Source organism: Microcebus murinus, chromosome 12, assembly GCF_040939455.1.
Source record: "Microcebus murinus isolate Inina chromosome 12, M.murinus_Inina_mat1.0, whole genome shotgun sequence".
Taxonomy (NCBI): domain Eukaryota; kingdom Metazoa; phylum Chordata; class Mammalia; order Primates; family Cheirogaleidae; genus Microcebus; species Microcebus murinus.
In genome coordinates this window covers 76,634,660-77,774,769 of record NC_134115.1, presented here as the reverse complement: position 1 = coordinate 77,774,769, position 1,140,110 = coordinate 76,634,660, and the positions used below count along the sequence as shown (strand labels likewise).

Here is a 1,140,110-nt window from a genome sequence, read left to right as displayed (position 1 = left end):
AATAGACAACAGATATTCAATGTACCTGGTGTGGATCTCATGGAAATTAGATAATTACTTACCAATTAAAAGTCAGCTGAAGGGAAGCCCACAGTGTTGACATCATGAAAGAGATGACAAATCAAATTTAAGGAAATGAATCCTTAAGTGGTCCATTTATGTGTGAAGAAAATAAAATAAATTTGACCATAAAGTTCTAATTTTTGATGTGTGTTCATCCTCAGTGATAGAAGTAAAGCTACCTACCCCATCACTCCTAAGCCCACTCAAAATAGACCTCCCAACTCCTCTAAAATGGATTAAGTATAAGCTTTTGGTCTGAGATTTTGAGATATTTTATATTGGTGCTTAACATCTCAATTCTGAAACTGGTTGACAAATGATGTCATATTTTGTGAAGTGCTATAATCAGTTAGCTATACAAAAGTAGTTCTTCAATCTTGGTTCTGGTTCAGGCTCTGCCACTATTTACTGTGTGGGTGACAAAGCTGGGCTTGCATATTTTCATCCTGAGTTGATGTTTTAATCTCCTTCATCTGTATTCTTCTAAGAATCTCTTCTGTGATGTTTGTTATCTTACAGTAGTGCTAAATACTTTAGTCTTAACTTTTCATTTGTGAGATTTACATTACTGCTTTTCCACTTACTAGCCAGTGCCTTTGGTCAAGTTAGTAAACCTGTGACAGTCCTCTGTGAAGTGGGAAGAATAATCATAGTTACCTCATGTAGTTGGGGATTAAATGAGACAGGAAGTGTCCTTAGAATAGTTCTGGACACATAGTAAGATCAATAGATGTGAGCTACAGTTGTTATATCTCAAAGTAAATTATAAGATCTTTGATAAATGAGACCGTGTATAGTATCTCCGAAAGTACATCTCTGTGAATCCTATAGTAGACAGGAGAGTGCTGAGTATGGGAAGATGCACTCAATAGATTGATACTGACTAAATGGATAAATAAGTAGTACAGGTACCTTGGAAAGTAAACATCTTTCAAATATTCAATAGTAGAGTTCCTCAGGAGTGAGGAAAAGAGAAATATCCTCCTAGAATAACAAGTAGGTCAAATAATTGTGTGTACTTCCTCCAGGCAATGTTTAGCTAATAAGAAGACAGCACATCTTCACAGAGGCCTATGTCTCTTTGTTCCTAAGCATTCCATACTAAAATGGACCATAAACTTTATGAAGTCCCATGGAGAACTGAAATCTAGAGAAATTCATAATGCTCCAATAAGGAGTGTATACACAAGAACACACACTAGAGTTACTTAGATCTTTTCATTCTACATGTCCTTCAGTTCCAAAGTCATATCTATAAAGCTTTTTCTAAATAACCCATCTAGAAGTACCTAAACTCCTCTTTTTAGTTCTAAAGGAACATTGTCTATAATCCTTTCAATTCTTATAAGGATGAATTATGCGATGTTACCTATGCACATGGCTCATCTTTACACAGCAGAGTATGAACTTTGGAGTTAGATAGCTCTAGATTTAGATTCTAATTCTGTTGCTTAATATCTGAGCATCCTTGGGAGAATTCTCTGAATTAATGGAAACTGAACATAAAGCTATTGGTGGGAAGATGAAATAAAATATGTAATAGTACATCTAGACACTCAATGAATGTAAGTTTCTTTCTTCTCCTCCCCTTCTTTTTCTGCTAACCATGTGTCCAAAAGTTTTTTGATGATAGGCATTCTTCCACCATAGTGAAATGTCCTCCTCAGAGAAGAATGAGCATTTATTTCATCTGTTCTTCTGTTCTAGGTACCCTTTGGGCATAATTTGCATAGTAAAACACTCTTCAGACACAAAAATTATTGATATATTTCTATTCCAATCCACCCAAAAGTGAGGGTACAGAATCTTCTGCTGTGTAGTTACTCTTAGAAGAGTGGAAGAGTGAACAAGTACTGATTACATATTTTGGTCTCATTCGTTTCAGATTTCCCCAAGCATCTAATAAATTAAAATAAAATAAAACAAAACAAAATAAAACCCCCAGGTACACACTGTGCTTATTCCTGGAGAACAAAATTAATTAGTTTATAGAGGGCTTCAAAGAATTGTTACAGTAGAAATAACATTAAATGAAGGAGGACCATAGATTATACCTGACTTTTTGCCTTCAAATGCAACAGGAAGTATGGGCTTTCATAAGTAATAATGGGTTATGAATTTTTAGTTGAAATATAGTTTTACTTCATGCAATGGTAATGGGGTCTAGAAGAAAAATTAAAAATTTTAAGTACAATCTAAACACACATACAAACACATACACAAACACAAACAACAGAGTCAGGGACTTGAAACAGTCTACTCCTGGGGGAAAACAAGTAATTAAACCGACAGGTAATGCACATTCAGAGATAATTGCTGGTAATACCCAGGCACACATCTAATGATTAATAGCAATATATTTCATACAGGTGATTAATAAAAAGGCAGGCAGTGTAGAGAAAATATATAAATGATTAATAATGAAACTATCTTCAGTCCTTGAAGGAAGGAGGAGGGAGGGCTAAGGAGTTTGTCTTTCCTAACAGCTGCCACTAAGAGGGCTTTGTGCACGGGAGAAGTTGAAGATAGAAACTTGCAAACAGAGAAATTATTCATATGAAGCCTTAAGCAAGATATTTAACCACTCTATTTTAATGTCCTCATCTGAAAGTGGAACAAGATGATATCTCAGGCCTTTCCCAGTCTTTTATAAAAAGACTGATTATCGCTAATTTCTTTAAGTATCTGATTTTAGATAATGAAAACAGTGGCTGAGAGGAAAAAAAGATTGGGTCAAAAAATTTAACAGTGAAGATCAAGATAGCCAAATGTTGAATATTTGTCCACAATTAAAACTAAGAATCTGTGAGATTCAAACCTGAGAATACTGATTCATGAATCAGAAAGCATGTGTTAAAAAATTGTCTACTAGCAACATATATCTAAATTCAACAGGTTGAACATGATTCTATCTTCCTAAATAGGAGATGGAATGTCAAAGCCCACCTCTCTGGGAACTTTCAGAAAAAAAAAAAATCTTTTCTTCAAAAAATAATCATTCTCAAATAAAAGAGAGAACACTAAGAAATCTGTTTGATTGTTGTTCAACATGTTATACATGGAACCCTCAAAAGTTTTCCTACCCAAAAAATTTCTTGATTCATTTGAGTGGAAAGTCTTTGAACCTGATGCACAGAATAATTTAAAAAAAGAGATGAAATTTTTTATGAGAAATAACCCAAAAGAAATCAATCTAAGTGACTGAATGAAAGGAACAACCTTGGCAAAGTCATTGATCTAATCTGATCTTTTTGTTTAGCTGACAAGGAAAAACATTAAACTGATTTTTCTTGAAGATAAGCAGTTGAGCAAAACTATATGAAATCTAGTTCAGTACTGAATCCTGGACTTTGAATAAAAAAATCTGAATCATTTGCTCCTGCTTTGTCAACTCATTTATATGGTTTGGGCATTTGACCTTTTCAGACCTCGTGTTGAAACTTGCTCCCCAATGTCAGAGATTACTGGGAGATGTTTGGATCATGGGGGTGTATCATATCACTCATGAATAGATTGATGCTCTCCCTGGGGGTGGGAGTGACTGAGTTCTCACTCTTATTAGTTCCTCCAAGAGCTGGTTGTTAAAAAGAGGCTGTCTCCTCCTCCCTATTGTCATATGATTTCTCTGCATGTGGGCTCTCTTTCACCTTAACACCATGAGGGTAAGGAACCTGAAGCCCTCACTGGAAGCAGATGCTGGTGCTGTGGTGCTTCTTGTACAGTCTCTAGAACGATGAGACCACTTTTCTTTATAGTTTTCCCAGCGTCAGCTATTCCTTTATAGCAATACAAATGGACTAAGAGACTCATAACTGTAAACTTGAGAAAATGACATAAAATCTCTCACCTCATTGACTCAGGTGCATCTTTAAGGGCTGCCAGAATTTCTAAGATTCTGAGATTCTTTTTTAATTATACACATTCATGAAGAACAGATCATTTCAGCTTTAATCCCAAAACTATGATGGTAGGGAGTTGGCAAGATTTTTTTTTCGTGAACAAATTCTCCTTTGATATTCCAAATAGGAAGGGAACATCATGACAAATAGACCCATTACTAACTCAAGATTAGTTTTCCTGCTGCTATTAGGTCCTTGGCACTTAATTCATGGTTTTAAAAAAGTATTCTCTTTTCTTGCTATGTGAGAGCAATAATATTCAGCTAAATATTTTGCAATAATGACTAACTCATTTGATTATTTAAAAGACTTGCACATATTTTTAAGTTATTACCCTGCTTGAATAAATTAATTAAAAGAGTACCTGTTATGTAGCTGCACGTAGTAAATCTCTCTCCAGATTGGGTCATTCCAGGTCATATCTTTTGCCAATATTATAAGCATCAATTTCTCTCCCAAACTTTGTCCCTTTAAATAGAAGCTATTCCCAACCACAATTTATAGTTGGCAGTTAAAACTGGATGTGGGTGGAAGAAAAACAAATCTTTCTTCTCATTAAATCCCTAAAACCTCTTTGTAGCTTAGTATTAATCCTTTAAAAGAAATTATGTTACTAACAATGTCCAGTACAACCAGCATTTCTTACTTTTAGTGTCTTGGTCTTGGGACTTGTACCCTAAAAAAGGTCTTGTGTCTTCAATGGACACAAGGATTCTGGGCTATACTGCACAACCTGTTGCTGAATCAAATCAGGAGAAATTAAACTTACAAAGATCAGGATGCCCCAAATTTAGACACCATCATCATCATAATAATAATCCATCATTATAGCAAATACAGCATTATTTAGTTTCAGGCACTGCTTTAATTACTTTACACGTATTAATATAATAAAATAGAGATGAAAATGTATTCACATCTTGCATTACAAAAACTCAAATTGTAAATGTTCTCTTGAAAATTTCTTCTTTAGACCATCCTAATATAGCTCTATACTTCACAAAGATGTCCTGGAATAAGAGTACCACCCAGTGGTGATGTCTTAATCCATTAAGTTTAATATTTTAATATTTTTTCCTATCAAGATTTTTCTTATACCTCCCCATAGGGATAGTTACAACTAAATAGAGTTTAGTTATTTCAACTTCAGATGAACTTCCTGATTGTATTATTGGATCATGATTTTCCTTCCTACTTAACCTTTGGCTTTACTGACTGAGGACAAATTATACTACTTCACTCTGAGGACTTGGGGTTTGGCCATATGACTTACTTGGTCAGTAAAATGTATGTGACTGTAAATAAATCACAGTGACCAGAAGCTTTACATTAGCTTGTGTTGTTTTGCTTTGTCTCTTGAATCCCTGCCTATACCATAAGAAGAACACAATCTTAAAGGCACTATTCATTAAACCCAAATCTTGGACTCAGGGACAAATGGAGCCAACCTAACCAAATCCATAGCTTGAATCAAAGCCTCCCAGTTGACCTGGAGAACTATGTGGAAGAAAGAAATATTTGTTGTAACCCATTGAAATTTGGTGGTGATTTGTTATGCAGCATTATTGTAGCAATAGCTAGCTAATACATTCTTATATATCCATAAGCATGTTACTTATCTCCATTGCCCACCCTCCTTCCTCTCCTAAACCTCATTCAATTGTCTTCAATACATATATGTTTACCCTTCAATTTTTGTTTCTAGGCTCTATTTACAAGTCTCCAGTGTTTCTAACAATGATCAATAAACATAAATTAGTTCAGCTGATAAAGCTTTATCAAAGAAAGAGGATTCAAGTATATGTAATTGAAAATTTAAAAGATAGATTTAAAATGACCTTATATATGATGTTATCATTTCCATATTTTCTTACAAGGTTAGTCTTGTAACACTAGATCCAGATTGCCTTGGTTGAATCCTTTCTTCATCTCTACATGCTATGAGGTCTTGAACAAATTTCTTAACTTCTTAGTGCCTTAGCTTTCTCACATATAAGGGTAATAACAGTAATATCCCCACTGCAAACTTCTTTGCAGGATGAAATTTGTTCATACATGTAAAGTGGTTGGGAACAGTCGTGGAAAATGGTAAGAGCTCCAAAAATTTAGCTATCAACACTTCATCATCTTCAACAACATCATCATTATCCATCACATTTCAAAGCCAGTGAGGGGTATTTCACCTCAATTATGGTTTAATTAATTGTTTGTGAGTGTGCTTGAAGTGAACAAACATCTCTAATTTCTTCTAATGGCAAGATATAACTAATACCTATAATTCTAGACAATATATTACTATTTTTGAATGTGCTTTAATAGTCTTAAAATAATATGGTCTTCAGAATAATTCTCTATGGGAAAAAAAGGACCAAGTAATAATACTCAAATTTTGATGATTAAAAAAAACCCAAGACTGAAACAGATTAAAGGATTTACCCTAAAATGTCAGGAGTAGTTGCATAAAAGCCTGGTAGAAAGAACTGGATTACAACTAGACTCCTTTTCTTTTTTTGAAGAACAGCTTATTTGTCAGCTGATTTCAAGCTTTTTTGGAATTGAGGTATCACTAGAATAAATATTTGTTAAAAAATAAATATAAAAGTCCTTAAGAGACTGGTAGTGCCTGTATTTCTCTGGAAAAGACTAGATCTTTTTCCTCTTCTTCTCCCATCTGAAATATTTGACCATCTCTCATCGTCTGTATGTTGACTTGGCTTTAAACAAATCAAATAGGGAGTGAAATTAAACATTGGGTATTTGGTCCACAGGAATTCAACTGTCCCTACTGCATTGATCATTAAGCTGATCTTTAAGCTCTCCCTCTGGCGATCTTCTATATCCTATGATATTCCAATCTTATATCTTAAATTTTGTAACCCATCCCCTGTGATTAATCCTGTTCAAAACCTATCTGTACATATTTTGCTTATTTCTATCTCTGTTATTGTATTCCTATCATATTGCTTTCTAGGAATGCCTCTGTTTCTGTCTTTAGGAGGACAGCATTCTCTGCTAAACATGCAGGTGTTATTGAACTCATTCTGAAAAGCAATGAGATTCCAAAAAGTTCCCTCTAATTTGCCCCAACACATGCTGACCTACCCTCTCAATTTATGAGCTTGCAATACTTCCATACAGTAAATGTCAAAGAAAAGCAGTCTGAGAAAGCGCTTACTGCAATTATGATGAAAAATTTCCGTATGTATATTTGTAGCCGTATGCGTGATTATGAATTTTCAAAGAAATTAAAATATAATATTAAGTACTTTAAACAAAAATTACGTTTTGGATAAGTCAGGGTGTATTTTAGCATTTTTCATAACTAAAGTTGATTAGCATGAGAAGAGTAGCACTAGTATCAATACCTTATATTTATTTAGTATCCATCACATGTTTTCAAATATCCTTGAGGTAATTATATCAATAAAGTTGAACAGGCATTGACATTTTCCTATGCCTTCCAAACCTTAGATTCTCTCTATAACATGGAGGCAATATAATTAATCTAACAGGTGGTTGTGAGAATTAAATGACACAATGCATATATGGTCTATGACTAGTAACTGATGGAGCCAGGGTTTAAACCAGGTCTGCATGATTCTACTACACCATGCTGCCTACAAATCATGCCTACTTCAGAGGAATGTCATGGAAATTTAATGATAGGTATATGTATCTGGCATACAGTGAGAACTTCAATTAATGATAGATTCTATGATTTTATTATAATAACAACAATGATAAAATAGTAAGGACGATTAAACCTAGGACTTTGTTTTTGTTATTCATGACTTTCTTCAGCTAAACAAACTTCAGTGCTAGGTTGGAAAATACCTGCACCTATTATCTTTCCTCTTGAAGGATGTGAGCAAAGCTTCCTCAAAGAAAGAAAAAAAATTGAAATGAAGACACCTTTGTGAAGGGTCAGGTTGTGGCATGAGAGCTTTCCCCATGGCTGGCTGCACACCATCTGTCTTCCTGCTGTTGTACCCCATGTTTGCACCACACTTCCATGCCTAGAGCCATCTTTGCAGAAGGGTCAAAGGGGAGCAGTGCTGTTCCTTCTGGACAGCACAAGGGACAGGAAAGATGGAACAAGGAATGAGGACATGAATGGGGAAGAGTAAAATAGCCCATGCAAGGAGTGGAAGGGAAATATGGGGAAAAGGGAAGAAGAGAGAGAAAAAGGAGAGAAACAAATGGGGAGGACAAAGAAAGAAGGAGAAAATGAAGGAAAGAAAGACAGTAATTAAGTGAAAAAGAGAGACAAGAAGAATGAAGAAAGAATTAGATCACAGAAAACAGAAACATGAGGAGAAAGAGGGGAAAACGGGAATGATAAAAATAAATGTGGGAAAATGGGAAAGGAAAGTGAATATGATGAAAAGAAGTCATAAGGAAAAAAGTAAAAAGAATGAAAGGTAAATGAACGAGTGAAGAAAAATGAAAGCAATGAGGAATAAAGTGGCAGTTGAAGTGAAATAAAAGGAGAAAAGCAAGAAAAGAAAAGAATAGAGAAAATCAGAAGGGAAATAATAAAAATAATGAAAGAGAAAAAGTGATGAAGTAGGTGATGAAAATTAAAATACTACCACTGCTATTTTCTTAACTCAGGCCAACAACAAAACATCATAGATTGTACAGTTTAAACAACAGAAATTTATTTTCTCCTAGTTTGGGAGAAAGAAAGTCCAAGGTCAAAGTGCTAGCATGGTTGGTTTCTGGGGAGGGCTCTGTTGGGTTGCAGACAGCAGCTTTCTCACTGTATCCTCACGTGGAGGAGAGAGAGGGAGAGTGAGAGAAAGCTGTCTGGTGTCTCTTCTTATAAGGGCACCAATCCTATCATGAGGGCTCCACGCTCATGACCTTATCTAAATCTAAGCATCTCCCAAAGGCCCTACCTACAAAAACCATCACCTGTGGATTAAGGCTTCAATGTATCAATTTTAAGGGACTACATTTTGATCCACAGCAACTATTAATAAATGAGCACATTGACAATGGAAAGTGGAAAGAATGGAGTTAATGTAGCTTACATCCTGTACTTTGTGCTCCAAATGAATAATTCCATTATAGTTACTTTAATAATGTCCTAAAATATTCATGATGATTTTACAAATAATTAAAGAAAGATGGACATATTTTCTATCCTGCCTTTAACAGCAAATCAGAAGTTATTTTCAGAATGCCTCTCTATTGACTCCAAAGTGTTCCAGCCCTCTTTTTTAAATATAAGAGCTTAAGTGATTTTATTCCCCAGTGATTATGTAATTTAAGGCCATTTCAGGATATTCCATGAATACTTTATCTTTCAGGGTTACAATAGGCAGAAATGTGGTTGGGCCTTGGCTCAAGGATGTGAAATATCCTTGTTTTACCTAAATAGTTTTGACCAATGTTTTGATCTAAATCATTTAACAAACATAAAAGGGATATTATACAAGAGGAGGTTTTTAGATCATGTCTGAATTAATTGTGGATAATTAAAAAAATAGACCACAAGAAGGATGGAGGCTAAAACTATGGATTGTATGAGTTTATAACCTCACTTTCCATATTTAATCACAACCATCCTATGTAAACAAGACTACCTATTTGCCCAGTCTCAAGTCATTGCTAAATTTCTCTGAAAAGTGGAAGAAGTTGATATCTGCCAATTTTAAGAAAAATGTAAGAAAATCAGCTTCATAAAAACTTAAAATTTTCTTACATTAATTTAATTTTAATTAATGGCACTATAAACACTTTGTTAAATTTTATGTAAAGGAAAGCAACCGCAAAATTTAATTTCTGAAAACTACTCAGTAATCAGTGATAAAGTTGACTATGTCCCCATAAGTCCAATTCTATGTTATTACCAAGTGCTATACTTTTGTTAGGGAAAACATATAAAATAGAAAGAGTTTTATTTCAAAAAAAAACAAAAACCAATTTCTTCTAGAAATTAATCCTATGGTGACTCATGGCCAAGTTCCAAAGATATCTATGCAAGGATATTCATCATAATGTTCTTTAGAAAATTAAAACGCATACACATGCACACACAAACATCTGAAAACAATCTAAATATCCATCAGTATGACACTGATTAATTAAAGAACAATCTATGTTCACACAGGGAAAAAGTGAGTGTTAATTAAAAGGATGCTGTGATTCTATATTTATTGACATGGAAAGATAACATCTCGTTAAGTATTAATATAAAAAGCGGATCACAGGAGGTGTGGAGAGTATGATCTCATATAAAATGTGTGTGTGTGTGTGTGTGTGTGTGTGTGTGTGTGTGTGTGTGTGTGTGTGTGTGTTTAGCTGCAATGACAGAAATAGAATGAGTGTAACAGTACCCATGAGAAAGAATGGACTTCCAGAAGGATTTTCAACGAAGTATTAGTTTAGGTGAGTTATAGAATTTCTTCTCTGTACTTTTCTATATTATTTGGATTCTTTTTCTAATACTTTTAAAAATCAAGTACATCATAATACAGAAGTGTGTGTGCATATATATATATATATATATATGGTATAAGTATGACTTAAAAAGAATAAAAACGAATAAAGAAAAATCATGGTGACACGTGAACACACCACCTAGCTTAAGATACATCATTTCAATTCTTTAGAGTGGGTTAATATGCTTTTATAATCAGAAAAAAATGAAAACACTTTTGAAACAAATAAAAGCAAAAAGTCTCATTAAGCACACATTCTCCACAGAGCTGGTGTGTCCTCTCTCACACTTGATTCTGTCTTGCTCATCTATGTCAGGCTATTGCTGTGTATTTCACCCAGACCAAATCTTAATTGCTGTCTTAAGTCCCCTTCCCAGATTCCATAACTCTATCCCTAGTAGCTTGTACAGTGCCTAGGACACAGTAAATGTTTAGTACATATTAGTTGGTAAAACAAATAACAGATTATAGACAGATGGGTAGAAAGTTTGTTATAATTCAGTTCAATCCACAGAGCCTTCCTTGTTTCCACACCTAAATTGGGTCTCCAGTAGGGTGACCATGGACATTCCATTTCTTGCTTTTTGAGCTCCTGCAAACTTATCAAAACACTCTCTATATAATCTAGTAATAATTTTCTATCAACACTTACTAAGCATCTACCATGGGCCAAGCACTGCATTGGGTATTAGGCATATTTTTCGGTAGTTTGTGAAAAGAGATTCATGGCTGCCCCTAAGAGAATAATTAAAAGACTAAACACTGGTAGAAGAAGTGGAAAAATGAAGCTTCAAATAGAAATCTCATTCTATATATAAAAGCCTCATTTTATTGTACACATTTTAAATCTAAACCACCATATTCTTTCCTAAACTTTATTCAAGTGCTGCCATTAACTTCCAAAATATTTTTCTCTTGATAAAAACAAATAATGTTTCTCTTGGGATCACTCTTACCATTTCCAAGTATTTCTTGAAGTCAAGATCTTTCCTTCATGGGGCTTTTTTATATCATTAGGGTCTGTATGTAGTACATTCTGTTTGATGTTTTTTTTTCACATTTTAATAGACAAGAAGGAAAATGTCATTCATTGATTCATTGTTAAATATCTACGCTCAAATGCCGGTGCTATTGCTTCACATACATCATGATCTCCTTTAATTCTCAGAAGGACCCTAGGAGCTCCACATAATTTTGATGAGACAACCAACAACCCTCCACCCCTGCCCCACTCCTCCACTCCAACCTCCTCCGGTCCCCAAAATCAAAGTTGCTCAAGAAATCAAAGTTGATAAATAGTGACATCAGGTTTGAAAGCCTGGTAAGTCTGTCAGTAAACCACCTCCAGCTCCCTACTCCTCTAAAATACAACGGGTCTTTTTAAAAAGGCCATTAGAAGCAATTTTTAAAATATTACTTTAGGACCCTTTTTAAGGTATAGAAACAGGCCCTTATTTAGCACATTTGAAGTGGGTAAATGAAGGTGTAAATTGGCTGAAAACAGTCCTGGAAGGTGATTCCATTTTAATTTGTTTCAGGTGTTTTTTATTTTACTGTGCTGTTTTAAAGGTCAACGTTTCCATATTCCTGCATAAATGATTTTGAGTTCTTATTTTTGTGGTATTTAAATGGATATACCCTCTAGAGACAGCATGGTAAGGGGTACTACACACCTTACACTTAAGGAAGGGGTCAGTCCTGCTCATGCCAGCGATGAGGGCCACAGCCTGCTATGGCCTGCTATTCTCAGTTCTTCTCCTAAAGCCTGACAATCTGTATCCTTCTATTGTCTTCACCTGCAGTGCTTTTCAAACATATTTGCACACAGCTAGTGAGTGCGCCTTCACTTAAACTGTCCTTTTCCACTATATTTTTTGGAGCGATTTATTTTTTCTCTTCTCCCTTATATGATAAACTGTTTCTATCCTTAAATTCCCAATGCTTTGAACATTCAGAAACTCTCCTTTCTGCATGCTGAAGCATTTAGGCGTAAAGAGGGGCATGATGTATGTAACTTTCCTGTGGTTCAAAAGCATAATACATAATATAGATAATGATAAAGCATGTAAAAGAAAGTAATATTTCAGGACCCTCTAAATTTATTTTGCCAAGGGGGAAGTTAAGGCCTCAGAACTGAGTCTCGTAGCATGTTTGCAAGTCTGTTTCTTAGATTCCAGCAGAACTTTCTTCCTCATTGTTCTTGTTCTATAAATGACTAGGCAAGACCTAAGACCAGACCTCCTCCCCTTCCAATCACTGATCTTTGTTATAGATTAGCTACCTCTTTTAATGTCCTGTACCTAACTCAGACCAGATAGCATCCAAGACCCTGTGACTGTTACATCTTCAGTGTGAAATGTTAATATACATTTCCCAAAGAAAATGACTGCCTCAATTCATCAGATCATTGTAACCATACATTAAGCCTTACATAGAAAGATGTTAACAACCTCTGTTAAACTTTCCTAAATTTTGCCTATATAAGCAATCACAAACTTCTACACTTTGGAACCCTGACTTCTGTTCTTTGGAATCTGTGCTTTCTGGATGGCCCATCCTCACACTCTTTGCTTGAATAAACTCTCCTTTAACTACATTCTGACACTTTTAATTATTTTAGGTTGACAAGCAAATGTGACACACTGTTAATAATTGATTAATTTAGTTCACACTATAAAGAAGTTCTTTATCTCTAAAATAAAAAAGTTTTTTATATTTTTCTTGCAAGTTTTCTGTAGGTTTAAAATTATTTCAAAACAAAGTCTTTTAAAACATCAACAACAAAAGGAAACCGTCCTTTATAAACCCTCCTTTATTTTTTCTTCACGAAACCTGGCTTTTGCATAATCCCAGCCAGAATAAAATAGCAACCTGCAGATTTTACACTCACCAGCCTCACAGTGAGCCAATTCCTTAAAATCAATGTCTCTCTTTCTTTCTCTCTTGCTATAGATACAGATATAGATGTATAGATATAGATACATAGATACACACACACATAACCTATTGGTTCTGTTTCCCTGGAGAACCCTGACCTAACTAATGCAGTTCATAGCAAGTTTTCCAGGAACAAGTGTTCCTATATGGCTAAAAGGTAATTGTGTGATGATTATATAAAACACAAGACAGAAAAGATTGTCCCAGGCCAGGTCCTAGAAGATCCTAAATACATGGTGAAGAAATTTGTGTTTCATTTTGTATGTCATGAAGAGTCACTGAAGGATTCTCAGGAGAAGAGTGACATGGAGATCTTTAGAAAATTTGATTTAACAAAATTTGTGTAGGATGAATTTGAGGTGGGCAAGATAGGAGGCAGGTTAGCTGACTATTGAAACCAGTCAGGTGAGAGAGTCAGAAGTTCCATAGGATGCAAAAACTAATTGTATGACAGTAGAGATGGAAAAAGATGAGTAAGGGATGAATGTTTCAAAAGGTTGTTTTTTTGTTTTGTTTTGTTTTTTTGCTGAGTCCTTCTGGGAGGTTGTTTTCCCCCAAGATACTTTTAAAAAAGATGAACCCTATTCATGTGACTAGATAAAAGGGGAGATGAATGATTATGTCTTGGGGATGTCTCTTTAAAAGCTCTCAAGAGAACTAAATATCCCTTATTTGGAATCCCAGACCTTAAGAGCTGGAAAAGGCTATTGCTGCTGAAGCTTCTGGAAGTCATAAATTCTTTGAAAATCTGATGAAAGCTAAGTACAGGCATACCTCATTTTATTGGACTTTGCTTTATTTTGCTTCACAGAATGTGGGTTGTTTTTTCTGCCGATGTGCAGGTTTACACACAATGTAAGAGAATCATGGGGCATAAATAGCTCCTCCATCCATATACACTTTAGGGATACACAGCGCATGGCATGGTGCTTGCCAATGTCATACTCAATGCTGAATGAATAGATTGAGTTGAAAGAGGGTACCTTTCCCCAAAGACTTTTTCACCCACATCCAACAAACTGTTCTGGAGTAGCTGGCCCATAGACACTAATAAGAAAAATAAACCAAAGATCCCTTCTCCAAAGACTCATATTAAGAAGATGAAGGAGACATGACTCAAGAGAGACTAGTTCTAAGGATCTAAAAGAAAAGAAAAAATGCGCTCTTTGGGGTCAACTGACCTGGGATTAAAGCTCAGCTCACCTGTGAGATCTTCTGAAGATCACTTAACCTCTTGAAGATGTGGCTTCCTTGTTTGTAAAACATGAATAACACTTTCCTGGAAAAGTGTTCCAAAACTTACAGGAGAAAATATAAGAAGCCCAATGTCGGTAGCACTGACATCAAATACAGGTCATGGAAACCAGGGATGAAAGCGATTTATACTTTGTTCAGTCACTGCCAAGAGCACCAGAAATGCACAACTCTCTGTGTGCTTGCTATTGTTGAATGTAGCCCTGCTCACCCTGAAAAAGGACAGCCACCCCCATGGTCATTTTGGGGAAGACTGCCAGAGGGGGTGTCTCATGAGTTTATGGGGTATCTCGTGGGGCACCACGGTTTGTAAAAATCAAAGCCCAGATGTTTCACAATCCTAACTATATATTAGAATCACCTGGGATCTTTAAGAAGAAGCAGATGTACAGGCTCTGCTCAGATTCAGAATGTGAATCTCTGAGGGCAAGGTCAACATATTTCTAGTTTCATTTAATCTCCAGGTGATTTTAATGCACTGAGAGGATTGGGATCCACAGCTCTTGTCCAACACTCTCCTTTGAAAAATGGGGAAACTGAGGCAGAAGGGGTGGGTTGGGGGGAGATGGGCACAGAGCTGAGTATCCTTTCCAGGCGTCCTGACTCTCATTCACGGGCCTGTTAGGACGTACGAGTGTTTCACAAAGTGTTGTCCTGTGACCCTCTATATCAGAATCACTTGAGTCATTGTTGAAAATGAGTATTTCTAGTTTCTACAACATGGTTGCTGAATCTGAATTAGAATTAACAAACCCTCCAGATGATTCTCAAGCCTAAATTGGAAAAACACTTTATGACATCATGCCGCTGCCACACTGTTTGGAAGATTCATTACCCTTTGTAGATGGAAGCTAATGTGTTTTGTAAATATAAATGGTAACAAACACGTAGGAGGGGGGAGATCCCTGGACCAAGATATTCCGAGTCTATCCCTGGCTTTGCTGCTTACTAGCTGCATAACCCCGTTCCATAATCTGGAAGGCTCACAGGACTGGATGAGAAGATGCATACTAAAAATATTAGAAACTGGATAGCAATCATTAAGAAGACTTAGAGACAACTGCTATGGTCTGAATGGGTCCCTCAAAATTTGTGTGTTGGAAATTTAATCCCTAAGGTATCAGTGTTGGCAGGTGGGGCCTTTCTGGAGATGTTTTGGTTATGAGAGTTCCATGCTCACGAATGGATTAATGCTGCTATAGAAAGGGCTTATGGAGGTGGGTTTGCTCTCTTACTCTTCCACCTTCCACAGTGAGGAAGCATTTGGAAGGTACTCATCAGATACTAGCAGCACCTTGATCTTGAACTTTCCAGCCTCCTGAACTGTGAGGAATACATTTCTGTTCTTTATAGATTACCTAGTCTGTGGTGTTCTGTTGTAGCAGCATAAAATGGACCAAGACCTTGACTGTCATTGCTTTTTGCAGCATAAGCTCTATCACTTCAATTTCCTTAAATGTGAAATGGTTCTTAAACATGGATGTCACAAAATGTTGAAATTTAAATGTGATATCGTATGTTAAGTGCCTACTACAGTGTTTTTCATACAGCAGATGCTCAGTAAGATTCTCACCTTCAAGTCCAGTTAGGAAACAGAAAATCCAAGTGCTTGTCATGATGGTATTCCCCTCACAACCAGGAGCTTCTGGCTTGGTTGGGAGTGAAAGTAGGGAAAGATTCACACCAGGCTACACAGTATGATGGAGTAGTAACAAATCCTGGTTTTATCTAGGAAAGCTGCAATTAGATTAGCAATGGGATAACAGGGGATTTGTCTTGAGGCTGTGTTCCAAATGCATTATCTTAACACAGTCCTTCTCCACTGAAAGTGTAGGCCACATACGAGCAGCAGCAGCATCACTAGGGAGCTTGTTAGAAATTCAGTTCGCACACCAACCTGCTAAATCAGAATCTGCATTGTAATAAAGTAACAGGTGTGTACATATTAAAATTTAAGAAGCCCTGGATACGGTTGTATCTAACAGGGGTGGCTTAGAAGGGCACTGATGGAGATTCTGAGATAGGGAACACTGGCTCCACACCTCCAACAAGCCAACCCTTGACATCAACCCTATGTTAGGAGCAATAAAGCAAATGACTGTGGGGAGGTCTTTAGGGGCACCATATTTAAGAATTCAAGGGAAGGATTGAGAGGGGAAAGGACACTGAACAATTACCCTAGTTGTTTCTAAAATTAAACAAATGTGCCCAGGAACACTTTTCAAAAATAAAGTGTTTTCACTGAAGCCAAATATAAGCCAAACTGTTCTGTCTAAAATAGAGGAAGGTCACCTGGGGCCCAAAGAACTGCCTTCCCCTACCTCCACCCGGGATGACTCAAAGCTACCTCCAGAGAGCTCTAGTTTGAAAATCACTGGCCTAGAAGCACTTGCTTTTATGAGTCAATTGGGGTATGATGTGTGAGGGCCAGGGGAAGTGGGCTGAACTTACGGCCTTGTCCTTAGCTGAACCAAGCAAGTGAATGAGTCACCTACCGGGGATGTTCTGTGTGATTAAATACTAGATTAGGGGTCAGAAAACTAACGTTTGCAGCATGTGGCTTCCAGGTCAGCTTCACAACGGATATAGCAGATCTGTCAGTGGCTTCAGCGCTTGGCTAAGGAACTAAGGCATTCCTAAGAAACTGAGACAGACCTCTCCTGTTTAAGCAGTTTATCACTGCAAGGCTTAATAAGGTACTTCTCAAGACCTATTTCACAGACCAAATACACAGGGAGGAAGACAGACCTAGGAAAGAAATGAAACTCACCATTGCTGGTGCCCTGTTTAAATCAAGGGAATAGGACTTAGAATCAAATTATCATTGTTGATTCCCCAAACACACTGTAAGTAGAAGGTAGTGAGAGGAGCAAGTCTGTTGCAAGGCATCATCATTTTTGTAAACACAGATGGAAGCGAATGGATTTCCAGGGGTGAAGGTCTCATTTTCCACTCAACTTCTTATTAAATAGAAATTCAGAGGCCGGAGTTGAGGTCAAATGCAAGGTCCCAGGGAAGATGAAATACATGCAAATGTCTGCAAATTCTAATGTCTAATCCCAGTGGTCTCAGTAACCTGCAATACGCTGTTCAGACTGCCAGTGTATTAAAATCACATATGCACCAGGAGATAAATATGTCTGGTGGGGGAAATAGTAGTTTTGAATAGGTAATATTAATACTAATTATTATTATAACCCAACTTGATCGAATGGTAATGGAAGACATGCTATAATTATTAGTACCATGAGGTTAGCTGACATTTATTAAGTTCCTACTGTCTGCCAGACACTTTACATGTGTAATGTCAACCTATTCACCACTGATTTTCCAGTAGCTAAAATATTTTCTGGTGCATAAGAGTAGCTTGACATAGATGCATGAAATAAATGTCTAAAGAAATGAAAATCCCCTCACTGACCCCTAAGAAGAGTTGTTATTATTTTTATTATATACAGAAAGAAACAGAAACTTGAAGAAATAAAGTGTCTTTCCCAAGATCCAAGAGATACCATGCATCAGAGCCAACATGAGCCAGGTCTCTTCTCAGGTTGGATCAGGTACAAATCACCTGATAACCAGGATGTGTGAACAACTATTTTGTGCCAAACACTGCACTAGCAATTTTATGCATTTTATTTCCTTTCATCCTCCTCCCAACCCCTGATAAGGTAAGTGTTAGTACTCCCATTTACAGTCAAGGAAAATAAAGCTCTGTAAGATTATATGATTGCCCAAGTCTTCATAACAGGTATATGATAGAAGGAGAAGTAGCTGACTTCAAACCTCAGCTCTTCATCACTGTGCCCCCCAACATGCACACATAAGTCACACACATAAGCTATGACTTATTACATTGCCAAGACGTGACTGTCCATCTTGCTCTGAAATGTCAAAGAATGAATCTAAGCCTCAGAAGAGTATATTCAGATGCTTGATAGATGTTAGTGAGGAGGAAGGCTACCTGAAACCTTTTCTGGATTAGAATATTCCAGATTGGCTTTCTCTGATCTGGCCACTAACTAGTAACTATGTAGCCTTTAGTAAACAACTTAGGAAATTTATAAAATGTGCAATATTTCTCCAGACTTGAGTCCTTGGACAGCAGGAACTCTTGTATTTCATTTTTGTCTCCCTAATCCCTAGCACAATGCCTGGCACATGGAGGTTCTTCATAAAAGTTGGAATTAAATAAATAAGCAAATCAATAATTAGTTGATCCATTAAATTCTTCCTTTCAGTTCTAACACCATTACTATGTATGATTCTAATAAACCTGAAGACTAAAATACTCTCCATGCTAAACCATTCCATATTTTATTCTATCTATGCTTAGCCCTAATGGAGTATAATAGGTACTCCAGAGTGTCCAGCCTAGATGAATAAGTTAATAAATTGCAAGGCTGAGCCCAGGAAGCACCTATTCCTAAGACTAGATACCAAAAGTGGGAGATGTGCTGCCATTAAAACTAGATTATACCATAGATTTGATGCAAGTCTGATTAATGATTGGCCACTTTAACTGAAACTTTACTGGTACCAGTCATTGCCAAGAACACAAGTAGCCGGTTCTTCTACACCAACCCACTGGGTGAGGAAAAAATGTTGCTTTCTGGAAGTAGTAGCTGAGTGATATTCTCACTTGCACCCTCTTAAATATCAGACAAAATTTGGTAAGGTCTTCTTGGATAATATCAATATCTCACTTTCATCTAGCACTTGACAGCCTACCAAGCACTTTGGCTTCCCTTCTTCCACTTGATCTTCAACAAGCTGGGCAGATATGCAAGGAGGGGAAAACAGAAGTTTTAAAAAAAGAATATGGTTTTCTCAAGTGTACAATATGGCAGAAAATACTACAATACATGTCTTTACATAATTCCTTTGGTGGAATCCTCTGCCCTTTCTTCAGCATGAGGCAAATTCCACCTAGTTCCAGAGAGGCTGTATGGTCTGATGAAGACGCTACGGACTTAGATGTGAGAAAGAAAAATGTAAGTCCATCACTGACCATTCCCATCAATATGGATTTAAGTAAATAACTTGGGAACATCAATCCCCTCATCCATGCTATAGAAAGTATTTACCCTCTTCTTCCCAAGATCAGTTTGAGGACTAATTATGATGGAGCATAAAATGTATACGGACATATTAAATGTGCCATTTATCGGTTCTTCTCCACCTTCCTCCTGAAGAATGTGCTCCCTGTGCACAGTGATTTCTCCAGGGAGAGGGAGGGAGAGATCCTGAGATACTGTGAAAATAGCGATATAGGCCAGCGATGGACAGGACCAAAACGAAGAATCCCTGTTAGCTTGCCTGGAAGGTTGTCTCTTTATAAAAAGAAGCAAAAACAAAGTCTTTCCCTTTATGGCTAATGAGGATCAATATAGTTGTAGACAAACTACTTCAAGGCAACACAGAAACACAAAAGGACAGGTGGATGGTTCGCTTCAAAACAGCCCCATTAAAGGTAACTAAATTCTATGGGGCTTTGAATTGGTAGCCATTACTTACTTCAGGGACTCAGCATCCACAAGCTGATGTGAAAGGCAACCAAGTCCTGTGAATATTGCCCAAATGATACTAAGAAAAAGTATATATGGAAGATTAAAGTTTCCAAAATGTATTTCACAGGCACATATTATTGCATGTAGCTTTCCCAACGACCCTCTAGGTAGGCATTGCTGCCCTCTTCAACTGAGAGATCAAATTGCAAGTCACTTACAAGAGACCAAGAAGTTAGATGACAGAGCTAGGTCCTAGACCTGGATCCTTAAACCTCCTCCCCAGTCTTGTGTTATTTCTGTTTAATAGAACATGCTGAGTCTGCTGTCCCCCAGAGTTTTCAGACGAACCACAACTTTGGATATGGAACCACCTCTCTAAGACCACATTATTTTTGTCTGGATCGTAGGTTCATGAGGGAAGCTCATCTTCAGGATAATATCAAAATCAGAAGAGATGTTTCAGGCTCCAACATGAAGCCATATAGAGTTACATGACATTATCCATAAGCATTCCACATGGTACTATACCGTGCATATTTATAAATCATTCCAACATTCATGGCCTCTATAGAAATGTCTAATCACAGCTCTGTCTCTTAGGTCCACCGCGATGTCCATCAACCTAGGAAGAAATAAGTGTGGAAAGCCTCTGAAACAAGCCTCCTAGCCTTCTAGCCGTATCCTCATAGCATGTGTCATTCTGGCAGATCCTAATGGATATTCGGAAACATTAACATTTTATTTCTTCATTCATACATTTTATTATAAATGCAATAAATCTTATTCTCAGATATAATCCCTAATGAATACAATGAACAATTCATATCAGGCCATGACTAAATACAGTTCTCATAAGGTTTAAACAAATGCTATCAAAAGTCTCTCACTAAGACATACCCAGAGGTACAAACAATTCTTAGAAATCCTTTTTAGCCACTGTGCTAAGTTCAAACAAATGATATGTGCCTACAGATGCATGATGTTGAAAGTCTAAGATTAATTTCTAAAAGATTAATTATATGATCAGACACATTCAATTCTCATAAGCAGTTATTACCTACCTGTCACCTGTCAATATCAACATTTATAAAGGGAAAACATGTTTTTCTCCATGATAACTGGAAGCTTGTGCAAGGAATATCATTTAAAAGCCAAGCCCAGTTCAACTCTGCACATAGAGAGTGCTGGCTAGGGGTTCTGGGCTTTCTCTAAGTGGTCACTATAGGTAGAACTCTGGGGTCTCCTGAGTAACTACTGTAGGGCCTAAAGCGATGCATCCATTTTAATTTGACAAAACCACAAGACTCTCATTTCAACACCAATTTTTTTGATACATAATCCTATGAATTATCTGGTTTCCAGGTTTCCCAACAAGTAGAAGATTAAAAGCAGAAAATTAGAAGCTAAGAAGTGATTTCCAGACAATAAGCAGGGATATAGAAAAGTCATGAAATGCAAGCATACACATTTTCGATGCAGCATAAAGAGAGCTATTTGGCAAAAGGGCCAAAGCTCTTTGTGCCTCACCAGGACATGTCTTGTGAGAATCTAGTGTGGATGGGATGGGACAGTTAAGTATTCTGCAAAGCACAGTGTAAGCAATACATAGAAGCTGTAGGAACAAGTTCTAACATTTGATAATAAAGTAGGGTGACTATTGTAAACAATAACATATTGCATTTTTCAAAATATTAATAGCTATAGGAGAAAATCTGCAGTGTATACTAAACACATAGAAATGATAAATACTCAGGTGATGGATACCCTAAATACCCTGACTTGATCATTACACATGCTATGCATGTAATAAAAGTTGACATGTACCCCAAAATGTATACAAATATGATACATAATGTTTTTAAATAGTAAAAAGACACTGGGCAGTTCTGTGGTAGGGTATGATATCAGATTAGATGCTCATAATGCCAATTTCAGACAATCAAGCAAAGGTAAGATGAAATCTGTCGGTCTCTACTGAAGATTCTAGAAAGTTTATAATCTTCTATTTGGAAAGTTTCCCATTAAAATATTTAAAAATCGAAGTGTGTTCTTTTGAAAGGAATAACCTCCAGTTTTCAAAAACTGTTTAGCAGAATGCCCCATTTTTCTTTGAATGCCACATAAACAGGGGCAGTCTTGTCAGCATTCACCATTGTAATGTGTTTTACACGTTTACACTTGATTAGAGTTTATATGTCTCCTACCCCAAATTACCTCTCTCCCTCCCAGCAGGTCAGCCAGGTTTTCACTCAGGGCACTGTCTGCCCTGGCTTCTTTTCTGCCCTGCACATTCTCTTCATATACTCATCTAGTGTGTGGATTCGCCCATGCTTTTTACTGTCTACTCCATTCCACAAAGGGTTTGACATGGCTCACAGGAAAACACACAACCTGATAGTGAGAAAGAAATACATAAAGATTAGGATAGAGGGATGTATTTCAGTGGAAATATTTCCTTGGAGGTATGTTGCATCCACAAATAGAGACCAGACGTGGTGGATATGTCAGGGAAGAAGATGGCCCAACTGAAACCTAAGTCACGAGAGGCATCACTGGGTGTGATTGCAGGAGGCAGTGTGTAGACCAGGCATCTTCAAACTACAGCCCGCGGGCCACATGCGGCCCACTGAGGACATTTATCTGGCCCGCCGGGTGTTTTTGCTGCCGCTGCCTGTCCAGCTTAGCAGCCAACTCGTCCCGGGCCCACAGTGCGCATGTGTGGAATGTGCGCCACTCTCTCCAATGGCCCTCCAACGGTCTGAGGGACAGTGAACTGGCCCCGTGTTTAAAAAGTTTGAGGACCCCTGGCATAGACAGATATATACAGATAGGTATAGATATAGACAGGTATAGCCAGAGATAGATGGATATCAATATTTCTATAGATATCTCATCTAGATGTAGATCTATACTTATTCAATATAACTATATCAATATAGATATCTATATAGGTATGGATATAGATAGAGCTACATCTACATTGATATTTATATCTCTAGATATCCATATCCATATTTATAGATATCTATCTCTCTAAAGAGATAGAGAGATAGATACCTATATTTACACCCATCTATAGATATAGATCTATATTTATATCTATATAAATGTCTACTAAGGGAAGATAAGGACAACTGAGTCAGCTGACCTAAGAACAAAGTCTAATCATCAGAGGGAATAATCATTTCAGTTTCAGTACTATGGTTGGTCCTCCAGTCTGTTGCTGAGCTAGTGAACTGGAAGGGTGTGTGTGCTATAAGTCAACAGGGAAGGCTCTAGTTCAGCAAATGCTGTTACACACGAAGAAGCAGTCTACACTACCATAGGATCTATCTAACAGGATGCAAGATAAATGCGGGAGGAGTAAGGAATTAAATGTCCCCTTCAACTTCAACTTAGGATTCTGAGAATCTTTTGCTCTGTGATGGCTCAAGGGATTGGTGGTGGCACCTGGCAGGTCAGCAGCAACCACTGGTAGGAAACTGTAGAGCAACAGGAGAAACTACAGTGCTCAGTGGACAGAGGAACAGAAATATGCTCCAAGGAAAGCCATACTGCATGGAAAAGAGGAAACATGGCATGGGTTGGTGAAGCAATGGTGGCCGCCAGTGTAGCATTGTTAAGTCGAGTGACAGTGCCCACGTGGACTGCTGCATCGTTTGGACCAGAACAAAATGCTCAGCCTAAGTTTATATATTAATAATACAGAACATGTAAAATAAAGAAGAAAAAAAAAAAAAGCATGAGGACCAAAGGAGAAGAAGAAGAAAGTACAGGAGATACATGATCTGTAGCTGGAGAAGTTTTCTCTTGAAACATAAAGAAAAGTTTCACAGAGATGGGGTGGAGAAAGTTTTTAGTTTCTTTGTGGTTTGTTTTAAGAAATTGTGCCAGAAAACTGATGGGATGTATGGGAAGTGGCTGGAAGGAAAAAGGAGAGATTTTAATGAATGTGGATGTGGTCCATGTATGGCATTACTGGGGATGGGGGGGGGGATGCTACAGGCACTACTAGCTGGTGAGTAGAAGCCAGGGATGCTGCTCAATATTCTACAATATACGGTACAGCTCCCACAACTAAGAGGGATCTGGCCCCAAATGTCAATAGTGCCAAAGGGGAAACAGTACTCTAGAAATATTGATTTTTCTCTGTAATTACCCAAGCTTGCCTTGACTCCTCGTGTGGTAGTCACTCTCTGATATGACTGCTCCGTCTTCCTGGAAAGCATCCCCAACTATGGGCAACAATCAAACTCTCACTCCTCCACATTTTTACGCAACTCTTTGAGAGCTTCCTTGGTTTTCAGAGAAAGACTTGGATGCTGTTTCCTAGATTCTGCCATTGCATTTTGGGTGCTGAAAACTTCCATTATGGCCATATGACAACTACTGGTAATTTCTCAATATCTACCCCCACGCACACTGCACGGGAAGTTCATTGTGGCAGGGAGGGGCCAAGTCCTTCCATCTTTGAGTCTCCAACACTTGGCATTGTGTGATCATTAATTATTTGTTGAATGGATAAACAAATACGTAATTTAGTCTCTGCAGTGGTTTCTTTCATTTTTAAAACTTTGCACAATAATATCTGTCTTCACATATTTCTTATCATGGCTGAATGAGATAAAAGATAGTAAGTTTTGAAATATGTTTTGTATTACTAATTTCCCTTGACCAAGTGCCTGTTATGAGCTTGCCACTGGGTAAGACAGTTTACATGTAACACTACTTGCTGTCCTAAATTACTAAGATGAGTACTATCATTCCCTCTCTGAAATGAGAGGGACAGCTAGGCATCAGGAATTCCAGCAGCTTATCAAAGATCACAGAGTAAGTTGATAGCATATCTGAGGCACAAACCCAAATGTTGGGAGTGGGGAGACGGGCGTAGTAGATCTTGACATCACTGCAAAAAGCTAGGTGTTCCAAGATAGGGAGATGCCCAAAGAGAAAATTGACCCAACATCACCAAGGAAAAGAATTTTTATTTCTTTTACCTGACCAACACTGAGACCTTTCTCGCGGAGCCTGGGGTTTTACTAGCACAATTGCTCCCACCTGATTAATCAGAATTGCTGTTTGTTTGTGCATGGAAGATAACTCATTATGGCAAATATGCATTATAAGGCCATAAGATATGTATTTATTCAATTAAGTTTAATGTATTATTTAAGGCTTGGTGTGTGATATTTATCACTAGCAAATGCTAATTTATACAAATTATCAGAGTCTAATCAGATGCAGAGCTTATGAGGACAGCCTGTTGCTTGGAAGGTGAAGCCACGACTTATTCTATTCTGGGCCAATGTATTTATTAAAGGGTCTGGCAACCTATGTCACAAATATACTTTGGTCCATCCATACATAGTTTTAAAAGTAAATAGTTGGACCTCATTGTCATGACTTCCTCTAATTGTAAATGCATTGCCAGCACCTTGGAGAGGTACCACTCACTCAGGAGTGTTTACTTAGAATTATTCACTCTCTTGCACATCAATGCCCAACATCATTCTACCAACAAGAGTTGATGCTGGTTAGGTAGGTAACTTCCCTATAAAATCAACACACCTATATGCTGTATCCAGGAGACAAGAGAGCACTTAAAACAGTCACTCAACAAACAAGCACTGAAAATCCACTCCATTCCAGGACTAGTACTAGACATAGAAGACACAAAGATAAATTAGGCTGGGACCCTGTACCAACCAGAGGGATTACACAGACTCCTAGGGCACACTTAGCATCCTAAAGTCCAGGAATAGAGCCACGGGTCTGACATTTACCAATTGCATGACCACAAGCAATTCACTTTGACTCTTTAGTCCTGTTTCCTCGTCTATAATGGGTCGGAGGACTTACCCCTGCTCATTGTGTTGTTATGTGGATAAAATAAACTACTGTTTTTGACACCAGATGTGAACCTTCCCCCTCACTCATACAAGATCAGCCCTTGGGCCTTATGTGTCTTTCTTTCAGAAATTCAACCACATCCAAGATTGCTTGATTTTTTTCAGACTTTACTATAGGTTTTCCTATGAAGACAAGAGTTAAGAAATTATATTTCTTGTTCTACAGCCACCTACCCTAAAAATCTTTATCAGAAATGTTCATTTCCCTAGTTATATGTGCTGTTTGTGTGTTTGTTTGTTTGTTTTTTGCTTTCCTTTCCCTAGACAAAACACACCCCATTCTCTATGGTCCTCACCAGGTAAGCTTGCTTTTTAAACTTCCATGCCTTGCACATCAGAAAGAAATCCATGAAGTCTGTAGGGTCCAATTGGGCCAAGGGCTCCCTGAAAAAGCCTGCCTATGTCAGCTGCAATTCTTGCCCACTTGCATGGCATGCACTGCACTTGATTTGAGGAAAAGGTGGACTTCAGAAACTATCACTTACATGAACTGTTCCATGATAAAGAGATCATTTCTTTGTAGATTAAAAAGAGAGAGAGAGAGAGAGAGAGTTAGATGGCCTTCAAACAAGACAAATACCTTATCAATGGTACGTTTTGTAAAATCTTATAAAAGGCTGTCTCCCAGGTGCCAGGGTAAAAGTATCAATGCCTTGTAGCCTTGGACTGTGATTGTTGTCTGGCATTTTACCAGAGACAGTTGCTGAGACAAAATATTCAGCAAAGTGAAAGAGAGTAGTGAAAATCCCCGTTATCTTAGTGTAACTATTTCTTCCCGAAGGAAGTGTTGAAATAATTGTACTTACCATTATATTCCTCCCATCTGGATGCTATCATTAACATTTTGCTCTATTAGTGTCATCAGTGAAGTAAGCAATCCATGGAAACAAGGGAGACAGGATCATCTCGATATCTTCTCTCCTGATCTTCCTCTCCTCCTTACTCACACTTGTCTTCAGCTACCGGGGACTTCTTCTGACCCCATAGGTGCCTGGCAATCACCTCCTCTCTCTTCCCTCTCTCACTTACACATTCACACACACACACACACACACACACACACACACACTTTTGGGTTTTCTCTTATTGTTATCTTAGCCTAGAATGATCTCCCCGTCCACCTCCGTCTATACAGGCCCAAATCTCACCCATCCTTCAAAGCTCAGCTCAAGATCAATTAACATTTTTTGAGCCCATGCCACATACCAGACACTCTTTAGGTACTTTATTTACATCAACTCACTGAATTCTCATAACAACCCTAAGGTGAGTACTATTATTATCCCCATTTCACAGACAAAACAACTGAGGCCCAGGGAGGTTAACGAACTTGCCTCCCATAGAAGAACTAATAGGTGGCAGAGTTGGAATTTGAACCTGTGATCTCACTCCCAAGTCCCGTGCCCTAAACATCTATGATCAATACCTTCTGTGATTATCTTCTGGAATGTTCTCCTCACCTTTGAGCCTCCTTTATATTCACTTTATGTTCTTTTATGTTCATTTCTCCTAAGACACTTTTCACATTCCTCCTTGCATTTAAATTATGTCTCTCCTACTAGACGACTAGTTGAGGGCTGAATCCATATCAGTTTTATTTGTTTACCTTCTTAAAAAGGACATGGAGTAGAGACTGAAATAATATAAGAGCACAGAAATGGTGGACTAGCACCCAACCTCCTGATTTTTCTGCAGAAGCAATGACACTTGAACACTGAAGATGTCACTCTCAAACAACGGAGATTTAGGGGAATATTCTGTGGGTAAACACAGGATTTCCCCCCTTACTTATTCCCTCTCTATGCAATACTTTGGGCTAAAAATATTGGTTTATGAACAGACTGATTATGAGTGTGCTGGGGATATTTTTTTTTTAAGTAGATTTGTCTCCACAGCAGGAAACAAGGAGGAAAAGAGGAGGTAACTATAAAGAAGCCAATTTGTTTTCGTTTTTTTTTCAAACATGAAAGGAAAAAATATAATTTGACCAAGAAATTATCTCCAAATGCCCAGGGAACCCCCTGCCTGTCCAAATGGAACAAACACACAAGCATTCTACGTGAGGTTTTGTGGGTTGTTAATCTGGTGTCGGTTGTGGAGGGGAGTGGGTTCTGCCTCCATAAATGTACAATTGCAAGGCGAGAAGCAGAAGAGCCTGGGAGAGGATTCATGCGACCAGCAAAGGCTGTGTGCAATTTCAGTGCACATGTGGTGCGCCTGAGAGAGGGACTCAGATCTCTTATCCTTCCATCAGCTCTGGAATAAGGTGCCTTAGGCCTTGTCAAACTTGCTTGATGTTAAGAATCACCTGGGATGATAATTAAAAACGCAGACTCCCTGCCTTCCTTCTAAACCTCCTGAGTCAAAATCTCTCCAAGGAGGCACCCTGGAAGCTTTAAACTGCCCCTAATCATTCTGAGGACCCAAATGGGGCAGGGAAATATTGCCGTGGACAATGGGAGGTGAATTCCTGTTTTTTGATAGGCTGGGATCTAGGGAATAGAAGGTCCAAGTCCCCAGGATAAGGGAGCAGAAGGAGGGCTGGGTTCGAAATTGGGAGACATGTGGGTGACTTAGACTCTCTGATCCTCGATGCTTTGATCTGTGGGATTGCTTGCCTGTCTCATGCTTTTTCCGATAGGTCCATGCTGTGCTTTCTGAAGCTGACCCCTTGGTTTCTGCTGTTGCCAATAGCTGCCTCATCATGACCACCTAACGAAAAGGGCCAAGGCTTTCACAAAAATTCCTAATATAAAACTAAGTCCCTGAATCTATAGGAATGGGCTTCAAGGCAGCCAGATTCCAAGTCAGCTCCAGCAATTCTAGTCTCCCGACATCCACGCCCCTGTGTCGCCTGCTTCCCTATTGGATAGAGCTGCCCAAAGTAACCCATAAGATACTGTGAAAATGGCAGTGTGACTTCCAAGGCTAGACATGAACAACCTCGCAGCTTCTACCTTGTTCTCTTGGGTCCCTCTCTCGAAGAATTGAGCCACCATACTGTGAGGGAACTCAAGGAGCATTATGGAGAAATCCAGACGACTAGGAACCGAGGCCTCCAATGACAGGCACCATAGACCTGCCATTGAACCATCTTGGAGGCAGATTCTGCAGCCACAGTCAAGCCTTCAGATGATACAGCCCCGGCCAGCATGTGGCTGCAACCTCCAGAGAGATGCTGGCCAGAAGCACCCCATGCCTTTGCTGAAAGTTTGATCCCTAGAAACCATGTGCAGAGGGGAAAAGTTTATTTATTGTTGTTTTATGCTGCTACATTTCGAGGCAATGTGTTATGCAGCGTTAGATAAATAATAGTTTCTCTCTCACTATATGTGGCCGTGGGTTAAAGAGGGCCTAGAAACTGGTGGTTCATGTGGATGTTATCTGGCATAATAACCACTGGCATATATTGAGTCCACACTAAGCATTTTACACGCACCATCTCATTTAATCTTCTCAAGAGTCAGACACCACGATCCCCGTTTTATAGATGAAGAAACTAAGGTTTAGAGAAGTCAATAAATATGTCCACAGATTTTGATCTAGTAAGAGTGAAGTCAGAACTTGAGAAGCAATCTGTTTCAACTCTGGTTCTCTACTCTGAGCCACTGTAGAGTCCCCTTGCATGGTTGAATGTGTCCGTCTCACTTAGGTGCGGTCTGTGCACCTGTAGAAAGGAGATGCATTAGGCCACCCCTTGATTTGCATGGATGTAGCAGGAGGGATACTGGCTCAGGTGCAGATTCTCTGAGCTGCAATGATAAAATGGGGAAAATAATAACTAACTACCTCACAGAGCAGTTAAGAGAATTCAATTTCATAATGCATGTGCCGCTGTTTTATAAACTCTAACAGCTAATCCTAAGATAAATTATTGTTTTTATCATTATTTTTGTTATTTTCATCTACACCAAACTCATTAAAAATTATTGGATTAAAAGAACCAATTTGGACAGCCCACCCAGTATCTATGGGAAGGCCCCAACTTTAAAGGCAGTCAATATATCCATTTTTCCCAGAACACGAAACAAACAGTGAATAGCTATTTATTGTCTTCCAGCCATAATTGATTATGGGATGAGAGTTGTTTTGTCGATCTTCAATCACAGTCCTTGAATAAAAGGTTAGTAAATAATAATGATAACAGAAGAAATAAAAACAACACATTCTTTCTCAAATCCCACCCACACAGCCTCTCCCGCTTATATCTCTTTGAAAATTGTCTTTACGAATATCAACTTCTGGAAAAAACAAATGTTTCTTATGTTGCATCATAAAAAGTAAAGAGAAAATCAAATAAAAATGATTATCTTGTAAAACAGCAACTCAAAGTACTGTTTAAAAAAAAAAAAAAAAAAAAGACTATCTCGGCTGCCCATCCTTGGGACCCTCCCTGGCATAGATGAGAACCAGGGACCCGGAGTGGGAAAGGGGCAGGGGTGGAGAGGGAAAGCCCATGCCCAGAATTTCCAAGCCAGAGGAACACTCGAACAGCGTTTTTTCCCTCTGTTTAAAATTAAAAACACAAATCGATTTCACTCAAATTCTAAAAGCAGAAAGGAATGGGGGATTTGGCTGGTAATGTCGAGAAGTAAACGATTTCTGGAAATTGACTGTAGCTTAAAGATGGAGTTCTGTCTTTGTGCAATGAAAATAGAGGGGAGCTACAATTTCCATACACACACACCCCCACTCATCTACTCCACCCATTCCCGTCTCCTGCACATCGTCTTTATTTTCTCTTCCGTGGATGTAAAACAGGACTTCTCCCCGCGGCAACCTTCTTGTCTTGGGGTTTGTCTAGTCCTCTTCCCTCTCCTCCAACAGCCTGCACACAGGGGCTCACACACACACACACACACACACACACACACCACACACACATGCACTCACATGCGCGTGCACACACACATCCTTCCTCTTCCTTGGGAGCACTGTTGATTCCAACCCTGGTCCCTCTTTCTCCCCCACAAAGTTTCTTTTTGAAAGCAACAGAAAAGAGGATGTGGAAATGAGGATGTGGAAACAAGGGTAAAGTGGGTTCAGTGAAAGGAAGGGGGAGCAGCTGCTAAGACAGAGACAGACAGACAGAGGGAATGTGGCGTGGGCTGGAGAGAGAAGAATCAGAGAAGAATGGGGTTTAAAGAATCAGATTAAAGTTCACTCCTTGCCAGACAGTCTAACCAAGCCAGCTCCCTAACCCTGGGAGTCTTCTGGGAATCATTCTCTGCATCTCCTTTGTTCTCCTCCTCTTCCTCTGTCCAGACCCCGCACAGAGCCAGGAGTGACTACAGTCTGTGCCGACACCACCACCTTTATCACAATCACCTTCACCACACACACACACAATCACACAATCATCACAATTACGCACACGTGAGCAATCACATACCCACCTGATACGGTTCACAGATGAGCAAAACACTGAGGAGCTGCCCGAGCAAGACAAGCCCCAGTGGAAGGGTTCGGACCAGTACCGTTTCCCGCTCTGTGCACCCCCTTAGGGCCTGGTGACAATTTATTCCTTTCCCCACCAACACATGGGCTAACTACCTCTCATTTTCCTCAACCAAGGCGGCAGTCAGCGACTGCCCCTTAACCACGCAGGCAGAGCCCCAACAGAGAAGGAGAACATTTGGGGAAGCCAGAGGATGGGTTATTTTTAAAATTGGGTATAATTTAAAAGGGCTTCTTTCTTCGTGGGCTGCACCTTGTGGGACATCTAAATTATCTCCAGAGACGCTGATCAGACCAGAGATTCAGAATGATGGTGCTACCTGCTTTTCCAGCTTTGAAGTCTACTGTCTTCTCCCAGAAGCCCTTCCAAACTTCTCAGCCCTCCAGCCTGGGGCACCCTGCTTTCCTGGCATTTTTTGCAAACACATCCTCCCAAACGTCTTCGGTGGTTGCGCAATCCTTTTGTGGCCCTGCACCGCCATCATGTGGCCAAAGCTAGCACTGCACCCATAAAAGCATCCAGGAAAACCAATGCAAGCTTAAAGCGGGTGTAGAGTGAGATCAGAGACGACCTCTACCAGATCAGAAGTGGGGTACTTTCTCGTTCTCAGTGCTGGAATATTCTGCAAAAGATATTTGGAAGCCTTTTACACATAAACGTTCATCCGCTCGTCCCTTTTCATGGGTTGCCTTTTCCTCCGTCTACTCTTAAATTCTAAATTGAGAGAAACTTGCTCATCTGACTAAGCACAATTAACCTCTGTGACCTCTAAACACGTTTCATTTTATTTATTGTGATCGTAGCACTTACCAAAATTCTAAACTGTATGAAAATTAAATGCGTGTGTATCTCTCTCCCGTACCAGGAAGTGAACTGGCAGATGGCAGTGACTGTTTTTTTCACACTTCACAAATAGTAGGGAGCCTTTAAAATATCTATTGAAAGAAGGAGAAAATATGGCAAATAAATGACTCACTAATTCCTCAGCTACCCTCATTTACTTACCCTGGTCCCCTCTTCCTTAGTCTTTCCAGTAAAGTGCTGAGTATTGTGGGGCTGGCTCTAAAGAGCCCTGGGCCAGGAATCAGAACTAGGTTATACCCGCAGGAGTTGTGTGCCCTTAGGTAAGTCACTTTCCCTCTTGGAGCTTAGTTTTCCTTCTATAGAGATAAAGAGATGATTGAATCAAACTCATCACCACGGTCCCCTGCAGATAGATGGCAGAGTAGTTTTAAACAAAGTTATACTCTTCTCACACTTACCGCAAGGCACACAGTGTTAGGTACTCAATAAATATCTAGAAAACAAGATGTCAGATGGAAACGAAACAAATTTCAATTTAAAAAAATAAACTGGCCACAGCCAGGCGTGGTGCCACATGCCTGTAGTCCCAGCTACTAGGGAGGCTGAGGCAGGAGGATCGCTTCAGCCCAGGAGATTGAGGTTGCTGTGAGCTAGGCTGATGCCATGGCACTCACTGTAGCCTGGGCAACAAAGTGAGACTTTGTCTCAAAAAATAAAAATAAAAAATAAAAAAAACTGGCCCCACAATAGGTGTGCACAACTAGCATCACACAACTCCATTCCCAACTCACGTTTGGATTTTCCGTCCGCTGACACAAGCATGCTGCAAAGAAACGGGTGAGGAGCGAATGAAGTTAAGTGTGGTTGACTTTTCAGAGAAAGCTTCCTAGAGGGCAGACCACATTGACAGCCAAAGGAATTTGGCTCTAGATGAACAAGGCGATGGTATTTGAGATGAGACAAGGACGGCACAGTGAGCATAGGACAAAGCAGACGTGAGCAGTGAACAACAGAAAGTGGCAACGTTAGCCACGGACTCTTAGTCTGGCTTCAGAAGCTTTTGTCCAGCTATAATCGAAATGGGTATCACCTGTAAATCACCCTGCTCCTATGACCAGAAACCCAAGCAGAATTCTCCTGTGGTTCATCATGTTCTATTTCATAGGTCGTTAGACATGGTCCAGCCCAATCTCTTGTTTTCACAGGTGCACAGAAAGCAGGGAGAGGTTCATGCTGTGTTCCAGGAATTCTTCCTACGCCTGGCAGTGGGTCAGGCACATTATATGTGCTCAATAAGTTGTTCAGTTCAATGGCCTATTGATATACTCCTGTTTGCAAAAATATTAAGAGACCTTCTAGTATATACCAGGCAAGAGGACACACAAACAGCTACTCCTAAGGCAACTGCTTGGAGAATCATTACACAAGAAGCACAGAGTCAGACAGTAGCAGCAGGGACTGCACAATAGCATATATGCAAGTGACATAGTCACTGTGAAGTTCCCGGAGTTAGTCAATGAAAGGCTTGAAGCCTTAATACTAATTGTTGGCTTATGCATCCCCTCTGTGTATATTTTCCTGATGAATAGAGTTATAATTATTTAATTTGTAATGGACCAGAAGGAACTGATTTTATCATGGCTGATGGCCAGGAACTGAGGATGCTGAGCCCAAGAATTTTTCAAAATGTATCTCAAAATAAAAGAGAGTAGCCAGGAATTTTCCTTTCTTGTTGCCAATATTGTGTGTCTCTTTTCCTACTGACACAAAATAAATTATCTCATTTATTCATCCTACTGTCTTTTGGGGTTAAAATATAGATAGCACATGGTTATCACAAGAATCATGGGAGTGTAGAGTTCACAGGGACCTTGTAAATGGATCTGTCTGGAGATGGAAAATATACGGCACTGGTACTGCCACCCTCCCGGCGCTTTCCACGGTAAACTCTGCTAATCCATCAAACCATTTGTGTCCTGAGACATCTTTTCAACATACTGTTCCAGATTCATCAGGGTTGGCACTTAAGACAAAATTTATTTCCTAACCTTTGAACCTGATGTCTTGGGAGGGTGACTTCTCAAAGTCGCAGTTAGGGTCAGAACTAGAACCCGGATTTTTCTGATATCCAGAACACTTCTCCACTCTCCCCTTCTATTACAAGCTTCCTAAAAATAAGCTTTATTTCCCCCTTTTTCTTTAGGATTTTTAAGAAACAAATTTTATTGTATGTATTTGAGGTTTACAACATAGCGGTTATGGGATACATATAGATAGTAAAATGGTTACAATAGGGAAGCAAAGTAACATCATCTCACATGCTTTTATTGTGACCTTTTTTATTATTCAGTCAATACGTGGGTCGAATTCCTATTCAGCACTGCCTATCCCCTGTGTCATCCAGAACAGAAACCTACTTTCCTCCTTCAAAAAGTTTACATTGTTCCACATCTGACTTTCTCTCTATGCCTTGATGCTTTTTTTTCAAGTGGTTTTCAATGACAAAAATGTCCTTTTTATTCGTTCCACTTGAAACTGTACTCAGAACGTGTTCTATCCACAAGGACTCTGGATTTGTCTTTATCTAGCACCATCTTTGTCCCCAGCCAACATTAACTTCTGCCTGCTCCGTCCTTCCGTGACATTTTGTGATACATCAAAACTAGCCTTCTGTTCAGTTACTTGTGTATCCACCTATCACCTCCACCAGGTTGTGAACACAAAACTCTAGCTCACATGACGCATAGAGGGTGCCTCAGATACCACAGGCTTCTAGTGAAAAGAGTCACCGCAATTGAGTGCAAGAGAGTGCTGTGTTTGGTGTGTGTAATGTCTGCCAGGGGTGAGAAAGAAGGAAGTAGCATAAAATGTATGCCCTTTCCGCCATCGGGGATCAAGTCCGCCCCCTGCTGCTTAATTCTAGAGCCCGCATGATGCAGTGGATGAACTGGGGTTTGGGCTAGAACCCTGAATTTGAATTCTCTACAAACCTCCCACCCTCCTGGGCCCTTAGTGTCATTGTCTGTGAGGTGGGCATGGTGGTTCCCGTCTCCTTTCCTCCCTCAGAGTCTTGTGATGGTTGAGGATGTGGTCATGAAAGTGTTCCACAAACCATAAGGCAAGGTATCCATGTGTGACGGTCCCAGGCCATCCCACAGAGCACCGGCCCCAGCGAGCTCTCAGTAAGGGAAAAAAGAGAATCCAATCCTAAGAAAGATGCACTATCCCAGAAGCTGCTCCTTCCCGGTCTCCAGACTCATCCTCTTTCAGTATGACCCTCCCGCATGCTAAGCTTCGTTTTAGTCCTCAAAGTAAAGCTCTTTCTATCTTATGGCCTTTGCACTTGCTGCGTAGGTGCTCCCGATGTCTGGAAAGCTGTGCCCCAAACCTTCACAAAATCCAGAAGATGCTGATCCAGCTCTTGCATATGATATAAAAAGTTAATAAAAATTGAACTCACCCAGGCTTTGGAGAGACCAACAGGCCAGGAGATAATTTTTTTTTTTTTAATGATGGAGATAAACTAGAAAGTGAGGTTACTCCTAAGTTTTTGGTTCCACCTACCAGCTCTCTGAGCCGCTCAATATCCCTTATTTTTCCACTTTCATTTCAAATGCCACATGCTTGGGAAGGAACAGACTGACCACCACGCCTTAACTAGTTCCAACTGCACCGTACACCTGTTGCATTTTCTCCATAGCACTTAACAGCCATTTGACATTACCCTACTTATTTATCTGTTAAATGTTTACTGTTTGTGTCTAGTAGAATGCAAGCAGGAGGAGGGAAGACACCTTCCCTGTTTTGTTAGGTGATTGTAGGGTTCCCCAGGGCTAGAGGAATGCATATAGAAGGCACTCAATACATATATGTTAAATGAATAAATGACTTCATCTGGTTACTCAGTGAATGGCTGTTGAATGGATTAATTAATAATTGCTTTTCAGTTGGCCGCAACTGAGTTTTCTTTATGTTAAACCTATATTGTTTTCGGCTATCTAGGGATAAATTATTCCAGTTGTAAAATATGCAGAAAGGTTCTTGCAACTCCCTTTTGAAAAACTTATCTACTGATTCAGCTCTTTAAGCAGAGAATGGTCAGTGCAGGTAACTCGATCCACTCACAGTAACATTTTAGCACTTCTGGACAATAAATAAATAAACTAACTCTGTCATTGGTGCCAAGCATTTCAGGTTGACCTGCAGCCTAAAAGGAAGCTTTGATATTTTCCAAAGACTTAATGCCATTTCTCTTTTTTCCTATTTTTGCCTACTTTCTCCTTCTCCCTTACCCCCACCCACACGTAAGCTCAGAGAGGATTTATCTCACTGAATTTCTCATAAGCCAGAAATGGCAGCTCATTACCCGAGGACAGCAGGAACAGGGAGAATCCGGGCACTAGGTGAGCGCAGGTGAAAAAAACAGTCATTTAAGAGTACGCAAATCATCTCTCTGGCATGTAACCAGACTGCCTGCCATCGAAGATGTCTCTAGTCCCGACTTGACACACAGGGGGAAAGCAGAAATGGATTAGTTCTTCTCTAAAAGCAGAGAGCAGAGAAATCCAGAGAGGTTAAGTGACTGGCCCAAGGTCACCCCAACACACCAGGTGGCCAAGTCCAACTGTGAGGCTTGAAATATGTCCCTTCAATCAGCAGGTCTCCCTAAAGCTGTTCTGGCACTTGGCCACTTGCTCGTAATTCTCCTGGCTTCAAATAGGAGAAGAATTATGGAAGAGAAACAAAGTTAATAAAAATCAAACTCACCCAGACCCTGAAGGGAAGGACAGGTCAGAAAAGACTGTTTATTAGTGCGTGAGATGGCGAAAAAGCAAGAGCATTTATTCATTATTGGTTTACACTTACCTGGGTCTTACTAAGAGCTGCCCAAGGCTCTTTCTGACTTAATTTTAAAGTTCTAAATTCTCTCATGAACCTTTGTGAGCCTGGAAGCATCCAAAAGGCACAGGAAAGTAGTGGTACAAAGACTATGGATAAGAACTGTTGGGTGATATTGGATGTGTTGCTTGGATACGGGGGTTGAACATCTTCCCCCATCAAAGCCTAAAAGGGGACCATGGTCCAAACCTGACCATTCAAAACACCCTCACTCCTGTCATTTCAGCCAGTGTGATTGGTTCAAAGAAAAACACACAACCTAAGCAAAACTAACAAGAGTACTCCCAGAGTTTTTTCAGAATTACCTATAAATATGCTCTCTTCTGTCTTGAATTTCAAGCTATAAGAAACATGCAAGCTTGGAGATCTGGGATCAATATTCTGAGGTCCACAAAGGTTCACTGCTGGATAGGCTAAAGGAAGAGATAAGGGTTTGGTTTTCTGAAGGAGCCCAATGACAAAGGAGCTTTCTTGCAGACTCTCCACTACTCCCTGGCACACAAATCCACAAACACACTCACTCCCAGAAGTGCCCACCTTCCTGGTCACTGGCAGACATGCCCTGCTGTGCTCTCTTTGGGGTGTGGCTTTGATGACATCACTTCACCAGTTTTACCACGTGTCCTCTCTGGTTCTCCACCTGCTGCTGCCTCTGTCCTCCTCTCAAAGGATTTTCCATCCTACCCTGCTCCTTCTCAACCCTCCCTCCCTACCCTTGGTCCTGCCTTCCCCTACCTGCTTCCCCCAGGGCAGCAACCACTTTTCAGGTTCTCTTGGCTCCTGGCACCATTTCTTAGAACCTTTACCTGCCAGCTTGCACTGCATCTGCCCAGTGTGGTGATGGAGCATGACCACAAAGGAGGGCGCCAAGTCCAGATGAGAGGCGTCAGACAACGCTTCCAGAAGAAATCGCCATATAAACCGAACCCTGAGAGATGAGGCACAATCAGCTGGTGAAAGAAGAGTGTTCCTGATGACGGGGACGGAGCATGCTGAGGCCTTGAGCTGAAGAGCCTCTGAGTGCTCCCCACACAGAGTTTGGCAGAACGTAAGTGAGAAGAGGCTACAGTTGTAAATAAAAGGCAGATTCCGAGGTCATGGTGAAGTGATTGCATTTTTTCTTAGGCAAAATGGGAGACACTGAGGTAGGTTTAAACGGAGTCTTGATCTGGGGCCGTCTTTGGTCTCCTCTCCCACCATTACCTGTCACCTCACCTTGGGCTGCTTCAGCATCTCTTGTGCGTGTTACTCTCTCTCAGGTCCCCCCAGGCAAGCTCTGTGATGTTAATTCTTGTAAGTTCTGGTCATGAATTGTGATTAATCATGACACCTTTAGGGGTCTTCTGGAGCCTGACCAGGGGCTTACCAAGACCTCTTAACACTAGTCACAGAGAGTTGTGACTTCCCCTGACCTCTCAGTGTCTCTGCAGGATCCTCAGGGTCTGTCGGGGTCTATCACACTTCTAGGTGTCTTTTGGGGGCTACACTTACCTCTGAAGTGTCACTGTCCTCTACTTTGGACTCTGCCATTTTTGTCGGTGTATCTCTGTTACTACTCTCAGCACCTGGCTCGGCGACCCTTCATGCATAAGAGAATCAGAACTGACTCTCTCCCTCCATCCTTAAAAGTTGAAGTTCTAAGGAATTAGAAGAGTTTTCGCATTTCTCAGGCCAAGGGTCGCTTGAAACCTACGATAGAATAGATTCAACCACTCTTTGGGTTAGTGCACATCAATCATAATGTCTTGGTCAATGAGCCTTAAAGGAAGGTGAAGGCTGGATTCCAAGGGCAGAACCTGAAAGCTCACTGGGCAGGCTATAGTTAGCAGGGGTACTTTTCTCCAGGACTTTGGCAAGAGATGGTATGAGATTACTTTGCCGTGGTTTAGGAAGCCATGTTTCACCTGGGGAAATGGAGACTCAGAGGAGATTTGATGGTGGTAGCATTTCGTGATACCTCCTGGACACAGGTGAGTGTTGGGAGCTGGGAGCAGAGACACAATTATGAAGTCCTGCCCTGGGGTCAGGGTAGAGAAAAGGAGCTACAGACAGGATGGCAGGAAAGACCATTCACTCAGCCAGTCATTGTTTTAAGCTTACTCTAGAGAGACAGCAGAGACTAAGACAGACACAGTCACAGTTTCATGGCACACACAGCTGGAGGGGAGGTCAGCATTCTGAATGAGGAGATGGGAGACTGAAAGGAAGTTCTAGGAAGGACCAAATCTGCCTGGTACGAAGAGAGCCACTGACACACAATTAAACACGCTTTGGTATGGCTTTGGAGAGATTGCTCTGGCCACACTGTAGAAAGTGGGTAGCAGAGGCCAACAGGGAGTCAGGGAGACAAGTTAGAAGGCTGTTGCAGGACTGGAGCCTCGATACGATACCCCAGAGTGAGACGGACGGATCCCACTTCAACTGGTTTTGAGAAAAACATAGGTAATAGCACCTTCACCATTCAAATAAGTGGGCACGTGGATAATTGTTACAGAGGACTGTAACAATGCAGTGTGATAAGCATTATTACTTAGGGATGGACTCAAGTGTTCCAATCAGTCAACTAAGGCCAGAGTAGCCACGAACAAGCATTTCCACTACTGGGTAAAATCTTTTTCCCTGGGATGTTGGGGCTAAGTGTTCAGAGGAATTACAGGCAGAAAAAGGACAGTCTAAGAAAAACAATGAGAGTCCTGTTGGAATATTGAATCCGTGTAGTGGCATGCCGAGGTCAAAGCGGTAAGTTGGGTCAGGTCAGGACACATGCTGTGAACTGAGATGGATTTCGTTGAGGGATGTAGAAGAGAGAAATGATCTACTGAGATGTGTGCTATATACAACTCACTCCAGCTATCCTTCAGAGCATGGGTTGGAAAAGAAGAGTAATTAAGGATATTATAATATTAAAGCAATCATGTGAGAGGTAATAAAGGGCTAAACTTGGGTAATGATAGAGATAGGGACAGAGAGGAAGGAATGGATACATTAAATGTTAAGAAGAAAGAAATGCCAAAATGTAACGAAGAGAGATTTCATTTAGTTGAAGAACAATTCCTTCGTCTGTGGTCTGGATAACAGCCTGGATGGTGATGCCACGGATGAGATAGAAAATTTAAGAGGAAGGAGTTTGAAGGATAATTCATTCCATGTTAAGCTTATTGATTTTAAAGTGTCTGTGGGGCATTCAACTGTAAACATCCAGTAGGTATTTGAAATCATGGGCTTAGAACTAGAGATTGAGATTTGTCGGTGGCAACAGAAGCCATGGGAGTGGGAGTACCCTGAACAAAAATAAATTTTAATAAGCAGAAAGCAAAGGAAAGAGTCTAGGTCACCACCAAAATCTAAGGAGTATGCAGAGGAAGAGGAATGGGGAACAAGGAACAGGTATGGCAAAGGAAATCCAGAAAAACATGGAAAGTAAAAGGGGGGAGATAAGGAAGTGTCACGTAAATCAAAAGAATAGAATTTCAAGAAAATGTTATAGGTCCCAAAGGCCAGATGCCTTAAAAAGGCAAGGAGAGAAGAAGTAAGAAATGAACTTTGTATATGACAGTGACATTTTCATCTGTGGGCATGGGACTATCACTTTACTAATAAATAAAAAAAATAAAATTTTTGAAGACTTCAAAGGTATTTTTCATATTTTTGTGTTCTTTTGTATTATCTTTATTTGTGTCCAACATAATACACCCATGTTAAATGTACAGTTTTAAGGGATTTGACAAAGCATAGAGTCATGTAATCACCACAATTGAGATATAGAACATTTCCGTCATCTCAAAAAGTCCCCTCATGCACCTATATACAGTCAATTATTCTTCTTCTCATTCCCAACACTTGGCAACTACTAAGCTGCTTTCTGTTACTTATACATTTGCCTTTTCTAAAATGTCATGGACATGAATAAATGCAATATGGTTTTTTTTTTGTTTTTTGATTTTTTTTTTTTTTTTTTGCGCCTGGCTTTTTTCACTTAGTAAAGTGCTTTCGAGATTTATCTACGTTGAAGTGTGTATCAGTAGTTCATTGCTTTTGTATTGCTGGGGAGCGTTTTATTGCACAGATATTCCACAGTTCATTTATGCACTCATTAGCAGATGAGCATTTGGGTTCTCTCCAGTTTTTAACTTAGGAATAAGCTATTAGGGATATTGAGTCCAAGTATTTCTATAGACATATGCTTTCAGCTGCCTTAGTCGAAAACTAAGAATGGAATCGCTGGGTTATATATCAAGTGTTTGATTAGTGTTATAAGAAATTGCCAAGCTGTTTTCCAAAGTGGCTGTATGATTTGTCATTCATGCCAGCAATGTATGAGAATTCCAGTTGCTCCACAGCATTGTCAGATTTTTAAATTTCAGTCTTTTAAGTGAGTGTGTAGTGATATCTTAACGTGATTTTATTGTACATTTCTCTAAAGACTAATGATATTGAACATTTTTCCATAAACTTAGTTGCCAATCTTATATCTTCTTTGGCGAAGTGTCAATTCATTTTTTCCTCATTTAAGAAAAATTGGACTATCTTCTACTTACTAATGAGTATGAGTTCTTTATATATTCTAGATACGAATGCTTTAGCACATAGACATTTTGCAAATATTTTCCCCAGTGTATAGTTTGACTTATTATTTTCTTAATGATGTTGTTTGAAAAGCAAAACTTTAATTTCAATGAAGCCCGTTTTATTTATTTTTTTATTTTAAACTTTATACTTTCTGTGTCTCCTTAAAAAATATTTGTTTATGCCAAGGTCACAAAGATTTCTACCTGTTTTCTTCCAGAGGTTGTATAGCTTTAGCTCTTACATTTAAGTCTATGATTTATTTTAAGCTCATTTTATATATTCTATGCAGTCAGGGTCAAGGTTTATTTTTTTTTTCCCTATGGATATTCAATTGTGCCAGTACCATTTGTGGAAAAGATGATCCTTTACATATTGAATTACCATGACATTTTTGTTGACAATCAATTGACCGTGAATATGTCCATAGCACTATATATGTCTTACGACAATACAATTGGCAATTCCATTGTCTTGATTACTGTAGTGTCAAAGTGGACTTGAAGTCAGCTAATGCGAATTCTCCATCTGAGTTCATTTTTAAAAAATGATGTTAGGGTAACTTACGTTTTTATATACATTTTATAATCAATTTATTAATTTCTTCTAAAAGACTGTTAGGATTTTGACTTTGATTGCATTAAACCTAAAAGTAATTTTGAGAAGAATTGACATCTCTACAATACTGAGTCTCATTATCTATGAAAATGATCTCTCTCTTTACTTAGGTCTTCTTTAATATTCCCTCAGCAATGTTTTGCAGTTTTCAGTGTATACATTTCCCTTTTTCATTTCAGAATATTAAGGCAGTATAGATGTTTTTGATACACGACTTGAGTCGGGACTATAAATGTGCCCATCACCCAAATAGTGTTTGTTGTACCTATTAAGCGAGTTTTTGCCCCTCCCCTCTTGCTGCCTCCCCTTCTTGATTTCCAGTGACTTTTACTTCCCTCTTGTACATTTGTATATATGCCCATCCATTGGTTAGTTTGAATTTTATTAGAGAATATATATGGTGTTTGGTTTTTCATTCTTGAGCCAATGTATACATTTTCACTTGTTTTGTTATATTAATCCCTAACTATTTTATACTTTGGAAGCCATTGCAAGTGTTTTAATTTTGCTTTTCAATTGTTCATGGGGTGTGTATAGAAATATGAATAATTCTTTGTATAATTGACCTTTTATTGTACATCTTTAGTATATTCAGTTATTTGTTCTAGTCGTTTTTATAGATTCCTTAGTATTTTCTTGATAGACAATCAAATTGTCTGCAGAAAAAGACTTATTTCTTCCTTTTCGATCCATATACACTTTATTGCTTATTTTTGCCTTAATGCACCATTTAAGATGTATAAATGGTGAACAAGATGAGAGTGAATATCCTTGCCTTATTTTCAATCTTATAAGGAAGCTTTCAGCTTTTTCCCTATTGAGTATGATGTTAGCAAAAGTTTTTCCATAGATGTCCTTTATCAGCTTGAATAAGTTTCCTTCTAAACCTAGTCTTCTGTGAGGTTTATTTATTTAATTATGATTTTGTTTTCTTATGGATGGCTGCTAACTTTTATCAATTTTTTTCCTGTATCTATTCAAATGTTCACATGGTAAATTAAGCTGATTTTTTTTTTTTTTTTTTTTTTTTTTTTTACCATTAAGCCAACCTTGCATTTCTGGTCTAAATTTCAGTTGATTGCAATGTATTATCTTTTTGATGTATTATGGATTCAATTTATTGGATTACATTTCCACATAGTTTTTTGCATCTATATTAATGAGAGATAGTTTTCTCTATATTTCTTTTCTTATGATATATTTGTCTAGGTTTTATATCAGGATAATGCTGGGTTCATAAAAAATAGGGTAAGTTATACCTACTCTGTCATTTCCTGGAAGATTTTGTATAGAATTGTTATTATTTTCTTTTTAAACTTCACACCATCTGAGCTCGGAGTTTTCTTTGTGAAAATGTTACTAACTTCAAATTTTATTTATTTTATAAATATAAAACTAGTCTTAATAAATATAAGACTAATCTTATTATCTAGGTTTTCTTAAGTGAGCTTTGATAGCATGTGTCTTTTTAAGGACTTTGTCTATTTCATCCAAGTTATCAAATAAACTGTCATAAACCTGTTCATATTATTTCCTTATCATCCTTTTAATAGCTGTAGCAGCTTTAGTGATGATACCTCTCTTACACCTGATATTGGTAATCTGTGTTTTCTCTCTTTTTTCAGTCTGGCAAGAGTTAATCATTTTTATTAATTTTCTCAAAAGGCCAATATATTTTTCTATTTTTAAAAAATTGTTATTACAATTGATTTTCACTCTGATGTTTAGTATTTTATTTCTACTTTTCACTTAGATATAATGTGCTCTTCTTTTTTTTTTCATTCTTCCATCTTTCTCATGGAAGAAAGATGAGATCTTTCTTTTCTCATATAAACAGTCAGTACCATCAATTCCCTCCAAAGAACTGCTGTAGCTCCAGATCACAAGTTTTGTTTTGTTGTTTTCTTTTCACTTCAAAATATTTTAAATTCTCTTTATATTCTTTTGTGACTTATAATTTATTTAGTAGCATGTTGTTTAATTTATTCAAAGGTGGGGATTTTCCACATATTATTTCTGATTTAATTCAGTTTTGGCCACTGCACATAATTTGATTGAACTGAATACTTTTCAATTCATTGAGTCCTGTCTTATGGTACAAAATATGGCCTATTTGGTGAACATGAGTATGTATGTTTAATACACACTTCAAAAATTGAGTTCTTCATTTATTCTGCATTTTTTCCATCAGTTACTGAAAGAGGAGTGTTAATACCATCAGCTATAATTGTGGACTTATCTATTTTCCGTTTCAGTTATATGCAATTTTGTTCTGTTCTTTTTAAATTTTTTTTATTGAGAGAATTTTAGATTCACAGGAATATACAAAAATAAAAACATACAGGGAAGTCTCACATACCCTTCATCCTGTTTCCCCCATTGGTAACATCTTGCACCACAATAGTTCACTATTAGAACCAGGAAATTGATGTTGGAATAATCCACAGCACTTATTCAGATTTTATTAGTTGAACATGCAGTCTTGTGTGTGTATATATGAATTTTATCACATACGCTTATTTGAGTAGTCACCACCACAATCAAGATACAGAACTCTTCCCCCACCGTAAAACTCCCTTGTATTATTTATTCTACCTATTCCTCTACTAACATTCCCATTTCTAACCCTTTTTAATCACTAATCTGTTCTCCATCTCTGTATATTTACTGTTTTAAGAATGCTACACAAATGGAATCATAAAGTATGTACCTTTTAAAGACTGACTTTTGTCACTCTTCATAATTCCCTTGAGAAGTATCTAAGTTGCTGTATGTTTCAACAGCTATTTCCTTTCGATTGCTCAGTATTCCACGGTATGGATGCACCAAAGTTTGTTTAACCATTCACCCATTACAGAACATCTGTTTTTGTTTTCCTGTTCCAATTTGGAAATATTATGAATAAATCTGTTATGAACATTTGTTTACAGGTTTTGAGAAGTTTTTTTAAAAAATTATGCTATACACTAGTCCTTTGTTGGATGTGTGGTTGCAAATAGTTTCTCAAAATATGTATCTTGTCTTTTCAACCTTGTAACAGAGTCTTTCACAGAGCAAACACCTTACACCTTGACCTAAGTCCTCCATGCATTTTGTTTTTTAATTCTTTTTATTTTAATTGATGTAGTGGGTACAAGTCGAATTTTGTTAGATGTATATATGGTATAGTGGTGAAGTCTGGGCTTTTGGTGTACCCATCACCTGAGTAGTGTACATTGTACCCCATAGGTGTTTTTTTTAGCCCTAACCCACCCACGCTTCTACCTTATGAGTCTCCAATGTCCATGATACCACTCTGTGTGCCCTTGTGTGGCCATAGCTTAGCTCCCACTTACAAGTGAGGGCATGTAGCATTTATTTTTCTGTTCTTGGGTTAGGATAAGAGCCTCCAGTTCCATCCAAGTAGCTGTGAAAGACATTATTTCATTCTTTCTTATTGTTGAGTTAGTACTCCATGGTTTTTGTTTTTAATTCTGTTTATCTGGTAAATCATATCTATTGATTTGCATATATGAAAACATTCTTGTATGTCTGGAATGAAAACCACTTGATCATGGTGAATTATGCTTTTGATGTGCTGTTGGATTCGTTGTGCCAATATTTTGTTGAGGATATTTGCATGTATATTCATCAGAGATACTGGGATGTAGTTTTCTTTCTTTCTATTTTTTTATTTTTATTTTTGTTGCATCCTTTTCTGGCTTTGGCATCAGAGTGATACTGGATTTGTAAAATGACTAAAGGAGGATTGCCTCCTTTTCAATGTTTTGGAACAGTTTCAGTGGGATTAGCACTAGTTCTTCATTGTACATCTGGTAGAATTCGGCCAGCAGAACATCTGGTCCTGAGCTTTTTGGAAATTCTTTATTATTGATTCGATCTCATTGCTGATCATTGGTCTATTCAGTAGTTATATTACTTCCTGGTTCCATCTTGGCAGGTTGTATGTTTTCAGGAAGTCATCCATTTCCTTTAGGTTTTATAGTTTGTAAGGGTATAGTTGTTCCTAATAGTCTCTGATGATCTTTTGTATTTTTATGGTTTCAGATGTAACGTCTTTTTCATTTCTGATTGTGTTTATTTGGATCTTCTCTCTTATTTTCTTGGTTAGGCTAGTTAGTGGTTTATCAACTTTGTTTATCTTTTGATTCTTTGTGTCGTGTTTTTTGGTCTCTAGTTCATTTAGTTCTGCTCAGATCTTTGTTATTTCTTTGTTTCTGCTAACTTTGGGTTTGGTTTGTTCTTGTTTGTTTAGTTCCTTCAAATGTGATATTAGGATGTTAGGTTGTTAATTTGTGATCTTTCTACTGTTTCGATGTAAGTATTTAATGCTATAAACTTACCTCTTAGCCCTACTTTTCTGTATCCCACTGGTTTTTGTATGATGTATTCTTATTTTTATTCATTTCAAACATTTTTTAATTTCTGTCTTTATGTCTTTGTTGACCCAGTGATCATTCAGGAACATGTTGTCTAATGTCCGTGTATCTGCACTGAAATTCCCTTTCACATTGATTTCTAGTTTTATTCCACTGTGGTTTGAGAAGATACTTGATATGATTTTAATTTGTTTAAATTTGTTAAAACTTTGTTTTGTGACCTGCAATTCAGTCTATCTCAGAGAATGTTCCATGTGCTGATGAATAGAATGTATATTTTATAGTCGTAAAGTGAAATATTCTGTAAATGTCTGTTAAGTCCATTAGAAATAAAGTCCAATTTATGCCCAATGTTTCTTTATTTATTTATTTTCTATCTTGATAATTTGTAGAGTGCTGTGAGCAAGGTGTCTCCCACTATTATTGTGTTGCTGTCTATCTCATTCTTTAGGTTCAGTAATATTTGTTTCATGGATACTACAGTGTTGGGTGCATATGTATTTTAAGACTGTTACATTCTCTTGCTGAATTGATCCTTTTATTACTGTATAATGACTTTTTGGGGTTTTTTTACTATTATTGATTTAAAGTTTATCTTATATCAGTATAGCTATTCCTGCTTGCTTTTGGTTTTTGTTTGTGTAGAATATCTTTCTCCACCCCTTTATATCAGTCTATATGTGTCTTTTTTAGTAAAGTAAGTTACTTGTAAGCAGCATATACTTGTAAGCAGCAGGTCATTTCTTTTTATTCTTGTGTCAAACTATATCTCTGAAGTGGAGCATTTAATCCATTTATGTTCAAGCTTACTATTGATATGTAAGGCTTTGTTCTTGTCATATTGTTAATTGATTTTTACTTGTTTTATAAATTCTTTGTTTCTTTCTTTGAATCTGTCTTTTTGTCTTTATGGTTTTGTGGATACCTACCATGTTGCCATTCCTTTCTTTTCCTCTTTTGTGTGATTGTCTTATTAGACTTTTCAGTTTATATTTGCATGTGTTTTTGTGCTGATGAATATTGACTTTTGTTTCCATGTTTATAAAGCCTTTGCGCATTTCCTGTAGAGCCAGTTTAATGGTAACAAATTCAGCATTTGCTTAATGGTAATAAATTTATTTCTTTGTTTATGAATCTTATTTTGGCAGGATATAAAATTCTTGGCTGGCTTTTGTTTTGTTTTGTTGTTTGTTTGTTTGTTTGTTTTCTTTCAGCACTATGAGAATGCCATACTATTCTCTTCTGACCTATAAGGTTTCTGTTAAGAAGTTCACTGTTTAGTCTGATGGGGCTTCCTTCATAGGTAACTAAATGGATTCCCTTGATAATTTTAAAATTCTTTCTTTCACTTTGACTCTAGTCATTCTGATTACAATATGCTGTGATGATGTCCTTTTTGCAATGTATTTGTCTGAGAATCACTGGGTGTCCTGTATGTGAATGTCTAATTCTTTTTGGCTGGTCCTGCCAAATTTTCATCAATTATTTCCTTAAATAGGTTTTCTAAACTTTTGACCTCCCTTTCACTTTGGGAATACTGATAATTTATAAGTACAGTTACTGCTTTATGTAGCCCCAGAAGTCTTGAACACTTTGCTCATTCTTTTTCCCTTATTTTTATCTGACTGGATTATTTCAAAAGACCTGCCTTTAAATTTGAGATTTTTTCTTCTGCTTCATCTAATATATTCTTGAAGCTTTCAGATGTAGTTTATATCTCTTTCAATGAATTTTATAGCTTCAGAATTTCTGGATTTTTTTAATGCTCTCTATCTCCTTGGTAAATTTCTTATTTATAGGCTAATTGATTTTACTATTACCTTGTCTTGGTTTTCAGAATTCTCTTCCACCTCATTGAGCTTCTTTAGAATCAACATTTAGAATTCTTTACCTTGCATCATAAGGAATTCTTTTTGACTGGGATTCACTACTAGACAATTGTGGTCCTCTGGGGATGTCATATTTCCTTCTTTTTCATGTTTCCTGTATCCTTCCATTGATATCTGTTTATCTGGAGTAGCAGTCACATGTTCCCATTTTTTGAAATTACTTTCAAAGGGGAGAATTTTTTTCTGAAGATGTGTATATATTGTTGGTTGAATAGGACAGTTTGGCTTTTATTTCAAGTGGCTGCAGTAGTGATCTTTGTATGATTTCTTAGGCAGTACACAGGGTCAATGGTATCAATGGCATCTGTGTTTTCCTTGGTGACTTAGGGTGCGGTTATTAGTTGAGGCTGTGGTGAAGCTTGCTGGGGTCTTGACCACCAGCCAAGCCAGTCTTTGTGCTCCAATAGTAGCAGCAGTGGGCCGAGTATGCCTGATTTTAGGCTCTAGAGCAGCTTATGCTGGCAGTGGTGTTAGTGTGTCCTGGAGGTGGAGAAAATTCTTCAGGTGGCTTGCTCAGAAGCTAGTAGTCAGAATAGAGGCCAGTGAAGGAGGAGGGCACTCTAAGACACCTGAACAGCTGGTGTGATATGGGAGGTGGCATAGCAGTAATGGAGTCACCCACTAGGGACCAAGTGGTCCATGTTGGTGTTATTGGCAGCTGCAATGGATTGGGCAGGCTAGTATCCAGTCCCACAACTGCCTGCAACAGGGCAGTGGGTATTGTCCCAATTATGCTTAGGATTGTCTGATCTCCCCTGTACTTTCCCAGCTGGGTGGCAACTGCAGCTATGTCACCTTTAATTCAGCTCAAGGGCAGTGCATGGCCTAGCATTAAACTCTGAGAATGGTGCCAGCTATGGGCTTGCAATCAAAGAGGGAGGGCCCTTTTCAGGCAAGTGGCATGGGCAAAAAAAAAAAAAAAATCTCTAAGCAACTCCCTATCTTAGGTCCATGACCTGTGTGGGACAGGGTGTTCTTTTGTAGCCAAGACCATAAAAGCTCATCTTAGAGAGTGGGACCCTGGTGGTGGTGAGCAGGGTTCTCTCTTACCATTTCTCCACATCCAGGAGCTTCTCCTGGCTCTTAGCCAGGCCCCAGGCTGGGCAAGTTTCCCTGAACCCTCTCCTTACCCAATTTTGGTGCTTCCCATTGCTTCCCTAGTGAATGCTGGTGTTCTTTCCTAAATGATCTGTTCTAAATGTGAGAATCTTCTTACTATTCTAGTTTCTCTCCATGAAGGAGGCACACACTACCTGTATGTAGTTGGTCATCTTCTAAATTTAGACTTTCCCTGCACTTTAAAGTTCTCATATTAGATGCATATACATTTAAGATTATTTTGTCTTCTTGATGAATTCATCCTTTATGATTTTAAAGTATCACTTACATATGAAAATATTTATTGTCGTGAAATTCACTTTAACTAAAAAATTAATGTAACCACTCTAGCTTTTTAATGAGCATTTTCTATATTTTTATATCATTTTTCAATTAACATAATTTTATTTAGAGCTCTGATAGCATATATTTGTGGCATACTTTTTTAATCCAATCCAATACCCTGTGCCTTTTAATTTAAATGTCTAAATCATAGTTTAGTAAACTTCTTATTTAAAGTATCAGATAGTAACTATGTAAGATCTGCAGTTCATATATTCTCTGTTGCAGGTACTCAGCTCTGCCAGTGTAGTAAAAAGCAACCATAGACAAGCTATAAACAAACTTGTTTGGCTGTGTTCCAAGAAACTTTACTACAAAAACAGATATCAGACTGAATTTGGCCTGTGGTCTGTAGTTTGCTGACTTCTGGTTTAAAACATTTAGATTTAACATAATGATCAATATATTCATGTCATATTGATATTTGTTTTCTGTTTGTCCTATCTGACTTTTGTTCTTTATATAATCATGTCCTGCTTTCTTATAGATTAATGTTGTAATTTTTATTATTCCATTTTATCTCCACTATGGACTATCTTGCTTCATATACCCCACCCCCTTTCCTTAGGGTTTATAATATGCATCTTTAACTTAATAGTGCTTATCTTTAAATAATATTATGCCACATCATTTATAATGTGGGAATTTCACAAAATTCTTCACAAAATACTTCTATTTCCTCTTTGCATCCTTTGTGTTATAGTTGTCATAGATTTTTTTTTTTACATTTTTATCAACCTGAAAATTCATTGTTCACATCATTTTTTTCATTTTTTACTTAAAAAGTCAGTTACCTTTATGGTGAATAAAATTAAGAAAAAGCATTTTATATTCACCCATATACTTAATTCCATCTTACATTCCTAAATCTTTGTATTAATTTAAATTTTCATGTGTTATCATTTTTCTTCTACCTGTAAATTATTTTAAAGCATTTTTTTAGTTCAGTTTGCTGCTAAAGAACTTTAGTTTCTATTTGTCTGCAAATGTTTTTATTTCACCTTTCTTTTTGAACTAGTTTTTTATGGTATATAGAATTATATGTTGACTGGTTTTATTTTTCCCAGATTTCTAAAGATGTCACTCCATTATCTTCTTGCTTGCATAATTTCTAAGAAGTTTGAAGCACAATCCAAAAGCAAATATTCGTCAAAAAAAAAGCTAATGGTGTCTGTTTGGTGGTCCAGTGCTGGCATTATCCACTATAGCTTCATGAAACCTTGTCAATTGATTATAGCGGATGTCTACTGCATCCAATTGGATGAAGTGATGAGGATGCTTGGAATGAAGCAGCCGAGATTGGTCAATAGAAACAGGCCAATCCTCTTTGAAGGCAACGCTTGACCATGTCACACAAACAATGCTGTTCAAACTGCAGAGGCTGGACTTGGAAACTCTCTGTCATCCACCACATTAGCCAGACCTTAAAACAACTGACTACCACTTCTTCCAGGCTTTGGACCACTTCTTGCAAGGAAAAATATTCAATTTTCAACAAGCTGTGGAAAATGTCTTTTGCAATTTCATTGCCACTTGTTCTCTAGGCTTCTTCACTGTTGGCATAAACAAGCTACCATTGAGATGGCAAAACTGTGTCGAGAGTTTAGGCACATAATTGAGTAATTGTACTACTGCTCTTGTCTGAGGTATAATAAACTAAACACTTGATTCGAAATCGGACGTTTCATATTTAATGATCTATTTAATGACCTATACTCACACAATGACACATAAGTTATGTACTTTTATTTCCCCATTTAAAAGATGAAGACATTACGGCACAGTGGGTTCCAGTACTTGCCTACTGTTATGTAGCTAGTAAATAATAGTTCTGAGGTTCAAACCAGGTCCGCTGACACTGTAAACCATGCTCATAACTAGTGCAAGAGTAATTTCAATACTCAAAAAGAGCTGCTATTGCTTTTTAACTATCATTCTTTATTGCAAAAAATGTGTAAAGTGATGACACATACTATTTACCATTTTTTTCTTTTAACATTAAAAATATACTTTTTATAACAGAATTTCATAGATTTTACTGATCACAAAAATTAGTTATCACACTTAATTAAAATACATATTTCCAATCTCCACTCATGGGGATTTGGTTTCAGTAAGTATGGGGTGGGGCCTATACTTTTATAAGTCACACCAGAGACTCCGATGATCACACAAGTTTGTCAAATTCTATATAAGATGCTATTTATTGGGTGTATAAGATTTAATTATGTAGATATTTCATAATTTAATATACCATTCTCTGCTAGTGGATTGTGGGATTTAATGACATTTTAATACTGAAAATAACATGGTGATGATCAGACAAGTGCACATTTCTGATTATATCCTTAGGGAATCATGGTATTTAAACTTATCTCTCCAGTTCTATAAGTTTCACATGCATGGGAACCTAGTATCATTGCTTCTCTACTGCAAATAATTCTAAGAATATGGCCACTCAGGGATGGAACATGGGCAAAGGATTGAGGAAAAGGAGGCACATAAAGCATAAATGTATATATTTAATTGTTTAACTTTTTCCTAACATTTACTAATTTATATGCATTAAACATCCATTAGCATCCTGCTAGATGTTTTCCTTTAAATCTCATTTGATCATCTCTGCAATCCCACAAAGGTATATTACCCTTATTTAATAGATGAGCAAAATTGAGTTGAAAATTGTTAATCATCCCTAGCTAGTATGATGTTAATTGATATATATACTGAAGGCATATTATGGGTCAGTAGTAATATGCAACTATTTTATATCATTTAATCTTTAAGAAAACTATGCCATTAGGAGTGTATTATTATCATTGTTATTATATCAATTACAAAGTAGCTACTGTTATACTTTTTTTAGATGAAGACAGAGAGAAAAACTCAGAGTGGTAGAAAATTTTGCTTACAATAATATAACTAGTAAGTGGCTCATTTATTTGGACCCAGATGTATTTCATTTATTTGGACCCAGATGTATTTCATTCCTAGGCCATTTCTGGTTTCCAACACATTGTAAATGCCTTCAATTTAGCCATCATCAAACTCTTATTTCATTTTAAGATTTAAAAAAAATTATCCATCACACCTTTTCTAAAACTCTTACAAAATGTGAGATTTTAAAAAGCCAAGGAGCCATCAGTAAGCTTATATTTCTGGGAGATGAAAGGGGGCAAAGCCCTGTTATCTGAGTCTGGGTTAGAGATAAAGAATCATTTTCATTCCCTTTGGCAGGAACAAACTTAAGAGCCCAGAGAAGAAAGATGAGCGTAGTGCCATGAACTGGGCTGCAGTTTGATTTCAACATCATATGGAATATTGAAGAAGCTGAGGCTAGGGAACTGCATAAATTTAGTCTTAATATTAGTAAGCGAATAAATCAGTTTATCTTTGTTTCTCCTCCGCTACTCTGAATGCAATAGTCCAGGGGCACACTCAGCATCACATATAGATTTGAATCTTTACTTAATAACTGGGTGAGCTTGAGCTGATCATGTCATATCTCTAAATGTCAGTTTTTTCCTTTGTAAAGCAAAACAAAATATAATCAAAGGATGATTGTGATAATTAAATGAGATAATGTGGCTAAAAGGCTGAGCCCACTAGTGAATTCACAGTATTCCCTTATTATTCAGTTGTTCTTTACCTTACCAAAGGCTCCTTCTTCAGCATCCTCTCCCAGGAGATTGCTTTCAAGTCAGCCCACAGTGGCACAAAAGATGGTTTCTGAGGCAGAGACAATGGTTAGCAGTAATGGAACAGGAAATCCTTAGTCTTCAGCTCAGTATTTTATAGACAGTGTTAAAAAAAACAATCTGAGCTTGTAATTGGAAGACTAGTTCCAGGGTTAAAATTCCAATCTTGGGATTTTCTTAAGGACCTTGGTTAAGTTTCTTGGAATACGTATGGCATTATTCTAAAATGGATGTAATAATAATGCCTATAGAACAGAAACATTACAAACATCAAAGGAGATACTGGTATGCAAGTGCAGTGGTAACAGACCTTGGTTCCAGTCCTGATGTTACCAATCTACAGTATTGACTCAGCCACCTTCTCTCTCTGGACCAAGATCCATACCATCAAAAATAAGAGGCTTGCAATTGATGGTTAAAATCCCTTCTAGCTCTGATTTTTTTGGAATTCTGTGATTGGACCAAGGTCCTGCCAAGGTAGACAAAGTCCAGCTTGTCACACCTGTCATCTAGGTGCTTTCTGGTCCATAGTATTGTCTCATTGCAGAGATTTGTACCCTGTGGCTTTGGGGGAAGTCTTGTTTCAAGTAAGAGCTGCCTGCTATGCTATCTCTAGATTGCATCCCTGAAAAAGTCTCACCTGAACTGTGTCCCAGGAAATTGCCCTACTTTGCCCACCTGTGGTATTCTCTTGGTGTGAAGTGTATCAAGTTCTGACATATCCTATACTGTACTGATAAAAAAAAAAATACATCATCTATACATCAAGGGACCTAGTTTCAAATCCCAGCTATTCTACTGTGTGGACTATGGCTAGACTTCCCCTCAAAGAAAAGCTAAAAGGACATACATTCAATATTCTTAGGCAGGCAAAGATAAGGGGAGAGTGACTCACCAATGGCATAGCAAATTGTTCCAGGCACAGGACCAGACATTAAGTTTGGGTGACATGGATCAATAAATAGCGGATTTATTGCCTAAACTAAGTTATTCCTGGGAACTGATATAGCTAGGAATATAAAATCCCACACTTTTAGGTTTCTCTGACCTAGAAAACATCTCACTTACTCAGGTTGTGAAAGTCAGTGAACCATGGGTACATTTCTGTGACATGTAAGATAGACAATGGGAATCTTCACCTATCACCTGAGTCCTTGTCTCAAAAAAATCATTTTCTATACTTACATAGGCATTAGGAGAACCACAGTTAAAACAAACTTAAATAAAATCCATATTCTCACTTGCTCTTATGCTGAACCACTGGCCTAACTCTATGGTTTGGGCTCATTCACTGAAATTTCTTCATCTTCTATACTAGATTTTTCTGTACTTCTAATATGTAGTAGCTATGTACTGTTTTTCTTATCCAGGATCTATGCATCTGGATCCAGCTACGCCTGAAATCCAAATCTGGATTTTTCCAAGTACATGAGCCATAATGTGTCTTGATTTTTCCAGGCTGGTTTGAGTTATATTCCTATCACTTGCAATTAGAAATGCATCTGCCTAATGGAAAAATTATCTGCCTAATGAAAAACTAATAAATATTTGTTCTTTCTAATTCATAGGAATCATATACATATCTGATAAATGAACAGATTTTGATCACCAATCATAATTTCACTTCCAGATACTATAGTCAGGGCTGAGAATATTGTGATAAATAAGATGAAGTTCTTATGAGCTCAGCCTAAAGCATCTACTGAAATGACCAAAGTATAGTATTCCTGACTGTAAATTATAATAAAGTCACAGAAGGAAATGAGTTGGTTTCCCTAGACAAGTTAGAAAATACAGAAGAAGTGACATTTGAATTGAATGTTGAAGATCGATTAGAAGTTTTCCAAGTAGGGCAGTGGTTCTCAATCAGGGGCATTTTTATCCCCTAGGGGATATTTTTCTTTGTCACAACATGGGGTGTGCTATGGGTAGCCAGTGAGTAGAGACCAAGAATGCTGCCAACGTACGAGCAGCCCCCACAACAGAGAATTGTCTGACCAAATATATAATTAGTTCTGAGGCTGAGAAACTCTAAAGTAGAAATATTAAGAAAAGAGATTCCAGAACAAGGTGAACATAAAGCCAGGAGTCACGATTAGTTCAGAGTGACGAAAATGTCTTGATGCACAGAAAATAGGTTGAAGGCAGGTGACAATTGCACTCTGAGAGTAAGGTCTTTGAAAATCCTCCTATAGGTGTGGGAAGCTATCAAAGTTCTTTTAAGGTTGTGAATATAAAGAGGGATGTCTGAATTTGAAATCTGGAAAGTGTAATAGTTCTGCAAGATGACCAGTTCCTGAACTGTGACTTTGAAAGTGTGGGGTTACCAAGGATTACCCTATGGAAGACAATCTTAGAGAACCGTGAGGCTTGGGCAATCAATGGGTTATTATCATGACTGCCGAATTTGTCCAAAATGATGCTACTGATATTGATGATGAAGGAAACCACCGGGTTTGGCTTCCATTTGAGAATGGTTATTGGATTCTGAGCCAAGCAGAAGCCCTCCCTACAGATCAGCATTTTCCATTTCCCCTGCGTCATTTCTTCCCTCTATTTGGACATTCTGCCAATTCATCTTGGAAGAATTAAATATTTTTATAATGAATCACATGCTGGTGACAGTTGCCAGATTGACGACTCTGGAGGAGGAATCTTGAAGTGCTCACGTAGAGATGACAAGGAGAAGAGTTATGTGTGCTGAAAGATTTATTGTCAAGCTGTCCACAGGCACTTCTTTGGCCTCCTGAAAGTGATTTAAAATTAGACGCAATCTGCAAGGCATTTAGAGCCAAGAAGGAGTGTGTCCTCATGTTGATGTTCTTTCTTCTTGTTAGCTTTGGTGGAAGCAAATTGGAGCTTGTATTCAAACAAGTTCTACTTGTAACTATACTCAAAAGGTTGCACTTGACATTTCTCCCACCTCCCTCTGCGTCATCTTCTACTTTGCAGAGTCACTGAATTTGAAAGGTAAAAGAGATTCCAGGGATCATTTAAATTACCTATTCCATTTAACAAATGAGGGAAGTGAAAGCCGCAATCAGATTTATGACCTATCCAGATTTGCACAAATTGTCCTGAGAATAAACTGGAGACACCTCTAAGTTATTTCTTTTGCTTTGAGTGCTACCCCATTTGATTTCTGCTTAAGTTGCTGTCCCCTTGGCCAACCAGATTACCCCTCTCATTCTACCACTCTGTCCCCACAACTATTGATAATGATAAAACTACCATTACGGAGTTCCTAACCTGAACCTGACCCGCGCTAGACTCTTCATACATACTAACCCTTACTCCATAGCGACCTTGGGAAATGAGTAATACTGTATTCACTTTACAGATAGGAAAACTGAATCTCACAGAGCTTTAGGTGCCTCAAAATCACACAGATAATAAATGGTAAGCCCAGAATTCGAACCTAGATCTGTATCATTCTGTTATAGCGTGCAATCTACACAGATCTGCTCCAAATTTTCCCCCCTCTAGTCCGCTCTGTCATAACAATTGCCATGTCTACCAAGTAGGTATGAGAAAATCAAGCTGATTGACTAAATTCACGATTTTGGGTGTTTTTAGGGAAGAGACTTCTTACCCACTCCTTCCATGTGATGGAAGCTCCACTTGCATTTTGTGGATGGCTTTTCCCCCTCTCCTAATTTGTTGAGTGTATTCATCATGAAAAAGTGCTACATAATATTTGCCAAATACTATTTCTGCCTCTATTGAAATGGTCATATGGGTGTTTCCTTTATTTTATTAATATGTATATTGCATTGATTGCTTCTCATATGCTAAACCAACCTTGCATTCCTGGAATTAATCCCACTTGGTATATAATCGTTTTTTTAGGCTCCTGGATTTGATGTGCTAGTATTTTGTTTAGGATTTTTGTACCTATATTCATAAAGGATTTTAGTCTCTCATTTTTTATGTGATGTCTTTGTCAGGCTTTGGCATCAGGGTAACATTGTCTCATAGAATAAACTTTCATTTCTTTTTTGAGAAGGATTGGAGTTAATTTACATATAAAGGGAAGTGGAGTGAGCTATCTCTGATTACTGAGTTTAGAAAGAAAATCTGGACATACACAACCTTCCTTTTTCTCCTTTCCACCTGTGGGTAAATTGCTCTCAGGACAATGTGTTCTTCTTTGTTCTTCAATGTCACAAATGTCAACAAGGAAAAGTTTGTCTTAGCCTAACATGACCTGTCACTGGATATGTAAATCTGTCTAAACCTGATATTTGACATTAGAAAAGCTCCTTCCTTATAGCTGGTAATTTTCTTCAATAGCAGCCTTATATGTAACAAAGTTTATATTTTAACTCTGTTTGTTTCCTGTTCCTTGCTATATGTAGTGGCTGGAAAATTTTGTAGTTCTTTCAGGTCCTTTTGGACTTTTGCAATATTGAAAACAGAAACACTCTGATTACGCCTCTCAGGAGAGGAAGTGGAAATAATCAGAGGTAACTAACTAGAAGTTACCACGGACATTGACGGGAAGAATAGGGACTTGGAATCTCAACCCTTGAATCAGTATTCACCATAAAATATGCCACATAGTGTTTGCTATGTGTAACTATTGTTTTTAATCTGCTACCTGCTCCATGGGATAGGTGTATATAATTAAGGCAATATTTCCATCCTGCTAAATGTCTGTTTCCATCTCTGAAAATGAAAATCAAAATATTCACTTTCTAAACCACAAGTTTTCTTTACACACAACCAATGGTATACTGGAGTCAGTGCATAATGGCTCACAAGACCTGGATGTGCACAGTTATTCCCATTTCCACTTTGGTAGTAATTTTCCCAGGACATCAAGAAATGTTACATAAGAGATTTTTCCACATGGAGAGTCAGTTGTTAAACGTTTACCAGTATACTCAATCCAGCCTTGCTTTTCTTTAGTATATACATGAAATCTGATATTGCCTCTGCTATACTCAGCTGGAATTTTCCTGGGTTGGATTTACCTCTTGACAAAAAGTAGACAAAGATGAGAAGAATGCAACCCATGGTCATTGCCACTTAGTTTCTCATGAAACATAGTTTCTATGAGTTAAGATCCCCTCACTTCTCATTTACCTCTTGCCAACTGCAGCTTAGGGAATTTAAATCACCTAACTGAATAGACATCTAGTTTCTTTGTGGTTGCTTTGCAATAAATCCATCACCCTTTTAAGATAGCATCTCATTGTGTGTGTTTGTGTGTGTGTGTGTGTGTGTATATATATAATAGAAATACAGTGAGATCTATATATAGTGAGAGGTATGTATACCTGTGTGTGTCTGCACACATGTGTGCACATAGTTGTCATATGTGTATTCATCTCACATGATAAAGAGAATGTATGGGAAAAATACTTTGGAAAAAGAAAATAAATGCAACTCTAAATCATGTAGTTTTAAAGCTGAAGAGAACTTAGTGATCAGTCCAATTCCTTAATTTCAAGATTTAAAAAAATTTGAAACTTATGAAGAGAACTGACTTACCTATTATTGCTTGATGAAAAGAAACAGAATTGAGAGAAGAAAGCTGGTCAGCTGACCAAGGCTTGTACGCTAATCCCATTTTCCACTCCACGACACTGAAGCCCAAGCTTTTCATCTGACAGTCTCTGAAAATGTTTCTCACTTTATTGCTTAAGACTCCAAATAATTCATTCTTTTTCTAGCATTTTCTGGTCAACCCCTGATCTCCATCACCATTGCCAGTTTCCAAATAAAATTTTTAAATCCCATTCTCTAAGGCATAAAAATGGTCCACTAACCAAGTGGCCAAGTCAGATGAGTCTCTTTAATAAGTCTGATACTAATAAGGTTTACAGTGTGACCAGGGTTTACAATGGGGGCTTATGACTACAGAATTGCCCAATAAATATTTTGAGAGTAATAAGATATTTTGCTTTTGCCCACAGTTTTCTCTAAGAAGAAGCAAAGAAAGACATTAGAGAGCAATATGATTTTGCCATAACTTTTCCTGAGGGAGATTATGGTCATCCAACACTCTGAATCAGTTTCTCCGCAGGCGTGAAGATGCGTCAGACTGGGCTTAGTCACTGTTCTCCACATCAACAATGTCAGAGCCCTTGGGAAAATATCTTGTGACACCATTTATGAAGTTTTGGGTAAGGAACAATTCTCTAAACTATCTCATCACAACTTAAATAAGGATTCTTTTCTGTGACACAGCAACTCCTGATGGTTGGTTCATTTGCCTTTCCCAGTGTTTGGGGATTCCATACTTAATCTCAAGATCCAAGAACATGACAGAATCTTAAAGCACATGCCAGTTTAACTTCAGTCAGACGATTGGATACAATTTAATGTCCCTACTGAGAAGTTGCCTGCCACATTTCATCTGGATATAGCCATCGATTAGAACCTCACTGACTCATGAAGTAGACCAATCTAATTCATTATAAATATGACTACAAAAGCTACCTTCCTTTCCTGAGCTGTACTTTCTCATAACTTTCATTTGATGATCCTATTTCTGCCCTTTCAAGCCACATGAGTTTAAATAAAATCAGTTTTCTCTGCGATAAATCTCAGGCAATTGAAGACAACATTAACTTCTAACCATGCGCAGAAAGACTTCCAAAGCTCCCATCATGTGTCCTGAAAAAAGGCCAACATTAGACGCTGGCTGACACGAAGGCTCTACGTGCCCATTTTATTGGTTTGGGTTCCCCTAGAAACAGGACCTGAGACAAAGATTCAAGTTCCGATAGTTCATTAGGGAAGCGATCCTATAAGAGGAGTGAGGAAGTGAAACAGAGATAGAAAAGTGACCAAGTAAAGAATGAGTTATCGCCGGGCGCTGTGGCTCACGCCTGTAATCCTAGCTCTTGGGAGGCCGAGGAGGGCGGATTGCTCAAGGTCAGGAGTTCAAAACCAGCCTGAGCAAGAGCGAGACCCCGTCTCTACTAAAAATAGAAAGAAATTAATTGGCCAACTGATATATATATATAAAAATTAGCTGGGCATGGTGGCGCATGCCTGTAGTCCCAGCTACCCGGGAGGCTGAGGCAGAAGGATCACTCGAGCCCAGGAGTTTGAGGTTGCTGTGAGCTAGGCTGACGCCATGGCACTCACTCTAGCCTGGGCAACAAAGCGAGACTCTGTCTCAAAAAAAAAAAAAAAAAAAAAGAATGAGTTATCGAGCAAGTCACCACTGAGAACAACTTGAGCTAAACACTTCTGGGAAGCTTTAGAGCCAGTGTGAAACACACACCTCAGGATTTCCCATGAGGAGAGGGAGCTAAGGTTTCTGTCCACTCACCCTTAACAATTATTACTTGAGGGCTGCACCTGGGGAATATTAATTCCTCAGAATTTTCAACCTACGACTGCATACAAAGAGTAGGATCTGGCAGCCAGAGAAAGATCTCAAGTAAAGGGATATAGGTGAGGGCACACTGAAGGGACATTAACAGTTTCTGCTTAGCTGTTAACATGAAGACTTACATCTCCTCTACCTCTGCTCACCAGATGAAAGACATGAACATGGGGGAGGGGCAAACTGTAAAACAATTTATATACCTCATACACCTCTAATTCCACACCACCAGAGCAAAAATCTAGAGATTATGATGTGTAGGCTAAATCCTGCCTGTGTCTGTTTGACCTAACTTGAGCCAAGTTAGGGAAAAAAAATTAAGAATAAAGTTTCTTGATATGTGAAAATTTTAGGAAATTCGAATTTCAATGTGTATAAATAAAGTATTACTGGAATACGGCCACACTCATTCATTTATGTATTGTCTAGGGCTGCTTTCACACTGCGACGGCAGAGCTGAGTAGTTGTGACAGAGAACATTTGGCCTGCAAAGCCTAAAAATGTTTGCTGTCTGTCTCTTGACAGAAACATTTTGTGGACCCCTGCACTAGAATCTTAGACAAGTATGGTCTTTATGGAGGAGGTGAAAAGAAAAAAAAAAATCCCTGAAGATAGACTGAGATTAATGTTAAAGTGACTAAGACTAAAAATTAAATATACTATCTAGAACATTCTAATATCTGAAAAGGCCTCAGAAGTAAAGGAACAAACCCACGATGTTGTTCAGGAGACTTCCGCATCGTGTAGTTAAGGTAGTTGCTGAAAGAATTAAAACCATTTTATATTTATAGTCCAGAGAGTGTATATTCACATATGGACGTCCTGTCTGTAAGTTTTGATGTCTTCTTACACTTAAAATGGAGCTCATTGACCCCGCAGTGCCTTCAAATCTCCTGTCTACCCCTCTGACCTCATCACTTGCCACTATCTTCCTTGCTCCCTAAGATGTATTCTCCGTTTATCTCCACTCTACTTGCTGTTCTTCAAACACGCCAACCTCCCTCTCCTTGTAACTCTACCCTTGTTGTTCCCTGCCTGACACACTCCTCCCCCAGCTCTTCAGAAGGCTTATTCATTCTTATGTTTCAGTTTTCAGCCTAAATGTCACCAGCACCGGGAATCCATCTCAAGTGGCTTTATTATTCCATCCTGTTTTCTTCACAGCATCGCTCTCTATCTAAAGTGACATGCATATTTATTGGGTTACTTGCATACTGTCTGTCTTACCCCCAAACATAAAATAGACTGTGAGCTGCAGGAAGGCAGGGGCTTTGTCTCTTTCCTTCATCAAGCTATCCCCAGTTCCTTAACAAGTTGTACGTGTTAGGCCCCCAATAAATACCCTTTGAATAAATGAATGTGTGGCTTTTAAGAAGTCAGAGAGCATAGCAAAGAAATCATAGAATGTTCAAACACATTGTCATTTGATGAAGTGGTATTGATCTTACAGGCCTGGGTATGAATCCTAGCTTTGCTGTTTAAATTAGAACATTAATGACCCTAGCCAAGTTTCTTATCTTCTTTGAATCCATTTCCTTATTTCTTATATGGAATAGCAATACCTACCTACATGAGAGGTTGTAGGCATTAATGGGATAATGATGTCTGCAAAAACCTTGGGTATGTAGTAAAGGTCAATAAAGAGGTGGCAATTCTTGCTTCTGCAATTATTATTGCTATTAGACTAAAGTTGGAAAAGGCCTTTCAGCTTGTTCTACAATCTGATGTCCAAAGATGTGGTGCTCCAGGTGGGGAAGGGGTTTGATCTGAGACTCATGGACAGCTCAGCTCCAGAATCAGAACTGAACTCCAGATTCATCATCTCCAAGTCTTGTGTACTTTTTATGTATCAGCCTGCCTCTATCTTAATACCAGGTATCAATTGTGAGCATTTTCCAGAGATCTCAGAAGTCAAATGCAATGCCATGTGCAAAAGTCCCTTTGCTAACCAAATGATGCTTGTGTGAAACACTTTTGCAGCAAACCCAGAGCTGATGTCTCCGATTCCCCCAGCAGCCTGCAGCCCAAGCAGCATTTAGCAGTGCAGAGCGATCATATTCTGATTTTCCTAGCACTTTTTAATAGACCCATTTAGAGTCATTTCATGTCCTGGGACTTTAATACTCATTCTAAATAAAGTGGAAAGATGACTAAGCCATTTTCTCTCTGCTCCCCTCCCTCCCGAGTATCTCATGAGGATGAATCCTCTGATGTCTCTGGGGCAAACCAAGTTCTACAGACAGAAATACTCGGTGAAAGCAAGGATTAGTCTGCACTAAATAATCATTGGCCTAGAGAGCTGAAATTTAACTGTACTTCAGTGTAGCAGGGAATTAGCCCAAGAAGTGAAGGGAGAATATGATAGAGCAGCACTCTGTACTAAAAGAAGAACTAGGGTGGGAATTTGGAGACCTGGGTTTCAGTACTGACTCTGCCAAGAGCTCTCCACAGGAGAGTTTTAGGGAGTTCCGGAAACCACTCTGGATGTCAATTTTCATGCCTATAACAGGCGGAGGTTGTAATGCAGTATGTAGTTTTTTCCCCTATTCCAACTTGTTAGGATCTTTAATTAGATACGAAAAGGGAGACGGGAGAAGGAAGGCAGGCATAAAAGGCTAAGAGGTATGTACGAGGAGAAGTGAAGAGAGGGTTTGAAAACCAAATTGGGAGAAAGATAGGGATGAAATTGCGATGAAGTCAGGTAGGGATTTTGCAGATCACTCTTGAAGCTTTCATACACTGGAAGCTTAGGAATGAGGCAGCTGAGAAGATTGGCTTGCATGCTTGAAGAGTCTCCATGAGAAATTGTGTTAATGAAATTTGCATGCAATTTGCCCCTTCCTCATACCTTCTGCTGCCCGGTAGATTATCTTCCAGACTGGAATGTTTCTGATCTCATCTGATTTTGTTTCCAGAGAGAAACAAGGGCACTGAGGCCATATGTTCTGGTGTTCCCCTGTGGATTACAACTCACCTAGGGGTTTGGTACAGGATACCAGGTGCCATGTCCTCCCAATTTCTCTCCTCTTGCAAAAAAAAAAAAAAAAAAGAAAGAAAAAGAAAAGAAACTCCTGCAAATCCAGTCCCACATGTACTAGCCTCTTGTCCCCAGCCATCAGCACCGCCTCCACCCCACTACCAAGCACACAGCTGGCAACAGTGCTGTTTCCATGGCGATAATGAATGGCAACAGGCAGTAATCAAGAAGGGTCGCTAGAGTCATAAGTCATTACAGACTGCTTTTAAAGGCACACAGCCACCTTTAAAAAGATAAATTACTTTTTTATAACATTCCTCTGCCACGGTCTCTCAAAAAAGAGTTAACTGGCCCTTTGTTTTGCATGTTTACTTTTTTGTATTTCTTTCCATATAGATAGTGAAATCAGAGTGGTCAGTTTTTTCATCAGGATATTCTAAGTGCAGTGGGTAGCTGCCTACACACTAAGGTTTAGGATCCTTGGAAAGGCAGCTTAGCCAAAAAAAAAACAAAATTCTTTCCTATCCCTGGCAGTGCCTGCAATTTCAGTATGACACATTCATTTATCTGATTCTTCACATTGGAGTTCCAAGTGTCTTACTGAAAGTCAAATAGTCTTAGGAATTTGGCATCCACTGACACTGTAGCTACATTTCAGAGTAAGAATAATAGAGCCCTACATTGAATTTTTGCTCAGAACACACGGGCTTAAGTTCCAGCCATGTCCCCAAAATGGTGACCTCAGGGAATTCCCTTAATGTTATCGGGCATCTATATCTTCATCTTTAAAGTAGAGAAGCAGAGACGATAATAACACTTAGCTTAGAGGGTTGTTGTCAGGACCAAATAAAAGAATAGATTCAGAAAACAGCATATAAAATATATGGTACTTCCATAATGTAACATCCTTTTTAAAAACTTATTTTAGTATATAACCTGTTTTGCAGTGACAATAATGGTCATTTAGTGCCAAAGGAAAAAAATCCTACTTTAGATAAGGTGAGATGGGGTAGGGTATTTTGCTGTGTAGCTTTGAAGAAATCACTTGTCTTTTCTGAATGATTTTTTTTTTTCGTGCTTTGTAAAATGGGGAATATACCTGCTGGTCTGCCTAGTGGTTAGGTTGCAGTAAACACCAAATGAAACACCCCATATATATAAGTACTCACATATAAACTGCTCAGAATTACCCAGATGTAAGCTATGGTCATTTAGAAAGCATCCTGTAAAAACAAGATTGGGTTAGTAATCACAATTTGACTTTTTTTTTCTTGCTGCAAACCTTCCATTTCAGACCTAGAGTAGTGTCTCATTAAAGTCCAATCCTCCATGAGGTTAAAAATAAATTCCTCATTTCGCCCTGTAATTTACACTTTTATCTTTTCTGTTCCTTCTTCCATCTCCAAAGCCGAATGTTCTCTAATGGTCTTATTGACAACCGGAGATAAAATAAACATGTAAATATGGAACAGACATTTATTTAATTTGAGGAGCAAGAGAATTGGTACCAAAATGGTTTTGCATATTCCTCATGGCAAAACATACAATTATTTTTGAGATCTCTTTGTGAACTAAGATTTAAACTAAATTGCATGCCATTAATATTTCTCTGTGACTGCTGGTCTCAGTTTTTTAATTAGGTAACAGCCGAGGCAGGGTGCAATTTAGACACACAATGATCCATCTTCTATATTAAGAGATATTAATAATAATATTAGTGATTAATTATACATGTCACCCCACAGAGGACCTAATGCAAGTACAAATCAGCCCCAGCAACCTAAGAAATTCAGTTCTGCTTGTTCTCATATTGGGAAGGTGTGTGTCTGTATCTTCATTGCATAAATATTATCATTAAATCCCCCTTTCGAATTATCTTGCATTCAGTGGCTTATTGCAAAAAATAAATAAATAATTAAAAACTTTCCACTGCTTTGCATTTGGAACTTTAGAGATTTATATTTCATCTGAAAATAGCACCACTAAAGGTTTTTATCACACAATGTCTTATATCACTATAGAAACTTAATTTGAATTTTTTCATTTCATCAACTCCTCAGGTTAGAGGTGATATATTAATCTAAACCACTATCCTAATTGTTAGCGTTATCATCATTGTTATTGTGAAATTTCTGTTACTTGAATTAATTTGATCTTATATTTTGATGTTATAAAGTTGTTATTCCAGAAATGGTCTTATATATTTTTTTTTTGCATTTACTTATTGAAAATCTCAGTTCCTATCTCTGGAAGAGATGATTAACCTGTTTACAAGATGTACTTTCTTAACAAAAAATTAAAATGGAGATATCCTAGAAGAAATACAGTATTCCTCTCCTTTCCTGTCCCCCCAGTTTGAGACCCAAACCTGATCACCTGTCTCTGCCTTGGCCCAGGGCTCTCCTGAAGGCTGACGCCCAGCTGTCCAGCAAAACTCCATTTCTTTGTCATTCATGCTAACGTCAGACCTGTGTAGTAAATGATGTAAAGGAAGGGCACGTGCATTCTTGACCCTCTCGCTTGGCCTCCAGTCCATCTTGCTTTCTCCCAGCCTCCCACGGATTGACTAGCAATAGCGACTCAGCACTTAGTTGTTCTGTTTCCAGCCCTCTTTCAGCACCAGCCCTCTTTCAGCACCATGACTATAACCTCAGGTAGAAAGCAAGTTTTCCTAGTCTTGGCACAATGGATAGTTTGGCCCACATAACCCCATGTTGTAGGTGGTTGCCCTGTACATTGTAGAATGTCAAGGAGCACCCTTGACCTCTACCCACTAAATGGCAGGACCATCCCTCCTCTCAAGTTGTGACAACTAAAAATGTCCTCTGGGGCACAAAACCACCCCCCACTTGAGAACCACTGGTATGAAGGGAGTTTGGAACCAAATTACAGATGGTCCCAACTACCAAGACAAACAAGACCTTGCTTAGGAGATGACACAGAATAATCGAATGTGGGTTAGAATTAGAGCTATTGCAAGAAGATAACTTATTTGGAAACTGAATTAACAATGAGAAAGAGTAGGAAATACCAGTTAGGAAGAACTTCAAAAACCCGAGATAGAGATTATGAGATTCAGAACTAGGACAAAAGTAGTAAGAACAGAGGTAGAAATATGAGATTTTGAAGTAAGAAACATCATAGCAATAAAGTGGTGGGACTTAGTGAATGATTAGATGTGTGGGGAGAGAGAGGTGGACATGACTTGAGATGACTACTTTCAACGTGGAAAACAGGAATGCTTGCGAGGCTGTAATCAAAGTTGGATTTATAATTATCCTACTGTACTATAGTAACCAGATAACACAGAATCTCATTTACTGCATAGTGAACACCTGAGAACCAAAGTTGTGTTCTAGTTCCCTTTGTGTTCTTGCATCTATTCAATATCTAGAATTAAAGAATACTAGTTGTTGCCTTGTATTGGAAGTCAAGCAATGTGTTAGTACCCATGGTAGGTATGCTTCCTATAATCCATATAAAAACCTTGGAAAGATGGGTATTTTATCCCCATTTTATACCTGAAGAAACTGAGAAGCTGAGGAGGTATGAAACATATCCAAAGTGATACAGCAGATTAGCGGCAGAGCCAGGTCTCAACTCTTAATCTGTCGGGTTCCAATGCCAATGCTCCTTCCTTTGTGTTACTCTGTTTCGTTAATTAAAAGCTTTCCCTGGTTCTATGTGTCCCCTTACCCCCAAATCAGATGAGTGCCCCACTTTTGAATGGAAAAGATGAGCAAAAAAGAGTTTCTCTCCTCTTCCTCCTCCCCTTCCTCTTCCTCCTCCTCCTCCTTCTGTCTCTCCCCCTCTTCCTCCTCTTCCTTACTCACAATCCTCTTGATTTAGGAATTTCTGTCTCTTGCACAAAGGGATACTTTACCCCTCTCTGAAGCACAGGGTAACAGCTTAGCAACTGCCTGCAGGCATCTGTGAAATTGGTCTGTTCTTACAAGGCCAGAATGTTTGGGCTGAATGTCAATGAATCTAAAACATGATCGATTAATGTACCTTTTGCCACCACATGTGAGTTAAATGATTAGGAGCAAAATTGCTTGGAGCAAAACTGTAGTATTTGATCAAAGCCAGGATGTTAGAAAAATGGCTGCAGTTGGTTTTTCCAGCACCAAGTCTGGTTTGTTTTCTGTATCCCCAGCTGAACGCTGAGCACCTCTGTCTGTTTAGTAATCTCCTAGGGAAGGAGGGATTGCATAAGCACTGAAAGTTGTTTGTCATCTTTGTGTCTCATCTGGAACTGTATGTAAACATGATCGGGTGTGTATTATGAATGATCCCCCAGAGGGAAAGGGGTGGGGTCTGAACCACGTCAATCATCTCTGAAAAATGAAAAGGTCTGAGCCTCTGGGTATCACTCAGTATACCAAGCAAGCATCCTGCTGCCTCAATGGTGGGATATCAGTTTACGGTAATCAAGGTCCTTAGTTAGTAGTGGCCAAGGCTTTCTAAAGTTCAGAATAAATATAATTATGGTTTTAGTGATAAACATGAGGTAACTGTGATCATGGTGGAATATGGGAATATAACAGAGGGTCTGCTGCTGGCCTGGGAATTATATGCACATGAGCACTAAGCAAGCTAGTAACAGATTATGATTTTCTTAATAAAAGATAGCCTGGAGACTTTACCTTAGCCAGAAGTCTTGAATGAGGATTTCTACCTCTTTCTCACTGGAGCTTCATTCAAGGTCAGGAGTTTGCCTTTGAAATGTCAGGAAAAGTTAAGTCAAATTCATATCCACAGTGTCAAAGGAAAAAGGGAATGAGACAGATGAGAAAAAAAATATTTTCCTGTGGTCTCTCATGCTAAAGTAGCCTAAACTGTTCATCCTGTGTTCAAAGTTTTGAAACAAGCCAAAAAGAACAGTGTGGAGATTTCTGGACCTCCCACTCAAAAGAGAAGATCCTGATCCTTTGGAATAGATGAACACTGATTAGTAGAAATAGATGATACTTAAGTACAGAAAGTGGAAAAAATGTTGCTTATTATCTAGTTCTCTTCTTTAAAGCATGAAGACCCTGCCCACTAATATTAATAAAACGTGGCCATGGTTTTTAACTTACCACAATGAACTAGTAAAAGTGGTAGGCAATGAGTTGGATATTTACTCTACTATATGAGAAGAGGGGTCAGAAATTCATCTCTTCACTCTAACCTTAGACAAAAGCATTCTTGCTCCTTGACGATAATGATGAAATATTGCATAATAGACACCTCAACTCCCAGAAATGTTATTTAGCCAAGAGAAAGATGGACAGGAGAAAGCTCTGGTTGCAATAGGGACTTCCCAAGAGTTAACTTCCAAAAATAGAAAAGAATTTTCATAAAGGTGTGGTGGCAAACTTTCAGCTTCAAATCTCCCACAATTATTTGATGACAGCAGCTCAAATGAAGTCTGCTATTTGTGAGGATAGATGGCACAGGTGACAACTATCCCAGGCATAGGTCATATCAACCAAGCATCCCATCAGTCTTCCATTCTTCTTACATGATCTGCTTAAAGATAAGGCAAGGAAAGTATGTATCCTGCCCTCGTTGCTTAGAAGGGGAGATGGCGAGTAGCAAGGTGAACATGTTAACAGCCGGGTACCCAGTGTATAAAAAAGCAAAGTCTGTTTTCAGTGCTTGTGGATTCCTCTTTCTCCTATTCTATAGAAGAACTTTAAGGTGCAAATCCATCAGGGCCAGAGTGAAACTGAACTGACTCCACCATTCTTTGGCTATGTGTCTTTGGGCGAGTTACTTAAGTCCCTGAGCTACAATGTGCTCCTGAGTAAGATGAGGCCATTGGATATACTCCCCAGGGTGGTTAATAGCACAAAGGGAGATAACTCATAAAAGCATTTGCCTCTGGCTCTGTGACCTGAAACCTAAGTCCTTTTCTGCACCTCAGTCCTTCATCTATAAAATGAAGACAACTGTACCTAAAAATATAAAGAGCTACCATTTATCAAGTTCACGTTGTGTGTTAGAGATGACATTAAGTCTTACTCCTCAATACACATACCTGTCAATGTGCATAAAAGTTTGCCAATTATAAAATTGCCTATTTAAAAGGCTGATGTTCTTCAGCACATTTTAATGCATTAGATTTGGATTGGCAGTACCTAGCATGCCTGTTGCTCCATGTCTTTGCCAATATTTAATATCATTCGTCTTTTTCATTTTGGCCATTCTGGTGGTTGTATAGTGATATCGCCTTTTGGGTTTAATTTGCATTTCCTTGATGAGCAGTGACGTTGTACATCTTTTCATATATTCACTGGCCACTTTTATCTTCTCTTGTGAATTACCTGTCCTCCTTTTCTTATTGATACCCAAGTATTTCAAAACTTACAGTCAATGCTCACTATTCATTATTCCTATATTTGCAAATTTCTCTACTTGCTGAAATTTATTTGAAACTCCAGAATCAATGCTAGTGCATTTTTGTGGGACATGTGTAGAGAGGTGGACAGTTGAATAGTCTGACATGCAGGTTCCCAGCTGAGGTTGAACAAGGTAACACTCTACCTTCTTGTTGCACTCTTATTCCATAAATGTGTCCTTTCTGTGGTGTATTTAGTGCCATGTTTTTCGTTATTTTTCTGCTTTTTGTTAGTGATTTCTCTGTTTAAGATGGCCCCAAACACAGTGCTCACATGCTGCCCTGTGTTCCTAAGAAGGCTGTAAGGTGCTCTACAGAGAAAATATGAATACCAGACAAGCTTTGTTTACACCTGAGTTAAAGTGCTACTGGCCATGAGTTCAATGTCAATGAATCGACCATGTATATTAAATAAGGTGTCTTTAAACAAAAATACACATAAAACAAGGTTATGTATTGATCAGTTATTGAAAATGTTATGACTAGAGGCATGCAGGAACCTAACCCTGTATTTCCCTTAGGAGCACTGGTTCAATATCTGCCAATTCAATTTTCGCAAGAACTTTAGAAAGCATAACTATCGTGAATAAAAAGGATTGAGTGTACTTGACATATATTTTTTTCACGACAATTTTGTGGGCTAGTTTAGATGGTCATTATGTCCCCATTTGACAGATAAGGAAAGTGAGGAGCAAAGAGGAACCAATGCTGTGTAATTACCTAATGCAAATTCAGGCTTCCTCTTTGAGTGTCTGCATTCCTTGCTATAAGTTTTTTGTAGCAGGGTAACCTTCATGGTAATCTCTCTCCCAGTTTTTTATTTTATTTTTTGTGGACCCCATAATAGGTATCTCTGGACCAATACCCATTGTAATCAATTTCTGTATCAGTTTTTCTTCTTGAATCCAAAGGTTCTCTTAGAAACTTCTAAAATAATGGGTTACAGTCGGGTGGTTTGCGATTGCTTACACAAATAGCAGCTAAACAAGCTAGTGCTGGACTCTGAGGTAAGATCTAGTACAAACTCCATCACTTATAAATCACAGGGCCTTAAGTAACTTGAGCACTCCAAGTCTGTTTCCTCAGCTATAAAACAGACCTTAACAGTCCCTGCCCACTTTTCCTTGCAAAATTGTTCAGTTTCTCAAATTCAGTAAAAACAGCCCAGGCAATGTGTGAGCAAATGGGGAGATACAAAAGGAAATAAACACAACTGCTTCCATATGGGAAAGTGGAAGTTTATTAAAGACAAAGGATGCATATAAATAACTATAATAAACAATGAGTCTCAAATGCAAAAGGAAATAAAGGGTTATTGGAAAATATGAGGGAAATACTACCTCCATCTAGCAGATATCAGGGATAACCTCAAAAGAGGAGAAGGCAAATGTGAAGTGGGTTCAGAAGTGGCAGCAATCTAATGGTAGCTGGCACTTACTGAGAGCCTACTATGCTCTTGACCCTTTGCATGCACCACATCATACCCATCTACAAGAATGAATTGTGTAAATTCATAAAAATGGAATACCACACAGCACTTTTCTTGGCACTACTCATATTTGGGGCCAGATCATCCTTTGGGGGCACTGCCCTGTGTATTACAGGAAGCTTCGCTGTGTCTTTGGCTTCTACCGACTAGATGCCAATCATGCCCCTGCCAAACTGTGGCATCTACAATTGTCTCCAGACATTGCCAAATGTCCTCTAGAGGTGCAAAATCACCCTGGTTGGGAACCAATGCTAGATGGTAATCTAGGTGGCGCTCTAGAAAAGGACATGGTTCTATTAATGCAAGTTAGAAAGACTTGGGTGCTGAAATGCTCTGCCGCCTGGTCCATTTGGGGATTTCATTAGCTATAACATGGAGGTAATAATAAGAGTGATTAGAAGCAAACAAAATAAGATATGTAAAATGCTTGCATCGGCAGAGAGTAGGCAAAGAAACAGTAGATACTATCTTTGTTTAACCTTACAGTAGCCTGAAAGTCAGGAATTATCTTTATCTACATTTTTCAGAAGATCAAACTAAGAAGGGAGTGGTTAAAAAGTTTTCCCAGGGCCACTTTTGTTCCCAAAGCTCAAAGGCAGATGGGCCTGCCTGGACTGCTTTAACCAATAACCGTATTTCAATAGATCAAGGTGGGTTGGCAAGCAGAGAGTGAGGTGGTATAAATCAATCCAGGAGACACTGTGTGGGGTGGTGACCAATAACCAGTGTGAGGATCAAATGAGACATGTTAGGCCCAAACAGAGAGGGAGGTTTTAATATTTTCACTGGGGAGATAACTCTGACCAGGTGAGGAGCAAGCAAAAGAGTAGTAAATGGAGGAGAGAGGGTTTAAATTAAAAATGTGAACCAAAGATATGATTTTGTCAAATCTCATTATAAATGCTTAATCATTTATACGTGAACTCTAGCAACATACCTGGAGGTTTAATGAGTCACACCATCAATTTTTTTTAAGTGTCATATTTCATGCTGTCAAGAAAGGATAGCTGTTTTTACCACATTCTGTTTATTCTGAGATGCTAAGCAAGTAGCAAATGGGAGAAAAATACTGGTGTTATTAAAAGAAGCCGTAACAGAACAAGAGGGAAAAGTTGCTTTTTATTTAAGCCACAATGAAGAGTCCCTTCAGTGTTCAGGAGTCTAGTCTAGTCCTGGTGTCTAGCTGCGGCTCTGTGACCGTGGTCATCTCTCCCAGCACCACCCTCCGGACTTCAGTGTCCCTACCCGCAACTTAGAAGAGGGAAATTGGACCAGAGGTAATCACATCCTTTCTGGTGCAGCATACTGGGAATCTGAGTTTGTGTCATGCTTGTGGGCTCGGTGGCAGCTTCTCTCCCCGTCTGCTTTTTGAAAGGACATTACGTTGCAGCCCTGGCTTGGCAGGGAACTGACCTATTCAAGAGGAAACATGGACAGACGTTCTACACTCACTGCTCCAGCCCACTGATCTGTCCTGCCCCGCTGATGAGAAATCAAGCTTTTCTTTCCTGCTTCTTGCCCTTCCTGCCTGCTACACTCCCACTCATCTATCTAAGGAGAGTTTGGCTTCCAGAGCCAGAACGGATCATTGCCCATTGTAGGGCCAAGTTTTCTCTCACCATCTATGTCTTACCACCACGCAATTGTAAAGGTTTTCTCCCAGGCAGGCTCAGAGCTCTCAGGCATTCACAGAAGGACCAGAGAAAGGTACAGACTTGCTCAATAGGGGAGGAAACTGAGGTCCCAGGAGGATACAAGAACACTCCAAAAGACAGAGCTGGTACTAGGATGCTGGCCCTCCCAACTCTCGGTGTAGCTTTTATTAGTTCAGTTCTGAACAACCATGAGTTAGGTGTTTTATTTGGGCCTTTTTTTCTATTGGGAAGAGGCAAAAACAAAGAGTCTTCAAGGTGAAGATTTTTTTTTTTTTTTTTTTTTTTTTTGAGACAGAGTCTCGCTTTGTTGTCCAGGCTAGAGTGAGTGCCGTGGCATCAGCCTAGCTCACAGCAACCTCAAACTCCTGGGCTCAAGTGATCCTCCTGCCTCAGCCTCCCGAGTAGCTGGGACTACAGGCATGCGCCACCATGCCCGGCTAATTTTTTATATATATATCAGTTGGCCAATTAATTTCTTTCTATTTATAGTAGAGACGGGGTCTTGCTCTTGCTCAGGCTGGTTTTGAACTCCTGACCTTGAGCAATCCGCCCGCCTCGGCCTCCCAAGAGCTAGGATTACAGGCGTGAGCCACAGCGCCCGGCCTCAAGGTGAAGATTTTATTTTTAAGTTTGCACATGCGGCATTGACAAGCTTAAGATTTTAAAGTAGAAGGAGAATACTAAAGAAAGAAATGGAAATTAATGAAGTCCATGATTAGCTAACGGTGAAGGGTGAGGAATGTTTAATGCTAGTTGACAAAAACATCTGCCTTTGATAACTAGTACCTAGGACGATGCCCACTGGATCATGGTTTTTCACTAAACATCAAATACCTGAATAAACACTTAACTATCGGAACATTTTCCAATTCAAGTTATCAGACTGGGAAGAAACTGACCTCAATTTGGGTCTGGAGCTCCACATAGGCAGGGATATTGATCTTTTTTTGTCCACTGGTATATCCCAAGTGCCTGACACAGTGCCTGACACATAACAGGTACTCAGTCAATATTTGTAAAAGGGCTCTCTGGTTCATGCAGAAATGTTAACACAGTTTGTTTGGGAAGATGGATGGTAGAAGAAAATAACACCCAACTTCAAACCAAAACACATGGCTTCTACCTCTAAATATATTGCTACCTATATTCTCACCTGGGCAAACCATAACTTCTCACTGAGGCTCAGCTTCCTCAAAATAGAAATCATCGAATTCAATGTATTAATGGATGACAAAAACATAGATGCACATCTGAGATATCCAGACCACATAAAACAGGTTTTCTCAGCCTGGGGGTTGGGTTGGTTTCAGGGAAATCTCTCAATCCCTTTAATCATGTGCAAAATCATATGGATTTTTTTTTTTTTATCTTTTGACAAATGGGTCTTCAGCTTTATCCAAGTCTCAAGGGCATGATATGCAAAATTTTAAGCACCACCCATATAAAGAAGTTTATTGATAATGGCTATTTAAAATAACCCAGAGTATCCTGATTGATGTGACAACTCTCTGAGTCTGTGGCTCCTCCCCTACCTGGCTCACTTGTCCTGGTCTTTGTAGCTGGCTCCAGAGCTTCCATTCATCAGTTTCTTCTTTAGGAACCTGCCTTCCCAAACGGTGCCCACGGGTGGTCTCTCAGCCTTCTTAGTCTCTCTCTGGCCTTCTTCCGTTCCCAACACCTGGCCAAATCATTGTGTCCTTCAGCCTCTCCTTTATCCCCATCTTTAATTCCTCCTGCAAGTTTCTACTGCCTTGTTCTGATTCTAGAGGCCTGTGAGTACAGCTGGCCTCCAGCTACAATGTGTGCCTGCTTTAATACAGCATCTGTCTTTTCAGCCTATCTCCCTTCATTCCTTCCTTCAGGAAAGATTTATTAGGCACCTATCATTTATTTACTATGCCGAATACCATTAATGAGTTCATCAATGTATTTATTCAACAAATATATTTTTGAGTGCTGCTTTTTTTGCTTTTATTATTAATTTTTACTTGATAAAAGTAAATAATTGTACCAATTTATGGTGTATAGTAGGATATTTTGGTAAATGTATACAATGTGTGATGATCAAATAAGGGTAATTAGCATATCTACCACTTCGAGCATTTATCATTTCTTTGTGCTGAGAACATTCAAAATCCACTCTTGTAGCTATTTGAAAATATATAATACAATAAATTGCTAGTTATGGTCACCCTAAATTGCTATAGAACACTAGAACTTATTCCTCCTAACTAGCTGTACTTTTGTGTCTGCTAACCTACCTCTGGCAGTCCTCTCCTGCCCCTTTCCCTTCCCCACCTTTAGTAACCACTATTCTACTCTCTACTTCTATGAGATCAACTTTTGCATGTATGGCGTGAGATAGGGATCTAGTTTTATTTTTCTACATATGAATATCCAGTTTTCTCAACACGATTTATTAAAGAGACTGTCCTTTTCCCCAGTAAATGTTCTCGGCATCTTTGTTGAAAATCAGTCAGCTGTAAATACATGCCTTTATTTCTATATTCTGTATTCTGTTTCATAGGTCTATGTAGCTATTTTTATGGGCAGTACAATGTGATTTTGGTTACTATACCTTTGTAATATGTTTTGAAGTCTGATAATGTGATGCATGCAGCTTTGTTCTTTTTGCTCAAAATTACTTCTGCTATTTGGAATTTTTGTGGCTTCATAAAAATTTTAGGACTATTTTTCCTATTTCTGTGAAATATGTATTTGGTATTTTGATAAGGATTGCAATAGATATGGAGGTAGCTTTTGCTAATATGGTTATTTTCATAATATTAAGTCTTCTAATTCATGAACATGAGATATCTTTCCATTTTTTTTGTGACCTCTGCAGTGTCTTTCATTTGAGTTTTTAGTTTCCTTTGTAGAAATATTTTACCACTTTAGTTAAATTTGTTCCTAAGTATTTCATTTCTTTACTTTTTGTAGCTATTCTAAATGGGATTGTTTTCTTGATTTATTTTTTGGCTAGCTCCTTGTTGGTATGTAGAAATGCTAGTGATTTTTGTATGTTTATTTTCTATCCTGCAACCTTACTGAATTTATCAGTTCTAAGAGCTTTTTGGTGAAACTTTTAGGATTTTCTGTATATAAAATCATTTCATCTGCAAACAGGGACAGTTTCACTTCCTCCTTTCCAACTTGGATGCTCTTTATTTTTTTTCTCTTGCCTAATTTCTCTGGCTAGCACTTCCAGTACTAGTTGAATAAAAGTTGTGAAAGTAGGCATTCTTGTTTTGTTCCAGATATTAGAGGAAAATCTTTCAACTTTTCCCCATTCAGTGTGATGTTGTCTTTTGGTTTGTCAGATACGGCCTTTATGGTGTTGAGGTACATTTCTTGTGTAGCTACTTGTTGAGAGTTTTTGTCATGAAAGGATATTGAATATTATCAAATTCTTTCTCTGTGTCTGTCGAGATGATCATATGGATTTTGTCCTTCATCTGTTGATATGATGTATCACATTTATTGATTTGCATATGTTGAACCATCCTTGCATCCACGGGATAAATCCCATTTGGTCATAGGGAATAGTGTTTTTGATATGCGGCTGGATTTGGTTTGCTAGTATTTTATTGAGGATTTTTACATCTATGTTCATCAGGGATATTACCTTACAGCACTTTTTATGTTGTTTTCTTATCTGGTTTTGGTATCAAGATAATGTGGGCCTCATAGAATGAGTTTGGAAGAATTCTATCCTTCTCAGTTTTTTTTGGAAAAATTTGAGAAGAATTGGTATTAATTCTTTTTAAAATGTTTGGTAGAATTCAGTGGGTAAAGCTATTGAGCTCTGGGCTTTTCTTTGATGGGAGACTTTTTATTACAGATGTATTCTTATTATTCGCAATTGGTATGTTCAAGTTTCCCATTTATTTTTGTTGTTGTTGTGTCATTGTCTGGTTTTGTTAGGCATCATAGAATGAGTTTGGGACTATTCCCTCATCCTCAGTTTTTTGGAATAGTTTAAGTTAGGACTGGTATTATTTCTTCTTGGAATTTTTGATAGAATTCAGCAGTGAAGCTACTGGGTCCTGGGCTTTTCTTTGATGGGAGACTTTTTATTACTGTTTCTATCTCATTACTCATTATTAGTTTATTCAGCTTTTGAATTTCTTCCTGGTTCAATCTTAGTAGGTTGTATGTGTTTAGGAATTTATTCACTTCTTCTAGGTTTTCCAGTTTATTGGCATATAGTTGCTTGGTGTAGTCTCTAATGATCCTTTGAATTTCTATAATGTCAGCTGTAATGTCTCCTTTTCCATTTCTTATTTTATTTACCTGAGTCTTCTCTATCTATTTCTTAGTCTAGGTAAAGGTTTGTCAATTTTGTTTATCTTTTTTAAAAAACTAACTTTTATTTCATTGATCTTTTGTATTTTTGTTTCAATTTCATTTATTTCTGCTCTGATCTTTATTATTTCTTTTCCGCTACTAATTTTGGGTTTGATTTGTTCTTGCTTTTCTATTTCCTTGAGATGGATTATTGTTTATTTGAAGTCTTTATTTTTTTGATGTAGATGTTTATTGCTATAAAATTTCATCTTAATACTGCTTTTATTGTATCTCATAGGTTTTGGTATGTTGTATTTTTACTTTCATTTGTTTAAAGAAATTTTTTACTTTTCTTCTTAATTTCTTCAGTGACCCATTAGTCATTCAGGAACATGTTATTCAATTTCCATGTATTTGAATAATTCCAAACATTTCTTTTGTTAATGATTTCTAGTTTTAATCTATCATGGCCAGTCAGAAAAGATACTTGATGTAATTTCAATTATTTTATATTTCTTGAGACTTGTTTTGAGGCCTAACATGTGGTCTATCCTGGAAAATTCCATGTGCTGATGAAAAGAATGTCTAATCTTTAGCTGTTGGATGAAATCTTGTGTAAATATCTGTTAGGCCTGTTGGCTCTAAAGTGCAGTTAAATCCAATGTTTCTTTGTCAATTTTCTCTCTAAATTATCTTTCCAAAGATAAAAGTGGGGTGTTGAATTCCCCAACAATTATTATATTGGAGTCTATCTCTCCCTTTAGTTCTAATAATACTTTCTTTATATGTCTGGTTGCTCCATTATTGGGCTCACATATATTTACAATTATTATGTTTTCCTGCTGAATTGATCACTTTCTCATTATATAATTATCTTCTTTGTTTTGTGTTTTTGTTTTTGTTTTTCTTTAAGTTTTTTGCTTAAAACCTTTTTGTCTGATATCAATATAGCTACTACTCCTTGTTTTTGGTATCTTTTTGCTTAGGTATTTTTTTCCATCCCTTCACTCTCAGTCTATATGTATCTTTACAGATGAAGTGAGTTTCTTGTAGGCAGAATATATATAGTTGAGTCATGTTTTTTAATCCATTCAGCCAGCCTATATCTTTTAAGTGGGATATAATTCATTTATATTCATGGATCTTATTCATAGGTGAGGGAGGACTTATTCCTGCCATTTTGTTAACTATTTTCTGGTTGTTTGTATATCCTCTTTTTGCTTCTTCTTCTCTTTTTTTTTAATCATTGCAGTTTGGTGGTTTTCTGTAGTGATAAGTTTTGATACTTTTTTCCTTTTCCTTTGTGAATCTGCTCTACCAGTGAGTTTTATACTTTTGAGTATATTCATGACAGTAATTATTGCCTTTTCACTTTCACATACAGTTATTTACCTTGAGCATTTCTTGCAAGATTGTTCTAGTGGTGATGAATTCTCTTAAGTTTTTGCTTGTCTAAGAAGGATTTTATTTATCTTTCATTTCTGAAGGATAGTTTTGCTGAGAATACTATTCTTGTCTGACAATTTTTTTTCTTTCAGCACTTTGAGTATCATCCCATTCTTTCTTGGCCTATAAAGGCTCTGCTGAGAAATTGGCTATTAGTCTAATGGGGGCTCCCTTATATGTAACCTGATATTCTTCTTTTATTCTTTTTATGATTCTTTCTTTGTCTATGACTTTGACAATTTGACTATACTGTGCCTCAGAGAGAACCTTCCTGGTTAAATTTATTTGGAAACCTTTAAGTTTTCTGTATCTCACTTTCCATATCTTTCCTCAGACTTGGGACATTTTCAGCTGTGATTTTATTAAATAGATTTTCTATACATTTTCTCTTCTCTTCTCTTCTGAAAAATCCCATAATATGAATATTTGTTTGCTTAATAGTGTCCAATAAGTCTTGCAGGCTTTCTTCACTCTTTTTTATTCTTATTTCATTTTATTTCCTGCTGGGTAATTTCAAATGCAGTGGTATCATCTCTGCGTAGCTTCTCTGGCTGCTGTCAACATCAGCAATAATTGTGACTGCCTCAATGCCCCAGGCTGTAGAAATTTGTGGCAGAAGTAGTGGTGGCACAGGTTGTTAATATCTTTGGTGTCAAGGGCTATTAAGATTTTTCTATTCTCATTTTTCACACAATGGAGAAAATTAGACAAGGGGATCCCTCTTGGCATCAGGACTGACATGGCCTGTAAGCAGCTGCCATGGCACTGGCTTCCAGGTACAGGTGCCCAGATCAGCTATGGGGGCAGGGTCATAGACTCAGAATCTCATGAACCTATTGTGGCACCTGGGTCTTGGGGTGAAGGTTCACTATCTGTGGCAAGATTGGATGTAAGTTGCCCACAAAGCCAATATCTATGGCTCTGAAGCAACCCCTAAATAGTCTGGGTTCAGGGGGCTGAATTGTAGCTATGATTTTACCCATGGGGGAAGGCACAGCACTGGCCTATCTCCAGGGAAGAAAGGGGTGCTCTGGAGGTTTGGACCTGGGGATCAGGGTATGGCTGCAATTTGGAAACCTGAACTAATAGAGCTCAGTGGCAACTCAGGTGCCAGGGAATGAGGCATCGTGTAGCAGTGACTCTCTAGACTCTAGGATGGTTGAGCTTGGCAGTATCCCAGACTCTGTGAGGTCATGATCAGGGGCAGCAAGTACCCCCAAATGGCAAAGCACAGCTGTCATTTGGGCCCTGTGGGGCCAAGAATAGCACAGTGATGACTACTCCCCAGGGAGAGGAATGTCTCAGCAGTTCATCCTCTAGGGGGCTAGTTCAGCTCTAGGAAAGCAGAATACTAGAGTTTTTTAGCCTATAATGTGGGGTATCTCAGCACAATCACTGCTCAGTTTCCCTGTGGCATGGGGTAATACATCAGCACAGCCCCAAGATGCACATTTGCTCAGTTTAGCCAAAGCACCAATTCTCCAGGGTGTGATGTGCTATTTTAGCTCAGACTTAGGAGGCTTGACTATTCTGGGTGGCCAAGGCACCATTTCCTGAGAGGCAGGGTGTTGCTTTGACGTGGACACCAGGGAGAGAGGACTGCTCTGAGTAACCAAGGTACTGCTTTCTCAGAAGTCAGAGTACCCCTTCAGCTCAAGCACAGAGAGCATGACTGTTCTGGAAAGCCAAGGCATGGTTTCCCCTCGGTGCCTGGCATTGGTTTTGTTCTGGCACAGAGAGGCAGGTCACAGTAGCAACTTGGAAGGTATATGGAGCAGCTCCACCCAAGTACCAATCCACAGAAGGCCACGTGAAGCTTCAGTTAGAGTCTTGTGGGGCAGGGCACAGTGGCAACTGGGAGAGGTTTTAGAGCAACTCTACCAAGGCACTATTTTTCCCCAAGAGGGAGTTGTAGATTTATATTCAAGAGTGACTCCACCTCCATTGGGCCCCTTGAGAAAGCATGCAGCAGTTTGGGGATGTCAGACCATGGGGCCTGAGTGCTTATTATGGGTCAGTGCTCAAGAATAATCCTTTTCCTCAAGAAATTATAGTAGTTTGTAGCCAGAAAGATAAATAAGGTCTAGCCCCAGCCTTCAGCAAAGACACAGATTGTCTAAGATTTTGGCAGGACTAATTTTCAAAATGAGATTTTTAGCCTTTACTTTACAGATAATGGGGAGTCATTGAAGTTTTTAAGCAAGAAAATGACATGTGCAAAGTGATATTTTAGGAAGTTCCATCTGATAGCATCGGAAGGGTAGACTGGAATGGGCAGAGCCTGGGGGCAGGGAGTCTATTATTGCAATTGTCAAGAAGCAAGGTAATTAGGGTCTAGGCATGGATGGTGACTTTGGGAGCAGAGAAGTGGTGAGATACTGAAGGCATTATGAAGAATCAGTAGAATGATGTGCAGAACAATAGAATATTGAACAAAAGATGATTCCAGCATCTTAACAGACATCTGGCAGAACTTCTACCCTTCTCCTCTGCTCTCCTGCCTGTCTTCCTCACTTCTAGGTAGTTACATGGCTTTTAATATCTCCTTAGCATATATTTTAAGCTTCAACTGCCCTGTCTCTATCCATCGCCCACACTGTCATTAAGGGACTTATGTGAAGAGAATGAACATTCATGGAGGAAATTGCAGGCTTGAATTACTCAGGTGTCACCCAGAAAAGATTATTTCAAAGGTCATCCCCTCCCCCAGTATCTAATGACCCCTTCATTTCCTTTCACTCCACTTCCCTAGTTGTCTTTCAAGTATTCCATGGGAAAAAGAGAAAAGAATCAACAGGACACCCCTGTTGTGTCTGCTGCTTCAGCAGGGCCAGCAAGAACCTGCAGGAAAAAAAAATGGCAAGGGCACCCAAGGAGAGTCAGCTAGCGGGAGGAGTGGGGAGGGGCGAGGGAGGCACCGTCACCTGCCATCTCAGCCTGCTGAGTGCAGCTGGTAATTACCAGTGAGCAATGGGATGCCCAACCCTCTAAGAAAACCAGGCTCTGGGAAGGCTCACAGTAATGCTTGGGGCCACTTCGCTGATCCCTTCTCACTTGTCCACATGTGAACCCCCCAAAGGACCATCCTCTCACCCCCCCACACACTACCTGAGCCATTCTTGTCCGGGACAGAAAATATATCATCAGCTTCAGACTCAGCATTTAGGGTGTTCAGGGCAAGCCACGGATGCCCAGGCAGTCTCAAAGTTGCACAGTTTCCCCCCTCCCCAACACCCCACTGCTCACCAAAAAAAACCACTGTGTGTAAGACAGGTTGTTGTTACCCACCAGTGAAGGATATTCCTGGCAGAGTGGCCTCTCTTCTCTCCACGTTCAGTACTTCAGACAGCATTGACTCAAGGACTGGGCACCCATCATTATCTCAGTCACTCTTTCCAGCGACCGGGGACTCTGTCCGACCCTTGCTGCTTCAGTCCCAGGGGTCTCCTGCTCACCATATCCCTAACAGCAGGACTGGTATTTTTATGAGCAGGTGGATCACAGAAGCCACACTGTAGTTCCGCCTGAGTCTCTATTTTCACTGTCTGTCTGGAAGCTTCCACTACCTGGTCCCTGTTATTGGAATATGTTAGAAGGTGAGAATTAGCCAGGCAGCGGTATCAATGTAGGGGGTTGATTATATCAAGATCAAACGCCAGAACCCCTCAATAATGTTCTCACTGTTAAAACCACTCTACCTCTAAAGTGCTTTCATATGCATCATCTGACTTAGGTGGCACAATAATCCTACCCGGGAACAATCACTTACTCCTATTATGCAGATGAGTGACAAAAGCCTGAGGGAAGTCATAAGAGTGTTCAAAGTAATTGGCACAACTGGGACCCTCAACCAAAGCTCCTAAGTCTGATGTTATTCCCACTCAACAAATTCTCTAAAATGGTGGGTTAGGGAAAGGCAACTTCAGAGACTCTATCATTTTCCCTAGGGCTCAGTCTGTCCATAGTTCAGGGCTGGAATAGGACACCCACAAACAGACAAACGCACATACACATATTCATGAATAAAGCAGAATTAAGTTAAATACTCTGTTGTGCATTTTAGTCAATGACTGCAATGGAATTTCAGAGAAAATAAGGAGGAATCTCATATTCCATACCTTCTGCCTGTCAGATATTACTCTCAATGTTGTGATCTCAAGTTACCACCACACTATTCCTTATACCCATGGTCATTCACCCCACAAGTATCAGTAATTAATTGCCAGCATTGCACAAGGTACCAAGTGCTATGTACCCAGGGAGCAGGTATGGACCCAGAGTAGACACTCCAGAGTTAGGATTGAATTATCTTATTATGCCCCTTCACATGTGATTATAATTGAGGTTCAGAGAGGTCGATTAATTTGTCCAAGGTTCTAAAGCCTATAGTGAACTTTATGTGCACTCATTCGAAACAATCTCTAAGACGCATTGTTCAGCCAGGCATGGAACAGAGTGCATAAAATATTACCATTTGTGTGCTAGGGAACTTTTTTTGCTTATTTATTTATTCATTCATTTATATATTTGTATAGGCAGCTTTGTAATGAGAGATAAGACACTGGTAACTGAGATTGCATCTAAGGAGGAGCCTGAACATTAGGAAGGGAGAGAGATTTAGGTTTCACGGCACAACCCTTTGTACTATTTGAGTGGTTGGCTGTGTATATGTATTACTTGAAAATAAAAGGATATGACAAGCCCAGGTTAATGATTGATTAAAGTGAAGTTCAAACCCAAGTGTCAACACACCTTGAATATTATTTCTTGAAACATAATAAATATTACTGAGAAAGTAACATGCAGGATTTTGACTGGGCTACAGAACAATTGAGCAAGTGCATGGGCTGTGGGTTCAATGGACAAGAGCACAGAGGTGTGGATGACAGCAACATGCTCTAGAAGACGGGTCCCACTAAGACAGCTGGCATGCACCATCCAGGGCGACAACACTGGAGGGAGAGAAGGGGTCAAATTGTGGAGGTGCTTGAAGCCTGTGTTCCTCCTTTAGACAGGTCCCCAGCTGTCACCAGGAGAATGTCATGTTTGGGAGCCACTTTCCTAAATATGAGCATGATTAGCAATTGTGTCAAGTTGCCTTTTCCTAAAGGTCTCTTCAAGGCTGCCAGAGCTTTAATGTTAATTGGACAGATTGTCTTTAGATTTGAAACACAAACTGTGATTAATGAAACAACTGTTAACGAGTTTGGCCGGAGGTGGTTTCTCCACCTTTCTCTTCCTGCTGGTACAGAATCGACAAGGTCCTGCTGAGTGATTTTGGCCATGGTGCCTGACTGTGGGAACTGGCAGCCTGGTCTTTAGAAGGATGGCGTTTTTGACCTGGCCACTGTCGTCCCTCGTCTCATGGATGGGAAAGTTGAATATCAAATAGGGAGAAAGTCACATCTCAGGCAACCCAGAAAGTGGGTGTCAGAGAAAGGCTACAACCTAGGACCGGGGTTTCATTCTGAGAATTTTGTCCCCACTTTTCTTCTTCCTTTGTTTTTTCTATCTTCTTTTTTTCTCCTTCCTCAGTCACTATAGCTATAAGATTTTTGTTCCTATCTCACCAATCCCCAAATACATCACAGATGCCTTCTCATTCCTATTCCTCCACCTTCCTTAGCGTAGGTCTTTGTTTTTTTGCTTGTCACTGGTGGGAGATGGTTTGGTGTCATAGAAATCAACTTTAGAGTCACAGAAAACAGAATTTGCAGTTCGACTCTACTGCCTATTAGTTTTGTAATCTTGGGCAGGTTCCTCATCTTCTACTTACAGGGCATTGCAAAAAATGTAAAATATGTAAAATATTCAGCACACAGCCTAAGGGAAGATATATTCCCACTATATGGTAGTCGTTTTTTTCTTACCTATTTCACCTGCTTGCTGAGTCTAATTTTGCCATCCACCACAAATCTCTCCTTATATATTAATACCTACCATAGTGCACCATTTGAGGTTTGCCTTGGTCTACAATCTTTTAGTTCTGGCATATTATCAATCTAAATCTGAACCAATACCTATCCTTTAAAAAAAAAGACAAAATTAAAAATAGATCCTTAAATTCTGGAAACAAAGAGCCATGATAAATTCTCTAGGGAACATAAAAAAAAAAAAAAAAAACTGTAGTAATAGTTGACCCAAATTTTTGTCCTTTGGGATTAAGGATATGGTTTTTATTCCTTTGCAGGGTTGAAAAATATAGCTTTGGTTTTTACATGAGACAAAAAAGAAAAAGGAGTTGCAATTCAGATCTTTGCATGAAACTGTGACTCTGAAAAGGCATTCCTCTCCACGAAAGAAGACTAAAAAATTCCAACCAGTAGTCTAAAAATTCCCCCCAAATTGTCTGTGGTCAGAGATTCAGATAGCAAAAAGAAAAAAAAAAAAGTAAAAGTTCCCTAGCAGCAGAAGAGGTGGTGGCGGGGAGGTAGGGGAGGGAGTGGAGGGAATCAATCCTGTCCTATATACATCAATTTGCAAGAATAGTGTCTGAGTTTGGACGACTCTCATAGTGTAGGAATCCCAAGCTAAGATATTAAAAGCAGGCAAGGAAAGAACCTTCTCCTACAAGAAAGCCCCATATCACACCCAGCTGCACCCTAGCTAAGTAGTCCCTTTCTGCAGGCTACTGTCTATGAGTTTCATTATATATCACATGCTGGATTTTTTTTTCAGGCCCTTTGCACAACAGATAAGATAAGCCACAGATTAGACACAGCTGAAGAGAGCATCTCTGAACTAAAGATAGATCTAAGGATATTGTTCAGAATACAGCCGAGTAGAAATATGGGGGGGGGGGGGGAGATTATGAGATACATAATGAAATAAGCTGTCTCAACATAATTTCTAGAAGAAAACAGCAGATGATGGAGAACCAATGCTTGAAAAGAGAATTGCTGACATTTTCTAGAACTGAAAAAAATAAATAAATGCTCTTATTAAAGAAACATGACATTTCTAGCATTATAAGTAAAAACAAAATATATTTCTATAGGTTTTATTCCCTTTCTTAAAATATTCAGTGGACCATTATTATTTTGGCTCTCTGACTTGGAGTTAAAAGGAGTATATAGTTTGGGTTGTTTATAAATTTAATATTCCCCATTTTCCAAACCCTATACCAGTACCTATGGTGAACTCTTACTATCGTGCATAGTTTATAACCCTGAACACAAGTTCCCCCATTGTCATTCAGCCAATTCTGGGTCATATTCTCTGCAGCTTCTCAGGTGTTCTGGGGGGGGACAGCAAACACCAGTTATCTATAGTGATAGTCAACTTAATAATCTATCTTTGTATTGTCTCTCTCTCCATTCTTATGTTATTTTCCTCAGTCTCTCACTCCTACTTACTGGCATCTCTAACTAAATAAATTCTCCATATGCAAGCCTTGGTCCCTAGCTCTGCTTTTAGGGAAGATACAGGGGTAGACCATTGGTACTGGAAGTTATCCTAGAAATCCAACTTTCAGGATAGAATTTTGGAGCTGAGGCAGTCACCAACCAGGTGGCAATAAGAACCCTATTGCTAGTGGTAATTGAAATAGGGTGGTATGCAGTAGCATCACAATGACCAAGAAGTTCACATAGAGTGCAACTGAGTGAGGTGTATGTGTTAGGCCAGCACTAAATCATACAGAACCTACAGCACTAGAGTGAGATAGAGAGATGAGAACTACAAGGATTGTGGAATGGCTGGCTGTTATTAACTGCACTCAAAGCCTTGGAAAAAGAAAATACTGAGCTAAGATCAGCCAACTATCAACTCAACATACACCATGAATACAAAAGGCCTTCACAATGGCAGCACAGGATATTTTTAATCTCCTTCAGCCACAGGGAAGACAATATTGAAAATCAGATAGGAGTTTAATAAAGGCGATAGAACAATAAAGAAGACTAAATGTCCACTCTTGACAATTTTCCAGAGTAAGGGCCCTGAGAAGGGAGATGGAGGCATTTGAGCCAAAGAATCTTGTGCTATCTTGTGCTACAAGATTTCTTTGAGACCTTTAGTTCAGCTGAAAGAGCCTCACCCCTTGCTAGGGAAGACCAGCTGCCTCCCCTTGCCTGGAAAGCCTCCAAAGAATTCACTTGAGTTGCATGTCATGCAAGACTATGCCTGGCATCCTCAAATCCTTCCTTCACTCCCTCCATTGCCTCCAGAGGAATAATTAAATTTGGCTCTCACCATGCCAGAGCTGGAGAAACAGTCTCTTCTCTTGGAGGTATGAGCTCAACACACCAAAAGAATGTCACGACCTACTAATGTAATTGCCAAGGATTGGGAAAACATATAGGGTAGGATCATGAGAGTATTCTAGTATGTGGAACAGAGGCTGGATAGGGAGAATTTCTTGACCTGAAAGGCTCTCTTGTAAATTGGATTATCATAATAGAGTATAAGCTTTATCTTGGTAGAAATATCATATGAGCTTAAACAAAATGTGTATTTTCTTGTCAATTGGATCAACCTAGTTGAAAATGTTGTTCAAATATTCTATAGCTTACTTGTATAATTGTTCTGTCAAATACAGAAAAGAGTATTTAAATCTACAACTACAATTGTTATCTATAGATTTATTAATGTATTTCAAGCTCCTTTATCAGGGAGATACACATTTAGGTTTATCATGTCTTCTTGACAAATTGACTCTTTTATGATTTGAAATATCTCTCTTTACCTTTTGCAGTACTTCTTGTCTTGAAGCTTATTTTGTTTGATATTAATATAACAATACTAATTATCTTTGGTTTACAGTTTGCATAGCAGGTCTATTTTCCATCCTTTTACTTTGAACTTGTCTGCATCTTAATGAATTGTGTCTGTTGTAAATAGCATACACTTGAGACAATTTTTTTAATTCAGTCTGAAAAATCTCTCTTTTTAATCAAAATGTTTATCCTTTATTTACATTTAGTATAATTATTAATATGAATGAGTTTAAAACTACCGTCTTGCTATTTTCTTCCTATTTATTTATACCTGCTCTTCTTTGTTTCAATGTTACTTATTTCCATTATTCTTTGGGGTTAATCAAGTATGATTAGTACCTCATTTCATTCTCTGTCATGTTTTTTAATCTTTGTCTCTATGATTTATTTATTTATGTCTTACTAATCAGTTCAAGGATTAAAATATCTATTCTTAATTTCTCATACTATATTTTGAATTCGTATTATACCATCTCCTCTATATTGTAAGAACTTTTCTGCAGTATAATTTCAGTTATATTCCTTCTCATTTTACTTCTGTTATATATTTTATTTGTACATATGAAGTCAACCCCAAATACATTGTTATAACTTTTGCTTTAAATTGTCAAATAGATTTCTAAATAATTTTTGAAAAAGAAAAAGATACTTTATATGTATTTACTAACATATTTATTAACACCATTTTTGGTGTTCTCCGTTGCTCTCTGTACATCTGACTTTTCATTTGTTAGAATTTTCCTTCTGCTTAAATAATTTTGTCTAGTATCTTTTGGAGTGGGAAAAATACTCTTGACTTTTGTTCATCTGAAAATATCTTTATTATGCCTTCAATTTTAAGATAATTTTTTATTGCATAAGTAATTCTAGTTAACAGTTACTTTGGTTATTGTTTTTATCAGCATGTTAAATGTGTCATTACTTTGACTTCTATCTTTCATTATTTCTTGCAAGAATTCAGCTAACATTCCCCATATGTGACAGAAAAAATTTCTTTGCCTGCTATTAAGATGTTTTTCTTTATCTCTGTTTTTCAGTAGTTAATGATGTGCTGAGGTATGGTTTTTTTTCTTGTTTTTCTACAAGAAGTTTTTCAAACTTTTTGGATGTATGAACTGCTATTTCTCATTAAAATGCTCATTAAATGTGAAATGTTTTTGACCTATATTTCTTCATATATTTTCCTGCCTTATTCATTCTTTTTTTTATTTTTGGGACTCCAATTAACATATAATAGTCACTTGATATTATATATCAGGTTATTGAAGGTGTTTCTTTTTAGATCTACTACTAATCCATCCAATGATTTTATTTTTAATTTCAGATAACATATATCTGTTTATATTTGGCAGTTCTTGGATATTACTTTGATTTATTGTAGAAGTTTTCATATCTTTCCTAAAATTCCACAACTTTTCATTAATTATATTAAAGTTTTTTTAAAGTGTTTTTTTAACATATTTATCATGTTTATTTTTAAATTCCTTTTCTCTTAATTTCAACATATTGGGTATCAATAGATCTGTTTCTGACTGACTTTTTTTACTGCAGATCACATTGTAATGTTTAGTATAATATCTAATAATCATTTTATTATAATCTGGATATTCTGGATGATAAACTAGGAAGACTCTGGATTTTGTTATCTTCCTCTGTGGAGTATTGAGTTTTGTTCTGGCAAACAGTTGAATTACTGGCAGATCACCTGATCTTAGCAGCTTATATTTGGATCTTAAAAGCTTATAATCGAATGGTCGATTCCATTTTTTTCCTGAGTCCAAAAACAAATATCTTAATCCTGAGACCTGTATTTTTTTCTATGGCATCATTTTAATGATTGCCCAGTATGGCTCAACCTCTTCCAGCACTTTCCCTTTTTAATTTCAAGTAGCTCTGGCATTCCTAAACTCTGTTCTTTGACTTTTTAAGGCAAATAAGACTGTACATCCTATTTAATCTCCAAAGTGTGAATGGAAATGATGTGTTTCACTTTCACATAGCATTCCATGAATTCTTTTTTTTTTTTTTTTTTTTTTTTTGAGACAGAATGTCACTCTGTTGCTTGGGCTAGAGTGCCGTGGTGTCAACATTGCTCACAGCAACCTCAAACTCCTGGGCTCAAGTGATCCTTCTGCCTCAGCTTCCTGAGTAGCTGAGATTACAGGCATGCACCATCATGCATGGCTAATTTTTTCTATATATTCTTAGTTGTCCAGCTAATTTCTTTCTATTTTTAGTAGAGATGGGATCTCATTCTTGCTCAGGCTTGTCTCAAACTCCTGAACTCAAACGACCCTCCCGCCTTGGCCTCCCAGAGTGTTAGGATTACAGGCGTGAGCCACTGCACCTGGCCTCCATGAATTCTTTCATGGTTTTTCTTCTTTTTTGCTGGACACAAATGATAATATTGATGAGGCCCAGAGAACTGCAGTGTTAAGATAGAAGACTGACTGAATTATGACATGAAGGTGAGCTACCCATCAATCAAAACACTCACTTTGGATTGTAAAGTTAAACAAAAATAAATAATTATTGGATTAAAAAACTAAAATTTTGGAATCTGTTGGTTACTATTGCAGAACCAACCTCACTAGTAACACCTTACAAGACACTAAACATGTTTATATATTTATATATATTTATTTACATATACGCACATAAATTCTTCATATTTTACTCACAAATTTATTGCTAAACTCAGATAATATGTACAAAGAAGAGATTTATGCTGTAGTTTTGCTCAAAACTTAAATATGGCAGTAAATGCAAAGCCACATTTTATGTTCTGTTTTGCTTTGCTTTGTTTTAGGAATACTACTGTGTAGCTTCTGAGGACTCAATTCCCCAATCACTTTTCTTTGTTCAAACTGCCAAGGACTATTTGTCCCTATAGTTTGTCATGAGGTCATTTGGCCTTCATTTGGCTCTCAGATGGACCATTTATTATGAAGTCTTTGGCAGTACAGCTTTCTCATTAGCCTGCAACATTTAAAATAGTGTGATTCTCTCTTTCACTGAATCATTTTCATGATGTCAAATAAACTCTTAATTTATCAACTAAGTCAATAAATTAATTTCTTAGCCCATGAAAATATCTTTGGTTACTACCCAGTGCTGAAAAAGAATAGTTTTGACATTATAAACTGTAAAGTAATGATGAATACAATGGCAGATGAAGAATAAATATTGTCATTTTGACATTAGGACTCTCAAGTTACATACTGTCAAACTTGCTTACCAAGGCATTAAAAGTTAAATTCTGTCACTTGGCATCATCATCTGGCATTGGCATTGGCATAATTATAAAAAATGAATTAAACATGGGCTCTGAAATTAGATGGTAGTCTCAGTTATAAGGTAGTAATTTAGAAAATTTAAGAAATGATAACATTATTTTTAGCTCATCACCAAAATGATAATTAGCATGTGGACCCAAAAACATGCATATTATCTGTGTCTTTGTTTATAATTGTGACAAATTGAAAACAAGGTTATCGTCCATCAGATTAAGAATATGGCCTTTGAAGTCAAGCTTCCTAAATTCAAACACTAACCATTACATCCTAGATGTGTGATCTTGGGCAACCACCCTAAACTTCTGCGTTTCTGTTTCCTCAAATTTAAAGTGACAATAGTTAGAGTGATGAATATTGTCTGTACAAATTCACAGCATCCAGGCCCTTCTCACTTCTTCCCTGGACTATAAGGTCAAGACGATTATTAATTACATTTCTGTACCCTTTGCCATTAATATTCCAGTACCAATGGGAAGTAGTTCTGCAAGATTACAGGGCAGAAGAAAGGAAGAGCCATTCTCTTTTTGATTCCAGCCTCAAGGGTGGCAGCACACTACAGTGGACTCTTCTAGTAGCAATGATGCTGGCAGCAGCAGGCAAAGAGATTTCTTCCAAGTGAAGATGGTAGCAGTAACTGACTCCTATGGTAGGTGTGCAATAGCCAATCCTGCAACAGCAGCAGCAGATGACCTAGTGATGCAATGTTAACACAGCACTGACTTCACCAAGTTCCTTATTTCTGAGTAAGACTTCCTTTCCTTCTTTAAAAAAAAAATGTCAGCTCTTTCAGTCTATCTAACTATTAAATAGCTCAATCCCATATATTTAATCCCTCTTTGCCTGAAATACCTTAAATCTATTTCTGTTTTCTTGACTACATAGGGATCAATAAAATAATCATATTGACATAATAGAGTTGCCATAAGGATTTACATAATGCATGTGAAAGTACATAGAAAATGGCCTGGAACATAGAAGGCATTCATTAAATGTTAACTTCTGATGTTGGTATAGTCATTAGTCTCCCAAGGATGTCTCTCACAGTCATGTTCTTTCAGCTATCAAGTAATCTATGGTTGTCTCCTGAATATTGTCAGTGTTATACTATGAAGATAGTAGATTGTTGCATTCTTCCAAATAATGTGGGTTTTTATTTGTTTGTTTTAATGAAAGTTATCTTGGTTGGGAGCAAAATGCAAACACTTTCTCTTGAGCAGAAGCTGAAATCTCAGTTCCCTATTTTGTCCATAGTCATGCTCTACTCCATGCATGAGTAATTGGGTGGCCAAACAGAGATTTGGGAAGAATTTAGAAACAAAATTTGGGTCTTCCATATCTGACTCTGTTCTTTCTAAGATTGCCCTCCACTTTCCAGTCATTGCTCAAAATTTTGACCTTTATTTTTGATACCAGAAATGCTGTGAACATTCTTTCAAAGTATTAACTTCTTTGCATGGTGTGGACTAGGGGTTGTTATGCTAAGATAAGCAATGAAAAAGAGAGCCTCATTTTTCTTCCATGTGTGGACCCCTCCTCTAGAACACGCCTACTTTGAGTCACTCTTCATTGCCTTCAGACAGTCATATGTTGGGGTTTTTAAAAAATATTTTGTTCATTGTTCATTGCTGTTATTCACAGGCAAGCCAATCTGATAAAGGTTTATTTGACCATTAGTGGAAGCAGCTGTTGGTTTGAACACTAATCATGTTTTTATTGGTATAAATATTTTGCATATTTCATTCAATTGGATGGGGGTCTCTCACTCAGCTGAATTCAGCTGGCAGATGGTCTGGCCTAGAAGTTTCCAGAAGACTTTGTTTATATATCTGGAGCCTCAAGAGTTCTTCCAAATGGGCTTCTCATGTGCCTAGCTTGCAACTCTTCTCCAAGTAGTAATCTTAAGATATCTGACCTTTTTACAAGGCAGCCAGTTTTGCAGAGAGAAATCAGAAGCTTGCACGCTTCTTAAGGCCTGGGGTTAGAAGACTTAATAGGTCACTCCTGCTGCATTCTATTGTCAATGCAAGTCATAAATCCATATTTAGAGGGAAGAGAAATAGTCTCCTTTCCTTGAAAAGAGTGATGTCTTGAGCACGCAAGAAAAAGAAGATGTGATGGCAGCTGTTTGGGGAGACTGAAGAGCTAGCCAATTGACCAACTATGTAGAAGCACACCACACCCATGCATGCATTTCAGTGGACTGCAAGAACAGGGAGCTGTGAAAAGTACAAAGTCTTTAAGTTTATCTATGATGCTTTATTTCTTACATATAAAGCAAAGTAACAAAATTTAAAAATTTGTTAATCCTAATCAGTCAAGTAGATGGTTGTTTGCCATGTTATTCTGCTGTGTTTTTGTTTGTTTTGTTTTATAAGTTTAAAACTCTTCCAAATAAAAGGCTCCTAGACTTCTCGATTCTCCCTAGACTCTTCTTGTAGACTCTCCCACCTGAGGCTATACCTGTGGGTCACACAGACTCCTATAGATGGACACAGACCCATAGGTCTCGACTCCCTTTCACTCTAACAGTCTATAATTCTGCCTACATTGAAAGAAAGGACTGGGTGACCTCTGAAAGCCCATATGAGTTCTGTGCTCCCATGTTCTTTCTACAGTGTCTGGGATCATCCCATTCCCAAAATTGCTCCTTCATCACTCTTCCAGACATTCTGCTCTAAAGCAGTTCTCTTTATCATGACGTTTTCATACCCTGCACTCTGCTCATTGCTCTGCTCCCCACCTTATTACCAGAATATGCTGCTCAAGTTTTACTCACTTACAAATGATCTACTGTTACAGCTCTGTAGAAATTAACCCCCAGCAGGCATCTACCTCCCTTCACCATCCATCAAGCTGAAGAGAATGATTAAAGAAATTACAGAAACCAAGACCCTCACCATTGGGCTCGCACCGGTGGTTTTGGTTCTGTAGTCCTACAGAGGAATACCTCCAAGTACATCCATCTTAAAGCGAAAGGCAATGAGTTCTGGGAAGCTTTGCTGACACCAGAGAGGAAGTCCATTCATGAACCAAACTTCCAGACCACTTCTATGGAAATAATAACCTAATATATGAAAATATCCTGTAGGCTAAGTGCAAAGAAATATATAAGTCAAAGATATTCACTCAACCTTATTTATAAGAAAAGACAATTAGAAACACCTGAAAGGTCCCTTCTGGAAGAATAATGACATAAATCACAGTACTTGCACTCCAAGGATCAATACTCAGCCATTTAAAAAACTGAGATAATATTGTATGTCCTAACATGAAATGATTCTCATAATATTTTAAATTAAGACTAACATTTGTAAAACAGTTTTATAAGTGTATAGTATGATCCTACTCTTTATAAAGTAAGATTTTATTTAAATACATGTATTATTATAAATACTGGAAAGAAAAAAAAATAATAATACCCATACTTTAATGAATGCTTCTGATTTGCCACACACTGTGTATATACATGACCTTAGTCATTCCTCACAGCATGATGGTAGTTTTATAATTACCAATCAATATGTGTGGAAACTAAAGCTCAGAGAAGTTAAGAAACAAGTCCGTAAGTCCTCTAGCTAGGAATGAACCAAGATTGTATAATATATTCTTTTTGTTTGCCTAAAACAAGAGTCTGCATATTTGACCAACTCACCATATTGCCAGACTTCTCACTTTCCACTTGCTGTCACTGTCAAAGTTATCCTACTTCTTGGCTGTGCCCACATTATTCTCTCTTCTTCTAATATTCTTGCCAGACTGCCTTTCCTCCTGGTGAAAAGTTTTTAGTGAGGCTTACTAGCATATGCTAACATTTGCATGAAGATTCTTAAATGTGTTTTTTAAACAATTAAAACATGGTTCAAAATATAAAAGGATATATTACCTTACTCCCCAGAGATCGAATTCTCCACACCAAAGGTGACCAATGTGCTTGGTTTCCGGTGTATGCTTTGCAGCAGAATTTTATTCACATATAAGTAAACATATGTAGATATTCCTTTTTGTCTTTTTACACAAATAGTAGAACACTATTTATACTATATCTCACTTTTTGCTAACAATATGACTTACAGATAATTTTGTACTTGTATGTGAAAAGATTGCTCCTTAGTATTCCATTATAAACAAGTCACCTATGCATTTAGCAAGTCACTTACTGATAGACACAAAGGTTGTCTGTAATCCTTTGCCTTCACAAACAGTGCTGCAATGATTTCTTTATTCAACATTTAAATACTTCTATACAACAAATTACTAGGATGGAATTGTTGTTAATGTATATGTGCATTTAAAATTTAAATATATACTTTCAAATTGTTCTCCATAGAATTCTTACCAAATTAGAATCCTACCAGCAATGTGCAAAGTTGTCCATTTCCTCTCATTGTCAGCAATAAAGCCTATAGTTAGACCTTTGAATCTTGGATAATCTAAAAAGTGAAAGCTACTGAACTATTGTCTCAGTATAGCTTTAATTAGACTTTCAACAGATCCACAAAGCTGAGCAAACCCTAAACAGGATTTAAAAAAATACATACGAATAAACATTATTGTCAAGTTTCTTTAATAGGTGTTCTAGAGAAAGGTCTTGTAACAGGGAGATACAGGGAGTACCTATATACTTTATAGGTAAGGTATTATTCCTCATCACAGACTATGGAAGCCAGAAGAAGTATCACAATAGTTCTCAAGTGCTAAAGAAAAGAACTGTGAACCATATTTCTACATCCAGGAACATATCCATCAGGAATGAAGGTAAAATCAAGACATTTTCAGATAAAGGAAAACAGAGAAAATTTGTTACCAAAAGACCTACCTGAAAAGGCTAAATAAATTGTCTATATTTGCATATGCCATGTTTGTACACATAGAAAATCCAAGGAATCTAAAACAACAACAGATTTCTAGAACTAATAAATGAATCTTCAGTACATCCACAGAATAAAAAATAAACATACAAAATTCAATTGTATGTTCTTATATTATCATTGAATGCATGGACATCATAATTTAAAAGACAGTACCATTCACAATCACTCAAAAATAATATACTTGGGTATAAATTTAACAAAAATAGTACAGGACTTGTATACTGAAAACCATAAAGCGTTAATGAAGAATATCAAAAGAGATCTAAATAAGTTGCCATGTTCATAAATTGGGAGACTCAACATATTAAAAATATCAGTTCTCCCCAGGTTGATATACAGTTTTAACACAATTTCTGTCAAAATTTCAGCAATATTTTTTTCACATATGGACAAGATTATTCTGAAATTTACATGAAGGAGCAAAGGAACTAGAATAACAAAAAAATTGAAAAATGAAGAATAAAGTAAAAGAAATCAACCTGCTTGATTTCAAGATTCATTATATGGCTACAATAATTGCAAATGTATAGTACTGGTGGAGAGTGGAACAGAATAAAGAACTAAGAAATAAATCTACCAAAATTTGGTCAATTAATTTTTTTTAACTTTATTTTTAAGTATTAATATTATGGGTACATTGGCCAATTGATTTTTGATCAGATACAAAAGCAATTCATTGAAGAAAGGGTAGACTTTCTATAAATGGCACTGAATCAATTGGACATCCATAGACAAAGAAGAAGGAGGAGGAAGAAGAAGAAAAAAACACATACACCTTTTTTAAAAATCCCAAAATAGATCACACAGATTTAAATGTAAAATGTAAAAATGTACATCTTTAAAAAGAATAGAATATCTTTGGGATCTCAGCTAGGCAAAAAGTGTTTGTACAAATGCATAGGCAGCTAATAAAAGAGCTTTAAAATGCATGAAACACCTAGGGCTAGGTGATGAGTTTTTTTATCTTGATATCAAAAGTATGATCATAAAAAGAAAAATTGATAAGTTGGACTTCATTAAAATTTAAAACTTTTTTCTGCAAAAGACCCTATTAAAGGGTGAAAAGACAAGCTATAAACTCAGTGAAAATATTTGCAAACCACATATTCAACAAAGGACTACTTTCTAGAATATATAAATAACTCCCATAACTCAACAAAAAAAAAACATTTAATTAGAAAATAGGCAAAAGACAGATATTTTACCAAAGAGAATACACAGATGACCAATAAACACTTGAAAAAATGTGCACCATTAGCCATCAGGGAACTACAAATTAAATCCACAATATAATATCTCCACACACATACCAGAATAGCTGAAATAAAAATAACATCAAATGTTGATGAGGATGTGAAGAAACTGGATCATTTCACACATTGCTAGTGGGAATGTAAATGGGACAATCACTCTGGAAAGCATTTTGGCATCTTCTTAAAAACCTAAACATGAAGCAACAAACAGACTCAGCAATTGCACTCCTGGATGTTTATCCTAAATAAATGAGAATTACGATCACACCAAAACCTATATGTGAAAGTTTATAGCAGCTTTATTCATAATAGCCTAAACTTGAAACAACCCAGATGTCCACCAATGAGTGAATGCTTAAGCAAACTATCATACATCTGTACCATGGTGTCTTAGTCCATTTGGGTTGCTATAACAAAATACAGTTATGCATCACTTAACCGGGGATATGTTCTGAGAAATGCATGGTTTTAGGCCATTTCATTGTTGTGTGAATAGCATAGAGAGTACTTATACAAACCTAGATGGCATAGCTCACTACACACCTCAGGTATATGGTACAGCCTATTGTTCCTCGGCTACAAACCTATACAGCATGTTACTGTGCTGAATACTGTAGGCACCTGTAACACAATGGTATTTGTGTGCCTAAATATAAATAAACATGAAAAAGGAACAATAAAAATGAAGTATTATAATAATCTTAATCAGACCACCTTTAAATATGTAGTCCATCATTGATCAAAATGTCATTATGCATCAGATGATTGTACCTTATACAATAGAAATTAATCACTCACAGTTCCAGAGTCTGAGCAATCCAAGATCAAGGTGCCCAGATATCTGGTGTCTGATGGGGCTCATGCCTCGTAGATGGCACCTTCTTTGTGTCCTCATCTGGTGGAATAGGAAAGGGAGCTCCCTCTTCTGTAAAGCCTCTTTTGTAAAGGCCCCACCATCATGACTTAATCATGTCCCCAAAGCTCCATCTCTTAATGCTACCACATTGGACATTAGGTTCCAACATATAAATTTGTGGGGGTGGAGGGAGGGAATCAACATTCAGACCAAGGTATCCCACCCCTGCCTCCCCCAAATTTATGACCTTATGGAATAAATAAATGCATTTATTCCATCCCAATAGCCCTGACAGTATTAACTTTTTCCAGCATCAACTTAAAAGTCTAAAATCCAGAGTCTCATCTAAATCAGATATGTATAAGACTCAAGGTATAATTCATCCTGAGGCAAATGCTCTCTAACTGTGAATTTGTGAAGTACTTCTATGAACATCTATGTACTTCTAAAATACAATGATGGGACAAGCATAGCATAGATATCCCCATTCCAAAAGGGAGAAAAAGGAAAGAAGAAAGGGATAATAGGCTTCAAACAAATCCAAAATCCAACAGGGCAAACATTAAATCTTAAGGCTTCAGAATAACTTTCTTTAACTCAAAGTCCTGCCTTCTGGGCACACTGGAGTGGAGCGTGGACCCCATGGCTCCAGGGAGCCCTATCCCATGGGTTTTCTGGGCAGAGCCCACAGTGCAGCTCTCACAGGTTAGTAGTGTGCCTGCAGCTCTCCATAGCTGGAGTTGCATGACAGAGGCTATACCAATCTGGGGTCTCTGGGGTGGCTCCATCCCCAAAGCTTCACAGGCATTGCCCTAGTGGGGACTCTTCACAGTGGCCCATCCCTGTGGCAGTTATCTGCCTGGGGCCCAAGGCTTTCTGGGTAACCTTTGAAGTTCAGTCAAAAGTAGCTATGCCCTTATAGCTTGTGCAACTCTGCACCCTGGTGGAGATGTCACCATGGTGACACTGCCAATGGTGATATCCTGTGCCTTCTGAAGGGGTGGCCTGAGCCATACTTGGGTCTGCTTGAGCCACAGCTAGGGTGGCCAAGGAATGCTGCACTGGAATGCAGGGAGCAGAGCGGAACTTTGGGTTCTGTTTTCAAGGCTTTGATATTTGGAGCCTGTGATGGACAAAGTAGTCCCAAAGATCTCTAAAATGTCTTCAGGGTTATCTACTCTATTGTTTTGATGAATAGCACCTGGCTTCCATCCATCCAAATTAATCTCTTTATCAAATGGTCTGCTGGTCTCACCCTTGGTGTTCTCCCCTGAACATGCATTTTTATTCTTTAATGGCTACCCCAAGAATTTTTCAAATCTTTAAGTTCTTCTTCCTTTTTATTATAAATTTCATCTAAAATTTATTTCTGTCTTCTTGCATTTTACTATAAGCAGTCAAGAGAAGCCATGCTGTGCCTTCAATGCTTTTATTGAAGATTTCTTCCACCAAATAATATGATGTCATCACTAACAAGTTATACCTTCTACAGATACCAGACATGGACACAACGCAGCCAACTTCCTTGCCACTTTATGACAAAGATCACCTTTCCTCCAGTTCCAATTACATGTGTTTCATTTTTGTCTGATACTCATCAGAATGGCCTTTATCATCCATATTTCTACGAACATTCTAATCACAACCACTTAGGCATTCTCTACAGAGAATGAGGCTTTCTCTACAGCTCTCCTATTCTTCTGAGCCCTCACCAGAATCACCTATAAGGCAATGTACCTCAAATCTCTTCTAGCCTTTTCCCCATTACCCACTTCCAAAGATACTTTCATGTTTTTAGGTAATTTTTATAGCAGCACCCCCACTTCTTAGTACCAATTTCTGTCTTAGTTTATTAGGTCTGCTGTAAAAAAAATACATTAGACTAGGTAATTCATAAAGAATAAAAACTTACTTCTCACAATTCTGGAGGCTGAGAAGTCTGAGATACAGGTGCCAGCAAATTCAGTGTCTGGTGAGGACTCATTCTGCGTAGACATCAACTTCTGTGTGTCCTCACATGGTACAAGGGGCAAGGGAGCACTATTGAGCCTCTTTTAAAAGGGAACTAATCCCATTTTGTAAGGGTGAATCCTTCATGACTTAATCATGTCCCAAAGACCCCACCTCATAGTACCATAACATTGAGTATTAGGTTACAACAAAAGAATTTGGAGAGGAACACCAACATTCAGACCATAGAATACTGAATACATTTTAGCAATTAAGAAAAAGACTAAACTATTGATACACACATCCCTGAATGAATCTCCATGTAATTATGCCTAGTGAAAAAATCCCAGCACAAAAGGTTATTATATACTGTATAATTTATTTTACATAACTTTCTTGAAGTGATAGCATTATAAAAATGGAGAACATATTCAGTGGTTGCCAAGGGGTTAAGGAGAGAGGAAGAAGGAATGGAATTAGGTATGGATATAAAAGAGAAACTCAAGAGACCCTTGGGGCGAAGGAAATGTGCTGGGTCCGGATGATGTCAATGTCAATTTTGTGATTATATGTTATTATTGGGGGAGACGGGGTAAAGTAGACCTGGAATCCCCACGTATTACTTCTTACAACTGTATGTAAATCTACAATTATCTCAAAATAAAAAGTTTAATTAAAAATATTGAGTTTTCCTACCCAAGAACATGTCCTATCTTCCAACCTGGTCACGTCTTCCAGTGTGTTTTACAGTTTTCCTTCATATAGATCTGTGGCATTTCTTATTAGTTGCCATCATAAATGAAGTCTTTTCTTTCCATTTCATTTTCTAAATATTTGTTATTCGTGTTTATGAAAGTTATTAATAACAGTATGTTAATATTGTTCTTATCCACCTTCTTTAATTCTGATTATTTGTAATAGTTTTCCAAGTATGAAATCATATTTTCTGTAATAATGAGAATTGTATATATTCATTTCCAATGTTTATATCTTTGATTTTTTTCTGTTATCCCACAGCACTGCCAAGCACCTTCTGTTAAAAATATTAAATAATAATTGAGGGTTTTTTGTTGTTGTCATTTTTTGTGGATGGTGAAATTTTTGTTTGTTTCTCACTTTAATGGAAATACTTTTCATGTTTAATGTTTCTATCCATTAAGCAGTATATTTATTATATTAAGAAAATATCTATCTCTGAATAGCATTGTTAAAACTGATCACATATTATCTCTTCCAAAAAGCCTCCAATGAAGTCAACAGAAGTAAAATGCAAACCACAAATGCAAGCCACATAAAAAATTTTAATTTTCTAGTAGCTACGTTTTAAAAAGTAAAGAGAAACAGACAGAATTAATTTTAACAATAAGTTTTTAACACAATATATAAAAATATCATTTACATATAATCAGCATAATAATTATTAATGAGATATTTTATATTCTTTTCTTAGTACTAAGTTTTTGAAATCTAGTGTACATTTCACAGTGTCAGCACATCTCAATTAAGACTAGCCAAAGTTGAGATACTCAGTGGCCACCCTACTCTAGTGGCTGCCTTGCCGGACAGCCTAGCTCCAATGGGACTTTTTTGTTTTTTAAGAATATGACCAAATACCTTACCTTTGTTTCAAATGAACTTCACAGAAGGGCCCCTGTTGAAAATCTGCTTTATTACCTTCTTCTTTGGGCCTCTGAAAACTTACTTCTTCTGTTTGGAACACTCTCTCTTCCTCTTCTTGACTTGGTTAACTCTTACCTATCCTTCAGCTCAAAGCCAACTCCACTTACTATCAGAAAACCTTCCCTACCTGGAGTCTGGGTTGGGTTTCTGTTCTCTGCATTTCCTTTAGTGCACCTGTTTGCAACATTCTTCCACTATTCTTCCACTCTAAATTCTGCCTTCTTGGCAGTAGAGACTCTATCTTGCCTCTCATATCCCTAACATATAGCGAGATGTACACAATAGGTACTCAACACATACTTGCTACATAATGAATAGATGTTATGTGTGAGAGATAAACCTTCATCCAGGACAGAGGAAAACAATATGTTCTGTGTATTTATGATTGAGGAAAGAGAAAACTTTGAACACAATTAGGAAAGAAGACTTAGATGGAGTCTTAGAAATGAATGGATTGTCAGAAAAGAGAGTAACATGTTAGATCCACATTAAAACCTACAAATCATGACATCTCAGCATGGAGGTTGTAATGTTAGAGGAATGTCTAGGTATCTGTCCACATCTTGTTGGGGGAGGGGATGTAAATTCCAAGGTGCCGATGACAAGATGTACAGCTTTCTGCTTCAATGCCTTGGGCCACAATAAGTTTAAGTGCTTTTCTGTTCCCTTGGTTTGAGGTGAGAGTATGAATAAAATATTTACCAATCGCCACCCTGAAGCTTTGAAGGAAGATCACTTCTCATAGAAACCTGGAAATAGGTGGTGCTAAGGTATTTCAATGTTAAAATTTCTCTCCCTTTCTGGATTTATATCTTTATATTTCTCACTTTCTAAAACATGTCTCATCCTGGCCCATCTATAGCCCATCTAATAGAAGAAAGACACTTTAACTTTCAAAAACTAGCTGGGCATGGTGGCTTGCTCCTATAATCCTAGCACTCTGGGAGGCAGAGGTGGGAGGATTGCTTGAGCCCAGGAGTTTGAAACCAGCCTGAGCAAGAGCAAGACCCCTATCGCTACTAAAAATAGAAAATTACCTGGAGTGGTGTGGCCTGCGCCTGTAGTCCCAACTACTGGGAAGGCTGAGGCAGGAGGCTCACTCATGCCCAGGAGTTTGAGGCTGCAGTGAGCTATGATGACGCCACTGCACTCTACCCCAAGCGACAGAGTAAGACTCTGTCTCAGAAAAAAAAAAAAAAAACTGACAGCCAGCAAGACCCAAGTGGTATGTATCTTTGGAAAATTACTAAGTAACAACATAACAATAGTAATGGATACCATCTACCACACAATGACTATGTTTCAGGTACTGAGCTAAACACTTTATCTACATCATCTCATTTAAATGTCACAAATTTTACAAATAAGTGATGGGTTTAAGGTCTCATAGCTAATAATTAACTGAGCTAGGACTTGTTCCCAATCTGTCTAATTTCAAAGCCCACATAGTCATACGTTATATTTTATTACTTGTGATTTATCAAACCATATAGAATTCTATTACAGAAAATCTTGATCATTAATCTTTACTTTTGGCCAACTCCAAAACATGCGGCTATCACTCCAATTCACTCATCTTCAGGGAGAACTTCATGCCTGGTCACATCTGGCCCTGTGATTAGACTGAAGAGAGATGCTTTCTGTGTGTCTGTTACTTTCATTTCCCACGAGAGGATGAGCAAGATGATTGACTCAGACCCCTTCACAAATAGAGACCACAGCAGCTCACAGTCAGATGCCTTTTGTGTGAGGGTCAATTAAGATGTGTGCTTGATTGTAAACCAAGGAAATAAGGGACAGATGGAGGAATTTGGTCACAGTAACTGAAGACACTTTGACAGCCGCTGTGGTGATTACATCGCCAGCCACTTGGCTTTCAGTAGAGATTGTATCTTGTTGATAACTCTTGAACAGAAGCAAAAGCATTTGTCTTCATGATCCCATCTTTAAAAGCTGTAACACTTACAAGGTAAAAATACTGCCAGAGTCTCAATCAACCATACTCAGCTTTGACTACACATTAGACTCACATGGAGAGCTTTTAAAAATCTAAATCCCTGGGTTAAATATCCCAGAGACCAATTTTCTCAGAATCCCTGGAGGTGAGATCCAGGAATCAATATTTATTATAGACCCCCTTTCCATATAATTCTAATACTCAATGAGAGAACCACTGTCCCAAAAATATTTCTCTTACTTTATCATAGCTGCCAAATGAAAAATAACAACACACTTATACTCTTTTATTGTCAATGTCTAAATTAATTGCATTGCAGATGATAGTCTATTTAATAACAATTCTTTGAAATATTTTATATTCTTGATAACCACATATATCATAAATATATATGTATACATATATGTTACATATATATGTTACATGTATACTTTGTGTATTTTAGAAAAATTATATTATCAGTTTTTTAGTATAGTGGATTTATATATAATTGAATATGTATACTCACATATATGATGAAGCTTGCTAATTTTGTTTACTATTTTTGTCTATTTAATCTGTCAGTATCTGATAAAGATATTTTAAAATCTTCTATTAATTATAAAGTATCAATTTTGCAAACAATGATATAAATTTAGCTTTTCTCTTTTAAGGATATATTGTTAAGTGCCTCCATATCCTTTATTATTTAGTTTGCCAGGTATTATTTAAACTTTTGTTTTATTTAATAATGTATGTCTTTATCTCTAGTAATGTTTTTGCTTGGATCCCATATTACTGGGATGAATTATTGCTCCATTGGGTTATTACCTCATTGAGTCATTTTCATTGAGTTAATATTTGCATAGTATATCATTTTAATTCCTTTACTTTTTAAACTTACTGTGTCATTTTGTTTTAAGTGGTACCCTTTAAGAAACATAGCTGGATTTTCAAAATCCAGTCTGATAATATATTTAATAATGGCAAATTTTACTCACTTTAATTAATATTTCTATCATCTTTTTTCTTTCCTTTCTTTATTCCTCTTGGATTGATATATTTTCTGTATTTATTATTCCCCTCTGATGTTTTAGGAATTATGAGTTATATGAATAACTTTAAGTGGTAGTGGTTGTCCATAATTTTTTCCACATATGTAAGTAATTATAAATTTTTAACTATGTTTATAAGTATTCTATATTTTTAATATTTTCTTGAACATAAATAATACCTTAAAACATGATTTTCCACTAAACACCGGTCTTCATTATAATACTTATTGTTTAGAGCTTGTGTTACATTTTTTGCATAAACATAATTATTAATATTACTTTTGCATTCAAAAACTAATGAAATTTATTGATATTTTATCAATTCCTGGGCTCACAGAAATTATTCTGTTACTTAACTTTTACGATTTTTTCTTATATCTCACATCTTTCTGAGTTCACATTTCTTCTTTCATAAAACACATCTTACATTACTTGTTCTAGAAAGAGCCTGATTTTTTTTTTATTTCAGGATATTATGGGGGCACAAGCATTTTAGTTACAAGTTATTGGTAAGTTCTCTTAGTCTTTTCATTCTTAAAAAATGCTTTTAAACTTGACTAATAGTTTAGCTATATATAAAATATCTTCCTTCAATACAGTGTGATATTTACCCTTTGGTCTTTGAGCACTATCATCACCAAAAGAAAAAAAATAATCTCTTGTTGTTTGTTCCTCTGTGTCAACTCTGTATTTTATCTCTGGTAATTTTTAAGATGGTGTTTTTGCCTTTGTTCTCCTCTGTTTCACTCAACGATTCGGTGTTAATTTGTTAAAATTAATTCTTCTGCATAAAATTTTGCTCCATTGAATTGTTTCTTTAGGTCTTGGAAAAGCCAGAAACTATGTCTTCAAATATTTCTCCTTCCTGTTTCTTCACTAAGTCTCCTGGAACTCCTAAGGGCCCAAGTTGGAACTTCTCAATCTATCCTTAATACTACTTTCATTTGTTGTTGTTTGTGTGTTTGTTGTTGTTTGTTTGTTTTCCTTAGTTGCTTCTCTGTGTAGAATTTTGAATGAGATTCTTATTTTTCTATTCCAAATTGTTATTTTTTACTGTTTCTTAAATGGGTTTATTCCATTATTTATGTTTTTTATTTAAGTAATTAAATATTCATTTTTTAAATTTCTAATTGGTTCCTCTTTTTTTATGTCCACATTCTTCTTTTACTTTTATGCTTGTTTTCTAATTTCTACCATGATTAATGTATTTTTCTCTGTTGTCAGCTTATATATTCTTATAAGTCTTGGCCAAACACTTTACAGAATTAATTTAATCCATGGTGAGTTTATATTGTGATTATTGGTTTTGTTGGCTAATTATCTTAATATTAACTTTCTAATAAACATAAGGATTAAAAAAAAACTTTCCTCCTATGGGAAAGACTGCGTGTGTATGTGTGTGTGTGTGTGTGTGTGTGTGTGTGTGTGTGTGTGTATGTATTTTGCTATTTTTCTCTATTTGTCTCTCTTCTCATCCCTCCTTGTCTAATCCAGACATTTATGTGCAAATGTTATCTGAGTAGCCACTATTGACCAGTCCTTATTCTAAGCTGTTGGACTATCTCATGTACAAAACACACAAAAACCCCTCCCTGCATGGAGCTTATATTCCAGAGAAAGGAAACAGATAATAAACATAACACGTATGTAAATCATATAGCATGTTGATGGTCTTGTAATTGCCTGCACCTGCTCCTGCAGGGCTCCCAGTCCAAATGCTGGTTAGGGGATCCTACTTTGCATAGAAATAAGGCATTACTATTCACAGTGTAGTCCATAGACTGCTGTTGATCCACAAACTGCAACCTGCCCATGGCAAGATAAGCAGAGAAATTTAGAGAAAGGCACTGGAAACTTTTATATCAGTTTGACAAGGTAATTTTATTTCTGTCAAATCTAACACAACAATATTTGTCCTTGCATTTTGTATGTCTACTTTTATTTCATTTTACAATTCACTTTAATTGTATTTTACTAAAAAAAAAATTATCCATGGTGAAAAAATATTCTGTGTTCTTTCAACACAAAAAAATCTGAGCAGCATTCATTTAGAAGTTCTTGATACAGGAACCAATCCTGCAGGGAGTTTGTTCACTTCTTGATGGTAACGCTATGTCTGTGTCCTCCCTCTTCCCTTCATGTGCAGCATTGTTGAAATCATGAGCCCAGCAGCAGTTGGATGCTTGTGTTGCATTAGCTTTCCTTTGTGTGGTGGGTATGCTGGCCTCAAATTTAAGCCGTCAATTTGGCATAAAAACTTTCAGTTCCAATTATCTGGTGGGCATGGAAGGGATTCATCAAAATATATCTAACTCTACCATTTTGAAAGAAAGCACAGGATCTTCTGCATGCTGAGACTTCCACTTGGTTCATACTGGCCCCTAAAGGCAAGAGTGCTGACTGCCAAAATTCCTGATTTCAAATATTGGCTTGGACACTGACTTACTGATCAAGTTTAGCAAGTCATTCATCTCTTTTACAAAAGATTATAATTTTACAGTTTATAAAAACTCTATAAGTAAGGGAGAATTATTTTTTTCAAGAAGGAAAGTACATTCAGAAAAGTTCAATGACATGCCCAAGGCCATCTGCTCAGACAAATCGAGCTCTATCCCAAAGTCCATATGTGCTATCTTAAAAACACCAAAGTGGGATGGAGCTCTCTCATGGGGAAGGAATATCAAAGGTGGTGAAATTGAAAGACTGTTGCAAAATACCAGCAGTTTTGTTCCTGGCAGAGATTTGGAATCTCGTCCCAGTTGGAGAGTGCTCACTGAGCCTTGCCTCTGGCTGCCATAGCATTGTTCGCAATGGTGTGGGAATAATAGCTGACACCCTGCTAAACTCTGCCCCATTGTCAGAGCTTAGAAGCTGTGACTAGCAGGCACTAGACAAGGTAATGGAGAGCACATGGCCTTGACGACTGACAATGTGTGTTTACCCAGATACATGGCATGGAAGCTGCTGGGGAAAGGATTTGATTCACTTGGAGGCTGATCTATACAATCCTCATTTGTCTCATGTCCCTTCTCTCTTTCACATCACTCTCCTTTGCTGTCTGTTGTCTTCTGCACACCGTGACTCCAACATCTAATTATATTCTCTCTTGAACACAGGTCAAGTTCCATTTCAAAAATTACAATAACAAAGGAAAATTCTATAGAACAAATCAGTGTCTGTACTTTGTCATTTGACTCCTAGGAACAATGCTTTCTTTACCTGGTTACAACAAAATTTGAGCTCTTGTACAAACACTTTTCTTGTTCGTTTAATTATCATTCTGAAAGTAATATTACCTCGTGTATACATCACTTATGGAAGATTAAAATGTACATTCGAGTGCTATTTTGTTGATTTTTACCATAGCAATTGATTGTCAAAATATCAAAGCTACTCTTATTTCACAGATTAGAAAATTGAGGTTCAAATTAGTAAATCAGCCAAGACTTCATTATCCTTGAATTATAGAAACCAGAGATTTTTGGTGTCTGACTATGATTTCTCCTGTGTAATATTCATCTGACAGATATCTATATGAAAACTATTTTTCCAGAAATCTAAGGGTAGAAGGATAAACGTAGCAGCTATAGTGTTTGTGTATTTTATGTCCTTCCATCAAAGAACAAATGCCAAGTGAGTTGTGAAGTGTTTACCAGGATGAGCTATGCTTTTAATATACTTCATTCCCTTTCTATCTCAACTACTAAAACAAAATTGGGAGTGAAAGTATTCAGATTATGAGGGTAAGAGGCAGTGGAGGATACCTCCACTGGTATCTCCAGTGGATATCTCCAATGGATACCTCTTCTCTCATTCTGGTTTGAAACACTGAAACTTAAGTATAGAGAGGGGATCATCCCTGTTCCATCTTCAGGTCTGGCAATGCAGTTTTTCTAGTAGTCCACTGAAGACAGAATAATGGAAATTGCAGCTATGCAGGGGGACAGAAGCCATCCTGCCACTTAGTAGCCTTGGACAAGTTGTTTAAGTAGTCTCTCTGAACTAAACCTTTCTAGCTATATAAAGATATGACTCACAAAAATACACATATAAGACTGGGAAGATTGGATGAAATATATCCAAACAAGGTTCTTTGTGAAATGTAAAGGGTTATGCAAATATTAGGCCTTATTCTGTCCATTTTGCATTTTTCCAAACAGCATAAAATTCTATTCTGAAGCATGGGTTAACTTTTAAAGGTCCCAAATTCCTGTGGACACATGGCAATAATAACAACAATTAAATATAATGGGATCTCGAGGAAGACGTTTAACATCTCTGTGTCACTGTGCTCCTCATAGAACAATCACACATTATTTTTATTCTTACCTTGAGATAAGCAAGGTTGTATATAATTAAGACCATATAAATCGCACATTTATGATGCCGGGTCATGTGTGTGTGTGTGCATGCATTCCCATGCAAGCAGCCTCCCTTTGCAAATAAATCATAAATTCCTTTAAGTCATGACTCAGAGTTCTTCTTTTCTGTAACTTTCACAGCATTGGGGAATGGAAATATTAATATAATTACTGATTATCAGAGCAGAAAGACACTTTAGCTTTATTTACCCTAACACCCCTCATTTTATAGACAAATAGGAAGCCAGTGTACTGATAATGGGTGATTTGCCTAAGATTATGCAGCAGAGGTTGAATTTAAACCAGACTTCTTATTTCCACTCCTTGTCCCTTCCATTGCACTTTAAAGTAATTGTTTGACACATAACTTTCAAATGAATAAGGAATAACTAAGAGGAAGTTAGATTAGCATTTCACATAGTAGAAAGCAAGTTCAGCGGTCAAAGACATTTTAATAAATGCTGTACTTCAAGAATTTGGTCTACTATAAGAGTTGTCCAAAGATAAGAGTTTTGTTTTTCCCAAGTGCTTTGAACATAGACTTCTTTGGAGGACAACAGCTGTTAGAACATAGTAAAGATTCCATAAACATAAATGGATAATTGAACAAAAATTAGAGAAGGAAAGTGTCTTAAGATTGAGATCTGAAACCCGATTCCCTATCTTGAGGAGCCTCTTCTCTTGAGGAGACTTTTCAGCCTCTGTATCCTGGCTCTTCCACCCTGGGGTGGAGATAGGATGACCTGCCCAGCCTACTCCAAGAGGCAGACATGAAGGTCAAATTTTCTTGTATCCACAGATCCTGGTGCAGTGAGTAACTCTCATTGTAAGCATAAGATAGTCTCCCTTCACTTGGGGAAACAGAACTCTCCTTTCCTCTGGGAACTACATTTTCCCCTCACTTCATCCATATGATTGTCAATGGGACCACCATGTTCTAACATATTCCTGACCCTCTGGCCAGAATTAGTAGGTCTGGAGGTGAACATCACACCCAAGCTGGAGCAATAATTCTCTTCCCTGAGACTTTAGCTTTGTGGCAGAGAGAGAGAGCCAAGCCATTGCTCTCTGTAGCTAGTGCTGTAAGATCTCTCATCTCTCTCCAGCATTTCCTTTTCTCATTACCTTCTAGCCACAGCCCTCAAATATTCCAAATTGTCTTTCCATCTTCCGGCTTTCCGCTTATTCATCCTCCCAAGAACGTCCTTCTCTCTGATATCTGCAGAGCCCACACCTTCTCGCCATTCATGCCTCCAATCCTGCATCACCTCCTCAAAGGCCTTCTCTAACCACTTACCCAAAGGAGCAGCCCTCAGCATTCTGTACCACAGGACTCTGCTCTCTCTTCTTCAGAGCTTATCATAGTAGCTTACAGTATTTTATCTGTTCACATGTTTATTGTCTGACTTCCCTACAAGAACGTAGGCTCCTTGAGGACAGCAATTTTGTCTTATGCACCTCTGCTTCCCCAGCCCCCAGAACGATGCCTAACACATACTTACTGATTCATAGGTTGTTGGAAGTCTCTGTGCTCATAATGACCTTTCCAGGTAGACAGCACTGACCTCATTTTATAGTGGAAGAAACAGAGACTTCAAAGACTAGCCATGTTTCCAAGACTACACAGTTGTGGAAGAAAGAATGGAGAGATCATCTCCTATCTTGTCGGGATGATTTCTCTAGAACCCATCTGTTGGCAGTCATCAATTTTTTATTAGCAAGACCATGTTTTGTTTGATTTTATTTGGCAGGGAGGGAGGGAGTGGTGATGGTTGGGCAGGTATCGAATGCCAATCGATGCATTTAGAACCATTAGGCAGCACAAAGAAACTCCACCCTACAACCATAACGTTCTTTTCTCCTGCCTGTGTCCGTATTTCTTTTTGGAGCAGTTTCTGCTTACAAGACTGGATCCGGAATATTCTGGAAGGCCCTGGGTATCACGACAGTTGCAGCTGCCAACTTCCTACCACTGATACTGCTTTGTCATCAGCAGGCTTGGATGAGCATTAATAACAAGGCAGAGACAAGCGAAGAACTCTTTCTCCTCCCTGCTTTTCTGTTGGACACCTAGCGGGCTTTGTTTCACCACTGAAATAATATTTTTTAAATGTTCGGGAAAGAAAGCCAATAGTTAACAGAGCAAGAGTGACCCTTATGCATGCTTCTTCCTGTGGAGATTTGGAAAACGATCTTGTTTGTTTGATTTTCCACAAGGTCAGACCTAACTGGAGTTGGCAGAGAGAACTATTCCCACTTTGATTGGGCTGCCAAGTCAGGAAAAAAAGTTGAGTTCTGGCCCATTTTTTAATGTTGGATACACCTCAATCAAGACAGGTGGAAGAATAAATCCAAAGTCACACAGAGTCAGATAGTATTAATCATCTGAAATGTTTTACTTAATACGTGACACATTGTATCATTAACTCATTTAATATTTACAGCAATCCTATGAAGTGGACATTGTTACTTAAAAGGAAGTTGAAATCTAAAGAACATAAATGACTTGTCCAAGATCACACAGCTAGGAGATAACAACAAACTTGGACCTAGAAATCCTGAGATATTTCTATGTGCCCACCTGGGTCAACTCAACCAATCACTGCTTTTGAAGTAAGGGTCTCACTTGTGACCTTCCCACTTTCACATAGTATCACAGGAGAATGTTCCCATTTCACATACCTTTATGAGTATCACCCAGAATTGGGCTGTACAAAGTCTCCTGCATTTCCATGGCAACTGCCACCTCTTTTCTCATTCCCCACTCCATTTTATTCATCTCAAAGCAATTCTGCAGACAGGTGTGATTCCAGGCTTCATGGGGAAGCACAGACGGCAAAACAAGTCAGCGGCAGGTCTCAGGATGCTCAGCTGGCCCCACCAGGGCCAGAAGCTGCAGCCAGCCCCATTTCTGGCTCGGGGAAAATGACTAGCAAATGGATCTTTCCCCAACAATCCTTCCCTCCTGGGCAAACAGTGAGGCTGGAAGCCTCTCCGTCTGTGTACCTTGTGTTCCCGGCTAGGCAGTTTAATCCCCCCTCAAGCCTCGGTTTCTTTCCTACAACATGGTGATAATGATAATAGCAGTACCTAATTCATAAGGCTACTGAGCAGATTAAATACTGCCGTGCATGTGAAGTATCTAGGGCAATACAAATTATGCTTCTTTGCTTTAAAAAAAAATTATTGTTTTCATGATCCTGGGACAAGCTAATTCCTGTGCACACTGATGGACTGACATTTTGTGATTTCTTTTTACTTGCAAAGCTGATTTTAGCACCATTTTAATTGTCCCGGATAAACATCTGGGGCTTGTTTCCCTGATTGCCTGCCTTCCCCTGGAGTTTACTGTGCCTGCTTCTTACCCCTGTAGAAATAGCATGGCCGCGTGTGGCTCACCTGTTTCCATTATCCAAAGACCTGACCTCTCCCAAGTGGAGTCTCTAGGATTCATCCAGTTGTGCCACTTCCTGAGACCCAGGCCAAGAGGTCTCCTGGGACTAATAAGTCCTAAGGACATCCCTGTACCCAGCACATGTACCCTGGAAATTCCTTTTGGGAAAGAGCCCAGTGTATCCATTTCTGTATTTCAGTGTCTGGCTCAAGTCTAAGACAAAGAGAGTGCTCAGTATGTGTTTGCTAAGAGAATTTCTACACAAACTCTACCTGTCATGAGCTCCTTGACAACAACATCATCAATTGAATGATTATTCTGGTGAGACACTTTACATACATTATCTTAGGGAATTCACAAAGTGACCCTATGAAATTAAACTATCATTATCCCCATTTTACAGATTAAGGAACAAAAAGCTCAGAGTGGGGAGCCAAGATTGTGCCCAGCCTATGGTTCAAAGATTGTCTCCTCCCAGTTCTCACCCAATGCCCTTGCTTCCACTTCTCAGACCACAGCAAATGGAAATCCTGCACTTTCATTGGTGGGGAGCTTCCTGCTTCACAAGGCAATGTTGCTTTAGTCTCGAAGGCAGGGGTCCTCAATCTAGGGCCCGCAGGACACATGCGGCCTGCTGAGGACATTTATTCAGCTCGCTGGGTGTTTTTGCCACCGCTGCCTGTCCTGCTTAGCAGCCAACTAGTCCAGGGCCCACAGTGCGCATGTGTGGAATGTGTGCCGCACCCTCCAACGGCCCTCCAACGGTCTGAGGGACAATGAACTGGCCCCATGTTTAAAAAGTTTGAGGACCCTTGCTCTAAGGGCTAGACAGTTCTTCCTTATATTGAGTTTGATCACATCTTGGAGTTTCTCCCTCCCACCCCACTTAGTCTGGATCTGCCCTCTGGAGGAACATAGAAGCAAGGCATCATGTCTTTCCCATATGTTAGCCCTTTTGCTATAAATAAATCAGTCCCCTGCTGACTCCAGCTCTGGAAGATGGATCTAAATCAGAGAAGGGAGGCATACATATGTTAAAAAAAAAAAGTAGTATTTTTTTTAAAACAATGATACTACTACTTTATAAAACAAATAATTTTCTTTCTAAATACTCTTTTCCCCATTCCTGGGTGTTCCAAACAAAAACATTCCCCATTGCTATTAAAATAGCCATCATTCAACTAGTGAATCACAGTATCTACAAACGTTGGCTACCTAGTAAATCTTGCATCTGTATTCCAGGAAGGTAAACAACAGGCTGGGAGTGATTTAGTGGATTGTAACTACTTAGCTTTGATTTCTTCCCCACTAAAATTTACCATGCCAGAGTAGAGAGAAACTAGTGTCTTAGACTGAGGGTGGGCTCTGAAATGCCAGGAAAAGAGAGCTCTTGGAAAAATTAGAAGACTTAGTAAAGTTCCCTCCTGAAGACTAACTCCAGTTTTCCCTTCAGTTTGCAAACTAAATGATACTGGTATTGAGTGAGGAAAAGAGGAATAAAGGATGGATGTGAGTCAGGAAAAATAGCCTCAGGCTTTGGAGACTTGAGCTTCCATGTCTGTGGCATGCACTGCTGGTGCCTCATTCATATTCTCTTGGCCCGTGCCAGAGGTCATCTGAACGTTCAGTGTGTAATTTCTGTACACACCATCAATTCCCTACCTCCAGCATCTGCCTTTCTCTCCTTAAAGACTTCTTCTGGCTACAGGAATGGTATCAGCCCATGTGAATCGATTAATGACCCAGGAGCAAACTCAACCAATAAGGGAGGGGAGTTGATGGTCAGATACCCCAGCTTCCTTGATCCTCAACTGGACAGTTACAATGTGTGCTCTACACAGTCCCTAAAAATGTTCCCAGTGGGATTGCGTGGTAGTTGCCTCCTCAATAGCACATCCATTATTGACTTTCCTCCCTTTCCTGGACTACTTGCTCCCTCCTTCACCTTGTTTCCTGGGGTTGCCTCTCAGATCAACTGTTTGCTTTCAAATCTTTGTTCCACTGTCTGCTTGTAAAGAAACGAAACCTAAAAGTCTTCTTGTCGACACTTCAGTGGTGATAGGAACTTCATAAGTTTGGTAAAGGAATTAAATAATATTTGCAAAGTTTTCGCAGAGAGCCTAGACCATGAATTTTAACCAAAAAAAAAAAAAAAAAAGAATAAATGGAGTGCCTCCTTCTGTATCCTCATCACATCTTCCTCCTTCTCACTTTCCTCTTCTTCCCTCTGCTGCTTCCTTTCCTCACTCTCCCAGGGAAGAGCAATTGATTAGTTCTCATACAGGAAGTTTAAAAAGAGACACTCAAGACAAATCAAAACTGGGGGAAACAAAACTAAGCTTTATTTTGGAACAAGTTTTCATAATTTTGATTAAGCCAAAAGGCTGCCATACCTGGGGCTCACTTTTATTGGGCACTGACTCTACTGCACATGAATTGATTAAACTGAGTTTTCTTTTATAAATGATAAATAAGTATAACAATGCTCTGTAAACTGCATATGGTACAAAGAAACAGAGATAGAATTTTTCAAAAGTAGCTAAAACAAAAATATCCTTATGATATTATCAGATTTGGGGGTCTCAGGTAATGGTCAACAAACTATGGTTCATTTCCTGTTTTTGTAAATAAAGTTTTATTGGTACACAGTCATAATTACATGTTTATATATTGTCCATGGCTGCTTTGGGACTACAAGGCAGAGTTGTGTGGCTGTGCAGAGACTATACAGCCCAGAAAACCTAAAATAATTGTTATCTTGCTCTGTACAGAAAAAAATTTACTGACTCCTGGTCAAAGACACTGCTTTGATTAAAAAATATGAATAAAGTACAAATAAAGCATAAATATAGGAAACCTATTTATATATGTATTTTTATAATTCCACACCATGAATAGCATGTGTTATCCCATAATTTCTTTTTTTTTTTTTTTTTTTTTAGAAGAGGAAATGAAGTCAGAAGCATAATTTCTTTATTTTGCATTTTTATTTATTTTTTTTTTCTGGTCCAAAGAACATTTTAAGAGGCAATAGAGCAAACCATCCACAAACAAAAGCAAAATCAGCCTTGTGCTTTTTAACTATAAAAGAGATATGAAAATTCAGGTTGGAAATGACAGGATTTGACAAGGCAATATGTTGACCCATGGGTGGCCACCACTCCCCCATCTCCATCTTAATGGGCAATAAAATTTATTCCAAGAGTTGCCCAGGACTTCACAGCTCTATATATAACAAACATGATCTTTTTAAAAACAACCCAAATTATACATAATGCATGCTCATATTCTTAAACTGATCTGTTAGAGATGCTAAAAAAAGATTGCATATATTTCAATTTTCCCAAAATGTCTCTTTTTCCAACACTAACTATTTTATCTCCCTTACAAAGCTCCAGAAATTCTGAAGATCTTCCTAAAAAAATAAAAACAAAACAAAACAAAACAACCCCAAAAATCCATAGGTCTGAACATGCTATTACACTTCCTAAAAACCTCCAATGCTTATCTTCTTATACAGGATGAATTTCAAATACTTTCATTACTCATGTCTACTTAACTTTTCCATCTTGTATCCTGAAAACAATATCCCCACACTGTGCTACTTTGCATATACAGTGCTATACTCTTTTACTGCCATTCTCTGAGCCATGCACTCTTGCATCCCTTGACTTTGGTTTTCATTCTTCTCTCTGCCTAGAACAACCTCCTTTTCCCATATTAATCTTTCTGAATGTCCTCCTTTCTAACTCCTGTCCAGGTATTGTCTACCCCTACAGGCCTTCCTGAGTTTTCTTAGGCAGAATTAATCTCTAGTCCATACTTCTCTATTTCAGTTAGTTATTTCACCTACCCAGTTACTTAAGCCCCAAATCTGAAATCGTTCTTACATCTTCCTCTCCTTTACCCCTCATCTTTGATCCCTCTCCCACATTGTCCACCCAACTCAACATATGTATCTATCATTCCTACTTTAAGCCACTCTCATGTGACTTCTGGACAACAGTTTATCTTTTCTGCTCACCCCAGTCTTGTGTTCCTACAACTCATTCTCCACCTTAGTAGAGGTGGAGGTTTTAAAAACACAAATCAGATCATATCACTCCTCTGGAGGCCTCCTTTTTTATTTGGAATGAAATTCAAACACCTTATCGAGTTCTGAAAAGTAACACACCATCTGGCCCTGAGGACCTCATCCCAGCCACTTTCCAACTCACTATACTCGTGTGCTCAATGTCAGCCAATGTCAGAAAAATTGTGATTCTTTTCCCCTCATCTGGAATACTCTCTTCCTCACTCTTTCCTTGCTTGTCCTAATGTTTCATTCATAACAAATAAAAAAGTCAATTCATTTGAGATGCTTTCCATAACTCCTGAAACCAAATCAGGGTCTCCCCCACTACCTCACTTCATGGCACTTGGTTTTCTTCATTCATAGGATTACTACAACTTGTCGTTATATATTTACTTATGAGTAACTCTAGAATCATTGTCTTTCCTACTAGTCTGTAAATTGTAAATTTTTGAACCATGTTCTTCTACACCCAGTACTTCTCAGTGTTTAGTGTACAATAGGCCCTTATTAAATGGAGGAAACAAATGAATAATTGAATGAATGAATGAATGATATAGTATACTGAACATATATCACATCAGAGAACTCAATTTATTGCACTTAGCTTATTGAGTATTAGATTTTATTTTAAAATGTGCATGCCAGTTTTCCTTCCTAAATTATAAGGACTCATCACTTCCTACCCCTCTGGCTAAGATCAAGTATCTAAATTATAAGGGCTCATAGGCAGGCAGCTTCAATTACTCACCATTGTATCACCTAGAGGTCCTAGAAGCTGGGCCCTCAATAAATATAGGTTGATAGAAATCAGATGCCTTACTCATTTAACTATAATGTAATCTCCTTAAAGACATGAGCATAATATATTCAGTTTTTAATTTCCAGTGCCTGGTACATAGCAGGTGTTAAATAAATGCTTGGTGAATATAGATGCATGTATCTTTCTCAGGATGTCAACAAATCAGTGTTCCATGGTATATACACATCACTTTTTTTTTAATCCATTCATCCTTTAATGCAGTGGTCCCCAACCTTTTTGTCACCAGGGATCTGTTTCATGGAAGACAATTTTTGCACGAACTGGGGGTGGAGGGATAGTTTGGGGATGATTCAAGTGCATTACATTTATCATGCACTTTATTTCTATTATTATTATGTTGTAATATGTAACGAAATAATTATACAACTCACCATAATGCAGAATCTAATGCTGCTGCTGATCTGACAGGAGGAGGATTTCAGGTGGTTATGCAAGCCATGGGGAGCAGCTATAAATACAGCTGAAGCGTCACTGGCTCACCTATCGCTCACCTCCTGCTGTGCGGCCTGGTTCCCAACAGGCCACGGACCAGACTGGTACTGGTCCGTGGCCCCGGGGGGTTGGAGCTTTAATGGACACTTAGGTTGATTCCTATCTTGGCTATTGTGCATGATGCTGCAGTACGTGTGGAAGTACAGATATCTCTTCAAAACACTGATTTCATTTCCTTTGGATAAATACCTACTAGTAGGATTGCTGGATCATATGGCAGTTCTATTTTTAATTTTTTTGAGGAACTTCCATAGTGTTTTCCATAAAGGCTGGCCTAATTTACATTCTCACCAACGGTGTGCAAGGGTTCCCTTTCCTCTACATCCTCACTAACGCTTGCTGTCTTCTGTCATTTGACAATAGACATTATAACGGGATTGAGGTGATATCTCACTGTGGTTTGGACTTGCATTTTCCTGGTGATATAAACTTCAAAAGATCATGTTGCACACATACATGTAATTTATATGCCAATTTAAAAATAAATAAATAAATTCTTTTTAAAAGCCTTTAATCAACAAGTTCAGGAATGCAGAAGTAATGGAATTGAGGCCTTTTTGTCCTACTGACACTCCTTTTTCAGCATTACTGGATCATTTCCTTTCTTCCAGGTTATTTCAGGTCATTCAACGTGTGTTAGATTCTTCTATACGAGCACTGTGCTAGTGCTGGCGGTAAGAAAGCTGAGTAGGACCTAGACAACCCTGATTTGTCCAGCCTGGCCCCTGATTCAAGGAACTCAGAGTCTGGAAAAACAAAGAGGGACTGTAGAGTACAGGAATATCTAAGGACAATACATGCGTAGTAGAAACGGATTGATTATTGCCCTGCACATTGGCCTTTGCAGGGTTGGTGCACCCATACTGCGGGCGGTTTTTTTTTTTTTTTTTTTTTTTTTTTTGGCATATTATGGGGGTACAGATTTTAAGGTTTCAATAAATGCCCATTTCCCCCCCTCCCCCCAAAAGTCTGAGTCTCCATCATGACCATCCCCCAGATGGTGCACATCTCACTCATTATGTATGTATATACCCGCCCCCCTCCCCCCTCCCACCTGCCCAATACCCTATTACTGTAGTACCTATGTGTCCACTTAGGTGCTACTCAGTTAATACCAGTTTGCTGGAGAATATATCTGGTGCTTGTTTTTCCATTCTTGGGATACTTCACTTAGTAGTATGGGTTCCAGCTCTAACCAGGAAAATATAAGATGTGCTATATCACCATTGTTTCTTAGAGCTGAATAGTACTCCATGGTATACATATATCACATTTTATTAATCCATTCTTGGATTGATGGGCACTTGGGCTGTTTCTACAGCCTTGCAATTATGAATTGTGCTGCTATAAACATTCGAGTGCAGGTGTCTTTTTTGTAGAGTGTCATTGCGTTTTGAGTGTTGACTGCTGTTTTGTAGTTCACAGCTGCCCCCACTCCCTTCTACAGAGAGACCCGCCCGCCTCCACTAGGGGGCAGCCTACAGCCAAACGAACACTGAGGTACACAAGGTGGCCATCTTACCTCGGGGGAGACAACCTGTGGCATGGCTTTCGCTCCAGACTCCGTCCCTGTGGATCTTGCCGAGGCCAGGCTGTCCCTCAGATGACGTCTGTGCTGGGCTCCTTCCCCCTCCTTAACCTGTTCACTCCCTCCCTTACTGAAGAATTCTCCCTCTATGAGTCACATGGGCCCAAACACCCGTCCCAGGCTCTGCTTTGAGAGAACACCTACCTGAGCCTTCCTGTGGCAGGTGCTGTCACAGCGTGAGTGCATGGTGCTGTGACACAGGAGAGAGCTATCAGATGCCACCTGGAGATCGAGGGCTTGAGAAGTCTCCCTGGGAAAGAGGTGTTCTAAGTAGAATCTTCTTTCTCGGTATGGAATATTTCAAATGTGTTGAAAAGTACGAAAAGTATGTTGAAAAGCCATGCCACAGGTTGTCCCCCCTGAGGTAAGACGGCCGCCTTTTGTACCTCAGTGTTCGTTTGACTGTAGGCTGCCCCCTAGTGGAGGCGGGCGGGTCTCTCTGTAGAAGGGAGTGGGGGCAGCTGTGAACTAAAAAAACCAATTATATTATACAATATAATAAAGCACTCATATACTCCCTAACTGGATTTAACTAATGTCAACATTTTTTTATAGATGGCTTCAAAACTTACACAGAATTAAAGATTACCAATATGGTAGAAAATGTCTTTGCCAGTCTTTTCACTCCCATACTGTTTTTTCAAACCTCCAGAGCCAACTCCTATCCCAGCACTTTGCAATCATATTTCTGTATTTGTACATATCTATGAACATAACATATTCCATGTGTTAGAAGAGGTAAGTTAATACCACACATAAACCCTGTCAACTTTCGTTTTTACTCTGAATATTATGCTTTTGCCATCTGCCCATGTTAATACATACAGACCTATGCATTCATGTCCATTGCTAGGTAGCATTCTGTTACTTTGCCTTATCTTGGCTTTTTGCTCCTCCTTTCCTGCCTTCTACTAGATCAATAAAGTTATCTTTATTTCCTCTTTTTATTGGAAGTTATACATTCCATTTGAATTAATTTAGAGAATACTCTTCAATTTTAACATGCATGCTATATTTGATAACGTTTAAAATTTATCTACATTTCTCTTTGCTATGTGAGTACCATGAGGCACAGAGGATCCTCTAACCATGACATCATTTCTTCTATCTTCCATGTAATGGGCAAGTATTTCATTTCACCTCTTTTTAACCCTTCCACTAATGTATGTGCATATGGGTATACATGCATATATTTGAAGTTTATTTAGTAATAACTGTATTTAGTTTAATACTATTTGTTCAGTATCTCCTCTTATATCCCAGACTTTCCACATACACAGTGTCTTTCCTTTTTACTTCAGTTCATCTTTTCATAGTCTTTTAGAGACGCCAGTGAGTAGACAATTAAATCTGTTTTCTGTTTGAAAATGTTTTTATTTTAATCTTACTTCCAAATGATAGATTAAACTGCATATAGAATGTTAGCTTGACAGCTGTCAGGCTAAGTCACCCCTTTGTTGGTGATCTCTATTTCCTTTTTTGTAGCTTTTAAGAATTTGTCTCTGATATTCTACCATATCTATACAAGATATCTTGAGTATGGACTTGTTCATATTTGTCTTGCCCAGGATTCTATATGTTGTTTGATCCATTTTGAAGACCAGGAAAAAAAAGTTAGCCTATTTCTCTATGAATATTACTCTCTCCCTGGATTGACACTCTCTCTAATAGGTGCATGCCGTATATATTTATTTTATCCATTAGGTTTAATTTTATCTTTCATCTTCTAATATCAGTGAGCTCCATTCTGGATGATTTCATTAAATCTATATTCCAGCTCCCTAATTATCTTTTCTTTCAGTCAACTGTATTATCCATCCATGGTTTTTAATGTCTACAGCTACATTAATTTCTAAAATTTTTACTTAATTATTTTTTAAAAACCTTTCTAACCTTCCTATGCTATTGTTCCTGACTTATATATTCTACCTTCATTTTTCTCTTTCTACTATTTTAAATGTACTTAACTTTAGATATTATGATTATCTAATTCACACAGCATCAATTCTTCTATCTGCTCAAATGCTGATTCTTCTTCATTGTGGTTTGTTTTCTTGCTTGGCGCAAAATTTCTATTAGTAAATCATTTCAGTAAGGGTTTATTGTTGCATTTTATGATGTGTACTATAGAAGCAGTTCTATAGATTTCACGAACTTGGGGCCTATTCTCTGTAATGCTCATTTCACATCTTAGAAACTTAACATCCCAAAGGTTATGGGAACTTGAATTCCACAGAAGTATTTGGCTTGGGCCAAGGATTTTGGTTTCTCAAAGGGTTCCACTTATGGTCCTAAGTGTGTAGAGAAGGTGTTGGAGTCCCCACTGCATAGCTGGGGTGTTCCTTGAGGCTCCCTCTTCGTGGAGGGTTCCAGTTCCCCCAGATGAGCTTGACTCTGATCCATGGATGACCCCTTCCCACCTCTGCGAGTGGTTTTGGATCAGTCTCTATTCTCAGCTCCAGCTCAAGTTCCCCCTTCAATGCTGGCATTGTAGATTTCCTTTTCTGTGCTTTAAGATCTGTGTATTGTTTACTTTTATTTATTTTTCTCTAGCATTATAATCTATGTGGAGTGAGAGGTAAGGCAAGTCTTCTCATATACGCTCAGGCAAAGGCATCTGTTTTCTGGACCTGAGCTGAGCCTGAAAACAGGAAGGAGTTAGAGAAAAAGAGAAGGGAAGGGTATATCAAGTAGGGAAAATAGCGTAAGAAGAGAGTGGGAAAGAGCACTGTGGGCTCCTTCTTGGTGATTTAGCTTGGGCGGCGCCTGATGCTCGTGGCTGCCTCTCCAGGCTGCTCCCCACGGCCACCCCTGAGTGGGTTTGCAGAGGGAGAGGTCACACAAAAGGCCAACATGAGACACAGAATAACCGGGGTTAGAGCCAGAGGCACCATGTCAGCCATAAAACCGGGAATGTGGAGGTGGGGGCCAGATAAATCCGTGGGGAGCAAAACAGAGTCAGAACATGGAGAGAAGAAATGAGTCTGTTACCATCAACTCCCAAAACATGCTGGGCTTGGGGCAGGCCAGAATGGACATTACTGACCAGAGCAGCATCTGTGGCCGAGCAAACCACACACCCTGCACGTGCATGCGCAACTTGCGTGCTCGTGTGCCATGTTCCAGAGGGCATTCGAGGTAGGGAGAAAATCTTTCTAGCAGAACATGATGCTTCTCTGTAGTCCTCGAGGCTGGCCTTTCATGGTGGTTGTGGGTGGTATAAAAACTTGGCTCCGGAAAGTGTGAGGAACGCGGTGCCAATGCAGGAGCAGTTTGAATCTGGAGTACCTAGAAGAGCTGGAGAAGGAAGGGGAGGACATGTGTTAGAGCAGGCACTGTCCTCGCTGCTCAGGGACACGGTTCCTGGAAGAAGGGAGCTCAGGTCTGGCAATACAGCAAGGAAGAGGCGGGGGAGGCAGAGCCCACTTTGCGGGGAGGGGTTAAGGCGGTGGGTTTTGAAGTGGCTCTTTGGAGCCCGGGGCTCTGCAGAAGGACCGCAGGGGCCACTATTTGGAGCAAGAGCAAGGGAGAGCTAAGTTGGCCAAGCTAAATATCTGCCCAAGCCTATTTCCAACAGAGTCGTTTCTGCTTTTAACTGGAAAAACAAACAGGAAAGTTTTTTATAGGCTTTTTTACTTTTCTTTTTTTTTTTTTTTGGAGACAGGATCTCGCTCTGTCACCTGGACTAGAGTGCTGTGGCATCATCAAAGCTCACTGCAACCTCAAACTCCTGGGCTCAAGGCATCCTTCTGCCTCAGCCTCCCAAATAGTAGCTGATTGCCCATTTTTTAATTGAGATCAAATTTGCATGACAAAATTCACCTTTCTACCCATTTTAATGTGCATAATTCAGTGCCTTTTAGTATATTCACCATGTTGAAGGATTATCACCATTATCTAATTCAAGAACATTTTCATCACCCAAAGTCAAACCCTATAGCTATTAAATAGTCACACTCTCCACTCCTTCCTTCCCCCAACCCCTGACAACCACTAATCTTTCTCTCTCTATGGATTTACCTATTCTGGACATTTTATATAAATGAAGTCATATAATATATGGTTTTTATGACTGGCTTCCTTCTCTTATTATAATGGTTTTCAAAGTTCATTCATGTTGTATGTATCAATACTTTGCTTATTTTTCATGGCTGAATATTATTTCATTGTATCAATAGACCACATTTTGTTATCTATTCATCAGTTGATGGACATTTGGGTTGTTTCCACTCTTGCTGTTACAAATAATGCTGCTATGTAAGTTTGTGTACAAGATTTTGTTGGAACAAATGTTTTTAGTTCTCTTGGGTTTATAGATTTTAACTGAAAATGGTTCCACAATCCTCTTCATTCACCCACCCCCAAAGATGCTTCCGACCGCTGACACCAGGAAATGGCATAACTACTCTTTTTTAAATGGGAGTATAAATTCTTCAGGGGGCTTGTGATGATGTACTACAAAAGCCAAAGGAGAACTATGGCACCAGTTTTTGAAGCAAACTGATTCAAAATCAGAAGGAGAAGCAGCAAATAACGAAATAACGTTTTCGTATTAACTCCAGACAATGTCCAATATTTCATCGATTCTCAGACATTCCTGTTTTAACACCTTTGAACTTAGGATGCATTTTACAGTCAGTGCTATGCCACAGTTTAATCTGTAGCAGTTTTTTCTTTCTTAGTAATAAATAAAATAAAGATGTGTCTCACAATAAATGTATCTTGGATTTTATGGCTTATGGTATTATGGAGTATAATCTACAATTCACATCAAATTTTAAGATAAAAATGGAAGACTTTGGAGCTATCGAGGGCTGGCTACAGATTCTGCAGGGTTTTCTGACCACTCCCTGTCCCCTGGGGCTGTGGGGTGTAGTGGCACAGGCTGCACTCGGCACATCAGGGTGCCCCAAAGCCCCATGTAGGTGGCTGGTCCATGCCCACTCCAAGGTGCGTGTCCACTCCAAGGTGCATGTCCACTCCAACGTGCTTCTTGACGCTCCCTCTCTACTTTGATCTGTGTTTCTGCCGTCACCTTCTGCTGTCATGCTCCCATGACACTCACCTTCCTTTGCAATACTGTACTCCAGTGTCACGATTCTTATCTTTCCTCGGCGTAGGTGAGACAGACTGACATTTTCAAGAAGAATTTTATTTTCAAAAGCCAAGGGAAAAGTAAAAAAAAAAAAAAAAAAGGAAATATAAACAGTACAGGAATTGTCAAGTTTTCAATGATTGTGTTTCTGATATTGCCATGCTACAAAAGTGAAAAAGAATTTTAGCGAGACCTCAATTTCTGCAGAAGTTAAGTAAGGACCATTGGGAAGCCTCAGCTCATGTTCCGCCCCAGCCCGGGATCAGCAGTGCCCACCATTCGCCTTCTCCTCACCCACTCAGGGAGAGTCTCAGCTTCATGAGGTTTTGGATTCCTCCAATGCTGACTTCCTACAGCTTGGCTCTTTCGAAAGAGTTCTGGCCCAAGCAAAATGCCATGTCTTCTGTCCATAAAATGGCTGGGAATCACTTGAGTAGGTATGAGAGTAAAATCTCTTGCCAAAATCATAAAGGAAACACACACACACACACACACACACACACACACACACAGCTCAATGGTTTAGCTGAAGAAAATTAGCTATTCATTTTCAAAGTATTATATTCACTGAGAAGGGGTTGGATTGGAGGTGAATAGTGTAAGTTAGCAGAACCCTTGCTAAAGAATTATAATCTTCACCACAACCATTCATGTTTCTTTTTAATTTTTTTTTTCCAGAACGGTCTCTTAAAAAATAATTTCAAAACTAATGAACACATTTGCACAGATCTAAGAAAGACAAAAACAACAACAAAAATCTTAACATTAAACCAGAGCACTCAATGTTTCATTGCCTGGGTGACTGCTTCTGAAATAGGGTGCGGGCATCCACAGCAGCTCAGACACCCCACTAAATGCTTGTGTGTCTTTGGACTTAAAACTAACAACAGGACTGCGAGGGTTTCTCTTTGAGAACTGATTCTCTTTGATAACTGAGAATTGTCTCTTCTCAATGCATTTTGCCTTGTGGGAGAAGCACATTTAGCAGGAGGAAGGAGCATTGAATCACTGCATTCATTCTGGATAGCAACTCACAGAAGGCTAAAGACAGGTTGAGGCATGTTTCAAAAAAAATTCTATTAAAATTGTGAGCAGAATCAAAACCATGTCTATGGGAAAGGTTGAAGTAAATGGGATTATATAACCTAGAGAAAAGAATACTCATGAGGTGGGTGGTAGGGTAGAAAAGAAACCACCTGCAAATACATAAGACATATTATATGAAAGCAAAATTAGACTCATTCTGTGACATGATGGAGACAGCTATTGGTTCAATACGAAGTGGATTATCTACAACTTTCTAATAGTTAAATTGGCCCAAGATATTATGGTACACTTTGGGAAGATCTTCTTCAAGAAAGGAGGTGTCCCAGTGAGGCAGCTGCTTGCTGTCAGCCATTAGAGCCTTCTAATTGAATTTTAACAGGCAGTTAAGTGATAGTACTTCATGACCTTTAACATCCCTTTAAACCTGATGTTCTAATGATCCCAAATCTATGACAGGGAAACTGACATTCCCAGCAGTGTCACAATTAAGGAAAAACACAGCCTCGGACAACATTCACGGCCCTCTGATTCAAGGTGAAAAGCAACCCAACACAGCAAGATTTTCAAGAACACAAAGCTCAGCCTGCGTCTCTCTGGCAGTCTCTTAGTCATACAAATTAGGGATCACAGGTCTCCCCTTTTCAGCTGGTTTATACCTCCCTCCTGACTCCAGGGCCTCTCTGCAGGCTGCGGCCAGTCCATTGAAAACTCTGCAATGTTCCCCACACTCCACCTGGGAGGAAATTGCCAGGCAGAGGCACCAGTAGCGTTCGTTCGTATCCACCGACTTCTTTCATGGTGCCGCAGTTCAGGCAAAAGTGTTCTTTTTCAAGACGGATGACCCTCTTGCCAGTAATTTCTTGGATGGAGTGTTCATTCAAGCACCCTGGGCTCATTACCAGCTCAGAGCACAGAAACTGTGCAGGTAATTTCTACCCACCGTCCAATCTGTTGCTTGCCCACCCTCACGCCAGCTCCCGTTCCGTCCTTCCCAAGATAGATGTGACATTACACATGCCACTTTACAATCCCTAACACAGCAGGTGCAGTTGGAGACTTCCAGCACCATATTAATAAGAGTCCTAATGAAGAACCAAAATAACCTACCTGTCACGGAAGTTATGTCACCCCCTAGGAAAATTAAAGTGGCAATTCATCCCACATGTGGTCTATTTTTCCTTTGTCTCCACTTACATCCTTTCTGCCTGCCCCCAAGCCTCTCTCCCTTATGTGTGTTAGTTCCTGTAGAGTGGTTTCAACAGACCTGTGCTTGATTGCTTAATCACCCATCATTTGCTGTGCCGTTGGTGGCATGTGCACTGAACTGGGAAACAGAAGAGCTGGATGGGAGTTCCAGTACCCCCTTCACTTCCCTGTCTAGCAGGAACCCATCGTTCTAACAATCTACCCCAGGCCAAGCTTAGGTAACGCTTGCAAGGATGGCAGATATTAGCTTTACCCAGAGCGACTCTACTCCTGTAGTCGTGGCTCCTGCAGATTCAGAAACGAAGAGCAAACTCCCTGCCCTCAAAATAGCCTAGTGTCAGAATCAGCAAACTTTTTCTCAAAAGGGACAGATCATAAAGAATTTAGGCTTTACAGGCCAGAGAGTTTCTGACGCAACTGTTTCATTCAGCTGCTGTAGCTCAAGAGCATTCATAAACAATATGCAAACAAATGACTGTGGCTGTGTTCCAGTAAAACTTCACGTATGAAAACAGGTGGTGGGCCAGATTTGAGCCTCAGGGTGTCATTTGCAAGCTCCTGGTCTAGTGGAAGAGACAAACATGAGATGCTACTGTTGCAATGTTCAACAGTGAGTGACAGAAGGTTCAGCAGCAGAAGGTGGTTAGGGAAGGCTTCCTGGAGGAGGTGAGGTTTGAGCCATGACCTGAGGGATAAAGCGCTGCTTAATCATGTGCCTGCCTCATCTTGCTCCTCTACCATCATCTTCCCCAGTAGACTGATGATCTGTGATTAGACTCTATTCAACTTTGAGGTTCCTATAACCTGTAACTGCATCTTAGCCATTTCTGCAGCAACAAGGTCAAGTTTAGTGCTTGTACATAAACAGATCTTGATGCATATTTATTGGATTAAAGGTGTACAACCTTTTACCTCTCTTTTGACCACTGCTGACTCTCACTGTTCTTCTGGGAGATAGTCTGACTGCTGAACTCTATGCTATCTCCAGGTGGAGATTTTGTTGCTATACAAGAGAGTGCTTAGAGCTTGAATTACTAGCTGTGTGATCTTGGACAAGTCATTTAACCTTTCTATTCCTCAGTTTCCTCTTCTGTTAAAATTGAATAATGAATGTATTTACATCATAGGATTGTTGTGAGAATTAAATGAATATGAATACAGTATTTAGAATCGTCCCTGGCACAGAGCAACTGTTCATTAAATGCTGGCTTTTTCTTTAACATTACAAAGCTAGACCTAGTCTCTTCATAATAATCTTGCACCGTTGCAGTAGGAGTGGGGAACAGGAGTCCCTGGTAGCTGCCGACATTCATTTGGAAATTCTAACCGACTTCCTAGCTCCAGCCTTATTTGTTTGTTGTTTTAATCTCTCTGCCCTCGGCTGCTGCACAAGGAGAAAAGTTGATTGGCAGCTTAACTGTTTAAAATCAATATAAGAAGCACTTGGAGATTAAAGCAATTTAAGCAAGCTACTGGCTGGGGTTGGGAGCTAAAACTGCTCTTGAAGGAAGCAAGCTAAGGAGATGAAGAAAGTGGGTCAGAAATGAAACAGCGCGAAACTGTGTGAGTGGAGGTGAGATTACAACAATAGAGCAGCACGACTTTTTCATCAGAGAGAGATCATTTCTTTTTATAAAAAATAAAATAAAATAAAGTAGAACCCAAAGCCCTAATCTCAAAAATTGCTCCAGCCTAGTACTGATTGTACCGAGGATGACTTCAACACACTTGTCTCTGCCCTCTCCTGCCTGCCACCGTCCCCTCCACCCACACAGGCACCCACCGCCTTCCCTCCAGTCTCCGCGGGAACTTCCTTGCCAGGTACAGATGGAGAGATTGCATCCCAGCGTTGTTGCTGATGCCACAGAAGTCCACATCTCATTGGAACTGAGCCACAGAGACTGGGCAGGGAGTGCGAGAGTCACTTAGTGGGCACTTCCACACCCGTGGGTGTCCCGACCAGACCTTGGATTCAGTCAACCCTGTCCAGTCTATCATAGCCGGGGACTTGCTATGAGCTGAGTCTGTGTTAAATCTGCAATAAATTCAGAGAGTTCTGAAGTAAATGAGGGAGCCCTGGTATCTCTCTTTCTTACCTCGCTCTGACATACATTGAAACTTCCATTTCTTGCTCATTTCCCTCTATTTTTTTTTTTTTTTTTGAGACAGAGTCTCACTTTGTTGCCCGGGCTAGAGTGAGTGCCATGGTGTCAGCCTAGCTCACAGCAACCTCAAACTCCTGGGCTCAAGCAATCCTTCTGCCTCAGCCTCCCGAGTAGCTGGGATTACAGGCATGCACCACCATGCCTGGCTAGATTTTTCTATATATATTAGTCAGCCAATTAATTTCTTTCTATTGATAGTAGAGACAGGGTCTCACTCTTGCTCAGGCTAGTTTCGAACTCCTGACCTCGAGCAATCCTCCCGCCTCGGCCTCCCAGAGTGCTAGGATTACAGCCGTGAGCCACCGCACCCAGCCTATTTTTCTTATTCTACTTAGTCTGTGGTATAAGAGTTAAACTTTACCAAATTTGACATTGATTACAGCACCCTCCTAACTACAATGATTCCAAGCTGGCCCTCAATATTCCCTGTCCTGTTTTCACTGCAAACTGGCCCCCTGCTAGCTTAACCTCATCCCTTAACAAGGAATTTTATGTGTTTAGTTTACAGGAGTGTTTCCTCCTGTGTAGATTTCCTAAATTCCTTACCCAATATTGGTGATTTTCTCATGCTCAGAGAGCCAGGAAGAAGCAAGCACCTGGTCTTGGTTTATCCAAAGATCCTGGAGGGCTTGAGGTCCACATCAAAGACCATTCGTAAAGGAAAGCTTCTAACCACAGGTAGAGCAGTTTTTGCATGATGTGGTCAGTACAGTATGTGGTTATTCCTGTGTACTCTTGGGAGGTCACATACACACACACAACCCTTGAAAAAAAGAAAAGAAAAAGAGTCCTTTACAGAAGAATATCAGCTAATATATGTCATAGGACTAAAGACAGAATAATAGAAATAGGAAAATTATCATTTTGAAACCATCAAAGAAATAAGCAGTTCAACAAAGGGTCAACAACAGAGTTCAAATCATTGAATGATGTTTCTTGAAAAGCAGGGTATTTGTGGGATTTCAAACTGTCATCCCACAGGTCACTTCTTAATTATAGAGGAAAAGAGATCCTTTACAATGGAGACACCTGGTGGCCACCACCTTTACCGAGTGATCAAAGTTAGCAAAACCAGTAATGGGATAAACTGATACTATGTACCTCCTGATGTGATTCAATGTCAGCTACATAGTATCTTGCCAGAAATGTTTGACTTGTATCTTGTCATGAGGAAACAGAAAAATCCAAAATCTTGGGACTGTAAGGCAACTAGCCCAGACTCTCAAAAATTGCCAAATGAAAGACAGATGTATAGATAACATATATGCATGTATACATACAGGCAAGAATAAAGTAGGGGGCTGTTGTATATTAAAGGAGAACAAAGAAACATATAAACCAAATGCAATAATAGACCTTCAACTGTATCCTGGATTTTTTAAAAGAGCTGTGAAGGACATTTGGAGAATGCTTGGGAAAATCTTAATGTGGGCTACCTGTTACAGAGCAACCACATCTATGTTAAATTTGGGGGGGGGCGTAATATTGATAGAATAGTTACATAGGGCAAGGTTTTTGTCCTCTAGAGATAGAGTCAAAAGTATTTAGGGTTGAAATGTCATAATCTCTGCAAGTTACTTTCAAATAATACAGGGGGAAAAAAAGACAGTGTGTTCACACACATATGCAGATAAACAAAATGTGGCAAAAATGCTAGCAATTGTGAATCTAGATGAAGGCTATAAATGCATTCACTATAGTATTCTTTCAGATTCTCTTAGGGTTAGAAAATTTTTGATAAATTTTGGAGAGATGGAAGAAACCTCTACGTCTTTTAAAATGCAGCTATTTCTTAGAGGGTATCCTGAGCTATGGGACAAAAAATTCTTAGTTTCCCTGTCCTTTCCTCTACCCTAACCATCACCAAAGGTTTTGGCTTTGTCACTAGGTTTTCTCCCCTCTCCACACATTCATTCTCATGAAATACTGAGCAGGATTTGTTTGAGGTGCAGTGATGCTGAACCAGAAAGCAGAGAGAAGAGGAGGAAGTGTGTGGGCTAAGGCTGGAGGAGAGTGTGCAGAGGGACTGCCAGCGTGGGAACTGTGGCTTGTGGCAGGAAGCGGCTGACAGATGTCATGCAGGGAGGATGAACATCTGCCCCAAAGCAGCCCTTTGTCACAACAGAGCATCCCCTGCCTTCTCCCCATGATGGGACCCTCACTCTCATTCACCACCGCCGTCACCTCTACTGCTCTTATAACCCACCCCCACCTGCCCTAGGTGACAAGATGCTGCTCACCCAGTGCCAAGAACCTGAGTAGGGGCTATGGGTGCAACCATCTTCCAATTGAACATCTTCAGCTGCCATCTCAGATCAGAGGTGACTGTTTTGAGCCCTCTTTCTGATTCTGTCTTCCAGAAACTCTGGCTTTTTGTCCTCCCAGCCCCAGTGGACAGATCTGCCCTGCTTCCTGCGCTGCCTGCCTACACTGAGCAGAGGGTCCACCAACCTGTGGAACCGCCTCCCCCACCACTGACAAGTGGAGTGATTGCTCCGGGGATCTTTGCTCTGCTCATTTGCCTTTTGAAAATCCCCTCTTAATGTTCTGTTCTATGGAACAAGCAAGGTCTCTCAACTCTGCTGCTTCTGTTGTTGTTGCTATTGTCTTGCCCTTTAATTAAATCTGACAGCCAGGCAGGCATGTTTGAGCTGGAGGCAAACCAAGGCCAAGTAGAATCCGGGCAGGGTGTTGTTCTACCTCTTGAGAGCAGGAGTCTCAGCACAAAGCCCTAAGCGGAGCAAAGAGAAAAATCAATAGTTCTCAGCCAAACTCGTTTTCAAATGTGAAGGGTGCTTGTCATTAGCGAGGGAGGCGCATAGTGAAAAGTTTTGCTGTTGAGTTATTTTGGTTGTGTTCACACCTATTGTTGCATGGCCTTTGCCTACCAGTCCGATCCACAAGTTTAACACCAGCATTCCAGCTAGACAATGATTCACGCAGAATAATGACAGGTACCACATTTAGGGTGTCTCCTATTGCCTTGTTTGCTGGGTGATTTTTGAGAGCCTACAAAATACATAGCAGTACGGCCAGGTTATACTCGAGGGGGAAAGGAATATTTATGAAATAACATCACAAATACGTAGTTACCTGCACCGGTAAGTGTACACTGCTGAGGACGATCTAACAGGAGGACCGACATAGGCAGGATTAGGACGAAGAAAGTATTGGTGAGGAAGTGGTACTGAGATGAGACCGTGAAACGATTAGGAGTTAGGCAAAGTGTGGGTGTACACGTGTGTTGTGTGTGTGCTCAGATGTGTGCAGGGTGTGCAGAGGAGTGTGGTTGAGAAGTGAAAAAGAGTGTTCAAGGCCAAGGGAAGAGCGTAGGCACAGACCCTGAAGAGGGAGCAAGGAAGGAGTTTGCTGCCTCTGCTCTGGCAAAGGAGTTAAAAGTTAGAAGTGGTGGTTCCCTCTGGTGAAGGAGAGAGTCATGGAAGCCAGAAGATTGCAGTAGCATATACTAAGTAGTGGCAGTGCCCTAGCAGTGCCCTTTGAGAAGATCTAAGAAGGTCCAATTTACCCAGAAATATCTCCATTACCCAATGTCAGCAAAACCTTAAATTCCACCACTGGCCAATATAATCTTTGCCCTTTATTTTAAAGTGCAAAGAATAAGCCATTTATTCACTGTGTTTTTGGTTTTTTTTCAGCAAATATTTATTGAGTACCTATGCTGAGCCAAGTAAGAGTCTAGCCAAGTAAGAGTCTAACTTGACAGAGACATCCTCTTCCTTCATGGAGATTACAGTCAGTCATTCCCACTCTGTAAAGGCCTGACTGCCTGGAACTGCTTCTAGGACAGCCTCGTCATTTCTCCCTGGAACAATGGCTTTGCCTTTCGACTCCAGTCGTTGCTTTGATTGGGAGTACAAAGTGGATTGACTGGGGTGAGATGAAGAAAGAGCTTACCTACTCTGCATTAAAAAGATGAGAAGTATTCTGAGATTCCTGGGTAAACAGAAGAAAAGAATTAAAAGGGACCAGATATCAAGTGAGAAGAAAGGAGTCTGTGTGTGTGTGTGTGTGTGTGTGTGTGTGTGTGTGTGTGTGTGCGCGTGCACGCACATGTATATGCAAAGACATGTTTTGTTAGGGTTTTGAGAGAGAAGGGGGCCCAGAGACTTTTGAGCCTGAGGATGAAATAACCAATGATAAAATGCAGGTGATGCAATGGTTGAGGGGCTTTGACTATCTAAAGTGTTAAATTATACACAATTTTGTTGTAGTTTGAGGGAAATGGATAAATTTCACCTCTCTCTTCCCCACTGAAAAGAAAGCATAAAGACAGAGAGAAATAAGAAGTGAGGAAGAGGCCGGGCGCGGTGGCTCACGCCTGTAATCCTAGCTCTTGGGAGGCCGAGGCGGGCGGATTGCTCAAGGTCAGGAGTTCAAAACCAGCCTGAGCAAGAGCGAGACCCCGTCTCTACTATAAATAGAAAGAAATTAATTGGCCAACTGATATATATATAAAAAAAAAATTAGCCGGGCATGGTGGCTCATGCCTGTAGTCCCAGCTACTGGGGAGGCTGAGGCAGCAGGATTGCTTGAGCCCAGGAGTTTGAGGTTGCTGTGAGCTAGGCTGACGCCACGGCACTCACTCTAGCCTGGGCAACAAAGTGAGACTCTGTCTCAAAAAAAAAAAAAAAAAAAAAAAAGAAGTGAGGAAGAAGTGATGAATCTCCCAAATTAAAGCATGTTATTGACATATTCCATTTTAGATTGCCATGCTGTGATTTAAGCTCCTTCAGGCCCCCAAATCTCTATGTAAATGGTATGATATTTCTAGAAAAAAATATCTGGGCCCAATGTTCTAATGATAGGAAGACAGGAAAATTCACAAGAGGTACAGTAAGGATGAGGTGAATAATTTACATGAAAGCAATAGGAAAAAGATGTGACAAGAAGAAATGGAAGAACCCCATGAACACTGGGGACTACTGATGTTCTAGGGACCAGCAAAGATGCACTTGACTCTTCTTATAGGGGCAATGAGAGAACGAGATAGAACTCCAAAAGACACACATAAAGAAAAATAGTTTAACAATACCTTTCTATTTTCTACTCAAGAAAACACAGTCAATAACAAAAAACATACATCCATTCTGGCTTCTCAGTCTGCTTCTGAGGTGGGTTCTTTAATTTCATCAACATGTCTGACAGCAGTAATATCCAGTTATAACTTTCCCTTTCTTCTGTGGGGCTCTGTGAGTTAGGCTTCCTCTTCTTACTAGTAGAAATACCACAAAGTAGGTCAGGTTTTTCTTACTAACTAATAGGAAAATGACAAAGAAATAAGCCTGAAATAAATCATGTCATGATGTAAGAGAAAAAGGTGGCAAAATGTCTCAATATTTATCCTCTCCCTTTGTTACAACTTATATAAGTCGTCCCTTGAGACTTGAATGGCTCACACCTTGTGGTCTGTGTTCCCCCAGGTGAAAGTGTATCGAGTCCATTCTTGTTCCCAGATAATGGATTTATTGAAACCATAAAAGTTACTTGCAGGAAAGGGTTTTCCAAGAGCTTCTGGCACATTTTATCACTTAATTTTTCTTACTAATTAAAGAAAAGGTACTCTTCAATTGAAGTACTCTTCAATTCTTCAAGGCATAGAAATTCTTGTATTTGGCCAGAATCCATGGTAAATTAAAGAAGGAAGCCTGTGTTTTCTGGCAGTATAAAGCCACTGAAATATCAACAGTCAACCCAGAAATGTCCAGTTTTCTAGACCTGGGGAGTTTGTACCCCAGAAGCTTAGAGATTCTCATTCACAGTTTTTAATTCATTGCTTCCATATATAGAGATATAAATGTATATGCATGTGCACACACACATACCTATAAGGTATATATATGTAATATATAATGTGTTGGGTTCATGTATTTTCTACTTTATGCAAGATGACCTACAAATAAGGCAAGTTCTAATTCACCTCAGAATGTTATATTCAAGAATGACATTCCTAGACACTCTTAGCTCTTAAAACATTTGACCCAAACTTTGCAAACTCATTCTGGGGTGTACCATTTATCCTCAGGCAATAAACTGGTGCTGACAATTAGGGCTTCCACACAGTTCACAATTGCAAAGATGTGGAAACAACCCAAGTGCCCCTCAATACATGAGTGGATTAATAAAATGTAGTATATGTATACCATGGAGTACTACTAAGCCACAAGAAACAATGGTGATCTAGCACCTCTTGTGCTATCCTGGATAGAGCTGGAACCCATTCTACTAAGTGACATATCCCAAAAATGGAAAAGCAAGCACCACATGTACTCACCATCAAACTGGTTTTAACTGATCAACACCCAAGTGCACATATAGTAGTAACATTCGTCAGGTGTCAGGCAGATGGGAGGGGCGAAGAGGGGATGGGTACATACATACATAATGAGTGTGATGCACACCATCTGGGGGATGGACATGCTTGAAGCTCTGACTTGGGGCAGGGGGGAGGCAAGGGTAATATATGTAACCTAAACATTTGTACCCTTAAAACATGCTGAATAAAAAAGAAAAAAAAAAAAAAACAATTAGGGCTTCCATCAACTTGAAGGCAGTTGCTTCCCAAGAGCACTGACAGAAGCATGTATTACTTTATTTGCATGAATACAGATGGTTTCTCAATCTATATTAGAATCACCTAATCTTTTCTCACCATTGCAGCCATGTCATCGATGACACCCACTGTTCTGCAGAGCAAAACCAGTCAGTTTTATAGAAGCCTCAGTGAACAGGTCTCTAGAACTCTGAGCTGAGCTGGAAAACGGAACCTTGTGGTCCAGCACAAGAGGTGTGGACACTGGAGGTGGTTACAAATGTAACACAATTGCTTGGAAGAACAAAAGTAAAATGACACTTCTGGGGGTCATGTCTAGACAATGTCACTTCCTGGACAGATTTTACTTTTTACACCCAATAGAAATGTTGTAAATAAAATCATACCCAAGACATGAAGGCACAGTTTTCATCTAGCTTTCTCTTATTAACTCCCTAACTATTATCAATTCTTCTTCCTGTACGGACCTACAAACTGTAAAACAAACATGACTCATTTTGAAACACTGCTTTCTATTGTTCTAAGCCTATAAAATCGTTTTATTATCCCTGTGGTTATTTTGCCCGATTCACAATTTCAGTACTTTGGGCATTGATGTCTTATTGAAGAGACTAGCCCATTATGTAGCAGCTAAATGTTGCCTGGATCATGCGTTGTGAGCCATGGCTACAAATTCCCATGATCAACCCCCTCCTGCCAACCATGACCTCTAGAGCAGAGTTGTTTTCTTTCCCTCAGGAATTCTGCATGTCTGCATGGTATCTTATTTCAGTTTAACACTGTTCTCTGTTGCAAAGAATTTTAAATGGTTGAATGGCTTCGGAGCAATCTGGGTGTGTTTTATCTACCCCACAGCCACTTGGGTCTATGGAGAAACTTAAATGCTCTGTCCTTCTAGTTCATATCCTTCACAGTTCTGCTCCCAAAAGGGCTCAAAAGGTCGTGCCCTTCTCTATGTGAGATTCCAATTATTTTAGATAGGTTCATTACCCCAGACAGAGGTATAGAAAGTGATTTCTTGAAGGCTTCCACTACTCCAGGTACAGTGAGCACTTGCTGAATATTCTTTCATGTGAATAGAGATATTGACTTTAAATGTAGGTATCACTAGTCATACTCTGGGATACTTTTTGAAACTTGTGTTCACACATCAATCAGCTAAAGATTGTCATGTGGTCTCCACACAGTAATTATCATCTGTGCATTGACAACCAACCCACTGATTACCTTCTCCATGTAATAAAATAGACACTAAGAGTTTGTGGTTGAGATTTCCAGTGTTTACCTCTATCTAGTTCTGCTCTCTTTTCAGGTACAAGCTAATATTGTACTTCCTTTCGGCCTGTAGTTAGTTAGATAGGACTGTGTGTCTAGTTCTGACTGATGAGCTGTGAGAGGAAGTGATGCGGGCTCTGAAATGAAATACTTAACTGCCTACATGAGGCCCTTGAGCACTTCCTTTACCTGTGGCATTGACCGTGGAGGCTGTGCTTCTGGATGGCACAGCTATAGGGCAGTGCAGCCTCCATAGCCTGTATCACTGAGTCACCACATGGAGGACCGTTGCTTTGGAGGGTCACCTGCACCTCTGCATGAGTGAAAAATAAACCTGAGATTTGCTAAACCATTGAAATTGTGAGTTTGCTTATCACTGAAGCATAATCTATCTTTTTCTCACCAATAAAGATTTCTTCCATAATCAGGCTTAATGCCATATGGCCCAACTTCCATTTACAGTTAGTGTGAAAGGTAAGATCAAGTGTCTTTAAGATGTGGCGTTTACAACTGGTCTCTGTATATCTGTATACATACTACCCTGTTCATCACAAACAGCTACATGAGGTTCTACCAAAGATGCTGTGAATTGAACTGTTTCCTACAGTCCAAGTTCCATGTATGCAAGGTGCTGAGGCAATTCATAGGATGTGAACTTCATTTTGAACAATACTAGTCATCAGAAGTCACAAGTTTATAAGGGCTATAGTACTCAAGTATTACTATGATTAGGTTGCATAAAATCTTGGTAGTTTACAGCAAACACACTGATGATCCTGAATCTCTCACTCACTAGTTTATTCATTGCCTGCGAAGTTGGGGTGTGTGGGGGAGTTCTCTGCCTCATGTGGTGTGTCCAATGCACATATCAGGTTCATTCTGGGCCCAGAGGCTACCCACGGCATGTTCTTGCAATGGGAGTGAAGAGAAGTACAGAGGCAGAGACATGTCAGACAAGCACCCTTAAGTCTCTTTTCATGGCATGTCTGCTGACATATCATGGGCCAAAGTAAACCACGTGGCCGTCTGCTCTATCTGGAGGCACATCAAAGCCACATGACAAAGGACATCAGTGTATAATTCTATTAAATGGAAGGGGTAACAAACAGAAAAAAGAATACAAATTGTTCTACCAAAGGAACCATACTCAAACTGGAAACCATAAGTAAAGATTCTTTTATTTCAAATGATCGTGAAATCTTAAATTATCTTGATCCATGACCCCATTCAGCTACATATTCAGTATTTCCTGATCCTGAAGCAATTGCTCTTATTTATTTATATATTAACCAATTTATTAACATTTCATTGCCATGTATTTATTTATTTTGGTTTCTTGGCCACCTGGTAGCTAAGACTTACCATGCCTCTTAATTTGACAAAGGGCATTGTCCCTTCACTTTATACTTAAAAATTTTGGAGAAATTGCCAAACTACAGATAACTCCTGATTTAATCAATATGTTATAATATTTCTTCCCTGGATTATGTTTATTATATATATTATATATGCTTATATAATATATATTATATGTGCAATATACATTCAATGCTATATGTTTAATTTCCCAATTTACAGTTGTTGTTATTCTTTAAACCAGTATACCAATCAAATAAATAATTCATCTCTACTTCTACTTCTTTCCATTGTGGTTTCACAAAGAAAAACTCAGGATTCCTTACCTGTTTTCCATCAGAAATATTCCTGGGGGCCTGCCACAGTGACTGGCCATACAAATGGTTGTATTCCATCTTTCTTACCCAACACTTGGATATACATCACGAAGGCATGTGCTTGGACATTCCATGAAGTGACCAATTAGAAGATAAACAGACAGTGATAGAACCATAAACTTCCCTGCTAAAGTTCAGATATTGAATGGTTAGGCTGAGTCCTGAGGTGCCCTTTGCATGGTTCTACCAACAGTTGCTGTTTAGTAATATGAGTTGAGGTGAAAAAAAACATTTGATATTCAAAATGCAAGTCTATTCTTGGAGCATATGTGCTGCAAAATGAGTTTTCTGATCATAATTCAAAGAACGTTTCCTGAACACCTATGTGTTAGGCACTGTTCTAAGTTCTGGGGATACAGCAACAAACAAAAGAGACAAAATCCTAACCCTTAAGGAGCTAACATTTTAATGGGATCCTAATGAATAAGGAAATACAATGTTTTATAATTTCCAAAGTAAGACTCCTATTGACAATCTTCAATGGCTATTTTTAATGGTAAAACAGACTCATAACCAGACTAAGAGAAAAAATAAGGCCTTGCTCCACTTTTAAAAAATATCAGCAGTAAGGATGACCTCAGCAGGTTGAAATAGCTTGAGACATCAGAAGACTGCTACTGAAGATATAGAAATAGTAACAGTAAGTGTGCTTTATTTTCTAAGCTCTCCTGATTATAAGAATGCACATCCCTAGGCTATTCCTCTAGAGATGTTGGTTCAATACGCCTCAGGTGGGCCCTGGAATCAGGAAGATTGACAACAGATGGCTCAGTGACTTTTATGATCAGCCTTGTTTGAGAAACACTTTAATAGGAGAAACAAAAGCAAAAGTCCAGGCTCTGAACCTTACTTTTTTGAAGCATCACAGCTACCTTGCATGGTAGAGATCTTTACATTGCTTTTACAGACAACAAAAATAGTACTTCTAAAACCATACAGTTCATAAGTGACAAATCTAAAATTTGAACCCAAAGACCAAAGTTTGTCTCCAAGGCTCATGCTCTTTCTATCACACCACACTCTGTCTTTATTTTCTCAATAGTTCATTCGTTCATTCATTTCATCTTTTCTTTCAAGAGACATGTATGGAGGACTAGTTCTGGAGATATATGATATGGGGAGAAGGGAATTAAATTTTGAGTAAAATCCAAGGAACTTAAAGTCTAAAACATAATGCATTTAAGTGCATAAACATGTCATGGGGACTCAGAGGAGAGAAAGATCAGTGACAGCCATGGAGAGCCTTCCTGGAGGAGGTGGCATCTTAGAGTGTGGATTGATGGAGCCACAGGGCCAAGCATTCTAGGTAGCAGGAACAGCATGAAGAGAAGAGTAAAGATCAGAAAACACAAATTGCAGAGAATTACAGGGCTAAAGAGGAGAGGTTGCCATAGCCACATACTAACTTTAGAACATTTGAAACAGTATTTAAGATTGGCAGAATTCACATATACATATCTAGATTCCAGATACTTTTGAAAAATTGGAAAATATAAAAACACAGGGTCAGTTTTCCCCTTGAGAACAATCTGCTGAAGCTAATACTTGTCTCCTTCACTAATTCTCTTGAGCTGATGTACACATTTATATTACCTGCTCAGCCACTGTGTGCATTTGAGCTCAGTACACATTGAGTGAAAGATGTAGAGCAAATGGCAACAAATGAAACTAGAAAGACAGGTTCGGGCATTTGTAGCCTCTTTTCCCCAGGAAACCAGTTGATAGCCAAGCCAGAGGAAAGTTCTGAGCCTGTCTCCCATTAGCTGCTTAAATAAGCTTTTAGCACCTCCCTGTTTGGGTAGATGGAGCCAGGATGCAGTGACAGCCCTGGACAAGTTTGCTCCTGCCTAAGAATGTACTGTCTGCTAAACCTGCTGAGCAGATAGTTCTCTAGATAGAAAGTGGGCGTATAGGAAGATGTGGGGCTGTGCAGCTGTGGACTTGGCCAAACAGCCTTTTCTTAAAAGGTGAAACTAGCTGATGATTAGTGAAGTCCTACTTCTCCATTATTACCTTGGGGCCTGTTCTGTGACTTAAATGTTAGCTTTATTTAGCCAGCCCGGGAGACAGTAATGGCTCAGTGAAGGGGAAAACCCATGAATTTCTAAGATTGGTTTGGAATTTTCTTAACCTAGAGATAAATACTGGAACACATAGCAAGGGGAGAGAGAGAGAGAGAGAAAGAAAGAGGGAGAGAAAGCAGTAGCAAGCAAGAGAGAGAGACAGAGACAGAGAGACAGAGAGAAAGAGAGAGTGGAAGAGAGAGATAACTATAAAAAGAAGATGTCAACAAATAAGTATTGAGCACCAACTATGTGCCAGGTACCTTTCCTGGTGGTCAGACTGGTGGCCATATGGTAGAGAACATACTAGACATGACTTACTATTTGGTTATTTATATATAGATATAGATATATGTTCATTTATTTATTTATCTATGATTTTCAGAAGACAAATATTATGGAAGTTTTTTACCAGAATACCAAAATACACAAATACGAAGTCTCTGGATCAGTTAAGACAAGAGCAGATGGAAATTATAGAGCAGGAACCGGCCAGTTGTATTTTTCTTAAGCACATTTGAGCACTGGCTTTCATTCTAAGAAATAGGGAAAGAAATATTGACTCAGACCTGGGCAGTTCATGTAATGGTAAGAACATGAGTTTTGGAGTCAGCAAGTCCACAGTTTAAATTCTGCTCTGCCATTTACAAGCTTTGCAGTAACTAGAAAACTTCTTAGAGACTCAGTTTCTTTTTCTATAAAATGGGAATCATAACTTCCTTACTATGTCTCAGAATGTGGGTAAAGATTAAATGAGGTTACATTTTCAGACAAACTTATAAAGTAGGCACTTTCTAAATAAGAGATCAGCTTCCCTCTTCAGCTTTCTCAGTGGCATGTTCCAAGCCATTAGCAGTTCTGTTCAATCTGGAGGGTAAGAGACAAAAAAAAAATAAATTCAGGTCTCCAAACCTCTAAACGAAGCTAACGAGAAATGGGGATGTCTCTTCCTTCCTTATTTGGCTGTCTGCAAATCACGTCTCCTGATGCATGCTGAATCCTCTGCTGTTCCACGACTTCAGACACTGAACTTTGAGTCTTCGTCACATCAGCAGTGCCGAGTAATTCCATACAGAAGTCTGACATTTCCAGTTGAAAAAAATAAATCGATTAAAATTCAACAGGCATGTAGCGTTTGGCATTTAAAGGTCGTGGAATCTAGGGAACTATCAACTGTAAGATAATTCAACATTTAACGCAGGTGGGGGCAACCAGGATGTGTTTCTTTCCTTTGACACCCAGCATTTGACTGCTGGGAGCATAATTGTGGCAAATTTAATTACAGCCTAAAGACGGGCCATCCATCTTCGCAGGACTTTAGTGGTTGGGCTTCCCAAGAGTGAGGAAAGATCGATTTGACTTTCCATGGATTATGTCTTCACCTTTGTTAGGCAAGAAAGGATCTTTTTTCTTGCCTGAGCTCTCTGAAGCTGCCATTCTGCTCCTTTTGAGATTCCCAGGATGAAGAGTCTCAAAAGCTGGTTGGTCATTTGCTTAAAGAGGAAGAGGGAACAGAGACCCTGTAGACCATGAGCTCTGGGACTTGACTTACTATGCTCCATACTTGACTTATTATGCTGGTGTGGTAGACGTCCTCTTGTTCATGGTTACAGAGCAAATGGCTAGCATAGGACTGGCACATGGTATATAAGTAAGCCTGCAATAAATATTTGTTGATTGAATGAATTAAAAGACCACATCTCAAATTTAGGCTTTTTGAGATACTATCAGGTCTTGGACAGGTTACCCACTCTGGGCCTCCATTTCCACCTTAGTAAAATAGGGACAGTAATGCTTACTTCACAAATTGTTAGGTTGTTTGCCAACTGCCTGTTAACTTTAAGTTTCCTCGAGCACACAGTGAGCTGCTTCAGTGCAGGGACTGGTCTTTTAAGTCAGTACACCTCTCCACTCCCTGCAGTGCCCAGCACGGTACCTAAAAAAGGGTAGATGTTCAACAGATAGAACATGAATTATAATCTATGCCATGTAGCAGCAAGAGTACTAAAATGGAATTCAAGAAATTAGAGGTCTACATCTTTCTCTTGACACCAATGAATGAAATGACTTGTAGATCTAAATTTGCCCATCTTTCAAATGAGGGATTAATGTTAAAACACACACACACACATACACACACAAAAAACTCGTTGGTCCCACTGACTTCTGATATGCTTTGAACTTTATTCTTGTATTATCAGGATTTTATTCATTAGAGGGTATTTATTGAGTCTCAGTAGTGACTTGAAATTATAGCAAATAAAAGAGTTGTCTTGTGAAAAGATGAGATGACAAAGGGGTGACATGGTTGCTGTCTAAAAATACATTAAGAGTTTTTAGGATGGGGCCATGGATCACATTTTTTTCATTTTTTACTAAGAAGTATAGGCTTTGGTTATTGCAAGCAAGGATGTAATTAGACATAAGGAGAGAGATTTCTTGATTGCTTGAGGGATAAAAATGATGCCTACTTTCAGGCTCCTCTACAGGTGAGAGCTAGAGTCCCCAATGAGTCAATCAATGAATCAGCAAATATTTGTTAAGCCTGCTTGCCGCTCATTTTCCTCGTCATGACATTTTACTCAAAGTATGGATCATGAACCACCTGCATCAAAATCACCTGGAACTCGTGCTAAAAATGTAAATTATTAGATTCGCCCCTACTGAATCTGACTCTCAGGGGCTAATGTCTAGAATCTGTGTTTTAATAAGCTCCCCAAGTGACATTTCTGTGCATCCTAAAGTAAGACAAACACCGTTCTTTAGTTCAATAGTCTTAAGCAATATTTTCTCTAAACCTGATGGCTGTGAAACTAATAATAATGGCAGATGCCATTTGTGGAGCACCAAAACATCTGACCTATAACATTTATAACAGTCACACCCACCCTGTGAAGCAAGTATCATCCCCACCTAAGAAATGCATAAATACATGCTGAGTGGCAAAATGACACACCCAGAAAGAGGTCTGATCAGGGCTTGAACCCAGGTCTTCTGACTCACACAGCTGCTTTCCTGATGTGTTGGCTTCTGGAAACAGTATTCTGGGAGGATCGTGTTCTATAGCCGTGACCTTGCTTGCCTCTGAAAGGAGAGAAGAGGGCAAGAAGGTCATGAATCTGAAAGCTTGTCCACACTCAGCTTAGCTGAGTCTATTAGCTTCCCCTTCAGAGAGGAGACTGAGCAAGAGATGGATCTCTAGCTCCCTAATATATTATTTCTCAGACTGCAGATTTTTTTTTTCCTTTCATTCAATGAGGATCTGGGATTTGGTGTGTGGTCTTACTGTGAACTCGACAGACAGGTTATTCAAAACAGAATAAGCTGATGACCTTCATGACACATCTCAGTCTCCAGGAAGGACCCTAGGGAGCCACTTTCAGATGGCCCCCATTTGCATTGCTCCTTGTAACTGCAAAATAAAGTCTCCCTTTGGACTCTCAGCTTCTGGAGGTCAGCTAAGGCCATGGAGTACCTGCCCCTCCTCACTTTGGACAAGAAAGGCTAATAGATTATTAGCTAGCAGAACTGACAATTTCACAGTGAATCTATCAAATAACCATTAACATCCATTATCAATGATTACTGGCAAGTATGTCAGAAGTAGAAGATGACAGGTGAAGTAGCCCAAGAGCATGCAAATACAGGTAGTTTTAGGGAGCCCTTCCTTCATGTTTCCTCAGCATCTTGTAGATAATTGGGATACAGGCTCAGATCTTTAATGTGTTTCCAGCCTGATCTTTTTAAGGGTGAAAATGTCAGCTGGAATTGTTTAGTGAAAAATTACAGAGGCAGGAGGATGGTCAGAATGACTTCACTTCTTACTGTGGTTCATTCATTCTACTTGCATTTATTGTCAGGCTGTTGGGAGGCTGCAGAAATGACTACTTAGCAGTCCCATTTTTGAAGAGCTCATGGTCTTGTGAAGAAGGTAAAATAACCTACCACTAATACTGAATTAATATTAGAAAAGATGACAGGGCAGGATTATCCCAAGGAAAACAGATTACAGTTAAGGTCATAAGGATTGGGCAAAGGGAATATCCATGAAATTGCCTGGGTACCCTTGGATAAGTCACTTAACCCTTCTAGACCCTGGTTTCCTTATCTCAAATGTAAGAGAATCCGCTTAGGTGATCTCAACAGTCCCTTCTGGTTCTAACAGTCTATGATTCTACTTCTATTTTTATAAATGTATAAGCTACTGAACTTAGATATATGACTTGCCCAAAAATGCCAAACCTATTAAAATATATTTCCCCACTCCTCAGAAATTCTGGAATTTGCCTTAGAATCTAAGACACCTAGGTAATTACCTGGACTAACTATATCAATTTAGAGATAAAGTTGGTAAAGTCCAGGAAGTGAAAAGAACATGTTCAAGGTCACATATGAGCTAATGGTTGGCACTCTTAGAAGGTAGGCTTCGGAATTCTTAGTCAAGAAAGAAGCTGATCCAATGCATTTCCCACCTAAACTTTCTGCCTTTACGTTCAGTATTGGGTGCTTTTTAGAACTATTTTTCAGATATAAAATCACTTTACTAGTTTTGGAATATAAAATACGTTATGCATGCCCAGGATTGCTTTTAGAACCAACATATTCAATGATATGAAAAGATGCAGGAGAAATAGGAAGGCTTTTTTTTTTTTTTCAAAATGCCAAAAATATGAACAGAAAACAAGTATCTTGTCACCAGGTTGCTATACTTCTTTCCTTCACATATGCAATTTGACCTCTAATTAAGGACTTCCAGAGATGAGGCTTCAGGTGCTGTGGAGGTAGTCATGGAAATGGTAGCAACTGAGAAATAGTGATGTTGATGTTGGTGAAGTTAGTAAAAGGCATTAGTTTTATTATATGATTTTTGATACTATTGTAGTTAAGAAAACCTCAGGCTTAGACAATAAAAGACACTGCATCAAATACATAAAATGTTGATAGTAGGTAGTACAAGCTTCAGGTAAGGATTGATCCAATAAAGCAACAATGTCAGCAAGAAAAATGCCAGATGTTTTTCTGTCTCCTCTTTCTACTTCAGCATGGGCTTCATCCTAAGTTTGATTTTTTTTTTTTTTATAGTCTTGAAATGGTTTACAGCAACAACCTGTGCCACGTTCCTCCTTACGTGTGTCCAGTGAGAGACAAGCCATCTCTTTCTTCTGACTTACAGAGTTCTGAACCTGACAGCCACTGGTCTAACTTGGATCACTTACCCATCCCTGAACCAATAACTGCAATAAGAGTGGTGACATTATATTTGTTGCATTACTAAAATCCTTAAAAACTCCTTGAGCTAGGGGGGGATTTAATTTCTTCTTAAACTGTACGGGTACTGCACAGTGGGTAAGAGGAAGAATGGCTATGATGAACACTATGATGAATACTACAGTGCTTGGGGTAGAGGTGATGGTAATAGTGGTGCAGATGATGTAGAAGATAAAGTGGTGAAGAAGAATAAGGATAATGGAGGTGGTTATGCTGATGAAGGTTGGAAAGCCACTAAGATAATACAGGTGATAATAATAATGATGGTGACAATGGTAGAGAGCTATTAGTAATAAAAATGAAGCTGATGAATGTAATGAAGTTAATAATAAGGAAAAAAGCAATAAGCCAACATTCAATTAACAGAAGCTCAGTGAATTTGCCTTTCCCATGCATGAACCCTTCTTAAATATATTGCCCCTGGACACAACTCTCATTTATTCCTGTATCTAATACTATTTTATCCCCTTGTCCTGGACCCGGATGATTTGCTCATGGACATGGACATGGGGCATTTGCTCATGCTCATGGACACCTGATGTAGGAAAACCAAGCCATGGTTTGGGCTATCCTAAACAAATCAGACAGTTCTATCAAGATTTTTGAGTATGAACACAAGTTGTAGCCAGATGATGATGGGCTCTTGAGATGGCCAATCCAGTGTCCCTTATTGTTATAGATTATATTATTTGTTCCCAACTATTTATTTCCTCCCCATTCTTGAAATGTTTCTCTGCCCCATTGTCTTGAGGCTTTGACATATGACATAACATAATGCTCTCACATAAACAGGAGCTTTCAGTTTGTGTATCTTGTCTGGGTGCTCTTGCACAAGGCCATCTCTGTGAGAACAGCATGTTCCAGAGACTGGCTGCTCTTTCAGCCTGGGTTCCAGAATGAGAAAACATGAAATCCAGCTAAATCTAACAGAACTATACTAACCCATAAACTTCAAGAAATGTGAGTGAGAATTAAGTATGTGTGGGTAAAATGTTGAGGTTGGTTGTTACACAGCATAAACTAGAAAAAAAGCTGACTGATACATTTATAGTCAGGTCTGGAACTAGAAACACAGTGTGCAAAGCCACATGCAAACTGTAGTTATGAGGGAAGAGAAAACCTGCAAGAAATCAGAGAAGGTTAGTCTGTGGAAGAATTATCACAAAAAATGTCTCATTGTTTCTCTCCTGAGAAGAGCTGGAGGAGTAGGTTTGGGTCTCAGGCCATCATGGCAGAAGATAAATGCAATGCCAGATGTAATAGCCCCAGTGTACAACCAGAGCTCTGACCTTTAATGTGGTAGTAACTTCACCCCTGAATCTGTCATTAGAGCAGAAGCAGCTCCACATTGGACCAAGGTGTTTACATTATAAATGAGAGGCTGGTTGGTTAGTCATTGGCTTATTTCCTCCTAAGTCCAGAAAAAAGGCATCTCACCACAATCAACTCAGATCTCATCTCTTACTGATGATGATATATTTAATAAATCACTAATTTAAATAGTCTTCAGCCCAGGCCCTCTTTCCTAACACACAGTTATCTTTTGACTCAGTTACAGTTTTTGTTAAGACACATTCAGCGAACAATGGCATTTTCTCCATTTCCCACAAAGGAGGATTTCTGAAGCTAAAAATTTCTTTAAGCAATTTGAAGCCTGCCTTACCTTTTAAAAATGTGACATAAATATTACATAATCACAAGCAGAAATTTAAGACATTATTTCTATAGCAGAAATTTAAGACATTATTTCTATAGCAGAAATTTAAGACATTATTTCTACAGAAACTCAATTCCTTTACTGTATAAAAGAAGTAAGAATACTTTTGTCTTAGGGAACATGTGTTATATAAGAAAAGGCACGCAGGTGCCTGACGAACACAAATTACTCTAAGAATGACAATTGTTATTAATGTTGAGGAGAAAGACGGGGTGTGATGGCTTCAAGAAAAGAAAGTGGGAAGAAATTGTGAATTAAATAACAAATACAGAGACCCAAACAGGGCTGTTTGGAAGAAGGAAGAGAACAAGTTATATACACAGCAAACTTGTCCAAAGCTAACACAAAAGGAAGCCCAGAGTGCATTCCATCTGTTTTCTGTCTGCACCTGCTACTTATTTACTTTTCAGCTTTATCAATTGAGGCCAAGTTGTTATTTTTTTAAGAACCTCAAGACATAAGGAAGAAGAGAGCGGTGATAGAGTAAGCAGGGAAGGGAAAAGAATAAGAGAATTGTAGTTCACAGTTATTGAATTCTTCCTATGTTCCAGGCACTTTTTAGGTGCTTTGCATGAATTAATACATTTACTATTCACTATTCACAAGGGCTGTATGGGTAGGTTACTCTAGTCCCTATTTTATAGGTAAGGACTGAAGTGTGGAGATACCAAGTTATTTGCCCAAGATCTAACAGCTGGGAAGAGGGAGATCCAGCATTTATCCTAGTCAGTCTCATTCTGAAGAATGATGTTTTAAATCAATGTAATATATACCATTACCAAGTAAGCTAGTTTGGAGTGGAGAAGTGCCCTAGGACAGGGAAGAACAAGAAAAGAAGTCTCATCCTTTCCCTGTTGTAGGCGGATTTTTACGTGTGGACTAGAAAAAGTTCTGATTTGAAAGCAATACAGTTTGGAAACCATTCCTGACTCTTACACTTAACAGGTGCCATTTGGTTTATGACGTTTGGAGGTTCAATAAACCTCTTTGAACCTGTTTCCTCATTTATGAGATCCTGTATCTTTCTAATTTCTGAGTGAATCAAATAATAATAGGACATTTATGTGACTTGTAAAAATGAAATCATACGATGTAGGTAAAGTAATTAGTGCATGGTAATTGCTTAATAAATGATAGCTATTATTATGATAATTATATGTAATTATTAAATTAGTTGGGGAGAAAGAATCAAGAAACTGATTCTTTCTCCATGAAAGAAGCAGTATTTCAGCAGCTTCTTGTATTTGGGGAAGATACTCCCAAGTGGCCATAATATGGATTGCACTTTCTTAGAGAAGAAAAGACATGAGCAAGGGTTGGAGTTGGCATGACCCAAAACGGAACTTCCAAATCTGCTATTTAAAGAATCAGGGAAGCATGTGACACATATTAGAAAAGCAATGCTCTAAAAATTGTTGAAAGGAAACCCTTAGGAGCTTAACATGACAGATCCTTAGTCATCTAGGAACTTCTACGAAATGGAAAGACAGTCCCAGACAGATCTCAACACTGGAAGTTTTACCGTGGAAGTACACAAATAGACCCAAAGTACTTGTGCACTGCCAAGTAGAGGCCATGGGAGATCTTCTCCTCCCAGAAATATTTTGACTTCATTTACTTTCTGCTAAAGCTTTTGGAGAAGCCACTGACCAAAGCCATTATGGTCTCAGACTCAAATTCTAGGATTTTATTATTTAAATCAGATCCAGATGTGACTGAGCCTCCTCAGGTACATCTCATTGTTTATCACCCTTCTTTACCCAAAATCCTGTGACTTATAAAGATAATATCTTCTCCCATTGACCCAACATACAGTGGTGAGATAAAGACCAGATAACCACAAAGGACAATCCCACTTGAAAGGGTAAGAATTGGGAGTCCCATTGCTATCACATTTCTGGATAAATATTGTCAGGTTCCCGCTAATTTAGGGACAGGTAATGTTCTTCCGGTAGGGCTCGGATCCACTCCCTGGGGATGGCACCACAGCTCATACTTCTCTTTAGTTCTTGACTATGCCCTCTGACCTCTTGACTTCACTCTCTAAGATGTTTTTACCATTTCATAAGAAACAACCTTATTTATAACTAAGTAAATGTTTTAGCCTGTTTCCCGCCTATAGGAAGTTGAAGGCTTAGAGAGCCTTTTGAAACATGAAAAATCTCAGTTCCTTTTCATTCAAGCTGGTAGACGATTATTGACACAACTCTCTTAAAAGTTATATGGGCTTTCTATATATCAGATTATAGTCCAATTCATTTGACAGAGGCCACAGCTACAATTCTTTCAGTGTGCCTCTTTACTGTAGCCATGTTTTATATGTTATGCTGTTGTGGAAAAAATGCCCTAAAGATACTGAGAAGCTCTTTGACTAAGCAGGTCTATCTTCATATCTTCCTGATGTCTTATAGCTATGCTTCTTACACTATCAGACCATTTTATAATTTATGAATTATTTACAATTTTTGCTAAGGCCAGATTTTGGCCAAAAATTAATTTTCTTATTCATGATTTTCACATATCATTTTGGTGCAAAATGAGAATGGTTCAGCAAATTTTTGTGCATCTTTAAGCATTTTGGTCTATACATCATAGATATTTTTTCTGTACATTTTGGCTTTTCTAAAAATAAAATCTCAATCCAGTATCACCCCAAAATAATACCCAATTAGAATTAAAATATCCATATTTTATTCTCTCATTTAACCCCATAATTACATTCATGAACTAGGATTATAATTTCCATTTCACAGTTAAGAAAAAGAGGGCTCAGAGAGATTAATTTACATTCCAAAATTACACCACTATTAGCATAACTGGCATTTAAACTTCAATTTGTCTGTCTTCAAAGCTGGAAAATTGACCATTTTACTCCACTGTGTTTCATCATAATAATCTCCCCCTCTGGCATTACACTTTACAGTTTACCAAGTATGATCTCATTTGATCTCATTTAATCCAAGCCTGAAAGACTAGAAAAAGGGAATTCTACATCATAGCCAAATAGAAGGCTACACTAAAACATCTCTTACCATTACCAATAAAAAAATAAATAACCTCAAAACAACTTCCCTTCAACTCTACAGCTGTTAATAGAATGCTTTTGCCTAACCCTTTTCAGCCAACTAACCTGGACTTCCTGATAAACAGCAAGTACACGTATGCAGCAATTGTTAATGTCTTTTCTGATTTCTCGTTCCTTTCACCAAGTTTGGTGCAACAAGAGACGTGTGTCTGCAGTTGCAGAAAGATGTCAGCCTGGACCTTATTTGAGCAAACTATGCATGCTAGCCTTGTGGACACAGCTGCAAAATAACTCACCTGTAGAGTGTGGTGGTCCTGCTGATGCCCAGGGCTCAGGTGGAACCAGACTCAAAAGCCAACAAAAGTGACCTTCTACTACCAGTTCTTAACTCTTACTCAGCACTACAAAAAACTGAATGTGGACGTCTGTGCATTCACTGAAAATTCAACATTTTGAGCTACCACCTAGTGGCACTGCATGCCAGCCAACAGTTCAGAGTGGGCAGCTTTGCCATGATTTCTACATAGCAGGGTTTATGTGTGCAAGTGATTCCCTTTTTACCTTCCTGTCTTATAATTGTGAATGGAAAGTGCAAAAATGCAAGTGCTGCTACTTGTAGCAAAAGCAGAGATATAATAAGCTTAACACAATCAAGGAAAAGATGGAAATCCCTCCAGCATAATCTTTCAGTATGTGTGTGGGCTCTGAATGTACGCTGCTCCCAATTTGAGTTCCATCATCTACTAGCTGGCTGATCTTAGACAAACTATTTTTCCCTCTTCTATTAAATGAGGATTATAATAATTCATTCCTCATATATTGTGTGAGGATTAGATTATATAATCAGGAATGGTATTAGTTAGAGACTTTGTAAGGCAGGGGTTCTCAAAGTTCTGATGCTACTCGCTAGTAGCATCAGAATCATCGGGCAACTCCTCCGAAATGCAAATTCTCTAGCCCCGCTCCAGATCTACTGACTCAGAAACTCTGAGGGCAGGCCCAGCAACCTGTGTGTGACCACGCCAAAAGTGACTGGTGACTCTTATGCACCCTAAAATTTGAGAACTACTGCTGTAAGTTATGGTGGAGAAGAGCAGGCTTGGCATTAGATGATTTAAGCTTCAATCTCTATTCTTTCTCTTACTAATTGCATAATTTTGGGTCTATTATGTGTACCAGCCACTGGTGTAAGAACCACTAGTGAGCAACCTGTTCTATAACCTGTTAGTGCCTTGGTTTTTTTATTTGCAAAATTAGGATACTATGTTGATCTGGATCTGTAATGAGAATTTTAAAAAACCTATCTGTCTTATAGCAAGCCCTCAATAAAGTAGCTGGTTGGTTTTTGGTTATGATTATTGTTTCATTATTTCTGGCTTTAACTGCACCTAATCCAATTGGCTTTATAATTAATTGTGAAGGAAAATCAAAATGAAAGAGTACATATGAAATATAGATGTTGCTCAACTTACAATGGGGCTATGTTTATTGTATAAACCCATTGTAAGTTGAAAATATTGTAAGTCAAAAATGCATGTAATACACCTGACCTACCAAACATCATAGCTTAGCCTAGCCTGCTTTAAATGTGCTCAGAACACCTGCATTAGTTCACAGTTGGGTAAATGCATCCAGCAATGCAGTACACAGTAGAGTACTGGTTGTTTACCCTGGTGATCCCATGGCTGGGAGCTGGGTCTTGCTACCAATGCACAGCATTGCAAGAGAGTATCATGCCACACATCACTAGCCCAGGAAAAGACCAAAATTCAACTCACAGTATGACTTTCCACTGAATGCATATCAGTTTCACACCATTGTAAAGTCGAAAAATCATAAGTCCAGGCCATCTGCGTTGAAAATGTACTATGGAAGATTGTTTTCTAAAAGTAGAAGCAAACATGAATTTTATTCATTTTTGTAGTGTCTAGCAAAGGACCCTGCCCTACAACATGGTAGCCTGTAGGTTGATGTCCGTATTTTCTAAGGCATATATTATTCCCAAATGTATTGTTCTAGCAAAACATTACTGGCCCAGAGCTGGATTCTCTCACCAGGAACTGCCTGTCTGGCCAAGAAAGTAGGAGAGGACGGACAGAGAAAGAGGGACAATGTCCAGGGGCTGCCACTCACAGCCCTGTGGGCCAGTCCCCCTGCAGTGCATGGCTGGCATTTGCTTTGGCCAGAGGCCCACTCCAGGAAGTACTGTGGGACAGGGAGCTCAAGGCCCCACCTCTCGGGTACAGCCTGAACAGGTGTGACCAGCAGGCTCTCTGGTGGCCTCTGTTCCTGGGGCCTGCAGCAGGCATCGCAAAGGAGCTCAAACCAAAAGAAACTGGGGAGATAAACAGCTCTGGGCCAAGACACAGGGAGCCGTGGAGACTCTTGGCTGAGCCGGGCAAGGAAACAGAGCAGAGCAGAGCAAATCCTACCCCACAGAGGAAAAGGGAAAGGAAGGCACAATGGATGTAACCCAGGCTCCTAGTCCTTTTTCTGCCACTAACTCATCAGACTCTAGACAAGTCTCTGGTCCCCAGAAGTTCCTTCATCTGAAATATAAAGAGAGAGCTGCGGTGAAAACTCAGGATTTTGATAATTTTTATGTAAGTAAAAATAAAATCTCCCCAGGGTGGGTGTGTTTTTTAAGAAATGCCCTTGACTGTGATATTAACTCTTCTGCCAGTCTCAGCAACCACCCCCATCCCCAACATCAGTGTGTATCTCCCTATGAACCATTGCTGTTGGCATGGCAACGCTGGCATGGCCACATGCCTGACCCCAGGCCTTGTCTCTCTATGGCTGGGTTCTTGGATAGCAGTATTACAGCACCCCCAAACACACATACACACACACCCATGCTTAGCCTGGCAACAGCCATTGGCGTGATGCCCAGATACACCTCTACCTATGGGATACAGGGCAGATCTAATTTCCTAATATTTCCTAACTTGCTAACCTTCCAGAAGAAAGATGCCCTCATTTTTTTCCCCCTAATCCTCTTCTTCTGCATTCTCTCTTCTTTCCCTTCACTTGCATTTCCTCTAAGCCTGGGTTTCAGAGAGAATAAACACACACCTCGTGCCATCATCAGGAAAGGTCAATAAGGAAATATACATGAGCTGCGTCGCACAGGGCCTGCCCCTAGCAAGTGCTTGACAAACGAGCATGGTTTTGTCATCACCATTACCTCATCATAACCATAGCAGTTACCTCTAGATTTATGTACTTATTTTAAGTTTGTATCCCTACAAGATGGCAAGCTCCCTGAGGACAGGTATTCTTAAACTCACTAGTGGTTCTTTTTTTTCTTTCTTTTTTTTTTTAGCGTATTATGGGGATACAAGTGTTAAGGTTATGTATATTGCCCATGCGCCCCTCCCCCCTCGAGTTAGAGCCTCAAGCGTGACCATCCCCCAAATGTTGTACATCGCACTCATTGTGTTTGTATATACCCATCCCCTCCTCCCCCCTCCAACCTGCCCAACACCCGATAAATGTTATTTCTATATGTCCACCAAGGTGTAGTATCTCAAGAATGGAAAAACAAGCACCACATGTACTCACCAGCAAATTGGTATTAACGGATCACTAGTGGTTCTTACACCAGTGGCTGGTATACAGAATAAACCCCAAAAATATTTGTGAAATGGATGTTGGAGAGTAAAAGCTGGACAAAGACTTTGCAAGTGTGGTGTGTGTGCATATATGTAAAAGTGTGCATGTTTGTGTGTGCCTGTATGAGCGAGCGCGCGTGTGTGTGTGTGTGTGTTGCAGTCCTGAAGGGCCGAGTTCTCTCCTCTGCTGCACATGTAGCCCTGCCTCCATGTCAGAGCCTAATCAACTTGACTGGGTCCCCGGGGGCTTTTTAGCACCACTCTATTGTAGTTCCTTTTCAAGCTACCTGGCCTGCCTGCCCCCATCACTAGGAAGCCACTGGACCAGAGCTGGGGCATTTACAACATGTGCTTTCTAACTAGTGCAAAAGATAGCAGTTAAAAATTGAGGATAATAAATAACCAGGTTATCCATTAAAAAAAATAACAGTGAAAATTATTTGTTTTCCAAAAAAAAAAAAAATAACAGTGAAAGTCATTTATATGAAATTTAAAATCCTGAAATATAACACTTCAAAAAATAGGCACCCAGGGCTTCTCATTTTGCCTCAGCAGTAGCATCGATCTATTAACAAGCGTGTGCTGAGAACGAACCGTGCACCGAGCACAGTGGAAGAGAAAAAATACACGTCCTTGTCAGTAGGAGGAGTGGAAATAAAAAAAAATAAAATAAAAAATCAGAATTACAATAGGAAAGGGCAAATGTGACAATGAAGGAAGCACAGAGGACTACAAGAGGCACCTCTTTCGGCTGGATGAAGTCGAGGACACTATTCCAGAGGCAACACCTGAGCGAGGTTTCTCGGGAGAGTTAGAGTTCACCTGCCAAGGAGCGGCGGGTGTAACCCCGAGCATGATGAGAACACGATGCTCGCTGCGAAACCCAAGTAGTTCGATGCAAGTGCTGACAACCACAGTGAAAGTAATAGCAGCGGTCGTAAAAGGTGCTAGCTAGCACCTCCCGTGTGCCAGCCCCGTCCTGCATGTTTTTACTCATAGTCACTCATGGAAGAACTGGCACTCAGGGATCCAGGCGTCGAAAGGGGTTGGGAGAGGCGAGGCTTCCAAAACAGAAGAGGCCAGAGATTAGTGGTTTTGTGAGAAGGTGTGTGTGGTTAGAGTGTGACTATGGAATGAGGGAGAGCCACAGAGGCTGTGAGGTGATCTTGACCAAGTCCCTGTTTTGGAATGGTCATTCTCACTGCGTGGCAGTGGACAGGTAGGGGTGCGGTTCAGGCTGGAGGCTGGGAGGGCAGTGAACAGGCTACTGGAGCCATCCAGGGGGCAGACTTGAGCACCTGAATCAGGAAGCAGAGGTGAGGAAAGAGAGGAATAAAAGGATTTAAAATTTCACGTACATATGTATACACAGAGAGAGAGAGAGAGAGAGGAAGAGAGAGATTGACTTGTTGAGGACCACAGAGCCGGGATGTTATTGGAATCTCAGTCTCCCCACATCTACTGTCTCCTCTGGGCTTCATCCCTTACCAACTGGGTTAACCCTTGTGTCACTTTATCGCTCTAAACTTCACATGTAAACGGCGATAATAAGACCTGCCCTGCAGAGTGCCTCAACAACCTTTTGTGCTTTATAAATATTTGACTGAGACATAAATGCAACGGCTCCTTTATGAAGACACCAACGAGGAGGGTGCGGATGAGAACAGGCTGATGACCACACCTTTCTAGTAGCCATTTCCCATTGATTTCACAGACCAAGCTCTACGCATTTATTTAATTCTTCTCTGTGTTTTGCTCTGACTTCCCTGTCCTCTTGAAGATAAAACTGATTTCTCTCTCTTCCCTTGTCACATTAAAACTTGTGCTCATGACCCAGTGCCTACATCGGTTTGCAGTCCTTAAAGAAAAATTAATCCTTGGTGGATGACTGATGATGTTTAGTTCAAGACCTGGACTCCCTCAGTGTTCAGAGACTATGGGGACAATTGTACGTGTACACACCCTTATGTTCAGACTTGAAGACCAGAGCATTTCTGTAGCTGCATTATTTAATTATTCGAAATAGAAGTTGCTGGCTACAGGGAATGACTGTTCACAATATGTAATTTGCCTTCCAAACAAGCTCATTTGGGCTTTGACATTTGACAGAGAAAGGTCTGAGAAAATGAGCTGTGTAGAAAGGGTGTCTCTGCATCTGACACTGCCTGAACTTTGGTGGGTTGATTTTTACAATCACCAGATCATCAAAGGTTACACTCATTTAAATTCTTCTCTTACTAACAAAGAAAGAAAACAAAATGCCACAAGCTGCCTTAACCTACTGTCCTCAACCACAGGCACTAGCCAGAGACTCTCAAGAAATGCTTAATGTCTGCAAAAGGTGCTTTGAAATTAACGAAGTTAATCTACCATACCTCTGTGCACCCCTTCCCTATCCTTTCTTCTCTTAGAAAATCCAGAGATCTCCTGCTCTATCAAAATCTGCTCGACATGAGGTTTTCCTCCCTTGCATCAATACGTATCTGCCCTCCATTCTTTCCCTGTCTAAATATCTATTGGATTGTTAGGTGCCAGCCACAGAGCTGGGCGCTGGGTCTATACAGCTCAATGTGTGTTTGTTGTCTTGGCTTCTGTCCCCATCTCTCTTTCCCCTGTGATGCTGCAATAATCTTTCAACGACTAACTAGTCAAAAGATTTCCATTCCCCACTGCACTCCAGCCTTGGTACATGCGGGCACCATGATAAAGCACTTACGTGACTGTTCCCTCCAGTGACTACAAAATTGCCACTATACAACTTAGCCTCAGCCATAGGGCCTTTGTTTTATTAATTCACTCTACAAGTAATTATTTAGAACCTGCTATATGGCAGGCATGTTGTACAAGGTTTTGGAAGATATAACAGTGATCAAAGCAAAAAACAGCCTTTGCTCTCACAATAGATCAATAAATAAGTAAAATAAATGCAGAACACAAAAAGTAAATATCTTCAACTATCTTCAACTATCTTCAATATATCTTCAACTATCTAGTTAGGAAGTGAACAGTACTGTAAGAGGGAATAGGGTTGGACACCCAACTTGGATTGGTAGGGAATGGCCGGGGGAGGCCTCTGGAGTCTGAGGGTGTGAGCATCTAAATAGCAAAAGCCTGGAACATGAGCAGAACGTGAAAAACCTCAGGATGAACTCAAGATGGGCAGTGTGGCTGGAGCCTACTGCTTAAGGGGAGGGAGGAGTAAAAAGTGAAGGTGGGGCCAGGAGCAGGGGCTCACGCCTGTAATCCTAGCACTCTGGGAGGCCAAGACAGGAGGATTGCTTGAGGCCGGGAGTTCAAGACCACGCTGAGCAAGAGTGAGAATCCCACCACCTTCTCTATTAATAATAATAAAAAAAATTAGTAGGGCGTGGTGGCATGTGCCTGTAATCCTAGCTTTTTGGGAGGCTGAGGCAGGAGGATCAATTGAGCCCAGGAGTTGGAGATTGCTGTGAGCTATGATGATGCCACTGTACACTAGCCTGGGCAACAGAGCGAGACCCTATCTCAAAAAAAAAAAAAAAAAAGTGAAAGTGGACAGGTGGGCAGGGGCCTGCCCCTATAATACTTTACAAGGTGATATTCCTCAGCCATTATTGAACATCTGAATTACCTGGGGAGCTCTTGAAAACTACTGATGGTCCATCCTCACAAAGTGAAATCAATTAATTTAAAATCTTAGGGGGAGGGACGAAAGCATGCACAGGTTTTTAAAGCTCCCCAGGTAATTCAGATGTGAAGCCAGCATTGCAAACACCTACCGGAGGATCTCTACAAATCAGCCCAAACTCCCTCTTTCATTTTATCTATGCCTTTGCCAATCAGTTCCCTGATACTGTTCCCCAACATCCTCTCTTCCCTTTACATATCAGCCAGTTTCATGCCTCTTCATTTTTACCTATTTGGTTTCCTCAGCTTAAAATTCAATCTCTCTTCCCTTATATTGGCTAAAAATGATTTTGGCTGTAAGTAATTAAAATCCTGACTAGGAATACCTTAAATAAACGGAGGCTTATTTTTCTCATATTCTGAGTGTGCCGGGAGGTGACATTGGTGTTGGTTCAGAAGCTTGGCACCTGCAAGTCAGCCTCGGTCCAGGAGGAAGGGAAGAAAGGTGGGTCTGAAGTCCCTTTTACTCGGAGAACAAGAATTTCCCTAGAAGTCCCCCTCTGGCAGACACTCCGCGTCTCCCTGGCCACATCAGTGTTACAGACCATCCTTAGCTGCAAGGGAAGCTGGGCAAGGCAAGGGTGGGTTTAAAATGATTGACCTCGATCAACCACGCTCTCCCCCCTCGGGCTTGGTGCTGGAAATAGGAGGAGGTAGCTAGCATGTAGAAAACAAACACTGAACGCCACATATGCTCTGAATCTGCTCAGTGAACTCCTATCGCCTCCCAAAAAATAAAAATCTGTGGGTCAAAGAGGAAATGTTACAGGCCCAAGGTAACTGGCACTGAGGTTATGAGACATAAAATAAAGTAGAAGTGGCTTTTGCCACATGTGTTCGTAAGTTTTAAGAAGGAGAGTTTTTTTTGTCCGTAGTGAGTAAGTGAGGGGTGGGATCTCAGTGACAAGCTTGCATCTCTGTGACAGACCAAACTGAGTTTGGATTCTTGAGGGTGGCCTTTTGACTGAATCCAAATTTTACAAGTTTGGATTTTTACAAGTTTGGATTCAGTTGAGGGGCTGCACTTGGGGATCTGGAGGGCCACAGGTAGCCTTGAGGCTGTCCTTGCAAACCCCCACTGTATAATTTGACTAGATTCTTGAGTTTTGGGTGTTTTCCAAAATTAGAGTGTTTCAGAAAAGTAAGAGGACAGCAAGGGGGAGGGGAATTCTTTCAGATGACCCTAGAGCAGTGGTCCCCAATCTTTTTGGCACCAGGGACCAGTTTCATGGAGGACAGTTTTTCTGCCAACTGGGGTGGGGAGGGGTGGGGTGAGGTGTTGCGGGTGGGGAAGGGTGGTGTGAAAGCTCAGGGGGTGATGGGTGGCCCATTTCCTAACAGGCCACAGACTGGTACCAGGCCTCCCTCCTGGGGCTTGGGGACTGCAGCCCTAGAGGATATGGGATCTACAAAGTGTTTACTCTGTAGAGAGAGAGCAAAGGATTCCAGGGTGCAAAGAACATGACTCCTGTCTCACGGTTAGCATCTCCATGGATTTGAGAAGGAGACGGAAGTCCAGAAAGAGATGACTGAAAGCTCTGCCAGTGTCGGAGGTTAAAATTGCCCTCAATAGTTTGGGCTACTTCTGTGATCAGTACACATATACTTCCCCAGAAGGGACCTCCTCCTTCAAACGATTCTATTTAGATCACATAGTTGCACTTGAACCATATCCCCAGATGTTTGTGGATTAAAAAACAAATAAACAAACAAAAAACCCCTAGATTAATCAGTTTTCTTTCTGCTATGAGTGGTAGAATAGACAACAGCCTCTCTCCTCAGGGCCATGGGCCTACCTTGCTGCTAAAACTATGGGTGAAATTTATCAGAGTCCATTTGCTTCCAGCTCCTGCCCCTGCACTCATGTGTAGATGGAAGCCCATGCCATCTTTGGATAATTCTGGCTATAACAATAGCTACCATTACATGTATTATTTCCTTAAGTCCCTATAGGCAGGTTTCATTATTATCCCCAATTTTCAGATGAAGTGGAAGCAAAGAAAGAACAAGGCAGGTCTAACTGGAGTGGTCAGGATTAGAACCCAGCCAGTCTGGCTGCAGATCCTGTGCTCTGAACTATTCTAGAATGCTACCGACTTCCATAGATCCATGGTAGTAGATTTCCTCCCAATGAGGAATTTCTTCCTCGCATTTACTTGCAATCTGTTTTTCAGTCCCCACTCAACCCAAGAAATTATAAAAACCTTTCCACCCACTGTGTAATCAGAAGCTGCCAAAGTGAGCCATAGACAACCTATGAATAGTCTTAAGAACTAGATGTCTCCTCTCATTCCTATCCCTATCCCTATCATTCCATCCCTTTCTTTATCCAGTTTCCCTCCTGTTGGCTTGGTCTCTGGCACTGTGCCTGCCTCTTAAATTCCAGTGAAGTTGGCTCCTGGGCTTTTAACCCTTTATGCTTTCAAAGGGTAAGGATTGTCTCACTTTCCTACTCTGCCCTCAAACTGGATCTCCTGGATGCTTTGTATAGAGTCAGTTCAAACCCCTGAGACCCCATTTTTGAAGTCAACTAAGTCTGCTGCAGGCCGTCAAAAAGAAGCGCTATCTGCCTTCCAGTTGTGCTGCTGGTGGTGGTGGTGTTCATTTTTCAAGCTGGTGTTTATTGAATTCCTGCTTTCTACCCAGCACTGTGCTAAGCACTCGACCTGTTTTGTCTCACTTAATCCACCGCCATCCTCCAAACCCTATGGGATAGCTATTATTATCATCTGCATTTCACAGGAAGAGGAATTGAGCCCTAGAGAAGTTTAGTGACTTGCATGAGGTCACACAGCTGTAAGCGAGCAGATAGAACCCAAGCCCATGTCTGGCTGACATCAAATTTCTCCCCTCTAGGGCTTTACAGAAACAAGCTGAAATCGTCTTTCAGCCTTTCAAATATTAGCCAATAATTCTCACATTTCCCTGAATCTCCTCATGTTTCAACAACCACAGGTCCAGCCACCACTCCTCTTTTGCCATGATGTCACCTTCGTCTGCTCGTTCCACGTGTCCCACGCTAGTCTGCTTTTAGAGGTTGGTCTAGACCTGGTCTCACTACTCTGGGCGTGTCCTGATTAGCACAGCATATACAGTTGGCCTAACACCTTTTTCATCCTTTATGGTCTATTTCTGGCAATGAGGCCATGCATTATTTTGTTAGCCTTTAAAACCCCAATCAACAGAAATGATTCCAGAGGGAAATTGCTTCTGCACTTGTCTACTGTTAACTGTGAAAATGGACAGAGTGAATGGAAGTCAAGGAGATACCAGGAAAGCAATGCCTAGTGAGGTAGCCCGTTAGAGGACTCATTTTGGATGGGAGTGGGGATGTTTTTGAGTGTCTATACATTGGCTCATATGTAAGACATCCAGATGCCAATGGCCCGGCTGTTTCCTGAAAATTCCCAAGGTAAGAAAGCCATCTTGAGGCCTTCTGATACCCCTACCTTTGTGTTAAGCCTAGCAGGTAGTGTTTTTGATGCTCAGCCCCCTTGGTCCTTGTGATCTGTGACATAATAGAATCAAATTAAGGTCCCATTTACCAGCTTTATTGCCGATTATTTATAATACTCTGGTTCCAAAGTGCTTCTTTATAGAGTGCTTAAGCTGCCATCACTGGATAGAGCATGCCATAAATGCATTCACATGCACTGAGCATTATGTCCCATAGCCGCAGCAAAAAGGGAAAAGATTATTCTCAATTATTTCATATAGTCTATTTTATTGTTTTATTGTAATAAACTGCCATACCTTACACCACTTTAAAATCAATAGTTTGCATTAAAAATAATGAAACATGGCTATTAATCTTGCTTAGCATTTCTGCTATTACTTTCTGATGGTGAATCCGTAATATAGAGAAGATAATAATTACTCATTTCCAATCAATAGGAACATTTCCAAATGCTCCTAGGTGTCCCAGTGCTACTGCATCAATGGGAGGTGATGACAAGGGGGGGTGTAGATTTAGAGACTCCTAGTTGGCACGAAGTTCTCCGCGTGCTCCCTGCACCTGTCTGCACAGGCCCTAACTCTCAGAGCACCCTATGTGATTCCTTGACATAAAACAACAGAATGGCGAAATGTTTGATCTTTAGATAGCCTGGGCTTTATTTCCATTTTCATCACTCGCCAGTACCATTGGAATGCCTTTGGGCATGTTATTTAACCACTTGCTGCCTCAGTCTTCTTGTCTATGAAAATGGGATAATAACGCCTACCTTGCAGGATTACTGTAAATGTTATATGCAAAACTTTATAGGATATGCTTAACACAGTGCCTGAAATGTAATAAGTGTAATAGAAATGACAGCTACTATTACCATGCCGTTTGCACCTGGGGCTGATGGATGGCTTGATAGATTGTTGTTTCCCAAAGAGCTAGTGGCAAAAACAAGCGAAATGGCTCATAACATTTTCACTCTTTTGTTCCTTCATTTCAACCTGGTATAAGAAGATCCAGCTGTGCTTTCTGGTGGTACTCAGCATCTGGACTTGAAACTTTGACAGGAGAAATTGACCTATCAATTTGGTTGTGATACAAAAAGGCCTTTTGACTCACAGCCCTTTGCTCTTTAGCAAAATCTCTGCAGAGACAGTACAGGAGTGAATACATGGTTTTGCAGTAAATACCCTTTGATCAACATTCAAGTGAAATATGAGAAGAGTGGAGATGGTAAATGCCTAAGCTATAATTGATGTCGTGGCTTTTCCAATCCCATTTAATTCAATCCAACAACTGTTTATTGAACAGCTAACATGTACGAGGAGAAAGGCTGGGTGGTGAAGGGTAAAGAAATTCAAAGATTAGTAAGGCATAATATTTGCTGTTTAAATATCTTAAAATCTAGGCAAAGATGCACATGTCACCTATGTAACTAGAGCCCAAAGTGCAGAAAGAAAGATTGATTCTCTCTAGTAGGGAAAGGTTATTTCAACTGAAGCGTGCAAGAATGAGTAGACCTTGATGAGGGAAAATGGAGGAAAAGGAATATTATAGGAAGGGGGAACAACAAAGGAAAATGCCAAAAGATGGGCAAGCATGTGTCTCAATATAACTACTATCGTAAAATCCTTCTAGATTTCCCACTGCCTAAAACATATCTCAGGGGTTCCACAATCCCTCAGCCTGAGTCTCTAGTCCACTCCCTGTTCTTTACTATCCACCCTAGGCTCCTAAAATTACATCAAAAAGTATTTGAACTTTAAAAAATATATATATATGTATATATATATATATACTGTTTTATATATACTGTTATATATATACTGTTTATATATTCTGTTTTATGCCTCTCTGAGTTTGCATTTGCTGTCCTTCAGACTCAAAATTGATTTATCCACCTGAAATTCTATTAATATCTTCCTGGAAGACTCAGCTCAAATATCACCTCCTCTACGAAGCCTTCCCTGATCCTCTCAGATGATTTCACACTGTGACACCACTCTTTGTCTACAGGTCTGATGTTATGCTTCTTAAATAAATAAATGTACATGTGGATGAATGAATAAATAGATGAATGGAATCATATGTAATATATTCAGTAAATGGCAAGTCTGAAAGAATTGGGACGTACCCTGTTTGAGAACCCAGTGAGCTGGACTTATCTGACAGGCTAAAGACTTCGATTTTATTTCACATACAAGAACTATTGGAGAACTTTGAACACAGATGCAGATAATCAGAATTGTTCCGTAAGAAGATGAATCTAACAGTGGTGTGTAGAAAACTGCGGCATGGGGGAAAGCAGAGGCAGAATGATCATTTTACACAATGAGATACTGAAGTGAGGTAGTTATAGCTGAAATCAAGAGAAGAAGAAAATGGAGAACATTTTAGAAGAACAGATGTCGTCAATGGATTGATTAGAAGAAAAAGGAAATGTAAAGAGGCAGAGATGAATCTCCTCTTACAGTCCCTCTTACCACTACAAACATTACTGGGAAGGGATATCGCTATACTACTCTCCTCCTTACCCCAGTTTGTTTTAGAATAAGAGTTATTGATCTGTTCAGGTTAGATTCCTAGGACTTATATTTGGTGAATGTACCCCTGGGTAGGGTCACTCGAGTATGAAAAGTTTATGGACAAAATTGCAATGGTCTCTTCTATTCTTTCCTTCTATTGCAGCCAGATCAGTAAGTTAGCTGATAAAACTTGCAGCTTTTTTTCTCTCTTGTCAAGTACTCTAGGTCCTTGGTACTCAAAGTGTGGTGTGTGAAACAGCAGTAGCAGCAGTGCCAGGGATGCCATGAAAATGCAGAATCTCAGGTCCCACTCCAAAGTTAAGATGTCAACATCTGCATTTTAACAAGATCCCTCTGCACATTAAAGTTTGAAAAAATACCACTCCAGGAAATTATTACTTCAGTGTCAGAGAACTAGCTAGAAAGCATGACTGGCAACCAAGGCTGCAAACTGGAATCACCCAGAGAACTATTATAAAAATCCCAGTTTCCCACTCTGCATGCCAGACCAATTAAATCAAAATATTTGGGGGTAGACCCCAGACAACAGTGTTCTTGAAGCTCCCCGAGCTCTAATATGCAACCAAGGTTGGAAAAAACCACTAATCTAAAGGTCAGGTTTAGATTGGAACATTATGGAAGAAACAGTCTTCCTTTTTCCTCGCCTATCTTCCATTTAGCCCTTGGTTCTAAGCTAAGTGCTCCAGTCCAGTTTAGCAAAGAAATCACATTTGGGTTTCTGGTATAGGCCCTGCTGAAAACAAAGTGGAAGTTTGATTTCTCATTTGCTGTCTTTGCTTATGTGCTTATTTCCCTCAGGATTCCTGCAGGGAGGAGAAATAGATGGTGTAAAGCAGCATTCAGGTATTTTCATGTGTCTCCTAGCCGATCTCTATTTAATAATGCTCCAACACTTAATCATTGTTAAGATGAAATGTGGACCTCCATGCTACTGAGAATAGAAAAACCACAGACTGCACCAGAGGGCAGAGAACAGCTTGGTTTAAGAAGACAGCTTCAGATAGAGCACCCTGCTGCCTCTCTGCCACCTCTTTGTGGACACCCTTGCCTGGCACAGACTGAACATTCTCCACTGATTACTCCACACTGTCACTGTCACCTGTTGAAATCATTGGGTTGAATTCCAGCCCTCCCCCGCTCCCGCAACTTCTCAATATTGTAGATGAAACTATCTGACCAGAGATTTGATTTAATCCATATTTCATACAATGAAGCAGTAATGAAAAAAAAAAAAAAAGCCAGAACATTAATTCTCTGTGATGATAGCATCAAGAAAGAGGAAAAAATTCATTCTATGGAGTTGGTTTTATTGTAATATACAGGGCAAGCATTTATCTGAGTCGGGGGGCTGCAGCTGCTGGTTATAAACCACTCTAATAATGAAGACCAGATTGAATTATCTGCAGCCGTGATTAAAGATCAAAGAAGATTTTTTTTTTTTTTTTAATAAACTCGGTCTTGTTTTTCTTTGTCAGAAATGGTTAAGGTTAGGCAAGCTGGCTAAACCGTGATGGAAAACTGAAGCCTTTTCAGCAAAGTAGTTAAGAAGCAGAGAAACACAGAAATGGTCAAATGTGTTTGTGTGTGGATGAACAGCTGTATAGTTGCATGGATAAGTAAATATCAGAGTCTGGGATAGACACAACCTTTTGAAGGGCAATCGGGACATGGTCTGGCCCCTTGCTGTTGAAAATAGTGTTTTCAAGAATCATCATAACTATAATGACAGCTTATCATTTTCTGAATACCTACCATGTGTCAGCTACCGAATTAGACGCTCTAAAACATTTACCTCACGTATTTGAGTATCTGATTTCCATAATAACTTTGCAGGGCAGATATTATCTCATTTTTTTTAAAGAAGAGATCTAAAAAGATTTAGTAATTTGATTAGGAAATTTGTGGAGTGAGAATATATCTAAATGTTTTGCATTTTAATAGACTTTTTTATTTTAGAATAGTTTTAGATTTATAGAAAAATTGTAAAGATAGTACAGAAAGTTTTCATATACCCCACACTTAGTTTCCCATATTTTAACATCTATCTCATAGGAATATGGGCTATTTGTCAAATCTAGTGAACCAGTATTGATACATTATTATTATTAACTAAAGTCTATAATTTATGCATATTTCTTTCCTTTTTACCTAATGCCCTATTTCTGTTCCAGGATCTCATCCAAAATACCACATTTTATTTCATTTCCAGGTCTCCTTAGGCTTCTCTTGGGCATGACAGTGTCTTCGACTGTCCACATTTTTGAGGAGTACTGGTCAAATATTTTGTAAAATGTCCTTCAATTGGGATTCATCTGATATTTTTCTTATGATTAGACTGGGAAGAAGACCACAGAGGTAAAGTGTTGTTTTCAGTACAGCATATCAAGAATGCATGTTATTAATATGACTTAGCATGATGATGTTGACCTTGATCACCTGGTTGAGAGGACTGCACAGTTTTAACGTCCCTCCCTCCATGCCCCGCTGCCACTCCAGGATACTTCTTTGCAGGTGATCTCTGGAGTACATTTGGGGAAAGACTCGATCTTGTGTCCACTCAAGGATTCAGGCATGTCTGAAGATGTCTGAGAAATTAATGGGTGAAGTAAGGACTGGATTCAACTGTGAGTAATAGAAAATCCTACACACACTGGAGTTAGAATTTAAATCGGTCTTACTCTTAAAATCTATGACTCTTTTCACAGTACTTCGTTCCATCCAATTAACATAATGACTTTTAACATTTGGGTGGAGGAAGAGTGGATGATCTTACACATCCCTTTGTGAATATTAGACACTTTCTTCCCTCCCCACAAAATGCATTTCCTTACATGTACACATTTTATAGAATTTAAAGGAGTTTCCTGGATCCCCTAAATCCACATGGAGATCCATATTAAAAAGCATTGCCCCGATAATTTAAAGACATGAGCATAGTTGAGAAGGAGAGAAGACAAACAAGAAAAAGCAGTAGATAGTTTACAAGAAATGTCTTAGACTTGCTCTGTTTGGAGCAACTATATTTTTAGAATTTTGTTCACTTAAAATTGTTTTCAAAATTAATGCGTAATATACATATATTTGCATAATTGCAGGTTAACGCTCAAACAACTCTATCAGCCAAAATATATAGGGGAGGTGGAGACAAAACCATGCACACTGCCAGTTAGACCTCTGTGATGTCATAGTCATTGCCCCTTAAAATCCATACCATGCTGTGCCTGTGAAGGGTTAGAATTTAACCAAGCCACGCTGACATCAACATCAGGCCATTTCCTTCCCATAGGATCATACTGTCACCACACACTTTCCACTGTAATAGAGCATGTTTTATTACAGTGGAGTGATTTTGTTTTTAATGGGTGCTCACTGAAAATGATACATTTTTAAATGTGCTGGTGTCTAGGGTGCTATATTTCTCTTGGCTGGTTTGAAACAATGCAGTGTTTCATACACATAAAATCAACCTATATCATGCACTCCTGTTCTTGGCACCAGGACATTGGCTTTCCCTGATTTCACATGCATTTCTTAACGTGCATGTGGTCCTTAATAACTTCCCTTCAACCATTCTGTTCTCTTCTTCCCCCACCCCCCATTTAAGAATATCTTTCATCCAGGCACACACCAGTAGTTCCAGTTACTCAGGAGGCTGAAGCAGGAGGATCACTTGATCCCAGGAGCTCAAGGCTGCAGTGAGCTATGGAGCCATGATTGTCCCACTGCACTCGAGCTTGAGTGCCAGAGCAAGACTCCATCTCTAAAAATGTAAAGGGAAGAAAAAAAAAAAAAAACGAACATAAAAGAAAGAAAAAAGAATATCTTTTATTTTTCTCTTAATCTAATATTACCTGAATTAGTTCAATCAATTTATATTTGAGGAAATATTTGACTTGATGTGGTCCTCACAGCCCTATGGACAACATGTGGGAGAGGCAATTACCATTGGAGTTTTAAGCCACGATAGATAAAAACATAGGAAAGAGAGGAAGGTTGGCTGGGAATTTTGGAATTGCACTTTGTACTATTTGAGGATGTTTTGATTAGTGACATTTGTCTGACTTGATCTTTATATCATCAAAAGGCATTCATGTGATTCTGAGAAGATGACAGCGTAGGAAGTACCAGAAATCTCTCTCCCCACCCAGTGCACTGGCAGAATCTGTCCTGTGTAAGTATTTTAGGACTCTGCGTGCACTGAAGGCTTTCAAATTCCAGGAGAAGGATTGGATGGCAAATTGCTGTTAATTTCGGTCCATTTCAGCTCCTAGCACAGTAGCTGCTACCCATCTCCCACCTCCAACCCAGTGACAGATAGCTGTGCGCATGTTCCTAGGGCAGCAAGCACACAGCCTGCGAAAGCCATGGTAGTACAAAAGCACCCTTTCATCCAGACATCGGATCTCTGTGGTCTGATCTCTGGTTGCTGTTTCAGATCACAGAGGTGCAAAGAGGTCGGCAGGCATTGTGGTTGTACCTGCCCCCATTGTTGCAAGCCCCTCCCCGCTGGCTGAAGTGACTGTCAAAGGATTGAAAGAGTCAGTGTCATTTTTACACCCCCTGCCCTTCATTTTTCACTTTTTCCACTTTTGGGAGCCAGATATTAAAGACTAGAACACTCAAAAGAAGTTGTATATACAAGGAAAATTAGCAGGTGACCATTGCCTGTCCAGGGAAAGCTGTAGGGCTCAGAGAAGTCCTGAGCAGACCTTAAGTTTGTACCTCAGGCTGATCTTTGGCACAGAGACACCATACCTCAAAAATCCAAAAACAATAACAAAAACAGCAAACGCTGGGAAGGAGTAGAATCTGAAATCCAGAATAAAATACATTATTTTATTCAAATGTCTGGTTTTTAATAAGAAATCACAGGTCATATGAAGAAATGGAAACATGTGGCACACTCAAAGGAAAAGAGTCAGCAGAAACTGTCCCTGAAAAAGTCTTTATAGCAGATCTACTAGGCCAAGATTTTAAACAAATCTCTTAATGATGCTCAAAGAACTAAAGAAAGATATGAAGAAAGACAAGAAAACAATGCATGAACAAACTGGAAATATCAATCAATAGAGAGAAAACCTAAAAAGAAACCAAAAAGAAATTCTGGGACTGAAAATTACAATAACTAAAATGAAAAAAGGAATTTAATGGAAGATTTGAGAGCAGAAGAAAAAAATCCATGAACTTAAAGATAAAACAATGGGAATTATCAAGTCTGGGGAACAGAAAGAAAAGAGAATGAAGAAAAATGAACAATGCCAAAGAGAAACCACCCAGTGGACCCACATGTGCACTGTGGGTGTTCCAGAAGGAGGAGAGAGAGAGAAAAGGGAAGAGAGAATATTTAAAGACATAATGGCTGAAAACCTTTCAAGTTGGATAAAAAATATGAATATAAACATTGAAGAAGTTCAATGGACTCAGAGGTGCACAATGAGATATATTATAATCAAACTGTCAAAAGACAAAGATAGAATATTGAAGGCAGCAAGAGCAAAGTGACTCATCACATACAAGGGACCCTCATTAAGGCTGTCAAAAGATTTCTCATCAGAAACTAGAGGCCAGAAGGCAGTGCACCAAAATATTCAAAGCGTTCAAAGAAAAAAGGAAGAGGAACTAAAGAACTAAGTCCTTTATTCTAACAGTGCATGGAAAACTGAAATCTATCAAAAAACACCTGAGTGATTCTGGAAGAGAATCCTTTCTCAATCAGGCCTGATTGAGACTGAGACTACAGAAATGAGACATGAGACTACGGAACCAGCCCAGAGCTTAATAACAGCCTGTGTGAGATCTTAAAGAAGAGAACCCATCCAACCATGTCCTGTGGTTGCCACGGAGATTAAATTTAACATCCTAAAATCAAGACACTTTGACTTGCTAACTTTGATAACTTCAACATCATAGAAAAACTCTCCTACTTTACAGATCCATCCCCACCCCTCTTAGTTGTTGATGTCACAAACTTATGTCCCTCAAATATAAATAATTCTCTTAAATGCATTATTCTCTTAAATTATATAGAAAATAAAATGTTACATTATAAACCAAAGTTGCCATAATAGTAGTTTATAGACTAATAACCAGTTTTGTTGAAGGTATTAGTCTTAAATCACGTAGAAAAATAAAAAGTGGAGTTACAAACCATTTTTACAAAAATACTAGCTTTTATAATGGTCCATGTATTTAGCTTTATTGAGATCTTTATTTCTTTATACAGCTTCTAGTTTCTGTCTAGTGTCCTTTTATTTCAACCTGTGGGGCTCCCTTGAACATTTCTTCTGGGACGTGGCTATTGGTCACAAACTCCCTCAGCTTTTCTTTATGTGGGAATGTTTTAATTTCTCCCTGTCTTTTAAGGGACAGCTTTGCTGGATATAGTTTTCATGTTCTGATTCCTAATCAACAAAAACTATGAAATAATAAATGTGCATTGCTTTAAGCCACTAAGTTTGGGGGTGATTTGTTATGCAGCAATAGATAACTAACACAATAGCTTTCAGAGCAGTTACTATTGTTGCTTCTGCTATATTTGCTGCTGCTGCAATAATAACAGAAAGAAAATGAAAGCATATCCTCAGGGTTTCGGGACATAATTGCAGTTAACCATCCACCATCTCAATTTTTTTTATTGTGTCTTCTGTTTGTCTTGAATTCATTCAAAATTTCAACATTGACTTTCTAACCTTAATATGTCCATGTTTGTTTGTATTTTAAAACTACCTACCAGTTAAATTAATTTCCCCCACCTCAAATCTTCAAGTCAAAGGCTCAGTTCAGAATCCTGTGTATTGCTTATTTCTAGGCATCCTTCACCCTAACATGCAATTCAAACAGATGTAAGTTGGAAATGGCGTCAATATACACTTGAAAATAAGCTTTGTTTGTGCGACTGGAAACTGAGCCTATTGTCTTCATCTATATAATGGGGATAATTCCTCTATCCTCATAAAGTTGTTTTGAGGATATAGTGAGAGCAATTTATCAAATGCCTGAGCAGTAAATGTCAATAATAAAATTTCATTTCCAATCTCTCCTATGCATGAATCACAGTATCTTGGAACATTATGAATCTTAATCTGCCTTAGAAAATTACATAGAGAAATAACAAAACTATATCAAAACTGAAAAAGGAAAATAAATGGCCCTAAATAATGTCTCCTTTTGGTTATACTGTAAATTCATTTCCACAGGATTCCACATATATATCTGTGTCTTCTTCTTCCTCTATGGAAAAATATGACAGATTCTTTCTTTCTCTGAGGGCTTGGAGTGGCTACACATTGGCATACTTGAACAAAAAATTGCCCCACATCAGCTGGGATGCCATGGCCCCAGACTGAATGGCAGTAAAGGAAGTTAGGATAAGTCCTGGGCACATTGGTCCAGTAAGGGCAACTGACCAGTCAATACAAAGTGCTTGGTGGCCTCAGGAAACTCAGGCATGGTCTGGTAGGTTTTAGGGTTCCAACCCAGCAGTCAGGATAAATCTAGTCACTTGGGGGTTCCCACATCCAGCCTAGCCTTTTGTTGATAGTGAGGCCACAGTGAGTGGTCTTGCTGTCTGGAATGGTAAGAGCTAGGTGATGGTGTGTAGCATTGATAGCTTCTCCATGCAAATAATTCACCTGGGGATATTTTTTAACCCTTTGCACTTGCTTGCTTTTTTCCTCAATTCCTTTATTCTACTCAGGATTTAATTTTTTAAATACCCCAGATTTTACAAAGCATGGTGGTAGCATAAAAAACTGGAGTTTCTTTTCATACAAACTTATTTGGATTTTTTTTATATTTTAAAGTATTGATACATTCAAAGAGTAATTTTAATCTCTATAATTTTTGCTAACTGTGTCGAGTCACACTCGACATCCGAGTGCAAAGGGTTAAATACAGATGCCGATTCAGTAGGTCTAGGGTGGGCCTGATACACCTGCACTTCTAAAATCCTTCCAGCCTTCCAGGTGACATTGAGTAGCTGATCCATGGATTACATTTTGAGTAGCAAGGGTATAGCAGAAAGAGCATGTGGCTTAAAGATAGGTAGAAATAGGATTGAAATGTAGCTCAGCCGTTTATTGTGTGACCTCAGGCAAGTCACTTAATTACTCTGAGCCTATTTTCCTGCCTGGAAAATGATTTTATTTATCTCCTACGACTGTTGTGAGGATTAAAGGGAAAAGTATGATTGTAAATGCTTAGCAAAGTGTTCTAGCATGGTAAGTCACAGAGAGAGAAAAATGTCTACCACATGTCCTCATGCTTCTATCTCTGCCAGCCCCTTTAACAACCAATCTGATCAGTCATTCTGCTGGGACATTGAATTAGACAAGTCCACCAGCAGGCAAGATTACTTCCTGCTCCTATGGGATAAGCATATCTGGGTATATTTTGCATCCTTGGAGAAAGATGAGCCAAGTCCATATGTCTATCTCATTTTACTTGTGCCTACAATGGAGTAACTCATTCTGTAACCTATTTTGCAGACACACCCACCTCTAATTTAGCAAAAAGGATTAAGTAGACCAGCTTAGATGTCTAAGGGTCATGCTCCAAGTAGGCTTTTTACCAAAGCCCATCACTGGAGATTATTGGGTGTTGGTTCAGCTATTAATAAAGAAGAGCTTTGCTTCTCATATTGACATTTTTCCTTATGTACATACAAGGTCACCTCACCTGAGAGCCATCAAGGTATGTGAGCAGCAAGTTACACTTTGAGCATTTATTCAGTTCCTGGATTAATGCACCCCAATTTTTCCAAAACTTCACTATGATCTCTTAATTGTATCTGTCATCATTCCACCACCACTTCTGCTATCTTCATCATCATCATCATCATCATCATCCGCAGCAACACTAAACCCAGTTTTGTTCAATTTGAATTGAATTTACTGAGCGTCTGCAATCTGCCAGATGCTGTGGTTCTGTTCTCTGCACTGTGCATATGGATGGGACTAGGTCCCCTTGAACGGTCTGAGCAGGTTGGACCTACTAGACACTGTACTAGACACTGGAGACACAGCGCTGAACAAGCTTCGGTCCCTGCCATCAGTTGATCCTAGAAGTAGTGAAGAGAGATCGGGAACACCAGCTTAACTCAGAGATTGAAGAAAACTCGGGTCTCAAGTGGTGATTTTCATGGGTGAATCTGGCTTCAGGAATAAAAAGGGAAAGCAAAGTTCAATTCACTTACATCCCAATAGGGTCTCCCCTGGCATAGAGCTGGGGTGGGGGCAGGAGGAGGGTGCTGGCCAAGCAAGGACGCAGGCAGCACCAGGATATCTGCTCACACGACCAACAGAATTCTTATCTGGTTTGGACGTTATCTGAAATTAAAATCACACCTGACATATGAGGCCCTGGAGGAAATGCCTTTCCCACCTGAGATTATCTCCGTCTAGTTCCTGTGCAATAAGAAGGCTGCGGAGAAAGCATGATCGCTCCCCTTTTCTTTCTGGCAGGAATACTATCTTCCCCTAAGCCATGGTTTTTAGAGAAAATTGTTCTGGGGGTAACTCTCCTGGTGAGAAAGTGAAACACTGGCTTTTGTTTGGGAGAGATCATGTCTGTGTCTGGACACAGAGTAAAAGTCCTCTTGTCCTGGGCCCCAAGCCCCACGTGAAACCAGCACGGTGCCTGATACATGGAGCGCTTTATGGCACCGTGCTAGTCATTTACACACATATTTTCATACTCAATCTTGCAAAATCCCATCATATAGACAGAATGACTAATCCAATTTTATAGCTGAGGGTACTGAGTCTCAGAGGGTGCAGGGACTATTAAACACATACAAATTTTCGATTCTAACTCAAGTCCTTTAACTCTGGCTTGATACTCTTTATTCTAGAGAAGGGGATGATGAACTTTTCCTCAAACAACCAAATTGCAAATAGTTGAGGCTTTGCAGGCCGTAAGGTCACACTTTGCAGCAACTACTTAGCTCTGTTGTGACAGTGTGGAAACAGATAATTCATAAATGAAGAAAGGTAGCTGTATTGCAGTAACACCGAGCTGTGTTTATCGATAACGTAGTCAACCAGCTCATGGGCCACAGTTTGCTGACTGCTCTTCTACAATGCCCTTTAGACTCCCACCCTGGTGGTTAGTGATAAGTCAGGGAAACAGGCAAATAAACGTTAGTGATCTCTGAATTCCCATTTCGTCCAACAAATACCTCTTAACCCAGGCCTGGTCCTAGGTCCTAAATTCCACCGTAATATTTCTTGTGTCAGACATGGCCCATAGCAATCTTTGATACTGCCATATCCTTTTATTTGGGCATGGATGGCATGGTAGAACATGGACCACATGCTCTTTGCTTAGCTTCATGGTATGACCCATTATGTAATTGTAGGATTCCTTCTATCACATAAATAGAGAATTTGAGGCTCATTAAGTATTGAATCCAGTCTTTATTCACAATTGCAGAAAAATACAGACATACTTTGTTCTACTGGGCAGTTTTTTTTTATCAGCCCTCCATAAAAGCAAAGAGCAAAATATGAAGTCATAACTCAGGGAAAGCATTTCTGCCATGGGCTTGAGATAATGTAACTCGGGTATTCCCTTTCCAGTGGAGACTGGAGATGAATGGATACTTAGCATGTCGATTAGACTTTCTCTATCAAACATCAGATATCGTAAACGAGCCTCCGAGAAGTGCCCGCTCTCATTCCATTCACAATCAAATCCTCTAACGAGGACTTAGAGTGCAGATAATCTCTACGGTGGATTAAAGTAAAACCCATAGACTTTGGCCACTATGTGATACAGATAGGTAAAATGCCATTCTTTGGGAACACTTAAGAACTGATTATTTATCGCCTTCCCAGGGAAACGGCCAAATCACTTTTGTACAAATGAGATCAGAATATCATCCCTCCTGGGGCACCTTGGCTTGGGGTTGTCAGAGACCGTTCTCAATAGAGACTAGTAGACACTGGAGTCAAGAAAGAGTGCAGGATGTGTGAGAGTTCAGTAGGAATTCCAACTACGATGCAGAGGGAGATGACTTGAGAAGCTGCCTGGAATTAATTTTGTACTTTATGCCCAGCTTCAATGGTATAGTGCAAAGATGGGCCAGCCTCATCAAAAGAAAGAAAATTTTTCTGTTTGTTATAGATACAATCATATTCAAGGCACTTAATTAGTGAAACTAACTTGTTTCTTCTCAAGAAATTTTGGAGAAAGTACCACCCACCAGTAGCACATAGTACCTTAGCAAACTCTCTGTGAAAGACAATCCCAAGAATCAAGAATCCAGCCATCCAGCCAGTCATTCACAGATTCATGCATGCAGGTTTTTATTCATTTATGCATACACGCGTTCATCTATTTCTGGATTAATTTGCATAGTAGCCTCCCAAGATATATCTGAATGCATAAGTATGGGAATTCATTTATTCATCCATACACAAAGTCATTTATTCATGCATCCAGGAAACCTTGGTTCACTCCTTCATTCATGGATTCTTAAAAGTATTCATTAACCTGTTCAGCAAATCGCCATTTAAAACTTACTTTACAAAAAGCACTGGCTTAAGCTGTGTATGGAATGAAGATGATTCCACATCCTCATGGAAATGCACACTTAGGAGGAGAAGAAAAAACCTTAGCATAAAAATACTAAATATTAGGTCAATGCAAAATATGCATTGCAAGTAAAGTGGTGTAGAAGTGCACAAGCAAGGAAGGTGTACTTCCACTGGGGGCGAAGATGCGGAGGGTGGGAAGCATATGGCTCAGAAGAAGGCGGTCTTTAACCTGAAGCATGACAAGGGGATGGGATCTGGACAGAATCATCCAGGAGAACCATATGAGTATATGCAATAAGTTGAGAAAACACAAGAGTATGGCGGAGAAGGTGCAGAGGGGTAGCTGGCGGCTCTGTGTGTCTGGAGTACACGGACTGGAGAGGCACTGGATGCTAACAGAAGCTTGAAAGGCAAGAAGAGTTGGATCGTGGAGGACCTTGAATGCCAAGCTAAGGAGCTAGGACTTGATCCTGCACTAGGAGTGAGCTGCCGAAGGGTTTTGGAGAGAACTGATACTATCAGAAAGAGGCTCAAGGAGGTTTACTTATGTAGGTAGGGAGGGAAGCTTTTCCAGGGGAAGATACTCAGAGCGTGACCTGGAGCTATGAAAGGAGAGGAGGCAATATGAGAGAGAGAAAGAGAGATTTGGAAGATGGTTTGATAGGACTTGAAAACTGATCACAGAAAGAGAGAGAGGGGGGTGGGAATAGGTTTCCCTGGGGTTTCTAATCAGGTGTCCAGGAGAAAGTGGTCCTTTTTGAGCATAATGAAGGAGCAGAGGAGGAGCTGGGTAGGAAGACACGAAGCCTGGATTTGCTGTGATTCTCATGACGCCGCAGGCAGACGTCCTTGAAAACAGAGGAAAATAATTTGGGCTCTGCCTGAGCCAGCACACCAGAGAGCCCCTTCCTCCTTCCTGCCCAGCAGCTGCACCATCAGCTTCAATTCCTCTCACCACCGACTCCAGAGGGAGAGGAATGGGGTGAGGTGCAGCCAGCAGGGGACAGGTGGTGGCACTACCCACAAAGTGACTTCTCAAGCTTCCCTATTTCTGGCACCTCTTCTCCTGATGCTTCTCAACCTTGGCCTGAGCTAATGAACCTCAGAGAGCAAAGCTGTCTTTTGTTTGTTTGTCATTTTGATGTTTTCTGGTTGATTAAGATCTATGCCAGCAGGAGGGCATAAAACCACCAGCAATTCTTAGTTTGAGGATCACAGGGCATTTTTATCCCTTCCTGACAAAATGCTGAACTTAACATAAAAATGCTGTCCCCACCACTTTAGATGAGAGCAAACGTTAAAAGGTTTTTTCTTTCTTTTTTCTCCCCTCTGAATTGTTATTTTTTCCCCCTCCTCTCATCATTTTCTGCTTTGTTTCACACCCCCTGTAAATCAGGTGTCTTTGAAAAGAGGAGAACTTGAACGGCAAAAGCTACAAATGAATCTCACACTGGATCTTCACCGAGGGAAGAAAAAATAAAACCCTGTTACTGGGTGACACTTTGAGGTTTGCTTTTCCTCATCAAACCCTGGGTCTCCTTCTCCCATGGACCATTCTAACAGCCCCCCCACACCCACAACCAGTCCCCACGCCAAGCCTGCATCCTTGAAATTCCTCTTACTGGAAAAAAGCATGCAGCCTTCACAGCTTCAGCCTTCTGGGGGAATGTAATTATCTAAACTGGCATGGATCCAGAACTCAGCTCCCCCATGAAAAGGATTTCTTATGAAAGATTAAGTGGTAACACATATGTCAATAGCGCTCCCAGCTCCGGAGTAATTCTGAGCAAACAAGAAAATGGCAACAGTTCCTGCTTCCAATCTGGAAACTCTCTCTGGGCGTCTTTCCACCCCAGGTGGCTCAGAGCTCTTGAATTTGTTCAGGTGTTGTGTCATGGGAGACAACAGACAGGTGAAGGGGACAACGGGTTTATCCACGGTGAGCATTTAGGGAATGGGAGCCAGGGAGGCAGCTGGTTTGGAGGCAGCCCTCTGAAGCTGGCTGTTTTAGGGACACTGTACAGACCCCCAGGCCTGCTTAGCCCAGGCCTCCCGCCTGTTTCTTGTAGCCCTCCGCCTTGGCAGGCATGGCAACACTGCCCTCTGCTGGGACAGCACGGTCATCACACCCCGCCCGAGTTCCCATGGCCAAGGACAATGGCCGGGAACGCGATGGCGAGAAGAAAGGCTTGACAACTCGGCCACCTCTAGGGTCAGCTCTTGCATGGCTGGAGTGTCAAGAGTCCTCATCGCTGACGTCTGCCTTAACCCAGGGTTTTGGAATCAGACAGACAGCTCTGCTGTGTATTTGCTGTGTGACCCTGGGCAGGGATTCAGAACAAAAAAGTCACCCACGTTCGAGGGCGACGGTAAATGTGAAATGAATGTTATCTTTTCAGCTAGGGTGGGCACACATCCCGATTTCCTCAGGACGGTCTCAGTTGATGCCTGGGATCCCGATGGAATTATGAAATAGCACCCCTTTCATTCTCAGAAGGCTCCCATGTAGAAGATAAATTGCCTATCAAAGCACAGAATGTAGAAGGTACTCAGCAAATCCTAGTTTCTCTCTCCTTCATTAGAATGCTGCTGTTCTGCTGTGAATGCACATGTCCTGTTTAAAGGGACAGGTGATGCAGTTTCCTTTCCCTTTCTTTCCGTGGGGCAAACTGTGCACTCGCTTCTCTGCAGCCAGCAAAGCACCATGGCAGCGTTAGGAAAAATCAGCAGCGAAGGAGCTAGGAGGCTTAGGAAGACAAATCAGGCCAAGAAACCCCAGCAAGATCCTAAGCACGCCCCTCACCCTCTGTCCTGCTGCCACCCATGTACGAGGAGTGATGCCCTTTGCTTTACCTTCTTTGCAGGCTGCAGCAAGGCCCCAAATGCAGCAATGGGTATGAAAATGCAGTACCAGACAGAAGCAAGGTATCATTATTCCATTTTCGATGGAGACCAGCTATCCACAGATGGAAAACATCTCTGAAAAAGAAGATGCAAAATTTCAGCGTGTATGGACACATAGCTATATAATATACATTTATTGCTTCCGAGCCTGAGAATCGTGGGGGAATTATTGAAATGTCTACCACTGTGATAGCTCAAATCGGTGACAATGGCCAAATTTTGTTGCATTAACGTCCCTGAGGGGAAGCTGGCACCAATGCTATGGTAGCAGCTGATCTACATGTCTATTTACATAAATTTGCATGGGTGTGATGTTGAAAAATAAATGCTGATATTAAGGAAAGTGATTTTCTCCCAGTCTAAGTCATCTCAATAGAACACAGTAGCAAAGGGCACAGACTCTGGAACCTGGCCTGTTACCTTCCATTTGCATGACTTTGGATCACTTATAACCTCATCTTATTATGTTTCTTTAGCTAGAAACTAGAATAACATACCTACCGCAGAAGATCAGCGCAAGGATCAAACAAGCTAATGTGTATGAAGGATTTAGAGCATCGCTTGACCTTCTAAGAGCTCAGGTATTTGCTGCTATTATTATCCCAAACTCTGTCCCTTTTCTCCCACCATCAACTTTTGTAATATGGCCTCTGCTTCCTTCCTTCTGTAAGTCATAAACGTTGGAAATTTAAAGCTGGGAGGAATCTCAGAACATCTAATCAGTCACTTTCAAACTTTTATTTCTTTTAAAATAACCATGGAACGCTTTTTGAAAATGAAAGCTTACATGGAAACTCAGCATGGGGAGCCGTGTAGCGTTGTGGTTAAGAAAATGGGCTTTGCAGACCGACAGGTCTAATTTCCAGTGCCAGCAAAGCTGCTCATTAGGCTTGTGACTTAGGGCAAGTGATTTACCTTGGCATTAAGCCTCCATTCCATAAAGTGTAAAACGGCAACAGTCATTGTAAATATCTCACAAGGTTGTTATAAAAGTTGAATGACTTCACACCTATTGAGTGTTTAGTGCAATGCCTGGCACATAAGAAGGAACCAATAATCATGTTAACTCTTGAGATTTTAGTAAGTGAAATAGGTACAAGCAGAACCACTCCAGATGAAGCTGGGGCTACCAGGGAACCCCCATGACTCTACAGAGCACAACTTAAAAGCTGGTCTAAGCAACATCTGGAAACCAAAGTCCAGAAAGCTTCCAGCCCCTAATCACATCTACACTACTTACCGCCTTCCTCTGCCCCTAGCCAGGGTCCTTATTCTGCCACTGTCATTTACTGGCTATGTGATTGCCCTTCTTTTCCTTTTCCCTTAAAGCCATAGTTCTGTGAGACGGTCTCTTTGGTTTAAACACCTTTCTCCAGGCTTGACTGAGCTGAGCAACGTGGTGTGGCCTCCCTATGGTTGGTTCCCAGTGGGGCTTAAGTGTCTTGAACTTGCACTTCTAACATTGCCTGTTCCTTCCTGTGTCTTCCACAGCTCACAGCTGGAGGAAAAATGAGTCATTTGGTTAAAAATAAAAATACTACCATCTTCCCTCTAATGGCTTTGTTCGTGATCACTGCAGGCTGGCACTGATATGCATTCCAAACAGCCGGTACAGCCAGTGGGCAGCCTGGAAGCTGGCCTACCTGAGACCACAGCTTGGTCATCGCCTTTGCTTTGCTGTAACGCAGGGATCTGGCTGTGCCGCCTTGGTTGGGCTACGTCAGTGTGGGATGGAAGGGATGGCCAAGCTCCAGAAAAGGACAGCGATGGACCCAGGAGTCAGCCCCCAGGGAGCTAGCCCAATCTCCTCATTTTACTGACACCCAGAAATGAAGAATAACTTATCTAAGGTCACTTAGCTGCAAATGGGAGAAGCAAGACATGCAGTCAGGGCTCCTATTTATAACAAGTATAAATATTATACTATTGCACTTATTTCTACTTGCCATTCCCAGCACTTTGTTAAATGCTTTAAGTTGATTGCCTCATTCGGTCATTAAAATGATTCTATGAGGCAGATATTATTATTTTCCCCATTTCACAGATGAGAAAACAGAAGTTTAGCAAGGTCAGGTTACCTGCCTAAGCTCCACCAGCTAGTACATGGTAAAGAAATATATGAAATTAGTTCATCTGAGTCCAGAACCTGGATTCTCAAGCACTGAATCCTTAAAGTTTGGGGAGTGGGGTGTGTGGTTACTTTCCTGTGTTATGTCCTAAGAGAGCAGAAATCATGTCTGAATCCTCAGTTCTTAGCAGAATTCCTAAATAGAAACAGGCACCCCATAAATATCTGTTGAGTTCCTAATGTGATGACCATAACTGTTTCTTCCATTAGGCTCTGTTCTGTTCTGTTTTGTTTTCTAATTGCAGGTGTTAATGACTGCTATATAACTGTGTTCAGGACAACTTCCTCTGGCCAGTTGGAATAGCATCTCTCTTATTTCCCCATCAGACACTCAGGCTAGTGAGAAGCCATACGTGTTAAGGCTGAACAGGAAGGTAATGAAGCCATGACATGGGTCTTGATTTCACTGTGTGACTTAGGAGAAGTCACTCATCTTTGCTAGACCTCAATTTCCACAGCTATAAAGAAACCAGATGATTTGCAAGGATCCCCTCCAATAAGAGCTGAATCCAAGCATGATGTAAAGCATAGTTTCTCGTGCTCAGCATGGTGGACATTTTGAGCCAGATAATTCTTTGTTCTGGGGACCTGTCCTGGGCATTGGAGGAAGCTTAGTAGAATCCTAACCTCTACTCATCAGATAGTAGAGGTTGCCAGTAGTTCTTCCTCAGTGTGACAAATGGAAACATCATCTCACATTGCCAAATGTGCCCTGGGAGGAGGCAGAGGGAAAAACTGCTGGTGTGAAGTGATCCAGATCCAGGTTCTGCCTTGGTTTTCACATCATCCAACTCAATGTCCTTACAGGTCCCTTGGCCTCTCTGGGCCTGACCCTGCAAAAGAAGGAAGTTGTTTTCTTTGGCCGAGAGGGTTGACTCATGAAAGTGTTCCATCTGGGCTCCTTTCCTACCAAAACTGAGCGAGGAGGTAATGATCACTTGAGAAAATTGGTGCTATACCGATCATGTTTACAACCCAAGAGAAATCATGTAAGCCCTGTTTCCAACCTTCCACTAGTCCTAGATGCCCACATGCAAGTTCTTTAGCATCATATGCATCATATTTTCGTCATCCAAACCTTGCCTAACTCCTGTTCTCCTTCTTCTATCTCTTGATGGATAGGTAGGTAGGTAGGTAGATAGATAGATAGATAGATAGATAGATAGATAGATAGATAGATAGATAGATAGATATCCTATTGGTTCTGATTCTCTGAAGAACTCTGACTGATACAACATGTTAATCATCATCATCACTGTTGTTCACACACCATTCAGTCAGTGACACATATATGCCAGAAACTGTGCTAGACTCTAGAATCAGATATCATTTCTCAGATGAGACCAGAGGCCTTTGTTCTACTTGCTTATGCTCTGTGACCATAAGCTCCTTTTTTAGAGATAGACATAGCATGTGTCCTCCCTCTGCCTCAGATATTCCACTGAGTCTCTCCAAGAGGTAAGACATGTAGGAGCCCTTCATAAGCTCCAAAGTTATTCCTCCCTTGGAAAGGATGGTTATTGGTGGCAGAATCAGGGAGAATATCACCAGTTCTGTAGATTTTAAGCATCCCAGGGCCAGACTTTTTGTCTATTTTGTCCACTGCCCTATACATTGTGCCCCAAGCAGGGCCATGCTAGGTGAGTCAATGGAAGGTCCCACGTTTCCAGTGGCCAGCTTGGGGTGCCAGGATAACTGCTACCCACGCTCACATTGAATACGCAAACATCACGTTATGAAAGGAAAGCAAATGTATCCAAACTTGGAGAATGATTTTTCTGTGGATTCCTCGGGAGCAATTGTTTTCAGATTTCCACTGAGGAGCAGAACACTTCTAGGCAAACAAAATGTTATTCAAAAATGTACTATAGAAAACAGGAGCTGCTTTGGTTGAAATGTGTGCATGGTGGTAAAGAGGTTATAGGTCCCAACAATTCTTATCCTAAACACTCTGTATCTCCTTCTACTTCCTTTTTCTTAAAATCTTTTGAGGTTTTCTTTAAAAGCTTAAGTCTTCGAAAAAATACAGTTTGAAAAGAATTATTCATAGATATTTTGAACAGAACTTTGGCATAGTTGAAAGAGCTCTGTGCAAGGACTCTGAAGGCTTCAGCTTAGCCTTCTTGCTGCCTCTGACTTGCTGGGATACCTCTGCCCACGCACTCTGTGCCTCAGTTTTCCCATCTCTAAAATAGGAGAGATGGAGCGAGTGATATTGAAGGGCCCAACCAGGAGTAACATTCTAGAACAAATGAAAGAGGTGCTCCTGGAATCAACCTATTTCTTCCTTTTTTTTGCAATATTCCTTTTTATCTTACTGTGTTGTACCATCTCTTCTTTCCTGAAAAAAAAAAAAAAAAGTCAAGGGCCCAAGGGGGACGCTATGGCACGTGTCCAGATGATGGAGCGTCTGCTGCAGCGACTGAGCCATGCGATGCGCTTCTGTGGCTTCCCCAGCTCTTGAATGACACAATCAGGAGCCTGCGCGATGCGATCAGAAGTGACAAGGGCGACAACAAGAGATCTAATGTAACGGCACCAGCTGAGACACCATTTGGCTCCAGCAGGTTGGAGGCACAATGCCGGGCCATGTTCCAGGCAGTTAAAGAAATATCAGCGTCTATTTGCCAACTAATTGCAGAATATGGTTGAGACATCATCCGGCCAGAACCTGCTCCCCAGCCCTCACGGAGCCCGGACCGAGAGCCATTTTCTTTTCCCTCTTCTCATTACCCTGCTAATATCAGACGAACATCTTATAACTTCGCTTGGCATCAGCTTGGCTATGATGGGACTTGCTTTCACAAGATGCTCTTTTCCATCACATGAATATATACATCTCCCCTTTGCTGTTTTGACCCAAATTTTTCAACTTCTTGCTTTTTTATGCATCCTGGTGTCGGGGGGGGGGGGGGGCTCAGAAAAACTAACTTCCAAATCTTGCTTCTGCCATTTCTTCTTAGGATGATCTTGGACAACTTCTCTAAGCCTTTGATTTTATCCTTATTATTCCTTCTTGGTCAAGTTTCCAGTTTTGTGAGATAATCAAATTATCCTATGCATTTTAAAGTGCATGATAAATTACAGAAATATCACTTAAATGTTAGTGTTGTAGTCCAAGTGGCTATTTGCATTTTACAGAACCCTTTCACCACCACAGTCATTTCTCAAATTGGTTGCCAGGAAAGTCTAGTTTCATGAAATGATAATAAGACTGCTCTAGAGAAAAAAAGTGTAAAAGGATTCACAGAACAAATAAAATTGAAATGTCAACTTTGTAAATTTCTTTATGCAGACCTTCTCAGTGCCTTTAACCCAGCATTATTATTTATTTATTTATTTATTTATTTTTTTAGATAGAGTCTCACTCTGTTGCCCGGTCTAGAGTGCTGTAGCATCAGCCTAGCTCACAGCAACTTCAAACTCCTGGGCTCAAGCGATCCTGCCTCAGACTCCAGAGTAGCTGGGACTAAAGGCATGCGCCACCATGCCCAGCTAATATTTTCTATATATTTTTAGTTGGCCAACTAATTTATTTCAATTTTTAGTAGAGACAGGGTCTCACTCTTGCTCAGGCTGGTCTTGAACTCCTGACCTTGAGTGATCCTCCCGCTTCAGCCTCCCAGAGTGCTGGGATTACAGGTGTGAGCCACCACTCCCGGCCTTAAACCAGCATTGTTATCTAACCACAAAAGCTTTTGTTTTTAATCCAGGAAATCACTTTTATTTTCATTTCCTGGAATTAATTGAGCACAAAATAAAACTTGAGAATTACTGAATTATATTACCTTCTATTAGGGAGGTATAAGATAACCACTGCTGTAAAACTGGACAAATTAAGGCCAAAAAAATTTTAAGAAGGTAAGTAAGGCACAAGGAAATTAGGCCACTTCATTTTTTTTTTTTTTGTATATTTCTTTTCTTTTCTTTTTAAAGACTTACTGAATCAGAAACTCTGGAGAGCAAACTGGTATTAACTGAGCAGCACCTAAGTGGACACATAGGTATTGCAGTGATAGGGTATTGGGCAGGTGGGGGGGGCGGGTGTATACATACATAATGAGTGAGATGTGCACCATCTGGGGGATGGTCATGATGGAGACTCAGACTTGTGGGGGAGGGGGGATGGGCATTTATTGAAACCTTAAAATCTGTAACCCCATAATATGCCGAAATAAAAAAAAGAAAGCTTTTTCTGCATCTATTGAAAAAAGAAACTCTGGAGAGATCTCAACGATTTGTGTTGAGCCCTCCAAATTGATTCTGATGCATATTAAAGTTTCAGAATCACTGATTTAGTTACTTATTAATTGTGCCCTCTTTCAATTCCATATGTCCCAGTTTGGACAATAAATTGGATAGTCACACTAAATATAGCCATGCTGGCTAAAATATTTTGTTAAGTAATTCCGCTCCCTTTGGTAAATAGCAGATGCACACACCCACACACACACACGCTCACATACACACATACCTGGACTCCTCAGCCTCCTCTCCCGGGACGCGCTGGACCTGGGGACCAGCCAGCTACGGAGGAATTGATGCCTGGCAGCCCTGAGCATGCAGATCCCCACTGGGAGGGTCTTTTGTGAAGGATCAGTGCCATTATTGTGACAAGTCCCAAGTATAGAGAAAGAATCAAATAAACCGCAGTTGTAGTTATTCTCTACTTTTATTGACACCTTCTCTATGCCAGAAACCATGGTTAGGTTTGGCGTGTTAAGAAGTGAACAAGACGGCATGACCCTCATAGAGCGTATGCTCTGGTTAGAGATGCCAAACACGGTTTGGTTAATATCCAGAGCGATCAGTGGTTTGGCTGGACAAGTGGGGGCGGTGTAGCAGCACGGGGGGAGACAGACAGTCATGGGAGGAGGGGAAATAGTTTGTGGGCAAAAACAACGGCACGTGGAAACATCTGGAACATGGGAAGGAAGACGGCACATTAGGGGAACCGCAAGTGGCTCGGATCAGCTGGAGCTTACAACGGTGGTTGGGCAAAAATGGGGAAGAGTAATGATGAGAAGAGATGAATCTGAAGATGTTGGCAGGGACCTAACCAGAAGCTTTGCGAGCCATGTTGGGAGTTTGAAAAATATTTCGAAGGCAATGGAAGGGTTCTCAGCGGGGGAGCAGCCTGTTTAGGCTCGTATGTGATGAAGTTTGCTCTGGCTGTTGTGCAGCTGTGCATGACTGAAGGAGAGAAGACTAGAGCTGTGAATCAACCCCGATGATAACTGGCACTTCCCAGGAAGAGAAAAGTGGAGTGGGCATGGAACAGTGCCTCCATGACCACATGTATTGAGTTTTGCCTCAAAGTTGCAAAATAAAATATGTATGTTTTCTTTCTCACCATACATGATTGGATTTTGTTTTAGAAGACAAAATGGTAGCCCTATTGTCTGGGCGCTTGGATCCCCAAATGGAATCTTGTTTTCATTGTTCTTGCTGTCTTTACTGATCAGACCTTAAGCCTCAGTGTAGAACTCCAACAAATGGAATATATATTAGCCTATTTACTGTTATCTAAATATCTGTATACCGCATTATTGCTAATACAGTTATTTTGCTTCTAATATGATCTGCACCATAAATTTGTGAGTTGGGTCTATTTAATTTTTGGAATTTGAGGCTTAGAGAGGGCTGGCCACCTTCGTACAGGTGGCAAGGTGCCTGTTCTTTTGACTCCAGGTTCCCTGCACTTGCCATGTGGCCACGCTGCCTTCCACCCACACACTGGCGTGTTAGGAGGACACTGGATGAGCCGAGCTTTGGGAGGGAGGCCGCGTGAAGGCTCGAAGTGGGTTGCAGTGCTCTGCCCTCACCTCGGGGTCTTACCTAGGCTTCAGACAAGAGATGCTACAAAGGAAAAGGGAGAGGGAAACAGGATAGGGGAAGGAGAAATACTTCTGATATTGCAGGCAGTGCAAAGGCAGTGCTAGGAGACAGTCCACCAGACTCTCAGCTTCTGAGCAGGCTTAGGACACCCCAAACTGCCTCAAACTCAGCTATTAACACAAACATTTTTCTCAATACAGGTATAGGGAAAAAGAGCCACTAACATATTAATGAGAGCACTTGGCCGAGTCCCAATTCTGCCACTTACTAGCCTGGCAACCTCACCCTCTCTGAGCCTCAGTTTCCCCATCTGCATAAAAGGACATTGATAACACCTACCTCCTAGGGTTATAGCAAGGATTATTGAGAGGATTCAATGAAATAATGCCAGGAATATTCTTCCCCTAAATGCCTGCATAGCTCCCTCCCCGAGTTCAGGCCTTCACTCAGATGCCTTCTCTGAGCGAGATCTATCCTAGCTATCTCATTAAAAATTGCAACACTCCTTCCTCTTGTCCTTCTTGTCCTATCCCCAGCTGGCTATATTTTTCCCCACAGAACATACCTCCATCTAACATAGTAAATATTCCACCTGTTTATTCCTGTGTCTCCACTTTTCACAGGAAAGCAAGGATAGCTTTTCTGTTTTGCTCATCACTGTTCATCTCTAGTGCCTACAACAGTGCCTGGAATGAAGTAGGCAGGCCATAGGTACGAGTTAGTTGACTGACAGGTGAATGGCTAAACAAGTGGAAATAGATCATTTGTTTCCTTTGCATTTTCAGAACTATGTGTTATGTTATCAGAGTCTTAGCCCAATTTGGTTTTTTTTTACTATGTGATACACAGATACTGTGTCACTAAAAAGAAATAAAAAATAAACACTACAAGAATACAAAATAAAATACACAAATGACTATAGCCAAAAAAAAAGGCCTCCGTAAACCTCCTCGTTCCTCTTCTTCCCCACAGGTGGCCATGTCTCTCTTAGCTGTGTAACTTCCAATATCTACCCTATGCAGTCACAGGTGTATAAATGTGTAGATATAGTAATAAATATCGCAACAAGCACTTTCATGATACTTACTACATGTGAGGCACAGCTCTAAAAATTTATATACATGAACTCATTTAACCTCCACATCAATGCTATAAGGTAGGTGCTATTTCTACCCCAATTTACAGAGAAGGAAACTGACGCAGAGTGGCTAGTTCTTTAATATATAAATGGGATCATACTAGATCCATTAGCCCACTATGTGCTTTCTCCATTTCAAACACATTGTAGTAAGTACACCTTGATATTTAAGCTCAGAATCCATTTGTTCCTTCCATAACCACTTCGTATTAGTATAGGGCTTTAATTTCACCCAGCCAGTTACTGGGTTGCAATCTTGTCCTACTACGGAGCTGAATGGAGGGCCCCCAAAACGTCTTCCATGGTTTTGCTCTGCCAGCATCTCCCTGACCCCTCACTGGCCCTGGGCCGGTGCAGGCGATTCCCCTGTTAGCCAGCCCTGAGGTCAATTCCGCTCATCAATTCCCTCCACACCCCCTGGAGTTTCTCATCAGCCCAGCACTTGGTTCCTTACTTTCCTTGCACCAAGGAATGAATCACTTCCCACTAAACGGGAGGGTTGGAAGGTGGGGAGAGCACGACTTCAGCCATTCTTTAAGATCAGCAGATGCCCAAAGAAGTCTAGCAGGGGGAGCAATGGCTGCCGTTTTTGCTGATTTGATCATGTTTTCAAACCAATCGTTCAACCTCTTTGAACCTTCAGTTTTTCACATGTTCAATGATAGCAGCTCCCATCTTACTACCCCGTGGGTCCGAGGTCTATTATTTTGGGAGAAGCTACATCATCATGGTGAGTTACAACAATCCCTCACTTTAATAGAGTTCTTAACAACTTGCCCACGGTACTTATTGAAGAGGGCTATTTCCTAGACTTACAGAATTGCAGAGGTGAATCTGATGGATAAATATATTCAGCGGTTCCCAAACTCTCTCTGCTGCACACTCCCTGGCAGGAAGAGCCCAGAAGGTATAATGGCAGTCCATGAACTCTTTTCCATATTTCAAAAATGCTAACGGGAATCATATATCTCCCCAATAAAATCAGACTTTAATTGCTTTTGGTGGGAATTATATCAACTAAAATTGGTACTTATTGGAAAACTAATTATCCCTTAATAAATGTAGGTTGGTAGACATAACCTCTTGAAACACTGAGGGGTCTATGGACAGAAAAGTCTTAGATCTGGACCACAGGGATCCCCATATTTTATAGATAAGGAAGGTGGAGCCCAAAGAAGCAAGTTGAACCCTGAAATTCTCACCTCCTCCTTTTCATCACTCCTTCCTTAGATTAGGCCTCACCTGTCCTTCACTGCGCTTATACACTAGTGTCCTGGCTGGTCTTAGTCTGCCCCACCCTGTCCAGTCTACTCTTCAACCTGCACCCAGGATGGCCTTTTTAGTATGCACTCCTCCTGTATCCTGATTGATTGACATTCTTTGGTGACTTGTCATCGCCGTTAGACAAAGGTGCACTCCTGTCCTTAGAACACAAGGCTCTTTATGACCTGGCCATGCCAACTTTTGAGATTGACCCTATGCTCCAGCCATGCACAATGATGTTTGGTCCCTGAATGCACCAGGCCTTCTCACTGCAGCTTGGTGTCTTTCAACACACTGTTCTCTCTCAGAATGCCTTTCTTCCACCTGTTTACCTGCTAACATTAACTCATCTTTCCTGTTTCAGCTTCATCACACCTCCTCCGGGAAGCCTTCTCTGCCTGCAATCCTTCACTCCAGGATGGACTGCCGGCTAGGGGTTCTACAGCACCGCATGCTTTTCTGTGGAATGCCTTTTCTGGGGAATGTCTATTCTGTGGAATAGACAGGGCATTGCTAAATGAACACGACTTCCCCTGCCAGAGACAGGCGTCAAATGCTAGGTCTTCTGGCTCCCAGCTGGAAGGCTTTTTGTGCTATAGAACATTGCAAGTGCTCTGAAAACCCCAACTTTTACCTTTCTTTCCATAGAGTTTACATTTTGACAATAATGTATCTAACGTTGAACTTACTATGGAATAATTTTAAAACTACCAGAGAGGAAAGAAGGCATACCTTTAGGAACCTGAGCAGACAGCTTCTGTCCTCCAAACTAGAAGTACATAGGAGAGGTTTAAGGGCAGACGCCCAAAGTATTTAACAGAAGCACCTTCGAGGCGGAGGTACCTGAGACAGCTTAGCCACAAATATGGTTCGGGTGTAAACTGGCCATAGAGACCCCATCACTTGTAATGAGTTGGGGCCTCGTCCCCATTATGTCAAGCTCACTCAAAGCACATTTTCTTCCGGCTTCTCTGCTTTCTGAGATCCGGCAGTTACAAGGCGGGGGAGAGAGGCCAGCGTCTGAGCTCACCTGCTTACAGGTGCAGGGCACTACTCGCCACAGTCCTGGTGCGTGAAGAAATCTGTGCTGTCCCACCTGCAGAACCCCCAGGCTCTGGCCTCCAGCTACTGCTTTCAGAGACAAGAAAATAACAAGTAAAAGGATCCCCCAGGCTTACGATCAGGAGACCCAGGGGCTTGAAATACTTACAGACTCTACACTTCATTCACCAAATACTTTTGTCTGCATTACTGAGATCTCTATCCACACTGGACGATTGGCAAGCTAGGGACACTTATAATGCCATCTCTATGTTCAAATGAGGAAAACCAGGGCTAAAAATGGGAAGAAACTGTCATGAGAACTGACTAAAGTATAGACGGTATCTGCGTACTTATAGGACAATCAACCTAAACATGTTGAGTTTTATCTCTGCCTTGCTGTGCAATACTGGGCGAGTTACCTAACCTCTCTGACCTTCAGTTTCTTCATCTATAAAAGGGAAATAAAAAGAATATCACTCGTCCAGAGTTGTTGTGGGATGCAGTGAGAGAATATACCTAGTACAATAATGGACGCATACTGACACTCAATGCATAGGACTCAAGGACCCCAGTCTTCTAACTCTGTCTCCCTTCTCCTTCCCTGATCATCCTACCTCAAACATGCTCAGGTAAATCATTTAGCCTTCTGGGCTACAGTTTTCCCATCTGTAAAGTAGATCCTAGTGACCTTATATAACTTCGCAGAATTTCAGTTCCCTCAACTCTAAATTGGGAGGAATAATTACGTGTCTTCTTTATAGGGTTATTCTGAGAAGTGAAGATAATGCTTGGTGCTTGACACACAGCCAACACTAAATATAAATTATCTATTAGCGGTTGTTGCTAATATTGTTATTAGTCCTTCTCATTATGGGACGGGATATATATCCTCTCACTCGGCACTCAGAACTCAGTTCCATGTGGATGACAAGAAAATAACAAAATTCCTGTAATTTCACTAACAAAGTCCCCTCACCCTTTTTCTTCTTTGAATTGACCTCATAGAATCATAGACTCTCAGACCTAGAAAGAAAATGATCTTTTTTTCAGAGGCTGTCCCTACACTTCTTCTGTCCAATGTTTGAATTCTCTCTATGACACACCAAGTGGCCATTAGACTTGTACTTGAATGCCTCTGATGATGGGGACCTCACTACCTTATAAGCTAGCTCACTCTTTACATAGCTTTTGCACGCTAAACTCTCTTCTTTTAAGCCAAAATGCAAGTCACAGCAGCTTCCTCCTTGTGTCTCACTTCTACCTTTCATCTCTGACTGTATCCACAGAAGACATGTAGAATTTGCAGAAGCCAAGCTTCAACAACATTTTTCTCCAGATTGTAACAGACTTGAATCATATTTCTTGGTCATTTTTTCTCCCCTTTCCTTCTTCTGAAAAAAAATCTTAAGCACATTTCACCATTCAAAGGGTTTTGTTGTTCTCCAATCTGCTGGTTCCCACTGGGATGAAAAGCAATAGAAAGGCAGAAAGAAGTATAGGTTTGCCTTCTGGCTCTGTCACTTAGACAAATAGCACCGTAAAAAACAGGGAATGCTATCGGTTAAAGCAAACTCCTTCCTCTGCCCCGTACATTTCACTGAGTTCTGATGCAGGACGTTTGAATGAGGAAACCGTTTTCTGGAGATGGATAAGTTGGGGAGTTAAAAATTCTGCATTAAACACAGATTCTGGTTATAATATCCTCCTGACAGTTGCATTTTGATCACCGCCCCCCCCCCGTTTTGTGAGTCGTGTAAATAAATCTCAACCGGCATATCAGTTGGGGTAGGATATCTGGGGACATCTTGAAGCATCTGCCAATCAGAGCATAAAAGGAAGAACAGCTCCAAGCCAGGCCGAGCGGTTATTGAAGGCTCTGCTGGCATTCTGCGTCTTTCTTCTGCCCCACACCCCTGGCATCAGCTTTCCCTTCTCTTTTGAATGCCCTTTGTATTTCTAATCAGCTTCCCGATCTGCTGCTGGCTTCAGGAAGTCACATGAATAGACAACGGGAGAGCAACTTGTAATATTTCACACTTTCCAGTGAAAAATATGCTGGTTGGGAATGTTAATATTTAATCACAGATAAAGTGTCTGAAAAGTTGAAGGAGAATTTTCCATTAAGATATGGAGATACTGGGAAAGTATTCTCACCTTGTTAGAAAGCCTTATCAGGCAAGTAAACAGCATCTGGTGTTAGGAAAAGACGCAGGGACAGCACCTATGGGACTCAATCCCTTGCCCCGCTGGGGGTTACAGGTGGATTGCAAGTCCAGAGTAAATGCAAAACAAAGAAAGGGCTTTTTAACATTATTTCAGCATATTATGGGGGGTACAAATGTTAAGGTTACCTATATTGCCCATGCCCCCCCTCAAGTCAGAGCTTCAAGCGTGACCATACCCCAGACGGTGCACATCTCACTCGTTATGTATTGATCCAGTGCATTCTGACCAGTGTGAACAAGGTCAGGAAGAGAAAGGTGGACACTGTGCCTTTGATGTGGCTGAGAGGGGTGGCGACTAATGTCAAAGATGACTTTGAACTTTTCTGCTGTGAGAATGGTAGCCCCATGGACCAAATAATAAGTGTAAGCTAGAACTCACATTTGTGTTGCAATATATAATTTATAAAGTGTCTTCTCGCCTAGTGTATCATTAGAGACACCGTTACGGGTGACTGATAAGATTCTGCTTTTGTTGAGGGAGGAACAGAGGTTCAGAGGCATGAAGTTATTTGCCCAAAGTCATAGAGGAAATATTTGGCTGGGCTTTGAACGCAGGTCTTTCTGCTCCAAACCCAGTACTTTTAACACCAAAGCACATTTTTCTTTCAACAGGAAAAGGAGAAGCAGATCTATTTGGAGGGTAAGATAATAGTGAGGATGATGATGATGACAATGATGACAGTGATGGTACTGATAATTTACACTATCTTCAGGTTTGGATTCCTAGTAGGTGCCAAACCCTATGTTAGATATTTTACATGAAATGTCTTATTGAATCTTTAGAACAACCATAAAACACATTTTTTATTATTACTGTTTCATTTTACAGGTGAACAAAGGGAGGCTCAGAGAAGTTAAGTGACTTTCCCAAGGCCACATAAGAAATTATTCAAACTTAGTTCTAGATAGATTTAAATTTTTTGCATTTATACTAAACCACACACACAAAAAAGGAAAAACAGTAGGAGGTGAGTGTGATGGTTAATTTTATGTGTCAACGTGACTGGGCTAAGGGATACCCAGATAGCTGGTAAAACATGATTTCCAGGTATGTCTGTGAGGGTGTTTCTGGAAGAGACTAGCATTCAAATCAGTGGGAGACTACCACTCTCACCCATGTGGGCAATGAGGGGGCATCTTCTAATCCCCTGAGGGCCTAAATAGAACAAAAAGGAGGAGGGAGGGTGAATTTGCTCTCTGCTTGAGCTCTGACAACCATCTCCTCTGCCCTGGGACATCAGCACGCCTGGTTCTTGGGCCTTTGGGTTAGGGTTAGGAACTTACCTGGTTTGGACTGGAACTAAGCACTGGCTCTCCTGGCCTTCTAGCTTGCAGACAGCAGAGTGTGGGACTTCTCAGTCTCTGTGATTACACTGGCCAATCCCTGGTAATAAATCTGTCTATCTATATATGTATATCTACCTAACTATCTTTTTGGTTTTGTTGCTCTAAAGAACTCTGCCTAATGCAGGGGGCTGGGGAGGAGGAAGGTAGATTTAGGGCTGGGGCATGTAGAGTTCAGAGGCAATGGGGAAAATTGATTTGCACAGCTCATCTTTCGAGAACTTCTTTCAGTTAGGGGCACTCACGAGGCAGCTGGAAACTAACGTGGACCATCTGGAATTGAGGAAAGGTGCCAGAGCAGACCAGCAGAGCCAATGATTTCCTAAGCATGCATTAAGTGCCTAGGGTATGCAGTTCTAGTGATAAGGAAAACTTCCATCTATTACTTGGCACATCAGCCACCTGAGGCCCCCACCCCTCACAGAAGACAGGCATCTGTATAGTACTAACCTATTACCTGGCCCATCAACTAACCTATCACCTGGTGCATCAGCATAACACTGAACCCATTACCTGGTGCATCAACATAATACTAACCTATTATCTGGCAGGCATTAGTCACCTTATATCCTCAGACCACCCCAACTTAAAAAAGTGGGAAAAATCAGGTAGACGGGGCTCAGAATTTGGTGGCAAGACCCCTCTGAGCACAGGGAATAAACTCTTCGACTCTCCTTGTACTGCTGGGTTTCTCCTCTGGACCACCCGCTGTGACACTTGCTGTAACACTAATGTACACAAAGGCAAGCTGTATCGGGACCTTGAAAGAAACTTGGGAATCTGTCCTTAGGACATCATTGAGTAGCCTTGGTGAATACCCTGTCAGTAGAGCAAGGGAGGGCAGATTCCGCAGAGAGCTGGTGTCGTAGTGGGAGGTGAGGCAGGGTAGACAGCAGCAAACTATGGAGAAGCTTGTGGTCCAAAGGAGAGTAGTAGCAAATGGCTTAAAGGATTCTCAAAGTCAAGGAATTTTCCCCTCACTTCTTTGAAGATAAGAAACAGGCATATTCAGGGGTAGAGAAGGACTGAGAGGAGAGGGAGAGATGAAAGATACAGGAGAGAAGAATGATCAATGGGGGAGATCGAAGGCAACATTGAAGGACTGCCGTTGAGAAAGCAGGGTGACCTTTCTCTGAGACTCTGGGCCCATGAAATGCTCAGGTCTGTGAAGGAGTCCTATCAGGTTTCTGGAGTGGGACAATCTCAGGGTACAAGCAGGGGGACCTGGGTTCCCATCCTGATTCTGTCACTTCACTTCCTGACTCTCTGCTCTAGAACAAACCGATTAACCTCTCTAAGCCTCAGGTTCTGCCTTTGTGAAAAGGAGGCAAAACAGAAATGTCATCACCAGATTCGGCTTGTCCCAAGCTAGAGATTCCCAAACTTGCTTGATTCAAGCACCTTTAGTATCACAGTCATTTTTTTTACAGTGCCCCTAGACAAAAATAAAACAAACAAAACACCTAGCAGCTCTCTTTATTGAGTAGTTGCGTACAAGCAATCTAATAACTATGTATGTCCTGTTATTTAATACACATAATTTGAAAGAAAGATAGGTTGTCATTTCGTTCTTAAATCAATGCGGTCACATACCCATGGGATGTGTGCAACCTGTGGATACGGCACAACTTCTCAAAACTTGGAATCACATTGGACACGGCAATCCGCATTTCCTGTTCCACACTGATCTTTCACAGTATTTAATCCTGTGGCACAACAATCCCCTGCGACCCAGCAGTGCATATATACAACATCACTGGAAGGATTGGAGCATGATCCGATGTTGAGATGGTGCTCCCTATGAACCGTGACTGCCCCAGTAGCAGTGGGGTGTCTGGCCAATGTGAAATGTCACAGAGTTTTCCATAAAGTGTTAAATATCTCTAGTGCCCCTCTAAGATTTCTGTGGCCCCTGGGCACCGTTGGCACATTTTGTGAACCATCATTTTAAAGATTAAATGAAATAATATGTGTATCATGTATAAAATACAATGAAGCCTTACAAATTGGTAAGAAAATGTGGAACACTCCAGTTGGTGGGGGGAAAGGGTGGGGAGAGGGGAAAGGATATGAACAGGAAAATACCAGAAAAGAAAATCCTAATGGCCAATACAATCTTAAAATCGGATTTAGACTTCCCTAGTTGTTTGGGAAGTAGGAAAGTGCAAATCAAAATGACGATGAAATAAAAATTTTTCACCCACCCAACGCATGAAAACTGAAGATTGATTTCACCTAGTTGCTGATGAGGGTGTAGGAAAAGAAAAACTCTCTCATATTGCCAATGAGAATATAAATTGCTGCAGCCTTTTTTTGGAAATTAAGCGGGAAGTATCTAATACAATTTAAAAATCGCATTCCATTTAGCACAGAAATCCCACTTGAAGGAATCCAGCATATAGAAATGCAAACACCAGTATACATGAATATATGGTCAAGGATCTTGATTAGATAATTGTTTATCATAGCGTAAAACAGAAAGTCTGGAAACAACCTGGGTGCCTGTCAATAACAGAATAATTCTGATGCATGTCTTCCATGGAGAGCTGTTTAGTTATTAAAAGAATGAGTTAGATCCATATGTATTGACCAAAAGGGATGTCTGTGATATATGGTTAGTGAAAAAAGCAAAATGCAGAGTAAATGGGTGTAGTAGGATATTGGTTTTTGTAAAGAAATAGAAGAAAACGAAACGTACGTTTGTGGAAACGTTTGGAAAAACCAGGTAGGACAAAAGCTAACACACTTAATTGCTGATATTTATTACAATGTGTGTGTTCTGGGAAAGGGAAAATTACAGGTTTTATCTCTGTTCATATTTGAGCTGTTTTGCAGGTGGCAACCAGCATTTATCGCCCTTAGTAGTTTGAACAGAAAATCCAATGGGTTTGTTTGTGTCCTCATTTGTTTGTTTGTTCTTGTTTTTCCCTCCTAAATGCAAACATCATACTTACAACATTGTGCCTAGAACTATCAGGGATTTTTTTTTTTTATGCCTTAGTGCTCTTTCTATGGTTTTCTTCCTGTGTGTCTCTCTTATTAATTTGTTGCATTTCTCTCTATGTATATAATTCCCTCTCCCTTTTCCCCTCTCTCCCTTCCTCCTCCTCTCCACCCCCTCCCCCTCGCATTCATGCCAGATGATGGGCACACACAAGGAATAAGAGAGGGCACCTGCCCTTGAGGAGTTTACAATCTGCTGGGCTGAAGATCTGCACATTTTCAGAGAGAGAGGAAGGAAGTTGGAAGAGACTGTGCCAGATGGACTTAATTCCAATAAAGAATAGGGTAAGTGGTCGCCTTCAGAAGGGAGGGCGCTGAGGGTTTATGGGTAATGAGAATGGCTTAGATTGCCATACAGAGTGGACAGGAGATGAATGGAAGGATTGCCGTTCGGTGATCCTCCCTGGGTGGCTTTGAAATTCATCCTTCTGAAGGCGGGAGTATAGGCTCAAGCACTGCTGAAAGCCTATTCGGAATCTGATCCCTTCATTTTTTTCAAGTCTGTATCCTAAGATGTATGGGCAGGTGGATCCCTTCTCCTACTTTGATAGTAAACCTTTTCTATGTTAGCTGTGCTCAGAAGTCACTCTCCCTACCTATACTCTAAGTCCTGCCTCACCAATAGAGAGAAATGCCAGACTGGAGCCACCTGCAGCCTGACCCCCTCCCCTCACCCCTCACCCCGGCCTCTCTTTTCAGCACCCGGCAGCCCAGCGTTCCTGGGCCAGTTCTGCCTGTCTTCCTGGACAATAGTCCTGGCACAGACAGAAGAAGGGTCAGATGGCAGGGCCGCTGGGCTGCGCTCCCACAAGCTGTGTCCTAGATTTCCAGGGTAAGCTGTCAGGAGTTGCCTCGTTGCAGTCTCCACTTCCCTCTCCGCAAACCCCTTCTCTGAGTTTGAAGAAATGGCTTTGCCAGCCTCAGGAGAAGCCTCCTGCCCAGGGAGAGCCAGGCCTGAGAAGCTGCCATCAGACGCCATTGTCTGTGTCCTGGGACAACAGCCAAGGCCCAGGCATCTTGGCCCGGGATGTAGAAGGGCCCTGTTCTGATCCCATCTGTTCAGAATTGGGGAGAGAAGCCAGATCTCCTCCCCCTTCCCTCTCCCTCCAAACCCCAAGCTCTGTGGATGAGTGGCTTTTCAGAGATGAAAAACCAGAGCCCTGTCAAGCAAGTCTTCTTGCTTGACAAAGATAGAATCTAAATATAGAAAGGTACAGCTAAACTCCGCCGCAAAGCAAGCAACCCCAATCTGGCACACAGCTTTGGGGGTTTCCTCCCCTGTCATGGCCCCTAGCCCAGTGCCCAGGACACAGTAGAGGGTCAGCCAATGCTTTGTTGAACCGACCTGCTGAATCCTGCCTAACACCCCGCCCTCAGGAGCAAACGTCTGCTGTACAGACAACCCCGTAGGAGCCACCGAAGCTCCCCTGAACCCTGACTTTTTATTCCCAGACAGCCTTGGCACCTCTTCTATTAGGAACATCTTTCCAAAAATACCATCACTTTCAAAGGAGCATCCCTGAGATTGTGGGGGGGTGGGGAGTCTAACTCATATATTTTGGATTTCTCAGCATCAGGCACTGTACATCCACTCCCTCATTCAGTCTTCACTATTATGGGGGTATAATCACTCCCATTTTATAGGTATGAACACTGAGGCTTAGAGGTTAACTGATTCATCCAAGGCTAGCTACCTTGTGGGAAAAGTCCAGCCCTTTCCCCTGCTCCAGAGGAACCCAAGGTAATGACGGGGAATTCATGCTGCTAGACCCCATTAGTTGGGGGGCATCCCTTGATCATTCCCCTCAGGGTCCCCAGGACCCTCTTTTGGTCTAATTAAGAATCATGGAACATATTCCTTGGAGCCACTCCAAGGGAGCATCTGACTGTGCTTCCTGTGCTGTAAGAATTAACATGGTACTCTGTATATGAGTTTCCTAGAGCTGCCATAACAAATTAACACACACTTGCAATTTATTCTCTCGCAGGTATGGAGACTAGATTAAGTTGTTGGCAGGGACATGCTCCCTCCAAAGGCTCTAGCAAAGAATCCTTCCTGGCCTCTTCCTACGTCCGATAGGTACCAGCAAGCCTTGCCATTCCCTGGCTCAGAGCTGTGTCACTCAAATTTATGCCTCTGTGTTCACATGGCCGTCCTCCCATTGTGTGTGTTTGTGTCTCAGTCTCTGAGTCTACCTCCTCTCCTTTCACTTACAAAGACCCCAGTCCTTAGATTTAGTGTCCACCCAGTATGACCTCATCTTAACTTGATTACATCTGCAAAGATCCTACTGCCAAATAAGATCACATCCTAAATTTCTGGGTGTACATACATTTGGGAGGAACACTATTCAACCCAGTGCACCCTCTCTGGTGCCTTGGAGGGTACAATCAGGAGTCAGGCTGTCTGGGACTTTAATCTCAAATCGTCCACTTGCTCACTGTGTGACCTAGAAAATTTCTTAACTTCTCTGAAGCTCAGTTTTCCCATCTCTAAGACAAGGATAATACATAGTTCCTACTTCAAGGGCTGGTTAGAAGGAGTCACTAAGATAATCCACGCATAGTGGTCAGCCCAATGCCTGGCACACAGTAAACACGCAAACACTAGTTTCTCTCCCTACGTGCCAGGAGTTAGGGTTACAGGCTCTGAAGTCAGGCTGCTGGGGTGAAATCCTGTCTCTATCACTTTCAATTGTAGGGAGATGGACAAACTGCTTACCCTCCATGAACAGTAACTTCCTCATTGTAAAATGGAGATGATAATTGTATCTATGTCATGGGTTATGGTGCAGGAAGTAATGCAAATAGGGCATATAAGAGTGTCTTGCATGCAGCAAGTTCCCAATAAATGGGGGCTACTATGATAGTGATGTCCCCCATGGGATTTCACATTATGGTGTTACTATGCAATCATGCAATCCATGCAATAGGAACAGGTTCAGCAGAGGCGCCTGGAATTCTGGCAGAGAAAGACCAGAGCTTGGTGGACCATCCAGGAAATTGGCTTTTCCCCAAAAGGGAGGGAACCACAAGGCTTAAGGTACTGAAACCAGGCTTGTCTATTTTGGGCAGAGGTCCAAGAGGCGGAAGCCCCGTCCCTTGTGACTGGCTCACAACCCAGTGAATTCATGGGAAAGGTAGGGGCACACTGCCACTTCTGGCTGGACACCCCCCACACTCACTCCCACCAGTCTCCAGCTGCCAGATGAAGGTGACCTGGGAGATTGAGGGTGGAGGATGCCTGGGGAGCCAGGGGTGGGGAGGCAGCATGAGCTCATTAGTAACAGACTAGTCTGGTGGAACAGGCCTCTCCCGGGGACCATAACTCTGTCCCTGGAAGAAAGTGTGGTGAGTGGGAGGTGTCTGGGGCTCCTGCAGTCCACATCTGGAGCTGGGCAGTGGGAGCAAAGCTGAGGCTCTGTCTTCTCTCAATCCCCAGCACTTCCATCGAAAGAGAAGAGCTGCAGCATGAAAAAGGAAGGAGTGGGGGAAGCTGAAAAGAAAGCTGAAAAGCAGGGGACAGAGCTTCCTTTAAGTAGACAGCCGTCCTGGACATGGTGCCTGAACTTAACGCATCAAGGATAGGCTCTCAGTCTTGGAGAGGCAGCATAAGGCAGGGGGAAGACCATGAGCTGCAGAGCCGGGTTCCCTTGGATCTTGTGGGGTCCCCACACTTCTGCAGGGGGTTGGGAAGAGGCCAGGAAGGATTCTCTGCTAGAGCCTTTGGTGGGAGCACGTCCCTTCTTGTATAACTCAGTCTCTTTCAGCTTCAGGCTCCACATCTGTGAAATGGAAATACCCATTTTTCAGAGTTATCATAAAGACTCAATGATTTGACTTATATCAATTGAATTCCTACTGGCTCATCTAACTCAGCTCAGCTGTGCCCTCTGCTAGCACATCTTCCCCAGGGAGGCCTGGTTGGGTGTCCCTGCTCGATGCCCTGCCAACCCTTCTGCATTCCCTCTGCCGTAAGGCCAATCCTTTGTTATGGAATCATAATTTCGTGTTCACTTGTCTGTCTCCCATACCAGGCTGTGAGCTCCCTGAGGACAGAGAATGCCTTGTTTGTTTTGAAATTCCTAGTGTCCATCATAATTCCTGGTACAGCTGAGTGAATGGATGAAATAACCGGTCCAGTTGGGTAAACGTAAGTCTAGTTAGATAGGTTCTAAAGCAGCTATTATGATCAAAGCACACTGAAGCCGCAAGAGAGGGTTATATTAATGAATAACTTTGTATCTTTCCTAGGATAAATTTCATAGGGGTGTAGTAAGGAATGGTTGGGATGGGTAAAAAAAAAAGAGGAAATGCTACTACATGCCAGGCACTAGGCTCTGCATTTCACATTAGTCATTAAATCATTAGCAACTAGCTGTCACTATCCTCATTGTGCACGGGAGGACACCAATGTTCAGAGAAATGAGTCGACTTGCTCAGGAACACAAAGCCAGTGACAGAGTCACTGATGGAAACCCTGTTATGCCTGGCTGCCCACCTGTGTCTCTTTCTCCAGGCCCCTTCTGATGTAAAATTGAGGCTGTCTAAAAATGGGTGACTCCAAAAGGAAAGAAAAAAACAAAAAAACAAACAAACAAAAAAAAACAAGAGTGAAATTTTTTCTAGGGTTTATTAGATTTATACCCCATGTGGGATCTTGCTTTTTCTTTCTTACCCATGTATTGGCTAAGAAAATACCACATAGAGTATTTTGGACACCTAGGCATCAGGGGACCCCGGATGAATTAAAACCTTGTTTGTCAGGGGCAGTTACTCTTGCTCGTCCTGATTATAATGGAAGTGACTCTGTGGCTGTCGGAGTCTCAGAAGGGCCTGGAGCTATGAGAAGGCAGAAAGGGGAAGAGAGAGAAAAGCATCTTTTTGCTTTCCTCAGAAAGAAAATATTTTCTAGATATTATAAATTGACCAAAGTGCAGGGAGGAAAAATGTCTAGCTGTGAGCTACGGAAAAATTCAAACTTCAATCCGTTGTTTATTAAGCCTTTGTTAGGTGCCAGGCTGTTGCATGTATTATCTTCTTAATGCTCACAAGACTTCCCCCATGTTACAGGTGAATACGAGGAGACTTGGAGCCATGAATCTTGCTGTCAGCGTGTGGCATGCCTGAGATTGACACCCAAGTATGTCTAGCCACCAAGGGCGTCTGCATTCGTAAGGACAGGTCATGGGGTGGAATCTTTGCCAGTAGAATAAGGCTGCAGTCTAGAGACTAAGGGAGACTCAAGGTCCAATCTAGCATAAATACAAATATTGTTTTATTTTATACTGAATCAGCTAAATATTAATTTTGAACTCCCTCCTTCCTAGCCCTCCCTCTCACACTTCCTCTGGGCTAAACACTTCCTCTGGTTTCAGAGCCATAGAAATCTGCTTCTTCATGGTGCCATCCAGCTCCTGCAACATGGCAAATAACATAGCACCCCAAGGATGTAATTAGAAACATAGGTAAAGATTTAACAGCAGGGATGTTCACCACCAAACTACTTATAATATCGAAAATCAATTAATAAAAGGGAGCTCCCTAAACACCCAAGAGTAGGCAGTTGAACCAATAAGCCATGGCACAGTTGTTATTAAATATATGTGGAATTCTATGCAGAAATGTAAAATTATTCATGTGATAATATTTAGGAACACTAAGATGATCACATGTTTACAACATATATGGTGGTTTTTCAAAGCAGGTGATAAAACCATATGACCATTGGTATTGTAGGTGGTTTTTATTTCTTTTTTTTTGTTGTTTAGTAGCACTATGTCAATGTTCTATAACGCATATCTATAGTTTTTGTAAACTTGAAAAACAATTATTTATAACATGCATAATAAACACTCCAGCCACATGTCTCCTTCAACTGTAACAATAAAAAGACCAGTTTTCACATATGCAGAAGGTACAAAAGAAGTGCTAAGTCCACAGAGAAATCTTACTACATAATTGGCATCTGTTCAGGGAAGGGGGAGATTTGCTTTCTGTCTCCCCAAGAACGGAGATGTTTGAATGACAGCAGGATGGATTTGGGTTGAATAAAAGGAAGGACCATTTGAGTGCAATTGTCACCCAAACACGACAGACTACTCTGGATGCTGCTAACACCACAGACAGCCAAACCAAGAAGAGTCATATGGCAGTACCAGCTACAAAGCACATACTATGTGCCACGTGCCTTATGTAATTCAGCTGTGATCATTACATAATACCCATGTAACATCTGAGGAAACAGGTTAAATTGGCAGCTTAGCAGCACACATCCAGGAAGTAGCAGGGTTGATCTTGGAACTCAGGTCTGTTAAGCTCCAAAGCCCAGTGTGCATACACGATGCTGATTTCCTTGGCTTCCTCTCCTGCCTAAAAATATTCCTCTCACCAAGCTTGCTGCAGTGCCCAGTATATTTTTTAATAAATGTGGTAAATGTTAGAGTACTTTCAGATTTACAAAAAAAAATTGCGAAGATAGGACAGAGAGTTCCCGTATAACTCATACCCAAATTGCTCTATTATTAACATCTTACATTAATATTTCACAATTAATGAAATAATATTAATACATGATTATTCATTTAACATCCACGTATTATTCAGATTTGATTAGCTTTTACCCAAGATGGTCTTTCTGTTTCAGATTCCCACATTGCATTTATTTGGCAGGTCTCCTTACTTAGACTCCTCACTGAGACACTTTCTCAGACTTTCCTTGGTTTTGATTATCTTAACAGTTTTGAGTAGTACTAATTGGGTATTTGATGGAATGTCTCTCAACTGGGATTTGACTGATGTTTTTTTCTCGCAATTAGACTGGAGTTGTGGGTTTGGGGGAGAAGGATTACAGAGGTAAACTGTCATTTTCTTCATCTCTCATCAAGGGGACCTACTGCCAACATGACATCCCTGATAATGTCAAGCTGGATCACAGGGCTGAGACAGTGGTTTTTTTCAGGTTTCTCCACTATAAAGTTTTTCTGTCTTTTTTCCCCCTCTCCATACTGGAATCTTTGGAAGGAAGTGATTATGCACAGCCAACATTTAAGGCTCAGAGGGAGTTAGGCTCTACTTTTTTGAGGATGAGTGTGTACATAAATTATTTGGAATTCTTCTACATGGGATATTTGTCTATGTGCCCCCATTTATTGGTCCACCCCATCATTGATTTAAATCAATATGTATTGATGGATATTTATTTTATACTTTGGAGTATAGTCCAATGCTACATAAACTTTCTTGCATTGCTCACATTGTTCTGGCATTGGCCTCCGAGAACTCCTGCAGTTGCTTCCTGTGCACCTTTGATGGATTCTAGTGACTGTGTGTGTGTTTTCTTAGAGCAGTTTCCTATTTTCTGGCACTATGAGATCTTCTAAGTTTACCTTGTGTATTTCCTGTTCCAGTCTTAGAATCAGACATTTCTCTAAGTAGCCCTGGTTTTTTTTTGTTTTTTTTTTTTTGTTTTTTTGGAGATGGTATTAGAAACTAAGATATAGACACTAGAAATACTTGTTAATACTGGCTATTGGGGTGTCATTACTTATAAAGCCCCTCAGCTGACAATGTCTGTATCCTAACTCCTGCACGTACACATACCTATAAATAGTTCTATATGTAACCTTCTGTATCTACATTAAGCAAAATATGAGTTCATGTTGATGTCTGCAACTCTAATCCATTACTACATGGGTTATTTGAACTTCCTGTCCCTGTTCACCTGTCACCTGCCCCTCCAGCAGTGAGAAGCCTGGCCCCCACAATCTGCCATCGGTTTACTTAATTGTTCAGTTTCAGCATATATTTATATTGTTTTCAGAATTGTTCATCTGTACTTCCATGAGAAACAATTTTTTTCAACTGGAATACAGTGCTCGGGTACAATTCTTTTTGCCCTTAATCTTACTGACTCCAGCCATTTCCAAAGTTGCTTACATTAGCACCTTCCCCCCACCCCAGCCTCCTCACTGAGGTCATTTCATGTATTTGTAATACAGTTAGAGTCTGTGGTCACATAATGCATTCTATCTTGAGATTCTCTGAACTGCTAAATTATTTTTTTTAATTTACAAAAATCAAAGTCCACTCTTTGTATTGTAAAAGTGTCGCTAAATCTCAGTGTTTTACTGAGACTGTGTCTTAGTGCTGTAACTGGGTGTAATTTTTTCCCACTTGCTCCCTGCTCCCTTCCCTGGCTGAAGCGTGAACCTCATGCACCTATTGACTATGTCCCCACCCCTCTTAGGTGAGACAGAGATGGTATAGAGGGGGCTGGAGTCATGGGAATGTTCTTACCTGGACTGAGATAAGACTCTGGCAAAGATTTTTGCCTGGAGTGTTATGGAAAGGCTCTGGGAGGATTTCATGTTTTCCCTTCCCTTCCCATCCACCTGCCAGAGACACATGGGTCCTTCTCCAGATCTCGGCATGAGAACTTCATGGGGTTCACAGAAGCAAAGCCCACAAAAGTGTAAGGGGCTCCATAAGACTGAGGTCCCCAGGCATTTCTCACTCCCACACTACTCCATACTCAGCCACCAGCAATTCTTAAAAACGATCTTTTCAGTGTTCCTACCAAGGGGTGACTCCGGTACTTTTTGCTCTAGGGAAGCAGTCTGGTTGTGTCTCTCTGGATGAGGCTGTGTCTCCATATTTCAGGGTGGCAGTTGGCCCTGCAACATTAGTCCTCTAATGGGTCCAAGAAAAGTCATTGATTTTTAGTTCTTCTAAGCTTATTCTTATTGTAGGATGGATGCAATTACTTCCAAACTCTCTAAATGTCAGAGATGAAATCCAGTGTTTAAGATTTTCACCATTGGAATAGCATTGCTTTGAGTTAAGTCATTGTTATCGCTTATTGTATCAGTCATATTCTATCTCAGAAGAAAGATGAAGAAATCTACTCATGTTAGTCAGTAGAGACATGGACAAGACCATGGCCCCAAACTTCTGCTTTTCAAACTGGTCATCAGTGAGGGGATGAAAGTTAGGTGAAAACACAGTGAATTCCATTTGTATTGGTTGTTGAGGCCAGCTTAGAGTGATCTAACTTCTGGAGATACTTGAAAGCATATCTCCAGAAAACGATTCGCTAAGGATGAAATGTCAGGTATTCCTTAATGATCTTACATCCCAGCATCTAGCAACACATAGGACACAGAGCAGGTGCTAAAAAGGGGTGTTTTGTTTCTGTTGCATAACGAATTGATAAAATAAACACAAAGGTCATTTCATGGCCTCTTGCATTCAACTTCATAGATAGTCAATATGAACCATAAAGCTATAATTCTATATTTTACCACAATTAAGCATGTTTTAAAAACCACTAAAGAGACTGGACAAAACTGGTTATTGGGTCACATTAGGTGAGCTTTTTTTTTTTTTAACTTTTCTTTCTTTCTTTCATAAAGTCTCAAGAAGAAATGTTATACTTGAGGATCTTCATTGCATATTTATATAAGTTAGCAAGTGCTGCCTAACAAACTAGTTCAAATGTCATGGCCTAAAACAACACACATTATGGCTCTTGAGTTTATGTGTCAGCAGAATGGTTCTTCTTGTCCTAGTTGGCCTTGCTTGTGCATATGTAGTCTGCTGAGCCTTAGTTAGTCAACCCTGTTGACTAGCAATTGTTCTTGCATAACCTTGACCGTGCTTTCCTGTATATGGCGTCTTATGCCCCGGAAGCCTGGAGAGGGCTGTAGACATGACAATGACTGAGTTCCCAAACAAGTGAGCAGAAGCACCTATGGGGCCTAGATTCAGAACCGGTGGCATTGCCACTTCCACCCTATGCCCTTAGCCAGTATAAGTCTTAATGCCACATTCAAAGGATGGAGAACAGACTCCATCACTTGAGGGAAGGGACTGCCAAGTTCTTTTGTAAAGGGTACGGATATAGGGAAAAGTAAAGAAACGTGGCCATTCTGGCATTCACGCTACAAGTTTCTAATATGGAAACTATTTATCCTAAATGTCCAAAATGCTGTTTGGCATATACTGTATAGGTTCTGAGTTTAGACTGAATTAAAATGTAAAACTGGAGCCACTTCTCTGGTCAGATTATATTTAACACATTGACTGCCATCCTAGAAAAAAATTTTTTTCCTTGAGGCCACAGTGCTTTATTACAAAAATAGAATAAAAACTTCAAAAACAAAATGATTCTTTCTAATTTAATGAAAAATTTATTATTTTTATTGTTTTCTGTGCATGAGTTATATGCAACTTGAAAAATAGTTTCTGCAGCTCCTAAGGTGAAGAGATGCATAAATTACATATGGTTCACTAGGCCCCAGGCTCAAAATTAGCATGACTTAAATACAACTCACATGGCAGTTAATGTATTAAAAGATGAATTCAATAAGCAAGTTCTCGAGGTATCCAAATCTCTGCTGCACTGGTGCAAGTAGTAGTCTCTGCTGAGCGGCTCACACATGCCCAGATAGATAACACGAGCCCAGCCCTGGATGATGTCTTGCTGAGTAGCATGACTTCTCAGGAAAGATAGGTATCACTCTGGAATAGCAAGTTTGCAATATCAGACCCAGATCATTTTTCTGACTTTACAACTCACTAATTATGAATCTTTTAATGAAGCATGAAATTTGTATGTGTGTCCAGGATTCAAATTCTTTGCTTTGCTTTCTTTTTTTTTTTTTTATTTTAGCGTATTATGGGGTACAAGTGTTAAGGTTACGTATATTGCCCATACTCCCCCTCCCCCCTTGGGTCAGAGCTTCAAGCGTGACCATCCCCCAAACGTTGCACATCTCACTCATTGTGTTTGTATATACCCATCCCCTCCTCCCCCCTCCCACCTGCCTGACACCTGATAAATGTTATTCCTATAAGTCCACTGAGGTGTTGATCCATTAATACCAATTTGCTGACAAGTACATGTGGTGCTTGTTTTTCCATTCTTGAAATACTTCACTTAGTAGAATGGGTTCCAGCTCTATCCAGGAAAATACAAGAGGTGCTATATCACCAATGTTTCTTAAAGCTGAATAGTACTCCATGGTATACATATGCCACATTTTATTAATCTATTCATGAACTGATGAACACTTGGATTGTTTCCACAACTTTGCAGTTGTGAATTGTGCTGCTATGCTATAAACATTCAAGTGCAGGTGTCTTTTCCATAAAGTGACTTCTGATCTTTTGGGTAGATGCCCAGTAGTGGAATTGCTGGATCACATGGTAGATCTACTTGTTGGCACACTGAACTACAGCACAACTACAACATTTGGTCTTCAAAACAACCTTGCAAGCTGAGCAAAGGTTGTCACCCCCATTTTACACATCAGATCATGGAAGTGCAATGACTTAGCTGTCCTCACACACTGGCCATACATGGACCCAGAGATTTCTCTGAGGTTTTTACCTACTAGGCTCACACTTATAGAGGGCTGTCTTCCTCTGAAGCATCTTCCTCTGAATTTCAGAAAGTAGGCAATTTTTGGTTTGAACCATCAACCTTCCTTGATGAGCCGCTGTCTCAGATACCATGTGTTGCAGCCACTATGGACTTTAAAATGCATTTTTACAGAAGGACTCATTTACTCCATTATCCCAAGTGGGCCTCAGGGAATTTTAAGGGAGAGATAAAGAAACACAAAAATAGACAACAAAATCAAATCCAGTTACACTGGTATAAAAAAAAAAAAGAATTAATTTTCCCCTCTTCCTACCCAGGGAGGATTTGAAGCCACAAAGAACTGTCATTAACCTCATGTCATATCCTTATTAATTATCAATAATAATAATCAGAGCTGTTGGGTCAAAGTCTCATGGATTAAATTTTGAACTCAGTGTTGATGATGTTATTATTGTTCATAATAAGATGATAATGATGGCATGATTAGATGCTGCTGTTACATTTTTACCTCCCGTTCCAAAGCTCCATTGATTAATTCTCACAAAACACCTAGTATCTCTGACCTTATTTTGTGGATGGTAAATTAAGGCACACAGAGGATTGATGCCTTTTTCAGTACCACTGAGAGAGGTTGTTTCTGGACCCCAGGTCTGAGCCCTGTACCCTGGGAGCATGGAGGAGTAAAAACAGCATGGATCTTAAAATCAAACCGACCAGGGTGTGAAACCAGGTTCTGCTTCTTGATTTTGAGCCTCTGAGTCTCAGTTTCCTCTTGTATAAATGATCTGGCATCATTATTGTGAAGAAGTCCCTGACACATAGTAGGAGGCACTGAATCAACAGCATTCTATTTCCATTTCAACTCTTTTATAAGAATCTATTGAAATAAAACAACCACAACAAAAAATACAACTCTCCAAAAGGAGTAATACTTGAAGTTGCTAACCCCTTAATCTTCTCTTGCATTAATTCAGCACTCATTTACTGAATACATTTTATGCCCAAGACATGATTTTCAATGCAACCAAGAAGTACTTCTGTAAATATGGTATTTACACCTGCATTCAAATAAACTAGAATAATTGCTTATGAAAAAGATTCCTGGAGGCCATCAGAGATCTTCTTTATCAGAATCTCTGTAGGTAGAGACCAGGAATCTATACTTTAATTAATTAGCACCCAAGTGATCCATCTGCACCATGAAATTTTCAATATGATGTTATAACAATTATAAGCTGCAGTTCTTGCTTTCCAGGATCCTAAAGATTAAGGAGAGTGGTAAGTCATGTGCACAAATTAATATAACAAAATGTATGAAGTGATTAATACCCTAAGGAATGTTTGAAAAAATTATTAGAAAATTTAGGGCAGGAGAGATCACTTATTCCCAGAAGTAATCAGTGAATTCTCCCAGAAAAAGATGATACAAGTTTCTCATGAAGGTATAATTATGGTCAAGATTTCAACTTTCCCTTGTAGCTTTGGCCAAAACTACTCTTTCCAGAATCGTAGGTGACTGCTTTTACCCTATTTGTTTCCTTTGGCATCATGGTAGCAAGAAATTCATCGTTCATCCATCAGACAAATTTTTGGATTTCTATTTTTAATGTCCAGAATCTTGGAATTCAAAATCCTTTTCTTTTTTGAAGTACTATCAAAGTTATGGGTTCCCAAATCTGACTCTGAAACTGAAAGACTAAGAACCGTTTTTTTGTTTTGTTTTGTTTTGTTTGTTTTTTATTGCCTATACTCTGATAGAACAATGCTTCCTTGAGACTGTGAAGGTAAAATTCACCTGTTCCTGGTCCAGGGGCAATGCAAAGTAAGAACATGTTAATAACCCAAGATATCATTCCATTATTTTGATTATTAAAGAACAATGTCCCTGTTGCAACACTGGTAACCCCCCCACCAAGTTTCAGTAGCTCCAACACTGTAACGACCCACATCCCATGGGGAACTCCATGACCACTTTCATCTCTTAAACTATAATAGGTATTGATCTAAATACTCCAAATATATTAACTCATTTCTAATATTAATTGATGATCAGAAGAGGGAGAACTGCCTCCAGTTTAGAGATGTGTGTACTCAAAAGTTCTCATCCAGATAGCTTTCTCTTCTTGAGAATCTTGGCATCTCATAATGTAAAGCATCTGTGAGAAGCTACAGGCTGCTCCTACCATCTTGCAACAAATGGTATCCATTTGGCCTCTGCTCATATCTTGCCACAATAGATTAAAAATAGAGGGAAAAATAAAAAAAAATTAAAAATAGATGAAAAATACCTAAATCCTACTTATAACCTAAGAGATGAAATAAAATGTTTTAAGAAAAAAAATGGAGGGGGGGGTGATTTGTTAACAACTGGTCCTGTTTTTTTATTGTTGTTGTTGTTGTTTTGTTTTTTTAAAAAAAAAAGGATGTGGAGGAATAAATAGTAGCTAAGGCTGATGTTTCCTCAAATCTTTGCCAGCCAAGCATGGATTTCAGAATTACTCCTCTACCTTTAAATGTGCATTTCCTTCCTCCTGTGTGAACAGCAGAAGGATGTACATAATTTGAACAGCTGGAGATGTGGGAAAATATTCCCAAAGTAAGGATCAACCTGATTGAGCAAAGGCATCATCACCTCCAACAGCATCAGTGCAATCATCTACCCTTCACTATACATTTTACTATGTTTTAGATAATACAATCTTATTTATTCTTTGCATAAAAAACTACAAGACCAGCGCTACTCTAATCATTTTGTAAATGGGGATCCATCCAAATGTTCAAAGAGGTTGAGTTATTTCATTAGAGGAATGCAAATCAAAACTACAATGAGACGTCACTTCATACCTACTAGGATGGCTATAATGAAAAAAATAAAGAAGAAGAAAGAAAAATAACAAGTGTTGGCAAGAAGGTGGAGACATTATAAACCTGGTGCTTTGCTGGAGGGTATATAAAATGGTGCAGCTGTTGTGGTGAACAGTTTGGCGGTTCCTCAGAATGCTAAGAATAGTATTATCTTATGTTCCAGAAGCTCCACTCCTAGGTAGATACCCCAAAGAATTAAAAACAGGTTGAAACGATACTTGTAACCAAAGTTCATTGTAGCACTATTCACAATATCCAAAAGGTAAAAACAACCCATGTCCATCAACTGATGAATGGATACACGAAATGTGGTACGTGCATATTTAACACAATGGATATTATTCAGTCTTAAAAAATAATGAAATTCGGACACGTGCTACGACATGGATGAACCTTAAAAACGTTATGCTAAGTGAAATAAGCCAGACACAAAAGAACAAATATTGTACAATTCCACTTTTGCAGAATAAGGAAAATTGATAGACACAGAAAGCAGATTAGAGTTTACCAGGACTCAGGGGAGGGAAAAGAGAGGGGTTCTTGCTTAATAGATACAGAGTTGCTGTTTGGGGTGATAAAAACCTTTTAGAAATAGAATGTTGCACAACATTGTGAATGTAATTGATGCCAATATATTGTGTACTAAAAATAGTTAAAATGGCAAATTTTATGTTACACATGGGGCTACAACTTAAAAATAAAAATAAAAAAGAGGTTGAGTTACTTGCCAAAGTCACACACTGAGAAAGTAGCAGAGATGAAAGGCAAAGCTGCATCTGTCTAAAGGAGCTCTCTCACATATCAGGTCATTCTTCCTTGCCACACTCTCTAGTAAGGGAAAATCACAGATTGCAACGGAGGCACACACTCACATTAATTCCTTTACTTTGTGTAGAAAATGTCCCTTTAATCTAACTCTTACTTTCTTTCTTTTTTTTTTTTTTTTTTAACTCTTACTTTCTTGTCTCCAACATCTAGCACCTTGGAACAAACCATTCTTCATGACCTCATATCCTGTAGTTTAAAAGCCATAAAGATACTCCTCCATCACCCCAATGGTTAAAAATACTAAGATTTGGAGATTTTTTTTTATTCATGCCATAGCCTTATATGAACAAAGACATTGCACCATATTATGAACTTTCCATTTGCAACATTTATCATTTTTAAAAAATGATATATCGGTCTCGGTTCCGTGGGAGGGGATTTCCATGCTACATGGTCTGTGCCAGAGTTGAGTGCTGTGATCCACGCCAGAGCTAAGCACAGAATGTCATTGGAACCTTTGCAATTCTTTGAATTCAAGGGTGATAAAATACAAAACCAACAGGCTTTTCTATGTGGTCCTCGCTTAATTCAGAATTTTGTATAAAAATAACAGCGGTTGGAAAACTCAGTTTCTAGCCTATGTTGCCCCACTTGAAAATATGACTGGCACATAATCAATGCTGAATAAATAATGGTTATTATTAAACTATCAGAAATGCTTCAGTCATTGTATCAATAAACTAAAACAATTTGATATGATAATCTCTAAGGTCCCTTTCTACACATATTTTCTAGACTTCTAATTTTTTTTATGAGTAAAATTAGGAGAAAATCAATCTACAGGTCAATATCTTTCAATCCCCGTCTATTCCCTCACCGGGGAAACTTTCTTCCTTAACTTTTAAAGGTTGCTATTGTTGTTAACCATAACTTATCATTTTCCCACACTCAGGCCAGCTTTTCTTTTCTGGTAAAATTGACAGGTGAAATTGACACTCTTGTGGCCTGGTGAGTGGAGTGTGAAATAATTAAATATGACATGCCTATTGCCTTCAGATTGAGTCCAACTCCTAAACAGTGGCATTGATTTTCCTCCAATTTATGACAAGACACAAGTCTGACAAGTTACCACCCAAAAAGGAGGCTTTTCAGAGAATTTCAAGCAGGCAAAAGTTGGGCTTATAATAAAAACTGTGCTAGAATGTAGCTTGCAGAAGTCAACTCTATAACTCATTTGCATTGCACCAGAGTCGTCATTTGTACTAATTAAGAGAAGGCCGGTCTAAACTATAGAAGCCCATGTTTTAGATAGAGTTCAATGTCGTTCCCCATGGGGACATGCTGACGGAAATAGAAAAATATTCATTGGTAACTAGCATATCACAAGCTAGTTATAATGCAGTGCTTGAACATCACTCTCAAGGAATCGCTGTCTTAATGGGTCTGTGTACTCCCAATTACAGCTTTAACTTGCTTGCCAAACTTTGCAGATAATGCAAAGAGGAACTTTATCTACTCCGAGTTAGTGGGCCCCTGAAATAAGAGCATTAAGTGAAATCACGTAAACTCAGCTTCTCATGTTTCTATTATTATTTGGAAGAACTTCAATAGACATAACATTCTTGTCCCTCTGTCCCCAGGGGAGGAAAAGGAACTTACCTGATTGGTGGGTTCTGCAGAAAGCAATGGACATGCACAGCTCACCCTGGATTATTTGTTTGTTTCAGGTCTGTCTGCCTGTAGGGAGGGTTCGTTCTCTGCTTTTGTCATGTGCTAAGCTTCGTTGGACAGTTTGTCTCTTTGAGGGTGGAGGCCTGTGATTGCCCATTGTCCCAGCAACTGGGCAGGTGTACAGGGATGAAGTACAGCAGATCCAAAGCCACAAAATCCAAGCAATTTCACAGTAACAAAGGAGATAGCCTGCTCTTCTCTCTTCACTCCTGTTTCTATCTGTCAACTGGTTCTAAAAACAGGGGAAAGGAGGGTGTTTTTCATTGGAACAAGCATTGTGTTCCCCAATGGTATCCAGGAACCTAAAATTAGCTCATTGTGTGTCTCTGTGTGGACTGGGAAAGAACAAACATCTGTATTTTGTACATATTAGTGTAGAAGTCACAAGGTTGAAGGTTACGAGATCCAGGCTCAAGGTGAAGCTCTATCTCTAAATAAGTTAGGTGGCAGCATGAATTCTGGGGCCAAACTCACATGGGTTAGCATTCTAGACCTGTCAAGACATAGTTTTACTAACCTTGGGCACGTGACATGACTTCCCTGCACTTCTTTTTCCTCCTCTGTAAGTGGAAGAGAGTAATGCCTCCCATATGCAGCTGCAGTAAGGATTAGCTGTGATGATGTGGTAAAGACCTTGGCACATTGCCAGAATATAGTACTTGCTCAATGTACTGTGCCATCAGAATGGCTAGCTTTTTTTTTTTTTTTTTGCCTTGAGAAAATTGTTTTCTCTCTGATATCCTCTGTTTCTTCATTTGTGAAAAAAGAAGGAATAAGACTCAGATGTTTATAAGATCCTTCCAACTCTGACTGCTTATGATTCTATTTTGCAAGCTCTGAGAGTAAAAACTTGGCAGAAGCGAATTTGTGTGTACGTGTAATTATGGGGTTCATTGGGGTTTAGGGGTTTATGTCTGTGTTTCACAAATTGTTGTTTCCTGTCTAAATCTCCAAAATGTTACCATTCCTGGAAAACACCAACAGAGGGCATCAGGATTTAGTTCTGGGTGAGTTGCTCCTGGAGGCTGAGGTTTTGGTTGTCTCTGGCAGGTCTCTAAGCAAAGCTATTTCCCAACAGGAGCACTAAAGATTTCACCCTCTTTCTGACACATCAGTAACCTCAGCCCCTTCCTTCTTGTCTAGTGCTAGAGTGCATGCTTTGGTTTCTGTTTCTAGAATTTCTCCCCCAGGCATAACTGCCTTTGCCTGGGACAGGAGGTGACGGCACTTTATGGAAGCAGAGCAGTGATTAATGACATCTGAGCTCTCTCTGCTGAGTGCTGAACTGAGGCATGTGGGTTTCAGAGCCTGATCTACCCGACAGTTGCTCTCTTGTCTGATGCAGGCATGCAAAACAGGGCAGCTGAAGCAGAGAGGTCGGGGAGCAGAGAGACCAGTCTCTGCCCCCAGGGCACTCACAACTCCCTGCAGGAAACGTGGTGGTGAACAGATGGACTGCTTTGTGCCTCAGTTTACCCTCTTGCAATTGCACTTCTCTTGAGGATACTTCAACATCGCATTAAGAAAAAGGGCTATATTTATAATCAAGTGCCCTAGTATTATCTCTGTCATTTACTGTCTTAGTCCCTTTGCATTGCTGTAAAGGAAGTATCTGAGGCTGGGTAATTTATATAGAAAAGAGGGTTATTTGGTTCATGGTTCTGCAGGCTGTACAAGAAGCATGGTGCCAACATCTGCTTCTGGTGAGCGCCTAGGGAAGCTTCCACTCATGGCAGAAGGCGAGGGGGAGCAGGCATCACATGGTAAGAGAGAAAGGAAGAGAGAGGTGCCAGGCTTTTTGGGAGGGGGGGAAATGGGCATTTATTGAAACCTTAAAATCTGTACCCCCATAATATGCCGAAATAAAAAAAAAAAACAACAATCAATTCTTGAGGACAAGATTGAGCAAGGAGGGCACCAAGCCATTCATGAGGGACTGCCCAAATGACCCAAACTCCTCCCTTTAGGCCCCACCCCCAACTTTGGGAATCAAATTTCAAGATGAAATTCGGAAAGAACAAATATCCAAACCATATATCACTTATAAGTCTGTTTTTACACAAGGAAACATTCCTAGAGCCTCATTTTCTTAATCTGCAAAATGGGAAGAATCCGATCACAGCTTCCCTCCTTCTCGTTTTTGGGATGATGTTGAGAACCAATGGGGAAGATTATAAAAAAGTGCAAAGCGTCAACATACAGGATGGCCCATTTGTCCTTGCAGTGGTTCTGGTGGTGACAGCAGTGCTGTCAGAAGTGTGTGCTGGGCACAGCACCTGTTCAGAGCACAGGCTGTAGAGTCAGCCTTGCAAGCCACTTACGATCTCTAAACCAGGAACTGCAGTAGTAGTAGCAGCGACCCTGTGTTTTGCAAGAAACATGCCAGATATTGTACATAAAGCATTGAGTGCAGGTCCAGGAACTGAGTAATGCTTGATAAATGGTGGTTATTATTGTCATCATAACGACTATTTCTTCCTAATAAGAGGAAGCATTCTTGAAGGATGTTCTAACATCTCGCATCCAGTGACTGACAGCAACTCCCAAGGGCCCCTCTTTCTCCTGAACTACCCGAACACTTGAAGTCTGTGCCAGTAGCCTCTAGTTGTCAACCCCAATGTCACCTTTTATGGCCAGGCACATTTGAATGGGACCTTGGTGATTCTGTCCCCATTTGGCATCCTGAGCCTTGCACACTGAACTCTGGTAACCTCTCCCTTCCAGCACACAAAATATGTATGTTCTCATCTAGCATTGAAGTGTTGTAAGGATTCTTGTCTAATTCAATCCCCTCATCTGGCAGATGGGAAAACTGAAGACCAGAAAGGGAAAGAGACTGACACAAGGTCACCAGTCCACTGTCATGGCTGGTCCTAGATGAAATGCCAAATTAGTCTATTTTATTTTTTTCTTTCTACTGCAGTACACCAACTCGCAGAAGAAATTGAATAGCGTTACAAACTCCTAATGGTGTTTGAAGTTTGGAGAGCATTCTCAGACCCATTTAGAACATTCTCCCGTCCCCAAGCTGACCTTCCCAGGCACCATCTCAGCCCCAGGCAATCCTGCCAACATTTCTAGTAAAGTGTTTTGAGAGATAATTAATTGCTGTATCCCTGAAGTAAGAAATACAGAGAAAAGAAAAGAAGGAAGGAAAGACGGAGGGGTGGAAGAAGGGAAGGAAAGATGGAAGGGAGGGAAGGAGGAAGAAAGAGAAGAAGGAAGAGACAGAGAAAAAAAGGTAGGGAGAAAGGGAGGATTTATTAAATTTCTCTGTGGCAGGCACTGTATTTGGCACATAACATACTTATGTTAATTTATTTAATCTTTATCACAAACCCAAGTAGGAATTGACATCTCTGATTTACAGACAAAAAATTTGCTGCTTAGAGAGCCTAAGGAGCTAATGCTGAGATTCTCATCCAAGCCTGTCTAACTACAAAATCTTTAGGGCTTTGAAAATTATGCCACCCCAAATGAAGGAACAAATATTTTCAGAGACATGGATTTGTCAGCCTATGACTTTGCACTTTGGATTTAGAGACATTTCCCTTGGTTTCCATTTGAGATACTTGTGCATTTATTTATTCATCATTTACTCATCCTATCATCTATTTGTTCATCCACTCAGTAGCTAAGGGTTACATACCTATCACCAAAAAAGATGTGTAAGACCCAGTGGCTTTTCTTCCCTCCCAATCTCAGTGTGGTGGATTTGCCTATTCTGTGCCTGCACATATATACACATACATGCACATAAAAACACAAAATACCTGCATCCAAACTTAGATATGCAAATACATCCAGGGCCATACATCCGCACTGGCCAGCTCTCTGCCTCTGGTCTCTTTCCAGTGAGTATGAGCTGGAGATGCTCTGGAGTCAGGCCCTGGACCAGTATCCCTGAGAATCACCCATGTCCTTGGCTTTGGGTCTGTGGACTATGGGATGGGCCTATTCTTTCAGATGTTCCAGTCCAAAAGGACTTTGATGGGAGGTCAGGAAATGGAGTCTGTTTAGGTCTTTGCAGGCTGACCTGGCAGGAGAGGAGAAAGGAAGTCTATATCACAGTGAGGGTGTTCATCTACATAGACACGTAAAGGGTGCTCAGCTTCTAGTCTGGGGAGTGATTTCTTCTAGCAGGGCCCAGAGGAAAGAATGGTGAACAGCAACAACAATGACAATAATGATCAAAAGTAGTTATCCCATCAATCCAAGAATGGATTAATAAAATGTGGTTGGTATATGTATACCATGGAGTACTATTCAGCTCTAAGAAACAATGGTGATATAGCACATCTTATAATTTCCTGGTCAGAGCTGGAACCCATACTAATAAGTGAAGTATCCCAAGAATGGAAAAACAAGCACCACATATACTTACCAGCAAATTGGTATTAACTGAGCAGCACCTAAGTTGACATATAGGTACTACAGTAATAGGGTATTGGGCAGGAGGGGAGGGGGCGGGCATATACATACATAATGAGTGAGATGTGCACCATCTGGGGGATGGTCATGATGGAGACTCAGACTTGTGGGGGGAGAGGGGGAAAGGGCATTTATTGAAACCTTAAAATCTGTACCCCCATAATATGCCAAAATAAAAAAAAGTAGTTATCCCACTAGATTATAATTTTTTATTTTATTTTTCTGCTCCCTCACTCTTAGTTAATAAGAACAAGCATTTACTTTGTCACGAACTGTGTAACTTTACATCTTACAAGAGTGCATTGAAATAAGCTCTGTTTTTCTGTCCATTTTTTTTTTCAATCTGAGAAAACTAGAGCTTGGGAAGCTTCCATTACTTTCTCTAAGCTGCATGGCAGAGCCCAAGGTTTTAACCATTTCCCTTCTACTGTGTGCTTCTGTGCTATCCCTTCCTCTGCTCTGTTTTGCCATCTGTAAAACATGATCATCACTCTATTGGGTTAGATCAGAGATGCCTGGCTGATCAGCACCCTCCAGATGCTATTGAAAACCTCCAACACTCAGGCCTCTGGAGGCTTACATGGGGCTCATGATGTGTGTTTTGGGGCAGTTGCAGGAGCTCACACCTGTAATCCCAGCAGTTTGGGTGGTTGAAGTAGAAGGATCACTTGAGCCTAAGAGTTCGAGGCTGCAGTGAGCTACAATAGTACCACTGCCTTCTGGTCTGGGCGACAGAGCAAGACTATCTCTTAAAAAAAAAAAAAAAGTGTTTTTCACAATGCCCCAGAAAATTGTGAGGACCAGCTAGGTTTGGAAACTCCATTAAAGGGGATCTCAGAGAACACAACCAGGTCAAAAATTTCCATATTCCAGTATCTTTTTACCTGTCAACTGGAAAGAAAGAAAAAGGGGGCTGGGCCCCATGTGGAACAGCTGAAATCGAGCCTGAAGCCATTCTCAGCTCTCCCCCCATGGGCCTGCCCATAAATCTCAGCTTTTTAGGAATGGAGCCAATGCAGATCAGAGGCATTTTCCCCTCGAAGCATCTAATGTCTGGATATGTCTGCTAAGCGGAGCAGCAAGACTGTACAGGCTTTGCTGGCTTTGGATGGTAGCAGCTCATCCGGAGCCACAAGATACATTAATTATCAGCCATGCAAACTCTCTGCAAAAAATTATTTTCCCTGCATGCTGGTATTTGGCCCACCTAGAGAGCCAGTTGCTAGTATGCCCTTCCTCCTCCCAAGCCCACTGCAATCTTCTTGGGTGAGTCTCATCTTCCCAGATTGTCCTCCCAAAGCCAAATGATCTCTCAAAGTTGAACGGAGAGATCTGGATTCCAGTTCCAGCCTTGCCAGTTGCTATCTGTGTCACCCAGACAAGTTACTTTTATTTTCTCACTCCCATATCCTCATTTGGTTTCTCAAGCTTCAGAGCGGGGAAGAAACCCAGAGCTTGTTTATTCAGCTGAGATATGGCTTTAAGTCACTATAACCCAGCGTTTAAGGGCAGAGGCTCTGGAATCGGGCAGACTTGAGTTCACGCCTCCCCTCTGCCATTTACCGACTGTGCGACTTTAGGCTAATCACTTTACCTCTCTGAGCCTTACTTTACTATCTGAAAAGTAAAGCTAATAATGGTGTCTATGGTACAGAATTACTGGGAGAATTGAATGGTGTAAATACAGTGTCTGGCATGTGGCAAATAGTAACTATTACTGTTATCAGTGGTTATTAGTGCTATAAGACAGGCGCGTAAACAGGTAACCACACTCTAATGCTGTAAATGCTAGGGTAGAAGCAGCAGAGGTCTCTGAGCTCCCAGTGAATCTTATAAACTAAGCCTTGGGTCAGAACTTTCTCTGGTGGGGATTGTAGGCCCAAGCTGATGTGAAGGATGAGTAGGAGCTTTCCAGGTGGAAGCCAAGGAGACTTTCTCAGGCATGGATTCTCTGTGCCACTGACTTTGAACCCATCATTGCCCCCAGGCTTACTAGCTTTCTTTCCACTCCTGGCATGCACCCAGACCTTCCACCTTAAGGCCTCTATACACCTGCTTTCTCTCCACCCACCGCCCACTCATCACCAGGTGGGCACTTGTTCATTCCTCCTCCCACCTGGCACTGCACTCCCGAGACCTGCTTCTATCCTAAGCTCCTGTCCAGGGACTTGCACTCTCCTCTTGAACAGACCAACGTTTCTGATTACCAGGCAATGAGCTTGTCTACTTTCTTTAGGTACGAGTCTCTCTGTTTTATATCTGGCCTGACTGTCCACATCTATTCTGATTCTAACCTGCTCTCCTAGGATACCCTGGTGCCCACAGACATAGGCTCTGGGATTAAGTCATTCTATGTGAAAGGGTAGCTGAAAAGGGTCCTCTTAAATCAGACAATAGTGAAAGGCACTTGGAAAAAAAATCTTCATTTGTGTATTTATTTAATCAATAAATATTTATTTTACCAGGTGTTGCGATGGGAACTCGGGTATAATTACAAAGAATGTATACTTGGTTCCAGGCCTCTGGAAATTGATGGCACCAATAGAAAGACAATTGGAGAGAAGAACTCACAGTGTGGAATGAGAGGAGAATTCAGGCTGGGGCACAGAGGAGAAGATACTGCCACAGTCAGAGTTCTTAGCTGAAAACGACCCTTTAAAGTAATTTAAGCAGAAGATGAACTGATGAAAGGAATGGATTAAAAGTGGTTCACAGAGGCCAGGCACAGTGATTCACACCTGTAATCCTAATACTTTGGGAGGCTGAGGCAGGAGAATGGCTTGAGGCTAGGAATTCTAGACCGGCCTGGGTAAGATAGCAAGACCCCATCTCTAAAAATAATAATAATAATTAGCCGAGCATGGTGGCACACTCTTGTAATCCCAGCTACTCAGGAGGCTGAGGCAGGAGGATTGCTGGGGTCCAGGAGTTCAAGGATGCAGAGTTATGATTGGACCTCCAGCCTGGGTAACAGAGAGAGAGAGAGAGACCCTGTCTCTTAAAAAAAAAAGTGGTTCACAGAGAACCAGTCGTGTGCACCACACAACCCCTAAACCTTAGTGTGGGATGGTCCCAGCAAAGCCCACACTGCTACCCCCTGAGCAAAGACAACATCTCATAGCCCCTGCCCTGAGTGCTGGACACCAAAACCTCTACCTCCTCTGACTTGAAAAGTAGATGCTTTTGCGACTAGCCTGGCCAGGAAAGAGATTTTGTGTATACCCCTTCCTCATGCTGCTGACTTTCTAATATGGTCTAACTCAGGTGTGACTGATTAATCAGGCTGAGACTATACCAATCAAACTGAGACTGAGATAGGACATTGTCCAACTAGAGAAAGTGTGTGTGTGTGTGTGTGTGTGTGTGTGTGTGTGTGTGTGTGTTTTCAAAAGCTGCTGCACAGCTGAAAAGCCATGGTGAGTGTTCACTATGGATCCCCAATGGAAAGTCTGGGGGGACAGAAAATGGAAGGAAACACAAAAAGCTTCTCAGAGGTGTTGATGTCTCATCTGAGATCCAAAACAAGAAAAGAAATTAGCCAGGTAAAGACAGGTCTGGGGGACTGCTCAAGGCAGATGGAATGGCAGGTGCACAGGCTTGCAGACGAGAGTGAGAGTGTTGCCTCTGGGAGCAGCAATAGTTCAGTATGCCTGGAACATGGATTTGAAAGGGGGGATGATGAGAGTTGTGGCTGGAATGGTGAGCAGGGCCAAGCCCCCAAACCTTAAATCCCCTGAGATGAGCAACAGGAACACAAACACAGCAGTCAATGTTCTCCAGCGATGCCAAAGAAAGAAGATAGTTAAACATTTCCAGACTGTTCCTGTTAAGTGTCTCTGATGTTTCATTTCTTCTTTTATTGAAGAGACATCATTGCAGCTCGCTTAAAAGCTCCCTGTAAGTAGAAATCCCTCACCATTATGGAGAATTTCTCCCATAAAATCATACAGGCATGGGCTGTTTATGGAAGCATGAAACATTCCTTGCGGAGGACGTCATTTTGTATTCATGGTCGAAACATCTTCAGGCTTCTTTTGGAAATGAGCACAAGAGCTGTGTGCCTTCACCTCTCTGGTCTGCAGGGCTCACCTCCCACCTCTGCACCTGTGCAAGGCACGACTCATACTCCCCTTCCTTCCTCCAGACTTCCTCAGCTGCACCCATCCTCACCTGCCTTTTCCTAATCTGACTTCCTCTGGCCTTGAATGCTTCATGCACCTCACTTCCTCAGGTGCATGTATGCTGTCTATTATTATACCCTCTTGCAATGAAAAGCTCTCACCACTTTTCCCATGTAAAGATTCCTTTTAGTAAGATCTCTCCAGAGCAGAAGGCTGGAACATAATCTGTGTACTTAGCATTACTCTTTTATGGAAACTAAAAGCTCCTAGCCAGGGCTCCTCTGCACATAGAGGATTTAGTCTCAGTATCAAATTAATATGTAAGCCAATTCAGGGCCCCTCAAGGGAGGGTTCTCTGCCTGAGACAGGGTTATAGCACTCAGCAGCACAAGGAGGTGCCTGTATCTCTTAGAACCTGCTGCTCCAGCTATCCAGCATGGGATAGGTCATAGGATTCAGAGGGAAAAGAACCTTGTTCCCAAACTGTGCGAATCTCTTCTGTTCTTGAGCTTGTTATTAGTATGAATGCATGTCCAGGGAGACAGTTTTTGCAGTTATGCCCCTGTTTGGTGCCAGGGAGAGAGCATTACCTCTTTAAATCATAATGGGACCATGCACAAGTCACTTTCTCGGAGTCATTCCTTAGCTTTAAAATGAAGAGATGGCAAGGTAGGAAAGTTATTTCCTCCATAAAACACTGCCTCTTCTGAACTCAAGTCTAGAACCCTTCATTCTTCTGGATAAATATCTAAACCACTGGAAAGGCGGTCATCTAATGACCCTTGAAGGTGCTTATAAATCAGGACCCTTTGGGATGCAACTTAGATTGCTATGAATCAAGTGGCCTGGAATGTCTTAGAGAGAGAAACAGAGCAGTTCAGAGTTGGCTTCAAGTCCCCTGAGAAGAGACACTGACAAGCCACCAGGATCCCAAGCTACTTTCATGTCTTTTTTTCCTCTCTCTCTGTCCTCCTCCCTTCTCTCTCTGCCTCTGTCCCTTCTGCCCCAGTCCTAGGCCTCCACTGCTTCCTGCTTGAGCCTGGATCATGGTGGCTGATCCACAACTTCCAACTCTCTAATGATTTTCAGAAGCAGTGCCCGGCAGCAACTGACTCCATCTTTCAGTTGCCCAAACCCAACCTCCTGAAAGAGAAGTCTGATGGGCCCAGTCCATCCTGTCTGGGCCTGGCTGCCTGGTCCAGTCTGCTATGGCCAGGCTGAAGGGCTCACATTCATTTGGAGTTATACAAAGCTAGCTTCTCTAAGATGGGATATGGGCAGAGCAGAATTTTAAAGCTGTATTAGTCATCTCTTGCTGCATAACAAATTGCCCCAGAGCTTAGTGTCTTAAAACAACAATAAACCCTTATTATCTCACAGTTTTTGTGGGTCAGGAATTTGGTAGCTGCTTAGCCGAGTGGTTATAGCTCAAAAGCTCTCATGCAATGTCAGTCAAGATGCCAGCTGGGACTACAATCATTTGAAGGCTTGACTGGCGCTGGAGGATCCATATCCAAGGTAGCTCACTCGCATGCCTAAAAGTTGATGCTGGCTGTTGCCAAGTGTCCTCAGCTTCTCCCCACATGGGCCACGTCCTGGGATGCCGGAGTGTCTTCATGACATGGCAGCTGGCCTTTTCCCAAGCAAGCGATCCAAGGCAGACTAGAGTGGAAGCCACAGTGTCTTTTTTGACCCAGCCTCAGAAGTCACACGCTGTCACTTCTGTAATGTCCTATTGGTTTACACAGGTTATCCCTATTCATGGTGGGAGGGGACTGTACAATGGCATGAATACCAGGAGATGAATGTCCCTGGGGCACCCCTGGGGCCTGGCTACCACAAGACTCAACACTAGTTCAGATTTCTAAAGACAAAGACACAACATTTTCACTGAGCGGCTCATGCCAGTGTTTTTCCTCTGAATGATCGAGAAGTTCTCTTTTAGATTCAACTTGAATTCATCTTGCTTTAAAGACAGAGTTAAAACTAACTTTCTGTGTCTTAGAGTGCAAGATGCTGTACAGCTGGTTGACTACATATTCATGATTTGTAGGACACCATTCACCCAGGAGATCTGTTCTAATTTCCCTGGAAATGTGTTGTAGGAGCCCCTGTGGAGAGCAGTGCCTAGCTCAGTGTGAACCTCCGAGGAGGGGGAGCTTATGTGCATTGATTGATGACAACGATTGATGGGTTGCCAACTGGAGGAGATATTCTTTAAAGAAGGTGGAGGAGCAGAAGAACTCATGGCTTCTATGTGGGCAATTTTTCTGAACATCTTCAACCTTGGCCACTAATCCAGAATCCAGACTTGGCAGGGAAAACAAGGAGCTAAGTAGAAAATAATAAAAGAAAATTGTATGTGTTCAGTGCCAACAAATAATGATTCTAGGAAAAAGGTTAAATTCTGAAGCCTGGCCTGACACAATGATGTGCGCTGTAGACCCCTTAGGAATGTAGAAAAATATTTTGTGGCAAGACCAGAAGTCTGGAAATCTGGCTCCTAATCCCCAAATCGGGTGCACTGTCTTTGGATTCTCTAATGTGGGGTGGACTGGGAATAAAAACCTGAATTGTGAATTAGCTGTACAAGGAGTCATTATCTAAAAGCTCTGCCACCTCCTGGCAGTGCAAACTTGGGTAAGAAAGGTAGCCTCTCTGAGCCTCTTTTCCTCATCTGTTCAAAATGGATAGTAGTATTCGCATTGCCTATTTATCAATGCTATTGCAAGCATCAAGTTCTGGAAAGCACTTGTAGATCTTTAAAAAGCCCAGGGAAGCTCTTTTCGAGCTCAGTTAGGTTTGGGGACCCTTGCAATGCTTGTACTTTGAAATACAGCAGTCTAGGGCAAAGAGACCATGCCAAGCACCAGACACACAAATCAACAGGGCTGTCTTCCTCAATGGCCTCAGTGGTAACAATCATCCTTATCATCACCACTATTTTTTGTTTCGAGTTCTATGGAAATATTAGGAGCAAATATTGGGCCAGTCTCTCTTTGGATCCAAGAGTATAAGAAATAAAGCTCAGGATGTGTGGGTGTGCACTTCTCCCCTGTTGACAGGGGACTTGGGGCATGCAGCTCTGCAGACAGACAGAAAGAAGAAAGCAGGCACCAATGACAGCAGAAAGAACTAAGGATGAAGGACAGGGCGAAAGTCTTGATGGTGCTCCAGTTCTTAGCTTCAATTGTCTCTGAGGTCTAGCTGCACTCCTAGCTTTGGGTTCCTCAAGAACAACCCCCCCCCCCAAACTTATAATAAATTTCCCCTTTTCTATAAGTTAAGTATTGGCCGGATTTCACTTGTTCAGAATCAAAATAGCTTTAAACATTCCCAGGGGTCTGGCGGTTAGGAAAAAAAAAATAGCTTTAAATAATATCGTTCCTATAAGAAGAATTAACTTTTTCAATTTATGATTCCAATAGTATTGATATTGGCTTTGGCACAGGAAGAGACTATTTATTACATTATTGCGAGACACAGGAGCACAATGATTAACCCTTTGCACTCACTTGTTTTTTTCTCATTATCCACTCGACATTATCCACACTTGACATCCGAGTGCAAAGGGTTAATAAGAGTGTGGACTCAGGATCCAGAACATCTGGGCTCAAGTCCTCGTGCAAATCCCATAACCTCTGTGCGATTCACTTTCTTTATCTAACAAATGCTGATAATAATAATGATAATACCTATCTTAGAGGATTATTGTGAGGATTAAATGAATTATTACATGATCAAGGTCACTTATCATGGTTTCATTTTATGAGAAAAAAAAAATATCACCCAGTTCCCAGCCTCAGCTCCATTCTGGACTTTCTAAAAGCTAATCTATTATTATACACATTCAAAGAGGATGCGGTGGGGAATACCTTTTGAGTGCTGAAAAGACTCATTGTTCCCCGTGATAACAGGATGACTTCAAAGTAATCAAGATTTTATGTTGAAATTGGCTACTGCTGCCACATGGAAGGCAGCTGAGACCCCAAGCTTTAGATGGGAAGCTCCAAGTGAAAATTTACATCCAAGCTCAAAAATCTTGGAAACAGGGATTGATAATTGAGATTCTGGCTGAAGCAGAGTGAACAAAGATGCTCTAATTAAATTCTGCATAGGAGCTAATTAACCCATTTATGTGTTTTCTTCTTTTGTGCAACAGTGGAAGCCCATTATCAGCATTCATATATTTGCAACTTATCAGTATGTTGTGCATGAATTTTTTTCCCTCCTTGAGTGATGTGGAAGGAGGGAGGTGTCCTCCGTGGGATCTCCCGGTCGTAATTCATCTGTCTGAGGCTTCTGCTTAGTTCCAACATTAGCGCCGGGATGCTCATGCATGCTTTGCTCTTCAGGCAGAGCATAGAAGTCATCCCAGATGGCGACTACCACCAATCAGCTCTGTGTCCTGACACAAGGTCCTTCAGTCCGTCCCAGAGCTGGTAAATGGAGTCACCTTGAGGAAAGGACCTTGGTGCTGATGTGCGGTGTGGGCAGTTCTCCTGACTCCTCAACATTCAGAGGAGCTCTCTTTGTTTCAGTGCTAAATGATTGACAGTCAGGGTAGGTATTTCAGGAGGAAAAGTCCTCCCGCCCACTCCAGTCATGTGGCAAAGGTATTTGCTTCCTCAGGAAGGAAGTGATTTATCTGTGGGAGAACACTGTTTCACCAAAGTTTGCGTAGGAACAGCCTCTGTCTTTGCATGCATGTGTGTGTGTGTGAGTGTGAGCCCAGAGCAGCAAAAGTAGAAGATAAAGACAACGTGATCATAAAAAAAAAGGCACTTCTTTTTACAAATGCTGGAAAACACACGATGCTGGAAAATTTCAGACCACATAAATGAATTTGCGCCTAATTCAACATAGCGATACTTCTTTTCTTCTTCAGGATTAGTGATCCTGCATCGTTGTTGGTTTTATTGTGTAAACCATCACAGAAAGAAAACAGTCTTAGAAATAAACGGGTGGGAGACAAGATGAAAAAGGAAAAAAACCAAAGAGGACTGGAGGGAGAGGAACAAAGAGAATGCAAGCGTGTTTGCATTTGAGCCAAGTTTGAGTTAGAAAGGGTTTATAAAGATTTTGTACAGTAGTATAACTAATTAGAGCTAGATATGTGTACACATATTGCTGTTAGCCAGATTACTTCAACATTAGCCTTATGACTTTTTGGCCTATTGTTCAAATTCAGGGAAGAGACAATTTCCCTGGAGGATTTTGTTCCTTAGTGATTTACTTCAGTTGATTTCAAGGTTAGCTGGATCTGTAAATAACTCCTTTTAAGTTTGGCTGAATGTAAGCTCCTGCTATTACCAATTATTCATTTATTTATAAAATTTACCTTAACATGTCACTAAAATGCAAGAATCTCAAGTTTATAGTTGAAGAAATTAATGCATAGGTCAATCAGAAAGATACAACTTCTGAAGTAAAGATGATTTCTACATCAAGTGGTCATTTCTACGTCAAGACTCTGCTAAACATTCCACAGTAGATTGAGTTAATGACAATTGCTTTTCTGAATATATTCCGACATATTTTCTCGCAGTCTAGAGAGTTTACCTATACTGGGCAGAAAGGGACAGATTAATTGGCAACTAAGAGGCCTAGGTTCCATCTCTGGTTGCCATAACAATGGCTGTGTGATCTTGGATAAGTTGCTTAAACTCTCTGGGCCCATGCTTTCTCATCTGTTTTGTGCACATAGCAATGTCTCCCTCATCTGCTTCATATTATTACCATGCAGAACAAATGGAGTCTTAGTTGTGGAAGTTCTTTGAAGGAAGTTAAGCCCCTGAACAAAATGGATCCACACGTACATACACTATTCATGATCATGAATACACAATGTACACTGTGTTGAATATGCTGTAGGTGTTTTGTGTTTTGGATGCATGTGCCTGGAGATCCCAGCCCATAACAACACATAATAGGTGTCCTCTGTGAGATGTAACCTAGGTGACACTGTGCACATTAAGCTGCACCTGTGCTCTAACAGAGACAGTGGTGTGGAGAGAGAAAATTTGGCAGATCAACAAACACCAAGGTAGAGAGAACAGAGCCACGCGACAGGCAACACCAAAGCCTGTCTGTCCATCAAAGTCAACCTGAAATGCCACTTTGTTCACATAGTTTTTCAGGGCTCCTCTCTCCTCCTGAAAGAATGAATTTCTTCTAAATCCCTGTACTTGTTTCACTTTATTAATGTATCCCTTAACTTTAAGTACCCATGCCAACCCCAACAGCATTCAACTGGCACCAAATAAATAGGATTCTAGCTCTCTCAGAGTCTGCGGCCTCGGTTCTGAAGTTCTGACTCTGATCCTGAGCATTCCTCAGATTGGATTCCACCCTGTTTGTATTCTCCTGCCTTCCACCCCCAAGTCAAGCCAATACATGGTTAGCAAGCACCTGCTATTTGCTAGGATTGTGCTAAACAGTGGGGTACATCAGTGGACAAGGATTCAGGTTCTTTGCTGATTAATGCAGATTAGAATCTAATGAAGCAATAGGCCATGACACAATTCCAATCTTCAGACTCAGGGATTTATGGAGAAATTTCCAGAAAAAGTGATGTCCAATATGAGATATAGGAGATCTACAGATGGAGAAAGTGGTAAGCAGGTGAAAATAGGGCTGGGGAAGCAGAATGATCCAAATAGCACATCAGGAGGCTAGAGAGAACCTGCTACATTTAGGAAATGGAAAGATAATTGGTCTGCACAAAGGTAAGCGGTAAGCAAAAGCAACTTCTTCCCTTCGTCCCCACTGCCAGCTTCACCTTCACACTTGAGGGCTCCGCGTGGCTGGGACTTCAGCTCTAGCTTCCTCCCCCACAGTTTGGTCCAACACCCAGATTTCTTCTTCCTTTTGATCCCAAAAGGGACTGATTTCCTCTTGCCTTGCAAATGGAAACCAATCTGTCTCAAGGCTTCTTTTACATGTAATTTGCATCACAATGACCTGATTTCAGGGCCCATTTTATTTTTCCTATCAGATTGCCAAGGTACAGATGATCTTTGCATTTCCTCCCAAGTACCTAGGATAGTGACTGGCAGTGTGTTTTTGAATTTCTGGAACAAATTTGTATCGTTTCACTCTCTGGTTTAAACTCCTTCAGTGACTCTGCATTCATTTTAGGACAAAACCCCATTCCTAAGCACAACCCACGGGCCCCATTCACACCCCAGCCCCTGCTGGCCTGCCAGCCTCCCTCTGCCCTTTCTCATACTCTAGTGACAGGGACCATTCGGCTCCCCAAGAACTCCCTGCCCACTCCTGCCTTTGAGCTCCAAGCACGCTCCCCACAGCTCCCACCTGCTTGCCCACCCAGCCCTGCACAGCATCATCCAGCCCTTCACCCCAGCTCATCTTTGAGGTCTCAGTTTACGTAACACTCCTGCAGGGAAGCTTTCCCTGGCACTCTCTTACTTGGTTCTGCTATAATATGGCACTTATTCTGCTTTATTGAGATTGCTTGTTGAGATGTTTATGCTCCCTAATGAGAGTATCTCAGCCTCGGCGTGATTGACACTTTGGACCAGATAGTTCTTTGTTGCAGGGGCTGTCGTTTGCATAGTAGGTTGTTTAGCAGCATCCCTGGCCTCTACCTGCAAAGATGCCAGTAGCACCTTCCCCGGTTATAATGACCAAGAATGTCTGCAGACACTGCCACATGGCTCCTGAGAGGCAAAACCACCTCCATTTGAGGACCACTGTGCCAGACCCTTCAGAAGGTGGGGAGTGTGTCTTATCTACTACTGTATCCCCAACCTGGCAAGGAGTAGAAGGCTACCAGTCATGTGTTGCATGAATGAATAGAAGTTCCTCCTACCAACTTCTATTGAACAAATGAAAGTTAGGAAGAAAGCTATGTCAGAAGCATTGCTAGTTCAGAGCCCTGGATTTCTCTTTAATCAATGGGTGGAACCTGCATGAACATAGTGGTCTCTCACTTTGGAACCTGTCCCCTCCCTGCCTGTTCCACTGTCCTGGTTGGTAACAGACCAACTCCTTGTCTACTCCCCCAGCCCCCACACATACCTCTCTGGGCTGGACTGTCTACTATCTCCCATCTATAGAACAGAGAAAAGGTTCCAGCTCCCTGGGCTTCCTGCTTCAAAGACATTTAAGCTTTTAATACAAATCCTGATTAATTAACAAGGGCGCAGGACTTACATGCATTTCAAGTTGCTTTTATCTCGGGGAGAAAAGAAGCCTTTTGGCAGATACTTTCTGTTCACTGTCTAGTTCAGCATTTCAAAGGGCAGGCTTTGATGGGCTGAGTGGGTTACCATTTTTTGGTGTGTGAAGGGCAATGACTAGTAATTAAGGGACAGACCCCTTTATGTCAATGCAAAAAAAAAATCAAATTCAATCTCAGCTTCATCTCAAACTGACTTTTGGAGGCTGGAGGGCTCTGGGCAGAAGCAAGAAGGGAAGGGGGTGTATAGTGTGGGAATGACTGCATTTCATTGACTTCCAGTGAAAAAGCTAACATTGGTTCATTTGTTGAGCACCTACTATATGTTATATCAGCTCCCCCACAAACCCTATGAAAGAGTCAATATAATTTAATTTTACAGAAACTAAGTTTGGGAGATGTTAATTTGTCCAAAACACAATGAATGGGCCAGTGACATTTGGAATATGGTGGCTCTGACTATATTCTTTCATCCAAAACTTTTGTCTTAGTCTATTTTTCTGGTGCTCTAACAGAATACCACAGACTGGTAATTTATAAAGAAAAATAAAAGTATTTGTCTCATGGTTCTGGAGGCTGGGAAGTCCAAGGGCTGGGTGCCGGCATCTGCTCTGCCATCTGGCGAGGGCGTTGCTATCGCATCCTCCCCTGGGGGAAGCGGAAAAGCAAGGGAACGTGTAAGGCAGAGTGAGGATGAGAGCAGAGCTTATTCTTTTATCAGGAGCCCACTTCTGCAGCAACTGACCCACTCCCACAATAGCAGCATTAATCCATTCATGAGGGCAGAGCTCTCATGACCTTCTCACCTCTTAAAGGCCCCACCTCTTCAAATCATCACAATCGCAATTACATTTCAACATGAGTTTTGGAGGGGACATTCAAAGCAGAGCAACCACATTCTCTCAGCTCCTATGTCTTTCCTTGCTCATCCATGCCTACTGGAATGGAACATAAGAAGGGCTTATTTAATCTTTGTATTCAAATCATTCATTTATCCCATTGGGAAGTTTGTTAACATCCATTCAGGGATCCTATAACAGCACCTACACTTACCTATTGTATCCCTTATCACAAATTTTTTGTTTCATTCATCTTCCCAACTAAAGTATAAACTTTTAGCAAACAGGGACATTACCTTTCTTGTGGAATTCTGTATCTTTCATGTTTCACATAAGGACTGACAGAGAGTAGGTTTTAAGTAATAGTGGTTCAATTGAATGTTTACTGTGGACCTACTATGGTGAGATAACTAGTTGCTTTGTACCATAGTAGGTCAAATTTATCCTTTCCTCTTAATAAAATAATTCTAGTTTTTACTGGGGAAGCCATCTCCTTAACTAAATGACTTAAAAAATACCTCCAGCTCCTTTCCCATTAAGAATAACTGTAATTAAGTCTGATCCATGAGATATAATCAGAAAAGTTGTGTTGCACTTCCGTGAAGTCTTCTCTTACTCTGTCCTGTGACTCAGATTGTGCATGTGATGGCTGGAATGCAAACAGTAATTTTGGACCCTGAAGACCAGAACCACACCCTGGGGCTTAAGAAACAGAAATGTAGATGCAATCTGGGTACCCAAACACTATGGGATGCCTAGAACAGTTCTGCGCTATGTAGCTCTAGATTTGTTTTATGTGAGAGACAAATAAGTTTCTATCTTATTTAAGTCATTGCTTTTGCTTCTTTGTTACTTGCAATCAAACCTAATCCCAGTTGATACAACTGCTAAGTGCAGAGCTCTGTTGTAGGGATTGCGAGGCATGGGGACATACATGTCCCATGCCTGTATGGCACACACAGCCTGTAGGAGAGTTTTGATGCTGCTTATCTGATGGTGATCTGGCACACTGCACTCTAGTCATATTACTTTTCTTTTCAGTCTCCAAATAGCAATCACCACAGGTAAGAAAATATAAAGTGTTTAGTGGGATCTGAGTCAGGAGATATCCTTTACTGTGGGAGGAAACATGAACATTTTCAGGGAGGAGATGCCCTTAAATTTGGCCTTGAATCTTGATGAGACTTAGGATCTATGGAGAATGGGTATGTTTGGAATGAGGTTGAACACTCCAGGAACAGAAAATATGGGACATGTTTGAGAGCAGGCCAGAGACACATAGAAAGCATATTGTGTTGTATTTACAAGCATTGTTCTGGAATGACACCACTTGGGTTTGAACTCCAGCTCTTCTCTTCACGAGCTATGTGACTTGGCTGAGTCAGTTAACTTCTATGAGCCTCATCTTTCCCAACTATAAGTCGAGGGTAGAGGGCTCCACCTTCTTGGTTGGCTGTCAGAATTAAATAAGTCTATACATGTAGAGGGCTCATAACAGTGGCTGTCCCAAATAAGCACTCCCCTAATGTTAGGTATGACTGCATCCCCCCAAAACTGGAAGCATTAGTTGAAACCACAGCAATCAGAGCCATGAGTGCCAGATTAAGAACTTTAGACCACTGTTATAAAGGCACCAAAAAGCTGGTGACAGTTTGTGAGCAAAGTTGTGGATGACATCACCAGAGCTATGTTTTAGGAAGTCTTAATATGTCAACATTTTCCATATTATTCTGCTTTCTCTCTCACCCCTGCCCCATCAGCCTGCTGACCTAGGCGCCTTCTCCTCCCAGGGCACACCAGCCCTCAGCAATTCTCCTCTGACTCCAAATCTCTCTTCCTGATCAACGACTTGGGCAAAGCTGGCTGCCTTTCAGAGACCCGGGGAAGGCCGCCCTCTGGCACGCAGCCCCTAGCCCTAGCTGTCTCCGTGGGATTAGCTAAAGCATGTGATTCCTCTCTCACTCACCCAAGTATTCCCCCCAGTTGCTCCCACCTTCTTGGGAGTGGTGTGATCAATGCCAGCATTCTGAATCTCAGCCCTGAAATAAAGGCCAGTGATAGCATCATAGCTGGATGATAGGACCCTTTTATTCCCTCCTTGGTGACAATGGAAATCATGCCACCTTCACAAGAGCCTGCAGAGACAGTTGACTATACTGCATGCCATGGACTGAACTGTGCCTTCCAAAAATGTATAAGTTGAAGCCCTAACCCCCAATGTGACTGTATTTGCAGATAGAGCCTTTAGAAGGTAATTAAGGTTAAATGAGGTCACCAGAGTGGGGCCCTAATCTGATAGGATTGGTGACCTTATAAGAAAAGGAATATTCTTTCTCTCTCTCTCTCTCTCTCTCTCTCTCTCTCTCTCTCTCTCTCTCTCTCTCTCTCTCTCTCTCTCCTGCCTACCTCCCTGAGCACATTCACCAAAGAAAGGTCATGTGAGTACACAGAGAAAGTGGCCACCTGCAGCCCTCATCAGACACTAACCGGGATGGCATACCGATCTTGGACTTGCCGCCTCCAGAGCTGTGAGAAAATACAATTCCGTTATTTAAAGCGCCCAGCCTGTGGCATTTCGTTATGGCAGGCTGAGCAGACTAATACACTGCTATTGACAGTGTGCTGTAATGACTACTGCTGCTCACATGTAACTTCTGCCCTTGGGAGCCAATTGAAGACCACTTCTATCAGCAAATTGTACCCCTCTATTGACAACTTAGCAATAGCCTCCTAATCTTCCATGCCAGTTGATAAAAGATGCATTGGATTCCCTTGTCCAGATTCTTGGCTGCCAAGCTCTAAGTCAAAGTAATATTCCACCTGTGACCATTTAGCAGCTACAAAAAGAGTTGTTGCAGCTCCCCCTCCCACACAACACTTCTTTTTAACTTTCATTTTATTGATGTTTTAAGCATCTCCCACTTAAGTTGTCTGCACATGGACACTCAGTGAGCCACAAATCATAGCTACAAAAAACACTGGGATACAGACAGTCTCAACCAGGGGCCTGCCTTGGTCCAGGTAAAAATAGAACAGGAGAAGGGAAAACACACACACAACAACAACGACACCGCACATGCTCATCGCTATTTCACCCAATTCTTATTCCTTAGAAAGATAACATGAAAATGAATATTTACGGTGAGAAATGTGAGAATTTGGCCTTGGAAACATAATTATTGCTGTTACTTCGAATTTCATCAGCACTTTATATTTGTAAAGCCTATTGGTAAGTGATTTTGTTCTTATCCTCCCTTGCCTTTCCCCTCTGTGTCTCTACCCCTTCCCAAACTCCCCATCCTCTCCCAAGAGCTGAATCAGACACTGTCGTCTTTACAGAAGTGAAAAATCAGGAGTGAAAAGGACTTTGATGGAGAAATAACCAATGGTAGCAATGGAAATAATTACTCTAAGAAAATGTGCTCTGCAGCGGCCGGGCTGTCTGCATGTAGACGGTGTAGCTGCATGCTCCTAGCACGGGAGGTCCGTTCTGTCCATGGCGTTGCTTTCCCCACCTCAGCAAGGGGCTAGCGTGGAAGTGTTGATAAATGGCATCCCTCAGCTCGCTTCCCCTGTCTTTGTGACTAATCACCTTAACATAATTTTGCACCTTTCACTGGGATGAGCTGGGACTTTTATGATTGGTTAAAGAGGTATGAAAGGGAACTATCCTTTTTTTCAACAGCTGCAATATGCCAGACACTGGACATAAGTGTGCACAATTATCCTCTGTACCTGTTGCCTGCTACTGCATCAAAAATTACCCCAAAATGCAAAGGCTTAACACAACAGTTATTTATGATCATAGCCTCTGTGTCAGTGGGTTGGTTGGGGGTTGACTGATCTGGGCTGGGCTCCTCCGTGGTCTGCCAGTCAGCTGGGATTCAGCTGCAGGCTGGGCTGGGCCGAGGCGCCTTAGCAGAGAAATCTCTGCTCCACATGTTTCTCACCCTCCTCCTGGGACTGCTAGGCTGACCCAGGCATGTGCTTCTCCTGGTGACTACAGAAGCATAAGACAGCAAGCAGAAACACACATGCCTCTAAACTCATCCACAGTCACTTCTAGCTCATTCTACTGGTCAAAATAAGTCATGTAACAAAGCGTGGCTTTGAAGTGTGGGGAAATAGACTCTGCCTCTTTAGTAAGAGGAACAGCAAAGTCACCTGGCAAAGGTGACAGACACAGGGAGAGGTGTGAAGAATTGGGGCCATAACCTAATCTACTGCATTCCATTTTCAATTGACTTGGGGAGCACCTTGCCTAGGCTACTGGGTGGTGAAGTCGGAACCCAGTCTTTTGGACCGTGAAGACCTTTGCCTTCCCTTTTTCCCCATCTCCTACAATTTGACCCCAAAAGCCATACTTAAACGTGCACCTCTACATTTCAATTGACAGTTTCTTTTCATGATAATATTCCAAAAAAAATGGCCCTACTTTGGTGACTTTCCTTGTTATGGCACCCAATAATAATGATGTTAATTGTTAAAAATGATGACAACAATGACGGTGATGATGATACAAGCTTTCAATATTGTATGTTGAATCTTAACTATGACAGAGAATATGAAGTAGTGGTCACAATCAGGAGCTCTGAAGTAGTACTTCATGGGATTAAATCATGGTCCCATGACTAGCCAGGTGACTCTGGACAGGGAATTTCATCTTTCTGAGCTTTATCTTCTTCACATGTAAAATGAAAATACTCGTAGTTCCTAGTTCTTAGCTCTTGTTGAAAGAGCTAATTGAGATGGGACGTTCACAGCATTTAGCAGACTGCTTGGCATATTGTAGGCACTCAATAAGTGGTATTATTATTATTTTTGTTGTTGCTGCCATATACCAAATAGTGTTCTAAATGTTGTGCATGCCTTATCACATTTAAGTTGCATAGTGATCGGAAAATAGATCCCTGCCAATATTTGTCTACCTGACCGAAAGGTTTATTTCCTTATGGTTACTCCCCTTATTAGGGTGTGTTGGTGTGTTGAAGCAGGACTTATCGAAGGGGGTAAAATGTTTCAACTTATTTTTTCAGGCCGAAAGGTGATAGTTTAGGAAATAGCCATGCATTTTGTTTCAAGTGTCATCCTTTGAGCCCTGCGAATAGTTTCTGTCCAAGCCACCAGCTCTTTGAAAACATAGACACAAACAAACAAACAAAATCCTAGGTAATAGTTAAGCACATGTTGGATGAGTTTTGCTCCCGAGTGGCTGGCATCCAGGACAAGGGAAGCTGGACTTCATTCTTGGCTCTGTTGATGCTTTCCATAATTTAGGAATGTCAGCATTATGCTCCTGATTCCTGGAGCTCCTTCTATTGGGAAATGGAAGACATCAGCCAACAGCTACTTTAGCCACACCTTTGGAGTGGAGTAGGTAGGGTAGGCAAGAGAATGTGACACAAATCTTTAATAATCAGGAAAAGCTCCCAGAAAGGGGACACGTAGTGATTTTTATCCATGTCTAGGTAGAGATCTTGTTGGACATTGAGGCCACACTGTTGGATCTGGTCGTCATGGATCCAGGCTTTGGAGTCACAGATGATAACAACATTTAGACTCAGCATGCTAACAGCCTCTCCATAACAGTGGAAAGGGACAGAGGTGTCATTGAGCAATCAGAAAATGACCAACCAATACCTATTCCCATAGATTTTTATTTTACCCCTTGGGCCAGCTTCCACTAACTCATTTTCTTCAAACAGATGCAAATGCCTCCCATCTGTCTGAGATTTGCTCTTAACCTGAGATAATGGGAATCAGCCGTGAGACAGGGATCTTTCTGCTCTTTTCTAGCCATTACCACTTCTCTGATTATTTTGGTGCCCTCGCATACGATTCAAGGATAATCAGAGTTGCACGTTGACTGCATTATGAATCCCCAGTTCCAAAGCTTTCCCAGACCACCAAGTAGCATCTAGAAGCTAAGCCCAGTGTGTTTACTACTGAATATTTTTCCTTGAGCACAATATCTGACACAAAATAAAGATTCAATACATTCTTGTTGAACTAATGAGTACATTAGTCTCCCTGGATCTTGGATCTCTCTCTAGCTCTTTATTCATTCATTTATTCATCTGTTCATTAGTTCAATAAATATGCATTAGGGTTGTACCTTGGAACTTTGCATGGGTAAAAAAAAGATGAATCAGATGATCTCTAGTTTCAAGAAACTCAGAGGATAGGATAGGAGTTAGGACTGTGTCTCAGTCAGTTGTTGTCACAATAATGCTGTGTAATAAAATCCCCCTGGAACTCAGTGGCTTCAAATGGCAATCATTTATTCTCATTCAAATGTCAGAAGGTGGGCTGGGAAATCTGTTGACTTAGGCGGGATTGGCTACTCTTGTCTCCAAACGACAACTTAGATCCAGCTCTGCTCTCATGCCTGTCACCCTACTTGGACCAGCGGGTGAGGCAGAGCATATTCCTCTCGTGGAAGTGGTCGTAGGTATCTCACCAGCCAGAGCAGGTCACATGACCAAGCTAAACACCAGTGGGCTCTGAGGAAGGGAAAGGAGGAAGGGAATGACTATTTGCTGGACAAAACCCTAAAGCATCACAGCCTTGACTACAATAACACATGAGATAGAAATTATTAAATGTACAAATAAGTTACATGAGAAATAACATGTAAAGGAAAAAAAAATCACCCTATTACATATAAAGGATATAATGAAAATAAAAACAGTCCTGGGCTGGGCATGGCAGCTGATGTCTGTGATCCTAGCACTTTGGGAAGCCAAGGTGGGAGAATCATTTGAGGCTAGTCTGAGGCCAGTCTGAGCAACATAGTGAGACCTCATCTCTACAAACGAAAAAGAAAGAAAGAAAGAAAAAAGAAAAGATAAAATTAGCCAGGCATGGTGATGCGTGCCTGTCATCCCAGCTACTCTGGAGGCTGAAGCAGAAGGATCGCTTGAGCCCAGGAGTTTGGGGTTGCAGTGAGCTATAATGATGACACTCTGCACTCTGACCCAGGCAATAGAGCGAGGCCCTGTTTCAAAATAAATTTTAAAAATGGTCCTGAAAGATGGCTGCTGTACACGCATGCAGAGCATTAGTTAGGGGAGAATAATCGAGGCAGAGGTAGTATGGAATTTGGAGTGTGTACAGGAATAGTCAGGGTATTTATTTTTAGGAAGAAAAACAGTGAGAGAGTAGATCAGAAAGGTTGTGTGGAACTTGAATATCATGCTAATGGGTTATACAAAACCTAAAGCAACAAAAATTAGAGAATAACAGGTGAGCATGAAAGCTAACAAAAAAAAAGTGCATCGTGCATTGGTGGCAGGGTAGGTGTTAGACAATATATTAGTTCCTAAGAATCTCCATAGATGTCAGGGAGAATGAACTACCAGTAGACCGAGGTGATAAATACTAGACATTACACTTTTTTCAAGTATTATTTTTTCCCAGTGAATCTTAGTGGGCATCTCAAACCTCAGGCTTAATGCCATGACTGCAGTATATCTCTTCCCCATGCAGCTTCCTCCTGCTTTCCCATCCTGTCTCCTTGAGCGGAAACCCCTCCTGCCTTCCAAGGAGGGTGTCTTCCCACCTGCTGGCCAGCTGCTCAGAAAGAAGCATTGCTGTTGAGAGTGCAGAAGGCTCAGTGCAGGGTAGAAGGGCATGCTCTCTCCCCACCCTTACAGCGTTCCTTGTCCCTGACCCACCTTCAATTTAAAAACTAACTTTCACAAGAATGTAAAAATGTATAGTTTGACATAGGCTATTTCTTTTAAGTTACAAAATAAATTCAGTAGTTCATAAATGCATGCAATGTGTTTATTTATTCAACAAATACTTATTAAGCATGGTTTATGTGTTGCGGACTAACCTAAGAGCTGATACACGACATGGAACAAAGCAGGTAAAGTCCCTTTCCTCTTAAAGCTTGCATTTGGGTGACAGAAGCCTATCCATCCATCAATCAGTGATTCACCTGTGATGGAAAAAATGTCGATATGGAAATTATGATGAATGGGCGAGTTCTTTGGAGTACGGAGTCATGGGAGTCCTCTCTCAGGGGATGGCATCTGCAATGATCCAACAAGAAGGAACAGGTGAGTAACCTCTCTATGCCAGCCATGCAAGCAAGGACACGTGATTCAACTCTCCCTTGCCTTATTTCTTAATTGATATGAAGGGGGATGATCATATACCTCCCTCACAGAGTTCATATAAAGATCAAATATTTTATTATTTGCAAAGTGCTCAGAATAGTACCTGGCACATCAAGCAACTCCAGTCTAAAAGTGGAGACAGACAAGCAGATACTCTAAATGTAGCTCCAGGTAAGTGCAAGGTGTAAAGAACAAAGAAAGGAGGAGTTCCTAACCCAGCCTAGGGCATCAGAGAAGTATTTCTAGGGGGAATGATGTTAAATCAAAGCAGAGAAGCAGGAAATTAACATTTATCGAGCACATAGTTCTTGGTGCCAGGCAATTTCTCTTATTATTTATAAGATTTACTTTTTGCAACAACTTTGTGAGCTAGCTATGATTGTACCCATTTTACAGATGAAGAACTAGGTCACTGATTAAACACATTATTCATGACATCGTGGCAGAGTTAATATTCTAAGTCAAGCCACCTTATACCATACCTGCAGCAACTATTTTTTCACTATTGTTGCATTTGACCAAGATGGTTGAGGATGTTGATAAGGGAAAGTATTTATTGATTATATATTCATTATAAATTTAGGCTAGACACTGTGCTCCATGCTTTTAATCTATTATCTCACTTAATACTTATCCAACTCCATGAAGTAGGGACTCTTGTTGTTTTCAGATCAAGAAACCAAAGTTCAGAGAGATTAAGTAGTTTCCCAAGGTCACACAGCAAATATAAGAGACAGTATTTGAACTTAGACAATCAATCTGATACTAGAACCCATGAGATTATCCTCCCTATATACTTTATTTTCACTCTAAGGTGAAAAGAAGATTAAAATAGGACTTGTGAGACTTGATTGAGGACCCAATTCTGCCACTTGGGCAAATTACATCTGTGAATGTTATCATTGCCACTTGTTAATTGAGGCTAAAATTTCCTGTCCTGCTGGCTCACAAGGTTGTATGAAAACCAAATGTCATGATGATGAACATAGAAGTATTCAATGAAAATGGAAGTTGTCAGTAATTATTATTTTTTGTTTGTTTGTTTAATACCTAGGCAGACAATAGTGGAGGCAGCCGATGGGGACAGTCATTCCTTAAAAGGGAGAAAAAGACACACGCCTTTGGATATATGGGAAATTTTCATAAATCTTGCTCCATGTGGCTTGCCCAGAATATGGAATTTGAATCGGTATGTGGCGCATTCAACAAAGAAAATATAAATCAGTATATGCTATTGGTCAGAACTAACCAAAAGCAGGGCCAGTCTTCAGTGGAGATAATGAGGTCCCCACTATTAGGGTGAGCAGGCTGCAGGACCCCGTGTGGTGCGGGTGGGGTGGGTTGCAATGGGCAAGTCTGCATCCTGGAGAGGTTTACACCTGCACAGCTGGGACAGCCCCCATGTGAGAGTCCCCTGTTCTCTCTTGCGTTCTCTATGTAAAGCCACAGTAGCATTTCAAAATTGTACTTCTGACTATACCATCCCCTGACTTAAAAGTGCCTGTGGCTTTCCGCTTAAATTAGAATTAAATCCAAACTATTTACCATAGGCCTGAATAATTGAAGCCATACTAACTTTCCGAGATTCATTTCATTCTTTTCTAGTCTTCCCTCTCTTCTTTTCTAGTCTTCCCTAGAACTTGCCACATTCTCTCTACGGGCCTTTTGTGCTTGTGGTTTCCTCTGTCTGAAAGTCCCGCAGGACCCTGCTTTGCCATAACAACTCTCATTTGTCCTTCCTTGTTTCCAATTAATTGTGGCCTTTTTCAGAGATGCATTACCTGGTCTGCAGATAGAAATGAGTATCTCCTTATTCTGTTTCATAGGACAATATTCTTTTTCAGCATAGCACATTTTAAACATTTCAACCAGATATTTATTTTCAATGATTTGTGTTTGTCTATCTCTTGATTGGACTGTAAGATCATAAGTGCAGGGATCACTTTAAGTCTTGTTCCTCATTGTTATCCGCATGCCTAGAAGAGAGTATTCCTCGGTATTCCATGAAAAAGAGGAGAAGAGAAAGGAGGAGGGAGAGGAAAAATGGAACAAGAGAAAGAGAAGGAAGGCTCTTTGGAATTTAGATATATATATATATATTTTTCCCCCCTTGGTAGACTAGAGCTTTACTTTAAAAAAAAAAAAAAAAAAAAAAGTGTCCCAGATGGAGGAAGAGCACCTTCCCCACAACTTCCCGCAGATTTCACTGAAAGCCTCCTAGAATGAGATGGAGTGAGGCTGAATCTTCCGGAGTCACAGGGAACCTGCAGAGTCCCAGCTTTGCTGAGTGTGCAGATTCTCATATGACAGTCATCAAATACAGCTCGTAAGTGGGTCAGGCAAGGGGGGTGGCCTCTACCTCCCTGAGAAACATCTGGGCATGGTCCTGGGAGTTAGGTTTTCACAAAGCTCTTAAAGATAGAGGGAGAAAAAAAAATGAAAGGAGCCTTTGGAGTTGGAAGTCAGGACAATGAGATCCCTGGTAGTAAAAAGTGCAGAGGGCTTGAAATAAGGCGGTATTGGGGTTTCAGCCCAGATTATCAACCACGTAGCACTTGCCCTTGAGCACAGTAAAGAGATAGCATCATTTCCATTTTATAGATGAAGAGATAGATAACTTGCCTAAAGCATCAAAGCTAGGGGGTGGGAAAGCTGGGATCTGAACACTGGTTTTCCTGGCTCTGAGGGTTGCTAAATAATATTAGGAAACAATTAAAAACAACATGCATACAATGGCATACATGAACAAGGTTGAAAGGTACAGACTGTCAGAAGATATCTACTTTCTCCCTACTACGTTCAAGGTCACACATATATTGCATGGCAGGGCTGAAATTCAAAACCAGTGTTGTTTTATGCAAGAAACTGTGGTTTTAAAATGCATTTATTTATTTATTTAGCAATGATCATTGATGGCCTAATACATACCAGGCAGCAGAGAACAGGAATAATAGGATTTCTGCCCTCGTGGAAACTGTAATTTAGGAAGGACGATATATATTAAATGACATTCCTGCAAAGTGGTGGCCATCATCCCTGTTATAAGGTGTGCATCTCTTAACTGTTACATTACACTGTCTGTACCCAAAAAAGTTGGAAGGACTTTATTTGATGTAAATTGCCAACATATTTCTATGTGTTCCCAATGCTTCACATGTAAAGCAGGTATTAAAAATTCTAAATTCCCAGACTCATGAGAATTCAATAAGAACAAAAAAGTAGGCTGTATTTAACACATAGTAGGCGGTTAGTAAATGTTGTGGAAATAGTGACTCAGTGCTGACATTGCCTTTACCGATTCAAAATATAATCATAAAAACAATGTGGTGCAGAAAGGAAAATGACCTAGTATTCTATAACAGAAAATAAAGCTCGCACTTTTCATCAGTAATAGACATTTGAATGCACCAGGTTAGCAGTTCAGCTTGAATAAGTACAGAGCAGATACTGCAGACCTTTTTTTCCCCCTAACTAAAGCAGGGTCCCAGAGAGAAAAGGTTCCAGAAAGGAATCAGAGTCAATGGGGCCTAGAGAGAGGACCCTGAAAATACACCAGTGTTGAGATTTGTAAGAAGAAGTCCAAAGAAACATCACCCATTAATATGTGTTAATGATGAAAGATGGTGAGTGTAACAAAGGAAGAAGGAAACACGAATAGGTTAAGTGATTAAGTCAGCAAAGAGGTGCAGAGACGTGGGTTCAAGCAAACGAATGATGGAGATGAATTAAAGATGAGTGAATGTGAGAAAGAAAATGCAAAAGGATGAATGAGGAAAGAGAGACTTTCAAGGAGTATTGTGAGGATTTTGACTGTAAGAGGGATAGGAAATGACTGCAGTAAATTACAGAACAAGAAGGGGTTGATTTAGAGGACCAGGGACAGGGAAAATGGGAGGTAGTGAAAGGTATGAGCCAGAGGAAAAAAGATAATAAATTTGAGAATTGTTAAGGGAAAGAGCGAGAGAAGTACTGGGTTGAAGCAGGAATCAGTCAAACAGATGCAAGCAGAAATGAAGAACGACAATGGTGATTAAAATACTCTTTCATTTTTCACGAAAGAGAAGTTAGAGACAATGGTAAAAGTTCGCTTTAAATGAGACATAGTGGAAATGTTCTGAAAATGGAAATGAGAAATGGAGAGAGGAAAGTGAAGAGACAGAGGGCGCAGGAGGACCAAGGAAATAGACATGTGGAGGTAGAAATAAGCTACTGTTCCTGATGACCTACTGTGTGCCAGAGGGCACCAGGTACTTCTGTTTATACCTGCTGGCTCATTCACCCTCCCCGTTGCCCCCACTTACAGGCAAGTAAATAAAGGCTGAAAGAGGTTATAAGTCTCGCTAAAAATCAGCCAACTAGTTAAGTGGTAGAGAAAAGAATTTAAACTTACATCACCAGAAGAGGTTTCTGAGTCAACGAAATAGACAGCAGGGATAGATACATTTGCAGTGATCTACTTAGGATCCAGCAGCAATAAAAGGAAAAACTTCAAGACTGGCCTGAACGCTGTCATTGATCCTAAACCAGCAGATGGATGGAGCTGGCCTGGACAGAGGTCAGGATGCTGAGGGGTGGGTGGGGCAAGACAGCATCTGAGGGGAGGTGGCTGAAAGGAAGGAAAGGAAACAGGATGTGCTGAGTGATGAGTGTAGCCAACGTGCTGCAGAGAGCAAAGCTGGATTAAAAGGACAGCGTGAGTTGCAGAGAAGGTGATGATTGAAACCAGAGAAAACAAATGGTGGGGATTCGTGGGTACGAGAATGATTGATGGAAGATTGAGCTTAGATACAGCAGAGATGGAGCAGAAGATAGCACTCTCCCTTCCTGAATCGGAGTTTATTTGTGTCCTAGAGATTATCTGGAGGCTTAAAGAAGAAAGACTCTTTAAAAAATTACTCGAATCATGGAAAGCTGGGAAGGGAGCATGGGAAGAAAGAAAGAAGGAAGGAAGGGAGGGAGGGATGGATAGATAGACAGAGGGAGGGTGGGGGAGGTTTTAACTGTATAATGTTTTTTATTCTCTGCAGATGTATGGCTAGTGCCTGTCGCAGAGTAAACATTTAATGAATATATGATCATTAGCAAATACTTATTTGGTGTCTCTACCCTATGTAGGTTACTGTGCTAGCTCTTGTGCACACAGTGGTAACCAAGACACACTTGGTCTTTGTTATCTGGGAGTTCCAAGTCTAGTGGGGAAAATACATCAAGGAAATACACTAATAAATGGACAACTTATAAAATATGAAATGGATGTGATTTAGAAAAACTGTAAGGAGATCTGAAAGGACATAAAAGGGAAGACAGAGAGGGGCTAACTTAGACTAGGTGGGTGGTCATCTTAGGAAAGGTGCTTTATTATCGAGATTTACAGATGAGGGAAAGACAGCTAGTGAAGACCAGAGAGTGATCCCTCCAAGCAGAAAGGGGAAGCCTGTGGGAAGATATTGGGGTGACAAGAGCTCAAAATATTCCAGCAACAGGGAAGAAACCAATATAGCTGGAACCCAGGGGTACTGTTGGGGATCATGTGACCTGAGGCTGGAGGGGAAAACAGTGGGTGAGATATCGTAAGATGATTGGATCTACTTATAACATTAACAAGAACCTCATATGTGCTAGACAGTTTCATATACATAGTCTCATTTTATTCCCATAATGATTCCGAGAAGTGGGTATTATTTTCCTCATTTAACAAATGAGAAAACAAGAGGTTTAGTAGGAGCTATTATGTGACTTGATCCAGTCGATAAATAGCAAAGATGACATCTGAACCCAAGTCTACTGGCCTCCCAGGCCCCTGCTTTTCCAACTACACTAAACTGCCTAAGTCAGGTGGCATGAATAGGAAGGCTTTTGCAAAATGGAATACATTATGGAGAATGGGGGAAAAAAGAAAAAAATGTCACAAAACTACCGAGAAAGGCAAATATGAAAGATGAAAGATGAAATAAGAAGGAGCGTTTGCCAGGAGGACTAGGAAGGAGTCAGAATGAAAAGGAATTTCAGATCAGTGGAGTCAGAAATGGGGGTACAGGGAACCCTAGAGGAGAGTAAATTAAATCAACAACGAAATGTAACTAGTTAAATCAATAATGAAATGTAACTGGATGAAGAGGGGAAAGGAGAAGGGAGGAGAGAGGCTCAGGGGCAGAAGGGTAGCCAGAGACCACAAGGACAGGGGATTAGAGTGTGAGTAGGGAAGTCATAGCATTTTGGGGAAAAGGCAGTGGTGCAAGGAGGGTGCACGCCATGGCAGAAAGAGCAAGGATTTAGGAGTCAGGCGTTCTTGCATCCCAACACTTGATAACTGCATGATCAAAGTCAACTTTCGTAGCTTTCCTGAGCCTCTGGCTTCACATCTATCAAATGGGAATAAAAAGCCTTACTCCAGATGTTGCTGGGATTATACATCAAAGTAGTAGTTACATTAATAATTTGTGGAGTACCTACTATGTGTTAAGCACTTTGTATAATTATTTCTGAAGCCTCACAACAACCATCAGACAGGAGTGGTCTCCATTCATTGATATACTACTTAAAGTTCTGAAGTCACAGTGCATGTGCTGAGAAATACAAGTTCTTTCCCTGTGGTCATTCCGGTTTTAACACCGCCTGCTAAATAAAACCGGTACTCCTTGCCTGCCTTTTCTTTCTTATCTTCAATCACTGCCTCTCCCCCGACTGAACTTCCTCCATTTCCCTTCATAAGTTTTGCCCTCTCTGCCCTCTGTTTATTCCCACATTCTGTGTTCTCAGGCAGATGTCTTAGTTGTAAGCAACAGAAACCAATTCTGAATAATTTAAGCGGAAACAGAATCCAGAATTCAGTTAAGTTATATTAGATTACACAGCATCCCCAGAAGGGCACGGGATCTGGGCTTACAGTCCATGAAGTCAAGAGCACCACTCCAAATCACGGCTCAGAGCTGGCCTCGCGGAGATATTGCTGCGACTGCAGCCGAGCATGAATGGGGCACTTCACACTGTTGACACCAACGGCACTGGGCTCCAAGCAGTGCTGTTAGAATTATTTCCACTCACAATGAAACCTCAATGTAACTGCCTCAGCTGTTGCCCTTTTGGTCCCCAATGGATTCTGCCAGATTCCAGCTTCCTTCCCCAGCATGTAGGGTGGATGAATCTGACCGATGAAATCTGTGTCATGTGCCCAAGCTCTAGCTGCGGTGGAGGCTGAGAAAGTTCTAGAAATTTTACCTTTTTCTCAGGAGGTGGGCTGTGCCTCAGAAGATGAAGCACCCTCTGATGTAGGATAAGGGACTCATTCGGATGCTAAGCGGTTGCAAAGAATGCTGAATTCCAGCTTTAACCTGTATGTCCACCCTGTGCTACTAATTCTTCATGGCTCAGCTCCAGTGTTACTGCCTCTGGGAGGCTTTCTTTTGATTTCTCCATGCACCTCCTGTAGGAAACACATACCTGTCTGCCAGCCTGGTACCCAAGATATTTCTGTGCCCATCTCATCCCTGCACACACACTCCCACCAGTCATTATCAGCCCCCCAAGGGCAGGAGCTGTGTTTATCCACCTCTGCATCCCAATATAGTACCTGGTAGGCACCCTGGATATTTGGTGGTGAGTGAATGAATGAAAGTGTTGGTCTCATTTGACAGGCCTTTGTACCAGAGGTCCATGAAGGACTTGCACAGACTCTGCCTTACATAAGGGAGCCCTTTTTTCCTGGTGTGCACTTCTATAAATGGACTATGTCAGCATATTTGAAGAAAGGGGCATAGAGAATCAGAAAGCCCCATTGCAGAGGATAGTGGTGGATTGTAAGGGTACAAAGAAGAGACTGAGGGAGGCAGGGCGACATATTTTGGAGGAGTAAATGAACTGGAGCAGGCATCAGAGAGGCAGGAGATGGTTTAGAAATCAGAAGACTTGAAAGGCCAGATTCTGTTGGGTTCACAGATTAGTAAACGGAGACAGGAGGAGCATACTTCACAAACCCCACCACGGAGGCAGATCCAACTGTGTTCAAGCAGATTTGCCTTTTAAAGCATCTTTGATGGGTGGGCTTTTCCAAGGTCACTGAGGACAGTGTGATTTCAGGGCAACAGCCAAGGCCTTGAAGCCGAGAGTTCCGATCTCAGCTATCCAGCTCATTAGCTGTGTGACCTTGGAAAGTCCCTTCATGTTCCTGACCTCCTGATCTCAGTTTCCTCATATGGAAAATGGGAATCGTAACACCCATGTCATTGGATTGTGGTTAACGTATAAACAGCTAACAGAGGCACATGTCTGGCACTGGAAGAATGCTTAATACACAGTATTATTAAGTCCAAGGTCACGAAACAGTTTTTGCTGTTTTCCTTATTTTCAGTCCCCTACCTTTATCGAAAAGTCATAAAAAAATAAATAAAACGTGGTGAGAGAGGGGAAAAAGCAATTCGTGTGAAGGGTTAAGGACAGAATGGGGGAAAGAGAACTTCTGAAGAGAGAAGTTAATGCACAGAAACTGCATAAAAGGTGCAGACGGGCAAGCTAGACAGAGGGATGGGAAATGGCTCACACATCATAGGAGGAAGCATTTATAAGATTAAAGTCAGGATGAGCAAGAAGGAAGTGAGTGGAGAGATGAAAGAGTTACAGAGAGAGGCATAAGGAAGAAAAGCAGGGGAATGAGAAGGGGGTGCATGTGTAGGACCCTAGCGGAGATGACCGCTCCAGGAGGGAATGGGGTGTGTGGGTCAGAGACAGAATCAGCGAAGGCCAAGAGTGCCGCATCTGAGAACCTAGGTTTACAGTTCAGCGTGAATCTAGAAGAACTGCGGGTGAAGAATTGGGGAGCAGACCTATCCTCCGGGAATTGGGCAGAGGATCTAGAAGCCGGAGGAGCCAGAAGCAGACAGAGTAGCAGGTCTGTACCTCACACCCTTTTCAGGAATTTCACACAGAGAGCAGAAGCAGCCAAGTAGAGCCGCTCCAAGCTGGGAGCAGGGATCCAAAATAAAAGCGCTTGAGTGGGCTGGCTCGCAGGGCGGCAGCTAGGGGGCCCGAGCAGCCGGCTGGAGTGTGTGTGTGTGTGGGGGGGGTCGGTGTCAGAGGGTGGAGTTCGACACCCCTCTGTCCTGTAGCCAGGAGTGAAACCACTGAGGCCTGGGTGGAGGGGAGAGCTGGGGTCCTGGCGGTGGGAGAACGAATGCGTGAGTTGTGGGGAAGTGGGTGGGAAGGGGGCTCTGAGGCCACGGGAAGTTATTTCAGGGACTGGAAATGGGTAGGGGACTGAAGACAGGACTTGCTCTTGGGTCTGAGGGGAGACAAAGTTAAGTCGTGGCCATCCAGGGGTGCTCCCTACCCCCAGGAAGGCGGGCCTTGAGCAAGGCTGGGTTAAGGCGCGCCCCCCCAGGAGCAGCCTCGGGTTTGAGCCGAGGTGGGACGAAGCTAGGAGAACCGGGGGACTACAGGAGCCGCGAGGGGGGGGCCCCAAGTGTTAGAAATTTGAAGAGGGGTGTTGTGGCTGGAGAACCTTGAGAGGGCGGCGTTGGGGGATCCTGGGAAAGGGGAGGGAGCGACTGGGACTTGCACGCGGCCGGGCGGAGCCTCTGAAACGCTCGGGGTCTGGGGGGAGCCGGCGACGCGGGGCGGGCGGCTGGGCCCGGGGAGGCGGCGCGGGGGGGCGGTCCGGGCCGGCCGGGAGGCGGAGCCCGGAGCCGGGGGCTGCCGGAGAGCGGCTCTCTCGGCTCCTTAGCTCGGGCGTCCTGGTTCGCTTCGGCGTCCGCCGTCTCCGCCGCTGCCTCTCCTTCCTCCTTCGCCACCGCCGCCACCGCCCGCAGCACCGCAGCCCCTCCCGCCATGGCCGCCGCCGGCGCCCGGCGCAGCCCCGGCCCCGGCTCGGGGCTCCGGGGGCGGCCGAGACTCCGCTTCCACCCGGGGCCGCCGCCGCCGCTGCTGCTGCTGTTCCTGCTCCTGCTGCCGCCGCCGCCGCTGCTGGCCGGCGCCACCGCCGCCGCCTCTCGGGAGCCCGACAGCCCATGCCGGCTCAAGACCGTCACGGTGTCCACGCTGCCCGCCCTGCGGGAGAGCGACATCGGCTGGAGCGGCGCCCGCGCCGGGGCGGGGGCTGGGACCGGGGCCGGAGCGGCCGCCGCCGCCGCCGCGTCCCCGGGCTCTCCCGGCTCCGCCGGCACCGCCGCCGAGTCGCGCCTCCTGCTCTTTGTGCGTAACGAGCTGCCGGGGCGCATCGCGGTGCAGGACGACCTGGACAACACGGAGCTGCCCTTCTTCACCCTGGGTAAGGCTGGGCGCCGGCGCCCGCGGAATCCCGAGGAACCCTGAGCCCCCTAAGTGAGGCCGGACGGGTGGGGGCGCCCTGGGGATCCCCTCCCCGGGCTGCCCCGAGTGGGGTTGGCGGAGGGCAGTTGAGGGGCCGGGAGGTCGCACAGGTGGTTGGAAAGGAGTGTGGGGCCGGAGGTCCTGGAGAGCGCGTAGCGGGAGCCCGGGGGCGTGCCAGCCCTCCCGCAGTGGGGACCTGTCCCTCAGCCTCAGCCCAGACGTTGCGCTCTGCCCGGTCCATCTCGGACGCCGGAGACCCCCAGTCGCTGAGTGTGCTCTGGCTAGAGGCCGGGGCAGCCCCCCGCTCCGAAGCTCCTAAGCCGGTTCCCGGTCCAGCCGCCCACTGCTCCTCCGGGCACAGTCACTGGCTGCCCGCGGTTGCCGCCCCCTCGCTCTCGCTTCCGAGTTGTTGGCCCTCCCTTCCAGATAGGTTTTCTTGAAAATTGGAGCGGAGTGACTCCATGTAGACTCACCCAGCCCGCAAAAGCTCGGCTTCCACACGGGCTGGGTGACCTTGGCCAAGTCACTTTCCTCCTCTGGGCCTCAGTTTTGGCCATCTGTGAAATGGGGATGGAGAGGCTTGAGCGATTTCTGACGACTGGGGTCTCCGCGTTTGGGTTTTCCCTCTACCTCCGTCATCACCTTCCTTTTTCTATCCCCCTCCCAGCAAAGAGCAGATTTGTCCTCGCAGCTCACTCACTGGGCTGATAACAATAAGTTAAAGGCAGGTGAAAGGAGAGGAGAGGAAACAGGTGAGGGTGGGGGGCTCAAACCGAAAAGTTAATCAGAAAGTTCGCCAGCAGCCTGCTGCCTGCTGGTTCCCGGCTCGAATCCCGGAGGAGTCGGCCCTTCGGTGGAGCTGTGGGAAGCGCAGCTGATTTCCCACCCGGGTAATTGATAGCTTAATTATCTCGGAGAGCGTTTACAAAAATGTTGTTCCCCCTTAGCTCTCCCGCGCTCGCGGCTCGCTCGCTCCCCTCCCTCCTGGGGGCGCGGGGCCTTATTGGTTGTCGGAGTCTGGCCAACAACAGCGCCTAGAAGGCGTCAGGGGCTCGCCCAGAGACTCCCAGCTCTTCTTCCCCGGGGTCCTAGGCTTGGCGGGATCCGGCTCTGGCATCGCCATCGCAGGGTGCCTGGCCTTGGTTTTCAGCGCCGTGAGGATCCCAGCCCGAACCTCCAAGGTTAACTGCTTGCTCACCCGAGACGCCCCACGTAGTAATCAATGGACTAGACAACACTCTCCTGGGAGCTCTGGTATTTTAAAATGTATTTTTGTGACCCCCCCTCATTCCCTCTTTCCTACCGGCTGCCTCCGGGGATTTGAGCGCGTGCCAGTCCCTCTCTCCCGGTCTGAGCTGGAGCCTCAGGGTGCCTGTGCTGTCAGGCTGGCTGTAACCTGAGCGTGGGGAGCGTTCTGGTAGGCGAGGCGGAGAGCGCTTTGCAGGTTCCCCGGGGACTTTCCGCGGCGTCGCGTCTGGCGTGCAACGCACATAGAACACACACACACACACTCATACACACACACCCCAGTAGCCCTTCCCACGTGCACCTGTGGGGCTGCCCGTGTCCAAGGAAGGGGATGAGGGGGAGGTGGGGCTACCTAACCCTGGGCTCACTGAGGGCTCCTCCCGCCTCCCCGTGGGGAAGGGTCCTTCTGCAGAAACAGAAGGTGTCCCTTCACTGCCACTTGCACTCCCACCCTTCTCCCTTTATCCCTGAGGTCTCTCTAGACTCCTGGGCACCCTGAGCGATGAGGGTTGGAAATCCCCCCTAAACGGGCTTTTCAAGGGAAGCGGGTTCTTGGATATGGCCTGACTTGGCAGTGAGGACCCCAGGAGCATTCCAATTCCCCAAGAATGTGGAGGACCCGGTCCAGCCAGCTATAAATGTGCCCCACAATTCTTGGAGCTGGCAATCGTTGCCATTTTTAACTTTGGCTTTCAAACGGGATGGGTACTTGGGGGCCTGGGACAAGATGAGTGAGGAACTGTAAGTCTTCGATCCCCCGGGACTTATGTGTCAGCTTGAGATGCTCCTGGCATCTCATACGTGGAGCTTTCTGCCTTCTGCGATGCACAGCCTCTGAGCCTGGTGGCTGGGTACTGCCTGCCCCTTGGAGTGGCCCGTGCTGTCCTCCTTGGCAGCACTGAGCCTTTGGATGCACGCAGGAAATTGGGTTCCTGCCTCCTCTTTCTCTCCCCAGCGCCCTGGACTGGCAGCTCAAGGCATTCCCAATGGGGATTTGGCTAGCGAGGTAGTCACCAGATGGCCGGGTATAGCAGGAGCTGTGTAGGGAGACGTGGGCTTTTTATTTGTGTTGGTCTTCGACTGTTTGTGTGTAAACACAGAGTGCACAATGAGCTCTGGGAGGGCCAGGCTGGCTGGAAATGAGGGTTGATGGTGGCGGTGGGGGGAGGGGATGATACTATGAGTCCTTTATGGCCATCTCTTTCCCAGGGTCCCAAGGCAGCCTCGTCCCTTCTCCAAACCTTTTAAACATCCTGCCTTGCGTGTGTCTCTGGCGAGTTGGGAGAGTCTTTCACTATTAGCTTGTTAGTTCAGGGGATTTGGAGGTGACCAGTGCCACAGCTGGGCATGCAAAGTTGGGAAATGCCAAGCTCTGCCTATAGTGGGGAGTGTGGAGCCACCACTAGGGGGTGATGGTGTCTACCAAAGCCCTCGGCTCACACTTTGGGTCCTGGGCTGGGAGTTGGTGATGGTAAAGCATCCCTGGCATTAAAAGGGGGGGGGGGGGCAAACAAACAAATAAAAGGTGGATTTCTCATTTTACTGTAAGCCCAGTTGGGGGACCTCAAGGTCATTTTGCACAAACTGCCTACCGTCCTCATGCACCAAAGTCACCTTCATAGCTGGCCATGCCTTCCTCCATTCTGCCTCTCTTGTTAATGCCCAGACTGAAAGGAAGATTTTATTCAGGTCTTTTCCTCTTTGTGTTTCTCTTCTCCCCATCAAGTTTCAGCTGCTTTATGTAGAATGGAAGTTTCCCTCAGATGTGAAAGATTCCCCCAAGTTTCTGTGCCAGGGCCACTTCTTTAGAATCTGATTATAAGTCAATAACATTGACAAAGTGAATCTCCCTGAAAATGATTAAGGAATAGCAAATAGTTATCGAATCCTTAATGTGATTCCAAGAGCTTTACTCTTGCCTTGTATTATGAATCCACATAAAATATATGGAGAGGGCACTACTGTTATTCCCATTTGACAGATGAGGGAGCATTCTTAGAGAGGTCAAGCACCTGGTTCAAAGTCACACTATAAATAAATGGCACACCTGGACCTGGAATCCCAGTCTGCAAGACACCTACATCTTTGGTAATTGCTAAACTGGTATTCTGAACCAAATTTGTAGTTTGTGCAGGGTGTGGTGCTGAGTAGAGGGATATAATAATAGTCATCAACAAGACAAGAATCTTTTCCAAAGGAACTTGGGCTACATTGGTGAGCTGAAGTATGCGAGTTAGAAAATGAGGTGTGAGTTAAATGACCTCCAATGACCCTGCCAGCTCAAAGTTCCATGACTCATGGGAGGTCAAAGGGCATTCTATTTATCGATACCAATGAGTGATGGAGATGATACATTCTGTGGCATCCAGGAAGGAAGGTATCTCTATAGATTTGGAGAAGTCTGGGGAGACGTCCTGGACCAGAAAGAACCTGAGTTAGGCCTTGGAAGTTTTAGTAGACAAATTGAGGAGAAGTTGAATGCTAAAATGCAGCTTGGGAACTTAATGTTGGTTAGGATCTGGAACTCTCAGCTCTGGCTCACTGTGACCTTGAACGAGTCATTCATCCCCCAGAGCTTCAATTCTTTGTGCTGTAATATGAGTGGGTAGATGAGCCTTAAAATAATCCTTTGGTGTAAAGATTCTATGAACTTGAAGTGCCCTGACCTACTCCGTGACTCTGACGAGCTCCTCTTGCTTTGTACTGACTGTTTTCCTACACCAGTACCATGGGGGTGTTAAGAAGGACTGATAGAAAGAACAGAATTTAAACAGGAGCAGTTGCCAGCACAGGGCTTCTGAGGTGAACTCAGTCCTCACCTACCTCCAGGCAGCCCCGGAGTCTGCTCTTGGATTTAGCTTCCATGCCCGCAGGTAGGGAAATGTCATCCTTTTTCCTGTGCTTAGTAATGGTCAATCCAGACTGTTTACCATCTACCTGCCTTGATTCCACAAAAGCAGAAAAAAGTGATCAAATTGAGAAAGCACTCATTGCAACATTTTTTAGTAGTTTGCTTTGCCATGTCGCCTGATAGGAGAAGGATGTGCTTTGTACGTGGGGGAGGGAGTGTGAAGAAGGACAAGTCATTCAGTAATATGTCTTTAAGTGCGCTGGCATGAATAGGACCGGCAGTGTCCTGAAGGTCTCTCCCAACAGGATGCTGTTTGCAAGAAGCTGATGGCCTGGGAGAAGGAAGAAGATACAGTCCTGAAATGCCAACTTTGTCAGGTCAGCAGAGGTTCCTTAAAAGAAAGATAAAAATGGATACCCAAAGAAAAAAGCCTCTGAGAAGAGTAAGAGGTCAGGCACCCAGCCATGAGACTTGCTGGGAGCATGGAGTTTAGCCCAAGAAGAACAGTCAACAAAGGGCTGGAGAAGCTTCCTTCAAATATCAACACAGAGTACGGAATATGCTTTTTTATTCCCCCCAAGTGTGTGCAGGGGTCTGATTCTAAGGAATGTTCTGAAAGTGCAAGTACTAAGGGAACAGAGCTGAGCCCCCCAGGAGTGTCCCATGGAGCTAAGAGCCCCGTTTGCTGACCCCTAATGGCTGAATGAATCACGGTGGAAGAAGTGTTCAAGCTGACACCAGATAGCCGTTAGGCAGGCCTTTGGAGAAAGGACCCAAGCCCTGCAGATGTTTGGGCTATATGCCCTTTTTGGTTTCTGGTTTGATTCTGAAGGTTGACGTCCTTTATTGGGACAGTGGTTACAAATAGTAGTAAGCCATGTCTCCTGTAGGGGTTTCTGACCATACTAACATTCTAGTGTTCTTTTCTGTATGTGTATGAGAAAGATTCTGAGATGGAGAGGAGAGAGAATTTGATGTCCTGAAACAAAGCTAGGTTTAAAACAATATGTATTATTTCCTTATTTGGACACCAGGTCCCTTATCACTAAATGAGGTATTTAGGTTGCATTCAAACTTCCTGTCCCATCCTGGTGTGTTGGTCCAGGCTTCTGGGACATTGTAAATAAGTTGGGGGTGTTTAGTGGTCTTTAATCTGAGTTTTCTTCCCTTTTCTCTATACCCTAGCCCACCTCTTGCCAGCTCAAAGGTGATGAAATCTGTTTAATACTTGGGGCAAAGAGAAATATGTTGTCTGCCCTCAAAAAGTACTATGTTACTGAGATGGTGACAGGGCTGGAGAGAGGAGGATTCATTTCAGCTGTTAGAGAGGCTCGGGTTTCGTCAAGACCAACCAGATTTGCTGTTTCTGGGGAGTTGGTGACACCAGCTGAGACAGCCAAGCTCTTCAGGCTTTGGTGTGACCCAGGGCTTGATCATTTTCCTGAACTGGACCCTGGCTGCAAGAGCAGTCTGTGATTTTAATTTACAGCAAGTGCAGCAGGAGGTTTAACTAGGCTTCTGGCAGGCAAAGCCTCCTGCTTCTCACCTTGCTTCGTTGATCACTGGGCCTTGTCTGCCTTAGGACAGTGGGAACTGTGTGCTGGGGGGGAGGAGAGGATGGAGACTGACGGTGACCTCTTGAAAACTGTGATCACAGTCACCCACTTTGATGGGATCCCAGCATCACAGACTCTCAGGTAGCATTGAATTTTTGCCCTCTATTTCATATAGTAACATTGAGGTCCGGAGGAGGAAGGAAACCCACCCAAGCACATGCAGTTTGAACTTAAATCCAGTGGTCTTGAATCCTAGTCCATGCCTCTTTCCGTCATGTTGCAGGACCTCTTGCAAGAGGCACTGGGTTTAAATGTGTCTCAGTGTCTGCAAGTCCATCCAATACCATAAAAAGGAAAGAGGTGTACCACTCTTTCCTTCTCCCCCTGCCAAGAAATTTAAAAATCTAAGGAGAAAAATCTTCTTAGGAAAATTGAATTCGTTTTCTTGCCCGAGTCTCCAGCTGGTTGGCTCCAATCTCTCCTAAGCACCTGAGCTGATGGTTTTGTTCTGGGGGAGAAGGAAGCCTCACTGCCTTTCCCTCTAGCTGCCTTTGGGGGTGGGAGGAAGAAATCTGCTCTTTCCCAGGAAAGGAAGAAAAGAGTCAGGTTTAACCTTGGGTGGAGCAGCATTAGGAGGGCGTTTCTTTTCCAGAGTGGATGTTTTCCCAAGTTCTCATACTGACCAGCTAGTGGCAACAGAAGATTAACTATAGCGAAAGAGAGCTGCCTGTTCCTTCCTTGCAGCAGAGCGAGTGTACAGCCTTTCTGCCCCAGAAAGAGGCAGGCAGCAAGACTTGCTCTGCTCTCTTGCACTTGCTCTCTCCTTTCACTGCCTTTTCTCCATAGTCTGTGGCTCCTTCGGACAATAGCCCTCATGAAGACCTCCCATTTGAATGGAAAAGAAGTGGGTGCTGATTGCACAATCCAAGATTCAAAACTGAAATATCTGTAGCTTCCTTACAAGCATACTGAAACATAAAAGCAGCCCAGTGTGTGAGTGAAAATGTGACAAGGATGTCATATGTTGTAAACCGTCAGGGTTTATACCACGAGGGGGACCACTTCTTCACCCCATTGCTGCAGCCCCTTGGCGGTCTCAGGCCTCGGCACTTCTCTCTGTTGCAATTCCAACATTCAGCTCACCGGTCTGTCTACCTCTAGTCTTACCCTCTCTAATCCATCCTCTGTACTTGCAGACAAAGTGATTTTATTAAAAGCCCAAATCTGATAATGGCCCTCCTCTTATAAAGCACTTCCTTGGCTCCCCATTGTTCTGAGGATGATGAATTTCACCCTCCTATTGTAGTACTAGGTCCATGATCACACTCTGCAGGAGTGTCCTGTACTGAAAACCTTTCCTTCTCTTTCTACGCCTCTGCCTTACCACCCCCTGGGAAAATTCCTTCTCACCTCTCAAGACCGAATTGAAGTGCCAGCTTATCTCTGAAGCCTTTCCTGACCTCTTCACATTGGAGTTGAACACTCGGGACCCTCGTGCCCACTATACGGCAGTATAAAGACTGCCGTAGTAACAGCCAGTCCCTTAAGAATGACTGAGCACCAGTGTGTGCCAGGCAACGTTCTACGTGCCTAGGATACATCAGAGAACAAAAGACAAGGGCCCTTGCCTTTGGAGAGCTTATATCCTTGTGCGTGTATGTGTTAGAGACAATAACAATAAACATAAAATGTAAATTATATGGTATGTGAGAAGATGATAAATTCTATGGGAAAAGGGAAAAAAATGAAACAGAAAAGAGAATCAGAAGTTCTGAGATAAGAAGATCAGTTTTAATATTAAATAGGATAGAGTGAGAGGAGATTGTGGAGAATGAGAGATTGGAACAGAGACTTAAAGGAGATTGAAGGGGTTAGCCAAGCAGGTATCTAGGAAAAGAACATCCCAGACAGGGAACAGCTCTAGCCAGGACCTAGCTCAGGAGCACACCTGGGCAGCGTGAGGGTCAGTGTGGCCAGAGTAGAGTGAACAAGGAGGCGGGCAGGACAGGAAGTGGGAGAGGAAGAGGGGAGCCACGTCACGTCACGTAGGGCCGTGCAGATTACTGCTGGGATTTGGGCTTTGCCTGGAGTGAAATGGAGAGCTCTGCAGGATTTTAAGCAAAAGAGCGCTGAGGTCTGACTTATGTTTCAAAAGGACTGCTCAGACTGCTCTGTAGAAGAGCAGCCATGGATGCAGGAAGGCCTTCGGAGTCTGCTTTGGAGGGAGGTGCTGGGGGTTTGGAGCTGAGTGAGAGCAGAACCTACCCTGTGTCCCCTCATGTGTCTCGTGCTGCTTGTCATGAGCAGCCAATGCACCTTTCCTTGGGGGGCTGCGGTGACTCACCCTGTGCTTGACACAGCATAGGTGTTCAGGAGATCTTGCAGAACTAGAACCCTGGATTTGCCAAGTCTCGTCCCAGAATCCACAGTGGACAAAACCGAAGAGGGGCTGAGATTCCATTCAGCCGTTAAGGATGAGCGCAAATGTCATCTATTCCACAGAGCCTTTCCTCCTCTGAGCTCCCATAGCCCTTTCCTCTGCCTTTTCCTGTCTCTTAACTATTTTGGGGTGTTTCTAGGATGGATCATGAGAGAGTTTGCTTAGAGGAAAGAGTGTTGAGTTTGGGGAAGACCTTATCTTGAGAAGCTTTGGAAGCCTGATAAAGGATTAGAAGCTTTGCATCGTAGCAAACAAAGAGGCATTGAACCTTCTGGGGTGATGATGCACCATGGTTCTGGGATTGCTCAGTGTTAGAACTGGAAAGAATTTAGGACATTTAAACAAAATGCTTCTATATAAAGATGGAGAAATTGAGGTCACCAAGCCAGATCCCAGATCTAATGACGCCGGTGTGTCTTCCTCCCATCTTAGGGAAGGGAAACTGGGTAACCGGGAGTAGGAGGAGCTGGACTTCCAGAGCTGTCAGGTCACTGACTTTATCATCCTGCCACGGGGTAGGCTGTGAAAACAGCGACCACTTACTGAGCACTTTACTATTACCCAGGTGCCGTGCAGGTCCATCTATTAACTTATTTCAGCTTTTCCACTATTGAGGGCCAAATGTGATCCGTCTCATGTCATGGGTGAGCTCTGAGGCTCAGAGGGGTTAAGGACAATACCTGAGATCACACAGCTGTTACTCGGCTAAGCTCCATCCAAACCCATTTTGCAGCCTCTGATTCTCTCTGCCTTGCGTGCTGCACAGAACAAGGTGTGCTCTTGAATGTTCGTCTCCTTACTACCTATTTTACTTCTTATCTCTTCCTCTTCTCATTACCAAGAAGTTGCAGATGTTTCTTATGTGGGGACTTCAGGTGTGACAGGCTCACAGGCCCGAGGGACTCAGTACCTTTTCTCAGTGCTGCCGGGAGCTGACTCAGCATCTCTCCAGCTCCTTCCCTTGCTTCTAGCTGCCGTGCCAGGAAAGAGCACCAGGCCTCCTCTTGTACTCTCTAGAGGCCCCTGGTTATCCCCGGACCTACTAGATAAGCAGATTCCTGTTTCTGTGCCTTTTTGGTTTTCTTCCCTCTTCTTTTCCTCCCTCCCCTATCTCTCCTTTTTTTCTTCCCCCTTCTCTTCTTTCCTCCCCAACTCTTAGGGATTCCCCACCTTATGCTATGGCTATGTTAGACTGGGGGACCTGTGATCTGGTCCTCTGAGGAATTTATATAAGCTCTATGTTCTTTTTCTAGAGGTGGTCAGGGCGTCTGTTGTCTGAGATGTGGCTACTATTTGGCCAGGCCAACTTTCTTGTCACCCCTCTGCTCAGCCCCAAGTTGAATTTTGACCAGCTAGTGCTACTTGGCAGCATCGTGCTGTGTTTGTGCTCCTACCTGGAAGATGGGATCTATATTGTGTGTAAAATAGGAATGCTGTAAAAATCAAAATAAATAAGTATACTTCTAGAGTATCACAGCTAGGTAAAATACTGCCTTTGAGATCCAACCCAACTCCCTCATCTACCTAGCAAGAGAAATACATGGTCCAAGGTCCTGCAGCTAATCCAAAGCACAGGCCAGGCTCTAGCCCCAGTCCTTTGATGCAGGCAGCATGCTGGCGTGGGACCTGTGCCAGGTCTGAGGACCAAGCCTCAGATTGAATCCCAGATGTACTAACTGCTAACTTTAGACTTCTGTATGCCCCCCTCTCTGAGCCTGTGCTTGCCCATCAGTAAAGGGAAGAAAACATAGTAGTCACTTCTCTGGGGTGCCGTGATAATTATTTTTGGAGTGCCCTCCATCAACCAAATTTTAGTCAATACTGGGCACTGTGCTTAATTTTTTTCCCTGCACACTAAGCCCTGTGATCCGATGGAGATAGTGTGTACAAAGCACCCAGCACGGCGTCTGGCACACAGTTTGGGGTCTGTGCCTCTTTGCCACCTGGAATCCTTTCTTTGGAAGGAGGTGGAGAGATGAATAAATAATGAAGGTGAATTCCCTTTCCCCTCCCCTTCTTCCCACTCCAGCCTGTTCTGCTTTTTCCTTTCCTCCCTCTCCCTCCCTCCTCCCTAGCAAGGGAAAAAGGATGAAATTGACCATTGATCTCTGCTCATTCTCCTGGAGCTGTGGGAAGCAGGAGATTCCGGGGTTGTCTGAGGACAGTTTGGACAGAAAAGCTCTTAGAGACTGAGTCTAAGGCAGGTGGGTGTTGGGGGGGTGGTGGGAGCAGGCAGGGCAGAATCCTCTCCTTTCTGGTGGCGGCTGGCTGACAAAGCCTTGCTCTCATGCACCCAGGGAAGTCACGAGTGTCTTTGCAAGCAGCCGAAAAGGGAAGGAACATTTCCATTAGCAGAATCAGCAGTAAAGAGATTTCCAGTCACAGTCATAGTTGCATTTGGGGGAATCATTTCGGTGGTGGCTGTGGGCGGAGGAGGGAAGGGGGTGGGGTGGCGAGGAAAGGCACAGGGAGACGTTTGGTCTACTTGCTGGGAGCTGAGAGACAGCCCCAGTGAGAGCCAGGTGCCAGACGCAGCCTAGCAGGGCTGGTCTTTTGACAAACATTCGGGACCTCTTCCTTCCCTTCAAATGGACAGAGCTCCATTCTAAGGACTCCCCACGGGAGGCTGCACGCTGACTCTGTGCTGCCTTTGCTCTGATTACCTCCATTACTCTTTTCAAGACTTTCGAAGACAGTAGTAACTTCCTTGGTTCCTGGGATTCGTAGGGGGGAAATCTTCCAGATTATTTACCCCAGTCTTTCCTAAAGTTAGGTACTCATCAGAATCGTTTTAGAGCCCAGGTTCCCAAAGCCAGACCTGCAGAAGCATCTGGGGAGACGTCCTGGAACCTGTACTTTAACAAGTGTGCTGACTCCTTGGCATGTCCTTGGAAGATCTCTGCGAAGTGGCCTGTGTGTAGCTCTTCAGCCCTCACCTCTTGGTGTTCCTTGTCTATCTTGAGGCTCAATGATGCCCTGCACGTTTCTGAGCCCCATCCACATTCCCGGAATGGGAATGCTGTTCTGTCTGAATAGAATGCATTTCCCCTGCCTGATACACCTGCCTACCTCCTAGATTTAGCTCAGTTATTATCTTCTTTCAGCTTAGATATATTCCTTTTGTTTTTCTGTATGCCTATACTCCCTTGAGAGGATTATCATATTTAGCAAATAAAGATATGGGATGCCCAGTTAAACTTGGATTTCAGATAAATAATGAAAACTTGTTTAGTATAAAGTATGTCCCATGCAATATTTGGGACATATTTATACTAAAATATGCCTTGCTGATTATCTGAAATTCAAATTGACCTGAACATCCTGTATTTTATTTGGAAGGCAGCTATGCTCACTGCTGTACCACCACCACCACCTAATTTGCAAACCCACATGGACCCTGCCTGTCTCCCTCTTCTGTCCTGATTCTCACTACTGATGTGTGATTTGCCCCCAAACATGCTCTACACATGTCTCCCCATCTTGGGAAATCAAACTGTTATTCACTCGGTCCCTCAAGCTAAGGAGCCCCCTTCATCCTTGTTTTTGCCTCTCATCCCTCCAGTTAGCCAGTCCTTTTGAGTTTGCCTCCAAAATGACATTCAGTATTTACCTCTCATAATTTCCACTGCCATCGCCTTCATTAGAGCCACACTCCTTTCTCACATCAGGCTTCTATCTGGTCTCCTGCAGCCTCTCTGTCTTCTGCCCTTTCTTTATACCATATGGTATACAGCCCATGGGCCAAATCCAGCCCACAGCCTGTTTTTGTACAGCCCATAAGCCTATTTACTTTTCTTTTAAATAATTGAAAAGAATCAGAAGAATAACAACTTCTCGACATGTCACAATTACGTGAAATGCAGATGTCAGTGTCCATAAATAAAGATTTACTGGAACTCAGCCACACTGTTTGTTTATATGTTGTCTGTGGCTGCTGACGCTCTTCAATTCGAGTCAAATATTAGCAAGAGAGAGTATCTGGCCTGCAGAGCTTAACGTATTTTTTAATTGGCCCTTTACAGAAAAAGTTTGCCAACCCCTCCCTGCTCTGTATAGTAGCCAGAGTGATCTTTAAAAAAAAAAAATCAAATTTGATTTTGCCACTCCCCTCTTTAAAACCTTCAATTATTTCTCATTGTTCTTAGAATAAAATCCTCATTCTTTTTCAGGGTCTATAAAATCCTGAATAATTTGCCTTGCTCTCCAGGAGTTTATCTTCCACTGTTTTCTCCCTTGCTCACAAAACTCAAATGTTATCTCCTCCAAGAAGTCTTTCCTGACCAAGTAGCACCCTTGTACATACCCTCCTCCACCATCATTTTCTGTCCCATTTATTTCCAAAAGCCTTTGTCTGACAGGTCTTTGAAGGTAGGGAGTGTGTCTTACTCATCATTTTGCTCCCTCAGCTACATAGTTCAGGACACACCACACAATAGGTGCTGAGTAGATATTTCCTAGCAAAATGGGCAGGAATGGGGGCGATAGTTTGTAAACACTACTTTAGAGAGAACCTGCCTTGTAGTGTTCGTTGTTCTGTTGCTTATTAGGAGATCGGGAGGAATCCAGGAGCTAACGTTTATAAAGAATGTAGAGCAGTGCCTGGCACTCAGTAAATCCCATCTACTTGTTCGTTTAGTAAACAAAAGGAAATAGACCAATACCTTAAGACCTAGTGCCAGCCCCTGCCCCATCTCCTTGCAGTTGGAGAGACCTTAGGACAGTTAGAAGGAAGTCCTGTGGGTCAAGACCTCGTGGAAACCAGGGGCAGGAGAGTATGGCAGAGGGGACTAGAGCCAGGAGTTTGGCTTTTGGTCCCAGTTCTGCTGGGTGTCCATGGTCAAGTCTCTTCCCTTCCTGGGCTTTCTCCTATCTCTAATGTGATGAGATTAAACCAAGTGATCCTTGAGTTTCTCCTTGGCTCCCTAGCTCAGCAGGAGCCAGAGAAGTGTTCCCTCTTGGAGCTTCTGAGGCTGGTTCAACAGCTGGATAGGGCTGCATTTCCTCCTTTCCTTCCCTCTGCTTCCTTCCTGCCACCTCTAAAGAGCAGAGTCTTGGCTCTGAACCTAGGTGTAACTGGAGGTTTCAAGCCCAGTCCCACACTAATTCTTTAGGGAATCTTCTTCAATTACTTTCTCTCCAGCCTCCCCCAGGGAGGCAGACTGAAGAAGCTGACTGCCCAAAGTAACCAATTACCTGCCTGCCCCTGGGGACCCTCGTGTACCTCCAGCCTTATTTTCTCTCTCCTGGTCTCTTTAAACCATCTCTGCAAACCACAGAGCCCTCTTGGGAGTTGCTCTCATTCACCTGTCTCTCTGCATCTGGCCTGTGAACAGAAGGTATCTCTCCCCCAAAAGGACAGCAGGTGGGAAGCCTGGTGGCTCAGAAAGGGCACTTACAAACTGAGGAAAAACCAAACAGGTTTTGCAAGTCTGGTTAAGTACATACAGCACAACTGTACTTTGCTTGGAGGCAGTGCCTTGGATTCCAGTCCTGTTTTTGCCATTGACTTGCTGAGTGACCTCAAATAACTGGCATTCCCTCTTTGGGTCTCAGTCAAGATTAAGTGAATATTGTCAGGGACAGCTGTCTTTCAGGAAAGTGGGTAAGCCTGAGCTGCATAGGATATTCGATAAGAGAGGAAGAATGTTCCAATCTGGTTTGCTGTTGGGATCCCAGGTGCCGAGGGCTGTGCTCACTATAGTAGGCACTCACTAAATGTTTGTTGAATGAATGGAAAGTATGTGTAGTCACATTGTCACTTTCTACTTCTGTATCATGATAGGCATGGTTAATCAATCACTTAATGACAGCCTCAGATTCCTTCTCAATGCAATGCCTCATCAGTCTCTACCAATCAATTGGGGTTAGCATGAGAGATGGATTTTATTTACATTCTATAGACTAAACCAGTTCATCTGAAAAACCATGGCCTCCTTAGCTGGAGCTGAGCCCCTTCAGTCATTATTCAGTGGTTCTTCCATCCTAGACCTTGTGCTGGGTCCCTGACGGCACAGAAATGCAAGGAGCTCACAGTCTATTGGGATAATAGCATTTGCACTTTTTGATTTATCAAACTACTTTCTATGAGTATTTTTAGAACCCTATATTACAGATGAAGAAATGGCCATTCAGAGAGATCAAGTCTGCTACACAAGGTCACCTAGTAAATGGGATTAGCTGCACTTATTTGTAAGAGGAAACTTTGTATCCCTGTCATGAATGGAACACCAGAATAACTTGCTGTAAATGGAAAAGGGCCTGTAAAAGTAAGTGTATAACTAAGGAAGGAATAAAAAATTACTCACGTGCCATCTAAATTCATCTCTCATGCAATACTTTGGGAAACATTGATCAGCCCAAGCATGGAGATGAAGATAGTCCTCTAAAATTCAAATTTTGCTCACTTAAATGTCAGATTCCTTCTAATTCACTATATATTTTTAAAATATCTTTCCTGCCTCATAACTACCATCTTTTAAGATCTAGGTTGAATGTCCCTTCACTGCTTATAAGATGACTTTCCTGTCTCCCTCAAGAAAAGTTCTTTCCCAAGAATTTTGTATATTTAATGCAGTCAGTACTTTCACGGAAATGTTGTGATTAATTGTCAGTCTCTGTTACTAGTCTGTAAGCTTTCTAAGTTAAACATCATTTCTCTTTAATATCCATAACTCTGGCAGTGAGTGCATGTTTATTGAATTTTCTACCTTAAGTTTTAATATTAACAAAAAGAATACAAGCTTGTTGTAACACAATCATGCAATTCAGGAATATTATAAAGAATGAAGTGAAAGTCTCTCCTCCTCCCAAACTCATTCCCCAAAGGTAGTCATGATGAACAGTTTGCTAGGATGCTTGTGAAATGTGGAATAGATATGTGCTTTAACAGCCACCTTTAGGATAGCAACAAAGGGGAAGTGACTTGTCCAAGGTCCCTCTGCAAGTTTGGGGCAGCTCAAGGATATTGATGAAATTGTCTTTTCATTAGGGCACTGTATTTTTTTTTTAACGGGGCTCAATAATAGATCAGAGGTGGGGGTATAAGTTGCTCTGGACTTTAGCTAAAGAGATGCTGTTATCTGTCTCAACACTGGAGCTCCAATTTCATTTGAATGAAAGATTTCATAGCTTTAAAAAAAGATATTTTAGAAGCATGGCACTCTGCCTAAACCACAGCATCAGCTTCCATTCACCATGTCCAATATATTGGAAAGAAGATGGTGAATGTCCCTGCCATATTTTATGGAGGCAGCATGATTGGAGGAAATCCACTGGCCATCTTATAATTATTATGAAGGCAGCTTTACAAAGCCACCCTGAGCATGGTCAGGCACCAGCATCCACCTACAGATGTCCTCCAGGCCTCAAGAAGTTTTCTTCTTTACTATCCTTTGCTTGATTTATATACATATACACACATACATGTGCATGCATGTATTTATATACATATATAACGTATACATTCATGCACACATATACACACACATATGCATATGTGAGAGAGGGAGCGAGGGGAGAATATGGAATATGATGATTCTTCTGTTTGAAGAACTAGAAGACACTGAACTCAGCAAGGGAGGAGCCAGAAAGGGAACAGTTATCACAACCAGCGGGGGCGGGTATCTCTTTCTTTCTGGCACAGCATTTGACATGATTGCTAATGCAATTCTCCTCTTCTTCTTCCTTAAACTTCTCCCTTGAGTGGGGAGACAGCTATTCGGGGGAGAGCTGCCTGGGTTAGGTTGAGTTCTTTACCCTAGAAACCCTTCTTTCTAAAGCCATTTAGATGGGTAGTTGGTCAATTAGTAGAAAAAGTCTATTAAGGCAGAGAATCATAAAAAAAAATAATAGATGCACTTTAAACATCTCACTTTAACTTAAAACACATAAATGTGCCTACATTTGCCAATTGTTGGATGTCGGCCCAAGGCCTCTTCTTTGAGTCTGGGTCAGCCGATTGGAGTTCCATGCCATCTGTCTTGCGTAAACCATGCCCACAATCCACCAGATATGATCTCCAGTGTTGCTTTCATTAAAGGGGACTAAGAACTTAAAGATACTTGCCAAGTAATTTTTCTAGAATTTTATGATTCCTGTCTAAATTTTTATAGTTGTTGCACCTGACCTAACTCAATAGCTTTATTTAAGTGACTCTCTTTGTTTTTTTTTTTTTTTTCCACAGTAAAATCAAGTTAGTCCTCATAGATACCACTTTCTTTGGATGCTCATAAATTTTTAATTTGCCCAAGATTTCATTAAGTTGTATAATGATAAGAAACACAATGAGCATAAATAGGTTTGGAAAACGAACCAGCTTCCTGTAAAAATGCAGCTCAACTGGTGGCAGAGTCCTTAGCGTGCTGGAGAGTCACCACCTCACCAGGGAACACATTCATGGTGGGCGAGCTCCGGGCGAGCTCTGTTCTACAGAGATGACATAAAGCTCGGGCTAATCTGGCAGTCGGTTGAAAGCTTCTGAAATATATACATTTCAGGTTGACAGAGGCATTAAGTCATAGCCATTTTAGTGGTTGAGGCTTTAGATGTAATTTTGTCCCAAACTGATTTAAAGAGGAGGAAACAGAATCCCAGGGATGAGTCAGGAACTCAAGTCATCAGACTCCTGGAGTTCATAACCCTTCCTAGGATGCCATGGCAGTGGCTGCTGGTGTCCTTGTGCCTTGGGGTGGCCTTCTTGGGGAGGTGCCCTAGCACTGTCCCTGTTTTGTAGATGATAAAACCGTGGTTCACATAGCAGGTGGCCCGGCATGTTAGAGCGGCCGTGAAATTCCCAGATCATACGGACTTCCTGAGCACCAGGAATAATATGCCACATATTTCTTTGTTCAGGGGTAGTTTTTCAGTATTTTTAGAAAATAATTCAGCATTGTCAATTTTTTTTTTCCAGTCCATGAGCACACTTGAGCAGGGATTCCCCTTCAAGCCCTCTTCACTCTCACCACGTACACGTACAGGTTTTTAGAGGCTCCCTGGAACTCTGCCTGTCCACATGCCAATTCTTCAGATTATCCAAATTTAGAACTCTCAGGGCCCCCAGACCTCATCCAGACCAGCTCTCTAGTTGCACACAGAGAGACCCAGGCCCAGGGAAGGCTGCTACATCGCCTACAGTTGAGGGACTGAGGCTGCCGGAGCACAGACCTCAGGACACCAGCCTGGTGTCATCTCGCCTTCCCTGGGTTTCCCGGCATGCCTACCTGCTGGGGAGGGAGGCGCAGGTGATGAGAGGGCAGAACAGGCAAACAGGCTGCCAAGAGTCTCCGTGCTTTATGAGGTGCAGGGTATAATTCAAAACCCATTTTGGGGACGTCTCGCCCCATAAAATCTCCTCCAGCAAGAATGGCTGGGAATTTGTTTTGACGTCCCCAGCACATGTTTTTTAAATACCTCTTCTCTCTATCTCACTTTCTCCTTTTTTCCTGCTCCCTCTGCCTTTACCCAATTATCAGGGACTCTGCCCTGGTGGCTTTATGAGGGCACACACTGGGGCTGGCACTGGGGGGAAGGGTCCTGCTGTGTAGGTTAAGGGGCTGACAGATGGTTGTGGAAAAGCTCTCCTTTGCAAAGACATTGGCTCAGAAAATGACTTCAGGGAGCTGCCTTCCACAGTGATAGTTAGACTTTTAGATGCTGTTCTTAGTATGGGCAGAATAAGGTTCCCATTGCAGCCCTCGGCCTTGCAACCCAATAGCAGCTACTCCTTCCTCATCTCCCCACCCTCTCCATGTTATGTTGTCTCTCTCCTAGTCCCTTGCAGCATCGCTCCAGTGTCTTCCTTCAAGTAGGTAGTTCATATGCTGCCTGAAGAATCATTCCCAAAGGCTGTTCCTCCCTCACTTGGGACCCTCAGTGGCTCCCCGCTGCTCCCAGGATTAACAGCAGATTCCCTAGCATGGGAGTCCTCTGCAAAAGGAGCAAACCCACCTCTCAATCCCTCCACCTACACTTCAGCCAGAATGGACTTTTTACTGCTCCCAGGAAATAAGCTTTACTTCCCCGTTTCTGTGACTCCACTCAAGCCAGGGAGGCCCTGGCTCTCTGGCGTTTCTGCTGGTGGAACACTGTCTTGTCCTTTATAAGCTGTTTCCTGCAGGAAAATTTCCATTCCTTATTCCCTCTTCCTCTTGCCTTCCTTTTCCAATTCAGCTTTGAATAACTTTATTCAGGAAACTTTACTTAATCTCTCTCTTATGCCCCCTCCTTTATGCTGAAATGTTGATCTCTCTCTCTCTCTCTCTCTCTCTCTCTCTCTCTCTCTCTTTCTCATCCTCCACCTGCATAGTCCGGAATGGTGGCCACTAGCGACATGTAGCTATTGAGCACTCGAAGTGTGTTTAGGTCGACTTTGAAACTAAATTTTGAATTTTACTTAATATCCACATGTGTCAATAGTAGCCACACGTGGGTAGTGGCTACTCTACTGGACAGTGTAGATACGGAACATGTCCACTATTGGGGATAGTGCTGCTGGATGGCACTGCCTAGGAAATCCTCGAGGGGGTGGAGGAGTCTTGCTTTGTTCTGTCTCCTGCTGCCTGGTACAGGATCTGTTATTGAATAGGTGCCAATACATGTCGGAAGAACTGACTTTCGTGGCAAGACTGTGTAACCAGTAACCCCAAAGAGACCCAGTTTGAAGAAGGAAGTTCAAAGCAATTTATTTTTAAATCACATCAAGGTTTGCTAATCAAACTATTGCATCCCAAGCTTTCATTTGCAAAGTCTGGTACCTCTTAGAGTCCAGGGCGTCTTAGATGAATCCATTAATCACACTTACCGGTAAGAATTCCAGGCTCTGATGGGTCATTTCTTGGCCAGGGCTTTCCTTCCTGGCTCCTCCTCCTCCCCCACCCCCTTGGGCCTGCCCATTCCAGAAACCGGGCCTTAGGGAGGCAGGAGCTCTCTGTGCCCGCGAGACAGGTGCAGATGGAGCTGTCTGACATGAATGGACAGGTTTGAGCTCTCATCATTGTTTTATGGAAGATTTATGAGTGTTTTTTTTTTTTTTTTTGAGAGAGAACTCCTGAAAAGTCTTCCCTGTGAGTGATGGCCTGAGGCCAGAATGCAAGAGGCTCTCATTTCTCTCTTTTCTCCTCCCACCTCCTTGCCTCATTCTTCTCTTTTCTTCCTCATTTTACCTCCATTCCTACTTTCTGTTTGATCTCTTCTCTTTCCTCTCTGTCTTCTTTAGTGTTTTCTTCTCCCTTTCTCTTTGCTCATACTGTCTCTTTTCCTCTCTCTCTCTCCCTCTGTGTGTGTGTGTCTGTCTATGTTTCTGCCTGCCTCTCTGTGTCATTCTCTCAGTCTCTGTCTATCTCCCACAGTCTTGAGTTCTCTTTAGAATGCTGGAGCACAAGTCACTCCTGTCTGCCTGTGCTGGCCAGAGAAACCAGCCCAGGCCTCTTGCTGGCCAGCGTGGCCCCATCTGCTGCTCAGAGCTGGCTCCCTCTGGTCATGCCCCAGAGTGGTATTTGCAGCAAGAAAGTGTAATGAGACTGGTAACTCAGGTGGGCGAGGCCTTGCAGGGCGCAGCTCTGGCTTCCTTCTCCTGCCGGGACCTCCACACTCCTGACAGGTAGCCTTCTTGGCTCCCACCTGTGGTCAGACGTGGTTCCAAATGTCCTGAGTGACCTTAGAGGCCTCAGTGACCACTTGGTCCATCTTACACAAATTTGGCCGTGACCTTGAGTTATAGTGTGAAGCGGGTTTTGAGAGCAGCTGATAGAGGGGACCTGGTGTCGTACTCCTGAATATTTGCTAAATTTTCAATGCTCTTTTTCTGTGACTCTGGTGGGCTCTTAACTTCCTCTGCTGCTCTTGCACTATTCATCACCAGCTCTTTTTTTTTTAAGCGTTTTACCTCGGGGCATTAGAAACATCTGCTGGAGGGTTTCGGAAGAAAAGTTACAAGACTGATAAACTCTCTTAAGAGAGCATCCTTTCTAAAATTTCAACTCTCGGTTGTACCTGACAGTGAAAGGCATTTGAGCCAAGCGAACATATCTCTAAAATACCACGCAGCCTTCTGAGATGGGCAGAAGAGATCGAGTTTGACCTTAAGGGCATATTCCCAGTTAGGTTTCAAGGATTTAGTAGTCCTTTCAAATAGCAAGAGGTATTGAGTCAAGAGCAGCTCTTATTTCAAAAACAAAACAAACTAAGCAAAAAGTACAAAACAAAGAAGAAAGAGAAGGAGAAGAGCATGACAGAAAACAGGCTCGTAACCTTGTGTGCCTTTCTGAAGAGTAGATTTAATTTGCTTCTGGAACAGGATTAGAAATATCTCTTGTAATCCTTGGATTTGTCCCTTTGTTTCCCCTCATTTCAACATTTAACCCATAGCCAAAGCTTATTGATTTTCCTCCCAACATACCTTTGGAATTCGTCTGTTTCTTTCCATCTCTACCCTGGTCCAGGTTACTATCAACTTTGACCTGTAATTCAATAGTCTCCTAATTGGTCTCTCAGATTCTCCCTTGCTCATAATCCCCATGTAGCCCTTCCCAGTCTGTTCCGACGTGCTGCCAGAATGGCTTTATACACACGTGTATCAAATCATGCGTCTTCGTCTTCACTGCTTAAATTTGTGAAGACTTCTCATTGTGCTTGTAACGAAATGCATGGTCCATAATCAAGGCCTATGAGACATTCAACCTTAGCTTTCTGTGTTCATGAAGGATTGGTTCCATGGCCTACCCCACCCTGCAGATACCAAACTTCAAGGGTTTCCGAGTCCCTTGTATAAAATGGCATAATACAGTTGTCCCTGCAGTATCCCCGGGTTCCACGTGGATAATTTGTGCAGTTGACCCTCTTTATCTGCAAGTTTCCATCTGTAGCTGGTTGAACCTGAGGATACAAAACCTGTGGATGTGGAGGGGCCAACTGTACTTGGAAAGGTTCTAAAAATGCCAGGACTTGAGATCTACCTTAGGCCGATTAACTCGGTATAACTGGGGGTGAGACAGTTCAGCAGTTTCTTCTAAATCTAGCCACACTCTTACCGTACGATCCAGCAGCCTCACTCCTTGGTATTTACCCAAATGAGTTAAAAACTTGCGTCCACGCAAAGCCCTGCACGTGGATGTTGATCGCAGCTTTATTCATAATTGTCAAAACTTAGAAGCAACCAAAGTATCCGGCAATAGGTGAATGGATAAACAAATTGTGGTACATCCACACAGTGGTACATTTTTCAGCAATAAAAATACATGAGCTACCCAGAGTCAAAAAGACATCGAGGAACCTTAAAAGCATATTGCTTAGTGAAAGAAACCAATCTGAAAAGGCCACAAAACGTATGATTCCAACTATGACATTCTGGAAAAGGCAAAACTATGGAGACAAGAAAAAGCTCAGTTGCCAGGGGTTGGGGGGCAGGGAGGGAAGGGAGGATGAGCAGGCAGACACAGAAAGATTCTTTCTTTTCTAATATTTTTTTTCCTCACCGTTATGCTAACGAGGACAGAGGATTCTTAGGGCAGTGAAACTCTTCTGAATGATGCAGTCATGATGAACACATGTATTATATTTGCCAAACACATGGAAGGTACACTACAAAAGTGAGCCCTAATGTAAAATATGGACTTAGTTAATAATGATGCACGAATATTGGCTCACCGATTGTAACAAATGTCCCACAGTAATGCAAGGTGTTAATAATAGAAGAAATGGTGGGGGTGGGGTTGGTGGCTGCCGGGAATTCTCTATACTTTCTGCTCCTTTTCCTGTAAACCCAAAACTGCTCTAAAAAAAACTTATTAATTAAAAAAATATATATCAAGACCTAGGCCCTCCCTAGGCCAATTAAATCAGAATGACTGAGGCTCAGGCCTAACTGTTGTTCTGTTTTGTTTTAGTTTCTAACCTACCCAGGTAGTCTAGGGGATTCTAAATTATACCTGGAGTTGAGAGCTGCTGCTGTCAGGGTCTTGCCTTCCTCCATCTCCACGCATGTTGCCTTCGTCTTGTTTTCCAGGGGCCCCTGGGGGGACCTTCCCCGGCCATTCGATCTTGGTGAGAGGCCATGTTCACCGCCTGCCTGCTCCACAGTTTTTCTTACAATAGCCTATTCTTTTTTTTTTTTTTTTTGGTCACTCAGTTATCCACATTGTATTTGGATATCTGTTTATCAGGTTTATTGTCTGTGGCCCCTTTAAACTAAACTCTTTAAGGACAGAGACCTTGTCTGTTTTGTTCAATGCTGTATGCTTCTCAGAGTGTTTGGTTTGTGACTAGTACTCAGTACATATGCACTGAATGAATGAATAAATGAACGAACAAACGAACGAACGAACAAATGAATGGATAGATCCTGAAGTTTAATGTGCTCTTCCCTCCTGCCCCATGTAGGAAGGCAGAGTAGACTGCCGGGGAAGAGTGGCGGATGGCTGGGGCTAGGTAAGACGAAGTGTGCCCGGATCCCCCTTCCTCTCCCTCAAGGCTGCAGAGCACAGAAATAATCTCCTTAATGACCCATGAGCATTGGCCTCTATTCCCTTTGCCCTCCAGCTGGCAGCCTGAATCCTGGGTTTGAGTAAGAGGATGTATGAGTGGAATTTGTCTCTGTCATTTTCATTTTCTTTCTCTGCAGTAAAGTTAGTGATCGCTTGGTCAAACTGCAGTATAATGCAATTAGGCTTGTATGTTCCCATCTCCTTCAAGTGCCTTGGGAGCGACTTCTGCTACTGTTGGAAACAGCCCTGTAGTCGACGAGCTTAAAGAAGAAAAAACAAAAGCCCTCTTCCTCCTATTGCCAGCCCCTTTGCTGCCCTTTGCCATATAGGAAGATTAACTTGCCTTTGGCTCGTGAGCAAATGGAAGAGTGATGTAGAAACAGAATATTCACAGGTATCTTCTGAAGCAGGGGAAATTGCAAAAGAGTCTTTTAATCCTTGCTTGGGTGGGAGAGAGAAGCACACACATAACCATTGGAGTAGCACGGTTAGAATGCAGTTACAAATTTATCTTGTTTTTGTTTGGCTTGAGTTCCAGCTTCTGGCATAATATCTGTACTTAGTTTTTTTTTGTACATTCAATAAATTATTTTATAGTTAATGAGTAGTGACTGATGCCAGATTTATGAGCAAGTATTCCAAGGGCAGGAGAGTCTGTGATTTCTGTTGTAGGTTATAAAGAGGATATATTTCTAGTCTCATGAAACTTTGGAAAACAGGCTGGGAAGACAAGGCAGAATACCTGGGATTAAGGACCTGGCTAACATGCATCTATAAATAGTTACCAGCCCAGACAGCTACAACCTGTGGTTAAAGAGCTCTAATTTCTAATCTTAGCTACACTTCCAACTCTCTGAGTACCTTGACAAGCCATCCATGCATTCTAGGGTATATCGGTTGAGTTGCAAGCAACAGAAACCAACTCTGTTTATTTAAGCAAAGGAACTTTATAGGAAAGATTTAGGATGGACCATTGAAGGTTGGAATTGATGAAGAAGCAGCTTCAGAAGGGGCAGTTCTGGGGGTCTTGGGAACAGAAACCAGTATCCAGTATCATCAGAGCTGCCCCCCCCCCAGGATAAAGGGGCACCACAGGTCTGTCTGTCCTTTTCTCCCCTCCTCCCACCAGCATTCAGAGTTCCTGGGAGAGTCTGATTGGCCTCTGTGGCCTGACACATACGTCTCCCCTAGGGGAGAAGAGGACATCTGGATTGGCATTCTGTCTAGGCTACACATGCTAGGAGGAGAGGGAGGTTTTGCGAGGTGAGTCTGGGGGTTGGCACTAAATGATTGCTGGGTAGCAAAAGCAAGACATGGGTTCCTCAGGGGCCTCAGTCTTCTCGTCTCTAAAATGATAGTGGTTTGCAAAATCCTCTTGGTGGCTTCAAAGTCTTCCCCCAAATGCAATCTTGGACAGCTCACTGTGAACACCAGAGGAACGTAGAACCTCCCTGGCTGAGGCCGGGGCAAGGGGCCGAAAGCCCTTCCCTGCAAGCCTTCGCTTTCTTCCCCCACTGAAGTGGTTCTTGAGCTCTGTGAAGTACAGTTCAGTACCACTGGGCTCTGTGGTCTCCAGGGCCCTTTTCTGCTCTGGCCTTTGCAGCAGAATAGAGCATCGAAGTCAAGGGCACTATGAGGACCTGGTATAGAGGAGAAGAGGGTGATCACAGAAGTGGGTACAGGACCTCACCTCGCAACCTTTATGTGCCTGGCAAAGGTGTGGACCTTCTTGTGGCCTGCCGCACCTGCCCCAGGCCACGCCTAGAAGTCAGGACGCAGCATCTGCCTCCAGAGAGAAAGAGGCTCTGCACTCGGGAGTGATGCTAGGCGTGTGTGTGGACCTCCCGGCTCAAGCTCTCTTTACATCTCCAGCCTCACGCCCTGCCATTCTCCCGGTGGTCCTCTCCTTTTCAATATCTGCTGGTTTTTCCTGTAACAAAACAAACCCACTTCTGCCTCTGAGCCTCTCTGCACACGCGGTTTCTTTTGCCTGGAATGTTCTCCCCCCCCCCTTTTTTTTTGCCTGCCTTACTCTGCTCATTTTTCAGATGTTAAGGTAATGCCACTCCCTCGCAGAAGCCTTCTCTGACTCCTCGGGTTAGAGCTGGTCTTCCTGTGCTAAGTAAAGTCCCTGTTATTGGTAGCATTAACCACAGGTGTTACTATATATTTGTTTCTATCGGATGTTTATCTTTTCTATTTTCACTCACTGGAAATTCAGTGGAGACAGAAATCACATCTTTATGATGTACTAAAAAAGATGTTTGTTGAAGGAAGAAATAAACATAGAATATAGTATAATACTTAAAGTATTGATTCAGTACAGTGAGCCTTTATTGTGTACCTTTTGTATACCAGACCCTCTACTAGGGGCTGGGGACAGATCTCTGAATATTACCGAGATACAAGCCCTTGTGTTGCTCATATATTCAGGCAGGAAAATTTTTCTGTTCTCCCATATAATCCACACCCTAACTCAGGAGCTCAATAGAGCATAGACTATAAGGCCCAGAGATGTCAAGGGACCTTCCCAGGGTCACACAGTGAGTGGGTGGCAGGGTTAGGATTGAAGCCCAGGCTGCCCGATGCCTGGCCTGTGCTCTTCCACATCTCCCATTCTTACAGAGAGCAGTGGAATCAGTAGAAAGGGGCTTTCTTGCACAACAAAAAGTGCAGCCCTTCCTTCTCCCAGGGAGAAAGTAATTTTGGGTAGGCCAAGATGAGGTGTGTGAGTGCAGGAGCAGGAAAACAGGGGTTGCTGAGCAGGGGAGGGAGTGAGGACATGTGGGTTTTCCTAGCAAGGTCCAGTGGTCCCCAAGGGGCTGAGCAATTGAGCTGGCATCCCAGAGTGGCACACACTCTGCTGTCAGCAAAGAAGGCATTCGACTGGGATCTTGCAGTTCTGTGACCTCACAAAGCCCACCTCCCTCTTCCTGTCCCTGCCCCTTTCCATTTCCACCCCAGTTGCCTCTTCTTTCTCAGCTCTGTTCCCTATCAGTGAAGTCTACAGGCAGCTCTTGCTCCATCCGGGTCCCAGTGAGGCTGGCCCCACAGTGGTGGGTCCTGGTGCAGTGCAAAGGCTGATCAGCTTAGCTTATTTAGCCACTGGTGGCTGAGATGAGCACCGTGAGCACCATGCTGCTGGCTCTCAGAGACTCGCCAGACCATGGCAGCAGAATGGGTGCACATCCATTTCCTCCCGATCCCCCTGTCTTCCACCCCATTGAACCTCCTGGAGGCTGCGGGCAGCTTCGTGTTAACTGAGCATAGCTGCTCATTTCTAGCTCTCCCCAAGCTCGTAACAGAGGGTGGTCCTGAGAAAGATACAGTCGTCTTTGACTGCAGGCAGAGTTTCTATGATTGTGGGACTGGCTTTATTATTTTCTCCTTGTCTGAGTATGAAATGTCTGCTTTCTTTATTTTTTTCTCCTTCCCTCCTGATCTTTGTCAAAGAGTGACAGCTTCTCTAATTAGGCAGTTGAGAGAAGGTAACCTTAGCAACTTAGAGCTGGCAGTGGAGAAAGAGACAGGGTTCCAGGGGCCCTGCTGCCTGAGCACTGGGCGTTCTGGGCAAGGGACCACGTCCCCTTCATCCATTATCAGCCTCCACCGTCACCCTGGTGGGGCTGGCTCCAAAGCTCCCTGGGCATTCCCTGCTGCCACAGGGGATTCAGCCACAGCCTCGTCCTCTTTTGATCAGGGATCAGAACTCCTGAGTGCACAGAATTTTCTATACCTGTCTTTCTCTGTTCTTTTGCCTCTGTTTCACTCTTCTTTCTCCTTTCTCTCCCTCTTCACCACTTCTTCCAATCTCTCTCCCCCTCCCTCCCTCCCTCCCTTTTCCCTTCTTTTCTCCTGCTTCCCTCTGTCTTTTCCAGGGCAGGCAGATGGCTAGAGGTTTGTGCATGCATGGTCCAGCTGAACAGCCCTCAACCAACCACAGTACTTCTTGGTCTCCGTGGAGCAGTTGTCAGTATTCCCTGTCTTGTCCCCACACGCCAGCTCTCCTCTTTGCTCATCCCCTGCCTGCCTGACCCCTGACTCCTTCCCATTTTTCAAAGCTCTTCTCTGCAAAACCTTTTTCATTTAGTCTCCCCCCTGCCCCCACACCCTCCTGTTCACACGGATTTCTCTCTGCCTAAAACTTCTTATTCAATGCTTATTATCTGGACTACATTCTCTAGACATACTTTTTATTAAAAATTATTTTATTTTATACACTACATGGTTTCCTGAATCTGAGTTACACTTCCCAGTAGGTGAAGGAACCACATATTCTCTTATGTTCTTTTCACAGTTAGCATATTAATAGGCATGATGTGTGCTTACAATTCATGTGCTTACTCTGAAATAAAAGGAATGCTGTGGTCTTTTGCCTGAAGTGAAGGCTCCAGAAAGTGTCAAAAGTTATGAGGATATATACATAATGAAGTTGATCATAATGGGTACTCAGTCTAGTGGGACTGAACTATGGGCAGGAAAGGGGGTACTGAGGTAGTGCTTCTTCCCATCTTCCCATTTCTCTTTTCTCCAGTATTTCCAGATTTCCTTTCATCCATTTATCCATCTACTCATCCTACCACTGATTAATCTATCTTTCATCCCTCCATCCTGCCTGCCATCCCTCCATCTATCATCCATCCATCCATCCATCCATCCATCCATCCATCCATCCATCCATATCTCTGCTAGGAAGTGAAGTGGGAATGGGAAGAATGACATGTCCTCAGCTATAACCCCAAAGTGCCTTCTGACAAAACCAACAAAATAAATGCTCTGGCTCTTCTGAGCAGGCAAGAGCATGAACTCTAAATCTGGAAGCACCTTCAGAAATGGTCACCTTCAACCCTCTTGGTGTATGATGTAGAGACCATGGCCCAGAGGAAATGACTTGCTCATGGTTACTCAAGTCAGTGGGAGAACCAAAGTTGGATTAAAAGAGGATAAGAGCTGAAATAGATTACTTAGTTTGATGACTCCTCCCTTTTCACATATGGGAGAACAAGGTGTAGAGGTGGGAAGGGGCAGGTATCATATCTCTAGTCATTTATCTGGCAGCAAAACTAACATTTTAGCAGAGACCTCCTGACTTGGTTAGGCTTAAACATGTGTTATGCTGAAAGAGGACCAGTGATTCTCCCAGGTGAAGGTTATCTTGGGTTTCACTGTTGTCTTTGAATCACCAGCCCATTCCAGTATTTTCTCTGACCAGCCACCCTTCCTATCCCAAACTTCCCAAGGCACCTTGAGTTCAGGTAAAACCTGACTGTGCATCCATCCCTTTCTCCTGCAACCCAGTGTAATCCCACATGGCCACACTAGTGCTCACCTTCCTAGGCCACTAACACTCAGCCCAGCAGCCCAAACCCACTGCCCCGGTTTGGGCTACTCCACCAATATCCTCAGGCAGTGCTGCAGCTGGCTGCTGGAGCCAGATCCCAGGCGCCGAGGAGACGAGGTTCTTGGCTGCCGACAGAAGATAAGTGGAGATGTAAACGGTGATTTTCTGGCCCTCAAGCCCCTGTTCGTGGAATTCATCTTTTAATGGAAGTGCAGTAAATAAAAGCCGTTTTCACAATATGCCAAGCAACAGGTCAGGAACATCTGAGCCGCTGGAATTGATAGAAGGGAGCTGAGCGTAACAAATCTCCCCAAATTGCGCACGGCTCCCAGACTGCATCTCCAAATTATTGTGTAAGGCAATTATTTCTGAGCTGGAGCTTTTGGGCAATAAGACGTGCAGGTGGGGGTATACTTACATTGCTTCTTGTCAAATAGAATTCTTTCTCTATTGTCTGTTAGAGTTTGAGCCCTGATTGAATTTTATCCTTATCCCCTTCCACATTTTCCTCTTTACTTTTGAGGCTGAATTTATTTATCAAGCCTCATCAAATGAGACACCTCCTCCAGGCAGCCATCCCCTCCCCACCCCAGTGTTACAAAGCAATGCTTTTAAATTGAAGTTAAATTTACATGCAATGAAATGCACAACTCTTAAGTGCACAATTCAGTGAATTTAGGCAAATGTATACATCCATGTAACTAAGAACATTTCCGTCACCCCAGAAAATTCCTCGGTAATTCCTTCCTGTTAGTCCTCACTCACCCAAAGGCAACCACTTGTTTGATATCTGTAACTATTAATTAGTTTTGTCCCTTTCTGACTTCTTGATAAATGCATACTTACAGCAATAGGGGTCACCAAACTGTGGCCTTTGGGTTAAATATTGCCCATTGCCTCTTTTTGTAGGACCTGTGAGCAAAGCATGGTGTTTACATTTTGAAGTGTCTGGAAAGAAAATCAAAAGAAAAATGATATTTTGTGACATAAAAATAACACGAAATTCCAATTTCAGTGTTTATAAATAGTTTTATTGGAACACAGCCATGCTCGTTTGTCTACGTATTGTCTGTGGCTGCTCTCACTCTGTAATTGGCAGAGCTGAGAAGTTGTGACAAGGGTAGTCTGGCCCTCAGAGCCTAACATATTCACTGTCTGGCCCTTTGCAAGAAACGTTTGGCTGTCCTTGATATAGTATTGACTCTTTTGTCTCTGACATCTTTGCTCAGGATAATGTTTTGGGGATTCTTTTCTGTGTATGGGTGGCTCACAGGTAGATATTTTTAATCCCCTTGGCTAGGTCTGCTGTCTCCCTCCTTTGAATTCATAGAGCAGGCGTGGCACGTAGGGTGCACTTTCCTCACCACTGTATCTCCCTGTGCCCGGGACATGCAGTCGTAAAAATCATGCTCTATTTTCCTGGACCTGGGCTTGGGCTCAGATTTCTCCTGACCCAGTGCTCCAAGCAGTCACTCCTAATAGACCTGAGTTGGGTGTGTGCTGAAAGTCACTTGCCATCCCTACATCCTAGTGGAGAGCAAAGATGCATAGAACTTTGGCATCAGACAAACCTGGATTTAAATTTCTGCGCTACCACCTACCACTCCTGGGCATTTGGGCAAGTTACTCAGTACCTCCGAGCCTCAGTTTCCCTCCCTAAACAGTCAGGATAATAAAACCTATTTATTTCATTGGTTTGTTGTAGGCATAAAAAATATGGATATAAAATACCTTGTTCAATCCCTGGCACATAGCAGGTACTAAATAAATGTCTCTGCAGGTCAGACGTGTTGTGTTTTCCCAAACCTGCTGTACCTCCTGGTTGGTGAACTCAGAGCCCTCCTTGTCAGCCCCTCCCAGATGTCAGAGGCATCATCTGTTCCCTTGACATACATACTCCCTGCCCCCATTTCCCACCCTTGACCTGCCGTCGTCTTTGGCTTGGACCCGTGCAGCTGGTCACCTCCACACCCTCCTTGACTCCCTGTGATTCACACTGTCTAGTACAAACAAAGAATATAATGCAATTTAACTTTGCTTGTACTAGACCAGGGGTCCTCAAACTTTTTAAACAGGGGGCCAGTCTACTGTCTCTCAGACCATTGAAGAGTGAGCACTGTGGACCCAGGACGAGTCAGCTGCTAAGCAGGACAAAGCACTGTGGACCTGGGACGAGTGGGCTGCTAAGCAGCGGCAAAAACACCTGGAGGGCTGGATAAATGTGCCAGGCAACCTGCATGTGGCCCACGGGCCATAGTTTGAGGATGCCTGTACTAGACAGTGTGAATATATAATGCAATATAATTGCATTTTGTATGCAATTTGTATATATATTCTTTGTATATATTCTTTGTATATATATTCATATATACATATATTGTGTATATATATATTCATTATATTCTTTGTATAATTGCATTATACTCCCCAGCATAAAACTCCCCACCACACCCCATTACTCTGAGGATAAAACCGAGCCTAAACGGTATGATGATCTGCCCCTGACTACATATCTAGCCTAGCGAGCTGTCATTCTCCCTTGGTCCCAATACTCCAGCCACATTGACCTTGACCTCAGCTCTCCCTGTGAACTACTCCTCCCCTCCCCTGGTCACTTACACATTCTCTTCCCTCTGACCAGAGCACTATTCTTATTTTTACCCTCTTTACCTAATTTATTCTTTTTAAAAAACTTATATTTTCATTGAGATGTAACTGACATACCATAAAACTTGCCTGTTTAAAGAAGGTGTACAATTTTGTGGTTTTTAGAATAATTATAAACTTGTGCACCTGTCATTACTTTCTGCTTCCACAGTATTTCATCACCCCAAAAGAAACTCCGTAACTGTTAGCAGTCACTTGCTTTTTCCCCCTCCTACAAACACTAATCATTCTGTCTCTTTAAATTGGCCTGTTCTGGACATTTCATATCAATAGATTATACAATATGTGGTCTTTTGTGACCTTCTTTCACCTAGAAAAGTTTTCAGAGGTCATCCGTGTTGTAGCATTTGTCGGTACTTTATTCCTTTTTATTGCCAATTAGTCTTTCGCTGTATGGCTGTACCACATTTTGTTTATCCCTGCATCAGTGGATGGACATTAGGATTGCTTCCATCTACTTTTTGATTGTTATGAATAATGCCTCTCTGAACATTTGTTGAGTTTTGCATGAGTGTATGTTTTTATTTTCCTTGGCTGTATACCTAGGAGTGGAGTTGCTGGGTAGTATATTAATTCTGTGTTTAACTTTTTGAGGAACCGCCAAATGGTTTTTCTTTTTTCTGCTTTTTTTTTTTGTAAGAGACAGAGTCTCACATCTCATTCTGTTGCCCAGTCTAGAGTACAGTGGCCTCATCATAGCTCACTACAATCTCGAACTTCTGGGCTTAAGTGATCCTCCTGCCTCAACCTCCTGAGTAGCTGGGATCACAGGTGCATACTTTCGAGCCTGGCTTTTTTTGTTGTTTTGTTTTGTTTTGTTTTTAATTTTCTGTAGAGACAGTGTCTCACTGTGTTGCCTGGGCTGGTCTTGAACTCCTGGCCTCAAGAAATCCTCCTCCTTCAACCTCCCAACTTGCTGGGGTTACTGGTGTGAGCCACTGTGCAAGGCCCCCAATGGTTTTTCAAAGCGACTGCACCATTTTACCATCCCACCTACAATGTACGAGCTTTCCAATTGCTCCACATCCTTATCAACACTTGTGATTGTCTGTCTTTTTGATTAGAGCCATCGTAGTGGGAGGAAGTGGTACCATGTTTGCCTAGTTCATTCTTCTCCCTTAGATCAGATCAAATATCACTCCCTCAGGGAAGATGTCCCCAGTGTTCCTCACCAGAGCAGGTCACATTGTTCTTTTATAGCATCCTGTGATCATTTTTCCAGAGAACTTACCATGCTTTTTGACTTACACATTTATTGTTATGATGCGACATTACTATGGGAGCCCTACACTCAGCTCTCAGCTCAAGGAGGGTAGAGCCCTTCTATTGGATTTAGAGGTTCCAGCTTGTGCCTTGCCCATAGTAAGTACCACTGAATACAGACACGGATGGATCCGCTCATCTTTTCCAGGGCCTGCCTTGTCCTGCCACAGTCTCTCACATCCTCTTGTTTCTTGCCTGCTAAAACCTTCCACATTAACTTCTCTTTTTTTCCTCTGGCCTCTAGCCTGGTTCCTTCTTATCCATCTTCCAGAGAATCATCAGATTCATCTTTGTAAAACACTTTTTAATGAAAGCATGCTTCTCCCTCTCCTGCACTCAGAAAACATCCGTGTCTGTCTATTATATTCCAAATGAGATGCAACATTTTTAGCCATTTCAGTGGAAGCCCCCAAGGTGGTAAGTACTGTAGCCTCGCTCTGATAAAATATACAGAGGAGAGAACAATTATGGCGCTTTCTTTTTATTTTATCTTATTTTTGAACGCCCCCCCCCCCTTGTTTTAAGTTACTTGGCACGCATCTTACTGTTCCTAATGAGCTGCAAGCTCCTGGCGGGCAGGAAAATATCTTATTCATCTCTAGACACCCTACGAGGTCTCACAAGTGTCTGGTTTGAAGCAACTGTCAGTAAATGTTTGTTTACTGGAATTACATTTTGTTATTCCTCCCAAGAGAAACATTTGCATGCTAACCAAAGCCTTCAAAGGCTTAACTGGAAGGATTAATGGTGGGATTCCCATCATCTTAAGGCAGGCAGGTTGAGGAGCTATTTTTGGAGCCAGATAATCACCCTCTCTTCACCTTGTCAGGGCTGCCTCCTCAGCGTGAACTTGGGACTAGCTCTCCCCGGGTCATGAGAGGCAGTTGAGTGAATCTCCTCGCTATCCGAGATGAACACCGGGTCCCTCTTTCTCCTCCAAAGGGCACTGACTCTCACATCCCTCACACTCTGCTGATCCCCTGGTTCTAGACTCCAGTGCCGGGAACGCATCGAACTCTTTAATCCTGATGTCAGCAGTTTGACTCAAAGATGTATTTACTTTTCCTCCTGAGAAGTAGGAAGGGCACAAAGACATTCAGAGGATTTGGGGAGGTTAAAATGTGGAGAATGTTTTCAGAGTTTCGTAAATGCCACCAGGTGGGTTGGGAACAGAGCAGAAATTTGAACCCCTAGGTTTGAGAAATACTCAAGTCTGGTTGTTTCTCAGCTTTTTTTCCCCAAGAGTTATATCCCTGGGGGCAGGGGATGAGTATTTCTTAAAAAGGGGGAAAGGGAATTCATATTTGGAGTCCATCTCCATGAGAAAGGTGGCATCTTCACATTGCAAATAAGAAATCAAAGGCTCGGTGGGGAAAAGTGACTTGGCTGAGGCCATGGACCAGCCAAGGGCAGAGAGAGCTTCCTGACCCAGACCCCTACACCACGTCTCCCCCAGGTGGTGTGTAACAAGATACAAAACTCCCCTGATAGCCCATGGACATTTTCCTTAATGGTATGGATACCTAAAGATACTGACTTTGAAGGTGGTGGAGACAGCTCTCAGCCAGGTGTCAGGAACCCTCAGTCAACTCTCTGAACCCACTCTTGACCTGGGACAGGTCTCTCCTGTCTTCGCCTGCACTCCTATTTGGGAAATGAGGACCCGAACCCACCTGCCAAACTTCTTCTTGCTCTAATTATCTGTGGAAATGAACTTCACTGTTTAATGTATACTTTCCAAAATCGTATAAATGGTATACAAGCCACTCTTTGTATAGGAAATATAAACACAACAAAATCACATGGGGCATAAAGTGGCAGTCCTGTGCAGCATCCACCATCTCACTTCCCTACTCAGAGATTACTCCTGTCAACTCCTGTCACAAGAAGGTGTGTGTCCTTCCCAGTTTTGTTTCATTTATTTATAGCCACATGTATGGGTAAACCCAAACATGCATCTGTCTTTCTGTCCCATATACGGGATCATTGCTCTATTATCCTGAAACTTGTAAGTGTATGTTTTTTATTTTAAAATGATTGCAAATCTTTCAATAGAAGAACATTTGGATTCACCTCATTGTTTTTAATGACCTTATTCTGCAGTATTGATTACTATAATTTATATTCTATTGATATACTCCTATTGATGAACATTTATGTTGTTTCTAATCTTTCATGATTAAAAGCATTTTTTGTATACACATAGCTTTTTTGCCTTATTTCTGTAGGTTAGAAACCTAGGAATAGTACTACTAGGTCAAAAAAAATGCGGGCATTTTCAATTTGTATAGATACTATTGAATTGCCCTTCAAAAACACTATGCCAATTTGCTCTCATAGACAGCATCAAGGTGGAATTTTAGATGTGGCAACAAAGATGTGGGTCTTCTGTGGGGCAGGATGCTGTCCATCAGCCTTCCAACCACCCAATGCAAGCCATTAGCAATTCTATTTACAGGTGATGTGGGGCCTGCCCCAAGGGCCTTCTCTGCCTGGTTGCCTGCAATTCAGTGTTTCCCTGGCTTCTAAAACAGGGTTTTAGGAAAAGGTTTCCAGAATGGAGGTGCCTGGTGGCTTGATTAACCTCCTGCCCTGTTCAGAGCCCTGGGTTTCCTGAAAAGGTCCCAGTGGGTCACCCAAGGCTGGCAAATGGCTGACTAATAGGGGCTGTGACATCTGTCCTTGCTCGGATATCAGCCAAGTCCCGAGGAGTTCAAAAGACCTCTCCCACTTCTTCACCCCTTCTTAGCAGGGCCCAGCCCCAACTCCCTGAATAATCACTTTCCTTGTCCTCCCTTGGTCTGACTGGCCTCTGCATTTTCCCTTCATCCGTCTGCTTTCTTTCCTTTGTCTGCCTCCTGTCTCCACACCTTCAGCTGAGCCTTGAGCAAAGGCAAGAGGAGGGAGTGGTTGGTTTCTTTCTTTTTTTGTTATTTAAAGATTAGCTGCACAGCTAGTGGTCTGTCTTCAAAAGGAGTCAGTCCCAGGACTTTGTTTCTTAGTCTTGAATCTGAATCAAAACAGAGAAGAGAAAATAAAAATGGCCACCTTTTATTGAGCTCCTGCTATGTACCAGATGCAATGCTGGGTGCCACAGAGACGTTATGTCACTTTTTCCAAGAAGACACCACAGCCCTGGTTTTCAAGTGCAGAAACTGACCCCAGAGACACAACATAGCCTGGTTATGACTAGAGTCAGAGGGTCTGAGACTCAGTCCAGGTGGGTTTGTTTGCCCATTACTATGCCTGGTTGCTGAGAAGGAGAAATTTTACCTTTAAGCCTACTCATCTGCATTTAGTTAAGCCCCAAACATGTATTTCTTGGTATTTCAAAAGATGCAAAGCAGAAGGTCATCTGCAACCATTTCCCATCAACTCAGAGAATCACCAAGTCAGGCCTGAAACTGTCCCTGAAGATTATTGGTTTTGATCTGGCTGCTTGTCTGTTTGTGCTAGATGATTTATTTGTCTGCGACAGTTTCCTGAGGGTTATGTGCTATGGTAAGGGGGTAAATGGATTCTGATGGTGTACAGATTTGGGTTTAGATTCCCACCTTGCCACTTATACACATGTCCCAAGACACTCACTTTACCTCTAGGAACCTCAGTGTCTTCTTTAGGAAAATGGACTTAGTAGTTAGGGTCTTTACTATAGCTAAGTATGCTTCTGCCATCCTGTGGTAGGCTGAACAATGGCCCCTGGGAGATGTCCACGTCCTAATCCACTAATGTGTGAATATTCTGTGGCATATGGCAAAAGAGACTTTGCAGATGTGATTAAGTTAAGAATTTTGATATGAAGAGATTATCCTGGCTTATCCAGCTGGGCCCAATGTAATTACAAGGATCCTTATAAGAGTCAGGCAGTGGCATTAGACTCAGAGAAGGAGGTGTGAAGATAAAGACACGGAGATGCTTGAAGATGCTGTTCTGTGGGCTTTAAAGTGAGAGGGAGGTGCCAGGAACCAAGGAATTAAACTCTAGGATCTGGAAAAGACAAGAAATGGATTCTCCCACAGAGGCTACAGAAAGGATGCAGCCCTGCTGACACCTTGATTTGGCCTAGTAAAACCTATTTTGATCTTCTGACCTCCAGAAATATAAGGTAATACAGTTGCATTGTTTTATGCCACTGAATGTGTGGTAACTTGTTACAGCAGCAGTAGGAAGCCAATACACATCCTCACTACATGGTGGGCTTCTTAAAGACTATAGACCAGACAGACTTGAGCTGGAATCTCTTGCTTCTCTGCTTACAAGCTGTGTGTGACCTTTTGCCTCCTTGAGCCTCCATTTTTGCATGCGCAATACAGAATTAATGATGACTCTTTAATAGGATTTATGAAGGTTTGTTGCATGAGGTTTTCTGTTAAACAAAATGCCTGGGACAAAATAGAAGCTCACTCATGAAAGTTATCATTGTCCTTGACCTATGGCTGTGAACTGGTGGTATAGACATCAGTCGTGGAAGGTTTTGGTGATCTTGTGTAGTTGAGTGGAGAAAACATGGGTTTTTATAGTAGAGAGACACAGTTTTGAATGCCAGCTGTGGTTACTTGCTAACTTTGTGACTTTTGGACTATATACCTAAACCTTTATGAAGGAAGATGATCTTCCAAACATAAATTCAAGCAAGGCCAAATGAATATACTGTGCAAACTCTGGCCTAGACATCCTCCTCCAGAGTGAGCACGAGTGGGCAAGCCAAGGACTCCTGCCTTAGCCACCTTTCTGTCCTTAGGACCTGACACAATGCATGGCATATAATTGTGCATGGGGATGTTTGTTGCATCAATTCAGCTGGGGTGGGAGAGAACTTGGACTAGTGTTATCAGAGTGAACCTGAGATCCGGAAGTGTGATTTAGATAAAGACATGGGCTTAAGGAGATCCAGAGGAGGAAGGATTGGTTCTAAAGATGGGTTTGCTGGCTGAGTAAGTAAACTGGAAGGGGAAGGGTGGGGACCACAGAGGCCTGGCAGGACCTGACATTATGGATCTTCAGTTCTGGGTTGATGGCATTTGGTTTGTCTAGATGGTCGGGCTTTTGACTAGTCTGACTCCTTCCTCCTTTTTGCAATGCCTACAGGTTCCCTTTACCTTGAATTCATAGTGAGAAATCAGCCCTCAACTGAACCTTACTACTGTTAACCCCAGGCCTTAAAATGGGACTTCATTCAACAAGATTCTACTTTGCCCCATAACTTCTTCCAATCCTGCTGCATTGCAAGTTTTCCAGGAGGATTAATAAAATGACATCGTGAGGGGGTTTGAACTCTACCAGAATTGGTGCCTTCTTTTGTGTTTGAATTATTTCCACCATTATTCTTTGTTTACTGCCTTTTGAGTTCATTTTCAAGCCTTGCAGCTATGCAGCCTCTCCCAGTCCATTTGAATTAATTTTGCCAGAAACGTTTTTGAGTTATTGTGGTCCAGATTAAGTCATCTTGTGATCTTTTCATCCACTGTCTTTGTAATTCTGTTGAAAAGCTATCATGTTTGCAGGCTGTGATCTGTGCTTTTTTGTTTTGTTTTTTATAACCCTGGCCTTATACAGCCTCATAATTCTTTTGTTTTCCTGGGTTGTGTCCAATTTGTTAATCCTTGTTGTGGAAGAGCAGTAAAAATGGTAAGACATGGGCTGTGTTAGCATGAGGCAGAGACTGGGTTTGAATCCCAGCTTGGGCAATGATTAGTGGCTGTCTTGGACGACTTGCCTCACTATCCTGAGACCAGCTTCCTAGTCTGGAAAATGGGGAAAACTCAGGCCTGGCTTACAAGTGAATGATTGAATGGGATGCTGTATCTGAACATGCCTGTCACATACCAGTTGGAAGTATTTCCCCTTCTTTTAGTTTTTTTGTTTGAGACAGAGTCTCACTCTGTCACTTGGGCTAGAGTGTGCTGGTGTCAGCCTAGCTCACAGCAACCTCAAACTCCTGGGCTCAAGCAATCCTCCTGCCTCAGCCCCCCAAGTAGCTGGGACTACAGAGGGCATGCCACCACGCCTGGGTCATTTTTATATTTTTAGTAGAGATGGGGTCTCACTCTTGGTCTGGCTTGTCTTGAATTCCTGAGCTCAGGTGATCTTCCCAGCTTGGCCTCCCAGAGTGCTAGGATTACAGGCCTGAGCCACCGCACCCAACTCTTTTAGTTCTTAAAGCTCCTATTTGATGTATTTTTCCTTTCTGTCTAGAAGATCAATATGACATTTGATGTTTTAAAAAATTTAAGTGTGTGTTCTGCTGCTGTTCCTCTGTGACTTTTCAGAAGTAATTGTTAAGTGCTTCAGTAACTATATTAGCTCTTCCCTGGAACACTTTAGGATACATGCTGTCCAACCTGCTGATTTGTGTTTTTCCCCAAATTGCTACCTATTCCCTTAACTGCTTTCTGTCATAGATGCTTCTGTGAGATCTTAATTACTTCCTAATTGTCCACATTTCTTCTCTCTTTTTTTTTTTTTCTTCCTTTTCTGGCAAAAGACAGATTATCAAAGATGAGTTCAGGATCTTTGCCACCTTCAAGTCATCATTAATTTGCTTTCTCCCTCATTATGAAGGCAGGAATGTGCTCTGGTTTGCTGTCTGATTTCCCACCTGGATTCCTTCTACAGTCTCTTGATAATCTCAGCTTCTCTGTAATCACATTTCTCCTTCAAAAGAAGCCTTTCTGCACAGATGCTCCTGGCATCATGAGAGCGCCTTTCACAGGGCTGCATCCCTTAGCTTGTCCTGAAAGTTCTTCTCTGCAACGGATAATCGCTTACTGGTGTCTTTTAAATGCAAGGCACCACGTGAGGTACCAGGGGTGCCGAAACAAAGATAACCCTTTCCTTGGTTTGAGCAGCACACATAAACAGGTGCTCAAACTGAAAGTAATAAAATGTTAAAAATCATATTAGCAGCTAAGGGAGCACAAGCAAGACTCACGGAGTTTGAGCAGGTGGGCACCACAAAAAGCTATAGAAATGATGTTGTAACCCATTTCTTTATAAGCCATCCGATGGAATAACCAACTCTTAACTTTTCAGTATGTGTATACAATTAGATACATTTTAAATGCATGACTCTTACATCACACCCAATGATTATGAATATGTTCTTCACTAACAATAATGATAATGATCCCAATGACAGCAATGACAATATATATATCACCTTGCCCCACACTCATTTCAGGGTGGCAGATCAGGGAGTACCATCACTCCCAGAATAGAAATGGGGAAACTGAGTCTCGGAGAAGTTCAGTTTTCGAATCATGAGAATCAATTGGAAATATTCTGGTTCTAAATACAAATTTTTGCTTTATCCCTCTTTGTTCCAATGTGCTTACAAACAAGAACCTGCTTGATGACTTTGCAGAGGATTCCTCCACATAGCCAACACCAGTCAGGGGTTAGCAGGGAAGAAGTGGTGAATTGCAAAACCTGAGGATTTGGAGCACATATTAGCCAGAACATATTTTAAAAAATTATTTATGCATTAATGATAGATATGATTAATTCACTACCATATATTTAGCACTTACGATGGGCTGAGCATTGTGCTGTAGTTTTGTGTGTATCATCTCATTTGATTCATGCAGCCTTTTGAAGTAGGTTCTATTATTCTTTCCAGTTTATAGATAAACAAACTGAGGCTCAGTGAGATGAAGTGAGTTGCCTAAATACACATAACTAATAAGTAGCATCACTAGGATTTGAACCCTTCAAATTCAGGATCTTAGCTTGTGACTATGGAAACACCCCCCCAACTCCCAAGTGGCCCATTGGGATGGGATCCAGGTTTGCAGATCTAGCTGTCACCCTGGAAGCTTTGCTAAGACTTGCTATCTAGTACTAGTGTTTGACTGATCAGCAACTCAGGCTCTCCCCTTCCCTCCTGGCCCTCTGGGGGAAGAGTCAACGAGCCATTAAATGACCAAGGGGCATCTGAAAGAGAGTGAAAGAGCCAGGCACATGGCTAATCCACCAAGGACATAATCAGCTGTAGTCATTGCATTGACTGGATGTTAATGTGCCCACACTGGCCCTGGGGACTGCAGTCTGGCCTCTTGCAGCTTCTGGATTTAGGATGCTCAACAAAACACTGGAGATATCAGTAGCTACTTTGCCAAGTAGCATTAGGGATTCCCTGATAACCTTACTCAGCCAAGACCAGCCTGCCACCTTTTGCAAGTGAGAGAAGGGAAGCTCTTTTTAGATGAATGGCCCTATGGGAATGCAAGGCTTTGAGAAAGATGTGCAAAGGCAGCCAAAGACCCCTGTCTGGGCACAAGAGACCTATTGCTGGCTCTCTGAGTGAGCTTGGGTGAAAGGGGGGGGGGAGGTTCTTCTCTCTCAGCCTCAGTGTGCTCGTCTATAGAATAAGAAAATTATGCTGGGTGACTCTGTAGGGGCCTCCTAAATTTTGCATGCTAAATCCACTGGTGATCCATCAGTGCTTTTGGCATCTTGCAATAATAACATTTTATGAGATGCCCATCTTCCAGACACTAAGTGCTTCAGGTATTATCTCATTAATCCTCACAACAACCCTAGAAGATGGGGCACACCTGCTATCCTGACTTTACAGATCAAGAAACTGAGGCACAAGGAGGTTCTGAGATTTGCTCAAGGTCATACTGCTATGACGGCTGAAGCTGGGATTCACGTTCACAATATCCAGCTCCTGAGGTTCACATTTTTAACTGCCTTGGAAACATTCCTTGGAAACATTGCTCCCCAACTGGCTGTCGGCAGGTGAGAGGACACTTTTACAGGAATAGCACTAAGGGAATTTAAGGCATTGCTATTTTTGTTCAAGTTTTGCTTGGATGAGGGAGGCAAGGCAGCGAGTGATGTTATCATATTAAAATATATATAGGCCTTTTTAGTTTGTATGTGGGGATAAGCTTGACTTGGAGTGGAAAATTCCATTGTGTGTGCAGGACATCCCCCCTGGGGTTAGTCTGGGCTCCCCTCAGGTTCACTGGGGGAATTTGATCATGTAAAATGTAGGAGTTTGGTCTACAGGAGTTAAAGAGACCTGGGTTCAAATCCTGCACACTTATTAGCCGTCTGATGTTAACCAAATGACTTGATGACCCCAATCCAGTTTCTCACGTATAAAATAGGAACTGTAATAGTACCTACTTTAAAAGGTTTTTGTGAGTATGAAATAACTTAATATTAGTAGAGTGCTCTCTAACCTGTAAGCTGTTCTTGTTTTGATTAAAGATGGCTGGAATGTAAATAACCTTTTAGGGTCAGCTATTTCTTTTCCTGAGTCTTCTCTCTCCCAGTCCCCCCCAACCTGGGGACTCCACCACAGCTCAGGGACCCCCTGCCTTTGGTGTTCACCGAGGCATTGCTGGGCCAGGGAGAAAGAATGTGATTGATTTGCTTTGCATTGACTGCGCACGATGAAAAGTTGTTTTATTTTTTTTCCCCTTTCCTTCTTTAGTCTTGGGAATTATATTTTTCTTAGAGTGTTGTTAATGGAAAGCACTGAACCAAATTCCCTCAAATTGAATTTGGCTGCCTGAGTTGTCAGTTCTCCATCTACCACCCTCTTCACCCTCAGCTACCCGCAAGTAGGAGCCTCCATATGTATACTCACAGTCGTCGGAAGCTTGGGCTTCCACGCTGGGCTGGTAGAAGGGTGGGATGTCGAGGCAGGTGGACGATATACCTGGACTTAGCTCCTGCTCATCACTTGTCAACTTACATGCCATGACATTGCAGATGTGCTTGTTTTTGTTGCTTTAGGGGGCACGATCAGATGTGGATGGCCAATAAGAGCAGAAGCCAGGAGGATAAGGATGGGGCCCTGGTTATAGTGTTTAACAGCTGCATGCCCTTGGGGAAGTCACTTCTCTTGTTAGCACCTCTGCAGCCCTGTTTGTTAACAGGGAAAATGCCAAGTAATCTTCTTGCCTCAGAAGAGATAAGCGAATTCATTTGCTTATTTGTTGGTTCATTTATTCTTTTAGCAAATGGTACTATGCTCAGTAGTGAGATTAAAACTCTGAACAGGATGTATTTCCTGCCTTCAAAGAACGATTAGGCTAAAGGGATAACAGATAATAGATGGTAAACACATAATTTTAAGTTCCACATGAATGTCATAGTTACAGCAAAAATGGCCTGGGCCTTGGGGTCAGGCAGGCAGGAGCTACGTGATCTTAGGTAGGTTATTTGATCTCTAGGAGCCTCAGTTTTCTGCCATATATAATAGAACGGGTGTTATAACCTCCTAGCAGGGTTATTGTAAAGATTAGAAATGCTGTGTTTACTGTTTGCCGAAACAGTGCCTGGCCTCTAAAAAGCACACGATAAATAGTAGCTATTATTATTAATAATGATAATATTAATAATGGATGAGAAAGTGCTTTCTAAGCTACAAAACCCTACACAAATACAATGAATCATTATAATCCCGTTACACAGAGACTTATTTCCCAAGAGGTTCCAAGAACAATCAGGATCACTAGTGCCTGGAAAAATAAAATAATATTATTAACAACAAGTAGAAGGACTTTCCTGTTTGAATGGTACTCTTTCCAGTATTAACAAATAGCCATGGCAGGGAAAAACACTTAGAGAATTTATTAATCCAGGCTGGCAAGTATTATCTTGGGTTTGTTGTAAGATTTTCTATCTTCATTAACAACACTTTAGTTTCCTTTGAGTAAATGATAATTTATATAAATTTGCCCCATTTTCCTTGACCTAAGTTCAAGTAGAAGTGTTCCATGCTGACACCTGCAATCAAGGTTCAGGGCATTTCTTAAACCTACAGATGATTATTCTTCCTACTGTGTTAAATGCACGGTAATCCTTTGTCAGTGGGGACTTGGCCAACTGTGGCTTTGTGATAATGGGATTTTATATTTATAAACCAACATGTTAAAAATGTGTGTTATTTTTATATATGAGTTTTTCAGATTAGTTCTCCTAAACAGCACATGACAATTGTTATTCTGGTCCCCTGGAAACCAGAGTGGTTCTATGGAATAGTGTAGAAAAAAAAGAGAGCTGTTTACCTTACCCTTCAATATAGAATTAGGATACTACCTTCCACCTCTTGTGCCCTTAAGGCAGTGATAATTGAAAAACTTACCTGTTACACACATTGGGAAAATTGCAAAGGGAGAGGGAAGGTACAATCCTATGCTTACCCTACCCAACCATGGGAGATTAGTTTCTTCTCCAAACTTTATAACGAGGTACAGGTTCTGTAATGGAAAACATGTGTGGTAATTTCCTTCCTAGTGCTCAATGCCACAGCAGTATTTCCTGAACGTTCTTTTTTGGTTTTGTTTCAGTAGATGCCTTCTTTTGTTTGTATTGAATATGAGATTCAGCTGAGAATGTGTGTGTGTGCAGGCAGGGACCCCTATTTGATAAGACTTTTGGATCTGTCAAAGACATTCTTGTTAGCTATTGTACTTTTTCAAGGTTGATGGAGAATGGCTACACAAACATTACGTTAGCTTTGTGAATCCATTATCCTTAAGGGAAGTGTAAGCCATGCCCACTTCCAGTTTGTCAGCTAAGACAAAGTCATTTTCTATTCGCCCTCTCTTTTCTTGTTAGCCAGGCTGGGATGCAGGATTGGTGTTCTATTCACAAGCGAGAAACTGAGGAACTACAAATGGAATTTGTTAAAAGAGCACATACTGTGTACTGTGGGGGAGAATCTTGTACAGAACTCGTATGGAAACAAGACAGGGCATTGCAGAGGTAACTCTTGCCACAGGGCGGGCGAGGGGGCTGACCCAAAGGCTCCTCCTTCCTCAAGTTTCTGGGATTCAGATTGAAGCTTAAAATGACACTGGGTGAGATTTAGCCAAGTTCTGCATGTCGGAGAAGCAAGAGCCTCGACGATTTTATAGATGGATTAAATATCTCTCTGAACTCGAACAAGTCACATAACAATTACTAATAGTTTATAAAGCAACAGCCATAGCCCAGGCACTGTGTTAGACTCTGGGGAGACAACTGTGAACACACAGAGAGGACCGCAGCCGTTAGGAGCTTAGCGTCTGCAGGGAAAGCAGACATGAAGGAAGTCATTCTGTGTTCACTGCTTATCTCGAGCAGGGCCTTCTACAAGAGCTTCACTCCTGTTTATCTTCACCATGGCCTTAAGAGGATCAAACTTGGGAGGTAGAGGTATTAGTGATTAGCCAGCAGTCAGAGAGCTGGTAAGTGGCAGAACCAGCTTAAGAACCCAGGTCTGGCTGTCTCTTGTAGCTCACACCCTCCTCTCATCACTGTGCTCTTTTTTTTTTCTGTTGTTTAATCACTGTAGACTTTGTCATCTGTGACATGGGTGGCCTTGCTGCTACAGGGAATCTCTGAGAGATGCCCACACAGGAGTACGCCTTGTTTTTGTCACAATTCGCTCGTGTTTACTATTGTTGCGACAAACAGCACAACATGGAGAAGTAGTGAGTCCACGTAAGACAGCAGCCTCCGTTCTGCTCTGAGAACGTCCTCGCTAATTAGGGGACTCACCGAAGAAGAGGATGGAGTGGGTGCTATTTGCGGTTGAGAGCAGGTGTTTCCAGAGAGCTGCAGTTGCTGGAGTGAGGGGGCAAAGTGGGTGGCTGTAGGGGTCCAGGGGCGATGGCTCAGGAGTCTAATTGTGAAGGCGCAGGGCAGAATTGGGTCCTCATATTGCAATAAGGGCTTTGCTCCTTTGTTATGGGAGGAGTTAGGGAGAGGGAGAGAATTCTTATGAAAAGATCATGATCAAGGAACGAAAAGACATAAATTTTTATCTCAGCTCTACTTTGACGAGCTGTGTGACCTTGGAGAAAGTCCCATTAACCTCCTGGGACCTCACTTCCCTCCTGTGTAAAATTAGGATGCCAATCTCTGGTCTGCTTCCCACGCAGGGTTGAGGAGAGCATCAAAAGAGAGAGAACAGAGGTAAAAACAATCTGTAAATGGGAAAGGGCTCCGTGCATTTTGTTTTTCATTCTTACTATTTAGCATTAGCGTTGTCAGTGGATCATTGACATCGTTGGTGTCATCATTGTGTGTATTAATCGAGACAGCTACTGAGCTGGCTAGCCTGACTCCTGGAAGTCATCGGTTTTGGAAAACTTCATCTGCGTATTTATTAAATAAACATGCAGCGAGTGCCTCCGGTATGCAAAGAACTGTGCTCCGTTTTGCAAGATGAGTAAGACAGGGCCTCTGCCCTCAAGGAGTTTACAAGGGGAAATGAGCAGAGGCCTTGGATAACGGCGTTATGTAATGTGTCAGGAGCACAGAGCAAACAGAATGCTATGTTCACTTGTCATATTCTGCCATGGTGAATCTGCTACTTGGAAAGAGCTGGGAAAGTGCTCTCAGAGCATCATCTGCACCCAGCAGGAAGAGGAGTGGCCTGCCTGAGATACCTCCAGATGCCTAGCCCAGTGCTTCCTGCTGTCCAGTACAAGCTGCCTCCACCCTCCGCTGAGCTCAGGTACTCCTCACCTCACCAGAGCATGGCAGGCTCTTCTGGGAGGCTCTGTTGGCCAAGCTGTCAGTAATGTTTTGTTGAATGTTTCTGATCCCTCTCCCTTATGGGTGCATGCTCAAGTTGCAGCTCTTGGCCTGTTTCTAGTTGGTGACTGATATGACCAAGTATGAGTGGAAGTGGCAAGTGCCACCCATGGGCCAGAGCATTTACCTGTCCGGGGAGACTCTCTGGAGCCCATAATTTCCCCCTCTTGCATGGAGTCTGGCAATGTTTCAGATGGTGGCTGCCCCTCTGCCTGGGCCACTGAGAGACTCTGCCAACCTGGGACGGGCATAGGGCACGAGTGAAACAAAATCCATGATGGTTTAAGATCCTGGGATTTGGGAGTTGTTATAGAACTTTGACTCATGCTAACGGACATAGGCACGGTGCTGAAACAGAAGTGAGAGTACAGTGACGCCTGGTTTCTTTTGTGCCTGTTTGTAGAGTCCTTGAAGCTACAGAGTGGAGGCTCAGGGTTCCTGGCACACTTTGTAACCCAAGTTCAAGCCCAACTACTTCTGTAATCATAGGATGCTCGCTTGGCGTTTTCACCTTGCATCTTTCCCCTTTTGAAGTTGCCAGACCTTTGTTTCCTAAGCCTCACCTGCCTCCTGTTCTGCAGCCACATTTTAAACCCAATTCCTGAATTGTTTATCTTCCTCTGTAGACTTGCACGAGTACCTTATCACCAGCGTTTGGGAAAACTAAGTAAATCATGCCTGCCTTTTATTTCGTACTTGATTAAACTTGTCAGAGAATTCAGGCAAGTTCCAAAGGCTCGTATTTTTCTTTGCTCACAGAAATAAAGACTCACCTGGCCCATTTCTTGTTTTAAACTTATGTGTGTGGTGACAAAAGGGGATTAGCAAACCTTGGTCCAATTCCTGAAGAACAAGCACTGGGAGATGAGTTCAAGGAGTGGCACTTTGTTGGGTTGATGATCAGAGGGAGCTAGTAGTCTGCTTGGGCAAGCCACTCTCTCCCTGGTCTTTGATTTTCTAAGTTATCATAGAGGGAAGCTGGACCACATTAGTTTACTCTTCTGAAAATATGTATTTGAATCATACCCTGTCGTAGGTATTATGCAGACTTAACGAGGGAATATATATAGGTCATGTCTTCAGTCATGTGGCTTAAAGGCTGGGTAGATCAGTTACTGTGTATGAGTCAGAAAGTGTTAACTCTTAGGTCCAGTACCAAATGTCATGCTACTCAGGGATTTAATCCATGTTTAAGCAGGTGGGTACAGAACAAAACAGCCCATCCTTTATAGATGAGGAAACTGAGATTCCATAAAGAAGCAATATGCACTACACAATCCTAGCAGGTTTGAGGAAAGGGTATATATATATATATATATATATATATATATATATATGGCTGTGGGTGTGGCCTGGCTGTGTTAAGTAAGGACCAATGGCCGATGATGCGAGATATTAATGCCAAGATTCAAACTACCATTCCCACGTCTCTACCTTATGTCCTGAGTATTGTTAACAGTCTCTTTCTATGCAGCTCTGTCTCCCTTCGACTCCACCCCATCTCCGTATCTTCAAATCCTGCCCATACTCTCAGGCTTATTGCGTATGCAGTCTTCTCTTAGGTCCTCCACCGTAACCAAAAATGGCCTCTTATCTGCTGACCTTTCCCAGCATGCTCTGCTCGCATCTCATGCATGTTCTCCCCAGTATTGCAATCACTGCTGCTTGTGTTTCTGCAAAAACAGAGGTGAGGGGTTGGAGTGGAGTCAGTCCTAAATTCTTGTCTCCATTCTGCCATGAACAAGCGGTGTTACCTTGAACAATTTTCACATTTCTTCTGCTCCCTGGTTTACTTATAGAATGGGACTAATGATATCAATTTGCAGGACTGCTAAGAGAACGAAATGAGATAATGTGAGTAAAGTGTTTGTTTTATTTCCCTTACTGTAAAGCTATCCTCCGTGACACGTTCCCCTTGACACAGAGCAACTTGCACAAGTAGGTGATTAACAGATGCCTGATGAGTGAACATGTGCATGGACCTTTTGTGTTCCATCAGCCAGGGCCCTGGCAGGAAACAGATGTCTCCCTTCCGAGCATTCTCAGAAGAGGTAATAGCAGAGAGTTTCATGATAGGCATGGGCAGTCTTAAGGGAACCAACGAGGGGTGCTGATGCATTGCGGGCCAGCGTCAGGGTGTTTCGGTCACCCTGCAAAAGCTAGAGGGATCCCTACCCCAAATTTGCTTTAGGCATTGGAACTGATAATGTTACACACACCAATGGGGTATGCAGGGCTTTGCTCCTCACGTTGTTGAAGTCTCTGGGGAACAGAGCGGGCCTCCCATGCATGTCCAGAATGGCTGAGAACCAGCAGCAGAGACTGTGCTGGGTTTTCATCATGGTCCAAGGATGGGGCAAGGGTGAGAGTTTCCTCACATGGGCAGGGACTTGCATGGTTTGAATCTGCAGCCAAGGCCAAAAGGAGGGAGCAGAGACGAGCAAGAGATAATGCCGGGGTGTTCTTATCAGCCTGCCTAGATATGCGGCACTGCAGTGGGGGGGAGGGAGGGGTGAGACTTAAAAGCTGCCAGTAGTCAAACATCAAGAAATGGAATCAGATTTCTCATTCTAAGGGGAAGCTCCTGCCATCCTAAAGGAGCCAGCAGAGGGAACAGTGATGCCAGGAGGAGAGAGGATCCTTTACAGGGACTGGTCATAGGGGACCCCTGCCCACTGTTGGGACCACAGTCACCCAGGATGGAGGGAGAATAATAAATACTCTGGCCCCTGTCTCTCTCTGCTGCCCACTGATCTCTCACCAGGGCCTCTCCCTAGAGAACCCATCTGGAATCAGAAGGCAAGGATACCTAGGTGACACCTGGGGTTTGCTCTTTCCTGGGGCAAACAGTACCATAGAAAATGGTTTTAGATGGGACAGAACAAATGGAGGATAACAAGCATGGGATGGCAAACAAAACTCAGCAAGATGGTGAATATTAGCCAGCCATCATGCACTGTGCACATGTCATGAGCCAGGTACTTTTGATAAGCGATATTTTTAAGTCCTCATAACAACCTAGGTGGGTACTATTTTTTTTTAATAGATGAGGAACCTGAGGTTCAGAGAGGTTAGGAGAGCCTTAGAGATGGATGTAGTTAAGATTTCACCGAACAGTTAGACTCCAGTGCCCGTATACTTTGCTTTAGACTATGTACTGTTCCTTTTCTATTTAGAGTCAGGGAACTGCCCATGTGAGGTATTTGACACCAGTAAGTTGAGAGCCACCCACCAGCTTTCTATAGCACCCCCATCCTGGTTTCACTTTGGCTACTCTTTATTAAATGCTCTCTGTGCCCCATACCTGTACTGGGTATTTCCACATATATTGTTTTGTCTTATCCTGACAGCAACTCCTTGAGGAGGTGATGCTGTCTTCACTTTGCAGCTGAGGAAACCACGTAAGTCTCTAAGACAATGCAATGACTGGCTCAGGTGACACAGAATTTAATGGGGGCAGAGCTGGACTTCAGCTCAGTTCCACAGGACCCCACGCCTGGGGACCACCTGCCGTACCTGGCTGCCTCCCACTTAGGTTTCCTTTTGAGAATGAGGAGCAAAGACTCCAAATTAAGTCTCTTGCTGAGGGTCTTTGAGGTGCATCCAGGGATAAGGCGCTTCTTTTGTCTTCCCACAAATGCTCAGCTTTGTGCGTCTGTCTGCTTTCCTTTTAAATGCTCTCCTTCCCCCTCCAGCCTGAGTGGGCACACCGTTTTTCCTTGGGTAGAGAGTTGGAGCCAAGTCCCCGATGGAGGTCACAGGAGTGGCAGTCCCCATTTATCTCCATCCCCCTGGGATTGAGAATTTATTTGTGGTGTCAGGTCTGGGCAAGATTTAGAATAATTCAGGGATTTAAGTCCTGAGGATATGAGAAATAAATAATGTCACCCATTCCACATAAAGGGGAATAATGTGGAAGGGGAAAAAAAAGTGTGTTTCTATTAGAAGCAAAAAAGGAATCCTGAAAGATGCTAAGTCATTCTAAAGCACACAGAATTTTCAAAGTAGCAAGGTATGTGCACAATCATCTAATAATATAACCTCCTCCTTGTACAGATGGGGAGACTGAGGGCAGAGAAGAGAAGGGACTTGTTCATGATCTCACAGAGGGTTATCTATAAAGCCAGGCCTTAATCTGGTTGGCTGCTCAGTTCCAGTGACCCCTGGACCATGCCCTGCTCACCATGGAGTCATGAAAGTGGAGCAAGACCTCATTCGATTCAGGTTGTCTATGCAGCTCGCACAGCACTAGATTGGAATGCCTGTTTGCTCCCCACTCTCTCCAGTAGATTGGAGCCCCACGAGGGCATGCATTGTCTCATGCTCCTCTCTGTAGCCACAGCACACTTACTCTTTCCTCTGCCTGGTACTGTTTCCCCTCTTGTTTTGCTTGGCTACCTGCTGTTCATCCCTAAATCTTCATATTATATAACATTTCAAATGAGAGACCCTATCTGATTCCTAGTTGGGCTAGACACCCGCTCTGGTATACTCCCGTATTTCCTGGACTCTTTCTGGATATCCACGTTGCACTTCATTCTCATCACCTGTGTAATTGTCTCTCTTCCCCATTAGACGGTAAGCTCCGTGAGAGTAGGGATTGTGACTTTCTTGTTTACTTGTTTCCCTAAGAAGTGTGCCTAGCACAGAGCCAAACAAGCTCAGTAAATGTCTGGCAGATACACAAAGCAGTGAATCCAAGATGGTCCTAACCCCTGAATATATACCCCAAAGATCTCTATGTGCTGGACAGCTACACACACACCCTGGTGGTGAGGGGTCAAAGAGTTAATAAGGACTTTATTTATGTTTAGCAACCAGTCAAAACTCATGGGTTTGCATCCACTTTCTCTTATTTCTTGGTTTATTCCTTCTGAGAAAAGCTGATGTCCACCTTTGTCTGACTTCTTAACTCCTGCCTATTTTTTCTTAATCGAGTTATTCTTGCTTGATATAGTCATCACACCTCTCCTCTCCTACTTTGAGGGAAACTGAGACTCAAGAAAGGAAGGCTACTGATACAGGCTCACAACAGGACCGAGTGTGCAAGTCACAATTGGATCTGCAAGTCTTGGCTCCACCCTGACCCCTGTTCCTGTATTCTCTCTTCAAGGAATAACGTGATCACTCGTGACATTGTAGTGTCATCTATATCATGCTGGCTGCTAATCAGTAGATTTCCCGTACTCCAGACAGGCAGCCACAGATTTTAAGAACCGTATGATTCCACAAAGTTAAGGCATAGGGGCTAATTCTTTGTATCTTGTTTTGATGGCACTTCCCCTATGGCTGGAACCTAAGTGGGTATGTAGAAGGTGCTTAACAGTGTCTTTTCATCCATAGCCGAATGACTAAAGCATTATCCTAGCATACAACAGATAAATCTTGAAGACAGTGTTTGCCTTTCTTGAGTGAAGAAAGGAGAAAATATCAGATTTATTTGTTCCTTTCCTTGACACATTGGTTGTCCTTTGGAATGATAATAATAATTCATTGCATTGCATATCACACCTACAGTTATTTTTTTTTTCTTACTTTAATGCTCAGAACAGCCCATTAAGGTTTGAACATTTTCTTCCCATTTTACGGATGGGGAATCTGAGGCTTGTAGGTTTGAAGGGACTTGCTTGAGAGCACAGCATTAGGAAGGGGCAGAACTGGAGTGAGAACTGGAATGGAGTTATCAGAACACAAGTTTGATGCTCTTTGCATTAGCCAATATTTTTTGCCTAAGGTATACATTATTTTGCACAGAGAAAAGGGCTCTGAGAGACATGAGCGTCCAACCAACCAAGGTTGACTTATAGAGTAATTATATTTGGGTCAAACTCAACCCATTCAAGCCATGCCTAACTTCCCCCCATTCACAAATAATGGAGATCAACTTTCCAAAAGTGGGGTAACGAGAGGTGAGTTCAGTTGGGCAGATTTTTACAGAAAGGAGGGATTTATGAAGGGAAGTTTGCAGGATATATAGCACTTCAACAGCAGGGATGGGGAGAGGCATGGCAGGATGAGAGAAGCAGAGGAAAGAGATTTGTTTGAGGAGTTCGGAGGGAGGCGATTGAACAGTTGGATGCAACTGGAGGAGATTGCATTTCTCCAGCAACCCGTGAGTTTCCTTCATTTCTTTGCCCTTGGGACCACTAGAGAGCAGATGTTGAGAAAGTCACTTTCAGGCACTGCCTGTCGTAAATTACATGATAATTTCCACACTCCATCTAGGTGCCACAGGAGGCTGGTGGTCTGCACGTTGGTGATTAGGAGTGGAGGCCAGGGATGTAAAGGCAATTGCCCCCAGTTTAATGTTGGCCCCTTTCTCATTCAAATGATTGGAAAAGAAATGGGATTTCTCATTCTGCTGTCATGCCCCAAAGCAGAGTTTGCAACCCTAGGGCTGAGGTATTCCTGATGTGACAACTCTTGTAGGGGACATAGTCATGCCCTCATCTCATACTGTCCACAGGGATTGAACCTGGCATGGCCCCTGATTTGATTGGTGGCCTTGGGCATGTGTGTGGGTGTAAATGTGCATGTGTGTGCTGTGTGCATGTGTGTGCATATTACCTGACCTCTCTGACCTTTACTTTCTCTGAGTAATGATCTCTGTCTGAGTAATGATACTGCCTGTACAGAAACGAATAGGCATATCCTCACTTTTTGAGAAATAAGAAGAAGGCTTCTTAAACACCAAATGTGATAGATCTTTGTTATAACAGTGACTTATTATAAGGGAGTCTGTGATAGGACCATCTGTAATATTCCATGTGTTCAGTATTAAAAGAGTCTTCGATTTTATATTTGTCGATAACTCTACTTTTTCAGATAGTGGAAACTAAGACCTAAAAGGAAAAATGACTTGCTCGGGTCACAAACATTTATGATCGAATTGTTCCTACAGTCTTTGTCTTCTTATCATCATTCAAGTTCTCTACCCATCCCTCCAAAAAGTTAGGTACCCAAACTTCCAAAAAAAACTTATTACAAGGAAATCCTCACAACAATTCCAGGAAAAACAACATTGGTAAAGTTTCATTCTTAAAAATCAAAATTCAAGACTGTAACCCAAATAACCAGGATTTGGGTTAGACATAAGACATTCCTAACTAGAGACTAGATATTAATTTCAATCCCCTGTGATCCCAAGGATCCATAATAAGTGTAATTTTTGAGATGGAGAAAAAGATAACTGTAAAGGTAACTTTAGTCCTTCTTTGCTAAGCGTAGCTCCAGGAGAAATGCTCACCTGCACCCAGGAGCATACTTCCAACTCTCTCTGTTAACCCTCAGAACCTGCTGTGTTCTTGACAACTGCATGCAAGACTTCATCAAAACATAGCTGAAAACATTCTTCCTTAACTTCATGGCTCCTCATTATTAGCCCGCTTTAGCTTCACACTCAATGGCCAAGGTGACAGTGTCAAGGCCATCCCCTGGGTTCACTGCATGACTTTTGCAAGCCTACACACATTTGCCTTTCTGGGCCCTTCCTCCATAAAAATGTTATAAAATATTTTTATTGTTTATTTTAAGATATTTTACAATTTTATAGGTATAAAGATGCCTATATTAGTATTTATATTAAAACATTTTTTTACCTAAAAGTACATTTTTATTTGCATCTAGTTTTAAGAAAAAACCTTTCCATTGGCCCGCTAAAAGTACTGTGCCCCTGGACACTGTGCCTGGGGGGTCAGTCAGCCCTGCCAGCACATCCAGTGCTTATCTTTCCCTAGGTGGTGTGGAGAGAGAGTGTCTTCTCCTATTTTTTTTTTTTTTACCTTCCCTCATTTGTTCTCTAAATGCCCCTTTCCTAACCACTTTTGACATACTGTGATATTCTTTTCATATTCTAAGCAACCATATTATACATGGAAGCCCAATAAAATTGGAAATCAGATTGAACAGAAGTGGTGCCACTCTTTTATTAGAGAAGGTAAAGGAGCTCTACCTTTCTGCATTGCTTTTGCCTCTCAGCTTCTCGGGGTGAAATCTAAAGAATTCAGCTCTAGTTTTAACTGCTGGCCCTGCCGGGTGCAGCATATGATTTCACCTCTCAGACTGTCACTCAGTTTCATCACAGCAAACGTGGGATAATCATATCAAGCACGCAGGTTATACGCAGTGGCCACAGGAGGACCTTCCGGCACATAGTAGGCATCCGAGAAGGGTCCAGGTCCATATGTATCTCCCTGGGAAAATCGAAGCTCTCTTAGTATTTTGACTTTACAATGGAGACTCTTGCTTTAGATCACAATTACAAGCTACTTAGAAAGAGAGAGGATCAGACAGACTTGGAATTCTGATCTTGGCCCTACCGCTTATGCCCTGTAGCTTTGATCAAGACGTTTTCCTCTCTACCAACCTTGATGTGTGCATCTACAAAATGGGGGTATAACAATGATTTCAGTAGGGTTTGGGGAAGGATCTCACGGTAGTGTAAGTTATGGTGCTTTGAAATCAGTTGCATACCCTGCAACTGTGAGGGGTATTCCCATTTTCCTCTGCCCCCTGTGTGCAGTATAGGCCACTCCCCTTCTCTGGGTTCTTTGGGGCAACCATTTCTCATTAGCAGTGCTGGGAATGGACAAGTAGCCATCTACCATTTTAGCTGCAGCCTGAAGCTGAGTGGTTTCCTCGCCCCAGCACGGCCCCCAGCTGCAGGCCAGCCTCTGCCTCCGGCTTTCCAATTCCAGCTGCTCAGAGGTAGCCAGAGGATGTTTGATTGCCGACAGCCCCTGGCATCACCGCACAATCCAATCAACTCTCTTTCAGCGGAAGAATCCTCCTTAGATTGTAATCAGAGTCCATTCTATGTCTTCCCATCTGGCTCTGGTTCTCGGGAGTCTGGAGGGCTTGTTTTACCTCTCTGTCCTGGCTGTGTCTCAGCCTCTGTCCCCACCTTGTGCCTATGCCTGGGAGCCAGGCAGCCCCGTGTATGCTCGGTCACTAGCTCGGTGCGTTACATGTGGTGGGCAACGTCCTCTCCTCTCAACCCCATTGCCTGCTTCCAGAAGTGGGTTGGTGTTGTCCAACACACATCATTACTGAGAGAGGTTAGATAGCATTCTTGAAAATATTTGCAAATTCAAAGAACTATTATTATCATACTCATAAGTATTATTTTTGTCTTCACGTGCAGCAACCTCTTCAGTCTGAAACTCTGAATGTGGGTTGAATAGTTTTGACTGTGAACGAACAGAGCGGTTCATTTGTGCAAGGACTTCTGAACTTTTCATTCATTCCATCATTCAACAAATACTGTATTTGCTGACCACTCATTGTGTGTCAGGGACTGTCCTAGACCCTGGAGATAAAAGAAATACAGTCATTTCACAAATAATTATTAAATACCCATGTTAGTCCTGAAGTATCAAGAAATTAATTCATTTATTCAGGAAATATACACTGGGTCAGGAGCCATGAATAAAACTATGAAAAAAGAAACAAACAAACCAGGACAAGGAGCTTAAAGCCTAAAGGAGAAGATAAAAATTAACCAAATACTTTCATAAATAATTATTTGGACATATTTTTAGTAAATACCTTGAGGGGGAAAAAGTGTGGAGGATTTTGAGAACTTATAACCAGGGCGTTTATTTTAGGCTGACAATTTGTGTTTTTCTAAGAGGTGAGGTTTCGGCTGGAGGGTGAGTTTGAATTCTCTGGGGAGTGGATCCCAGCAGGGGCCGGAGGTTGGGGGAAGCCTGTGGCAGTGAGGAGAGCTGTGTGTGTTCCAGGATAGTGGGAAGGCCAGTCTGGCTGAAGGGAGGCATGGAGGGAGAGGGAAAGAGAGAGAGAGAGAGGGAGAGAAATGATGGGGCCTTAAGAGATTGCCTGGAGCAGGATCATGCAAGGTCTGGTGGTGAGAAATAAGACCTACCCTGAAGCAACCCAGACACTGTTAAAATAGATCTGTAACAAAACAATGATAAGAGCTGTGATATTTATTCAGTGCATGGGTGCACACAAGAGGGAGTTGTTAACTCAGTTTTCATGGCTCAAAAAAGCATTCAAAGAGGGGATTTGGGTTTCGAAAGCTCCAGAGGCAGCTCTAATAGGAAGGTGAGGAGCACTGGGTTCAGAGGGACAAGCATATGCAAAGCCTCCTCAGTGACTCAGCCTGGTGGGTTTGGGGAGCTGGCATATGGCACGTCTGGGGAGGGGGCAATGAGATAAGAGAAAGGAGGAGAGGCAGGGGCCAGATGATGAGGAGCCTCCTGTGCCATGGGATGGTGACTTTGAAGGGTGTTTTTTTAAATAAGCAATTTTATTTTATTTTTTTTACCATATTTAGGTCCATAACAAAGTTAAGCAGAAAGCACAGAGATTTCCATATACTCCCTTGCTTCCTGCCACACCCGCCCACCACACACCCCACTAGCAACATCTCCCCGCCAGAGTGGTACTTTTGTTACACATAATGCAACTGCATTGACACATCATTGTCACCAGAAGTCTGCGGTTCACATTAGGGTGCTCTGTTGGTGCTGTCCATCTGTGGGTTTAGTCAAATCTGTAATGGCATATATCCACTGCTATTATTCATACAGAATAGTTTCACTGTGCTAGAAATCCTCTGTGCTCTGCCTGTTCATCCTTTCCTCCCTGCTAACCCATGGCAATCACTGATCTTTTTGCTGTCTTCATAGTTTTGCCTTTTCCAGAACATGATATAGTTGGATTCGTAGAGTATGTAGCTTTTTTAGGTTGCCTTATTTCATTTAATAATATGCATTTAAGGCTCCTATTTAGGGGGATTTTCAGAAAGTAGATGACGTGATTAGGTCTGCTACTATCAAGGCTACTCTGCGTAATGGATTGTAGGTAGAGGTGAACTGAAATCAAGGAGCCATGTTGGAGGTTGTGCTGATATCTTTGGAGCTTTGGACCCACATTTTTAATACTGAAGTCTTACTGTGAAAGACTCTGAAAAGTTGCCGGGGTGTTGTCACCTTGCTATAAGATCTTGGACATCTATGCTTCTACTCTTCAGCTTGACTGGTGCTATCCAACATGTGGCTGTTATTTAAATTTAAAATAATTAAAATGAAATAAAATGAAAATTTCAGCTGCTCAAGCATGGTATCCACATTTCAAGTGCTCAATAGTCCTGTGTGCCTAGTCGGTAGTATTTAATCTATTGGATAGTGCAGATGTCAAATGTTTCCATAATTGCAGAAAGTTCTGTTGGACAGCAGTGAACTAAATTTTTGAGGAATTTGCTAGAAAGATTACAGACTTTGGAGCCAGACCTAGATCTCAAATTGCACTCAAAACATGTGCTAGGGATGTGGTATTTTTTATTGTGGTAAAATACATATAAATTTTGCCATTTTAACTGCATCAATTCCATTCATAATGTTGTGCAACCATCACCACCATGTTTCCAAAACCTTTTCTTCACCCCAAACAGAAGCACTCTGCAACCACTAAGCAATAACTCCCAATCATTCCAAGCACCCCTCAACCCTGACAACTTCCATTCTACTTTCTAATCCTGTGAATTTCCCTATTCAAGATATTTCATATTAGTGGAATCATCAATCTCTCCTTTTGTATCTAGCTTCTTTTACTTGGCATAATGCCTTTAAACGTCATGCATGTTGAGGCATGTTTCAAAACTTCATTCCTTTTTATGGCTAAATGATATTCCATTGTGTATATATACTGCCTTTTATGTGTCCATTCATCTATTGATGGACACTTGGGTTGTTTCCACCTTTTGGCCAAGTGATGAGATTTTGAACAATCTACTTAATATCTCTGAGTGTCCTTTCAATACAGTAGACATCTTAACCCTTAAATTCTAGAATTATTGTGAAAATTAGAAAAAACACCAAAGATGAAGCACTTGGGATGACATTTCTAGTTCCATAGTTGGTAATCCTCCCCTGTTTCACCCACCTCTATCTGCTATCCCGTGGTGCCTGGATCTATGCACATTGGAAGCTCAACAACTGTTTGCCAATTGTTGATTCTCTCTGGGCCCATTAGCTCAGCTCTGATTCTTGGGCTGTAAAATGTGAGGAGAATATTTTGTTTGACCTCTGCATGTTTAACGTGTAGGAGGTTCCAGGTTGGTGGAGATAATATCTCTCAAGTGTCACAAGTCCTGTGATGCAGATGGTGGCCCATGTTCCTCATTAAACTAATAACTGCTCTCCGGGGAAGTGCAGCGGAAATCAGTACTTGACATTTAAAGGTAGATGAAGTCATAAGAAGATTATGACTTGGCCTTGCATAGCATTTCTTGGGCCAGATTAGAAATTCGCATGAGAGAGTAATTGTTTTCTGGGATCTGACCTGTGTTCTCTCCAGCCCAGGGCTGGAGGTATAGACTCTGAGTTTCAAGGGACTCTTTCTTTCTGATGGAGACATTGAGAAGGCTAGGTTTTCCTGACCAAAAGGGAGTGAAACACTAGGCATCCCTCACATTCAATTCAATTAAAAAATATGTTAAGCGATGTTATACTCAGGATACTTTTATCTGTCTCCTAGGGTTTTAAACAATGAGGGCATTTAATTATCTCATGTGAGAAGAAGTTTGGAGACAGGGGATTGTGTAGCTCAGGATGTCAGTGTGCAGGATTGGAATCTCTCTGATTGTCTTGGCCTTCTCTTTTGGGGTTCCAAAATGGCTATAGCATTCCCAAGATTCATGAACTCATTCAGCATCTAAAGCAGGCATGAAGGGAGGGCAGGCAGAAAACAGAGCTTTCCCTGGGAGCTGTTTCCTTTATTAGACAAAATGTCTTTTTCCAGGAGTGCCTCCAAAGATTCCACCTTATGACTCATTAGCACATGGCCACCTCTATATGCAAGGGAGGCTGGGAGAGTGAGGCTTTTCATTCTTTATAGAGAGAAATTTTAAAATTGTAGAAGCTCAAGGGGAGAAGCAGCTTGTATTGCCTGTGTAGGCACAGAAGCCTTCATGGGGGCAGTGGAAATATGCATGAACTATTGAATGATGATGTGGGATTTTGGCTCAAGTAAAGGCCAGAATCCTATAGCTCAGACTGAGAGAACAGCTTATGCACAGGCACAAAAATTGGGAATTTAGTTTAGTTTTGTTTTTATGGGGTCTGGATTAAGGTGGGTCTTTCAATGTGCCAGGGGTTGATCGGGATTGGGCAAAATGCGTTATATAGCAATTCAGGATTGGGGGCATAGTGAGAGTTGTGAAGCTAGTCGTGAAACATAAAACATTATTTGATGAGCCTAGTTGAGTGATCTGTTGTTCTGAAAAGGGAGTATTTACTCCAATGAGGACTAATGAGTAGGCTTATATTTGGGTAAATAAATCTGTGGGATTCCTGAAACACTGAAAGGATTTGCAGCTACATCTTTCTGATCAAGAGTTTCCTGGACTGGTGAAGTGATGCTAATGTAGACAGTGAGCTGTGTGGTTGCATATGGTTTCAGTGTTCAGAATTCAAGGAGAAACAATATCCTTCCATGCTCTCCTGTTGCCAACCGAGACCCCCATAGGAGCATCTTCTGCTCTGTTCTTTTAGGGTTGGTATTTCTGACTTTTGGTTGCACTCAGAGCAATGATACCATTGAATGGAATTTCAGGCCAGATGGCAGGGGCAGATTGTCCCATAGCAGACAAATGAAGGATAGATTTGGGGACAGGGAAGGCTCTCTGGGAATCCTCACCTGGTCTCTGGTGGTTCTAAGCAGGAAGACAGGTTGAGGGGTCCTCCTAGGGAGACAGAGATTGGCTAATTGACTTAAATATTTATTTATTTATTGTTTTTTAATTATTCCTGTTTATTAAAAGTTTGGGGGCCTTGGTTAAGCTGTACAGATAATGAAAGAAAGGCACTGATATTTATCCAGGACATAAATGTGCAAAGTGCTTTCCTACCAACAAATTTGTGAAAAAGATCTTATTAGTTCCATTTTCATTGTAATTGTAGAAATTTAGGCTCAAGGAGCTTTGAGGAAGCCGCCTTAGCTTCCAGAGTGTGTAAGCTGTAGCACCTTCATCTGATCTCAGGTCTGTCTTTCTTTTTTTTAATGTTGATTTATTTATCTTATTTTTTATTTTTTAAATTTTCAATTATATGGGTGCATAATAGGTGTATATCTTTATAGGGCACCTGTGATGCTTTGATACAATGTGAGTTAATCAAACAAAGGTAATTGGGGTATCCATTGGGTCAGGCATTTATCATTTCTTTGTGTTAGGAACATTCCAAGTCCACTCTTTTAGTTATTTTAAAGTATATCCTAACTTACTGTTGATTATAGTCACTTAGTTGTGCTATCAAATATTGTTCATTCTATTTGTCTATATTTTTGCATCCCCATCAGTTTTGCTTCATTTTTTTTAGAAAAAGATTTGGTGTTGGGATACCTGTGGTAAAATGCAATAAGAAGCAAAGCGAGATATAAAGATAGTTTATAGAAAGTTGCAATAGACCTTGAGTGTCAAGCTTAGGTGTTTGGACTTTACTCTGAAGACATTGGGTAGATATTAAGGTTTTGAGCTGGGATGATCGTTATCTGTTGCCCCTAATCCTAGTACTTCTGTATATTTTAGATTTGCCATCATGGATTTCTCTTAATTTTTGTTACTTCATTTCTCAGTTATACCCAGTTGCCCATATTTTTTTCTCAAATGCTCTGTCCCTTGTTTCTGTTAAAGGGAGTATCAGTATAGATGTCAGGTGTGCAAAGAAAACAAGTAGGCTTCTGCCTTCAGGCTCTCGAGTCAAAATGTAAAAGGCAACTGCACTTTCTCCTATCTGCTGCTCAACACAGAAGTCGTGTTAGAGCAGGGTTCCATAGGATGGATGACTTAATTGTGATTTAACTTACTCTTTTCCCTACTTTGTTACTTCGGCACCGAACATGACATGCTGCTTGTCTTTGCCAACTCACTTAACTTTTAGGCATTTTGTTCATATCTGACAAGCTTACTCTGCTCTGAATCCTTGGCTGACTCACTAACGTTCCTAGCCTAACCTAGAAGATTCTTTATCCCATTCTCTCTATTCCCCGGCCCCATTCCCCACTGCCCAGCATGCTCTGCTGCAATATCAAATGCACAAAATGCTCTGAAAACATTCTCTATCATTCTGGACATGTTTCCCTCTGACGACAGTGTCTTTTGTTTAATTTTCGTTTTTCTCTCCTTCAAACTGCCTTGCAGGAGTAATTAATCTCTCACAACCCTCCTAAAACACCACGTCTATTTTTTTTAAGACTTTCTATTTTGGAATAGTTTTAGCCTTATAGAAAATTGGCTATAGAATTTTAGCCTTATAGAAAATATAGAGACTTACCATATACCCTTTACCTGGCTTCCCCTGATGTCTCCTTCTTATGTCATCATGGTACGTGCCTTGAAACTAAGAAATCAGTATTTGTATATTTCTATGAACTAAACTGTAGACTTTATTCCGGTTTCACTCATTTTCCATCAGTGTCCTTTTTCTGTCCCAGGATCCAATCCATGTTGCTTTTAGTCTTTATGTCTCCTTGGTTTCCTCCCAATATGTGACAGTTTCTCAGTTTTTCTTTCTTTCCTTTTTTTTTTTTTTAAATCATTTTAACAGTTGTGAAAAACACTGGCCAAGTATTATGTAGTATGTCCCTCAATTTGGGTTTGTCTATAGTTTTCTCATTCTTAGACTGAAATTACGTGTTTTTTTGGGAAATATATCACAGAGGTGAAAAGCCTTTGTCATCATGTGATATCATCCTGACTTATTGCTAATGTCAATCTGGATCACTTGGTTGAGGTGGTGTCTGTTAGGTTTGTCCACTGCAAGATAATTGTTTTCCCCTTAATTTATTCTAGAAGTGAGTCACTAAGTCCTGTCTACACTGAAGGAGAGGGTAATTAAGCTCCACTTCTTGGAGGAAGGAATAACCGTCTTCTTTGTAGATCCCTCCCGGGATCTAGTGAGCCATTAAGGACCAGTGAGCCATTCTCTTTCAGTATTTCTTAGAAACTTGGGTGTTCCTCTCCCCACGGCATGAGTAAGTTCACTTGTCTGTCTTCCCTTTATTAAATGGAAGATTCTTGAAGGCATGGGGCCGTGTCTTATTCATCTGTCTCTGCAGAATTTAGTCCATGATAGATTCTCGAAAACAAGTTGGACCCAAACTTAACCTTTCCTAAATAGGGAGGTAAGCCATGCACACTGTCGGGCCCTCATTACCCCCTTCCACCCCCATTTTGTAAGCGAAGAAACTGGACTCAGTGACCTCTAAGCCCAGAAAGAGAGGACCATGTTCTTTACCCTACTCTGACCTTGGGGGTCTCTCTGTGGGAGGACTGAGTCTTTGCCTCAGCCTCCTGTCCACTGCACATTGGCACAAGGTTAGCATTTGGATTTGGGGACAGGAGATAAAATCCTTTATGACCCAGGTCCCCCATGATCAATGGGCTTCCCAGCATGCTTCACTGCCCTCGACGAGCGCTCTCTATGGCACTAGTTGCCACTCAATAAATCTATAAAAAGACAACTCAATTGTTTTGACTTTCGTCTACCTTTTCCAGCGATTCTTCTTTTCCAAGTTAATGGGGCAGTGGGAGGGGAGGTGTGCAATTAGAAGCTACATACACTTTCTTTTTGGACAGAGACAAATGCCTCTATGTGCTGACAGGATCATAAAACATGAATTAGGAGATCAGTTATTAATGAAACACTCCAACCTAATGTTATAGCAATGAAGCCCTTGGCCCTTCATTTGGCTTTACACAAAGTGTATGGCACTTGGGAAATAAAAGCTTAGATGTCTTTCTCTGCCTCTCTTTCTCCCACAGCAAAGTGGAGCTGAAACAATCTAAATCAGAATTTTCCAAGCTCTGAGTATGGACAAATGGCTACCCGCACCCAAACAAACACATATACTCACATATTAGAGATTCAGAGTGCAAATCAGCATACCAAGTAAATAGGCTCTGAGTAGCTTTACAGTAAATAGATCCATTTCTCTTTGCTTATCTCAACATTTCCTAAATTTGCTTAACCATTGAACACCCTATTGCCTATTAATGTCTCATGGATATAGAGTTTCATGGAACATATTTAGAGAGACAAGCTTGTGACTGACACTGGTTGGCACCTCCTGTATCACGTCCACGCAGACTAAAAATGGCAAATTGAAATGACTGTCTGTAGAGTTAAAAGGGAAAAACAGGCAATCTCCAGTATTTTGTTTTTGTCTTCAGTCATCTTGCTTCTTCTGTCAGAGTGGTACGTTTTAGACTGAGCTACCTGGAAAATTGCCGTGAGCTCCTGCTTCATTTCGCTTTTGGCCAAATTGTTTAATCTTCACCACCTGGGAGCGGGGTTGACCTGCACTCCCAGGCTGAGGCTGAGCAGGCCTCCCCAATTACCTACCTACTTACTTATAAATAGGTTATACTCCTCTCTGATTTTAAGCTTGGTGCAGTGTTGGTTGAAAACATTAAAAATAATGAGAATGTAAGTTAAGTGTAATCTTCTGATCTGGTGTAATAGACTCTGATTAGAGTATTTTTCATTTCCTCTAGATTTCAGCTAAGCAGCATGCGCAGGGCTTTGGAATCTAAATTAATATGCCGTTTTATTTTTCAGGAAGCTGGACATGTAACACCTAGGTCCCTAGGCCTTCACTGCCCTTTAGCACATGTACCCTTGTCATCCAGTGCTGGGGACTCTGCACAATATGAGGTGTGAGGTCAGATGCATCTTTGTTTTTTTTCCTTTTTGTTTCCTTTTAGCACTTCACACCTTCTCTGCCCTTGAGAATGTGCTTCTGTCTTTGTGTGGTTATAACCACCACCTTCTCATTTTTTGTTTATTACCTATTTCTGATTTTAAGAAAAAATATTTGCTTTATATTCATATATAAAGAACAGAAAGTTGGGTGTAGTTGGAAAAGAGAATTGGGCTAGATAAGGCAGACCTTACAAGCTATTTAATAGCTGTGTGATTCAGGGCAGATTTTTAACCTCTCTGAACCATGGTTTTCTCACTTATGAAATGGGGCAAATGGTGGGACCTACACATAGGGTCCTGGAGGGAATGTAAGGAGACTGAGCAGAGTGTCTGGCATATACATTATGCTCTGTGATTAGCCGACTCTTAAATAATGGGACGACTTCCCAGGTGGTAGTAAAAGCAAGTGAGATGCTGAACTAGAAAGTTCTTCCTTCACTGTTGAAAACCATCTGTGTGAGAGCTCTCAGTATAACGTATTTATGAAGCAATTTTTCTAAAGCATCTCACTCCAAAACCCTACCTCGCCACAAAGCCTGCTGGTGGTTACAGAGAGTGCATCTCATCCATCAGCTCCTTAATGATTTGGGGGAAATGTTCCATGTCCCTTTTTCCTGGATCTCACCTCAATTACATTTTCCAGTTTCCACTGCAAAACACCCACCTTGGATGTCCACCAGTGCCATATACCAGGTCACCCTACCTCAGATAACATGCACTGCTGAAGCAGCAACAATGCCCTTTAGGTTGTAGACAGACCAGTAAGTCCTGACCAATTTAATGATAATTACCCGAAGGGAATGTGTGTGTATTGAGCACAGATTGTCACGCTAAGTTAAGTTCAGTTTTTCATGTCTATTCCCTTTAATCCTCAGAACAACCCTGAACATGTAGGTGTTAACGCCCCCATTTTACAATGAAAATTAAGTTCAGAGAAATTGAGTAATATGTCGAGGTTAGCAGTGATAGGATTTGAACCCAAGTCTGTATGATTTTAACACCCACATACCATGTCCATCTCCTTGAAAGAGTAGAAGTGGCCCATGGAAGATTCATTAACACCCCTGGTAGGAGAAGGAGATGGAGGGGAAAAACCTCAGGCATCTGTATCACTACTTCACATATGAGGCCAGAGTGGTGTTTTTTAATATTTGCTTATTTTTGCCTAACAATATATCAGGAAACCTAAGTCCTGTCCTTGGTTTGGTATCAGTTTTTATGTCTGCGAACTGGAAGAATTGGGCAACCCTTACTGTACTCAGGTAACAAGATTACAACAGATGAGCACAGGTAAGCATGTTAGGAGTTTGGTTGGTTGGCTGGACAAGTGCCATCTAAAGGGGTGGTCAAGTTCAGGGTTCAGTAGGATAGACAAATCTGAGTTCTACTTGGGAGGCTAGTAAATGCTCTATTGGTTATATACATAGTTTTCTCTGTATTACCTTGATTTTAGATCTGCAAATCCTTTTAAAAGTAACTGAAACTCTGGTGGAATAGCGTGGTGCACTGGACTAGTGGGGGCCATGCAGGACATTTCAGAATACCCCTGAACTCTCTCTCACAGGGGGTTAGGCAAGGAAACATCCAGAAAACCTGGTGCAACCAGCCCTTTTCCTCCTTCCCTTTCTCCTGCCCCTTGGTTTGCAAAACTGCAAAATGAGGATTATAATGTAGGCCAGAATGTGAGTCACGAGAAAACCTGAATGGTGGATGGAGAGAACTAACAAGAATAAGGAGGAGAGAGAAAAAACTGCAGAATTGGGGCTATTGTTGAAGGGATGGGGTGGAAGAGAGAAAGAAGTTAAAGGGTAGAAGAAAACGGACTAGGGAAGTGAACGTGTTTTCTTGCAACAGCCTGTCACCTCCTTTAGTTTAGATGCCACCTCATCTAAGAAGTCCTCCCACACTTCTTATCCAAATTGTGAACTAAAATAAAATTTTAACCCCTGCCCCCACCCCGACCACTGGCTGACTGAATGTACTCCCTCTTGACCAAGGGGATATCCTAAAACTAAATTGCCTGCCAAGAGGAGGGAGGTCAGACATGCCTCACCAAGCCGCCCTCCCTTCTTGGAGATATACTTAGTAACCCATTAACAGGCCTAAGGCTATGCAAGACAGACCTGCAGGTCCTCAGTTTATAAAACAAATGTATGTCCAGTGGCTTGTCTCTGATTAACAATTCCTTATCTTAAAAACATTCCAAGCCTTTAGACTAAACTTCATGTCTTTAGCCAATTACAAGTTTAAAGAACCTTTAAACCACCTATAATCTGTAAGCCAGCCCCCTCCCCCCAGCTTTCAGATGGCCCACCTTTTGGGGCCAAATCAATGTATACCTTCCACATATTGATTTATGACTTTACCTGTAATCCCTGTCTCCCTGAAATGTATAAAACCGATCTGTAACCCAGCCACAGAGAGTCCACTTGCTCAAGCTTTCTTGGGCGTGGCCCTGGGTCATGGTCCTCAAATTTGGCTCAGAATAAATCTCTTTAAAATTATTTTACAGAGTTTGACTTCTTTTCCGTTGACAAAAGGAACCCCCTGCCTCAGCTGTCCTTTATCACTGCACTATTCACTTCCTCCACAGCGCTTAACACCATTGGTAACCTTGCATTTGTTTTTCTTTCATTTTGATTCTTAAATGAGAGCCAGACTACCTGGATTTGAAAGCTGAGCTCTGCCATCTACCAGCTGTGTGACCTTGGGCAAGTTCGTAGTCTCCTGGAGTCACGGTTTCCTTATCTATCATCGAGGGATTATAGTGGAGATTTTCTGACGATTAAATGATTTACTACATCTTAGGCACTTAGAATTGCGCAAGGTACGTGGAGAGCTCTCAAAAAGCAGCTGCGGTTATGATTCATACTTGTTTACGTCTGATGCTCCTCTGTGTTGTAAATCCATCAAGGGAGGGCTTTTATCTGTTTATTCTCTACTGAACACCCGGGGCCTCTTCTATGTCTGGCACATACTAGGTACTCTGTATATATTGGTTGAATGAGTAACAGAATGAACGTAAAGTCACAAAACAAAGAGTGAGTACCAAGAGCAAGCCTTGCGAGCTGGAGGAGTCAGTAGAACACATATTTGGCTCTAGCGCTCTCATCTTCTGGTCTCCTTTGTGCTTGCAGAAAACACAGCTCCAAGGAAAAGCAGTAGGGTGGCCTCTTTCATTCCAGTGGCCCCTGCAGCCTTTAATCCTTTCTCCCTTAGGGTCTTGGGTTCCTGTATTTAGCTGCAACCTTCCCATGCTCTGGGGAGAAAAATATCCTCCACTCTTGTACAGGTGGCATGTGTCAGTGTTGATACCTACATTCCAGAGAAAATAAATTAAAAAAAAAACAAACCTAATTTATGTTTGGATGAAAAATATTAATGCATCAGGGCCCTTAGGAAAAATGAGCGACGGGAGGGCAGCTTCCACATTAGTATTGCGCACGGCGCCTCCGCCCAGGCGGTTTCCCTCCTCCGCGTTCCCCCAGCCTCACCCTTTTCATTACTCTTAGGTCTAGAATTGAAGCCCATGTTCATTCTTTCCTCTTCTCTTAGCTTTAGGCTCAGGGATGAAGAAATGAAAACAGAATAAATCATTGAGGAGTAGGGGGACGCATTGCGTAGGAAACACAGCTTCCTGCACAGGGAGCTGCTGTGTTGTTCATGATTGTATGTCGTTCTGTGGACGGGAGGAGGTGTGCATGTGCGTGAGTTGTGTGTGTGCGCACACACAAATGAGCACGGCCACACATGCGCACCCCTGTCTTCTAGAATCCAGGCAGCTTCCCAGACTGCGTGTGGTACCAAGAGTTACTACAGCCCTTCCTTTTTTTTTAGGGACTGCCAGGGTCCTGAGGATGAATGAGGTGGGGGAGGGGCAGGACCTCTGGGGATCTGGACTCAGTATGGGCCAGTCAGTCTTCACACTCCTCGTGCTTTCATCAGCCTCGGTGCGGTGCCGGGCGTCCTAGCTCCGGCCCCCAAACCTGCCTGCAGGATTCATTTCCATACATAGACAGCTTTGAAGTCTTATTTGCTGTGCCATGGTGTAGTGTTTAATTTTCCCCTGTAAATGCTGCTTATGGGGATGAGTTTTTTTTCCTACATGCATTTGTGTGGATGGTTGTATAGTTTTGCTGGCATCTTTTTTCAGGCTTGCTGTGCTGAATATATCTTCTTCCTCCCCCCTTCTCTCTGTCTCTCTAGTAGAACTAATGATGGGACCACCTTGGGAGATGCCTTTCCTGCTTCAGGAATTTTTGGAGTAACATCTAAGACAGAAACACTCTGGATGACATTTTCTGAGTAGTTTCCTTTCCTCCATCCCACCTCCTTTCCTCTTCTCTCCCTCTGTTTTAACCATTCTCCCCCCATTCTCCCTGCCTTCCTTGATCTCTTCTTTATTGTATATTTTTATTTCTTTCTGACTTAATTATTCACGAAATCAGAGATTATACCGGGTACAGGAGGGGTACAAAAATGCAGAAAGTCCAGCCTTTAAGAAATGCACATTCTAGCAGGAGATATAACATTGGTCTAGGAATAACGAATGTGGGGTAGAATGCAGCTTGGGAGAAAGGCAGTGAGTAGGGGAGTAGACAGCGTAGGTTGCGTCGAAAATGGGGATCCGGGAACCACACATGTGGGTAGGGTTAGAACGCTCTTTCCACTCCTTGCTAGTTGAACCATCTTGGGTAAGTTACTCCACTCCAAGTCTCAGTATTCTCATCTGTAAAAGGGGTTGGAAATAATAGTACCTGCTTCATACGGTGTTTGTGAGGATGTAATGATGGTATTCATGTAAAATGTTAGTTAGCATGATTTCTGAGTACTCAGGAGCACTACACAAACATTATCTGTTGCTACTGCTTGTCAACAACATCATGCCAGTTGAGCTAATGTTTTCCATGCGTCTACTGCAGGTAGACAAAAAGCATGTTTAGGCACTGTGGTGATCCGAGAAAGCTTCTTGGATGAGTTATTTTTAAGCAGATTCTTAAGCGTATGTAGGTTATGTAGAAGTGAATTTGGCGTGAGAGCAGAGTATATAGTTCAAATGAAAGTAACCACCAGCATTCTGATAAAAGGGAGGCAGAGGGAGATAAGACATTAGAAGAGGTGAAGGCAGTATGAGCACAGAGGCTGAGATTGGAGGGATGTAACCACAAGCCAAGGAAAGCCAGCAGAGATGGAAGAGGTAAGGAACAGACTCTCACCTTAAACCTTCAGAGAGATTGTGGCCCTGCAAACACTTTGGTTTTGGCCAGTTAAACTGATGTGGGACTTCTGACTCTCCCTGCCTGGGTTTTTCTGTAGCCAGTGTAAGGAGCAATGAAGAGGGACTATGGCCCTTTCCCAGCCTTGGAAGCCAGTCAGGAAAGGAGCTGTCCAACTCAGCAAGCTCCTGAAATTCCCAAGCTGCTTCTGGTCTGTGGTCTCCCAGAATGTCATTTTCCAGGAAGTCAATGCCATTGACACAGTGTTTTCTGTCAGTGTATGCCAGAGTGCCCTGGGGGTCCCCAGAGGAGATGCCACTAAGAGTGGCTGGTGGCATGGATTTATGTGGAGCTCCTGGCCCCATGGCTCTTTTGTACCCACTCTCATTTATTATGCATGTTCTATTTCTATATAAAGCTGTGTTTGAAAAAACAGTTCTATTCTAAAAACACAGTTTGACAATGGCAAAATCACATATTAAGTTCATCCCCCCATCACTTTGTAGGTGAGGAAACAGGGACCCAGCCAAGGGAGACAAATGATCAAATGTTCCTAGTAAATTAGTGGCAGTACTAGGAGTTAAACCTGGGATCCTTGGGTTCCTCTTCCTGGCACTGAAAACTGGACACACTAAGTCCTCCAGGTCACACGTAGAGGAGGGTGATATGGAGGTAGGAATACTTTGGGAAACTTTAACTAACTGCTAGTTAGAATTTCCTAAGTTCTATACAATTTCTAACAGACCTTTCACCAACCTTGCTACATAAATCAAATTATTCCAACACATAGGTATCACTTTTGTTTCATTTTTCAGCTGATATAATTGTGTTTCAGTGAGGCTAAGTGACTTGCCAACAGTCAAGCAGCTAGAAGTGGCAGAGTAGGGCATTGAAACTCCTGGCCATCTGGCACTTTAGCATGTTGTTCTATCTTTGAACCTGATTGTCCTATTCACAGAACTGGGATGCCTTTGTTCAGGGACCTATGTTCAGTTAACAGCAGTTAATGAATAGCTGTGTGCTGCTTTGTAATACATGACATGAAATGGAGATGCTAAATATCATCTCTTCAACCATGGGGAGAGGTGATCTTTGACCGGGTCCTCACTGAGCCATCCATAAGAAAATAACTGTGGCTATAGCTGAAAACCTGGGTCCACACTTCAACTTGAGTCAGACAGCTCATAGATTCTTGTTTCCCTAAATGAAGGATGCACTCAAGCAATTGAAAACAACTTCTAGGACAATCTTCCTCTATTACCTCTAATGGAATTGAGTGTATGTGGCACACAGTGTGTGCTGATATTTTGCAGAAACAAGGCGGGATTTTCCCATTACTCGGAGGATGGATGAGACACGAAATGAACTCCGAAGAGACCTCTCACTTTGTCACAATAGAGCTAGTGAGTCACATTAGAAGATTTGGGGAGCAAAATACATTTTTGTCTCTTGTTTTGTATCCTGCTATGCACTTTACACTTTCCTTTTCATGCATTCCTCTCTCTGCTAATAAATTTGGTGGCAAAAAGCCCATGTAAAAAGGCCCATATAAAAGGATCCACATTCCTTTTTAGGGTGTTGTCACTACTGTTTGGAATACAAAGAACCTGCTTTAGATTTGGCATTGTCTTCTGCTTGACTGTTTGCCACTTTATGTTTTTATTTTTTCATTCCCTCTTCTTTTTGTTTTGTTAACCTCCTGCTCACGAAGAACAGAAAAGTTTCTGCCTCTAGCTTAGAGGCTGTGTCTGCCTCTGTCTCTCGCCATCTGTCTGTGTATCTCCGTCTCTTGTGTGTAAAAATGTTTTGGCAGATCAGTCCTATCTCAGTGAATAAAGTACCCATGACAGAGAGAAATGCAGCGACCAGGAAAAAAAACTATTTGATTCATGAACATCTAGTTTCTCTGGGGTCCATTTCTACCTGGACTATTTCCTTCTTTCTTTCTATTCTTACTTTTATTAAGTTGTTTTCTCCTTAGAGCATGACATGAGATTTCCTTGCTCAAGGACTTTAAGAGACATAAAATGCGAGAACTGCAATAGTGCTGAGAGATTATCTGATCGTCCATATCTCTCCACTCTGACCTTGTAACCAAGGAGAATCTCGGGTCCCTAGAGAAACCAAACTGGGTTGGAGCTGCTTGATAGTCGGGCCTCATCCTGTGGTCTCCTTGAGGTTGCCATAGTCATGAGGCTAGGCGAGGGCCCCAGAGAATCATCTCATGATGGCCTGGCCTGGCCATGTAGCTGATAGGCACACTGAGGCCTGGAGAGACAAAGGACCCTGCCCAGGGTCACACGGCAAATAGCCAGAGCTGAGCCTGTGGTCCTGTCCTCTTTGCTCTTATTTTCCACCTCATCACTTAGATGTAAAGGGATGGAATGTCTTATGAAAATAGCAACATTGTGCCTTTTAAGGCACTTGACAGTTTGCATTGAGAGCTTTCCTGCTCATGACCTCATTGGAGCATGGAGGCAGTGATTCTGTGAGGCACACAAAGGCTGCTGTTAGCACCTCTTTTGTACAAAGGCAGAAGGTGCTGAGAGCCGCCCAAGGTCACACTACAGGAAGGCCAGAGCCGGCTCTTCTGCTCTGTTGGCTCCAAGTACAAGCTTCTTCTGCTGCCATCTTGCCTTCATTTCCCCCACAGGGCTTAATGTGGTAGACAGTGGTGACCATTGGGCAGTCTTTAAGCTAGGTGTGGTTGCTCATGCCTATAATCCTAGCACTCTGGGAGGCGGCCAAGGTGGGAGGGTTGCTTGAGGTCAGGAGCTGAAGACCAGCCTGAGCAAGAGCAAGACCCCTACCCCCATCTCTATAAAAAATAGAAAAATTAGCTGGGTCTGGTCATGCATGCCTGTAGTCCCAGCTACTTGGGAGGCTGAGGCAGGGTGATTGCTCGAGCCCAGGAGTTTGAGATTATAGTAAGCTATGATGGCACCACTGCACTCTAGCCCAGGCAATAGAGTGAGACCCTGTTTCCCCCACCCTCCAAAAAACCCAGAAAAATAAAAAACAGCCCTTATATTTTGTGGGGGAAGGAATTTAGCAAGGGACACAGGGCATTTTTCTTCTATAACCACTATTCCCCCCAGGTTACATCTCTCCCCCTAGACAGTTGCACTCCCCTCCTCTCCTGGACACTTTCTCTTGACCTGGGGGGGCTGTAAGGGGAAGGGGGTGTGATGTCTCCAGAGAGCAATCATTTGCATTCCTTGTCTGGGCAACGAAGGCCACATTCCGGGCCATGTCTTTACCTCAGTAGGCCTTAGATCCCATTTAAGTAAAATGCTACTGCATCATTTGGGCCTCTTTTATTTCTTTGGTAAAAGAGAATATTTCCTGACTTAACAGATTGGTGCATTAAAATCCATAAATATTTGATCAGCATGTGGTCCTCAGAGAGGCTCTTGCCAGCATATCTGAGTGGTGTGTGTGCCTCTCTTCCCCTTTCTCCTTCTTCCTTCACCTTCTTCCTTTCCTCACCCCAAACATTTGGGTAATCTATTTACTAATGAACTCAATATTAATGTATCCATTTTTCTCAGTTAGTGTCAGGTTTCATTAGGAAACATGGGAGGCCTGACATTAATCGTATGAAAAATGAGTCTCAGGGAAGCTGTTGGGTTCTTGCTTCTTAACAGAAAAAGTTTCTCCAGGAAAAGGCATGGTTGTTCCTCCTCTGTATTCTTTGGTGATGGAGAATGGGGAAAGGAGTTCCTTTTTATGCATGCATCTGCTAGGGCAGGGTCTGATGACATTGGAGGTGTGGCAGCAATGGACTGTGTGTGTGAGATCTCAGTGGGCCTTTTAAAATTGGGACAGGTTGACCTTGCTTCTTCCTATCCCTGCAATACACAGATGCCATGTACGCTTCAAATGTCAGCTCAGAGGTGGCACGGCGTAGTGGAAAGAACACTCGTTGTGGAGTCAGACTCCCCATTTAAGTTCCTACCCTGCTCCTGCCACTTAAAGTTGTGTGGCCCGAAACAAAATCAGTTCCCCTCTCTGAACTTTGATTTCCTTATTGGCAACATGGGAAATACTGTTACCAATTGTTAAGAGAAAATTGGGGGGGCATGATGGTGTTGTAGCCAGGAACCCATAAATGCCTAAATCCTGCCATGCTCGGTACCTGTTCTTGTCCTCAGGGAAGGCTGGGATGAAGCCTGTAGCTCAAGCAGCAGCCCAAGTACAGTCTACAGTCCCCCATCTTCACCCTAAGTCAGTCTAGGTCGTGAAGTCTAACTCTCCCCTGGAGACCTGCATGAACTCACGTGGTGGATAAGAGAGAGTGATCAAAGTCAAGTGATTGAGTTTATCCATCCAGCTGTCAGGTCAGGGGAGGCAGAAATGGCAATTCCCATGGGCAGGTGTACTGGTGCTGTTTAACTTCAGGGACCCTGCCTGACAGTGAAGATGACCCACTCATTTTCTTAAGCTTTGACCAAACCACTTAAGAGCTAAGCTTGGTAGATTAATGGTAGTAATGCAGGGTGGGGGTGGGCAGAGAAACAACACTTTTCCCTATATTTATCTCGTATGGTTGACCACTTTCTTCTTTGTCTCACTTTGTTCTATGTCTTAGAGTATGTTGGAAGTATCACTTATTTTTTCTAATCAGTTGCTAAGCTCTTTAGGGAAAGGACCTTGTAGTGTGTGTGCCCAGCACAGGACAGGCCCTCTGAAAAGGCTTTTTGGAAAGATTTTCACATGGGAGGATGGATGAATGCATGGATAAACTGATACATTGATCAGAGCTGTAAGATTGGAAGGAGGTTTTGGGTGTAGATCTAGGAAGGAACAGAGGCTAAGAGGGCACGTTTTATTTGGGGGGCTGAATACTGGGGATATATATGCACTGAAGTCATATTGAGCATTGGATTGGATGAACACATTAGGTGTCCTGAAGAATAATTTGAGTAGAAAATAATAATTTAAAAATAGTCCAATATTGCAGAGAAAGAACTGGTAGCTTCACTTTCCCATTTGCAAAATCGCAAACTTTCCTAATTCTTCTATTCTCTACAGGTAGTCTATGAGGATGAGAGGATTGTGAGGAAGAATTAAACAGTGTGAAATTACAGATAAATAAACGATAGGTATAGATATATAGATAACCATCGTTTCCTTCTGTCTTATTTTTTTTGTATGAATAAGAACAAAATTAGATGCAGAGATTCAGATAGCCACGGAATATAGATTTTTGGTAACACTTCTTACACAGCAAAGCACGATCACATCTGTCAATGCATTTGGCTGCATGAGGAAAGATGAGCCAATCCGGTGCATGTATTTGATTGTCTTCCCCAAGGTCATGAGCATGCCCATGCCCCAGCCATGGGGCTATGGGGATTAGGGTAGCTGTGTGAGCTACGTTTTCTCCCCTTGACTGTAAGTTCACTCATTGTGCCCTACACAGTATTTTTCCTCGTCTACTTGGTGGTTATTTGGAGAGAAGTTCTCCACATTTTCCTCCCAGGGTGTGTCATCACCTGGTATCTATGTCATTAAAAGGGAATCTCAACAGTGGAAATTGAACAAGTGCACAGAATACACATAAGAGTTGCTCTACCTCTAGAAACTCACATTCTTTCTCTAATCCTCCATTGGTTCATCTCTAAGATGGATTTACTGTTTTTACATCATGGGGTTGTTGTAAGAATTAAAAGATCAATGCTTCCAAACCACACAGTCTCGTGCCAGGTGCAGTCACCTATGTGGTCTTTTCCAACATTGGATAAGTAATGAAGAAATGAAAATGACCTTTCTTTTCATTGCTCCTCACTCTAACTCCTTGAAGATTGTTGGGATGGGCCTTCACATGCAGGAATTTTGATCTCTGGAACCCAAAAGTCACAGGTCATTACCCTGTGAACAATGAAATAATTGTAATTTCTTGGATAAGCCACTTATTAATAGCTTATGGCTGTCTTCCCCCAATTGGCCTCTGTGGACCCATCTGTAAAGTGGGAACTCCCCATTTCATGGTCATTTGTTGTATCGATGAATACAGAGATGTCATAGGGTGTGTGTGACTCCTTGGATTCTGCACATTAAATGTGATTTGCATATATGTATTTTTAAAACCCATCGTCATTAATTCAATGTGAGCATTATTTATTCTTACTTATGCAGTTATTTATTTATATTGCTCCTCTTTCCAAAAATAATATTAGATAGCTTATTTATTCATACAAACCATGACAGCAAACAGATACACAGCTAAGGGGAAAAATGGAAGGGCTATACTTCTGAGCATGTATCAGATGGTGTTTTGCATTTTCTTTTTAAATTCGCCCTTCATGGCACAACTTTTCATGATGGCTAAAGCTTCCAGCTCTGGGAAAGTGATATGACATAGATGCTTTGAGGACATAGACTCAGGGGAACTCGGAGCTTCAGCATGGAGAGCAAAAAAGTGAGGCCATCTGGGAAGTGTGGGGAGTCATGGGGATGGCCCTTTAGACCAGAAGCTGTTTGGCTGGAGGGCAGAGGATCACCCATCTCGGTGAGGTCAGGGCCACTGTAGAAGACCCAGGCTGGTCTGTACCTTGCTGGCAGTGGGTTGTTGAAAGCTGCGATGGTGCTTGCAAAGCACTCAACTCAGACCAGGCACAAAGTACCTCTGAGATATCGTTAGTAGTTACCAGAACCTCAGGCCTGAGATGGGCTTCCTCCTGCAACGGGGCGAGATGGAGACCGAGGATACCTTCCTCTTCGTCTCTGCAGGGAAGTGGCATGGCAGGTGCCGATTCCTCAGGGTTCCAGCCCCAGAAGCCCTGACTTCCCCTTTTCACCTCTTGAAGAACTTTCTTTAATTCTTTTGAGATCTCTCCAGCTGAGTGTCAAGGAAACAAAGAGCAAATTAATCCCGGCATGAGGGGGGTGGAGGTTAATTTGTATAAAGGATGAGTGACATCTTACAAAGGATTATTCCCCATACGGTCTCTTGGGAGCTGTGCACCAGCGTGCACACACACACTCACACTCCGTGCACGCACTGCCTTCTAACTCTTACCCAGTGCCTCCTCTCTGAGCCCTTGTTTTATAGGCAGACTTAGAAATGAGCAGAATGGGGAAATTTCTGTGTGCATGGTGGTCTTTTTTTTTTTCCTTTCCAGACCTCCTGCCTCCTTAAGCTGCCTACACTCACTGCCAATTTCTTCAACGAAGCTGTCGTGTGTTGTTAATATTGTCAGGATTTATGAGCATTGCTAAATGTGTGCTTGGAATAATTTCATTTCCTTTTCTTTTCTGTTTTTCTCCAAAGAGCAGCATGTAGGGAGAGTAGTAAGTTTCCAACTCTGAGTATGAACAGACACGGGTTCCATTCTTAATTCTGCCACTGAAGAGTGATCTTGGGCAACTCTCTTTTTCCTTCTTGCTCCGAGTTCTCCATCTATGTTATTAGATGGAGTAATTTTTAAAGGACCTTCTGGCTCTAGGATTTTTTGACTTGATTGATTTAAAAGATTTCTCATTCGGTGAAGAACAAGACTGTGAGAAAGTCCATTCTCCTTTTTTTTCCGCTAGCCTTGATTTTTTCCCACTAGTGTTAATAAAATATAGCAAACATGGAGTTAAAGGACCTTTGCAGATCTAATTTAATATGGAGATTAATGAAATTGCCTTTCTACAATTTGGGTGCAATGACAGCTCTTGGCAATCAATGTCATTAGGGGCTTAGATAATTTGAAGCGCAGGATTTCTATGCTCTAGGTAAATCTGCACCTAATTGAGGGATATATTATTAGATTGACCTTCCTAATGTGGAGATGTTTGTATTGTGTTAAAGCCTAGTACTTTACAAACACAGGAGCTTAAGGTGGAGAAGGTAATCAGAAAGCTATAGCAATTTGGTGATCATTATTTCTTAATTTTTTTTTCAACGTGTGTTTATCGAGTGCTTACTGTATTTCAGGTGTCATTCTGAATTCTAGTAAACCAGAAAGGTCCAGTAAGATCCTTTTGGAGCTTAGAGACAAACTGACAACAAACACATAAATAAACATATAAGTGATGAAATTTAAGATAGCAGCAAGGGCTATGAGGAAAATACAAATAAAACTGGGTAATACAATGGAGTGGGTGCCTGGGGGTGCAGGGTGAATGCTGCTGTTTTAGATGCAGTCATCAGGAAAATGGCCAGAAAGTGAGAATAGAGCTGAAATTCGGAAAATGAGAAGAATGAGCCACAGGGATATTTGAGGAAAAGCATTCGGAAGAGAGGGAGCGATGACTATAAAGCCACCAAGGCTGGCACAAGCTCAGTGTATGGAAGGAATTTAGCAAGGAGGCCCGGTGTGGCTTGAGCCAGGTGGGCAAAGGGAGACAGATGGGTGGAGACAGAGTGAGGGGAGATGAAGGTGGAGAGGGTACCTGGCTTTGTTTGTCACCTGTATCCTCTCCACTGCCAAAGCAAGCCCTGGCACACCACTTCTCATGCCCTCCTTACAGTGACCCTGCGGTGCGGCTGGCTCAGTGGGCGGAAGCCTACACCTGCAAGCAGATGTGCCTACTCCACCCCACCCCACACCACCACCATGGACAGTTCCAGCAAAAGCACTGAGGGGACCACAGTGCCCGTCATTTCTCATTCCTTCATCCCTTTAGAAGGAAGAGGGACAGACAGTAAGGGATCTGTTTGGAGCAGGTGTCAGCAAACTGTGACTGCCAGGCCAAATCTTGCTCTCCCACCTTTTTTATTGGAACGCAGCCACACCCCTTTTTTTATGTGTTTCTGGCAGCTTTCCCACTACAACGGCCAAGTTAATTGCGAGAGAGACCGTATGGTCTGCAAAGCCAAAAATATTTACCATCTGGCCCTTTACAGAAAATGTTTGCTGACCTCTGGTGTGGAGCATGAGTTGGTGAGCAGAACCAAGTTCTCTAGCCCTGTCTTCTTGCACCAGACCATTAATCTGGACTGAGAGAAGTGCGGGATATGGAAGGGACAGAACACTGGCCCCCTGCCCAGCACCGACGTTAACTCACCACGTGACTCAAAGAGACCCGTTCCTCTCCCATTTCAATTATCTTATGTTTCAAATGGGCAAGTTCACAAGACTAGTGGCTTCCAAACTCTCTTAGCAGTATTTTCCATGGAAGTCTTATGTGGAAGCCGAGTATCTAAAATAGAATTTTTAAAACTGCTGTAATTGAGCCACTCCAATCCCCCTGCAGTTACCTTGGAGCATCTTCATGGGCGTGTTTAGGTTGTGGCATTTTGGAGGCAGTTTGAAAATCACTAGATCATTTCAGACTCTATTACAACTCTTCTATTCTCTGTTTATAATGCATGTGGGTGGGTCCCTCATATTTGAAGATGTTGAGAAAGTCAGATTTTTTTTTCCTCTCTGTAAATTAAACTTTCCTTTGGCAAGAGCACACATTATTTTTCCTCTCAAGCCCTCAGGTTCCTCATTCGTGAAATGAGGACGGCCTTCCACACCTTGCAGAAGCATCCTAAACGTTCCCTGAGGTGGTGTTTGCCAAGGGCTGGGTCATGACGTGGGGTAGACAGGAGTTGGGAGCCGTTCAGGCACCAGCTTTTTTTTTTTTTTTCTTTAAACCACTTCATTGAGATATAATCCGCATACTACACAATTCACCTATTTAGAGTGTACAATTTAAAGGATTTTAGTATATTCACAGATATGGGCAACCACCGCCAATTTTAGAACATTTCATCACCTCAGAAAGAAACTACATACTCTTTAGCTACCACCTCCTTCTCTCCCTACCTCACCCCACCCCTAAGCCACCATTAGTCTACTTTTGGGATGTATGCTATAAATGGAATCATATGCCATGTAGTATTTCGTGACTGGCTTCTTTAACTTAACGTAATGTTTTCAAGGTTCATCCATGTTGTAGCATATCAATTTACTTCATTGCTTTTTAAGGCCAACAGATATCCTATTGTATGGCTATCCCATTAGATGATGGCATATTCCAGTAGTTTCCACCTTTTGACTATTGTGGATAGTGGTGTTATAAACATTTGTTTATACACATCTGTGTGAGCAGGTGTTGGCACTTGCTTCAAACAAGTGGCTTAAGCCCCATAAGCTGCCTTCATTTTCTCATCTGTTAAACAGGCTAATCCTGCAAACTTTGTACACTTGTTATCAAGATTCTAAGATAAAGGATGGAACCCATGTGGCATAGAGCCTGACAGGTAGATATCTGATAAATGGTTGTTTATTATGATTATGAGACAAAAGTAGGTTTCCAGAAAAACAATAAAAATGAGTTTGTTCCTTTCCTCTTTCTTTACCTTTTATGGCAAAGCTCCTTGGTGGCAGGGAGCTGACCCCTCTCCCAATGGGCCTTACAGTTTTTATTTTTGGGGGTTCTGTCTCATTCAGACAGAGCCGAAGAGCCTGCCCAGAGAAGTCTGAAAGAAAATTAGCATCTCAGAACATGTGTGAACATTACATGGGGCATGCATGGTGGAGGGATGTTGACAAGAGAGGAAGTAAGAAGGCTGTACAAAGAGGAAAGTATCTTTCTGCTTTCCAATTGTGAGAGGTAGAAGAGACCCTCCCTCCTTAAGTGTTTCTGCAGTGGAACCCAGAAATGTAACTCATAGACTTAGTTTTCATTTTTGTTGTTTAAATCTTTGATAGGATCTTGGTTTAATCTTCAGAAGCTTCCAGTGAAACCCAAAAGTTCTGATGGGGATGGTATATCGGGCCTGTGTTAGTAATTAACAGTGTTCCAAGAGCGCCCACCATAGGCCGTGTGTTTGGTGTACGCTATCCACTTATTCATCATTTCTTTATCTAGCATTCACTGTGCCACCCCCTTTTTGCTGGCATTGGTGGAACAGATGTGTCAGTGAACAAGACGGGCACAGACCTTCCTCCAGGACACAGCTTATCTCATTGAACTGTCAGAGCTTCAGTAATAGATGAGAACACTGAGCCTTAGTGAGGTTGACCTGTCTAGTGAGTGGTAGAAACCCATTGGGATTCCTGTCTGTCTCCAAAGCCCTTCCTCTGTCTACCAAACCACACTGTTTGAAAGCACACATAAGACACAGGAAATGGGACTCCTGCAATCAAGTCACTTACAATCTCTGCTATCTACTTCTCTCTCCTTATGGTAGTAGTGATTCAGCTATGAGTGACAGAAACCCCCAAACCCCAGTGGCTTATACAAGACAGACGTTTGCTGGTCTGTCTTTCAGGTGTTGCGTGTTGTAGAACACTATGTCGGGGACCCAGGGCCCTTTTACCTCATGGCTTTGTTGGGCACAGCTTGCATTCCCAAGTTCACCTGTTGGGATAGACCAACAGGGCTACTCCAGCTCTATCTATTGTGTCCAAATTCTAGCTATGTAAAGGAGAAAAGTTCAGGAGAAGAGCATGTCCCCTTCATTTCAGGAATTTTCTGCAAGTTAAAGTAACTTCCATTTCTTTCCCTTTAGCTGGGACTTGGTTGCATAGTACAACTAGCTCCAAAGGAAGGTGGAAACTGCCCAGGAAACTTGGGGGATTCTATCACTATTGGAAGAGACGATTGTGTTTTCAGTTGGGAGGAAAGATGAGCTACTTCTGTTACATTCTCTGTCCCTGCTTGTGTTCCTGGAGGTGGGCACAGAGGAGGGGTAGGAGGTGAGAAGTGGGCAGAGGAAAGGTGTTTGGGGCTGGAGGCAGCATTGGTCAAGCTGTAGTTGTTGAAGTCAGGATGGGAGAATGTGAACTATTGGCTACTTCCATGCCTGGAGCCCCGGGCTTCATGCCTTCCTCTCTTCCCTTCTGTTCTCTGCATGAGATTACTAACCAATGCTCAGTGAGTTCCCCAGGAACCAGCCCACAGGGGATTTGGAGAGGGGTCCAGGGTGAGAAACCCTGCTTTGTTTTTCCATAAACTCCTAACATTTGGCTAAGTGCTTTTTCTCCGTGTCTCATCAGGGCTCACTGCCTATCATGTTTTTGGGTTTCTTGAAGCTTAGGCTGATGTGTGTGAAAATAAGCAGGTGTAGTTCCTCACTACCTGCAGGCCTCAGGATCATTCCACCTTTGGAGTTGCCTGGAGCGAGTTGGTGAGAGGGTGTAGTGGGAGAAGCCTGGCTGACTTGGGTCATTTCCCCTTCAGGGACACTGGCCACATCATCAGCTTCTTCCCTTGGTAGCAGGGAAGCTGTGGGTGCAGAGAAGTGAGTCCTCAGGTCAGTTAAGAATAAGGGCTGTGGAGTCCCTAAGACCTGGGCTTGAGTCCAGGCTCTGCCAGCTACTGGTGACCTTGGCTAACCTCTTACCCCCTCTCAGCCCCAATTTCTTCATTTGGAAATAAGAATAACAGTTCACACTTCTTGGGGCAGTTTGAGGATTAAAAGAGACAGTGCATAAGACGTGCCAAGCACAAGCCCCTAGGATGGTGTGTGCTTAAAAGTGGTAGTCATGTCCATTATTACTTTAATGTCGAGCCCAATTCCTGGAATATAGTAAACAACAAATGGAAGCTATTATCATTACAGTCTCCAAGCTTTTCTGGGTCCTGTATTTATGACCCCGGCAGCAACTGAGTGAGGTACTTTATATGGAGTCCTGAGAGCTAGAACCTCTTGCCAGGTGATCTTGGAGAAGGAAGATCTTGCATATGACAGCTCCCCTCCTCACCTTTCCTCCATGCTCCTTCCTTTGTCATTTAGTTGATTGAAAACAGCAGTTGCCTCTTCCTCTCCTCTGTCTCTCCCTCCAAAACCCAATCCTAATTCGTCCTCACCCACAAGTGAACCCTCAAGACATGTTAAAAAAGTGAACTTTGCCCCATCTTCCAAGGGAGGGAACATGCCCTCCCCTACACCTCGTCCCCTTCCTGCTGGCTGCACCACCAGTGACTTGGACGTTCTCCTGTCACTGCCTGGGGGATGGTGAGCACTCCCTTCTGCTCACAGAGCACTGGCCAAGACCTGTCCCTACATAAGAAGTGGACAAGAGACAATGAGTAGTATGCACCATATGCTCATGTTTTTTTTTTAAATCCTGGTTTTCAGTTATTTGAAAAGCCAGCAAATGCATGTGATAAAAATTCCAACACGAAAAAAAAAAAAAAGAACTTGGAAGCACAATGAATTGGACAAATTAACTGTTTAGCCTGAAGAAGGTGGAGCAGCTGCCTCTTACCCAGAGCTGTGACAACAACTTAACAGATCTGTTCTATTTTTTTTTTTTTTTTTTTTTTTTTAGCCTGCAGTTCTTTAAGGACAGTAGTCAGCTCAAATACCTCCTGTTCATGGTGATCTTCCCTGACCTCTTGGGGAAGGCCACTTTTCCCTGGCCCTCCAGGTGGAGGTCAGCCTTCCATGACCTTCTGACCGGAGATCACTTTCTCTGGGTCACACTTCCCTTTTCTGAATCCCTGCAGAGGGTCAGGCCTCTCTGACAAAGCGCAGCCTCCTTGCGATGGCGCTGAGCCTTCGATTCTCCTTCCTTTCCCTTTCAGCCTCCCCAGGGCAGCCAGTCTTCCTTTCCTCTCCATGAGATGACTCCTCTTCACCCGCTCTGCAGTGGACTTGCCGCCACTTACTTCTCACGGTGACCTGTTGCTTACTCTGTCCTCTCGCGCCTCTCTGGCTGGGTCAGCCACGCGGCAGCTGCTGAATGGCTGGAGAAAGGTCCTGCGTTCCAGTCCTGGATCAGCCTCAGCCTGGCTGAGTGACCCTGTCAACCTTCAGCCTGGTTCTGTGCCCATTTCCCCGGGATGAAAAACGAGGCCACACAGCACTCCCTGCCAGGCACAGGGGTGGTGAGGGATTAACTTACAGGTGTCGGGGAAGTGCTTTCCTACGGCATACAGAATGCCCAAAGGACACCAAGGAACTCGATAATTATTATAATTATGAAAGTGGTGGCTGTTCTAGCCCGAGGTCTTCCAAGGGGCAAGTCATGGCAGGGAGGTGATGCTGGAGGCTTGGCAGCTCTGAATAGGCCCAAAGCATCTCAAATCTGTCATTGCTTTTCTTCCTTTTCCTGGCATTCTATGATTCCAGCCTCATTGGTTCTGCACCTTCTACACCAGCTTCCTCCATCCTAACCTATTCCAAGCGATCGATCCTGTTTAGATGGTGCATATGCTCCCAGCCTATCTCGTGTGATCGTGCTTCCAATTTCATATATGACCTTGAGGAACTACCCCAAGTTCCCCAAGTTTGCAGATGCAGAAACCTACTCTTAGGCTGGAAAACGGAGTTGTTTGGAGTTACAGAACAATGACAAATACTGAAACTCCGAATCCTGATGTAAGCATCGGAGGTTTTTCACCCCACATGCCTCTTCTCTCCCATCCATACCTTTGAGCTCTACTCGAATTTCCCAGGCTCAGTCTTTCACCCTTTCCTTGGGCCTGTTCATTGAGATGGAGCAAACCGTTACTGAGCACTTACTTATGCCAGACTCTGTTCGTGGCTCTGAAATGATTGAGGCCGAAACCCTGTCATCAAAGATGCTTGGAACATACTAAGTATGCGATAAATGTGTTGAAAGATTGCTTTGTCTATCACTGGATACCCAGCCCCTAGCATAATGCCTGGAACATGATACTTGTTCCACAAATATTTGTTGGAGGAGGATAAGCGAGCTCTTAGCAGCCTCCCAGGGGACGTCTGCATCAGCTTTGCATCCTCCAGTTCACTGCGTGCGAACTCCCAGGTGAATATTCCCCAGACACAACATCAATAGTGTCACCATCTCCGTTTCTTGCTCACAAACTTTCAGCAGCTGCCTATTTCCTACCTAACACATACACACTTCTTTGCTTGGCACACTTGGCCTTCAGAGTTGTGGGCTCGACTTCCCACTTCAGCCCTTCCTCTCATGGCTGCCTTCTTAAACATAAACGTCACCTCATACCACCCCTGCATTCCAGCTGGCATGCACTCCCATGCATTTCCACCCCAGGGACATTGCCTGTCTGGTCCCACTGCCTGGAATCCAGCCCTTCCCGGTCCTGCTGTACGTCCTCATGAAGACTGATAAGGAAGTCATTAGGATGGTCTCAAATGTCCCAGTCCTCTGTGTTTTTGAGAGTTTAAGGTATATCCCTCGCCCCATCCACTGGTAAAATATTTACCCTACAAACTCCATCTCAGGTGTCCTCTTGTCTTTTGAGGACTTTGCTGTCACCATATACTTCCACGTAGATTCACCCTTTTTCTTGGCCCACTCCAGTTTCTTGAAGAAACTCTCTTGGCACTTGGAACACTTATCACCATATTGATTAATGAATGAATGGGTCTGTCCCTTCCCACTGCAGTGTACTACCTGATTAGCTGGCTGGAACTGTGCCCATATCCCCAGCCTCAATCCCCTATTACAGAGGTGGGTTCTCCGTCCCTTCTGTATTAGGCCTTTTGTCTACTCCCTCCCTTCTCCCCCAGCCACCACTAGAAGTCATGTCTTCATTTTTTACTGCTGAATTTTCTTTGGACAAGTTGATATCTCTGCTTGTACTCGTTGGTTATTTATGTGCCTGGTTTATTCCTGTGATCTGTGATCAGCCTCCAGTTTTTAGTATTGAGAGAAATGGGAGGGTGAGGCTTGAAAGCTCACTGGAGTCTTGGCTGCGCTGTTAACTCGCCCTGTGACCTTGGGCAAGTCCCTCTTTATCTTCCAATATCCATCGTTCCCACGTCTATAAAAGACGGCATTGGACTAAAATTAGAGATCTCCAACTGGCTGCCCACAGGCCACATCTGGCACGCAGATATCATTTTCTTGGGCTCATAAAGTATTTTGCTTGACAAAAAAAGCAGGTTTCCAAAATGAGAAAAAAGAATGAGAAATTTCACACAACAGCTGGATTTCCAGCTTCTCTGGAAAAATTAGAAGAGCTGCCAAAACTGGGCTCCCTTCCTGCACAGCAGTGCTCTGATGAAGCTCAGTTGCGTTGCCTCTTTTGAAAGGGATGAGAACGGCCCCGCCTCTCCCTCTGGGTGACTCCCCAAGGCCGGGTGTCACTTGTCTTTTGTCATCTGCCATGTGCTTGCTGTTCTTCCATGCATTCTGCTCCACACGTTTACACGACCTGCCTGGGGTCTGACAGCTCCAAGCTTGGGACTCCTGAATGAGATGGTTGCGGAGGGACCCTTCAGGTCTGAAATGCACACCTCTGTCCCTTTCTTTCACTTCTGCCCACCTCACTCTTCTTCCAGCTTCTCCATCTCTAACAATCCCCACATCCCGCCTGGTCATTTGTTCAGGAGGGGGAAGGGGGAAGGGGCATTATCTTGACAATGGAGCATTTTTCCCTCCCTGTAATCCCTGCATGTCTATCCTAATTACTTCCTTATCAGTCTCCATGAGGACATACAGCAGGTAATTAGTGGGGGAATTGATGAGCCACTCTTCCTTGTGAACGAGCCTGGCGGAAAGGGAAGAGAGGGAGAGGAGAGTCCAAATCTGAGAAGCAGAGCGGGATCCGGGCCCCAGTGCCCAGCTCCTGTGTCGAGTGATCAGTCCGGGTCTGCCCAGCTCGGTCAGCAGGCTGACTGCTCTAATGAACATCGGAGAGGGTGCCCGGAGAGCCCGTGGCGACAGAGGAGACAGGAGGAGGGCGGCGCTGTCTGCGTCTGCCCGTGGGGCCGGCGAGTGAGAGGTGAGCCTCTGCACTCTGACCCGGACGTCCCCACGTGGGTGACCGGAACGGTCTTGTGCCATCTGGAAGGGGAGCCGGATTCCGTGCTGGACTGGCAGGAGTCTAGCCTGTCATCAGCCGCTCCCTCAGGGCTCAGGGCCAAAAGTCTACGCTTCAGATGGCGTCTCTTGTCTGCCTGTTTTATTAAAAAATAAGTTACATGGATGATGCCACAGTCTCTCACCCACCGCTGCTGCTGTCTAGTAAGGTCATAGCTCGTGAAGTGCAGCAGCATGCAGCTTCCTAGACCCATTGTTCCTCAGGCCCGCTGTCCCGTCCCGGCCTCTGGGTGTACTCAGCCAAAGAGCCCAGGACAGGACCAGCCTCCTCATTACGTTTCCCTCCACACCACTCCTTCCCCAGCCCAGCTGCCTTCAGATCTGCCTCTTCCTTTTGGAGGTAGAGTAGACAGAGAGCTGTCCTGGGCATCTTGTCTCTTCTCTAACTGCTTAAATCTCCGCAGTGGCTCCCCTTGGATATTAGCAGAAATTCCACATCCTAAGCGTGGCCTGCAAGGTCCGGCCTGGTTCTGCCCCTGGCCAACGCATTCTAGCCCCATCTCTTGCTGTGGCTTGGCTCTGCCTCCCCAAATCTGTGCTCCAGCCTCCCTGAACTTTGTTCTAGCTTTTTGCAGTATCCATAATTGTGTCTGTTGTTTCCTGAATGTTGTCATCTGTTCCGCCTGCCTGGAGCACTTTTGTCCTTCCTCTTGCCCAGGGAAAACTCTACTCGTCCTGTAGCTCCCAACAAAGATGCGTGTCCTCCTGTGAGCTTGCACCACGAGGCTGGGTTGGGCTTCCTCCTTGAGCCCCCATGGCTGCCCTGTGCTTAGCCCAGCAAGCATTTTTCACATGCTGTTGTGCACTGCAAGGGCTGATTGGCACGTCTTTCTCCTTGGTGAGGAGGGCACGTAACCGTATCCGTCTTGTTAATCCCTGTGTCCCCAGAGTTTAGCATGGTATCCAGCCGACAGTTCGGCACTCGGTAAATAGTTGTCGATTGACTAAATGAATTGAGTTAAATAGAGGTAGATTCAACTCAGTTTTACTTGAAGTCTTTATTTCCTCATCTGCAAACTGTGTGTGTGTTTCATAATAGCTGCCTAGCTACAACAAGGACTTAAGAGTAAAAATGTACGTGAAGAAAGAAAGGCAATTATTACAGAATGTTTGCAGCATGCCTCCATATGAGGGAAATAATATAGAGGATCAATCTTGAGCATATTTTACCCTGAAAGCATTTTTGAGTTCTGATAGTGAAGGTTTCTTTGTGGCTACTAAGTCCTCTCCCGTGCCTCCCACTCCCAGCCTCTTTGAGTAAATCCGAGGTGAGAGATTCAAGGTGAAGGTGGGAAGGGGGGCGGTGTTCTGCAGGGCGGGGCTGCAGCGGAGCCCTCCAGGGAGACGTGAGGTCATCAGGCAGGCAGCGCCATGGCAGTGGTGGGAGTTGAGATCCATGTTCCCCGCACTGGCTCTCTCTGAGAAGGGCCAGAGCCCAGAGGTCGATTCCAGACATCGCGTAGGCTCGCGGGTGCCAACGGTGGCGGCGGTGGTCGTCTTGGAGAGAGGGGAGATCTGGATTGATTGCCTGGAATGCCAATTTACTTTTGAGAATGAGGTTTCAGGAAGTCAGAGGTGGGGCAGACTGGCTGCCCCAGATCGGTTTAATGCAGCCAATTTCCTGATTTTGTAGAAGAAGTTGTTCTTTTTAAGAGGTAGGTGTGTGTGTGTGTGTGTGTGTGTGTGTGTGTGTGTGTGTGTGTGTATGCGCGCGCACATAAAAATGGCTCGCTGTATGTCTGCACCAGACCCGTTATGGGAATGGATACACTTCAGCCCCCAGGACTGTCAGTCTAACATTAGGGCAAAAACTAAATTAAAAAAAAAAATCTGCAGAAAGGAGGAAGTGGAATACCTTAGTATTTTTTTTTTTTTTTAACCATTATTAAATTCTGGACTTGACTCTAGGAGAGCAGAAGGAAAAAAAATCTTTGTTCTTGTTCCAGCCCCGAAGGTCCCCATTACTGGGTAGGTTGAAGGAGTGTAATAACGCCGCCAGGGACAGCAGTGCGTGTTGAAAAATGCCCACAGTCCTCTGCTTGGTCCGTGCTGCTGTGGGGAAAAACTGCCCGTCACCCTGGCTCTCCCACGGCTGGGCTGGAGTCCCACTTGTGCCTATGCTGGAGGCCCGGGGCACACACATCGACACCTCTCACGCCCACTCTCCTGCTGCTTCAGTGCCCAGAGTCCACAGGGTCCTACGCCCCGGGGAGGCGGCAGCAGCAGGGGGCACCCCAGGACCCACAGGCCAAAGGCAAGGGCTCTGCAGTCGGCTGCTGTAGGAAGCACGACAGGCGAGCAAGCAAGTGGGAAGACAGGAGGTCAGACTGGCAGAGTAGGAGCGATGCAGACTTAAGTTCACATGTCCAAATGTGCCATTTGCTGCCTGTGTGATGCTGGACAAGTTACTTCTCCCTTCTGGAAGCCAATTACTCTCTAGAGGAAACATGGGGTAATAATATCTGTGATGTAATATCAGTATAAGCACTCGCTGAGATAGGCTACACAGTGAGGCCGACACATAGTAGGCTCATTAAATATTAGTGTTCTGTTCATGCACTTATTTGTTCCATGCTAGGGCACAATATTAAGAGCTAGAATTTAAACATCAATAAGGCAGAGACTGTGCCCTCGAAGAGTACAGGGTTAATTCCAGGTGCAGAGAGATGACCACAGTGTGATGGAGGGAGTAGAACTTGCTGTCAAAGAGGGAAAAGGTCTCTCTCCCATCCCATTGTAGGAGGTTCTGGAAGGCTTCAGAGAGAAGTAACCCCTGAGTTGAGGAGCAATAAAGGCTTGCCAGGTAGGAAGGAGGCAGGGAGAGAGAAGATTCCAGACAGAAGGAATAATGCGCAGGCTGGAGGGGTGAGAGATACCGTGGCTTTTTCTAGAACCTGGAGGTTCACACAGTATTATGGGATTAGCAAATTTTAATTTCCATTCTAGAGCAACAGGAGATGACAGTTTTCTGCTAGAGGACATTTGACCGTATTTGGAGACACTTTTGGCTGTCACAACCACTGAAGTGGGGAATGCTACTGGCACTTAATGAGTAGAGGCCTGGGATGATGCTCAGCATCCTGTGATGATGGACAGGATGGCCCCCGCAACAAAGAATACGCCAGCTCAAAATGTTAATGGTCCCCATGTTGAGAAACTCTGTTCCAGAGCATCAAAGCCTAGCCTGGCAGAGAAGGTGGTTATCTATTTTGTTTAAGATCAATCACAGACTCACTCCCCAATGTCTGTCCCAAACATCCCCTAATCCTGCCACAGGGCTGACCACTCCTCTCTTACAGCTGAAGGTGCATGGCCATGAATGAAAGGCAGATGGTGTCTATGGCTTGATTCAGTCCTTCTGAATTAGTCACCAGCAGCCATTTATACCTTAGCCTGACTTGATTCATCACATTATCCATTTGTTTAGCAAAGAACTGCAGGAGTGGGATGCACAGCTTTGCATGGGCGTCTGCAAAGTTTTGCAACTGGGTTGTTTAGAGAGCTGGAAAGACCAGAGAGAAGCCCGATGATCTGGGACTGATCCCTGCAGGTAGAGAGGTTTGTGGTTTTCCCAGAGGCAAAAATATTCTGTTGAGTGTCTTCTCTCTACCTGGTGCTGATCTAGGCATGCTGCTGTATAATTTCCTGCAGAGTTCACCGATTCTTCCATTCAGTCCACAGATGTTCACTGAGCACTCACTGTATGCCAGATGATGTTCAAAGTGCTGGACCTCGTGGTTTGGCTGTCCCCCCCCCCCCATTTCACAGGTGAAGATACTGAGACTCAGAGAGGGGATGCCATTGCCAAAGGCCAGAGAACCTGGACTAACATCCTAATTTCCAGACAGGTCGCCCTCCTATGGATTGAGGCAGCTGTGCCCCTCTCACCTCTCACCACCTGGGCTAGAACTTTGCTTTTGGTCTGTATTGGCCAATGTTAAGTGAAGGAAACCCAGAGAGCACATCTTGTGTCCTTGATGGACAGGGTGGTGGAGGAGACGTGCATTTTCATGCATCTGGCATGGGCACCAGAAAGCAGTGAGCAGGAGCACCAGCCTGCCCTCGGCCCAGACTGCCTCTGCAGGCTTCACATTTTAATTCCAAGGCTTCGTTTGATCCCCGCTGTCATGTTTGTCCCAGACGGGGATGCGAAGGGGAGATGGAATGCTGTTCTTCTGATCGGTTGTGCTGCATGATGCAGTGTGGGCAGCAGTTACGGGGAGCTTGGGGTGAGAGAGGAGCCATCTGACCACCTGGTTACACTGCAGGTAAGGAGATCAAAGAGCTATGAGGGGGCAATTAGCACATGTGACGGAGCTGTCCAGAGTTTGGGAACATGCCTCAGAGTACTTCGAAAGGAGGTAGAAGGTGGAGGTTCCAGCTACTAGGGAGGGGCAGAGTGACATTATGGAGTCAGTGAGGACTTTCAAGTTAGACCAACCTGGGATATGAAGCCCAGAGCTACCGCATCCTAGCTCTGTGACCTTGGGCAAATTACTTAACCTCTCTGAGCCTGTTTCCTCATAGGTTGAGACAGTGTAATAATTCTTACCCTTTTCTGTATGATTCTAAGAAGAAAGTATGATCCTATATGGAAAGGGCCTGGCCTGTAATAAGCTCTTCTCATCTTTTCCTTTGAGAGCCTCCGTGCCAGACAGTCTTGTTTGAGGATTTTCACACTTGAGGATTGCGTAAAGTCACCTCAGGCAGAAGCTGATTAAAATGCAGATTGCTGGGCTCCTGCCAGATTCCTGTTTTAATCCAGTCCCTGTGGGCCCCGAGAACCTGTGTTTCCATGAGCATCCTCGTGTTCCTTACTGCTGCTAAGCCTCAGTTTCCTCTGCAGTTAAACAGGGGAAATAACCTTTAACATTCTCTAAAGTCGTTGCATCTCGTCACTGCTGGCAAAAAGTCCACCTGGTTGTTAAATTTGCTTTCCAGCTACCCTGTGAAGTAGGTGTCACCATTGCCTCCACTTTGTGGGGGAGGCAGGAGGACCAGGATGCTTATTCAGAACAATTCCCGCTTGAGTGGGCTCTCAGTGAATCGGTTCCAGCCTTACTGAGGTTACCCGAGAAACCTCGGGGCTGGGAGTCAGCCGGTCTGTGTCTCCCACCAAATGTCTCCTGGGTCTGGGGCATTACCAGCTCCACATCCAGGTCTCTTGGCCTCAGTTTCCTGATGTGTCAAGTGGGGGCTGCTGACAGGGAGTGAGCTCCGACACCTCACTGAGTCTCGATGACGCCCTGTGAATGGGTAGATGGGGATGACTGGGTTATCCCCACTTTACAGGTGAGTAAAGTAAAGTAACTTGCCTGAGGCTATACAGTTATAAGGTGGTAGAATCCAGGTTTTATTATTATCTTTTTCTACTGTGCTAAGTGCCTCGCTGTGCAGCTTCGAGGAAGAATGGGACTAAAATATGGGTGAAAACTCACTGAGTGTTAGACCATCACGTGGAAGGTGTGGCTACAGATCTGCATAGAACGTCCCATTATGGGGCCTCACTACATATTTAATAAAAGAGCTCGTCCAGAGGAGCACAGCTCTTAATGATTACTTCAATCTTACCAGAATAAATGGTTCTTTCAGAGAAAATGGTTCACCCCTTGGAAGAGAAGGAATTTTTTCCCAGGGGTCTTTGGGAGAAGCAATTTTCTAAGTGGTGCCCTGTATAAAACAAATGCCTCCTGCTGTGACTAGTCAACCCCCCCTCTCCTTTCCCCAGCTTGGAGGAGCAGTGGAATGAGCACCAGGCTTGGGCTTTCTGGAGTGCTTTATTTTCACAAAGAGCTTTATAACAATAAGGCCTCAGGACCTCTGCGGCCCCAGGCCTTTTGCAGGGTGGAGAAGCAGCAGCTGATGACTCAGGCTGTCGCCAGGCAAGGGCACCTACTCTGGGCCTCGGTTTTCCAGCACAAAATGAGACATTGAATGTGATCATTCTAAAGCGCCCCCAGCATCCTATTTGGTGGCCACGTTAGCTCATTTATACCTGGACTCTGACTGGGAGAGCCCCTTGCGGGGCAAGCAGGGAAGGTGTGGCTCATTCTTCAGAGTGGGCGGCACAACTCAATGAGCCTTGACATTGGACTTCTGGCCTCCCTTTTACCAGAGTCTTCTCAGCACCTGGGGACTTTCACAGGTGTCACCTTCCTCCAGCCAGGAAGAAGAAGAGCCTAAGACCAAGCCTTGTTGGGTACCCTGGAGAGTTTGGAGTAGACTGTAAGATCACAGTTATAAAATACTGTGTTAGTATAAAATACTAACATTTATAAAATATTGATTTTTCTGCCAAAGTTATAAGTGCTTTGCATGTAACATATCTAATCTGCACAAGGCTCAGTGATATGGGCATTATTAGTATCTCCATTTTACCAAGGGGAAAACTGAGGCATGGAGAACATGAACAACTTTCCAAAGGCCCCCAGATTCGTGAGTGGCAGAGGCAGGATTTGAACCTAGTTGGGCTGGCTCACAGAGAGCACGGCTTTACCTCTGTGCTACACTGCCTCACTGATGAGCGTGATGCAGCTCGGCAGTGTAATCCCATTCTGCCCGCATCCCACTGTGGTTTGTGCAGGCGTCCAAAAGAAAGAAGGATGGTCCCAAAGGGGAAAGTGCTGATACTCTCCAACCTCTTGGATGCAGGATCCTTGCAGAGCTCCTAGCACCTCTGACCAGGTGTGTGAGCACCTTACACATCTCAGTCCTGCCGGCTGTCTGCCCTGGGTCCGTGGCCCTCTCTGCAGTAGGCAGGTAAAGGCTGTCACTCAGCCTGCTTCACGGCGAGTCAGGGCCCTGCCTGTGAGGTGGGTGGCGAGGGCTGCTCCGGCAAGAAGGGCCGTGCTCCCTGGGGAGTCCTCCTATCTGTTCTGCCAAGGCTGGGGTTCTTACAAGCCAGTCTCTTCCGTGGTGTCAGTGGCTGCCGATGGATGGATGAAGTGCTGCTTCTCCCAGGAGAATCTGCAGGCTCACAAGAGCACGTTTAGTGCCTTACAAAAAAAGTCCTGGTCTTGACAGGCCTGATAGTGTGGGGACTAGGAAATGAGCTGGGCATCTGGGGAGGGAGCTAAAATCTTCTGCTATTAACTCACCATGTGATTCAGGGCGGGAGACCTCGCTGCCTTGGAACCTCTGTTTTCCCACCTATAAAATGGGGTTGGGAACTTACATTCATAGATTTATTTGTTCTACAAATGTATACCAGGTAAGTGCCTATTATTTCCCAGGCATTGTTTTTGGCTCTGCTGCCTCAGCATGAGTAATGGCTGGGTAGAGCCACCCCTCAGTTCCCTCTCAGTCTTGGCATTCTGGGGTCCACTGGGCCTTGTGGTGGGCAGGTGGGGAATGCGTAAGGTGGCAGAGGTGCAGGGAAGCTTCCTGAGGTTCTGAGGTTCCTTCTGGAAGTGCAAGGCTCTTTCAACAACATAAAAGGCTCCAAATCTATCTCATTTCAGCATCTGGAGGAAGATGAGATTATCTCTGTGTGTGTGTGTGTGTGTGTGTGTGTGTGTGTGTGAGAGAGAGAGAGAGAGAGAGAGAGAGAAGAGGAGGGAAAATAGAGGGAGACGGGGAAGAGGAAGGACCAGGGGAAATAAGGCAGAAGTCACAAAGGGGAGAGGCAAGGAGATGAGAGAAGAGGGGAGAATTAAACAGAGCAAGAGGGCTCTCCCGATACACCTGGGGTCCAGATACACCCTGCGTGTTCCCTCCTGATCTCTATTGAGCCTCACCCCATTTTTCAGGGACTCAGCATCTTTCTCAGGGCCACTTCTGACCTCCCTTGGCCTCCAGGAGCAAAAGGATCCTGAGGCCCAAGTCTACATCTACGCGGTGTCCATAAGCTGTCTGGATGTCTGTGGGTTATTCTTTTACCTGTGATACCCACTAGGAAACCTGAAGGCGGGAGGCCCAGCAGTGTTCTGATTTTAGGGAGTCAGTGTTCCAGCCTCTCAGCAGTGGCAGGAACACAATTCTGAGGGGTGATGTCCTCAGCCAGAGAGCATCCCAGCATGTAGAGCTCATCCCATATTCCTCTGGGCAGGATCCTGCATGACCACTTCCAGTAGCATGGCCCGGGCACCATGGTCCACGAACCACACAGGACCCCTTCCATCTTCTCCCCACCCCGGATAGGCTCTTGTAAGGGAGAGAGTAAAGAAACCACCATTTAAAGAGGGTCTAACCCATGCAATTCTTATCTTTCCCCCTTCCCTTTCTTCCTGGCTCCTTCCAACCCCTTCTCTCTCCAATTCCCGACACCACCCTGCAAAGTTAAATTTCATCATCCTTGGGTTAAGGGCAGACACTCAGGCACAGAGATGGGAGCTGCCTTACCGGAGGGTACTCAGGTAGTCCGTGCTGGGGCCAGCATGCCTCACAATGTTGCCTGATTCCGAAAGCCCATAATCAGAGAAGCCATCACGAGGAGTGGTTAATTACATGGGACGGGGAGCCAGAGAGTGGAGTGTTTGAATCCAAGCTCTGCAATTTGTGATCAGTTGTCAAATCTTTGAGCACTTCAGTTTTTTCATCTGAAAGATAGGATTGATGTGAGTATCTGCCTCTTACTGTTGTTGTGCAGGTGACATGAGATAGTTCATTTAGATCACTCAGAAGAGTGCTTGGCTTGTAGCAAGCACTCAATTGACGCAGCCTGGTGCGACTACCGTCCGCTCACGACGCTGTGTAGTCGGGGCAGCCTATACCTGCGTGCCTGGAGATTGACTCTCGGAAGTTCTTCTATATCCAGATATACTTAATATTGGATTCCTTTTTCACTTCCCATCGTGGAGTGCTCCCACTATAAATTAAAAGTACCTCGAGGCAAAGATGAATCTGTGAGAGAGTCAGGGAGAGCTGACCCACTCCATGATGGGGCTGAATTTAAGGAACCGAAACTTAACATAATGGAAGTTCTACTTATGGGGCCAAAAAACACTTGCACAGAGTTTTGATGAGAGAGAATGGAAATAAATGAACATTTACGGAGAACTGTTGTACGCCAGAATGTGCATGAATCACAGCAGCCCTGGCTGGGAGGCTGCTCTGGTTCCTGTTTCACACATGCGGAACCTGAGCCTCAGAGAGTTAGAGTGATTTGTCCAAGTTCCCGCGTTTGGTGAGGAGTCCAGATGGGATCAAAGTCCAGGCCGGCTCCAGAGCCAGGCACTGTCCGTTTACCCAGCGCGGACCTAGATTGGCAGCGTGGGGAGGGAGCTGGCCGAGCAAGCCACCCTCACAGTTCCAACAGCTCAGCTCGGTGTGTGGACAGCGCCTCTGGTGGTGGTTCATGAGGAAAACTGGAAAACAGGCACCACGGTTTCATCGCCGAGGATTATGTAAGGGCTTGCTTAACACCACTGGGCTTACTCCTTGAAATAGGGAGAAGGGAAGAAAATGACCTTGCCTAATATATTTTTAAATTCATAAAACATTTCGAAGTGCTTTAGGTCATTTAGGAAGGTGTAATCACTTAATGTTTCTAGCAAGGCTAGAGGTCCTAACTTCAGGGGATTTTGATGGAAAACATCAAGGAGTATGTATTTGGTATTACTATCACGGATGTGTTTTGAAGGAATTAGTTATAAATGTTATGTATATTACTATATTATATATTTTATCATAGAAATGTTATATATTATATTATGTATTATATTTACATATATTACATTTATAACATATGTAATATGATATAAATATTTTATAAATATATAATTATAATATTAATTATAATGTTATGATATGCATTATATATAAAATACATTCTATAGCGTAATATGAAACTTATTTTATGTAATATGTATTATTAGATGACGTGCATAATACATGTATTTTATTTGTGTGTATGTGTGTATATATATATGTGTGTATATAGTTATACATATAACCCTACTCTGTTAGATCTGAGTAGGGGGATATACTGAGAAAACCCAGGCAGCCAAGAGGGAAACCACAGGGCCACAGATCCTTGGCACTTATTTTGTAAAGGGGGAGCTATAATTAGATCTTTGCAAAAGCGATCTGTACTGGGTTCCAAGGAGAAGCTCCTCCAGGTTTGGCCACTGCCACCCTCTATGTGAACCCTGTGTCTTCATTGCTAACACAGCCCCTGGTCCTCCTGGGATGCTGTTTGATGGGAATGAATTAGACTTCCATCTGTACGTCACTTCACACAAACCTTCAGCCTGGGGGAGGGGAGGTGTGTCTACCTGTGAGTGAAGCAGACAACGTTGTTAGCAGTGTTTTATGAAAACAATCAAATCCAAAGCGCCAGTAACTGTGGATGTCTCTATCCTTTTCAGTGAGGTGTCCTTGGGGATTCAAGCCTTAAGGAGTCGTCTAGCAGTGCATTAGAAATCTGTTAAAAGCCTGTGCCTGTTAGTTAGGGAGTGATGCATAGTGCTTTTGTTCTGTTTCTAAAAAGGAGGGGATCTTTCAGGAAGAGAGGGGTGGGAAGAGGAGCTTCAGAAGCAGGGATATAGTGTTCAAGCACAAAGGGGAGAAAAAAGAGATTCAGAGATTTAGAAGGCTGAAGGAAGACGAGTGTCTTCTTGAGTCCGTTTTTCAAAACTCTCTATACCTTTTCCAACCTTCCTTGAGACAATGAAGTTCTCTCCTTCATTGCACGTACACAGGACTGTGTCCTGAGCCATCTGTTCACATGACAGCTACGTGTCCCACCATGTGAGTCCTTCCTGAGAGTCTGACTCCTGTTGGTATCTGGCAGGCTGGGAACACCTGGCCTGGGGGAGTTTGGTGACTTTGCAAAGTCACTCAGAGGGCAGTGGTCCCATTTATGAATCAGTGGCACTCAGCGACTTACATGTCCTTAACATGCACCCAGAAAGCTTTTCCCCACCACACCTGGATGCACACCTGTGCATTCTTCATGACTGCATGCAGACGTTGTTTGTCCAGGAACTTCCCATTATTGCCTGTTAGGGTGATGTTAGCCATCCTCGCTGCCATGTGTGTCCTTCCTGGGCTGTACTTCTGCTGCTTCATGGTGCATTTGATGAGCTGAATGTGCCTCCAACCACCCTAAGGCCTCATGGAGGCAGAGGAATGCCCTGTCTGGTTCCTCCCTCTCTCTTGGGCCTTCCCAGCTCACAGTCTGCTTTGGAGCTGGAGCTTAGTAACTATGAGAACATCCAAACAGAAGAGCCTGGTCAGAACCAAAGCCCAGGTTTCCGCCTTCCTGAGAATCTGTCAAAAGCACACGTGTGCCCTCCCCAAGGCTCTTTCCATCAAAACTGCACTGGGGACTCCAGTGCCGGCCGTGAGGTTGAAGGAGACTGAGATTGCCACCCCAGCATCATGTGTGAACACCCGGGGAGCTATGATGAGTGAGGATTCTGCATATGGTTCTTAAATTCTGGCTTTATTTCCTTTGTCAGGAGTTAGGCAGGGAGAGGGGAAGCCGCATACAAAATGTCACCTGTTAATAAACAAATGGGCACCCACAAGACGCCGGGGATTGCAAGTCTCATCTGAGAGTGAGACATCACAGAGACAGGCAGAGGCAGCCACGCGGCCTTGATGCATTTTCCTCGGGTTTGTTACAGTTTTTATTGGCTTCCTGAAAGGATTCAATGTGTTTCAAAAATGGAAAGCTTTATGAAGCCTTGGACTTCTGATCTTTTTGTTTTAGAGATAGGAGGACTGAGACCCAAGGAAGGAAGTGGGCTTGTCGAAAGTCACAGAGCATAAGTGAATGGAGGGGCTGATGGGGAGCCCTGGGCCCCGAGTCCTTGTCCTGGGGACATTGAACCAAGACTTGACCAGAGGGTCGCAAACCTCAGGCATTTCAGGACCATCCTCATCATTTTGGCCATATCTGCATTCTGTCTATTGCTTCATATTTTAATTTTTTTCTAAAGCAATATATAAATTATAGATGGAAACTTTAATATCATAATGGTAAATGGAAAACCAGTATCACTAAAGTTAGAAGGCCACTATAAAAGTGAGTACAATGAAAGCAAAGTGATGCCATGACATTCTTGCCAGCTGGTACGGACCCTGCTTCCTCCCAACCCCTCCTCCCTCCAGGATTTGGGCCTGAGATCTGCTCTGTTTGGGTTAAAGACCTTATAGCACCTGACTGGCACTTACTCCTGGTGATTAACAAAAGGGCTGAAAGGGACCAGGGAAGATACAACTTTTTCATTTTGTGATTCTCTGTTTATGAATTTGATGAGCGCGTGCATTTCCCCACACTTTGAAAACACTTTCCCTAACATATTAGCAGCAAGAAAGACATCTTAGGGGCAAAAGGGTTTTTCTTTCTGCCTTAATCATAGCTGATATGTACTGAGGGCTTAACCCGGGCTGCGTGTCTTTCATAGGGGGTACCCCGCTTGGTTTAAGTACAGAAGACCCCTTGTTTAAAGATGGGGAGGGGTGGCGACTTGCCAAGGCCTGCTAGGGACTTACTCCTGGAACTGCGGTTCACCTGGTGGTGTGGCTCTTCCGGTCGTAGTGGGGGGTGGGCTCTGAGGCCCTTTGAAATTGTTGTTTTCCCTGGGGCAGGTCAAGAAGAGCTTCAGCAGGGCTATGTGATCAGTGTTGGGAAAAGAGCATTTGTTCACTTAATATCATGAGCATTTACTATGGGCCAGGTGCTGTTGTAGACTAAAGGCGGACACAGCAGTGAACAGAACAGGCAGAATCCTTGCATCTGTGGCGTTTACTTTCTAGTGTGTGTCCAGGAGTGGGGGGCCGTGAAAGAATGAATAAATCGTAAACGATGAGGTTTATTAGGAGAGAGGGTGGCAGGGTACCTGATTTCTTTCTCTGAACTTGGCCCTTATACACTGGGGGACTTTGGGCATATTTCTATCCCTCGGTTACTGCACCTGAGAAACAAAGAGGTGGACGGACGAGCGATCCGATGCCAAGGCTCTGAGATTCTAGATGGTTTGTGCTCCCCGCTTGCTGCAAAGCGGCAATTCCATGAGCTTTTACTTTGGGCTGGGTCCCGGGAGCTGGAGAGACGGGTGTCCGCCACTCGTGGGAAATGGGGCCCTGAAATTCATTCCTGCCTGGTCACGAGCAGGGTCTGCCGGAGATGATTTCATTAGGAGGATAAATTTAGAAATCAATTACAAACATGCTGTCCTCTTCCTCATGCCTTCTCGTAAAGCAGCTTTTTTTTTTTTTTTTTTTTTGTAAGCCTACCATTTATTGAGGGCTTGCAGCTATGCCTGATGCTGTATTAAGCACTTTACATGCATTATCTCAATTAAGCCTGTAGCAGCCCTGTCTTAAATTGGGTTCTCCAGAAGCAGACCCTGGGACAGCATGAGTGCAAATAATTTATCTGAGGGGTGGTCCCAGGAAGCCCCAGTAGGGGAGGAGAGGCAGGCAGGGAAGGGAGCCAATGAATGGGATGTGACCGAGCAGGGAAGCTGCTGCGGGCAGCTGGGCTAATTCTCACTGGAGCACTCTAGAAGGCAGTTTAGAACATACCCAGGGTCGTCCCATTTATCCTCCCCCTTCCTTCTGCCATTGGCTAAGGGTTGTTCCTGTTTGGGTGGAGGGAGATGGGCGGGGGACTTAAAACTCCCTGGCATTTCTGGCCTGCCTTGCATGAGGGAAAGGCCTCAGACATAGACTATACAGGTGGCTGCAGGAGGAAGCTCTACCGGCCTGTGCTGGAGAGAAGAATGCCAAGGAAGATGGGCAAGGCAAAGACAGTGTGGGGTGCACATTCTCTGAGGTTATACCATTATGAACCTCATTTCAAAGTTAAGGAAACTGAGGGACAGAAAGGGAAAGTGTCCGAGATGAGACTAACTGCATCATTTGCAGGGTCCAGTACAAAACGAACATGTGGGGCCCTTTGTTAACAATTTTGGTGTTACAGCAGAACCTTAAACTCAGCTTGGGCCTCTTCTAAACTCTGGGTCCTTGAAAGATCCTAGAGCTATTAAGTGGTACCTCTTGGGATGCTGGTCTGCCCGTCTTCCAACCGTATCCACTCAGCTGCTTCCAGGGCTGTTCAGAGTGGATTCTATGGGAAAGATGCTGATTTGGTTTGGGAGAGCTGCCACACATTTTCTTAGGCAAATCCTTTCCCCTCTCTTGTCCTCAGTTGGCTCATCTATAAAATAGGGTTGCTAATCCTATAGCCCTGGGGATGGCAGTGTTGTTCCACCCCCCCACCCCCCCACCCCCCCCCACCCCCTGCACTGAGAGGAGAATGTGGAGGCATCTCCCTCCTTGCATCTGCCCTCCTGCCTACCAGGTCAGCAACATCAGGGTGAGGATTTGTCATGCTTGAAAATACTTGGCCTGCCACAAAGCACATTCTGGAAAGAACATTGATCTTAAGGTCAGAAGGCTGGATCCTAGTCCAAGTCCAGACATTGGCCAAGCCACTTCACTTCTTCGCACCTCAGGTTTTCTGTCTCCGATGGTCTCTTAGGGGTCTGTCCAGCTCTGCTGTCTTATGCTAAGTAGCTGATCCTGCAGTTGTCACAGATAGTAGATGCAGCCAGTGGCAGGAGGGACAGTGCAAGGAATGCCTTGGAGCAAGGAGTTGAGGGTGTCTGAGTGCCGCATACATTGCTAAAATCCTACGTCATCTTCATTCAGTGTCTTCACTTTTCTGAGCCAAATATGTATGTGTGTATACATACATACATGTATACATACATATACGTATGTACACACATACATACCAGAACGCATGCATGAATTTATAACAGGATACAATAATCATCTTGAAGGGCAGTGGTGAGGATTATTAGGGAAAATGTGTGTATAAGGCTTGATGGATAATTAATGTGCATCGTTGTGAGCAGACTTATGACAGGGGACAAGGCATGTTGGAGGTCATTTTCCATCTTTCTTTCCTCACTGGGAAAGCGTGCAAGCATTTTTAAAACATTCGGTCAAGCTTTAACATGCTCTATAAAACAGGCATCGGCCCCAGTAGTCTAGAAGTTCCCCAGATGGAAAATCCTGCTCTGTCCCCTGAGCACTGCTGGCATCTTCTACAAAGTCCAGCACAGAGCAGGGGCTCAGTGCATGTTTTTAGCAAAAAGAATGACCTATACTGCCTCTAAAGCTATTCCCTTCTCTCTCACCTCTTCCTGTCTCTCTTCCAAATCCTTTCTTACTCCTTTCCTCCTTTTGTTCCCAGACTTTCTCTCCTTCCTCATCTCCTTATCCAGTTCCCCATTCCCTGATCCTCCTGGGAAAATGCCTCTGCAGTGCCCTGGTCCTCTGCCAGGGCACTAAACTCCTGAAAGTGCACTTGGAACGAGGAGGATTCCAGAGGCCAGGCAGGACCACCTGCCGGCCAGCCTCCTTCCAGATTCCCCTGAGTTTTGAAAGTGCTCTGAGGCAAACAGACCTGCTCCTTACTAACTGCAGGCACCTTAGACTAGGGCCTTCACCTCTGGAAATCTCAGTTTCGTTCTCAGTAAAATGGGCTTGCTTAGACCTCCCTTGAGAGTGGTCTAAGCATGAAATGAATCACAGCGTGCAAGGGGGCTGAGCGTAGTATCTGGCTTTAGAGCAATGTAGAGTATTTATGCATTATTTCTGCTTTGTTTTTTTTTTTTGGATTTTTTTGCCCAAGCATCCAGGACACTGGCTCTGGCTTCCTGGCCAGGCTTCTAGCTCAGTGTGTGGAAGGCAGAGCCCCAGGGGAAGGTCACTGGGCCGCCTGGGGCTTGACATCAGAGGACCTCTTTCTGCCACATGTCAGTCTGTCTCTTTCAAGGACACCAGGCTGAGGGGATGAAATAGCAAATCAGTGGAAATTTTCTCCCTGTAACAAAATCAGAAAGGATTAAGTGGATGGACAGCTCGGAAACGAGACTGTTCTGCTCTTCTTTGCTCCACAACAGCCTGTCAGTCACAGTGGAAAAGAGGAAATAGACTTTCAAGAGGCTGCAGGAGGGGATCTGGTCTTTCTCCTTGAGTGTAAAACGAGGCCTCCAGGAGGACAGATCCAGAGATATTCCAGAGGCTCAGAAGGACATTTCCTGATGTCAGTTACATGCCTGTGTGTGTGAGGACACAAATGAAGGCTGGGGTATGTTCTTGGGTTAAATGTTCCTGTTTGGGGAGGCATGTGCATGCCTGAGCCCATGTGTGTCTGTGCGCCTGTGAAGGTGGCCACGTGCATACCTGTGCACAGAACCAGTGCACATATATGCTAGTGTGAACATTCACAATGGAGCATGCATGACAGAGTACATGTGGAGAGAACCAGGTGAACACACTGTGTGAGTGTGCAGTGGGAGGGCCTTGCGTATGCCTGTGAGTGCTGTGTTGTCACAGTGTTCAAATCTGCATGTGCATCTCTACACGAGGAAGCCTGTTTATGTGTGTCAGGGAATGCGTGCACGTGCGCCCATATACACAAATACTCATGATGCCGGTGTAAGAAGTTTTGCATGTTTACGTTTACATGCAAATCCTCACATTCTGTAGCATTGGTATATGTACTCGTTCATGAACACGTCAGTCTGTACATTTATGCATGTGTATGAGGAAATAGACTCATACAAATGTGAGCACACTTGTTTAAACATACAAGGAGATAAGAATGCTTTCATGACAGTGCACGGATACACAGATGTATGAGGAAGTACATGTGTCTATGTGCACACTTGTGCTTTGGGAGAACAGATGTGTAAATGTGTGTGCTCAACAGATGAAACATCTTTGCAGGTATTTTTGGGTTATGCAAATGTGACTCCTGTGTACCTATGACTCACCTGGCCTGATTGAACTCATATGCTCCCTAGAGATGATTTCTCTAACTTGGTCCTTGCTCCCAATGCCAGTAAACAGCCTTGTTCCCTCTGTGATAGGCGTCTCTCCTAGCTCCTGGATCACACTGTGGACAGGAATTGGGTTGGTGGTGATGGTAGGAGGTATATCACCAAATAAATGGTTATTAAAGAGAAACATTCAGAAAAGGTAAAAAACCTACGATGGGGATGCATGGGTGAGTGAATGGGGCCCAGTTCCTACTGGAACTCTCAAAAATGTGACAGAGCTGACACATGTCAGAGATTCATCATATAAACCACGGAGTGGGAGGCAGAGGCCTCACTGCTCTCTGATGGCACAGCACGGTTTCCATTAAGACAGAGGATAAGATCAAAACATCTTTTCCACTAATGACATTGCCTAGTAAATACTCTGAATGGCCTATGAAGATACCATTACTGCACCCATTTGACAGGTGAGAAAAGTGAGGTTTTGAGAGTGAGGGTTTTCCCAGGTGACATAGAAAGTCAGCGGCAGATCAAGACGGCTACTCAGGTTCTGGCAGGTCGAGTCCCGAGAGTCTGTCCTTGAGGTCAAGAGGCTGGATTCTTACCAGTCGTCTCCCCGGCTTGCCAGGTCATCTGAGATAGCCCCCTGTCTCTCTGAGTTTCAGTTTTCTAGACTCTAAATGAGAAGTGGAGACTCAGGAAAAGAATGCCTAAAAGCTTCCAGCACAGGGCCTAGCGCAGCGAACAATATCCACAAATGTCTGCAGAGTTGGCACAGTCTAAGTTTAGAGTTTCTGCGATTCTGGAAGTGGAGGGAACGAGGTGGGGTGGGGCCTGGGGAGGTGTGACAATTCAGATGTCCTAATTTCCAATCTGACACCCTGAGCATGTTCCACATTGTAACCACAGTGCCCTGAAGAGGACATTGGACAGATGTGGTTCCTACTCTCCAGGAATTTACAATCAAAGGCAGCCTCTGGTGCTTCAGAGCACGCAATCCCAAACATCTGTATTAACTGGAGTAAAAGCAATTTATTCGTTTGCTGCTGCAAACCTTACTGAGCACAGACTGGTGCCAGTCCTTGTGCTGACACGTTGTCTCAACAGTATGTCCCATGGATTTATTATTATCCATAAGTCATAAGGATGCTGAGAGGATGCAATGAGATAATATGTGCACTCCACTGGGATCATAGGCTTGCATACAGTAAGCATTTAATCAGCGTTAATTGTTACATTAATTTTAGATTAAGTGGCTACAATGTTCCAGACACTGTTCTAGGTACTGGGATACAAAGATGATTAAGACAGCCCAGTGCCTGCCTTTCTGGATCTCACACTGTAGTCATTATTGTGGCGACAGTCTCCCCAGTTTATACGATGAAAGGCTGCGGTCTCTAACCCCCAGGCCGTGGACCAGTACTGCTCTGTGGCCTGTTACCAATCAGGCAGCAGGACTCCACTTCCCCCTATGCCCCGCCCATGGAAAAATTGTCTTCCATGCAACTTAGGGACTGGGCTGCACAGCAGGAGGGGAGCAGTAGGACAGCGCACAAAGCTTCATATATATTTACAGCTGCTCCTCTTGCTGGCATCACCACCTAAGTTCTGCCTCCCCCTACCAGTCCACGGAAAAGTTGTCTTCCATGAAACCAGTCCTTGGTGCCAAAAAGGTTGGGCACTGCTGATGAAAGGGAGGTGTTGAAAAGTTGGATTTCTGCAGGGTTACCTGACTAACAGAGTGGCAGAAGTGGGAACCCAGGTGACTGGTTTCAGAGACCGAGCCCTGGCCTTGTGCTATACTGAGGAGCTGGTGTATTTAAAAATGGGAGGGAATTTCAGTGTTTCCCATTGGGCCACTCGGTTTCAGTTTTCTAGACATCTTCCAACAGGTGGATTAATATTAATTATAACCATGACTGTTGCACAAAGAACAATTTATTCAAAGCTCTTTCTCATAAATTTCTCCCTTTACTGTTTCCAGTGATTTAGTGAAAGAGTCAGGGGAAGGATCAGTTTTCCCATTTGCCAGATGAGAAAGACTGAGGCCCAGAGATGCAAATGTCTCATCTAAGGTCACTCAGCAAAGACAAGACTGGAATTGGACTTTTCCCACTGCTAGCCTCGCAGTATGGGAACAACATTCTGTCATTTCGCCTCGGGAGAGGAGTCTAACATTTAAACCAAATTAAAAGGTGTCCCAGCAGTGGTCCCAGGACTCCTTGCGTCCGACCCTGTTGGAGAAGGTCGTGATTCACCATCATTTAGGCACACACTGTCCTGGTCAGGAGGGACATTCAATAACCTAAGCCTTTTTTTTCTTCTTCTTCTCTGATATAGTGAGAAAATCAAGAGGGTCGTTCCCTCCTCCCCACTCTTAGCCTGGCATCCTCTAGTCTTCCCCTCCTTGCCACAGGGCACCATCTGTGGCCGGTCTAAATTGGACTGAATGGTGTGGAATTGCAAGTCAAAGGGGTCCTGTAATCATTCCGCTGACGGCCTGGGGCTCTGTGCTCCAGCGCAGGGTGTTATAAATAAGGGTAATGGAGTAGAGGCTGAATTACAATCAAGGCTGCTATGAACACGGCGAACAGGCTGGGAGCTTATTTAAGGAATATAGAGGCAGGTTATGCTTCCCAAGCAGTGCAGTTGGAGCCAATCAATACCCACCCGCTCCCTCCAATCAGGGCCACAGAGGTTTTGATTAGGAAGGGGAGGGGCAGAGTGAAATACGGTGAGATCCTGCTTAGGGGAAAATTTCAATCTCCATTTGTTCTGTGCTACACTTGCCCATTAAGCACCAACTCTGAGCGAGGTGGTAGGGAGGTAGCAGACGGCAAGAGAGATGAGGCCTTTAGCTTTAAGAAGCTCAGAGACTTGGGGAGCAGAGGGTAGGTGAGGCGTGAAATAACTAAAGCAACGATTACATATAGTGTGATAAGTGCAGCCGTGAAAGGAAGCGCACAGCAGGAACATCCAGCTGGCCCCGGGGAAGGAGGCTGCACAAAAGAGGAGGTTTCTAAGTTGTTAGCTATTGCTGCATAACAAACACCCCAGAACCAGCGGCTTAAGACAACTTTTTAGTCCCTATTTATACAAGGTGGTAATTTAGGCTGAGCTAAGTTGGGCAATTATTTATTTATTTATTTATTTATTTATTTATTTATTTATTTATTTATTTATATTTTTTAAGAGACGGCCTGTTGCTCTGTCATCTAGGCTGGAGTGCAGTGGCACAGTCATGGCTCACCGTAACCTTGAACTCCTAGGCTCAAGTGATCCTCCCACCTCAGCCTCCAGAGTAGCTAGGATTACAGGTGTGTGCCACCATGCCTGGCTAAGTTGTTTTTTTTTTTTTTTTTAGAGACAGGGTCTCACTATGTCTTGAGGTTGGTCTGCAACTCCTGGACTGAAGTGATCCTCCCACCTTGACCTCCCAAAGTGCAAGGGTTACAAGCATAAATGACTGTGCCTGGCCTTGGGCAGTGGTTCTAATGATCTTGGCTGATCTCTGTGGGCCTCCTCTTTGTCTGTGGTCAGCAGGCAGGTTTGCTGGTGGCAGGATGACCAAGGGTCCCCTCTCTCACGTATTCTGTGGTTAGCAGCAGGCTCTGTCTTGGGCAGGACACGCAAATGGGCCATCCTTCTCTCACCACCCATCAGATTAGCCTGGGCTGCTACACATGGCAGTCGCAGGGCTCCCACGAGCAGCAGGAGAGGGCAAGCCCCGTACACCAACGCTGTTATAGTCTCTGCACGTGTCACTTTTGACATTGTCCGTCGGCTAAAGAAAGTCATGCAGCCAGCTGTGATTCCAGGCAAGGAGAAATAGACTCACTTGATGGGAAGATCTGCAGTATCACATTACACTGGTTTAGATGGAAGGAGAAAGAGTTGTTACCTGTTTATTCTACTTAATAGCTGAGTTCTGAAGATTAAGAGGTAGGCAGGCAAAAAAGTGAGAACAGAGGACAGTGAACAAGGGAGCTATGAGCATAAAGGCAGGGGAGCGTGGAGGAAATGATGCCACTGAAGAGGGAGAAAAGGCACAGGTGTGCTCGGTCGTCATGGTTTGGCCGTATTAAATGCCATTTGGTCCAGATCAGTGCTGTTTTGATAGATATGGGGGGCTATGGGGTTGGGGGTGGAGTTGAGGGTGGGGGACAGGTGAAATCCCATATGCTTAGACCCACTGTGGCGTCTCAGTCTCTCTGAGTACCTTTCCCAGCCACTGTACCTCAGTATTCCAATCTGTGAAGTTGGAATCAGGTGTCTCACCCACCCTGTCCTCTTCGCTTGGGCTTCAGTCAGTCGTATTTGTCAAACTTCTGCTGTTGCAGAAAATGCTGAGCTCCCAAAAGGAGACAGGAGGTAACAGCTATTCCTGGTCCAGAGACTCTCATGCCCTGGTAAGGGCAATGGGAATTAGGGATGGGTGAGGTCTGTGGACCAAGGAAGGGAGTGGAAACCTGCCGGTGGAGCTTAGAGCTCAGAGGAGGGAGAGGGCATTTCAGCTGAGCCCTTCAGCTGGGTTTTGAAGGGTGGGTAATGTCTGGGTATGCAGTAGATGAGACTAGGACATTTCAGGCAGGTGGCACAGTATGGACAAAGATTAGGAGACAGGGGTGCTGCTTGGGGCCGGTGGACTGTGGTATGGTGCCCAGAGCTAATGGGTTTGGGCCAGTGTCTCATACCCGGGATGGATTCATCTTGTAAAAGTATTCTTCCAAGTCCTGCCCCTCCCACCGTTGTACAAATAGCTGGTGGAGTCGGCATCAGGTGAGTTCACTCTCTTAGTCTCTGTTCGGTTGCTGGTTTTTGCAGGTTTCATTTTTCCTCCCTTGCGCTCTGCACTGCATGGTGCCATGCTCTCCTGACTCATCACATTTTTTACCTGCCACGTCTGAGCTCATGCATGTGGCTTTCAGATGCTGATCCCTCTGGGCTAGGGTGACAGGGTGGGGGATTGACAAGGCAGACATAAGGAGCCCTCTTGGCAGCATCTTCAGGAGAGGCTGAGGGAGCCCTGGCATGAGGGAATTTTACCATCCCTCATCCCTCGTGCTGCTTAATCACTGTTAGGTGTCAGGGAGGTTCTACTTCTTTCCTGTGTGAATTCTTATCTTTAATAGTGAGTTAGGAAGAACACTGGATTATGAGGCTATGTGACTTAAGGCAAGTTGCTTACCCTGTCTGATCCTTATTTGCCAGATCAGTAAAATGGGTGGGCTAGATCACTGATCTCCATCCCTTTACCTTCTCTTTTGGTGATGATTTTCCAGGATTCCAGGTCATTGCTACAGGGATGGCTTTAAGGGTAGGAGGGGACTGGGAGGACCAGGCAGAAGGGTCCCAGAGACTGTTTCCAAGTGAGGTAGGGAGTTTTATCTATGTGACCTCCGTCTCCTTTTTCTTCATATTTGATTCTGTCACACCACATCCCACTGCTCTCAAAACAACCCTGTTCTTCCCGCCTTGCCAGTGGTGGCATGGAAGAGAGTGACTAGAAGACAGACAACTAACTGGGAATATTCACATGCTAAACGCTGTTCTAGGCTCCTTCCAACACTTTACCTCCCCTGGTTCTCGTGGCAATCATAAGAGATTGGTTTTATGGCTCCCATTCTTCTGTACCAGGCCAGCAAGGCACAGAGAGGTGAACTTAACTTGTTAAAGGTCAACCCAGTGAAGTACAGGAAGGAGTAAAGTGATCTTAAACACTCATTGGCCATAAGACAGAATGCTTAATAAGGCTCTCTCCCAGGAGATATTTGCATCTTCAAAGCCCTAGCAAATGATTTTATAAGGCTGAAACGTATGGGGAGAGCTTCTAAATGCTCCAGGAGGATGCCTGTCCTGGTGCTTAGCATATCACCCTCCCCATCCCCCACCCACCTCCCGGCGTGGACTTGATCCCTGGATCTCTTTACTCAAATGTGCCAGTGCCCCTCTTCTCAGCCCAGGTAGGACAGCATAAAGCTCTGAAATCAGGAAACCAGGACTTGAATTTATGTTCTGCCACTTATTGGATGGAAAATTGGGGGAAGGTCTAGTCCCTTTTGGGGCCTCAGATGTCTGCGATGAAAAAAAAAAAAGGGTGTTCTACTGTTGACTTTACTTATGTGGGTTCCCTATGAGGGCTTAATTAGACAGCGAATCAAAGCCCCTAGCCAGGCGTCCTCAAACTACAGCCTGTGGGCCACATGCGGCCCGCCAAGGACATTCATCCGGCCTGCCTGGTGTCTTTGTCGCCGCTGCCTGTCCTGCTTAGCAGCCTACTTGTCCCGGGCCCACAGTGCGCATGTGTGAAATGTGCACTGCACTCTCCAGTGGCCCTCCAATGGTCTGAGGGACAGTGAACTGGCCCCCTGTTTAAAAAGTTTGAGGACCCCTGCCCTAGCCTGAAAGCCACTTTGTCAACACATAGGTATTGACAAAGGTTAGCTCCTGTCCCCATTCTTTGGGTGCCCTCTCTCTGTCCATTACATGGGTGAGACAGAGAAAAAAAAGGGGAAGAGAAGAAAAAATTAATTGACTCTTGGGATACATTTACAAAAAAAAAAGAAAAAAAAAAAAAAAGAAGGAAGGAAGGAAGAAACAGCAAGCACACAGAGAAACCAAGGGGGTATAGTGAAGCTAAATGACAAAGAAAGACCAAGCGAAAAAAACGCAGTAAGGAGGGAGGGAAGTGGTTTGGGAGAGAATAACTAGGAGTAATGAGAATCAATTCCAGAACCCTCCATCTACTTCCAAATCTAATCTGAAATGATATGCTTTTCTCCCTTGCCAATATGTCTTAATTCTTCTCTTCCCCTCCCTTATTTAACTGGGTATAACTGTATTATTTATCTCCACCGAGCAGCTTGGGAAAACAGTTTTGTGTAGCTGATGCAGTTCCCAAAGGAGGTGGAAATGGGCAGACTGGAGGCGGAGGCAGAGATGAGCGCTGACAGCTGGGTGTGCGGGGAGGGTGTCGGAGGCACCTCTGGGACACTCTTCTCCAACTGTGCTGCAGGGTCTCAGCTGTGTCACGCCCCACCCCCCCGCCTCTCCAACTTCTATCCCCACAGGTGACCTCACAAACCCAGCACATCATTGGCATCATCCTATGGCTCTTTAACCTGGCCTGACAGCAGGATCTCTTAGAATTATGAAATGTCCAGATTATAGACTCTCCCTGCTTGCCTTGTCCAAACCCCTGATAAATGAGGAGCATTAACTCACCTCGCACATGTGTTCCTATAGCAAGCTCTGCATCCTGTTTTGTGGCCACTACTGCATGCATGTTGCCCTTGTTGATCTTCCTTTTTCTGCTTTTCTAGATTGCAGCTTTCTTGAGGACAAGAGATTCAGGAAATGTGTGTTGAGTGATGCATTTATTCAACAACTAAATGCATTCAGCAAACAAATATTTATTGCATGCCTACTGCAAGCTAAGTACCTAGGCAGACATAGTCTTCTGCTGTGAATGAATGATCACATGAATGAGGAAACTGATGCAGGCGGGCATGCTTGCTACTGCTTAGTGTGAACCAAGGAATATCCAGCCTAGATTGGAAAGACACAGTCAAATCGATCTTTTCTTCCAATCTATCCCTAGGACCTAGCACTATGCCTGGCACATTTTAGATAGTCAATAAAATAATTTATGGGAGGTATATTGTTGGATGAAGTATATCGTTGGATGATTGCTTGCTTTCAGGACTAACTGCAGGACTTTGCATATTTCCAAGCATTTTGCTATGCATACCCTCATTCTCTCTCAGTTCTGCATTAGTTGTCATGTATATTTGATGCGACCGTAACCCCAATTTTACAAAGAAAGAAAGAAAATTATAGAGGCTCTGTGAATTTTTTTTCTCTGGTAAACTGGTCAGGTAGTATAGAGGAATTACACAAATATAAGATTATGACTTGAAATGCAGTGTTCTTTTAACTTACCCAGGATGTTTGATTAGGTTAGAATGACTGGGATACATCCATTCATCCTTCCTCCCATCAGCCTGTCCATCTTGTCATTTATTTTATGGTATGTACAGAGCTTTATTAGCCTCTGAATTGGGGCTTGGTCTGATTGCATGAAGGAGCCCTAAGTGGGAGCTGGCACTTACTATTTTGCCAGGAGATGGTGCAAGGGCAAGAGTTGCTAGCCCCCTTTTAATTTCCCCCTCTAGAGACTCAATAAACCAGTCTTTCTCTGTAGTGATGATCCTCCGTATTTTCTACTGCCTTACCCCCACTGCATCCCTTTGTATCCCAAATGCAACTCTCCTGCCTTCTGGTCCTTGTGCCATTCCTCAACCCGAAGTGCTTTCTGCCCCATGGACATTTGCTGAAATCTTGCCCATCCTTTAAGACTGCTCCACAAAGACTTTCTAGATCCAGCCAGAAGTAATCTCCTCTCCTCTAAGCTTCCTACTTAGGTTTGTAGCTATTTATAGCAGGCCTTTTCTCAGCCCTTTGGACAGAGCTCCTGAGGACACAAGTCCCTGAATGCCAGATCTCAGAAAAGATGGGTTGACTAAAGGAATCTTTAAAATAAGTGTGTATTTGCATCTGCTACAGAGGTAATATATGGTCAATGCAGAAAATGTAGAAAACACTGAATCAGAATATGATTAAAATCACCTGTGATCACATCATTTAGTGAGTATCATTCTTGATGTTTCAGTGTATCTCTTTCCAGCTGTATATACACACCCTGCTGTCTAAACAGAATCGTGTGATTATCTATTTTCTCTATAAACTTCTTCTCTCTCACTTCGTGAAAGTGTAAGCTCCTTAAAAGTTAACACTTTCTTTCTCTTCATTTGCATTCTCCAGGATGTCTAAATTTGAGCTGGATGTTAGATAAATTTATGAGGAGTGCTATATGGGAATCAAGCCATCATTGATACCCTGAGTTGCCATCCCTTCTCTCTGCCCTCTGGGAGTTCTCATCTAAATTCAGATATAGAGACAACTCAGTTCAACTTACAAAGTGTTTATGGAACCCCTACTTTGTGTTCAGCCACTGTGCCAGGCTCTAGGCTACACACATGACATGTCCCTGCACTAGAATCCAGTAAGGGAAGTCAGTTGTGTAAGGAGATCATATATAAATAAATATGTATACACACACACACACACACACATATCTACCAAGATGGTGGTAAAATAGGGTGCTATCACTGTGTATATAAAGTAATATTTAACAAATGTAACTGTGAAGTGCTTAACAAGTATCACGACCATGCAAAGAGCTAATTTGTTTCTTTTATCTCATTTGATTCCAAAAGCGACCCTATAAGGCAGGTGTTACTATTATCTTCATTTGGTAGATAGGGAAACTGAGGCAGAAAGGAGTTAAAAGTTTCTCCAAAAACACACAGAATGAACACAGGGCAGCTAGGATTTAAATTCGAACAGTTGTTCTCCAGACCCTGTGATCTTACGCCGCATGTACTATTCCTCCATATGGGAGTGTTGAGAGCACTGAGCTCAAACACGTGCCACAGAAGACTTGCAGAGCAGGGTCGAAAAAGCATCTTTAAAGACACTGAATTAGGAAGCAGGAATACCAGTTAAGGGGCCTACTGAATAGTCTCCATTTGCTACTTGAGATTCGCTCTGTACCTTTTTCCACTCTGCTGCACACCCTGGAAGGCTGGCCTGTGTGATCTGCTTCACTTAAGCACCATTAGGTGTTTGGCTGAAGTCGACCCATGCAAGACACCTGCAAGACATTGACAGGTGGAAGGAGAGTGAGGTTGGGGCCTTTATTTCCTTGACTGCCCCCATCCTGGGCCATGCATTGGCAGTGGCTGGGTTATCATATCTAAGGCTCCAGCTCCTTCCTATCTGGCAGCTATGTGACAGCGCTTTCCTGTAGCTATGGCTCTTTCAAGGTTTAATAAACCCCGCTCCTTGCTTCTTCAGGCCTAGTTCCTTGCTGTCACCAACCTTGGAATGCTTCATTGTCCATCATTGGTTTGCCTGAACTCTGCTCAAGCCTTTAAAGCCATTAAATACTTCTCAGTGTCCTTACAGAGTATGTCTTCTCTTTTCTGATGAGACCCTGACTGATACAGAACCATTTTCAATACGCAGTAGCTTATGAGAGAAATGATAAGGGTTTGCATTAATTAACCATCATGGAGATGAACAAGAGCTTTGAGTATTTGAGATTATTTCCCAGGCCTGCTCAGCGGGACTTGCTGTGCGATGACCACCTGTAGAGGCTGGAACTGCTAGTGGCAAGGTTGATTGAAGTCAACATCACTACCTCACCCAACTCTTTCTGCTTAGGCAGTGAGTTCATCTCATATAATGTCTCCTTCCCCCCCCAGCCAGGCAAAGACCATTTACAAGCTCATTGGAAGCTCTCTCTGGGCTTCTGTGAATAATCTGCTGGCGAGTCAGCTGGTGCTATAGAATCGGAAGGTGGGTTAGTTAGCCACTTGGGAGATGTTACCAAGGTGGCTGGTGATCAGAGAGCTGCTTATTTTCATAATGACCTTCAGGAATTAAATAGAAATACAATGAATGTCATAGATTAGGAAGAACAAGCCGATTAAAAGCACAACATGCCTTTGAGATTTTGTATTTCTTTTCCAGGAGACTGAATGGCATCAGTGGTCTACCCAGAATCACTGATGAAGGCTGATCCTCTCACTTGGCTTTCACTGGGGTGGTTGAGGGGATTTGAGCCTGTTGAATATTTCACGAGTTACAGCCCATGGGGGGAGAGCAGAGAAAGGTGCAAAAGCAATTCCTATGTTTCTTTATGATTCCAATATAAAACCAAGCTTACCGGGGTGGGAGTAGGCAGGCAGTGGAGTCAGCCTGCTGCCGGAAGGCATGGTGCACCAATTCTCCCACTTTAATATCTGCTGTTTCATTTTATATTCATCATGTCAGCATAATCTGCCTTTATGGGAATCGTCTTGGTTCCCGACCAAATGCGTTTAGTCCCCCTTTTGCTTTAAGTTTGATTGTAATGTGACTTGAAGACTTCAATGAAATGTTTATATGGAAGGAGTAGGGGAAGAGAAAGGGGAAAATGCAGTTGGAAAATCAATCAGTAGGGAATTTCAAGAGCTGGTTTTGGTCATGCTACTATTTTCTTTAACCTGTTTTTAATGGACACAGGACTGGCTCTCGAATCAAATGTACTCCGCTGGTTCCCTACTGCATGTGGAAATAAAATATGCACTCTGTCACCAAGCATTCAAAGCCCTTAACTCTGCATCTGAACTGCATTTCCAACCTGACGCTCCACTACACTCCTCCCTGCACATGCAGCTCTGCCAGTCTTTTGCCACTGAGATACCCAGTCAATCTCTATGCCTCCTCTTCTCATTGGAAGGACACTAACATGTCCATCCTCTGCAATGCTCATATCACCACATTTTAGAAACAGTTCTTGGCCTGCAAGCGAGGAGGGTCTTTTCCCACACTTTGAGTTCCTAATAGATCTTAACTTATTCCTTTTTTAATTCTCTGGTAACATTTAACACTTTTCAAATTCTACTTTTTACTACCTTCACCATCTTATTACAGATGTGTATAAGTACATGTGTGTATATGTATGTGTGTACACGCACACATTTCAACAATTCACTATTTATTGAGCACTTATTATATGCCAAGCACTTTTCAAAGTGCTTTAGAGATAACAGGAAATAAGACATGCAAGGTTCCTGCTCTCCTCGAGAGACAGGCAGCAAACACATATTCAAGACAATGTATAAAGAAATGTCTAATAGTGAGAAGCGCTATAAAAAGTTTAGTAAAGAGGATTTAATAGACTTTGGAGGTGTGTGGAAAGGAATACTTTAGCTAGAGTGGACAGGCACTGATTTCTGAGCAGGTATATTTTGGGTTGAGAGGCAGACACTGAGAAGAAGCCAGCCTGCAAGCTCTCTGGGGAAAGTTCTAGGCAGATTAGACAGAAGGGACTTCTGCCCTGAGACAAGAGGGAGGCTGGGCTGTTTAAGGACCAGCTGGAAGTCCTGTAGGACTGGAGCAAGTCATGAAGGGATGGTGGCAGGAGACAGGCCAGATAATGCACGATTCTCTAGGCCACAGAAAATGGAGAATGTGCTCCTGTGTGGGGACTCCAGTGACATGCGGTGAGGCAGCAGCAGGCTGGGTAGAATTTCTTCTGCCAAAGGTCTGTGAGCTCTCTGGAGGCAAGATTATGTCTCGTTTAACTCCGTATTCTGAGCTACTAAACTGCCTGGAATTGAGTAGGTGCTTAGTAAGTATGTTGAATGAATAAATAAATGCATGAATAAATGAATGGATGGATGAATGAATGATCAAGGCCTTCTGTGTCTGCTAAAGAAAGCAGTTTTCTCTTTGACATCTTACGTCTCCCTCCTTCCTCCAACAACAGTTTCTTTTCTTTGTAATAGAGTAAGTCCAGAGCTATTCTCTGTGATTCAATATTTACTGTGTTTCACACACTGTTATTATCATTTAACGTTTACTGTCTGCTGACGGTGCACTCGTTGCAGTAGCAAACAAAGAGCTCAATCTAGTTTGGGTTCATGGGCTAATATAGTCAAGGAAAAGGAGATGTTGTAAGTGCAACTGGCGTGGTAGAGCTCTGTGTGGACTGGAGACCCACTGGGTCCAGCTGGGTATGTATTCAACAGGGAACTTAAACAAGTCACTAACCTGTGACCCTTTGCTTCCCAATCTGAAGAAGCCTCTTTAATGGTGGGGTTTCAGGCACAGGCTGATGGGAACACTAGGAGGAAAGAGCTCAGATTTCTGCCAGTGTCCCTCTGCTTCCTCTGTCTCCGTCTGTGCCAGGCTGTGTCAATCAGAGGTGGCCTACCTTGGAGCTTTCTTCTGGTGCCATTCCAGGGACTCAGCACATTATGTGCCTGCCCAGCCAGCAGCACACAGAGCTGCTGAATTAGAACCCACTATTTCTAGTAGCAACTGTCAGCCCTCGGTTCCCCGGGCCTCTGGTTTTGGGCTTTGATGCACCAAGAGAAAAATGAGCGAGGTGCTGAGCCAGGCCGTTTATCATAATGTCTTCACCTCGCCTTGGCCCAGCTGGCTGGCAGCCCAGAGAAGCTACTGCCAAGGCCTCAGCTGCAGAGGCTGGGAGGTGGGGTGCTGGGGGAAGCAGATCCCCCCAGCCTGGGAGAGAAGAAGGTGCTGGGAAGACACCTGCTTCACAGACTGGTCACCTAGCCAATGTTCTCCCGCTGGGCACCACAGTGGACCGTTTGGGGCCCATGTTCTAAGAGCTGATGAAACTTTGTGATTCTCTCCAGCCCTGTTTAACTCTTTGAGCAGCAAGGGAAGCCCAGGTATGTGTCCACCTGGACTAATAACTTACTATGTTCTGGCCGCTTTGTCTTTTACTTGGAGGTAGGAGGCCATGAGAGGACAGAGAGCTATATGAGATGACTTCTGCTGTGGCAGGACTCATTGGGATCCTGGTTAGGAATGGCCAGAGGGGCAAGGGTGGAAGGAGAGAAGCCCCTTGCAGCAAACCAGGTGAGATAAGCTTGGGATGTTGGCCCAAGTGGCTGAAGTAGAGGTGCAGAAAAGGACTGAGTTTTAGACAATTTTTGAAGGATTTCCTGATGAACTGGCTGTGGAGTGGGAGAGAAGGCAAGCAGTTAAGGATGGCTCAAGGATTTTTTTTCTCCCAGAGCATCTGAAGGGTGAATTAGATCCTGTCCCTATTAATAATAATGTTGATAATAATAAATGAATAGCTAACTTAAAAATTCATAGCCAACTTTTTTAAAGCATATACCAAGAGCCAGATACTCTTCTCCTAAGGATTTTTTATTGTGAGCCTTAAAATGCAAGAGTCTATTGGGAATGGACAATATCAAAAAATTCGATGGAATTTAGCGGGCAGGTATTATCTCCTCATCTCTTCAAGGTGACTCTTTTTCATTCATTTCACCAGATGTGACAGGGGCTGCAGTGGGACATGGGGAGAGATGACTGGGTAAGGAGAAGTTCTAACTCAGCTTGCCCATCAGTCCTCCCCAAGGGTGTGTGTGAATGCACTCGTGGTCTTCGGGGACTTCAGGAATTCAGTCTCAAGATTACTTCTGTGTCTTGGGATGGGGATCTAAAGTTCCAAGCCTTAGATGCTGCTAAGGCTACTTGTCTCCTGTTGTAACTCTAATTTGAGTGCAGACCTCCGTAATTCTCCAAGAATCCACTACCCTCCCCTTTTATTCATAGGATGCACTGATAGGCCTTGTCCTAGGACATTTCCATGGGCTCATCCCTTTAGGAGAAGGTACTATGGAAAGACTGTATCATCCCAGTGTGGTGACACTTCTGGCACCTTATGCTATCACCCTTCTTACCTAATAGGAGACTATTGGTATGATAGTCTTGATTATAATTATTATTTCAATGATAATTATTTCAAAACTGTATTTATAGAGGGAAGAACAGCATAGAGATCAGAGATAGAAACTTCAAGTCAGGAGATCTGACTTTATAATTTATGAGAAAGTCCTAACTCCCCACTGGTTGTATGAGAACGTTGGGATGGGGCAGTGGCTTTTCAAGTATTTTTAAGTCATGGAATCCTTTGTGCCAACGTTCTCTTTCTTGAGAGTGCATTATGTATACTACAAAAAAAAAAAAAAAAGGAGCTTCGCTCGTTGAAGCAGGAGAAACAGGCTCAGAACAACCCTCTTGTCCAGCTCCGATCCTGTGCCGGTTGACACTGAGGTACCTGTGCTGAGATGCTGCTCTTGGGCCTTTTCAGCTCTGAGGTTCTGCCATGATGAGTACTTCCAGCTCCGCTTCTAGAGAATTCACACTCTAAACTCTGACTCCTCTCACAGATTTCTTCCCTCCTCCTCCTCCTAGTTCCAGAGCCTCAGGAGGATGGAAGCATTTTCACCCTTAGTTTCATTCCCCTGTTGTCGTAGAACGAATTGCCTTATCATGTGCAGTGCTTGTAAAAGGGCCCCCAACAGACCTGAGTTCAAACCCTGCCTCTGCTGTCTGTTACTTGGGGTGAGTCTTGGTCACAGTTGACCCATCTATATGGAGGCGACGATCCCCTGCCGGTAGACTTGATGTGAGCACGAAGTAGCTGCCTTCTGAGAGCCTGAGTATGCACGGCTTGTTTCCTCTCCGGAGCTCCGAGCCCAGGCACGCAGCTCACCCGGCGCCTTGGGTCTTGTCTTGCAGAGATGTCTGGCACGGCGGCGGACATCTCCCTGGTGCACTGGAGACAGCAGTGGCTGGAGAACGGCACCCTGTACTTCCACGTCTCCATGAGCAGCTCTGGGCAGCTGGCCCGGGCCACCGCCCCCACGCTCCAGGAGCCCTCGGAGATTGTCGAAGAGCAGATGCACATCCTCCACGTCTCTGTGATGGTGAGTGCGTGGGGCTGGGGCGGGGGCTGGGAGGGCAGTGAGGTGGAGAGACGCAGGGAGGCGGGAATTGTCAGGAGATGGAGGGAGAGAGCCAAGTGCAAGAGGTTAGAATGATAAACACCAAATCAGATGGACTCCGTGGTGTCTCTCGGACTGACGCCTACCCGTCCATCATCTGTCAGCTGTGACAAACTAATTGTGCTTCGGAGAAGAAAATAAAGGGTCTCCAACTCCTCGGCCTTTTGGCTGACATCTCTGGGAAGAGCTGTTTAACATCTGTCACGTGCTTGGCCTGCTTCGCTGAGGGCTGAGGTTCAGTGCTCCAAAGTACAACTGGCCATTCCAAGAATGACTGAACAAGCAAATTGGGATAAAACTGGAATGGGCTGCCCTTTCCCCAGTGCCCATGATGAGTCAGGTGCTTTAACCCTCACAACGGCCACGTGGCAACCCCTGGAGCCCAGCTGGACATAGCCAGCACAGTGGTCCACAGAAGCCCTCCACTACCCTCACCTTATGACCGTGTATACCATGGCAAAGGGACAAAAAACTTACCCTAAGTCTGCACAGCTGATAAGAGACAGAGCTGCTCTTGGGGATTCAAATCCAAGTGTGTCTGGCTACCAAGCCTGAACTATGTCCTGTGCATCCTGTTTTCTCTCAAGAATTTTTTGAGTATTTACCATGTGTCAAGCACTGTGCTAAGCACACTTATAGGAAATATCTCATTGAACTCTTGTTAAGAATGCACAAAGCCCGGCACATCACCTGCACAGTAGAGATGAAGTTTTGGGCACAGCGAGGTGATGTGGACATCCGGCTCTGTTGGCCCCATGACATGGAACTCTCTGAGGCTACTGCCTCCACTGAGAGGGTTACCAGGGCTGACATCACCTGAGTGGTAGTCTAAAAGGTATAGTAGGCTCATGTTGATGATTTCTTTAAAAAGCTATAATTAAAGGCTTTTGCATAGTAGATTAAAAAAAAAACTCAGAATATAAATCCAGTATACAGAAAGTACAAGGTCTAATGGGCTCATGACAAGATCTGATAATAGCGACACTTGACATCTACCTGGTGCTTGGCACTCCTCAGAGCCACTCTTACCTTATTTCCTCCATTGCTTCTTTAGTGCAGCTCTTCCAGATGCATGAGGTTAGGAAATGGTACCCCCAAGCTATGCATGAAGAGCGTATGGCTGAGAGGGGTGAAATGATGGGTATAAGGCCACTCAACAAAGCCGAGCTACCCTCCACCTCTCATTTCTTCCTTCTGTTTACCACACAGCAATATTTGTCAAGACTCTATAGTGGAGCAGACCTTGGTTTTAGTCTCTTTTCCTTGATCCTCTTCAACTAACACTGTGCATTAGACATTCTGATTAGGGCTGAGTAAGATCTCAGAGGTTTTCTCTTTTTGGAGAAATGCACACACACACACACACACGCACCCCAGCCAGACAGCAGCGTTAATTTTGGACCTTACACATGCTGATCACATGGAGGAACAAATCAAGGCCTTTGTGTTATTCATGGAATGAGTGTGATAGACTTTTTCCACATATATATATTTAGCAAATGATGTGGGCACATGCCAAACAAGTGGGTGCCTGCATGCTAATTTTGGGGTGCAAATTTGTGAGCCTCATCTTAGGGTACTTGCTGAGTTCCTCACGGGGCATGGGACACCACCTGGTGTTAGGCAGGGCCGAGGGGGTGTGACTGCTCTTCTTCCTTTGATGTTAGAGAGCGAAACTCAGTTTTGACTAATATTTATTAATCGTTTTCTGTGTTGCAGCACAGCATTTTCTTGCATATATCCTTCCCGTAACCCAGTAACCTAGATATTATGATCTCAATTATAAATGAGCCTCAAATTTGCCTTTTCTGCCTCGGGGCTCAGTGTTAATCTCACTAAATCAGACTTCCTCCCCAGGACTGTAGGTGTTCCTCACCTTTCCCTTTTGCTCAGTGAGTTCAGTGTGGAAAGAATAACTCACTAAGACCTAGATGTCACTGAGCTGCCCTGAAATTCAGGATTCGGCTGGCAGAGTAGGGAACGTGGAAGTTGCACCCTGCAGACTCTCCCTGTCCACGGGCCAAAGTGGCCTGAGGCTGCCACCTTTTGGTCCACCAGTCTTTCCCCCATTCAGGGCTTTGCCATCTGGATCTTTCCTGTCCCCTCCCTGTCCTTAAAAGATAAGAGTCATGTCCAGGAGATGCTGAACTCCAAGGTGTCACTGGAATCCCAATCCTCTCAGAGGTGGGTCACACCTTCAAGGACACTGCCCACTCTCTGAGGTAAGGAGAAAAGGTGACAGGCACTCAGAACCTGAGGCCCTGGGTGGGAAGTGCCCCACTGGCACATAACTCTCTCAGGGATTTGGGGCAAAGTATTTAACCTCTGTGCCTCATTTTTCTCATCTCTAAAATGATGGTTATACAAATACTTATCCTGCAGATACATAAAGCCCTTGGGTCAAAGGAGCTGGGCACCTAAGAGCATTTGCTTTTATTATTAGAGCACTTCTGTTGAAAAGTTAGAGAGGTATGCTGACTTATCATCCCCTCCCATTTCATAGGTGGGTAAACTGAGTTGTAAGGCAGGCTAGCACTTGCCTGGGATCCCTCAGCCAGTCAGCAGGGGTTGGCCTAGAGGCTGACCACCCCATCCCTGTTGTTCTGGCCACAGACAGTTCAGCAAGAACAGGAAGGTTTGCTTTTCCCTACCACAAGCATCTACTCAAAATGGCATTCAGGGTGGCTGGGATCTATCTCTCCATTTCACAGAGGAGAAATCTGAGACTCAGTGTGTTTAATTGACTTGCCTATGGCTAACAGAAAGGCAGGTCAGGGACCAGGCTTTTCCTGAGATTCCAAAATTGTGTCACATGGCTACTCATGAAACCATGGCTCTGACGCTGTTTGGATGTCGTATTGTTTTCATCTTAGGTGATGATATGAGATGGTTTGTGATGGAACCCAAAGCACTCAGCTAGATCTCAAAGAAGTCTGGAGGCCAGAGTCTGTGATCTTTATTCCTTTTTCTCTGCATAAATATTCTGCCCACCCATGCAGGGAAGCCAGCTCCCACTCAGCCACTGGAACCTACTACAGGCCATGCCTGCTGGGGTGGAACTAGCATGCTCTGTAGGCTTGTTAAGGCCTGATTCAAGCATCCACCTTGTTCTAGAAGGTTGTTTCACCTGAATATTAATATCCCAAAGGGTGATGCAGGGAGGAGGTACTCAGTGAATCTGGTCCAGAAAAAGAGGATAGACTTCATCTCGTCTCGTCCTCTGCTCCAGCTTCAGCTAACCCTGACAAGCTGCACACCCTCCTCTGCCCTGCAGGTGGCGCCCTGTAGAGAAGAAAGCAGGACTTTGGAATTCAGCAGACCTGCCTCTGAACTCATCTTTCTGACTTCTTGATACTTTTACTTTGTGTGAGGCCCTTCATGTTTATGAGCCTCAGTTTCCTTATCTGTGAAACAAACTCTGTGAGATTGATAATACCAATCTCACAGTTTTTTTTTTTGAAAGAATGAAAGAAATATGTGAATAGCACCTAATATCCAGGCTAGCACATTGTGAGTACACAGTAACAGTGGCTATTAATATTATCATTGCAATGACATTTCAAGGACTCCAAAGTAGGAGCAAGAAGACATTGAGTTTAGTCTTATTTTTGCTGCTATTTTGCTGTTTGAGCTAGAGAAATAATTATGATACCTGGCATTTTTTTGAGTAATTATGATATGCTAGGCAATGTTCCAAATTTTGTTTTACATGCATTGTCACATTTAATCCTCTCAACAAATCTTAAGGTGGATACTATCCCTTAGATGAGGAACCTGAAATGTTGATAAATAACTATTGATGTGGCTTTGATCACATAGAGGTTAAATGGTAAAAATAATAGTTCATTCTATATAGGCTGACTCCAGAAACTGCCTTTAATCTATATAGTAGACTGCCATTTCTCTTCTCTATGTAGTAGTTGCTGACTTAAATTACAAGAATTCATGAGTGAATTCTTACAAGGACTCCTCCTTATGTGGAATCCATGGATATTTTATGGGGGGTTATGGCTTGGAAGTCAACTCCAAGGTTGAATAATGTTTCTATCACTAGCTTTATATCCTTGGCCATATCACCTTCATCATTTGTAAAATGGGGGTCATATTCCCCAATTCTTAGAGAATTCTAAGAATCAAATTATATCACACTCACAAGTGCCCTGCAGGGTAAAAATCATGACCGCGATCATTGAGAATTTTCTGTATTCCAGGCACAAAGTGCAGCACCTGCATTATTCTGTTTAATTGTTCTGATACCTCTGTGAGATAGGTACGGTTACTGTCCCTCATTTGCAGATGAGGATCCTGGGAGTTAGTGAGGTTTTTGCATTTTGGTCATCCACATCACCAATGAGTGCTCAAGCTGGGATTCCAACTCATCTGTCCAAATTGAGAGTGCATGTTCTTGAGCACAACTCTGCGTGGCGCAGGGCCTGACATTCACTAAGTGCTCAAAAAGCAGTTGCTGTTATTTAAATGTTAGCTGTAGTGAGGGTCACCGTGCCTTTTATTTAGAATATTCACTCGAGGTGCTCAGAGCACTTGATAGAACTTGGAAACTTGTCAGCTAGGGAGAGAGGAGTTGCTCATGCCAGCAGTTTATGGGTAGGAGAAAAAAAGCCCAGAGGAGGCTGAGTGATTTGGCTGTAGTGTCAGAGAGTCAGAGAACAGTGGCTTCTATCCTGTAGGTACACTTTGCATTGTTCACCAGCACAAGATATCAGGGACCCCTGTTTCTCTCTGCCAGCCTAGTTTGTGACCTATCTATGCAAACTGGAAGAACAGAGAAAGAGGTTCTTTCAGTTTCCTTATTTAGAAAGTGGGAAGAATTTACCTGCTTCTGGCAATTAGGAGGTTAAATGCAAAAAAAAAAAAAAAAATGTCCTAGCAAGTATGATCAGACATTGTTGTTTCTTCTTTGCATTTAGTTGTTGTTTTTTTTTTTCCATTTCTTTTTGTTGCTGTTGGCATTGTCATGTTGACATTTCAAGATATATTTTACTTTTGCATTGATCAAAGTTACTTTCAACCAAAATAGTCACCACTTGTGGTTCAAAGAGTTGGTCATATAACCCTCCTCTCCTCCCCTCCCCCCTTTTAACAGTGAGAAATATAATTTCATTTTAATATGGTGTGTGTCTTGTCTTAAAGATTTCCACCAAGAGTTATTGGATAGGAACTGTTTAAGATCAATATTTTTCATCCTGGCTCTTTTGTTTTCCCCTTTGGTCTTTTTGGTGAAAAAATGTTTTGAGAAAGGGGATGAAAAGAAATGTTTGGTTTGATGTAGAAGAAGAAAAGAACTCTGAGGGCACTTTTCATTCAAAAGGACCATCCCAAAGAAAACACTGCCTATTTGTACTTGGGGGCCCCATGAGGGAAGACTCCGAGGGACCAAAAATTCCTGTGCATGGCAGGACAAGCCTTTTAAAGTACTGGAGCTGTCCATCAGTAGAATAGACTGAGTAAGCGAGTAGTGAGTTTCTTGTTCCTGAGGGTATGCAAACAAAACATGAAAGCCCCATTCACTGGGATTTTGAGAGGAATGATAGTTAAGTTAGATGACTATTGTAGTTGCTTCAAATTTAGTTGATCTATGACTCTATGATATAATAATATAGAGAAAAATGCCTTGAGGATTATAAAATACCACATAAATTGAAGAGATTATTCTTACCATTCTCAATTGGTAGCTTTGTTTAAAGGACTTTTGTGGTATTGGGATTACACTTTTTAAAGTTTTCGGTGAAAGATGGCTTTAGATCATTTCCCCAACCATTGCAGTTTTTAATTCGTGGTGTATTTTTCCTCATTGATTTAATCACTCAATCATGTAGTGGTTTACCTGCCTATTAAATATAACAGTGAAAATCCTATCTGCTGGAGGAAAGAAAAAAAAAACCAACCTTTTATTTTTTTTTATTTCAGCATATTATGGGGGTACAAATGTTAAGGTTACATATATTGACCATGCCCCCTCTTCCACCTTGAGTCAGAGCTTCAAGCGTGACCATCCCCCCAACATTGCATATCTCACTCATTATGTTTGTTTTAATAAAAACCTTTTTAAAAAATCAACCAGAAGCTCAGAACAAGCCAACTATGGGATCTGGCTGCTAAAAGTGGTCTTATATTTTAAGTTGTATTAATAAAAGAGTAGTTTTCTGAACAAGTAATTACAGAAGTGCTAGGTAAGAACTGAGATACTGTATTTATTTCTGGGGCCACATGTTAAAAGAAACAATAACTGTTTAGAAAAGTTACAATCAAAATAATCAAGACAGTGGCAAATCTTAAAAATAACAAAGCTAACCAGTACCATTATTGTGCTTATTCACGTTTAACTCATTCAGTTCTTATAGTAACCCCAATTCAGTAGACACTATTATTATTATTATTCTCCTGCTGAGAAAACGTAGGCCCAGAGACTGTAACTAACTTGAAAGAACTGTGGACTGTGTATCCCGAGCTTCACATTCTTGCTCCGTAACTGGCTTAGTAGTGGTGGGGCTGGAGCATGTGTTTTCTCTCCGCTTCCACTTTCTCATCTCTGTTGGGTTGATGATGGAGGTACCTCCCTAAGGGGGGTTGTGAGAATTACCCAAGGATACAAAGCAAATATGCTAGAGCCTGACACATAGTCCCGGCTTTATAAATGTCATGACTCTGCTCTTAATAAGTGTATCAGCTTCCTCGGGCTGCCATAACAAAGTATCACAGACTGAGTCTCATGGTTGTGGAGTTAGATGTTTGAGATCAAGGTGTTGACAGAGTCATGCTCCCTACTGAAAGCACGAGGGATGGATCTGCTCCAGGACTTTGTCCTAGCTTCTGGTAGTGCCTTGGCTCGTGGTGGCAAACTCCAATCTTCACGTGGCATCCAGCCCACGTGGGTGTCTGTCTCTGTGCCCAGATTTTCCCCATTATATAAAGACAATCATATTGCACTGGGGCCCATCCTAATGACCTTGTTATAACTTGATTACTTCTGAAACACACTCTGTCCAAATAAGGTCACATTCTGCTATACTGGGGATTAGGAGTCAGCATATCTTTTTTGGAGGGTACCATTCAACTGATAACAATAAGTGCTATCACTATGTTATTTGTAAGTGATTATTACTGAAGGTCACTTGGGACAACTAGGATGGATGAAGCCAAACTATTACAAATTGTGGGTCCTAAAAGCCTTAGAAAGCAGAAGAGTAGGGAAAACAGACTCTGATTAAGAAGAATTATTTTAAATGGGAAGATGGCAAAAATCTAGCAGTAGAAAAACCATGTGCTACACATACCCCTACACAGCTATGGTTGAATCTCAGGTGTCCCAGTCCTGCCTCTTATGTGCCTCATGGCCATGTGCAAGTCACATTTCCTTCTCAGCCTCAGTGTCTTTATCTGTAAATTAAGATCACCAAGCTTTTTTTCAGTTGCCCAGGCATGATGAAGTTTGGTAATACAAATATTCCAAGTATTTTTACGTGGACCATACCCCATGTACCCATGTACTTTCTTTTTTTAGGAGGTGGGATTTTTTTATATTATACATATATATTTCTCAAATATTTTACAAATTTAAATTATATGAACCTTGTAGCTTGGCCCTAACCTGATTAAACAACAAGGATTCACTAAAAGCCTTCAGATCTCTAGGGTTATGGGCAAAGAAGGAGAATAAACCATAGCTTCTCTCCCACAACATTTAAGTATGCACTATTGGGAAGTAGAACGAGTGTGGCAATTGGTGTCAGGAAGCCGAGTTTCAAGCTTAGATCATCACACACCAGCTGTAGAGATTTGGGCAAGTCATTTCACCTCACTGAACTTCTTGTTTAGTTATTTGCGAAATGAAATAAAAACTAAAATCATAGCATCAAAATGAGATAATGCCCACGACAGCATTTGGTGAGATTTTCCCAAAAGCAATAGAACTATAAAATATGGTTGGGATGTTGGAGCTGAAAAACACTTTGGACCTCGCAGAATCCAACTCTTCTAGATGAATCAGCTCATTTGTTTATTCTACAGACTACCCTGAATCTCCGTGACTGGCTAAACCATGCTTGATTTTTCCTACATGTTACATGTCAGCAGCTGTAGTGACTGTGGCTTAGATCTGCTTGTCTTCTCCTTCTGGAGCTTTGGCTGAAGGGGAGCCCCAGTCTGAGATGTGTGGTTTCCATGACACAGGGAGTGAGCAAGAGAGCTGGCAGGAATGGAGGATGACTCTTGAAGCTGATGCTCAGATGTGGGTTCTCTCACGTTCTATCTGCCAAAACACATCACATGGCCAAGCCCAGAGCCAGTGGCAGGGGTATGCAATCCTTTAGGGGACACACATGCAAACAGTTGCAAAGAGCAATCGAATATACCCATCCTCATTTTCACAGGTAGGGAAAATGATGCCAGAGAAGGATGTTCTCCATCCCTGTCACATTATTTTGGGCCAGAGATCAAACCCAGAGAGAAAAGGTTGACAAGGGCATCCTGGAGATGGCAAGAGGCAACTCTGGAAGGGGACCAAGAAGGCGGTTCTTTTGAATCTTCTGGCCAAAGCAGAATGCAGAGTAAGAGTGTTTAGCAAGAAATTCTGCATAAAATAGACAGAGGGAGGCAGAGAGAAACACAGACAGGAAAAAATAGACATCAACCCATATTTGAGAAACGATTCAGTACTAGCTGTATAGAATTTACCAGAGAGACAGAGAGAAATAAAGGGAAACTGAGAGAAAGGGAAGCCAGGGATGGGGAGAGAGACTCAGAAAAATAAAGGGAAATTGGCAGGAACCAAACAGAAAATAATTTAGCAATAGAAGCAGAGATAGGGGAAGGGGAAAACAGAGCGGGGTGAGTGGGGCACATAGAACTCAGTCCCAAGAAAGAGCAGGGGAAGGTGGAGTCATAGGGTAAGCAGTAGGCTGAGGAGGGTCAAGCCCAGACAGGCAGCAGCCAGCAGAGACAGGAGGGAGGGCCTGAAGCAGGGACACCCAGCACCACAGATCTGAGAAGAGCCACAGAGAAGATGACTAGGCTGCAGCAGTAGGTCCTGGAGAAGGGATGGGAGAGGGGAGATAGAGTACAGAGTGATGAAGTGGGAAGGGACAGAGGGGTTGGCAGGAGAGTCAGGGAATGTCCCCTTGATGGCCACTCCCAACTTTCTATGCTACAGCCTCTTGTTCCATATTCTACTTCCCTTCAAGAACCTGGGAGCTTTTGTGTGGTATTCTAGCAACAATGCAAAATGAATGGGGCATGTGAACATTTGCAGTGAGGCGTTCACATTGTTTACTCCCTATCTCATGGTCTCCAAATCAACCTACAGTAAAAATGGAAGGTGAGCTTAGTTTGGGATATGTTGGAGCTTTCACCTAACCCTTCAATTAATTCTGCTTTTTCCCTTCTTCCCTATCTTCAGAAGGCAGCTTGGCTTTGTAGAAATGATAATGGATTTGGAGACAGACAGATGTGGATTCAAATTATAGCTTTTCATAAATTCTTTGCCTAGGCCAATGTCTATAAGAGTTTCTCCAACATTTTCCTCTAGCATTCTTATAGTTTCATGCCTTAGGTTTAAGTCTGATATCCACCATGAATTGATTTTTGTGAGAGATGAAAGATGTGGATCCTGTTTCAGTTTTCTACATGTGGCTATCCAGTTTTCCCAGCACCATTTATTGAATAAAGATTCTTTTCCCCAGTGTATGTTTTTATCACTTTGTCAAAGATTAGATGGCTATATGAGTTTGGTTTTATATAAGGGTTCTCAGTTCTGCTCCATTGGTCAATGTTCCTGTTCTTGTGCCAGTAACATGCTATTTTACTTGCTGTAGCCTTGTAGTATAGTTTGAAGCCTGGTAAATTGATGCCTCCCAACTCTTCCTTTTTCCTTAAGATTGCTTTTGCTATATGGGGTCTTCTCTGGTTCCATATGAGATGTAGAATTATTTTTTCTTTATCTGTGAAAAATGATGTTTGTATTTTAATAGGGATTGCATTGGCCCTGTAGATCACTTTGGGTAGTATAGACATTTTAACGATGTTGATTCTGTCGACACATGAGCATGGTATGGTTTTCCACCTGTTTATGTCCTCTGCTGTTTCCTTCCTTAGTGTTTCGTAGTTCTCCCCGTAGAGATCTTTTACCTCCTTAGTTAAATATATTCCTAAGTACTTTATTTTCTTTGTTGCTATTGTGAAGGGTATTGAGTTTTTGATTTGGTTCTCAGTTTGATTGTTGTGGCATATAAGAATGCTACTGATTTCTGAAGAATTCCAAAAATGGAAAAATAAGCACCATATGTACTCACCATCAAGTTGGTTTTAACTGATCAACGCGTAAGTGCACATATAGCAATAACATTCATCATGTGCCAGGCATATGGGAGGGGGGAGGAGGGGATGGGTGTACACACACATAATGAGTGTTATGTGCACCGACAGGGGGATGGACATGCTTGAAGCTCAGACTTGGGTGGGGCAAGGGCAATATATGTAACCTAAACATTATTACCCTCATAATATACTGAAATAAAAAAAATGTGGCTCTTCTTATTGCTGTTTGCCCTGAGGCACATTAATGAACCTCTCTGATTCTCACTTCTGAATTGTAAGTGAGGCTAGGGATACCTATCCCCTTCTTAAGGTGTGGGCAGAAATAAATGTTTATAAAAGGCTTATGAAGTGTTTTCAAATGCTGCTCAGAGAAAGTCCCTGTCTTTTCCTTTGGCCTTTAAAAAAATTCTTCCTGGTTTTTTGTTGTGCTTGGCCTTCAGAAACATTCTTTCAGCTAAATTGGGCAGGAGTTATTAAGAATATTGTCTTTAAAATACTGATACAAATAATTGACTAAATAAATAAATGGGATAGAAGACATTGCTCTTTCTTACAGTAGAATTCCAATTAATAAATGTAGGAGGAAAGAGGGAAACAGAAAATCACCATTAGGCAACCACCACTGTAATAATTACCACTGCCAAGATCCACTGATGTATACAAAAATTAATGGGTGAAACTTTGAGAGGAAACAGGATATTTTCAGAGTCTCAAAGTATTACCCCTTGGATATTTATTAATTACAAAAGGAAAATAGTGACTTTACAGTGGAGAAATCTGGCAGATCCCACTTGTATTGGCTTTCCAGGGCTGCTGTGACAAATTGCCACAAACTAAGGGCTTAAAACAACAAAAATTTATTCTCTCATAGTTTTTTTTTAAATTTATATAAAATGCATGGGATACAAGTGCAATTTTGTTACACGATACGTTGCATACTGGTCAACTCAGGGCTTTTAGGAGCTCCACCACCCAAATGATATACATTGTACCCATTAGGTAATTTTTCATCATCTATCCCCCTCCCAGTCCCTCAGCCTTCCAAGTCTCCATTGTCTGTCACTCCAGTCTCTCTCACAGTTCTGGAGAACAGAAGTCTGAAATCAAGGTGGTGGCAGAGCTGTGCTTCCCCACCAGGGCTGTGAAGGAGAATCCTTCCTTGCCTCTTCTAGCCTAGGGTAGCTCTTAGTGTTGCTTGGTCTGTGGCTACATAACTCCAATTTCTGCCTCCATCTCCCTATCATCTTCTCCTCTATGTCTTCTCTTTTGTGTGACTGTCATAAAGACAGTGTCACTGGACACGTGTCACTGGATTTAGGGCTCTCCTTGACAACTCAGGTTGCACTCCTCTACCCACGATCCTTAACTTAATTACATCTGCAATGACCCTTTTCCCCCAGTAAGGTAATATGCAATGTTTCAGGGATTAGAATGTGGACATATCTCTCTGGGATCCACTATTCAATGGATCACTCTACCTTAACCAAGCGATCAAGGTGAACATCACCAGTGAAGGGCGTATTGACACCTTGCATCCTCTGATGCGAGGCACTGAGGAAAGCACGGTGCTGTTTCTGTGGCATTCTTGCCAAAAATATGTAACTATTCTAATCAGTAGAAACCAACAGGCAAACCCAGTGAAAGACATTTGCAAAATGTTTGACCAGCACTCTTCGATAGCATCAAGATCATAAGAGACAGGAACGACTGTGGAATTGTCACAGACTGGAAAGGGACTAGGGAGATGTGAGAGCTAAAGGCAGTGTGGGATCCTGGATTAGATTCTGGACTGAAACAAGGACATTAGCGGAAAAATTGGTGAAATTTGTATAAGGTCTGTAGCTTAGTTAATATTGATAGTATTGAATCATGGTTAGTTTCCAGGTGTAGGTTATTTTATTATGGCCACGTAAAATATTAACATTGAGCCAGCTGAGAGAAGCCTATACAGAGCTCTCTGTGCTAACTTTGCAATTTCCTGTGAGTCTGTAATGATTTCAAAATAAAAAGTTTAGAAACAAAAAAGAGTATTGACTGTGGAACAGAACTGCCTGGGTTAGAATCATACTTGTAGTATGATATTGATTAAGTTACTTGACTCTGTGCCTCAGTTTTCTCCACTGAGAAATGGTGATAATAATACTTTCTACAGTTAAAAATGAGGTAACCCATGTACACTTTATGCAAATGTTGTATCAATGATACCACTGGTATTACAGTTCTGATTGTTCCTCTTCCACAAATGATAATTCCAAAGCCTAGAAGGTCGAGACAACTCTTCTAAGATCACACAAGCCAGCGTCTGGTCCCAGATTTCAATATACATTTCTGATTCCAAGTGATCTGTCTGCTCTGTAATATTTTCTCTCTCACAGGGAGCAAGGGCAGGTAAGAGCCCTTTAGGAGCTCATCATCCCCCTCGCCATCCAATTATCAGACTCTGTGTGATCTAGAGGCAGTCTTGACCCTAGACTGTGGACGAAGGCAGCCAGTTCTTCCTGGCCACAAATATTTACAAGTGTTGAAAGCAGAAATATCTGACTTCATTCTCAAACGAAGCTCTTTTAAAAGTTATCTAGATAAAGACACACACATACACACAAAGTCATCCACATAATCAATGCTTCTAGCTCTGAAAGAGTGACTCACAGTGTCATAAGACAGGTAGATGAGAGAGCTGGCCCACCCACGTAAATCTCAGGGCAGTGTGTGTGTGTGTGTGTGTGTGTGTGTGTGTGTGTGAGTGTGTGGTCCCCACCATACCACACTGCCTAACTCTTCCCTGGCTGCATGCTACACTCAGTAGAAGCCCCACCCCCACCCCCCCACTGGTGCTGAGAGAGCTGTCTGCAGTATAGGTTCAACACAACTGTATTTCACTCCATTGTGGCAATCATCCCGTCTGCACATCCACCGAAACTGTCAACAATTACCCAATTCAAACTTCTGCTGCTAATGTTCCCCAGCTCAAGGGCGTCTTTAATAGCAAAATAATACTTGTTTTTTCTTCCTTCCCTCTCTGTTTTATCCTAATCTCTCCCCGATGAGACATAACATTAATTACAGCAGTTAACAGAAATTCTGTCTCCATTACTGCCTGCCACCGGCTCCATCTTGGCTTCCGCCTCTGAAATTTCTGTCCTGAATGAAGGGGGGAGCGAGGGGCTGTGCAGATGTGTGGTTGTGTTTATTTACCTTCCCTCTCTGCCCACCTCCTTTGTGTTGAATTTTAAGTCAAGTGGAATCAATATTTTCACTGGGGGTGTGCGTGAGTGTGTGTGTGTGTGTGTTGTTTGTGTGCGCCTGCTTCACAATCTAGCTGTCATTTTGAGCTAATTGTGTTGTTTCCTCTTGTGTGGAAGGAAATCTTATCTGTTTTGGATTAAAATTCAATGAAGGTCATAGCGGCTGGAAAACTTACCAGACTGCTGCAATTAATGTTCATTTGGCTTTGATAAATTGGAACGTTCCCCTCAATAGGACTGGAGTGGATTTCAGAAGCAATAATTCTTCCATTAACTCAAAGATTCTGCCTGTGATGGAGGACCTTGTCCTGCTTTTGTTTGTCATCTGTCACTTGGAGGAGCTGGGCATATGTCAGAGATGATTTATTATGATTGCAGCGCCTGCTTGTATCAAAGCATTTAAAACCACTAATTATTTTTGCACCCTGTAAATTGCTTGATTAAACAAAATGTGAGGCCAGAATTGAGGTAGAAAAATTTTTCGTGCCCATGGGTGTCTACAATTGTGAGCTTATTACAAGTTCTTTCTAAGGGCTAGGTGAAAATAAATCTATCAGAGAAATAACACTGAGCACTTATTGTATGATGGGAAATATGGTGGGAAGTTAATGTGCATTATTATACTCAATTCTTAAGACAATTCTTTAGGGTGATTTGCCTGTATCACCCGGGAGGAGACTGAAGTTCATAGATGATAATGCATTTCATCCGACATAAGCAACATAATATTGAATGCTGAATCAAATGTCTTGATTCTAAAGTCATTGCATTATCACTGTGTGTTAGGATTTTTAAGAATTGCCTTACATTATTAAGTTCTACTGTTGGTATTTCACTGGGTGTGGAGCAAGGACATCTTCCCACTAAAAGGTACCTAGGGTGGGATTACTGGATCATTCAGTTGGTCCATTTTTAATTTTCTGACGGACCTCCCTACTGTTTTCCATAGTGACTGTGCCTATGTACATTTCATCAAACAGTATACCAGTGTTCCCTTTCCATCAAGTTATATATATTAAATATATATAGCTTTTACATGTTATTGTAGCTCATAAAAGTGGTTTAAAAGAAAGAATAAATCTACTACCACCACCAACAACAAATAGCATTAACTTGGGTGTTTGGTTAAAAGGCAGTTTCCTGGGCCCTGCCTTATATACACTTGACCTGAACATGGGTTTGGGGTCTAGTAGAAACCGCAGAAATGGAGAATCGCTAACCTACAGCTCATTGAGACCAGCCATGGGAAAGTCACAGCCTTGACCTGCTAATTTTTAAAATTATTATTTAATTCTCATAAAACCTTGCCCAGCAAGCACTGATCTCTCCATCTTCCAGATTGGAACATTGCAGTGCATCAAGTGAAGTCACCTTGTCTAGGACCACACAGCCAGGGAGAGCCCCAGCTGGGATGTGGACCCTGCATCTGCCCTGCTGGCTGCAAAGCTCTTGCTCTCACACGGCAGCCCTGTCTCATCCCTCCTGCCTTGTCTCTCCCTGCCCTCAGCCCTCCCACCCTTCTCTAAAATTCTGCAGGGGCACAGGCATGAGTGGCTCTGGCCTTTCCCTACGGACACCCACTTCAGTTCCTGTTTTATTACAGTCCTTATGTGTCCTGATGTTCCCCTAATGAAGTGTCCAGAGGCCTGCCCTGTCTCGGCTTTCCTTAATAGGGAGTGAAATATGTTGGTGGCAATGCCAGAGGCTTTGTTTCGATGGTGAATAGAGTCACAGAGGCTGTCTGGGGGGAAATGCTGCCAGTTCCCCTCTCTGCTGACTGCAGGGCAGGTCTGGGCCATCACCATGAGTACAGCAGCTTGGTGAGCAGGGAAGAGAATTTGCTGGACCTGGACCTGTCAGCCTTTTGCTAACTGTGTCATCTTGGGCTGCTACTTGCCCTCTCTGAGCCTTGGTCTTTTCAAATGTAAAATAGTGCTAACAACAGTACCTCCTCTGAAAAAAATCATTGTGTAGAATGGAAGCATCCGTGTTAAGTGCAAATTTAGTATCTGATACATAGAAATTTCTCAATAAATTCAACTTCCTGATGCCCAAACACTTTTGATCAACTGACACTGATAGAACATGTTCGCATGGCCGGATATGGTGGTTCACGCCTGTAATCCTAGCACTCTTGGAGGCTGAAGTGGGAGGATCACTTGAGCTCAGGAGTTTGAAACCAGCCTGAACAAGAGTGAGACCCTGACTCTACTAAAAATAGAAAAATTAGCTGGGTGTCATGGCACACCTGTAGTCCCAGCTACTGAGGAGGCTGAGGCAGGAAGATCACTTGAGCCCAGGTGTTTGAGGTTGCTGTGAGCTATGATGATGCCACAGCACTCACTCTAGCCTGGGCAACAGAGTGAGACTCTGTCTTGATTGATAGATAGATAGATAGATAGATAGATAGATAGATAGATAGATAGATAGATAGATTGATCGATTGAACGAACATATTCCCATTTACAATCTCATTTAAACCTCCTGACAATATATTAAGTAGGTGTTCTTTTCCTTCAGAATGGAAGATGTTATGGACCGAATTGTGATCCCCCAAATTTATATTTTGAAGCCTATCCCCCAATGTGACTATATGTGGAAATAGGACCTTTGAGGAGATAATTAAGTTAAATGGGGTTATAAAGTGAGTCCCTAATCCAATAGTACTGGTGTCTTTGTAAGAAGAGACACTAGTGATGCACACACAGAGGAAAGGCCATGAGAAGACATAGCAAGATGGTATTCATCTATAAGCTGGGAAGAGAGGTCTCACCATAAACCAATCTTGCCAGGGCCTCGATGTTAGATTTACAGCCTCCATAAGTGCAAGAAAGTAAATTTCTATGGTTGAGGCCACCCAGTCTGTGACATTCTGTTGCGGCCGTCCAAGCAGATTAATGCAGATTTTGACACCGTGAAGTGGGGTGCTTCTGTAAAACATTCCTAAAAATATGAAAGTGGCTTTGGAGTTGAGTAATGGGTAAGAGGCTTGAAGAGTTTTGAAGTGCGTGCTGTATAAGCTTCAAAAATCTAGATTGCTTTGAAATGACCGTTGTTAGAAAAATGGATGTTGAAGATGCTTCTGTGGTGATGTTTCTAATAAAAACGAGGAACGTGATATTGGAAAATAGAAGAAAGGCAGATTTTGGTATACGATGGCAAAGAACATTGGCTGCTAATGATTATTCATGGATGAGATGTGTAAGAATATGCCCATTTTATGGATGGGGAGACTGAGGTTGCCCAAGGTCACATGCCCACGTAAGACCTGGATTCTGAATGTTGAACCCATGTTCTCCCCAGTAGCATATTAAGACCAGTGAGATTGGAAGAACAGCTAACTGGGAGGAGAGGCCCACACCTTGTTATTAAGTCTGTTTCTCTGTCTCCTACTCGTACGACCTGGAAAGAGTCGTGTCCCCTGTCAGAGCCTTGCAGTGGTAGAGTGAGGCCTCAATCAGGTTAACTTGAGCGAAGTGGTTGGTACCTTGCCTGTGGGAAGTGCTGTGTAAACGGGAGTTCTGGGGCTGTGAAACCTCTTCCTACCTCCAACGTCCTGTTTCCTTGCTGTTACATTTAGGCAGTAACTCATATCTTAAAAGACTGTGTTGAGTGAAATGAGATAACCGAGGCATAATGCCCAGGACACTGCCTGGTCCAGAATAGATGCTCAGCTCATGGTGACTGTTATCATGATTATTATCAGCGGCCTCCCAAGCACCTTATTAGAGCTTCCTCAATTTGGGAATCTCTCAGATCAACCAAAGACCAAGCTGATGCTTTTCCAGCCTGCTCTGAGGCCTCGGAGTGGAGGAAGGTTGGCAGCCACGGGAGGCGACAGCAGGGGCCTCCCGGGGGACCGTCGCCTGCGCCGCAGAAGGTGAGGCTACGTCTGGCCTGGCCAAGTGGTGCAAAGTGAGAAATGAGGATGCGAAGCAGCAACAACATCTGTGTCATCATTTCTGCACCAGGAGGTCAACCGGCTTCATAAACTCTGCTGCTGCCAGAGCGGTCTTTGTTTAGGAATTAATTAGGAGTAGCAGAGAACTGCTGCCCGTGCAGATTTCGGTCTCTGGAAGTTATAAAAAGCAGATGGATTTTAAGCAAATGTGGTTTTCACCCTTTAACACCATGTGAAAGGGTACATATTAGCGCAGGAGGCTGGGGGAGGGGGCGGCTGATGAAGAGGGGCACCTGAGCCGCCTTCTTGTGCCACATCTGTGTGCTATGTGCATGGCCCTGTCACTGTGGCTGCTGCTGTTTGTACATCGGTCAAATTTTGTTGTTAATGTTAATAGTACCGTAGTCTGATGAGTCTTTTTGTGTGCCAGGCACAACGCTAAATTGTTTACATGCATTGAATCTCCCCAACAGTCCAGCGAGGAGGCTGTTGTCAACTGCCTCATTGCTACTGTCACCGAGCCTATTGACACGTGAGCACACAGGCTCACAGGGGCAGAGTCTTCTTCTAGGAGGGTCAGAGCTCAGACCTGGACTCAGGGTAGGGGGAGTCCCAGGTCTATTCCTGTAGCTGCTATGCTATAGCAGCTTTCCCTCCCCTTCCTGGTAAAATGCTCTGAGTGTCCATTTGAAAGTATCTGTTCAAGGCTGAGTAAGGAACTTTGGAGAGAGGATCTTGTAAAACACAGGGATTCCTCATGTGTGGGCCAGCGAGGACCGTTTATGCTTTCATGAATCAACTCTTTGTTGAAAGATGTTAATCACCCTCAAAGACTGCATTTCACCTGAGCTGTAATAATAATAATAATAATAATAATGCTAGGGGGTATTTGTACAGTGCTTTGGCAGACTCTAGACAGTGCTTGCACGTTTACTATTGTGTTTTATCCTCCCAACCACCCTGAATATGTAGACATTGATATTGTAGCTTTCATTATTACTGCCAGCTCTGCTTTATAGATGAGGAGATTGAAGTTTAGAGAAATCCATCATGTCCACGATCACACAGCCGCTCAATGGTAAAGCCAGACGTACGTGCCCCAGACACCTGGGCATCTCCTGGGGAGAACTGAAAGGTGAGGGTTGGCCTGAGATGGCAGATACGAAGGAGCCATGGCAGAAAAGTCCCCAAAATCGTGGCATGTGGGAGCCACAGAGCCACAGAGGACCTTTATGGGCTCTGCTTCAAGGTCTCTGGGACTCTCATTGTCACGGAACAATCGACGCTGCATGAGTCTACTTATGTGAGATATCCAAAATAGTTAAATTCATAGAATTGAAGAGGACAGTGGTGTTGCCAGAGGTTGGGGAGAGGGGAAGTGAACAGTCCCTCATCGACAGGCATAAAGCGTCAGTCCGGCAAGGTGAATACGTTCTAGGGATCCGCTGTGCCACATTGCACCTGCAGTCAGTATGACGTGTCACACACTCAAAAGTGTGTGAGGAGGGTAGACCTCATGAGCTCGTGTAAGTGTTCTCACCACAATAAAATTTAAATGAAATAGATGAGGAAAACCAATACCCATAGACAGGAACTCATTCCTTCAAATTCACACAGCAGGGTAGTGTGACATTAAAGATAAAAGATGATGAACAAATTTGGGTTTAAATCCCAAATTTCCTGTCACCTCTACCTGTGTCTTTAGGAAAGTTAATTAATTTTCTGAGCCTTGGTTTTCTCTTCTGTAAAACAGGAAAAACAGTACCATATAGGCACGAGGATGCAATGAGATGATGTATACGAAACTGGTGGCATCACACATGTCCCAGAAAGTGAAAAGCCATTGGGAAAATAGAAAAAGAGGAGAAAACAAATAGAAAAAGAGGAGAAAACAAACATGGGCCTGGGGACAGACAGGCCTGGGGTCAACTCCAAGCTCCTCAGTCTTTAGCTGTGTGACCTCATCTCCTCTAAACCCCAGTTTCCTTCTATGCAAATTAAAAGGATGGTTATACTTACACCATTTTGTTTGCAATGAGCATTAAAAATAACCCGTGATGATGATCAGCACAGGGCTTTGCCCACGGTGAACCTAAGCTCTCGTGGGTCCCAGTGTGTTCTCCTCCTATCCCATCATTTTCTCTCTCAGCTAGATGTTCTTCAAGCAAACAAATAAAGCCCATGTTTCCTTCCCTGAAGCACCATTGTTGACATTTTTCCTTTGGGCCCTGGAGCTGAGAAGCAGTTCTGGATTCTAGCCATTTCTATAAAAACATTCCCAACTTGGTAGGGTGATGCGTCTCCTCCAAGCACAGAGCTAGAGGAGAAGGTGGCATTAAGTGTAATTAAATATGCACTCCTGCGTTTGGGGAACACATTGGGGGGATTTGTCTTTAAAGTGTCATTCTTGTAGCAAAGACACCTGTTATGCTAATGATGCTGCCTTAGTCTCTCAACTGGGGGCCTGGATGTTTTCTTAGCTTAGCTACAGTGAATACATTATACCCCATGCTGTACTCCATGGTATACTGCCTTTTGCTTTTTCTCAAATGTAAGCACCTCGGATTCTTTATTTGGCCTCCATAATAAAACACATGGCTGGGAGAGGTGCTTAAGTTAGTCCCCGCGTTGGAGGGAATACCTGGTGGGAAAAGAGGAGAAGAGAAACAAACATTTACTGGGTCATTGTCATGCACCAGGTGTCCTGCTGAATGCTTGTCTCTGCGCTGCTATTTAATTTACCACAGCCTTGCAGGGTAGGTGTTTGTACTGAGATGTTGCAGGTAAAGAATCTGAAACTCAGAGAGGTCACAATGTAGTTATTTATTCTACTAATATTTCTTGAATGACCCACCCACTGAGTGTCAAGTACTATGTGAGACCCCTGGAACTGTGATCTGGTCTGTAGGGTTTCTCAACAGGAGGAACCAGAGTGGCAACTTGAGATTGAGGCTCCAAAGACATGAAGCAGCTTGTCTAAGGTCATATTGTAGGACGTAGCAGAGCTGGGATTCAAACCCAGATCTGTTGGAAGCTTGTTTTGACCCTTTTGCAACAAGGGCACGTGGATTGTTCATTTACTTCTTCAACTTTCATAGGGCATCTCATATGTATAAGGTAGTATGTTAAGCACGTCATCTTCATTTCCAGATGAAGGTTTCCATACCTTCGGGTAGGGGTGCTGAGTCAAATATTCACACAGTACAAGGTAGCACTGTGTCAAAGGCACAGAGCGACGATAGTGGGAACAGAGGAGGAACAGGTCAATTCCAGCTGGAGAGATCAAGGCAAGCTTCCCGGAGCAAGGAAACATTTATGCAGACCTTAAATGTGGCATAGAGTTAGACAACAGTCAATAATTTACAGCTTCTGCCCCTTAGCGACATCTTTTTCCAGTAGATGACACTGGGAAGGGCCTAATTCATCCCTGGGTCAGGGATTAGTTCCACACCCAATCACTTTCCAAGAGGTTCTTAGACTTCTGGCATCCTGTCCAACACCGATTCATCTGGTACTGACCACTCTGTCCAACGACAAGGGCTGGAACTGACCCACACAGGTAAACAGACATGGCTTCCATGGACAAGAGAGGGAATGGAAAGAACAACAACTTGTTTACGTCCTTCTTAGTCAATTCAGGGAAGACTTGGTATAGGGGTGGTTGTGAAAGTAAGTTTAGAGAGGAACCATATAAAATGATTGATTCCAGTACTTTTCAGCATTTTGCAGTAGAAACTTTTTATCAAATGAAGCACAATGATGGACGTTGTTTATGTCCATGTAGACACCTAATATAAAACACATCAAAGTGGATCTGTTCTGGCTGGAAATTTGGAGGAATTGGGGGAACAGGACTTGAGTTTCCCAGTTCACTTGACACAAAATCAAAGCTGTGCTTTAGGGAATGTGGCTTAAAAATTCCTGACCACCCTATCCCCCTTCTCCCTTCATCATGAAACTGACAGAGGAACTGCACCCTGAGAGGCGAAGGAACTTACTCAACCCATCACCAAAGCCAAAGAGTGAGCTGAAGCCAGGAGCCAACTCTCTGGCCTCCTATCCCAAGGGTTATGAGGACACCATGAGAAGAGAGATTGTTTTGTCTATTTGTGTGCCTTTTAATGTTTTGTTTTAAAATAATTTTAGATTTATAGAGAATCCCCATATAGCTTTACTCAGCTTCCCCTATTGTTAACATCTTTCATAACCATGATACATTTGTTAAAACTAAGAAATTAACATTGCTGCAACACCATTAACTAAAGACTTTATTCTTATTTCCCTTGTTTCTCCACCGATGTCCTTTTACAGTCCTAGGATCAATTCCAGGATACTATATGCAGTTAGCTCTTTTAAGTCACTGTAGTTTCTCTTCCTCAGTCCTTGTTTATTATCACTTTCACAACTTTGAAGAGTACTGGTCAGGTGTTTTGTGGGATGTCCCCCACTTTAGATTTGTCTGAAGTTTTCTCATGATTAGACTTGGGTTATAGATTTGGAGGACAAATGCCACAAAAGAAAATGCTCATCTCGTTACATCATATCAAGAAGTACATGGTATCAACATGACTTATTACTGACGATGATTACATGGACCACTTGTTTAAGGCAATTTCTGCCCGGTTTCTCCACTCTCCAGTTACTGTTTCTCTCTTTCCATGCTCTATTATTTAGAAACAAGTCCCTACGTCCAGCACATACTCCTGGAGAGGGGGAGTAAGATCCACCTCCTGGAGGGAGGAATGTTAATATATTTGTGGACATTTGTCAAAACCACCCCAGTAATTAATAAATATTTGGAGATGATCCTTTGAGACTGCAAATATCCTGTTTCTCTATAAAGTTTTTCTCCAGCATTCATCGGTTGATCTTGTCCATAGTGATTTATTATCTTAGTGAAGAAAAGGGATTTTTAAAGCAAAACAAAAACAAAAATAACAAGACAATAAAAAAGAAGATAAGAAAGGAAGAAAGAACAAAGTGCACATTTATTAACCAGTTTGGTACGGTGCTCACCGGCTGCAAAACCTTGCCCACAGCCGGCACTCACAGTCCGCACAATAGTTTGTGCTGTAAATCCATTTTGCTCTTGTGTAATGAGGAAAGCTTTAAAACACTGAAAGCTTGTTTTATTTTACAGGCAGCTTTAGGAAAATAACTATAATAACTCCTACTAAGGACTTGTTAAAAGGTCACAGATTCGTAGTAACTTATTAGCTGAACGTACACACTGCAGCTGCAGAGATAAAAGCTGTAAAAGTAGAAGCTTTTGGCTGTCAACTAAAGTCGACGCTCGGCTGTGCGCCTTCATATCAGGGTTAAAGTCGCTGTGCGTGTTCATCTGTGGCTATTGACTACAGTCGACACTCCTACCGAAGTGGTTAAAGCTGATCTCTTTTGTAGGTGCTACACCTGGGTCAGGATAGGTGTCTGGGAGGAAAGGGCTGCTCTGTCCTTGCCAACCTTGCGGGTTGTCCTGACATAGGGACGTTCTGATTGGCATCACCATGGCACTGTCAGTAGTCATCACATTCTGATGCCAAGGGTGGCTCCTTTAACTCTGTTAGGGAGAGATCAGCATGCAGTAATACTAACTTGTCCACTTCTTTTTCCAGATTTCATCTTAAAATACACCTCGTTGTGGAAGCTGATGAAGATATATCTCTTTAACGTGATAGTTTCTATACCTGTGTTTGTGCATGCGTATTACATGTTGTATGTGTGCTTCCTTTTTGTTTTGCAGGCATGCTTATTACTGGATCCCATGGAAGGAGTTACAGATCATTCCTGTGGCTGTGCATTTATTAATAACATTGGGCAGCCATTCAGAGCAGCTCCATAAGATGAGGTTTCATAAGATCTCACTGATAAAACCTGGCTGACTTGAAGCTCAAGAATGAGGAAGTGCAGGCTGTGTGTAAATTGTCCATGACTAGCACAACATGGGGTATCTGGAGTGGGTCACTGGGAGTTAAACTGCCAGATCACCTCATTTCCCCATTTGAACAAATCTCATGAAAGAAATGACATTTGAAATGGTCCTTGAAGGATTGAGGTTTACAGGAATATTCCAGAAAGGAATTAGCATGCAAGCATTAGCATGCAGGAGCCTAAGGATATTAGGAAATCCCATCCATTACCCAATAAAATATTAGGAGATTTCCTACCCATTTTGCTAAGAATTTTTTCTGATTGTGAGGAACTTTGTGTAGGGATGTGGCTCCTTGCATCAATAGAGTGATCAAACACTTGAATATTCTCTCTGTATCTTTAACATTTTAGAGTACCAACACAGCTAGTATTAGTAACTGTTCCTTCATTGGTTCGTGGGTTGGCTGATTGCTAGTTGGTAGATTTAGGCCCATGCAGAGACTCCATCTCATTACCATTTGGATTTTGTAGCAGATACTGTTGGTGTCTGTCCCATTTCCCCTCAACACTAACCCTTTCCATGAATGCTGGCCTGGTGTTCGGTTGCCAGCCTCATGTGCCTCTTTGGCTAGAGGCTTGCTCTGGCAGCTTGGTCCCCTCTGCCCATGCCTGGGACAGGATAGAATGCCAGGAATCATTGGACCTTCAAGGGCAGCCCTTAACTGCTGATCTTTAGGAGTTGACTAATGCATGCCCATCTCCTGTGTCACTCCAGTGGGATAACTCTGAGGCATGCCTGTCGTTCCTCAGAATGCCCTAGCACAGTGCACCTCCTGTTGCTCACAATGGAATCTGGCTTGAGAAACCATCTTTTATTGCTTTCCTTCCCTGCCCTGCCTCATTTCCCTACTCCCCTACCAGTGGTTCCTGAAATCGTGGTTCCCAAAGAAACTACGTACAGCCAAATCTCTGTTTTCTGAACTGCTTCTGGAGAAAGACAAACTCAAATGGACTTCTTCTGTGACCTCTTTCAATAGGGAGTTTGAGCACAGAAGGGGAAGAAATTGACCTTGACTTCTCCTCGTGGCTCTGAAACAGATTTTGTAGTTGAAACAGAGAAAAATACGTTCACTGTGTGAGCCCCAATTCCTTACTTGTAAGGGGAAAAGATTCAGCTTAGATGTTGCCAACGCCCTTCCTGAAGGTTTGGTTATGAAATAGCAACTTATAAACACCTTCATTCTTCTGCTATGTGTATGATTTCCAGGAATTTATCTCATTTGTTCTAAGGAAATTTTTATGCTGCCTATCAAGGCCCATTTCCAAAACAAAATCGTAGGCTTGATGCTTCCAGGATTAAGGAAGTTTAAATATCTTGTTGTCTAGGACTACCTGTATTCGACTTTGGATGTAAGCCCAGAATATAGGGAAAGCCAACAGTGTTTTCATCTAACCCCTCCTTTTCTTTCTTTGTCCCTCTCCCACCTTAATTTCTCCACTTGTACATGTGGAAGTGAGATTGAAAGCTCTGACCTATTTTTGTTTCTGATTGAATAGAATAATCAGTACCATATTTTGAGAGCTTAGTACATACCTCGAACTACACCGAGCACTTTGTGTACATTATCGTATTTATTTTGCAATAAGAACATGAGGAAGGTACTATAATTATTTTATCACCAGAAACTTAAGATTTGGAGAGACTATGCAGTTGCCCAAGGTCATGCAGCCGTGAGTGGTGAGGCCAGGATTTGAATCCAGACTTGCCTGAATTGATCCTGTATTTTACTAACTACTTGCTTCTCTTCACAATGAGATTCATACACATAGCTCTGCAGACCTCTATGTACTTCAAAACCTAATTCATATTAACTGGGTAAGTGTAGATACAGGAGCAGAGAAATGACTCAGCAGCGCCTAGGAAAATGCATAGATTTTATTGGACAATAAGCTAAGGGAGGTAACAGTGTGATATGGATACTAAAGGAACTTTTTCTTTTTCAATTTAGATTTAATCAATGAACATGTTCCACCGAGAACAGGGATGTTCTGGCCTGGTTAGGCATTTCTTGGAATATTGTGCTCAAGTTGTGGGGTTATCTTTAAGAAAAAATGTTATCAACATCAAGTATGTCCAGGAAAGGGAAAAGGTTCAAAAAGATATTACCACAATTTTGAAAATAACTGGGAGGATTTAGCCTGGAGAAAAGAAGACTTAGGGATCTTGATGAAGATTACTACTTCAAATCCTGAGTATCTCTTCAATGGATGTGGGAGTTAAAATTGTCCTGTGTGGCCTCAGGACATAATAATCAATAGATAGAAGCCATGATAGCTGATTTCAGTCCTATTTTAAAAAGGAACAATAGCAAATGTATCCAAAACTGGAATAAGATATTTCAAGAGGTGGTGTTTACTTCACTATGCCTGTCTTAGGATTTAAAAAAAAAAAAATTTTTTTTGAGATGAGGACTTGCTATTAATGTGTTACCCAGGCTGGCCTCAAACTCCTCAACTCAAGCAATCCTCCCTCCTGAGCCTTCCCAGTACCTGGAACTACAGGCATGCACCATAGGATTTTTTTTTTCTTTTTTAAAAATTTGCAAGTGATATATGGCTAAAGGGAAAATAAGGTCTTCATTTCCTCAAAGAACTGAAGTATCGAAGGCTACCTTTAGTTTTGGTTAGATAAAAATGTTCACAAAGTTATCCTTCACTCTGGTTTTCTCTGGGCAGGTTTCATGCTTAGGCAAACTTTCTCCTGGTCATAAGATTATTTTATATTTAGCATCACCAAGGGGGAAATAAAAAGAGTGCTTTTTTTTATTTTTACCCAAAGTACATGGGCAAACTATCATTTGCTCCTTCCCTGCATTAGTTTTCTATTGCTGCTATAACAAATTACCACAAATTTTAGAGGCTTAAAACAACACACGTGTATTACCTTATAGTTCCATAATTCAGCAATTTAAAGTGGGTCTCACTGAGTTAAAATCAAAGTGTCAGCAGGATTGTGTTCCCTTTGGAGGCTCTATGGGAGACTCTCTTTCTCCATTCTTCCCAGCTGCTGGAGGGCCACCCACATTCCAGGCATGGTCCTCTTCCACCAAAGCCAGTAAGAATGTGTTGAGTTTTCCTCATATCACGTCACTTTGACCTTCTCTTCACCTTGATGTTCATTTAATTAGGACTTTGTGATTATATTGGGCTCATCTGGATAATTCAGTGTCATCTCTTCTGACAAGGTCAGCTGATTAGCAACCTTAATTCCATCTGTAATCTTAATTGTCCCTTGCCATGTAAACTAACATAGTCACAGGTTCCTGGGATAAAGACTTGAACATCTCTGGAGGCCATTATTCTGCCTACCACAAACCCTAAACAAGTCACTGTGATGCTCCAGTTGGTCAACACTGGGTCAGGTGGCTACCTCTGGACCTAGACTCAGGACAGCCAGATCCAGATCACATGGACTGAGAGTGTTGAAGGAGTATCATTTAGTCTCTCAAAGGAAAACCAGGTCTTTGTTACAAAAGAGGGAAAGGATGCTAAGGTGGGAGGGAGGGAGGGAAGGAAAGAAGGAAAGGAATCAACCACAGTGCGGTGAGAATATTCAGTTTTAGGTAACAGATGACTAGAAAGATTTTTTTTCATATTCTGATGTTTGAATACTATGTCTTATAGCTCTGCCTAACCTCAGGGAAAACAAATTGCTGATCTTTTCTAATGATATAAATTCTATCCTCTATTCGTGGATGAAGCCCTGGGAATTCTTAGGCTCAGATTTACTATTTTGTTTATGTGGTTCTCTGCTTCCTAGATGATCCAGACCATTGGGATAATGCTAGTGGGGTGGGAGGGGAGAGAGAGAGAGGGAATATTGAAATAATAAATTTTTTTTAAATATAGAAAGAGTGCTATCTTCCTTACCTGTGAAGTATATTTTAAAAGACACCTCCTGAAAGAGTCCATCACAGTCTTTGGCAAAATAATTCCAAAGAGGCAAAGTTCCCTAGGGAAAACAACAACAAAAAATCCGTCCCAAATTTTGCTTTGAGAAAAGCAGAAAAAAAAAAAAATACGGGGCTGCCCATAACTGAGCATTTTCCCCTCCTTGCCTGCTGGTAGCTGAAATTGGATGGGACCATGAAATTCTAACCAATTTCACTCCACCACAGGTGCCTCGAGTGATACATTTCCAGTCAAATGCACAGTTTAGGGCTACAGATGGCAGAAGAGATAAAAAACCGAGGTAAGAATGAGGAGAGAGTCATGGGAGACATTTTAGGAGAAGTGATGTGGTATTAATTTTTTTTTCAGACTTTGGAGTTCACTTGTTTTTTTTTTTTTTGTTTTTTTTTCCTAGACTTTAGTGTTCAAGCACGAGGCTTGGCTGGACATTTATTGGGGAAACATTTGCTGCTATAGATAACTCCTGAACAATTCAGGCTTAGCCATGAAAGTGGAATCATATCCTGCATAAACATCCCAAGTGCTTGGAAGCTCTGTAAAGGCTTATACCCAGGTCAGATTGGACAGATCTGCTGCCCAAGCAATGCCTAAGCACTAGGTATGGTGCTGTCCGTGGTGCTGAATCAGCACATGGCTGTCCTACTGCTTGGCCTGATTTCTGCTGAAGAACACAGCCCAGAACACAGCCTTGGTCCTTGTTTTAAAACAGGTCCACCAAAGGACCACCTTTAATTATGCATGCAAAACTTGGTGAAAAAGCCCAGGGATCCTTTTCTGTCCTATCCAATGTGACTTTCTTACCACTACAATGTAATCTTCATGACAGCAGGGACTTTATGCTCACTGCTCTGTCTGCAGTGCCTAGAATAACATTCATGCTACACTTTCAATTAATTGGTGTCATATGTACTAATCATAATGTCCTCACTTTACCACTCATTCACTGGAATGATACTTATTTACACAGATACACACGTAGGTATATGGGCACATACACACAGACTCACAAACAAAAGAGTTATGGAGTGTTTTGTAGCACACTTTGCAATGTGGGGAGTACTTTCAAATTCCACCTTCCCATCAATTTAAGCTATATGTTATTTGTCAATGTATCTGTGCCTAGTTCCATGCCTGGAAGACACAAGGTGGGTGTCCAGTGCTTTTTTGTTAAACTGAACCAGACTAATTTCACAGCAGAGAAAACTACAGTTCAGAGAGAAATGGATTGCCCAAGGTCACACAGTTAGTTAATAGCAGAGAACTGTGACATGTCTCCCACCTCCCCTACACAGTGCCACTATCTGGACCTTTCAACCTCCTTACCTTGGTGACTAAATTCAAGGACTACTTCTGGCTTTTGACTCTTCTCAACAACATTGCTGTTTCTGACACCTGGTAGGTTGTGGATGCTTGCTGTACATACCTATATGGTTTCTGACAAATTTTGGGGAATTTATGTATGTGCTAAAACATATGAAGTTTGTTCTCAGGAGGTGATGTTTGAAACTGAAACCACATTGCTTCACACCTTACCTCAACAATCTTGGCACTTATTTACCAGGCAGTAGAGAGGAAAGATGAGATGTGCTTTTTATCATAGGCCTTTAGAAGAAGAATAGAAGGGATTCCCAATTCCCTTAATTAATAATAACCCTTTCACCCTCTGTTCTCATGGTAGATTGCCTAAAGGAACTCAAAGCTCAGCACATATAACAGTTGGCAAGGGTATAATTGTTGTGGTCTCACTGTTTTACATTTGTATGCTCTGATGAAGGGATAGATGGCTTCAAAGCTGTGTCAGGGTTTTCAGGGGTAAAGTTAGACTGTGGCTAATCTCCTCTCTCCCCCATCCTGTGATAAGTCCAAAATCATACCTTGGGAAAAAAGGAAGATGAAAGGGGCCAGTAAGAGAAGAAAGAAGAGGGCAGGACAAATGGGAAGGGCAGGAAGTAGAAAAAGACATGAGATTTTTTTAAAAAGGAAGAAAGATTATTTTTAAGCATACACTCTGTACCTCATTCTGTGGAAGTCCCTTTCACATTCATCATTTCAATAATTTGCATCTGGCATGCATACTGAAAGCAGGGATGAATGAATGCATATTTTTAATCTTCCCAGCCCTATGTGATTCAGTACACACATTTTGCATATGAGGAACCTGAGCTACTGAGAGGTGAAGCACAGGGCAGCTCAGCAGTGGGCTTTGGAGGGCAAGAGATTACATGGATAATTTCACGCAAAGAAGGCTCTGAAAGACACTGAGAAGGTGGAAGGGCTGAAGAGGAACGTGTTCTTTATGACTAGCCACAGTGGTATCTAGTCATATTATTTAGTTAGAAGAGAAGAAGCTAGTTATATTATTTTTCTTATTTTATGTCTGAGAAAACAGAAGTCAGAAACTTGAAGTGTCTTGTCCAATGTTATTCATTTGTTCTTTCATTCATTTATTCTACCTTTGAGTGTTTACTCTGGGCAAGAAGTGAAATAGACAATTCCTGTCCTTTGAGCATCTTCTGGTTTGGAGTGTGCCTTTTTCTGGGGTGACAGTGGCCTCTAGATTAACAAATGGTAAATGCAGGTGAGGCAGAGTACAGAGGAGGGCAAAGAAAGACATTCCGGGCAGAGGGCACAGCATATGCAAACACAAGGAGCTTTAAAAATGCAAGGGCACAGCATGTTTCTGGGATCCACGTGGAAGTGGCTTGTTTGTTGTGGCTGAGGCGCAGGATGCCTGGGGAAGCACTGTGGGTGGTAAGGCTGAAGAAGTTTCATAGTAAAAACTTGGATTTTTATCCTTCAGGCTAAGAGAAACAATAGGCTTTTATAAGCAAGCAAAGCATGGGCTTTAGAAACATAAACAAAAGTGATAGAGCCGGGATCCCTGCTCCTTTTGCATAACCCTATGTGAATTCTCACAACCCTACTTTACCCCCCTCCCTTGCTGCAAACTGCCACACACATAATGATCAGGGAGGCGCTTCTAAATGGGCAGGAAAAGGAAACAGATGAGTAACCTAGTTTGAGCCTGAGTTGTGCATTGAGAGGCTGAGCTGAGTGGTAACAATTTGCAACATTAAATTGAAATGGGGTCTGATTGGCTGGAAAGCACTTGGCCTACATTAATGCCCGTGGAGACTCTCTGGGTCTGATTAAGCTGCAGATTTTGCTGGGCCCTCTCCCAGTGATCCATCATTATTCATGTCAGCACCAGGTCTGACAGCCTCCCTCTACCACCAAAATTAATGAATTGAACTTCATGACCCACACGTTTGATGGGATGAGACTCTCTAAGTCAGCACAAGGCCATGGGGATGGGCTGTAATTGTTCCTTCCTTCTTCCTTCCAAGGGAGAGACCAAGCCACTCCCCACTCTTCTGTTTACCTACCATGGCCGCTGAGCTGGCACCTTGAGCAGTGACAAGGGGACCCAGGAATAAGGCCACAAAGAATACCTAGCACCTAAAAATGGAGATAGTCCTAGGAGATGTGGTCCAACTGCATCTCCCACTGTATAGCTAAGAAAAATGAGGCAGGATCTGAGTCCCACAACAACAACAAAAAGAACAGATTAGGCACTACAACAAACCTCTTCTTTTCTCGTATTTTTATGCCTTGATTCCTCTGCAAGATTGCTCTTTTACTCCTAATTTCTCCTATTTCCTGAAAGTAGAGAGAGGTGTGTGTATATCATTTCCCCAGTTTGCCAGTGGAACCAAAATTCAGCATCTCTATTTTTCTTCTGTCTCCTCTCACTCTGACATCAAAGCCAAAATTTCCTGTGGTGGCTGCTGCCATCGGGAGAAAAGTGAGAAAAAGACATTAAATAGCATTTCTGACCTAGAAAGAAACTTAGAGGTCACCTTCAGTTCTTTTTACAGCATCCCTGTCAAGTGATCTTTAAGTTTCAGCTTGCATGGCTCTAGTGCCATGGAGCTCGCCACTTCCCAAGGCAATCCTTCTAACTTTGAACAGTTTTGCCTATGAAAAAGACCTCTTAAGATTAACCTAAAATGTGTGTTCATGTAGTTGCCATCCTTTGTTCATAGTTCTGCCATCCCTGGTGGTGGAGCATGAATCTATTTTTTGTTTCCATGTTGGAGTTCCTTGGGTCCTTTAAGTTAGCGTTCATGCTACCCTGAAATTAACCACCTCCAATCTCCAATTTTTAACACATTAAAAAGCTATTAAAACAATCTAATCAATCAGGACCAGCATTGTCTGTAACAAAATAGAATGAAATGAATGGAACAGAATAGACAGTATCAGAGTAGATTATAGAAAGTAAGAACAAGCTTTGTTTCTGAAACCTTTGAGAGGTGTGTGTGTGTGTGTGTGTGTGAGAGTGTGTGCACTGGGTCCATTGAAACTTTTTTTTAAAACCATGAATGGTGCTATAAAAGTATTTCAAAGGATACTGTTCAAAGTCTTCTCTCTTTTTAAGTCTAAACATTTTTTTTGGACTAAATTCCATTCCAGGTTTGTAACTGACTGGCTGTGTCTTCAACAATTACTTAACCTCTCTGACCTTCAGTTTCCACATTTCTTTAATGCATAGAGAGTTATGTACCCTCTGTCCTTCACCACATTCTTGTGAGGGGCAAATATGCTGTTGAAGGAGAAACTAATTTAGAAGGTGAGAGGGTCTGAGTTATAAGAGCAGTGGTGCAATGGTAGTAATCATGGGAGTAATAATGTCTCTTCAGCAGTAATAATGTCTCTTCCTCCTTTTTTATTTCTTCTTTGTTGTTGTATTTATTTTTAATTCAAGTTTATTTTTTTTTAATTTAAGAATATTACAGGGCACTAATGTGTTGGTTACATGGATTGCTTTTATACTGCTTGAGTCAAAGTTGTAAGGTTCCCATCACCCAGATAGTGTACATTGTACCCATTAGCTGTGATTAGCTGTGATTTCACCCGTCTCCTCCTCCCCCCTCCCACCTGCATGATTTCTGTTGAGTTTTACTTCCATCTGTGCTCGTGAGTACTGTTAGGTTAATTCCAATTTAATAGTGAGTACATGCGGTGTTCGTTTTTCCATTCTTTAGATATTTCACTTAAGATAACGGTCTCCAGTTCCATCCAGATTGTTGAAAAATATATTAATTCATTTTGTATTCATTTTATAGCTGAGCCATACTCCATGGTATACATATACCACATTTCATTAATCCACTCATGAATTGATGGGCACTTGGGTTGATTCCATATCTTTGTGATTGTAAATTGTGTTGCATTAACATTCTAATGTAGATTATTTTTTTGAAAAAATAACTTTTTTCCTTTTGGTAAATACCCAGTAGTGGGATTTCTGGATCAAATGGTAGGTCTACTTTTAGTTCTTTGAGGAATCTTCATACTATTTTCGATAGAAGTTGCACTAGTTTGCAGTCTCACCAAAAGTGTGTAAGTGTTCCTATCTCTCCACATCCACACTAGCATCTATTGTTTTAGGACTTTTTGATAAAAGCCATTTCCACTGGTGTTATGCGATATCTCATTGTGGTTTTGATTTGCCTTTCTCTGATGATTAGTGACATTGAGCATTTTCTTCATATGTTTAGAGGCCATTAGTCTATCTTCTTTTGAAAAGCTTCTGTTCATATATTTTGCCCACTTTTTTCATGGGGTTGTTTTACTTTTTCTTGCTAATTTGCTTGAGTTCTTTGTCTATTCTGGTTGTTAACCCTTTATTGGACATATAGCATGCAGATATTTTCTCCTATTGTGTAGGTTTTCTATGTGCTCTACTGACTGTTTCTTGGGTATACAGAAACATTTTAATTTACTTAAGTCCCATTTATTTATTTTTGTTGTTGCTATGATTGCCCTTGGTGTCTACTTGACCGATGCTTTGCCTAGGTTGATATGTAGAAGAGTGTTTTCAACATTTTCTTCTATAATTCTTAGGGTTTTATATCTTAGAATTAAGTCTGTGATCCATCTTGAGTTAATTTTTGTGACTGGTGAGAGATATGCATTCTGTTCCATCTTCTACATGTGGCTATCCAATTTACACAGCACCAATTTTTAAATAGGGTTTCTTTTCCCCAGTGTATATTGCTGTCTACTATGTCAAAGATCAGATGGTAATATGTGGATGGTTTTATATCTGGGTTCTCTGTTCTGCGCCATTGGCCTATGTCTCTATTTTTGTGCTAGTATCACACTATTTTGGTTACTGTAGCCTTGTAGTACAGCTTAAAGTCCAGTAAAGTGATGCCTCCAGATTTTCTCCTTTTGCTTAAGGTTGATTTGGCCATTCAGGCTCTTTTCTGGTTCCAAATGAAGCAGAGAATCATTTTTTCTATATCTGCAAAAAATGACATTGATATTTTGATCAGGATTGTGTTGAATCTTTGAATCACTTTGGTTAGTATGGACATTTTAACAATGTTGATTCTGCCGATCCATGAACATAGTATATTTTTCAGTTTGTTCATATCATCTGCAATTTCCTTCCTCAGTGAATCATAGTTCTCCTTCTAGAGATCTTTTACTTCCTTGGTTAAATATATCCCTAGGTAGTTTCTTTTCTTTGTAACTATTGTGAAAGGTATTGAGCCTTTGATTTGATTCTCTGCTTGACTCTTGTTGGCATACTCAACAGGAAGAATAGAAATGCATCTCATTTATCAATACTGTCAATAAACATGAATGGCTTGAATTCCCCACTCAAAAGACATAGACTGGCAGATTATATAAAAAAATACAAGCCAATTATCTACTGTCTCCAGGAAAAACATCTAAGCCACAAGTATTCAATCAGACTCAAGGTGAAAGGATGGGGAAAAAAATTCCATGAAAATGGAAATCAAAAGAAAGCAGCTGTAGTCTTTTTCATATCAGATAACATAGACTTCAAATCAACAATAGTACAGAAAGACAAAGATTGTCATTATATAATGGTAAAGGGAGGAATTTATCAAGAAGACATAACAATCCTAAATATTTATGCACCTAATACAAATGTACCAGATTCATAAAGGAAATATTACTAGATCTAAACACAGAAATAAAGAGCAACATTGTAATTGCTGGTGACTTCCAGCACTCCACTGACAGAACTGGACATACCCTCCAAGCAGATAATAAAGAAACACTGAACTTAAATGGAACTCTAGAGCAAAAGGGCCTAACAGGCATTTACAGAACATTCTACCCCAAAACTACTTAATATATTAATACATTCTTCTCCTCAGAACATGGAATATTCTCTATGGAAGATTACATCTTAGGGCACAAAACGTATGTCAACAAATTAAAAGAAAATAGAAATCATACCAAGTATCTTCTCAGACCACAGTGGAATAAAATTCCAATCCAACAAAAAACACTCAATTCAACACAAAGTCATGGAAATTAAACAACCCATTGCTGAATGATTATTGGGTTAAGGAGGCAATTAAGGTGGAAATCAAAAGATACCTCAAACTTAATGACAAAGGGGACACAAGTTACCAAAATCTCTGGAATTCAGCAAAAACAGTCCTAAGGGGAAAATACATAGACTTAAATGTCTACATTAAAAAGACAAATTTGGCTGTTGAGTAGAACCTTGATGCTTTGTTTTACCTTTTGACCATTATATGAGTTCTGAGCTTTAGCTTTTGAATAATTTTACATTGGTGAGATTCTATAGTGTTGATCAATGTATAATGCAAATCTGAGTACTTCCTGCAGGGCAGGTTTGGTCTTCACAAATTCCCTTAGTGTTTATCTGAAAAAGGTTTTTATTTATATGTCATATAAGAAACTTAGTTTTGCAGTATACAAAATTCTAGGATGGCCATTATTCTATTTAAGAAGACTGAGGATGGGGCCCCAAGCCCTTCTGGCTTATAAGGTCTCAGTTGAGAAGTCTGCAGTTAGCCTGATGGGTTTTCCTTTGTAAGTTATCTGACGTTTCACCTTATAGCTCACAGGAGTTCCTCCTTTGTGTTAACATTGGCCAGTCTGATGACTGTGTGTCATGGTGATTGCCTCTTTACAATGAATATCCCAGGTGTCCTTTGGGCTTCTTGTACTTGAATATCTAGATTTCCAGAAAAACCAGGGAAGTTTTCCTCTATTATTCCCTCAAATAGTTTTTTTAACCCTTGTGTGATTTCTTCTTCACACTCAGGGATGTCTATAGTTCTTATGTTTGGCCTCTTTACATAATCTCATATTTCTTGTAGGTTTTGTTCCTTCCTCTTAATTCTCTGTTCTTTATCTTTGACTGATTTGTTCAAAAGTGTCTTCAAGCTGGGAGATTCTTTCTTCTCACTGGTATAGTCTATTCTTAAGACTTTCTACTGTGTTTTTCATTTCCTTGAATGAATTTTTCATTTCCAGAAGTTCTATTTGATTTTTTAAAAATAATTCAATTTTTTAGTAAATTTTTCTTTCATTTTCTGAATTTTTTTGTGGTTTCTTTATGTTACATTTCCATTTTCTCTTGTATTTCATTCAGCTTACTTATAATCCATATTTGGAATTGTTTATCTCTCATTTCAATATTCTGATTTTGGTTGGTATTCATTGCTAGAGAGCTGGTGTTCTCTTTTGGGGTGACCTTTCACTCTGGTTCTTCAAATTTCCAGAGTTCTTTTGCTGATTCCTTATCTGGAGCAGCTGTTGCTTCTTATTTTTGGATTTTCTTTTTCCTTCTTTATTTCTTCTTCTTCCGTTTCTCCTCCATTTTTATACTACTTAGCAAGGTCTAGATTTTCCATTATTAAATCTTATTTCAAGGGACATGATGAAATAATGAGTTGAACAAGGGATTTGTGAATGAACCAGACCTAATTTCAAGTCCAGCCTCTTCCACTCATTGCTTATATGACCTTGACAAGTGCTTTAAACTCTCTAAGCCTCAGTTGCTTTACCTTTAAGGCAGAAGTCTAAGCACCTAAACCAATTTCATGACTGAATGAATTATCCAGCATATGTGGCACCTAGTGGAACTCAATAAATCCTAGGTCCCTTTATCTTCTCCCCAAGCTTGGAGGGGTATTTCTGAGGATTGTGCCAGGTGCAGATGCCTCCAGATTCCAGGAATCAATATAGGTGCTACTCTACCTTCCTAGCAGCCTCTGCACAAGGAAAAGGGAATAGGTTCCCCAGAAAGCATGGGACAAGGAAGCATGAGGTGTAAGGTGAGTCTTGGCAGAGGTTGCACCATAAGCTGGGCCCTGCCACTCTCAGTTCTTATTTCCCCATCATCGAATAGGGGAAACAGTCATCCCTTCCCTGCCTACCTCACAGGCCTGGTGCGTGCATCAAACGAAATAGAGAACAAGGCAGTATTTTGTCAGTGATCCACATGGGAGGATTTTATTTTCTTGGGCATCATTTTAATGCAGACCAAATATGCTTTCCCTTGGATAGGTGTTTATCTCTAGATGTTTGCTTTCAATAGAGTTTTTCTTGCCATGAGCTGTGCCCTTTCCACATGGAAGCTGAAGCTCCATCCCTGGAAGAGGCCTGTCCAGCCTGCCCTTCTGTGTGGGACTTGTCCTGGAGGCCCCACACCAGCTGCCGCTCTAGAGGGGCTGAACCCCCTTCCTCCTTCCTCCCCATGCACTGCGTCACCTCCAGGAGCCTGGGCAGCCTTCTCTCTCTCGTGAGTCTTGTGTTCCAGCAGAATACAGCTCCTCCACATTCTCCCCATGGGCCTCACAGCCCCAGCCTCCTTCCTGTACTTGCTCACATTGTCCTGGTTTCTGTGGGACAGGAGCAGGCCTGTCCTTCCTTACACTCATCTCAGAAACCACCTCTTCTGTGAGCCTTTCACAGATTGTCCCCACTAGAAGAATCTGGGATTTCATCAACCGGGGTTTAAATTTCTTCTCTGACATTTATCAGTGACTGACCTTAGACTAGTTCTGAGCCTATTGCTTTATCTTTAAAATGGGTTTAACACACATAGTCTCTCAAGGGAACAATGGGGGGTTAATGTGGTGCTGTGCATAAGGGGCTTTAGTACATGGCAGGCATTGAGTATAACCTCAGTGACGATAACAGTTGTCTTGTTTGCTGCCATGTCCTAGTGCTAGCTCTAGGCCTGACACACAGTAGGCATCTGATAAGCATACACAAATAAACTGAATGAATTAAAGATTTCAGTGATCTCCCCTTCCATCCTTTCTCTGAAGCACTCTCTCTGGAAGCCTAGAGGGGGCTCTTTATAATTAATACCAGCCCTCAATAGTCCTCACCAATTTCTAAGTGTTTTGAATGGGGGAAGCCACCAGTCAGTTCCGGGCCCCCCACCCCTCTTCAGCCAGTGGAACTTCAATTATTTATGCGTAACATACTAGCATTAACTAGGATTTAATTTCAAGAGAGTTTCTCAGCTGTAACTAACCGGAAAACAGCTTCTTTATATCAGTACTTTTTGAGAGATAGGTAGAAACCATTTAATAACTCATGAAATATTTAGAGCCTCACAGCAAGAATTTTTAAGGGAAATAGAAGGGGGCATAAAGTACTAGAATGGAATGGAATATAAAGTAATAGAACAGAATGCAATGGAAAGAAACAGAATGGACCACAACAGAATGAAATACATAATTGAAAAGAATAAAAAATGATATAGAATAGAACAGAATGGGATAGAATGTACCAATATAGAATAGAATAGACCCAAACAAACATCCGTTGTAGTAATGACGAGCAATTTTTTTGTGTGTAAAACTTTTAGATCAATTATATACGTATACACAAATATGTACAACTGTATGTATCTATTATTGTGGGCTCCAGTGGGACATAGGTTAAATGCCACTGCTTAATTTTGTGGTGGCCAGCTGTGCCTTTGTTTTGCAATGTAAGTTGACACTAAGCTTTTAGCCCTGAGTCTGGCCCTTCACAGATGCTCAGGATCTGTTGGTCAAGTCACGTGCCCAAGGAGACTGGGTTTTGTTGCAGTAGTCCCTACAAAGACATGGTAGCTGAAGTGTGTAGCGAATTTAAGGAAATGTATCAATAATAACAACAACAACTGCTACTTAAGGATATTAATCACGACTTAAACATCTAGGACAGGGCCCGGTACATCACTAATTCTCAATAAGTGATAGCCTTCATCATTATGACCCCACTTCCTCAATTACTGCCACTTAATGAATGCTTCCCATGCGCTTCAGTGCATCTTATCATTTATTCCTCACACCATCCTTCTAAGGTAGCTATTAATTCCCCTATTTGACAGGTGGGAAAATAAGAGGCTCAAAAAGGCAGAGTTATTTGTCCTAGGAAGTGCATCTCAGTAAAAGCAGAGCTGTCCCTGGAACTCTCATCCTCACCCCCTCTGTCAGAATCAAAAGCTCCGAGCTCTCTAAGCATCTCAGGAGGCTGCTCGGGGCAGGTGACATAGGCAGGCCACCAACGTTCAGACTCAAAAGCTTCCTTAAGCTGGTGATCAATGCGGGTAAGACCCTCTGGCCGTGTGGCTGGATGGGGGTGGGAGGCAGGAGGCACAGGAAGTACTCAGGCAGCAGTATTCCCATGCCAGGTGTCCTGAGACTGACCTCAACTTCATTCAAAGAAGGGGGAATCATCGCAGCCCAACCTGTCCCCACACTGCGCCCCGGCTCCCCGTTCGTGGCTGCTGTGACATGGACATCCAATATCGCCTGGTCAGAGGGACAGCTACAGCCAGCACCTGTTGTTGGAATTCCCCAGTTTCTATTCCTTGTTCTTAAATGGAGCAGGTAATCCCTGCCCGTTTAGAGATGTGATGGGAAGAAGAGTGGGGAAGACGGCAAAGCAGGAGCCAGAGGTTTGGCAGGGTGGGCCCTTGCTAAATGGGGGCCCCTTCCTCCCTTGGTGACAATGTCCAGGTTGACTGGAGTCGCTGGCTCCCTCTTTTTCTGGCCCTGGGGGGCTTTTCAGCATGATGGCAGCCACCAAAAGGTCTCTGGGCATGTCCCTGGCCTGCAGCTCTGACTGCCACAGGGCATTCCGGAGGGTGTAGCTATTCCTGGCTTCCTGACCTGGCACTTTCTCCACTCCTCTCCTGCCTCCCCCTTGCTGGAGAGAAACTAGGGATGATAGAATAGACCTGGGAGATCCCCACGGCCCTCAGGACCAACAGACCCAGGTGCAGAGAGAAAGAAAAGCCTCATCAGGGGCCTCTGCTGTGACCAGGCCCCGGCTTTCCCTACAGGGCTGAGGCTTTCCCTCCTCAGCCATGGTGGTGCCGGTGACCACCCAATGTGCCAGGCAGTGAACCGGACACAATCTGAGTCATCTCTTTACATCTTTGTAATTCTTATCAAAACTCCGCAATGCATCAGTGTTCCCATTTCACAGAGGAGAATGGTGTGCCTGTGAGGTGAAGACCTTGCCTAATCAATAATAGCAACAACAACAGATAACATCATGCAGCACGTACTGAGAGCCAGGCACCGTTTTAAGTGCACGTCGTTGTGAAGCCGGGGTGGGTTTACTGCAGGGCTGTCTGACTTCAGACGTCTATTTCTGCAAAGGTAAGAGGCAGCGAAAACCCCTGATGCAGGTTTAAATCTGTGCTCCCACAGCCCAGGCCTCATCGTCTCTGCAAATTCCTAAACCTTGCTGAGCCTCAGCTTCTTTATTTGACAAATGAGGGTGATGATAACTGCCTCGTAGAGTTGCTGATTAAATAGCACAAGACATATCTAGTCCCTGGCAAATATAAAACACTCTAACAACATAACAGTGATTTGATTTTTTTTTTTTTTAATGGCCTTGTGCAAAGGACGTAGTCAGGAAACACTGGGCCATTTGCACCATGTGGACAGAGACTGGATCTGTCCTGCTCCTCACTCTGTCTTTGGTGGTAGTTCTGTGTCTGGCACTTTGAAGATTTCAGGAAGTATGAGTTGAATGACTCTCTGGTGGATTAATTGATTAAATGAATAAATAAGCAAGTGAATGAATGCAATCAAATTAGGTATTTGTGGCTTCTTCTTAATTTCTGTCCAGGCTTTGTTGGAATGAAAACCACCACTTTGTAGTTCTGCGTCTAGACTTCTGGCCACAGATGGGCAGAGTGTGCACAGCGTGGGGAGGCTGAAACTGCTGTCCAAGGGCAGCCTACTGTCCCTTAGGGGTAAGGCTCCATCATCTCAGAGAAATCTGTCCCTCTGACTATCAAGTGAGCCTGGGCTTGATTTCCATATGATTAAGACATTTGTCCCCATCATCACCAGGCAATGCAAAAATCTCCTTTTTCCTTTTCTGAAGACATTTTTTCTGCAATCCATGGAGAATATAATTTTATCAGAGGCTGTTCTGAAGAAATTTAATTTGCAAGACTATTCTAGCCACTTTCATGTGTGATATTCAGAAAATGAGAACAGCTCTGCCTTCATGGAGATGTGTCCTTTCTTCTATGACCTCTTTTTTTCAGTAGGCTCTGGACTCAGGCTGGTGGTCTGGTACTCCGGGCCCTTTGTGGGCCTTTCCTCTCCATCCCTCTTACTATTGCCTGGTCTAGACCATCATCTTCACTGCAAGGATTAGTGCTGCTGCCTCTTCACTGTTCTCTTGGCCTCTGGATTGGTGTCTCTCTGATTAATTCTCCACACTACTACCAGCATGAGCCAAATCCTATCATGTCATACATGAGTGTTTGTTAAATGAAGAAACTAATAAATGAATGGTTGTGGTAGAAGGCAAGATCAAGCAATGATTAGAATAAGTCTTCTTCAAAAAACCATCCATTAATAAATTAATAGAAAAATGTAAATATTTGTTAAGGATTAACAGATGCAAATGTCCTTCCCAAGGAAAAATGATGAAAATTTTACCAAATAAAATCATTCCTTACCTGTATGAAGTATTAATACTTTACACGCATCACTCAGTCTGTCCACTTGATCTCATTTGATCTTTACAACAAACTTGTGAGGTAGGAGGGTAGAGACTTTGATGGGGAAAGAAACCGTGTCAGACAAGATCAGCTAGGTTGAAAAGAATGGGACCAGCACGCAAGCCTGGTCCTTCTGACTCCTAGCCCATTGCTGGCTCTGCCAGTTCCTATGTCTGCATCACTAAAGACTGTTGATCCATGTTGAGTGTGCATGTGTGTAGTTGGAGGTAGGGAAAGTTCATAAGAAACCTTTTGGTCCCAACTGGATTCAGAAGTCCCTGTGGGGCTAGCAGCCCATGGAAAAGTCCCAGGTGCAGAGGATATGTCTGCCACATCCGGTGAAACTGATGCATTTGCCTCCAAAAAGCAGGGCTGGCACTGAGTGTGGACAGTTGGTGAGTTTCTCCAGAAAGGGAGAAAGAAGATGAGGAGGTGGTGACATACTCTGGGGAGACTATCACCTTGAGGGCCCTGGGGGCTGAGGTCCCAACAGGCTGGGACACAAAAGACCTAGAGACCTGCATTCTGGCTCGACTCTGTTGTCCTCCAACAGAGCAGCTTGAGGAAGTGCCCTCTTAATTCCGGGTTTTACTCTCTCCATCTTTAAAATGGAAAAAAAAAAAAGTCAAGGTCATGGCCCTTGGAAACTTGGGGATTTGTGGGGTGCCTCAGGGCCAAGGGAGTGGGTGGGGGAGGGTGAAGAGAGGAGCAGCACGCCCAGCGCTGCACCCTCACGGTTAGAGAAACTGTCCCTTTATACGTTCTGTATATCGGCCTTTGAGTGTAAAATTTCATTTGAGCAAAGGGTTCTGCTATGAAATAAAGTTTGAAAACCTCTGGGCAAAATGATCTTAAATGGCTTTCCAGTTTGGACAATCTGTGAAAGGAGGATTAGAGCGAAAATAAAGCCTTCACTTTAAAGTACTCAATCGAGGAAAGGAAGGAGGACAGGTTGCAGGGAGGCAGATGTGAGATTAAACAGAGAGGACAGAAAAAAGCTGCCAACATTCTCTGTGACTTTGAGATTTAAGACTAGGAGAACAGCCTTCCCACAGATCCTTTTCCCCCTCTTTTTCCTTCTGGGTGTTGTTGCCCTTTTTTTTTTCTTTCTTCTTCTCTCTCCAGGTAGCTACTTGAAGAACTTTATAGGACTTTGGCAGTTGTGGGTTATCAAGCCACAGCTATGTTATTTCCTTGTCTTACAAATGTGACTTACAGAAGTTGGTCGTGAGGACAAATGTTTTAAATACTCACTGAAAAGTTCATTGGAAACTAAGATTTGCCTTATGCCAGAGGTGGATGCAACCACAAACATCCATGAGCTCCATTGTCCCATTGTACAGATGGGTGAAACTGAGGCCCAGAGAATGAAGAGCCTTGCCCCAGATCTCACCATCAGTAGCAAGACAACCCAAGTGATGTCTGGTGCACATAACACAAAGTGTTTCAAAGAGGACCTTGAATGTAAAAGCAAATTGTTGGCACCATCCCTTCCATGTCTTTTACCTTCACTGCATGGGTTGTTTGGGGTCTGGACTACATGATCTTTCTGCTTTTTGGTCAAATACATGACAGCACAAACTGTGCTGGAACTACACAGACTCTGCTTCTGTCTCTAGAAAGGTCTGATCAACACAGACCTATCTTGCTGATGTCCAACAACGTTGGACGGGGGCTAAGGTGCCAGCCCAGTCGCTGAACACACGTCTGCTCATATCTTCGCCCTGCCCGGGATGTCCCATGTGCTTAAGGATTAACCTAGCACAACTGACTCACTTCTAAGGCTAAGATCTCAGACAGGCAACTTCACTGTCTCCCACCTCTCTCAACCTCACATTTTATGTCTGTCTAGACATTGTGAACTGCTTGTAGCATCTAAGATGCTCTAGGAGGTTTTAACTGGGAAGTCTTTGTTCATACCATTCCCTCTACCTGGAGCACTCACGCCTCTTTCTATTTGATTGTATTTATGCCAGAGTAGCTACTATTCGTTGTTTACGGTTCAATTCAAGTTTCAGCTTCTGCAAGAACCCATTGTGGGCCTTATCATCCTCACTGTTTGAATCGTGCAGCCATCCTAACTGTGTACACACCATCGTAAGCCCACTTCCACCATAACACTGAACTTCGTGTGGTCAAGGTGCCAATCCTCCTGCCTGTGGCCCCACAGGACAGAGGATGTTTTGAGATCAGAGACCATAACTTGTTCTCCTGCCAGAGCCTGGCACATTGGCAGACACGTGACAGTGTTAGGTAAAGAGACCTTCACACAATTATGTCACACTTGAGCACCTTCAGACCTCGTCTTCCCTGTCGGATGTATGCTGAGACTAACAGGGCCACGGGGCAGGAGTCTCTGAGAGGTACACGTGCGATGCCATATGTTAAAGGGCTTTGTGCACCGTGCTGCTCAGGATTAAAGGGGTCATCTGTATTAATAGCCACGCCCATGGGTCGTGTCTTAGAAACACCTGCTGCACCCCGGGGCCATGTACCAGGTGCCTGAGACACCGCCTTTTTCCTCTCCTCCCTCTTCAGAAATGAGGCTTTTTGTTTATTTCCAGAAGGGTCACAGAGCCAGACCTCAGGACCGATCCCTTAGCGGTGCTGGCATACAACCACGTTGCTGCCTCCACAGTTAGGGAGGAACTTATTTCTCTGGGTGAGAGCACTTACTGATTTGCTCTTTATTCTCAATGCATTATAAACCCAGATTTGTTCCAGACTCTGTATCGGGGGCAAATTATCTGTTCCCAGACCCTGGTACCTGTGAGGTGGGTGTTGCTGCCCCCTTACTGCAAAGGAAGGAACTGCAGGTTGGTGAGGCCACCCACTCACCCCGTGGGGATGGGCTAGAGCCGGGTCAGAACCCACAGCTGTGCTGTGTCTCTGCTCCCCGGGGCTTCCCCAGTGATGGCAGTCGCTGTGGGCGGGTTTCTGTCCTACAGTCCAGAGGGCAGCCTGAGTGACGAGCCGTGGAGGCGCAGCAGATGGCCTCGAAAGGCCTGAAGATAAGGACGCGAGCCATTCATCCTTGCTTTTCCCGACTTTATCTTTACAAATTTCTTATTAGACATTCTCTCCTGACATCTCCAACTCACAGTCCTTCCTGATTCCCTCTTATTTTTCTCTCCCATTCTGTTATGATTTTTTCTTTTTCCATTCTTCTCTCCAAAATTCTGGGTGGACTCCACCAGCCTCCGGTCACGGTCTTCCTCATCAGGGCTTTTGCCTCCTTGCCTGTTTCTAGAATGTTCTTTCTGACTGGTAAATCTGACCTGGTTGCTTTCCTGTTTGCAATCCCTCACAAGACAGGGTCCTTCACCTGTTCCGGATATCCCTTCAGGTTCACGTTTGGACCATCGCTCCGGGGCCAGTGTCCACCTGCGCTCCATTCTAGGAGCTCACAGTTCCACAGAGACCCCTGCCCTCTGGTGACGGGGTGCCCTCCTGCCTGTCTCCTTCACCCTTCCGCACCACGCTGGAAGGACTTTGCAGGAAGGACACACTTGATCTGCCTCTCATGCCCTAGTGTCAAGCACAGCACCTTGCACGACCTGGATGCTCAGTAAACAAATAGTGAATTAGATGAAGGAACATGTCTGACACCCCATATTCTCCTTCACCTCTGTCCTCTCCCCCAGGATTTAGGGATAAAAAATCCGAGTTCCAATATCCACTGCCTGTGTGGGCGAGCTGCCAGCAGGAAGCTATCGAACTGACAATTTCGTAGCATTTTACAAATTACAAGCGATTCTACACACATTAACGCTGTTTGATTCTCACAACAACCTATGAGCTCAGCGGTGGAGATTTCAATTCCACTGTATGGAGCAGGACACCGAGACTCAGAGGGGCTGCGTGGCTTGTCCTCGGCCACACAACTAGTGTGCAAGGGTGCCTGGGTTTGCACCCCGTGTGGTTTCTGTTGCTCTGAGCCTCGGTTTCTCCCCTAATGAAAACACTGTGTCTTAATTGCAACGAATGAGGGGAGGAAAAGCTAAAGTAATTATTGGTGACACATTCAGCAAGTGTGAATCTCTTGGAAAAATTGAAATGCTTCTTTCTGTACCTTCAAGGACTTTTTCATTACTCCTAATTCCTCACATTTGTGTATCAATTTAGAGGTTTGCAAAACAGCTTTTTTTTTTTTTTTCAGTCCCAGATTCCATTTGCCTGTTACTCAGTTTGGTGGAATGGGCAGAACGAGGCCTTAGCAAACCAATTTTTATTTCGTCTTCCCTATGCCATGCATTGTGCCAGGCATAAGGAATATAATTGCGAACAATCAGATGCGACCTTTGTCATCATGGAGCTTAGGAGGTTGGCTAGGAAATACTCATGCCATGTTTGTTAGGATACGGGAGGCAGAGTCCTAGGCGAGAGGTGGCTGGAGAAGGTTTTCCAGAAGGCAGCAGAGACCTAAGAAGTTAACTAGGCAAAGAGGGGTGGGAAAGAAGGTACTCGGCTGGGAGACTGTGTGCAAATACCAGGAGGCAGACATGAGACTGTTTGTTTCCAGATGATTGTGAGTAACACAAATGAGTCAACAGACCTGCAGAGAGGAAGAGACATGCTCGAGTCATCCAGCGCATTCAGAGTGTACCTGAGACCATAACTGAGACCCCGTGTCTCCCAGCCCTGCACCTACTCTCCTTAGCTGCACTGGGGGTCTTTGCCTTTCAGGAAGCAGAAAGGCTGTTAGAGGAAGAGCCTGGGGTGACTGGGTCCAAACACAGAAGCCGAGGACTAGAGGAGCAGGCTCCATCTGCTGAGACCCTGGCAGCCCTGAGCCCTGTCCCTCTGCTGCTCTGCAAACTGGGCCTCCCGCCACTTGAAGATTAGTCACAGATGCTGCAAATGCATCCACAATATTGTGTCAAAAAAGACGTGCGGCGGCATTCGGGTAGCAGGCTTATTAGCCTGTTATTATCCATTCACCCAAATATTCCAACTAATCAGCCTTCAGATGGGCAGGATTAATTGGTTACAATCCTAGCACTGGGCACATCTAATTGAAATGGATGCTTTCGCCTTTCAGAACAGACAGCTTATCCATTGCCGTTACATAGAGAGCACGCCCTGGCCTGTGGATTTTGCTGTCAGGGCCATTACCGTGGAGGCCACGGAAGGATGAATGGAGCTATTTTCTCACTTTTGCTCAGGGCTGTAGCCACCTCCTACTTGTATCATGATCTGTTTTCTGCATATTCATCTTCCCTGCAGGACTGTGAGCTACTTGAGGGTAGATCTGTATTCATTAGCATTAGATCTGGCTGCATATAACTAAAAATGCCAAAATAATAGCACCTTAAACAAGGTGAAATTTATTTTTCTTTCACATAAAGCAAGTTTGATGATCGGAGAGCCAGGTCTGGTCTAGCAGCTCCACGGTGTCTTCAAGGACTTGGGCCAAGCTTCCTTCCTTCCGTCCTTACTTCTCTTTCTTTCCCACCATCCTAAGGCGAGGCATCCATCCAGATGGTCTAAGACAGCTGCAGGAAAATCAGTTGTCATGTTCAAGGTCCAAACAACAGGAAGGCGGGGGAGTAAGAAAAGGAAAAGGAGCTGCACCTCCCAGATGAAGCTGCTCCCTTTATGGAGTTTTTTTTTGGAAAGTTCCTCCCAATGCACACACATACATCTCATGGGCCAGAACTTAGTTGCCTCAGATACAGCTGTGAGCTGGATATGCATGTACTGATTCAAATAAAGTCAGGGTCATTTCCTAAGGAAAGGAGCATTCATATTGGGTTACCACCTTGAGGTTATAACAACGCATCTGGGTCTGAATCAGTTGCATTATCCTTCTCAAGGCCTTCTTTGTATATCACAGGAGAGGGGTAAGAATAAGGCTTGGATAAACCTTGGTATGAATGCCGGCTCTGCTATTTACCAGCTGTATAGCTCGGGCAAGCTTTGTTTAATTTTTTGAGCCCAGTGTCTTTATTATGGTAATAGTCACACTGACTTTATAGGATGGTTATGAGGATCAGATGAGTGAACTCTAAGTGTTTAGCAGGGCTTCTGGCTCATAGTGAGGCATCAATAATGGACAACTTCCAGGATTATTAATGGTTGCCATTACCACTGAAGGAATTATAGACATGGGTGGTATATCCCACTTTAAACAGTTCTGGGCTTGGTGTGAGAAGACGTATGTTTGAGGACTGCTTAATTGCTGTGTGACCTCTGGCAAGTTGCTTAACCTATCTGATACTCAATTTCTCTTCTGTAAAATAAGTATAATTCAACCTGTGCTGTGTGGTGAGAATCGAAGAATTGTTTTCTAACACACAACAAAGTGCCATCCAATTATTAGGCAGTGTTTTGTAGTGAGAAAACCACAGCTAGGGAGTCAGACAACCCAAGTTTCACACCCCAGCTCTGCCGCTTCGTACATATGCGACTTTGGCTGTATCACATGAGCTTGCTGAGCCTCGGTTTCCTTATGAGGAAAGAGGAACGGCAGTACTTTCCTTGCAGATTTCGTGCAGGAATTGAAGGGAATTATCTATGCAAATGCAAAGTGCCTGAGAAATAGAAGACTCTAAATAAATTACAGCGATGATTATGGTGGCAGTGATGATGATTATGCTGATGATGACAACGATGAATTACTTAATATTTATTGAATGAATGAATAAATGAAAGAATGAATGAATCAATGTGCAAACTAGAAGCCTGGAGTTAGTGTCCTTTCTCTGCGGAGCCACACAGTGGAAACATACAGAATGGGATTCTGAGACTGGCATTTGCTCTGGGCAGCCCCAGCGGTGCTGGGTGGTTCCACACACCAACAGGGACCACATCATATGTGCTGAGGGACTCCCTCAGGAAAGACTCCTTATCGTGTCCCTGGGAGAGCTGTTTTTTCAACCATACATCACCTGTCATCATCCTTCAGCCCACTTGCATGCTCTTGGGAATCGACTCCCAGCAGTGGCTGAGACCTTAACCCTGTCTCCAAGGCCACCTGCAGGTCTGTGGCTGGGCAGGGTCCAGGATAACACAGAGCATTTATTACCCAGAGGGTGAGATGGTTGCATTACTTACGTTTTTCTCTTCTGATAGGAGGTGATAAAACCTTTATCCCTCCAGCCAGCACATCCTTGTTCTATCTCCGTGTTATCCTTGCTTTTCCAGACTCCTCCTGACTCTCTCCCGTTAAATACACCAGATACTAAGGACTTGGAGCTCATTTGGTACAGGGAGAAACTCAATTATATCCACCAGCAGAGTGTAAAAGGAACGGAGGCTTGAGATATATTTATAGGTTATAGCCTCTAGGTGGAAACTTGCCAATTTTCAGTCCAGCGATCTATAGGAATGCTTGGGAGGATGTCGGCTCAGTGCAGGGGAACCATTCCAAATGGGAAACATGCTCCAGGAGGATTTATAGTAATGTGAATGTCAAAGGTAGCTCCAAGTTAAATGAAACTAATTGGACCCTGTAGAACAGAGGTTATAAACTGGGAACCCAAGACCATATCTAGGCCATGGAGGAGTCTCATTTTATCTATAGGGTTATCTAATGGGTTGCCAGAAATTTCAAATTCGTATCTCATAGGACAATATAGATTGTGTGTGTGTGTGTGTGTGTGTGTGTGTGTGTGTGTGTGTGTGTGTGTGTGAATATTGCATGTTTGGCCCAGTTGGTCTACATTCTTGGATGGTGACTGCTGGCTGAGTTTCAACAGCAGATACCCCTTTGGAAAGATCACGTGTTCTCTAGTTTGCTGCAGTCCCTACCACTCCCGGTTATATCTTTTACTATGCCCTGCTCGCGTCCCCATTTATAGATTCTGTGGGTATTTGTGTTTGGGCCTCTGCTCCGCAAGGTTGTCACCGCTTGCAAGGATATAAATGTCAAAATGACCTCTAGCTTGCATGAAACCAGATGGGTCCTTTAGAAGCTACTCCTGGTTTGTAGGAGTGCAGTTGTCAAAGTTTCTTCTAGTTAAAAACATAGACAAACCAATCCATTAGAAAGAGCTCCTGAGTCATGCAGCCTCCGAGGAGCTACTGTGTCAACTCTGAAAAGCATCAAAAGGACAAATTCACCTCACTGGAGTTTTGTTTATTTGTCTCAGTTCATTTCAGAGCTGTTGGTCCCACTGGCATTGAATGGCCTTAGGCTTGGAAAGAGCAGCTGGCATAGAGAGAATTGTCCTTCTCTCCCTCTCATCTTGAGTGGCTCGTTTGTGGTGGACAAAGGGGAAGTCTAGGCAGGCTCAGATGGAAAGGAGAATTGTGAGCAGAACTCCGACAGGCAGTGAGCTTGTGTGAGTCTTATGCGAAAGGCTCATGATGTGCAGAAAATGAAGGCTGAGAGAATAAGGCGTGAGGTGCTGAACGGTCTCTGCCTGGGAGGTAGGAAGCCTAGGCTAGATCCTAAGTCAAGTCCCTGATGTGCTGCGTGAGTTTGGGCAAACCTCTTTCTTTCTTTGGGCTTCAGACCCCCATCTGCAAAATGGGGATTGGATTTACAATAAGCTTGAGAAACCATTTCAAAGATCCTTATCAAGGGGGAAAAAACTAGCTCACGTAGTTGAAGACGGATGAAGACTAAAGGGCAGGACTATAAGAAGGCTTGTCTAAGGGCAGTCCCAATGTCTGTTCTGAATTTCTAGCAACTGCGCTTGATAATCCTCACTGCCTGGGTTCTTGGCCCTCTGCTCTCGGGTTCCATGGCCCATCCCCAATTCCATGTCTTTCTCCTCTCCCTCCCCTCACTCTGCCCCAGCCATGCCAACCTCGTGTTCTGGGAACATGCCAGGCGTAATCCGTTACAGGCATCGCTTCAGGCTTTAATGCCCTTTTCTCTATCCTGAAAGAATCCCACTCCAGGCTCTGATCCTCCTCCTTGAATCCTTCCCAGTTTCCCTCCCCCGTCACACACACAGTCACACCCAGAGCTGAGTGGCTTTGGGGTTCAAATCCTGACTCTGTCACTTACTAAGAGCATCACACACGTTTGTGAGGAGGACAAGAAAAGGAAGCTGATGGCCCAGTGCTTCTCACCAAGTCACTGGACCACCCACTTCCCTGGCAGCTTATCTTAGTCACCAGTGTGACCATAGGCAGATTGCCTGACTTTTCTTCTGCATCCATAAAAAGAGAATGAAAACAGACTTACCATGAATTGACTTCATGAATGTTCAACATTTATGATGGGTTTATTGGGGTATTAAATGCATTTTCAATTCATAATTTTTTCAATTTATCATAAGTCAAGAATCACCTATAATGCTTATCTTATAGTATTGAGAGAATTAAATGAGGTAAGCACACTAACCATGTGAAGCCATTCCTGGAACCCAGTAACCTTTTTAAGTATAGAGAAAAGGCTACATTTGTTTTTGTACTCAAAGCCCATGCCTGAGCCTGGCACATAGAATGGAGCACCAGTCTAAAGTCACAGGGTCTTTATGTCCTTTGATTTGGGCAGGAAGCTTAACTTCTTTGAGCCTTGGTTTTGCCTTCTAAGGATGGAAATGGTTCTCAGAGAGTTGCTGTCTGCATTGTTGGGCAAATGAATGGGGGTGAGACCGCATCAGAATGTCTCTTGAAACAGGAGAGCACACTGTGCAAATGTTAGCCCTTTGTTATCATTCCTGACACCAACAGCTTCTTTTCTCCAATGGCAGCCCAGAGACACTTGCTGCCCGTATAACAGTGGCCCAGATGTTGCCAACATCTGCCTGCTTCTCTTTACAGAGAGATAGGGGGAACAAAGAAGCAAGGAAGGAGCATATCATAGAAACGTGTGGCCTGGTTTCACCACCTGCTCCTGTTGCTTCTCTCCCACTGCAATCCCCTGGGGAGGAGGGCCACAGTCTATACTGTCTGGGCTCTGTGGTTACTCCCACCCTGGGGCGGTAATGGGCTTTAGTTCTAGGCTGGAGGGAGTGAGCCGGCGAGAAATTGGCAGTATGTGAGCATTGAAAGAACCTCCATGCTGTTGGTTGGTTGGAAGCTTGTCCAAAAAGTGTCATGAGCAAAGGAGAGGGAGCTTGGCGAAATGGGATCCCAGCAGGTGGCACTGACATGTGGTTTTCATTCTGTACTTGACTGCAAGCTACACAAAAGGAAGGGTGTTGTCTGCTCCATTCACTGCCTCTAGCTCTAGTGCCTGAAGCAGTGCCTGGCTCAGTTGTTCAATTAGGGATGGCTGGATAGACAGAACACTTTAAAGTTCAGTGGAGCACGGTGAGCCCCAGTTCCTGAATCTGACTCCCCAGCTCTGCCACTGATCCTATACAAAGAGCAGCCTCTCTCTGTTTCTGTTTCCTCACCTGTAACAGGAATACAATGAGTGTATGTACCTCCTAGGGGTGTTGTGAAAGTAAGGTAATGGATGTCAAGTCCCCGTCACAGTGCCTGGCACCTAGCAAGTGCCACATAAATGTTAGCTGTTATTAAGTGAAGCAACCATAAAGAAAGTTTACCCAGAAATGCAAACAAAATAGAGACAGTTGATATCTTTTGTGTGTGTGTCTCACATTAATACAGGCTCGATTTCTGGTCTCAGAGGCAGAACGATGCCAGAACCATGGGGGTGAGGTGAGATTACCAGGTGTTACCTTCTATCTGCCAGCCCCTGCCCTACCCACTAAGAGTAGGTTATTTTATCAATACTTAATCCTTAAGACGGTTGTGGAGTAAGTTCTCTTATTATCTATTTTTTGTAGGTAAGGACATTGGGTAGATTAGAAGATCTGGTCCAGGTTGTTGGTGGAAGGGCTGGTCAGGGCACCCAACAGTTCTGAAGGCCGGGTCGCACCTCTACTCTCTGCCTCCCTGGGGGCGCGGGCACCATCTGGGCCGGGGGGAGACCAGTCGGAGGGGAGATGCTGGCTCTGGGTGCCTCCTCCCTCTGACTTGTAGGTGGCTGCTGCTTTCAGGTTGTCCATCTGCCTGGAGACACACAGATGTGTTTCCCAAGGAGCCTGGGGCAGGAGCTGTGAGTGGCTGTGGTGGTGGGACGGTGCACAGGTGACATGACATAGTGAAACCCCCCATCTCATGCAGCTCCGATTACAACCTGGCTCCCTAGGAGTGGGGGGAGAGGGTGTGTTAATCATGACACCCCTGCTGCTTGTCGAGGGTGGGAAGATGGGCTGAGGCCCACCCACAAAGGCCCAGGCTTGCCAGGGCTGTGGGCAGCAGCCCCACTGGCTCTCAGGTATCGTATCCCCTTAGGTCCCTTGGCCTGGCCATGTGTGTCTATGGCCATGAGGAAGGGGCTGAGTCCCCTCTGAAGTCACCCACTGGGGGACGGTGGAATGTCAGGGAGGTAGATGACAGAAACAGAATTCAAAACCAAGTCACCTTGACCATGGAAGGCTGACAAGTGACATTGGTCAAAGCCTCAGTTTTCTCATCTATAAAACAGGCAATTGTACCGATGGTCTCCAAGGGTCCTCCCAGTGCTGTACGTCTTACGAGTGTGTGAATTAATAAATCCAAGGCCAACAGCTCTGGCTCCAGCCCAAACTGTGGCTGGATTTCTTCTGCAAAGCTCTTCTTGGTTGGCTCTCTCACCTTTGAGCTCCTTCAGTGATGAGAAACCCATTGCTTCTTGCTGGGGGGCAGCCTGGAAAGGATTTTGAGTGACTCACACACAGACTTTCACTGACTAGCTGTGCCACTTAAGAGAGTGAACTCTCTTCTCTGACTCTCAGTTTAATCATCAGAGAAGCAGGAATGTTGGTGCTCACCTCGGAGGATTATTGTGATTAAATGTGCTGATAAGTGTGTGTGAAGTTCCTGGCAACCAGTAGCAAGTCAAAAACACTGCCTATTATTCTCCAAGTTGCCAAGCTGCCACACTCCCAAGTAGAAATAAATGAGAAGGAAAACAAAATAAAGACTCTGTATGTTAAATTTTCTCCATTCTTTCCCAGCTGTAAGATGTTGTACAATACTGAAGGATCAATCAGGCAGGGAGTTCTTTGTAGAACCTTAAAAGTACCACTGTGTCAATGTGAAGTCTGAGGTCCAGGGAGTTTATCTGCCTTTTCCAAGGTCACACAGCAAAGTAACAGCAGACTCAGGTTCCTGAATCCCAAGTTTGCCATATCCTCCATTGGGAACCAAGACGTCCTGCTACCCTTGGCTGCCAGCCTCACCCTGACAGTCTAAGGCAGCCCTGAGTCCCTGAAACCAATGCAAGCAGTGCTGCCTAACATCTCCAAAAGCCAGGCACCAGAGAGGCTTGTGAAGCTCAGAACCTCCTCCCTCCGATTTTGAAATCACTGATATGTGCGTCATCTCTAAACAGCTTGCTGTTTTGTGTCTGATGTTAGAAACAAGCCCTGAAATGGCTACCAGGTAGTCCTGGCTCTGCCACTAACCATTTTTGTTCTTGCATTCTAAAAATTTATTTATTTATTTATTTATTTATTTATTTATTTATTTATTTATTTATTTATTTATTTAGAGACAGAGTCTTGCTTTGTTGCCCAGGCTATAGTGAGTGCTGTGGCATCAGCCTAGCTCACAGCAACCTCAAACTCCTGGGCTCAAGCGATCCTCCTGCCTCAGCCTCCCGAGTAGCTGGGACTACAGGCATGCACCACCATGCCTGACTAATTTTTTGTATATATATTAGTTGGCCAATTAATTTCTTTCTATTTATAGTAGAGACGGGGTCTCGCTCTTGCTCAGGCTGGTTTCGAACTCCTGATCTTGAGCAATCCGCCCGCCTCGGCCTCCTGGAGTGCTAGGATTACAGGCGTGAGCCACCGCGCCCGGCCGACTAACCATTTTTGACCTAGAAAAGCTTCCTGTCCTCTGTCGGCCTTGACATTCCCTTTTGCAAAATGAAAGAGCGTATTTTTCTAGTTCTGCTCCATGGAGCTCTACATATTTCAGACCCCACAACCTCCATTTGAGTGGGAGGAGCTACTATTTTATGGTTTTGTTCGGAAAAGGATTCTCAATTAAAAGGAAAGTAAACAAAAGCAGTGATAATCCCAGCCATGTCAGTTAACCTTAAGATCTCTGAGTTCCCCTGCATTCTGACATTTGGAAGGAGGGATTTTGGTTTAGAAAGATGCACGCATTTGCCTCCACTGGGTTTCCCTCTAGCTGCTGTTGAGCATCTGTTCAGCACGGTAGGAGACACATGGCCGGTTCAGGAGGGATTAGCTGGCACTAGAGAGGCGTGGAGGAGAAGTGGGAGGGGAGGCCATGGTGAGCTGGTGTGAATGCCAAGCACGTCCGTATTGTCTCTGCTGAGTTATTAGTCTTACCCTCCAACCCAAACACAATCTGTCCCTGCCTGAGGCTCCCTGCTCAGGCTGGTGGCAGGCAGTTGGGTACCACTGCTGCCTCCTCTGGTCTGTGGAAGAAAGGCGCTGTCCCTGGCCTCTTGCCCTCTGCCTGCTTACTTATTCTCCACCTTCTCCTCGGACTCCTTCTTTCTGCTGCCCAGCTCTTAGCTAGCACATGCTCCTGTTACACAGAGATGGGGTCCGGTGACAATTTTAGCAGGGAGTCATCGGTCCAAATAGAATTTTATGATAGGGATCTCCAGTTCATAAGACAGGTCCAAGAAGCATTTTTATAGTAGTGGAATCCTATCCACTGTGCATTTAATTTGCATAAATTAACCTATATATATTTTTTATGAGAAGGAACAGATACAGAAACGGACAGAAATTTAGGGAGTTAGGTCATTATCCCCACCGTCACACTCTAAGAGCTTCAATAATCCAGAGTGAAAATGGGACGGAGAGCATGAAACTGCCGTCTTCCGTGGCCAGTTTCAGTGCTTACTATTAATTCCCTTGTTTAAATATGTCCTTTTTTTAAAAAAAAAAAAAATTCAAGCCGATTATTTCAGGCACTGAGTCAAATAAAGAGAAATGGGGCTGTTTCCACTGGATCATGAAAGATGAGCAGAGATTTGTTTAGCAGGTGTCGGTCTTTCTCTGTATACCATAGTGTTAGCTTTTGAGAGTACGTTTGCATGGTGTGTGTGTGGATGCAAAGGTACGTACACTCATACGTGTATAGTCTTTAATAACTTTCAGAGCCTTTTTGTGTATACTTCATCTCATTTGATTCTTACAATCACCCTGGGAGTCAAGTAAGGTAAATTATTGTCACCACTTGACTGATGAAGAAAAACAGGCTACAGGGAGTGGGGAGTGGGGAGTGGGGAGGGGGTGTTGACTGACTTGCCCAAAATCTCATTAATGGGATTAAGTTCCCACTTCTTGGCTTCCACTGAGCCTGATACTGGTTTAAGTCCAGCTATTTTCTGCGATTTCCTACTTCTGTGAGGGAGGAACGAGTGCTCCAGGGGATTTGGAAACAGGGCCCCCTTCCCGGGGAACAGCCCCTACCAGGTGTCTTCGGGAGTTCTGTCCCCAGCCTGCTGTCCGCCTCTCTGAAGCACACGCAGCCCGGGATCCAGGGAGGCTCCGAGACCGAGGCTGGAAGAACACAAGTCCCCCGCTAACAACCCCACCATGAAAGCACGAGTTCCAGAAGCCAGGCACAGACAGGGGGAGGAAGGGGATATTGCCAGGATGCATGCTTGAGCTGAAGAAAGGTGAAGCAGCTGGAAAGGGTCCTTTATGTACCAAGCAGGATGAATGAGGAGCACAAAGGGAAAAAAAATATCATCTCTAGTTGCCTTGTAATGAAATTTCAGAACTATATGGATAAAAGAGAAAAAAAATGTAAAAGCTTTTAGAGGGAGAAGAAAAGAAAAAAAAAACAGTGTTTTCACAAAAGAGTTGAGAGACAGTGGGGTTTCTGGGGAATATAATAATAATAATAACAGAACAATTTATGGAGAACATTCTATGGGCCAAGGTAATGAACATGGGGTTTGTGGAAGCCCTGTGTTTTCTTTACTGGAATTCAGAACAACTTGAAAGATTAGGGAAAGGGGTGAAACAGATGGAGATTAACATTTTGCCTTTATTACTGAGAAAGGTTAGCTCGCAGGACTTGTCAAAAATGGGTTCTTTCCCACCAAGGGTAGGTGCTGAGTGCCTGGCACCTCCTTGTGCAGGAATCTGTCCCCGTGCACCAACGACAGGGTGGCCTGGCAGAGCGGAGGGCTGCTCCTCGAGGGTGCTGGCCCCCACGACAAAGGAGACAAATGAAGGGACAGAGCCTGTGGAAGCCCAAGTCCTCACTCCAAATCCATTCCACCTCCTTGGGCAGGAGCAGAGCGGGGTGGACAAGAGAGAGTGTTTGGGGAAATTCATTCTGATCAGAAACTGAGGTGCGAGGAAGAAGCATTTCCTAACCCTATTCAGAGTGTTTAAGTGCACGTTGTCATTTATTTATTATTATTTTTAATTTCAAAATATTAAGACAGTACAAGTGTTTTTGTTACATGGAAACATGGATAAATTGAATGATGCTGAAGTCAGGGCTTTTAGTATCCTACCTTGTACCTGATAGGTACATTTTTGTCCCTCACCCCACTTCTACCTTCCCCACATCTTCATTTAATCCTCAGAATAATGCAATAACTTAGGAGCATCGTAAGGCCCATTAAATAGAAGAGTAAAATGAGGCCCCTAGGAGATCTCGTGATAGACACTTAATCTTTTGCTGTTACTTTTGTAGCAGTGTTTACAGGGTGGCTTTTGTAACTTTGTTATGTAGCTGCACAGAGAGGTAGGGTGAAGATTTTACTCCAGTTCTGTCTCCAAAGAACTCCTAACCCCTTTCTGTGCTATTTCCCGGAGTGCAGGGCCCTTCGAAGCAAGGATGATAAAAGGAAGGTTATGTTTGAACCCCTCTGACATTTAGCCTCAGCGAGCAGCCTCAGGGTCTGGACAGAGAATAAGAGAGAAGTCTGTGACCGAAATAAAAGATATTCTTAGGTTGAGGAGTGAGATTAGACCACCACTGCTGGCCTTGATCAGGAGGCTCCTTTCCACTTCCCTCTGCTCCCTCCCCTCTTTCTCACCTTCCACTCACCCTACTTTCCACTCTCCCTGGCTCTGCCCCTCTTTCCAAACTCACCCTAAATTGCTGGCTACTTGCACTTCTCCAGAGACAAGCAGCTTCCTTACCCGCCACCCCCCTATAATTCCACAAACAATCCATTCCGTTTTAGCTTTCAAATAAAGTCAAACCAATATATTGATTACTTTGTTTTATTTGTACAACCATATGAGGTAGATTTTCTTACCAACCCCATTTTGTAGATACAGAATAGGGTAACTTATAAAAGGCCACAATAGCCAACCAGTAGAGTAGTACTAGGATTTGAACTCAGATTTGGTGGATTGAGAGTCTGAACTTTAACCAAGAAGCTAAATTGGCACACACAAATGAAGGTGGAAGGAAGCCAGTAAGGGAAGGCAGTGTATGTAGGCAAACACGCCAAAGAGTGGGTTGGGGATATTGCAGATGGCCACGCTCTTGGGAATAGTCATGGTTCTCTATTACTAAGAATTTCTATTGTTTGAGTCACTCAGCAGAGTGACTCATGTAATCCTAAAGTAGATGCTACTGGTAACATCACTGCACAACAGGAGGAATGAGATGCAAAGAATTAATTGACCTACCTGTGATCAAAAACTTGGACAATGCCATAGATGGGATTTGAATGCCCTTCTTGCTCTACTTCAACCTGAGCTTTAACCACTGGGCCAGCACTGCTAAACCTACTAGATGACAAGGTCTTCTGGGGATTAGATTCTGCAGGGTTAGGTAAAGCCCAGAAATAGTAATTTTAATGGGCATGCCCAGGCGATTCTTATGATCAGGCAACTTTGGGGATACCCATCTCTACCTAGGAGAGTCAAGAAGAATATACACAAGCTGTGTCTTAAAAATTGAGTCGAGTTTGCTGCACCAGAAAGGGTTTTGTGTATTTTTGTATTGTTTTGTTTTCAGTCCAAAGCCATCTTCATGGAATTTCTCCTCATCAGTCCTGATGGTACCTTCCTTTGAGGCATGCAATGTCTACTCCCCCTGCCTCAGCATAGCCATGCAGGGATGGGAAAAGAGGCCTTATTTCCATCCTCTCTCAGACCTTTTCCTTACTGGCTGATCTTCTTGGTCTGCCTGCTGTGGATTATCTTAGATACTCTCAGATCTAAACAATGGACCTAGATATCCTTCCTCAGCATGGTGGGTTGAATAGTGTACCCCCATAATTCACATTTACCCAGACCCTCGGAATACAGTCTAATTTGCAAATAAGATATTTACAGATGTAATTAATTAAGAATTTTAAGATGAAATCATCCTGGACTTAGGGTGGGCCCTAAATCCAATGACGGATGTCCTTATAAGAAGAGCAGAGGACACAGAGAGACACAGAGGAGAAGAAGGTGATGTGAGGATGGAGACAGAGATTGGGATGATACCACCACAAGCCAAGGAATTCTAGGAACCACCAGCAGCTAGGAGAAGTCGAGGAGGACTCTCCCCTGGAGCCTTTGGAGGGAGCATGGCCCTGCTGGAAACTTCATTTCAGACATCTGGCCTCCTGTGCTATAACTATAAATTTCTATCATTTCAAGCCACCTAGTTTCTGATTATTTTTATGGAAGCCTTGAGAAATTAACACACTCAGCTTCCTTGGAGGTTTAGGATCACTGTAAGATTCAGAAATCAGAACTCTATCTAAGGAAGTCTCTATTCCAGGTTGGTCTGTTCCTCCTGGACAGTTAAAATGCACAGGGCTCTGAAGGGCCTGGATCCCAGGCTAGCTGTTCCTGAGTGAGCTCAGGCCCCCTCACTAATATGGGTAGGAAGTGGCTCCATGACATGGATATTTAATCTACCAGCTGTGGGATTACGTTCATGTGTATCATAATTCATCTGCTGTTGAAACACTTGCTAGGCTCTCCGAGATCTCATCTTTCCAATCTCAGGCTCAGTTAACCAACCACCCCCACCCCCAGTGATAAGTTTACTTGGGTGGCAGTTTGAGAGAGATATCACTGATCCCTTTAGGTTACAACCTGCTGGAGCTTTGGTTCACTGTATTTCACCCTGGGTTTGTGCTAAGGAACTGTCCAGTCCTGGGAGCCCAGGTGGGGCTGGATGTGAAGGTGGGCCTTGGAAGGCGAAAGATGCAGAACCTTGTGGGGGAAGTGGGGAGTGGGACCTGCAGATCTACCTTGGAGCAGCCCAGTGTGTGAAAGCAAAGTCTCAGGGAACAGATTTTGAGGTGTCCAGCACTCATGGTAGGGCTGGAGGGAGGAAAGTGGTTATCAGTGTTTCAGTTGGGATGTTCCCTGCACCAGGAGAGAAAGCGTGACTTACCAGCTTCCCCTGCATCCTGTGTCCTGGGCTTCCTGACCTTTGGCAAGGGTGGGAGGCACCTTAGTGGTGAGAGAGGTTATTAAGGGTAAGTTGGTAGGTGGCTTGTCCATTGTCCTTGGTAACTAGGATACTCAAGAAATAGTGAGTGTCGTGTTTTTAAATACTCAGGAGACATGAAGCAGGAAGATGAAGAGGAAAGGGTAAAGCATACCAGGTCTTCCCTGGTAGGTGCATCAAGGACTCTGTCCAGCTTCTGCTTCCTTCTCCTGTCATTGCATGAACCAGCCTCCCACTGAGTCCTTTGTCTTTTCTGTTCGCATTGCTTGGCATCTTGCGCTTGACTCTCTGCCCCTAGTAACCAACTTTCCCGGGGTTTTCCTGATCAGGCCCAGTAGGGGAGATCCTGAGGCCACCACAATATGCCTTCTAGACAATTGGCAGCTCTATCACCAATGCTGGAAAATGGCAGCAAAACAGAGACCCCTATTGTGTGACCTGTGATAGGTTTTGAAGAAGTTTATGGATAGATGATGGAAGGATCAGAAATACTAGAAAGCCTGCAGACATGCAGCTTTTCTTTTTGTGGCTTCAGTTACTCTCTGCTCCAGTTACCAGTGGTGTTTGGATTCTTCTCTCTCTCTGGTCATGCTTGCTTCACTAAGCATCAGTCGGTATACGTCACTCTGCAACATGCATAGTTCCTTCATAAATATGATTCTCGATGGGGTCCTTTCATAAAGAGGAAAAGGCAACTTTTATCATTTTAAAGCTCAGAAGTAAAGTGATTGGCCTAGGGCTATACAGCTAATCAGTGACAGCCAGGATTTGAACTCAAATCCAGTGCTTTTGAAGTTACATAATGGGTATCCCTTTTCACTTAAAGTCCGATTATTTCCATCCAGATATAGAAATAGTAATAGCAAACAGACATAGCTATTAGTTTGTTTCCTGTGGAAGGTGATTGTGTATGGATAGTTGGATCTGACATCCCTTCACCCTTTAACTTCTGGCTCAGTGTCTCCTGAATATTTACACATAATTAAACAAATTTGAGATTTAGACCAACTTTTCCTCTTTGCCCCAACAGTAGCGAAAAGTAAACAGCTAGTTATCGCATTTGTGTCCTAATTACCCATATAACCAGTACCCTTTCCTTGCCTACCAGGAGGGGGCTAACAGTACTGTTTTCTTTATTTACTAAATATCTTCCAGGCTTTCAGTCCTGGGCTATAGGTGAGGACAGGACTCAGAAATTATTCATACTCAGTTCTTGCACCTAAGGGTCTACCAAACCACTTTGGGAGGCATTTTCCATCCATCCTTCCATCCACTCATCCAAGAAAATAATTCTTAAGCATCAACCAAGCACGATGTGCTGTTCTTGGTACTGAAGGTAGAGTAACAAACAAAGGCCCCACCTTATGGAAGTTCCATTGTGTTAGGGCTATAAATAAAGTTAACACATTCATATGTAGTACAATGGCAGGAAGAGGAAAATGAAATAAAGAAAGTTAAAGCAAGGAAAACAGAGATCCTGTGATGGAGACAAAGGTGAAGGAACGATTCTAGGGGAGGTGCAAAGGGAAGCCCTCACTGCTGGGACTGTGTCTTAGTGGCAGATCAGTAGCCCCTGCCCCACCCCTACATGAGACTCCCCTTCCCCACCCATGATTTCTAAAGAAGCCAGCATCAGGCTGACTTGCATGATCAGTTGCCTTTGGAAGCTCTCTGCCCACATGAAACTTAATTTACATGTATTAAGTATTAACCAGGCTTCCTCTTTCTGACCTCAGAAGGCTCTGTTGTTGGCACAGTGTTTTAAGGTTGGGGATCTCACATGGGCCCTGTGAGTCTAAAACACATTCCTGGAGAATGATCATAGTGCAAAAGATGCAGGCATCACACACTGCCAACTCTCTGGACATACTGAAAGTTTTGAGATTGTTGCAGCAATATGCAGCAGCTAGAATTTGGACTCTAGAGCCACATGTGTGTCCTGCCACTTACTGACTTTGCAACCTTGTGTAAAATCACCTCTTGGAGGCTCACTTTCTTTATCTGTTAAGTGAAGTTAAGAATGTGGCCACCTTGTTTAAAAAATACCTATGTGAGGACCTGCAAACTTCTTTAGTTTATAAGGGGGCAAGGCTAGGACTGGGACTTAAGTTTTCTGATTTCTTTCTCAGTTTGTCTTTTCTCTGCCAGAATTTTTTAAACCATCATATAGTGAGCATCGGCTGTCTTCTAGTTACCATGTTGGATTCCTTATGTGTGTTCACTCATTGAATTCTCACAATAGTCTCATTCAGTAAAGACTGCTTTAAATATATTGATTTTGTATCTTGAGACTTTGCTGAATTTATTTATCAATTCCAGGAGTCTCTTGGTGGAAGCTTTGAAGTTTTCTACATACAAGATCATGTTGTCAATGAAGAGCAATAGTTTGACCTCCTCTTTCTCAATTTGGATACCATTTATTTCTTTCTCTTGCCTGATTGCTCTGGCTAGGATTTCTAGCACTGTGTTGAATAGAAATGGTGACAGTGGGCACCCTTATCTTGTTCCAGTTCTTAGGGGTAATGTTTTCAACTTTTCCCTATTTAGCATGATGTTGGCTGTGGGTTTGTCATATATGTCTTCTATAATTTTGAGTTGTATCCTTACATTACCTAGTTTGTTGAGGGTTTTTATCATGAAAGTGTGCTGAATTTTGTCAAATGCTTGTTTGGCATCTATTGAGATAGTTATGTGGTCTTTGTTTTTGCTTTATGTGGTGAATCACATTTATTTATTTATGTATGTTGAACCATCCTTGCATCCCTAGGATGAAGCCCACTTGGTCATGGTGAGGTTTTTTTTGTTTGTTTGTTGTTTTTATATGCTGCTGAATTTGGTTTGCTAGTACTTTGTTGATGATTTTTGAGTCTATATTGATAAGGTATATCAGTGTGTAGCTTTTTTTTTTTTTTTTTTTTTTTTTTGAGACAGAGTCTCACTTTGTTGCCCAGGCTAGAGTGAGTGCTGTGGTGTCAGCCTAGCTCACAGCAACCTCAAACTCCTGGGCTCAGCGATCCTACTGCCTCAGCCTCCCAAGTAGCTGGGACTGCAGGCATGCACCACCATGCCCAGCTAATTTTTTTGTATATATATTAGTTGGCCAATTAATTTCTTTCTATTTATAGTAGAGATGGGGTCTCGCTCTTGCTCAGGTTGGTTTTGAACTCCTGAACTCAAACGATCCACCCGCCTAGGGCTCCCAGAGAGCTAGGATTACAGGCGTGAGCCGCCGCGCCCCGACCTTTCTTTTTTTTGATGTGTCCTTTTCTGGCTTTGGTATCAAGGTGATACTGGCTTCATAGAATGAGTTGGGGAGAAATCCCTCCTTTTCTATGTTATGGAATAATTTCTGTGGTATGGGTACCAGCTCTTCTTTGTAATTCCGGTAGAATTTGGCTGTGAATCCATCTGGTCTGGGACTTTTTTTGTTGGAAGATTTTTTTTATCACTGTTTGGATATCCTTGTTTGTTATTGGTGTTTTCTGGAATTCTGTTTCTTCCTGATTGAGTCTTGGGAGGTGGTGCATTTCTGGGAATTTGTGCATTTTGTTTACATTTTCTAGTTTATGTCTGTAGAGATTTTCATAATATTCATGAATGATGTTTTGTATTTTCTGTGGTCTCTCATTTCTGATTGTGCTTATTTGAGTCCTTTCTCTTCTATTCCTAGTTAGTATCAAGCAGTCTGTCAATTTTCTTTATCTTTTCAAATAACCAACTTTTTGTTTCATTGATCTTCTATATTATTTTTTTTATTTTCCACTTCATTTAGTTCCGCTGTGACCTTTGTTGTTTCTTTTCTTCTACTGGCTTTGGGTTTGGTTTGCTCTTCCTTTTCTAGTTCTTTGAGATTTGACATGAGGTTGTTAATTTGTGATCTTTCTGTCTTTGTGATGTAGGCATTTAAGGTTATGAATTAATTTTCCCCTGATGAATGCTTTTGCTGAGTCCCATAGATTTTGATAGCTTGTGTTCCTTTGTCATTCAGTTCAAAGAATCTTTTGATTTCCATGTTAATTTCATTATTGACCCAATAATTGTTCAGCATCAGGTTGTTTAATCTCCACGAGTTTGTGAAGGCTTGAGTATTTCTCTTTGATTGATTTCTAGCTTTATGCCACTGTGGTCTGAGAAGATGCATGATATGATCTAAATTTTTTGAATTTGTTGAGGCCTGTTTTGTGGCCTAAGAGATGATCAGTCTTGGAGAATGTCCCATGTGCTGCTGAGAAGAATGAGTATTTGATAGTTTTGGGGTAGAATGTCCCCACAATGTCTGTTAGGTCCATTTGACTTAGAGTCTGTAAAGACTGCTGCCCTCAACTTTCAGAGGTAAAAACTGAGGCTCAGAAAAATGCAATGAGCTACCGAAGACTCCATGGCCAGTAAATGACAATGCAGGTACTTAAATCCAGGGCCATCAACTTCAGAGCCTGCACCATCAACCACTGTGCTGTCTAGTTGGTTAGCCAGTCTCCCCATCCTATTTTGGGTGTGAGTATACTTGATTGAATAGGCATCTCCCCTACATCTTTGAACTGGACTATAATTAGAATTATAAACATGTCTTTTTTATTCCTACTTCTTTGATGTTTTAGACTCATAAGTTGTGAGAAATTCTTTGTTTTTACTGTATTTCCCTCTTGCATAGAGCTTATTGAACTGTGCATTTTGATAGTTATCTGCTTATTTACCTATTTCCCCAAACCGACTTTGAGTTCTTTGAAGGCCTATCTTTGTATTCCCAAATCCAGGCAGAAGGTTTAGCACAGGGTCAGGATGTAACAGCAATAATAGTGACAGTTAAGCCCATGACTACCATGTATATTGACTGTTTTCTATAGATCAAGGGCTGCATGACATATTTTATATTATGCCATCTTATCTAATCCTCACAATAGCCATTTTGGTGAATGGTATGATTCCCATGTTAGAGCTGTGAAAACTGAGCATCACAGAGACAATTTTCCAAGGTTCTATCACTGGTGGGTAGCAGTGTAAAAGATGGAATTTGCGTCTGCCTGCTCTCAGAAATGTTCTTAAGGTGGTGAATAAGTAAATCAGTGAATGAGGGCAAAGCTCTTCTCTGGTCACATGGGGTCATCTGTTTATCTTCATGACTCAAAGTATAGGAAAAATCTCAATGCTCTTAAAGATGTTTTTCTTCACCCTCTCTATTCATGCATCCTTCAGTGTGAGATTTTAGACAGAATTTGAGAGGCCACCTGAGAACATGGACTAGGATACTGATTTGTGTTAAATGGCTCTTATGAATTACCTTCAACTCTCCCCTATATACAGATGGAGGATTGCCAGACAAATGTAGGTATATTTTGGCCACCTATCCTTAGAGAGGCATTTATGATGAGTTCAATCTTTCAACAAGCAATTGAGGATCTACTACTATGTGCCATGTACCATTTGAATTCACCCAGAAATAAATAAAACCCTGCCCTTCCATTTATTGCCTCTCAGTGTAGAAATACAATAAATATGTAATGAGGCCTCCTCAGTGACAGACCCCAAGTTAGGTCCTGGGAAGACAGAGATGATTAAGAACACCCTTAAGGGACACCAGGGTGATGGTGGGGTTGTCAAACTGCGTTGCAACTTGCTGCCTTCTCTGGCAGATGAAGCAGGAGTCACTGTGGGGCCTGGCCCAGTGGGTATTTAACCCAGCGTGCAAAAGCAGGTGTCAGACAAACTCATGACCCAAGAACTGGGGCTTAAAGGAACTGTCTAGACAAAGAACCAAGGGACGGGCATTTCAGGTAGAGGGAGCACAAGTAAAAGCACAGAAGCATGAAATGGTGTGAGGGATACAGGATGGTTAACCGGTTTAATATATGCATCTGCACCTGTAATGCCAGGCAGGATGTCTGAAGAATATATGCATTTCATCTCTTCAAAAACCCTTTCAAGTCTGCCTTTGCCATTCCAATTTCCTAGAATATTAGAGCTGGAATGACTTAGAAACCATCCAATCCTACCTATTCACCCCAAAGAGAGGAAGAGACATAGTCAAGGTCACATGATTTGTAACTTATAGGTAGAATGCAGCTTGGAAACTGTGCAGAGAATACCAGCTTGGAAACTGTGCAGAGGGGAAATAGAGGCTTCTCCAGTCCTTTATATCTCATTTTTTAGGAAACCATGATAATAATGCAAATATTTCTTGAGATCTGCTACTTATAAGCCATTATGCTAAAGTATTGTATGGTGCAATCTCATATAATCTTCCCCAAACTCTCACTTAGGCATTAGTAACCTAGTTTACAGATGAGAAAACTGAAGAAACTCGAGTGACTTACTCAAAGACAAAACTGAAAGGTAGTGTTCAAACCTATGTCTGTCTGAGTCATGGGCAAACACAGGTGTTCAAGTGTTCGTTAGCTTTCCCCTTTTTAAATTTCTGTAGAATTCAGAATGATCTCCCAGGATTTGGCCCCTGTTATGATCTTATCTAATGATTAAGGAAGGTTGATCTGGAAGGGTGGTGGGTAGGGGGTTAACACGTTCCAAGGAACCGCTGTGTTTTTACTTTATTCCCTTGGCATTATCTTGAGAAGTAAAATACTGTCTCTAATAGATACATGATAAGTAGATGACTTGTTTAAAAGAAAAATACATTTCATTTTCTATAATGAGACTCCTTAAATAGGTCACCCTATATCTGTCTAGAGGCAGAGATATAGATAAATATAGCTAACTATAGACATAAGAAGATGGTGTGAGTATACTTTTACAGATGTGAATAAATACATATATATGTACACACATGTATGTATAAATCCTTATGTGCAGTGCATTTATCTTCTAATTATTCACACATGCAAGCATATCTCTTCATTTGATTGTATTCTCAGATCTTGCATAACCTTCTAGGAGATTACCCAAGAAAAAAACAACACATGGATAGGTTCCTCTGTAATCTGGTGACAGAATCCAGACTTCTGTGTCATTTTGCACCTCCCCTTCCCTGCCAATTAGACACAAGTCTTCCTATCCCATTGTGTCTGTCTTAAATCTACCCCATTAGCTGACTGACCACCTTAACTGCCCCAGTTCCAGGTCTCATATCTCTCTCTTAGATGAGGGATCCTCAGTATCTACACTGTTGACGTTTGGGGCCAGTTCATTCTTTGTTGTATATGGCTATCCTGTGCACGTGGGATGTTTGGAGATTCCCTGGTCTCTAAATACTACATGCCAGTAGCAGTCTTCCCCAACTTGTGACAATCAAAAATGCCCCCATTATCAAATGTCTCCTGGGGGGCAAAATCACCCCCAGTTGAGGACCACCATCCTAGACTATTGTTAGAAGCTACTGCAATGGTCCCTATGTCTCCAATCTCCCTCATAGCCAAGGTGATCTTTCCAAGGTATGCAGCTAATTTTGCTACCATATTGCTTGGGAAAACAAAGACCAAAAACCCCATATTTCTGCATCCTCAATGCCTAAAGAATGATCATACATACCTTTTCCAATATGATCTGGCCTGTGTTATCATCTCATTCTCCAGTTGCTCCCCAAGGCCTAGTGGGCATTCCCAGTTCCCGAGAGAGTGAGTATACAGGTTATTGGAAGCTATTCCCGCTAGGAGGACTTATCTCATACATGCTGTCTACAGGCATTGTCTAAAGCAAGTTTGTTTTCTGAGCCTCCATTTTTCATCTCTATAATGAGTATAATAATCAAATTCATAGGAGAGCTAAGTAAAGAGCATCAACAACTCTAACACAAGGTAGACAATGCTAAAACTCCTTAAGTGAGGGTAACGATGAAGCACCGTGAAAATGCAGAGGATAAAGACATTCCTTTTGGCTGAGCCTGAAGAGGAGAAGAACCCAGTAGAGTTTGCAAAGGAAATTACACTGAAGTTAGCAGTGAGGTCTGAGTGATATCTGGACATATAGACATGGGGGTGAGGAATAAGAATGAGGACAAGATTCCAGACAGAGGAAATTACATGGGCAAAATCTCTGGACATTGGTCAGGAGAGTGATTTCCAGTGTGGCTGGATGCTTTACACCATCCTTGCTCTATAATAGCAGGAGCTTGGTAGGTTGGTTGCATGGATGAGCAAAGCATACATTTTGAGAAGAGTATCTTATCTACCTTTGAGATTAAGTTATGCACAAAAGTGTATGCCTGATTGACAAGAACTTGAACTGTCAACTGCAGGACACACAACACAATCAGTGTGAAGGGGACCTATTTCCAGCTGTGCCTTACCTATGGTAGGGAAGATGAGTTGAGGATAGTTGGAGAATAAAGCCTGGGAGGTCATTCGGCATGATCATACCAGAAAGTGAATGAAAACTGGGATATTGGACAGTCATAGAGTGGAGAGAAATAGAAAGTTGTGGAAGGTATTTTATAGATTAAATGCTCAGGATTGACATGTTTTCTTAGCAGCTTTGAAGGGTATTGGCTGCATATTCTGCATCCAGATTCATTTTAGGATGTTGCGGGATCTTGGGCAAGTCACTTCCAGTCTTTGAGTCTTAGTTTTTTTTAAATCTGTAACACTAAAGATTTGGACTGTTTGCTAATAATTCTTCCAGCTGAAGCATAGACGGAGGCCTGAAAGGAGACTTCTCAGAGAACTTGGAGCCCCAACCCCCTTCCCTCTAAGTTCTGTCAATAGGTGAGTGGCTGAGAGAACACTCAGTGTGTCACAGTCCCCAGCCATCGTGGCATCATGGCTGCTAGGGACCAGAAACAAGTGTCGAGAAGAGAAGGACATTATGTGGGAGAATATGCATGTTCACAGCTCTGAGGATTAAAGGCCCGTGTTCTTATCACTGCTGAACAGAGTATTATAAATCCAGCCTTAGAATACCAAATCCCCTTGCGGCTTGGCCATAGTGAGAGAATATTAAAAAGGCCGGAGACAGAAGTAATCAGTTTCCGAATGACACATTGTCAAATGAAGCATTTTTCACATTATCCCTTTCTTTTCTTTCTCTGGCTCCTTCTTTTTGCTCCTCGATATTTTAACATGGAAAATAGATTAAAATAAGGCCAGGCTGAACAGCGTTCAAAGTTTTGACTTTTCAGAAGTCTCTCTCAGTGGGGTGGTTTGGGGGTGCTTTTTCTTTTTTATCTCTCTGTGTACTTTTCTGTTTTTGCTATTGTGTATGTAAGCAAACCAGCGGCAGGCGCCAGCCTCGAAATCAAGGCAGAGTGGCAGAGGGGCCCTACCAGGTTGGCCAGGGTGCCCTGCGGATGCTGGGGTCAGAGCTAATACTGTGACCTGTGTTTGCATTTTGCTGGCAAGTGTGTTCAAGATTTTAAGCCTCTGGGTGTTTATTAAGTACCTTCCCTTGGCCAAACTCTGCATCTAAGGCTGGATCAATAGTAGAGGTGAGTGGCAACTCAGGAACTACAGTGGGAAAATGACCAGGCAGGTGACCGGCTCCCAGTAACACAGCTAGAGAACTGCTAACCACGTAGAGCCAGGGGAGAAGAGAGGACAGCCTCACCCCAACCGGAAGAGGCAAAGATGCTCCCGGGGGAAGTGATCTCCAAGCCACGACGGCCAGGCGAATGGAGGTGGGCAGGTGAAGGGGAGTGCATTCGTTTGCTGAAGCTGCCACAACAAATTACCACTAACTGGGTGGCTTCAAACATAATAAATTTATTCTCCCACAGTTCAAGAGGCCAGAAGTCCAAAATTAAGATGTCAGCAAGGTTTTCTCCTTCTGGAGGCCCTGAGAGAGAATCTGTCCCGTGCCTCTCTGCTGGCTTCTGGTGGCTGCCAGAGAGCACTGGCATAGCTTGGCTTGTAGCTGCATCACTCCTGTGGGGCTCTGTCTCCATCTCCACATGACCCTCTCTGCATGTGGGTCTCGGTATCCTCTCTTCTTCTTATAAGGACATCAGTCGTTGGATTTACCGCCCACCCTAGTCCAGGGTGACGTCATCTTAATGAATTACCTCTGTAAAGACCCTATTGCACGCCTGTAATCCTAGCACTCTGGGAGGCCGAGGCGGGTGGATCGCTCAAGGTGAGGAGTTCAAAACTAGCCTGAGCAAGAGTAAGACCCCGTCTCTACTAAAAATAGAATGAAATTAATTGGATAACTAAAAATATATAGAAAAAATTAGCCAGGCATGGTGGTGCGTGCCTGTAGTCCCAGCTACTCGGGAGGCTGAGGCAGAAGGATCGCTTGAGCCCAGAAGTTCACAGCCTAGCTGTGAGCTAGGCTGACACCACGGCACTCTCTAGCCCAGGCAACAGAGTGAAACTCTGTCTCAAAAAAAAAAAAAACAAAACCACCCTATTGCCAAAAAGGCCACTGCTGAGATTCCAGGTGTTGTGAGTGAGGAGTGCTCCAGGCTGTGGGGACAGTGAAGGCAGAAGAGGGAATGTCGGGGACGCAAACCACTCAGGGTGGCCACAGGACAGGGAGGACGGAAGAGGTCTGCTGAGCTGAGGAATGCAAAGGAGACAGGTACTCAGTCATGAAGGGCCTTGGCTTCCAGGAGTCTGGACTTAATTCTAAGGGCCCTGGGGAGCCAGAAAAGGGTTTGAAGCAAGGGGTGCAGTGGGGTGAAAGGGTTTGGTTTGGGATAGAACAGTAGGGATGCTGCAGGAACGAAGCTGGCATTTGTTGACCTTCGTGGTGCCAGATCCTTTGTGCAGACCTTTTATTGTCTCCTTTAATCCCTAGCATAATTCTTCACTTTGTGAACAATCAGCCTCATTTTAAAGAGAGCCTATTGCAGCCCAAGGAGGTAAAGCATTGCAACCAGCTTGTCACAGCCAGCAGCAAGCCGGGAAGCAGGCTGCACACGCTGGCCGTCATGTCCCCAGACTCTCCGTGTCCCCATCGCAGTGCTCTGCCCTGACACCTCCCACCCTCACCCCTGCCTGGCCCCGCTGGGGAATCTGAGACTCACTTTCATTATTAGAGCAAAGAGGAGCGGGCTGATCCTACCTAGAGAGACTTCGAGTATGGAAGGTTCCAGAAGGGATGGGGACACACTTTCCTTCTCTCATCTCTTCTCCACTTTCTGCCTGACAGCTTAGTGAGATTCTCAGACTTGTAAGGAGACGGTAAAACAAATCACCCCAGACCTGTCCAGCTTACAACCTCACAGAAACAAACCCATAACTAGTAGACTGGCATTTTTATTTCTGGAACTTGCAGCCGGTTCTTCAACCTCGTTTGTCTAGGGCCGCCCTAGAGTGAGCACAGCCCAAATCGGATTTGGCACTGGGTCAGCAGGGCCTCCGTGTGCTGCCCCTGGAGGCTCGGCCTCTTCTTCGCTTGCTTTCTAAAAATTCACAGCCTTTGCCTTAGGTCGTTTCCTCCCTCCTGGGCTCCCCTCTTGTCTTGCAGCGTTTTTTCCAGCGCTTGTGTTTGCTCCTCGTGTGTACTCAGAGGCTGGACGCTCTGGCCCTGCTCGGCCACGGATCGATTGCCCCTGCCCTTGTGTTTGCTTGCCTCTGGGTGGGAAGCGGTGAAGAGGCGGGAGTGTAAGTCTGTGGGCATGGGCCAGTACGCAGCCTACACCGCTGCAGGTGGACCCAGACTGCGGTTTCTCTTTGGTTCTGACTCACTCATCTGCTTGCTTTGGGTGCAATGTCCCACTAGGACAGAGGTGGCCAAAGGGTTCTCTGAGCTCCTTTGCTTGTGCACAGCACTTTTCAGTTTGCAAGGAGTATTGCAGCTGTTTTCAAATCACATTTGCACAATAACTCTGCGGCTACCACGAATGGGAATTCTCTTGTAGTATAGGTTTGCCATGTGTCAGGCGCTGAGCGAAGTGTCCCATATCTCACCTCCCTCTAGAAGGAACTTTTGCACCCAGTTTTCCAGATGATCACATCGTGATTGTGAGAAATTAAGTCCCTTGTCCACGATGGCCCAGCAGATGTGTGGCAGCCTTAGATTTTAACTGTGTTACTGCCCCCACTCCTTGCTGCTCCTATGTGACGTTCTGTTGCAAGTATTGGCCACATCCAATTTATAGATGAGTGATAAGCTAAGGGTCTGTAGGGGACAGCCCAAGGTCACGCAGTGAGGAAACCTGAATTTGGAACCCTTTTCCTGCGTGCTCTGAGATTGTCCCCAATTGCATGCACTCTACTGCTTATTCAGAGACTGGGAAGGTAGGGCTGGCCAGAATGATACTTGTAACATCATCCACGCCATTACTAAGTCACAGATGAGGCCCCTGAGCCCTCAGAACCCCAGCCTGGGGAGGTCTGTTCAGTAGGCAGTGGCACAGTGAGCCCCCGGGTACTGGAATTCTGCTTTGGCTGAGTTCTTACGATGAAGCTCCAGTCTGTAACAGAAGCCACATGGGCACTGATATCAGGATATGCTGTGGGGTGAGGACAAGGAGCCTGCACCCTAAAGAGAGGGTCAGAGCCACTGGCCTGGGCTCATATCAGATGACGAGGCCATGGGCTGAAGGATAAGTGGATTAGTAAGCTAAGGGAGCCCTTAGTGCCTCCCAAAGCCAGGGGGTCCCTCTGCCACCTTCTGGAAGTTTCCTGTACCTGAGATTGCCTAGGTCATTTGATGAGGCCGAAGAGAGACCTGGCAGGGACTGATGAGGCCTTCCTGCTTCTGTCCCTGCTCCACCCTGGGTACAGTTTTAAAGTCATGCTGAAGTGAGTTTGAATGTCAGCGGCATTACCAGGAGTGCATGACCTGCTGTCTCTGTGCCTCGGTTTCTAACTCCGTGTAGGAAAAGGACAGTTGTATGTGTGCCAAGCATATATCAAGTACTTGATCCTGCCAGGTCAAGAGACCTGGTCCAGAATGAGAAAGGTGTGGAGACCCAAACCCATGCAGAATGGGCATTCAGGGACAGAAGTTCAAGTCATTCATTCATTCACTCCTTTATTTATTCAGCACTATATATGTGCTTGCTGAATGCTGTTGACCATGATAATAGCTAACAATCTGTGAACGGTGACCTGTGCCCACACTGTACTAAGTACCCTGCAAGCACCTTACATAGCCCTCACAATGACCCAGTGCGGTGGCATTATGCATATTGTCCTTGTTTAACCCTGAGAAAACCAAGGCTCTGAAAGATAAAGCGACTTAGTCAAGGTCATGCAGTCTCTAACTAGCAGATCTTGGACAGAAACCAGGTGAGTCTAACACCAGCTCTTAGCCGCTGTGCCAGGCACTGCTGCAAAGCTCCTGAGGCAAAGGGTGCGGCTTCCTGCCTTCCAGGGGCTCCCAGAGTGGATTTATGAGCGGATGCAGGACTACAGGGGATCCAAGGGAGGGGTTGTGGGGATGCAGGGGGAGAAGGAGGGGCAGTAGTAGCTGCAGGTGGATGGGTTGGTCAGCCCTTGCATTTCCTAGGTCAGCGTTGGGGCTGGGATCTGACCCCAGTGTCCGACAACCATAACTGGGGTGGGCAGAGGGGGCTAGGGGGGAAGGGGTGTAGAACCAGGCAAGGTCTGAGCTTCACAGCGAAAGAAACATGCAAAGGTGGGAAGAGAGAGGGCTGGGTCAGACGAGGAGGCTCCCCGAAGGCATGGGGGCAGCGGGCCAGGATAAAAAGCTTCTCTGAAAAGCAGTCCCAAGATGTGCCCTTTGAATCAAGGGTTTGAAATTCTTTTCTCTTCTCAGCTTGCCCCCTTTATGTGCCCTCACCATCTGTCCCCGTTTCCCTCTCCCTCACCCTGCCTTTGGTCGGTGAGAATCCTGGATGCTGTGTCCACGTTTCTATCCAGTGACCACTGGCCAAGCAGTGGAGAGCTGGGGTCCAGCCGCAGCGCCAGCGTCTTCTGGCCTTTCGAACCCAGCTGGACCTGGGATTAAATCCTGGCTGTGCGACTTCAAGCAAGTGACTTAACTTCTCTGAACCACCTTGTCCTCATTTTTAGAGCACAAACTATAATCTCTATCACATAGGCTTGTCTTGCAGATTAAATAGAGCAGCGTTAAGTAAAAATGGTACAGAGAGGAACACCACGGTGTTTATGGAGAGGTACAGAGAGGAACACCACGGTATTTATAGTGTTTCTCCCAGCCCTTTCCTGTCTTCACTCTCCTTTTCTAGTCTCTCTGTCTTCCTGATTTCTCATCATAGACTTTAAAGTAAAAAACCAAACAGAATAGACACACAAGAAACGAGGCTCAGATCTTGCTCAGTTACGCACTGCCTGAGTTTCTGAGTCTCGTGACTTGTGGCCCGTACCTAACAAGGGTCGTCCTTCTCAACTTCGGGGATTACGTGGCAGGGACTCGACAGAGTGCCCTCCAGTCTCCCAAACGGGAAGCACAATAACTGACGGGGCCTTCCCACCACAGAGGGTTCCGGCACAGAGGGACTGAGGGGAGGCCAGCAGAATGCAGGTCGTCCAGTTCAAGCCCTCGGCGGGTGTTGTGGGGGACACAGGCGTGTTTTGCAAATGCCCTGGTCCTTAAGGATCTCACAGACCAGGGTGTTTCATGAGTCTCATATCATGTAAGATATTTATTAGCTTATTTCATATTCACATATGATACATAGACTCGAACATTCAGGAGTTGGATGTATTAAAGAAAAATAAACTTTGGTTTACCTTAATCTTCTGATTGAAGGAGCCCTAGAACAGTGCATTTTCTTCCTTTACTTTTTCCTTTCCTTTCCTTCCCTTCCCTTCCCTTCCCTTCCCTTCCCTTCCCTTCCCTTCCCTTCCCTTCCCTTCCCTTCCCTTCCCTTCCCTTTCCTTTCCCCTTTCCTTTCCTTTCCTTTCCTTTCCTTTCCTTTCCTTTCCTTTCCTTTCCTTTCCTTTCCTTTCCTTTCCTTTCCTTTCCTTTCCTTTCCTTTCCTTTCCTTCTTTCCTTTCTCCTTTCCTTTCCTTTCTCCTTTCCTTTCTCCTTTCCTTTCCTCTCCTTTCTCCTTTCTTTTCCTTTCTCCTTTCCTTTCCTTTTTCCTTCCCTTTCCTTTCTTCCTTTCCTTTCCTTTCCTTTCCTTTCCTTTCCTTTCCTTTCCTTTCCTTTCCTTTCCTTTCCTTTCCTTTCCTTTCCTTTCCTTTCCTTTCCTTTCCTTTCCTTTCCTTTCCTTTCCTTTCCTTTCCTTTCTTTCTCTTTTTCTTTTTTCTTCTTTCTTCATTTTTTTTAAGCACCTACTGTGTCCCAGATCTCTTGTTGAGAATCAGAGATGGAAAAACTAGTGTTCCTAGACATGAAGAAAATATAGACCGTGCAGAAATTATGTTTGACTTAGTAATGCCATCTTACAGTCGTAGCAGGATATAAGAAGCATTGTGTTGAACCCTCAGTGAACTCATTCTAGAGGTGGGGAGGCCGGGCTGAGAGAGCGTCAGCGACTGTTCAGGGGTCGCTTAGCGGGTGGGGAGGGAGGGTCTGGATTCTGACACTTGCCCGTGTGAAGCCACAGCCCTGGCTCTTCCCAGTGCTGAGCAGTCTGGGTTGCTCTGACATGACCACCGTCCGTCTCATTCGCTCCTCACGGCGACCTTGTGAAGAAGGAAGAGCAGGGGTTCATACTCGTCCTTCAGACCCATGACAGGCAAGGCTCAGAGAAGTCGAGCGGTTTTCCCAAAGTTGCAGAGCCCTGTTTGGAAACAGTGTCTCTCTAGCGTTAAAGCCGTGGCTGGTGGTTCCTAAGGCTCTATGAGTCAAATTTAGGGGTCTGGGCTGAGGGCGGCGGGCAGGAAAATCTCTTCTGCCACTCAGGTGCAAAGGCCGGTGGCCCATTTCTTTGTCCTTCTTGCTTCCCGCTCCAGGGCGGCCTCATCGCGCTGCTGCTGCTGCTGCTGGTGTTCACCGTGGCGCTCTATGCCCAGCGGCGCTGGCAGAAGCGCCGCCGCGTCCCCCAGAAGAGCGCGAGCACGGAAGCCACCCACGAGATCCACTACATCCCGTCCGTGCTGCTGGGGCCCCAGGCCCGGGAGAGCTTCCGCTCCTCCCGGCTGCAAGCCCACAACTCCGTCATCGGAGTGCCCATCCGGGAGACCCCCATCCTGGATGACTACGACTGCGAGGAGGACGAGGAGCCCCCCCGGCGGCCCAACCACGCCTCCCGCGACGACGAGTTCGGCAGCCAGGTGGCCCACGCCCTGGACAGCCTGGGGCGGCCAGGGGAAGAGAAGGCGAACTTCGAGAAGAAAGGTGAGTCCTTCTCGTCGCGTCCCCTCTGCCAGGGGCACTTCGGGAAGATGGGGAGAGGCGCAGGGGCTGGGAAGTGGGGGACACAGGCCGTGTCTTCCGAGATAAGCCACTTTGGCTTCATGGCCACCCTCTCTGCCCGGTTAGCAGAGTTTGTCTTCTCCGGTCCTTTGGTAGTGATGGGAGAAGAAAGAAGTGCCAGGGTTCCTGAAATTGGTGTTTTGGGAGGACTCAGAGGGTATGCAGCCCAGCCCCTCTCCGGTGTCTCTTGATTACCTCCCTTGACATCCTTCTCACTACTCAGGAAAGAGCCCATCCCATTTCCAGACATTACTATTAGATGTTTTTTTTTTGTTTTTTTGTTTTTTTCCTTTTACTGAGTTGAAATCTGTGTCCCTAGTTCTTCATGCCCACAAACAAAGTGATCTGATCTTCTTTCTCCCAGACAGCTCTCGGGAAATTTGATGACGGAAATAAGAGACACCCTGTAAATTCTGGAAATCAACCTCAATAAACAACCCCGGTTTCTTGGGCTAGTCTCATGTGAAATATTTTTCAGACACTTTACCATCCTGGTCCCTGTCCTCTGAACGGAGATCCTAATTTTTCCCATGCGGGAGCATAACCCCTGAGCTGACAGTCTTCCTCGCCAAGGTGGGGACACTCCAGTGCTGAGCAAAATGGGACTTGGACCGCCCTCTTCCCAGCTGTTAGGCATCTGTTGACGCAGCTTGAGATCACATTTGTTTTTTTGCAGTTATTGCTGGCTCAGCGTGGATTTTTTGATGACTAATACCTCACATTCTTTTCCACATATGTTGTTGCAAAGACCCATTTCCTTTGTCCTGTTTGGGAACAATTGATTACTTGCACATAAGCACAGGGTGTGTTTATAATTGTCTTTATTAAGTGTCTATGGCTCCAGCTTGGGTATAGGTGGAATATGCCTATTTTCCTTCAGATAAATGCTGCAGAAGTTGGGCTTTTTCTCTTCACTGTCTTTGTGAAGCAGGTGATAATGACGGGTTAAAGGATTCGCCTGGAGATCCCAGTTCAGTCACTGACCGCTCCTTTTGTGAGCCTAGAGGAACCTCATTGCTTGGTCCTGCCCTGGCGCTCTGGTTCTGCATTCTTCTCCTCTACTCCGAAGGGTCTGTTCTCAGGCCCACCTTTCCATGATGCTAAGTGGGCAAACAGGAACACTGGGGGCTTCCTAGAAATGGGAGACTTTTGTGAAGCCTAGAAAGTCAGGGAGGGGTCAGGATGGCACAGTAGATGAGAGCGAAGGTTTGTTTTGGTGTCACCTGGACCTGGATCCAAATCTTGCCTCGTTTACTTGCAGTGTGACCTTGGAAAAATGGGAATTTAACCCTCTCAGCTTCAGTTTCCTTACTGAAGGGTTACTAGAAGGATTAGATATGAAAATAAAGTGTGTGTAAAATGCCTAACCCAGGGCCTGGCACATGGTAGGCGTTGAACCCCGGAGAGCTGTATTTGTAAACCTCAGACCTTCAGTCTTAGCTGGGCTTCTGACACTCTCCTAAATCCAGCTACAGTGTCCCTCTTCAGCTGTCCCCCGAGTCCCAGCCACCGCAGGCTGGTGACGGCTCTGGGATGTCTGGTAAATTCCCTTTGTCCACCATGTCCATATGCTCTGCCATTTTTGAATGGCTGGTTTATCGGCAGTATCTCTAGTTGTTTCCCTTCTTGATTGCTACTTATCTTTTTCATGTGATTTCCCATCTCACAGCAAGGACAGTCTGCATTTGTTTCATCTCTTCACATCTGGGCAGTGCGTAGCGCAGTGCCTCTGTCGTGGAGACTGCCCGGGGAGAGTCGCACGAGAAAGACGGCCTTGAGAGAGTAAGGAAGTACATTTGGGAGCACCATCAGGCCAGAGCATCACGCTTCTTTTATCTAAGTAGAAAATCACTTAGATAAGGCATAAACCATCTGCCTGCATGTTTATATTTGGGCTTTTGCAGCATAACTCATTCAGCCTCACTTTTCTTATATAGAAAATGGGCTTCTTCACAGCCGGCCTGCCTATGCCATAGCTCTGCTGTGGGTATCCAATGACAAATGACAAGTACTGGGGGAGTTTTCCTAGCCCCTGAGCATTTTCTGTATCAGCATCATGCTCAACCTGGCTAAGACAAGTGGTCCCCTCCGTCTGCCAGCTCCGAAAGCTGGTTGTGATTACTTTGAGCTCACCACTTACACACTGTATAGTAATAATCAGGTTCCCTGTCTGTTTCCTAGACTGGACTTGGAGATCACTGAGAGCAATAACAGTGCCCATTATCTTTATTTCACCAGTGTCCAACACAGCAGCTGATACCTGACAGTAGGCACTCTGAAAATATCTGTTGGCTGAGCAATTGAAACAACTGAACAATCAGTCAGTTGGTCAATCAAGACAAATCAAAGCATTGATTCGAATCCAGACTGCTCAGTTCCAGGCTTCAGTTTATCTCACTGTTCTCAAGTCTAGGGACTCTGGAAACTAAAAGGCAGAAACCATTAGTGGTAAAGACCAGAACTTAGAAGAGAGCGACCACTGGCTGAAGATGAAAACCCAGGAAAGAGAATTGATGTGAGATAAGTGACCACCAAGGAGAGAAGCAGTGAAGCTGCAAATACAAGCAAATTCTCTTCTCTGGTCCTGACCCCTCCAACCCATACACATATTCCTTCCGCCAAGCTTCGGATAGAGAATAGCAAACATCTCCAAAGTGGGGAGACAGGTGGGGAAGGCAGGTCACTGCCAATAACTTTGTTTGACCGACCGACCGACCTACCTACCTACCTACCTTCCTTCCTTCCTTCCTTCCTTCCTTCCTTCCTTCCTTCCTTCCTTCCTTCCTTCCTTCCTTCCTTCCTTCCTTCCTTCCTTCCTTCCCTCCCCCTTCCTTCCTTCCCTCCTTCCTTCCCTCCCTCCTTCCCTCCCTCCTTCCCTCCTGCCTTCCCCAAGCTGGAAGGCAACACATAATAGTGATGAAGAATACTAGATCTTTGACCCTGGACAAGTCATGTACTCCTCTTACATCAAAGAGGCATGACCCCAGTATTCTCCCTTGTAGTGTGGTTGGGAAGCTTAAATTAGACAACCCATAAAGTGTCTGGTACATAGTAAACCTTCTGTACACATTGGCATTATTGTTATTCACACTGTGGGTCTTCGTAGTGGTTACACCATGGCACACACCATGATAGACTCTAAAAAAACCAGTGAGGAAAGCAAAATCTCTTCCCTTAACGAAAATTTTAGGGATTCTCCTGGGAGATAAATCTTGGCGGGGAGAGGTAGGAAAGTGAAATGAAAGCTTGAATAGATCCTGAGTCTCTCTGTGCTATGCAGCAAAGTTGTGGCAGAGCTGAGGTAGGAGCCCAAATCCCTGACACCAAGCCCCAGCCTCTGGGACAGAAGAAACCTTTGTTCTCGACAGCTGTCATGCACACCCAGAATGGGCCACACAGCATTGTGGTGATGGCCTGTGTCATTGAGGGTTGGTGCCTTCTAGGTCCTGTGCTTCTTAAAGTGAGCACGGTCTTGTCATTTCAGGTGCTGTGCATTTCAGCTGCCTGAAAACCCTCTCTGAGTTCAACTCAAAGATGGGGACAGGTAACAGCACAGGGGGCAGAGCTGTGCTGGGGCGAGAGGGTGCAACAGGCTAACTCCCAAGAAGTGGGGGAGGGCACTCCTGGCCTCCTCTCCCCGGTAGATGCTCCGGAGCCTGCACACCTTCAGACCTACCGCCACGGTGGCTTAACGATGACTTCTCCCCTGTGTTTTCTTTCAAGCTGAACTCTTTTCAATCAATAACAAAGCCAGGCTCTTATGCTCTGAAATCTCAACACTAGCATTAAGAAGGACAACACAGAAGTTGTCCAAAGAGAATGAGTGGTCGATACATGAGAAAAGGGACAGCCAGGTGGGGTGAGGGGAGAGGAGCATATTTGGACTTTAATCCTGCCCTTGGGTTCACTGGCAGCATGGCCTCAGGCAAGTCTCTTAGCCACTCTGTGTCTCTGTGTCTTCATCTCACCTGATTTCATCGGACCAAAACGATTTTTCTCTTGATGTTCCTTTGAGTGGGCTTTAAACCAGAGTATAATTTGCAGTAAAAACAAAGTACTTTGCTTAAGGCTGTATCCTAGCCACACACAGATCCAGCAAGGGCAGGAGAGGAAGACGTGTAGGCAAGAAGAAAGTAAAGCGCACACTGTTTTGATTCCGGGCAGGATGTTGGCCACCCTGTCTAGGCGCAGGTGGATCCTAGGGGCTGTTCCTGCAGCATCATGGCCCCTGAGTGCTCGGCCTTCCTTGCTTGGACAGAAGAAGGATGATTCCACTGGCGGATTACAGAAGATCTAACAGCAGCAGCTCAGACCAAATGTGTGCTTTGTTGCCTCAGGGGACGCTTGGGAAAGAACCACGAGGTTCTGTCTTTTATGGGGTGACCGGGGCATGATTATGAGTCTTGTTGAGAGTGGGCAAGTGTTCAGAGGCTGGGCAGTCCATATAACAGTGATTGCATAGAATTAAACTGACAAGGGCTAATCCCACTCACGCATTTCATAGTTAGGGTTTGCCTTTCAATTCAAATTTCCTCATCATACTTGAGCTCTATCAACCTGCCTTGCAGCGTGGCCTTGAAAATAATAGAGCCTGGAGACTGGGGAGAAAGTTTCATTACAAAAGGGCAACTGCTCGAGGTCCCAAGTCTCAAGGGTAGTGTACCGAGCAGCTGACACACACTGATGCGGCCATTCCCTCTGCTAAGTATTGAAATTCTTCCTCTGCCAGTGCATAAGAAGCTTGCTGCCCGGAGGCCCCGCTGCCTTCCTCTGTCTGGCCAGCAGACAGTGCCTACCCAAGGGAGCTCCTGAACTTTCCACTGTCCGGCAACACCGTGGCTTTAGGATCCTACTCCAGCACTATGGCTGGCCTCTTTTCTGGCTAGTGAGTGCCTGTGACTTAGAAGTTCTCAGCTATTTTGAATATCACCCCTGATATCACCTTAGCAAGCTGCTGAGAATTTGTTTCAATGCACAAGCAGAGACTCAATACATTTTAATTCCAATTCTTTTTATCCTTAAATTTATGTTTCCCTTCCCTGAATATTATGCGTGGAAGCATAAGGAAATTAAAATAACAAATTTATCGCTTTATCGCGGGATGGAGTAGGAGCTGGATGAATGACTACTGAGTTTTCTTCATTTTGTTTTATTGTTATGAAAGAATTGATGCTCTTTGAAACAGAAGAAAGGAAAGGCAGAAGGAAGAAAGGAAAGTGAGGGGAAGAGAGTGGGAAAGGAAGGAGGGAGAGAGAAAGAAAGAGAGAAAGCAGTCTGATTTGTATAAAGCAACAACTAGAAATCCTACCCTTTTGTCTTCATCCCATCTCTCCCACTGGCAGGATCCAAAGGCTGATCCTTGGTAACAGATTGATTTATATTCTTTTAGCATTCTCTGCACATAACATACATATAAGTTACAAATATATATGTATATATATTTGCATACAGATATATACTAATGTGGTCATCTCACCCACATTATACAGCAATTTGTTCATTTCCTAAACAATGTATGAAAAGTATATTTCTAAGTTACCCATGCATATCTATCTTATTCCTTTGGCAGGCTGAATATTATCACATAATGAGAACATACAAAACATAACAAAACTTACTTTACCCTCTGTTGTTGGCCATCATCTTAATTTTCTGCACTTACAATGAGTCCACAAACATCTTTGTACATACTGCTAACTCGATAGATAGATAGATAGATAGATAGATAGATAGATAGATAGATAGATAGATAGATACTCTTTACAAAGTGTGAGATTATTTCCATAGGAAAAATATGTACCTAAAAGCAGAATCATAGTATCCAAGGGTATGCACATTTGTCATTTTGGTAAGCACTATCATATTTATTCATTTGTTGTATGCTCTCAAGGGGGGGGGGGCACATGTTTTGTTCCCACACAGATCTACACAAACAGCTCGCTCCCCCATCACATTGACTGTTCTTATATCATGGACCCTTCTAGTCTTTATCCATGTAGTTGTCATCATTTCACATGCACAGTGTTCTCTTTTGATTGTTTTTTTCTACTTAACATGGGTCCAAACTCCTTTCTTTGTCTAAAGTCAGTCCTCGTAGTTATCCTGCGTAATGATCGTTCTGGGGACGTGAGGCAGAATAAAGGCTTTCTTGGTCTGCTGTCAGAATCTAGGGTGGAGGAAGGCAAGAGAAACGGCAGTAGATGCCAGCAGCGGCCCACAGAGATGGAGGGGAAGGGTTGTGGCCTCTCTGCCATAGGACCAGTGGACTGGACCTTGCTGCTGCTCAGAATTGCAGCCTAAGAAGTCTGAGTGAGAGGGATGCCTGTCGGAAGGGTGGGGAAGAAGGGAATTTTATTGAGTGGCTGTAAGAACCCAGCAGTCCCTGTGCATTACCTCATTGAGCCATTTGTAATTACCCCGACTGGAAGGTGGATGGAAGGATTGGCTGAGAAACTGTTGCCGCTGCTGCTCACAACAGCTGATTTCTACCACTCTGCTGGGACCTGTCTATGAATGATGTCATTTATACCTTACCATAACGCTATGAGGTGTGTAGTAGTATCACCCCTGGCTCTGCAGAGGAGTAGACTGGAGCAAAGAGGGCCCAAGCAATGTGTCCAACGTCACTTAGCTGGAAAGTGGCTGAGCCAGGTTAAAACTCCAGCACAGAGCTGTCATGGCAAGGGACAGAGCTGGGATTAGAATGCACACCACACTGAGGTTCATGGTCCTTGGGAAGACACTGAGCTCTTGAAATTTCAGGGATAGCTAAAATGCAGTGACCATAGGCTTGCTTCACCCACAAATCTGGGAATAAAGAATAGGTAGTTAACATCTGTTCTCTGGGGCAGGAAGCTGCGACACAGTAATACTAAGCTTATAAATTGGCAAAAGGGACTTTGCAATAGGGAGATCCCATTGTTTTGGAGCATTTTGAGTGGTCCCCAATGGTGCAGGGGAGTCTTGTTTGGTGTGAATAGATCACTCCAGGGTGTCAGAAACTGAGAAGCTGTTTATTAACTCACCTTTCTGACACCCCCTGTGAATGTCATGTAAATGTCATCTTTGTGTAGCGTCTTATGAATTTGCAGAGATCTTGCATAGTCAACACCTCATTCAGTGCCCCGTTTTGGCATGCAGCCTTCTGCACACGGAAGCTCTAGCCTGTTTCCAGACCTCCTACCTTCAGCCCTGGCCTCCCAGCCTGTGCCCATCCATCGCTCTGTAAGCCACATCAGTCTTCCTGACATACCCCCCCACACCTCATCCTCACATGCCAGCTTCCTGCTTCCGTGCCCACACTCTCCATCCCTTCCCGTACAGTAGCCTCTCTGTAGTGATCACATTGGTCATGACAGTCCCAAGTCTAAAGCCTTCCCTGAGTTCTTACTGCACATGGCCCTCACCCTCTGCATGTCAGACAGTGGCCTCCTCTCTGCTCGTCAGGCTTGCTAAGCCCCTTCCACCACAGGCCCTTTGCATGTGCCATGATTATCTTCACCTGGAAAAATCTCCCTCTTTCCTTTCCGAATCCGTCATGGCTTAGCTGACTCCTCCTCATTAGGTCTCAGCTCAAACGTCACGTCATCAGACAAAGCTCTTTTCTCCACGTGAGTTCTCCTCTCTTCTGTGAACTCTCCTATTTGTTTCTGTAACAGTACCTTTTATTATTTGGGTTTATGTATTAAATATTTTGATTATCTTACTAGACTGAAACTTCTGTGAGATTAATACTAGGTATGTTTGGTTATATTCTTGACCTAATACAGTGTCCGGCACATGATAGGTGTTAATAAGTATGTATTAGGTCAGTAGATGGGGGAATGCATGAATGGGTAGATAGATATTTTAGTGTCTTTCCACAGGCCAGTAACCTCTACATGGACTCTTTATCCTTCCTCTGGTTGAATCTTGTTTAGTATTTTCAAATCAATGATTTGTTGAATCTTCCTATGTATCTCATAAAGAAGGTATTATCCTCATCAAAAGTTAGAGACCCTCACACAGTTAAACAGCTGCAAGTAATGGAGCTAGAATTTGAACCAGCTTTGTCTAATTCCCAAATCCAGGCATGTTCTGAAGATAACACAACGTGCATTAATCCTGTCCATTTATTTGAGCAGGAGAGGTAAGACATGGGCTTAGATACTAGCAAGCTCAATCTCTTACAGCTACCTTCATCCAAAATGTTGAACATCAGCTACAATCAGAAATGTGTTTTATGCTGTGGCCCCACACATACATAAGTATGTGAATTGTGAATGTGTCTGTGGGTGTCTCTAAAATAATTGTCACAAAAGAATACATTGTTACATGTGGCAAGAATTGTTACATGTGGCATGCTCTCATAGTTTCTATTCTTTATATATCATATTTGTAATGGTGGTACAAGCCCCACTGAATTGATTTCACAGTTTACGAATGGGTCATAGATTAAGATTAAAAACCTCTTTCTCAGAGATGCTAATAAAGTGCCCAAATGGCCACGATGGGGACAGATCCCTGACCACTGGGTCTCGGATGCCTTCCGCAAGGTGTTCCTTGCCCGGGGACCTGAAAGGTGAAGGTAATTCAAGAGCCTTTCGGTGAGGGGTTGAGGAGCAGCTGGGAATGGTCCCTGAGCCAGGCAAGACTCACACAAGGGCTTTAGGTCTTACCTCCACCCTTCACCCCGCTGGCCAGCCCACTGGTGTCTGTCACCCAGCCCTATAGGCCATTGGTCACATCGTTTCCCCATTTGCTCTTGGAGCTTCTCAACCAGCCCTTGCAAAGTATTCTTTGTGCCTCTCTGTTTTATTTTCATAAAACACTCTGTCCTTCCTGCAAAAAAGCCCTTATCCTCTCTCTTTGTGTGAGCAGTGCAACCCTTCTTGGGCCATGCCTCCACTTCTCAGCTGTCCTTGAGGCCCCAGTGGAGGTTTGCAGAGGGCCTGGGCTGCACCCTTACTAACAAAAGCTCCCTTTTTGACAGTGCCCTGAGGGTGCTGCCAGGGTCCACGTGGGGACAAGTGGAAGGCGGGATATGCAGACTTGCTTTAATCAGAGCAGCACTGTTTTAAACTGGTTCTCACACTGGGATTCGACATAAGACTTTTTTTTTTTTGAAAAATAGGTCCTCCAGGATAAAAAGAAGAAACGTTTGGCAATGTCTTTCTTAACACCAAACTGCCCGGAGTTGGCTATACCAAACTGTCTCTCCCCTCTCCTTGTTCCAAGCACTTTTTGAGTTCTGTCTCGTAAAATGTCACGCAGGCTGATTGGTCTGTCCCCTGTCTCCATAGACATGCCAGCGATAGAGAGAGACAGGCTGATATTTGGCCCCTGCATCTTCTGTTTGCATAGACCACTCCCTCACCACTAGTGTATTTATTTATTCATTCACACATTCGTTTCCTTAACAACTGTTTACAAGCAACGAGCACCTACTGTATGCCAGAGACTGTTTACTGTGGACGTATAAAGCAAAATAGACAGTAGTCTTCCCCCTAGAAGCTCACAGTTTAGAAGGGTATAAAACGGTAATAGCTGCTTTATTTTATATAGCTCTTTAACATTTATAGAATGGCTTCATAAACATTATATGATAAACTCTGTGTTACTGTAGCCTTTCAAAAGACTTGGAAGCTGGCTCCAGCACAGAGACATTAAGTCACTCATCCATGAAACACCGAGAGTTTGACGTAGAAGTTATACTTACATCCACATTCCTTGAGTTCAAGTTCACTACCCTCTTCATTTTGCCACACTATATTTATCCCTGCAGCATCCTGAATATCATTTGGCAAACAACTTGTCATATCTATAATGCCCTCCCCTTATTAATCTTAGTTAGATCATAAACTACTCCTCTTTGGTGGTGTTCAATCCAGATTAAGTAGCCATTTGTCAAGAATGGTGTAGTGGGGTTAGAGGTGAGACACAATTTAAGTAATCCTTTTAACTCTCAGATTGTAAAATTTGAGCTTAATCTATTTCGATTCCATTTTCTTCTTAGGACTTCTTAGAAAACAAAGGCAGCAAGATCTATGTTTAAAAATATGTTCCTTAGAACAAGCCAGTCTGCAGAACTGACTGTTTTTTTTCTCTCTTGTCCTTTTTTTCCTCCCCAACTGATAGACAAAGCAAATGCCACTTGTAGAATGGCAAAGCATTTATTTTTGCTCCAATTATTTGTTCTATATTATGGAGTTAATAAAGCTATCCAAGACCAGACCCTCGACTCTTGAAGCTTTTTTGTTTACTTTATTTTCTTTCTTTCTTTCCTTTTTTTTTTTTTTGAGACAGGGTCTTGCTCTGTCACCTAGGCTGGAGTACAGTGACTCAATCATAGCTCACTGCAGCCTTGAACTCCTGGGCTCAGGCAATGCTCCTGCCTCAGCTCCTGAGTAGCTAGGGCTACAGGTGTGTGCCACCACACCTGGCTAATGTTTTTTAATGTTTTGTAGAGATGGGGGCTCGCTGTGTTGCCCAGGCTGGTCTTGAACTCCTGGCCTCAAGCGATCCTCTGACTCTGGCTCTGCGTCCTAGCGCTGGGATTACAGGTGAGAGCCTGCTTTGATTCCTTAGCTCACCCTCCTCCCGGACATTGGGCCTGGCGTCTAAATGCCTAGGCTCAGGCAAAGCAGGCGGGAGCGGTGCCTCCAACAGACAGGAGCTTGGCATGCCCAGATAGCAGTCCTCTGAGCTGTCTCCACGCTCTCTAAAATAAGATATAGACAGAGATTTGTCATGGAATCACAAACAGGAATGTCACCAGAGCTGTCACCAGAGCCCCTTAAAATGTCACTTCCCAGCATTAATTGCCATGATAGCAAAACAAACGGGTGTTCTCTGAACATTTGCTCTTCCTCCTCCACCCTCCTGATCCTCTTCCCATCTTCCCATGTCTCCTTTCTCCGTGCTGTATCTGAGCCCCCTCCTTTTTTATCTCTGGGGACCCTTGCACAGTCTGATTAGACGGTGCCCAGCAAGGCAGTCCCGCCACACAGTGACAGATGAGGGTGAAGGAGGTTTGGTAAATGTCAGGGGCTGAAAAGGCTGTTCCCTGATTGATCAGAGCTGGAGCAATTTCCCAGCAGTCAGGGAACTTTGTCCTCCTGTCCTGGCCTCCCTTGAAATGGCTGGAAATCACCCAGTGGGGGACTGACTGTCACAAAGAGAGTCCACGGCAGCTTGACCTCAGTGTCTCCTACAAAGAAACAGCTGTCTCTGGGTGTGAGATCTTCATCCACTGTAGGGGATGCAATACATCATCATCATTACTCACAATTCTGGTCAGTCATTATTTTTCCTAATATTTTCCTTATTATAAGAGTTATGTACACTCATTAGTTAAAACTCAAAAATAAAAGCATAAATTAGCAATTTTGCATATGCCTCATCAAATAGCCACACTTTTCACCAATTTTTTCTACTGGTTTTTCTTTTATATATTGAAAGCAAAAACCTATTTATTGTTTTACCTCTTGCATTTTTATTTAATGTAATATCATAAGTATTTCAACATGCTCATAATTCTATCTTATTACTGCCTTACAGTTTATTTGTTGATGGACATTTTAGTTGCTACTTTCCTTTTTCTCTTTTGCTATTTTGTATTCAACAGCAGCAACCATTTTTAGGCTTAAATTTGTTTTTCAGCATTCTGTATTATTTCCTCAGGGTATATTCCCAAGTGTGGAATTACTGGGTCAAATGGTCTGAATGTTTTAAAGTTCTTGATACATGTTTAGCTCAACATTCTTTTGTCAGGATTTCTCCATACACACTTTTTGAAATAAGAAAACACTTATCCATGTTTGTTCATTCATTAATTCAATAAATACCTACTGTGTGTCAGGAATTATTCAGGGTACTGAAGATAAAGCAGTGAATACAATTACAACAAGTCTATTTCTGTAGCACTTACTTTCTAGTGCAGATAGATTTTAAATACATGCACAAGAAAAAAATATACGAATTATATCTGCAGTCCCCAACCCCTGGGTTGCAGACTGGTACTGGTCCGTGGCCTGTTAGGAACTGGGCTGCACAGCAGGAGGTGAGCGGTGGGTGAGCAAGCAGAGCTTCATCTGTATTTACAGCCGCTCCTGTCACTCACATCATGGTCTGAGCTCCGCATCCTGTCAGATCAGCGGCAGCATTAGATTCTCATAGGAGCATGAACCCTACTGTAAACTGTGCATGCGATGGATCTAGATTGTGCACTCCTTGTGGGAATCTAATGCCTGATGATCTGAGGGGGAGCTGAGGCGGTGGTGCTAGCTCTTGGGGAGCGGCTGCAGATACAGATTATCATTAGCAGAGAGGTTTGATTGCACAATAAATGTAATGCACTTGAATCATCCCAAAACCCATCCATGGCAAAATTGTCTTCCATGAAACTGGTCCCTGGTGCCAAAAAGGTTAGGGACCTAATAATTGCCATGGGGGAGAAATAAAACACAGAAGGGCATTGGAGCCCCCTGGAAAGGTCTCACTGAATGAGGTGACATTTGAGGACTGATCTAGAGTAGATGAAGAAGAAAGGCATTTGGATATTTCAGGAAAGAGATTTTCAGGCAGTGGGAATGGCAAGTGTAAAGGCCCTGTGGTAGCAGCGTGCTGGGAGCATTCAAGGAATAGGAAGGAGCAGCATTGAGGGAGAGAACACTAGAATAAATTGGGTCATAGGAGCATTGGAAAGAGGGTTGCATAGAGCCTGGTAGATTGAGACATTGCCTTTTACTGTGAGAAGGACAGCCACTGGAAAATGGGGAATTGATTTTTCACAAAGGTTATAAGCAATTAGGGCCAAAACGAGAAGGACAAATTTAGATACGGAGTTGACATTCAGAATGGAAGATGCTGGGGAGACCAGACGATAGAGATTTTTCTCTGGAATGTCATGGGTAGAATTCAGCCCACAGATAATGTTTGTTTTCTTTTGTTTAGTTTGCATACTGGGTATATTTTATATTTTTGAATTAAATTGTCAATATGTATAAACCAGGAAATTTTGCGTCAAAATCTACATTTCTGCCTCACTTGATTATTGAAGAACCTAGCAACCCTATGACTATTCTCGTGCCCTCCAGCACTTAGCAGGAGCTGAGTGGTGGTAACTCCTTTGGAAGGGTTGCTGTCTCATGTCACTGTGAACACCATAATGATGTGGTGAACACACCTTAACCTAAGTCCTCTCTGATCCATGAGGGCTTCTGAACTCAAATCTTCTCCCAGAAGAAATAGAAATTGGGACAGCCCTTATGGTCTGAGCAGTGGGAACAGAGAAGTGCACAGGAACAATAGAATCACCTCCTATTTTGTATAGCAAAAATAGGAGGACTTAGGATCTCTAGGGATTTCTAGAAGACGTGTATCTCCACTCTGCGTTGGTGCAAGGGTCAGGGATGACTTGGTTGGTGGCAGAAGAGGATACCACTTTCTCTTCAGCTCCTTGAAGAGAGACTGACAGACTAGCAGCAGGTCAGAGACCAAGAGAACTTTGGCACCGCCTTGGCCTCCCAGAGTGCTAGGATTATAGGTGTGAGCCACTGCGCCCGGCCCTACATGCATTCTTGTATTCAATCCTTGCAGGAGTCCATTCTGGTACTATTTTGATCCTCATTTTATAGAAAGTGGTTAAGAAGCTCAACTCTTTAACCTGACACACCTGGGCTCAGTCCTACCTTTCCAATTCACAAAGTGTGAAAACTGGAGCGAGTCACTAATGCTTTTGAAACACAGTCTCTTCGCCTCTACAATGGGATCACTTTTTTGGGCAGAATTCTTGTGAGAATTAGGAAATCATATCTGTAAAATAGCACAGTGCTTTGCCTTGATAAACAGAAGCTATTATTGGCATGTTGTCTGAAAGGTTCACTTTATTCAGCAAACAGAGGTCAGAGAGGGGAGGGATTTATCCGAAGTTGCAGAGCAAGTTTATACTGGGTGTGTGTTTATGGAGATCTGTAGGGGGAGTGGTGGCTCTGATGCAGACATTCTAATTTTCCAGGCGATGATGTCGTCTTAACATTTCTGCCACACCACTTCTGAAGGGGTGTGTTTTTCTCTCCGTGTCCTGGATGAGGGCTTTGGTCTTGACACATTGTAGGAAATGACTAAATATGTATAGAATGAATGAATGAATGCATGCATGCATCCATCCATCCATGAACCTGGAAAAGGCTAGTTTGCTCCCTGTAGGAGAGTGGGACAGACAGCAGCTCTCCTGAGCTGGTTCTGCCACCCCAATCCCCTGTTGCTGTCAGTGCTGTTTTCATTTCTTACGGCCCATGACTCTTGTTATTTTTTTGTCTCCTCCCATTGGGCATTGCTCAAGATGTGGGGGTCTCCCATCTGAGAGGCTGGGATGTCTGGTGGACAGGACCTTCTGCCCCACTGTCTCAGGCATGGGGCAGGAGAGGACCTTGGAATTAGGAAAGCAGGGTGAGTCTGGAAGGCCAGTCCTGAAGCTCTGGGCTCCTGGGGAAGGGCAGCCACTGATACTTGGGCAGGTGCAGTCCTACCCACTGAGCAAGACTAGAGAGATCACTGACCTGCATGCGATAGGTAATCCCCACCAGGTACGTGGCTCCTGTGTGAATCTTAAAATGTGGATGCTCTTACCATTAGTAGCCCACAGAATCATTATTCCTTGGCATTTCCAAGTCAGGTATTTATTGACTGCTATTTCTTTTCTGCGTTTAAAGCTATGGTGCCTTAAACAAGTTGTTTATTTTCTTCCATGCATGCTTCCTCATCCGTGGAATAAATGCTGAAGACAAAAGCACCCCTATAACCTGGCAAGGAGCCATCCTGCTTTGGGTGGTTGGCATCCTTGGCAGTGCAGGAGTCTAGTTTCTGAAAAGTTCTCAGCTACGGTGTTTCCTGGGCATCCAGCAATGACCCAGGAGGGAGGGGACAGGCATCTTCCTCCTGTAGCTGGGCTGCTCCTGTACCAGCACCCCACTATTTCTCTTCAGTCACTCACCCTCCACCACCCCCTCCACCATGTATCATCCAGACAGTGTTAATACACACACGGACTTCTGAAAACTCCTCATGCTGTGGAAGGGTGATGGTCTGAACCTCTCTGTACTAGGAGACCTGGGTCAGAATCTAACCTTATCTCCTTAAATGCTCACTAATTTTGACATTTTGAGATCTTGGACTCATCACTTCATTTCTCTGAGCTAGTGTTCTCAGCCAGGGGGTGATTATCACATACATGCACACATGTGCACATACATCTTTTACTGGGGACATTTGGTGATGTCTGAAGACAATTGTGATGACTGGGGCAGGGTTGAGGAATGCTATTGGCATCTAGTGGTTAGAGGCCCGACATGCTGGTAACCACTCTACAGTGCATAGGACAGCCCTCCCCACAGCAAGGAATCGCCCAGCTGGACACAGCTGTCAGATCAAGGCTGAGAAGGCCTACTCTAAGCCTTAGTTGTCACATTGGTAAAATGGAGGTGAATGCTTTTTTTTTTTTTTTAATTTCAGGATATTACAGGGGTATAAATGTTTTGGTTACATGGATTGCTTTTGTACTCCTTGAGTCAAAGTTATAAGCGTGCCCATCACCCAAATAGTGTACATTGCACCTGTTAGGTATGATTTCACCCACCCCCTCTTAACGCTCCCACCTGCTTGATTACCATTGAGTTTTACTTCTATATGTGCACACCATTAAATAGGGAATGCTTTTTGTAAACTATAACATACTATACAAACATACAATGGCAATGTTATTGTTTCACTGTGTCTTAGTCTGTTTTCTGTTGCTATGACTGAACATCTGAGACTAGGTAAATTATAAAGAATTTATTTCTTATGGTTCTGGAGGCTGGGAAGTCCAAGGTCAAAGGGCTGCATCTGGTGAGGGCCTTTTGCTGCTGGCGACTCTCTGCAGAGTCCTGAGGTGGCACAGGGCATCACATGATCACATGGCAAGGGAGACCTCATGAAACAGAGCCAATCTGGCTTTTACAACAGACCCAATCTCGTGATAACCCATTTATCCATTGATCCACGGCAGACTCCTCATGACCCAATCACCTCCCACAGGCCTCACCTCTCAATACTGTTAGATTGGGGATCAATTTCAACATGTTTTGAAGGAGATAGAGATTTGCATTATAGCACATTGTTTTTTGGTTTTTGTTTTATCATCATCATCTATAAGGATTTGCTTTGAGGGAGCCACCTCAGGGCCTTTATATCACTATTCTCCCTTCCTGAACCATTCTTTGCCCAGTTCTCTGCATGGCTTATTCCTGCATTCACTCGAGCTTTTTTTTTCACATTCTCCCTTATCACTGAGGCCATCCCTGACCACCATGTATAAAATAAACAATATACATGATCACACACAAATACACCATACTCTATTCTCCTCTATCCTACTTTATTTTTATTTGTAATATCACAATTTAACCCATTATACATATTGTTGTCTCTCTTTGGGGATTGTGTCTGTTTTGTTCAATGCCATATGCTTATTGTTTAGAGCATTAGAACATTGTGCGGCACAAAATAAATTATTGTTGGGTAAATGGATAAACTAAATGAATCACTGAATAACTGGCCTGGAGTGTCTTCATTCAGCCTTTTTAGGTTTCAAAGAATTGGTTATTTAGTTCAGCTGATGGGGGTTTAGTTTTAGTTTTAATAGGAGTAATATTAGTTATTCTGTATGGACTGAGTTCTGTGACCACCACTTCATAAATATTTGCACAGTATAGCCTCAAAAAAATGGATGTGGTCAGTACCTCCAATTGCTCCCACTGGCTCTTCATCAATAACTCTGCTTCCTTTGCTACTGGAGAACAGAAGACCAGGTATAATCAGAAAGTCTCAGGCTCCATGGAGAAAGAGCCATGGATAGGATATAACAAAAATTGACACAGTGTTTCTTTCTCAAGTAGCTCCAATGAATTTATGAGTCTGTATCCTTTTTTGACTATTCTTCTTTGGCTTCCATCTGCAAGTGACCTGTCTTTACCTTTTAACCTGTGCCCCTGGCTCCTGTGACCTCACGGCTTCCGTGCTTGGCTCACCTCCCTTCCTCACGAGACATGCTCTATCTCCGACTCTCTTTTCATGTCTCCTATTCAAGCACCCCATGGGAGAATTTGTCATATCCGATACTGAATGTCCTAATGAGAGATCCTCATACAAGGACATGTCACCATCCACGAACTCAGCCCGGGCTGCCCCCCTCTGCTCAGACATGGAGCTCTGATCCCATCAGCTTCGCCAGGATGGTGGAGTCGTGGGGTACCCAGCAAGGCATCCTCTGGGTTATGAAGCACCTGTAGCTCTTTGCTCACTAAAACAGGGTATGGCAGGCCCTCAAAGCATCAAACCTGCCCAGAATAGTGGGGAGTCCATCTGTTGAGAGGAGGGCTGGTGTGTCTTGCTTCAAAAGAACTTGGTTTGTGAAAAGCTTAGCTTAGCAAAGAAATAAATCAGAGAATGACAGATTATTTTCCTAAATGGTTCTTTATTTTACAAAAGCATGCACCACAGGATTTCTTTCAATATCTAGCACCACAAGTGCATGTAACAGAGAAGAGGATTTAACCAACTTTTAGCTTATCACAATGTGTAAGGACACACTAGTCTATAAACCAAAGCAAAGCCATAGTGGCAGGGCTTTCTGGGAGGTGGCCAGCAGTAGCAAGATGGGTGTGGAATGGAGCTTATGTGGGTATCAATTCTGTCTCCACATAGTGTTTTAATCTTGGACAAGTTAACTAACCTATTTGAGTCTCAGATTCTTCATCTGTGAAACTGGCTTAATGATAGTGCTAGACTCTCCTGGGGTTATTTTTCAGGATGAAATGCAGTAATAGTATGGTCAGAGACACCCACCGTTAATATTAATAGTCTTGGGAAAATCATATCATAAAGGGGTTTCTTGTCCTCAGTCTTCCCATCTATATAATGAGCAGCTTGGACCCTTACAGGTCTAAACCTGCATTCTTCAGTTTCTGCCCCTTTCAGTGGAATTGTGGGGCCGTAGGCATACACATACCATGGGTTCAGTGGAAGCTGAGCCAGAACACAGGGTCGTATTCCTAGTGGGCATGGCTAACAGTGTGTGTATGCAGGAGAGGGTATTAGGAAAACCAGGGAAGGAGAAAGGAAGACTTTCTTTCATGCAAAACCTTACCTATTCATACTTCCTTGTACAGAAATGGTTCAAAAGGAAGAAAGGATACCAGTAACTAGCATTTCGAGCCTACGTCAATGGCCTCCTGGCTCCAGGATTGTTCCTGTGAGTGTCCCAAGGAGGTCCGCAGACAGAGATATCACTTCCTCATGATTTCCCTGGTGACCGAAGCCTCCGGAGACCAGATGCATCCACTTCATTATAATTACGTTAAGTGCCGCCTGATTGGTGCTGTTCATCACCCCAGGAAGCAGCCTTGCCCCGTGGACAGACAGGCCGCCTGCTCTGGCTCAGCGCAGCTCCAGCTGTGTCCTTGGCAATGACTGCTTCGTTGGGGAAGAAGAGAAGGCAGAGGGATGCGGGGGAGTGAGGGGGCACTCAATTGGGAATGAGAGCCTGGGTTCAGCGAGCACGTGGCCTGAGCTGGCCTACTCCTTCCCGGGCTCAGCCTGTGTGTGCATGAGCAGATGGATGGTGAAGCCGCCACACCGTGTTTTGGCTCTTAAATGTAAGGTGTCTCAGGAAGAAGGTGAGATCCATATTCTATGGGGAGAAGGCTTAGGTTGGTTTGGTCCTCAGGCCTGGGCGTCTCCCTGCAGGCTGCTGGAGGGAAAACAATTTTTGCAGTGTGTCTTCATATTGTTAAGAAAATGCATTTTGTCCCCAGCTTTGAAAGATCCAGAGGGCAGGTGTTAGGGAATATTCTGATATTGATGGCTACATTTTGTGATTCCAAATGTCTAAACGAGGGTTTGGGGAAGGCAGAGGAGGGTTTTCGGAAGTGAGAGTGGGCCTGGCAAATCAGGAAAGACTTCCTCGGAGAGAGAGGCTTCACCCAGAGTAGTTCAGGCTGAAAAAGACCCGAGAGGGTGGTGCAGGAGTGGGACTAAGCTCTCCCCATAGCGTCGTGCTTATGAGTGCTGGGCTGCCCTGCTCAACTGAAATTTACTGATATTCCCTAGTTGTGTCTAACCTTGGGCATGTTAGTAAGTGTTCCTTTCTCTCTCTGTCCTCACTTCTAAAATGGGGAAAATAAGAGTAGCATCTCCAAGTTGTTGTAAAACTAAGTGATTGGCACATGCCGCAGTGCTTAGAGGAGTGCATATTACAGAAAAAAGGGTTAGTTCATGCTAGTCATTATAATGTGTTGCAATCGAGTCCTCTGCAGATGCGTCAGGCACTTTATATGCTACTTCGTTTAGTCTCACAACTGTTCAGCAATGCATTCATTCACCAAATACTCATTAGGACAGTTCATTCATGCACCAAATACTCATTAGGATAGAGCAGTGAAAGCGGCCTGGCATGGCCCTGCCCTCAGAGATGTTATCCTCAAATGGGGAAGTCAGACTTGAGACATCAGACTTGATTCAACTTATCACACGATTACTAATTTAATTAACACAAAGATGCCAGGAAGGAAACACACTGCTGCTCGGGGAGAGGAAAGTGGGTACTTGACCTCAATTTGCCTGTTCAAGAGAAGGCCTTTCTGAGAAAGGAAGATTTCAGCTCTAGTCAAAAAGATACATAGTATTCAACCAAATTGGGAGCCTAGGAACAAAGGAAGTGGCTTTTTAAAAAAGATTTATTTTTTTTTAATTGGCAAATAATCATTGTCTATATTTATGGGGTACAATGTAATATTTTGATCCCATAAAGTGACTGTTTTGAAGAAAAAGCTTGGCCTATTTGATGACCCAGAAGGCCAACGTGGCTGGAACACAGTGAGTGAGACGGGGCCACAGTGTTTGTTCTCTTATACAGAGATGGGGAAACTGAGGCACTGCAAGCTGAAGTGGCTTTCTGGGGGTTACATAACTGCAATGGAGGGGCTGGAATCTGCCCAAGATGAAAGCTTTTCTTCCAGCCCCACTAGAGAGAATACTACAGAAGGTGATTCTGGTTTGCTTTTACAGGGAACAGAGAACAGCTGTGTCTGAGCTGAAGGCTGGTGTAGACCAAAGCTGTGATGTACCGGGTGGTGGACCAGGTGTTGAGAGTCCAGCTGAGTTTGGACCTTATCTGTTCTAATTCCCCTAAGGTTATAGGGTAGAACTGGATTAATTTCAAAACAACCCTGTCTATGCTCCAGGGTTTAATATCTCCTGTGCCTCCTGGGTCATCCTTGGCATGAGAATGCCCTGCCCAGATCAGTGGTATATAAACTGTTTTCAGTTTTTCATTATGCTGTGTGTGTGTGTGTGTGTGTGTATGTGTGTGTGTGTGTGCCGTTTTCTTCCCTGAAGCATACTGAATTCACCGAGGGAAATGCACGGGACTTGGTTGAAATCTTATTTATTTTTTTGGAAGGCATGCAGTACAAAATCATTTCTCTCCCTGCATAAATATGCATGAGGCTGGCCTGCTCCCTCCTTCTCAGGAAGCGTGGGCAGGGGGAAAGAGCCCCATGTGACAGGTGTCACGGCCCTGCCCGTGGCTGCTGGCACCCCATTAATCAGGGGGGAACAGCAGCCTCGTGAACTGTGAAATTGGCAGCCCCCTGACAGCTCTGGGGCCTGGTTGGGCAGGGACTCCATTTCACAGCTGGAAGGTGGCAGTGTGGAGCGGGGTAGGAGGGCACTGGGCTCAGTGGGCCAGAGCAGTCACGCTCCCCTCTCAACCTTTGGGGATCCCAAACGAGTCTTGCTGAGAAGCCACCTCTTGATTAAAGAAAGAAAGAGAGAGAGAGAGAGAGAGTGGTAGGCAAACACTGACTACCTGCTGTCTGTTGAGTTCCAGGCACTATGCTGTGCACTTTTTATGAATTTCTTTATTTAATCCTCTTTCTTATTCTATGTGGCATCATCATTAGCCTTATTTTACAGACCGGGAGAAACACTAAGGTATGGTAGAGCTGGGATTGGGACCTGTGTCTGACTCTAGAGTCTGTGTCCTGTAGTCACTGCTCTGTCCTGCTGTCCAGCGTGAGGTAGAAGAATGGGAAGAAAATAGGAAGCCAGGAGTGTCTCATTCACTCAGGGGCCATTTTCAAAGTGCATAGAACCAAGTCGCTGTGCTGAGTGCTGGGGTTCTGGGGGGATTAATACCTTAGACAAGTTCATAGTGGGGAGTTGGGTAAACAGTCACAGCAGCATGACATGTGTTAGAGAGTTTGACCAGAGTATAGTCTTAGCTCTGACATTTACCAGCTCTTTGACCTGGGACATGTTATTTGACATCCCAGTGCCTCAGTTTCCCCATCTCTGAAACAGTCAAATGAATGTACTCCACTTAGAAATTGCTGTAAAGATTACATGCCATTATTCCGTGTAAGACGCTTAGGGCAGTGCAGAGGTACATAGCAGTGGATAAAAGGACGGCTGTGAGGGTGCTGTACTGTGGATATGAACAGGTATTCTAGGAGTATGCGGGAAATGGCATTTAACTGCTGAGGAAGCCAAGGAAGACTCTTCTCAGAAGGGGGCATGTGAGCTGAATCCTGAAGATAAGAAGTTCACCAGTGAACCCAGGGGCAGGGAGAGGGGCAGGCAAAGGCCCTGAGGCAGCACAGAGAGAATGATCCACTCTATTACATGCGGCAAGTTCAGCAAGTTCAGTGGCTGTAACAAGGGGCATGCACGCAAACAGCCCACTGGAGGAGAAGATAGGGGCAGGGTCACAGGGGGCTTGGACTTGGACTTGGACTTTATCTGGGAGGCCCCGAGGAGCCGCAGAAAACTTTTTAGCTAGAGAGTGCCATGAGCAGATGTTTTTCTTCCCAGAAACATCATTAACATGGCAGCATTAAGCTCAGAGCAGATTAAGGGCAGGGAGCTCAAGATTAATGGAAGACCCCCGCGGTTCAGAGGAGAGATGAGGGGAGAGCATGTGCTAGGAACGGGCCTCCCTGTGTGTTATCCAAAGCTCTGCTCCAGATCTGCCATTTGAATTAGGCACCCTGCTCTGGACCTCAGTTTCCCCATCTGTTAAATAAGACCCAGCAGTCCCTCAGGCACCATCTCCTGTCCTATATACCACATCTTTTAATAGGGGGAAGGTGAAGAGGAAGGAAGTGCCCCAGGAAAGGGGAGGGGGTGAGGTAAGTCTCTAAATACTGATTGTCAACAGACCTGCGAATGAATGAATGACAGCTGTCATGGGGTGGGAAGGAAACCTGGGCTGGGGACTAGAGGCAGAAAGGCCCTGCGACTGCTGTTGGACCCAGTGGTCATGGGATGCAGTGAGCAGAGTGGGGAAGCCCTGATGTCCTCATGTTATACTTTCATTTACTGAGGGAAGCAGGGAGATAGAGGGTGAGGGAGGTGCGGGAAGGGGGAGAAGAGAGACCATCTTGATTCCCCCCATTATTACAGGTGATGGGGTTTCCTACCAGGAAGGTGTCTCATCCTAAGTAATCCATTTTCCTCTTGGAGACTCTGGTCCATGGTGTGATAGGAATGACAATAAGCTAGGTCACTTATCTCCAGCATACTATATGTGTGTGTGTGTGTATATATATATATATATATATATATATATATATATGTAATATGTGGAGATGGATATATATATACACAAACATATATATCTCCACATATGCATATATGTGTGAAGATATACATATATAGGCATATCATTATATATATTTATACACACATACATATGCTTTATGCATATATAGTCTTGTCCCTCCCGAAGTAGAAAGAAAGCTCTGAAGGTTGGAATTTTTGGTCTGTTCACACATACTCTGTACCCAGCACTTGAAATATTTCCTGGCACATAGTAAGCACTCAATACATATTGGCTGAACACATAAATAAGAGAAATGAGCTAATGGTGTGTAATGTACACTGTAAAGGATTGTGTGCATCTACCTTATTGCTGTCACTACTCTGAGGGACTGTCCACCTTGTCTACCGTGTTTGCAGAAGAATAAAGGAAGAAAGGGGAAGGAAAAGGGCCGGGGGGAGGACTGGAGGCAGCTCAGCTTGAGTCGGAGCCTCCCACAGGGCCAGCGCTGGCCATGGGTGGCCGGCCTGGGGGCACCCCGGCTGCAGCTGTGCGTTCTAATAACTTATTAGAGCCAGTGTGCTGTGTGTGGCCCAGCTGGGCCCAGCCCCCTCTCCTGCAGAAGCTGCTTTGCCAGCCCTTGGTGCCCTGATTCCCCTGCCTGCTCCTTCCCTGTGCCCTTGTTCATTAGATCTAGGTGGGGAGGGTTCCAGTGCCAGGCTAGGCAGACCAGAAGGATCCTACTTTCATCCTGCAGGCACTGTAGGACTTTGCCCTCTCTGAATTCATCTCTTCCAGGGCATAAGTGTTGTGCCTTCACTGCCTTCCCCTGGGGCAGTTAGCAAGGGGCATTGGGGAACTTGCTGCTGCTTTCTGTCTGTGCTGGTCCCTCCTGTTGGACACACATCGTCGCTTGTCCTCAGGTGCGCGAGGGTGAACCCAATCTACCGCATGAGGCTATCAAGGTTGGGAACGTGAACCATGTCTAAAATAGTGTCCAGGAATCGTAATCATAAAAAGCCAACTAACTTCCCCACATCCTTCCTTTCCTTCTGTTCACTGACACTCACTGAGTATGTATTCTCTGCTGGGTGCATTCCAGATGTCTGTCGGGGACAGAGAAATGCTCAAAATAGACATGTCCTTGTCCTCATGGAACATTCTACTGAGGAGCACTGGCCATTGATCCCATGAACACGTTCATAGAAATTGCAGTGCAGGATGGGACAAGTGTTAAAAGGGGGGTGCTGGGAATAAAGAGTGAGAGGTGACAAGGCGCTGCTATGTCAGAGACGGAGTCCAAGTGTAACTGGCAAGGCTTTGAGACAGGTTCCAACAATACGGGACACAGGATGGAGTGAAGTGAGAAAAAGGGAGAAGTATAGAAAGTGAGATTAGAGACCTAAGATGGAACCAGATCACAGGAGGCCTTAGTGTTGGTCGTGAATAGCTGGGGGTTTGTTCTTGGTGTGATTTGAAGCCATTGTAGAGAGTAGAGCAAAGGCAGGACAAGTTCAGATTTATTTCTGAAAGGGTCCCTCCTGCTGCTAAGGAGGAGGATTTGAGGGACAAGCATGGATGCCAGGAGAACAGGTAGGAGATTGTGGCCTATGACAATAACAGTAACTGTGACTTAATCAAAACTAGTAGTTATTGTACACTCTCTCTATGTTAATTACATTCTTAGTCCTCCCAAATTAAGGATATCCAGTGGTGAAAATGCAGATCTGTGAATCAACAACTGAGAATATACAGTTTGTCCACTCCTCTCTAGACTAGGATTTTTCTTTTAATATGGGGCTCATGTTTGAGTTTTCACCTGAAAATAGTTGCAAAATGTGGAGTATCTTGAATTTCTGGGGGAAAGCATCCATAGCCTTGTAACACAATCTAAGCTCTCAAACCTCACTTGGTTTGGGCCACTTTACTTGGAGATCATGAAACGACTTTTGCACAGGTGGCTTTGCTATGACCATGCTCATACAGGGCCATGGAGAGCTAGACCGCCTACACGCTATTCCAGGCTTCTCTTCTTCGTAGCTGTAGGATAGAGGCAAGTTATTGAACTTCTTTGTCCCTCAGCTTCCCAATACATGAAATGGTGATAATAGTAAAATAAGGCTAGTTGTAAGTATTAAGTAGATCGTAAAACATAAACTGTTTAGTACAGTGCCTTGGCAGATATAGGTACTGTTTTTATCCTTAGGCCTTGTTGCAATTCACCTTAATTTCATAGACAGTCTAGTCGAGGACATTATTTAATACCTCACCCAGGGCACACAATAGGAACGTTGTCCTCCGGAACCAGAATGAAGATCGCTATGTTCTCTGGTCAGATGGTTATTTTAATTTTGGGAGCATCTGAATACTATCTGAATACTATAATCAGTTCTCCTTCTTTGTGCTGTCTGCTGAGATGCTCAGAGTCTAATTTAAAGCAGAAGGTCTAGGAAATGTACCAGATTTTATAAGTATTAATTTTGAGTGCTGATCTATGTGTTGGCTTTTTATCTTTATGTCCTTGTATGTATTGTTCTTTCTCTTCAATTGTATCTTTTTTATAGTCCTCCTAAATTTTATTGTATTTCAAATTATGAATTCCTTTAGCCATACAATAAGGAACATATAAAACATAATATATGCCCATATTCTTACCACCCAAATTAGAACAAATATATTTTGTGGTAAACATCAGGGTTTTTTTCATATAAAATTTTAAAGTACACAGCTAACTGTCTTCACTAACTCTGTTCCTTACTACGTAGACTAAAGTTTATGTTTCTGACCTGTTCAAATGTTTATATTTTTTACTTCATGTGTAGTATTCATAATCATATCTAAGCTTGTCCTGTGCTTTTAAATTTTATATCTTATCACACTCCAACCAGCAATGTATAAAAGCTCCCACTTTCCCAAGTTCTTAATAATACTTATTATCAGACAATTCATTATTTTGCCAATCTGTAGGAGATGAAATTGTAACTTCAGTGCTGATTTAATTTGCATGTCAGAGATTACTAATGAGGTTAAACATCTTTTCTTATATTAAATTTTCTTCTGTCAGTTTCCTGAAGATAGCTTTTGGATATTTTTCTGAAGGGTTGTTTTACTTTACAAGAAAAAAAAAAACCTGATTAGTAAAAACTGTTTATATGTATTGATAACAATCAAATTTATAAAATAAGCAGGTCTTTGTCATTTAAAATTGTCTTCTTCCAATCTATGACTTGAGTTGTAATTTCGATGCAAGAATCATTTCCTAATTTTGAATCTTTTCGTTTTCATGCTACAAAATTATTTTTTCATTTCTAGTTTATGTGGATTCCTGAAGAAGTGTTTCCCTATCCTAAGGTCTTAATGATGCTCCTATGCTTTCTTCTAAATGTGTAAGAGTTTGCTTGTCACGTTTCAGTCTTTAACCCCGGAACTTGCTTGCATAGGGTGTGATAATATACAGATCTAATTGTCGCTATTTTTTCACTGGAGAGTCTACTACCTAGAGTTTTTCCTTACTCCATGGATTTGTGACACCCCTGTCACCTGGCAAGTCCCCATGTGTGTGGAGTGTCGAGAAGAGCTCTCACTTCCTTTTCACTGGCCTGTTTATTGATCCTCTCCTAGTACCACACTGCATGTAATTATTATAGTTATATCCTGTCTTGGCATCAGATATGGCAGAGCCCCCTCATTGTTCTTATGTAAGTATCTTGGCTATTCTTTTCTGTACTCTCCCATGTGAATTTTAAGACAAATGTCTCTTATTTATGAAAAGCCTCACTGTGATTGGGATTCGGATTACCTTCCATTTACAGATTCATTTGCAAAACTCACAAAACTCAAGACTTGTCATCCATGAAATAATATATTTCTTTATTTAGGCCTTCCTTTATGCCTGGGAATAGAGGTTTAAAATTTTATCTATACACATGTCGCAGACCTTTTCTTAAATCTAATTCCTAGAAGCATCACTACTTCTGTTACTATTGCAAATTGTAGCTTTCATTTTTATTATATTTCTTAATTGTTTGTTTTGTATGTATATAAAAACACTCATTGATTTTTGAATCTAGAAAATGTCAATTCATTATTATTTTTTGCCTCGATTTTCCTTAATTTTTATGTGAAACAATCCTATAATTTTTCATTAATAGTCATTTTGCAAATCTGTGTATTTTATATTTGAACTCTCTTGTTCTAATGCATTTATAGGCAGGGTCTCCCATTCAGTGTTGAATGAAAATGATGAGAGGACATGTCATTCTCTTGTTCTGACTTTAAAGGAAACAATCATGACACTCTTGTCATTATTCATGATGCTTCTGTAGGTTTTTGGTAGGCAACCAAATGATAAAGGTTAGTTAGGTTTTGACAATAAAGGAATGTCCCTTCTATTTCTAGTGTACAAAGAATTTTTTCATGTTGGGGATTAAATGTCATTAAACTCTTTCTGCATCAAGAGAGATGATGATATTTTCTCTTTTAACCTGATTGTGTAGTGTATTACAATAAGATCTGTTTTATTACTATACCAGCCTTATGTTTTTCTCACATCTTTATCAGGTTTCAGTGTCAACATTATCCTGGCTTCATAAACATGAGGTTTGCACAGCCTTCTCTCTTATGCTGTCATGTCATTATGTATAACTATTTGTATGCTTAATTATTGCGTGCAATGGGGGGTATCTTGTAAAGTCTGCTAGAATTTGTGCTTACATCTATCTCGACCTGATATTTTTGTTTGTTTGATGGTAATTTCTGATTACTGATTCAGTGATTTATATGGCTATTTCAGTTGTCTATTTCTTCTTAAGTCAGTTTTAGTGTTGGTTATTTTTCCTGAGAATCACTGATTTTTGTCTAAGTTGCCCCATTTACGGATATAATCTTTTATGTTTTCAATATTATTTGCTAAATATTTAGCAGATACTGTTATATATACATAAGTGTGTGCGTGTGTGTATCACAAATCCCTACCATGTCTATAATCCTGTCCTCATTTTAATTCAAGATATGGGTTTCCTTGGGCCATCTCTCTCAGTCTTGGTTGGTGTTATTTGTATTTTATTAGTTTTAAAAAATTAACTCATGGTTGTTGATACTCTATATTATTATTTCTTTTCTATATCACTAATTTTTATCATATTCCTTCTTTCTACATCCTTTATTACTCCATCCTTCTTTTTTAATTTCTTGAATTAAATCCCTAGATCAATTTTTAATCTTTCCTCTTTACCAATATTTGTTTTAAATGTTATAACTTTCTTGTTAGTATTGCTTTGTCTCTAGATGTCATGTTTTGCTGCATAGTATGAATACTGTTATTTAATTCTAAATATTTTTAAAATTTCTTTGTTTCTTCTTTCAACAATTAATTATATTAAGCATTTTTATTTGCACTGCTAAATGTACTTTTTAAAGACTTTTTGTTATTGCCACTCATTTTATTGTGTTTTGTCATAGAATATGATCTGAATACTATTAAATTCATTGTTATTTGTTAGGCTTGCTTTGTACCTTGGAGCATAGCTACTTTTTATAAATGATTTGTATGTGCTTGAGAGAAATGATGTATTTTCTAATTGTTGGACAGAGATTTCATGCGTAACCATTAGATCCTATGTGTGAATTTTATTGACCAAATTTCTATATCTAATTATTTGCCTGCTTGATTTTTTTGTGGTTTACTACTGCTATTTCTGAGACAGATGTGCTAAAACCTTCCATTCAAATTCTAGAGTGGGCAGTTTCACTTATTTCTGGCAGTTTTTGTTTTTTTGTTGTTGTTTGTTTGGGGAACACATTGCTATTTGGATTGCTGTGTTTTTCGTAAGGAATTGGTCTTTTACCATTAAGTAATAAGAATCTTTTTTTTGTTGATAATGTTTGTTTTTCTTTAGTTAGCATTTCTCCAGTTTTCTTCTTTCATCCCTTCTCTTATCAATGAAAAAGCTAAAGCCTAGTAGGCTAGGTGGCTCTTAGAAGAAGCAGGGTTCAAATCTGGGATTATCTGGGAGAACATAGGTACCTGAAAATACCTCATTGAGTCTGATTTCACACAATTTTTCCCATGGTCACATCACCCCAGGCTCTGGAGTGGCCAGGGTGTGAGAGGACTAAAGATTCCTACTGTAAGCTCCAGGGAAGCTGGAACTTTTCCCTTTGTTTAGTGTTCCGTTTCAAGCACCTAAAACAGCGCCTGGCACTTGGCAGGTGCTCAGAAAATATGTATTTAAGGAGCGGATTGTTGAGTGAGATCATCTTGTTAGGTCACATTGCATTGCTTTTGCGCTCTCATGAGAAGAGGTTTGGATAAATGTGTTGCCCACTCTGCCGTCCACAGCCGTGCGGCCACTCACCGGTCACCAGGTCACCTCTCCCTCTCTGAGCCACGGCCGAGCCAGTGCAGAAATAGAGACAATGGGAATTTTCCTCCCTATGTTACCTCGCATTTGTGAGGAACATATGAGTAATAATGCAAATGGATAGTCCTAACTTTTGAAGGATAACACTTACACAGTAAAGTATATAAATTGCATATAAAATGTACAAATCTTAAATGTGTCCTAGATTACTTTTAACATGCACTTACTCATTTAATTGCCATCTAGGCCAAGAAGTAGACCTGTGCCTCCCAATAAAGTGGCCACTAGCCACATGGGGCTGTATTTAAATTAATTAAACCCCAAAATCCAGTTCCTTGGTCATATAAGCCACATTTCAAGGACCCGATGGCCAGATGTGCCTGCTGTATTGTACAGTACCTCCTGTGTCACACAGCACAGAATAGGATCGATGTCACTGTCATAGAAAGTTATATTGGGCAGCCTATGATAGAATATGATAGAATATTTCCAACACCCCTTAAGTTTCTTTTCTTGTACCTTCCTAGACAATATCCACCCCTCAAAAGTAAACAGTACTTTGACTTCTTTTAAGTTGGTTTTCCCTATTCTTTACGTATATGGGATCCTACACATGTACTCTTTTGCTCAGCGCATGTCTGTGGGATTCAACTGTGCTGCATGTACCGATAATTTGTTCCTTTTTTTTTCTTTTAATTGCTGTGTGGTGTTCCATTTTGTGAATTTACCAAAATTCATATATCCATTCTCTCAAACACTGACTTTTATAATAGTTTACTCCAAGCCTGATACTACGTTAGACATTTACCCAAATTAATTCATTTTACCCTAACAGCAGTTCTTCGAGATAAGTATTCTTATTATTCCCATTTTATAGATAGAGAAATTCATGCACAGAGAGGTTACACAACCTTTCCCAAGTCACACAACTGGGTCAGGAACCCAGGCAGGCAGTCTTTCACTGGAATGTCTACTCTTTGGACATGACACTAACCCTCTCACTTGTACTCTGTCAGACGTTGCATACCTGTGAGCATTTCAATGAATTGGGCTAAAGAAACTATTTCTATTCCATGTTTCCTCTTTGTCTTTCTTTTTCTTTTGTTTTCTTTTTCTTTGGTCTTATTTAGTTTAAATTCCTCCTACACGACCCTAATATTGTCAGAGATTATTCCAAAGTCTGTGCTCTTGGATGTTGCTGAGAGCTGTCATCCTTGTACAGTTGAGGAGCACAGGGTGGCATGATTGGTGGTGATATGGCAGTCACCAATCCCTATGAGTATAGCCAAGAACCACACTCTTTTCCCTGGTGGAGTTGGGGAGGCAGAACACACATCTGGGCTTCTGTCTCTTTGTAAGTGTATTCGTGGAATCTAATCTGGACACTGGATACATGTCACCTGGCCAGGTACTGGTTGCTTATATTAGTGTGTGGAAAAAGCAGAGATGTTTTGCAAAATCAAATCTCAATCTGCTCCTTCCCTCCTTCCTGAAGGCCAAAATGAGAGATGGGCTGAGGCTAAGCATGCTCCTGCCTCAGGGCATGCCACCTGCTTTCTCTCTGTGGGACTCTCTCCCTGCAGATACTCACCTGGTTGCTCAGCACCTCTGCAGGTCTCTGCATAGCTGTTGCTTTCTCTATGAGGCCTCCCCAGGCTTCTCTGTTTTTAAATAGCACCCACCATCCCCCCAGGAGTTCCTGTTCCTCCTCCCTGTCTTTTTTTTTTTTCACTGAATCCCAAGTGCCTGCACCAGTGTTGTCACATAGCAGGTGCTCCATCCATATTGATGAATGAATAAAGAAATTAACAGACACATTCTGAAGCATACTGAGACTGGGGTCGTGGGTGGAAGATACACCTCATGGGGAAGAGAGGATGTCAGTGATATATGAACATATTGTAGTCAGGGTAGCTGGGAGGAGAGTGCAATTTGGAGTCAAAACTCTCAAGCAAAGGAAAGGAAGTATGAGATTTATTTAGCACCTATTATGTGCTTATGCCTATTAAGTGCTTGCTATTTAATGAGTGCTTCTAGTGGGTGCAACAGTTAACATGAATGTTCATATTTAATCCTCGCACTTACTTCTGCCAGGGAAGTATCACGCCTGTATCGTGAATGAGATGACTGACATGCGCCGGATCCCAGAGCTAGGATGTGCTGGAGATTCAGACCTAAGGACAGCCTGATCCCAAAGCTGCTCTCCTTCCCTAGCCCAGGATGCCTCCTAAGAGGAATCACTATGCCCCACCATTCCCAAAGTGTTTTGTTCAGAAGCATCTTCTCTTACAGTTTGGTCTTTCCATATCTCCTCTGTCCTCAGGCTTCCTCCCTGCACTGGGAGATGAATTAGAAAGTGTCTCTAATTCATCATTGCATCCTCCCCACCCCCTGCTATGTCTGGTGCAGCCCCCAAGCTGCACATAGTAGGCACCCGCAGAATGTTTGTTAACACGAGTTTTGCCAGAGATTGACTCTGTTTGAAAGCATGTGTTGGCAATTCTCAGCCCCTCTCTCCGGTGGCTTCCTTCTGCTGCATCATCCTGTCTTTGTTTGGGGGAACAGCATGGGCTTTTTTCTTTTTTCTGGTCTGTGTTTTAATAATTAATACCCTGTGTTTGGAAGTGAAGTTCATCCAAGAACAATCATAAGCAAATGAAAGCTAAGCTGTGCAATTGTGGCTGGAGAGGAAAAAGCAGGGAGTCACTATAAATAACCTCCGAGCCCACGTGCCTTTTTCTTTCTTTTCTCTCTTTTTTTTTTCCTGACTCTCACACACAACTATAAATGTTTGATAAAGCATTTTACTTATTTATAAATCCTGTCACAGCAAACAGGCATTTGGACTGAGTTCCCCTCCCACAGTAAGTAGCTACATTTGGAAGACAGAAAGACCCCCTGGGTAGAAAATGAATGATTTCTTTTTCTTTTTCTTCTTCCTTTTTATTTTCCCTCAGGCAAGAGGGATTTAGCTATGCTCTAATTCCCCCATTAGCAGCCTCTATTTATAATCACAGCAGTTTATTGAACACCTATTCTGTGCCAAGCTGTCTATGTACTGATTTCCCATGGTATTAATTTAATTGTCTCAACTTTTAAAGTAGGCACTATTATCCCCATCTTACAGCTTAGGAAATTGAGGCTCAGCGAGGTTGTGTATTGTCTAAGATCACACCAGCAACTAAATGAAGCAAAACTGAAATGTATGCTTGTCATGCTTTAAATGATATTTTTCGAAATGCAAGTTAGTTTCAATTTATCAGCCATAGCCAACATTTAAACTTAGGAAAAACACAAACTGCAATAAAATAGAGAACAATAGAGTAGGAGAAAAGAGGAAGTATTATAGTATATCATGTTAGTTTTGCTTCATAAAACTCATGAAACTTTTGTTCAGTTGGCTAGCAATATAAAATGAATATTTTTTTTTGCTTTGAGTTGTAGTCTGACAAGTTATAAAAATACTGCTGTGGTGACTGAATGCTTTCTACTAAACCTGGAGCTTCTAATCTGAGGTGGCATGTGTCTTGAAGCAAGTGAGGACCACACGCAATTTCCCTGCACTAAGGAGTTTTCTAAAGAAAGGGCTCTGGATTTCATTTAGGTCTCAAGGGTGTAAAACTCTCACCTATAAGTCTAAGTCATCATGTTGCCCTCAAGGGACTGTGACCACAGCCCATCACACTATCCCTTTTCTTGATTGACAGAGTAAATTCTATTTCCATTAATTTGACATGCATGGCATTTTCAGGTTGTGAAGCATTCACACAGCCATCATTTTCTCAGCGCTTCCATCATCCTTTTAACTATTCTCATTATCTTCTTAGCCCCTCCATCATCCTTAAAGCTCCACCCTTTATTATTTTAGCTCCTCCCACCACCTTCTTAGCCCCTCCCACTATCCACTTAGCTCCTCCCAGCAACCCTACAGTGGAGGAAGAAGGATTGCAAACTCCATTTTAGAGGTGAAAAAACTGAGTCTCAAAGAAGCTGACTTGGTTAGTGGTCACTGTTATCGGTCTCCATTCTGCCAAGGTGTTCAATGTCTTGTGTTTCTTCTGAAAGCCCCCCAGATAATCTTTTTAAAGTGTAGATCAGTTCTTATCATGCTAATGGCCACGAAACATTGCTCTTACGCTAAAAATTAAGCCAAATGTCAGCTCAAATATTCTTTCCTCAGGAGAAAGTTTTGCAGAGCCTCCAATGCAGTGCATGTTATGCAGGAAATTACTTGAGTTGATACCTTGCTCCCTTTCTAGAACTTAACTCCATATGAATAGAGTCAGTGTCTTTCTTATTTAGAGCCTGGTATTAATATATAATAAGTGTTTAATATTTACTGAATGGATGATTTTCCCTCTGATTCACAGCTTTTTTGTCCACCATACTGAGGTTCAAGAGAGAAAGTGGTATTTCCAGCCAAATTTTCAAACTTCCAGAAAGTCATTTCTTGGTTTATGAGTTCATGCCCCAACAGTATTTTCAGTATTTACTATATTTTCATTTTGCTCCTTTTTTATAGGGTGGCACTATGTTTAGGAAAGGTGGTTAAAATGAAGGAAGAAATAGCCCATGATTTTAGGGAATTTATTCAGATCACTCTAAAATCTAAAATCTCCTGGCCATTAAATGTAATAGATATAGTGTCTTTCATTTGTCAAGTATTTTGGTTTTTTTCTTAGTATCATACCTTAAAATTCCTAGTTACCTTTTGGTTTAGCTTGATTTTGCCTTTTTAGGTCATCTTTCAAAATTAAAAAAAAATAAGATAAATATCACTGTTGTGTGGACAGGAATTAGAAGTTTTAAAATCATCCTTTCATATATCCTTTTATTTTCATACCAAGTCATTGTGGCAGAAAGATAGGATATTGTCAACATCATTTACCTTTGAGGAAACTGAGGCTGAGAGAGGGAAGAAGTCAGACATCACATTATGTGCCTCGTAGCGTGCTGGGTTCTTAGCTATGGGCTATCTTCCTTGATTCTAGGTGAGTTCGTGGTCCATGGGAAGAAGATATGGATCGGTAAGCAATTGTTATGAGAAGAGAATTGGGTGGTGGTATGGCCATTTAACAGGGGACCCACCTAGCCCAGAAGGTCACGGAGGACTTCTCCAAGTAGCTGAGAGCTAAGTGGAGAGTTGAGGGACATGTAGCAATTAACCAGGGAAGGTAAGGGATGCGGGGTGCCCGAGGTGGAGGAGAGGAGATGCAGTGAAGGAGCGGCAAGAAGCTGGGTTTGCCTGGGTGTGGTTCACAGAGGAATGGACAGCAACAAGTGAGAAGGAGGCTGTTACGGACCACATTACCAAGATCCTTCCTTGTAAGCCACACACAAGCATTGGACTCGGTTCTAAGGGCAGTGGAAAGCCATTAAAAGTCTTCAGTCAGATGGATCAAAAGTTTCTATTTGCATTTTTGGCAGATCAAATTGACTACGAATGAGGAGGATGGGTTATAAAGTATAAGACCAGAAAAAAGAGAGGCAGGGGGACCAAAGTGGAGGCTTGTGGGGCAGGAAAAGCAGCCCCGTAGTAGTCCTGGGCTCATTTTTGTAATGGGGCTCATTTTTGCCCCTTCAGTCTCCATATCTGCATCTTTGTTCTGGGTCTCTCTTTTTCCATCCCATGTTACTAAATGAGCGCACTCTAAAGTGGTAGAATGTTATGCATATGCTTGGCATTATAAGCATTGTTACTGTTAATTTTATTGATAAGAGTCAATGCCTGTGTATTGAGAAACCAGTTAGCTAAGTTAAAACTGTTTGTTATAAGAGCTAATAAGCAGGATTATTTATTCCCTGTTTCATCCCAGAGATACTTTTTATTCCATCATTATGTTCCAGAGGTTTAAATGCCTCAGATAATCTGTGCTTCAAGTGCAGATGTTCTTATGATGATAGATTTTTGTTTTATTTTATTTTACTGGACACTTACATTTTGTTAGGCATTATGCTATGTGCTTTCTATCTGGTTTCTCGTTTCACCGTATAGCCAATTTTATGGGATGGTGGTGTTATTCCATTTGATAGACATGGAAAGTAGAATTTAAGATGCATGAAGTAACTTGCTCAGCGACTCACTGCTGAAGGTATAGGGAAAGAGGATGATGTTTTGCAACTGGAATTTCAAATAGCTGTAGCGTGCAGTGTGCTGGGTGAAGGGCTTGTGGGGAATGCGGAGTGAACACAGGTGGTCCTCGCTCTCAGGAGCCCAGAGTTTATTAACATGAGTTGACTGTCGAATTTTCATGCTGTTGGGTACCGTATTCCATGATGGAAGGAGGAAAAGAGGAGTGGCAGTTGAGAGACGTGGAAATCATTTCAAGCTGGGACAGGCAGACAGGGCTACATAGGAGCACTTTGAAAGGAGCTTAGACTCTCAGCCTTGCCACTTGCTGACCAAGTGACCTCCAGGAAGTTGTTCCACCTCCTTGAGCCTTCATTTGCTCATCAGTAAGGAAGATGTAGTAAGATCGACCTTGCAGAGATTGGAGAAAAGTATTGAATATAATGAACTCAAATCATACAAGGCATGTGTTAAGTGTTCGACAAATTACTCACACATTCTGCATGGGTGTAAATGAATCTGGTGGGAGAGAGAGAATGGGCAGGGAGAGGCATGGTGAGCGGAGGCCATGCCCTCTCTGAACTATAGTATTGCCACCATGTGAGCAGTGGGAGTTAAGAAGCTTAGTGGTTGTCAGGCCGAGCTCTGAAGTCAGACTGTGTGTTCAAACACTTCATCTACCCTACATTAACCATGCCACCTTGGGGGAGGTTGTTAGCCTTCTGGATTTGCAGTTTCTTTATCTGTAAAATGGCCATGATGAGATGTTACTGACCCCATCACGTTATTGTGAGAAGTGAAAGACAATCTGTCTATGCGCTTGGCACAGTACCAACACAGGGAAGGGCCTCGGTCAACTCGGCCATCACCACTTGTCCTCTTGTGCACCTGCTGAGAATCAGATGCCCAGTGCAGAGGGGAGGCTGCCAGCAGAGTTCACAGCCCTAAGGGCGAGGCATGTACCAGGACCACTTCACAAAAGCCTGACATCAGTGGAGAAGTCAGCAAGCTCTGTACTTGCGTCCTGAGGAAACTCCAGTGCGTAGGCTCAGGCCCATGCCTCATAAAGATATTTCGTTAACAACCTCAAATGTAGCCATGAATGACACACCTCAGAGCCTGCTGGCTGCCTGGAGGGGATGGGGGCCCGGAGTCTAGGGAGACCAGGAGGCCGAAGATCTGTTTTGATATAATGGTTATTGATCTTTCCCCAAACTTCACGGAACATTAGGCTGGGATTCTGCTGTGTGTTCATTAATGCCAGAGTGGAAGCTTCCTCCAGGCTTCTTTCTGTTCGTTTTTTCATTTACACCCAATGGCAGTCTCACCAGGTGATGCCCTGGAGTGTGAATCCGTAAAATCAATGAGTTACACAGGGCCAAAGAGTTCTTCAGCCAGCTGAGTGCCGCAGAAAGAGCACTGGACTTAGAGGAGACATCTGCTTGCCTATTCATCCCCACCCTGCCTCAAATGCTGTTCCTGCTCTCTGAGACTCAGTTTCTCCATATGCAAGCCATAGTTTTGAAGGTTTCATGCACCTCTAAAAGCTGATACTTCTAAAACTGATTTTAAAATCTAATGGGAGTGATTTTTTTTTTTAATTGGGAGTATGTTGCAAGACAGATTTTTATGTATTAAACCAATTGTTTACCAAACAAAAAATCACTTAGCCCAAGATGATCAGTGCTTTGAAACTCAGAGCGAAAGTAATGCTTAATCCATCCACTCATTCATTTATCAGACATATAGTGAATACTGCTGTATGCCAGGCACTATGCTGGTCGCTAGAGAAACAATAGCAAATTACATAAACATGGTCTTTGCCCATGTGGAACTCATTTTCAGTTGGTTGCAATCACACATCATTACAAATGCAAAAAGTGTTACAAGAGCAGAAGTCTGTGATAAAATGGGAACACATAGCAAAGGACCTAATCCAATGAAAAAAAGACATTAATGGTCAATCTAAGTGTGAGCTAAAGGGAAACATGCATTATTTGGAATAGTAAATTGCATATATTGATCATCTCATGGTATGCAGAATGGCTCATCATAAGTTGGGAGATGTAAAATCAAGTCAAATTCTGCCCCACTTTCCTGCTAAGTAATTTTTATCTGGATATGTTGTAATGATACTATTAAATTAAAACAATAATAATAAAAGCCCTAGCTAGAGTGACAAAAGCTGTAGAAAGGTAATAAAATAGTAAGTGTTACAAAAATAGTACTAGAAAGTTGTTACCCAGCATGCTGTCCAAGAATGGCCCATGAGATACACTCACAAAGCCTCTTCTGTTTCCTATCACCTTTTGTATTTGTTGTGTTGCATTATGGCATGAGTTTCTCTTCTGCCCCTTTATAAAAACTCTGCAGTCCTCTGACTTTTCTGATCAGCATTAGGTAATCTTACACAAAGTCCACCATTTACTTCATGTAGCAAAATGCAGTCTCAATTCAGAGATGTCCAATGCCATATATATTAGTGAATCCTTCAGTCTTCGTTCACAAGTGAGCCTTCCTTCCCTAACTGGAATTGCGGCTGTCCTGGAAGCTGAGGAAGGCAGGTGAAACTCACTTGCTTTCTCTTTCTTATTTACCTCCTCCCCTACTTTTTAGCTGTTGTTCCTATCCCCTGTAGGCCTGGGGTGTGAGTGAGGAGGGAAGGTCCTTCTTGATTGGCATTGTAATAACCTGGCTTCAACATCAGCAGTCTTGGTAGACTTTATCACCGGTGCTTTGTCTGGGGACATTTTCATGGTTTTCTCAGACACCAGCCCCCATTTCTACCCATGCCCCCTTTCTAAGGTCTCTAATGGGTTTGGATGCATCCCTGTCTCCTTGTATTCATTCACTCATTCTTTGAATCCAGCAATTTCCCCAGCTTCTCTCCAGTGAGGTCTGTTCACCTCCCAGACAGCCTTATTCCACAGAACGCAAGATGGTTTTGATAACTAACACATATGTAGCCCTTACAATGTGCTGAATGCTTTACCTATATTTACTCATTTACTCATCACAGTGTCCTGTGTCGGTACAATTATTACCCTTGTTTAAAGACACAGAAATTGAGCCTAAGAAAGCTTGAGGAACTTGCCCAAGATCTCACCGCTAGAATGTGGAAGAGCCAGGATTCGAGCCCGTGTGGTCTTATAACTTAACAGTTATTCTGTATTTCAGCTGTATGCTGGTTTCCTCAGGCTCATCATCCTACCCGGGCCTTGGGGGATGCTCTGGGGATGTAGGCTGGTCCCTACTCAGGCACTTCCGCTTTGCTCTCACCAGAGCAGCTGGCTAGCCCATGCCATTTTCCACATTTCCCAGGTGGGACCTGGACACCAGATCACTGGCTTGGAGCCACAAGTGAGGCTCTCTGAATAGTCCTGTGAGAGCCCTTCTCACTGCACCTGCCAAGGGAGTAGGCTCCCCCCACCTCCCTTCCAGGAAGGAGGAGTTAGGGCTCACAGTCATACTGTTTTTCCAAGAAACCTCCTAAATACCCTTCATTCAAAAGTCCCTTGTCATTCCCCTGATGGGATAGAGGAGTTTAATAGTTTACTAACTGGCTTGTACCTATCTGCTTTTCACATGATCTATTGGGTGATCTACTTCCAACTCATTTTGATGTCTGACATGCATCACTTTTGGGATCTCAGCTGAAATTTCCATTTCTTGGAAATAATTTTAACCCCTAAAATTAAAATTATGGTTAAAATTATGCACTGTCTTTAAGTCTCTTTCTTCATCTATAAAATGGTGACAGTAACTGTCTTATATGCCATACGTAGTTATAAGGGTCAACTAATAAATAAATCTGGAATTACTTAGATAAACCGAAAGATTGTTTTAAGAACTATGGCAATTGTTTGGACAGTTGTACTGTTAACTGTGCCCTCTCCTCCCTCTGTAGTTTTCTTGTTTTGTTTCCCAACTCTGAAATTTTGCTCTCCCGTCTCCCCACATACAAGTCTTAGATGATGGTCTTTAAGAGTCTCTTCAGGATCCTTTTTCTCCACTGAGCTGCTCCAGTTGTCCTCAGAAGTGCTTTCTCTTACTTTCAACGCCCAGCCCTTTGCTGTACTTGTTTTGAGGTAATTCTGCTTGCTTTTATAAGAGTTATTTTTATATGCTTTTCCCAAGAAAAACAACCAGTTCAGACAATGCCGATTACCACCGCCACCACCACCGTCATCCTGGTAGCTACATATTTTGTGACAGATACTTTATCAGATTATCTCAAAGACTTGAGGTATTTTGGCAGTCTATATACTTAAACCAATTATTAATAGATAAGATCACCGAGAATTTCAGAGGTTAAAAAAACATAGCCAAAGCTGCATGGTTGGGAAGAGGTCATCAGTACATTTGATTCCAAGCCCAGGGATCTTTTTAATATATATGTATATATTATAATTTTTATTATCTTTAGTGCTAACATCAAACCACCACCTCCATCAATCATCATCATCATGATCCCAGTGTACCACTGAAAAGACCTTGTCCCCTCTTCAGAGTCACAGCAGTACCTAGTTTGGCGCAGGTTGAGTTTTTTTGTGTCACATGTACAGGATATTTATAAGCTGGGATTCGTACCCCTTGCATTTCATTTATTAAAAAATCCTTATTGAGTGCCTACTATATCCCAGTCAATGCCTTAGGTACTGGCAATACAAAAGTTAACGAAATAGAGAGTTTGTATTGCTTTAGCAAAGCAATACAATTGTATTACATTTGCAAAGTTGAGAGTGGAAAACAATAAAATAAGTATATAATATTAAATATAATGTCCATAGTGGTAATATTTAATGAATAAATATTAAATCAGGGCAAGGTAATAGAACTTGAGCATAGCAAGAAGCATCCTACTTTTTAAAACTCTGTATAGATATCTCAGTCACCTTTCAGTAGCCTCCTTAGGGAGATTGGGCCTTTAGTCTTACCATTTATGTAGATGAGAAAAGTGATGAGGATCTGCCTTGCTCCAGGTCATATAACTCAGTACCAGCTCTGTTTCTGCCTTCCTTTGACCTGACCCCTACACTCTAGGAACTTAGACTCCAAATGGTTTTCATAGCATAATGGAAACTTGAAAAAAATTATAGGTATGTAGAGAACACAGAAATAAAGCCAAATACTTACAACCAATTGATCTTCAACAAAGCAGACAAAAACATACACTGGGGAAAGGACTTCCTATTTAATAAACAGTGCTGGGAAAATTGGAGAGCCATGGTAGAAGACTAAAACTGGATTCCTGTATCTTACCGTATATAAAAATTAAGTCAAGATGGATTCAAGACTTAAATAGACTTGAAACAATAAAAATTCTAGTAGAAAACCTAGGAAAAACTCTTCTGGACATTGGTCTAGTGAAATAATTCATGAATAAAACTCTAAAATCAGATACAATAAAAATCAAATACAAAAACAATAAATAAATAGGACCTAATTAAATTAAAAGCTTCATGACAACAAAATAAATAATCAGCAGAATAAATAGAAATTCTACAGAATGGGAAAAAATATTCTAAAAATATACATCCGACAAAGGACTAATATCCAGAATCTGCAAGAAGCTCAAACAAATCAGCAAGAAAAAACAAAAACAAAAACAAATAATCCCATTAGAAAGTGGGCAAATGAACAGAAATTTTTCTAAAGGAGATATACAAATGGCCAACAAACATGAAAAAATACCCAACATCACTAATCATTAGGAAAATGCAAATTAAAATTACATGAAATACCACCTTACCCCAGTCAGAATGGCTATTATTAAAAAGTCAAAAAGCAGTAGATGTTGGTACAGATGTGGTGAAAGGGAACACTTAAACACTGTTGGTGGGAATATAAATGAGTACAGCTTCTATGGAAAACAATGTGGAGATTTCCCAAATAACTAGAAGTAGATCTACCATTTGATCCTGCTATCCAATCCCGTTGCTAGGTGTCTACATAAAAGAAAAGAAATCATTATTTCAGAAAGATATGCAATCATGTTTATTGCAGCACAATTCACAAATGCAAAGATATGCCCTAACACCCATCATTGAAGGTGTGGATAAAGAAAATGTGACACATATACACCATGGAATACTACTCAGCCATAAAGAAGGGGAAAATAATGTCTTTCATAGCAAATTGGATAGAACTGGAGACCATTATCCTAAGTGAGGTAATGCAAGAATGGAAAAACAAATGGGAGCTTATAAATGGCAGCTAAGCTACAAGAACATAGGGACATATAGAATGGTACAGTAGATGTTGGAGACTCAGAAGGGGGAGGGTGGGATGGGTTGAGGGAAGAAAAACTACCTATTGGGGGCCATTTACATTATTCAGGCGATAGGTACACTGAAAACCTGGACATCACTACTATACACTTCATCCATGCAGCCAAAACCGCGTGTACCTTTCAGTCTATCAAAACATAAATAATACATTACAGAATAAAAATAAAAATAAATTCTTGTTCAAAAGAAAACCATATTCTAAAAAAAGAACAAAAATAAAAAAAATTTAAAAAAATGATGTTCACAAAAGCATGCCAGTGATAGTTCTATGTCATTAAGGGCATATATATGCTTTCTGCCTTTTTTCTTCTTTTTTCTTTTCTTCCTTCAGTGAAGTTAGTGTAGATGAACTATATTCAAATTATCCGTCATATCTTGGAATTACATTCAAATTTACTACTGAATTTCTGTGTTTGAATTTCAGGGTAAATGTAGGAACATGATATAGTTATTTTGTAGAAAAGAGCTGGGATGAAACCTAAGAAGAGAAAGATGCTTTAAGCACCCTCAATCTTTTCCGAAGCTTCGACCATTTCTCTAGACTTACGCTAAGGCTTAATTAATTAATAAGCCATGAAAAATTAATGGGTTAATTTTATACCAATTATTTTTCAGAACCTTGAAAGAAATGTTTTTGTGATGGCTACAAAACCGTATTTGTAAGAGAAGGACTAAATATAACATTGTAAATATTGTTCCATACTGATTTTTTGCCTGTGTTCCATATTTAAGATTTCCAGGCAGCAATGTTTGTTCACCCTTATTTTCAACCTTTATCTTTCTTACCATGTCTGTCAATCATTGCCTTTCTGATAAAATATATTAAATACACGAGTGATCTGACAATCTGTACACAAATGAGCTGCATGAATGTGGGGAAGAGAGAATGGAGGGAAGTTAAGGTACAAAACTTATCCCATCATGTTAATCTCTGGTCAAAAACCTCAAGGACAACTACAGCTTATGCAATAAATTTTAAAATTTCTAGACTGAAAAAAAAAATCATATGTATGATGGCTTGAATTGCCGTTCAGCACATGTTCACTTCCCATTGGCCACTGTGGGCCAGGCACGCTTTCCTGCCCTGCTGATGTGGCACTTGGTCACGTGGCTTACTTTGACCACTGAGATGTTTGCACTGAGACACGAGGAAAGGCTTGAAATGCACAATGGAATTTTCCTCCTCAGCTCTGTGGGAATATGCCCCATAGCCCGTTGGTTTAAAGAGGATGAGACACATGTGAAGTAGACCTGCAGCTTGAAGCCAAGCTGAGACTGCCCTGCGTAATCTGAGCCCCACTTGACCCAGAGATGCATGAACAAATGCAATCTTGAATGAAAAAAAAAAAAAAAAAAAGATTTGGAGTGATTCTTTTTTTTTTTTAAATTTTTTTTTTATTTCGGCATATTATGGGGGTACAGATTTTAAGGTTTCAATAAATGCCCATTTCCCCCTCTCCCCCCAAAAGTCTGAGTCTCCATCATGACCATCCCCCAGATGGTGCACATCTCACTCATTATGTATGTATATACCCGCCCCCCTCCCCCCTCCCACCTGCCCAATACCCTATTACTATAGTACCTATGTGTCCACTTAGGTGCTACTCAGTTAATTGGAGTGATTCTTAATGGCAATAACTAGCTAATAATAGAATCAAGGACCAAATTTCTAAATTTTAGCTTGCACATTCTGGCTCATCATTTTGGCCAACTTCCTTAACCTTTTAGACTGTCAATTTTTTCATCTGTAAAATGGTAATAAAAAACTTTATGCAGTTGCTTTGATGAGGAAATCAGATCATCTATGTGAAGCACCTGATTTACGGTAGATTCTCAGTAATTTTTTTCTTACCACCCCAAAACCTTGAGCATTCTTCCTGAATGCTTCCTAGAAATATCTAAGCAAGCTCAGCTCCCCAGATGTGGGCTCTGGCCAGGTTTACTGGACTGCTCAGGCCAGCTCCCTGCTGCCTTCCTATGCCTCCCCCAGTGGACTCCAAAACTTGTTCTTTTTTGCTTGAAAAATTGCAATAAGCATGGGGCACCAGTTGGATAGTCCATGCTGGCATTTGAGCTTCCAATATGTGTTTATAATTATTCTGCATTATCTTAATTGCAATGTTGCAAGGAAGGGAGTGGGAGAGCAAAATTTAAAAGAAAACTGTTCAGAAAAATGTTCCATGAAAAATCACCCACAGTTAGCAGACGACAGGCCTGCGATTGTGGTTGTAATTGGAAATGGCACTATTAATACAATACTTATTCATTCTATATAATAAAAAAAAATGGAAGTGTTTTTTGCAATTACCCAATTCCAAATGAAATTAACATTCTGTGGCATTTCCCATAAATGGTTCGTTTGCACACATTGATGGAGACAATTAGCTTGGAAGTGAATGAATGCTGTGACTGGAGACAGGCTGAGGTAGGGAGGGTCAGGCACATCCAAGAAGACAAGAGTGCAAAAAGAGATTTAGACTTTGCTAAAGGTGGGCGGACAGTGCAGATCAGAGTGGGCAAAATGTCTGGTGTCCAAGAACAGTAAAAATGCAAGGGTTTGACTTACCTTGCAGGTCACAGCCACAGAGAAATTCATGAAAAGCTCGTTGAACAGGTGAGTGTAAATATTTGCATAAGTTGTGTTTACCTAAGTTTCAAGTTCAGTCTTCCACAAGCCCCCCTGCTCATTTAAATAGTGCCCTCTTTGGCTATCTGCCTGAACCCTCCAGTTCTGCCCAAATCCCAGAGTTTGGGGCAAGCCTAATGCTCTCTGCCATGCACTCACTGAGATAGATGGTGAGATGCAGAAATTTCTTCATGCCATGATTTTTTTTATCCTTTTTTTTTTTTTTTTGATATAGTTCTGTAGGCAAGTTGATCATGGTAAGGAAAACATCACTGATAAGTTATCCTCTGTAACTGCAAAGGGGAATATTTAAGTAACTTCTGGATATATCGGGGTGTAGTTAAACCTTAAATCATATAGTTAAATGTCATTCCTAGGAAGAAAACCAGAATGCATTCTTGACTTCTCTCTATTTACTCCAATGCATATATAAGTCCTATCATTTCTGTCCATGCTAACTCCTAAATATATTTTTTTCCAAATGTACATCCTCTCGTTTTATTTCCGTTGACATAGCTAAAGTCATGATCTGTATCTCTTTTGGTCTGGACTTACACAGCCTCTTCAAATAAATGCACGATCACTAGAATTGGGACTGGGTTGGTAATAACTCCACTAATAATTAGTATTGAGATCTTGAGCACAATCTGAACTCTAGTTTTCATTTCTTCTATAAAAAAATTATTGAAGTATTTACCTCATACGGTTGTGCCAAATTGGAAAATTCAGGTAAAATGCTTAGCGCAGTTATTGGCACATGCTGAGTGGCTCAATACATTTGAGCTCTTTTTCTCATTATCATCATTATCCATTTTCCCCCTAAGATCCCTGTTCCACAGTGACATTCACATTGATCTTTGTTAAGTGCATCTCCGACAGTGTCACTCTTCTAATCAAAATTTTCCCCTATATCCCTGCAATACAGACTACAGTGCAAACGTTTAGCTTGGTGTTCAAGTCCCTTTGTGATGTGGCCACACTCTCCTCCTCCCCTCACCTCCCACAGCATCACCCCCTACTGCAGCAGGGACACGGAACTCCAGCCATGCCAAATGGCTCACCAGTTTCTGAATTGAAGATGACCTTTCCTTTCTGCATCTTTACACATAGCCACCCAGGAAAACTCTCTCATCCTCTTTCATATACCGCACTCAACATCCAAGTGTTGCTTCAGTCCCTGTGTTTTGCAGGTGAAGACTGAAAGTCACCCAGACTGGGTAGATGACACTTGACTTTCTGGACATGGAAGTCCACATCTTCCTCTTGTCATTTTCCTTTCAGTGCTTGAGTCATTAAGTTAATTGAAGAATTCATTTTGATGTCCAGCCCAACTCAGTTCTGCTTTAATTTAACTTCGTCTTGGTATAATTCCTTGCCTCATTGGGCTCTTTTGAGAGCTGACTCTGAAATGCCACCTGGATGATTGGCTTCCAGCAGGTTTCCGACTGACTTGGATCCATGTATCTTTTTTCATTCCAGTCTCTAATTGCTAGAAATGGGCACGTCTCCTTTCCACTTTCCTCCTCTGTGTTCAAATACAGCTCAGGGGGTAGATGTTCTGGCCATGAAAAGAGGCAGGTGGGAGGCTGTGGGCTCACCTACTGCCAATGTCTTCAGTTCTTGGGCATCATTAACTTCTTACAAATCAGTGGAGACTTTGCCAATTTGCCACACAGCTGATGACTTGCTATTATATCTCAACTTGCTTCTGCCGAGAGCCAGATAATGGATCGATTGTTTCTGAGCCCAGAGGCATGGACAAGAGGGTCTGTGTCGGTGCGCGTGCTAGAGAGGTGAAGAAAGGAAGCTGGGAATGGCATCTTCCCAGTCTCACACTTCTGAAAAGCAAGGGGAGTTTCTTCAGGTTTCTGCTAAGGAAAAGACATTTCAGATTAGAATTGTTTTCTTCCTCTGTAATCACTGAACTACAATTACTGGAAGATATTTAGAATAAAAGTAAGAGCCTCAAGTTTTACATTCACAGGATGATGAACTTGAAGGGTTGTTCATGATCTGACCTGCCTTTTGGTCCAACTGTATGGAATGCTTGATTTCTTCTATCTTATTTTTGAAATGTGACATCTCTGCCTGATTACATCCAGTTTCAAAGGACTTAACACTTCTGCATGTTCTTTCCATAGTCAGAAAGCTCTCTTAAATAGCAGGCGCATTAAATAATATTATGATTACAATTGTAACAATAATAATTACAATTAATTACAATAATAGTTACAGTTATTAATAATTCTATTATTATTTTTACAATCTTGGGCCTTCGGACCAGACAGATCTGAGTTTGATTCCTAACCCTCTTACCACTTAAGTTACCTTAGTCCACTGGTTCACACCCTGAGTGAGCATTTGGCAATATCTGGAGATAATTTTGGTTGTCACAACTTAGGGAGGGGAAAACTAGCATCTACTGAGTAGAGACCATGGATGCTGCTAAACATCCTACAAGGCATAGGACAGTCTCCACAACAAAAATTATCTAGCCCCAAATGTCAATAGTGCCAAAGTTGAGAAACTCTGCCATAGGCAAGAACCTTAGTCTCTCTCCGGATCAGTCTTCCCATCTATAAAAGAGAGTTAGAAATAGTGTTTGCTTTGTAACATCAGAGATAATGTCATGAAATTATATCTGCAAAGCCCTTTAGCAGCTGCCTGGCCCAGTATCAACACTCAAAAAATACTAGCTCTTATAATTATAGCATATATCATGCATGTATTGTGGTTCCTGGGATGCAGCTATAGCAATACAAACATTAAGCAATAATATTAGAAGTAGTACTAGTACTGCAGCCCTTCACATAATTGAAGGCAGCTGACTTCTATTCCCTCACCAAGTCTTGTTGTACCACATGACTTGAGTGCAAGCTCACATATCATATGAGCTTCTCATGGCTGGACCTGCTCTACTTTGCTAATAGTATGCTTAAAGTGACACTCAGAGCTCAACACAGTCCTCCAGCTGTGGTCTGAGCAATGGAGAGTGGAGCTGTGCCCTTCTTGGTTCTAGACTTCATGCTTCCATTGACATAGCCTAAGAATACCTGTTACTTTCTCAGTGTTCACCTTAGAGTTAACACATAACGAGCTCTCTGATGGCCAAATTATTGAATCAAAAGTAAGGAGAGGAGGGAAAAATACCCAACTGAATATGCGTTTATAAAGTCGACATTATTGCTGGGACTACAAAAAAATCTGCTTGGAAACCTACTTCTCATCCAGCATGCAGGCTCCAACTGCTGGAGCTTTAAATCAGGAGGTGACAGATAAGAAATAAAGGGTGAGGAGGAGAAAGCAGGTGCTCAGAGGAGAGAGCACATGGTGTCTATAACCCTGGAAAAACCCTTTGCCAGAACGGTGGCTGCAGCGTGAGCTTCCTTTGGGGGCTGTCATAAGCTCCAGTGTTGCAAGGAGACAAGCTCGATTTGGAGGCTCTATCACAGTCTCTCTGCCTCTCTCCCTATCTCTTTCTTTTATTACATTTCTCTACCTCATTGTGCACATCTAGCAAAATGAGTGCATTCCTCAAGACCCATCCACCCGTGCGTGCAGGCTCCCTGTACAAATGGCTCCCGAGGATGGATCTTTATTATTTCACCAAAAAACATCAGAGGGGGAATTTGTTCTGCTCCACTGAAGACATGATTTCCAGTCCTCTCTGCTGCCTTAGCTTGGTTTTTTTGGCTGCTCTCTGGGAAAGGGATAGGGAAGAAAGGAGGTATCTGTAATACTTAACCGAGCGAGTTTTAACCAGAACTAAATAAGGAAAGGAAGGAGATAATTCAGGATTATATCTAGCCACCAGACAAAAATAATTTCTGAGTTGCCTATGAGACCCCATATCCATAAAGCAGCCCCATAGTTGCCCGGGACAGCCTCGACACTCCACAGTTGATCCCTCCTCTGCCTGCTCCACACCTTACTTTTGCTCCTCTTCCTGTTTGCTTTATTTCAGTAGTGGTTGAAATCATGGAGGTCAGACAAGCTTGGGCTCCAGGACTAGTTCTGTCCCCATTGTGGGGATATTAATGTCACCCACTTCCCGGACTCATGGTGACATATGACATAACAGTGCCTGGCATAGTGTAGACACTCAAATATGAGTGGATGGCATCACCGTTTTTCTTGTTCAAATCTTCCTTCTATATGTCCTCATCCCCATTTAGTAAACAAAGAACAACTGAGGCTCGTAGCAGTGATGTCATTGTATTCGAGGGTGAGCAGATGCTCACAGGCAGATGCAGTTGGACCTTGGCGTACATAATAATAACAGGATTTTGCACAGTGTTTTTACCACAATGTTTTGTCTGAACCCTTTGTACGTATACTCACTATTTCATTAAGGATGTGAGAAGCAGAATTTAGAACTAGTCTTCACCAGCAATACCTCATGAAGTGACAATATTGCACACTTTTATAGTGACTCAGCTTGCCAAATGCTTTAACATACGTCTTGCAGGAATTTTAATTTCCTGAGGCTCAGTAAGGCTTGGTGAGGTGTCCAATGTCATCCAGCAGCTGACGTGGAAATTGATTCCGGTCGTTCGGCCTCCAAATCTGCTGAGTTTCCAATTTGGGATTCTCTGCTTACACCCCCAGTGCTACTCTCTAGCTTTCTGTTTGGGCTTTTGTGTGGCGGTGGCGGTGTGTAATCATGAATAATAAAGCAAGGCTGCTCTTACTGTCATGTAAAAATGGGAAACTGAAATTATAAGTCATTAAATGGAAAATCCCAAGCCTTATAGTAATGCCAACTCAGCTTCAATCCATTATTGTCTATATATTTAGCCAGTCTATTTTTAAGAGTTTAATATTGAGAAATAGGACATATTTATAATGTGGCTGCATTAATTTTACTCCAGAATCCCTGCCATTTGCTATAGTTGACTTACATGTGTTTAAATTTATAACCGCCCTATTGTACTGGGAAGATTTGCTTTCGTTTAAAGGAGGATGGGTGGAAAATCTGCCAGCTGAGATAGTGAGAATTGCACAAATTCCATATTCTGCTCTGTCCTCATCCCCTTCCCAGCCACATCACAGGTCAATAATGTACCCATGTCACAGTGCATGCTTTTCTACCCTTCATTGGGGACCCAGCTGTATACACCTTGAAACATTTGTTCATTCATTCAGCAAGCATAGCCCAACTCCAAGACTGTGAACGGATATGTTAATAGTCTTTATGTCACTATTCAGTTTCAGGTAACTGCCATTTCTGGGATTATTCTCACAATCATCACTAACACGGTCTTAAGGAAATTTGGCTAATAGGGGGACCATTTCTTTCACCCTTTCCAATGGGGAAATCAGTTCATTAAACCATGTTGATCGGTCCCACTGCAAAACAAACCATACAGTTGGATTTGAAGATATTTGTGCAGCTCTGCTATCTGTCGGCTGTGTATGACCCTTGAAAAATTAATTAACCTCTGTGTGCCTTACTCATTTGTAAGATGGAGATAATGATATATATCTTGAAAGGTTGTCCATCAGTCAGTCATTGCCACAGCAGTGCTACATAACAAACAGCTACAAAAAAATCTCACTGGCATCCAGTACTAAATATTATATTGATTAGTCATGTGTCTGAGAATCGGAGTGTTATGCTCATTTCACATGGGTTTGCGTGTCATCTGCAGGTTGGTCGGGGTCAGTGACCTAGACTGTAGGAGCTAGGGTGACCCTGCTCCAGGCTTCAGAACTGTGAGTCCACCATGAGTCACACTCATCCTTCTTGGACCAGCAGACTAGCTGCAACAGGCTCTCCGCTTGGTGGTGTCAGTTGTAAACATGTGAGTAGAAACATATGATGACTGTTGAAGCCCAGGTTCATGACTAGCACACGCTGAGTTCCATACACATACCAGTCACCAAAGCAAGTCACACAGCCAAGCCCAAGTCAAGGAGCAAATAAAGTGCACTCCTTTCTATAATAGGCAGTAGCAAAGTTATGAATTCAGGGAGGGGTGAAGAAATGAGGCTGACAGTCACTTCCATGTTCCATGGTCATTATGAGGGTGACGTTGAATGATGGCTGAATTTACCTTAAATAATACCTGTCACATAGCAACTACTCCATAAATAGTAAATGTTATTACTGCTGTTGTGAGTCTTGACAAATTGGAATGGTACATTTAGATGAACCCTGATAACAGATCAACTTGGGAAGTCCAAGCTCTGGGGGAAGAAGTGAAACCCGCAGGAGGTTAAATTTCTGGAAAGCAAGGAAGTAGGAGAAAGATAGTGGGATTCTCTCCTCTCTGCCAACCAGCTGCCAGAAAAACAACTTCCTCTGGCACATAATGATGGTACCAGACCTTAGTCAGCAACAGATTTATACTTTCCTAAGTGTTTGACAGAGTAAGCCTAAAATTCAGGAAGTGGTGATCTCTTAGAAGTCAAAGCACAAACTTGATGAGCATAACAGAGCAAGGTGTGAGAGCAGACAGAAGACCATGAGCAGAAGCTATACTTCCAGAATTCACATTGTAGCCACATCCAGTTTCCAGGTCATGGCAAGATCCAAGGTGTTACCATGATGGAGACTGGCAAGAGCAGAGTGGAGATAGAAATCCTGAATGTCACAGGGACCAGGAATCATGGGAAAATTTGAACATGAGAGGACAGCGGGGGCACCAGAGTCCTATGTCTTTAGTCAAAGGCAGTGAGTTACCCGAAAAGGAAGTAGAGAACCTACTATTTATAGAGATTTGTCTCTGGGCAAGACCCTCTGCAGGCTCATCTCAGCCAAGCTGGATAACAATAATGATAATAAAGTCTGTGTTTTGTTGATCACTTAATCTGGTCTGGGTAATGTGTTAAGCACTTTGCATGTATTATTACATTGAATTGTAACAACACCAAAATAAAATTGCACAATTCTTAAGGGAGATTTATGCCCAAGATTTTACAGAGAAGGAACTGGGGCTCAGAGAAGTCACCCAAAGCCATGTAATGATAGAATGAAGGTTTAAACCCAAGTCTGTTGGACTCACTGAACCCATGGGATCTGGGGTAACAGTAACAGAGGTGGGAAAGGGCAGTGAGTTGGAGAGCAGGGCTATTAAAAGAGGTGGAATTTTTGAAGTAGGATCTGTGAAAGGAAACGGGACTGGGTAGAAAACACCGGGCCCTCCTGCCTAGCTTGAAGATGGATTCGCTTGGTAATACAATCATCTCTGACTTTAGCTCCAGAAGAACCCGACTGTGCGGGGTTTTCTCTGTAATCTTTGCCCTTTTTCCTTTCTCCTGGTGTTTTTTCTATCGTTCTCTTTACCTGCTTTACATCCTTGAAGGCCCAGACCAGTAGGCGGCTCCTCTGGGAGTTGTCACCTTTCCATGTGTAAAAGGAATCGGGAGACATGTTTTCAGTGCTCTCATTATGCTTTGCCCTCTATCTGGGCATTTGTCACCCTCTATTCTCATTGTCTTTACCTGTCTCTTCCACTCAACAGTGTCCTGTTTTTAAAAGGGACAGTCGAGCCCTTCGTCACTGTATCTCAGTTCACACCCCGGATACAGCACCCAGTGACGGTGTTGGGTGAAGAATTCCAGTTGTTCCGTTGTTGGTTTTCCAGTGCTCAGGGAGGTGCTGAGCCACACGACATGGCCTTCCTGTGTTGTTACAGAAGGGGTGAATCTCGGAGAGGGATCTGGCTAATAACTCTGACTCCCATCGGATTCTGCTGCCCAGACTGAGGCGGGGCTGGGGAACCTGCGGCCCTAAGGCCTTAGGTCCATGCAGCCTTCTAGGTCCTTAAGTGCAGCCTTTTGACTGAATCCAAATTTTACAGAGCAAATCCTTTTATAAAAAGGGATGCAGCAGAGAAAGCTGAAGCTTTTCTTGCCTTCTTTGGTACTTAACAAAGAACAGTGTTGAAATCAGAAGGCCGCAGGTTCCTCATCCCTTGGCAATGATGTTAACTCCCATTTGTAAAGTACTCGCCCGGTATCAGGCACTGTGATACCCATTTTAACATCTCATTTAATCCAAAAATAGCTTGTTGGAGTTGGAATTGCAAGGCACGTTTTAGTACTTAGGGAAGCTGAGTGTCTGAATGGTTAAGTGATTTGCCCAAATCCTACAGCTGGTAAGAAACATGGCTAAAATTTTAAACTATGGCTGATTTAAAAGCCTCCATGCCCACACTTTGCTATCAAGGTGGTACTGAAGTGACCAAGAAGTCTTTGACTCAGGCTGTCTAGTTACTTGACCCTTTTTCCTTTGGACAGGACTTTGCAATATCCTTTACCTCTTTGGTTTCTATAAAATGGCATTTCAGTTCATAAGGGTAACATTAGTCTAGGGAGGTAAAATACTTTGCAAACCGAAGGATGCAGCTATTGTAGTTACCACATTCATCTTCACAAAAGCAGATTCATTTACATTTAGAACTACAGGATGATGAAGCTGGAAAGCATCTTAGAGACCACCTGTGCTCTGGCTGGGGACTGCGAAGCCAGCTCCAGAGAACCTGGGATGTGTTGTGCTCTTAACAGAAGAGAGGAAAATATCACTAAATTTAATTCCATCATTCAAACTCAATGCAGTTCTCCTACCAGAAATCATGACCACTCTACAAATCTGCAGTACTAACTGACAGGCCCAAGATCTTGTGTATAAGAAAAGGCTATTCCCAAGTTTTCCAATTTATATTTGTTCCTTTTTGTTCATTTGTCTTGTCTGCAGGCACTTGCTTGAAGATAAGCTGTACCAGGCACCAAAGGTTTAAGAAAATATACAGGAGAAAAAACTAGAAAGTCAGAGAATTCTATCCATCAGTTTTTTTTTTTTTTACCCCTGAGATTTGGGAAGAAGGAGCCATTTTTTAAAATGTGTGCATGGGTTTCAAATTTGTTCTAGTTGTGGAGCATTCTCATCTGGCTGAGGAATACCAGCTGTTTTCTTTCTTACTTATTTTTCTTTTCATGAAGAGGTGACTCCTATGTGAGATGGGATATTGTATTCAGTGACTGGACTCTCACAGCTTCAGCACTTGGTGGTTCTTTGCGTTTATTTAATATGTTGAGTCTTCCCAGGGGGGAAGTATACCTTAGGACTAGGATGTCTTCTCTTAGTACCTTTCCTCCAATCTTGGCATTTGAGTATGCCCAGTCCAAAGTCTGGGAACACAAATTGAGGTCTGTATTAGTAAAGGTACTCTAGAAAAACAGAACCAGTAGGACACACACACAAACACACATACACACCTTATAGGTTATATGCATTCGACATCTATCCATCTATCTATTGAGAGATTTATTTGGAAGAATTGGCTCATGTGATTGTGGCAGCTGGCAAGTCCAAAATCTGCAGAGAGTAGGCCAGCAGGCTAGAGACCTAGGGGAGAGTTGATGTTGCAGCTCAAATCTAAAGGGAGTCTAGTCCGTCTTCCCCAGAGAAGTCAGTCTTTCTTCTGTTAAGGCCTTCATCTGGTTGAATGAGGCCCCTGCACCAAGTGGTCTGCTTCACTCAAAGTTTACTGATTTAAAGATCAATGTCATCTAAAAAAATTAGAGATCCATCTAGAATCATGTTTGATCAAATATCTAGATACCATGGTCTAGCCCAATTGGCACATAAAATTAACTGTTACAAGATCTAAGGCTAAAATTACCCTAGAAGTGGGGCAGCAGGGAGGAGTGGTGGAAATAGGAGACTTGAGTGTTAGACCTTGGTCTGCTGCTGACTGTTGTCACGACTTTGTCTCTCAGTGACTCTATTTTCACCTTTGGATAAAAGGGGAAATACATACTCTTTAAGAGAATTTCCAAGGTGGCTATTTCATATTGCCAATGACTTTCAAAATGAAGGAAGGAAGGAATTGAGTTAAGTGAAACGTCACATAGCTGCTGGGTTAGCAAGAGGAAGGTGGGTGATGACTGCTCTCTCATGAGTTCTTACTGTATTCTAGAAGCTCTGTTAGACATTATATGTACACAATTACATTTAATCCTCCCAACGATCCCACACACATTTATAGAGGAGGAAAACAAGGGTAGCAAACGTGAAAGGAGTAACTCAAAACCACACAATGCAGAGTTAACATTGGAACTCGAGTAGACTTTCTCACTTGCACTAAGCAGTATGGTCAATTAATGTCCATCTGTTTCTTGGTTCTCTGAGCAAAGTTCTGTAATGAGACAGAACTGACAAAATGAGATGTGAGCCAAACCTGGGACCTCCAGGCTGGGCGGTCTTGAGCGAGGTTCCTCTGGCATAGCGGGCCAGTCTCCCATCAAGTCGAGCCACTAGCTTCAGCCAGGGCTGGATTGCCTGGAGCTCCTTGCCCAGATGCTCTAAAGAGTCACTTTCCAAGCCCAGAGAACTCACATATCCAGACTCCAAAATTGAGATGCCCATCTTTACTTGCCAAGCAGACCAGAGACAGCACCTGTGGAGTGGTGCAGCAGGTAGAGCCAGAGCATCAGAGTCCCTATTACCTGAGTCCAGATCCCAGCTCTGCCATTTCTAAGCTGTGTCACCCTGGAAGATCATTTCATTTCTCTGAGTCTTGGTAGCCTCATCTCTAAACAGGAGTTAATGACCCTTAGGAGGAATAAATGAGAAAGTGTAAGGAAATGCCAGGCTCCGTACCTAGCAGAGAGTTGGTACTCAAGAATTGTAAATTTTCTTCTGACACAGGCTGACTATGTCTGAAAAAGTTGAAGAGGGTGATGACAGTGATCCTGGAACCTGAACGCAAACCTGTGTGTATTTCATCAATAGGACTCCTGGGTGGCTGTGTGGGGGAGAGAACAGTGGATGACAGTGTGAAGGTGCAGTTGTTGGGAATCAGTGTAGACGCAGCGTGCAACACCTGTTCTGTAGTGTAGCAGCTGAGGCCTGATGTCTGGAAACCAACACGCCCTTTGTACCTTTGCAACATGACTTAGGGGCTGCCCTCTTTTCCGATTTCTCTTTCCACCTTCTATATCTTCTCTCCTGACCTCTCCATACTCCTTCCCTCCTCTGTTCTATCTCTCCTGTCCTTCCCACTCCTCTCTTCCCACCTTTCTTGGCCCCTGTACTTTATTAGCGAGCAAAGTTCTTTCTTCCACTCTTGTTTCCTTTTCCTCTTCCCTCCTCTCTTTCCCTTTCCTCTTGTCTCTCTCCACCTTGGCTTGAAGGCCAGGGCTCCTCTCGTCAGGCCTCAGTGGTTCATTCCCATGAAGCCTGATGATCTCTTGTATGTCAATTAGAAAGAGGCTGTGCCCCCCTTTGTTCCCCCCTTTCCTGGGCCTGCCACAATGCTCAGATCAAGCACCATCTGTTGCATTCATCCAGGCGATGGGTGAGCATTTTGCTGCTCTGAGGAGGCAGAGCTCAGCGGGTACCAGGAGGTAACGTGGCTTGTTTGGACAACCTGATATATTGATATTGATAGAGTTGCCGCATGGGGTTGGGAGGGCTCTGGGATGGGAGGCATGGTACGCAGGATGAAATCAGCCATGAAGAGGATTGCACAAGCACTCCCCTCTCTAAGCCTGTCGGGGCTCTTGGCACTGTCACCACAGCAAGAGCAGCCAAGCAGATGGATAGGATTTGCTACAGTGGGGATCAGAAACCCTTGCAGCTCAGGGGAGCAAAACCTCCATCACCTTCCTCTCTGTCCAGCCAGTCAATTCTGCATCAGCTGAGAAGAAAGGAAACAGAAATAACAGAATGGAAAGAGGCTGACCTTTAGGAATTGCTGAATGTCAGAGCCATGAAAAATAAAAGGGGGGGGGGGAGATGGGGATGCTGTATCAGCCAAGGGCCCAGCTGGGCAAAGAAGGCATCCTCAAATGGGAATTTTAAAGAGAATTCAGTGAAGTGACTATTTATAGAGGTGTAAGCAGAGTGAAGAGAATCAACATGGGGATGTCAAGGTACCTGGGACAAGAGATGTCAGGAAGCCACTTTTGGCTCCTGGAACTGTAGGGGCAGGGAGAGGACATGGTTTTCCTGGGCCCACAAGAACTGCTACTGTGGAAAGGGGGCCCCTGGCAGGAGCTGTAATTGCTGAGGGGCTCGGTCTCTCTCCAAAGCGTGGTACAGAAACAGGAAAACGAGCAAGGGAAGAAATACCTCCAAATTCCTCCCCTCTCCTGCCAGAGTGTCCCACTGGCCACACCCACCTAGCAGCCAGCTAACAAGGAGCCTGGCGATGTAGCCCAAAGGGATCTGCCTTCAGGACATGGGCATGGGCAGACTGAGGCTGGGGGTGCGGATGGACCTGGGAGGATGAGCACTAATCAGGAGTGGATGCACGTTCTGTCGCCTACACCGTGCCAGCATCGGAGTTCTTCACCATCACACATCCTCCCTGCCTCTTCCAAGGAATGTATGGATTCCTCTCTACCCAACATCTCCACTTTGATGTCTCAAAGACACCATAGGGTTTTCATATATAAAACCAAACTCATGTTCACTCCTCTCAAATGTGGTCTCTTATGGAGTTCCTCCTCTCAGAGAGGAGCTGCCATTCCCTATCTGTGCATGCCAGGAGACCAGGTGACACCCTCAATGCCTCTCTCCCTTGTCAATCAGTCTCCACCTTCTAGGAGCATTTTACCTACAAAATAGCTCTCAGATTTGCCCACTTCTCTGTCTCTAGTACTCTGCTACTTGTCCCTTCTCTCTCTATGACTTTATATGCTCTCTGTCTTGCCTACCGTGCTCCAGGCTACCAGCGTCTCATGCCAGGACTTAAGCATTACTATGTTGTCTTCCTGGTAGGTCTTCTCATTTTCATTCTTGTCTTTCTCCAGTGAATTCTTCTGTCTTTTGCCAGAGTGATCAGCAGTCTTCCCTAAATGCACATCAGATCACATCACTCTCCAGTCTAAAACCTTTAGTATGTTCCACCCTTAACAAAGCCCAAAAGAGAGAGGGCTAGATTTAGGGTTAGGGTTTAGGGTTAGGGTTAGGGTTCTCTAGTTCTTCTCCAGCATCATCTCACATCTCTTCCCTTCAGTGATTCAGCCCCAGTGGACAATTGAAGCCCCTTCCATGCTCCTTCTCCCCAAATTGTCTTTGCTTAGACTGTTCTCTCTACCTCTTTTGCCATTCTCCCCTCAGGACCCTAACGCTCATTGCTTCCTCCCCACCTGAGTAACCATACTCTTCAGACTTTGGTCACACTGCTCACTTCCATGAAGCAAGTTTCCACAATTTTCCTGTACTCTAGGTCATAGTCTTCTAATATAGCCTCTCATATCATCTTTCACCTCTACTTTATTGTAAATATCATGTGGACATTTTACATTTAGATGTCAATTATGATCTAGTATCGGTCTTTGTGTCTATATGGTAAGCATCATGAGAGGCTTTGCTTGTTTTTTCACCTCTGTATCTCATTATTGACTGAATGTTTGTGTCTCCCTAAGTGTTATGTTTTGCAGCCCTAACTACCAGCGTGGCTGTGTTTTAGTCTGCTTGGGCTACTGTACCAGAACAAAGGTTCATGCTCCCTAATCCGAAATCCAAAGTGCTCTAAAAAGCATAGCCTTTGAGTGTCATGTTGGTGCTCAAAATGTTTTAGATTTTGGAGCATTTCGGGATTTTGGGATTTTTGGATTAAGGATGCTAAACCTGTACTGCAGACTAAGGTGGCTTAAACAACAGAAATTTATTTTCTCACAATTCTGAAGGCAGAAAGTTCACGGTCAAGGTGCAAGTATGGTAGAGTTCTGGTGAGGGCCTCTCCCTGGCTTGCAGACATGACCTCTGTGCTGTGTGCTAACATGGCCTTTCCTCGATCTATGTGCACGGAGAGAGAGAGTGATCTCTCTTTATTACTCTTTCTAGAAGGCCACTGATCCTATTGAATTAGGATCCCACCCTTATGACCTCATTTAACCTTAATCACTGAAAGCCCCACCTGTAAATATAGTCATTTGGGGAGTTAGGGTTTCAACGTATGAATTGGTGGGTGAGGGACACAATTCAGTCCCGAGCAGACTGTCTCGGGAGATAGGGTTTTTTGGGGCTAACTAAGATTAAATAAGGTCATAAGAAGGGGCTCTAATCTGATTGAACTGTAGCCTTATAAGAAGAGGAAGGGAGATCTCTCTCTGTCTCTCTCTGTCTCTCTCTCTGTCTCTGTTCTCCACTCCCCTGCAAGGTAAGAACACAGGGAGGAGGAGGCCATTTCTAAGCCAGGAAGAGTGCCCTCACCAAAACTGAACCATTTTGTCACCTTGATCTTGGACTTTTAACCTCCAGAATTGTGGGATAATAAATGTCTGTTGGTTAAGCCACCCAGTCTGTGGCATTTTGTCATGGCAGCCCGAACTGACTAAGACATACCTTCTGTGCTCAGCATAGGTACATGGTAGTTTTTCTATAAACTCTGTTGAATGAATGGGTGAATAAATGGAGTGATGAATGAATGAACAAATGAATGAATGAATATTGACAGACCTGTGTGGGTCCTTCCCTTTAAGGATTCCAGACTATGAATTGTTCTGGACTGTTGACCACATTATAGCCCGCCTCTAACAATTTTGGGCAAATCACTCTTCACTCTGGGTTTAAGGAATCAAAATTGGGCATGGCATTGCTTCTCAGAAGCATAATGTAGCATCTTCCTGGAGGGTCACAGGCTTGAAGGTGGGGCCCATGTTTTACGTCTTCTTGGTTCACCTTCAAGGAGATCTGAGATATCTGGGGAGAGAGTAAGAGAGGCAGGTGAGGAAGTTGTAGCCACCACATGGACCATTTGTATTGTCAAGTGTTTCTTTCTTAGCCATCATAGATTTCCTTGTGTCCTTGAAGACGGGACTTCTCCCAGAACCCAATAGCAGACCAGCTCTCTAGGCATGACTTACCTATAGACAAACATCTGTAGCTTTCTTGGGAAAACAGGTGCTGCTTATGGATGGTTGCTGGGATGTTTGGGCGCTTTCTTTGTCCAGTCTGATGAAACCCCTTCAAAGAAACAGAAATCTTTGGTGCATCCCATCTTTTGTCATCAGACAGCAGGTAGTTCAAACCGAAGAAGAAATTTCCTAGCCTCTAGAGACATAGATGGAGGGAGGGTTGAGTTTGAAGATTTCAAAGTCAGGGCTTTCTTTGGGAATTTCTCAGAACAAAAGCACTGAGGCCATTCAGCGATTTTCCCTTTCTTCTTTCTGGTTTCCTCTCCTTGCCTTTTATCTTGCCTCCTTCCTTCCGGCTCAAGCTTTTCTATTTTTTCCCCCCTTTTTCTCGCTGCCCTTCTGACCTCACTCTCTCCATTTACTGGAACTTTCTACCAGTCTCAGTTTTGAAACTTTGTGGAAATGTGGCTACTAACAGATCATTGGAAGGTATAGTTGCAAATGGAACATTAGAATAGGGGCTAGAAGGCTTGATTCTGCCACTTCCTAGCTCAGACCAAGTCGTGTATCTTGTTTCAGGGCCTCGACTTACCCTCAGTAAAATGGGATAGGGTGCTAAGTGATCTACATACATATCCACAGTTCTGTGGTTTTATCCCCTAAGACATTGTGTGACCTTCATTGTCACCACCCTGGCTCAGGCCACCCATGCTGCTGGCTGGCTACTGCAAAAGCCACAGAGCTGGCCTCCTTCCCTGCCTCAATTTGCATTCTGCATGCTCTAATTAGTAATTATTTTCAAAATGACTTTATTTGAACATGTATGTCAGTTTCTTGTTTGAAACCTTTCAGTGATAACTTTTTGTTATTGGGATAAAATTTGCACTCCTAAATGTGGTTTACAGGATATTTTTATCTCTCCAGACTTATCTCCTGCAGCCCCTCTTCGTAAGGTCCCTTGCAGCCACCTTGAGCTACTTTCCATTGCTTAAGCACTATTATCCTTATGTCTTCAGATCATCACTTGTTCAACACACTATCTCTCCAAGCCCAGCCTGATTCTGCCTTCTTTGCTAATTCCTCCTCATCCTTAAGGTCTCAGCATAGTTCCTCCTTCTGGAAGCCTGCCTTGACTCCCAGGATGGATGTGATGACCCTTCTGGGTGTTCCTCATGAATTCTGTATTCTCCTCTCACAGAAATATTGCACAGTGTTGGCATTGTCTAGGCATGTGTCCTGCTAAAGTATGAATTGCTTGAATAATGGCTTGTATCTGACTTTTTACCACCATGTCTCAAGGGCCTAGAGTATTGCCTGGAGCATAGTAGGTGTTGGATAAATAAACGAGTAAGCCAGCGATCCATCTGTGCTTAGCCAGTGGTTTGTGATTCTGTACCTTTAATGGGTCATGGAGGAGGTTTCAGGGGCTCAGGGTGGCCAGGCCCAGTCCTCCAGGGGCTGAGCAGGGGCCAAGCCCTAACCTCAGCCCTGTTGCCACCCTGTAGCAGCAGCTGAGGCGACGCAGGAGACAGTGGAGTCCCTGATGCAGAAGTTCAAGGAGAGTTTCCGCGCTAACACGCCCATCGAAATCGGTCAGCTGCAGCCAGCCCCGCGCAGTGCGTCGGCAGGGAAGCGGAAGCGGAGGAGCAAGTCTCGAGGTAGGCCCTCCTGGACCTCTTGCCAGGAGGTCAGCGGGCTGTCCACAGGCTCCACAGTCGCTGGGGAGAGCTGTGCCCTCTTCCCTTGTCCCCCTGTGCTCATAAAACTCGTGCCACTCTCTCTCTCTTCTCTGATAAATCCCCTTGGAGACGGCAAACCTGTGCTCCCTGCACCCAGCGCTAACCTCTCTGAGCCCCAGCTGCCTCATCTGAAGGTGGGAAAGGATTCTCCAAATTTTAGACTGATTGAGAAGATTAGCAACAATATATGGGACGTGTCTAGCACTAGGACCTGCACACAGTAGATGTTTTTGAAATGATAGCTGGTGTCACTCCGGAGAGTGCAAAGAAGGCAGAACATCCTAATGGAAGGCATTTGCAGGCTGGGGGCCAGGATTGGGGGTTTGGGACCACTTTTTAGCAGGCTGAATAATGTAGCAGTCAACAGCAGGAGTATCGTATATCAGTTAGAATTGTTTTCAAATTTAGGTTCTGCTTCTAACTAACTGTGTCACCCAGGGCAAATCGGTCTACTTCTCCAAGTCACTCCTGTCTCACAGGGTTGCTACAGTATCTTAGCACAATGCCCAGCCCAGCATTCAGTAAAAACCAGATCTTTCTTTCCTGATTCTTTTCCTCTTCTTTCCTTCCCTTTCTCTCTTCCCATATCAACATTACCATAATCATCCTCTTCATCTTCATCATCTTCCTCTTTATCATCATCATCATTATCTTTTACATCTTCTTCGTCAGACTCATCTTCATCACCATCTTCATCTTCATAATCTCATAATCTTCTTCTTCGTCATCATCTTCACCATCATCATCATCTTCTTTTTCATCTCATTATCATCTTCATCATTTTCTTCTTCATTATCTTCATCTTCATCATCATCGTCTTCCCCTGACCATCTGTGTGACTTAGAATATAATAGGAACCTACTTGTCGTTGGCTGATTTCCAAACCTCATCTCTTTTTTTCTTTCAGTCCACTCAGTATTCTCCAGCTGACCACTCCTCTTCTTGCCTCTCACTTCTCCATTTCCTATAACTTAGCTCTGATCACGTCATTCCCCTTCTCCCCAGCCACAGTAGCTAGCACCTTCAGACATATCTGTGCTTGTGAACATGACACTCAAAGCCACACAGAGCTCTGATCTCTACTGTCTCTTGTAAATACATGTGCTCTGTCCTCCCATGTTCCTTCCTGTGCCATTCTCTCTGCATGAAACCACCTATCTGGCCCCTTAGATAATCTTTGTCACTTATTGACACTAAACTTATTCCAGGCAGCAGGCTAAATTATATATATATATATATATATATGTATGTATATGTATATATATATGTATGTATATGTATATAAAATACCATTTATATATAAATGTAATTTGATCCTTACTGCCACCCTCTGAAGTAAATACAATGGTAATTTCCATTTTGCAGATGATCTCACTAAGGCACAGATTGCTATGGTAACTGGCCCAAGGGGAGCTCCAGTAAATGATGGAGCCAGGGAGAACCCACAGTCTGAGTCTCAAACCTTTTAACTTAACCACTGTGTTCTACACTTGCGAAATCTTACCTGTCTTTCCAAGCTCGACATGAATGACACATTCCCATGAAGACATCACTGATTGTCACAGTCACAATTCGCTCTGAATTCTCCCAGCTTTTCTTTATATGTGTGTTAAGCATTGGTTTCATTTTTGTGTAATATAATTTGTTTTTGTCTAGCTCTTTCCTTAGCTAGACAGAGAGTTCTCTGAAGGTGGGGATTGTCTTATTGTTTGAATCATCTTTACATTTCTGTACCTAAATCAGTACCTGACACATAGTAGATGCTTACTATTTGGTAAGAGGATGTCTAGGTTAGAATTCTGTAAAATCCTTAATCCTGTAAAAAGGCAAGATCTGCATGTTAAGCTAAGGTCATAAATTGAGGCAGAAGAAAATGGTGGAGTTCTTTTATGTAACTTGAATGGTAAACCCCAGATTTGAAACATTGTACTGTGATAAATAGTGGCCTGGAAGTCAGAAAGGGCTGGGTGCTAACCCCAACTTGCATAGCTTTGGAAAAGTCATTAACTCTCCCTGAGCTTCAGTTTCCTCTTTTGTAAAATGCAGGTGCCAGTTCCCCAGAAGACTTCTGTGAGCATCTGATGAAATGATGAATGTAGATCACCTTGGAAATGTCAGATATCGTGTATCAGGGACTAAATAAATGCTATCTTATGTTTGTTCTAGTTTAGGCATTCAGAGTTCTTCAAAACTTCACTCAGCCTTATCTATCCATCTTTATTCTTTCACCATTCACCAAGAATCCCCCGCCTGCGTCCTCTCTACACATCCACGCCACATAAACACACTTGACTCCAAGTCTACAACCTCCCTTCTCTTTATTACTTACCTGATTTCATGTTCTTAGCATCACATCCTAGGCTTTATGTCACTGAATTTTTCAAAAATATCCTTTTTATGCACCATAATTGTGTTAAGTAGGCCCCTACTCTTAGGTATTTGGGCTGTTTTTAATATTTAATCATCACAAATAAAATCAGATAGAAGCCTTTTGGTTTTGGTTTTGGTTTTTGCATAAGACTTGGCCTTTACTTACAAATCTGTCTGTCTCTCTCTCTTAGAGCAGACTTTCAAAGTTAGATTGTTAATGGAAATCTGTTTCAAGTTATGCTAATTTACAATCAGATTGGGTCTTGGAGGACTATGCATGAAGACATTCATTTGTATCTCTTCAATGTATGTCGAATCTGTCCTCTCTTTTATTGTTACCATTATGACCCCTGTCATTTCTTACCTTCTCCTTACAACTGCACTCTCCTTGTGATACGGTCTCCCCAGAGCAGCCAAAGTAATCTTTGTAAAAAGATAGACCAGATAAGGTCACTCTCCTGCCTAAAATCCTTTGATAGTTTCCTGTTACTCTTAGGGTACAATCCAAACTCAGCACTGTGCCATGTAAACGTTGAATGATCTGCCCTCTCTCCTAACGTCATTTTATCTGCATTTCCTTGTGCTTCAGCCAAACTGTTTTCTTTCATGTTTCAGGAATACAACCAACATTTCCCTCTTTAGCATCTGAGAACTTGCCTTTCCTTGTCCTTGCCGTGCCTCTGTCTGGTCCCCACTGCTGCCCAAGCTGGCCCCTTCTCACCTACTGCTCCCAGCTCAAACGTCAGCTCCTCAGATCCATTTTCCATGACTACCCAATCTAAAGTTTGGATCCTTTCAGCCCCCGACCTGCCACTATCTTTTACATCACTCTTTATGTACTTCTTCCATGGTAGTAATTTACTCTAAATTTTTATTTCTTTGCTTGCTTGCTATCCTTCCCTCTAAAGTATGAGCTTCATATTTATAAATCTAATATAAGAAAGTGCTTAATAAATATTTGTTGAATAAGTGAGTATATTAACATCAAAGATTACCGGAAAGTGGCTCAGTTTTATAACTTTCAAATGGATGGCGTACGAGGAATCTGTGATGAACCAAAGCCTCCTGGTACCGACCTCCAGAGAATCCAGTTTCCCCCATAGACAAACTCACTGACATGTAATGCAATAAATGTGCTCAAGTGGATTCTGTTAAAGCAATTTCCAAAACAGCTTAGTAGCACACTGTGCTTGTAATTTTGCTGCTACCGTTGGATAAGATTTTTGCAGAAGAGGAGTAGCGATAATATATATCAGCCCTACACTTCCAAACTTGTTCACCACAGCCTGTCGAGATCTTCTTAGAAGAGAGAACTCTGTGGTCAAAATAAGTTTAGGAAATTCTGCATGCTTCCTCTTCCTCTTGAAGATTCCTGAATGGAAGGTAGTCTGTTAAAGACTCTGGGAAGTCCTGCAGTACAGAAAGCTGGGCTGCTTTGTTTAACTCGATGTCTCGATATTCTCTTGACCACAGACTCTTATTTTCCTCCTGGAACGTATACTAATGTCTTGTGGAACAGAAGCGTCTATAGAGACACAATCTGGGAAATGGTGTTAGTCCGCATTGACCTTCAGAATCACATATATGACAATCTGAATCTCCTGTCGTTCACGATTGCTGCCCTCCTCCTGCCAGTAAGGTGGTTATGGGACATCTGGCCCAGAGCGGGAGCCCTGGCTTCTTTCTGCTTCATCAGGCTCCACACCCAGTCCATGTGCCCAGTGGTCTCTAGCAGATGGAGTGGGTAGTTGAGGACCAGTGCCATGGAACTAAGCATATGGTTAAAAGCTGCTCCACTGTGTTTTTGTAGCTGTGGCTTCCCCCTGGGAGGCCTGGTGGATGCTGAAGCACATCATCCTTAGCCAGACACAAGACGGCTAGTGAGGGACTTAATTGCTGCCTTCCTGTTTGTGACAGGGTTTTATGAGACAGCTGCTAAGGAGCCACTCCCCGACATCGCACGGGCAGTATAAAGGAGGTGTTGGCATTCAAATAAAGCAGGGGAGGAATCTTTTGGATGTGAAGAAGAGCTTCCTGAGGCTCATGCAGTTTCAGGTAGTGGTTTTTAAAAGCAGAACTTTGCACTGCAAATTTAATCCCACCGGTGGCTAGCTGAATGATCTTAAACAAATGAACAAGAGTTGTGCACACATAGCCTCAGTTTCCTTTTCTGTAAAGTAGTGCTGATCATACCAACATCCCACGTGGGTTGTGAAATGACACCCACGAGATGCTTGGCCCAGTGCCTGGCACATGGTCAACTCGCAGTATAGAGTAGCGAGTACTGGCACTGTCGTTGAGGTCCTGCTCCCTGGGCCTCCAGAGTCTCGCAAATCCATCCCCTGCTTCCTGGGCCATTGCCTCTGACTCAGTCGAGATTTCATTACTCCTCACCCAGATTCCTGCAGCAGCTTCTTCATCCAGCCTTGTCACCCACGAATCCATCTCCCACCTGGCAGCTGGGATGATCTTTTGAAAACACACTAAATCTGGCCATGTCACTGCCCTGCCTAGAACATTTTCCTGATATTCTATTACTTACACTCTGGGGGCTTCTGAGGCTTTCAAAGTGAAGTCTTCAAAGTGAACACATCCCCCAGTGGGTCTGCAGCTGTGCTCTAAAAACGCCAATCATAAGACCCACATTCCAGGTTCCGTCTTAAAAAAAAAAATCCGTGTCATTCTATTTCATAAAATATGCATGCTTATTTTAGTTTAAATTATGTTGTATTATTGGTCAGTTAATTAATCTAACATTTGCTCAAGTCTTCAGTTCATGCTGATATGCCAGGAAGAACTATGATTAAGCACATTATAAGAGGATGATGATGGTACCATCTTCAAAGGATCTGTAGGATGGAATATAAGAGTGCCTGTGAAATACTTAGCACAGGGCCAGGCACTAGGTGCACACTGAACATACGTGCTCTATTATCTTGCTATTCTTATCACTTATTTTTGTCAGGATTATTATGCTATAGGAATACATATACCCAGTTTTAGAAGCAAGAGCCTGTAGAGTGAAGGGCATACTGTTGAACAGGATAGAAAGGTTGCCATCACCTGCTACACAAGGCTTCCCCCTAACCTGGACTCCACCCCTCCTCTGGCCATCCGGAGTCCCAAGCCACTGTATTCTGCAGCCTCCAGCACACAGACCATTTCTCTCTCCCTTACCATGCTTCGCTTTGTAAGTCTGATTACTGATCATGTCCTGCCTGAAAGGCCCTCCCCTCCTTCACCTCTCTCTCCAGGTGGAAAATTGCTTACTGCTCTTCAAAATCCAGCCTCAGGATATTCTCCATGAAACACTTCCTCGGCCCCTACACCAGCTGAGCGAGGCATTCTTTTCTGTGGGCACCCAGTGCTTTTCCTATTCCAGCCCCGATCACAGTGCATCGTAAATACACCTGGACACATCTCTCACTTCTCCAATACTCAACAATCGGTGATGGAAAGAACGCTATTTTATGTCCGTCTATAGCCCAGATGGCTAACAAAGAACTGTCATGGGATAGTAACTGGCTGAGTGGGAGCATATATGGATAGGTAGATGGATAGATGGATAAAAGGAGGTAGCTGGGAGCCTTACAGAGTGCATGGGGTTAAGGAGATGCAGCACAAGCCACTATCTAATGAGCATTGGTTGTGTTTTAGGCACTGTGCTCATCACACATATTATCTCATTAAGAAGCTCTTGGTAACCTCATTAGGTAAGCACTATGATTATTCTTGTTCAACAAGGGAGGAAACTAAGGCTTACATGGTTTAAGGGACTTGTCCAAGTTTACTCAACTAGTAGCTTGTGGAGCTGTGGACTCAAAGCCCAGACCATCTGAATTCAGAGCCAACATTTAAATTCCTAGATGACTTTAGTTCTACTCTTAGCTACTCTGATTAAGCTTTTTGAGCTATGAAATTATACCAACCTAGTCTAGATACTAGAAGGAAGTAGATGTAGCTTCTCTTGCACTGGCAATGCACTGTGTCATCAGTTCTACTGTGAGGGTGCTTAGGAGCTAGAAGGTCCTAGAAGGTGAGGCATCTCCTTCTCTGAGATGACAAAGAGAACTGCCCCTTTTGGCTTCCATCTGGCCCCAGGGAGCCAGTCCCATGTCCCCAGGAGCCTACCAGTATTATGTCACTGGACAGTGCACTGTGCATTTTTTAAGGCATCTACTCAGTTTTTTTGGTATACCATGCATATATATGATGTGCCACCCAGATCTCTGCCCAGCAGCACCTCACCCTGTATTGAAGGAAGTGTGGCATTAGGTATTTGTGCCACAGTGACTACATGAAGGTGATGTGGGCTACCTTGGGGTATTTATTAAACTGGGAGAATAATAAAGCTTCGGAGGGGGGGGGGATAATCCTTAAATAATGCATTGGTATTAATGAGGGAGAGAGGTTGAGAAGACACTGCTTGTAGAAGAAATAAAATATGCAAAGATGCTTGGGGGTGAAGCTGTGCAGGGCATCATGGGAATATCTGGAAGAAAATATGAGCCAGGCAGATGCTGGGAAGCACCAAATCCTCCATCAGAATCAGACCCTGGGTTTCATTCCCAAGTTTCCTTGCTGCACCCTCACACTGCGGGGGAGAGGCCAATCCTGGCTCTTGTATCCTTCCTGTTCCACAAGCTCCAATGTGTCCTTTTACTGGGGGACACTGTCCTGGGATGCAGGCTTTTGTTTATACATAGATTTCTTTTTTTACTAGTAACTGGCTGTGAATTAGTTGCTTAGTTAGAAGAAAATAGTCAGAAACATTAATGACTTTAAATTAGTTGCCTTAACGGGCTGTTGCTCTGCTTAAATACTGAACAGGCAGCTCCAGGACAGATCTGTTTCTTTGTTCCCCCAACCCTTTATTCCCTTCCTACGAAGGACTCTGGAATGGAGTTCACCGACCCTTTGCCAAAAGGAGTTTTGACATTGCATCATCAAAGTGAAGTTCAACTTAAACCATGAAATATTGAAAAGGTTAGGAGGATCGGATAGACCTCAGCTACCTGGAGACAAGCCCTGAGGCTGTGATAAAAAACAAAACAAAACAAAACAAAAACGTCTCTTTTCACCACCTCTGTGCCCTTTCTCTACCTTGATTTTCTTCTTCCTCCCCATTGCCAATACCTTAAGTCTACCTTTCCTTTAAAACAGAACCCAAAATCCATTTTCTCCATGAAGCTTTTACAGTTTTTTTCTGAATGGAAGTCACGCACACTCACTCTAAGCTTTGATAACCTCTTCACTATCTTACTGGAGATACTTGCCATTCATTCTCTTTTATTCGAGTAATTTATGGCCACTTCTCATCTCCTCCTTAATTAATCTCCCCAAGTGCAGCCACTATTTCCACACCATGCCTGTGTTCCCATTGGCTGGCCTACTTCTTGACAAATAGCAGATGCTCAATTAATGTTTGATGAAGTAATGGATGATTAATCAAACTAGCTGCGTCATCTTGGACAAAAACTTTCACTCTCCAGGCCTCAATGTCCCCATCTAACAGGCTGTGTGGCTTTGTGGCAATGTGCTCATGTTCTGGAGAAGGGCAGCTATGGATTCATATCCCAGCTCTGCCACTGACTTGCTAAACTTTGGAAATGACTTATGCACTAAATCTCGATTACTTATTCTGTAAATCGTCCCATCAGCCACCTCATAGGAAGGCTGGGAGGATTAGAGTTAATGTATGTAAAGTGCTCAGCAGGCTGTACTGAACATGGTAAGTACCCAATAAATCTTTATTGTTATTAATTTGGAAAGCAAAGGCGATGGGCTCTTTCTACAGGTCTCCTCCAACTCAAATAGCCTTTGATAATACATATGATTGGGAAGCATTATTGTGCAAGGAAACATCTAGAATTTGGAGTCAGAAACCTCTGATTTGGACCCTAACCCTGCCTTAAGTGCAATGGATCCTCTAGGAAACTGGTTAATATCCTCAGGATTCCATCCCCAGCACCTGGGGATGTGATTGTACTGCCATTCTTTCTGTCCTTGGCTGCTGTGAGAATGCACTGGAGGGCTTATGGAAATGCACCTTAAAAGCATGCTATAGATTAGCCTCATCCTAAAATCGGAGCCCTGGTACCTTTGAAGACAAGGAACAGTATGCATCTTTATTTGGAGTCTTTATCATAAATCTCTGGCTTTCCCTTTCTTGACCACAGGCCCCTCCTAAGAGGTGCAGCCTGGGACTGCACCACCACCGACCCAGTGACCTCCAGGTTGTGTTGCACTGAGGCAGAGAGAGCTGATCTGCAGTCCGCGCACACAGCTGTCTCCATAAATCTTCCCTGATGTGTGTTTCAGAGAAGTTTGTATTCCTGAAAGTGTATATCTCCTCTAGGCAGTTTTCCTTGTCCATCTGATATATGCCAGGGGGCTCTCAGTCAATTCTGTCTGGCCTGGAGGATGGAGAGGCACCTGCAAGTGGCCTGAGCAGAAGGCTCTGCACTAGGTCTTGGTGAGACCTGGGGCACAACTCTAGAATATTCCTTTCATTAGAATGGTGCAATGCTATATTAGTGTTGTTGCTTAACAAAACACCCTGAAACTTAATGAATTAAAACAGTAACCATTTATTTAGCCTTTATTCAAGTCGAACATTTGGGCTTCACTCAGCTGGGGAGTTCTGGTCTGGGTAGGGCAGGCTCAGCTGAGTTTGGTTGTGCACCTGTGGTCAGCCAACTATCCCAGGCTGGTTCACATGCTGGAGGGGTCCAAAAGCATCAAGAATGGGAGCTAAAAGCCCTTTTGAGGATTGAGCTTGAAGGCACATGCCATCTCTTCTGCTTCATTCTGGTGGCCAGAGCAAGTCTCTTAGTCCTTCAGAGATGGAAATGAATTTCGAGGTTGTCTAATCCAACCCGCGTGTAGAAGTGGAAAATGATGTGAGTGGAGACTCATCAGTATCATGCAGAGAAACTAGCAGACCCAGCAGTGGAATTCAAGTCCTCTAATTTGCACAGTCATCCTCTTTTTCTGCTGTTTGAGCATATAACATCATGTAGGCCATGTTACCTACACTAGGACTGACTGTTGGGGAATTTTAACAAAATACCTCGTTGGAAGTTGACAACTCCTGCTCTTTTCTAATTCAACTGAATCCAAATGGGTAAATCACTTAGGAGATTGCAAAGAGAAGCTTTGCATTTTCCCAAGTTTGAGACAGACGTGGTTAAACATACTGAGGACACTGGGTAGACTGCCTGAGCCATCAGTAAGAGATTTCAAGCTGTGCTCCAAATAGGCACTCAGGGAACAGGGGTGAGGGCACTGTGGCTGAATAGGTAGGGCTCTTTTATCAAGTTCCTATTCTATATTTATATATTGGGCTTCAAGATTTGGGGGGAAACTCTCAAATCTAAAATATATGCTGTCCAGAAAGTACACTGGACAGCAAAGTACAAGTACATTGTTAATATAACAAGAATATATTACATGGCTGGATACTTTCTGGACAGCCCTCATATATGTGTGTGTATGTATTTATGTGTGTGTGTGTGTGTGTGTGTGTATTTTTTTTAAAAGGTGATATAACAAAAGCTCCCATTCCTGTATGGTAAGAAAGCAGGCAAGGTGTGTAGTAAATGTTCAGCAGCATGGTACACAGAGCTGATATGGGCCTTGTTCCTGTTCTGTACACACACACACACACACACACACACACAATAAATGTTGGACAAAATATCCCTTTTTCAATAATGGAAGTTCATCTTAAAAATAAAGAAAGACATAAGAAATGTAGGTGAAAGGTGTAAGAAATGTAAAGCCAGGCTATGAGCTCAGAAGCTGATGTCATGGTGACCATAGGTGGGGGTAAGGTGGAGTGGGGTACAAGTAGAGAGAAAGCATGAGCACAGAAATAATAGAATATAAAGTAATAGGGATAAGCCCAAAAGCATGAGAAATCACAGTAAATGTAATTTGCATATTAAAATTTAGAGCTAGATTACATTTTAAAAATTCAGTTATATACCATTTACCAGAGATCCTCCTAAAATATAAAAACACAAAGTTTGACAGTGAAGGGAAAGGAAAAATATATATTAGGCAAATACTAATCAAATGGAAGCTTACAGAAAAATGTAAATATATGGCAAAATAAACTTTACAACAACAACAAGGAGAAAAAAATCCTTAGGGATAAAGAGGTTCATTAATTAATCATAAAAAGAACCATTTACCAGGAGAGAAATGAAATTTGTACTTAAATACAGTATTAACACAGCTTTAGAATATATAAAGAGAAAAATTGAGAGAAGTACAGTGACACACTGATTAATACACAGTTAAGTGGGTGACATTTTGCAGAAATCTTTCTATTAGATTAAGTAGACAAAATAATAATATAGAAAAGTTTATACTATTAAAAATATAATCAAATGGAGATATACAAAAGTGTGCTTCCAAGAATCAGAGGTTAAAGATTTTTCATAAGAAGCAAGAAATTCTCTTTATGAGTCTTGACATCTTATGACCTCAGTTTCCTGGCGTTGGTCCAATTTCTTGACTTTTTTTAAAATTTTCAATGATGACCCTTTGCAACATTTATGACTAAATGTAGTTTAATTTTTATCTCTCTGAAAGACATGTATTCCAAATCAGGGTTGGGAATAGAGAGAAGCAATCTATGTGCATTAATTTTTAAATAATTTTAAATAATTTTTTTTATTTTATTATTTTTTGAGGGGGAATAAAGTGGGTACAGGGGAGGTTGTGGTTTAAGATAAGACTTCCAGGAAAATGATCACTGTCAAAGCAAAGTAGTGGTATTTGCTTTCAGTTCGTATTTCTCATAATTGTACTTCAAGCCATGAAAACAGTATATTCGGCCAGGGTATCTTCTGTAAAGATAAAGACCCTTGTCCAGATTGCTTATGTATGATCTAGTTGTGAAGATCTGCAGGAACAGCTGTGACACTGACTTCCTCCTCTTCCTAGGTGTGTGTCAGTCTTGTTACCTTAGCAAGGGAGTTTGCTGAGAAAGATCAGTGCTACAACATTAGTAGCAACATCCGTGGATTCTAAGATGGGAAAGGGTCCCAAAGAAGTCATTTTGGGCTGGGCGTGGTGGCTCACGCCTGTAATCCTAGCACTCTGGAAGGCCGAGGCGGGCGGACTGCTCGATGTCAGGAGTTCGAAACCAGCCTGAGCGAGACCCCGTCTCTACTAAAAATAGAAAGAAATTAATTGACCAACTAAAAATACATATACAAAAAATTAGCCAGGCATGGTGGCACATGCCTGTAGTCACAGCTACTTGGGAGGCTGAGACAGGAGGATTGCTGGAGCCCAGGAGTTTGGGATTGCTGTGAGGTAGGCTGATGCCACGGCACTCACTCTAGCCTGGGCAACAAAGTGAGACTCTGTCTCAAAAAAAAAGTCATTTTGATTTCAGGCAGGACTATGTAGAAATAAGTAGGTAACTACACTGATTATTATAGCAGCCCAGAATGGCTAGGATCTCTGATAGACTCCCTGGCGTCATTCTTAGATCGGTGTCTATGGTCCCAGCAAAGCCACAAAAGTCAGAGTCCGAGCAGCCATCCCTGCCATAGGATAAGACTCTTGGGAACTGCTCTCTAAGGCTGCTTCAGCTAATTCCCATTTCCCAGATTCTAGCCCCTCCTGCTCCTTCTGTCTAAGCTCAAGTCCCTGCACCCCACTTTTCAACTGAGTGCCTACCAAGTGTGAGACTCCGTGCTCAGTCCTGAGACTGCAGTGGAAACCCAGACATACAAGGTCCCCAGCTCTGTGGGGCTCAGGTATGGAGGAAGAAACAGAGAATCACTCACTCACTCAAGCATTCTGGCACATGATTACAAATTAAATTATTAAAAGTACATTGGAATAAATGACTTTGGAGTTGACCATTGTAGTAGTCTGCCAGTGCTGCAGTGAAACTAGTTAGGCTTCTTAATCCTTTGCCTGGACTAGAAACCATTACTCCCTGTGATTCCTCCAGCAACGGTGAAATTATACAAGGAATGAATCCTGATGCTGGTATTGTGATTTGTTTTCATTCTGTTTTCTACTTTGGGATATATATCTGATGGGAAACAGCGATTATTGGCTACTTATTTTGTGCTGGTTACTCTTCTAGGTGCTTTCATATGTATTATTGTAAAAGCCCTTCTCTAATGCTTATTTTGTAAAATAAATTGATACTCAGAGACATGAAGTAAGTTGCCAAGACTTGTACAGTCAGTCACTGGTGGAGCTTGCATGTAAATTGAGATCTGTCTGCTTCCAATGCCATGGTCCTTTCTCCTGCATTGTAGCTGTGCCTGTTAGCAGTGCCTGCCTCCAAGACTTGCATTTCCATCACCTTCATGGGGTCTCTGCACACACACAGGCCTCAGAGTTTAGACTGAAATCCTGCAGAAATGAAGGCAGCAACAAAAAAGGGCCCTTTACTGAATACCCTAATTACCCTGGTGGGATTTTTATTCATTTTCTTGCCTAATTATTATTAAGAATATGCCATCTGTGTAAATTAGATTTTATGATTTTGTTGTAAACTTTTGTGTAATTTAACTTACAAAAATAACCTTTAATGTCATTCCATGATGGAAAATGTTGGTTTGATGTACAAGGTCTAATTGTCCCCATCACGTGTTAGTAATCCAAATGTAGCTAGACATTAAGGTTCAATGATGATATCACAACTTCCTCAGTTTGCATTTTACATCCAATTGAAAACACAAACCCCTCGCCTCATTAATCCTTTGCAATCCAATTTTCCCCCCCTAAATGAAATGATCCTTTTGGGACACATTTATATCCTTTTAACAGCCGCCTGACAGTTCTGCTGATGGAGTTTGTATCCAACTTTGTTACTGGATAGTGACAACTCGCCCTGACGGATATGTGTACATAATTATTCTCTCGCAGTTAGATTTAATTAATGCTTACCCTCATCATGATCCTGCAGCTAGCAGGCTCTCTCCACAGGAGCAGTTAATGGCAAAAGGATTTCCTTTTTACCAAGAGAGACTGCAAAAGGCTTTGTAAAACTCTTTTTTTTTTTAAGATGAAAAAAAAAAAGAAAGAAAAAAATCATCTGAGCATATTTCATTTGTTTTCTCTCCATGTTAATGCCACACGTGAACAGACTTGAGGGTGCACATCAGGATGGGGTTGTTAAACCTAATTTCTGCCTAAGTATCTCTAATATGAGCAGCTCCGACAGACTCACAAAGAAGATGTATATTTTTTAATATCTTGGCTTAGACTTGAGGTGCCCTGGCTTCATTTTGTTTATGTCTCTGTACAAAATATGTGTGGGTATATTTTTCCAACCAACTGTCTCCCCAAATGCCACCCAGAGTTCAATAATAAATAGGTAGGCGAGACAGGAGGTATTAAGGAGAAATGACGGGGGAGACAAAGGGAGTTTGAAGATAAGCTTTGCAAAGAGATTATTAAGAAGTTCATAATAAGGAGAGGGAGTGTGTATTTAGAAAACCCCATTAGATGGGGATACTTTACAAGTAATCTGTCCTAGTCCATGCTTGTGAAATATTCATGTGCCATTTAATTTTTATTACCGTAATGGAAATGGCTTGTGTTTGCAGAGAGCTTAACAGTTGACAACAATTTTTACATCCATTATCTCGAGTGATCTTTGGGAGGGGCCGTGAGGCTTGCAGAGAAGCATTGGCATATGAGTAAACCGAGGCACAGTGAGGTTGAGTCACTTGCCCACAGTCACACAACTGGAAAGTCAGAGAACCTGGCACTGAAGCCACAGCATCCAAAGCAACATCTGAAGCTGTCTTCACTACCCTATGCCATCTCCCTTTAGGTTTGAAGATGCTTAGAGGGAGGACTTCAGTGAGTGACTCCCATGGCAGTCCCTCCTGGCCTTCTTTGTCTTGCTAAAGCATCAGCAGACCCTCAGCGAAGAGATACCATCTGAGTTGAGAGCTATCCGATGCTACTTATTTTAATGATTGCATGCAATATTAATGATCATTATTGCTGTGAGTTGTTATGGAAGATTTTATCCAGCGAGATCTCAAAAGCCTCCAATAAAATGTGGCTGCTTTAGGACTGAAGGAAACACGTCCTTTCTCCTGTCACTTCAGACACTGTTTAAAGGCTTTGTCCTTGAACCCCCAAGAAACCTAAAATAAAATATCTAGAATTTCAGGACTGTGGAGTGGGAGGTGGGTTTGTAGAAATCATGCCACAATACAAATGAGAAGATGGAGGCCCAGAGAGGGAAAGCAGCTTCCCCACCGTGAGTTAGTGGCAGAGGTGGGCCCCGACCCTGGTTTACTGATGCCCAGCTCAGATCTCTGGCCACTACGCCACAGCTGTGAACCTGAAGCTGGAAGAGGCGTGAGAAATCTCCATGTTCACAGTGAGCAACCGGGATTTGGAGAAGTGGCTCATCCAAGGTCTTGCATTGACCCTGAGGCAGAAATGGATCTGAAATCCTGTTTTCTTAATTCCTGTAAATTCAACTCAGCAGATAGCATTTGGGTGCATGTTATGTGCTGGGCATTATGCTGAGCACTGTGGTTACATTATACTGCAAAAGCACACACAGGCATGGTGTGGAGAGACGGGAGGAAAAAACATGGCTTCTCACTCTCATTTGGTGCTGCGGGTAAGAAGGATGTGAAACTTGGGTGCTGTGGCATGCACCTGTCATCCCAGCTACTCCAGACGCTGAGGCAAAAGGATCACTTGAGCCTAGGAATTCCCAGCTGCAGTGAGCTATGATGATGCCACTGCACTCCAGCCCTGGCGACAGAGTGAGATCCTGTCTCTTTAAAAAAAAAAAAAAGAAGAAGAAGAAGAAAAGAAAAGTAAAATGTGAAAATAATTCCCAGGAAAGTCCAAGTCCAAAATTAAACAAGCTGACCTTGGAGAAGAGGGCTGGAGTGGGGGATGGGGAGTTACAGCCCCAAATACAGTCTCTTTTCTTTGCTTTCCTTCTAGTGCAATTACCTCTCTGAGTCCCACAAGATGAATATTTGAATTGAAAAGTGAGGGCTAGAGCCAGGAAAAGTACAGTCTCTTACATTCGGCCAGCACTCTACAGTTTGGAAAGCACTAGCATCTGTTGTGCTTGTATCCTTATTTACCCAGGGCTCACCATGCACCATGCCATTTTTTTCTATGTTATCTAATTAAGTACTAACACTATGCCTATAATATAGCTATTATTATTATAATCCCCATTTTATAGGTGAGAAATTTGAGGCTTACAAGGAGGTCCACTTGCCAAATGTTAAATAGCTGGTCAGTGGCAAAGCCTGGATTTGAACCTGGATCAGTTGAACTCCAAAGGCCAGCCTCTAAATGTCTTCATGGAAGCCGGCTGCCAGAGCACAGGGTGCTGGAGCCTGGAGTTGGGCCCACAAGGTCTGCCTTTGAGTCCTCTTTGCTCTGGGACAGTGATTCTCAAAGGGTGGCTCCTGAACACACAACATCTGCATCCCCTTGGGAACCGGAGAGAACCGTGGATTCTCAGACCCTGTCACTCTTGGGTGGCATCAGGCAGTCTGTGCTTTCCCAGCTTTCCAGATGATTCTGATGTGTGATTAAGTGAGAGAGCCACTGCACCAGCAAAATAGCTCTATCCTTGGTTTCCTTTTTATAGAATCACAGAGCCAGAGGGACCTTGTAAGTTACCAATTTTAGCCCCTTTTAGAGGTTGGTACTATTCATCTGGTCTCTGTGTTTGGGTGCTATTCTTTCTGTTTTACATGGATGATCAAAGTCAGCTGGAAGGAAGTTGAATGCTTTGTACGCTGTCTCCGGGGAACGGGGACATATTTTGTGTAGAGCACTGAATTGTGGCTTGTGTCTGAACTGCTGAAAGTGAAGGGGGAGGTTCCACCACAGTCTCTGTTCACCTCCTCCCCCAGAAACCCACCACCAGTGATGGCCACGGCCAGGAGGCCTTGTTGACTTCTTAAAGTCTTTTATGCTGGTGCTGAGCAAGCAAAGGAGAGGATCTTGTAGTCTTTCTCTGTCGAGCCCCTGACCAGTAAAGGAAGTCATGCATACACATATCTCTGACCTTGGATCTCTTTATTTGCCCCCTGTAAAGTGGACGACCAGGTGCACCCTTCGAAGTTCTGCCTAGTGTGCAGCAGTGGTCCCATTTTTGGCTTGTTTCCTTGCATCCTTATACAGACCCATATTCTTCTCTATAAAATCAGCTTGGCCTTTCTCCTCCCAACTCCCAGGTGGCCGTAAGTGTAACTTGATTGAAAGGCAGCAGTGTAACAGCAGTGCATGTCACTGGGCTGGACCATCTGCTACTGCAGCTCACTTGTGCCCTCTGACTTTTCTTGGATCCTGCATGTGCCTGCCACTTCCATTTTACGTGAGACTTATTCTCTGCCACATAGCTCTCTGGATCCAACAGAACCAGCTCATGGCTGGCAAGGAGGACGCCCCCACTTGCCTTTCCCACGATGGCAATTTTATCAGAGAGTCCAAGGAAACAATGGGAGGAGGATTCTGCCAACGAAGGGTGTCCATGCCAGTTTATACATTTGATGACTAGGGAAATAGGAGATGCACCTAGGTTGTGACTCCATTCTGTTACCTGGCAAGCCAAATGTCCCTCACTCTAAGTATGCCTTGGGTCTCTGGGTATCGCTGTCAACTTGTGTTCAGTTGTGTTTGAAATGTCTGGCTGTGTCCCTTACCTGGCGTATACAGGAAATGAGTATGAGTGGCCGTGAGTACCATTGAGGAAGGCCGGGAGGAGCCATTACTGCACATACGTGCTGTGGTGTTGCAGCCTCTCCCCCCCCACACCCCCCAGGGCCCGGGCTCCCCTGTAGGCAGTGGGTTCCAGTCTGAGAACCGGTTCAGCTCCAGAAACTGGGCATATAGTGAAGCTTAGCAGGTACCTGCCTTTGTAACATGATGACTCATTCCGCGGGAAGTTTTCTGTATATGTGTGAGTTTTCAGTTTTTCACAAAGCCATATGATAACGTTTTCCTATGAGCCACCACCTTTACCCAGTCAGGGGTTTTATATCCTCGCTCCCATGCGCAATAGAAGCCAAAATATTTTGTAATTTTTCAACATCTCACAATTATCTAATATTTCTCTCTCTCTCTCTCTCTCTCTCTCTCTCTCTCTCTATATATATATATATATATATATATATATATATATATATATAGTTTCTTAATATAAAATAATAGCTGTGCAGTGTGAGGAAATTTCCTTTTCACATTCTAGTGCTGTTTTATCTATTCACTTCCACCTGGCAAAATCTACCCACGGAAAGGGGAAGCTTCTAAAGTCAGACCCCAACACCTTCCTGTGAGATTTAGGGTAACGCGCATGTCACGATGGGACCCCCTAATTTCTGTCAGTCTCTGGAAAGCACCTTATATCAGATAAAGGCTGGTGAGGTAGGGATTAGTGACTCTGTTTGTCATATTACAAAAAATTTTAAAAAGATAATCAAAAAGATTCAGAGAGGTTAAGGTAATTTGTTCAAAATCAGACAGGAAAACATTGGGCTCAAATCTAGTTCCCAATCATGTGTTCTTTCTAGTACTATAGGGTAGATTTTGGTATTAGCTGGGGAGTTGAAAACTCTGGAAGCAGCGGATGAGACAGCAAGGTGTGGGAGGTGCTGGAGGTGGCCACGGACCTCTACAGGCCATGGCGGTGCCCTCAGAACACTCTAGAAAGCTCATCTGGCCCTTGCCCTGGCTGTAGCCAGCCTCCACTCTCACTCCTCGAGCCGGAAGCCACTTCCTGGGCACTCAGGAGCAATTGGGAAATAGCACATCAAGTCTACTCAAACAAAATCCATTTCTTTCTTTCCCCAGAGGGCTCCTCACTTAACCATGTAGGTGAGTTTCTGAAAAGTGTTATTTGTTTGCAAAATATTTTCAAACCTGCAGGTAAATCTTCTCTTCTTTTGGGTGGCCATGCAGAATGGATGATTTATAATTTTCACTTCCGCTGTTCGGCTTTGAACTTCTCTGCGTGTTTTCACGTGCAGTATCTATTCCTTCATTCAACACATGTTTACTGTGTGTCCACGCGATGCCAGGCACGTGACTAAGGGCAGAGCGTGGTGACGGGAAGACAGAGGCCCTGTTCTCCTGCAGGTACTATTCCAATGTAAGAGAGAGGCAGTGCACCAAGACATAACATCATCCCAGAGAGTAATAAATGTTACAAAGAATAATAAAGCAGAGTAAGGGGATAAAGAGTAGTAGGTTAGAGGAAGAAAGAATCTCAGATAGGGTAATCAGGGAAGGTTCTCTGACAGTCCTACAGAGACCTGTGGAGAGAGAGCCTTCCAGACAGAGAAAGAGCAGTGTTACAGCTCTGAGCCCAAAACAAGGGTAATGAATTCAATGGCCAGCAAGAAGGCCAAGGTGAGTGAGAAGGGCAGAAAGAGATAAGGTTGAAGGAATAGCCTGAAGCTACACGATTAGGATGCAGTTGTGGATTTAGGGGCATTGTCTAAGACTGTTGAGCAGCCATTGGAGACTCCTGAACAGGGGGTGGGCTTGGTTTGATTTGCATTTATAATACGGCCTCACCGACTATTGTGTGTGGAAAAGGCATTGGGAATATAAATGTAGAAGTGTGGAGAGTGGCAGAAATTTGATGTCATAGTCGAATAGAGAGAAGGTGACAGCTTAATCTAAAGATTGCAGCTGTGGAAGTGATGAGAAATTATCAAACCTGAGCAGGTGTTTTATTAATCAGCAGAGACAATGAGACTTGGGGGTGGGTTGGCTGTTCTCTGGAAGAGAAAGAAAGGGACCAGTGATGACTACCATGTTCTGGCCTGCGTAAGTGCGTGACTGGAGGTCACATGTTCTAGGATGGGGAAGACTCGTCGAGTGGCAGGTTTAGGAGGGAGACCAAACACGCTGACTTGGCCATGCCATGGTCTCTTATCTGAACTGAATAGCAGCTTTACAAATCATACGGGGAATATGGAATTATTTTCTTTTATAAGAACAGAAAATGGGGAAGTTAAATGACTTACTTGAAGCCACAAGACAGTGTTGATAGAACCAAGGTGAGGACCCAGGATTCCTAAGTCTCAGTTAATGAGTCTTATAACTGGCCAGTGAATCCCTTGGAACAATAATGAAACTACCTGACCTTTTTGCCTTTGTGGGATTTGGGGAGAGGTCAGAAATTATGTTTACACACACACACACACACACACACACACACACACACACACACACACACACACATAATTATATATATATTTTTATATATATATAAAATTATATATATATAATTTTAAAAGGGGGTTTTATCTTCATTCTGCCTTGTTGTCATGAAAGGCAGGGACTTTGGGTGGATGTGACGTTCGCCCTGGGTTCGATTGCCGTGTCTGAGGAAAGATGGAGTATGATGTCTGCTTTGAAAAGATGCTGGTTTCTACTGGGTTGGAAATGCACAAGGGCTGAGGGGGCAGTGGTAGCTAGGGGAAAGAAAAGGCGGGCTCTTGGCCCATGGAGGAGTATTTCTGTTTGAGATTAACAGGCTAGTAACTCAGCGAACAGGTTTAAAGAGAACATCTCTTCATAACATCTGTAGCACCATAGAGGTGGGGTGAGAACTCCTCTTTAGTTATCCCTCTGGTCAGCACTTGCTAGCACCTACTATGTGACAGTCCCATAGCAAGAGTGGGTAAAAGCACCCCTGCTCGCATTTTGAGACAGTAATGGGTGGAAATCTTCCTCAAGTTTCCTAGAACAGCCTATTGACACAACTCTGGGCATTACACAACTCTGGGCTACTTTGTTTTTCTCTTTCTTCTTCTTCCTTTTCTTTCTTTTTTATTTTTTTTGTTTTTAATTTTGCTTTTTGACCTTCTCCTGGAGCTGTTTAAAACCCTACACTTGCCTGAGAAAGAAAAGAAAAATCGTAAATAGCAAATTGAATTTAGTCCCTTCCACTCGGATCTGAGCTAATTAAATTTGGCATTTGCATAGAACCCTTAATGTGTCTGCCGTAGAAAGTAATAGACTGCTTCTAGCTAAGGGGAAACTGAGGTTCCTCATCCCAAAGAGGGGCCCTTCTGTCTTCTTCACCTGCCTGAGACGTTGATTGCTCTGAAAATGTCACTGTCATTGCCACCACTCACAATCCTTAAGCATTAAGTTACCAAGAGGTGTGGGGAGAGCACTGGGTGTAGAGACCCAAGAGCTGATTGTGAACCAGTTCTTGTACTGACATCTCCTTAACGTGTGGCCTTACACATCAGCAATGTGACACTCTGCTTAAATTATTGAGATTTTAAATGGGCCTAATTAAAGGATGAATGGGAAAGTGCTTTTTTTCCCACCAATGCCAGGTGAAACTTTGCTAACACACACACTTTTTAAGAATAGTCATGGTCATTTGACACTTCAGAAGTAACTCTACTGGCTGCAGGACAGCTTTTAGGCCATGGGGAGCAGGCAGATTCCCTTGTAGCCTGACTTGGAAAGAAGGGTTTTGCAAACAAGATCTTGGAGCAAAACTTCCACTGTTAACTCCCAGAATCAACATTCTCCTATACTTGCATTATACAGATTGAGAAATTGCTAGTGACATCTCATACCTTAGTCTTGTCTACTGCTTTGATCACCCAGATGGCAAAGATTATTCAATTTAGCAGTTATCTGAGTCTGTTGTTCTTGGTTGTGTGTTTGTTTATTTATGTGTGGCCAGAAAAATGCATAGAAGAAAGACCCTACAGTGCTTCCATCATGCCTCAAAAATACCTGTTTTCACCAATTTGCATAGGTCATTACAAACCCCTTTCCTCTGCATAAAAGTCCACATCCTTTTTCCAATTTTACATTACTACAGAGCTAGCCAGCTGTTTCTCCCAATGCCCAGCCCCCTCCACACACACACACACACACACACACACACACACACACACACACCCCTAATCTCACTCCCTGGCCCTTGACGCTGCCCCCAGAAGGTAGGAGCAAGCCCTGGCCCTGTGTTCCCACAGCTTTCGAATTTACCTATGTAGTGGTCTTTCCATATGATAGTCTGTCGCCTGGTTTCTTGACCACTTCCTCCATCTGAATGTGAGTTCCTTAATGGGAGTGATTGTATCTTATAATGGCTATACCCCAAGCCTACTCCACAGGCTTCACATGTAGGAGGTATTCAACAAACATGTTGAATAAACCAATCAATATCTGAACAGAATAAAACTACAAGTATTCGTCAATGGTCCAAGGTTTATAACACACTTTGGAATAGGTTATCTCATTTAAGCATTGCAGCAGCACTAGAGAATAGATATTATTCCCATTTTAGAGATGTGAGTCTTAAGAGTTGAAAGAGCTGAAGTGATTCACCCAAGATCACTGTTCATGGTGATGATCACTGTATAACAAATTACCCCAAATCTTTGCGATTAAAAACAGCAATCTTTTTTTTGGCTGGGCGTTTCTTATTTGGGTTCTCTTATGTAGTTGCAGCCAAACACCAGGTGGGACTGCAGTCATCTGAAGGCTTAACTGGGTTGCACATCCAAAGGGCACCCCCCCCCCCAAATGGCTGGCAATTGGTGTTAGTTGTTGGCTAGGAGGTCCACTGGGACTCTTGACTGCTCCTACAGGTAACTCTCCAACATGCTGTTCTCTGTGTAGTCAGGTTTCTTGGTGACTGGCTTTTCTTCCAGGAGAACTAGGTGAAGTTGCATGGCCTTTTCTGACCTAGCCATGGAAGATACATGCCTCAATTCTGCCATTCTCTTTTGGTCAAAAAAGTAACAAGCCCACCCATATTCAAGGATTAGAGTCCATTTCTCAATGGGAGGTATGCTAAGAATTTGGGGACTATGTTTAAAAACCACAGTAACTACAGTAAATTTAAAAAAAAAAAAAAAAAAAAACAAGCTCAGAAAACTTAGGTTTTCTGACTCCAAATCAATAATATTTTGCTGCTCCCTGCTTGATATAGAAGATGAATTTTGAATACACAAAACAATTCAAAACTAATGCAGTGTATCAGTGAGGGCCTCAGTTCTCCAGATAGCTATAGGAAAAATGATTCTGCTATAACACTATTTCTGATAATTATTGATTTGTCTCTGTTTCAATATCCTGCCTGAAATGCAGAGGAGAAGTGAGGATACTCCACCCCCTGGAATTACTTCTCTGCCCTTAAATCTGACCAACAAGAAGAGTCTTATTTCGTAACAAGTTATTTTAGACTCAAATACATATCTCAAACATTCATTTAACCAGAGATACAACAAAGGCCTTAATTGATAAATCCCATGTATTATTTTTTCAAAGCAATTCATGTTCGTTAAAGAGAATTTGTAAAATTCTCCAAAGTGCAGACAGAAATAAAAGTTTCCTATAACTTCATCATGCAAATATTGCCAACATCTAAATTTCATCCTAATTTTTTTCTAGCTTTACTTATATTTTCTATATTCAGTGTGAATTCAACTTTATTAAGATATAATTTATATACAACAAACTGCATCCATTTGGAGTATGCAACTCAATGAGTTTTGGAAGATGTATACACCAGTGAACATTTCCATCACTCCCAAAGATTCCTTGTGACTTTTTGTAGTATATCCTTTTCTTTACCACAACATCAGGTAACCACAGGTCTGCTTTTTATCACTGTGGCCTGGATTTGCCTCTTCCAGAATTTCATATAAATGGACTTATACAGCATGTACTCTTGTGTCTGGCATCTTTCATTCAGCATAATGATTTTGAGACTCCTCTATATTGTTGCACATATCAGTAGTTCCTTTTTAATGCTGAATAGTATTTCATTATATGCAAATGCTCCATTTTATCTGTTCACCTATTGATAGACATTTTGGTTGGTTCCAGTTTATTGTAACTGTGAGTAAAACTGCTGTGAACATTCATGCACAAGTCTTTGTGTGGGCATATGTCTTTATTTCTCTTTAGTAAATAGTTAGGAATGGGATCCCTGGGTCCTATGGTTTGTAGGTTTAACTTCTTGAGAAACAGGGTTTTGTTTTGTTTCTCCAAAGTAGACATGTGATACATATTCCTATCTCCAATAAATGAGAGCTTCACTTGCTTCAAAACCTTATACAAATTGGTAAAATCCATCTTTTTAAGAACTTAGCCACTCTTCTTGTTGAGCAGTGGTATCTCATTGTGGTTTAATTTGTATTTCCCTGATGACTAAAGAAATTGAGGATCTTTTCATGTACTTTGGGGTGTTCATATTTTTTGAAATATTTCTTCAAATCCTTTGCCAGTTTTTTAATTGAGTTGTTTGTCTCCTTATTATACAGTCTTTTGTCAGATATGTCTATCACAAATATTTTCTCCCATTCTGTAGCTTGCCTTTCTTTTTCTTATGATATCTTTGGAAGAGCAAAATTTTTTATTTTTATAAAGTCCAGTTTCTATGTTTTCTCTTTTATGATTTATGCATTTGGTTTCCTGTCTATGATCTTAGTCTACCCCAAGCTCAAAAAGATCTTTCTCTCTTATTTTCTCCTAGAAAGTTTATAGATTTATCTTTCACGTTTAGGTCTATGATCTATTTTGAGTTAATATGTGGATGTGGTATGAACTAAGAGGTTTTGTTCATTCCTTTTAGTATGTGGCTCTCCAGTTGTTCCTACATCATTGTTGAAAAGATGTCCTTAGCCAACTTTATCAAAAATCAATTGTGTATATTTCTAGATTCTATATTCTGTTTCATTGATTTATATGCTTATCTTTTCACCAAAACTCCACTTTCCTGGTTATTATAGCTTTAGAGTAAGTCTTGAAAACAGGTAGTACAAGTCCTTCAACTTTGTTCTATTATAAAATTACTTGGCTGTTTTAGGTTATTTGCACTTTCGTATAAATTTTAGAATTACCTTGTCAATTTCTAACAAAAACATCTCTGCTGGAATTATAACTTGGATTGCATTTAATCAACAGATAAATTTGGGGTGAGATAGCATCTTAACAATATTGAGTCTTGCAATCCACAAATGTGGTATATCTATTTATTTTGATTTTCTTTAATTTTTATTGGCATTGTTCTATTGTTTTTATTGAAGAGATCTTACATACCTTCTGTTAAACATATTATTAAGTATTTTGGAAGTTTTTTTATACCTCCAAAATATGGTGAAGTAAGTAGAATTATTTTTGAAATTTTATTTTCCTGTTGTCTGCTGCCAATATGTAAAAATACAACTAACTTTTTAATATTTACCCTTTACATTTTAACCATGCTAAAGTCACTTATTCTAATAGCTGTTTTGTAGATTCCTTATGATTATTTTTGCAGATAATCATGTTCTCTTCAAACAAATATGGTGTTATTCCTTCCTTTCCTAGCTTTATGCATTTTCTTTCTTTTTCTTGCCATATTGAAATGGCTAAAGCAAGAATCTCTCTGTATGTTCGATTTTCAGCAACTTGACTAAGGTACACATAGGCTTTCTTTTTCCCATGTTTATCCTGTTTCATGTTCCTCAAGCTTTGTGAATTTGTTAGGGTACATCATACACTAATTTTAGTAAATTCCAGGTATTATTTCTTTATTTCGTTTCTCCCTACCTCTCTTTTCTCCTTCTGAGACTCCACTTATCTGTTTTTAGACTTTTTGATATTTTCTCATGGGTTCTTTAAATACTGTTTAATTTTTTTTTCTCTTTTTCAGAATAGAGGATTTGGAAAATTTCTGTTATCCTATCTGCAAGACCATTGATTATTTTTTTCCATTTTATTAAGCCCATCTTGTGATCTTTTTTTTATTTCATTTTGTTTTTCAGTTCTAAAATCTCCATTTGTGTGTGTGTGCGCACATATATATGCATACATACAAAATGTAATTTTTCCTGCCAATCATTCTTGTATTTTTATTCATTATAATCATCATTTCCTTTATCCAATTGATCACAGCTGTAACTGTGCTGAAGTTCTTGTTTGCTAATCTCACATCTGGATCATCTTAGAATTGGCCTTTACTGATTGTCTGTTCCCTTGGAAATAGATGAAACTTTCCTGGTTCACCATATGTTGAGTAATTTTGAATTGACTTTTGGAAATTGTGAATTTATTGTATGAAGTCTCTTGTATTTTGTAATTTTTCTCCAAATAAGGTTGACGTTTTGTTTTTGAAGGCGGTTAACTTGGTTAGACTCCAGCTGTCTTGGCTGTGATGAGCAGCTACTGAAATCTCAGGTGTTTTATTATCTTTCAGCTGAGTTTATCAGGGTCTATCTTACATGTGTGTGTAAGATAGGTTTACAGGGCTTATAGGCTCCAGGGCTTAGCCAGAGATGTGGGTAGAGATCACACACAGATTGTGGGTTCTCCTTCCATGCGTCTCTCCTTTTCCTGACTCCTATCCTACCTTCTGGTGGCTTGGCTCAATCTGGGATCCATCCGCTGGGTCCTCAGTCCAGAAAGACAGCAAACTTACTCTTGGTGTTTCGGTTGCCCTAAGCCATGCTCTAAATGTAGCCTACTTTAAATGGGAAAACCTTGAAAATGGGAAATTCATCCTATGCTAGCTCTTTCCTCCAAGTTTCAACTTCTTTCCAAAATATACCTGCTCTTATTTACTTTCCAGAGCCCTCAGATAGTGTTTTTTGCATTTTGTTCAGAATTTATTAGTATTATCTGCACAAGGATAGGTCTGTTAACATCATACTCCTCTATACCATATGCAGAACCTCCTCTATCTTTGATAATCATCTTATTAATATATAATTTATATCTTTATGCCCTTTCTTAAAATCAGTATTGGAACATAAATATTTTCTACAAATTTCATTGTCAGCAACCCTTGTCTAATATTTCAACATCATTAACTATTCCCCTTAAGTTGCAAATGAAGAGTATTTTCCATTTCCAATATTTATAAAGAACATTGCAATGAATGTAATGGTGCCTATCCTATCTTTAGGATGGTGTCCTTAAGGTGAATTTCCAGACAGGGTTCAAAAAGAATGGACATTTTTTAAGGTTCTTTTTTTATATTGCCAAATTGCTTCCCAAAAGAACTGTATAAATTTGCACTGCTTGCAGCAATTTAGGAAAATGATCATTTCATAAAATAATATCCAGCCAGCACTGGATATTATTAAACCAAGAAATAACATTTCTTTCTCAAAAGATGAAAAAATTATAACCAAAAATTTATGAATACATGTGCACATAATATTTTAATAGCAGAGGGTAGATGTTTCTGGTTCTACAGCTAGAGACTCTAACATGAAATAAGTGTATTGCAGAGAGGAAGACTCTGAAAAATTTAATTCTGAACAAATAATCACAGATAGTTACAAAGAGTGGGGAAATTGGGAAGCATAGAGTGAGAAGATGTGTTTGTACAGGAAACTAAAAGATGGGGGGAAAAAAGCTAAAAATGCAAAACAGTTTAGCCCAAACTTATGACACTACTCATAAAAAAAAAAAAAAGCCTGACACTTCAAATTTGTCAATGCGTGCTAGGAAAATTTGAAATAAAATAAAATAAGCAAAAATAAAACAAGCCTTTAAAATTGCTTTTGAAACAATAAGAACAAGAAAATGATTGTCCCATTGCATGAAACAACTGAAACCTTATTACCACCTGATGAAAGTATAGAGCTAAGTTCATTCTGAATCTGTCAGATCTGTCACTTATATCAAGAAAAAAATCTGAAAACTAGGGAAGGAATATAAAGATGTTTCATAAGAAATGGAGTTCTAATACACAGAGGAGGGAATAAGTATTTACTTTGAAGTGGCCTCCTCAATTTCACTCTCCAGACCAAAACAAATGACTTTTCCAGGTGCCGAAATATTTTGAGGAAGATATGATTTTAGAACCAGAGTGTTGGTTTATGATCTTGGAGGAATCAAGGCAGGCAGAGGAACTTCCAACATTCTACAGAAGGAAAAATCTTATCAGGCTTACAAATAGGTGGTGAAGCACTTTTGCAATTTTATCTTGATTCTCAAGAACAATGAGAGGTGGGTTGGTCAAATGTACATGGTGAGTGTGTGAAGGGAAGTTGGGAACGCTGGAAGACACCATGGGTTCACTAAGAATAAATCATACCAGGTGAGATGCATTCCTTCTTTGATGAGTTTGTTGCACAGGAAGCTCAGGAAAAAGACCCTATCACAGATGCAGGATATCTGAGTGTCAGCAAGATATTTGACAAAGCTTCTCCTGAGTGTATCAAATTTTGTATGTGTTTATCTGAATATTCTATCTTCCCAATTAAGTGTAAGCTCTCTTGGCAGGGAGTATTTCTGCTTCACTCCCCAGGGCATATCCACTTCTCAGCTCATTATAGACTCTGAACAGATATTTATTGAATGAATAATTTTTCTTTTGTTTCCAAAGGGGAAAATTGTAGGCTACTTGATAGTATAGTCAGATGGTTCATTTTTATTCAATTACATCTTCCCAAAGAGTCTTCGTTAAGGACCTGATGTCAACCTGAAGAGAGTTCTGCAGCCATGAGTTGTCAAGTTCTATTCTCCATATAGTTCTCTCCAACACTGGTGTCACTGTCTTAGACGTATGGAATACTGGGAATAGCAAAGACCATAGTTAGATTTCCCAACCTGCCTTCTCCTTACTGGCTATATGACCTTGCTCAAGACAAATAATCCCTGCAAATGCCAATTTCCTGATAATTAAAACAAGAATATTAACATCAACTTAATTACACTTTCCTATGTGCTAAATGATTTTATCATACGTAAATTTCTAGTCCTGCTGCTTGACAAGTCACAGGCATTCGGTCACCATTTGTTCCCATTCTTACCTCCTGCTCCTTTCCATGTTTGCACAATTCATAGAGGGCAGATAGTCAGGGGCTAGTGAAATCGTGAGATCAGAGGATTTAAACAAAAAAAAAAAATGCATCTTGAGAGACTAGAAGAAAGGGTTGCAATATACAGATACAATTTGGTAGTACAAAATGTTCTTTGCTTTGGTTTAGAAAAATCAATTCTACAAATACATGATGGAAAAAGACTAGATTTATTTGCAGTGCATGTCAGCAAAGCATTGAGGGCATATTGAATACGAGTCAGCTGCCAATAAAACTGAGGCAGTCCTGGGCTGCATTCTTGTAAGTCTTATCGTTGAGAGAAAGGGAGGTGTAGCCCATTATTGCTCTGTGTGGGTCAGATCACACCTGGATTATCACACCCAGTTCTGGACATCAAAACTCAAAAAGGACATGAGAAAATTGAAGTACGTTGAAAAGAATATGACAGAATGGATTTGAAATATGGGATGCATATCAAAATCACTAAGATTTGAAAACAATGATGCAATACCCAGTGTTCCAAAGAATATAGTGAAATAGTGACTCTAATATACAGCTGATTGGGGTGAAACTGGTATGTCCTTTCTGGAGGACATCTTGACAATACAGATCACAAACCTTAACTACCTCAGTGCTCTTTGATCCAGCAATTCTTCTTTCTACTCTCAAGAAAATTTGACACAAGGATGCATAGGGATGTGTAAAAAGATTTATTTGTAAGAATGCATGCTAAAATATTGTAGTGAAAAACTGGAAAAATACAAAATTTAAACAAGAGGAAATTGGTTAAATAAATGATGCATTAATACAGTAAATATTTTTAGACATTAAATGATTTTGAAAGAGAAGACTTAATGGCATGAGATAATGTTTATGACATATTTCATTTTGCTTCATTTTAATTCCACAAGCAATTTGTATTCATTTTCCAAAAAGGGAAGAAATAAAGGTAAACAAAAAGAAGAAAATATCAGTATCCACAGAAAATCACTAGTAAAATTTTGGTAAATGTAGGTATACATATATACATATAAATGAAAATATTTATATACATACATTAATAGGTCTAGATGTGTATACATACACAAACACATATATAAATTATATAATAGAAAAAGTGCCAGGCATACAATTGGATCCCAATATATGTTTCTAGCATGAATAGTATATATATAGATATTTTTTATAAAACTCACAGGATATACTCAAGTTACAAGACAATGAAACCCAGTTGCAAAAACATGCACATAAATGCATGCTCAAAAACTCAAAGTAAGAGGAGTCAGTTGGGATTAATAGTGTTTGACTTGATCATTATTTTCTTCTTTGTGCTTTTTTATATTTTTTAAAATTTTCTATGATAAATATGTATTTACTTTATAATAAAAATTATAATCTTTTAAGCATATAATATAAGGAATTGCTGAAGGAATGAAATAGGAATATTTATTTTGGATGGAAAGATTGTGAGTGGGCAATGAGCAATCTTCAGACAGCTGATAGGCTATCCTATGGGGCCAGGGAACAATCTGAGTCTGGATGGACAGCACAGGCCGAGAACCTGGTTCTCTGGAGACCAGTTCATCTTGGCATTGCCCAGGGTTGCTGTATGATGACAGCTTGGGAGGAGTGTGGACATTTTTGTAAGACTGCACAAGAGAAGGGTTCTGGTTACCTACTGCTGCATAATATACCATCCCAAACTTAGTGCCTTAAAGCAATAATATTATTATACTTACGGATTCTAGGAGTCAGTAATTCTTACATGGTAAGAAAGAGAGGGATTATCTCAGCTCCACAATGACTGAGTCACAACTTAAACATCTGTAGGTAACCCAGATGGCTGAGGGTTGAAATCAACTAGGAGCTTCTTCTCCAACATTTTTGCCACCTGGAATGGGTCAGGATGTCCCAGCGAACAGCTAGGACTGTTGACTGACCACTTACACATGGCCTCTCTATGTGGCTAAGAATCTCACAGCATGGTGGCAGATTTCCCAGCATTTTAAGAAAGCCAGGCAAAAGCTGAATTGCTTTTTAAGTATTTTCGCTGGAGAGTGTATAGTCACTTCTGCATTCTGTAGATTACAGAGACATCCTCAAGGCCACCCTAGATTGAAGGGCAGGGAAATGAGACCTCACCTTTGATGGCAAAGGTCACATTTGCAAAAGAGAAATGAGAAAGGTCTCATTGCAAAGAGAGAGCGACAAAGGTCATATTGCAAAAGAGAAAGTGGTGTGGGAGATTTTGTTATGGCCTTGGGAAAATATGGCATCCTACCGAGAACAATGAGATATTTCAGAAGACAAAGCTTTATTTTCATGAATAATGAGGTAAGCTCGGTTAGAGAGCTTTTTCCCCATAAGTAGTTCTTTGGGCCAAACTATGGGGACAAATTGCTATATCTCCCTTCTTGGGTGATGAAACAGTCTTCCTCTGGGATGGCCATACGGTCAAGTGAGGAATGGGCTAAACTGCAGCAATAAAGATAGTTTATTTAAAAAAAATAAGCATAGGAGGCTGAGGTGGGAGGATCACTTGTGGCCAGGAGTTCAAGACCAGCCTAGGTGACATAGCAAGACCCCCATCCCTACAAAAAATTTTTTAAAAGTTATCCAGGCAGGATGGTGTGCATGGTGAGAGGCTGAGGCAGGAGGATCCCTGGAGTCCAGAAGTTGGAGGTTGCAGTGAGCTATGATCACGCCACTGGACTCCAGCCTGGGCAACACAGTGAGATCCTGTCTCAAAAATAAATAAATAAACATAACATTTATTAAGCATCTTTTTTTAAAATTGGCAAGTATTAGATGTTCATTGGAGAAAAATTTTTAAATGCAGAGAAGCAATAATAAGAAATTAAAAAAAAAAAAAACCCAAATTTAATCACCCGGAGAATATCTACTCTAGCACCTTAATATATTTCTTTCAAGATCTTGTAGATGTTTTTATTTACATATTGTATGTGCATTTTTAAAATATGATAGGATCATTTTGTACATACAGTTTTGCAAAATGCTTTTTAAAACTTAATTCATAACATTAGATCATGAATATTTCATAATGGCTTTTTACTTTTTTTCTTTATTTTTAAATTAAAATATATTTATTTTTTATTACACAGTGGAATTTATACTGGGTATAATCAAGTGGGTTAAGTTTACACAAGTGGAATCCCTTTTTGTAGTATTTTCTGAATACTTTTTCCTTCCATAGTATAGCATGGAGAGGTTTACATGTCAATAGTATTGATTTATGTCACTGTTTTTAGTGGTCTCATGAAAGTCTATTTTAGAGATGCATCATCATTTTTTAATCAGTCTTCTATAAATGGACTTCTTGGTTATTTCCCTTTCCCTGAAATTATAAACAATCATGTTTAATTATGTTTTTACCATAAATATTTTTTCACCATAATGATCAGTTTTAAAAAATTCAACATGATTCCCAAGAATACTACAGAATTTTTTTTTCCCTAGAGGATAGGACAAACCAGGGTTTTAATCCAGGTCCTGCTATTTACTTGGCTGTAAGACTGCAGGTAAGGAGGTATACCTCAAAGGTGAACACCACATGTGTCCACATTTTAAGGAATAGTGTAGTCACCTCTATGTAAAGTGCCTACCATTGCGCCTGGCCTATAGCAGGTGCCTGATGACAGGTAGCAATTGTGGTCAAAACATCTCCAAGAGGTGAATGCATAAGAACATCTGCGGTTTAGCTCAAGAGCTCGGAGCAATTGCGAGTTGTGTGGTTTAGGGGGTGTGGGAAGTTTTAGCCATTTCTGTCCTCTTTCCATGAGTGCCACTATTTGTATTCCCTGGACAGTTAGGGGTCAGATGGGTTTTTGCATTCCCAGGCCACATATTTCTTTATCTGGTGCAGTTCTTGGCAATCTAAAAATGCAATATCGCTGTCACCAGCTTGAGGAAGACATGGGGCCTGAATAATTTAACATGTCACCACCATCCATCATGATAGCAAGAGCGGGAGATCGAGTGTGGAGGGCTGGGCCTGCCCGTGGCTGGCAGAGCGGATCTGTGGATGGGGCAGCCTGAGCGGAGAAGGTAGGTTTGCAAAGAAGAGCAATGAGTTAACTCTCGTAGGCCCAGGAAAGACCATGTATCCTCTTACCCCAGCTCTCCCCATAACGGGATTTGCAAGTTGTGTGGATGCCTTGCTTAGCCCCACAGCAAACCTGTGGTCAAATCCTTAGTATGCCACCAAATATCTATGTCATCTTGGTGAATCCTCTGAGTACCTCCAAATATCTCTAGTTTATTTAATAGCAAAATTGCCACAAGAATCCTCATGTAGAGGGCTTTGCTCAGTCCTATAATGGCAAGTCAATAATCCCTTAAATATTTCGCCAGCAGAAAGTAAACTCTAAGAAGCCAGGAATTTTTATTTGTTTTACTCACTGCCTTTTATTTGTTTTACCTTCAGTGCCTAGAACAGTGTTTGGTACAGAGTGGGCACTTAGTAAAATGATTGTGCAATGAATGAATAAACCACGAGTGAGTATTGTGATTATTTGAGTTGGCCACTGAGTCCAGGATGGACCGAACGGTCCCCCTCTGCATCCCCAAACACCTGGCTAGGGCTTAGGCAGTCTGAGCTCTTGGTCCCTTTCCAGGTGGCTCTGTAATGCTTTCAAAGTGTGTCCCAACTCTGCCTTTCCCTCTCTCTCTCACATGCCCCATACTACAGTTCTGTCATTAGCCTTGTAATGTTACAAGGAGAACAGAGAATTTCTTTTTTGATGCTTTTAGGAATAACTCATAACATAAAATTAACTATTCATCATTTTTAAAGTATATAATTCAGTGGCATTCAGTGCATTCACAAGGTTGTGCAACCATCGCCTCTGTCTAGTTCCAGGACATTTCCATCACTCCACACTCATTATCAGTCACTCCTCATTCCCCCTTTCCTCTGCCCAGCCTTGGACACTAGGAGTCTACTTTTGCCTCTGTTTACCTCTTCTAGATGTTTCATATGAATCGAATCATGCAATATGTGCCTTTTTATGTCTTGCTTCTTTCACGCAGCAGAATGTTTGTGAGGTTCATCCACATTGTAGCAAGTATCAGCATTCCTTTTTATGGCCAAATCATGTTCTATTTGTATGTAAGACATTTCATTTGTCCATTCATCAGTTGATGGACATATGGACTATTCCCACATTTTGGCTTTGCAAATAGTGCTGCTATGAACATTCATGCATAGATATTCGTTGGAGTATGCTATCTTCAATTCTTTGGGGCTGTATGACTAGGAGTAGAATTCCTGGGTCATGTAATTCATGTTTAACTTAAGAAACCCAAACCATCAAACTGTTTTTCACAGGGGTGGCATCATTTTGCACTCCTACCAGCAACATATGAGGGTTCCAATTTCTCTACATCCTCACCAACATCTGTTATTTTCCATTGTTTTGCCTATGTCCAACCTAGTGGGTGAGACATGGTATCTATGGCTTTGATTTGCATTTATCTAACAACTCATGGCATCGGGTATATTTTTATGAGAACAGAGGGGGTTTTGGATCACACAAAAGCTAGGTTTAAATTTGAGCCCTGCAATTTGTAATTTGTGTGATTTTGGATAAGCAATGTTGAGATTGTGAATTGAATGTTGATTTGTCTGTCCATAAAATGGGACCAACTCTTGCATCTGAGGCCCCTTGCGAGATGTGGTTGGGATGTTCCATGTGCAGTGCCCAAAGCAGTGCTCTCCATGCTATGGTAGGTACTTGGCCCACCCTCTCGGTGGCTCTAGCTCAGACCATCCGGGACAGAAGAACCAGAAGCCCAAGGAGCAAGGACAGAGTGGCAGCCGGTTCCAGCAGATAGATAGCCTCTTCTCTCCTCTTGGCAGTCTCTGGCCATTCTTACTTCCTCTCAGCCCCTAAATAGAAATACTCGAGCCACCTTGTGTAATTAATGGCTACATTTATTGTACTAAATCACCAATTTTATATTAAAATGCTAACAGAGGGAGCCCTTTTCCAGCCATCTGAATCACCTCCAAGTCAGTCTGCAATTGGTCTGTGGCCCCTTCAGTTTATATGGACACTCAGGGGCTACATGCCTTGGGTGGCTGCCACCTCCCCAGGATGTCACAGCAGGTGGGGGTGGAGGGGTGGTGATGAGCAGCACATCCTTTCCTTTTATTAAACTCAGACAAGCATTGCGTAAACGAAGAATCTGTGCCTCTCTCTTTATTTCTTTGGTTTTTGTGCTAAATGCTTACATAGAACATATCATTTTCCTCATAATGACCATGTGAGCTGAGAGTTATTTCCCCCCTTTTAATGATGAGTTCAGAGAGGTCAGGTGCCTTGCCCAAGGCCACACAGCTAATCAGTGAAACATAGGATTGGAACTCACATCTGATTTCAATATCCTAATTTCTTTCTACTGAAGTTTATTACTTCCCTTGGCTTATGGATTAAACCGACATAGAAACTAACTAGACTCTACGTGCCTTGAAGGCAGGGACCACGGCTATTGCTGCTTAATGGAATCCCAGCTATACCATATTTTTATCCAAGTCACATTTAGGAAAAAAGATTTAACATCTTAGTAGAGCCTGTGGCTTATTTATCTCTCTCTTGTACTCAGACCCTGACCCTTAATTATGCTCAGTAATATGTGTGGTCTGCAAATGCCTCTGGAACTGTGCCCTCCAATATGGTGGGTACATGAAATGTGGCTTATCTGTATTGAGATGTGCTGTAAGCATGAAATACACACTGGCTTTTGAAGTCTTATTATGAAAATATACATAAAATATTGCAGCAATAATTTTATTTTAATTGCATGTTAACATGATAATACTTTTAATATATTGGGCAAAATACAATATATTCTGAAAATTTATTTGAAGCATTTTTTAATTTTTTTTTTTTTTATTTTAGAGACAGGGTCTCACTGTCGCCCAGGCTGGAGTGTGATGGTACAATCCTAGCCCACTGCAGCCTCAAACTCCTGGGCTCAAGCCATCCTCCTGCCTTAGCTTCCTCAGTAGCCAGGACTACGGGCAAGTTGCACCACACCTGGCTAATTTTTAAATTTTTTGTAGACAGGGTCTTACTATGTTGTCCAGATTGGTCTTAAACTCCTGACCTCAAGCAGTCCTCCTAAAGGGCTAGGATTATAGGCATGACCCACCATGCCCAGCTATCTTTACCTTTTTACTGTGGCTACTAGAAGACTTAAAATTGTGTGTGTGGTTTGTATTATATTTCTACTGGACAGACTGGTCTAGGGGTATCCTCTTTGAGCCTCAGTTTCCACTCTGAAAATGGTACCTTAATACTTACAGGAGGGAGGTGAGGGTCATAAGAGCGGTGAGAATGGAGTCTTACCCTGAAGGGGCGGCCTTCATGGTGGTTACAGGGACATGGTCCCTGTGTGCTTGGTCATGTGGAAGGATGGAGGGGTCACTAGGATCTTGCTGAGCCTGATTAGAATTCCAATAAGAGTTCCATTGCAGAAGCTCAGAGGAGGAGCAGTGAGAAGTGAAAAATGTGTCCAGGCATCAGGATCTAGTAACAGACCTACTGATCCTTAGCAGTCAACTCATCAAGCATCCACCACTCCTCTACCTCTGTACACATACACACACACACACACACACACACACACACACACACACACACACACACATATATATATATATATATATACACACACTCACACTTTCCCAGGTTGCATTAGCAATGAGGCAGGTGTTGCAGGTAGACCGATCCCATTTCAATCCCAATCCCAGCTCCTTGACTTGCAACTTTATACTCTGAGACACAAGTATTCATCTGTAAAACAAGGCTCATGATGCCATCCTTACAGGGATGGCTGTGGATGTTAAATGAAGTATTTTATCATATTTTATTACACTCCAGCACAGAGACTGAGGGAATAGACTTACCAGCCACTGTCTGGATTTGAATTATGATTCTGCTACTTACAAGCTGTGTGACCCTGGGCAAATCACTTAATTTCCCCTTGCCTTCATTTCCTCATCCATTAAAATGGGAATAAAAGTAGTAACTTACCTCCTAGGGTCCTTGTAAGGATGAGATGAGTCAACAGATGTGCAGAGTTTAGAAAAGTGCCTGGCAGAGAGATGGTGCTATGCAAGTGTTAGCTTTTCTTGCTATATGAGAATTGCCTGGTGGCTTTCATGTCACCCCCACTAGCCTGCCACAGTAGGGGGGAGTGCTGTCTGAGTCCCATCTTCCATACTTGTTCACCGTGGTAGGGGCATAACAGGTCAAGTGTTTGGGACAGGAGAGAAGATAACATGGAGGAAGGAGGGAAGTGGAGAGGGAGGCTGGAGCTGAAATGCTTCACAGTTTGAGTGTGGCAGGGAAGGGGCTGTGGGAAGGTCTGGGGTGGACTCCTGAAGGGGTAGAGCCCTCCTTTTTGCTCTGCTGCTCTAAACACAGCAGGAAGTGTGACAGATGCTTCCTGAACATAAGGGAACTCCTTTATCAGATGCCTTCATTTCCTCCTTGGCCAAGAATTATGTGTAGATGAACAAATGCTCACCCTCCCTCCCCTATCCATTTTTCCTGCCTGCCTGCCTGCCTGCCTGCCTGCCTGCCTGCCTGCCTTCCTGCTCCCTGCCTCCCTGCCTCCCTGCCTCCCTGCCTGCCTGCCTCCCTGCCTGCCTGCCTTCCTGCCTGCCTGCCTGCCTGCCTGCCTGCCTTCCTGCCTCCCTGCCTCCCTGCCTCCCTGCCTGCCTTCCTGCCTGCCTGCCTGCCTTCCTGCCTCCCTGCCTGCCTGCCTCCCTGCCTCCCTGCCTCCCTGCCTCCCTGCCTGCCTGCCTGCCTGCCTGCCTGCCTTCCTGCCTCCCTGCCTGCCTGCCTGCCTGCCTGCCTGCCTGCCTCCCTGCCTCCCTGCCTGCCTGCCTGCCTGCCTGCCTGCCTGCCTGCCTGCCTTCCTTCCTTCCTTCCTTCCTTCCTTCCTTCCTTCCTTCCTTCCTTCCTTCCTTCCTTCCTTCCTTCTTTCCTTCCTTCCTTCCTTCCTTCCTTCCTTCCTTCCTTCCTTCCTTCCTTCCTTCCTTCCTTCCTTCCTTCCTTCCTTCCTTCCTTCCTTCCTTCCTTCCTTCCTGTCTGCCTTCCTGCCTTCCTGCCTTCCTGCCTTCCTTGCTTCCTGCCTTCCTGCCTGCCTTCCTGCCTTCCTGTCTGCCTGCCTTCCTGCCTTCCTTGCTTCCTGCCTTCCTGCTTGCCTGCCTGCCTTTCTTCCTTCCTTCCTCTCTCTCTCCCTCCCTCCCTCCTTCTTTCTTTCTTTTTTTTTTTTTACACTAAAATATTTTAATGTTTTAATGGCAATTTAAAAAGCCCTGCTGGCCTCTGTTCTCCAGCCACTTCCAGAATTTCCATGGGGCCCCTGCCAACCCCATTTCAAAGCAGAGCCTTTACATGGAGAACTGCATCTGGTAGAATCTGGAGTCTTCTGCTGTCTCCAGGCTGTGCTTTCAGTTGCTGGGGCTTAGGGGAGTATGCAGTAAGGCCCAGGGACAGACCATGCCTGGTGACGCATTTGGGGATGATGTTGTTGTCCCTTGCACTTTCCCAGTCATTACAACCTGATGTCTCAGGGAGGGTGGCAGAGGGAGCAGGGATTAATCTTTCCATTTTGCAGAGCATTAAACTAAGAGACGGGATCACAAATGCTTGGAAATTTGAGCTTGGGCATTAGTCACACCTGGTTTCGAAGTCCAGATTCACTCATTTTTAGAAAATCATCTTTCTTTTCTGACCCTCATTGCCTCATGTGCAAGGTGGGCATGATCATTCCTCCCTCCAAGAGCACAGTGACTTTGGAATGAGGTGATGTATGCAAAGCTCAAAACACAGTACTTGGCACCTTGATACTCAAAGGACAATCTGCTTTCCCAAGGTTCATTCTTGAGTTGTTTCAAGGAAAGTAATTTGTATACTAGAGAACTGGACAGACCAGCCTTGAATCTCAACTCTTCTAAGCATCAAATGTTTGGCTTTTAGGCAAGTATCTTCACCCAAGCATGTCTTTCTGTCTTTGCTCTATTATCTAGTCTGTTAATTACACCTCTCTTACGAGTGTATCATGATGAGGATTGTCTGCAATAATGGATACAAATCTTCTAGGTACATAGTAGATCGCTCAACAGCGTTGCTGAAACGAGTGAATGTGCAATAACCATATTGCAGAAAGAGTATCTGCAAGTGGAATTTCTGTGTACTGAATGCCACTTAAAATACCCTACCTGAGGAAATTACATAGTAAATCCTTCCGTGAATTGAATAACATTTTCTTCTAATGTGTGTTTTTCTTTCCCTCAGTTGGAATTTTTGAATAGGTAATAGGTTTGCATGGTGCTTGATTGAAAGGATACAAAGGGTTTATAGGGAAAAGTAGCCTCCCTCTGTCTCCATCTTGCAGCCACTTAATTCTCCATCCAGGACGACCACTTTCGTCAGATTCTTGCATCCGCTCCTAGAGATGGGCTATTCATGTAGACAGATGTCTGAGGCCCCATCCGCTAAACAGCTTTCAAAACCTAAGTCCTTTTTCTTCTCTGCTCACCCACCTCACTCCCAACATGCTCAGAAGCTCTCGCCTAGTTACTTCCACTCTAGGGTGAAAAGTTTACCAAGCATTCAATCCCTCTCTTTTGTTCTCCTGTCCTTTTTTTATTTTTTAACAATTAAAGGATGGGAAAAGAAAAAAAAAATCAAAATTACCTATATTTCTCTCCAGAATTAACAATGATTAGTATTCTGACATGATGCCTCTTAGTCTTTTTTCTTGATTGTTTTTGCAAGTGACTGTTCACAACATATATGCATGCATTGCTCTGTTCCCTCTGTGGTCTTCTGAGTGTCCCTGAAGCCCCCTGGCCCCTTCTCCTCCCCAGCCTCGCTCTGCAAACCCTGGCCCAAGCACCCCGGTCCTTCCACCTGGTGCTCACTGAGCCCGAGGGCTACCTTCCCCAACTGGCACCCATTCTGAGACCTGGGTCCCACTGGAGTGCCTTTCCTGGTACACACAGCTGGTCAACTCACTCTCTTGCTCCAGAACCTTCCAGACACCCAGAGTAAATCCCCTGATCCTCAGTTTGGCACTCAGGGCCTTCCGCTGTGCGGCTCCGGCACACCCTTCCCGGACAGCACTCGACTTGACGTTGCTCCGACTCGCACTCCCATCCTGCAGGCGCCCAAGCTGTCACCTCTCCCGGAAGTCCTTTCTCTGCCGCGGAAGCCCCATCTATCCTTCCAGCCCTGACTTAAATCTTCACTCCTCCATAAAACCTTCCCAGGTCCTCCGTGTTAAAATGAATTGCTCTCCCCATATTCCTGGCGGCTCACTGAGTGGTAAACAGAAGCCATGAATTAGGTTGAAGGCTCCTTAGGATTCCGCTTGTCTCTCTCACTAGCTCATGCCTGGCAAGGACCGGGTCGTGCATGCCTCTGCATTTCCCCTGTCCTGCTCCGGGCCCGGCGTACAGTAAGCCCTTGACTGAAACGTGTGCAAAATTAAGTGGCCCGGAGTGTCTTTATAGAGGTAGGCGCATCACCCGAAGCAACAATAGCTATCAATTATTTAGTACTCACCACGGACCGTGTATTTTACATATAGCATATTTCCTCTAATCTTCAAGGCAACCTCACAAGGTTAATAGTTATTGTCCCTACTTTGGAAAGAAAGATCCAAAGGGCTCAGAAAGGTGCGGTGTCTCCTCAAGGTCACGCAGCCCAGAAGCTTCCCGGCTGTGGTTGGACCCTGGATCCGCCTCCCTGCAGAGCCTGGACTCCCTCCATTAATCACGCTGACTCCTGGGGCACTGGGGATTTGCAGGGAGAAGTCCGGGGACGGGGTCGCTGACCTCGGGGACGGTTAAGGGATTTGCCAAGCTTGGGAGGCCTGCAAGGCTGGCTGACGGACTGTGCTTCCTCACAGGCGGGATCAGCTTTGGGAGAGCCAAGGGGACGTCGGGCTCGGAGGCGGACGACGAGAGGCAGCTGACGTTCTACACCGAGCAGTACCGAAGTCGCCGCCGCAGCAAAGGTAATGGAGTCCTTGGAAGGTTCCAGAACCAGAGTTCACAGAGGGAAAGCCTGAGAATCAGGTTTTTTTGTGCTCAGTGACAAATCCTAAATCTTCTTTGACCTGGTCCTGATCCAGTTAAACACAGAGCTTGCCTTGGCTGCCCTGGCCAGACAAGTGACCTTCATTGTTTCCTTTCCTTGCTTCATCTTTTATTTACGTTCTGCCCTGTCTCATTCCTTAAAAAATTGGGGGGATTTTTTTTTCTTTTTTTTAGGTCATGTAGTTTTCTTTAAAAAAAATTCAGAACCGGAATTGAAATAGCTAATCAGATTGAAAGGAAAATAGGAATAAGGGAAGACTGACGTGGGGTAATCCATGCCATACTGTGTTACGGAGCTGTTAGAAGGAACTGGAAAGTTACATCAGAGATTCCCAGCAGCCAAAGTGTAAAGGGAGGCACACTCAGAAATAAAATGTAGAGGGTCTGTGGGGTGGAACCGAGCATTTGTTCAGGAAATTCTACTTACCTGACATAGAAACCAGAGAGAATATCCTCCAATGGGTCCCTGTAAACAAGGCACCGTGTGACTTTCTAGATAGTATCTTTAACAGATAAAAATCAGTATTGAGGCACAATTGTTTCACACAATAGCACTCAATGTAAGGTGATATCAAAATACTGAAGCAGGATTCCATAGAGAGCTAAACCTTGTAGCTAAGATCCATGATTCTGTGATGATTCAATGTATTCTGAAGGGAAAAGGTAGCATGTTTAAGGCAATCACCTGTGAATGTAATTCCTCATCCCTGAGTGTTTCATAAGGATGGGAAAGTGGCAAGTTTCAGATTGCATTCTTGGAAGAGACCCTGGCTTATAAACGTGTATTCCCTGCCAGGGATTAAGGGCTGATCCATGCATGGGTTTTACCAGCCACTGAAAAGAAGGTCCTGTGGCAAACATCAGATCACATGGCAACATGTGTGGCCCTCCCACCTCTGCAGACAAGGGAACTGAGGAAGTGCCTGGGGCAGGGAGAAGGGGAGAAATCCTTTCACAAACCATCCTGCATGCATCCTACCCATGTGTGCTGTGTGCAGCAAGAACACGGATCACATAGCTTCTCTGAGCTCCTTTTGCTCTTAAGCAAGTTAGTTACATTCCCTATGCCTCAGTTTTATAATCTGTAATATGTATTTTGTAATTGCCTCGTGGGGTTGGGGATGAATTTTGGTTGCGTTACATAGAAAATTTATTATGATGCCTGGTGTGTTCATTTCATTGCTCATTGTAGTCCCTGTGTCCCGGCCTCTGGCACTTGCACTGACAAGGCCCGTGCAAGGAGGAGTGTTTCCACTGACACGTCACCTGGGAAGGGCCCGCAGCCCATGCAGCCATCAGATGAACAGGGTCTGCCTCTCCCTCCTTCTCAGCTTCAGCTTTCTCCACTGGATCTTAGCCACAAGGCCAAGAAGTGGTCCCCAGCTTTCTGCAATCTTCTGCACTGCAGATTTAGAAGTTAAGGGTTGATGATTCTTGACCTGTCTTCTCCCTCCCAGAATTAGGGCTGGGGAAGTCAGTGGGTCCCCTAGCAGGACTGGGCTGTTTGCAGCTAATTGGAAAAATATCCATCACCGAGCATGGCTCCCATAAATTGGAGCTGAACTCTAAAAAGAAAAGCAAAAGCAAGCCGCAGGACTTGCGAGAAACTATTGGCCCAGTGCCACTATGCATTCTAGAAAGCCGGGCTGTGTTTTCAGGGTGGCGAGGACACCAGCCCCTTCCCTGCCTGGCCCTATTGCCAGCCGAACGCCAACACTACTTACCTCGTGTCTCCTCTCCACTTAGTTCCCACTAATGGCACGTCCCTCTCCCTCCTCCTCTGGTTCCCATCACATCTTTTCTTTTCCTCCTCAGTATCTTGGGTTTATTTGCTTACTTGTTCGCTTTAATTTCTATTTCTTTTGCCGTCTTCTCTCCTCCTCCTTTTCTTCCTTCCTCCCTTCTTTATCACCGCTTCCTTCTCTTCTTTCCTGCCTTTTCTTTTGTTCTCTTCTCTCTCTTCTTATTTTCTCATCCTCTTCCCCCTTTTCTCTCATTCTCTGCTTTACTCCCCAGTTCTTTCCTGACAAATCTCCCCTCCCTCCCTCCCTCCCTCCCTCCCTCCCTCCCTCCCTCCCTCCCTTCCTCCCTCCCTCCCTCCATTCCTTCCTTCCTTCCTTCCTTCCTTCCTTCCTTCCTTCCTTCCTTCCTTCCTTCCTTCCTTCCTTTCTTCCTTCCTTCCTTCCTTCCCTCCTTCCCTCCTTCCCTCCTTCCCTCCTTCCCTCCTTCCCTCCTTCCTCACTCCTTCCTTCCAGACATACCATAAATATTCATTTAGTACCTACTACATGCCTTCCTCTCTTCTAAACACTGGGGGCATAAACCAAGCAACAATTTTTAAATTCCTACCCTTATGGATCTTATACTGTATTTTACATCAAAATACAAATATATTAGATGATGACAAATGCTAAGGAAAAAGGATGCAACAAGCACAGGAACTGAGATAGCAGGGAAGGCACTGCATGTTTAGATTCCGTGAGCACAAATTACCCTACCCCTTCTGCAGGATCACAGGGAGAGCATGCCTGACAATGCATTTGATGTCGTTGAGGTTGTTGGTGTTGCTGCTGCAGCTGCTGTGGTTTTTTTGTTGAGCGCAGAAAGTGAATTTGGTTCTAGCAAAGCCTCCACTCCAGGCAAATGAACTTAGAGCCCAGTGTCCAGTTCTGTAGGTACCGTGGTTCCCCACAAAAGAGTGGTGGCTCTTTCTTGCTCTTTCTTATACTTTGTACAGAAGTCGGGGTACCTCCAGCTCTCACTATCCTGATGGGAAAAATGCGTGGTACGAAGGTGAGCCAAGGGAGGTCCGGGAGCCCTTGATGCAAGAGCAACAGGGCAGGGCTTTTGGAGCATGGATTCTGGTGCTGGGTGGCTTGGGTTCAAATCCCAGCCCCGCCACTTACTAGCGGTGCCATGTTATACATGCTACTTAACATCTCTGTGCGTCAGTTCCCTAAGCTGCAAAATGAGGATAGTAAGATTAAAACTCTGGGGAATTGTTCTAAGGATTAAAATCACTTGGTATCTGTAAAGCATTCAAGAGGAGGTTAGAAAGGGAGAGAAGGAAGAATTTGTAGGAGAGCTAAGCTGCTGAGCAAGGACCACCAGACCTACTGTGTGTGTTGTGTTGGGAGGGATCTCAGAGCTGACTAAGGTGCAACTTGCTGTTTGTCTTAATCAAGTCCCAGCTCTTATTCTGGCCTCAGTTTTCTTATCTGAAACGGGGGAGAGTGGAAGGGTGGGAGCTTGTCACATTTGATCTCTGAGGTCCCTTCTCCCTTGAGCATCCATGGGACAGTCTGTGCATTTGTGAGAATCCCTTTGCATTTGGGGTGTCCCTTTGCATCCTAATTGCCTCTCCCATGCCAATGCCTGCCCCCTTCCCTGTTGCTCTTTTGGGGGGCAGGGTCTGACTGTGACACTAGAATGGCTCTGCCATCTCCTTTGGCTGTGCCGATGGCTTTCTTCTTCCCTGCATCCCTCAGGACCCCCTGGACCCCCTGGGGGTCCATCATGTCAGCCTGGACCCCCATCATGTCAGCCCTCCCCTTTCCTCTGTCGCATGGTTCCAGCTGCTCTTTAGCAAATGCAGTGCGTCAGCAGTTCCCCGTGGTCTGCCCAGGGGCGTGCAGCATAGAGGAGGTGACAAAGTGTAAAGGCTGGGGAAAGAAAAAGATAAAACTACCAGGAAAGACGGGTCCCTGTGCTCCCTGTGCTAGTTGAGAGCAGACACCTCATAGCATCTGGGACTCCATATTAATTCCCTATAGCCCCTTCAGTTCCATCTAAAAAATAGAATCTGAGCTGTCCTTACGAACTCTAGGGGCAGGTGGGCTTGGATCAAAGCATTCAACTGACCGTCTTTGAAGTTCTCAGATGGAAGTTGTGTCTCTGGGGTCATATGAAGGTGACAGGGACAGTGGTTTCCAGTCCCAGCCCTGTGTAACCTTGGCCAAGTCACTGCTGATCTCTGAGTCTGACTTGTGTAGCTCTAAGTAGAGGATTAAGAGTGATGCTTAAGAGCAACTCAGTCAGCACTAGTTAACGTTTTCCCGGGGCCCCTGCACTGGGGCACACAGTATTGGGGGAAAATGTTACAATACTTTAGAAGACAAAGTGTAACCAGTTATTGAGTGTTTCAGATTACCCCAGCTTGGCTGGGTGTGGTGGCTCACGCCTGAAATCCTAGCACTCTGGGAGGCTGGGGTGGGAGGATCGCTTGAGGTCAGGAGTTCGAGACCAGTCTGAGCAAGAGCAAGACCCCCGTCTCTAATGAAAATAAAAAGAAATTAGCCAGACAACTTAAAATAGAAAAAAATAACCGGGTGTGGAGGCACGTGCCGTAGTCCCAGCTACTCGGGCGGCTGGGGCAGTAGGATTGCTTGAGCTCAGGAGTTTGAGGTTGCTGTGAGCTAGGCCATGGCAACATAGCAAGACTGTCAGAAAGAAAGAAAGAAAGAAAGAAAGAAAGAGAGAAAGAGAGAAAGAGAGAAAGAGAGAAAGAGAGAAAGAGAGAAAGAGAGAGAGAGAGAAAGAGAGAGAGAAAGAAAGAAAGAAAGAAAGAAAGGAAGGAAGGGGGAGGGAGCGAGGGAGGGAGGGAGGGAGAGAGAAAGAGAGAGAGAGAAAGAAAGAAAGAAAGAAAGAAAGAAAGAAAGAAAGAAAGAAAGAAAGAAAGAAAGAAAGAGAGAGAGAGAGGGGGGGGAGGGAGCGAGGGAGTGAGGGAGGGAGGGAGGGAGAGAGAGAGAAAGAGAGAAAGAGAGAAAGAAAGAAAGAAAGAAAGAAAGAAAGAAAGAAAGAAAGAAAGAAAGAAAGAAAGAGACAAAGAAAGAAAGAAAGAAAGAAAGAAAGAAAGAAAGAAAGAAAGAAAGAAAGAAAGAAAGAAAGAAAGAAAGAAAGAAAGAAAGGAGGGAGGGAGGAAGGGAAGGAAGGAAGGAAAAAAAGGAAGGAAGGAAGGAAAAAAAACAGATTACCCCAGCTATAGGAGAAGAAAGACATGGAGGGACAGCTAAATATGTGTGTGTGTGTGGGGGGGCTTCCTGGAGGAGTTGAGGCTGGAAAGTGACCAGGGTCTCAGACATGGTTCTGCCTCTTCTCATCCACATGACATGAGCCGGCAGTCTCAGTATTCCCATCTTTAAAATGGAGTCACAACACCTTCTTCACAGGGCCATTGTGGGGATTAAAAGAGATAATGAGTATCTCCTTTATAACCTCAACTCCTGTAAACAAGTTCTCCCTTCTCCACTGCTCCATCCTAGTCCCCACTGCCTGCATCCTTTGCTTAAAAAGTGCTATAAGTCCCTTCTCCATGGTCTCAGTTGATCTGTTTCAACCCATTTTCAACCGTGCATTTAAAAAATGTAAATGGGGCTCATGTTGCTTCTCCACTTAGAAGCTTTCCTTGCTTTCCTTTTGCATTCAGTATGGAATGTGAACTCCTTACCACACCTGCAGTCTTATAAGTGGTCTTGCCCCGCCTGTCTCCCCAGGGCTCTGTCTTCTCCTGCCACCCAGGGCTCCCCTCAGCACTCCCACATCTCTCCTGCCAGAACCTTCCCAGAATTTCTCTCCTAGAATGCTCTCTCCCCCCCTGACTCACTCACCCCTGCTCCCCGGATGTCTCCACTTAAATGGCATGTTTTCTGCAAAACTGCCCCACTGAGTTGATTTCCCAGCCTAATTATACAGCAAATTCTGTGATCTTCCCCCATTTTAAACTTAATCACCACTATCACTTGACATTTACTGATCTGTTCCCTGTTTGTGTCCTCCGCTGGCCTGGAAACTTCATGAGGATAGACACGTGGTCATTTGTGTCTAACTTTCTAGCCTAGCACCAAGTACGAGAGGGGAGGCGTCCATAGTAGGCACTAGACTAATATTTTTGAATGAATGAATGGTGAGTGAACAGATGAAAGAGACACCTGGCACAGTGTCTGGATTATTCTAAGTGCTCAGGATCGATGCTGCTCTTGTCTGTCCTCTCCTGTTTTCTCCACTCCCTCCCTGCTTGCTGGCAAAGGCGCTAATCACCTCTTCCCTTCTTCTTTCTGCTCCTGGTGAGCAGAGCTGGGGGCTCAGCCCTCCCCATTTTTCCACTTCAAGACCACAGAAGGACATGCCCAGCAGTGGCAGCAGGGCCGGCGCACTGATATTGAAAACCCTACTCTGCCTGGGTTCTGTGATTGTGGTTGTAGTGTACTCCAACCGGGAGGGCTGTACCAAGGCCTGGAGGGTCATTAGCAGAATAGGACATACCTGGGGCTGATGGAGGAAGACATGGAGGAGGAGGAGACAGGAAATGCCTAACAGGTTTTTGTACATAGATCTCTCTCAGCATATTCCACTAGAGAAATATAACTGAATACACACATTCAGCCATACCTGGCTGTGAGTCCCCTCCATGTGCCCCTGGATGGGTTTTTAACCTCTGGGTGCTTCCTTTTGTATAAAATGGAGCTGTTAACACCAGCCTCACAGAGTAAGCAAGTCTAGAGGCAGAAGCAAGTCTAGAGGCAGAAGGTTCTGGGACTCACTCAAAGGTGCTCAAGAAATATTTGTTCTTTCTTCCCATATTGTCTTTCCCTTTAAAACATTCCGAGCTCCAAACTAAATCAGCTAAAATCCCACTTTTGGAAATAGGATATTATTAAAGAGATTCACAATATAGTCTGGGAGCAACCTGTGGCTTCCCTAAGACTCAGGTTCTCTGTGAGGGGAATGGGACTGTTTGGAAAGGGTGTCTGGTGTGGCCAGGTAGAACCTCACCCCTAAGCAGAGAACTGTCGTCAGTATGACGAGTGCTGGGAGAGGGGAAAAGAGACAAAGGGTTGGAGAAACCAAGATGCAGAGACCAAGATGTGTCTGTCTAGTGGCATTTCCTAATTAAGAGGTCAGAAACCTTTCTCTTTAAGTGGCTAATCAGTAAACATTTTCAACCTTGTTGACCATACAGTCTCTGTTGGAACTGCTCAATTCTGTTGTTGTACACGAAAGCTGCCATGGGCAACACATAGATGAAGACAAATAAATGTGTTCCAATAAACTTTATTTTCTAAAACAGTTGCCAATCCAGATTTTGCCAGTAGGCCTTAGGTTGCTGACCCCTGCCTTAAACCATGTGTATCATATAGGTAACTCTCACCTGTATGTCTGGTCCAGGAAGCATGAGTGAAATTTCACAATGCTCTGTGATGTAAATTTGACCTCATATCATACATGACCATGCTGCCCAACAGAGTCTGTTTGTCAAGCAAAGAGTTTTATGTTTGATCAAGTACAAAACCATCTAGTGTATTACTTGTTTCAGGTTTGCTAATTCTCATAGTATTCTGCAGAATTAACTAATGAAGTAGCTGATGTGATAGCTTACCACTGGCCAGAATGTCTCCTTTCTTCATGGAGATGGTACTCCATAGAGCAGCTAAGAGTCAGGAGATGTTTACCTATGTCCGTACACTACCATTAACTAGCTAAGTGACCCCTGGGAAGACTGTGCCCTCCTAGGGCCTCAGTTTCCCTGTCTGTCACATGAGGATATTTACATCTCATGTCATCAAACCTGATGCTCATCCTGGTTTAACCCTTTCCACTCGCTTGCTTTTTTCTTGATTCCTTTATTCTACTCGGGATTTAATTTTTTAAATACCCCAGATTTTATAAAGCGTGGCAGTAGAATAAAAAACTGGAGTTTCTTTTCATATAAACTTATTTATTTGGATTTTTTTATATTTCAAATTATTGATACATTCAAAGAGTAATGTTAATCTCTATAATTTTTCATGGTGTGATATTTTTTGAAACATTCACCCACATGAAGACCTGGTTTACATTCACATGTTTCACAAATATAAATCGTATCTCTTCTTCCTCCTTTGATTTTTCTGTTAGAACAAACAACACAATCTTTGTGTTTTTGTTAGGGTGAGTTGTGATTATATGTAGGTTTCCATCTAAATGTTGCTCTAAGTTAGTGGATAATAATCTACCCCTGGAGGTTAGTGTACCCTCTCTGAATTCTCCAACAAGATCAATGCCACTGTCACTGTTAGTACTTTCAGCCAGATCTTTGGGCAAAACAAGGGACACTTTCCTTTCTGTAGTTCCCCTAGGACTAGCGATTTGTTCATCATCTCCACTTGCATCCTCGGATAACTCACTTTCGTCACTATTACATTTTTCACTTTTTTCTTCGTTTTCAAAGTAAAATTTATCATCGCTGCTTTCTATGTCTTTGGAAAACTTATCCATCCCGAGGAGGGGAAATTCACTCAGAACGTGCAACTGCTAGGGGGCAAACCAATCATCCAACTAAACCCTGTGTCAGGACAACATCTATGATATGCTAATGGAAACCTAAACAAACCTAGGAAACGAAAAGGTAAGGAAGGTTCTTTACCAAGGGAAGATGATGCAAGCTCAAAAAGGCATGATGCAACATGCCTTGGACCCTCCTACTCAAGACTGCTGCCTATGCAAAAGACAAGCTCAGGTGGTGGCATCACTTGAGACGGCATTTACATTTTACTTGTATTTTCGTGCTAATGAAAACAAGAAAATATACTGGAAAAATAGACAAAAATCCTCTTTCCCCCCCTGAGGTGAAACTACGTGTTGAGTGTGGCTCGACATACGAGCTGCTACCGATGCTAACCGTGTCGAGTCACACTCAACATCCGAGTGCAAAAGGTTAACCTGCATTTGTGGAATAAAACAACCCTACTAAACATGATGCTGGGCAGTGTGGGTAGTGGGACCCGAGCCCCCAGCCTCAAGGTGGTTATAACGTCCTGGGGCAGGAGTATGCAGCTCACACAGGGAAGCGGTGCTGATCAGGACAGTGTATGATACGAGGTCCAGATGAGGAGTGCAGATGGTACGCCCAGCCCCAGGCACAATCGCTGCTGGATCATTTCAGCAGTGCAAGCACCCAGCACGAACCACCCAGCCCAGCTCTGTGGTGGTCGCTGTGTAGAATTGGGTGAATCTCTCTGGACCTCACTCTTCTCATCCTCTGGTTGCTCAGACAGTTCTAGAAATCCAGGTTTTCTGATTCCCAACCCCATGCACTTTCCGGTACGCCTTGCTAACTAGTTCTGCAGAGAGAACCAGGACATGAATGCCACCGGTTTTGCTTATTTCTTTGTTTTAGTTGCTTGTTTTAATTTGGCAGTTCTTAAACTGGGATTTCCTATAGTGATAAGAACCATTGAAGTATAATTAAAATTTTCTGCTAACGGTATATAAATGAGTGCCTTTTGTACACACCCACACCCACCCACACCCACATATGCACACATTTTAACCCTGTTTTAGAGGAAAAGGGCAGATAAGGGAAAGGTTAAGCCTTATCTGCAGAGGAGGTTTTGAGGGACTGAGGGTAGGAGACTCTTCTGAAATACAAGCTGAGACTCCAGGAAATAGAAATGGGATCGTGTGAAAGCTGAGCATCTGCAGAAGGGTAGCTGCCAAGGAGTGAGGGCAGAGAGTACATGGTACACTGGGGTAAAGGGTGGGGGGGAGAGAGTAGACCCCCAATGTAAGGCTGCAGGAATGACGGGAGATGAGGCTGGAGACAAAGATGGGAGTCATGTCTTGACATTGATTAAGGTGCCTACCTCATCATTTAGCCATCACTTCTGGCCAGACCACAGGTGCTTTTCAGGCCTAAAGATAATCCATCCAATCTCCCATTCCATGCACATAGAAGCCAAGGCCCAGAGAAAGGAAGCATCTTCCCCAAGCTTAAAAATGTCATCTCCTCAATGACAAAGCAAATGGGACGAGATGTTAACAGTAGGTGGTGGAGCTGGCAAAAGATCTGCAGGTGTTCTTTGCACTCCTCTTATCCTTGTAGCTTTTCCGTAAGTCTAAAATTATTTCCAGATGCATATGCTCAGAAAGCAGCAGCGCTTCCAGGTTGGGCATAGGCTTTGCGACCGGCAGACGTGGGTTGAAATCTTTGCTCTGCCATGTCCTAGCTTCTCAGCCTAAGACAAGGCACTTTCCTGCTCTGGCCTCAGTTTCTTTGGGGTAATGTTTCTCTTCTCCCTTAGGCTTGTTGCATGGATTAAATGAGATAATCCGTGCAGAGGCAGTGCTTATCCGCGTGTGCCTGCCACGTGATCCAGTTAAGTGTTACCCAGTTAAGCACAGCAAAGCAGCGCCTGAGTCAGGCACAGCTCCATGGCTCCTTTCCAATGCGCTGGCCCACAAAGCAGTCTTGCTTCTAGAAAAATAAATAAATAAATAAATAAACATTTTTGGTGAGAACATGCATTTGGCAGGCCTGGCCTCTTGGGGACATTGTGATACGGCTTTTCCCTTCACCGTCCTCTGCATCTTGCCTAAATATAGCCTTTTTCATAGGCCCGTCTACTGGCTGCCCTCTGCCAGTCTACAGGGCACACACCCAGGACCTGCTACTCAGAAGACAGATCAATCGGTGTTTAATCAGCTGCTAAAGCCTTTGTAGCCAGAGCGACCTGGAAGAGATGCCCAGGTTTTGGAGAAAGGGAGGGGTGTCAGAGGCATGGGACAGGCTGGCCTGCTCCTCCTTACGCAGCAGAGATTCCCACTGAGGATTGCATGGCTAGGGGCTCAAGACATAGATAGGGTTTGCTGGAGGCCCCACAGGTGAATGCATGAGTGCCTTCAAGGGGGGGGGGTTCACCTGGCCATTGTAGAGTGTGGACATGGACAGAGAGAAAGCAGAGGAAGGTCGGGACAGGGTGGAAAGCCGGAGAGTGAGCGCTGGGTGAACCTGTGAGGAAAGGAGGGAGACAGGCAGGGGAAGAAGAGCCAGGCTCTTGCTTGCGAGTGTCATGAAATCACCGCACGTCCTAAGGGCTTGGGTCCGAATCTGGGTGTACTCTTGCTTGGTTAGGAGACTTTGAGCAAGGCTTTGGGCCTCCGTTTTCTGTCTGGACACCAGCGAGGCAGAACATGAGACTCTCCAAGCTCTTCCCAGCAAAACCGTCTGAGAGTCCATGACAGAAATGGATTCAACAGAAAGGAAGGACAGATGAGGAAAGGGACAGAAGAAAGCATGTTTGCTTTATTGAGTTCTCTCTGTGCAAGTCTGTGCCCTTTGAATTCATCATGTCATGTAATTCTGAGCAATACCAAGAGAAGGGATTATTTTTCTCTCCATTTTACAGATGAGGAAACTGAGACTTAAGAGTGTTCGCTTACCTGAGACCACCATGAGTCAAGTGGAGTTTCGGGTTTGAGTTTAAGCTATTGGGTGTCAGAACTGGCCAGGGCATCGTGAGGATGAGTGAGATAAATCGTGTAAAGTACAGGTTACGTTGCCTGATGCAAAGTCCGTGCTCAGTGAGAGACAGGATGGTGACACCAATATCTGTATCTGGTGCAGAGAGCCTGATCAGATTCCTGCAAACTTTCTGGTGTCAGCTCTGTAATCCCTAGGGTTAGGGGGAGGTAGCCCCGGAGGGGTTCAGGCACTGGGAAGTCAGTTCAGAATGGAGGGCAAAAGTTGGCGTCCATGGGACCAACCCTCCCAGGGCTCCACCACTAGTAGGGTCTGGTGTCTGGTTGGGCAGGAAGACGTATGACCAGGAGAACTCCCAGGGCTGTGCTACAGACAGCACATCCCAGTTTGCAAGAGCTGCTTATGCTCATCTCTTCCAAGAGTTCTCTGTCTCGAGTGGCAGAGAGAAGCTGGTAGTTAGGACCTGAATAGGAGGAGGGACACTCTGGTGTTTCCCACTGAAGGAATGATGAGTTCTAGAACCTGGGGCAGGTCAGGGCCAACATCAGGGCTGGAGTCCCCAGCTGTGTGGTAGGAAGGGGTGTCAGGGCTGGGTGGTCCTCTGGCCTGAATTAACCTTAGAATCACTTTTAAAATACCAGCTCCCCGTACTGGCATCAGACCCATTTCATGGGAATGTCTGTCTGGCCAAGCAGTCTGTATTGGTATAACATCCTTTCCAGATTCTAATTTTCAGCCAGGGTTGAGGACTGCCACTGTATAGCTTCCTGGCCATGCTAGCCAACTGCACATCTCTGTTCCCATTCTGGCTTTGAGCTCCTGTCGAGTATATCCCCCCTTTTCCCAGCCAGGAACTTGAATAATAATTATAAGAGGAAGGACAACTTCTAGCAGTCACTTATTGAATGTCACTTTCATGCCAGGTCCATTGCATTCAGTAATATTCCTATGCAATCAGTAGCTGTCCTTGTCTCCATATTGAAAAGAATAAAACTGAAATCTGGGCTGGGCACCTTGGCTCACACCTATAATCCTAGCACTTTGGGAGGCCGAGGTGGGTGGATCACTCAAGTCAGGAGTTCGAAACCAGCCTGAGTGAGACCCTGTCTCTACTAAAAATAGAAAGAAATTAATTGACCAACTAAAAATATATAGAGAAAAAATTAGCTGGGCATGGTGGCACACGCCTGTGGTCCCCAGCTACTCGGGAGGCTGAGACAGTAATATTGCTTGAGCCCAGGAGTTTGAGGTTGCTGTGAGCTAGGCTGACACCACGGTACTCAATCTAGCCTGGGCAACAAAGTGAGACTCTGTCTCAAAAAAAAAACAAAAAACAAAAAGACAAAAAAACTGAAACCTGGCAGAGTAACTTCCTCAAGGTCATGGAACCAACATGTTGTGTGACTGAGGCTTGAACTGGGTCCAGCTGGCTCCAAAGACTGTTTGTTGTCACCATACCCCAAGACTGTCCCCTGGGAGAACCTTGCATATTTTTCTTCCTTCATCCTATCATAACTCTTTCCCTGATGGTTAGCTGTTTGCAATTTGTCATAGGTGGCAGAAGGTTCTGGTAGCCCACACAGACTTTCTGGAAAGATTCTAGTCTCTCTTCCGGAGAGAGAGAGAAGCTGGGAGTTGGGATTCCGTTTACTGAAAGCCCAGTAAAATGCAGAAGCCTGGCTTTGATCTTCGCCTGCATTTGGCCTTATTTAACTAGACATTAGAGAAGAGAAAATTATGGATTCAGAAATTGTTATAGACTTTAAAAAAAAAAAAACCTTCTTTGTGATGTCTCTCTTTTCTCTCTTCCCTCAAACCTCAGAGAAAATAGACATCGGCTTTTTATTTCTCTTAAAGGTCCCTTCCAGACTACCTCTCCCCAAACCCACAGAAACATGGAGCAGTCTTGGCAAACGAGGGTTCCTTGAATGCAGCGAGAAAGCCGGCCAACTCCAAAAACTCCCTCCCTGGGCCCATGATGCTCCCTGAAATAGTGCTGAAATTGTTCTCAGTCCTCCCCCTCCTCTGCGAATCCAGCCCGCTCAGCACCTGACAGCCCGCGTGGAAGGCAGGGCGACGGCTGTCAGGAATCAAATAGGAGACCAAAGGCGATAAAGCAAACATGTCGTTTTTAGTTGCTTACACTAGCGGGAAGGAATAATCAGTCCCCCTCGCTTTCTTGTTTTCATCCAGGCTCAGCGGCTTTGCCCCCCTTTTCCTTAGAATGAGAGACAGCTTCCCACCCCAGGCAAGAGAACTCTGTCATCCCCTTTCTTCCCAATCCCGCGGGTTGCCCAGGGTCCTCTTACTCCTGCAAAACTCTCTCCCAGACACAAAGGTCAAACTACAAAGTCACAAGCACCCACTGTGGGTCCAGGGTTGTGTGAGGCGAGTCACTTGCATGCGTGACTTTATTTGGTCCTGACTCTTGCTTTGGGTGATAATGGAGGTGATAATCCCATCTTAAGGGGTTTTTGTGACGATTAAGCAATAGCATTTGTTATTAGCGTATAAGGTATGTGAAGGAAGATAGCAAGAAAAAAGCTGGGGAGGATAAATTCAGATAGAGAAAGGCTTGAATGCCAAGTTCATTCATTTATTCCTTCATTTAATCAATTCATGTTCCCTTGATATCTAAGTCTGTTGAAACTCTGTGCTAAAGACCACATATATAGTGGGAAACAGACCAGTAATGTGGCTGTCTTTATGAAGTTTATAGTCATGCCAAAGGGACAGTAGTGGAGAGAGAGCATTTCATAAAGAAACACATGAATATATCATCCCATTCCAAACCGTGGGAAATGCCTCTGATGAAAAGAAAGGAAGAAGCATTATAATCAGGGGACACATGAAATGCATTTTGAGCAACCAGTATTAAAGTTTATACCTGAAAGATGAGCACGGGTGGCCATGTGCTAACCAAAGGCATGTCCATGTGAGCAGGAAAGAGCTTGGACTTGAACCTCCGTGAAATGGGGAGTCCAGGGAAGGGTTTGATGAAGAGGAATCCATCATCTTGTTTCTGTCTTAGGAAGACCACACTTTCCACAGTGGAGAAGAACTGGAGGGAGGAGAGAATGAAGGCAGGGAGGAGAGAACTGGAGGGAGGAGAGAATGAAGGCAGGGCGTCCAGTTAGGAGGCTACTGAGGGAGGATGGGAGGGATGGATGTCAGGAACATGTTTAAAAATACATCGGCAGCACCCGGTGACTGATCGGCTCTAAGAAGGCGAGAGGCTGAAGATCACCGATGAGCAGCATCCGTTTCTGGGACAGGAGCTGGGGAGAATCACACAGCTCGGGGAGGGAGGAGGAGGAGGAGGTGTTCAGGAGAGAAAGGGACAAGCTGACTTTCCGAGCTGCTGCCTTCGAGGTGCCTGTGAGCCATCCAGATGGAGGCATTTGCCAACCAGAGCTGAGCTCAGGAGGGTTTGGCTGGGAGGAGAGAGTGGGAGTCGCCCACTGTCATCGTGTTTGAGTCTAATGTTCTGAATAACCAACTGCCACGAACTCAGCAGCTCCAAACAACGTGTGTTTGTTATCTCACACTTCGGCAGGTCAGAAGTCCCGTCGTGGCTTAACTGGGTTCTCAGTTCGGGGTCTCACAAGGTGGAAATCGAGGTGTCAATGGGGGCTGCCATTTCAGCGGAGATGCGGGGTTCCCTTCTAGGCTCATGTGGGTGTTGGCAGAATTCATTTCCTTGTAGCTGTACGAGTGATGGGCGTGTTGCCCTGCTGGCTGTCGGCAGGGACCCCTCTCAGCTCCCGTATGACACTCTGCAGCCCTTGCCACGTGGGCCCCTCCATAGGTTGCTCACAACATGCTTCCTCCAGGCCAGGGTTTGCCTCTCTTATGTCAAGGCCCTGGTCTCTTTGAAGGGCTGTCTTGATTCAGCCAGGCCTACCCCAGGAAAAACTCTTTTTTTGACAAACTCAAAAGTCAACTTATCTGGGACCTTTGTTATATCTGAAAAACCCTTTCACCTCTGTCCCATAATATAACCTAACTATGGAGTGAAGTCCTATCCTAGTCATAGTCTCGCCACGTTTGAGAGGAGAGGAGTACGCAGAGGGTGCCCAGGGAACAGAATCTTGGAGGCCATTTGAGAATTCTGCCTCCTACGTGGTGGTAAATAAAGGCATGGGAGTAGGGAACTATTCCAGGAGAGGGTGAGGACTGGAAATGGGAGGGACGGAGGGTATGTTCCTCACCTTGGATTCTGGGTTGAAAACATCCCTTCCCTCCACATCTTGGGTGCAATTAAACAAAGTAGTGCTCCAGTGAAGGAACCAGATGCCACAGCCCAGGGACATTTGTCATGAGAACAGTTTAGAGGCTGCAGGACAAGTGGATTCAGAAGAGACTTGTAAGTGACAACGCAACACACTCAAGGTGCATGACGATATGCAGCACCCAAAGTCACTCCGTCAAGCCCGTTCTCTGTGTTACTGGCAAAGGACTTTTCCTTCGTGGCTCCCATTGGACAAATTTGCTAACTATCTGCCTCTTCTAATCAGAGTAGACTTTAGAAAAAGTGGAGTCAACTCTGGCTCTGGGACCAAAATGCTAGGGAACCTTGGGAAAGTTCCTTTGCACTCTCTAGCCATTAAATTTGGGTGTGGTGATTATATCTGAGGCTGCTAAGTGCTCTGAAATTCTGCACTTTTATTCATTGAACACACATCATAGATTCCAGGAGCAGTGTGGTTCTCTAGGGTGTCGGGGGTTAATAAGACATGGATCCAGCAGTAAGAAGGTTCCTGCCCGGTTTCCATCTGTGGGAGACGTCAGGACTCCTGAGCTTGTTTCACTACTCTCAGGGCACCCACAGAACTGAGATATTTCCATGTTCTTGGTGGTGGTATGCTCAGTGTTTGCACCTTTTTCTCATCAGTATAAAATAACATACTACTACTACTAAAGGAAAATAGAAAAAATAGAAACAAACAAAAACTTCTAGATCAAACAAGCTCATTTTGTTTCTTCCCCATCCTCATATACACACACCCTCACTCCCACCATCGTAACTATAATCAACCACACGCATTTGTATTCTCATTTTTTTCACTCGACGTTATGGTGCCATAATTTTTTCTATGATACTACACATTTTTCATGAAGCTCTAAACCTAAAGATAGTCACTGTAGCATAATCTCAAATATTAAAAAATTAGATGTCCAACCCTATGGGACTGTTTGAATAAATTAGAAGGCATCAACTTGAGAGAATATTATGTAGCCAGATAAGTGTGAAGAATGATTTTTTTTTAAGAAGGGCAGAATTTACCAACCACAATGGTTACTTACATTTGAGGACAAATAAAACAATTTATTTAAAAAGGCATATGTGGGTAAATCCTAATATGTTATGTATGTATGCATTTAGTTAGCATTCTGCTTATTATTTATATTCTAACCTGCTCCCAAAAGAGATTTGAGGTGGGTGGATTAAAGACTCCCCAATGTGCAGTGTTTAATTTGTGGACTTTGGAGCCAGATTCAGCTAGTAAAGAGTCCTGAATCCTGCCATTGTCAGCTTGGGGCGATCACTCTAACCTAAAGTAGAATCAAAAATAAATATCCAGGTGTAAAGGATTCTGGACCATGCAAATGACCTCCTTTTACCCCATCCTGGCAGTGTGATGTTGTGAGCAAAGCTTACTTTCCCCTAGTAGCCTAGTTCCTGGCCGTATGTACATAGTAAACACATTTGAGTGTAAGTAACAATCACCTATCTTTGGACCTCAATCTAGAGTTTGATTTAACAGGTTTGGGTGGAGCCTGGGCATCTCTGGGGTTTTTTATTCTTTTTTTTAAATTTTTTATTTTCAGCCAGCCTCACGTGTCCGATTCTCCACCTGATGGCAGAGCCCAGGGCCAGCTCATATGGACTGGGACCGTCCCTTTCTCCCTCCCCCGCCCCAGGCTCCCTCCCCCACCTGCTTCCCCACGTGTATTTACGCTGGGCTGCCTGGTAACAAACGGCTCGATACCATGCGGAGGGCGACAGCCGGGCGATTAGTGAAATTTGTTACCCATGCGTCCCTGAACAAAATTAAATTAAAAGTGCTGCTTCGCTGTCAAGATAAGGGCCAAGCTGCTGAGATAATTTTTCACTCTCAAACACTCAATTACCCAGTGAGGCTGGATCAGATACAATCAAAGGGGGGGGGAAAAGAAGAAAAAGAAAGAAAAAAAATAGAGGCAGGACCTCCAGGAACTGATGTAAGAGTTATCGCTCTCTGGCCAGGGATGTTAAAGAGGCTGTTGCCATGGCGATGGGACCAGACCACATGAGGCAGGTAGGTGGGTGTGGTCTGTGACTACATCCTGTCGTAAAGGAGTTGTTCTCTGTCTACCCCCACTGCCCCTGCCATAGGTCAGATGGTGTCGTTTTTTTGCCTGAATTATTGCATCTGCCTCCTGACTGTTTTACTCCCTCTCACTCTTAAGCCCCTTCATCCCAACTTCCACTAAAGCCAGGTGGCCTAGAGGGGACCCACAGAAATCTGAAACACTCCTCTTTTGTTGAAACCTTTTGATGGCTTCATTGTCAGTATGATAAAGTCCCAAGCTTTTAGCCAATGTCATCTGTATCCCAATGAGATGAAACCCTCTGTCCCTCTCTCTTCCGTCAGCAGGAATGATTTGAGGGCCTACATGTGCCAGGCATTCTGCTCCATCTCACCCTGTTCACACAGTCTCCTCGGTCTGGAATAATCTTCTCCTGCCTTCTTCCCCTCATCAATGCCATGTTGTTCTTCAGAACTCAGCTCGAGTATCTCCCGCTCTGGCATGCTCACCACGATGGCACCAAACTGTCCGGGCGCTCTTTCTTTGTACCTGCGTGGCCTTCACTCCTCCGCTCGGTCACGGCCCTTTTCCACACTCTCTGTACTTGGCCGTTTCTTCCTCTGCTAAGCCCAGATTGTGAGACCTACTAGGGCACAGCCTATGCCTCACTTGACTCTGTACCCAGGGCCCATGGAGGAGGCTTCAGTATGAGTCTTGTGAGCTGAAATGACCTTGGACTTAGAAGGTGGGACGCCCACCAGAGGTCTCTTTGGGAGATTAGAGGAGCCTTTCTTCTTGACACAGCTAATTTTCCTACGTTATCTCCTTTAACCCTTGAGATGTGAGATCTTATCCTGGCTTTGTAGCCAAGGAAACTGAGGCACAGAGAGGGAAAGCACCTTCTTGAGTCACAGGTTTAGTAAGCATCATGGAATAGAGATTTAAGCTTGTGTCTAACTCCAAAGCCTGCAAGCTTTTCTATTGCAATTTGTGCCACAACGCAGTGGTAAAAGGTGGAGTGAAAAATGAGGTTCCCGGACTTTTGGTCACATAGTCCCGCTAGAAGAGGGTGCATCTCCAGGGTTTCCTGTCTAAAAGGCGGTGGTCTATATTCCCAGCCTCCCTGTGGTAGCTGGACCAGAAAGCAAGGGAACTCATAAAAAAGCCGGAAAGACAGTCTGCCCCTCTCTCACCCCGCCAACTCCCACCCGCCCACCAATGCAGGCTCCAGCCGATGGGTCCTTGGTTCTGGATTTATGAGCCTTCTTGGTGTTTCTCTTTCTTTCCATTCAAGAGGGCTTGACTCTTCCCTGTCTCAGCTAATTAAAAACCCCAGCCTGGGCCGCCAGCCTCAGATCACAGGCTGCTGGGCAGAAGCGCTGACACTGTGCTGATAAATCACTCCCTGGTGCCCGGGGAGGCTCAGGCGGCCGTCGGAGGGGCTGAGCTCGTCCTGTGCTCCTTTGGGAGATTCAGGGACTGCCACAAATGGACCGTGTCCACCCCTACTTACCCCAGAGGGGGGCTCCATTTGGAATAGGAGAGCAAGAATCACCTGAGTCTGTAGGGTAGGCGTGGCCCTGGAGTCAGCTTCCGAAAACATTTGTTAGATTGTGTCATTCCTTCACATACCTTCAATGGCTCCCTCTTGGCCGGCACGATAAATTCTTAACTTCTCGGCCTGATGTGGGGTGAGGTGTAGCATAGCATTTAAAGAGCATTGCCTTTGGAGATCTACAGACCTGTGTATAGATCGAGGCTTTGCTGTTGACTTACCTTGGATGTGTTATTTAACTCCTCTGTGTTTCATGGTCTTCACTTATGAAATGGAAATGAAAACTACATATTGATAAGATAGATATGCATGTGCACACACATAAATACATGCACATATATGCATACACATGTATACACCCATACATATGCATATGTGTGTGTGTGTGTGTAGATTGATTGATTGATTGATTGAATGGGGCATTTGATACTCAGTCCTTAGCATGGTCCTTGGCACCCTGCCCCATCACAGCAGCGGCGGCTGTGGTCCCTAGAGCAGCAGCACTCCCAACCCCACCATTGCTGCTTTTACTGTTCCGATTGCTAACACTGCCTGTTGTTAACGTTGGCCAAACCCACCTCTGTAACCTTAGCTTCCATTCCATCTTCTGCTCGCGTTTCCACAAATGCACCCTGCACACCTTCACCTGCTAGTGTATGCTGGGCTGTTAAAGGCTAAATGTCCTTCTAGGTCTGGTTGGACTAAATTTCATCACCTTTCTGAAGCTTCCTCTGATTCCTTAGACCAAATGTCACAGTGGTGGCATGTTACCTATATCCCTTTTGTCATCGAGTCCTTGCCACTTTCTTAAAATCATGTTGGTCCTGAGTGCCTCTGTTCCTCTCCCTCCAGAGAACTGGGGCAGTGACTCGCTCAGACCTGTATTGCCAGTGCCTGGAATCACGCTCCATGTAGAAGATACGCGATAAATGTTGCCAATTAGGATAAGAATCCCGTGTAACATCATTCCTTGTATTGTTAAGGTCTTTTTCCCCCAATAGATCAGAACGCTTTATTGCTCATTCATCCTTCCACTCCCGGCAGGTGAGGGCCAGCGATAATAATGGCCATCGCCTGGGCTTGTGTGAATTGAGTGAACCGTTTGCCCTTCAGTGATGAGTGACTCCCCCAGGCCGCAGAGCTAACCAGTTCTGTAGACTAGAGTCCGATTCCTCTGACTTTCATTTTAGTCTTTAATCCACTAGGGCAGGCTTTGTTCCATTCTCAGCCTCACCTGGTGAAGTCTGGAAGGATCTCTCCAGTTTGGTATTACTCTTGCCTTCTCTGCTTTGCTGAGATGTTCAGAACAGAGAGAAATTCCACTGTCTGCTCCCCCAGACCCATCGCTGGAGTTACCCAAGAGCACCCCCCAGTGGTTGTAGACATAATTTTTCACTCCTCTGAGAGGAGAAGTGGATCGCCCATCCATTCCCTCATCAGCCACGCATTCATCAGTCGTTCACTGAGTGTGCATTATATCCTTTACCCTGTGGTAGACGCTGGAGATATAAAAGTAGGGTGACATTAAAACAGAGATTTACAGCCCATTGTGATAAATAATAGGGGGCTTGCGGGGTATCGTAGGAACATAGAGGAGGGACACCCAACCGTGCCTGGTATGCAGGGTGGACAGTAGGAAGAGGGCAGGGAAGGATTTTCTGAAAGAGATGGGATCTCAGAGATTAGGTGGAATAAACCAGACAATCCCCAAGAGTGGAGTGGAGAAGGACAGTTGGGGGAAGGCAGCCCTGAAGGCAGGAAGCTGAGGTAAGGGAGTGGTGGGGAAGGGCAGCCAGGCCCGGTCACAGCAGGCCTGGGGACCGATTGAGGAGCCAGGACTCCATGCATACCGGCAGCGGGGATGCCTGTAAACCTCAGCATCAGAGAGTGGCTAAACAGTTACCTAACCTCACATTTTTATTCCTGCAGTCTCTCCCTTGTGTCTTGTTTGGATTTTTGCTGCTCTGTGTTGTCCTTGCCTTTCCCTATTTTCTCGCACCTTCTCTGCTCCCATCTGTGTTTTCTCCATCCCTCCTTTTCTCCTCCATAGATGTCTTCTTGGTCTCCCCTATCTCTCCATTCCTTTTTCTGCTAGTCTTCCCTCTTTCAAATACTAACTCTGTTTTGCATTATCTGCAAAACTCCCTTTGTCCATAGCTCCCTTTATTTAAAATTTTGAAACCTAATCCCATGTATACCACAAAACACTGAATTACAAGTCCAAGTTATTGTAACTTGAATGGTTCTTGGTTCAGCCAGTACCTTGCTGTGACTTGTTAGTAAAATCACTTAAATTGTACCTTAGTTTCATCCACTGATTTAAAAAAGTGGTGAACTGTGTCTGTGTCACCATATTCCATAACTCCAGGAGCCACCATTCTGCTCCTTGGATGCCAATCCGTAGATCCGTGAGAGCAGGGCCCCTGGGACTGGGCTACAGAGGGCCTTGGACTAGATGAGCTCCAAGCATCTGTTCAGATTGATGGTCCCATTATCTTTCTCCTTCCCCTCTCCTTATCTCAATCGTCCCCTCGTCCTTTCCTCTCCCCATGTCCTCTCTGTCAGTTTCTTCTCAGCTCTCACTAGCACCAGACTGCAAGATGTTTGCATCCAAAGGGAAGCACTTCCACATGGAGAGAGTGATGTGTAATTGAAAGATGATAGTTTGGGCAGAAGGCATTTGTTTTCATACTCTCAGCATTACGATCCACAGTGTCTCAAACCAGCTGAGACTCAAGGAGTCTGTATTAGATACAAATTTAGAGGCCTCCCAAGGAGCCGGAAGACTGAAGGAGATAAACTCAAGGATGTGTGTTATTCTGAAAAGGCTTCATTCTTGGAAACAATAGAATAATATTTTAAAAATCTCTCAGCAGATGGATCGGGGAAAATCTTATTGGGGCAGTAGAGAGCCCTGGGATTCCGTATAATGTGGTACTTAAGAGCAGGGGCTTGAAAAGTCCTGATTTCAAGTCCTGCAATGACATTTAATGTCTGTGCAACCCTCGATTCCCTTCTCCAGGGCTCAAGGTCTCTATCTGTAAAATGGGAGTGACGGTACTCCTGAAAGGAGTCATTGTCCAGATCACATGTTTTACTGCATTTAATCTTCTACATGAGGAAGATTAAACATGAGGAACCTGAAGTTCAGAGAGGTTACTTACTAGAAAGTGACAGAATTAGTGCATATGTCTAGGCTGATGCTTTTATTTTTGACATCATACTGCCTTGTATCTGGGCCTGGAAGTCTCCAGGTTTAGTTTTATTTTAATTTTACTTTATTTTATTTTTTGAGAAAGAATATTGCCCTATTACCCAGCTAGAGTGCAGTGGCATCATCATAGCTCACTGCAACCTCTAATTCTTGGGCTCAAGTGACCCTCCTGCCTCAGCCTGCTGAGTAGCTGGGACTACAGGTGCATACCACCACACCTGGATAATTTTTCTATATCTTGTCTCATTCTTTTTTTTATTTATTTAAGCATAATATGGGGATACACATGTTAAGGTTATGTACATTCCCCTTGCCTTCCCTCCCCCCTCGAGTCAGAGCTTCAAGTGTGTCCATCCCCCTGACAATGCATATTGCACTCACAATGTATTTATGTACCCATCCCCTCCTCTCATTCGTGCGCAGACTGGTCTTGAACTCCTGAGCTCAAGCAATCCTCCTGCTTTGGCCTCCCAGACAGGTTTATGTTTTAATAGGCTTCAAGTTGGAGGAGAAGAACAGGTTAATAGATAGGCATGGAGATGTAGTGGGTGTGGGGTTCCATAATTGAAAGCAAGTGAGAGAACAAGTCATTCATTCATTTATGCTCATGTTTATTCAACAGGCATTTCCTAGACACCTGTGTGGACAAGGGTGTGATTGGTCTGGGGCTGACAACTGAATTAGGGCCATCAAGGAGATAGGGGTAAATTGTTCAGGGGTTCAGTCAGGAAGGCTCACACGCAGGTTGGTGTCAATACTGACACTGAGTCTCAAAACGAAAGTAAGTACCATATGGAAGGAGTGAGGAAGGACGTTCCAGGAGGAGGGTGGTATTAGTTTTCTGGGGCTGCTGTAACAAATTACCACAAATTGGGTGGCTTAAAACAACAGGAATGTAGTCTCTCACAGTTTTGGTGGCCAGACTTCCAAAATCAAGGTATCAACAGATGGGTTTCTTCTGGAATCTGCTCCATAGCTCTCTCCTGTCTTCTGGTGGCTGCCGGCAATCCTTGGTGTCCCTTATCTTGTGGATGCATCACTCTGGTCTCTGTTGTGTCTCCACACAGCCTTCTTCCCTGTGTGTCTCAAATCTTCTTCTATCCATCTTTCATAAGGACACTGTCATTGGATTTAGGGACTATCCCAAATTCAGGATGATCTCATCTAGATATCCTGAACTTAAATACATCTGCAAAGACCCTTTTTCCAAATAAGTTCACATTCTGAGGTTCCAGGGGGACATGTCTTTTGAGGGACACCCTTCAGCCCACTGCAAGTAGACAGCAGAGAACAGGTGTCGAGGCTGTGGGAAGCATCCAGGTGAGGCTCTATGCCAATGACCGGGGGTCTTGGGAGCATCTCAGGCTCTTGGGTTCTTAATGTTAGGTGATGCTGGGTCACCTCTTCTCTCCATTAGAAACAACAAGGGTGATCTGCAGGGACTTCTCACATCTTGCTGTTATTGATATTCTGGAACCCTGAGGCTCAGGCAAAGACTGTGTTACCCATTAGATCCTAGAATAGAAGTCTGGATGGGAGCTGGACTGCAGCAGCTTGGAGGAAACACTGGCTGTCCCAGTGGCCCTGGCTGGACTGTGATAACAGCTCTCTAACACCGCTGTTAATCTTTAATTGGTATTTGATTTGATTTAACATGATCTTCTGCTTGTAAAACACCTTGAGATGTTTCTGCGTTGTGAGCGCGTCTTGGAAACACTGGTTTATTGTATTAACAAGTCTCGGCCTGAACATAAAGGGAGATAATTAGAAACAGCAAAGTCCCTTGACACGCTCAGGGCAGCCAAAAAGCTCTCGGGAAAACAATCCTTTCAGCTGCTTTCATGTATCCAAAAGAGAAAGCTGTTGGAGCAGCCCCAGTGGATAGGAGAGCTTGTTAGGGTCACTTGGCACACTATTTATAGCGCTCAGCTAGCTCTGCCTTTATCCGGTGCTCGCGGTCCCGTGGCTCACAACACCCACAGTAAGTTTTTGCTGCAACCCCTAGGAACCCAACCTAGCAGCCAGTAATTTATTTGTAAGGTCTTTTGGCATGCAAGATATGCTTTCTTATAAAAATAGACAAATACGCAAGGCAGTGCTCCCAGGCTAGCCCACAAAAGTTGACTCACTGTCTAGTGGACAAAAAACATTACAATATTATTCCAGCTGCCCCAGGTGCCTAGATGAGCCCCAAATGTTCTGTAACCTGAAGAAAAAGTACTTTAAGGGTGATAAGATTATAAACTGTGGTTATTTCTAAGAATCGCCCTACTCGACACTTTACCATGTGGTATATTTGAATTAGAACTATAGCTCACATAGTTAGTGTGTAATGAGAATCTGCATAAATTAATGTAGTTGGATTCCAAGGCTATTCCATAGAAATCGTACTTAATCTGGTATGCACCTGAAGTAAGAGATGACAACAAGATTGGTGACTTCTGAGGCTCGCACTAAACATTCCATTCATCTCTACTCTAGTCCAGGTGCGGCAATAGTAAAAGTAGTCACCAAATATGTTTGGAGCCAAGGCCAGCCCTGCAAAAAGGTTTCTGGACCCATAATCTTTCTGCAGATTGATAGGATTATGAATAAGGATTAAGTTTCCAGTCTTATCTACAAGCCTAATTAACCTGCTACATGTGAAAAACAGTATTGCTTTCACTAAACATAAATATCCTTTACAAAGTTAATTTTAAAGAAATATGTCTTCTGTATTTCTATAGAGTGTACCAGAAAAGCGTGCACACACGCGTACCCCTCTCACACTGTGACCACTGCTCTGCAGGTGTCAGCATCTATGGGCCCACCCAGGGCATGGCTGGGGGCTTGGGTGCAGATTTTATTGAATATATAGCTTATCACAGTGTGGGTTTTAAAGGGTCTTTCTCTGATTCTCCATCTGCAGAAATAATAGATAACAATTCTGGGGGAGAAAAACTCTCGTTTTAAAAATCAGGTTTCTGAGCCCCACCCCAAGAGATTCTTGTTCAGTAGTTCTTATGGAGAGCCCAGAGCACTGGATTTTTTAATAAGTTCCATAGGGAATTCTGAGCTAGAGAGCGACAGGAAGTTGTACCTGCTCAATAAGGTGCTACTGAAAGAGAGCTCCTTTTTAGTCCCTAAGTATTGTGAGTGGTTTCAGGGTGGCTGTCTAGAGGTAGTGGTAGCCTTATTCTTGTCCAAGGTGAGAAGACCCTTTCATGGTGACTACATCAGGCAGGTAGGCAGGGGGGTGGATGACACCTTGGTGAATCCCTGGTTACGGTGTTGGGAGCAGGCCAGGCTGCTTAGTAGCCTCGTTTTAGGGCTAATCCTGCCAGAGCTGGTTCCAAATAAAGCCATGCTATCACTATACAGAATTCCATGTGCTGTACAAGAGGGGACCCTTCAAACTCAATCCTTGCGTAAAATCCAAGCTCAACCCCGTACCAGCTAGATGGCCTTGGGCAGGTAATTTCATTTCCTTGAGCCCTTGTCTTGAGCTGTAGAAGTATGGGCAATGTTGTACTGAGGTTTGAACAAAATAATGTGGGCGAAGAACTATTATACTATGTGGCACATGGAAGATTTCTAAATATCCCCTTCCTTCCATTCTTCCTTTCTGCCTTTCTTCCAACTCCCCCCTTTCCTTCCTGCTGTTCTGCTCATACAGAGATGAGAAAGTCTTTGGAGAACTGTGAATCGGGGGCCTTTTCTCCCTCTTCACTCTCCCATTGAAGTTCAAGGATGACAGTATTTATCTTCTTGTCCACGGAATGTAAACAAGCCCCAGCCTGGACAGACATTAATAATTTATACAACAAATCATATAATGTGCATTTGTAATACACGATTTACAGCCTCCCACTAACTTCAGAATTTACCCACTTGACTCCCTCCCATGTGTCAGGGGCTCAGGCTGGACACTTAAAATGCTGTGTCTAAATTATCTGTGTGCACAGACAGCACCTATAAATAGACAGGCAGTCTCTCCCCCATGAGCCTGTGTAAATGTTTGAAATTAAAAAAAACAACTAAACTACAGATAAACAATGCAGATTTTTGGAGGCCTGTTTTCTATAAAGAAAAAATAAATAATGGGAATAAAAGAGCAACAACAATAGGTATCATTTACTAAGTGCTTATTAAGTGCCAGGTACTGTGCAAAGCACTTAACAGACATAGTGGTATGTATGCATTATCTCCATTTTACAGGCAAGGCATTGAGGGTCAGGATGAGATAGTAAACTGCCCGACCTGCGTCATCAGTGAGTGCAGGTCACAGGATACAAACCCGGATCTGTCTGACTCCAGAGTCTAAAATCTGGCCCTGAAATTCTTGGAGTTCTTAAAAAAGGGTTAGTGTGTAGTTTGTATATAATAACTGTGTCCTCGGTTTGCATTTTTACCTTCCCTGAACTTGGAAGAGAAACCATCATAGTGTTAGCCCCATGATCCCAGCCCAGTGGTACATGGGGAAACTGACTCCGAGAAACAAAATAAAACAAAAAATCTGATTTGTGGCATTTGCCAATTTCCCTAGTGTAAATTCTACCATATCTAATTTCAAGCCACTATGTTTAACAATTGTCATGCGACATCCCTAAATATTTAACTGTTGGCTCTTGTGAGCCAATTGAGGTCAATTCAAGCAAAGCATTGTTCCAGTCCCATGACTGAACCAGGGATGCATCTTTTAGGGATTGCTGTCTTGTCTTTCCCTGCATGCCTAGCACAGTTGGGCCTATATAGGAAATATAGAAATGTAGTACATGTTTGTTGATTAAAACATAAACACGCAATTGGATAATAAATGAATAATCAAAACTAGAGTGGAGGGTAGGAAACATTGTCTTCAGCCCTGGATGAATAAGTACACACAATTCTCTTACTAGGAGTAAATCTGTGTATTTCTCTGCACTTCAGCATGGCAGGGAGATGATGGCCTGTTGGAGAAACTCTGCCTGGGGGTAGAGTTTGGGTACAGATGTCAAAACAACACTATCCCCTCCCCTTCCCACTTCCTGGGAGATCTGATCCATCACAAGCCCAGCTACACCGTGAGCCTGCTTTGATGACTCCTCTCCATCTCTAATGTCACCTCCACCATCAAGCCATGACCCTTGCACCTCACCGTCACTCTGGCAGTGACACTCTTCTCCCCAGCAGAGTGAGAACATCACCACACATAGTCTCACCACGCCACCTTCACTAGTTTCTCTGTTCAATTCTGAAGGTCACACTCCTTAACTTGGCCTTCAAGGCTTTGTGCGCCCTTGCCCACCTCTCCAGCCCCATCTCTTGTCACTCACTACCTTTCTGTCTGCGTCTCACCCTGGAGTATCCTTCCTTTCTGCCATAATGACTGGGCTGGAATGGCCCTTTCTAAAAGAGGCCCTGGTATCCTCACCCATCCCACCTTGTTCTTCTCCACCCTCGCATTAATCAGAATATAGACTATGCGTCCGTGTCTGAACTCCCACCCCCACCAGACTGGAAACTTCATGAGGATGGAGGCGACATCTGTTTCCGTTTTACCTCCCTGTGCCTAGCAGTGTCTGGCTCAATTTCTGCTACATCTGGAGGTTTCCTCCCAAGGCTCAGAAAGATGCATCTCTGCTGTCACCTGGGAGGCAGTGTGGCAGAGAGTTTCAGAGGCTCTGTCCTATTGTTGGATTATTAGTTGTGTGATCTTAGACACAAAATTTCATTTATATGGACTTAATTTTCTCCTGTGTGAAATGGGCATGGTGACCGTAATTCCATCTTTGCATTGTCGTAAAGATGAAATGAGGATATTTCAGTACAGAGTAAGTGCTTAAGCATGGTAGCTATTATTATTTGTATCATGAGACAAAGTGATACCTCAGCTGAAACTCTTGCCCACCTCATTCTCTGCACCAAGGAAGTAATGACTAGCTTTTATTTCCTCCCCAGTTCCCTTGGAAACCCCATAATGCCTGCTCCCTGTCTCTGAAATAAGTGATTGGTTGGGGGCTCTGTCTATTCATTCATTTATTCATTTCATTTTTTTCACTAACCAAGTATTACTTTAGCTAATACTCAGTAGTAGGTTCTGTATTTGAAGAAAATGAGAGTCCATGCCTTGGGGAATGTGGAGTCCCATGGAGGAAGGGCAAGTTCTGCATTCCTCTCTGCCTGGGGATAGGACCTTTGCTAAATAAACTTTACAAATAGCCAGTTGGGAAGTTAGTTTATAAAACAATGCACTTCTATGTGTCCTGTCCTTTGCACTTTGAAATATGAAGGGAGAGAGAGAAGGAGACAGTGTCTATTTTCCCCACACTAAATTTGGAGAAGGACCAAGGTGTGATTATGTTTATTTTATCTTTGGTGGAGCTTGATACTACAGAACAGAAATGACCAGGTTAAGGTCATGTAACCAGAAACTATTAAATCTGGGAATCTGAACCCTACTGACTTTTGCAATGGCATTTTCTGTTCTTCGAGCTGCTGACTGCTGGAAATCCGTGAAGGCAGCAGCATTGCTAATAATGCTGGTCCTGGTTGACGATGGAAATGGAAGAAGAAATTCACAGTTATGATTCCCAGGGCTGCTGTTACTTCTCCTCTAAGCATACCTACATCCTGATCTCAATTCTTATACACTTACACACATATTCACATCTTCACATATATACATAGATTTCTATAAAATTTAGTAGGGCTTCTATTTTAGCTCTTCAGGCTGTTCAGGTGTGGGCATTTTACAAATAAATTCGTGCTAATGCTGTTACCATTATTGCTGTCCCATAAATTTGACAGCACATGCAGGAAGCACCAGGTGTGTAGCACCTGAATTATAGTTACTTAGGGAACCACTGCTACCTTGTCTCTGCTGTCTCCACCTTAATGATGCCTCAGCACAGCTGCTACTGCATAAAGAATCTGTGGCCCTGCAGCCCAGCACAAGGAGCTGAGAGCCCCTATAGTGGGGTGGGAGCTCTTTTACAAATGCACAAGGATATGTGATGTAGATGCATCATTGCTGGCTAGCACTTAATCTAGGAAGAGCCTTTGAGAATTCCCTGGGTCTATGGCCTCTGCTAATCATAGTAATAGTAAGTGCAGCAGCCAACAGTGACTGAGCACTCAGTATATACTGAGCAATATACTGAAGGCTTTACATACATAAAGAGGCATAAAGAAGTTAAATAAACTTTTCCAACGATGTTAGCTAATAATTTTATCAAGCCTCTCTTATTTGCCACTGAGCTAAAAACTTCTTTCTTCAACTTAAGTAATCGTGTGAAGGGGGTATTTTAATTATTTCAGTGTTACATATGGAGACACAGAGACTTTGATACTAGCTGAGGATATTGGTACCGGCATCCTAAACTAGTAATGGACAGTGCTGGCACTTAGTCCCAGCCCTGTGGGACTCTAAGAGCCATGTTCTTAGCTCATCCTCTTCATTGACTTCTTAAGTTCACAGTGTTAAGAAATTATTGAGCTGAGTTTCAAAATTCATTTGCCTGATTGCAGAGCTCGCCAGCCTCCCATTTAACCAACTCCCCTTCACTTCCTTATGTGTGAACATAAAGTCTCCCAGAGACAGATGCCAATGCCTTGTAGAGAGAAAAGGAATCAGCTGGCCTGCTTCCTCTTCTGTGAAGCCAGCTCTGATTTTATCAAGCAAACTCCTTCCTTTCCATTCTTAGAAGGTCGTGAAGTCTTCAGTAAAACAACCAAGCAGTTGTCCTGACACAATGCAACTGTGTCTCCTCCTGACCTTCTCTCCCAGCTGGCTGTCGCCTTCAGGGGAGGGCTGTGCCTGGCTCCTTTGCAAGAACCATGATTCGCCCAAGGTCTGGCACACGACATGTGCTCAGGCAATGGTTTTTACATGACATGTCTTCTAAACTTGAAGGTCTCTGAGTCTCCTGCCAGGGATGGGGCCTTAGCAGCATCTCTCAGTCTTCTGTTTAAGTAAGTCCTGGTGTTAGTTATCCATTGCTGTGTAACAGATCACCCCAAAAGTGATAGCTTTAAAACAACAAACATCTATTATCTCTCAGTTTCTGTGGATCAGGAACCCAGGCACTCTATAATTGGCCCTCCAGCCCAGACTTTTCAGGAAGTTGCTGTGAAATTGTTAATCAGGGCTGCTGTCACCTCGAGGTTCAGCTGAGGAGGGGTCTGTTTCCCAGCACACTCACGTGGCTGTTGGCAGGATTCAGTTCCTCGGGAGCTGTGAGCCAGAGACAGTCCTCACCTTCTTGGCATGTGGGCTCCACAGAACTGCTCTCAACCTGGCATCAGCTTTACCAGAGCAACAAAAGTGAGAAGAGCCAGAGAGAGCATGAGAAAAATGGAAGTCTGTCTTTTGTAACCCAACATTGGAAGTGACATTCCACAATCTTTGCTATATTCCATCTTGTAGAAGCAAGTCACTAGGGGATGGGATTAAACAAGGATGTGGACACCAGGAGGCAAAGACCATTGGGAGCCATTCAGAAGCCATGTGCCTTGGTCCTCCTGTCCCTTTCCTTTTGTCCAGACTTCATATTTCTTTCATTTCAGGTGACAAATGCTAGCTCATGTCCATAAACTGGACGAGTGACTTACCACCAAGCTTCTTGTTCTCTCATTCTATCCAGGATGTTCTTCAGCCTCCTCTGATATTTGTATAGGCTGCCTTTGCAGAGTAAGATTCTTCTCTTGGCCCCCAACTCCAGAAGTAGATGTTGTAGGTCTCATCCTTTGCCACAAGGTCTTCAGAGCCTGATATACCTGGTGGTTCACCCTTTGGGATTATGAAGTCCCTGCTGGATCCCCAGCACCTGACAATGCCTGGCACTTGTAGGTGCTTTCCCACATTTTGGACAAAGGGAACGAAATATATATTTCAGATTTGCATGATGCCAGGAGTGCGGGCCTAAAGGGCTGGAGACATGGTCTAGGATAAAGTCCACTGTCTTTGTGATGGACAGCCACTTCCTTTGTGAGCTGATCCCTGCCTCACTCTCTGGCCCAGGCATCCTCAAACTATGGCCCGTGGGCCACATTCGGGTGTTTTTGCCCGTTTGTTTTCTTACTTCAAAATAAGATACGTGCAGTGTGCGTAGGAATTTGTTCATAGTATTTTTTTAAAACTATAGTCCAGCCCTCCAACGATCTGAGGGACAGTGAACTAGCCCTCTGTTTAAAAAGTTTGAGGACCCCTGCTCTGGGCTCTTCTGCCCATCCTGTACAGCATATGCCTGATATGCCACTGCTCCAGGTTATGTGTCGTGCTCTTCTGTCTGCTTCTCCTGAACCGCACATCCCCTGTTTTTCTACCCAGCTAAGTCTCATGTATGTTACATGCCTCAGCTCTCAGTCATCATTGTGTGACCTGCGCCCCCAACCCCCGGATTAGGGGCTTGCTGATCCACACTAACCACTGCACCTCCGTGTTGAGTGTGGCCTACCACCTCAATGACATTGAAACCTTCGATGGCTCTGTTCTCTGCATCCCCAGCTTCTAGCACAGAGCTCGGTGCAGAGCAGGCTCTTAATGAATGTGTGCTGAATGAATGGAGGGGTGGGGTGAGAAGCCCAGCTCGGGGAAGGGATTTGCTCAAGGTTGCACAATTAGCAATGGCAGAGTCCTTATTTAAGTTTGGGCTCCAGACTCCCAGAATAGACAGAGCTCTTAGCACAGCCCTCCGGCACTTTCTTGACACTAAAAAACGAGACAGAAAGTGGGTCTAGAATGGCCCTTGGGCAAAGACCAGTACTGTTCTTTTGGAGGTGGCATATTTAAACCAGCAGGCTTGAAAGGTTTAAGCCCAGAATGGCAGCCTGAAATGGGTAGAGGTTTCCGTGCAGAAATGTGTTTGGACAGACAGGCTTCACAGAACATTTTTTCCTCTTTTGTTTTTTAATTCTTTTATCCTCTTTTATATTCCCTCCTCAGAGGTCTAAAAAGCAAAGCTGTTTATCTCCAGATGGCTGTTTAAACACAATGCAGACGTGCTTTTGCTGAGATGTTAGTGGTCTGAGGAGGAGGCAATGGATTGGAAAAAGAGAGGGAAAAAAAATGCCCCTTAATTTAAGGAGCTGAGGATGGATGTGTTGATTCTAATAAAGTCTCCAAGGGCTTTGCTGCTGAACCCCTACACCGAGGAAAGGGCGGAGTCATCTGGCCCCTGCAGGTCCCAGTGCTTTCCTTTGCCAGAGGAAAGGTTTAGGTGCTGAGCAAGAGTCTTGGGACCCACCTGCTGAGGCCAGAGCTCCTTGTAGTTTCTTAGACCTGCATGGGGCATTGATGGTAAACAAGCCCCGGTAAGAACTGAGAAGAACACGGATGCTGCTGGGGTCAGGCGGACCTGGCTTGAATCCCAGCCATTGTGACTGTTTGTACAACTTGAAAGACATGTCTGAGCTCCAAGCGCTTCATCTTCCTCATCCCTAAAATGGAGATAATGGTATTTACCTTGGAGGATTGTCTTAAGGAGCAAGTGGAACGGCACACGTCCAGTGCCTCGGCCCGTGGCTTAACTCACAGTGGTTGCTCACGCGGGGTGTCTGTTTCCTTGTTCTCGCTCCACGTGTGCATGTCTTCTGCGACGTCCTTATCAGGAGGCCTCTCTGACTGAGCCTTCCTGCTTCAAGGCTAAATATCCTAAGTCTTTCATCTAGGTGTCCTCTCCTGACATGACATTCGGTCCAATCCTGGTGACGCTGTCCTCAGAACGTGGGCCGCTTGTTTAGAGCATCCTGTTGAGAGCATCACCCGGATCTGAGTTGCGTTACCAGCTCTGAAGCTTACTAGGTGTGTGACCTTCAGCAAACCACTTCTCTTCCCTGAGCTCATGTCCTTTACCTATAAAATGGGAATCCAAAGATTGTCATGAGAAACAAATTAAATAAGGGGTGCAAAGAGCCCGGCAGAGGCTTAGCACTTAGTAGGTGCTCTGCACGTGTTTGGACCTTTTCTTACTGTTAAACTCACTATCCTCTGGTCTGCATGGTCTTTCCACCACTTCTGACCCATCTTGAATTTATTCAAGTGGTGTCTTGAATACATAAGTCAGTGTTTACATTTATTGGTCTAAAATTTAATGATGATGATGATGATGAAAGCTACTATTCATTGAGCTCCTGCTGTGTAGTATATATTACACTATTTAATCTTTTTAATCACCCTATGGAATGCATGTTATTACCATTTTACAGATGAGGAAAGTGGGGCCTGATGAAAGTCAACCAGAAAATGACAGAGCTGGGATTTGAACCCATGTTTCTCTAACTCTAAAGTTCTTTCCATTGCTGTTATCTACTGTGCAGCAGCCTGTTAAGGTCATTCTGTGGGACTATTTGGGTGTGGTTCATCTTGATCATGTGTTGGCATTGACCGAAATGTCCTAGGTGGGGCCATCTAATATTCAGTTACCTGTGGGATATTGTGGCCAATGCCATAGGCAACAAGAGAGGTGTTAAATGCACTGCTTTTGTTCTAGGAGCTATTGGTTAAGGAAGGAAAAGATGACAACTACCTCAAGTGGTGAACATTGTCATGGGAGCTGGGCAGTTGGGATGCACATCTGGCTCTAGGCAATCTGACTTTAGCCAAGGCTGTTCTGTCCTCCTAACCTTGAGCTTGACGGGTTACGCTAACTGATCTAAAGGGGCTCCTCCAGCTCTGCTTTCTGTGGCTTCATGGTTATTTCCTTCATGTGGGAGTCAAATGACAGAATCTGTGTTTGGAAAAAAAGAAGGACAGGGAATCTGTTTTCCATCTTCAGAGCCCCAGAGGCTATCTTGGAGAGGAGGGGTGGAGACGAATTGTGGAACTCTTGAGGGAAGGAATATGTTCATCTGGTTATGGTTGTAAGAGCAGATTTTCATTCCATGTTGACATAGGTCTCAGCTGAAGGTTACCAGTGAAAGGAATTTGCATAGTAATGTTCAACACGTGTCACTTCCCTGCTCCTGCTGTCACAGACCTTTGGAGAGTAGAGCTGTGACTTTTTCAGCAAGTTCTAAGAACAGAAGAGCTAGCAACATGCCTTTCATGGAAATGGGAGAAGGCTGGTTCTGGTCTTACTTGGTAGCCATGGAAACTCATGGCTGCTCTTTCGCTGTGTCCCTTAGCACCCACCACTTGGTCCTTAGTCTTCTTTGCCACTCTCCACTCCATCAGTGGTATGGGCTGAATATGGTGCTGCATCTACACAGCCAACAGACTAAGGGCTAACACAAGGATCCCACACCAGTGTCCGAAAAAATAATTTTGTAAGTCAGTACCAGCTGATTGGTGGTCATCTGTAAATATGAAACCCAGCTGCCCCCTTTCCTTTCTTTCCCCCCCTCATTTATTTCTCTGAGCCTTTCTAGAACTTTAGCTCTTTTGAATTATCTTCTCTACTGCTTCTCATTCTGCACACTGCAATTTCATCAATTGAGTACAGCATCTTTTTCCTTCTGCTAATGCATTCCATCAGCCTGCTAAATATAGGTTGAATAGTTTCTAACCTCCTGCACTGGCCTCTTGTACTTGCCTCTTCTCCTCCTTTGCACGTATTTTCCTATGACTTTAAAACTGTATTTTCTTCTAACACTTGGAAACCAGGAAAGTACAGACACTGGAATCAGACAAGATGGACCGTGAAAATTTCCTCTGCCAATTCCTAATAAACAGCTAAGTCTTTATTTTCCCATTTTTAAATGGAGGTAGTAGCCCCTGCTTTGCAAGGCTGTTGAGAAGTTTAAATAGGATAATGGACATGTAATCTTTAACATGGTGCCTGGCATAAGGGCAGCAGTTCATTATTGAGAGATGCTAATATTACTAACGACCACCTTTGTATAAATTATTAAACTAGATCAGTGTTTCCTGACCTTGGTCCATAGAACAATGGCTCTGCAACGTATCAATACTTTAAGGAAACATCAGGTTAAATTCTGCTAAACAGAATTAAATGCAAGCCTTTTCAGAGATTTTAATATCAGATATATATCCAGGCACTTTAAGAGGGGAATACAGAATGCAGCCAGTCTCAGAACTTTGTGAACATAGAAACATTTTCTTTTCAAGATGCATCTTGTTTTGTGAGAAATACTGCACTGTCTCTTTGGGGCATTTAGATGCATTTGTGAGAACAATGGATCAGGAATCAGAGGGTGTAGATTCTAATACTACCTCTGTACCCAACCAATGAGACCAAGACCAAACACCAGCAGCACAATGTCATGAAAGGAACCTTGCATTTGTCTGGTGTTTGAACATGTGTTCACTGTTAAGTCTCTGATTCCTCATTTATCTGTTGGGGATAACAGCAATACCTATTGCCTAGGATTTTGGTGAAGAGTTAATGAGATATTTGAACATAATTTGTAAACTAATTAAAACTAAAAGATTATGGCACTATGTCATCTTCATCACCAACACCATTGTCACCATCTCCCTTGTCACTATCTTGAAGTTACCTTTACATGTGTAGGTGCAGCTACCTGTAAGTGCCACAGGGGACTCCAAATAGCCAGCTGTCTGTAGCTCCACTTAGCATCTGTTGCCGGTGGCTTTAGCTTCAACTGGGTACCACAATCCAAGCCTGCACTACGGAAACTCTCCTTATCCAAGCATCAGAGCTAGCCAAAGGTGGCCCCCAGTGGCCTCACAGGTAATGATTTAGTCCCAAGTAGCGCAGTGAGCTGGCTGAGGCCATGTAGTGTTTTCTGGGGCCAAAGTAAGAAGGCAAACAACCCTCTATCTCACCCCTCTTACCTTCTGCCATTCTTTTAAAGTTCCTTCTGGTGACGTGGAGACTTTCTCTCAAAGACCCATAGTAAGCACCAGGTGGGATGACGGGGCCATGACGAGTCCATCCATGGCCACCACAGGTCCACAGGCCAGGCTGAGGTTGGTAAGGAGCTCATCAGTTAGAGTTGTTGCTTCTACTCTGCTCAGACTATACTGAGCAGGTGGATGGGGTTTTTTGTGGAGGATAATGGTTAAGAGCTTGGACTCTCATGTCAGATGGTGTTTCATTTCAGCTCTATTACCTTTGGATGCCATGGTCTTTTGGCCTCCAAGTGGCAGCTTCCATTTCCTCATATTATAAAATGTGGGTGATAATAGAAATCATCTCATGAAGTTTCTGTGATGATTAAATTAGATACTACATGACCATTTTTTAGCTATATATTGTCTGGCACATAAGTTAGGGGTTATGTTAGTGGTAGTGATGATGATGATGATGATGATGATGATGATGATGATAACATTCTTTACTAGGAAAGCCATCTTAAGAAAAGCAAATTTATGCAAAGTATGATAAAGAAGACTCAAAATGTGACTTTAGAGAAATAATGTAAAGCTAGCAGCATTTAGTTTGCAGGAAAGAAAGCTCAAGGCAACCTAATCACAACATTTAACTAACTAAATAGGTACCTTGAAAAGCAGTATTGGATGCATCCTATTTAATTTGGATACCTCATAGAGTGATATTCTAGGGCTATTTAGACATTGAGCTGTCTGAGAACGTAACTGATGCTTGATAGGGCTTGAATTTTCTGTCTTTGCAAGTATGCAGATAAGAGCTAGATGAACACTTGCCCAGATCTTATACAGGACAAACCTATGGCAGATGAGAGACTGGGGAAATTACGTATCATTTAATGACTACCATGGATTTAAGAGTGCTAAAACCAGAGAGCACAGGAGACTAGTTCATGACAGAGATAGAGAAGGGGATGGAGGGAGGCATGACCCAGGTGGGAAAAATGACGGAAAACATGTCCTGTACAAAGACATCATACTGAAGCAGCGCATGGGGAATCCAGACATAACAGACAGGCCGAGCATATGGGGTCACATACCCTAGAGTTTCGGAGAAAGCCCCGTTCTCAAATATTCTTTCTTTCTCCCTCCAGCATGACACTTGCTCTTGTCCGACAATGTGTCCCAATTTTTGTTTCCAGAAAAACATCAGAGAAGCACAGAGACCCTGGACTCAGGTGCTGGAGGACTCTCATGAGGCACTCAGTGAGGTCAATGAAGCGCTCCTCAGTCTGCAGTGGTCACCCAGCTATGCAGGCAGATCGGCAGCCTCCGCAAGGGCTCCTTGTGTGATTTCTGACCAGGGAGGGGCCAGTCCTTGCCAGGGAAAGTGAATGGGGGAACATTTTTCCCCCCTAAACATTTGTCTAGAAAACAAAACAAAACAAAACAATGACAATGTTTGAATACATTTTTTGGTAGAAAGGGAAACGACATTTAAACATTCATTCATTCAACAGAAGCTTATTGAGCATCTACTACATTCATCACTGGAAATAATAGGATGACATAAAATATGAGGTCTGGCATGCAGTAGTTGCACATAAATCACTACTTATTGAATGAATTAATTCCCAGATAAGGACATTGAGTCTCAGAGCAATAAGGTGACTTGTCTTCAAGGGCCAGCAGCTAAATATAAAAGCTGGAATTCCAGAATAGGCAGAAGTATCACATGTCCTGCTGATGCCCATGTAGATGCCAAGTGCCGGGCACTGAGGTTTTAAGGAATGAGATAGAAGGAAAGACACAAAGAGCTAACTGAGCCCTTAGTATTTGTCCAGAACAGTGCTTAGTGCTGTAGTTATGATTTCTCATTTAATCTACACAGCTTCTCTACCAGTTAAAGATTGTTGTTGCCATTTTATAGATTGGAAAACTAAAGTTCTGAAAGCTTAACTTGCCAAAAGTTAGACAACTATCAAAATGGAACAGCTTGGATTTAAATCCCCATGTCTAAAACCAAAGCCCAGCCTCTTCCCCCTGTCCTCAGTGACATTTTCACTTGCTGGACTCTTCCATCCTCATGTCTTGGGTTCCTAGAATCCCTGTCCCTCACCCCAACCACATATGCCACTTAAAGAAATAAATTTCCTCTCAGTCTTGGACCTAGTCCCTCGTGCTTCCAAAATACCAGGAGGAAAGAATCAATGATAGTGTAGTAGCTTTGAGTTTTCTACACACAATGGTCTGATGGGGTTAGATCTATTTTCTTCATTGTAAAATGTGATTGATTCGATTCCAAATTTAACTTAAATTTGATTTTCTTCTCTCAACCTGGCATTTCCAAACCAAGAATCAATCAAACCCCAAATTATAGGCAGTGTGTGGATCAACAATGCTGAGTTATTTCCAGTTGACTTTTTCAAGTGATGCATTTTATGCCATTCTCTGCTGCTGTGAAAGGAGTTGAGGGGTAAGAGGAAGGGGAAATGAAAGGGAAATTAGATTATTAACTTTCTCCAGTCCCGGCAATCAATAGGCCCTGGAGGAATTCTGTCCCTGCAGCACAGTTCATTCTCCTGTAAGTGATGGGGAAGTGTGGGCCGGGGAGAATTGTGACATCAGCCTTCTGAGGGTACTTGTGTTATAAGACCAGCAACTATCATTCATTTAGCTCTTTTCTCCTGCTAATTATATATGGTATCTTATTTTGCTATAACATCGGCTCTGAAAGAAGACCACTGTTCCCCTTTTTTCTGGATTGAGATTTTTTTTTTTTCTTATGAGGGTTGGATCGATTGCCAAGTGGCTCACAGAGATTTTGTGGTTAAGATAGGATTTGAACATACCTGTGTCTGACTTCAAAGGCCACACGTACTGCAACTACACAATGGTGTCCTGGGACCCTTACTCTGTGATGAAGTGGGAAATAGCATGATGCAGGGGAAAGGATGGGACAGGGATGATTCTAGTCCAACCTCTGTCACATGCAAACTGGAGTACACGTAGGCAAGTCATACAATCACTCTGTACCTCTGTTCTCTGCAAAGCAGGGATAGTGGGAACAGTGTGCTGTGATGATTAAATGAGGTAATTCTCCCCCACTAACATGTGAGCTTCACGGACATTGGCTGCCTTCTTTCACCGTTATTTCTCCATGCCTAGAACAGTGCCCAGAAAGAGTTGATGTTGAATAAAAACTGGTTGGACGGATGGATGACTGGATGGATGGATAGATGGATGAGTGCCAGCACCATGTGGTTCTCTTTTCTGTCTCTGCTTCCTTATAATGGCAGTGCAGTGCAGAGCCTGCATGGGGAGGGGGTGGGTATTATGGGATAGATAGTTTCCACCTTATGGCTATCTACAACCCCTACTCAGAGCTAGGTGCATATACTCAGTCCCTGGGCCAGGAACTCTTAGGAAGTCACCTTTGTTTTAGTCCCACTGTGAAGTTTCTGCCAGGTCCAGTTGCCATGGCAACTCCCCCAACCCAGGTGGCTGCTCCTTGGGCATCTGGCCTTAGTGCAAACTTGACCTGCCTGCTTTCTTCCTCCTGGACTTCAGAGACAACTGGGGATGGGAGGGTGGATGGTTCAGGCCTTCTCTGAGTAAATGGTTGCCCCAGGGTGCTGCTCATTCCCATCTCCTTCCCACTTTCTTCTTCTTATGTCCTTCCATTTTCTCCTTATTCTTTTTGTCTTCTGTTTCTGTAAAGAATAATGCAGCTCCTGATATCTTCTGGTAATAACAAAGACGTAAATAAGTCCTGGTTTCTGCTATTAATGATGAGACAAATTCCTATATCTATTTTGGAAATTACCATTTACCAAGGGCCTGCTGTGTGCCAGAAACTGTGCTAGGCATTTGACATTTACTGTCTCATTTAGTTCTCACAACACGCTTGAAGGATAAGTCATTTTATTACTATTTTCTAGGTGAGAAAACTGAGAGCCAAAAAGCTGATATGAATTTACTCCCCACGTTGAGTCTTAACGACCCTGGGTTACTGTGCAGGTTTAAATGACATAGGAGATGCAATTAGTCTAGCAAGGGCCCAGGGAGGGAGTATGAGTAACTCCATTCCTAACGCTCAGCCCTCCTCCCCCAGACCAGAAAGCAGACCTGTGAAGCCTGGCTGGTATTTCTGGTCGTTGGTTAATTAGCGAAAGGAATGTCTTGGGCACATCCGTCTCTGTTGCTGTGTGGGCCGGGAATGAGAAATAACTTTTGCAGGGATCCACAGGATGCTACTGTCCATGACTCATTGTCCAGAGAATCCACTCCCCAATGCCAGGAGCTTCTCACTACCTTTCACACCTCATCCTCTGGACCCATTTCACCTTCCCAAGATGTGCTCATGCTGGACTTATCCTACATCTTCTTCCCCCCACCCCAAATAGACTCCATAGGAAACTCAGTGCTTCTACTCACTGCTATTGGGGGGCTGGGAAGTCACTAAATAAATAGGCCTGGGGTAATATGTTGACTTTTTAAGGTGAAATCTATGCAAAGCATCAACTCCTAGTACATCTTTATAGTAGATAACAGTAATGTTGGCTTGTTTATGCTATTTGGATACTCAAATATTGATATTATAAATATTTTATTTATTTATATTTATAAATATAAAATATTTATTATAAATATGCATGAAACATATTCTTGTGGCACTCAGATAAGAGATAAAACAGGTTCCTTTTTTTTTTGCAGTCATTTTAGGTTTTAGGGATTTCTCATTTCCTGACACCACACCCATCTTTTTTTATTCAATTTACTCTTTTATTTAACATTTATTGTACAACTATAACAATCAAGAAGGCATGAACAGGTCTTACCAGAAGCTATGCATTGTCTTAGGATAAAGAATAAAGACAAGGATCTTGTTCTTAAATTAAGTGACTTCCGGGTCCCAAGTGGTCATCTTGGCATGGGAGACAAAAGGTGGTGAAGGTGGGATCTCCTCCCTCAAGCAGCTGACCCTTTATTATTAAAAATAGCTTTCCATGCAACAATCCCAAAGTGTGCTGTCATAAAAGCTCTTGTTCTGGAACCCATCAGTATGGCCATGCTGGTTCGCATAGTTTTTGATTGGTTAGCACCTGTGCCATGCTGTTTGCTAAGATTGTTACTATCATTTCTAGAAGTGGTCATGCATATATTTACTGAGACTCTACTACATGCCAGACACTGTGCTCGTCACTGGGATGCAATGGTGAACAAAAGACACTGTGCTTACCTTCAAGGAGTTGACTGTCTATTTAATAGACTCTAGTGGCTGGAATAAGGTATTTTGGGAAACATGACAAACGTAGGTAGCTTTCCTGCCAAGAGTGTGAGGTATTTGCATTTATTATGAATTTCAAAGAGTGATGGGTAGAGGAGGAAACAAAGGGATGTCTCTCTGAAAGAAACAATGCCTATAATAATAGTAACATGATGAAGGTGTCGATTGGAGGGACACTGCACTAATCCAGCCCTGCTGCCCCTGGGCCAGGTAGGAGAGAGCTGAGGTGGTCTGAGTGTAGAGACTGGCCATGAAAGGCTTCAAGTGCCCCTCTAATGAGCATGGACCCCATTCTGTGACCAGATGCAGTAAAACAGCTCGAGCGGTTTCAGCAGGGAGTGAAGTGGACAAATATGTTCGCACCTCCCTTCTCCCACAAGCAAATAGACAATGGAAGAGATGAAGGGAGGAGGTGAAAATGCTAAGGACATGGAAGACATAGGACTGCAAGAGGCTATAAAGGAGGAAGATAGAAGATGGAATGATAACGTCTAAGTTTCTGGCCAGTCTAAAGGAAGGTGCTCTCAATAAGCTAGGGAGCCCAGGATGGGGAGGAGGGAACTTTAGGGAGAAGATAATTTGCTCTGTTTTGAACAGGTTATATGTGACATGCTCATGGGATAGCCACAGAGCAATGTCCAGAGGGTTTGGGGATGAGAGTTTGCTCAAAAGAAGAACCCAACAGGTAAAAGACAGTTGGAAGGCATTGCTCTGAAACTGGTAAGCACAACCTTGAAAGGAGATGTGCAGAGCAGCAAACCCTAAACAATGAGAAGCAAAGGAGAGCTCAGGACAGACTCCACACATTTTCTTTGCCAACCCAGTGTCTTCTAGCTATGCAGATCCAATCTGCTTTTTTCTATTGCATCCATAAAATTGTCTTTAATTTTCCCAGCCAAGCCACCACTCCCCATCCTCTGCCCTCTTTTCTAGGTCTTGACATAATTTGTCTTGGAATCTAACTAGCTGCGGATAAGCTTGCCTTTCCCACCTAGCCTATAAACTCCTGAAGAGCAGAGGCTATTCTTATTCTATTCTAAATGTGTCTCACATAGTAGCTGCTCAGTAAATGCTTGTGAAATTGATTAGATTGATGAGTTTCTAACTGTGAAATCCTTCTAGATGATGGGCATTATATATGCATTGTGCTGTGTGATCATGCCAACAGCTGTGAGATGTTTATTGTTATGCTCATTGTACACACAAGAAAACTGAGATTTGGAGAATGGAGCAGGTCACCAAGTCAGTAGGGGCTAAATCCCAGATTTGAATCCAGAACTATCTAACTCCAAAGTCCATACTCATTCCTCTAGGCTCCAATGCATTCAGCAGCCTGGTGTCTTCTCACTTGCTTGTGAAGAGACTGGAAAGACTTGCTATTATCAAGAATGACCAACCAAATTGGCAAGAGAGCAGTGAGTTCTCTGCCGACAGTTTTCAGGAAGCTTGTTTCTTTTATCTTTACCAAAAAGAATGATAAGCCCATTTTGCAGAGAGTTAAGCCAAAGCCCCCAAAAGAGGCCACTGAGGTGTTATAGCAAACACAAAGCTTAAAAAATATGTGCATTTTTTAAATTTTATTTTGCTTGATTTTCCCACTTGGAAAATAACAAGATCCCTAAACTCCATGACATCCCCATTTCCTCATTTCATGGAATTATGTGTCTTTGTGTGTGTTTGTGTTATTAGGTTTGCTGAAAAGCCCGATGAACAAGACAGCCCTGACACTGATTGCTGTGAACTCCTGCATCCTGGCCATGGTGTGTGGCAGCCAGATGTCCTGTCCACTCACTGTGAAGGTGACGCTGCATGTACCTGAGCACTTCATTGCAGACGGTAAGAGCCGAGCATCAGAGGTGCCCTGTACCCACTCAGCACCTTGCACCCCTGGCTGGTGAAATGTCTCCATGCATGGCCCAACCTCAGAATTATACTATATATATTACGGGGGAAAAAAGAAGCATCCAAAGACCTTGGAAGAGGACTTTATCATTTGGAGTCCTGGATTATTTGAATTAAATGAAAGACTGTTTTTATCCTATGTGCAAGTCGTTAAATAAAGGAAGAATTCAAATGTGAGTGCAGAAAGATTGAGCTACTTCAGAGAACCTACTGGTTCTCATCATCCTTGTGGACCCTATTCCAAACCAGAAATTCCCCTCAAAGAGTATTTCTAATGAAAAGCATAGGACAAGGAAGATCATATGAGCTGTGTTGGAATTTCCTGAGTGTCCTAGATCATAGTAATATCTCATTGCCTGTAAATGTCCTTTATTTTACCATTTCCTTTTTACCCAATTAAATTGGATTAATGAGACACTGTAGTCACCATAGTCATTAGCAAAGCATGGTCCAAGATACTTATTAAGGCGCTTGATATCTATTGCAAAAGTGCCCTCCAGAATAAAAGTGGCTCCAGTTTACATATTCCAGCAGAGTATGTATGTACCTGTTTCCCCAGACCCGTCGTCTCACATGGTATCACCATCTTTAAATGTATTAAAGTTCAGTGAAAAAATAATAAAGAAGGTATATCATGAGTATGCATCTTAATGAATTTTATATTTTAATTTTTTGTACTTCTTAATGTATCCATCTTGATGAGTTTGAAGGTAAGATTATACTCATAAAATGATCACCATAGTCAACAGCATAAACACAACCATCACCTTTAAAAGTTTCCTCTCTTCCTCTTTTTGTTTTTTGTAATGAGGCCACTTAACACAGGATTGCATAGGAGTCCAACCTCATCAAACCATAACACATTTCCAGAACCTCAGAATGTTTCCCCTGCCCCCTTTCAGTGAATACTCCCCAGAGGAAATTGACTTTCTGTCTTCAAGCACCATATTAGTATCACTAATTTTTAAGACTATTTCCCCACTGGATATATAGTGAATGTTCTTGACATCCTTCCTCTCTATTTTGTCAGCCTCATCTCAATGTAACTCAGTTTCATCTCCAATGTTCAAGTTCCAATGTTCAGAACTTAGCATTATCCCTCAGTGTGTTCTGACCAGAGCAAAGTGAGACACTTACCCTCTTTCTCTGAAACACCCAGACTTCTACTAATGCATGAATACAAGGGAGGCATTAATAATCAACTGAATGTATATGAAATATGCTTTGTTTTCACTTGGACTGCAGATAAGTTTATTATTTCTTATTTTATATACATCCAGTTGATTTTTGGACTTACATACAAGAGTATTGGTTCATCCCTGTCAGATTAATGCATGTTGCACCTAAGACAGGCAAACATATGTGAGAGATTTCAAGGATGGCAGAGGGAGGCAGAAGAAAGAGGACAAGTAGGTTCACAGAGCTTGGAGCTGGAAGAATTGCCAGAACCTGGGTGTGGCTGGAAAATGGGGGTGAGAGAGTAGGAATGATGATCACTGAGCATGGAAAAACAATGGGGTAAGTTTTGACCACTGTGGAAGGCATGTCCCCTGCCTTTTATCCCTCACCTGTCACTGTAGAATGTTAGTCCTTAAAAACATTCAAATTTTAAATATTTATTTTCATACATTAGAAATGGAGGTCCTGAAAGAATAACTTGCTCAAGGTCATGGTAAAATAGTTTCATGGCTAAGAGCACAGGCTTTGGAATAATACAAACATGAATTCAAATATGTGTTCTGTTGTCTGCCACTTCTGTAGCCAAGTACGAGACTCACTCTCTCTGAGCCTTGGTCTCTGCATCTATAAAATGGGAGTAACAGTAGTACCCATCTCATAGGGTATTAGAAAGACTGCAACTCCTGCTTCTTTTTCATGTTTGTCAAATTCTCAGATAGCATGTGGCTAGGAAATAGCAACATCCAGGGATTACCCAAGAAAGCTGCAAACAGTCTTGATGGTTTTGAAGCAAGTCTACAATGTGGTGAATTAAATGGTGCCCTTTCTACATGGTCCCTATTCTGATCTATCACAGACTTAAAATTTTATAACACCCTATGGACTTGTCTGATTCTGCCTCTAGACTGTAATCTCTATGAAAGTAGGAGTTGTGTCTTCAGTACAAATATCATATCCTCAGTGACAAGCCCAGTGCCTGGTCCGTAATGGATGTTCAGTAAATATGTGTTGAGTGAAGGAAAGTCACCTGAATCAAAGCAGAATTGGTAATGGTTCTGTGGGATTCTTCTACTAGATCTCTAAGCACAAAGGGGGAACCGAGTCAAAGAAAAATGAGACAGATAATGTGTAGAGATCACAGATGTTTTAAAACATACCCAAGATTTGTTCCAATTGAGTAAAACACACAGACATGGAAATGACTGTTGTGAAACGAGAAGTTTTTTCACGCATAGATCTCAGATATAGGATGCACAGTGCACCATGCAGAGCCACATGGGAAAGCGGTGGGATTGATCAGGAGGCTGGAACGAGTGGAAAGCATGGTCAACAGCCTGTATTGTGGTTACTGCAGGAAGGAACAGGTGAGGTGGGGTAAGCAGGGTAGATAGGATTAGGATTGGCTAGTTTGAATAATTTTAGCAGGCTCTGGGGTTTAGGGACTGGCCCCAGTTGCCTGGTGTCGGGCCCTGGGGTGATTAGGGAAGTGGAATATTGCCTCCTGGAGTGTAAAAGCAGATAGAGGAGATGGTTGGAATATGGGCTCTGGATACTAGAGCATCAAGAATAGAGAAAAGAAGAATATGTAGTTAATACAAAAGAAAGTTGGAAATAATTGTGGAGTGTACAAGTCCTGGAGATGCAATGGAGCAGGCACAGCAGCTAGCATTGAGAGGACCGAGCCCGCAGTATCTCAGGCTCTAGGCATAAGGGAATCCCCTCCCTGACATGCTCTAATGTCTCGGTTAGCAATGTGCCCTTTGAAATGAAGCAAGTTTTGGCTTGGATCTCAGTTCCCTTGCTTACTTACACTGTGTAACAAAGAAGAGTCAAGTAAGCTCCCTGAGTCTCATTTTTCTCATCTGTAAAATGGGGATTATCTTAAGATGACTGGCATAATGTGTACAAAGTGCCTAGTAGCATATCTAAAACATGGTGATAGCTCAATAAATGGTAACAGTACTCTTATTCTTAAAATAACTTGTAGAGAAAGAGACTTTTGAAGCTAGAGCATGGCAAGGCAAGAACATATAGCACACTAAGTAAATTAGCTATTCTCAGTGAGGTTAATGGAACAGGGAGTACATCATGTGCCCTCTCCAAGTGGAAGTGACTTTCCCACTCGAAGACATTAACACTTGAAGAGCCTCAGTCCCTGGGGATTGGCAGGAATCCTGAGAGTAGCCAGCACTGGCTCTTGAAGTCAGGTAGAGGCTGTCGGGTAATTCCAGCCAAGCTCACCTTCCCCAGCACAGTCCCAATGCCTCATGCGGCAGAAACTCCATGGACATTGCTCATCTCATTCCCCCAGCAGCTCTCCATAGTGGTCTTGATTATCCACATTTGACAGATATGGAAAATGGGGCTTGAAGAGGAGTAGAATCCAGTCTTCTGTGAGGATAGAGAAAAATCTAACAAAGGACAATTTTTATAGATTGTACTAGTGGGGTTCCTAGCTCTGATTCCTGGAGATATGAGGGCATTACATAGCGGGAAAAGAGGGAAAGTTATGGTGGTGCCTATTTTTTGAAAGCTTGGCATTACTTAGCATTGCTAGTTATAAATGTATTGCAATCTAAAAAAATATAGTAACCCAGATAGAAAGCGTACCATTCGATCATATGTTTATATATATGTAGACACCCAGGTCACAACATTGGCCCACTAAGACCGCTGGCTAAGTTTTAAAAAACAAAAAAATCTTAATGAGACCTGTCCAGATGTGAGTAGGAGCTCCATTTAAGACAAGGTCTCCCAAGGACCATGGCCAGGGTAGCTCTCATACTCTCTCACCCTCCCTAGGAATCTAAGCTACCAGGGGGCTGGCCCTTACTTAGTAGAGAGCTCTCAGCCAGCCTTCTACATTGAGCTGTCCATGGTGCTGGAGCGTTGGATGGGACTGAGTAATGGGTCCTGTCTTCAGGGAGAAAATGAATTCTGCCCTTGTGTTACTGCGCAGTTATACTCGATGCTTAGTGCCCATTATAGGGAAAGGGTCAGTATGACATAGCACTTGTCCAGAGCCCAGCTGGCAAAGGCAATACATACTGACATAGTCCCTATCTAAACCCTTGGCAAATCTCACCCACCCCTCTTTTTGTCTGGGCTTCTTCAAGGCTGCCGGTGGCTTTTTGCCCTGCTAAGCACACATTGAAGAGATAGAACATGTCTGCATCTAAACTTACTGAAGTTAGCATTGCTTCTCCTGCTGTGGCCCATAAATCATCTGTATTTAGGTCATCTGGGCTGTTAATTCCCAGAACTAGCAAGTCAGGTTCTCTGAGGGTAGAAACCACTTATTGATATTATTTATGAGAACTCCAGGTGGTCACTTAAAAGAATTTGAGAGCTGTGTCAATATTTCTGCAAGTGTTACTTTCATTTCATCTGACATAGACATATGTGATCACTCTTTGAGACCCACCGGGATCTTCATAAGGGTCTTTAATGAGGCTCTTTGGTTTCTTCCATTTTTTACTTTATGAATGCCATACTAACAGAGCTGTCTCATAGTATAACTCCAGTGATTGTCCATAGCATTGACTACAATGTGAATGGCCAACCTTTAAGGTTTATAACATACTATCCCTCATCACACGGGTTTGGGCTTCATCAAAATTGCCATGCAGGTAGCATTACTGATAAATGGTTACTGGTTAAAATTAAAAGCCTATCTTAGCTGAGGTGCATCCCCTGAGACTTCCAATGTAAGTCAGGATATGCCTTTGTTAGGTACCTAATGACCTCTCAAAGAAATGGTGGAAGAGAATCATTCTATAAGAAGAGTTAAAGGAACCTATATATGAAGGAAACATAATATTATCAACCAGGTCTGCTATATATCTGGCAGTGTACAAAGCACTTTCCATAGAGTTCTTCATTCAGTTCTCATAGCAAAACTGTGAGGTGGGATTTAGCATGCTCACTTTATTGAATACATACATGAAAAGTAGGGCTCAGAGATGTTAAGTGATTTGGCCATGTTGTCACACAAATGAAGTGATATGAAAACCTAAGTCTGCCTGAATCCCCAATCCAAGGTCTTTTTGTGCTCTAAGCTTCCAGAGAAGAGACCATGATGATTATTTTTTGTCTTGGAAAGAGATTTAGCTAGTTCTGAAGACCTCAGGAGGCAAAACCTAGAGCTACATGAGTGAGAAGTGTGGTCAGAGATGGGCGAAGATGGATCCTTAGTCTGGAAATGTCTATTACTATGAACTGTGTGACTCTGTGCTAGTTACTTAAACTTTCTAAGCTTCAGTTACATTATCTATAAATTGGGGATAATAGCAATACTTATCTCATAGAGTTACTATGAAGAATAAATGCAATAATGCTCATAAAGCTTTTAGCTCAGTACCTAAGACCTAAAATGGCTCAATAAATTATATAAATGTTAGTAGTTGTGAAAATATTTTCTTAATATTGGAAGGGAGTCATTACAAGGTAATGAGTTCCCCATCATAGAGAATCTCCTGGAAATAGATGACCACATGTCTATGAAGCCATAGAAGAGGAAGGAAGGGATGTGTTCATACGTGATGTTTGGATTTGGAACCATTTATCAGAAAATCAATTTCAAAACCACTTAATTTTTTAGGACTTTCAGAATATGCTTGTTTATTTTTTACTTACCTTATCCCCAAGCGTCACTTATTCTTTGCCTGGGCTCAGGAATGGAGTAAGACTCAGAAATTGGTAAAAGCCAGGATGTCTCTTTGAATACTTTACTTAGCTAAATACTCACACAAACACATACACACACACACGCACAATTATATTTTTTTGTGTTGATATGATTGTTGCATCGAAAGACCTATACCAAAATGTCCATTTTATTGAAGTCAATTTAAACTGTTAATATCATCTTCTGGGCTGAACTAAGTTGGTATCCAAGTCTTTTCTGTTCCCTATGATAGAGGCATTTGGGGTCTAAGGATTCCTTCCATGCCTAGGAAATCATTAAGTATAAACGTCTGCACATTAGGATGGCCTAGTTCACTAATATGCTGCATGTGTAGCTGTTCTTGAGCACAAAATTGTGCACAGTGAATCTTGCCTACTTGCTTCCAGCCCTATTTCATGTCTTTGAACCCAAAAGAGTAAGCCAATGTGTGGCTTTGTGCCTTCAGTGAGGAACGAGGTCCATAATTGGCTTTAGAACTAGTTTGCAGTGATTTGAATACATGGGAGGAGTGTTTTCAATTCTTAGAAGGGAAAATTACACCACACTGAAAGTGGCTACTCAGCCACAAACTGACAACCAATTTATTTTAAAAGAGTAGTTTCTTGGATGTCCTGCCCTCCGGAATCTTCCCAGGCTTTGTTTTAAAACGTTCAGTGTTGATTATAGATGTTGGAACACCACAGAGCACCCTCATCGGTGGAACTTCTGCACAATATGGCCTTTTTCTTTCATAACTCCGTTGCACATCCTCGATACTGTTTAGACACATAGAATGTCTTTCCTTGTATCTGCTCCTCTCTGTATCTTTCCTTATATGTTACTCTGTGCCGTGTATTTCCATATATTGCAATCTCACCTATCCCTAAGGCATAACTAAATTTTCTCCTTCCTGCAAAATAACCTTCCTCAATGAGTCCTCTAGAGGTAAATAATCTCTCCTTTCTGGAATAATTCATAGAACTGTATTTGTATCTTTCTAATGACTTCAAAGCCTCATCACTGTTACTATTACGTAAGTGTCATGGGAATAGCTGCCAAAGTCCCAAAACTGGCCTCCTGCATTAAATCTAGCCTCTCTCCTACCTTTTCTCAACAAATCAAACGGAGTGATCTTTTACAAGGAAAAATCTCACCATGCTGCATCTTCCCCTTCCCGAACAATTGTTCAGTGTCTCCCTCTGAGCTTGTTATGAAAACTGAACTTCTTAACACGGCCTTTACGTCTCTGCAAGGCCTTGCCTGCCTCTCCAGGCATCTCGCCTCTCCACTCTCTCTATGTTGGTTCCTTATGTTTCTCTGCTGCCTCCTGCCTCAGGACCTTTGCACATATTTCTCTCTCTGCCTGAAAACCTCCCCCCTCCCCCAGTGTCTCCCAGTTACCCTACAGTGATTGAACTCTCTCTTTTTTCCTAACCCAGCATGTTCGGTCCCTTACTAATCATTCTCCTCAAACCCTGCTCTTTTTCTTCATTGCACTTATTTCAATTTGTAATTATATATTTAACTAATTACTGTTGGTCTCTCCCACATTGGTTTCAAGCTCCATTAAGGTTAGAGAGCATATTTGTTTGTTTTGCATATCATAAGTACCCAGGACAGTGTCTAAAACACAGTCACACCCCCCCCTCCGCCCCCACCTAAAGTATTTGCTGAATTTAAAAAAGTGATTCCAATGATTAGACTTCAATTTCTTCAAGGTCAGAGGCCACAGCTCATTCATGCCCTAACCTTCTGTGATGTCTAATGGAGGTTCAACTCAGTAGACATATGATAAATTGTGTCTGTGAAAAGAATGAAGCAAGGGACGGTCAGCAGGTGGACCCAGACACCCTAAGAGGATGCGTGCTGGAGAATGAAGGTGCGAGAAGGCTGAGGCCGCCGCCTCTGCTGTGATTGACTTCACTCTCCAAGGATGATGCTCCCATCCCCAAAGATAAGCTCCAATCAGACTCGGAGTCCTCCCCCCCAACACCAAAATGAAACAAGCTTTATGCTAGGAGCCCAGGAAGGGAAGAAATATAAATTGAGCTGAGATTCAGAACACCCATGGGGGAGGTGGCAATGAAATACCAATAAACCATATTAATATGCTGAAATCAGGAAGAATAGGTTGAACTTCAACCCAGACTTAATAACTATATGTGAGAGAGTGCAGGGAGAAGGCGAGGCTGGGTTTCAGTCGGAATTAAAATGAGATCTGTAATGAAATTGGTAATATAATTATAAACTGTGAAAACTTTTTTTCCTTCTCCTCCTTCTTGTACTTAATGGGCAACTTGCTCAGCACTGGCTGGGAGCTGTGGATACCCCCTAGAGTAGAATCTGGTTTCTCTCTCTCTCTCTCTCTCTCTTTCCCTGTCTCCCCCTTTCTCTCTTCAAATCTCTTCATTAGGAAATTATAAATCCACAAAACTATGGAAGGAAAAAAAATGCTTCAAGCCATTTTCTTCCTTAAATAGTAACTGATCCCCAGGTTAAAAGTGACAAGCAGCTTGGGGGAGAACAAACCCGGGACAAAACCATTCTAAGCAGCTGAACACATTCAAGCTTTTAAAGATAACACAACAGCTGGTGGGATTGGGATTTTTTTAATGACACTCTGTGCTAAGATTTTTGCTTGGCTTCCAACCAGAATGAATTGTTACTAATTTCTCTTCTTAACAAAAGAGATAACTGAGTTTGACGTCCAAAATTGGAGACTAATTTCTGTGTTTTGATAGCAGATGGAGGCCAAAAATATGTTCTCAGGAACTGGGGGCAGTGGGTTGTAGCAAGGGGTAGAGAAACTCCATTTTCTCTCATTAATAATTCCATTCTGTTGTTGTGAATGGAAGGTCGCTTTGGCTTTTAGACTGGGGAGAGAGAATTCTGACCAGGAGCTTCAATGAGATGGATCTCGAGTCTGTCAAGTTAGATGTTCCTTCCTTATTGGCTTGAGGTTTACAAAATGGGATAGAATTGGGGCAGGGAGGCAGTCCATCCTAGGGAGAGGGTGGCTTTGTGGAGAGGTTAAGTGCATTGATCCGTGACCCAGGCGGTGCGGATTCTACACACAGTTCTTCTGCTTTCTGGTTTTGCGACCTTAAATGTATTAATTTACCACCCTGAGTTCCAGTTTCCTCATCTGAAAACAATGCTAACACTCCCTACTTCTAAAGAGGGTTAGTGAGCTGAAGGATTTAAAAGCATTCTGCCCACTGTGAGAGTATGTATGGTTACAAAGACACCATGCCTTTCTCTCACTGTTTCTTCATAGCTTTCTTATGTATACTGGCAACCTAAGGGTTGAAAGGATCTTAGTGCATAAAGCTGCAGTAAAAGGTACAGTATTAGGGAAATTGGTCTCTCTTGGCCAGAAGGAAGAGGATAAATTGTTTAAAATTTATTAATAAAGCCAGACATGGTGGCTCACGCTTGTAATCCTAGCACTCTGGGAAGCTGAGGTAGGAAGATTGCTTGAGGTCAGGAGTTCAAGACCAGCCTGAACAAGAGCAAGAACCCATCTCTACTAAAATATAGAAAAAATGATCCAGGCATGGTGGTGGCGTACCTGTAGTCCCAGCTACTTGGAGGTTGAGGCAGGAGGATGGCTTGAGCCAAGAAGTTTGAGGTTGCTGTGAGTTATGATGGCACCACTGTACTCTAGCCTAGGTGACAGAATGAAACTCTGTCTCAAAAAATAAAAAAAATAAAAACAAACCCAAAATTTATTAATAATAACACCACTTCTTTTATTCTTGTATAGCATCTGTTTCTTCCCTTCGTTCCTCTCTCCTTTTCTTCCTTCTTTCCTGTGTCCCCTTCTTTGGTCAACAAATATTTGCATATCATGTTCTCTGTGGCATGCACAGATACTAGGATGCAGGGATGGATAAAATACAACCTCTGGTCTTCTCCAGTCTAATGGTGGTGGGACATACTAAGCCAACAAAATGTGAAATGCAATGTGGCAAGATTCACAATGGGACTGGATTGGATACTGTGGAGACACAGGTGAGGGGCCTCCAAGTACCCAAAGCTGGAGACAAGGAGGGAGTGGTCTGGAGGAGGTGCTACCTGAGCTAGGTCTTTGAGCCACTGGGGCCTACCCAGAGGTGGGTAATGGAAGATGGCAAGTTCCCAGAAAGGGACATGGACGCTTTGCACTGCATTCATGTAGACCTGTTGTTCAAATCTCCAAATGATTGCAATAGCAGCAGTAACACTTGGTAACATGTACAGAACAGTTGCTAAGTGCCAGGTCCTGTGCTACATGCCTTGCAAGATGCCACCTCATGTATTTCTATCACTTGATGAAGTAGATCCAGTTATTGTCCTCATTTTAGATGTAAGAGGCATGTAAAAATTTAAACATCATGTAAGCCTAGGGTAGGGAAGTTATGTGACCACTTCAATTTCAGGCAGGCAGGAAGGGGTTGAGCAGAATTATTTCAAATTGGCATCCACATGATGTAGTAGAAAGATAATTTGATGACTGAGGTCAGGTTCGAGCTCTGCCATGAATTCACCATGACTTTGGGCAAATCTCTATCCCTCCAGGCTTTGGTTTCTTCATTGTAAAACATGGGAGGGGAACAATATGGTACTTAAAATTCCTCCCTTCCCTAACATTCTAAAAGTAGGAGAAATACTGGGGTTCAGAGTCCCCCTTTGCTTATCCTACAATGTGTGTGACCTCCCTATTATCTTTATGCAGCCATTGCATTAGCATTCCCAGACTGGTTTGGGCCAGTCTGCAGCCAGGCAGCCCCCTGAGCAAGGAGGTCGGGAGCAGAGGCAGCTGAGCAAACTTTCCACAGCCCACAAGTTGCCATTTGAAGAAAGCTTAGAAGGATCACAGCCAAGCTTCTGCAGGGACCAGGGGCTCCCAAGGCTGCCTGGATGAAAAATAAAGTGTTGGGAAGCCAGGACCATGGTGGGAATGATATCTCCCCTGCCCCATCTCTAGCTCTCAGCCCCAGTTGCTGAGGAACCTTGCCTATCTCAGATGCCATCAAAGATATGGGAGGGGGAGAGTGCATCGTATTCAGAGGAGAAATGATGAGATGGGAGAAATTATTAAAACCTATACATCTCTGCTGCCTCCCCTCCCCCTGCCAGCCCTGGTGCCCAGCAAAGCCTTGCTATTTGGCTTCTTACCTCATTCAGCCCCTCTGGGTTATCTGAGCCAAATATATCTGCAGCTGCTCAGCCTTGGGTTTTCTGCAAGCTGTTGGCAGCGTTCTGAACTTCTGATAATGGTCTGGGCATGTCACCCTCAGCTGGAGTGACCCCAGGGCCTGGATCCCCCTGAGCTTTCTGTATATTCCCTCCCCTGCTTTGACCTTGGCTCCCATGGAAGCTTTAGTGGTGAGTCCAAACCTTCAGACTTGTAGTTGACATTTGCTAAGTGCCTGCTCAGAGGCAGGACTCACATTCTGGGGCAAACTCAGATACAGTCCGCATTAAAGGTGGGGAAGAAGGGGAAAAGAACGTGAGATTTAGAATCCTAAAACCTCAGGTCCAAATCTACAGTCCTGTACTCACTAACTGTGGGTATTTGACAGGTCACTTTACTTTTCAGAATTACCAGTTTCACCATGTATGAAAGTGAAGCTATAAGCCCCCACTTCACAGGGCGGTGGTGAGGCTGAAATAGAGATTGGCATGAAAACAGCCCCACATAGATGGTTGCTATGAATAAATGCTAGTCACGCCCTCAAAGGGATCACGCATGCTGGTTAAAGTGATAACATATCTATAAAGCAGAAGAATACAGTAGGAGTTAGACCATAAGCCAAGCCATGCGGGCAAATAGACAAGAGTCAGCAAGGTCACCAGGGAAGCCTGGAGTCTTTTCCAATGGGCACATCTGGGTAAAGCTTCAGAGAGCAAAGAGATGCTGCTTGGTTCTTTTCCCAGTTGAGGAAACTGGATGGGCAGGGATTGGGAGTGCTTGTGTGCACTTCTATTGGGGATGGGAGGAGAGACTGAAGATCGCAAGGGCAAAGCTCCAGGCATAGGGAGCAACGAGAGCAAAGGTGTGGCAGGAGCAGGTGGCATCTAGCCTGGCTGGGGCTCCATGGCAGCATGAGTGGGCGGGGGGGATGGGAGAGTCGGCCAGGAAGAGCAGGGGCCCTCTGTGTTGGGCTTTTATCCTGGATGTGGTTGGCAGTCATAGAACCACTGAGGAATTTTAAGTAAAGGAGTGTAGGGGTCACAGTTGCTTTTGCAAAAGTCAGTACAATTTGGTAATTCAGAGTTCGGTCTGTAGAGTCAGAAACATCTGGATTCACACGCTAGCTCTATGACTGAATAGCTATTTATTGTTACCAACATTACTTATTTCTTAATCTGCTGGACTGTGAGAATTAAATGAGATTCTATCTGTATTTAGTGGAATGTTTGGCAAACAGGAAGCACTTGGTACTGTTAGTTTTTATTGGTATCATCATCATCATTATCCTCTTATTCTAAGTTGGGTCTCCCTGTTAAATGGTCCTAAACTTTTCCTTTGTGCACTCAGCACATTTGCAATTACTTCTTCAGTGTCTAATTTGGTTAAGAGTTTGGACTGTAGAATCACACTCCTTGGATTTAATACCTGGCTCTGATATTTTGTAGCTGTGTAGCCCTCAGCTAGTTATTTAATCTCTTGAAGCTTCTGTTTTCTCATCTGTGAAATGGGGACAATCACAGTAAACCACCTTAAAGGGCAATCTTGCTTGGCACATACTGAGCATTCATTAAACAGCCCCTGCCAATGCTATGTTCAGTCTCTTAAGGACAGAGAGTGTAGCTCTCTTGTTCCTGTGAAATCCCCAGTACACAATCAGAGTTCAGCAAAGATTTGTGGAATGACCACATATAAAAGGTGAATTTGAAGTTGCCAAAGCTGGAGGCAAGGAACCCCATTAGAAGGCTGCTAAATTTAGTTCCTATGATAATGTCTGAACAAGGGCATCAGAGTTGAGAATGAAGATAAGGAAGTTCCTATAGAGATAGAACAAGGAAATTTAACAAGTAATTGCAAGTAGAGGTCAAGGAGGAAGAAGAGTTAAAGATAACGCAGCATCTGAGAGTTAAAGATGTTAAATGGTTAAAGATGACATGGCATCCACCTCCTGGGATCCATGAGAGGTTGGTGACTCCAGACAATCAACAGAAAAAGCCCCACTGAGGAGGAAGCCTGACTTAATATTCTCCTTTTTGCAAAGGAAAAAAAAATAAATGCAAGCAACTTTGAAGAACATGCAGTATTAGGACCTTTACAAATCCTGCCTGGGTAAAAAATTATTAGTAAGAGATGTCACTGTGCTCTGTGAGCAAAATTAATTTGTCAGATCTCTGAAGGCTGCTCTCCTGAAGGTTCGAATCGTTCAAGTAATATCGCAGGTGACATCTCACCCCAGTGTCTGGGCCGGGGTGGAGGATGGAGAGAGTGATCAGTCTGCAGCACCCATGCAGGTGTTGATATGACTGTGAGCGTGAAGGTTCCAGGGCAGCCATTTTCTGCAAAGACTTCATTGTGGCATTAACATGCTGGGTTCACAACTTCCTGTGGGAGCAGAGGCCTGAAGAGAGGTCCAGGAGCCTGGTGATGGGAGACAGTGTCACACTGGCACATTGGAAATATGGAATCCATTAAAATGGCATCTTCTATCATTCTAAAAGGGAGAGAATGGGTACAGGAGTGAGGCACGCTGTAGGAGTATTGTCAAGGTGCTAGCTTGGTGATTTTCTAAATGAATGATAGAATAGTAGAACAAAGCACTCTTTTCAGCCTTATTTTTGCCCATTTACTACTTTGGGCATCTTGCACTCCAGCCAAATGAAATGGCTATTTCTTGTATGCTGGAGTTTTCTTTTGTCCACTTAAAATATTCTTTTCCTTTTGCCTGAATCTCCTTGCCCCTCTGCTCCACCTAGGGGCTGCCTCCCAGTGTTCAGCACTCAGCTCAGGTGTGACCATTTGTAGAAAGTGTTCTGTGACTTTGAAGAGCAGGTGGGCATCCCTGCTCTGTGCTCCCAAAGCTTCCTATTTTATTGTCATCACAACACTGATAGTGTTCTATCATCATGGTCTGTCTAGTTATCTCTCGACTGAACCATACACTACTTTCAGGCAGGGGCTCTTTCTTCCACCTTAATAGACTCTGCATTTTGTCACAGTATCCAACATAGACTGGGAGCTCAGTATATTTAGATTCATTCCCCATTCAAGATATTTTTTAAAAACTCAAACAAATCTGAGACATTCAATATCTTTACTGTGATTATGGTCCCTGGTATTGCGATTGTAGGTAGCAATTTTATTTTGAAACCCTAAATCAGTTTGCGTGATTTGGTAATGAGACTCTTTAGAACTCATCTTGAGCCCAGCGAGCGTAGCTACATTGCTTCCAAAGCCATGTCAGGAACAGGAGGCAAAACAGGAGAAGGTAATTGTCACTGAGGCAGATCTCAAGAGATCCTTTGAGAAAGTAGAGGTCGAGTTGAGCATGAAAGGAGAAGCTGGGCTTAGGCAGATTCATCCTCCACCTCAAGGAACTCATTTGAAAATGGGATGAGACTGGCTTATGCAGAAGGGAATTGGCCTCAGCCTCTCCCCTCTCCCATCAACCTGCTGCCTTAGCCCCCAGCAGCACCTAGCCCTGCTTTCTCCCCAGCTTCACCCTCTTGCTCAGTGAGGTTGCTACAAGGTAGGTGAGGTGTTTGTCCCTCCAAATCTCATGTTGAAGTTTGGGCCTCAGTGTTGGAGGTGGTGCCTAATGGGAGCATCATTGGGGAAGATCCCTCATGAATAGATCATTGCCCTCCCTGAGAGAGGACTAGAGAGTTCTTACTGTGTTAGTTCCCCAGAGAGCTGCTTGTTAAAAAAAAACAACCTAGCTCCTCCCCATCTCACTCACTGTCTCTCTGTCCATGTGCTCACTGTGCACACATGCATACGCATGCACATACACACACACACACACACACACACACACACACACACACACACACACACACTTCTTCCCCTTCTACCATATGTGGAAGCAGCCTAAAGCTATCACCAAAAGCAGATGCTAGTAGCATGCTTCTTATACACCCTGTAGAACTGTGAGCCAAATGAACCTATTTTTCTTTATCAATTCCCCAGCCTAAGGTATTCCTTTATAGCAGTACAAATGGACTAAGACAGAGATCGCTCTAGGCGGCAAGTGCATACTTACTGCGTATCCAGTGCTCCAAATACAATGTGAGGATGACAGGTTGGCATTTGGAAGCCCCCAGTCCTATTTCAGTCTCCATCCTTCTTTCCTCCTAGGAACAATCTTGCTACAGATTCCAAATGAACATAATATTAGGTCATTATAAGAATAACAGCTAAAAATCATCAGGTGCCAGGCAATATGCTAGTTCTTTTACCTGCAATATCTTATTTAATCTTTACAGAACTTACTCACTGAACAAATATTGTAATTCTTCCCTGCCCCTTGTGTGTCACGGAGCACCAGAAATGCTGTGTTGGAAAAGACAGACATGACCCCTGCCTGCACGGCGCTTTCATTCTCGGCGGGAGACAGGCACCAAAGTAAATTAGCAAAATTACAAAGCAAGCAGTGGTACCATGTGAGCAAGGCTGTGAGGATAATGTAAATGGTGTAAAATAATTAGAACAAAGAGAGGAGAGTTTGGCTGGAATGCTCAGATGTGGTGGTCAGGGAAGTCCTCTCTGAGGAGGTGGCATTGACAAGGAGACATGAAGGGTACAAGAGCAGAAACCGTGTTCTGCCCAGAGGGAATGACAGACTCAAAGCCACTTGAGTGACTTGGACGAGGTCAGGGTGGTTGGGGCGACTGGGCGAGGCGGGTTGCAGAGGTGAGTGGAGGAAGCTGTTGCATGGAGCAGGCGTTCTTGTTCCTTTACGTGGAAAGGAAACAGGACGGTAGAGCAGGGTAGCGCTCTGATCTGTGTCCCTTTGTTCAGGGACATTTGCTGTCTGCTCCAACCTTGTGTATTTAAGTTGAGCTGGTTCATTCCAGTCCTGGCCTATTACTGCGCATGAAAAGTTTCAACATGCCAGCTGTGGTCATTCCTCTGCTCCTGTCGTGTGCAGCCATCGCTCATTTCCTCTGTCTTCTTGCTTCTTGACACAGTTATTGCTGCTGCTGCTATGCCTGACTCCATGCAGCCCTGAGCACCGGGGACAGACTGACCTCCTGGAGCTGCCCCTGAGCCCTGTGTCTCAGGCACGGCCTCACTGCCCACTGCCCTCTCTGACCGTACCCACGATGGCGCCCCAGCCACCAGCAAATTGAACCGTGCCGGGCCAGTCCCCAGTGGCCCGCTGGCATTGTCTCCAGTAGGCCCATTATTTGGGGAGAATCAATTTTACTAAGCAACTTGAATATTTGAAATTTCAAAGGATAAATACATCAATAAGGTGGGATTTCAGGCAGTGGGTGTCAACTATTTTTTAAAGGAATGTGCCCCACCTCCTACTTGTTTAAGTCTGGCTTTCAACATCAGTGTCCTTCTGTGCTGCCATAGAACATGTTACTTGGAGAATCTCAGGGCACTTTCCCCATAATGGAAATGAGGAAGTCAAAAAGAAATATGCCAGCAAATAATGGTCTTTTTTGCCCTGGGATACTGTTCGTGATTATTTCTCAGAAGCGATCTTTAATTGTTTCATCTAAAGGGTATGCATCTTCTTTGCTCTGTCTCCTCATAGAAGCTTGTGAATTGGATCCAGCTATTAGTAGCACTTACTGATTTCCTCTGAGTCTTGCTGGCTGAAGCGCCAGGCTTGGAACAACTTTTAATTTTGTTTTTAATTAAATTTCAGTTGTTTCAAATCACTCACTTTTAATGTCATTTCTTTGCAGTCCTCAGAGGCGACAGGAGCTGCGTGTTCTTGTTTGTGCACATACACAATCCGATGTGTACATCTCCGCAGCATGGCTAAAAACTGACTCCTGGCCAAGGTGCAGAGCAGGAGCAGGCAATTAGGAAAGTAGAAATGAGCCACAGAATGGGCTTTTGTTTGCATTCCTGTAACCAAAGCCGACATGTTGTTTAAGCAGGAGTCTTGGTTATTGTGTTTGTTTTTTCCAAACTGTATTTGAACAAGGCAACATTCCCTTTTATTCCACCATAGGGTTATCAAATACGTGGAGGTAGAAATAATATAAGAATAGCTAACATTTATTAAGCATTTATTATGTGTCAGGTACTGTTTTAAGTACTTTACATATATTACCTCATTTACATTAAAAGTGAGTAATTTGAAACAAGGGAAATTTAATTTACATCTATTACCGCCCACATTCCTAGGAGATTGTTATCTGCATTTTTATAGCTGAGGAACCAAGGCCCATTTAACTGGATCATTATTACTTACTTAGTGGCAGGGCGAGAACATGAATACCAGCCGCCTGACTCCGTATTTCTAATCTTAAACATTACACTGGACTCTCTCTATTAAAACAAAACAAAAACAGAAAAGCGTCATTATGTAAATGAATTTAACAACAGAAGAAGAGAGCAAACTGACTAGTTCTTTGAAAATAAAGTTTCATTCATTTTGTTTGGTCTTTTTTATGGCCTCTGCTAGTGCCCATTCTTGTTGTGTAAATTGTGAGTGCACCACGGAGTTTTGTCTGGATTCACAGAATCCTGGTTTAGCTGTTTAACTGTGCCCTTTCAGATATTTAGCACCCCAGAAAGGATGATGAAGCTTGAAAGCAAAAGCGTAAATATACACCAAATGTCCTATGTATCCCCTAGTTTAGCTACCGTCATTTGCTGGACTGTTCGTTCCAACTGAAAACAGAACCCAATGTATTTTCATTCTCAGAAACTTCATATATCTTGTTCCCTTTGTAGGGAACATGATTTCACTAACACTACTATCCTCCTTTCTCCACTACAAACACACACACACACACACACATACATCCCCCTGTTGGGTGCTCACAGCAGCTTGTTCCTTTCTCCACAGCACTCATTCCTATTTGCAATTGTGTCAAGTGTTGGTTGGTGCATCTACTTAATTAATGTGCATCTTCTACCCAGCATTGTGTAAACTCCATTTGAGCAAGTGCTATGTCTTTTTTATTCCCCACGGAATTCCCAGTTTTTACAACCAGTCCTGGCACATAAATGGTGCTCTACAAACATTTGTTGACAGTAAGAATAAACAAACACACTCAGAAGTCCAACCCAATGCTCAGCCGGCTGAGAAGTACAGTGAGAGTAGATGAAGGACAGTGGCCTGCAGTGTGGAATTCTGGGTTCTAGTTCCAAGTTTGTAATTAAATAACTGTGTGTCACTTGGGCAAGACACTTTGACTGCCTTCAGCATCTTCATCTGTGACATAGGAATGAAGTCACTCCCTAGCACATATATGCACATGAACAAGGTAGTTCATCATTAAATACCAAGCACTCTAATAAATACTTTACATTCTTTAAACTTACTTCTTCCCAACAATAACCCTATAGGCATTTACTGTTATTTTTCTCATTTTTTAAAAAAATGGAGATCCTGAGTCCCAAAGAAGGTACTTAGTTTGCCGAATCTCATTCATCTTTAAATTGACATCTCCAAGCACAGTGGTTGGCACCATTTGTCACTCCATCCTTTCGTTCAAAATGTTTTACCTATTGCCTGCTAAGTGCCAAACCCTGTGCCAAGACATGCCAATTTAAAGATAAATGAGATGTGGATTCTCTTTCAGAAAGCTCATTCTCTTTCTAGGTAAATAAGACATCAGCATGCCCCGCACCTTGTCACAGGTAGGTGCTTGGTAATTGTGTGCTGAACTCAAATGCATCCACGGTGACACTGATGGAAGGAGAGGTGCCTGCACCAGCCCATAGGGACAGAGGGAAGACAGGCCACCTCCAGGTGAGGGGACCAGGGAAGGAAGAGTTTTCTTTTGTCTGAGCCTGGGACAACAGGGATGGTAAGGAGGAAACTCCAGGATATGGAGACAACAGCAAGTGTAGGAGGAAGAAAATGGCACCAGTTAGTCAACTGCTGCCTTTCTTGACCCAATGTCTTGCCCTGTTCCAAGAAAGGGAGATCACATTCCTGGCAACTACCTAGGGACAAAGAATGAAAATCACAAGCATTTTCTGGTTACCTACTAAGTGCTTGACTTAATACTACAATGTTATATATCCTCTACCCTTTATTACTTCCCAAACCTTCTGACGTGGGAGATATTGCCATCGTTGTCATCATAGCAGCAATAGTAATAGCATTATCACCAGTATTCTTATGAGGAAAGTAATATAGGAGTGGATGAAATAAATATTAAATATGCCCTCTTTCAAATTTCCAGTCCTAGTTTGTTAGGTTGATGCCTCTTTTGGTGTATATCCTAGAATTTCTGTACACACATATATCCGTATATACACACACATGCCTGAATTGCTATATTTGTGTTTGTTGTTTGTTTCAAACCTGAGATAAGTTCCTGCCTGTTCTTGGGTCACTTGCTTTCCTCATGAACCATGGACATCTCAGTGTGCCATTATACCTAGGAGTCTCCAGTAGGTATCATTGTCCCATTTTACAGAAGAGGAGTCCCAAGGCTTACAAAGTCAGATCATGGACATAGAGTCCTTCAGGTGGTAAATGGCAGGGCTTGGGTTCCAACCAGACCTGTCCGACTCCAGAGCCTGCTCCCTCAGGCTTCACTCTAGCAACTCCCTGTGGGAGCAGAATGAAGGAATTCATCGTTCATGGGTCTTGCAGCAGAAATATGGACCCTGGCCACCCGGTGCCCTCTTTGAGCCCCAGAACCTTCCTTCAGCCCTCAAATAAAAACCTTATCCTTTCTCTCCTTACCTTTCACAGAATTCATAGTAGGGCTTGGCAGGTGGAAGGCCGATTGCTGGGAGCACTGCAGTGTGGCTAAGTTGCAGATCTTCTTTGTTATGTTGCCCCAGGTATCAATATTATATACTGAGGCAGCTGTTCTCATCTGTGCCAGACAGCGAAATCTGTTCCATCAACATGACTGTTGAAACCTCTGATTTTTGGAAGCTTGGCCCTGTATAGTCCTTTGTAGCATCATAAAACAATTAGATTTAGGCTTAGCATTAATTTGAATTATTGTCCCGTTTCCAGAAAATATCTCCTGGAAATGTCATAAGGATGTATTACATGTCTTTGGAGATATTAAGTATTGAATTACAATATTATGTCACTACCCTCCTTCCATCTATGTTCTTTTTTTTTTCTCTCTCTCTCTCTTTCAACATGGTGTGATTTATGTTTCAGCTACCACCATGAGAAGCTCAGTATTTAGAGAAATAGCCAGAGATGAATGTTGACAGAGCCAAAAAAAAAACCCCACAACAGACAAAAATCCTATTAGTGTCGATAGGTGTTCCCTGAAGTGAGCAGGATTGAGACAGCCTGGTGTTGCAGAGCTCTGAACGCAGAGACAGGCAGACTGAATCCTCACTTTGAATCATCACCTTTTATCTGTGCAATTTAGGACACATTCCTTTAATCTCCTTGAGCCTCAATTTCCTTATCTGAAAAATGGGAATAAAACACCTACCCTCCAGGGGTAATTTCTAAGGTCAATTAGATTAATAACAGTAGCCATAGGAAAAATTCTCATTTGGTAAGTACATGCATTCAATGAATGGGGCACACACACAGTCCCATTTAATGTCCGTGCAAATGCTGGAAGGTAAGTACTATTCACCCTCTTTGGGATGAGGAAGCTGAGAAAAGAAATAGTGAGTGTTCCCAGGGTCACTGAAATGGTGAGTGATACAGGTACCTTTTGAATCCAGATGTGCCAACCTGAAGGTCTGTGTTTTTCCCACTGAAGCCATTTCTAGACAAAAGAGGAAAGTAGAAGCCAAGAGATCTAGAGAAAAAGGAGGACTCGCACACACACACACAAACACACACACACACACACACACGCACGTACACTGTCACGAGAGACGCAAAGTAGGCAGGTGCCTGGGCCTAATTTGGTTGGTTGGCATCAAACTCACAGTGTAGTAATGAAACAGATCTGGGGTTGGAATTGCTAATATGGTTATTCTTAGCGCTCACAGTTGTGAGCTGTCTTTGCCAAACAGCCCTGATGTTTGTGCAGATTTCTTGGGAGAGGCAAGAAAAAAACAAACAAACAAACAAAAAAAAAAAAAAACATCTCATAGAAAAGGGCAGGCCCAAGGAAGTGGGAACCGGGCAGGGAACACGGTTAAGCTGCTGGACCCTGAAGGCCACAGGTGCATTCATTCATTTGCTGAGTCACTCAGCCCTTCATGTCTTGGCCACACACTTTGTATTTTCACTACGGATGTTTTGAACCGGATATGTACCAGCCACACTTCTAAGGCCCCTTCCATGTTTTCTCACTCTCTGCAACACATCTTCAAGTAGCACCGCTCGTTCCTGCCCTCCCAACCTGACTCACGCTGAGATGGTGTGATGATGGTCAGAGAAGCTGCTGGACTAAGCTACAAGTCAGCCTAGAAGAAATGAGGATAACCTGGGTAGGATTTTCTTTTGATCTAAGATCAGTGTTTTTTTTAAATCAACATCGTGGACAGTTATTCCCCAAACTCAAAGATCATTTACTTCTGACGTCCTGATACTGAAAAATCTCTTTCTGTCAGAGCAAGGTGATACTTTTTACAAAAATGAAACTAGTGTCTGGCGGTGTCATAGGCAGGGCCACCGTGTTGTACCATTTCAGGAGGGACTATCTACGCCGGAGATAATTATTCATTGAACTGTCTATGCTCATGTGTCTGTACACATATGTATGCATACATACATAGACACACAATTATCCAATTGTATATACATGTGTAAAACACACAATGACTTGTATATATCGATAGATACACACCTATATGTAGAATGCATTGTTTACCATGGAATGGCATAACATAAAGGCCCTAGCCAGGCACTGTAGTATCCATAGGCAACTCAAATGAATTTTATTTGATGCCCATACAAGCTCTATGAAGTAACTATGATTCCCATTGTACAGAAGAGGAACTGGAGAGGGCTTACCAAGACTAAGTGATTTGTTCCATGACTCACAGTGACTCAGTGGCTGTGCCAGATTTTAATGTGCCCCTCTTCGACTCCTTTCAGAGCTCCCATTTAAGCTCATGTGTCACTTGGGCAGCTACTGGAGAGGGAGATTTTTCAGTATTAAGAAGTCAGAGCTAAATTATCTTTGGGTTTTGGGAGCAACCATCCACCATGTTCATGCAAGAGACACTGATCTTAGATCAAAAGGAAATCCAACATTGACATTGTGTCTGATGCCCAAATTACCAATGAAGTAATGAAGAAACTTTAAAAAAATAAAATCTTAAATTAAAAGTAAATAGGTCCCTTCACTCTTTAACCAATATTCCTCTTTAAAAAACTAAATGAGTCAAAGAAAAATGAGAAGCATTTCATGACTTTGTTCTTTTTCCCTTCGCTTAGCTTGGTACCAAATTGTTGTATCCCTGGGGGAGAACATACTTTTTTGAAATGTCAAAACTTCAAACCCGTTTTGTCCAGACTCAAACACCCCTAGCTCAACTTTGAAGCAAGACCATGGGTACATAAAGGCATGTAGAATTCCGTGGCAATCTGTTTTTAGCCAGACTTTGATCATAATTTGAGGTAGAGAAGACAGAAACCGGTAGGAACACATTGGAGCAAATGCGAGCATGTGCTTCAGAGAGACCTCCATTTGGGGAGACAGAAAGCTGCATTTGGATACAGCTTTATTTGGAAAAAGCTATTTTGTTTTTTTAGCACAGAACATCCCAAATCCCAGTGGCCTGTTCATCTCCAAGCTCCTTTTTCAGGGATATCTAGTGATGGGCGCTTCAATGGAATGAGATGTGACATGGGCATCTCAAGGTCATTGGCATTTCCTATGCCCCATGAGGGACCTCTAGCCTTATGACAGCTCAGCCTCCATGGGATCTGTCTTCACCATCAGTGGGAAATCCTGGAACAAACCCCGAGCTAGAAGTCACAGCACTCAGGGTCTGGTCTGGCCCTGCCACTTTCCAGGTGTGTGGCCTTGGGAAAGTCAGCTGACTTCTCTCCTCGTCACCTCCCTCATATCACTAAGAGGCTGGGAGTCACAAAGGCTTCTGGTTGTGGATACTCTACTAATCCCAGTGGGATCTTGGGCGCATCCCTGCCCTTTCTTGAACCTCAGTTTCCTTATCTCTCTACAAAAGAGGGTCCAATTAGGACATGCATTCTCAGTGAGGACCTAACACCCTATAGGGTGAAAATGGATGTGTGGGGGTATGGAGGCGAAAAAATGTTACTCCTTACATGTACACTATATAAACAGGACATGCAGCACATAAGCAGATATGCAGTGTATCTGTGGTATTAAAATTCGGTGGGTCAGGGATGGCTAGGGGAAAAAATGTCTTTAAAAGGCTCCTTAGGGAATGATGAAGGCAAAAAAAAAAAAAAAAAAAGGTTGAGGAACTCCAGACTAGAGGGCTTCAAAGTTGTCTGCTATTCTTTAAAGTTAGATGTATAACTATCCTAGCACCATAAAATTTTGATCCGTTGTATGATTGTTCCAGGAAGTTCCCAATTTTAACCAAGTTGCTGTCCTCTTCAGAGCTTGGGAAAAAAAAGTGTTTTCATGTAAAATTAACAAAAAGAAAGAGGCCAACTCTCTTTAAAATAGCCACTGGATGGAACTTCTCAGTGTTTTCTTAGCTTCCTTCTCCCCGGTCATTTGCATGTCATTCACCCACTTTATGTGTATGATGATCCCTGAGTCCATCCAGGTCACACACCGCACTAGACATCTGTCCAGTGGGCGAAGGCAGCTCAGGTCAGACTAGGGTTTCTGTCCTGAGCCCCATGGACCTCTGAGGGGCCCGTGGATAGAACTGTATTCCACTTACGCGTGCCCTTTGTAATAGGATGCATTTGGTTTCTTGCACTTGAACGCTTTATTCTGAGAAGTGATCCATAGGAATCCCTGGCACAAAATCAAGGTTGATAAATGGAGCAAATGGCAGGCTTAAGAGAGATTTGTTGTCAAATAAGACACAAGGTAGTGCATTAATTTGCTAAGGCTGCCATGACAAAGTACCACAGACTGAGTGGCTCCAACAACAGAAATGTATTTTCTCACAGTTCTGGAGGTTAGGGTCTGAGATCAGGCTGTCAGCAGGGTTGGTTTCTTCTGGGGCCTCTCTCGGTGGCTTGTGAATGGTTGTCCTCTCCCTGTGTGCTCACATGGCCTTTCCTCTATGTGCATCAGTGTCCTACACTCTCTTCTTATAAGGACATCAGTCATGTTGGATTAGGGCCACCCTAGTGACATCATTTAACCTTAATTACCTCTTTAAAGACTCTATCTTCAAATACAATCATGTTCTAAGACATTGGATTCTAGGACTGAAACCTATGCATTTTGGGGGGGACGTAATGTAACCCATAATGGGTAGAGAGGAATAGGAGGAGGTTGAAGTTGATTTAAGGCAAAGGGAAAGAGAGAGGAGAGAGTTGGATGGGGAAGATCAGAAGGCGAGGCCATAGTGAAGAATGGCTGAGGACTCTCCCAGAGACCCTGGTGACAGAACCGTCCCCATGACAATGACCCTGGAGAGTGTTTGCGCTCAGGGATTAATTGCTTCTAGCTATCCAGGTTGTCTCTGCCATTCTCACAGACCATCAAACTTGGTTGTAACCCCATTTTTGCAGCTTGGTCCCCTACTCCCTAAGTGGCTTTCAGTTGATGGCAGAGGGTACAATGGATTCCAGCCTGACGTGGGGCTTTTTGCAGTAGGGAAAGGGCCAGGAGTGACACATTCTTCGTGGGTCAGTTGGGTTGGTAGTAGACATGGGCCTCCTTTCTGCTTCCTTTCAGAGTTTGCTTTCCCACCTGTATCCAGTAAGGACATTCCTCCCAGGTCCAAGACACTGACAGGATATGTGGCACACATGATGTAACAGAAGGAAAAGAACCTTTAATTATTTTACTTCCAAAGAGGTGGGGAAAAGCTAACTGAATACATTTGGCCAACGTAGTTCCTGTGCTTCATTTCATCTTTCAGCCCTGCAGTCTGTCATTGCTGTGCTCACCATTCGCCGCTGTGACCAGAGCCACCTTTTTAAATCTCTTCTCCACGGTTCTCAGAGGTCCGGCTCCCGATTCGAGGTGTAATGAAAGGGATTTGCTGCTGCCGTCTGGCTCTCCAGGCAATTTTGTCTGGCGATACCTCCTTCTGTGGTATTTTTAGTTCTCATCCGTAGCTTTCTGTGTCTTTGGGGGCCTGTGTGCCTCTGGCTCTGGAGTGAATACTACAGAGTGGCCTGAGCTCCCCGGCTCACCCCTGGTCTATGCCGCACAATTACGGAAGCAGGCTTGTAATCAGTGTAATTGGAGATCAGAGTTAATGAGGACCTCCGTGCCCCTACAGTCCCCTGAGCCACGCAGGGCTTCAGATGCTAGATAAGGAAATGATTGGGCTGAACTGAAAATCCATTTGGCTAATTAGATGATGTATATTCCCACAAGCCAGTGGGAGAAAAAAAAAAATATATATATATATATATATATTTAAAATAAGGAAACATGACATTTTGAAGTTGAGATTTTGGCAGAGATTTATTTCAGAGTCATTGCTCTCTGGGGAGATCTATATGCGTATAGACAGGAATCTCAGAGCACTCAGAAAAGCAGAGGGGCAATTTTAATCTAAAACAAAACAAAATTAAATTAAATGAGGGTCCAAAAGAAAATGAGAAAAAAATATTAGACACATGGAATCATGCATTTTTATCCCTTTCCTGTGTAGTTTTTATTCCCAAAGAAATGCTAGCATTTATGTAGAGAGCACTGCTTGATGCTCTTTGACCTTGGTGTTCTCTCTCTCTCACTCTCTCTCCACACACCCGTAGCTCAACATCTTGTGAACCTCCACTACACCCTAACCACTCTAGTGGTTGTAGAGTTAAATGAAGCCTGATCTTTGCCTTCAGGAGATGCACAATCTAGTTGGGAACATGAGTAAGGGATGGGGGCGGGGGAGCAGACAGTCATGCTTTGCTTAGCTTTGCCATATCTGACCTTCCTTGCTGGACTATAAATTCTCAGTAGACAGACACCATGTTTTATTCAAGCAGAGCCTGGGTCAGGGCTTGGCAAATAGTAGCATCTGAATGAACAAATGACTCTCTACCATGGCATTTATAGGTGCTAGTGGAGTGGAATGCCACAGAAGTATTCAAGAGATTAATGGAAGTACCAGCCAGGCCAGGAGTAGAGCCTTCAGGGGTAAATACCACGTGGAAGTGCCACGCTTCCTTCACCTTGACCTTTGCCTAGTGTGTCCTCTTTCATTTCCCTCAGAGTCAAGGTCAGGCTTCAAGGCCAACTCTTTAATGATTCATCTCAGAGCCCCCTTTCTTCTCCCCATTAAAGGTATCCAAAGACAACGCCTGTCTTTTCCAAGCAGTTCTTACCACATTCTAGGTTGTATCAAAGATATCTTTGTAGACATTTGAGTCCTTCCTTATTTAGTCCATGATTTTCTCAGCAGATTCAGCTCATTTCTCAGCCTCTTTGTCTATTTCTTACACAGGAAGGAGTTTAATAAATGTTGGTTAAATTAACACATTGAATTTGGCACAAAGTCACTTCTTTCTTTTCACTATCTGGTGTGGCACCTCCCTGCCACATATCCTCACCCTTCTCGCCAAGTCCCTCCACCTGAGTCTCTAATCAGTCACCCACGTCACAAGCTCGTGGGGTGAACAAGAGCTCCGGAGCCACGATAGTGAAGTTCCAGTGTTGTTTAGAACTGGGGAGACTCTGAAGGGCTAGTCTTATATTCTGGCTCTCATAGGATGAAAAAAAAAATTGAGCAAGGGGATCAATGTGAAGGCATTTCTGATTCACAATCTCATGATGAAGTGAGTTGAACTTCCCTCTCTAGTCAAACATAGAACTCTGATTTCACTAATGCACCTGACATTCACTAAGCTCCTCGCATGTGCCCGGAATTTTACTGAGAGCTAGATTGATAAGGACTAAGAAGTCATGACCTCTTCCCTGTAGGAAATCACAGTCTACCAGGGGATGCAAAGGCCCTCCAGCGCTGCACAGTGTACACTTCTGTCGTCCTTCTGTAAGGTGCAGAAATACTTATCCCGCAAGGCTGTTGTAAGGATTAAGTGAGCAGAATGTGTAACACATTCATCCTGGGGATGTGCAGAGAGGACATTCAAAGGACAGTAGCTCCTTTCTGCCATTAAACCAACTGTACAGTTCTGTATAGTAGCTGTTGAAAGAAGTTAAGGGTAACCTGCTGTCTTAGTTTGTTCAGACTGCTATAACAGTTGGCTTCTAAACAACAGACATTTATTTCTCATGGTTCTGGAGGCTGGGGATTACAAAATCAAGGTGCTAACAGATCAGGTGTCTGGTCAGGGCCTATTTCCTCATTTTTTTAAAATTTTTTTTATATTTTATTTTTTTTATTTCGGCATATTATGGGGGTACAGATTTTAAGGTTTCAATAAATGCCCTTTCCTCTCCTCTCCTCCCACAAGTCTGAGTTTCCAGCATGACCATCCCTCAGATGGTGCACATGTCACTCATTATGTATGTATATACCCGCCCCCCTCTCCCCTCTCCCCTACCCAATACCCTATTACTGTAGTACCTCATTTATCGATGGCTAACTTCTTGCTGTGTCCTCACATGGAGGAAGGAGTGAGGGAGCTCTCTCAGGTCTCTTTCATAAGGGCCCTAGTCCCATTCATAAAGCTCCACCCTCATCACATAATCACCTCCCAAAGGCTCTCCCTCCAGACACCATCACCGTGGGGATTAGGTTTCAACATAGGAATTTGCGGGGGGACACAGACATTCAGTCTGTTGTACCTGCTTTCAAGTCAGTCCCTTCCGAGGTGACTTATATTTCTCATATTGGAGAGAGATCTGTCACCTGGTATTGCATTAGAGCTTTCATATTCATAAGAAACCCAAATAATAATCAAAATAGCTCCTGTTGGTTGAGATGTCACCGTGTGCCTTGGACTTTGCATATTATGATGAACACTGTGAGGTTGCACCAGGATCCCCAGTTAGCACCCAGGCACTCCTTCCCCCAACTGCCAGGAGCGTTGACAGCTGGCCACTGTCAGCGGGGTCCTTCTTGGGGAAGTAACCTCCATTCAAAAGGTCATTCCGTCCAAGGTTCTGTCCCCTCCCCAGGGATAGCCCACAGCCTGTGACTGGTTAATGTGGGGGTACAAAGGCCTGACACCCTTGTCTTGATTTGTAAAAACAGAAGTACCTTTCCAGCTCCAGAAGGATCAGCTGAGGGCTTTGCTGTACCTGCATGGCTGTTTGACTTTTCCCTCTTCCCAGTTTTACTTTGCTCATCCTCTTCCAAGAATTCGCCTCCCAGAACCTCCCGAAAGCCGGTGTCTGCCTTTGATTCTGTTTTCTGGTGATCCCGACCTAAGACAAATGCATTGTCTCATTTAATCTTTATATCAACCCTAAGAAGGGGGAACTGGTATCCACACTTCTCACTAACTGAGGGTCTATTTTCTTGTCCAAATGTGCAGAACTAGTAAGCGACAGGGTGAGCATCTGAGCTCGTATCTTGCTGATTCTATTCTCTTCATCACTGCACTGTGCAACTTTACTGAAGCAGTAGGATTAACCACACTCAGCCCTGGTACACAATTCAGTATCCATCTTTCAGTCTTTAGTGAGAATAAATACAAGAATTATCCATTTAAACAGCATGACTGTGCTTTTTAAAAGAAAAATCTGTACTTGATACTGATATTCAGTGCCTTGCTCAAGGACCCATGTGACATGTTTCTACCCGGGCTTATTTCCAGGGGGGAAATATGGCTTTGCAGAGAGATTTGCATATCTTCTCTTGCCAGAAATTTGAAATATGGAATTGAACAGATTCCTTCCTTTTTTTGCTTTAGCTGCCAAGGACTTTAGGGCCAACATAAATGTGGTCATTTACTGATCTCAGAGCCTGATGCTATCTACTTCTTCCACTTCACATAGACACCTCTCATTGCCACCAAAAGCCATGCTGTCCACTGTGCCTTCAGTTAGGTATTCATTTGATAGGATGATAGAAATCATAGTGTTTGTGTGCATTAAAGAAGATAATCATTGCTGTTTGTGCTCTTACCCTTTTCAGAGAAGCTTCTCCACCCATAGCCTTAGACGCTCAGGCAGCCAGGTATGGCCTGATGTGATCCCACCTCTCTGGCCACCACCTGTTGGGCCACACCTGGGGACCAAAGCCAAAGGGAGTCCACCCATAGGTCAGCCAGCAATGTGGCCTGACAGAGAGGCCCCTGTCAAACCCATAATGATGCTTATAAACTTAATCCTTCCTTGGGGAATTTGAATTGCATACATGGAAAGATTTTATTTTGGTTGATAATGAGGTAGAGAGAGGCAGACACAGAGAGAAGCTGAGTCATGTTAATTACGAAACACAATTTCCAGTCTCCTGTAGCTGATCTGCCATGAATCGAGATCCACTCTTCAAGTCCAGTTTTATAAAGCCTGCCTGGTCCTGTTTGGATGCATTATTTTTCCCCCTATGAGATTCCTCCTCTGCTTTTTTCCCCCTATGAGATTCTTCCTGTGCTGTGCATTATTGCTACATATATACAATCACCATTTGCAACCCATATGCAGCCATTCTTAATGGGCATCTGTTTCTTGCCTCCCAAAAAGTATGTGTATATGTGTGTCTGTACATCTGCATGTGTTTACAATATATATGTATGTGTATGTTACACATTCATATATAATATATTAAAATATACATATATGTGTTATTCTCATTAATCCATGATGCCCCTCATTAATCCATATACATATAAATATACACACATGTATGAGAGGAGCATTTCAAAGTGAAGATTGTGAAGATTGTTCTATACAAGTGTTCAAGAAGAAATCTTAGCCATCATTGAAAAATTGGTAATTTATGATAAAAATCGGAATTTTTAGCCTCTCCTGAAGAAAATCTAAAGATGTGGTACCACTGGCCTTTAGTTCCAGGTGACAAGAGTTGGCTGGAGCTGGGTCACCGATGTCCCATTAGGTGGAGCCTGCATTGTCCATTGTATCCCAAACCCCACCTCTCCCTATTGTTTCTCAATATCAGGGCATTTTTTTATTGTTTGAGTGCTGCTTTTTTCCTTAGAAGTGCAGGGGATTTATTTGAAAAATCTCTCTTTGTCTCTGTCTCTCTCTGTCTCTTTCTCTCTGTTAATCTCTATCTCCATCTCTGTTTCTCTGAGAATGCAAAAGGAAACAGCACCTGTGTGGTCAGGAGCCTGGATGCTACTTTCCTGACACCCAGCCAGTCTCCCCCACTGATAACACCCACCTGGTCCTGAAGGCATCAGCGACCCCTGCTCCAAAGGGGATACCTGGGTGACACAGACATTAGCTTCTTACTTTTCTTTTGGAATTTAATATTTAATCATTCTTTACGAGATCAAGTCAGGTACTGGCTGAGCATTTTCTCTGCATTAATTTGTTTCATTCCAGGAGGCAGGTTCAGTTAATATTCCCATTTGCAGATGAAGTAACCAAGGAGTGACTTGCCAAGGAGTGACTTGCCCAAAGTCCATAGCTAGTAAGGACAGATCTAGGACTTGAACTCACGTCCTTCTCCATCTCAAGGGCCTCCTCTTTACCACTGGGCTGAATCCTCTCTCGTGTCTGATTTGGCTGTCTCTGTTGGCTTCTGACCCTATGGCCTTGCACAACGCGAATGCTCTGTAAATGCCTGTGGCCAAGTGAGATCAGGTGTCCTGGGGCGTGTGGCTTGTGTGCACCTCTCTGGGTGCCTGCAGCATCAGCACTGAGACCCTGAAACTGGGGAGAAAGTAGCTGTCTTTCTCTCTGTTCCCCCACAGGGAGCAGCTTCGTGGTGAGCGAGGGGAGCTACCTGGACATCTCCGACTGGTTAAACCCAGCCAAGCTGTCCCTGTATTACCAGATCAACGCCACCTCCCCGTGGGTGCGGGACCTCTGTGGGCAGAGGACGACAGACGCCTGCGAGCAGCTCTGCGACCCAGAGACTGGTAAGCCATGGGGGCTCTGGCTGGGGCTGGGAGGAGGGTTGAAGGAGGGTTTGCGCTCCCTCTGCCTAAAGAACTGTGGATCCTGAGCCAGTGACAAGGGGCTCGATGTAAAGATCCGTCAGTCTAATTGATGCTACACTATGTGCTGCCACTGCTTGTCAAGGGAGGAAATTCTCAGAGAACCACAGAATCTCAGAGTTGGAAAGGACCACAGATGACATCTAGTCCAATTCCAGCAAAAGCGAAGGGTCTGAATGTCCTCAGACACATCCCTGAGTTCAGATTTGATCTGCCTCTTACTAGCTGGTTGCTCTTTAGCGAGACACTGCCTATCTTTGAGTACCAGAGGCAGACAGTAACACCTAACCTGCAAGCATGTTATTCGGATTAAATGATAAAATGCATGGAAGTCTCCTAGCATGTTCATTTATTCATTCATTCAACAGATATTTCTCAAGTAGCCAGGCACATGTTTAGGTGTTGAGAACACAACAGTGAACAAAATAGGTAAAATCTCCACCCTCATGAAGCTTACATTCTATGGGGGAGACACTATCTAGTACGGTAGCCACTAGCCACATGTGGCTATTTATTTTAAATTTATTAAAATTAAATACAATTAAATATCCATTTTCCCCAGTCACACTAGCGAGATACCAAGTGCTCCATAGCTCCATGAGACAACTGGCTACTTTCTTGGACAACACGAATATAGAACATTTCCATCATTCTGGAAAGTTCTATCAGACAGTGCTACAATACCCAAACAAACAGGCAAATGTATGGACTCTGTCTAGTGATGGTAAATGCTGGTGTTAGGGGGAGGAGTACATGGAGCTGAGCACATGGAGTGCTCAGCTTGGAGTCTGGGTGGCATCAATATATAGAGAGAGTGGCCAGGGAAAGCCTCTCTGAGAAGGTGACATTTGAGTAGGCACCTTAAGACAGAGCCTATATAGACAGAGCCATGCCAGTGTCTGAGGAAGAGGGCTCTAGGCAGGGGAACTGCAAGAACCAGTGCTTTGCAGCAAGAGTACACACACTTGCCTTTTGCTGAGCACCAGCAGGGAGACCAGGATTGCTGTAGGGGAGTGAGAATAGGGAGAGGGAGGAGGTGAAATCTGAGAAGAAGAAGGTTTGGGAGGGAGGTGGTACTTCAGGGCCTGGAACAGGATGGTGTGGACTTTAGATTTTACTCTGAGTGAGATGGAAAGTCATTAGAAGATTCCGACCGAAGGAGCATCATGATCTGACCTAGGTCTTCACGGGACCACTCTGGCTCCTGGGTGGCCAATCAGTTTAGGGGCTGCTCAAGAGGCCTATTATTTTCATCTGGGAAGGAGTGAGTAGTGGCTTGGACCATGGGGGTATGGGGAGAAGGTGATGAGAAATGATCAGATTCTGGATGTATTTAGAGAGTATAGTCTTGTCCAAACTTGTTACTGGGCATGGGAAATGAAGGGTTGCTGGGTGTGGAGGTTTACAGTGTGCCTGTTACAGGATACTTCTTTTATCTGGTGCATGGCCTAATTCCTGATTTTCTGACCTGTGACCAGGGGTCCCTCACACAGGAAATGTATTTATAGTGGCAGATAGCCTTGTGGCTCTTGTCTAACCTGTGTCCAGTTCATGCCTTCCTGAGCATCACCCAGGCACTGGGACCCTGTCCTTGTGTTCTCCCCGGCATCCTGGGCCTGGGAGAGCCCCTGGTCCTTCAGATGGAAGGCACAAACTCAATACACCAGCACAATAGGAAACAAGTCCAAAGATCTATTACTTATGGAACCTGAGTTGGGAGGACAGTTCTGTACCCCCAGCTCACTGGAGGCAGGAATGAAGAGAGAGACAGAGAGAAGGAGGCAGCTAGCTGTATATATATTGGGGAATAGATCGTGGGCGAATGTTTGAATGATCTCTTTAAAGGAAACTGCAGGAAATCAGGGAACTCAGTCTGCTAGGTAGGAAAGATGCCTATAAGTTCCTAGCCCTGGCCACTGGCTGGGGCCATTCGGGTGTGGTGTTCTACTTCCAGTGCCCAGGCAGCTACCTTTGCTGCCATGTCCATTACAAGCAGATATCTGATCAGCCACACTGAGGAACTGGAAGGAAGTATAGGACTAGAAACTGTGTCAAGGGTGACCAAGCCCTGCTCCTGCTAAGAAAAAAAAAAAAAAAAAAAGCTAAACTTCTATTGAAAGAAGGTGTCAAGGCAACACTAGCTTATAAGCGTTCACTACAGGTCCATAACTCAAATTCGAAGAAGAGATCATAGCTGGAGATAGAAATTTACTATTTAACAGCATCTAGATGGCATTTAAACCCATGAAACACTATCTTATTTATACCAAATGCTAAATGGACACTATCTTACTCATAGTTGGTGCTCAATAAATGATAATTCCGATTTTTCACAAATAGAGAAATGAGGTAGAGAGAGAAAGGGACTTGCTGAGGTTACAAAGTTAGAAGCGGAGCTAGGATTAGAACTTCATGTCTCCATTCCCCTGGCCATCTGCTCTTCCCTACAGTTTGAATTGGTCTGTTTTCTCTGGAAGTTCATATCTGTCTCCATTTCCAAGAGTCTGACCAGCCTGTATGGAAAAGTCATTGCACGGATACCATGACGACAGCCTCTGTGCGGAGGGCAGCGGTCCTGGTGCTCTGTGCAGTGGCCTGGGGCGAGGGTCTGCTTCCTCTAGCCAATTATTTCTCTACTTCTCAATGGGGCATCTGTTCAGAAGTAAGGGGAGGGCTTCTCCAGGCTAACTCTTGTGTCTTCGCAGTCTAGGGCCAGGATTTGCCTTTACAACCACCATTCCCTCTTATTCTTTAGTCAAGAGCCTGTTCAGAATGCATTTTTGCAGCCTTTAAATAGGCCAATTGGGGAAGCTATTTGGAAATGCAATGTAGCTCTTGTGCATCATCTGATCAGGCAGCTAAAGCTTCTTTCTCTTAATCAAGACTTGTAGGCTTTAAGTCACTCCCCCCAACCCAAACACACACACACACACACACACACACACACACACACACTTATCTTCACCCAACAATCGAATAAGGCCTTGCAGAATTATATATCTCTGGGTCAGATCTTTTAGGTATCCTTTTTCTTTTCTTTTCCTTTTTTCCTTGAAAAGGAATCAAGGTTGTTGGTGGACAGGAACAGAAGGGAGCCACTTCTTTGCCTCCCTCTATGAAGCCCATGCTAGGCTAGTGGTGAGTGCTTGCAGCTCTGAACTCTGGTTTCCCAGCTGATCTGCTTTCAGGGGCAAGTTTGTGGTTTCTAATGATATTTTCCATTAGCCACAAGCTTGAGGGCATAATTTTAGATGGTGGGTCATCCAAAGAGCAGGTATGAGTGAGCCAGTTTGGAAAATAAGCAGTTCCTCCACCAGTATTCTCTAGAATTAAAACACACACAACCCTTAGAGGTGGAAGGTCACTAGAATCCACTGGGTTCACCTCCCCAACTTCATCACTGATGCCCAGAGAAGGCAGGTGACAGGACTAAGGTCACACAACTGGCAGCTTGCAGAGCCAGCATTGAGACCCAGGTTCCCCTGCTCTCAACCAGCACTTACCATGGCTCATTCGGTCTGGAGTGGAGCCTAGGACTCTGCATTTATAACAGACTGGCAGCTACGGCTGGTGCTTCTCGTTCAAGGAATACCCTTGTTGTAGCAAGACTCTACACACTCCCAAATGCTCCTCTCACGTTCTGCACGCACAGCGAATGGCTCAGCTGCCAAATTTGCTAATTGAGTTATTTTGACAAAATCACGTTCACTTCTGTCCACCTCATCTCCTGCCTCTATTTGTTTTGTGCTCTGGGTTCTAGATACTCCAACCAACCACCTGCAGGCCCCTGAAGGCACCATGCCCTCCCATACTTCCATCCCTTTCGCAAGCTGTTTCCTCCCCTTCGGATGTTTTTCTCCTTCTGCTGGGTGGCCAGGGGCTTCTTTTTATTTCCTTCACTTTCAACCCAAACACCCTTCCTTCCTTTTCTGGGTATTTCTGACTGCCACTATCCCTGCCACAGATTGCCACCCCTCTTGTCCCTCTGCAGAGTCATCGCCCTTTCCTTGTCTGGATAGATCACCAGACTGTAAACTTTGTAGGGAGCTGAGGCTGGAGGCTCCAAATGTGTGTCTCATTCATCTCTCTGTCTTTCAAACTCAGCATAATGCCTGACATATAATCATCAGACAGAGAATAATAGAAGCAGGAAGGAAGGAGGCAATTTCTCTCCCTGTGAGCCTTGAAACAATTGTGTACTGCAATTCTAGTGCCTTCCTGCAAATCTGCTCACACAAGAACTCAGATTCAATACTTTGCAGCTCTAGAAAAACCAGGTCACAAAACACTGCCCAGAAGCCAGGCATCTGAACTCTAGGATGCTCTGGCCTCATCCTCCCATTCGGCCACACCCCTGTGAGCATCCGTCCTGGATTGCCCACTCTGCTCACACTGTCAATTGTCCCACAACGCCCCACACAGAGTTTCACTTTCTGATTCAAGTTCATCTCCTCCCTCCACCTAAAATGCCTTCCATCCTTTATCATCTACCCTTTAATATCTGTTCTTTAATCATCCACCTTCCGCAATCCTACTCATTTATTTGCCTGTTTCCTTTCAGTAGAATGGACACCATTTTTTACAGAACCATCAGAATTCTCCATTGACTATACACCAAATTAAAGCTTGAGTTATTGCTTGAAGATTTGTCTCCCCTGCTAGAATGTAAGCTCCTTAAGGCCAGAGACTGTCTCCAATTTATCCCTGTATCCTTCCCACCCCAAAGCCCAGCAAAGCATCTTGCCCCTTACAAGTCACTTCAGGCATAAACGGTGGGATTATCTACAGGTGAGAAGTGGAAATGAGATGTAAGATCCCTGAATAAAACATCACGGGGCTTAACTCAGGCCCACTTTGTAAAATTTAGTTCAATTCATTAGATTCAATTCAAGCAAGATTTTCTTAATTCCACAACTCGTAAGTCTGTGTGATAAGTGCTGTGGGAAATCACAGACAAATTGCACAATGTTCTTGCCTTCATGGATTTTACATTCTCACAGGTATAAAAAGAATCTGCTCATATCCAGCTATTATAAAAAACCACAGTGTGGGATAAATCAGGAACAATGCATTAGCAAAGTGCCTCATGGCTGCAGCACAGGGAGAAATGTATTATAGAAGGGAATTTCAGGAGATGCATCCTGGAGAACATGACCTTTTAGCTTAGCCTGGTAGAATTAGTAGGGAATTTGAGTAGGGAAGGTGCCTTAGCAGAGTGAATTTTACTTATTTTTTTCTTTAAAAAAGGGATAAAGTTTAGAATTATTCTAGAAATTAGAGGCAGTGTAATTGGGCTGGCATCTGGAGAATGTGCTGGATACGAAGTGGAGGCAGAGAACTGAGAGAGTGTCAGGGGATGAGGTTGAAAAGGGAAGATGAGGAAAGCTGATTAAAAGGTAAGGCTGCCAAGAGTCTAAGAACTGACAAAGGATTTGGTAAGGCTATGTTGGCCACTGAAACAGGGAACCTGCTCTCTACATCTGCCCAACTGCTTTGGGGAACATCGAACTCCCTGAGGGAATAGTTGGACCTTTCCCCACTCTTTGCCTTCCATCAGGAAATAGAATATGGAGGAAGTTATGGAAAAACTAATCCCCAAAGCCCTGTACATGTTCATGTTGTTATATGTCAAAATGGCTTAGATTTTCTTAACAAAGTCTCTCCTCCTGTGGGTCAGATCTGTAGAGCTGGGCAGAGTCGTGGAGTCAAAGAATTAGTCATCATGCCTTAAAGCTTTTCTGGATGTGTTGATAAAAGGATTATTCCTCCCAAGTGACAGGGAAGGAGGAGGAAAAGTAGGGCAGATGCTACAGCTGAAAAATATGTAATTGCCTTGTTGCAGGATGAACCTGGCCAGGTTGTCCTGGCTGTGTGCCATGGCCCAGCTCCCGTGTGTTTTCCAGGGATTTCAATAATCAGCACCATCCGCAGAGAGGACTGTGGGGTTGGATCTGTGGTGTGCTGGGGCTGGCTCCTGTGGAGTCACGAGAGTCGATTGTCAGCATCTCTTCCCAACTCTTTGTCCAGTGATGTCATGTTGATAGCCTGGGAATTTGCTCTGGTGAGGATATTTACACCAACAAAATTGATAAATGCTACAAAATCAGGGTTTATTTTCTTTAGAAAGCCAATCATTAAAAATTTACCAGGACAACACTGGATGGGATGAGAACAGACCAATCAAAGACTAAGGCAAAGAAGGGCTTAGTGGAGGCCTGAAAATGTCACCAGAGAGTGGCATTATGCCCCTTTGCAGAACAGACTTCCAGTACTCTTCATCTCTCTGCAGACAGAAAGCAAACGCTTGAGGACTGCGTGCTATAGTTCCATAAAATGCAACACCAAACAGTTCAGATAATCAGGCTTTGATGCCCAAGGATATCATCATTGCGGGTAATGTCTTCTTGTGAAACAGCTTTATTAAAGTTCTGCACATGTGTGGCATCATGCTAGGTTCTATATAGAAAGCCTTTGACAATATGTCTCAAACCACATGAAGCAAGTGACAGCAGAAGACTAATTCAATTAGTCACTAATTCATTCTTTCATATGTTTGTTCATTCATCCAAGAACTTGGTGAACCTGAGTAGAATGGGAATATCTTTTTGAGTCAGACAGAAGCAGGTTCAAATCCTCTCTTCTCTGTTTACAGGTTGTAGTGCTTTGGTTAAGTCGTTTGACATAATCAAACCTCATTTTTTATAACTGTGAAAGTGAGGAGTGTAATTCCTATTTTTCAGGGTCGCTGTGAGGATAAGATGAAAAATAAAATTTAAAATGCACTTGTGCTGTGCCTAATATATGGTGGGTACTCATTACATAGTGTTTATTCTTTTATAATCAGTTATTCAGTCATGTGTATCTTCACTTATTAGCTCAATAAATATTTCATGAGACATTTAGTCTAGCAATGCATAATCTTGTTTAAGATTATGTAAAAAGACAGTAAGATATAGTCTGTGCCCTCTGGGAGCTGACCAGCTGGCAGAGAAACTGAGAGTAAGCTGGGCATTCCTATGTGCTCAACTTTCACTTCGTCCTTGTGTGACTTATAAACTTGTGCAATGAAAAAAAAATATCACAAACTCTCAGTGCTGGTGTTGCCACAAATTTGCCATTTGACCTTGGGTATGTCACACATTATGAACCTCAGATTCCTTTTCTTCGACAAAGCGCTGAATGGGAGTATACTTTTAGTGCAGGAAAGGTCCCTAGACGTAATCTAGTCTGATCTAATGAGGAGGCTGAGGGACACCAAGGCTAGGCCAGTTGCCCAGTGTCACATAGCAAATTAGTGGCAAGATACAAATTACAATCCTAAATAATTCTTAAGATATTTTCCAGCTCAAAATCCATGTTTCTATGACCTTTTAAGCACTAATAACTTAGAGCATAAGTATGATTGAAACAATTTGTAAATGGCATTTATGGCAAATTGAATTTTCCTTTCACAATTGACATGAACTTTAGTCATATTAGCCATCACATTCAGTTTATTTTCATGTCTTTAGCAGCCACTTTTCATTTGTAATAGGATATGAAATGAGAATACAATATGTGCATTTAGTCACATAGCTCTCTTATATTGTACTAAATATTTGTAATGTTTATAGATTGTTTCTGTTATTTGTGGAGGCCTGTGTTATTAAAGTTTCAGGAGACACAAGGATTTTATGAAGCTGTAAAGTCCAAGAATTTACAGACATGGAGAACATCTCTGCATTGAAGGAGATGATAACTTTGAGGGTTTCTGAGTAATGTGGCACATAGGTTGAAGTGAAATAGAGTGTAGGTGAAATGTACAGTTAAATATGCTGATATCCATCTATAGATAGCCAATTTTCTGGTATACTAAAGAAGAGAGACTTTTATATGGGAACATAAATTTTAGAAAGACTTGATCTTTGCTCATCCTGTTTACTGAAGTATCTCAAAATGAAACAGTTACTGTATCACCACATCTTTTCTTGAATGAATGAATGAAAATCACATTTCTGTTGCTGAAGGGTCCAAAGCTTGGTCAATGAGTAGGGTTCTGATGTCAGCACCATGGAGAGCTCACACAGTATGACAACATTTTGGCTACAGCGTTTGCTAAATAAAGACTTTTATCTGGGGCAGCTAATTCTCTTCTAAAAGTCACCTTTTGCCCTGAGTTGGGCACCACTAGTCTTTCATGAACTCAAAGTAAGCTGTATCCTTTACCTGTTTAGAACCAGTGCTTGTCTAACTATGCTGCCATTCCAGCGGAGCTCAGCTAGGGAAATCCTCTATGAAGTCAGTTGCTCTGCTCCTCAGAATGCATATTGCTTTCCACCTCACGACTCTTTTGTTGTGAACTTTACTAGGACCTGGATTAAACAAAAGTCATCCAACTTAATTATCAGTCAATGAATCTATACCTTGTTATTCATATATGAAGGATAATGGAATCAAGTTTTTTGAAACCCCTACCAACAAACGCCATTGAAACAACAGACCCAGGTTTTTCTGCTTACATTCCATGCAATTAATCAGTTAGTCACAAAAATCCCATTTTCTCATCAAATTAATCTATTTGATGCAGGTTTTTTTTTAAATCAATATATAACAGATGGTATATTAGACAATGGTCATACATAGCTTATAGTTAAAAGAAGTTTGGTGGAATTTTTGGTGAGATATGAAGAAATATATGAATACTTAAGTGATAATATAATAACAGCATCTACAACTATACACTTGTTGTGTACCAAGCACCATGCTGAGACTTTATATAACTATTCTTGGTCTTCATAACAACACTTGAAGGAGTTATTATTATTTCCACTTTCCATACAAGAAGAAATAATGTCTTAAAGTATTTGATTGTCATTCTCAAATTCATATATTTCCTACAGTTGTTGACATTCTCAAGGTCATTTATTTACTAAGTCTTACTGCTGGGTTTTGGACACAGACTGAATGGCAAGCTACTGTTTTGAGGAGTTAGCGTATGAGAAAGTTTGCTTAGTATTAAGAAAAAAGAGGCGTTCTTCCATTTTCCCTTTGAAAGGTATTTGTAGAGAATTCTCAGAGGCAAGCATGAATCCTTTGGACAAAGAATTTACAGAAGAAGTTGACTTAAAAAAATAAAAAGACTCAATTGAATTGGGGATAAGGAGAAAGCAAAGAACTGAGAAGTAGAAGGAAATATGAGTTTTGTAAGGACAATATTTTGTTTTTATCTCTGTTTGGTCGTCTTGCTATATTTGGTTTAAACGTGCTGTAAAATGTTATGTTGTAGAAGAGGGTTAAGGTCTTTTAAAAAGGACAATCTGTGTCCAAGATGAGGTCATAAAATTTCAGAGAGCCGACAAAGCAAGCAACAGGTCTGACTGTTCATAAATTAAGAAGGACAAGAAGGTTAGAATAAACGACAAAAGAGACTGTGAAAACTTTTCCTTATTGGGAACTTGCCAGTCCCACTGAAAGTCGAGGCAACCTTTGCTTCTGAACTTGAAAGAAAGAGGTTGTGAGAGATCTGAAATCTCATACTTCAGAGTTGCATATAGGAAAAAGGTAGCCTGAGGTATCTCTGACGATTATCTCTGGGGTGTAGGTACCAAAAGAAAAGGAAGTGCTCAGCTTTTAAGACCAGAGTCTATCATCATAAATATAATCTACTAGCATTTAGAGACTATATTTCATTTTATCCAACAAGTGTGTTAAAAATTATATTGGTCTTTTTATAATGTTATATGTCCTACTATTTAAAAAAATAAATCTAGGTATCTTCTAAATATGTAGGTAAAACCTTATAATAAATGGCTTATGAATAAACAAAAGTGTGGAAGAAAGATGATGATAAAAGCAGAGGTTGGAGTTGGGGTGTTATTAGGATACAAAAGCCATGTTGAAAAGTGTTCCATAATTATGGATGGTGCATTGCTTCCAGTAGAAAATATGGTAGGGTCTGTGTGGACATCAGTCCCTCCGCAGGGAACAGTCTGCCCTCCACACACTTCTTATAAGCCCTGTTCTTTAACTGGCTCATTCCTCCTTATACTTCATGTTTCAGCTTAAATGTCACACCCTCGAGAAAGTGACCTTATAGACTAGGTTACCTTCCAAATGTGTTATGCTCCATCAGAGCTCTCTATTTTTCCTTTATGGTAAGTAATAGCAGTAGTGCACATTTATACAGTGTTGTGTATCGGATACTTGTCTAAACCCTTCACATACATTATCTCATTATTCCCTCAACCCTATAAGGTAGATGCAATGATATGTTAACTAAACTAAGATATAGTCACATATATGTACCAGTATTTTATATACCACTAAGGAGAAAAAAATGCTGATAGTAATAGCCATAAGATACTACTAATTAACAGTTGAGTTCTCATATCAGGAATATCAACATGAGGAAAGTTCTGTGCCTTACAATTAATGTAATGGCATATTATTTTCACCATTTTATAGATAAACAATCTGATCAAAAACAGTTAAAGGAGTTTCCCAAGGTCATCTAGGAAGTGGTGGAATCTAGATCTGAGTCTTAAAGGTCCGATTTTAGAATGTATCTTATAACTACCAGCCTATGCTAGTATATCAGTACATAATCATAAGCAGTAATGATATGTTTATTTGTGTGATTCTGTGCCCAGTTTCTAGCTATCTAAGAAACTGTGTGCTGTATAAAGCAAGGATTGTGTCTGTATTTATTCACAGCTTTGACCTCAGGCCCAGACCATTGTTTAGCACATTGTTGGTACAAGGACAACATGAAATATAAAATATTAGATTTGGAGACAAATTCCATGGACTTCACTGCTAGCTTTGTAATTTATTCATTGTATGACCTTTAACAAGTCCCTTTTTTTCTGTGGGCCTCAGTTTCTCTATTTATGAGATAAAGGGAATTTACATTGGATTTTCTCTGAGTGCTCTCCAGCTCTAAATTCTGTATCCTGAAAATCCTTACTGAAAGCCAATGCTTTGGCTTTGGAGGATGTAGAATGGGGTGACCAATGATTCTTGATCTCTTGAAGGATAGACAACAGGCACACATAGGAAATGGGGACCAACACAAGTTTCTACACTTAACAATCTGCAGATCATCTAGCCCAACCCTTCCTTCTACACCTGATGAGCTTGAGATTTGGGAAAGGTTCACTTAGTAGTTCAGTGAGTTGGTGCAGAGGGAGGTCACCTGGCTACTATACCGGTGCTTGGTTTCCCTTCTCTTGAAAACATATTAAGCAGTCAAATATTTTGCCCTTGAGATATACCTCGCCCCCAGCTGCAACTGGAGTCATTACCTTTTGCATGGTCTCTTAGCACCTGTGAAGGTGGTGCTGGTTTCTGCAGTGCTGGCTCAGGCTTGTCTTGCAGGGATATACTCAGGTACGTTCAGTCATGCAAATGAGTGTTCAGGGCAGAGCATCTGGGGCATGGCAGGTTCCCCTCAGATTCATTAACGTCTGTGTTTCACCAACATTGACTGAGCCCCAAGATTGGGTCAACCACCAGGGAGAGAAGGAAAAGAGATGCCAGCACCCTCTCTACATGCCTAAGATCAAGCTGTGTTAATACTGGGCTCTGTTTCATTTTTTTAGAGGGGCAGTCAGGGCAACATAGAAAGACCTAGGCATTGAAGTCACACAGACTTGGGTGAAATCTTGGCTCTGGCTCTGACTATTGGTATGGCTTTGAGCAAATCGTTTAATTTCCCCAAGCCTCAATTTTCTGCTCTTTTTAATAAAAGGGGGAAACTATTCACCTTTGCGAGGTTATTGTGATGATTATAAGCAGTGCAAAGTACCTGGTACATTGTATGGCAAATGTACATGTTGAATAAATGGGAATTATTGAATCAGGGGCAAAAAGAACCCCCCCAGTGTTGGCAATTCTTAACCCACAGAAGACTTAATTGTGATGGAACGGAAGGCACAATGACAGATTTCAGTGCAGAAAGGGCCTCTGGAAGCCTTTTAAAACACAGCACTTAGCAGTAGCACTGGCCACTGGGTTTCTGGTTATTTGAGACCATCTGTAGGGAGCCTGCACATTGCACCACACTGTCCTCTCTCCTCTCTCTTGTCTGAGGGCAGCTTTTGTTGCAGTGTGGATGACGAAAGGCCTCTGAATGGCCGAAGTGTGCGTACCTGTGTGTGTGTGCACGTGCATGTGTGTGCACGTGTGTGTGTGTGTGTGTGTGTGTGTGTGTGTTTCCAAGCCTTTTGATTACAGCATTGAATCATCTCTTAATTAAAACTTTAGTAGATGGGTTTGAGTCCCTACCAGCAAATGGAGTAGGTGCGACAGGGGAAAGAGTATGGATTTATGTTGTGAACACCGGGATTTGGCCTCAGGACGAGGCATCCAGAATGCAAAATGTTCCTCCCAAGTCAGGTGAGGCCAGGCGGCCTGGCCCTGTAGGGTGTGAACAGCCTGCTGTTCTCTCAAGTGGCCGAAATGGACATAGCAGTGAAGCCTGGTGCAGGCCATTTGGACACATGTCGCTTAATTTTAATGATGCACAATGATTCTCCATCATATACCAGGAAATGTACCGTAAAAATGTTTTGTAAAAGAACGTGAGCCTCAGTAATGGGAACCTGCGCTGTTAATTAAATCATCGCCGGAAAGCGGGGGCAGCGGTGTGTGTGCCCGTGTGGGAGGGGCAAAGCGGGTGGAGTGGATAGCAGGCAAGAGAAGGGAAGGGAGAGGAGGAAAATGAGAAGAGTTAAGAAAGAGAAGAAGAAAGGAAGGGGGAATGCATTTAACCGGAAGTGAGTGGACTCTGTCGCAGGCACCTGTACGAGCCGGGTCTTGTTTAACCTGTGCATTGACCCTCGCGGGAGCCAGACTGTACTTTTTGTCTCTTATTTGTGGGTGAGGAAATTGGGGTGAATCTGGGAGTTTTACTTGGGGTTCTCTGACTCTAAACCCAAATTCTTTTTACTGCAGAGTGCCAGAAAAGAGAGCCAGAGAAAGACACACCGATAGTAAGGGACATGGACACACACACACACACAGGAAGACAGAGACGGAGAAGCAGAGACCAAAGAGAGAAACTGAGGCAGTGACAAAAACACAAACTCTGAGACATAAAAGGAGAGACAGAGAAGGAGGGAACTGGAAGCACAAAGCAAAGGAGGGATGAGGAGGAGAGGGGAGAGCGAGAGAATGGTTATGAACATCATCAGGAGTGAGATGAGCAAAGTGAAATTAGCTCTGTTCTGCTGAATGTCCACATTATGTAAAATGGTGTAACGGTCCAGATGGAAGGACCCGGGAATGACAGTTCTCTCAATCCTGGGGAAACTAGCAATGACCCTGACCATCTGCCTGCAACTGAGGTCGAGGTCACTCCGAGGAAGGGACCCCTCCGAAGCAGAGTGCAAGCATTGTGTGCGCTGTCGAAAGGTTCTGAGCCTTTTCCCTGGATTCCTGGCTAGACGAGGGCAAAGCTCCCACTCTTTGCTGACCCCCTCTGTATCTCTGGACCCCCTTGTTTTATGGCATTGATGACAGGGGCAGGACAAATAGGTATGACCCATTGCACTCAGAGTGCACTCTGGAAAATCACTAGTCTTTGCGCTGTAATTGTATAAAAGGGATTTGATTTTAAACTCCCAAAGATAGCTAATGCTTGGAGAAAAAAAAAATATCAATGAGTCTCTTTTGTGGAGTGAAGAACCCTTTTGCAAAATGAATAATTACCCTTAGCTTAATTTATTTTGTATATTTCACTTTGCTGTTTCAGGTTTTGTTCAGGCGGGGAATTGCATTATTAATCATCCTGTGTTCCAAATAGTTTAAGTACATATTTTATCCTCACAGCATTCTTGTGCTCAGGAGAGGGCAGAGCTTATGCTCCCCATCTTTTAGGCTAGAAGGATGAAGCTCAGAGAGATGAAGTGGCTTAAGCAAGGCCACCTAGCAGCTTTTGGGGAAACAGGGCCCCAGTGTCCCATAAGGTTGACAATCACATTGCCTCCTCTCATCCATATCCCTTTAAGCTGCCATGGAGATATGGCACATGGCCAAGTAGGGGCACGAAGGTGGGTCATTTTGATGCAACACGGTGTTATGCTGAACTCATCCATCTTACGTGGTTTGGCGGTGGGGAAGCTCTGACTCCAGAGTCAAGCAGACCTGGGTTCAAATCCTGACCCCATGACTGTCTTGCTGTATGAACTGGGGTCAAGCCGTTTGACACCTGTGGGCTTCAGTTTCCTCCCCTGTGAAATCAGGACAACAGTAGCCCCTGCTTCACAGGCTGTTTGGGTGGATTAAGGGTGGAAAGGTGGATAGAACATGTCATGATTAACAAGCCCCATCATTATTTCTTTCCCTTTGGCCAAGTTACAGCGAAAGGGGCCCCAGATAAGAGCCATGGCCAGGGAAGGACATTAAGGCCACCAGAGGATCAGAAATGAACCAGCTCCCTAATAGTAATCACAGCAATAGCTGGTAGTATTATGGAGCCCATACGGGGAGCCAGCATTCTTTATGTTCAGTGAGAAGGGCTGGCATGATTAACTTAGGTGTGAGGAAGCTAAGTTTAGGTCAGAGACAGGAAACGCTCCACAGTCCAGGAGCCACCGACTGGCAGGTGCAGAGCTGAGGGCCCATTCTGACTCCAGTGCCTGTGTGCTCTTCCTTAAACGGCCTCGCTCCCCACACACCGCTTGCGTTCAGCATTGAGGAATGACTGCGGTAGTTCCCCCTGTATCTGTGGTTTTGCCTTCCGTGGTTTCAGTTACCCGGGGTTAGACACAGTCTGAAAATAGTAAATGGAAAAGTCCAGAAATAAACAATTTATAAGTTTTTAATTACACGTCATTCTGAGGAGTGGGATGGAATCTCGCATCGTTTTGCTCCGTCCTGCCCGGATGTGAGTCAACCCTTGTCCAGCGTATCCACACCGCCTACACTATTCGCCCGTGAATGGCTTGGTAACTGTCTCAGTAATCAGATGGGCCATCGAGGTATCGCAGTGCTTGTGCTCAAGTCCCCCTTATTTTATTTGCTAATGGCCCCGAAACGCAAGGGTAGTGATGCTGGCGTATTGTTATGATTGTTCTACTTTATTATCAGTTATTGTTGTTAATCTCTTACTATGCCTAATTTATAAATTAAACTTTATCACAGGTGTGTATGCATAGAAAAAACATAGTATATATAGGGTTTACTACTATTTGGAGTCTCAATCATCCCCTGGGGGTGTTGGATTGTATCCCCTCTAGATAAGAGGGGTGGCTGCTGCATTCTTGTAGGGGGGGATGCGGGATTTTTCAGGGGCTGCTTCCCACACCTGCAGAACCAGGCAAGCAAGTTCCTTAGCCCCTCTAGACTTCTGTTTGCTCTTCTGTAAGGTGGGGTTTGTAATAGAACCTACCTCATGGAGTTGCTGTAAGGATCACTGGAATTAATATAAAGAAAGAACTTCCAACGCTGCCCGGCAGTTAGTTGTCCCTCTGTGTTCCCTCTCGTTATTTTTTATCATCACCCTTCCTCCTCACCGTGAGACCCCAACGCCCCACGCTCCTTGCTCTTCCTCCTGTGCTTCTCTGCACAATCGCCCCTCCCAGCACACATCGCAGCTGGTGGGAGTGATGCATTTTGCTCTCAGGCTTCCTGCCCCGGTGCCGGCTGCCTGAAGGCAAAATGTAAGATGGATTTGTCCCTGTGCCCCCATCTCCCCTGTGCCAGGTACAGAGGACCTGTGCAGAGAATGGCAATAGGTCTGAAGCAGCGGGGTGCAGACTGGAGGTGAACCATGTGGGGGGAGGAAGGGAGGGGAGCCGCAGCATTGAGGGGTAGGGCCACCGAGTCAGGGAGGAAACGTGACAGGCCCAGCCTGGACAACAGCACGGCAAGGGTGGCGGTGCTAGCGGCAGTGACGATAATAACACCACTGCTCACCCAGTGCTGCCTACGCGTCTGGCAATGTGGCAACTGTTTTTAATATGCTGTCTGTGATTCTTGTGACAAGCTTTAAAATTGGGTGTAAGACGCCCCTTTCTTGATGAGGCCCAGGGTTGCAGTGACTGATCCAGGGAGTGACCAGGAGATGGAGGGTGCAGCCTCAGGTGGCCTCGGTGGCCAGGCCGAGGCCCTTTGCTCTCACCAGGCTGTGTCTGTCCCCCGGCTCCCCACCCCTTGCAGGCACGTCTGAGAAGCTTGGAGGGTCCAGGGCTCTGGGGGGCGCAGCAGGGGTGGGGGTGGGGAGAAGGCAGCCTCTGGCTGGCGGGCCCAGTCCTGCGCATCCACGTTAAGCATCCTGAGCTCATCAGCTGGAGCAGGTCCTTCCTTCCTAATTGTTGGAGATGTCTGCTCCGTATCCGTTCCAGGCTGTTAGTGAGATTTCATCACCCCACTCCATCCTCAATCAGCCGTGATTTTGAGGGAGGCTCTTCCCCACGCGGTTTGCTCCTAGACACTAATGACAGATAATCGTGTGTGTGGTGCACTCAGAGGTGGAGGAGGCTGGAAGGGAGGGGAGTGGAGCCAGGGGAGAGGGGGCCCCTGGCTGAGACTCTGGCACAGACTCTCAGCAGCCCAGGCCACCCTGCACAGGCTGAGCCAACACCAATTAGTCCCCATACAGCCTTGGTTAAGGACCCTAATCTCTGTCAGACCTGGTCACCAGCCTGTGCCACCAGAAGAACCTTTCAGTCTCTGTTATATTTTTCTTTATGCTTTCAGAGGTGTGCTGATGAATGGCAGTGAGCGGCCGGTGGCTAAAATGCAGGTGCCCAGGTTTGTCTCAAGCCAGCAGGGTGAGGAAGGAAGGGACATCGGAGACACCCCTGCGGGTTGCTCAGATGTCAAGACCAGCCTCCCCACTGCACAGGTAGAAAAGTGAGTCCCAAGGAGGGAGGGCCCTGCCCCAGGCCACACAGCACGGTTGGCTGAGTAGACTTCTGAAGAAAGCCCAAATTTTTGTGCTCTTATTATTTCACTCTGTTTATGTTTCCCTGCCTTTCAAGCCTCTATTCTCCAAACTCCCAAACTTACCTGGCTCCCTCAATCACCAGAAAGATGCTGACTTTGAGAAATAAAACCTGAGCATATTAGAGGAAGAATCAAGGACTGCAACTGAATGAGATTTGGAAGGGTGTTTGGGGTTCTTTGAGTACTGCCTACTCATTTTTCAGATGGGAAGACTGAGGTCTAGAAAGGTAGAGTGATTTGCAGAGGAGTAAGGGATGTAAAATATATGCCCTGGTGGCACTACTTATGTCAAAACTGTACCAATTATCTTGTTCCTTTACTATGTGATCATTTTTTTGGCATATTATGGGGGTACAGATTTTAACGTTTCAATAAATGCCCTTTCCCCTTCTTCTGCCACAAGTCTGAGTTTCCTGTGTGATCATTTTGTCATTAATTTTCCCTTACCCCACCCCTCTCCTACTTGGGTCCCTCTTCCATTGTCCTCATCTCTCCCTAATGCTTGGTCTCTGCTTTGCTCATGGAGCAGAATCAGGGCAGACCTTCTGCAAGCAGCTTCACAGGGTCTGTAGGCGTGTCTCAGATGCCCCTATTATTATAAGTAGACCTAGGGGAAGTTAAAGCAGGAAAGGTACAAGGAAGGGGGGGAGTTATTGACAAGGTTGAAGCCGGTCATGAGGGGCTTTGGATGTTAGACCAAGATCTATGCACTCCACCCTGAAAACCACTGGAAGGCACTGAGAGTGTTGGGGACAGGCCCTGGGTGCAGCGGTTCTTTGGGAAGATAACTGCCCAACAGTCAGATCCGATAGGGGACACTGAACACAGGGTAAGTAGTGACACGACTCTTGCAATACCACACGTGGACAGTGTTGAGGGCAGTGGCAGTGAGGACAGATGGGAAGGCATGGATCTAGGTGACACCGAAGAAGCAGAATCAGTGGGATCCAGGTATCATTTGGATGCCGAGGGTAAAAGCTGGGATACAATTAGAGAGTTTTCTAAAATTTCCAATTTGGAAAGAAAGTGATACTTTGATTCATAGAAATGGGGGCATACAGGTTTGAAGTACATCAGAAGCTTTTGCCACTAGAATGCTGCATAACAACTATTTTATTGTCAACACTGTAAGCATATATATATATATTTTTTTTTCTTTCTTTTTTGCACACATCTGGGTGGACTGATCTAGCCAGGATTCAGCTGCCTTTGGCTGTAAGCTCAGGCAGAACCCAGATCTGCCCCATGTGTCTCCCAGCCTCTATGGACCAGCCACTTCCTAGAAATGTTTTTTTTTTGGGGGGGGGCAAGAGGAAGGAGAGCAAGAGTGCAAGACAGAAAGTGCAGCCACACAAACACAATGCAAACCTTGATCCATGTCATGTCTGCCCCCATCCCACTGGCCCAAGCAAGTCGAATGCCATTCCTGAAGACAAGGGGCAGAGAAGAAAGTTTACTTTCCCCACAATCAGCCATGGCAAAGATGTACCTGCATAATGCTACCGTAGACCTTTAGTGTCTACAGAACATGGAAATTGTCTAATTAAAGGTGGCTGCCCTTGTTATTCCTTGTGGTCATGTTTATTGCTGTGACGTTTGTGGTGGTATAAAAGAGACCTGACTCTATGACCTTGGGCAAGTGAGTTGTCGAGTTTGAGCTTCGGTTTCCTTGTTTTACAATGAGAGCATGAGTGCCTTCCTCCTGGCACCAGCAATGGGTGAGACAGGGGATGACGCACGTCAAGTGTCTTCTGCCACTCCCAGCACAAAGCATGATGCTAGGTCCAGCACACGCCTCTCCCACCGCATGGCTGGCCCTGAGCCGGGCTCCAGTGACAGGGACGTGAAGAAGCCCCAGGTGGCCCTTTGGAGTCAGAACAGGGAAGGATGCCACGCGTGTTGCTCTGAGGGCCCAGAGACATGTCTTTCCAAGCCACGGTGACAGGAAGAGTAAACAGAAAGTTAATAGCAGGCAGTGTCCCCAGCCTGTGATGATAAGTGATGATGGAGTCAAAAGCAAGTGAAAATGGAATCATAAGAGTACGACAGGCTGAGAGGAGGGGACCCAGACAGCCAGGACTGCTTGGGAAGGAGGCTTTGCTCTCTCATGGCCATGAGCACCTCTGAGCTGATGAAGGAGGCAGCCTCTGGCCTGAGCCTTGTGGGTGCCTGTATGCCCTTCAGCAGAGGAGCCGTAGACAAAGGCAACAGGTGTTAGTAGTTCTGGACACACGGGGACCAGCCTTGAGGATTATCCTGTTTAAACTGCCCAAAATGCACAGGTAAAGAAACTGCAGTCCCTTTGGCTTTGCAAAGGGCATACCTTCAATTTGAGATCCCCCTTCATCCTCAGCAAATGCCTTTGCTTTGCACTAAAACAAGATACTGAATTGGCCTCACCCACCCAGGAGTAATAATAGTAAGAACTAAAAGAGCTATTAATTGATTGTATTTTCAGCAAGAAGAAACGTGCCAGAGACTGTGCTTGAGAACTTTTCAAATCCGTCACTTGATCCTTCTAGCAGATACCTGAGGCCAGCCTCATTACAGATGAGGGAACGGACTCAGAGAAACAGGAAGCAACTTGATCAAGTTCTTACAAATGCTAAGTGGCAGATCCAGGTTTGAATGCAGCACAAGGTGATTTCGAGGCCCACACTTTGAACCATTTCACCAGCCCTCTGGCCCTATGTCATGAACAGGAAAGCATTCTCTACTTTGAAGTGGTTTAGAAGAGCACCACACAAGATAGTCTCAGACTGTTCATGGTCAGGAAGTTCTATTGTTTTTACTCAAAAGTTTATTGAGTGAGAATGTGTGTACCAAAGAATGAGAACTCAACACATGGGAGTTAGGAGATAAATATTTTTAAACCAACACAACTTATCTATAGATGATAACATAAAATTCTGGTAACCAGCCAAATAGAAATTCACCTAATTGAACTCCCTTATGAGAACCACTTTAATGAAGAGAGTAAACTCTTTTTAGGCCTACATTATTAACCACATATAAATGTATGTTTTTAATATGCCTAAGGATATTTCACATGCATCTTACCTTTTTTTTTATAAAATCTGTTTGTGAATGTAATATTCTCATTTTAGGAAACTCAGAAACATCAGAGGAGTACAAAATAAATTGCTACAAAGGCCTCAGGCTGCATTGAAGTATTGATATCACCAATGCAGTAGTAGAAAGGACACTAAAGTGGTGGCCACGGCCCTGGGTTTTAATCCTGGCTGACCCAGAGGCTAGGCCGGTGATTTGGCCAAATTTCTCTACTCTGTGAGCTTGAGTTTCCCTTTCTGAAATATGAAGCTGGGACAATTTGAACTAAATGATCTTTAATGGCTTTTTCTGCTCTGATGTGAAATAGAATTCTATTCTAGATAGTGTGCGTCCGCACTTGTGTTCACACTCTTCATTTCCTTGGCAAATTCTCGTCTCAGATGTAAGAAAGTTTCTTCTTGGTCCTCAGCAGAGTCATCATAATTCTAAATGAACTCAGTCTGAATTCACGGCAATCACAATATATTTATGAATCCATTAATTTGTGTATCTGTCCATTCATTCATTCATTCATTCATTCAACAAATGAGTTGCCTACCCTTTATCAGGCACTATGCAATTATTGGAATGCAGGATGACTAGGGAAAGATACCTGCATTCAAGGAATTCCCATTTAGTGGAGGAACAGGCAAATAAAAAATTATTTCACTATCTCATTGGCATAGGCATTACTATTGTGAAATACATCTTTTCATGTATTTAACATTTATTTACTGAATGCCTCCTCTGTACCCGGCAGCACAGCAGGTGTTGGGATGCAGTGGTGAGCATCCCACTTCCTTTACAGAGCTTGCACTGGAGTGCTAGGGATAGGGGGGGCACAGGCATTCAGTCATGCTGACGTGTATCCCTGGAGAGCTGTTCTTCCACAGCCTGGCTACCTTGGGTGTGCAGAGCCAGAATTAAAGACAAGATTCGCCCAGAGAAGGGGTTAATAACCCTCACTCTGGCTGTCAGAGGCTTTGCATCTTGCAAGAAGGAAATGCTTGGTTGCAAACAGTAGAGGGTTAGCTGAGCCAGCAAAATAGGAAGCAAGAGTCAATAAAGCCAATAGCCATGGCATTGATGGAGATCTTGCCAGAGACACCCAGCCCACACTAAGAGTGATCACAGTTGAAGCTAAAACTAACAGTGTCGAGAGAGCAAAGGGTGGGGATTTTGAAAGACAACGCAAATGGCTGGCACTTGGTGTTCAGAATTGATGAACGTCACCCCAACCTTCCTTCTGTTTTGCAGATGGGGAAACTCAGGCCCAGCAAGGAGGTAATTACTGTGTCTCTAGAGTTAATATGTGAACGTGTACCAGAACCTGGCACCTGTCTTGGAATTCAAGGAAAAGGGGAGGAAACTAATCTGTTGACCATCAACTCATTGTCTGCCTAAGCCACGCACTTCACTCTTCACTATTTCAATTTGTTCTCACATTAGCTCTATAAGATGGGCATTACTATCATTCCCATTCTATAGGGTGAGAAAACTGAAGCCAAAAAAGGTGGAGTGACTTCCCCAAGGCCACACAACCAGGGAGAGAGAACATGAGGGTAGGACAGAGGTCTGTCTGACCCCCTCTGCCTACCTCCTGTTCTCCAGGTAGCCCCGTGGGGCCCCCTGGGTGGATGCCTCTCAACTGCAAAATACGCATTCATTGTATAATGAGTGTCAGTAATTAATGATCCATTCTGAGTCAGGGAAAACTTGCCTCATAAGCACACAAGGAGGAAATATATATATATACATAGCAGCACCCTTTTTCTGAATAGATTTCTCATTCTCACCAATATCCCTTCCACCAAAAAAAAAAAAAAAAAAAAAAAAAAAAAGATAGAGAGAGAGAGAGAAAGGAGAAATAAATGAATTGTGCCTCTTTCCACACAGTCCCTGATCAGCGAGATAGGAACCTCAGCATCTGCCCTTTCCGTAGAGAGGGAAGCTGGTCCCCGCCCACCCCAGCCTGACTTCCTGTTCCTTTGCCAGAGGTAACCATTTTACCTCGGCTGTTATGAATCATGAGGCCTGTGGCTTGTGGCAGATCATAAATCAGTCCAGGGAGTCTTGAGGACAAATCCCAGGACTTTTAATCTTTAATATTAGACGTGTTTAAAGTGGTGAATATTTCATGAAGGGACTGTTGCATTTTAACACATCATTAGTGACTCCCACCACTCCTCCCGTTGGTAAATTATTCCCTTCCAAATTTAAGCCTCTCAGGCCTTTCCCTCCTTTCCCTTCCCTCTGGCAACAGTCAGTCCATTAGGACTTAGGTGACATGTACTTACAGTGCTGCCACTGGGTGGGTGGGGTGGGATCCCAGGTGTGGAGTTGTGGGGGAGGGGTGCACTGAGCATCCGTGCCTGGGAGCAGCACCCTCCTTGTCTCCCAGGTACACAGAGAAGAGGAAAGGTAGGTGGGTAGCTCTCTCTCTTCTGTTTCTCTTTCTGTCTTTCAACAGTCTCGTTCTGAACATTCTGGACACTATCTCCGACCCATTCGTCGCTCCCTGTTCTGCTTACTACCATTTTAGTTCAGCTGACATTCCTGAAGCCCAGGCTACTTGCTAACTACTCAGTAGTTGCCAGAGTACAGAGATTAAGCAGCAGTGTAATATATACAACAACTTAGAATGTTTTTTAGACACTCAGAATGCTTCATATAAAGTCAAACATATGACATTTGTATTTCATCAGGAAGACAATGAAGTTATTTGGCGAATACAGGCATTCTGAAATGAGGAGGTATGAGTGATAGCTGTAGAACTTGTGTTACCTTAGCACCCTGTTCGCTACTACATTGAGTTGTGGTTGCAGGAGGTTGAGAGATTCCTGGATTCCAAGATACATAGTTGCAACTAGCCTTGGTCCCTCGACTCACCCTCAGTATCCTTCCCCATGAAACAAAGATGACAGGAGATGAGTTTTTTTTGTTTCTTTTTGCTTTTTCCCCGAAGCCTGAATAAAATAAGTTTACCTGGCAAAACTGATGCTCTCTGGTATTCTCAATTCTGGCATGTGGCATCTGAGTGTTTATCCTTCACTTTTTTATTTTTAAAAAGATATTAAAAAAAAAAAAAAACCTCTAAAGGAAAATTAAAATCTAAAATTTTCACAGTCCCTAAATCTCCTCCATTGAGCAATACATTTCCATGGACATGATTTGAAAACTCTCGGGTCAGATCAATCAAATCACTGCAGGATAGGAGGGTCCTGTTTGTATATGAGAGAGAGAGAGGGAGTTAGTGTGCGTACGACCGTGATTGCCATAGGATGAGAAAGCAGGCAAGCTGGCAGCAATAGTCGGGAAATTTACCAGAGCCATAGAGGTAGTTAATTACTCACTCAACTCATTGTTGAGCACCAACTCTGTTCTAGGCAGTAGGCTAAGCCAGGGCCGTTTCTACCAGCATTTCTCAGGATGTGTTCCACAGAATGCTAATCCTGAGTCCTTCCACCAGCAAGTCTCCAAAGGTAAAATGAGTTTGGGGGCAATTGCATATTCTCCCTCGAGGAGAATCATACTATATTGACTCTAAGGAAGGGTATAGGATTTTCCAAACTTTTTTTTAAAAAATAATATCTATTTTTGGCAAAGCATCTGTAAACATGTCTAGGAAAACACCTTTGGAAAAAAAGCAGTATCTCATAGAATCAAAAACACTCTCCTACCTTAAGAAGTGTACAGGAGAGCAGACATGACAACAGCAAGGGGTAGGACAGAGAGCTTCTGAAAAGCTTTCTAGGATTCTGAAGATACACTAGGAAAGGAGACATGTGATGGCCGACTGAAATTAACTCAGCCAATGCAAGCAGATACAATGAAGCGTGGCGGCGTGGACTGCTAGCAAGCACTCATGCAACTGGGCATAAGGCATGGCCTCCAAAAAATGATGGGTGGATTGACGCACATGTGAATGGATGGCTGGCAAGGCGAGAAATAAAAGGGAAACAGAAAGAGCAGAGGGAGGGAAAGAGGACAAGAAAGGAGATGACAAGGGAGGCAAGGAGAAGAGAGGAAAACCAATTTAAAAATCAAAACACAACAAAAACAAAACAAAGTAAAACCAAGAGGAAATAGGCAAAAAAATGATTTCTCCAAAAGGGGAAATCAAAGGTTTCCTGGGGAAGCTGGCATTTGCTTTGGGGTTTATGGATGGCCATGACCTATTCATTCAAATAGAGAGATTTCAATTTCCTGTTTACACTTGTACAGTTATAATGCTTTATCATAATTTAAATATTTGGGAATAAAACCTCTGCCTGTAGCCACCTGATCACTTACCGTTTCCCCCTTTTAAGTATGAGCTTTTTCATCAACAAGGTTGCAACTCTGACCTCTGCATCTCCAGTGCCCAGCTGAGACCCTGGCAGAATGTGGCCAGGGCTTGTTGAATGAATGAATAAGTGAATGAATGAGCAAATGAATAGACTCTATTAACCACAGTGATCAATGGACAAAAATACCATCTTTCTGTTGTTTTTTTTTCTAAAACTATGTGCTTACTTTATCTCCCTGGAAAACGAGGAAGCCAGAGAAAAGCCTATTTGGGGAGTGCCTCTTTCACAAGACTATTTTCTCTTTTTGCTTACAGGAGAATGCAGCTGTCACGAAGGCTACGCCCCTGACCCCGTTCACAGACACCTGTGTGTGCGTAGTGACTGGGGACAGAGTGAAGGGTGAGTAGCAAAGGGCATGTGGGCTGGGACGGTGGAGGACCCACGCCTTCCCCCGTTCCGTTACCAGAGTCCCCAAGCGTCTGCACAGAGAAGGCTTTCTCTGCAGCAGTTCTGTTCCTGCAAAGCCCAATGGGAAGTGAATTCCACTTTCCCACTGACTCACATTTTAGTATTAAAAGTACATGATTGATGACTCTTCTAGAGGAAAAAAAAAAAGGCTGACATTTAAGTCACTCGCCCAAACAGAAAGTAATCAATGAACACGTCCTCAAGTGGACAGACAAGGAACACGATTCAGGCTTTTGTACATAGACTTGTAAATGGACGTGGACACTTTATAAAAGTGCTGACTGCTGTAAATTGGAGACCGACTTTTATAATGTAAATAGTCGTGCCCAATAATTACTTCTGCAGAATTTGGTTGTGTGTAAAGCAACTCTTGAGCAGTGTGCACGTATGAATCCCACCTGCTCTGACTAATACCATCTCCTCTTCCCTTTTCTTCTTCTCATAGACCTTGGCCTTACACGACACTCGAGAGGGGCTATGATCTGGTGACAGGCGAGCAAGCCCCTGAAAAGATTCTCAGGTGAGTTGACAGTCTTGTTGGGGAATAATTTGGGGAAATGGAGAAAGGTCTGGTAGGGAGGTGTGGTCATGCATCCTCAGACTATTGAGCTCATGCACCTCTGGGCTGCACTGTCACTGGGACTCATGTATATTAATACCATCGTGGCTCAGGTTGCTATGGAAGTCTAATTCCCATTTGTCTGGCATCCAGACTTATAGACTCAGATACTTGAACTGGAGGAGACATTACTAATTAGAAATATTCTGTAGCTACAGAACCTCTTACCACCACCTCCATGAAATCTTGTGTAAAATTTCAACACCTAGGCGGATAAAGGCATATAGCAAATTAGGTGGCAGAACTGGGAATCGGATTTTGGTTCAAATGAATTCGGAGTCCATGCCCTTAACCTTTGTGTCAGACTGCCCCCGCTGACTCGGCAGTCACACGTGGAACTCCTGCTGGATATCAGGGCTGACTGCTGGGAAGGCAGAGCTGAAACAGTCCCCACCCTCGCAGAGTCCACTGTTTACTCGGGAAAAGAAAACTAGCAATGCAAAGCAATGCGTGGACTAAATGACTGACCGATTTTAGAAATGATCATCCAAGTGTGGACAAAGTTGGCCAACATCATGCCTTGAAGAATGCAAGGGAGTTGGGTGGAGAAATAAGAAAATGTCCTAAAAGGGGTGGGACCAGGGGCCCCTTTTTTCTATTTGCTGTCTGCTCGCCAGGGACTTCCCCAATGGAAACTCTTACATTGCAGGTCTACTTTCAGCTTGGGCCAAGGCCTCTGGCTTCCCGTCAGCAAAAGCTTTGTGGTCCCGCCTGTGGAGCTGTCCATCAACCCCCTGGCCAGCTGCAAGACCGATGTGCTCGTCACGGAAGACCCTGCAGATGTCAGGTAGGGAAGTCGTCTCCAGTACCCTGTACCCAGGACTTCTTGGAGTCCTGGAAGTCTGTCTGTTCCAGTATCACAGGGACTCTTGTGAAGGCAGCCGCCTGGTTGATGTAGAGAAAGCCATCAAATACGCCATGCTCCTAAGCTCCCAAAAGTCTCCTCCATCTCTGTGCCTCGATGCCTGACATTTCCACATTATTGCTCTCCTTTGGGGTTGATATTAAGTATAAAAGAGGCTAACACATTGTCTGGCTCATCAGGAGATCATTAATGACCTTATCTTACAAATGATTATTACTTAACAGTATATAGGAGAGTCCCAAAGGCAAAAGTGTAGAGAATGGGATGCTACCTATTGTGACCCCGCTACTGGGGATGGACTTTGGGCTAATCCATGAATTTTAAATGTCCAGGTTAAATCTTTTCGTATTTTACTCATGAAAGGATGGAGACTACATTTCTTACATGCCTTGCACTTTGTAGCTAACTTCATTATAGACTCACTCTACTGCGTACAGATTAGTTTCTTACATATCCTCCTGTCCCATTATGTGGTGCACTTCTCAAGGTCAAGGAAAATAACTTATTTAGCTTTTTAATCCCCAGTTCCTAGTACATATTGGACATCTACTAAATGTTTATTGATTTAATTAAGTGTGTTGTCTTAGATCTGATCCTAGCACTGTTCTGGAGCTTTCTCTTGGAGGGTTTATTTCTCTCAATTTGATTAAGGGAAGCATTCCAGAAATTTGATGTTACCAAAAGTAGACTCTAGTTTTACATCTAAAACTGGCATGTACACACACAAGCTTATTGGCTTGTGACCTAGAATTAAAACATGGACCCCCTGACTACTAGTGACTGTTATCTGACCATTCCATAGCTGCCTCTGGGTCATTCTGAATCAAGATATTATCAGTATATCTGTGACATCTTCATAGAAAGCTCCTAGAACCCAGTTATCCTGCTTTGCAGTGTGTTTACTCTCACCTTGTCAACTTCCACTTGGACAGAGGAAACTAGCATGCTTTATTAGAATATTAATATTTCGCAAACGAGGTTGTTTTAAAAAGAATAGATCAATAAAGGGGTTGCACTTAGGAAATGAAGCAATAATTACTAGGAACTAAGATGTTTTCACACATACACACAAATTGATTTGTGGAGAATCGCCATTATTTCCATTTTTTTATAGAATTGAAGTAGATGCGATTTTAATGAAGCAGGTGCTAAGATCTCTCTGCATTACATATTTTAAAGAGGGAGCAAGGATCATCTGGTTGAAGAACTATTCTCAAACTCCTTGTCTGAAAGCAACTAAATTACTTTGTCTGAAATCAACTAAAGCAAAAAAAAGGTCTTGACTAGCTATCCTCAGAGTTCCATACTGTTGTTGGCTTTGCCTTCCTGATTTCGGTGAAGATACAGAAACATAGCTGTCAAACTCTCTGTTGGTAACATGCACTCTGGAGTTGGGTAGAACTGGGTTAGAATCCCATATCTATTAAGTGTGAACTGTATTATCTTGGCGAATTTCATTTCTCTAAGTTTCCATTTCTTTGTCTACAACATGAGGATAGTAATAGTGCTTTCCTCATAGAGTGTGACATTAATAATACTTCCTATCCCTCTTTCATTTCCTATGGGCCACTTTACTAATATTATCTCATTACATCCTTGCATCAGCCCCATGAAGTGATGCTAGTATTATTTTCATTCCATAGACCAAAACATGAATAAATAAACAAACCTAAGGCATAAAAGTGATGCCTTCATTAGTATGTGATGAAACCATGTTTCAACCCCTGATCTACAATGGTGGGTAGAAGATTGCAATCATCACCATTTGAAAGAATCTGCATTATGTAGATTGAATTTTCCAAGCTGTGCTAATAAACCTTGTTTGACATGACATTGCCCAGGCAAGCATATCATGGGTGTTTAAAGAATTAATAAGTTACAGCCAGATGATACGTTAGAAAGGTAATAAATAATAGATCATAATTATAGATAGCCAATAATACTGCCATGGAATCACAGCAGAGAGATTAGAGGAAAGACTATGTGGAAAAGCAGAGTCAAAGGGAAACAGAAGGTAAGCATCACGGTAGGATTGGAGAGGAAAACTTGAACGTGCATTGCAAGTTGATTCTTTGCTTTTTGGTCTGTGATAAATTCTGGGGAAAGCATGGGACCTCACACCATAGGAAGAATAACAACTTAGTAAGCAAACATACAGGCTGTGACCCATTAGTTAGGATGGCTAATTTTAAAACAACTAATGATAACAAATGTTGGTGAGGATATAGAGCAACTGGAACTTTTATATCCTTACAGTGGGAGTATAAGTAGGTATAAACACTATGTAGACCTGCTGAGCAGAATCTACTAAAGTTGGGTGTACACATACCCTATAACCCATCAACTTCACCCCAAAGAATATGCCTAACAGAAACATGTATACATGCACCACAGATAATATGTACAAAAATACTAATAGTAGCACTGGAAAGAAAAGAGGCAAAGAGCTGGACAAAAAGCCACAAATGTCCATCAACAAAAAAAGTAGATAATTATGGAATAATCATACAATGGCATGCTGTTAATGACGAATATGAGTGAACACAAGCCCACACATCACCATGGACGAATCTCGCAAATGAATGTTGAATTATGGAGACCACACAAAAGAATGTTATGTGTTTGTATAAAGACCAAAAACCTAGTTTTACTAATTAGTAAAAAAAAATCAATTTATGATGGTAGGAGACAGGACAGGGATTACCTTTGGGTGATGGAGGGACAGTGACTGGGGGGAAGTGTGAAGGGCTGATGTGATGCTGATAATGTTTGATTTACCGAGCTGGGTGGTGGTTAAATGGGTGTTTTCACTCCGTGAAAATCATCAAGCTGCACATTTTTCTCCACATGTGCTATACTTGGACTAAACCTGAAGTTCATAGTTTAAGGGCATCAGCTATGGAGCCTAAGTGAACTGCCTTGCTTAGTGCAGGAGGTTTCTGTAGTTGTGTTGAGGATAACAGGAATAGAAGATTATTTATATCATACAGGGGAGTGGTGACAATTAAATGACATACTACAGGTAGAGCTCTGAGTCTGGCACATGGTGAACTCTTTAGGAGCCTTAGTTATTATGCTTGTTGTTACTGTAGCATAGTGATTTTTATATTCTCTTTATCTTTTAATAGTTTTCTGTTTCTTTTGCTGAAAGGCTACATCCAATCTATAATGATTTCTTAAAATCAATAGTGTCTTCATACTCTGGGGGCTCATATTAACCCCACTGTCACGGGGTTTGGGGAAGACTTCAATGAGTACATAAAGTCCAGTACAGTATGCTAGGAGTGTGTCTTTATGTGCATGGACATAGTTACAGAATGAAAGAAGAGTCACATGTGGGGTAGACATTGAGTGCCCTGGGGAGTGTTGGAAAAGAAGGAAGGAATTTCTGCGCAAAAGAATCAGGTGTATATTTTCAGGACAAATAAGAGTGACAATTAACCATGAATTGGGGATACAGTTTGGTTGTGTGGAATCTAAGATGTCAAGTCTGAGAGGTATGAGGGCAAAAGAGGAGGAATCTTCCCTGGACTGCCCCAGTCTCCAGCCTGGCCCAGCAGGAAGCTGCGGGAATGAGATTCTTAGTATTCAAGACACTAAGGATGCCAGCGACAAAGGTGGGAGAGCGAGCTCTAGCTAAATTGCACAGATTCATTTCAAATCTGAAAAGACTTAGCGGGACCCCTCCTGTGTGCCAGGTACTGTGCCAGGTACCGCAGGGACACAGAGATGCACACGGCCCACCTCTGCTTTCAGGAGTCTCATGGCATGGCAACGAACGTGGAACAAGAGACTCTCCTCTTGAGAAATGGCATGAAAGATACTCGTGGAGAGAGAAGCATGGCAAACAACACTTATTACTACACACTAGGCCTTCTTCACAATGTCACCTGGAGCTAATTCTTCTAATAAGAGAAATGCGAGAACAGCTATTGTAGCTAGAATAATAATCACCCACAAAGCCCAGCTTTTGGGGCTCCCTCGGTGATTTGTCTGTGATCTCAAATCAATGAAAACGAAATGGTGAAATACTGTTAATTCCTGAACAGTGTTGAAGGAATAATGAGATATCAGAGTGCACGCTAGCATTGCTCATTTGATGACAGTTTCCACATTGAATTAGCTCTGAATAGAATTAAGAATGTCTCCTTGTTCTTTTGGCCTTTTAATTTCAAGCAGTGAGAATTTACTGAACATCTACTATATATCAGGCAAAGTCTTGGAGACATAGAACTAACAAGACAAGGGTTTCAGTAGATTAAATGAAACAATTACGGACAAAAAGATGTCATACAGTTAACAAAGACTCTACAGGGAAAGTTCAAGGCAGAGAAAGGACACAAAGGTGGAGGTAGCCAAACTCACTCAGATGTTAAAAGGAAGGTCTCACAGAGGAGAGAGCCTCTGTGCCAAATTTGGGAGTACAAGCAGGAAGTCACTTGGTCACTGGTTTTCTAAGTGTGGTCCCTGGACAAGTAGCATCAACATCACCTGGAAACTTACTAGAAATGCAAATTCTCGGACTCCATCTATGGTAGACTGATAACAACCTCCAAAGATATCAGATCCCAACCCCTAGAACCTGTCTTAAGATGGGTTGATTATCCTGAATTATCTGGATGGGCCCAAAAAAACTATAACAAGTTCTCTTGTGAGAAAGAAGCAGAGGAAGATCTGATACACAAAACAGAGAGGCCACGTGAAGACGGAGTTAGAGACGGGAGTGATACAACCACAAGCCAAGGAATGCCAGCAGCCACCAGAAGCTGGAAGAGACAGAGGACAGATTCTCCCCAGATTTTAGCCCAGTAATATTGTTTGCAGACTTCTGGTTGCTTTAAGCCTTCCTATTTATGGTAATTTGTTACAGCAGCCACAAGAAACTAATCCACCCACTAAATCAGCTATTTTGGAGGTGAGCCCAGCAAGCTGGTTTTATGAGTCCCCAGGTGATTCTAATGCTCACTAAAGTTTGAGTACAAATGCACTAGGTAGCAAAACAAGGAACAGATCACCTGGCTTAAAGAGAAAACAACAAATACAAGAGCTTGAAAATTCTAGGGTGGCAATGGCTTTTGACATAGCAGGATTTATATGCTCCCAAATGTCCTTGGAACTCAGCATCCCTGTTTCTTTTCATCCCTCATGTCTGGTTTTTCTTTGGTGCACTCTGTTTTTCTGTTTTCCTTTTCAGGCACATATTCACTGACCACTCCAGGCTTACAAACCTCAGTTAAAGCACTGCCAGTGTAGAGATGACCTCTTTCCCAGTGGTTTGTACAAAAATCCTGGCACTGAGTAACAGCAATCATAGCTCATCCTTGCGAGTCACCGTTCCTTGTTCCAAATGCTTTACTGAAATGAGTTCACTTAATCTTCACCCACTATTAGCTCCATTTAATGCATGAGGAAGCGGAGGCACAGAGAGGTTATATAACTTGCCCCAGGTCACACAGCAAGGAAGTGGCAGAACCATGATCTGAATCCTGAGAGTCTGACTCTTGAGTATAAGTTCCTTATCTATAAGTTTGATGTCTCTGTTTGGCCTGTTTGAGGACATTTGCCTATCTCCTAAATCAATGCCTACAGGGACAAAGTGCTATCATTAGCCAGACCTGGGTCACCAACCCACCCTTGAAACCACCATGGGTGAAGGGGACCGTGACCACATGGATGGAGACCACAGGCAGGATAGTTCCCCAGGGGGAAAAAAATCAGGATGGGCAGCAAGTGGATATTGGATAAGAAAAACCTACAGACGTTCTCCCCATGGGCAATCCACAGGGCCTTCAAGTGGCACACCCGGTGGGGGACTTCCAGTTCAGTTTGGCTGCAGTGTGGTGCCCAGGGGCACGTGGCAGAGGATGCAATGAGGGAAGGATAACAGACAGAACATGCATCATATGTTCTTGCCACCTTTGTCTTTCCTCAGCAGTGTACCACCTGTACTAGTGGCATCGGCAAAGCCTATGGGGGCACTTGAGGATGTGCACTTACTGCTCCAGAGTCCCCAGAAGTGGGGGACACACACACTCCTGTGTGAGTGCTCTGCATACTTCTTTCCCAGTGGTTTGTGCAAAAATCTTGGCACTGGGTAACAGCAATCAGCTGGCTTGGCTTAGGCAGGACCCAGTCAGATGCAGTGAGTTCTGGAAACGTGGCCCTTCCATCCTAAGGTAAAACCCTCAACTAACACACAGCAGGCACTTTTGTGTGTGGTGGACATTATGCTAGGAGCGAGGAATAGAAAGACCAGAAAGAGAGGAAGGAGTTAGGGAAGAGTGTAGGATTTGGAATCATACAGGTATGAATGTGAACCCTGACTGCACAATTTGCTACCTGAACTATGTGAGCCAATTCAGTTCACCTCTCTGAGCCTCAATGTCAAAACTGGGAAGACGGAGATTAGCATGTCTTCCTCATAGGATGGTTGTTGGGATCCTGTAATGCACGTAGAGTTACTAGTACAGCACCTTATGTGTAATTGGTGTTGAATGAATGGGGAGGTTTAGAAGTAGAAGGAATGGCAGTACAGTTAAGGGGGTGACCACATGATGCAGCCGCTCAGGGGATTAGAAGATACAGTTCACGGTACGGAAGCAGCGTAGAGAAGGGGTGTCTGTCTCCTTCCCCTGGATCACATTAGGCATCACATTAGGCAGAAGCAGGGAGGGTCAGAGCAGCAGGACATGAGGGTTGGGCAGCAGTGAGGGTTGGCCGGTGGATGCATTGCCACACGGTGGCACCTGGTTTGGAGGGGTCCCGGCAGCAGAGTCTGGAGGGAAGGCCTTTGATACAAGTCAGATTGTTTCTTCAAGATGCCTCTCTCCTACTGGACACGAGCAAAATTCAAACTTCTTGCCTTTGCGTTCCCTACAACCTTAGCAGATTGTGTTAACGAGTGTGTGTGTGTGTGTGTGTGTGTGTGAGTGTGTGTGTGTCCCCATCATGCTTCCCCCAACTTTTCTCTTCCTCACCAATTGCTCACACAAACATTCCTTTCCCAGAGGGCAAGAGAACTGCAGTAGGCAACCCACTTCCGTGCTTGCAACACACAAGAGAGGAATATTGGGAAAAATGAATAGTGTGGGCCCAGAGGACAAACTGCCTGGGTTCAAATCCCAGCTCCACCACTTAATAGCTGACCTTGGTAAGTTACTTAAACTTTCTGAACGTTAGCTCCCTATCTGTAAATGCGAATGATAGTTCACATTCATATCTTTGGACATTTTGTTTGAGAATCGAATGAGATAACACATTTAAACTTTTAGCCCTGTAAGTCGTCAATAATAACGACTGGCGTTTATTGATCACTTGCCTTGTGCCAGGCCCTGTCTGAGCGCTTTACGCGTATAACTTCTGACTCCTCACAATTCAGTGATGCACTTACTGTTATTTACAGATGAGGAAACGGAGGCGCAAACACGTTAAGTCATTCGTGCAACATAACGTGGGTGGCACGTGGTAGAATGAGGATGATAAACGCAGGCTGTTGGGTGAGGGCTCGGGAAATGCCGGCTGTCGTCGAGGCAGGGGGCTCTCTGTGAGGTGGGGGGGACAGGCTCGCTGGACTTTCTCAGTCTTTGTCAAGCTTTTGGTCTGTTGAGTGGGTATGTCCTTTATGCAAGTGGAAAATGAACCATTAAATGGTGAAAGGGAGAGAAACTGTGGGTAACTCACAGATGTGTTCATAAATTTGGTTATTAGGATTTACCCTACACCACCACATCCCTCTCCTTTTTTTAGGAGAACGAAGCCCCCTGTGATAAGCATTGCTGTAAGGGCGCCCACAGCCCCTCCCAGATGGATCCACACTATGCCCTCAACGGTTCCCGGCTTTGCTGCCTGTCATTCAGCCAGCGAGCCTGGAGACATATATATTTCCCCCCATTTTAGTTTAGCGATCATAATAAAAGTGAAGTCTATTAGGATGAGTTTCCACCCAGGCTCGGTAAATCTCTTCAAACACTGCTCAGCCCCGGATCTCTGTTAGTCTTCGCCACTGGGGAGACTGTAGCACACACCGACTGTCAGCACGGGCGCAGGGCTCAAAACACAGCCTCTGCTAAATGAAACGCAAATGGAGACTTTGGAATATAAATATTGAAGTGACCTGGGTTGGATAAAGGGGAACCAGTTAGCTAAGCTCCTATCTTACATGCAGGAGATGCTAAATTATTAAAACTTTAATAAATGTAATAATAAATATTTGATGTTGAATTATAGAAAGCTTTGCAGATACAGTGAAACTGAGAAATGACTTGTTATATCTGCATTAGACGTTAAACACTTTTCAAATGGGACTTTGGTGTTGAGACAGGTCTGCAGATCTTTAGATTAAACAGAGGCGGGGGGTAGGGGGGAGGTATGATTGTTGGCAAGGGTGCTGGGCTGGGAGGGTCAGCGTACCTGGGTTTGAAGCCTGGCCTCACACGGAAGACATCAATAAGTAGCATTTTAGATGGGGGCCTTGCACTCAGCTTCCTGTAAGTGATCTTTCAGCCATCTTCTGATAGTGAAGCTATTTTTATCTCCCATTTCACAGATGAGGCCTTAGGCAGTGTGAAAGGTAAGGGGATGAATTGGAGTTTGAACACAGACTTCTGACCTCAAGATTCCATCCATCCATCCATCCATCCATCCATCCATCCATCCATCCATCCATCATGCTACCATGCTGCCCTCACTGACTGCATGAAAGTCCTGTCTATTCCATGTTAATCAGGATGATTTTGCTTTCAGAGGACAAAGACCCAATTCAAATTAGCTTAATGACAACTCTGTTGGAATGATGCCATGGGAATGGCAAGAGATCAGCTCAGCCGCAGAGATGAGTGAAGTTTAGGGAATTATATGATCTTAGGATTCTGTCTTTCTTCTCTACATCATCCTATGATGGCTTCATTTTTTCCTATTACACCCCCATTCCCCACCCTGCATGGTAGGGGTTGTGATAATCAGGAGTCCCCAGGCTCTTTGTGCCTCTTGCCACTCAGGATGAACACTTCTCTTCCTTGAGTTGCATTTTGAAAAGTCCTAGAGAAGCCTGTTATGTGTTGGGAGCCCGCCTCTGGCTTGGTCACCTATCATTAAGGGGCAGAGTCACAGATAAAAAAGACAGCCATGGAAGGGATGGGGCAGACTATGGCCTGAGTATCTACTCCAATCTATATCTTCAAAATCCTCCCTGGGCTTGTCTATCCATCCAATATGTTGGACTAAGTCATAGACGGATCATATCAACCATCCCATGTGCCAAGTCAGATAAATGGGCAGGGGCTGCCTAGGATATTGTGTTGGGAAGGTTTCTGAGATGACCAACAGACTCCGCTGGGAAAAGAGTCAGGATCAACTCATATGCCTACCCTCAGTATTGGATGGGGAGTTGTAGCAGAAGGGTCAGGTGTTTGTCATCTCTCAACTTGGTGGTATTTAGAGGTCCTTCTGCTTTTCTGTCTCATGACTTGATGGTGTTCAAAATGAAGTGCAAATGTATAATGAAAATGTGCATAAAATTAAATGAAAATGTGTATAAAATGAAGAGATAGCTTTGGTTACTGAGACATGAGAAAAAAGACAGTCATGTGGTTGGAGATGTTGAAGATGAATTAGAACTGGAACTGCCTTTCCCACAAGTTTTCATCCATGTTATCTCAGGGGGTAAATTGGATAATCTCATCTTGGTGTATGTTTCCTGAAATATATTTCTGGCTTGTAGCAGAGTTGAGGCCTCCCTGTAGGTGCTTCCTAGATACTGCCTGGCACTATCATTGTCTCTTATATTTAAAATGGAGCACTCTAATTTAAGCTGTAAACAAACTACCCACTTCACAGGGGCTTCGAGTTGTATCCTATAGTTCCAAAGACATGTTTATACAATTATAAACTCATAGACTGGAAGGGACCTTCTGAGTCATTTTTTCCCCATCTTCTTTCCATTGCATGGGCAGTCCTGAGTGATTGAATCCACCTTCTACCTACAGATATCCCATAGCCTCCTGCTGTGCTGCCTGCATGGTCTCACAGTGTTCCCTACAAAGCCTCACTCTGTCTCACCTAAGCAGGCCACGCTTTTGAGTGTGCAAACAGCAGCTCAGGGACAGAGATCCCCAACATAAGCCAATCATTTTGCCTTCTAAGACCCATTCGTTGCAGCTGGGTAGGACCACACGTTTCCCTTAGTGCATCTTACTCTGCCAATAGGTACCAATGCTCCTGCACCCAACACACACACATGTACACACACACACACACACACACACACACACACACACACACCCCAGTGCCGTCTGGTCAGAAAGATAGAACTATTTCAGTGAGTAAGATCTTTACATTAGGCTTAACTCCTTTTCCTCTCACTAACCAAGGAAACTAATATCACAGTGGGTCCCAGGAGGGAACAGGTGGCATGCTCAAGCTTGGAGAGATTTAAAAGGAAGCTGCTTATAAAATGTGGGGAAAGTTCTATAAAAACAGCAGGAGATATGCAGTACCCTGTGGCTAGGATCAGTGGATCAAGGTGAGGCTGAAGTTACCAGAACAAGGAGAGAGAATTCCATGGAGCTGTGGCATATAGTCCAAGGACACAAGCAGCTCAGGGTGACTCTGCAGGAAAAGAGTCAGAGGAAGAAATGTCCCAACTTGACTCAACCACCTCCTGCTAGACATTCTGCTGGTGCTCACATTGGCTGAACCCAGGGAGATGCCAGGTGAGAGAGCCCACTGGGCCGTCCATCACAGCCTCCCAAGGCACAAGGAGGAGGGTGAGCTGAGCGTGCATCTGAAGGAGCAAATGGAAGAGACCCAGCACAAACCCTGAGCCCTTCCATCCTACCCTCAAAATGTTCATGCCTCTCCATCTTGACTGACACTCTCGGGCTCAGACCCTCCTAAATGGTCTACTGTTTTCTGTTCCCACCGCACCCCATACCCATGCCAGTCCTAGACACAGCTACACAACTTGGGCCATGCCTGTCCCCTGCTCACAACTACTTAGAGCCCTCACTCAACTGCCTCAGAATAAAAAGCCAAAGGATTGCAGCTGGCACACATTAGCATTTCACAATCTGGCTACCATCCCCACTGTGATCTCATCTCCCACCATGTCCCATTTGCTATTTCCCCCAAATGCCATGCACTTTCCTATCTCCTTGCCCTTGCCAGCACTGTCCCTCTGCCTGGAATGGCCTACCATGCACACAGTGCCCTGCAGACCTGGCACACTTCTCCCCACCCATTGCAGGCTTGCGGGAGCGTCACTTCCTCTGAACATCGTTTCGTGAATGTGCCTTCCTTCCTTCTGCCAGTATCAAAGCCACCCCATTGCTTTGTTCATGCTGCTGGAATAGTTTTTCCAGGAGTCTGGGTCAGAGCATTGCATCGCAGTCAATTTTAGATGAGTACCCCTACTCTGCCCTCAGCTGGTAATCTGTGTCTACCTGGAGATCATGGATTGACTCTTTTTTTTTTTTTTTGAGACAGAGTCTCACTTTGCTGCCCAGGCTAGAGTGAGTGCTGTGGCATCAGCCTAGCTCACAGCAACCTTAAACTCCTGGGCTCAAGCGATCCTCCTGCCTCAGGCTCCAAAGTAGCTGAGACTACAGGCATGCACCACCCTGCCTGGCTAATTTTTTCTATATGTATTAGTTGGCCAATTAATTTCTTTCTATTTATAGTAGAGACGGGGTCTCGCTCAGGCTGGTTTCAAACTCCTGACCTCGAGCAATCCGCCCACCTCGGCCTCCCAGAGTGCTAGGATTACAGGCGTGAGCCACCGCGCCCGGCCATGGATTGACTCTTAACCACCTTTGCATCCCCAGTTCTAAGCACAACAGATGGCTCAGAGAGAGGACATAGAGCATTTTGATGACATCAGTTTGATGTGGTATGTTAATATGGTCATGAAGATATTTTGATATAACCAATAAATTACTCAACAAATATCTTTACACTATCTCCAAGTATCACACAAATTGCTTACATGTAAATATCCCTACCATCAAAACAGCCCCATCAAAATTCCCTGCGTCACAGCATCTATTGTATTGTATTATAACAATCCGTATTACCTCCAAGTAGTTCCACATAACACCAATACTTTAGAGGTAGTAAATGGAACAAAATTTTTTAAAAAGGAGGGTTCCCTAATTTGAAAGGTTTGAGAAATCCTAAATGAAGTTGCTATATTGATTTCCTTGCTGGCAGTTTTCCCAGGGACGTTAATATGTTAATGAACGTCATGAATCTTTAGGAAGTGAAGTCCACAGGCTAGAGTCTCTCTTGCGCTATTGGACTGGGAGCGGGTTCAGGACCAGCACTCCTGATAGATGCTTGAGAGGCTACACAAACTAAACCAAACATCAGGCAAGGAGGGATTTGCTTCCCAGAGTGCCTCTTTCAAAGCACACACACATTTTAGGGGAGTGAAAGGGGGGAGCTTGCCTCTCTCCTGTTGGCTTATTCATCAGGCCAGCCAGCTGCCGAGCTCCAGGTTGTACCTTCTTGACTGCAGAAGGCACAAGGCCCTCATGGGGGATGCATGGGGGAATGGCCATGCTGAGATACTGCAAGACCTGGCTGAGTAGAATTACAGAATCACCTAGAATTGCTGGAGGAGGAAAAGGAAGGAAGAGAAAAAGTAGCGAAGGAGAAGCAAAACTTCATAGCAACTCAGCCTATTGAAACTGTTTGGCCCGACATAGCCCAGGCAGCAGTGCAGGCACGGGGGGCCGTGACTCACATCCCAGCTCCACCGCTCGCTCCCTGGGTAAACAGTGGACACCTTACTGTACCTCCCTCTGCCTCCTTTTCCACATTGGCAAGATAGAAATAACTATAATTACCTTGGACAATTGCTGTTGAGTATCAAGGGAGTTGATGCCTTATGTGTTTGGCATGAATATATTGGCTGTTATTGCTGTCATTATGTTACAATTATTTAGTCCGGACTTTGATCCGGTGTGGGAGTCCCTCATTAGGTTCTTTTTAAACTCTTACTTTTTGAGAAGGGCTTGTGACTCATGCTTTTTGTATACTCTCCCCTCCCTTCCCAAAGCTTTGCATTCAGTAAGTGTTCATTAAGTACATGATGATTGAGTCATTACTGTGTCACTCAAAGATGCTTCAGAAAAAGAATGTAAGATTCACAGCACTGTTATTCACAATAGCTAGCCACGGAAGCAGCTCAAGTGTCCATCAGCAGATGAACGGATAAGCAAGTATGATATACGCATATGATGGAATATTATTCAGCCTTAAAAAGAAAGGACATTCTGACATATGGATGAACCTTGAGGACATTATGCTAAGTGAAATAAGCCAGTCATAAAAGGACACTGTGTAGTTCCACTTATATGAGGTACTTAGAGTAGTCAAAATCATAGAAACAGAAAGAATGATGGTGTTTCTAAAAGCTGGGGGTAGGAGAAATGGAGAGTGGTTATTTAATCGGTATAGAGTTTCATTTTGCAAGATGAAAAGAGTTCTGGAGATGGATGGTGATGATTGCACAACAATATGAACGTGTTCAATACCACTGAATTGTACGTTTAAAAATGATTAAGGCTGGGTGCAGTGGGTCACGCCTATAATCCTAGCCCTCTGGGGGGCCAAGGCGGGTGGATTGCTTGGGCTCAGGAGTTCAAGACCAGCCTGAGCAATAGAGAGACCCTCATCTCTACTAAAAACAGAAAAATTAGCTAAGTCTGGTAGCTCGTGCCTGTAGTCCCAGTTACTCAGGAGGCTAAGGCAGGAGGCTCCCTTGAGCCCAGGAGTTTGAGGTTGTAGTGAGCTATAATGATGCCACTGCACTCTACCCAGGTCAACAGAGCAAGACTCTGTCTCAATAAATAAATAAATACACGGAAATAAAAACGATTAAAATGGTAATTTTTAAATTGTGTGTATTTTTCCGTAATAAAAATAGAATAAAAGGAAAAAGAGAAAAGGGGAGAGAATGGTTGTGGGGGAAGTGTGCATGGCCATCCCGCCAGGCCTAGCAAACCATACCCCACACCTCAAAGTCGGCGCAGGCTCCACAGCACACCCCTCCCGCCTCCTCCCCTCTCAGGCACCTCTCACCCTCCCACCCTGCTGTCCTCCTGCGTACAGCCAGACTGAGCTAATTCTATTGGAATGGAGCAGCCTGAGAGGACACGTGACATGGATCTGGATCACATACTGGCCTCCACAGGTGGTGTGGGACAAGCCGGCTGGGAGGGTGCCCAGTCCAGCAGGGTGAACACGGCACCCGGAAGGCATGATGGCAAACAGCCGGGGATGTCCATGGTTCCACATACCACAGAAGGGCTGGGTCTTGGGGATGGGGGTGGGGAATTTTGGTTGCCAATAACCGCAGAGAACACTGTAGGTCAAAAGGAAGCCTCCACTGGATGCGGTGGCTCACACCTGAAATCCCAGCACTTTGGGGAGGCTGAGGCAGGAAGATTGCTTAAGGCCAGGAGTTCAAGACTGGCCTGGGCAACAGTAAAACCCTGTCTCTATGAAAATTAAAAGAATAAAAAATAAAAATAGCCGGGTATGGTGGTGCATGCCTGTAGAACCAGCTACTCGGATGGCTGAAGCAGGAGGGTTGTTTGAGCCCAGGAATTTGAGGCTGCATTTAGCTATGATCACACCACTGCACTGTAGTCCAGGCAACACAGGCCTGTCTCAAAAGGAAAAATAAATAAATAAAAGGAAAAGTTTCACTTCCTTCACCCATAAACTGGATTTTAAGGGGGGGCAATTCTGTTCACCAGGGGACATTTGACAATGTCTGGAAACTTTTTTTTTTTTGCTGTCTCAACTGGGAGAATACTATTGGCACCTAGTAGGTAGAAGCCAGGGATGCTGCTAAACATCCTAAAAATGCACAGCACAGCCTCCCCCCCACCTCTGAAAAAAATAAAGTATCCGACCCCAAATGGCAGTGTGCTGAAGTTGAGAATTCCTGCCTTAGGTGGTGGTGTATTAGCCCCATTGGACAGATGGGAAAGTTGAGGCTTGCAATGTATGATTTCAAACCCATCTTCTTGGTGTTGCATCCTTCTAGAGATCCAGTTGTAACAGGGCTGGGATATAGTGCAGGTTATTAAGCCAGAGATTAAAGCACGAAGAACCTGCATGCATAGACTTAGCCTGGGGAGACGGGACAAAGAAGTGGTCTCGGGAATAAGGCAGTAGCTTGGCCTCAGAATGAGCGTCAGCCTCGGGTTTTTGAAGCCCTTCTGGCTGGGGTCAGAAGGGAGCTCTGCAGAGCCTGGCTTCGCTGGTCCAGCAGCCCCAGCTGTGGGGTGCGGAGAAGCATCAGGGGCAGGGAGTCGGGCAGAGTCTGACGACACCTCCCCTCCTCCAAAGTGAGCCAGAGACACCCTGCCCTCCCTTGCTGTGACAGATTTTGAACATTAAAAAAAAGTTTACAATCCCAGCCAGGCAGGCATAAATCACAGCGCCTCCGTGCAGCAGCAGCAGACATGACTTATGGCCCCGTCGCCATGGCAACGGGAGCGCAGCCCGTGCACGCACAAAAGCGCTGCTCCCGCCTGACAGGCCTTGGCGGGGCCCTGATGGAGAGGCGAGTGTTCCCGAGAAAGGATGCGTTCTCCCCGACCCGCTGCTCGTTTGTCTTCATTCTGCACCAGAGCGGGGGCCCCTTGCTCTTGGTCTCCTCTGCCCATTGTCCTGAGCCAACAGGTAGTTGTCCTCGCTCTCTTCTGCATGGGAAGGTGTTTTCCTCATCTTTTCACCTGTCTTCCCAAAGGTTTACAGAAAAGGCCCCAGTTAGAAGCTTGCCAAGACCCCAATGAGTCTGCCTGGCACTCCTTTCTGAGCTGTGAGTTATGGTGGCCGAGTCCACATAGGGGAGAGCGTCAGTACCTGTGGACCCTTTCTAGATATTTCCTCCATAATGTTGGCAAATAGGCCTCTTAGAAGTTCTTTCCGCCTCCCTAAACCCTTGCCCTCCACGTGAAGCTCGAATGGGTTCCTCTAAATTGCAAACCCGCTTTAGACCCTTCTTTTGCTCCCCTTGCCTGTTGCTGTGAAGACAAAACCCACACTTCTCAGCGTGACGCTCACAGCCCTTGGGGACCCAGCCCTGCTTCTCCCTCTGGTCACATGTCCATGGTCCCTCCTGGAAGTTCCAGCCTTCTTGAGTGCTCTGAGTTCCTCGTGCTTCTTGTTCCCTCTGCCTACCACACAGGCGTCACCTGCCTCTTCATCCCGCTGCCTTCTACTCATCCATCAGGGCTTAGCATACACCACCTCCTCCAGGAAGCCCCGCCTGATCTCAGGAGTCCAGGGTAGAAGCCCTTTCTACTATTTTCCACAGCTTCTGACATGGCTCCTGTGGTTGCCCTCACCCTCTCTACCTAGTGCCGCTGCTGCATTCGCAGATCCCATCTTCTCTGCCTGAGGGTCATTATTGCCACCATTTCCTATTTCTTTGCTGCACTTCACTCCTGCCACCCTCAAATTGAGGCCCCACGTGGCAGTCATGGGATATATTTTATCCAGCACAAAAACCCAATTATGTCATTTTCCTGATTGAACCCATTTCATTCTCTCCTTGTTTTTGTAGTAAGTACACACTCTGCATGCCCCTGCCTGCTCCTCCTGCCTACATCCTACATTGTCCTCTGTGCCAGCCACCTGGACCGGGTTTATTTCTAGGTATTGTGCATGTTTGCTTGTCCCCAGGCCTATTGTGATCCCACAACATTTGCTCTCCTCATCACCAATTTCCAGTAAATAGGGCTAATCTTACTCATCTTTTAGTCCTCAGTTTTAATTTCTTTTCTTCCTGGAGGCTGGGTCTTACCTCTTATTTATTTATTGTTTCTTTGGTTCTTTCTTTATTTTTGTTTCCAATGGGATAAAGATAGGTCTTAGCTCTTTGGAGTGGCTCTCAAACCTGGCTACATTTGTATAACCTGAAGTGCTTCTAAAAATCACAGATGCATGCTAGAACTAGTGGAAATTTTGAAGAGTAGCAGAATAGTCACATAGCTTCAGAGTATCTCCCCACAAGTAACCTATTAATTACAAAGAGAAAACTAATAACCTTACAGTGCAGAAATCTGGCTGATGCCACCTTAACCAAGTGACCAAAGTTAACATAATTCAATGTCACGTGCCTCCTGATATGACTCACTGAGAAGGCCACAGCATCATGTCTGGGGTGTCCCTGCAAAAACACATGGCCTGCATCTAATCACGAGCACATGACAGATTCAGATTGAGAGGCATCCTACAAAATAACTGACCTCTGTCTTTAAGAACATCAAGGTCACAAAAGCAAAGCAAACTGAGGAGCTGTCCAAAGTAAAGGATCCCAAGAGACCATAACAACTGACTGCAACATGCGGGCTGGGACTTTTTTTTGCTATAAAGAACAGTAGTGGAGCATTTGAAGACATTTGTAGGTAATAATATTGTATCGGTGATAATCTCCTGATGCCAATAATTACATTGTAGTTATAAAAGAAAATATCCTAGTTTTTATTTATTTATTTATTCATTCATTCATTCATTTCTCATATTACAGGAGTACAAATGTTTAGGTTACATATATTGCCTTTGCCCCACCCGAGTCAGAACTTCAAATGTGTCCATCCCCCAGACGGTGCATATCTCACCCTTTAAGTGTGAATATACCCATCTGCTCCTCCCCTCTCCCACCTGCCCTATGAATATTACTACTACATGTACATAAGCATTGATTAGTTAATACCAATTTGATGGTGAGTACATGTGTTTCTTGATTTTCCATTCTTGTGATACTTCACTTAGTAGAATGGGCTCCTGCTCTATCCAGTATAATACAAGAGGTGCTAGATTACTATTGTTTTTTGTGGCTGAGTAGAACTCCATGGTGTATCTATATCTATCTATCTATCTTTCTATCTATCTATCTACCACATTTTATTAACCCACTCATGTATTGATTGGCACTTGGGTTGTTTCCACATCTCTGCAATGGTGAATTGGGCTGCTATAAACATTCTAGTGCAGATGTCTTTTTTATAGAATATCTTTTTTTTTCTTTTGGGTAGATGCCCAGTAATGGGATTGCTAGATCAAATGTAGTTCTACTTTTAGCTCTTTGAGGTATCTCCATATTGCTTTCCACAGAGGTTGTATTAGTTTGCAGTCCCACCAGCAGTGTAAGAGTATTCTTCTCTTTCCGCATCCACATCAACATATATTGTTTTGATACTTTTTGATAAAAGCCATTCTCACTGGAGTTAAATAATGCCGATTTAGGAGTAAAGAAGCATTGTATCTTTAACTTACTACTGAACAGTTCAGAAAAAAAAAAGGTCTGTGCATATGCCATGTAAACACACATTCACATGCACACACACATATACACATGCATACAGAGAGAGAAAGTAGGAGGGAGAAAACAAGAAAAATTGGAATGTGCGAGTCCTCTGATTTTGTTCTTTTTCAAGATTGTTTTGACTATTCTGGGTTTCTTGTATTTCCATATGAATTTTAGGATGGGCTTGTCAATTTCTACATAAAAACCCAGCTGAGATTCTGATAAAGACTGTATTGAATCTATAGATCAGTTTGGGGATTATTGCCTTGTTAACAATATTAAATCTTTAAACTCATGAACATAGGATGTCTTTTCATCTATTAAGCTTTTCTTTGATTTCTTTGAGCATTGCTTTATCATTTTTGGTGTACATGTACAAGTTTTTTACTTTGCTATATTTATTTCTAAGTATTTTATTCTTTTCAATGCTATTGTAAATAAAATTGTCTTCCTAATTTTGTTTGCTCATTAGGCATTGCTAGTGTATAGAAATGCAACTGATTTTTGTATACTGAGCTCATATCCTGCAAGCTTGCTGAAGTCATTTATTAATTCTAATTGTGTGTGTGTATGTGTGTGTGTATGCCTTTGGATTTTCTATATGCAGAATTATGCCATATGAATTGAGATACTTTTATTTCTTTTCCAATATGGATTTAATTTATTTCTTTTTGTTGCCTATTTTGCCTGACTAAAATCTCTAGTACAATGCTGAACAGAAATGGCAGGAGTTTATATTTAATCTTACAACTGTTCTATAAGTGTAGTATGTTAAAATAAAAAGCTAAAAATGTATGTATTTGCTGAAGGGCCTGCCTCAAGCATTCTGATTTTCAGTTGGTCTGGGATGGTACTAAAGTCAGTGGGATTTTAAAAAAGCTCTCAGGTAGTTCTGATGCGCTGCCAATATTGAGAAATTCTGGACCAATGTCCCTGGAAAGAGGCTTTTGTCCTCCCCCGTCATAGCATATAGCATAGTTCAGTGTAATTTCTCATTTAGTTTTCCAGTTAAACTGAAAACTCTGCATGAGCAGGAATTGTTTCTTTCTCTTGCTCATCATTATACCTGCAGAAATAGTGCCTGGTTCAGAGTAGACTGAAAAAAAAATAAATAAATGACATGAGGTATGTAACACTGACTCCATTTTATAGAAGAAAGAATGAGGCACAGAAAGGTGAAGCAGCTTGCAGAGACCACATAGATGATAGAGTAGGAAGAGGTTCAAATCCTTGCCTACGTGGATCCAAAGCTGGTGCCTTTTCCACCTCTAGCAGAGCATTGACCACAAAGAGCATCTTGTAGGCCAGCACCCTGCTCCAAAAATCTAAATCAGGGTTTGTTACAATACCTTTCAAGTATTTGCTAGTTACAGCACCCAAAAGGGTGAGATGGGATCTACTAACTCCCGACTGGGTCCTTTGGAACAGCTGTGCTGATAGCTGTGCAGTATTTTTAATCACAGCATATTTAAGCTCATCCACCATTTCTGTCCTCAAACTCATAAGCCTCCAGTTGTTTCCAAGTGACAGTTCATACCAGGCCATCTGAGAGTATTTAGAAACCTTGTCCTTGTCATACTGAGGACAGTGGCTGCCGTTTCATGAGTACTTGCCATGAATCAAGGGCTAGGCCAAATGCTTTGTGGACATCAACTTATTTCATTGACTCACCTGCCTTCATTGACACTTTTATACTCTTACATTGTTGCTGCCACTGTTGAAAAGGAAGAAACTGTGGTTCTTTCATGGATGCTAAACTATTTACCCAAGGCCACAAAGCTAATCAGAGAAAGAGCCAATATTTCAACACAGCCCTGCCTGACACCACCTCAAGTTCTTAACCCTGCCATCTGTTGCCTTTTCATTCTGCTGAAAGTGGGAGGCACCAGGTCTTGCCTATACTTCAGCACACATACCAACCACCTAGTCAGGGGTCCTCAAACTTTCTAAACAGGGGGCCAGTTCACTGTCCCTCAGACCATTGGAGGGCCAGACTATAGTTTAAAAAAAACTATGAACAAATTCCTATGCACACTGCACATATCTTATTTTGAAGTAAAAAAACAAATGGGCAAAAACACCCGCATGTGGCCCGTAGGCCATAGATTGAGGACGCCTGACCTAGAGGGCTTAGCTAAACTATAAATTCCTGGGCTCACTCCCCAGATTTTCTGATTTCGTAGGTCTGGGCTGGGCCCTCCAAATTTGCATGTCTGAGTTCTTAAGTGAAGCTCATGCTGCTGTACCGTGGCCCACAGTTTGAGAACCACTGCATTAGACTATTCAGGATGGTAGACGTGAAAAGACAATGAACTGGGCTTGTGAGAGCTAATTGATCTGGAAGCTCTATCTCAGATATTGGCAAACTATAACCCATGAGTCAATTTGGTCCATCATCAGATTTTTATGAATAAAGTTTTATTGAGACATAATCACTCCACATCCATTTGTTTATATATTATCAGTGGTTGATTTCTTGCTATAAAGGCAAAGTTGAGTAGTTGCAACAGAGATGATATGGCCCAGTAATCTGAATATATTTATCATCTGGCCCTTTGCAGAAAAAGTTTGCCAAGCCCTGATCTAGATTCTCGAACATTGTTACTCAAGGTCCTTGAACCAGCAGCATTGGCATCTCTGCTTATTTGAAATATAGAATCTCAGGCCCCAGTCTAGACAAACTAAATTAGAATCTGCATTTTAACAAGATCCCCAGATGATTAATCTGCACCTTAAGTAGTAAGAAGCATTGCACCTGAATGACTTAAGTAGCTGAGAACTTGAACTTTGAAGTCAAAGACCCCCCCCCCCTGCCATTCACTAACATTGTGGCCTGGAGTTAGTTATATTCCCTTTCCAGTCTCAGTTATTGGACATATATGATGGGGATCATGATGCTTGTATCATAGGATTGTGTTCAGGATTGGAATAAAATGAAACATGGAAATGCTGGCCAATAATAAGAGTTGAACAAAAAGGTAGCTGCTGTTATTGGAATACTTGTTATTTTAAAAATGTGAAAATCATGCCCTGAGAAGAAATGTGACACATCCAAGCTCACATAGTAAGCAAGTCAAGGGTGTAAGCCGGTGCAAGGTTCTCTGGCTCTGAGCCCATTTCATGACCCATTCTACTGCACTGGACTGATGGACAGATGAGTGATGAATCCATTTTGAGCTGCAGCTCAGTCTGCCTTTAATGAGCTTGATGATTTTAGACAAGCATCTTATCTCCTCTGAGATTCAGTTTCCCTACCCAAGTATGTGAACAACTAACCTCGTCAGGTTGTTACAAGGCCTAAATGACCAAGGATCAGTCACACAGTGCTATGCACATAGTGCAGGGCCTGGCTCTCAGGAAATGTTTGATATAGGGCTCCAACATTTTTTATTAGAGAGAGAGAGAAAGATAGATCCTATAGGCAGCCAGCTACCCCCCGAAAACACTGAAAGCCTGTCAACATTCTTGTTGGACAGCTGCCTGGTCTCTATAACTATTGTTCTAACCAAAGGCTGAAAAATTAACCTGGAAACTGAGAATGCAGAGATGAGCATCTCATCCCGGGCTCTTCTGCGTCTCTCTGCCTTCCTCTGAGCAGACATTCGGGCTCTAGCAACACCTGGTACCTGCAGAACTGTCAGGAAATTGGCTCTGTTCGAGTGTTTTAATGGCCTGCTCTCTTAGCCAAAACAATTTGCAGTAGAAAAGGCAAGGGTTTAGGAGTCAAGCAGATGCGGATTCAATTCTGACTCTAATACCACCTCTCTGTGTGGCTCCGGGCTCCCCACTTAACCTTGGTCGGCCTCAGTTTCCTCCTCAGTAAACTGTGATGATTACACCTTCTTTTCAGTTGTGAAAAGCCAATGAACCAATTCACTGCTGCCAAACAATCACAGCTAATCAGTGCTGCTGTTTGCCTTCGTGGATGGGGGAGTTAGAACCACAACCTGCCCTTCCTGTAGCAGATATTTGCAGAGGATCTATCAGGCCTGAAATAGAGACCGGAGAGACAATCTCCTCCAATCCCTTCCTTTTAGAATACAGAAGCTGAGGCACAGCGATGACATGGGCCTGGCCCAAGGTCACACTGGGACAGTGGAACAGGCACCCGGACCCTGTCAAGGGGCTTTGCACATGTCATTAGGGTGCATCTCGAAGGCCCGGGTCAGCACAAATGGCCCTTGTTTTCAGAGTCACCGGTGGCTGAGCAATAATCGGGCCCCTCATCAGAGGCTGTAATCAAAGGCAGCCTTGAGCCTCGGGAGGCAGCTCCAAAGGCTGTTGCTCAGCCGGCTGAGGCAGAGGCTGGAGGCCAATATCAGTGGCCCTGGGCGCCTGACAGCAGGTGTGGATGATGAATGGGCAGCTTAACTTGATGGAGCAAATTGATCATTGCATCACCGACCACAACTTATTCATTTCTGCGAAGAGAGCAATTCATTACCCTGCATGTCACGCTGCCCATGTCATTGCCAGAGATAAAAGCCCGAGGCCTCACAGCCTGTGTCTCTCATCACATCTCACCTCTTCTTAATGGGAGAGAAAGAATGCCGAAATAGAGTGCCAGGTGCTCAAGGCTGCTCTGGGTCCTTCGGCTTGCCAGATCCTGGAGGCTGTTTCTTCTTCATTAGGAAAGTAACAGGAACGAGCTCCAAGGGCTTGTAAGCCAATCAGCAATAGCAAAATAGAAGCATCTTTGAGGCCATTCTTCTACACCCTGGAGCGTGATGTTGAGAAGGATTCTGAGGCTGCATGTAAGCGCCATTAGAACGAAAGCCAGAATTGATTAGTGATGTCTACAGCGGGCCCAGAATAAGTAGCCAGGCACACACCATGCTTTGTCGTCCGTCCAGTGGAGTTGACGGTTGCACTATTTTATACAACTCTCAAGTCTTGTCAGCTGCTCACTGGCACTAAGAATAAACTAAAATGCATTTAAAATACAGTAATGCAATTATAGGCAATTAATGAAGTGCTTACATCTTGCGATTTTAGTCAATGCAACAGTTCTTAACTACAGTGGCCCAACCTGCAGGTTTGTTCAGATGGATTTGGGGGTAAGTTGCAAGAAATGTAACCAAACAACAAAAAAAGTCATATTATTCAATTTACTCTGGTTTGTAATATTTGAAACTGTAGGGTTTAGATAAGTTGCAAGAAATATTATACTAATTATAGTCTTATTACTCAAGTTTGAAAATATTGTGTCTTTTGGAGGGATTTTTTAAAAAAATATAATGGCATGATGTGATATATAAAATATTAGCCTCCACTTGTATTGTGGAGTGTTTGTTGAGTAGAAGAGGAGAAATTGAGGTCACAGATAACTTGCTGGTGACTGAGTACTTACAAACCCCTACAGACCTCAGCTGTGGTGTCTCCTGTAACTTCTGCCACCAAATGAACCACTGGGCTCTCCCACTGATATCCAGGGTACTGCCTCCTTCCTGTCTAAGGCAGACTTCTCTCCCTGGCCCTGATCTCTTTAGTTTATTGCAGGACTTTGCTCTATTGATTACACTGCTTTATTGATTGTATCGTCCCTCTCCTTTATCTTTGTAATAGAAACCAGAGTTTGTTTGCGATCTGTATCAAAACCCACCTTAACCAGCTTAACTATAAAAGGGAGCCTGTTGGTCCACATGACTGGAGACGCTAAGGTAGAGACAGGCTCACATGCCCCAGAATCTAGAGCAACAGAGCTCTCTCTTTATCCCTCCCTCTCTTATCTTAGTTCTTATCTCTAGCTTGACCACATTCTTTCTATGTCCTTTATAAGGTTGGGCATGGGCACCTGGAGCTCTGGAGACACATTCTTACATTTTCAACATAAAGGGAACAGAAAGCATATATCTACCTTGATATGTTGTGTAAAATCCCAGGGAAGCATTTGTATTGGCCCAGCTGAGGACAATTACTGATATAAGGGGTCAGATACTATGATTGGCCAACTCTGGTGTAAACTGTGGCCAGAGGGGAAGAGAACCCTCTTTCCCCTCTTAGCTATATGGAATGAGAAAGAGGTAATCCTAGAAAAGAAAGGAAAAGAGAAGGGGGGAAAAATCCCATGATGCTACCAGAATAAGGTGGAAGTGATGTTTGCCAAATGAAACCAACACCTTCCCATGATAGTCTTTAACTTTTCCTTTAGTACTGGTCATTTTCTTTCAGTATTTAAACATGTCCAACCATATCCCTTATTAAAAATAAAGAATAATAATAATTTAAAATAATAATCCTCTTAATGATTTCCTCTAGTTATCCATTAATCTCTCTCCCTCTCTTAGCAATCAAATTTATTGAATGGATGCTTTATTTTTGTCATTTCCATTCTTTCATTTCCTATTCACTTCTCAGCTCACTGGAAGAATCACTTCCTTTATCACAATGGTTCTTAATCAGGGATGATTTTGCCTCTCCACCCCCAGCCCCGGGACATTTATCAATATGTAGAAACAGTGTTGGTTGCCACAGCTGGCATCTAGCGGGTAGAGGCCAGGGATGCTGCTACTTATCCTACAAAGTACAGAACAGGCACCACAACAAAGAATTATGTGTCCCCAAATACAATCCCATTAGTGGCAAGATTGAGAAACCTTGGCCTCTTCTCCTGGAGATGTCTCTTTCATTCCTGACTGCCTTGCATTTTCTTTTATAGACCTCCCTAAGAGACTATCCAGACTCACAACTGATGCTAAAATAACAACCAGCACCAAAATAAGAAAAGCCTTGCTATTTCTTGAGCATTTACCATATGCCAGGCAGTAGTCTAAGTGTGTTCCGTGCAGCTGCCTTATCTAACCCTCACAAAGACATTATGGGATAGGTGCCATTATTGCACCTGAAGGCACACAGCCTTCTCACAGGGCAAACCAGGTTTCAAATTCAAATCTGGCTTATTCTAAAGATTTTGTCTTTAACCACTAAGCTATCCAGGCTCCATAACCCCTGGAAGTATTTACTAAGCCTACCTATGAGGGTAGGCTCTATCTTTCCTTCTTCTAGGCTGGCCCACATGAACATTAACACATTCTATAATGGGACATGACTTGACTCTGTACCCCTAAAATTCATGATCATAGTCTCAAGCCACTTGTAACCCACAAAGACCCTCTCAGGCAGAGCCAGTGCAGTTCGTTCATATGAGCTTCTGAAGGCCCCACCAACCACGTGGGTCGTAACCCAGTCTGAGCTCATCCTCTCCTCCTCCTGCCCGAAAGAGAAGGAGCATTTGGCCAGCAGAGAAGGATCTTAGCATTTCATGAAGCAGAGGTGAGGAGGAGGCAGAGAGAGAGAGAATTTTTCTAATATGTTTTCAAACAGGGATGATAAATATGCTGTAGAGAATTCAAGAGAATTCAAGATATGTTTTAAAAAAAAACATATCAGTTTATATTACTTAGAAGCAACACATCATTCTAGCACTGGGGCTGATGTATCATAAATAGGTGCTGCACACTACACAGCCCTTTGGGTGGCCTCCAAGCACAGGGACATTTTCAAGCCTCAGAGAAGTCCAGTGTTGGCCAGACTTAGTTGACCTTGAATGTCTTTTTTCACAGAGTATTTATTAACAGCTTTCTGGGATATATTTTGAGAAGTGCTAATCTAATTATGGTAGTTAGAATATAAAAAGAAACCAAAATCATTCCTGTCTCCCTCTCTCCCTCTCTTTTTCTCTCTCCCTCTCTCTCTCCCTTTCTCTCCCACCCCCCCTCACACATACAAACACACACACACACACACACACACACACACACACACACGTGTGTGTGTGTGTCAAACTCCACTTACTGAAAGGGCCTGAGAGCAGCACCTCTCCTCCTCACAGCCCTCTCTCATCCAAGAACAATGAACATTCATACAGTCCAAATCTTGGCTTCTAAATACCACATCTACTAAAAAGAATCAGGGATCTTTGAAAACATGGTTGATGCCAGAGTTAGGACGAGGAAAATAAAGGATGAACCTGGAATGTCTTGTGCCAGGAAGCAAGTCAAAAATGCGGAGACATGTTGAAGAACATAAGAGTTAGCTTGGGGCAGCTTACACTGGCCAAACTGGGCACAAGTTGAGCATAAAAATAAGTAATTATGTATTATAACTCAGTTAAGCTACCATTCAATACTAATATGTATTAATAAATGAATACATTGAATGTTTTATGAGGAAAGAGATATTTACATAATCTCAAAGTACCTCCCCACAAAAGACTTAATAATTACAGAGGGGGAAAGGGTTACTTTACAGCAGAGTAGACTGGCAGACAGCACATTAATTGAATGAACTAAATGAACATCACCCCAATGCTGCAAATAAAAACCATGGGCCACCTGATAGGATGCCCTAATAAAAAAAAAAAAAGAAGAAGAAGAAGAAAAATGACTTCTGTGATGTTCCTTCCAAAATGCATGCCCTGAATCTAATGATGAGGAAACATCAGACAGACCCACGTTGAAAAAAGAATTGTATTCAAAAGCTTCAAAGGAACACTCCTACACTGCTGGTGGGACTGCAAACTAGTTCAACCTCTGTGGAAAGCAATATGGAGATACCTTAAAGCGATACAAGTGAATCTACCATTTGATCCAGCAATCCCATTGCTGAGCATCTACCCAAATGATCCAGTGACACTCTACAAAAAAGACACCTGCACTCAAATGTTTATAGCAGCACAATTCATAATTGCAAGGCTGTGGAAACAGCCCAAGTGCCCATCAATCCAAGAATGGATTAATAAAATGTGGTATATGTATACCATGGAGTACTATTCAGCTCTAAGAAACAATGGTGACATAGCACATCTTATATTTTCCTGGTTAGAGCTGGAACCCATACTACTAAGTGAAGTATCCCAAGAATGGAAAAACAAGCACCACGTATACTCACCAGCAAACTGGTATTAACTGAGTAGCACCTAAGTGGACACATAGGTACTACAGTAATAGGGTATTGGGCAGGTGGGAGGGGGGAGGGGGGCGGGTATATACATACATAATGAGTGAGATGTGCACCATCTGGGGGATGGTCATGATGGAGACTCAGACTTTTGGGGGGAGGGGGGAAATGGGCATTTATTGAAACCTTAAAATCTGTACCCCCATAATATGCCAAAATAAAAAAAAAAGAACATAAATCAAAAAGAATGAAAAGAAAACAAACAAACAAAAAAGCTTCAAGATTATGAAACACATGGAAAAACCAAGGACACATTTACATGGAAAAAGAGTACAAAACATTACATACAAAGGCAGTACATGGTTCTGACATGGACACTGTCTTCTAATAGACATTTGGCAAAATTTGAATGGGATCTGAGGATTTCATGGTAGTGATGTGTCCGTGTTAATTTTCTGATATTGTCATTATGTCTGAGACTGTTTCTGTTTGTAGAAAATACCACTAAAGCGTTCGAAGTAATGGGACAAGTGGTTGGCAACTTAATCTCCAGTGATTCATTGGAAAAAATTCTTTGTGTCTGAGCAGAAATATAACAATATTGCCTGAATCCAAATGTTAATCTTTGAGAATGAATGAAGCTATTTCTCTGCTAGCCAAATTTTGACCAAATAAGTCCCTTTCTGGATATCCTCATGAGTAAAAGATGCAGATTATCTCCCCCTCTTTCCTGCTTTTAGGAGGGAGTATAAGAGAGATCTGGGGTATACTGAAGCCAAGAACAGAGAAAAAAAGTCATGGAGATGGAAAATTAAAGTTGTTTACACATTAATTACTCAGCGAGATTGGCAAGGTTGTCCCTTTGGAAGGCAATAAGTGTCTTCCCAGAAGAAATAACAACCTCATCAACCTAATTCAGGTGTCTATATGAGACTTCTATATTCATTATCCCCTAAACAGCCTATAGGGACAGAATGAACAGAGAATGTGAATCCCTTTTCATACAATAATAAACTAAGTTCCTTAGAAGTTGAGTGACTTCCCAACACCACACATCTGGCAGATGATGGTTCAGGGAATAAAACGTGGAACTATCAGATTCCAAAGCCCCTTTAACTGCCTTCCAAGATGTGCATCTGATAGAGTCTCCCTTATAGAAATGTCTGTGGTTAGTCTGTATCCACTGGCATCATTCCTCTCCTCTCCCTATATCCTCATTGTGTGAATACATGCTGGACAACTCTGTCCTGTTTTTTTCCCACCTAGAAATTTAAAGTCCATCTCGATTTTTGGCAAACATGCATACTTATGACTGATCACTTATGCTGGTTGAAACTTGTGGTCCAAACTCCAGTTATGGAGGTTAGGGGTACGGTGAGGAAAAGCCTTCACAGATAAAGGTGGCACATCGATCCTCTGGTCTGCAGAGGTCCTAGATCGCTCACCACTTTCCTCTACCCCACCCTGCATCCTTCCCATCTTAACACCTTGGGATCAGAAATCATTCTCTCTCTCTGTCTTTTTTTTTTTTTTTTTTTTTTTTTTTTTGAGATGGGGCCTTGGTCTGTTGCCCAGGCTAGAGTGCAGTGTTATGATCATAGCTTACTGCAACCTCAAACTACTGGGCTCAAGTGATCCTCCTGCCTCAGTCTCCCAACTAGCTGGGATTACAGTCATGCCACTACACCTGGCTAATTTTTCTGTTTTTTGTAGACACAGGGTTTTGCTATTACCCAGCCTGGTCTCAAACTTCTGAGCTCAGGGATCCTCCCACCTTTGCCTCCCAAAGTGCCAGAATTACAGGTGTGAACCACAGCCCCCGGCCTGTACTCCTTTTCTTAAAGGCTCAAATCCCTGACCGTAGGGAACAACATCCCTGGAGTATACAGGTTTTCCACCTCCGACACACACACATGCACATCTTACTCTCCTTCCCTGTTTCTGTTTTTACTGTCTTCATCCTTTATCTCTGTGTCAACAGTCAAAGATCGTTATTAGATTTCAGGAAAGTTGTGCAGCTGAGAAATTTATTAATTTTGCCCTTTGGCTACAGAAAACCAATAATTGTTATCAGATAATTTTAAAAGATAGTGAAATAAGAAAAGGGCAGTTTAAATCAGGGGTGGGGAATGAAAAGACACTCTTGTATGGGGATGCTTTTAATGTCCACAGAACCTTCCACAGGACATCTCCGCATTTTCTCACACTAGGTTCCACGTGAACTAGCAAGCAGCCTCGGGGATGGTAAAAACTCTTGATCGAAGGGAGAGCTCTCTGGGGGCTGGGATGTCCTAAAAGGCTTTCTGTGGGAAACCGTGGGATGGGGTGAACTGAAGGAAGACAAGACTCATAAACACACAAAACACAGGACTTTCAGGATTGCATGTGTGGTGTTCAGAACTGTGGCTCCAGCACTAAGAATAGTATTGAACAAATTAATAAACCAGGAGGGACTTAATCAATTTGTATTTAATGGAAGGGAAGTGGGAGGGAGTAAGAGAGGAGAGAAAACCCTATGACGAGACTCATGCACCCCTCACCTAAAGGGAAACCCCTGTTTGGCTTAGCTGTGTGAGCCCTGTGATTGATCTAGACTGCATCTGTGGGGTTAGCCTTACTTGTTGATCTTACCCTAGTCTTTTCCCTAAAAAGTTGCCTTCTTTCCTTTACCTGAGATAAATAGGTGTTCTATGCCATCGTGGGTACTTGTCTTAGGGTCCTGTGTCTGCTGGCCCAAATCAGTGGGGGTCTTGGGCCCCCACATCTTTCTACTTGGAAGGAGGAGAAGGAAAGAGTGAGGAACAAGAGGAGGGAAGGCTAGCGTGGCAAAAGGCAATGGAAGCATGGATAAAAGATTGCTTCTACACATCGGTTTGTGTCTTGACTTCAGAGTCCTGCACTGAATAGGGAAGGGACCTCAGAGCAGCAAAACCACATTGTGTGTGCGTGTTTATGTGTGTGTATGTTTATGTGTGTGTGTGTGTGTGCACAGTGTACTCTTTCCCTTAAATTTCTACTTTAGACTTTTAGAGCTTGAAGAGACTTTTTTAGCTTAACCAGTTAGATAATTTTTAATTAAGAATCAGAAAGATGATGCAGTTTACACAAGGACCAGGGTCTTTTAGTAGCAAAGCCAGGATTGGAATACATGTATTAATATTCAGTCTACTGGACCAGTGTTCTTTCTTCCTCTCTGTTCATATTGTAAGACAGAACATCTTGCTCTGTTTGGGTGGTACAGATCCCATAGTCCCAACTCAGGTGCCTAATATTGATGTCATTTGATCTGCACAGAGGCTGTTCTAATGAAAAAGCAACCGGCCTCCAAATAAAGTCTATATTTCTTAATAGTATTGGTTTAATGTTAATTGCTTAAGTGTTGATAAATGGGCTACGGTATAATTGCTAATGTTATATATAAACTTGACTGGGCCATGGGGGTGCTTAGAGATCTGGTCAAACATTGGTTGGCGTGTTTGTGTGAAAGTGTTTTGGGATGAGATTAACATTTAAATCTGTAGCTGGAGTAAAGCAGATTGCCCTCCACAATGTGGCCGGGCCTCATCCAATCTGTTGAAGGGCCGAGCAGAACAAAAGGCTGCCCTACCTGTGCGTACCAGGGAATTCTCTCGTCCCACTACCTTCAGACTGGGGCATCTGTTCTTCCTGGATGGTGATGTAATGTGTTATCACAAGTGGAATCTGGGTGAAGGCTATACAGAAATTCTTTCTGCACTATCTTTGCAACTTTTCTGTAAATCCAAAATTATCTCAGAATTAAAAAAAAAAAAAAAAAAAAAGATCAGGCCAGTATCACAAGTATCCCAGATTAGGATAAATCCCCAGAAAAGTGTTAAATCCAGTGCTAAGCAAGGTGCCATCCAGATGATCTCAGACTAGTAGCCTCAGTTCTGCTCAATGACTTGGGTGCTTCCTGAGAAACACATTGTTAGGCTGTTTTGTCACTGTGTGAGCATCATAGAGTGTACTTACACAAACCTAGATGGAAAGCCCACTGCACACCTAGGCATAGTTTATTGTTCCTCGGCTACAAACATCTTACTATCCTGAATACTGCAGGCAACTGCAGCACAATGGTAAGTATTTGTGTACCTAAACATAGAAAAGGTACAGTAAAAATAGGTATACAAGGCAAAAAATGGTACACCTATATAGGGCACTTATTATAAATGCAGCTTGCAGGACTAGAAGGTGCTCTGGGTGAATCAGTGCATGATTGGTGAGTGAATAGGAAGGCCTAGACGCTTCTGTAGACTTTATAAACACTGTACACTTAGGCTACACTAAATTTAATTTTTTTTTCTTTCTTCAATAAGAAATCAACCTTAGTGTACTTTAACTTTTACCTTAAAACTTTTTAATGTTTTTAAACTTTTAAAACACAAACACATTGTACAGCTAAACAAAATATTAATCGTTTCTTTATATCCTTATTCTATATGCTTTTTTTCTATTTTTAATTTTTTTACTTTTAAACTTTTTTTTGGTAAAAAGTAAGACACAAGTGCACACATTTGCCTAGGCCTACACAGAGTCAGGATCATCAATATCACTGTCTTCCACCTCCACATCGTGTCCCTGCTTCGAAGGTCTTCAGGGGCAATAACACGCACGGAGCTGTCATCTCCTGTGATAACAGTGCCTTCTTCTGCAACACCTCTGGAAGGACCTGCCCGAGGCTGTTTTATATTTAATTTTTTTTAATATGTAGAAGGAATGCACTCTAAAATAATGATAAAGAGCATAGCATGGTAAATACATAAACCAGTAACATAGTCATTTGTCATTATCAAATATCAGGTACTATATATAATTGTATGTGTTATACTTTTATGCCACTGGCAGTGCAGTAGGTTTGTTTATGGCAGCGTCACCACAAACATGTGAGCACAATGTGTTGTGCTGTGACCTTACCCTAGTGGCTGTGATGCCACTAGGCAATAGGGATTTTTCAACTCCGCTATAATCTTAAGGGGCCACCGTGGTATATGTGGTTCATTGTTGATGGCAACGTTGTGCAGCTCATAACTGTATTTGCTGTCATTTTTCTGTCTGAATCACTGTGAAAACTGATGGCTGCTTTTCTCATTCCTTCCCTGCACCCTGACACCTTGGAGTTGTGAGCGTTATAGGACCAGGGCAGTATTTTAGTCACCCCTTTCTCTCTAGAACTCAGAACAGGGCTTGTACACGGTAGGTTTTCGCTAATGATTTCTTTTCTTTTTTATAATTTGCTCAATTTGGAGGGAAAAAAAACACAAAGAATGACATGAATGATTTCATTTCTGTCTATAACTGTGTCTATCTAAAATACAGTCAGCTAAATTTTATTGCAAATCAAATGTGTAATGAGCCCTTTGCTAGATATGAGGGATGGGGGGTTACAGAGGTGAAAAGCATGCACTCTCTGTCTCCCCAGTGGTGACAGTTCTGTGCAGGGCCAGAAGAGTTGGAATAATGATAACAATAAATTATTTAAATAATAAAATAAAATTTAAATGAAAGCAAATATTTCATTAAAGTAAAAACAAAAATTAAAAAAAACCCAAAACTTATTTATATAATAATAAAACAATATTTTATTATTAAAATAATAAAAGCAATTTGTATTATTTACTATATACTAGCTACCATGCATCTTTAATATAGCTGCTGCTGCTGCTGCTGCTGCTGCTACTGCTACTCCTGCTAAAAGCTAGCTACTATTTCATCATTAGAGAATGCTATAATGTTGATATTGTCATTGTCTACATTACACCAGATAAGAAACTTAAGTCAGTGGCCCAAGGGTGTGGTGCTATTAATAGCAAGTGGCCACACAGGGATTTGAACCCATGACTGGCCTACCAGCAAGGCCTGAGCTGTTTACTCCTGTGCTATACAGTCTTTTTGAGTTAGTGTTACTGTTTTACACGTCTGTCTTCTTTTAATAGAGTGGGTGCCCTAAGAGGAAGTGTCCCATTCATATTCACCTTTGTTGTTTTAGATTCTAACACAATGTTTGGCACATAAAGAAGGCAAATGCTTGTTGAATTAAATTAAGGAAATTAAGCCTAGAGAAACAAAGAGGGTCGAGAGAAACCCTTCTTGGAAATACTCTTCCTCCTTTTTTTTTAATAGCGAGAACTATCTCAGAAAGATGGTCATTCTCCTCTGGAATCATCCCCCTGTGTACTTAAAGCAATGAATTGTTATCAGTGCTAAGAAAACAATACTGTGATGATATATTGAAGCCCAGATAATGTGCCGTGGTTTGGGCCTATGTGCCATCCTCAAACGGGGTCAAACAGCCGGCCTTGGTCTCCAGGGTCCTTTCAGTGGGGCAGTGGGTAAAGGCCTGAAATCAAACTTAGTATAAGCACTGCTTGGGGATGGGGGGGACTGTCCCGTAGGGACCTGCGAAACTGCCAGCACCCAGCTCGGGGGCAATGCCATTGAGCCATCCTGGGGAGGAAACACCCAGACAAACATCCATTGTTTCTTATGGACAAAAGGATGTACGTGCGCGGGATTGGAGGTGCATGATCTTGGAGGATGTGTTTGTAAATTGACAAGGAAAAAGCCCCACCATCAGGGAACCAGGATTCCGTTCCCGTTTGCATGAATGTAGGGCCCAGCCCCTGAAGGTCTTAGTTTTCCTGTCTGTAAAAAGAGGATTGTAATTGCAACCTGTCTACATGGTAAGCAGTGCTTTGTGAGACAGACAAAAGGTAATATGCATAAAAATGATTGCAGATGTACAAGGTGCTATTCAAGTGTATTACAGCACAGTAGAGTGTGAATTAAAGTAGCGCAGTAAAAAAGACCGTAGTGTTAAGCAGTGTCACTTCCTATTTCTGTCACTCCACTGCATGACTGAACAAAGGAAATCTACCAACTTAAACCTCTTTGCACTTCAGTTTCCTCATCTGTAAAAATGGAATCAATGCCTATCTCATGGGTTGCTGAGAAAATTAAAAATCATATATGAAAAGGGCTTGTTACATGGTAGTCCTCAAACAGCTGATAGATATTTTGTGAGCTTAGTTTTGATGTATCTGCCTCCCCATGAGATGGTGAACTTTATGAGGACAGAAAAGATGTCATATTTATCTTCATATCAGAGTCCAGCACATTGCTTGGCAATGCAGTAAAATCTAACAAGTATTGATAAAATTAAGTATAGTACCAGGATCCACTAGGAATCAGAAAATAACAATTATTATCCCTTTAAAAAAATTTTCAACTCCATTTGCACTTTTATCTAGTCCTAAACTTTATGTGCATTTCTTTTAAACCACCCCAAAGAAGTAGTTCTTGATCCTGGGACATGCTCATTTATTTATTCATTCAAGCAATAAATATTTCTGGAGGGCCACCCACTGTGTGTCAGACTCTGGGCTAGATAAGGAGCTACAACCATTTCCTGGCCTTGGTGGAAAAAAAAATAGACAGTGCCAGCAAATGAGGGTTTAGGGACTGGGCACATGTGAGCCGCCCAGGCTGGCTTCCCAGGGGAAAGTGGAGTCCCAGCAAGGGATCTGAAGGAGGAGTAGGAGCCAGAGGAAGACAAAGGAGAAGCAATACCTGGTGTGCTCAGGGACATGCAAGTTGTCCTGGATGCCTGGCATGAAGGTTGGTGGCAGGCAGGTGAGGGGCAAGTGATTGGTCCGCAGCCAACCATGAAGAGCCTGGTAGATGATGTTCTTGGGTCCTGTCTTCCTCCTGAGGGTAATCGGAAACCATGAAAGGATTTTAAGGAGGATTGAGAATTACTGGATTTACATTCTAGAACCATCATTCTGGCTCACTGTGGAAGATGGATGAAAGGGGAAGTCAAGGTTTCTGTCTTAAATTGGCTGAGCCCAAGATTCTCCCACGAGATACCAGACCTATGTTTATAAAGTTAAACCAAGTTAGAAATCCAACACACACAATTCAAACAATGATGGGTCATTCAGACCTTCTTTTATATGCGAGGCCCCTGGAATCTTACGTTTCCCATCGATGTGTTCTTGTACCCAACAATTTGTCCAGCCCTAAGGAGGTGAATGGGGGGCTCTGCCACCCACCTTTGCTGATCATCCTTCTTTTCCAAAGACATAAACAAGGTGCCAGGCCTTGGGCAGAGCTGTGCTAAATGAGAACAAGGTAGACATGTATGTGGGTTCATTTGTTATCCGAAGGCACCAGATTCACCCTTCAGATTAGACAAGGGGAAAAGATTGATACTGAAGTGTTCAAGGGCTGTCAGAAAACTCAATCTTTACAGTTTGAAAATTCCTGGAGGAGAGAAATGGCTTTGGGAAAATGTCAGTTATGTGCTAGGTGTTTTTGCAGTTTCAACAGTCTAATAAAATGCCTAAGAGCATGGGTTCTGGGGACCAGAGGACCTAAATCAAGTGTAAGCACTAGCACTTGCTAATTGAGTTACCTTGGGCAGGTCACATAACCCACCCCATAGGGTTGTTGTGAGACTAAAATGAGACCCTTCGCGCAAGTGCTTAGCACCCAGTCAGCACACAACAATACTGTGACAGTACTTGTGACCATAGTGGTGGTTGTGATTGGGATGGTGGTAGTTGTGAATTGGTACTAGTGGTGGTGATGGTGGTGGTGGCAGTGGTGATATTAGTGGCCCCACAGCTTAGTGATTAAGAGCACCAACACCATCGCCAGAATATATCAGCGTCAGACCTCAGGTCTGTCATTCACTAACCATGTGACCTTGGGCAAGTTACTCAACATCTCTTTCTCAATGTTTCATCTGTATAACGGGGATAGTAACAGTACTTACCTCAAAGGTTCCTGTAAAGGTTAAATGTAGTGGGTTAAAATGGGTAAGTGTGAGAACAGTACTTGAAACACGGTAATCATAAATCATATTAAATAAATCCATATGCTAGTTAATGCTCAAAACAACAAGGCAGAGTGTATATACCCCCAAGTAGAGGCAGTATCACTCCCTTATTTTGCAGATAAGGAAACTGACCCAGAGAGGTGACATGAGTTGCCCTGTCACAGAACAAGTAAAGGATGGAAATGGAATTTGAATCCTGCTTTGTCATATGGCAAGATTGGTGCTTTAGATTGTATGGCTGGAAACCTTAATTTTTTATTTATTTATTTATTTATTTATTTATTTCTGGTTCATACCAATGTCAAGTTGTGACCTGCAGAGGAACATGCTTCTAGAATAATGGGAATCTCCTTAAAAGCTTGCATTTACTGAGTGTCTTCTATTTGCTAGGCTAAAAGATTACCTTGTTTAATTCTCACAACCATTCTATGAGGTAGGTGGTGGTATTTCCATGTTAAAGATGAAGACAACGAGGCTCAGAGTGGGCAAGTTACTTGCCCCAGATCACACAGCTATTGTAAACAAAGGTATAGGACTCAAATTCTGGTATACATAAGTCTCTAAAACTCATGTTCTTGAATACTGGACTCTCTCAGCCTTAAATCACCAATCTATTGAACAGTGAGGTATCTGTTGCATTTAACCTATGAGACCTAGAAGTGTATGTTCAACCAGCATAGAAGTGAAAAATACTAAGGGAATTCCCATTAATTGGCACCTTTCCTAAGTACTCTTAACCGCAACCCAGCAGGGCAAATGCTATTATTCCCTGAACCTCTTTACGGATGAGAAAAATAAAGGTTCAGATAATTTAAGAAACCTTCCCAAGTTTGCACCGCTAGAATGGGAAAAGAGCTGGGATGTACACATATAACATCCTGACTCTAGGAAACAAAACCTATTTATCCGACAGCCACCATATGTAGACATGGGTGCATATATGTGTCAATTGAAAATAATGGACCACCCATCATTTGCACCATGCCTGAGCCTATGGAGCTAAATTAATCCAAAAGCAATTTTTTTTCCAGGGCCGTCACTTAGGCGTGTACTAGCCTGGCTAGCTTCATTACGCTGCGAGGCTTACTTGGGAGTACTGTCTTCCTCATAAGGCTGTCTTAATGGCACACTCGGCTCTGCTAACTGCAGTGCTTCATGTACAGTAGCGGCAGCTGGCATTGCTCCTGGTGGGTTCCAGGGCTCTTTAGGCAGTTTGGAAGAAAACTTGCAGAACATGGGCACCTCTGCGGCTGTTGAGAAAAGAAATGGGCTTTTATTGGTCCAAGGCATCAGGGTACCTCTTCAGAGCAACAGCTTCTCATTTTTGGAATGAAGCTGGTGATATTTAGCAGATACCCAACTGCATACTGTGAGGCCATTAAAATACTGAAGTGCGTCTGGACTAGTTCTTAAATAGCTGCTACCTGAGCCCCCAAGTTCCCCTGACCACCCCAATCCCTCTGCTAGTTACTTCCCAGACCTCCCCTTGATCCAGAAAACAAAGGACTAAATGCCTGATGCACCAGAGGGCTCAGGACCCCGCACTATTCTGATTGGCTGTTGGTGGAGCCCTCGATGGACCCACTGTTAAATTTTTTTATGGTTACCTCTGCAAGAAGATATTAGCCAGAAGACAGAGCAGTCCAAAACACTTAGACAGACCGACCACGACATCCTCTCAGTATCGTTTTTTGCCTTGTCTAACCTCCCATACAGACTTGTATAGATTCTAGCATCATTGGTATGTTCTACCTATTGTGTTTAAATGATGGTATTTTGGTAAATGCTGAATTTCCTTGGCTTTTTTTTTATTCTTAATAAAATTCAAGAACAATCCTTGCCAATAAGTAATAGCTTCAAAAGGGTTGCCATTTCCTTTTTGTTAGGTTCTGTTTTCCTCCCGCCTTCTTCTTCCCACCTTGTGAAATGAATGCTCTGGTTTAATTGCTTAAGTGCTCTTGTTTCCAATCCAAACTTGTTTTGGCTCGCCTGTCCATAAACACGAGACAGAATCTCCAGACTTCTCTGCGGGAAGGGACTGCCTCGCGCTCACCTCTGCTCCGGCTTCCTTCTGTCTGCTTGAAGTGGGCCAGAGGGAAGGCGAGAACGCATAAAGAAAACCATCTCGTGATCACTGTGGGAGCCAGTCTCACCTACGTGGGCAGCACGGAGCTGGGAGGTGTGGAGAGCAGGTATGAGAAGAATCGAGGAGCAGAGCTCAATTTCTTTTAAAGAAGCCGGAGTTAGTTCCTCTCTCTCTGAATGTCCATAAAAATACCTCCCCCCAAATACCTCCCTTTATTAGCCAATTAACTCTTAGGATTCAGATAGTCAACAATAACAGATACCCAAAATAGAACCTGCTTCTGCACAGGTTGGAGGTGGATTTGTCTTTTGGGTAAAGGAGCAGAGGTAGCAATCAAGCACTGCAGTCATAGCTTTTTACTGTGCCCATGAAGAGCCAGAGGTCCAGGCTCCTGCAGCTTGCTGTCCCTGTGTCCCTAAAGTCCAGCCCTCACGCTGTGCTCCGAGGCGCACAAGTGTGCGGCAGCTCTTCCATCCACCTTCCCAGCAGGACGGCAGAGGCAGGGAAGGGCAGCAGAATGTAAAACCAGCTGTCTCTCCAGGAGAAAACCTGGAGCTGCTATAATTTACTTCCGCGTATATCCTGTTAGCCATGAGGTAATCGCACAGCCACACCCAGCTTCAGGGAAGGTTGGGAAATGTGGTGTTTATCAGGGACAGCTAGAAACCCAACTGAAATGTCGATTACCATAGAAGAAGGAAAGAACAGCCACTGGAGGCCACCATCAGTCTGTCCGTGTATTGAGCCACATCAGGTCCCGGACTATGTGTCCGTCTCCACTGTTAGATGAAACTCTAAGGAGGTAGTGACTGTACCTACTTGATCATCATATAGCCACCATCTACGTTTCAGGTAAGAGGTGCTCAATGGTAATCTTTAGAAAGCACCTGCATCCAAGAGTGTCATTCCATTGCATAATACCCACGGCAGCTTCCCGTTGGCCAAGCCACTACCCTGGCCTCTAATTATCATCTCTCCCCAAACTCACACCTTACAATGCTACACTTCTCACCTCTCATCCTCAAAATCCAGCCAAAGTAGAGTTTTCCCTGTTCCTGCAACTTGCCAAGCTCATACTCTTCCCTGGTCTTTCATGCTTGCTGCTACCTCTGCCTGGAGTCTCGCTCTGCCTACCCCCACACTCATTGCCATGTTTCTCGTCATTGAGATCTCGGCTCACATCTACGTCTTACTATAATATGTCTCTAACCTTGCCCAACCCCGCGTATGCCTGTCCCAGCATCACTCAAGTGCCTTCTCTTCCCCTAATAGATATGGTCTTCTCATTGCTTATCATTATCTGGCATTTATGTATTTGTTTATTCACTCATTTAGTTACTCACTTGTTGTCTCTTTGCCTCCCAAATTGGAAAACAGGCTCTTGGTGGTTAGAGATCCTGCCTACTTTGTCACCCAAGGTACCCTAGTGCCTGAAACAGTGTCCAGTACCTTGCAGTCTGTCAATTAGCGCTTGTGGTGTCAATGTTCACTCAGCAAAGTGGCAAGATTATATCTTTAGGAGTTAAATTTCCTTTTTTGTTATTGTTAATTATATTCTCCCACAAAGTTGCAAAGTAAAAAATCCCAAGAATCAGCCTTAAACCCTATATGCATTCACAGACTTGCTGTCTGCTGCCCCTCCCTGCTTAGGGGTCTGCCTTCCAGTCCGCTCCCTGCCGTGGGAGGGACGTCTCCATCTGGGGCAGCACCTCCCCACCTGCTGCCAGGATGCTGCAGCCTTGCCAGGCCAACCTCACCATCCCCACCCACCACCCATGTCTATATCATAATCCGATAAATAGGACCGAAGGGATAGGCAGATGGTAAGAAAATTAAAGATCAGTTGGAATGACGGGGCTTGGAGATACAGGCTCCGGGTGAAGTAAACCAGCGTGCGCCGACCAGAACCTTGGCAAGTGTGTGGCATCAGGTGATGCCCTGTTTCAGAGATGGTGAAACCAAAGCTCAGCGGGGGAGGGGGGGCCTGCCTGGCATGATGCAGGAACTGAGTGAGCTGGAGCGAGTAGTGGGAGATGAGGTCACACAGGTCACTTTGGGGAGGGCAGGAGGGTGTAGATCCAGTAATAATTAGATCAGGTGCAGTAATCCAGAAGACTGATGGGAAGGACTGGGACCAGGGGAGGAGAAATGGGGATGAGAAGGGGATGAGCTTCGGAAGCATCAGAGGAGGAGGAGAAGCTGTCTAACGGCTGGGCCGTTGTGGAGTAAAATCTGTAAAGGTCAAGGATGATGCCCAAAAAACTGTCGGCCTCAGGAGTTTGCACAGGGAATTTAAGTCTTTATCATGCATACAAAGTGCTCAGTAAATATTTATTGAGCCAAATCCAATTTCTCTCCCTTCCCTGCCCTTCTACTGAGCTTTTGCTTTGTCCCAGACTAAATACAGAGTTCTCTGATGCCCAGTCTTAGATGACATCCCCACTTTGTCACCCCAGTCTTGCTGAATGGAACCTGGCATCTTCCTCAATCCACACCACCATGCCCTGTGCTGAAGTCAGGGCTAAATCTCAAGACATCAGCTGGCACTGGAGCCTGGGGCTGGGTCATCCAACCGGAGCCCAGATCACCAGTCTTCAGGAGTGTACTTTTTCCTGACTGCTCAGTAGACACCTCCTTGTACCCGTCATTTACCAAGAAACTGCAAACACACAGCCTTGCCAGACTACTGAATGTCACTTCAGTAGGCCATCCCCACGGTGACCACCTGGTGCTCTCTGGCTGTCCTCACCTCTGTTCCGCTGCCCATCCCTTTCCATGCTCATCACAAATTCCCATGAGCTTTAGCAAAGGGAAGTCACCAACCTGCCACGTACAGCCAGGGAACTGGACACCCTGGACCTCCAGCAAACACCTTTCCCAGTACATCCCATCAACCTCCATTAACATCCGGGGACTGACGGCCGAGATTGACTGCCTCATTAGCAAGCGTCGTGTGGAACTCTGACAATAATTAACAACTCAACAGTCTCATTTGCTGGCCTATCAGAGAAGTATTCAATCAAAAATGTAATTTGCCCGATGCCTCCATTTAGCATGGGAAGACTATTCCTTCAAAGTTTTAAATAGTCTAATTAAGAGGGAAGAAATAGAAGGGGAAAAATTATTAACAGTATAGGTTTAATGTGAAATTGCTGGAGCGAATTAATAATGCAATAACCGTTCTTAGCAGCTGTCTATCAGTTTGTGGGCCACAGTAATTCAATTAGTCAGCAAAAGGCTGTTCTGATTAGACGGTGGCGAACAAGTGCCGTTCCGTCTCCCAAAGGTGCTGTGGACTATTTTCCCAGGTTTGGGAGAGGTATGTGCAAAACACACTCCAAGCCTCTGCACAGAGGCAATGCTTGGGAGCAAGTGTGCCTAGGAGTTGGAGCAAGTAGACTTTCTTTAGATCTCCCGAAAATAGTCCCTGTGGCTCTTCTTGGGGGTTTACTTCCTGCAGAATTTGACTCTATGGTGTCAATACCTTGATTCAAATCAATGTGCCAAAGTAAAGTGTTGTATCCAGGCTGGACTTAGGATTCCGGCTCTGTCAACTTCCAGCAGCCTGAGACTGCAGCCACCCAGGCCAGTGGCTTTTTCTTTTTCTTCCTGCATCTGCCACACCTCTCTCAAGAAGGCTTTTACAGCATCTGTGCACTAAATCCTATCAATCCCTCTGGGTCCAGCACACCTGCAAAAGCCAGCTTTATTTCCCCCAAGCAAGTCTTCCAGCTCTGAGATCCTTTCCGATGCTGAGGTTCGACCACATCCTCTTTACCTGAAAATGGGGACAAGTGGATAGTGGGGGCAGGTGCAAGGAGAAGAGGCTAAGGCGAGGAGCGTGAGGCATGCAGGCATGCAGGCAATGGCTGCATCACAAAGAATACAGCCTATGGACCCAGACTGGCCCCGATTCTAATTTTGGTTTTGTCACTTAATGGCCGTGTACTCCGAGGTAATTTTTTCCACCTCTCTGTGCCTCAATTTCTTCATTTGTAAAATAGAGATAAGAATTCCTATTTTGTTGACTTCTTGCGAGGATGATGGAAAAATGTATGAAAAGCCCACAGTACATAATAGATGATTTAAAATAGCCACTGTTGCTATGAATGCATTTAACACAGTGTCGGGCTTACCACGTCTGCTAGGTAAACGTCAGTTTCTTTATCCTTCCAGACACACTTCTTTTTACTTCCATAAGTCTTTGTCTCTCTATGGGGTTTTGTAATGGCCAGCTCGTTTTAATGTATATTTTTTTCTTTTCTTTCTTTTTCTACCCTCGTCTCTCTGTTCTTATGCAAACTGACGGAATGTATGATTTGTATCATACACACTCGGCGCCCAAACAGTGCCCAGCAATGTCCCGGCATACAGTAGGCTTGAGTATGTGCTGCAGAGACTAGAAGTACTTATTAGGTTAGAGGGGGAAGAGCTGTTGCCGTGAAGATTTGTGTGTAAATCTGATTTCGTGGGTGTATGACTTCCCATTAGTATTGGAGTCTGCATGTACAGTTTTGTTCAAATATCTGAAAAATTTAATCGGTGTTTCTATTTAAAGCTATATTATTGTGTAATGGTTAAACTGTGGACTTTACCTGGTCTGTATTTCAACTATTTCTCTTAGGTTTGTAAAATCCCCTTTCTGTTGCTCAGTTTCTCATTTGTAAAATAGATGGTAATAGAACTACCTTTGGGGCTGTTATGAGGATCCAGTACGGTTTTGCAGATAAATCAGCTGTTACATAGTAGGTGCTCAGTAAAAAATGGTAGCTGTTTTACGTGAGAAATGAGAAATGCTGAGCTCTAGCAAGTTGAAAGCAAGGAGGGTATATAGCGGGTTGTTGCACACACGTGAAAGGGTGTGCAGAGAGAACTGTAGTCGAGCTAAATTGGTGTGGCTTCCCAGAGAAGGAAAACACCACAGGGGGCTGTCGGCGCCGACAGCCAGTTGTATGTAGCAACAGGGCAGTACAATGGGCTTTTCCGTCACTCACTCACTTGTTCCAGGAACAATCCCTGAGCCTCTGCCATAGGCATGATCCTGGGGTAGGCTCTACATGGGAAACAGAGATGTGTCAAGACATATGTCGGAAAAGATCTCCCGCCCTACCCTGCCCTGAGATGCTTGCATTTGGAACAGGTGCTAGCATGTGGGCACACAAGAGCCTAATAGTGCTCAGGCGCTGTTCCTTGGGAGCCCACAGGAGTCAAAGGGAGGACTAGTGGTACAGACTTCTGTTGGAACTGTCATCTATTCACTGTGGCCAAGACAGTTCTAAGAGATGGGGCAGATCAATTCAAAGCAGTGAACTCTACAAATACGCATGAGTGTGTTGTTACATAAGTGAGTTACTGGAACTGATTAAAGAAGGAACCTAAACACAAGCAAAAGCCAGAGAAGCAAAAACCACCAGTTTCCTATTAGAACTGATAAATACAGAAGTAAGAATCCCCAGGATTGAGAGTCTTATAACAAGTCTTCGCTTATCACAGGATGACCGTGTGACTGGCTCACCTGCTAAGGGGTCCACATGCGTCATCTTCTTTAACAGTAGAAACCAGTCTTTGGGGAGATAAGAAGCCCTGCACCCTAGGGAGAGGTTCTGATGAAATAGATGGTAGCGACCATCCCAACAAAAGCAGAGGTACTGATGGAGGGAGACAGAGGTGCCCTGCCACACCCGTGCTCCTTAGCTAAGTGCTCAAGGTCTTCTGCAATCCTCAATGAAAGTGGATTTGATTTCTTCGGATAGATTGCCTCAGCTGACCTCTTTGCTATATTCCAGCTAATTAGTTTTCCTAAAACTTGTAAACCACGATTCATTGTTCTCAGACTGTCTGCTCAACTGTTCTTGCTTTCCCCCCTGTTTTTATAAATCCTATTTCATTTTTATTTCTAAATAATAGCCTGATGGCTCTCTTCCTCATATATAGTAAACCTCATGTAACTAATTAAATGCCTCTGGGCTATTCTTTGATAAAGTAATTAAGAGCTTGGGTTTTGAAGTCAGCCATATGTGAGTTCAAATCCCAATTCTGTCACTCTTCTTCAAGTATCAGTTTTTGCATCTGTTAAATGGGAACTAAAGAAGGGTTCCCAGGTCATGATTCTGTGAGAGGTTTAAATAAATCAATGTATATAAAGCCCTTAGGGTAGTTCCAGGTGCTCAGTAATTAAATGACATAGCCTGGCTGTGCACGTTATAATGAGAGCTGGTCAAAACATCTCTTAATGTCAATAAAAGAGAATAGCAATGCCAAATTCACCTACGCTTGTTTTAGGTTTGAAACGGAATGTGGTAACATGAAGGCAGGGACAAAAAGGAGGAGGAGAGAGGGGAGGTTCCTGTAAGAGCATATGGACCTGCCAAGGCTCTAGAAGGTGCTATATCAAAGACAGATATTCACCGAAAAGAAAGCTCGGAGTTGGAGGGTGGCAGAGGAGTGGCAACGGTGAAGGCGTCTGCATGAATTTGTTGGGATCAATATGTGTTTTGAGGCAATATTTGAAAATGGTTTTGACCCTGAATCAACTCTGCCCAGTAGGGTCCCTCCAATCTTCAGGGCCTGTCAGTCTATTAAGTCACCATTTTTTTAAAATTTCAGCAAATTTAAGGGTGCAAGCGATTTTTGGTTAGACAGATGAATTGTACGGTGCTGAAGTCTGGGATTTTAGTGTGCCCATCACCCAAATAGTGTACATTTTACCCAATGGTCTGTTGTTTTAAGTCACCATTTTCTTAAAGAAGCATTTTCAGAGTAAAAAAAAAAAAAAAAGCAGAAATCTTCTTTGCTCACCAAATGTACAGCCTACCCTAAAAGTTCCCAGTGCTTAGCAATTTGATACGCTTGCTTCCAGAACTGTTGACATGCATTTACATAGGTAAATTTTAACCCAAATGGGATCACACTGAATATTTTTTAGGGGAAACTTGCTTTTCCAACGAATGCAAAGTTTTAAAAGATGACTCCGTGTCAGTTCATACAGATCTGCAATATTCTTTTTCACGGCTGATTAATATTCCATAGTACAGATGTATCATGATCTGTGTAACTATTAGCCAACAATAGGCCTCTAAGTTATTATATATTTTTAGTATTACAAACCTGTGGTCCCCAACCCCTGGTACTGGTCCGTGGCCTGTTAGGAACCGGGCCACACAGCAGGAGGTGAGTGGAGGGCAGGGGAGGGACCTTCCTCTGTGTCTATAGCCGCTCCCCATCCCTTGTGTCGCCGCCTGAGCTCTGCCCCTGTCCGACCAGCAGCATTACATCTGCATTATGGTGAGTTGCATAATTATTTCATTATGTATTACAGTGCAATAATAGTAGAAATAAAGTGCACAATAAATGTAATGTGCTCGAATCATCCCAAGAATTGTCTTCCATGACACCGGTCCCTGGTGCCAAAAAGGTTGAAGACTGCTGTCAATGAGACAATAAACAGACTCATATATGCATTTTTGTGACCATCTTTGAGTATTTTCAAATCCGCCCAAGTGAAATTAAGTGTTAAAATCATTTTAAATTTTGTTAGGCATTCACAAATTGCCTCCTGAATCTGTGATCCCAAGGGTCAAATTAATCATTATTGAACAAATATTGATTAAAACCCATATGAGTCAGGCATTGTGGCAATACATTATGATTTGTTATGGGTGCACATGTCATAAACAGTAACAATTCAAGGCATGAAGTACTCAGGCACAGCTCAGGGTAGATACCAAGCATCCTTCTTGTGGAAAGTGGCTTTTGACTTGGTCACAGATAGGAGGGCTGTGGGTTGCGTCACTCCCAGAGATGTCCCACCTCCCCAACAAGTGGTCAGGGAAGCCTTCCAGGAGGAAGAGGTGCTGGAGCAGAGGCCCCCTGTGAAAGAGGAGGGAGACTGGAATAGGGAAGTAGAGAGGGACGGGTATTGTCCTTGGGCACATGGTCTGAACTAAGGGGACTTTAGGGTCAGATAGACCGGAATCCTGGGTTTACTTCTAACTGGCGGCATGACCCTGAACAAGTAACTTAACCTCTAGGAACTCCAGTGTATTCATCTGTTCAATGTGGTAGTAATTATAGTGACTTCAGAGAGCTATCACTGAACATTTCAGCAAATACTTAGTGAATGCATACAAGTATTTGTATACTAGACAATGGGGTTGTGACAGTGAACAAACCAGACAAAACCCCCTGCCCTCGTGGAGCTGGCACTCTAGCTGAGGGTAAAATGAGGCAGTGTGTGATCACTGCCTCTTGTGTGATCAAGAGCTTAGCATCGTGCCTTACCCATAGCAAAGCATTCCACTTACACTATTAAGGCAAGAAGGCATGTGAGCATGAAGGCAGCTTGCAATAGACAGGAGGGATCTTGACCCAGGATTTTTTTTTAAGGGATCTTGAAAGTTGGTTATTCCGTTCTTCACTTTCTTTTTATCTTTCCACCGGCCTCTTTCTTGCTCTCCCCTTTAAATTATTCCCTGTTAATGCTACCTCTTACAGGAGCTGGAGAACAAATCTTTGGCTTTTAAGCCATTAAAATTATTTAGAGCTCCCATATAGAGCAGAGCCAGCTGGCCTGGCTCATCAGAGCCTGGCAGATCTATTGGGGGGGGGGATCCAATGGGGGGGGGGCTGCTTCTGAGATGAAGACACATGTTCCGGAAAAAGGTCTACCTTCATCCACAGAACCTGCTGCTGTCTGGGGAGAAAACTTTTAGAGCTCAAAGCATCTTTAGAGAACCTCTGATCTGACTCCACTCCCATCGAACAATGTTGGGAGATGCACCAGGGAGGCAGTATTTGAAACAAGACTTTTCCATTTTAAGAACGGAATTGCAGGCCAGGCGTTGTGGCTCACACCTGTAATCCTAGCACTCTGGGAGGCCGAGGCGGGCGGATTGCTAGAGGTCAGGAGTTTGAAACCAGCCTCAGCAAGAGCGAGACCCTGTCTCTACTATAAATAGAAAGAAATTAATTGGCCAGCTAATATATATATAGAAAAAATTAGCCAGGCATGGTGGCGCATGCCTGTAGTCCCAGCTACTCGGGAGGCTGAGGCAGCAGGATTGCTTGAGCCCAGGAGTCTGAGGTTGCTGTGAGCTAGGCTGACACCATGGCACTCACTCTAGCCTGGGCAACAAAGCGAGACTCTCTCTCAAAAAAAAAAAAAAAAAAGAACAGAATTGCAAATTGCAAAGACCAAGGAGGGGTGCATTTGCCAGCCACAGACTGGAGACCACTACACTCTCATTTCTAATATACAAAAACGGCGCTGTTTTAAACAATTGGCAAAACCAAGAATTGTTTTGTGGTCAGCAGGGGAGGAAAGACTTTGCAGCTTTTAGAAAGCAAGGATGAACCCTCCTGACCTTAAAAGAGATGGACCTCGATTCGCAGGTCAGCAAACCTCAGAGGAGTAAGGGACTTTAGGAAGCAGTGCAGTATCTGTCCAGCAGAATATTTACGAAACACTCACAGTGTGGTTTTCAGGGAAATTGAGGGGTTATCTTTTAGACGTGTAATAGGAAGTTCCAGTGATCGTGGAGGCTGTGTTCCTCTTCTGTATTTGGAGAGACAAAAGCCCAGAGATGGCAAAGAATTGCCGAGGTCACACAGCCAGGTAGAAGCGAACTTAGTTACAGAGTCAGGACTTCCAAACCAGAGACTCTGTGCTTCCAGCCTCCATCCCCACCCCATCACACCTGTTCTTTGATCCAGCCCGAGCTGAACAGGTAAGCTGGGCACTGATAATGACTGCTGTGGGTTTAGCGTTCATCCTCAGGCCAGCCGCCACACCAACGCTTGACGAGCCCGATCTCAAAACACCCTGTGTGGGGACCATGGCTTCCAGTCCCCTTTGAGAGATGAGGAAACCAAGGCTCAGGGATGTTAACAAACCTGCCCCAAATAACAATTAATAAATAGCAATAATTTTTAATTTGTGGTATAATATGTATTTATATTCCCGTGTCCTAAAAAAATCCCTAGTCATTAAAAAAAAAAAGGAAAATAGAGACATTTTAAAATAAATATAGTTTTAAGGTCCTGGGCAAACATAAATATTGTTCAGTACATTCTGGAATTGTTTTTATTTAATTTTTTTTTAACTATGCAGTTATTTTTATAAAGCTGTAATCATATGTCCACACAACTTTGCACCCGGCTTGCTATTAAACCTGAGCATGTTCCGTGTTATTAGGGTCTTTCTTTGTGCGTCATTCCTAACGGCTGCATAATAGTCCACACAATGGATGTGCCAGAGGGACGTTAGGAAGGGAGGCAGCAGGAGGGGGAGAAAACAGATGGAAACAACAAGGTGGTAGAGGATTGACGTTTGGAGGCAGAATGCAAATGAGAAAAGAACGAAGGAGGCAGAGGAGCCTATGGGATTTGGCATTGTCTGATTCACAGAGCGTTTTATGCATATTTTGCAGAATAGCATCAGCATGCTGGGAGAGGGGGCAGCTGAGGGCCACAGGGAAATGAAGACCTGCTTGTATTTCTAGCCTGGGTCATTATGACAGTCCCCGACCCCATCCTCCAGCCTCCCTTTGAGGCTGTCCCTGTATTCTCAGCTGCCAGTCACCACCTCCAGGAAGTCCTCCCTGCCTGCTGGGCTAATGAGTAGCCCCTCCCCCTACTCTGGTGGCTCTGGGTGATTTGCCCACCCACACAGGGACTGGACACTCTCTTAGGGCAAGTACCATATTTCCACGTTCATGCCAGAGTCCTAGGGCCTAAAACAATACCAGGAACCTAGCAGGTGCTCAGAATAATTTTGTAAAATTATATAATTAACCAATTATCAATGAATTAATTAAGGCAGGCTACTGCGCCCTTTCCTTCCAACTTTTTTCTCACCTGCAGTGCTTATCAGTCATTGATGTGCGTAGGAATCATCTGGGGAATGTGCCAAAATGCAGATTCTTATTCAGAGGGTTTGGGACAGAGCCTGGGATTCTCCAGTTACAAAAAGCTATGGAGAGAAGGCTGTGCTTCTCAAGGCACACGTTAGGAAATTCTGTCTCCAAATCCAGGAGATTAAGCATCCTGTGCTTTAATGTATTCATGTATTCATTCATTCGGTAAACACTGATGGAGTATCTGCTGTGTTCCAAGCCCTGTGTGTGGAACTGGAGACTCGATCGTGATCCAAGTAGATGTGGTCTCCATCCTCTTAGAGCTTATGGTCTAGTGGGAGAGGCTGGCATTAATCAGCAAGTATTCCTCCCCAGGTATTCAGTGCCCCCAGTTATTCAGCAGGTATTCCTCCCCAGGTATTCAATACTCCCCAGGTATTCAGTGCTTGCAAACTGAGCTTTGTGCCAGGCAGGGACGTCATGCGATGCTGTGAGAGTTCACTGGGATCAGGCAGCTTCTCTGAGAAAATCATAGTTGATCTAAAGGATAAGCAGGTATACAGGGGAAAGTGGATGAGGAAAAGCATTTCAGGCAGGAGGAACAACATGTGCAAAGACTCTGTGTGTAGCAAGGTCATGGGCAAGAGGACTGGGGCGTTTGCAATCCACAGAAGCCCAGAAGAATCCCCTTGTCACCTAAGCAAAATGATAGCAGGAAAAGAAATCTCTATAGAGAATTTAGCACCTTTGTTGCCCAAATGGCTGGGACCATGGCATTTCCTAAATTATTGAAGAGTCTCAGATCCATGAGAGAAAAGGGGATGGAGGTGAGAAAGGGAGAACAAATCCCCCTTTCCCTGCTGTGGAAGGAAAGGTAATATAGACAAACGGGTTCAGGCACTGCTGGCAGACGAGCCAAAGACCTAGATGTAAAGTCTTGCCACTTACCAGTAATCTTGGGAAAATCATTTAAACCTTTCTGAACTTAGTTTCCTCACCTGTCAAATGGGGATAATACTACAGGTCCTACCTTGCTGGGCTGTACTTAGACATTTCTGAGTTAATTTGTACAAAGCAACCACACAGTAAATTTCTTCTCCTCCCTCCCAGCCTGCCTACCTGAGACCCCCCCTCCAAAGTTCCTTCAGAGGAGAGGAGCTCTTGTCCAATGGCTCAGCACTTTCCATTGATGAGGGGTTGTGCATGGCAGGGGACAACAGCATGAGACCCCAACATGTGGATATAAAGTTACCTTCCTTCTAAAGGAACACCTGTTTCTCCACGCACAGCCCTCCTAACACCAAATGCGTGGGTGGGTTTCCACCACACCTATCAATTCTCAAACTCTCCGGACACAAACTGGGTGTCCTGTAATTTAATTCCATTCTGACACCAGCTCCATGGAGTTATTGTCAAATTCCACAGGTTTCAAGGCTCAGACCCGGAAGACAGCTTTCACTTTAGACCCCATGGCAAATACCGGGTCCCACGTGTGAATCTAAAGTGTCTACAGATTCAGGGGTTCCCACAACCTCACCCCTCCCCTCCCCCCCACCCCCCGTCGCACCCCATACTCAGGTCCAGTAATTTGCTAGAATAGCCCACAAAATGTAAGGGGAAGCATTTCCCTTGATTTACTTGTTTATTATAAAGCATCAATGATATCATAAAGGATACAGGTGAAAAGCCAGATGAAGAGGCACAAAGGGTGAGGTTCCAGAAAAGTCTCAAATGCAGGAGCTTCTGTCTGCATAAAGTTGGGGTGCACTATCCTCCCAGCACGTGGGTGCATGCCCCAGGCCAGACACTCTGCAGACACTGTTGCTGAGGGAGGTTACGGAGGCTGTGTCACGTAGGTATGAATGAGTATTAACTCTCCACCGTCTAACCATGCTTGCTCTGTCTGCTGACCAACCCCATCCCAGAGCTACCGGGAACCCATCAAGAATCAACTCATTAAAAACAAAAACAAAAAAACTTATCATTCAGAAAATTTCAAGGGTTTCAGTAGCTCTGCTCAGGAACCGTAAGCAGAGACCAAGTATGTATTTCTTATGTCTTACCTTCTTGGGAGTAAATGGTGAACAACCAGCTTCTAGACCTTGTGCTGATGTGCTCGTCTGCTGGCCAAAACCCTCTTCACTAAGAAGTCTGGTCACAGCCATGGAACCCCGGGCCTTTTAGCAAGTCTGTGGTCGCTGCTACAGACATGTTAAGATGTCAGCCCACATATGGGACTTGTTGCAATGGCAGTGATGTGTCTGAGGAAGGAATGCTCCCCGGGTCATGAGAGGGCAGTCTGTGAATTTGGCAAAATGGGGCATCCCTGAAGAAAGGATTTCAAAGAACATCTCACACTTTGGGGAAAGGGGTTTTGGAGCTGCCCCCCTGGTCCTGGGCTCCATCTGTGTGAATTTGAGGGCTGAAATATCCCAAGGCAGCAACTGAGGGTTCGAAACCAGGCAGACCTGAGGCCGAAGCCTACCTGTAGTGCTTGCTGGTTTTCTGACTCAGGACTGGTGATTTCTCCTTGCAGAGCTTTAGTTTTGCTTGTCTGTAAAATGAGGATCCCAAGAGCCACTGTGAAGAGCAGTGAGAAGGATTAAACTAGACAGTGAACAGTCAACACCTCCACAGTGCTCTGCCTTACGAGGTGGCAATGGGACTAGAGGGCAGACTCCAATGAAGGCAGGCCTGACGCTGGGTCCTGCCACACGGGGCTGGGTGACACAGCACAGACTCTCTTCCCTGTCCAAGCCTCAGATGTGAACACGGATGACCACGTCAGCACGAGGGGCTTCTCACGATGATGACTGAGATTGTCGATAAACACTTCACCGTGCCCTCTGTAAAGGTAGCTCTGTTATTTTACAAATGATGTTATTGTTAATCATCATCCAAACAACAGGGGCTGGGACAAGATTAGTTTAGAACTGACCCAAAGAAAGGGAAAAAAAAAAAAAAGGCTCAGGAATTAGATATGTTCTGCTGAAGTTCAGAGCTTTTGTCCTTCGAGCCAGTAAAGTGTTGCTTGGATCACTTATTCTGTTCCCGTTTTACAGATGAAGAACTGAGGCCCAGGAAAGAGGAATGTCTTTCCTGTGTTCACATAACTCGTTGGTAGCAGCCTGCACGGCAGCTGGTTGCAGTCCTGTGCTCTTTCTACCACGCCATAGCCACTCCCATTCAGCTTCTTGCTCAGTGCTCAAGAACCTCATCGCCAGCCATATTCCCCATTCCTTCCCCAACAAGAACTCCCACCCAGCTTGGCTGCTCTACTCCCTATTAATTTAAAACATTCCATCTTTCCAGCCTCCACACCTTTGCCGGTGCTTGTTTTCCCTGCCCAGATTGCCCACCGCACCATTCACCTAAGGAAGCATCGCCACCAATCTGTTCCTTTCCTCGTCTTTGGGGCCCTGGAGCTGGAGATACCCCACAGAGGGATGCCATGAGAGAATGTGAATTTTCCGGTCCTGCCAAGCTACACGCCTCCACCCCCCTTCATCTCCACGAGGACTGGATAGGAAGAAACTTGGTCCACGTGGCTCCACTCACCTTCTCGAGCACGCCTGAGAGTTATGAGCAGTATAGATTACTTTAATGACAGTATTACTTCCAACTGCGTCTCTCCCATCTGTTCTTCCCCAATTACGAATGCAGAAACCCAGCATGTGTCTCCATTCTGGCAGTAGAGAATGAAATATAAGTGCTATAAAAGGGAGTATATTCTTTGAACAATACAGTTGGCACCTGGGAAGCTTGCCTTGTGTTTCAGATTCTCCTGCATCTTCCAGAGGGAGCTGGAGCCTCTTTTTAGAAAATGCCACAGCGCGCTCAAATCATCCTTCCCCTTCCCTCAAGCCCAGGGGTACCAGGAAATGACAAAGCCAGCGGGATTCCGTGGGCTCCAAGAGAGAGTCAGTGGGGTTTTGTGGGGCTCTTGTAGAAGTGGCTCAAACCAAGGTGACAAAAAAAAAAACAGAGTAAATGGGAGAGTCTGTTTGCTACATCAAGGGCACAAAGAGGAGGCTGAGGCTAAGAGAGATTAGCGAAAGCAGACTCCATGGACATAAGCAGAATTTAAAGATCCAGTAGTACGTCAGGCAAAGTAAATGGAGAGTGTTCTCATTCCCGTTTTGCATATGAGAAACCAAAGGCTCAGAAATGTTAAGTTACCTGGATAAGATTGCACAGCAAGGAATTGCAGACCTGAGTTCAAACCCAGCTGTAATAGAAAAGTTGATGTTCTTAACCGCCACGCAGCCCCCAATAAAGCAAACCCCCCTCCCGAGCCCCAGCCTCAGATGAGCTGACATTCCTGCCTACATATCGTGCGGAGCCAAACCAAAGCTTGCATCTCTCACCTCTGCCTCAGCAAAAGGCAGGATTCGATGCAGAAAAAAAATAAAGAAAGGGCAGCCAAGTCCTAGATTTCAGAAAACAAATCATTCTCTGGGTGAAATACACTTCAGGGGGAAGAAATCCCTAAATGTTTTATTAAAGGAATTCAGCAACTACAAATATTAACAGCAAGGCTATGAATTATTTAAAATTCAACTACCTAAACCAGCCTATAAATTAAACATAAGAAGTTCTTGTCAGAAAGAAAGAGGCTGGGTGAGCTCCCAGTTCTTAGCGCTATAAAGAAAGAAGGTGGACCTTGTGTTTAGTGAGCACCTACTGTGTGCTGGGTGCTATCTTCCCTCAGTTTCCAATTGAAATCTCACCGCAAGCCTAGGTAAGAGAAAAATTATCGGTTGGATTTTACAGATGCAGGAAACCAAAGGTTTGAAACAGAAAGTGATTTCTCTACACTCACAGTTAAGTAGTAGAGGAGCCGGGCTCAGCCAGTGTCTGCCTGGATTCAGAGCCATCTCTCTCCGTACCAGGCTGCCTCTCGGCTGGAGGCCACATGTGGGCTTAAAAGCAGAAAGCAGAAGCCTTCAACAGTCACACTGAATGCGGGATTAATGACCTCCAGGTCCCAGTGCCCTGCACATCACAAAGAAGCCAAGCTCCCTGGAGTTAGAATGCCTGGGAGTTAGTCACACCGGTGTCGTTTTTGTTGATGCTGCTGCCGCCACTTGTGTTGTTATTGTTGTTTCTATGCGAATTTTTACTTTGAACTAATTTTAGATTTAAAGAAAAATTACAGAGAAGAGTGTCTATATCCACCTCACCTATTTTCTTCTAGTGTTGACATCTCATGATACTTTGAGAAACCAGCATAGGTACCTTACTATTAACTAAACTCTAGATTTTGAGTTTCACCAGTCTTTCCACTAATATCCTCTTTCTGTTCCAGAATGTCGTTCATCCAAGGTACTAGACTTGCATTTAGTTTTCATGTATCTTTAGTCTTTTCTGGTCCGAGACACTTTGTCTGCCTTCATTTGTTTGCCATGACCTTGACAGTTACAGGAAAACTGGTCAGGCATTTTGTAGAATGTTCTTCAATTTGAGTCATACCATTTTAAGCAGATGTGTGTTAATGGATACGTGACCAAAGCTCTCTTATCTTGCTGTGAATACCTAAAGGTGGTGAATCACAGAAAGCCCCCACTCAGGGCAAACACTCTTAGCCACCAAAATCATCATTTTATGGGATTGCCCTTCCCCTCTTGTGAGTGATGCTGCTATGGAGTCATTTTGTCTGGTATACTGGAGGGCATCGGGTTGCTTTGCTGTAAAATCACAGAGTCCTGGGACAAGAAGGATTGGTAGGATCATTTGATCTGACTTTCCATTGCTGCTTAAAGACCTGTTATAAGGCAGATCTTCTGGCCATGAGGCGGGTCCTGCACAAATGACCGGAGTGTGCCAAACACATGCTAGTGTTGGCATGCCCTCTGGATAACTCCCATGTCGCCCTGCCCTCTGGATAACTCCCACCTCCTCTGGATAACTCATGCCTGTTGGTTCTGGCTTCTCTCTGGCGCCACGCAGAGAATAAGGTTCTCCTTCTGCTCCATGAGAGCCTTTAGAAAAAAAAGGAAACAACTGCAATAAAAAGAGAAGGCTTTTGTATCTAGGCTAAAGACGATAATAATGACAATCATGATGAGGAGGAGGATGGAGGTGGTGGCCCTCATTTATTGGGCCAACTATATGGCAAGCCCTGTGCTAAGAATTTATAAATCATTGTACTGTTTAATACTCATAGCAGCTCTATGAGTTGGGTCTTTCCCTCCCATTTTACAGATGAGGGAAAAGGCTGACTCAGGCAAGAATACAACATGCCTGGGTTCACAGGACAAACAAGTGGCATAGCTGGCACCCCTGTTCTTATCTGTTTAACCCTAAAGCCTATCTTTGTCTTATCCAAGTTCATCTCATCATTCTTCCCCTTTCTGAAAATGTTGACTCAAATTAATTAACCTGAAGAATCTGTGGAAGCCTCAGGACCAAGGTCCACCCAGACCATAGCCTGTGTCCTGTCAGTTACCCTGCACACCTTGTTCTGCAAATCCACACTTCAGTTTGGAAACTCCACAGCCAGAGGTCCATGCCTCTCACAGTGTGGGGGGCTGAGGCCAGCAGTACTCAGCTAATACCTCAGTTCTGGCCGTTCTTGAAGGCTGATCTAGTCCTGTTGTTGGGTGTGGTTGCCTCCAAATGATGCCTCCTGCAGACTCTGGCAATGAGCAAGGCAGGACCTGTGAGGCCATCAGCATCTTATTGAGGGGGATCTAAAGCCCAGGGAGGGGACACTTGCCCCACCTTCTCAGTTCATGGCAGAGGACCCAGGTCCTGAAGCATGGGATTGTCCTGCCTTCCCTCTGTGCCTCTATGTCACCCTCCCTTCCCTCCTCCCTCCTCTCTCCTCCTCCCTCCCTTTCGTCCCCTCCCTTCCTCCCTCCCATTCTTCACCACCTCCACCACATTTTGTTTTCTGGTTCAAATGGTAATGATCTTGCTGTTACATAGCCCCTTTCTGCCAAATAGATCCCTGTACACGGTACAGGTGCTGGTAACAGATATTACCCACCATCCTTCTTTCTTAATCACACTCTGCCCCTGAAATGCAGCCACTTCTAGAGTGAAATATGGCCCCCATTTAGCCATGCTTAACACCAGTGGGAGAGCCCACGAAGGCAGGCCTGCTTTTCCAGATGAAGGAGCAGCGTGTGCTGAGACAGAGGTGGGAAATTTTCTTGGATTTGGGATTTGAGCAAGCTGTCACTTCTTGGAGCCTGCCGCAGAGACATTTTGGAGGGTCTGTCTCTCATTCTCTGGTACCCCTTGGAGCTAGGACTGAAAACTGAAATGTTTTGGCCTCCCAAGGAGAGCCTGGGCCACAGATAACCCTGACCTCCAGGCTTCCAGCTGCAGCCAGAGAAATGCATTAGCCAGCTCTGTGACTGCAGGCCACGGGAAAAGGGAACTGGTCCTCCATGTTACTTAATCCACCACCTACTCTTGTTGAGCAATCAGGAAATACAAACTATGAGTTCTAATCCATGTTTTACCACTTTACAGCTGAGTGATCTATGGCAAGTCCCTTAACCTCTCTGAGTCTTAATGTTCTAATCTGCATAAAGGGAATCATGGTCCCAGCTAAAAAGGTTGTTCTGAGAGTTAGATGAGGAAATGTATGCAGTGCTCTTAATAAAGGCTGCATAATAGTTGCTGAATAAATGTTAGCAGTTATTACTATAAGTCATTAGTAGAAATAATGGAGAAATGCTAAATAAATGAAATGGAAGAATACTAAAGATATTTTAAAAGGGTATAGATGTTTACTATATTTACAATATTTTGTAATATATTTACAATAATAATTTTTATTATTATTGATATAATAATAACATAAGGCTCTCACTTCAAGGTATTTTTAGCTTCCTCCTAATCCTTTTTTTTTTTTCCTTTCTGGCTTCTGGCTTTCAGAGGACTTCTCACCCACATTTTTCCTTGCTTTTCTAAAAAGGATTTCAAGCATCCCATTAACTGGCTGAATGACCTTGCATAAGTCCTTCCACATTCTGATTCTGGGCTGACATCTCTCCTTCGACCCATTTCAACTCACTTCCTGCGTCCCAAGTAACCACCACATGGGAACAAGGTCCAGGCTATGTTTCCTAGAAGCTGGCAGTCGCTTGGGGTGGGAGGAGGCATATAAGCAAATCTTTTCTTTTCTGCATGAAGAGGTTGGACTACAGTAACAGTGTTAAAAACAGGACTGCCCAGCCACCTTGCATGCCCCTGGGTGGGGCAGAAGAGGGAAGAGTCTGGAAGGCTGCAGGTCTATGCTCTACCCCCGTCCTGCTCCAGCCCACAAGAACATCTTTGCTTTCTTCAGTTTCCCATGTCCAGATCCCACATAATGTAATGTTTGATTTAGAAGGTTCTGGTTTTCTTTTCCCTAATATTGAACAGAAAGTTTCTTCTGGTCCCTTTCTGGGTGGGCATTCCAGAATTTGCTCCCCAAGTGTGTCTGCTTTGCACATCATCCACTCTTTTTGATCCTTTTCACATGTGTCATTTAGTAGCTCACATGAGCCGAGTGTCCTGTCTCCCCATTAGCCTGTGAACTCCTTGGGGGCAGGAGCCTTGTGGCCTTTCCTGGCTGTCTCAAGCTCCGAACATGGAGCCCGGTGCCCGCAAGGCGTCTTCCTGTGCTTGGGCAGAAATCTGCGGCTTAGGTGGTCAATAGAGAACAGGGACCCACTTCTCCTTCATGGCTGTGAAGGGCAGCAGTGAAAAGGTAAAAATGGGGGAAGAAAGCTTTGGAGAGAGATAGAAAGCATTCCCCACTTGTCTGTGCAGGAGGATATGGGGGTCCTGGGCTCTGAAAGCCAAAAACAAAACTGAGGATCCACTTAGTTCTGTGCTTCCTAAACTTATCTGGGTGTCCCAAGCATCATGAATGCTGGGGGTCTATCCCAGGCCACCCACCCTTCCAGGAAAATCCAGAAAAGCTAAATTTGAGCCTCACCCTCCAGGGTGCTATGAAGATATATTTGTCAATGTGGGAACATAAGACACACTTATTTAGTGTCTTGTTATTTCAACACATAGCTTTTTAATATTTAGTCTTATTGTACTGGGTGTCTATTTGTTCTCTTGCCCCGGGCACCCTGAATGTTAGAGGCGGGCCCATCTGCTTAGGAAGACAAAGGCAAGAGCCTGCGCGGGAGGCACCGAAGGAACAGCGACCTGTCCCTTCCTACCTGCATTCAAACACTGGCTTCTGCACTAACGAAGCAGTGGCATCTTTAAGAGGATAAAGACAGTGTGTTGGGGTGTAGCGATTGGCCGCCCTGCATTCAGGGCACGTTGCTTTCCTGGCGGATTCATCCAGCCCTCCGTCTCCTTTTATATCCTGTGCATGTCTTGGTAAAGTGCTAAGTGTTTTGTGCCGCTACAAATGCTCCTTTTGTATCCCACCAACTCCTGCTGGTGGCTCCTTGCAGCTTACAATAGATTGTACATGTATTTCCGCCAGGACGTTTCAAAAGGAACACACGCTCTTCTGTACAGGAAAATCTGCCTCCCCACCCACTCCAGCCCCTCCAGAAGTGAAGCCCAAGATTAGCTCCCTGGGCGGTCTTTTCTGTTTCCTGAAATAGCCAAGACTCTGAGGAAGGAGGTGGAGGCAAGAGGCCCCCCATCAGGGGGCGGAGGTGATTTCAGAAGGCCTGTCTTGCTCCTCATTCTCTGCAAAAAATAGGACCCAAGAGAAGCCTTCAGAGGGCTTGGAGGAGACTTGGGGAGTGAGGAGAGTGTGGAAGGCATCTGGCTTGAGCCTCGCAATCACCAAGAACTGCAAACACAGGGCTTTGACGATGCCACCAAATGAGGTTGTAGAGTGTACAGTCACAGAAACACACTGGGGGAGTGAAAGATGTTCATTACATGACTTCATCTTGAGTTTATTTTCATCATCTTGTTTGTTATGTGTTAATCTCTGAAGAAATGGAGGTGGCCCAGGCCTTTGCGCTGTAGAGAACAGACACAGACCCCACACAATAGGCGGATTAATAATAACTGACACCTCTGCAGCACTTAAGCTATGCCAAACGCCATTCTTAGTGGTTTACACATATTAACGCATTGGATCCTTGCGATTCCAACCTTCTGAGACAGGTGATGTCATTATTCCCATTTTACAGATGGGGAAACTAAGGCCCAGAGGGCTTAAGGAAATCGTCTGAGGTCCCACAGCTAGTAAGTGACATAGCCAAGACTGGCGAGCAGGCAGTCAGGCTCCCAGGATGAGGCCCTAACCGCAACACGTTATGGCCCTTTGATCGTGAACAGCCTCACTGGACTCGTGTGGTCCTGCATTCCTGCCTGCGACCTCAAGGTTATACCCCAGACTGTCTGCATCCTAAAAAGAAATTATCACATAGCCTATGAGACTACCTGCCCCTAGGACATCAGAGCCTGATACAACCTCTACCCCTGATGCTCCTGCATCCTAGAGAGACAGGTTTCCCAGAGTTACTCAGCTGCTGCTATATGCCAGGCACAGTGGCAGGCACTAGAGCTGCACCAGAAGCAAGGGGGTCTGTACTCCTGTCCTCGCTATGTGCGGCTGAATGAGAGGGACACTCTGGTGTGAGGAGGCCAGGATGGTAGAAGGACGGGTACCCTGGGGTGCACAGCAGAAACCCTCAACTGTGGGAAGCTGGGGGAGGCTCCCGGGTGCAAATACAAATCTGAGACTTGAACCACTGTCAGGCATTAATGAGGCCAAAAGCGGAAGGGGAAAGGGTGCATGGAGTTCCTGGTGGAGACCTGGAGGCAAGTGAGAGCTGGTCCCTTCTTGGCCACCTGCTGTGCCAGTTCCCTGTGGAGCACTCACTCAGGAGCATCAGCATGACGTAGAGGTAAAGGGGTCTTTCCAGACACTTTTCCTTTGGGGCTCAGGCCTCTGCATAGAAGGAGATGAATGCCACATACGGAACTGCAGTCTCACGGGCTGAGCTCTGTGCCTATATCATCTCATTTAATCCTCCCAAAGAACTTGAGGTCCACAGAGGGCGTATCCAGAAAGAGGAGGAGGTGGGATTAGCAGGCCGGGATGTGTCTGAGCCTGGGCCTCTGACACCTGTGCCCTAAATTCAAACCTGCCTACAGGGTGTGATTTAAACGCTGCCCACGGAGCCCTGGCCGCAGAGTTCTGACTTAGGCCTGGTGTCTGGCTGTGCTCACTGCAGAGACAGCTCCATTCTCCCGGCTGTCTCTGTTTGGATGGCTTTGAGCCATCGTTCTGCCCACACACAACTGGGGCTCCTTGAAGACAGGGCGTGGGGCTGACACACAGTGTGAGGCACCCTGAGGTCAAGGAATGTGCTTGAACTTGGAGCAGATGCACCTGGGTTCCAGCCCTGGTCCCTTGACTGCTGGCTGTGAGGCTTTGGGCACGTCACCACATCTCTGTGAACCCAGGCTCCTCATCCATAAAGGGAAACACTAACTGTGGCAGGCTGAATAACACCCCCCCACACACACACACACACATGTCCTAATCTCTGTAACCTGTGGATATGTCACCTGACGTGGTACAAGGGACTTTGCAGGTTTGATTAAATTAAATCAAACCTGAGTAAGGGGGATGATCCTGGATCATCCAGGTGGGCACAGTGTCATCACTCCTTATCCAAGGGGGCAGGAATGTCAGAGTCAGAGAGAGAAGATGTAGAATGGAAACAGAGCACAGAGAGGAGACAAGATGTTAAACTGCCGACTCTGAAGTTGGAGGAAGGGGCCACAAGCCAAGGAATGCAGGCCACCTCTAGAAGGTGGAGAAGAGAGGAAGCTCATTCTCCTCTAGAACCCCTGGGAGAAATGCAGTCCTGTCGACAGGATTTACTTTAGCCCAGCAAAACTGATTTTTCAAACTGCCGACCTCCAGAACAGTAAGGTAATAAATTCATATCGTTTTAAGCTTCTGAGTTTGTGGTGATTTGTTACAGCAGCAACAGCAAACTAATACGCTGATCCTGGCCTGTGTTGATGACTAAATGAAATGAAAAGGGCCTGTGTAGTGCATTGCCAGCCCCGTCCATAGTAAGCACTTAATATTAATACATAATAAATAGGAGTGGTTATTATTATTTTAAGATTAGTTTTAATTGTTTAAAGACCACATTGGAATTAGTACCCTGCAGATTCTGTGTGACACTGGCTAATGTTTGAACTGAATTACTTGAGAGGACGTTCAGGTTGTCTGTAATAGACTCCAGAAGGTTTACATGGGGTAAGTCCTAGAACATATTCTCATCCAAGACCCACCCCGCACACTCCCCTGTAACACATGAGGAATCTCAGGAGGTCTGTTTTGTCTGAGTTCACATGACAGGTCAGAGGCAGAGCCAAAAGTAGGTCCTGGGTACCAGGCTGGAGACTAGCTTATTCTTGCCATTCAACAGTGTTCTTGGTCTGATATTTTTCCAGGAGAAATGCAGGCGGACATCACTGACTGTGCATTGACTCATGTGTCTAGCTCAGTTTATTAATTCATTCAACAAACATCTGTTGAGCCTATTCCATCTCGTACTGCATTCAAATACCCCGAAACTGCATGGCTTAAAACAACGATTATTTATTTTGTTCACAAATCTACAATTTGGGCAAAGTTCGGCAAGAGTGGTTCAGCAGGGATGGTTCAGCTCTGCGCTATGCTCATCAGCTAGGGCAGTTCCCCTGGGACTGAAGGGTCAACGTTCAAGACAGCACACTCCCAGGGGCTGGCAGGTCGGTACTGGCTACCAACTGGGAGCTCAGCCGAGGCTGTGGGCTAAGGCTAAATAATTTTCCAAATGGATCTCACCATGGCTGATTTGGCTTCCTCACAGTATGGTGGCTGAATTCCAAGAGAGCAAAGTGGTCATGCATGGCCTTTTTATTGTATTTTGCCTTGGAAGTCACAGAGCATCATGTTCACTGCACTCTATCAGTTGAAGTCATCCTACATAACGAGTCAGATTCAAGGAGAAGGAACAGAGACCCTAATGCTTAAGGTCACATTGTAAAAAGTGCACGTATGATGGGAGATTTGGTTTGGCCATCTTTGAAAAACACAGTCTGTCACAGATATTCACTGTGTACTGGGTACCGTACTAGGTGTTAAGTAAACATCAGTATATAAAGCAACAATCTCTGCCAAAAAAGAGTTTGCATTATAGGGGGAGAAGACAGACAATAACATGATGAAGAGGTAAATTATATAGTAGGTTAGATGTAATAAATGCTATAAAATGAGAGTAGGGTAAGGAGGTCAGGAATGCTCAGAATGAGGTGAGATCTGCAATTTTAAATAGGATAATCAGGGAAGGCTTCCCCAAGAATATATTAAATAACATTTGAACAAAATATTGAAGAAGCAGCAGGAACTAGCCCTGTGAATATTTGGAAAAGAGCATTACAAAGACAACAACAGCAGGTCAAAGGCCCTGGGGCAGAGAATGCCTGGTGTCCCTACAGCTTTGGGAGACTGGGAGAGTAATAGGAGATGTTGTCAAAGAAGTTATAAGTTGTCAGAACCTGTAGGGATCTTCAAAAACATTGAAGAGCTTTAACAGGAAGCCACTGGAAGGCTCTGAACAGAAGAGAAACAGTATCTACCCTAAATTTCAAAATGAATACTCTGGCTGCTTTGTTGAGAATAGGATTGTATTAATCAGGGTTCTCCAGCAAAACCGAACCAATAGGAAATGCATTCACGTATTAATCAATGACAAGTATGTGTTCTGAGAAGCACATTGTTTGGTGATTTTGTGATTGTGCAAAACTCATAGCATGCACTTATATAAACCTACATTGTGTAGTCTACTATACACCTTGACCATATGGTATCACCTATTGCTTCTAGGCTACAAACCTACACAGCATGTTACTGTGCTGACTCCTATAGGCAATTTAACACATGGTAAGTATTTGAGTATTTAAGCATAGAAAAAGTACCATAAAAACATGGTATAGGCTGGGCATGGTGACTCATGCCTGTAATCTTAGCACTTTGTAAGGCCAAGGTAGAAGGATTGCTTGTGGCCAGAAGTTTGAGACCAGCCTAGGCAACTTGGTGAGGCCCATCTCTATAAAACAAAACAAAACAATAAAAATTAGCTCAGCATGGTGGCACATGCCTGTAGTCTCAGCTACTTGGGAGGCAGAGGCAGGAAGATAGCTTGGACCCAGGAGTTTGAGGCTGCATTGAGTCATGATTGTACCACTAGACTGAAGCCTGGGTGACAGAGCAACACTTTATCTCAAAAAAAAAAAAAGTGGTATAAAAGATAAAAAGATGGTGAACGTACATAAAGAACTTACCATGAGTGGCACTTGCAGGACTGGAAGTTGCTCTGGGTGAGTCACTGAGTGAGTGGTGAGTGGATGCGAAGTCCTCGGATGTCACTGCACTCTACTGTACACTTCATAAACACTGCACGCATAGGCTTTAGTAAAGTTATTAAAATATTTTTTCTTCAATAATAAATTAACCTTGGCTTACAGTAACTTTTTACTTCATGAATGGTTTGATTTTTTTTTAACTTTTTTGCGCTCTTGCAATAACAGCTTAAACCACAAACACATTATATAGCTGTACAAACACTTTTTCTTTATATCCTTATTCTATAAGCTTTCTTCTAGTATTAGTTTTTATTTTTATTTTATTTTTTTTTACTTTTTGAATTTTCCTGTTAAAAACTAAGATACAAATGCACACAGTAGCCTAGAACTGCACAGGGTCAGGATCATCAGTATTACTGTTTTTCACCTCCACATCTTGTCCCACTGGAAGGTCTTCAGGGGCAATGACACGATGGAGCTGTCATCTCCTGTGGTAACAGTGTCTTCTTCTGGATACCTCCTGAAGGACTTGCCTTGAGGCTGTTTTACAGTTAACTTTCTGTGTATATATAAGTAGAAGGAATACACTCTAATATGATAAAAAAACAAAACAAAACTATAGTATAGTGCTTACCAGTAACATAGTAGTTTGTTATCATTTTGCTGGAAGATACAGAGATGAATTCAAGCTGGGTCCTGTTCTCAGTGTGTTTAATGTATATCATTGTGGTCATATGGGGGGAGTTAAAGTAGAAATTGCCATACGAATAATGTAACTTTGACACACACACACACATACTGTCAGTCTGTCTGTCTCTCTCTCTCTCTTTCTCTCTCTCTCACACACACACGTACACACACTGTATCAGTAGCCAGGAAAAGTTTTTTGGAGTCAGAATTGAGGTAAAATTGCAGCCATAGGCTCATTCTGTGTTTGACTTTGGACAGACTTTTTACATTTCTATCTTCCTTTTCAAAAGCTCAGTTTAAGAAAAAAAAAAAAAAAAAAGGAAAGAAAGAAATTCTTTGATATGGGGAAACATTTTACTCCTTGGCTAGCCAGGAGCAAGCCTATGGCAAAAATAAATAAATAAAAGCTACAGGAAAGAACCAGGCTCCCAGGTTGCCTCACAAAGTAAATGCTCCCACTCATTTCCTGTGCAGCCTGAGAACCAAAAGGAGGTGGAGGTGGGAGAAAAAGAAGAAACAGAACTTGATAGGGCGTGGTGGCTCATGCCTGTACTCCTAGCTCTGGGAGGCCGGGGCGGAAGGATCACTTGAGCTTGGGAGTTTGAGACCAGTCTGAACAAAAGCAAGGCCTCGTGTCTACTAAAAATAGAAAAAAATTAGTGGTGTGTGGTGGCATACACCTGTAGTCCCAGCGACTTGAGCTTGAGAGGCTGAGGCAGGAGAATTGCTTGAGCTCAGGAGTTTGAGGTTGCTTGCTGTGAGCTAGGCTGACAACATGGCACTCTAACCTGGGTGACAGAGCAAGAACCTCTCAAAATAAATAAATAAAATAAAATAAAATAGAGAAGGAAAGAGAAGGGGGATAGAGAAAGGGAGGGAGGAAGCAGGTGGGGAGATGGATCGCTTCGTTTCTCCTTGTCCTTTTTGCAGTATTAGCTAGTATAAAATGGCAGCTTCCTGCCTTGTCTATATTCTGGGTGTGCTGCCTTGAAGAATGGATCTTACTTTTTCCTTTAAATCATTTCATAGAAGTCTATTTTTTCTTTCTGACTTGTACTTTAATTTTTAAACTTTCTGTTTCTGAGGGTTAAGCCATAGGAATATAGCTCTCAACAAGGAAAATCCCTGAAAATGGTTTTTTTTCTTTGCAAACCAAGCGTCACAGAGACCATAGACACCAGGAAGCCAGAAACATGGTAAACGGGGGTATCAAAACACAGAGCCCCTCCAAAATGACAAACCCTCTCCTGTTTTGTCCTTCCATACTTTCTGAGCCTTGGTTTCTTCTTCTTTAAAATGGTGATTTGGAGGTTTACTTTTCAGGGTTGCTATGAGGATGAGATGGGGCCCCAGGGTAACTAAGGTTGCCCTGTACAGATGGTAGCTATCATGATGATCATTATTATTTGGGAGGGAGGAGTTACATGGAAAAATTGGCCTAAAGAAATATAGGATGTGGTCATGGGAACACTGGAAGAGACCATAGAATCCCACGTGGGGAACCAGCCCAGATAAAAACATGAGACTCGGACATCTTCCACACCTCTGTAGAAAACACCCATCTGCCCTAACAGATTCTTCTGATTGGACTTAACCCAGCAGTTCTAACTCAGGGATTTGACATGTCCCTTTGACTTTGATAAAACCCCCTGGTGTTGTCACCATGGAGTGACACCTCATTAATACTCACTGACACCCACAAAGCCAGGCAAAATGGCACATTCACGTTTAGCTGAAACTTTGCTCAGTTCTAACATTGACTGGCTCTGTGACTATACAGAAAACATCAAAAATCTCATTCATACCGAGTACATTCAATCAGTTTCCCCGATTCCACTGGGATTGGGCAGGAACCTCAACTTTAAATTCAATAAAGGAATAGTTCCTTAAAACAAAATTTTTAAGTATTAAAAAACAAAAACAAACAAACAAAAAAACCAGAATGTGTGTGTCTCATCTTAAAGAGAGCAGAGAACAAGCAGTAGGTGAATGCACATTTATGCCCCAGAAAGAACACACCACAGGTCGCTCTATGGGCACTCTCAGCTTGGCGAAGTCAGTCTCATGTCCATTTTGCACCTGGGCAGGCGGAGACTCTTCATAGAGAATTTATTTTCTAAGATCACTAGGTCTTTTGGACTCTATTTTCTAAACTATTCCCACATTATGGATGCCAGACTGTGTACCAGACTTTTCGAGTTGACTTAAAAATGCATCAATTCTGCTTTTGTAAGTTAGAACAATATTCCAGACCATCGCAGCCACATTTGTCATTGCTGGTCCTGTTTTTGTCTCTGCTGTCCCTGCCCAAAAGTAGCCACTCATATAAATGTAGTTTTTATCTTTCCGGATCTTTCCGAAATAACTTCAAGTGAGTTTGTGTTGTCACTTTAGTCCTTTCAAAATACTTTTCCATATATGTAACCTAACCATGGGAAAGCTTTAATGTGTGCATGTTTTCTTAAATGGTGTCATACTGTATATAACATTCTGCATCTTGCTTTTTTTCTCCCATCAGCAATATTTTTTTGAACTCTACTCATCGTGGCACATAGAGATTTAGTTCATTTCTTTTAACTGCAGGAGAACATGCCAGCATATGCATATACCAATTTTATTTTGCTGCACCCTAACTGAAGGGTATTTAGGTTGTTTTCGATGTTTTGCTACCACAAACAGTGCCTCAGAGAGCACCTCAAATGTACACATCTCCACGTGGATGTGGAAGTCCTTGAAAAGCTCACAGTTAAAAGCTAACAAGTGGAATGCTCATAATAGATCATTTTTATCTGTGTGAGAAGCAGTTTCCTGAAGGGCCTCTAATCCTCAGTTCTGAGTTTGACCATCTGGTTTTCAGAGTTACTGGCTGTCTTGGAGGGACTATAAAGATTTTAAGTCTCACTTTTTAGGGTTAGATACTGATGCCCAGAGAGGCGCACTGACTCGCCCATGCCACAGAGCACAGAGCTCGATCTTGCAGTCGGTCCTTCAGCTAGTATTTCTGCTTGCTTTGTGTCCTTCCCATCTACATTTGGATCGTGCTAGAGGTCACCTGCAGCTTCCTTGGGCTGCACCTGAATCTCTATGCCTGGGGATTTTTTTGGAGGATTAGGGGGACAGGCAGTGGAGGGGGTAATGCCTTTAGGCACAACCCTCAGCATATGATGGCCCTACTAGATGTTGGTAGAAAAAATGCCCCAGACTCCTTGCCCCTTTGTGGAAAGGTTTCTGGATATATCCAATCTAGTCTCTAAGAGACCAGGACAAGATTGAGTCCCTCCTGCTCACCTGAAAGCCAAGTGATTGACACATGGTCCTCTACTTTTTTCCCTTCCTTGCCCCATTTCTCTCCTTCACTTGCTTCCTGTGTGTTAGGGTGGACACATGGCAGCTACCAATACCCCAATCCCTACTCCGGGTCAGCTCACAGAACTCAATCTAACAATCCACCTATGTCCCAGGCTCTGGGATAGGCACATAGAATACACATACAAATAATATGTCATGTTTTGTCCTTGTTAAAGGACATGCTAATGACTCAGATCTTCTGATTCCCAATGCAGTGTTTTTCGTGTTTCTTTCTTTCTTTTTTTTTTTTTGCCATATCATATCTGTGTATTTTATTACAATTTAATGGCACTCATCTTTTTTAATTTCATTGGTCCTCTCAGTAATCAGTCGAACTAAATGAAGTTTTATTATGATAACTTAATTCCGCTCCCTTTTTGTTTTAAAGACCTGACTAAAATATTAATCCTTAAATATCCTTAAATACACATTTTAACTGGAAATCAAGCCGCTGCCCTGATGCTCTATTGGCATCTCCATTTTTCTAATATTTATGTTTCTCCTCTCTCTGCTCTCAGCAAATGTTGATGTTTGGTTCACCCTGATCAGTATTTAGCTCTTCTGGTCAATTTATCTTATTTATTGATCTAAGCAGAAAATCAATACAGTCTTCATTTGCCATCCTGTTTAATACAGGAGAGTTTGATTCTGTGGAAACGATGCCCAAGTTGCTAAGACCTTGATAGGACAGCAGCAGACTCCACCCAGAAAGCCCTCCAGGATCCAGTTCTGAGTCCCTTCTCCTCTCCCTGAGCTCCCACCCCTACTATTTCCACTTCTGCCCTCCTAAGAATGGAGACTGAGTCACCCTGGGTCACCTAGCCAAGCCTGGATTCCTCCACACTTACTACCGTGTTTCCCTGAAAATAAGACAGGGTCTTATATTTATTTTTCCTCAAGAAGACACCCTAGGGCTTATTTTCAGGGGATGTGTTATTTTTTTAAGTATGGCACAGCAATCTACATTTATTCAAATATAGTTAAGTTGTCCTCTTTTAGAACACCATCATAACCCTCCAAACCCCGAATTCCATCCTGAATTTCTTGTGATTCTATTTCCTTTAGAACCATTGGCCCCAATCTCTCATGTAGAGCAATAGAGCTCTCATGGGGCAGATGAGAAGGGCCACTTGTCTTCTTTACTGCTCTGCGATGAAATGCATGGGTTGTGCAGATATGCTGGGTAGCCATGCCCATCACTAGGTCTTATTTTCAGGGTAGGGCTTATATTGCACAAATGCTTAGAAATCCTGCTAGGACTTATTTTATGGGTAGGTCTTATTTTCGGGGGAAACACGGTAAGTACAAGTTGAGTATCCCTTATCTGAAATGTGTGGGACCACAAGTGTTACAGATTTAGGATATTTTCCAGATTCGGGAATATTTTCATATGTATAATGAGATGAGATATCTTGGGGATGGGACATAAGTCTAAACACAAGATATATTAATCCTTATGTTTCATATACAACATTGCCTCAAGGTAATTTTATACAATATTTTTAATAATTTTGTGCATGAAACAAAGTTTGTGTACATTGAACCATCAGAAAGCAGTAAGTGTGAAATTTTCCATTAGTGGCATCAACTTGGCACTCAAAAAGATTCAGATTTTGGAGCATTTTTGATTTCAGACTTTCAGATTAGGGCTGGTCAACCTTTACAATGAGTGTATTAAGTTTGCTTTCTGGATGCACTGGGTCTCAGAGAACTCTGCCCAAACATGCCCACTCAAAGGGCCATTTATATAAATGCACAGGGAAGTAAAATAGCTTTTCAATAATAAATAGCAAGACCAAGAGCATTTCTGAAAAACCAGTTGCTTTTATATTTTAGCATCTGCTTTGGAGCCTCAAATCCCCACTCCTTGCAGAAGTTTTGATATCAGACAGACCTTGGATTCTAATCCCGTCTCCTCTCCTAATTAACTGAGACCTTGGACAAATTATCGGCATTCTTTGAACGTCTGTTTACTTGCCTATAAAATGAGAATATTGATAATATTGTATCAATCTCCGGGATTGTTATCAGAATTACTGACAGTGTAGGTGAAATTCATAGCCCAGTGCTGGCTCCCATTGTTATGTGATTAGTACCATCTGACTTTTTAAATTTCTTTTTTAATTGTAATGGAAGTCATTGTCTTTTCAGAAGGAGCTGTTTACAACTACTATAGGGTATCAGTTACCATTCACCCTATTCCTACCTACCACTTCCTTTGAAAAACAAGAATAAAGCCCAACTAAATGCTGGGTTCAGGGGCAGAAAGGAGACCCACGTGTTTTCAGTCTGGAAACTGGCAGGTAAATGTCTGCATTATTATTTTTTTTTTTTTATTGGGTTCTCTCACTAACCTGCATCTGTGCAGCGCTTAGCACAAAGAAAGCTCTCAGTCAGTCCTAGCTGGGAGGTGGAGAAGGCTGTTTGTGGCTTTTCTGCAGATGCTCACTCACTCAAAGGGAGTGAAAAGCAACCCCTCAGGCCATGCATGGCAAGGCAGCAGTGCAAGTGCTAAAGGAAGAAATGCAGATGCTCAATGGGGAACTCTAACCAAGCCTGGGGCTGGGAGTCAGAGGAGGGTGTCCAGAAAAGCTTCAAGGGCTGATCTCTGTCTGTGTCCTAAAGTCAACAGCAATTAACCTGAGGGTGGGCTTGGGGGAAGAGTAGGGGATTATGGACTTAAGTGTGGTGGTTTAAAAATGTATAGATTTGGCCTGTTGGGTAAACAGAAATAATTACTAAGGTGAGGAGGGAAGAGAGAAAAGCCAGAGGGAGAGGGGAGAGATGTTGGGGTAGGGAATGGTACTAATGACAAAAAATAATAACAGCCTGTCTTACTGGGTACTCACCCATGACAGGCACCTGTTAAGGACCCTGCCACTTTATCTTATAGAATTCAAACAAAAACAGTAAAGGCAGGCTCTATTAGCATCCCAATTTACATAGGAGGACTGAGCCTGGAAGAGACAGTGACTTGCCCAAGGTCACCTAGTCCAGCAGTTCCCCAACCTTTTTGGCACCAGGTACGGGTTTCATGGAAGGGACAGTAGAGGTGGGTGCGGGGGTGGTTAGGCATGGAGCTCTGCGTGCTGGCGTTGGGGGCTGCAAACTTAGTAAGAGAGTGGAGCCAGAACAGAATTACATCTAGAGCTCCCCTGCTTTGTGAGCAGAATCTTACACACCTGCAGTCCTGTCATCAGGGCATTAACGCTTGAGAAAAAGTTGCAACAACCTAATGTTCCTGTAACAGAAGATTGGATCACTTAATTGGGCAACTTTGAAACAGCATATAAAATGGAGCCATGAAACTCATGTGTTTGAAGAGGGAAAAAGTGTCCCAAATGTCCTTGGAATAATGTTAAGGGAAAAAAAAAAAGAAGAGGAATACAAAGGTATATGCATAGTATGATTCTAAAGTGGGTGTATGTAAATGCTTATGTGAATGTGTGTGTATGTGGCATTTACGCTTCATAGACATTGCAGATATTTCAATGGATAAAGCAGATAACAACTTGTTTCCTTGCATAATTTATATTCTACACTGGAAAAAGCATAATATAAATAATAACTGTAATAAATTATTTTAGGTGTTAGGAGATTGAGAGTGCTAGAAGATGGGGAAGGGGTGGAGGTGCAATGGCTATGGGGTAGGGTTGCCAGATAAAACACTGAGTGCCCAGTTGAATTTGAATTTCAGGCAAATAATGAGTAGTTGCAATATTTGGGACATGTTTATTACACATAAATATATGCATTATTTATCTAACATCCAAATTTAATTGAATGTCCTGCTATTTTTACTTAGTAAATCTGGCAACCCTAATGTTGGGTGGGCATCCAGTGACATTAAGCAGGTGACATTTCAGCCTTGAGGCTATCTGGGGAAAGAGCATCCACGCTTGGATCACAGGGAGCAAAATAAGAATAGTAGTGTTCTCTGGGCAGAGGGATTAACAGATTTGTTTTTCTTTTTTCAGTGTTGTTTAAATACCTTACGGCAGCAATGTATTACTTTTAGAATAAAAAAAATAGATTAAAAGTCAGTGAGCTAGATACTGGGTAGTGAGGTCCGACTGGGACCAACACAGCTTCATCTGCCTTTGCTCTTCTGCTCTTACTCGTTCATTCTCAGAGCTTCAGGCAAACCAGGCTCCCAGCCGCTCCGCCCACTTTAACCTGCCCTCTCTTTCCTCAACAGATCATCAGCCTTCAAACCACTGTACCTTAAGTGTTGGCATATAGAGCAAGCGTCTATACCACAGAGCCATCCCTCAGATAGGATGCTATTACCGTGGACATGGCTTTCTCACACATGAAGGCTTCTTTCCCAACTAATTTATTTTAAACAACAACTGCTTGGGGAAGATACATTAGACCGGATCAAGAATTGTATGTGAAGAGTTGGAAAAAGTAGCTTTATTGAAACAAAAGAGTGAGCAAGAACAATATTTCTAAATTTATTTATGGTTATACTAATATGTGATTTTATAATAAATAGTATGGTTATTACTAAAGTAATAAATACTGTAATTAGATACATCACTGGTTCATTTGTATTTCTAAGCAAAATTTATATATTCAGGCAGATCAAATAACTCTTAAAATCTTCTCAGAAATATGAGTGGTGGGTTGCCTTACATTCAGGACTATGTGGGGAGGGCTTGTTACACGCTCTAAGCATTACAGCTTTTCCATCTTAGCTGTTACAATAAATGATGGCTTATATGCCTCGAATACTTATAATGCAACTTATAATGCATAATACTTATAATGCAAGTTCTAAATGCTTTCTTTGTATTAATTCATTTTATCCTGACAACAACCCCATGAGGATGGTGTTATTGTTACTCCTGTGAGCTTAGGCAGTCTGGCTCCAGAGCTTGGGCTTAAAATATATATAAAATTTGTATCATGGAAAATGTCAAGCATATACAAAAGTGGAAAGAGCAGTACAGTGGGGTGCCATGTGCCTATTACCCATCTAGAATCACCTCACCTCATGGCCCGGGGGACCAAATGTTAATCAGGTGACGCTGTCTGACTCATCAAAGCCCATGGTCATAGAGCCTGCCTTGCATGCCCATCCCAGATTCTACACTTGCAGGCTGGGAGATTTTGTGCATGGCCCCATGGGTGCCGTGCTAGGTAACATCGTTGCTACTTCACATTGTTGTGGTAAGACAGCACCTAGTAAGTACTTAGCTCACTGTTTGACACATAGCAAACACTTGGTAAACATTATTATCCAATTAATGCTCATCTTCCCCACGCTCACGGAAGCTGCGAAAGGGCTGCCGCACAGCAACAAACCCAGTGGCAGGCATTCAGTAAATGTCAGTGGAGTAAACAAAAGCGAAATGTCTTGCGCCTCAGCCCGAGAGCTCCAGCACATATGGCTGGCTGATTATCTTTCAACAGAGAAATTTTCCTGCCCAAGTTAATAGTTAGCACTACTCAAAACCTTTTCAAAACACAAACAGTCTTTAAGAGAAATTGTATACTAATGCAAATGTCAAGGTACCTCTGGCTACTGTTAGCAAAATAAACTGAACAATGAATACATTAGCTACATCAACGCCAGGCATTTGTGTTCTAAGAACTTTGCTTTCACGACTCTCTGCAGAATTATTTCTAGATGAACTGGAATTGCCTTGTTTATGTGAAGCTTAGCGGAGAGCTGAATTCTTCCTGTGCCCACCTCAGGGTCACTGGCACCCAAGGGAATGTGAGGCCAAGCATAGGAATAAAATCACTGATAAGATCAGTGGTACATTGATACATTAATATCCCGCCTCTACCACTCACCAGCCTGGAATGGGCCATTTCTCTTCTTGGAGTTGCTGTTACCCTATGTAACAGTAAAGGGAAATGCAAATAGCAGTCATGAGGCTCATTATGGGATTGAATGAGATAACATTAGAAATTTCTTTCCCCTCCAGAGAGTTTTAGACATGTTATCTTCTGTTATCTCATGCCTTCCTTAGCAGCAGTGCTGTTAATATATCCCCATCTTTCAAACAAGAAAACTGAGGCTCATGGAGATTAAGTGACTTAGTCAGAATGACACAGCTTTTGACAGGGGACTTATTATAATTTCAAATTCTGAGTGCCCAAAGCCCATTTGATAGCTAAGTGCTTACATGTCATTTATTTAAATGTGCGTGTGATCGGGGGGCAATGAATGGAATTCTCTTGTGTTCTCTGCATGGAGTTGAGATGTCTACAATGCTGAGGAGAGTGGGTTCTCTTGATTGTGTCACACAGTAACCAGAAGATTTCCTTTTACTACCATGCTGAGCTGTTGCTAGCAATTTGAAATGTTTATGTGAGTCCCAGGCAGCCGATCATCTGGGTGGCAGGTGCAGTTAGAAACATGGAATAAGGAAAGAGTTTATTTATAAATGGCCAGATGAATCCCCAAAATGAACTTGTCAGTCAACCCAAGAAATGTAACTGTGAAGGAACAGGAAATTAATGATTGTCCCCGTTGGCATAGACAGGCACTCCAATACTGGGGTATGATTTGCTGGCTGTCAGCACATTTCTCATTCCCTCTGCCTTGTTGCCAGTTATTTCTGTCAATAGGAACTCAGTTCAATACCTCGGAAACGTTGATCAATAAACTCAGCGCTTGCTGATTAAAATGAACTTTATAGCATTATCTGGAAAAGGAGGAGGAGAGAACTGGATTCCTTCCCCTCCACCCTTCCCTCCCTTCCTTTCCTTCCTTTCCTTCCTCCCTTTCATTACACCAGCCACCCATCAAACTCCGTGCGGATCCCTGAAATGCACAAATAAATGAGAAGGACAAACCTCCTGAGCAAACAACATACCCCTGTGTGGTGGGATCTGCCTAATAGGGATGGATCCGGGAGCCAGGGAGGTGGCCAGGCTGGTGACAGTTCTGCCTGAGTGGTGTGGCAGAGGGAGGAGGCGATGACCAAGCTGGGCCGTGGAACGTATTCAGAGAGATGGTGATGAGAAACGGCAGGCCTCTGCTCCCTCTCGCAGTATTTCCTCCTCTCTTTTTCTCTTTTGCTGCCTCCTCTTCCTCAAGAATGAGCCTCTGGTAGGTTTTAACACTGTCACCTTTGGGGCAAGAGAGATAAAAATATGAATAACATAATATCACAATATATAACTGCATATCACATGGGAATAATTTATTGAGCATCTACCCTGTGTCGATAAAACCATTGGAAGGTCCCAGAGGGCAATATGTTATAACTGCCTATATCTACACTGCTGTATCTGGTATGCCTGCACATAGTAGGCACTTACTGAATGCCTTTATTTTAGAGTGAGGGTCGGCTACTTTATATATATATATATAAAGGGTCAACTACTTTATATATATATATATATATATATATATATATATATATATATATATTACTGCTGATCTCCTGATACAGCAAAGATAAATATTATTGATACTAGTTCATCTATGAATGAGTGGATATGTACTGTTACCTGTGCATAGTGGTCAGCATTCTCCTTTAAAATGTAAATCAGATCATTGCACTCTTTGTCCAAAACCCTTCAGTGCCTCTGCATTGTATGTGCTTTTGCCTATAGTAAAACCCAAAGTCCCCATTGTCACTTCTAAGAGCCCCTGTGATCTGGACCCTATTGCTCCATGAAGGGCCACCCCCACGCCTGCCTCAGGACTTTTGCATCTGCTGGTGTCTCTGCTTCTAACATGCTTTTTCCGGGCTAGTTGTTTCTGGCACTTCCTTCCCGCCTCTGTTCAAAAGCCACCTCTTCAGGGAATTGTCCCCCAAATCTGAAACAGCATGGCCCTTCCCCCCACGGATCCCTAGCTCAGCCCTCTTTTCCTTCACTTGTCACTCTCTGACTTTACATGATGTATTTATACGTGTGTTTATGTCTGTTTCCCCTGACTCTCTCACCTCGCTAGTGCTCAATAATCATTGAATTTGGGATGCAAGTTTATTTATACGCTTGTCTAAATTTAATCTTTTCAGCAACCTTATGAAATGGGCATAATGGCCCCATATTCAAGTAGGAAACTTAGAACCTAATTAACAATAACAACATCAACAGCAGCAATTAATTGAGCACTTGTTCTATGCCAAACACTGTGCTAATTGCTCTGCATTTATTATCCCATTTGATTATCCCCATGACCCTACACCATGATGATCTTATCAAGGCCTTCCCTGACCACTTTATTAATAACCAGGACATTTCACCCCAGCTCTCCTAACCCCCTTCTGTCATATTCACTATTTAACCCTTAAGCCACATAACTCTTTAATCCTTGTTCATTGGTTTGATAATCTATCTCCCTCCACTAGGATGTACGTGCATGAGGGAAAGGCCTGTCTTACACACAACTGCCTTCAGTATACCTAGAACAGTGCTAGACATGTAATAGATGCTTAGTAAACATCTTTTTTCCCATTCCTGTAATGCCAAATTCTATCCCCACCAAAAAAGGGGAGAAAATGTAGGTACACTCAGTTCTCCCACATTGCTTGTGCACAGTCTGCATTTGAGGTACTCCACAGATCAGCATTTCCTCCCTCAAATCTTTCTTTCCCAGCCCCGGAGCGGGTCAAATGGTGGCCTTGGTAGGCACAGTGGTGCATCTGTAATCCCAGCACTTTGGGAGGCAAAGCAGGAGGATCGTTGAGGCAGGCATTTGAGATGAGCCTGAGTAACACAGCAAGACCCGGTCTCTCTAAAAAAAAAATAGCCATATGTGATGGCACATACCTGTAGTCCCAGCTACTGCAGAGACTGAGGCAGGAGGATCACTTGAGCCCAGGAATTTGAGGTAAAAGTGAGCTTTGATCAAGCTGCTACAGTCCAGCCTGAGTGACAGAGTAAGGCCCTCTCTCTCTTTAAAAAGTAAAAAATGAAAAGAAAATGTTCTTGTCTAGAACGAGACTGGCAGAGCTGTGGGCAGATAATTGCATCTTTCCTGGGGCTGTAGATCCTGACAGTGAGTCTGTAGCCAGAACTAGCCTTTCTTGCAGCCTGATGTTGCAAGTCCTAATAAGCCCTTAAGAAGTATAGGCAAAGGGTTAAGCCCAGAAACAGAGTCCTTGGCTCCCCATCTTCCCTGGACAGTGTCACCACAGGAAGCCCACTCACCCCTTTGGCACGAAGAAAAGACTAATTTTCCTTGTTTTCCTGCACAGACCTAAACCTCATGATAGTAGCTAAGTGCCAGTAGTAGGAATTTGATAGATACTTGATAAATGACTGACTGACTGACTGACTGACTGAATGAATGAATGAATGAATGAATAGATATACTTTGAAATGAATGAGCAAACAGCCCTGTTGAAAATAGAGAAATTGAGGCTCGAAAAAAGGGAAGTGTTGTGGGCTGAATTGTGTCCCCTTAAAATTCATAAGTTGAAGTTTTAACCCTTAGTACTTCAGGATGTGACTTCATTTGGAAATCAGGGTCTTTTTGTCGATGCATAATATTTGTACATATTTATGGGGTGCATTTGATATTTGATTACATAGAATATGTAATGGCCAAGTCAAAGTATTTAGAGTATCCATCGCCTGGAGTATTTTTCATTTCAGTGTGTTGGGAACATTGCAAGTCCTCTCGTCTAGCTATTTTGAAATGTACAATGCACTGTTGTTAATTATAGTCATCTTACTCTGCCATTGAACATTAGAACTTAGTCCTTCTATTAACTGCATGTTTGTGCCCATTAACCAACCTCTTTTCATTGCCCCCCTCCCCACTTACCCACACACCCTGCCCAGCCAGTGGTGGAGATAAGGTATTTAAAGAAGTAATTAAGATTAAATGAGGTCATTGGAGTGGGCTCTAATCCCATATGACCTGTATCCTTATAAAAATGGGAAATTTGGAAACAGACATGCATACAAGGAGAATGCCATGGGAACATCAAGGCAGAGATCAGGGTGATGTGTCTATAAGCTAAGGAACACCAAAAATTGCCAGCAAACCACTAGAAGAGGAGAGAAGCATGAGCTAATATCCTTATAAGAACAGAAGATCAGTACATAGACACATACACAGAGGAAAGATTATGTGAAGATAGAGGGAAAACAGACCACCTGCAAGCCAAGGAGTGGGAATTCAGAATGAAACCAACCCTGCTGACACCTTGCTCTTGAACTTGTAGCCTGCAGGATTGTGAGGAAACCCATTTCTATTGTTTTGGCCACCCAGGCTATGGTACTCTGTTATGGCAGCCCTAGCAAACTATCACAGGAAGTGACTATCCAAGTTCTCTCACATTAGGAGCAGAGCAGGGAGTTGAATCTACTTCTCCTGGGTGCCAGGTCTCATAACCTTCTCCTGTCCCCCATGGCCTCCGAGGCACCATGGGTCCCCAATCTTAGATGTGTAAGAGACACAGGCTTCCAGAGATAGCCTGCGAGATTGAATTCACCACGCACCTCTACTGACAGTTACCTCTAGGTGTGCTCCACTTGCTTTTTATCTTTGCCAACTTGCCTCATATTCTCCTGGGCCCAACACAGAGGCCCCTGTTCTTCCCTTGCCTTCTGCTGGTCTCTCTCAGATGGCTTAAGACCGGCATCCCTCCTGGTCTGACCCCTAAGCTCTCAGCATCCTCTCTCAACACGCTACTCCAAAAAGCCCAGAATCTTTGGCCAGCTCTTCTGCTGACAAAAGGTAGGACATGCTGAATCAAATCCAGATGCTCTAAACTGAAGTGTTTTACAACGGCTTGTAGATACAGTCCTGCTTATGCCACTGCCCTGTGTAGACACCTCTAGTGTCTGGCCTAAAACAACACTTAGCAAACCCAGCTAGACATACCTTAGGGATGGGGGACCTTGAAGAACTTCCAAAGTGGTAGAAGAGCCTACATCGTTTAAGAACAATTGATTTCTACATCCTCAACCTTCATGCAACATATGAAGGTTGAGGATATACTTTCAGATTCCTAGGAGTAAACATCTAATGTCAGTTCACCTGCTCAGCCATAAGCCAGAGGAAAACAACACACCTTAACTGATAAATCTACAGGGCTGTGTCCAGTGTGTTCATGTGTATGGGGAGGGGGGTGTGAGTTTCCACAAAGCCAAATGGCAGTGCTGTTACCTGAAGAAGGGAATGTGGACATTGTATGAACAAATATAAGAGCTGTTCACTGTGTAGTCTTAATCCTGTCTCCACAAATCCAACCTAGCTAAATGCCACCTCTTCCTTGCAGTCTTTTCCTATTGTATGCGCATGTGTGTTTATTTCAATGTAATTTTTCCCTGCCCTTAAAACAAATTAATAGATTCATAATCATTTCCTTGCTATTGGATATTTAGACTGTTTCCTTTTTACCCCATTATAAACAATGCTGTGATGAATACCTTTGTGCATCCATCACCACCTGCATTGTTCATTTTTTCCTCTAGAATTTATTATTGGGATCACTCGGTCAAAGTGTATGAACACTTAAAGAGTCTTTCACATTTTGCCGGATTGCTTTTCATAAATTTTGGCAAGTTATACTCCCACAAGTGGAATAGGAAAATAGCATTTTACTATACTCCCTTCAGCACTGAGAATTATCATCTGACAAAAATATTTGCCAAGTTGATTGATGAAAACTAATACATTCTTGTCAAATAAATGCAAATTAAGACATAGGCAAGCTTTTGGAGAATGGTTTACACTCGAGATTTTCCTTTCCTCAGCCCTACTTTCTTTGCAATCTGGTCTTCTGTTTGCTTTTTGCCTTAGCACTCGTGACCCTGGCTCAGATATAGTGAGTAGTTTCAGTCTGCGATCCCCTGCCCCTCCCTTCCTCCTCCTTTTCTGTCTTTACTTTTTTCTTTCTCTTCTGCCTCTCCCAGTGCCATCACTGATTTAATATATATATATACATATATATGTATTTTAATATGTACATTTATGCACATAATTCAAAATTTCAGTTACAAAAGATTTCTGAATCTATACACCAACTTCCACCCATTTCCCTAAACTCAAGATGGAAGTAACCTGTCCTCTTTCTGAACCCCTGCAGACCTTTCTAAGCATCTTTTTGCCATGTCTTTTCTGCTCTGCAAGACTCCTGGCTTTGTTAAGGGCAGAGGCCTTGGCTTATTTATATCTGACAGCTCACAGCACAGAGCCAGGCATAGTAGGTGCTTAATAGATATCTTTGTAATGATGGACGAAATGATGGGTGGATAGAATGATGGGTGGATGGATGGATGGATAATTATTTCGTTGTTCCAAAACAAATTAGGAATCATCATTTAAGGCGTTGAATACCTAACTATCTTACAATTATTGATGATCATTGGGTAATTACCTTGTGATTTTTACCACATAAAAACTTCATTCATTAAATTGTGCTACAGATAATCCTGATGCTTTGAAGTAGCAGTTCTTATTCAACAAATGAATTAACTAACTAGTGTTTAATTAACATAACTCACTATCCACTGTTATTTTATTTTATTTTATTTTTTGCAAGTAGCTGATCGACGGGACATAGGCTTTTGCTGCCTGTGATTTCCATTATATAGAGTATTTTTTATAGGCAGGTAGAAGTGCTTTGTGTTCTGCATAAGCTGGAGTCTCGTGGGGAATTGTACTTTCTTCTAACCTGCCAATACCATGGAAAGGGAGGAGCCACCCCAGGTGCAGACTGAGAAGTGCAGCGAAAGGGAATTTACCTTGTGTGGACTTTCACTCTGTGCACAGCAAGCTGGGTGGTGCTTTAAGTGGCTTATCTCGTTCTGTTTTCATATCACTCCTGAGAGGTAGGTGCTATGATCTCCATTCGACAAATAAGGAAGCTGGGGTTAGAGAGACTGGTGACCCTCGAGAGGTTATACAGCGAGGTAAGAAACAGAGCTAGGATTCTAACTCAGATTCTGCAAATGGCTTTCTGGGAGGAGAATGTGGACTTTGGAGCCAGATACAGTTGGCTCCTATTATGGCCCCACTTTTAGGGAACTATGGGCTTTTAAGTGACTTCACTACTTTGAGCCTCAGTTTTCTCATCTGCAAAATGGGGCAATGAGATCTGCCTTACGGGAGCAAACTCAAAATGTCTGTAAAACACATATAACAGAGCCTAGTCACCTCCCTTTTTCCCTGCCTACCTTATGCCTTCATAATGGGCTCACTGAGTATTTCGGTGACACCCCTTCCTCCCTCTCGTCCACATTCTGTGCCTCTGTTTGTGCCATCCTCTGATGCTTCTCCCCCTTTGTTCTTCCTTCCCTCCTCTTGATGATTATGGTCCTCATCTTTCTTCAAGACCCACTGTCACCACCTCCTCTAGGAAGCCTTCCCCAAACAGCCCAGAAAGAAGGCATTGCTTCCTCTCAAGGATATTATGACATGTCTTTATGTAGCTGTACTATAAGCATTCACTCAGCTTCCTATTACAAATTTCACTTGCTGTTTCTGCCCCAGCCTGTGCCCTTCCTGAGGGCAGGGACCTTGCTTCATCAGCTTGGAGCGCCAAGTATCTAATCGAGGGCCTAGCACCCAGTAGGTGCTCAAGAATTCAGCGATCATCCCCACTATGGTACTTATGGCAGATCTGTGTGTGGGTTGCTGCAACAAACTTCCTTTGCCCCAGAAAAAACGAAAGGGGAGATAGAGATGGGCCAGTATGTGCCTATCTGCACAAGTGCGCCACCTTATTTATTTCACCCAGTTCCCCAGCCACCCTTGGAGGAAACATTGCAATGACATCTTTGCAGAGGAGGAAACTGAAGCTCAGAGATGGGAGGTCACTCATGTGAGGACAAACCCTTAGGGCTATTAATTTTTTTTTTTTTTCGAAGCCAACATCTGTTCTCCCTTTACCACATCACATGTGCCACTTCAAGAAGGAATTATTTTGGTGTGAGCATAGCTGAGTTTCAATTTCCTGTATCTTCCTATCTGGACCCAAGCTTCTGATTATATTCACAAAGTGACAGATATTCAGGGCAAAGCTTTTTCTATCAATGTTTCAGGCTAGGCAGGAGCTCTTAGCCTAGGGTCCTTGCAAGAGGTTCAGTAAATTACATGGGAAAATAATACATCTTTACTTTCACCAGCCACTCATTGAAATTTAGCATTTCCTTTGACTACAAAAACAGGCAACAGACATAGGAGTGTTAATAGCACCTGTGACTGTCGCCAGTAGAAATTACATATAGTTTTATATCATATTTCATTTGTTACAGATGTGTTCAAATATGGTTTATGTTCATCACGGCTTTGAATTTATAATTATTAGCACATCTTCTATTAATTTAATGAATTAATAATTTAATGAATTAATAAAGAAACACATGTATTATTATATTACAATTGGATCTTTAAGAATACTTTCATAAATGGTCTCTTTTATAAGCTTTTGCATTTGAGTTCATGCATATAAAAATTTGATTCTAAGATGTGGCCATAGGCCACAGACTAACAAAGGGGTCCTGTTCTTTGGATTTTCAGTAGTAATTTTCAGGATTGATAAAAAGTGGGCTATTGTTAGTAACAGTAACTACAACAATAAAAGCAAGTGTATCAGTCTTTGTGATGGGTTCAGTACTCTGCAGCATGTTTTACATGCAGTTTCCTTCCTTCCTTCCTCCCTCCCTCCCTCCCTCCCTCCCTCCCTCCCTCCCTCCCTCCCTCCCTCCCTCCCTCCCTTCCTTCCTTCCTTCCTTCCTTCCTTCCTTCCTTCCTTCCTTCCTTCCTTCCTTCCTTCCTTCCTTTTCTTTCTATAAAAGTCTGAGTGCCTGCACAATTTTGCAGGCACTGTTTCAGACACAAGCTTGAAGTGAGTATGACAAAGCCCCTGCCTTAGTGGAGATTTTATTATCTCATGTAATCCTTAGGGTAAGCTAAGAATTAGGTATTGCTATCCATGATTTATTTGTGAGAAAACTGAGGCTTACAGAGGTTTAACGAGTTGTTAAACTTCTCTCAGCTGGCGAGTGGCAGGGGCTTCCTTGTAGTAACACGGTTACTGTGTGCTCTCCTCTGACCCCCACCCTGCCTTTTTTCTCCTCCTTTGCTCGTCCTTTAGTTCTGATTTCCCTACTGATTCTATAAGTTTCTTGATTTTGTCAGGTGCAAAATAGTGGCAATAGAAGATATTCATTCTCTCTCTCTCCGTCTCTCTCTCTTTCCATTCTTGCATTTTCACCTTATTTCTGAAAATGAAATTGATAACCAGGTGCAGCCTTCTTGGGGAGCCACACATTGTTACTAGAAATTGAAGCTGGAAGGCCCTGTAGAGACCATCACCCCGTCATTGTACAAAGGTGGAATCTGAGGCCCAGAGAGGGTGGGGGGGTCACCCCGGGACACACAGCAGAGGGAGGCCCAGCTGCTCTGCTGGCTCATGGCAGCCCTTTCTGCCATCCCAGGCCACCAGAGTCCCCCACCCTTCTGAGCAAGAGGACACACACTCCTGAGAACCCAGGCCCTCCCCCGCTCTGCAGCCCACCCTAATGAGCTTCTCTCTGTGATGACAGCTGGGAGGGCTCTCAGTAACTCCATGTGGTGTCTCATGGATAAATAATCCCCAGGCCCTAGCATTTGTCGCTGAACCTTTCTGTAGTTTCCTTTTTAAAATAATGATGAGATTTGTAAACGGTAAGAGAAAGGGGGGTGGGTGAGGAGTAGAATTTCTATGACTGAGTAGTCACAACAAGTACAGGGAGGAGGAGATGGATTATTGCCAGAGGAATGACAGGCTTGGAGATCAGAAGGACTCGCTATGTGTGGTGGGGGGAGATGGGAGGTGGGGAGTGGGGCACACCGTCCTGATACTACTAGGGAAAGCCCAGGTGTGACAAAACATTGTCAGACCACAGGCCGGTTTGGCTCCAGGACATGACACTCTTCAGGGAAATCTGGCTCACCTTCATCCCCACCAGCAACTCCCTAGATTAGATTGGGCCCTCTGCATATGCTCTCACAATGCCCAGTATTTTTAAGGCATCTATCACATTTGTAATTACAGACATGCATGTAGGCATAGGCGTGGACATCATGGATATAGACATGCAGGAACATAGGCATGGGTATAGGTACACATTTTCACATTGATGTTAAGGTAAGGACTTGCTGAGTGAGTCTGTCTCAATAAGTAACTGTGAGCTCCAGGAGGACAAAGCCTATATCTGTTTCCCACCCCACCCCCTTTTTTTTTTTTAGAGACAGAATCTTGTTCTGTCCCCCAAGCTAGTGTACAGTGGCTCAACTGTAGCTCACTGCAGCCTCAAACTCCTGGGCTCAAGCGATCCTCCTGCCTCAGCCTCCTGAGTAGCTGGGACTAAAGGCATGCACTACCATCCCTGGCTAATTTTTCTATTTCTTTGTAGAGATGGTTTCTCGCTCTTGCTCAGGCTGGTTTTGAATGTACTCTTGAGCTCAAGTGATCCTCCCACCTTGGCCTCTCAGAGTGCTAGGATTATAAGCATGACCCATCAAGCCCATATGACAATTTCTTAAAATAAGATGACAATGAAATTTGCCATGTCAATTGGCTCTTCCTTTCATGAAGGATTTCTGTGGAGCATGCACTATTGTTTGAAAGCATTTTACCCAAACTAGAACTTTTTTTCAAAATTGGAATCAATCTTCTGAAACTTAGCCATGTCAGCTAAGTTTATGTAATATTCTAAATCCTTTGTTGTTCTTTCAACAATGTTCAGAGCTTCGTCACCAGGAGTAGCCTTTGTCTCAAGAAACCCCTTTCTTTGCTCATCTGTAAAAAGCAGCTCCATTCAAGTTGGGTGGTGACATTGCAGCAATTCAGTCACATCCTTGGGCTGCACTTCTAATTCTAGTTCTCTTGCTGTTTCCACATCTGCAGTTGCTTTCTCCACTGAAGTCTCCAACCCCTCAAAGTCATCCATGAGGGTCAGAATCAACTTCTTTGAAACTCCTATTAATGTCGATATTTTGACTGTCTCCTGTGAATCACAGATGTTCTTAATGGCATTGAGAATGGTGAATCCATTGAAAACCTTTCCAGAAGGTTCTGAATTTCCTTTTTCTTTGACCCATTAGAGAAATAACTATATATGGCAGTTATAACCTTATGAATTGTATTTCTTCAATAATAAAACTTGAGAGTCAAAACTATTCCTTGATCCAGGGGCTGCAGAATGGATGTTGTGTTAGTGGGTGTGAAAACAACGTTAATCTCCTTGTCCATCTTCATCATAGCTCTTGGGTGACCAGGTACATTGCCAATGAGCAGTGATGTTTTTAAAGGAATCTTTTTTCCGAGTGGTAGTTCTCGACAGTGGGCTTACAATATTCAGTAAGCCATGCTGTCAACAAATGTGCTGTCACCTAGTATTTGTTGTTCTATTTATAGAACACAGGAAGAGTAGTTTTAATTCTTAAGAGCTTTAGGATTTTCAAAATGGCCAATGAGTATTGGCTTCAACTTAAAGTCATCAGCTACATTATTCCCTAACAAGAGAGTCAACCTCTCCTTTAAGGCCTTGAAGTCAGATATTGACTTTTCCTCTCTAGCTATGAAAGTCCTAGATGTCATCATCTTCCAATAGACGACTATTTTGCCTACATTGAAAATCTGTTGTTTAGAGCAGCCACATTCATCGGTGATCTTAGCTAGGTCTTCTGGGTGACTTGCTGCAGCTTCTCCCATCAGCACTTGCTGCTCCACCTTGCACTTTCATGTTATGGAGACGACTTCTTTCCTTAAACCTCATGAACCAACCTCTTCTAGCTTCAGACCTTTCTTCTGCAGCTTCCTCAGCTCTGTCAGCCTTCATAGTATTGGAGACAGTTAGGGCCCTGCTCTGGATTAGGCTTTGGTTTAGGGAATATTGTGGACGGTTTGATCTTCGATCCAGACCCCAATCACTCTCTCCATACCACCAATAAGCTGTTTCGCTGTCTTGTCATTCATGTGTTCACTGGAGTTGCACTTTTATTGATAATTTCCTTCAAGAGCTTTTCCTTTTCATGTGAAACTTGGCTGTTTAGCACAAGAGGGCCAGCTTTTGACTTATCTCATGTTCCAATATGTCTTCCTTGCTCAGTCTTAATCATCTCTAGCTTTTGATTTAAAGTGAGAGATGTGTGACTCTGCCTTTCACTTGGACACTCAGAAGCTATTATGGGGTTATTAATTGGTCTGATTTAAATAGCGCTGTTTCTCAGGGAGTAGGGCGGTCTGAGGAGAGGGAGGGAGCGAGTTGGGGAACAGCTGGTTGGTGGAGCATTCAGAACACAAGCAATATTTATAAATTAAGTTCACCATCTTATATAGGCATGGTTTGTCATGTTCCTGAAACAATGACAATAGGAACATCAAAGATCCCTGATCACAGATCACCATAACTGATATAATAATAATGAAAAAGTTTGAAATACCACGCGAATTACCAAAATGTCATACTTAGACACAAAGAGAGCACATGCTGTTGGAAAGATGGTACTGATAGACCTGTTCAGTGCAGGGCTGTTGCAAACCTTCAATTTGTAAAAAAAAAAAAAAAAAGAAAAAGAAAAAGCCATGTCTTTGAGGTGCCATAAAATGGGGCATGCCTGCACTTAATCTCCCTGGTGAGCACTGGATAAATATGTGCTAAATGAACAAATGCATTCCCAAAATGCAACGGCCCATTATGGAGTGTACCGTTTGGGCCTGGGTGATGAGGTGCTTTCGTATCTTTTAACGTTTTGAATGCTGCTCCACCTCCCTGAGAGTTGAGTATTATTGTCTGCATTTCACATATGGACAAAGGACATCACAGTCATTTTCTCTTTGTTCCTGAGACCACACAGCTGGTGAGCCTCATTCCCCCCTCGCCCTCCCTCAGCACCTGTCCTTATTTAGCGCGCAGCTGCAGCTTGCCCAACGCCCTGGGGATGGGAGTGAGGCCTCTCCACATTCAGGAAGCTTCCAGGTACGCAGAGGCACAAGACACTCACGAGGAAGCCGTGAGACCACTCTGCACGGCAATATATATCGCAAAACGCAACCCAAATCAGTGCAAATCGCAATTGCTAGAGGAAGGAGCGTGCTGAGTGTCAGTTGGAACACCGGTCCCAGAATCTCTGGGGGGAAAAGGGGATCTTAAAGAGGAAGGCAGGACACCGAAGATGCTGAAGTTGGACACATGCAAGGTGGAGGCCAGCTCTGTCAGTAGGCCTCGCTGCCACTCACCTCACCTCTGTAAGGGCCAAATCCTGTGTGCAAGTATGCACATTTCTGTTCAAATTAAAAACAAAAAACAAAACAGATAATAGCATGACTCCATAGGGCTATGGCAAGAATTAAATGAGATAATATATACTAAGCTGAAGTTCTCATGCCGTAAATTCTCAGTAGCTATTAGCCCTAGTTATTGTTGCTGTCGCCGTGATGTTGTGCATCCCCCTCCCCTGGAAGCTTGACTCCCTCCACAACCACCCCAGGAAGCCACCACCCCTCCTCAGTTTGTGTTCCTGCAGAGGCCAGCGGGGTACACTGGGGGGTCGCCTTCCCATCGCTGAGTAGCTCTGTGTGGCCTGTGCCGGCTCACCCCGTCCCTCCCCCGGAAGCCTTTTATCCGCTAACCCTTATAGAGTTGTCACCGTGTGCCAGGCACTGTGCTGATGCTTTATCTGCGCTATCTCTTACTGGTCTCGAAACAGCCTCATCCTCAACATGGAGCCTCAGTTTCCTCTCCTGTAAAATGGGGGATGATCCTGTCATTTACATCATTGTGTTTTGGGGAGAATTAAGCAGGTCCACACATGTAGAGCTTAAAACATTTCTTGGCATGTTAGGAATGCACCATGATCGTTAACTATTTTTCTTGTTGTTATTGCCACAGTCATTCTTATAACTATTCATCTATGTTGTTGGTCTAAATAAAAGTGGAGTCTGCTTCTAGAACCCTTGGGTGGCAGCCCAGACATACCTCCCAGGGCGAAATCCAGAATCCCCACCACCAGGCACATAGAACCCTCTCTCGCCTGGCTCCTGGCAGCCCCTGCTGTGCCCTCCTTTGCCACCCCACCTCTTCCTGGACACGCCAGCTTCATTGTGCCTCTTGAAGCAGCCCCAATCAGGGTACACCCTCTCTTGCCTCCAGGCCTAACATACTCTGTTCCCTCTGCCTGGAATTCCCTTATCTCACACCATCCCCCTACCTTTAGCTAATTCCTGTCCACCCTTCATGTCTCAAGTTCAATATGCCTCCTCCAAAAAGCCTTCTCTGAGCCTCCACTTCCAAGGTCTGGGTGGGAGCCTCTGCTTTATGGTCCTGTGGCCCCACTGATGTTGCCAGGTTACTTCTTTTCTGCCCCCCTAACACATGCTGTGTCATGCCCGTTCCCGTGTCGCCCAAGAAGCAGCCCAGTGGTGCACAGAGCAGATTAGGTAGCTATGAAACATTGTAACCACTGGTACGGTGCTCACCGGCCACGAAACCTTGTCCACAGCCGGCACTCACAGTCCGCACGGTAGCTTGTGCTGTGCATTGACGACGGATCCGTTTTGCTCTTGTGTGATGAGGAAAGCTTGAAAGCACTGAAAACTTGTTTTGCTTTACAGGCAGCTTTACTGGTAATGTAAATCAGAATAGGTGACATATACATATATGTTTTCATTATGTTATTTTTTTTTAATTATTTTTTTTATTTTGGCATATTATGGGGGTACAGATTTTAAGGTTTCAATAAATGCCCATTTCCCCCCCTCCCCCCAAAAGTCTGAGTCTCCATCATGACCATCCCCCAGATGGTGCACATCTCACTCACTATGTATGTATATACCCGCCCCCCTCCCACCTGCCCAATACCCTATTACTGTAGCACCTATGTGTCCACTTAGGTGCTACTCAGTTAATACCAGTTTGCTGGAGAATATATCTGGTGCTTGTTTTTCCATTCTTGGGATACTTCACTTAGTATTTTTAAATGTTCACAATTTTATTTTGATAAATGAAAAATTAGAAAAGTCATATCACGGCTGCCGGCTAAAGTCTCTGTGCGCGTTCATCTGTGGCTATCGACTATAGTCGACACTGGTCCCAAAGTGGTTAAATGAGTAAAATAGAGCACAGGGGGACCCAGATCCCCTTCCCTTCTCCTACAGTGAGCTGCTCACATTCCGAACGGATGGATTTCGCAACGCTGAGGGACACTCAGATGATACTAATGATTACCAGTTGTTGGGCACTTACTGTGAACCAAGCATTTAACATGCATGATCTAATTTATTTTTCATGCTAACTCTGCTAACTAGGTTTTAATATCCCCAATTTTCAGAAGAGAAAGTGGGGGCTCAGGGTGTAAGGGAATTGCCCAAGTTCTTACAGTGAATGAAGCTGGGATTCCACCTAAAAGCAATCTTGCTCCTGACAAACCTGCCCTCCCATTTACTCTCCTGCACTGGGGCCCACACTGCTGGGTGCCAGGAAGTCTCCCTGAACCCCACAGCGAGGTGGGCAGAAGAAACTTGATTCCTGCAGACAGGCTGTCCTGGTTTCCTCCCTCCCAGGGAGCTCAGGAAACAAGGTCGCTGGTTGTCACCAGAGAATGATTATTTTGCATCGTGGGGGGCTTGTCACTGTCTCCGCTTTGCTTTGCGTCATCCGTTCACACCTCTCTATGAGTGACGCAGCCCCCTCCTGGTGTTTATTAACCGCAGGCCATCTCAACATCTGTTCCCAGCCACCCTGCCTAATGCTTCCCCCGTGTGGGGCTGACGCTGACTCGGCCAAATGGAACCCAGATGACACATTTGCACTTGACCAGTCAGGTAACGAGGGGATGGCAGCCTCGCCCAGCCTGCTGAGGTCTGGCAGACTCTGTTTTGAAATCGGTATTATCACAAAAAAGGAATGAGGATCTCAGAGCTAGAGAGATGCCTGGAAACATCTGGACAATGTCTGCATCTCACATGTACCGAAACAGGGGCACAGCAAGACCAAACAAAAGACATAATAATAATCAGCTGACTGCCCGGCATGCAGTAGGTGCTCAACTGTTTGTTGAATGAGTAAGCAGTGAATAAATTTGCAAATTTGTTTTGGCTTTTAGAGTTTGGAAAACACATTTCTATGCATCATGTTATTGTATCCTTTTAGTAATCTACAGAGTGAGACAGATATTGGCCCCATTTTGCAGATAAGAAGACTAAGTTTTAGAAGAACTTCATGTAGGAGAAAAAGCATGGGTTCTGGAGTTGAACCTACCTGGGCTCAAATCCTAACTCCAAAACCAACTTCGGAGTTTTCATATCTAAAATGGGAAACAGCAGTCCATACTGCTGTGTCTTTTTGTAAATACAGTTGTATTGAAACATAACTGTGTTCATTCTTTTGCATGTTGTCAGTGGCTGCTGGAGTGTTTCAGAAGCAGAATTGAGTAGCTGGGCGGAGGCTGTGTGGCCCGCAAAGCCTAAGATCGTTACTATCCATCCCCATTCTGAAAAGTTTACAGACCTGTGCTCTGTAGGGTGGTTGAGAGAATGTGTGTGAAAAGCCCTCTGCATAGTTCCTGGGTGTAGTGAGTACTTAATTAATATTGGTCTTGTCTCCTCTCAAATAAAGGCACAGATCACAGGAAAAGTGGCATCATCATGATCTTCTTCTTAAGATTTCCCAGGCCTTGTAAATACCTTAGTGTAGTATAAAAAGTCTGGCGTTGGAGAGGACAGTATAGTCATAGGAGCACTGGAGTGAGAGTCAAGGATTGGTATGTTCTAGTCTCAGTTCTATGCTACCGTAGGAGCTAGAGCCATCCCCATGAACCATGTGTAAGGGTGTGAATGGCATCCCCCAAAATTCATGTCCACCTGGAACATTAGAATGTGACCTTATTTAGAAATAGGGTCTTTGCAGATATAATTAAGATAAGACTAGAATGGATTAAGGTGGGCCCTAAATCCAATGGATGGTGTCCTTTTAAGAAGGGAAGAGGACACAACAGAAGGCCATGCAATGATAGAGGCAGAAATAGAAGTGCTGAAGCCCAAAGCCAAGGAAAGCTAAGGGTTGCAGAGAGCCACCGAAGGTATGAAGAGATAAGGGAGGACTGTCCCCTAGAGCCGGCAGAGGGACCGTGCCCTGGCAAACCAGCCTTCAGAGCTTTAGACTTTAGACTACCAGCCTTCCAGAACTGTGATAGACTGCATTTCTGTTGTTTTAAATTAAGTTCATGACATTTGTTACGGCACCTCTAGTTAACACCATGTCTCCCCTTTTCTTCCACTATGGATGGAGGCTCTTGTGGGCCACATGCACGGGCCAGGCATCAGGCACTGGGAAATACACAGGGGACAAACAGGCTCTGCCCCTCCTGTTCTCCGTCCTCTAAGACAGAGAGGGACTGGACCCGGATTGCTGGTGGCTTTATTGTTGTGAGAGCTCTGACTGGCCCAAGACACAGAGCAAGGTGTTGAAGCGTAGTCGTGGCACAGGGTTAGGCGCAGGACCTGGAGTCAGGCAGATATGTGTGCACATCCTGTTCTCACTGCTTCCTGCCTCGGTGAACCAGGGCAAGTGACATAACTGCCCCAAGACCCAGCTTCTCTAGCTGCAATGGGGGCAAAAATGTGCAGCTCATAGAGCCAGTGTGCAAATCAGAGGAAACAGCACAGGAACCTCGCACAGTTCTTGGCACAGAGCAGGTGCTCAGGAAATCATAGATGATGAAGACGTTGTTGGTGATGATGGTGATTTCTGGCAAACCTGGGACTCTCGCCCAGGTCTCCCGATGCCCCCGTGTAGCCCCTCTCTGCCTCTATTCCTGTTGCACTGATACCTTTGCTCCTCACTGTTCTGGCAGCTCTAAGATCCATCAGACTCCAAACCCTGCACTCCGCAGCTGGGATGAGGGATTGAGTCTCTGAGTTAAGAAAATGCCAGCATCTGCCTTAAGCTCCTTTTCTCTCCTGTGCTCAGATTCTTCATTTCCCAGCCTGACACGATCACTCCTCCTGACTTCGTAGGAGCCCTTGTGTCAGGTCTTTGTGTTTTAAGTAATGTTACTCTGTTGTAACTGATGTTTATGCAGAATCAATCCTTTTAGAAGCGAACAGCCCCCCTTATTTGTATAGCCTGAGCTGTGTCTGGCTCCCACAGGAAGGTGACATTTCTTTTGCTTGTTCTTCTCTTCTCTTTCTTTGTTTCTCTGTTGTTTTCTGTTTGCCACATCTCTGTGTATGTGTTTTCTTTTCCACTCCTTGTCTTTCCCTTTGTTCTTCTTCTCTTTCTGCATCTCTTCCCCTCCTCCTCTCCCTCCCCTCTGCACGAGTGCACACACACACCTGTTCTGTTTACCTTGCTGCTGTCTCTTCTTTTAATCTCTGTGTTTCTGCCTCCTGTTTTTCTCCTCTCTTTCTTTCCCTACTGTCTTCCTTTTTATCTCTCTTCTCACACACTTTCTCTGCCTCCACTGGCCTCTTTTTTGATCTTTGTGTAACACTCCTGTGTGTCTGTCTATGTCTCTGTGTCTGTCTGTCCATTCATCCATCTTTCTATCTCCATGTATCTATTCATCTGTCTCTGGGTGAGTGTATGTGTTTCTACCTCTGTGTTTCTCTTCCTTCTTTCCAGCAGATTCTCTACCTGTTTAGCTCTTTCCTCACTCTCTCCCTCTATCTTTTTCTCCTCCTCTTGCTTTCCATTTTTTGTCTCCCTCTAAGGGTATTAATATTTTAATAGCATTAAATGTCTTCCCAGGATCCTCAACCCTCCATGATTCAAAAGTGGCAGGTCTCCCCAGAGCTTCATCTCAGGAGCTGTTAATCCTCTCCCCCCATATACCTGTCACCTCACTCTAGACGATGTTAGGGAGCCAGGGATAATCCTGGCGGCTCCTTGTTCTCCTCATTTGTCTTTATCCTGCAGCCCCGAGCATAAGGGATTTGGAGTAAGAACCCAGAGTTGGAGACCAGGAAGGGAGCGCCCTGCTGAGGCAGCTCTTGGTGAAACCACTGTCTGGTGGAGACAGCAACCATTCCTTCTGGTGTTTTCTTTGTTCTGTTTGAAAACATTTACCAAGCACGTGTTCTTTCCAGGGTCTGTGCTGGGGGCTAAAGAGGAATGAATAAATCTTGAAAAGCTTACAGTTGCCCTGGGAGACCATGGAACTGATAATTAAGATCCATAAGATAGTAGATTAAACAATATGCTCAAAGGGAAAAGGACTTCATTCCAGTGGGAGGAAGTAAAGAAGGTTTCATGAAGGAGGTGAAAATAAGCTCTGTTGAGGTGAGGACCTTGTCCGATGTCACTGCTGTGTCCCCAGTCTTAGAATAGTGCCTAGTACATAGTAAGCACCCAATGAGCTTGTGTAACCTATGAATGAATGAATGAATGAATGAATGGGTGGATATGAATAGTCTTCAAGGATTCTTAAGATTTCATCAGGTAGAGAATTTGAAGATGAGCATCCAGATAGAAGGAAGAGCATGGTTAGGGATTCAGAGGGGTGGAAGTACGTACTGTATCCAGATCCCCTGGCTGTGACTGTAAGTGACTGGGCATTGCCTTCAGCCCCAGGGAACAGCCCATCCAAGAGTGCCCCTTCCTGACAGCAGCCCTTGCCAATGGCTGGCTGATGTGGGGATGCCCAGGCCTGGACCCTCGCCTGTACAAAGGGCCGTCCCAGCTCCTGAGCTCCCCGCAGGATCAACTAAGTCTTCAGATCAACATTGTAGGTCAGCCTCTCTGTTTGCCAAATCCTGCATTGCTCACTTTCTACAGGTGTTATCTCCCAGGAAGGCTCCTCAACAAACCTCCTGTAGGTAACTTTCCATTTCAGAGTCTGTTTTTAGGGATTGTGTGTTCAGAGAATGAGAAGAGGCCAGTGGCTGGTGGATAGAGACATGAGGACAGGGTAAATGTAGCTGGACAGGCAGCCAGGGACCAGATTATGAAGAGTCTTACGTGCCAAGGAAACTAATTTATATTACTTCTCTAAGTACTGGGAAGCTATTGATCAGAGGAGTATCTAATTAGAGCTGGGATTTACCAAGTTCCTGGCAGTCAGTATGAAAGATGGGACAGAAGGGGATAAAATTGGAGGAAGGAAATGAGTTAGGAGACCCAAACCTGGAGCTGCAAGCCCGAGGAGGGGACAAATGGGATATGATATGAAGAACAGTCCAGAGACTTGGCCTCTTCCTGCTACATGTGCATCTCGCTTGTTTTACAGCTCTGGACCCCATGGGGCATATATCAGGGAAAAGTACAGTGCCTCTTCTCATTGCCCATGGTACCCTTTAATATCTCCTGCAACTATGCGAATCATACATACCCTAGCATGAGGATATTCCTTGTGTGAGGCCCCATCTGCAAAAAATGGCATCCAGAAACTTTCACCTGTATCCCCCACCTTATAGAATTCTATCTTATGGAATTTTGGGAGATCCATGGATTATGGTATCTAGTTATCTTATTCTCTAAGGACCTCATTTGGGAAAAATCATGCATTTCCCTGGAATCCCATGACCTGTCCAACAGCTGTTGCTGGCAGTCTTAATGATGTGACTTGTATGCAGTAGTCTGAAAAATAATGTTCTAGGGTCCTAGAATCAGATTCCTATATTTGTGTCTTGGCTCTGCTGTTTGTAGGCTGTGGGATTTGGGGTAAGTCCCCCACTTTTTCATAGCTTCCATTTTTGTATCCATAAAGTTGGAACAATAGGAATGTGCCCACTTGTGGAGTTGCCACAGGGAGCTCTAGAATCTATAGAAACAATCTGATGCAACTTCAGACTTATGTACTGGCAAAGAGCTTTCTCTTTGGACTGAGATGGAACTAGGTACAAACTTCGGTCACATTATAAGATGAATGGCCCTCAGCAAGATACTTCTCCTTTCTAAACCACGTTTACTTATTGGTAAAATGGATGTCTCATACCTACCTTCCAAAATAATTAGGATTAATGAAATGAAGAATACACAGTTGTAAATCGATTTCTCTTTATCACAATTAGACTTAAACATCAGTTGTTGTTTCTTTTTTGAAAAAAAAATTGTGTTATATTCTGGATTACAAATGAAATAAATGAGGATTTCAAATATAATGAATTCACATCATTATTTTTTTTCATCTAATGATGCCGATGTCTCTGGGGTTTAACCATCCCCTTTCTCTCTAAGGGAAGAAGCGATGCTGTCCACATACTTTGAAACCATCAATGACCTGCTGTCCTCTTTTGGGCCAGTTCGTGACTGCTCTCGGAACAATGGGGGCTGCACACGCAACTTCAAGTGTGTCTCTGACCGTCAGGTGGACTCCTCAGGATGTGTGGTAAGTGCCATTGACCCAGGAGCAAGACACCAGCCCAGATGCTAAGGCCACCTGCTGGAGGCCCATCCCCATAAGGGAAGCTGGTCAAAGAGGATCACACTGCCCATAGACCCTGCCTCGATGACCTTCAGCATGCCAGCCTACCTCTGTTTCCTCATCTGTGAAGTGGGATAATTAAACCTATCTTTTGGAATTGGTGGAAGATATTAAAACTTAAGTGCCTATGATACAATAGGTCCTTGAGAACTCCTGGCCTCCAGAATCTTTCAGTCCATTTGGGAGTAAGATAGGGTCTGCCGTATCTCTATGAGTACGTTGTTGGTGGGGCATGCCAATGACATGTAAATAGCACCAAAGAATAAGTGCTTTGGTGTGGTCTGGAAGAGGGAGTTTTAGTTGAGACTTAAGCCTTGCAGAAGGCTTCCTTGGGAAATTGCTATTGGAAATGACTTCGAAAGATGGGTCAACTTACATGAGGAAGAGCAAAGGCAGCAAAGGTGCGGGGTCAGGGAGAAGCAGCCTTGTTTGCATGGAGTTAAGGATGCATGTGAGACCCCTGTTGCCTATGGAAGGGGGGGGGGTCCCAAAATTAATGGTTTGCTTTGTAGAAATGACCTAGGATGCTTGTTCAAAATGCATGTTCCAGGGCTCCACCTCTAGAAATTTTGATTCTATAGACAGGATTAGGTCTCAGGAACCTGAATTTTTAACAACTGAATGTGTGTGTGTGTGTGTGTGTGTGTGTGTGTGTGTGTGTGTGTGTGTGTGTGTGTCTATGTGTGTGTGTATCTGTTGGATCTCTTAGAAGTACACTTGGGAAACATTGTCCATAGGCTAAACTCAGCCTAGCATTCAATGTCCTTCCTCCTTTGGGCCCTTTCTAATCTCTCCAGCCACTTGACTTCCTTCTACACTAGAGCCTATGGAGCTGATTGGCTCTCAGGACATCCTTGCCTTTAATGCCCCAAGGCCTTTGCTCATATCCTTCTTTCTGCCCAGAGTGAATTGTTCTCCGAGCCCAGGCAGCAAACAAGTGAAACATCTTTCCAGATTCGTCTCCTTTATGAAGCCTTTTCCCTCCTCCCCAAGTGGCTCTCTTCCCGCAGAGAAGTGGTGGTGCTCTCCTAGGGATCACTGCTACTTTCTGCACCCACGTGTGTGACACTTTATAGCACAGATTGGCTTTTGAGTTTATCTTTCCCAATGAACGGAGGGAGAACCCAGAGAACCTGTGGATTCAGCTCAACATTCCAACAGGACTCATCTCAGTAAATAAAGAAGAAAGAAAGAAGAGCAAGAGGGAAGGATGGGGCTGGGGATGGGAGTCCCTGCTCCGGACGAGGCTGTTTGAACAAGACCCAAGGGAAATAGAATATGTGGTCGACCCTCCATGTGCCTACACACCAGTTAGAACATAAGCAAAGGCCGGGAGACCAATACAAAGAAGGAGCCTCTAGAATATGAGATGATGCAACAAAGTCATATTTGAGACTCAAAGATCAAGAGATCTTTGGAGGTGGATGGGCAATTGATTATTTTCTTAATTAGAGTTCTTAGGATTGCCAGTAATAGAAACTAAACTCAAACTAGTTTAGGCAAAAAGAGGAAAGATATTGGTTCAAATGGAAGCCTGGGGGAAATGGGGTTGTGAGGCTCAGACAATGTCATGGAGATCCCCTCTCTGTTTGAGCTCTGCTTTCCTTAGCACCATGCCGTTCTTGGGCCAGCTGCACCCTCTCTGCTCAGCAAGTCCTGCAGAACAAGAACATCTCTTGCCGTGTCCCTCCAACTGCAGTGACAGCATCCCATCTCATTGGGCCAGCTTGGTTCTCATGCCCATTCCTGCACTGATTTCTAGTCAGGGTGATGAACTGGGCTTATTCGAGAATCAGCCATACCTGGAGCTTGGGCCAGGAGTCAGCTGTACCTGAAACGCGTGGCCCTGGGGTGGGGGAAGGCATCAGGAAAAGTGGGGTGATGCCCACAGAAAAGACCTGTGGATGCTAGATCAGTACACACGAGCAGCTGTCTGCCTCAGAGTACTGTAGCGGAACCCTGCTTTTTGCGTATTGGAAAGGTGACACCCAGGGAGGGAGAGGAGGACTTGTCTGAGTCTTAGAGCCAGTCAGTGGACAAACAACTCAAAAGAATGTCCCAAATCCTTGTTGTCTCTAAAACATGAGGCTGACTCTTCTGGAAAGATTAGGTTGTCTGCCTCTTTCCTGTTTTCCATCAGTTCTCTTTCCCAGATTCATTAAGCCCTTTTTCCCCTTAGGACAAACGTCTCATAAGAATGAAACCTCAGAATGCAGAGGTGTGTGTTTGTGTGTATTTGTGTGCATGTGTGTGTGTATCTAGACAGGAGTTGTCTCTCTTTACCTCTCATTAATATAAACTAGAAAAATAAAAAAATAAAAAGAGAGAGAGAGAGAAAGAACATTCATTCCCTGGAGGTTAAGAGAAAATTCAACAGTCTGATGAGGTTGTCAAAGACATTCCTCTCTAGATTAAGGATGTGTAACATTAGAACAGCAACTCCAGGTTCAATGGATGCAAGGAGAGTCCTTCTTTGTGCTTTCAGAATAAGATGGCAATACCCACTCTTGCACTGAGATTTAAAGTCTCTTTCATTTCTCTGTAGGCTCTCCATCATGCCTGCAAAGAGAAACTTTTTCTCATAGCTCCCCTCCTAAGAAATTCCATCTGGTAGAAAAACAATAATGTCTTATATTTTTAGAACTTCAGAGAACTATACAGTTCTCAAATCATGCCTATGTCTAATAAATCATCCTCACAACCAACCTGGACAGTAGATTCCCTCACGGATATGGAAACGAGGCTCAGGAAGTCGGGTGACGTTTCAAGGTCTTGCCACCAGGTGGCAGGATGGAGGACCAAGAGACCTTGTCTTCAATGGCATTCTTAGTGCCAGGGCCACTTTGGGTTGCTTTCCCAAAGTGGCAGCGGAGAAGAGAGAGATTGCAGGGCAGAGCCGTGGAAAGAAGGCTGGTCTGAGTGGATTGGGCTTTGAAGCCTAGATCTGGTCATGACAATGGCTATAGCTTTGGTACCTGTGTTGGTTTCATTCCCCTCAGTTTCTTAATCTTTCGAAAGGAAGCAATAGTTCTTGAGCTCATAGATTGTCTGAAAAAACAAAGAATACAGCCGGCAATGACTTGGGATGTACAAAGTTGGCATTTATGTGTGTGATGATGAGACCACATTTCTGATACTTATATGTAAGTGGATATGATATTTGGAGCCACGCAAATTTAGGAGCACAGCATATCTAATTTTCGATAATGTTTTTATAACTGAATTTCATTTCCTTTCTGTTCCATTGTTAGTGGAAACAATTCTAGTCAATTTTGGCTTCCTACCTCCCACCTATTAACTGCACATTTATGCTCAAGGGGCCCAGGTGCCCCTAAAGCCTAGGGGATAAGGGGGTGTTTAGAGCTGGGCCATCACTTCTCAGTCTGGTACCTGCTCTCTCATCTGGTCCTTGTCCACATATCACTCTCCTTCCTTTCTGGAATATGTAAGGACCTCTCTGTTCCCACCTGATTGACAGGTGTGTGGTCTATGCAGGCACTTGCTACCTTGAAGGCTTCATTCCACCACAAGGTCAATTAGGGCTGGCTGGCTCCAGCCATCAGATAGATGTCTTTTCCACCCTCCGAGGGCACGGAAAATGTCCAACAGCCCCTCTGCACTACACTGAGGATCAGAGGGAGGCTGTGTGAAGCCCTATTGATCTAAATATGCCAGAAAGGCATCTGTAGTCAGTTCTTTTCATGCCAGGGAAGAATACTCACTGTGCTTGCTGCCAACCTGAGCTACTGAACAAGTGAAGCTCAGACCCCCTTTGCCTGCACAGCCCTCGAACCCACCTGACTTTCTATAGCCCCTCAGCCCCTCAACCACCCATATGATTAGCCTGGTGGGGATAGAGCATGGGGTCCGTTTGAAGGAGATCCATTAGCATTTATGAGGATATCTAGTCTGACTTCCAACATTCCTCTCTTCCCCCCACTCAAATGATCTTTACTTCTTTGTGGGTGGGAGGGAAGCTAATTCTCTAATAGATCACAGAGTCTTCCTTTGTTTTTTTATTATTATGGTGTTATTATTGATATTATTTTGCCTTCTATCTAGACCTCAACTTCTGAAATGCAAAATTAAAAAATCTGACTTCGTTCGCTAGGTTTTCTGGTTCTGCTATGGGGCCCTTCCCCTGGGATGATGTGTTTCTCAGATATGAAGTTGCCCAATTGGGGGATGGTCACAAAGTGTGTGATAGGCAGGATAACGGTGCCCTGAGGATGTCCACATCCTAATTCCCAGAACCTGTGAGCCCGTTATGTTACCTTGCATGACAAAAGCAGGAATTAAGGATTGCACATAGAATGGAGATTACTAATTACTTGATTGTAAAAGGGGGAGATGGCCCTGGATTATCAGGGTGTGCCCACTGTAATCGCCAGGGCCCCCCCATGTAGAGGAGGAAAGCAGAGAGCGAATGGCAGAGAGATGTAACCTTGTCAGCTGCGATCTTGTAGGAAGAGGGTTACATGCCAAGGAATGTCTCTGCAAGCTGGAAAATGCAAGAGGTGGACTTACCTTTAGAACTTCTAGAAAGGAACACAGTCCTGCCAACACTTTGCTTTTAGCCTGTGAGACCCGTGTTGGCCCCCTAAACTGTAGCGCTGTCATATAATAAATGTCCATTGTTTTAATTCACCAGTAGTGTAGTAATTTGTTAAAACATCAATGAAATACTAACGCAGGGTAAAAGATAATATGAGAAGGGTGGACGATATGACAGATAACACATAACAAATTATCCTGTTATTTTTATTTGCAATTATTTTCAGACAGACCTTACAACTATTGCACAGGGATGGAGCAAGTGACAGCGAATGAAACATCAGAACAGGGAGGGATCCTGCGTTCCCCTTCAGTGTTTTAAAGAGTGAAAAATTGTTCTGTATTAGAAATGTTATAAATCTGACAAACATAATGATGTCAGTGAGGCACAGTTTGAAATGTAAGCTATGGGCCCGTTTATTCTGTGTGGCAGCATAAACATTGCAAAATTTTAATCAAGACAGAGGACAAAAACAAAGAAATCTTCTAGCACTTAATCATGGCATCATGCGGGGGACACTTCCGCCACCATCTCTAAGTCACTGCTGCCCCCTGAAGCATTTCACTCACACTACCCTTTTGTGTTACCCTGGCTTTTCCAGCATGGGTACGAAGCCTTTGGATCAACCCAGCACCAGACAGTCTGGTGATCAAAATCCATCCTCCTCAGCCTCTTTTGAAATGTCAGTTCATAGCTCACCTTCATTGTTCCAACTATCTATTACTGCATAAAAAACTACCTAAAAACTCAATGGCTTAAGACAACATTCTTGTTTTGCTTACAATTTCATGAGTTAGGAATACAAGGAGGGTGCAGCTGGTCTGTCTCTGATCTATGGCAGATGGGGAACTTGGAGCTGGAGGATTCTTTTTCAAGAAGGCTCCTTCACATACCTGTCTGGGGCTAGGGCAGGCACGGCTGGCACTTGATGCTGGCTATGTTGGACCTCAGCCAGGGCTGTCAAGGAGACAGAATGTTTGCTCATGGCCTTCCCGTTTGGCTTGGGTGTCGCATGCCTTGGAGGCTGGGCTTATAAAAGGATCATCTCAAGATCCAGTGTTCCAAGAGCCTAGGCTGAGGCTGCAAGGCACCTTAGTGCCTAGGAGCCTCAGGAGTCCCAGAACAAGTCCCAGTTTCCACCCCATTCTATTGGACAAGCAAGAGAACTAGACTTCATCTGTCAATGAGAAGAGTAGTGAAGAAGGTGTGGCCATCTGCAGTCTACCCATTTACCTGTAGCATGGACTCATAGACAAGGGCTGGCAGAGCAGGAAGGGACCCTCGCCCAGGATACAAACAGAAACACAAAGGCCCAGAAAGATGCAGAAATTGCTCAAATTCATGTAGGGAGGTAGTAACAGAATCCAGATTTAATTCCAACACTCTTTCTTCCCAGTTGCATCTTCCTACAATAATGGCCTTATAGCACCAGCCTCGCTCTCAGTCCAAACATTTATTTAGCAACACTCCTACATCCAGCACTGTGAATGGAACAGGAGATGCAAAAACAAGAGTCCTGCCTTGTTCTATAAGCTAGTTCAGAAGACAAGTCAGACTCCAGCAGAATTGCAGCATAACCTTGAATAAGCCACTTTGTTTCTCTGTGTGAGAATGTCTAAGATGGTTGGTTTGAGTACCAAGGAGAAGAGGGAGCTGGTAGGAGATAACCGGCACTCATTAAGCACCTACTGTTTGCTAGCTGGCTTATGTTCATGGCATTTAGTGCTCATAACTGTTCCCCTAGATAGGTATTATTCTATCCATTTTACAAAAGAGGAAAAGCTAGCAATATAAGAGCAGCCATCCATACAGTGACTGTGCCAGGCATGGTTATAAGTGCTTTGCTTATTTTAACCAATTTAATTCTCACAGTAATCCTATGACCTAGGTGTTACCATGACCTCCACTTTACACATGAGAAAAATGAAACTGCCTGGTAGGCAACTGGGGTGTGTGGCGAAGCATTGTGGGAAGGGGCCTGGGCAGGAGGGACAGTGCCAGGTAGTTGAGGCCTTCCTAGAAAGGGATGAGGCAGGTGGCGGTATGTGCACACTCTCTGCATCCTGGGGAGTGGTGGTATCTTCTAAGAGGTGTCTCTAGTGTCAGTTCTCAGCCCTGCCTCCTCTGCTCCATCCTTTTCCTTTTCCATCTTGACCTAAAAAGCTGTCCGGACTCCTAGATATTAGGAAGGACCATAGGATCCCCAATTGCCCTGAGAGATAACAACAAGATGCTGCCTTTTTAAAAGTCAAGATGAATAAAGGTGGGAACGCTCATTTATTCTAGGTCAGACACATCGTGGCACTGCTCACAGGGAGGCGCAAACCAGAATCCAGTTACGTAAGGGAAAGAGACTGCTTTTCTCCACTCCTCATCCTTTCCCCTCTTAATCACTCAGTTGGGCTGTAATTAAAGGAAGCAAAACTCAAGGGGGTGGGGAAGTCAAGCCAGAAGAATCAGCGGAGTGACAAATCGCTGTGGAGCCGGCCCGGGCACTTCCGACTGGGGAGAGCTGGCCCGTCGGCCTGGGCATCCCGCCCTCCAGGGCGGTGCAGCTGGATGGAGCCTCCCTGGGGTCTGTCCCCCTGGGGTGCTTCTTCCTTCCAGAAATAGACTCTCCAAGCTTGCTTAATCAGTGCCATGGAGTGTGATGGATTCAAAATGCAACTGGGACAGGTTTTGCCAGAATTCAAAATGAGAGGACTGATGTTCGCCATATTTTTCTTTTTAAAAATCGTTAGCAAGATGCAAAGTCAGGAGCCAGGTGTCTTTATGGGAACTATTTTAGACTCTTAGGTCGGGAAACAGTATTTATAGGGTAGAGCATCTGCACTATGGTATCTTTATCATAGCACCCTCTGGCCAAGCAGGGGCCACAGATAGAGGATTCTCAATATATACCTTTGGCAGTAATGCTAGGACTGACAGTATTAATGCTATTAATAAAGAAATGAATAAAACTTATCAATAATATCAGTCCAAGTATTACTGATAAAGACATACAAGTTGAGTGTTGATTATGTGCCTGGCCCCAGGCTAAGTGCTTAAATGCATCATCACGTGGCATTCTCACAGCTACCTTACAAGAGAAGCACTCTCATTACTCCTATTTGATCCATGAGGAAACAGACTCAGAGAGCATGAGAAACGTGCCCGGGTCCAGCCAGCCAGGTAAAAGCAGAGCAGAAATGCAAACCCAAATCTATCGAACTCCAAAGCTCACTCTCTGAACCCATCAGGTGACAACTTCCAGAGTCTGGATAGCTCCCCAGGGACAAAGTGAATGTCCCCAGTGTCAGGGAGCAGAAAAAGGAGGGGCACTTCCTTCTCCCCACCCTCCTTCAATATCCAGGGTTCTGTCTTCCTCCTCTGCATCCAAGAGATCCGGAGGAAGCTAAAAGAGGAAGCGTATTGGAAAAGAACACAGGGATAGTCAGTGAAGAAGGAAATCGGATCTGTGTCCATTGATCCAACACTTGCACTCAGGAGCTGAGCATTTGTGAATTTCAAGCAGAGCCCCCCTCCCTTCCAGGCCAGGGGGGCTGCAGGGGGCTGGGGATGGAAGAGGCAGAAGATTTCCAAGATTATAACGTGTGGCATTCTCATAAAGCCTATGCACCCTTTTATGACATTAAATATTTTATTCTTCCCATGACATTTGAAGCCTTCTCTGTGTTTTTTTTTTTTTTTCCCTCCTCATTTTGTTTCTTTGGAACCCAGACTTTCTGGGTCTGATGGTATTTCTGGTAAGCTGGTTTTATTGTGTGGAAAGTCATTATCTGCTAAAGGCAGAGAGCAGCCCCCATCCTCCCAAAGTGATGGGTTTTAACCTTTGGGTCCTGAAAGAATGGCATGGACAAAGGAGCCCCACGTTGGCGGCAGATGAGGGCAGCTGCTATCCTGCTTCTGCCACCTGTTGGCTGCAAGCACTAAATACGCCACTTCAGGAAGGCAGTGGCCGTCAAAGGTAGGCAGCACCCTAGAACTAGAGGGGGGGACTTGGACCAGCCTGGGGAGGGGCCAATGCACTGCTAAGCTTCCTTTCAGTTCCCAGAATCTATGATCTCATGATACATATTCTCAGATTCCAATAGTGGAAGCACCTGAGAGCAGAGAAGGATAGCATAGGTTGGGTGTGGGGGCTTGACTCATTGGTTGCTGGGAAAACAAATATATGGGGAGGGGGTGAAAAATCTCCATCCCTTTGCCTCCCTCCCTTTTGTGAGCATCTCTGGACTGACCATTGACATTTTAATTGTGGGTTTCATGCACCTGCTTCAAACACCTTTTCACCTGTGGAAGGTGCCCCTGTGGGAGATCGTGTGTCCTCCTGCTGTCACCCCTGCCCTCGGGAATTCAGTGGGGCTTCAGAACACAGTTCTGGCATCAGAGAAACCTGGGCCAAAATCTTGCTCTGTCACTCATGTAAGGCTTCTGTGTCTTGGGTTCCTGTTGAGTGAAATGGGGATAATGCCACTTACCTGACAAAGCTGCTGTTAGGGCTGCAGTAATGCACCCAGAATGGGCCAGCACGTGGGCCTGCGTAGGCACAGACCGTGGTCACTGTTGTTACTATCTGACACCTCATGCAGGGTGAGGGCGGTGGGGGTGGCAATGAGGAGAGCTAAGATGGTCTGAGTGCTGCTGTGTTCTGGAGGGTCTAAGATGGGTCTCATAGTTATCCCTTTCCTTACACATGGGAAAACTGAGGCAGAGGGAACTGAAGTCGCTGGCTCAGGACCACACAGCTACTAAGTCCTAGAGCAGGGAACTTAGGCCAAGAAACCTGGTACCAAAACTCTCATCCTTAACCGGAAGTAATTCTTCATAAATATCATTTGTAGTGGTTGCCTAATATTCCATGGAGGGGAATAACCATTCTTTGCCTGTCTTCTGGTTGAGCATTTTGATGGCTTCCAGCTTTGGTCTGTTATAAATGATGTTGCTCTGAACATCCTTGAGCAGAAGGCTGTTTCTGTGCCTTGAGTTACTTCTTCTTTTTTTTTTTTTTTTTTTTGCGACAGAGTCTCACTTTGTTGCCCAGGCTAGAGTGAGTGCCGTGGTGTCAGCCTGGCTCACAGCAACCTCAAACTCCTGGGCTCAAGCAATCCTTCTGCCTCAGCTTCCCGAGTAGCTGGGACTACAGGCATGCGCCACCATGCCCGGATAATTTTTTCTATATATATATTAGTTGGCCAATTAATTTCTTTCTATTTATAGTAGAGACGGGGTCTCTCTCTTGCTCAGGTTGGTTTCGAACTCCTGAGCTCAAAGGATCTGCCCGCCTTGGCCTCCCAGAGAGCTAGGATTACAGGCGTGAGCCACCGCGCCTGGCCTAGTTACTTCTTTAGAATAGATTTCCAGAGGTCTGTAGGGACCGTTTCCAAAGTGCATTAGTGTTGCATGATTTGGGTGAAGGTGTGGAAAGGATTAAAAGAAAAAAAAAAAAAAAAAGGAGCAGCAGTACTCCTTTAGTTCCACACTATTTCTGTGTTGGGTGCTGCTTTTCTTGCAGGATTCAGTCCAAGGGCAGGCTAGGGTGTTCGGCCTAAAAGTCTCTGAGCAGGGGAGTGATAAAATAAAAGCAGCACTTTTGGGAGTGGAGCCCAGTGAAGTGTGCAGTACGCGTGTGGGGGAGCATCCAGATGCGGGGGGCGGTGCAGACAAGAGCAAATGAGGCAGTGGCCGCTGTCTCCTTGGGGTTTCCAGAGGTCAGAAGCTGGGACTGCAGCGTGCTCGGTGGCTGTGCCCAGTGCCTGTGACGGGCTCGGGAGGCCTCAGAATGCTGATCATAATGGGACACCTTTTGATTTAGTTCTGAAATGGAAAACAGGAATAATTATATCCACCTTAATTACAGGAATAGAATTTTTGCATTGATACGGTGTTTTCTCCATCTGGTTTTCAGTCATCTTTTTTTTTTTTTTTTTAGCTTTTTTTGCTTATTTGTTTTTTTTAAAGTAGCTTATGCTCATTGTAAAATAAAACAAATTCAGACACTACTGAAATGTGTACAGAAAAAAAAAATCAAGGTCCTTTTTCTCTACCATTCATCCACTTTAGAGATGACTGTGCCATGGTTTTGTCTATGTATATATCCTCCTATACATTTCTCTCCTATGCGTATGCAAATATAAATAAGGATTTATATATGTAAGACTAAAAATGGAACATAAAAAGCATACAGTTGTGTTTCCTTGGGACAATTTTCTATGTCAAGACTACATATTCTGCTTTTCTGAGAGCATTTCCTTTTTTTTCTTTTTAAGACAACTAGCCCACTAGCTTGATCTTAATCATGAATATATTTACATAGATATATATAAATATACATACACACATATATACATATAAATACACACACACACACATATATATATATATATTTCCTTTGTATCAAAAATAAAGATGATAAAATTAAGGCCAAAGAGCACAAGAGCCATGCTTGGATAGAACCTAGGTGTCCTAAATTCCAGTGTAGGACTCTCTTCCACCTAAGATAGCATCCTTCTTTCATCTTTATCATCATTATTTTATTACGTGTCTTGGGGATAAGTGGATGAGAAATGACATCATCATCATTAACTTATTAAGTAACAAAAGTTATATTTTCCCCTGTATTCTCCAGCTTCTCCCTGACCCCTGTATTACGAAGTTTGCCCAGATATTTTCTAATCCCGTCACCTTTGAGGCAGCAAGCAGGAGATTCATCAAACACTCACTAGCCTTTCACCTCACCGGGAAAATACTACCTGGGCAGAGTCACATATGTTCCTAGAGGGAGATGAGCTAGTTAATCAGAATTTGGGTCCAGTGGAAAGAGCAGACTTGGCCATCATACAGAGTTGGGTTCAAATCCCATCCCTGCCACTGGGAAGCTGCGTGACTTTGGGCAAATTGCTGAATGTATCTGACCCTCTCTTATCTTGTCCATAAACTAAGAACGATCCCTACACCTTATGGTGTTGTTGGCTAAGCCCAGTGTGACTGGCCAGGCGTGAGCTGAACCCAGTTCCACGGCCTCCCTTCCCAAGGTCAGTTTGTGTCGGGTAGGGAGGAGCTTGGCGAGCTAGGGAACAGGTATCCTGTTTGGCTTTCCTTGGTTTTCAGAAGTTTTCTTCACCATCACTGAAAGGAAAGGGTGGTTTTTGAAGTCCATTATCATGGGCATGATATAGACCTTGGAGACAGAACAGCCCTGCTCTTCAGCTTGGCTCTGCTTGTCGTGTACCCTCAGCCAAGCTCCCTGCCCTTCCTACAAATTCAGAGTCAAACTTGATTCCTCCTGGAGTGGCAGTCCCCAAATCAAAGTTGTGCTTGGGTTTGTGGAGGGAAGACAAGGAAGATAGGCCTAAATGACAGCCAGTGGGATTTGGTGTCCCCCACCCTCCCCTGCAGAGCTGTTCTTTCACGTACAGTAAACCCTAAGGAGGACATGGGGGGTCTCCACAGGGGGAATTTCAGGCAGAAGTGGTGAAACCCATTTTCACGTTTTTGTCGTTGCCTTATTTAAGTAATGAAGCTATTCAACTAAAACCTTATTTTTTAATTATAAAATTATTATATTCACATATACAGGAATGTTTAGCACATAGAATAAAGAACAATATCACCCATAGTCATGCCACACTCAATAACTACCACTAACATTTCAGTATATCCTTTTAGTAGTTTTACTACATGATATATATTTAGCAATTTTATTGTAGAATATATATATAGAGAGAGAGAGAGAGAGAGAAACATATGTATAAAATTATATATAGTTTTTTTCTGTACTAATTAGATAATACCCATCTAACCATCACCCAAATCAAGTATTAGAATTACAAAGGAAAATAAAAATCTCAGGAGCCCCTCAGCTTCTTATTCAAAAGTGAAGGTCAAGCCCGGAGGCCAAGTCATGCAACAGCCCCTTCCAAATGAATAGCTGTTACTTACATTACACGCATTAGCCGGATCCCCACCGATCATTCATTAGGAAATTTTTTGCTGGCCTCCTATAAGCAAGGACATGCACATTGTGACTTTAGGTCTGCAGGCTAAGTCTAGCTCCTAAAACTAAAGTCTGTTTGATACCACACTGATAATGTTGATTGCAAGTTTATCTTCCCAGGTGCAGAACAGAGACAAGATGAGATCAATCATTCCTCTATGTACCCAGAGGCATCTGCATAATTGATTCTTCCTCTATTCCCTTTTTCTCTTCAAACATTCACCTTATCTAATGTAAAATGTAAATTTACTGAGCAGTAATCAGAGCCTCACAAGAATGTAATCATTTGCCTCACTGTCCACCTCCTTCCTCCTTTTTTTTCTTTCTGTATTCCCTTTCCCTTTAAACACTGAGTTCCCAGGTCCCTTATGGGGGGGTCACAAGTCACAGATGCTCCTGTGGTTTGTGCTTTTCTCAGGTGCATCCTTAAACTTTGGCTTAATAAGCTTCCATTGAGATCTTTTCCCGAGTCACTTATTTTGGATTGTCAGACTCTCGCCTGCATTCCAGACCCCCCCACCCCCACCCAGCACACCCACCATGCACCCATTTCCCATTTTAACTCCTCCTTCCCCTCTAGGACTAGCCAGGACCCTGACTCTTAGGCTGATTCTGTCCCTTATCTTTTCTTTATAGTTTTCCCACCTATGCATGCATAGAGCAACTCTTTTATTTTATTTTTGACTATTGGTATTAGATCCCCAGCACATAGCGCATCTTGCCAAGCTAGGTAAAACTGATCTTGCTTTTGGTTGAAGGGAAAATTGATTATCAGCCAGCCTGTGGTTTCATTCAAATTTTAGCTGCATTCAGAACTCGACATCCAGATACCCACTATGTACCCTCTGGGCCCTAAAGTTACAGACATTAATTGTGCCCTGCAAATTCAAAGTCTGTTTACAGAGCCAGAAAATGACGCTTTGGATCCTACTATCTAGAGTCACACACGGATCCTTTCTTTTTTCACATCGACAGGATGAACTTTCTCCTTTCATAATAATTTCGTCTGGTTTAAACTCTGGTTTGGGCTGCTGCTTCCCTCCTTTGAATATTTGGCACCCACACCAGTATAGGTTTTTTTTTTTCTCCCTCCAGCTGGTCCAAAACCTTGCAGGCTTTTTCTAAGGCTCATTTTAAAATGTTGCATCTTGGGTTCATCCTGGGTGAGAGGAGAACCTTTTAGGCAGGGGGTGGGGTAGAGGGATAGAGAGAGAAACAGAACAAATACCTCCAATGACTTTTTTTAAGTATAACTTTGGGTCTCTGAGCCTTCATAGCAGCCCAGCAAAATGGTATTGCTGTCCCCATTAGTGTGGAAGCCAGCTTGGGAAGTGACATGTTCACTGTCACTCAGATAGGAATCGGTAGCGCCGTTGTCATCAGGACTCCAGTAACCACTAGATGAGGTTGATGGAGACTTTGAGGCACTGGCTGGTTCTGGAGTCAGCCTCCCCAGCACGTCCTGCTGCGCTGGTTGATGACACCAGGCGACGATGTGTGGGTGTTCTTGGGTGTGCAGCAGCACCTCTGCGTAGGATTGCTGGAGAGTTAAGTGGGGTGGCATGCTCTTAGCCCGGGGTCTAGCCAATATTTAGTGCAAAGTAAATATTAATAGCATCTAGAGGATAGCGTCAGACAGGCTGTGAGAGAGGCCTTGGAAATAAAAACCTGAATGAAGGGCCCTGCCCTGGGGCTGGGTGGTTAGTGCCTTGCTGTGGGTGTCAGAGTGGATGCCTGCTTCTCAGCACTTGTGATTTTCCTTCCACCCACCTGCGCTCCCGGAGCACTGGACGTGGGGAACCTCATCCCTTCCAGTACCCTGAGGGTCCAACATACATGGCATCTGTCTCCATTCAGAGACAGATTTTTCCCTTCTTCTTTTAAATTGCTCTCTGCAACAAAAAATAAAATATGCAAACCATCCAGAATTACACTCAACATAAGCTGAATAAATATATACCCACAGAAGCATATGCTCAATGGCTGCTGCTCTATGCTTTTTGAAGCCAACCAGCTTATAAAATCATTTCTCGCTCAGAGTCTGGGTGATCAATGAGAAGGTGCGTAGTGAGGACACAGCCCCAAGCTGCAAATTGAGTTTTTAGTTACAAAGGATGGGGAAGGGAAACCAGCCAGTTAAACCCAGCAGGCATAAAAAGTGCCTGTCTCCAGCCTGCCCTAATGAAGCCCTGGCCCTGACCCCTCAATGAGGAGCCCACTCCTGGGCACAGTAGTGGATGGAAGAGAATTCTTTGGGGCTAGGCAGCACTGGTCCAAATCCTGTCTCTACCACTTACTCTGTAATATTGGAACAAGATGCTTTAAACCCCTTTGTGTCTGAGTCTCCCAGTATTTTTTTTAAAAAGGGTAAAATAATAGTACTTACTTGTGATGGTGAAATATATATTTGGTCTTCATCTCCACTTCCTGGTGTACTACTTCTAAAATCTTTGTTATCTCCTATGCTAATAAGTTTGCTGGTGGCTGGGGGTCCCTAGGTAGCTTCAGTATGGGGGCAGGTCACAGGAAAGACCAAGGCAGCATTAGAAAGCTGGGACTTTTCAGCCCCACCTCCTCATCTTGGAGAAGGGAGTGAAGCTGAAGGTTAGATTGTTGTCCAGTGGCTAGTGTTGCAATCAGTCATGCCTATAGGTAGGGCGCAGTGGCTCATGCCTGTAATCCTAGTACTTTGGGAGGCTGAGGAGGGAGGATCGTTTAAGCCCAGGGGTTTGAGATCAGCCTGACCAACACAGTGAGGCCCTGTCTCAACAAAAATTTAAAAAATTAGCTGGATGTGGTAACCTGCACCTTCAGTCTTAGCTACTCAGGAGGCTGAGGCAGGAGGATCACTTGAGCCCAGGAGTTTGAGGCTGCTATAATTTGAGTTTGAGCTGTAACACCACTACATTCTAGTCTGGGCAATAGAGTGAGATGCTGTCTTGAAAAAAAAAAAATCTTGGCCTGTGTAATGAAGCTTCCATAAAAACCCAAAAAGACTAGGTTCAGAGTTTCCAGATACTGAGCACGGAGGGTGGTGCTCACAGAGAGGGCATGGTGGCCCCACACGCCTTCCCACATGCCTTGCCCGGTGTGCCTCTTTGCGGTCTGGTGTCCGTTGGTATATTTTTTATGATAAACCAGAGAATGTGTTTCCCTGAGCGCTGTGAGCTGCTCTGGCCAATTAATGGAAATCAAGGAAGGGAACTGTGAGAAGCACAGGTACGAAAACCTGGGGTGGCGATTGGCATCTGCAGGGGGTGGGGCAGTCTACTGCGAGCCTTCCACCTGTGGGAGCTGACGCCATCTGCAGGTGGACAGGGTCAGAACCGAACTGAATTAGAGGACACCGGGCTGGTGCCTGATGAGCAATCACCAGAGAAGTGGTTGCTGGTAGAGAGACATCCCCACGCACTACCGGTGACCAGAGTCGCAGAAGTGTCCTTTGTTGGCTGTGTTGTGAGACAGTATGGTAGGAGAAACTGAGTTTGTTTTCCCCTCTCTCACACTGCCTCACATGGTGGTTGTGTGAGGGAATGCAGCAGAGGGGTTAAGAAAGGAGACTCTGGTGTACCACGTGCTGGCTGTGTGACCCCGTGCAAGTTAACGAACCTCTCTGTGCTTTGCATTCCCCATTTGTAGAGTGGGCATGATGATGGTGTTTGCCTCCTGTGGTTGCTGTGAGGGAGGAGTGACTTCAGGCACGATCAGCGCTTGCATGGGACCTGGCTCCGTAGCAAGTGCTAAGGCAATGTCGCTGTGAGCCATTTCCCCAAGTGCATCATGCACACAGGTCTGCAGCAGAATCCCCTTGGCTCTGAGCCACTCACACAGGGGATAGGACATGAGGCTTATAAAAACTGGAAGGCATCCAAGCATCCAAAGTGTGGACCTGAATCAAGTCATCTCCCCTCTCTAAGCCTCAGTTTCCCATCTGTGAGTGGTAAAAAATAGTAGCATACTCTTCTCTGAGTAGTGGGTAAGCTTGAATGAAATAATATAGCCTAGTGTCCGGCATGCGGGGAGTGGGCAAGAGATGTCCCCTCCCCCTCGCTGCTTTCAACAACAAACCGCATGACCAGCAGGAAGGTGTTAGAGCCCTGCCGTGGCCACAGAGAGGGCTCTTTCACTGAGCCTCGCCGTCAGCCCAGCAGGCACAGCTTTGGACTGTACAGACCTGAATCGAGCCTCAGCCTCGCCCTGCACCTACGCGCTCTGTGACCTTGGGAAGTCCCCTTACACCTCTGCACCTCACGGTCCTCTTCTTCCAAACAGCACCTGAATCTCTATCTTGCAGTCACGCGAGGCTAGAACAGTATCACGGATGGAGAAGTACCTTGGAAACCTGAACGCAACTGTGAAAGGCAGCACAGTGTGGCTTCATATTCCCGCCATGCCACTTATTTGCCCTATGGCTTTGGGACAAGTTACTAAAGCTGCCTGTGCCTCAGTTTCCTTCTCTGTAATATGAATAGAGCAGTAGTGTCTATACTATCAGGCTGTCCACACTATGAGTTAATATTCGAAACACATTTAAAACAGTGCCTGGCACACGGTAAGTACGATTAAGTGTTAGCTATTATTATTATTAATGAGCTACACAAAGGCTATTTATTATCACCACCAGACAGCTATTGAACAGACATTCTTCAGGACTCTTGGCAGATTTTCTTAGGAAAGTGTTCCCTCTCCTCCCCTTCCTCAGCCCTTGCCTCCCCTTCCTCAGCCCTTGGTGCTTATTTCTACCATATAAAAGCCCCCAAGGTTGATAAGAATGTGCCCACTTATTTTTCTCTGCCCGTTACACTAGCTACTCCTTGAGGGCAGGGGCTAAGGACTCATAAGGCCTGGGACAGCAGGTCCCACGTCTGCTGAACTGAACACCTGCTCCGTGCAGAGCCTGGGGGGCTTCAGAGGGAGAGGTGGGGGGCCTTGGTGACTGCCACCAAAAGGTTGGCCAGCCATTTGAAGAGCTGTAGGGGTGAGCTGCAAGCATGCGCTCAGCTGCTCCCCCTAGAGGACCCTTTCTCCAGGGTTTCCCAGCTCAGGTGCTGCCTACTGCCAGAACCTTCCATTTGACCTCCCTTGGAATTCCTGCTGGCCTCTTTCGGGGAACCACAGGACATCCAGGCTGGAAGGGCCCCTGAAGATGAGCTGCCATTTTTCTCACCGGACAATTAGGAAGACTGAGGGCCAGAGAAGAGAAGGAATGTGCCCGAAGCAGGGATGTCTTCTAATGGCCTGGGACTCCTCTAATGAGAAAGGCTGGCCACATAGATTCTGTAACTAGCCACGATCACCGTGTGTGTGAGCAAACCCAGCCACGCAGGGACACGCTGCCGATCCAGCACTCTGAACTAAGCTGTCTTCAACCACGACTTACCTCCATCTCAGGGTTTAGCTGGTCCCTTCAGTTGCTCTAGGTTCCCTTTGAGGTCAGAAACCATCACGCCTTCTACTTCCTTCTTAAAAATAATTTAAAAAAATTGTTTCAATTGTAGTAAGATACATACAAAATTTATCATCTTAACCATGTTTAAGTGGACAATAGCATTATATAAATTTACATTGTTGTGCAACCAATCTATCTATAGGACTCTTTCATCTTGCAACACTTGAAACTATGACCTTAAACAACAAATCCTCCTTCCCCCTCCCCCAACTCTTGGAAACCACCATTCTACTTTCCATCTCTATGAATCTGACTAGGTACCTCCTATAAATAGAATCATGTAGTATTTTTCTTTTTGTCACCAGCTTATTTCACTTAGCATAGTGTCCTTAGGGTTCATGCATATTACAGTATGTGTCAGAATTTCCTTTCTAAGACTGAATAATATTCAATTATATAGAGATATATATGTATATATGACATTTTGTTTATCCATTCATCTGTCAGTGGACACTCGGGTTGCTTCTACCTTTTGGCTATTGTGAGTAATGCTACTATGAATAAGGGTATATAAACAACATTTATCAAGACCTTGCTTTCAATTCTTTTGGATATATACCCAGAAGTGAGATTGCTAGATCATATGGTAGCTTTTTTAAAAAAATTTTTGCGGAACCTCTGTACTGTTTTCCATACTAGTTGCACCATTTTACAGTCCTACCAACAGTGTACAAGGGCTCCGATTTCTCCAAATTCTTGCCAACCCTTGCTATTTTCTTTTCTTTTTTGTTTTTGTTTTTGATAACAGCTCCCCTAATGGGTATGAGGTAGTATTACATTGTGGTTCTAATTTGCGTTGTCCTAATGATTAGTGATGTTTGTTATCTTTTCATGTGCTTCTTGGCCATTTGTGTGTCTTCTATGGAGAAATGTCTGTTCAAGTTATTTGCCCCTTAAATTTGCACCCTGATTTTAAATCAGGTTGTTTTGCTGTTGTTGCTCAGCATAATTCTGGATCATAAGACATTGTGAAACCATGACTTTCCTCCCTCTTGGGATTTACCTGATCCTACCGTTGGTTCAGATTCTTCTTAAGGTCAGGAACTATCAAGTTTTCTACTTTGCGTTCTCTTATAGGAAAGGGGCGGTGCGATACAGTAGAGATGGTGTGGGTTTAGAGTCAACCCCCCTGCACATTTGCAGCCTGGCTCTGCTCCACAACCGAGCAACAAGAGAAAGGCAGATCCAGCCTAGAAGCCTCAGTTTCCTCTTTGGCAAAAATGGAGCTAATGATAGCAAGCTCAGAGAATCGTGGGCCTTCAGCGAAGCAGGATGAAGAAAGTGCCTAGTGTAGCGCCTGTCCCACGGTGTGTCCTGAAAGCATTTGCGAAGTTTCCTTTCTCGTGTCTTCAGTGAGCGTGTGTTGCATGCTGCACAGATGGCTGGCATGTGGGAAAATGGCCTGCTGGTATTTCACTGGAACCCCAGCCAAGACTAAGCAATGCAGCCAGACATTTTATTACATTCCAAAAATATTTACTGAGTATTGAATATTAAGAGTGATAATAATCATAATAACAACTTTTATATCAATTGGGACCTTGCTATGTGCCAGGCATTATGCTAGGGACATTAAATGTCTAACTTTTTTCCTTTTTCCCCATAGAATTCTGAGTAGGTATAATGAGGCTCATTTTACTTTGAGAAAGTCTGAGGTTCAAATGCTAATGGGTGACTGGCTAACATTACCTGGCTGGTATGTGGCAAAGCCAGGTGGGATTCAAGCCCAGGCCTGCCTGAACCCAGATGCCACGCTTGCCCTGCACGCTGGGCTGTCGCCCTCCCACGTGCTGGGCTGAGAAAAGGAAGCCGTGTGTATTACAGTCCGTCTCCTCGAATAGCCAGGGACTCCTGGGGAGACAGACTGTGACCCAGAAACCATTCCACCTGGCAGAACGGAGCTTGTACTAGAAGAAGAATCATTAACATGGGAGACAAAGAAAAATGATTCTTTCTGACTCAGGACATCAGAAGAAAGGAGGGGCTTCCACACGAGGATTTCTCATCCGTGTTGGTGCTGAGCATTCCCTGCAACCCCCGGGAGGCAGTGACTTAAGTCCATTTTAAAATGGGGGAACCAGGATCAGAATGGTGCAGTGACTTACCCAAAGCCACACAGCTAGGAAGTGGCAGCATCCGGATGAGACTTTCTTTCTTCCTGTCTACTCAGCATTCTTCTGCTTTTTGAGGTCAGGAAGAGATCCACAGAGGGGGGGACCATTGAAGCTATAACTTACAGGATACGCAGGACTCTTTAGGAAAAGAAGAACAGGCCTGGCTGAAGGCAGAGTGTGGACAAAGGTACTGAGGGTCGGACTCTGTAGAGAACAGGTGCTGTCTGGTGGGGCCTCAGTGGTCTCCAGTCCCAGGAGGAGGCAGAGGTGAGGCAAGATGGTGGTTTGCGCTCCGTGCCGGCAGCTCTCCTGGGGGTTGGGGCAGACTCTGCCTCCTCCACTCTATGGTCCAAGACCCTCGATGGCACCTGCAGCTGCTGCCCTACATTACCCAGGGCTATTGATCCCATAATCCTTTTTGCATGCCCACCCCTCCCCTCCATGCCAGCCCAGAAGTCCAGCACAAATTGAGCGGCAGCTGAATTGGCATGAGTTGATTAACACTCCTAGTAATTATGGGCTCTTGATTGGCCTGGTTGTCCAAATCAATGTCGGCATTAATAAACGGGCTAGCTGGCCTCGCTGACAGATTGAGGCTGAGGGGGAGTGGGGCGGGGCACTGGGGACTGGCAGGGCTCTCCCACTCGCTCACCTTCTGGGAGGAACACCAGAGCCCCCTGGGACAGGGAGAACCAGGCCTGCTCCATCTCTGGTCCAAGCGATGGTTCATATTGAAGAATTCAGCAGCCTTTACTCAGCTCCTGTGATCCTCAAGAGCCTTGCCTGGAAAATGAGGATACTGTATCTTAGGGTGCCTCTGAGTTTTTGTGCAGATTTAGAGAGAGAGCATATGGGAAAATACCCAGCACATGGTAGGTGTTCAGTAACTATCCATTTCATTTCCTTCCTTGTTTCCTTGCCTCCCTCTTCTTCTTCGCAAGATGCTGTATCTGATCTGTACATCTGAGACTGCTACAAGCAACCTCTGTGTCCCTATAGCACCCGAGTCCTCTAGTTACCCATCATGGGGCCCTTCCCACAAGGTCCTCACAATCCCTGGGTAACCCTAGCCAGCCTGAACCACCTGTGACATTATAGACAGGCCACCTCCACGTGGATCCCGGGAAAGAGTGCCACATTTGCAATCAGGGGACCCTCAGTGGTGGGCTCAGTCTGCCTCTCACTTGCTGTGTGACATCAGGCAAGTCACCTGGCCTCCCTGAGCTTCAGGTTTCCTCATCTGCCAAGTGGGCAGGAGAATACTGGTCTCCCCTTAGCATTGCTGGGAACAAGAAAAGCTTTTCGTGGCAGCATTCTGCCTACCCCATACATATGTCCCTGAATGAGTGCCCTGTTTGGAGAAAGTAACAAGGTAACCACAGCAGCAGTTAATGTGCCGTGAGCATCTGCCATGTGTCAGGCGTGTGGCAGGTACATGATCTCCCTTGGTCCTCGCACAAGCCTAGTGAGGAAGGGGTTAGCCTCCTCCACGGTGTGAGTATGGAAACTGAGGCTCTGAGAAGCAAGGGCACACGTTGAGGACGTGGCTCCCCAGACATCAGTCACAGTTGTGTGCATCCTATGTGACCAACAGCATGCTCTGCCTTGCATGTGTGTTTAGCCTCATTGTTGTCAGGTGGCTTCGTTCAGTCCTCACTGTGATCTTACGAGGCATGCCGTTGTTGGAAGCGGCACTGAGATGCAGTACTGTCATTAGGCTTGCTCTGTGATGAGACTTGCCAGATGCTTGCCAGGCCTTTCGAGGAGGACGAGATTTTGCTCACAGTTCGGCAGGTTTGGAGGTATCCTTGTGATTTCTTCAAGCATGTTCGGTCAATTCCAAGGAAATTCCCCATTTTCCTGTTAAAAACTTTAAAGTTAATTCTCCGCTTTTCACAATTCATAGTTGCTCTGACAAAAACTGAGCAGTTGGTACTGCAAGTCTTCTCCAACTCCCTGCTGTGCCATGCCTTCATCAAAGGACACAGGCTCAGAGAGTCCAGTGTTCTGGCCTGAAGCCACTTGGCCAGTGAGAGACCGAGGTCGGGCAGAACTGGGACTCAGTGTTCTGGAGAGCCATTCCTGTGCATGTATCGAGGGCCTGCTAGGGCCTGGCTTATGTGGGCTGTTATCTCATGTGCCAGCCATACCCACTTTGAAGATGGTTTTTATCATAATCACTCTCTTCCAGATGAAGAAACCGAGGCTCAAAGAAGCTGAGTGACCAGCTCAAGGTGACAGAGCCAGTAGGAGGCTGGGTCCAAGACTAGAGTTCTTTCCATTACCCCACCTGCCTCTCAGGCTCAGGGCTGTAGCAGGGAACAAAGGCTCCACCCTGATGTCTCCCAAGACCAGGAGGAGCAGGGCTCCTCATCTAGCCACCAGGAAGTCCCCCAGCCTTCCTTACCGTATGATACGCTCAGGCCCCAGGAAAAGTTACTCTGTTTTGTAAGTCTGTTGTTTTTCCTTCTTCTGCTCAGAACAGCTGGCCCACCTTCTAGACCTGGGGGTGGGGTGGTAAAACAGCTCATTACAAATTTTGTGCTCGGAGCAATTTGCATTTCATAATTAATGAACATTAAAATGCATAATTACAAATAGAAACAAATGGCTTGGCGATGATGAAAAGTCAGGCTGGGAAGAAGCAAGAACAGGCTCAGGGGTGGAGGGGGAAACTGGGGGAGCAGGGCAGGGCTGGCCTGTGGTGGGAACAGCTGGAACCCCCCCTCCAGGGCATGCTCCCCTCCCTGCCCCCTGGATCTTAAAGACCTCAAGGCTCAGGGACCCAGGCCCAGTGTCTCCCTGTGGGTCCTCACCTGAACCGGAGCCCCGCTGGCCTGGGCCAGATCCTCAGCTCTCCCACCTGCTCCCTGTAAAACCTCAGGCAGAGGAGCAGCCCTCCAAGGTATGGAGTCATTATTAGACCCACCCCTTTTCTCAAGCCACTCCCAGTCCCACAGATCCTGCTTCCCAAGACTCCTTTTGTGAGCTCTAAGAAAGGGCTTAGAGATAACGGAATTCACTAACTTCCACTAATCTCTTTGAAGTAACAAATCAAATCACTTGATTCCTCTGCCGACAACCCTCCAATGCCTTCCAGTTGCACTTACAATAAACTCTAGGTGCCTTCCCATGGTCGAAGTCAGGGGTCACTAACTTTTTTGTGTAAAGGATTATATTGTAAATATTTTAGGCTTTGCAGGTCACATGTGGTCTTTTTTTGGTCTCATGCTCTTTTTTTATAAAAGATGTAACAAATGTAAAAACCATTCTTAGCTCTAGGTCTGTGCAGAAACAGGCTTTGGGGGAGTAGATATCTTTTCTCTATTTTTCCCGCTAAATACAACTAAAAGCCCTAGATATTATATATAAAACTAGCATAAGACTGAAAGGGAGAGAGAAGGCAGACCAGTCAGGGACTTGAGGACTAAAGAAAAGGCATGTTAGTCAGTTCACTGGGTTTTGCCTTTGCCTCATTTGTTCTAGGCTTGGAGCTGAAAGCTAGCAGCTCCAAAATGCCAATACACACAGGTGACAATATACAACAAACCAAAATAAAAAAGAAATAAACAACAAAACCACAAAAGCCTGCTCTCTCTAGCCAAAGTACCATGAAAAGGGCAACCTAGCTAGAAAGAAAATTTTAGACAATTGCCCTACTCCAGCCAAACACTGTAGGAAAACCAACCAACCAACCAAAAATGTGGACCCACCCCCACCCATGCCAGCAAAAGTCGAGAGCCAGGACTTTAGTCTCAGAGGAATACTGGCCCATTCAGTGTCAGTGGGGAACCCATGAGGAGCCCAGACTTCTATTCCTAACCCACAGTAATGAGGCACCTCACCTCGCCCTACTGGAATGTTCTCAGAGAAGAATTAGTAGAAAGGACATTCACCACTGACCAGCAGTAATGAGGCCACCCCCCACCCAGTGGAAGCCAAGTGGGGACAGGGATGAGGCATACCTACCACTCTCATCCAGGAAGATATCTGTGGACTCCTAATAGGGAGGTAGATCCCCATCCCCACCTAGCAGCAATGAGGGGCCTTCCCTCTTGGGTGTCATTAGGGCCAAGAGGGAAACCTGGGCTTCTTTCTTCCCTTATCAGTAAAAAGGCAGAGCCCCACCACCTCCCCTGCTGGACTGTCAAAAGAAGCTGCATAAAATATAGTGTTTAAATGAGATCTAGAGTTAAAACATAATAATATAATGCCAGCAATGTCCACATTTCTATTGAGAATCACTTGTCATGCCAAGAACCAGGAAAATCTCAAACTGAATGAAAAAGCCAATAGACACGGATGCCAAGACATAAAAGATATTAGAATTTTTTGACAAAAAGGTTAAAACAGGCATCGTAAAAATGCTTCAACAAGCAATCACCAAACGCTCTTGAAACAAATGAAAAAAATTAGAAAGTTTCAATAAACAGAAGATATAAAGGAGAAGCAAATGGAAATATTAGAACTGAAAAATACTACACTAAATGAAATAAAAATTCAGTGGCATGGAAAGAACAAAGGAAATAATGAAGTTAAAGATAGGATGATAGAAATTACCAACTCTGAACATCAGAGAGAAAATAGAATTAAAAAATGAGCACAGTCTCAATAGCCTGTGGGACTGTGTAAAAATATCTCACATTTGTGTCATTAGTATCCCACAAGAAGAAAAGATTGAAAAAGCATGCAAAGAAATAATAGCTGGAAATGTCTCAAATTTGGCAAAAGGTATAAAATACAGATTCAAGAAATTGAGCAAACCCCAAACAGGATAAGCACAAAGAAATCCACACCAAAACATTATAGTCAAATTTCTGAAAATGGCTTTTGTTTTTCAGGAAAAAAAGTCTTGAAAGCAAGGAAAGAGAAATTACATCTTATCTACAGAAAAAGTATAATTTTAATGACAGTGGGATTCTCATTAGAAATCATAGAAGCCAGAAGGAAGAGGCACATTTTTAAAATACTGAATAAAAATAAAACTGTTTAACCTAGAATTCTATATCTAGTGAAAATTTGTTTTTAGGGGTAAAGGAGAAATCAAGACATTCTCAGATGAAGGAAGAGTAAGAGAACAGACTTTCTTGAAAAGAATGGCTGAAGGAAGTTATCTAAACAGAAAGGAAATGATAACAGAAGGAATCTTGGAACATTGGAAAACAAAAAAGAACACAGCAAACATGTGGATACATGCAAGGGATCTTTCTTAAATTTTCTACATTATGTTTGATGGTTAAAGCAAAAAAATGATAGCACTTCTTGTGTGGTTTGAAATGTATTTAAAGGGATATTTATGAAAATTATAAATGTGAGAAGGCAAAATAACATAAAGCATAAAGGCAGGTAAGGTTACTACACATCACTTGAAATGGTAAGATGATGATGCCAGTAGACTGTGGCAATTTAGTATACCTAGAGCAACCTTAAAAACTGTACAAAAAGATGCACTCAAAAACAATATAGATATATCAAAAAAGAATTTTAAAAGAAATATTCAAGTAACCCACAGGAAAGCAGGAAAAAGAATGCAGAGAAATGAAAAGCAATGATCAGAAAACAGTGCAGAAAATGGCAAACTAAGTATGAACTTGTCAGTAATCACATTAAATGTAAATAATCTAAATACACAAATTAAAACACAGAAACTGGCAGAGTGGATTAAAAAGCATGACCCAATTATATGCTATCTTCAAGAAATTCATGTCATATAAAATGATATAGGCAGGTTGAAAGTAAATGGAAAAAGACATATTATGTAACTCAAACAAAAGCAGGAGTAACTATACTAATATCATATACAATAGGCTTTAAAAAAATTACCAGAGAGGAACATCATATAATGATAAAAGAAGAAATAGCAATACTAAATGTTTATGCATCAAACAACAGAGCTGCAAAATGTGTGAAGCAAAAAACTAATAGAACTGAAATGAAATATTGACAAATCCACAAAGATACTTGGATACTTCAATACCCCTCCCTCAACAATTGATAGAACTAGTCAGAAAATCAGCAACATTATAGAAGAACTCAGTAACACCATTACCTGAAAAAGATCTAGTTAATATTTATAGAACACTGTGCCCAATAACAATAGAATATATAATATTTTTGAGAGCCTAGAGAACTCATATCAAAGTAGACAATATCCTGGGCTATGAAAATAGTCTCAATAAATTTAAAGAATTCAAATCCTACGAAGTGTGTTCTTCAACCATAATAGAGTCAAACAAGAAATCATTAACAGAGAGTAACTTCAGGGGCCTGGACTGCTATAACAACATATGATAAACTAGGTAGCTTGAAGAGCAGACATTTGTTGCTCACAGTTCTGGAGGCTAGAGTCTGAGATCAAGGTGCTTGTTGATTCTGCTCTTTGGTGATGTTCTTTTTTCCTTGCCTTCTCACTGTGTCCTCATATGTCAGAGAGAGAGGGGCCCTCGTCTCCCTCCGTCCTCTTATAAGGGCACTAATACCATTTATGAGGGCTCCACCCTCATGACCTAATTACCTCCCATAGGACCCAGCGGCAGATATTGTCACGTTGCCAGGTAGGATTTCAAATATGAATTTTGGGGGAAAAACAAACCTTCAGTTCATAACGGAGACAACAGAAAAATCTCTAAGTACTTGGAAACTAGACAACACATTCCTAAATAATACATGGGTCAAAGAGGAAGTCTCAAGGGAAATAAAAAATACAGTGAGCTGAATAAAATAAAAATACAATATGTCAAAGTGTGTGGGACACAGCTGAAGCAGTGATTCATCCCTTTCTTGTAACATATCTGTGTTTTAATATTGAATGAAAAAGAAATGTTTAGCCCTAAATACATACATTAAAAAAAAAGAAGTTTCAAATCAATAATCTAAGCTCCCACCTTAAGAACACAGAAAAGGGAGAGCAAAATAAGCCCAAAGCAAGCAAAAGGAAGGAGGTCAATGCAATTGAAAACAGAAGAACAATAGGGAAAAATCAATAAAACAAAAACCCAATTCTTTGAAAATGTCAGTAAAACTGAGCAAACTCTAGCAAGACTGATAAAGAAAAAAGGAGAGAAGATGTAAGTTACCAATATCTGGAACAAAACAAGTGATATCACTACAGACCCTGCAGATTTTAAAAGGATAATAAGGGAATTCTGTAAATAACTTTATACACATCAGTTGACAACTTAGATAAAATGGACTGATTTCTTTTAAAAAACACAAACTACCACAACTCACCAATATGAAGCAGATAATTTGGATATCCCTATCACTATTGGGGGAATTGAATTTGTCACCTTTAACTTACCCCCATCCCAATCTCCAGGCCTGGATGGTTTCACTGGAAAGGTATACCAAATGTTGAAAGAATTAACACCAATTCTAAAAAAAAGGAAAAAAAAAGAATCTTCTAAAAAACTGAAGAAGAGGGAGTACTTCCCAGTTCATTTTAAGATAATAGCATTATCATGATATCAAAATTAGGAAAAAAAACAGAACAAAAATAGATAACTACCAAGTTAAGACCAATAGCTCTTATGCATATACCATAGTTGTAAAAATCCTTAACAAAATATTAGCAAATAGAATTCAACAATACATAAAATACAGAAAAGAGAACTATACACTATAACCCCTCTATGATAACTTCGGGTTTATTCCAGGAATGCAAGACTGGTTCAGTATTCGATAGTCTATCAATGTATTAATAAGTAGAAGAAGAAAAATCACATGGTCATATCAATGGATACAGGAAAAACATTTAACAAAATCCAACACCCAAAATGATAAAAACTGTCAGAAAAATAGGAATAGAGGAAAACTTAACTTGATGAAGAACATCAATAAGAAACCTATAGCTAATGTATTTATCGTAAAAGACGAATGCTTTCTTTGAAAGGTCAGGACAAGGCAAGGAGGTCCACCCTCACCACTGTTATTCAGCATAGTGCTGTAAGGCCTAGACAGAGCAATAAGAGGAAAAAAAAAAAAAGAAGAAGACTTTCAGATCTGGAAAGAAGAAATAAAACTGATCCATTTGCATATTATATGCAAATGGGACACTTATTTACATAGAAAAATCTCAAGGAATCTACAAAACAAAACTCCTAGAAGGGCCCAGCACAGTGGCTCAGGCTTAGCACTCTGGGAGGCTGAGGTAGGAGTATTGTTTGAGGTTAGGAGTTCATGACCAATCTGAACAAGGGTGAGACCTAAAAATGGAAAAAAAAAAAAAAATAGCTGGGAGTGGTGGCACCTATAGTCCCAGCTAATCAGGAGGCTGAGTCAGGAGAATCACTTGAGCCCAGGAGTTTGAGGTTGCTGTGAGCCAGTCTGATGCTAGGACACACTAGCTCGGGTAACAGAGAGACTCTGTCTCAAAAATGCAAGCAAGCAAACAAGCAGAAAGCTCCTAGAAGTAATGAGTGGGGTTCAGCAATGTCTCAGGATACAAGACAAATATACAACATCAGTTATATTCCAGCAATGAACATGTGGACACTTGAAATAAAAAAATGCAATACCATTTGCCAGTCCCTAAAAAGTAATGAAATACTCATATGGGAATCTGATTAAACATGTATGGGACATGTATGCTGAAAACTATAAAATGTTGATGAAAGAAATCAAAGAAGATCTAACTAAATGGAAAGACATACTGTATTCATGAATTGGAAGGCACAACATAATAAAGATGCCCATTCTCTCCAAATTGATACAAACATTTAATAAAATTTCTATCAAAACCTCAGCCTGATTTTTATTGATATAGACAAGAGTTTTCTAAAATTTAAAGGGAAAGTGAAGGAACTGTTATAACCAAAACTTCCTTTGAAAAAGAAGAATAAAGTGGAACACATCTGTTTTTCCTATTTCTAAGCTAAATTTATGCTTCCTTCACTCCATCCCTATTAACTTTTTATCACATACTTTTTTCTTTCTTCAGAGTACTTTTTAAATCTCTGAAGTAATCATTGTATTTGTTTCCTTATTAATCATTTGTTTCTTCTCTAGAATGTAAGCTCGCTGGATGAGAGCAGAGTTTTGTCTGTTTGTTTGCTACTACATTTCCAGCACCTGGAACATTTGCTTAGCTCTGAGTAGGTGTTCAATGAATATTTATTACATGATCCAATGAAGAACTAAATCAGCCAATAGTTTCAGTTAGGTTTTGTTTTGGGGAAGTTGGGTCCTCTTATTTATTATTTATTTGTCCCCATTCCTTTATCCTTCATTTACTAAGTGCCAATTATATGCCTGATTTGGAGCCAGATACTTTAGGTGTGTTTTCTCATAGAGCCTCCAGAAGTGCCTCCAAGACAGGCATCATTATTCCCATTTTACAGATGAGAAACCTGAGGCTCTCTCTGAGCTAACACATCCTGCCTACATGCTGAGTGTCACAAAGCCTGCATTGGAAATCAGGTCTGACTTCAGTCTTCACATTCTTGTCTCTAAGCTGTCTCTCCCATTTAGAGAAAGGAAGCTGAGGCCCAAATAGGTTCAAGGACTTGTCCAAGGTCCTGAGGCAAGTGCGTGGTGGTGCCCAGGCAGGGATTCTGGTCTTCTTTCTGGTACAACAGATGTCTCCCTTCTTCCCCTCTAGGAAAGCTTCCCTGACTGGGACCTCCCTGCTCTGACATGCCCCAGTCACTCACATGTGCAGAGTTTTCATTTCTCCGATCAAATTATGCTATATTTCTTTGTTCTGTAACCTGTTCTCTGTCTGACAGGTGTGTATATTTCTTGTCTTGCAAGCTTGACTCTCACCTCCTTAAAAATACCCATAACAGTAGCAACCATTTGCTGTTCACTGTGCTAAGTACTTCATACATTTATCTCATTGTATTAATTATCTATTGCTGTGTAACAAATTATCCTCAAATCAGACAGCTTAAAACAAAAAGTGTTTATTATCCCACACAATTTTCAAGGGTCAGAAATTCAAGAGTGGCTTAGGCGTGTGGTGCTGGTCCCTACAAGGTTGCAGTCAAGATGGCAGCTGGGACGGCTGTTATCTGAACAGGCTTGACTGGGGCTGCAGAATTCCTTTGCAAGCTCACTCAGGTGCTGTTGGCATGCTCCAGCCTCACCAGCTATTGGCCAGAGGCTTCAGTTCCCTGCCACATGGGACTCTCCATAGCAGAGGTCCCCAACCTTTTTGGCACCAGGGACTTTTTTCATGGAAGACAATTTTTCCATGGACTAGAGAGGGGTATAAGGTTTTGGGATGATTCAAGTGCATTACATTTATTGTGCACTTTATTTCTATTATTGTTACATTGTAATATATAATGAAATATTTATACAACTCATCATAGGTTCGGGACCCCCTGCTCCACAGGACTGTTGAAAACATGGCAGCTTGCTTTCACTAGAGCAAGGAGAGAGAGAGAGAGAGAGAGAGAGAGATGGAAGCCTCATTCTTTAGTAACCTAATCTTGGAAGCCACATACCACCTCATACCACCTCTGCTGCTGTATGCTATTGGTCACAAAGACCAATCCTGGCATAGTATGGAGGGGGCTACAGAAGAGTGTTAACACAAGGAATCACTGGGACCATCTCTGAGGCTGGCTGCCACACTGTTTGCCCCTCACAGTAATCATATGAAGATAGGAGAGTTTAAGTCACTGCCTGCAGGTTACACAGATTATAAAAGGCAGTTTGGATTCTGACCCAAAGTTTATACACAGACACACTGAACATCCTGTTTGGCACTCTGCCGGTTCATCCAACACACAGCAGGCACCTACTATGTGCCAGACAGCAGAAGACAAGCCAGCCACGGTCCATACCATTATAAAGTCTGCATTTTGGTGGAGGAGACAGATGATACGCAATGAAAGAATTGAAATAATATACAAGTGATCTCGAATGATAGTAACGCAGGGCTAGATCCCCTCTTCCCCCACCTGTCCTCTAGGACACAGGGTGTGAACGTCCATAGTGGATGAAGGGATGATCCTAGGGGGGAAACTGGTAAAACTACTTCACATGCTCAGAATGCCCTTCCCACGTTCACAGATCAAATCTAGGTATAATTCTAGCTCTGCCTTCACTTTGCTGTGTGATACGAATCAAGTCCCTTGACCTTTCTGAGACTCAGTTGACCGTTTGTAAATCATCCTAGGGAAAGAGACTAAAGGATGTGTAAGTTTGCCTTCAGCTGCAAAATGCTTTAATTGAAAGAGAAGAAAGTGAGCGCGATGGGCAGAGAGCACCAAGCTGGGGCTCGGGAGGCCTGGCTCTGCGCCCTCCATCATGTGCTGAGTGATTTGGGGCAATGTCCTTCCACTCTCTGGGCCTCAGTTCTAAAGTAAGGAGGTTAGGTCAGCTCTAAGCCCTTTCCTGCTCCAACTTCCTAGGACTGGATGTCTATCATTCAGTAAGTGACAGTGGGTGAAGTGACTAGCCCAGGAGGGAGGTAAGAGCCACGTTATCTGAAAGCCTGAGAGTCTCCACTCCTGCCACCACCAAACTAGGTGACTCCTTCCTCAGTTTCCTCAGCTGTAAAATGGGAATAATGATCGTACCTCCCTGTACTAGGTCCCTCTGGCTGCTGTAACGAATGGCCACTAGCGGGTGGCTTAAGACGACAGAAATTTATTATCTCACAGTCCTGGAGGCCAGAAGTCCAACGTCAAGGTGTTGGCAGAGTCGTGCTCCCTCTAGATTCTCTAGAGGAGGAGAATCGGTGCCTCTTCCAGCTTCTGGTAGCTGTAGCATTCAGTGGTTTGTGGCCACATGGCTCCAAGGATCACGCCACCTCCACATTACCTTCTCCTCACTGCATAACTTCATTCTGCCTCTCCTCTGAAGACATCTGGGATGGCATTTAGGCCAATCTGGAAAATTCAGGAGAGTCTGCTCAAGAGCTTTGACTTAATCACACCTGCAGAAATGGTACCAGACAAGTAACATTCACAGATTCCAGGTTCCAGGGGTTGGGACAGGGACATATATCAGGGAGCCAGTATCGGCCTGCCACCCCAGCTCATGTGTTTTGCTAGAGGGATTAAATGCGTCAAAACAGGTGAATGCTTAGACAATACCTGGAGTGTAGTGAACGCTCTTTTAAAGAACAAAAGCGGTAGAGAATCAGTGGGGGTTGGAAAGAAGTGAGACTAATGCCCTGTCCACGGGTGTCTGCAGGTGCCTGGGGCTAAGGTCAGTCATTCCTCTCAGCCTGGTCCCTGGGTCTCTGCAGGCAGACACAGCCATCCCCAGAACCAGCAAATGGCTCCAAATGACCCCGCGACCAGGTGCCCTCCTGTCTGACAGTGAATGCTCCGAGACAAGCAGGGCCCTCCTCCGAGCTTATATTAATATATACAGCTCTTCACTCACATGGAAAATTGATTTTTCTTTTTAAGCACAAAATGTAGCAGTTTTATAACCTTTCTGCAGCTTGACAAAGGCCATTTATAACCGACTCTCTCCGTCACCCTTCCTGGCGCCAGTCTCAAATGTCTCGAAGAACTCTCTCGTGCATTTATAATTACAAATTCTTCTTAGGCAAAATTTAATTTCCGAGAGGGCTGGCCTTTTGTTGTTGTTGTTGTTGAGATGGTTTTTGTAAATTAATTTTTGTGTGTTTGTTTTGTTATTGATGTTGGCCAGGACGACGGCTTGGGGAGGGGAGCAGGGAGCCGGCTGGCTGGTGGGCGTGGGGGTTGGGGGCGCCCCGGGAAGGCATTTTCATCAGTGATGGCCAGTGATGGATGGGGAGGGCTGGGCTCTGGGTGTTAATCTTGGAGGACAGGAAATGCCAGCAGGAGCACTGAAATTAAAACCGAGTACCTCATTTTCTTCTCTGAAGGCAGGAGTGTTGGAACGGCCTCTCTGTCAGCCTGGCTGGAGAAGATGAGCTCAGCACCATCAAATGATGGAAAACTAAATTAAATAAATAGCCAGCTATCCCGACAGTGTGTGATCTTCCATTTACAGAGTGCTTAGCAGGTGCCAGACACACTGTCAAGAGCCTCCCAGCTGAGGCCGTTGAAGGGTGGACTCCGTGGAATTTGCGTGGGGACCAAAGAGTCACGTGGAGGGACGTGCGCGTGGCCAGGCAGCGAGTTTGGAAGCATCTGTAGAGGGACGACCTTGATTATCAGCTTAAGGAAGATGCAAGTTTTAAAAAAAATGCATCTATTTATTTCAGCCGGGGAGTGATGCTAGTTAGAAATATCACTCCAGGGGCCGCTTGGAGGATGGTTTTGAGAAGCCCAGACCAGAGGCCTGCAGACCGGGTAGGAGCCCTTCACATGCTCCTTCTGTGAGTGTGCAGGAATCTCATTTAGGGCTGCAAGGACAAGGGTGGAGATGGAGACACCAATTCAAGACAGAAAGGATAATAATTCACATTTTATGAGTATCCAATCATGTGCCAAAGTCTGAAGTAAAGTATGCACCTACAGGAGCCAGTGTGAGCTTCACAGCAGGTCATCTATAGGTGTAGGTGTTATGCCCACTTCATAGATGAGGGCATTGAGGCTCAGAGAGGGCAAGTAACTTGCCTGGGTCACACAGTGAGAAGGGAAAGAGCTGCGATTAAAACTCGTATTGGTAGGGGTTCTTTAAAACATATCTGGTTGCCTCCCTACATGGCCTTTACAGCGGCAGGCCCTATTGGGCAATAACCATAAAAATAATAATGAAGATGCCCCCAGCAATGTCGATATTAAACAGCAGCTTACATTTGCTGTATGGTTGCCATGTGAGCCAGTGTTCTAAACACCTTGCCGACATTACCGCCCTTCATTCTTACGATGCTATAAGCAGATAGTCACGAAAGTCCCATTTTACAGGTGGGTACACTGAGGTTCAGAGAGGTAAAGGGACTTGTCCAAGGCCACAGGGCTATTCAGTGACTGAAGGAGACTTTCGACCCTCTCTGTTGGTAACTGACACATGTCCCTTTCAGAAGGCGGGAGGAGAGGGCGTGATGGGGCCCGCCACCTCCTCAGCCATAACCACCCTGTCGCCCTCTCTCCGAGCAGTGCCCCGAGGAGCTGAAGCCCATGAAGGATGGCTCCGGCTGCTACGACCACTCCAAAGGCATCGACTGCTCTGATGGCTTTAACGGCGGCTGTGAGCAGCTGTGCCTGCAGCAGACGCTGCCTTTGCCCTACGATGCCACCTCCAGCACCATCTTCATGTTCTGCGGGTGAGTCTCGGTCCCCAAGGTCCAGGAGTCCCCTCCCCATAGCAAGAGATGCATGGGAAAATGGCCAGGCACGACAGCCCGGCCATGCTAGGCCTGTCCTTCAGTGAAATGGCCTTTCTGCCTCTCCTGTTTCAGCCCAAGGGGGCAAATGCCAAGAGCAGAACCTTCTGTTGGATGTTAGAAAGAAGAATGCATGAAGGAAGCAAAATAATTGATTGATAAATATGGTAAATGGAACCCATGCCCAGGCTGCATCCTAGGGTCAGGATCTTCCTTCTGGTGGTCTCTTGCCCCTTCTGCATCTACCCCTGCTGTCCTGGTCAGTGCATTTTGGAGACAAAAGCAAGCATCTTGTAGGTGGGCGCAAGGAAACTTTCAGGTGTGGTGCATAAGAGCATAGGCTAAGCCCAGGCTTCTAACTTGATTTCTGCAGGAATTTAGCAGCGTGAGTTCAATGTTCAGCCTCTCTGTGCCCTACTGCCCAGTCTGTAAAGACAATTAATTGGAGGAGGGGAGGGGGGAAAGAGACCTATGAAGGTAAAGCTTGTAGCACGGCATCTGGCCCATGAAGAACTCCAACTGAGTTTTAAAATTAGAATGCAACCGAAAGGAAAGGCATGATGGGACCAACATGCTGAGTGTCACTTTCTCTCTCCGGCCGCAGGTGGATCACCTGTGAAAAGAGCTTGTTGGGTAATCATGGCTCATGTTTCTCCTCACTTACCTTGTTTCCCATGTTGAGGATTGTGGTGGGAGTTACCTCCGCCGTTGACAGCACCTAGCATAGCATTGGGTCCTCAGTGATCACTCAGAATAGCAGCCTATTTTTCTTCTCCTCTTCATTCCCTTTCTGATGATGTCTTCGTATTAGAACATTTGTTCATCCTTTGACTTTCTGTGACTCTAAAAAATAACCCTGTGTTTGTGGGAGAAGGATGCTCAATGCTTTCTTTACTAAGATAGGAAAGCAGAACAAGCCATTTAAAACCTTTGCAGTCCCACATTTCACAGACAAAGGAGGTGGGAATGTGCATGGGTTTAATTCCAGTTTACCAGAAAATTAATTTAACTTGCCTGGTTCTCATACATGAAGTCGAGTTTTTCCATCTAGGGCATCTTTCAGGGTCTCCTTTCCTGCCCTCGTTGCACTCGGGGCTGCAGGTACCTGCCAGCAGGTGTTGGAGCAGCTCACTGGAGGCCCTAGATATGTATCAGTAAAATAAATAAGAAATAAATTAGGATATGCAGACCTGAATTTATAGCGGTCTCTGCTCAGCTTAAGTGACTGCAGGGCAGTGCTGAGTAAATTATGCATGGCTTCAGGTCTGCAGCCTTGCATACACAACCAGCTGTGTCCTCATCATTGTTATTTGTCTCTCTGTGTACTTAGGGAGCTGGGGGTGGGTGTTCTTCTGGGCAAATAACAACAGTAACAGCAGCAGGCACAACAATAATGGATTTCGACATCAGAAACTACTACCACCTTCCATCCCTAGCACCCTATGGGGGATCTCGTGGATTCTAATCCCAGCCCTACCACTCTCTCTTAGTCTTAAGGCAAGCCTCTTAGGACCTTTGACCTTCAATTTTCTCACCTGTAAAATTTTAATAATACCTACCTGAATATAATGCTGGTTGTGAAGAGGGCAAAGTACTTTACACGTGTTACCCCATTAAGGTGAAGTAGCATGCCCAAGGGCCTACCCCATTAAGGTAAAGTAGCATGCCCAAGGTCCTACGACTGACTAGCCATGTAGCTCACTGCCTCCTTGCCATATAACCTCGAGCAAGTTCCCTAATGATGTTATGTGGACTAAAGGCATCACATTACTTACCTTACAGTTTACATTAACATTTGCCAAGTGCTTTGGAGCAGTGTCCTGCACAGTTAGCACTGTATGTGATCGTTAAATAAAGTAACCAAAATGAGTGATCCTAATGACATTCACTAGTGACCAGATGCCCTTGGCTTCTTGGTTTTTATGTCTGAAAAACAGGATGAACTGACCTTCTCCGTGGGGGAAAGGTCTGTGAAAGTGTCAAATAAGATGGAATGGGTGAGAGTGTGGTGTGAGCTTGTTAAAGCCCATCCAAATGTTGGATAAACAGGACGAAAAAGAAAATAAAGCCCAGGTCTCCTAAAACTAGCTGCAGTTTCAACATACTTTGGAAATTGTCTATTAAGGATGCAAATGAGAAGTTACCCACACTTGTTAGAAGCTCTGTAAACAATGAAAGCTATTAGCAGGTACTTGTGAGCAAGTTGGTCCAGAGAGAAGTGGGATGCTATTGAATTAAGCAGGGAAAACAAAACAAGCCCTCCTCAAGGGGACCTTCCCAACTTGCTCAAAGCTCTATGACCTTTCTCAAGTGTCCTGGGTAGGAACAGGTTTAATAAATCTGTTTGCAGCCAGGTTAATAATAGCAGCTAACATTTATTAAGCACTTCCTACGTGCCATGGCTGTTCTAAGTGCTTTGTATATATCAGCTCATTCAATTTTTATAACAACTCTGCAAAGGACATACCATTATGATTCCCATCTTATTGTTAAGAAAACAAAGCACAGAGTGGCTCGTTGACTTACTCAAGGTCACAGAGCTGGTACGTGGTGGCATCCAGATTCAAACCCAGGCCTTGTGGCTCCAGTCCCAGTGGAGACAAATCTGATGTCACTGCTGGCCTCTGGCCACATCTAGCCATGGGGTCTTGGGCAAGTCACCCAATTTATCTGAGTCTCTGTTCTTTCACGTAGAATCAGAAGTGATGGTAGCACCATTGTGAGGATTAAATGAAATTATATATGCATAGGGAGGGGCTGGCACACTTAACTAAGCACTCAGGAAACCATAGTTATAATTAGTTTAACAGGTATAAAGCCATCTCATTTCGTTATTCACTTACTGAATAGTGCTTAGTGCTCTACCTCCAGCACGCAGAATAGTGCCCGGCACACAGTAAGTGATCAGTGAATAATTGTTACATGAAGTTCCGCCATTAACACGGCTAAAGAAGCTGTTCCCAGTCCAGCCCTCCCAGCTGCATTTCCAGCTACGTCCCTCTTCCTGGGTTAGGCCTCTGGGCTTCACTGTTCCCTCTGTCTTCCTTCTCCTCCTCTCCTGTACCCCACTGACCCCTATTTATCCCTGGCCCTTTAGCTTGCACATCTCTGTTTCATCTTCATGTCCTGGTGCGGGCATCACCTTCTTCAGCAAGTCTTCTCTGAGCGCCCCCCAGGGGTCAGGAGTGAGAAGTGCAGCTCCCCAGGTGCTGGGTAATAACGCTCATCCTTTGCCATGGGTACTGTTTCAATATTGGCTCAATATGGGGTGGTGTTCGGGCACGTATAGAAAGAACTTTTTTCGTTATCTTATTTTTGTTTGTATTTTTTTTCACTTCTACCTGCAAGGGAGAGAGATGTTTACACTTTGTCTCGAATTCTAATTTATCCCTGTGAAATCTTGACATCTCTTGGAGACTGGACCTCTGGCTAGATGCCCTGATTGTCAGCCCATCATCAGGCCAAGTTCCCCAGAACTGAGTAAAGCATCCTTTCCCTGGGGCCCCACAGCCCCTCTGTCTCTCTCTCTCTCTGTGACAGCCTCCTGGCTTGGTTGACTTACCTGCTTTCCTGTCTGGTCCTGTCATACTGTGAACCTCTTATGAGCAGGGACTGGGTCTTAGTCTCCTGTCTGTGTACTGCCATTCCCCACCGCTTGGCCCAGGGACTTCCTCAGAACCATAATGGTTGATTTAAGGAATTCATCTGCCTAAGATTTGTTGTACCTACTCTGCGCTTGGTCCTTTATGAGATGCAAATAAGTGGCCAAAGGGGCGCTGAGAACAGGTATCTGGGCCCTGGTTGGTCCTGATTGATGTTGGCAGAACACAAGTATCACAATGGTAGACAGAAGCAGGTGAATTTGAGATACATTGCTAAGGGTGTTAGAGACTAAGCTAAAGCATTTATAATGAACCTTTAGAATCAGTCTTATAGGTGAGGGAGCATCGCTTCCCCTGAAGACCTTGGCAAGTTACCTAGCAACCGAGTTTGTCTGTTTCATTTGTGTGAGTGTGTGTGTGTGTGTGTGTTTACAATGTCTACCAGGCACCTTCCAAGAGAACTTCATTTTATTCACATAAATACAATGTACTTTAAAAAGCTGTTCCTATAAAGACAGGACTGCTAGGAGCCATTTGTAAGGAGGAGAAGGGAAAGAGAGAAAATGGTTTCAGAAGTGTGAAATGGGAGAGTCACTCAATGTGAGATATATTTAGCTTTCTGCTTCTTGGCAACCAAAGTAAACAGAGGAAACAAAACAAAACATAGTGGATTTTATAGTTGTCCTTGTGTGCGGAAAGAAATGTGGGTTTTTGTTTTGTTTTGTTTTGTTTGCAAGGGATATACACCTGACATTACTTGCTGAAGTGCTACTTGCTATACATGCCTATGTAAGAGATAGTGAGGAATTTCATCAATACTTTTCAAGTTTCACTATTTTTCAGATCATTTAGAGGAGGAAGCTGAGACCCAGAGGGGTCTCACAGCCAGTTAGGAGGTAAAATTAGGATGAGATGGGAGCATGAGATGTTCCAAGCTTCTCTCTTCCAGTTTGAATGAAAATATACTAAAAAACATGGGCTCAAAGGACACTTCCAGCCTCACATAGTCCTTACTAGCCTAGCTGTTTAATATCCTTTTTAGGAGAACGAGGAGGTAAGTGCATGTGTTTAATATCCGTAGTTAACTGGAATCCACTTATTTTTATCATCACAGCTGAAGTCTGCTCTAGTGAACAGAGACTTGATTCCGAGGCTCAGTGACCAGTTGCTGAGCTGTTGGGGGATTCATTCAGGTATTGTTTTTCTTGTGGTTTCCTCCGTTTAGGCGAGGGCCTGAGCTCTCAGTGCTCTGACTTCTGGATGAAGGATGTGGATTTTACCTGTGAGCATTGGTATAGAATATTTGCACGCCAGGTTCTTGCCAAACATTCTAATTTTATGTTGTCTGTCCTTTAAACAAAAGGACAAGTGTAAGAAATATTCACTGGCAATTGATGGAAACACATAACATCCATCTCTTTATTCAGATAGGTGTTTTCCAGCGTGGATCCCATGTGACGTTAGCTCCATGATCAAAAAGGGAAATTCATTGTTCATTGTTTCCACGGGGGAAAATCTACACTCTATAACTGCCTCTTGGTGTTCCCAGTGCACCTGGGGAGAGTAAAGGCTCTGACAAGTTCTGCAGTGGAGAAACATATTTCATTGATTCTAAAGTGTGCATATTTTCCACATTTTAACATCTCTGAAGTTGGAATGTGTCTTACTATGAATGGTTTGACAGAGTTTAAGTGGCAGTCTTGTTGGGATTTTTATTTTGTTTGGTTTGGTTTCATTTTTTTCTTAGTGTTAAATGAAATGCTAGTGTTTCTTACAATTGTTGGGGATTATAGAGTAGATAAAATATGCTGTATAATTAGCCTGGAGCTCCATATGGAATCTCCTTTCCTTTTGCCTTTCCTTTTTTCCTTTCCTTTCCTTTCCTTTTTCCTTTCCTTTCCTTTTTCCTTTCCTTTCCTTTTTCCTTTCCTTTTCCCTTTCCTTTTCTGTTTCCTTTTCCCTTTCCCATTCCCCATTCCCCTTTCCCCTTTCCCCTTTCCCCTTTCCCCTTTCCCCTTTCCCCTTTCCCCTTTCCCCTTTCCCCTTTCTCCTTTCCTTTCCTTTCCTTTCCTTTCCTTTCCTTTCCTTTCCTTTCCTTTCCTTTCCTTTCCTTTCCTTTCCTTTCCTTTCCTTTTTCTAAATTTTTCCCTTGAGTAAAACCTGCACACTAAGACCACTCAGGGAACACCTTTATTGATCTCTGTTTTGGCTAATGTTGGGACAATCCTGAGGGTCTTCATGAGGAAGACTCCATGACGTCCGTTAGTGGGGTTAATTTAGTTGAGGTCTTAGCTGCTGATTCTGGCCCCAATGACCCCAGAGTGGACTTTCTGACAGGTGTCAGTATCAGGGAAGCTGAAAAGGAGCCTGCTCTTCCCTTTTCTTGGTGATACGGTGTTTAGGTCTATCCCCAGCATTGGTCCATGTCTACCTGGCCTGCAGTTCCTTGAGTTATTCTTATCTTTAACGTTTCTCTATTCCGAACTGTTTCTTTTCAGGATTTGATTCCCTCTCTTAGTTTTAAAAATAGTTTCTTGTACATGCATCTCAACAAATAATTGTAGAAAGGAATGAATGAATACACAAGTGAGTAAATGCATGAATAAGTAAATGCATTCTCTGCTTTGAAATTTTGTACACAGGTGCCATTTTTCTGTAGGACTCAGCTGCCTCCTTTGAAAACAAGCAGATAGGAGAAAGTCATTTGTGCTGAAGTGGAAAGAGCACTGGGCTTGGAGTAAGAGATTCAAGTCAAGTCCAGGCCTTGGCTTTTCAAAGTGCTTATGTGACCTCGCTCAATAAACTTAAATGTCCCGAGCCTCAGGGTCCTCAGTGGCAATGTTGGAATGAAAGTTCCCATCTCATGAGGTTGCTGTGAGGATTAAATAAAATAAAACCTGCTCTTGGCTAAACACAGAGAAGGTTTTATGGTGCAGTCTCTAAAGTTCCATCTAGTTCTAGTATTCTCTTTAATGCAATGGGTGTGTTAAGGGTAACACATCCATTGCCTTCAGCTAAAATGCCCAGTTTGTATCTTCGTACTTATTTTATTTTATGTATTTCCTTTTGGCACATGTATAAATATAGCTTCATGTAGATCTTGGCTGGTTTCCTGTGAGCCTACGCTCTTTAAAATTTCTGTAAGAAAACCTCCCCGATGACAGAATGTTCTAAAGGAGCTGTGTAATTATGTGGCATGGTACAAAAATAAAATTTAAAAAAAGAAACCAACAACTAAACAGACCTTAGTATAAACCTTCCTATGCCCCATGGTGGCTGGAGAGAAAGAACTGCTCATGTTTCAAAATTCAGAGGATCATTATTTGCATTTGTGAGTCCCTACTTTTTTTCCCATGTCTCTCCTGCTAAACCACAATCCTTTCCCCACCCGAAGCAAAAGAAAATCACTGTGAACCCACGCTTGTGATGTTGCTAAAATTATACGCACACTCTCACGTTCACACACTCATATATGCACACCTTAAAGTATGGATTCCTTGGTTTAATTCCTGGCACTATTGTTGACAAGGTGTATATCCATAGGTAAGTCAGTCAACTTCTTTAAACCTCAGTTTTTCTCCTCTCAAAATGAGAACAATACTCCCCATGGGGGCTGTGTATTCTCTATTGCTTCTGTAATGAATCACCACAAACTTAGTGGTTGAAAACAACACAAATTTATTATCTTACGGTTCTCAAGGCCAGAACTCCTAGAATCTTGGCATTGGCGGAGGAGCTGCATTTCTTCTGGAGACTTTAGGGGGCAACCTGTTTCCTTGCCTTTTCCAATTGTTAAAGACTGCCTGTCTTCCGAGATTTGTGACCCTTACTGCCCCATCTCTTTCTCCTCTACTTTTAAGTTGCGTGTTCTTCTCTGACTCAAGACACTTGTATCTTCCTCTTATAAAGAACCATGTGATGGCACTGGGCCCACCAAAATAATCCAGGAGAATCTTCCCATCTCAAAATCCTCTAACTAATTGCATCTGCAAAGTCCCTTTTGCCATGTAATGTAACCACAGGGTTAGGGATTAGGACGTGGACATTTGGGGGGGAGGTATTATTTTACCTATTATAGGTTATAATAAGGAACAAACCAGGTCATATATGCCAAAAATTTTCTATTAGACTGTAGGATCTTGACTGCAGGACTGAACTTTGCATATAAGTGTGTGTATCTATATACATATACATATGTGTGTGGTGCATATATTTAACTTATATATTATATATTATAATCACATATGTATAAATATACATAATATAGGTATATTAATCCCAATAAACGGCATGTAAAAATTTCCCAATTATGCACTTTGAAGCAAAAAAAAAAAAAAAAAAAAAACAGCCAAAGAATGATAACTCTGTCAGCTTTAGGAAATCAGGATCTAGAGAGAATCCAGCAACTAGGATCCAGGAACCACTTGAAGTAAATTTACACTCCCTTGGAAATGTACATGGACTGATAGATGAAATAAAAACAATCATAATATCGTTAATAATAATAAACACATTAGCTGATGCATTACTTGGCTACCTGTATGAAAGGTATCGTTTTATCCTTTACATAAGTTATCTCCAACTCTCACGTCAGCCCTATAATAAGGATTTGTTAGTATCCTCATGTAAAATGACACAAGCCTAGGGAGGTTAACAGACTTGATCATGATCGTATAGCTAGCAGTTAGCATAGCCTCTATTTGAGCTCAAGTTTAATTAGCTCCAAAACATGAACTTGACACCTCAAGTCTCTCGCATGAAATCTGCTTGCATGAAATCTTTATAAATTCACCAAAGCAGAAATTATACAAACTGTATTGTCAGACTAGAATGAAATAATATTAGAAATTAACAACAAAAGAGGAACAAACAACTGTACCTGTTTGGGGAATTACATTACAAAAATACCTTCTAAGTAACAATTGGATATAGAAAAAAATCAAACTCAAATTTCCACCTCTTTAGAAAGGAGCAGGATCAGGAGGGCTGCATGCAAGCTTGTGGGATTCAGGCAAAGGGGTCGTCAGAAGCTGCATGGCATTTATTAAGAAGCGGGAAAGATTAAAAATAAACAAATGAGGCATTTGACTCAAGAAACCGTAAAAAGAATTATAAAACAAAGTCAAAGAAAACAGCAGGAAGGAATTAATACAAATATAAGCTGAAATAAATGAAATAGAAAAGAAAAAAAAAAGGAACCTCATCAATAAAGCACAAAAAACCTATTCAAAGGAGAGAAAGAAGAGAGAACACAAACACATTAGGAGTAAACTCAGGACACAAACGCAGAAGCATGAAAGATAAAACAAATTTAATGAGAATATTGCATAGAACTTTATACCAATGCATTTGAAAGTCTTGGTAGAATGCATTATGCTCTTAGAAAATGTGAATCGCCAAGTTTGAGTCATGATGATATAGAAAATGTAAATAAGCAGATAATACAGAAATAAATGATAAGAGAGCTAACTATCTATAACTGAAAAGAAGACATCAAGCCCAGGAGATTTTATAGGCAGGCCTTATCCAATCATCAAGGAATAGATAACCTGAACCTTCTATAAACAGATCCAGAGAAAGAAATGAAAGGGACAGTTTTGTTTTTTAGACACCTGTTCAGTGTGAATGAAAAGGACAATTTTAAGATTGTATTTCATAATCCTAATACCCAGAGTGGGTAAATATGTGCCCATTCATCTAAAAGAAGCTGGTAGACATGTTAGAATTGATGAGCTATTTTTTTAGAGGCAGAGTCTTGCTCTGTCACCCGGGCTGGAGTGCAGTGGGGAGACCACAGCTCACTGTAACTTCATACCCTGACCTCAGGCACATGCCGAGTGTACAGGTGTGAGCCACCATGCCTGGCCCAGAATTGATGTGTTCCTTATAATGGTAGATTGCAAAATCAACTTAAAAAAATCAGGGATAGCCTCTCTAAAGTCAGCAATAACTAAGTAGAAAATATAAGAGAAAACATAAATGAAGAACCGATCTCATTCTTAAAGTATGAAAATCTGTAAGAGTAGAAGTTACCACTCTACAAGGGCACACTGTAGTCCAAACATATTCGTTTAATCCTCACGGTAGCTCTATAACATGAGATCTTCTCTATAGATAAGCAAAAGAAGGACAGAGAAGTTAAACATCTTGTGCAAGGTCACACTGCTAAGTGGCAGAATCGGGATTTGGACTCTGTTCGTCTGGATCCAAAACACAAACCTGCAACCTCTACAGTGTACTGTCTCACATCAATGCTCATGAATAAGCTCCACAAGACATGTACAAGACTCTCATGACAAAAATTCAAAAACTTCAGGGAATTTTTTAAAAGAACCCTTGATAACATGGAGATATAAATTATATCTCTGAATTAGAAGATTCCAAACTATAAAGATGCTGTATCAGTCAGGATAAGATAAGTTTTGTTGCTATAACAAATGAAGCCCCCCTCCCCACCAAGCCAGAAGCTTGCACACAAAAGTTAATTTCTTATTCATGCAAGGTCCATTGTGATTAAGGCAGTCCTCCTCCATCCCATAATATGCACCTGAAACACACGGTATGGTATCCAAGCTTGCCAGACCTAAGGAAAAGAGAATCACAGGCTGTTTTTAAAAAGCTAAGTCTGGCAGTGACTTATATCTTATCAGTGCAGATGCAATTGTTCAGAATCCAGTTACATGGTCCCTTCAGCCCAACTGCAAGAAAGGCTCAGACATGTAGACTGCAGTCTACAGTGTGTGTCCAGGAAGAGGACACAGTGTGGTCAATGCAAGATGTGTTCTTTGCCACAGTTGTGAGCTGTTCCCAGCACACAGTTGACTCTCAGTATATATTCATTAAATGAAAAGAAAAATGTTTAGGTTTCCTCCAAATTAGTCTACAAATTCAAAACAATGCCACTCAAAATTCTACTAGGGTTTTACATGGAATTTGACAAGCCAATTCTAAAATTCCTCTAAAAGGAAAAGTAGAGAAGAACAGTCAGGAAATTTTAAAATGGAAAGTCAGTGTTCATGAAGGGAGGGAGACTAACTTTACTACTATATCTAAAATATGCTATAAAGCTGTAGTAATTAAAATAGTGTGGAATTATTGCAGGAATGTACAGATAATGAAATAGGGAAAACCTCAACCATGTATGCATGGGACATATAGGGATTTAATATATGATAATATGGCATTTCAAATTATTTGGTGAAAGGATGGACACTGCAGGTAATTGGTTACCCATTTTAAAAATAGTTAAGTTAAAATAACCACTCTCACTCTATATAAAAATAAATTCCATGCATATTGAATAGCCAAAGATGAAAAAAATCTATAAAAATACTAGAATAATATACAGAAATATATTTGATCATATTGGGGCTTTCTAAACACTGCACAAAATTCAGATGCAGGCAAGGACCAGAATAGGGAGGTTATAAGACATCAGAAGCAAGATTAAAATACAAGCACAGACTGGAAGATAATTTCAATATATATGGAAGCTGTGGGATAACTACCCAGAAAATATGCAGACCTCATACAAATGAATAAAAAGAAAGAGACAAATTACCACCCTAGAAGAATGGGTCAAAGCACATGAATGGACAGTCTGTAGGAGAAACACAAATGACCAGAACATGAAAGGATGCTGAACTTTACCAGTAATCAGGGAAATGCAAATCCAAACAAAAATGAGTTATTTTTTCCCATCCTAGATTGACAATAATGAACGTGAATGATGTGAAAAAATGGGGTTTCTCACTCATCAGTGAGAGAGTTGTAAACTGATAGGGCCTCTACATACAACCATTTAATAGATCTGTCAAAATTTTAAAATTCATAAAATGTTGACCGAGCAATCCATCTTCTAGGAATATGTTTTATAGAAACACACACATATACATAATGATATATGTGCAAAGATATTCATTGTGGCACTGTTTGTAATAACGAACAGCTATAAACAGCCAAAGTGCCCATCAATAAAAATTAGTTAAATGCATTATGGTACGTTTTCACTGTACAATGCTGAATAGCCATTAAAAAAAGATAGATCTAGATGTGCACTGATTTAAAAAGATCCCCAAGAAATAGCATGAGGTACAAATGTATGTCTCATAACAATGTATAGTATAATTCTGTTTCTGAGTTTATTATGTTTTATAATATATATGTGTGTGTATGTGTGTGTATTATATGTATTTAAATGCATTGAAAAAACATAGAAGAATACATAACAGTTAACAGTGATGACCTGTGGGACCAGAGGTGTGGTGTGGAAAATGAAGAACTTCAACATTTTACTCTATAGACTGATAATGTTTACTCATCTACAATAATGTATTTATTCACAGGTGCAGAGGGACATGGGTGCATGGAGAGAGAGGGGGAGGGAGGGAGGGAGAGAGAGAGAGAAAAGAGAGAGAGAGAGAGAAGAAAGAAAGAAAGAAAGAAAGAAAGAAAGAAAGAAAGAAAGAAAGAAAGAAAGAAAGAAAGAAAGAAAGAAAAAAGAAAGAAAAGAAAGAAAAGAAAGAGAGAGAGAGAGAGAGAGAGAGAGAGAGAGAAAGAGAGAAAGAAAGAAAGAAAGAAAGAAAGAAAGAAAGAAAGAAAGAAAGAAAGAAAGAAAGAAAGAAAGAAAGAAAGAAAGAAAGAGAGAGAGAGAGAATTCTTCCCATTGTACCCAGTAAAACCATTTATCCATGTTTGCTGGGAGCCTCCTGGGATAAATGGATGGAACTAGATTTTATCATGCACTTACCATGTGCTATGCATTTGCCTATACTCTCACTTCATCTGTGCTATAACTGTGTTAAGAGGAAGTTATTTACATTTAACAGATGCAAAAAGAAGGGGATAGACTTTACCAAGGCATAAACCAGGACAGTACCTCCTTCCAAGAGACTTGCCACTGCACCTTGGGCAGGAACGCATGAATACATGAAAGAAAATGAGTCCATCAGTGCAGTAACCTCCACCAGAGGTTAGGGGGAAGCAAGGAAAGAGTGACAGCTCACTTCATGCATGAGGCATTCCTGGCTTCTCCCTAGAGTGGGCTTGGGTCAAGTTTTCAGCTCTGCTTGTCTTCTTCCTGCCTTCAGTTGAGCTGTATGTCGCTAGCATCAGCTACTGGTTCCTAAAATCTGGGTACATTTTCTTCCCAAACCACATTACAGAGCCTCTGCCTTCTCACATGAGTCCCTTTGCAATCAGAGTCAGTGGATCTCCCTTCCACCCTTTGACGGAAGGGCAAATAAGAGACTGCCTGCTCTGTACTGCCTCAAACTGGCACAACCCAACCAGAGTCATATCATGCAAATAGAAACCACTGGATTTGGATGAGGCAAAAGTAGAAAAAGATAATTTGTTGCTAAACAGACCTGAATTTGAATGCCAACTTTACTACTTACAGTGTGACATGCTTTATTTCTTGGCTCCTTATTGTATTTGTGTGTAAAGCACTTTCTTTTTTGTCTGCCTTATTTATTTATGTGCACCCTACCCCCAGCGCCTGGCACAGGACTGTGAAAAGGTAGATACTCAAAAGAATTCCAGTTTTGGGAATGATTTTTCAGGGGCTGAGATCACTACTCTTCTTTCCACCCTGCCACATCCCTGTGTCCCCACCCAGCCATGCCTCTCTAAGAGATCCTTTTCCCACTGCAAACATCCCCAAATTGCAAATATTATCTCTGCACCTCATCCAGATGTCCATTTGGTCCATAGAGGAGCCCATCCCTGCCTCAGTGGCATCTCAAGGGCCCTTCTGACCTTCAGGAATGGATGGTTAGAGAGGAACAGAGGCTGCTAATATTGCTAATTGAACAGAAGCTTTGTGTGCTGTCCATAGTACTGGAAGGTTCACCTCTAAGCTCCAAGAGTGATAAAAACCTTCTTTTTGCTAGTCTTCAGCCTTGGTTGACAGATACACTGGGAATAGATTCTAGTTTGAGAAACTGGTTGGTAATTCCCCGTGATTTGGTCTGTCATGCTTTTTCAAGTCTGTGTGTTCATGGAAAACAGTTTTCAAATTTGCTTTGTGTGTGGATGTGCATGCTGGTGTCCCCTTGACTCCTCCAAAATGTCACAAACGACTTTCTTTGAATTCACCAATTTGCAGGATTAATGTGCTTCTCTCTAGACACCTGTGCCCTAGATAGATTCCAGCCAGAATAGCTGTCTCTGTTCCTAAACTCTGACCTGTTTTGCAGGCAAAGGAGACCTTGATTTTTAGGTCAGCCCTAATGGGGGCATCCAGCATGCAGAGCTAACTCTCAGTTCTGTTTCACTTGCAGTTGTGTGGAGGAGTACAAGCTGGCTCCTGATGGGAAATCCTGCCTGATGCTCTCAGATGTCTGTGAGGGCCCCAAGTGCCTCAAACCTGACTCCAAATTCAACGACACCCTCTTTGGAGAGATGCTGCATGGTTACAACAACCGGACCCAGCATGTGAACCAAGGCCAGGTCTTCCAGATGACCTTTAGGTATGGGGCAGACACTTATACTTTATCGGTCTGAATCACTGACCCACCATCTAGGCAGAGGGAGGAAGCCTTGGGGACAGTGGAACAGAGACCTGTCATACTGGCCAGCTTCCCCTTAAGCTCACAGGCGCCCACCCAAGGAGTGTTAGAAATCAGCAAAATTAATTCCTTAAAGTTCCTTTTGCATGGACCTAGCATGTATCTGTCCTACCTTTCCATTTTCCTAACTCCATCCACATATTTTAAATTCAATCTTAAATCATCCTGTAAGTACAGTTAATGGCATTTTGAAAAAAAAAATTAATTCATTTTTCAGTCTATTGAAAAATAAGTATCCTGTATGCTATTCAGGCAGTTTAAAAAGGAAGACATTTAATATAGTAGAATATAAAAATTGCATCACCCAGAAATACCCAGACTTAACATTTTCCTCAACTATTTTTAAAATACCTCTCTTTCTCTCTCTTCCTTTATCCCTATTTATCTATCTACATACACAGTGCATACACCACCGCCTCCCAAAAAATCTCAGCAAAATCGTTGAGAAATTGCTTTTCTTTTTCTTAACAATATGCCAAAGACCTCTTTCCCCATTAATGGATACAGGAATACCATGAGAAATTAAAAGATAAGACTGAACACTCATCAAATGAGAGGGAACAGAATGGTGAGTAGGTTGGCCAGACTCTATGAAGATTAGACATGCAGGCTCATGGTGAAAGGTCCTTGGATAGTTGAAGCAAGTGGAGCTATTGTGCTTAGAAAAGAGAGACTTTGGGTGGAACTTATTCGTGCTTCATAATCTGAAGATCTATAAAACAGTAGAGTGAGAAGTCTTGCTCTATGTATACGAAAGCATTCTCTAAAAAAAAAATAAAAAGGAAAGCTATATTTTTAGACAGTCTTACATGAAAAAGGTATAGGATATTATCACAATGTAAGGTTCTCTTTATCATTGGAAGTCATAGTAATAAAGGTCAGAACTAGTAAGAAACATTATAGTCATCATTTTCTCCATCCCATTCTCTTATTAATGGTAGTGATAATTATAGTCGGAGTGATAATAAAATGGTTGCCATTTATTAAGAATTACTCTTTTTCAAGCTCTTTACTACTACGAGTAATAATAATATAATAATCATAACGACCAAGGGTGTTCTAAGATTCTTTTCATTTATTAACTTCCATAATCCTTGCCATGGCCCTGTGAGACGGCAGCTATTATGTCTTCTTTATACAGAAGAGAGACAGAAATCTAAAGTAACTTTCCAAAGGCCCCCTTCTAGGAAGTGAGAGAGACAGGATATTGCCATTTAACTTCTTTATTAGAACCCTCAAGGCATCATGGCTTCATTTTACAATTGAAAAGTCGATACCAGAGAAGTCAAGTGACTTTCTCAAGCTCATCATCTAGTGAGAGGTGGAGCCAGGAATCAGGTGCAAGTCTGGTGGACTCTAAAGCCTTGCTTTTGTCTTTCAATTCAGCATACTCCCTGACCTCCCATTTTAGAAAACGAGAGGGAGGTGTGAATCCTCAAAAACCTTTCATCCTCTGGTCATCACATGCTTGTTGAGCACCTTCTGTGTCCTAGGTACCATGCTGTTTATTGGGGATAAAATGGAAAATGAGATAAAAATAGCCCTAGACCCTCTGACATGTAGGTATAGTTGGGGGCCAGATCTTATGTGTTTACTTAGTGAAGGTGAATATGGGGTTCCAGGAAAGCAATTAACAGTGGTATCTAATCTAGTTGGAGCAGAGTGGTAGTGGGCTGCAGCTCTTGGATTAGACAGCAATAGAAAGGCTTTTTGGAGTCTGCTTTCCAAATGCAGCATTATTTAGCTAATACCTGGAAGATGAGTAGGAGTGAGCATTGAAAAGGTTTCAAGGAGAGATGAATGTTCTAAGAAGGAAAAGAATGTGGTTGGTTTCAAGGCTTGAAGGGGTCCTGTGTGGTTGAACTGAGTGGGCAGTAAGGCGAGAGCAGTGGGAGATGTAGCCAAGACAGTGAGCAGTGAGCAGTCGCAAGAGAAGGGTGAGGTTGAGAGAGGGTCCAAGTGTGCTAAAAGTGACAGGGCTGCTGCACGGTGATTCATTGGCAAAATGAGAGCCTCTGATTCCCAATAAAGGGAGTTTGAAGCCAGGTGTATCTGGAGATCTGATTTCCACAAATCAGATGCTCGAGCAGAGGCTGAATGCTACTTTGTTGGGAAAGCTCCCAGGGAAATTTAAGGACAGTCTGGATAAACTGCTGCTCAATGCTGAGATTCTGCAATACTAGTTTGCTGTAATTTTAATCGTCTATGAAACTGTCTTGAGCATGATGATGAATAGAATAATGCTGCTTGGAATCCAAAAGAAAAAAACAATCTTCGAGGAAGGAAAGAATTTAAAAGCTTACAAGATGACACACACAGTTGGAAAAAAGACAGGAAAATTTTAATTTGCAAAGCAGTGTTCCAAAGGATGCCAGTGGTTTCCATAGAGTTCCCATGTGAAGCCTTTTGAAAAGAATTAGAAGGAAAAATAAAGCGCTTCTCAGAGGACAAGTCTTGTGAACTGGAGTTTGAAGTGATAGCAGAGAATGGTGCCTCCTGGGAGGGATAAAAGCTATGAGGGCAGTTTTCCTGTTCGGGAAGGAACCTGCAAAGGCCCAGGCATATGGATAAGCAGTAGTGGGAGTCAGCAGACCTCCAGATACACCTGGCTTCAAATCATAGCCCCACCCATGATCAGCATAATCTCACTGCCTCACCTTTAAAACAGGGTGTTTTCTCAGATGCTAGCAGCCGTGATAGGCACACTGTGTGGTTTATGCAGTCTGACTTCTCACCGCGACTCGCAGAGTGGCTAGCTTGTGTAAGAGATGCCGGGTGCCAGTTCCCATCCTCCTGTGGGAAGATTAGCTTGGTCCACGAGGAGGATGCGCATGGGTAAAGAGATGCTGGATCCTTGCACGGACTTCATGACATCCTGGATTCTCCTTTTGCATGGACAGGACTTGGTTCTAAAGCAGGTCATTTCAGGGATGGCCCATGTGTTCAGGTCTCCTGATCATGTGGGATGCTGGTCTTTCCACTGCCAACAGATGGGTCAGTAAGACAGAGCGTGGCACCCTGAAGGCTGGCCTGGGGAGACCCAGTCCCAGACAGACTTTTAGCCCCATCCGAAGTCATCATTCTGCCTCAAACACTCTGTTCCTTGTTCCCAACCTGTCAACCTTGGATCATCTCTGAATAGCCAGGGCCTGGGCATGCTCTGATTTGCTCACGGAGGGGAGTGTAGTGAACATACCAGGCTTTTCTCTTTTGATCACAGCCTCAAGATTTAGGGAACTCCCCAGACTACTACTCTATTAGGACAATCCATTCCATTTAAACTCTCTCATCCTTGGCTTCAGCTAAACTTTTTGTGCAATTATTTTTATCCCCAGATTGTGCCACCTCTTGGAGCCATGCTAAGCCAGTGGACTCCCCACTGTGGGAAGGCAAGCCACTTCTAATGAGTCTAAATTTATCTTTTTCAAGTCTCCCTTCCTGAGTTCTAGACAGGGAGGAGGCTGGAGCAGGCTGGAAGTTCCTTTGTCCTCCAAGTTCCAGAAAGCCTGACCGTTTTTCAGCATCAAAGGCAGTTGTCATTTGTCGCTTCCTCCTACTTCCTTCCCTCCCTCCTCCAAGTAACCTCTGGTCGGGCACTAGGGAGTAGCCAGCAGGCACTGCCACCAGCCACCTCTCCATATGCCTTGTTTCCTGACAACCGTCTGGCCTGGGATATCAGCACCTCTCCCCGCTGGAGTCTCCCGTGTGACAGCTGTCACTCTGCTTGGTCCGCCGCCGCCTCCTGCCTCTGCCCAGGTCACCCTCAACCCCTAGCAACTGCTGACATGAGAGGTCTGCATCTTCATTTCCTCTCTTAAATCTCTGAAAGAGCAACCTGGATTTCTGCTTCACAAAAAGCTTAAAAACTTAAAGTCTGTGACCTAGACAGATGCTTGGAGATTAACAGATGGAGAAACTGAGGCTCAGGAAAGGATACAACTTTCTCAGTGTTCACAGTGATTTGGAACTCCTCTCAGACTGCAAGTTTGAGCGTCTGACTCCTAAACCGGTGCTCCGCTGGTTTCTTGTTCTGCAATAAGAGATGTATGCATCTTCTTCACATCCCATATTAGCATGTGGTGAGGAGAACCACATGTTCCATCCCTGCTCTCAACACAGAAGGGGGACCCAAGTACCATGGGGTAGGGGGGGTGCCAAAGTCTTAACTCAAGAGGGATCTTGGACAAAGGCCACCCATGGGAGGCCACCTCTTTAGGTCGCTGCAAGCAGTTGCAGTCTTGTCTGGGGGACGAGCATGTGGAGGTATTTAGGACCCTCGACCTTTCCAAGGGTTATGCGCCATGTGCAAAGGTCAAGCATGGTTCACACTAAGACTCACATGGAAAGGTAGAGACAGGGTGCAAGTGACAGGAGAAGCAAAGAGACAAAGCAAGGCCATTCAGAGAGAGACAAAAGTGCCTCCAGGAAAGAAGACTCTGAGTCACAGAAGAAGGGAAGAGCAAGCACAGAAAGAATAAGAGAGACGTAGAGCAGTGAACAGAACTAAAGAGATAAGGAAATACATGGGGAAAGGTGGAGGAGCAGGGAAGGTGTGAAAAATGGGAGAATTGAAGTAATAGAGAAAGAATGACATGGAGTTTGCATGAAAGTAAAATATAATTTATTCCCAGGGAGGAATGAGGTTTGTTTTAAAAGAATGCTGGGAGTGAACCCCGGACTAGGAATCAGGTTCAAATGGACATGAATGGACATAAGAGCCTTTGGCACAATGTCAAGTTCTATGGAAATGTGCAGAGCTAATGATTTCACATCCAAACTGCCCGCAGACCCTGTGCTGCTTCTAATCCCTTTTGGTGCACAGTTTTGGTCTTAATGACCTGTGCAAGGTCACTATCAGAGTCCCTTTCCCATAGCTCTTGGTCAGCGTGAGAACTGGCAGATTGTCGGAGTGACATAAACTCGCCCGAGGTTGGTGGTGTTCAATGTTTATTTGTTTGTTTGTTTTACTTCCCACCATCCTCATCCATCCTGCATTATTCCTGTAAGGAAGAAAGGTCAACTTTGGTTATAGATTGCAGGGATTTAGATAAACATCGGTCAAGAACTCTTATTGAGCCTGGAATCTCAGAAACGGCAGTAAGGAGAAGTTGCTTGGGAATGGGGGCTGAGCAAGTTACGATGGCAGATGTTACAAAAAGCCTCATCAAAAATATCCTGAAATTTAAAAAAATAAATAAATAAAAAATAAGGCGGTTCTGCCAGCAGCAGACAGTTGCTGATTGGCCTTCAAAAATGACCTACAAAGAGCGTGAGGAGCTCGTGAGAGATTTACTAGAAAGGCACTTTTCAATCTGGTCTGCTTATCGGATGCGCATATTGTGTAGCATAAGAGGGTAGTTTTGGGTAAGATGTGGGATTTCGGAATTCAGCACCCACAACCCACGCCTGGTGAGACAGAAGGGCTCTCTTTCAGGTTTTGAGAAAAGCTGGTTTTCGTTAGTGGCACCCACTTGTTCCCCAGCTGAGAATACTGAGTCAGTTCTTATGAAGTAGACTCCAAAGCTATTCTAGCTGGGGGGGGGGGGGTTCTAGTGCCTTTCTGGGTGAATGTCAGTTGTGCATGCTGCTTCCGGATTCTCCCCTTCCCTCCCTACCTCCTCTTTCCCTTTTTCCCTCTTTAACTCTGTGTGCATTTTTTAAGTGTCTAATCCTGTACCATATGCTTTATGTGTTTAGTGATTCGACCTTTCTGTATGTATTGCAAAAGGGCCGTTAACAACTTGGCTTTACAAAAAAAAAAAAAAAAAAAGGAAATGAATGTGCCCATCAGAATGCATTTGTGCCTTGGGAACAAACAACTTCAAAACCTCAGTGGCTTGACACAAAAGTGTTTGTGTGTTGATCACACCCCAGCACGCTCACAGAACGGCAGAGGCCCCAGCCATTCTGGTATTTGGGAATCTGCACTGACAGAATCATCTTTTTGTGCTGCTGTGAACACTGTTACAGTGGAAAACGCACTTGGCGATCATCATTTCCTCCCAACAGTGACGTTCTGCTTACATTTCACTGGCCAAATCAAGGCCTCTGGCCAGCTCGAGGGGTGGGGCAGAGCTATGCAATTCTGCCACTGAGAAGCAGAACTTGGGTGTGGAACATCAATGCCACCTACTGCACTGACACAGAGTGGTTAGGCTAACTAGCCTAACAGGCAAACAGCTAAAGAAGTTGTAGCATCTGGGTCTATCACCAAAGCCCATTTAGGAGTCAGCATTCTCCCACTGCACATTGCCACTCCTGAGAACTATAATATGGCCTTCTATTATCTTGTCTATTTCCTTCATTCTCTTACCAAAGAACCCTAGATTTTATAGCTGGAAGAGCCTTGGAGAATGGTTTGTACAAACTCTCCCATTTTGTAGGTGGACTACCTAAAGCTCCATGTTTAAGTAAATTGCCTAAAATCATGTAACTAATAAATCATATAACTAAATAAGCCAGCCCCCCCCCCCCCAGCCCCATCCAGTCTATTGGTCTGCACTCAATCCACTCTGAAGGCTTGGAGACATAGCTCCAACCCTGATGCTGTACAGGAACACCAATGCAACTATCCCATGGAGAATTAATGGCAGAACCAGGCCAAGGAAGCTGTGTTTCTGTATCTCAGGCCTGGGTGCTTTGTAGCAATACATGGTCTCATTGCAACCAGAGAAAGCAACAGAGGCTGGTAGTGGAGAGATTATTAATTAAAAAGAGGCATTGTCTTCTGATTTCCAAGGCCATTCCCAACCTCTCTGTGGAGTAATATTCCATAATAGTCCAGCTCGTTGCAGAATCCTCAGCCTGACACTTGGGAGTGGCAGTTTGCTACCTTCTCTGGGGATCTCTGGCGAGAGCTTGGGAGTGGACTGAGAAGAGCAGCTGGAGGCTGGATGGGAGGATCCAAGGGGTGATTCTCCGTGGCGTTCTGACTTCTCAGCTGGCTGCAGAAACATCTCTTCTCTCTTCTGACTCTGTTTTTCCAACGGTTCTTAACATCTTCTGTTAGGAATCAAGGCCAATGTCAGGTGTACCATAGGACCTGATTTCCTTTTCTTTTAAACCACATTATTTAGGTAGGATTGACCTACTAAAAAGGTGTATGTATTTAATGTATCTATATGTATTAATATATGAATTGATTAGTTTGGGGTAAGTATATACCAGTGAAGCCCATCAAGGCCTTCAAATAAATACCATCAAGGCCATGGATACATCCATTACCTCCCAAAGTTTTCCCCCATCCCATTATTTGTTATTTTTTGTGTGTGTGATAAGAACATTTAACATGACATCTACCCTCTTAGCACATTTTAAGTGTACAGTACAGTACTGTTAGCTGTAGGCACTAGGCGGTATAGTAGATCTCCAGAACTTACTTATCTAGAAAACTAAACTCTGAACCCTTTAACTATCACCTTCCCACTTCCCCCCTCTACCCAGTCCCTGGCAAACCCCATTCTACTCTATACTTCTATGTGTTTCGGATAGTGTTCTGTCATTTCCTGCTGCATCACCCTTGCCCATTCTTCTCTGATATCTGTCGTGTCTTCTATAAATCAAGAAGGTTGGTGCAAATCTCAGACAAAGGCTTAGGGCTTTTGACCTAAATTACATCATTTTTTCTACTCAACCCCCATGTCTAGGAGCTTAATGAAGTCTTCCCTACTTACACGATCCTAAGAATTACATGGGATGACACCAAGACCTACCATTTTTTTCCCAGGTAAAGGGCCTGGACAAGTGAATTTTAACCAGTATTTCCAGGTGGTTCACATGATCTGACAATTTGGGGATAACAATGGCCTAGTGTCTAAGAGGCCATTCTCTGGACTCAGAGTCCCATCTTGTCATTTGTCAACTATGTGACTGAAGGCACATTATTTAATTAAGCATCAATTTCCCCCATCCCTAAATTAAGAATAAGAGAAACAATGCTTGCCCCTGATGTGATGGTTAAATGAACTTGGCACCTGTTTTTTATCTGTTCTTAGCATAGGAAGGATCCAGGTGCCACAGGGAGCTGCCAAATCCATAACTAAGGAGGAGCTTTAGGCAAAGGTCACCGCCATGTGCATAATTCTGCAGGAGCCTCATTCTGTTCCTGGCTGGGACCCAACACAGGGTGCTGGATGTTGCCATGCAAAGCTAATGGGTCCAAATCCCATGTCTGCCATTTCCTAGCTATGTGGCTATGGAAAAACCTCTTAACATCTATGGACTCCAAGTTCTTCAACTGTAAAGTAGAGTTTTGCCTCAAAATATCCTCAAAGGGCTATGGTAAGGATTTAACAGGCTAATAAGCAAAGGTCTTAGCACACAGTGGGTTCTTGATAAACATTGTTTTCTCTGACTTCAATGGCATGCCTTTCCCCCAATGCCAGAAGCCATACAGCAGATAAAGATTTTCTGGGGTTGCATTGCCCAAAACCCATCTCTGAACTGGAACCAGGATCATCCTCTCAACTTCTTCTAAGCATCACACATTTGGTGAACCTGGTGCTTTTTGTGAAATTCTTAGGACAGAGACAGAAGCTCAGCCCTTCATCCTCTGGGGTCTGAGGGAAGTGGGCAGTTCAGTTAGCAGGGTGGGACCCCAGCCTTAGAAAAACACAATCTCTCTGACATGTTCTGTCTCCTGTGTCTAATAGGGTCCCCCTTTTATTTCTGTCTGAATGGTCTACAGTGAAATGCACCTCATTAGCAACGTGGGATTTAGATGCGGGATTAGATATTTAGTAAACATTTAAATTTATATTTACTGTGTGGAATTTGGTAATGGGGCTGAGCCCAGATCCAGCCATTCTAGTGGTGTGCTAATCTCCAACCTCTGGAGTGATATTAAAAATATGTAACGATCAGCATAGAAGTGGCACTTGACTGATGGGAGAGATTTATCCCAATGGAATGAAGCTTAACCAGGAAGCCTTGCTGGGCTGCCGATCAGTCATGCTCACTCTTACCTTTCCCGATGTCCTTCCCCCATTATCACATCACATCCTCTGGTCCATTTCCCAATACCTTAAGCATAATTGATATTGTAAAACTATTTTTTCTATTCTTATCAACACCTGTCTTCCCAGGGCATAGGCAGATAGTTCTCCCATGACACATGTGGACAGAGCAGGTTGACTCTCGTACTTTCTACATGAGGAAACTGAGGCCCGGAGAGGTGAAGGGTGGTATCCAGGGTCACACTGCCCATCAGTGATGGAGCTGGGACTCAAGGCCTGCCCTCTTAAGCACTCCACAAACTCTAGATAACGTGTATGAACAGACACATGCATATGGTCTCCAACCATATAATCCTCTAAGAGAAGGAAGGCAAACAATAGCTCATCCTCATTATTATACCTGAAAACACTGTGTAAGGGTAGAGATTTTCTTATAGCCAGAATTCAGTACACAGGAATTATACCAGTGCTTCTCAAACCCTAATGTGCATACAAGTCACCGAGGGATCCTGCTAAGATACAGGTTCCGCTTCGGTAGGTCACAGGTAATAAGACCTGAGACCTTGCATTTCAAATGAGCTGCTGGGTCTGAGGACCAGCTTTGAATAGCAAAGTGTCACACTGAACAGGAACGGGAACCACGGCTGCCTAGCTTATGCGTGAGAATGGAGAAGGATTGTCGTTCCTCCATTTGCCTGTTGGAAAGCAGGAACCAAGTCCCAAAGCCAGTGGCCCTAGATCTCCGTGAAATCCCAAAGAAGTCCCCGTCCTGTGATCCTCTCCAGAGTGACCAAGTGCAGAGAGTGTTTCAGTCTTGCAACAGCCAGCGCAGGTGTCCTGCAATCCAGCGGGTCCCCTAGTGCATAAGGGAGCACAGGTTAATCTGTGTCCGTCCGCCCTGCTCACAGATGGGCATGGGGACGCTCAGAGATAGATCCCTGCCAACGGGGTGAGGCACTTACGCAAGGGAGGCTTCTGACTCCAGAGTCCTGTGGCGAGGGTTCAGGACCCACACTGCAGGGTCAGCCATCACCGGACGCAGCAGCAAGCTACAAACCAGCAGAGAACTGGGCTGTGTCTGGTTCAGACCAAAGATTGAAGACAAACTCCTGGAAAACGATCGAGAAGTCCATCTGGGAGGGGACCCTGGCGTGGGTGAAGCTATATTATTCTTAAGCACTGAGACAAAAATTTCATACCATCAACACTCATTAGTTTAACTGGGGACAGAAAGTAAGTAGTAAAATTAAGATCTAGTGAAAGACGCCTTTTATTTATTTATTTTAGGGGGGGCAGGGAATTGCAATCCAGTTTTAAACAAGGCCTCTCCAATCTTTCTCCCATTTATGGTATGAGAAGAAAGAAAAATAGCTGCTTTAATTTTTTTTTTTTAAAGTTTCATTCTCAACGTCCACATCCCTGAATACACCAAACATGGTCCTTTTTTGAAGAAAACAAATTGTTCATAGCATATTTTCAATGTTCTCTAACTAACCTAAAAATGTGTCTGTAGTCTGCAAAAGGTGCTAAAACAACAAAAGCAACAAGGTCGATTTCACTTCTCTTCGCGGCACCTCCCTGCCCCGTCTTTTGGTTTTGTTTCTAATTTTCTGGCTTCCAAATCCCTGACTATGTTCTTTTTCTAGGAGAGGGAAGTTTATCTGAATCACGGAGACATCTGAAGCAGAGACAATTTTTAAAGAAGAAGCGTAATTTCATTACACTGAAATGCAGGCAGTAACTCAGGCTGGTCTAAGGGCTTAGAAGGAAAAGTCCATAGGGAACCTACAGAACAGATAAGGATAGATTGTAATTAGCACAATAATTGTAATTAGCAGAGCAATTGTAATTAGCACAGTGATTGTTTGTTCATAATGGGTGCTTCCAATGTGACTCCAGGCAGTTTGTTCTCTTAAGTGTCTTCTGCCATTTTCCCCAGGATCTTGTTTACTCTGCTAATGTGCTTAGCAATCTCTTTTATAAACAAACACTCCAAAGGTATGAGCCAGTCCAGCCCCTGGCCAAGCATTATACATCCTTAATTAATGGAGTCCACGGCGCTGAAATTTTACTATATCTACATTATGCTAAGGCAGCATAGGTGTCTTACTCTGGGAAGAAATCACACTTCAGAAGTCATTTGTTATTTTTTTTTATTTTTTGAGACTGAGTCTCACTCGGTTGCCCAGGCTAGAGTGCCGTGGCATCAGCCTAGCTCACAGCAACCTCAAACTCCTGGGCTCAAGCAATCCTCCTGCCTCAGCCTCCCAAGTAGCTGGGACTACAGGCATGCGCCACCATGCCTGGCTAATTTTTTTCTATATATTTTTAGATGGCCAATTAATTTCTTTCTATTTTTAGTAGAGAGAGGGTCTCACTCTTGCTCAGGCTGGTCGGTCTTTCTTTCTTTCTTTCTTTCTTTCTTTCTTTCTTTCTTTCTTTCTTTCTTTCTTTCTTTCTTTGTTTCTTTCTTTCTTTCTTTCTCATTTGTTATTGTTATTTTATTAACACATTGATTGTCCCACAAAAAAAAAAACAGAAACTTTTCCTTGGAGCCACAGTGTTTTATTACAAAAATAGAATAAAAACGTTGAGTGTAATTTAAAGGTAAACATAAATAGAAAAACGAAATTTATTGACTCCTATTCATTTAATCCATGTTTTTAGAATTGAATTGTCAACATTAATTGTAACAATAAGGACATCAACAAGTAAGATTTTATATATGCTTCACACGGGCCCGGGGTCAAAACTATTGTGAGTGAAATACAACTCTGATTGCAGTTAATGTGTTCATTATGATGTCAAAGGACTGCATTTGAGGTCAGAGGTTCGAGTCCCTGGCCTGGATACATGTTCTCATTTGTTAGTTAGCAAGATTTTATTGAATACCTGTTATGTACCCGGCTACATAAAGCTCTGGAGATGAAAAGATGAGGAAGGCAGTCAAGGTCCCTAAGCATATGCAGGTAGACCACTGAACAGGTGCATGTTGCACTTCACTCTGGGTCATGATGGCAGGAAGGAGAGGGGGCTAAGGGCACACAGTGGAGGGACCTGGCCCCACCTTGGTATGGGTGAGCAGCTAGGAAGACTTCCTGGAAGAGGCGCTGGCTGAGACCTGTCTGATAGAGTAACAGTTAGCTATGTGAGGGAGTGTCCCAGGCAGGTGAAAGCACAAAGGGTTTGCAGACATGAACATCAAGGTGGGTGATAAGAAGGAGGGGGGGTGCATAGGACTGCGGTGGTGAGTAAGCCAGGCAGAGGGTGGGCGTTCAACCTTGAAAGGTTATGTAAGCACCAAAGTAAGGGGACCCTTGCTCCCTATAAGCCCTTGCACTGTCTAATCACCTTTCTGAGCCTCAGTTTGCTCTCTGTTAAATCAGGGAACAAGATAGTACCTGCCTCACAGGAGAATTATGGGGAGGAGGGGGAAGTGATGAGAAAAGTCAGGTTAAAATGCCTTGTAAAGATGTGGGAATATTAACGACGTGTGCCTAACACGAATCCAAGAACCTGTGAAATACCACTTTTCCTCCGAAATGCTGTGTTGTAGTGTGCGTCCTGTCACACTTGAAATCATGAGATGCAAATTCACCAGCATTACTTTCTTTGTGTGCCTTCCAGAGCAATGAAAAATTAAGTCTATTCTAAGCTCACATTAGTAAGCCTACGCAAGTGTATCAAGGAAATTATTTTTTTAGGAAAATATTTTCATTTCAGGGAGATGCCCTGAATAGAAATGTATTTAGTAACAATCCTAATGAAAGATATGATGACAGTTTATTGGACGTGAATTAATACAGAAAGCTGCAAGGGCAGTGGCTGGGGTTTTATGTGACATTACCACTGAATAATTACTATTAATGATAATCTAGTGGAACACCTCAAAGGTGGCTTTTAAGAATCCAAAATGAGCTTTTATTTTTATGTTGTGTAAGATCCTCAGAGGGAGCCCATTAAGTGGGCAGTTAATTAACAGGCACAAGCCCAGAGTCAAAGCTGCAGGCATTTGGGTAGCCCAGGGCTGGTTAATTCAGTGTAGACCTGATGACTTTGAAAAAACGTAACCCCTGAGTCAAGTTCTCCATTCTCCTGTGAGTTCCCTGTGACCTTGAAGCTGCTTCAGTTTCTTTCGGATGCTTTGTAGAGTAGGGCGAGAGAAAGACATTAAAAGAATTGGTCTTACTCATCATGCTATAGTTCAGAGAACTAAAGTGACTCCAAAGGATACCCCTCTAAGTTTCTGTTAATTCCTTAACTATTTCTTAGGAGTTAGTGAGGATTCAGTCACTGGGAATAAGCAAGTCTAGAGGCCATGCCGGCATTCCGTGTTTGCAAAGGAGGTGGAAACATAGCATGAGAATTAAACTAAATTGCAATTAAATTCTTCTTCAGCCTTGTGATCCAACCAATAAGAATACATCGAGTGCTTGTTAGGTACTAGTTTCTGGAGATTCAAGCTGAACGAGTCTCAGAGTCTAAGGTTGGTACAAAGGGAAAAAGAATATATGTCTTTCTTTTTGATATTATCTAAATCTGTGCTTCTTAACTTTTTTCTTTTCCTTATCACTCCCTGCTAATGGAAAAAAAAATAATTGAGGTTGGCTTCTCCCTAATGAGGGAAATTAATACTAAGGGATACAGTTTTGTGGAGTAGGGTTAAAGCATTGGACAGCCACAAGCCATTGCCATGTCTAAGATGATTTTGCCCACTGAGGAACAATTTCCGCCACCACTGAGAATGCATAATGTTAGTGGATTTGCAAGTGTCCTTTTATAAATGAGGAAACTGGGACTCAAAGAGATCTGATGACTTGCCTGTCATCACACAGCTAGTGTCAGAGGCTTGCTTACCTGGGTCTTTCTGACACTTGGATGGTCTTTTCTATACCCCACTTGGGTAGGATTTTTTTTTTTAATCAAAAATACTAATTGCATATATTTATGGAAAATAATGTGATATTTTGGTATATGTATATATTGTGGAATGATTAAATCAAACTGATTAATATATTCATCACCTCCGATACCATTTCTTGTGGTGAGGACAGTTAAAAACTCCATTTTTTAGCAATTTGGAAATATGCAAAATATATATATTAACATGAAAACTGATCATCATGCTGAGCAATAGGTCACTACAACTTACTCCTCTTGTCTAATGAAAACTTGGTACCCTTTGACCAACATCTCCCTTTTCCTCACTTCCCCCCACTGCTCACCCCCTCTAGCCCCTGTCTGTCATAACCTCCATTCTACTCTGAGTCTGACTTCTTAGATTCCATATATAAGTGAGATCATGCAGTATTTGTCTTTCTGTGCCTGCCTTATTTCACTTAGCATACTGTACTCCAGATTCAGATAGGATTATTTTTTAAATAATATATATATTTTTAATTTTAGACAGTTTTAGATTTATACGTAGATTACAAAGATAGCACACAGAGTTCCTATGTACCCTGCACCCAGTTTCTCCTGGTGTCCCCTTATGTTAGTATGGTACATTCGTTATAATTAATGAACCAATATTGACACATTATTATTTAATATTGGTAACTGAAGTCCGTACTTGACTCAGATTTCCTTAATCTTTACCTAATGTGCTTTTTTCTGATCCAGAATCCCATCTAGCATACGACTGTCAAAGCAAAAATTGCAGTGGGCAACGTTAAACAGGCAAGGAAGACTTTATTCAAGGCTATTGCAATAGGAAAAGGAGGTCTAAAATCAATTCATTGAAACAAAGGGTAGGAGAGTTTTTAATCGCTGGGGTCAGTGAGAGGAAAAGAATCCTGGAGAGCATTAGATGAGACAGAACAGTGGATGTGCACAGCACACTGAGTTACTCCTGACTTTGCAAGGGTATTTCTCTGTAATGAGGCCGTCTGCGCTTGCTCATCGGTGCCCATGGAAGTTAGGAGCCCATCCCCCACAGAGACTGGGAGGTAAGCGTGCTATCCTCCTTGAAGTTTCCCTCTCAAAGAGATGGCTCCCCTGTCACTGAGAAAGACAGTCCTGGGTTGTAAAACTGACAAGAAGGTTTTAAAAAGATTTACATCTTAAAGGGGCAGAGAAAGGATTTATAATTATTACTTTCTAAAGTAAATGCTTTAAGAAAAGGGAGGTCAGGGACCTAGAGTCTGGAAGAAGAGTCTGGAGTTTAATCATGCTGAGGGGAATGTTAAGACCATCTTGGTCACCACCTTACATCGAGTTTTCTGTCTCTTTAGGCTCCTCTAAAGGGCTGTGGCACTTTGGTAGGTGTATTTTTAAATTGGTATTTTAACAGGCATTAAATTCACAAGGTTCAAATAAAAACAGTATTAAAAACACCCAGTGAGGGGCATCACTCCTTTCTCTGTTTCTAGGCATTCCTTCCCCACTGCCCCCCACTTTTATTAGTTTCTTGGGCATCTTTCTGGTATTTCTTTATGTAGGTACAAGAAAATAAGATTAAATATCCCCTCCTTTTTTACAAAAGGTGAAATATACTGTTTTCACTCCCCCCCTTAGTGATATCTCTTAAAGATCTTTCCACAGACTATGAGCTTCTTAACAGTAACACAGAGATTATTCAAACACAGGGGCACAGGACCCCACTGGTGAGCACCACGCCACCTCAGGAAAAGTAGGAGCTGCAGGGATGCGGTGGAGGCAGGAGACTCCAGCTCTTGGGCTATTTGGCCTTTCGGGGGTAATTTTACCTTTCACAGCTTCTGTGTCCACATATAAACAATAAGGATAGTTGCATATCATTGTGGGACAACTTGAGATAAGAAATGTTAGGAACCTAATCCCAATGAAAGTAACACTAATGGTAGTAGTAACAAAAGTAACAAGAGTAACAATGACACACACTCTTACCCTGTACTAGGCACTATTGTACTTTCTTTCAATCCAAAATATTTCTTTGTATTTCTTTTTTTCTTTGAGACAGAGTCACACTCTATTGCCCAGGCCAGAATGCCATGGTATCAGCCTAGCTCACAGCAACCTCAAACTCCTGGGCTCAAGCAATCCTTCTGCCTCAGCCTCCCGAGTAGCTGGGACTACAGGCATGCGCCACCATGCCCAGCTAATTTTTTCTATATATTTTTAGTTTGCCAATTAATTTCTTTCTATTTTTAATAGAGATGGGGTCTCACTCTTGCTCAGGCTGGTTTCAAACTTCTGACATTGAGAGATCCTCCTGCCTTGGCCTCCCAGAGTGCTAGGATTACAGGCATGAGCCACCGCGCCTGGCCGATCCAAAATATTTTTTGAGCACCTGTAATATGCCACTCACTCTTCTGGAAACCAGGAATACGATACTGAACAAAACAAAAAACCTGCCATTAAGAGTTATATTCTAGGGTGAGGAACAGACAGTCAAAAAATAAGTATATACTCTGCCAAGTGTACATATTATGGAGGAAAGCAGATTAAGTACTAGAGGATCTTAGGCAGGGGATTCTATTTTATACAGGCTTGACACAGAAAATTTCTTTGATAACATGACATTTGTGCAAAGATCTTAACAAGCAAGGCAATGAGCTGTGCACATGTCGGGGGAACAGCTTCCAGGTAGAGGGCACAGCAAATGCAAAGCCCTTGGCATGTTCTATGAACCAAAAGGAGCCCAGGTGGATGGAACATAAGGAAAGAGGGGGCAAGCAGTGGGGAAAAGTTTATAAATGAAGAGATCATGGGTGTTGACTAGGGGAGTGTGGGAAACTTGTGTAGGGTCCCATGAGCCAATAAGTGCAATACTTTCTTTTGTTTTGTTTTTAGCATAAAATTTATTTATTTTTATTTTATTTTTTATTTTAGCATATTATGGGGGTACAAGTGTTAAGGTTACATATATTGTCCATGCCCCCTCCCCCCTCAAGTAAGAGCTTCAAGCGTGTCCATCCCCCAAATGTTGCACATCTTACTCGTTGTGGTTGTATATACCCATCCTCTCCTCCCCCCTCCCACCCTCCGACACCCAATAAATGTTACTCCTATATGTCCACTTAGGTGTTGATCCGTTAATACCAATTTGCTGGTGAGAAGTATAAACCTTTGGATTTTACATTGAGGGAGAAGTGAAGGAAGCCAGTGCATTGTTTGAGCAGAAGAGGGCTGTGATCTGGCTTGTGTCTTAAAAGAGCCATCCTCACTGCAGTGTGAATAATCGACTTTAGTGGGCAGAACGGAAGCAGGACACCACAGTCCTGGAGAAAGACAATGGTAATTTGGAGCATGTTCATAGGGCCAACATGTTAAGTAATGGGCAGATTCTGGGTGTATTCTGAAGGTGGGGCAACCAAATTTACTAGTGAGGGAAAGAAAGGAAGGGCAACGTTGGCTCCCCAATTTTGGCCTGAACAATTGGACAGATGGATGGGCCATTGTCAGAGACAGGAAAGTCTATGGGAGGAGCAGGCACAAGGGAGGGGAATAGAAATAGAAATTTGTTTTTGTCTGTGTTAAAAAATGAACTTGATTGTGAAAAATTTATACAAGTAGACAATAGTATAATGAAACCCACAGCTTCAGTACCCACCATCTGGTTATGTCTAATATATATTCTCATGGTGATGTCAGGTAGCCAGTAGGCTATAGCAGTCCAGAAGAGAAACATGACTTGAAATGTACATTGCAGATTATTTAGCATATAGATGATATTTGAAAAGTGAGAGGAAACAAACTCACTAGGGAGTAGATAAGAGGAAAGCCTGCGCCCTAAGTCCCATGATTCAAGGTAAGAGAGACAAAAAGTCACAGCACAGGGGACGGGATGAGCTCCCAGTGACATCAGAGGAGAAGCCTAGGGAATAGCTTAGCCTGTTCACATACATTCAGTTCTGACAACCTCTAGCATAATCTCGAGGTGCTATCAACCCTCCTCCCTCCCGCATTTTTAACAGAGGATGACATTGAAGTGCTAAGAAGTTCCATCATCTTCTCATTGCCATTCAGCTTGTAAATGGTGGAGCCAGGACTGGAATCCAGGCATTCTGGCCCCAAACTTATATATCCATTCCTCCCAGCCCTTGCGCCACTTGTTGGCCACACATTCTGCTGCATTGTATCACTCTGCTAGGCTGAGGGACTCAAGGGTGGTGACAGTAGGGGAATAGGAGAATGCCATAAAATGATGCCCATGTTAAAGTCAACCAACCACACAGGACATTGTGTGTGTGATGGATCACCAAAGGACCTCAGTCAGTAACTCAAAACTGCCTAATAATACTAATAATGATAATACTTGCTCTTTACTGAGCATGTATCTATGCGCCAGGTACTGTGCAAAGTCCTTCAAATGCTGTATCTTCTTTAATCCTCACGACATGTTTATGGAGAATAGCCAATGTTATATCCATTCTGCATCTGAAGACATTGAGGTTTAAAGAGCTTAAAATCTAGTGATGAGGGACTCTCACCATTCCACTAGTGGCTTTATGATCAAAGTGTTCAGGAGGAAAGGAAGGAAGGAAGGGCAACACAGGCTCGGAGTCCAGCAGATGCAGGTTCACTTCCTAGGTCTGTTCAGTATGGTCTCGAGCATTTATCCATCCAAGCCTCTTTTTCCTTATCTGTGAAAATAATGATAAAAAGTAAACTATGTCTTGTCCTCATACTATTTTTTTCTCTGAAATACCTGTAAAATCCTAAATTAAATTAATATTTGTGTGATTCTTTATTCAATGTCTACCTCCCCTACTGAACTGAGACCTAAGATCGTCTTTGATTCTTCATCATTGTAAATTTCCAAGACCTAGAAAAAAATCTGAAGAATTTCAGGAGTTCTCAAACTACAGCCCTCGGGGCATATGCAGCCCACGGAGGATGTTTATCCACCACTGGGTGTTTTTGCCGGCCCCTGCCTGTCCTGCTTAACAGCCGACTTGTCCCGGGCCCACAGTGCGCATATGTGGAATGTGCACCGCACTCTCCAATGGCCCTCCAACGGTCTGAGGGACAGTGAACTGGCCCCCTGTTTAAAAAGTTTGAGGACCCCTGATAAGTTCTCACCAAATGGTAGCTGTAAGTTAGAGGTTGGTTGTTTAGTGGTTGTTAAATCCATGGATTGAGTATGTGAGATTTTTTGAATTAGAGAAGTTTGTAAGATCACAGATGAGGAGCCTTCATCAGTACACAGCTGTTTACACCTGTGCTACGTGATATTTCAGTTGGGGAAGTAGCTTAGTTTAATGATGAGACAGACTGTGGCTTTGGACTCAGGCAGACCGAGAATTAAATTTAACCTCTGTGGCTGTGTGACCATGGTCAAGTCACCTGACCTCTCTAAGCTTCGTTGTCCTCTTTTGTAGAAAGTGAACATAGTAACTATGTCATTGGACAGTTGCCTAAATAATACACAGTGTTCAAAGCAGCTGATGCATAGAAGATGATCAGTTTCTCCTTCTCACTCTCAAGGCAGAAGCCATGTTTATTTGTATGCCCAGTGACAAAAACAAACAGGGCTCAATGCATAGAAGGTGGTTAACAAGCTAGAAGTCAGCTGAGAAAGAAGGATGAGAGGGAGGGAGGGAGGGAGAAAGGGAAGGAAGTCAGAGAAGATGTTATGCATTTGCCCATAGGATTTGTTAAAAGAAAAGGAACTATTTCTTTCAATCATTCATTCATTCAATAAATATCCTGAACTGACTAAATTTTAACTACTATTTAAGGTGATGGAGACACAGAGGGTCTGACGGTTGTAATGTATGACCATTTGTATAAGGTGATTGTATATTCCAATCCAACTGGGACAGTTCTAGTTTATGCCTGTTGTCCCAGAGTCCTTTCCAGCTCAGCACTTATCCCAGACAAAAGTAGCCTGGATGAGATGATAAATCATATAGTCACTCCACCTACTGAACTCAGAGACTAACAAAAGAAAGATGCTTATTCAGTGAAATTCAGTAAAGTGGCCCGTGCAGTTGTTAGGCGTGGAAGTCAGAGTGGTATGGTGACAAGCACACATGGGGTTCAGGACTTCACATAGATGTTCCTAGGGAATTAATGTCTAAGCTAAGATGTAAAAGGCAAGTAAGAGACTGTTAAATGAAGAGAAAGAGAGGTACAGACTGTAGTGAGCTAATAATCTGGTACATATTGCCCCAGATGATAATTTGTTAAATCATCATGGGTCTTCATTCCAAATATAAAGACTAAAGGGAACTCAAGTCAGTGTTTAGAAAGTGGAAAGCATGTGGTCTTCGTTCATTCATTCATCTGGCGTGTCCCTTAATGGGAGAAGCACCTCTCCAATTAACTTAAGCATCCCACGTGGGTGGCAATCCCCAGGAGGCGGAAGGATAATGGAAGTTTATGAAACACGCACTGTCTGGTTGGCCCAGAGGGACCTGTCACAGGGGTGCCAAAAAGACAAAGGAGAATACCTGTCTCCCCAAAATTAGCTTCTCTTGAAAAGACAGAGGGGAAGCTTTTGTTCCGACAAAGTTATGTTAATATTGTCAAGTTGGTGCACTGGGTCGCTGAACTGGTACTTGGGGACTGTCATAATATTGATGGGGAGTTTGGCAAGTTAATTTTAAATCTGTCACTTCACTCTTCTACAATTCTTGCTCCTTAATAAAACTCTACAGTGATTGTGGGCTCAACTGACAGCTGGGGAGTGATCTTGGAGTCTGAAACTGGCGTGGAATGATTCTTTCTCCTCTTCCTTTGCTATCCTGCCCCCTCCTTCTCTCCCTTCCCCAAATCATAGGTTGCCAAACTGAAGTGAGAAATCCCTTCTCTTACAAAAGACATCCCACTATTGTGGGCAGTACGGGGCCTGGAAAGAGTACAGACTTCGGCATCAGACTAGCTGGGGTTTGAATGCCAATGCTACCAGTAACTAGCTGTGTAACCTTGTGTGAGCTACTTGACGTCTCTGATCCTCTGGTTCCTCTGGCTGTTGTGGTGTGAAATAATACATGTCAAAGCACCTGCCACAGTTCACCACCTTTGAGGTTCCTTTCTTCTTTTCAACCATATCCGGGACATGCACTGCAGGTGTCTGGCCCTGGACTCAAATGACAAGTGAACTGGCAGCCAGCCTTCCCTAAACACCGTAATAGATCCAGTGCTCAGACTGCATCAAGAAACCCATGGAGGATTCAGCAGAAATGTAATTTTTAAAAATGTCCAACACTTTTGAGAGCTGTAATGGGTTTCTAATGAGGTTTCTTGCACGTCAAAGCAATAACTGTTCTAATTAAACTCACCCCACTGAAGCTAAAATCTTCTTTTTCTCCACATTGGTAAGACTGTTTTCTTGGCTGGGGCCTGTGGGCTAATGAGAATTGCCAGGTAATTGTGCAAATATCCAAAGGATATGGACATGAGACATCTCTCTCCTGCATCTAAATTTGCTAAAAAGATCCTACACACCTATTCGCATGTCTAACTTTGATCCTGCCTTGTGTTTATGCTTGAATTCAAGTTTTCCCTGTGTTCAAATCTATACTTTTCTTATTGACGTTGACTTAGTTTATTTTTCTGGTTATCACAGTCACCTTTTCTACATTACCAGCCTTCCACATGGGCTGCTTGGTAGGAAGCTCCACTCAGTTGATCTACTTCTCCCTCCTTTCTTCTAAATGCAACTCTGGGCAATATGTGACTCTATTTTAGAGTATTTGACATTCATTCATTCAGGCATTAATTTATCAACTGTACCACGGCAAGCCCTATGCTAACTCCTAGTGTTTATAGAAGTAGATACAACAGCTCATGGTTTTCAACTAAGACAACTAAGGGAATAGAACAGAAGAAACTTCCCACGATAGATCTGCCCATGCTCATCAGATTCCTCTGATACTTAGTCAGGGACTCAATCCTAAACCCCTCTTCAGTTACAACATTCTCTCTCCTCCCCTGAAAAGACAAACTGCTTGACAAAAACTTATTGTCTCCACTTCTTCACTTTCCAATTGCTTCTCACACCCTTCAAATTTTATTTCTTCCACATCAATCCCCAGAAATGCTAGTCTAAGCTAAGCTCAACAATGATATCACCAGCAGAGTGATTAAGAGCTTGGGGAGCAGACTAAGAATGTCTGGGCTCAGATCTCAGCTAAGTCTGTTCACTAATAGTGAATAGTTTTGTCGTCTATTAAAGAGAGGGGGCATTTAAATCAGATAATGCATGTAAAGTTCTAGGCACACAGTAGGCATGCAGTTATCATTACTTACTTTTCTTTCCAATCTCCTGCCTTCCTCTGCTCCACCTTGGCCACACAGCATTTGCAATTGTATGTTTGCTTCCTTATCTTCTTGATGAGTTTGTGAGTTTCTCAAGAGCATAGGATACATCTTCTAGAATCGGTGCCCAAGACAGATGCTGACAGAGTGAACACCTAGTGAGCATGGTGGTTCAATGAATGAATGAATGAATGAATGCATAAGTGAACAAATATGTGGTTAGAGAATTGATATGTGAATGAAAAACGGAATGAATTAGTCAGCAGATGAATATATATGTACACAAACATATGATTACTGTATAGATAGAAGTAGGAATAAATGACCCTATGAATAGATTAGTGAAGTGATAAATTAATAAATGGTGATATAGACGAGGGAAAGGCTGAGGGCAGGAGCTATTGAGGGAATGAAAAAAATGACTGAATGAAAAGGTGAATGAAAGAACAAATTAATTATTGACCCAGCTGGACATGGGAGGATTGTGGACCTGATGCTGGCCACAGAGAGCCATAAAAGACCCATGGCTTTGGGGAAATTTATGTTACTCTGCAAAAATGAAGAAAAAAGGCTGGGTAATGGGCAATACTAGTGATGACTTTCCTGGAGTTTGAGGAACATTAAGAAATAAATCATAGTCCACATATTAGAGGAGTAAGAGTGAAAGAAAAAAAAAAAAACAGAAGAAATAAATCAATATTTGTGCTAGACCCTGCAAGGGAGCATGAAGGTGAAGTCAGGAAATGCTTCAGGAGATAGGAGAAGTGGGTGGGAAATGTTTGTTTGTGCTGCAGTACCAAAACGCCCGAGACTGAGTAGTGTATAAAGAACCGACATTTATTTCTCATGGTACTGGTGGCTGGGAAGTCCAAGATCAAGGGACTGGCAGGTTCGGTGTCTGGTGAGTCCTGGTCTCTCCTCCTTCTGAGAAGGTGCCTTGCTGCAGTGTCCTCCAAGGAAGAGGAGTGCTGTGTATGCACATGGTGGAAGGGATGGAAGGGGAAAGAAAGGATCAGACTCCTTCCCTTAAGCCTATTTATAATGGCTCTAATCCACTCATAAAGGCCCTGCCTCCCCACACTGTTGTTTTGGGGACAACATTTCCAGTGCATGGCTTTTGGGAGACACATTCAGACCATTGCAGCAGAGCTCACAGAGAGTGATAGGAATCCACTGAAGTTGGGGAATTGTGTGGGGTAGAGATCTACTTGTTACAAGATCCTTAAATAAGAAATGTGAAGTGTAATTGGTTTTTTAGTGTGTAATAATAAAAATCACAACAGTAATTAGCCATTCATTCTGACTGTTCCTCATAGTATAGCATAGTCCCTCTTTATTTCTCTCTTGACCTTCCAAAAGCCTCAAGAGGAGGCTGGGCAGGATCCTTCAGTCCTGTTTGCATTCACTGAATAGTTTAGATTTAGGCCCCTTCTGTTCTCCTAAAGGTCTTTGGACAGGTGGTAATAAAATGCATACATATAGTGAGGTATTTAATGCAGAAGGTATACTTTAAGGTTTGATAATGGAGTGATTCTAGAACTCATAGATAATACTCAGAGATAATAAACTCAGAGATAATAAAGTTACTACAAATGGGTGCTGAGTGCAGGGAAAATTTTGACAAGGAGAGGTATGCTGGGTTCTTCTTGTGTGTGGAAGGAGGTATAGCCAGTCATTAGTGGAAAGAGAGACTGATTAGCACTGCATCCTGAGAACAGCTTTATCTATCCACACAAGACGTGTTGAGCAATACCATGGAGCTGTCTTCAGCAATCATTCTGAGAAGCTCCCCAGGCATTTTCCCTATGGACCTTTTTTTTTTAAAAAAAAAAAAAAAAAAAAAACAGACCTCAAATAATGAGCACATTGATACCTAAAGAAATTAAAGAAATTCTCCCCATCATAAAGCTAATAATAAAAGGAAGATAAGGACAAATATTGAACTCAGATTTCCCAAATTGTCCTTCCTACAGCTCATTTTTCTTTTTGTTCTGAGATTCGCTTCCTCTGCTTTTGGATTCAAGCATCACGTCTTGAACTGTGGTGCTGTCTTTCTAGATTTCTCATTTCCCAACACCCTAGCATAGGTGTTTGCTCCTCAAGGTGTCGTCACATCCCACAGCATGGCTATCACCTGGGAGCTTATTAGAAATGCAGTATCCCTCATTCCCCAGACAATCCGCTAAATTAGAATGTGAATTTTAACAAGCTCTCTGGGTGAGTCATACGCAAATTAACATCTGAGCGGAACTGGAATACAGCAGTTGTTTTTCTAAGTGTGGTCCCTGAACTAGCAACATCAGCATCACCTGGGGATTTGGTGGAAATGCAAATTCTTAGGCCCCACTCCAGACCTGAGTCAGAAACTCTAAGGGGGGGACCCAGCAATCTGTGATTTGATAATCCTCCCCCACCCTGCCGGCCAATCTACCTCCCCAACCCCTCTAGGATCTCAATGCACACCAAAGTTTGAGATCCATTGGGGCCCAGAAGAAAGCATGCCAGTCATAAGAATCAGACACATAGGCACTCCCTCTCTGACCCTCAGTTCCTTATAAGCAAAATTATAATGACAGTTAATGATGACGAAGAGGATGAGATGATGACAATTGCTGCATGGAGAGGTTGTGAAAATCAAATTATCTATAAAACGTCCCTTCCCCTTGATGCCCCAGGATCTTCCCCCTGCTTTATAGATGCCCGTATTTCTTACCTGGGGTCTCAGTGCCCTTCTGACAGCCCCTTCCAGATGGGGGTGAGAAAGTCTGTAGCCTTGATCCCTGGAGCATCAGTACCACGTATCGGCACTGGATGGCTCTATTCTCCAACCAGATCCGGTAACAACACTAATCCAAAGGGCCCAGCTCGAATCAGAGGCAATTAGAATGAATGTGGCAAGTTTGGCATCACACAAAACACGATTCAATATTTCTCTGGAGCTGAGATCCATAACCTTTACTGCATCTCCTCCATCCACTAATTTTGTAATTTTGTCAGGAAAAGCTATCATGTTGTCCAGGATGATTTGTTCTGCATGAACCTCCAGTGTTCCTTGTAGCTCACTATTCCATTATCTCCTGGATGCTTACAGATGTTCTCTGGGAACATTCATCCAATTATTCTACTAAATATTGACACCAGGCTTACCGGATGGTGGTTTTCAGGATTACTTCTCATTAACCTCCTAGGAAGACCAGCTCGGCCTTGGTCAGTTTCACTGCCACCACCGCCCACCTCCTGCTTCCTCCTGCACAGACCCAGTAACTCCTATCAGGTGTTGTTCCCTGTTGCTTGACTTGGTAGCAACAGTATTGCTCTGCCCCCCATCTCTAGACTAAGGCCATTTTCCAGACAGAATCACAGAAAACAAGAGGTGGAAACAGCCTTGGAGAGGAGGCGTGTTGCAGGGGAAGTCACAGGTCTCAGTCCAGATCCTTGCAGAGCAATCCTGGCTTCTGCACTCAAGTGTTTGGTTACCCAAGGCAGGTGACTGCGTCTCTCTGAGCCTTGCATTTTTTCCCCTTCCATCTGTAAAATGGGACTAAGTAAACCTCAAGGGGAGTTAATTAAAGGATTCAATAAGACAAATGCTTTGTACTCTGCACTGTGCCTGGTGGGAATTCTGTGTTGTATTAATGGCAGTCTCCTCCCCCTGCCCTGTACCCAATGCCCTTGCTTTACAAAGGAGGGGATGTATCTGGAAAGGAGACACATCAAAGATCACATAGAATGTGAACCCCACAGAACTCAGATCTCTGATTGCTTGTTCAGTGTGACTCACTAGATCTACCTTTGGCTTCTCCCTGGTAATTGTATAGAGTTGGGTGCAATCCCATTCAGAGATCACTGTTTGTCCATTCAGAGCATGGACTTGACCTCAGTACCCACTCTCTCTTCAATGGGGCACCTTTATGCCAAGCACAACCTGTACAATCATATGTAGAGACCCTGCATCTTCTTCCTATGCCATGAAAGATGAGATTTGAGTGCCTCTCCCAGCCCTGGGATTCTCTGATGGGTCCCCTTTCTTAAATGTATCAGAAACAAATATGCCTGAAGGCTTGACTTTTTTTTCTTTCTTTCTTTCTTTCTTTGCTCTTGTGGGTAAAGACATTGTGTGCAGGACGGATGAGCAGGTCTATAGGGGTATCTTATACAACTGCTGTAGCAAAACAAACATAAAAAATGGGTCCACATTAAATTAATTTCATTGATTTTTTATTTCTTCCTCTCCTTTGAAATCTCAGAGTGTGGAGGTTATAATTGGGCTGTTTATTACCCTCTGCTGAGGGACTTGGTGGAAACGCCATCTCGGGGGGCCTGCAGCTCCTTGTTTACATATCACCCTTCAGGACTGGATAACAGATAGTTCTCCTTTCCGGCCTGAGTCCCATTCCATTCCCTTTTATTATGTGTCCCCGAAATTCTATTACCTGCTCATGGTCTCAGTGACTCAGCCACAGTGGCTGCAGTAATGATGGCTTTCAGAGCTCAGCTAATGACGCAGGCACCGAGGTGTCTCCAGACCCAACAGCCGGCTGAATCTCAATTTAGCAGGATTTGAGACCAAGGCGTCATGCATTATGCATGAGCGCATTCCGGCGTGTGTAGATGGGCGCATGCGGGTTCGTTGGAGGGAGGGTAGGGGGTGCACATTTATACTCAAGACCCTGCACATTGGCGGTCTCGGTGAGGAAAATGAGATGTCTGATCGTGCGGAGCATTTGCTGGGAGATTAGCAGGAGGGGAGGGAAGGATATGTTGGTAAATAGGAACGAGATGCTAGCCTTCGCTGAATTATTCCTGCTCCCTGGAAGACAGCAGACTGGCTAGAAGCTGGGCTCTGAAGCGAGATGGCCAGGGATCAAATCCTACCAAAGCTGTTTACTAGCTAGGTCACCTAATGCTGAGGAATTAAGACTTAGCTTCCTTATCTGCATAATGGGATCCTAATCTGATAAAGAGATTAAATGGAATAATGCAAGAAAAGCTCTTAGCATTGTGCCTAGCACCACAGAAGGTGTTCAATAAATGTCAGCTGCTGTTATTAATCATTATCTCTTGCCAGAAGGAAGCTTTTATCTCCAACCCACTCCCAAATAGCCTCCTTGCATAGACCCGGCATACCTTCTCCTTCATCCTGATGAACATGACTTGGGCTCTGTGTACAACAGAGAACGCAAGATGTGAATTCTTGTCCCTGTTCTGCCTCAAGGTCATGGGGTAACCTTGGACAAGCCCTTCTTCACCCTGGTCCCAGCCTCTGCTTCCACAAATGAGGAAATGAAAGGTCAGAGAACCTCCGACTGTGGTTCTGTCTTTGGAGGAGCCTCAAAGTCCCTCCTAGAGAGGCACAGATGAGGACTGGAGAACGTACTGCGATATCTGCTTCATGCATAGGAATTCCAAGCATGGCTTCTGCTACAAATAACGGCATTTACAGACCACTGTTCCAACAGAGCACTAATGTGCTTACGGTTTTCATGTCCCGTGAAGCCACAATTTCCTGGTGGAAGGAGCCAGACAGAGGAGACAGTGAGTGAGCCCTCTCTAAACTATGAAAGATAGATATCCTGGGGAGGCAGGGCTAATTTGGGAACAGTGCACGCCTTAGAAGTGTGTGGATGTCCTCAGTCTGCCTCTCTAGGCTAAAGATCTGGTCTGTAGGAGGGAGAGAATAAAAAGGCTTTACCATCAGAGCTGATTCGATTCCAGGCTGTAGCCTTCACTCGCTTGGTAATATTGAGGAATATGCGTAACCTCGCTGAGCCTGAGCTTTCTCATCTATAAAAATGGGGATAATGGCTCCTTCTGCAAAGGACGATGGGGACATTAAGTGAGATAATACATGTGATTTCACATCACTTGGTATGTGGTGTATACTCAGTGCGTGTTTTCTCTTCCCCTCTTCCTCACCTGAATTCTGAGTTCCGTGTTTATTTAAACCTTTCAAGGCCTGTCTTTGAGCAAAGTGCTCCAGTATGCAGGAGGCATGGTCCCACCTACCTTCCCTGTTGTTGAGCTGTCACCTCCTCTGGGATGCTGCCTTTCCATCACCTCCCCACTGAGTGACAGCATTTCCTCCCTAGAATCCAGAGACGCCTGGGGCAAGACCTTGACAGGAATATAAGCTCTACAGACAGAGACTTCCAGAAAGGGAAAAACTCTATGGCAGCAGGTGGAGAAGTCCAATACAGATTCCCTTGGGCAGTGCAGGTATATGTTAGCACAGAGTTGGGACCCAGGACTTTGCAGTGGGAATCAAGTATGTTCTAAAGGCAAAAGGCCCCAAATATGGGGGGAAAAATTAGAGACAGAGTTCTGTCTCCTAAAAGGAAAGCATCGAGGATGAAAGAACATGGATCCCCGGGTAGGCCATCAAGGCAGATATTGTGTTTGGGAAAACAGGATGGAGCTGCAGTGTCCAAGGCTGGTTCCTAGGAAGAGAAGCCAACTTAATTTCATCCCCTTCCATTCCTTTTGTTCTTTCTCCTTCCCTTCTTCTTTTATCCTACTGCTTCTAGGAAAGCCTCAGTCTAGCAGGAAAGACACATCTGCAAGGAAATAATGATCGTACCATTTGGTGTGTGCTTAACAGACATGAGTACTAAGTACTGAACTGAAGCTAAGTCCCCTGAGCTCTGACCCAGGGGTTCATAATTTTCCTTTGAATGCGATCAAGTCCTGGCAACTGCAGCCAAGATGAGACTTCTAGACCAAACCTCGAGGCTCCAGTGTGGGAAGAAGAGAGCTGAGGAGATAGTAGCCGAGGAGGAGGACAATCCTGGGAATGGGGTGATCATTTAACCCACAGTGAACTTCTGGCTGACAGTCTTCAAAGGAGTAGTTGACCTGGCAGTGCTCAGATTCCTAGGTCATTGACTCAACTAGATGGCTGGCATTTTTCCGATCTTAACTCGGCCTCTTTGCTCTTAGCTCACGACCACCTGAAATCTAGTCTTTGGGTTTGCAATCCTCTAATCGTGGTCTTTTATCACCTTCCCCAGGATTCTGATGTTTCAGAGAGAGGGAATTGTAAATATATTTTATAAATGTAATGGCATGGCTGCCGAGCAATCAGAATGGACCCTGGAGCTATCAACTTGACTGTCAGTCATTAATAACAAGAAAGCTTGCATGCACGCATGCGTGGCAGTGGATCAGGGAGTGTGATCTCTGAGGCAGAGCGCCACCACCCCATGTGACTTAGATTTCCCCTTGCCTGCCTGCACTCTGGCCTGCCTGGTAGCACTCGACCACTTCTAAATGGGTGAAACCGTATTCCAGGTGGGTGTGGCCCCAGCACGGGGCCTGGCACTTGACCTGGAAATCCCCCCACCATCTGGCCAGTCCTTGGAGGGGCCTCATGCCCTTCTGATGACAAAGATATGTCTTACCTCTCTCATCTTCACTCTGAATGTAATGGAAATTAAATTGGTAATTTCAGATAATGCCATCCCAAGGGCAGTACGCACTGAGATGACTTAACTTCATGCATTCATTTATTTATGAGCCCTACTATGTGCCAGATGCTGAGCAAGGTGCTGGAAGTAGAACCGTAAATGTGACGCTGTCCCCACCCTCTTGGTACTGATGGGCTGGTGGGGAAACTGCAAGCGTAAGTTAAATCAAGGACTGTTTGACATCTGTTGCAAAAATAACTGCTGTTGATTATGTGCCATGTTCTTTCTTTTTTTTTTTCTTTTTGAGACAGTCTCACTCTGTTGCCCAGGCTAGAGTGCCATGGTGTCAGCTTAGTTCACAGCAACCTCAAACTCCTGGGCTCTACCAATCCTCCTGCCTCAGCCTCCCAAGTAGCTGGGACTACAGGCATGCGCCACCATGCCCGGCTAATTTTTTCTATATATTTTTAGTTGTCTGGCTAATTTTCTTCTATTTTTTTTTTAGTAGAGAAGGGGTCTTGTTCTTGCTCAGGCTGGTCTCGAACTCCTGACCTTGAGCATTCCTCCCGCCTAGGCCTCCAAGAGTGTTGGGATTACAGGCGTGAGTCACCATACCCAGCCAAGAGCTTTTTATTGAGGAGTCTTGGCTTTCCCATGGGGAACTCATTACCACCTTGAAAAAAGTACATGTGAGCATACATGTGTTGAAGAACAGGAAACTAACAAACTGGAGGGGAAGACAGGAGGGTGAGCAGCCTGGACACAAGGCCCCATACAGAAGAAGTGTTTAGAGTGTCGAATTGTATATCCCAGAACAGCAAACGCTCAGAGGGAAGATGAGAGCTGACATCAAGTCTCAAAGGTGGCGACAAGTCTTAGAGCCAGGGATTTGAAGTCACACAGGCTTACAAAACTTTGGGTCAATTATGTCACCTCTCTGGGACCTGGTTTCCTTGGGGTGAAAGGGGGGATACTTAGGAGTTTTTCTGCATTATCCTGAGAATTAAAGATACTATTTATAAGGTACCTGGCATGTAACCAACACTCAGCATTGGTAGCTGCTGTTGCTGTAGTCATTGCCCTATAGAAGATGTAGGGGAGGGAAGAAGAGTCTTGCATAGCCCCCTGCTCTGAATCAACAAATCAACTCTCTTTTCCTCCCTCCTGAAAACGGCCACGTGCAGTTGGCATAATCTACACCCAAGGCAGGTCGGCACTAGTACCCACCCACGGCCTCCGGTATGGCTGGGTCCTCAGCACTAGTGTGCAGTTTTCTTTCTTGTCCCCATCTCTCCCCATCCCTGCGGTGGCTTTTTTAAATCTTCGGAGCCCTTATTTAACCCCCAACACAACAACTGCCTTCCTTTCTCTTCTACTATTTTAAAGAAAAAAAATATGAGACCATCAGGCAGAAAGGGCATAACTTCCAAACCTCTGTCACCTGTGCCCACACGCACACCCATGCTTTATCACCTCCTGCCTTGGGGGGGACAGGTGTTTCTTCTACCCCCTAATACTTATCCCATCACCTCCAATTTTTAAGGCATGTCATATCATTAATAACCCCTCTTTTGTCTTAAATATTTCCCTCTCTCAATGATCTTCCCCACAGCCCATGAATATGTTCTCTAAGCTTATCCACTCCTCAACTTCCGCTTGCCATCAGTTACCACCTTATGCCTTCCCTTCCCAGCCAGCCTGCTAGAGAGAGAAGTCTATGCAAATGGTCTCCACTTCCTCACTTCCCACCTACCCTCCCACCCACCACAGTCTGGCTTCTACACCCATCACCCACAAGCACCGCTTCTCCCAAGGCCAGAAGTGCACGTGTTCGTGGTTATCTCCAATACACATGTTTCACTTCATACCAGCACTTGTCTTCAGTTAGCACCACTGTTCGCTCATTTGACAACTGCTTCCCTGGCTTCAGTGTACAGCACACTCCTGGTTTTCTTCCTGCTTTTTCAGCCACTTCCCAGCCTTCTTAGGGCTTTAGGATCAGTGCTTTTGTCTTCTTTCTTCTCTCCATGCACTTCTCTCTCTGGGCTGTAGACTCCCAGAGCAGCCCATGTGTTCTGCTGGCCAGAATGACTCTGATTGATGGGCAGTCCTGCCTCACAGTGGAGGCCCCAGACTTACTCATTTAATAGTCACCAAAATATAGATGCTTTTTAAAATAATCATTTCAGATGAGATTGTTGTCTCAGGATATTTGGACTGCTGTAACAAAATACCATCCACTGGATAGCTTATAAACAACAGAAATTTATGTCTTATAGTTCTGGAGACTAGGAAGTCCAAAATCAAGGCAGATTTCCTATCTGTTGAAGGCCCACTTTCTGGCTCACAGATGGTGCCTTCTTGTTGTGATGGAAAAAGCCAAGGAGCCTCTCTCAGGCTTCTTCTATAAGGTCACTGATTCCCTTCAAGAGGGCTCCACCCTCATGACCTGATCATTTCCCAAAGGCCCCATGTCCTGATACCCTCAGCTTGGGGATTAGGATTTCAACGTGTGAATTTTGAGGGGATGCAAACATTCAGCCCTTAGCAGTTCTCCAGGGGGAGTACAGGTAAGGAAAAGAGACAAGGCAGGTTGCTCAGAGATGGGGACAAGAAAAGGAGCCAGTCAAAATGAGGGAGGAGTGGCCGGGGAGGCAGAGGAAACGCCAGAGTGTGCGGGGTGTCGCATAGCCGGGGGACATGCTTCACGAGGAGAGTTTGGTCATCTGTGTCATGTGCTACTCAGAGGTCCCCTAAGAGGAAGATGGAGACTGGGGGGGGTGGCAAATTGGAAGTCATCAGTAACCATGGCAAAGAGGGATGTGAAATAAACACGACAAAAGGCTGATGGAAATGGGTCGAGAGAACATGAGAGGTGAGAAATTGGAGTCAGTAAGATAACTGTTTTTCAAGGAAGAATTTTACGAGAAAGTGGAGATAGAGCGTTGCATTTGGGGAACTGATGATATAGTCTAATTGTTCTTTCGCTTGTGTGACTCCCCTACACTCTGCTGAGTGAAGACAGTACTTGTTTTTCTGCTTTGTTTTGTTTCGTTTTGATTTTCGATGCATAGGGCTTGGCACGAAGTAGGTGGTTAGCCATTTCTGTCTTAAAAAGAACCATCAACAGTTGCACAGGTTGTTTATGGAGGTGATGAGTTCTCTTTTATTATAGATATGCAATTAGGAAATGGAAGATTTTCCTCCTTCTTTCTGTCCCTCTTTTCGTTCTTTCCTGAGTTACTTAAACCACGACTCTGTCTGCCGTGCTCCCCATCATTGTAACTCACGAGGGTCCTCAATGCACCTGCCAGTGCTGCCTGCAGGGCCCCCTGCTCACAGAGGGGGGTTCTGAGCACAGTTCACAAGGACTTTATGTCCCTGTCCTGTGATGTGGGTGGGGAAGAAGATGCCAGAAGCAAAGCATGCACTGCCAGCATGCCTTTGAAGAAGCCTCGTAGTCTCATTTGTGCTGGGAGCCGCTCAGCTCACAGGCATACGCCGTATTAGTGTCTGCTTGTTACTGTGCTATTAGGAGCTGTCAGCTCCCTCTGTTCCTAATGTTCTTCTCCACTTTGAAATGTTTTGTCAGGCCTGTGTACGCCTAGAGAACAGGGGTTCTGAGTTCAGTGGAATGTGTCTTGCAGTGCGTACTCCAAGCCTGTCTCTGGGTGGCATGCTTAATTAAACTCTAACAGTCGTCCTCCTTTCTCCCAAGCCACCCCCCACCCACAGGGAGACCAGCTCTAGGAGCCAGCAGAGAAAGGCCAGAGTCTGTGCAGAGGGGACATGGGGAGTTTATGGCTTGGTGGACAGGGAGGGGCCAGGTTCCCACTCGGTCAAAACTGAAGTCCTGGTCCTCTTCATCTGGCCATGCATGCTACTGTGTGCATGTATGTGTTTGCATGCACATGTATGTGTGTGTGTGTTTGGGTATGTGTAAACATATGTGAATGTACGTTTTATTCATATGTGATGTGACTGTATATAAGTGTATGCAAGTGTGAATATGATGTGTGTGTTTGTGCGTGTGTATATTGGTGTGTGTATAATACCTGGGGGGTATAAGAGGGATGAAGTTTGGCCCAGTTGGGTTATTATAGCTCTGGGTCATTTGTCCAGGATGTCTGCCTCTATCTCTGCATCTTTCTAATGACTACTACCAGTGACCAAAACTTGCTCTGTGTTAGGCTCTGTTTTAAGCACCTTTGATAAGTTGTAATTTAATATTTAATAGTTTTATTAACAGATAATATTGGCCTCCTTTTCACTAAGGATTGAAAGAGAGTATTATTTGCCCAAGGCCACAACTTCCTTTATTCCCTACACCCATAAAGTTAGTGTATGTTTCTATAGAAAATCCAAGCAATAATTTTTTTAAAAAAAAGAAGTTAAAAATCTCCTGAAGTTTTGTTTGCAGGTGACTACCTTCATATTTTAGTGAGCTTACTTTCGAATGTCCCTTTGTGCTTGTAGTCACATAGTGTATGGAGAAAAATTTACGGAGGGATGGTATAGTATATACTTAGTTTTTTTTTTCTTTTTTATGTAACAATATCCCATAGACATGTTGTTCTTCTAATTTGTGAAGATCAGCTGTATGTTTTCTAAATGCCTGCACAGTATTCCAATATGTAGACTTATAATTCATTGAATCAATCCCCTATTGATAGACAGGGAGATTATTTCCAGCTTTTCGCTACCATGAACTATGTTGTGGTAAGCATGCTTGTAAACACAGCTGTGCACACTTGACTGCTTGTTTCCTTAGGATAAATCCCAGAAGCAAAACCTCTTGGGCAAGAGATATGTACATTTCAATGTTGATACCCAAAGCCACATAGCCTTAAGAAAGGTCAAACTAGTTTACACTTGAAGTCCCTAATGTTGTGGCTTAAGGAAGAAACTGAGCTAGCCAGAGGGGAGGCAGCTGGTATTGTCTGGGGCCCTGATTTAATTCCAAACATTGTTGTCTGGGAGGGGGCTTCGGATAGCCTCTGGGCCTGGGCTGCCAGGCCTCAGGGGCCAGGAGCTGTCTGTCTATTCAGCTGCAGGGTCCCTGGTACACTAATTCGGAGAAAGGGGGAGGATGGGGCTTTCTCTGCAGAGAAAGGATCGTTAAGAGTGCTTTGCCTGCCCAGATGATGCACACAGGTAGAACTTGGCCTCTGCTCAGAAGGAACCCTCTTGGGCTGATTTACCCTAATTCAGCCTCATGCTGTCTCAGTCCTCAAATTTGTCATTAGCAGGCACGCTGTAGAGGCATCAGTGTCTCACACAGCCTCTATCAAAGATAAGGAAGATTGAAACAGAATTAAATGAGGGGAAAAAAGGGAGACAGAAGCTGGAGTGGTGGGGCTAAGTATTCAGGCTCATGCACATACAAAGGGACGGTGAAGGCCTTTCAGAAGAACTGAGAATTAGATTGATGTCTGCATTAGACCATCATTATTTTTTTGTAACAGTTATACTGCCCTGAAATTCCAATTAAAATAACAGGGACAGTTAAAGGGCTCCGATGTCAGCACTCACATGCGGGAGGGAGACAATTATATCAGAAGCAACACATGTACGTTTACTATGCTCTAAGATCCTTGAAAGCAGGGATTAAGTGGGTCACAATTCTTAGAAGATTCAGGAAAATATTCATTTACTTCTTCAACTATTTCTAAAGCAGTAAATGAATGAATGCCTTCCACTAGTGATAAATTTATCCTCACAAAGAGGTTAAAATGGAGAAAGAACTAGATAGCTGTGGTTCAGATGTTAGCTCCATCACTGAGTAGCTGTCATGGCAAGTTGGGTTTGCAAAGGGAACAGAATATGAATTCAAGAAGCAGGGTGCTTATAAGGAGGTGGCTTTGGGACTGCCATGGTGGAAGGGACAGGGCAGAAGCAGGACCTTGGAGAAGAAGTTAAGCTGCCCTGCAGGTCCGCAATGGCCTCAGCTAATGCCATGGGGGACTCTGGGCTAAAGTGGCCCTTCAACATTGGCCTGAGTTGGGCCTTTGTAACTCCCAGTGACCAGTCACAGGTGTGGGTCACACCAGGCAGAGGCAGGACCTTAGGTGAGGTGGCTCTCTACAGCCAAGGCAGTCCCTGTAGGGGCTGTTGGGTAAAGACTGAATGCTAACAACACACCTGGCAGCTGGGACAAGTCCTCCCTTGCAAGGGGATCTGAGTGGCAAGTCTTCCCTTGCAAGGGGATCTGGGTGACAAGTCCTCCCTCGCAAGGGGATCTGGGTGACAAGTCCTCCCTCGCAAGGGGATCTGGGTGACAAGTCCTCCCTCGCAAGGGAATCTGGGTAACAAGTCCTCCCTTGCAAAGGGATCTGGGTGGAGCATCAGACTGCCCACCGTACCAGCTCTATGACCTTGGCCCAGTCGAGTCATTCCTCTGATCAGCTTTCTTATCCATGAAATGAAAAGAATATGCTTTATATGATAGAAGTGCTGAAAAGATTCAGAGGTTCCGTAAGTGATGTGTCTAGCACGATATTCCACCCCCAAGGGATCCTCACTCAGAAAAAGTGACATTCTTGTTTCCCTTCCTCTGGGCTTCCTCCACAGCCCGCTTGCCTTGCTGGTGCTATAATTATCTGGTTGTTTCTCTCCTTCACCCCTACCCCAGACCCCCACCCCCAAGGGCCTAGCTCAGTGTTTTGCGTGTTCCAGAGAAAGGAACAAGCGTAGAGCTGACTAAGTATCTGCCATGAGCCAGACACTGCAAGGCACTTTCTCTTCTTACCATCTTGTTCAGTCCCCTCTATAACCCTGAGAGCTGGGCTTTAGCATCCCTGCTTTATCTGTAAAGAAACCAGAACTCAGAGAGGTGAAGGATCTTGCTCTAGGTCACACCACCAATCACTGTTGGAGTTGGGATGAAAACCCAGGTCTACCTGACTCGACACCCTCACACACACACAGGCTGTGTCTCCTATCAGCATTCCACCCTCGGTGAGGAATCTCTTGCCTCTTTGCAGGAAATCTGAGTGATGGGGTTTGCCTGGAGAGTAAATTATGAGTATTTGAAGTTGGTCTTCAGAGCCGTGAGCGACTGTGAACAGAAGGTGTGCTAATGTCTCCAAATCACTGCACTCAGATTTACACTCACTCCCAAGGAGGAAAAGGGAAAAAGAGAGTATAAGTTACAAATTCAAGGCTGATATTTATGCATGCTGGGGTAACTAGGATACAGCAGAATGACTACCCCTAACCATGCGGGTCTCAAATTGCAACAAGTACTTATTAAGCATCTGCTACATGCCAAGGTCCATGCTAAACATTGCAGAGACAGTGGTGATCAAGATGGTCTCAATCTCTATGCTCGTAGTTTAAAGTCTGGGGGAGAAGACAGCCACTGAACCCATGACTATTGGGTGTCCTCAGAAAAGGAGGGGAATTGGCTTTTCATGGGGCATCAGGGTGTGGTAAAAAAGAAGAAAAGAGGTTTTGAAATAAAGCAGTCATGGAATTTAGGCCATTTGTACTTTGCATCGCTTTAAACAAGTGATCTAATTTCTCTGAGTCTCAGTTTCACCATCTGTAAAATGGGGAAAAAAAAATCCCAGTTTCATAGGATTGTGATAATGAAATAAGTCAGTATATCTAAAGTAGGGGTCAATAGCCTTTTTCTAAAAAGGCCCAGATGATAAACATTTTGAGCTTTGCAGCCATATGATCTTTGTTGCAAATAATCAGCTCCACTGTTGCAGTAGCAAAGCAGACATTGACAATAGGTAAACAAATCCATCTCTCGGCCCAGTGTGCTGTGGGTGTGTTATAATAAAACTTTATTTATGGACACTGAATTTGGAATATCACATAATTTTCACATGTCACACAATATATTGTTCTCCTTTTGATTTTTTTTTCTCAGCCATTTAAAAACATGAAAGTCATTCTTAGCTCACAGTCTATACAGAAACAGGCAGAGGTCTGGATTTGGCCTATAGGCAGTAGTTTGCCAACCACTAATTTAAAATATGGAGCTCATGAAGGGTGCTCAATGGATTTGAGTTCACATTAGCTTTCCTCTTGAAGATGCTAAAGGTGTAATGTTTTTCAAAGCAGTTGAAAGTCAGCCATCCAGCTTAGCCCTCCTGGGACCCTGCAAGATAGAGAACCTGCAAGATAGAGACCCTGCAAAGAGAACAATATTATACCTAGTTAAGAGATGTAGAGACTAAAGCACAGACATTCAGGGGACTTTCCAAGCTCACAGAGAGCAAGTGACAAAACCAATGCCTTGAGGCTCCGATTGTGCATTATTTTCCATTTCTGGATATTCAGCCATGGGAATGAAAGGCAGAGTGAAGTAATGAATGACAAGACCCAAGATTACTGCTATAATTAAACAACTGATAACTAATATTTCTACTGTGCCGCAGACCTTATAGGTCACTTTGACCACATTATCTCATTTGTTCTTCATCAAAACTCCATGGAGGAGGAATTATTAGTGGCCCCTGACTCTCGGGGAGCTATGCAAAGTCACAGAGCTGGTTAAATGGCAAAGCTGCATGTCCATGTCTGCGGGTCTCTGCCAGGGCCCGGGAAGTGTTCCCGCCAAGCCTTTCTGAATATTGCATAAGGGCCAGGCTGCCTCAAGCTGGGATCCTCTATGGCCTGCTTACTTGTCTTCATTCGGAATTCATTGCAACCCATGGTCCATGCAGCAGCCAAAGTGACCTTCTAAAATGCAAGTATGATCAGATCACCTCCCTGCCCAAAGCTCCTCAGTGGCTCCCTGTTGTGCCCAGGATAAAGTGTACCCCCCACCTTTAGCCTGGTGGATGATATGCCACATAATAGACTCAAGCCCATCTCACAAGCATCTTCTATCCCTGCTCCCGCCCTTGCCTTGCTGGCTATCATCCATTTCTATAGAGCTGCTCAGAGTTCCCTGAAGTCCCTGGATTCTTCATGCCTCCCTGACTGCACATGCTTTCCCCTCTACCTGGAATGCTCTTCCGGTGTCTCTGCCTAAAATTCTCTCATTTATCTTTGATTGACATCAGGGTCTGCCACCTCCTCCAGGAGTCTTCTTTGAACGCCTCTTCCCCAGAAAGGTTAGGTGGTCCTTCCTCCTCTGCACTCCTCTCTGTCAAATCCCTCCTTCAATAGGGGACAGATTCACATGCCTGCCTCCTAAACCACTCAGTAGGTACTTTATAAATAAATAGGCATTTAATAATTAAATGAATTAATGAATGAGTGAGATTCTTGAAGATGAGACCACAACAAGGGATGTCTTATTTGCTTGTATACACCTAGAGCCTCGGTGCATGCCTGGGACACAGTTGGATTCAGTAAACATTTGATGAATTGATAAGTGGATGGCCAGAGGGATGGATACGGGTGCAGGTGTATCAGTTGATGGGTGGTGAACCAAGTCTACCCAGGACAACGTGCTAACTATGAATGAACAGCAGGCATGGGGGCGGTGGTAGACAGTTATCTATTCCCCATTGTGCCATGCACAGGAGGTGCCAGCCAGAGCTTCCAGCTCCCATCCACCCTGCCAGCGTCTGAGCACATCTCCTCTTCCCTAAAACTGCTGAGAAGCTGCATTTCCCCACCTCCGCGGCCTCCCCTCCTCCCCCAACCCCTGAGAGTAGGTTTGGTGTTCCTACAGATGTTTGTATTCTCTGCAGCTGATGAAAATATTCATTATCTTGTTAGCTGCGGCGGGGAAGGAAGTGCAGATTTGCATTTTCCCAGTTAATCAGGGTGGCACAAGTGGTGCCTGTCACCCAGGCCTGTTCCCCGCCACCCCCATTCCCTTCCGCAAGTTGTAGAGTCAGAGTGGCATTCCCCACCCTGCAGACTCTACCTGTCTCCCCTCCCCCTTCCCCAGGCACAATCTAGAAGGGGAAAAAAGGACTTCGAGGCCCAGCCTGTCTGTGCGCACTATCAGATTTGCTTCCCCCAAATGATTTCTCAGTGCGTCTCCTGCTGGCTCACAATCCTCCCATTGCTCCCAGCTCTCAGTTTAGGTCTGAACTGCTCAGCCTGGCTTTCACCTCCTAAGATTAGAGTCTTGCATAGGTGTTAAGCCTTTTGTTTCACAAAGTGCTTTTATGATCAGTGGCTCATTCCATTCTAGCAAGTGCCCTCTAAGACGGGTGTTATCATTACTTTGGTTTTGTGCAAGTCACTCACCCAGTATTATGTGGCCACCAAGCGTGGGTGCCAGAAAAGCTTCCCCCTCCTTCTCTGTTCAGAGACTTGTCTCAGTGGAGGCTCTTGTCCTTGGCGTGGCAGAAACTGGGGCTTTGAGGTTAGGCTGTGCATCCCAGCGCTGGCAAGATGGGCGCCTTTGGCAGTGACCTGGGCTTTTATACTTGAGCAGGGCAAACGGTTTGTGCACAGGTGTTTGATAATGATAACAATGTCTTCTATTTTGGTGAAACCCTAAATCTGTCCTGATGGTCCTTCTCATATATTCAGACAAGCCTCAGATGTGGCGTCTATATCTTTTCTGACTGATGAAAAAACCTGGGCCCTGCAAGAGAAAGAAAATATCAAACACTAAACAGACAGTTAAATACCCAACCCAAGATTATTCAGTCATCTTCTCAGTCATTTCATAAACACATGTGAAGCACTGTTCCGGGTCAGGTACCATTCTGGATATTGGTAAAATAGCAGTTAACGGCCGGGCATGGTAGCTCACGCCTATAATCCTAGCACTCTGGGAGGCCGAGGCAGGCGGATCGCTCAAGGTCAAGAGTTCGAAACCAGCCTGAGCAAGAGCGATACCCCGCCTCTACTATAAATAGAAAGAAATTAATTGGCCAACTAAAGATATATAGAGAAAAAAATTAGGGGTATAGTGGCACGTGCCTGTAGTCCCAGCTACTTGGGAGGCTGAGGCAGAAGGATTGCTTGAACCCAGGAGTTTGAGGGTGCTGTGAGCTAGGCTGACGCCATGGCACTCTAGCCCGGGCAACAGAATGAAAAAAAAATAAATAAAAAAAAAAAAATATATATATATATATATATATATATAGCAGTTAACAAGACAGATAAAGATCCTGCTGTCATAGCGTTAACCTTCTGGGAAGAGAAAGGGATGTGGAGGCAGCTGAGAGAAAATCCACATGTATTTCTTTCTAGTGGCAGCAAATGCTATGGAGAAAAGTAAAGCACAGCAAGGAATTGGAAATTTTTGCCTCATACAAGGTAGTCATGGCAGGCTTCTTGGAGGAGGTGACAGTTAAGCAGAGGCCTGAGTGAAGTGAGGGGGTGGGCACTATATGAGTGAAGAGATGTCTCCCTAGACACGGCAGTGGCCTAGTGCAGGCGAGCACAGCAGTTAAAGAAGGCACTGGAAGCAGCAAAACACAAGTTCTGGTATCAACACTGCTCCTGGGAGCTGTGTGACCACAGCAAACCCTTCAGCCTCATTAAGCCCCAGAGCTCTCATCTGTAAATTATAAGCAATCTGGTAAGCCTGTCATGAGGCTTCAGGGTGCAATGCAGGGCTCCCCAACCCATGGTGAGCTGTATAATTATTTCATTATATATTGCAATGCAATAACAATAGCGATAAAGTGCACAATAAATGCAATGTGCTTGAATCCTCCCGAAACCATCCCTCCTCCTCCCTGGTCCATGGAAAAATTGTCTTCCATGAAAATAGTCTCTGGTCAAAAACATTGGGGACTGCTGATAATGCATATATAGGAAATAATGCCGTACCTGACACAGAGTCCTCCTTAATAACTTAGCTGCTTTTACTGTGTAGGGATGAAGGTCTAGGAAATCATTTTCTCACCATACTTCTCCTCCAAGTACTGCAGTCACCCATTTATGCAGCACACACTGAGCCCATGCCACATGCTGGGGTCTATGATCGACACTAAGAACACAGTGGTTCATTCGTTCAGCATGTGTTTGTCTGAGTGTCCACTGAGCCAGGCACTGCACTAGGCACAAGGGACACAGACACGAGGAAGACAGACACTTGTCATGGTCCCATGCCTGCCCCAGTGTTCTGGGGCTTCACGGCTCCTGCTCTCAAACCATTCACTGATCCCAAAGCTTCAAGGCCACACCTGGCAAAACAGTGCCTGTGTGCACATTGGAAAAGGGAGTCACACCTGCCCATGAGCACAGAGCTTGGCTGGCAGAGCAGAGTTGAACTTCAGCCTGTGTTTGCCCTTGCAGCCTTGGCACGATCTGCAAAACCATACGTGGGAGACCCCTGAGAGCCCCCTAATGGACAAGACTCTTCTGTTGGCATTGTCCAAAGCACCCCTGGACATTACTTCTTAGCCAGGGTGTTCCCCGAGCAGGGGAGGGGGGCGCTGTGTCTCCTCCATCACACCAGAGACCGGCACGTGCCTGTCCTGTGAGCCCTGACGCCTCCTTGCTTGGTGCCAGGCCATCCTGCTGAGGAAGTAGACACGTGCCCTGAGAGGAGGAGCCCTGAGTCACAATGTGGACTTGCCACAAGCTGCAGTGTTTTGGGCAAGGCCCCTTCTTTTGCTAGCAACACATTTCCCCATTAGTTTCCTATTCACAGCAACACCGGCAGCAATATGTATTGAGTACTGAACACATTCCAGGCAGCACCCTTCAAAAAGTTCTACATGCTATTTTCATCCTCAAGCAAACCCACAAGGGAGGCGATTTTATTGTCCTCATTTTACAGATGAGGAAACTGAGGCACAGTGGGAAGAATGGACTAGATTCTGATCTCTTGGTCTCCTTCCAGTAATGACATTCAGTTGCCGTTTGAGTCTGCTGTTCATTCACTCATTCACTCATTCATTCATTCATCAAATTGTTATCAAACACTTATCATTACGTCAGGGACTATGATAGGTGCTGCATGTTCTTTATTTCATTTTATCTTTAACGAAGTGGTAGAATATAACATTTATGTTCTCCATTCTACAGACGGGGAAATCAGAAGGCTCAGAAGGGTATGTTTGTTCATTGGACCAATCTGCTGCCTTTTTTGGACACCTTCTATGTTATAGGCCTTGTCCTATATATTGGGGAGACAGATACTCTGTGGCAGTGGTCCCCAACCTTTTTGGCACCAGGAGCCAGTTTCATGGAAGACAATTTTTCCATGGACCATGGGTGGGAAGTTGCGGTGTTGCTGGGATTGGGTGTGGTGCGGAGCTCAGGTGACTTGTGTGGCCCATTCCCTAACAGGCCACGGACTGGTACCAGGCCATGGCCCCGGGGGTTGGGGACCACAGCTCTGTGGCGTAACCAAGGATAGAATTTGCAGGGCTGTGGGAGATGAGAGAATGAATACTACTTTCTACCATGCAGGGAGGTACCTTTTTTGGAGGATGCCCGTCAACATGTACAGATGCGGGCCCTTGTGACATTGTGCCCGCACACATGATGATACAAACGCCAGAAAGACCCCATCCTCAGCTGGCCAAATGGCCCTTTCTGTCCTTCATTTCTCAGGCTCTTACCCACCCACATGAGCCACAGGCGTGTTCTGAGACCTCCATGCCCACCGGTCTCCCAGTTGGCCAGGAACTCCCCACGGCTCTGATAATTAAGTTCACGCATGCCAAAAAGAGAAATAGCTTCACAGATGCAGTTGCAAATTTTAGCTAATTAACCATATGGTCTGGATTGCTGACAGAGTGGGAAGGCACTCCGGGTAAGTGCTGGTTTCCTGGTTTCCTGGGGGGAGGGAGGACTATTAGGTGTGTTGCCACATTCTCCAACACAAGGGCACGGAGACTCCGGGCTTCCCACCACCTGCTTGGAGTCCTCCCATCTGTTTTCTCACTAGGAGCAGCCCCGGGGAAGGGAGTCCCCAGAAGAGGGAAGGAGAGGGTGCTGGCCTTGTGGACAGGAAACACCTTCACCCATTTCAGCGGGACCAGCAGGTGGGGGCACTCTGTTTGGGGGTGGAGGATTGGAAAGGTGGGCCTACCAGGTGGGACGCAGTGAGGCATAATGAACAATACGTTGGACTTCAGTTGCAGGGTTCTCACTTATTAGCTATGTAGCCTTGGGAACATCAATTAGCGTCTCAGAAGTTAAGCCACTCCATCTCCCTGAAGTGCAAATTAGCGGGACTGAATTCAATGATGACCATGGTGTTTCCATTCTAAGCATCTCACAGAGAGATGGAGAAATGAGTAAGGGAAGTAGCTGGTACAAATTCATTGGATCAGAGCCAGAGCTCAGCTTCAGACCATGCTTGCCAAGTTCCCTCAGTGGCTTTGGGAAATGGAAATAAGTTGGAATTACAGGAGAACCCAAAACAGTTAATGGTAGCAGTCATCACTGTTAACTTATTGAGAACGTTAGTAATCTACTCTATTCCAGAAGGTGCGTTCTTCGCTTTACTTATATCATTATAATCCTCACAACAACCCAAGAAGGTTGATAATTTGATCCTCATTTACTGATTAGGAAATGGAAGCTTTGATGGATTAAGTAATATGCCCAAGATGACATGGACCAATCCATTTTGGAGTAGGGACTCGAACTTGGTCTTGGTGGATGTCAAAGCATGTATGTGTTTTACAGAGTTGCTAGACGTGTAGGGTATATCAGCATGCTGCTCTCGTTTGGACACGGTAGTGCTTTAGTGGCTGAGCGAGCCCTGCTTGGGCGCTGGTGGCTGTGGCAGAGGAGAGCCTGCGGACCCAACTAAACTCCAGACCATATTTATCTGAAAAGTGCATGCATTAATATTTGTGTGGCTACTGTAACCAATTGCACAGATGTGGTTGTTTAAAGAATACATTCTGTCACAGCTCTGGAAGCCACAACCAAACTGCATCTCGTAAGGCTACGTTCAAGGTGTTAGGAGGGCTTTCTTTTGGAGGCTGCCTGGGAGAATCCACTGCTCGTCTTCCAGCTGCCGGCATTCCTTGGCTTGTGGCTGCATCCCTCCAGTCTCTCCTTCCATCTTCATATCGCCTCCGTCCCTTTTGTACTCAAATACCCCTCCATTTCCCTCCTGTAGGAACATACATAATGGCACTTAAGGCTCACCCAGATGATGCAGGTAATCTCATTTTAAGATCTTTCGGTTAATGTGGATGGAGAGGTTACACGAGGGGGGTTGGTGCCTCTGCAAAGCCCCTTTTGCCATAGAGGATGTATTAATTTGCTAGGGCTGCCAAAACATGATGCCACGGACTGGGAGGCTTAAACATAAAGCATTTATTTTTCTCACAATTCCAGAGGCTTGAAGTCTAAGATCAAGACATCAGCAGGGTTGGTTTCTTCTGAGGCCCCTCCCCTTGGCTGGCAGATGGCTGCCTTCTCGCTGTGTGATCGCATGGTTTCTCCTCTAGGCGTGCACCTTCCTGGTGTCTGCGTGTCCAAATCCATTTTTCTTATGAGGATACTAGTCACATTGGATTAGAGTCCACATTAATGGTCTCATTTTAACTTAATTACCTATATCGGTAAAGGCCTTATCTCTAAATACAGTCACATTCTGAAATTTTGGGGAGATGACTGTGAAAATTTCAACATATGAGGAGGTTTTTGTTTTTGTTTTTTTTTGGTGGGGTGCACAATTCAGCCCATAATATAAGATACTATTCACAGGTTTCAAGGTTTTATTTATTTATTTATTGTTTTTTTTAATTTTTTTAGAGACAGGATCTCGCTCTGTCACCCAGGCTGGGGTACAGTGGCACAATCATACCTCACTGCAACGTCGAACCCCTAGGCTCAAGTGATCCCCCCCAGCCTCAGCCTCCTGAGTAGCTAAGACTACAGGAACAAGCGACCACACTGGCTAATTTTTTAAAAATTTTTGTAAAGATGGGGTCTTGCTATGTTGTCCAGGCTGGTATTAAACTCCTGGCCTCAAGCAATCATCCCGCCTCGGCCTCTCAAAGTGCTGGGATTACAGGCGTGAGCCACCACTCCCAGCCGGGACCTGAATATCTTTGAAGGTCATTATTTATCCTACCATAGTATTTTTCAATTTAAATGGAGCCAAAGAAGCGAGGGCCATAAAGCTGGGGCACCTGGATCTGGCACTGAAGCTGAAAGTCAGAAGCAGAGGCTGGGGAGCAGGAGATGAACAGGAAGGTGAATACTAAGAAGTTCAGCAGCAGGGTGCTTTGAGGTCAAGAAAAGTGACTCAGAATGAAGGCTGTGAGTGACGAGTACATGCCCAGGTTCTACTCTGACAAGCTGTTTCTGGATCCAAAAGTGTGGGCTAAAGGAAAAGTAAAAGGAGAAGGAGAGGTTGGTTTCTAAGGTCAAGGTTAACGTGTTGAAGGTCACACTCGCTGGAGAAGTTGGACTTGGGAATTTGTTCCTCCCAGGATACTGTGGTTGCAGGGATTCACGCATCTATTAGGAAATTGAACTAAACAACTTCTAAACACACTCCCCAGCTTAAAAGTCTATATACACTACAACAGGGATCAGCAAACTTTTTCTTCAGAGGGCTGGGGAGTAAACATTTTCAGCTCTGTGGGCCATGTGGGCTCCAGCACAATGACTCAGCTCTAGCATTGTCATTCCAAAGCAGCCACAAACAATACAAAAATAAACAGGTGTGGCTGTGCTCCAATAAAATGTCTTTTACAAAAATAGGTGGGAGTCAGATCGACTAAAGAGCTGTAGTTTGTTGCTTCCCACTCTGTAACAACCAAATTTAATAAAGCTACCCAGATGAGGCACATTACTGTTCTTTTAATTAATTTTATTTTTAAAGCAGCTTTAGGTTGATGGAAAAGTTGAGCAGAAAGTACAGAGTTCCCATATACCTCCTCTTTTCCCTCCCACTGTTTTTCTCCTGTTATTAACAACCTTGCATGAGTGTGGTGTATTTGTTACAATTGATGAGCCAAAGTTGATACAATGTTATTACTAAGCAAAGTCCACAGTTTACGCTTTGTGTTATATAGTTCTATGGGTTTTGACAAGTAAATAATGTCATGCATCCACCATTACAGCCTCACATGGAATACTTTCACTGCCCTAAAAATTCCCCGTGTTCCTCTTGCTCCTCTCTCCATCCCTCTCCCTGAACTCCGGCAACCACTGATCTTTTCACTGTCTCTATAGCTTTACCTTCTCCAAAATGTCAAATAGTTGGAACTATATAATAGGAAGCCTTTTCAGACTGGCTCCTTTCACTTAGCAACGTGCATTTAAGGTCCTCCATGTCTTTTTGTGGCAGGTAGCTCATTTTTTTTTTTTTATTGCTGAATAATATACCATTATATGGATGTATTACAGTTTGTTTATCCAATAACCTAGTGAAGGATGTCTTGGTTGCTTCCAAATTTGGGCAAATATGAATAAGGTCACTATAAACGTGCTGAATTTTGTGTGGACATGTTTTCAACTCATTTGAGTAAATATCAAGGAATGCAATTGCTGAGTTGTGTTGTAAGATTGTTTAGCTTTGTAAGAAACTGCCAAACCATCCTCCAAAGTGGCTATACCATTTTGCATTCCCACCATCAATGAGCTCTTTCTGTTTTCTCCACATCTTCGCTAGTATTTGGTGGTATTAGTGTTTTAGATTTTAGTTCTTCTAATAGTCACATAGTGATGTTTCATTATCATTTAATTTGCAGTTCCAGAATTACAGGATGATATGCATATATTCATGTGCTCATTTTCCATCTGTATGTCTTCATTGGTGAGGTGTCTATTCAGCTTTTTTGTTCATTTTCTTTTTATCAGATCGTCTGTTTTCTTATTGTTGAGTTTTAAGTATACTCTTTGTATGTTTTGGATAGAAGTCCTTTACCAGATAAATGTTTTGGAAATATTTCCAATCTATGGCATGTCTATTCATTATTTTAATAGTGTCTTTCACAGAGCAGAAGTTGTTAATTTTAATAAAATCCAGCTTGTCATCTTTTTTTCTTTCAAGGATCATGCTTTTAGTGATGTGCTTTAGTCTAAAAGCGTATTAACAAACCCCAGGTTCCAACGTTTTTCTCCTATGTCATCTCCTAGAAGTTTTATAGTTTTGTTGTTTACATTTAGGCTTATGATAATTTTGATAATTTTTCGGAAAATTGTAGGATCTATATCTAGATCCCTCCCTCCCTCCCTCCCTCCCTCCCTCCCTCCCTCCCTCCCTTCCTTCCTTCCTTCCTTCCTTCCTTCCTTCCTTCCTTCCTTCCTTCCTTCCTTCCTTTTTGTACATGATTGTCTCTTTGTTTCAGCACCATTTGTTGAAAAGACTATCTTTTCTCCATTGAATTGTCTTTGGTTCTTTGCCAAAGATCAGTTGGCTAGATTTGTGTGAGCCTATTTTTGGGCTCTCTATTTTGTTCTATTGATCTCTTTGTCTATTTTTTCACCAATATTACACTGTCTTGATTACTCTAGCTTTATAGTAAGTCTTAAAGTCACGTAGTGTCAGCCCTTTGACTTCGTTTTTCTTCAATATCATGTTGGCCCTGCTGGGTCTTTTGCTTTTCCATATAAATTTTAAAATCAGTTTGTCAGTCCTATAAAATACCTCAGTAAGATTTTGATTGGAACTGCATTGAATCTGTAGATCCAGTTAGGAAGAACTGACATTTTAACAATATTGAACATGAACATGGAATCTGTTCATTTATTTAAATGTTTGATTTCTTTTATCAGAGTTTTGTAGTTTTCCTCATATAGATCTTATATGTATTCGTTAGATTTATACCAAAGTATTTCATTTTTTGGTGCTAATGTAAACGGTGTTTTGTTTTTAATTTTTCAAATTCTTAGTTGTTCATTGCTGGTATATGAGAAAGCAATTGACTTTTATGTTTAAATTTGTATCCTGCAACCTTCCCATAATCACTTATTAGTTCCAGCAGGTTTTTTGTTGTTAATTCATTGGGATTTTCTACTGCTTGTTATTTTTTAAAACCTAAGCCATATTCTTAATAATAATAATAATAATAACAATAATAAAAACAATACTTAACATTTATGGAGCACACAGTATGATATGCCAGGTCCCATGCTGCATGCATCAGCTTGTTAATTCCACAACTCAGCAACACCGGTGTTGCTGTTTTATCCCGATTACAAATGAGGAAACTGAAGCTCAGGAAGGTATGGCAGTTTTGTCCAAAGTTGCAAGAGGCAGAGGTAGAACATTAACTTGGTCTCTATTCCTGGGAAATAACCATAGTAACAGTATGATTTGACCACACAATCAAACATATGCACAGGCTGTTTATATGCACTGCCCCTCATAATTGAGGCTATAAAAGTAGGTACTATTAGGATCCCCATTTTACAAAAGAGGTAACTGAGATTCCTAAAATTAAATAGCTTGCTCAAGGTCACACACCTAGTAAGGTCCTCTCTCAGTGAGTGTGGGTAGGGTTATTACAAAGAAGCCTGTGTTCTCTCACAATCCTGTGATTGCATATGACAACGTAACCAGGTAGCTAACAAGGTGGGAAGCTAGATCCAGGGTCTTAAGAACAGGATTCAATTACATTTTGATGTCAAATTTTGAAAAGACCAAAAACTGCTCATTAATTGGATTTTTATTTTTCTAGGCCCTTTTTAACTTTTGACATCCCTTGGTTTTAAGGAGCACTTAAAAACAAATTCAAACTGTCCTGTAACAGTATGCACACCTCACCTGGGTTGTGAAGCAAACTGGCTAATGTCCACACTAGCTGAGTTCTGGATTCGGCTGCAGCTAATGTCAGGACTGTTGGAATTGAACAAGAAGGGGATATGAGAGATGGCCAGGGCTCCTCATTAGTGCAGTGTTGCAGAAAGCACGTGCAAATATTATTGCCTGTCTATTGCCTTTGGGTGTTTTCTTTCTCCATTGCTAATGACTAATAAAAAAAGAGAGAGAAAGAGGAGGGAGAGAGAGAGTGTACAAGAAAGCAATTGCTATTAGATTTTCTTCTACCGCAGCAGGTTTCTCATTTTGCAAAGCTCATTAGAGGTGGCTATACAGAAAGACTTCCAAGGTGCCCCAGGGAGAATGGGAAAGACAAAAGGGAAGAAGAAACTTTCAGAGATGTGACCCCAGCCACAAATTCACACCAGAACCAGCTTTATTTAGGCCATGTGTTCTGATTCCAAAGTCCCCCTCATGGCTGTGTTTTAAATGTTAACATAAAAAAAAAAAAAGTTATCCCTTTCAAACTACTAAAAGGAATGAGGTTATAAATGAATTGATGCTATGTGGTCAGTTAAAATGTGGCTTTGATTTTTCCTATCTTTTGCTTTACGTTTTTAGGAGTTTTGAAACATCTTTTTTCCTTTAATTTGGAGTCCAATCTATTGGAGGTTCAATTTTAAAAAACATTTTGAGCATCTTCTATGTCCCCAATACATTGTTAGGAGCTGGAGGAGGAAAGAGAAGACAGTCCCTGGTCCCAAATTTAGGGAAATAGATACACTCACAGCAATTTCAGTGCATGCTGCCATAGGAAAGGGGATATTCAACTTATGGTGCTGGAGGCATTGCCGTTAGCATTAACAACTCTACCAGAGGTTGTGGGCAAGGTATGTGGTTAGCAAACAATCAGTTTTACCAGCAAAAAAAAGATTCTCATGATATAAAGAAAAGAACCCCAAATAGTAGCCACATGCCCTATGTTCTCATTATAGCTCTTGAACAAATTGTATGTGTATCGCAGCAGGGATAGAAGAAAGGAGCTTGAAGTCCATTTGCATCCTTCTAATTTCTAATCACGACAAGCATTTTGAGTGTGTTAAATTAAAATGTGCTAGAGTGGTGCATTTGACAGCAGCCATAGCTACCATTTATTGAGTGCCTGCTATTCTCAGGCCTTCTGCTGAGCAATTCATTTTATGGGCTCTTTTCATGTTTATAGCAAGTACAGGAGGCAAGGATGACCATTATTCCCATTTTACTGATGAGGACACAAAAGCCCAGGAAAGGTTCAATGGTCTGTCCAACCTGAGCCACACAGGGGGTGAGAGGTGGAACCAGGATGCAAGCCCAGGTATCTCTGACTGCAAAGACTACTTCAGAAACATGTGAGAAGACACAAAGTGCCCATGAGAACAGGGCAGCTCCTCATCATGGGATCTTCCTCTCAGCCCTCGGTGTTGGAGCCACGTGGGGACACATATGCTGGTCAAACAAATGACCTCAGGGCTTCAAGGCTCCCTGGAGATGGAGACTGACTTGCTCAAGACCACACAGCAAGTTACTGGCACATCTTTGTGGATCCTGGGCATTCAGGCTCCCCATCCGGGGCAGGACTGGGCATTCAGGCTCCCTGTCCGGGGCAGGACTGCAAGGACATGAGCAGTGACGATGACATGCCCTGGGACTCAGCCCTTGGGTTCATTTGGCAAATGCTTTTGTGCACCTACTATGTGTTTCCTCTCTCGCTGGACGCTTGAAGACCCTGTAGTCCCTGCCTTTGAGGAGCGTACAGTGCAATGGTGCCGTGGGATCGAGAGCTTCCAAGAACAGAACATGCCCCGAACATCAGAATAGGAAGATCCTAATTGGACTTGAAACATTTTTAAAGTTATGGGGCTTTTGGCTTCTGCCCTGGACTGTGATAAAATAAACAGCTGGACCTCTCAGGGACTGAGGGAGGTAACCTGGAGCCCAATGTCCCAGGGGCTGGGCTGAGGCAAGAGAGCTAGACTAAGAAGAGAGCTCGGCCACCACCTTGAACCAGGGCCTCCCGCACTCGGACCCTGCAGTCCCGTTAAGGAGGCAGGCTTTAGGTTTGAATTTCTGTTTGGCTTCATCTGGGTTGTGGATTCTGGACCAAGACGAATTTTCTTCCCTGAATCTCATTTATAGCTTATGTATAGCATCTGAAAAAGAGGGATAATGATGGTACTTTGTCAGAAAAATGCAGAGGTTGGACCTAGTGATGTTGAACTTGCCCCACCCCCACGTGGAAAGTTTTATGTCAAGGTAGCAGGGCCTCCGAGTCCTTCCCCGGAGAATGGAGGGGGAAGTTCGGGAAGATGGTCCAGAGGACCCAGTGACAGCAATGCGGCTCGTGGGCGGTGTTACGACAGGACAAGGAATCCCAGTGCTGACACACACAGGCGAGGAGATGGAGGGCGAAGGAGCTGAGGAGAAGATAATGTTTCTCTAGCCTGCAATTTCTTTCAATTTCAGGGCTCACAATTACCAGGGCAGGAGTTAGTAACGGTCATGCCTGGAATGCTTAAGTGAGTTTGATGCCACCGGTGGAAGCGGTTTTGCATTTAGAGAAGGAAGATGCTGTATACCCTAAGCTGCACTGTGTGTGCAGATGTGCGTGTGTGTGTGTGTTCATGCACACGTGTGTATGAACGAGGGCGGGCAAGAGAGAGGAAAGAAGACAGGTGTGATCATGGCCACACAGATAGGTGGCAGAGCAGAGCCAGACAGCCCTGATTCATTCACACCTGACTCTAGGAAAGTCACCTCCATCGGGGAGATGATAATACCTACCCCACAAGATCGTTGAGGTTGGCAACAAAACAAAGTCTGCAGAGCACCTAACACATTTGATACGCATTCAATAAAGGGCATCCTTCTGGGACATTCAGCCAGCGCTGGCGTTTACAATGCATCAACCTTTACTTTTCAGCCTTTCATTTAGGGGCAAAAGTAAACATTGACTGCATATTTTTGCATAGCGTTTAAGAACACAGGGTTATACTGTTTCAAAGCCCAGCTTATATAAACTCTGTGCGTTTAACCTCTTTATCTCTGTGTTCCCTCATTTAAGAGAGAGAAAAAAAAGAGACACACAGAATAAGAGCACTTACTTCACAGGGTTTTTGTGAATGTGAAATGAGGTAATGTGGGCAAGGTCCTTAGAATTATGTCTAGCACGTGGTAAACAATCAATGGGTATTAGCCTTAAAAAATGATGCTTGTTATGCTGTGTACTAGGGATCTAGGGAAGAGAGGGAAGGACGGGAAGGGAAACAGAAATGAGTAAGGTGATGACCCAGGCCCCCTGGGAGGCAGACTGCAGTACCACAGCTGAACGGTGACTCCCCTATGGTTTCATTCAGCTAAGAGGAGCTCATCCATTCATTGAATAAGCACGTCCCAAGCCCCTAGCGCATGCATCGGCCGCTGTGTCAAGGCTGGATACACACCAGTGAGTAAGACAGACGTGATCCTTGCCCTTGGTCCAGTGAGGGAGACAAAGAATGACCAGGAAAAACATTCCAGTGTGAAGAAGCTGGCGTAGGGCCAGAATGGGTGCTGTGCAAACACAGAGAAGGGGCATCTAACCTCCAAATGAGAGATGGCAACATAGCCCTCCTGGTAAAAAAAAAAAAAGAAAGAAAGAAAAGAAAAAAACTTATACTGTGGCAGGTGGAATAATGGCTTCCCTCAAGATGCCCATGTCTCAGTCCCTGGGGCCTGTAAATAAGTTACCTTTCATAGCAAAGGGGGTGTAAGGGGTGGAATAAGGTTGCTAATCAGCTGGTCTTGAGCTAAAGAGGAGCCTGGATGATCCAGGTGGACCCAATGTCCTCACAAGGGTCCTTAAAGTGGAAGAGGGAGGCAGAGAAGTGCGTGGTCTGAGAAGGACTTGATCTGCCTTGGCTAGCTTTGAAGGTGGAGGAAGACAGTCACGAGACAGGGGACATGGGCAGCCTCAAGAAGTGCAACAAAGGCATGGAAACTGACCCCCCTAAAGCCTCCAGAAACAGTGTGACCCTGCTAGCACCTACCTGTTATCCTAGAACCCCATGTCAGACTTCCGGCCTACAGAACGATAAGATACTAAGTTTATGTTGTTTTGAGCCACTGAGTTCCTGGTGATTTGTTATGGCCGTGATAAAAAAAAGCAAAAAAAAAAAAAAAAAACAGGGCATGGAGCTAATGAGACGTTTGGGTTAGAATCATCATTTCAGAAAATCATTGTGGCCACAGGACAATAAGTGAATTCGAAGGGACAAGGCTGGCTGCAGAGAGTGTCAGTATGGGGTTCCCGCAGCCATCCCCCATGAAAGGGGACAGTGGCTGGAGCCAGAACAGACGGTTACTATGGGCTGTGCCTGTACCGGACTCTGGAGTTGGACTGTGGGGAGGGGGAGGCCCTGAGGGGAACTAGTCCCGTCGATTCCTGCAACACTGGGTGTTGAATCTGAGATGGAGACAGGCATCCAGAGAACAGCCTAGCAGAGGTGTGATCCTGAGGTTGGAGCCAGAGCCTGGTGCTGTGGAAACAGGCTTCCCGGAGGGGGTGACACGCTGAGGTCTGTCTCGGAAGCTGGCAGGAGGGCTCAGCGAAGGTTGCAGAGAAGAATCACACACAGCCCCTGCTTTGAAAGGCGTTCACCGTTCAGAGAGGGCGTCAGGCAAGTAGAGCGGTCGTTCTTACTAACACTTGAGAACACACAAGCAGAAACAGGTCTGGCTTGCAAATGAAGAGCATGGATTGGTAACAAAAAACCCAGGAGCCCTTAAATAAGTCACTCCTCCGCCCTGCCTGTTTCTTCTCCTATCAAATGGGAACAGAAATGGTCATCATTTCTGGGAGCACAGGCTGGGATCAGAATGGCCCATTATGTGTGGACCATGTGAAGCCACTCTGTAACCAGGATCCTAAAACAGCCTGCAAGGAAGGGGTCACGAGCCTCCATCTGCAGTGGAACACGGGGCTACCTGGAGAAATGGTAGCCCTCAGAGCCTCCATGGGGGAGGGGCTGAGCCGGCATGAAATGCTGGGGATTTGGCGTGAGTCTCCCGGGTCGCTAAGCGGTTGAACTGCGACAGACTGACGGCTGGCAGAGCCAGAAGGGAGGCTGAGGACTTCTGCGTGGGCCAAAGCACCACGGTCTGTCCTCTGGCCATGGCTAATAAACACAAGCATATGCAGAGGGCTGTAGTCTAGTGCCTAGTAGTGAGCAGATCTTGGGGAGACAGGCGCATGAGCCAGTGCAGGGGCGTGGTTTTGACCACTGGGGCTCGCAGCTACCCCACATATCCCAGCCTCCTCCTTCCACTTCCCACACATGCAGGTGATGATAGAGACCGGCAGGTGCTGCTTTCCAAGCCTCTCAGAACTGAGCCTGTTCTCTATATTGTGCTGTGCAACGGCTTCAACCTTTCTCACCGGGATTTCCATAGAGCCTCATAACTGGTTTCCCGCCTTCCAGACTTACTCTTTTGAAATTTAGTTTCCTCCTATTTCTAGAATGTGCCATGTGAGTGTTTTATCCTCTCTCTCTCTCTGTCTCTCTGTCTCTCTCTCTCTCTCACACACACACACACACATACACACACACACACACCCCTTTGGACTTCACTGCATGCTATTCTTTCTGTCTGGCCCCCAACCTCCCCTCCCCTCCCCTTCCTTGCCTTCCTGCTGCATAATCCCTCCCAATCTGTCAAGACTCGCTTCCTCCAGGGAGCCTTCCTGACTTCTCCAGTCCGCATTAAGTGCTCCTTCTCTGTACTCGCCTGGTCCCCGAACTTCCCCCATGAACCTTAAACGTTGTCACTCTAACCTATAACCATCTGTGTACGCCGTCAAGGGTTCAAACATTTTTGGCACTACAACTCAGTATGCAAAATGCCAGAGCCTTCATTTTCTACAACTGACGTAATTCATTCCCTCCGTGCTCTCATTCCACTGATAGCAAAGAAATATTTCCACTTGCTGATTAAGGCTAGATAACTTTCTCCAGGGTAAACATGTAGTCTGTTCAAAGTCGAGCTCCCCAGCCGGGTCCCTACCTTGCCGGCAGCCTCCCCTGTATCCCTTGCCTTGGCCCGAGCACGAGCACGCAGGCAGATGCTGGTGGGCAAGGTCTCTGGTGCAAATGTGGTCCTACGGATCCTGGCCAGTGTTTGCTGTGTGATTTCTTGTTTGAGCTTGTCTCTGAGCCCTTGCACTGGCAGCCATGATATGGATAGTCGGGGGGAGTCTTCTGAGAGAGGGATGATGTGTTGGAACCCAGTGCCAAAGTCCAAAGTCATTGTGGCTCTCTGCTCTGAAGCCCCCTTTGTTCTAATTGTTCTAATCTCAGCCTCCTCCACCATCTCTGCCTCTGTGGGAGCAGGGAGTGGGGGTCATGCCAGGAAGTCTTAGCAGCTTTGTCCCCATTGCCCTGTGGGTACAGAACTTAGGAGGCTGAATTCAAGCCTCTTCCTCACCTTCGGCCACCTTCTCCTAGGAGCTCACGTTGGCTTGTTGAATGAAGGGGCTTGCAAACTTCTCAGACTAGGGGAACAAACTCCATGGCCCCTGTTCAACTGCCCAGAGATTTCCCCCAAACCCTCTGTTGGTATCTTAAGCATTCATTGGCACCACCCTCACACTTGCGGTGAGTGACAGGTGGTTTGACTTCCAGAAGGAGCTTTGTTGAGACACAGCTGAGCTCTTAGCCTCTTGGCCTTCCTCTTCAACAATTCCTTGCAGCACCAGTGGCAGAAAGAAGTCCCCTGCTTCCCTTTCCTGCCTGGTGGGAACTCCTCTGAAGTCATCACCTGCACCATCTGCATATTAAAATAAAGAATCATGATCTGCATAGGCCAGGCCTGGCTTTTGATCTAGAAGGGAACCTACACTTTCAGCACAGGCTGGCTTTTAAAACTGTTGTCCAACTCAAGACACTGCAAAGCCAGCTTTGAGATGCAAAGCTCAAATATGATTTCCGGAGAATGAAAAATGCTTTGTTTTAACATTTTCAAAAACATTATTTACCTTGCATATGTGTGCACACACACATGGGAAGCATTTGCACACTTATGTGTCTCCTACCAGGCTATGAGTAACTGGAGGACAGAGAATGTATTTTTTTTTTCTTTGAGACACAGTCTTACTCTATTTCCCAGGCTACAGTGCCATGGCATCAGCCTAGATCACAGCAACCTCAAACTCCTGGGCTCAAGCAATCCTCCTGCCTCAGCCCCCTAAGTAGCTGGGACTACAGGCATGTGCCACCATGCCCGGCTAATTTTCTCTCTATATATTTTTAGTTGGTCAATTAATTTCTTTCTATTTATAGTAGAGACGGCGTCTCACTCTTGCTCAGACTGGTTTTGAACTCCTGACCTTGAGCGATCCACCCACCTCGGCCTCCCAGAGTGCTAGAATTACAGGCATGAGCCACTGTGCCCAGCTGAGAATGTCTTTTTTATTATTGTATTCCTAATGCCTGGCACATAATAGTAAAGATTTATTGAATGAATTAATGAATGAATGAAAAGCTACATGATAGAATAACTGTCTTGAGTGCTTGACCAGAGAACTTAAAATAAGACCCATAATTAAGAAGTAGATCATATAAGAACAGAGTTTCTAAGTGCTTCCCAGGAAGGACAAAAGCATAAGAATGGGCTTAGACAGGCCAGTGTTAGCATCAGTTTAATCACCACCAGCCCTTACAGACTCCAGCAGCTACGGAACAGCTACAAACAAAATCTAGCCCAATGGCTCCCAGCCTGAGTTTCAAACAAACATTTTGTACCAGTTGCCACCCTACCCTTCTCAGTTCCAGAGAACAGGAGTGGCTTCCCCAGATTACACAGCCAAACAGTGACAGAGCCAAGATGAAAACAGGTGTCCCAACTCCTGGTTCAAGAAGGGCACCAGATCTCAGCCAAAGTCACTCCTTTCACTTGGCAGAAAACCTTAGTTGAGTTGGAGATGAGGGATCGGGCACAGCATAAACCAGGGGAGATGTGCTCATCAGTGCTGGGAGTTTAATGCAACCCTTTATCGAGGTTCTGGGCGGTCTAGGAAGATCCAGAGACCCAGGCAGGGAGAGTGGGCCCCTCCCTGCAGACTCAATAGCTCCAAGACCAAGGTTCCTACTTTTTCCCAAATAAAAACAGGCTGTAGACAGTGCTGCCTGGCTCTGGGGTGATTTACCTCCCTGAAATACCTCAATTTAAATGCTAATTTCCCCAGAACGGAGGGGTGAAGGGTCTGGATGTTTGCTGTGTATTAATGTATCCAAAATGCTCAAACATATTCTCAAAAGGGGTAGAAGAGGGAGCGAAGACCTGGGGAAGGGTGGGGAGAGTGGCAGAGTCCGGGCCCCTTTCCTGTCTTTACTGTGCGCACAGCTGATCAGAAGGAGGCTGCTAGGCACAGGTATCCTCACTGGAAAGGTTTGTAGGATTTGCGTCACTTAGAGGTCATGCACAGGTGGCATTGGAGGGTAAAGAGGCTTGCCTCTCACCTCTGCACAAGGTTCAGCAGATGCTCGGGGCATGTACTGTGAGCCAGGCACTGTGTTAGGCTCTCTGAGACCCTTGAAGAGACTCAGAATCAAGTGTGGGATTCAAGAAAAGAAATTAGCATTAAAGATAATTTTACATAAATCCTCCTCCCAACCCTTTTAAGCTGAACTCATTACCCCCAATTTACAGATGAAGTCACTAAGGCTCATAAGTGACTCTCCCACGATCACATAACCAGAATGTGGATCCATGTCTGCGTGACTTGTAAACCCATGCTGTTTCTACCACCAGATCCCAAGGCTACTTCTGGAATCTTTTCATGAACAAGAGGCATAAGATTAAAGTGATAGGAAAGATTTATTCTAGCTGGGGAGAGCTGGAATGGTGTCATGGAAGAGGTGGTTTTTGAATGGAGCCTTTTGCTGTCTGCTGGTGTTCCTCACCTTAGCCCACTCCCACCTGAATGCCCATGTGCACATCAACAAGGGGAGGTCCAGCCAACCCCTGCCTAGGGAGATCCCCTTTTCCCATCTGGTCCGAACTAGCTCAGTGGTCCCTGGCCCTTCTGTCTAAGCTACAGGGGGGCCAGGGTGTTTATGGACTTAGGAAGTTAGGGGAGGGAAGACAGCAGGTTTAGAAGCTTCTTATGGAAAAACCGGAAGTTTAGACTCAAATTCCAAATATTCCTTAGTTCCTGAAGCATCCTGGGACCCTATGAAAGGGCTTCATCAAAAGATATGGCTCATGCATACATTACCATTGTTTCTGGTTTCCTTCCTTCATTGCTTCAACAAATGGTCATGGTGCACCAATATTTTACTCAGTTTTACTTGGTTAGCACTGTCAGGTCCTGGGGGACTATATCTTGGAGGCACAGTGTTGGCTCACATGGAACTGAAACAGTCTAGTGGTAAAGGCAGGTGTCCAACAAGGTCTCCCATGAGCACATGTATAATATATAAACTATGAAGCCTTTCATGGAAGGAAACAGCAAGATACTATAAGAGTGTTTAACAGGAGAACTGATCCTGGGAAGATTTCTCAAAGGCAGTGAAATAATGTACAATGTGAATGATGACTAGTTGTTGTCCGGGTGCGGAGGAGGGGAAGAACTTCCCTCCCAGAGAGAAGACAAGTCCTAGTGGACTTGTAGGACGAGAGCATGCTCTCCCTGTAAGAGGATCTTAAAGACAGTTGGAACAGCAGGAGAACAGTGGTCCAGGGGACAGTGGCTCAAAAACTAAGGCAGCAGGAGCTAGATAGTCAGGGGTCTTGTAGACCTTAATACAACCTTCGGGTCCCCTCCCGGTCTTTACAAATGGAGACACCTCTGATTTTCCACTGCTATGTCCCTAGTGTCCAAAACAGTCCCTGAAACAGGATAGACCCTCGATAAGTATCTATGGAATGAGTGAGACCTTTCATTCCCAGGGTCCCCAGGGCCCAGGATCTACTATTAATATTGTAAAAATTCAATGAGTCATTTCCCTATAGTGTCCACTGAAATTGAATAGTTTTTATAGATATCTTTTGAGAGATGTTTGTCTAAACAGTGACCCTCTTGCTAAATGAAACACGACATCCACTTTTTTTTTTTTTGAGACAGAGTCTTACTGTGTTGCCCAGGCTAGAGTGAGTGCCATGGCGTCAGCCTAGCTCACAGCAACCTCAAACTCCTGGGCTCAAGCAATCCTCCTGCCTCAGCCTCACGAGTAGCTGGGACTACAGGCATGCACCACCATGCCCAGCTAATTTTTTCTATATATATTAATTGGCCAGTTAATTTCTTTCTATTTATAGTAGAGACGGGGTCTTGCTCTTGCTTAGGCTGGTTTCAAACTCCTGACCTCAAGCAATCCACCCGCCTTGGCCTCCCAGAGTGCTAGGATTACAGACGTGAGCCACCGCGCCCGGCCTGACATCCACGTAAACATGCACATACACATGCACATACAGGGAAATCCTTGAGCACAAAAGCACATGCCCCTGTGGCAGAGAACAAAACAGTGGAACTTCCAGGTCTCATACGCATGTGACCGAGGGTGCAGGCTTTGTATTGATTCAGGGAACATGTGCTTGCCAAGTGCCAGGCATGAGCTGGAGCGGTTGGAATACGGGCTTGGACACTGCCACCTCCTGACTATGGGTCTCGGTTGGACAAGTGCCTTAACCTCCCTGAACATCTGTTTCTTCATCTATAAAATGGGACTAAGGATAGCAGTTGTCTCACAGAGTTCGAGTGAGGTTAAAATCTCTCTCACGTGCACACTCTTGACACACCTTAAACAACACAGATAATGATCAATAAATGCAATCAATAAATCTTAGTAAATCTTATTCTTTCTACTATGAGAGAGAGTTACCTAGTAGTTTTTACTGCCCATGCACATGAGCTCTGAGAGTCTGGATTCGGTTTCTGACCCCCTGAGATTAAGCCAGCCCCCTGCCTTTCCCAGGCTGGCAGGCTGGGGAGCTGCTGTCTGGGCTTCCCTGAGGGTCTCAGCCCAGAGGGACCATCCCCTATGGCAGGTGTTCCCATGCGCGTTTTGCCTCCCGACAGAGCTGGTGGATGCGAAGGCCCTGGGCGCCCTCTGCTGGCAGAGGCCATGCAAGTCTCGTGCCCATTGCCCAAGCAGCCAAGAGGGACCCCGTACCTGAGAGACCAGGCGTAATCTTGTCATCTGGTGCTTGCTCCTCTCCTGCCTGCCTCCTCTCTCCCAGCCTCCCCCGCTGGCCAGCTAACTCCCACCCTCCGTCTCCTCCCTCCTTCTCATGCGTGTCTCTGTTTCCTGGAAAGTTAGAGGGGAAAGCCTTCCTCCAAGGAGGAGTGTCACCGCCAGCTACCCCACCTACCCCGCCCTCCCAAAGTCCCTCCAGGGTCAGATTTCCCCACAAAGCTAAGATTGACTTGACAAGAAGGCAGAGGGATTGGAGGAAAGGGACGTGGGGGCAGGGAGGGTGGCACTACCTTCCCTCCTCTGCAATTATAAACATATTTCCAGAGGTTTTAAATGGAGACCCCTGGGCGGTTAAGTGAAAAAAGATGGATTTGCCTTCAGATCCCATTTCTCAAATGCACTCAGTGTGTAAGTCCACGGAAATCATATTACGTCTTCAAAGCTCATTTCCCCATCAGTTAATGAAGAATGTGATCACTGTCTATCCCATGGCATCGGCACGAGGCTTGGTGAGGTCATACCGGGGACAGAGCCCCTGGTGGGCAGTCACGTTTTAATGGGCGGCAGGTCCTTCCCTGGGCCACAGCCTGTCCAGGCTCTATGCACCCAGTGGCACTGTGGTCCTTGCAGCTCTGACAGCTGTGTCTATCACAGGCAGGTCTCTAGCACACTGCACCTGAGCAGTGATGAGGAGTGTGGCCTCTGGGATGTCCCACTTCCCAGCCGTTATGTGACCGCTTTGTACTTCAGCTTTTCAGGCTCCAAACTGGGGATCGTAACGGCACGTACTCCATAGGGCTGGGTGGGGACTAAATGTAAAGTACTTGTAACTGTGCCTGGTGCACAGTAGGTGTTCAGTAAATGGCTGTGATTATTATTATTATTGCTGCTCCACTAAGGCAGGCTGTGAGTAGCTTTATGATCCCCATTTTACAGATGAGAAAATTGAGGTTTGGGTGGTTTGTTCCAGGTTACACAGCTAGGATGAGGTATGGGCAGAACTGGAGGCCAGTCTTCAGAGCCATCGCCACCTCTCCACCCTTGGCCTGTCCTACCCAGAAGGACTACCGTTGGGGTCTCATGGGGAAGGGGCCCTTGTGCAGAAGCATCCAGCCCACCCAGAATTCCTGATAGGAGGCCCCACGGACTATTCTGCATGGGCGATTGGTGTCTCTCCTACTAGGTGGGGAAGACAAAGGGACAGTCAAGTCTATCTCTGTGTCCATAGCTTGCAGCACAAGGCCCCACCCTGAGGATGTGCTCAGCATATGCTGGTTGGCTGACCAGGACATGGCATGCCCCTCCATCCTGCTACGTCTTTGAGAGAAGATCTATATCACAAGAGACTACCTCACAAGGAGGCATGAGAAAACTTAGTTCCCTAAACCCTGGCCAGTGTTACACGTTACATGTAACATCGACTAGAAGGCTGTCATTTTCTGATCATATTGTCCTTCCACACTCCCAGGTTTGCAGACAGACCAAAGACCAGCCACTGGGGTAGAACCCATGATCACATGCACACATAGACAAACAAGCGTGACTCCACAGGCAGACAGGGCACACCCACACACAATAGCATGCTTGAATGGCAAGTGTGGACCTCAAAATTCCCCATCCTGCACATGCATGCCTGGGCAGATATTCCCAGGCCCAGGCAGCCTGGGTTTGAACACCAATTTTCCCACCTAGTACCACCGGATCTCATTGTTACTCCTCTGTAATTTAAAGATAGTAATATCTATCACGCAGGGTCACTGTGAAGATTAAATGATAAAATGTATGTAAAGTGCTTAGCTAGATCCTAGCAAATTATAAGGGTTCAGTAAATAATAGAGATGACAATGACAATGACGACGGTGATGATGGTGGTGCTGGTGATGTTGAAGATGGTGGTAATGTCACATCCTCTGGGCTCAGGGGTGCTCACTAAAAGAATGAGTCGATGATGAGCTTCAAAGATGCCTGGGATGGGATGCAGGGACATAGAGTACAGACGGGGAAGGTGACCCAGGCCACTTGACACTTTTATAGCTGCTTTTGAACTGCCTGAGATCCAGGCTTCAAAGGCATTGCTTTGGCGTCACATGTTTGTGTTTTTGTCTTTCTCGGTTTCATTTCAAGGTTGCCCATTCCGGGGTGGCCGAATGAAGTCACACACACTCTCCTTCCTATTCTTCTCCTCCCCCTCCTCCTCCCTCTCCTGCTCTTCTCCAGATTGTCATTAGTGTTTCTAACTCTGAGGTTCTCTGACTATGAAGGAACCTCAAAAGTCATATTGAATACAGAAATGCCCTCCATACCATCCATGCCAGTTGGCTGTCAAGTTTCCTGCTTGCTCACCCCTAGTAACAGGAAGCTCACCACCTCTCTTGGCAGGCTATCTGTTTTTAGGCAGGTCTATTGCCCAAAATAATGAAGCCTGCCTCCCTGTGCTGCACTGTCACCACCATCCTCTTAAAACTACCTTTGTTCAGAGGTCTGTCTTCTGTTCCCTGGGATTGCCCTACAGGGAAGGGATAGAGGTACCTAAAAAAGTTAGGGCAGGGAAACGAGCACTAGCCTGGGAGTCAGGAGGTGGAAGTTTGCATCTAACCCATTCGTTGTCATTGAGCAAATCACTCCCCTTCTCCCAGCCTCAGTTTCCCCATCTGTAAAAGAAGGAGTTTGAACACCCCTCCCCCTCCACAAAAAACAATCTCACAGGGCCCTTTCAGTTTAACAAACACCTATTTGTCCAAGTCTTCCTTTCTTCAGCTTAATCTTGCCCCCCCTTGTTCTTCGAACACTCCACGCTAGTCTCTGTCCCCTCACACATCCTGGCTCAACACCGTCATTGTTTTGCGAGGGGATGTTTGGCGGCCCAGCATACAGTTGATAGAACAGTGTGTCTTAAACAGTCGGCAGCTTTATCCCATTAAGTGTGTACAGCAGCCCTGAGATCTAAGTCTCACTTTATAGGCAAGGAAACTGAGGTTCTGAGAGGAACAGTAGCTTGCTCGGGGTCTCACTGCAAGTGAATAGTGGGACCAGAATTGGAACCACAGCCAGCTTGGTTCAGGAGCTTATAGCCACATCCTCGGAGCTAGGATTGCGGGAGCCAGAGGCATCGCAGCAAAGCCACCCACCCCGGAGTGTCTACTCTGACCTCAGCATCCTGCCCCCTCGCCCCGCGGCCCCCGCGGCCTCCGCTGTCTGGCTCTGGCAGTCTCTCTGCTCCTCTCCACAGGGAGAACAACTTCATCAAGGACTTCCCCCAGCTGGCCGACGGGCTGTTGGTGATCCCGCTGCCGGTGGAGGAGCAGTGCCGGGGGGTCCTCTCCGAGCCCCTCCCGGACCTCCAGTTGCTCACGGGTAAGACCCACGTGCTGGAACCCTCCGCAGGCTCCCTGACCACACACCCCTGGTCTGCAGGTGCACGCCGGCCCGCAGCAGATCCACGACGGGCCCAGCCGGGCCTCGCCGAGGTGCCTCTCCCAGAACAGGCGCGCTCCTTCTCCGTGAGGGTATAGCCTCCGTGTCTGAGTCTCAAAACATTTCTCACTCTCATTGACAGTTTTCTGATATTTTTTTCACTTTCAGTGTTTTGTGCTCTTGGTTCATTTTTAAGTCATTCTAAAGTAAAGTCAGTGGACACTCCAGCCAAGAGGCTCTCCTGCTTGAAAGCACTTGAGTCACACAGCTTGTTTTGGGTACGTGGGCCCTGAGCCTTTCATCGGGTGTGGATTCTTTTTCCTATTTTGTACATAAGGAATCTAGGCTCAGAGAGGTGAAGGGACCAGCCCGAGGCCACACAGCATATCTGCCAGGACTAGAACCTGGGTGCCATAGCAACAAGTCTTTTGCCCTTTTCATTTCACTCAGCTGCTCTTCCCCACCCCACCCCCAACCCCCCCCTCACCCCCGCTGACCTCTGTCTCTCCCTATGGGGACATTGTCTTTTGCAGGCTGTCCTGAGACTCCATATTTTCTGTCCCGCCCCAGGATGTCCTTCTGCTCCTCCTTTTCTTCTCCTAGTTCCTCTCCCACCCTTTTGTTGAGAAATGTCCTGAGATATAAGGGTCTTGACTCTGCTTTGCAACATAGGAGTTGTGTGTCTTATCCACGGGGATAAGAGAGAATGGTCACCCTGACGGTGGATGACCCAGCTCTCTCGCTGACTCGCCGAGAGGGCAGTGGTCCCTGGGGAAGACCTTGTAGTGTGACACACTTAGGTTTAAATGCCACCGTCCCCATCACTTGCGAGCTCTGGGAGACCTCAGGCAAGTCATCTAACCGTCACGAGCCTTTCCCATAAAATGGCATAGACCAGGGGTCCTCAAACCTTTTAAACAGGGGGCCAGTTCACTGTCCCTCAGACCGTTGGAGGGCCGTTAGAGAGCATGGCACATTCCATACATGCGCACCGTGGGCCTGGGACCAGTTGGCTGCTAAGCAGGACAGGCAGCGGCAGCAAAAACACCCGGCGGGCCGGATCAATGTCCTCGGTGGGCCATAGTTTGAGGATGCCTGGCGTAGACACAGGAGAGAACCCACATGTGTTGGGGGCGCCCTGAAGGCCAGGCGCTTCTTATGCATTAACCCATGTGACCCTGCACGGGCATTATTGTCCCCCTGTAAGCTGGTCAGAAGGCCAGGCACTCCTCCCAGGCCATGTGGCCAGTCCACAGTCACATCCGGATGAAGCCCGGTCTGTCTGGACCCCAAAGCTGATGCTGCATGGATGTAAAAAGCACCTTGTAAAATGAGTCCACAAACTTCTATATCTTCCTTAATTTATATTTTTCATAAGATCATGGGATTTCAGAGCTGACATGCGTCATAACGGCATCTAGTCCAATCCGCCTTCCTGATGAGGAATCAGGTCTACAATATCTGTCCCAAGTGATTATGCTTCTTTGGATGCCCCCAGTGATGGGGAGTTCACTACATTCCCATGGTCCATGGGAGGAGGGGTGTGTGGTGCTATAATGGAAAGGTCCCTGAAATCTGTCACTGATCAGTGTATGTCCTTGGGCGGTTTCCCTCTCTGAGCCTCAGTTTCTCCTTCTAAAGTACACAATATAACAAATATCTTTTTCAAAATGCTAGGGAGAAATAGCAATCATGTATATAAAATGCTTGGTATACTATGGGTCTCCATTAGTGGTACAAACTGTTGTGATCATTTGTTTTGACTCAGGAATCTTCGAAGTTTTCCCCTAAGAAAGAAACTGCTACATTTCAAGTATTTTTCTTTAATTTAATCACCCAGGATAATTCTTCCCCCATCCCAGAGCTTCATGCCATCTAATTCCCAGCTGGGGATCTGAGCTAGAGCAGGAGTCAGGGACAGAGGAACCCAGGAATGGATTTAGGATCAGGATTAGAGTGAGAGAGTGAGTCAGTTAATAGGTATTTACTGAGCGACTACTGTGTGTCGGGCTCTGTTCTAGGCTCCGCAGGAGAAGTGGGAATAATACAGACCATGGCCTCAGCCTCAAGAAGCTGACATTCCACTGGAGAGGCCTATATTCTAGGCTTGAATCCAGGAAAGAGCAAGGATGGAGGAAGTGGGGGAAGAAGAGATGGCCATTTATGAGGTAGCCCAGGGATGGGGTGAGCAGCAGAGAAGATGGTTTTATAAATTACTTGATAATCAGAAATATTTTTTTCTCCCTTTTGGACATCATGCCCCTAAGTGAAAGAGCTGTCTCGACAGCCTGCATCAAAATCTTCTGCCCCCCCTTGTTGGAGACGGGCCTTGGTTGCGAACAGCCCCACCAAGCTGCTTTGCACAGGGAGGAGCAGTAATCGGAGGGGCAGAGGCTGCCCAGCTCCATGTCTGGGTGTCCTTGTGCAGGTTGTTTTTTAATTTTTTTTTTGCCTTCAGTCAGAAACACAGCCCTGTCCTTCCTCCCTCCACCTGCTCCCCTTTTCTCCCCAGCCTCTGCAAAGGAAGTTCAGGAGAAGCAGAGCAGATAAACAGAGAGGACATATTTATAACAAAACAACCTTGCTCCAGTGGACATATCTTTGGGGATTGTGAATATTTTACTTTAAAATGAAAGTCTCTAAAAAAAAATTGTATTATTCCTGAAAAGGCTAAAGAGGAAAAAAAAAAAAAAGTTGACAGTAATGGACAACTTTAATACTGCAGTAATGTCCAGGAAGAAATCATTTGTTCCAATGAGATTCTCATTTTAATCTTGGTATCAAATATCTCTATAAGTGCCTACTCACCAGGGGACAAGAGAAAAGGATAGAAAATGTGCCTGCATTTGCAGAGGCACAAGAAAGCATGGCTATATAACAACAGTAATAATAACTGCTGATGGGACTAGCATTTCTTTTTTATGTATTTTTTTCCTTGATTATAGAGAAGACAGTTGGAAAAGCTTAGGGTAGAAAATTTAGAAAATGGAAGTGAATATAAATCAGAAAACAAGGATTTTTCATACACACATCACCCAAAGTTAATCCCTTGCTAATGTTTTATTTGTGTTTTTCCTTAGTTTATTTTTTGTTTATACGTATGTTTCCAGAAATGGATTCTACAAAACGTGAGCTCTGGTGGACCCTGTGTGCAAAAGGGGTTCTATAATCAAAGAAGTTTGCACACTACCTTCATGGAATTTTAAAATGCATATCAGTCTATTCAAGGTGCTGAGAAATTATACAGTTTAACTTTCTTTAGCCTGTATTTACATGATGCTCATGAATATCCATGTTTCCATGTTAAGCAATAGTCTATACAGGGGTCTGGAAACAAAGGGGCAGATAATTGGGCTGTTAGATTTTGCAGGAGGTCTCTGCTGGAACTGCTCAATTTGGCTAGGGTAATGAGAGAGCAGCTATAGATAGTACGTAACAAATGCCTAGTAGTTTGCTGACCCTTGGCCAACATGTTCTGCATTTCTGGTTTACGAAAGGGCTTCCACTTCTGTTACCTGATTGGAGTCTCACAATATGCCTGTGAAATGAGTTCATCAGAGATAGTTGCAGTGTCAGATGGGGAAACAAAGGCACTGAGATGTCTAGTGCCCAGTGGCAAGTTGCCAAGGGGGTGAGGTGGGACGTCAATCTGACCTGTGGTCACTCTTGCTTGTAGGTAAAGGAGCCTTGCAAGCTGCTGAGCAGAGAAAAAAATCAGGGGTGGGGCTGAGATCAGAGGCCAGGAAAGAGGGCTGGAGGTGGGGTTTAGATAGAATCGTCAACCCCAATGAAAGCCTGCACTTCGAAGAGGTGGCCATTACCCGGAGCCGAGAACTGCAGGGTGGGTATTGTGGTGTGAAGCGTCTACGTTCTGGGCTTATGGGACCATCTTATTTCCTCTCCCAGGAGACATCAGGTACGACGAGGCCATGGGCTACCCCATGGTGCAGCAGTGGCGGGTCCGGAGCAACCTCTACCGGGTGAAGCTCAGCACCATCACGCTCTCAGCAGGTGAGGCCCACTGCCCGGCAGCCAAGGGACTTGGAGTGATTCAGCACACGTCCCCAAGGACCTCGGGTGTGCGAGGGCCTGTGTCGGCACTGGGGATGCTGAGGAAATGAGGCTGCGCCCCTCCCTGCCACCCGCCACCGCAGAGCTCCCAGGGAGGGTGGCCGGACAAGCTGACAGACGGCAGGGTGAACACAGTCGTGGGGTAGCCGCGGCACAGAAGAGGGAGCTGTCCATCCTGGGGGAGTCCAAGAGGCTTCCTGGAGAGAGGGATATCTGAGCAGCGTGTGGATAGATGAGTAGGAGGAGAGTGGGGATAAATGGCAGTCGAAGTCACGTTTATGTTCTCGAAGTATCTCAGTGTTGTGAATTGTGAATTCTTCTCAGGCACCAATTCCTCTGTGCTCTCCTAGCTAATTCCTTTTTCTGCCTATCTCCTATACAACAATAATAAATAACCCCCTCCCCATTCTCATACATGCGTCACCCACACTTTACCCACATGAACCCTAAGCTCCAGCGGATGGGGACAATTTGTAGTGCTCACAAAGGGACATGTTCTTTCATGCCTCTGTGACTTTGCACATGCTGTTCCCTCTGCCTGGATCTCTTTGCCTTGGGAATATATACTGTTCTATCTACGATGCCTCCCCTGTCTCCATTCCCCTCAAAATAACCCCAAAGAATTCCCCGTGCTTGAATAGCTATATCAAAGCACTAAGTGCTTCATTCATATCTGAATCTTGTCTGTCTCCCACACTGACCTGAGGACTGTGGTCTTATTTATTCAGTATACTCAGAAACTAACAGATAATCAACACGTTGTTGGTGCTTATGTATGATGGAGGAATTAAAAAAATACATAAAGAAACTCTTAAAAAAAAAAAAAGAAAAGAAAAGAAATGAATGAATGAACCTGGGAAGATGAGACCTGTCATTTTCTACCCTGGCTCTTACTCATAATGCTGTCACTGGTTTATTGTCTGAGTGTCCCCTAATTATCTGTGAGTTCTTTTCCTTTTCAATATCACTTTGCTCACCAGCAAAATGGAGCTCTTTTAGCCTGGGAATTGGAGGACTTCACCCTCTGGGAAGTACAAATAGTAATTATTGCTGACATCTGCCAAATGCTTTAGAATGTTTCATTTCTTATGACTTGGAACAGTCCTATGAGGAAGGCATTATTTATCACACTTTTCTCCAGATAAGGAAACTGAAAGTCAGAGAGGTTAAGGAACTTGCCCAAGGTCACACAGCTAGTAAGTGGCAGGGCAGGGAGCAGAGCAGGGATTTGATTGCAGTTTTGTCTGCCTGCATAAGAGCCACAGGGTATCTCCATGGTATTGTTGTTTGTTACTTAACAGAAACCGTCTCATTACTGACACAGCTGTATTAATTACCCAGCTGCACGAGTTAACAGGTTGATGGAAAGGGGTTGTTCTAATCAAACACGCATTCTCTGAGCCCCTATTTCTGTCCCCCCAACACACGCATGCTATGCTTGTAAGACTGTGATGTTCCTATTAGAACTACAGAGGTGTATCTGCTTTAATTAATCAATAACGACGCTCCTGGAAACCCCTTTATAAATCAAATGTTGGCAAATTGGAGCTCGTTTTTAATGCTGGAGAGGAGCTTGCTCTTTTACATTTTACTTTGATGTGGCACGAAGTCGGTTGTTCTTGCAGTCATCGTGGTTGATGTGTTTGTGGTGTCCTGGGAGCTGTGCCGTGTACCTGGCTGGGTGGAGGTGAGGCAGATTCAGAGACAAATAAGATAAAGCTTCTGACTCCAAGGTGGTGTGTGTTGAAGGTGCAGAGAGTGGGTCCTGCTGGCCACACGGTGTGAAAGGCGTCTTGGAGGAGCGGTGACTTCCAGGGGCCTGGAGGCATGGGTGTGACTTAGCACCAAATGAGGCCATACCAGGTGGACATGGATGTGTGTGCATGTCGGGGTTAGCAAGGATGTAAGGGAAGAAGGGATGATGGAAATGCCAGGTCACATTCAGGATGAATAAGAAAACTGACTTGGCTAGAGCTCAAGTCTGGTCTTGGCTTGACCTTGGAGTCATGGATGCCCAGACAAGGCCACTGGTCAGGACCTTGCTACCTATCCTTGCTACCTATCCAGTAGCAAGGAGGAGCTCAGGAAGGTCTCAGCACCCCTGGAAGAACAGCTGTTCATGTGCCTATTTGAGGACGGAGAGGGGAGAGACAACTGTTACTGGGTGCTGTGCAGGCCAGCACTGGGTACTGAGGACTTAGCACAAGACCAGGGGAAATAGAGCAGCCGGAAGGCTCCGTGGCAAGCTAGGGAAACAGAACACACCACTGTTCCAAGGCAGCAACAGCAGAGATCAAAAGGGAAGCAATGCTACAGGAAATGAAACCGGGAATCAGATCTGTGGGCACAGAATATATGCTGAGCCTGGGTGAATGCAGCCCCAGGAATCCAGCTGTGGATAGTTGGAGCCCTGGTTTATTTACTGCAGTAGAAAGTGCATGCACTAGGGAGTGAAGACCAAAGTGGGTTTGAATCCAGCTCCTCTAGCTGGAGGGCCAAAGCAGGTCACTCACAGTCTCCCTGCTCTGACTTGCTCATTACACAGCGGGAGTCGTTGTGGTCAAGGTCATACTGCTGAGGCTGGGGTTAAGTTGGAGAAAGAGGGGGAAACATCTAGCAGCTTCCCCAGTGCATAGCGATTGGGCAGTCAGTAGACATCAGTTTTGACTTTCTGATGGTGACTCTCAAGTCCCCACGGTCTAGGTCACTGAGTTTAGGCCTCCGTCTCCTATAGATTCCCTCTTGGTCGTGGCGCCTTGTGTGACTGCCAGAGAGACAGGGAGCGTTCTTTGCTGCGTGAGTGATGGGATGGTGTGCATGTCAGAACTAGTGCAGCCACCAGGCTGCCACCGCGGTGAAGGGGAAGGTGCCAGGCTGGAAAGAGCCCCCTGCCCCTGTCAATGTGCTGCCACCGCCGCCCGGATCTGACCACCTCCACGTGTCACCCCTCCTGTCCAGGCTTCACCAACGTCCTCAAGATCCTGACCAAGGAGAGCAGTCGGGAGGAGCTGCTGTCCTTCATCCAGCACTACGGCTCCCACTACATCGCGGAGGCCCTCTACGGCTCCGAGCTCACCTGCATCATCCACTTCCCCAGCAAAAAGGTGCAGCAGCAGCTGTGGCTCCAGTATCAGAAAGGTAAGCCCGGAGTGCCTGCTGGAGGCGGTGGCCAGGCAGGGTGTAGCGGGAAGGCGGCGGGGGAGACAGAGGAGCTGCCTTGGGTCTCCGTCCCGGCTCTGCCACATGTAAGCTGTGTGGCCCTAGGCAGGTGCCTGCCTTGCTCTGGGCTCCGGTTTTACCGTGGGCAGAGTGAGGGACCATATGATGATCTCTAGAGATTCTTTCAGCTCAGACATTTCCCGAGGCCCCACGTTAGTGTCCCGGACTGCAGAACTCTTGCCTTCTCACGCCAGCTTTGTTTCCTGCATCCTCTCCTGGAAACAACTGCCGAAGAGGGGGCCGGTGAGTGGTGTCTCCTGACACCTTCTTTTCTCCACGCTTCTTGGGAGAAACTAAGAACTCCTGCTCCTCTGGATAAAAGGAAATCACCTTATGTCCAAGGGGACAGTCTCTAGTCTGTCCAATGGAAAGAGGCTTTTATCCTCAGGAAGGGTCACCAGACATTTCTTCCCTCTCATTCTCAGCTATTATCAAAATTGAAATTCCCCAGCCCAGAATCAAGAGACCAGTCTCTGCCACCCAAGCACCTTGGGGAGGTCATTTTCTTCCTACCTCAGTCTTCCCTTCCTGTGAAATGGGGACCAAATGGACAGGTATTCTTGTCTGCTTCCCGCGATGAAAGGAAGTGCTTTATATAATAGTGTTTTGAGAAAGTTGGAGATACTGCACAAGTGCATATATGTATTTTAATAGGTCAGTGTACTCATACTCCCATGTCGCATATGAGAAAATGAGTCTCAGACCTGCCAAGTCAAGTATTCATAGACACACAGCTAATAAGTAGCAGGGCCGGGAGTGGAACCCAAGGCTCCAACTGCAGGATTGGAACCATGGCTGCAAAAGCCCACACTCTTTCCCTCTTTTAACTACACTGAAGTGCTCATTGTTGTAATTAATACTACTATTATTAACTAATTGTAAAAGAAAGACTCTCTGTTGATGGAAAGGGTGAGGAGCAATGTTAAAAACTTGCTTGCATCTTCTTCGTATGGCTGAACTGCTCCGTCTCTAAGAATGAAATCAACCATAATTTATAAAACCTCAGAATGTGGGAGCCAGAAGGGATCTTAAGGATCTCATTGAGCTTTGCAGTTGGGCAAACTAGGGCCAGGAGTGGGGAAGAAAGCTTGCACACAGCTCCCCTTGGAAGAGCTGAGGCCACTCTGGGGTGTTCCGCGCCCCCATCCTGTTCTTCTCATGTGACCGCACATTCCTAACTAGATGGGGTCCTGGTCCACATGGCTTTGCTGTCTCCAGAACCCTCCCCTTCTGTCCCTGGGGGCTTTGCATCCCCAGTCTTGCTCTCTCCCCTTCCTGTTTCCTGTGTGCAACTGTGTGGGGCGCGAGGAGGTTTATGGGCACAAGGGATATAATTGAGTTGTCTGGGAATAGCTCCATTTTATGGCTGTGACAATGACAGTCTTTAAGGAAGTGCATTAAATCAATAGAAGTCTCATTGTGCTACCTTATAAATAATGTGACACATCATTAAACAGGGCAATAAGCTTCAGGACTTTGAAGTAATACAATTAGGTTATGTTTATAAAAACCTTTGCTCACTGTGGCCACTGAACTAATTTGCTTCATGCCACATTTGGGGCCCGGGACACCACTCTGTTGCTATATCCCACCCATCTCCATCCTTGGCTGCCTTTGGGCCTTGGACTTGACTTTCTCATTGCAGAAGATTCTATCCCTTGTATGGTGAATGCATGGAATCTGTTACAATGAAGATGGGGGGGTGGGGCACTGAAAGAATGCCGAAACAGCAGCCAGGGGACCACCCCCTTCAAGACCTGGCTTTGCCTCAAACTTGTCGGGTGAACATGGTGCTTTCCGCTCTGGGCTTCTAGTTTGCAAAGGCACTTTTCTTCCTTTTGTCCTCCATACTTGCTCCCAAGAAGAGCACAGGGGGTATATCCCAGCCCACCCAACCATGCTGCGTACATTTCTCCCTCTCTGTCTCCACCTGCTGCGACCACCTAGATAGCAGATCAGACACTCGGGTTTTATTTTGTAAGTGTGGGAGTGATGCTAGGGAGTGGGGAGATGAGAACCTGGGATTGGCCTCTGCAGAGCTGAAGGAACCCCTGGGACTCAGAGTTAGCTGGCGCCCTTTCTCTCCCCACCATGAGTTATGTGCCACTGACATCTTCTAAACACTGGGAACCAGGCCAAGAGGAATCCGGGCTTGGAGGCTGAGAACTCTGGGGGCAGAGCTTGAGAGGAGAGGAGAGAAAGCGCAGTGCTCAAGTGGGAGAGATGGGATTTCACGTCCTGACTCCTCTTTCCACGCACCTGCCAGGTGGCCTCGGGGAAAGTGACTTCCAGGTGTCGGTTTCCTCGTGTGTTAAATGAGAGATAGTAATTCCCTCGCATGGCTTTTGGGAGAATAGAATGATAATTCAGGTAAAATGCCTGACACGATAGGTACGTAAAAAAAAACTGTAGCTTGAAATAAAACAAAAATCGTGGGCATCAGCTGAGGATTCTAGTCCTGGCCCCATCCCTTGCTAATGTGTGACCTAGACCCTCATTCCTCCCCGTGAACTATATATGTCACTAGAAGAGGATGATTCTTAAAAATTTCCTTTCAACTCAGAGAGGGGTGTGTGGAGGGATTCTTTAAAAATCTATGAAATCTTAGAAATCTAAATTTCAGACAGTGGTTTCACCTTGTCTAGAAGGGTCAAGCATGGTAGAGTAGATTGGGGAAAATAGACCCAATAGGGCATGGATGACAACCATGAACATCTGGCCAGCCCTCTACAATTTGCAGATGGCCTTCCTTTAATGCTCTTATCTGCCCTACAAAGCACAGAAGGCAAGGGAACCCCCTCCTCCCTTTGCAGAAGGGAAACCCAAAGCTTACAGAAGCCAAGGGGCACAGTTCATCAGTGAAGGGGATGGTGTTTGAAACCCTACCTGAGCCCAGGACTTCCTTCTCCCTAGTTTTGGTGTCACCAGACACCAGACACAAATGTCCCAGCCTTTCCAGGTTTGGTAACGATGGGACCTTGCTATTATGATGTGCGGAAGCCACTGGGAATCACAGGGAAGCCGAGGAAGATGGGATGAATGTGCCTGATTAAAATGTTTCCCATGAGAGGTTTGTTTTACTCTCATTCCCCTGAGTGCTTCTAAGTGTGCATGTCACAGGGGGAAAAAAAAAAAGAGTCACATTTATCATTCATTAATTCTTTATTTTACCAAACATTTCCCAAGTGCTTCTTCTCTGCCCACCTTGTACAAGAGACAATTGCTATGTTCCTACATTGTTCATTTCCAGCCGGCCTTAGTCTCCCAACATTTCATCATTTTTGTTATAGACTTAAAAAAAGAAAACAAAAAACTCCATTGGTGGACAGCTGAGAAGCGGGAGGGGGCTGGCACAAGGCAAGACACCCAGTCACTTTCATGTTATGGCCTGTAGCTTTCATGCCCCAATTCTGATCAGCTGGGGAGTGGCTTGTCTAGACCACTGCACTGGGGTCATTGGGACCATTGAGGAAGAGAGCTATGATCAGCTACCAATGCCCGTTCTAGATACAGAAATGAGGTGGGGTGGTCCAGATCCTGTGTTTTTTTCTTTCCTGTAATAGAGCAAAAATAAAAGCTAGAATAGCAGACCTAGCTTTTGGTGTTGATTCCAGAGGGGGCACCAGGCATGCCAAGAACCACTAGCAAGATCCAGGCAGGGAGGAGATGGAGTTTTCTATCACCAGGTGGAGATTTTTGGCTTTCACCAGTCTGTAGGGCACTAGAGTACTGAACAGGTCAATAAGATAGAGCCTCGTCGAATCCAGGACGTGCTGGGCCTTAGGAGGCAACTAGAGTAACCAAAGTCATTCCTGGAAGCCCCAAGTCCCAGGCATGATTACAATGGCAGCTGCTCAGCCTGTCGGGTTCCTTTAACCATCACCTCTGCCCTCATGCCATTTCACAGGCGCCATGTGAAGTCCTGAGTCTCTTGCCTTAGTGTGATACTTGCACAACATGTCACTGTGCTCTTGCCACTCTTACATTTTGAAAAGCTACCTTTTCCCCACTGGGGCTCCATTTCAGCCTTTGACTTGATATCCACACACTCTCCTTAGCTATGACCTTGATACGTGAGTCTTAAATCATGATTGGAGCTCTCTGTATAAAGTCACCCTTCCTATGGCTACCTTGGATAAAGACTTCTACATTTGGAGATAAAGCACAGGTTTTGCAGTCAGATAGACCCCAGTCCAAATCCGAGCTCTACCTCTTACCAGCTGTGTGATCTTGAGCAAATTGATTCACTCTTCTGCGATCAATTTCCCCATTGCAAAATGCAAGGTCACTGTACAGATTGAATAAGAAAATAGATCGAAGGGATGGCCCCATCTAGCAGTTAGGTGAATTGGGCACCTGATTATTATCTTGATCCAGCCATTCCCTCCACACATGGCTGCCACATCCACTCGGGTCACCGTGTTCCCAGGCGTGTGTGTGCATGTGCACACACATGCAGGCACAAGTGTGTTTGAGCAGGGGGCATATAGCTGCTAATTTGCTCCCATCCCTTGTCACTTGACCCAGGACCAAGGACAGGAGTAGACTGGCCTGGGTTGGGGAGGGCCTCATCAAGTTTAGCTCCAGGCTTGGAGCCAGTGAGAGGAGGAGCTGCAAAGCTAGATGTGGAGGTTTCAAAAGGGGTCTGTCTGTGAGTTGTGTCATCCTCTGTCATTCACCATTTAGGGAGGATAGTGACGGATGCAGAAATTACCAGTCTAATAGGTTTCCTGAATTTTCATTTACCTTCTTTTTCATAGAGAAAGTGATTATGGAAGGTGAAGGGTGTGTGTATATGAAGGAATTGTTCATTTTACGTGTGTGTGTGTGTGTGTGTGTGAGAGAGAGAGAGACAGATAGACAGACAGACAGACAGACTGAGGAAGGGAGGGAGGTAGACGGAAAAACAGACAGAGACAAAGTCATACCAAAGTCCACAAACAGAAATGGAGAGACAAAGAGAGACTAGAAGCAAAAGCATGTGTGCAATGAGCATGCCTTTTCCAAGTTTACTGCCTAGGGGACCCCCGTGGTGAAGCTTGCACTGCTCTTGAGTTTAGATTGCGAGAGTCCGTGGGTTAGAGATGTCCCCATGATAAATACATGTCACCACTTTTAAAAGGTGTTTTATCTCTCTTCCGTTTTTCCCAGGCTGTCCAAGGGAATGCATTTCTGCATTTCCATTTGAATTGCAATGCACCTGTGATTACCAGCTGAAACATTCCTAGACTCTTTTCTAAAGGAGTTTTTGGCTGTTTGAACGGCAGCCCAGAGGTTTGGGTTGGGGGAGGAGAAGGGAGAGATTCCTTAACTGTCACCTCCTCTTGTGAGGACAGGTGTGGCCGACGGGCTGAAGGGAGCTGGAGAATTCTCCAGAGCTTTCAGTTTCCTGAGGGAACTTGCTTCAAAGACAGCAAGGAGACAGGAATGGAGTTGTTCTCAGGATCTGAGACCTGCAGGGTGTTGGTTGACTTTCTCAGGGACTTAACAACCTGGAGGCAGTTTTCAGTTCCCGTCATGCTTGACCTTTCAGTGGCATTTGGCAGAGTTGCTGGCCTTCTGCTCAAGGCACTTTCTGCGTTTGTTTCCATGATACCAGGTCTTCCTGGTCCTCACCTCCCTTCCTGCCAGTTGCTCCCCTGCTCCTTCCCAGGCTCACCCCCTCTGCCAAATCAGAAAGCGTGGCTGTCTGTCTGCAGGAGCCTGTTGTGTTTGTCCCTCTCCCCAGACTGTCTCTCTGGGGACTCTAAGTCGTGCTCTCTGCTGCCGTCCCTACACTTGTGAGTGACTCCCACTTCGTACCTTCAGCTTAAAGCTTCCCTGTGATATGCACTGTCATGCCAGCTCCCCTGTCTGCCCAAACTCCACCCCACACAACCTAGTACTCTGCTAGCGTCCTGGTGAAATGCACCGTTATCTGTTTAGAGGCAGAGCCGGAAACCTAGGAAGACTTCTCAATACCTCCCTCGCCCTTGCTCCCCGAATTTCCAAACCAACCCAAGTCCTATCAATTTTAATTCCCAAGTAGCTCCTGAATTTGCCCACTTCTTCCCATCCCACTGCTGCCACCCGCCTGGCTGGCCTGGACTCCGGCGTTGGCCTTCTCCCCAGGCCCCTTGCATCTTCTCCTGCCCCCATCAGTCCTGACCACACAGTGGCCCAGAGGATGGGCATTAGATGGGCTTCTCCAGAGAAACAGAACCAACAGGATGGATATATAGAGATAAAAAGAGAGAGACGCAGTAGATACAGATATAGATTTATTACGGTGAATTGTCTTAGGTGATTTGGAGGCTGGGAAGTTCCAAGATATGCACTTGCCAAGCAGGAGACCCAAGAGAGCTGATGGTGTAGTTTCGGTCTGAGTCAGAAGGCCGGCGTCCCAGGAGAGACCATGGTGTAAGTTCTAGTCTGAGGCTGGCAGGCTCGAGACCCAAGAAGAGTAGATGTTTCAGTTGGAGTCTGAAGGCAAGAAGAAAGACCAATGTCCTAGCTCAAGGCAGTCAGGCAGGAGGGGCAGCCCTTGATTCTATTTGGACCTTGAACTGATTGGATTAAGCCCACCCACATTAGGGAGGGCAACCTACTTTACTTAGTCTACCCATTCAAATGTTAATCTCACCCAAAATCACCCTCACAGACACACACAGAATGATGTTTGTCCAAATATCTGGGCACTCCACAGCCCAGTCTAGTTATTTAATAACACACAAAATTAACCATCTTGGGACGTTTCTAACATGGAGATCCCATCACGCTATTCCTCGGATTAAACTCCTGGGTGCCTTGTCCTTGCCCCGAGGGTAATTTCTAAACTGCTTCCCAAGGCCTTCAAGGCCCTATCAGATCTGTCTGTCCCCAGCCAACCTCCTCAGCCCCACGTGTCTCTGTGCTCTCTGCCTGTCAGCCATACTGACCTTCCTTCTGGTCCTGGAACAAGCCGTAGTCCCTTTTGCAACTTGGCCTTTTGCTGCTTTTTTTTTTTTTTTTCCTTTTTATTTCAGATCACTCAACGCAAAGGTCACTTTCTCAGGAAACCCTTCAGGAAGCCTCAGGCTGGGTCAGGATCCTGTGTGACATGTTTTCATTGAATGATGTTCCTTTGCTATACAAAACCTAGCTTATAACTTCACATTCATTAGTTTATGTCTGTCTCTGTCACGGCACAGCAAGCCACGTGAAGGCAGGGACTCCATCTGCTTGGCTAACCACCGAGGCGCAATGCCTAGCCGGTGCCTGGCATACAGATAGCGTTCAATAACGTTTATTGAAATGAATGAATGCGTGAGTGAGCCTGAGAGGGTCGTAAATGCCTTAGCATCGTAGGCAAAGTGTTGTTTGTCTGCATTTGTGTATTATGGGGGATGAAAGTTTCCATAGCTTTCTTGCAATCTCAAAGCATTCTCTGGCTCCAAAAATGGATGAAGACTATTGCTGATGTATGGAAGCGCTTTGTTGAAGATCTGAGAGCACTGGCTTTGGCTCTGGCCGAGGACAAACCTGTCTTCTCTAGTTCCTAGCTGTGTGACCCAAGGGCGGTACCCTCTGAGCCTCATTCTCAGCTAATACATGGGTTAGAAATCCCAGCCTGGCTGCCTATTAGTCTGTGCTAGGGGCCCAGCATGGTAGTGGGAGTAGGCTTAAATATCCCTTTCCCCTCCCTTTGTACCTTGGCTTCTGGGCCGTTATTTGCAGGATCGGTCTAGCTCTAGGGCAGTGTATTTTCTTGTAGAGAGCAGGGAGACCAAAGGGGGTTAAACATGAGCTGGACACTCGCTAGCTCGCAGCACGCCAGAAGAGAGAGCCAACTTATTTCTCCTCAGAACCATGCAAAAAGACGATACAGGATGTGGTTCATTAAACACAAATAGGCCCATGAGACTGCCGTTTCCACAAGATGAAATTACCAAAAAAAGCATTTGTTCCCCGGTTTAGATTGAGTCCATCTGGAACGGAACACCCCAGTCTTTTCCCTATTGGTGCGTACCGAGAATGATAATCCTCTGCGCATGCTCAGTGCAGCGCATCTCACAAAGCACTTGCACGCACATTATTTCATCCAATTTGCTCCTCACAACAAGTCTGAGAGGTAGGCGTTGTTATCTGCTGCATTTCACGCTTGAGGAAACTGAGGCTCAGGAGGGTGAGGCGACTTGTCAGAATTCACACCAGGGAGCTTGGCAGAGCAGGGATTTGAACCCAGGCTGCTTTAATCGGGAAGTCAGTATTCATCCAAGCGTACCATGGCAGCCTCGGAGAACTCTTTAGATGTTGACATCAAACCCAAGGGAACCATTTGCTCTGTTGTTCTGTTTCTCTTATCCACAGTTGAGCGAACTGAGAAAAGCTAAGACTCTGAGTTTAGAACCTCAGCTTGGGCAGAGGTGGAAATATTCTCTTTAATTCACCAAATACCTGCACAACCTGCTCCCAAATCTTAGCTTGGGGGCAGTATTATAACGTGAAGCCAGACCTTAAAAAGTCAGAGTTAGAAGAGGCCTTTAGAAATCATGTATCCAGGCCTGAGTTTTTCTTTATGTGCCAGTAGTAATCAAATGGTAGCAACCGCCTGGAATACTGACATTCTGGGCTGGGACCAGGCTCAGTGGGGAAAAATACAGTGATTGCTTAGTGATGTCTGTTTTGGGTGTGAAAGTAAGAAATAGTGACTCATGGATAAGGTGTTTTCCATTCCCTTGTACATTAACCCTTCCCATTCTATAGATGGAGAAGTTGAGGTCAGCTTATGTGATCAATTAAAACCTGCAGTTGTGAAGGGAGAAATTTAATAATTAGCTAGAAGCATTTTTTATTTATTTTTTAGTATTCTACCTCCTGAAAGCTTAGAACAAATTCAAAGATTACTGGTTGCCAAAGCCCCCCACATAGTCATAGATGGCAGAGTAATTGGTTGTCGGACTTCCCATTATCTTATTTTGGGGTATGTGTGTGTGCGTGCACACACACACACACACACACACACACACACACACACACACATATGCTCAAAATACATCATTGCCTGAAGCACTGGAGACTGTCCCCACTGTCCTTCTCCCTAGGGGAAGCAACAAGAGATTGTCACTGTTTTAAACTAGTTACCCTAATTCTATTCAAACTGGGACCCATCCATACTCATCTCCCTGCTACAGATACAGTCCCAGGAGGCGGGGGCGTGGCCTGAGAGAGCAGGACTGTTAGATAGGACCCTTTTCTCTCAGCAGTCTTTCCCTGAGAATGTGGACTCTCCATTGAGATGGATGTGGAACTTTTGTTATCTCTCCGCCTTCAGCCCCTTAGTGAGAACAAAAAGGTCTGGAGGGAAGAAAGATACACAGATGGAAGCTTTTGCCTTCTCCAGGTCATTGTCAGCAGGTCTAACTTGCCAAGCTGAGAGCAGTCTCACTCCCAGGCAGTGTTCTGAGACTCCACACCCCAAAAGCACCTTTCTTCCCACTCTGACCCTCATTTCTCTCCCTTGTCCTTTCAACTCTCCATCCTTCCCCAGTAGTTCCCTGAGACCCTCATATATATATCAGACTCTGTATGAGGTGCTCAGGATGACAAGGTAAGTGAGACACAGCCCCTACTCTCAAGGAGCTCACAGTCAAAAAGACTAACAAGTGGGCAGATTATTGCAACCCTTTTGATAAGTGCTGTGGCAAAGGGAAGCCTAAGGCACACATGTGTATGCAGGGTGAGGAGTGCAGAGAGCAAAGCCCAGAGATGGGCCCTGAACTGTACCCAGGGTGGGCTGGGACATTCCCCTGGAGGAGGAGATGTCCAAGCAGAACCCTGCAGGGCGCCTGGCATTTGCCAACTGGAAAGGTGGAGAGGAAGGACGTTCCAGGCCAGGACCCAGATGCAAAGCTGGATTTGTGGAAAGGCCTGTCGCCGTTGGGGAATGCTGAGTCCTCTTGCACCAGTTAGGAGCAAGAGTACCTGGATGCCCTTAAGTGCTCCTGGGAAATACCGGTGCCTCCTTTTTTAGACCTTTGAACATCGCTGTGCCTTAGACTGCCAAATAGTTAGAGAAACTTCCCTTGCCTCTGTGTGCAGATGAGAAATGTCACAAATAGGAAAGCCGAATCTCCAAAAATGCCTCAAATTAAGTAAAAACAATGGGCCAGTGTGGGAGGTACCAAGAGAATAGTTGGGGGAAAAAAAAAACATTTGGACCTCATATGGTTTTATGAAGATAATATGAAATCATGTGATGACTGGTCTATAGTAGGAACTCAACACAAGTCAGTTATTGATGCCTTCTCCTTACCAAAAAGGTATAATTTTCAACAAATAACAACATACATATCAAGCTACATGTGAGTCATCTGTTCCATTTGTCAGATGTGTGACTTAGGTCAAGTCCTTTTGGTTCTCAGAGCCTTAATTCCTTTATCTTCGAAATGGGTATAATACTGCTTGTCTTTCAGCATAGTTATGAGACTGAAATGAAACAATGTAAAGTGATTGTCACTGCACCTGGAATATAATCAATGCTCAGGAAATGCTAGCTATTATTATTATTAGGAGACATAATTAAGCCATTGATGGTTATTATTACTATTAGTTTCCGCAAGCAAACGGCATAACAATGTAGCTCTTTCCAGTCCTGACTACAGCAGCCTAAGATGTATGCCTTTTTCCTGCCAGACTATCTAAGTCATGGCTGTTTCTCCCTGGCTAACCTGCCAGCTTTTGAATTTGAGCTCTGCGAGAACCTGGTGGTGGGAGTAGAGGGCAAAGTTGTCAGATAGCACCACCTGCATCCCAGCAGCGGGGCACAGGGGAGCGTGTTTGCACAGCTGAATACCAAGCTTACATTGTTCAAGAAGCACGTGTAGGTGTGTATGTGCGTGTTGGGGGAGAACGTGCCAGAGGAAAGGGAAACAGTGAATTGCCTGTGTTGAGTTCCTACTGTATGCCAACTAAGCACGTGATCTGCTTCCTAACAGCCCTGTGAGGTCCAGATTAGTATCTCCATCTTCCAGATGAGAAAACTCATCTGCTCAAGGTCACATGGTTGATAATAGGCAGAAACAGGATGCCATCCCGGGACACTGTGACTCCAGAGCCCCCATGCTCTCTCTACTGCATCCTTGTAACAACAGATACCATGGACTGAGAATTCACTATATGCCAGGAGGAAAGCTGGGCACTTCACATACACGATTTCATTTCATCCTCTCGACAAACAACTCTCTAAAGTGGGTACCTTTATGCCTAAGAAACTGAGATTCAGGAGTGAGGGGTAAATATATATATAATTCAAAGGCACAGAATTGACCAATGGTATTCTCTCTTGCCTTCTCTTTCTTCTATCTTTTTTTCCCTCCAGTCCTCTATTTACATTTCACTGTTATCTAGCTACAGTGGGCACTCCAAAAAGAGTGTTCTCTTTGAGAGACCTTTCTCTTCTCCCTGCAATGATTAGAAGTGCTTGGTCAGGAAGAGTGAAATAGGAGGCGACAGATCAGCATGATGTAAGCCTGTATGGCGCTGGCCAGCCAGCCTCAGACCCTCGTTTCCTAGCAACCCCTGGGCTCTGGGTCACACTATACGCTCTGAGACCCGCCTTAGAGACCAACTTGACCCTCGCTACACTGGGTCAGAGCTAGCCTTGTTGTCTTCATTCTGACACACCAGCCCTAGACCCCAAGCCTTCCTCCTTATGGTCCTTTGTCCTCGGGTCCTCCTTACTGTCCCTTGCCATTCCACAGATCCCGGGGAGTGAGGGGCTCATTTTGGAGATCTTGAGTATGGAAGTCACTGGAGTCAGGGTACCAGAATCATTGAAATTTACAACTGGAAAGATCTTAATTTCATAAACCCATTAATATAGATGGGGAAAATGGAGTCCCAGTGAGAAGAAACAAGTTGTTCAAAGGGAGTCATAAATTCCTATCAGGATCAGGACTCACACAGGATTAGTACTCTTTTTTTTTCCCTGCCCCATCCAAGAAAGTGTGCTGAGAGGCAAGCCAAGAGACCATGTGTCCGAAAGTATCTCTTTTTTGTTTGTAAAAGCTTTGTCGAAATATAGTTCATATACCACACAATGGAAGATGTCTTTTTGAGTCTTCTCTTCCAGTGGTTAACTTTGCACCAAGAAAAAGTTTGGGAACGCAACTTTCAATTATTACATAGTTGAGAAGATTCTCTAAGGAAAAGCAAAAAACCATCCCTCCCACCTGTCTACCACACCCCATTTTCTGTTAGACTTAGTGATTCAGGGAGACAGCCAGTGGGAGGAGCCGGAGGTACCATAACCAGCTGTTGCGAATTGTGACACAAAGTATTCACACGTATCAACATATGAACCAGGCTGACCCCATGCACTGGTTTCATTTAGCAACAATCATAGTGCCTACTGTATTTCAGGTACTGTGCTAGATGCCGTGGATACAGCAGTAAATTAGATGGCACTCTACTTTCACAGAGCTCATTCTAGTCTTGGAAGAAGATAGATAACGAGAAAAATCGCAATGACATGTGTAAGCACTAGAGGAAGAAACAAAGCAAGGTGCTTACACCTAACTCAAACAGTGAGGTGGGTTGGAAAAGGCATTCGGGAAGACCTGAAGGAGATAAGATTTAGGCCAAGAAAAGGGAGAGTAGGGGAAGGGAGAGTGTTTCAAGTAGCAAGAAAAACTTGTGCAAAAAACTCACAACTAATGGACTCAGTGAGCATTGTAGAGGGGAAGGGCATGCCTCTAACCCTCTCTTGGGTAAGGCAACGTCATAAAATGTAACCAAAATGTTTGTACCCTCATAATATCCTGAAATAATAATAATAAAAAAGTCTCTGAGATAAGAAAAAAATGTGGATAGAGGAGAGTGCTAGGGAGGGATGGAAGCGGTGGCGAGATAAACCTAGAAAGATCGATGGGCAGGAACAAAGTCCCACTGGAATGTGTAGACCATGTTAAGACATTTGAACTTTTACTAGCAGTGATTAAAGGCCATTTAAAGGTATTATATATTATTTCTAGCATTTGCACTTTGGAATTTGACTCTGGCTAGGGCTGGACTTGGGATGGGAGGAAGCGTGTGTGAAATGTTAGATCAGAGTCAGGATGGATCAGTTAGGAAGTTGTAGTAGTATTTCAAGGAGAAAAATAATAGCAGCTTAAAATGTAGCAGCCATGAGGATTAAGAAAAGAATAAATGCGTATGAAAAATACTAAGTTGCTAGTATGATGAGAACTTTGTGACTGAATGGTACAAGGTGGGAGGCGAGAAATGAGGAAAAGGATTGGAGATGGTGCCAGGCTTTCTGGCTGAAGTGCCTGCATGAATGCTGGTGTTCCTCAGGTGAAACAAACAAACAAAAAAGAACAGCTAAAGTCCTGGTAGAGCTGAATTCAGTTTTTGATATGCCTCGTCTAAGGTTCCTAAGGGATATACAATTGATGATATAAAATAGGCAATTGGATATATACCAGTCTGGTGATGAAAAGGAAGGTAAGACATGAAAAATAAAGGTTCAGCACCTAGTTGCATAGATGATTGAAGTCATAGGAGAAAACAATATCTTCTAGAATAAAAGTAAAGTCACCCTTTTGCAATTTGTTTGCCGAGGAAACTGCTTTCCTGTCACACACAGTATTGTTTCTGATATTTTATTTTAGAGAGGCTTTATTTCATTCAGAGAGGCTGCACATGCTGTTCATTTTGGGGCAGCTTTTACTTGCATGTAAGATGTTACGGGGCATTGAAGAATAGTCTGAGTACGTATTAAGCAGGCTGGAGTTAATATGTCCGTTTCATTGAGGAATGGACAGGAATATGTGGCCATCACCTGCATAGCAGAAGGGAAGAATGCATGCTTTCAGGGTTTTTGCTTTATCATTTGCACCTTTCCTTCAGCCAACAGCCTCCTATGCCAGGGGACATGTGTCCATTCGTATGTGACTTTTGTTCCAGTGTATCAATTAGTGCAAATTTTATTCTCCTACATCCCGCCCCTGCTTCTTGGATCAGGTGAGGAAATATGCATGTCCAATCCCTCTCCATCCTTTGAGCCACAATAGTTTTCATTTAACTTTATTTATAGCACTCTTACAGCATCATTAAATGTGTCAAATAAGTCTCAGATCCTGGAGCCTGAGAGATTTCGAGATTTATCATTTTTAACTTTAAATATTAAATGTCATTTCACAAAGCATGTGGCTTTATTCATGTGGCCGCTCAGAAATTAAACTTGTGAAGTTTTCACTCATCACAATATGAAGTTGTTTTCAATATTTAACTCTAAACATTTGTTTTCACTCTGAAGTAGCAGGGTGGACCCCCATGCAACATTTGGTTCAGATATTGAGAGTGATAGTGCCACACACATCCCAAGAGGATATAAAAAGATGTGTTTACTCATATAATGGAGGTTTCTAGGGAGACCAAAGAGGGCTTCCAAGCAGGCACAGAAATGGCTTGAGAGAGCAGGGACAGAGGACTGGCTTGGGTGGGGAGCATAGGGTTAGGTTGTGTCAGTTCCCAAGTACTGTTTGGGGCTCACATGGATTGACCTTCCCTCTGGCACCAAAGGTAGGAAATACCTAGGCTTTCTTATTAGCTTGTCCAGATGTGAGGCCGAAGGGGAAAGAGGGAGCCAGTAGCGGGGCTTGAAAGCTGTCAACAGTCAAGTATCAAGAATGGAGTCAGAACTTTTATTATAATTCATCCATGAAGACTGATGACTGAAATGTACCATGTTTCATTTAACTGAACTTGAACTTGTTTAAGTAAGCCATTATGGCTTTCTATGCAGCCCACAGCCCGAGGCTGGTAAGAGAGGTGAAAGTTCCATTAAATGTCTTGTACAGTAGTCCAACATTGTGTACTTTGGGAAGTGAAATGAGTGCTTTGGTCACTGTCACTAGTGTCTGGGACACTGAAGGGGACAAGGAGTGTCTTAGTGAAGCCTTTTATTATGGATTTAATATGTACAGAGCTGACGTGATTTGCATTTTGGATATCTATGGGGCAAGAGATTCGGAGTTCTTTACCTCAAAGAGGCAACCCTGGGTAGGGAGCTGTTTTGGCTGCCACTGGCTGGAGCAGACGAGCAGATCATTGGCAGTGGTCCAGGAGTCTATAGAACTGTACAAACGCGCTGATTGTTGGCCAGGGCATTCAGTGCTAAAAGGACCACATGAAGTTTAGCTAGTTGTGCTGACTCTTGAGTCCTGTCCCATTATCAGGGATTGTCCCAGTTAGGGGCTAAAAATCAGGAGCTTTCTGGCAAGCTCTGTCACATATGATGGAGGTGATACCATCTATAAAGTATATCTGCTCCTTTTGCTGTTAACTCAGTTGATTCCAAAGGCTCCCCATGTGTCTAAGGGGTCTGAAAAAGGGGGTGACTTTAACCAGCACCATAGCATCTGCCAAGGAACTGAGGATGAGGTGGGCACCTTCTCCTGTAGATGAGTTATGCCAGGTTTGTCTCTCTCTAGGAAGAAGGTCTCAGACATGCTCAACTTTCACAGTGCGGCTTCCATGACCCAAGGCGTAATAGGCAGCTGGGTGTCGAGTCACAGGCTCAGAGCCCAATATGCAGCATGCAGCCAGCGATTGTGTTCTGATGGTGTGGGGCTGCAGGGGCAGTTTCTTTTACCAGATGTCTGTGGGCAACTTGTGGCCATCAGGTGTGGCCCAGAGACTGGAGGCATGAGGCATGAGAGGAGGTTGCTAAGCCTCTAAGTGCAGGGCTTTCTGGAAGGCACTAATCTGAGTGTGTGTTGTACTGTAATTCTGGAGGCTTTTGTTGCACAGGATCCCGATCAAGGCAGGGCAATTTGTTAGTAACAGCATAAATGGGCTTAAGCAAAATTTGTAAATGAGGAATATATTGTCTCCAGAACCCCCAAAGGACTAAAGCATATCAGGCTTATTTTAACATTGTGGATGCTGTTTCTTGCAGGTGACAGGGGTGGAATGTCCCTCAGCTCAATAGCTTTCAGGAATTTATCCCAGGTGGAAGGACCTGGTACAAAGTGTGGGGTAATGGTCCTTCTTTTTTCTTTGAGCTCTTTTGTAAGTTTGTGTGCCCTCAGTAAGTATGTCGAATGAATCCACCAGGAGGGTGATGTGATCAGGATGATGTCATTTCTGTGCTCCGGAAAAAGCTGGATGTGGTTCAGATCTTGTCTGAAAGATAATGTGAAGTCACTGCTATTGAGGTACCCCATGGGTAGCTGAGTAAAAGGGTATTGGGTTCCTTTGAAGGGGAAGGAAAACTGTGGCTGAGGCTGTTAAAATAGGCACTGAACATATTAGCCTAATCTATGACTGAAAAGTAGTTACCAGTTGATTGGATAAAGTTAATAATTTTAATAATATTTGATATTGTATCCTTAATGGGTAGACCTTCAGCATTAAAATGGCAGTAATCTACTGTGAAGTACCATTCATTCTTTCTAGGTTTCTGAACAGGCTAAATTGGGCCATTACATGGTGAAGCAGTGGGGATAATCACTCTTCTTTAAATAGGTCTGGTATATGGGTCTCAAACCTCAAAGGTCCTGTTTTAATTTAAACTGGGCCATATTAACTATTTTAACTAATGGGAAAGGGGGAGGTCCATGCCATCCCACTTTAGCAAGCTGATTTGTAAGTGCCAAAGACTTAATTCAATTTTAATTACCCATTGGGTCAGAGCATCTGTGTCCACTATGGGGTATTTTAGGGTAGTGGGTGCTATAGCTATGAGGAATTTAGGCAACAGCTCTGATGGTTATGATGAGGCATACCTATTTGTCTTTCTTACATGTCTTAAAATGTCCTTAGTAACTCCCCTAAGATTACTGGGGGGGTACCTTGGTTAAATTTAGGTGAATTCCAATATAACTGAGTTTGAACCCCAATATTGATTAAGACCATGAAAGTTTGACAACTGGTACATTTCAGCAAATGTTAAGAGTTAATTCAGAACCCAGGTTGCAGAGGTACAAAAGCCAATTAGCAACTTTTTATCTGGTTTTGTTGTTGTCATATAGATTATTTTAGTAAATTTTGGATTTCTAATTGGGTCAAAATGTGGACCTTTGTTCCAGTTTTTTTTTTTTTTTTTTTTTCCTCCACCTGTATCCAAGTGACTATGTGTGTGTGTGTGTGTGTGTGTGTGTGTGTGTGTGTATTTACCATATATGGTTTGATGGTGGTGTGGGGGCAGGGAGAGAGAGAAGTCCTCTCTTGCTCATGTTTATAAATTTCTTCCTTCAGAGAGTTGTAGATTCATATCATCAGGATTAGGGTCTCTCACATTTCACTAGTTGCTTTATAGGGTTTAAGGATCCTGTGCTTAAGTCATGTTTGAATTAACCCTTTGGCTATTCCATGGGCATGTCGTGTATGTTTTTCCCTATAATCCTGAGGATCGGACTTTTTTTTTTTTTTTTGACCACAATAGCATAGGAAGTAGCAGCAACAAAGGCATTTTGTAAAGTCCTAGTGAACTATCTGCTTTTGGGAGCACAGACCATAGCATTCCACACGGTCTATCCTACATATGTGTTGCCTGCATATTGCACAGGCTGTCAGCATTTCCTCTGAGCACTCCACAGAATGGGGGGGTAACACTTGGTTGGGACAAACAACCAGAAGTCACAGGGTAAGAGTCATTCCCCTGAGCCTAGTGACAGTCATAGCTTATGCTGGAATCCAGACACAATTCAATCTGAAACAGAGAACTGGACAGAGACACATGACCCAGGCCCACTTTGCTCCTGCCCCTAAAATGCCAATTATTAAAACTTCCAACTTAGCTGAGTAAATCTGTAGTGGAGGCTTGGTGGGGCTCAGCAAATGCAGCACAAAGCACGAGACTGCCAGCCGACAGTGACTCAAAAAACACACCAGCCACCAACACAGCCAGTTAGCAAACCAAAGCAGAAGAGGAAAGCCCTCCAGTGGTGGTGGTGATCTCTTAGACCCTCTGCTTGTTGCACCAAATGTTTTATTCATCCCCCAGAAGAGAGAGGTAGAATCTCCCCACCTAAAACTTAGTTCAGATGATGATACTGGTGCTACTACACTTTCATACCAAATAGGTATGAAAAGGTTTATTATTCAGATAATGCTTTCTGGGGAGAGCAGTGTGAGTTCACAAGCAGGTCCAGAAATGCCCTGAACAGGGAAAGGACACCATCTTGGCTTTTATAGTGGCTTGGAGGTAGTGCTGGAGTGAGGGTTTCCATGCATGGGCTAGAGCTTAGGTAGTCTGAACTTCCCTCTGGCACCAAAGGGGGAAACACTAGAGTTTTCCTACTGGTGTGTCCAGATATAGGGCAGAAGAAAACTGGGATTTTAAAACTGTCAGCAGTCAAATATCAAAAAATGAGTTAGACTCTATTATAATGTTACATCGAGATTACACGACTCATTTGGTTTAAGCTTTTGAGCCAGGGAACAATTTGATATTATTTCAGGATTTTTAAAAGACAGAACATTTATTTCTCAGAAAACACCAGTGATTCTAGTAAAAAGATATAGAAGCTTGAGAAGGGGTTTGCATTTTTAAATTGCACCTTTGTCCTTTACCTTGCCCCCACCAAGGACTCCAAGGAGATTGTAATCCACACCCTACCACCTCCATTAGCAATAGCAAGGCCTCACTGAGCCATGGTCACTGTTACAAGGAAGTGATGTGGCCTAGGCAGGAAAAAGAGAACCACCTGAATTATTACTTATAGGAAGGGCCATGGACAAATGGACCACTTTAGACCTTTAAATTCCTTTAATGCCCCTTCACTTTGGAGTGGTTTTAACTTCCTGCTGGTCCCAACTTCTCACTCTTCACTCTAATGTTGTACCTTTGTTCTTGATGTTCCCTTTCAAGGCCCTTCAGCAACCAGATCCTCCCAACTAAAAATAGTCTTTGCTCAAACACTTGTCACTCCATTTCTATCTTGTACCATTTATCCTATTCTTCAGTATTTTGTGTTGTTTGCATACCTTATCTCTGCAGCCACACTACAGCTACCTGATTCATGAATTGAAGATTCATGATTGACTCATCTTTACATTCATTACTCATACAAGTATTGCTAGTAAAATAAATAGTAGACGGCTTATATATGTTTAATGAGCTAGTGAATAAATGGAATCTGATATTTTAATATTCTGTGATAATATGTGATGTTGTTATAGTTACAACCAAGTAAACTAACTAAATCACCAAAAGAAAACCCTGGTTTCTTACCTGTGTAGGAAATGCATGCATTTAACTTACACTCACAAACTCTGTTTTCAGTGAGGATTTTAGTGAGTTACTAATTTTCCTTTGGGATAGGGGAGTAGACTTTTCCCTCACCAATTTCACATCATCCTTGTATCACAAAAATGAAGGTAAACTTCAGATACATTTAGTTTACTATAATTTCAAAAATACCCTGGTCTGCTAGGGATTTTTCATCCACCAGCTCTTCCCAATAGTGCAGTGAAATGTGAAACAGAATCATTATATTACTAATGAAGAAACTGGGTCTGAAAGGCTAAATGACTTAATGGTCATAGAGCTAATAAGTTGGGGAAGCAGGACTGAACTCCGGCATCCCTGCTTATAAAACCCAAGCTTTAACCACCTAACAATGAGATTCTTGACTTACTTTTATTTTTATAATTATTTGAGTTAATGAATGCTGACCTGGAGGAAAAATCCTTTTAAGCTAGCTATCAACAGGGATAGCTAAACATGCATGTTTCTAAGTTGTTTTTTGTTAATTTTTAAAATCTTTCTCTGCATATATATATACATATATATTTAGCTAACTGTATATTAGTGTGTATATACATATCAAATCGATTTTAAATCTTGACTCCATTTACCTCTCAAAGAGTCAAGATGGCATCTTAATTACTTTAATCAAATAATTAGACTTTAGGTTTCATTTGCAGCTTCCTAGCGGGATTCAGTGCTGTGAATGAGTTTTGCCTGTTCCTCCAGCAATCCGACTCCTCCTCCAATAGGCTTTTTAATTAAGAGGCCAAGAAGTGCTGAACATGTGTTGCATCACCAACATGGGTCTGAAATCTCCCCCATCTTTTACTTGAAGAATGTGCATCAGCTCACCAGGAAGGGAAGGAAGCCTCTGCCCCCTACAAGGGAAGTCACATTTTCTGAATTATGTACTTTTACATATACTATTCCATCAATATCATTTAATTCTCACAACAGCCCTTTAAAATATGAACTGTCATTTTCTTTTACCAGATGAGCAAACTATAGCTCAGCTGTCAAGTAGCTAATAAGTGACACAAAGTCACAACAGTTGGGGTAGAGAAGTTGGACCAAGGCAGGACTGATTCCAAAATGCGTTTTTTTCCCCTACTATTCTAATGCAAACACAATAAAATTGTAACAAAGATTACACAAACACATTGGGGGAAAACTCAGCCACAATTCCAGTTGGTTAGCAAGTTAATTTAAATCACAGCTAGAAGGGATTTTGGTGACCTGGCCCAACATCCTTATTTTATAGATAGGAAAACTAACGTTAAGAGGCATGGTGATCACCTGAGGTCACACAGCTGGTTAAAATGCAGAGCTCTGATTCAGACACAGGCCTGACTCCAAGTCCAGTGATATTCCCATTAGAATATGCTGCCAGTCCAGGAGCTGCCTCACTAACTTCAGACTTATACAGGGTCCCATGAATATTAATGATATTGACAAGTTAAAGCCATAGGTCTGGAGTCTAAGTGTATTTTGCTAAACAGCCTTCTGCTTCACCACTGCCCTGCTTGTAAAATTTGTGCAGGCATCTGTTGTTTCATATCTGTAATTTGTTTTGAGATGCCTTGAGGGGAGGGGTGCACATCCTGAGTGCAAATCAGCATCCCAGTCAGGTGCAGAGTAGAGACCTGAGTCTCATATTAGGTTCTGCCTTCCATTTCCCTCCTAGGGAGAAGGGTAACACTTCACTTTTAAGAGGCCATTAATTAGTACTAGATTAAAAGTACAACTACTTAAGCATTGCTTGCCTTACCCAGAGGAACACTGTAAAACTCAAGCCAAGTTTTTCCTACTGATTAGAATAATGGAGTGCCTGCCCCTCTGCAGACTAGCTCAGACTGGAGTGTACACCAGGATTATTTTCACAATAACTCAGACACTGCCCATACCTGGCCATTGAGGAAGTTCAGGTTGCTAGAACACTAGATTTCAAATATTTCAGTCAAGAAAGACTGTGGAATAATTTAAGAGGAAATAGACATATCACTGTCATTTATTACAAGTTTTTCTTTTCTACACACCTGGCAGAGTGCCTGCCCCACACTAGGTACTCAATAAATACCGTATGAATCACTGCTCCAAAACCTTAAATTCTATATAATTACTCAGAATGATAAAGGGAGGAGCTTAGCCAACCTGTATGTCAATTGTTTGCCATTAGTTTTTTTATAGACCTTATAAAACAGCTTGTCTGAATATAATCCCTTTTTATCTAACATAAGGAGGCTGAAGGAAGACTCAGATTATTGCCATCCCATTACATCAGGTAAATAACGGAGACAATTATATACTATACTAGGCACCATGTCATATGCTAGTAGTTGGAGATTAGTTAGCCCCCAGTAAAGCTCAGATGTAAGGAGAAATAATTGCAACACAGTGATTTATATGACAGTAGAAACATCAAATAGGTAGAGAGAGAGTAGAAAGAACAGGTAAACAGAGAGACTTGGAGACTTGTGGCTAGGGGGAAGAAATGCCTCAGAAAGCTTTTGGTTGCAAATAGAAACCTATAAAGCAAGAAGGTAGGCAAAAAGGGAGATATTGTTTGGGGTGGTTGGCTCACCTCACACCACCAGGCACTCTTTTGAGAAACTCAATAAAAGATGTTAGTAACAGCTATCATTTATTGAGTATTCCAGGAACGAAACCAAATATTTTCATATCTGTTTTGACACACCTTTCCTGGAGGCAGGGATCATTTTTATCATTTTCGTGAAGAAGAGTTAAGAGACTTGACCAAGAGCCCATTGCTAATAAGATGGACCTGGAAGATGAGCAGTGCTGTAGTTACTGGTTCTCCAAAAGTATTCTGTAGATTCACAAGTTTGCAATGGCAGTGCAGGAGGGGAGGAGAGGGGAGAAAATAGCCTACACAAACCTGCTTCAACCACAGCAACTGCTCTTTGATCTATTTTACATAACAGACTTGAATAATAAGACTTTATTTGGATAAGGGTACTTTAAAAAACAAAACAAAAACTGCTGTAATTGAACAAATTAGTTTCTTGGGGCCGTCTGCAATTTAGTCAACATAGCAGATAATTAAAAATTGACTTACTAAGCACAACTTAAAATCTTCACATTAAAGGGAAAAAAGAAACCAAAACATTCAGACCACACTTCCATTCTGAGCAGTCAGATGCCCGCTTGCGGGCCAAGGCATGAGCTGGGGATGGATCGTAATGCTGAATGCCAATCACGTCCTTCCAAAAGCATGGGCAGGTGGAGGACTCCCAGCCTTGTTTACCCCAAGCCAGCCCACAATATCATATTCATTTCTCTGCTTCAAACCACGTGCCAAAGCCATGGGCTGCTGTTATTGCCTCAGCAAGTCCCCCACTGACAGCAAAGACAGATCTCCTGCTGCCAGGTGCCACCACAAAGTGACTCTAATAACGAGTGGAGTCATTTGTGATGCACTTTTAATTGGATCGATTTCCTCTCAATTACATAATCTTTGAAACTCGGATGCAATTTCATAATCAGAACGTGGTACTTTCTCCAGGTGAAAAGCACAAGACAAACAAGTTCAACATCACTTTAATTACCTCTTTATCTATCCTGTGGCAGCTATCACAACAGAAGCCCCCCAAAACAACACTGCTACTATAAAAACAATTTTGAGTGGCTCAGCTTAGCAAATTGTGTTTCCATGAAAGCTAGGGAATAGCTCTTTGGCTTGCCACCACCCCTACACCAGAAGAGTAAGCTGTTACTTAGTAAACGCCAAAGCCTGAGGAACCTTGTCACAGATTCTCTCCCCCACCTCTGATCTTCTTAAAAGGACTATCTTCCTTGTTGAACTATAATTATAAAGATAAAACAAATGGCAGAGACTCAGTTTAGAACAGGGTGTTGGTGACTCTCAACCCTGGGGGATGATTCTATACACATGTGTGTGAGAGTAGGATCTGGACTGTCTTTACATAATGGTGCTTTTGGCTGAATTTTCACCTGGACCGATACATGTGCTCTCAATGAATGCAGTTGTCAGATCAGGAAGTAAAATGTGGTGCGTTATTATCCTTCTCCTCATCCCCCAAATCCCATATTTAATTAAAAGACATGAACACCAGTGATGAAGAAACAGTTATCAATTATTTAATGCTTGATAGAGGAGTGGAAATAAATCCCAAAACCAAACAGTATGCACTCACTTGAGGAAAATACAGAATAACGACCCAACAGTTTTGTCGTCTATTTTAATAATGAAAATGAGACGTGTCCATCTCCCCTCTTTGTTGGCCCTGGCCTATGTTGTACAATTCCTCAGACAACTCTTAGCACAGGCCAGTGAAGAGAGGTAGTGTGAAAAATGATGAGCCCTAGAATCTATCCAGTTTGCTGGCTGTATTAGCATTTTTGTTTGCTTATTCCCATCTTCCTATGCTTTGGCATAATGCCAATCCATAAATGCTTCTTTAAAATGCAAACAATTTCCAGGTTGAAGTCTTCGACACCAACCAACTAGGGCCAATACATTCTCTGTAACACCTGCAATGAGAGACCAATCCAAGATGGCACAGATCCTCTAGCCGAGAGGTACTGCACCCTAAAGGGACTGTATATTCCCCTTGGTGGCACTAGAGGAATGAGCTTTCACACTGGTCAAGTTGATCAGACCTGAGACATCATGCTACAGGAACGTGATGTCGGAAACGCCACTGAAGGGTAGAGCAGATCCTACAGGAGCATGCACACTGAATGCAACCAGAGTAGAAGAGAAAGTATCACAAATGAAGCACATTATAATAGGAAGGAAACAATGGACCAAGGACATCAAAGCCAAAAGGGAGAAATCAACAAGGATTTAATAAAGGGACAAATTTCAAATACAGGGCAACAGGCTAAACTGGCTCTCTCTACTGAAGCCTGGGAAGTGCCTAATGTCTAGTCAAACTTCAGCTAACACTATCATATGTCCTATTTGGGCAGTGCATCTGTTAAAGCTCTAAATTTAGATGGGAGGTAGGGTGGGAGGAATAACATATAAAAATCACTAAAAGACTGAGTTTCTAAAATTCTAGGACTACCCAGCTGGAATTAGGACATAGGCCAAGTCTACTCTATAGTACCATCAACCACCAAGGACTAAGGGAAGGGAAAATGGCTGGGGAGCAGAAGAAACCGGCATTTCTCCTCCCCTAAGGGGTGGAATATCTTCTCAGATGGTAGGTGTAGATCTTGATGCAATGATCCCAGCAGTCCAAGACCAGTAGCTGACCCTTAGGAGTAAGGGCAATGCCCACCGGACAGGTGAGCCCCTCTCGAATAAGGACACTGTAGCCCCCGCCCTTAGGAAAATGGAGAATTTCCTTGCGGCTACTATCAGCCACGATGAGATCACCACGAGCATCCACACACATGCCAGCAATGCACCGGAAATCCTCATTCTCAGAGAAGAAGTGGCTAATCTGGCGACCCAGCTGCCCATCAGGGCCCACAGAGCCAATGGAGAAGCCACCCTCCAGGTGGTGCTCATTCTGCCGATTCTCCAGATTGAGGCCCAAGCCCTGGGTGAAGTAGACGGTGCCCTCAGCATCACAGGTGACAAACTTGGGCCGCACGGCACTGCAGAGGCAGCTGTATTTGACCACCCCTGCTCCTCGGTCAACAGTGAAACACCAAAGCTTTCCACCTTCCACATCAGTTACTACAAACTGGCCAGATGGCAGGGCTGTGATGCCCCATGGTTTGCTCAGCTGGCTCCTGTGACAGGCCACGCAGTGTCCATCCAGGGTATATACCTTGAGGGAGTTATCGTAGCTGTCAGTCACACCAATCAGCCCATGGCAGTTCATGGCCACTGAGAGAGGAGTGAGATTGGGCAAATCAGCCCCAAGGAAGCTCAGCACAAAGCTGTCAATGCCGCTGGGGCTGCGGCGGATCTCCTTCAAAAAGCCTTTGCGGGTGAAGACTTGTATGCGGTAGTTGCCACGGTCAGCAACCAGCACCTCGCCTTGGCTGGTGACGTAGAGACTGACCGGAAGATTGAACATGCCTGGAGTGCTGCCTTTGGCCCCCATCTTCTTGAGAAAGAGGCACTGCTGGATACTAGAGACTGCCTCGGGGCCTCGCTGTTTAGCGGGCGAGGCCCTAGGGCTGGCAACCACTTCCTCGGGGCTCATGTCCATCTCTCTAAATGTTACAGAGGTCGAGGCAGCGGAGGCTGCAGCCTCCATGGCCCAGGAATCTTCCATGTTAACTGTTCGGGGCTTCTTAACAGCCTGCCCAATTTGGAGGGGGCCGACGTGACCTACCTTAAGGAGCTCCACATCCTGCAGGGTGAGCTCCCGGGGCAAGCTGGCAGTGAGCTCTGGCTCCTCCTCATCGGCTGTCTCCTCCAGCAGCGCCACGTCGGCCTGCTTGATCTTGGCCAGGAAGTAGTCACAGCGAGACACAGCCTGCACCTCTGCAATGTTAAGCAGGTAACTCTGCTCCTCTATCACTTGGCTATTGCACTTCTCAGCCTCGGCCAAAGAGCCCGTGAAGAACTTCCTAGAGCGGGCCAGCTCGTCCTGGATCCTGCGCTCCTCCTGCCCATACTCCTGCAGAACTGCTTTATACCTTGCCTGGAGGTCCTTGGAGACACCTTCCAAGGCTACCTTCCGCCGCTGCAGCTCCCCTATGAGCTCCCGCAGACGGGTCAACTTCTCTCCAAAGTCCCGGCGCCGCTCCTCAGCTGCCTCTTTCACAGGGAGTGTACAGTGGCCAGGAGGCTGGTGGTCCGCCTCCCGGCAAGGCTCACACAGCACCAAGCCGCAGCTCCGGCAGAACTGCCGGGGCAGGCGTCGCCCGCAGGACCGGCACATGAGCAGCCCCACGGCCTCGCTGAGCCCGGCTGTGTCAATGATCTTCAGCACTGTCAGGTTGTCTGTCAGCTGCGTCAGGCTGGTTATGCGAGTGATCTTGCTACAGAAGGGACAGCGGACACCATTGATGCTGCTGGCCAACAGCTTCTCCAGGCACTGGCGGCAGATGGTATGGCCGCAGTGCAGGAGCTTGGGCCGCAGCTGCTCTTCTGTGAAGGACTCCATGCAGATGGGGCATTCCAGCACTTCCCGCAGGGCATCTAGGTTCAGGTGAGAAGCTGCTGCTGCAGCCATTGCTCTTCCTTTGAAGGGTCCTATTAGCACGGCCCAGAACCGAACAGCTCAGTATTCATGCCCCAGAAGGTCAAATTCCTGCTAAAGAGAAAAAAAAATCATTCATTTTCCACAGCCTATATAAGTCAATTCACTTAAAAAACATTTGGAGAATAGCTATGATCACTCAGTCATGCATTTATTTGACAACTATTTTACTGAGGTTACTATGTGTCAGGTGATGGTGACAACAGGGAAATGAAACAGACAAAGCACTGCATAGAGGGTAATTCAGGTTCTGGTGTTTTAGACACTTACTTAGTTGCATGACCTTAAGGAAGTAACTCAAACTTCCTAAAGCTGTTTGCTCATCACTCATCTGTAAAATAGAAATAATAATGGTGTCTATCTTACGTGGTTATTGTAAGGGTTAAATAACAGGATAAATAAGATGTACTCAGAACAGCACCTAGCAAGTAGTCTACTTGTAATAAATGCTAATTATTATTTTCATATTTTGTGAAGTTTCCAACTCATAATTTACACTCGGGAAAACGCACAGAAAAATTACCTACAGTAAAAGGAAAAAGTGTAACATGGAGATCCACATGATGTTCTGCATCGTGCGGGATTCTACCTAGAGGAATTGGGGAAGGCTTCCAAGAAGCAGTGTTACTCCTTAGATATGTCTTGAAAGAAATGAGGCGATGAGGGATAAAGGTATTTTAAGCAAAGAAAATTGTGTGAACAAAAGCCTGGAGACTTCTTATGATGCCACAGAGTTTATACTGTCATGTTTGGGGGCCTAGCAATCATCTAGAGAAACAGGGAATTATAATGATTAGCTTTAGGTGATCTGTAAAACGTTAGATCAGAAAACACGTATTTTCCATTCAGCTAACCTCCTACCTACTCACCTATCCACCCATCTAAGTCTAGGTATCATATACTATACTAGACACTAGGAGGTTTTCAGGATACAGATCCTGCCTTTCAGATTCTCAAACTTTAGGAAAGGAGACAAGATGTGTATGTAAATAGTAATCAAGGCAGAAAGTAGTATCATAAATGAAACATAAACTAAGTTTGATAGAGGTTGAGATGGAGTCATTCTAATTTAAAAGAAAACAATTTTCAGAGGGCCATTTGATACTAGCCTGAAAAAATGCATAGATATGTGGAGACAGAGGAAAGGAGTACCAGGCAAAGGAATAGCCTTAGCAAAGGTTAGGAAGCAAGGGAAAGGACACAAAGTTTTGGAAAGAAAACAGAAGACACTTAGCTTCTTTGTGTTTTACTTTCCTCATCTGTAAAATGGAAATAATACCGTATTTGCAGGCTTACTGTAAGAATCACATGAGATAATACATATATTTTTGCACCAAAAAAGTCTTAAATGAATTTTAGTTCTCTTTGTTCGTATCCTTATATTAAAAATGCGGGAGAATATAAGGAGAACACAGTAACAGGTTTGGAAAAATAAATTGGAGAATGATTATAAAAGATCTTGAGAGCCAAAAGGAAACTTCTGTGCTTCATTTTCAAGGGCATAGTGCAGCAATGAATGTTTTGGAGAAAGGAACTAATAGATCGAAGCTGGAATGGACTGGGGAAACAAATCAGAGAAACTAGTTTGGAAGCTCCAGCAAAATAGCCTGAGAGAGGCAATGGGGAGTCTGAACTAGGGAGCAGGTGATAGAAATGGAAAGATGATGCAACTGAGCAACAGTCCAGAGGTATATCAGTAAAATTTGAAAGCTGAGCGGATTATGTGGGATAGTTGCGAAGAGCTAAGAAAGCCAAAGGCTCAAGCCCAGATGACTTAAAAAATAGTAGTGCCTTATAAAGACAGTTTATTTCTGGCTTTGAGTACCTTCTGCTTCATCCAGTACATATTATGAACACCCCCACCCTTCTTGATAGCCATATGCTCATGAAATAGACCCAGGGAGATCTCAGTGCTCTGCGGTTTTATGTCATTGTCAGTTTATACCTAAAATTAGAATGAATAGGTCTTGCAAGGTGAGGCACTTGGATAAATTCGGCCTTTCTTAAATACAAACCCTACAGCTGCACCTGTGCAGTCTTGTGATCTACAGATGGTCAACCATCAAGGAGGAGGAGGAAGTGGAGAGCAAGTTAGCTTGGTTTTAAGGACAATGCAGCAAGCTCAGAAAACTTTGCGCAGGACATCAACTCTTCCTCCAGACATACAGAAGAAGGGGAGTCAATGTACAGATGTACCACAACAAATTTCCACAGTATTTAGCTTTGAAATGCAATCTGACAAATACTCAACAGCCAGACATGCACAATCTGTATGAACTCAATCCTACCTCCCTGAAATCCCACTTCCTTTTTACTGCAAGGGAAATTGTGCACCTAGTGCCTACTATGTGCTAGATACCATGACAGATGTTTCTTATGCTTAATCTCATTTAATCCTCATGATGGCACTATGAAGTAGGTAATATTTTTATTATCCTATTTTATAGATGAAGAAACTAAAGCTCAGAAAAACTGGCTCAAGGTCATGCAGCCCAAACATGGTTGAACCATGCAGTATAGATATTTTTTCTCTGTTTAACCCAACATTACTTCAAGCTATTTTTTTACTTTTATATAACAATTATTAACAAGTGACCTCTAGACCATGCTCTAGGAAATGTTGCCTTATAGCATATAAATTTTCTCCATAAGAAAGAGGAACAATAACATAGTTATGAGATCCTGCTGCTATAGAGTGGGTTAGATGGGTTTCTTAGCTGAGTGGCCGACTCCCACACACCAGCCTTGCAATCCATTATGACTCAAATCCATGTCTCAACAAAATAACAAATTACTGCATATCGTGAGCCTATAAGGTCTCGTGGATATATTAATACGAAACTGTGAATGCTGAATTCTTAGGGGCAAATCATATAGAAACACTGACAGAAACCTCAATCATCCATGCAACCTTTCTCAATTCTAAACCAATAGCTTCAGTTCTCTCTTCTGTCATCTGGGACAACAGACTGAGGGCAACATTTGGTGTCTGGGTCCATGGCATGTTAGTTACCTTACAATGTACAAGGACATCTGTGCTCCTCCCAGAGCTGGCGCTGCAGATCAACTAATTAAACAAGTCTGCCAACTTGTAAAAATACCAGCAAATTCTTTCCCCAGTTTTCTGTAATATCATATCACCATCTTCAATTAAAAAGCTTCCTGCCTCTGTGTCTAAGCCATCAGAGCTTGAATAAAATGAATTTACTATGCCAACATCCATATCCCAAATTATCTCAGCTGACTGCAGCTTCACCAGGCAGGCTCTCTGAGGATATCAGGAAGTCCCTGCCCTGAAGTTGCCATGTTTTTCCAGGAAAACATGAGTTCTCATCACTAAAGCATCAGACGCACAGATAGCCTCAGACTTGGCAAAAGCCAGAACCACTTTTCCCATTTCCATGACTTGAAAGCACTGCCTTCTGAAGGATCCTAGCCTGAAATGGAGCTAAGAGAGAGGCAGATACAGCCTCCAGAAGGGCACAGTTAGTCATTATTGCTAATATTGAGAATGACTCAGATGGAAGATCAAGTTGACCTCAGTTTCTCTGAAATATTACACAGGTAAAAGAAATCATATCATGATCCCAAGTCTTTAACCTCCCGTTTTCTGCCAGCTATAAAATCTGAGACCAACAAGAATGAGTCTCCAACATGCTATTTATGATTGTGGCTCTGTCTGTGATCTTTTGAACATGTTTCCTGCTATGCACTTCATACCATCAATTCTTGCCCTCCCACCTCATCTCACTTCAGCTTGCCCCTTCCCTCGCCCCTTTGATCAAATGATTAATACTGCACATCCCATAATGAGACTAGCACATCTCCTCAGCTCCAGATGAGAATCCACCCCTTAAGCTGTGTCTGCTCTGGCTGCCCTATGACTCAGAAAAATTATATAATTTTTATCTTCGCATGACCTGCCCTATTCTGGCACCACTGGGTTTCACCCAGTCTGTGAAAGAAGTAACCAAAGCAGTAGGAAAAAAAAAATGAACAAAACAAAATGAAAAAGGCAATTCATGAAACAAATCTTTACTTAGCATCTGCTATGAGTCGATTCTGTGAAAGGCACTGGAGATACAATTTTGAGCAAAACATGCATGAATAGAGCTTTTACCTAAAAACTTTCTAGTTTTTACATGTTTTCTAACATGTAAAACACTACATTTCCTTTCACAAGACTTAAAGGTCCATCCTACTACTGACATATTCCCCTGGTTTGACTGGTTTTTGGTTTTGGTTTTTTTGCACGGTTTATCACATTTCCTTTCATGTCAGCTTTCTAAACTGTATTTCTTCCTTATACATTTTAACAGAATGCAAATCAAGTACATAACTATCTCCATGCCACCAAAGGCCATTCGCTAGCAGAACTGATTTTTAGGAAGTGAGGGATGCCACTACCTGACATTCACCCAATCCTGTGTATGGGAGAAGATTCTGATAAGGTTTAGATTACTCAGGGCATTTAAGGTGTATGCAGACAGCTAAAGTAAACTCTACAAGTAGTGGCTTATAGGGAAACACAGGCATGTTCCCAAAGTTGTGCCAGTTTGGAACACATAAAACAACCTAGAAGGAAGTATGTTTGTTACAAAGGAAACACTGGCTAAACTATGTCAAGGGCAGGTTAAATCAATAATAGGGTTTGCTGGAAAAAATGCTTGCCTGTTGTCTGTCTTCCTCTAAAACTGTAGGACCTAGAAAGAGTCCCTTGCATCTTCCATAAATATGTGGGTAATACCTATGCTGCCAATCTGATGACTCAAAGAACACACGCCAACAGAAAAATCAACAGCCTTTCTCAGGAGACCTCCAACTCATCTCAACCCACTCAACTCTCTTTCTGTCCCTTTCTCTGCACATAACATATGTTCATTTAATTATGAGATTTTGATTAAAGGATCAGGAAAGAGATCCTGGGAAAGGGACAAAAGGGGATGAAAATTTTGGGGGACATGGAGAGCCCACTTAGGATCATCAATATCTGGCAAAGTAACACTCAATTCCCTTCCAGCATTGCCTTCCTCTCATAAAGCAGCTACTATTTATTCAGGCACTTTTATGCAGTATGTCTTATTTTCATAATAACCACGTGAAGTATGTTTTATTCCTCTTTAAGGAAACCAGTGCTCAGAGAAAGTAACCTGTCCGAAGTCTCAAAGCTAGGAAGTAGCTGAACAGGGGATTCAAATCCCAGTGACAAACCCTACCCATAAAACAACATTGACTTAAAAGATGTTATAGTTCCCTACCTCAAGGCAGAATCTGGCTGAGAGGTTGGTAAAAGACCACCTAGGAGTAATTTTTAAATTTGATTGCTCTATCAGGAAGACATAATGGAGGGAGTGTCACAAAGGCAGCAAAGCATATCAGTGTGCATGGACAATGAGCTACTTCAAGGGCTTTATAAAATTCTGGCTTCCAACCACTCTCCAGATATAGGCATAGAGGCTCTTAAGTGTTGGAAAAGGCCTTCCAATAAAACTAGCATAATATATCATAGGAGTCAGACAGAACTGGGTTTGCATCCCTGCTTTGCCACTTGCTGCGTAGCCTTGGATAAGTCATTTAATTTACTGTTTTTCTTATCTGTAAAACAGATTATAATACCTAGATGGTTGGCAGGCATGACTGAAATATGCAACTAATAAGCACTCAATAAATAGTAGTTAATTGCATTTTTAATAAATTGAGGCTGACAGGACAAGTGCTTGTCCAAAGTCACATAATAAATTTGCAACATAGTAAGGAGTTTGGACTTCAAGCCTCTGATTCCCAGGCTGACTCAATTTCCATCACATTTTTTTAGGGATGTGCACAGATATCCCAGCTAAGTCTGTGTGCCCTCAGATATAATCCAGCTTTGTTTCTGAACTGGCTTCAGCAATGCTATAGTCTTGGAGCCGATAGAGCCAATTCTACTATTCTGTCCCAGGGAAAAGAAACCCAAAAGAAATCATGCAGAACAGTAGTTAATATCCTTCAGAGCATGACTGCTTTCTGCCTCAGTCCCTGCTGTGAGGTGTTTTGTTCAAGCCAATGGCCTCCATATTTCACCCCATGGTCCCCTGCACCTCAACCTGCCTGCTAACCTCACTCAAGCTCTTCCCTTTAACTACCCACTGGTCCTGGTCTGAGCAAACCAAGCACTAAGTCCAGGGCTCCTTCTTGACCTAATCAGAGATTTACCCCACTACACTTCTCTATAGTTCAATCTGATAGAGATACTCACTGGACAATCCTCCTCTTCATTAGAGGGGAATGGGCTGAATAAATAAGACTAAACAGGCCCCAGCAAGGAAGAAAGAAGCAAGGAGGGAATATAAAGTTACAGAGATCTGAGTATGAGCTTAACTCTGCCATTCCTAGCTATGGAACCTTAGATAAATTACTTCCTAGGCCTTAGTTTCCTCATGTGTAAAACCAGATATAGTAGACCCTACTTAGAAGGGCTGTTATGAAAACTGAACACAAAAGTACATATAAAACTAAAAATTACTAAATTTTGAGCACTTACTATGTGCCCGACACTAGGCACCCTGGTTTACTTCACTAAATCCTCACAATAATCCTATGATGTCGGTTCTATTATTATAACCCCATTTTACAGATGAAGAGCCAAGGCACTTGGTTAAGTAACTTATTCAAGCCCACAAAGTCAGGAAGAGACAGAGCCAGTATTTGAACCCAGGACATCTGACTCTAGGGCAAGGTATCTCAACTTTGGCACCTCTAACATTTTAGGCCGGATAATTCTTTGTTGTGGGGGCTATTCAAAATGCATTGAAAGATGCTTAACAGCATCCTTCGTGTCTACCCACTAGAGGCCAGTAGTACCCCTCACCCCAACTGTGACAACCAAAAATGTCTCCAGACATTGCCAGGGGCCCCCTCTTTAAGAACTACTGCTTTAGAGGCTGGAACAGGACTAAATGCACAATACATAAGCGCTCCCCCCAGTTTGTTTTTTTTGTCTCCCTCCCAGCCCAAACCCCTCATTCACAGAGCCATTGCCTCTTTTCAAGCTGTAATGGACCTATAAAATTAATTCTGACTTGAGATAACGTTCCTCTCATTCCTCTGGAGGTCTCATACTATCTGCTGTCACAGCTGGGGGGATACAAGAAAAAGGGGCTTATGCAGATGACCATGAATAGTTTCTGCTTCATCCTCCCTATGCTCATTCTCTTCTTTCCCAAAGCACTTTCAGCAGGAGGTGGGCAGTGGGTGGGCAGAGTAGAGTTAGTGGCAGTACCATGCCTGCCTCATGATAAGAGATCTTTGGTTTCGTAAGTGAGGAAGATTCTGCCCCTCACAGGGATCATCACACTCCTTCAGGATCTTGGAAGATGTATCAATTTGTTCCTGGACCCCTAAACTCTGCTAAACTACACACACACACACACACATATGTATTTTTTTTCATACATTACTTTGAGGTTCTTGACTCCCCAGAACTCCCTCTGCTTCCCATGCAGAGACTTCAGAAAAATTTCTTTAGCAGCCCAAGACATCAACTCACAAATCCACTCAGAATACAGTTAGCTCAGTTAGGACATCTCCACCTCACCATTCAATCCTCTCCAAACCCTGTCCCCAACCCTCTTACAATACAGAATTCCAATCTCTTGCGCTCTCTATTGCAATCCTCACCAATTCTTTGTTCATGTGCCCCAAACCCCTCTGACATAGATCCCTTGATCCCTGTTTCCAAATTTCTGCAGCAATCAGCCCTGCCTTCCAGTTCAACGCCCCAGTCCCACATCTCAGATTTCTGCTCTCCCTCAATATGAGCCCCCCCCCATCTCCTTCATTCCATCAGCCACTGTGTCACCCTCAAACCCTACTCCTTCCTCTTTTAGCCACCCCATGTGACGTGCTGCTTTCAAACCTTAGCCAGGTCCCTTCTTGCTGCTAACAAGATACTGCTTCCCACCGATTCCCCCACGAACTCACCCCTACCCCTCAGTCGTACCCTGCTCCCACTGGGGAAAATCCTTTCTCGTTAGCAATCAGGATCGCCCTAGATCTTGCTCCGTCTGATCTCAGATCTTGTCCCCAGCCAGATGCCTAGCGCCCCCAGATTCTCTCAGATCTCGCCAGGGCCTCCCAGTTCCTGCCTATTTCTGAAATCTTGCACCCAGACCCCTCCAGGGCCTTCAGGCTCCCTCCCATCTCCCAGATGCTGCACCCCGTCCGTCCTCGGGGCCCCCACATTACCTCAGACCTCCCGAGACGGAGATGCTGCAACCGCAGATCTTCTCCGAGCCCCTCGCTCCCCTCCCCCAGCTGAGTCTGCTCAGCCCCGTCGAATCCCTCCCGAGCCCGCCCTCACGGGCCCACCCCCACCCGGTCCTGCCCCTCGGATCCGGCGCCCAGACCCTGCCAATGCGGGCGCGGCCTCCCGCCCCGCCGCTCCGCCACCGCCCGCGGCTCCGGCCGCCGTCCCCGGTCCCCAGCCCTCCTTCCCGCCCCCTACCTGACCGCCCGCGGCTCGGACGCGTCCAACGCTGCCAACCCGCCCGCCCGCCGCCCTCTGCGCACGCGCCGCCGCGTGGCCCCCTCGCCGGGCGCCGATTCGCGGAGCCGGCCGTCCGTCACTACGCCCCGCCCCCGGGCATGCTGGGGCTTGTAGTCTAGCGGACCGAGCGCCGCGGGCCCTGCGGCCCAGGGAGGGAGAGCGCTCAGCGGGGAGCTGGGAACGTGAGCGACACGTTGTCCGGCTTGTCTGCCCGGCTCGTCACCGTCACCGCTGTATAGACGGGGAAACGGAGGCCCCCGGGCGAGAGCGGCCTGAGTTCACTCAGGGAGTCAGGAGCTAGACCAGAACTCGTGTCTGGCTCCGGCGTCCGCGTCCTAACCCCTTCCCTGAAACGTGACCTCAGGGGGCGGTGCTCCTCCTGGAAGCCTTGGCACCTTGCTTGCACAAAGGCCTCTCTGAGCCTCAGCTTTCCCGTCCGAGCAATGGGCCGAGGGAAGAATAAGACTTCCATTGTGGAACAAGCACAGAACGGGGACTGCCTTCGAAGGGCGGCGCCTCGGGCCTGAACAAATCGCTCTTGTGGAGGAATGTTTTGCCCACTCAGCTGGGGGGCCCACAGCAAAGGTAGAGGAGGGAGCACACTCTGCAGCCCCCTGGCCCCGCACACTGAAGCTACCCAGGAGCCCAAATGCAAGTCCAGCTTTGGGGGGTTGGGGGTGGGGTGGTCGGGGGTGATGTGTCACATTGGCTGGCCATAACCTCGGTCTCTGTGGTAGTTTGGGGTCAATTACCTGCTTCTGAAGGTGACCATATGGTATGGCTTAGGAGCACAAACCACAAAAGACTTTGAAGTAAGGTTGGCTTGCATTTAACATTCCACTTAGCTGTATGACCCTGCACAATAATAAAACAACACACAAAACCAATAACAAAACTCACCTCTCTGAGCACGTGGAGTCTGGCTCCAGCTAAGCACTTCGTGTGCAAAGCTTACTTAATCCTCATAAGGACCCTATGAGATAAGGCAGCTGATGCCTAGGTGGTTAAATAGCAAGATCACCTGTTCACAAATGTCAGGTGCCCAGATTGAACCCAATTCTATCTGAGAACCCACCCTCTCAACCTAGTTTATTCTCTTTCCCCGTTTCTTTATTTCTAAATGAAGAGGATTAGATTTGCTATGAATATTAACCAAGATTGTGAATGGTTTACACTTAAATAATGGTAACCGTTGTTTAAAAATTGGAATTAGCAGGTGGGGAATATGAGAGAATTGATGTCAAATGGTTTCCGACTTATACTCCCTTCTCAGACCAGGTGGGGAGACTTAGCACCCTGTTTGTTGAGAATCACAGCTGCCAGCCCAAAGTCTCACTGAACACAGAACTGCTCATAGTTTTATATTATACATATATATATGCTATATGTGTGTGTATATATATATGTGTCAGTACATATATAGATGTTTCTCCAATAACAGAGGAGAGTTAAGGGTACTCTTGAAGGTCTGAGGTTGTAACTCAAGTATGCTTTTGGAAAAAAGAAAATCTCTCTTTTCTCTTTAAATAATATCAATGTTTGTTTGACTGTCTTTTTTTAATGTTTAAATTTCTTACCGGTTAAATTAATTACCTTGCCACAAAATCTCAGAGTAAATCAAGCACTCTGGGGAAATGCATTCATTTTTATCCCATAGCTTTGCATACAAGGGCACAATATTAGCATTCCTCTTACACAGAGACATTTTGTTTTATTAAATTAAATGTAATTAATTAATTCAAGACATGGTCCTTGCTCTGCTGCCCAGGCTGGAATGCAGTAGAGCAATCGTAGCTCACTACAGCTGCAAACTACTAGGCTCAGGAGATCCTCTTGCCTTAGCTTCTGGAGTAGGTAGGACTACAGGCGTGTGCCACCACACCAGGCTAACTTTTTATTTTTTGTAGAGATGGGTTCTCACTATGTTGCTCAGGCAGGTCTCAAATTCCTGGCCTCAAATGATCCTCCCAACTCAGCCTCCCAAAGTGCTGGGATTATAGGTGTGAGCCACCGTACACGACCACAGAAACATTTTTAAAATATTCTTTATGGAGTACTTTGAATACGTTTTATTCAGCATTTTAATATAATAGTTTTTTGTTTAACATTTAAACTCCCTGTATAAGTTTTCTAGGGCTGCAGTAACAAAGTATCACTGGCTAGGTGGCTTAAAACAAGAGAACTTTATTCTCTCACAATTCTGGAACCTAGAAGACTGGAAGCAAGGTGTCAGCAGGGCCATGCTCTTTGCAAAGCCTCTAGGAAAAGATCATTTCTTCCCTTTTCCAGTTTCTGGTGGCCCTGGGCATTCCTTGGGTTCTGATAGCATAACTCCAATCTCTGCCTTTCCATGGCATTCTTGTCTGTGCCTTCTTATAGGACACTAGTCATACTGGATTAAGATCCTGTCCTAATCCAGTATGACATCATTTTACCTGATTACAGCTACAATCACCATATTTTCAAATAAATTCATATTCTGACATATTAGAGGTTAGACTTTCAACATTTTTTGTTGTTGTTGTTGTAGTTGGGGAAGGTCACAATTCAAGTGATAATACCACTCTCTGAGCTAAATGTTGTTTTCTTCATTTATAAAGAAGAGCTCTAGTTATCTTTTATTCTCCTTATCATAAAATAGGGATAATAATAGCTAACTCATAGGACTGTTAGGAGCAGAATGAGATATTGGATATAAAACACATAGCCAAACATAGTAATGTTCATTATATGGCATGTGCTATTAATAAGTTTGTTTATTGAGTACACCACTGTCTAGAAAGAGTGAGGGCTTTAGAATCAGACAAAACCAACTCCACCCTGCTGGAAGTTTATTTTGAATAGATGAGAAGATGATTTGAAGAAATGCTTGATAACTTGTTGGAAAATGCTTGATAACTTTTTGCAACTGACAAGTTTTATAACGTTGGACAACTTACTTAGGCCTCTCTATATTTCACTTTCCTCCTCTCCTCTATCTACCACATAGAAATGTGAAAATTAGATGATGTAATAGAGCTAAAATGTTTAGAGCACTACCTGGTAAAGAATAAGTGCTCAATGATTGTTAGTTATTATTGATAGTTAGTTATTATAGTTATTGTTGTTGTTATTGTTATTATTGTTACTACTGCTCCACAAAATGGTCTCCTCTTCTTTCCTCAGTAGCAACTGAATTCTGAGGGGGAAGAGGAATGTCTTGCTTACAGAATATAGGGGAGAAAATGTAAGGAATTAAAACTCTAATACATCTTAACAAATATGTCTGAGTTAGACATTTATAATTACTAGAATTTTCATGAAATGTTATAAAACTATATCTGTCAATCTGTGTTACTTATATCTCATTGTATAACAAATTACCTCCAAAACTTTGCTGCTTAAAACAACAAACATTTATTATCTCACAGTTTCTTTGAGTCAGAAATCCAAGTACAGCTCAGCTGGTTCCTGTGTGTTACAGTGTCTTACAAGGCTGTAATTATAAGTTATAGGTCAAGGCGGGGGGCTGATCCAAAGACTGGAATGGGGAAGTAGCTATTTCTAAGATCACTTATGTGGTTGTAGGCTAGGTTCAGTTCCTTCAAGATTGTTGGACTGAGGGCCTCAGTTCTTTACTGGCTTTTGGCTGGAGACTGTCCTCAGTTTCTTACCACATGAGCCTTTTCATGACTCATTTTGCTTGAGCAGAGCCAGCAAGAGGGAGTCTACTAACAAGACTGAATTCATACATTTTGTAACCCTAATCACAGAAATGGTATCCCTTCAATATGGTCATATTCTGTTGGTGAGGAGCAAGTTACTCAAGTGGAGGAGGTTGTACCAGGCCGTAAATATCAGGAGGTGGGATTATTGAGGGCCATTTTAGAGGCCATCTCCCTTCTTCTTTCTCTCTCTCTGGCACTTTTCTTTCCTTCTTCCCTCCTTCTCTGTATTATTTATCTATCAATCTGTCTAGTTAGTTCTACTTTTTACTGAAACTTTGACTCTAATCTCCATAATATGATATACTCAGACCCTTTGTATTTCTCAGCCTAACCTATACTTGATACATGGTCAATAGATATTTGAATTTCATTTAAATTTCAAGCATAAAAGAGCATTCAAACATTAGTTTTATCTACTACCTTAATATAATCATATTGGTTATATTTATCTAAATATAAAGCCATTCTTACTCTCTTCATACATTCTATGATAATTATGGGTATCCAACAAGTATTTTCCTAATAAACATATAGTTAGATATTTTATTTATTTAACATGGAAGAATGTTTGAAATCATTTTTCTCTGGCCTTCACATTCGTCAAGCTGGCTACCTAGGAGTCTGTCTAGTTAACAGACCCATCTTTGAACATTGAACTATCACAAATAAGACTGCATAAATGTCCTTGTGCAGAGAGATTTTTATTTTTTCTTTCTGGCTCATTTCCTTGAGCTGGTATAGAAACAACTGGTTCAGAATTTTGAAGCTTTATTTTAATGTTGTATACATTTATGTTCATTGACTAGACCCAATTTATAATGATTTGAAGTAGTGTGGATGGTCAGAGGTTCAGCAGTAATCAAGCACTAGCTGAATGGGTGATTAATGCATGTTAGTGCACACAGGACAGTCCCTGTATAGTGCCAACAACCTCAACTCAACGCTAAATGAGGGCCATTTGTAAAATTTCCCATAGGCTTAATTTCTACCAAGCCCCACATCTCAACCCCCGTCCCAGATACCCTGCTCCTCTTGGCTCCAGGATTTCAGCCAACTTGTCTCTTTGCGATGGCTACCATTAATCACTCCATAAATTGGCATCTGTAGGACTGGCTACAGACAAAGAGACAGATTCCTTTGCCCAACTCTCTCCCCCATGCCACATATTCTTTTCATGCCACTGCTTATCCGTTACTCTATTTATTTTTTTCTAAAAATAGGAAAATCTTAAATTTAAAACATAATACATAAGAAACACTGATAAGCTGGATTTCATTAAGATTAAAAAACTTCTGCTCTGTGAAAGACAATGTCAAGATAATGAGAAGACAAGCCAAAGACTGGGAGAGAATATTTGCAAAAGATACATTCAATAAAGGACTCTTATGCAAAATATACAAAGAACTCTTAAAACTCAACTATAAGAAAGTGAACAGCCCAACTGAAAAATGAGCCAAAGATCTTAATATACGTCTTACCAAAGAGGATATATAGATGGCAGATAAGCACATGAGAAGATGTTCTACATCATATGTCATCAGGGAGATGCAAATTAAAACAAGGTACCACAATACACCTATGTGAGTAAGCCAAAATCCAGAATACTGATAACACCAAATGCTGACAAGGAAGTAGAGTCATGGGAACTCTCATTAATTGCTGGTGGAAATGCAAAATGGCACTGCCACTTGGGGAAATAGTTTGTCAGTTTCTTCCAAAACTAAACATACTCTTAATATGCAATCTAGCAATTGTGCTTCTGGGTATTTACCTAAAGGAATTGAAAACATATATCTATACAAAAACCTGTATATGGACATTTATAGTAACTTTATTTGTAATTGCCCAAACTTGAGAACAACCAAGATGTCCTTCGGTAAATGAATGGATAAATAATTCGTGGTGCATCCAAACCATGTACTACTTTTAGCACTAAAAAGAAATGAATCATGACTGGGCGCAGTGGCTCATGCATGTAATCCTAGCTCTCTGGGAGGCCGAGGCAGGCAGATTGCTCAAGGTCAAGAGTTGGAAACCAGCCTGAGCAAGAGCAAGACCCCGTCTTTATTATAAATAGAAAGAAATTATTTGGCCAACTAATATATGTAGAAAAAATTAGCCAGACATGGTGGCGCATGCCTGTAGTCCCAGCTACTCGGTAGGCTGAGGCAGTAGGATTGCTGAGCCCAGGAAATTGAGGTTGCTGTGAGCTAGGCTGATGCCATGGCACTCAATGTAGCCTGGGCAACAAAGCGAGACTCTGTCTCAAAAAATAAATAAATAAATAAAAATTAAAATAAATAAATAAATAAAAAGAAATGAATCAGCATGCCATAAAAATACATGGAGAAACTTTAAATCCACATTAGTAAGTGTAAGAAGCAGATCTGAAAAGGCTACATACCTTATGACTACAACTGTATGACATACCAGAAAAGCCAAAACTGTGAAGACCTTAAAAGATCAATGGTTGCCAGGGGTTGGCGTAGGGGAGAGGGATGAATAGATGGAAGACAAGAGTATTTTTAGGGCAGTGGAAATACTCTGTATGGTACTGTAGTGGTGGATATATGTGTCATTATATATTTGTTCAAACCCACAGAATGTACAACACCAAGAGTGACTCTATAATGTAAGCTATGGACTGTGAGTGGTTATGATGTGTCATCGTAGGTTCGTCAATTTGTAGGTAACAAATGTGCCACTCTGCCGGGGATGTTGATAATGGGGGAAGAAGCTATGAAACTATGTAAGTGTGAGGGGAGGGAGCATATAGAAAAATCTCTGGATCTTCCTTTCAATCTTAAAGACTAAAAATTGTCTCTAAAAATAATACAAGTGCACACATGTTCACAAGAAAGAATCAAAACAGTACATAATGCAGATTATGAAAAATCTCTCTTCATTCATCTCCCTGGCAATAATTACCTTTAGCTATTTTGTGTAATCCTGGCAGCCGTGTTTTCTCAGTGCTTTATTAAGGAATATTTTTAAGTACACACACACACACACACACACACACAAAATGATATAGTAAATCACTATGTGTCCATTCACAATAATTTTTGTCAATATTTTGCTAATTTGGCTTCAGCTATTGCTCATCCCCAATTTGTTTTTTGTTGCTGGAGTCTTTTAAAACAAATCCCAAATACAGTATCTTTTTTTTTTTTCAGGATATTATGAGGGTACCGACATTTCGGTTACATTTTATGTCTTTGCCTTTCCCTAGCAAGGGTTAGAGGCACGGCCTTCCCCTCTACAGTGCTCACCATGTCCTTTAGTTGTGAGTTTACACCCCTCAACCCCCTAATTCCTGGAGAATATTGCTACCATATATGTGAGCACCATAGTGTTAATCAGTCAGTACCAATTTGATGGTGAGTACAAGTGGAGCCTATTCTTCCGATCTTGTGTTACCTCACTTCGAATAATACAGTATCTAATCATTCCTCCTGTAAATACCTCATTATATATCTCTAATGGATAGCTGTTTTTTAACACAATCTCAACGTCATTATCACATCTAGCAGTTCATATTCAAATTTCCTTTATTGTTCCAGAAATATCTTTTATAGTCTATATTTAAGAATCAAAATGTCTATATTTTATTATGCTAGGTCTCTTTTAATCTGTAATAGTTGCAACCTTTAATTTTCCAATATCATTATTTGTTGAAGACATTGGCTCATTTGTCCTTTAGAACTTTCTGCATTGCAGATTTAGCCAATTGCTTTCTCATGGTGTTGTTTTACTTGTTCCTCTCTCTTGGTGATTTGCCACTTTTTTTTTTTGTCTCATGGACTCCTTTTGTAGAATGATGAAGACTACAGACTCCCTTGTTAGAATAATGTTTTTAAATGCATAAAACAAAATCCATGAGGACTACAAAAGAAAGAAATTATATCAAGACATATGTATGAAAATTTAAATAAAACAGATATAAGATATAGTAGTGTATGTATTCCTTTATTAATGACAAGAGTCTAATAACTATAATTTCTGAGTAGTATCAAGCATAAATATTTTGAAATATTTCTGATAACTGATAACTGTAATCTGTTAGAAATATATGTGAATTCTGTGATGTCAAAGTCATAGGAAATGTTAATACTGCTATATTTTGTTGTCTGCATTCATAATTTAAGGAAATACTAAATTGTAATTATAAGATACTAAAAATATAAGTATATATTGTTTCCTATACAAATTCTCAGACCCCTCAATTCTATCTATCTATAGTCCAAGGAGTACTGCCGGAAGTACACAGGCAATGCCATGTCCTTCCCATAGCATCATATCATGGGCACTCAATGTCTGGTTGTACTTTTAGCCATGTTGAATTTGATCAGCAAGTTCAGCTATCAGTCTGATCCATTCATTAGAAATTTTACATCAGCCTTTCTCCTAATGGTTTTAGAATTCATTGATGATAGTTGTCAAGATCTATTATTTTATTAGAGATTGCAAAATGGTAATTTTTTTTTATTTTGGCATATTATGGGGGTACAGATTTTAAGGTTTCAATAAATGCCCATTTCCCCCCCTCCCCCCAAAAGTCTGAGTCTCCATCATGACCATCCCCCAGATGGTGCACATCTCACTCATTATGTATGTATATACCCGCCCCCCCTCCCCCCTCCCACCTGCCCAATACCCTATTACTGTAGCACCTATGTGTTCACTTAGGTGCTACTCAGTTAATACCAGTTTGCTGGAGAATATATCTGGTGCTTGTTTTTCCATTCTTGGGATACTTCACTTAGTAGTATGGGTTCCAGCTCTAACCAGGAAAATATAAGATGTGCTATATCACCATTGTTTCTTAGAGCTGAATAGTACTCCATGGTATACATATACCACATTGTATTAATCCATTCTTGGATTGATGGGCACTTGGGCTGTTTCCACAGCCTTGCAATTATGAATTGTGCTGCTATAAACATTCGAGTGCAGGTGTCTTTTTTGTAGAGTGTCACTGGATCATTTGGGTAGATGCCCAGCAATGGGATTGCTGGATCAAATGGTAGATTCACTTGTATCGCTTTAAGGTATCTCCATATTGCTTTCCACAGAGGTTGAACTAGTTTGCAGTCCCACCAGCAGTGTAGGAGTGTTCCTCTCTCTCCGCAACCATGCCAGCATTTATTGTTTGGAGATTTTTTGATAAAGGCCATTCTCACTGGGGTTAAGTGATATCTCATTGTGGTTTTGATTTGCATTTCCCTGATGATTAGAGATGTTGAGCATTTCTTCATATGTTTGTTGGCCATTCTTCTGTCTTCCTTAGAAAAATTTCTGTTCAAGTCCTTTGCCCACTTTTTAATGGGGTTATTTGATTTTTTCTTCCTAATTTTCGTGAATTCTAAGTATATTCTAGTTATCAGTCCCTTATCGGATGCATAGGATGCAAAAATGTTCTCCCATTCTGTAGGTTGTCTGTTTACTTTCATGACTATTTCTTTGGCTGTGCAGAAGCTTTGTAGTTTGATCATGTCCCATTTATTTATTTTTGTTGCTGCTGTGATTGCCTTTGGGGACTTCTTCATAAACTCTTTGCCCAGGCCGATGTCTAGGAGAGTGTTTCCAACTTTTTCCTCTAGAGTTCTAATAGTTTCATATCTTAGGTTTAAGTCTGTTATCCAGCGTGAGTTGGTTTTTGTGAGAGGTGAAAGGTGTGGGTCCTGTTTTAGCCTTCTACAGGTGGCTATCCAGTTTTCCCAGCACCATTTATTGAAGAGGGATTCTTTTCCCCAGCGTATGTTTTTGTCTGCTTTGTCAAAGATGAGATGGCTATATGAGGATGGTTTTATATCAGGATTCTCACATCTGTTCCACTGGTCAATATTCCTGTTTTTGTGCCAATACCATATTGTTTTAATTACTACAGCTTTGTAGTATAGTTTGATATCTGGCATATTAATGCCTCCCATTTTGTTTTTGTTGCCTAGAATTGCTCTTGATATTCGGGGTCTTCTTTGGTTCCATATGAAGCGTAAAATTATTTTTTCTATATCTGTGAAGAATGCTGATGGGATTTTAATAGGTATTGCATTGAATCTGTAGATCAGTTTGGGTAGTATAGACATTTTGATGATATTGAGTCTGCCAATCCACGAGCATGGTATGGATTTCCATCTGTTTACATCCTCTGCTATTTCAAAATGGTAATTTTTAAATTCTATCATCCTTCATGCTTTTATTACCTATTATATTTCCATAAAGAAAAATGTAGTTATGCTGAAATCCAGTTCATATACTAACAGCATGACTGAAAATGTCATTCTTTTATCAATTTTTAGAATAATGTGCTGGTCTTCTAGCAATATCCAACGGTGACCAATGATCTTTGTTCCTTTTTTTTTGTTTGTTTGGTTTTGGTTTTGGCTTTGGTTTTACTTTTGGGTTGAGGAACATTATAAATTAAGGGAAATGTATTATTTGATAAATTTCAACCAATTGCAATCATTATTCTTTTTAGTGTCCAAAGTGTTTAATGTTAGGCCAATGTGAGCTTTCATAAGTTCATTTCAATGTCATTTAGAAATGACTCCATTAGTCTTGAACTTGCTTTTTGGTACAACAAAACATCTCAAGCTCAGCTTATACCATACTTGTTCCAGATTTGGATTCAGGAATTTTTCCAAGAATCCTTTGTTCTTTTTAATGGAAAATAATATTTAAAATTCACAGTCTTGGCATTAGGGGTATTTATTGCTAGTACATTGTCATTACTTCTAGGCCTTTTCAGTGGGCAGAGGTACAAAATGTTTATTTTTTAAAAGAGAAAAACAAATCATAAGTTTTTATGATTTCCACTTGAAATTTCAGTTAACATAATTTTTCTTAACTCTATTTTATGCCTGATTTAGTTGTCTTTCATGCTGAAAAAAATCTAAGTTTCTAATGATAGTAATGTAATAGCTTATTTGCTGTAGCCGACAATCTAAGCATAATTGTTTCAAAATAACAACACCAATAATACAACTAGTAATAAGACCATTAAATCTACATTTATTTATAGATCATTTTGTGTTTCAAGTATTTCTCACTAAGCATGTAAAATAAAAATACTGCATTTTAAATCTATTTGGATTCATTATTTTTTCTATATGGTTATTCAAAACTTTGATTTACAGTTAGATATATTTTTTCAGTTTGTATATAACTTATAGAGATTATTTTTGACTTTCTTTTGAGATTTTTAAAAAATTATGTAAAACTTGTGTATGATAGATAGCAAAGCTAAAACTTGTATAAAACAAAGTATCTGAGAAACTCTGTCTTTTACCCTTGTCTCTGGACCCTGTTTTCTTGTTCTCCCTGTAGGTAACCATTTTATTAGTTTTGGTTACTTCCTTCAGTGTATATTAGTAAAAAATTAACATAGACATATATAAAAATATATATCTCATATATATATATATGTGTGTGTGTGTGTGTGTGTTTATATGCCCATCCCTCTTTCTTATACAAAAGAAAGCACTATAGATACTACTGGGCACTTTGTTGTTCCCATTAAATAAAATTACTCCATATCTCACGTAATAAAGATTGTTCTAATTTCTTTTTAAAGTGCATAATACCCCACTGTTTGGATGCACCTTAGATTTGCATTCAATTTCCTATTGACTGTCTATAGATGATTATTTTAAGAGTTTTATTGCTGATCAGTGCGATGTAATGGGCAGAAGTAACAGTCATTGCAAATCCAGAATTTATAACTGCCTAGACCTGACTCTCTAGCCATGTGACAGCTTACTATAGTATAATAGAAAAGTGCTTAGAAGCAAAGCAGGTCAAAGTAGCAATCCAGGTCTTCTTAGGCCCCCGATTTCACTTCTATGGGCTTTCATTTCCTCATTTGTGAAAAGCAATAATGCTGTTTGAGGCCAGGTGTTCAAGACCAGCCTGGGTAACATAGTGAGACCCCCATTTCTAAAAAAACGAAAAAAGTGATGATAAAAGCTACCTCTCGTTGTTGTTAGGATTTATAGAGACCAAGTGAGATAAGGTATGCAAAACAAGTAGCAGAACAACAGGCCTGGAATATGTGCCTATAAATGTGTAGCTATTGTGTATATTAGCAATATTAGTGATTGCCTCAAATATAAGTCAGGGAATCCCTGATGAGTTTCAGCCCTTTTATATTTTATTTTGTTTTATTTATTTTTTGTTGAGTGGGCCATTTATTTTTCTCCCTTCCCCTAGCAGCACAGCTACAGGGCAGAGGGGAGCTAATGGAGAAGTAACTCACCCTTGAACATGTTCTCCAAAAGTAACGCCTGCCAATATGTTCAAAGGTGATCTTTTAACCTGAATGTGGTTAAGATTTCAATAAAATAGAGTTAGAAGGGTGAAAGCAAGACTGTTAGCCTCTAGGAAAGCAGTCAGAGAGTGGCAATGTGTTTCCGAATGGCTCCTCTAACCAAAGCCTCCAGCTGTCCCTACCCCCGGTTCATACCCTCCTGGACTTCAAACCAGGCAACCTCCCCTTGGTCCCTGGGTGGCCTGGTATGCCTTGTTGGCCTGCTTTCCTGCCTCAAGGTCATGTCTGAGCAGGACAATCTGGGAGTCTTCATCTAAAGTAGCTCATTAGCATCTCAGAGGCCTCCAATTCCATAAACCTTGTCCAAGATTAATCTCTTCTGGGCATTTCCTCTTTGACCCCTAGCTTAAGAAGTGAGTGGAAGGAGGAGGAAGGAATTAGGGCGAAACTAATCTTGGAATCCTTCCGTGAAAGGATAAGTTAGGAACGATATTTTTAAGGAAGTGGGGGAGTTGGATCCCAGGGAGCAGAAGGCAGGTCTCCTGTGAATGATGCTTCTAAACTCCATTGCACAGAAAAGGGGCATTGTATTCAGACCCTGAATGCCAAATGACCTTTTGGCCATGATCTGTCACTTCTCCGAACCTCTGCTTCCTCAGCTGTAAAGCATGATTGTAAAAATTATGATATTCCTGCTCCAAGGCATTGTCGTGAGGATTCGATGAGATCCACAATGTCTTGTGCTTGGCGAAGAACAAAGTTTGGGAAATGCAATTTTCTTTTCTTACCCTCTCCTGTTTTCAAGCACTTTTTCTGCCACATCATAAAAATAAAAGTATGTTGTGACAATACTAGTACTAGTAACAATAGTAAGAACTGGCATCTCTTGGGTGGCTATTAAGCGTCAGGCATGGGCATACATTATCTTAAATTTTAACAACTTTGTATTGTCAGTGATACTAATTTACACATAAAAAAGCAGAGGCTCCTATTGAGGAAATAGCTTGTCCATGGTCCCATTCAGGACTGTGGCTAGCCCTAAGCCACCTTTTATATGAATTAGGAAAAAGGTGCTCTTCCACTTGGATTCAATTTCATGATCACAGGCATGGCAAGTGGAGCCAAGACCGGATTTAGTCCCCACTCCCCCTTTTGCCTTGTCACCGTCTTGGAGGGCCCAACTCACATCACTATACACTATGCAGGGGACCTGGTCACATGCTTAGTTTTGACCAAACTGAAATTCAAAGCCAGATCTATATGAAATTCAGACCACAGCCTTTCCACTGCCACCTGGGGATTTCTCTCCCTGTCTCCTTTAAGACCTTGGTCCATCAGTTCTCTTTTCTCTCTGCCATATCTCCAGCCTCTCCTTCTCCATCCCTCTGGTTTTTCCTTCCCAGACAATCTACTCAGTCAAATCTCTACACTTGAGTACTACTAGGATTGGAACAAATTGTTACTCATATTTTCACTCTCTAGTGCCTAGCTCCAAACCTGGCGCTGAATAGGCCCCTCTCAGCAAATGCTGTCGTTCAGAATCCATTTGGTTATTGCATTAGGCTTCCTGTATCATAGCTAAGCCTCTACCGTTTTTTCTTGCTGCCCTCAGTGCAAGTTGCTCTTCGCACAGTAATCATTCTTTGGCATGGAAAGATCAGGACTATTAATGATAGATGTTTCCCAAGAGCAATCATCTTAAGCAGTCACTAGAGGGCAGCAGAAGACCACACATGGCCTTTTTTTCAGGTTCCCATTACTGGCTACTATCTACTTTGTCTCATGAGGCAGAAGTAAATGACATCCTTCAATGCTGACTGGTCCCTGACTCTGGCCAAGGTATCAGCCACTACTGGGCCACTGGGCAGTGTCCAGGGTTCCCTGTCTCACAGAGCAATATGACCTTCCTCAGAAATTTAACTCCTTTCACCTGAAGACAGGTGTCCTCTTGTAGGTCAAACTTTATCACCCTAAGCCTCAGTTCCCTCATCTGTAAAAAGGGGCCATAATCCCTACTCTGTAGGATGATAGAGGGTGGTATGAGATCATAGGTATAAATCAACTAGCACATCATCTGTCATTTGATTCTGAGAAAAGCTGGAAGAGAAATTAGTATCCTCATTTTACAAATGAGGAAACTAAGGTTGGAGAGGTCAAGTAACTTGCCTAGGATTTGAAATCAGGTAGTCTGACTCAATGTCTTTGAACTTAAGCACTTAATTCTATCCTGGTCTACTGTATTCCAATAGAAAGAAAGCAGGTAGCTGAAAGAGAAATTCCTGACAGTTAAAGCATAAGGCATGTTTCAAGGGAAGATCTACAAATTCAGACATGCACAAGAATTGAATAATGCTGGGGTGTAGGCCAAGGGCCATAACAAATGACCTCTGATGATGCTCTTGACACCCTCGAATTGGAAATTCTGTATTGGGTTCAGTTTCTCATTAATCCTCCAAGTAATCTAATGTGTAGGTACTAATATTATTAGCATTTTGCAAATCAGGAAATGGAACTTTAGGAGAGGGTAACTGACTTGGCCAAGGTCACATAGCTGGAAAGTGGAAGACGTGGACTTCAAACTCAAGCAAGCCACTGTGCTCTATCTGCTCCTCTGTGATTGTGCTTAGTACTTGTACATCTAGAGAAAAAGCTTCAAATTAGGTTAGATCAGGAGATCAGTAGTCCTAGGGTTTGGCAGTTTTGTAAACCTGTTTTCTTTTTGGAATCTCCACCGTTGCTTCTCTTTCCATTCCCCAAATATGCACATGCGCGCACACACGCGCACACACAGTCACATACACACCCACAATGCACACATATGCGTACATCTCATTGGAAGCCACTCAGGAATGTGTCACAGTTCCTGGGATTGGAATTTTATGCACCCTGTTAGTTGCTTACTCTTAGTATGACCCCCAAGTAGGGGGAAGGCGTGAGGACTGCCGATAAGACATCCAAATAGCTTAAAGTACATAACTCTGGGTTTGGGTCTCATGTTTAGGATGAGAAATGCAGTTCCTGGATGAGAAGTTAGTCTGTTTAACAGAGCTTTCCCACAATGGGACTGGAGGCCTAAAGAGGCAATGAGTTCCACATGATTAGTAGTGTCCAAGAGGGAGTTGTTGGAGAATGATTTGACGGTGAATGAAACATTAGATGACCAGGTGACCTTTAAAATGCTTTCTATCCATGAGAACCTATTAGTTAATGGAAATGGGTGGGAGGAGGTTGGGGGTGTTGCCTGGAGTAGAAGGTACCAGGAAGACACAGGGGTTTGGAATACAGATGACTTTTCATGCAGGAGTGGCAATTGGTGCCGGAAATTTTTCAGAGAAGAAATATGGACAGTGGAAGGAGCAGGGGAACTGAGTAGAAATAGTTAAACTAGTTACTAGCTGTGTGATTTGGGGCAAGTTACTTCATCTCTCTGAGCTACTAAGTGTACGTTAATAAACTAAGGGAAACTCCAATTGCCTTTGGGGCTTTGGGGATAAATTGAGATAGTGGGTTTGAAGTCTGATAGATATTACCCAAATAGTAGATTAAAGCAAAAATGAGTCAGATTCATGCATGCATTTATTCAGGTATTTACCTGATGACTGTCTACAGGATATCAGACAGTGAACTCTCTGTTGGGAATACAAATGTTTATTAAACTGGTCATGGCCCTTGCTCTCATGGAGCCCACAGGTTAGCTGGGGAGACCAATATTCATTTAACTATCATATTAACTAATATTGCAAATGTGGTATGCACCATAATGGTGATGTTAATGGTTCAGTTGATAGTACAAGTTCAGAGTAGTCAAAATATAATCTATATGTATGTTCAAGAGTGTATACATAAAAAAAAAATTTAAAAAAAAGAGTATATACATATGAGTTGACTCCCATACTTCTTTTAATATATTCACTGGAATACTTTTACTTTGCTTCTAGATGAAAGTTCTGGTAGGCCACATCTAATCTATTATCACTGCTGGCATAGACAGTGCTATGCACATTTTACATTGCTAATACACTTTCAAATCAAGAATTAGGATGTACAATCTAAGATTTTAATCAAATTTTTAAATTTGACAAGTCAGATCTCCTCGCCCTTCCCAGTTGTATGTAGCATTAAGAAAGGGCTGAGGGGGATGGTTGGCATTTATTCTGTTTCTCTACCTGGCATTTCTTCTTCTCCTCCCTCCACAGTCCACACCAGAAAAAGAGAGCTGCAGGAAGGTTTAGGAAGGTCATGCCTGCCCTGGTATCTTTTTACCTGGCTCTGTACTTTCTGGTTCTGGCATATTTATAAAGCTGGCCCTTTCTCTTGGGGGCTTTTTGGTGATCCCCATTGCTGGGGACGTCTCCCAAGATCTGGAGCAATGCCATTTCTCTTTGGGTGGCTGCTGTGGTCCCCCTCTACCTACTCTTTCTCTGGCTGCCAGCCTCATGGAGTCTCACTGCGGGGACCTAACATCCTTTGTTAGAACTCCTCTTGGGCAGGACTCAAAACAGTTCCAGGCCAGCTCTTTCTCCAATGTGACCCACATCTGGTCCAGGGGAAACAAGCATTTTTCTCCAGGCAATCTTTTGGATTTTGGGGCTAATTCTCACACAGCCCCTTCTGTTCTGTCACCGTAGGCCACTAGACCTTTTTCAGGTGAAGATAGACCTTAGTCCACTCTCTTCCCAGTTGCCAAGGACACTTATGAAGTTCTCCAGGTGGCACTCTGGAGTGTCCTTCTCAAAAAACTTGGGGTTGGAAGATAGCATGTTCTGCATGTCCCTGCTGGTATATTGGGGACTCCAAACGTGGTACTAGTTCTCCCCAAAAAAATCTTCCCTAAATTTTTCCTTTTCTCTCTCTGACCTCTTCTTATTTCCTTGTTCTGGCTGAGGGTTCTAGAGTTATGAAACTGGTTAGGATTCATGTCCTTTGTAAACTCTGCATCCAAGGGCATGACTTTGGTATTTCACTTCTATTACTTCTTGGTGTCTCAACAGAAATTACAAATGTTAACATCCTGTTACAACAACAGCAATATAATTACAACAACCACAGCAACAACAACAATAACAAATAATATTTATTGAGTGCTTAACCTGTGCCAAGCACCTTATTTAATCCTCATAATAGTCTTTTAGGTTTGATACTATTATTTATAAAGGGCACACGAATGACGCTGGACTTTGACCGTTAGGCTGGGAAGTTCGGTTACACAACCCACAAGTACAGGCCTTGCTGATGGCGTTTTTGGGCTGGCTATTTTCCCTTTGTTAGGAATATTTGTGTGGGTTCCTGAGTCAGGCCTCAGAGCAATTGCTTTCCTCCAACAGGAGACAGTAACTCCGCCTAAGAAATGATCCCGTTTCAGTAATTCCTGGGAGGCCATGGCTGTAATAAAGGCCATTCTTTATGATATAAAAGTCTCACCCTTTTCTCCCCCTCCCTAATGTTTCTAATTTGAGCCCCTCTGGTCCCTGTGGAGCCTTTAAATGCTTCAAGTGCAAGGCTATTGCCAAAGCAAGCCTGTCTGACTAGGGAGGCAGCGCCCTGCACCGTTGCTGAGTATTGAACAAACATCCGCACAGCTTTGGGCCTCTCAGAAGCCCTTAGTCTGATGCTTTGTTTTGTTTTCTGGATGAGGGCAAGTGGTGCCATCACCTCCTGCCGAAAAGCCCTGGCTGCCCTCCCAACAAGGAGTTGTCACTTCAACTGAGGCGCTTTTTTTTTTTTTTTTTTTTTGGTGGCAACAAAATAATACCCAGCAGGAATTTGGGAGGAGAAAAAAGAGAGTTCAGTTGGCAGGTTCTCAAATGAATGGGTTGTAGTGTCATTGGAACTGAATCGGGCTTGAAACCAGACGTGATCCTATTTTGGAAGCATTGTTCAGAAGGATGGGAAATGTGAACAGAGGATAAGTCTCTTCAAAAATGCTCTTTATCCTTGGCCTGTTAAAGACGCTCTGTTTTAACCTAACTCGCCCATTCCCTTAATGGCAAGGGCCTACATGAAAACCTGTAGGAGGTCAGAACAATACATTGATCAGCTATTCCACTATTTCTCTGCTGACCCTTTGATTGAGGGCACTAATTTTACTTTGGGCAGAGATGGTGTCTTGCTTATAAGCCTTGATGAGTTGTCATCACAGCTAATACAAATCACAACTTTGTGATTTGTAAATCCTAGCTCTCAGATCTGTCTTTGTTAAGATAGCACAGTGATCAGGTTACATAAATTTGCTATATATTCAAAAAATAATTATTGAAAATATTTTTGAAAGCCTACTGTGTTCCAGGTCCTGTGTAAGGTAGGTATGGGAATCAGCAAAACTGATACTGTCTTTGCCTTCATGGAGTTTGCAGTCTTGAGACATTGACTCATGATAGAACAGGATGCTATGAACATCTGTAATATGAAACTTTAATATACGCTGGTGGCCATAGGCAGTTCAGGGAAGGCTTTTCTGAGTAATTGGCATTTGAACTAAGATCTAAAGTATGCGGGGAAGTTATCCAGGGATGGAGGGAAGCAGTCTGTGCATAGAAAAGAGCACAGGGTTGAGAGAGACAGAGGGTGTATGCAAGGAACTTAAAGGCCCTTGTAGCTGAAAGTAGGAGAATTAGAAGGAACAGGATAAGAGATCAGACTGGAGAGGGAGCAGGTTGTCTATAGTCCACATTGTCCATGTGCCATCTCAAGGATTTTGGTCTTTAGGCTAAGAGCAGTGAGGTGTCATGGAAGATTTTTAAGCAGGAGAGGAGTATAGATTTTTCCTTTTGAACAGATGACTTTAGTCACAAGGTGGGGTTGGATCAGAAGCAATTAGCTTTTGCAATTGTGATGTCTACAGAGGAATAATTAATGAAATAGCTAATGGTATTCCCTGCTGTAACTCTCATCCTGATCATAACTTAGGAATGACATAATCTTCAAGAAGAGGATCATTGTTAATACATGTGCATGGGACTTAGAGGTATGTCCCTTTCCCAATTTTTTTTTTTTTTTGAGACAGAGTCTCACTCTGCCCGGGGTAGAGTGCCATGGTATTAGCCTGGCTCACAGCAACCTCAAACTCCTGGGCTCAAGCAATCCTTCTGCCTCAGCCTCCCAAGTAGCTGGGACTACAGGCATGTACCACTATGTCCCGCTAATTTTTTCTATATATTTTTAGCTGGCCAATTAATTTCTTTCTATTTATAGTGGAGATGGGGTCTTGCTCTTGCTCAGGCTGGTTTTGAACTCCTGACCTTGAGTGATCTGCCCGCCTTGGCCTCCCAGAGTGCTAGGACTACAGGTGTGAGCCACCATGCCCGGCCCCTTTCCCAATTTTGGATACAGGTTCTTCACCTGTTACTCGATAGGGTTGAAACCAGATGGTAGTCCTCCTTTTGCAAAACCATCCTTTAAGTGCAGCTGTAAATTCCATACTGCTTCTATGGCCAGACTTGACTGTGGGCTTTTAACCCCACTGATTGAGATGATAGATTTAAAAAGCTAAAGATTTATTGAACAGAAGCAGATCAGCAAAGAACTATAGATGATTTTGTTGTTAAATAGATAGTTATATCTTTAACCTAATGGCTATGAATATTTGTTCAATCAAGGAATTTTTACTCTTAGCACCAGGTTACATTTTTTTTTCCAATTAAATTATGTGCATGTGGCGATGTGCTATGAGGGGCATGCCATCCGTGTTGTGAAAGATGGGATAACATGAGATAATGGTAGTTTAAGTTATTAATTGGTTATCAAAAGAGTGAGACCATACTGAAATGATCACTGACTCCCTGTGTGACCTTGGAAAGTCATTTTCCTTCTTTGGGGCACACTTTTCCCCTGTTTAAGATATGAAGGTTTGTACTACATCAGCATTTTCAAAAGTGTGTTCATTTAATTGCTTTTGATATATGTTTTATGGAGAAAAGATGCCCCACTCTATTTTTTCTCCTTGGACACTCACAATCCAAGTATACTGATGGTTTCTCTTTGATTAGTTATAGTTTTTACATTAACTAATTCACGATACTGCCATTCTTCTATGTGACTGTATGTGGGTCCTTTCTCTGAAACTCAGTTTCCACATTGATAAACTAGGGCTAGAACAGGGATTGCCAAACTTTTCCGTAAAGATTGTGCATATTTTAGGCTTTATGATCATAGAGTCTTTGTTGTAACTACTCAGTTCTGTCTTTGTAGCCATACACAATACAAAAATGAATGAGATGGCTGTGTTTCAATAAAACTTTATTTACAAAAGCAGGAAGGGGGCTGGATTTGACCAATGGGCTATAGTTTGTTGACCTAGGCCAGACCTAGGCTAACTAATCCCCAGTGTCTTCCCAGCTCCGAAGCCCTACTGATATTCTCCCCAAATGGTTATTCTCTTCCAAGTTTGAAGTCACCTTTCTCCAAAATGATCCCTCTGGCCTGCAGTTCCAAAAGCCGTCATCATCTTCTTTTGACGTGTCTGTGTATAAGACTGTCTCCTTCTCTCCAGCTGCTGGGATGCCGTCTTCACAGTCTTGTTTTGTTTATCTTAGTAACTACCCTTCTTTAATCCCTCTGAAGGATTGGTTAGCTGGAATTCGCCTTGTCTTCCTCCTCCAGAGCCTTTGATCTGATGCTCATAAGCATTTGCTGACAGCCAGACAGAAAAGGTGGAGCCCAGATCCCAGGCCCGAGGGCCCAGAGAGTAATGAATGAAGGCTGCGTTTATTTGTATTTCTAATTGGCAAGTCCATTTCCAGATCAGCTGCATGTCACTGCAAGCTGAGAGCAAGAGCAGGAGAAAACTCTCCCTTTTCTCTCAGACCTCGGAGCCCAGCGCCTCTGTTTCCACTGAGGCAGAGCCTTGCCTTGACTTCACCAGGCTTTGTAGAAGATGCACCCTGGATCAAGCTCTGTCTTTTAGAACAGGATCGCCCTATTTTGCTGCTCAGGTTGTGCATTGCACATCTGTGAGTCCAGTAACATAGTCTATGATGTAAATGGAGCCCTCTGGGTTGTGTGAATCGCTTTGCTTCTTCAAGCTTTTTAATGTAACCATAAAACTTTTTTTTAAAAAATGAAAACTTATATAGAAGGCCAATCTATAAGAGAAATACAAATGGAACTGCTCTATTTGAAGCTGAGATGAGGATTTAGAGCCCTGTCGGCTCAGTTTTCCTCTTGCCCTACGAAAGCAGTTGTTGCAGTAATTCCTAGAATCCCTACAATTCCTCAGAAGAATGTTGCAGTCTCTTGACTAGGTCATGAATATTGTTCTAGCCATTTAGAGTTCTATAATCTCCCTCTTTGAGTCTCAAGTACATCCCTAGAGCCACATTAGGTACAGAAGATGGGCGGGAATGGTAGACAGAGCTCCTGGCCTCTTAGAGTTGATAATATTGTTGGAGAGGTCAGTAAAAAAAATGGGAAAGGAAAATGAACTCAAGATCTTATAAGTAGAAATATAGAGAAGAGGGGATGGGCAATGAAAAATGACTTCCTGAAGAGGGTAACAGTGGAATGGAGCATTGACGGATGGAAAAGATGTGGAGAGGTAGAAGGAATGAACAGGACAGGGTGAATAAAGGCACAACTATACTAGTTGCATAGGTCAAGAGAGACGGCACAGAATGGAGCAGGCATGAATCCGATCTCACTGTGCTCATGCAGAAAGAGGCAGGAAAAGGAGTTTGAACAAGGGAACAGGTGAGCACAGAAAGGGGAAGTAATGTCTTTTCCAGGCAATTTTACCCCTCTCTCATTTACCACTCATAACTGACTCCATTGGTGTTATTAACCCCATTTCTCAGAATTAATCACTACAGTCTCCTGGATCTTAAGAGACTTTCCTAAGGTTGCAGAAGTATTATCAAGCACAACTGAGATTCAAAATGAAGTTGGAAAAAATATAAATAAAATGAAGCTGGCTTGATCTGAAATTTGTGTTTCTTTCTTATATTGAGCTTTATAGAAAATATAGGACTGGAGCAAAATTTTAAAAATGGTATAATTTGTATAAGTTGACAGTAGACAGAACAGAAGTTTTGGTTGGGGAAAAATATCTTTTGAGTTTTTACATCTTATAAGAATCTTGGAGAATCATCTAGCGCAAACTACCTACTTAAACATGGGGAAAGTGAAGGCCAGAGAAAACAAGAGGGTACATAGTGTAAGTGATAGGACAATACACCATTCTGGTCTTTGAACCCTTAGGCCAGTGCTCTTTCCCAGGCATTATGAATAAGTCACTCTACCATCTTTTTTCCTTGCCAGTGGATACCAGCTCCTCAGCATATGCTCTTTGTGAGCAATACTGAATTTACCTTTCCCTCTTTCTGTTTTATGCCTCTCCAGAGACCACAGAGCTGGGCAGCAAGAAGGAGCTCAAGTCCATGCCCTTCATCACCTACCTCTCAGGTCTGCTGACAGCCCAGATGCTGTCAGATGACCAGCTCATCTCAGGTGTGGAGATCCGCTGTGAGGAGAAGGGCCGCTGTCCGTCCACCTGCCACCTGTGCCGCCGGCCAGGCAAGGAGCAGCTGAGCCCCACACCAGTGCTGCTGGAAATCAACCGCGTGGTGCCGCTTTATACCCTCATCCAAGACAATGGCACGAAGGAGGTGAGCTCCCCTGGCCCAGCTGCTAAGTGATGCTTGACCAACTCTCTACCTTCTCCTGCCCTTGTGGACCCTTTGTCCGTGGGGACTGTCAGTAGCAGCAGCAATGTCATGGTGAATACTAGCATTTATTGATTCCTTACAAAGCTTGGTACACTAGCTGCTATAACCAATAAATGCTCAAATCTCAGTGGATAAATACAATAAAGGTGATTTTGTGTTTGTGCAGAGTCCCAAATAGATGTTTTTGATTGAGGAGTGGCTTTACTCTGAAAAGTAGTTCAGAGACTCAGCCTTTTCCATCTTGCACTGCATCGACCTGATGCTTCTACGGTTGCTGTGGAAGGAGAATGAACCGGGAGGGATGGACATGAAAGGTTCAAGGGGGCCAAGCCTGAAAGTGGCCGGTGTCATTTCAGCTCCCATTCCAATGGTTAGAACTTGGCCATTGCCCACATCGTCTGCAATGAAGACAGGGAAACGTATTCTAGCTGTGTGCCTGGGAGAAGAAGACAGGGATTTGGTGAAAACCTAGCAGTGTCTGCCTCAGTACTATACTTGGATTGTCTTGTTTAGTCTGCCCTTCCAGATCTGTGATTTGCTTATAAATATTGGTTTGATGCATATGAAATTGCTGAAATGTGGCCGTTTTATTCCATATAGTTCATCCTAATATCATGCCTACTTTATAACTGAGAAAACCTCAAAGATATTAAGTGATTTGCTCAAAGTTGGTCGGCTCTAGCACTTAACATGCTTAACCATGAAATTTCATCTCCTCTTTTCCTCTTGGGTGTGTATCACTTTGAATTACAGGATTTTAGGGCTTGAGGGGACCAAGTGAAGTATTTGATTCACTGGTTTACAAACTTACTTCATGGAATACTTTTTCCCAAATGCAACTGTTCAGGAACTTCAATCCATAAAATCAGGAATAGTGATGCTACTGCTTCAGTGAGGAAGAGGAAGGTGGATAAAGCATCAACTATTTCGTTCCCATTCCTCGCTCTGCAGCAGCTTCCAGACAGCACTGGGCCCCCGAAGGAGACAATGTGGCAGCCCGGTGACTGAGTCCGCTAGAACTCTATGGATTATGTGCTCCTCCCATGGCATCCTCCTGCACTGAGTGTCGGAGGGTGTTGAGTGGTCACTTGGGCTTCATAGAGGATAGAGAAGAGAAGGGTGTAAGGATGTGGAGAGAGTCAGGTAGACGACAAAGGAAGAAGAGAACATCATCAGTACAAATACCAAAAGAATTTCCCCGTCACTAAGACCAAGAGATGTAAGGAGAGCTGGGTGAGGCCAGAGGGATTGGAAGGGCCTGATCATTTAGGATACCTAAATGATAAGCAAGTCATGGGCTTTGGACCCTATCCTGAGGGCACTGAGATGATAAAGATACATGATTAGCAGAAGGCTGTTGGGATTAGATTTGTGTGGCAGAAGGAGGCCTCTCTAAACAACCTAAGTGACCAAAAATGGGAAAGCAGTTAAGTAAGGTGTAAGGATATAAGTAAGGTGTAGGATATGCATATGATAGAATACACTACGGCTGCCAAAGCAAATGGACTACAGTCACACCTATGAATGTGAAGTGAATGAACATAATGTTAAATGAAGAAGATAAGTCCCAAAGATAGATTTTATATAGCACAATACCCTTTCCCCACTTTTTAAGTTAAAGCATGCACACACACACACACATTGCCCTCAAACATGCTACCTTTTAGGAATAAATACAGATGTAATACAATTTTTTTTTAAATGGGAAGCAAGGACATGATGAACATTTCCGGATTCAGGAAGATGGCCATCTTGAGTCAAGGGAAGCAGCGTAATGCCACGAGCGAGCATATATTACATGCAGGTAGTAAAGTTCCTGCCTGGTGTTTTTGGTGGGAGATTTGTGGGAGTTTATTAAAGTGTTGAAACTAGCTAACTGAATGAATGAATACATAGAGCCTAGCCCTGCGTGGCTCGACAATGCTCTTCAGTCTTAAACCAAGCATTGTAAGTAATCTAATTCTGTGCATCAGAGGTCCCCAAGCTAACTAATGACAAAATGCATCTATGTGTGTCCCCACACTTCTGCCTGCAAGGTCAGAAAAGGTTGTGGGAATGTGGAAGTAGGATCAGGGAGACCTCTCAGGAGGCAGTTGCAGCTTCCAGTGAGTAACGAGAGTGTTCTGACTGGAGTTTTATCAGTGAGGATGCATCCATGTGTGGCTGGCTTTCCAGAACTTGATGAACGAGGCTGTGGATACCTCCATTTACTACTGTGTGAATTTGCCCCAGTGGCTCCCTTTCTGGGCCACTCTCTCCTCATCTGCAATGTGGCACACACACCACAAGCCAAGCCTCAGGACTTTAGCAACATGTTCTTGCCATGTGTGTGGCAGTAGATGGGGTGGTGGTCCCCTTCCTCCTTGCTCAGGGGCCGGATTCTCCTATGTCTGGATTCTTTGCCAGCTTCCCTCAGCACCGTCAAAATATTCAATTTATCGCAAACCCAGTGAGGTCTTCCGAGGCCGGTCAGTGGTGTGTGATCAGAAAATCCCAAGAGTGTGAAAGTGATCACTAGATGTCACTGTTCTCCTTACAGGAGACCTGGAGAGCTGGGAGCACTAGTCATTCATTCATTAATTCAGTAAGTATTTTGAGTCCCCCCTCGATGCCAAATAACTGTGTTACACCCTGAGGAGTGAACAGTGTGGCAAATGGACATGGTCTTTGTCTTTATGGAGTCTACAAACTCGTGGAGAAAACAGATATTCATGAAACAATCACACAAACAAGTAAAGTGAGACTGCAAAGTGCCAAGGAGCAGTCCAGGCTAATGAGTTGAAAGTGTGTAGCAAGGGGGACTGTGGGGGTCAGGGAAGGCTTCCCCGAGGAAGTGACATTTAAACTGGGTCTTTGGGGGCCAGGTGCATGACATGGATGTGGAGGGCTGGGTTTGGGAAAGGAGAGGAGAATGAAAGCACTCCAGGTAGAAGGCCCAGCTTCTGCACAGACCGTAGGGATGAGCGAATGGGACCCAGGTGAGGAACTGAATGAGAGCCAGTGTGGCTGGGCCGAGGCAGAGGGGGAGCCCCACGGACAACGCTGTGGGGAGGTCAGGCAGTGCTGGGGAAGCTGTGGTGCAGAGTTTAGCCCCAGAGTCGTGGGGAACCCTGGAGAGGTTCAGGCAGACAGACGGGCACAAGTGCTGTGTTCTCAGTTCTACTCTCTTCTCCTCCTAGTGATCCCTGCAAAGAAATGTTAGAGCTGGCTAGAGGTGGCTTCCTCCAAGTCTCTAGTTTCTTCCCCCCCTTCCCAAACCCAAATGACAGGTATGTGTAAAGTTTCATGCTAGCCTAGAGGCTGGAGTGCATTAGACATTTCCAAGGAAGCCAGGTTGCAGTAGGAAGGGGTGGGACAGGCCCACTGCAGGTCTGGAAATGACCCCAAAGGAGGGGAATATGGCCACCACACTGAGCTGGTACGAGGAATGTTTTATCCATCATTTATTTTTCCACCTCTGCCTCAAATCCCCTTCACTCCTTCTCTTATGACTTTCCCATCTCTCTGCCATCTCTTCAGGCTGAGGCCACATGGATAAAACAAACAACAAAGAGGCCTTGACCTGTAGTTGAGTGGCCTGGGCTAGTGACACTGAGTCATAGCAAGGCCTTGGAAAAGTCCTTTTCCCTTTCTTTTCCTGCTTGAAAAGCCAGATTAGTTGAGCAAATTTCTTTCTGAGTTTCCTACAGGAAACTTGGTCTACCTGGAAGCAGGTTGTACAGGCTTTGTGCTCCCCTTGGCTTGGGTTGAGGTCTTGCTTTGATCCCCTATTCACTGTGTCATGCTGAATGGAGTCTCCAAACCTCAGTTTCCACCTCTGTAAAATGTGGCCTCATGATCCCTACTTCATGGGAATCAAATGAGATAAAGCTTGTGTAGTCCCCGGCACAAAGCATGTTATGGACAAGTGTTATCTCTGATAGTAATACGTATATTGTTTATTGAAAAATTCCCTTTCTTTTTTTTTTCTGTTTCCTTTGTTACCTCTTCTTCTAAGTAGTACTTTATAACATTGCTGATGCCCAGAGTGCTAAGACAAGACATTTTGGAGTAGGATTCCTATTTTTCATGAAAGAGGCCAACCCAAAAGGGCAGAAAACAAGTGGAGAAATTTTAGGAGCATTTCCTCACTTTATAAACATTGCTGGAAGTCATACTCTGTGGATAAGGGATGCATAACATAACTGGAGTTAAACACGAGTAAAAGAGTTTCCTTCTCCTATAGACCCTCTAATACAGAATAGAAGCTTTTCTGTGTGGGAGCCACTGACCCCTTGAGTTCTTGGAGGCACTGAGTGAACTCCTGAGCCCCATTTTATGGCACATTGGAGTAGTAATAGAGAGGCAGTATGACTTGCCAGAGGTCTGTGGGGTAGTCCTGGCCTCTCATTCTAGACCAAGGCTGAGGTATACTCTGGATGGCTTTGGGGACCATAGGACGCTAGCTCCTTGGGTGGTTGGGGTCCCCTTGGGTCCATTCCAGTGAATGCATGGGAAAAGATGATGCTTCTGCCTCAGCGGGGAAGAAGCCCTTAATTATACTTTGTGCTGTGGTTTTGAACAAGCGAAGCGGGAAAAAAGTCTTTATGACGGAGAGTTTGATTAATGCATAAATCTCTTCCCTCCACCTGTTAAATGGCCCTAACACAGCCCAAAGCCACAGAGCTTGGCTCAGCACAACTGGTGCTTAAATGTACAAGATTTTCTGTGGTTGTTATAGTAATTTAGCCTGTGGGTGAAGAAGAGTGTCCAAGTTGGGGAGACAGAGGAGTGTCATGGTGAAGAGCCAGACAGAGCTAGATGGGACTCCCATCTCTGCCATGTGCTGTCTGTGTGACCTCACTTTTACTCATTTATAAAGCAGGCCAAATCTAGTCCCCATTCCTATTCATTTCAGGGATGGGGGTTTTCTTTGGGAAGACTAGAGAATTGGGACACCAGGAATCTGAACTAGGCTCTGTCCTTGATTATTACATGGCACTGGGCATGCTTCTACTGTCTAAGTCTCTGTTTCTTTATCTGTATGATGAGAAATGCAGGCCAACTTTATTAAGGTCTCCTTTGGTGCTATAGTAAGGTCAGATATAAAACTTCTACCCAGAATATAAAGCAAATATTTTGAGATTGGAAAAGGTGTCCTATGACCTGCAATTTATTTCCCAGCCAGAGACAATGTCAGTGTCCCTCCTTAAATTTAGTATTGAGAGGAGAAAGATAGACATATCTTGTGCTCCCTCCAAACGGCATAGCATTTATGAGCAGAGGATGTTAAAATCCTATCCTGCTCATTTAAAAAATAGTGAAACTGAGGCCTATAAGTGAGGGGTCGCTTTCTCCAGGTCAGACAGCCAAGGCTAGGTTTGAAGTAGGAATGGCTTCTACCCACAGAAACACTTTTTACTTCTCTGAGACTCAGTTTCCTCATCTCTGAAATGGATGGTGGTAAGTTTCCCCGTAGAGGTCTCCTGTGGAAATACTGAGACTGTTTCTTAGTATTTTGAAGGCTGTAAAATACTCCGTTCATCCGCATGGTTCTTTACAAGCCTCAGATTTCCGGACTTCCAACCCTGTGAGCATTTTTGTCTCATGCTGCCCTCGGAGAGTCATGTGTAATTTTGGTCTTGTTGTGGTTGTCTGACCTTCCAGCAGATCCTTTCTCTCTGCCAGAAAGACTTGTTTGCCTCATTTCTACTTTTTGGCTCAAACTGAGGAGAGAATTCCAAATGACTAGTCTTTGAAAGGAAATTAACAGCCAGGTCTGTCCCCTCTCCCCAGTTATTACCACCACCACCATCACCACCATCACCACCAGGACTACGCGACACCACCACTGTCACTACCAACGTCAGCGTCACTGTGCTATGTCACCGTCACCACCTCACATTTAGGACATGTGCTGTAGATGGGTGTAAGCACAGGCTGCGCCGTTAGGGAGCTCACAATCTAGTGGACGCGGACATAATAGGCAACTATAATTGCTTACACATGTGCATTAATGCATGATTTATTTTCAAATACTGTAATAGATATGACAACAATGTTAGAAGAGAGAGAAGGGGGGGGGGAAACAGAAGGAGAATCTGGAAAAAAATTCCTGGGGAAGGAAAGGTGGATAAAGATATAGGCAGGTAGTAGAACTGCTTGAAGCAAGTTTATTGTTGATGAAGATCATGGTATCTACAAGATGTATGCCTGTGTGTCAAGCACTGTGCTAGGGGCTTTCCATGCTTTATCACATTTAATAATCCAACAGCTTATGAGGGAAGTAGTAGTATTATCCCTGTTTAACAGATGAGGAGATGGAGACCCAGAGAAGCTTGAACCCAGGTCTGTAAGATTTCAAAGCTAGTTTAGACCACAGTTGGAAAACTGTGGCCTATGGGCCACATCCAGCCTGCTGCCTGTTTTTATAAATAAAGTCTGTGAAACACAGCCCACCCATTCAGTTGTGTATCATCTATGGCTGCTTTCCTGCTACCATGCAGAGTTTTGTAATAGCCACAGAAAACAGTATGGTGCAACAAAGCCCAAAACATTTACTCTCTAGTCCTTTACAGACAAAGTTTGCCAAGGCTTGGTCTAGACTAAAAGATATTGGAAAAGAAGGTATGTCAAATCCTATGTACCAAGAATATCGAATAGAAGACTAAAACCTAACAATTATTCAGTGCCAACTATGTGCCTGGCATTTCAAAAAGATGCTTCGTGTGTATTAGTTAGTATATGTTCTCTTACGCTCTTATGCCCCTACAACATATTGAAGTATGCACTATTATGCTCATTTCACAAATGTAAAAACCAAATACCAAAACCTGAGGCTTTAGAAAGGTAAATAATTTATCTAAGATCACACAGCTAGTGGGCTGTGGGGTAAGAATTCAAACCCAGGGTATCTGGGTCCAAAGTTTTTATGTTTAATCACATGCTTGCAACAGGTCTGAAAGATGTGGTAGAGATAAAACTGGAAAAGTGATATGCAGAAGGCTGAGTTGTGGGCAACTCTGAATGCCATTGTTGCGTGGTTTAGGTACTGTGTAAATCATAGGAAGCCCTTCAAGATTTTGGGTCAAGCAAGAGATATAACTAGATATGAGTTTTAGGGTAAAAACTACAGTAACATTGAAAGGTGAATTGCAGGGACCAGGGTTGATTTTTATGGCAAAGGTTTGGGGTTTGCAGATCCTTGACTTTAAAGGGTCTTTGAATCCCTGTCTCCCCAAAATATTATGCAGAATAATATATTATTTGTATGTTTTTCCCCTTGGAGAACAACAGGTCCATGGCACCTGCAAATTTTCTAAATGTTCTTGACTCCAATGTTGTAGAACACTAAAATAAGAAGATTATTTAGTTGGAAGGCCTATGGGAGAAGAGCGTGTATGAGATGGCTGAAGAGAGTGGGAATTCTATCCAAATAATTTCACAAGCATAAACTAAGGGCTTCCTATGGGTCAGGCACTGTTCTGGGCATTTGAAATACATCAAAGAGCAAAGCATGCATATATCCCCAGTGTCTAGAAACTTGATTTCTGCTGTAATGTGAGAGACATAAAATAAGCAATCAGCATAGTCAATAATACAGTACACTAAAAAGTGTAGAAAAAAGTAGAGCACAATAAGAGAAATCAAGAGTACCTAGTGAGTATGGTGATCTGGATCTCAGAGTATCTCAAAGTGGATCAGGATCACTTAGGGTGAGGAGGGGGGAAGTGTTTGCTTAAAATGCAGCTTCCTGGCCTCCCCCTTCTGATTCTGTTTCTCTGGGGTGTGGAGCTCACAGTCTTTTTTGTTTTCTCAGCCTCCCCAGATGATTCTAATGCACACTGAGCTTGAGAACCACTACCCAAAACCCTGGTTCATACGTCTTTCTCGTTCTGAAATTCCTTCAGGGAATTCCTTGTTTAGGGATTAAGAAAGTCAAGTACGTCTTATAATCTAGCTTAAATCTTCTCTGCTATTGTGGGGCCACTTCCTCTCCATCTCAGTGCATTCTGAGAAGGAGGTAAACTGGCCAGCAATCAGACTGTCAGGCAATCCTTGGCAACAGGGAAGATCAAAGAGAAGAGGGGGAAATAATCCGCATATTACTCAACACACTCATGGTCAATTACAAAAGAGGAACTTAATACTTGGCTTGCCAACTTGCAAAACTGGAAAACATAGCTCTTTCATGGGACCAGAAGACTAGCAGATTCAATAAGATATACAAGTCATACAGTCTTAGCAAATGCAAACATTTTTGCATGTCAGAGAGTAGAGCATTTGTTTTTTCATGGGACATTGAATTCAGTTATTAAATATAATAAAAAATAGAATGGCACAAAGGCTTTCCCTTGTACTTTTAATAATAACAAGCATTTACTGAGCACTTCTCTGGTGCCAGGAGCTTAGCTAAAGCACTTTAGGTACTTGGCGCACTGAGCCCTCTCATCAATGCCACATGGTGGGTACTATTATTATGTTTTCCCCCAATGTGAACACTGAGGCATGAAGTTAAATCACTTTTCCCAAGGTCCAACAAATAGGAACTGGTAGAGCCAGGGTTTAACCTGAGTACCTGAGCTTTTTCTCACTTTTCTAGCCTCTCTATTAGCTAGCTACTGCCCTTAAACTTTTTAAGTAAAGTATAATAACCAGAAGTCTAATGTGTACTAAAGACACTGTTACTGCATTCAATTACCTTTTCTAGCTACTGTCTCTTCATTTATTAATGGCCAGGATTTTTTTTTTTAAAAAGTAGACTATGTCTTCTGTCTACATTGATTCACCCCCATTCCTTCCAGGCTTGGCTCCCACCATCCAATGGAAATATGGTAACTTCTCGTTTGTAACCCTGACAGACCACTCTACTACATTTATTATGAATGGCTTTGCCTTCCTTTCTGGCAGTGTTTTCTATCTTAGTTCTTAAGATCTTGAAACCAAGGAGGCTTCCTTGTTACTTCTCTTTCTCTTCTACCTGTACTATTCCTCCCAAAATACAACCCATTAACAAATCCTGTAGATTCATCCTCTTAGGAATTTCTCAAATATATTCACTTCTAGCCAGCCTGATCCAAGTCTCACCTGTGCTATTGGAGTAGCCTCCTAACTGGCTAGTAACATCCCTTGCCCCTTTTAATCCAGTCTCTTCTTTGCAGCCAGAGTGATATTTTCAAAACTAAAACTTGCTCATATCGCTTTCCTGATTAAAACCATTTACTGGCTTCCAGGTGCTCTTAGGATAAAGACTAAGGTTCTTACCATGGCCTACAAGGGGCTGCTTGGGCTGGATCTTTCCAGTTCCTTAAAACTCATCTTGTGCTTCTACTTCCCTTGTTGTCTGTGCTCCAGCCATAGTGATTTTCTTCTAGCTTTTGCAAACACTATGTTTAGTCCTGTCAAAGAGACTCTCTGTGCATGCTGTTCCCTGTACTTGGAATATATTTCACCCCTTTCCTTCTTTCTTTCCACTGAGTGAACTGTTATTCATCAGACTGCTAAGATTCTAGATTTGATAAGATCCTCCTGTTTGTTTATTTGTTCACTTATTCTCTTGGGCCTCTTCCTCTTTCTTCCATAGCAGTTATCATAGTTCCTAATTATGTTATTTTGAAATTATTTGATTAATGTCTGTTTCTCCTCCTCCTTTACATTTTATTATTTTATTTTATGATCACAGCAGTGCTTGTGAGAAAGAAAGAGCAGATAAACTCAGGAATGGAAGAGATTACATAGGCATCTAGTCAAACTCTAGTCTATTTCTGATTCCTTCCTACAACACCTCGCAAGAGGTTGTGGAGCCTACATTTGAACATTCCCAGTTTTCAAACAGGTTACTCAGTGACCCCTAAGCATCCGATTTCCCTCCCTGAGAGAGCATCCAGCAAGGATATATTGAGTCAAAATATTTTCCTATACAACAGGGGGTAAACATCATTAAACCAGGAACTATAGCAACTTTTAGTTGGCATTATATCAACAACTGCTAGTACAGTGCCTGATGCATAGTAGGAATTCAATAAATATATTTAAATGAGAATGAATGAATGAATGAATGAGTGAGTGAAAAATGCCATCAACTTGCGTTGTTATGTTTACACGGTGCTGTCACAAACACAGGCTCCTATAATCCCCTCAATAGGGCTGTGAAGGTAGTACTGTTTATCTTCGTTTTATAGGTAAGGAAACTGAGGCTCATAGTGTGGAAGGCAACCATCACCTGAAGCCCCACAGGGATAGCAAATGTCAGAGCCAAGGCTGGAATCCCTTTTCCAGCTGTGCCACGTCCACTCATTCATCATGCCATCGTCATTTATCTGAGGGTGCCATCAAAGCCTGCCCCAGCCAGGGCAGTGCTGGGCTTCCAGGAACAGAGCAAGCTGCCGGTCCCATCACCGCTGGAGCTCAGCCCTCTTCACAGGGGGCTCTTCTTGGGTCATTAGGCAACTTCAGTCAGCAGTGATGCTCAGAGCCTGGAGAGAATTCTCAAACAATCCAACTCTCTCTCTCTCTCTTTCGATTTCTCTCTAATCTAAGAAGAAGAAGAAAAAAAAGTCATTCCAGATGTGCCTCGCATTTCACCAGGCACATGTAGTTGAAAGCAGCATGAGTTTGTACCATTAAACAGATGGTCAGTTTGTGCACTGCACAACAGAGTCATATCCTGCCTCACATCTCTGAGCAGAAGGGTTCTAGGCCATAAAGTCCTGTTCTGGGAGGAGGAAAAGACCATGAGGAATGTGGTTTCTTTTTGGACCATGTATTTTCTTTTTTTTTTTTTTTTCATTTTTCACTTCATCTCCAAATTATCCCATTTTGGGGAGCACTGTTAAATCCTAGAATCTGCTACCCACCCCAAAATCAATTTCGTTTAGAAAAGTCCAGCATATATGAAGGTAAAGGGAATATCATAATGAACCTCCATGTACCTATCACCTTCTAGTTTCAATAATGATCAATTTATGCCAAGCCTGTGTCACCTGCTCTCTCATCTGCTTCTCTGGTGCCCTGGTGATGTTGAAACACATCTCAAGCATTCGATAATTTTATGTGTCAGTGTCGAAGTCCATATCTCTTAAAGATAAAAGCTCAAAATATAGCCTCAATACCATTACCAGGCTTCATACATTAATAATAATTCCTCTATATCATCAAATATCTAGTTATTGTTCATGTTTACCAGGTTGATTATCCTAATGCTTTAGTACCAGTTTGTCCAAAACAGGATCTAAATAAGATCCAAATGTTGTGGTTGATTAGTGAGTCTCTTTTAATCTACTTCTTTCTTTTTTATCCCTTGGATATTTTATTGATAAAACCGGATTTTTGTGTTTAGTAGGGCTCCTCATAGCTTTGATTTTGCTGATTGCATCCCCAAGGTGTCATTTAACACGCTCGTCTGGCCCTATATGTCATATAACGGCATAGGTAGTTCTAGAAAAGGCTTACCCGGGCTTGATTTTGTGGCAGTACACCACAACCAGCATCAGCAGACCTGTGGACCAAGGTGATCCCATAGAAGAACTTGAGCTTTCTACTCTAATAGTCAAGAGTTTGTCTCTGATGCCAGTCAAATCTCTCGTCAAGACCTGCTTGTTCTGTTTCTTGTATATGATTTTTGGCAAGGAACTCTGAGCCTTAATTCTCTCAGATGTGATGTGAGGTTACTGATAATTCCTAATGTCTGAGGTTACCGTGTGAAATAAGGTGAGTATTGGCGTGCTTAACCCTGTGTCTGATGCATGATAAATGCTGAGAAAAGATAAGCTCTTGCTTATCACACTTTTCTGTATTTATATTCGTCCTCTTGCTCCTCCTTCTCTTTCTCTCTCTATTTTGTTATTTTGTTTTACAATCGCAACAGTGCCTATGAAGAAGAAAGGAGTAGAAGGATTTGAGTAGGCATCTAGGCCAACTCTTTTATCTACTGCTTACATTTTTTCTGCTGTATCCTGTAAGAGCTTGTGTTTGAACACTCCCAGGAACGGCTTGCTCAGTGAGTCCCCCTAAAAGCAGCCTGTTTAGTCACTACTAAAACATCCTTCTTTATATTGAGTAAAATATTTTCCTACATGTTTCTTGTCCTCATGGTTTCTAGTTGCATCTGTCAACACTCTACTGAGCAAGTCTTAGCTCTTGACTTAATAGACAGAACCTATGTTTTTTAGAATAAGAGAGTCGAGGGTTCAAATATGAGTTTTACCACAAAAAATCTGTGTGCCTTTGGGCATGTTACTTAAATTTGTGAGCTTTTGTTTTCTCACCCATAAAATGAGATTAACAATGTCTACCTTACAGTATAAATTATTTTTGCAAGTTAACTGAGACAGTTCATATAAGGTGCTTAGCAACAATACTTGGTACATGGAAGAAACTCAGTAAAAGTTAGTCCTCTCTCTAGTTCTAAGTGACAGTCTTTCAGGTATTGGAAAATATTTTAGGTCTCACTTGATATTTTCCTATCTCCTAGACATAATCCCCAGCTCCTTCAACAGTTTTTCATCACATGAGTCTGAGCTTTGATTTAGTCTCTGTCTTTGCTTGTTTGTGATGCTATAACAAAACATCTGAGACTGAGTAATTTATAAAGAAGAGAAATGTATTTTCTCATGCTGCTGGAAGCTGGGAAGTCCAAGATCAAGGTGCCGGCAGGACCAGTCTGGTGAAGGCTGCTCATTGCTCCCAAGTGGGTGCCTTGTTGCTGAGTCCTTCAGAGGTGAGGAAGACTGTTCCTACATGGCAGAAGGGACAAAAGGGCCAGAGAGCACCTCTTTTAACTTTGAGCCATTTTATAAGCATGCTAATCCTATTCGTAAGGGTTGAGGCCTCAAGATTGACTTACCTCCCCAAGGCCATACCTCTTGTATGTTTCAACATGAATTTTGGAGGAAACATTATCATTTAAACCAGGACAGACTCAGTCTTTTTTTTTTTTTAAGGTGAAAAGATATATATATACATATATATATTTAGAATTAGCCAGATGGACTCACTTTAGATAATCCTAATTTTGTCGGCAACATCTCTAAAGCATCGTAATCAGGAGCCAGTCGAACATATGCCTTCCTCTCTCCATCGGGCCTGATCAAGGTGTTGACCTTGGCCACGTCAATGTCATAAAGCTTCTTCACAGCCTGTTTGATCTGGTGCTTGTTGCCTTTGACATCCACAATGAACACACATGTGTTGTTGTCTTCTGTCTTCTTCTTGGCAGACTCAGTGGTCAGGGGGAACTTGATGATGGTGTAGTGGTCAAGCTTGTTTCTCCTGGGAGCATCTCTTCCGGGGATATTTGGGCTGCCTCCGGAGCCACAGTGTCTTTGGCTGCGGGAAGGTGGCTGATGTATGGATCTTCTTTTTTTGTGGCTGTGGATGTCTTTTAGCACCGCCTCCTTGGTCTTCAAAGCCTTTGCTTTGGCTTCAGCTTTGGGAGGGACAGGAGCTTCCTTCTTCAACTTCGGCGCCATCCTGTGAAAAGCCAGACTCAGTCTTATCCCAGCCATCCCGATTGTCGGCTTCTGAAAGAACTCTGGTTTGTCTAAGTGCGTCTTAACGTATGATATACAATTTGTGAAGAAGGAAGTTAGAAAACACAGAGACTGTTTCAGTTGCCGCCGAGCTAAGGATAAAAACAAAGTCTCTTGCTTCCAGACTTTTAAATTTGGGTCACAGTAGCTTCTATCTTTAGTGTCATGCACATAGTAGGTAGTCAAAACATAACTTTTGAGTGGCTAAAGGAGACTGAAGCTCAGAAGGAGAAATCTCTTAGCAGCATCACACCGCTGGTGTGATATGGTTATGTGATATGTGATGTGTGATATGTGATATGTGATATAGTTATGTGATATGGTTATGGAACTATCATCTAAAGGCATGCTTCTCTGGTCCCATAGCCTGTGGTCTCAGCATGTGAAGTAACAGAGGCTCCATTATCACTGGTTCCTTCCACTACACGTTGGCCTGGGCAAGCCTATTCTATCATGAAATAACTTTCTTGGATTCCAGAGTCCCTCCTGTCACTGTCTTTCCTTCTTTATCTTTCTTTGATGGTAAAACTTCTTTCTCCATTCTCACCTCCTAGTCACTTCTCAGCCCCTTAGAAGCTGGGTTCTGCTCTACCAACTAATCGAAGTTCTTGTCTCAAAACTCAACAAAGGCCCTCCGTGGGCTCAATCCAAAACCCTCTACTTAACCCATTCTTTAGAGAGCATACATCCACTGTTAAAAGAGCTTGGGCTTGGCTCCTTAAACTTCAGCTTGCTCCAACCTGAATCTTTTTCAAAAATTATCGCTTCCCTTCAAAAAGTCACAGGGAACACAATGAAGTGGATGCATGGTAGCTGCTTGGGGATGGGGTAGTACATGTTGGTGAAGCTTTTTCCATCTGTCTAAAGTGCTTCCCTGGTTGTTGTTTCTCAAATGTGCAGATACCCATTTTGAATGGAGGTGGACAAAATATAGGTATGGATATTTCCTATATATTGTTCATAATTGGCCTGCTATTCACCTGTATATAGGTATGTAAATATAAATTAGACAAGTTTATTTACTTATTTTTATATACTCAGGAGGGCATTAATTACCTTTAAGGTAAACAGACTTATCAGTGAGATTTTGAAATTTTAGGGGTTTCAGTGAGATGTCATAGAGAGGACCTAGGTTTTAGAGTCAACCAGATCTAGGTTTGAATTCCAGATTTTGTGCTTACTTGTTGGATGTTATTGTACATGTGACTTAGCCTACTTGAACCCCATTTTCCTAACTGAGAATAATAATATTATCTTTTTTATAGGATGGATCTGGATATTGTATAACATGATGGATGTGAAGAAAAGGAGGTACACAAATCAGGCCTGAGTTTAAGTTCTCATTTTTCCACATACTTTGGAGATATAATTTAATTACTCATAATCTCAATGGGAATGATAATAATATTTAACTCATAGAGTTATTGTTAGATTAAATAAGATTATGCATGTAAAGCACTTAGCAATGCCTAACATGATTAAATACCTGATCAATATTATTGCTTCTTTCCTCTTCATTTTTCTTCTTCATCTTCTATTTCCTTTTCTTTCTTTTCCTCTTCCTGTCTTGTTCTCTTGCTTCTGATTAAAGCATCCAGCACATAGTAGGTATATAATAAATAGTAATTGCCTTACCCTCAGAGATCCACTGATTTAAAAATCAAAAGGACAATCAGTTCACACACACAAGAAAATTCATAATTCCCCAAAGGTGAAGATAATATCTCTGATGGTTGGTTCTGGTGACATATTTTCTTTCAAATAGATAATATTTGAAAGAAAAAAATATATAATTCTAAGTGAGTATAGTTGTGCCTAGAATCTAGAATCTCTTTTGTCTGTAAATAAGCATGTCTAACGACTTCATTATTGAACTTAATTGTATAAATGTGGCTTTATAAATGATCCTTATAACATTCCTCATTGAGGTAGGTATTAATAATGCATCCCATTTTATAATAGATGTACAGAAAGCGAAGCATAGAGAGTTGAAGGCACTTCCATCAGCTTGATTAGTGACAGCACTGGATTTGAACCCAGGAGTCTCGTTCCAATGACCATAATTTTTTAACCTTTATGTTCTGCTGTCCCTCTAGTATGTGTAACATCCTTTTCCGATTAAATGATCTTGACTTCTCAGAATCCCATTCACCATGATAGCAATATGGCTACAATGAACCTGATAAGAATCTACCCTTTCGTAACTTACTCAGCCAAATTTCCAAGCTTCCTTTTCAAAGACTCAGCATGGGTTTAGCTAGACTGAGCATGTCCCCTCCTGTCCACTGACCTTTCTTTTCCTGCCCCCACTCATAGTCCCATGGAAGCCCCACCAGCAGGAGAGGCTTCCTCCCTCAGATGCCTCCTAAGGGAAAGTGGGCGTACTGGAAAAATGAAATCACAAGGGAAATTGTGTAGTTCTTTACTCAGGAACTTGCCATTAACTTAAGCTAGCATTTAGGGATGTAAACTCCATAATCTTGGACAAATCCTTCACTTGAAATCTTCCCACTCGCCTCTCATCTCCAGATGTTCTCACCGCAGGGGAGGAGCTACTATCAAAAGACAAAAGGCTCAGAAGACAGGTCTTGTCTGTTAGGTGGGGCTGGGATCCTTGGGTAAAGGCCTTCCCTTAGATGAGTGTATGGGTTCCATCCAGGTTTCCCTTTCCATGACTGAGCAGGCCAGGAGCAACGCCTTGTAGGAGACAGACTGAGAGGAGGAGCAGTCCTCTGAAGAACTTGGATTTATATAAGACTGAGAAGCCCTTGGCAGTTTAAGGTCACAGGGCAAGATGCCTCAGAAAGATGACTCATGAGTAGATGGATGAGGCTACTGATATGGCTATGTCTTCTCCCTGGAGTTATAACTGATGTTTCCTGTTGCTCATAATTGGTCTGCTGTTCATCACATTCACAATTGCTATCAGCTCAGCGAAAGGACAAATAGTTTGGAGGTAGTTTAGAACAACATAAGCTCAATCTATTGCTCTGTTGACTGAGCAGGTCCGCTAGGATCACATAGATTAGACATCCAAACAGCTCCCAGTCTTCTTCTTCAGATTTTACCACTGATCATACAATATTTGTTCATGCAACAAACATTTATTTATTTTTTTTATAATAGTGCATGTGGGGGGAAAAAAAGAGAGTTCCATATACACATGTGTTTGGGAAATGGTGCATTTTATACATTACCTTCTCATGACTTCCCAATAACAATTAGCATATTAATGGCTCTAAAAGTCCTATGTAGAGCAATTTATTTTTTTCCTTTTTCTAAAATTTTGTTTTTAATTGACACATAATAATTATATATATTCATATATTCATATTTATGGGTTATGGTATGGTGTTTCAATACATGTTTACATTATGTGAAAATCAAATTAGGATATCTAGCATATCTATTATCTTACACATTTATCATTTCTTTGTGGTGAGAACATTAAAATCCCTCTCTCCTAGCTATTTTGAAATAGACAGCAAAATATTGTTAACCATAATCACCCTACTGTGCAGTAGAACACTAGAATTTATTCCATCTACAATCTCTAACTGTAACTTTATACCCATTGACCAATCTCTCCTTATCCCTTTCCCTCCTCCCCTCACCAGCCTCTGGTAAATGCACACACTCTACTTTTATGACATCAACTTCTTTAGATTCCACATATGAGTGACTTCATGTGGTATTTATCTGTGTGTTGTTGGCTTATTTCACTTAATATTATGCCCTCCACATCCATCCATGTTGCTGCAGATGATAGAATTTAATTCTTTCTATGACTGAATAGTGTATATATACACAATAGCATTGTGTATATATACAGTCATGAGTTACTTAATGGTGGGGATACATTTTGAGAAATGTGTCGTTAGGCGATTTTGTTATTGTACAAACATCATAAAGTGTACAATACAACCCTAGGTGTTATAGCCTACTACATGCTTAGGCTATATGGTATATAGCCTATTGCTCCTGGGCTACAAATCTGTACAGCATGTTATTGTACTGAATACTGTAGGCAACTGAATACAATGGTAAGTATTGTGTATCAAAATATATCTAAACATAAAAAAGTACTGTAAAAATACAGTATTATAACCTTATGGAACCACTATCATATATGTGGTTGTCATTGACTGAGATGTCATTATGCAATGATGTTTGTACCACTATTTTTACCTGTTTATCTGTTGATGGACACTTACGTTGATTCTATATCTTGACTATTGTAAATAGTGCTGCAATAAACATTGGAGTGTGGTATCTCTTTGACATGCTGATTTTATTTCCTTTGCATATATGCTCAGTAGTGGGATTGTTGGATTATAAGGTAATTTTATTTTTAATTTTTTGAAGAATTCCCATGCTTTTTCCATAATGGCTGTACTAATTTACATTCCCACCAACAGTGCATAATAGTTCCCCTTTCTACATATCTATGCCAACATTTGTTATTTTTTGTCTTTTTGATAATAACCATTAATTGGGGTGAGGTGGTATCTCATTATAATTTTGGTTTATATTCACCTAATGATTAATGAGGTTAAATGTTTTTTAATATACCTGTTGGCCATTTTTATGTCTTCTTTTAAGTAATATCTATTTGGGTCTTTTGCCCATTAATTAATTGGATTGTTAGGGAGGATTTTTTTTTTTGCTATTGAGTTGTTCGAGTTCCTCATATATTCTGGATATAAACCATTTGTCAGATGCATAGTTTGGAAATATTTTCTCCCATTCTATAGATTGTCATTCACTGTTGACTGTTTCCTTTGCTGTGCAGATTTTTAGTTTGATATAATCCCATTTTTCTATTTTTGCTTTTGTTGCCTGTGCTTTTGGTATCTTATCCATAGAATTCACTGAGACACAGCCTTCAGTATAAAATGAAGGTACATTCCTGTATTTTTTTTTTTTAAATTTCAACTTTTTCAAAGATTGCATGGACACAATGCAACCTAACATACAGGCTATTTAAATTAGCTCATAGTGGTTAAACATTTAGGCTTTGGAAGTTGAGAAACACGGGTTTGAATTTTGTTCTGCTAAATGCTAGTTATGTGACTTAGGAAAGAAATAGCAACTTCCTAGGGCCTCAGTCTCATCCTCTATATGATGGGAACAATAGGAGTACCCAGTTTGTGGTGTCGCTATGCAATTAAATGACTCCCTGTATGTCAAACACTAAGCACCATGTTTGGCATATAGAACCATTCAAAAAATGCTCACTGTTATTTTTAATGTATTAAAACCTAGTACTTCATCCTCTACTTGAAATGGATGGAAGTTGAAATATGGGACTAACTGACAAGAAAAATTGCTCCCTGCCTGACTATCACATAACCCTATCATCTTGTCTCTGTACGTCTTGGGAAACAGACAGCTGACAAAGCCATGTGCAGAAGCATCTCAGTGGGTTGTATATTTATTTCTCTAATATTTTTTCATTAGTAGAGCTAAGCATGGCAAGAGGGGTGGTTGGTGGGCTCTAAATATCTTCTTCCTGTCACCCAGATTAAGGAGCTGTTCTGTTTGGCTCTCATCATTCAGAGGAGAATGGCTCGAAAAGTGAAGCTTAACCTGACAGGGGAAATGAGGTGTCATTTTTGTGATTTATAGAGCCATAGATTGAGCGGCACAATTCTTTATATAGGAAATGGGTCCTTGCCAGTTAGTATTTCTTCACTGTACTGGGGAATCCGAGGCTTAAACGAAGAGTTAGGTTGAAGGAAGTCAAGGGGCAAAGCTTGAAATTGAAGTTAAGAGACCAAAGTGGACTCTCTGCCCTACTGTGTTCTATCTGACATTAGGCATTTTCTCTGACCTTTCACTTGCTCATCTGTAAGAATTACTGAGGACAGTAAGAGCTGGTACTCTGCAAGTTGTTGGGAGGATAGTAAGAGCTGACAGTTAGATGCTGTAGCACCAGGCATAGAATAAGGAGGTGCTTAGTAAATGTCTATGCTCTTCATCCCACCCCACTCTTTCCTCAAAAGCTATCAATGGTATGCTTATCAACTGTGTGACCTCCTCTCTGCAGATAATGATGTATCAATGCAGGTTTATCGATTATAACAGATGCATCACTCTTGTGGGGATGTTGACAGTCAGGGAAGCTACGTGCGTATGTGGGTGGAGGGTATATGGGAACTTTCTCTACTCTCTGCTCAGTTTTGCTGGGAACCTAAAACTGCTCTAGAAACAGTCTATTTGATTTCCTGCCAGCAAAAATGCTATCAATCCATTTTCCTCCAAGCAGTAATGCCAATTGTCTCCAAAAGGGACGCTACCTCCACAGCCTACCCCAACACCTTTTCATTGGCTTCAAGGTTATTTAGTCATTTTATGACGATCACTTGCATTTCTGTCATGTCTTTTGCTGGAAGAGCACAACAATAGAAAGTGTACAAGTTTAATCCCCTGGCAGAGCATCCTATTCCGTATATATGGAATTTAAAACATATTTTTGGGACCCTACTATGTGCTCACTCTTTTTTTCTTAGAGCTGGAGACGGAGAGACGGATCAGATATATGATCTTGAGGAGTTCACAGTCTGATAGGCAAGAAGAACACCTAAATGAGCAAATTGCAAGGAAATGGGAAATGTACAAACATGAAAGAGAGGAGGGAGAGACAAAATCTCTCAAAGTATGGCAGGATCCTGGTGGGCAGGGAACATTTCCTGGAGTTCAGCAAGGAGGAAGAAGGGAGGAAAGGGCATTTCAGACCAAAGGCACAGCATGATAAAAGGCTTGTGCGTGTGAAATAGTGTACCACCATAAGAAGGAAGGGTGTGCAGGGTCACAGAGTGGGAGCAGTGGGGCAGGATGGGAGAAGAGCCACAAGCCAAAGAACAAAGGACTTGGAAAGTCAGGTTAATTAGTGAAGGCTTTAGAAGGTTTCGGAAGGTGTTGAAACTTTTGAAGGGGTCTAATTGAGAGAGTGGAATTCGCTGTGATGTTATCTTTTCCCCTTTTTATTTGCTATGGGTTGGTTAACCACATAACCAAGCTTACTAGTACTGTGGAGATAAAATCCCTCAGGCTTTGGTTGAGGACTTCAGAGCATCTTTTTGGAGTTGTACAAACCAGAAACATCTTAGTATCAAACATAACTGACTTGGTGTCAGCACATGAGACTAATTTTTTAGTGCAAAAAATGCTGTCATTAGAAACTTAGAGTATGGAATTTAATTCATGGGCTTAGTGACTTCTATGTCGATGTTTTTATATATCTTGGTATGTTTACTTAGGGTGTTTACTTAGAATTTAAGATTCCTAAGACAGTGTCACAATTTTTAGAGCTGGAAGGGCCCCTTCCTTTTGTATTCCCGCAGCCTCCTGTGTGTATTACTGCATAGCATTTGAACCATAGTAATTGTGATTGTTTGTGTTTGTCTTTACCATTAAACCATGAATCCTTTGAAGTTAGTGACTGGGTTTTGTTCATCCCTTTTCTTAGTTTTTAGACAGCACACGGTACGGAGTAGGAAGTTCAGTGAATGTTTATTGAACTTAATTAAACCTTCAAATATATGTCTTCTGCCCCCTCGTTCTGCAGATGGGGAAATCGAGGTTTAGAAGGAGGAATCACTCCTGTAAGTTCAGCTAGGAAAGTAACAATAGAGTCAGAAATAAATCCTGGTTTATTTTGATTGCTTAACGTTTTTTGTGGTTGTTTTCCCCTGCTGCCCAGCTTGGTTTGCTAGCTAATTAGCCAGAAGTTGGAAGCATTTACAAGTTGTGGAAACGCAAACCTTCTTTGTTATGAAAACCAATGGCCATGCAAATGTAGCCCTTGTGTTAAATACAGGATTTCTTAGAACCCTCCACTTACTCAAAAGCCAGGAGTCAACAATGCCTCCAGTGTAAAGTTCATTTTCTCTGAAAACACACACACATACACACACAAACAGCACATGCAGGCACACATAAGCACATGACCCAAGGAGAGCAGCTGAACAGGATATTTTGGATGAAATCTTGGCATTTATTGTTCCTTTGTGACCTAGTGAGGTCAAGGGTGCCAGGACTCAAATGGACTTCGGTTCAAGTCCCTCCCTTCTCCTCCATGCTTTTCTGAATGGGGGGGAGGACACCCATCTCAAAGGGTAATTTTGAGCATTAGAGGGAGAAATAGAGTAGTAGTTAGTTTCATTATGAAGTTGCTCTATCACTTTAGTGCAGCCAGCTAGCCTCTCTGGGCCACTGTATTTGTAAAACAGATTAGCTTAGATGGTTTACTGAGTTCTGTGAAGCTGGAACATTCTATGATTCTCCTCCCCTGGGGTCTAATTGGACTCTGGATGGAGTGTCGCAAGACTGGAGACGTAAGGAAAGAGTGATCCTGCGCTGACACAGTGCTGGCTTCTGCCGCCTTGCCAGGGCTCCCTGTTTGATCTCAGCCTTTTATCACAGTGTGTTTGTGCTCTATCCAGGGCTTGCCTGGCCATTGCACCAGTCCCCATTCTGTTTCTCAGGATTTTGGGAAACAGCCAGTGGATGCGGAGACTTATAAGGCAGGATTTCTTCCCGAGAACTGCCTGGATGGTGAAACTCACAAAGTCCTGAGAGATTTCCTGTTTTGTTTTCCACAAGCTCAAGTTCCAATTGATTACAAAAACCACACACACACATGTACACGCACACATATGCACACAAACAGAAACACACACACACACACACACACACACACACACACAAAACAGGATGTTCTCTCTCTTCCCATTGCTGAAGTCCAACGCAATCTTCCCATCTGTGTCACTTTCGCCCATGGCCCTGGATTTCCCCATTATGGTAATTAAGCCCTTAGTGCTGGCTGGAGATGTTACAGAATCTTACGCCATGAGCAGTTGTGCACGTTAATTTCACGAAGGGGGAACCTGCAAAGGGAGGGAGAAAAGGACTGACAGTCAGCATGACCTCATGCCATCCCATCTGGTTTCTGTCCTCATGAGTGTGCTTCCCTCTGGTGCTAGTTAGAGAAGGGACATTTGTTCTCAGCGTAGGTTCTGGCACCTAGTAGGAACAGTGCTCTTACTGTGTGCCAGACCCCGGTCCAGACACTTTATATGCGAATATTTCATGGAATATGCTTACACTAAAAATATATATATATATATATGTATATATATATCGTCTGAAATTTAAATCTAACTGGGCATCTGTATTTTTATTTACTGAATCTGGCACCCTTACTTGGTGTTAGTCTCATTGCTCTGCGTGGTTGAACAGAAAAGGCCTACATTAGAGAGTCACAGAAATTCAGGATTCTGCTTCTACCATTCATTTGCTGTGTGATCGTGGGGAAATGGCTCCACTGCTCTGATTCCTACTTTTCTCATCTGTAAAATGAGGATCATAATATCTGTATCTCAGGACTTTTGTGAGGATTACATTTTTTACATGCATTTAAAGCACCTTGCACTATACAATTGAGTGTTTCGTGAATATTAGCTTTTATTATAATTTTTCTTATTTCTTTGGGTCACTGCCCTTAACTCGGGAGAAATTAGATAATTTGCTCATTCTTAGGAGAGGATGTGGAAAAGAACTTATGACGGGAATAATTGGTATCTTTTTGTGGAAGCCTCTGGGAGAAATGTGATGGAGACTTACACAATAACATTCTTGATAGACACCTTCTCCTTCTAGATCCGCGTTCTGGGTTGGTAAGGATGGAGCCCCCAGACCCACTTTATACAAACATGCTGTACTTGAGTCTTTTGAACAATGCAGGATAGAAAAAGTGGCATCTGAATAATTAAGTGTTGTTGGTTTTAGGCAATGTGCAACATTCATTTAAAAAGCACACAGAAAGTGAAAAAATATAAAAGCAAAGAAAAAGAAATACAGAAAGCACACAGAACTGGCAAGGCACACACCTGGAAAAGGAGTAAGAGATCAATATTCTCTGGCAGCGTCAATTTTAAAGAGAGCTGTCAGGCCAGGCGCAGCAGCTCATGCCTATAATCCTAGCACTCTGGGAGGCTGAGGCAGGAGAATCACTCAAGGTCAGGAGTTTGAGACCAGCCTGAGCAAGAGTGAGACCCCGTCTCTACTAAAAAATAGAAAGAAATTAACTGGACAACTAAAAATACATAGAAAAAATTAGCTGGGCATGGTGGCGCATGCCTGTAGTCCTAGCTACTCAGGAGCCTAAGGCAGGAGGATTGCTTGAGCCCAGGAGTTTGAGGTTGCTATGAGTTAGGCTGACTCCATGGCACTCTAGCCTGGGCAACAGAGTGAGACTCTGTCTCAAGGAAAAAAAAAAAAGAGAGAGGGAGAAAGAGAGCTGTCATACATTCAGAATCCTTGATGCCTTGAAATGTCAGTGTCAGCATCAAGCACACATTGAAGGTATCTTCCACACATGAGCCTGAGGGAGGGGAAGGTAGTACAAGGTAAAACTTGAGTCCTGTCCAGAACTGAATGGAAGAAGTGGCTTCCAAGTTCTCTTTACTATCAAATATTAATGATCACCTTTTCAGTGTCCATTCATTTATTCGCCGAATATTGCCTGAGTAACTGTGCCAGGTCTCGTAAGAGTACCCATGTGAATAAGGCCTAGCACTTGCCCTTGCCAGGATCAGCTTCTGTTGGGTGAGGCAGGCAAGGCAGTGTGATAGTGGGTATTGTCTAGTGTGTTACAGTGTCCAGGAGAAGGGCATGATTTCAGGCTTGAGAAAGTCAGGGTGGGATTCCCAGAGAAAGAAGTGTTTCCTTCGAGACCAAAAGAGCGAATTGGAGTGCAAGGAGGGAAATATTGCAGGCAGAGGACAGAATGTGTTTAAGAAAAAATAAAAAGGACAACAAAGCACATTGCAATTAAATAAAATATTGTCCTTTAGACCAATAGTCAACAAAGTATGGCTCCCAATCTGGCCTGCTACTTGTCTTTGTGAATAAAGTTTTATAGGAACACAGCCATATCCATTCATTTAAAGTATTCTCTATGCCACTTTGTAGCATTTTCTACTACAAAGGCAGCATTAGGTAATTATGGCAGAGACCCCCTGGTTGCAGAGCTGAAACTATTTACTATCTGGCCCTTTACGGAAACAGTTTGCTCTCTCCTAATTCAGAGCACACTTTACATAAACAAGAATTCACCCTTGGAATTCACCTTTTGAAAATGTTAGTGGTTGCGTGAAAATGGATGACACTATGCAAAGAAGTTTCAGAAGAGTGGCGAGACACGAGCCTGGGAGGGAGGTCAGGAGCTCGATCAAGGAAATTAGACTTTATCCTGAGAATTGTGGGACACCTCTGAAGGTTGTTAAGCAGAGCAGTGAGATGGTCGGTCTCCTCCAGAGGCTGTGCAGCAGCAGGGTGTTTGAGAGGGCAGCCTCTGGAGTCAGACTGCCTTGGATTGGATCTTAGCTGTCTTGCTTACTAGCTGCGAACCTCAGGCAAATCACTTACTTTCTGGATGCCTTAGTTTCCTAATTTGTAAAATGGGAAATGATAATCATAATCATAGTCATGCCATCTATTATGTAGGGTTGTTGTGAAGATTAAATGTAATATATTAATATGAGAGTACCAGGCCCAGGGGAAGTTCTCAATGGATGCTGTCACTGTTGTTCCTCAATGATAATTCTGGCTGCTGGGTAGGGAATGGCTCAGGATGGGAGAACCTGGTGGTGAAGTGCTAGGGATCTAGGCAACAGATGGTGTCCTGTGCTTAGCAGGGCTGCTGTAAAGCCTGGGTTGGCTAACGTCACGGCCATCAGCACATTTACTCTCAACCTCTCTCTACTACCATTGTCATCATTGTCTTTTCTGTCCCCCTTTATTCCAGGCCTTCAAGAGTGCCCTGATGAGTTCCTACTGGTGCTCGGGGAAAGGGGATGTGATCGATGACTGGTGCAGGTGTGACCTCAGCGCCTTTGATGCCAGTGGGCTCCCCAGCTGCAGCCCTCTTCCCCAGCCTGTGTACGTATGTATGGCCCCCTTTCCTTTGGCCACCCCTTTTCATGAACTCACACTCCTGTCTTGCCAGCACAGGCCTCGACTTGCTTCTGTCCCCAAGGTGCCTGACCAGATCCCTGAAGTCCCTGGGGCCTATTCCTTTTTTAGGCAAGAAGGGAGTTTTGGCAGAACAAAAACATGGCTCAGGGTTGTGTGCTGATATATAAGTGTGTGCTATTTTAAATGATGCCACTCAGTCCATCATCCCTTCTTTCACTAATCCATTCAGCAAAGGTTTACTGGACAATGGTCTGCTGCTTTGTCAGGTACTACGCTGGGCACTGGGGCCACTGAGAGATAAAGAAAATATACAACCTCTTGTAAGGAACTTCATTTTATCCATTTATCTGACAAATAATTTGAACACCTGCTATGAGTCAGGCACTGGGAAATAAGTCAATGAACAAGACAGGCACGGTTCCCACGCACTTAGGAAACTGAAAGTCTAGTGGGGGAGATAGACGCCAAAGCAAAAACAAGAAAATAAGATGCAGTTTAGAATTTTAATTAAGAAAAATATGAAAGAAAACCAAATAGGAGCTAATAGGGAGAATAATGGGGAGCTATTTTAGTTGGGAAGTGGGGGAATAGTGAGGGAAACCTCTCTGAAGAGACAATGGGTTATGGTAGGAGTCAGCCAGGCAAAAAGTGGCAAGGATGATATTCCAGGCAGGAGGAACAGCATATGTGAAGGCCCCGGCACTGGAAATTCCCCATTCGGGGAAGTAAAGGAAAGCCAAAGAGTGCGATTAAACGGAAGAAGGGACGTGAGGAGCATGAGAGGGGTTGAGCAAGGGCCAATATTGAAAACAGAGTCCCATGATACAGCTCTGTAGGGAGAGAAGAATCACACTGCAAGGTGGTCCTCAAAGGGATGGTGTGTGGAGTGGAAAGGAAGAAGGAATCTGCGATGGGGATAAGCCACATCACCATCATGACCCTGGCCTCACCTGACCTGCTGTGTGACTGTGTGCAAGCCATTTCCCTTTTCTGGGTCTTTCCCCAGTTTGTGAAATGAGGGGATTAAACTTCATAATCTCTAAGGACTATTCTAGTTCTAGCCTTCAATCATTCTGGTTTTTTTTTTTTTTTCTTGCTTTACATAAGGATTTATTCCAGGATTTTTTACTCCTTTCGAGAGAGTATTGACGTAAGGATATTAAACAGTTTACTGATACATTGGGGGTAATGAAGAGAATGGCGAAAAGATTGAAAGATCCTGCATTTGAAGGGATTGCCCATTTAATAAACATGAAGCATCACTGAAAATTTACTTTAAATAATTGGAAAACTAATCAGCTTCCATCGAGCACATATTGCGTGCATGGGTTAATTTACTGAATTATACATTGATCTTGAAAGGTGACTCTTTGTATCCCCATTTTATGGATGAGCGAACTGAGGCCACAAGAGGCCAAATAACTTACTTAAGGCCCTGCGAGTTGGTGGTGGGTAGAATCAGGATTCAAACCCAGGCTAAAACCTGTGCTTCATCTTGACACATGCAGACTCTTTTGGGTCCCGGCTAGTGCTGGCTGGCAAACAGGCAATTTTCCCTTTCGCCCTCTGTAGACTGCGGCTGTCCCCAACAGTGGAACCCTCCAGTACCGTGGTCTCCTTGGAGTGGGTAGACGTTCAGCCAGCTATTGGGACCAAGGTCTCCGACTATATTCTGCAGCATAAAAAGGTGGATGAATACACAGACACTGACCTGTACACAGGTAGGTACATGACTTCCCGTTTTCTTGAGATAGTATAACACAGGAGGGAAACTGGGATTTTCTAATGTCTTTGGAGGCATGGTGTCATCTGGCTTAGGAAAACATTGGGAAGTTTCATTGTTTAGTGATTTTTTTTTTTTTTTTGGTGCTCATCCTTATGCACTTTTTTGTTTGACTTTGAGGAAGGAAAGATAGCAAGTGGTAGTTTCTGATTCTCTGAATGGGACCTTCAAAATCATCCATCATACGGTTACTTGATTCTGAAGAAGATTTGACCTTTCTCTATTTGGGAAGGCCTCATGTTTAAAGCCTTGGTTCATAAATATATTATCTCTGGTACTGAGATGAGGAAGGTCAGACGATTGCCTTGCTAGTGAGATGCACTGAGATAGCCTTCCTTAACCAATGCAGGGAAAGAGAGCATTGGAAATGATTTGAGCTTACTGGAACATTTGAGAAAGGTGGCTTATAGGAGGGCTACCTTTGGTTGTAATTCAGAATGTTATCTCTGAGTTCTTCTAAATCTCTTACACTGCCAAGAAGCTAAGCATTCGCCTGTATTCTGGCCTGGGGGCTTACATTCTCTGCTCTGCATTGGGACTTCCATTCAGTAATTTTTTTTTCAGTCAGAAAATATCAACTGTGCATCTACTTTCTGTAGAAGGCACTGAACTAAGTACTTTGTTCAGCATGTTTTCGAATCCTCACAACTTTAGGAGGGTTATTGTTCATTGCGCCCATTTCACAGATAAAGAAATTGAGACTAATCCAAGATTATCCAGCTAGTGATAAGCCTTCAAATTCACAATTTTAAGTCCTAAACCAAGACTAGATTATTGAAGAATTTAAAGAAGTATAATAATAATTATTTGGTTATTTTGCCTAATTACATTATAAACGCAAGGAGGAAAGATGATGTTTGTGTCTTAATCATAGCTTATTTCCCAATACCTACCATTCATTCATATATTTGTTGAATAAATGAAAAATGAATGAATGAATGAATGAATGAAAGGACCCTTATTGTTTCCTTTTCTTTTATTGTCTCCTTCTCTTCACCCTGTCTTTCTCCTCCATTTATTACTCCCCTCTTTGGGCTATTTTTGCTATGCTTCCTCTGAAATTGTGAAGAAAAGAGTAAAATGAGGCTAAGAATGTTAAGTCAGACAGAGAGAGGTCCAGACCCTGGATGCAATGAGAAGCCCAGTTGGCTAATACCTGGGATGCTGGGATTCATGTGGCTTGTTTGACGCTGTTGGCTGAAGGGGGTGGGGCAGGCTGGAGTGGGCATCACTTTCTCAGAGGGGCCAGTCATAGCACAGTAACTGGGCAGCTCGCTTTGCCTCGTCTCTTGAACTTTGTTAATCCTTACAGTCTTTTGACTTTGTGTGTGATGCATACATGTGCAGCACTGTGTGTGTGTATGTGTGTGTGCAAGTTTATGTGTATGTGTGTTTATGTTCATCTGGTTACACTTTATTTTTATGTGGGTGAGATTTGCTACTATCTGTGAATGAGTGAGTGTGTGCTCTTTTGGATGTCTCTGTTTTGGTGGAGAGCTATTTTAAATAGCAGAGTTTGTACACCACACAGATTACCGGGGAAAACGGAAGTCCTCCAATGGTGGGTCTACACTTTAACAATAATGCTTCACATCTCCATAGCAGGCCATTCTTCTCAGAATTAGAACAACAACAACAAAAAATACGCAAGGTAAGAAAGATTATCAACCTCGTCTTACAGAAAAAGTGAGTAAATCCGCTGAGAGGTATGAGACTTTCCTCAAGTCCCACAAACGTATGTGGCAGAGCCAGGCTTTATAACCAGGTCTGTCTGATTCCCAGTACAGGGCTTGTCCTTGTATACCATGCAGTATCTATATCGAAACTCAAGTGTTGCATTTTCCACAAAGGTTTCTTGACCTTGTCAGCACAAAGTCCTCTCCCTCTCTTCTAAACGTAGGGCACTCATTTTTTCTATCATTACTTTGGGATACTCCATCCATTCCCTTGAAGTACCTATTGTAATATCAGTGTACAGTTTTAGGGTTAGAAAGATCTTAAGAGATCATCTAGCCCTATTTATTTATTTTTATTGTTGCTATATTTGCCTTTGGGGTCTTAGTCATCAATTCTTTGCCTCGGCTAATGTCTAGAAGAGTTTTCCCTACATTTTCTTCTGGATTTGTTATGGCTTCATGCCTTACATTTAAGTCCTTTATCCATCTTGAATTAATTTTTGTATATGGTAAGAGATAGGGATCCTGTTTCTTTCTTCTGCATGTGGCTATCCAGTTTTCCCAGCACCATCTATTGAATAGGGCTTCCTTTTCCCAGTGTATGTTGTTGTCTGCTTTGTCGAAGATCAATTGCTTGTAGGTAGAATGGTTTTATATCTGGGTTTTATATTCTGTTCCATTGATCTGTGTACTTTTATATCAGTGCCATTCTGTTTTGGTTACTATAACCTTGTAATATAATTTGAAGTCTGGTAATGTGATGCCTTCAGATTTGTTCTTTTTGCTTAAGAACAATCCCACTACTGGGTATCTATCCGAAGGAAAAGAAGTCATTTTATCAAAAAGACACCTGCACTGAAATGTTTATTGCAGCACAATTCATAATTACAAAGATGTGGAATCACATCAATTCATGAGTGTATTAAAAAAATGTAGTGTGTGTGTGTTTTCTATGTGCATGATAGTGTCATCTGCAAACAGAGACAATTTTACGTCTCTCTCTCCAATTGGATGACTATTATTTATTTATTTGTTTTTCTTCTCTAATTGCTCTGGCTAGGAATTCCCATGATAAGAGCAGACATCTTTACCTTTTATCCTACTCTTAGGCCAAAAAGCATTTAGTCTTTTTCCATTATGCTCCTCTATTTTTTTTTTTTTTTGTAGGTATCCTTTGTTAGGTTGAAGATGGTATCTTCTATTCAGAGTTTGGTGAGAGGTCTTTGTTTTGTTTTAATTAGGAATGAATATTGAGTTTTCTGTGTTTATTGAAATGATTGTGCAGTTTATCATTCTTAAGTTTATTAATAGGGTAAATTACATTGACAAATTTTCAAATTATAAAACAACCTGCATTCCTGAGGTGAATCCCACATGGTCATGACACACTGTCTTTTTTATATATTCTTGGATTTTATGTGTTTAAATTTTGTTCAGGATTTTTGCATCTATGTTAATGAGGCATTTTGATCTGTAGTTTTCTTATGATGCCTTTGTTTGTTTTGCAGTCAGGATCATTCTAGTCTCACAAGATGAATTGTGAAATATTCCCTTGTTTTCAGTTTTCTGAAATTTATTTACCTTCTCAAAGAATCAGTTTAGCTAAAATTAGTAATAGTTCTTTATTAATTGTTTGGTAGAATTCACTAGTGAAGTCTTCTGGCCCTGGTCCTATTCTTGCAAGAAGGTTTTTAGCTACTAATTTAGGTATAGGGCTATTCTGATTATCCATTTCTTGAGTTATCTTTGACAGGTGTGTCTTTTAAAGAATTTGTTCATCTCGTGAGTTATCGAATTTATTGACAAAAGTTGTTCATATTGTTATTACTCTTTAAATACCTGTTGAATTTATAGGGATATGACTGTCATTATTGATATCGGTAATTAGTGTCATCTCTCTTTTGTTCTTGATCAGTCTGGCTAAGTGGCTATGAGATTTATCTTCTCAAAGAATCAGCTTTTAGTTTTTTCTTGTTTTCTATTTCATTGATTTCTACTCTGATATTTATTATCTCCTTTCTTTGGCTTATTCTGGGTTTGGTTTGTTCTTCTTCTTCTTCTTTTTTTTTTCTTTTTGTATTTTTAAGATGATACCTGAAGTTACTGCTTTGAGACCTTTCTTGTAATATACACATTGCCTTTTACTGCTGCTTTAGTGGCATTGCAAAGATTTTGTTAGATTGTGTTTTCATTTTCATTCAGTTTAAAATACCTTCTATTTTCCTACTTATTTTCCTTTGATCTATGGGTTATTTAGAAGTATGTTACTTAGTTTCTAAATATTTGAGGATTTTTCAGATATTTGTCATTGATTTTTAATTTGATTTCACTGTACTCAGAGAATATACTTTTTATGATTTTAAACATTTTAGATTTATTGAGACTGGTTTTATGTCTAGAATATGGTCTATCTTTGTATTCAGTGTCCACTTTAAAAGAATGTATTCTGTTATTTATAGGTGGAGTGTTCTATAAATGCTAATTACATCAAATTGGTGATTGTGTTGTTCAATTCTTCTAAAGCCTTTCTGATTTTCTGTCTTACTTATTCTTATGCCCGTAATTGAGAGAGTGGTATTGAAACCTCTGACAGTTATTGTGGACTTAACTATTTCTTCTGTGCTTTTATCAGTTGTCACTTGATGAATTGATCCCTTTGTCATTGTGAAATGGTCTTCTGCATCCCTATGATAGTCTTTGCTCTGAAATCTACTTTGTCTGATATTAATATAACTACTCCAGCTTTCTTCTGATTAGTGCACTCTTAACTTTAAATTAGGATGTTTAGGCCATTTACAGTTAATATGATATTGGTATGGTTAGGTTTAAGTTTATCATCTTGTTATTTGTTTTCTATTGCCCCATCTTTTTTTTTGTATTTTCTTTAGGATTGTTTTTATGATTCTGTTATATCTCTTTTGTTGACTTATTACCTATAATGTTCTGTTGTTATTTTAGTGATTGCTTTAGAGTTCATGGTATGAATATTTAACATATCACAGTTACCTTCAAGTGATATTGTACCACCTCATGTACAGCAGAAGACCCTTACAATAGCATATTTTTCTTTCTTTCTTTCTTCTAAACTTTTATACTGTTTTTGTCATATATTTTATTTATACATGTTAAAAAATCCATAAATGAGTTTAATTATTTTTCCTTAGTTATCTTCTAAAAATATTTAAGAAATAAGATAAATGATTTTATATATTTACCCATAAAATATTATTTTTGGTGCTCTTCATTTCTTTGTGTACAATCCATATTTTCATCTACTGTCATTTTCCTTCTGTTTAAAGGATTTTTTTTTTTTACTGTTTTTATGTCTCATATCAATTAGTGATGTATTCTTTCTGATTTTGCTTTTGCAAAATTACTGGGTACAGAACTCTAAATTAACAGATTGTTCTTCTAGCAATTTAAAGATATTGTACTTTTGTTTTCTTGTTTGCATTGTTTCAAATGACAAATCTATAATTCGTATATTTGTTCCCCTATGTATACATGCTCTTTTTATCTAGATGCTTTGAAGATTTTTCTCTTTATTACTCCTTCTAAGTAATTTTATTATTTCTTGTGTTTGGGGTTTGTTGGGATTCTTGGATCTGTGGGTGAATACATTCATTATATTTGGAAAATTGTTGGCCATTATTTTGTCAAATATTTTTTTCTATCTCTACAGTTTTCTTTTCCTTTGGTCACTCCAGCTAAATGTGTATTCAGCCACTTGAAATTGCTATTCATCTCAGTGATATTCTTTTCATTTTTTTTCTTCTCTTGGTATGTCATTTTGGATAGTTTCTAGTGCTATATCATCATTATTTTCTGCAAAGTCTAGTTTATTATTAATTCTATTCTGTGAATTTTTCATATTGGATATTATAACTTTCATCTTTAGAAGTTCAATTTTAGTCTTGTTAATACATTCTATGTCTTAATTTTTTGACATATGGAATATAGCTATGATAAACTTTCAGTGTTCTTGTTTGCTAATCCTAGCATCTATATCAGTTCTCGGTCAGTTTAAATTCATTGATTTTCATCTTCATTATGGGTTGCATTTTCTTGCTTCTTTGTGTGCCAGGTAATTTTTGATTGGATGCCAGACATTGTGATTTTTGCCTTATTGGGTAATGGATATTTTTGTATTCCTAAAAATATTTTTGAACTCTGTTCTGGGACACAGTTGAGTTATTTAGAAACGGTTTGATTCTTTTAGATCTTGATTTTAAGATTTATTAGGTGGAACTAGGGCAGTGTTTAGTCTAGGGCTAATTATCCCATACTTCTAAGGGAAGATGCTTCCATGTGCTCTTCACAAAATCCCATGAATTATGAGGTTTTCAACATGGCTGGTAGGAAAAGACACTATTACCAGACCTTATATAAGCACTAGGCACTGTTCTCTCTTGGATTGGTAGGTTTCTCACTAACATGCTTCAATCAGTACTCTGCTGAATATTGAAAGGGAATCCTTCACAGATCTCTTCAATCTTTTCTCTATGCAGCTCACTCCTCTCCATTACTTTGTCCTGCAAGCTCTAGTCACTTTGGTTTCCCTGGACTCAGAACTCTGTCTTTTCAATTTAGGGAATCTGTCAGGCATTCTTTCTCTCTGCACAGAGGCTTGAACACTCTCGAAAGGCAAGGGAAAATTTTAGGGCTCACATAATTTGTTTTCAATCTTTTAGGATCTCTGTCCTTTGTTTCCTGATTTCCAGTTGTTGAAAAACGTATGTATTTTGCTCTCTCTCTGTGTGTGTGTGTGTGTGTGTGTGTGTATTTTAATTTCTTAATGTTGTAGACAGTAATGCATGTAAATTCAGTCCTTGCTATTCCATCTAGTCTAGAATGGAAATTTAAGGTTCTTCTTTATTCTCCAGGAAAACATGTTCTAATACAAGAGTTCTTTTTATTTTATTGGAGTAAAACTTTCTTCTTTTTGGTCATCTGGTCTAGGGTCACTTCACACAGATCTGACCCCTTCTTCCTGTAGCCATTCAGAACATTGAAATCAACTTCCATCTTTACAGGTTCTTTTAACACTTCTTGGTGGGACTTGACTTTCATTCTCGTGTTATTCAATTTTTGAATTCTTGGGTGGGCTGTTGTCTTTAAAGATACAGGATAAAGGGAATGGGTCTTTATCTTTATAATTTAGGGTCTTTCCACTGTGCCTGTCATGCACAGATGTTCCATGTTCCCTGTTGAATGTTGACTTGTTCTGGGTAGGTGTATATGCATCTCTTAACTTTCAACTCTGACATTGGCTCCTTGAGCACTGTTAGTCTTATGGGGTCTTATGCAGTCCTGCAACCTAGCTGAGTATATAGTAAGCCTTCTAACATGTACCATGACCAATGGATGCTGTGGATAATTGGGGGTGTATACGCATTCCTCTCATCCGTTTGCCTCTGTGTCACATTTGTCATGTTTCAACCCTCTGAAAAATGAACTTGGCCCCAATTCCAATCTTTCGGCTCACTCAGGAGAGTCATATATGTTGGAGGGCATAAGCATAATGAAGGAGTATGAACTTTGGAAAGCTTGGCCTCTCGTTTCAGTTTCTGCTATTTCTCACTGAGATATGTAGGGCCAGTCAACATCTTTTATAGGTCCGAGTTCCCTTATCTGTGGAATGGGAAAAATAACACCTATTTCACAAGTCATTTTGAGGATCAATTATACCATAGTTCTTGGGACATAGTAGGTACTAATACATTTTAGTTGTTGCTTTCCTATTTCCACAAATTAAAAAAAAAATGAAATGGAGAAATAAATGTTAGGAAGAAAACAACAAAGTCTGGTTGAAGACTTGTTTTGGATAGAGAGTTAGGATTACTCACACATTTGGTCAGGTGAGGCCAGAATAGGGGCTTTCTCCTTTGATCTCTCTGGATTTTTGCTGGCAGCCAAGTCCAGTGCTGGAATTATTTATTTATTCACGAGCTCATGTGTGCGTGTGCACAGCAATAGGTGCGTATGCACGTCTCTCTCTCTCCCGTATGTGCGCATGCAAACACAAACACACACACTCACACGCTTTATGGCTGCCATCTGTTCCTCACCCTTTTGAACTAACTTTTGAAATGCTCACTCTCCCTCCCTGTCTCCTACCCCTGCCCCCCACCCCTGGGTTTGGCACCCTCTTTGTTTCCTTCAGAGAGGCCATTGCTCTGCCGGTTCTGGGACTGCGATGGGAAAGCCAAGCATAAGTAGCCTCCCAGTCCAGTTGTTTTGAGCAGAAACGGGGCTTGTTTTGGGGGGTGGCTGAATTCCCCACATGCTAATCTGTCATCAATATTAAAAACAGACGTCTGGTTCTCCTGCGTGGCCTCATCAGAGCAATTGGCATGGGTTTCAGCCTCATGGGCAGGGCAGACGCAGTGGGGTGGGAATAAGAGGGGGGGCTGAGGCACAAGCAGATTTAATAACTCCAAATTCCCTGCTTGACCTACGGAGAGAAGAGGAGAGAGACTTGTGCAGAGGTTACACACATGGCAAGTTAATGGTAGAGCCAGAGCTAGAACTGGGGCTATGGTTTCTTTTCCTGCCCTCCCCACCATGTTCAAGGATTTTTACCCAGTCCATGTTACGTCTGGTATGGTTTGCTCTGCTTGAGCATAAACCTAGAGATGGATGGGAATACGGGGCTATAGGGCATTTGTATGGCTGGGCTGAATAGAGTAGCCACCCGATAGCAACTGGAGGGCTCAGACCTTGTTGGCAATGTAGTCATCAGACTTATCACTTCGTTGTCTGCTTTCATATACACCAGCTTCTGAGAATCCTCGTGGAAGAACCTTAAGTGTTGAGCCCACCACCCACATTGTAATGATCAGAACAGTGAGGGCAAAAAGGGGAAGGGTCTTATTTAGCATCCTAATCTCCTGTTCCTCAGTCTGGTGACTTTCCTGCCACACTCCCATGCATTTTATTTGTTTGTCTTCTGCTGTTCTGCTGGGTTTTTAAACTAAATTCTTAAAAATCATAGCTGCCTCTCTTACTTCATGGGATTTTCAGCCTCGTCTTGTTTGGTTCAGGGCTGGGAGGCCAGCTGGCTCTGTCGGCCCCCGCAGGGGCAGCAGGCCCTTCCTACCACCTCCTCGTAAAAGGCAACAGCACCTGGAGTTGGTCAGTGCCCTTTCTGTCCTGGCATCTGGGAGCCTCATGGGCCTTTCCCCAGCTGGTCAGTACCAGGGTTGCCTCTTGCCAGCTCTCACATCTTGACTGTTTGTTCCTTTCCACATCTTTTCCTGACTCAATCTCTCTTTCCTTCTTTTTCTCTCTTTATATGTGTCTCCTTCTCTTGATTAGCTCTCTCTCTGTCTATTCTCTTCACTCCATGTCACTTTCTGCCCATGTCTCAGCTTACTTTTTTTCCTCTTTGTCTCTCCACGCTGGCTCAGATATGAGCTGCTCATCCAGACTCAGATCTGGATCAAGAAGAATGTCCGGAATGGTTGAAGGACGTCTCTACCCACTCCCAACACTATCCTATATCCTCTCCTGTCCCTGTTATCATTGAGTCCAATCTACCAGTGGAAAGACCCCTCTTTCCATCTCAACACACACACACACACACACACACACACACACACACACACACACACACACACACACCGTCCCATCTCAGACCTTAGACTGAAGGCCTTCTCCAGTGAAGAGGAGCAGTTTTGGGGGTCAGTTTGGTGGGGAATAAATCAACGTGAAGGACAGTAAGACCCCTTTCCTCCAGAGCTGGGAGGATAGTGGTAGCAGTGACTGTGATGAAACAGTTACATTGGAGGTGTTTGTGAAATCTTCTGGAAATTACTCATAGCTCCTCAAGCAGCACAGGCCATGGCTGAACCACGCTCTTTGTCTGAGAAGCCAGAGGGACCTCAGCTGCCTGCTGTCTGCTTGCCCCCGAACCAGCTTGAGAAAAGTGATGTCACTGGGGACTAGGTTCTACTCCCTCAGCTAGAATTGAGGAGGGGGGCGAGGGAAATATGTTTTACAGGGGGAGGTACAAACCGACACGGCTGCAAACATCTGGAACTGATATTAGGGCCTCAGAAAATATTTCTGTCACTCCAGCTGCTCCCTGGGCGAGAGGTTTCTAAAATCAAGGGCTTCCAGAGGGAAAAGGTACTTGCAGAGTCTTAATTCTGTCCACTCCCCATGCCACCCAGCCTGCCTTCTACATCACAGAGTTCTTTATAGTTCACAAAGCACGCTCATTCATCCTGTTAACGTGTGTGAGCTCTTACTATGGTCCAGTTACTTTGGTACATGCTGGGCATGGAATGGTAACAAGACAGGCATCATTTTTGTCCTGATGGAGCCTGTGGTTTACTAAGAGAGAGATACAATGTAGCAAGAAACTTCTGTATTAGCATGATGGGTGCTGAGATAACTCGGATACTATAGAGCACAGAAGAAGGGTTTCTAATTCAGTCCAATGATGACAGTGCAGGCCACCCAGAGGAAGTGAGGCAATTGTTTGATTTTCTGGTTTCAGTAATAAATCATACTGATCAACCTCCTGTACTCAAGACTACCAGCACCCCCCACCCCCCGCGTGGAGATCACCCCCTGGCTGGTCTCACTTCCTCCCTGATGCCATCTGTGGCTATTTTTGTCCTCCGTAGCAGCTGCCCATTACAAATGCCTGAGAAGAAAAGCAAAATTCCCCTCGGCATTCACCAGAATCTCCTTCCAGGCCAGGCAAGAATTATGCAAATTTGGTACCTACCATTCATCCAGAGATTTTGTAAAGACTAAATCCATCCTGTCTTACGTCTGATGTTCAGTTATTCCCCCAAAGGTAAAGTCAAAGAGAATCCAACCTTCCTCTTCTTGCCTCAACTGAAATGGGTTCTCTATGTATTTAAGCTCCTGGTTTGGAGAGTTTTCTAGTCTGTGCCTTTACCATCACAATAGGTGAGTTCAGGGTTCTCATGGATGCCTGTCCAACAATGCAGTCTCTCACTCCCTTGGCCTGCTCATCTCCAGTGAGCTTCTCTCCATTCTGCCTCAGCCAACCACTCTTGGGCCACACTGTGAACTTTGTCCTCACATGATAGTATTCCATCAAAAGTCACGGGTCCCAGCCCTCCCAGCAGCCTTCAGTACAAGATGGCGGCACATGAATCTCTACCTCTGCCTGTCCGAGGGTCTGCTAAGTGACAGTGTCCACCATGGTGCCCCACAAAACAGCTGGAGGCTGGGCCCCCGCCGTGGGAAGGACCACTGTTCGTCAGTGTGGCAGCTGTGCAAGGCAATACCGTGTCCTGCATCACTGCCAGACCTTGATATCAGTGCTGTAAGGGGGCCATGGCTAGCACCCTCAGCCTCACTGGCCTTTCCAGCTTCATCTTCTGCCTGCTTGCCTCCACCCTGCCCTCTCTGCTCCTTCTTCTCAAGATGGGAAGGAGGTGGAACAAATATTTCAAATCATGAAGACCTCTTTTCCCAGTAGGCCTCATCGGAGGCCTCTTCATCTGTGTCCTATTCTGGACATTCCTCTATGACACGGTGCACGTCTACTGACATGGGTCAGGGGTGACTTAAAAAAAAAAACAGACTGAGAGGACTGTTGCCAGGAATTAACACAGTGTAGACTTACTTAAGTTTTTTTAATTGTTGAAGTCACTGTTTGTTCTGTAACGTTATAAATAATTTATATCTGAAGACAGAGAGCCTGTATCTTCGGATTAAATGAAGCATGAGACACTTTGTAGAGTTCTTTCCTACCTTAACACAGAGTCTGTCATTGCTGCTAAATTGCCAAGATTTGCCTCCTGGGGAGCAGAGACTGGGCCATAGCCTTGTAATTTCCTTACATTTACACGTTGGCCATCTAGAAAAGGAACTAAATAAGGAGACAACTGGATAATATCCTAAGAACTAATAACAGTTAGTATTTATAATTAGTTCCCCGTATGTCAGGCATTGTGCCTTATACTTTTCACACCCGTTATCTCATTTAATTCTAGCAATGACTTTATAGAGTAAATGTTATTGTTAACTCCCTGTTGGTGAGGAACCTGATGCTCAGAGAGTTAAATACGTCTGCCAGGGGAAGCACAGCTAGGAAGAGGCAGAGCTAGAATTCAGTTGCAGGTCTCTTCATTTGTTCTTGCAGTATTGGCGAGTGTACCTTTTCACAGCTCAGCATTCCCTCCCACTGAACACCACTTCCAGGTATGAATGGTGTCATTTCAGTTTCATTTCCCTAGTCACAGCTAGCAGTCTTTTCCATAAGAAAAAACTAAATGCAAGATTTTTTTTATAAACTATGTCTAGTGAAGGTTAAACAGATTGTTTGGACATTTAAGGTAAACTTTGGGTTTGTTTAAGGTGTAAACTCCTCTGTCTATATGCTAATTGATGATCAGGAGGGTTATCTTAGAATGATATGCATGTGTTTAATTGAGAAATAAATATAATTTATTTATAAACAATAATGAAATTAAAATTAATGCAATCAAATGATTAAATAAATGATAAAATAAATAAATAGTGCACAAGAGATATAGAAAAAAAAATCATTAGTCCTAACATCCCATTCTTTGACCATAGTCTTTTATACTGTCAATGTATAGATCACCTTACTCCTACTATTTCTACTTATCAGGATTTCTTCCTGTCCCTTGGTAGCATTACTCTTTCTTTTTCAGTTTCAGCTTTTCTTTCTTTTTTTTTTTTTTTTTTTTTTTTTTTTTTTTTTTTTTTTTGAGACAGAGTCTTACTCTGTTGTCCAGGCTAAAGTACTGTGGCGTCAGCCTAGCTCACAGCAACCTCAAACTCCTGGGCTCAAGCAATCCTCCTGCTTCAGCCTCCCGAGTAGCTGGGACTACAGACATGTGCCACCATGCCCAGCTAATTTCTTTCTATTTTTAGTAGAGACGGGATCTTGCTCTTGCTCAGGCTGGTCTCAAACTCCTGAGCTCAAACGATCCGCCCGCCTCGGCCTTCCAGAGTGTTAGCATTACAAGCGTGAGCTACCATGCCTGGCCTCAGCTTTTCTTTAGTCAGCTCCCTATCTGTGGTCGAGTCCATGGTTCATATTTTAATCACTGCTCACACCAACTGCTCGATTTTCCTTACCTTTCTGTCCTTTAACTGCCCTGCTTGCCCTACACTGGATGCGTGCAACTCTCCATCTTCTGTGATAGTGTATTCAAACAGCTAGAGAAAAGCACATGGCTTTGAATATTGGTACCAATATTCATCAGTGATCAATGTTAACTGTGTTCTTCATGCTCCCAAAGAATCCTACCAGGCTTGTCTTGTCAACTTGCATTCCTCTTCATCATCTTTAAACCCATGACACCCTATCCTTCCTTCATCCACAGAGAAAACAATAACAGGGAATAGTTGATCTTCCCTCCAACACAATTTAAAATCTGCATACTTTTTTATGCATACTCTTGTAATTCCTTCCTTACCTATATAATGTAAGAGGTGGCCTTTCTCCTCTGTGGAGTTAATTTTTCCATTGTACTGTTTCTTACACCATCCTAAATTATTAGAAAACTACATATAAATTCTCTCCCTGTATCCTATATTTCCTATCTCTCCTCTTTCAGTAGATTATTTTCACCATCATTTAAATATGCTTGTGACCTTTTCTTCTTAAAATAAAGAAACATATAAAACCACATTTCATCTTTCACCATCATAATGATCTCTTTCCTCATCTTTGTTAACATACCTCTGAATGTGTGCAATGGCTGGCTCCATTTTTTTACTTTCTACTCAATCCTCAACTCACTCTACTCTTTCTTCTGCTACTACCAAGTTACTGAAAGATTTTTCTCCATGAACATTTGTAATCTTTATGTCATTAAATCCAATGACTTTTTTTGTCGTAAACTTACTTAATATCCACGTATTCTACAAAGTTGCCCATTCTCTTCTGAAACATCTGTGTCTTTTGGTTTCTTTGATGCTGTACTTTCCTGGTTCCCACTCTCTGACTCCAACTTAGCCTCTCTTACTAGATCCTCTTATCTGCCCTATAAATCTCAAAGCTCTTATGGCTTGGTCCTGTATCTACGCCCCCTACTCAATTTAAACAATCGCCGGGCTACCACGTCCACTCCCATAGTAATAATCAATATATTCCTTCTTTTACATTTTGTCTCCGTCTCATTCTTCTGAACCCCTACCCATATCCAACTGACGATAAACATCTGCAATTTGATGTCTAGGAAGCAGTTCAAAATCAACACATCCAAAACTGAATTCGTTATTATCTACCTACAAGTTTGCTCCTTTCTAAGCATTCCTTTACTCTTGATATAACAGGTGCCACCAAAAACCTAGTTTCTTAAAACAAAGCCCCAAGGACTATCTTTAACTCTTTTCTCTTATTCACCTTTATGTTCAGTTCATAACCACATTATTTTGCTTGAATGTCCATTCTCTCTTGAATCTGCTCTTTTCTGTCTATTCCCATCAGCTAATCTGAGCCACCCAATGTCTGTTGTGATCACCTTCTTTTTTATTTTTATTTAAAGCCTGGAACAGAGAGAGATCACCTTCTAAATAGTCCTATTATAACCATATTTTTCCTCCCTTTCATTTCTCAACTCTAAAGCCAGACTTACCTTTTAAAATATACATTTGATGATATCCAGTGCCTAGCATGGTGCCTGGTGTAGCATGGACACTCAATAGCTATCTGATGACTAGGTATCTGATTTGTAAATATGACTCTTCTGATTTAAACCTTTCCTTTTAAGAGCTTCCCTAACTCTTCTAACTAAATGAGACATTTTGACGTGTCCTACAAGGTTATAAATGATTGCACTTACCTGCTTCTCCTGTCTTCTCTCTACTCTTGATACCACCTGTCTTCTTTCTTGCTTGCACCTATATACTCAGAGTAAATGTCACTTATCTGAATCCTTAGATTTGATTTTGCCCTCTCATTGATTGTGTGAACTTTTAGCATTTTATATTGCCCCTGGCTTGGTAATGCTTGTGACAATTATACTGAATGTATTTTGATTTTGGGGGAGACAGGGATTTAGCATTTGCCTTTCTCACTATAATATTACTTTCTCCAAGGTTTCGTTATGTTTATCACGCTATCCCCAGTGCCTAGTACAGGGCCAGAGATTTGATGAGCACCCAGCGAAGACCTGGAGTGTCAGTAGGAAGTAGTGAGGCGAAGTGAAGGTTGAGGGGTGGATGGGGATGGAGAGCTGTCCAGGTAGAAGGAATAGCATGTAGGGTGGCCTTAAGGAATAAAATAGGTGCTGTGGCTGGAGTGTAAATTTTGAATGACAGAATTAAAAGAGAAGAGACTATAGGATTGTGGAGAGTTGTTTAAAGCATGCCAAAGAGTAAACATTTTATCATGCTGGCTGCTCTCTGAAGGATGGATTGAAGGACCTTTAAATCCATTATCTCATTTTATCCACAAATTAATCCTTCTAAATAGAAGGGAAATATTATCTACATTGGCAGATAAGGGAGTTGAATGTGAGACCAAGGACTGAGTTTTTGTTTCATGACCGTTTAATCTACATTTCTTTCTATTGTTTACGGCTAGTGTAATGACAGCCAGAAACAAGAAGCCCCATGATCTGGGCATCAGGAAGAATGGTTGAGTGGTCTTTTGTACAGAACATCATTGCTCCAGTAAATTTTTCTGGGTGGCATCAAGGTGTAGACTAGTCGGTGCGGTCTGCAGGACGATGTTTCAGTGTCTGTTGCCTACGTGGAGGGATGGTTGGCGTGAGATGGAACAGAAGCATTAAAGAGATAACCTGAGGATGAAGAGAGAAAACTAGAAAAGGGTACAGCTCTAAGATCCCTTCCTCCTCCATTTGACATGGGGAGACGGAAGGGAGGTAGAATTTCCCTCTAAGACATTATTGATTGACTTCTTAAAATATTAGTTGATTACTTCTCCATTTCACCTCAAATCTGTTGTTTTGCTCCCCACTAGGGCCACCCAAGATATTTCTACGATTACTTCCTCACCAGGCTTTCCTGCCTCTACCATTGACCCCTATATTCAATCTCACTCATGCTGCCAGAGTCATATCTGTCTACACCAATGTTTCCCAGAATACATTCCCCACATATGAATAACATTAGGGAAAAAAAAAAATTAGAACTAAACACCAAACCTTCTCAGCATTGCTGTGAACAACAGATGAAATGGTACACGATGTATGTGAGATGCCTGGCACATAGAGGATATTCAGTAATCATCCAGCCCTTCCCATTTTCCTTATTTTCCTCTTTGAAAATATGCCATATGCTCTTGTTTATCTGAAATAACTGGCCTTAAACTAGAGATTGCAAGCCATTCGCTATATAATGTTTTTATGTATTTAAATAAGCTGCTAGCACTGGATGATTTTTTCCATGAAAATCTGAATTCCTAGATTCTGCTAAAAAATATTTTACTAGTAGGTTCTGGCAATCTTGGGCTCACATGCCCACATGGCAGCAGTAGGCAGGAGAGTTGAGTAGCAGCTACTACTCACTTTAGAGAATGCATGCAAACTCGAATTTGCCGTAGTCCCCCTCTTCTAGATTGTATGATACACAGCCTACTATATTTATTTATATTACCTGTGTCACTCTGTAGATATTTCAATGTGTCATCTTTAACTTAGACCAGGCACAGAGAATTCTCTTCTTGAGAGTTTCACCATGTCTTAGAATATTTTTGTCTGTGATTTTCCCATAACATGGGCAGAGTGGTTTGAGCAACTGTTCAATAATAATTGAAATGTCTCCTTAAAGCTGTCTTCATGTTTTGAATGTGCACTATGTACCCTACAAGACTTCTATCTTTGTGAGGGTGTCTCTCTAGTTCATCATTGTATGAATTGTTCATCTTCTCCTAGCATAGAATCCGATTTATAGTAGAAGTGCAATGGGTAGCCATTAAGTGACTGCCCTGAATGAATAAAAGAGAGATGCTGTGTTAAACTCCTTTGATCATCACAATAATTCTATGATAAAGTTACTATTATTATTCTCATTTTCACAAAAGCAGAAATTGAGGCTCACAAGCAGCCCACTCAGTGGCATACTTCTAGAGTCCTAAAATATCATGTTTATAAGATACTTACAGATCACTTAAGCCAACCCCCTTGTTTTGCAGATGAAGAAACTGAATCCCAGAGTTCAAGGTAATTCCCCTCAGTCTCCTGGTGAGTAAGGTATAGCCAACATATAGGTAGGCTCTCCTGGATCCCAGCCCAGTGTTGGTACCCCATACCATTTGCCTCTAGGAGTATCTGGGTTTAGATTTTTTCACCAGACCCATTCTTAGTCTTCAGTAACTTCCTGCAATTGACTTCCCTTTTCCTGAGTCATCCTGTTTTTCGTCCCAAGGGAGAAATTCTGGGTACATCCCTGGAGTCGTCTGAGATGAGAGCAAGGAGTTGTGTTTACCTGACCCCAAGTTCCCAGGGAGAACTCAATTACCCTGTCCTGATCCACCCTCACCTACCCCAGTGGGAAAAGGTGAGGGTGGAGTCCCCTTGAAAGAGGGAATATGGTTATTAACTAACAATGAAGACAGGCTTATAAAAGAACAATTATGAGCCCTGTTGTAATTGTCCTTTAATCTATAATTACCAGGTTTCTCTCCAGCTCACCTCTGGAGACTGTTGATCCATTAAAAGCCTCAGGCAGGGCGTGGTGGCTCATGCCCATAATCCTAGCACTTTGGGAGGCTGAAGCGGGAGGATCACTTGAGGCCAGGAGTTCAAGACCAGCCTGAGCAATATTGCAAGACCCTGTTGCTACCAAAAAAAAAAAAAAAAAAAGAAAGATTAGTTGGGCATAGTGGTGTGTACCTGTGGTTCCAGCTACTCAGGAGGCTGAGGCAGGAGAATTGCTTGAGCTCAGGAGTTTGAGGTTGCAGTAAGCTATGATGATGCCACTGCCCTGTAGCCTGGGCAACAGAGCAAGAGCTGTGTCAAATAATAATGATAATAACAATAAATAAAATAAATGAATAAATCTTCTCTGGGGATTAGGTTGAAAATTTAAAAAATTTTAAAAATAAATCAAAGCCTCAGACACTGCTGACATCAGTAATAGAGGACAGCTGTCCAACACATCAGAGTTCTCTGGAAGTATTCATTCACTCCCAGATTCCAAAGAGCCTTTTAGAATCACAGAAAATCTAGAAGGAACCATAGAGATCACAGATAGTCACCTACCCAATGTCCCCCACCCACTTCTCACCTCTCACTCACATAATACAGATGAGGAATACAGTTCAGAGAAGAAGAATGACTTGACCAAAGTCCTTCAAGCTTCATGAATATAATTCTGTAGATCCTAGTAGATAGATCAAGAGTCCTGGAATAATTTGTGCCCTCAACATTGACTATTTGAGTGCCAATAACTTACATCGCAATGCCTATGGCTTTGGGTTCACTTGCTGGTTATTTCAGACCCCTGGACAACATTCATCCTTTGAGGGAGTCTGAGCTATGGGGAGAATTACCTCCAGGAAAGGGTACTATTTTCAAAGGCCAGACAAAGATGGAAGCCATGTATTCTAATAGGCAAGAAAATAAATTCCTTTGTATAACCATTCTTGAGAGATATTTCCCTTATATTTAGGAAAGAGAACAATATAACCCAAACTCTTTCCCTTCCTGAATTTCCTGAATTGACTTTTAGGAAGCTGATGATGAACTTAATATGTGAGGGCAACAACAACACTAGCCTACTTTCTTTCGCACAGTAGATGTGAAGTAACACACCAAGCTTGTTCACATTTACTAACCTCTGCTTAGAATTCACTACCCTTACCAGCAGTTGTTTGGATTGTTAGCTCCTTTATAGCATCTGGGTCTGAATCCCACTTTCATCTTTACGGGAAGGCCTCCCTGACCACTCACATATAAGGTTGCTTCTCTGTCACTTCCTATCACATCCCCCAGTATTACTACCTACCTGTCACATAGCGATTTTTGAAATTATCTCATTTATTTGTGTATTTACCCATTTATTTTTTACTTTTTTGCTCTTTTTAAAAAATAGCCTTCTAGAGGTATTACTGATATACAAAAATTGCACACATTTAATGTACACATATTGATGAATTTGAACATGGTATGCGTGCCCTTGTGATGCCATCACCACAAACAAGATACCAAACATACTCATCACACCCAAAAACTTCCTTGTGTTCTAGTGTGGGTGTGTTTTGGTTGGAGAGGACTTAATGTGACATCTATCTTCTTAACATATTTTAAAGTGTACAGTACCATAGTGCACAATAACAACATAGGTGCTACATTTTATAGCAGATCTCTAGAACTTATTCATCTTGCATAACAGAAACTTTATGTCCCCTTTTTAAAACAATTTCCCATTCCCTCATCCCCTCATCCCCTGGAAAACACCACCCTATTCCCTGCTTCTTTGGCTTTGACTATTTTAGATACTTCATATAAGTGGAATTATGCAGTATCTGTCCTTCTGTGACTGAATTATTTCACTCAGCATGAAGTCCTTTAGGCTCATCTATGTTGTTGCAAATGGCTTCTCTTTTGAGGCTGATGATATTTCATAGTATGTATATACATTTTATTTACCCTTTCATCTGTTGGTGCACATTTGGCTTCTCTCCCTATCTAGGCTATTGTGAATGATGCTGATGTCTGAGATCCCGATTTTAATTCTTTTGGATATATACCCAGAAATGAGATGGCTGGATTATATAGTAGTTATATTTTTAATTTTTTAAGAAACCTCCATACTGTTTTCCACAGTGGCTAGACCATTCTGCATTTCCATCAACAGCAATGAGGGTTCCCTGGCATTTGAGTGTAAGCTTAATACAAATAAGGACCTTACCTGTCTCATTCCATGCTATATCATACCAAAAACATAAATTATGCTATTATGATAAGTCATGAAACCAGACAGTAATACAAGTTAGGAAGAAGAAATACATATAATACAAAGATAACCCAAGCTAGAATGAAGTAAGAAGAATAACATTTGTTAGGTACCTACTTCATACCAGGAATTTTGTAAGCCTTGTAGGAAGTGCAAAGTTATTAAAGGAGAGGAAAAGAAAATCAGCATTCATTGAGCACTTATATACCAGATTCTTCTGTATAATCATCAGAATTATTCTGAAAAGTAGTTATTATTATCTCCATTTCACAGATGGGAAAACTGAGGTTTAGAGGGGCATAGTCACTTGCTTAAGGAGATATAGTTATTAAGTGACAGATTTAGGATTTGAACCTAATTCTCTTTCACTCAGAAGTCCATGCCCTTAATCCCTACTCTTGATGGCTTCCAAGGAATCTCTGAAAGGGAAAGGATTTATTTTATGTAATTTTTAATGAAAGGATAGGAGAATATAATGAAAAAAATAAAATTTTAGAGATGTGCTTTTGATAGGAGAATATAATGAAAAAAAAATTTTTAGAGATGTGCTTTTGACTGGGTGCAGGGGGAGAGAGGGGGAGAGTTCTCGGAGTTGCTTTCAAGCTAGAATTCATGGGAAAACTTAAGCTCTGAGCCACTTGGGTTGTATCCTGGACCAGAGGCTTCTGCATTGGGTACAGATGTTCTATCATCAATACATGATGAATCATGCTTTAGGAAGGTCAGATCTGGCTTTTCTACAGCAGCTGAGTTTCTCAAGGGAGTTCTGGCCCTGTAGCATGGGGAGACAAGGGACTATGAAAATGAGATCCAGTGAGTATGGTTAATTGGCTGAACCTAAAGTGACAGAGCCAAATAGAATGTCAGTGAGTTTGGACTCCCCTAAAATTTATCACCTAGACTTTAGCTATGTGGATAGTCTTGATGATTATGTAGCTTATAAGTGGGGCTTTTTTCTACATGCTAAGTTGATACTAGTAGCTTATATTTTAAAATTGATTTATATCTGACAAACAATTATTGACTATTGGTCTTAGGCACTGAAGAAATGCCAGAGACACATCTAACTGTAACTCAGGATAGGAAACATGTACTTATCTTTTGTTGTTTTATTCTTTTTCATTTTGATAACCCTATAAATAGAGCCTGAGCAAGGATTGGAAGCAAGTATCAATAGTTTAGTTGGTAGGTACACACAGGAAACAGTTATGAAGGATCATGAACAGTGACATCAGGAGGAGAAAAGGCTAGTACAGGGGTGTGTTCACAGGTTCACAGATTGGTACTGAGATATCGGGGCTATTGCTGCCTGAGAGATGCAAAGCTGGAGTGTGTCTGCCCAGGCTCCCTACCCCTATTGTTTAAAGACTACTGTTTCTTACACTTCTGGGTTTTGCTTGCCTGTGTGAAGTGAGAGAGCTCCCAAGGCATCACAGAGGGCCTTGGGGCAGAAAGTGGAAAGACATACCTAGCATAAGTTTGAGGAAGAAGATATTGGAGAACCACAAAGAGAGTCTGAACTCACATTAGAAGTGTTCATTGCAATTGAGGCTGAAATCAGAGGCTAAGGATGTGTGGCAGCCCCAAGAATTCTCTTGCATACTCATTCAGAAAATGTCTATATCAAGCAACTACACATGCCAAACCTATTGCTGTGCTCTTAGGAGATCAATGGAGAACATGAAAAATATGCTCCCTTCTCTCTTGGAGCACTCAAATTGCAGAGAGAGACATAAAAAAAATGGACAACTTCATGACAGTATGGTAAAAATGAAAGAAGGATTAGTTTGATTTAGGGAACTAGTAGTCATAGAGGTCCTTCATGAAGAAAGTGGCCTTTCATTCTCAATCTAGAATTATGCAGAGTTTTAATACTAGATAGCAAGTAAGAGAAAATTCAGACAGAAGGAAGAACATAAACCAAGAAAGACATGGAGATGGAAAAGAAAGATGTCTAAAGGAGCAGAGAATGAAACTAGAGTTTGTGGTCAAGTGGATGGAAGCCTTGAAGGGCAGATTAAGATACCTGGACTCTGTTCTCTGGGCAGCAGTGAATGAAAGAAGTTGTTTGTGGGCCTAAGTTGTGATGAGAATACACCTTCTCATTCTCAGTTGAGAATGGCTAGATGCAGGTGAAGTATCCTGAGTTGTGGTGTAGAGTGGGCCCTGCCAGACTTGGCTTGCACAGGGTCTTGGCAGCAGAATAGAGGATCTAATTTGGACAAGGAAGTGGAATCAAGGTGAAGATACAAAGCAGGTTAGCCTACTCCAGACATACTCTGCCTTTGACATCCACATGGAGAATGACATTAGCTTTCTACTCCACCAACCAGGACAGTTTGATAATTTTTATTAATGTGTGGCCTAGTGAGTTATCTCAGCCTTCATCCATCAAACCTTGCACCATGCCTTCAATAGCAGCCCACACCCAAGGCCTTGGAAACCCATATATCATCCCTTCAGGCAGGGAAGCAGATTCCCTTTTATCTCCCTTGCAAAAGCACAGATGTTCGGAATGTCAGTAAATACACCCAGGCCTCTCTGAGGTTCAGGCACAGCTTCTCCCCGGATGACCTCCTCGGAATCCTCATTCCCATTGCATTCCAGGCAGACAAGCTCTTCTTTTGTTCCTTCACTCAAAAGCTGCCTCCACCCTACTCTTCCAATCCATGTGTCATGGGCAACATATTTATGTGGCCACATCTGCCTTGTACCAGCTGCTGAGGCCAGTTGCAAGGCAGATATTAATATTAATCAGCATCTGAAAAATTTTATACTGTGACATCCTGATTCATGGCTCATTTTTAGACTTCATCAACATCTCACCTCTGCCATCAGAGAAAGGCAGGCATCATTATGAAGATCAATGATCCATCAGCTGGGTCTCAAGACTCCTAGTTCTGACACTGAACCCTAGGTGATCTTGAGATTCCCATTTATGAGACTCAGTTTAACTATCTGTGAAATGAGGTGGTTGAATCCACTCATCTTTGAGGCCTGTCTATCTTTAAGATTTTATGACTTCAAGCCTCTAGGGATATTAAATGCATATACAATTGGTCCTCTATAACCATGAGTTCCACATCCATGGATTCAACCAACCTCAGATGGATAATATTTGGAAAAAAAATTCACAAAGCTCCAAAAAGCAAAACTTGAATTTGCTGTATGCCTTACTACATTGAATCCACACAAATGAATAATATATAGACATTGTATTAGATATCATAAATAATCCAGAAATGATTTAAAGTATAAAGGAGGATATATGTAGGTTATATGCAAATACTATGCCATTTTATATAAAGAACTTGAACCTTTACAGATTTTGGTATCTATGAGAAGTCTTAGATCCAATTCCCCATGAATACTGTGGGGCAGTTGTACTATTCTTTTTTCTTTCATTCATTTGTGGCAGAGTGTGTTCATTTATTTTTTAAAAGTTCTATGGAAGTATAACATTCATATCAAAAAGTGTACCAATCATAAGTGCAGACTGTAATGCATTTTTACAAAGTGAACACAGCCATGTAAGCAGTATCCAGATCAAGAAACAAGACATAACCAGCCTCCAAAGCCCACTCTTTGTTCATATTCAGTCGTAGCCCCTTCCTTAAGAGCAAAACACTATCTTGACTTCTAATGCCATGCATAGATTACTTTTTCCTGTTTTCAAACTTTATGCAAAAAGTAATCATATGATATGCATTCTGTTTCATTGGAGCAGAGTTTTTTTGTCTGGGAAGGTTTTTGTGAATGGCCTCTCTTAGTTATATAAAAGTAAGACCAGTTGGTAACCATTGACTACTCTGGGGAAGGAGGTAATGGGGAATGGCGGGGGGGGGGGGATTTTGTAGCTTGAAAAATGCTGCCTCCTCAATGAACCCCTTCATGAGTATGTAGAGTCCAGCGGTCCCTAGGGAACAGCTATGAAAATTTGATTATAAATCCAGGAGCTGCTGGAAATAAATGGGTAGAAGATCCAGATCTCCTTTCTTTGTGAAGTATAGAACCTCTTAGATAGAGTAAGATTGTCCCAGCCTATGGAGGACTAAGCGTGAGAGAGGAAGAAATCTGATTGATGTATCGGGCTTAAAGCCACAGTATGCACAGCCACTTTGGCATAGTAGGTATGACCTGAGTATGAGGAATGAAACATAAACTAAAGAGTTGAAGAATTGAGAGCCTAAGCTTGGTACTCTTTTAGCTGAGGGAGTGGGACTGCCCTCTATTGTAGAACCACCATGGCCTGTGTAATTCTCCTTCCTATTGCTTCTGCCTTCACCATGACTTGGCATAGAACCACACAGAATCCCTATTTTCAATAGTGACATCATGTGGCAATGGTAGGAATTGCAGGTAAAGAAGAAAAGAGCACCCACTTGGGAGACCCGATGCAATTCTCCCTTCTCTCTCCACAAGGCATTGAGAAGTCTAGTTTGAGAAAACTTTTGGAATTCTTTTACAATCCAAAGTGAAGGGGTTAGCTCTGGACTTCTCAATATTGTGTGCATGTGAGACCAAGAGAACAATTAATCCAAACATTAAAAGAAATGTTTGTACTACAAGTTGATGAGGTCATATATGTAATCATTCATTCATTCAACAATTATTTGTTGAATTTCTGTTAACCGTGTATTCAGTATGCTTGGCACTTGTGAAAGTATACATCTTCAACTGTGATCTGTTCCTCCCTTCAGCATTCTTTCCTTCCTCTTACCTTTCTTTGTGTAACTGGTATGTTGACATATAGGTAGAAGGCTCTTTTGACCACATCCCCCTGGAAATATTTGTTGATGAAGCATCTAGTGGGGAGAGTTATCTACCTGGGACATATTAAACACTGAATGTGTGTTTGCTAATTATTGGGATCATTTCTGCAACTGTGGAATTATATGACCTTTCTCCACATCCATCTCCCCAAATCAATTCTCTGAACCTCATTTTTTTCCACTGATAGAAAAAGAGAATGTTGTTGGATCAGTTCCTAAGTTCCTTTATAGGTCTGTGTTCCCTAGATCCTAGAGGAATAATCTCTTTTCCTTTATTTATCTTGCCCATGTTCCTATGGTATGGGCCAGCCACCCATTTAAAAGTGGATAATCCAGCCATTTTTCAAAGACATTAGGTATGAACTATATACTTAAGATCTATACATTTTACTGTATATAAATGACATTTTTCAATTTAAAAAAAATCAGCATGAGTAGGTGTCAGAGAAGAAAACTTCCATTTCTTGAGCCTTCTGGCATAATAATGTTCAGTAGCCATGAAATAGGAAGTGTATCATCCCATTTTATTGATAAAGATACTGCTGTTGGGAGAGATTAAGTAACATATCCAAGGTCAAGTGATATTCAGTTTTAATATCATACCAACATAGGTACAAAGCCTATTACAATTATAACTAGCTCTACCTTCTCCATGATGTCTTTCCTAATTCCTACCCTAGAACCTATTAAGATTTCAGGTTCTGAGATATCTTTGCTCCAGAAATATTGGCACAATCACCATCCTGTCTGTTGCTACCGCCCCCTCTGTCTCTGCTTGGTGAATAAACAGAGACTTTCAGTTCCCAAGAATGTTGATCTGCCCTATTTTATAAGTCTTAAACTTGCCGCTAAAGTGTTTTACTAGATACAGCCAAACAAAAGCAAGTCTTTGAATAGAAGGTCACAATTTTAGAAGGACCTTTGGGGGTTTTAACACTAATATTGGGCACTAAGTTCATCTTAAGCCGAGCCAAATTTTCCCTCTGGGTTATAGGGATGGGTTTTCAATGGCCAGTGTCATTTGGGATCCTGGAAAGCAGAGGGTGGATATTTTTGGCATGTTTTATGCCCAGTGCCTCATTCTTTATCTGGCTCAGGTTTCTGGGTGGGGTTTCAGTCTTGTAGTAAGACTCTGAACCTAGGATAACAGTCTGGCCAATTTCCCCTCAAATCACTCTTAAAAATGACAAAAAAAATATACTGGTAACCTTTTCACAGAGCAGAGATTGAAGTAGGGCCTTAATATTCTTGCCTACATGGAAATACAATCACTTTAAGACTAGAAGAGTAGGGAGGGAACACTGGAGCACTTCTCTAAAAAGGTGTAGGTGCATAGAAATGAGCATCTCCTGCCTTTCAGTAATGTCTTCTACTTTATAAAATCTTTTTCACACATAGTTTCATCAGTTGCTTACAACAGTCCAATACTGTGGGATATCGTTGGACTCAGTTTCCAGATATGTAAGTGGAGGCTCATAAGGGACATACACTAGTGAGTTGGGAAGTAACTACTGAGAACTCTTGCTCTTGTTGCCAACCAGCAACTTGATAAGGATTTAGAATAATCACAGTCAATTATGTTGGCAAGTCCTAAATGGTAATATCATCCTTGATATATAAATGGGAAAACGAAAACCTAAGGATAGTAATGTGGGTGGCCCAAAGTTGACTACATGGCTCAGTCACCAGCAGAAGTTATCACAGGTCATCTAACCCTAAGTCCATGCCAACATTGCTCTTGGTAACCCTCCACATGGAGAAACGGCTTCCTCACAAGCTTGCATGAGATCTGGATGTCCCGTAACGGTGTTGCTTTTTAACATAGCTATTTGATTTTAAGAAAGCAGGTTTCTCCAGCTGTGAATTGGTGGCCTCTTGTAAAAGAGCAGTTGCTGATGAATTCATAGAATCTTTAACTGGAGAATATGACTCCTTTATAAACTCAAAGTCACTATCACGATTTTATTTTTCACTGTCAAGATTTTATTCATAAACTTCTCTTTCTTGAAATCAGTCAGTAATTAGCCAAAACCCAAAGACCTTTTCAGAGTACTCTCTACCAGTTATGTACTGCATATGTCTGTATGACACTATGCTAAGGACATCAAATAAACTTTCTCAAATCCTTACAATTCTATAAGCTAGAAGTTGTTATTACCATTTTGAAGAAGAGAAAATTCAGTCAGGAATAATCATTTGTCTAAGGTCAAACTGGGATTTGAGTCCAGGTCTATTGGAGTTTTTGCCCTTTCTGGTGTGCCAAACTGTCTTTCCAGTGCTGAACCAGTCACAATAACACCTGTTGGAAGGGGCTTAGATATTATCCCAGTCAGTTTCCAATCAGCTTCCATTTTAAGGATATAGAGATTAAGGCCCAGAGGCGGAAAGGGACTTGTTTATTAAGAGAGATTTGTCCATACTCTGTTTAGGGTAGAGATGTAGGTTTGTGTAGCTTTTGGGGGTTGGAACATTCCTCTCAGATTTTCTGGGCCTGAGTATGAAGTTCATCATTGATACCAGGCCAATTGTGCAGAGAGGGATCCAAATGCACCTGGAAGCTGGGCATGGTGGCTCACACCTGCAATCCTAGCACTTGGGGAGGCCAAGGCAGGAGGATCTCTAGAGGCCAGGATTTGAGCCCCCCTGAGCAAGAGCAAGACCCCCATCTCTACAAAAAATAGAAAAATTTAGCTGAGCATGGTGCTGCACACCAGTAGTCCCACCTACTCGAGAGGCTGAGGCAGGAGGATCACTTGAGCCCAGGAGTTTGAGGTTGCTGTGAGCTATAATCACACCACTGCACTCTAGCCTGGGTGAGAGAGAGACACTGTCCCCTCGCACCCTCCAAAAAGGAGAGAAAAGCCATCGTCACCCCGTGGCCTTCCTAAAGGCAAGGTTTCCTCCAGCGTTGTTCTGGGGCCTGACACACTGAAATCTGGAGGGCCATACCACTCGAATTTCCTGGAAAAGTCCCTGTAAGGAATGACCCACCCATTCTCTCCCAGCTCCTCTGCTTCTTCCTGAGTGAGACATAATCCTAGCAACTGGGTTATGTCACATCTTACTTTGTTTGGAGAGGATCAGATTTTCCTCCTTCTTAATTGGGTGATTGGGCCTTTGTGAGCTCATAGATCTAATCTTGAATTCGGGTGGGTTAAATCTGGTTATGGAGACAAAATAGGAAACAGTGTTTTGGAGAGTTTGGGTTAGAGGGAGTGATTAAGTGTCTTTTCTCGGCCAGAGGCCTTGTTTGGGGGCAGGAAAGGGTTTCTCCCGAGAAGGTGCGCTCCTCCAGGTCTGGGACAGTCCACTCAACGACCCTCCCTTAGGTAAATCCATGTGCAGCCGGGCTGGGGACATGTGTCTGCCTTCAGTTACGTACCTTGTTTGCCCTGAGGTCCTGTCTCCTTGACCATTTCAGACTCAGGGTTTGTGAATGGGTGTGGTATAGCAAGAGCTCAGGACATCTGATTCTCTTTGGTTCCGACTTCAATTAAGTTATCAACTTTCTCTGTGGCATGTGGAAAGTTGCTTCTCTCCTTAGGCTGTTTCACGATCTGTCAAAAAATAAAAATGTAGAATCTATGTCTGTTACAGTGTCTTTTTTTTTTTGAATTAAGGCTCTGTGAAGTTAAGGATGATTCAATCTAACCAACACACATATTGAATGTCTGCAGTATACCACGCACTGGGCAAAGTGCTGGGAATTTATTGGTGAACAAGAATAGGTATAAACTCTGCCCTTTTGAAATTTAAAGTTGAATAGGGGACATAAACAATAAGCAATTAACTTCAAGCACAGGGACTCCTGTGGAGGGGAAGAATGCCATTCCATGGTAGTGTATAACAAGGAGTTTTAACCTATTCTTGAAAAGCTATTTTGAAATAAAATAAAAATTTATTTGTTGGACCAAAAGAAAAAAAAAAAAAGGTTCTCTCTTCAGAAGCGGATATTTCTGTTTGAGTAATAGGACAAGTCACATTGTTATAGGTTAACTCATCACCCAATGAGTCCAAGAAGAACTGCATCACTGTTTACTTACTAGGCTGGAAACATCTGCTGGAATGGGGGGCCCTGCATCTAGTGGGCCTGGACCACTGAACGTTTTAAGGGAATGCCTAATTCTGGATCCGTGTGATCACTTGATTAATATCTGTAAGCTCCAGGGGAGCCGGGCCTAAGTCTGTGCCACGCAGCATTACATTCCAAGACTCTAGTATGGTGTCTGGTGCATCATTAGCCTTAACAAGTGTTGAATGAGTGAGGTTGACAGGTGATGAGACAGGGGCCAGATCACAGAGGGATTAGGAAACAGGCTAAGCTATTTGGACTTTATCCTGTAGGCAAAGGGGAACCTTTGAAGCCTTTTGAGGAGGATCATAAATGTGATCGGAGTGGTGCTTTGGAGAGAATGATAACTTTTCCAAACCTTCTGATCATAGTTCCTTGTTTCTTTAGCCAAACTGTAAGCTCCCTAATGGAGCTTTTCTCGTGCTTCCTTGTGTTTACACAGTTCCATGCATAGAGAATGTACTTAGGGAACACTGGTGGCATGAATGACTGAATGAGTAAACAAACAAAGGCACAGTAACACAATAAAAATGGCTGGATAAATGGAGAGGATAGTATTCAACACAGGCTTGGAATTAGCCAGTCTGAGGTTTGAAATCATTTATCACATAGCATTTATTAGTTATGTGACACTGGGGACAATATTCAACTTTTTTTGTTTTTGGTCTTAGTCGAACTCTTAACGGTGGGCATTAGTGTGTGGCACATAACGGAAGCTCGGTAAATTTCAGCCATCGTTATTTGTATTCTTCCTCTCGTGGGGAGGATGCATGATTTTCTAGGAAAGCTGCAAAGGTGAATCCCTGGACTCTTCCCTCATTCTCTGCATAGTTTATAATGCATCCCTGCAAAGCTTAGAGCTGCCAGAGCCTGTGTAAACCACCCTGTACAACCTATTCATTGTGTAGTCAGGGGATGGAGCCCTGGGGAGAGGAAGGGACTGATACGCTAGGTCCTGCAGCATGTTAGAGACAGAGCTAGGAGTTGAGCCCAGGTACATATGGACAGTGAAATAATCAATGAAACTGGCCTTAAAACTAGACCCTGAAGTATTCCTCAAGGTCAAATGAAATTGTTCTTTTGGCTTGTGTAGAATATGGCCTTGGCCATTTCATTCCTTTTGCCCAAAGGTAGATATTGGTTATTTTTCCCTTCCTTTTTTTTTTTTTTGTTTTTCCTTGAAGAAAGGATGGGTCAGAAGAGATTAGTAAAGATAAAGATAAGATTCACCTCTGAGGCTGTTCTTGCTGTGTCTAGTATTGTCTTTTCATAAACTTAAACTTGCCCAAGGGCTTCTGGGCTCAGACTGTGGATGGGTCCAGAGATTGTAGTAGACTACAAGTGAGCCAGTTAAGAAAAGAAGAGTGCATGAAGGAAAATAATCACAACTGAGTCCTCACACAGGGGCAGAGCAAGAACATAATCAGAGAGCATGTTACCCAACTTTCCCATGTCACACAGAAATGGGCCAAGATCTGCTCAGATCATTCATTGTATCAGTGCAAAAATGAAATCAACTTCTTCACTGACAAGAAAGCCTTGGGAAGTGGAGCCGATTAAGGTGGAAGATCTTGAGTTCAGTTTTGGATATGTTGAATCTGAGGTGCTTTGAAATAGCCAAGTAAAGATGCAGCAAGACAGTTGGATGTGAGCACCAGAACCAAGGCGGGAGATCTGTCTGGGCAGTAGAGTTTGGAGAGGTATCAGATGAAAGGTGGAAACAATGCATATCAGTACATTGTCTTGATAAAGCCAACTGACCAAGAAGTGGGCTTGAGACGGAGCCTTGAGCAACTCCAGCAACTTAAACCTACAAAAAAGACTCAGCAGGAGCAACCTGAGGAAAAACCAGAAGAGTGGGGAGGACTAAGTAGCCAGGCAAAGAGAGCTTCAAAAAGCAGGAGTGGGGTCAACAGATCAGAGACATGAGTTTCCCAGATCACTCTGGTGGTAATGGCATAGTCAAAATTTGAACCCAGGTCTGGGATTCCAGAGGCCATACCCCATCCAAAATGCTATGTTGCCACCCAGCCATGAGATGAGCTTGATGGCAAAATGGTCATGTTTGCAAGTAGAACTTCCCTATTTATTCCCTGACGCTGGCTCCCTAGACCCCAAATGCCCTCAGAAAAGACTGAAGCTTAATGGAAGGAAGGTCAACCAGAACTTGAAACTCACTCTGAGAACACTAAGACGTCTTTCTGCCAAACTTTCTCCCCACCCCAATCCCCAGGGAAGAGAGTCCAACAAAACTTCAATTCACTTGTAATTGCTCCACTCCCAGAATTAGAAGGACTTTTTTGTTGTTGTTGTTGGTCTCTTTCTAACACCCTCAACTGATGCTTTTACAAAACTGTTATTTTAGGGCTGTTTGGACTTGTTTTCTACATAGCTCTTGTTTTCTATTATTTCTCTCTTTTTCCAAGGTTCAGACTAATTAAAGGAAGTGTAAATCACACCTCGTTTGCACAAAATACCTTTCATGAGGTCTGGAAGCAATTTAGCTTCTGTTTGCCAAAGATCTTTAGGAAAGAAAAAAAAAATTCCCTTTGGTTTAAAAAAGATTAATTTCTTGGTGCCAAAAAAACCCATTAAGTGCACCTCCCATTTCTGGGATCTTTTATGGTTTTCATGTGAAAATGGCAGCCAGAAAAAGAGAGAGGGAAGGCTAGGCTTGTATGCCACCAACTCGGCTGCCCCGCAGCAAAGAGCAGCTTCGCGGCACAGCGTGATCCCGCAGGGCATTCAGAGTGGCTGGAAGAATTGTCTCTGGCTGGGCTGTCTTTTCAGCTCCCCTTTCCCCACCTCAGAATCTCATCTATCCCCAGTGGATGTTTTTTCGGGGCCATGGGTTCTTGGTCTGGAATGAAGCCTGTGAGCGAGGCTCTGGGCAAGAGTGCAGAACTGTCACCCTGGGCTGCCTCTTGCCCCTGTTAGAGACCAACTCCCCATTTAAAGTCCTTTTGCTCCCTCTCCTCTGCCCCATACTGCTGCCTCTTCTGTCCTGCATATGTTCACCTTTGCTCTGGGAATTTCCCCCCTGAATTTCCCCTGAGGTGCTAAAATCCTAAAGCGTGTGAAACCACACAGGGTCCCTAGCTATCTTCTGACTTCCTAACTTTACAGATGATGAGACTGAGGGCCAGCGAGAATGGTTTGCCCATCATTCTGCACCTGTGGCATAGCAGAGTCAGAGTCAGACCCCAGGGCCAGGCGCCGTCCAATATCCTTTCCACTCCTTCACAAAGATGACTTTCTAATGGGGGAATTTCAGACGGCAAGGTGGCAGGAGAAAAAGCTGTAGGCTTTGGAGGAGTGGTGTTCGTTCTGCTCCTCACATAATAAACACCCTGATTGTGGTTGCATCTGCTACCTTCTCATGTCAGCCGTGAGAAAGGAAGAGATGAGCTAGGCTAGCCATCAAGGAGCATGTGACAGGTTGCAGTCACATGCAAAGAAAACCTTTTGTGATGGACAGATCCCATGTTTGAATCTTATCTTCATTCATTTCCTCTGGGCAAGGCACTTGCCCCCTTTGTAAAATATAGATAAAAGGACTACCTTCTAGAACTATTGGGACAACCAAATGAGCTAGCTAGTATAGTTGTTAACCCATAGCAGTGGATCAATAATTGGAGGCTGTGTTTTTTTTCCAGGTGCCTTACTTCTTGAGAGTAAATCAAAACCTCTGAATATGTCTATTTCTTGGCCTTCCTTTCCTCTAAGTGTGGAATTTACTTCCTAAGAAAATGAGTAAATAATAATACAGAAATATTTGGAGCTTATTAAAGCATGAAATTTCCAGGCTGCTTTTCTACTGATCTGAACCTTCTGTAATTCTTCTGAAGAGGAGAACACTCTGTGGACAAAAATAACTTCAACTAAGAATGTATTACATACTATGCTTCCTCAGTTGGTATTGTTTTTTTTTTTCCATTTGAAAAACCTAGATTTTTAAAGTAAAATGTAGTGGGGAGAGCTAGGATTTGGGGAAAAGCTGTGGTATTGTTTCAGGAATTGGCATTGTAGAGTACAAAAAAAAACACACACAAAAAAAACTCATGCTTTGGAGCCAGACAGCCCGAGTTCAAATCTTGGCTCAACTACTTCTATTTACATGATCTTAGACACAGTTGTTTTTTGTTTTCTGACACAGTTGTTTTCTGAACTTCTGATTTCATAATTTCAAAATAGGATCATAAAAGTCATATGTGATTATAGTGAGAATTAAAAATATACTTAAACCATGCAGCGGGATGTGTAGCCCGTGGTAGGTACTCACACTTTTAAAGAAGTGAATGAGAGAGAGAAAATTTTAAAAGATGGATGTAAGTAGTTCCAGAAAGGGCCCTCAGAATCAGAAGACCAGAGTTTGAGTCCCAGTTTTAACAGTGACTGGAACTTGCCTTTCCAAGCCTCAGTTCCCCAATCAGTAAAATGGAATTCAACATAATATCTCTGAAACCTGCCGCATCATCTCTAAGTGCACTGCCCTTGGCCTGAGCCCCTGTCTTCATCATTGCTCTTCTGAGTTATCGTAAATATTGTCCTAACTAGCCTCCCTGTCTCCGTTCATCTTCCTCCTGTTACCTCTCTCGTTCACTGTTCTCTTCACAGTCAGAGGAAGAATCCTAAAACCTGTCATAATTCTCCTTTGCTTTCAGAATAAGGTCCCCATTTCTTAGTGTGGTTTATAAGATTCTCCAAATCTTACCCCTTCTTGTCTCCCCAGACTCATCTATTCTTATATCCCCTGGCCCTGCCCTTCCCATCTTTATCTCTGTTCACTGCAGATCGTAATCCCTCTGCTGAAATGCCCTTCTACCTCAATCTGGGACTATTTAAGGAGATGCACCTACAAACCCCCTAATTATTTGATTTATAATTTAGGTCAAGTGACTCAAACTCTTCTAGCTCCAAATTGCTAGCTTCAAATTGTACAATGGGGATATTACTCCTCTTTCCATAGGATCAAGGGACAAATTAAATGAGAAAACCAACATAACTTGTTTGGCACCTGGCATAGACTAAGTGCTTTTCACAGGGTTATTCCGCCCTTCTTTTTGTTCTCTTCGACTCAGATGCTGTGTTATCTGCTCATTATGTTGCATTTTATCAGCCACCCTTGCGTCTTCCTTTTTTACTGAACTGGTAGTTAGTTCCTTGCGAGTCCCTGTGGTACTTGACTCGGGTTCTGATTTCAAATCCCAGCTCTATCACTTACCGTGCAAGAGGTCGGATGAATTAGTCTGAGCCTCGAATGCCTCATCTGTAAAATGGGAATAACCACAGCATCTGTCTCACAAGGTTTTTGTTAGGATTAAGTAAGAAAATGCACATAAAGCACTTAGCAGAGCTCCTGACACATAGAAAGAACTCTGCAAATGTTTGCTATTTTTGTTAATATTATCTCCAGTATGCCAGTTGCCTGGCCCAAGGAAGATAAAATGATTGTTGAAAGGATGAAAGTGCTTTATGAGCAAGGAGAGGATGGGATGAGCCTTCTGATGGTTTTCAAAGGAGAGCTGGTAACAGATCCAAGGTGGGGCTTGCTTTGTGTGATTATGGGATCAAGCCAGGACACTCCTGATCCCCTGAGCCCTATTCTCTCCCTCTTTTGTTTGAGACTTGGGAAGGGGGTAGGAAGGGGAGAATGTTTAAAATGTTCATTGTGGGGCAGGCACAGGCACAGGCACATAGAGCACCAACAGCACATGATCCAGCAGGGCCGCCCTTGCCTGCATGCCGTAATCCTGTCCCGAAGCACTTCCTGCATTCCTGGCCCAGCCTGGCATCCTCTCATGCTCTCCCTGCGGCCACACCAACCTGCAGGATCATCCCCTCTTCTACCCTGGCTTCTTGTGGGGGCTCCATAAATCATCTAATCAGCTTGTCTTTTCTTGGTTTGATGGGAAGCTTTTTTTTTTTTTTAAATTTTGGCTACAATACCATGGGCTTGGGTGGTAGAATATCCTGAGTTTGAATTCCAGCTTCATTTACCAGATTTGTAATTAGGTCAAATGACTCAGTATCCCGGAGCCCCATTTCCTTGCCTAAAAAATAGGGATATTAATCCCCATTCACAAGGTTGTCATGAGGGTTCCATGAAACACAGCAGGTACTATGCCTAGTCAGCACCTGACACACAGTAAGTGCTTCTTAGAGGATCAGCTCCCCTTCCTCTGTTCTCTGTCTGCATTTCCATCTGGCCACAGCTCCACACCGGCCTCCTAGACATAGGATTACTCCCTGCAACAGGGAGTGTTCAAAGTGGGGCCACATGGCGCCCAAATGTATAATAGATAGAGGGGTGAGGCTCAATGACCTTTTGGGTTCATTGGAACTTATAATTCTGCCACTCTGCAAAATGCTTCCCATGTTCAGAAGGTCAACCTGAGGACAAGGGGCCACTCATCAGCTTCCTCCTCCCCCTCTCTCACCCTTTTTCCCTCTAGCCCAGAGCTTTTCTCCTTCTAGCACTTTGCCAGAGAGTTGCCCTTTAAATGGGTAACTCCCTGTCATGTATTCTTCTAATTTCCCCTATCAGCTCACTGTGGAACGAATCTATTCACATTCTCCGGCCTAGTTTAGGCACCGAGGCCAGTATAGAAAGGGAGAGGCATTCAGTCAATATTTTGATGGGAGATGATTAAGGAATTAGTTTATGGGACCATTTGCAGCAGCCATCCCCCTCCCCCTCCCTCCCCCCAGCTGCAGACTTCCTCATGCCTTTCCTACGTGAGCAATGCTAAGAAACCCAGTTCTGGGTACCTTCTCAGCCTAGGAACCCAGGCCCAGCCTTATAGTAATTGAACAAATATTTATTGATTGCCTACTTTGTGTCAAACTGGGCACTTAGTAGGGTTATGCTTTTTTTTTTTTTTAATTTTTCTGACATTGCTTTTTCCATTGCTTTTTCTCTGACAATCTATAAATCAAGAATCAATGAAACCTGCAGAATTTAAGGTGGTCTGGGCCCTGCCATGTCCCCAGCCTCATCACTCATCACTCCTCTGTAGGGACCCTTTACTTAGCCACACAAAAGCAGCTGCAGTCCCTGAAAGACTGAGTCATATCACCTCTTTTCGTCTTTTTGGACCTGACCATCCTTCTGAGTGTTTCTCTTTCTCATTATAGATTCTAGAACACTTGGGTTTTTTTAAACAGTAAGTTTGTATTTTTCTAATCATGAAATAGCTAATTTCCCTTTGGAAAACAAAGGAAAACAAGCCAAGAAAAGTGATACCACTGCTAATAAATGCAGTGCCTGAATTGTAGTGTAGAGGTGAGTATGTGATGTCTTCACCAAGCAGGAGGAATTAAGTGCGGAACCTTGAAGGACAGGATAGGACTTGGATGAAAGGAGGAAAGGAGAAGGCTATACTAGTTGCAAGTGCAAAGGTCTGAAGGTTGTAACTTGTGAATCATGCTCAGGGACAACAGACACAGAGACAAATGGAGTCTGCTGCAGTAGGTCCTGAGGGGAATAAGGCTTGAGTCTTAACTTGAGGTCTGCCATGCATTGCCTTGAAGGCCAGGCTGCGGCATTCGATTTTGATCCTGTACCAAGCGGAGGTTACCAAAGTGGAATGTGCAAAGGAGTCACATGGTGGGGCCTGTGCTAGGGAGAAAAGAACAAAGATGTTGCCCTGATATATTACATCTCATGAAGCTAGGACTTCTCCACACTGATTTGCTGTCTGCAAAAGGGCAGGTTGTCCATGCTCAGCCTATAGAAACCAGGGCAAGCATTTCAGCATTGGCCTTGACTTCTGAAAGGAGAAAAGGCCGATCCCAATTTCAGAGGGAACTAGGTTTGTTGACTTTCTCTGCCTTCCCAACAGACTAAATCTAGGCACATGTTCACAAGCACCTTCCACTGGGATCAGTGAGCTGTTTATTCAGCTTATCTCAAATACAGACAGCTTTCTCTTTGCATAGCTGCAATAAGCTCACCCTCAGGGCTTAGAACACAACTGAAGTGGGGTTGGGGTGGAGTGCAGACCGAAAGTGAACAGTTAGGAGCAGGCCTGGTGCCTGGTGCTGGCCCTTGAGCGTACTGCTCACTGTCTTTGTAAGAGGGATTCTTGTAGCCCAGAGAGGCCTCATTCCCTTCTTACCTCCTTCTAATTTAAAGGTTGGCAAAGTAGGATCCATGATTGCCTGTTTTGCAGATCAAGTTTTATCGGAACACAGCCATGTCCTTTTATTTATGTATTATCTACGGCTGCTTTTGTGCTACAATGGCAAATGTCAAGCACTTGTGACAGAGACTATATGGCTCATGAAGCAGAAAATATTTACTACCTGGCACTTTCCATTAAAAAGTTGCTGACCTTTGATCTAACTAAGTCTATCCTTCAAAGCACAGCGTGGATTCACTTCCTTTGGAAAGGTTTCACTGACTATCCCAGTTCTCACTGAGTCCTTTCACCATGGATGTACGATGCCACTTACTTGCCGCTGTTTTTTAGTGTTGTATCCTTCCTTTTTTTCTATGTATTTTTTTTAAAAGTTCTCTGTAAGTACAATCTACAGTGGCCACATTTTGAACTTTCCATAAAGTCATGCTCACAGTGGTTAGCAAAGTGGAATCATACATGGTTTGGAGGGAGATATCTGGTGCTGAGTCTCGCTCTGTCACTGACCAGTGCTGTGGCTTGGGACAAACCACTTCACCTCTGTGAGTCCCTCTTCTCACCTGTCATTTAGCATAACATAGTACCTACCTAAGCAGGTTATTACAGCAGCCAAAGAGATACACTAAAATAGACGCACAAAAGCAAACACATGATTCCTACAGTAAATGGTTATTTCATAGTAATTGAATTATACTATTTGGGGTCTTGCTTTGCCCATGTATATGTATTTAGAATTTTCTCCCATAAAATTCTGGAGAGGGAAAAATTCTATTGTCCATGTCTTGTGAAACATTGAGTACAGTCTCCCCTCGTTTCTTGGAAATTAATAAGACATATGATCTATCGTATTATAGGCACCAGGGTATCCCATGGGAAAGAAATCTGTTTAACTTTATTTAACCCTGTAGTTTTCAAATTTATTTGGCCACACCTTTAAATGACTATTAATATCTTCTGGGAGATAATGTTCCAAAAAACACAGTTTGGACCAGCTGGGTCAAGTGCTCCTTTGGTTCCCCTGTAGCTGTCATCCTCAGTTTATAGAGACAGTCACTGCTTATCAGAGCCTCCTCTTTAATCACCAGCAGAAGGAACACAATGAAAACCTATGTTTTTGCATAAAAATGGTGTCTTTTAGTTCTGTTTCATCTATAAGGCCAGAACTAGTAATTGTGCATATTTCCAAACCACAGGTATATCAGCACCACAGACTGTTGAGTGTTCTGCCTCCTGGTGTGTGGTTGTGTGTGTGTGTGTGTGTGTGTGTGAGAATGTGTGTGCAGGCATGTGCATGCACATGCACCTACGTGTGTGAACACAGCACCTTTCTCCTCCTGTCGATGCTGTTAGGGTTACATACGTGGGGCATTGCAAGTCCCTGGTGCCTCCATGACTGTTCCCTCTCTTCCTGCAAGGGTGCCTTTGACCTCCTGATGCTAAATTCACTAGAAACATTTCAGTCCTCATCTTGCACAGTTGATCCCTCCGTCTTTCTGGAACTGGAGTTGTTGGGTCTCAACCTTGGGTCTCTGTTGCAAAGGGGAAGTTGAGACCTTGGGAAATTATTCCCAGGGGGAGAGCATGAAGTCATTGAGTAAGTGTGGATTTGAGATTCTGACTCGCTCAAATGTAAATTGGGGGCAGCTGGCCCTTTCACCAACGAGGCTAGCACACACTTTGTTGGCTCATTTCCTTGTGGCCGTCTCCTGAGTAAGTGGCCAGGGAATCCTTCCTCACCCTGTGCTCCAGGTGCATCTGTTGTCTACCTAGTGTCTCAGGGCATGTAATGGCACCCTCTTTCATTCTCAAAAGCACCTCACTTTGAATGGTAACTTATGTGGGAGCCCTACCCATTCCCCTCCTAGTCTTTTATTAAGGAGGCTGGAAGTCTCAGGGGCAATCAGGAAGGGAAGAGGAAGCCCCCGCACCAGAAAGTGCTGGTCATGGTCTACGCAGCCAACAGAGGGCGCTGTCACACCACGCATGGCCCGGGGATTGCAGGAGCCGGGCAGGCCCAGGGAGAAGGCGGCCAGCTGACCTTTCTCCAGGCTGTTCTTGGGTTGCCAGAGCAGCGGAGGTGTCAGCTGAGAGCGGTCACAGTCTGGGGCGGAGAAGGGAGGGAGGGAGCCTGGGGCACCCGAAGGGGAGGAAGAGCTGGCAGGAGAAGCACACAGACACACATTTCACAGAGACAGAGATACAGGGAAACACACAGAACGTGCACACTGTACCTGCGGACAGCAAATGTGACACGGCCCCACGCAGACACAGCACGCAACCAAGAGATCTTTTGAAACATCATACAAGATGCAGAACCACAACATGGATGTGATCCATCGCATACAGATCACACAGGATACCATGCTCTCACCCAGCTAAACAAAGACAGCACACAGACACGAACATATGTAAACACATATGTAAGCACATCACCCCACAGGGACCTTCAAGCTATGTGCAATACGCGAAAGGCAAATAACAAAGACACACGGTCACACACATATGGGAGGTACACAGACACACACAGTAGATTCACCACACATACGAAGACACACAGCGTATGGACAATGCACCACATGCAGACAACACACAGCTCTTACTTTACACACAAAAGACACCTCAAGAGACAATCATGGATGAACAACAGAGGCACGCAGACGCACAGGCATAGCCATCTCCCCACGGGCGTGCCGTAAAGACCTGTGCCATATGCCACGTTGGTCCACCCAGCACAGACAGTCCACCCAACACATAGATGGTGTCCACCCACACGGCACACGGCACATGCCACACAACGCTCACGCTCACTGTGTGGATGCAAGTCCACACGCATCTAAAGCACTTGGGATTCAGTACATGTTTCTGTAAGAGAAAAGACCTCAAGAGAGGCCAGACATGGGGAAAGAGAAGAGAAAAAGGGTTATAAAAGATGGAAAAGGAGGCAGGGAATACGAGGAGAGTGAGGAGCAGACGCAGGGAAGGAGGGCTGGGGAATAGGTGTAGTACTCGACTGGGTCTCTTCTCCCCTCTCTGTGTCGGTCACAATAGCTGGTTTCTGGTGGTGTCCTTGGGGAGGCCATACAGATTTGGTGGCTACAGCAAGGGCTGATGGTGCTCCAGGGTTCGGGCCTCAGTCTCAGCTGGGGCAGTGGCACCAAACCACCTCTCCCTGAGTGGGTAGCAGCTTCCATTTCTTCTCTGGGGAGATCTGCTGCAATCTGACCCATCTCATCTAATCCTAATCTGTGATTAGGATTGCTTGCTGCCCATTTCTTTGCCCTGTCAGCAAGTGTGGCAAAGAAGTTATTACTAAAGGTCTCAGGATATACCTTCTTTCTGCTTTTTTAAGGTATACTTTTTTTTTTTTTTAAATAAAGAAAAGGAAAAAATTTGAGTGATCCTAAGAGGCTTTGTCCTGCCAGCAAAGACAGGACAGGTCAGGATGGTGCAGGACTCAGCAGAGCTTGATTATTATATAACTAAACAAATACGACTCACTTCTTGGAATCACAGGATTTTCAGTGAAACAGCTTCAGATCAGCAAACTTTCTCGAGCAATCAACCAGGCCCAGTCTAATGCAGTGTTCCGGGGATATAGCAATAAGAGACTCACAGCCCACCTTCCAAAACATAGAGTCTAATGGGGGGCAGAGATATAAAATGCAAAATTTACCCAGTAATGGATAAATGATTAAGTAAATATATAAAAATTTGGTTCTTTTCACATTGATAAGGAGAGAGGGACAAGGTGAACATTAATTGAAAACCTACTGCATGTATTGTGCGGGGCACTGTCTATCCATTATCTTAGTTAAAGCTCATAAAACAAACTTTGAAAAACAGAGGTTATGAGCTCCACGCTACAGATGAAGAAAGCAAGGTTAAAAATGTGAAGCCACCTGCTCATGGCAGCACAGTTAGGGAGTCCAGATTCAAACCAAGTAGTCTGGTTCAAAGCTCCTGTCCTTTTCACTTCATGGTAATAATTAAGCATTTCCTCTGGCCTTTCAAATCTTGGGCAAGATCCAATGGAATGGGGAGAGACACAGTCAAAGCAAAGAGACTCCCGAGTTAGGTGGCATGAGGGAATACTTTAGGCTCTCCAACCAGTAAGACAAAACCTTGGGTTGTAAAGTTTCTGGTCTCTCTCCCAAGGTTTTGTGTGCCCTAGTTTCTGGGTCTGGCATCAGGACTCAACTTAGTTGCTAGCATGCAGACTCCCAGAGTTCCAGGTGAGTCCTTCTGTCCGGGCATAGGTCAGCCACTGGCTCTGCCATACTACTGCTGCTGTGTGAATCGGGGGCCAGGGATCAATCTCTGGCCTCTTGAGTTTCCTTAGGTGTCGGCAGGGAGGGAAAAGAAGAAATGGCAGTAAAACTGGTGAACCCAAGTCTGGGTTGAGGCTGAAGAGAACCGACTTGTCTTCTCCAGTTCACATGGTCTGGAGCATGTTTCTCTTCTGCATCGCTAAGTGTCTGTTGTAGGTTGTCAGATAGCAGCAGTGTTGGAAGGAACATTTGAGAATGTCTAGTTACTTTATAAGTAGGAAAGTTAAGGTCCAATAACAAGCCTTAATTTATTGCTGCTGTGTTTTGATTGGTAATCTCAAAAGAAAACATCTATTAAGTTCTTTTTTTTTTTTTTTATAGACAAGACCAATCAGATATTAAGTTCTTAATATTGTGCCAGGAACTATGTTAAGCACTTTGCACATATCATCCCTTCAAAGGTTCACAGTGCTCCTGTTAGGCCAGCACTGTAGTTGTCATTTGCACAAATCAGAAACCAAGGCTCAGAGACATGCAGCGGCTTGCTGTGGTCTGCACAGCTAACCAGTAACAGCATTGAGATGCAAACTGGGCCTGTCTGACTCTTAGCTAGCACTCCTAATGACTCTAGATTGTTGCTTCCCTGACCCACCAGGAGACGTGGGAAAGGACATTTATCCCTGATTTAAAAAGAAGGCGAATTCAGGTGCAGAGAAAAAGAGCATCTTGTTCAAAGTCTCAGGGCTGATATATAAGTTCCAGAGCTCCAAAGCTCTCATCTGCCTTCTGCCTCACTTCTACCACTCCCTGGACCAAGCTTGGCCTTATCACTTTTATTTTGGGGTTGATGAGAGAGAGAGAGAGAGAGAGAGAGAGAGAGAGAGAGAGAGAGAGAGAGAGAGAGAGAGAGAGAGAGAGAGGAGAGAGGAGAGGAGAGGAGAGGAGAGGAGAGGAGAGGAGAGGAGAGGAGAGGAGAGGAGAGGAGAGGAGAGGAGAGGAGAGGAGAGGAGAGGAGAGGAGAGGAGAGGAGAGGAGAGGAGAGGAGAGAGGAGAGAGGAGAGAGGAGAGAGAAGAGAAAGAAAGAATTGTTGTCAAAGTCAAAAAAGGCAAAAGAAAGAAAGAAAGAAAGAAAGAAAGAGAGAGAGAGAGAGAGAGAAAGAAAGAAAGAAAGAAAGAAAGAAAGAAAGAAAGAAAGAAAGAAAGAAAGAAAGAAAGAAAGAAAGAAAGAAAGAAAGAAAGAAAGAATTGGTGTCAAAGTCAAAAAAGGCCTCATCTTGCCTAGAAAGGATCTTTTTGGAATACTAGAAAGTGCCATTCCCCCTGTCCTGGTCTTCTTTCCTCTTTAACAGGAAAGAATTGTTAATTTAACAATTACTAACTGTCTTCTATTTTGCTCCTTTCGGAAAGGGGACCTTCTACCCTTCAACTCCTTAAGTCTTATGTGGCTCATTTTGGTCCTGGCCTATCTAGATGGTATTAGCTTTCCTCAGTTCAGGTCTGCACTGAATACTTAGCCCTGGGCCTCAAAGTGGTACCAAATTTAGTTTGGTGAAATAATTGTTGTGGAGTGTCTCTGTACAAATCATATGTATTGACATTGGTGGGCTGGCTGGTTAAGCTGGGAGGCCAACTTTTAGTGCTCAAATATTGTTGTTTATTCTTGTGAGATGGGTGTCTTATTCAGAAAGGGGATTTATGCTGGTATTATCCAGCTCCGTCTGCTGAGATTTGGCCACAGGCTCAAATTCCCAGAATGAGAAAGTTAATGGCTGTCTTTGTTCTCAAATATATTTAATTTTCTTGGTTTTTAGTCTACTTATCATCTGCAAAACTCCTTTCCTGTGATGATTTCACCATGGGGTAGTCCACTGATGCAATATTGAGCTGAAATGCCCGGCATCCTTTTCCCAGCTGGGTAGGTAACCTCAGGTTTTCCACCTACAAAATGGATCTCAGAATCATTTTCTTAAAAAATTGTACATTTCCTAATCTCTATCCTGATCTGGGAAGGAGAAGTTAAAAAGAATGTATTCCACATTAGAGGACTTCATCTGGTTATAGGAACAATAGGATTATCTGAATTGTTAATGGCTTCTAGAGTGGATACTTAGACCTTGGGCAAGAAACTCAGTGTCTGAATTATAGTTTCAGCTCCACCTTTTGTTAGTTGTTCAATAACATCTTCAAAATGAGGTGATGATAACATTCATGTATATAGTAAAGACTCAATGAATGTTAGCTATAATTTTTGCTACCTCTTTCATTCTTAATACTGTTATCAAAGGCAGTATCTCTGAGGTTTGGTCTCACATATGTGACAAATGGATAATATTTCTTACCTTGGAATTTGGGGAAGGTGTGTGAAAGGAGAAAGTGCATAGCATAGAGCCTGGCAGGTAGTAAAGTTTCAATAACTCGCAGCTATGGTCCTTCCTTCCTGCCTTCCTTCTTGATTTCCTTTGTGAAATAGTTCCCAAACCAACACCACCATCTTTCATTCAGTCTTTATGTCTCTTATGTAAGCCACCTCTTACTGGTCTTGTCCTCTGCCTTTTGTCCTTCAATCCATCTTTCATGTCACAGCCAAAAAGGTAATCCAAGGCTATTTTGGTGTCAAAGGCCATCTGTGACTGTCCCCCACCTAACAGAGCATACAGTTTTAGGGACATGAAATCCCCATCCACTCCCTGAATCCATGGAGAACCTACATGTGCACAAGGTTTCCAGCCCAGTGACTGGACAGAGACTTCCCCGGACAGGCTGTCCGCAGGGCTCCTGAGAACAGAACCCAGGAACGAAGGCAATCTGGAGAAGGCTGTCATAGATGCCAGGCAGAAACAGAAACCCAGGCTTGTAGCCTCACAGAGGTGTTCTAGAGCCAGCTTGTCTGGCTCCCGAGGACAACTGTGCTCATCCCTTCCCAACTCTGTGTTGAGTGAAGGCACATTGGTAGTGTGAAATTGGCCAGAGTGGAAGTATTTACACTCTGGAAATCAGCCAATACTATAAATCAGTGCTTTCTTCTTCTCCCACTGAGAGCCAGTTGTTAAACATTCACCAGCACTCAACTAAGCCTCAGTCTCATCAATTGTTCACAAGTCATATGAGTGCTCTGATCCTCGTTTCAGTTCCTTCATATATACATTGAGGATAGTGTGTTAGTCTGGGTCTCTGAGAAGCAGATGCTGAGATGGGATAAAACATCCAAGGATTGCATTAGGAGAAAGTCCTGTGTGAGAGAAGATGGGAAGTTGCTGAGGACAGGTTGTGCAGATACATCCCAGACTGTCACACAGACGAAGGGAGTCCTCAAGAAGTCTGCCATCCAAGGGGGAGTACCACATCTCTAGAATGGGCCTGCCTCGGTATTCCTGCCATGCCCAGTCATTGACTAGGAGCGGCCTATAGGAAGTGTGGCCTCAGTGCAAATGCAGGGATAAAATTCAGAGCACTCAGATTGGGGCCCTTGGTTAATTAAGCCCCCTATGGTTGGATTTTTGCAAGGTGCATTCTCACATCTGCCATAGACATTAACACATCAAACTCATTAATCTAGATCACATGATATACCTTTAAAAATATTTCCTAAGCACTTAACCTGTGCCAAACACTGCGCTGAGTCCTGGGCATGGGGAAGTGTTCAAAAACACAGTCCTTGACCTTCTGGGCCCTATACAAGGGAGATTGACAAGTAAATAGACATATTTAGGACAGTAGGGAAAGTTAAGGGGGAGGCTGGGGGGCTGTCAGTAAAGACTGAATAGAAAAATAAGGGATCGAGCTGATCCTGGAATAAGCCTAATGTTGGGTGAAATGGGAATTCTAAGTAGAACAATCTTCAAAAGCAAAGGCCCAGAGATATGAAAGAGCATGGAAGATTCAAGGGCTTGCACATGACTCCACATAGATTCAGCATAAAACACAATGGTGGAATTACTGAGAAATGACCCTGGAGGAAGAATCAAGGCCAGAGAAGGCTAAGAAATTAGATGCATTTATTTATTTTGTAGACAAATGAAGAGTATTGCAGACTTTTCTTCCAATGCGTATTTTAGAATGATTACCAGCTTCAGTTTGGAGAATGGGCTGAAGGGTGAAGGGCCAAGACGAGAGGCAGGAGGTCAGGGCAGGAAGCCTGCTCCACAGGGGAGGGAGGAGGCAGAGGCAGTGAATGCAGAGAAGGAGAGTCGATCAAAAGGTGTGTAAGAGATCGAGTCCACACAGTAGATGGCTGTTGGAATCGGTGATGATGATAGAGAAGAACCTCAAATGGTGTCTCAGTATCTAGCTTGTATTATATGTACTTGTAACCAAAGGTTTCTCTCCAGATATTCAAGACCATAGTTTTCTAACTTCAGATCTTAACTCATTAGTGGGTTATGAAATCAACTTACTGGATTGTAGCCAGCATTAAAAAAAATAGAATGTACTATACATAATTGTATTGCTTGTGGCAAGGGTAAGGATTATTTTGTACAGCTGTACTTTTCAGTCACATATACATGCATGTATGTACTAGGTTGGGATGGAAAATACACAAATCGCAGTCAAAAAGTTTTCTGTACTATGAACTCTGTAGGGCAGGATTATATCTTCCTTAAACTCAAGGAATTATAGATTTGAAGGAGGCCTTTGGCTCTAACTGGCTTAGAAGATTTGTGTCCCAACTCTGCCTCTTTCAGTTAGAAAGTGATACCTGGAGAATTTCAGTGATTTCTCCAAGATCAGATAACTTTCATAATATTCCTTACAACACCAGGTTTGATTAAAAAAATAAGTGGATCTATGTATGCATTTAGGCATGCATACAGATTATAAATTAATATAATAGAAATATATGAGTAAATGAATGCATGAATGAATGACTAGATGAATATGTGACTATATGAAAAAAATGAGTGGATGAAGTAACAAAGGAAGGAAAGGATGAGGAATAAGGGAGGGAAGGAGGAAGGAAGGGAGGAAGGAAACTCTCCAATCCCTTCAGAAACACTGTGAATCTGTAGACTACCAAGGGGTGAAGGATTTCTGAATGACCCCAGGCAGGGGACAACAGCCACTTGGGATTAATCGTGTGGCCAGCACAGAGATCAGCCAAACTTGACCAAGTGATGATAGCTTTGCAGTAGACTTTGTTACACACCCATTTATTGGGTGAGCTATTAATTGGCCCAGCACGGAGTAGCAAGGCGCCTGACTTCAGAGAATGAATGAGGTGTTTGGGGTGGGGAGGAATGGGCTCTTTGTCCCCAGCTCTGATCTGCTGAGTCATCCCCAGCCCTAGAGCTGCCATGCCATTATTCATCAATCCCATGACTAGGAGAGCCAATTAGTTCCCTGTACTCTTGGCTATCCCAGAAAGATGCATGCTTAGTTCAGGGGAGAGATACATTAATAAGAAGAGCAAGAACCCAAAGAGCCACCTGAAATCACTAAAAGTTAACCAGGCCTAAATCTTTTCGACTGTTAGAGTCAGATCTATATGCTCTGTGCACTGAGTTAAGTTACTTTACCTTTCTGAGCTTCAGTTTACTCATCTATAAAATAGACATAATGTCAGTCTTATCCGGTTTGTATAATGCATATGCTCTGCAAAAATGTTTATGGTAAATACATTCTTGTGCTGTCCCTCTTTTCTTTGTCCTTTAGATTTCCCAAGCTTTTTATCCACTCATTAGTTCATTTATTCAACAAATATCTATTGAGTGCTTACTGTGTACCAGACACCAGGATGCCAGGATACAGCAGTAAACCAAAGAGACACAACTCTTTGTACTCATGGAGTCAATGTTCTGGAACATGAGGTTGCAGTGTCGCATAAATTTACATAGCTCTGAAGGATGACTCTAGAAGGAGAGGGACATAGGGAGTTAGGGGGAAAAAAGAAAAAAAAAAAGCAAAATACATAGTTTATCAGATGGTGATAATTGATTGATACAGAAGAAAAAGAAGAGCAGGAAAATAAAGAAAACAGTGTTAGAAGAGGGGGTGCCTGATTTTTAAATAAGATGGTCAGGAAAGGGCAACATTGGAGCAAAGGCCAGAAGGAGATGAGAGTCCCAGGCAGAGGGAAGAGCAAGTGCAAAGGCCGTGAGGTAGGAGGATGCCTGACGTAATGAGGATGGCAAGGACACCATTATTCATGTTGTTCTTTCTATTTCAGATCTCTTTTCCTGCCACTCTGTTGGGAGAATTCTTAATTAGCCTTCAGGCTCCATGTACTTTGCCTTGGCCATACCAGATACCAGAATTGCTCTGTGATTATCTGCTTACATCTGTCTGCCTTCTGCAGAATACAAGTTCCATGAAAGCAAGGCTCACACCTCTCTTGGTCATCTCTGTGTCTTTAACACCAAAATACTTTCCGGCTCAGAGCAGGCACTAAGTGAATATTTATCGAATGCACTATTAAAGGAACACATGGGCCTTCTGAACCTTCCCCTCTCTCTTCTGCCTAATCAGTGTCTGCTCATCCTTCAAGGTCATCCCTAAGCTTTGCATCCTCCAAGAAACATGACTTAGCATGTCAAGGTCATGCTCACCTCTCCTTAACCTGGTCTCTAAAGTCCACAGGAGACCATTAGTCCAATCGAATGGTAATACGTGAGCCCTAGAACATAGAAAGAGTCCTGGGATCAATTAGTTTGGAAAGTTGTTGGTTAATCAAATGTAAGCAGGTTTCTTTACTCAATGACTTTTCAGAGACTTTCGTATGTTAAAGGGCCTTATGAATCTCAAAGAGAGGGATCGTTAAGGAATGTTTCCTAAATGTATTTGACTGCAGCACACCTTTTCCTAAAGAAGCAAATTTTAGGAACATACCTTGGGAAATACTGAGTTGAAGCTTGTTGGAAGTTTCTCTCTCTTCTGGATGAGTTTCTCTCATCTTCTGGAATGTTCTTTGGTTTAACCTCAACCAACCTCTGTCACTCTAGCCTCATTGCCCAGGGCAGTCACCCTGGTTTGGGTTTCTACCTCCCGCTTGGCTACTGAGAAAAATGCTGCTCAGGGAAGAGAAATTACCTCAGGTTTTAAAATTTTCTGGCTGGTAGGGAACCCCTAAGGGAATATAAAGAGTCACAACTGTAAGAATTGGGAGGAAGTCAAGGAAATGAAAAGGGGACACCTATGACCCAGGCCTATGAAGGAAGGAGGGTATGGCTTTTTTCCTTCTTACCTTCCATAACTACCTTCTCAAGCAGCCTCAACAATAAAAGTTTGGCAGGTCAGTGCATGCCGTAAAAATCAACTTAGTGGTGGTGTGTGTTGGACGGGGCTTGGTGACCACAGAGATGGGATCTTTATCTTTGCTCCCTGGGGCTTGTGGGAGATGCCAAAAGACCCCTCCAAATTTTCACAAGGAAACTCTTGTTTTTCTCAGTCTCATTTTATCGGTGTCTTTCTCAAAGTCATTCTCTGTGTCTGTTTTTCTCTTTTGGTGGTCTTCCTTGTCTCATAAGTTTGGAATGACTTTTTCTGATGTAGAACCTGATAGTACAGCTAAACTTCAGCGAATGGAAGATGATCACTGGCATAGCAGAGGGATGAGGAAAATACAGCTGATTTTATCTCAATATATTTTGCTTTACCTTAATTTTATTTAAGCTAATAAGCATTTCTTGAACTTCTACTCTGGCCCCTATGATAGCCATTCAGGAGACTAAAATGAGTAATTCATAGCCATTGCTCACAAGAACTTTCCAGCACAGTAGGGGAGACAGACATAAACGGTGACCAAATGCATCAGGATGCATATAGGAGAGCCCAGGTGGGAGTGTTTGGAGGATTTGTGCTCATGGGATGAATTTGAATCAGGGACATTCTTTTTTTTCAGAACATTGGTTTTCTGTGTATGAATTCTTCAGCCTTCTTTTTTCCCAAATCCTCTCTCAGCTTCATTTTTACAAATTACCCGGGGTTCATCTAGACACCTCTATATTCAGCCCTCCCAGCATAAGAACAGGTGCACATTATTCTTTGCTATTGTGGTACCTTTCCCAGCTCCTTACCCAACACCCGTCATGATTCACAGATTAAATGACTTGCCCTTTCTCTCAGAAGCTTTCGATCTTCCTTCTCTGCCTCCCCTCCAGGCCCAAATATTAGTACCTAAATTCTGTGTGCCTAACATAATGCATATGCCTTCAACTATCCAACAAGTATCTACTGGCTGCCTCCCAGGTCCCAGACACATTTTGCTAGAGGTTGGAGACATATATGTCAACAAGGCATAGCTCTGACCACGCGGCACTTATAGTCCAATAGGATATAAACTCATCGGCTGAATTAAAAAAACTAATGAATGTAAAGGAAGAACAATCCAGAAAAAAAAAAAAAAGAACACTCATGTGCTAAGGACTTGAGGCTGGAGGAAAGCTGGGATGATGGACTGATGGACAAATGTGTTGAAGGTTACTGTGAACGCAGGAGAGAGGGAAGGGGAAGAACAGGAAGAGAGGAGGAGGAAGGATAGGGAGGTCGAGATCCCATGGGTCTATTGTTAAGGCTTTTGGATTTTATTTGAAATATAATGGAAATCTGGGGAAGGGCTTGGTGCTTCGTAAGGAGCAAAATTTTGTTTTATTCATTACTATCTTCTTAGTGACCAGAAAAGGGCCTAGCATGAAGGTGCTCAATACATGTTTATGGAATGAGTGAAAGAGTTAGTGAATTAGTGATGTGATGACTTTTTATTTGAGAAGTATCACTGGGCTATTACATGGAGAATGAACTACAAGGAGGCAAGGGAGCCTTATATGTATTTAAGGCTTATATGTATATAAGGCAAAGAAATGTCTGAGTCTTGTGTAGTGGCAGCTCATGTTGGGCCTCAGTGGGCTGTGGCAGTATAGCACAGTAGTTACAAGTAAAAAGAATTAAAGCCAGACCATCCTGGGTTCAAATCCCAGTCCTGCTACCTATTAAGCAGCATGACCTTAAATGCATTGATTTCAGCAATTGCTTCGTTATTGGCAAAATAGTGACAATAATAGTAACTACCTGTTTGATTGTTGTGAGGATTAAATTAAGAAGAACAACAGGGAGGAGGGGGAATGGGAGGAGGAGAAAAAGAAAAAGTTCCTGACACATAGTAATAGTTCAGGGAATGGAAAGGCAGAATAGTATAGAGACCAAGATAACAGTTTCTTGAGTCAGACTTCCCAGGTTCAAATCCCGATTCTGCTACTTTGTTACTTGCAATTAATAGCTGTTTAACCTTATACAAGTTCCCTGGTTTCCCTGCAACTCAGCTTCCTCATCTGTAAAATGGAGAAAATAGTATGACAGCTCCACAATCCCTTATCCAAACTCCTTGGTACCAAATGTATTTGGGATTGAGAATGTTTTTGTTTTTAGATTTTTAGAAAGGCAATGCAGTGCATATCCATATATTTTGTAACATTCTCACATAATCAAACTTCCTTCTGCAGCTAGACATGTACTTACACAAACACACTAAGTGGAATTAAAAAAAAGAGACCCCAGATCATAATTAATTTAGATGAGAATCGGCTTCCAAATAAGTTGTGAAACAAACTGTGTGCTACAGTTTGTTCCTCGGCACCAGCCACACAGAGCCAGGCAGAGAGATGCATTCACTACGTGTCTCTTGCATTTCCTCTCCCTAGATGATTTTCTTGTCCATCTGGTCTGATGAGATTTCCAAGGTCCGAGCTCTCTGAATTGGTCTTTGGGGTGGAATAAGGTTAGGGAAAGGGATTCACAGTGTAGCAAAGGCCCCAGAGTGGAGTTTCCAAGGGTCCTTATGAATGCAACTTTTAACACTTGAGAGATGAGGAGATCTCCTCCAGCCCAACAGGGCCTAAGGCCCCACCAGGATGCAAGCTCCTTTGTCGCTGGCTGGCAAGAAAGTCAGGTGAGAGCTACGTCCCTACTCCCTGATGTACCCTCCACAAAGGCAACAGTCTGTTGCCTGCTTTGTTGACCGGTACATTCTAAGCACTGACCAGAGTGACTGGCTCATAGAGGTACTCAATAAATATTTACTATTGAATGAGAATGAACATTTCTAGTTTCTTTGGTAATCACATCAATCTTATATAGAAGGTATTCTTCTCATGTCCTTTTTACATGTAAGGAGACTGAAGCTCAGACAAGCTCAAGTCATCAGGATCCACATTTTGGCCTCAGCTCTAGCTCTTTCTTCTGTGTCTTGACACATCAAGTGCCCCGTGAACACACAGGCCAACCTGGTGTCTGGCGGCACCTCCCGTCAGCCAAGGCAGACCAGGGCGGGGCAGCTAGGCAAGACTGAGGCTGAGCTCGGTGGTCTGAGAGAGTACAGCCCAATCAGAACCCTTGGCTTGACCAAAGCAAGCACGAAGGCTCTGAGGAGAAAGATATGACTCTTTCAGACTTAATAATACTCCTGGACTGCTTAGGTCCACTTCTCTGAGCGGAACGTCCTGGGCCAATGCCAAGTCACTGGTCTGTGACTGATCATGCTGAGAAACGGTCTGTGTCCTTCCCCAAGCTTTCTTAGTTCATGGAACAGAAGAGAACCTTATTATGTAGTCCTGGCTCAACCACTCACTGACTGCATGATCTTAGGCGAGTCACTTTTTTGTTTTTCTCTTCAGTGTAGTAGAATAAAATGGTGACCATATTTATGTGGCAAACTGTAGAGAGAATCAGAGACACTGATGGATGTAAAGCGTCTAGCATGGTCTCTGTTATGTTGGTATGCCCTCTTCAGTGGTAGCTGCTCCTCCTGCTGCTGCTATTTATATTATTATTTTATATGGAGGTCTCCAGCTGGTCCATGGCATCGCCAGCTGACTTTGAGACTCAGGGTGAGGGCCGGGCTGTGTGCTGACAGTAGTCTGAAAGTCGGGTGAGGACAGGGACTTTGTTTCAGACCCCATTGTACAGGACATGGCCCACAGTGGGCTCCCCATACTCATTTGCTGAAAGAAAAGACTGATCAAAAGGGTGAACGTGGTCCTTCTATTACTATGCATATAGCTCCATAATGAGACTTCTGCAAAAACAAAAATTCAACAATGTATATTCAATCATAGACTCTTAGAACATGGACGGTGCTTGAAGCAAATGCAAGTTCAGAGCTATTGAGAAACCAAAGAACAAATTGAGAAGTGTGTGTGTTTGCTTGTTTGGTATAGAGTTTTATTTGTCTGTGTTATCATCGTGCCTCTTTCATCCCGGGGGTTTATAATTGCTCAAAGACATAGAAAATATTACATTTGTTTATATATACTTAGAGAACAAGTGTAGAAAATATACACTGGAATGGCAACAATGGTTGTTTTGAAGTGGAGTGATTGCAGGTATTTTTTTTAATTTTTCCCCTTTGTTTATATATACTTTCCACTATTTCAGTGGAGGACCATGAATTACTTAGGTAATTTATGTAGAAATGTCAAGGGAGAACCTAAGACCCTCCAAATTACAGTTCTTTCACTTGTACCAACCGATGGTTTCTTTAAGGACAATTTCTAAATGGTAATTCCCCTGTCTGAACTGAGAGCAAGACGGGCACACAGGGACAATGGTGGCCACCTATGCCTAGACATTCAGGAAGGACCATTAAACAGAAGGAAAATATTGTTTATAGGCTTCTATTACCTGCCACACATCATGCTGAGTGCTACAATTACACACTTTAATTTATTAAAAAATACTACAAAATTATACACTTTCATTTAATCCAAGAATTCTGCAAAAGTAGACATTTCTTTCCTCATTTCACAGAGAGAGAGACTGAGATAGAGAGAAATTAAGTTCCCCCAAATCACATATCTAGGAAGTTGTAGTCGTTTAGACTTAAAATACTATATTTTTAACCATTATATCCCTGAATTTAACAATACTCATTAAACCCAGTGGTTGATATGTTTACATATCTCTCCATCTCTATCTTTCTACATATGTATATTGTACATACATATACTATAAATATAATGTGCAGATGTATACATATCTGTGTACATGTACACTAATGACTTCAGCTTTTGGGTGTTTACAGAAAAAAAATGGATAAAGTGGGTATGGAATTACTTCAATATAAGTAGGGTCATAGATATATATTTGCTTATCACCCAGGGTCATAGGGTTAAATTCAGGGGCAACTGTGTCACCATAGTCCTAGAAGCCAAAGCTGGAAGGAATATTGATGATCATCTAGTTGACTCATTGTCAACCTCTTTTCTTTCTCCCTCTCTCTCACACACACATCAGCAGAACCTTTTGTTCAAGCACAATTTTAGAAAAACTCAATGTACAAAACAGAATAAAAGCAGGTGGCTTAGGGATCTGGTTGGAGCCTCCCTCTCTGAAGTCTGTGGGCCCTTTGATAGGCCTAGTACTTAGAAACCATGGGTCCAGACACCACCCCACACTTTTGTGACGAAGAGAGACATGAAGACACATTTCCAAGTCTTGCAGAAAGATCGTACCAGAGGAGGGGTAGGGCTTGAGCACTCAGAGCTCTCTTCATGCTTGATGCAATTAATTGTTCTATTCAAAATTTTTTATCTTTCCTGCTGGAAGGTGAAGTACTTGGAGGGCAGGGACAATGTCTGGACTATTTTCCACTGTATCCTCAGTACCTAGCACATGGTAGGTTGAATGGACACTTGGATAGGTGAATGTGGATCCTTTTTCCCAGTCTGGTGCTGCCATGCTGTGAGTTTATGATGCCTCCAAACGATGAGTCAGTATCCTCACACATGTGCATCCCGGAACTAGTAGCCCATAACCCAAGAGGCTAATTATCCTGAATAATAATCCATCCCTCCCCATCCTGCTGCACCCCGAGGCCTCTCCTCATTCCACAGCCAGCAGCTTCTGCCATTCAGCTGTCAGATGCAGAGTTAGGGATTTTTTGTTTTTGTTTTTTTTTTTAAATTCAGCTGACTCCATTTATTGTTCAGTGAATGTTAGATCCATGGAGAAATCCATCTTCCTTCCTTTTCTCCTCCCCCTCTGGAGCTGGGAACCTCCTCCTTTCCCTTGGTGACTTCAGAGCGCTATCCAATAGCTTTCCCAGAGGTCAGCTTCAGCCGAGGTCTTCTGTGCGCTTTAATGGCCGGGATGGCGAGGGGCGGGGCGGGGAGGTGGAGGGCGCTGAGTTGGGAGGGAAAGCCCATCCACATCCCATTTAGACCCGTTCCCTGCAGTTTGGGGTTGTCCTGGTTTCACCCTTTTGCTCTGCTATATTTCATGCTGGGGGTGGGGGCCGTGCAGAAGAAGGGACCAGCATCCGGGCCCCTGACTCACTTTGGCTCTGAGATCTCAGCCGTGAACAAGTGGGTCGGCCTGTGCAGCTGGCCTTGCCTCTCCTCTTGGCCAGGGAGCAGAGAGGCTCAGACTAGGGGAGCTCAGAGAAATCACAGGGCCTCAGCCTCTTGCTGGGGTGGCCTCTGGGCAGCTGCGGACTGTTTTCTCTGGCCTCTTCAATTAAAGGGCACTTCACCCTTTTCAGGGCCTCTGCAGACCTGCTGTGCTCCCTCACAGGCGCTGGTTGAGGAGAATTAGTTGCTCCTGAATGTCCGGATATCGCTTGATACAAATGAGCTCTGCCAGGAACTGTATCCTGAACACCAGAGTTCATTAGCTCCCCATTAGAATGTTCTGGCTTGCAGTCCCAGGGTTTGGAGAGCACAGATAATCTAGAGTTTCCCTCCTCGAAGGACCCTGGAAAATCGTGGTGCAGAGTCTCTCCTCCATCTCGTTGGAGTGTTGCCTTCACAGTTCTGCCATGCTCGTGATATTATCAACTTCAGCTTAATGTGTTCTTCTTGAAATTGACTCATTTCTTTCTTTCTTTCCTTCTTTTTTTTTATTTTTGGATAAAATCAATAATTTCAAAATGGAAATTTATATCACTACCGGTAAATGGAAAACCAGGATTACTTGCCATAAATAGAAGATAACTCTAAAAAATCAATACAATGAAAACAAAACAATTTTATAAAACCCAGAACAAATGCTGTTGTCTCTGGAAGGTTCTGAGCAAGAGTACTGTTTTCTCTTTTTTAAAGAAGGGAGGCTGGCGAGTGTCACAGAGGTGTCAAGACCATATCAGCACTACCCTCAAGCCATCCTTCGTGACTGAATGTGAGGAACTGTAAGGAAATTAGAAAGCAATTGTTTTTGGCATTAAATAATTTAATTTTGATGCATCCTACGCTTTGGTAAATACCATGTAATGCAATAGAATGATTTTTACAGGGGAAGGAATCAGCTTCTGGTCACAGTAAATTTGAGACAATGATGGGACTAAACCCAGGACACCACACCCCAGAGTGTGTCCTCCCTGTCCCCTTAACACGTACCAAGTTGCCTCTTTGAAGGGAGCAATTCACTTTTCAGGAGTGGGGTCTAATGGATAAGGATTTTTTTAAATCAATGCACTTTTTTTTTTTTTTTTTTTTGAGACGGGGTCTCATTCTGTTGCCTGGGTAGAATGCAGCGATGTCATCCTAGCTTACTGCAATCTCAAACTCCTGAGCTCAAGCGATCCCCCTGTTGTGGTTCCCCGGAGTGCTAGGATCACAGGTGTGAGCCACCACACCCAGCCTGGATAAGGATTTTGTGAAGAGAAATATTCTTTTTGGTCACCATAACATTCTGTCTCTGTGGTATTAAAACAGATATTAAGTTTTCAGCATTCTCCCTACCACTTCATATTAAGAAGTACATCAGAATTCAGTGAACTAAAATGACTTACAGTGATAAAGTGATAAGGAAATCTGTGCTAAATTTTAAAAACTAAAATGTAAATCAGTCACAAGCATGCTGAACTTTGAGTAGTTCATGCATTCCTTCATTTGCTCACTTATTCAGTATTCAATATCCATTGAGTGACTTACACGATTAGATCCATCTGCTATAGCTAGTAGAAGACTTTTTGGAATCTGGTATCTTGTTCTTCCATAGCAATTTGCTAAAACTTCAACTTTTGCCCAAGATCAGAGAACCAAAAGACAGGCTTACCCCAAATTTGATTTTTTTCCACATTTTCAAAGAGAGGGAAGAGAGGCTGTAACCTTTGTTGAGGTTACAACCTATAAGCCACATGGCCAGGACTATGCTAGGCAGGTGCTATTGTCCCTACCTCATGCGTGGAGAAGCGGAGGCTCAACTAAAGTGCTTTGCCCAAGTCACAACAGGCTAGAAAGGTAACAGTTTGACTTGGCCTCAAGTCTCTGTGATCTCAAAGCCAGTGCACTTTCTGTTGTATCTCTGTGCTACATGCTTATACATATTTTGAGAGCAGAACATTTCTCTCACATGTGTTTTCCATTCCATCCCAAAGCCTAACACTTTGCCGGACACATAGCTATTGTGCAGAAAATATCTGCTGAGGATAATGGTGATATACAGATGGGAGGAAGTTGGTTGAAGTTCAGAAAAGTGAAGGAAAACAAGCAGTGACTGCTGGCCCAGTGCTCTTTGGACTTTATTCCTTCACCTGGGGCTCCTTGGATATGAACGCTATAAACATCTAAAGTTGCATCTTTTTATGTATTTTTAATTTGGGAACTAAAATGAATTGAGGTCAGACTGGTTATCGATCATTCTTGTTTTAGAGTCAGAAGTAGACTGTCTGTCCTCTTCCTTGGCATGTCTACAGACTCTTCCTCAAACCAACAAATCATTTTTTAAAAAATGAAATAAAAAAGAGAAGTGGGAGGTGGGGGGTGACTTGCTTTTCAAGTGGAGGTTTTGCCTGAGAGAAGAAAGCCTGTCTCACCTGGTCCCATCTTCTGATGCTGCCTAAACCTTCCCTGTAGTGGATTCTGTCATCTTCAGTCCTGCTGGCTTCCCCCACCAAAACATTTGCCATTCTCTTCATGATACTAATAATTTCATAGATTTCCAAAGGAATCTATAAATTCCCACCCAAATCCCTTGACTTCCCTACAGAGTGTATAGTGAGTACACTCACTGATTGTGCTCATGGCAGCTTGGATCGAAGTGGCTGATTCCAAACCGGTGATGACAAGTTTCAGGGCACCAGGAACCTTTACCTTTCCTTTGACTCTTGAGTTGGGTCTGTCACCCCAGCACACACAGCAGAGTCACCTAGCTGGAGGAGCACTGGTGCGAGAGTTGGGGATCAAGGGTTGAAATCCCAGTCCTACTGTGGCTTGAAGTGTGAGCTCCAGCAAGTCTCCCACTCTCTGGTTCTCAAAATGATGAGTTTGCACTAGATCAGAAGTTTCCAAAACAATGTTATTAGATCCTGGGGATGCTTTGAGGCACCCCAGGAGTCAGCAAAGGAGGCAAATTTGAGTGGATGAGTGCTTGGGCCAACTCACTTTCTGCTACCTGTTGTTTCCCCCCTCCCCCCCAGGAAACTTGATTAGGACTAAATGGTTCTTTGTTTAAATAACAAAGAGTTTCAAGAGTTTGAAAAATACTTATCACTCTCCCACCCCCTTACACAGCAATTTCCCCAAATAAAATAAATAAAATGAACAGATCACACTATTTTTCTAGGACTATGCCCATTCTAGATAATAGATCTGAGACATTAAAAGGAAACTAATTACAAAAATACCTTGCTCACCCATCCACACCTTCACACACCCCATGAGGGAGGAATCTTAGGATCTTGGTGTTGGGAGAGTTCAGTGTGCCAACTTTGGCCTCTATGAGCTACTAGGAGAACGAAGCAAAGTCTTCATGGATGCCTTTGTTTTCTCAGAAAAGTATTGCAATTAAGTGTAGTTCTGTGTGTTAACATATGTATATTGGTAGGCTATTTCAAAATCTGCTGGCCATGTCATTATGGATAGAGCTACAAAGTTGGTTAGATATCATCTTCGTTTTCTCTGCCTCGCCTATAATTCTTGACAGCTCTTCCTGCTTCCTGAGAATCCTGCTCCCTCATTCTCCAGCTTGATTTCTTACTGTTTCATACTGTACTTTCTAGCCTAACTGAACTACAGTCCTCTAGGGAGAGATGAAGACTAAACCAGAATGACAACAGTGATTATGGGGGGGTAGTGAGAAGTAGAATCCATGGGACATTGGTGGTGGTGTGTGTATTAGGGTTTCTGGCAGAGAAGACTGCATAGGCAGAATGGACTTAGACACTGAGGGTTCAACCAAGACCATGACTATTCAATGTTGAAGACATTCCCCCAGATTGAAAGGAATAGAGAAGAAGCAATTCTGGAGAAAAGGAAACACAGTTAACTGATGGAACTAAGTCCCGAAGGAGTCAGGAAGAGGGCTTTCGGGGATCTGGTACCCATAGGCAAGGACTGGTTTTATAGAGGCTGAAGGATGCTATTGCATCCTTTATAGAGGCTGAAGGATGCTCCAGACACCCCTCCCCTAGTCTAAGGCTCAGATGAGGCAGAATGGGAGGAGATTATGTGTGATGGCAAAAGAAAGGGAAGGGGAAATGCACATGGATTTACTCAGTGTTATCAGCAAAAGTTAATTCTGAGGAAGGAGGAGAGAGGTTATTTAGATCAGGGAATGGGCCAAAATGTTCTGCAACGTGTGGCACATGTATATCAGAATCACCAGGGAGAGCATGCTAATAATGCAAATAAATGACTGGATTGGCCCCAAAACTACTGACTTGGAATTTCTGGGAATTATTATTATTTTTTTTATATTCTCTCCAGGTGATTCTTATGTCTACTAATGTTTGAGACCCACCCTGACTGAGAATCTCCTTGGGATGATGAAACCAAATGACCGTTTTTTGCAAAAGTTCCTCAGGCCCTTTGAATGTCTCCTCTCCTCTCCTGGTTCCACGTCCTGGCTTCCTGTGACAGGCTGAGCTGACAGGGAGTCCCTAAGTACAGGTGGCTTTCTTTAGGCCCACAGGTGGGTCCCCTTGGGCCAGAAAGTTGGCATCTATTCATAATGGGAGCCAAGAATGCTTCTTTTCCCAGCAGGCAGCAGAGCCTTACAACAAGATCTTAGAGGTCAGGAGAGCCTGAGTTCTAACCTGGCCTTGTCCCAAGCTACCCTGATATATCAGGTAGACTCTTTCTCTATTTGTTGGAGACAGGAATTCCTGCCTATCTTTTGGAGGAGGCAGTGAGTTCCTGAGGGTGAAATTTGCTTCAAATCTGCCAGCCTCAGTTTTTTCACCAGCAGGAGAGCTTGGCAACATCCTTACACTGCACCAGTGCAGGGCTCATGCTGGTTTCTCTCCCTTCTCCTCTCCCAATCTCCTCCTCGCCTACAGTGTTTTCAGAAAGCAACTGAGCTTCAGCTGAGTAACGTAAGCCACATTTCCAAAGCCCACTCCAGGTCTGGCCCAGCGCAGGTTCCTGTGGGGAATCACAAAGGTGACTCGTGACAACAGCAAAGTAACTACTTTCTAAAGCTGTTACTCTGTTCCAGGTATTCTGGTAATGCCCAAACAACCCTAGGAGGTAAAAATTGACATCCTTGTATTGCAGACAAGGATACTACGCCTCAAAGCAAACAGGTAGTGGGCCTAGATTTAAACCCAAGTCTGTCTGGGTCCACAGCTTATGCCCAGAGATGTTATATGGATGTAAATCCATCATTTAGGAAATTCCAATTTTGTGATCTGAAATTTATTTCAGAGTGCTAAGTATTGCAGAGGAGGGACTGGATACTTGATGTAGAGTTATAGAAGAAAGAAGGGACTGATTCTGACTCTGGTGCTCTGAGAAGGCCATTTGGAAGGAGTAGGATTAAACCAGGGACATTTCATGTGGGCTTTTTATGTGTGTGTTTGTGGGATGTGAAGGATGCCTGTGGGTTCAATTGGATAGGAGAGTGAGCATAAGCAAAGCTGAGGAGGCAGGAAACTTCCACTCACATTTGGGGACATAAATGGTCTTACAGGTAGTGTGAAAGCATGGAGGGGAACTGTGAGTACAGAGATACTATAGGACCAGATGTGGGAGGCCCCGGTGCCATGCTAGGCATGCTGTCTGTGGGGCAGTATACCCCAGTGGAAGTGGGCATCAAACAAAGGCCTGGAGGCAGGAAAGGGCAGGCTCCTTTGGGAGTCACCCAGGTGTTCATCATGGCAGGAGTACAGGATCTCCTGCCCCATTTGTTTCCTACCTCCAGCCAGAATCCTTTTGTAAAGGTTGCAAGGCCCTCTGGGCTAGGATCACCTTGCAAAAGAACATCCATCCCGCCTGCTGTCTGGATTGAGCAAGAGGCTGGAAACAGGGTGAGGAAGCAGCAGCTGTGAGTCAGACTGCCCCCACGCAGGCTCCAGCCCCGGGCCTGGGGCCCCAGCTGGGATGGGAGCTCTTGCCTGGGTTGCATTTGCCGAATACGGACTGTACGGCCAAGTGTGGCTCAGCGCTGCCCTGACTCACTGGGAACCATCCGACTCACTCGTGCCGCTCTCATGGCTTTTATTTCTCTGTCTTCTTCCTCTACATTTTGTCCCTTTCTCTTCCCTTACCTCCTATTCCTTTTTTTTTTTTCACTTCCTTCTGGTTTTCCTTTTTAAAGTTGCCTTTCTTTCTTTATGTTCGGCTTCCTCCTCTTCATTCTTTGAATCCTTTTATAACTGGCATTTTTATTATCTACAATGTGATTCAGGACACCCGGGTTCTAGACCGGGCCACTAGCCACTCACTGTGTGGCTTCAGACCCACCTCTTTTCTCTGGGCCTCAATATTCCCACCCGTCCAAGGAGGCAATTTGATTTGATGGCGTTTAAAAACGAGACCCATCAGGACTTCTCCTTCTGGAATTCTCTGCTGCTTACTCCTTTGCCTCTTTCATAGGATCATCACGACAGAGCTCACAGGATGTCAGCATGAGTTCAGGGTCGTGGGTCACCCGGGCTGCCTGCAGCATCACTATTGAGCTTCTGTCGGCCGGACCCCCACTCCAAGCCAATTTGATGAATATTTATGGAGGTGGGGCGCAGGTATTCGTTTTTTTTTTTAAAAAAAAGCTCCCCCTGTGATTATGCCGTGCAGCAGGGTGAAGAATTACTGATTTAGAAGAAGCTATCTTTTGGTAAAGGCAGAGAGACTGAGGCACTGAGGCCGGGAGCTGGGAGGGGACCTGTCCAGAGTCACAAAGTGAGTCAGTGCAGGCAGACCCAGAACCAAGCCTCCCGCCATCTCTGTCCCCTTGGCCTTGACTTTGAACCACCTTAAGCAAATGCCACGGGCTCTGGTGGAGCCAGGCAAGAGAGCAACCTCCTGACTGTGCCAGACCCTGGCTTAGAGGCAAGGCCCAGACACAGCCCCATTAAGCCAGGCAGTGCCTTACGGGAATCGCTCCTGGCTCCAGCTTAGAAAACAAACAGACTGCTTTGGTTTTCTTTGGCTGTATCCTGGAGTGGGGGAGCTAAGAAGAGAGCACCTGAGGACGCAGGTTTGCTGCTTTTCTCCGAGGCAAAGTGGGTCTGCCAGAAGCAAGGAGCGGAGACAGGTGGGCAGGGCTTGCGGGGGTGAGTCGGAAGTGTATGCCTCCACGGCTGCTGCCAGCCGGCTGCCTGACAACGCGCCCCGTGCAGAGGCTGATGCCTGAAAGGGAGGGAACGCGGCTGGGTGGCAGCTCAGGCAAACCCTGCATCTTGACCTGCCTCTGAACAGCCCCTCTCAGGTGTATGTGAGTCCCAAGCCTTCCTCCCAGGCACTGGTTATAGCAGAAAGAGAGCTAGGTTGCAGTCCTGGTTGTAGCTGCTATTTATTGAGCATTCCCTCCATGCTGGGGTCTGGGATAAGTTCTTTGTACTTTATATATAACTCTCATGTGGATCTTTCACAGCTTGCTGGAGCAGAAGTGATTAGTTTGCCCACTTCACAGATGCGGAAATAGTATCAGAGAGATGAAGTCGACCACCCCACGTATATAGCCCTAAAGGTACATAGGATATCAGAATTCAAATTCAGACCGGCCCAATCCCAAAGTTCAGCCTCTTAGCCATTATGCAACACTATTTTTGTATGAATCAGCAGACCTGGGTTTGAATCTCCATCCTTTCATAACAGGCCATGTGGCTTTAGACGATTTAATTCACCTCTCTGGGCCTCATTTTCTTTCTGTGTAAATTGATGCTTGTTCTGCATATTTCACATGACGGGTGTGGGTATCAAATGAAAGTTGGACATGAAAGAGATGAGTAAACAACAGAGGGATATACAAATGTAAGAGATTACTGCTGCTATCACCAAACACAGCTGTGTCCACACGTGGGGACCCACCATCCCATAGACACCTGTCTGCACTTGTGACCTTGGCCATCCCTGGCAACCTCTTTGGTTCCCAAGGACTCAGGTGGAGGAGTGGAAAGGGAGGGAGAAAATAATAAGAACCTATTTATAAAACACTTCACATCTCCCAGATGAAAGCTTCTAGATAAATATCATGGCACCACATAAATAAAACATAAATGGAATAATATTATTTTCACCCTCTCCAGCTGGCATGCCTGCAGACACCCTCATAGAAGCTGAGGGTAGCTGGGTGAAGTACAAAGAGCAAGGACTTTGGAATCAGCGATAAGAATTCAACCCCTGCTCCTTCCAGATATTGGTTGCATGACCTGGGAGCTGGTTACTTAGGGTCTCTGAGCCTCAGTTTCCTCAACAGAGTTGGAAATTAAAAAAAAGAATCTATCATCTGGTTGCTATAACAATTAACAAAAGTTTCTGTACATATCTCTGGTATAGGACTCATCTCCCTTGATGCTATTGACTTCTATATATGCCTGTCTTCCCCATTCCACTATAATGTTCTAAAAGGCAATAGCTGTGTTCCATTTTGATATGATGGCACATGCTCCATGAATGTCAAATTCTTTTCCTCTATAGTCCTCTTGAAGTCACTCTATCTCTACATTCCTAGGCTAGAATTCAGACCCATGCCTGTCTCTTAACTCAATGTATAACTCAACTAGAACAGAAAATGTGGAACTCAAGAACCCTGGCTTACTATGATGTCCAGGCTCTGCTGCTTATTAGTTTGATATGGGGCATGTCAGCTTACATCTTACATCCTTGAGACTCAGTTTCTTCATCTCTGAAATGGGACAATGTCCCTCCTACTCTATCTAGATCCTTGCCAAGAGAATTGAATATGATCCCGGCAGTGTAAACACTTTGCAAACTATAAAGCATTTGGAAAGTAGAAAGGAGTGTAATCTTTAGTGGGAACTCATTGTATATAATATACTGGTGTATTTGATTTTATAGTGTCATTTCTGCTAGGCTCTGAGTACCCTACTTCTGGAGTCCCTATCATCTAAGACTCAATATCTTCAGTTTGTACCTTTGGATCAGAAGACTCGGGCTATCACCACCATCCCAGCTGTTCCCAAGTCATTCCTCATCATTATCTTCTTCCTGACTTCTCCTATAACTGCAGTCAGGGAACCTGAGACACTGTCCAGCCGAAGTCAGGGGACCAGAAATAGCGTCTGGGCCTTGAGTCTGATATCCACTCTGGAACCCACCTTCTTTTAGTGTAAAATGGAGAGTCCACATGACAGTGATCACCAGCTCTTGCAATGTTAGCACTTTTTACTTCGTAAGAATATAAAACAACATGGACCCAAAAGGTGCAAGTAACTTCCCCAAGGCCACTCAGCAACAAGGTCTGTCTTGATGCTGAAACTGCATCTTATTTATCTCTTCATCCCCCACTTCCCAGCACATGCCTGGCCTGTACCCTATACTCAGAAAAGGTTTGTTTAATGCACTTTGACACTGATCACATGTAGATTTGCTTCATTTTTCTTTCCTGATAAAAATTAGTAGTTTTAAAACTGGATTTTAAGAAAGATTGTATTTATCTGTAAAACTCCCTAAAGCATGGTTTTTCAAATAAGTTTCTCTCGGAGCTTAAGGACTCTGTGGTTAGACCTCAGGGGATGGCAAGCCGTACATTGGAAGAGCTGATTGGGGTGGGGGAGTGGGGGCTGGGTACCATCAGAGGGCTCCACTCTCATCTGTGTTCACATAGGATGTTTGTGTAATGTTTCTTGGAAAAGTGGAGTCTACTGCTTTGAAAAAGTTTGAAAAATGACTGCTTTAGGGTAACAAGAAGGAAGTGGGCTATTCCCAAATAAAGCACTTAGCATGGAGTGGTTGAGTGCATGTGAAGACTCTAATCCAGGAGTCCACATGTGGCCCACCAAGGACATTTATCTGGCCCTCCGGGTGTTTTTGCCACCGCTGCCTGTCCTGCTTAGCAGTCGACTTGTCCTGGGCCCACAGTGCGCATGTGTGGAATGTGCCTCACCATCTTCAACAGCCCTCCAGTGGTCTGAGGGACAGTGAACTGGCCCCCTGTTTAAATCTTTAGGGCACTTCCACAGCCATTTCTGAACCATGTATAATTACAGAAACCCGCTGGCACCCAGCTGCAGCTAGGGGCTGAAACTCTAGGCCCTCTCAAACTCTGTTTTCTTGAGGCTAGCCAATGGCCCCAGGCAGGCGGCCCTACTCCCCCCCACCCCCCCATGCCAGGTCTGGCATCCCTGGCTGCAAGTTGGCACATCTGGTGCTTGGACTCACTTTGGGCCAGAAGCTGCTGATGCAGTCCAAGAACATCGCTGGGAAGCTGGAAGGAACTGTCCCAGAGGCTGCAGAGGAGCGGGGCCCATCCGTGTTTTCTAAGCTATACAGGGGAGCAGGTAGCTGGGCCAGGAGCAGGCTATTGGCACTTTCACCAAGGGTCTTCTGGCTCAGACTCCAGAATAAGCCGGGCAGAATGTTTCTGCAGCTGGGAAGATGGGGAAATCCCTATGAGGCCTTTTTATGCTTCATGGCTTTTTATGTCCTCAAGACAGCCGCAAAAATCTCAGCTTCATTTTCTTTGCCATGTTTCCCACAGATTTGGCTCCTGAAAAATTGCTGTGTGTTTGCTCATGTGGTCTAGAGACGCCCTGAACCCCAGCACCTAATCTAAAGTGTGACCTTTAGTATCAAAAGTATAAGGTCTGGGTGCCCTCTCTTTGTTCCAGTGTAAACTTCTGCTACCTCCTAAGAACCCATTGAGCAAACAACCCATGAACAAATATGTGTAACTGTCAGAAATGTGATAGAGCTGTCAAAAGCACATGATATCTAGATAAATAGAAGCGCCCAAGTTTTCCTCTCCTCTTTTTCTGGCATGTGTAAACATAGCAAATCACCTATAAAAATTAGACAAGAAAAAGAGTTTTTTTGTTTTTATTTTTTTTTTTCAGAGAAAGATCTACCACTATCATGTCTAAGATACCAGTGTCCTTAGTCAATGGTGATTTTTGATGCTAAACATCTTTTGTTTGTGGGGGGGAGGTTGGAGTGCTAGAGGTGAGGATGCCGTTACAAAGGTGAGTCACTTGCTCAGACATGAAGGGTTTCTGGGTTGTTCCTGTCTCCTCTCTCAAATATCTGGGGGCATTCCATTTTTCATTCAGATATCTCACTTCTCCCTAGACACTGCATACTCCCTAATATGACTGCCTCAGTGTAAATTTTCAGGGCTGATTCATCATAGAATGCTAGAATGTCAGCCATAAAGTGTCCTTGGAGAATTCTTAGTGTAAGCCCCTTAGTTTGCAAAGGAGGACCTTTTGGCAGCCCCTTCCCAAGTGCTTCTGCGGGGAATTTGGACATTGCTAACTGATTTTCTGTTCTCTGAGTTAGAACTAGACTGTGTCATGTTCTCACAGGGGGAAAGACCGTGAGGGGTTTAGTCATCTACCCCTGGTCACACTGGCGTCGTGGGGGGCAGTGACAAGTCCTGAACTGCATGTCCTCATTGGTGCTTGTGTACTGGGCCCCATAGCTTGGGAGAAGATACCAACAGGAATCTCACAAGCATCATCCTGATGTCACAGATCGTTCTGGGGCCAGAGGGTTTGTCAACAGGTCCCAGCAAGGAGCTGAGAAGCGTCTATCAACTCCAAATTCACATGAGAGGAAAACAAAATTCCATCATAATGTTGACCATCTGTGGATGAAGATGATTTTTCAAGAGAGGCCACGGGAGAGGGGGATAAAGAAAATAAGGACTATTGCCTTAAGGGATTACAATTTGAAAGAGATCATTGGTTCACCCAAACAACATAGGATATAGCATAGCAGTGAGTTATTTTACCTTGTGAAACTTCTGTTTATAAATGAATTGTGAGCTTTTTTATGGTAATCTGTTACAAAATACTATGTGCCATGATCAAAAACAGAGTGTTTCCAACTGCCTTTATGCTGTAATCCCCAAACCCAGGAGTATGAAAAATTTCCCTCATTTTTTAAAAATATTTTCTATGCATCACAAAAACTTGCCAGATGATATGCGGGTGCTTATCTAATAGAGCTAATATTTAATTTAAAAAGAGTTCAAAATATGTTATATTGCTGTCCAACACAGATATATATGACTTCTTTTTTGGACTGGATGATTCAAAAGATGAACATCAAAGTTATTCCAAAAGTAAGTCTTAAAACAACATTTTGATGAATGAGTCTGATAATAGTCTTCAATAACTCCATTTTTTTCTGTTTTCCCCAGAATATATAGCTTGGTTTTGTTCAGATTTTTCTCAGTTGCTTTTACAGTTAACATTGAAGTTATTTTTTTTTTCTGACGCCCTTGCAATGATCTTTGACTGAAAGTAATAGACATAATAACTTGATTTTAAAACAACTTATTTAGTTGAAGTGACAGGATTTATTAGGCCCCCTTAGAGACAAGACATCTTAGAGGATATCATAAACCACTAAAAGTTTGTTACTTTTTTATTTCGTTAAAAATTATACACTTAATGTTTATTAGACTCTAATATAGTTGTTGGTGCGAATGTAAATTTATAAAACTTTCTCAAAGGCAAATTAGCAGTATGTATCAAAATAATTAACTTATTCTAAAAAATGTTCGTAAAAGATATACATGTTAGGGTATTCATGACAATGTTTAATGGAAAGGAAATAAAAGAAAATAATTTAAATATTACCACTGAAGAAAGCTTGTTACAAAATAGTATATGGGGTCAGGGCAGGAGGGAAGTACTGTGGCTATAAAAAAGCAACGTGAGAGATAATTGTGGTGATGAAAATGTTCTGTATCTTGACTGTATCAATGTCAATATCCTTCGTGTGATATTGAACTATAGGTTTGCAAGATGTTACCATAGGAGAAAACTGGGTAGAGTACATAAGAGCTCTCTATATTGTTTCTTATAACTGCGTATGATTCTGTAATTATCTTAAAATAAAAATGTAATTAAAAATAGTATATGGAATATTGCAATTAAAGCACTTCTGGTTTTAGGGGTGTAGATGTCTTTAATAGAGGGCTGCAGGGGAAATCTCATAAATCAAGAAGACACAGGAACTGGGAAGTTATTAGAAGCCTAATGTGCTATTCTCTCAATCTTTTACAAGCCCATCACCTCATGCATCCTCCTTCTCTGTCTGCTTCCACCTGTTCATGTTAGATAGTCACTGTCCACTGTCCCAGCCTAGTATTTTATCTAGCTGCCTATCTTCCTAGTACCTTAATGCCAGCTCTAATTCCTGGGGTGAAAATGTGATTGTGCCACCTTGGGTTGTGTTTTTACTCTCAGTCCAATTCACTATGATTAAAAGGATAGAGTTACTCAGGGAAACCATGGCTGAAAGGGCCTAGTGTTGTGTGTGTGTTGGGGCCAGTTCTGAGAAAGCAGGGTTATAGTCTGGGTATACCTCATAGAGGCTCATACAATTATAGATCCATTTTCTCTCTCTCTCTCAATGTGTATATGTATTATCTATCTATTCAAGCAAAAATGACTATAAGAGTATATACCAAAATGTTATCTTATCAGTTGTTTCCTTTGTGTTAGATCTGGAAGATTGATATTTTGTTCTTTTTTCCCCTAAATTTTATATTATGAACATATTTTATTTTTTTGCAATAAGAAAAATATTTAAAATTACATTAAATTAATGTTTATGCTAGAAAAGGGTATCACACATTTATTATAGAATGAGAATGCAGAAACTTCAACAAATCACTCACAATTATACCAACTTAAGAGTATCATAATTTTGGCATATTTCCTTCCTAGTCAATGTCCATTCCTTACATAGTGGAGAACATAATATATATTTAATTTTTGCTATTTTTTTATTAGATGTGGAGTTCAAACCTTTCCTCGTAGTATCATAAGCCGTTTTTAAACATTTTCACGTCTGCATACTGTTTCACAATGTGGATAGCTCTGATAATATTAATCATTTCTCAAATGTTAGACAGTTAGGCATTTCCAATTTTTCACTTATTTTGAAGGCTGCTAAAATAATCATGGGTCTTTGCATTTTAGACAAAAATCATCTTTTATGAAGACTAAGCAACTAGAAGGAATTTTCAAATCTGCTAAATAATTCACTTCTCTGATGGAACTTATGTGCAGCTGCTCTCTTCTTCTATTGTGTCCTTTCGTGTTTGAAAATCCTGTGTTTGCATGAGCTCCCTTTGGGGCTACTGGCTTTTGATGGCCGGGTTGGTGCCCTGCACAGAGATCATCAGGAAGGCACCTACAGGCTGGACGATCACTTGCCAGGAGAACTCATCCAAGGGCCAAGGCTGCGCCCAAGCAGTTGGCTGCCCATGTGAACTCATTTTGACTACAGGCCCAGAGCTCCCCCTCTTAATGTGTTATTCCATTCATCCTCAGGTCTCTGGGGATCTGGGATTCAGAGAGGATTAAATACGAAACTCTACAGATAATTAGGGGGAAAACTGCAAGAAATCATCTTACCTTTCTCTTTCAGCATATTCCTTTCAGTAGAAGATAAATTTAGATGGATGTGATATTTTCTTCCTTTCCTTGTTTTTCAAGCCCGTGATCTGGTACAGGATTGATGAATGGTGAATTTCCCACCAGACATGAATAAAAATTTAAATTAGAACTAGAGCTTCTCAGAGCCAAGAAGATAGAAATAAATCCACTATGGAGATGTGAAATATTAGGAATGGAGAAGGTAAAGGGTAGATCCTATATTTGATACCTAGTCATTGACTGGAAAAGTTCGCTTCATGTACCTGAGACTCACGTACTATATTTTATCACATGGAGATGCCATTCATTTTTAAAGCCACTTTATTTTAGGTGCCATTGAGAAAGCAAAGAAAATTCTGCCACCTGAACTATAAGTCAGTGCTTTCTGATCAATTACATTTTTAGACTTTATAGTTACTGAAAAAGCTCATTTATTCTGATTATATTTTTATAATAGAGTAACCCCCCCTCCCTTAGCCCCACTTTCACTTTCCACAGTTTTAGTTACCTGTGATCAACTGGGGTCCAATGGAAAACTCCAGGAATAAACAATTCATACATTTTAAATTGTGTACCATTCTGAGTAGCTTGAAGAAATCTTGTGCCAGCCTGCACAGCAGGTGAATCAGTCCTTTGTCCAGTGTATCCACGCTGTATAAGCTACTCACTGGTTTGTCACTTAGTAGCCTTCTAGGGTGTTCAGATGAAAAAATAAATAGTACATAGAGGGCTGGTGCTATCTGTGGTTTCAGATATCTGCTGGGGGTCTTAGAATGTATCCCCTGTAGAAAATGGGGGACTATACGGTACATCACTCGTGTGATATAAAGCAAAATAAATGTTCAAATGTTCATAAAACATCTCCATACTCAGTATGTGCCTTTTCAAAATCAGTTTTTGACTCAGTGTCACTGAACTCTATGTTTTTTTTTTTTCCATATACTGTTGTCCTCTTGGTCAACCAGAAGATTGTTGATACTGCATTTCCTTTTTTTATTTTTTTCCTCCTTCATAGTTATTTTGGTAACAGCTTTATTGTGGTATAATTTAGTATACAATTCACCCATTTGAAGTATATAATTTAATGATTTTTAGCAAATTTGCAGAGTCATGTAATTATCACTACAGTGTATTTTAGGACATTTTTGACAACCCCCCCAAATTAAGCTCCATACCCTTTGGCAGTCACTCTTTATTTTTCTCCTGTCTCCTCAACCCCACCCAACACTAATCTACTTTCTGTCTCTATTGATTTTGCCTGTTCCAAGCATTTCTTATAAATGGTATCACACCGTATACGGTCTTTTGTGACTTGCTTCTTTCACTTAGCTCTCAAGGTTCGTCCGTGTTGTAGCATGTATCAGTATGTAATTTGGTATTTATTGCAATATTTCTCAAAAGAGGACTCCATTATTGTTAATATATCTGGTATTTTTATTCAGGTTTTAATGTTTTCTTGATCTTAGCAGCTCTTATCAATGAAGTTTGTCAGATAGCAGTCAAGATTCATATTCCTTCCACAAATAGTTCTTAAGTGGTTTGTGGATCGAAATGTCAAGGGTTGCACTTATGCAGCTGGACCACCAAGAATGACAGGCAGGTTCACAAAGGCACAGGTGATGACATTGGCTATCTGGCTGATGGAAAGTGTATCACATAGGATGCATCTCAATTTCAGACATATTCAAAGGCAAAAAAATATGTATTTTAGAATTCATAGAGCATGGAATATATCTATAAGTACTTTTCCTTAGATCAGCATGACGAGTTTTCACTTTGAGCACCAACAGGCAGAGATATTTAGGACATACAGCCCAGAAACGTGAAGGAATAGTACAAGTCACAAGTCAAACACCACAACTAGAACAGGAGTCCCCTCTGGATCTGAGATTCTCTGCCCTTGAGTATAAGCATCACTTGAAGAAAGTTTTTAAAATATGAAGTCACAGGTCACATCCCTGAAGATGAATTCTCAGTAGGGCTGGTACAGAACCCCACATCTTCTTATTTTTTTCCCTCTCTTCCTCCCTCCCTTCCTTCTTTCTTTCTCTTCACCCTGCCTTTTCTCTCTCATTCATTCATTCTTTCTTTCCCTCTCTTCCTCCCTCCCTTCCTTCCTTCTTTCTCTTCACCTCACCTTTTCTCTCTCATTCATTCATTCTTTCTTTCCCTCTCTTCCTCCCTTCTTTCCTCCTTTTTCCCTTCCCTTCCCTTCCCTTCCCTTCCCTTCCCTTCCCTTCCCTTCCCTTCCCTCCCCTCCCCTCCCCTCCCCTCCCCTCCCCTTCCCTCCTTTTTCCTTCCTTCTTTTCTTATTCAGTAATGGGCACTGTAGCTCTAACTCATTCCTCATGGATCAACCAGTGGCAGCCTAAGCATCAACCAGGAGGCATTGCTGTATAGTGAGTTCAACACTTAATTTGGAGCCATACAGATCTGGTTTCAAATGCTGAGATGGACTTAGAAATATGACCTTGGGTAGATTACTAAGCACCTCTGAGCCTCAGTTCCAACCCCTGTAAAATTATAGCAGCCTGGACGGGCTGCAGTGATAACTATGTAAAATAACACACTAGAGTGCTTCATGTTTATGGATGATATTTCTCCCAGTTCCAGCTGCCCTGGCTCTTCCTCCCTGGTTTGAATCACTACCATGACCCTCAGTACCTATCTCTTGAAATTTGTTTTTTTTTTCATTTTGTTAGTATCCTCTTCCCTTGTATTATCTGTCCCAGCGCTTATGATTATGTTGTAGTCACTGGAGTTCTCTGATTTTACCAATTTCCAGTGGACACTCTTTCTCTCTCTCTCTCTCTTTTATTTCAGCATATTATGGGGGTACAAATTTTAAGGTTTCAATAAATGCCCTTTCCCCCCTCCCCCCACAAGTCTGAGTTTCCAGCATGACCATCCCCCAGATGTTGCACATCTTTCCAAAGCCTGAATCATATTTAAATCTTTTCTGTAAGAGACTCTCCTTGGTTTTCTGGCTTTCGAGACTCAGGGGCAGACAGCTTGTATGAAAGTTCAGTTATTCACCCCCAGGGCTTCCCTGCATGTTTTAAGTTCCCAGTGTACCCACCGACACGTGTACATTCAGTACACATCATTAGACACGCACTCTGTCTCATGTAATGTCCATAGATCCAGGATGGAGGAACAATCTGCAATTGTCAGGAATATGGCAGACGTGTCAAATACATGTGAAATCACCAATGTAAATTGTGAAACCAAAATTGCCCTTCTGTTTGTTCACCATTATGTAAACACAGAGAAATTTTGGTGAAAATCAAGGCCAAGTAAAAGAAAAAATTATCTGTGAGTACCAGTAAGCAGAGGCATTTTGGACCACATGAAATAGAACTTTATAACTGTGGTCATGCCCTCTCACTGCCTTTTAGTACCCGTGGCTGTGCACTTAGGACATAAACACAAAAGAAAAGTGGTTCCATTTTGGAGATCACAGTCTAAATAGGCAAGGAGACAAGGACATGGACCAACACTACACAGCTGATAAAGGTGTCCATTGGGGGAGAGTAAAAGAGGCAATGGGAACATGGATTGTGCCCTTAACCCAGACTAAGACATAAGATGAGGGCAAGAAGGTTTCTCTGCTTACATTAATGTATAGTTATTGAATAAAAGGCTACACTTTGACTTCAGCTTTCATCTGGGCATGATTTTGTGATTTTTAAAAAATGAAATAAAAAATATCTGCGTATTCTTTCATTTAATAGATATATATTTAGTGCCAATTGCATGCTATGCTCTGTCCGAAGGGCTGGGTATTCAATGAACAGAAGATAAATGGTCTCCGCCACTGGGGGCTTGTCAAGTGCCGCTGACAGACATGAACCCCACAGATATCCATGGGCAATCAGTGCACATTCTAGTGGGTGCTGTGAGTGGAAGCATTAGGTGTTATGAAAGGGAATATCAGAAGAACTCTAAGTTGAGAGGAAGGAATCATTCTCATATTGAAAAGAGTTTTCTGTCCTGTTTCTTGATTTTTATTTCATTCATTCATCACATATTTTATTTTTTTATTTACTGATTTTTCTGATTGATAGGTAAGATACATTTATGGCATATGACATGATGTCTTGATATGTGTATACATTGTGGAATGGCTAAATCAAGCTATTTAACATATCTATTACCTCCCTACTTATCTTTTTGTGGTGAGAACACTTAAAATCTGTATTCCTAGCAATTTTGAAGTATGCAACATATTGTTACTAACTATAATCACTATGAGATGCAATAGATGTTTTGGACTTCTTCCTCCTGTCTAACTAAAATTTTATGTGCTGTGACCAATATCTCCCCAATCCTCCCAACCCTAGTCTCTAGTAACCACCATTTTACTTACTGTTTCTATGAGTTTGACTTTTTTAGATTTTACATATAAGTGAGATTATGTGGCATTTGTTTTCTTTTGTGCTTAGCTCATTTCACTTAGCATAATGTCCTTAGCATAGAGTTCACTCATGTTGTCACAAATGACAGGATTTCTTTCTTTTTTAAGGCTGTATAGTATTTCTTTGTGTATAGATGCCACATTTTCCTTATTCATTCATCCACTGATGGACAGATAGGTTGATTCAATATCTTGGGTATTGTGAATGATGCTACAATGAACATGAGAGTGTAGGTATCCTTTGGACATACTGATTTCATGTCCTTTGTAAATATATACCCCATAGTGGGATTGCTGGATCATATCATAGTTCTATTTTTAATTTTTTGAGGCACTCCTGTAATGTTTTACATAATGGCTATACTAATTTACATTCCCACCAAGGGTTTCCTTTTCTCCATATCTTTGCCAACATTTATCTTTCTTTTTGTCTTTTCTTTTCTTTCTTTTTTATAATAGCCATTCTAACAGTATGAGGCAGTATCTCATTGTGGTTTTAATTTGCATTTCCCTGGTGATTAGTGATGTTGAGCATTTTTTTCATATACCTGTTGGCCATTTGTATGTCTTCTTTTGAAAAAATATTTATTCAATTCTTTGCCCATCTTTTTGATTGGGTTATTTGTTTCCTTGCTGTTGTTTGAGTTCTTTATATATTTTGGATATTAACCCCTTATCACATGTATGGTTTGAAAACTTATTCACAGGTTGTTTTTTCACTCTGTTGATTTTTCCTTAGCATTTTAGTTTGATGCAATCCCTTTAGTCCATTTTTGCTTTTGCTGCTTGTGCTGTTAAAGTCATATCCAAAAAATCATTGTCCAGACCAATGCCAGGGAACTTTTCCCCTATGTTTTCTCCCGGTAGCTTTATAGTTTCAGACCTTACATTTGAGTCTTTACTCCAGTTTTAGTAGATTTTTTTTGTCTACATTGTAAGATAAGAGTCTAATTTCATTCTTCTGCATGTGGATATCCAGTTTCTCCAGCACCATGTTTTGAAGAGACTGTCCTTTCCTCATTATGTGTTCTTGGCTCCTTTGTTGAAAATCAGTTGGCTGTAAATGTGCAGATTTATTTCTGGACTCTCTATTCTGTCCCATTGGTCTATGTGTCATCAGACATTTTCTAATCATTTCCTTTGGGCCAGAATTGGATCTGGGAACCTAGGATACAGATATCAGACTGGGCTCACCAGGAGCTAGGGAGGCATACTGAAAATCATGATGAATCAGAAATCACATTTCTGAAATTGAAATTTACTTTCATAACTCATGCTACATTTGCTATCACACCACCCCCACAGGGCAGGTATTAAGATGATCCCCACACTATGGATGAGGAAAGAGGGGCATTTAGAGGTTTCCATGATGTGGCAGACATGAGCATGGGAGGGGCTGAAGCACATGTAAATCTGAACCTTCTTCTGTCCTCTGTGTAAATGACATTAGCACCAAATAATAGAAGTCAGCTGCAGATTAGAGAGAAAGAAATGGAGAGGGCTGTGGAGGGGGTTTTGGATCAAGAGAGTCTTCCTGGAGAACATGGCACTGGAATGGGGCCTTGAAAATGAGTAGGTTTTCAATAAGAGGGACTCTGCTGGGGACGAGGGATAAGCTGAAATGACCCACTAAGTTGAGGGAACAACATAGGCAAAAGCAAGAGGTATGAAATTGTGAGCTGTGTTCAGGGATGCATCTGGAAAGGAATGGTTTGTGGAAAGAGTGGATCTGGAATGGTGGGTTGGCTGCATTATCGAGGGTGACTCAAAAGAGCCTCGACCTTTTTCTGAGGCCCATGGAGAATCATTAAGGACCTTTCAGCAGGAGACCAGTATGGTAAGAGTTTTGGTCAGGGTGGCACCTGCAGCATAAAGGAGTGAGAAGACACACTGGGAATGTTCAGTACTTCCTTCTGCCACTACTATGGAATGCAGGTGGCTTGCTTTAACAATTCTCCTGCGGCTACTGCCCTGGGTTACCATAATCACTCAAATTCAAGGACCAGTGTTAGAGATGAGATAAATAGCTTTTGGATGCAAGTTTTAATCTGATGCATGGTTTTATTAACATGCTTCAGTGGCCATAAAGGGCAGAAGCTACCAATGGTTGGCAAACGAACTCAGATTGGATGATGGGAGAGCGCATTAGGAAGTTCCACCCCCTGCCCTAATAAGTCACCTGCTCTTGTACTCCGGTGCTTCCTCTTATGCCACACTTTCCATCGCCCAATCTGCACTCTGTCAGGAGGGCCCCAAGCAGCAGCATGCTCTACACCACATATTGTCTGCATATGTTCCAGCCATTGCTCTCTTCTAGTCCTCTATTTGTTGCCAGTTGTGAATTTTGGAAGTCGAAGCTGTTGGAACACAGATGCCTAGGCGGCTCAGAGACAGAAGCAGGAACATCTCTACAGACAGGAATGGGTCCCTTGGCCATGTAACCCTGAGGAGTGACTGTCGACTTTCTTGTGGTAGTCGTGTGAGGGGCTCACATGCCAGCAGATTGGAGAGTTACTAGCGGCTCTTCAGAATTGTATCGGGAGCTTTATGGTTTTCAAAATGATTCTGCCAACATTATCTTCCTTTCTGCTCACAAAACCCCCAAGGGAGTAGGAGCTTTTATGCCTGTTGGGCAGAGAAGGAAACTGAGACTTAGAGAGTTTAGGGTCATTCAATTCACAGGGCAGGAAAACTGGACTGGAACACATGTCGTGTTGCTCCAAATACAGAGCTCTTTCCATTACACCACGCAGCCTCTCAGAAGGCAGTGAAAGCCTGTGAGAGAGAGGTGTTCCTGGCACCTCAGCACGGAAGGGAACTCTGAGCACATTTTCCCATGGAAACACTTGCACCCATGTTGGTTACGATCTATGGCCCAAATAGTAAAGCACTGTGCTGCAGCAGTCCGCTTGGCTTCCAGTCAATCCAGTTACATTTCACACAGCACCTCCTAGGGAAGGCTACACCAAACATTTTAAGCGACGTTTTGCTTGCCCTGGTAAGGGCTGCAGACATACGCAGAAGCCACTCCAAAATAGGAGCCCCATATTCTTTCTCCCACCAAGAACGACTTTTCCTTTCACCAGGGAGTCCAACCCATGTTGGAAATATTCTGCCCATGACATGGAGAGACATCATTTATGATATTCACAGTCACAGTTTCAGAACAAGACATATCTCAGTCCTAATCTATGCCACTGTGATTTTTTATATATATATATATATATAAAACATTTTGGCCTTTTCTTTCCTTGCTAAAAATCCAACCAGCTCTGGCCATAAAATATATTCCATGGGTCCGCAGACCCTGCGGGAATTCTTTCCTTGTGAGACTCAGCTCTGATTCTTTGCCTGCCGTGTGGAGGGCTGGTTCTCGTTATGGGAGGCTTTTGAAATAGCAAAGCAATAATTTGTGAAGTAAGGCCCATGAACTGCTTGGTTTAGCAAATTATGAATTTGGAAATAATATTTGAAGCTCATGTCAAAGTCCTGGCTACATAGGAAGTGCCCGTGTCTACACAAGCCAAACCTGGCAGCCACCCCACCTGAGTCTCTTCTCTGCCTCCCTGGCTCATACACGCATCATTATCAAAATCACAAGAGCTCCCTATTATTTAGAACCTACTTTGGACCAGAGACTGTTAGGATCTTTCTGTATCATACTACCAGTCCTCACAATGCCGCAAAGAATGCGTGATGACCTTCAATTATAAATAAGGGGAGGTAGAGGCTCAGAGATGTTCAGTGACCTATTCAAGATCACCATGCTCTTTCTTCTGTACCATGCCATCCTGAGAGCCTGAGCCAGCTCTGCTGATGATTGAATGCTTTGGGTTTACTCAGGGAAATAGGTAGGCTGCTACTTCTTCTTCTTCTTTTTTTTTTTTTTATGGTCTTTCCTTTCTTTTTGATCAAAATGTCCATTTTAAAGTGTTTAAATCATCTCAAGAGCAAATATGAGTTCCGTGTCTGCTTTTGATGGTCTTTCTGTCTCTTCCTTCATTACTGTACTGCCTTCTATCACTTCTTGTAACTGTCATTAAAAAGGATGATCTCTGAATTATATGATCGGCTTAGTAATGAGAAAGTCACACTCCCTTAGAACTGCATCTTAAATAATAGGTAATAGTCTTGAGTGAGGTCATGGAAGAGTCTCCTACATTTTGGTAGTTATTTTGACTTATCCTTGGTTTTTTTTTTTTGCCTCATTTTGAGGGCTTTTGCTGTTTCTAGGTGAATGAAGATGCTTGGTGTGTTATTAGGGCACATGAGGTGTTTCTAAAGCCAGAAATTAGCCTTACTTTGGAAGGTGAGATAGCCCTAACATTCCTACATATTACTTTTCTTATCCACAGTTAATGCCTATGCCAGCTCTCTGAAAACAGTATGGTTTGGTGGAGAATTTAGTGACAAACAGACCTGGGTTTGAGTCTTAGCACAGTAATTTACTTGCTAGAAGACTGGGACAAGTCATTCAGCCTCAGTTTCCAAATCTGTACAATGGGAGTCATCTTCCTCCTTTTACTTCTCTTCTGCCTTGTAATTCTTCTTCCTCCTCCTCCTCTTCCTCCTCATCCTGCTTATAATCATAATGATCCCTACAGTGTCGTTATGAAGATTAAATGAGATGATGGATGTAGAAGGAATTTATAAAGTCTAAGTGATTATAATGACACACTGATAATTACAATAGTTAGTTCCTTTGTGATCTCTCCAACATGTCAGCTGCTGTGTCCAGCAGGGAACAAAAGTAGGATACTCATTCTATTATCTCTCAGTTATTGTACCTGTATTGTAAGCTCTCTGAGTCTAAAGCACTAGGCATCTGGACCTTGAATCTCAACCCTTATTTCTGTATGATGCAGGTGAAAGATGGTAGTCCATGCAAGACCTGCTGCCCTAGAAGTTTCCAGGTGCCTGATTACTAGCTGTAGTTCTACTCTTTTTTCCACCTGCTCAAGAAATCATATTTATATGCAAATAACTGGGAGGGAAACTATTATACAATTGTCTCAATCAGTTTTCAAAATATTACCTTCAGGCCAGCAGCAATAGCATTACCTGTGAACTTGTTAGAAATTTAAACTCTTTTTTTTTTTAATTTCAGAATTTTACAGGGGTACATATGTTTCAGTTACATAATCTGCTTTTGTATAGTTTGAACCGAAATTATAAGTGTGCCCCTCAGTCAGTTAGTGTTTTTTGTACCCGTTAGGTGTGATTTTACCCATAATCTCCCCCCCTCCTCCACCTAGTTGATTTTCTTTGAATTTTAGTTCCATATGTGCACATAACTTTGTTTTTGTTTTGTTTGTTTGTTTGAGGCAGAGTCTTTCTCTGTCACACCAGCTGGAGTGCAGTGACATGATCATAGCTCACTGCAGTCTCAAACTCTTGGGCTTAAGTGATCCTCCTCCTGTCTAAGTCCCTGAGTAGCTGGGACTATAGGCATGTGCCAGTGCACCTGATTAATTTTTAAATTTCTTGTTGAGACAGGATCTCCTTATGTTGCCCAGGCTGGTCTAGAACTCCTGGGCTCAAGCAATTCTCCCACCTTAGCCTCCTAAAATGCTGGGCTTACAGACATGAACCACCATACCTGGCCAGAAATTTAAATTCTTAAGCCCCACCACAGACATACTGAATTAATAATTTTGGAGATTGGTTTCTGCAATCTGCAAGTCTGTTTTAGCCAGACTTCTCCAGGTGTTTCTGATGCATGATAAAGTTGGAGAACTATTGGTCTAAATTATCCAAAAAACCAAACACTCTTAATTGTTTCACCTTTTTTATTTGTGACTAATAACTCCTGACTTATTACTCAATAGGTTGTAACACCATAAGTGAGAACTGTGACTGGGTTACAAGGCAGTCTGTGTGTAAGAGCCACAGGAGGAGTCAGATGGCCTTTGGCTGCTAGCGACAGTGACCTCAACTCAAATTGGTTTAAATGACGAGGGAATGTATATCCTCCTGTTACCAGAGGTCCCAAAGTAGGGTGTATCCAAACATGTCATTTCAGGCATTCAGCTCTGCGTCTCTAAAATGCCCTTGTTTCTGTTTCTGCCTCCAACTGTGCCTTGGTTCCTTCCTCAGGCTGGTGGCACGATGGCTACATGGTGTGGGTCACAGAATGGCTGGCAAGGCTGCTGAGTGCTGTATCCACATATGCTCAGAAGCAGACACGGACTCTCTTTCTGTGCTTCTATCTTAAGAGAGAGAGAACCCTTTCTTGGAAGCCCTTTGGCACACTCTTTCCTACCTTCTTCTCAACTGGGCAATAACAATAAAATGTAGACTACCATTAACACATTCATTCACTTTCTAGTTCGGTAGAAAAGTCTGGTTTGGTTCTAGCTGGACTCCTTTTATCCTGCTGTGTGACCTCAGGTAAATCACTTTCCACTCTGTGCCTGTTTCTCCATCTGGAAAAATAGAAGACTCACTTCATTGGTCATTAAGAGCCCCAGCTCTGACTTCAAGGATGTCAGGTGACAATATTTCAACTTCATGTTTGAGAGGGGCAAATTCTTAAGAGCCTGGCTAGCTCTGAGTTCTGGTCTCAAAACTGTTGCTATCTGTGTGAGTTAGGAGATGTTTCCTGATGTTGAACCTCCATTTCTTCAACTGCAAAACGAGCATCTTAATGCCAGCCTCGCAGTATTTCTGTGAGGATTAAGGAGATTGTGAATGGTGAGCACCCAGCACAGTGTCTGGCCTATGGCAAGAGACTCAACGCTTGGTCTAGTCCACGGCACATGCTTTTTCTCTACACTGTCTTCCCCAAACCAATCTCCAGAACTGCTCTAAGCCCAACAACAGTTCTTTAAATAGATGAGAGAGCCGAGGTCCAGAGAGGGCTTGTGAGTCACAAAGTAGAAAGTCAGTCAGAGGACAGCCCAAGTCCAAGTCCAGGTTCCTGTCCTGCCTAGGGAACTGGAGGGTCAGGAGTTGCTCCCTCCCCTGCAGGACTTGGCCATCCCCAGTGGGCGAGCGGAAACCTCGGGCAATGATGAATAAGTCGTCATCTCTTTACAGAGTGGAAATTACTCTGAAAGGGCAACTGGGCTTCTCTGCCTGGCCCTCTGGAGCCTCGGGGATGGCTACTGCAATCCTCTCCCTGCCCCATTCCCACATTCCCCCAACCTGCCAGTCCCTTCCTCCTTTTGGCTGCTAGTGGCTGGTCTGTCTATCTACTCCCAGCTGAGGGCCAGGGCTCTAGCGTGTTCACGGAACTCTAGCGAGGCCTGTGTCTGGGTGTAAAACACATGGAAAAATCACACCTCCTCCATCTCTTGTGGCCGCTCACCTAGGAGATAGAATCCCAAATAACACCCACTTCCCAGAGTCCACTTGGAGGTGAAGAGGAGCAATAACAGGAAATACAACTTAGTGGAATGGAAAGAACTTTGGATTTGAGTCCAGCAGCTCAGTTTGCTAGTCCTGCCTCTGTCACCTACCAGCTGAAGGGTTTTGGAGTAGTTCTCTCACCTCCCTGGGCCTCAGTTTATTCATGTGTAAAATGGGTATCAGAATGCCAGCCATGTCAAGCCTCTCAGAGTTTCATGAAGAATGATGAATTAAGTCGTACAGTAACCACTTATTGAGCACCTGCGTGTACGAAACACTATTCCAGAAGCTGAGGACAAGGCACTGAACTAGCTCCTGTATCCTGGAACTATGTTCTAGTGGGGAGAGGATGATGATAAAATAATAGATGTGCCATAGAATGTCAAAGAATAATAAGTGTTTGAAGGAAAAATAAAACAGGGTATGGAGGTAGAGGTTGGGGGGTGCTATTTTAGTTAAGGATATCAGGGTGTACCTCTCTAAGGAGGAGACATTTGAGCACAGACCTGAAAGATGTGAGGGAGTAAACCATGTGGCTCGCTGGATGAAGGCTGCCCCGGGCTGAGGACATAGCAGGAGCAAAGGCCCTGGGGCATGCTCAGTGAGCACCAAGGAGGGTATAGTCATTGAAATACAGTCAGCAAAGGGAGAGCAGAATGAGCTGTAACTGGAGTTGTAGTGAATGGCCTACTAATAAGTGCCACATACACTGTAAAGTTCTAGTGCAACATGAGTGCCTCGATCCATAGCCACTTCTCCCTGCCTTGGGAATATATTTTTCGCATCCAGGGCAAGCACTAGGTTGGACATTTTACATTAGATTGAATCCTTAAAAAACACGCCATCGGAGGGGCAGTACTTCTTATTCCTGTTTTACACAAGGAGGTGCTAAAGGCAGGAGGTCCAGTACTATTGGAATCTAAAGATGGTGCTTTGCATGCTGTGGCAGACTTCTGGTTCTGGTTTTGTTTTGTCTTTCTATTTTTATGATGACCGCTCATATCCATTGACATTCACTGGGCACGCAGTGAGGGGGAGGTGGAAACAGGAAGGCAAGTTGGGCACCGGGGAGAGGCTGGGCAGGAGCAGACACTCCATGGATACATTTCCTGGATGGTTTTGTGCATCGATGCGATTAAAGGAAGGAGTAGACTATGAGATGCTGGAGAGCACACAGAATGAGAGGTCAGAGCTACTGAGGCCCCAAATGCAAAGTAGGGTTCTTCTGATGTGCCAGGAAGGTATTTATTGAGAATGCGAAGCATTTCAGTCACCTTCGGAGGATGTGGAAGTACCTCTAACCTCTACCCTTCCTTATAAAAGCCACATCTCACCTGTGCAATGTACCAAGTGACCTTGGGCAAATCACTGTACCTCTCTGAATTTTGATATATTCATCTGTTAGTTTGTGGACATAGCTATCTTATAGAGTTGTTGTGAAGCTGAAATGAAATGTATATGAAATACCAGGCATAGCAACATAGTATTGTGCATGCTTAAATCTTACGAATTGTCATTGTCATTGTTAATAGTAATATTATTATCAGTTGAGAAAGCAAGACAGAAATGCAAACAGTAGTTAATGTCCCAATCTCAAGGGTTACTGTAAGTATCAGGAGGATTAAGTGCTTAATAAACATGAATTAGTCTTCTCTTAGTTGTCCTTTAAGTAAAATGAGATGTCCTTTTAGACCTCAGAAAGCTGGATGGTCCCTCTCTCACCTGACCTTCCTTTCTTTCCCTTTTGCTGTTCTCTCTTCCCCGACTTTGGCTGAGCATCCCCTCCCAGGGAAGTCAGGTCCGGTTGCACAGGTTTTACAGTGCACAATACTGCTGCATCTAAGCTCACCATTCCAACTGTGGACATCGCAGGCATGTATTAATCGTTGATCGAGTGTCTTGTTCCAACAAATTTTCAAATACATGGAAGGAAAGGGTGTTAAGGAAGAGATGCTCTTTTCTTTGTCTTTTTCTGTCTGATTTGCCCAGAAGCACGATTTAGGCTAGCGGTGATACTCTGAGCTTTTAGTCTTCCAGTCTGTAAAATGAAGCCAGGAAACTGATGACGGCTCAGGCTTGCCATTAGCTTTGGGTCCTTGCACATCCAGAATTGGGCACTGCACTACCTAAGCTCATGCAATCAGACTGTGTGACTGTGGAGAGAGGAACTGTGATATGGACTGCGACCTTTTGGAGAATTGTGAGTCCTAGAGCCTCTATCTTGACCACAGGTGCCTGTAAACTGGGGGTGATAATCCTAACCTGCCTGCCCCGCAGGATTAACTGTGAGGATCAAATGAGGAGAGAGAGTGTTTTGTAAACCTTATGAGCTGTACAAATTTGAGGGATTACTTATAGTACAGACATACACATTCATATATGTAAGCATTTGTGTGTGTGATTACGTATATTATATATATATTTGTGTCATATATATGTATATATATATAGTGTATGTAAAGCTATAAACTCACAGGGATAGGTATGAATTAGAAGCTTATAAAACATACTTACTTGTTCAGGGCAACCCACGGCGGTTATTAAAAAGTAGGAAAAACTGACCGGCCAAAATTTTCCAAGCCTAAAAACCCTTTCAGAGTTTTCATTGTGGATTACAGAGAGAACTTATTTCCTCTTCTCTATTTAAAGGAAAGTTTTAATGTAAGTGAAGAAGCAAGAGCGTCATTGTAATTGAATGAAAACAACCTGTATGTGGGTGGGAGGGGTCGATGAGGGGAGTTGGGTGAAAATGACGATCACCCGCTCATTTTCCTCCCTCCTTCTCCTCCCACACCGTGTGCCCCCGGGAGAGCCTGCACCTGAGGTCGAGCTGCCCTGGTCACGTGCTTAAGGGCATCCGCCTCCAGTGGAGGCCCTGTGGTTGACCCTTCTTCTTTCCTTCCTTCCTCTTTGTGTCTCTTGGTCTCTTTCTGTCTCCATCTCTGTCTGTCTGTCTGTCTGTCTGTCTGTCTGTCTCTCTCTCTCTCTCACACACACACACACACACAGACTTGGAACTCTACCTCTCTCTGCCACCTCCCAGGCCCCACCTTTTTCTCAGTGATTCACCTCAGCCTGGTGAAACGGGTGAAACGGTGTTGCCCACACGACCAGAAAACCTGACTCATCTTTGCCCAGGCCTTCTCTACACCCTTCTGGATGCTGCTGCCTCCAGGGATGGGATGGGATGGGGAGGGGGATGTGCACTTTTGTCTGCGTGCATGTGCGAGTGTAGACGGCGAGTGGGTGTGGGGAACGGAATGGGCTCAGGATCTCATTCAATCTTCCTGGTGCCTCGATGCGGTCCCCAGTGGGTGCCTCTGGAGGGTCTTGGTCAGGTTTGGGTTTGAAGCTTGAGTTCTTCTCCCACCTTAGGGGAGAGGAAGAAAGACAAACAGGCTCCGTTATCTGCCAAAGATTTCCCAGCTATCTGCTAACCATGGACTTTGAGGTTTATATTTAGAAAAGGGAGGGAAGCTTTGGGCATTCAGCATTTTTTAATCTTTGGGCACATAGTTCGTGCAATTCTGATTTGGAAGGAGTAAGTGGTGCTAAATACATGAGGGTAACCACTTTCCCTGATTTGTTGAATTTTTCTTTTCTGTGCACCCCCTATGAAATGCTTCATGAATTAGTATTTTTCATAAGAGTAATAATAACAATAAAGTTGCCATTTATTATTTACCATGTACAAGACAGTATGCTAAGTGATCTGCATATACTATCTAAATTCTCATAAGATTTCATAGATTCCATTGAGATAGGTATTTTCACATCCATTTTACAGTTGTGGAAAATGAGACTTAGAAAGATAAAGTCATTTGCTTAGAGTCATTTAGCAAGGTCAGGACTCAAACTCAGGGCTGAGCACAATATTGCCTGTTCTGCTACTTTTTCCTCCCCAAAGGGAATTTAATATTGGTACCTTAGTAAATTTAATCATCTAACTCAGTAAACACGTGTGGAGGACTCGGTAAGGGTGGGTCCCTTGTCAGCCACTGCAGGGGGGTGGTTACAAGGCTGCATTAGTCATGACTCAGCTCACAGCCTGAGTGAAGAGAAAAGAGCACATGGGACTGCTGCAAAGTACTGGATTGGGAGTTAGAAACCTGCGATCGGGCCCAGTGCCTCTTCAGGTAGACACGTTTCTTGCCCGAGATTCAGTTTCCCTTCTGTCAAATGGGAATTTTCACTTCCACCATGGCGTGCCCACCTCACCAAGCATCTGTGAAGCTTAAGTATGATGAGATGGGGAGGGGGGCATGCACCATAAACTGTGACGGGTTTTACAAAAGGAGAGGGCTGTGGGAAGAGAGAGGCGGTCCTCGTTGGAAAGGGAGAGAAGAGTCCAAGAGCTGATGGGCAGCCAGTGTGGACGGCGGGGGTGGGCTCGGCTGGGCAGGGCCTCCAGGGCGAGTCAGACGTCAAGGAGCAATAACATTAACTGGGGAGATTTCCTGGGGTGTGAGGCTCTCTGGCAGGTAGACAAAGAGCCCAGGCCAAGACTGAGGAAGCAAAGTGCCAGGAGGAAACACAGGGGAAAATAAGGAGGAATCAGAATATTGGGGTGAACTATCAAAGTGGGTAAAGGAGAGAGCTAGACGGGCATTCTTTCTATTATGGCCATTTGCTTTGGCAGGTGGAGGTGAACTGAGTTTGACAGTGTCACACAGGGAGGCAGGGACACAGGCCGGTCTCCTGGATCCCTGTTCAGGGCCCTTTCACATGGGATCCAGTGGCCTCACTGGATTGCTCTTTCAACACAACTCAAAGGTCCTTGCACAGTGAAGCCCTAGCATTGCCCCCATCCCCAGCCCATGGGAGTTCTTCCAGCTGGGAAAGGAAGCCGAGCTTGTTCATTGACGCACTCACTGTGCCTAAGCCCGGGCTCTAGGGCTCAGATGGTCATTAAGACAGGCCAGGTCCCTTCCATAAGTTCTCCCTGTCCATGGGGGAGGAAGACAACAAACTAGGGAATCACGAGACAACGAGTTGAGCACCACAATGGAAGGAGACACAGGGAACACTGGGAACCCAGATGAAGGGCCCTAAACCTTACCGGACAGAGGCAAAGAGTGGCCAAAAGGAGCTTTGTGAAAGATACTGGGTATGAGCCAAAACGTAAAGGATGAGCCTGCTTTGTCTCAATGTGTTTACAAAACCTTGGCTGAGTCATTAGTTACCTCTCTGGCTTGACCCCTCCCTCATTCATTCAGTGGATCTTTGATGAGTAACTACTGTGCCCCCCACACTCTGCTAGACACCGGGGAAATCAAGAACAAGGGGGACGAGGCTCCTGAACTCATGGAGCTAACACTTTAGTAATAAAATGAAAATGAAGAGGTAAATAAACTGACAAACACAGCAAGTACAGGATGTCACTAGTGCTTGGAAGAAAAAAAACAAGGGTTCTAGGATGAGGCACAATCAAGAGCAGGCAGGAGGGGTTGCATTGGACGGGGTGGGCAGGGGGTTCTGAAGACATGGAACTTCAGCTGAGACGATGGAAGAGAAGATGCCACCTCTTCAGAGAACTGGCAGGAGATGACTTCTTTACTGTCACACTCTGTGTGCCCTGGTATGTCCTCAGGGCTGAACATTAACACACCTCGTTACCTCCCAAAGGAGGCCTCCTCTTCCTCCTGCTAACTCCAGAAGTAGCTATCTGACATTTCTGTCACCTTGCCTGGCACTCTGTGAATTTCCCTTAACCATAACCCCTTACATGCGCGTCATGCTTTGCAGATTATAAAGTACTTTTATAGACTTAATTTATTTCACTCCTCACGACTCCCTTGCAGAGGAGAGACTGACATCCTTCTCCTAGAGACGAGGAGACTGAGGCTCACAGAGACAGGGCAATTAGGAAGCGTGTGTCGTGGTGAAGGGGCCGCAGGCTTTGGGATTGGATCGACCTGGGTTCAAATCCTAGCTTCACTATGTAGCAGCTGTGTGATTGGGCAACTTGCCTTGACTCTCTGAGCCGCTCTTTTCTTCCATACAAAATGAAAATACTCACTTCAACCCTGCCAGATAATGTGCTGTCTCATCGCATTTGTGGACAGAGGGGGTCACGGGGCCCACCATCAGCAACCTCGTGGGTTTTGCCTTTTTGCACAGAGAAGGAGATGTTGAATGATGTGAATGAAGCCCAGAGAAAGTTGGAAGTAGGAGAGGAACTGAGAATCTGGTGAGAAGCACATTGTACAGTTGTATACCTGTTGATAGTGATCTTAAAAAGGAAGAAAAGGAAAGAAAACCACCCATGAGTGAGTTCTTCAAAGGCGATGAACACACACTGTGGTCCTTAGACAGTGGAGGGGGCAGGGGGACCTGGCTTTCCGATGACCTTCCTTCTCCTCCCCAGTCTGGTCTCCACATCAGCTCTCCTCACACATGTTAGCAATACCCACTGCAGCCAAACCCATTAGCATCATTTGTCCTCGAGACAGTGAGGATGACGAAGGCTTCTATGGCCCTAATTCATCCAACTATAGAAAAGGGAAGGCTCGATTAGCCAAGTGCATATTAATGCTATGGTCAATATTATTAAATTCTGTTTTAATAATAAGTTGCAGGACTCGTAGGCGGATTGCACATAAAAGCAGCCCTTGCAATTCTCCCTTGCTAAACTGTCAGCACCACAGGGAAGGGGCTTTGCTCGTGTGATTCAGAGCTGTGTCCACAGTTGTAGTCCTTTCCCTGGCACCTGGAGGGTGTTTGATAACTGCTTGTGAACTGTGTCGGCGGTGGGGCTAACAAGTTTGTTCTCAACCTCGATGAGTGAGGAAGACATGTCAGTTGCTCTTTCCACAAACTCCTCAAAGGCAGAGAACATATTTTTATAGCAGATAACTCTGGGGCCATGTCATAGCCTCTTGGTCCATGTGTCTCTCAGGCACAGCTGTGGGGAGCAGCTCTATGCACACCCAGGCTCACTCTGTGCAGCCAGTGACCTCAAACACACACTTGCAATTTCTGCACCACTTCCTTGTGCAAGACTGATGGAGCTCCCTATGCCCATGTGCAAGGATAGCTAAAAAAAGAAAAAAAAATGTGGGGAAATTAATGCCCCTGGGTGGGGGGATGCAACCAATGAGGATCAGAAATTAGGGGAGAAGTGCTCCAGTCCACTGACTTCCAACCAAACAATTCCGGGAGGTGTCCCGTTCACTTCTTAAAAGGTCCCTGCAGAATCGAGCTCCCATTGTGCACAACAGCAAACTTGCTGACATGCTTCTATATTGACTTTTCCTCTTCCCTGTCTCTGTCTTCCTTTCCCCCTGTGCCTGCTTCCTGCTATCATCTCCCAAATAAACCATCTGCACCCAAGCCATTGTCTTAGGCTCTGCTTTCAAGGCAGCTCAAATGAAGACATTCTTCTTTACATTTGTGTTCCCAGCCATCAGCTCAGTTTACAGTACCCAGTAGATACATTCACTCCCTAGGCAAATATTTGTGGAGAACCTGCTGTGTACAGGCACCGTTGTAAGTGTACAAAGGTTACGGGGCTCACTGGGCTTGCAGTGGGGAATATAGACAATACAGCAATTTGTCAACATGTGGGAGATAGCCATGGATTTTGTGAAGTGAAGTAAAGTAAGGAAAGAGGATATGGGTAGAGGGTGACAGTGGATGCTGCTTCAGACTGGGTGGCTGGAGGCCTTTCTGAGGAAGTGACACTTAAACGGGGATCTGAGAAAGGAGAGGGAGTGAGACATGCAACGACAGGGGGAAGAGCTCTCCAGGTGTGAAAGCCCCAGGTGCAAAGGCCCTGTGATAGGAGCATGTTTGGCATGTGACGTGGGGAGGGAGGATGCCAGCGTGGCTGGAATGAGTGAGTGAGGAAGGAAGCCCAGGAAGTGAGGGCTGGGCCAGAGGAAGCAGGACATTGAAGACACTCAGCAAATTCTTGCTGCGTGATAGAGCCTTTGTACCCCTCATCCTAGGCAGTGATTGATGATAGGAAAGGCTTCCGTTTTGGAGTCAGACAGCTCTGAATTTGAGTTCCAGCCTTGTTATTTACATGGAAAATGACCTTGGGCAACTTGCTTTAGATCTGCAGACGTTCTTTTTCACTTACAAAATGGCAATCATCAAACTTACCTCACAGGATTTATATGTGGTAGGACTGCTGATTGCAAGTAACAGAAAACAAAAGGAAACTAGCTTTGGCAGAAAAGAAAAAAATTATCAACTCACATATCTGAAATATCCAAGGATAGATCTAGCTTCAGACACCGCTGGCTCCAGGTCTTCAAATGATGTCATTAGGACTTGGTCCCCGTCCCAGGAGTTAGTCTGATCGATCAGGCCTAAGTCACTTGTGTCACTTGGTTTTTTTTGTTGTTGTTGTTTTTTGTTTTTTGGCCTCTGACGTGGAATGTCTGACTGTTGTTCACATGCCAATCTCTGAAGGATGGAGGGGGCCTTAGCTCTAGCTAAATCATACTGACTGAGGTTGGGGAAGGGCTGGTTCCCCAGTTGAATACCGGGGTGGTCTTGGCAGAAAGAGGCATGGCTTCACAGCAAGTCAAAGCAACAAATGTCCACTAGAGGGCGGGCATGAGGAGGAGTCAGAAGTCTCTTAGCACAATGCCTGGCACATAGACACTCTAGATATTTGCTAGAGCACGTTGCCTTTTTTGGAGCCCTTATTTTTCTTTCAGTGCCACGTGCTTCCTATTTACTGCAGATAGATCATTAAGGATGCAGCCTGGCCAGCGCAAGGAAGAGAATTCTAATGTCAGGTGCTGGTGTTGAGGAAATGGGGGTGGATCCAGTGACTGAACTTGAACCACTAAAGTTCAATTTCACAGAATTCAGTAAATAGCTGTATGGCCAGCCTCATGTTGGACACCTGTAACACAAAGATGGCAAAAACACGATTCCTGCCTTAAGCACCTTGCACTCTGGAGGCAAATGTGTGGTAGGAAAAGCACAGACTTTGGCTCCCAAATATCCTGGTTCCAGCCTTTACCATTCCTGGGTGGATCTCTGTAGGCAAGTTATTTAGCCTTCCTTGTGCATTTGTAAAAGCACAATTAACTTACTTCATGAAGTTGTATTGAATTTTAATCAAGACAGGTTGTTTCGAATGTTTAAACAAGATAACATAAGTAAAAATGTCTAGCATTGTTGACGGCATATAATAAGAGCTAAATAAACATTTCCATTCCTTCTTTCCTTGCTTCCTTTATTACTTGCTTTCTGTCTTCTTTCCTTCCTTCCGAAGTCACTTCCTTTTGCAAAAAACAGGAAGGTTTTAAGGAGTTAGATACCTAAAAGCAACTGAGTGTGACAACTAAAAATTTTACCATCAGGCAAATTAATAAGCCCCGGCGAGGGTGAGGTAGCAGGGGTTAGGAGAACACTGACATTTGTAAACGGTCCATGTATCAGGTGTACTGTTATCTTCTCTAATCCTCACCTGATTCTCTGAAATGGCTGTGATCATCTCTTTTTCAGCTGAAGAAGCAGTCTCTTAGAGTTAAATCATCTATCCCTAGGTAATATAGTTCATAAGTGCTGAGCCTGGCTTCAAAACTAGGTCTCTTCTGTTCCTCAAACCCACTCTCTTTCCTCTCTCTCCTACTGCCATTACAATAAAGGTGAGAGTCATTACATACATTAAAATAACATCATGTTGTGAAAGAAACAAACTAACTGCAACTGATGGGTGTGAGGCATTTAAAGATGCATTTTGTCACCGACAAGGTCTCAGAATGTCTTTCTGCATTTGCCCAAGAGGAAAGGTGGGGAGCTACAGAGGGAGCCGGGCTTGTCCCTGGACACTACAGCAAAGCAGGATAGGGAGGCCAAGCCCACAGCAACCCCAGATCCCCTCGGTGTTTTCCTGAAAAGAAGATGGAGCCCTGAGCTGGGGACCTTTCACCTCACCTGGGCTAAATAACTCATTGCACCCCCACCCCCTCCTCTTCCATTCTGGAATTTCTTTGCTGCTTTTCTCCCAACCTGTTTTCAATTTGTTCTTGTGGCCGGCTTTGGCTGTGACCTCAACTCAATCAGAAGCGAGGGGGTGAGATGGAAAGGGAGAGAGAGGGAGAACAAGGAGGAGGATTGGGGGACTGCTGAAAGGAGTGAGAATCGAGGTAGCGGGTGTGGCCTTTAGAAAAATTGCTCTGTGCTTTGTTGGGTTGGTTCTGAAGCTGCAGCAGAATCATGATTAACCTTTTCTGCAGAAGGTAATGAGAGCAAGGCTCAAGTCTGAGTGGATAAAGAAACGTATGGGGGTCTGGCCCCAGCCCACTCGGGTTACAGCCCCAGAAGAGCTGTAATGGGGAACAGACACATTCCTGTGCAGCGACTCCCAACTTCCTATCTGTTTTCAAGGAAAGAAAAACAGAAAAAGAATGTTAGAGGCTTGGGCAGGCTTGGGTGAGGCCGGGGCGGCAGCCTGGGTTCTAGGAAGGTTCTACCACGTGGCCACAGCAGTGTACCAGGGAGGAGGGGGCAGAGGCCTCTTAGGCGGAGTGGCCTAGTGGAAGGTATATGGAGCTCAGATGCAAAAGAGCTGGGCTTGATTGTGGATTCGGGTACAACATTCCTAAGCCTCTGCATTTCTATCAGGGAATGTGGCACAGTCTGGGGGTTCAAACATTTTAAGCAATAAAACTTTAAAACTAAGGTTTTATGAACAGTTTTTAAAACAAAAAGAAAAACTAAGAAAAACATGGACCATTAATATATAAAATGGATCAAACTGGAGTTGTTCTAGTTGGAGCTTAGTGTCGTGGGGAAGACTGGCCCCAGCCTCTCCCCTTATGAGTGTTCATTGGTACCCCTGGAGTTGTATATATTTTAATTTGCAAACCACTGTTGGAATATGTGACATTTTGGAAACCTACTCAACTCCTGTCTCTTCTGGACTTCGTATCGTTCTCAGAAATTCCAGATTTAAGAAGACGATAAAGTGAAATCAGGCACCTAGCACAGCACTTAGTGCATAGTAAATGCCCAGTAACTGCAAATCTCTCACATGCACATTGAATACAATGGTCAGAAATTGAAGAGGAAGGGCTCCCGTGTTAGCTTTGAAAGCTTTTCAATTTTCAGCATTTTTATCTCATAGACTGCAGGAGTCAAGACACCAGGTTTTTGTCCCAAATCTACTTCCCACTCTATGTATGGCCATGCACATGTCATTTTCCTTCTCTGATCTTCAGTTTTGTCACCTGTGAAAGAAGTTTGGATAAAAAAAAATATAATCTTTAAGAGTCCTTATCTCTACTCCGTTGTGATGATGACAAAAATAAGAACAACAAAAACAATGATAGTTAATATATGTTTTGAGATCTTACTATGTGCCAGACATTTGACTAATTGACTTGTATACAAGTTTTTTATATGATATCCACCACACTATAAATTAGATACTATTATTATTATGCCCATCTTACAGTTGAGAAGCCATATGTAAAGAGTTAAGGAACTTGTCCAAGGCAAGCTGTAAGTTGGGGTGTATGAGAATTTATTTATTTATTTATTTATTTATTTATTTATTTTAAAAACCTGAACTACTATGTAGATGTATGAGAATTTAAGGCTAGGCAGCGTGAACTTAGAGCCCAAGCTCTTAACCACTGCACTATGTTATTGCTCTTTCAACTCTACCATTGCCAGATACAGAGTGTAGCATATTGTGGAGTCACACTACATTGGTGAATTGTACTGATTTGCATTTGTGAAGAGAGAAGTCCCCAGGTCTTTCTTAGTACCCCCTCTCCACTAAGTGAGGAAGAACACTGAGGGGTTACTTCGTCCACCTGTCTCCATCCAAGTTGCATTTAAACCTTCTGAGATGGAGTGCCAAAAAAAGCAATCCCACAATTTACTTTATAGGTTTGTTCTCGTATTTAACAGTCCTTCCTCTTGTCAGATTACAAGCTGTAGAAGGTCAGGGACCATTTCTTTTATTGTCTCATTCCCCAAACCCATAGAACGAAGGGAGTGGAGTGAATTCAAGTGGGGATTGAATAACATTGAGAAATCTCACTTTCTAACACTATCATTGTAAAACTTTCTCTAGGAGGCAGCATCGTACAATGGAAAACTCATGGCTTTGGAGTTAGACAGATAAGGGTTCAAATCTCTGTGCTTCCTAACTTTGTCATCTTAATCTCAGCTCTACCATGGGTATGATAAAATCTAACTTGTCGGGTCACTTTGAGGATTAAATGAACAAAAAGGAAAGTATGTACTAAATGTCATTTTCTTTCCTTTTAACGTTTTTCATTTGAAGGCCATTATAGAGTTCCAACTAGAATTGGGCACTGAATATCCTCATAATCACCTTGACGTGACTAATTATACTCCAAGTTATCTAGTTCCTTCACTCGAATTAAACCCATAAGCCTTAGAATTCTTTAGAACAGTGCTGATCTTACTGACCTGACATGTATGTGGGGTTTTTAATCCATGATCCAAATGATTCTGAAATTCATGGAAAATCTGGAAAGCTGTGCCCGTTTGAAAATGAATGTCAGCCATCTTCTGGCTTCAAGGCAGTTAATTAATCCAGGCCACAAGCAGACCAAATTCCATCACGAGGAGCCAGCTCTTTCAATGGCTATCTGGAAACAAATCGAAAAGCAGACAGACATGGATCCCAGCTCAAAGAAAACAAATATGAGCAGCCAGACTGAGAAACCAAGTGAAACAAGACCCTCACTCCATCCAGTGACTACTCCCATGCATTCCTCTCTCTCTCTTTTTATTTTTAACTTTTCACGCCACACGTTGCTCTGCTTTGATAGCTATGGGAATGAAGATATTGTTGGTTTGTGATTGTACTGGGAGCAGCTAACATAAGAAATGTGGGATGCCACAATTTGTGGTGAATAGAAGTTTCATTCACCTCCTTGTTTTCCAGTAAAATCTCTGGTTCTGGGCATCTCTGTTTCTTTCTAGACTCTTGGCTCTACTTTCTAGACTCCAGACCCATAAAAGAGCCATTGGCCCCTCGCAACAAAGAGGAAAACTGAGACGTTGAGAGGTTTAAGGACTCTCAACCAAGGGTGGACATGGAATTGAGTCCCAGGTCTGTTTTGCGATGGCAGCTGAAACTGCATGTTGCGGTTGTTGACATCAGCCTGCTTTAGACACTCGCTCTGGCATGTACATGTCAATTCTATGGACGGTATATTGCCCTTTTTGAAAAAGGGAAAACAAAAAACAGAAGCCATCAGAACTACTCTACTGGACAAGAGGGACAAACACATTATGAAACTGTTGTTCAGCTGAGTCCAAGGCCATCCGAGCAATTCAGTGAGACAAGTGGTACAAGATTCCCTTGTGAGGCTAAGAGTGAAACATTTTTTTAAAAACTGTGCTTCTTTAGGATTGAAACTTTTCTTTGAAAGAGCAACAGGAAGTGATCTGTATATTCTGCCCAATCAGTGCTGTGATAGAGAAGCACCAAGTGTTTTCAAACACTTGGCCAACATTATCCTTCCCGTATGGTTTCATTGCATTGGTTTATTCTTAATCCCAGGTAGCGAGGATGTAATTGGACTGGCATCCTCCTCTTGTTTATTATTGAGAATATGCATGAATAGAGAATCTGAGGAACTCTACATCAGGCACAAAGAGAACAATAAACAACACTTGGGAGGCCTCATATAATTTCCTACTGCACTATAAAATACCTCACATGTCAGTTTTGCTCCTAAATTATCCAATTTTAGAATTGGAAGGGAACTAAGAGGCCATTTAGTCTGGCTCATTTACTTTATCTATTTTTAAGTAATTTTTATTGATTTTTTTTCTTGTTACAAAAGCAATATATGTCTATTGAATTTAATTTAAAAATAGAGATAAGCAAAAATAAAATAGGAAAAGTGCTCATTATCTCACTCTACAGACAGAGCCACTATTAAGCATTTGCTTTATTTTCTTCCTTCTGTTTCTAAATACAGGTATATATAAAAGTTCCACAAAATTAGATTATTCTGTAATAGCATAACCTATTTTTTAACTTCATAATGTGTCATGAATATCTTTTCATATACTTCATATTTTTCCATAAGTTATTTTAATGACTATAAAATATCCCATTGCATCATTGAACCACAATTGATATAGCCGTTTCTATATTGTCGAACACTTGTTTCTAAATTTTTGCTAGTATAAATAGTACTGCAATGTTTGTCCTTACGACTTTTTTCTTTTATGATGGGAATTTTTATTGCCCTTATAACTTAATCTTTCTGCACATCTCTGTTTTTATTTTATTTTTTCTAGAATCCCAATAGTGATACTAGTACCTTCATCTTATAGAGGAGAAAACTAAAGCACAGAGATGGGAATGTAGCTGCCCAAAGCTGTAATAGTTTAGCAGCACTAAGACTAGATCCCAAGATTCCAGATATTTAGTTATTTTTTGTAGTCTTCCTTACTTTTTAGTCTTCTCAATTAGTTCTCTTTCTAGTAAACTTAAGCTGCTTCCTAAAATCCAATGACTAGGTTGACTTTTAAAAAAGCATGGAATTGGAGGATCACAAATATATGGTGTTTATTCTAACACTGTTCCATCCTGACGCATGACCTTCATCACTAATCAATACTAGAACTCTTTATTCCTTAGCTGTACTAGGTCTCTGTCTTTCTCAAGGTAACACTCCATGAATCCAATACCAGTGTACAATAAAGGCCATTTGACATGAAAACTATTTTACATCCTTAGTGCAACTCCTTTTTTATAAAAAGAAGAAAATTGCAATTCCAAGAAAGAAGGACCGTGTTTAGGGAGTTAAGAAGGAGTTCATGGTAGTGACAAGGCTAGAATAGTTACTCTGGGCAGAAAGAAAGCACAGTCCTCTTGTCACCTTTTCATGCATTTCCATTATACAGTAATTTACTTCATTTAAGCCTTGCTACAGTCTTACAAAGGTAGGTGCTAGCATTCCCACTTTACAGGTGAAAAAATTCACACATAAATTTGAACAATGAGTCATCAGAGCTATATATTAATCTGTATCATTTTTATATCTTATGGTTTTGTTTTTTTTTTTTTTTGGTCCAGTAATCCTCCTGATAATGGTATCCAGACATTTTGTAGGTTTGGATGATAGCAAGAATGTCTGCTCACTGAGGAGCTCATCTTTCTTTGTCTGCTTCCAGGAGAATTCCTGAGTTTTGCTGATGACTTACTCTCTGGCCTGGGCACATCTTGCGTAGCAGCTGGTCGAAGCCATGGAGAGGTCCCTGAAGTCAGTATCTACTCAGTCATCTTCAAGTGTCTGGAGCCCGACGGTCTCTACAAGTAAGACGTGTTGGGTGCGTGGGAGCGTGAAGCAGACAGAATGATTTTAAGCTAACAGGAAACGCATGAGGTATTCTGTCCAGGCCAGCCAAATGTTTTATTGGCCAGCCTGTATGTGCATCATGAGATTCTAAGGTTTAGAAGTGTCCATTTGGGACATAGACCAATGGAACAGAACAGAGAACCCGGATATAAAACCATCTACCTACAACCAACTGATCTTTGACAAAGCAGACAACAATGTACACTGGGGAAAAAGAAGCCCTATTCAATGGTGCTGGGAAAATTGGATCACACAAGGTTAGTGCTGAAGGGTCCAGGAAGGCCAGAAATTCAAAAGCATTCCTTCTACTGATGGAGAACCTGCAGCCCAGAGAGCAAAAGCATCTTACTTAAGATAGTAGGAAAGTTAATCAAGGAGAGCTAAAATAGGAATCCCTGCCTAATGTTCTTTTATCTCTTCTGTGCAGTCTTCTCTTAAAAATATTACATTAGCATATCTCAGAGGTATATATGTATAAACTTGTATATATACACACTAAGATACATTAATACATATATATTGAGATGTATACCCTGATATATAATTTTTATTAATAGACTCAGCCTCTTAGAAATAGTGCCATTATTACTCCTTTGTAGAATACACTGGAGTCACTGTATACAAAATTCTGGAGATCCAAGAGGAAGTTAGTCTTGGAAAATAAATTAATTTTTTGTTTTAGTTTTTGTTTTTTCCCACCTTGATGGGTGTTGCTACATCTGGATACAGCCATCATAAGCTATAACACAGAGTTCTAGAGGCCAGTTCTCCTCATGTACCCTGATTATGAAACCATAGAACACCTCCCTTATCAACCTAGAAAGCTGAAATTGTTAAGAACTTGAGCTTTATTCACTAGTTATCCAACTAATTTATTTATTCTTTTATTTATTCACTCCATGATTGATTCACTCATCGATTTATGCATCTATCAACCCAAACATTCATCTATCTTCCATTCATTGCTCCTTCTCACCCTTCCCTCTCTCCATACATCCATCATCATCCATCCATCCATCCATCCATCCATCCATCCATCCATCCATCAGCCCTTAAACTCCTTCATTTCATTAACTTATTCATTTATCAGTTATTTCATTCTTTCACATATTTATTCACTCATTCATAGCTCACTTACTTATTCAGCAGACATTTTCTGAGGAATTCCTGTATCTTGGTACTCTGCTAGGGACTACAGTTATCCATGTGACTAAGACAGAGATCCTTTTCTCTGATAACTTATAACCTAATGGTTGTATGAAAGGCTACAGACTATGGATTCAAATCTGGCTTTGACATTTTTAGTTATGTGACTTTAGATAAGTGGTTTGCCTTTATAAGCCTCTATTTCAGCCTTTGTGAAACAGAAATAATAAAACCTAGCTTGCAGAGTTGTGTGAGAATTGAGCAAGAAACACACTAGTGCAGTATCTCTAAGTATGTGCCTAATAAATATTAGTCCCTCTTCAATCTATCCCTTACCTCTAAAACCCATCTCCCCTTTCCTCTACCTATCCGAAGACCATGACTTTTTTAAAGACCATCGTACCCTTTGAATACTTGACATATGCAGGCTCCTTGGAACATCCAATACATTGGTGCATGAACTCAGAAATATCTCCGTAAGCTGAGAATTGGGCCTTCTGACCTTGGCTCTGTCATTGACTGCCTTTGAGATGTAGGGGCTCAAGCTTTATCTTAAGTCACGTGGAGCAGTGAATGCTCTAGGAATAGAATCTGCAAAGTAAAATAGGCTATCATATCTCTTCCAGTGGGGCATCTTCACAGAAGTGGTAGGATATTCCTCCAGTCTTAAAGAATGACCATGGTCCTGGCAGTGAATAGTGGGATTGGGGCACAGACTTGGAGAACGTAGAATAATGAGGACCAGACACCAATTCCCTGGGCTCCAGAATCACTGCATCTGTGAAATACAAGTGTGTGACTAGAATAAGAGCTATAAGGTCCCGTCCAACTCTGAAAATTATGGTTATATGAAGAAAGTGGCATTTTCAAAAGATTTCCTGATGGCTGGCTTCTGGTTTCTCTGTCCCCTGTTAAGGGTGTAGCCTGGAGTCAGGCAGCCCTGGGTTCAAATCCCCGCCCTGCACTTTATCATCCATGTGACATTGAGTGAGCCGCTCAATGCTCTGTGAAAATGTGAATACTGCAGTGTCTGGCTCACAGGGACCCCGGAAGGACTAGATGAGTTAATGTACAAAAGCTCTCTGTTTGGTGATGAGCCCCCAGTAGGAGCGTAAGAACTGTTAGCTGTTGCCGCTATTGCTGTTGTTGCCCTTGTTGTGATAATTATTAATTTCAACTACCTCCCCAACCACCCTCCAACTGATGGGATAGATAGCATCTATCAGAGGAATGGAGCCCTGTCTGGTGGTTCCTATCCACTAAACAGAAGGCGTAACCCTGTCTCTGGGTGACATTGAAGGGACCGGCTCTCAGCTGTGCTGGAATCTTACAGCCCCATTATGCAGACAGCAGTGAAGTGTTTTATGGAACCCCCAAAGCAATTAACACTGAGAGCCAACAAATCAACTGCTGCCCTTTGATGAAGATGAACACTTTCCCTCACCCCTTCTTTTCCTTACTGCCTGACACCACCCCTCCTTCCTACCTTTTGAAGTAGGGAACATTTTTCTTCCTCTGTCCTGGAAATGTGCGTGCCATCCTTGACTCTGAACACTTTTTTATTTTATTTATTTATTTATAAATGGATTTTGTTAATGGCCCTGGGATCTGGGCTGCTCTGACAAGGCACCGGGGCGTTGTTTGGAGCAGTCTCTTATCCCACTGGCGGCTCTCCTCCGGTGGAGTCTGACCAACTCAGCCTGGAGTTTTAAAATAGTTCCCGTGTCAATTCTTGGGGTTTCTCATTTTCTGCTGCTCGTTTATTTTCAAGATTTGTTTTCTTCCTTTTGAGCCAAAAAGTCCACATGTGGCAGTGGAATAAGAGGACAAGCTTTGGGGACAGGCTGGGTTGAGTATGAATCCCGATTCTGCCCCGTACTTATCACCTGCTCCAGGGCAAATCATTTTTCACTGCTCTATGAGACAGTTTCTGCCTCTGGAAAAGGAGGCTGGTAGTTGTCCCTATCACATGGGGTTCTAGGGAGGAGGGTTGAGTTTAGAAACGCCACAGACAAGGGCCATAAGAAGGCCTGGCACATAAGAGGCCTGCAGGAATCTTCTTCCTGCTCCATTCTCCTGGACTCACTCAGTCCCTGGCTATCAGTGTCCTTTTCTTCCAAGGAGAACCCCAGAGGAGCTGGTCCTGTGAGGCAGACCAGAGTCCCACTAGCCACGGAAGGAATGACCATCCAGAATTCTCTGGGGAGAAATAGCCTGAAGAGGATGGATCCAAAGGAGGAGAACAGGCTTGGAAAGAACTGAGTTTTAGTTAAGCCCGGTTGGACACCAAACCCACCATCTATGCTTCCAGAAGGATGCAGGGAGAGGACCCAGTCTCTCTACCAAAGAGTGTGGGTTCACATCCTGCTACCACGACTTTTGCCTCTGGATCCCTGAGCTAAACATCTGTATTCTCTCCCTGTTCCACAATTTCAGCAACTTTAACCCGACATGAGCAAAGCTGTGGGATTTATTCTCATCCTTTCTCTCCTTCTCTTCCTGGGCTCATGCCCTTCTAACGTTTTCACCTCTCTCACTTGTGTTTTGCTCTAATGTACCTCTCGGCTTCTCTACCTGCCTCTCTCTTTTCTTCCTTTCCTGCGTAGGTATTTTCTGTATGGCTTCCCGTCTTTGTCTGTCTGTCATTCTCCCTACCATTCCTTCGTTTCCTTTCTAATTGTTATTCTCTTAATTTCTGTTTCCGTTAATATGTCTCATCTCTCCATCCTATTTTGCTCTGTGTGTGCGTGTGTGTGTCTCTGTCTCTCAGTCTTCCCCCCTCCAGCCCCAATGTCCTCTTTCCACTCCACCTAGGAAGGCAGATTGCTTTTGCAGCCTGTCTATCCATGTAACTTTACACAGAGCCACGGGGTGAAACCAACTGGGCGAGAGAAAGTCAAGGCTGATTTTCTGTCCTAAGCTCACCCCGGTGTAACAAAACAGAAACATCAGCGCCCATGCCTGCCCTGTTTAAATTGAATTTTCTTGTTTGTTTCATTTGCTTTGCTTTTGAATGAAAACAAACAAGAGCAGCAGAGGGAGAGGGTCCCAAGAAGGTCTGACAGTGGGGCCAGCTCTTGCTCCCGTGGGTCGTTGGATGCCGAGGGTGACCCCAAGCAGGAGCCTCCACTCAGGGCGAGTGGCTCGGGCTAGGCTGGGTATCTGGGGTCCCTGCCCTTGCCTGGACAGAAGCCTAGACACCCTTCTCGAAGCTGTTCTCCAATTTCCTACTCCTCAAGGTAATTAGCCTCTGTCTTGTCTTGGCTGCCTTGCTTTTCTCTAATCGTGGATGGCTGCCAAAGGGCCCTCAGCAGACATGCCCGCAGCAGCCAGGCCTGATTCCTGGGGTGGGGGGCTCATTCCCACACACTCGGAGGCTCGCCCCGGACCCAGCCTCACCTCCCTGGCTTCAGCTGTGTGAAAGGAATGCCGAGGCAGCCTGGGTACCCCAGCCAAGTGCCAACAGCCACGGTGGGAACAGAGGCTTGGGGGGAAAGGCTCTTTCTTCTTAGCAGGGGTGGGTGGGGTTGGAAGAGTAGGAGAAAAACCAAAGCCCTGGAGAAGGGAGGGAGGGAGGGAGGGAGGGCACTGTGAAAAAAAGAGCCTAAGATTGGGAGTACGACAGCGATTTTCACATTGCCTTCAGTAGTGCCTTTGGCCGGTTCTTCCTCCTCCCCTGGCCTTGATGTTCTCATCTGTGACATGGGAAGGTTAAATTCAGTGGCTTCTGAGACTTGCACACTGAGGTAGGGACGGAGGCTCCGAATTAAAGCTCTGATTATCAGTGCCACCAGCACTTTCTGGTTAGTAGACGTGTCATGATAATATTTTATTGAGTGTTCGCAATGTGCCAGGAGTCGCCCTAAGGTACGTGCACATTTAATCCGTAACCCTATGGGTATGTTAGTGGTATTTTTATCATCTGCCATTTCATAAGTTGGAAATCTGGGGCTAGAGGGTGTAATCATTTTGCTGAAAGTCACATGACAAGAAGGGGCAGGGCTGAGATTCATACCCAGGCTGACTCTAGGGCCTACCTTCCCCTCCCACCCCCCCCACTCGCTGTTCATTTTCTTGTCCACTCACACATGCGCAGTTGTCAGAAGCCCCTGGTGAGGCGTGAGTGGAAGGGGCTTTGTAACTGCAAGCAGCCCCGTTTGCAATGGAAAGAACACCAGGCTGGGGGCCAGGACACCCGGATCTCAGCCTATAGAATGGGGAGGGGAGGTAGTTCCCACCTCACTTCCTCATTCATAAGATGGAGATAATTAATCATACCTGCCCAGGTTGTTGCAAAGATTAAACTGCACAGCGATGAAAATAGGTTTTGATATTTTCATAAGGTTGTGTGCATGCCGTGAAGGGTCATCAGTAACACTCTGTGTTTGTCAAAGAGCAGCAACAGGAAGGGCAGTAGATTTTTGAATCCTCATTCCCCCACTATTACCACCCACACACCCACTTTTAAATCAATCAGGCCTTTGAAATCAGATGGAGGTGGGTTTTCACCTTGTCTCCAGCACCCGTCCACTGTGTGGCCTGGGGCGAGTTCCTTCACCTCTCTGTGTTTCAGTTTTTTCATCTGTAAAATGGAATCATAATAGGACCTGCTTTATAAGGTTGTGAGGATATCATGAACTGAAACTGGTGAAGAGCACCCAATAGAGCCCAGCTCATTGCAGGTGCTTAACAAGAGCAGAAGGAGGAACCACAGTTACCACTGTTTGTGATTATATACTTTCCTAAGCAGTCAGGCCGGATGTGGCCCCTGTGGACACCATTGTGGTCCCAGCATTCCAGTGGGAGAGCCTTCATCCCCCCAACTAGCCCCTTTCCTCACCATTTCCCAGGCACACTTGCTCCAACGTGCCAGTCTCTTCCTTCCTCAAGGCTATGCCTCTGCTATTCCCCTTCCCTGGGTTGTTCTTCCTTTGGCCCTTCCCATGACTAGTTTCTTGCTCTCCTTCAGGTCCATGATTAGAGGTCACCTCCTTAGAGAGGCCTTCCCTGACCATCATCTACCATAGATCCCAGCTACACCACACACACACACACACACACACACACACACACGCACACACACATGCACACACACACAAAGCCATGGTGCTTATAAGGCTGTGATGATGTCGTATCTGTTTCCTTATTATTGTCTCTTTTCTCACTAGAAGGACGTAAGAGCAGAGTCTCTATCTGCCTTGTTCATCCTCTGTCCCTGGTGCCGAAAACAATGCCTGACACTAGTTAAGAATCCAATAAATATTTGTCGAATGATTTGAACAAATTTCCAAGTTGGTGTGGAAACCCTGTAGACACTGACTTCTCCCCTTCACTCACACACAATCTCCTGCTCACTTCCTCAGCAAATGTTCCGGAGACACCCACTGCGTGCCAGGTTGTACCAGGCACAGTACCACATCTCTACATCCATCTCTAAGTTTCCATGTCTCCATTTCTATCTTTCTCTCTCTCTCTCTCTCTCTCTCTCTCCTTCTCTCTTTCTCTCTCTCTCTTTCTCTGTCTCCTTCTCTCTTTCTCCCCTTCTCTGTTTCTCCTTCTTTCTTTCTTTCTTTCTTTCTTTCTTTCTTTCTTTCTTTCTTTCTTTCTTTCTTTCTTTCTTTCTTTCTTTCTTTCTTTCTTTCTCATAAATCTTATCTAATTCAATCCTCAAAACAACATTCTAAGGCAGTTGCTGTTATTCTCAGCCAACAGATAAGGCAGCTAAAGCCCAGAGAGGTTGGATCACTTGACTGGAGCCACAGACCTAATACATGGAGGCAGATTTGAACCCAGCCAATTTATCTGCAATGCTCAAACTCAAAATGACCACACTAAATTGTGAGAAGATTTGGAAATGTAGAAATGGCAAGGGTTGGAAGGTGGAAGCTGTGAGCAGCTACCTTTTTACAAAGACCCATGCTTGGATGAGTTGGAAACAATATGGAAAACCAATCTTGAGTTCTCACACCAAAAGCTGTATGGCTACCACTGAACTTCAGACTGTGTCCTGTCCCTCCAACCCCCACAGTGCCACACAAACAGCTGAACCCGAGTCTGTATGAGGACCCCCTGTTCATCCTGAGGGAGGGACTTCTGTTGTCTTTTTTGAGATGCCCTTGATCCCCAGATGTTATCTGCTGAGTTGTTTACCAGCATCTCCAGACTCCCAAGTGTTTCTGCAAACAAGTCCCGGCTCCTAACCCAAAGATGCTATTCCAAAATCCCAGGGGGGCTTGGAGCCCTGGATGGAGAATCCCGGGCTCCCCTCCGCCCCAGGACGCCATCTCTCCCTGGGCACAGCCTGGGCAGCACATCGCGGAAGCAGCCAGGGCCACTGCCATGGATACTATAATTATACATTAGATGAAATCCCAATGTTTCCTTGTATTTACATTCCTACCCTACCCTCTTTATTTCCTCTCTTTGTGCCAAGAATCAGCACAAACTTTACTGAAACAGCATGAAAATCATCAGGGCTGGCTTTCAAAAGTGCTTTCCCAGTTGATAGAAGGCGAGAAACTTGAGGGTCATCCTGCCTCTAGCCCTAAGTGGCTATGGGGCCCTGGGCAAATGGTTTCCACTTTGGAGGTCTCAGTTTCTCCATTTTTAGAAGAGGGATTGAAAGAGGTCATCTTGAAGGACCTTTTTATGAATTCGAAGGCTGTGCATCTCACGAGATGGCCCCATACCCCTGGCAACTGGGCAGGCCAGGGTCTGGGTCCAGGAGAAATGACAACATTCAGCTTCAGGCTAGATACTTCTGCCTTCTCTTAGCTTCAGTGACCCTATCTTTTGAGTGGGCCCCTGAGCCAAGACCCAGACAGGGCCTGGCCAACTCCTGAGGGGACTTTCAGCTTGTATGAGAAAGGAGATGTGCTCACAGAAACCTTCCATGCTGACCAGGGTTGATCCAGGACACACCAGGCAAAGAAGCCAGGAGGGGCCTGACAGAGGTCCTGTCCTGCTCTTTTCTGGCTTTCTCGTTCCCACTCAAATTTTTTCATTCTCTTTTTCCTTTTCATCCCTCCCTCCCTCCCTTCCTCCCTCCCTTCCTTCCTTCCTTCCTCTCCCTGTATTCCCTCCCATTTTTCCAACATCTCTCCTTTGCTTTCTTCTTTTATCCATGTTCTAATTATTTCTTTAATTATTTCTGCTTCCCCCCTTTCCCTCTCTTTCCTCTCTTGGCTTCCTTGCTCTGTGTCATGGTCATGGACACTACCTTCCTCTGTGTCACTCTACTTCCTGTCCATCTGTCTCTGTCTTTTTGTTTCTGTGTGTACCTCTCTTCTATTTGCTCCCTCTCTCCGTATCTCTGTCTCTTCCTCCTTTGCTTAGCATTTCTTAGTGTCTGTCTTGCTCAGTCCCAGGATCTCTCTTCTTCCATCCTCCTGTGAGTTTTTCCTCCACGCTCCTTTCCCAGCCCACGCTCCACACTGGCCCATGCGCAAGGGTCTGTCCCTATTATCTGACTCGGGGGTGAACAGCCAATTGGGTGTGGTCCAGGGTCCCAGAGCTTAGCAGGAAATGCGGGCCTCTGATGTCCCCAAACTCTGGTGGAATGTGAATTTCCTTGGCTGTGGTGACAAGGGGTCAGGGGATGGGGGCGAGGGCAACAGCCTAGCAACTCAATTCCATCTACCGTCGGGTCACCCTGACCTCTCCAAAGTGCACAGTGGGAGCCCCAGAGAGGGGAAGAGCTGTCCTCAAGCCAAAAGCAAATACAGCCATGTACCCTAAGCCAAGAGAGACTCGTAGAGGAAAAATAGCGCTGTTTTTCAGCAGACAGACAGTGAGGCTCCTAAAACCTGCTGGGGACTCGCAGGCAGGCTGTTTCTTTCCTCACGCCGCATCAAGATCTCATCCAGGAATGGGACGCTAGCCAGGGTTCCAGAGGGACAGGGCACGGGCTACTCATGTAGCCTAGTGGGGTGGGAGGGGGCAGGGAGCGGGCTCCTGGGGAGCTGGGCCTTGAGTCCTGAGCAGAGGAGCTGGAATGAATGCTGCAGGCAGTGGGGAGCCAGGAGGGGCTTTTGAGGAGGGACAGGATGTTTCTTAACCTGTGTCTTGTGGTGACAGCTCTGGCCATGGTTGGGTTGCGTGGAGAGTCAGGGTGGCCATCGGATATGGGGAGAAAGGAAAGGTGGAACCCTCACACATTTAGGGACCCGGTGAGTATTGCCCCAAGTGGGGAATGTGCTGGGCCAACGTGGAGCAGCAAAGTCTCAGCTGAGTTCTGGGAACATCTGGAAACAGTTTTCCCTGTTCTTCATAACTGAGCGCAGTGCAGAGCATTTAGGAAAAGGGCATATTTCTTGGCCCTCTACAAGGGCATATTTCTTGGCCTCACGCTAAGGTAGGCGCTTGGGCTGGAGAACTACCCAGGCCAGAGTCCCTGCCCTCATGGAGCTCACATTCACGGCAGTGAGACAGACAAGGGACCAGGCTGTTCCGTGGCAGCCTGATGGGAGTGCCCAGGGGCTGTGGGCACACCGAGGAAGAGCCACGGTCCCAGCCAAGGCGATGCTCTGCTGTAAAACCCTCCTGAGGGAATGAGAGGAGGGGGCATAGAGGATAGAACAGCGTCCGTGAGAAATTCATGTCTACCCCAAACCTCAGAAGATGGCCTTCTTTGGAAATGGTCTTTGTGGATGTGTTTAGTTAAGGCTTGAGGTGAGATCATACTAGACTAGATTGATCTTTATATCCAATGATTGGTGTCACTCTGAGAGGAGAAGACACAGAGAGAGGAGGCCTGTGAAGGTGGAGGCGGAGGCTGGAGTAATGCCACCCCCAGCCGAGGGGCCCTGAGAAGCTGGAAGAGGTGAGGAAGGATTTTTCCTAAGAGCGTCCAGAGTGAGCACGGCCCTGCCGATGCCTTGAGTTCAGACTTCTAGCCCCCAGAGCTCTGGGAGAATACATTTCTGTTATTTTAAACCACTAAGTTTGTGCCAATTTTATATGGTAGCCCCAAGAAACTGACATGGAGGTAAAGGGGGTTTTGGACAGAGGACAGATTGGGAGACGGCTGGGAGACAAGATACAGCGTGTCGCAACAGAGAGCGTAGCTGGAGCGTGTTGGGCAAGGGGACACATCAGCGATGGGGCTACAGAGGCAGGCGAGAGTCTCACTAGCCATGTTGGGGCTCCCCCAGGAGCCAGGAAAGCTTCGAGGGAGATAATGGGTGAACGGGTGTCATGGCCGCAGAGAGGAGTTTGACTTTCAAGGAGAAGACCAAGCATCTGAACGATGCCCAGAAGAGAGGAAGCAGGTCACTGAAGGCCCTAGAAATAATGTCCCTGAGTAACATTGGAGTGCGCTGGAATGTTTATTCAAGTGAAGAAAAGGCACAGGAGAATGAACCCTCTGTCTTCAACCCTCTGTAGAGTTGTGCAGGGGTCAGAGGGCACAGATGTGTTCGCTGGGACCCCGAAGAGCAAGGACAGTGATGCAAGGCTTCAAGGGAGGCTGATTTCAGCCCACGGTCAGGAAACATTCTCTGCCTGGTCCTCAGGGGGCTGACAATCCCAGGGGGCCGTGAGAGGCCCACGATGGGCAGTGGGGAGCAGATGGGGATGAGGGAAGCTCTTTGCCATGCTTTCGTAGGAGTAACGTGTTGGTGATGTCAATGCGTCCGTGTGGCCAAATGCTTGATAATAGAGCAGAGTGGGGACTGTGGCAAACTAGAAGTGGAGCAGAGAATACTTAGCTCCAGCCACTCACCACCATGTGAGAATGCTGACCTAGTGGTGACAAATCTTCCAAGCCAGAAATCTAGATGTTTAAGTGAGACCTCCTAATTAGTACCTGCTGGCAACTCATTTAAAGTGAGCTGAATTAACTAGTTTTATAGGTAACAATTAACCTGCAGGTCATTAATTTGGGACCTATAATCTAGGTCAGTTCTCTCAGTGTACAGATGAGGAACCTGAGACCCCGAGATATCCACAGGCTTCATGGTCAAGGCAGGGCTAGTATTCACACATAGGGATCCTGACTTCTGATCCATGGCTCTGACCAGTAGGCATGACCATCCCTTTCTACCTTAGTGTCGCCTTGTTAGGGAGAAGGCACAGAGACAGTTCAGCATAGAGAGAGGTTCCTGGGGTAGGGTCACAAACCCCAGGGCCTTGGGCAAAGAGCTGCATCTTTCTGAACCTTAGTTCCTTCCTCGTTACAATGAGGGAGTCAGATGGAGAAGCCCCTTCCTGCTCTGACTGTCTAGGACTCTAGGAATGAATTCAGGCTAGAGACCAGGCCACCCCACTTTTCCCTGCTCCCTTATCCGGGCTGTGGCTCCATCACCGTGCACTGAGGGCCGCCTGCCCTCCACCCTTCCCACTTCCAGCTGGGAAGGAGGCTATGAGCAGTCCTGAGGGCATCACTGGAGAGGTCTTAGTGGACCACAGGGGAAGACCAGCAATGATGTGTAGAGAGTCAGAAGAGAGACAGAATCTATGTTTCTGGCATTTTGTTTTTCTGTTTTGTTCCCCTTTTCCCCAGAGCAGACTTCCTCCTCTACCAACAGCCCCACTCCCCTTTCATATTTGAATCACAGAATAGCAGAGCTTGAGACCAGGAACATCACTGATCTATCTGAACCCTCTCTCCTTATGGGAGAAACTAAAGCCCAGGAGGGATTGAGGCTTTCCCTAGGTCACTCCAAGAACCAATGTCAGAGCTGGGCTGGACCAGAGCACTTCACCTCCACTGTAACCCACCTGCTGCTCTCTTGTCCTAGATCCAAGTATCCATGTGCCCCCAGTCCTCTTGGGTGTCTGAGAGGCTAAGAGCATGGGGTTTTGAGTCAGAATGTCCTAGGATTATTTCAAATCTCAGATGGTTTCTGGCTGTACAAGATGCTTATTCTCTGTGAGTATAAATTTCCACATCTGTAAGGTGGGGGGTATTGCTGCTTCCTATGTTAGATCTGTGTTGTGAAACCAAATACAGAATGGTTAACACTTGCAGAGCTCCCGGGCAGACTGTGTCCAGCACAATATCAAGTACATATGAGATCTTTCTTTAGTCTTCATCTACTAAACGAAAGAGGGACATGAAGGGGACTCAGGCTTGGCGAATTGTCCAGCCCATTGTGCAGTTGCTCACATCTTTTTCTTCTTCTCGAGCATCTCCCAGGAGCCCTTAGGACATGAGATATGGCTAATTTGGGGTCATTTTCCCCAAACATCTGATACAACAAGAGTACCTTCCCTGCCTCTTTTTTTCTTCTACTCTTTCTTAAACCTACCCTAATATAGTTCTCATTATCATAGAGAACCAAGACAGTCAGCAATCTAAGAACAGAACAGATTTTAGAAACCATGGTTTAGGTACCTGTGAATCCCTAACATATGGCTTGTCACTTAGTAGGTACTTAATTCAGCAAACATCAAAGATAGTAATGGGTATTGCAGGTTGAATGGATGGAGCCAGTCTTTCACATAAACTGCTGTAGCTATCAGCAAGAACATAGCAATGATGTGGTTCCTCCCTGCCAATCATTATCATCATGGACCAGTCATTGAATCTACTACATGCCAGACATTATACTAAGATCTTTGGGTCTGCTAACTCTGAATATTAACAATATAGTACCCTTGAAGATAGGTACTATACTTATTCCCATTTTATAGATGAGGAAACTAAGATAGGCTTTATGATTGGTCCAAGGTTACCAAGTAAATGGCAGAGCCATGATTCTAACACAAGCTATCTAGCTCAAGTTCGCACTTGCATATTCTCATGCATTCTTCTCTTAGGCAGTGACCACACTGGAATTTGAAGTCTTATGGCTAAGATTGAAAGAGCTCTGCCCAGTACTGGAGACAAACTTGAAAGCAGCTAATTATCCTGGGGTTAGAGGGTGATTTGCCCCATAATAAAGGCCTGAGAGTTCTGAGGAAGCTGTGATCTCTAATAGCCAGTGTGCCTTGGGGGAGGAGCCTTTGAGCTGGGTCTAAAAGAATGGACAGCATGGGACATTTAGAACTGGAGGAGTTATTGCATCAGAGGCAAAGGGAATAGCTGAAGTCAAGGAGATGGGAAATTGAAGGGACACGTGGGAGGGGCAGTAAAAAGTTTAGGACAGTTGAAATATACAGTACATAGGTTGGAGAAGCAGGAGGAGCAAGTCCTTTTTAGGTGGACTAAGGAGCTATGGGCAAGGGGTGGGAGTGAGCAGCAGGAATAAACCCACATTTGGGTTTTAGAAAGATCTCTGTGGTATATGAGTTAGGGTAGAAGAGGCTGAAGGTAGGGAGACTAGTTAGGGGTGCCTTATAATAGTTCTGGTAGGAGATAATGGACCTGGAATTAGAACAATGGCAGGGGGATGGAGAGGAAGAGACAGATGGTGGGAATCACTGTGTGGGGGGTTGTTTCACCCCCAGTTTTCTTTAGGAATCTATCAAAGGGCAACCAATAATCCAGCCCCAGGGAGAAAACAGTGCCTGAGATTTGAAATTTTAAAATCTGGGTTCTAATCCTAACTCTACCAGTTTATAGTGGTTCTATAACCTTTGAAAAATTGCCTAACGTTGGAGACCAAGCCTTTGCCTGCATCCAAAAAGTGGAAGTAATCAATTCTATTTCATGACGTACATGTGAAATCTAAATAAAATATCCCATATGTCAATTTCTGGCACCTAGTAGGCCCTTTACTCATGTGAATGTCCTCCCATCCTGTCCTTTCCATTTGTTTCACTTTTATTGTGCAGTAAGCATTCATAATTCTCTCTCTCTCCACCCCCTTCACTGCCCAACTTCACTCTCTCCATCCCTCTTTCCCCAGGATGCCAGAAATGAAATAACATTCTTTGCATGTTTGTTCTAAAGCTCCTGGCAGCCTTCCCAAAGACCCCTGGCTGGGTCAGGACTGATTTGCATTAGCATGTGTGAGGCCAGCATGAAGGGGAGGGAGAGGCCCTGTTTTCAGGGAGTTTCATCAGGCACCCCTGCCAGAAAAAGGAGAAGTTACTATTTCTTTCTGGAAAACATTCACATATTAGAACAAGCAAGGAAGGCCGGGGAGCTGTCTTGCTTGTGGAGAGGTTGTGGGTGGGTGAGCTGTCTGTCTGACTCCCACGACTGCATCCAGCTCCTCTCACCCTTATCAAAGCCTGTCCCCAGAAATCTCTTCTCCAAAGTGTGTAGTAACTTAATACCATTAACCAGATCTTTCTGAATCATATCTGTGGCCTGTAATAGGGAGCGGAGAAGGGCCACGGGGGTAAGGAAGAAACTCAGAAGCTGTAGGATAAATAAACAGCAATTTTGCTGGCTTCTAGATGGATATTAAATCAACAAAAACATCTTTTAAAAAAGGAGAGGAAACCCCAGAGAAATTTTTTTGTTTATTCTTACTTAATCTTGTGAATTTTTGAATAATATGTTGTCTTGGACTCATAACTTTCTTCCAGGAATCTCAACGCTCTTGTCAAAAATGTAGATAACCAATGGCAAGCCAAGGAACGTCCCTTCCAGGTGTCTCAGGAATACCACTGGCATCATGACATGAGCCATTTTTAGAGGCAAGGATTATGCGATTTACACACAGGCAAACTGAGTTCCTGGTGCTTTATTGGACAGCCTCCCGTCAGTCCTGCCTTCTTCGGACAAGAGCTCTGCCTTCTCCTTCGCAATAGCATCCATGTAAATACTTGGGAGTGCACATAAAAGAATCAGTTTTACAAATGGCTGTTATTTAAAGAGTGCTTTCAACATGCCAGGCACTGTTCTAGGTGATTTCCCTAAGTTAATTCATGCACTTTTCTCAATGGAGGCAGTATTGTATTATCCCCATTTTATAGGTGAGAAAACCAAAGCCCAGAGGAGTAAAGAAATTTGCCAAAAGCCATGCCACAAGTTAGTAGCAGAGCCAGGGTTTGAACTCAGTCCATACAGCTCCAAAACCCAAGTTCCTAATGGTGAGCTAATCCATCCTCCCCAGAAGCGACATTAGCCTTTACTGAGCCAACTGTACACCAGAGTGTCCACTCTCACCCATTGTGGGGCCTTGGCACAAGTTGTGTCTCTTCCCTTGGTTAACACCTGCCATCCTTCAGTTCTCAGCCTAAATGTTGCTTCCTCAAAATGGCATCCCCAGAACCCATAATCTAAAATATGAACCTCCCCTCTTTGCTTTATTACAGTTCTCAAACCTTGCAATGTATTGCGTGTATGTGTGTTAATGTCTCCTATTAGACTTGACAGTTTATGGGGTAAAACTGGTTTCTGAAGACACTCAATAACTATGTATAGTGTACATAAGTGAACGCATGTACTATTACATTTATTCATAGCTAGAGTTATGAGTTAGGCACTTTTTTCTCCTCACGTTAGAGATAAGGAAATAAAGGCCCACAGCGGTTTGATAAATTGGCCAAAGTCTCAGTGAGGGGATAAGCAGCAGAACTAGTATTTGAAAGCAGGTCTTTTCTGACCTCAGAGCTCATGCTCTGACCTTCTGCACTGCAGTTCCTCCTGCTAAGCCCTAGAAGGGACTCATAGAAGAATGAGACACACTGTTTGCCCTAAACAGTTCTCTATTCTGCTGGGAAGAGCCAGATCTATACACAAAGCATTATACCAGTATACCACAGTGAACACTGGTGAACTGGTTTTATAACATACAGATCACGGGTTAGGGAAAGAAAGGTTGAGAGAGCAAGGAATGACCTTCTCCTGCCTGCCTTTATTTATCCAATGCACATTTATTCTCTAAGGGTATGCTCAAATGTGACATCCTCCCTGTTAACCTCAGCATTTACTTATCCCATTAGTTTTTGAGTGTCTTCTTCTCTGTAAGTCTCCACACTACATTCCTGGAACCCAGAGAAGAATAAAACATTGCCTCTGCTTCCAGAGAACTCATGATAAAATGTGGTCAGTGATATGAAAGTTCAGAGGAAAGAATCCCTCAGAGCCCAGCGAAAGCTGTCCAGGAAGGGTGACATTTTAGTTGCGTTGTAAAGGATGGTCAGCGTCAGTAAGATGAAGATAGGAAGTGAAGGGAAAATGGTTTTCCAGGCAGAGGAGGTCATCTGTGCAGAGTTATGGAGGAGCAAGGCAACTTGGCAAGTTCACAAGCCATACTCACGTCATCATGGTGCAATGGGACACATTTGAGTGATGAGGCTAAGAGGCTGGTAGGGCTCAAATCGTCAAGGGACTTTGTTGCCAACCTAAGGAGCATGGACTTAATCTTGAGAGTAAAGGATGCCTTTAAGGATCTTGAGCCAGTTGCGTAGTAGACATGAACGAATTTGCTCCTTAGAAAGATCGCTCTGGCTGTCATGCTGGTAATAGGTTAGAGGTGGGACGGAGCTGTAGGAAGCAAGTTGGGAAGCTGTTTCCAAGGCCTGGGTGAGCAGCAATGAGGTCTAGTGTTGGCAAGAATTAGAAGAAAGAGGAGAGATTAAAAATCTACAGACTCAGATGAGCAGGAAGAGAGATAGTGGGGGATGAGTCAAAGACAACTTCTCAGTGTCCGGGAGTTTATCCTGCCTGATGCTTGTTAGTAAGAACCCTGCTTCAGTCCTCACCTCTTAGGCTGGCCCAACGTACAGCAGTACTGGTGACAACCAGAAACTGTTTTCCAAACACCTACTATGAACTGTAACTGTCCTCTAGAGGATCAAAGATAAGTAAGTCTATTTGAGTTGGCAAAAGTCTCCTTTTTTTCCTTTCTACTTTTAATGGGTATTTGACTCTCATCTCTTCCTGAAACAGGGGAAAAGTCTTTGGGGTGAGAGCCACTACTATGTGAGGGACTAGTGGAGTTGCAAGAATGATTTCTGGTTTCTCATGTCAGTGGGGATAACAGCAAGGAAGGGGTTGATGATGACAGTGTCGTTCATGGCTTCAGGTCCTAGGTACCAACTCTCAGAGGATGGAGCCATTAGTCCTTTATGAACAGGTATGGGTTTTCTCTGGAGCCTGGAGATTTGCTCTGGGCCAGACAGAAAGAGACCTGACCGAAGTTTCATGACCAGGCAGGGTAGAGGTTGTGTTTTCTCATCACTAGGCTGAAATGCAGAGCCAAGCAGAGGAGCAGTCCTTCTCCTGGGATGAGAGTCCACCAAAACCCTGTTAATGATAACTATCTGCCCCACCATCTCTTGAGCACTAAGAAATGTACCAGATATGATGCTAAGTGTATGATTAGACAACATTATCTTGTGTCATCTTCCCAACAACTCTCTAAAGGATACTTACATGAATTTGGACTCTTGGATGCAAGTGACAGAAATTCAAATCAAAGCTACTTATGGAATAATAGAATTTGTCTGCCTCTATAACTGAGCAGTCCAAGAGGTGTGTTGACTTCAGCCCCAGATGAATCTAGGAGGCAGATGATGTCATAAGGACTCTCTGTCTCTCTGTTCCACTTTGCTGTGTGTTGGCTGCATCGTGAGGTGAGTTTTCCTTATGGGAGGGTAGAGATGAACCTGGCAACTACAGGCTTTGATCATCCTTCATGCCTGTGGTCACAGTGAGACACATCCCCTTTTTAGCATCCAAATCAATACCCAGGAGAGGCATCTTGTTGCCTTGTTTGGTTGATACCGACACTCCTATGGTGGAAGGCAGGGACATGAGATGAACAGTCCCATCCAAACCACATTGAGAGTTGGAGAAATAATTCTTTAGTGGATACAGGTACCATGCTTCCAGAGGAAGGGTGGCTAGGTAAGAGAAGCAAACAAAATGTAAAACAAAATGTTATCCCCAGAGTCTCATTCATTATCCCCGTTACACAGATGAGAAAATAGAAGCTCACAGGACTGAAGCACAGAGTAGGATCCACATCTAGGTCTTTTTGATGCCAACACTCTGGATCCTTAACTACTGCACTGTACTACTGCCTCACCACACACTCAGTGTTCTGTCTGGGGAAGGTGTGGGCAGGTAGAAAACCCCACTTGGGTGCAGCAACGAAATTTATGAAAAGGGAATAGGTGAGGAGGGTCACAGGGAGAATGGGCTGGTATGAATTGTGCAGCAGGCTGCTGCATTGAACTGCCTAGAAGTCCTAGCCTCATATCTAAACTTCAGGAAATGTTTGCTGAGCCAGTGACGTCAAGGCTTATAGTTGGAGGGTGGAATGATGTGAGGGTGGGTAAACTGGCCAAGAAGTTGGAGATCAGAAGTGCCTTGATGCCATCTTAGTCCTTGGACCAGTGCAAACCTCACAGAGGTTTTTCTGCAAAATAGGGGAACAGTTTTGTCTTTAAAGTCAAGGCGAATGCAGCACAAGGAGCTCTGGACCAGCAGTTGGTTAAGTGCCAGCTCTATCAGTCTCCCACTATGTGTCCTTGATTAAAAAGCCCCCTTCTCACCCTCCCTGCAAACATCAGACTCTCTGAATGTAAAATGTGGGCAATAAATGCTGCTTTGTCTTGCTTTCAAGGTTATTTGTGCAATACGCTTTGCAAAGTGTAAATTGATAGGTGTCAGGGATGTGTTCATTTGTTTTAATCATGAATTCTAAAGTAAAAGAGAGTATGGAGAAAGTACAATAAGCCACGTGCCACCATGCAGGATTAATGCATGTCAATACCCTGTCACATTTGCTGCAGAGCTCTTTCTTTTCTTCTAAAAGAAATTAAAATTAAAGGTACACTTGAAGACTACTCTGTCGTCCCTCGTCAGCCTCATTCTACTCCTCCCTCCTCTCCTAAGGCACAGCCACTGTCCTGAATCTGTATTAGTCTAGCCCATACAGCAAAGTGGGTTCATATCTATTTGTTTGCTTGCTTTTCAATTTTCACCACCATCCTTAGTTTCATATGTTAACAAATTGAAACTGCGATTGCTTCCAGCTGACTTTTGCAGCATGTATTGTTATTATTTGTTATTCACACTAATTTAATTTCTGTAATAACCATGTATTCAAAACGAAGGCACAGAGAGTTCCACTGGATCTTATCTCACTCTTGAGAACCTTTCCCCCCTTTTATGTCAATACCTGTAAGAAAATAAATATTTTAATAATGTATTCTTCTAATCTCGTGCTTACGCAAAGCCTTACGTCTCTGAGAGCTTGTCCAGCCGTGGCGAGGTCTTATCAGGGCCGGATGCCCCAACCATGCCCAGCCAGCCTGTAGCCTCCATTCTGGTAACTCAAGGTTTCTAAGGCCAATGTGTCCAGTCGACCAGAGTGGCTTATCTTCCTGGGGCAAAGGGAGCCGGATGGTGGCTGGGACTCTGAGATATTAGATGAAGGCTGTGCAGGGGTTGCCTGAGTTCAAAGTAGCAATCAAATCTGCTGGCTGCAGCAAAGAGGGGCGGCATGGTGGGGAGCGCCCAGCACCAGTGGTGGAGATAGACAAACCTGGGTTCAAATGCTGTGCTCTGGGACATCTCAGGCAGGTGTCCTTCCACAGCTCAGGCAGGTGTCCTTCCACAGTGACTGCACCACCACTCTGAGCCTGTTTCTGTAGTTTGCGTGCATGGGTGGAAGATGCACCTCCTTTGCAAGTTTCTTAGGAAAATAGGGATAGCACAGGTAGCACCCATTGTGCCTGACACTTATCAGACATAAGCCTGATGGGGAGAAATGATAAGTTGGTTCTTATGAGCAAGCAGAGACCAGAGCAGTGTGGCCCAGAGACTAAGCATCAAAGGCGTAAGAGATGGCAAACAAACAGACAACACAACAGAAACAGGATTGCCCAGTATGGAAACTCCCTGGAGACCCCACTAACAGCACATGCTAAGTGGGGTGGAGGCCAGGTGACACCTTCTCAGCACTGCTCTTAGTCTTCACTGTGCAGCTGCTCACCATGCAAAGGATCTTTGCAGGATCCCACCTTGGATTTGCTATGAATTCACGGTGTAATCTATGACAAGATGGTTGTCCTCGCTCAGCCTTAATTAAATGAAAGGGTTGAATGAGTGACTTGACAAGACTGCATCCTGGTGCTAACAAATTCTCAGCTGTGAGAGTGCTTTGAGTTCTCTTTAGGAACTCTGGGCTGACATAGGAAAGGCTTCCCCCAGGGCTTTCTAGGCAGCTGCTACCATCTATTCTGCATTTGCCATCTCTGCTGAGAATCCTACTGAGATATCAGACGTCCAATATGCTTTCATCATCTCTAGCTTTTTATTGGCAGCCTGGTTGAATACTTGGTCTTTATGTCATACTATTTGCACCACCCAACTACACAGCTTTCAAAATCAGTGTTTCCCAGCTCTTACCCAGGGAAAAACTTGGCTAATCCCCTCATCCCTTCTCTGAGTAGTTTTAACAGTGCCTAACTCTCTAGCCTGTCTTGTTTACCATTTGTTCATGTGAGTAGGTCTTATTTGTTTGAGTAGCATTGCAAGTGCCTTTTGGATTAGTACTAAAGTGTTGTTCATTTGTGATGCAGGTACACACATCATGCAGGTATAATGCAAAGACCATAGATTTGAGGTCAGGCAATCTCCGGAATTGGACCCTCTCTGGAACTGACTACCCATGTGATTCAGGAATCTCATTTCATCTCCCTGAGACTATGTTTCTTCATCTGTAAATATAAACATAGGTAATATGGCACACTACTTAAATTCTTATAAAGAGTGAATTAGATAGTATAGAACGAAATGATGCACAAAGATGATATAGCATCTGTATCTGTATGTACATACATGCATATAGTCAAACAAATTGGGAACTCTTTGAGGGACAATCAATGTGTTTTTATATTTCTTTTAAATTTATTCTCTTATAATGCCCACTAGTGCATAGGATCTGTGGGCTATACATGCTTTTACAATAGCAATAACAAAGGCACTTGTGTGCACGTAGGTTTCTAGAAATACTGTGGGGTAGGCAAATGGCTACTTTAGCAGCCATAGAGGAAGGAGCTTCCCTGTCATTGAGTTTGTGAAAACTGTAATTCCCTTTTCTCTTCCTCCTCTCCTCTTCTTTCTCCTCCTTCTTCTATCCCCGCCTTCCAATGCTAAGTGTAGGGGAAAAAAGATAACACCCTTGTCCTGAGCAATGCACATGCAGTTTCCCACATTCAACATACATACACACACATATACACACAATATACACAAACATATAGGAACACTTATACTCAAGAGTGTCTACCATAAACATCCATACATGAATGGATACATAACTGCTCCCAAGGAAGTTATATTATGACTAACATATTGAGCGTTGTGTGCCAGTCACTCTGCTAAGACTTTATTGATGTTTCACAATGACTGTAGGAGGCAAATAACATCCGTATCCTTACATTATGTTGATGGAAGTGAGTCCTAGAGAGATAATGTTATTGTGCCCAAATCTCACAACTAGTGAATAGCAAACATATGATCCTCACAAAAATCTGTATGGCTTAAAAAACCAAATGCATACCACGTGCTCTATCACTACCCCACATATATGCATACCACACTCACCCATATCACACATACTATTACATGCTTAGGGGTATACAACCTTGCGATACCCATACAAGAATACAGAGATAAATGTACACACACTGACAAATATACATCCAATCCTTCATTCATTTATTTATTTGACAAATCTTTAATTGCTTCTCTGCTATATGTCAGATTCTGGCTCTATAAGGACAGATAAGTTGCAGCCCCTGCCTTCAGGGAGCTCACAGCCTAGTGGAAGAAATAGTTTAGGGAACATAATATGAAGCAACAGTGAAGTTCTATTCAAGGCTCTTCTCAGAGAAGAGCACAGAAAGGGGAGATCTCTTCCTCTCCATGTCTAAAACCATACCCTTTACATCAGCTGAATGAGTTGGGGAAGGTTTCCCAGAGGAAGAGACATGTGAAGGAGGAGTAGAAGTTCCCCAGAGAGATGACGGAAGGGTGAGTGTTGCATACAGAAAGAGCACTCACTAGGGACACAGCAACATCCCAGGGGCTGAGGGACAATGGCATGTTTGAGAAACTATACATAGTTTGGGTTACTAAAGCATATGATGGAGGCTGAGAAGCTGGGAGGAGGCTGAGCTGGAGTTAGGGAGATGGAGGCATGATCCCTAATGCTTTTGTAGACCAGCTTAGGAGGACTAATTTTTTTTTTTTTTTTTTTTTTTTTTTTTTTTTTTTTGAGACAGAATCTCACTCTGTTGCCCGGGCTAGAGTGCCATGGCATCAGCCTAGCTCACAGCAACCTCAAACTCCTGGGCTCAAGTGATCCTCCTGCCTCATCCTCCTGAGTAGCTGGGACTACAGGCATGTGGCACCACGCCTGGCTAATTTCTTTCTTTTTTTAATAGAGACAGTGTCTTGCTCTTGCTCAGACTGGTCTCGAACTTCTGACCTCAAGTGATACTCCCACCTTGGCCTCCCAGAGTGCTAAGATACAGGTATGAGCCACCACGCCCAGCCCAGGAAGAATAAATTTGATGTTTTGGATGGTGGGGAGAGATCAAAGAGCTTTGAGCAGAGGTATGACAACATTAGATAACCATTTCAGAAAGAGATTCTTGGAGAAGTGTGATGAGTAGATCAGGGTGGTAGGCAATGCAGAGTTGGGGCCCGAGAGACTTGTGGGCAGATGGTTACAATTGCCCATGAGAGAAATGATTGTAGCCTGAACTAGGTAGTTGCATTGGACAAAAAGGTGGATAGTTTGGGAAATAGTGAGAGTATGGATTCAACAGAACTTGGAAACTGGTTGGATATGGGAGTGAGGTGGAGGATGGGGTCAAGGAGGATACCCAGGGCATAACTGAGTGACTCAGTGGATGCTGCTGTCATTTACCATGATGAGTAAGATGGGAGGAAGAATGATTTGAGGATGGCGGAAGATTAAAGGCAATCCATGTAAAGGCAGGGGTTTGAGCTGTCTGTGGATGTACAAATGGAGATATCCAGTGAATGGTGGATTATGTTGGTTAGAAGTTTACTTGAGAGTACCATGTGCAAATTGTATATATGGGCAGACACACAATACATACACACATACACATGCATGTACATACACACATGCTCACTTAACACTTCCCTTACAGAGAAATCCTAGGAGGATAAAAAGCCTATTGAGGGAAAAAGCTAGAACCTCTCTGTAACCCAAGGAGGAGAATATTATCCCATTTTCCCTATACTATACTATGGCCAGGTCTGGCCATAGTATATTATGGCCTCTTGTATATACTATGTATATACTGGCCTCTTGAATGGCTCAAAGAGTCAGGGAGTTAATAGTGAATTTAGAGCAAAGCATTGAACTTTCATGTCAGCCATTCTTTATTCCAATGTATAATCCTGGACATTTTCTGAAACCTACCCCTTCTGAGGCAAGGAATTGCCCTTTCTCTCTCCTTTTCAGGAAGAATATGGAATTGTTAGCGGGTGACATGGGTTAAGGCAGGAATTCCTCGAGAACTGAGATGTGACATGGCAGAGGGTCAAAAGCACTGGCTCTGAAGCCAGGCTGCCTGGGTTTGAATCCCATATCTGCCATATTCTGGACGGGACATACTGGGCAAGTGGCTTAACCTCTCTGTGCTATCATTTCTTCCTCTGTAAAAAGAGGACAATAATAAAACCTACTTCATGGAAGTGTGCTGAAGTTAGAGGGCCTCCTAACACACTATATATGTGCTTGATCAGTCCAAAGGCAATGTATCTGAGGTGTAGTACTTAAAAATGTCCCATGGGGGCATCAAATTGTAGCAGAAAGAGAATGATCTTTAGAATTAGGCAGGATTGGGTTTAAACTTTGACTTGCCAATTGCTAGTTGAGTGAGCTTGGGCAAATCATGCCAAACCACGACTTTAGTTTCTTCAATTATAAGATGGTGATTAAAAAACCATTATTTAGCAGGACAATGGGAAGATTAAAGGCAATCCATGTAAAGTTCTTAGCAAGATGCCTGATCTAAAATATGTGCAAAATTCATGGTTGCATAACCAACAGTTTTTGCATTAGTTTCTCCCTATTGTCTTCTGTCTGTGAATGAGGCATGTATAAGTCAGGATAGGCTAAGCTATGCCAAGTTAACACAAGACTCCTAGAGCATAACATAACAAAAACTTAATCCTCATTCATTGAACATATCCAATACAGGTTAGCAGGGAGCTCTAACCTATCAATTGCTCAGAGAGGGACCCACACTGATGGAAGCTTTGTCATCTTGTCAGTATACTTTCTGAAATACATTGGTCTATTGAGTCCTCATGGAAGGGTGGAGAAGGCACCCCAGATCTTAACTCACAGTCCATTGATAGAAAGATTCACATGGTTACAGCTGAAGAGGGAAGAAATATTCCAAGAGCTGAGATGCCATGGATAATTTTTATATAGGTGAGGCCACAATTTAGGTGCACAGATTTTATACACACACACACATATACATACATACACACACATTTATGTGTAACACACATATACTATATATATTCAACAAACATTTATTGAGGGACTACCATGGGCTTCTGACATAGCTTTTGGCAATGGGGATATATCAGTAAATAAAACAGGCTAAATCCTTGTTCTTATGAATTTCATATTCAAGTGAGGGTGATAAAACCAATAAATATAATATAAGAAAATTACATAATATATTAGAAGATCATAAATGTTATGAAGAAAAAATAGAGCTGGGTAAATGCATGTACATACACACATGCTCACATTTGGGGATAGAGGGATAGCATTTGGGGTATAGTTGAAATTTACAAAGGGAACCTCACTGAAAAGGGGGCACTGGCATGAAGATTTGAAAAAGGTAAGTGACAGAACTAGGGAGAGAACATTCCAGGCAGAGAGAGGACCCAGTGCAGGTTGTTGGAAGCCTGCCAAAGGGTCAGGGTAAAAGCCTCACTAGATTGAAAACAGTTGTTTATTTCTGTTTAGTGAAGCAATAGGAAATGCTTGTGAGGATCATGAATAATAGTGATTCTAACTATGTATTGTGCTGTTAGCCATTTGTCAAGCATTGGGCTAAGTGCATCTTATCTGCTCTGTAATTCAAGACAACTCAGGGATGCGGGTGGAACTACTTTTGTTTTATTGACAAAGAAAGTAACGCTGCAGGACACAAAGTACTTACCCAGTGTCACATGGCCTGCAGGCAACAGAGATGATCTTTAAACACTTCCAAGTCCATGCCCTTAAGCGCTATACCATACAGTTCCCTTGCAGTCCTCAGATTCCTGCATTTACAAATAAAACAAAGCCTTAACTATCCACTTGAGGTTTCACTGAAGGTTCCCTATTTTCTCTTTAAGTAACCCTTTCTACTTAAATGAGGAAATATGGGACAGGGATTAGTGCAGTCAGTGTTGCTCAAACTCAGAAATCAGAAAGCTAAACAGATAAGAGAACCAGGCTCCAAACTCCTCAGGTATAAGAGAATCAGGCTACCATTACCCAGGCAGATCCTTCTAACTGACTCCACTGGTTTTTGTTAGTTTTTTATAGAGCTTTTTTGTTTGGTTGGTTGTTTGAGATATAATTTACATACCATGAAATTCACTTTTTTAAAAAGTACAATTTAGTGGATTTTATGTTTTAGATGTTAACAAATTTGTGCAATCATCACACAACTAAATCCAGAACATTTTTATCATCTAAAAAACAAACTTTGTAATCCATTAACAGCCCCTCCACCCAGCCCCCAGCAACCACTAATCTACTTTTTTGTCTCTAGGAATTTGGACATTTCATATACATGGGATCATACAATATTTGTGCTTTGTGTCTGGATTCTTTCACTGAACATGTTTGCAAGGTTCAGTGATAAGTAGCTTGAATAAGGACTTCATTCCTTTTTATGGCTGAGTAATATTCGCTTATATAGATATACCATGTTTTGTTTATCCGTGCATCAGTTGATGGATATTGGGTCATTTTCTACTTTTAGGCTGTTATGAATAATGGTGCTATGAAAATTTGCTTGCAAGTGTTTTCTGTGGATTTTTTTTCAATTTTCTATTATCTAGAATTGTTAATAGAATTACTGGATCATATAGTAACTATTTATCTTTATCTTCGAGAGGAATTGCCAAACTGTTTTCTGATATGGCTGCACCAGTTTGCATTCCCACCAGCAATATATGAGGATTCTAATTTCTCTACATCCTTGTTATTTTGTGTCTTTTTTATTATAGCCATTTTAATGGTTTAGCCATCATCCATCATCATGCCTTTGATTTGCATTTCACTAATGACTAATGATGTTGAACATGTTTTCATGTGCATATTGGCAATTTGTATATTTTCTTTAGAAAATGTCTATTCAAGTCGTTTATCCATTTTTAAATTGTGTTTTTTTAATTGTTGCTTTATAACACTTTTTTATATATTCTGGATATTAGATTCATGATATATAAGATTTATAAATATTTTCTTCTGTAAGTTGTCTTTTCACTTTTCTTGATGGTGTTCTTTGAGGCACGAAAGTTTTTAATTTTGATAAAGTCCAAATTATGTGATTTTTTTGTTTGCTTGTACTTTTGGTATCATGTCTAAGAAAACTATTGCCTAATCTGAGGTCCCAAAGATTTTCTCTTTTATCTTCTAAGAGTTTTATCGTCTTAGCTTTTACATTTAGGTTTTGATCCATTTTAAGTTAATTTTTTGTATGGTATGAGATTGAGGTCCAACTTTGTCATTTGTTTATTTATTTATTTATTTTTATTGTGGCTACCAAATTGTCCTATTTGTTGAAGAGACTACTGCTAAACAGACTATTCTTTCCTGATTGAATTGTCTTAGCATCCTGGTTGAAAAACAATTGACCATAAATCTATGGGTTTATTTGTGGACTTTTAATTATGTTCCATCCATCTATATCTATCCTCCTACTAGTATCAGACAGTCTTGATTATTGTAGCTCTATAATAAATTTTGAAATCAGGATTATGCGTACTCTAGCTTTGATTTCTTTTGCAAAATTATTTTGGTTATTCTGAATACCTTACATTTCCATATGAGCTTTAAGAACAGCTTGTCAATTTCTGCAAAACAAGTCATCTGATATTTTGATAGAGATTGAATTTACTCTATAGACAAATTTGGGAATATTTCTGTTTTAACAATGTTAAGTCTTTCAATCTATGCGCATAGGCTATCTTTCCACTTACATAGATCTTCTTTAATTTCTTTCAATGATATTTTGTAATTTTCAGTGTACAAGTTTTAAATCTCTTTTGTTAAATTTATTCCAAGTATTTTATTTTTTGATGCTATAAATAGAGTTTTTAATACTATAAATTGAATGGTTTCTTAACTTCACTTTCTGGTAAATCATTGCTACTATAGAAATACAATTTCTATATACAATTGATTTTTATATGTTAATCTTATAACCTGCAATCTTATTGAACTTATTTTTTCTATCAAATATTTTTGTGGATTCCTTTTTATTTTCTATGTTCCAAATTATGTCTCTACAAAAAGAGATAGTTTTATATTTTTTTCTCTCTAGTTGCTTTTGCTGCTTTTTTTGCCTAATTACTCTATGTAGAACCTTTAGTACCATATTGAAGAGAAATGGTGAAGGTGGACATCTCTCTCTTATTACAGATCTTAGGGGAAAAGTTTTCAGTTTTTTACCATTAAGTACAATGTTAGCTGTGGATTTTTCATAGACATTGTTTATCACATTGGGGAAGTTCCCTTCTATTCACAGTATGTTGGGTATTTTTTAATCACGAAAGAGTGTTGAGTTTTGTAAAAGCTTTTTCTGTGTTTATGGAGGCAATCATGTAATTTTTGTCCTTTATTTGATTGATGTAATGTATTGCATTGATTGATTTTTATAGGTTGAACCAATCTTGCTTTCATGGGATAAATCCTACTTGGAGTAGGGTTTTTGGAGTATAGTCCTTTTTATAGTTGTTCTATTTGGTTGGCATTTGGTGTGTCTGTATTTATAAGCAATATTAAACTGTAATTTTATTTCTTTGTGATGTTTTTGTCTGGTTTTAGTGTAAGGGTAATATCACCCTTAAAGAATTAATTGTCAGTGTTCCCTCCTCATTTATCTTTTTGGAAGAGTTTGTGGAGGATTGGTGCCAGTTGGTGTTAACATTTGGTACGATTCACCAGCAAAGACATCTGGTGACCTATTGTTAAACAGGAAAAGAAAGCAAAGTCCATGGGGAAGAACTTCACCCAAGGTCACATTGTTAATCAGGGTCTTATAGTCAGGTATCCCTGAGTTCAGGCCTCAGCTTAGCCGGTGCCTCACTGCGTAAATTATCTCTTACTTCCCATAACTACTATTGAAAGTAGATATTTCTATCACCACATAACTGATAAGGAAACTGAAGCTCATAAACACGGTATGACTTGCCTATACATCCAGTGGCTGAACTGGAAATCTAACTAAACCTTATGAAAACAACACCCTCCAGGACCATGGCCTTTGCCCAGAGATTTGATTTTCGAGAAGCACTGTTTTCATGCTATCTCACTTGAGTATCGTGAGTAACCAAGATAGCATTTATTGTGCCAAGCACTATTCTAGGTATTTCCCATGTTATTTCATTCCTATAATAACCTTGTGAGGCAAGTACTATTGATTCCATTTTTTTTCTTTTCTTTTATTTTATTATTTTTTTTTATTTTGGCATATTATGGGGGTACAGATTTTAAGGTTTCAATAAATGCCCATTTCCCCCCCTCCCCCCAAAAGTCTGAGTCTCCATCATGACCATCCCCTAGATGGTGCACATCTCACTCATTATGTATGTATATACCCGCCCCCCTCCCCCCTCCCACCTGCCCAATACCCTATTACTGTAGTACCTATGTGTCCACTTAGGTGCTACTCAGTTAATACCAGTTTGCTGGAGAATATATCTGGTGCTTGTTTTTCCATTCTTGGGATACTTCACTTAGTAGTATGGGTTCCAGCTCTAACCAGGAAAATATAAGATGTGCTATATCACCATTGTTTCTTAGAGCTGAATAGTACTCCATGGTATACATATACCACATTTTATTAATCCATTCTTGGATGGATGGGCACTTGGGCTGTTTCCACAGCCTTGCAATTATGAATTGTGCTGCTATAAACATTCGAGTGAAGGTGTCTTTTTTGTAGAGTGTCATTGGATCATTTGGGTAGATGCCCAGCAATGGGATTGCTGTATCAAATGGTAGATTCACTTGTATCACTTTAAGGTATCTCCATATTGCTTTCCACAGAGGTTGAACTAGTTTGCAGTCCCACCAGCAGTGTAGGAGTGTTCCTCTCTCTCCACAACCACGCCAGCATTTATTGTTTGGAGATTTTTTGATAAAGGCCATTCTCACTGGGGTTAAGTGATATCTCATTGTGGTTTTGATTTGCATTTCCCTGATGATTAGAGATGTTGAGCATTTTTTCATATGTTTGTTGGCCATTCTTCTGTCTTCTTTAGAAAAATTTCTGTTCAAGTCCTTTGCCCACTTTTTAGTAGGGTTATTTGATTTTTTTTTTCCTGATTTTCGTGAGTTCTAAGTATATTCTAGTTATCAGTCCCTTATCGGATGCATAGGATGCAAAAATTTTCTCCCATTCTGTAGGTTGTCTGTTTACTTTCATGACTATTTCTTTGGGTGTGCAGAAGCTTTGTAGTTTGATCATGTCCCATTTATTTATTTTTGTTGCTGCTGTGATTGCCTTTGGGGACTTCTTCATAAACTCTTTGCCCATGCCGATGTCTAGGAGAGTGTTTCCAACTTTTTCCTCTAGAGTTCTAATAGTTTCATACCTTAGGTTTAAGTCTGTTATCCAGCGTGAGTTGGTTTTTGTGAGAGGTGAAAGGTGTGGGACCTGTTTTAGCCTTCTACAGGTGGCTATCCAGTTTTCCCAGCACCATTTATTGAAAAGGGATTCTTTTCCCCAGTGTATGTTTTTGTCTGTTTCTCAAAGATTAGATGGCTATATGAGGATGGTTTTATATCAGGATTCTCACATCTGTTCCACTGGTCAATATTCCTATTTTTGTGCCAATACCATATTGATTTAATTACTACAGCTTTGTAGTATGGTTTGATATCTGGCATATTAATGCCTCCCATTTTGTTTTTGTTGCCTAGAATTGCTCTTGATATTCGGGGTCTTCTTTGGTTCCATACGAAGCGTAAAATTATTTTTTCTATATCTGTGAAGAATGCTGATGGGATTTTAATAGGTATTGCATTGAATCTGTAGATCAGTTTGGGTAGTATAGACATTTTGATGATATTGAGTCTGCCGATCCACGAGCATGGTATGGATTTCCATCTGTTTACATCCTCTGCTATTTCCTTCCTCAGCGTTTCATAGTTCTACCTGTAGAGGTCTTTTACCTCCTTGGTTAAGTATATTCCTAGGTACTTTAACTTCTTTGTTGCTATTGTGAAGGGAATTGAGTCTTTGATTTGGTTCTCAATTAGATTGTTGTTGGCGTATATGAATGCCTCTGATTTCTGTGTATTGATATTGTATCCTGAGACTTTACTAAATTCATTGATCAGTTCCAGGAGTTTCTTGGTTGAATCTTTGGGGTTTTCTAGATACAATATCATATCATCAGAAAACAGTGAAAGTTTGATCTCTTCTGCTCCTATTTGGATACCTTTGATTCCATTTTCCTGTCTGATTGCTGTAGCCAAGACTTCCAGCACTATGTTGAACAGAAGTGGAGATAGTGGGCAGCCTTGTCTGGTTCCGGTTCTAAGTGGGAATGATTTCAATTTTTCCCCATTCAGTATGATGTTGGCTATGGGTCTGTCATATATGGCTTGTATCATTTTTAGGTATGTCCCTTCGATGCCTATTTTCTTAAGTGTTCGTATCATGAAAGGGTGTTGAATTTTGTCAAAAGCTTTTTCTGCATCTATTGAAAGAATCATGTGGTCTTTGTTTTTGCTTCTGTTTATGTGGTGAATTGCATTTATAGATTTACGTATGTTGAACCATCCCTGCATCCCTGGGATAAAGCCCACTTGGTCGTGGTGGATTATTTTTTTTATAAGTGTCTGGATTCAGTTAGCTAAGATTTTGTTGAAAATTTTTGCATCTATATTCATTAGGGATATTGGTCTATAGTTTTCTTTTTTTGTTGCATCCTTTCCTGGTTTTGGTATCAGAGTAATATTCGCTTCATAAAAGGTGTCGGGGAGGTTTTCGTTCTTCTCGATGTTGTGGAATAGTTTCTGCAAGATAGGTACTAGTTCTTCTTTGTAAGTGTGGTAAAATTCGGGTGTGAAGCCATCTGGACCGGGACTTTTCTTTTTAGGGAGATTTTTAATTGCTGTTTCTATTTCAGCTGTTGAGATTGGTCTGTTCAGGGAATCTATTTCTTCCTGGTTGAGCCTAAGGAGGCTGTGTGTTTCTAGAAATTTGTCCATTTCCTCCACATTTTCCAGTTTGTGTGCATAAAGATTTTTGTAGTATTCATAAATTGTATCTTGTATCTCTTTGGGATCAGTTGTGATATCTCCTTTTTTATTCCTGATGGAGCTTACTAGAGATTTCTCTTTTCTGCTTTTTGTTAGCTTAGCCAATGGTGTGTCAATTTTGTTTATTTTTTCAAAGAACCAACTTTTTGTTTTATTAATCTCCTGAATAGCTTCCCTGTTTTCAATTTCGTTTAGTTCTGATTTGATCTTGTTGATTTCACTTCTTCTGCTGGGTTTGGGGTTGGTCTGTTCTTCTTTTTCCAGCTCTTTGAGTCGTTTCATTAGATTGTCTATTTGTGATCTTCTTGTCTTTTGGTTATAGGCATTTATGGAGATAAACTTTCCTCTCAGAACTGCTTTAGCTGTGTCCCAGAGGAGTTGATAACTTGTCTCTCCATTGTCGTTTTCTTCATAGAATTTTTTTATTTCCATCTTGATTTCTTCATTTCTGAAGTAATCATTTAGTAGGAGGTTGTTTAATTTCCATGTTTTTGTGTAGAAATGTGAGTTTCTGTTAGGGTTGATTTCTACTTTTATTCCACTGTGATCTGAGAAGGTACATGGTATGATTTCTATTTTTTTAAATTTCTTGAGATTTTCTTTGTGTCCTAGGATATGGTCAGTCTTAGAGAATGTCCTGTGAGCTGCTGAGAAGAAGGTATATTCAGTGGATTTGGGGTAGAATGTTCTGTAAATGTCAGACCCAATTGTTCTAGAGTTTTGTTTAAGTCCATTATTTCTTTATTAATTTTCTGTTTGGAGGATCTGTCTCGTGCCATCAGTGGGGTGTTGAAATCTCCGGTGATTATGGAGTTTCTATTAATCCATTTGCTTAGCTCCAGTAAGGTTTGCTTTATGAATCTGGGTGCACCTAAGTTGGGTGCGTATATATTTAAAATTGTTATCTCTTCTTGTTGGACTGTGCCCTTCACCATTATATAATGACCCTCTTTGTCTTTTACTACTTTTGTTGGTTTAAAAACTAAATCGTCTGAAATTAGAACTGCCACACCAGCCTTCTTTTGGCTTCTATTTGCTTGGAATATTGATTTCCACCCTTTTATTTTTAGTCTATATGCATCCTTGCAGGTTAGATGTGTTTCCTGAAGACAGCATATACTTGGCCTGTATTTTCTTATCCATTCAGCCAGCCTATGTCTCTTGAGTGGAGAGTTTAAGCCATTCACATTTATCGAGAGAACTGATAGGAAAGGTAGATTACTGATCATTCTGTTGGGTTGGATGTTGTTGCTATGATTTCTGTCTTGAGCCATTGTAATATCTGGCCTTTAATATCTTTGGGTTTTGGTTGTTTTTATATTCGTGGGTTATTATTATGATGTTCCGTGCATAACGCTGTTTTAAATACTTCTTGTAGGGCTGGTCTTGTCTTGGTGAATTCTCTGAGACTTTGCTTGTCTGAGAATGTTTTTATTTCTCCTTCATATACGAAGCTTAGTTTTGCAGGGAATAATATTCTAGGCTGGGCATTATTTTGTTTCAAAAGAGTGAGAATGGTGCCCCAGTCTCTCCTTGCATGTAAAGTCTCATTAGAGAAGTCTGATGTGATTCGAATTGGCTTTCCCTTGTATGTTACTTGCTTCTTTTGTCTTACAGCTCTTAGAAGGGCCTCTTTAGTTGATACTTTGGTCAGTCTGATGACTGCATGTCGTGACATCTTCCTGTTTGCATTGAATCTCCCAGGGGTCCTCTGAGCTTCTTGAACTTGTATATCAAGATTTTGAGCAAGGCCTGGGAAATTTTCCTCTATTATATCTTCAAACAGCTTGTCCAACCCTTGAGTGTTGTCTTCTTCCCCTTCTTGTAACCCTATGACCCTCACATTAAGTTTCTTCACATAATCCCACAGCTCTTGTAGGCTTTGCTCTTTTCTCTTGTTTCTCTGCTCTATTTCTGTGACTGATTTATTTAATTGGAGAGTGTTATCTTCAAGCTCTGAGATTCTTTCTTCTGTTTGATCTACCCTGTTCTTGAGACTTTCCACTGTATTTTGTAGTTCCTTGAATTGATTCTTCATTTCCAGGAGTTCGGTTACACTTTTCTTCATTGTATCTATTTCTTTTCCCATATCCTGGAGGCTTTTTGTGGTTTCTTTATGTTGGTTATTGAGTTGTTGTTGCAGCTGGGTGAGTGTTCTTATGATCCACATACGAAATTCCTCTCCTGTCATATTGGTTGCCTGATTTTGGTTGGTGTCCGTTTCTAGGGGGCTGGTGCTCCTCTTTGGGGGTGTGTTTTCCATTTGGTTCTTCATATTTCCTGAGTTCTTTCGCTGATTTCTTCCCATGTCGATCAGTTGTTGTTTCTTTCCTTAAGTTATTGTTTGGGTATTCACACACCTTGTTTAGTTTCTGAGGCGTTAGGTGGTGCCTGTGAGTGAAATTGGACCACTCCCTGTATATTGAGTCAGTGGGTGCCGTGGAAAGGCTGTGCAAGATGCCGTCCCTGTCAGTAGGTGGCGTTTGCTTGGAGGAACAGGCTATGCTGTTGATTTTGTGTCCTGTTATCAGCTCTTGTTCTGGGCAGAGCTGGGTTGGGTAAGCCTGCCCTCAGGCCGTTAGCAGGGGTCAAAGTTCTGTTCTCTGCTTCCGGGGGAAAGCTGTCAGGGTGGGGCTGGAATGGTCCCGCTCAGCCAGAAAGTCTGGGTGTGGGGGTGGGGCTGTCTGAGACCCGCAGTCTGGAGCGGGCCTCGCTTCTTTCCACCCTCCCCAACTCCACAGCTACTCCTGGGCCTCTGCCAGCAGGTCAGGCCACAAGCCACCAGGCCTCCTGGGACTGTGATGTCGGCGCGGAGGTTCCCTGCACAGGAATGCTACCTAGGTTGGGCCCAAGGCCTCCTCTTGGGAGGAGGGTTGCCCTCTAGGATGCCGATCCGCCCCTGGAGGCACACACACCTCAGTAGGCTGTTCATGTATAACCCTTCTGTGCCCCGGGCAATGCTAGCCCTGGGTGCAGGGGATCTGGTCTGCCGGTCTGACCTCTGGGTCCCAGAGTTCAAACTGTATCCCCACCAGGGAGAGGATTTCTGGTCCCAATTCACCCACAGGGAGCCCAAGCTGGGTCTATGTCTCTCAGCCTCTGAGTCGGCACCGTTCTCCTGGGAACACCGTGCCAGCAGCACCTGGGAGGGCAGGCTGGTAGGGAGCTCACAGTCTGAGTTCCCCTGAGTCAGCTGTAGGGTCCCAAACGGGAAGGTCCCATTCCCTGGAGGTGCCTCTGGCTGGTGGCTGTATTGTCTCTCTGGACAGCCGCGGGTAGGGTCGGCAGAGGGGAGGAGGAGGCAATATGGCGCCTGCCTCGCGGCTCGGGTCTGTGCACACGGAGGTGCCCGGAGGAAGTTGGGAACCTGGTGCCACGTCTGCTACAGGCTCACCGCTGACTGGCGGCGGCCGTCTCTGGGCTGGTGTCCGCAGGTCTCTCCACCTGCTGGGGAGCCCACCAGCAGTCCCAAATGCAGGGGAGGGGAAACAGCAAATCCACCTACCCTTGCCGCTGGTCTCCGGGCTGCTCCGGTGGTCTCAACCTCCAGTTCTCCTCCGCAACCTCCTCCCGTGGAGTCTCCCGGGGTCTCAGGTACCCCTCCTTCCGGCCCTTGTCCGCTGTATGTTCGTCTTCTTGCTTTTTTCCTCTAATTTCTGCTAGAATCTGTCTTTTCTGCAGAGACACTCTGTCTGGCGGTGTTATTCGTCCGCCATCTTGCTCCACCTCCCCTGATTCCATTTTATAGATAGGAAAATTAAGGTTCTCAGAGATGATAGAAGCAAGAAATAAACTCTGTCTTTCAGACTCCACCCACTCCCAGCCCTTCACCCATGAAAAAGCAGAGCTCACATCTGAAGTAGGAGCTGAGCTCATCTTGAAGTAGATAAGAACCATTCTGCCCACAGCATTCCCTAACTCAGTGCTGAAGAGTAAATCCAAGCCGGTGGCCTCTGCTTGGCTTCCCTTCCTCTAGGCTTGGCTTTAGGAAAATTTTGATCTCAAAAAGCACCAGGGAAGAAGGGCTTTAGGGTCACATGTGGGAAGAGGAGCAGTGTCAATGTTGAAAGAGGGTAATGGGTGACGGTGTTCCTGTGGTAAGATCTCTTCCTTGTCAAAAGTTGGGAACATGGAGTTCATCCTCCTCATAAACTCTAACTTCCTCTGAACTGTGACTCAAGACCCACTTGGGACCAATGAATACCTAATAATTCTATCTAGTTGGAAAGAGAACTGGACTTTGAGTGAGTGGGGGCCTGGCTGCACTACTACTACTATTTCTGCAGCCTTGGGAAAGTCAATCCGCATCTCCAAGGCTCACTTGCCTCCTTGTAAAATGGATTTAATAGTACACGCCCCTTTGGAAGTTGTAAAGAGAGCAGAAGACAACTGCGTAAAACCTCCCAGCACTGCGTCTGATACAGTGTATGTGCCCAGGAAATGTGTGTGGACCTCTAAGGCCCTTTAACATACATAATGACCATTTGGTTCTCAGCGCATCTCTGTGGGGTTGTTGACAGGTAACTGAGGCAGAGAGAGGTCAAAGAGTACCCCCAAAACCACATAGCTGGTTAGCAATAAGCTAGAACTATAAATCATATCCTTCTTCCAGGTTATGTCTTTCTGAAAAATCATTTCTATAACTGAAGTCATTTTAAAAATTATTGTTTATATCTAGGTTTCAGAGATTCTGTCCAGTATGCAATAAAAATATTTTTAAAATCTACAATTTGCTTTGAAGAGCTCAGAGATACAAGTTGGATTGAAATAATTGGGCATTCTGTGCTTAATTTATTCCTTGACTTGGGACCATAAAGTTTGTCTGTGTCTTCTTTACTCTAAAACTACCTATTAAAAGATGAATATCTTCCAATTAAGAACTGTGGTCAGTCCAACTATATATTCTCATTTAGTCCACCCTCTTTAAAAAGAGGAGGAGAAGGAAAAGGGGAGGAATGGGAAGAGAAAAGGACAGGATAAGACAAGAAAAGGAAGGACACACATATAATTGCTGCTAAAACCAAACTGAGTGCCAACCTGAGTGTTTTTCCCAAGAGGGGCCAGGTTATATTTGATGAGTGAATGAATGAACTTAGATCACTTACAGAGTATTTGTATATTCAACTCACTGGCTTATTCACTCTTCAAAGGCTTTCAGATGGGAAAAGCAAGACTTGTCACCATTTTTTCATGAAGGAAATGAGAGTCCTGTAGGTGGTTGACAACTCATTTTCAGCAGACAGAAGATGCGTGAAGGTAGGGTCTAGTTCACGGTAGCCCTTGAACTCATAGCCAAGGCTTACGCCACTGTTTTGAAAGAAGGAAGAAAGGACACACCTGAAGCAAATGTAGGGACAAGAATATATTTTTATTGACAAGCTTATAGCACTTCGTGGCATTTCTTTTTCATATGATCCTCTTCCTGCTCCTCTGTGATCTCCATGAGAGGAAAGACAACATTCTACCTCTTTGTCGGTGTGTTTCCCCTGCTTAGCAGAGCGCCTGGCACCTGGCATGTGTTCCACTAGTGGCAAGGCATGTACAGAGTGGAGCTGCTGTGATAATCATTCACTGCTCAGTCAGGTATTGGAGATACACTCAACAGACTTTAATTGTAATTTAGTGCATACTTATTTGATTTTAAATGTCAATATTAGGGTGGGTTCAGTGGCTCATGCCTGTAATCCTAGCACTCTGGGAGGCCAAGGAGGGAGGATCACTTGGGCTCAGGAGTTTGAGACCAGCCTGAGCAAGAACGAGACCCCATTGTTACAAGAAATAGAAAAATTACCGAGGTGTGCTGGCCTGTGCCCGTAGTCACAGCTACTCGAGAGGCTGAGGCAGGGAGATCACTTGTGCCCAGGAGTTCGAGGTTATAGTGAGCTATGATGACACCAACATATTCTACCCAGGGCAACAAAGTGAGAGTCAGTCTCAAAAAAAAAAAAAGAAAAAAAGTCAATATTGTAATCATTTCCGATGTTCACAGCACTGTGAATTTTAGGGTGATGCTCACATACCAGTGACTTTCAGGGGCCTCAGTGGGCGGAGGAGTGGATGCCTAGTGCTGATTGCAGATTGCTGTCTCCTCTGCCTAACTTTAGCACCAATGTGGGTTTCCAGGCCTGGTCTTCCCTGTTAGCTCTGCTGCCAGCTCCCCACTCCCCTGATCCTTTACCTGTTAGCTCATGCAGCTGGACGGGCCAAAGGAAGTGCAAGTGAGGGGCGCTAATGTTTGCAGTCCAACCACAGATGGCCCCACCTTTGTCCTAGCCAGGGCCTCCCAATCACACCTCAGACTGGATTGTTTTGAAAGTAGAAACTTAGGACTGGAGTCCTTACTACCATGATGGTCTCTCTGTACGGGGCACTGGAATTAAATATTTGTATTGGCAGAAAACATGGGTTGTCAGCCGGAGTTGGGAGATAGGAAAGTAGGATTCTGGTGCCCGAGGGTGGGCAGGCTGCATGTGGAAGGGAGCAGGGATTCGTAGCGGCCCCTGGCCACTCACTCTCAAACCTCATGTTGGTACTCAGATGAAGATATATTGCCTAGTAGCCAGCACCCAGCATGGGGGAAACTTTGAACACCTGAATTCTGGCAGCCACACCAGATCACCTGGCCCAATGCCCTCATGGCCCAGGCTAGGAAACTGAGGCCAGAGCATGTGGGACTTGCCAAAGCCACACTGCTCACTCAGAGTCATTACCCAAACTGGACATTTAACTGGCCGTTGTGGCATTAGGTCTGGAGTCAGAAGAGCTACGTAAGTTTGGACCAGTCACCTGAACTCTCTGAGCCTATCTGAAAAATGGGAATGCTTTCTAACCCTGGGATCCAGTGAAATAATGTAAGCAAAAATATCACGTTAAATATCATCAAAGCTCTACGTTGGGGTCAGCAAGCTTTTCTCTAGACATCCAGATAGTAAATATTTTAGGCTTTGTGGGCCCTATGGTCTCTGACACAGTTACTCAAATCGTCCACTGTAGTATGAAAGCATCCATAGGAAATACATTAAAAGTAAACAAGCAAAGCGCATGTCTGTTAAAACTTTATTTACGAAAACAGGCAGCAGGCCAGATTTGACCTGTGGGCTGTAGTTCACTGACCCTGCTGTCCGTGTTTGGAAGTTGTTACCGTTACTGTTGATGATGTAACAAATGACCCCAAAACTTAGCAGCTTAAAACAACCATTTTATTTTGCTCATGGATCTGAGGGTCAGAAATTCAGACAGAACACAGCAGGCTAAGCTGTCTTTGCTCCGAGAAGTTTTGGGGCCTCCACTGCAAGAATTCATAAGCTGGCGGTGACTCGACTGCTTGGGCAGAAATGAGGGGAAGGCTACTTTACTCATGCATCTGGAGCCTACGCACCAGGACAGCCGAAGCCCCTGCACTTGGCCTTTCCCTGTGGCTTGACTTCTTCCCGCCACAGTGGCCTCAGGGCAGTTGCATTTCTTACATGGAAGCTCAGGGTTCTAAGGGAGAATGTTTCCATGAGCCAGGTGGAAGCTGCATCACCTCTCACTGCCTAGACTCAGAAGCGACTCAGCATCCTTTCCATCATGTTCTGTGAGTCAAAACAGTCACGAGCCTGCCCACATCCAAGGTGAAATGCCAAAGAATTAGGGGGAAGGTTTGCTTTAAAGCCATTATAGAAGAGGTTAATCCTATAAACACACACACACTGAATAAGAATTAATGCTTACTTAGCACTTACCATGTGCCAAGCACTATTTCATGTACTTTATCCTCCAGTATCCCTTTGAAATAGGTAATGTTAGCATACAGATTGTAAAGACAAGCAACACTGAAGAACAGAGAGCTTAACTAACTTGCGTAAGGTCATAAAAACAGTAGGGTGTAGAACCAGCATTTGAACTCTGGTAGGTGGGTTTAAGAGTCTGCTGTAACTACAACACTCCTTGCCTCATTGTGATCATAAAGATGAGAATCCTATTTCGACTGCTTGAGGAGAGCTGGAAGAAGAACCTGAGCCTTTGGACTGCAAGGTGTCTAGCAGTCTTCCCACCCATAATCAATCACAAACCTTATTGCACACTTGCTCTGGGTCCAGGCTGTCTGGGAATCACGGGTGGTTCAAGGGAAAAGGTAAAGCACTCAATTTTGTTCACAAGAAACCGAAAATATGGGTGGGGAGACTGAATTCTGATTTAATTCTCACAACCCCACAAGATGGAATCTTTGTCATCATTTTACAGATAAGGAAACTGAGGCTCAGTGGTTACATTGCTACTTGCTACTGCTCTGGCAGAGACCAGATTCAAACCCAGAGCACTCTGATTTGCACGTCCATGCTCTTTGCCATGGACTCGAGTGGGGAAAGTTCTGGAAGGGACAACACTAGCCCTATCAGAGAAATAAAATCATCAGTTCCTAGAATATCAGATCTAGCCTATCCCTGCAGAGGTGGGAGGCTGCGACTTAGAGTAGGGCAGTTAGGTGTCCCTGGCCATCCAGCTTCTCAGCCCCAGAGCTGGAGCTGGAACGTGGTGTTTTTCCCACCGTCCCTGACTGCCACATGGTGCTGGGAATGGCAGGGACTGGAGCGATGGTAGTGGGGGTGCAAGGGGTGGGCGTGAGCTAAGGGGAAGTTGTTTGCCAAGGCTGTGTGGGGGAAGGAGCATTTTGTAAGACCAGGGCCTCTGGCCTGGAAACATCTGTTTCCCTTCAAATCAGCAAGGAGACTCTCGCCTCCCCAGAAAGCCTAAATCATGCGGCGGCTGGGGAAGAGCAGGCGTTGGCCTGGAGACTTCAATCGCATTCTCCTGTGCTCTCAGGGACCTAGGCCTGACGTGGGCCTCTGGGGCTCTGTCCCTGCTCTTACCCCCTGTCAGATCCGTGAGAAGCTCTCACCGCCAATTAACTTCTCGGTTTCATTCTCTCACCCCTGCTGTGGGGGGGTCTGGGGGTCTTGGATGAGACCAACCCCAGCTTCCTTTCTGCCCACCCTCCTCTGATCTCCACCAGGACCACTTACTCCAGGTGGATGTGAAGCCGGAGCCCTGGGCAGTGGCATAAATAATAATGACAATAAGAACAATAATGGTAATAATACCAATATCTATTGCTTGTTGGCAGCTTAGCACACGCCAGGCATCACACCGAGCACTCTCCCTTCTGCATCCCACTTGATTCTAACAGGTATCCTACGTGGTGGATTTTAATATTATGATTCCCATTTTACAGGTGAGTCATTCAAGACAGTGCCTCACACAGCCAATAAACAGGGAGCCAGAATTTAAAACCAAATTGTCTGGTGTCCACAGCCATGCCTTTAGTAGCTCTCCTGCCATTCCATCCCCTTTAATAACCCTTCAATCTAATCACCTTCTGTTCCATTTATAGAGGGAGAGACTGATTTCCAGAAAAGGGAAATGAACCTCATGAAGGACTGAGTCATTTATTCAGTGTGTCGCTCGTTCTGGCCAGTATTGCTGAGTGTCGGTGCTCCAGTTGTAGATGTCCAGAGGTGGGCAGAACCATACTGTGATCCTGAAGGCATTCCCATACTTACAGGGGCAAGAGAGAAGTGAACGGGCACTGGCCTAGCTATGTGACATGTGTGTCATGGGGCACAGGCCCTGCATGACACAGGCACCATGCACGGAAGAAAGAGGTCTAAGCAGCTCTTCATAGGGGTCAGAACAGGCTTCCCAGAGGAGATGAGGTTTGAGTGACGCTTCAGGGGTCAGGTGTTGAGGGTCAAGTGGAGAAGGGTAAGGGTGACCTAGACAGAGGGTGCTGCAGGTGCAAAGGCAGCGAGGTGGGGTCCGTGTCTGGGACCATCTGCATTGCCCATGCCTCTACTATGAAGCAGGGCAGGAGGGAAAGGTCAACAGACAAGCCTGGACCTTTGGCCAGAGTCTATTTGTTCTCAATAATAGAGTACTGTCAAACGAATGAACATCACAGAGCCACACTGGGGGCTCCAAAGTAAGAAGTTTGTCCTGAGGATGATGAAGATGATGATGAAGGTGATGAGGATTATGTCCTGAGGACGACAATCTCCTAATAGCCATGAAGAAACACTGGGAAATGCTTTGCATCTGAGTAGTCATCCCAAGGCATCTCCCCATACTGTTTGTTTGTTTTTCATCTCAACCTCCCGATACACTGAGACCATATTACTTTAGGTACCCAAGATCTCACACCACAGTCTGCGGAAAAGCTGGGACCCAAACTCAGGTTTTCAGCCACCCTGGCCAGTGTTCTTTCCTTCCCCTGAAACAAGGTCGGCAGCAAGGGATAGCGATGGTCTGGGCCTGGAGCTCCAGGTCCCTAAATAGCCCACCCAACTTTATCCTTGAGCCACCTGTGTTATGACAAGAGCATCTCCTAAGTAGCTTGGACCTCGGTCAGCCTCATTGCAAGCGGCAGGGCAGCGTATAGAAAGAGCACAGGAGGAGCAGTCGGGCAAGTGTCATTTTCCCTTCTGGGCCTTGAGTTCTGCCCCTGGAAAATGAGGATTTGGACTTAGGTGATGGCTCAGGAGTTTTAGTTCAGATATCAGTGAGCCTCCGTCTGCTTTAGAGAGAAGATGGCAGAACTGAGCAGAGAGGAGCTTGCAGCCTGATCCTCTGAGAAACATAGAGGTCTAACTGTTCTCTCTCTCTCTCTGTCTCTCTGTGTGTTTGTGTGTGTGTCTTTGTCTCCGTCTCTATCTCTCTGGTCTGTGGGTTTGCATGTTGTATATACATGTGTCTCTCCATCTCTCCACCCCCTCTCTCTATCTCTCTCTCCCCCTGTCTCTTCCTTCTCCACATCAGGGACCACCACTTTGTTCTCTTCACAAATAGCCCCTCCAGGCCCTGCCTGGTCCCCTAACAGCTTTCAGATGTGTCTCTGGAACCGTTCTACAATTACAGCTGAGACAGGCAGAAAGTGCATGGCCTTGTGACTTTTGACCCAGGCCTGTGAGGTTGACATCTTCCTCTTTTCCACCCCCCAGCAGGGTGCCCTGAGGCCTCCTCCAGCCGGAAGCTTCCATTAACATGTTTGGTTACTAGAATACCACAAATAGAAGCTACCTTTTGGGGAGCAAAGATTGAACTGGGCCCTGTTATTATGATCATTATATCGCTGAGTCTTGATCCCTAACTCATAAGGTATGGATAATTTCACCTTATTGTACAGGTGAGGAGACTGAGGCCCAGAGAATGTGAAGGAACTTCCCAAAGTATACCCAGCCAGCAATTGCAGAAAGCAAGGATTCTGCCTGAGTCTCATAAATTGAAAACCTAAGACTACTTCTTCCTCAGCGTGCTGCCACCCATGCTGCTTGGCTAAGCAGAGAGGGGGTCCCAGACCCTCCTGGTGGATGAAATGTATTGCAGAAGCACCACAGAAACATAAGTGGCCTGTGGGAGAGCAGGGTTGAAAATATTCCAACTCCTCACATTTGAGTGTCCATTCACTATAAGCCTTCCATAGTTCCCTCAGTTGAAATGCATCTCTTTCTCTTCTAACTCCAAGAAAGTATATTTTAAAATGTGTACTCTTGCCTGAATAAGTGCTCTCTATATATGGTCTTTATAAAAATCTTCTACTTACAAGCCACTTTCTCATGTATAACTCCATGTGATCCTTGCAACAGCCATGCACCGTCTGTGAAAGTATCCCCATTTTATTGATGGAAAAACTGAGATTGAGAAGTGAAATGTGACGCACACAGGTTCACTCATTTACCTAAATGCTTATTGAGTGCCTACAGTGTGCCCAGTACTGTGTTAAATGACAGCAATATAGCTGTTCCCAAGCTGAAGTGTCCACCTTCTGGGACCTGCAGGCTAGGGTGTGGGTCCTGCCTCTGCCACTTTCTAGATGGGTTGGGATGTGGATGGTGAGTGCTTACATAGTGTTACCCGATACTCTTCTCACCCCACGCCCCCACTTTGCCACTTGCTTCCTCTCACATCCAGGAGTGTCTTTATGATGTTGTTCCCAACTCTTCCCTTGGCTTTCCAACAATAAGTCACCTCACAGAGCACTTACATTTCATATCTATCCATACTGAACCTGTGAGTCTCCCTGTTACAGGTGCCAGGTGCAGAGAGCTGAAGTCAGCTCAGAGAAGTGAAGTGACTTGCCCAAGGTCACACAGCAAGGAAGTAGAACTGGAATGTGAACACAAGGCCTGGCCATCTTCAAGCCCAGGCTCCCTCTGCTTCCCTTATAGCAAGAAGTTTGGACTCATGGTACCTTTTATTAAAACAACCTTTGAGACATCAGGCCATGGGGTGTCAAAGCTGGGAGGGCCCATGTAGACTACCCAGTTCAGACCCTCTGAGCCAGGCACTGGTGGAACTGGAGCAGCAAAATGGCAGCTGAGAGCAGAGAGTGTGGGTTTTAGAGTAAGACAGACCATAGTGTTGACCCCTTCATTCTCTGAATCTGTGACTTTGGACACATTGCTTAATGTTTTTGCCTTCAATTTCCTCTTCTGAAAGATGGAGAAAGTGAGGGTGATTATTTTAGCACTTTTTCTTAAGATTAGAAGAATATAGGAGATGGCACTACTTCAACATATAATAGTTGGGGTTCAGCAAGTGTGGCTAATGGAATCACATTTGTGCAAGGCTGATATCCACAAACCTGTGGTCAGAAGACAGTGGCTGACAGTGGCTGAACACATGGGCTTTGCAGTCAGACAAACCAAGGCTTATTAACTTGCCAGTCCCAGCAATTACCACGTGGTTCTGGACAAGGTGCTTCCCCTCTCTGAGCCTAATGTATGGAATAAAGAGAGTAAGAGTACCTATCTTTTAAGGATTACTTGTGGCAATTAATTACAATAATGTGGGTAAAACCTCTCAGCTCAATGCTTGATGCATATTAAGGTCTTAGCACATATTAATTAAATTGTACAATTAACTCATACTTATTAAATGCCTAATATGTACAATCAGGGCTTTACCATTCTGAAATTTGGCAATCACAGCACATTGGAGTGCTGGGGCAGGACAAAAGAATTAGGGCCACTAGGACTCCAGTCTTTTCTACTTAACACAAGGAACCCTCTATCCATTCCACACTTTACTACCCTTAAAGGCAGTAAAAATGGCTGGCATGACACAGACAGGACACTCAGATGTTTGACTCTCCTATTCAGACCATTTCTGGCCTCTAAGGTTCACATCCTCTGGAAAGTCCCTCCTGAGCTTTATTTAGACCACAGAACGTGGAGATCTGGGGACATGAGGGTCATAGAGCCTCCTCAAGGTAGAACAGAAGACAAAGCCTGCTCTAGAAAGAATTCTGTGCTCTGGATTAGATCTGGATCTATCAGGTCAGAGTTTTACCAGTTTTTCCCTTCCAAGGCCCCATAGGCTATATCTACTCCCACTGATATAGCAGAGAGCTCCAGGTGACATCATGGAGAGGTGGGGACATGGCTTGCAGCCAGACTGACTCCCAGACTCCCTGTCGTGGCCTTCAAGGTCCCCACTGATGTCACTTTGCTCCAGCCACACTGGCCGTCTACTCCTCCAATCGTCTGGGCTCCTTCCCTCCTCAGGGCTTTCCCACTTACAGCTCTCCCTACCTGGAATGCTCTTGCCCCATGTCTTCCTCCCATAAACCTGTTCTTGCTCATCACTCAGGTCTCAGTGCAAACCTTCCCTCTTGAGGAAGGCCTTCACTGGACCACTCTATATACACTCCATACCCCGCATTAGTGTTTTTCTAACCATTATCTAACTTTTTGTTTACTATTTGATTAGCTTTATGCAAACAGGGACATTAATTCTCGTGTTTGCCTTTATAACCTTAACACCTAAAATAGTTCCTGGCATATAGTTAATGCTCAATAAGTATTAATGCTCAGTAAGTATACTTATTTGTAACAATAAGTATTTGTTAAGTGAATGAATAAAAAAATATATATAAGTGAACATATCCAGCCATATAGGTAGCCAGCCACTGGGACTCACTTCTCAGGCCTTGGACTCAGAGTCCTTGAGTTCAATCCCCTGTTCTGTCCCTTAGTAACTAAGACCTTGGAAAGATACACAATCTCATCTCACTGTCCTCATTGGTGAGATGTGGGTGATAATAAATCCCTGCCTTTTAGGCTTGCTTCATTGTGTTTTAGGAAATGAAGTGCAAAGTGCCCAGCAGGCAGTCCATGCTCAATAAATGCTTTATAATTACCATTCTTTTTCCTTCAGATTATTTCTCCTGCAGCCTGAGCATCGCTGTGTTCTTTTGACCGCTGATTGTGCGTTCCTGCTTGCAATTTCTATGTCAGATCACGGCCTGGTGCTCTGTTTTCTTGCTGTGCTTCAGGTTCACTCTGTATGCTGTGGATACGCGGGGGAGGCACTCAGAGCTCAGCACGGTGACCCTGAGGACAGCCTGTCCGCTGGTGGATGACAACAAGGCAGAAGGTAGGTGACCCCTTTCTTCATCTCCCAGGTAACTCCCGTATTTCCACTAAGTTCTGCCCCCAACAGTCACTCATGATCAAGCACACCCATATGCACATATTGGCACAGGGAGAAGAAAGTGAAGGAACTGAGAGAGCAGGAGGAACGTGGAGCTAAATTAATCAAAGCCATGAAGGAAAAGATTGAGACTGACTAGCAACCGTTTTTGCCAGTGGAAAGACTTGCTCCTCTTTTATAGAGTTTGCCCATGTTCTGACTTATAGGCCAAGCATGGTAGAGTCAGAGCCCCATGACTATATCTTGCCCCTTTGCCTGGGCGTCTTAGGGACTAACCACTTTCTTCCACTTAAGTCTATGCTAGAGCTGGCAAATAGGTGTCACCTTGAAGACCCTGTCACCTTGTTGTGCCCATGGTAGGCATTATTAGCAGATCACAGCACACTGTCCAGTCTAGCCCAGTGGGGGCCTCGGAATACTCATCTTAGAGCTACAGTCAGCGACCATCCATCAGAATCAGCATGCAAGACTAAACCTTCCCGCTGCTTCCGGTTCATACAGTTGCACATGTCAAGCAAAAACATCTGAAAAAATAAAACTAATCCATTCGATCCACCATATACTTTGTTCTTGGGAAATGTGTAGACACGTTTTCTACATTAAGACTAGAAAAATGTGATGGTAGCTCATCAGCTCTGGAAGTCTACTTCAGTTATTTTCCCTCAACAACCTTGCAGTAGAGACATGGTCTCTACCTTTTAGAATTTCACATTATGGGTGGGGAGACAGACATTTCCACAAATGGCTCAATCATAAGCTCCATAATAAATGTTTTATGTGTTACCAGTTATGAGGAGACAGTGAATTATTGCGTCTCAAAGGCAAGGAGATTTGAGATAGTTTCCTGGTAATTTTAAAAATTATTATTTCAAAATGATACATGCACATAGTTTAAAAATAATAAAAGATAAAACTCAGAGCAGAAAATAGGGCAAAGTAAATGTTCCTCTCATCCTGACCCTAAGCCCTCAGATTGTCCTACAGGCAGTAATGACTTGGGGACACATATAGATTTTGATCAGAGTTTCCAAAGCTGCAAGAACGTGCCTTCTGTGCATGATGCATTTAAGTTACATTGATTAGTAGGAATGACTGAAGCAGTAGGAGTGGCCATGAATGACAAGCAGAAGAGTCCAGATTGTCTTTGAAAGGTTTTTGAATAGGAACCTGACAAGTCTGATCACAGAAATGTGTTAGAAATATTGCAGAGGGGAGTGTAGAGATGAGCCCAGGAGAGTTTATTTAGCCCTCTGCACCTGTTTAGATTTTTGTGTTAAATCACAGGCATGATCATTATATTAATAATTAAGCTTGCAATTACGAGCGCTAGCTTTGTACCAGCCCTCTGTGCTCAGCATCCACTTTTTAACTCAGTTCCCCCAATGCACCTCCAGAGTAGACCTAGTTATCTCCAGCTGATAGATAAGAGAACTGAACACAGGTAGCCCATGAGATATTCGGGATGGAATCAAGGTTTACCTGCCCCCAGAGGCCGTGCAAATGAACTCCCTCGAAACCGTGCCATCCCTGTCTCAAGCCATGCTTCTAGAAACCCTTACCTTGTGCCACTGCCCAGTGGTCTGTTTCTGCACTTCTTCCTCATCAGAAATAGCTGACAAGATCTACAACCTGTACAATGGGTACACGAGTGGAAAGGAGCAGCAGACAGCCTACAACACGCTGATGGAGGTCTCAGCCTCGATGCTCTTCCGAGTCCAGCATCACTACAACTCCCACTACGAGAAGTTTGGCGACTTTGTCTGGAGGAGTGAGGACGAGCTGGGGCCCAGGTATGGGTGCATGCGTGTGAGTGGAGGAGCGAATGATTCTTGCTTCTAGTAGACTTTACTGGACCCTTTCCCCAGAGGCTGAGAATGGGCTTTTTCAAATAAATCAGGGTGATAATCAGCTTAGTCATGTAAGGGCTAAAGATGAGAAAGGTGCAGAGAGAATGAAAGAATCTTGAAATTTTAGCTTCTTACACTCCTGGAATGTCAGATAGGGAAGGGACATCGGTGCTCTTTGGATCAGTTGTTTTTGAGACTTGCTCATCTCCCACCTCCAGTTTTACAGATGAGACATTTAGGCTCCTTGCAGGGCTGTTTCCTAACCATGATCACAGAGGGGCACAGTGGCAGGGCCGTGCTCCCTAATCCAGGGCCTTTCTCACTCTTCCATAAGAAATCTGAGTTTTTCTAGAGTAAATAGCTATGACCTTGACTGAAGTCCATGAGTGACCATGACTAAATAAATTTACGAATTCAACATGTATTGAGGCATTATTTTTTGTCCCCAGCAGTGACTGCATCAGTCACTGTGCAAGGAGCCCATGGATGGTTCAAACAGAACTAAGGTATAGTCACTATCTTCTAGAGCTTCATAAAATAATATATGAAATGATGGTTGCATTTCAAGTCTTGCATCTAACAACAACAGTCATTTAGCAGCCTCTTATATGGTGGTTGCTGACAATGCAATGTAAAAAGGTAGAAATGGTCTCTACCTACATGGCTAGAGACCATTGGCTCCTGGGTGCAGGAAGTTAAACACAAAATTACATAGAATAAGAATAATTAGTGTCATGAGAGAAGAACAGAACCCTTTGGGAACATGAGACATAAGGCATCCGGTCTAGGTAGCCCAGTGAAGGCTACACTGGGGCTGAGACAGAGGCCTAAAGTTCAAGTTGGGGTAAGGTAAGTGGGTGGTGGGGAGAGATGTTTTGGGCAGAGGAACTAGCCTAGGAAATGCTCAGAAGAGACAATGTTCTGAGAGCAGGGGTTTTCTTCTCAACTTTCAATGATTTGCCTGCCACCTTTATGATTTTCACCATCTTACCATACAATATATACTTTATTTGATAATCCTTTCTTCGATTTACTTCTTATTTAAAATATATTTGAAAAGGAAATACAGTATCATCTTGTAAAGAGAAAACCAGCATCATCTACCCTTAATAGAAAATTAAACCTAACCATTCAACACAATGGTACAGCAACAACAAGGAAACAGAACAAAACAAAAAACCAGAAAACAATGTCCTTTAATCCTAGCAGAGCCTGAGGCTGTTCCTTTAAAAGGGAGATTAGCAGGAGAAGTGTTAAAGACACAGCCAAAAACCAAGATTTTCTTTTTAAAGTTATCCAAAGAAGGGGAAAGAATGAAAGAGGTAACCTCACCCCTTTTTGTAAATGTGATTCATTCTCATTTAATATTGGGTCTGTGATCACCTTGGGTACCATCTAAAATCCTTTCCCCTACCCCTGAGGACCTGGGCCTACACTTTGGCAAACACTGTGTTGGGAGCAACTGTAGAATGTCCCTGTAGTTGAAGCAAAGAGCATGACAGCAGGAGCAGGAAGAGATAAGAAGTGGGAGGTTGGCAGGGGCCAGATCCCCACTGCCCTTTAAATTGGGTTAAGGAGTTTGGATTATCTCTCTAGGGTAATGGCAAGCTTTCCAATTTTTTTTTTTTTTGTGGGGTAGGGGTGGGGCAGTGATACTATCAGACCTTCAGGGGAGAAAGACCCCTCTGGCTGCAGTTGGAAGCCTGGAGTAGAGGGATCAAGGCAAGAAGGAGGCAGTGAGGCCTAGAGGCTCTTGTGATAATAGTTCTGGGGAGACAGTGTATTATTCCAGGCCAGCATGAGAGAGAATTGCATGACTTCCAGAAATACTTAGTGGGCAGCACTTCTTGCTTTAAAACGGTTTCAAATGACTCTATAAGGTATTCCTGCCATTTTTTGAGTGATATGGAAGTGGAGGTCCCATGGCATTAAATGAGATGCCCAGAGACGCACAGAGTTTGTCATGGAGGCTGTCTTGAGCTCTCACCCGGAGCCCTCACAGCACTTGCCATGGCCCTTCAAGGATGTGAGGCCCTTAAGGGACGAGATGAGAGCTTGGTCAAGGGATAAAGGAATCTAGCCATGGGGCTGGCCTTATCAGTTCTCTTGGGTCCTGGACTTTAACTTTCTCCCTTTCACATAAAAGGAAGGTTCTTTAGATAAAGGCTAAAGGAAGGCAGATTGACAGGCAGAAGCTGACTTCCAGAAATACATAGTGGGCAGCACTTCTTGCTTTAAAACACTTCCAAATGACTCTGTAAGGTATTCCTGCCATTTTTTGAGTGATAGGGAAGTGGAGGTCCCATGGCATTAAATGAGATGCCCAGAGACGCACAGAGTTTGTCATGGAGGCTGTCTCGGGCTCTCACCCGGAGCCCTCACAGCACTTGCTATGGCCCTTCAAGGATGTGAGGCCCTTAAGGGACGAGATGAGAGCTTGGTCAAAGGATAAAGGAATCTAGCCATGGGGCAGGCCTTATCAGTTCTCTTGGGTCCTGGACTTTAACTTTCTCCCTTTCACATGAAAGGAAGGTTCTTTAGATAAAGCCTAAAGGAGGGCAGACTGGCAGGCAGAAGCCCAGAGCCCAGATAAAAGCTGCCGTCATCTCGGCTGCCATCTTGCCTGTGGACAGAGAAGCATCCCAGTTTATCCGGCTTTCCCACAGGACTCAGCGAGTTTGGGTGGAAGCTAAACCAGAGCTCCACTCCCGACTTTGTCTTTACAACCTGCTTGCATCCTTTATGACCCTCCAGGACATAAATCTTCTGGAAAGGCTGCCTGGCCGCCCACAGAGGCAGGGCAGCCCACTTGGTAATGGACTGTGATAACCCGCTAACCCCAGCCAGCCAGTCCCCAGCCTCTGTCGGCCAGCCCCTGCCCATGTCCCCTGGCTTCCTCCTTCTTCGTCTTTCTAGTCTCTTGGAGGGGATCTGAGGTTGCTCCAGCATGCCACACTGGCAGTGGGACTTGGGGAGCTGATTCTCATTTATCTTGGCACTGCCAGTGAACTAACCGGGCGGCCTTGGGCTCTGCCCCTTTCTGGCCCCCAGTCTCTGCAACTAGGAAATTATCAGGATGAACTAGTACAGTGGTATTTTTTTTAATAAGTGGAATTTTTTTTCCCCGAAATAAATCTTACACAGAACACTAGGTTGTAATTAGAATGCTACTTCCTCAGAGAATTCTCTAAAATTTCCACCCACCCTTCCTATCACACCCTCATGTCTTAATTCTCTTCCTTATACTTACTAGTTTTAGTGTGCTCTGTTGCTTATGTGTTTACTTATGTTTTATCTCTTTCCCACTACAATGTAAGTTATGCATAGTTAGTGATCCCTTATGTCCTATTCACTTTTGTAAGTAGGTGCTAAATAATTACTTGTTGAATAATTGGATAATGGGATTAGTAAATGTGTGGGCCAGATGACTACAGGGTTGTTCTGGCAGGAGCTTGAGTGGGTGGCTTGGAACCCCACCTTCTGGGGTTCTACACCCCTTCACCCCACCCAACGCCAAGCATCTCTTAAATCTCTCTGAGCTCTCAAGGATCTATAGATCACAGTTGGAAACAACTGAATTCCATGGACTCTAAGGTCTTCTAACATTCTAAAACATACAATGTCCTTATAAATATGAAAAGACTTGAAGAAATCTCACTTCATTAATTGATTGATTAATTGATTCATTTAATGTGCTAATTTTGTGCCAGCCCCTGTGCTCCAGGCTGGAAATAAAAGCATGAAGAAGACAGATCATGCCTTTATAAGGCTCAGCATATAGTGAGGAAAAGACCAGTTGGCAGGCAGTTGCAGTGGAAAGGCGTCTCAGAGCAGTGGTTCTCAAACTTTAATGTGCCTGAGAATCACCCAGGGACCTTGTTAAAACTCAAATTGACTCAGTACTCTGGAAGAGATCTGAGATTCTGCATTTCTACAAGCTCTCAAGTGATGTCAATGTTGCTGGTCCAAAAAGCATGTTTGGAGTGACCAGGTTCCAGGCACAGATAGCTGGAGCAGCGAATGCAGGCCTGGAGCTCAAAGAAGAACCCCTGGGCAAGAAAAAGAAGGTTGTGCTTAGAGCCAGAGAACAAGCAAGAGTCCTTTAGGTGGAAGGGTGAGAGTAGGTGCTGTCATCAGAAGGAAGAACCAGTGCAAAGATGAAAGAGGGGCAGGCAAGAGAATATATTTCAGCCAGGAAGTATAAACTCTTATTGGAGAAGAGAGTTTGAGGAGAGAGGGAAAAGGAAAAACAAAACAAAACAAGGCTGGATTTGTTTAGCAGGGACAGATTACAATGGCTCTTGTGAGTTCTGTTCAGAAGTTTGTTCTTTCTCCCAGAAGCCACGTAAATGTTTCAAACAGAGGAGAGATTTGGGTACATTTGCTATGCCTCTCAAGGGTGGGTTATCAAGTGTGTAGAATTTCAAAGTAGAAAAAGAGAGAGCAAGACATTTCTCCAAAGTCAGGAGTCCAGGGCTCATGTCCTTGCTTTGTCACTTACTTGCTGTGTGACCTTGGACAAATTCCATCCCATTCTGGACCTTATGTATAACATAAAAGGGCTTCATTCCTAAGTACCTCCCAGCTGGGAAGCCAAGGAACCAGAAAGCCCTGAAGGTCACAGAGACCAGAAAACAGGCACACCAGGTGTGTCTTTTCACCTCCAGCCCAGTATGTCTTGTTTCTCAGGGACCCAGGTGGGCTAGAAATGATAAGAGCATTTCCCAGGAACACACTGAGGACTGGTGTCATGGGATGAGCTCTATCAGGATTCTCTTGGCCTATATAGTCACCAAACCCCAAAATGTTTTAAATTCCTCTCTAGATGTGTGGTCATATGCCCCCACAAGATATAGTGACAAAAGGGTGTCTCTTACCTCTGCCTAATAAATCTGTCAGGCCAGTGTCCCCCAGAGCCTGGTTCTCATGACAACTACAGGTTACTGCAAACAGCTGCTCAAAGAAGACCTGCTGATACCAGCTGTCCCGGCCATAAGGTTCCTATTAGGAACCTACTTGAAAAACTGAGATCATAAGTGGCCAGGGACCAGAATTTTCTCTGGTCAGAACATCCTTGACCACTCATGGGCTTCTCTATACTTTCTGCTATATTTGATCAGATTGATAGGGTAGAGAGAAGAGAGCAAGCACCTGAAGAGATGTTATTTCGGTGAAATTGATCTATCTAGACTAGAAATGGTATATTTATGATGTCAGCCCCTCTGACTTGTATGGCAGACATTGCTAATAGATCACAGAAATCACCCCAGGCTGGGATCTTTCTCAGCATAGCAGGATATCTGAAAAAAGTTGACACATCCATGGCTGTGTTCTTAGTGAAAATAAGCAAACCTGGAGTGTCATTCATTGTTCATTCTTCTAAGACTTCATTAATTCCCTTTAAGCTATCATGAATTAACTCTTTTAGAATTTTTAAGATACTGAGAATAAGAGCAGACTTAGGCTTTTAGGGTCATATTCCTATAATCTCAGATACACTTTTAAATTTTTTTTCTACCTACTTTGACTTTTCTAAAATCAGAATGGATTATTCACAGTGGATGAGCACATTAAGTGTTGTATCCTTTCCTCTTTCCTGAAAAGGCTATTATTAAAGCAATGGTATCTCATAATTGAAGAAACCTTAGCACGGAGAAATACTAACAAAACACACTATGACTTTAAACAAGTGTCCCAGGGATCTGTTTTCCCCCTGATAGTATAACAAGGTTAGTTGTCATCTTGAAGTTCCTATCACTTCCAACTGAAATAGTTTTGAGTCAGTTGAGAGATTCAGTCATTCTTATCATCAGTCAAGGAATGAATGTTTTAAAAAGTCTCATGATTTCTTATGAGGGAACAAGAAGAGGAAATCAAATGCAAACATTTTCACTAGTCACCTTACAAATCACATATCAAATCTGGTGTTGAAGATACATATCCAGTGGCAGTACCTGAGCTTCTGACTTTCTGTTTGGTAGGAGTGATCTGAGGCTAAATTTGATGTAGGTTATTCTAAAAGCAACTCCGTTGCACTACTGGGAAGTCATAAAACCATGGCCTCATTGCACAAATTCATCATACCAGCTTTAATATATATGCATATATATTCATGTTTTCAAAATGGAAATGCCTTTATTGCATTTTGTTCCAAAATAATTCTTGCTCATTCTATAACAGCCAAATGCTGTAGAAGTATGTAAAATAGAAAGTGAAAATTTTGCACCTCTGAACCCCTGTCCCAAATTTATCCCAGAGATTAGATTGACATTGTACATACACCTTTGCATACATAGATATGGATATACATGGAAATAGGGAAAAAGATACAGGCTTGAGGATATATCTATGTCTACAAACACATCTCCATTTCCATCATCTCTGCTATGTTTAACAAATATATCTCTATTAAAAACCAACTAGCTTTCTTTCAATTTCTTTTCTATTACAAACAAATCTACGTAAACTTTTTGCCCACTTGCCTGATTATTTCCTTAGGTCCACATAATGTTCTCATGCCATTGAACTTGCTTTATTGACCCATGCTAGGGAATTGCTGTATTTTGAATGCTTTGGGCTGATTAATTCAAGTTAATCTGCATTTATCAATGCCTCCTTGCACAGTGAAGAGCTGAACACCAGAGAAACCCTACACTGTCCAAGTGGGAAATATTACTTCAGCACCTATTAAAGGACCAGTCATTTGCATATTATTTTATCTGCTGAACAATAAATTTTGGAGATGAAGCAACGGAGAATCAGTTACGTAAATTGTTGAAGCTTACACAGCTAGTAAGTGTCGGAACCCAAATTTATAATATTGTCTTCTGATGTCAAACCAGTGTCTTGTTCAGTCTGACACATCGTTTTCCAAGGTATGTACACAACTAGCAGAGAACATGATATGGATCTCAACAGAGAGATAAAATGCTTCGGCAGCAAAGGGAAAACGTAACTTACAATAGCCGGGAAGATCTGGAAGACTTCTTGGGAAATTTTAGCATGATTTTGAAGCACTAAAAGAACCTCATCAAAAGTGGTCCTCTCATCTCAGGAATTCAGTGCTTTGGCAGTTGTGTCACAGCAAGTTCTTTTGTGAACTGCTCATCAGATGGTATTTCTCTGTGAACCAAGTCTCCCATGCCTCTTGGATTAAAACCAACCCACCAACAACAAACACCCACTCCAATTCCCACTACTAGCCAATCCTCTCTAAAACATTCTTGATTTGATCACCTTCAGTGATGGGGAGCCCACTACCATATGGAGGAACGCATTCTACATGTAGAGGACTCTAGTTTTATGTTTTTTATTACATTGAGCCAAATTTGCCTTCTGTTAATTTTTGGGTTGGTTTTGTCAGTAACACTTGGGTGCCTGACAGCAGAGATTTAAGACTGTGTTCTATCACACTGTCACCCTTTTCAAATCACAAGACTGGCCTAAGACTCATTTTTACCATCTTTAGGAATAAAGTATACACCCCCAAATTGTGGTGAGGATTAAATTTAAGATGATGTCACATAGGTACGGTTTCTGGCGCATGGTGGATACTCCATCAATTATAGCCATTAGCATCCCTAACCCTCAGTTTTTTGCCCACTTGTCTTCAATTGCTGGAACACCGTAATCATTTGCCTAAATCCCGTCTGCTGTGGACACACTCTATTCCTGCTTCCAGCTCAGAAGGCTTGCTTTTGAGATGCCCTTCAGCACCACGATCTGGCTACGGTTTACATATGTCCTTTACCAGGCGTGACTGGGATGCCCCAGATACGGCCTGACCAGGGCAGCATGAATGAAGTCATTACTTCCCTTAATCTCTACCCTCTCCTCTTCTGAAGGTTGTGTTCCAATTTTTTGCAACCATGTCCTGCCCTTGACTCTCATTAAGCTTAGAGACATTTAGGCTCAATTCAAGGAGGCAGGGAGGAGGGAGAGAGGACAAAGGGAACATTTGCTTACTGCTTCTCTTCTTTTTCTTCATGTCAGGACCCTTTAGAAATCGGTTCTCTGTCTGATAACTGTGTCAACAGCTGATTGGGTAGTGGTGCTAGGAATAGAATGGTCCATTAAAGGTTCTACGGTTCCCAGGCTGGTAGCATCTGGGCCCAGCCCCTGACTCCTTCACAAGCAATCCCTGTCTTGATCTTGCCGGCTGATACAATGATAAATTAATGTGTGGTGTCCTTTCTTCACCTCTTGCTTCCTACTCCAGCAGCCTTGAGTCCTATCTCCAATGAGGAAGATTTCATTTCTGGCATTTGAGAAAAATGGTCACTCTGACCTATGATTTCTCTGCAGGAAAAACTTGAAGCATGCCTGGACTTTGATTTATGGATCTCCACTGCCTACAATTTATTACCCAGCACTTTCACCTTTGGTCTCTCTCATTCTTTCTCCTCTCCAGCCTTTGAGCACCTCCAGCATTCTCTCCATGGCTTCTCCTTCTGAATTCTCCTGTCTTTGCTGTGTGAATGCAAACATTGGTTTAGTGCCTGTTATGTACAAAGTCCTGTGCTGGGTGCCTATGGCAGTTGTTACATTTCAGCCTAACAACAGCCTGACAATGTAAATATCTCTATTCTCATTCTACAGTCAGAAAACAGGCTCAGAGAGGTGAAGTGACTTGCCCTAATGGGCTCTAAAGCTTGTGTGCTTTTTACTCTAATACATGACTTTAAATCATGGCTAACATTTACTTAGAACTAATCAAATTATCCATATTATCTTATCCTCCCAAGAATACTGTTATTGTTCCCATTTTACTGATGCCATAACTAAGAGTACCATGGAAGACCTTGTTCACCATTCACATAGCTGTAAGTTATAAAGCTAGGATTTGACTCCGGGACTCCAGAGCCAAGCTTTTCATCTTGACTGTATGCCAGTGGTCCCCAGAATTTTTTTGGCACCAGGGACCAGTTTCATGGAAGACAATTTTTCCATGGACTGGGTGGGAGGGTGGGAGGAGGCATAGCTCAGGCGGTGGTTCCCGGCCCAGTTCCTAACAGACTGCTGATGGATACTGGGCTGCAGCCCAGGGGTAGGGGACCGTAGCTGTATGCAATCAGGAACCCTTGTTCTTGTTTTGCCATTGTTACTAACTAATCATTTTCCCACTCCTAACCTCAGTTTCCCCATTGATACAAAAGGAGGCTGTGTCCAGTTGAGTTCCAAGATTCTCTTTGAGGAAGTGGCTGGGCTTTGAAGGAGTAGCATTTGGGCATGCTGGAAGAATTGTCTTTTCCAAACTCATTTTGTGTTTATCACTTATTTTTGTGACAGTCTGGATCAGACAGTGACTCTCCATTGCCCAAAGAAAAAAGTCCAAATAGTCCAGCATGGCTTAGCAGAGCCTAGGTGGTCTGATCTCTGCCAAGCACGCTGGTCTCCCTCCCTTTCTCTGCACTGGCCATTGCAAACAGCTGGGGGTCTGTGCGCTCTCTGGTCTCACTTGGGATGGGCCATTTCCTCTGCCTTCTCATCGACCTGAAAAAACTGTTTCATCATTGAAAGACTTAGCTGAGGTACTGCATCCTCTGAGAAGACTTCTGTGAGCCCCCAAACTGGTGACGTGGTTCCCATCTGATATATTCTCACAGTACCTTCCATGTCCTTCAACCCAGCAGTCCGCCCCTGAGTTAGAGGCTGTTGATATTTCTGTCTCCTGTCACTGACTTATCAAAGACACTTACGGCTTAAACCAGGTCATATCTATCCCCAGAGCCTGGCACACAAAGGACACCCTAATAACATCATGAAGGTGATGATGATGGTGGTGCTAATAATGATGATGATATTTTATAACATGTATCAGGTGCTTCCTATGCAACAAACACTTCTCTAAGAGTTTCACATGTCTTAACCTACTTAATCCTCACTATAACCCTCTGAGATGAGCCATATTGTCTTTCCATAGATGAAGAAACAGAGAAATAAGCAACTTTTTTTTTTTTTTTTACCAGTACAGAGACTGTCTCCATGTGGAACCCACTTTTCTCTATATGCCAGCATCTTCAAGATGCCCGGCATCCAGGGAGGCTACACGAGGGGCTCTCTCCTACTGTCCTCTCCGTGTTTTCTTCTTCATCTGACACCAACCAGCACCTCTAAGTACAAACAGTTAACACCTGGATGTGCCCTTGGCCTGGTGTCTTGCTGCCAGGTTTGCCTCCCCACACTCATTTCTCCTAGGGGCAACCAGAAATGTTTTTAAACAGTTCAGTTCCAAACCTGTTACTTTGCTTCTTGAAACCTTTCCATATTTGAGAACTTACCCTTGAGACAGCAATCATAGATGACATTTATTGAGGGCTTATAATAGATTTGTTATTTCTTTTTAATCATTTTTATTTTATATACTTATTTATTTATTTTAGAGACAGGGTCTCACTCTGTCGCCCAGGCTGGAGTGCGGTACCTCGATCGTAGCTCACTGCAGCCTCAAACTCTTAGACTCAACTGGTCTTCCTGTCTCAGCCTCCCGAGTAGCTAGGACTGTCTTCACACAGCTCTATCGCTCTCTTGTCACTAGTACTGTGATCTGGATCAGACGGTCTGTCTTTCCCACCGGATCAGAAGCTCCACCATATACTACGTGCTCAATAAACGAGCAAGGAATCACTTTATCCCCTTCAACTTCACAACAGCCCTGCTTTTCACATAAAGAAGCAGGTTTAGAGATGTTGACGTCAGTTTCCCAAGGACACAGAGTTCTTAGCGAGTGGAGCAAGAACTCAAACGAGGAGGGGTGAAAAATAAACTCCTCCGGCTCCTCCTGTGGGGGGCACCCGCCCGAGAGGAGAGAGGCCCGTGGATAGAGTGTGATTATGGAGTGATGAATTCTTGGCACCTCAGGAAATATTCTGCCCAAGTGGTGAACTATACAAAGAGGACTTTTTGAAAGGCACCTCATAAATCGTGCCCACAAAACGTGCACACATAAGCCTGGCCCTTTTTCAGCTGCCGTGCAGGTGCCTAACAGTCTCCTGTTTGTGGGGTCTGTTGTCGTAAAACTCCTTCAGAGGGGCACAGGGAGGACAGCAGGAGAGAGAGCCTCTCGGTAGCCTCCCGGGGTGCCTGGGCACCTTGAAGATGCTGGGACGTAGAGAAAAGTGGCTTCCACATGGAGATAGACACCTTGGCACTGAAGCTGACCCTGGTGTGACCTGGGAAAAGGACATCCGTTTCCTCTCTGAGCCTTGGTTTCAACGTTTTAAATCAGAGTCGGTCAGACTAGGTCACTGGTTCTCATCTGGGGCGATTTTGCCCCCCCCCCCCAATGGACATGTGGCAATGTCTGGAGACAGTTTTGTTGTCACGACTGAGGCAGAGGCGCCTATAGGTTGTGGGTTGAGGCTCTAGAATGCTACTGAACGTCCTGCAGGATGACTCCCGCAACAAAAAATTATCCAGCCCAAACTGTTGGAAAATTAGGTGATCTCAAAGATCCTCCCTAGCTTTATTTGTCTGTGCAGCCTTCAGGTTTCTCACAGATCCTCTCTGGTCTCTAGGGCTCTGGATAAGTTCCTAATGATGACCACCAGAGAACAGAATAATCCTTGCTAAGACCGGTGTTCAGTGTGACTTGGATCCCGAGGCATCGTTATAATAATTCTTTAGAATAGTAGCTACCATTTATTGGAAGCTTACTCTGTGCCAGGCGTTGGGCATTTCTCATACTCAACTTATGAGGATGAGACCATCCTCACTCTCTTAAAGACAGGAAAAACAATGAGTTACAGAGAAGTTCTGAGTTGGAGACACATATATTTAGGCATTGAGGAAAGAGAATCACAGAGGGTAAGACTTCCAACTTTCCTAACTGGGAGAAAAGAGTATGAAAGAGTTTGTGAAGCAAGAAAGCAGGCAGTTGGAGAGTGTCTTTGGGGATGCTCAGGCCTAGATTCAAATGCCAAACTGCAACGGTCACCTTGGCGTCTGACCTGGTTAAGTCAGGTCATTACTCTGAGCCATGCTTGGGCACCTCACCTATTAAATGGGGGTGGAAAGAATAATACATTCAGGACTGATGTGTAGACTAAATACAATTTTTTGTTTTTATATTTTTTCATGGCGTTTCTAGAAGTGAATAAATACAGTTTTTTAGATGTGTGTAAAGTGCATACCCAGTGTCTAGCTAGCATATGGTACGTGGCAATAAGTTTTAGTTATTATATATTGTTGTTTTTTTTATCATTATTATAATCATTTCTATTTGGTCAGAGTCCCAAGGCTGGTGACCTTGTAACTCCTAAGGTTCCCCTATCCTAGAAGTGAAAACTCGAGGTCAAAGTTTAAGCTCTCTTTCATTTTGTACATGTTGCACAGGTAACATGGACGGGTTCTAAGTTAATTTTTGAATAGGCGTTTGAGATACCGCACTCAGGTCAGGAACGGATAGAAAAAAACTGTTGGGACGAGCAGTCCCCATTTGTCTACTGACCTTCATTCGCCACCTGGAAGGCCTAACCCTCCGTCTGGGCACCGTCCTTAATCGCGGCTGTCTCGTCTTGCCTTTCAGGAAGGCCCACCTGATCCTGCGGCGGCTGGAGAGGGTGAGCAGCCACTGCTCCAGCCTCCTGCGAAGCGCCTACATCCAGAGCCGCGTGGACACGGTGCCCTATCTTTTCTGCCGCAGCGAGGAGGTGCGGCCCGCAGGCATGGTGTGGTACAGCATCCTCAAGGACACCAAAATCACATGTGAGGAGAAGATGGTGTCCATGGCCCGAAACACGTACGGGGAGTCCAAGGGCCGGTGAGGGAGGGTGCTGCCCTCCGTGAGCACAGAGACTCTCCGTGGGAGGGGAGCAGTCTTCTCGTGGATCCTGGGGCCTGGGTGGGCTGGGGGACAGCTGAGGATGGGCCTGGCAGACGCAGCTTGCCAGCAAGGCCAAAGCAAACTGTTTCTCCTGCGGATAGCGGACTGAGAACTTTGTAACCAAGGGAATTATTCGCTTTTCTCTATCTTTTATTTTTTTTCTAAGATATTATTTGAGTCTATGAAAAGTCCCTCCTTTTTAAACCTTTTCTTATGGATGGCAGTCAGTCCTGAGGCAGGAGCTTTCGGGCGGAGACCAAGCGGCCTTTCCTCTTCTTCCTCCCTCCTGCCACTCTCAGCTTGCTTCCTGCCCTGGACCCCTGGAGAAGACCTGTGGAGAGACAGCTTTACCTCTTCAGCTTCAGGAAGGAAGCCCTGGGGATTGTCGCAGTGAGGAAGCTTGGGTCTTTAAGGACTTCTCTTTTATTTTTCTCCCCAGGCGTTATTGAGTTTGCAGGACCCCTGCCTCTTCCTGCTACCTAGGGGTCTGCCCAGAGTCCCTGCAGGACTTTCCATGCATTAAAAATTCCTATTGTCTCTCTTCTGCTTGGGTGGTGTTTCTTGCCCATTGTGTTGAGGGTAACAAATACTTATTGAGCATCCCTTACGGGCCAGGCACAGGGCATGCACATAAAGACAGAGAAGCTTCTTTCCCTCGGGGAACCTATGGCGCAGAGGAAATTGTAGAGAAGCAGTCTAGTGATTTCAGGCCGTGATAGAGGGAGAATGGAGGTTAAAGGGTAGAGGAACCATGAACGCATTGATGGGTCATGGCACACACTGGAGGTGTCCTGAAATGCTTCCTTGAAAAAGTGGTGCCTAAGCCCAAAAGGATGAGGAGGAATAAGCCAGAGAGGTGGAGAGGATGGGATTTGCTCTAGGCAGAGGGGACGCCATGAACAAAAGCCCAGAGGTAAGAGAAAATACAACTCATGCAAGCGCTTTCATTGAGAATAGGAATCGAGTTGGGAAGTGGGGAGGCTAGGGGCTTGGCAGGGCATTGGAAGCTTTGGACAGGGGGGTTGACGGTATCTGGAAGTAACCAGGGACCTACCTCTGCAGAATTTTAACAAATGACCAAAATAGTCAACTTGCTCTTTAAGAAAAAATCACTCTAGCTTGGGGTAAAGGATGAATTTCAGAAAGCCCCGAAGAGATGGTGGCCATTGACATTTTCTAGACAAGAGGTGAGGGCAGCTTGGATGCTGTGGTCCTGAGGGAGACATTCCAGCATTGGAATCTCCTTTTATTCATCTACTTTTAAAACCAGCTTTATTGAAATATAATCTTCTTCTAAATGGCAATCTTGCTTCTTCCAGGGTGTTCCCTAGAAGGGTAATGAGTACAAAGAGGCATTACAAATCCTTAACACCTGGTATTAGCCCAGATAAGCTAGCTAGAGGGAATGGGATGTGGGTCAGGTGTGTCATAATGCAAAGATGACACCTGTTTAAGAGAATGGAGCAGGGCACTGTGGGTATTCAGAGGAAAAGACGCCGAATAACAGTAAAATATAACCAGTTGAAAGTACGCCTCCTTTCCAATCTGGTGAGTACTAATGAGAGCAACAGTCTCCTTCCTGAAAACCTACATGCTGAGGCTTTTTCCCCCAGGGCCGGGATTCATATGGGGAAAGTGGGTAATGTAAGGGGAACAAAGCAGAAAGGGATTCTTCCAATGTAAGTGCCCTAGGGCGTCTCCACCTCCAGCAATCTAAGCTCCAAGATGCTCTTTTTGAGAAGTTGTTATTATCATTAGGTTTATGTTCCTGCAAGTGTACAGGTGGAGTTTCTAAATGCCTCTCATGTATACCCTTTCCTGAGCCCGGGGTCCTAGGCCTTCGCTAAGCTATGAGATTGCTGTGACTTTCCACTGCCATGACCCAACCTGAGAAAAATTAAGCTCAACAGTTGCAGAAAATTAAACCACTCCGTGTGCCGGGGCAGTGGTCTGAGCCTGATTAAGTCTGAGTCTGACTCCACCGCTGTTCACCAGCTATTGCCCTTCGGTGAGTACTTTGACATTTGAACCTCAGTTTCCTCATCAACAAAATGGGGTCAATGGTGGAGTCAAGTCCCACTTTATGGGGTTATTGGGCAGCCAGAGTGGGAGAGGCGCTAACACGCATCAGTGCAATATGCAGTAGGGGTTTTTACTCCTCATAGAGACAATGTGCATGATACTATGAATCTCGGACAGACAACTAGAAAAACCGCCTGGGAAAGACCTAGAGAATTCTGATGAAGAGAAGGAATTACTGACTGACAGCTCTGTGAGACATAGGAATAGTAAATAGTATCAAAAACTTCGAGGGAAGTGGTCGCGATGGTGGGAATTAACACCGTAGCAAGAGCCACAAAGAGGAATGTCTGGTTTTCTCTTAGGCTGTCACAGCTGTGGCCCCTGAGAATGTCCATGTCAGGCTGTCCCCAGCTTATTCTCCCATCCATGCCCCTCTCTGATTTCAGCTCCCTTTTCCTGGCACCTGCTGGTGGCGTCTGCTACCGTCCCAGCCATCAGAAGGCTCTCAAAAGCAGGAAGCCAGAAGCCTAGTTAGACAGGTGTGTGTGCGTGCACACGTGTGTGAACACGCGATGCGTGTGTACCCTGCCATGGCAGGAAAGGAGGTTAGAACAATATTTGTCAAGACGTTTCATTGGGAAAGAAAAAGAAAAATTCTTGAAGTGTAAACGAAGCAGCTGGGTACGGTGCCGTGGCCCCTGATTCGTGTGCTGCCATGGAAAATGCCAGGGAAGCTCATGCCACAATATGCCGACAAGGACAGGAGCCGACAAGGACAGGACTTCTCCTGCCGTCTCCACCATGATAGAAAGAAGTTGTGAACATACAGAGATGTGTGTCAGGGGTCAAGATATCACCTCTGAGTGACCCTCTGCTTTTATGTATGGTCAAGAAGGATCTTCTCTGGGCAGGCTCCATGACAAAGCATGCGGTACACAGACAAATGCTGGTAACTACCCTTGAGGGACTCTCCGTGCCATCAGTGACTCCACGTATTTATGTCATTTATCCATGTGCCGAGCAGCCATGTACTATTGTGATTACCATTTTACAATTAACCACTTCGGTACGGCGCTCACGGGCCGCGAAACCTTGCCCACAGCCGGCACTCACAGTCCGCACGATGGTTTGTGCTGTGCAATGACAACGAATCCGTTTTGCTCTTGTGTGATGAGGGAAGCTTTACAGCACTGAAAGCTTGTTTTACTTTATAGGCAGCTTCACTTGTAATGCAAATCAGAATAGGTAACATATACATATATATTTTCACTACATTTTTTTTTTTTTGAGACAGAGTCTCGCTTTCTTGCCTAGGCTAGAGTGAGTGCCGTGGCATCAGCCTAGCTCGCAGCAACCTCAAATCCTGGGCTCAAGCGATCCTCCTGCCTCAGCCTCCCGAGTAGCTGGGATTACAGGCACAAGCCACCATGCCTGGCTGATTTTTATATTATATATATTAGTTGGCCAATTAATTTCTTTCTATTTTTATGGTAGAGACGGGGTCTCGCTCAGGCTGGTTTTGAACTCCTGACCTTGAGCAATCCGCCCGCCTCGGCCTCCCCGAGTGCTAGGATTACAGGCGTGAGCCACCGCGCCCAGCCCTCACTACATTATTTTTAAATGTTCACAATTTTATTTTGAGAAATGAAAAATTAGAAAAGTCATATCACGGTTGTCGGCTAAAGTCGACGCTCAACAGTGTGCCTTCATAGCACGGCTGTTGGCTAAAGTCCCTGTGCGTGTTCATCTGTGGCTATCGACTATAGTCGGCGCTGGTACCAAAGTGGTTAAAGAAACCGAGGTTTAGGCAGACAGAATAACCTGCCCGAATCCTACAGCTAGTAAGTGATGATGTTAAGATCCTGAGATCTAAACTTGGGCAGACAAAATAATTCTAACAGGTGAACGCTGTGCTTACTACCTCCTAGGGCAGATGGGTGCAAGGCCTCCATTCTCCATTTTCAGTCAAAAGCGAAGTCTAACTTCCAAACTATACCTGAGTACTGATTTCCAGGTTTGGGGTACTGAGATGAACAGAATCCAGCTCCTGCCCTTAAGGAACTCCCAGAATTTAGCTAACTGAATAGGAGTGTGATAAAATCAGACACTTTGGAGTCAAGCCAATCTGGGTTTAGATATTGGCCATGAGATTTTCAGTGAGGAGGGGCTAAACACGGAGAAATTCGGAAGGCAAACTCAGCAGGTCTTGCTAACTTAGAGGCTCAGGTTAGCTGGCATTAACTTGTGTAAGCCTCAGTTTACTCATCTGTGAAGGGGATAAATATACTACTTCAAAAGACTATTGGGAAGATTAATTTAGATGATGTATATAAAGCCATGGGATGCTTGAAATAAAAGCACTCCTAGTTATTATAATGACTTATTTACAGAAGAAAGGGTGGGTGCAATGGGCTCTGCCTTTGGAAGGCAAGTCATCTTCCCAAAGCCTTCACAGAGGATGTGTAAGAGTTAAGTAAGTTGAGCAATACAGGCAGGGCATTATGGGTAAAGAGACCAGCTCATAATATCAGTGAAAAAGTGTACCATGTTTGAAGGATGGTGAGCAACTGGTGTGGGTAGGGAGATGGAAGGTGTGTTTGGAGAAGTTGTCAGAGCCAGAACACATTGGTCATTGTAAAGCACTGGATTGGAAGCAGAAGAGCTGTGACATGGGCAGACAGGAAATTTGATAAGCCCCTTGGGCTGCAGAGCATGAGTGGAGAGGAGAGAGCCAGTGGCAAGGAGACTAGACAGCAGAGAGTAAGTATTGTTTAGATGGGAGATGAAGCCTGAGCTAGGGCCGTTGCAGTGATGAGGTTGGATCTGAGAGGTGTTGAGGAAGTTGACTCAACAGCACTTGCTAAGTAAGGCCCGATGACTTGGGTTTTCTCTTTCTTCACTGGTGACTGAGTGTTAGACTGGGCAGAACCAGCTGGGGCGTGAAGAGGATGATGAATCACATGGGTTCAATGGGCAGTGAATAGATGAGGCATGGTTTGCATCATGCAGGTATGGCATGGAACATCAGAGAGCCACGAACATAATTTAGCTTTATGCGGAAACCAGTCCTGGACCTGAGTGTAATTATGCACAAATGCAATATGACTTCCAAGTGCAAGTGTATGAACCATAGGGAGGTGCTTGTGTCAGTCACACAATTTCCACAGAATTTTGTGGAAGAGTAAAGTGCTAGATCCATGGGAAGAATGCTGAGTTCCCTCCTGCCCCTCCTCTTCCTCATCATCATCACTACCCTCATCACCACCTTCATTTAATTGATTTATTACTTATCATAAGTCAGATTATTTACATAAATATTATTTCATATACTCTTCACAACTACTCTGTGATAAATAAATTATCATCCTCATTTTATATAATAGATGAAAGAAATGAGCCTCAGAGAATTTAAGAAACTTCCTCATGTCAGGCATCTAGTATGTGGTAGAACCAAATTTCAACCTAGATGACCTCCCTGAGACTTTCTGCCTCTCTTGGAAGGAGCTGATAACTCTTTCCTCTAAGGTCTCATACCAGGAACTCCCTAACTCCATTTTGGCACTTTCCTCACCCAAAATCATCTTCCCCCACAGGACTCTGTGCAACACAACGGCATGGTCTGGGTAGGGTTCTCTCTGTACCCTGTAGCCTTGCTGGACCTAGCCTGTAGCTAACAGCTGCTAAAATTGAGCTTGATGCCTAGAATGAGGGGACTCCAGGGAGGATCCCCCCGCAGCACCATGAATGATCAGGATCCCTCAAGAACAGTGTCCCTTCCAATCTGCACCATCGAAGCAGTGTACAAGGGGCCTGGAGAGAAGGCCACAGCCAAACAAAACCCACAGGCTTTGTGTGGGGGTGTGCTTTTTAATTGGCCTCTGCCCATAAAACTGCCAGACCCTGAAAGGCGTTCACTGTCTGTCTCCCTTTGGAAACTTTGCTCCATGTGTTTGTACATGTTATAGCCAAAGCCAGGCTGTTCTGTTTTCCTGTTTTACAAGAGTTGGCAGCAGTGGAGGACAAGGGGCCACAGGTGTGCTCTGCTGGACAAGCAAGCATGTGTGCCCGTGTGTGTGCGCGTGCGCATGTATGTGTGTGTGTTTAAGAGAGACAAGGAGGCTGGGGAGGTAGTCAGTTTAGGTAGTAGCAGGCACCCTAAATGGGTAATTACGTATTCAGATTCTAGGCCCAGCTCTGACACTAACAGTCTGTAGGAGTCTGTGCTAGCTTCTCCCCAGTCTTGCCCTCGGTGTTTCTTCATAAACAGGTGGGACAAGAACTTTACTGCAGAATCCTTCAGTTTGAATACTCTTGCATTTTCAAGCTCTTGGGGCTTGCAACTGGAAAAGGAGAGGGTAAACAATTCTAAATATTTGTAGAGGACAGCGATGATTACAAAGCAAACTCAGAGAGAAGGGTTATTTATTCCAGGAAAGCTACACTGACCATAGCCCCCAAATTCAGGACAGAGGTTCCTCCTTTCAATTCTCACATCCCCCACATTTCTGCAATGTTCCTGCTTAACCCATTGGGTTCTAATTTTCCCTTTAGCTATCTGATTTCTCCCAATATGGCAGCTCATGGATAAGGCCATGGTTTTTTATGTCACTAGGGCTCAGGATAGGTTGAACCATATGGTAGGTGCTCAGAAAATTTGTGCTGGTCCTGTTCCATGTAGTTTCCAAACCATTTTTATTTAAGTCTTCTAGGACAGGTCTCATGATCTATACTTTCTAGATGAAGAAATGGAGGCCAAGATATGAATTTGTGTTCAAACAGGATCTCCAAGCCAGAGCAGGCTTTTGTGCTTCTTTTTTCTGACTCCCAGAGCAGTTCCCCTTGGAGTCTGCCAAGGGGCCCATTCATAGGCTTGCTGAGGGCCCACAGAGGGGCTAAAGAGACTGTATGTACAGAATCTAGAAAAGTCCACTCAAATGTAAGGCCTTAGCACTCTCCCCTTTAGTCCAAGAGGCTGGTCTCTCGGGGATTCAGGTTAAAATGACCAATTTTGATAGCAACCAGAGCAATAGTTGCCCTATGTTGAACGTGCTCCATGGCCAGGGTCTGTGCTAAGCACCTTAGTTGCAGTATCTTATGTACTCATCGCACACACCCTGTATTGTATCTGTAAACACCCCATTTTACAGAGCAAGTCTAGAGGCTCAGGGAAGTTAGGGGATTTGCCTGCACTTGCACCGTTCGTGAGGAGCTGGGATGCGGTTCTAACCTGAGACTTGGAAACCCTATGGCAGTGTTCTCATGACCACTCCAGAGGCCAGTGCTCCCATTTTAGAAAGGTGGAGACTGAGAGCCAGAAAGGAAAACAGTGCCTTTGCAAGGTCATGCAGATGACAGGACCAAGAGTGAAATAGTTCTTGATTTTATCTCGCGTGCATTCCTGACCCCCTGGTAACCTCAGGCCCAACCCCTTCCCGAGCTCTGGGCAGGTAGAGAATGGCAGGGAGAAAGCCTCACTGCTTCTCACAAATGGAAGCAAGTGCCAAGTTGGGTCAGCCACCCCAGGCGGTTTTGCAGCACAAACACCATCCTGGTTGCTGCGGTTCAGTAGGTTTTATGATCAGGGATGACGTAGTTTCTTCACTCACTCACAAGCTATTCAACTCCACAGTCAACGAACAGCCTTCCTGGGGCAGAACGAGAGGTGAGCGCTTAGAGGGGCTGTCTGCAGTGATCAGCAAGGCCGGCCTTGCCTTATCGGAAAATAAAGGCATGACTGATTGACTGTGTAGCCTTGGGCACATTTCTTCTCCTCTTTGGATCTTTATCTCTTATGCAATATAATTTGGAGAATTGGGTTCAGATATCCAAAAGTCCTGGGGGCTGGGGGTGGAGGAATACAGATTCCTGGGCCACACTTATTGAGATTTCAATAAGTCTTGGGAGAGGCCTGGGAATCTGTATTTTTGCAAGTTTCCCAGGGTAGCTTTGATTCATGCCATGCTTGAGAACAGCAGATCTGGATGATTTCCAAGAGCCTTTCCAAGAGTCTTTCCAACTGACAGAGAAAACAGAGTCTGTCAGTTTACATGGGGAAACTGTCAGTTTACACCAAGGCCTAATCCCATCTTCAGGTATTACAATAGCAAGTGTGCAGCTGAAGTCATGGACTGCTTTGTTGAGGTTCAAGAGGACAGAGATAAGATAAAAAGATGTCTGCTAAAGAAGTCTGCATGGAAAGGCTGCTTTTTTGGGGGAGGGGTGGATATGGCGAGTTTTCTATCATTAGTGAGGTACAAAGTGAGAGGCAACCAAGATGACATGCAGGTACCTGTTACATGGAACAAAATACTTAGAGAAAGAATTTTTAAGGGATAGAGTAATTCTCAGGAATGAATATTGGTCTTTGGAGTCAGACAAATTGAGTTCAAATCCCAGCTTCCCCCCAAAGATGGAAACTTTACAGACCTGGAATTCACTTTTCTCACCAGAAAAAAGGAATCACCAGATTCATCCATCTCACTGGGACAATTATAAGGAAGGCACTATAAATAAATAAGAAAGGGGACTGGCATAGAAACAGGCACACAGTAAGTGCTCAATAAAGGCGTGTGGTTTGCTTTTTCTTTAGTTTTCTCTTGTCCAGGCCCTTGGCATCACTATTCGTTCCCACAAAGCCTAACTTCAGGGAGAAGGAGTTTCTCACCCAACCTCATGTTCTGTTACATAAGCCACTGGCACTTGCACTAAAAACAAAATCAACAAACAAAAACAGAACAGAGGATGATTACTGGGCAGCAGGGGTTTCTGGGGTTGGCTGAGGGCTAGGGCATGGGCTGCAGATGAGAATTTTCTGCCCCTGTTTCTTTTAAGTCTCCAAGTGAAACTTCCAGTTGGGGATGGGCCAGGCTCAGAACCCGCTCAGCACATCTGTAACTGGGTTAATGGTATTTGAACTTGCTTAATCTATTTATTCCAGTGTCAGTGGGATGTAACAGTCATAGAACATGCTGCCACCCTCTATGCTGAACAAAAACAACACAGTATTTCCAACCAGCACTGAAACAGGCAAAAATGGCAATGGATTCCATCATCTCCTGCATTATCCTCATCATACCACAGTGCAGAATCAAGCTTAAGCACTGTCATGCTCTGACCCTCTTCATAAGACCTTTTTTGTCTTATGTCTTATACCCAAGTCATGCCAACTTGCTTACAGTTCCTTGCCCACCCCTTGTTTTTTCAGCCCTCTGTACCTTTGCTCATCCTGCTTCCATAAGCATGCATACTCTTGCCTTCTTTTTTCTTTCTGCCTAGCTTTTACTTTAGTGGACAGTGGCAATTTCTCTTTTGGCTGTTCAGCAACAGTTACTCCTTCTCAGCAACACCCTGATTCTTTTTTAAAGGGAAGGAGTAGAGAACAACCACCTTTAGCTTATTGGGTATGGCCATCAATATGTCATATTGTCCCATTCCAGATGACCCAGGCCCATGACCTATATGCAGCCAATATGGGAGTCTCACTTCCAGAACTCTGAATCTTAATCAGAGTGATGCAAGAAAGGAAATCTGGAATTTGTTGAGCTGTAATGCCTGGATGAGATTTTTTATTTCTTCTTGCTACCAAGCCCTGAAACAACCTGGCTCTCTCATTCTTTCAAGTCTCATTCTCTGGCCTTGCCTCACAGCTTGAAACCTGTGAGCTGAGCTTCCCCAAACGACTGTAATAAATTCCCTTTGGGCCAAATTCTGTTGCTGCCTCTTGCAACCTATGAACCATGACGCCTATATCCAACCATGATCCAAGACTGTTTTCTTTGGGAAGCCTTCCTTGAACCCTCAAAGATAGGGCTCATTTAGTCATTCCTGTGATGACCTACTATATACTTAGTGCTGTGCTGGGTTCAGGCAATACAAAGCCTGGGTACCCGACCTCTCCTCTGAAATTCCCAAGCACCAGGCATTACCTCTATGTTCATTCTAAAACAATATTGGAGAGCTCTGATTTTGTAACTTGTGTCTTCCAGAGTCTGTGCCGTCTCTGATGACAGGGCAATGCTCCATTCATCCCACACTTCTTGAGCCTAGCACAGTGCCTGGCACAAACTTGATGCTAAATACATATGTGTTGAACTGAACTGACTGACTTTTGGGGGCTCCCCTGCAAAGCAGTCTCAACCTTAAATTTACAACTACTAACTAACAGTGCCTGAGAGCTAACCCAGGCACTGTTGTGTTTGGGAAAGCAAAGAGGGAAAAAAAATGCTTGGGAAAAAAAAAATTGCAATGGATATGTGCTTTGGTTCAATGAGGCATTCTTTTGCTGTTAGCCTAATTTTTAAAAAATCACCTTCTAGCAGTAGCCCTGACCCAATAAGTGCTTTGGTGACTGGATGGAAAGATTTCATCTAAGGGTGCTAGTAAAAATCCCAGTAAAAGGGATTCCCATTCCCTGTTTCTTTCCACACCCGCTTCCCTTCCCATAAGGAGCCTTAATGGGGCCTCAGTGCAACTCTGACATGATGGAAACTGCAAAGAGATGGAACTTCCACACTGGACAGAGAACAGAAGAATGTTATTCTTCGCACTGCAACCTTGGAGCTGGCAAGCTGCCCCTGGGCGGGAGAAGGGGTGTGTAGGGAAAGGAACTAGAGTTGGGGTGGGGGTGAGGAGGGGGCAGCCCAGGCTGAGATGATGGCATGCCAGGCCTCCAGATGTTTGCTCTTTGCAGATGTGTTGGCCATGGTTTGGCCCACACATCTGGGAGATGTCATCACCACCACGCTCACATCTGGACAGCACTCTACAGGTTGTGAAGCCCTCTCACTGTTGTCTCTAATCGGATTCCCACGGCAGAACAAATATTGTTGTCCACATTTTACCAATGAGGCTCCTAAAACTGTCACAAGCCCTTGTTTAGGTAGTGATAACAACAACAATGGCAGTGATGATAATGATAGCCAGCACTAATAAAGCACTCATTATGGGCCAGGCACTGGTCTAAGCGCATTATAACGTTAGCTCATTTAATCTACACAGTATTTCTCCAAGACAGACATTTTTATCCCCACTTTACAGACAAGGATGAGTCACACAAGGGTCTAGTAAGTTGCTCAAGATCACACAGAAAGCCAGTGGCAAAGCCAGGATTCAAGCCTAGGCAGTTTACCTCCAGGATCTATGTTCTTAACCATTATTTCCTGCCTGTCTGTTGAAGCTGGGCATAGAAGCAAGTCTGACTCTTAATTTCACCTCCCTGCTTATAGCATTATGTAAAGGTAAAAGTGCGATTCTGGTAGAAGCCATGAATTCATTCAAACATGCCCTAGGGGACTGCAATATGCCTCGCACTGGGTTGGTCAGTGGACACAGAGTTGAGGGAGAATGTCTTACCACCCCGTTCCATGTGGTTTTAAGTGTTACCAGCACAGTGGCCATTCTATCTCCAGCTCCTTAAACCATGTGTAGCACATTTGGGGCACTTAATAAACATGTGTTGAGTGAATGAATGGGTTGTACCTGTTCTTGAGCAGTTCCTAATCCAGAGAAGAAAGGATAAGTGGCTAAATGAGATCTGTTCAGAAAGTATCCAGCCATGTAATATGAAAAATAGAGACATTTACTGAAGAAGATGTAAGATACGAGAAACATTGTACATAGGACAATGATGCCTCGGTCCTCTGCAATGTAGGCACCTTGGGACCGCACAGAGTTCTCCTGGTGTCTTTTAACTGAACCTGTACACATTCAACATTATCAGGTGTTCTGCTTGTTGCAGGCCTTCCAGGACATGGATTGCTTTCGACAGATCCTCGACCGTGTTTGAAGCATGTGTGCCACATTATTATTTGCGCTACACTCATTTCATCATCCACAAAAGCCTTCAGATAGTTTACGCACAGGAATCTTAAAGCTTAACACAAAATCTGATGCAGATTCATCACTCTACTCCCTCAGTTGTTTTGAATGTGACAGCCACGCAGCACACACACTCCCTCAACAGCGTCTAGCACCCCACTGACTGGTGCAGCGAAGTCATCACTGTTCACACATGAGCATTACAGTTCACTCTCCTTGGCTGCCAGGTTACATTGATATTGCTCAAACCATTCTCGTTATGTTAACAATGGCTGGATACTTTCTGGACAAGCCTCGTATATTCATTTAATTATATATTATAATATAATAATTATAGATATAGATATGGAGTGTCGAGACCTACAGTATAGTCTAGGAGATGGGATGGATGAGCATAAGAATGTAGGTGATTTTCTGGCACTTCTGGTAGTTCAACACACCTGAAATGGAGAGAGAATGTAGGTAGTGTATTTATCAGATATGTCTGGACAGGTAAGCAGAGACATGTTCTGAAGAGTTGGGCATTAAGTTATAGGGCAGAGTAAGCAAAATTTGTTCTTCAAAGGACATAATAGTAAATATTTTGGGCTTTGTGGGCCATATAGTCTCTGTTGCAGCTACTGACATCTGTTTCAAAAGCAGCCATGGGTAGTATGTAAATGAATGAGCATAGTTGTGTTCCAATGAAATTTTATTTACAAAAATAGTCAAAGGGCCATATCTGGCTTATGGGCTATAGATGACAGATTAGTGTTGAGTGCCATTGATGCTGTCAGATCAGATTAGGTTGTCTTCCTTCATTCACTTCTTAAGTATTTATTGAACATCTACTACATACCATGCATAGCAGTAATTACTTCACTCTTGTTGTTTACAGGCCTGAGGGTCAGAAATAGTCCATTGCACAGCCTGACAGTGCTGTGACGGATGGAAACAGAGGGAGTCATGAGGTCACTGGGAGGGACCCCTAACCTAAATTTGGCAGGCTGAACACATACCATCCTACTCCAAGAAAGGAATATATGAACTGTGGCCTAAACGATGAGTAAGAGTAGATGATGTGAAAGAATGTTTTAGGTATATAAAGGCTGGGTAATGATAGAGGACTTGCAAGGTTAAAGAGCCTAAAAGAAATCCAGCATGCCTGGAGCATAAGATTGTGAGAGGAAGAGTAGCAGGAATTGAGGCTGGGCATGAAGTATCAATCAGATCAATGCTTTAAAGGGTGGACCACATGTATATTTAAAACTTCCTAGTAGCCACATTTTTAAAATTAAGAAGAAACACATGAAATTACATTTAATAATATATTTTATTAACCCAAAACATTATAATTTCAACATATAATCATTATCAACAATTATGGAGATTTTATGTTCTTTTTTTTGTACAAAATCTTTGAAGTCTATTGTGTAGTTTCCACTTGTAACACATCTTAATCCAGACTAACCAGGCAAGTGCTCCATGTGGCTCTTGGCTACTGGGCTGGATAGTGCCAGGTCAGCTCATTCAGGGCCAGAAGGCCACCACTGGAGTCTGGGTCTTTGGCATCAGTGCAGTGGAATTTTTAGATACCACTCTGATAGCAGGATAGCCTTAGTCTTTCAGTTTGTAGTTCATGTCTGGCAAACTGCATTGAGGTAGAAGGATCAAATGAGGAAAGTAAAAATCAGAAGAAAGGAAGAAGGGAAAATGGCCAACTTTGGATGGGAAAGATGAGAGTGCTGCTTTACCAGAAAACCTGTGAAAATTGCAAATAATGGAATCAAGTTCCTAACTGACCTAGACAAGCCATCCTAGAAGTCTGGCTAATCGTCAACTCTGTGAATTAACTGGTCACCAGCAACCCTATCACTCAGAAACTGAGGGTGTCAAAAAAAAAAACAAGGGCAGATCAATCCAGGAAGCCACCTCATTTTCCCGGCTGCTAGTTGGAGGTTCAGGTTGTAGAACCCATCCTAGGCCGAAGAGAATGAGTTTGACAACTCCTCCCCCTCTGAGCCTGTGAAGCCTGAGGCCCCTGTCCCAGCTGAAACTTGCTGGACTTCCTGGGTGGTGGGGTAGTCTTGGTTATACCTTGCCCCTTCTCAGGTGCTCAGATATTTTTCTGCCTGCCCTAATTCCACACCTGGCCTCAACGCTTTAAACATTAGCTTTCTACTTGATCAACCAAACTCTCTTCCATATTTCACTCTGTTCTCCAAACACTGGCAATTGGGATATACCACATGTTGGAATTACTGATTTTTTAAAAAAAATTAGATTTTCAGTCTCCAGACACATTCATCTTGGGAAACCTGTGCAACTGTAGGTTTTTGGAGGACACCTTCTTTCATGAAAAATGAGAAAGATTGGTAATTGATATGTGATTTGTTTGTGTTAGCAGGCATTTCCAAAATGCTGAAAAACTTTGTTCGCTTAATTGGTTTAGTTATAGCCTATAGTTTATATCACTAATTGGATTAGCATGTGTTTTCTTCATGGGTGGTACTTAACTCAGGCTCTGTCCAAATGCATTTATATCTTCCTCAAATAATCACAGAAGACCTACTGTGTGTCAGGAGATACAGGTTGAATAAGAGGTAGCTTCTGTGTGTTTATGAGGAATGGAAGAAGTAAATGGGTAATTATCATAGTATATTTAAAGCAATTGTGAAGGAAGTAGGGAGTGGTGGGGGCTCCCAAGTTTCCAGGCTTGGTCAGGCTCAGAGAAGCCTTCAAGGACTATTATTAGCAAAGTTTATGTTTGGGAGTTCTTAATCAAATTGCTTTGGTTCAAATTCAGATTTTATCTCTTTACTAGTTATATGACATTGGGAATTTTATTTAATATTTCTTGCCTCAATTCCCTCATTTGTAAAACGAGAATATTGATAATTGGGTTATTGTGCATATTAAATAGTGATTATGTGTGAAGTATTTAATTTCATGTCAGGCGTATAATAAGCCTACAATCAATGTAAGCTGTAAAAATAATCATTAATGTGTTCATCTAAACTGCAAAATGAAGAATGAATAGGAGTGAGAAGAATGGGTAAGGGAGGGTGATTTAAAACTGAGAACTAAGAGAACATGGTATGCTAAGGCAACTACAGTGAGTTCTGTTTGGCTAAAGGATGAAGTGAGGTAGGGGGTAGATGGGGATGGTGGCAAAAGATGAGTCTAGCAAGAGCTGTAGAATCTGTCATGAAGGCTTTGGGTAAGCTTAAATGTTTGGGCAGTATATTCTTGAAGTGAATCTGTTTACAAATTTCAGGCTCTGAAGACAACCTAAATTTACAGGTGAACAAGCTCTCAACCACTGGTGCCTTGTATGTGTTAACACGAGTTCCAGGAAACCTGCAGATGTTTGAGATGAAAGCATTTGGCAGGGAGCTTCATGGAAAATATTTTTAAAATATCAACACAGAGAAGTATTTGTAACAACTCGAGGGAAAGACATTTCGCTAGTGGAAGAGAAATATCAAGGTTTGAGTTGAAGTCTTGGATGGTGCTCTAAATGTCTGGAAACTAAGTTCTCTTTTTGGCTCCTTGGAAAGAGGTTTTGAAATTGAAATTGGTTGTTGGAAATTTCACCTTCCTGGTCTGTGCTGGAGTGAGTGTGTGTCTGTGTGTGTCTGTGTGTGTGTGTGTGCTTGTGTGTGTGTGTACACAGATGAGTGGAAGGATAGATACACTGTGTATCTGTATTTCAGGTATTGGAAAAATGGGATATCTGGTCACTCACTTCTTTTCCTACATGTGGTCTGTGTTACCTTGCTATGTTTTTAATCCTGGAAAGGAATGTGTTCTGCATGGTGCAAGGGTATATGGAGGAGAAAGAGCTTCTCCTTTCCATGCAAAGCCCAAACAGTACCCCAGAAGCAGCCACAGGGGAGCACCCTAACTCTTAGACAAACTCTTGTCAAAGGACATCACTTCTATGCTTCCTCATATATTGGAGGAGAAAAAAGGAATGAGGAGACAATCTGGAACCTTGAAGTCAAATGGACCTCAGCATTTCTCAGCCAGCCTACCCTTCTTTCCCTCTTCTGAAGTCCTACTTGATCTTCAAGGTTCAGCTCAAGTGCTACCTCTTCTAAGAAGCCTCCAGGCTCAGCTCCTGTGATTATCCAGGTGTGGACAATGTTCTGAGCACACCTAACATCTTGCAGCTCTCTAAATGCATAGGCCATTTTTCAGGTTGCTCCTTCTGCCTGGAACACCCATCTTTTCCCTCTCAATCTGCTTGATTCCTATTTGTGTTCAAAACTCTACTTGACCATCACATTCTTACCCCCAAGCCTAAGTCTCTCTCAGGCTTGATCTTTGACATCGGAATTTAAATATGTGTTTACTCTCCCATCTGTACCAACAGACAAGAGGTTCCCTGAGGGCAGGGAATTCCTACCACCTAGCATGGTAGGTGTGTAAGTACATGGATTGTCTGTGGCATCTTAAAGGATGCCCCTTATCAGCAGCAACCATGTCACATAGAAAGTTTCTAGAAATTCTTGGGCTCTACACCAGAACTATTAAATTGGAAACTCTGGGATGGACCCAGAAATCTGTGTTTTAACAAACCTTCAGGGGATTTTTATGCATGCTAATGTTTGAGAACCACTGATATACAAAAAGGTGTTGGACCACTGTGGTAAGAAGACTATAGCTCCTAAGAGGTTCTGTTGACTCCAGCTTCAACAAAACTCAAAGGCATCATGAGCTATGGACAAACAATTCTTTATTCTTTTAGGAGGTTTATTCTGGGGATTCTCTGGGCAGTTTTCTGTGGATTTAAACTGTGAGAGGGACTCATGCATCTACCAGGTCTACCATGGCATATATCACCTGCACTCAATTCCCTTTTCTATGAAAAATGGATTGGTATCAGTTTGACCCCTTTTCTGGCTATATTTTGGCCTCTAAACACCCTAGAAAATCCAGTTGTCCTTTGCAAGTGTGTGCATTTTACCTCAATCATACCATCTCTTTTTCCCTCAGTCCTGTATAGCAAATGAATCGCTTATGCTATCCCAATGCTTCCTATAACTCTCTCGATCCCAACTTCTATTTCTATCATTGCCCCCCCCACCACCACCACCAGGCCATTTATCACCTGAATCACCACTTTCACTTCCTATTTGGTCCCAGTGAATCCTGGCCCTCCCTGTAACCATTGTTTTATACAAATGAAGTTAGAATTTGTTCCTAATATCCCCTCCCCTAAAAGTGTCCATGTTTTCCCATCACCCTTGGAATAGTAACCACTATACTAACCACTTTAATGCTGTACCAGATCCCACTGGATCTCTGCCCATATCTCTCGCCCCTGCAGAGTGTGCTGTGTGGCTTCCCATAGTCGGTATTCACTCTGCTTTGCCTGAGAGCTTTTGCTACTGGCTCGAGCCCACTTTGCCCACCAGCACAGAAGATAGATGTGCTGGAGGATGAATGCCCCAGGGGAATCCTGATAAATGACTGATAAATGCCCTGGCTCCCTAGCACCTCAGGTGGGTGGCGTAAGTGTGAGCAGTGTGTGTTCTCCACCAGCCCCCCAGAGTTCCCCAGGGGGATTAAGCCACAGCAGCTCACTGTAGGGCCATGTTTGATAATACACCCACACTTGGCAAACTTCCCATCCTGCTTCACATTCCCTATCCTCTTCTGGTAATTATTGGGATCATCATCCAGATAAGCTCCTTGCACCTGAATACTTGTCTCAGGGCTGGCTTCTGAAGGAACCCAAGCTAAGACATGCATTTACAGAGCTCTTGGCAATGTGTCTCTGTGTCACTCTCTGACACCACCTGGCATCTTTCTTCCCCAGTGTGGTTTCTCAGTTCCTCTTCTTCCTAATCCACACCCCTGTGGCCTGAATACTTGCCATTCCCCAAATAAGCCATACCCTATTTCACCCTTGGTCTTTGCACATGTTGTTATCTCTGCCTGTAACATTTACCATTTCCCCTCCAGGGTGGCTTCTCCCATTCGCAGCACCTCACACACTGCCCTCCTGTGAGCCAGGTGCTCATCTCTGTACTCGGAATATATTGGGATGTTAAACTCAGTGGAGGCAGGGCTATAGATGTCTGTCCTGACCACAGTGCCCAGTCCAACTAATTATACATAGTAATGCTTAACAAACAATTGTTCAACAAATAATTGAACAAATGAATCCTTATATATGTTAATAGATGTGTTTTGTATAGTATGAATTGGTGTGCATATGGAAGGAATTACTTGTAATACGATTTTAATAAGCTGATACCTAGATGTTTACTAAGGAACTTGGTCACCATCTCTGCGGCCTCTGGGAAGAATTCTGTTTGGAGCACCATGGAGTAAAGAGGGAAATATAGCCCAGGCTGCAATATGCATGGTGCAGCCTCAGAAAAAATATGGAGATAACAAACTCTCTGCTCCCAGGGGTGGACTATAGCTGGGCTGCATCTCAAGGAGAGAGAAAACAAAGCATCTTAAAAACTGTGGTCCTTGGCTATCTTCAAATCCTCCTCATTTTATCGCAAGGCGTGGAGCCCAGGCTTCCATGGCATCCCAACAAGACTCCTTTTGTGGAAGGCTCAGGTGCCAGGTAGCAGCAGGGAAAGTTAGTCAGTGATGCCACTCTGTCTTCTACTCAGGGACTCTGGGCAAGTGGCAAGCTCAAATTCTGCCAATGTCCCCATCTGTAAAATGGAGAAAATTAGGCCAGTTACTTTTACATCATGCTCCTTGAAACCCAAAAGCTACTGGGTTGGTTAGAGAAATAGAAGTGGGCACACTAAGAGGCTCTTTTGACTTGTTGGCATTGTGCATAAATTTTGTCCTTAAAGAATGGATTACATGGTCAAAATGGTGGAGAATCTTTGATTGGATTGCATCTCAGCCAGCCTCTCAGGATCTGAAACCCAGGGAAGGAGAAGGTGGATGTCAAAATGAGATACCTGGTGGCAGGGGTACCTTACTATTACATGGGGGGGGGGTGCTTGGGTAGACAGATTAAAAATGGTTCTAGCTCTGCCTGTGGTAGGATGAAGCTCTCCAGGGGATGAGCTCCATTCTTTGGGCTGCTTCTTCACCCCCTTCTCTGTAGCATTTCTTGGGGTTCCGTCACAGTGCTCAGTTAGCTACAGATCCAGACCAGCTCCTTTCATTCTCATCTTGGTCATCATTATCCCCACCTCCCAGATCGGGAATCAGGAGGCTCAAAGGTGAGGTCGCTCGTCCCTGGTCACAGTGCCACCAAGCAGAACTGGAGACCGGCACTCCCGACTGCTCGTGCTTCCACAATACCGGCACACGTTGCTTCTTCTCAGTACTCTTTGTATTGTAAAACTTGGTTCTATTTTAAAGAATCATTGCTAATTTAGGGGGGAAATATGGGTGCCATTTTTTTTAGCTGAAGTTAAATTGGGGTCTTATTCCCTTTCCCCTGCTTGCTCTAGAAAAATGTTTTTATTTTATTTTTTCCTATGGAGAAAATTTGCCAGTAATTCTCAACAAACCCTTATACTGACATATAATGTACATACAGGAAGGCATGTGAACTTATCACAGTGCTTGATGAATTTCCATAAGCTGAACAGACCTGTGTCACCAGCACCTGCATCAAGGGCATTACCAAGGTAACACAGCACCTAAAGGGCTGCGATCCCAGATCCCACCTGCCTCCATCCTGACCCCTGGCCCAGAGCCCTCCTCTCTCGTCTTGAGGCCTTATCGTGACAAAATCACCGAGGGGTCGTCAAAAACTTTACTTAAATATCCAAACCTACAAACTTGATCACATGGTCTTAGGTTTCTCTATTTTCCTTACATCTGGGTCTAGAAAATAGCTAGATTTTCCAGTCCCAAAGTTTTACTATTTTGAAAGAAATCTCATGAAAACTCTACTTCCTGCTTACATTTCCTGTAAACCCAAAACTTCTCTAAAGTCTATCACTTAAAAAATAAAAGCAGGATCTAAAAATCAGTCAATAGCAGCAGCAGCAGCAATGAGTTTCTAGAATCTCAGAATGTTAGAGACTCTAACGATCATGTCATCCAAGCTCACCATTTAATAGAATGGAAAGAAAAATCCTCTGCCTATCCGCTATCACCACATTTGTACAAAGAGTCATTGTTTCTTTCTCGGACTACACAATGTCCTCTTAACTCTTATGATGTACCTACTCTTACCTGCCTCTGTTTTCTCTTTCACATGGCCACCTGAGAGATCCTTCTCAACCACAAATCTAACCATGTCAATCTCTAAATACTGTTCCCTGGCTCTGCATTGCTGTTAAGATAAAGCCTAAAATCCTTAGTATGGTCATGATAACTTCTCCATCCTCTAGTTGGACCACCCTTACCCTCTCTGCTATCCAAACACATCAGCTCTTTTAAAATCAGTTCTTTGAAAGTGCCATGTTTTTATCTACTTAGCATGATGCACCTGCTGGTCCCATTTGCTTAAACACGTCACCTGATTTTTATCATTGCCAACTCCCCTGTCTTAGCAAAAGTAAGTGACTTGCTCAAGGTCGCAAGGCAGATGGCACTTGAACCTGGTTCCTCCCCCAAGTGGCTAACCCATTCCTCTGCACTGCACTGCTATTTTTTTTTTGCCAAACCTCATCCCTTTAGAGTTTAAAATACTTACTCAAAGAAGCAAAGCTTCTTCTGGGCTGAAGTTTAAAGAGGCTGTGCTTTTGTCCTTGGTTCTTATTTCTGGCACCAAAGGTTAAGAACTGGATAGATTTACCAATGCCAGTATAGCATAATGGAATGCCCCCTTCAATTTTTTTAAACTTATATATCATTTTTCTTGATTAGACAAACTCTAACACTTGAATGATAAATATAAATAGATCAAAACATGGAACATTTCTGCCTGCTTTGAAGTGAGAAAAGAATCATTTTCGTATTTGACAAATGAGGCAACTAAAGTCCAGTGAACTCTCCAGTACTGTGTGTGTGTGTGTGTGTGTGTGTGTGTGTGTGTGTGTCGGCAAAAGAATGAGAAGACATCACAACTAAGATCTTTCATCTCCTAATACAAAGCTCTTTGTCCCATGACTTTGTCTCTGCAGACAGAACCAAAGATTTTAAAAAGCTGTATTAAATATTCTCTCTCTTAATCTTTCTATTTGGTAAATACTTGCCTCTTTTCACGACCCTGTTCTCTGAACTATTATTTTAATCTTCACACTGAACTGAATTAAATAGAACATTATAAAGCATTTTCTTTTATCATTTCATTATTTTGAAAGTAACTAGTTATCTGGAAGAATTTAGCAATGACTTATTTTTTCCGTTTTTCGTGATCTCACTCACTTCATGTCTCTGCATAGGTTATGTTTTTAAGGTGTCCAGAAAGCCTACTATGAGTAGTTCTTGACTTCTCTATCTCTGCCCTTTTATATAGCTCACATCGATGTCCCCAAAGTGCCTTATGGTATAAATTCAAAATTTCAAATATTAGCAAATAAACACATATTTTGACCTGTCTTACGGTGTGATACTGCTAGTCAACAGCTCAATACAAAGTGCCAATAACTCTACCTCCTAAAAATGCCTGTGAAGCACTTACATGCTTTAGTGCATTCTTGTTGTTATTCTTTTTAAAAAAATAAGTAGATATCAGAAAAATTAGTATACCATTGATACTTGTCATAAGCAGCCCTGGTCTCACAATACTCATAACAAGAGCTAAGATAATCCGTGTCTAACACTGTTCTAAACACTTTGCATATTTATCTTAATTCTAGCAAAAACTTTATGAAGTGGGTGCTTTTATTATTTCCATTTCACAGATGAGAAAGTTAAATCTTAAAGCTATTAAATAACTTTCTTTGGGAAGTATTTCCAGATAATAATAATAATGCTAAGATGAACAATGAGATATGCTACAGAGATTGAAAGCAGCAACATTTCAGTTTCAGGTTCATTCGGTGAACCGGATGACTGAGTATTCAATTATATATATTAAAAAAAAAGAAAATGGAGAATATCGTGGAGGTATACTGTTGAAGACAGTGTCCAAAAGACAAAATATGATGGAAAATAAGATATATTTTAGCCTCCTAAAACTGAACTTTCTTATAGCACGTAGGAAACGTTTTTAATTTTTGCATTTGCAAAATGTAGATACTTTTAGGAATTAATTATTTGGACGAGGGGGCTGTATATTGGATTAGAACTTGTGCTATCATTGATCTTCTAATTCGAGGCCCTGGGGTTCTCCTCCATGTTAGTGTGTCTATATAACAGTGCTTTCAAGTTCCACAATACACAAAAACCACATGACAACACAGTGAAGCATACAAGCTATTATATATTTTCATAATATAGAACTTTAAGGTATAGTAATCAACAGTGGCAAAATATTTCTGTCTCTGACATTATTTTTTGTGAGATCCAACCTGTAATTGAGATCAGAGAAAACAGTATGGAGAAACAAATCCACGAGAACAGGATAAAAATATCATGAACAGCAAAATATGTCTTGAGTATTTAAAACTGTATAGAAAAAATAAATTAGATGAACAATTGTGTAAATATAAATTAAAAAAGATGACATTCTTAATAAATAAAGTTTACTATTTACATTTTTATATATTGCTGAAAGACTTAACTTAGATCCATAAAAACACATAAACAGAAAAAAAAAAAAAAAACCCAAAATAGGAGCAGCAAATTTATGCGCGTGAGGTACAGAAAAAGGACTGGAATTGTGTTTAGTTTTTTGGTGTTTAGATTGTTTTCTTTCTGTCTTTTTTTTTTTCTTTTTCTTTTTTACAGTAGGCCAGTAGAATTCTCATGAAAACAGCTTTTAAGCACTTCAATGGAAAGTTATGTTTTGGTAGCTTCAGAAGGTGCCAAACAGATTTCGACATCATAAGAAATACCCATAATAATTATAACAATAATAAAAAGGTATAATATGATACATAAATATGGAAGAGCAGTTTGTAATATGAATACATTTTCTCTAGACGAGATCACAGTTTTATTTTGTAAATATTACATTTAAGTATATATATACACACATATATGTACAACTATATATACATGTGCATATATATGTAAATTTATATTTATATATAATATCTTTATATAGATAGATATCTGCGGACAGGTTACTGATTATAGAGACCCAAGAAAGCAACTCAATAATTGTTCAAAATTTTCCTCACTGACTGCTGGTGTGTAGTTTAAGAAGCCCCAAGTTGTTTGCACTCAGAATGCCATATGCTCTTTAAATGGAACGCTTGATGTGGAATTTTTAAGTCTGAGAAGGGAGGTGCCGTCTGAGGAAGAGATTTTAGTGACTCCTTTCCTCTGTAAGTTGGAAATGGTCTGGAAGTCTTAAAGAGACGACTGTTAACTGACTTGACATCGTAGGAAGTAATCAGCTTTTAGCCAAATCACAGAACCGGTAAATGCCAGAATATTGGGGGGCGGGGGTGAGAAGAGTGGAAGAAAATTCACCTAAAAAATGAAATATTCCCTAATCCAGGTCTTTCTCTTAAATTGGACTATAATCCATGCGCTCCAGCTTGATTCCTTGAAATATTGAATGAACACTCCCTGTCTTTCTTAAGAGGCCAGTGGGCCTGTGCATTCTTGAAAACTAACCCATGGACTGTGTGCCAAGCCTTGGCCCTCACAGCCCATTTAAAATCTCAGGGCCTCACAATCCCCTGCCCTCCCACTGTGAGGTAGGTATGTAGTATTATCCCCATTTTGCAGCTAGAGAAACTGAGGCAAATGTAGAGGCATTTTGATAACTTGTTCAAGATCACTGAGCAAACTGCTGCCTGGAGCCAAGAATTCTAGGTTCTTTACCCTAGGAACATAACTACTCTTTTTGGCTATTATACATTTCTTTTCAAAAGCAAATGATTGGTAGGAATTTGGCAAAAGTTGAATAAATTACCAGAATAGGCTTTTATTCATTTGCTATTTAGTTTTTATGTTCATTATTTACTTGGTTTGTTTTGTTTCTCAAAACTCATTGGGATTACCTGTCTGGTCATGTAGCAGCTTTTTAGGAAGTTGGACTGTTCAGTGTGGTTCTGAGTGCAGTCTTTATAAAGCCCAGTGCTATACTGGTACATATAAACAATTTATAATGTGAAAAGCACGACAACACACTATGTCCCCTTAATATTTGGTACAACCAATATCAAGCCCTCCCCACTCCCTACTCCCACTGATTGCCACCAAACAAATAAACAAAATGTCCCCCAACAACAACAACAACATAACAAGGGAGAAAATGCCATATTTCCTGGACCTACCACAATGTACAGAAAATAACAGACAATGTTATAAAATCCCACTCTATGTCTTCTAGGGAAATCTTTATGCTGTGTCTACCTACTCAGTCTGTAGAATAAACAACTTCCTTTAGGAAACATAAAAATAGGTTTTTTTTTCTTAGTTTTTAATCATGCATTTATATTTCCTTTTAATATCCTTGTTTTCTATTAATCTCTATCTGTACAGCGTTGTCACCATCAACTTCTTTTTTATTTTCCCACTTGAAGTAGTTCCAGAAAAAAAAAAAAACACAAAACCTCAAAACTGTTAACTTGACTTTATAGTTACTTCCTTCCTTTCTTTCTTTCTTTCTTTCTTTCTTTTTCTTTTTCTCTTTCTCTCTTTTCCTTTCTTTTCTTTCTTTCTTTCTAACACAGGTAAGACCTATAACAATTCGACAGTTACAACCAAGTTAAATCAAACCTGGAAGGGAGGTAGCTGAAATCTGTCTCAAACAATTATTTTCAACAACTAGCATTTAAGTATCGGCCAAGGTGGGAATAAGACCAAGAAAACTGTCTAGGCAGTGACTCAACATGCTGAAGCCATGAGTGACAGCTGATACCCTACATCTTCAAAGCCCTACTATTTATGACTGTTAATCTCTCCCTTCCTTAACACCCTAATTCACCCACCAAAACTGACTTCCTGAGGACTGCATTCCCTTAAAAGGATGTTGGCACAGTATCTGGGGGTAATGCAAGTCCTTTGGGCAGGCAGTTAGGGTTGTGGCTTGGAAAGACTTCCCAAGACGGGGTTTAGAAAACTGTCCACCTCATCTCTTCTTTTTTTGTGCTAACAGGCACAAAACAGCTAACAGGCTAATACTTCTTCAGACACAGAACCCTCAAGTGCTTTGGTGTCCTTGAGCTGCTGATACACAACAGGGCTTCAGACCTGCCCCCTTGTGAGTACTCCATTGTCCTAAACAGGAGATGATCAAAAGGATGAGACATTGAGTTATTCCCAGGAAACAAAAAGGAACTGGGAATCAGTGCATTGCACAAGTAGAGCTGGCCCTCCTCCACTAAGGTTTTTGAAGAACCTGTGAATTATACCTTCCATGTGGGCATGAGGCTGGCCGCCAATCAAGTAGCCTCTTTTGTTTAATATCCTTGGCAAATATGGCTGGGCGAGTCTTTATTCAGAAGGGCTGAATTTTCAGTATGTGAGTCTGAAGATAGAAGTCAGCCTCTAGGAATCTTTGCTCAGGTGGAGAGTACAGGGATAGATGACAGGGACAGTGCAGATGGAAAGAAAGAGGATGAGGAATGATTTAAGGGAAGCTGATAAGGTTCTTTTGTGGGGCCTGCAATCCCATCATTAGTAATGTCATCTTTGGGTCTTCAAAGCTTTTTGTATTACTTATGGATGTACTTAAGCAACTGGGAGGGCTGATGCTGTTACCTTTCTCAGCTTGTACCTTCTAAGCTAACACCACACAGGTTGACAACTCAGCTAGGGCAAGAGAACTGCCTGAATAGTTGGAAAGAGTTCTATGATACTGGAAAGGGGAACACAATAGGTTGAATTCTTCTAATATTATTCTTATTTTTTTGCTAAGGATTGGCCGTGGTAATTACAGAAAAATAATGCCCTGGATGTAAATATGATTTTGTAAGAAAGAAACATATAAAGGATTTGAGCCTGGCATTAACAATGGTGGCAGCCTCTCCATTCTGAAAGTCAATCTCAGAGTTTGTATTAATAATATGGCACAAGCCATGTAAACTATCTAACCACTGCATCCTTATTTGCGGGCATCTGTGCGAAAAGCACCTTGATATGTTTCTTAATATAACAGACCACAGATGGCCAATAGATGTATTCTCAAGTGGTTTTGATCACTAGGTAATTATTGGTGGGAGTGGTATAATAAGATGGTTTCTAAAGTTATTTTTGGTCCCAATAGAAAAAAGGGCCATGAGGGATTCACAATGCCTGCCTTAGATGCAGGCATTAGGAAACTGCACACGTCCCATCCCTATGCTAGACTCTATTTTGGTTGGTTGTCTTCAGTAGACTTGAGATGACTTCATTTGCAGTAATCTTTATGGGATATGACTAATCTAGAACTTCTCATCTCCTCAATTTCTCTAGGTTCCAGAAAATACGTCACAATTAATCTTTCTCTTCACCTCATCCTGTATTAATCTCTTCCCATATTAATTCAAAGGAGTGGAAAGGTAATGGACTTAAAAGAGGCAAAGAGGCCCCCAAAAAGGTGGGGAGTCCATGTGCAATTGACTGATCTCCTATAGAGTTTTGGAGGCTGAACATGAGAGAGAGGGAAGGATTGGCCAGCCACAGGTGTGGAAGGAAGTTTTGGTAGATGGAAACCATACAGAAAACATGATGACAATGGTGACTTGTTGGATACTGAGGTTGTGAACTCTTTGGCTTCCCTCTGATGACCCTCTAGAACACAGTCTTATTGATCTTATCTAAAATAACTCTCTGTCCCAGAATTATATCTACTCAGAGCAACAGTAAGGTTCTCAGGACCAAAGTCTACTCTAGCCAGTAGGGCTAGGAAGACTATGATAAGGATAATAACCCAAGAGTCCTGGAAGTTCCGATCGTCTCTGGATGACTCCACCATCATAGAATTTAACACTGTTCCACTTGGTTGAAAAATCTAACACTGGCTTAGACATTCTGGACTCTCAGTGAGGGATCCAGCAACTGAGGTCCTCAACTCTTCCAGGATGAGAGGCCCACCCATGCAGGACTTAACTTCTCACCATTGGGCCCATGAGGACTTTTCTCTTGCAGAAGGACTAGGAAGTGAGGAGCTGTGGGAAAATGTGGGTCACTTTTAAGGCAGACTGTTTGGTTGTGTGGGGTTTTTCCTAACCTAATTCTACCATCTTGGGTTATTCAATGTGTAGGATAGAGCAGCAGGAAAAGTAGCAGCAAATGTGGTCCCAAGGCAAGATTTGGAAAACAGGTGGGTTATGGAGGGATATTATGACCTCAAGCCTCAAGCAGGGGGCTGGTATAATACCTTAACATTGTAATTCTAAGCCATTTCCAGCTTGGCCTCGAACCCTGGAGTTGGGGTAAAATCCCTATGGCAGCAGAAGAATTGGGGGGGGGATTTGCACGCCTTGGAATCTTTACCTCTTCCTGGATCCTAGTTCCCTAGAAGGCAGGTAATCACAGTCCATTTCGCTTCCAATCCCAACGGACTACACAACTGTGCATGCCCTACATATCCTGAACCTCGGGGTCTGAGCTATCTTGGCATCTCAACACTTGCTTAGTCTTAGCAGTTTCAGAAACTCTCTTTCTCCCAAGCATAGTGTTGGTTAGGATCTTGGGAAAAGAAGGATTGAGTTTGTTCCAGTCTCTCTCTGCTCAATCTCTAGAACTGCCCTAGCACAGATGTTGGTATGGGTGTTATGCGTGCATGTGTACTAACCACAGAGGTGCACACTCCTAGATACAGAACATGTCTCTTGCTGTGGTCGTGTGACAAATGCTTAGAATTTTAGGAGGCTCTGGGACTGCACACTGTCTATGCAATCCATCTCAGACTTTGGGATGGGATTCCAATCCATCATTCAACATGGCAAGCCTTGCTTCATTCGCGCCCACTGTGAGTCCTTCCTGGGTAAAATTAAAGGCAGACCGGTTGGGTGCTAAGGATCCCTGGTGTGGAGAGGCCATTCTGTTGAGCAGCAGACTGTGAAATCAATACCAAAGGGATGCGGGTCCTGGCGTTGGGAATTCTTTGACAACTACTTGTCCTTCCTTAGCCGTGGCTGTATCCCCGGAGGTCTTTCCGGCTGTGTTCTTGGGCCTGGGGGTCCCGACAAGCACAGTCACCTTGTAGGTCGCAGGACATTGGGAAGGGTGTGACCTGAAGAGAGAAAGAAAGGAATGAACCAGGTGGTCTGGTCTGAACCAGTGATTATCAAAGAGGCAGGGCAGGGCAGGGGTACAATCATGGGAATGTGAGAACAGAAGATCCAAATTTAAGTCATAACTCTGCTTCTTGCTATCACTGTGATAACTTTTATCAAGAGCGCCATGGTCATTATCGAAGCAGCGCCCATTTTCACAGGCACTTGCTATAGATGGGGCACTTGCCATGAGTTAGGCAAAACACTGAACACTTTCTAAACAGGAAAACACTGAATCTTTTTGACAAATCTGTAAGATAGATACTATGACAATCACCCTTTTAGTCACAGGGAAACTGAGGCTCAGAAAGGGATAAACATTTGCCCAAAGTAATAAGGGACACATCTGGTATTAAAGAAAGACAATCTATTTCTCTCTGAGCCTCAGGTTCCTATGTGTAGAACTGGTATGTTATTAATATAAGCCCCACCATGCACTATAAACAATAAGGGATGAGTAAAACCACGGTGAAAAGTTGTAATGCACTCTACCAAAGTTGGTTAATACAATTGTGCAGTGGAATATCTAACACAGAGGACTGTTGTGATGATCAAGAGAAATAAAGGATGTGGAGGTGTCTTTTAAGAAAACCTAACTCTCTGCACAAATGGGTAATTTTGATTTGGGGAGGCAATGATGAAAACCAAAGCATGTCTCAGACAAGCTCAGACTGCCTTCTGGGGAGGCTCGATATCCTGGGTAGGAAACAGCTCACATACAGGTTTTGCACAAAACCTAAAGGGCCTCAGGAGCAGATTTTACTGTAAGAAAAAGTAAGGGGCCTGAGTCCGGGTTCCCAGTCCATCCATTCATGTGCTCTGTGACCTTGGGCTGGCCTTCCTTTCTAGAAACCGAGCGCAAGAGCCCAACAGAGCAAGTGTCTTCCCCATCCAGCAGATGATCTATCTTTCTAAAGAGCACAGTGCACTCCCGGCTTGAGTCCCAGCCTGCACTAACGCAAGCGGATTTCACCTCATTGCATCATGACATTTGCATATCACTTTCCCCAGAGGGTCCCCATCTGCGCAGATGGGTTTAATGACCTCATTCGCCTCCTGCCCGAGCAGGGTCTCCAAGTACTCAGTAGTCTCAGAGAGCATCTTTGTTTCTATCCCTGTCTCTCACGTACTGGCAGAGCCATTCTCTACGGCCAGCTCTTCTTTTTCCTCCGCCTCTTTGCCCTTTCTCCCTCCCGCCTACTTTCCCTCCCAACGTTTCTCAGTCCTGAAATTTTGCAACAATTTATTATAAAATGTAGGAATGAACCTCAGAAAGACTTAAGTATAAACCTCAGCTCTCTGACTTACTTGAGGGGTGACCATGAGCATGTGACAATTTCTCTGAGCCTCAGTGAACCCATTTATTAAATGGGCATGACCAAAGTGTACACTTCCTGAGGTTGTGATGAAGAATAAGTAAAATAACTCATCAAAAACACCCAGCACAGTGCCTGGCATATGCTAAGTGCTCAGTATTTATACACACATACTCTCTCTCCTCCCTTTATTTTATTTATTTAATTTTTCTTGTCTATCCTCCCACCAATTCTGTGAGTCAGGAATCAGGCCAATCTTGTTCATTCTTGTTTTTGCACAGCCTAAGCCACAGAATTTCTATGCACTTCTCCATCTCATGCTGACTCTTTCTTGGTACTTGTGGCTAATGCATATCTTTGTTTCTCCTTTCAATTTAAATTCATAGGTGCTTGATGCTGCTGCACTGAGCATTTTCCCAGTTCCTTTTTCCAGGCAGTACCCCTCTTTCTGCTTACAACTGTGAACACTTGCTGTTCTCTGTTCAGGACAGTTACTTTCCAGCCTCTGTGACTTTGTGGAATAAATCTAGAACATTCCATCTAGGATCTAGAATATTCTCCCACAACCTCTTTACCTTTAAGAAAAGCACAGAATGTTAGAACTGGAAGAGACATACAGAGAAAACCCTCTAGTCCAAGTGGGGAAACTGAGGGCAGAGTCATGTCAAAGCCCAACATCCAAGGCAGAGTGTGGAGGGGACCATCCGTGGGAGCCAAAAGATCTGGACTGCGATGCTCACTTGCGACATACTCGCCGAACGATTTTGGAAAAAACATCTTCACTGTCATGACCCTTAGTTTCTGCATCTATAGAAGGAGGATTCTAAAAAATATACTGTATTTCATATGACTGTGAGGACATACAGAAGCCCTGGCACATGGCCTAACACCTATGAGATGCCCACTGTTGACTATACATATGCTGAACAGAATTTCTCAGGGACTTACATTGCCCCATTGTTCCTGCTCGTGACTATACACATGCTGAATAGAATTTCTCAGGGACTCACATTTCCCCACCGTTCCTGCACGTCGTCTCTCTCCCACCTCTGAGACTTGGTCGACCTTTCTGTCTTGAACTCCCCCATCCCATCATCTGTCCCATCTCCTACCTTTGCTGACATTCTAGCAATAGAATGATCCAGTTACCGCTAATGTCTTCTCTATAATTCTCTCTGTGATTCTTTCCCGTTGAGCTCTAAGACCCTTTAGGGACCACTTCACATCCGCTGTATCGTTTACGCTTCCTGCTGCACCTCACACAGGTAAATATGCAACAAATTCTCTCTCTTAGAATAAAATCCAGAGTTTTCCACACGTTCGGGCCATGCATGATCTGATCTCTACATGCTTCTCATACCTCACCTGGTTCCCTTCTTTCCCTCACCCTCGGTAGCTTATTTATTTATTTGTTTATTGGTTCCTCATTGACTACAAGTGTTTTCCTACTTCTAAAGTCTTTAGTCATTAATGCTCCTTCACTCTGACTGCTCTTCCCCAGCCAGCTCCTTTTCATTCTTCAGGTCTTACCTCAAACATCACCTCCTCCCTTGTTGGCCTGGCCAAAGACGGCACCATCACCCTCATACCATATCGCAGCGTCCTATTTTTACACTCTTATTGTTCTGAATTACTTCTTCACTTGTATGTCAGCTAGGCCTGGGCAGGGGCCATGCCTGTTGTTGAGTCGAGTCTTTATATACTGCATAATAGGCTTTCCATGGACCCAGGAAGGGATGAGAAAGGAACTGCATAATAGGCTTTCCATAGACCCAGGAAGGGATGAGAAAGGAACGTGCAGACAGGCAGGCAGAATATGAGTCAGGGAGGCTCCACTCTTGCATTCACTTGCTGGGTGACTTTGCACAAGTCACTTCCCTTCTCTGGGCTTCAGCTTCCCTATCTATAATAAGAGTTGATCTTCCTGGCTTCTATCTTCCCATCTGGCTGGTAATTCTTCTCACTCTGAGAAAGGTGGAAGGCAAAGCCCTGGCCAGAAAGGAATTCGAGATGTAGACGTTCTCTCCAAAGCCTGTCTTTCGTGATCCCCTTTCTGCCCTCTCCAGCTCCATTAGCTTCTCCAAAGTTGTCAGCATGCAGGGCTGTGCCACCGCTGAGCTTCTCGGGCTGGGCTGCCCACTCTGGCTTTGCTGGAGCAGTGTCACCCTTCTCTTCCTAACCCCAGGTTTGCTTGGGCAGTTTCAGAACTTCCCAAATAAACTTGCCTGCAAACTATGTTCCAGACAGAAGGAAACCCAATCAGAACATGGCAAAGTCTAGAAGGTTTGATCTCAGGAGGCCATCTCCTTCTCCCCACCAATGCTTGTCAGTGCAGCTGCATTTACTGAGCTCACTAGGAGGTTAGGACTCAGTTGTAGGTGCTACACAGGGACCGTGTGACTTTCAGTAAGTCCCTGGCATGCTGAGGACCCTGGTCGCACCATCCGCAAAACAGGGGCCTTTATCAAGACCTTTCAATGATGAAATTGTGTCATCTCCAATCCAGCTCTCAGAATGCCCAGTGCAGGTGCACAGTGTCCTGTTCCCTCCTGTTGCCTCTCTGTGACCTGCCTGTTCAGAGCCTGCCTTAGGGTTTCCTCTCATCGCAAGCTTCTCTCCTGATCACATATCTAAAGCAGAAAAGAGAAGGACGCAGATTGCCAGGTGTTCCTAGGTCTGACTTGGGAAAGACTCAGGCTGCATCCTACCACATGCAAGTATCTTGGATAAAGCCTGTCTGTGCAGGTTCAAGCAGCAGACACCATTGTGCATACACACTAGTCATCCCCCAGAACCTTCCACATGCAGACGATGTCTATGTGCTAGCTCATTGACTCTGCACAACCTTGTGAGGCTGTCATTATTGGACACCCATTTTGTATATGACAAAATAGAGGCTTTGGAATATTTAAGGCAAAACAAGCCTGCTCTAGACCTTAGTACCAGTCAATACATTGATGATGCAGGGCTGTGAACCCCACTGCAGGCACTTAGAGCTTTTCAGCAAGTGAAAGTAAAAAGAAGGCATTTTCTTCCCAACCTGGCAAGGCTGACTGCTGCTTTTTAGTAGCCAGTTGCCTTTACCCCTTATTATGTGCCTGGCACTGAGCTAAACTCAGTGTGTATTATCTCACTCTTTCCAGCAGCCCTAATAAAGCAGCTATTCTTACTATCCGTGTTTTACATCTCAGAGGAAACTGAGATGCATAGAGGTGAGTCACTCAGCCAGTAGGTGGCCTGGGACTTGCTTCCATGTTTGTAACCACTCCTCTGCACCATGTCCCCCAGGAGGGATGCAGAGCAGGACTCAGGGGCCTCTCTTCACAAAAGAAGAAACCACGGCATGGGGAGAGGAGCCACATCCTGATAAAATCAGAGCTCTGAGCCCGATCCCCAGATTCCCTGACTCTCCAAGCTCCCCACCTTCTCCCCGCAGACGCCCTCCCAGGAAAACCTATCCCCCGCAGCATGAATGCCAGGTGGGGATGCCCAGCAGCATGCGGCTAGGCTGTGCCAGGCATGGCTTGGCCACCCACTCTGGGGTTCTGTTAAGAAGCCAGGGCAATGACTAAGGGCCAGGATTCTCTCCTCCTTTTCTCTGGGCTGGAGATAGTGTTCAGGCCCAGAGGTTCCCCTCTCTGGGTGAGTTGCCCAGGCTAGCACTTCCGCCCATGAGCGCGAATGCTTCAGGCATCCAGCTCAGGCCGGTGCACCTTGAGGCCCTGGCTGCAGGTCTGATCTGGCGCAGAGAGAGAGGCAGGGGCTGGGTCCGACTCACACTCAACAGGGAGGTCACCAGCAGGGAGTGGCGGTAGTGGTGGTGGTGGTGGTGGTGGGGAAAATAGAGGCTTCCTGTGCTGATGGTCAGAATGCCTTGGTTTTGCTACCTGCTGGCTGTGCGACCTTGGGCATGTCACCTCACCTGGATGAGTTTCAGGTCTTCCCAGTGTTAATGGAAAGATGTAATGAGACCAAGTAGAGGAAGGTGTGATGCCAAGTGTGAGGGAACCTCTGGAAGTTTCTCAGGGGAAGGAGGGGATCAGCACCTAGCATAGGAGATGGAGCAGTCCCTGAACACAAAGTCTTGTTTGAATGCAGATAAAGTGGTCCTGTGGGTAAGTGGAGGACAAAGTGGAGAAAATGTGGATAAACTGGAGAAAAGCACAGCTGAGATGGGAAAAGGACTTGGGTTTGAGTCGCCGCCCTGTTGTTCACTTAGTGTCAGCACAGGGACTTATGCTGTCAAGCAAGTCACTTGCCTTTTCTGGGCTTCAGTGTCTCTACCTGTAAAATGGAGACAACAACAATCCTACCACTTGGAAGCATTCTGGATAAATTATAAAATTTAAGTAAAGCACTTGGTGCAGTGCGTGGCATAAAACGTGTGTTCAATAAATGATGACCATGGTGGTGGTGGTGACGGTGACACTGATGTGGCTGGTGTCACTGGTGGTGGTTTCTTAATGATGAGGTGATGGTGGTGGTGATGATGTTGATAATGGTGACAGTGATGATAGCCTTCTGGGACACAAGGGTCGGATTCTATGATCAGACCAAGCTAAGATGAGTGCCTTCTTCATCCACATGAGAAAGTCACGGCTGTCTGTACTACAAACGGGAGTGGGAATCATCACACTTCTGAAGCCAGAGATTGCTGGACATGGAAGAGCCAGTCCAGTCTGCTTAGCCATCTGCCTGTCACCTCTTACTGATCCTCCAAGTTAAGCCCACCTTTCAGGCAGCCTTCTAGGATCCCCTGGACTGGCTCAGTGTTGAATCCTCCTCGAGTACCCCCACTGCCCTCTGCATAAAGTTCACACTCACTGGCTTAGGTCATAAAAGCCTTGCTCATCCTCGAGGCTCAACTTTTATCCTTCTCCCCTCACGCTGTGCTCTGGCCATACTCAGGGAATTGTAATTTCCTTAATACTCTCTCTGATGTCTGGGTCTTTGCCCAGACTATTCCTTCTGCCTGAAACACTCTCCTCTCTCCCACCTCTGTCTTTGATCCTCCTCTACTTCTTGCACCTGGGTAAGGCCTTCTGGAATTTTCATGTCTTACCTTTGGTGTCCCCTTCTCGAGAAAACCCTGTTGACCTTCCTTACTCGCTGCGTCTCCATGAGTAAGTACTCACTGTACTCTAAAAGTGTGGCCACGCATCCATAAGACATGCACTCAGTGCAGCTGGGACCAGGTTCATCTCACTCCTGGCCTAGCACAGTATCTGCCAAACATCAGGCACTACCCTAAATTCACTCATTCAACAAGTGGTTATTGGTGGGTGTTGCATACCTACTATTGGACAGGAAACAGTGAGAAGCATTGGAACTTCGAAAGCATCAGTAACAAAAGACATATACGCCCCTGTCCTCATGAAATTTGCATTCTAGCATCAAGAAGGGTAGGGATTGTCGGGGATAAATAGTAAATACATTTTACAGTGTGTGCCACGGTGTAAGTGTTATGGAAGGAAGAGAAAAGTTGGAGTCAAAGCAAATGGGCGTGGGAGTACCAGGGGTGCTGTGGGGTGGGTGGTCAGGGCGGGGCCTATGGAGAACATAACACTTGGGCAAGGACTCGACGAGGGGAGGGAGTGAGGCATGAGGATGAATAGAGAAGCATGCTCTTGGCCAGAGGAATAGCCAGTGACAGAGGCTGTAAGACAGAAGTGTGCCTGGCTTGTACAAGGGACAGCAAGGAGTCCAGAGGGTGGCAGGTGAGCAAGGAAGGGTGCAGATAGGGCGTGGGGAAGGGTCAGAGAGATAATATGGGAGGACAGAGCACATGGGGCCTTGTAGGCCATTGGGAAGATCTGCTTTTAATTGAGTAAAGTTGCAGTATTGCATGGCTTTGCATAGAGGTGTGATACAATATGACTTGATTTAAAAGGACCATTCTGGCTGCTAGGTCAAGAAAAGACACCGGTATACCAATCTCCAATGGGCAGCCCAACATCTAGCCCTCTGTCCACCTAGGCAGTGACCCACTCTGCTAAGAAGGCTTCTCTCCATCTAATGATTTTGATTATCTTCCCTTATCTTGTAGAATCACTAGCCTCCTTAGACCAATGGGCTACACGTTGAGTGTAATGTCCTTTCCTAAGAAACTACATTCTCACTTAGGGTTTCTAGATTTAGCAAATAAATACCAACCAATCGGACATGCCATTCTGTGCTGAGATGTTTGCTGGGATTAACCTCTTCTTACGCTCTATGGGTCTCAGTCCTAACAGGCCTTCGAGTTCCCGCTTGAAGACTACCTCACCCAGAAAGCCATGAGAAAAGTCCTCGGGCACACCTTAGAAAGCCTCGGTATATCGAGTGCCTAGACAGGAATCTAATCCAAATATCGAGAGGAAAAACCCAAGATAAGTCTGGCCTGTGCAAGGTCCCAGACCAAATAAGTCACAGAACTGGGACGGCATGCCAACTGCCCAGACATCTTCCAGAACCAGTCTCCTAGCAGCTGTCTGAAACATGACCACCACGAGTGTTCCAGCCCACCACACCTTACAAAGCTTTGGTATGTTGGCCATGTTGAAGTTGTTCCCCTTCCTCCCTCACACCCCCAATGCATGCTTACTTAGAATGCTTCCAATGACAAACTGATTTTTTTGTTGTTAAGAAGCAAAATCATTGCAGCAGCCATTCTGGAAATCTGCTTTGTATTTGGGGCTCCTCAAGGCTCCAACAGGAAAATAATAAACTGACATCCTGAGAAGCTGAGTCCTGCCCCTTCCTGCCTGCCACACACTGCAGGCAGGTGTCTGGGTGGGAAATTGGACACCCCGTCAGACAGAGTTTCCTGTGCTGTCTTGCTGTTTGTCTGCCAGCCGGGCCCAGGTCGCCCTTCACGGCAGATGTGGGGAACAGCTGGTGTCTGTACAAACAAGGGGAGGACAGATGAAGGGAGCAGACGGGCACCATGCTGGGCCAAGTGACTGGGAGGCCCAGCCCTAGGGACTAGGAAGAGGATCGAGCAGAGAGTTGGCAAGAAGGAAGTCTGGGAGAAGGTGCCGAAGCTCAACCCTGGGCCTGGAGTTCATCCCAGGAGCTCCATTCCAGGAGGTTCAGGCAACAAGCAACTCACCCTCAAGGTAGGGGCAAGATGCTTGAGCAAGATGCGAACCCATTGCAGCAAGCTGTTCACAGGGGTTCGAAGCTGGTGCTGCACCAGCCTTTAAATCTTTAAACTCTCTAGGTTTGCATCTCAGCTCTACCACTTCCTGGCTGTCTGGTCCTAAATCTTCTAACCCCCAGTTTCATCATCTATAAAATGAGGATAAAAACATAACACTTACAACAGGGCTACTGTGCTGATAAAATGAAATGACATGTAAAAGCAGTTAATATTATGCTGAGCAAAGAGTAAGCTCTCAATAAATCATAGCTATCATGATTTTATTTTTTGGAGTTAGGAAATCCTAAATCTCACATACAGCTCTGTCACTTTGTACAAATGATTCCACCTTTCTGAGTCTCAATTTTCTACTTTGCTGGGTTGTGCTTGAGTCTAAATGAGATAATAAACACAGAGATCCCACCATAGCCCAGAACATAGTAAGTGCTCTATTTAGGAAAGTGCTGGAACCATATCTGTCCCATGGCTGAGTTTCTGGGTGCCAGCCTAGGTGCTTAGAAGAAGGGAATTTCCCATGATGTGGCACTGAGGCCAAGGGGACAGGTGGGAACTAAACAAATCCAACAGTTAAGGGCAGGGGGAGTGATATGAAGGAAGCCCCTCTCTTGCCTTAAGAGGCTTCCAACTGTGGAAGCTGAAAATAGAAAGCAGAACTTTCTTCTTCCCTGTGGACGCCCGGGGTAAACTGTCTGGGCTTCAACTGGCAGGGCTGGGAGCCCCGTCTACTCCCCGCCCTGTCTCTGCTGCTGGGAAAAGTCGCTTTCTTTTTTGCCAAGGGAGGGATCCCACACCCAAGGTTCCCTGGCAGTCTAGGCTCACGGTGAAATGTCTCCAACCAGAACTGGGAGGCTTGAGGCCAGGTGCACCAAGGACACAGGCCATCCCTATTGCAGTCCTCGTCTGAGACTTGGCCTTGTGCAGGAGAAAGAGCAGGATTTGTGAGTCAGACAGGACAGCTTCAAATTTGGGCTTCACCACTCACTAGCCAAGTGACCTCAGGCAAGTCTCGTAAGCACCCTGAGCCCAGACTGGCTCATCCATGTGATGGGGATAAGAGTTACAACCCGTCGGGGTTGTTGACAAGAGGATTAGAGAGGGTGACAGAAGCCAAGTGTCCAGCAGAGTATCTGGAGTACGCAGTAGTTCACTTTGTGATGTCTTGTGTTATCATTTATTGTCTCCATCTTTCACCACCTATAAACTAGTCTACTGCAGAAAGTAGCTGAGAGTGTCCAGGAAAGAGGAGAAATGTTTCAAGAAGTTGGAGTTCATGTAAAAGCTAAACTAGGAAATGTAAATTGTAGGAAGTATGACTTTAATTTGCGACAGCTTTTTTTCTCTAGAAGTCAGACTTCCAGGAATCTCCCACTTGAAAAGTCCCAAACACCTGTGAACAACTGAAATAACCCTGGCAAAATCATATCTGCTACAAGGGAGGCCTTTAGTCTCTGTAATCCATCCATACACCACTTATGGTTCTAACACACATCACATACAGTCCTGTCCTTTCTTCTGCCAACCGCCACCTACCTTCACCAGAAAAACCCCTACTCTTTCTTCAGGATTCAATGGAAATGCCACTTCCTCAGGGAAGTTTCCTCTGGCCTTCTCACTGTTCTCCGTAATATCCTATGCTTTTTCTTCACTGCCTCTTCCACAAAGGTAAATTAAAGGCATAGTTGTGTGGCTCACTGCTTAATACCAGGCTACTCTAATAGACTGCAAGTTTCCCAAGGGAAGGAAGTTTGTCTGTCCAGATTCTGCCACGTGTACACAACCTGGCCCAGTGCCAGGCACATAGAGATGCTCCGTGGACATTCATCTCCTCAGATGAAGGAAGCTTGGCTGTCTGTAATCTGCTGAATTGGCCAATAGGAAGAAACAACTGTTTAAAGTGGAAGCAGATCTTTTAGCACAAAAAGCCCAAACTACATTCATAATTTGGGTGGACAAGAAAAAAGAAAAAGACTAGGAAGCACATTCAGAACTAACTGATTCTGGGGTCCCTTAGGGAAGAGTCAGTACTTATCTCAGGGCCCAGGAGTCTGAAATTGCTGCAATAGAACCCAGTACAGGAGCAGAGAGTCAACACGGTGACTTGGTGTTCATATGTATATATACATAAAGTTAGTATGATAATTTGCAGTTTGCATCTGAACCTTAATGTCATGACTTCACATTCCTACCATGCACTTTATAGAAAGAGTAATCCACTTAAAGGACTTCCACTCCAAAAAGTTTTATTTTTTATGTTTTAGTTATTTAATATAGAAGGTATAATAAGTAGAAGAATTATTCTTATTAGAACTGTTCTTTCTCCAACTGATAGTGTCCAAAGGTGTCATAATTCTACAAAAACTTCTGTGTAAAACACAAACTTCATTGTCCATTCACTTTAAAAAATGGTCTGCTTTGACACTATTGTACTACACTGTATTTATTTGGAAACAGGTATCAAGAACCTTAAATATGCTTCTACGATAGAGCTATAAAATTAGAGCTATAAAAAGATCTGTATGCAAAGGCATTCATTAGCATCATTATTTATAATTGTAAGAAACAGAAATAATCCAAAAGTTAAAAATAAAAGTCAAGGTAAATGGTTATGTGAACTAGTATACATCACAACCATATAATAATAACACAGCAAAAAATACAGTTGAGAAGTTTATACTAATATCAGATAATTTTCACATATAATGTGTCCTTTGCTAAGTGGACAAAAGTAAACATAACAAGATCCCAAATTGGAAATGCAATAATGTCACATAGACACGTATACCTTCACACTTAACAAAATATACAGAATAAAATATACCAGAAAGAAAGCAGTGGTGATCTTTGGGCTGTCAGGCAATAAGTGAATTTTTTTGGTCTCTTCTTTCTGGATTTTCCAAAGATTAGAATATGTATTATTTTATATACATACATTAGAATATGTATTTTTCATATACTTAGGAAGAATAGTAAAATTCATTAACAGAAAATGAATTTTATTCTCCTGTACGTAAGCAGAAAATGTATGCCTTCAGTGTTCTACCAAAACCCAAAGCCAAACCCCAAAAAAGGGTAGTCATGTGGAAAAGTGTTGCACACACAGGACTGACAGATCCCAGACAACTTGGGCATCCTTACTCATCAACCAAAAGATTTAGCAATAGTCCTCCAATTTGAGTGTGTTCTTTGGGTCTTGCCCCATTCATCCCTGAATTTTGGGGTCAGAGCATCTTTCTTGAAGGAACTAACTGTCTTAAAGACATTGCCATATAAAAAGACTTGGATTGAAAACCAGGAACCTTGCTCTGTTTCTATCATTCCCTCTGCCATCTAGGAAGAATCATTCCTCTTTTATGGGCCTCAGTGCCCCTACTGATAAAATGAAAAGTTTGGGGCAGATGACCATAGAAGGCTCTTCAGCCAGGACTGACGATGATTCTTTGCCTTTCCTGTCTCAGAAACTCAGTTCCCCCTTCTTTAAAATGAGAGATTAGAGCACATGCTCTTTCAGCTCAGACTGTAGATGAGTATAAAGATAGAAATAGTTTCCCATCAACTCATTCATCATAAGAGCACTTCTCAACCCAGGGTGGTGGGTTTATCACCTCTCTCCCAACTCTCGGCTCTAGCCCCAACTCTGCTCTCAGCGCTAGGCAGGGGGAAATGGATGTAGCCACTTTTCTGAGAGTGGTTGATAGGAATCTCAATTGAATGCTTCAATTTTACTGTAAATATTTGAATCACTCCTGTGTGTATCTTAATACACAAAGAAAGAAAATCATGACCACTTCCTCCTCCCCTATTCCTATGGGTGAGGAAAACCAAATAGATGATAAAATGTCCAAAGGCCATAAGTGACCTTGTAGGAAATGTCTCATTTTCTCTCCCCCTAGGCTTCAGCCATACCCCCTAACAATGTACGTTCTCTCTAGAATTTTACATACCAGTCTCCTGCCCCATCATCTTTTCCTGACCACATCTGTGTCCCTTCCCTTAGCCCTAAGGCTTCAGCAGACCCTTCTCTGCCCCCTCACCTGGGCCCTCATGGCACTCTATCCTTCCCTTCTAAAAGTACTTATTGCACTTGTATTTATCTGCTTCCATATGTGAGGCTAAGCTTAAAAATAAAAAGGAAGTAAAGCTTGAAGACAGAGTGCTGACACAGCCAGGACAATGGGTGGTGCAGCATGTAGGAGTGACCCTGGCCAGCAAGCCAGAGAGGTGCACAGGAGGCAGCTGGCTGAGACACACACCGACCTACCTTTTTGGTCTTCACTGTGGAGGTGCAGCAATCCCCGCCATCATAGTTGCAGAAGGCTCGGTTGTTGATAGCATCACAGTAATTGTCTCCCATGAAGGGCTATAAGGGGGAGAGAATCAGGAAATGAGGTCTCATTAGCATCCTGGAGTGAGTGGAGCTGCCCCATTCTCCATTGAAGCCTAGGTCATTGTTCGGGTGTCTGTCATCTTCCCATAAACTTCTACCCTCAGCCTGCCTATCTTCAAATGCCAACACCCCCTTGGATGAGTTACCACCTCTACCGTTTTTACAGACTCTTATCTTAGCCAAATTTTTCCCAACTAGAATGTGGTTGTGCTGAGAGACATACTCTTGCATGCAGAGGTACAGAGGACAGATCACTTACATCTTCCTAAATATGGGGCTCATTTTACTAAGAAAAATGATTTAAAATAAAATGTGAGTCTTCTTTCCCCCTCTTTTCATAACAGCAGACAATTAAAATTATTAAAAGTATATGCAAATATATTAGGAAGATGAATATAAACTGATCAAGAATTATTATATAAAG

At 43.0% G+C, this 1,140,110-nt stretch overlaps 3 protein-coding genes, 1 long non-coding RNA gene and 1 pseudogene across 8 annotated transcripts in view; 1 reads left to right on the top strand and 4 right to left on the bottom strand.

The window, feature by feature from the left end:
• Positions 1-248,849: 248,849 nt before the first annotated feature.
• On the top strand, positions 248,850-1,101,595 carry ASTN2 (astrotactin 2). Of its 3 annotated transcripts, none has more exons than XM_012768785.2 (23): positions 248,850-249,288; positions 366,294-366,481; positions 441,761-442,145; positions 502,512-502,664; positions 542,852-542,959; positions 586,031-586,177; positions 617,045-617,212; positions 641,874-641,958; positions 642,473-642,547; positions 643,308-643,433; positions 737,966-738,116; positions 772,321-772,487; positions 786,433-786,621; positions 850,272-850,396; positions 854,363-854,467; positions 857,486-857,665; positions 914,952-915,217; positions 940,598-940,731; positions 942,340-942,488; positions 1,037,992-1,038,133; positions 1,083,987-1,084,087; positions 1,085,751-1,085,934; positions 1,098,518-1,101,595. In XM_012768785.2, exons 1-23 carry the CDS (start codon positions 248,850-248,852, stop codon positions 1,098,753-1,098,755), a joined length of 4,005 nt encoding a protein of 1,334 aa, XP_012624239.2. In that variant the 3' UTR covers positions 1,098,756-1,101,595. The 3 variants fall into 3 exon arrangements, with proteins under 3 accessions (XP_012624239.2, XP_012624234.1, XP_012624240.1); XM_012768780.2 differs by having other exon boundaries at positions 643,296-643,433; XM_012768786.3 differs by lacking the exon at positions 502,512-502,664 and having other exon boundaries at positions 643,296-643,433.
• Positions 354,897-359,425, bottom strand: LOC142874307 (uncharacterized). The gene is made up of 3 exons (XR_012922131.1): positions 359,351-359,425; positions 358,341-358,449; positions 354,897-354,985 (listed from the first exon to the last, which is right to left on the bottom strand). It is a non-coding gene; the product is annotated as an uncharacterized LOC142874307 (long non-coding RNA).
• On the bottom strand, positions 881,063-892,672 carry TRIM32 (tripartite motif containing 32). 3 transcript variants are annotated; one of them, XM_012768787.2, is made up of 2 exons: positions 892,602-892,672; positions 881,063-884,170 (listed from the first exon to the last, which is right to left on the bottom strand). In XM_012768787.2, exon 2 carries the CDS (start codon positions 884,087-884,089, stop codon positions 882,128-882,130), a length of 1,962 nt encoding a protein of 653 aa, XP_012624241.1. In that variant the 5' UTR covers positions 884,090-884,170; positions 892,602-892,672; the 3' UTR covers positions 881,063-882,127. The 3 variants fall into 3 exon arrangements, with proteins under 3 accessions (XP_012624241.1, XP_012624244.1, XP_075865100.1); XM_012768790.2 differs by having other exon boundaries at positions 881,063-884,167; XM_076008985.1 differs by lacking the exon at positions 892,602-892,672 and adding an exon at positions 884,387-884,463.
• LOC142874308 (large ribosomal subunit protein uL23 pseudogene) lies at positions 928,234-928,725 on the bottom strand (annotated as a pseudogene).
• A 19,668-nt stretch (positions 1,101,596-1,121,263) lies between the features above and the next one.
• PAPPA (pappalysin 1) overlaps positions 1,121,264-1,140,110 on the bottom strand; it is a 244,615-nt gene continuing 225,768 nt past the window's right edge. Inside the window, exons 21-22 of the mRNA XM_012768795.3 lie at positions 1,139,561-1,139,659; positions 1,121,264-1,126,802 (exon numbers count right to left, since the gene is read on the bottom strand). Coding sequence (XP_012624249.3) covers positions 1,126,695-1,126,802; positions 1,139,561-1,139,659 — 207 coding nt within the window. The 3' untranslated portion in view covers positions 1,121,264-1,126,694. The remainder of the gene's footprint in view (positions 1,126,803-1,139,560; positions 1,139,660-1,140,110) is intronic.

Bases quoted from the DNA above. Each gene is read 5' to 3' on its own strand.
- TRIM32 (XM_012768787.2), bottom strand. From the start codon at position 884,089: ATGGCTGCAGCAGCAGCTTCTCACCTGAACCTAGATGCCCTGCGGGAA.
- ASTN2 (XM_012768780.2), top strand. From the start codon at position 248,850: ATGGCCGCCGCCGGCGCCCGGCGCAGCCCCGGCCCCGGCTCGGGGCTC. The intron at 617,213-641,873 runs GTAAGCCATGGG...TTTTGCTTACAG, and splicing joins GCTCTGCGACCCAGAGACTG to GAGAATGCAGCTGTCACGAA. The intron at 1,038,134-1,083,986 runs GTAAGACGTGTT...GCTGTGCTTCAG, and splicing joins GAGCCCGACGGTCTCTACAA to GTTCACTCTGTATGCTGTGG.